Source organism: Aythya ferina, assembly GCF_964211825.1.
Source record: "Aythya ferina genome assembly, chromosome: 12".
Classification (NCBI taxonomy): Eukaryota; Metazoa; Chordata; class Aves; order Anseriformes; family Anatidae; genus Aythya; species Aythya ferina.
In genome coordinates this window covers 12,729,416-13,846,570 of record NC_140308.1, presented here as the reverse complement: position 1 = coordinate 13,846,570, position 1,117,155 = coordinate 12,729,416, and the positions used below count along the sequence as shown (strand labels likewise).

General features: G+C 49.1%; 45 protein-coding genes and 6 long non-coding RNA genes across 109 annotated transcripts in view; 28 read left to right on the top strand and 23 right to left on the bottom strand.

Annotated features, from left to right (window-relative positions):
• SLC7A6OS (solute carrier family 7 member 6 opposite strand) overlaps positions 1-5,418 on the top strand; it is a 5,589-nt gene extending 171 nt beyond the window's left edge. Inside the window, exons 1-5 of the mRNA XM_084533600.1 lie at positions 1-16; positions 605-967; positions 2,865-3,068; positions 3,909-4,041; positions 4,574-5,418. The exon at positions 1-16 is cut by the window's left edge and continues 171 nt beyond it. Coding sequence (XP_084389726.1) covers positions 1-16; positions 605-967; positions 2,865-3,068; positions 3,909-4,041; positions 4,574-4,695 — 838 coding nt within the window. The 3' untranslated portion in view covers positions 4,696-5,418. The remainder of the gene's footprint in view (positions 17-604; positions 968-2,864; positions 3,069-3,908; positions 4,042-4,573) is intronic.
• A 2,072-nt stretch (positions 5,419-7,490) lies between these two features.
• SLC7A6 (solute carrier family 7 member 6) lies at positions 7,491-38,086 on the bottom strand. Of its 4 annotated transcripts, none has more exons than XM_084533586.1 (10): positions 37,810-38,086; positions 31,224-31,796; positions 27,474-27,599; positions 25,539-25,683; positions 23,081-23,204; positions 12,294-12,397; positions 11,187-11,283; positions 10,302-10,451; positions 9,393-9,576; positions 7,491-8,362 (listed from the first exon to the last, which is right to left on the bottom strand). In XM_084533586.1, the coding sequence occupies exons 1-10, from the start codon at positions 38,069-38,071 to the stop codon at positions 8,268-8,270; spliced, it is 1,860 nt and encodes a 619-aa protein (XP_084389712.1). In that variant the 5' UTR covers positions 38,072-38,086; the 3' UTR covers positions 7,491-8,267. The 4 variants fall into 4 exon arrangements, with proteins under 4 accessions (XP_084389712.1, XP_084389714.1, XP_084389715.1 ...); XM_084533588.1 differs by lacking the exon at positions 37,810-38,086 and adding an exon at positions 37,418-37,635; XM_084533589.1 differs by lacking the exon at positions 37,810-38,086 and adding an exon at positions 37,486-37,606.
• LOC311443441 lies at positions 16,587-22,139 on the top strand. Its single transcript, XR_014697276.1, has 2 exons — positions 16,587-17,841; positions 20,297-22,139. It is a non-coding gene; the product is annotated as an uncharacterized lncRNA (long non-coding RNA).
• Positions 38,076-94,451, top strand: LOC311443439. The gene is made up of 6 exons (XR_014697274.1): positions 38,076-38,265; positions 40,375-40,423; positions 73,980-74,096; positions 88,604-88,760; positions 91,437-91,597; positions 94,329-94,451. It is a non-coding gene; the product is annotated as an uncharacterized lncRNA (long non-coding RNA).
• LOC311443431 (receptor-interacting serine/threonine-protein kinase 2-like) lies at positions 49,978-64,319 on the bottom strand. 3 transcript variants are annotated; one of them, XM_084533591.1, is made up of 13 exons: positions 64,181-64,301; positions 63,614-63,715; positions 62,732-62,893; positions 60,393-60,546; positions 60,043-60,198; positions 59,759-59,907; positions 57,961-58,010; positions 56,751-56,912; positions 55,865-55,950; positions 54,271-54,339; positions 53,431-53,596; positions 52,845-52,991; positions 49,978-51,480 (listed from the first exon to the last, which is right to left on the bottom strand). In XM_084533591.1, the coding sequence occupies exons 2-13, from the start codon at positions 63,619-63,621 to the stop codon at positions 51,161-51,163; spliced, it is 1,629 nt and encodes a 542-aa protein (XP_084389717.1). In that variant the 5' UTR covers positions 63,622-63,715; positions 64,181-64,301; the 3' UTR covers positions 49,978-51,160. The 3 variants fall into 3 exon arrangements, with proteins under 3 accessions (XP_084389717.1, XP_084389718.1, XP_084389716.1); XM_084533592.1 differs by having other exon boundaries at positions 62,732-62,897; positions 64,181-64,300; XM_084533590.1 differs by lacking the exon at positions 63,614-63,715 and having other exon boundaries at positions 62,732-62,897; positions 64,181-64,319.
• Positions 94,452-96,624: 2,173 nt separating the features above from the next.
• Positions 96,625-106,969, bottom strand: LOC311443438. Its single transcript, XR_014697273.1, has 3 exons — positions 106,736-106,969; positions 99,213-99,266; positions 96,625-97,904 (listed from the first exon to the last, which is right to left on the bottom strand). It is a non-coding gene; the product is annotated as an uncharacterized lncRNA (long non-coding RNA).
• OSGIN1 (oxidative stress induced growth inhibitor 1) lies at positions 101,356-123,832 on the top strand. 5 transcript variants are annotated; one of them, XM_084533595.1, is made up of 8 exons: positions 101,356-101,453; positions 101,800-101,916; positions 103,716-103,825; positions 117,425-117,528; positions 119,695-119,831; positions 120,184-120,375; positions 120,690-120,781; positions 121,467-123,832. In XM_084533595.1, exons 4-8 carry the CDS (start codon positions 117,444-117,446, stop codon positions 122,455-122,457), a joined length of 1,497 nt encoding a protein of 498 aa, XP_084389721.1. In that variant the 5' UTR covers positions 101,356-101,453; positions 101,800-101,916; positions 103,716-103,825; positions 117,425-117,443; the 3' UTR covers positions 122,458-123,832. The 5 variants fall into 5 exon arrangements, with proteins under 5 accessions (XP_084389721.1, XP_084389723.1, XP_084389720.1 ...); XM_084533597.1 differs by lacking the exons at positions 101,356-101,453; positions 101,800-101,916; positions 103,716-103,825 and adding an exon at positions 104,586-105,009 and having other exon boundaries at positions 121,467-122,070; positions 122,943-123,832; XM_084533596.1 differs by lacking the exons at positions 101,356-101,453; positions 101,800-101,916; positions 103,716-103,825 and adding an exon at positions 113,088-113,264 and having other exon boundaries at positions 121,467-122,070; positions 122,943-123,832.
• A 15,612-nt stretch (positions 123,833-139,444) lies between these two features.
• Positions 139,445-197,864, top strand: NECAB2 (N-terminal EF-hand calcium binding protein 2; the record flags this gene model as incomplete). Of its 2 annotated transcripts, XM_084533563.1 has the most annotated exons (13): positions 139,445-139,639; positions 146,990-147,014; positions 171,849-171,957; positions 183,344-183,369; positions 185,147-185,244; positions 194,436-194,572; positions 195,580-195,698; positions 195,820-195,899; positions 196,360-196,416; positions 196,528-196,640; positions 196,822-196,899; positions 197,039-197,130; positions 197,236-197,864. In XM_084533563.1, the coding sequence occupies 13 exons, from the start codon at positions 139,445-139,447 to the stop codon at positions 197,262-197,264; spliced, it is 1,158 nt and encodes a 385-aa protein (XP_084389689.1). In that variant the 3' UTR covers positions 197,265-197,864. The 2 variants fall into 2 exon arrangements, with proteins under 2 accessions (XP_084389689.1, XP_084389690.1); XM_084533564.1 differs by lacking the exon at positions 183,344-183,369 and having other exon boundaries at positions 139,455-139,639; positions 171,849-171,993.
• A 1,093-nt stretch (positions 197,865-198,957) lies between these two features.
• On the bottom strand, positions 198,958-201,604 carry SLC38A8 (solute carrier family 38 member 8; the record flags this gene model as incomplete). The annotated part of the gene is made up of 9 exons (XM_084533439.1): positions 198,958-199,013; positions 199,126-199,325; positions 199,411-199,558; positions 199,678-199,792; positions 199,919-199,976; positions 200,181-200,285; positions 200,432-200,576; positions 200,723-200,921; positions 201,428-201,604. 9 exons carry the CDS (start codon positions 201,602-201,604, stop codon positions 198,958-198,960), a joined length of 1,203 nt encoding a protein of 400 aa, XP_084389565.1.
• A 1,110-nt stretch (positions 201,605-202,714) lies between these two features.
• Positions 202,715-229,433, bottom strand: MBTPS1 (membrane bound transcription factor peptidase, site 1). 3 transcript variants are annotated; one of them, XM_084533528.1, is made up of 23 exons: positions 229,318-229,433; positions 227,103-227,591; positions 225,299-225,556; positions 224,713-224,916; positions 224,234-224,344; positions 222,891-223,000; positions 222,395-222,511; positions 222,244-222,311; positions 221,073-221,175; positions 220,128-220,279; positions 218,912-219,073; positions 218,162-218,306; positions 216,893-217,081; positions 216,177-216,349; positions 215,196-215,311; positions 212,526-212,682; positions 211,504-211,628; positions 210,420-210,497; positions 207,519-207,659; positions 205,766-205,897; positions 205,370-205,496; positions 204,574-204,704; positions 202,715-203,541 (listed from the first exon to the last, which is right to left on the bottom strand). In XM_084533528.1, exons 2-23 carry the CDS (start codon positions 227,287-227,289, stop codon positions 203,345-203,347), a joined length of 3,183 nt encoding a protein of 1,060 aa, XP_084389654.1. In that variant the 5' UTR covers positions 227,290-227,591; positions 229,318-229,433; the 3' UTR covers positions 202,715-203,344. The 3 variants fall into 3 exon arrangements, with proteins under 3 accessions (XP_084389654.1, XP_084389655.1, XP_084389656.1); XM_084533529.1 differs by having other exon boundaries at positions 229,218-229,340; XM_084533530.1 differs by lacking the exons at positions 202,715-203,541; positions 204,574-204,704; positions 205,370-205,496; positions 205,766-205,897 and adding an exon at positions 205,945-205,967.
• A 1,204-nt stretch (positions 229,434-230,637) lies between these two features.
• On the bottom strand, positions 230,638-241,959 carry HSDL1 (hydroxysteroid dehydrogenase like 1). 7 transcript variants are annotated; one of them, XM_084533553.1, is made up of 6 exons: positions 236,549-236,587; positions 236,167-236,281; positions 235,603-235,835; positions 234,495-234,940; positions 232,260-232,487; positions 230,638-231,555 (listed from the first exon to the last, which is right to left on the bottom strand). In XM_084533553.1, the coding sequence occupies exons 3-6, from the start codon at positions 235,820-235,822 to the stop codon at positions 231,454-231,456; spliced, it is 996 nt and encodes a 331-aa protein (XP_084389679.1). In that variant the 5' UTR covers positions 235,823-235,835; positions 236,167-236,281; positions 236,549-236,587; the 3' UTR covers positions 230,638-231,453. The 7 variants fall into 7 exon arrangements, with proteins under 7 accessions (XP_084389679.1, XP_084389680.1, XP_084389684.1 ...); XM_084533554.1 differs by having other exon boundaries at positions 236,555-236,580; XM_084533558.1 differs by lacking the exons at positions 236,167-236,281; positions 236,549-236,587 and adding an exon at positions 241,842-241,959.
• On the top strand, positions 237,306-250,927 carry DNAAF1 (dynein axonemal assembly factor 1; the record flags this gene model as incomplete). Its single annotated transcript, XM_084533533.1, has 13 exons — positions 237,306-237,441; positions 237,638-237,769; positions 238,261-238,396; positions 239,912-240,003; positions 240,915-241,136; positions 241,875-242,041; positions 242,309-242,430; positions 243,024-243,238; positions 244,173-244,433; positions 245,047-245,156; positions 247,853-247,921; positions 249,647-250,016; positions 250,311-250,927. The coding sequence occupies 13 exons, from the start codon at positions 237,306-237,308 to the stop codon at positions 250,406-250,408; spliced, it is 2,130 nt and encodes a 709-aa protein (XP_084389659.1). The 3' UTR covers positions 250,409-250,927.
• Positions 250,928-252,509: 1,582 nt separating this feature from the next.
• On the bottom strand, positions 252,510-276,743 carry HSF4 (heat shock transcription factor 4). Its single transcript, XM_084533536.1, has 13 exons — positions 276,067-276,743; positions 272,951-273,059; positions 272,040-272,167; positions 270,369-270,493; positions 267,628-267,703; positions 266,241-266,305; positions 263,830-263,929; positions 262,948-263,072; positions 260,458-260,676; positions 258,463-258,568; positions 257,388-257,453; positions 256,155-256,242; positions 252,510-255,220 (listed from the first exon to the last, which is right to left on the bottom strand). The coding sequence occupies exons 1-13, from the start codon at positions 276,187-276,189 to the stop codon at positions 255,024-255,026; spliced, it is 1,527 nt and encodes a 508-aa protein (XP_084389662.1). The 5' UTR covers positions 276,190-276,743; the 3' UTR covers positions 252,510-255,023.
• Positions 276,744-276,782: 39 nt separating this feature from the next.
• On the bottom strand, positions 276,783-285,833 carry FBXL8 (F-box and leucine rich repeat protein 8). Of its 8 annotated transcripts, XM_084533544.1 has the most exons (6): positions 285,695-285,833; positions 284,154-285,014; positions 282,548-282,694; positions 282,298-282,433; positions 279,293-279,523; positions 276,783-278,870 (listed from the first exon to the last, which is right to left on the bottom strand). In XM_084533544.1, exons 5-6 carry the CDS (start codon positions 279,454-279,456, stop codon positions 277,895-277,897), a joined length of 1,140 nt encoding a protein of 379 aa, XP_084389670.1. In that variant the 5' UTR covers positions 279,457-279,523; positions 282,298-282,433; positions 282,548-282,694; positions 284,154-285,014; positions 285,695-285,833; the 3' UTR covers positions 276,783-277,894. The 8 variants fall into 8 exon arrangements, with proteins under 8 accessions (XP_084389670.1, XP_084389671.1, XP_084389669.1 ...); XM_084533545.1 differs by lacking the exons at positions 284,154-285,014; positions 285,695-285,833 and adding an exon at positions 283,066-283,339; XM_084533543.1 differs by lacking the exons at positions 284,154-285,014; positions 285,695-285,833 and adding an exon at positions 283,041-283,108.
• Positions 283,340-298,865, top strand: TRADD (TNFRSF1A associated via death domain). Its single transcript, XM_084533559.1, has 5 exons — positions 283,340-283,445; positions 285,750-285,901; positions 289,566-289,843; positions 291,534-291,720; positions 293,050-298,865. Exons 2-5 carry the CDS (start codon positions 285,760-285,762, stop codon positions 293,352-293,354), a joined length of 912 nt encoding a protein of 303 aa, XP_084389685.1. The 5' UTR covers positions 283,340-283,445; positions 285,750-285,759; the 3' UTR covers positions 293,355-298,865.
• Positions 297,953-300,635, bottom strand: LOC311443425. Its single transcript, XR_014697249.1, has 3 exons — positions 300,606-300,635; positions 299,812-300,044; positions 297,953-299,641 (listed from the first exon to the last, which is right to left on the bottom strand). It is a non-coding gene; the product is annotated as an uncharacterized lncRNA (long non-coding RNA).
• A 135-nt stretch (positions 300,636-300,770) lies between these two features.
• Positions 300,771-311,490, top strand: B3GNT9 (UDP-GlcNAc:betaGal beta-1,3-N-acetylglucosaminyltransferase 9). Its single transcript, XM_084533539.1, has 3 exons — positions 300,771-301,049; positions 307,271-307,313; positions 308,081-311,490. The coding sequence occupies exon 3, from the start codon at positions 308,145-308,147 to the stop codon at positions 309,390-309,392; it is 1,248 nt and encodes a 415-aa protein (XP_084389665.1). The 5' UTR covers positions 300,771-301,049; positions 307,271-307,313; positions 308,081-308,144; the 3' UTR covers positions 309,393-311,490.
• Positions 311,491-317,300: 5,810 nt separating this feature from the next.
• On the bottom strand, positions 317,301-352,678 carry PHAF1 (phagophore assembly factor 1). 2 transcript variants are annotated; one of them, XM_084533537.1, is made up of 17 exons: positions 352,623-352,678; positions 352,202-352,309; positions 347,969-348,051; positions 344,286-344,369; positions 339,177-339,220; positions 338,815-338,894; positions 334,099-334,193; positions 331,513-331,610; positions 329,605-329,717; positions 327,150-327,283; positions 326,454-326,537; positions 325,629-325,711; positions 324,823-324,866; positions 322,712-322,755; positions 321,341-321,399; positions 319,785-319,857; positions 317,301-319,323 (listed from the first exon to the last, which is right to left on the bottom strand). In XM_084533537.1, the coding sequence occupies exons 2-17, from the start codon at positions 352,263-352,265 to the stop codon at positions 319,234-319,236; spliced, it is 1,272 nt and encodes a 423-aa protein (XP_084389663.1). In that variant the 5' UTR covers positions 352,266-352,309; positions 352,623-352,678; the 3' UTR covers positions 317,301-319,233. The 2 variants fall into 2 exon arrangements, with proteins under 2 accessions (XP_084389663.1, XP_084389664.1); XM_084533538.1 differs by lacking the exon at positions 352,623-352,678 and having other exon boundaries at positions 317,301-319,122; positions 319,238-319,323; positions 352,202-352,366.
• An 8,110-nt stretch (positions 352,679-360,788) lies between these two features.
• Positions 360,789-402,652, bottom strand: CBFB (core-binding factor subunit beta). Of its 2 annotated transcripts, none has more exons than XM_084533562.1 (6): positions 402,511-402,652; positions 402,251-402,337; positions 397,908-398,024; positions 380,734-380,850; positions 375,066-375,192; positions 360,789-363,061 (listed from the first exon to the last, which is right to left on the bottom strand). In XM_084533562.1, the coding sequence occupies exons 1-6, from the start codon at positions 402,586-402,588 to the stop codon at positions 363,039-363,041; spliced, it is 549 nt and encodes a 182-aa protein (XP_084389688.1). In that variant the 5' UTR covers positions 402,589-402,652; the 3' UTR covers positions 360,789-363,038. The 2 variants fall into 2 exon arrangements, with proteins under 2 accessions (XP_084389688.1, XP_084389687.1); XM_084533561.1 differs by having other exon boundaries at positions 375,097-375,192.
• A 28,935-nt stretch (positions 402,653-431,587) lies between these two features.
• Positions 431,588-432,809, bottom strand: LOC311443647. Its single transcript, XR_014697375.1, has 2 exons — positions 432,754-432,809; positions 431,588-431,885 (listed from the first exon to the last, which is right to left on the bottom strand). It is a non-coding gene; the product is annotated as an uncharacterized lncRNA (long non-coding RNA).
• A 24,217-nt stretch (positions 432,810-457,026) lies between these two features.
• On the top strand, positions 457,027-587,276 carry GNAO1 (G protein subunit alpha o1). Of its 2 annotated transcripts, none has more exons than XM_084533551.1 (8): positions 457,027-457,313; positions 457,403-457,445; positions 498,801-498,942; positions 539,495-539,655; positions 563,008-563,136; positions 563,651-563,780; positions 570,516-570,669; positions 574,516-580,871. In XM_084533551.1, exons 1-8 carry the CDS (start codon positions 457,196-457,198, stop codon positions 574,701-574,703), a joined length of 1,065 nt encoding a protein of 354 aa, XP_084389677.1. In that variant the 5' UTR covers positions 457,027-457,195; the 3' UTR covers positions 574,704-580,871. The 2 variants fall into 2 exon arrangements, with proteins under 2 accessions (XP_084389677.1, XP_084389676.1); XM_084533550.1 differs by lacking the exons at positions 570,516-570,669; positions 574,516-580,871 and adding exons at positions 583,196-583,349; positions 585,266-587,276 and having other exon boundaries at positions 457,044-457,313.
• Positions 580,773-584,984, bottom strand: LOC311443424. Of its 7 annotated transcripts, XR_014697244.1 has the most exons (5): positions 584,692-584,979; positions 583,697-583,834; positions 583,095-583,233; positions 582,628-582,727; positions 580,773-582,122 (listed from the first exon to the last, which is right to left on the bottom strand). It is a non-coding gene; the product is annotated as an uncharacterized lncRNA (long non-coding RNA). The 7 variants fall into 7 exon arrangements; XR_014697243.1 differs by lacking the exon at positions 583,697-583,834 and having other exon boundaries at positions 584,692-584,982; XR_014697247.1 differs by lacking the exon at positions 584,692-584,979 and having other exon boundaries at positions 583,697-584,485.
• A 2,083-nt stretch (positions 587,277-589,359) lies between the features above and the next one.
• Positions 589,360-619,303, bottom strand: AMFR (autocrine motility factor receptor). Its single transcript, XM_084533534.1, has 14 exons — positions 618,906-619,303; positions 617,461-617,553; positions 615,524-615,688; positions 613,685-613,837; positions 609,354-609,394; positions 608,713-608,845; positions 608,032-608,165; positions 606,411-606,521; positions 602,933-603,123; positions 601,242-601,345; positions 599,109-599,243; positions 597,937-598,020; positions 592,415-592,599; positions 589,360-590,942 (listed from the first exon to the last, which is right to left on the bottom strand). Exons 1-14 carry the CDS (start codon positions 619,122-619,124, stop codon positions 590,795-590,797), a joined length of 1,896 nt encoding a protein of 631 aa, XP_084389660.1. The 5' UTR covers positions 619,125-619,303; the 3' UTR covers positions 589,360-590,794.
• Positions 619,304-620,112: 809 nt separating this feature from the next.
• Positions 620,113-627,092, bottom strand: NUDT21 (nudix hydrolase 21). The gene is made up of 7 exons (XM_084533560.1): positions 626,883-627,092; positions 624,714-624,914; positions 623,437-623,500; positions 622,649-622,738; positions 621,871-621,946; positions 621,388-621,502; positions 620,113-620,399 (listed from the first exon to the last, which is right to left on the bottom strand). The coding sequence occupies exons 1-7, from the start codon at positions 626,996-626,998 to the stop codon at positions 620,378-620,380; spliced, it is 684 nt and encodes a 227-aa protein (XP_084389686.1). The 5' UTR covers positions 626,999-627,092; the 3' UTR covers positions 620,113-620,377.
• A 49-nt stretch (positions 627,093-627,141) lies between these two features.
• Positions 627,142-636,827, top strand: OGFOD1 (2-oxoglutarate and iron dependent oxygenase domain containing 1). The gene is made up of 13 exons (XM_084533535.1): positions 627,142-627,316; positions 627,407-627,552; positions 629,148-629,194; positions 629,272-629,372; positions 630,028-630,144; positions 630,645-630,736; positions 631,741-631,869; positions 632,228-632,341; positions 633,072-633,151; positions 633,268-633,563; positions 634,909-635,031; positions 635,888-635,946; positions 636,218-636,827. Exons 1-13 carry the CDS (start codon positions 627,157-627,159, stop codon positions 636,377-636,379), a joined length of 1,626 nt encoding a protein of 541 aa, XP_084389661.1. The 5' UTR covers positions 627,142-627,156; the 3' UTR covers positions 636,380-636,827.
• Positions 636,828-641,654: 4,827 nt separating this feature from the next.
• Positions 641,655-660,900, bottom strand: BBS2 (Bardet-Biedl syndrome 2). Its single transcript, XM_084533531.1, has 17 exons — positions 660,711-660,900; positions 660,395-660,622; positions 659,556-659,681; positions 659,217-659,279; positions 656,296-656,373; positions 652,885-652,989; positions 651,893-651,979; positions 650,476-650,611; positions 648,958-649,097; positions 648,054-648,198; positions 647,050-647,221; positions 645,922-646,051; positions 644,871-645,002; positions 644,207-644,344; positions 643,617-643,729; positions 642,788-642,936; positions 641,655-642,095 (listed from the first exon to the last, which is right to left on the bottom strand). Exons 1-17 carry the CDS (start codon positions 660,825-660,827, stop codon positions 641,989-641,991), a joined length of 2,166 nt encoding a protein of 721 aa, XP_084389657.1. The 5' UTR covers positions 660,828-660,900; the 3' UTR covers positions 641,655-641,988.
• A 5,221-nt stretch (positions 660,901-666,121) lies between these two features.
• Positions 666,122-668,042, top strand: LOC311443407 (metallothionein-1). Of its 3 annotated transcripts, none has more exons than XM_084533527.1 (4): positions 666,122-666,168; positions 666,772-666,875; positions 667,141-667,206; positions 667,784-668,042. In XM_084533527.1, the coding sequence occupies exons 2-4, from the start codon at positions 666,845-666,847 to the stop codon at positions 667,876-667,878; spliced, it is 192 nt and encodes a 63-aa protein (XP_084389653.1). In that variant the 5' UTR covers positions 666,122-666,168; positions 666,772-666,844; the 3' UTR covers positions 667,879-668,042. The 3 variants fall into 3 exon arrangements, with proteins under 3 accessions (XP_084389653.1, XP_084389652.1, XP_084389651.1); XM_084533526.1 differs by having other exon boundaries at positions 666,127-666,172; XM_084533525.1 differs by lacking the exon at positions 666,122-666,168 and having other exon boundaries at positions 666,747-666,875.
• A 2,415-nt stretch (positions 668,043-670,457) lies between these two features.
• LOC311443406 (metallothionein) lies at positions 670,458-671,632 on the top strand. The gene is made up of 3 exons (XM_084533524.1): positions 670,458-670,643; positions 670,777-670,842; positions 671,373-671,632. Exons 1-3 carry the CDS (start codon positions 670,613-670,615, stop codon positions 671,465-671,467), a joined length of 192 nt encoding a protein of 63 aa, XP_084389650.1. The 5' UTR covers positions 670,458-670,612; the 3' UTR covers positions 671,468-671,632.
• Positions 671,633-674,423: 2,791 nt separating this feature from the next.
• On the top strand, positions 674,424-753,107 carry NUP93 (nucleoporin 93). 6 transcript variants are annotated; one of them, XM_084533519.1, is made up of 23 exons: positions 674,472-674,510; positions 675,272-675,590; positions 679,350-679,563; positions 680,106-680,223; positions 722,202-722,264; positions 724,867-724,995; positions 731,760-731,834; positions 733,819-733,908; positions 735,282-735,421; positions 737,652-737,784; positions 738,737-738,894; positions 739,456-739,621; positions 740,396-740,489; positions 741,314-741,505; positions 741,741-741,867; positions 741,972-742,044; positions 742,365-742,409; positions 743,617-743,733; positions 744,388-744,506; positions 746,398-746,515; positions 746,889-746,972; positions 747,892-748,020; positions 752,876-753,107. In XM_084533519.1, the coding sequence occupies exons 3-23, from the start codon at positions 679,385-679,387 to the stop codon at positions 752,984-752,986; spliced, it is 2,460 nt and encodes an 819-aa protein (XP_084389645.1). In that variant the 5' UTR covers positions 674,472-674,510; positions 675,272-675,590; positions 679,350-679,384; the 3' UTR covers positions 752,987-753,107. The 6 variants fall into 6 exon arrangements, with proteins under 6 accessions (XP_084389643.1, XP_084389645.1, XP_084389646.1 ...); XM_084533517.1 differs by lacking the exon at positions 675,272-675,590 and having other exon boundaries at positions 674,424-674,477; XM_084533520.1 differs by lacking the exons at positions 674,472-674,510; positions 675,272-675,590 and adding an exon at positions 674,594-674,687.
• Positions 753,108-759,230: 6,123 nt separating this feature from the next.
• SLC12A3 (solute carrier family 12 member 3) lies at positions 759,231-766,358 on the top strand (the record flags this gene model as incomplete). Of its 2 annotated transcripts, none has more annotated exons than XM_084533456.1 (25): positions 759,231-759,506; positions 759,607-759,738; positions 759,939-760,014; positions 760,145-760,240; positions 760,555-760,694; positions 760,844-760,954; positions 761,026-761,137; positions 761,245-761,375; positions 761,515-761,599; positions 761,729-761,883; positions 762,068-762,175; positions 762,265-762,388; positions 762,480-762,581; positions 762,665-762,820; positions 762,900-762,999; positions 763,107-763,218; positions 763,695-763,835; positions 763,954-764,060; positions 764,184-764,266; positions 764,788-764,889; positions 764,982-765,093; positions 765,185-765,271; positions 765,619-765,754; positions 765,966-766,033; positions 766,217-766,358. In XM_084533456.1, the coding sequence occupies 25 exons, from the start codon at positions 759,231-759,233 to the stop codon at positions 766,356-766,358; spliced, it is 2,994 nt and encodes a 997-aa protein (XP_084389582.1). The 2 variants fall into 2 exon arrangements, with proteins under 2 accessions (XP_084389582.1, XP_084389581.1); XM_084533455.1 differs by having other exon boundaries at positions 764,710-764,889.
• A 1,358-nt stretch (positions 766,359-767,716) lies between these two features.
• Positions 767,717-770,267, bottom strand: TMEM170A (transmembrane protein 170A). Of its 2 annotated transcripts, none has more exons than XM_084533515.1 (3): positions 770,122-770,267; positions 769,763-769,978; positions 767,717-769,447 (listed from the first exon to the last, which is right to left on the bottom strand). In XM_084533515.1, exons 1-3 carry the CDS (start codon positions 770,234-770,236, stop codon positions 769,317-769,319), a joined length of 462 nt encoding a protein of 153 aa, XP_084389641.1. In that variant the 5' UTR covers positions 770,237-770,267; the 3' UTR covers positions 767,717-769,316. The 2 variants fall into 2 exon arrangements, with proteins under 2 accessions (XP_084389641.1, XP_084389642.1); XM_084533516.1 differs by having other exon boundaries at positions 769,808-769,978.
• Positions 770,268-770,434: 167 nt separating this feature from the next.
• Positions 770,435-820,090, top strand: CFDP1 (craniofacial development protein 1). Its single transcript, XM_084533514.1, has 7 exons — positions 770,435-770,562; positions 770,676-770,781; positions 771,334-771,544; positions 773,005-773,123; positions 786,166-786,270; positions 816,319-816,477; positions 819,397-820,090. The coding sequence occupies exons 1-7, from the start codon at positions 770,502-770,504 to the stop codon at positions 819,485-819,487; spliced, it is 852 nt and encodes a 283-aa protein (XP_084389640.1). The 5' UTR covers positions 770,435-770,501; the 3' UTR covers positions 819,488-820,090.
• Positions 786,278-815,438, top strand: LOC311443401 (uncharacterized protein). Of its 4 annotated transcripts, none has more exons than XM_084533513.1 (4): positions 786,278-787,835; positions 788,083-788,230; positions 788,382-789,490; positions 813,299-815,438. In XM_084533513.1, the coding sequence occupies exon 4, from the start codon at positions 813,705-813,707 to the stop codon at positions 814,635-814,637; it is 933 nt and encodes a 310-aa protein (XP_084389639.1). In that variant the 5' UTR covers positions 786,278-787,835; positions 788,083-788,230; positions 788,382-789,490; positions 813,299-813,704; the 3' UTR covers positions 814,638-815,438. The 4 variants fall into 4 exon arrangements, with proteins under 4 accessions (XP_084389639.1, XP_084389638.1, XP_084389637.1 ...); XM_084533512.1 differs by having other exon boundaries at positions 787,912-788,230; XM_084533511.1 differs by lacking the exon at positions 788,083-788,230.
• A 4,174-nt stretch (positions 820,091-824,264) lies between the features above and the next one.
• On the top strand, positions 824,265-830,958 carry BCAR1 (BCAR1 scaffold protein, Cas family member). Of its 2 annotated transcripts, none has more exons than XM_084533509.1 (7): positions 824,265-824,527; positions 825,536-826,243; positions 827,277-827,438; positions 827,605-827,709; positions 827,953-829,095; positions 829,355-829,444; positions 829,750-830,958. In XM_084533509.1, the coding sequence occupies exons 1-7, from the start codon at positions 824,516-824,518 to the stop codon at positions 830,263-830,265; spliced, it is 2,736 nt and encodes a 911-aa protein (XP_084389635.1). In that variant the 5' UTR covers positions 824,265-824,515; the 3' UTR covers positions 830,266-830,958. The 2 variants fall into 2 exon arrangements, with proteins under 2 accessions (XP_084389635.1, XP_084389634.1); XM_084533508.1 differs by having other exon boundaries at positions 824,384-824,527; positions 827,277-827,426.
• A 1,106-nt stretch (positions 830,959-832,064) lies between these two features.
• On the bottom strand, positions 832,065-833,852 carry LOC311443395 (chymotrypsinogen B-like). Its single transcript, XM_084533503.1, has 7 exons — positions 833,705-833,852; positions 833,495-833,598; positions 833,326-833,405; positions 833,158-833,236; positions 832,553-832,733; positions 832,336-832,469; positions 832,065-832,255 (listed from the first exon to the last, which is right to left on the bottom strand). The coding sequence occupies exons 1-7, from the start codon at positions 833,763-833,765 to the stop codon at positions 832,094-832,096; spliced, it is 801 nt and encodes a 266-aa protein (XP_084389629.1). The 5' UTR covers positions 833,766-833,852; the 3' UTR covers positions 832,065-832,093.
• Positions 833,853-834,773: 921 nt separating this feature from the next.
• On the top strand, positions 834,774-836,560 carry LOC311443397 (chymotrypsinogen B-like). The gene is made up of 7 exons (XM_084533505.1): positions 834,774-834,920; positions 835,027-835,130; positions 835,220-835,299; positions 835,389-835,467; positions 835,892-836,072; positions 836,156-836,289; positions 836,370-836,560. The coding sequence occupies exons 1-7, from the start codon at positions 834,860-834,862 to the stop codon at positions 836,529-836,531; spliced, it is 801 nt and encodes a 266-aa protein (XP_084389631.1). The 5' UTR covers positions 834,774-834,859; the 3' UTR covers positions 836,532-836,560.
• A 366-nt stretch (positions 836,561-836,926) lies between these two features.
• LDHD (lactate dehydrogenase D) lies at positions 836,927-840,022 on the top strand. Its single transcript, XM_084533502.1, has 11 exons — positions 836,927-837,031; positions 837,143-837,255; positions 837,345-837,486; positions 837,561-837,702; positions 838,070-838,229; positions 838,300-838,499; positions 838,639-838,767; positions 839,160-839,287; positions 839,363-839,453; positions 839,523-839,634; positions 839,710-840,022. Exons 1-11 carry the CDS (start codon positions 836,969-836,971, stop codon positions 839,873-839,875), a joined length of 1,446 nt encoding a protein of 481 aa, XP_084389628.1. The 5' UTR covers positions 836,927-836,968; the 3' UTR covers positions 839,876-840,022.
• ZNRF1 (zinc and ring finger 1) lies at positions 840,001-852,798 on the bottom strand. Its single transcript, XM_084533507.1, has 5 exons — positions 851,499-852,798; positions 842,148-842,243; positions 841,683-841,788; positions 841,519-841,609; positions 840,001-841,362 (listed from the first exon to the last, which is right to left on the bottom strand). Exons 1-4 carry the CDS (start codon positions 852,025-852,027, stop codon positions 841,552-841,554), a joined length of 789 nt encoding a protein of 262 aa, XP_084389633.1. The 5' UTR covers positions 852,028-852,798; the 3' UTR covers positions 840,001-841,362; positions 841,519-841,551.
• Positions 852,799-852,942: 144 nt separating this feature from the next.
• Positions 852,943-900,073, top strand: WDR59 (WD repeat domain 59). 4 transcript variants are annotated; one of them, XM_084533498.1, is made up of 28 exons: positions 852,943-853,190; positions 853,807-853,838; positions 856,527-856,576; positions 858,279-858,414; positions 861,635-861,720; positions 862,526-862,606; positions 864,566-864,603; positions 866,621-866,709; positions 867,191-867,307; positions 868,238-868,315; positions 869,271-869,427; positions 871,158-871,237; positions 873,379-873,511; positions 876,538-876,662; positions 877,385-877,549; positions 878,826-878,921; positions 880,391-880,547; positions 881,760-881,829; positions 881,983-882,136; positions 885,822-885,878; positions 890,464-890,597; positions 891,909-891,990; positions 894,270-894,382; positions 895,462-895,609; positions 895,702-895,774; positions 897,763-897,889; positions 898,303-898,445; positions 899,259-900,073. In XM_084533498.1, exons 1-28 carry the CDS (start codon positions 853,112-853,114, stop codon positions 899,492-899,494), a joined length of 3,036 nt encoding a protein of 1,011 aa, XP_084389624.1. In that variant the 5' UTR covers positions 852,943-853,111; the 3' UTR covers positions 899,495-900,073. The 4 variants fall into 4 exon arrangements, with proteins under 4 accessions (XP_084389624.1, XP_084389626.1, XP_084389625.1 ...); XM_084533500.1 differs by lacking the exon at positions 853,807-853,838; XM_084533499.1 differs by lacking the exon at positions 885,822-885,878.
• Positions 900,074-903,570: 3,497 nt separating this feature from the next.
• FA2H (fatty acid 2-hydroxylase) lies at positions 903,571-912,822 on the top strand. The gene is made up of 7 exons (XM_084533504.1): positions 903,571-903,915; positions 907,986-908,075; positions 908,846-908,988; positions 909,071-909,177; positions 910,468-910,640; positions 911,013-911,265; positions 911,859-912,822. The coding sequence occupies exons 1-7, from the start codon at positions 903,613-903,615 to the stop codon at positions 911,939-911,941; spliced, it is 1,152 nt and encodes a 383-aa protein (XP_084389630.1). The 5' UTR covers positions 903,571-903,612; the 3' UTR covers positions 911,942-912,822.
• A 766-nt stretch (positions 912,823-913,588) lies between these two features.
• Positions 913,589-918,912, top strand: MLKL (mixed lineage kinase domain like pseudokinase). Its single transcript, XM_084533246.1, has 11 exons — positions 913,589-913,615; positions 913,963-914,522; positions 914,688-914,801; positions 914,973-915,147; positions 915,241-915,338; positions 915,684-915,819; positions 916,228-916,312; positions 916,947-917,095; positions 917,285-917,334; positions 917,681-917,821; positions 918,295-918,912. Exons 2-11 carry the CDS (start codon positions 914,066-914,068, stop codon positions 918,345-918,347), a joined length of 1,458 nt encoding a protein of 485 aa, XP_084389372.1. The 5' UTR covers positions 913,589-913,615; positions 913,963-914,065; the 3' UTR covers positions 918,348-918,912.
• A 537-nt stretch (positions 918,913-919,449) lies between these two features.
• Positions 919,450-943,018, top strand: RFWD3 (ring finger and WD repeat domain 3). Of its 4 annotated transcripts, none has more exons than XM_084533396.1 (13): positions 919,450-919,494; positions 921,715-922,072; positions 923,443-923,675; positions 925,400-925,488; positions 925,586-925,783; positions 927,919-928,010; positions 930,208-930,322; positions 935,113-935,341; positions 936,377-936,527; positions 938,691-938,867; positions 939,768-939,982; positions 940,236-940,453; positions 941,364-943,018. In XM_084533396.1, exons 2-13 carry the CDS (start codon positions 921,717-921,719, stop codon positions 941,505-941,507), a joined length of 2,217 nt encoding a protein of 738 aa, XP_084389522.1. In that variant the 5' UTR covers positions 919,450-919,494; positions 921,715-921,716; the 3' UTR covers positions 941,508-943,018. The 4 variants fall into 4 exon arrangements, with proteins under 4 accessions (XP_084389522.1, XP_084389524.1, XP_084389523.1 ...); XM_084533398.1 differs by lacking the exon at positions 919,450-919,494 and adding an exon at positions 919,599-919,622; XM_084533397.1 differs by lacking the exon at positions 919,450-919,494 and adding an exon at positions 919,864-920,241.
• A 7,863-nt stretch (positions 943,019-950,881) lies between these two features.
• On the top strand, positions 950,882-1,017,212 carry GLG1 (golgi glycoprotein 1; the record flags this gene model as incomplete). The annotated part of the gene is made up of 26 exons (XM_084533497.1): positions 950,882-951,265; positions 973,982-974,014; positions 976,536-976,622; positions 979,934-980,149; positions 986,266-986,469; positions 986,971-987,042; positions 988,707-988,890; positions 990,736-990,950; positions 994,570-994,691; positions 995,338-995,439; positions 997,363-997,516; positions 999,152-999,289; positions 1,000,611-1,000,697; positions 1,001,738-1,001,800; positions 1,002,481-1,002,594; positions 1,002,986-1,003,074; positions 1,003,998-1,004,115; positions 1,005,148-1,005,240; positions 1,005,786-1,005,923; positions 1,006,973-1,007,096; positions 1,007,441-1,007,583; positions 1,007,816-1,007,917; positions 1,008,452-1,008,559; positions 1,009,158-1,009,278; positions 1,011,171-1,011,277; positions 1,011,781-1,017,212. The coding sequence occupies 26 exons, from the start codon at positions 950,882-950,884 to the stop codon at positions 1,011,946-1,011,948; spliced, it is 3,486 nt and encodes a 1,161-aa protein (XP_084389623.1). The 3' UTR covers positions 1,011,949-1,017,212.
• A 658-nt stretch (positions 1,017,213-1,017,870) lies between these two features.
• PDPR (pyruvate dehydrogenase phosphatase regulatory subunit) lies at positions 1,017,871-1,043,449 on the top strand. 4 transcript variants are annotated; one of them, XR_014697241.1, is made up of 18 exons: positions 1,017,871-1,018,221; positions 1,020,641-1,020,774; positions 1,021,696-1,021,777; positions 1,021,866-1,022,029; positions 1,022,997-1,023,118; positions 1,024,136-1,024,253; positions 1,025,562-1,025,711; positions 1,028,509-1,028,701; positions 1,030,197-1,030,321; positions 1,031,978-1,032,133; positions 1,032,233-1,032,366; positions 1,032,755-1,032,903; positions 1,034,219-1,034,331; positions 1,034,699-1,034,793; positions 1,035,410-1,035,499; positions 1,035,754-1,035,936; positions 1,036,822-1,037,795; positions 1,042,693-1,043,449. XR_014697241.1 is itself a non-coding variant. In XM_084533494.1 (17 exons), the coding sequence occupies exons 1-17, from the start codon at positions 1,017,992-1,017,994 to the stop codon at positions 1,037,224-1,037,226; spliced, it is 2,643 nt and encodes an 880-aa protein (XP_084389620.1). In that variant the 5' UTR covers positions 1,017,871-1,017,991; the 3' UTR covers positions 1,037,227-1,043,449. The 4 variants fall into 4 exon arrangements, 3 of the variants coding, with proteins under 3 accessions (XP_084389620.1, XP_084389621.1, XP_084389622.1); XM_084533494.1 differs by having other exon boundaries at positions 1,036,822-1,043,449; XM_084533495.1 differs by lacking the exon at positions 1,017,871-1,018,221 and adding an exon at positions 1,020,059-1,020,270 and having other exon boundaries at positions 1,036,822-1,043,449.
• A 627-nt stretch (positions 1,043,450-1,044,076) lies between these two features.
• On the bottom strand, positions 1,044,077-1,050,475 carry ST3GAL2 (ST3 beta-galactoside alpha-2,3-sialyltransferase 2). 2 transcript variants are annotated; one of them, XM_084533926.1, is made up of 8 exons: positions 1,050,407-1,050,475; positions 1,048,529-1,048,704; positions 1,047,963-1,048,412; positions 1,047,446-1,047,639; positions 1,047,162-1,047,341; positions 1,046,945-1,046,990; positions 1,046,734-1,046,853; positions 1,044,077-1,046,633 (listed from the first exon to the last, which is right to left on the bottom strand). In XM_084533926.1, the coding sequence occupies exons 3-8, from the start codon at positions 1,048,296-1,048,298 to the stop codon at positions 1,046,460-1,046,462; spliced, it is 1,050 nt and encodes a 349-aa protein (XP_084390052.1). In that variant the 5' UTR covers positions 1,048,299-1,048,412; positions 1,048,529-1,048,704; positions 1,050,407-1,050,475; the 3' UTR covers positions 1,044,077-1,046,459. The 2 variants fall into 2 exon arrangements, with proteins under 2 accessions (XP_084390052.1, XP_084390051.1); XM_084533925.1 differs by lacking the exon at positions 1,050,407-1,050,475 and having other exon boundaries at positions 1,048,529-1,049,690.
• Positions 1,050,476-1,051,017: 542 nt separating this feature from the next.
• On the top strand, positions 1,051,018-1,058,585 carry FCSK (fucose kinase). The gene is made up of 23 exons (XM_084533490.1): positions 1,051,018-1,051,106; positions 1,051,187-1,051,341; positions 1,052,111-1,052,161; positions 1,052,258-1,052,383; positions 1,052,534-1,052,606; positions 1,052,857-1,052,954; positions 1,053,119-1,053,199; positions 1,053,292-1,053,411; positions 1,053,497-1,053,638; positions 1,053,823-1,053,950; positions 1,054,049-1,054,150; positions 1,054,392-1,054,562; positions 1,054,636-1,054,703; positions 1,054,877-1,055,247; positions 1,055,377-1,055,587; positions 1,055,673-1,055,839; positions 1,055,917-1,056,144; positions 1,056,323-1,056,466; positions 1,056,539-1,056,658; positions 1,056,736-1,056,923; positions 1,057,033-1,057,132; positions 1,057,650-1,057,873; positions 1,058,012-1,058,585. The coding sequence occupies exons 1-23, from the start codon at positions 1,051,025-1,051,027 to the stop codon at positions 1,058,126-1,058,128; spliced, it is 3,267 nt and encodes a 1,088-aa protein (XP_084389616.1). The 5' UTR covers positions 1,051,018-1,051,024; the 3' UTR covers positions 1,058,129-1,058,585.
• Positions 1,058,586-1,058,725: 140 nt separating this feature from the next.
• On the bottom strand, positions 1,058,726-1,072,450 carry COG4 (component of oligomeric golgi complex 4). Its single transcript, XM_084533491.1, has 19 exons — positions 1,072,341-1,072,450; positions 1,070,960-1,071,042; positions 1,070,670-1,070,784; positions 1,069,785-1,069,959; positions 1,069,270-1,069,463; positions 1,069,019-1,069,124; positions 1,067,634-1,067,791; positions 1,067,088-1,067,143; positions 1,065,314-1,065,447; positions 1,064,660-1,064,778; positions 1,064,179-1,064,345; positions 1,063,416-1,063,581; positions 1,062,197-1,062,259; positions 1,061,644-1,061,760; positions 1,060,389-1,060,481; positions 1,060,095-1,060,178; positions 1,059,782-1,059,883; positions 1,059,583-1,059,711; positions 1,058,726-1,059,344 (listed from the first exon to the last, which is right to left on the bottom strand). The coding sequence occupies exons 1-19, from the start codon at positions 1,072,428-1,072,430 to the stop codon at positions 1,059,210-1,059,212; spliced, it is 2,286 nt and encodes a 761-aa protein (XP_084389617.1). The 5' UTR covers positions 1,072,431-1,072,450; the 3' UTR covers positions 1,058,726-1,059,209.
• Positions 1,072,451-1,072,617: 167 nt separating this feature from the next.
• On the top strand, positions 1,072,618-1,097,043 carry SF3B3 (splicing factor 3b subunit 3). Of its 2 annotated transcripts, none has more exons than XM_084533489.1 (26): positions 1,072,618-1,072,797; positions 1,072,967-1,073,069; positions 1,073,947-1,074,273; positions 1,075,071-1,075,243; positions 1,075,603-1,075,744; positions 1,076,097-1,076,209; positions 1,076,887-1,077,024; positions 1,077,456-1,077,559; positions 1,078,728-1,078,893; positions 1,079,401-1,079,496; positions 1,080,005-1,080,077; positions 1,085,121-1,085,272; positions 1,085,557-1,085,712; positions 1,085,989-1,086,144; positions 1,086,604-1,086,747; positions 1,087,481-1,087,603; positions 1,088,973-1,089,127; positions 1,089,807-1,089,981; positions 1,090,510-1,090,715; positions 1,091,561-1,091,717; positions 1,092,717-1,092,842; positions 1,093,780-1,093,992; positions 1,094,909-1,095,007; positions 1,095,340-1,095,483; positions 1,095,908-1,096,012; positions 1,096,274-1,097,043. In XM_084533489.1, the coding sequence occupies exons 2-26, from the start codon at positions 1,073,000-1,073,002 to the stop codon at positions 1,096,412-1,096,414; spliced, it is 3,654 nt and encodes a 1,217-aa protein (XP_084389615.1). In that variant the 5' UTR covers positions 1,072,618-1,072,797; positions 1,072,967-1,072,999; the 3' UTR covers positions 1,096,415-1,097,043. The 2 variants fall into 2 exon arrangements, with proteins under 2 accessions (XP_084389615.1, XP_084389614.1); XM_084533488.1 differs by having other exon boundaries at positions 1,072,961-1,073,069.
• Positions 1,097,044-1,097,266: 223 nt separating this feature from the next.
• Positions 1,097,267-1,102,507, top strand: IL34 (interleukin 34). Its single transcript, XM_084533492.1, has 7 exons — positions 1,097,267-1,098,069; positions 1,098,896-1,099,040; positions 1,099,154-1,099,257; positions 1,099,390-1,099,467; positions 1,100,506-1,100,682; positions 1,101,912-1,102,044; positions 1,102,121-1,102,507. Exons 2-7 carry the CDS (start codon positions 1,098,977-1,098,979, stop codon positions 1,102,198-1,102,200), a joined length of 636 nt encoding a protein of 211 aa, XP_084389618.1. The 5' UTR covers positions 1,097,267-1,098,069; positions 1,098,896-1,098,976; the 3' UTR covers positions 1,102,201-1,102,507.
• LOC311443360 (C-signal-like) lies at positions 1,102,193-1,106,202 on the bottom strand (the record flags this gene model as incomplete). Its single annotated transcript, XM_084533438.1, has 6 exons — positions 1,102,193-1,103,648; positions 1,104,513-1,104,709; positions 1,104,785-1,104,943; positions 1,105,020-1,105,207; positions 1,105,753-1,105,804; positions 1,106,065-1,106,202. The coding sequence occupies 6 exons, from the start codon at positions 1,106,200-1,106,202 to the stop codon at positions 1,103,495-1,103,497; spliced, it is 888 nt and encodes a 295-aa protein (XP_084389564.1). The 3' UTR covers positions 1,102,193-1,103,494.
• Positions 1,106,203-1,107,471: 1,269 nt separating this feature from the next.
• MTSS2 (MTSS I-BAR domain containing 2) lies at positions 1,107,472-1,116,647 on the bottom strand. The gene is made up of 14 exons (XM_084533241.1): positions 1,116,223-1,116,647; positions 1,113,894-1,113,955; positions 1,113,722-1,113,795; positions 1,112,956-1,113,040; positions 1,112,737-1,112,828; positions 1,112,573-1,112,647; positions 1,111,025-1,111,182; positions 1,110,819-1,110,926; positions 1,110,641-1,110,738; positions 1,110,242-1,110,455; positions 1,109,829-1,109,903; positions 1,109,528-1,109,704; positions 1,109,272-1,109,437; positions 1,107,472-1,108,701 (listed from the first exon to the last, which is right to left on the bottom strand). Exons 1-14 carry the CDS (start codon positions 1,116,289-1,116,291, stop codon positions 1,107,914-1,107,916), a joined length of 2,241 nt encoding a protein of 746 aa, XP_084389367.1. The 5' UTR covers positions 1,116,292-1,116,647; the 3' UTR covers positions 1,107,472-1,107,913.
• Between the last annotated feature and the right edge of the window lie 508 nt (positions 1,116,648-1,117,155).

Genomic DNA, 1,117,155 nt, shown 5'->3' with positions numbered 1-1,117,155 from the left:
CACCGTCTCCTCTAAGGTAGAGGCGCGGTTGATGCGAGGGGCTCTGGCGGGCTCCCTGAGCGGGGCTGCTGTGAGGAGCTGTGGGAGGGCTGGGGCTGGGGCTGGGGCTGGGGGCTGTCAGCTCGCTGTGCCGGGGCTCAGCTACGCAGCATGAGGTACCCCCGGCTTTTTGCTGGTTTTTTTTTTTTTTTCTTTTTTTCTTTTTTTTTTTTTTCCTTGGAGCTGTTTTTCACAGGCGAGGGTGTAAAGGGTGTTGTGGTTTAAAGTTAGGACCGTCACAGTCTTTTCGAGGCACGTGTTTTCATTTGGGGAGTTCTTCTATACCATAAAGTATATGTATCCTTAAATAATATAAGAACAGTCTTACAGTTTGCAAATATTTTTTGTACCTTCTTCCTGTATCTGGAGAACAGGCTGGCAGTTCCATTACTTGAAGCAGTAGGAGTGACTTGGATGTTGTTATGAACATTAGCACTGCAGCCCTCAAATAGGATGTGCCAGCAATAGCTGCTGCTTGCCTCTAGTGAGGGGCATGAGGGGTGTGCCTTACTGTGTTGACCGTGTCACTGCATCTATTCCTTCTCCTTCTTGTTCCTCTACCCAGAATGAGCCAGTTCAGAAGTACGTTCAAGAAGTGCTCACTCGAGACAAAGCAGCGCAAAGCCTGCGGCCCTCCTTAGGAAGCACTCAGCGGATCGCTCAGGAGCTCCGTTCTTCCAAGGAAGCGAAGAGGAAGGAAAATCGGTACCGTGTAATAGCCAGCCATCGGCCCAACGCACCCGCTGCAGATGGCAAGGCATCGACTGACGGTGACAGACCAGGCTCTGAAACTACAGAAGATGCTTCACAAAAGGAAACGAGTGCTGTTGATGAGAGTTCAGACTGTGGTGGGAAATTCCAGCTATTTGATATTGTACAAGAAGACGAGGTGATAGAAGACCCCAGTGCAACTGCAGCAAACCCACAGGTCAGCAGATAGACTTAAGTGTACTTGGAGTACTTGTGTGTTGCTGTTGACTGGTACACGTGGGCAAACTGACAGTTGTGGAAGTTTTTTTTAATAGTAAGTATTCCAGTGTTTAACAGGAGCTTTAACTAGGTATTTGTAAGTTGGAATAGTTAATACATTGTATGAGAAACAAGTTCTATGAGGACCCTAAAGTGCAGTAATGTTGTTGAAAAAGCCATATGGAGTTGGCCTCTACAGGAAAGGCTCGTACTATTGTTTTTCTGCACTCTGTTCAGATGCATTAATGCTCATATTCATCTGTTAGGTGGATTAATGTGTGTGTGTGGTTTTTTTTTTTTTATTAACTTCTGTACTTGCTAGAAAAGAAAAAAAAAAAAAAACAAAAAACAAAAACACAACAACCACCTAATTCAATGTCTTCTTATCCACCCAGATGCCTAGGAATGTCACTTATAGGCAAGATTTACCAAAGGAAAAAATAGCTTTGAATGTCCCCTTCTTGTAATTCCAATATGCTTTTTTTTCTTTAGTATATGTTGTTTCTAGCAGTATTCCAGGTGTTTGATAGGCTACTTAGCCCCTGTTTTCATCAGTTAAATATGTCTTTGGTTAGAGGAATATCTAGTTCAGTATCTACAATGACTTCAAGTATGCAGAAGCTGTGCCTTCTATGTAAGGTTTCCATGCGTACAGAATATTAAGAAGATTTTGTATTTAAAAGACTCTTCTCCATACAGAAAAGGAGATAAAAGGGCTGTGTATGCATTCTTTAGTAGTTGTTTCACTGTATGTAAGTGAAGGATGGTTGCTTGACGTATGCAGCCTGTCACAGCTCTGAGGAAAACACAAATGTTTTGTTTTAAAGCAGAAAATATTTTGGTAAGCCAGTGCAGAACCAGCTATCATCCTTTAGCATTTCTTGTAGATCATTTTAGAGCTTTGCCATCAAATGCTTTTTATAAAGCCAGAGTAAGTAGTTCAAATAGACACCTGAGATTTGTTAGTTGAACTGTTACCTATCACTCTGCTGTTCAGAAAACCACAGATAAAATTGAGTAGCATCAGAGCTTTGTTCTTACTCTGTTAGAGCTAGCAGTAAGTGTTGAAAGGAAGAAGAAAAGCTTTCTCTTTGATTCTGTAAGTATTTGGAAGTGAATGAAAGGCCGGTCTGTAGCTCCTCCTCAGAAATACTCAAGTAGTTTGGGGGATACCACTGGTGTGGCAAAAAATATTCTGAAAAAGTTCTAGCAGAGAAAAAATGGCAGCAAAAATCAGCCTGTAGACTTTTAAACGCAGGTTGCTAAAACAAAGATATTGCAAGTGATTTGTTAGGAAGGAGAAGGCATGAATAAATTTCTTCTGTTTTAATGAGGAGATAAAGGAAATAAAAGGCCTCTCTGAAGGGCCTGTCAGTCTTTTCCTCTTGATTTGTCACATCTTCATTATTTCTCCTATAGACTTGCATTGTGTCAGTGCTGCTGTATGCACACCTTTCCTGCAGTGTTGCAAGCATAATGCTTTACAAAGCACAGGTTATCTTAAGGCATGGCTTTTCAACCCATACATCTTCAGAAGCAGATTAACAGTTGTACAGGATTATTCATATTCCTTCAGCAGCTTCTGATAAACTTTTCCCCATTTTTCCTATTAACTGAAATGAGGCATAGCTACACAGTACTACAGTAATTGGAAATTTCTTTGGGGTCTTTCTGTTTTAAATTGCTAATGTTCCAAATATCAGTGTTCCAATGGGGAAATGTTTCAGTGTAAGATTTCAGAATGTCATCCTTAGCTAGCTGTTGGCTACTGTAACAAACACAAAAGAAAAAATATAATAAAAAAAAGATTTTGTGTTTGGCTTCAGGAGAAATCTGCTTTTTTTTTTTCCCAACAGAAAAGCGGTGATCCAGATGTGATTCTCTGCAATGCAGTAGAGATGATCCGTGAGCGTTTACATGTTTCTGAAGATGATAAAAAAGTGGAACACCGTGAGAAAGAAGATGAGTACGTTTATGACATCTACTGCATGGAAACATCAGTTCCTGTCTGGATCCATAATATCCTCTCTGTACAGCCTTATAAAGAAGAATATGAACTGGTAAGGGCGTGAAAAATAGACCCTTGTTAAGTAGAAAGGTTGTGAATAAATGTACTTAAGAGTCCTACGACAAAAAGTTGCTGTGCCAACAAAGATAGTTGGAGATGCTATGCTTATGCTCAGTGACTTCTGTAGTAGGGTTTCTGGAATTGCCACTTCTGTGCTCATTCATGTTACTGTTGACAAGCAAATTATAATATGACAATGAAAACTGAAGGGATGAAGTTCAGGTACTAAGAAGAATTCAGCAGGCTTCAAAGTGACAAATGCTGACATGGTAACATAAACTTAAGTAATTCACATCTCATTTGTAAGTAGGAGGCAGTAATTGGTATGTAGTTGGAGATACATTTGGGTGGGAAAAGGAGCAAGGGAGAAAGTTTTCAATTTTTGAGGACCTGGCTTTATAATCTTAATACAAACTATTTTCTTGTGATAAAGAAATGTCCTTCAGTGACAGGAGTTAATTAGTTAAATATAAGCTTTATTTTTTCAATTCATGGATACTGTAATCAGACTTGCATATCAGAAACCTGCAGCTGCTTTTTCTTGACCTATTAAAGAACTGTTGAAGTGAGTACGAATAATTTAATGTCTAAGTTTAGCATTTAAATGCTTGAAAAGAACACTGAAATGCATGACTTAACTGACTTTTCACCTAAAGCAAATCGCCATTGCAACACATTTTTCTACAGTGTGCTTTGTGCAACTGTTGAATAATTGCTTGCAATAGATAAGTATCTCCTGGCTCTTTATAATTGTTGTAGAGGTAGATGAAAAACAGCTCACTTCAAAGTAGCTGTATTAATAATGAATGTTGTGTTCTGTGTTGATATGCAGGTAGATGATGATAATGTTCCAGGGGAAATATATGAAGACGAAGATGATGAAAACGATGAAAATAACTGGCGTAATGATTATCCTGATGAAGATGAATTCTTAGCAGAGGAAGATGATGATGATGGAGAAAAAGGTATGCCTCTCTTAAATATTATTTGGATGCATGCTGAAGGAAGACGGTAGGGGGAGCTGAGGCGAACAGTTAAATTGTTCCATTGTGTTTTGCAGAGCTAACATGTAAGATAGTACCTGGCTTTAAAATATACAAATCTTACTTTTCTGGATGCACAGGATTTAAGATCAGAGGTTTTGGAAACTTTTTTTTTTTTTTTATATAAACAGAGATTTATCTTTCTTCAAACTACAATGGATCTTGGTGTTTTTGCAGTCAGAATTAAGAAGTCCATTTCAGGCTGCTGCAATTGCAAGGGGTTGCTTATTTTGAGAAGGAACAGATGACTTGGTTCCACATGCTTGTGAAACGGTCTTCGCTTTCTTAACTCCCCATTGCAGCACACAAGTAGAATTCAAATCTCACCTAATACAGAAGTTGTTCAAACTTTGTATTAATGTGTATCACTCAAGAAGTTCCAGTAGCCTGATAAACCTAATTATTGAACTGAAACCAAGAAATAACATGAATGTGTTGATGCACTTTTCCTTAGAGTCTGAAGACAGTTCCAGTGATGATGACCAATGTTACAGACGAAGAACATGGAGCAAATACCGTCAGGAAGTCCTACAGGAATTTGGATATGATGAGATCCAGGATGTGGATTCAGACTAATAGCGTTTTTTTGAAGATGAAATGTACAGAACTGTTGCAGTAGGACTGAAAATCCAGACAGCTGCTGATGGCTATTCATAAACATTTTGAAGGGAAAAAAACAACACCTGTGAAAGCACTTTCTGCTAGAAGTTGTGCTTATTGGGACAGTAGGAAACCAGTCTTTTTGTAGATGAGCTAAATTTTTGTGTGGCTGGCTTTAAGATAACATCTTGAAACAACTGGTGACTGGCATGATTCACCCTGCCTAGGTATGACTATTAGATTCTAAAAGCTTTTTTTTTTTTTTTTTTTAACATATCTGAGCTGTCACTAATGTTCAGTCAGCATCAGCTGGTAGATATTAAATAAGTGGGTATAAATTGGGACACTTGATAATACAAACTTTCTTTCCAAGCAGAAGATACTACGTGATTTAAAAGAGATTGTTCCACCAATGCTGCGATGCTGGGGTTGTGACAGGAAGGAAGCCTTCCTGTCATGCCTAATCATACGGATATGAACAGATCTGCCACGAGGGCACATAGGAGTGCCAGAAAAGGCACTCTCTCCTAATGCTTTCTGCTGTACTTGTTCCTACGTTTCAAGAAACTGTATTTACTTGAGCATGCAAAATGCCTTTGAGTGACTATTTTATTGCTGGATCTCTCCAAAACCCAGTAACTAGGGTGGGTAGAAAAATACATGTGCATTTGGATTGTACAATAAAGAATCTTTGACTAAGTTTTCTTCGCTCATTTAAAGATCAGGGAAGTTGGTTCAGCTGAAGCAATATTAGCATTTGAACAGGTTGATCCTTCTTTAACTTTGCACAGGTCTTATTTTGTGTAACCTGGTTTTTGACTGCTGATACTGACCGATGTTGTAATGTTACCTAGCAGAATCAACACCTCTCAAGCTTTTGGTTTTTACCTTTGTCAGAGAAACAGACTGCAGATTTTTTTTTAGTCTGGATAGCTGAATTTTTATGTTGACTTCTTAATGTACCTGCTCCAGTCCGTAATAAATCTGAGACTATTTCTCACCTTAATCATACATCTACTTTAATTAGATGATTGACAAAACCTCTATCTTACTCCATTTTCGTTACTTCTAGCAAGAAGTTCTAGGAATTGTTTGCCCTTTTTTTCAGCATTACATTGTTTTAGTGCCTTTGCAAAGGGAAAGCCTCCAACCATCTTCAGAGGCAAGTGATCACTGCCTGGCTTCTGAATTTTAATACACAGAACAAGCAAAAGCTAAGCCACAGCAACCACCAAAGCCTACCGAAACCGTACTGAGCTCCATGTTCTATTGTGTAACAATTATTGAAAATGCAGGTATTGTCATTCCTTGTTGATGTGTGCAAAATTAAAGCCTGCAAAAATTCTTACTATCTTACACTGCTTCCAGGCATAGTTAAACTTCCTTTGAGTCCACAAGAAAGCAGGGAACTGAATGCTAGTCTCTCTTTGGTTTAAGTTTCTGGAAAGGTACAGCTTGTTTCCTTTGTTAGATACTTTGCTTTTGCTATACTGCAGATACCAGCTGATAACCTGGTACCATCACCTTCGTAATTTTATATGCAGAGAGTATAAAAATGTAACTTGTCCATCTGGCTGATCTTTAAATATTTGAGGACTCTTACAATACTGAATCTCTCCTCCAGTATTGAGTCACTTCTGCAAGAAGGATCCCCCTGACCTGACAGTTACCCATTGAGGCACTAAAACTATTTCAGTACCCTCCTACTTAAGTCTGTAATAAATGCTAATAGCATGTTAAATTGACATCAGTCATGAGCTGTAGGTTGCAGTAGGGACTTTTAAGGTCAATTAATTCTAGGTGGTGATGTTGAGGTAGTGGAGACAAGCGTTTTTTTTTTCCATGTCAGGAAGGTTACTATGACTATTAACCTATGCCCCAACCCTAGCCTGTTAAAGCTATGCCGCTCCCTGAACAGATGTCTCAACTTAGTTACTGTGAATTAACTCTAGTTATATGCAAGGCTAAAAAGCTGCAGTAGAATAGCTGAATGCTTATATTAAATAGCAAGAAGTCCTTACATATTTACGTTCCAACTGTGCACAACTCCTCAGCTCACATTTAACAATTAAATTTCAACACTGCTTCATAAGCATAGCTCAAGACTCCGTTATGTGTCAGTTTTTAACATCTTCTGCAACTTTCAATTATCTGCAGTTTTTTGTTCAAAATAACCTTGGTCAAGAAGTCAGTAAAAGATTTCACATATTCTATTATTCAAGTGAACAATGCAAACATGCAGCACTTAAAGCATGCATGGATTCAACCATAATCTTGTGGTTATGAGATTTAGTTCACCTTAAATGCACACATTTACTAACTGCCCTACATTAAACTAAGCTCAGCTGAGATCAACATTCTGAATTAAGTTAAAAATCCAAGGAATGCTTTTGAAGCTGAAGTTGAGTGTTTTCTTGCTTTATGGGCCAAAGAGGCTGGCTTCATGTTACCTTTTGCTACACTAAAATTCAGTATCAGAGCGTCCTGCTGTTAGCATTACAGCTTTGGAATTCCAAATACTACTAATTAGCATCAGTCCATATGGCAGTATTATTTATTCTCCGTTTTATTGTTATCTTCTCTCCCTGCTACTTAGCTTTCAGGATAGAAGTGCTGCCGTGGATCATTACTTCTGCTGAAGAAGAAAAAAAGTGGTTTGTTCTGTGAGTTTATGGATGTCATTTTCTAATAAAAAGCAAATTCAGAAAGGAAAGTTTCTGCGTGATGAAGAAATACTGCTGTGTTCACTGAAACAGTTGAAAAACAAATGCTTACAAGCTTCAGACCGAACATTTTAATTTTTGAAACTTATGTAAACTGTCAGAGGATAACCAAGTACTAACAAGATAGCAGGAAAGAATTAGCGCATAATCATTAAATCCTAAATCAAATCTTCAGTGCCAAGGAATCCAGATGTTGTGAAAGGTGCTTTGTTGATTAAATCCTTGCCAGAGACACATACCACATTTCTATGAAGCATATAGAAATAATATGTTCCTCTTCAAGGGAGAAAGTCTTTAAATAATGTAGCATAACTTTATTAATTTTTCTGCTACTAATGACAAATTATGGGGGTTGTGACCAGTTGTCTTCTGGGATAAGAACTGAGCACAGCAAATCATTTCATGCAAACAACCATCAGAATTAAGTTGGAAACAGCCTTCAGTCTTTTGCCTCAAAGTGGTTTTCAGTTTAACTTAAAAATGCATTACTGGCTGGTTCTGCAGACATCTGATTTGATCCATTAGCTCTTACCATTGTACTACCAATTCTGAAGAAAATTCAGAACGAACAGTATTGACGCATAGCTTGTGTGCTTGAAATGAGCAGGTAATTATCTAATGAAAACGCCATGAAAATATGCCACAGTTGAGGAGGATGACACGAAGACAAGATCTATGCAGGAATCCAATTGCAAGTAAGTACACTTTCAGTATTTCTGAAAGACCACTGGAAATAGTTTTCATGTTTTCTCCGGTTCCATTCTCTTCCCTTTCTTGCTGTAATTGCTTTAGCCTCCCTCCTGTTCTTGAAATGGCTTTGAGATTTTAGTTAGATTTGATTTCTAGTTTCTTTTCTTCACTTGTGTCCATCTCTGTTAAAACACAGCAACAGAGCAGCTGCATGTTTCGCGTGACTGTACCTGTATAGGAAATCAAAGATAAATCAGAAAAATAACCACCTCCTTCAACTTACACAAAATATATCTGACTAACAAAAGTTAATTGTCAAGACTGCTGGCTCACTTCTATTACGGGAAACACTAACCAGAAAAATTAGCACAGAAAATATTTTCCACTCAGTATTTTTAAACAATGTTTAAAGCTGTTCTGGTAATTTTGCTGATCTCTTGCCTAGGGTGTTTTTCCTCCCAAACGCTCTGCCAAATAATTGAAGGAAAATCCTTTTTCTCCGTAACTAAGAGTGTAGAATTGGTAGAATAAAAAAAAAATTAAAACCACAAGAACTTGAAATAGCACACAGTAGTGATAATATTACTGTGTATTTATATATTCACTAACTGCTACAGCACCACATCCTGTTGCATTCTAAGATTATGCTATAAATCTTCGTTTCCACATCCCTTAGCAGGGTTTTCTCAGCAATGATGACAACAGTACACTGCTGGGGAGAAATGGGTAATTTAGCTGTGGACATTCAATGGAAGAAAAATTCAACCTGTGACTGACATAAGATCTAAATTCAAACAGCTGATTCAGTACAGTACGACAGCTCACTTGCATTGCCAAGAATGCCTGGCCCTTTTACAAAGATCAATCTTGGTTAAGAAAAAGACTTTTCAGCTGCTAGTTTAGAGAGAATTGTAGAAAAAATTAGGACAATATCTGTAGAAAGCAAGTAGTATTTTAAATATATAGTGAATAAAAACTGGGTGCATAGGCATGTATAAAATCAGTACGCCCTTCCACTGGGTCTTCCTGGGATACAGTTAATATTCTTCACAGCAGCCCATATAGTGCAAGTGCTTTGGATGCATGGCTAAAATAGTTTTGGTGACAACCAGTTAGTTTTCTCACTTCTGTTCTTCCTATCCTTTCCCCCATCTTGCTGGGGGTGGAGAGGTAGGGAACAAATGAGTGGCTCTGTGGGTGCTTAGCTACTGACTGCTGCTGCAGTGTTCAGTCCACCACAATCCTTTCAAACAGACTTACCTAAAATCTTGTTGATAAACTGAGGTCTCCTTGACGCAGGTAAATAGACTCCCAAGAAAAAGACTGGAATTCCAGATAAAGCGATGGCAATTCCAATCAATGAATTTATGGTGTCACTATAGAGTGGCACTACCACCAGAAATACTGAACATATACAGAATATTATTGGGAAAACCACACTCAGCTGGAGGAAAAAAAAAAAAGAACAAAATGTTACTGAGAGACTGATTTTCTACAGTTGCATATATTCTGGTGAGAATTACAGCCTCTTCTCTCTGAACCCCAATTTGTGAAATTATCTGCTCTTTTTCTTATGCATCTGACTATTTAGCTCTGTAAGAATAGTAGAATTGCTCTTCAATAGAACTACTACTGAAAATTACAAGACCATTGAAATATGGTAGGTCTGCCGTGTTGAAAGAAACTGTAGCAGAATGAAGTGTTTTTAGACAAATCCAATTAATCTCAGGAAACATGAATGACATTTTCATGAAGCTTATCCACTTAAAGTAAGAGAAAGTGATAAGAGGATAAGATATTGAACTGAAAACACCAGCAGAGCTAAATGTGGTCTACTGTAACAGAATTAACTTAAGCATTCCTAACTTCAGATTTCTAATCCAAAAAAAAAAAAAAAAAAAAAAAAGTTCACTACTATGTTAACCTATTGAGCTCCCTGGTTGACAGAGAGCTCACTAAACTCACATTAAAAAAAAGGAACATGCTATTATAATACTTACGTCTTCTCATCTAGTACACAAACTAGCTTTCATGGGACACCATGGAATGGAAGCCATGTTTTATGTCCTTATCAATTTGTAAGCTTCAGGAATAACATGTATGGTCCAGATTTCAGGTAGTTAATTGTAGGGAAGAGGGATTTTAAGTAATGCATTAAGTAAATTTTACCTTAAGAGGTCTGGGTCGGTCTGGTTCCTTCCACCGTAGATATAATTGGCCAGCAATAGACAGACCAACAAAAAACCAGTAACTGAAACTGAAGTAATTAATAAGCTTGAAGACATCTTCCACAGCCAGGTAAATAAGAGTCATAGCACACTGTCAGAAAAGAACATGACTGCGATGAACAACAAATTTACTGTTTATGTGGCTTTTTTCATTACAGTGACACCATCTTTCACTCCCTGGTGGTTTGGTGTAACTTTTTGCCGATCTCAAAATTCACTCTCTCAGAACTCACCCTGATAATAGTAAATCTGAAGTTCTTATGTTATCAACTAAACAACTACTTCCACTGTAGAGATTTACTGATACTTCCCATGGAGACAGTAGTACAAGCATAATGCTTCTTACAGTTTGGCAATAAGTAAGAAATAATTTCCTTTAGTTAAGTCTTTAGTAATTCTTCAATATCCATTAGGGGTTTGTGTCAGTATGCACGTTTATATAATAGCTGGATTTTAACTATTCATAGTGCCACCATACTCATTTTATTTAGCATACAGAAGCCATATACAGATTTTATGAATTGTTTTAATCTGCATTTAACTTAGAGGAAACAGAAGTCTGATAACAAATCTTACACAGCAGTAGCCCAATAGAATAATTCAATCATCTTAATTCAGCTTCAACTTTCTTTATTGTTAGGAGTGTAGCAGGTTGTTTTCATAGGTGAATGTTCATGAATTCAGCCAATTAAACTCTTTGGAGACTGTTCCTATGTTTTAAACAGAATTTCCTCTACTACCTCCTTCCAGCCTCTTTAAAGTTTTCCTTTAAATAATTCATATAGTCACATCTGGACAGCCTAAAAGAAAAGCAAAAATAACTTACATTGAAAAGCAGTGCTGGCACAGGTGTAAACCTCTCTATGTGGATCATAGACAACAGATCAGGAAGGTGACCTTCTCGAGATCCTACAAAAAATAGCCTGAAAAAAATTGCAAAGCAGACGTTGATGCCACATGTGAAAGAGAATGCATTTAAAAAAAAAAAAAAAAAACGCAAAACACTACCTGTCAGAATAACTGTTTATATCACTGAATTTTGATCCTTTGAAGATCCTTTAAACTAGAACATGGATTCAAGACTCTACAAAGATATACTTTACCACAACCATTTAGAAGACATATAAGCTTTTAGAAACATGCTGTTAACAACTATTCTTTAGAAAACAACCCTACGGGCAAATAGAAAACTTCTACAGCAACTAAAATACATTTCTATCAATATAAAAAAAAAAATATATCTAAAAGCTAGTACTGGAAACATTGCAGCTTTCAATGACAGTTTTCAACAACAACCAGAAGAAATTGCCATATGCTCAAAGAACAAGCACTTACAATTTTGTTATCAACTGTAACTTGTTCTGTATCACCTAGTTCACCAGATCACATTCATTTTTGTTCTCAGTAGAGACACTGTGCATACATTCAATGAACAGGAAGCACAGCTGAATAAACCTACTTATAATTTCCAGTAGTCAGGTCCCTAATCAATGCTCAGAGGAAAGGTTCTATACCATATTTTGATTTTTTTTTTTGACTGAAGCTTAATAGCAGCAGCTTTTAAAACTTTGTACTTGGAGAAAAAAAAGCTTATGATTCACAATTAAGTTCTAAGTAAATGCATTAAAACAAGAACTTGCTATAATTATTGTATCAACTAAAATGGACGGTAACTCAACCCAAATAATCAGAAGGCGTGAAGACTCACAAGACAGACAACATTCATTTTATCTTTAATTGTACTTTGCATGCAGCTAGGACAGTTTTGGGGAAGTAAGGCAGTGTTTAGGATGAGGTTTATTTAGATCTGTTATTTTAGTATGGCTATTTGTTATAGGTTCAGATACAGAAGTGCTTTTGCCTCTCTCCTAACAGATGACCGTAATACTAACACCTAAGTACACTTATGAACAATTTTTAAACAGGACGATACCTTGATGATGCTAGAATTGAAGCATTAAGTCCACCAAAACAAGAAAAGGCTACAGCAATGGGAATTGTCCAACTGAAGATGCCAAATACCTCGTCGGCAAATGTCTAATGAAAGGAAAGAGAAAAAAACACACATGAAAATAACTGCAACAAAGCTTATGCAAAACAATGACATCAAAACTTTTGTAGTAAGTTTGTATGGAAAAATTAAAACATAGTGGGGATATGCAGCACAAAGCAGTACACAGCATTTCTAATTATTTATTGATTCTAAACAAGAGCAGGCTTCTAAACCCAAGTGCCTAGACTCACATTTTCTGCTCACAAAATAATTCTCACAAAAGACAAATTGTTTTTAGAATTTTCTTACCAATCCTATTACATTTCATTACGTATAACATAGTATGTTACACTTGAATTCATAAATATTGACTACAGAGACTAAATGATAAAAATATCATTACATATCCAAAAAGAAAGTGCCGTAATGCAGATAATAACCACAGCCACTATCACACCCGCCATTTATGGACACTACACTAGCAATATATTCTATTTTCCTTCTTTTCTAACTTCCAAAGCGAATCCTTTTTGCCCTTTAGCTCCACCAGCAGAGCCTCTGGGCTCTAGCCTGACAACACGGCAACTGACAGAGGAAGCGTTTTTTTCAGGCAGTCATTTGTTAGTGTTCCTAGACAATACTGTACACCAGCTGTGGTGTGACCTCCCACGACAAGAGTTCTGAAAACAAGAAGTCAGGAGCCTCAATGTTTCACAGCAAGGGATAAGAGTAATTGAATACCATTAATTGTTTAAAAATGTAAATGGATAATAATTTGCAAGGTACTGGTAAATTCTGTTCAGCCTCCTGCGTAGCAAAAAAAGGATAGACTCTTAGAATACCAAGTAAAATGTTTGAAAAAAAATAATAAATAAATCAAGAAGTTTTAATACTTGAAGACTAACAGCTATTCAAAAACTCATCTCAGTCTGAGCAGTGTACCTTTTCCAAGCTTGAAGTTAAGCAGAAATCTGCTTGTGCTGCATTCAGAGGATGCTGGCAGAAGCCTTCCTGTCCCAATCCTACCTACTAACACTCGTTACTTCTACAGTTTCTTTTACTGATGTAAACTAACAGTCATGGTAGCACAAGTATCATGTCTGCATTAGCACAAAATTGTTATTTATAGAAGCAGGAAGTATTACTTGTGTGTAAGTGGTATCCAAAGAAACTACAAAAATTCTGTCACAAAGATTTTGTGGGTATTGGAATATACAGAATAAACATTTTACATCTTAACAAGTAGCAATCATCTGAATGGTTTATGGACCTTTCTCTAAATCACTTTCTGAGCTTTCTCTTGCTTCACCATTTTCAAGATAATCAGACACAAAAAGCATCTAACCTCTTTCAGCTTTCCGTAGGTCTGTCTTTTCTACTACAAAATCTTTAAATCACTTTTCAATACCCTGATATTTTGAACTACCTCCCCCTTGACTTCCCCTTTTAACTACCAGTCTTCATCATAACTTTTATGATCTACGAAGTTCAATCAAAGTGGATTAACATTGAGAGCTGGCCCTTGTTTGTCGAATATAAAGCTGGCCTTAACAGCAGTCAAATTTTGATTTAACTACTCCAGGAAGAAGATTACCAAAAGCAGTGCATTGTGCTCTAATTTCTGAACGTTTTGTAAGTTCAATAAAGCCTACACGAATTTTAATTGATTTTTTCAGGAAATGAGTGATTGATTTTTATGAGGCAAAACCCTGCATATAGTTTCAATCTTTAAATCATAAAACATGGAAAATTTTAGTGACATAATACAAAGCATGGCTGGTTTCCCATTCTGGGTTGACAAAGTACTTTGTTCAGCACATAATCCGGGTTAAGGCTCACTATCCAACTGTGCTTAGCTGTACAACATAATCTATGTTAAAAAGCAAAATTTATTGCATCCTTTTGTGTAAGTTAGTTGAGCCTAAGCAACAGCAGATGGGATTTTCTGATGCTAAGATACAGAGCAGAAGAGTGTCTAATTACTTCAATGGGAACCTTACTAAAAGGTTCAAAAGTAACACATCAACTCTGTTAGTCACCCTGATTCTTACTAAACTGCGTCTTTTAAGCTCTTTCTTTCTACGTGTTAGTAAAGGTTCCTGCAAAATGAAGCATCAACGCAGGGTGGGAGGGAGAAAAATGCGCACACACAAACACCCACATTAGTTATAAAAATTAATAGGAGAAAAGTATAAAAGAACTAAACCATGTAAAAATTCTGTTTTGTGTTTAAGCAGAATATCAATTTGGCAAAAAAGAGCATGCCATAAGAAATGTGTTTTATGTACCATGGATGATCCATTTTCAGTCCACTGAAACTGAAAAAGCAACGAATAATTTACATTATTGTATGTAAAAGAGTTTTGTTGCCCAAGAATATTTACCAGAACTCACGGTGCTTTAAGATCTTTATCACATCTAAATGCAGCTTTGAGGAAACTCATCACCCAAAGCAGAATACAATTTGTAATGACCCAGGGAAAGAATTATGACTTTTCCAGAACAAGTAAAAGTGAAGACAAGATGAAAGTTCTAGTAGACAACTGTTATAAATTTTAAAAGATGATTTAAGCCTGGAGTGTCTCATTTCCAAAGCCAAACAGCAAGTGAAATTAGACACCAAACTTAAAACTCTCAGAGGATTTCTTTACAAATGCAAAGCTATGATACAGAACTCACTGAACAAGAAGTTAGAGAATTAAGATGTTTAGTAAGGTTTCTTAAACAATAAGCATTGAGATAAGTAATATTAACAGCTCAAAGTTATAGAAGAGAAGGGAAATGTAAGGATTTAATCTTATGCTGCAAGATGCAAATTAGCTAGCATGTCATTTGGAGAATCTTCTTCCCCATAAGACAGGTTTGTGTTTATTTTCTGTAACCATTTTCCAATTCCTTTCAAAACATCTAATAATGGGCCCCTGTGGAATGCCAGATGTGAAACTAACTCAACGTCCATTTCCATCCCATCACATATATCTAAGATATGCTAATGTTGTTCCACTCATCCTGAAAAAACAGAAATCAGTCACGTGAGCAGTAAAATATAGAAAGAGTTAAGGCAAAGCCATGGTATCACTTCCACAAATTACATACAGACGAAGATGTTATAGATTCAATGTATTCTGGATGCAGGCTTGTGACTCTAAGATGTGTAACACTACTGATCCTGCTCAAATACAACAACAATTCATTTTCCCAGATCTGTACCACTCAGCCCTTTGAAAGGCAGAGTAACCTAGTAAGAGCCTTTACCAAACACTGTCATTTCTGGTGTGCTTTCTAATCCTGTAGTCAGGATTCCTGAGAGAGCAAAGGGTGCAGCATTAACTTCAAGAGCTTAACTTTACCCTAGGTAAGATACAGCATAAGAGCATTTTAATTTGGAATGATCTATTAAGTTCAGCTTGGCAGACCTGTCTGCAAAATGATCTTTCAGCAAAACAAAGTTAACAGTTGAAAGGTACCTGAAGTTCAGTTAAACTTTCTAGTGACATTACCTAGCTTCATATGACAAGTATTGACCCAAAGCCTTTGTGCAAGTGTTTTCTAGCTGGGTTTCACCCTCACTTCCAAAGTAAAAAATAATCAGCCAGGTTCTTGTATTACTATTAAGACAAAAAACACACTTTTATCCTTCAGAGTCCATATTAGTAAATCCTCCAAAGCTCTCATTTTGACAGATGTGAAGAAATGGCTTCTCCAAGGCTATGCTCTAATATTTCTTTTACAGAAAGTGTTACTGAAGTGTAAGTAAAAGTGGCCACGATAAGCATTCAAGTGTGCATGTGTCAGAGGGTTATCTAGCATAAGAAAGAAGGGCAGAGAAAAATACAAAAAGCAAGTCAAGTTATCAAGCATATACCTCGTGCACTGTACCAAGAGAAAATAAAAGGGGAAGGAGAAGAGTTAGTGGCTGCCTTCTGTTCAAACTGTAATTGTACAACCACGAATCCTCCACAAACAAGCTAGACTTGGGCTCTGACCTAAGCACCTGACCAATTCCACTTTAACTACCACTACTTCTGGGAGCAGTGAAGTGCATTTATAAAAACAAATCAGCTGGCAACAGGGGAAAGAATGGAGCATTTGCAGGGGTATGCGGAGGATGACAGAGGAGCCTACCTGGAGGCAGCTATAGCAGAAGCATTTAGTCCACCATAACAGGAGAAAGCCACCACTAGGGGGATGGATTTCTTCTCAGGTTTCTTCTGAGAAAGTCTAAAGAGCAAGAAGGATTAAGAGATTAAATTGTCATCTCTGCTACAGTCTGTCAAGTCCTGTAGTCCAGACTTGAACTACAACTGCTTCTAATAGCTAGGAAACAGTAAAAGAATTCAGTGGCTTATACAGCACTTGCAATTTTAAGTCCTTTTATGCCCTCCCATCCACTGGACACGTAAGATACACACATATACACGCACACTGTAGAAAGACATGCACCTGGAATCATTTCCCTCTGTTCTGATTTATTTCCAAACCATCAATGAGGAATAGTTACGGAAGACATCAGGAGCTTCCAGCCTTGCACTTCTCAGCTGAACTGCCCTTCTTTCTCCACAACTAAATGTTACATTACTCCCAGAAGAAGGATCAAAAACTGAATGACAGCTTTGTTTCAAGACACGAATGACTAATTTAACTACATTTTTGGTTTTGTCCTGGCTTAGTTTGATCTCATGATCACCAGCTGGTACTTTGTGAATATTTGTAAGAACACTTTTTGTTCTTTGAAATATCCAGGCAACAGTTTTGTATGAATATGTTGAACTAAATGCAGCAGGAATTATCCCACATGAAGAGCTGCCACAACAAAATACACAGGATACATCTCACACCGAGTAATTCAGGCATACCAGACAATCAGAAAGACCCACATTTATTTTAGGAACCACAAGATGAGAACTCTTTCATCACACTTGCTGCACATAAAAAGTGCACGTAGAGGCATGTGAAAAATGTCAGACTACACTGAGAGCATATGGAACTGCAAGCAATGCTGGCAAAGCAGAAAACCAGTATTGATCAGATGCATAAATGCAAAGAGAATGTACTGTAACATGAGCCATAAACTTAAACAAAGCTACGCCCAAAGATTAGGATGTATTTTGATTAGGAAGTCATCCACAGAGCCTCTTTAAATAGCTCATTTCAAGATCCTATCACACACGTGAGCTTTTCCAGTTTCAGTTCTACAACATTCTTACACTGAAAGACATATAAAGTGGTAAAGAGATTATGATATGAGACCAATCTCACTAGTATTTAGGAAGTGCAATTAATTTCTCTTAAGTATAAAAACATTCCTACATTACAAGAAGATCAGTCAGTCTGAACTACAGCCTGTTTTTTTTTCTTGTTTTTTTTTTTTTTTTTTTTTTTTTTTCTTCCCCTTTAAGCTTCTCAGGCCTTTAAGGAGCTACTTCCTAAAGAAAACAAAGACAGAAGGATTTATGGCAATCATGGAGCTGCACAAGCAAAAAAGCTAGTGAGTACATTAAGTTTCTTCTACTACCATAGCTCCCATTCATCAAGACACTGTATGACATGTTTATTTTGACCAAATAAGATTTAATGTCACATATATTAAAGACAGGAGAGAGGGTAAACATCAACTGAAAACAGAGCCAGAAAATTGTAAAGGTGAAATAGAAAGCAGTGTAAGAAAACTGTTCAGATCTTCTGTAATTCTTGTTTCATCTGCTGTTCTGTTGATTGATTTATTCAAACAGGCAAAGTTATCTCCTTGTATTATTGGCAATGCCTTTCCTTACAGGGAGAAAAGTGTACTAGTGCAGTGCAAGGTCAAGTGCAACACGAAATTCTCTCCATCTTCAGGTCACTCAATCCAATCATATGGTAGCAGAAACCATCACTATTCATTGCATTAATATATCACATGTATACTGGATGTATAAAGAGGTCTCTTCCGCATGGCCCATGTTAAGAATACCCCTGCCAGCTCCAACAGTAGAAATTTAGTTTGTGTCTTCATGGTGGTGCTGAAGATACTTGACCTAAACCTACCCTGGTGTTTATCCTGTTCTGCACCCTTTTTGTTTGTGTGTTTGTTTACTAGCTAGCTGTAGAATAAGGTTTCAACACTTTCCAAAAAAGTCCCTTGCTTTTCTCGTATTGAAAATATTATGCAGCACTCTTCCAAGTTCTGGCTCAACTTTCCAGCTCGACCTCCAAAGCCAGAGAACTCGTACCACACTTGGCAGCAAAAATGCTGCATTGGTAATGAATTACGGCTAGCTACAAGAAAAGAAGGCAAATGAATTGTACTGAACAGCCCTTGTCCAAAAGTACCTGCCTGTCTCTAATGAAGAGTTTGGCCATTTTAAGGTACAGAACGTATATTTCATCCAAAGAAACTCTACTAGGAGGTGTCAGTAGAGCAAGAGAAGGTAGACGTGATACCAGCAGGCAAAGACAAGTGGATTTCCCTGTTCAGGAAAGAAGCCAGTGACTGGCAGATGAAGAATGACAAGCAATATCCAAAGGTCTAAGAGTAACTTAAGAATTTTTGGCTGAATTCAGTTAGAAGTGTTTCAGAATTTGTTCAACTATACACCAAAGAAGCATAAAACAGCTAAGACACACGGACTCCCACATTCTTGTATCACTGGAGGGGAGAGCATGCCTAACCAGAGCTAGGCTCTTCTAGAATATGAGCACACCAGGGTAAATTGGATTCAGCAATGCTGGACTTGTAAGGTGAGATTCAAAGCTGCTGAAGTGGTCATCTTTATCCCAAATCTACAGACAAAGTTGTACAGCAACAAGAAAGATGACAGCCAGCTATGGAGAGCAACCAACTGCTTGCTTCCATCAGAAAGCATTTTTAGCTCTTCTGAGCAAAAGCAAGCTGCCAAGTATTAACCATTGAATGACTTCAACCAACTAGACAAAAAAAAAAAAAAAAAAAAAAAAAAAAAAAAAAAAAAAGACGTGACCACACACAGGAAGCAGGTAACAGGCTATGCACTAACAGCTAGTATGCTCTTTCCTGCTAGAAGACAAAGTAACCAAGAAAGATCAAGTGCTCGTGGAGCCAGCTGCCGACTTCACGAACAGGAGGGCACTCTCAGATGCAAAAAATAGTTGTTCAGGGACAGTGAAGCTGAAAAAAAAGTTGTGCTTTTTTTTTTTTTTTTGTAAAGTGTTGGTGCTACAAAGTAACTGCTTCACACCCATAAAACTTAACAGCAAGGGTTGCGATGGTTTGCACCCAGAAGAAAAACAGCAGTGAGAACTGTAAAACACTGAAGGAATCTGTGGGAAAGGAAGTGAGTTTTACATGATCAGTGAATGCCTGAAGAGCATTTGCAGAATTTCTAAGCTAGCTGTTGCTGCATTACTTCAATTAGTTCAACAACAACAACAACAAAAAAAAACATTTAAGAAACGGAGTTTCGTAGTCCTGACAGTAGGGTTATACGAGAAGTGAAGCTAATACTGAGCTGAAGGAAGGACATCAGCACTTAAGTTTCATATAAGCCCTTGTTGAGGGCTTTCACCTTTCAGCCACTAAGAAAAACAGTATGCATGGTGATGTGCAAAGATACAGTACTGCTAATATTTCTTTTCCTTACAACTTTTCTTCTCCTCACTTGGAAATGGCATGCTGCTCCCCCCCAGGCCCTCTTTCCAGCTCAAAGCTACTTGCCTGAAATGAACAGGAGAAAGCCACTCCTTCCCAAAATAGACACCGGCATAGCTGCTGCTTTAGTACACAAAGGGCTCTGAGATGCAGCAACACTACTGCTTTGTTTCTTTAAAAATTCATTATTGTAATTTTCATCTTCTAAGAAATCAATAAGGAAACTTCAGAAGTCCCTATCACAAATTGCATGTAAAATATGTGAGCAGACCAAAGTAGCTCATTTTCACCAGGTTACTTTTTGGGCTGGCTTAATTCTTGTCTCTTCTTCATTCAGATGCTGACCACAGTCTTGTGGTTGAAGTCTTACAAAGGATTCCACTGAGGATACAATTATCTTCCACCCCTCAGAGGAACTTCTTTATCATGAAGATTTTTCAATTTCTGCATTATAGGAGGGTTTTCACATTCAGACTATTACCTTTTTTTTTTTTTCCTTCTCTATTTACTAGAAATCTATAGATGCATTACATGAGTGTTTTCAATCGGACCACAAGTGCACTTGTGCAGCAATTCTCCTAGTTACTGCCACTTACACTTTATGGTTCATGCTGTTCAGCAATCTCAGAGCTAAGGGGAAGTTCCCTGTTAGAACAGGCTAAATTGGACGGTACACTCTAAGAGCATACCTACTGTATTTGTCTACCATGCGTGTATTATACGTAATGTCCATGTCAGATCATCAGCATCAACTGCTGTACTCTACTACAGTCCTTCCAGAGATCCACATTAATTGCTAACATATTAGTAGATCAAGCTTAAAGCTGGTTTCATAAAACTGGACAATTAAATTCTTATCAGCAACAAGAAGGATTTTTTTAATGAGTCATGTGTCAAGTAATAATCTTCAGCTGAACTTCCACCTTTTCATCCTAAAATGGTTATAAGCAGTAGCACTCAGCAAAATGTCTGACAGCTGATATGGCTTGGCAAGAACACCCTTACAGAGAATGTTAGTTAAACTTTTAAGTACAAGTTTTTGACAGTCCTGAAATCTAGTGAAAAAGCATAATGTTAGACTTCTAAAGTTGATTATTAAGTTCCATTAAAATTAAAACAAGACATAAATCCCCTAAAAACCCTGGGAATCTCAAGCATTTTCTCATTCACATCCTGTTTAGCCAATATTACTGCAAGCAGTTAGATTGGCTGAGGATTTATGTTGCAGTTAGGCCTTCCTTTACATCCCGTGAGAGAGAAAGAGCTGATCTGTCCAGTTCTGGGTGTTGCAGTTTCATGTAGAATTACAAAGAAATGTATACACACACAAATAAATACATACTTTCAATCCAGAACCATGTCAAATAACTAAGTGAAGTATAGATAAAATCATACAAGATTTGGCTTGGGTTTCACCTGTATAGTAAGGTTCAGGCATCCCTGATCCCTTCTTTATCCAGATACCCATGCCTGCTGCAGTGCAACACATGCTGCAGTACCACCACAAAGACTAGACAGAACCCTGAGTGAATTATTTCCCCCAAATCCCAAGGTGGACCAGTCTGCCTGATCCCCTTCACCAAATGGCCATGTACACCTGTGATGAGAACAGCCAGGAGCTGTGGAGTAGGCACAGTGTACTCCTGGGGGACGGGCTGGACTGGAGAATTTCACTGCTGTCATGGGAAAGTATTTTCCAAGCCTGCTAGAAAAAACAATAGTGTATTGCTTTCCAGAAGTCAAGATGGACAATAGACTCTGTACTGTCTTTTAGTTTTGTCTGGACAAGAATTAAAAATACCATTGTGAGTCATTTGAAGGTAATACACATGGGATACCATAGCCTACAACAGAAATACATATTCCTGCAGACCCCACTGCATATGCTGATTCAAAATTAAAATATTTTCCATCCTTGTCTTCTTGTGTTTCATTCTGAAGTGTTTTATCAAGCTTTCAACAACACAATGACGACTTTGCATTTCCATGTTCCAGCTAAAAAGAGGCCACGAATTAAAATGTATTTACGCTCAATACACTTTGAAATAAACCTCTGCATAATTACTTTTCAAATAACAAGTTACAGCTCACATTTACCATACACTATTTTGAAAGCTTACGTTAAATACAAATATTTATCTAGTTTGAAAGAAAGTCAAATAAGTGTTCTTGCTGATTCATCTGCCTAAATACTTGAAAAAAGACTTCATTGATTGGCTAAGCCAGTTTTTATCATAGCAAACCTTTCCTGGAACAGAATGCAGATTTCCTTCATTTTGATGTATTTAACTCTCTCTGTTCATTGCTTAGTTTCTTAAATTTTAGAAGCCAATTGGAAATCTAAATGAGAAGAAAGATACTTCTTTTCCTCCAATTTAAATAACCAAAGAGAGGAAGAGATTTTGTGTCTCAAATCTAAAGGATACAGTAATCAGAACCATCCAATTAAGCTACAGGGAAAAAAAGGCACAAAAACCAACAACAAAAAACTTCACTTTTGTTTATTGACTAACTTTAAGTATAAAGCATATTTTGACCAGCTTTTGTTTTACGAAGCTTATGTATTTTAACTGGATTTGAACTTTCAGTGCATATAAAAAATAATGCATTTAAAAATACTTCAAGTTGTTGGAGTTAATATATTGTTAGGAAGACTGATATAAGTCGCTGAATAGGGGACAGAAAGCTAAATTTTGTCATAGCTAAGATGCAACACATCTCTCTATAAATATGCATCACACCAATGACTACCTCAACAGAACACTGAACTTATCAAATACTGCAGCATGAAGGAACAGAGCCAACTATTATGCACTAGTAAGTCTAATTTATAATCAGCTCTAAGCACACAAGTCTAGTTAATGTATTATGCAAAGAATCTAACAAGTCATATCTGTGCTATTTTAATAAATCTGATAATACACAATTATTATATATAATTTCATTAGCTACTTTTCTATTTAAGATTTAATTATTCATGGTGAGTCTTTCTGTTCTTCCGTATTTGGTGAAGTACTGTAAGAAATTAAGGATTTTTTCCCTAATTTGTTCCTCTTTGAGGAATACATCTCTAAAATGGGAAAAGTGAGTTACACAGCAAAATGCTACATGCTCAACTTACCACTGCCACAGCATCACTAGAAAGAACAGCTCGAACATCCAGCACTGTATAGTAAGCAACATTGGTCATGATGTAGATAACAGTCACAATTGGCATAGACACTGCAATGGCCAGCGGCAAGTTCCTGTAAAACAAGTAAGAAAAGAAAACCCACAACCCAGGAAAAAACTCCATTAATAATAGAACTGCCTTATTTACTTGCTTCCTTTATCTTAGAGATGAAATGTATGAAGACAGAATAAAGATTTCAAAATAGGTATCTCTGGAAGGCTTGGGTTTCTTTCAAAACTGGAAATTCTAATACAGAATACCAGAACAAAATAGAAATCTATTGCAATAACTCTAAACCTAAGTTATCTGTAAAAGGGGATTCTAAATAAATGCTCTTCAAGGCCCTGTCTTCAGAGTTTCCAGATCAGTGACTACTGCCTTCAGATTCACATGCCTTACATTATTTCCTATACTGTTAATCACCATAGCACCACAGAACCCGAAGGCTCAGAGCTTCAAGCTTCTGCCTTTATTCACCCTGGAGAATGCTGCTGTTGTTCTACCAGGGAGACCTAAAACCAGAGCATAACCATGATCATCTCATCTGCACTCATCACAGCAGAAAATAAATGAATTGGGATGCTTATTATTGGTGCACAGGTACATGGTTTAGCAGTGGACTTGTAGTGTTCAGTGAATGGTTAGAGTTAATGATCTTGAAGGTCTTCTCCGACCTAAATTATTCTATAATTATCTGCAGAAGGCTGAGATCCGAAATTGCCTCAGTGTTGTCAATCTCTACATGTGGCATATTCTTCTATGTTTGCTAGTAATACAAAAATCTAGAGTGATGTGAAAACCAAACCTTAGCTGTAAATAGGTAAGATTTAATCCAGAACTGGGAGTTTATAAATCGCAGGCAAATCTCTGAGAACACCCAGATATTTCCTGAGAAATGAGAGTTCTTGAAAGAACACACTTTAAACTTTTGCTTAAATTTGTTTGAATTTCTCTTCCAAAAAGCCATCTGGTCTCTTCCTGCATGCTCACTCCTCCCTTGTATGAAAAACCACTTCCCTTTCTTTTGAACCTGGCTCTTGCTAGCTTCACGCGACAGCTTCAGTTTGTGTGGGATGGGTTGGGGTGATTTTTTCATACTTTCTCTGTGCCTCTCTTGTTTTGCTTGTTTTTGTTTGTTCTAAATACCTCTATCATGCCCCTCTTCCCCCAATTAAATCATTCCCCCCTCCAGCCTCTTTCCCAGGCTGAAGATCACTGCCTGTTCAGTTTTTCCTCATGGAAAAGCCATCAATTTTTTCTGTGGAAACAGTAAAGTCCTCCTCCCCCTATCACCACCACCATCACCCCCAACAAATAAACCTGTAAATTTGTAATAGGGAGTTCTGGACAATTTCAAATTTAACCTGTGGATTACAGCTTTGACAGGACAAGCATGAGGAGACTATGGATCAATGGGAGAAAGCGGTGTTTTTGAAAATATTTCCACCGAAGTCTGGAATATCTCATTATTCCCAAAAATACAAGAGTAACGTAGAAAGCTGGAATTTGAACTTCACTGTTACGAAGAATGAAGGTTGTGTAAGGAACTAATGCTTATAAATAGCAAATGGGAACGGGAAGCCCATTCTGCAGAGAAAACAAACAAGCAAACATTTTAAGGACTAAATGACTGATGCAAACAACATGTATGTATATCTTCTGATTACAAGTACAACAAACCTTTACACGGCAATCAGAGGGAACACCATCAACCTGAAATTCAGTCTGACTAAAAATTGCTATTTTTGAAGTGAAAAATACTTGAATTTTATCTTTTTAATAGACAACCGTACTGGTTAAATAAATGTATAGCACAGAAGAAAATGCAAAAGCCAAATCATAGGGGAGAATTAAAAAAACACTCTCTTCCATCCTTTATCTTTCTCTTGTAGCAATCTGAGCTGTTGCTTATAATAGGGAGCAAAAATAATCAAATGGGATTCTATTTTTAACATAAAGGTGTCTGCTTACAGGCTCACTACTGAAGAAGATAAGTGTAGTCAGTCACACTTTTACAGCATAAATTAATGGAAAAGATAACCTTCTTAAATATGAGACATCAGAGTTATTCCACTGATAAGCACTTCACGGACACTTATGGAAATGCTACACTGCAATATTAACACCTTTTGCAATGGGTAGTACGCAATAACTTGAACTGAAAGCTTATCAAGCACTGAACATGGCATCCTGCAATCAGCTAGACTCGTCTATTCGTACAACTTTTTTGAATCTCTTAATGAAGTTTAAAGCTATTAATTCTTGACTGGTGATTGTTCATGGCCTTGCCATCTGAGTATGGAGTACTTTTAATTATTTCTGTGTAGGTTCAGAACTCATGAGCAAAAGACAAAGACAAAATGAGCAACTGGGAACTATCCAGGTTCAGAAAGCTCACATCTTTTACCTTTCTGGGTTTTTGATCTCTTCAGTTACAAAATTGAGCGTATCCCAACCAGAGTAAGAGAACAATGCAGAATAGAGCGCGAGGGAAATGTCCCCAATATCAAAAGAGGATCCTTCAAAAGAGTTCTCGAAGTGCGATGAATATCCTGTATGTGGAGGAGACACAATGAAATACAGGAAAATAAAACAGAGCAAGTAATTCTTTCCAGTGTGACACACAAACACAAGAACCCAGAAGCCTTAAATCCTACAAAGCTGCTTATTAATCCCTTTTTCTGTTTCTGCTCTGTGCTTCAGCCATGACAATAAGCATAGTACTTAAACTACTAAAAGTTACGCTCTCTGGATGATACTGATCTACCTAAACACCTTTGCGCCAATAATGGCACAAAAATTTAGGAACATTAAGTTCAGACTGAGCTACAAACAGCTGGCAGCGACTATACTCATGCTAAGGATGGTTTTGAGTAACATTCATGAAATAATCCTTTCATTCCTGCTATATATCCTTCTAAATTTTCAATCATTTAGCTTATGCATAGAAAAAAGATTACAGAGGATTTTAGATAACTACGACTAAATACATATAAAAGCAGGTATCTAAGTTTTAGCTACCAAAAATAGATAATAAACAGAACATAAAGTATTGTTGAGATTAAATTTTGACAAGCTAGGAGGGAAAGTATTTTTTACACTGGTATTTGTGAGAACGTATGTTATCTTTTGACTACCAGCAAGTCAACCTGTTGACTTCCAGCAGGTCAAAACATACTCATCGTGGCAGTTTTATACATTCAGTTTATTTTACATAATAAGGTGACTTATTAAGCAATTCGAAAACGTGCCCTGCGCTATGCATCCTGAAATGTTTAGACTTCATCAAAGCTGAACAGGCAAGTATTTGAGGCCTCTAGCCTATCTTTTCATCTTTCTCTTCCCTGCTTTCTATCCTAACTGGACATTGCTATTCCCTTGGCACAGATGTAGGCAGAGTAACTGCTGACTCAGGAACAGAGAAGGGTGACACTGTCAAGGAAGTAGGCAGGGAAACAAGCTCAGTATCTAGAAAACAAGAGATGGGGCAGACATGCTGAGGGATGAACGCTGGCAAGGTGCTCACGTATGCATGTTCTTGTTCCATTCACAGTAATCACTTTGTTCGTGGACTTTCAACAATAACTGCTTAGAGCAAAGGACACAAATTGCCAGATAGACAGGAAAAAAAAAAAAAAGCGTGGCAGCTTTGAAAGCAGGATAATTTTTATTTTTAAGCTAGCACACCAATAAATCCTCCCCAAAGGAAAGGGTAAGAATAAAATTTAGAATTCTGAACTCTTCTCCTTGAACGTGAAGGCACAATGCCTAACACACAAAATCCTCAACGACAGCAACTTCCTAATTTTCAAAAGCTGTAACAGAGCTCAGGATTTGAGGGGGAAGAAAAAAAAAAAAAGGGGGGGGGAGGGGGAGCAGCTCCTGTTATGCAAATCTGCTTACACCTTCTTAAAAATCTATTTTTACTTTAGGTTCAATCACTTTCAGACCTGCACAAAATTCATTTTGCAAAAACAACGCTCAGTTGACCTTAGAGATTTCTTTCATAGGAATTTACAGCTTTCTCCTCACATGTCATATTTTGCTAGCACTGTGTTTTGCTGCTTTCATTTCCCTTATTATTCCATACTCTGGGCAATAAATTGCACAACATGGCTGAGCAATCACTTTTCTTTTACTTAGCTCAAAGTCAACTGAGATAGGATTGCTACCTGTGATATAAAATCAGGATAATACTTAACATTAATGATTTCATGGTGGCTGTATTATGCTTGTACTGAGACATCTGATAACACATATAAAGAGGTGTTTTACAGTCTCTAGACCACTGTTTCAGTTTAACTGATAAGTACAAACCTTTGCTTTAAGTTTAGATGCTTACCCTGGCATATTTTAACAAGTCCAGTTACGATGATGGCAATAAGAGCAGCAACTTTAGCGTAAGTAAATATATCCTGCACTCGTGTTCCCCATTTAACGTAGGCACAGTTTATAAATGTTAGAAGACCTAGAGGGAAAGTGTGTGTGTGGGGGGGGGGGGGGGGTGGAAAAGAAAAAAAAAAAAGAGAAAAATGAGAAGACAATTGGAACAATATTCAATTTAATTCATTTTTCAGAGATTTTCTACGATAATCCTAATGCGCACTTACCTGTTACACTAATAGTTTGGTTAACCTAAGCAGTGTCACGGTACACTGGTAGTGAAAACTGGTTCAAACAGAACAGCAGGAAATTGATACGCTAAAGGCTCATAATACATACCATGTCAAAAGAGGGAAGGAAAGACCTCCCCCACATCAGTGGTCCTCTGATTACAAGAACATTTTCTCATGTTACTCCTCAACAGATGCATTCTGCAGCTATACCAAAGCTAAAGAAACTATTATAATGAAACTATTAGGTTCAATTTACCAATACTGTTCTGCTAAATGAAAGATTACCTAGAAATCCCTTTAGGTAAACATTTTAAATAGTGCTTTAAAAGGTTTTTTCCTCTTCCTTGTTAGTCTGGGGATCAGCTCAACATCCACAGATGATTTAAAATACTGCACAGGGTCCCAAACAACTCATTATTCTTGTCCAGTTTGATTATACTGTATTAACACGAGGCTAGAACGGATCTGACCAGACAACGTGGCCTAAATCTAACGCAACATTATGGCAGGGGTTTGGAACTAGATGTTCCTTTAATTTCAACCCAAACCATGCTAGGATTCTATGATTTTTAAAAATTGGTGGTAAGTAACGTGTATTTAAAGTACATTCCTCCCTCTAGCCCCAAATAGATCAGTGTCAGACCTATTTCACAAGACTGAAATGGGAACTGAAGGGAGACTACCAGATTTCATAAGCATTTGCCTAACGGGCTGACTAAACTTACTCATATGATCAACTTCCCCTAGAAAGACTTTTCATGCTACTGTTCAAATACATTGTTCCTGTGACTCTCAACACTTTGCATTATCAAGTGGAGAGGCAGCCAGACAATCTTTGCCTGTACTCAAATACTGAATATTCACCAGGATTCAGTACCTTCAGCGTCATTTATTCTATAAAACACTTAGTGAAGGAATATTTCTCTTATCCAGATTATCATTACAGTATTGATTTCAACCCCAAAGCTTAACTATTTTCTCCAATTCTCAATGCTTCCACTAGCTAGTAAAAGTGTGGTTATCTTGCACTGTAGTTTTCATTTCTGTACAAGTTTCTTGTACTATGTATTATTAAAATGCATACACATAAAAATTCAACTTGAGTAAGAAGATATTAGCAAATCAAAATTAAATGAAGAGATGTGATAAATTATTTCCTCTCCCATAATCCAAGAAAAATGTGATACTATTAAGATATAAATGCACTTAACACAGTTACCAAAAAAAAAGAGTAATCATTTAAACCATAACAAAAGGAAGGTAATGATCTCGTTACTGCTACTAGTATACTAGAAAATCTGGCCAAGTCGAACGGCTGAACAAGATTCCACAGACCTTGGCAAGATGAGGGGAACAAAAACAGTTGTATCAAATTTCAAAAGTCAGGACTGCCAGCTCCCAAAGAACCCTGGGGAAAAAAACAACTCTGCATGGTCTCTGCTGTTCAGTGGTAATGACTGGTATTATCCATGGAGTAGTTGCTCACAGGGTGTATCTGAACATTAAAATAATTTTAAGCAACTTTCAATTGGGAGCAACTGTTATTAACTCTTACTTCACTGAGTTAGTGTTTGGTCTCCAGGTGAAATGCTATGCTGTCTCTGGTATCTTTAAAAATGATATCAACAAAAGAAGACAAACAAGAATCTGAACAAGCAATGTCCTCTCTCGTACTGAAATTATACTTTCATGTTTCCCTCAATTTTTTAGAATATCAAATTAAAATATAAATTTAATATTAATCCTCAAAAATTACATAATTTAGCTTCTTGAAGTTGCTGAGAACTCCCAAGTTTAGGTCTGCAGTGCCAGGTGCTACCCCTGTTTCCAAAATGAATGACAAAGCCGTGCTGTGTAACACCAAGATGGATCTCACATAAGATCTAGTATTATCACTACAGTTAAAAACAAACAAAAAAATAGAACACCACAACAATCCCGGGTTTGGTATATAAGCTATACCTAACCAGTGTTCAGGTTTCCACTCCCAGCAGCTTCATTAATAAAGTTTTAACCTTATCCATGGGTGAGGACTGACACAGCCCTGCCAGGGAGAAGTGTAGGTTTTAGCAGCAACAGCTACATGAAGTTGAAGAGCAGGGGTGATTCTCAGCACTGAAGCCTAAAGAGGGCAGAACAGGCATTTAAACCACAAAACAAACTGTTGAAGTCAGTCTTTCATCCCCATGGTGGTGACCTTGCCTCCACTTAGGAAAAAAAAAAAAAAAGTGCTAAATTTCCTCTATTAGCAACAAACCAGGACACCTTGGGACAGTATCTGGTTAAGGAATGTGAACATGATGTTACAGGTCCCTCATTTCTGCCCTGAAGCTGTCACAACAAAATGTGATCCACATTTGGGACGGGGGGAGGAGAGGAAAGGAGTAGAGCTGAGTAAGCTCACACATATTTTTGGAAGAAGTCTGTGATTGTTCTCCCCACTACTTGGACCCTTTTGCCCACATTAGTGCTTTCCCAACAATAACAAATTAATCCACAAAATTGAAAGGGGAGCTATAGTGTTTACAACTAATTATAGAGGTCAAATATTTGAAGCACACACAGACAACTGCACACGGAACATTACAACTACTTTACAGGCTCCCTGTTGCCTCAGAAAGGAGGCAAGTAGGAGCAGCACATCACCCTTCTGTAGCATGTTGATGGAAGTAAGAAAACTCAAGTGCCCTATTAGCTTTATAATAAGAACTCCTCAAGTTGACAGCGTGGGCAGGCTCCACAGCACATGGTGAGACTGCACAGTACCTGACAAAGGACTACCTTATAGACTTGCTGAAAGATATTTTTGACTGTGTACTGGGAAATAAAAATACGTATAGAAATACTCTCGATAGAAATACCTAAAATCAAGACACACACAGCACAATCATAGATTTTCATTCTTTCAATGCAGAACAGTCCTGATTTGAAGGACACGGACAGTTTGATGTTGTTCCTCTTTGTTGACAGCCCAAGGAGGTATCTGATCACAAACATTTCCTCCTCAAAACTCTTCACAACAGGTACAGCTTCATGGTGGTATTGTTAATCATAAGCATGAAGAATAATCTTGACCTAATGATCTCCTGAAACGCTACGAGAGTAATTACTTCATGTCTACATTGAGGAGTTATTGAAAAATAAGTTACAGCAGAATTCATAGCATAAGAGCCATTCTGCAACAACTCTTAGACTACACCAAGAGTACCTTGGGGTTTGATTTAATCTACCTCTCTGAAGGAAAACCAACTTTTTTCTTTGTTTTTCCCATGTTAAGTCAACTTGGAAGAGTTAAACACTGTTTTGCTTCTGAATGAGAAAATATCAGTTCACAGACTAATACTTTTAAATTATTCATCAACTGGAAGTTGTTGTTTTCCTAACTGTAACTCAAATTGTTTCAGTATGTAACAAAATAAAGCTCAACTGTAAAAAAAAATAAAAAAATAGCATAGTAAGTTTCAAGAAATACTTACATTCACAAGCAGCTGCTATGAGCCGACAAGCAATGTACGGAGGATCACAAGATGGGAAGAAAGGTTGAACTATGTAGTTAGCAAAGGTGATTGCAATAACCGCCTGGCTCGTTGGCTCAACAATTAGGAGTGAGGTCCACAAACGAATAAAAGCAATGAAGCTCCCAAAAGACTCCAAGATGTATGCATAGCTGGCTCCAGACTTTGTAATAGTGGTTCCAAGTTCAGCATAGCAGAGAGCTCCAAAGACTGAAAAGATCCCTCCAATTGCCCAAATTACTAGAGACAATCCATAAGATTTGCTGTAGATGAGAACTCCTTTGGGAGAGACAAAGATACCTGAACCAATCATGTTGCCTACTATAAGGCTTATCCCATTTATCAGAGATATTTCTTTCTTCAGTTGCATTGTATTTTGGTTTCCATCCTGCATTTCAGAGTTGTCATTGGGATCGGTCTTGTCTGATTTATTGATGGGGCTGTATTCAGCCAGTGAGCTATGAGACTTAGCACAATCTGTCCTTTCTCCCATTGTGGAAAGGCTATGAATTCTCCACGACTCCAAATCACAATCTAAAGCAAAACAGACAGATGAAATCATTATAAATTATTTTATCCTATAACTTTATCATCAAGGCTTCTTTTCACCTTTTACCCTATGTGAAACCCTCTTTTGTTATTTCATGTTTTTCCACAAAGGGAAATCCATGCATAGTTAAACAAACAAACAAAAAACCTATATACAGACAGTATTACACAAATTCTAGTATAACTCAAAGAACGGAATTTCTGCCTTTCAGAAAAACAGAGGGAGGAAAAAAGGTAGAAGAACAGAATTTGGGAACTGTAAGGTTGAAAAGGACAAAAGAACAGACAGAACCAAAATGAGGTAACAAAAAAGAAAAAGCATTTTAAGACCAAGCTGGAAGTTTGAAGCATGAACATAGGTTTACTGCAGTACTAACAAACTAATCAAATCATTATTCCTCCACAGGTAAGTTATGAGTGATCCGGTAACATGACTGCATGTTCTATTAACACACTGTGGACTCTTAACCAAGGGCAATACGAAGACGTACTTACTCCAAAATCCCCTTCATCTAACTGCTGGTTTATATTTCATAACACAGTTTGACTTCCCACCCATCTCCTCCAAGAAACTCTGTTCCCATTTCCCACTGTCTCATTTCTTGGCATTATCTAAGAGTGCAAGCTGTCCATGAAAAAACACAGTAGTTCCAGTCCAAATTTCTCCACTAGTGACTGTATTTAGGAGTACCTAAGAGAACAGAAGCAAAGCAAACATTCTCCTTTGCTTCAGAATTGACTTTTTGGAAAAGAACCACCTGCTTCTCAAGGGTCCAGGAAGTTCTCCCATGCCTCTCAAAAAGTTACTGCTAATAACATTTACTAGTACAAGAATACATTGATAATTAGCAGTAATTCTGGATGAGGCACATTATGTAGTGTATATTATATTATTATATAGTGTATATTATAAGAAATCTATTCACAGAGCAGTCTTATATGGAAACCAACCTACACTGCAAACTCATTAAACCTCCAGCGTATGCTTCAGCCATTTATGATAGAACAGTATGCAATTAATGTATCTCTGCATCTAGTAACACACAAACACACAAAGTTTTGTTCATGCAGTTAGAAGAACACTCTCCTGGATGGAAAACTTAATAATCATACTCCTCCTTTATTAATTAGCTGACATCCGTATACTGCAGTATAGGAAACCTGGCTTGACATTGCCTAACTTCAATAGTTTTTAATATCTTAAAAGGATAAAGGTTATTTTCAACCAATAGAAAAGTATCTTCTACAGAAATGGCACACAAATCATTTACCAAACCATATTACATCATTTACCTCCAACTCCTATGAATGTTTTAGCTTTTTTCATACTGAAATAGAGACTGTGTTCTTTTAAATAATATGAGATCCTCAATCCATTTAGCCGAATGCCTTCTGATTTATTTTCCCCTCAGTATTTCAGAAAAAACACACTCTAAAGATGTTTAGCAAGTATGTATTTTATCAAGTTTATACATGAGCCAACATCTTATCTCGTGTCATATCACGTGCCCTCAAATTTCACACTTCTAGTCGGACTAAAACTTTCCAACTTTCTAGAAACTGCTATTTCTGAGCTTAACTGGAGTGCTATAATGAGGCATCTCCACCTGAATTAAAGTAATTAGCAGAGAGGGATCCACACAGTTTTCACAGATGAGCGTGCCCCAAACTGCAAGGAAAAATGAAAGCAAGTTCAGCTCCCCAGTTGTTGCCGGTCCTCCTTGTTATTTACTCTTCTACTTGGTTACTCTCCGTACCTACCCACCTACCTTCCATCGCTTCCGCCAAACGCATTCGCAACCACAGGCTGATTGTTTTTCTGTTACTGGTGTAACAGTCAAGCCTTCAAAAAGCCATGTGGCCTGTAAACTGGTGAGATTATTTGGTTTGCTTTAAAAGAGAAGGTTCAGTTATAACTGTGTAACGCAAATTATTAGTATCATAACCAAATACAAATCTGATTCAATCATCAGAAAGTATAAATGTCTAAAACAGCAAGGCGAGTAATCAAAGCAGGTGTCTTGATGACTAACTTGACCAGAAGCAGATTTAACAAGCACTTGTCACCAGCAAAAATAGCATTTCACTTGAGGCTTTTCATTTCTGCTTTGACTCACACAGGACACTAGCTGCTAATGTATTCCCGAAGGCAAATCACTGAAGAAATCCTGGTGGGAAAAATAAAAGTACTATAGCTATTGTTACGGTATCTGACTGCTATTTTGAAAATATTCCAGTCATCACCAAGCTATCCAGCTGGAGAATAAAATCAAGTATTATGTTAAGAATTGACTCACTGATATAAGATCTCATTTTGGTGATAAGTGCACAGCTTTATGGTTTCTTACACCACATACCCTAATCATCACTCTCATATCTTCCCGGAATACCTTTCACAGTACAACTTGTTCAGGAGCACAGACACTACTCTGAATTCTCAGACATTCTGAGGATTTGATTCAAATGCGTCCATCTCAATTAGCAGCACATGACTGCAGTTCTATACAGTTTTGTTACTGATGACCTTGACAGTTGTTTGTCCTATTTTACCCTACCCATGAAGGAGCAACCACAATATCCTCCCAGTTTTACATACTTTTCCCCCCAGTACTCCCTTTCCCTCTCTCCCTCTCTGAATCTGCTTTTGTTATTCCCAGCTTTGGGTCTCTGCCAACAAAAACTCAGGTTTTCATGAAGGTGTGCACAACAGCTCACTCAGGATTTGGCATTTCATTCTCTTCTCTAACCTTGCTTGTTTTAGCCTTAAAGCCTTCAGGGCAGGAATTGCTTATTTGCCTGAGTCACATGTCTCATTGCACTACCTCTATGACAGAAACAGAACTACTGGCAGGGTTTTTGTTTGTTTGTTTTGTTTTCTTCTACAAATACTTCACTTAACTGGAACTAAAACCACCTAAAAGGAAGAGAGAGGGCAGAAGAAACTGGAGAAAACTGAAGTTACATCAAGATTTGAAACTTTAAAAACAACTACAGAAAAATTGAATCCATGATTCTGGCAAAAGGCCGATGGTTTTGTGCAAACAGAAGATAGGCTTGGAAGTGAAGAACCAGGGAGGAATAGCATAATATCTTTTAACATGCAACAATTCTGAAATATTCCAGCTCGAAACAGTTAGAACTCTAATGCTGCCAAAGCCCTGCCATAGGACTGCTAAGGCTAATGCGAGCTTATGACTTCACACAAGCTAACACGTGTGTTTCCTCATCACTCACCCTTGTGCAATACAAAGTCTTAACCTCTTGTTTTTGCTGATGGTTGCAGCTGTGAGGAATCTTTTTGCTGATATGCATAGGATTTCTACTGAAATGACACTGCTGTTGATATAGACAGCTTCAGTATAAGACCGGGACAGAGTGACCTGAAGCTAAGATCACTTCATTGTCTCACCAAAAATGCTGATAAGGTCTGCAACGCATTGCCCACATAGCAAAGGAACTAATGAAAGTTAATATGCGCTTATAATGAAATACTAACACTGCATTACAAGGTGGCCTTCCTTTAGAAGAGGGAAAGAGGAAGATTCCCTCTCCCTTCCTCAGCAAGGACAGCAGCTGGTCTGGCATTTGTTCAGCAGGGACTGAACCTGTGAGCAGATGTCAAATACCAAATACTCACATACAATACCTGCTCATTAGCAGAAATTTCCAGTATTCCTGCCTCTGTCTTCTGCAGTAGTCTTGTCTGCATGCAGCAACCCTTGTTATAACACAACCTTACATAAATACTTTGACTATTCACTTATCCCAGCTGTAAAACTCCTTTTTCTTAACGATTGGTCCTTTGAGTAAGAGTCAAGACTGCCCTACACAGGCAAACAGCATAAATGTCTTCAGGGAGTTAAGCACCAACAGAGCAAAGGTTGGAAGTCCCAGAAATGCCTATTCCTTGCAGCGTATGTATTTAGGCACCTCATAGTCTAACAATTTAGATGGGAAAGGTTTAGTCTGTCTAGTATGGCTCTTGTTTCTGATGAGAGAAAAATCACTTCCCTGTCACACATGGTTAGCAGACAGGAAGTCCTTGTACCAAAAGCAGTTCCCAATGCAAAGATTTAACCTGTTCAGCCAAGTCTTGCATGCTCCCCTATGCAAATCATCTTTATCACTGTAAAAAACAGCATAAACCTTTGATCAAATAAAACTGCCTGTAACATCCATTTGTAAGAAAGGTTGAGGTGTGTTTATCATATGAACAGATATGAAAGAGAAGTTTCTAGGTCAATTATCCACTTCACCTTCTATCAGTGATGGCAGTAAATCCTGACTGTACGCACGTGGGACACACCTGCACAGGAGAAATTCAGCAACACTGCACACATGTTCTGACAAATCCTGAAAAAGGCTTCAAACATTATATGAGTGAAAACTCACAACCTGCTCACAGGCAGGTATCCTTGTACATCTTGGATATGTACATCTTAGCAACTTTTCAAAATTTACTGAAGTACTACTAATCCTAGTCAAATCCACCTCAGTAATAGACTTTAAGCCAAGTTACTTTGAAGGTAGGGAACTGTACTAGCTACAAGTGGAAAATAACATGCTACTATGTCCCTCACACACTTCTAGTTTATATTTCCAAGGCAAAAATTAGAATTAAGCTTACAAGTAGGGACTTTCTGGTAAACTGTCTTCAGATAGAAGCGAGCACTCAAGGCAGCTACAACTGGAGAAAGATCTAGAGAAACACACAGAATCAGCCTCAGGTAAAGCCAGGCCATGACTGAGTCTGTTTGAATCATTTATCTGATTTTTATGGTGGTGCACAAAAGTGGAAACCTCTCAAAACAGGGAGAGTAAAGTCAGATGGCACACAACTACGCATCTACACATACATACTCTTTAGCTGTAACTTAGTCACCTAAGGCATTTCTTAATGCACGCCTTAAAGCACTTTTCTTCAAAAATAATAGTTTGAAAAATAATAACAATAATCACACAAACAATCAAACCCAGTACCTTACACATGCTTGCCCGGAGGCATTACACTATGACACCTAAGTTCCTGTGGCGGCTGGCTGCAGAGCAGCCATTATCACATGTGCCTGTCCCAAAAACACCCTATTCTGACCCAACCTGAGCTCCGAGCCCGGTGTTCGCCTGCAGCGAGACGAAATATAAAAATAAAACAAATAAAACCAACTCAGGGCTCGGCAAAGCCACCCCGGGGGCTGCCCACGGCTGGCGTGACGAGCCCGGCTCGGGGCCGCTTCGTCCCGGTCGCTCCTTCCTCCCCCAGCAGTTGTTTTTTTGATAAAATAAGACAAATTCTTTTTTTTTTTTTTTTCTTTTTTTTTTCCTTCTTCCCGCGGCCACGCGCCTCAGGGCAGAGGCGCCTCATGACAGAGGCGCCGGCCGGCTCCGGAACCGGAGGCCAGGCGGAGCTGAGGGCGCCCCTCACACACACGCACACCCCTCAGGTGCTGCCGTTAAAAATAATAATAATAAATAATAACAAGAAACACGGGGCAGCTTCCCACCACCGCACACCTGCAGCCGACCGCGGGTGCTGCCGGCGAGGCCCCCACCCTCACCGCGCTGCCTCCCAAGGCGGGAGGGAGCCGGCGCCTCCCCACCGTGCCTACCCCGGGGGTCTCCCGGCTCGTCCCCCGCCGGCTCCTGGCGGCTGTAGCGGTGCTGCTGCCCCCGTTACCTCCTCTCCTGATGGCCCCGCTGCGGCGTGCCCCGGGGATGCTCGCTCCTTGCCACACTCCGCTTGATGGCGGCCGCTCCGCCCCGCGGCCCCGCGCCCTCCGCCGCCGCCGCCTTCCTCCCCTCCCCGGCAGGAAACCGCGGCTGCTTCCCTCCCTCCTCGCCTCGCCTCCCCTCGCCTCGCCTCGCCCGGGGGAGCCGCCGGAGGGCCCGGCCTCCCCCTCCGACCCCTCCGGGGTTGCTTCAGCAGCGCCGCGCCCTGCGGCTGAGGAGCGTGGCGAGCCCTCCTCGCCCCCGCGCGAAATGGGCGACGGCTTCTCCTTGCCTCGGGGCTGGAAGCCATCCTTCCTTCCCCTCAGGCGCAAGATGGAGAAGAGGTTTAGGGCTGACGGTGTGAAAGCGGTGCTTTTTGCAAACCCCGGGGCTCGCTGGAGGAGCCGTGCGGCTGCCGCCTCTCCCCCCGGGCAGGTGGAGGTGGGCCCGGGCCCGCCCCGCAGCCCCTGAGGTGACACAGCACCGGGGCTCAGTCTCGTGAGATTGACCAAAAATGAGGCGCCTGAGGCAGCCGAAGGTTTTAAACCTGGCATTAGTTTGGGGGACAGCTGCTACGAGCCATTGTGGCTCTGGGTATAAGAAGGAAAACCTTAAAATGCTGCCATTTACGTGTTGGTGTCCTCAAGCGGAGCACAGCCGCACCTAAAATTTGTCTCCAGTGAAGTGCATCTAGGTGGATCTCGCAAAATTGTCATTAAATAATGCCCCGCAGCTTCTGAAAATGACAGTAAGTAAGCGATTTGCCATTTAGCAGACTTATCTAGGTTCGTGTAATGAAATCTTTGCCTTCCTCTATCAGGTTAATAGTTTTAGCATGTCTGAGTCAGTGAACTCCAGGCTACTGCCCCCTCCTGATGTTCCTCGCTGCCCCTTCAGCTGTTCCTTGCCAGGCAAGGAGAAGGTCAGTGCCTGAAAAGACAACAGGGCTCTGGAGACGTGATGGTCTTTGTCTCTGTCCCAACAATCTCATTATCCCTCCCCCAGCCAATGATTATTATCTGCAGTCTCAAACAGATGAGTCAGAGGTAGATTTTTTTCAGTCGAACATACCAGGATAAAAACTGTTCAGCCAAATAAAAATTACAAGGCTGTAGAAGGACTGGGAAAAGCAAACTATGTACTGCAATACCCATAAGCAGTAAATGCAATGGTGGAGTCCAGTTTGGTTACCATGAGGCTTACATTTCTAATTTCCATGCTACTTCCTCCCAAGGCTCCCTTGTTTGACAGAGGCGTTTTTTTTTTTTCTCTTTTTTGTCACATAGATAATTAGCATACAAAGGCACTGCTGCCCTCTTATATCTCCAGATATTCATTACATTGTGTTTCAACAGCAATGAACAAAGAAAATCTCTTCCTAGTTGGCTTTTTATGTGCGTATACTGGCAAAAAGCTTCCTGGTTGCTACAGTAGACTTGATTTCCAAACTATACAGTACTATGGCAAAGCAAACTCTCATTTGCAGGTTGCAATCTGAAGAAGTTTGATAATCTCAACTCTTTCATTACTCTTTGTTTGGCTTTTGTTGGTTTTTGGTCTTGTGCAAGTACATGTAGAGATAGCTACACTAAATGGATTACCTCCTAAACTACTGACAATGTTGTAAAGCAGCGAACAAAACCAGTCTGCCTTCTTCTGAAGTTTAACAGCCCTGATAAATGACTTCTTTGTTTTCAATCCTTTTATACAGAACTGATATAAAACAAGAAGTCCTAGAAGCCATCCCTGGAATATAACTGAAATTTGTACAATATGAAACTTAATAATTACAGTTAGAAAGATAATATGACCCTGAAAGCAATTCTTAGCTTTAAATAGTGTTTAGTCATTAATTACAAATATTGATAGTGCTCTATTTGTAGTACTAACAATATCTTTCAGGTAGACATACTTGACGTCAGTCTTGCACATTAATCAAAAATGAACTGTGAGAATGTAAAAGATGCAGCTGATTTCAATTGATGCTAGACTACATTTTAAAGCTCTCTTGTAAATTGAATCTGCTGGAGACAACATTCATTCCTTCAGAAAATGGACTCAAAGTGTCGGCTAATTAGAATGTTGCCTTTGCCTTTAGGAACAAGAAATAGAAAGGAGCTGAAAAGACATAGAAAACAAATTATTAGACATTTGCTGGCAATACAGAGGATGACATTTTATTCTATAATCGTGAAAAAAAAATATTGGAAAACATGCCCATTTAAGGATTTCAAATTAGAACTACACCCTTTGAATTGTGAAAACTTGTAATAACTGTAGAGGTTGGTATCAGAGACCTAACGACATTATTGTAAGTAAAGACCATTGCAAGTACTCCTGAAGTGTTTGCAAGTGACCAGAAGCAAACTTCACAATAATCATAGAATGGCTTGGGTTGGAAGGGACCTTAAAGATCATTGAATTCCAACCCCCCTGCCATGAGCAGAGACACGTTCCACCAGACCAGGTTGCTCAAAGCCCCATCCAACCTGGCTGTAAACACTTCCGGGGATGGAGCATCCACAGCTTCTCCAGGCAACCTGTTCCAATGCCTCACCACCCTGGCATTAAATAATTTCTTCTTCATATGTAATCTAAATCTACCTTCTTTTAGTTTAAAGGCATTACTCCATGTATTACCACTAAACTCCCTGATAAAGAGTCCCTCTCCAACTTCCTTTTAGGCCCTCCTTGGGTACTGAAATCTGCTATAATCAAATAAGTATAATCAAATATTTGATTTTCCATTATGGCAAAGTAGGTTCATAATTTTATAAATTAGTCCTTCAATGTTACTGTATAAGCCAAATGTAAATCTGGACTCTTTACTTTATACATTCTTCTCTTCTTGCTACAGATTACATCTATAGTGTGCCTGATTCTTGATCCTCCATAAACAGCCTTTGGTAAGTTATATCTGTATGGATCTGCACATTCTTTAAGTGCTAGCAGAGAAAACCTAAAACAAACAAAAAAAAAACAAACACAACCAAACCTACTTTGTTTTCACTGTGATTTTTATCTGATATCAATTTACTAAAGATCACATCTCTTAGCTAGTGAGGATTAAATCAAACAGTTTTTTTATGTCTGTGAGTTTTGCCGTGTCTGCTTTTTTTGTCTAACTAATATTGCCATTAAATGTGATGTAGGGAATGTAATTCAATCCCCTCCAAAAACTTGAAGAATGAACAGATTAAATATCCCTAAACAAACCAAAATTGAATTTGCATCAGACTAAAGAAAACCCAATCTACAGGATAATCATTAAATGGTTTTAGAACATGACAGAGACAAGTTAAAAACTGCTGTTAAATCTAATTGATCTGAAGTCTGATCGTCGGCTTTCTGCTTATTATTAAATTAATCCTGGAGCACAGGGTGAGTTTAAGCACATCCATACTGTATAAGTCCCCCAAAAATGTTTTCCTTGTGTACTTCATTCATGGAAGGACAAGTGTGAACAAGCATGTACTGAGCTTTAAGGTCAGTGTTGAAACTGTTGTCTAAGTAAGTAGTACTTACATGGAATTTATGCTGTTAACTTTCATGAAGATATTGTATCTAGCCACACATTTGAAGGCTTATGATGGTTCCTTTTAACTTTTGCCATACCAAATGAGACTTGAGACCACATCTGTGCTTCCTTTGAAATGTACATTCTGTGGATATCTGAGTTATCTGTAGGGATCATAAAATGATTTGTGACAGTAAATCTGTGGCTTCAGCCAGAGCCTAAGAAATGGCAATGTTTGTAAGTGCTAAAAGTAGGTATTCTTTTTAATCTCCATCAGCACAGAGTCAGCCAGATACTCTGTATTCTTTCCGGAGAGCAACAGAAACAGTTCCAAAAATGAATTTAATTGCCTCTGTTTCTTTTCTTTGGTTAAAGTTGAATGACTTTGTTCGCAAAATCAAATTAGCTGATCCTTTGCCACTTTCTTCTTCCATCACACAAACTTTTTCTATAGGTGTTTTAAGCAAAGTGACTATTGTTTACAAATCAGAGGGACCAAATCAGAAGTACCAAAATGCTTGGCAATTAAAAAAAAAAAAAAAGTCTAAATTTAGGCTTCTAAATTTATCTTTCCATGCTCCCAACAGCATAGCTCCTCCTACTCATTTCACTGTCTTTTAGCACTTGTCTGGCCCCTTTGGTGAGGCTCTTCTGCTCACTAAACTGGTAAAATCCAATACTTTTTTGGGTTATTTTTTTTCTGGCATAATCACAAGAGTACAAATGTGGAGTAGAGGAGCAGAGAGAAAAGGAAGTGACACAGATAATGGAAAATGTCCCTTCTAGCAACAGAAGCAGAGAGATGGCTCATGTGGCTTTGTCTTAACCAACTGTACTCTGATTTAAATACTTTAAAGATTTACATTAGGCCTTCTTTTACAGAAATCTTGTTTTCTCAATACTGCAATTTCTATAAACAGATTTTAACATAAGGGTCAACATCTCATCTTTTTTTTTTTTTTTTTTTTTAATAGTTTCTGTCTGCTTCCATTGCCTTACAGGTATCTTGTCTTTTTGACTGCCTCATCTGCTCTCATCAAAATTTTAGTGCTTACTTAAGTTCTTACATTACATTTTTATTTTATTATTTGGTCATACACGTCATTGTTGCACATAATTGCAAGCTCTTTTTCTTTAGTGCTTTCCATGCTGTGAGGCAGAAGTAGAGATGGATATCTTCTAAAGTATGGACATTTTTTCAAATGTTATCGATAAAACCTTACAAGGAGAAAAAAGAAACAAACAAAAAAATCCGAATCATCAGAAAAAGAAGGATTCCATTATTTACTGAACATTCTTTAGATCAATGCCCCAAGCTGTCTATTTTTTTTTCCTTGCTAATGCAATCTTTTCTATAATAAATGGAATGTTCAGTATTTCCTGTTTTCCCCAGTTAATTTGGGGGATTTATTTGGAAAAAGTGATCCTTCATAGTTATATATATTTTTGAAGAAGGAGATTGACTTTATTTGTTAGACAACTAAAGCATTCAAATCTGAGACCCTAGCCAGATTGTCTCATCTATGCTAAAATGCCTTTTTAAAGATCTGGCTATTTACTGGTGTAAGCGGGTGAATCACTGGCTTCATTTTCTTAGAAAATAACATCGGTGTTAGAATCACAGTTTCACTAGGATTTAAAAAGCTGTAAGGATTTTTAAAGGTAATGCTCTTTGTCCTTGTCTGTTTTAAAGGCTAGTAAAAATGATTATGTATAAAAACAAGCTACAGGGGATTTGTAGCCTTGCGAAGTTTCTTAAAAATAAATACTTATTTCTTGTTTTAGGACCCAAATTGCTGTGTGATTATGCTTGGCTTATGAAGCCCTAAGTGGTAGCATTTATAACCCAGTTGCACAGTGTTTAGATAAATTTTTTTTTTTGGATGTGAGTTGGAAGAAATCTGTGGTTTATATCAAATGCAACTTTTACCCTTCTAATATGTGCGCTCAGTCTTTCTTCAAACAGCAAAATTTCTCGGTGTTACAACCTCCCTTGTGTTATTGCCAATCCTTTTCTAACGTACTTTCTTCCCTTGTGGTACCTGCCTATCTCTCTGATAAAAAGGAGGACACAATGGAGGCTTGGAAGAGTCTAATAGTAGTAGTTAAATTGATAGCCTGTTTGCAGGCAGCTTGTTACTAGTGTCTGAAGCCAAAGTCATCATTTTGTTTGTCTTAACATGCTGAGTACAAACTTTGCAATTTAAATTCAACCAGATGTTCCTTAGCAGAGCTACTCTGAATTCAGTGTTCTACAGTACAACTCCATCAGTTCTGAGCCTACTGGCGCATCTTTGCTTTCAGTTTTACTCTTCTTATTATTACTGAATTATCTTGAAATGTTTGTATAATACAAATAATTTTGTATGCTTTATAAAATGTTCCCTCTCATTTTATTTAGAGAAGTTAAAGTAGCACACACCCAGCATACTTCTCAGCACTGGGAAAAATTCTTGAGTGAACTGATTGTAAGGAAGGCACTTATTCCCAAGACTTTTCAGAAGGATTGTGTAGTTAGATTTGCTCCAAATTTGGTCTGTATTTAAAAGTAAAGTTTCCTAAAAAGTAAATCCAAAGACTTTTCTGTATAAATTTCCATGCAATTTGTGCAAATTAACTATTATGCCTATGCATACGGACCTGGATTAAGTACATTTTATATGTAAACACAAGTGAACAGACTAAAGTGTGCTCCTTTAAATATCTGGAAACAGTGACAACTATGCAAGTTCTAATTCATAAGTTTACATAGTATAGGCTTTCCTTGTAAAATAAACAAAACCCTGTTGTTTAACAAATATGAGATCAGAGCCCCTTTGAAGTTTTATTGAGTACTTGTCCAAGACTGCATGCTCTATGAGATTTTCAGAATATGCCTCAATATTAAAAAGTAAGCCTTAAAAATTGAATGCAAACCATTTAAACATTAAGAGAGTCTTGAAGATTAAGGAAATTGCATTTTATTGAAACACAGGAGGATTTATTGCCAGTCCATTTGCCTTTGCAATAAGTAGGATAGTCCTATTAATGGGTTTAGTCTTTTGTCTGCCAGCACAGTTCCAATTTCTAATTTGTTCTTTGATAATATTAGAAGGTATTCAGCCCTAAAGTTAAAATTATGGTTGGCTTTGCTAACTTCTCAGAAATGATTTCTCAGCAGTCTATTTGTGTGTGTTTTGCACTTTGCTCCTTTGTTCCACGCTTGGCTCTTGACTACTTGATGCATAGTGTCCCACTGAGCAAATTGTAGTGGACTAATTAAGAACTACCAAGACTTTCCCAAGTTATGCAAGATCCCCACAGCTACGAAAAGCCTTTTCAGCCCCCCTGATCACCTACTGCATTCTGTTAAACTTTACTGCTGTTTTTTTTTTTTCTCCAGCATTTTTTAGTATGTTTTTTCTTAGCGTAAATCCCACAAGCTAAGAGCACGTTGAATACCAGTAACCTTGATTTAATGAGACATGATCACTGATAACGCAGCATTGGTGATGTGCTCTTTACTTTGACATGAATCTGTAAAAAGTGAAATGAGAGCAAGCACTTGGTCTTATATGTCAGAGCTCAGGCTGGATGATAACAGAGACTGAACCTCCTGGTCCTGGGTGTCACGTTACTGCTTGTGGCGTCAGGCAGATATTTTTACCTCAGTGTCACTGGTGTGGGAAAACTTGGAAGACCTCTGCTTGTGTTGAAAGTACAAGAGGTGGCCAGGTTAATTGTTCGGATGGGTCATTGGTGTCGTCTCATGCAACAAACTTTATGGTTAGAGTCCTGTAAGCATCCTCACTTCACACTTAGATTGATCATGTAGGTTGCTCAGTGTCACACTACATCAACAGCTCTCTGTTTGTCCTTATTGCAGTTTGTTGCTGACATGTTGTAGCACTGGAGAAATTGTTCTTCTGGGTTATCCTATACTGGAACAATGCACAGCATGAATGCCCCTAAAGTTTTGTCATTAGAAAAAAAAAAAAAAAAAAGTTTTGCATTTGGTGGTTGTACTGAAACAAGCAGAAGACAGCTGTATCGTATGCTCTTGCAGTCGAATCCAGGATATACTGCACAGTAAGATTACAGCTGTGAAATCCTGATAGTTATATTTTATTTTGTTCTTTAAACAGACTTCCTTTGTTCAACAGAAAATGCCTGTCTATTAAATAGCAAGTCTGTGAAAACCAAAGCCAAGTATACCTTAAAGCAACAAATCCCCAGTGACCTCTGCAGATATCAGTGTGCACAGTGACTGGTACAGCTGATTGGCACTGTCAGAAGCAGGAGAAGCCCAGCTACCCTGTGTGTATCTTCTCTTGATGAATCTATGGATTACCAGGCAAGAAAGGACAGCTTTTATTTCTTGTGGCCAGTCTGGGCAAAGAAAACAAGAGTTGCTATCAGATTTTAAAAGAGAAATGCCCTAGCCCAGCTAAAAGTGAATGAAATTGCTGCACTGACATACTAATAATGAAATAACCCAAACTGTCCTTACTAAACACATTAAGATTAAGTATACCAGCTGAGCACATCAAACTTTTAACCCTATTATTTATTTCATACAGAAAATGAAATTGAAAACTATCTAGTTTTGATTTTGAATGATGTGATAAATGAAAACAGAATCCATATCTCTCTTCTCTTGAATACTTAGAGGATGGGAATAAGTTCAGGGCTCTTTCTTTGTTATTGCTTAAAAAATGCAAGACAAAACCAGCTTTTCCTTATTTTGACTTCCTGATAGCTGAGTTGCAAAGAGGCATGTGAATTCCCAGGTAGGTTGTAGTGAAGTCAATGCTGATTGAGTTACAGCGTAGTTGTGAATATTCATGTTATATAACTCCCAGCAAAAAGACCTTCACTGCTCCTGAAATCACTTTAGTTAAGCACTTGTGATTTGCGTAAATAGGTCCCTAAATAACTAATGGGCACATGGAGGGAAAATGCTTAGCATGTCACTGTTGTTTATGTTAAGTCCATCTAGGGAAGAGCTGTTGTGTGGATAAAAAAAAAAAAAAAAAAAAAAAAAAAATCCCCGAATATTGCTGACTGTGCTGGGTGTGGGAGGGGAGGAGATTGTCTTCCCAATGTCCTTTAAATCTGCCTGAATACCAGGCTGAGAGCTGCTCCTGGATCATAAAGCCATAAGAACAGAGGAGTGGGTTGGTGCCAGCCCTGCTGTTGCATTACTGGATGTTCGCTACCTCTGCTCCAGACTGTTCTGGCTTCTCTGGTCTCCTCTTTGCTAGACCAAACAAACACAATTTTATCAACTTGTCCTTACATGTCAGGTTTCCTCACTGCTTATCAACCTTCCTCTCCTGTCTGGGCTCTCCTCAGCCCGTGCTTGGAGCTGAATACTGTTTTGCAGATTAAACGTTGCCAGCATGGAATGGAAAACACTGCCTAGTTCAGTGACTTACACAAGTAAATGTGGCAGGCTATTAAAAAACATCATTTTCCTTCTTGTTTCCTGTTGTTTTGTGACAGGACGCTATCACAACATGTGTAAGTGGCATACAGACAATTCTGTTGGGAACATATTTTGCAGCTAGTCCAAGGTCAGAAGTCTCATACGTTTGTTTTTTAGTTTCCAGATGTGTTCCTTAGTTACTTATCTCAGCATTTTTCCCCAGGTAACATTCTACTGATTTTTCTAGATGAAAAAAAAAAATAGTGCCCTTTTGGTCAACAAAGGAAAACAAATATAATTTTGGTAGTCATTCTGTTACCTAATATGAATACTTTTATTTGAAACCTAAAGAAAGAACGAACTGTACAGAACTTCCTGGAGCACAGCCAGATCACTTCTGAAAGGGTGAAATTCAGCTGTGTTTTCTGCTCATGTGGGCATTGCTTTTGCTACGTGGAAAGTTCAAGACCAACAGTTGGAAATCTGTGTTGAAATACTTCAGAAGGTTATCATATTTCAAAGGGTGAAGTTTTTGTTCTTCATTTAATTCAGCCTGCTTGAAAGAGCCCACAGTTCCTTCAACTGATGTGTCTCTTCTGTGGAACAGGAAAGGTCAACAGAAAAGCATGATCAAGATGTCAGTTTGGGAATATAGATCTCTCTAAATCTTACTTGACATGTATTCTTGTGTAGAGAAGGGAAGTAAAGGTAAGAAGTAATAAAATACTGATCACAAATTGTTTCCTATCAGCACAGGAGCTGGAAATAGTACATCTGAGGGTCTTGTTCACTATTTTTCTTGCACTGTGATTAAGCAAAATGCAATTCTGCAATTACCAGATTCCCTTTTTTAATACATACTGAATTTACAGTTAATGCATTCTTGCAGCTACGCTAACTTAAATTTAACACAACTCATTACATATGTTCTTTGCAGACCCTGGCATGTAGTTTAATTCATGGTGGACTTCAAAATCCAGGAGTTTTAACTTGGCTGACGAACCACCTGTCAAGCCAACCGTGTGCTCAGTAAAGGGTATACCAGGCAAGGCAAGCAAAGGATTACTTCTTTTGATGAGGAACAAAATCAAAACTCCACTAAGACCTCTTAAGCTCCAATATAATATTTTGCAGAGAAGGCGGGGGGGAGGAAAAAAAGAGAGGAAATATAGTATAATACAAGATTTCTTCATGCATAAAAAATGCAGCAGTCTTAGAGACAACATATACTACTAGGGGAAAGCACAGTTAATAGCTGCATAGTATCATAATCAAAAAAGTGGTAGTGAAGAAACCTAAATTCTCTATAGCAGCCTTGAAGATGGTTGAGTCTTTTCCTAAGAAAGCAGTCCCACAAGTATTTATATATGTACTTAAAATCACATGGATAGCTCAAGATACTAAAGTTGTGCAAACATGAAAATGTTTGCAAGACCACATGGAATTCAAACTCGAAATGATATCATAAAAATACTTGAGGTTAGTACTTTAGTTTTTGTACGTTTTATACTACCTAACTGGTGTAAAAATTATTTGGTGTACACTACTAGTCCATTAATGCATTATTAAAAATTTTTTAGACAAGTATTTTACGGGTACATACTTGCCTTTGTCGGTTGTTCTCTGGAACTCTGTTTTTAGCAGGTACTGGTGACAACTATCAAGTGGTATTTATAGCTTTGTTTTGCTCCCTACTGGAAGGACTAATCTCTTAGAAGCTTCATTCCAGTATCTCAGATTAATTTTCCACAAATTAACCTCAACAAATTCTAGTGCAGATGTTCTTTCATTGCAGGAAGTATCCCAGCTGAGATAAAGGTGCTGTATAGATAGGAAAAAGGGCAAGGGACAGTCATCTTTTTACTAGTCAGCAAAAGATAGGTGCAGCCAGCTTCAAGAAAAATAGATTCCAATTAATGATTCCAATTCCAATAAATTTAAGTCCAAAAAAAAATAAACATTTGCCTACTTCAGTTACTTTTCCTTTAATAAATCTGAATGGAATTTGAATGTGGTTCATCAGTTTTAAGATCTATTAGTTGTAGTTTTGTCTTTTTTGAGTAACTGCAAAAGGGAGTTTTACTAATCATTTTGTATGTTCACTCCCGAAATGCCTTTTTTGATCCCTTTGCTCTTTTCCAGTTACCTACGTTGTATTTCCTTATATACATGTATTTCTTTTCTAGGACACTAAACATTCATCAGCTTCAAGCTTTGTTTCTTCCCACAGATATTAAAGAACAGTTTGATTCTGCTCTCTTTTCTCTCGCTCAGTGTTATTAATTCTATACTGTTTTGTGATATAAAAAGAACTGTGGAAAAGAGGGGCAAGGACGGTAGAAATCTTTGCTAATAAACATAGTTTAGGTAGAAGGATGGTGATCAAAAAATAAGTGATCAACCCATCTATATTAATGTCTTTGTTATATCACCAAATAGTACAGGTCTTATAAGTATGTATCTGGTGAGACAAAATAAAAGTATTCTAATTTCAGGTTTCTATGTCAACAGCAGTTTGATTTCAGTGAAGTAAAAGCATCCCTCCAAAACACCATGCTTAGGAAAAAATATTCCCAACAGCTTCAACTGTCAACAAACCCAAAAGTTTAATCGTTTATATTGCACAGGGGAGATTTACGAGGCAGTGTATGCATTTGCCTATATTAAGACAAAACTGCATTAGCTTATGTATGTCAATAACAAGGCTTGGGCAGTGGCACAGTTGGTTTATGGCAATGCTTTTAGCCAAGGCTATCAATTCAAAAGGCTCAGTAAAGCCACATACTGATTTCAGCTGAGTAGGTGTCAAAAATCTGAATATGGATTAGACTTCATTATTGAATAACGTACTTAAAGAATTCTGTTCAGGCTCAGTTGAAGATGAAATAACAGATTTGCCTTTGGTTTGTAATTGGTTACAAACTGTCTTTTTGGATTATCTTGACAAAAATCTGTGTAAACACAATGGTAATGGATCAGTAATTCTGCAAGGTCACATCCTATTACAGATACTTAACTTGGAAAGCCAAATATGAGAGCAAAAATCTGTCTGTAAAAACAGATAACTTCTGCTCCAACTTGTTTCATGCCAATTCTGCAATTAAAAATTAAGACTGAGATTAAGTCTGACATCAAATGATATTCTCAAGTAGAAAGCTGTTTCAGAGTAAGAGAGCCAGAGAGCCAAAACTGTTTCTATGTCAAAAAAAATAATGACAAGAAAATTAAGTCTGCCAGCTGGCGCACATCAGAATTATAAAAACATCCAGCAGCAGAACTGAATGGAATGACTTTTTGAAAGCTCGTAACTAAGTTTCAATAATATTGTTACCTTCCCTCTTAAAACTCTATAAATAACTCACAAATGATTATCTGTTTTACTCTGATTATTTTATGCCTTCTAAAGGAGGCAAACACCATGGCAGCAGTAGTTTTCCCTCAAGAAAGAGACGTCCTTTCCTAGTAAAGGAAAATCTGGTCTGTCGAAGGTTCCCATTTAAAGCGTGGATTGAAAAAAACAAAAAAAAACAGCAAAGTTAGTGTTTAGTTCCTTTAATAGGCAAAATTATTTTCAACACACTCAACATTGATTTTAAGTGTAACAATATAGCATCTCAAGGCTGTCTTAAAGCTTAATGAATGTGCATAAAAAATGATAGCTAAATTTTATGGTTCCAGCAGTATTATAGTCTGTGATGTAACAAGTCTCTTATCTTAAGCATGCCTAGAAAACACATCATTACTAAATTTAATATTACAACCTGCCAAACTACTGAAGTTACTGAAGTAGATCAGTAGTTTGAAACTGTAGAGAGAACAAATGCAATGCAGGGAAACAGTTTTGCATCTGAAATACTTGTAGAGTGTATAACAAGTTTTCTCATGTTAATCTAGTGCCTTGCAGTTTGAAGGAATCCCATTGTGCCTTCAAAAACCAGCACCTTTTACGATCTCATTTTCATTATAATTTCATTATAATTTTCTACTTTCCTTTACAGTTCAACAGAACCACCATTTCAAAAGTGATCAGCTTGGTACCTCTTCTACTTGGTTTAATTTTACATTTGAGCTATAGTCATAGAGAGAGCAGTATGGATGTAAGGCATTAACATTTTTCTATTTACCAAATGCTTTAGGCCCACCTCTCTGAAGCGCTACTACCAGTGCCCTGTTTTCAGAGCATATGACCATTTGTGAGTGAAAATAATTTATATGCACAATGTAAGTTTTCTTAGAGTTACTTAAGGCGCTGTGTAGTAAATATTTCTTAATTCTTTTAAGACTTTCACAGTAACACCTGTCCTTCACAGAGCTTCACTTTTCTCTTCATCCAGTACTCTGTTCTTCAGTGTGCTTAGCTGGAAGGATTTAGTAATAGCTGTTCTTCTATAGTGTGATCTCAAAAAAACTCAATCCATTTTCCAGTCTTCCAAAATCAACGAAATAAGGTGTCATCTGACTTGAACAATATTTTCTCTGGCACACATTACACTCCTCCAGTCTGAGGTCCAAATTAGAATTTGTTATACCAGTCTTGTTAATTTCTGCAGACAGTTGGTTGACTTGACCTTTTAATCCAGCTAGCTTTTTCCATTAGAGGACTAAAATCATGGGCTGCAGGCAGAATTGACTTCAGTCAACAGGTTGTGAGGAATGAATGTGAATCATTACCATTCCAAATTACCAGTGCTCTGATCCATGTAACAGACCTCAAAAAAGTCACAGCAGCAGCCTATTTTTCTCAGCAGGACAGTCTGTGCAATGTCCTCGTCCCAGAGGACGGCATTTGGTCTCTGTAAGTACAGTCACTACAGCCTGTGCTGCCCTCTCTCCAAGGCAAAGGCAAACATCTAACAATGCCCGAGCACGGCCAGTCACTGTGGGGTAAGAGATGATTGTTTCATAATCCATTCGAGACAGCATTTGCTGTGAGCGAAGGACATCAAGGATGTGGTTGAGGCGTCCTTCTGTCATGCAGCTCAGTATGGTTCCTCTCTGGCAGGTTAATATTTGACAGCAGTTTCCTTTGCAGCAAGGACCTTGAGTAAAAAAAGGAAACAAAACAAGATCCACTAAGTGTTCATTTCTTCCAGAAGTTGTTAGCAAGTGGTAGTATCAACACTGATAAATGTAGCTCCTAGAAATATAAACTTAGTAGAGAAAGGAATAGAAAGAGTTAGTTTGTGTTCTTTGTTTATAACAACTACAGTGTATTTCCATCTTTTGTTTGAAACTCATGAAGAACATATTACAGAAGATAAGCATTTTTAAAGATTGTTTGGATTGTGTGAAGGGAGGAGATTTTCAGGTCTGGCCCTATTCTAGATCAAAACTTGCACAATGCAGTTTGGCTGAAAACTTTCCTGTAGAAAGTAGAAGAACAGCCAATAGGTAGTTCAGGACAGCAGTACTATTTGAAATGTATTGTGAAAGTGGGAAATCGAACATATATCTCAAAGCTGAACTAGTAACAAAACTAATACTTCTCACAAAAATGATCAAGAGCACTGTGCTCTGCCTCTTCACAGACAGCTTAGGCTTATGCCTATTAGAATACTCAGTACCAACATTAAGGTTTTTGATGTCCAGTAAATACCATACACCAAGAGAAAATTAATAGCTGCAGGCCGTTGTTACTTTGGAGAGCATGCCTCTGTCCTCTTTATTTCTGAGTCTGGACAGTAGAGTTATGCAATGAACTTTTCCTGTATGGACAAGTCTGCTGCTTTATCCTGAATTTATGCCATCTCTCAGTAATAAATGGAAGTGGAGAAGAATGGCCAGCCAGATGTAGGAGCTATCATAGGCCAATTTGAAAACAAAAAAACAAGGAACAGCTTTTCATCTTTAAGTAGAGCAGGCTTCACAAGTCAGAAGCTTTCCTACTAGGCAGTTTCCAGCTCAGTAGGAAAGTCCCAAACCACATAAGAAAGGAAATGAATGTTTCCTCCCCCTTCTCTGTAGTCACACCCCCCCTTTTTTTTTTTTGTCAATACCTACTTTTGTAGCACTATAAAACACCTTAAGCCCCCCCCCCAATTGTTTTTTTTTCCTGACTTTAACAAACAATGTATTTCATATCTCATGTGCTATATTTTCTGTGTTTTTTACTATTTATTTTTTTTCAAGCCTGTTCTCAGCCTGAATATGAACCTGGAAAACAATAAGTTAATGTTCACAGTAGCCAATGCCTGAACTTCTGAGGACAGGAGTAGCCATGTACCAATAGCTTCATTAGACATTTGTATTGTTTTTGGCAGTTATTACTCTAAAAATACCTGCAAGTGTGCAAGAGAATTCAGGAAAAAAATAATCTGTTTCTACCAATCTCTAAACAATCTGATCATCAATTAAAGCCTGATCTGGGAGAATGTTGTCCTCTCAACTGGAAATGGAGTCTTACCTGTCACTGCTTGTTCAGGGTGCGTAGTTTGTTGTTTGTGCTTAAGTGCCAGTGGTGGGTCCTTATGCTGACTGTTTTCTTTGCCTGCCATTGGACCAGATAATGGAGGAATACAAAAAGATTTTCTGCAGTCAGAGCCTGAGTGAGCTAGAAAAAAAAAAAGAATAAGATGCAACCCTTGGATTGCAACAGCAATTGAACAGTAACAGGAACCTAACTCCTTTTCTAATTAGCTGATAAGAAAATATGGTTATTCCTTCTAACACAGGGCAACAGATTCCAGAATGTATTTGTTCTGGAAAATTTGACAGGCAATATTTGATGTGCCAAGGAATGGCAGCTGTATATTATGGGTCAGGGTTCTGAAGTTTTTCAGAGAGGCTTTTTGATCTACACACTTAACCAAAAGATACCAGTGTCTCTGCTTTTCTGCAGTGAGCTCATGCTTCAGATGATACCAGTAGGTGGCAAAGCTCTGAGAATGGACAATTGTACTTGGAAAATGCATGTGCCTATGCAAACAACTAGTAATGTTTATCCTTTTCTTAGAATAGTTGGAGCTGAATATATACATCAAGGTAAAGACCTTTCTTTGTAGCATTCTGTGGGGTGAAGTTGGCTGGATCCATCTCAGGAATATTTTCTCTTCCTGTATGATTTGTATTGCTATCAAGTAGAATAGTTGACAAGCTTGGTAGTACAAGAGGGATTTTCTTGCTTGTTACTTTGTTGTTCTTTTGTGGACATATGACCTGAAAGAGATGAAAATAGGGAAGAATTATCCTCTTGGAAGCTCTTCCAAAACCTTTTCTAAACATTTTCCTCTTGAAATCTAAGGCTGTTTCACAGAGCAGAGTAAGGTAGGTATGAACCTGTAGACATGCTTAATTCGACTTCAGCTAGTTGCCTGTGATGCTGTGGCAGCACAGATCTGTAGGCTAGCTGTCCTGGATTTTACTTCTATCCTGTTCAGTTCTTTTGGTATTGGCAAGCCTGCAACAAGTGCCAAAATCACTTTGAAAATGGGAGTTAACAGAGTTTGTGGAGTGATCACAAAGCTGTTGTCATTGCTCTTTAAGAAAATTAGTTGCAGATGCTAGAATTCAGCCTCAGGCTTTTTTCCCAGATGACATTTTGAAAACACCACAAGAAAGGCTAGATTTTTGCCATTTCATTAGGACATTTTCAAGGAGTGGTTCAAAGTGACTGTTAAGTGGATAAGGTTGTTTTTGCAAGAGCAGAGTCTGCTACTTAGAAGGTAAAACAGGGTTTTGTTGGTTAACTGGATGTAGTTGCCCTAGCAAGGGATAGGGTTAGGACACTTAGCTGTAGAGTGTTTTTATTATGTGGTGTCAGCACTGTCAGGAGAAACAAGAAGCTCATGAAGTACTCTTGTAAAACTCTCAGATGCGTGCCATGTACTCACCTCCGAATTGTGTATGCCTGTCTGCAACGTGTAGATTTCTGAACCTTTGCATGCATTAATTGCTGTCTCCTAGAAAAAGTAGTACAAGAATGCCTATAAGAATACCCAATATTTGTTCAATTCACAGTTGTTAGGAGCAGGAATTTACACTGACATTATATATTATGTTCTTGGGTATGCTGATACATGGTGATAGTGAACTAGAGCAGCCTCACATTTTAAACACATGTAAGTTGAATTGTAGAATCTGACTTAAATCTACTCTGTAACTGTTTCTACTTTAAAATCCAGTTTGGGATCATGCAGGAAAAGGTGAGAATAGCCCTATAGTGAAATACTTACATTGGGCTAGCTATAACATGTCCTCCAAGTATCTAAACAGCAGGACCATCTTGTGTTTCATATGCCAAACTGTCTGCAATAAGGATGTGTTTACACTTGTAACTTTTTTCTATGTTGTATGTCTGCAACAGATTTGTTCCAGCTCTTCACAATTCACCAGTTAATGAATCGAGCAATTTTCAAGAATTTCCAGTAGCTTTTTCCCAGTCATTGTGGATATATTATTTGTCTAGTTACTTGAACAATAAATAATGCTCATTGCTAATTTAGCAAAGAGAAAAGCAGTCTTGCTCAATGGAGACTGAAGTATTATTTAGCAACATGTTGCCAAGTATTCCATAAATATAAATGGTAATAAAGTGACGTGAAGTATAGCTATGCCACCTATTAAAGCATTGATCAAGTCTGTTTTATAATCCCAGTATGTGATTGCAACATGTAGAAACAATTTAGCATGCAGTAACGTAGGTAGCTCACATAAACACAGCAACAAAATCAGTGATACAGAATGGGTTTTGTAAGTCCAGATGGAGTTGGAATACTTGGTCAAGGGTTGAAATGTGCCACTGTAGTTTCTCTACTGTGCCTAAGTTAACTAGATAGGCTATAGCAATTCTTGTGGCAGTCAGATTTGTGCCAGATTTCCTATGGCAACATAAGCAAATATGGAGTTAGCTGTGTCCCTCAGTTGTTTACCATTCCCCATCCATTCAGGAGGTATCAGAGAACCCTCTTAGACCTGAGGACATGCAGTGTTTTACATTTGAAACATGCCAACTTAGAAACAGTGAAGCAGACAGAAGAGTGCATTGCTGGAGCAGGTATTAACACTGTCCAGGTTTTGGAATAAATATCTTTAACCAGTACATACAAGAAAAATTGGCCTTGATCCTAGACTTAGTGTGTTCTGCTTGAAGCTGATATTTGTTCTCACTCATGTTTTCCGGTCTGATTACAGCTGGTGACTGGCAAGAAGCTATCATTTTTATAATCTCTGTAGCAATTGACAGTTTCTAGAGAAGACCAGCCAGAAAACCTTACAATACCTTTTTAAAAAAAAAACAAACCAAAACAAAAACAAAACAAACAAAAAAAAACCCCACACAATTCCTGAATGAACTTGAAGTGCCAAAAGGTAGTCTCTGGCATGTTCAGTAAAGACAAAGCTTTTTCCCGTTTTGGACCACAAAGACTGTAATTGAAGAATCAAGTAACATCCTTATACAGGAACAAAATGTAATTTTGCACTAACCTTTGCATCCATCAGACTGTAGATTGCATTAGATATTGCCTCCTTATTTATAGTAGTCAAAATTCCATTTAGAAGGTCTACACATTCTGCAGGAGGAATAAAGCATTTTAAAATAGCATGTTGCATATGAAAGTGTGTATGTATTTAGACAGTGTATTGCAACTAACCTCACTAAGCATGCTATTGAGTATTAACTTCATTATGTTGAGCAGCTAGATGAACTAAGTGAAATCAGTTCAAATACAGCTTGTACCTCATGCATGCTTTACTTTCCTTTTAGAACTGATTCTAAAGAACCATCAATTTTTCTTAACTGTTTATACAGATGTGCCCTTGCAGAAGGCTTACACACAAATATATAAATTTAACACAGTAAAACTATATGTAAGTGCTGAGGAAACAATTTGCATTATGTCTAGCTTTAAAAATTTGCTTAGTAGTCCTCAAGTATCATAGTCTTAATATTTCTTGTTCTGTTTTCATTAAAAAAGAGACAGGGTAAACATAACAGTTCCACTAACAAATACCAGTAGCACACCAAATACCAGTAGCACACCTCACAGGGAACTGGTTAAACACTGGAAATGAGAAATGCTTAAGACAGGTCAGTCTTTGTTAGACTAATGCATTTAGCCAATATCCTCTTTAGACCCACCTCCCCCCCATTTTTTAAGCATTATACTAAAATATAATCTCAGAGATCAGTAAGCCACCTCTGGTAGGAGGCTTCAGATAAAAAAAATCTACATTACTGCGAGGGTGATGTAAAGGCTGCTTTGCCCTCCACTTCAGATATTCTGTCATTGATTTGGAGTGCCAGAGCAATGTTCCCAGTAAGACCGTCTCAAGTATAGATCCTGTAAAGAAAGCCAACCCTGAATGTTACCTGCAGTATGTGGTCTGTAATCTGGTTCTTGATGCCAGCAAAGAGTGATAAAGTGCAACAGCGTGTTCCTCTGGGGCAAATTGCTTGGTATAAACTCCTCCGAAATCCCAGGCCGTAAGCCATTGCCGATTCCCATCAGAACTTCCAGCAGGGTTGTTTGACCTGCAATGGATGGGAAAGTGTCACCACAAAAAGACATTAAAGACATCAGAACTTTTAAAGTGATATTCATCATAAGCTATATCAGGTATATTAAAACAAAGGCTACTTTTAGAGGCAAAAATAAATATTTACTCTGCAGTTAATGGATGTTAGCCTTTAACAATAACCGTAACTAGTTATTGCAACAGGACATTTCAGGAGAGAGAACTGTCCTAACAGGAAATGACAAATGGATGTACCCATGCATTGTAAACTACATGCACAGACCCCTCAGATATACATCTAATTATTTAGGGTATATCCTAAGCACACAGTTTATATAAAGCTTTACACCTTATAAGAACATCAATCCTATTGTACAGAAAAAATACTTCAGGCAACCACAAGATGGCAGGCATAAGTGAAAGCTGTGTGAATGAATATTAACCTACTATTCCTATACAATATTTTTGAAAGGTCCTTCTCAGCCTACTAAACATAGGAGTCCTTTAATCAGCAAGCCATGCAGAACTGAGCCCATAGCAAAGGGGTCTCTTTGGCATCAACCTGCATAAAATAGGGATCATCCTTCTCCACTGACTATTATTGCATAGTGCTTTACAAACCATGTTCTTTAGAACTGCTTGCTATTATCTAAGAAGGTAAGATTCTCTCCTTTAAGAGAATTTAGCACAAACTGGCATTTCTTGATTGGGGATTTGAAATTCATGGCAACTCTAAAGTGAGCATACTGCACATCCTGCTAGCTACTTGTCACCAAAACATTGTCTGGTGTTGAAGTGACAGTGAAAAATAAGGGTATTGTTTCTCCCTAAAGGTAATCAGGAAACACAAATGAGTAACAGAGTGCTTCAACAAGCACAGAGAAATGCTACAAGTTGCGTAAGAAGCTACAGTTTTCACCTGCAGAAAAGGTCATCCTCCTGGAGACACAGAGGATCTGCTGAGGGATTCTGATCTTTAGCTCTAACAGTAATAGAAGGCAAAGGGACATCAAAAAAAAATGCTGTTTGTGATAAAATGATACACGAACAATAGAAATTAATACCTTCAAAAGGTTTCCGTCTGCTTAGGCTCTCCCAACACATTATTCCAAAACTGAAAAACATGAAGGAACATTCATTAACTTGGAATCCATATTTATGTTCTCATTACTCCCGAGAGCAAGTTTATTGATTTAAGACAGGAATTTTCTAAGACAAAGCCTATAAGAGTTCTTCCTAATTTGAAGAGATATTTCTCTGCATTAAGCTTTGATTTTCAAACAAGCAGTTCTTACAATAAATCAAGTTAGAACTATATATACACATGTTTTTTGAATAGGATCAGTTAGAATCACATTTCAGGTTATTACCTTCAATACATTTACTCTTGAAGATTTCAGAACCTTCTGTTGCCCTCTGTCACTTCTGTTCTGCTTTCAAGTAATTTAAATAGCAAGAAGGGGACATAATAGCAGGTACCGACAGGCTTGTCAGTTAAGCTACCAAAAACGTGATTCTCATCCCCTGCATGTCTGTTTTCTTCAGCAAGTTTTGCTGGAGATCCAGATACTTTTTTCCTTTTCTAATGAACTAGGAAGTATTCCAGTGATACCACAGCTCTGTATGTACAACCCACATCTAAGGTGGTCTAAAATACAGTTAAACCCTCAATCTGAAAAATTAGAGGCAGAAGCAAGAAGCCTGCAGAAAGAGAAAAAGCAGGCTAGATGAGTCAGAAGTAAAGCAGTCTACAGTGGAAGAAGCAATTCTAGAATAAACTTAATTGTATATTCATATATCTTGCTGTACTGCTAAATTACACGTGTAAGAGAATCCCCTATTCTGTTGTATTTCCACAAAGTCTGAAAGTGCTTTTACTTAAATACCCCTTAGGAAAATACGGTGTAACATGGATGTGCATGTAGCTTACATGCAACAAAGCCATAATTCATATGACACTTTTCTGTATTACACCACTATCTAGATGTGCACTTCTCATGCACTGAGTTATATCTGAGCATCTAAAATTAAATAAGAAAGACATGTTGGAAACTAATTATGGCACTTGAAGTAAGCCTCCTCTCTTCCGTCACAAAAGTCTTGTGTTTATGAAAAATCAGATCAGTTGCATCATTTATAGGTCTCAAACATGTGTTGTTTGACTCACCTTAGTGCCTGTCTCTGTGGCAATAAAGCAGGAGTTTTATTTGCTTAAAAGTTACCTGTAGCATTAGTCCACAGGCTCCATAAAAACAGATTATAAAGATGCATGTCCATACAGAAAATAGTTGCAGTTTGAGGTTGTCTCATTTTTCAAGACAGCTACAAAATATTTTACAGTTCCAAAACAGATGTGACAGTAGCTAGTCTTACTCATTTGCATAAACTACTAAAGTTAAGAAGAATGAATGTTTGAGTGGCTCAGTGAATTATCTGAGCAGGTTGCTTGGGACCTTAGTGGGACACTTGAGGTCTGGATTTTTATCTGGGCATGAACAGTTCTTCCTGAAATTAAGTCCAACAACAGTTCACACTTAGAAACCACATGAATTGTGGTCACTAGGTTCCTAAAGGCATTGGAAAATATTCTGGCAACTACATTAGTCTTAAAAATTTGGGTCCATTTGTAAGTACTTTACATAAGAACTTGTAGAACAGTTTTTAACCATAGGATATTATTCACCAAATGTGGGGAATTTCACATTTAATTCACTGCTGTAATCAGCCTCACATGGAATACTGTCTGATTACATTATATAAATCTGGCATTTTTATTGTAGTGTCTTTGCAAATAAGTATTTCAGCAACATTATAGGATCTAGTAAGGACCAGGTATGACCTGCCCTTAGAAATCCCATTTACCTGTAAATATCGCCTTCCTGTGAAGGAAGGCCACCTCTGAGTATTTCAGGAGGGATGTACACTAAATCCTGGCATTTTCTCTGATTGCAGTTCTGCAGGTCTGACCTCAGCTGCTGTTTCCTCCAGTTGGTTAGACCATAATCTGATATCTACAGAGACAGGAGAAAAGATTTTATAACAGTACTTCCATCTCAGAGCTAAATGTTTGTTATTAGAATAAATACATGCAACTATAGGGCAGTCACTGGACTTCACACAAACAGGCTATAAAAAGAAGTTCCCACCTTGGCTCTGTACTGCATATCCAAAAGGACATTGGAAGGTTTAAGGCTGCAGTGGCAAAAAGCAGGCTTGAGGCTGTGAAGATGATGCAACCCTTCAGCCACGTCTGACAAGATCCTTATGAGCAAGGGAAACGGAAGATCTGGGTACAGCTGATGCTAAAGAACACAAAGTACAGGTTTTGCTAGAGTGAAACTTCTACCATTCACATTTTCATTTTGACAGTAAACAAAAGTACAATGCAGAAGTTGAATAGCAGATGTGACTACTGTCCATAATTTACATGCTGGTTGCTCCCTTTTGGCTTAGCTTGTAATTAGATTTGTCACAAAAGATTAGTTCTCCTACGTACCTCATGGATGAGCGAGTGGAGGGATCCATTGCTCATCCACTCAGTCACTATCCCCACAAGTCCATGGTACTGGTAAATCCCAAGAGCAGGCAGGAGACGTTCAGACTTACAGCATCTGACAATTGCTATATCTTGAAGCAGCAGCTTCCTCTCCCTGTAAAAAGAGAGCTGAGATTAGAGGCTGGGTAGACTGAAGGGAATTTCAGCAAGACATAAGATCATGTAGATGATAGAAATGAGAAAGAACCATACAGTTGACACAATACTGGTTTTATTGGTAGAATTACATTGGCTTGTGCCATCTTCCAAACCACTGTAAGAAAATACAGCAATATCTTGTGTAGTGTATTTTTCTAGCTTAGTGTAAGAGAACCCTGAATAGATTAGCATGAACACAGGAGCACAGTTTGAAGCAGCATTTGGAATGCTAAGATGGGAAAAAGCTGATACGTGAGGTGCTAGACTATGAAAAATCAAGTTTTCCCTCATGAACTTGTATCCTTTTGCTTTTAGCGAGACCCACATATACAAGGAAATTAAGAGCTTCCATGTGTATCTGATGGCCTTGTCAAAGCATGACAAACTGAATTCATATTTGATAAAAGCAGTATTACTCCAATAGCTTTGTCATATTTAAGTTCAGCTGCAGTTGGATTGCATACCTGAATTCAAGTAGTCTGCATTTACAGGGTGTAATGAAGCCTTGCTTTGATCATGAGAAGAGTAAGATTTTTCCAAGAACTCCAGGCAATTAATTCCTTGTGCAAGGGAAACACCGCATTGTTGATTAAATTGGGCATTCTTAGGGAAAATAACTCCTGCCACACTTTCAGCTTTTGTTGTATATTTGTTTGTAATTATCTGTGTTACTTTTGAGCTGAAAATCCATTGGAATTCATTCAAAATTCAGTTGATTTCAACAGACCTGGAGCTCATTCTCATTATCCTAAGTCATCAGACTTCAGTTTCTGTTTCTCATATTTGTGGTACTGATTCACAAGCCTGTAAGCCAATCTCTGTTAGTAATTTACAGCCCCACCTGTTTTAGCACTTATTTCCACAAATCTAAGCATTTATCATCAGCACACAGTTGAAAGTTTTACAGGCAGAGTAGGCTGCAGCTTATTCTCCTTGTTTTCCTATACCCAGTGTGATGCAAACAAGGGATCAGAATGGTAGCAGAGAGAAAAGCAGGGCACAGGCTTCAGTCTTAGGGAAGAAGTTTAAGTGACAAGATGCCACCAAATCAGCATAGCATGTTAAATTCAAAGAGGAGCAAGATGTTGATTACTGTGAGTTGATTTAATTACAGCTTATGTTTTAAAGAAAATGTGAACAGGAGATGGAGAGTTGATTTTTCTTTAAACTAGCTACTAAACAAATAACATTAGATCAGATTACAAAATTGCTAGACTTCTACTGCCTAAAAACCAAGCAGCTCCCTAGAAACAAAACAAAACCTTACGTGTTTAAGTTTTCAGTTTAAATTGACAGTGATACTGTCAAAATGGCAGCAAATGCTGCCAGAATTCAGGAACAAATAAGTTTATTTTTTTAAATCTAAAATACTGTTTTTCCTCCTGTCTTTATAATGGAAGAAGTTAAACACTATGTATTCCACTAAGACATCTGAATTTTACTTTTAACAAAAGTTACCTCAATTGCAATGTTCTCAGTTAACAAATGAGTTGTAACTAATCCATTGCTGCATATCAGACTCTTTTCCTGATAAACAATCAGGTCAGTGATTTCCCCTAAAATGCTTCTGTCTTGCTTCATCCAGAATATCTTGGAATTATTCTCAGAAACTTTCTGTGCCTTTGTCACCCCACTGGAATTTTGTGGCAGATAGGCAGATGCCCATCAGCTGCTAGTGGTGTGGTTTTGTAATTGGGACATATATACACATCTCACTGCTCCGCAACCCTGACCCTTATCCTTCCCTCCTTGCACTGCTCTATTTCCTCACGTGCACTTGCTGGTTTAGAGGAAAATCAGCTGAGGTCTCTTTCTCCAGAAAGTGTAATGCCATACGTGGCATGCTCAATATTACTGGTCAGGGTCTGAAGACATTATTGTAATGGAGATAATGAATGATTTCAGGATTAATCTCTACTTTTCTAAAACTCATAAAAGGAAAAAAAAAAAAAAAAAAAAGAAGTAGAGCTTGTTTTTTAGTATTACTGCATCTGATTTGCCTCTTGGCAAGTTGGGAGTTCTAGGAATGGAGAGATGTTTAGGGTCAGATGATTGTGGGCATGCCATGATTCATTCTGGTACTATCAGTGCAGTTTTGTGTTGCCAGCCTGCATGGATAGCAGACCAAAGAAGACACGTACCTCTCTGCAGCATTCTGGCTGGTCAGCAGCCTCACGGAGATCTGTGTGTTCCATGAAACATGGAAGGCTTTCAGTGCAAAGCCTGAGCCTGTCCTGGTCAAGGTAAAGCTATCCAAATCCTCCTGGGCTACTACAGGCAATGGTTTGGCCATTTCTAGATGGCTGCCTTGGGAGAAAAAATAGCAGAAATAAGTTTTTAGGCCTACTTTTTGTCACTACCAATAAAGCACAGTGAAGTTGCACCACCCCTTCCCAAATAACCACTATCCTAATCCTAAAAGGTAATTCCTTTTACCACTCTGTATCAGACTTTCCTTAAAAAGACAGCGAAAATGTGCCAATTGCAGAGGACTGTCCAGACCATAACTTACCATCCCAGGCCACAAGGTGCTAATTAATTTTTTTTTTTTTTTTCATATTTCCATCTGATCACTTGGAAATGCAGGGCCATTATTTATAATATAAAATGTGGCTTTAAAGTGATACTGAATTATGTAGACAACAAATTAGTATCCATCAGTTGTGTGATGGATAGAAATGTAATTTCATAGAATATCCTGAGATGGAAGGGACCCACAAGTACCATGTACATAATAACGCAAACAAACATTTAAGTAATCAAAATGATTTATTCAGAACTCCAAAGATAGTACAAAGAGGCTAAAATAATGAATATGGGATCTAAACCATTCTTGAACTTATGTATTTCTATTTAAAATGGAATTAAGTACAGCTATAACAGTTCTTGAAACTCTCGCTAGTTTGCTATTTAGATTAAAAGGAAGAGATAGCAACCAGCTCCTTTTTGGATTTGCAAAACCTTGTTTAACTAGAGATTCTGTAAAAATAAATGAAAAGCAATTCAGTTGTTCTGTTACAAACCATGACATGCTGAGGAACACTGTCCCTATATTCAGGTTTCTACTTCTTTTTCCACACCTGGACTTAGAGTTGTTTGCTGGTAGTCTCCAAAAGAATTTGACCCTAAAATGAGAGATCTTATTTAGGCAGCACTTCACCAAGGCTGCTAAAGTTGTTGGAAGTACTAATCACAGAACATGACATGGTTTAATGAAATTACAGAGAAAGTTTCCCTAACTTGCAAGTGTGGTACTAAAGCCATTTTTCCAATAGATCTACTCTTTTTAATGCTTTTCCTCCTACACCCATTTCAAAGCTCACTGCCAAATCACAAAATCAGTGTTTCTTCAGCAATTTCTGCAATAAAGGACATTAAAAGCCTCAGCCAAGTTTGTCATCTTCCCTTAGCTGGGGTGGGCAGGAGGGAGATTGTTATAAAGCCATTCATTTCATGTTCCTAATGTTAAAGGCAATTTTTCAGAGTAATCTGTAGCAAAGATGTTTTCCTTGGGACACGAGAAACTTTTCTAAGTTAAGCTAATATTCAAATGTCCAAGTAAAAGAAATTGCAAGCTAAAGTTCACTTACCTCCGAAAATACAGGCATAAAAACTACAAACACTGTAGTGAAACTGCTGCAGATACCCGGTGCGAGTCTGTTTCATACAGCACTCAAAGACAGCTGGAGCTTTGCTGCCTATGAGTCAGCTGTATTGTTTATCTCTCCTTTTATTGGCTGCCTGCAAACATCTAAAATTTCCTGGTAGGTTATCTACGCTGTAACTCTTTAGTGACCGCAGCTGTATTTTCACAGGCTGATTTGTTAGCTGCCTATAATCGAGAGAGATTATGGAAAAATATTATGGATAACTGTTTTTTTCCCCACACACCATGAAGAATCCCAACAGGGAAAGAAAGCTCGTACAACACTGAAAAACACTGTATTGGATCCAAGCCAAATATAGATGTGTTTAGAGCTGTACACAGATCTTGTAGCCAGTGCTTATCTCTGCAGTACATCAACCCTACAGCCCAAGTACAAAATCCCCTTAAACTTTTTAAGTCAAGTAGAGCTTAAAACAGGCTTCAAATTGTCATTTGTTTGGTTAGAAGGGAGGTAAGCAAAAAAAAAAAAGGGGGTTATGTCAGTCTGCAAAGAAATCAGGATCCATTAGCTGACAGTAGTCTAGCTGAAAGGGATATGGGGGTTATGGTGGGTTATGGTTGATGATGAACCCACGGCATGCTCTCATTGCAGATGGGGAAATTGTGGACCAGGCTGTGTTAGAAGTACAGTTAAAGTGAGAGAACTCATTATGCCTCTACAATGGTGTAAAAAAAATTATGCCTCAGCAATGGTGTGGCAGCATCTAGAATCCTACAGTCAGTTTTAGGGCCTTTGGTTCAAAGAAAAATGTTGAGAAACTGGAGAGGATGCAGTAGATAACAACCAAGATTGTCTGGGCCCTAGGGCGCATAACTTAGAAGCAGAGATTGAGGGAGCTAGGCTTATTTAGTCAGGCAAAGAAGGAGGTTAAGGGATGGTCTTCTAGAGGTCTGCAACCACTTGGAAACCCACTATGAAAATAGAGCCAAGGGGCAGGTAGCAGCCAGTGGCATAGGGAGAAGTTTCAATTTCTGAGGTTGAGGTCAGATGCTAGAAAAAGCTTTTCCACCAGGTGGGTAACGCAGCAGTGGGCCACTCAGGCTGTGGGGTCTCCATCCTGTAAGATTTTCTAGATTTAGCTAGGCAAAGCCACAACTGACCTGATCCAGCACTGCCACTGGTCCTGCTTCAAGCAGGAGGCTAGGCTAGAAATCGCCAGAGGTATACAATATCTGTAGCTTTGTGACAACTTTGCAAGGCCTAATAGTGTTCCTGCTAGGCTTATACTTTCACTCTGAAGGGTGGGATTGCTGGATGCAGGGTGGAGACTCTAGGAAAAAGCAGTCATTTGGGTTGATCAGGTTTATTCAGCTTTCCACTCCTTGCAGAGTGTCTTTATTTATAGTCCAACTCCAAAAACAGCTTCAGTCAATGAAATTGTCCACAGACTTCTGTGGGTTTGGGGTCAAATTCTAACCCCAAGCAGGGAGGGAACAAGTGGTAGGACAGTTACCCAATCCTCCTGTGATGCTGGGAAAGCCCCATGTATCTAAAAATCATGTGGCTGGGACTCTGCAGCTTGAGAGGAAGCATGCAGCAAGCAGGAAGCGTGGAGTGCACCTTCATGCGCAGTGAGTTATTTCCTGAAAGCTATCTAAACAGCTTCAGCTTTCCCTGCTCAGCACACCACTCCAAAAGTGAAATTAGTACAAGGGAGGTGAGCCAGCAAGGTTAAACAAGTGGGCAGTAACAGTCCTGCAGAAAGCAGGAAATGGGGCAAGTTGCTGGAGCTCCAGGATCCACTTTGTCTTAGACTTCAATTTGTCAACAGTGCATTCATTGTTGTCTACAGTTCTACAAAATGCACGTTATTAATGTTTTCCCTTCTTTAAGGTACTAGCCTGTCAGGCAGACTCTACTACAGGAGAATCACTGCTGCTAAGAGTCCTTACAACTAATTAAAGAACCTTCTTAGAGGAATCTTTGTAGAGAATTTAAAGGACTTAATTTTTACAAGTTCTTTGACAGAAATAGTGTGAGTTACTTCTGTATTTTTAGAGGGTCACGTGCTGGGGAAGCTGAGTACTGGAACAATCCCACATTTGATTACCCCTCTTGACTATTGTTTTCAGCTTAAAAAAAAATAAGCTTCTAAAGCTTGCTTTTAATCCATGTTTGCAGAAACCAGAAACAGGCAGGCCAATTTTTAGTGTGGGTCTGAACTAACTAAATATTTATTACTGATTAACATGTTCAGTAATAGCAAGAAAATTGATTGGTGTTTTAACTACACATCGTTTATTCAGGGAAATATAAAACCTCTCACTTAATATGGAAACTAATAAATACTTAGCAAGGAAAAAAAATCCCTGGAGGGCCATCACACAAGGGCCACAAGGGCCATCTTATACAGTAAATAGAAAAATTTAACAAAAATAAAGATTGGTTTGACTGTCAGAAGTAGTTTCTAGTTTATTTTAATTTTTTATTTTCAGTTACGGAAAATAGCCAGAATAAAGCATTCCAGAAAGGATTAATGCATACAACAGACTTACTGAACCTTTCTAACCTATGCATTTCTCAATGCAAACTGTTTTTTTCATCATTTGCAAGCTAATACAGTACAGGGGAAATGCAAACACGTGGATGGTCTTAACATCCTGAAAGTAGAAATAATGGTGATGCCTAAAGGATATCATGGTTTAAGACAGGAGTGGTTTGTAGGCCTCCACCCCTATAATAAGAGTGAACCCAGTTCCATTCAAATGTAAAATTAAGTGGGAACTTGACAAGTAGCTGCATTAAAGGAGGACCACAGCATAAGACAAAGCATTAATAGAGCAAGGATGCACAATGAAAGAATGACACAGTATCAGAAGACTGAAGCATTCAGATGACCCAAATACCAAGACGTCTGACACATGTTCAGTAAATACTGCACTTTGATATTTGATGGGAGAGTTCCCATCATCATTTCTCAATCTGGTTATTCCAGTTGAGCATCCGTACAGGATAACTTGTGGAAAGATGGGTTCTAAGGTGCTATTTCTTTTTTGCTCCTAGTGTATTTCATGAGGTCTTGCGAGAAGTGAATATTAAACTGTTTGTTAGGCTTCAGATGTGTAGGATTCAAATGCTCTTTATTTCACCTTTATAAAAGGTAAGCTGAAGTGCATGAGTGCAGCCAATGATATAATCGTACTGCTTTAGAAGATAGGACTCCAAACAGGCACAAATTTTACCTGCCCTAATGCAAGGTACCTCTTCAAGGTGCAAAATTATGCTGTCCATTTCATGGATTTGCAGTTGAACTTACATGTATGCTTCCAGTTTCTTTTACTGTTTTTTTTTTTTTTTTTTTTTTTTTTTTTTTTTTTAAAGAAAGTTTCTTCAACCACCCATCCCATGCTATTTTGGAAAACAGTCATAAATTCACCCTGACAGTAATGATATGACTAAACAAAAGTATCACGGCTGCTGGCCTTAGGCAGTTTCCATAAAATAAAGATTGCCAAGCACCTCTGCTAATTAATGGCACCATAGAAATTTATTAATGCTTTACCCAACTATTTTAAATAGTGGAATCTTAAACAGGTGTCCCATAATTTGTCTTATTCACAATTACAGGAATTATGAAGTTTTCCTAGACTACAGAAAACTATCGTCTTATGGTACCATATAGGAATCTGTTAAATGCTTCGTAAAACAAAAGGCACGCTAGTCCACATCCCAAGAGTTTGTGATCTGTTTTGGAACGTGGTGTACTAAGCAGTGTTAAGACAGGGTGGAGAAATGCTAAACCTCCAGATCAATTACGTACCTGCAGATAAATAGTTCCAGTAAGGCTAATGGTGAAATGGCAGAGCCCTAGATCGGATGACCTTTCTGTGAATGTGTAGCACAGGTATGCAAGAAAACATAAGCAGACTTTCAAAGCCTTTACAAATGCCAAGCAAAACAAGCCCTTTAATTTGCTTGACCCTAAGTGCTTTGGTTTTCTACCTGAAAAGCCTGAAATATGAAAATGTGAGCACAAATAATCAATTTTAAAAAAAAGTCTACCAAATTAGTACCAACTCTTATTTATTTATTTATTTTTTAAATCAGCATAAGGCATAAGTAAATTTCAAGTCAGAATTAGATTCATTATGGTCCCAAATTAGGAGACAATTCTACATTTAATTGAAAGGTTAGAATATTGCACTATGTGCCCTTCACCTTTAGTAAATAGTCAAGGTTTTGGTGTCCGAGGGAGGATTAGCAGTCAGCAGCTTTAAAAAAATGTGCACAGCGCACAAACCATTTGAATGGAAACTGAGACTTGAGCTTGAGGGATGACAGAACAGGATGAAGCTTGAGGAGAGCTGGTTGTGCTCTCTGCATTCTTACTGACCTACTGTCCTCTCTTAGTCACTTCATGCCTTTCTTTCCCACTTTATTCTCCCAATTCTGCTTGTATGGCAATTAGCATATTATGTTTGGGTCTCAAGGCAATGATAGAATCTAGTTGGAAAACTATATTTTATCCTTGTCCTTTCACCTCTTTCTTTCCCCCTCATTTCTTCCTTCACTTTCTCCTCTTCAAACCTTCATTTCATTCATATTCCTATACCTTTTCTACCCATTTCTTTTTATATCAGTCTGTCCGTTAACCTACTTGTCCTGTCAGGATAAGTCAACTCCTCACACAATTTTTTCTATCATAAGATGCATCTCCACATGGAGTTCAGCAGAAGAAACAATTTGTCAGTAGGCCAGGTTTTTCTTATCTTCCCTATATCTTCTACCTTCTCCTTTGCCCAGTGAATGTATCACAACTAAAGTACTTTCTCTGGAGAGATGTTGGCTTTCATTTGTATTTTTCCACTGTGGGGCTTTGCTTCCCCTCCCTTTCAAGTTATCACCAATAGATACATTAAAGGCATCTGAAAAATGCAAATTGCTATTGACTTCCTTTTAAATGTTTATATAATCAAGTCTACTTGCAGGCTACTTGCATTCGCTATTTGCGGTGCCATGGAGAGAGAATTGTGAAAGTCCACTGACGTTTGCTGGAGCAATTCATTCATCTAGCAAAACACCCTGCTTATAGTGAAACTCTGCCCTACTGAAATGGACTTCTGTTGAGTTCACACTGTTTGAATTTGGTCATTAACATACTAAAATGGAATCTAGTCCCACGCTCCAGGAGATGAGTACTTCCTCCTCTCCTGTGGAAGTCAGCCAAAGTATGTAAAAAAAAGAATTTACCTTGGTTTCCCAACAGTCTTTCGAACCACAAGTGTCACTGCCCTGTGCAGATCAAAGCCGCCTTTGTCAATCTGTGAAATTTTTAACTGGGCTAGAATTCGTCAGTTGCATAAGTAGTGAGATGAGACAGTGCCTAAAGGAGGAGAGAAGCAGCTCTTTTTTGGCAAAAATCTACTTAAGGGACTTAAATCCTGTTAAAAAAAATACTACTTAAAACATCAGTCCTTTGCAGTTCTGACAGATCTTGCAATGATCATTTGGAAATTGCCAAAGCAAAACCCTCTGAAACCATCTTTGTTACAGACCCAGGAGTTTGGAAGAAAATTAAGAGCACAAGACTTTTTCTTTTTTTTTTTTTTTTTTTTTTTTTAATTTTCTTTTTTTAATAGCAGTTCCATAGCAGACAAGTAGTTTGAGGGGCTGAATTTGAGTGTTTGAGATGCAACATTGCATATGAACTCCTCCACTCTTGCTAAACATTATAATCTTTAGCTTTTATTTAGCACTTTCCACCTGTTAACTTTTATTTGCTTAGTCCATAGAAATCACTGTAATTTTTCCCATGAAAGTGGTAACAGGCACAGTGAGAGACATGTAGGCAGCTTCCAGACAGGCTGGAGAACCCAAGTGCTGTCTGTCCTTGGTAACGTGTCACCCGTTCAGCAGTCTTGCTAGCTCTCTTCAGAAGGCAGCATTGATCTACAAAGATGCTTGGGCCAAAAATAGTACTGAATAGTCAGATGGTTTAGAAAATCCATATTTGCATTAATCCATATATGCTTTACTGTGTTGTTATCATGGCAATGCAGCATAATCTTCTTTTGGGACTGGTATCCTGACTTTTCATCCTCTCAGTTATTTAACTATCCACTTCAATACGGCAGATAACTGAAAAGTAGACTGTTCTTGTAACATAACCTTTAATTACTTAGTCTTCTGATTTTTAAGCTGAAAATATGTGGCATGAATGAAAAGTGGGATTGTTATGGTAGGCTTTTTTGTATTATGTTCCTTTCAGGAAGTAGCAACAAAAGTGACCCATCTCAAATTCCCCCTTTGTGTTGTGAGACAAAAAAAACACTGAAGCTTATCAATTTCAACTGACTTACTCACCCACTTCCTCTTGGCTTCCATTGTACATGAAAACAGGTAGCAAAAAAACCCACATTTGTTTGGAAAAAAAAAAAAGAGAAGCATTTAGAAATTGTGAAAGAGAATCTGCAGACAGGCTCTGGGAAAAACTGGGATCTTTCCAGGTTACGTAGATGCTAGACGTAAGCTCAGATTCATAACAAAGAAGCAGTTGGCATTAAATGAATATTGCCACAGCAGTATACACAACTCCAGACAATATTTTAAAGCAAAATGCAACAGTATGCACTTAGTAGTCTGTACACCAAATTTAGCGAGTCACTGGATTAATGGGTAGTGGTTGTACAGCCAGTCAGAAGCAAAACAAACAGATAAAGTGAGCAAAGAGGATCCCATGAAGTTCAAAGGAAAACACCAGGTTCCACACACAGCAGGAATAACCTTGTACCAGCACATGCTGGGGCCAACCAGCTGGAAAGCAGCACTGCGGAAGAGACCTCGGGGTACCTGGTAGATAAGCAGCTGAATGTGAGCCAGCAATGTGCCCTTGTGGCAGAGCAGGACCAGAAGCATCCCAGGCTGCATCAGGAGGAGTATTGCCACCAGGTCAAGAGACATCTCCCACAGTACTGAGGAGACCACGTCTGGAGTTGTATCCCCACTTCTGGGCTTCCCAGAACCAGAAAGGCACGGACGTGTTGTGGTGAGTCTAGCAAAGGGTCAGGAAGGTGGTTAAGCAATTGGATTATCTGGCATAGGAGGAGAAGGTGAGAGAGTCGGGACTGTTTAGCTTCAAGATAGATCTCAGAGGGATCTTATTGATGTATAGCCCTGTGCCTACTGGTGGCACAGACCTCATTGTTACTCAGTGAAAGGACAAGAGGCAATGAGCAGAAAACAAAATACAGGCAACAATTTCTCGATTCCCAGTCTATTGAGGGAATAAAATATACCATTTAACTCTGTACCATAAAACATGAGACACTTTCAACAAAAGTAGCTAGTCATCCATGTGGATATGACCCTGCTAATGAATATAAATATTTTAAAACATTTCCCTTGAACTGGTCTCTTGACTAATTGCTTAACTGCATGAGCTGGTAGTCATATGTAGCAATATTCTTTGATGTTAGGGTACACAGAAAAGGCTGTTTTACATCAAGCTGATTAAACAAAGTCAAAACTGACAGGCTGTATAAGCACAGCTCTCAGGTTTTTGGAAAAAACCTTTCTGAACAATAATTGAGCTGTAGTTCTGAGAATGGAGGTGACACAGTAAATAGTTTCAACTGTTTAACACTGTTATTAGCTTTGAACTGTTGAAAAAAATTATGAGAAAACTTCACTAAGAAGAATGAGCTGCAGGATTCCCTCCCTCCCTTTTGCTAGGGCTGCCACAAAGCTGTCAAGTATGTTAAAACTTCACATGGAAAACATTTACTACAATCTGGTGCATCTTATGATATAAATGAGGGACTTCTAGCAAGTCTGGTTAGCTACCTACACATTCGGGTAAGAAAGTCAGTGGAGATGAAACTCATCTTGAAGCATCAAGAGGAGACAAGGCCTGTTTGAGATTTTCTCTATGGAAATTTTTATCATGTGTAGCTTTCAAATAGTGGGGAGAGTAGCATTGCCTAAGTTGTTTGCGTTTTTGCTCAGGCTGCCTATTTTCAGAGACCTGTCATTGCTTCCTGAGTGGGAAGTGAGACAAGCAAACAACATTATAATAAAAATAATAAGAAACAAATATGGAGATATTCATGGTTGAGCAGCTTTGTTTTTGCTTTGCCTTCTAGCCACAACTCTAAAGGCTTAACATCATCTAAAATGGGGATTTCCACAGTTGGCTCAGGATTGCATATGCACTTGTATCACTAGAAGCTGGCTTAATGTAAGAAGGCGGAGTCCTCAAAAAGACCCCACAAATACCATATCAGATACTAAATATTATATGTTATGGCCACATATTTAAAGAAATATTAATATTATACTGGTATCCTGAAGCGTGTCTAGTTTTGTGCTTTTGACTCTAGGGATGTGGTGTTGTCCAGAATAGAGATACATTCTTTTCCAGTGCCTGTTTTCTCCAGACTCTAGAGTAAGATGCAGAGAGCCAGCATGGAAATCTTCAGCTAAACTTTGATATTGTCAGATGTTAAATGTTTAAGTTATATACAATAGCTGTTTTCATAACTATAATAGGTAAATTAAGCCTGGCAGCCTGTTGTGGTTTACCTCCAGCAGGTAGCTCAGTACCATACAGCCACTTGTTCACTCTCCCCAGGTAGGAAGGAGAGAATCAGAAAGGTAAAAGTGTGAGAACTCGTGGGTTGAGATGAAGACAGTTCACCAGGTAAAGCAAAAGCTGTGTGTGCAATCAAATGAATTTGCTGCTTCCCATCAGTAGGCAGGTGTTCAGCCACTTCCAGGAAAGCAAGGCTCATCACACGCAACAGTTTCTTGGAAAAAAACAGCATCACTCCAAACATCCCCCCTTCCTCCTTCTTTACCCCAGCTTTTTTTTACTGAGCATGATATCACATGGCATGGAACATCTCTTTGGCCAGCTGTGTTCCCTCCCAGCACCTTGTGCACTCCCAGCTTCGTCACTGGCAGGGCAGCATGAGAAGCTGAGAAGTCCTGGCCTCTGTGTAAGCAAGCACTGCTCTGCAACAACTAAAACATCAGTGTGTTATCAGCCCTATTTTCATCAAATATCCAAAACACTGCATCATATGAGCCTCTATGAAGAAAAATAACTCTTATCCCAACCAAAACCATGATACAGTCCAATTTGTGTTGTTACATGTGGCTTCCAAAAATTAAAGTTATCTAATTTTGTATGTTTTTTCCCCTGTAGGTCCTTCCTTTCCCCTTCCCCTCTCCCCCCCAAATGTCATCAAGAAGATGAAGTCAGAAGTTTATGTGCTTTTTTGAAGAGCAATTGCTCAACTTTCCTGTCCTACATCTTATATGGAATCCAAAAAAAATATATATGTATATATACATATATGGAACTGTGTTCTTACTCAGATCAGGTATAGCACAACTCAAAACCTCACCATGCTCCTGTAGTTGTGGTGAAGGTTCCTGATGCTCAGTTCCTGATGCTTTCAGAAAGCACGGTAGAGTCTCTCTGTGGTGTCATGTTGTGATGCTTGTGTTACTAGCACGCAACAGATGGAAATAAAAGTAAGCAAAGCAATCAGACAGGCTGACAGCAGTGAAAGACAACATTAACTACAACCATTATGTCACAGTTTATTAATAACAATTCTAAGTCTAATTGAATTTAAGACTTTACAAGCAAAGGTTTATGAGCTTCCTAAAGCTTGGTGTACAAGAAACACAGTGCTGAGCCATCATTACACTCTTAGTCCATACCCTTTCTATTGTATTGTAATAACTTCAAAAGTCTGAACTATATTTTATTCAGGAAGAAGATTCCCAAAGAAAGTGACTTCTCAGAAGCTGTTTGGAAACAAGGAGCTCAGCAGAGGAGAGAGAGTGCATATACATGTATGAAGATGAAAGAGTGGTGCAATAGTAAGAGGTAAGTTCTTTTGAGACACTAAAGAACCTTGTTACTAGGTTCAAGGTTCATGTTGCAGCTGTAATATACTTGAGTTTAAAATGCTAGATGCAAGTCAAAATTCTTTAAGAAGTCATACTCTTAGTTTCATCACTGCTGGAGCTACTTATAATTCAAATAAGCTTTTAATCCAATATATCCCAGCTGTTCTTTGTCTCACCTAAATTCAGCTGTGCTTGACTCCACTTTTTTTGTTTACAGAGCAAAACCAAACTATAAGAGAAAGTCTACCATAATGATTTAACCTATATTCCCATTCTTCTTTGCCAAATAGATTATCTATTTAACTAAAACATGTACTACGTTCCTTCTTTTTGTCAGTGTTCACAATTACTAATATCAGAGCGCAGCAAGAACAGGTTACTCTGCAAGGGAAAGTGAGCAGGGATCCACAGGGGACAGGGTGCAGGCAGGAGCAGTGCACTTACCAGCAAAGGCTGCCATTCCTAAACAAGGGGAGCAGAGCAGGCTTGGGGGTTACCATGCAAGTTCTGAGCAAAGAGGCAGGTCTGAGGGCAAATCCAGATCAGCTCAGCACAGATAAGCCAACAATGTAGTACAGAGGAGCAAGAAGAAAACAAAACAAAACAAAACAAAAAACCACCAAAGCCATGAGCTTAAACGTGGTTCCTGGGCCAGTGGACCAACAGCACATGGGTGGGGGCTCCAGATAATGCTGATAAGGGCATGATAATGCTGATAAGGGGGGCTGTTGGTGTTCTCAGGGCCCTGAGAGACAATAAATTCATGTAGCCATAACTTTTCTTAATAGGTTGGTCCTTTAAAAGTAGTGGTTATATAAAGGGGTTTAACCTGGATTTGTTAGGTTGGAATGAGTTTTCTATTTGTAGTTGTTTGGTAGGATCTACTTCTGAATGTTTAATACTCTAAGCTTAAGAATAATAGGTTTAATAGTATTGCGTTGCTTTTACATTTCTGACTGGCAATTGGTCAGAGTAACCTACAGAGTTTAATATCATTGTCTCTTCTTAAAAGTCTCTAATTTTAATACTCAGCTTATCTTCTCCATTATCTTTTTGGTGGTAGTCCTCAAAAATTGTGTTATGATATACTGGTAAATAGTGTTTGTTCCCCCCCCCTCTTAGTACAGGGACTATTTTGCAGATTCTGCATGTTTCCTGTCTGTGATGTCTTTCTAGAGGAAACACTCATAAGTTATTTAGAGGAACTTCATCAGCATGTGAAAAGCCATGAGGTAAGAACCAGATGAAAACAGGCTTCTTTAAATGGTTTCTAATAGGTTTCATATGACTTATATTCTTTGTAAACTAGGAAGGAGTTAATGCGTTGCAGTCTGCTAGAGACTTCTGAAGATGAAGGCTTTGTTCTTGTGTAACAATAAGTCTGATCAGTGTGTAGAATCACAAAAAGGATGAATGGAATCAGGTTTGACATGAGAATGGTGTTCAGACAACACTGTGTCTTCCTACAAAACTGTCTACAGGCCTCTGTGCTGGTTGGCAGATGGAGGAGGATTATCCCGTTCAAGAAGCTTCCTATTCAGTGAGTTAAACAGTGACCCCTCACAAGTTTACTGACTACTGCTTGATTTGCGGTGGTAGAAGCTAAAACTCCATTCAAAGGGTGGGTGTAATGAAATGAGCAGAAATACATAAAACAAATGAAGATGTCGAAAAATAACTTATTTTTCTTATGAATTCGTATATTGATATTGTAACACATTACATACCATTTGGAAAACACAATCTTTCAAGGAAATACTAAACATATTTTGAAAAATCAGTGTGTATGCTGAATCACAGACAATGATGCTTGGTTTCCTGAGGTCACATGCTAGTTTGAGCATTCTAATCTAGGAACTGAAAAGCCTATCTTATTTTTAAATAAATGAAGTTCATGGTACTATATACAAAAGAATAAAAAGGTTCTAGAGAAAAGCTATTTTTGTTTTACTTCCCTGCATCCCATCATTACTCTAATTTTGTCCAGCTCACCACATTACCACTACTCTCTCTCATCTTTCCCATATTGTGAAAAATGTCCTTGAATTTTCTTCCTGCTGTCTCATCAGTGGGGTTTTCTGGTAAATTTTTGTAGCCTTACTTGCAAAACATCCACTTTCATTCTGAGAACGTGGGACCTATTTTTAGATTTAGCTAACAGGGAAAACTGTCCATTTCAGCATTAATTAAGAGTGTGTATGGTAGCAATTTTTTTTCCTTTATATAGGTTCTTCTTACAAGTTTAAACTCGAGAGGCTTGCTAGTATTTCATACATATGGCAGAAAATAAGGAATAATACAGATTAAAAAATAGGGTGGAAAACTGTTTCTGGCCCTAGCCTTGCTGGGCTGTATCGTGTAGCTGCTATTTTCTCTTGCTGCCTTTTCTGCAAGTTTGTTCTCTCTTCCCTTGTATTACCTCATTGATACCCTTGGTTCTAGGACCAGAAGAAGTTTTTTAAGGCCATAGGAGGCAGAAAGGTTAGAGGATGCCAGCAGGCATCTGGGAATGTGATGGACAAAACATCAGGATCCTTACAGAACTGCAAAACTGTGGGACCAGCTTAGAGGAAGGTTCAGTTCTTTAGTTTATGTGTTTACAGATGATTCTCTTCAGCTTTCTATCAGATACAGCTTTCATTGATGTATTTACGCAAATCTCACAAGAGAAGTGCACTGTTCAATGAAAGGCTGCGAATTATCCGAGTGTGCCTGCAGTAGAGATAATAATTGTCTTGAGGACTCAGTTGTGCCTTGAACTGAAAGGACTACAGTCAGGTTGGTTAAAATAAACCCGATGGGCTGGAGAGTTGGATGGGACTACTAGAGAGGGCAGTTTGAACCTGAATGGATGTGGTGGGAACTGTAGATGAAGGTGGTGTATTTGTGTTGTCCAGGGTATAAAATGGGGGGAAAAAAAAAAAAAAGTGGATAAATGGTAGGAGCAGGAGAACATGCCTCTCATTTTAGCAATGGTAATGACCCATTCTCAGATGGTGATACTAAAATTATTTGTGACTCAGAAATCAATACTAGAATTTCAGTACAAATCAATAATTTGACAAAACAATTTTGTCAAGTTATTTTGACAAAAACAGGTATCGGAATGCTTGCATAAACTGTGGATTAAAACACTTTCTAACCCTAAAGTAACCAATGAGACTCTTAAATATATTTCATTCAACTGTGAATTGTTTGCAACCAAAAGTTCTCAAAAAGCAGCTGAAGAGATCTCTTGTCTTTGCCAAGTACTTTTTTTAGAGTACTGGTGGTAATCCATTCTTTGGATCCAGAAAGATTTCGTGTTTTTTTTTTTTTGTTTTTTTTTTTTTGGTTTTGGTTTCAAAAAGTCAACTAACTAGACAAAACTTATTGAATTTATCAACTGAAGATGAAATAAGTTGAAAATGTAGCAACTTCCATATTGCTTCTAGAGGGGGGGATGATATAGATAGAACTCGAGGCTGGGAACGACAAGGTCGAGTCTCTTTGGGTTAGGATCGGCAGGGACAACAAGGCTAGTGTCCTGGTCGGGGTCTGCTATAGACCGCCGAACCAGGATGAGGAGACGGATGAGGAACTCTACAGGCAGCTGACAGAAGTTGCAAAATTGTCAGCTCTTGTACTCGTGGGGGACTTCAACTTCCCTGACATATCCTGGAAGCACAACACAGCCCTGAGAAAGCAGTCTAGGAGGTTTCTGGAGAGTGTGGAAGATAGCTTCCTGACGCAGCTGGTTAGTGAACCTACCAGGGGTGGTGCCCCGCTAGACCTTCTCTTCACAAACAGAGAAGGACTGGTGGAGGATGTGATTGTCGGGAGCTGTCTTGGGCAGAGTGACCACGCAATGGTGGAGTTCACTATTCTTGGCGAGGCCAGGAAGGGGACCAGTAAAACCGCTGTATTGGACTTTCGGAGGGCTGACTTTGAGCTGCTCAGGACACTGGTTGGTGGAGTCCCTTGGGAGGCGGTTCTGAAGGGCAGAGGGGTCCAGGAAGGCTGGGCGCTCTTCAAGAGGGAAATCTTAATGGCGCAGGAACGGTCTGTCCCCAAGTGCCCAAAGATGAGCTGGCGGGGAAGAAGACCGGCCTGGCTCAACAGAGAATTGTGGCTTGATCTTAGGAGAAAAAAGAGGGTTTATAAGCTTTGGAAAAGTGGGCAGGCCACTAGGGAGGACTTTAAGGATGTAGCGAGGCTGTGCAGGGACAAAATTAGGAAGGCTAAAGCTCATCTGGAGCTCAATCTGGCTACTGCCGTTAAAGATAACAAAAAACGTTTCTATAAATACATCAACACAAAAAGGAGGACTAAGGAGAATCTCCATCCTTTACTGGATGCGGGGGGAAACTTAGTTACAAGAGATGAGGAAAAGGCGGAGGTGCTCAATGCCTTCTTTGCCTCAGTCTTTAGCGGCAATACCGGTTGTTCTCTGGATACTCAGTACCCTGAGCTGGTGGAAGGGGATGGGGAGCAGGATGTGGCCCTCACTATCCATGAGGAAATGGTTGGTGACCTGCTACGGCACTTAGATGTGCACAAGTCGATGGGGCCGGATGGGATCCACCCAAGGGTACTGAGAGAACTGGCAGAGGAGCTGGCCAAGCCACTATCCATCATTTATCAGCAGTCCTGGCTATCGGGGGAGGTCCCAGTTGACTGGCGGCTAGCAAATGTGACGCCCATCTACAAGAAGGGCCGGAGGACTGACCCGGGAAACTACAGGCCTGTCAGTTTGACCTCAGTGCCAGGGAAGCTCATGGAGCAGATCCTCCTGAGAGTCATCACGCAGCACTTGCAGGGGAAGCAGGCGATCAGGCCCAGTCAGCATGGGTTTATTGAAGGCAGGTCCTGCCTGACGAACCTGATCTCCTTCTATGACAAAGTGACGCGCTGGGTGGATGAGGGAAAGGCTGTGGATGTGGTCTACCTTGACTTCAGCAAGGCTTTTGACACCGTCTCCCACAGCATTCTCCTCAAGAAACTGGCTGCCCTAGGCTTGGACTGGCGCACGCTTCGTTGAGTTAGAAACTGGCTGGATAGCCGGGCCCAAAGAGTCGTGGTGAATGGAGCCAAGTCCAGTTGGAGGCCAGTCACTAGTGGCATTCCCCAGGGCTCGGTGCTGGGGCCGGTCCTCTTTAATATCTTCATCGATGATCTGGACGAGGGCATTGAGTGCACCCTCAGTAAGTTTGCAGATGACACCAAGCTATGCGCATGTGTCGATCTGCTTGAGGGTAGGAAAGCTCTGCAGGAGGATCTGGATAGGCTGCACCGATGGGCTGAGGTCAACTGCATGAAGTTCAACAAGGCCAAGTGCCGGGTCCTGCACCTGGGGCGCAATAACCCCAAGCAGAGCTATAGGCTGGGAGAGGAATGGTTGGAGAGCTGCCAGGCAGAGAAGGACCTGGGAGTGATGGTGGATAGTTGGCTGAATATGAGCCAGCAGTGTGCTCAGGTGGCCAAGAAGGCCAATGGCATCCTGGCTTGTATTAGGAACAGTGTGACCAGCAGGGCTAGGGAGGTGATCGTCCCCCTGGACTCAGCTCTGGTGAGGCCGCACCTCGAGTACTGTGTTCAGTTTTGGGCCCCTCGCTACAAGAAGGACATCGAGGTGCTTGAGCGGGTGCAGAGAAGGGCGACGAAGCTGGTGAGGGGCCTGGAGAACAAGTCCTACGAGGAGCGGCTGAGGGAGCTGGGCTTGTTCAGCCTGGAGAAGAGGAGGCTCAGGGGCGACCTTATCTCTCTCTATAGGTACCTCAAGGGAGGCTGTAGCGAGGTGGGGGTTGGTCTGTTCTCCCACGTGCCTGGTGACAGGACGAGGGGGAATGGGCTTAAGTTGAGCCAGGGGAGTTTTAGGTTAGATGTTAGGAAGAACTTCTTCACTGAAAGGGTTGTGAGGCACTGGAACAGGCTGCCCAGGGAAGTGGTGGAGTCACCATCCCTGGAAGTCTTCAAAAGACGTTTAGATGTAGAGCTTAGGGATATGGTTTAGTGGGGACTGCTAGCGTTAGGTCAGAGGTTGGACTCGATGATCTTGAGGTCTCTTCCAACCTAGAAATTCTGTGAAATATCACACCAGTCACGATAGGCAAATGTTCCATGGATCTAGCAACTTTGAATCCCATTTGAAGGAAAACATTCAGGAATGCTAAGTGAATGTATGTACTTACTGGTACGGAGTATGCATTTGCTGGGTGTTGGTAAGGTAATCTATTTATCCCAGCTTTCTGGAATATTTTTACACATAGCTTTACACTTAGCTCTGAGGAATGTTATGAATATAGTGCCAAGATGGCAGAAGTACAAAGTGTTGTACAAGTATAAATTTGGATTATATTACTTGGCTCAAACATGAAATATTTTGCAGGCATTAAATGTTTTGTAAAACTTGCAGAATTCTGTGAAACCAAAACAGCATTGGTCTTTGTGCCAGGTTTCAAGGAGCAAATGAAGATGTAACTACAGATGAGTTTGCTTGACATAAGTTTTGAGTTAAATCATTGGAAAGTGTGGAAAAGGTTCAGCTGAGAAAAAATCAGAATATATTGTTAGCTGACATTTTGATAGAAAATATTTATTTAGGAGAAAATTAACTTCATTCTTGGAGATTGTAGTGTCAGGGGGCAGCTGCATAGCTAGAACAGTTTTGTGAAAACCTTTAGTTTGACATGGCATTTCAAATAAGAAGTTTTACAAAGGTAAACATATTTTACAAATGTTAAGCAGAGATAAAATAGATATTTATGGAAAAATCAAAGAACATAGCTGGAGAGAACTGCCATTTATTAGATGCTTCTCTAGTAGGGCCTCATTGGGCTTGTAGAAGACCTAAGACCCTTACCATAATCCGAGAGTAAATGTGAAATATAATAAATTTGTGACTGATGCAAAGAATGGTGGATTATTAAAGGGCAACACAGAAGAAATCTGGATTGTTCGCTTGCTGGGCTCATTCCAGCAAAGTGAATTTTTCGTAAAGGTAGGGCTGAATGAAACTAATGCACCATGGAGCAAAACATGAGCCAGCCCAGAAAATGAAACTTCCGGAGAGCAGTACCTCCAAAAATGAAATGCAGGAAAGGGAGATAGAAACAGGGCAGTGATGTTTGTACAGAGAGTACTAGTGAGATGGGAGTTTGCACACAGCTCTAGCAGGTCTCCTAAAGAACGCTGAAAAATTGGCAAGAGCTAAGTAATTCACGGGAAAGCTTGAGCACCGCAGAAAATACCTTGCAGCAGGAAAGTAGAGAGTGTTGTATGTTTCACTTATCAAAAAGGGACAGAGAAATTACTTCTTTGCAGGCCATTGGTTCTTCAGTGAGGAGGGAGGATGGGCAGATGTGCTTTTATGAAAAAAAGGGACACTGTAATGAACAGATGGCTGGAGACAGAAAGAGGCAATGTGGGACAGAGGCGCACCTTTTTAACACCAAGTGTGATCAGTCAGGGGAGAAAACAATCAGGCATGGGAGTTCAGTGTCTGCCATTTGATTTATTCAGACAATAACTAGATGCCTTTTAGAAGAGGTACTTAGGTGAAGTTTTCAAATGCAATATAGGAAACAGGAGAAGAAGCTCGAAGATATACAGAGGTCTCAATCTAAAACACTACAGATACATGTGTATACACAACACCAATGAAAATACAGCTAGATTATGCAAAAATGAGCTGTTGAGATAAGTTTTACTACATCTGGTTCTTTTTAAATTGTCATACCTAAGTAGCCTGTAGTCAGCCCATCTGATTAGACACTTCTACATACCTTTACTCCATGGCAGGGTGACTGTGCTTTTTTGCTTGTCACTCAGTATATCTTGTAGTTCGTTCGTTCGTTCGTTCGTTCTTTCTTTCTTTCTTTCTTTCTTTCTTTCTTTCTTTCTTTCTTTCTTTCTTTCTTTCTTTCTTTCTTTCTTTCTTTCAGCAAAGCCTGGTTTGGGGACAGAGCAGTTTGTGACATTCTTCTCAACAGAACTTCTGGAGTTTGTGTGTTAAGTATTTTGAGAACAGCTGCATCTGGTCAGCAAAACAGTATATTCTTAGCCTTAATTTTTACATTATTTTAAACATTTTGTATTTTTTTTTCCATAATGTCCTGATAGAGAAGAATATATAGGGATCATAGCATTTCTGGATGCTCAGTAGTAAAATTTTAGAGGTCCAAACCCTCAGAATTTATAAGTGCCACCCTCCCATGCTCTTCTGAGGAGATCCGTAGCTGCAGTGTCAATCCACAGCTGGCTTCAGTATTCCACTGACACTACCAGCAAAGCAGCTTGCCACATTCACGCACTGTCTCTGCACAGCTGAGACTGAAATTTGATTTCAGAGCATTTTATCTATTTTTATTTCTCCTTTAGAAAGGTTTTTACTCCTCTTATTACAAGCTGAACTGAAGTCACTGGCAGTGGTAAATGACTAATTACTTCACTACGCTGCAGAAAACTTTTGCTTATGGCTGGAGGGGCTGAGTGAAAGTTTGCAGCTTGCTCCAGCCTTGTCTCACCACGCTGCGGCAGTGTGGGATCGCACAGCAACACCCTGTGCCCCCTTTAACCTGTTTGGTTGCTGGGCTGTTACAGGAGCCAGACGCAAATTGCTCATCTGTGCAGCACAGGGACAGGACCCATGGAGGACTGAATGGAGAGAGAAGAGTTAGAGGTGTGAGGGAAGGGCAAGGACAGAGGTTTTTACATGTTGCTGCTGTTGACTTGGCAGAATTTTTGGTTGCTTAGTGCTTCAGTGAGATCAAACCAAGAAGCTTAGGAGTGTCCTGTGGGCTTGGTGCTCTCCTGTAATCAAAGAGGCAGTAGCTGAAAACAAGTGTCCTGTCTTTGTTCTAGTTTGCGTTGCTTTTTCCGTGTCACATAGATGGTGTGGAGAGAATAACATACAGGCGTGACAAGTACCACTTATAGCTGGTTGATATTCTGCTGATGCCGCAGAGGGAGGGATGATCCTGTGATTAAAGAGCAGGGCTTGAAATCCTGAGTTCCTCTAACCTTGATTCCTCTGCCAGTGATTTTGGGTGTGACTTTGGGCAAGTCACCCAGTGGCTTATGCCTCAGGTTCCTTCCTAGTCAAATTACAAGAATAATTTTATGAGGGTAGTTCAAGGGTCATTTAATGCTAATAATGGTTTTGATATCTAGCGAAAGCATTAAAACTAGGTTGTGATATGTTCGTGCCAGTAACTTGAAAAATGTTCTGTGGTTTGAATCTCTCCTATTAGTATAAAGAGGAATGCTCTTCCCTTGAGGCAAATATTCTTGCTCTTGAAAGAATTCTTGTTTTGACTTATCTGTAAGGATATTATCAGCAAATTTAATGTAGCAGAACAAATACAAAACAGCAGCAGCAGCTGTACAGCAGAGGTCACTGTTGCATTAGCTGGATAAATGTTGCTCAGTGGCTGACAGGTCTGACCAAAAGGATTTCATTCATAGGAATTATTGGGATTTCAAGCAAATAAACATTTTTCCTGACTTTTTTGTTCCTTGGAAACAGAGAAAAAGCACCAGGTGAGCTATATACACACAGCTTGTACTCCAAACAGCTGCAGAATCTTAGAAAAACTGTCTTGACAGTTTCATGGGAAACTCACAGAGATTCAGGGAGCTATTTTCACATCATGTCTTTCACTCAACACCTAGAGAGTTGACAAAAATTGATTTTACAGAGAAGTCAGCCCAGGTTTGTGTGTTTCATTGAAAACAGGGAACCCAAAAAGCTCAGGCTCCCAGTTCCATGCTGGAGATCCTCAGATGTGCCCTGGGGATGTGCCTATAACTGCCCTGCACAGCATGGGGCTGCTTCATCTGCTAAGGCGCTAAGGGAGTCATGCACATACCTGGTGCCTGATCCTGGAGCACTTCAGGTCATAATGTTGGGGACAGTCCAGCTGACAGGTCCGTTTTGGAGAAGCCTAGAAGTCTGTCAGGAAGGTGTATGCTTCAGAGGGTTAAAAATGATGCTGGTGAGAGCTGCTAAGAGGGAAAGAGACCCAGATCTGGAGTACTGGATGAGGAACGTAGGCAGATCTCAGGCAGACCTTTCTTGGATTTGATGGAAATTCATCTTATCACAGGTGCTTGAATCATTTTAGGTTTAACATCAGCATTTTCAGGTATAGCCAAACTACATGTTCTATATAGAAAGCTACACTTTGTGCAAAACAGCAAATATAATCTGGAAGAGCAACAGTATTCTAGGGTTTCAGGCGAGAGGGTTCTTTTCACATACAAATTTTTTGCTCTATCCTATTTAAAAATGCACAGCAGCAGCAGTAGTAAATGGGACATGTAAAGAATGTTCAGGACAAATTAGTGATACCCTTTTGAGCATTTTGAAAAATATTAATAAGGGAAAAACTATGCGCACAATGTCTTGCCTTTCAAATCAAATAATTCTGGCTATGAAATTTGCATATTGTAAATGAATAATGCAAAAAAGCCCTTCTTCTCTTTGTACACACTATATATTAAATAATACATTAATAGCAAAGAGCTCAGGTGCCATAAATTCACAGTTCAGTTACTCCCTACGTATTAGGCCTTTTAAGGGTACTTATCCATTTCACCCCATTGATCACCTTACAGATCGCTGCAATATCTCAGCACCTTTCTGAAGTGAGGTGGGATAGAGCAAGCCCCAAATGGGAAGTCAGATCTGGCGATGTTGACTCAATATCTGAAAGTTTTTCAGGATGCTTGTCAAGATAACAAATAATTTCACCCAGTGCAAATTATTGAACAATGAAGAAACGTGGCTTTTTGTCTGGACTTTTTTTTTAAACAGAAAAAAAATTAAACAGAAGGATTCATTAGTAACTTTAGATTCAACGCTGTAAATCAGTATTTTTATTCTGTCCTAAAAAAGTGAACCCTTTGTGCTTCAGTAATTTTGGAGTATTATCAAGGTTATTTATCAGTTTAATCATGGTTTTAGAAGGCTTTTGGAATTGTCGTGATCTTCCTCAATAGAAAAGTGCAATGAATGGCCTTTATCCATTAAAAGGAACAATAATGAAAACACAGAACCAGATCTCTCTGTTCCCAGGCATAATCCTGTAAGAACAGTGATCAAGGGATAAGCAAAGGAAAAGAATAGGGACCCAGTGATTATAATTTTTAAAATGTTAAAGACTGCACTTAGGTCAGTCAGGATGCATAGACCTAGGAGAGAGGGCGGGGTGGAAGGCAGGGCAAGACTCCAGTGACCTGAAAAAACCTGCCAAAAGCAGAGCACAGGTGCAAATAGAAGAGTTTTGTTACCCTCCTTTGTTCCTAGAGAACAATGCAAAAAGGATTTAAAACCAGAATTTGGGCTGCAAGACACAAGTGGTGGAGCCTCTCTAAAACAGATGGGGTGTTGTCTAGAGAAGCATTTCACCTCCCAAACAGCTAGCAGGGCCCAAATCCATTTTTATGCAGAGGTTATCTCCAATCACAACTGAGCCAGGTTACTATTGAAATACATTTCTGGGTTTGATTTAGATAGTGCTGAGCACTCTGGCTCCAACCCAGTACATGTGTCCTTAACCTCATTTGCCTTAGGAGGGCTGTAGAATTAATTGCCTGCCCCAAATTTGGGAGGTACATTGCGAGACCAATCTCTTCTGAGATTCAGCTACTCTGAATTCAACTACTCTTGGCACCCCATGCTCAGCCCACCAAGCAAGACAACCTTCACGTGACTGATTAGATTAATTGCTACTTCAGATTTTTAGGCCATATTTTGCAACAGGGACTTCTGGATTCTTACATCCTTAGCTCTTCATTTCAAAGCAAGTCACAACCTCACTCTTTTCTTTGTAGGTAACTGCTTTCAGCTCTGTTTGGTGTCGTGAGCCCTCAGGCTCTCTGAAAAGCCAGTGCAATCTATTTATCAAGATGAGATACAAGCAAAAGTGCAGAAAAATATAAAAGCAATGCTTTAGCAAACATCTGTCTATACTGGCTGTGGTTCTCCAATGGATACTGAGGGTAAACTCCAGTCATTCCAGACCCTGCTGAATTCAGTGCTAGCTGAACATTTTTAAAGATGGACTGAATATTGGTTCCATCAATAAGAACTTTTAAACACAGAGCTTGTACAACTCTTTTCCTGGAACTTTACCAGATTTTAGATTGTAGATTTTTGCATATTATGATCACACGTCAGTGTTGGCATGAGAAAAAAAATCCTGCAGTTAATAAATAAAACCAAACTGTCTGAGAAAATCTTAACATGAGCACTCTTCGTGCTCATGTTAAAAGCACAGAGGGGTTTTGGCACTCTTCCCTGGCATTAAAGTCCTTTATATTGTTCCATTATAGTCTGTTCTGTTCCTAATTATTTAAGAAACTAAGCACCTTGGATAAATTCCCACCTGATGCTATCAGGCAAGAGCTGTGGAATCCTTTATATAACTTATGTGAGTTATGAAAGACAGCACACCATTAATAACACAGGCTGGAGAGCAGCAGTAACAGAGCAAGATTTAGTCAGCAATGGAAAAACGCGCAAAAACCTGCCAGTGTTTTCAAGTGAATTGCACCTGAGAAGTGCCACAATCATGGTTTCTATTAGCCAGGAATGTCTGGATGAGATTAAGTGTTCAGCTGTCTGCAGTACTGACGATACATGCAATGGAGAGATGAGCTTTGGGAAAGCATCCAAGTGACTTATGTGCTTTCAGAAACTTTACCCAAAAACTTGCATGTAGAAATAATTTGAGTTACAAAAGATCAGTGATTTTTATTTATTTTTTTTCTAATAAATAAAGCATTGTTTTAATATTTTAGTCACTGCTTAAGTAAGGCAAAAAATGTGAGCTATTTTTTCAGTTGATAGTTGTTCCTGCCAAAGTTTGCAATGAACTCTTGGTCAAGAGTGGTACTTCATCCTCAAGATCCCTGACCATGCTGACACTGTTTGGAAACCTCCAGCTCCTTTGACTCCAGTGACTTTCTGGTTGTCCACCCTCCTGATCATTCTCCATGGTGCATCTTCAGAAGTTCTTCCAAGAACAAGTTCTCTCCAGTGGTGTGTACGTGGGAGGCCCAAATGCCTCTATTTTCTGCTGCATTTTTTGCTATGATTCCTGTACAAAATTATCTACCACCATTTCTTAGGGAATAAAAGTCTACTTTTTTTTTTATTTCTGTCTTCTATCCAGATGAGAGCCTGGCTGAAATTTACTTGTGGATAATTTAATATTGTGTTCAATTCAGTGTTAATTAGAAGTATAGTTGAGGTGGAAAGGGACCTCTGGAGAGCATCTAGTCCATTCCCCCTTTCTTCCTCCCTTAAAGCATGGTCAGCTAGAGAAGGTTGCTCTGAGCTGTGTCTGGTTAGGTTTTAAACCTATCCAAGGAGGGAGACTCCACAACTTCTCTGCACAACCTGTTCTGTTCCACTGCTCAACCACCTTCACAGTAAAACCAGGGCTCAATGTTCTCCCTACTTCTGCAAGGCATTTTATCCACATCCCTGTGGAGATCTTTCTGTTCTGCTTGTCACAGAACTGCCTTTACGTTTAGACATGTCTCTAGGTTCTCAGTTTCTAATTCTTGTTGCAGAATGAATACAATAGCTAAGCTGTTACTAAGATTCATCTTGTCATTGAGTTTTCCCAGCCTGAAAGATTTTCTTCCTTTACCCTCCCAAGATAACTCTTACCAATTCAGACATTTATGGAAGGGTATTTCTTTTAGGTCTTCCTAGCCTGCTGTGTTGACTCGTCTCACTTAGATCATTATGGTAATTCTACAGCACCACATCCTGCCTTGTCTGCACTGCGCAGAGCTCTGCAGCAGCCTTTTATGTTTTTAAGTTCATTATCATGCTTCAACGCCTTCCTTTCTGGAATGAGCAATCTTAATTCCTTCAACCATTGTGTGGGTCACAGTGTTCAGTTTCTCCTATTTTCTATGGACTGTACAATTTTCTCTATATTCATTACCTAGGAACAGTATGTGGGATGGTTCTTGGAACTGGGAATGAATCACTGTTTGATTCCTCTTCTGGTTTCTGGGTAGGCTCTGGGCAGGATCTGAAAACAACTTTTAGAAACCATAAGAAATTGTGGTAGAGAAGTCTTGGGGTGAAGTTTGATACATCATTACGTTATTTTTCAATCCGCAGTAAGCATACTGGGACTACTCAACTCACTGATGTTATTTAGCACAGAAATGACCTTTTTATTGCTGTTGGGAGCTCGTGGTGTTTTGCTTTGAAACCAGCCTATATTGCAGTCTTTGTGGTATCCTGTGCATATCGTATTGGATGGGAAAAAGTCTGCACTGGCATTGTGGTTAAGGTCACGTGTATTTAACATGCTACGTTCATGTTGTGAGCTGTAAGCACTAGTAGCAAAGTACGTCTATGGATAGCCTTATTTAAGCTACTTTGGACAGGGTTTTTTTAGTTTACCTGTTGTCTGCAAGTTCCTACATGCCTAAGTTATAAATTAGAAGGATTTATTTTATTTTTTTTTTTTACAGGACAACATCCCTTTATATCCTTTATGTTCTGGCTTGCAGAAAGCAATCAAATTCTGGTGATAAAGCCTACGTGCTGGAAGGTGATTTTTGGAGACTGCTTAAAAGGATGGCAGTTAAAGAACAATACATACAGTGAAAGATTGCATCTTTCATGTTTGTAAGTGACATTTTACACATACATATGGAACTAACAGTGTGTCCTGACCTATTACAGATAAGTAAATGCAGTGACATTAGAAAAGCACTTTAAAATTTACATTGTGCATTAGTGGAAAAGAGGGCTAAACTGAGTAACACAGAACCATAGTAAAATAACAGTTGCCTAATGGATCGAGAAACTCTGCTGTTCAGATTCAGGTGTTTTATTAAGCAACTGCTTTCTCTCATAGTCTAGCAGCAGGTATGTCTTGGATAGCTGGAATTGTGATTGCATAGAGCAGAGCCCGCTGAAGGACTCCACATCTGGCTTTAGTTCCACCAACAAGCAAATTGGTACCTGGAACCTGGGTAGGTTCTTTCTGTTCTCATTGTTCAAGTTACACAGAGAAATCTGTGGTTACATCTTTTCCTCAGCTCCCTTTCCTTTGGGAGACCTCCATTATTTTTCCCCTCAGCCCCTTTGTAACAACTTATGTTGCATATCATTTATTCACCAGCTTGCTATCACAGAGGAATAAGAGTGAGCTGTTCTGCAAGGGAAGGTAAGAAGGCAGGAGAAGTGTCCTCACCAACAAAGGTGACAGTCCTGCAGCATCTGAACGAGGTTCACAGAGCAGGTCTGGTGATCATCAGACAAGCCATAAGCAAGGTGGTAGGTCTGAGGTTGAGACAGAGCCAGTAAGGCACTAAAACAAGCACAGTTCAGACAAAGACCAGCAACAAGGCCTGGAGCTTAAATGCAGTTCCTGGGCCAGTGGGGTGATGTGGGGTGGAGGCTCCAGATGAAGTTGATGACGGCAATTAGGGTCTCTTGGTGTTCTCAATGTCCTGATGCATTCCAGCAGGTAGAAAAAATCACAAAAATTTTGCTTTTGTAAATGGAAGTCAGATGTTTAGCAATGTGAGGGGCTAGAAGAATGTAAGTCATGAAAGAGCTGTCAGTCGGAGCTGAGAGAGCAGAAGCAGATCTGGACCAGGATGCCAGAAAAATTTTGTACAAGGGGGATTTGTTATTTGGACTGTTCCAAGGATGAATGGTTTTGGAATGCCTTGGAACATGAAAACTGTTTTTTTGTTTTATTTTTCCCCTTTTTCCCCCAATCACTTGCCTCCAGGTATCTAACACTGGCTTGGATAGACAGACTTGAGTTACCTTTTTCATTATCTAAATTTCTGCAGGAAGCTTTTTTCTCCACATTTCCTTCATCCACATTGTTATTAGTAGGTCTTCAACTTGATTCTGAAGTACTTGTATTTGGACACTGATCTTTGAAAACAATAAGGACATTGACTGTTATTTAGCTCAGCACACTAATCTGGGAGTATTTTAGCTTCCAGTACAGTAAATATTTATTGGACAGTAAATGCAATTCCTAAATAAATGGATATTTGCTAAGAGGAGGATGGAGAAAGAAAGAGGAGCCAATCTGAGCAGAGATAGGAATTTCAGTTAGTTATTTAAATGTTTGCGTGATGTGGGAAAACAGCTTTTTCACCTAATGGCTTTTATGTTTCCAAATATCTTTGCATCTTCTTTAAAGGGACTGTCTCATGAAGAATGAAGGTTTAAAACTCTTCTATATCAAATATTTGTGATTTCACCAGTCACTGGCAGGTACAAATACATCTCCATATAATACAGTGTTCAAGTTAGTAGACTAGAAGTTTAAGAAGCTGGTTACTGATTTTCCCTAAACAAAAGGCAGAGATCATTTTAAAGCTACCCTTTGAAGAAAAGTCACTTAAGCTTATTTGAACCCAGAACAGACACAGCTATTCTCAGGCTAACTTGTTTTCCATTTTTATTAAAACATGTGCCTGGCAGCAGTACTGTCATATGAATCATGGTTGAAGAATCCAGTGGAAATAAGATATCTCTTGAAGCCTTTTCTGCCTGTAACACTTACACTGGAATATAAATGACAGAGTGAAACTTTTTTCCTTTTCTCTCTAATGAGATGAAGTGAGTGTTTAAGTGTTGATTAATGAACTTCTTCTATCTCCTGTAAATACAAATTAATAAAGTTTTTGGTCTCTCTAGGAATATGGACTTCTGTATGCTCTTCCATTTCCCTTTCAAAGGCAAGCAAGTGTCTTGGCCCTCCTGAGGGCATTCTGATGGAGGTGGAGGAGTATTCTCGTTGAGAGCAGAGAATTGCCAACCAGTGTTACACTGTGTGTCTTCACAAAGAGTTAAAATTGTCCCTTGGATTTACCCCCTATTTAAAGGTTCAGAAGAGCAAAAGAAAAGTCCCAGAAAGTACAGAAATGAATCTGGGACATTCTGAAATGATTGGGTCTCAGAGTCAATGCCTGTGGGAAGATTTTGCTCTGGGACTCCAAGCTGTGCACCCCATGGCACTGCTGCTACCACCACTAACTTGCACACCCTGCATATTGCTACTGAAAAAGGGAGATTATTCAAGGCACCAGTGGCATAACGGAGCCATAGGAATTCATCATGCCAGAAGTGGTGCACAGGGTCAGCCAAAGTGATAGGGAACAGTTCATTCTCACAAGAGGCTTGAGGCGTTTTCTCTCATTTTTTCTCTCTTGAGAATGATTGAGAGGTTAGTGTTTGGTAGCCTTGTCAGGTGCTCTCTGCAACTGCTTTGCCTAAAGGACACATCAATGAGAAACTTGTGGGAACTTCATTTTCTATGTTTTATTACAGGAAGCTACACAACTAAAGTCATTCTCCTCTTGCCCAGAGAAAGATCAAATGTTCTGCAACAAGAGGCCAGTTTCTGCTTATCTCTTATGAGTGTGGTGTGATGAAGTAGTCAATGCTAACCTGCTGCTTACAGTAAATGGGATCTAGCTTCTGTGATTCAGGTAACTCTTCTACCTGTTGTAGTGGGTTTACGTGGCAAGGTTTTGGTAGCATGGAGCCATAGGGGTGGTTTCTGTGAGAAAGATCTAGAAGCTGCCCCATGTTTGGTAAGGGCCCCATTGTTTTCCAGATCCGAGCCAATAAGCGATGTTGTTTTGCGCCTCTGTGAGAGCATATTTAAGACAGGGAAAAAATGCTGCGCCACACAGCAGCCGGGAGAGTCAAGGGAATGAGAGAACAGCCTTGCACCAAGGTCAGTGTAGAAGGAGGGGGAGAGGTGCTCCAGGCGCCGGAGCAGAAGTCCCCTGCGGCCTGTGGTGAGGACCATGGTGAAGCAGGATGTCCCCCTGCAGCCCATGGAGTACCACGGTGGAGCAGGGTTCCACGCTGCAGCCCGTGGAGGAGACCACGGTGGAGCAGGTGGCCCTGCACTGATGGAGGCTGCCGCCTGTGGAAGACCCCTGCCGGAGCAGATTCCGGGCCGGACCTGTAGCCCGTGGAGAGGAGCCCACGCAGGAGCAGGTGATCTGGCAGAAGCTGCTGCCCGTAGGGGAGCCAGGTTGGAGCAGTTTTCTCCTGAGGGATGGACCCCGTGGTACGGACCCATATCTGGAGCAGTTCTGGAAGAGCTGCTGCCTGTGGGAAGCCCACGCCGGATCAGTTCATCAAGGACTGCATCCCGTGGGTGGGACCCCACAGCACAGGGGACGAGAGTGACCGAGAAGGAGCGGCAGAGAAGAAGTGCTGTAGACTGACCATAACCCCCATTCCCCGTTCCCCTGCGCCGCTCGGGGGGAGGAGGTGGAAGAGGGTGGATGGGGGGGGAAGGTGCTTTTGGTTTTTTTTTCCTTTGTTTTCTCACTTCTCTCGCTTGTTAGTTGTAGGCAATAAATCTTACTATCTCCTTATGCCGAGTCTGTTTTGCCCGTTACAATAATTATTGCGTGATTTTCTCGTCCTTATCTCAATCCTTGAGCCCTTTTCACATATTTTCTCCCCATTCCTCTTTGAGGAGGGGGAGTGAGAGAGCGGCTGTGGTGGAGCTCGGCTGCCCACTCGAGCGGAACCACGACACCTATACCTTGAGTCCATATTTCAGACCTGCCAGTGTCCAATTTCTATTTTATTTTATTTTATTTTTTAAACCAAAAATAACAGATTACACTGGTCAGAGCACTGGCAGGAGAGCAGAAAGGACCGAACAGAGATCCTATTCCATGCAAAAGAAAAATGTCTCTGAGTGACATGGGATGAACATGAGATAAACTGATCTTGATGCATACTGTCATAGCCAAATTTTTCCATTAGATCCAGAGCTGTTCTGGAGGCAGATCAGTTTGGTTTGGCTGAATAAAATGTTAAATATCACAAGTTGTTCCTGAAGCCACCTCCAGCATGCTCTATTCCCTGGTGTAGTTATTCCTTTAATAATTCCTACTAATTTCTTCCATTTTCTCCTTTTAGCTGTGTTTAGTATATTGGGGTATGAGACTATCAAACTGAGTGAAAAGACTCTGCTGATTTCACTGTCCCCTCAATTAGGGCCTGAGAGCCTAAGTTAGATGCCAGTTATTTTGTATACATATATACATAATTATATAAGTATATAATAACTACTGAAAGCTTAGAGTGAACAGTAGTGCTTATGAGCAATTCAGGCTAATAACCACAGAGATGGAATTCACTTACTTATCCATACAGGAAGCAGCAAGAGGAGCAAAGGAGCCTTGTTTTCCTGAATGTGCTTATTTTTGATGTAGAGACATGAGTTTCAGTATTAGGGTAGTCGTACTGATGTGCTTTAGTTCTTTGTCTCCCTGGACATTCCTCTCTCAACCTTGGACCTTCCTCGTCACCATGAGCTTGCGCGGTGGTCTGGACTCTCAGCTGACCTTGGCTGTGCTCCCTGGCCTGCCCTGCTCCATCATTTGGTGGCGGTGAAATGAGTCAAGTCTGCTCATAGGAGCCTTCAGACAAAGCTTCAAGGCTGTTTTTTCCATATAACTATTGATTTCCTTGAGCTGTCTTGCTCTTTTACTATTCTTAATCAAATTGGAAGCAATGAAATATTAATCAGGAGATAAAAAAGCAGAGCGAGAACCTAATTTGTGCTATGATGACTGATGCAGTGATTGGAGCCACAAGGCAAAGTGGATTAGCAGGCAAAGCAGATTGGATTGAGGAAGAAGCCAGTTTTTATGGCATTATAAAAGTTTTTCTTTCTCAAAAGTGTTTTGATCCTATTTGACCAACACAGTGTGTTGGCACAGCTGAGGGGCAGGGAGTGGGTAGGATGAGCAAGCAGTGGAGGGAAGGTGGGCAGAAGGAACTGGGCTGTTTGTGCTGCTTATGGTTTATCCTCCAGCCCCGTTCTGAGTTTCCTAGGACCAGGCAGTGGAAAGCAGTCTATAGTAATGGTCGTTGTGTTGAGATTGTTCAAAGGGGGTCCAGACATGTGCAATGAGATTTAATATGCTGAACAAGCACAAAGGCGATGTTAAGCTTGCTTCCCCTCCACGCCAAGGCTTCTTCACTTTAACTGCAGTGCTGACTTAATTTTAAAATAAATTAATTTAATATTTCTTGATTTTGTTTCTGATAGGTTTACAGTACAAGATCAAATATGGGTTAAATAATTCTTGAAACTAACCTGCAATATATATATTAGTGATGTTTGTGAGAGCGTACTTGGATCTGAATCTTCTGCTGAGTGTTCATCTTTCTTTATTTCAGTTCTCTGGCTCGTGGTGGGCATCTAGCATGCATAACCATTTTCTGTGGAGCTGCCAAAGAGGGAACTCACAGGAGTTGAAATCAAGCCTTAGGTAACAGTGTTTGGTACAGTAACGTCTAATCCTCCTGCAGTAAATGTTGTGCAATTCTATAGGTTGAGACAAAACCTTTCTTTCTGTGGCAACATTTGAGGTAATAATCTTCAAAGTAATGCTAAGCAGCTGTTGTGAAAAGGGTTTTGATTTTGTTGGTGTTATCATTCTGATGTAAAATTTGGAAGTTTGAAATATTAGCAACTTCTGCCTGTTGGACTGAGAATGCCTTATGACAGGCTCTTAAGTTGGGTTTGGGGTCATTTTGAAAAAAACACTTAATGGTTCTCCAGGTACAGATTCTACTGATATACATGCCAGCAAGCCCTCTGAAATTAGGGCTTCATGATTAAGTCACCTGTTTGTAAAAATACTGCTGTTTAATTGTTTTTATGCATTTACAAACAATACAAAGACAAGCATTTCTAGCATTTGAAAAGTAAAATGCTAATAACAAATGCTGTAATGTAAAGTGTACTTTGAACTTTCTAATAAGTGCTTTAATATCAGTAATAAACTAGTTAGTTATGTTTGGAATAACTTGTGGTATATATATTTTGAAATCAATAGAGGATGTCTTATCACGCTGCATAAACAGTACTGGTATCAGTTACCTGACCAGTTTTGATATTGGAACCGGAATGTTGTAGGGTTTCTGTAAGCTCAGTCTTGTAGTAGGGAAAAGTGGGTGTGATATGTAAAATAGAAAAATATTAACTTTTTGCTGGAATTTTCTTACCTTCTTTGCAGTGTGTAGCTTTTTAATTGTAAATGTAACTGTTATTGTCTTCCTGAGACAGTATTATCTAGGGGTTTTCTCCTTTTCTCAAAGCGCATCATATTAAACGTGTGAATGTTTAAACTCAGATAATATTTCTGCTATGTAATGCCTGCTGGTATTTATTAGTTGTGTAATAATAGTGCTCTTTCCTCTCCACCTTCTGCAGGAGCAGCAGAGTTTAGTGCAGGCACTGGTAGAACACAGTGTGCTGTGCCACCAAGAGTTTGTTGGTATCCTATTCTGTTTTGTTGCCTCCTTGAAAAGAAAGTACTTAATCTCAAAACATACTTCTGCACTTCAAATATGGGAAGAAGCATACATGCTTCAGGATCTCAGGGGAGAACAAATCTACAAACTCTCTAAATGAAAACTGATCAAAATGCCAATATGGTAAGTGACAATGGCATATGTTTGAGTACTGTTAAAAATAAAAGCTTGTATAGTTCTGTGCTGAACAACTCTTGGCGTTTCATGAGGACAGTTTTATCCTAACTTATCTTGGTTTATGCTGTGAGACTATATTATATCTTGTTACAGGGCCAAAACCTGTATCTTTCTTGTTGACTTGGGGGTGAGGGGAGTGTTAGCACAGGATTCATTCCATCATTGTAATTTACAGCTACTTTATTTCAGAAGCAAAGTCTCCTATTTAGTACCTCACTTCCAGAAAGTAGTTCAAACATATATAGAACCACTTTTTCCTCTTTTTTCCACACCAACTATTGTTTCTTTAGTGTTTTGTCTGCAGTGGAAGGGTTTCTGATCAAGCCATACACTACTTTCACAATATTCATATTGTGAAATAATATATTATTTGCATAATGCAAATAATAGCAGACTAAGAGCCAGCATCTTGTTGAATGCTATTACCTTGCTGATTCCACAGTGGACAAGCTCTAATGATAAAACCTGAATTGGACCACAATCTGCAACTAGACTTAATGTTTTCGGTGTTGTTCATTTACTGATGTTGCTCAGTAGTTCAGGCTGACCTTCCACAAGATGGCACTTCAAGTATCCTGATGGAATCTGTTCAGTACTAACGTCCAGGAAAACATACTGCGTTGTTTATCTCCATTTGTAACATGCTGCCTTTGATTTATTTATTTTTTTCAGCATCTTAAGACTGGTATCAGAATGGAGACCTGTATCTCCAGGTACAGACCCTCTGAAGGCAGTCATATTAAACGTTCCCACTTCACCTTAATGCTTGTTCAGCTGTTTTCCTTGGACATCTCCATCTAAATCTGGCAGGTCAGTCCTGTTGTGAAGCTGTACCAGATCAAAGCTGTAGGAGGTATGGCTGCAGGCCATTTAGTACAGACATGTGGCCAGAAATTTTCTGAGCATGTCAGTTGGAGTTCACAAGGACCATGCTTGGTTTAGAGACATGACAATGAAATACCCACAGGAAGACAGGCAGTGTTTTTATGGAGAGGAACATATTTTATTGATTCAATACAAATGTAACTGTATACAACTTTAAAAGCCCTCAGGAAACCATGAAAATGTAATACCGGAATATGTTAAATTTCTATTCTGGTGTTAATATACCAAGTGCTGGGATTTTCAGATTACTCATCCGGAGTCATGAAAGGTATACTTACGTATTTGGAAAAGAAGGTCTCTAATTATGTGGTAAAAAAATCACATGTTAATCATTACAGGTCTCTAGAAATGATCTGTTTAAACTGTTTGTATTAGCTTTTGAAGATGTAAAAGGGATTGCAATCTAATTTTTCTCAATACTGTATAAACATACTTTGAAAAGTATTCCATGCCCATGCAATATAACTACAATCAGAGCAGAAGTTCAGAGAACTCAAGTGACCTATCAAATGTCACTCAAGTCTGGAGATAACCCAAGTATCTGAGTTGCTTTTTATCTATCAGGTCATGTTTTTGTTAAACAACAATGTAAACTTTGTTTCAAATAGATGTGCTCTTCTGTTATTCTGCTGTATCTTTCCCACTTTTCATAGAAAGACCAGGAAAAGAGACTTATTTGTGTTAAGACACAACTTCTAAATCTTTCTACCCATTGCTTTTAAAATCAGATGTCAAATTTAAATTAACACTTTTAATATATAGGCATGGGTGAAAAGTGCTCTGAGAGGCATGGCCTGACTGAAGTAAAGCTCTGTGCTACTGTAAGGTGACAATGGTGCTGCCATGAATTGACAAACGGTGCTTTTGGGACTGTTGGACAGTAAACAGAGAACATTCAGGGAGCTATAAACAAGGTTTATAACTGAGTTCATCCATGACAAGAATGAAAGCTTTTTAATTCCTCCTAGGATTCCCTGCTTACAACTGATCTTGCTGGGGATGAGTAGGTCAATGAGAGATCATGTCCCTGGGCAGATCAGGTGCCAATGCTTTCTGAACTAGTATAAATCATTATTTTAGAAAGCTTGGATGTCTTTGCAGAGTAACAGGTTTCTGGCTTCTCTGGGAGTCTTTAACAGAATCTCAGACTTGTTCAGATTGGGTGTTTCCTTCTACTTCAGCAAAATATTGGAGCACCTTCTACTCAGATCGGAGTCTTTGTTATTCTTTGAACAGGCAGTGCAACTAACTCAAACGTAATTTGGAAGTGAGGGGAGTGTGCTTGTTATCCTGTGGGTGCTACTGTCCTGAGTCCTGTACTTCTTGCAGCTGGGCTTCATATCGAGAGTCATCTTGAACAAGTTCTTGGGCAACCTGAATTGTAGGAAATAGCAGATTGTTACTTACCCATGACAAGGAGACTTTCATCTGCATATTCCTTGTCTGATCACTGTGTGTGAGATGCAGTTAAAATCTGCCTTATAATATAAACATGATTTTTCAGATGCTGCTTGGTATTTTGAAGTCTAATAAAACACCCTGAATGGGGCAGTTAGAATAAGGGCAAAGGTAAAGTGAACATGCTGGTAGACTAATAAGATGAGTCAGGGAGAAGGAAGTTGAGGCAAGTGATCAGTGTGGCCTTGTCACCATGGATAAGGGCAGCACAGTGGCTTTGTCAGCATGAACAGGAGTAATCTAAAACCTCAGAGCTGAAAGGTTTAAAATGTACCTGACAGTCTTCTGGCACTTCAGGAGTAGCCTGCCCATCTTTTGCAAGGGGCTAAAAATGTGCAGATGTTTGACTGGAGAAACTAGAGCCCATCTGTGTTGCTCTCAGCAGCAGTTAGGGAATTGAAAGAGCAGCTGAAAATGTTTTGAAAGGAATCTCTGAACTCCTCTTTTCATATATATGGAAGCAGCTTGAAGCAGACTTGTCTCAGGATTAACTCTTGATTATTTATGCAGGCTACTGCTGTGAGCCAGGTGAAGAAGTTATACTTGTGAGTATAATTTAAAGAAACTACTACCATAAATACAACTGCAAGCAAGTTAAGGTTTGTAGAGTCTGTTTACATTTATTAACTCAATGTTTTGCACAAACATTTAATACTCATAAACTAATTGCATCACATGGGATTAATTACTGTATGAGTAGTCATGCACCTTCTTTCAGGTCTCTTGTCTGAATAAATGTCTTTGGTGTAGTGATTGGCCCAGACACTAGTTAGGAACACATCCCCAGAAAATGGAGAGAGATGGACAGCCCACAGAGCCATAAGCTTATATACACATATTTAACAGGTTAGTGCTAATTGTGTTTTACTTAGATACATGAATTGGAAGACAAGTTTCTGGGCTTTCCTTTGATAGGAGAATGGCGGGAGATTGGTCTAATGCAAAGCTCTAGAAAAACCTTGCATGCTCACTTGTAATTTAGTATTAATTTGTCTTTTTCCACACTTACAACAAATGTTTTCTAGGAAAATACAAAAGCCTCCTAGAAAGGAAGCAAATCTGATCTTAGTTTGATTAATATTCTCTTTGCCAGGTTTGTTCCTGAGACTTTGAGATTACTGCCTTGGTGTATGAAAAGCCTTTTCCTATATTACAAACCTCAGAATATACCAATTACAGAGGAAGGCTGTTCCAAATGTCCTTGGAATTAATTGGAGCACTTACCTATGCTTCAGCAGGCCTTCCCATTTAATGTGGTATGATTTGGTTCAGACCTCCCTTAAAAACAAAACACAAGATGTTCAAAAAGTAAGTTTTCAGGAATGCTGGCAGGCATCTTTCCCACCAACAACCTCATTCTTGGTAATGTTTCAGATGAGAAGATTGAACTGGGTAATTAACATGTTAGAGCTGTATTTACAAGTTGAAAAAAATCTTTTATTCCTTAAAGACTGCCTTGCTGAACATTACACAGAGAAAAACAAGGAGGAAAACAATACTAGTTTTCATGAAAAATGTACTTGTGAAAGTAAGGAACTAACTGGCTGTGGTTGTATGCAATCCTGGCAGCTATCTTTTGGTATCACAGCTACCAAATTCCCTTTCATCCATCACTGATACTGAGCCAGAAAGAATTCCTTCATGTTACCTGATACAAGACTTTGTTATAATGAAGCTCTATAAACCTGAATTTCAGGCTTGTTTTAATGTATTACTCTTTATGCAGGTCTTGGGCCTCTTTCAAAACAGGAGTTTAAAAAAACAAAGCTGCTAGGTTTTGTTTTAGAGTTAGATGGATGTGAGGGTCCTGCTGACTTCCCAACAGGCAACTTCATTGAATGTAATGCACTGTGATCTACATTCCTGGCTGGTTTAGAGCAATTCTGTAGTGAGCAATGTCTAGCAGAATAGGATGTGTTGTGACACCTCCCTCCACCAGCTGAAGCTGGTTGCTGCTGAAGCTAGCAAGTTTCCTCTGAAGAGTTGCTGCATCTAATCAACTACAGTTGGAGTTACTTTCCTCTTTTTTCTCCCTCTGCCAGCTGTAACTGGTGAGCCTGCCTTCCTGTGCTAGGCACGTTCTTACAATGCACCAAACACTCAGCTGCAGGCTTCTTGAAGTATCTGCTCTGCTCCAATGAATATACCGGTATTATTCCCAAAGTGTGGTATTAGGCAATTGATTTCCAAAGACTTTGGCAGAATCTTTAAAGGATTGGAGTCGATATTAAGCCAAAGAGGTTTGGCATGGAGTTCTGCCTGACTCAGTTGTTGTCTTTCCCAATGGAGTCCTAAATGTAAGCTCTCTGCTTTGTGGCATGTTGCTTTTGACGGGCTCATACCTGCACAAGAGCACAAAGCCTGCTTTTGCAAGTTTTAGAAATGTATATTGCTCCTTTGCTGAAGAAATAAGTTAGTAAGTTTGAGTAAGGATTTTTGTAGGGGAAAAACCCTTGGAGGCAGCATAGTAGCAGCGTATGAGTCATCTGAAATATATAACGTGAATTGGATAGTAAAGTCACCATCCCCTTCCCAGCAAATTCAGTTAATTATTATTTCTAGATGATTAGGAGGAGTGGGGGAGAGTGGATAGATGTTTAACAAGATGACCTTCTAAAGTTCATGGAAGTCATTTCTCAGTACAGGCTAAAGATAAGATCAGAACCAGTGGGACAAACATGCCTCCGGAATAAATGCAGCATACAAATAGTTTTAACACAAAGTTCAACCAACTTGCTTTGATAGACTGCTTGTTTTAGTTATCCACATACATACTGGGAAATAAATACTTGTATATTGGAAAAATATGCAGAGTTTCTGGTGAAACTGCTGAAGAGAATTGCAACATTCAGAAGAGGTGTGAAACTGAAAAGTAAGGTATCTCTACAGGTGCAGGAATACCCAGGTGATAGGTTGTTCCCATATTGTCCTATTACATAGCAGTAAAGTTTTTTTGTTTGTTTGTTTGTTTTTGTTGATTTTTATTTTTATTTTTTTAGCAAGAATGACTGATACAAGATGTACTCTATCCTGGTGATCCTGAAGGGTTTAGCAGCTGTAGTAGAAGAGATGCCTGTTTACAACAGAATATGCCCCAGCAGTGCTTTGGTATATTGCAGGATGCTGCATGGCTGAGGAGGCATCTTGGGTCAAAACCAAACCAAAAGCAAACAAACAAACAAAAACAAAACCAACCAAACAGAAAAACACCACTCAGTGTACAAATGTGAATTTATTCCTGGGGGGTAATGTTCTATAGCTAAAAATAAGCTGGGATTTCAAATAAATATGAAATCAATTAACCTGCTGTATTAGAAAGCTTTTACACTTAATAAGCTGCTCAGTATTTATGATCAGGCACAGAAAGGCATGACACAAGTTGTTCTCGTATCCTAGCAGAGCACCAGTTCTGAATAATTTTTGTGCTGGTGACCCAGTAGCTGAAGCACAAGCCAGGACATCCAGGTTCACTCCTTGTCTCTGTTTAAGAGCTTTTAAGAACTTTAATAACTTCTCTTTAAGAACTTTTTGGGTTCTTAAATGATTAAAAGCATTAATTTCATATGTAGTCGCACACGTGATACTTACGACAGACTTGGCACCATCTTAAGATCAGAATTTTTCCTTATATGTGAAATTCTCCTATTGTCTTGTAAGAAGATTTCTGCTATTATTCATTCATTTGGTTGCCACTTGTTTATTTGATTGGACTTTTTTTCTTTTCTGCTACATATTTATGTATTTGTGATGAACTGTACAATCTTTGAGTGCTCTCTCAGGACAAGGCTTAATAATGACATTTATTTTAAAGATGTTTCAAGGCTAACAGCAGTACTGTGACAGCAGGACAAGTTTGCTACCTTTTGTCAAATGACAGAAAATGGAGAGAAAGATCAAGACCTTATACCGGATGCGTTTTACTTTCAAGGTATGAAAGCATTCCAAGGCTGAGTGGTACTCAGAATCCTGTAGCAAAATTTTGTGGCGAGAAAAACATGATTTTCTGAAATTGTTTCATTATAATGACTTTCATTAATAATACAGGTGGAAAACCTCATATAGTAGCAGGGAATTCGGCAAGCTTGCATGATTCTGTAGTTGCATGTAAGTCAAAACATTTTGCTAAAGCTACTGTTGTCTCACTATATTTTAAGGTCACAGAGTACTCTAATGTTTGACCTAAAGTATAAAGCTTTGATTCAGCAATGAACTTGAGGAAATTCTCAATACTAAGCATTGTAACAAATCTTTTCCTCAGCAGAAGTACTTGATCACATGCTTACCCTTAAACATGAGTTCTTTTGTAATCACATGTACACTTGAATTAAAATTAAAGTCCTTAAAGCAGAAAAGGAATGTAATTCAAGATAACTTTTCAAGATTGATAGTGGTAGTTCTTGTTACTTTGCAAAGCTTCTGCGAAGTGCACTTTTTTATTTTCTGTAGCTGTGCTCATAGTTGATATTTATATTCACAGGCTGGTTTGAACAGTTAAATATAAAAAATATAAAGTGTCAGATATATTTATGTACGCTAATGGTAGTGGTTTTGTTACAGGATCTGAGAAAATGAAATTTCGTTTTAGAAACAAAGCATATTTCTTTGCTTTTTAATTGTAAGTTTAAATGCTTAGCATTTTTTGTTAAAATCACTTAGAAGTAAAAAAAAAAAAAAAGTTATTTTAGTGTTAAAATATCATAATATTTGGATATATCTGAAATTGTTGCATATTTTCCACTGAATTTATAAATTCTCTCAATGGTATTTTCAGTAGGAAACACTTGCCAAGAATTTAATTTCTCAACTCTGAAATCTTAATCCTTTTCTACTACAAATAAAAAGCCTCTGGTGAAACTTTAAGTCTCAACTGTTGTTTAGAGATGCATTTTTGCAGAGCCAGTCAGCACTCTGGAGCGATTCTGGGCCAGAAGCTGAACTCCTAACCACCACAGGACATGCTGATTGCATGGGTGTGCAACTTGATTTTCACAGGCACTGACTTTGTAATGCAATTTTATGCTGGGCACCAAAAATCTAGGAGTTAAGGCTTCTATTATAGTGTTCCTTATCAGGGGTATCAAACACGAACAAGCTGACAACTGCCACAGGGCTTATTTTTGCTGCTGATACATTTATATATGTGTCTGGCTGGCCCCTTTTCCATGGTCACAAGCAGAAAAGCCTTTAATGTAGCTCAGTGGGCTTTATGGAGGTGAGAAGAAGGTAGGGAAATACTGTAAGGAGAGCAGAAGGAAAACATAATGGAAGACGTGATAAAAGGCAATAGGTGGAGACTGATGCAGAACCCCAGTGACTTAGCCATATGTTGTCATTGTTGGCTTGAAATGGAGAAGCAAAACTCGAAAGTCATTAGAAAATACTACTTTTCTAGGGAGCCTGCATACAAAATGGGGTTAACATTTAACATGAACTGCAGCATGTCAGCTGCTGTGTGGGCAGCAGATGTGGAAGATTTGGCACTCAGGCTCAACAGCTTTGGCTGCATTTTGCCAGCTGCAGTAAGGGTAGGGAGTATTTCAGAGGTCCTGTGTGTTACCTTGGTGCTGCTTAGTATCTATTGTGTCTATTCTGGATAAGCTCAGGGTTCAGTACATTCACTGGCTGTGTGTGTGTTTCATCTCTTTCAAATGTGCATAAAAAACAGCCACTGATGCAAACCTAGGAGCGACCTTGCATAAGCTCTTCTTACTGTCTGCTTTATTCCAGGTGAGAGAATGAGAGCAGATCAAGATCAGACCAGGGGATGGAGTGCAGTATTAGCTCTCTGGGCTTTTCTGCTGTGTTTACCTAAGGCCACCTCCCTCTTGAGGTTTAAGGTGAGAACATGCTTCCTCCCACACACTAGCCCTTCAATTTTGTTGAGGTTTCTTTGAGACCAAGAAGGATCCAGAAAGTCTCCAAGGCTTTCCACTCTGCTTTTTATCAGGCATATGGGTGCATGCATTGGTTTGAAGAACAAGCTGTACGCTTCTTTTATATTATCATATTACTTCATACTTTTGCACAATTCCTATGTGATGTCTCACACTATGGCACAAATCCAGGTAAGTAAGCTCAGTCAGAGCTATCTTGAACTTGAATCTGAGGTCATGGTAGATAGTCCTGTGGAAACATCAGCTCAGTGCTTGCAGGTAGCAAAGCAAATCAAGTGCTAGGAAAGGATGAAGACCAAACCAGAAGGCTGCTGCATAACCCTAGGGCTCATCTATGCCTAGAGTACCACTGTATGATGTGCTCTTTCTCTAGTGTCAGGATATGATAGATCTGGAAAAGGATCTAGGAAGCAAACCAGGTTGATATAAGGTATAGAACAGTTTCTGTGTTGGGAATAAGTCAGAAAATTGAGAGCAATATAATAAAGTCTATAGAGCTGAGTGGCATAGAAAGGGATCAGTTGTGTAATCTCCCTTCTGATACAAGGAGTATAGGCCATTTGAAATTACTAGGAGCCAGATGAAAATAACCTGAAGAAAGGGGCTAGCAAGTGAACAAAGCTCATCAGGTTTCAGCTGGTTGTCCAGCTGCAAATAGTTGAAGGCAAGGGAAGATAAAAGACAAGCATCACATGCTTGTCTCATTCTTTATCTTCAGTAGGTGTCAGATAATGCCTGATGCTGAGGATGGGATACTAGGCTGGTTGGGCTCTCACGTCTGTCTGGCCTGGTTACCAGTTGACAACTCACATGTGTATACAGGCACAGCTAGCTAAGATGGCAGTAATAGGACATAAGCTGCCTGTTACTTGATCTGTGGTTACTGCTGATAGCCTTGAAGGTTAACCTTCAGAGTGTCAGGAGTGCAAAAGAAAGCTTTAGATAAAACACTGGTCAGTGCTCCCAGGGAACTGATATCAAACTGATAGCCTATGCTACTGATCATCTTGGTGCCATGCCATTCTGCCCTCGTGCCACATCCCTCTGCCCTACTGAGCATGTTATCAGTCTGCATTGTTGAACTGTGCAAGTCAGGTGCTTCAATGCTGTGTGGCTTCAGCCTTGAGGTAAGGGGTCACCTAATTACAGGGTTCAGTTTTTTTGGTAGAGGTTTTACTCAATGATTCAAACTTAGTATTTTCACAATCAAGATAAATATTGACTGGGGAATCAGAAATACCTCCGTTTCATGCCTGCTTGGGGCAATTTCTCTGTAGACAAGCAGAAAAATTGGGCATGCTGCAGCCAGTCAGGCAGCTGACAAAAACATGAGTGGATCATAAATAAGTTATTTTCTCTATAGGATCATTGTTGACAAGGGTGTAGGACTAATCTAGAGTGTCTCATCTCTAGTAAGGAAAAGTAAAAAAAGAAAAGTAAAATAGCTTTGGAGGAGAAACAAGAATACCTTTATTGAGATCTCCTAGGAAAACAACTTCAATGAGATTTTTTAGGGGATTGTGGTTCATATTGTGCTAAGGGCTGGATACATACATAGATAATTCTTGCTACAGGAGCTTGTTGTTGTTTTTTTTTTTTCATTGACTTATACTCATCGTTGAGCTTTGACATATGTGGAAATGGATGACTATCAGATAAATGTGGAATTACACAGATCATTAAGTATTTCTAACACATGCACTGGAGAATTAGTTACTGAATAGCTTTATTCTTGTGCAGTAATCCTGCCTTTTTCCTGCAAATTCACTGTGCCAAATCTTTTCAGAGTTCATAGTGGATATTTCATGTTTCTAAAGCACAGAAATGACTCCAGAATACATGCAGGTATTTCAAAACAGCACATGCTATTTTACAGGAAATGGCAGCTCCTTTCACGTTGCAGCTTCCTTAAACTAGTCTAGAGACAGAGCTGTCAATTACAGTGAGAAGCCTTGACCTATGAAATATTTTTGTTACACTTTAATGCATTACTGTTATACTGTGACTAAGTGATAAGATTCTCTTTGGAAAAGATACTGGTTCACCCAGTTTTATGCAGAGCAGTTCCAATGGACTTTAAATTTCACTCCTGGCAGTCAGTGTTGTAGTAAGCGGTGCTATTGTAAGAGAGGGAAATTGGGGTCTAAAACTTAATTTGAGTGTATCACTTCAGCTGATCTTTCAGTTTGCCTCAGAGCCATGTTTAAAGGAAGGGGCTTGCATGCTAAAAGCTCTTTGAATTTCCCTCAGACTTTTAAAAAGTTACAGGGGAAGGAAAATGCTGCAAGTCAAGAACATCAGAATTAGTGAACTGGATCTGACTAGCTTCAACCTATGAGCCAGTATCAGCTGCTTTAGAGGATGAGGAAAATAAACCCTGAGGCTAGTTGTGGGATCACTCTAACACAGTCCTTTTCTAATCCTCGCCACCCCCCGTCCCCCCAGCTAAAGACTGGTGTGTTCTGCTGCAGAAATGCTTATTTTAATTTATGGAAACCTATGATGTTGGCTATATTAGCTCTGGATAACCTTAGCCATGCACATTTCTAAGCCCTTCAGGAAAGCTACTAAATTCTTTGTCTTGATTAAGTAATTCTTGATGTTGATAAAGAATCTTGATGTTAAGAATTTTATTAAGTCAGGCTAAAGAACTACAGAATGGCTTAAGCTGTGGCAAAGAAACAAATCCAAGAATCTTTGAAGGCTTTCTGCAGCCCTGTTTATGAACTGTGTAATGGAGTTAAATGCATTTTAATACACACCCCTTTTCCAGTTCTGAATTGCCCACTTGTATTTGATAATCATTGTTTTTGCCTTAAGAGAAAATGTACAGCAAAGATGTCCAGTACTCACAGGCTGCATCTGTGTCCCCTGTACTTTGAGGGTTCTTCTCTGTTGGTTATTCCAGTAAGGAAATCATGAATGTTAGCTTCTGTGGGATGTTTTGTGCTTTGGGGCATTTGCTTTCCAAGTTGCTCAGTCTGGCACATCATAATATAATGCAACAGTTATTTTATTAAGCTATTAGTTGCCAAGTGCCAGTATAGATAGAAAAAGCATAGCTGAATACTGACTATAGGACTGTAGAAATTAGAGGCTATGTCTTCCGATCATTCTCTTATCCTGAATTCTTGTAAATATTTATGATTATATTGACATTAAGATAAGAAGAGGAAAATTCCCTACCAAGTTCTTTAGCAGTTTAATCTTTGACTAGGTCATAGCTGCTGTTTGTTAGAAGTGAAAGTGCACAACTTTACTTTTTCCCCAAAACCACATCAATGTTGAGATCATCATGGAGGCCCGAGGGCAGTGAATGTGTGCTGAGGTTTCCTCTGCATCTTGTACCTGGAGGACAAGGAACACACAAAGGCCTGGTCCTGGGAAACATGCATGGCCATAGCCCCTTGAGCCAAAGGCCAAAGGATTGCACCTCTTTGCATCATACTAGTTTTTGAAAGGAAGCTTATGTGCTGGCAAGTACAAAATGCACTGGATTTGGCTATCATCCCCATACACTGATCTGAGGAGGGGATCCTGGCCCCTTTCACAAGGTGGCCAGGAAAAATGCATGTGCAGCCATCTCCTTCTCTGCGTGGACACTTTGTATGTGAACTCAGTACCTGTATTTTTGTGAGATACCCGCTGCTATTTCACAGTATAGTAGGCTACTTTGTATGTAATGGGAATGTATTTTCAGGGAGTTTATATGGACTAGCTAGATCTCTGCTAACACTCTCCATTATTGCTCCCTTAATTAGCTTGGAGAGAGAAGATGTACAAGATGTCCCAATAAGGCATTCTCAGTCAGCACTGGAGTGCCCATACAAGGTTTTACTGCAGATTAGCTGAAGATACAGCTGTGTGAATGCAGTGGAGCTCCATAGTCCTCCTGGGTGGTATGATTGGTTCTCACTTCCCCAAGTTTATTTCTTAACAGATGTTTTTAAGAGGCATTGGTGGAAGTGGCGAATGCCTCTGGTCAGTAAAAATTGGTGAAAATCTTTGCTTTGACCTCATGGTTTTAGGAAGACCACCCTCTGAGAACAGACAGGGAGAGAATGACTTCAAGGTAATGGGCTAAGGGTGGGAGAAAACAAAAGTCATTATTTTTTTTTATAATAGTTCCAGCAAAATATAAGGTTTTGTTCTCTATTTTCCTCAAACAATATTCAAGGGCACTAAAAAAAACACATTTCAATCATTTATCAGACTGGGAGGTCAATGTCCTTTTGAATAACAAGTGAATTGGGTGAACCTTTACTTCTCTCCTCTTGGATGCAGCTGCCTAATGCTGAAAAAAAAAGTATGAACACGGGACACATGTGGCCTTGGCAGGGACACAGGGAAGTAGGACACAAGCTCTGGGCCAAATTTTTCTTTAGAGGAAGCCATGTGAATGCACAAACACATGTAGGAAGTCATGAGCAGAACTTGGTCTCCCACTTGCAAAGTTTCCTAAGCTGCTTTTTTTTTTTTTTTTTTTTTTTTTTGTCAAGCCAAGCAATCCTTTGGCTTCCTCAAGGCTTCCTTACTCTAGTCATTTAGCAAAGCAGTGTACTTGAGGGATCCAGTTGCTGTCAGAAGTGGTGTGGCCACAGCCTGCCCCTTCTGATTTGGAGAGTGCCACAACATCTTCAGGGAACGTCTTGCTGACATGATTTTTTTAAGTTCCAAACTGGGGTCTGTGTTGTGGTGTTGGTGCCAAATGTGGGTTTTGTTTGATTGGAGCTTAAAAAAAATGGCAAGTAAAATATTTCAGTGTTGATTTTGAACCATTTATTTTCATTAAATATATAGGTTCTAATTTTGGTGGGTAAGTTAACATACGGTTATGTAAGTGGAAACTTGCCTGTGTAAAAAGGTGGATATCATTTTGGCAGCAGCAAAGCTGGATTTCAGATTCTGAACAGACATAACATAGATAGATGGTCAAATGTTTTAATGTTTATTTGAGACTTCGCCTTAGATTAAATGATCTGCACTAGAGGAACTAGTGGGAGGTACTGAAGCACTTAGAAAGTTCCCCTAGATGGAAAACATGCAGAATTTATTTATTTTTGTTGTAATTGAAAGAAATAACTAAGTGTCAAAGCACTAATGTGGCCCACAAGATCATACTGGGAGTGTTCCTCTGATTATTAATACCCAGCAGAACATGAAGTTTTAATGTCTGAAACAATGCAGTGTGCTGTGATAAACTGGCATGGCGTGATGGTGTACCTTAACATCTGGCTAGTGGAGAGGATGGGTGTGAGAGCAACTGAGACAAGTGTCACAAGTGAGCTGTCAGAATCACAGGTAAGAGCAATGAATTCTGACACTGGGGAGGCATTGTTCTTTAGGCTCCCCCTGGATGAGAAGACAGCAGAAACAGGGCTATCTGACAGGTTTCACAAGTAGGATATGGGTGGGTATAACTTCTCAGTGACATGAAGCGTTGAGTCATCTGACAGAAGGAAATTTCTTGCAATGGGGAATAGTTCAGGTGCAAAATGTTCATTCTGAACAGTGCTACAGTCTGTCCATGCTTTTTGGCATATTCTTCAGATTTTACCTTGGTAAAACACGATATTGACTTGTTTAATTTCTGGGAACTGTATCATGGCTGACCAAAAGGAAAACAAATAGACCTTGGCAACAAATGCACCCAGGATTGACAATACCGTGAACTATAGGGTATGACTTGAAGGTGAAGTGAGTGGCTACCAGTGAAGTCTGTCCCACTTTTCTGCAGCCCCAAACCTTCTCCGGTTGGGATTGATACATGAGGTGGTGTGTTTTGAATTCCCCTCTGCACATCAATAGGGAATGGTTTGCCTTGCTGCTGTTATAGTGTGTGCAAGGCTTGTTGATATGAAAGCAAATGTAGCCCTCTACTGCTGTGTCCTGTGTTTCTGCCAGTACAAGGGAAGGTGGAATTGATCCTTTACATTATCTGAAGGCAATTTGTAATGTCATGAGTTCTCTTTCCCAAAAAGTGACTTTAAGAAGATTTTCACAAAGTGTAGCATAAGCATTATATTGGTCTTGCCAGATCACTTCACGTTTTAATATGGATTAGTATGTTTCCTGGATTGTTTGCTAGAAGCTAAGCTTTACTATTTTATTTTTTGAAAGGGAAGAAGAGAAGTCCATGCAAAATAAGCTTTGATTTTCTACTTTTCTGATAAATCTACATGTACCTTGTGATACAGAGATACGAAATCCTCATATCTCAGCTGCCTAGAGTGCAATGCACCTCAGTGAAAGAGCCTACAGACTAGCAGCTAGGAAGAGTTTTTTCCCTGGAAGCCCTCTAAAGACCTCTAAGTCTGTGCACCAAATGTTTGTCAGGTTGTGCAAAGGAGTTAGTACCACTGGTGAGTACATACTCATAGACAGCTTATGTATAGAGATAATGCAAAGCCATGCTGGAGACCCATATGTAAACTTAAATCTTGGGCACTTATTAATCTGGATGAAACTGCTTGCAGTGAATCAAGAAGAAAAGACAACTGAATCACGTACCTTTGCCAGTCAGAGGCTGGCTGCCAGGTGAAGTACAGATTACACAATTACTTCCTCTTCTGGAAAGTTTGAGCAGACAGTGCATTAGGCTGAATTATTTGTTTCCGAACAAAGTACACAAGGAGAAACAGAAACACTGATACATAGGCTATGTAGTGTTTGTTAGGATAGTTATAAAAGATAGTCTCCAACTTGCTAGATTTAATGGTCCTATTGTGCAAGCAAAGAAAGGACGGTGAAATGTCATATTTGAACACATTCCTGTGAAGAACTCTACTGTGTGCAACAATGAGGTAGAACTGGTGGCTTTGGAAAGACATCCTGGCCTTTCTTGCACAGTGGTAATATTAAAGAGTTTCTAATTTTCCTAAACCTAGTGGGAAATTAGGAGAGGACCTCATCTTGTACACAGAGGTCAATTTTTATTTCTGCAGATGTGTACACTGTTTTTCCTGTTGATAAAGCCTGCTAAGCCATCATATGGTTTCCTATTGTGTCTATGCCATAAGGAAGTGTTGACTAGAACATCTTCTAAAATGTTTGACATGCAATATTGCATTATATTAAAGATAGCTTTTGAAAAACCTACTAACAGGACAGTTTTAAGTCACCTAACCAAGCAAATGTCTTAATTTCTCTGGAAGTTTAATTTTTCTTGACTGATACTGATCACGTTTGTTACCAGCCAACGAACATATATGTAGGTAATACATCTGAAAGCCTTTGCTCATGTCAAAAAATTAGTATGAGTTACATAAGTGCACTGTGAAAATATTACCTTGGATAAAGGCCCAGACAACTTGAAAGAAACCTTAAAAACAAATAAAAACCCCCTTCATTTTGACATGGATTCAGTGATTTGGATTTCTAGAGGGATCATTTGGTTAAAATTTAAATGAAACAATAGTTTTATTAAAAATGTGATTCTGGTGTAATTAAAATAGATTGCACTCTATCCTACTTTGATGTGGGTCTTGAGAGTGTAGAATTTTCTCAAGAGCTGTTTTCTTCTTTTGTATCATATTGTTGAAAGTACCTCTTAACTGAGTACCAGCAGTCCTCCTGGCTCCCTGGAGATCATAGCTTCAAAATAGATGGTCTCAGAGATAAAGATACACAGTACTTACTACTTGAAGTGAGCTACCTACTTCAGTACAAACTTGTTTAATTTGTACTTCAAATTTAGTGAGCTTGATTATTCCACTGAATTGACTAAGATGCCTCAGATGAAAATCCTAGTATGTTGTGGTTTTGTAGCCTTTGCTGTAGGCTCAGGAGGCTCTTAGTCATTTTACTGCTATTATAACTATTATAAACTGCAGGCTTATAAGAATATCTCACTGAGGAAAAAATACACACACACCTGAGCTCTATATTTTCAGGCCCAATATATCTACAAGGTATAGGAGAAACTTCTTAGGAGTAAGGCAATTTAATTCCCATGTTTACATGAAAAATAAAAGTTAAAGAACAGGAGATATTCTTTTGTTGAATAAACAACTCTTGCATGTCTGTCCTTATTTAGCACTTTATACTTAAGCTCCATATGTGTTGAGTGTGAAATTAATTTTGAATTCTATAAGGTGATACAGTTTTAATACTGTGTAGAGCTAAGCAGTGACTCCTGATTTTAAGAGCCGCTGATGGATAGGAATCCTTAGAATAAGATCTAGTCTCTAAACTTGTTTTCTTTGAACTAGAAGAACTTAAGCAATTCTATTTTGCTTTCAAGATGGTAATTTGCAGCTGGATTTGATCACAATTTACAGCAAGGCCTCTTGTGTGTCCAGTTCAAGTTCTTCTTGTCCTGGTCCTGTCAGCAGCTGCCTTTTTTTCTTCCCATGGAAGTTAGCACAGAAAAAAAAAAAAAAAAAAAAAAAAAAGATGAACAACCCTGTGGGAAGTTGATGATTGGCAGTATGTAGGATCAGGTTCCCCAGAGATGGTGATGAAGTTACCTTGGTTGTAATTTTATTTCCACTAAAAACCTTGGAGGGAGGATAACTGCTATTTAGAAACTGTCTGATATAGGAAATGCATTGCGACATTAAATACTAGAGAAAAATGGGAAAAGTAGAAGGAATTGAATAAGAAATTTACTGTGCCATTTAATCTCCTTGATTTTGGTTGGTGTGACTGAATACAGCAGTGCCTGGTGGCTCTGGGTGACTTAACACTGCTGAGCACAGCCATCCAGATGACAGGACCTCTACAGAGACACCCTGCTCTGCCAGTGCTCTCAGGGGTCTCATACATGTCCCCGGGTGTGTTAACTGTTTTGTGTTGATAAGGTGAAACTAAAACCCCAAACACTGTCCGAAGTGGGTAGAAAGTAATCACAGAAGTTCTTTCAATTTATTTCCAGTTCTAAAGCAAGTACTCAGTGGTATCCTATCGCTTCTGTTCCCCCAATGAGCTACCACTGTAGCAGCTTTCTTTTTTGCTATAAAGGAAAAACCCAGTTATGCCTTAGGAAGTGTCGCATTTTATGAAATGTCAGGTTTTAATTTGCCCTGAGGATTAAAAATGAGTGCATTTGTTCATTGTAGTGCTTCCACCATACATGGCTCCTATAAACCTGTGTTTCCTGTGGTCATGGAATCAGCTGAGCATCACTAAGGAAAGTTACTCTGCATCATTCATTCACAAGCCGGGAAGGGAACTATTCCTGCTGACTCATGCTTATAAGTATTTTCCTTGCTCCGCCTCCATTCATTTCGGCTCCACCTCTCATTTAGTACTGGTAGCCTACTATATTTAAGCAGCTGTCTTAGAGCAGAGGCAGTATTCAAGGCTTGGAGTCTGGTTGGCTTTCCTGGCTGTACAGGCATTTTCACAAAGATCTCACTTCTCATCAGACCTGCTGCTAAAGGTAAGAAGGCTATAAGTGAATACAGAGAGTTCTGTTTGTCCTGCATATTGTAACATGGCTTTCAGAATATCACAGGGGTGTTTGTAGAAAGAGGTACAATTTTTATGTACCATAAAGTTGAATTTTTCCACAGACATTGCTTTTTTGGGGTACTCTGGCTTTGCATATGAGAGCGATAGCACAAGTGGTGGGAAAAAAGCTCCTGAAACTTGTGGGAAAGTGAACAACTTAAAAGCTATTGGGAAAGTGTAAACTTCAAAAACTATTAGGATTTCTGTTTCTTAAAAGCACTAATGAATTAAATTTAAATAGTTGCTGATGAAGTGGATGAGTTGATGAAGAAAACAAGCTGAAGGAAACTGTTGCATTTCTACATTAGCATTGTTCTTGTTTAAACCCAAGTGTCACAGTAGCACTTTCAGTCTCTTCCATTATTTATGTGCTGACTGCACTGCTCTTTTGAACTCTCTCCATGTACTATAGAGGCCCTGCTTAGTGGTCCTTACTTGAGCAAAAGTCCCACTGATGTTCTAGGGAGAGCTGCTTGCAAATGACTGATGTAACTTGGCCTTTTACTTCTACTAAAGATGATTTAGTTTCATTGCCTTGTTAATTCATCTTTGCTTTTTTTCTGCTTGCTTAAAACCTGTTTCAATTGTGCAGCCTGGAGCCAGTAGGGGCCATACTGACCGGCTTTGTGAGTTATAGTCCCTCCAGGCTTAAGGCTGTGTCAGGAAGGTATGCGGAGTCTGGTCCAGGATGAGCTGGGTGCTTTTCCAAGCCAGAATGATTATGTAACATCACATCATTGCTGAAATGCTTTGGAAGCAGTGAGGAGAGGAATTGTGGAGCTTGCAGCATGCTCTCAAATGAAGAGGAGGAAAGATTCAGCCATTTAAAGTAGGAAACCTAAAGCAGGAGCCAAAGCAGTGATCAATGTCACTAAACTGACTAAACGTGAGTGCCCAGCAGCCTACCGTACATGAAAGAAGCATGAGGAGATGAGTCTTGGGTTCCATCCTAGGCTTTCTCTTGTTGCATTTAGTTAACCACCTCTCTCTGAATGTGAAATGAACTTCAGCCTTCTGTACACTTTCCAGTAGTCTCTGCAAGAGCAGGCTGTCATATGCTGCACTGAATTAACTGTGTGGTGATTGAGGTGTATGTAATCTCTTTATTCTGCAACTGAAAAAATAATCTGCTTTTACTTATAATGGCAGGGAAAGCGAACACTTGGCCTGTGACACTGAGCACAGTTTTGCCCCCTGAAGTCAAACAGCTAGTCTACAGGATGGGAACAGCTATAACAGGTTCAGCATCTGGTTCATTTTCTCCTAAGCAGTAGATTAATTAATTACAAATTATAGAAATGCCAGCTTTGGGATGTGGATGGGGCTTTTCATTTATAGAGACATGCTAGGATAAACAGAAGCATCTGACAGTTAATCTTGTGTTGATAGAATTGTCTGGTGTCAAAACTTGGGGAAACAAAGCATGTAGCATTGAAATGGTCACAATGGGGTTTTGTGAACCCAGATCTTGAGTAAAACCATGGCTAAAAGTGTCATGTATGTGCACAGAACTAAGAATTTTCTCAGAGTAACAATTGTGCTCCTCTAGCCATTACTGTTTGGTTTAATTGCAGCAAATGCTCCCTTTTCATGCATCAAAAGGTACAGAAGGAGGAGGAGGGTGGGAGTTATCGCTCAGCCTGAGGCTGCTGGCTTTGTACTCTATCAGGGTGGGGCAGGGTGGCATGGAGCAGTGGCCGGGAGCCAAGGCAACCTTCCTGCACTGCAAACAAGGCTGCCAGACTGACTTCTACCGCCTTGTGCCTTTTTTGTCCCCTTTGAGATCCCCCAGGAAAGCACTGGCATGCAACAGCATGACCCTGTGCCCAGGTTTTACGAAGAGGCTCACGGGCTCATTCTCTCTCGTATTGGCTTTGCTCTCCTGGACCTGTTGCCTTGTGCAGGATTGGGTTGGCTCCGCAGCCCTTGCTTCCAGCAAAAGTCCCACGGATGTTGCTGGGTTACCACTGCCTGCAGCGTGCATGTAAACTTTCTGTGCATGCTGCTGCAGCCTGCTACGGAGCAGAGACATGGAAGAGCCCTTCCAAAGATCTTCCTTCTCGCTTTCAGGTTCCCAGTAGTTTCATAGAGATAAAAGATGTTGGGAAAAATTAATAAAAACTTGTCTTATGTAGTGCAGCTGTGGAGAGGGAATTATTTGTTACCATGGAAAGGTAAGATAAGTACTGTGATTTATGCTGGTTTGAGTGGGTACCTTACTGGTCACACTGGTAAGTGATCTGTACCTTTGATGTCGCAGGACATCATGGGTGCTAGTGCTGAATTCTGGAGCTTTGTGGTGGGGAACTATTTGCAGGCAGATTTACACCGCAATCTGCTGATGGTAGTGCAGGGTTTGGCTCACATGGCAGAACTTAACCCAAAAGGCTGGGGAAATACTTGGCCAGTTAGGCTGGGCTCCTGCTGCTACTGGGGTTGGGGTAAGTATGCCTTAAGGGGTGGATGCCTGCCTCCACATGGATGCAACATATGGAAGAGTTCGTCTTCTGGGTATGTGCATCTGCCTTTGGGTTACAGCTAAGCTGGGAAATGAAGTTTTCAACTCTGTTTAAAGCTAGATGCCCAAAATGACTTGAATTAAAGACATGGCTATTATGTCTTTTATGTGGTTCACGCAAAACACATGAGAAAGACTTAGTGAAGTGGTAGAAGGCAACTAGTAGATGTTATTAAACTGTGATACACACTTTGGACAAAACTGCTAGTTTTAAATCCCACATGTAGGCCTTATTATGTGCCTCTCTACTTAAATGAACCCAATTTTAAGTAGTTCTCAGTCTAGCCCAGTGCCCCTTTGTCTTGGTGCACAAAGAAGGTGTCACATCCTTGCAGGCGAATGCACTCACAAGTCTCCTCCTGGAGCCTGGGATTCTTCAAATCCTAAATTTAACTGTGGTCCTGCCTGCTCATTGAATCACCGGGGTCTTACGGCATTAACGTAGCTGCTGGGGATATAAATGTCAGGCTTAAAGGGGAGCATTGCGCTCGTAGGATGGCATCTGCTTGTGTCAGAGGCGGTGATGTGCCAGACCTTATGGGAGTGTGCGGTGCGTTTGCCAAATATTTTGCTGTGCTTGGGAAGGGTGTGGAGAGCATGCCCTGCTGAGCAAAGTCGTACCATTCAGTGGATTCTGACTTAACTTTCCCAGCTGAGAATAATATTTCTAAAGGCTGTATTCTCAGTAGAATAACATAAAAGCTTCTGGTGGATTTTGAAAATCTCCATTTTACTGTGGTAGAAGTAACTTTTGACTGCCATGGACTGGTGACAGTGTAGTTTAATTCCTTGGAAAACTGAGGTAGTTATTTAACATGGTGGGATCCCTGCAGGAGTGGCAAAAACGACAACAAAAAAGAAAACCATCAAGAACAAAACTACAACAAACCTTTGATTCGCTACTCATTGAATATTTGCATGACAAAATCAGGTGTTTTGTAGGTTCTCTAATGACAACCTAGCCTCTAAGATAATGTTACATGTTTTGTTTAAAGAATTGTTGCTATTTACTTATTCAAACTTAGAACTCTGTGTTCTGGAAGACGAATAAAGAGGGCATCCTCAGGTTCAGGAACTGTATTAGCACTTCTCCAAAAGCCCTCTAGCCATTGAGCAGCACGTGTTTGAAAACGCAGCCAAGAGATTTCCAGCCTTTGGGCAGAAGTCTCGAGTGAGATTTGCTTACCCTCATAATAAATGCACAAGCTACTTTAAAAAATAAAAAGCACTCACAAATGGGTTTACGATATTTTTTTTGGCAAGCTGCAACATGTCAGTTACCGTAGTCAGAGGGTTACTGATGTTGCCAGCTGTTCTGAAGGGACCGAAACTCATGTGTGGTAGGGAAAGATAAGGGCCCTTTCCTTTTCCTGTGATATAATCAGGGAATCATCCTTCAGCTTCTAGGGAGGGAAAAGGGTGAAAAGAAGAGTAGGCCTGTCCTGAGGGTAGAAGTATAATGTGACGGTGTACAGTGCAATGAAATAATTTGTATCAGCCCTCTTCTGTGGGCTATAGACAGTAATATAATTTTGTCAAGCAAATGTTTCAGAACTTCTCTGTTTTAACAGGTTTGATTCCTGGGCCTAAATGCTTTCAAACAGGAAGATGTATTCAATATTGAACAGGCATCAAAAAAAGACTGGGTTCAAGCCGCTTCCTGTGGTGATCATAGGTAAGTTTTCTCCTGTCTACATTCTCTGATGCTGTTGTTACTTTGGACTTGCTGTCTTCAGCTTTTGTTCCGTGTGTTGGATGCTCAAACCAGAAATCCCTGGCTAATATTTCTGCCTCCTTTGCCTGACAGTCAAACTTTCTGTAGTACCAAAAATGAATGGTAGGAAGTAGGGAACCAACTATTCAATAACCTGAAACACACCCTTTTTTAAAAAAAATAAAAGGAAAAGGTAGCCTTTTGGACATGAGTTCAGTGGCTCTGGTTTTTCTGTTGGGTGTTTAGAGGGGTTAGCAACCATTCTGCTGAGGTAATCATTTCACAGAAAGTTGATTAATGTTCTGTAGTGCTTGATTTGTGGGATGAGTGTGATCTTTCTTGTTGTGCCTGATTTACTTAGGAAGTGCTCCAGATGCTGTTAATGTTTCTGTAAACCTTTTTTTAGATTTTTTTTAAATGCATGAGAAATCTCTTGGCATGTATAAGTCAGGTACATCGACTTTATGCAGAATTGAATAGAATGGTGTCTTTTCACCAGTTTAGAAAGCAGGTTATGTAGTAACTTTACTATGTCCTTTGTGAGAGGGGAGATACCTAGTGTGGCTAAACAGGGACCCAGTGTGGAGATGTCCCTAAAGCCTCTGAAGAACTGGTGTGAAGATGTGCAGGACGGGGAGGCTGTCGGACTGAAGCAGCACAGCTATTTCACTGCAGCTGGACATTGCATACAGGTTCCAGCTGCTTCCTCAGAGCCCTCTCTGGGAAGCCCATAGGCTCCTGCTGCTGCACTGGCAGGCTCACAAAAGCAGTTGCTTTCTGGAATAGCAGCTCTGCTTGTGACCATCCATGTCAAACTTAACTGTGGTTCAGAAAATAAATTCTCTGCATTGATTGCTCAGTGTTTTGCACTTGGGTGCTTAAGCTTGGTTCAGGAACCTCCCCGTACATTCCAAAGCAAAGGAGTAAGTTCAAAAGTGTCATGTTCTACCGCAGCTGCAGCTTAGTTTTTGTTTAATTTCCGTGGGTTTTGGAAAATTTTCCTGTGAGTGGAATATTCCGAATGCTGACCCACAGCTGCCGGTCCTCACTCAGTACTGGGTGAGGACCGGCACTGGGGACTTTGTCCCCAGCTGTGGCACATGCTGCCCTTCACATAGCTCAGCTCGTTGTTAGCTTTCCAGCCCGAGCCTCCTTCTATCTAAAATGTCCCAAGTGGCCTTTGCTCCAGTGATTCATGCACGCAGCACGGGCACTGTGTCAACACAACCTGCTGCAGGCTGCTCTGTCACTTCAGCTCTCCTCCCCGACATCGTCACTGCATTATGTAATGGTGGTTAGTCACATAGCGAGCAGCAGAGCTGAGCCAGAGAGGCTGACGGCTAGTTATGCAGACACTGTAAACTATTAAACATACTGGAGAACGGCCATGTGAAATCTTTCCACAGGCTACTCTTGCTGGGCTTTGGAGTCGCACAGATCAAGTCTTTCCACTGTCTGTCGGGTGGCTGGCAAGAGGAGTTCAGCTCTCCAGCAATCTGTTCAAAGTGCTGTATTCTGAGGGGCTGTCTTGGCATGGCAGAGAGACTTTTCTTCCTTAACACGCTGCCTGCAATACCACAGTAGAGCTGGTTCCAATCTGCAAGTGTCCTCAAGATCTGTCAGTCAAACCACTATTGCCAGCTATCCCTTATTACATGGCTTTTCACACTGTGCAGAGCAGAGCTGTTTTGGTCACTGTTTTCTGGACATCCTGTATATCCTGTGCACAGTGAACCACTCCACACAGATGGGAAATGTATATCCAGGACAGCTGAGGCCCCCAGTCAGTATGTGACCAGTTTGCAGACCCTTAAAGAAATCGATGAGCAGTAACTCAATTTGTCAGCAGGACACAGACCTCAGCCTTCAGGTGAGGTTAGCCTGTGGCTTGTGTAAGCAAATTCATAACCTTGCAATGCAAATGTATGTAATTAAGGAGTAAAAGGGGACACGAGGGTAAAATGATTTTCCCAACTGCATCCAATAGGTCAGTCACTGATATTCTGACAATAGAAAATATCCTGTATACATAGCAGTGACTTTGATTTGATCTGGATATTAGAAACACTTTTTAAAGGGCTGCTCTGTCTGCAGGACTAAAAAATCTCCTCTATTTTGTCTTTTTAGGGAATGGACCTTCAGGAATCTGTCTCTCATATTTGCTGTCAGGCTACACCCCTTACTTCAAAAGAGAGTCTCTTCATCCTCATCCTATTCTTCAGAAGAAACTAGAAGAGGCTCCACATGTCTCCATTTTGGACCAGGTTTGTGTAAAGAAAATACTTTTTTAGCAGAAGCTTTCAGTGTATCATTATAGTGAAGCACCCTAGGGGTAAATTACAAGTGATGAACTCATTTGAGTTTTCGAAGGCAGAAATTTCAAAGTATGCAGACAGAATAAGCCTTAAGCAAAGTACTTCTATTTATCCAAATCTCCCTTGTATGGAGTGCCTGCATTGCTAAGATCCTCGACGTAGCCCTCAGGCAGTAATGGGCTGCACGCAAGTAAACGAACTTCACAGAACACCAAAAGCACTAACTGGAAGTGCTGTGGTTACAGGCAGTCTGCTGCCTGCCAGGACACATGTTTTGAGCGTGTGATTTGTCTCTCTTCAGGATTTGGAGTATCTGTCTGAAGGTCTGGAGGGACGATCCCACAGCCCTGTGTCTCTTCTGTTTGATACTCTTCTGCGTCCAGACACAGACTTTGGTGGAACAGCAGAATCTGTCCTCACGTGGTGGCACGAGACCGACAGAGCCATTCCCCACCTGGTGCTTGGCAGAAACCCTCCTGGAGGTGCCTGGCATGTAAGTGAATCAAAGCCTAACTGCTTAGGTCTGCATGCTGTAGGATAGCCAGAGGTGTCGACTGGGGAGTCAAAAGGTGCTCCAATGTGCTGGTCACCCATGTTTGATTTTTATGTGTATGAAGAAGCGAGTTTAAAAGGGGTGTAAGAGGGAACAAGAGTTTTTTCTCTTTGGAGAACATGGATGGCTTCATCCATGCTAGTGGATCAGATGAAATCACTGGCTTCTCATGTTCTGAGACATTATTGAAACTTGAGTTACATTTCACTTTGTACATTAAATAACTGAAAGCTGTTTAAACTCTCTTGTTCCAGTCTATCGAGGGCTCTATGGTTACCCTGAGCAGAGGGGAATGGATGGGACTCCCAGATCTCCAGTTCAAAGACTGGTTGAGGCAAAAGAAAAGGTGAGATATCTATGGCCTGATTATTTTTCCCCCTCAAACATCCAGAGGTTATTTGGGAACCTGGAGTGGACTCCTTGAATGCAACTGCCCATCTGTCATGGGTGATTCTCCTGACAGAAAGGTCACTCTCCCCATCAAAAGTCCATTCTGCATTAAGTGCCTCCAGATAAAGTTGGAGTGCTGGTTGCCATGTGTTCTCAACACACACTGGCATGATGATCACAGTGTGACCATGAGGTCATCTGAAAACGTTTGCAAAAGGCATGGTTCTCTGACTTCTGTGACTACTACTTCTGTCCCTAATGACAAGCATAATCATCTGAGCTGCTTCACAGTCTCTCAGGTGCTTCTGCTCTTGATAAGTAACAGTTGAAACCTTAAAGGAGTTGAAAATGGAATAAAAGTGAAACACGTGAGAGGAAGACACAAATGAGTGACTGTGCTTTTAGGGATGGGGACTTTTTGGAATGGGATTCATGTTAGTAATTTGCCTCTATCCAACAGCTTGCAGATTTGACTGCTAGCTCCATGTACCAGAAAAAACTTTGCTGAAGTCAGGGAAACTAGATAAGTCTCCTCCGATACTGCCAGGATAGATGGCTCTAGGATACATTCAGTGGAAGAGGGGAGAAATTCCAGGCTCTTAGTTAACTGCTGCTTGACCTTTGCTTGCAATATATTACAGAGGCCTCAGAAACAACAGAGCCACAGCAGAAGACATTGCTCAATACTACCAACATTATGTGATGAAGAAAGGGCTGCAGAAAAACTTTAGAAGTGGGACTGTTGTAACCTCTGTGAGGAAAGTGAGTGCAGAGAGCATCTCCAACCACGTGCAGGAAGATCTGCAGAAGAGCGACTCCCTCTGGAACTTCACTGAGGAGGGTATGGAGGTCTTTCAGGTGGATGGATTTGTCAAAACTGTCCAAGGTGATAAGGAGCCCTTCTCTATCTATGCGGAAAATGTAGTCTTGGCTACTGGAACATATGATAGCCCCACTTGGCTGGGGGTCAAGGGAGAGAACCTTTCCTATGTCCATCACCAGCTCTCTGCCCTAGAGGAAGCAGTGAAGAACAACAGTATTGGTATCACGTCAGACCCAGTCTTGATTGTAGGTGCTGGTTTGACAGCTGCTGATGCGATTCTCTTTGCTCACCACTGCAATATTCCAGTAATTCATGTTTTCCGGAGGCGAGTCAGTGATCCAGGTCTTATTTTTAACCAGCTACCCAAAATGATGTATCCTGAATACCACAAAGTCCATCAGATGATGAAAGAACAGTCAGCTGCATATGCTGGGCCATATGAGTGTTACGTTAGCCTACCTGAACATCATGTACTGTCTTTTGGCAAGGACAAGAAATGCATTTTTCAAGACAAGAATGGCTACCAGAAAGCTTATAAAGTTTCCATGGCTCTTGTTCTAACTGGTTCAAACCCCAACCTCTCATTTCTGCCAAATAATGGCATTGATTTGGCAATGGACAGTGACCAACCAGTCAATCCCAAGAGGAATCCCATAGATGTTGACCCATTCACCTATGAATGCACTCAGGAGAAAGGGCTTTATGCCCTAGGACCTCTAGCTGGAGATAATTTTGTACGCTTTGTGCAGGGAGGGGCTCTGGCTGCTGCCAGCTCTCTCTTAAAGAAAGCAAACAAAAATCCCCCCTAACAAAAAAGCTCCCCTGTGATAACAGTGTCTGAATGGGTTACTGCTGTTTTCGTAGAGAATCTGATATGTACATCCTCAAATGTGAAGCCCACTCCTGGTATTCTCCAAGGTCCTGTGGAGAGTTACTAAGTTCTTGCTGAGTTATTTGGGAAGCTTAAGTCACCAAATGGATTTGGGAAGGTTAAGTCCCCAAATGGAGTGGGTTTCGTGGCAGTACCTTCAGTCTGTGGGGATTCAGCTCCTTTCCTGCACAACTGTGCAGGGAGGCAGCAGGGGCATTGAATCTTGTGCCTGGAGAAGCAGGGGGCAAGCTAGTGATTGCTCTTCTATGTCGACACCTTCCAGGTAGCTGAAAATTGAATTGGAAAACAATCAAAGTCAATTATTTCCAGCCAGCCTGCTGACAGCCCTGAGTCTGTCAGTCTTGCTGTGTTTGTGATGAAACAAAACAAGCCAATGTGGTTCTGGTTGCTCCTGTGGCTCAGCTGTATGTTCTTATTAGACCAGAATTCACTGAAAGAAGTGGTGTTCTTCAAATAAACTGGCACAGAAACATAGTCAGAACTGTATTATCTCACTGACAACACCAGCAAAATGTAATATCTAGTATCTTTTTATTCAAAAGATTCCTGTGATGTTTTTGTTTTGTTTTGTTTTGTTTTTTCCTTTGGCGAAGTGATGGTACTGAATTACAAAAATCCAGTTTGCCATCTTGCAGCTTTTTACTAACTCCTAAAATGCGATGGCCAAATTCCTGGCAGCTGCTGTAGGGACAGCAGGACTGAAGGAGAGCTACTGCTCTGCTGAGGTACCTGTGTGGGGCTTCTGCTGCACAGAGGATTTCAGAGAGAAGCAATAAGTTGTGTACTGTAATGTGAATTTCTAACGTAATGTCATCTTCTAATAATGTTGTGTATTAAGGGGAAATGGCACAGTCACTTTTTGATGGTTTATGGTAAAAAGTATGATTTTTATACTGATTTTCTAATAGATTTTTCTAGCAAAGCATCTTGCTACAGGCTTTCAGTCAGTGTTTTGAATGAGCAGGGATGGGTGGAAATGATGCCTTATGTTGCCAGCAGCATTCTCAACAGACCTACAAAGCCTTGTGTACCTCTCCTAGGAGTTACAGCTAATCTTATTCAATGTAAAGACACTCTGCTCCTTGTGTTGTACTGAAACTTGCTGATGTGACAGGATGCTGCACATATCTCTGGAGAGCTTTGTATGTGGCTGTTCTTAAAAGAATCCTCTTCAAATTGTGCAGGGAGATGTGCAAGGAGCTTGTCTGTAGTGTTGCTGTATTGCACCTGAATGTTGTTGCCACGGACTTGTATGAAATGTTTCTCAATAAAGTGATTTCAGACTTATTAAAGCTTGTTTGTTTTTAACTCTGACTTTAAAACTCCGACCAAGACAAAATCTAATGAACTATTCTTCATCAGCTTCCTGGCAGACACCAGAATGTGGTTTGTGCCTGTTGAACCTTGCCTCATTCCCCTCCCTCAGAGCTCAACATGGGATTTGTTTTCTGTGTATCTTTGCCCAACAGGTTGGAGTACCTTTGTAGACACTACCCTAAAGCATCCTCTCCCTCTTTGTGAGTCTAAACAATGCAACAAAAGCAAGCTATTTGCCAAGCAATTTGTTCTTGCCAAGGAGATTTCAGATCTTTCCTGTTACCTAGTATCTTCTCTTGGGAGAGATCCCAAATCATGGCCTAGTCAAGTAAGTTATGATTGTTTAGGTTGGAAGGGACATTTAAAGGGCTCACTTCCAACCCTACTAACACAGGCTAAGGTTTGGAGTTAGACGCATTTGCTCAGTGCCTCATCGAGGAAAGCTTTCCACGTCTCCCAGGATGGAGACTCCATCTCTTTGGGTCCCCCATTCAATATCTGACTACTTTTTTTTGAGATTTTATTTATTTAAATATGTTAGCACCATTTATTTTAATGGTGCTAATCTAATTGCCTCATCCTACTGCGGTTAAAGGAGAGGTGCCCTCACGGTCCTCCTGAGCCATGTGGAAAGCTGCCCATCTTCCTCACCTTGTAACTCATCCTTCATGATGCTCAGGCACTGAGCTTCCAGGATTGTGCTATTCCTTCCCAGCCGCTGACCTTTGCTAGGAAAAAAAAAAATCAATAAACAATCAATGTTCACCTTTCTAAAAATAACATTTGGGGTCAGGCCTCAAATTCCTGCATCAGAAGTGAACGAACCAGAGAACAGAAGCCAAAGGGCAGCTTAAAAATGTCAAGGGGCATCAGAGCACACTGGGAATAAGGGAGTTAAGGCTGGTTTTGAGTGAGTTGCTGCTCTTCCCATCACTGGAGTCAAAGTCAGTGCTCATGCTGATCGTTCCTGTACCCAGCATCGTGTTACTGTGATCTAATTTGCCCGCACAGGGGAACTCCTATCTAGGGCAGCAGCCAGTGCCTACGTCAGGGGGCTTGGGTTACCGTGTCTTAAATAGCTGGCTCTCTTGCCCTGTGTAGGACTGGAAAGGGAAGTGGTTTTTCATAACTGGTGCTTAGAAAATATCCTATGTTCTGCCCTGGAGGGCTGTCAGAGCAGCAGAACTCGGGAATGAAGTAGTGGTTCACTCATCAGCCATAAAAAGTTGTCAGGGCAGGAGTGCACAGTGCTAATCCGGGCTGCCATTCAGCTCCCTGTAGCCAGGGAGACAAATATGAATTATTGTTCCAAAACACCGGCTGTGAGAGTCAATAGATAGCTGCTTTGTTATGTGCGGCCTTCTTCCGTGCGTTATAACCTTGACCTGCAGCATGTGACAGGACCAGAAAAATAAAAGTGTCTTCCTGGGCCTCCCGCACATTGCGCTCCTCCTGCAGCAGTGGCACAGCTTTGCGAGGTGCTAAATGCTTTCAGTGCTGTTTCCATTGCTGCATGCACAGCCCAGCCTGGAGATTACCTCGGTGGGTTATCTGAAGTTGGAGACTGCTCTGCTTGTCCTTCAGCGTCCTCTCTGTGCTGCCCAGCAGAAGCCTTCTGCAGCCGCAGTGGCTGGAGCCGGTCAGGCTGGGAAGCCTCAAGCAGCTCCCTCATTGCTCAAGACAGAGCAGGTTTCTGGGGCTTTATTCACACCTCTGGTTGCCACCAAGAGGGGATCTCAAGAAAACCCAGGGCATCAGAAAGCCCTCAATGTCAGGCACACGTTTTCTGTCCTTTGGGGCTGCTCAGCCTCCTTTAGTTCCCTCCACAAACCTACTCCATCCCCAGCTTTTGTCCCTGCAGAGCAAGCTCTGGAGACCTACTGGAACAATGGAAACTTCTGTTGCCAGAACAGAAACAAGGATTTGAAGACTTTATCAACAAGATAAAAAAGAGAACTGTGGGGGTTTTGTTTATTCTTTGTTTGTTTGTTTTGTTTTTTAAAAATTATGCTGGTGAGCCCTTGTAGTCAAGGCTGGTGTGTTTTAAACAAACACACTTGCGGGTGTGGCAGAAATGACTGTACAAGTCTGAACCCAGGTACCTCATTGTGCAATTTGCTTTGTACTAACAAACTTACTGCGTTGACTTCTTGCTTTGGTGGAGGACTTAGGAGATGTTGGAGCATGTTCATTGTGAGCTTTTGCTTTTTAGAAGGGCCCAGTTCTTTAAAAAGAGCCACCTTATATGTACATGGATTGAAATTATTTCGGTGGAATAGTCTTAGGGAAAAAATTGGTTGTTCAGCCTTCACTTTTTGGCCACATTTCTGTCTTTCGTTGAGTACAGGACTAAATCCAGCCACGTCCTGGCCAGACCACGCTGTTTAAAAGGTCTTTAGAGCATTAGGACAGATGGCAAGCCCGACGACTGCGTAAGTCTCAGACTTACCGAGAGCCTTAGGGAGCTGTTGGACTATTGCAGATCGTGGTGGCTTGGAAGGAGCTGCGTTATTTCCCAGCTGGGCAGGCCACCAGCCAGAGCACTGCTGATCACTGCAGCTCAGCTGACAGCTGCTGGGGTTGTGCTAAGCTGCGTGCCATGGAGGGGACATAGGGACAGAGCATGGGGGGCTATGCTAGCACGAGGGGTTTCAAGCTGGAGCCAAGCCTGCCTCTGCCTTGCAGGGCTCTGAAGCAAGCCATGAAGGTAAAAGCAAGCTCCTGGCTAGAGAGTGGCCAAGTGAGGAATAAGAGAAGGGAAAGCAAATTTTGTTATTATTACTTTGCTGTTGTTGAGCAAGTCCTGCCTCCTGCCAGAGCCATGAAATCTGCACAGATCTGCTGTGCATGAAGGGTCACTTTGCTCTGGGAACAAGCCCTGAGGACCAAACCTGGGTCCTTGCAGAGTTCAGAGGCAGAGAAATTCTCCTCCAAGTGAGAAGCAAAACGCCTCAGGGCATTTTGCCACATGAACATGCCCTCCTGCTCCATACAGACACCCATCCAGCACCTTGCCCAAAGCCCCACTAGCATAGAGGAGAGGGGCTGCACAGACAGTGTCCCTGCCTTTCTGCAAAAGAAGCAGCATGGATTTCGTTTTCCAGCCCAATTTTTGCAGTCACAACTTGGAAGCGCTGCTGTCGGCTCTGTCTGATTTTACGGCCACGCTGGAGCAGAGGGAAAGGGGGGGAAATCCTGAGTCAGGCAGCACGCACGGGGAGTGTGACCCTGCTCAGTAACCAGCACCACCGCCAGCCGGGGAACCCTGCCTGTGAGGTGAAAGCACTGTTTATTTAAGATATTTCCCCTGCAGGTGAATTTCCACATCTCAGGCTCGCTGGAAAGGGGCTGGCGAAATAACCGCAGGAGCCACTTTTGGGAAGTGGGACGCATCCAGGCCGCTTGGTTGCAGCCCAGCGACCTGCGGCAGGTAAATACAGGCTGCGGTGTCAGAGCAGGGCCAGGTCAGGGGGATTTGCGGGGTGAAATATTGGTTAAAGGCGAGCTGGGGGTGGCGAGGTGCTGCAATAGGTCTGGAAAGGGGTTGCGAGGGTGTAAAGTTACTGCTGGCGGCAAGCTGTGGATTTTGGGGTATTAATATTGGGTAAGGCTCCAAGCTGGAGCTGCACTTTTATAGCCCACTGAACGCTTTGCCAGGGAGGCAAACACAGAGCAGAGGACGAGCAAAGGGCAGGACGAAATCACTCCTTTAATGGCAACGAAATAGAAAACTGGTGAACCAGGAGAGCCGCGCTTTTTTATGAGACCACAGGCACAGTTTCAGGCCTAAAACACACATTTCTTCTGGAGAGCTGGCCCAGCAGAGCAAACCTCATTTGCAACTTGGCATTAATACCCCAGTATCCAGTGTTACCGTAACTTGAAGTCAGCAGAGGTCTCAGAGGGACGGATAGCTTTCAAGGCTTGTGAACTGACCCATATATCTTTCAACTGAAAAAGCCAGGAACTTGTAAGTCAGGGAAAAAAAAAAAATAATAAAAAAATCCTGGCTGTTCTTCTGGGGTAATAAATGGACTTTACAGTTTAAACGTGCTGGGAGTACCAGACTCAGCCCGTCCCTTGCAGCCTCTGGGGCATCCACCTTCAGCATCCCCTTGCTTTTATTAGATCCTAATGTTTAAATTGAAACATTTATTACCATTTATTACCCCTGAAAAACACCAAATTCAGCCCATCCCTTGCAGGAACATCCTGTCTGGGGACCAAAGACAACACAAGGGCTATGCTCCCTCATCCAGCAAGGAGAAAATGGCAAGAAAAGGTGCATGAGGGGCATCATGACAGGCCAAAGAGGGGTGGAGGAGGTGGGGGGAGAAGTTTGTCTTCCCATTTGCTCTGAAATTTGGCTGGGCCAGGCAGTAACGCTCCACTCACACTGCCTGGCAGCTGGAGGTCTTTGGAAATAGAGGCAAAAAGCAAAAGGCGGCAGTTGCCCTCCTGCCTCGGGACTGGTGGCATGCAGGGGGAGGATTTGCCTTTTGGCCTTGCAGGTGCAGAGCGTCTTTCATGCTCCTTTGGGCTGAAAAAATCCTGATGCTGCATCTCAAAGGCAGCAAGAGAGGTTTTGCCTCGCTCCACCAGGCAGGGGCATTGCCCCCAGTGCAAGGTGCTCAGGGCTGCACGTGGGATGCTGCCGCCCTCACAGGGCTGCAAAAAGAAGGGACAGCGAGCCAAGCTGCACAAAGGTAACTTATCAGTGTTGTTTCTAAGCAAATATGAACTAGTGGCAAGTTTATACCATGTGAATCCCTTGTGCTGTGCAGCTGCGTTTTATTTTCTTTTTGGTAATTATTTATTTTAATCTGCTCATTGGGATGCCAGGGCTGGATTTGCTGCTCTATCAAACCACAGCCTGGGAAACAAGCTGGCTGCAGCAGATGCTGATGTGCTGTAGCTCGAGGCTAAGGGGATTTTGTGCTTTCTGCACAGCTTGGCAGGGCGATGCATGCCCCGGGCACCGCTCGTGTGCTCCTCTGTGCCTGATCTCCCCTTTGGGGCTGAACCTTGCACAGCCACCATGGAATGTGCCATTTCTGTACAGCCTCTAGCCAGAAGTCGCTTAAAAATAGCTCATGTCCACAAGCTTCCCCTGATTGTAAGCCCAAATGCTGCAATCAAAGTTTTCCTTGAGCCCTTTCCAGCACCTGTTTGCCAAACTCCTCTTCTCAGGGGCTGCTCTATCAGCTTTCCTGTAAAGGCTGCCCTCATCACAGCATCTCTGGCAGCTGCCCAGGGAATTAAGGTGACTAATGAGCAACGAGGCACAGGAGCTGGGAGAGGGAATTGTTTGGTATGAATGGATTACACGTGATTCACGCCATCCCAAGTGACCTGACTGCAAAAATGCCGCATCCCCCATACCGCACTTTTGCAAAGTTTGAGCAAAGGGAAATTTCTCACGAGTGTGAACAACTTGGCAGCAGATTTGCTGGCTGGAATACAACTGAGCTGGCTTAGGAAGCTGAATTAAGGCAACATGTTAAACCAGGCACCAGGCAATACAGTGACCTGATCAAATGCATTATAGTAAGAAGTATACAGCTCAGTGCTTTCCCACCTGGAAAATACAGCTTTAAAGTACTCCCTCTGTCATACACAGAGATGGAAGTAAGAAATTTCAGAAACTTTCCAGTAGAAATGGAGGAAATTTCCAATAAAAATAGAAAACCAGTGTTTGATCTGGGATTTATGCCAGAGTCTCAGTCTCAGTGTTCTGACACCGTGGGAAATGCTGTGACCTCTGGGATTTTGGAGCAGACTTTTGGTTCCCTTTTTTTGGCTAATGTTTCCCCTTCCAGATTTGTGTTCTGCTAAATCTGTTTTCTTGCCTGCATAATCCTGGTTTTGATGAAACCGTGTTTTTAAGAAGCAAAGAAAGTCCCCAGTGAGTGGTGCTGAGTCCACTCATGGCCGTGGTTCCCCAGGGGCACGCCAGGCAGCAGGCGGCCCCACAGGAACGGCAAAGCCTCCATCTGATCTTCTGCCTCTCTCCAACAACAGACCTGGTGAGCGAATTTGAGAAAGCATTTCCCCTTTTTCAATAAAATTTTCAGCAAACTTCCCCAAATTTGGCTGGCATTGCCCCCCAAGGGAAAACGGAAATCCCAAATTTATAATGCTTCAAATGGATGCTGTGAAGCAGGTGGCTGACTTCTGCTCCTGATTTCCCAGGGCACTGCATAGAGGTGGTAGGTTTTAGGTGCACCAGGGGTGAGCTGCTATGAGCCAGCCCTTTCATCACCCCTTGGTTTCTATCCTTTTAACACAAACCCTTATTCTTTTAAAGAAAGGAGCACTGAGAGCGATGTGGGTCTCCAGCACTCCCCATGCGTGATCCTCTTGGCTTGGCAAAAGGCAGCCCAAGGCCACTCTGAGGAGCTCTGGACGGATGGACATGCCATTATGTACGTCGTGTGGCTGTCATCTGGAGGCTAACATAAGTAAGTTCCTGTTCCTGAAAATATAAATACACATAAATAAACTGTTTTCAGGAAGATGCAGAAGCAGGTGTCTGAGAAAAAGATAAAGCTATATAAACAAACACTGCCTGCTGTAGTACTCCAAAGGTCTCATCTACTGAATAATCTGGATATGACGTCACTGGAGAGCTGGACGAGACCTGGCAAAAAGAAATGTTCTCACCTCGAAACAAAGGCGAGCAAATCCAAGGGCTTGGAACCAGCTCGTTCCCAGGCTGCCTGGCCCTTGTGACCTTCCTTGCTCTCTGTTACATCCATTTCCAACAAAACCTTTTTTTTCTTTCTTTCTTCCCTTGCCTTTAAACAATATAATGGATTCCCCTCCATCCGAATTTCAGGAAATGGCTCACTGGAGAGGAAGCGCCGCGGCTCTGCTGGAGCAGATTCCTGCCGTCAAGCCGAGCGTGCGCGAGAAAATGATTGGGCTTTGAAAGCAACCCCCCAGCTGGAACAACACGTTGCTGCTCCGGTCGAATGTCATCACGGATGAACTGTCTTTCCCCCTGAAATCATGTGAGTAGTCCCAATGGTCCTCGGATAGTGCACTGATAAAGGAAATGGAAAAGCACAGGAAAAAAAGTGCTCATTCTGCTAGGAGCTGAGTGTTTGAGCCCCAGACCCTCCCTCTTCCCAGGGCCAGGAAGGACCAATGGCTCCTGCCTGCTGAAGGACCTAATGTTAAGCACTTTCCATACAGAAATGTAATTTCCATTTTCCTTTGATCCCCTAACACTCAGATTTATTGGGATAATATTTCATAAATCGTTTACTTTGAGGATTATATTAGATGGAAAAAGCCCAGCAAGAATGGTGGTGGCTAGAGATGTGAGTTCAAGAAAACACATGGAAGAGGTGAATGGGAATGTCACTGCTGAGATGGGATATTTATTTTTTTAAGGTTGTCTTGGTCCCCATAAACCAGGGCTGGTCTAAGGCAGCAGATGATGGGGACATTTTATCAGGGATAAAAGTGATAGGACAAGGAGTACTGGCTTTAAACTAAAAGAGGGTAGATTTAGATTAGATATAAGGAAGAAATTCTTTACTCTGAGGGTGGTGAGGCACTGGCACAGGTTGCCCAGAGAAGCTGTGGATGCCTCATCCCTGGAGACGTTCAGGACCAGGCGGGATGGGGCTGTGGGCAGCCTGGTGTGGCAGGAGGTGTCCCTGCCCATGGCAGGGAGTTGGAATTAGATGATCCTTAAGGTCCCTTCCAACCCAAACCATTCTGTGATTCTATTATGGGATGGATCCTGCAAATCATACGACTAGGTTCTTTCATTTCATAATGGGTAACAGCAGGTTCTTGCTGACGGAAATTCAGCATCACTCAGGTTTGAGGTCAGAGCATAGCTATTCATGCACGGAGACGTGGTTTGCCGGTGATGGTTACCTCATGCTGACAGCCTTTAATTTAATAAATTCAAACCAGGCTGACTGAACACATAATGGTGGAGACTCAACAGGCTCACTTTCTCAATGCCATTTCTCAGCTCAGATCTTCTTGTTCCTCCCTAGCTCTCAAAGGGCTCTTGTCTTCAACTGTGGTTTGCAACAACTTTGAATCTGTATCAAGTCATTCCCCTTGCCGTCCCCAAATATCTTTCTCCTGAGGCATTTGATCACGCCCCGAAACCACTATCTGACCATGGTTTATTTATTTTTGTTTCTTTTCTGATTGCTCTTAAAATAATAAATGGGAATTACATTTTCAATCAACAGTCCACCCTAGGAAATCTGACTGCCGGACAAGTTTGGCTTTGAAATCCTTACAGAGGCAGCAGGTAGCAGCCACCCTGCCTGATAAGAAGGCTCTGACGTATTGTAGAGCAGCTCAGCAAACAGGAGGCTCAGAGTGGGGAGATGAAGGAAAGCCTTCAAAAGTGTAAAAGGCCAAAAGAGGATGAGCCTGGATCAAATGAGCTGTTTGAGCAAATGTCCTCGGGGGTTCATCATAGGTGGGCTGGGGGATTTTAGGGGTGCTGGTGTGTCCCACGTTGTCCTGCAGCAGCTGAACACACTCTGAAGGCTGTTTCCATTCTACAGGTCTTGTTCTCCTTTATATAGGGTGTTCAGCACATTCATGAGTGAGATTATTACATTGAGCTGGGAAAAGACCTCGCTTTTTGTTAAAAACGCATTTTCCTACTGCTGCCCAACCTCTCCTCTCCAGCCCCAGGGGAAGAGCTCGGGCTGGTCCCTGCTGAATTTTTAGCCTTTTTTCACACACCTTTTTTCTTTCCAGCTATTCTCTCCATTTCCCTTACTGTGAACTTTACTTCTGTGGTGCTTTTACTCAGGTGGGCAGCCAAGCTCCACCTCAGCTGCTCTCTCACTCCCCCTCCTCAAAGGGAAAGGGGGAGAAAAATACGATGCAAAAGGCTCAAGGGTTGAGATGAGGATGGGGAGATAGCTCAACAATTATTGTGACAGGCAAAACAGACTCGGAGTAGGGAGATAGAAAGATTTATTGCCTATTACTAACAACCTAGAGAAGTGAGAAACAAAGGAAAGAAATTCCTTCCCCTCATCCACCCTTTTCCACCTCCCCCCCCCCGAGCGGCGCGGGGGAATGGGGGTTATGGTCAGTCTATAGTGCTTCATCTCCACCGCTCCTTCTCGGTCACTCTCATCCCCTGTGCCGTGGGGTCCCTCCCCTGGGATGCCGTCCTTGCTGAACTGATCTGCGTGGGCTGCCCACAGGCAGCAGCTCTTCAAGAACTGCTCCCACACGGCTCCGTACCACAGGGTCCGTCCCCCAGGAGCAAACTGCTCCAGCCTGCGTCCCCCTCAGGCAGCAGCTCCCCCTAAAACCCCCTGCTCCTGCATGGGCTCCTCATGGGCTGCAGCTCCGGCCTGGGGCCTGCTCCGGCAGGGGTCCTCCACAGGCGGCAGCCTCCGTCGGTGCAGGGCCACCTGCTCCACCGTGGTCTTCTCCACGGGCTGCAGTGTGGAACCATGCTCCACTGTGGTACTCCATGGGCTGCAGGGGGACAGCCTGCTTCACATGGTCCTCACCACAGGCCACAGGGGACTTCTGCTCTGAGGTCTGGAGCACCTCTCCCCCTCCTTCTTCACCGACCTTGGCACCTGCAGAGCTGTTTCTCACTCCTCTCACTCTCCCAGCTGCTGTGTAGCTGTGTTTCTTTTTTTTTTTTTTTTTTTTTTTCCCTTTCTTAACTCTGTTCTCACAGAGGTGCAAACAACATCACTTATTGGCTTGGCTCTGGTCCTTACCTAACACGGGGCAGCTTCTAGATTCTTCTCACAGAAGCCACCTGTATAGCCCCCTGCTACCAAAACCTTGCCATGTAAACCCACTACAACTTCCATAATGGTTATTCAGCACGGGGCATAGGTGAAAAGCCTTGAGCTAATTCAGGCAGGGTGTTTATTGATCCCTTGCCCAGGGCAGTGGAGGAGTCCCCATCCCTGGACGTATTTAAGAGACGTGTGGATGTGGCACTGACGGACGTGGTTTAGTGCTGGGTCTTGGTAGGCCAGGTTGGCCCGATGATCTAGAAGGTCTTTTGCAACCTCTCTGATGCCGTAATTCTGTGTTTCTATTGCTGCCTATTTACACAGGCTGGGACCGTGCACCCCAGGCCTGCCAGCTTACCTCAGTGGCACAGCTGGAAACTGAAAAACTTCCTGAAGTGAGCTCATACTTTTATTTCAGCAAAGATTAAAAGAAAACTTGGCTTATTTATTGAAGGAACAGACCCAATCACAGCGTCCTGGCCACTGTATCTAATCTGCCTGTCAGTGGTGGAGGGCACTGCCCATGCTTTTAGAAAGGTTGCTGCTGGTCCTGGGCCAGACTCTGACTGAAACGTGTTGTATGGGGAGCTGGGTTCAGGACATTGCCGTGTGAGCCTCCACGACAGACTGAGCACACGTAGCCATTCTTTCAGAAGGAGGGTGGACATATGATGACTTTATGCTGTCATAACCCCAGAAGTCATCCAGAGAACCTCTTCTTGGCATGTGGCCCTAGAAAAGCACCAGGCTATTCTGTCAGCTAAGGTTTTTGTATTTTGTTTTAAAAATGGACAATTCAGTACTTTCTGCAGCCTGCTAGAGCACTGGTGTCTCCAGCAGGGGTTGTAGGAGACAGTTTTGCTATCAAGGTTGTTGTGATTGCCAGCACCTGGAGGTTGCCAGCACCAAAGAACATGAATAAGAGCCATAAACAAGGGCTGGAAAAGGGAATAAGGGAATGGTTTAGTAGGACAGCACTACCCCTATGGCTATCCCCCCCCCCCAAAAAAAAAGAAAAAAAAAAGGCTCAAAAGAAATGACCAACTTTCCGGTACAAAAGGCAGCCACCTCCCTTGAAAGCATCAAGTCTGTCCATTTTGTTTTTACAAGTTTGAGACAAATAGCTAGAAATGCTTCATAGGCATGAAGGACACGCGGTGAGATGGGGAGTGTTGCACCAAGAATCTGTGTGCTGGAGGTCAAATGGGTTTTAAGGTTATGATGAGCTTGTGGAGTCGCTTGCTATAAACCTAGGGACAAAGGTGAAATATTACATCTTCTGTGCATTGGGGAATTCCCTCTGAAATTCCCCAGAGATGAAGGGAATCCCTTTATCCATTTGGAGTTATAAAAATATTTATTTATTTATTTTTATGGTTTGTTTTGTTTTTCCATAATCTTCCAGAAGCTTTGCAGAGCTGATGGCTGCACACAGTGACCCAGCAGCAGGAACAGCCAGTGGGGCTTTGCCAAGATGCACCCAGTGTTTGCAGTGAGGTGATGTGGAGATGTTCACTGCCAGGGTTTTTGGGCATCATGTTATGTAATTACCTGGGCACAGGCTGTGCAGACACGTCTTCAAGGAGATTACCAGATGTCTTGCAAAAACCAAAGCACCAATCTAGACTTGCATGGGGTGGGAACGCTGTCAGGGCAGGTTTTTGCCAGGAAATAGTTTGGGGCTTCTGAAGGTGTGACTCAAACCCTAATTAAAAGCATAAAAACCTGTGTGCATGAGATGGGGTGGAGCTGGCAGTGAGGTTAGAGTTGGGATCCTGCGTTTTGGCCAACAGAGGGGGACAGCAGTGGGATGGGAGCAGGGGCAGGTAACAGCATAAAATTTTCCTGGAGTTATTTAGAAACTTGTAACAATTTTGTCAATACCTATGTTTTTAATAAGTTTCCAAAAAGAGAAGGAAAGACAACTTTAAAAATACTGTTTTATTTAATTAAAAACTCCTTAAATCAATGTTTGTTTTTTGAAACATAAACACACTTTTCCTTGTTTTTTCTTTTTTTTCAGTATTTTGACTTTTTTGATTTTTTTTTGACAAGTCGGACCTGCCCTCAAACAGAAGCAAAAGGAGCACTAGAAGCATAAGCAGTCTGCAAAGAGAAGTGAAGCGTTTGGCTGTGAGTTGCACAAAGTGCCTGGGGCCAGCCCAGACGAACTGGAAGGACTGGGTCACCCCAACCCGCACCTATACACGTTTTTATCTTGGTTTTAAGCCCGGCCATATTTTGTTGTTGTTGTTGTTGCTGATTTCTGCCCTCCTCGCCCCCCTCAAACCAAAAAATGGGCTCTTTGCCCAAATCCCACGCAGCCTAAGCGGGCTCCTGAAGCACCGAGAGCTGCAGAGCAGTTTCATTGCTGCCCAGCTTGGTGGGTTCCTGTCCATGTGTCCGTCCTGAGCAGCCCAGCACCGCAGGGATGGACACACAGCCTCTGCAGGAGCACAGCTCCCTCTCATGACTGCAGGGCACACCAGCACTGCAATGAATATTATACTAAATCTTCTGAGTGGGGTTGACTGATACACCTGTGTGTTAGCCAGCAAGACTCTGACTTTATATCGCTGCAAGATGGTTTTGAAATCTTCATTGTCCACCTGCCCCAGCTGCAGGTGTCTCAGATTAACCTCAGAAATACCTTATTTCTCAGGAATAGCCCCACTTGCATTGCCCAAGCAGCTTTAATATGTGAGTTTGGGTACAGACAGATTGTATGTAAGCACAATTAGATGCATTTCTTCTGCTCTGCGGCCACCTCCAACCTCAGAAATCACTTTCAGCTGCTGCTGGATTTGTGCTGGGCTTTGGGATGATCCCAAAACACCTCCAGAAAGAGGAAGGTGGGCACTGCAAGCAGGTGAGGACACGGATCTCCCATTGCCATCAGCCCCACTGCATCGCCCCATGTGCGATTTAGGCTGGGGAAAGATCCTAAAACTGCCCCCATGGAGACTTTGTGTTGCTGCATGGACAAAAAAATCCAAGAAAAGGTTCCTCACCCCAACCCAGTCTGTCTGTGCAGCATCAGCGCTCAGCACTAGATGTCCTTGCGGTGCCGTGCAAGGATGTGACAGAGGGGATCCTTATCGATGGATTGAGGGTCACTTAGTGGAGACGCTGCTAAAAATATCCAGAGCTGCCCTTTGGGGTGGGAAAGCCATAGCTGCCACACAGGCCTGTTGATGTCTTGTGGTGAAACACATTAAATTACAGGGATTATATTAAAATGGTGTAAATTAACGGGTTTATGTTGCACTAGGGACAGGCTAGAAAACACATGAGGTCAGTTATAAAAAGGTAGTAATTTATTTGGATGTAATAACTCCAATGGGTTTTTTAATTGGTGTTCGTGACCACACACAGGCTTATGTAAAGCTATCAATTTTATAGTCCACAATCCTTCTTTCTTTGCTTTTTCTACTGTTATATATGATCCCATATCAGGTGTAACAGGCATGAGAAGCAGGGGGTAACTGAAAGATCATCAAGAATGGATTCATTTTTTCCAAGGGTTTTTGATAGTTCTGGCATAAATTACATGTTGATGGGAAAATATTTTGCTCTGCTTTATGTGAATGTTATCATAAGTAATAAACTTGCAGGAATAATGCTGAAATATTTATTGCCTACAACGAAACAATTACAAGCTCTAGCAAGTCAGTGGCCTGCAACTTTAAGCAAGGGCAATTAGTTTTGCTGTTAAATGCTAATTTTCTCAATTACCAGAGTAACAAAGCTGTGTAATGCTCCCTTAATACTCAAAGCAGTGTGGAAAAAAAAAGACTAATTTATTTCACAGCCCCCAGTAGGAGAAATTTCCCTACTGCTCAGCTGCAGGCTTTTTGCCTTCCTGCTAGAAATCCTCTTTGTTTGCTTCCATCCCTTCACCTTGAAATAAAACAAAATAAAACAAAAAAGCAACTTATTTCAAAATATAACGTACAAATATATTTGAAATTTAAATGAATTTTTACTTTTTTTTTTTTTTTTAATTTTTTTTCTTATGATGGTAATTATTTGTACTGCTCTGGAGAAACACCCCAGAGCTCTGAGGGAGTCTGGGATATGAGAAGTAGGATCTCCTGGTGCTGCAGGAATTTTGTTCAGTCATTAGGTTAGTCCAGCTAATCTATGTATTTTATATAATTTAAGAAGCTTCAAAGAGGTCTGTGGGTTGCCTTTAGGAATAACACCAGCACAACCTGAGCTCCTGCACTGTGTTTGGGCTCCACCTGCAGCAACCTGGTGCCTTGGGTGGGCTGAGCAAATTCTCAAAAAAAACTTTTTTGGACTTATCCCACATCTTGGGATAAATCCAGCTGCTTCCCATCTCAGCTGCTGCACTGGTCCTGTTGCAGGAGGTGATATCTGAGTGAGAACAGTGCTTTGGAAGAGTTTATTGGGTTGTTTGGTTTCTTTGGTCATGAGCATAACCGTGTCATAAATGTTCACCTTTCCATTGCACTGTAGTCTTATCGATACTCTGCACTCACCATAAATCAGTTCAGGGGCTAAAGGAGCACCTCGGGCTCCAGCTTCATGCCTGGACCTTTGCAGGGTGGACAGTGCTGCTCTGCTGAGCTCCCCCCGCTGCCCCCAAGCAACAGGGTCACTCCTTCCCCCTCCCTCCATTGAGCAGCCAGATCAAGCCCACTCCAGCAGTCATTAGGATATTTTGCACCGAGCGAGGCCGTGGGACCTGCCTGCTGGAAGGTTTTAATTAACTAAAACTCCCGGTGGTGCAGAGAGGGGCAGGGGGAAAGACAGAATCCAAACCGGGGATGAAAGCTGCCTGTGCACAGGGGTCTGGCACAGCCTCTGCTCTGCCTTGGACCTTCTTTTAGAGGAGTCCCTGCATGTGCCAGGTGGCCTCTAGTCTGGAGCTTTGCCAGCACCCTCTGCCAGGATTTATTGGTGCTTTCTGCCCTCACTTCTCTCCACCTGTTCCTCTGCCCCCTGCCAGCTCCTCTAGCCCTTGAGTGCCCGGGCTTGGGGCTGACTTCCCCCTGCTCTGAGTGTCTGAAAAGTCTCCTGTCTAGATCTACTTAAGAAGAAAAATAAGAATTTAAATGAGGTAGAGCTGGGTTTGACGTTAATGAGAAATGATTTGGGTGAAAGCCCCGGAAACAGCCCCAGACTTCCAAGCTGAGTTATGAATCTTCATGGCAAAGAGCAGTCTGCTGCCAGGTCCCAGCTCAAACTGGGGGGAACTTGGGCGTGGAGGGGGAGATGAAGTGATCGAGTGGCATTTGGGCAAGGTGGTTTCTTGGCTGAAAGAAGGGATCTTGACCTGTGCAGATGAACACACGCATATTGCTATCACAGTGAATATCCTCCCAGCATGGAGTTGTGGGGTTAGCATCTTTGTCCAGCTGAGTGCCGTGGGTAGCTCTGTAGCCATAAATGCTGCAGTAGCCAAACTGATTCATCCTACAGGGGCTTTTGGTGGTATGGGGTCGGGGCCACATTTTATTTACCAGCAAGACTTCTCAGGTCTGCTGTCCTTACAAAGAGCTGCTAAAATTTAGGCGGGCTACAGCCATGCTGTAAGAACACTCCTTTTAGCCTAATAATAATATTATTATTATTAATAATAATAAAAACTGAAAGGATGCTTTGCGTTGGGGAAGGGGTGAGGGCTGTAGGGGGATGGGGTGACCTCCCCCACCCCCAAATTCCCCCCCTCTTCGGGCAGGGCAGGGAAAGGAGCGGGGAGCCCGCCCCCGCCCGCGGTGCGGAGGAGGAGGAAGAGGAGGAGGAGGAGGAGGAGGAGGGGGAGGGAGTCCCAGCTCCGGCATGAGGCCGGGCTGAGCGATGTGCGAGCAGGCAGCGCGGTCGTGCCGGGCCGGCGTGCACAGGCTGCTGCGCAAACCTCCGCCGGCGCTGCGCGGGCTGGACGGGCTCCTGCGCTGGGTGGTGGCCAGGATGAGCGACAAGGGCGTCGCCGACAAGGAGCTGCTCACCCCCGGAGCCTCTTCGCAGAGGAAGGGCACCTCCGTCATCCTCGATGTGAGTGCTCCTGCAGCCCCTCGGCTCGGGGGAGGGGGTATTTGCCCAGCCACCCGCATCCCACATCGCCGCCGCTGTCCCTTACCCCAAGTCCCGCTGCATCCCTCCCCGGCTCCGGAGTCCCCTTTGCATGGGTCCTGCAACCCCAAGCTCGGTTTGGGCATGGGAGTGCACATCCTCCTGCATCCCCCCACATCCTCCCCGACCGGATCCTGCACCCCAAAGACCGGTTTGGCACCAGGGTTTTTCCCTGGGTCCCACGTCCCCAGTTGGTTGGAGATTTGGGGTACATCCCGCATCCCCTTGCCCTGTACACCTCGGGATGATTAGGGGTAGGGAGAGCCTCGGTCCTGCATTTCCTGGACCAGCTGGGCAAGGGGTCCTGCACCCCACCTCCCGGGTCCTGCATCTCATTACCTGGGACCTGCACCCCCAATCTGGCTGGGCTTGGGGTCCTGCATCCATTTCCTTGGATCCTGCACTCCGTGAACAGTTTGGGATTGGGGATCAGGATTGTTCCCCGGGTTCTGCACCCCGTGGGCTGGCTGAGGATGGGGGTGAAGCCCGAATCCTGTAACCCCTTGCTGTGCATCCCTCACATTAACGGGGTCTGGGGGTGCATGCTGGGTCCTGCACCCTCCCTTTTCTTTGAGCATGGGGGTGCACCCCATGCCTTGCATCCTCAGTCCTACAGCCCCTGGGCCACCTGGGGATGCACCCTGGGTCCTTAATCCTGGTGTCAGCTCAGCATGATGGGGATGCAGGACTCAGATCCTACAAATGCCCCCAGCCTTGCAGCAGGGATCCCCCAGGCTCCCTGGGCATGGGGTGCACCTCAGATCCTGCACCCTAATGCCTAGCAGGGCTGCAGCATGGTCCCGGCTGCCTGCAAGGGACTTGGACCCGGGGCTCCTTTTCCCAGGTCTGGGGGGTACACAGCGGGGTGGCTGGTGCCTCTGCTGTGATATTTATGGACTTTCTGATTTGGGGGCTAATGAGGCTATTTGCACACAAATGAACTAGGAGACTGGGGGGGGAATCAGCCGGAGTGCAATGGAGTAATTACACAGCCTTTCCGAATGCAGCATCTAGTAATTAAACACAGGCACCCTCAGCTTTGCTGTCGCCTAGCTTTAAAAATAAAACGTAGTGAATGCAAAAATAAGCCACCGAGGCATGGGGTGTAGTAAAGGACAGCTCGTGCTCTCCCCCAGCCCCTCTTAGGCAGGTGTATCTCTGCCAGGTGAACCCTTGGCGCTTTCTCAGCAATTCACTGAGTTCTTTTCTGCATCCCCAGCATGGGCTAGCGAGGCTGAACCTCGTTACACATGTGACAGGCGTTTCAGATCCCTGAATGAACCAATTTGAGTGTTTCTTGAGCTGCCAAAAGCAGCTCGGAGAGCAGAGCCTGATGGATGGCCGTGCTGGTGAAGCGGGGCTGGGTGGCTGCAGGGAAATGCTGCTGCAAGGAGAAGCTGAAAGGAGATATGTAACTAATATCCTTGGGTCTTCTATGGGAGCTTTTTTTCCCCTCCTGTCCTGAGATTGCTGAAATCTTACACCACTCTGGGCTTCAGAGCATGAATGCAATGGGGAAGCAACGTTAGCTTTATACCTAGAGACTCCCGAGTTAGAACGGTATTTCCAGCAAAATGGTACTTTAGCTGTTCAACTTTACTTTCTTTAAATAGATTTTTTTGTTTGTTTGTTTTGCTTGCTTTACACTTTGAGGTTTGAGCTGGGAAAATGAGCCATGAACCATTGGCAGTATTAGTTCAATAAGCTCCTGAGCCTTTTTCCTGTTCACAGTGGGACTCAGAGCCCCTTTACACCTGCTGAAAGTAGAAATGGCTGCTGAGAGTGTTAGGTTTGAGGTTTCTTTCTTTTTCCTTCTCCTCCCTTAGATCCCGTTTCTCCCTTTTCTTCTGTTACAATAGAAACTGCAATTTAAGCAGTGGCTTTATTGTAACAGGCTCTTCAAACACACTGTGAGAGCCTGCTTTAATACATAGAGTGAACAACCTGGGGAATGTGCATTTAGGTTAATTTTCACACATTAGCAGGAAAGTAACAAAGATCATGCTTGAACCATCAGGGATGAGAGCAGATTTTTCCAATTAACCCATTCCTGCTCCTGTGCTACATGGATGTGCTCAGGAGGCAGCAGGTCCCTGCTCCAGGGCTGTGTCACTCCTCGAGGGCTGGAGTAAAGACCTGGGAGATTTTGTGGCTTAATCAGCATCCACATCAGCTGGGGGTGCTCTGCAGGTGGTTCATCAGGGCTGGGGAAGGTGGATTAAGCTTGGTTTTGGTTATGAAGTGGGTAAGATGGAGCTGGTACTAGTGGTACCTTTGTCACTTCTTCCTCATCTGTTCCGGCTTTCTTCTGACTTGAGCAACTCCAAAGAATTTGTTCTGATTCCTCTGGACCATGGGGAAGACTGATGCTCAGTGGAAGTTTCCTTCTCCCTTTGCACCAAAGAAACAGAACTGGGATGTTGTGGGGTGAAAGGAAGGGCTGAGGAAGAAGGAGAAGAGAGGGTCTGATGTCTTCTGCTGTCAGCTTGGAGGATGAATCCTAGCTTAGGGCTACTTCAGCATTTTTCTTTTGCTTGTGTCCTTTCAGGTGAATGTTTAAAAAATAAAAATAAAAAAGGTTTAATAGTTCAGCTTGAAGTCATAGATTTCCAAGTGCAAAAATAGATAAAACTGCAGATTAACAAAAGCCTAGTAACAAACTAATGGAGAAGATAATATAAGTCCTCAGCACTTCCTAAAGCAGGCGGCAAGTAAAACCAGGAGTGGCAAATGTTCTTCAAGGGTGGTGGTGGATAAAGATGAGGTTGTGTTTAGTGGGGAGCTCATATAGTGTCCTTGGGTCCGTCCCCATCCCAATCTCACTCACGGGTGATTGTCCCTGGGTGTTTGCATCCCACGTCGGGATCACACGTGGCTGCCCCATCCACAAGAACCAAATGCTCTGGATTTGCAGCGTGTGGATTGCTGGGGTCTGTCCCCAGCTTCTGAGACAAGACCACAGTGATGCTGTGGTCTGCACCAGCTTTCTGGGCTGCTTGAAGATGTTCTCCATGGACTCGGAGCTTCTGTCCTGCTTCACGAGGACGAAACCCCTTTTGAGAGGAAGCTGACATTGCCACGGTGCTACTCGTGCCACCGTAACCACACATGGGTTTTTCTAGTCCAGAACAAATCCGCAAATATCCTAAGACTGATAAAATGGAAAACATGGGTTGGAGGTTGGAAAAACCTATATCAGATCTTATTTGCTGTGTGTGAATAAGTATACACGTACATACAATATAGAGCTGAGGTTTTTGGCTCCCAAGGCGTGGGAAACGTCTAGACAGGTATTGCTCTGTCTGGGAGTACTTCGGTTCTTATTTACAGACTGCTCTTACTCATCTCTTCCTGCCTTTCCAGTGGAAACCAGCACTGGTAACAGTGTGACCCACAGCGGGTGTCAGGGCTGGGCAGCATCACTGAGCTGCCCCTTCTGATTTCTGCTGGAAAGAGCTCGTGTCCCCCCTGGCTTCACCAGCGGTGACTGAATGTCTTGTGGCCAGCACTTTTAGGTTTTAATTTAAAAGCCCCTGAGGAAAGCAACGCCATTGCTTTCAGGTCAGGTGAAGCTATTTCTTGGAGAGGTTCACTGAGAACTAATTCTGACCCTCATCTGTCCCCTTCTTTCTCCAGCAAGGTCATAAAGACTGCTTCAAACCCAGCTCTCCTCTTCCGCCCTCACTTACGTAGCCAGAGCTGATTTACACTTTGGCCCCATTCAAGGTGTTTGGATAGTACATACCAAGATAATACATACCAGGCTTGTGCCAGGTGTGTGTTTCCAGATGTAGACTCCCAAATTGGCATCGTTTTCTGACTGTTTTGTCAACAATGCCATTTCTAGTGCAGCCCTAGTGCAGAAGTAGCATCCAGTGCTGGATATCTGATAACATCAGCAGCAGCTCCTGCCCCTCTTTTGTAACTTTGATTTATGAAGCTAGGTGGTAAACACAAAGGAGGAGGTAAGAGGGAGAAGTGAAAATGGTGTTAGCTGCTCTTCTTGTGGATGTAAAAAAGCCTGGGAGCAACACAGAGGCTGTTGGAGAGGAATTTCCTTCCATGAGGATGTAAGACCTTGCCTCAGCTCCGAATGAGGCGTCAAGACCTGTAGGGAAGGGAACAGAAAGGAAGAACAGGGGTGTGGGAGCATGGTGAAAAAATTAATCAGGCTTTTACATCTCTCTGGGTGTCTGGATGCTCTCTCATCCGTAGGTTTACCTCTCCAAGGAGGCTTGGATCCTGTTCGTGCTCGATTCTGCACTGAGATTATCAGGGAAAACAGAATTCTAGCTCAGCTGCACTCTTTATTTTAAATCAACAGCATATTAACCTGCTGAAGGAATAATAAACTCTACAAACCCTGTAATAATTCCTGGGCTTGTTAGGGGAGTGCCTGTGTGTGAATTTAATAAAATTGCCAAGAAAACCTCCCTCAAGTAGCCTCCAGTGTAGCTTTTTCTAATCCAAGAGCTCAGAGAAGGCAGAGCTGAATGTTTAAATCTGAAACCATCAATTTTACTTCAAGTTTATTATTACCACCAGCAGCTTGAATTGCTTACTTCTGCCAGATATCTGCAGTAGCCAGTTGAGAGCAGAGTAGAAATAAAGACAGCCATAGGAACTCCTGAAAGATGCTGCTGCCTCAAAATCTTGTAGGGTTTTTATCCATCTAAACAGCTCGGAAATGGACGAAGCATGCTGCAGACAGAGCTCTGCGTGCATTGCAGGAGTAAATCCTATAACATGGGCTAATCTGGCCCATGTTATGGGATTCCTCACCATGCAATGTAGCTTGTGCTACAGAAGCCTTGCTTAATAGATCTAAAGCACGGCTGATGAGGGGATGCCTGGTGTAGTAGATTTGGGACTGGATCATTTCTTGTTGACCACCTGCAAGCAGTGCATTACCCCAGCGATGGGAGAAGTGGGGGCGATGGAGCAGAAAGAGCAATCTGGGCCAGGCTCGGCGGTGGTGCTGCTGCTGCTCCACTGAGTCTGAGCAACTTAATTGCTGGGCAAAAAACTGCACCAATGGGGTCACTGGGTGCTGCTGCTTGTTTTAGTTTTGCCCTTTAGTGTAAATATGGTGTCTTCACAGAAGCAGCATTTTTGGCAGCACCAGCAAGCTATCACAGAGCGTGTTATATCTTTATCAGCCTCCCGATGTTCATTCATACCTTGATGCTGCCTGCCTGTGTTGACAGATGGCTTTGTCTTAAATTGCTTTCTCTCCTCGTGTCCTATTTTAATTTTTGTGCGTGTAAAATTTTCGTAGTCCAATTAAGCTGGAAGAATAAATCTTGTTCATTTACAGTAAAAGCTGAACAGTTTGGTCCTGTAGATAAAGCTTGGTAGCTGATGTGGTCCTCCCTTAACAGGTTTGGCCATGAAATCTTGGTGCTTTTGCCTTAGATGTAGTTTAGCACATCAACTTACAGCCAGGCTGATTCCCTGTTAGTAGACAACTTTATATATATTATTTTTTTTTTTCCCCTCTTTCTCCAAGAGTTCATTGCAAGGTTGGTGGCTCCACAGGACACAGCACCATGGGTTGAGCTGTTCTCCCACTTTAAGCCATGTTTTACTTTTGTTCTTGCTTTCCTTTTCTCCCTCTGACTGTTGTGCTTAGCGGGGTGGTGATCTCCCACAGCACCTTAAAATAGACGTTGCTGCTTCTGTGTTAGAATTTATGTAATGCCTTTGTCTCCGAGCAGTGGGAGCAGTAACAAAAGGATGTGGCGATGAAATAGAAAACCCTGAAATAATCAGCATCCAGAAAGCAAAGTGCCTTGTCTGGAGGTGTTCACTGGGAGTGAGGAAATGGGGTGTCCAAGCCTGGAAAAGAGGAATGTTTCACAGTCCAGGCAGGGCATAGTGCTCATGGCCGAGTGATGTGTGCCAAAACCCTGGGAATGCCTGAGGTCCTGCTTGCCCAGCCCTAAAGAAGGATTCTTTATTCTTCCATCCCATAGACAAGCCATGACTGGTCTTTCTAATCTCAATGAGGTCCATAAGCGTGGGGACAGGTAGGATTTTCCCCCTGGACTTCTAGCTGTTCTCGGAAATGGGCAGCCCAAGAGCTGTGGTGACAAGCCCTAACCCTTGTAGGGCTCTTAGGGCTCTCCTGAAGGCTGGCACCCAGCTGCTTCCACCACGTGCCTCAAGCAGAGGGCATCTGCTCCTGCCCAAGTGTGCCAGAAAGTACAGCTTCGGCCTTGCCCTGTCCAGCCTAGGGCTTCTGGCAAAAGAATGATTAATGTTGCTTAATTAAACCATACTCGTTTAACTAGCACATTCTGCAATGCAATTTGTCTCTTGGGTTTCTTGTGCACAGCAGTTTCTTCTCTGGCTTTTTTTTTTTTTTTTTGGAGTGATTCTATGACCCAGAAAAGAAGAGATTGCATTTTACGGCTGCCTCTGATCTGTCCTGCTGGTGCTTTTATTCCCTCTGCAGGGAATTTTCTTTGTGCAGCCAAAAATCTCTGCTCTGGCTCAAATTAATAGGGTCAGGTCTGAAGAGATGATAATAAAGTTTTTCCTTTTCTGTCCAATTTATGAGCATCTTAATTTTTCAGTAATTTACGGCCAAGCTTGCACTAGCAGCCATTTTTAGCAGCAGCCTGTAAGATCTCAGCCCTTGCACAAGGCTTTTGCTGTTAATCGTGTTGTGTCAGGGGACTCGTCCTAAGATTAGACTAGTAAGAAATGCAGCAGTTGTTTTTGCTGCCTTCTTCCCTGGCAAATTCCACTGTACTACACCTTCTTGCAGTTTTTCCTTCTGAAAAGTCTATATGGTTCTTCTCTCTGGGCTGTTCCTCCACACAGTAGTTTTAAGCCAAAGTATAATCTCCTTCTCATGCAGGAAACTTGCTTAAAAAAATAAAATAAATAAAAGCCAGGTAAATAATTTGAGAAGTGCAGAACTCTGACACTTGGTTTAAGAGATATTATTGATGCTAGAGAAATTGGCTGTGCTGCTGGTGTCACTGTGTGTGTGTTGGACCTATGCTTTTGGCTTTCTTCTGCAAAGGGGATGGGAAATGAATGAACTGCTGGAGCACCCACTGATTATTTCCAAAGCTGACCGTGCCGATACTGTCCCTAGGTGGTGGTTGACCATTTTATGGGGCCAGGGGCTGGGTCTTGAAAGGGGTGGGCTCCACAAAGCATTTGAGATGGCTTGGGGGGAGGAGGGGGCTTAACTGCAACCACAAACCCTTCCAGCTGACCCACATAGTAAACACTCCTCTCTTTCTCTTTCAATTCTAGATTTTCAGAAGAGCTGACAAAAATGGTAAGTCTGAACATTCACATTTTGCTTTTTTTTTTTTTTTTTTTTCCATTTAACTTCTGTCATTATTATTTTTTTCCCCAGATGGTAACATCCAACTGTTTAAATGCCGTTTGGTTTCCTGGGTCTGACACTGATGCCGTTTAAGCTTTGGAAGAGATTTTGTCATTTCTTTGGCTGAGGTATTCTTAGAGCAGACGTGATACTAGTGTGCAAGTCTGCATGGCGATATCTGCCAAATTTGGGGCAGCTTTACAAGCCTGAAAAGAACATCTGAAAAACTAAATCACAGCTAAGTGATAAACGAGGATCCTTCTCTTTGTAATCTTGGAGTAGCTTTGTAAAATGGGCCTAACCTGTGAAAATTTGTAGTTTGGTTCCTGTTGGACTGGGCACACACATCAAGGGGCAGTATGCATTTATGTTTATTTTTGGTTTATGCCTGTTGAAACCTGAACAACTTAGCTGAAGCCTGGTCTTGCCCTAGGATGGGGAATAGCACAGAGATGTCTCCATTAAATGGTTTGGCATCGAGAAAGGAAAGAGTGGGTTTGCTGTGAGATAATATGGCTACAGGAAAAACAGGCAGTGGGGTCCCATTCAGCCCCGCTCCTAGCTAAATCCCGAGGGCCTGTCTCTATTCTTTCCCTTTTGCACAATGAGAAAATCAAATATACATTGAGACCGTGTGTGTTTGCAGGGGGATGTGTGGGAGGCTGTGCAAGGAGCACGGAGGGGAGCAGGGTTTTTCCCCTACCAGATTTAAACAGGAGACACTCGATTTCAGAAAGAGCTGGTAAGGACTATCGCTGCCACTGGCCTGTAAGCAGTCAATGCCCTGACACCACAATAAGATCCTGAAATGTATTACTCGACTAAGCTGAGCAATAACACAGTACAAGGAGATGCTGAGGGGGCTGACATGGGGGGAGCACCCTAAGTGATGCTTGCAGGGAAAAATGAACTTCTGCTCTTGCCACCCACGCTGCCATACTTCACGGCCTCCTGAGCACTTAACTGTTGCAGTGATTTATTACTGGAATAAAAAATAATAAAAATGTTACTCTGCTGAACACAGCTCAAAAGGATGCGTCTTAACATACCAGTCTTGATGCAGTTATTTCCAGTGGCTGCTTTTCAAGCTCAGCCAAACGATGCTGTGCTTTTATTTTAGACACAGTTCAATTTATAACAGCTGTGATAGGACTGGAGAACCAGAACTCAGAGTGCAATGTTTTGTCTTGGCTCTTTTACCAAGTCAAAGAAGGACGAGGTACCCGGATGCTTCTCCCTTTGTAAGGTTCGAGCAAGTGAACCACAGATAACAGGTGGGATTGCTTGGGCTGTGTGGGGAAGGCAGACAGCGAGCTGCTCAGATGCAGCCTAGTGCTTAAAAGCATTTTCTTGTCCTGCTCATCCGACCGGAGGGAGTTTGGGTTTGGGCAAAGAGGCAGAGATTAGCACCCCAGAGCTGACCCTGGGGAGTCCATCAGCTACCCTCAGCTCTGAAATGCCCCTCCATGGTGACTTGCATGGGCTGCCCTGCCCAGCAGATGTACCCAATGCCGCTTTTCAGCAGGTTTTCCCCATGTAAACCCATGTGTGGAGTGAGGGAGCCTGCATACGTGGCGAGACAGCTTTGGTAATAAGCGTTTCACACAACAGGAGGAAAAAAAACAACTGTTAATACTTCCCTTGATTTCCAGCTTATTGCTTGCCATCTGCAACATCTGCTGCAGAAATATGGGGCACACCGTGTAGTGGAGAAGAACTTCTGGCTCAGCAGGGAGATGCAGTTTTGGGGATGCTGAGCATCCAAGCATCTGTTCACCCCAACACGGGTGCTCCCCTGGGTGCTGTTTGCCTGAGCATCAGACAGGGATGCTTGCATGGCTCAGAAATGGAGCATTTCTTGTCTAGATCACAGAATATTACAACAAATGCGGGTCTCCAGTGACGTATCTGCCACCTGGTCACTGTTAGTGCTGTGAGTGTAATGGGGGTGGGATGATGTCCCAGCACCCAGTCGCTTTGCTGAGGTCTGCAGCCTTCTCTTGCTGCCATTGTAAGCCTCCCTGGGGCTGGCTGATGTCAGAGGCATCTCCCACCTTAGTATATTTTAAAAAAACATTGAGTTCAGAGGTGCATTAGGCATTGCAATATGGTCTGGGGAGGTAGCTCAGGCTCTGGGGAGCCCACCTCGTGCTTCATCAGCTCCAGCATCACAGCTGGATGCAGAGTCAGTGTATAGAAGACAAAGACATGCAAACAGCTAGTAGGAAAGAAGAAACTGGTGTTAAAATGAATAATTTAAACGTGTAATATTAGTGTGTGACATGTCCCCACCTTACAAGGGTGCTTCAAGGAGAGAGATGCTAAACGTGATACATTCCTGTGCTGTTCACAAAGCCAGGAGACTTCTGAGGAAGGAGTTTTCTGTATATTGGCTTCTATTCCCATTCCTTTTGGTGCAGTCAGCCTCCAGCTTCATTGCTGGCCAGAGCGTGGTTCTCCCCGTGGAGAGAGGCCAACGGGATGTACCTTTTCTTTTCCATGACCTGCTGTCACCATGTAGTCTCAATTCAGCTGGCAGCCCTATCCCTCTGCAGGCTCCTCGAGGTGAGGGGCCAGCACCTGCCACTCCTGGTGCCCTGCTTTGGCAGCTATTCATATTTGCCTACCTCTTGGCAATGGGGCTTGCTTCACTCTGTAATTAGCCCAGCATGTTCCTCTGCAGCCTTCGGGGGTCACGGCTCCCCGCAGACTCCCCTCCAGCACCCCATGGCTCACAGCAGCTGCTGCAGGAGGCATGCAGGGATATTTCTCTCCCTGTGCCTTCCCTGCAAACCCTGGCTCAGAGGTTTCCAGAGGCAGCTGTAATATCTCTGTGTTTTGTATCCCTAGGGATAGCCTTTTCATGACTTCCTCTGACATCCTGGCCTTTAATTTATTGATTTGTTGAAACTCAGCCTCTTCATTGCTTTACCATTTACAGCTCCGAGGATCAATGGGAGCGTCAGCTGACTGCTTTCATGTCCCACCAAGGGCTGCCCATGTGACATACACAGACTTCTGCTGAAAAAATGAAAGTCTTGCATTTTAGGTTTTTCTCTGAATCCCAGGAAGGGGTCCTGAGCTCTAGACAGGCTGCAAAAAACAAAAGCTCCCAGGTTCTCGAAATATCATACCCTGTTACCAGGCTTTGGCTGCCTCCACACCTGCGGAGGCTCTTGTCTAGCAAGGACTTTGCTCCCTTTAATTAACCATCTGTGACAAATCATTAGCAAGCACCATGTGACAGCAGCACCCCAGGGATGGAACTCCCAGGGTAGGCAGTGCTGGCAGCTCCATCCTAAAGCAGCAGCTTTTGCTTTCCTCAGTTGTGCTAAAGCTACTCTTGGAGATGAGACCTATAGAAATAGAAGGGAAGAGCTCAACTTTTGCCTTCTGCTTTAACTGCAGCAACTCATTTAACTCTTTCCATCCAGAGATTAGGTGCGTAAAGGGTTGGCTCAAGTTCAAAGTTGTTGTGGTGTCCTCAGGTGAGGGTCTTTACAGAGCTATGGCCCTGCTGGTGCATGCCTGCTGGTCCTGACAGCAGTGTGAGATGAGTTTTGGGTGCTCAGCTATGCTGCTGAGTTTGTTCCCATCTGCAGAACGTAAAAGATTTGCTCCATAACTGCCTCTCCAGTTGAAATTGCAATATAGAAGTTCCCATGCTACTCCTTTGTGTTATAGGCTTAAGGAGTTGTTTTATTTTATGTGCAGCCTCTGACAGTCAGGAGGTCTTGCATTTGGAAGTCTTTTCGGTGTCTTGACACTTTTCAGCCTGGTAAAAGCGGTGTGTGTGTGGTGTTAATGCAACGTGGCTAGTTCAGGCATGGTAATTATGGAGCCTGGCCATGTGAACCCAGAGCTTCTCCTCCTTCTTCTTCCTTCCAAAGCTCCTCGGCATAAATTATTAATTTGTGTGAAATAGGATGTTCTTGGTGCAAGATGCTAAAATATATTATTGTTCCTGCCATGTTTAGGTACTTGTACAAAGGTGATTTCACCCAGTGCCTACATGTACTGGGAGACCTCTAAGTAAGCAGCTCTTGCTCACTGAAGGACATCTTGGTCTCCTGCCCCAGAGGAGGACTGAGACTGTGATGAATATGAGTTGTCCCCGACCTTTTCCCCATTAACAATACCAAGCAACTGAATTTGCAGCTTATCTATGTGATAAACTGAGCAAACAGTCTGGGTAGCACACCTTGAAACAATGAACACATTGGAGATGTCCGGATAAACTGGCAAATGGCCTGACAAAAGGGAGAAGGGCTGGGACGTAACCTTCTGACTGAATAATTTAGCCATCTCCAGTCGTGCTTTGCAGGGGCATGGCTGTCAGTCACTTGAAATAATCCTTTTTCTTCCATGTAGGAGTGTTTTTCCTTTCCCTGCTAATAAATCCACCTACTGTCTTGTAATCCTTCTAGTCCCAGTAAACAATACTTAATCATTTAATTGGCATGTGGTGGGAAAAAGGAGGCAACTTGTTTTAGGCTCGTGAAGCTGAGCTGTCCATCATCTGAGGTATCTACTGTGTACTTTAATCCTCTCTTCCGAAAGCTGTTAATCAATTATAAGTTAAATAGCCCAGCACTCACTTTGAAAGATTAAGATGGTTTTATTTTGACAGACCAGCCTAATTGCTAACGATCAGTTATAAAAATGTTCCTCCACGGAAACAGTTTTGTTATCTGGAAATCTCCAGTCCCTGCAGCTACCCAGCTCCCGTGGCCGGGGTAACTAAACGTGATGTGCATCCCATACAAGGTTTTAAATGCTGGCTATGTAGCAGCCAGCTGAGAAGATGTTGAGAGGGCGAGAAGCTGCCATTAGCCATGGTAATCAGAACTGCTGATCAATGAGCTGACTGGACGTTTTGCTGCAAATAAGGCCAAGGCTATGTCACCCTTAGCAAATAAATCCTGTCCCCAGTAGCTCTACTGGAAAGCACCTTTTCCTCAGAACGTGCAATCTGTTATGTTCACAGCATATTCAGCGTGTAATTTGGCAAAGCTACGGTTGTGAATCATCAAGCCATTTTCCAAAGGGCATTGTTACCTGTATTGGATGCGTTGTCAGTGTAATTATCTGTAACCACGCTCTTGGAAAGTGGCTCAGATATTGACCCTGATAAGGGGCATGGCACTACAGTGTGGCTCAAGATGTTGTCATTCTAGGGACACAGCCACAACACTCCATTAATTCCTTGTAATGACAGGTAATTCTTTGTAATGACAGGTAAGATTGCTGCCTCCACCCAGCTGCTCTTGGCTGTAAATAGGATAAGGCCAGCAAGGAACGATGTGAAGCTGGAGTGTGCTCAGTTGTGTGTTTGAAGGTGTGTATAGGAACGAAACCATTCAATGTGTGCTCTCTTGGATAGCTTCTGCTCCTGTTGGTAATTAAATACCAAAAAAAAAAAAAGTCTGAATGTGAATTAAAATAATTTCATTTATCAGTTGAACACAGACATCTGGCGTTCAAGTGCTGGGGGAAGGGTTCAGAGTTGAGCTGATCTGGATGATCAGCTCGGGGCCTCAAGGGGACGTAGCAAACTAATAAAAGAAGAGCAGAAGCATGATTGCACCAGGAGTGGTGGCTGGAAAGGGCTTCTTGGTTAAGAGCCACTGAGGGCAATGGAGTTGTGCCCATTCCTGTCCCAGGAGGGCTCATCCTTTAAGCAGTTGCGCACAGATATCTGTTAGAGTCACTTAGGAGCTCATAAAAGCTGATTTATGCTGTTGGACAGACCTTTGCTTACAAAGAATATCCCAGTGTTACAAATTTGCACTTTAAATGATGGTGGCATGTATACAGCTGTATACAGCAGGGAATGTAAATTGCTTTGGACATCAGACTGACTGAGGAGCCCAGTTATCTGGCAGCAGGATCGTGCCCTTGTGGATACAGTGAGCTCCTCTTCTCACCTGCAGAGCAGCAGCATTGCTCTGCCTGATGGCTTTGTGATGGTGCCAGTAATGCCCCTTGTCACCGCTGTCCCCTTGGTCTACGGAGATACCAAGCTTTAAAGGCTGGAAAAAGGCAGAGAAAGACAAGCAGGTAAAAGAAAAGCATCAACTTCATCTCTCAGCCCCAGTTTGATATATTAAAGAACTGAGGCATATCATAAATGTCAGGTTAGAGAAGGGATTTCTTGGTCAGGAAAATGGGATGGAGGTCCCAGCACAACACTGCACTTTCCCTGACATGTGCCAAATGTCCTGTATTGCTAGCTTTATGTCCTGCCTGCTGTGGTGGTTGTACCTTAGTCCTTTCTTTATTTCAGAAATCCAAGGAACTGTCACCTTTCAGCTTGCTTGCCCTGCCTGGACCCACCCCTTTTTATGGCATCTAACTGCTGGGCAGTTAGATAACATTTCCTTCTGGCACTGTTCTGAGTTTAAAAATAGCATACATCTATTACTTATTACCTTGTTAATTTATTGAAACGCTTTTAGAAAATTACTCAATGAGAATTTAGCATGGTAATCATCCACAAAGTTGTTACAGGACTTGGAATGCTTATCTCTCCACCCTTCCCCATCAGCTTCAGGCTCTTTTGGAAAATGCATTTGCACAGGGCTTGAATGGTGGTAAGCAGCTGGAACTTCAGTAGCATGGCACCTGAGACATCGAGGAAGGAAAATGAAGACATCGTGGCTTTGGTTGCTTTTGTCAGATCTTAAAAAGATGCCAAGCTAGGGTTGCAATACCTCCATGTTACGTATCAGAACAAATAACCAGCAGCACCTACCTAATAAGCCTCCTGTTGCACACCCAGCTCTTCCTTCCACAGCCATAACTGTGTGCCTATTTTTGAAATTTGCTCTTACTGTGAGCTCCCAGGAGCCTCGTGGTCCGTGTTCCTAATGAGTTACTCATCAAAAGCCACTTATCTTCCAGACCAGGGTAATTACCTTCTGCTTGGCTACTGCTCCTCACACACAGGGAAAACCTTGAGCTATTCATATCTCTCTGGTGCGTCCAAAGTAATTCATTAGTTTGAAGTGAGAATATTTATAATTCTTGCATAACAAAAACAGTGTTAGCAGCCACCCACATCTAAGTGGAAAAATGCAATGATGAATCAGGTTTTAAAAGTATGGATAAATCTGTTAGGTTCTTCCATGACCAAGCAAACAGCCTAAATTTATTTATCTTCTTTAAAATAAAGAAACACTTTGCATTTAGATGGTCTAGATTTCATGTGACAGTCAAAAAGCACCTTGTAAAACTGTGTGATGGCCTTTATTTCCAAGAGGAAAGTTTGGATCTGTTTTCAGTTATTCAGATTCCTGTATATTATAAATTTTTCCTTGTTCTCTCTCTTGTATGCTCAGTTATCCTTCCAAGTCCTTGCTGAGTTCACAGCACAAGGCTTTGAAGAGATGGCATCTGTTTAAATTGGAACATGCTGTTCCCAAAATAATAAACAAACCTATCAACAGATGAATTTTGAGATGATGCAGAAATTGTGAAAGATGGTTGCTGTCCTTCCCTACAAGCTGTCATTAGATGTGTCTAGCTCTTCTGTCCACCCTTTATACCCTTGAAATTAGTGTACTGAATCAAGGTTTGACTTTTGTTATTGAATAGGCTGGTGTAGGTATCTGTGGGGCTTGTTTCTCTTCTCTCATCACCTCTGCTTAGCAAATGCATGTTAGAATCATGTTGGTTTTTGTTTGTTTGTTTGTTTGTTTTTAATACTTTTTTAGCTGGACCACCTTCATTTTGCAAAACAGGCCTTGAATTGGGTGCACAGGATTAGAACATTAACTGCTATATCCTCCTATGGTATTAGCTGCCAATTATGTAGCAGTCCAGCTTTAACCTGGGCCCATGTGTGGTTTATCTAGTGAGAGGTTTGTGCTGGACAAGGCTTGGATCCAGCCCAGAAACTCCCCCAAGAACTGAAGCCAACGGAGTGGCCAGCACAAGAAATTTAATTTCTGCAACAGACACATTTCTATCCTGTCTATTTCTGTACAGCAAAATTTTACAGTCCATCACTCTCTTAAATTCTTCCTCCTGTCCTGTTCCTAAAGCTGCTCCCTGCTGAGAGAGGCAGGCTACCAAAATGGAAGACACCATGAAAGCCTGTGAAGCAAAAGCTGCTCTATTTAGAAAGAGCACTTGGCCTTCCAGGCAACTGGCTTGCTGGCACTCCAGTTAATATCTGACAGCTCAGGTGCCTAATTGGTGTCATGCAGAGCGCCCTTTCTCATTGCTCAAGGTACAAATCAGCTGAGAGGATGTTTTCGGATGTTTTCTGTTAATTGCCAGGTGGACTTTTTTTTTTTTTTTTTAATGAATGAGCCACAGAAATGAGTCAGTGTCTTTCTGGTGCCCACTGCCCTGCACATCCATGAAACAAGGGGGCAGAGAATTTTGGCATCGTAGCAGGGTTGGTAGCAATCACCTGTGTCATCATCCTTTTGCTGTAAAGCCTGCAGCTAGAACATCAAACCAGATGCAAAGAAAAAAATCATCATCCCCCGATGCTCTGGGTGGACCTGCTCGGGTGGGGGAGGTTGGATGAGGTGATCTCCAGAAGTCCCTGCCATGCTCAGCCGTTGTGTGAGGCCTGCCAGCCCACAGTACAGGCTGCCCTGTGGCCTGAAAGCCATGTCCATGTCCCTCTGTGCTGGCCACCCAAGCACCTTCCTTCCTCATGACTTCCAAACATTCTTCTCCACCCTCTCTAAAATCCATCTGTTTTGCAAAACCTATGGTAAAATCAGTAATGGTTGTAACCTTCAAGGCTTCCTGACATTTCTATATTGACAGCAAATGGGTTAGAACCTCAGAGACAGTCAGATATCTCACCTCATGGCCTCACGCTTTCTTACTAGGCTAAGTCTCTCTCCACTGAAGGCTCAGGTGGTGATGCTGACCCCAAAAGCCATCTTCCTGCGAGTGCTGCCTGGGCAGAAGCACCAGCCCTTGGGCCATCGCTGCTCTCTGCTCCTCGCTGAGCCGCCCCTGACAGACCAGGCATGGGGGAGCAGGCTGGAGAAAAGCTTCTGCCTTGGAAACCTCTCTCTAATCTGCACGGTACCCAGGTTTTTGTCCTGCCCCATTGATCCAGCCTTCTTGCTGCTGGTATTTATCGCTGGTAGAGGTTCAGGGTGGTCTAAAACCTCCCTGCCCAGTTGCTCCCCATGCTGTGAAGCATCTGTGCTTGGGCTCCGACCACTTTGTGCAATCATATTGCTTAGGGGAGCGGGGCAAGGCAGCTGTATTCAGCCCGTAAGGTCTTTGTGTGTGTGTGTGTGATGTGTTTCTGTGCACGATGTACTTTTTATGTGGTACCGTATCTCTTGATTGGCTCCTCTTTGTCCTTTCCTGGCTCCTGCTGGTATTTCTTTGGTCTTTGGGGGTTGAACAGGAACTAAGTATGAAAGATCTTGCAGAGAGAGCCAAGGAGCCTTGAATGTTGCTGAGTTTCAGTCTCTGCTGCTCTGGTTGGTGTTTCAATTCCTTTAATATACAAACACCAGCATTTGGGTGTCCATGACAGATGCAGACAGAAGACATCAAGCAGGGGTTACTGTTTCAGCCTACCATTTTGGGGCAGAATATTACATCTGGAGGCCAGTGTTTTCCAACACTCCCAGCCTGCTTTGAAGCACACCAATTATGGTCTGACACACCGTGCAACCCAGAGAAGACAGCCTTTATTTTCCTCTTCTCTCCATGGGCTGGGAGTTGTGGGTTTTCTTCTGTAACCCTCATTAGAGACTTCAGGCTGAAAAGAAGTGAATGGGATACATTATGGTGACAGATTTAATGGTCTTGTTACAGGTTGTGAAAGGTGGGAATAAGAGATTGTGGTTTCTGAAACAGGCTTTGAAAAGCTGCTCAATTAGTCAGGAGGACTTTTAAAAGAATATATATATTTTTTTTTCTGGAGCCAAAGTTGAGAAATTTAATTGGGCACTGCATAGCAAATATAGATACATGACCTGATGACAGCCAGCAAAGGGCACTATGAAACATTTACAGAGCTACTACCTCCTTGCCATCTCTCTATCTAAAACCCACAAGTTATACTGTCAGTGTCTTAAAAGTGGTGGATTTTGTGCTGAATTTTGCAGAATGTGGGCATCCCTGGATGCTGTAGCTATCTTACTGGCCATTTCAGCTGAAACAATATTCCTGTGTTCAGATGGGTCAGTCTTTGTGCAAAACTGCCCTGACATCTCCCCTCACAGAGTTTATGACACAAGTCCTAGACCTGCTCCAGGAGGGAGGGTATTTATACAAAGGTCTTTTTGGCTTAGAAATAGCAGCACGAGGTAGGGCAAAGGCTCCAGCTACAGCAGAAAGTGGGGGCATTGATGGACATCAGTAGCTTAGCACCTCAGGCACTTTTTGATCTGTCTCATTAATATCTCATGTTGCTGTATCCAGGAAGCTTTTCAGGGTAGATCCAGCAAATCAATATTCCTACTGCTAAAATTTTAATGTTGTGGTGATTTTTTTTAATTATTACTTTTCGGCAGTAATGAAATTTTAAAATGCCTAGAAAGGACTTTTTCTGCTTGGATGGCTGATAGTGGTCTGGCAGATGAAGTGGGTGGTGCAGGCTTTGGGGACCTGGCTGGTGCGTGGCCCTGAGACACGTCTGTCCCAGCAGGTACTGCCCAGGTGCCGGAGTGGGGCTGGCCTGGGTGCAGGAACAAGCTCCCAGGATGAGTGTTCTCATTTTTAATGTCTGGAGTCAAACCCTGCAAAGCGGGGGGCTCTGGCTGCCATGTAGCTTATGTCTTCTTTGCCAAACAGTGTGTTTATCCATCATGCAGGAGAACCAAAGAGCTTTCTGTTTTCTGGTGCTTCAAAATCACTTTGGAAGCATGCCTTTAACAGGCTCAGCAATGTGGTTTGTGAGTGCTCCTGGTGTATTACGAGCAAGTGACAGGCTTTGGGGTGGCAATGGCAAGATGCACCCCAGTAGAGGTGACTGGCACATAGGAACCCCTTAAAATGCCTTCACCACCTCAATAGGCACCTTGTTGTCCCCCAGCCTGTGTTGTTCCTCTTGCCATTCCACCCAAATCCTACTTACAGCTTCCAACTCTTCTTTCTCTTGGTAGCTGGGCTTTCCTCCACCTGCCTCCCAGTTTCATCCCAGCTTGGGGGGCTCTGCCTTCTCTTTTCATTAGTTTCTGTTGCAGATCCACCATGTTTATCGAAGGTGTCGATCATAGCTGTTAGAATTAAATAAGGCAAAAATGGAATCCAGAACAAATACACTGCTGCAAATAATCCTTATAATTCCCAAGCAAATTTTGCCAGACAATTGTGAGAAAATATGTTCTGGCAGCCTACATTCAGGCAATTGGCCAGGAACAACTATAAATCACGGGGATCTGTTTTTTCCTATTATCTTTCTGACTCTTTTAAGATTACTAGGGTTACTAGATAATAAAGATCAGGGAGAGGGGAATAACTACCTCACTGCTTGCAGTGGAGAGAGAAATCTCTGAAGATAAAACAATGATATGTCTAGATCTGTAATTTCCAGCCAGGGAGACCTGGGGATCAGGAATTGCTGGATTTCTCCCTGGAAAGCTGTGATAGCAAAGAGTGAAAAGTGATTTTTGTGGAAATGCAGGAGCCCAAGTGCCTCTGGCTTTGTGCTTGGTGCCTGCATTTGCATGGTAGCATTTCACTCTGGAGAAAACCTTCAGTGCTTTCAGGGACTTTCACAGGTGGGCATTTGTTTTAGAGTGGAAATTTCTCTTCCGTGACCCTGCTGCAGCCTCAGGAAGTATTTTTGTGTGCGGGCTTGAGCTCAGCGGTGAGGGAAGATGCTCTGGCTGCAGCCCAGCTGCACAGGAGGGCTGGTGCAGGCTGCGCTCTGGGGTTGGACCCGAGCTCGGTTCCTGCTGCCAAGATTTTGCCTTAATTAGATGCTGATACACAGACACCCAGCCTGATACAGTGCAGACACAGATGCTTTCAGCCCTGCTGTTATTCATCGCCTCCATCTGTGAAAGGAGCCAGATTTTAGGGCGCTGCTCTCTGTAATGATTTGAGTGGGTGGCTTTTGGGCACTTCTGGTGCCGGGCCTGTAAACATGGGATTTCTTTTCCTTGAGCCAAAATAATTGGCTGCAGAAGGCCACAGCGCCTGCATGTTGTTTCGGCACGTGGTTGCTCAGTTAAGTGATGCTCGGTTGTCTCAGCACACAGACGCAGCTTTGCACCTAGCCTGCTAACAGACGTATGCTGAGACTTGTTTTCCTTTCCAGAGGGCTTTCTGTTCATCACGGAGATGTTACTTTTCCAGCTGACTGCTTTGCTGGCTTTCAAACATGCTACCCTCCATTAAACAAAGCTGATTTTCCTTCCTTACCTTTTTAGGCTGAATTTATAAGAGCAAACAGTCCTAAATTAACCAAAATCAGTGTAGTTACCCCAACAAGCTCCTTAATATAATACATATTTTGCTTTTTATATTAGGAACAAACACCTGTTTGCTGTGGTTTGTTGTTCTTAACAGAGACCAGGAGTCAGGTCCTTGTGCCTGGGCATTGTGGAACCCAGCTCCTGGCTTCGTGCAAGCTCAGCCACATGCCCGGTGGGTCTTTTTAGTGCTTTTGTAGCCGGAGTGATAGTGATATTAATTGATATGCTTGGTACGTGTTAAACAGGGGCGGGAGTGTGTACTATAATTGGAAGTACTTGCACAAGACAGTAAAAACAAGCTGAAATATTTATGATTTTCAGAGAAAGGAGCCAGACTTGTTTTCTCTCCCCTGCATCCTCTCATTTAGTTGTCGGAGAACTGCAGCATGCAGATCTTGCAGGAGGAATTTCCAAGTTGGAAACCAGAGGGGGAAATGTTTTTGTAGCGTTTAACTGGAAGAATAGTTAAGAGAAAGAAGTTATAAAAGGGCTGTACATAGCAGGGAATATTAAAATTGTGTATAATGAGGACCGTGACCAGATGATAAATTCTGAGACTCCTGGGGAAAAGAGGGGAAAGGAAAACTGAGCAGGGGAGATGTTCATGCAATATACCACCTGCAAATATAACTCAGGCAAGACACGGACACTTGAAGCTCTTCAGAACCAGTTGTTACTTCCTAAATGAGGAGCCTGACATTTTGCAGGTCAGCAGCCAGGGAGAAGGTTGCCCCTGTGAAACAAATACCTTCAGAGGCTGTGCTGACCAGGCTGGAGCATCCTTCATGCCAGGGCACCTTGCTGCCTAATCAGCTTGGGAAGACCATTTCTGCATGTATTTTTTTTCCTAAAAGGATAGATTTGCAATACATTGAATTTGGATACCTGACATTTTCTCTTTTCTTCTCCCTCTTAATGAACTGGTAAGGGGGAAGTGGGCAAAGAGAGACCCCATGGATGCTGGAGTACAGGTTTGGGTAGATAAAAAGGGTGCAACCAGTAGCACTGGGGGCCTGACCCTGCCTTGCTGACAGTGGTGTCTCCCATGGTGGCTTCCCCACATGTCCCTGTCCTGTCCCAGTCCTCTGCAGCTGTGTCCTCTCTTGGCTGGAGGCTGGGGATCTTCAGCTAGGGGCTGACTACAAAAATTAGCTGAGCAAAGAGATTTACCTTTGTTTAAAGACACCAAGCCATAAATTATGGGTAGCTGGAGCCGGTGTCTTCCTTTCCATGTGCTTTCTCTGAGAGCCTTGCACTGAGACAAGCAAATTTATTCATACAGCGAGTGACTGGATAACCAAGGCAACATAAAAGCAAGCAGCTTTCTTATACCGTAAATCACTACAGAGAAAGACTGGCCCCTTGTAGAACAGTATGAGCTTTTTTTTTTTTTTTTTTTTTTTTTTTACCTCCTGCCTTCTACAATTTTAATATTCAAGTTTAAGCCCTCAGCGTGTATTTTATTTTATTTTTTGCTCTGATATGTGGAGGTTGGAGGCTAAACCTTTGAATTACCAACCTGCTGAGCATTTTGATCCTTTTATACAAGAATGGGGATTAAGTGCTGCTCGCAGCTCTTCTCAGCTCAGGTTTGTGCAGGCTGACCTGGCATTGGAGCGGGGCTGTTCTGTGGCACAAGCAGTCCATGGGATGGCCACAGGTAGAAAACCAGTGGGCTGAGCATCTGCAAGTGCCTTTCTGCAGAAAAATGCCAGTGTGCTCTGTGAGAGAGGCAGATGACTTTTGGAATCAGCATCTCTTTAATTAGGGTGGAAATATGTTATGACCTGTGGTAGAATGTCATCTGAGCCCCCCATCAGAGGTTTTCTGTGGAGGAGTGGTACCAAACCCTGCAGTCACCAGACCTCAGCTCAGCTCATGTCTTCCCTGGGAGGTTTGCTGAGGTTTCCCTAAAATGGAAAAGATCCCAAAAGCACCGAAAAGCATCCTCAAAAGTGCTTGGTGGGGGCTTGCTGAGACAAAGCAGGCAGTGGAACATCAGTGGTCTACTTGGCCAGTGCTTGAGATCTTGCCATGGGTCTGTACAGCACCATGGCTCTCTATAACACCAACATTTTTGTAAAGATTGTTGTGTTTGCTATACCCTAGCTTATTCTTATGTTCTTTTCTTCAGACATAAATAAGACACAAATATTTCAAGCTCAGGTATGTGCAACTCGGTCACTGAGGTCAGTGGAGGGAGAGGGGCTGGCTCCCAAATCCTGCTAACATCACCCATAGCTCCACGCATTGAACCAATCTAGAAATGCAATCTTTGCTAACAGTTTGGAAATATGTCTAGGTTTAAAGGGTTTCCTGCAGGCAGAGGCGAGAGCTGTGCTCCTTGGAGGCTGTGATGAGGTCTGTCTTGCTTTTGAAAAGCTTTCCCATGATGGATTTGGTGGCGACATGTGAGCTGTTAGTGCTGCTTTACCCGGGACAGAAAACATCCATGCAAATTGCTCCTTTGATGAAGCGTAGCTGAGCCTTCTCCTGCACCAAGGAGCTGATTTCTTCAAGCAGGTCCGATCTCTGTTAATAAATCACCTCCTCCACAGGAGGAGTGTTTGATCTAACATCACAGGAGATGTCATCAGGGCTGAACCTAGCTTTTCTATTTCATTAGCTAAAGCTAGTAGCGTTGAGTATTTCGAAGAAATACAGCATTCCCAGAAACTTGGGTAACCTGTATAACACTGCCAGCTGAACAGCAGCTCAGCTGGTCCAGCCGTGGTGCTCCAGGGCATGGATCACCAAAGATCTGTGTGTCCTGATGTTGTGAAGCCCGTGAGTGAGTTTTGCAGCAGGTCTGTGCAGCACCGTGACCCTCCACAATGGCAATGTTTTTGAGAAAGCAGAGTTCTGTTTGCTCTAGCCTAGATTATTCTACTGTCCATATTTTTTATGTGAATAAGACACCCACACAAGCAATCGAAGCCCCTGTCTTCACTATTATTTGCTTTTAGGTGGAGCCATTCCTGGTCTCTGCTGAAAACCCCTGGGATCACGTTTTTGTGAGTTGCTGCTGGCTTATTCTTTGCTGTTTGTTTGCTTTTGTTTAACTACAAAGAGCCTAATGATTTTCTTAGCAGAGCTGGAGGAAAGAGAAGAAAGCTCAAACAAGTGTTTTTATCTTGTAAACTCCCCAGCATCACAGTGCTGGAGGCCCTCAGTGCCACCACGCTCCTGTGATAATTCAGTTCTGCTGAAAACAGAGGTGGTTCATGCTTCAGCCTTCTATCAAATAAGCCACCAGCCTTGACTTACATGTTCCACGCTCCCCCTTTTCTCCTAATTCAGTGCAATAGAGTACATCTCCTTCCCTGCCTGGGTGTGCTCCTGTGGGACCTGCTGGCCTTGGGTGACCGGTCACACCAGGACAGGCTGCGGGGCGCGTGGCCGCAGGGGACGGTGGAGACGCTGCTGGTTCTGAGGAGATGGCACGGAGGAAATGTGGATTCAGCAAAAGCGAAGTAGCACAGGGCATTAAAAATTCACAAAGGCTTCGCTGAAACTCGTTCTCCAGGAGAAGCATTTTAACAAGCAGCAGCAGATAACCGAGTGCTCAAAAAGCAGGGTGGGGAGGGACCTGTGCTAGTGCAGGAGTTGTGCTGGAGGTTTTTGGGAAAAAAAGCACATTTCTTTGTTCTTTTTGCGTTTTCTTTGGAGCTGGCAGGAAATTTATTGGGGTTTGCTGTGGAAAAAAAAATAAAAGTGGAGAGGCTGTTGTGAGTCTTCAGGGGAATATGATAGGATTAAAATGGAGCAAAACTGAAATGCTTTGGGCTTGCAATTTTCAGAGATTCCTTTCCAAAGCCTTGTTTAATTAAGGGAGGCAGCAAGGTGACCCTGTTTGCTGCTGGAAGGAAAGCTCGTGGGCACTTTTCCAATGGCTTGGTCCTTCGTATGCTTTTTTCCCTCTCATTTTAGATTTACCCAAATTAAAGAGCTGGATGCTGGGGACTCAGGAGGTGAGCTGGCATGTGCTGGGGGTGTTTCAAACCAAGAGCAGTGAGCTGGTCTGCTACTCCCCTGTGCCTTTTGTGCTGGCACTGAGGGCTTTCGGTTGCTTTTGCATTTAAACCTAAGTGTAGATCACGTTGGCAGACCTGCACCATGACCTATTTGTTACCCCAGCACCAGTTTGGGGTGGTTTGGGGTTTTCTAGCACAGTTTGATGCTGTGCTGACTCTTGCTCATTGGTGTGGCATGCCATTTTATGTGTAATTGTGGAAAACACACCAAAACATCTTTCCATGTCCTTAAAACTGAAAAGCCTGACAATAGTCCTGTTTTTACCTTTACCTACTTTGAAATGGACAGCTAGAAAAATAAAGGGAAAAGATACAAATGCTGCAGTTTTGTTAAAAACTTGTTACAAAAGTGTGTGATTAAAGATGTGCTTGTCTAATTTGCTGGAGCAGAAATACATATTTGTTTTCTTTCCATTTTTTTTTCTTTGCAATCTTTCCAGAGCAGATGCGCCTTCCCTGCAGGGATGCTCTACTTCTGTGGTGCTCAGCTGTTTTGCAAAGCAAACAGATGAAAGAGCATGGCAAAGATCTGCACTGCTTGGTTCAGAGACATTAAATACCTCTGGCAGGGCTGAGACACCCACCCTGCCCTGGACGAATCGCAGGAGACACTGAGCATAGGGCTGACATTTTCCTGTGAAAATAAACAGGAGGGGTGGAAGCTTTATTAAGCAGGAGCATAAAATTATGAGCGATTTCCCTGGAAACCCATGAGACCATGGGAGGGAGCTCTGCTGAGTCCTAGAGCAAAGAAAACTCCCCCAAAGATGCTTCTGGAGAAGATCCAACCATTGAAACAGGAGTTTCTGGGAGAGGGACGATCGAACAGGAGCAGTAGTTTGGGTTAGAGTCTGGAACAATTTTAATGGGAATTTTGGGACCATTGACTTTCAAGAGATGAAGTGTTCCTGTTGGAGGCTTGCAGCTGGACTTCATGCTTGAGGGGTTAAGAGGTGGAAGCAAGTTATTAATTATGCAAGTTGCAATTTGCTATTCAAGCAATTCCTTCTCGCCAGCACTGGCACAAGGAGCTGGATGTCCTATCTGCTGCAAACTGTAACGCAGGAGGGTAGCTTCTGCCTTCTGAGAATGCAAATGAGATATCTGCTTTTTGGCTTAGTTTAATTCACTGTCTTCATCTCTGCACCGCTTGTTAGCTGGGTAGAAAACTGGAGATGCTGCCAATGCAATCTGGATATTGTTTCATGGGGCCATGGGAAGTGATGAGTTTGTAGCTCTCTAATCCTCAGTAATTTGCTGTTAATTTGTCAACAGCCAACAGCTCCAGCATTTCATCTGCACATTCGAGAAGACAAAACACGTGAGGGCAGCCAGTTAATGAGGAGCAGGGTGAGGCACTGGGGGCCCATGTGGTGTCCATGCTTAGCTTTCGGAGAAATCTGGATTTAAAACGATATAGGGGTGCTGGGATCGGAGGTGTTGGCCTCTTCTTCAGGCTGGGTGACACATCTGGGGATGCCACAGGTCTGGGCTGGGTCTTGTTCCTTGTGCATCTGAGCAAACTGCAGGGAAATGGTGTTGGCAAATGGTGAATGTGGTGCCCTGTGGTCCCTCTCCAGTCTGTTGTGCTGCTCTTTCAGGAGAGCAAGGAGCAGACAGATGTTCAGCTGGACTCCACATGTAGAGCTGGAGGGCTCCTCATCCTTCTCTGTTCCCCAAACCATCACGTCCAACATGTGCCCACGTGGTGAAGGCAGAGAGGTTTTTGAGGACCTGAGCAGAGACAAGTTGGTAGCACACCACGTCTGCTGGAGGTCTCTGGCACCATCGCGGGTACCTTCCTCTGGCCATCCTACACCAGGGCCCTGCAACAGCCTGAAAGCACTTGCAGGTTTTGATATTTATGGTGGGGAATGGCCAAAAAGCCCCCCAGATAAATCCAATCCTCTGCCTTGAGCTCAGGACCAGTTTTAACTGTGTCCTTGTGATTCCCAGACCACCTCCTTCACAAATATAAAGCAATACTTAGCCTCACAGAGAATTCCTTACAACACCCAGGTTTGCTAAGGCATAAAAATGAACCATTAGTTGAATAGGTAAAAAAAACTAGTTACTTAACATTTTAATACACGTATCCAAATATTAGTTGTTCTCCCACTGTTTATTTTTAGTATATTTTGCATGGTTTGCAGAGCACTTTTTTCAGGTGCGGCAGGGGCAGCAGAGTGTGGGGCAACAGAAATTTGGGGCCAGGTAGGGGTGGAGAAAATGAGGCAGATGTTGGAATATGTGGAGAATCCAAGCCTTTGGGAGAGGGATGGGATGTTGAAAGCCCTGCACAGAAACCTGCTGCTTTGCCACGGTGGCTCGTGCTTGTGTATCTCACGGGGGAAACAGCTTGAACAGACAACTAATAAAATCAGAGGTGATGAAAAGTTGTGCTTGTCCAAAGTCACTCAGCCTTTTAATAGCACCCAATATAAAGGAGACAGGCTGAGGACAAATCAGATGAAAAATAACTCGGAGAAAGAGGCAGTGGTGTGTCTGGAGCTAAGCTGTATCTGCAGCAGCTGTCCTGGGGGCCAGCTCACCCACGGTTTTCCTGAGTTATTACAGAGCAGCAGCACATGGAGGGGCTAGCTCCATCTTTTTTCTCATGCCATCCAATGTGTGGGGCAAATGTTGACATTAATTAATTAATTTATTTTTTAATTGAAAGAACAACATTCATATAACTTAGGAGGAAACTGAAATAGGCTACCTTTTGTTTCTTTATAGGAAAATGGTAGAGTAAGGCAGCTTTGTAGACTACTGGCATCTTTGCATCCTCTTCTAAATGCTTGGGTAGCATTTGTCATGGGCTCAGGTAAGCAGCAATTGCGTCAAGCCTGACCAGGCTATTTGTACCCTGGCAAAGTCTGATCCCAGCACTGAGTTTATGAAAGAATGGGAATTTCTGGGGAAGACCTTCAGAAATAGCCTTGATGTGAGACCCAAAGCCAATGTACTGGGGGAGAGCAGAAAAAAAAAAAAAAAAGAAAAAAAGAGAAAAAAAAAAAAAAAAAAAAACACAAAAACACACATTTAAATGAGCTCGTTACAGCAGGACAAAGATTATCTGGAAAAACTGAAAGAAGGAAAACCTTCAGAAAAGGCAGTGGGAGAAAATGTGCTGAATCCCTCCTGAAAGTCTCCCTGCCTACCAGCCTACATTTGATATCTATGTATAGCTGCTAAAATAATTTCAGAATTACTTCTAATTCTAGGATGACAAAAGACTTGATTTGAAGACAAAAGCTGAGCAGCTTAGTGACAATTCTGGCATGCTAATGGACATTGCTGGATGCCAGGCTATTTCTAGCGAGGACAAGGTCCAGGTTTCTGACTACAGCAGCAATCCTTGTTTTTCCCCAAGCCAAGTCCCAAAGGGACGATGGCCAGACATGGGCTGTGGGGTGTGTGCAGCATTACTTGTCATCCTGAATAAGAATTGGGCTTTAAGTTGTGGCTCAATCTTTTCTGCTGATTGCTGCAATCGTTTTGAAGTGGCGGTCACTTTTCTCCATTTTTAATGGAAAATGAAAGGGTTAAGCCTTGCACAAAATTTGTATATGCACCTCTTCCAGTCTCAGCACAAAACTGCATCATTGGCTGGCAAATATATATATATTTGAATGTGGGTTTTGATTTTTTATTTTTTTTTTGTATGAACTCTGTTTTGATACAGAGAGAAATACCTTGAATTACTGAAGAAGAGCTGATCTTTGCTGTTGGGATAAATGACCTGGGAGGGTACGGGCTGACTATTTAGGGGTTGTCCTTTCACCTGCTATGTGCAGCTTACATCTCTGTATGGCCTGGTGTGAGTGTGGGATGGGAAGAAGCGATGTAGGAAGATAAAAATCCCAATTTTGAGGGATTTTGTATGGTATTAACCTGTTGGTCCATCAGCAGCCACACCTGGTGTTAGGGAATGCAATGAGTGCTTCAGACAGACTCGGCCGTGATGGAAATGCTGTTTGTCTGCAGGTCATCGGGGTGGATCGCTTGGCACTACACCAACCCTTGCTAAGACATCTGGGCTGGGTGTTACTTAACTTTCATGAAAAAAAGGTGATTTTGGAGTCATTCAGTGCAGTTGGGTGATGCTGGGGATGTGGCCTGTGGGCTTGCTGGGATGTCCCCACTGGGGACAGCTCAAATCAGGACCAACTGCCTGAACTTGGAGGACGTCTGGCTCTCGAGGCAGGTTTCCCAGTGCAAAAACTCTGTGGAAAGACATCATTTGGGGTCCCACATTTAGTGTCCTATCTACGTCTTTCGCAGATCTGGAGGTCGTTTTTCATAACAGCCCAGTCTGTAAGCTCAGGTCCGTACGCAGCTTCATCTACATGAGTAAAGCCGTTCCTGCTGACCTCACACAGACCAAGGGTCTGCGACTGAAGCCAGACCATGTTCTCCCTGGCCCCTGTATCTGAACACACCTCAGAGACAAATAAAAATCCAGTTGTTATTTTTATTCACTGGCCACAATAATCCGATTTGCTTACCCATAGCTCTGTCGGTGCTTGGACACTAGGCAGGGCTAGAAGTATTTCAGAGCTCAGACAGTAATGACAGTAAGTAACAAAATATACCCCTAATGTACCCAGGTAATATATGAGCAGCCCCAACCCGAGGTAATTCAAAATGGGCTTAGCAAACAGACTCAGGACAATGACTTTATTTTGTAGATGCTTTAAGCTGTTTGTATCTCAGAGTAAATTTCCAAATACTCAGCCTTCAGATTTATCAGATTTCCTATACTTTGGGTGATTTAGGGCCCTGTCTTGATGTTCCCTCTTGCATTAGCAAGTGGGAAGAGCCTGATTGCAGGAGTTAGGAGGCATCAAAGCCTCCTCCAGACTCATCGGATTGTTACGGTGGCAAATGGAACGATAATAAAATCCCAGTTGAGGCTGACCGATGTTCTCCATCACATCCTCCCCTCCTTGGTTCGCTTTAACGTTGACAGCTCTGTTTGGCAGGAAATTCTCTTTGGTTTTTGCCTGTGATTGAATTATTTTGAAAAGCTGGACTGAGATGAAGATGATGCTCTCAGGAAGGAATGATTGCGGGATAGCAGCAGCCTGATTATCTCTTTTTTCAGCCCATCGACGACTGTGCAGGCAGTTGCACTTGGTGACATTTGTCTTGGCTGCCAGCTTAGGTGTTCACTTAAAGTACTGGGTTTAACCCTTTGAAGCCATCGAGTTTAAAGGGGTGGTGAGTAGGCAAGCATAAGTTGCCTGCCTTTAACATGCTGCTCCAGAAGAAAAAGTTTCGGTGGCTTCTCTAATATCTTAAAACAGCTGGAAGCTTTATTTAATGAGATTTGGTACAGAATCTCAGTTTTTTTTCCTATTATCCTTCTTATCCAAAGCAGGAGCAGGGACACAAGACTGAAATGTCTCCAAGGGAGCTCCTTGGAGGGTGCATGGGCTGTGGGTGAGGCTGAGCTGGGATCGACAATGCCCCTTGATAAGGTGTGTGGCACTTCATTGGGAAAGTTTATATCTCTCCCACCCAGCAGCTGTCAGCAAAAAGTAGGTTTCTGGAAGTCTTATCCCTCCCTTGATGGGTGTGGGCACTTCAGGAAAATCTTGCTTTTCTGTGACTTTACTGATAAGGCTGTTCCTGGAGCGCAGCATCTCCATCTGCTCTTATCAGGACGCACATGGGCCGCAGAACTTGTGTGTCTGTAATGCTGTGGACAATCCTCTCCTCTTCACCACCCAAGATTTTTCTATCATTTTAATTTTAACTTCCACATCCCAGCCTGGTCTGCTTCCTCTTATCGCTCGAGTTCCCTGAAGCCTGCCCTGCCTGCAGGGCTCCAGCAGCGTGCCGCTTTCAGGCTGTTGTACAATTATAGATACGAAGCCCCAGGATTATCTCGTTACTCTGCCATGCTTTTACTTTGTGTGTTTGCAGGCAAGTAGTCAGGCTGGTATTAAATAGCGATCAGCTTTAAGCTGACTGCTGCTTTATGGTGTTATCTAGTGGGGAACGAAAGTCCTGAGGACTGTTTGCCAGTAAAAATTGCACCTCTCGCTATTCAAACTGCAGCCAGGAACAAACCAGTTCTGTGAAGTCTCAAATAAATAAAATTAATTGTCATCTCCTGCTTCAGCTAGATCCTTCACTCATCCTTTATTACTCTGTGCTCTTAAATGCTACAGGACTATTCCTACACCAGGTGCACCTGCAAGCCTTCTGCACATGAATTTGTGCCGAGTTTCTTATAAGGTGTCACCAGAATGTTGCCGTTTGGTACTAGTGGAGGTCTGTGCTGTTCTGTGTTTCCTCCTCATAGATCTGTTTTTGCAACCAGATGAAGCACAGAATCACAGAATAACAGAATAAGTAAAGAAGTTAAGCAAGAGTAAAGTGACAGAGGCAAGCTATAAGGTGCAAGCGAAGTAAAGGAAAATGCCTTTTTCCTTTATCCTCTAAACACCTTTTGCAGTTTCATTCAGAGGAGATCGAACTGGAAACCCAACTTAAAGTACTTTACTGGAAATATTCACTTGTTTTTCTAGTTTCTCTTTCCAAGTAAGTTGATTTAACTGACTTCCCTAGGAAATTAATTCCTCCATGTGGAAGGACAATCTTGCGGTGAGCAAGCAGTAACTTCAGGTTTGCAGAAAAAGTGCATCAGAGATACAGGAGTGTTCAGACCTAGTGCGACAGAAATGCTATCATTAAACAAAGTATTTTTCTCTTGGCACTCACAATTTTGAGTCTTTTCTTGACGATGAGCATCCCAGGGTTGGAATGAAGCTGATCACCCAGTGCTGTGGGGCACGACTTGGTTGCAGTCGTGAGCCCTGATCCTGTGGGATGTGTTAGGGGACGGTGCTTTGTTATTCCACAACCTTTCAGCAGAGAAGGGCTCCTGTTCTGGGGAAGTAACACAGGAAAACAATACGGACAGCTGGGCTCTCTCTATAGCCACTGTGCTGCTCTGAAAATTATACCCTTTTCACCCATTGTTGTCTGCGATTTTGTTCTCCTGCTGTGTTCCTTTTGTAATTGCCAATTAAATAGATATCTGAGACTCCATTCATCACTGCTCTAACTTCATCTCTGTCAGGCAGGGGAAACTGGGTTAGCATTTGGCAATGCAGATATGTTTTAGGAACAGCAGACTGATTTAGTTCAAGGAAGAAATATTGATGTTCATGTGGTACGTTGGCTAATTTTGTCCTCTAGCATCATTTCCTGAAAGAGAAGCAACCAGGGTTTATAATTGATTTGATTAAATAATAAATAATACGTTCTCCTGCTGCAAAGTTGGCAGCATTTCCAGTCTGCAAACTTCTCTTGTGTGGCTGCGGATGGCAAGACTCTCAGCAGCAACGGGCTGAGGCAGATATTTCCACCCAAGGCACTGCCATCCACCACAGCACAATGGCAGTGCCTTGAACAAGAAACTTCAGGTAAATTACAATTTCTTTCAAGTTTCTTTTGCCTCTTGCCTGTTGCTTTTTGGCTGAAATTCTTTGTAAGAGCTTCCTCCAGCTGTGGCTTTGAAGCCTTTACGTGCTTGTCCACAGCACACAATCAGAGGCTCCCAAGTCAACAATTAAATGGAATTAGTTTTGGATGGAATTGCTGTGAGCTCGTCTCTTTGTGCCAAGGAGAACGTGGTTAAACCTCTGCCTTGTGATCCCTCCACGTGCTGCTAGACTTGCCAAGAGGCACCCGGCAAGCTGTGTCCCGTATGGCCGGGCAGATGGGCTCTGTGCCTCCTCATATCCCTTTCGAAGCAGAGGCACAACATTGAGGTGACACACTCCTTGTGCATTTAAACGCTTGGCAGCTGAAGCAAAATGTGTCTCTTGTTGCCTCGTGTCTGCTTCCTTATATTTCTGTCCAGCACTGGGAGACGCATGGTGGTGGGGAAGATGGAGATGGCAAAAGGCACTGCGGGGTCTGTTGTTAGCTCCAGCCCTGAGACATTTTGTGTGTGTTCAACGTCCCTTAATGAGCATCCTGCATCACTTGAGCATACGGTAGACAAAATGCTCCTTAATTTCTTCAAAGTAATTAGTTTTTATGATGAAGCTTGCAGGCTTTTCCTCTTCAGGCTTCAGGCTTGCTTTGGTTTAATTAACCCAATTAGTTGTTAATGGCCAGTGTGTCTGCACCCAGGAGCAATGCTGCTTGGCCTGGCAAGCCACCAGATCCCACCGGTGTAGCCCGCATCACTTGCAGGGCTGGTCCTGCAGCAGCACTTGGGGTTTTGGTCCAAACCTTGGGAACCCAACTCCTAGTTTTCTGGTTGCTCTGCCCCTGCTTTGCCCTAACACCAGCCGTGTTGCTCTTTGCAGATGACGGGAAGCTGTCCCTGGAGGAGTTCCAGGCCTTTTTTTCGGATGGGACACTCAACGAGGAAGAACTTGAGAAGCTCTTCCACACCATTGACTCGGACAACACCAAGTAAGTTCCTTCCATTTGGCAGAGCCAGGAGCTGTGGTGCTGAGGTGCAGCACTGCTTGGGGAGCTGAGACCCCTAGGACATGGCCGTGCAGCTCCTTTTGCCAAACTTTGCAAAAAAAAACCAATCCACCTGTTTTGGGTTTACGTCTTGTTGCAGTGGCTGCTGTGAGTCTTTTTCTCTCTCTGTTTTTTATTCCTGCTGTTTTCTTTCGTGCAACCTGATCTTTACGATGTCTGAAGTGATGCTTAGTTTTACCCGTGAGGGCAGTTAAATAGCTCTTTAGCTTTTCCACTCTACCTAAAAGCTTCGCTGTGCTATAAATGGTAACTGTGAATCTGTGAACGTTGTCCTATCCAGCTATTTCACAGACAGCAACCTGGGGAGGATTTGTGCTTCCTGATGCTTGCTTTGCCTCCCTCCCCAAACGTCCCCTGGCAAGCACTCATTGCTCCAGAGCTTGCTAGAAAGGAGCCCCCTTCTCTCCAAGTGGAAATGCGGCTGCTGGAGGCAAACCTAAGCCCTGAAGCCCTTGCTGTGGGTGCTTTGCCTCTGCTCTGTCCCCAGCAGACCGATGTGGCTGTACTTCTGTCTGTAAAAAGCCCAGGCAAGGCAGCAATAGCAAGGGGCCGGAGCCAGAAGCAGCACCGTAACATCTGCATCCTGCTGGAACAGCAGCAGGGGAAAACGATGGGAGAGGAGGCATCAAGGCACACTTCAGTTTCCTGGTGTAACAAAGGTGAAGCTAAATGTGGCACCTGAATGCTCTCACCGGGGCACAGAGGATGCACCCCACCGGGTTTTTTTCCCCTTCCAAGGGGAAAGAGTTTTCAAAAGCCTGCCTGGTTGAGGCTGTTGGAAATCGAAATGAAAGGCAGCATTGAGTCATATTTCAGTGTGACTCCTGTTCCTCCAGAGAGAAAAAAATCCAGCCAAAAAAGCAGATGAAAAGAGAATCCAATTTAAAATGAGGAGCTGAGCAGCAAATGCTTAAAAAAATAATAATAGTCTGGTTAATTATAAAGCCTTCGGAGTCGCAAAATCCCACCTTTCCAATATGTGGAGTGGCCACCATTTATCCTGAGATCAGAAATGTCAGATACCAGCTTGGTACCTACTATTCATCCAATAATTAATCAAAGGATCTGAAGTGGCTTCGTTACCAAGATCTGCTGGGAACGCTCCATCCCTTCCCACGCTTCCCCTTCAGTGGGAAGCTGCTATGAGAGGGGCCGGGTGCCTTGGGGTTAAAATCAAAAATAAAAAAATAACAGGAGAGTTGTGGGAATGGAAAGGGAATTGCTGAAAGGCAGATGGGATATGCTGCCTTGTGCTTTGTGGGGATATTTATCGAGCTGCAGGTGGGGTATGGATGAGCTCTCCGTGGACCCTGGGAGCCAGGAGCTCACCTGCCCCTCTTCTGAAATACTTCAGAGCATTGTCCTGAAATACCAGATGGGTTTTCTTTAATATTTTTCCATTTTGCACTGAAATGTAGGGACAATATGAAATTTATCTTTCCCAAAGGCAATTTAAATTAAAATTATTAGCTATTTGACAGGACAATGTAATTTATTTTTAAAGCTGTTTTTTTAATTTTCCATTTTATCCGTGTTTATCTTGTATTGCCCATCGAATTTGCTTAGCGTGCAAAGTAAAGTTTGCTATTGAAATTACATTACAGCTAGAGTAGAAAATGAAGAAAGTTATGTTCCTGCTGATTATTAGTAATTGCTGTTACCGGCTAAATTGCAAAATGTTGATTCAATTTTCCGGAGTATTTTTAGGAGCAGGGGAACCGCCTCACATATGCATAGACAAAATTAATGTCTGTATTGGTCTCTTGACTTGCTTTAGCTGGGAAGGTAGTGGAAACGAGAGAAGTTGGGCGGCTGGGTGGAGGGATGAGGTTGGTCGATGATGCTGGAGCACCCATTCTGCTGTGAGGAGCTGGTGGCTTCGTGCCACGGGGTGAAGGAGTGTGGGCTCCTGTTTGGGGAACCACAGCCCCCTGGCAAAGGCATGGTTGGCAGCAAGGTGTGGTTAGGAGAAGTCTGAACTGGGATGGGAAACACACAAAAAAAAAAAAAGGGGGTGGAGGGGCTTTATTGAGGTTTCTTTCTTCTTGACTACCTAGATTGCTATTGCACTCTTGGTGCTCAGTGTTTGCAGAGGGTGAAAAGTCCCACACCTGCCCCAAAGCCAGGACGTCCCCTTTCTGTGCGGGGGAGCTGGTGGATGCTCGTCCTCTCCTGCTGTCCCCATCCTTGCTGGTTATTTCAGCTGGCAGCAAAATATGTCGCGTATTTCAATTGCTTTTGGCAACATTACATTCAAAAACCTGCTGCTGCTGAGAAGTGGTGATCAAGTGACATTTTCCTCTCCGTGGCTAACAAAAGCAAGATCCTGCTTGGTGCTTTTCCATCGCTGGTGTTGGCTGCTGTTCCAGGATTCAGCAGTGCTTTACAGGGAGCTGCCTGAAGATTAATGGGGCTGTAATGACACGGTACTGCTGATATCAATGCTACCTGAATTGCACAAATTATGTGTATAATATGTAAACTTGTGCACACATATTTAAATATATATACATGGGGTGTATATATATATGATTTCGTGGCAAAATAGGGCTTTAGAAAACATTGGATTAGTTCTCACCTGGGAAACCCTGTTAGATTTGCAGTTATTTAGGCCTTTTGGTGCTCCCTGAGCTGCAGGGTGGTTGTAGGGCCAAGCCTCCAGGACAACAGTGTGTCCATGCTGCATTGCACACCTCTCGTTGACCTGGCTCTGAGCAAGATGCCCTCAGCATCCCCTCGGAGCTGTCCGCCAGCCCTTGCGGAAGGAGGGGGAGCTCAGACATGGCTGTTGACCAAACTCATTTAGTCGTCCTGGCAGGGGATTTTAAAAATTCCTTTTGTATCTCATATATTTTTCATCGCTGCAGAGGGCAATCCTTTGGGGAGAGATCTGCTCGCTGGAGCAGGACGTCTCTGATGAGCTGTACACGTCCATTCACAAGGAGCCAGAACATGGCATTAGCATTCTGCTGCACTGTCATTTATTATCTCCTCGCTAGGCTTATAGCTATTCTTTTAATTGCTATATTCCCCACTTCCCCCAAATGAGCTCTTCTCTCCAGTGGCAGGCACTAGAGAAGATGGGAGCGTGCATGCAGTGTAATTAACAGAAGCGCTGTCTCTTCTCACAAGCCCTTAGCAGCTTCCCCAGACTGTCACTTTTCCTGGAGGGTTGGGACAGATGCAGAACCCAAACCGGTTGAATTTTCCAGCATGTACCAAATTCCAGGTGTGGAACAGATGGGAAAATGCAATTGCACAGAGAGCAGCAAGATTTGGGGGAATGGGGAGACACCTTCCTCCTGCAGCCCCCTCTGCCCCATAAACTGACCCCACACCTGCAGGACCTCCACAAAACCCACCATAGGGTACCAGATGGAACCTGGAGAGCTGAAGCCACCTGAGATATGGTCAGCCCCAGCTGACCCACAACTCATTTCAGGCTGAGTGAAGCAAAGCAAATGAGGAGGGACAAGCCTGTATCTCACTCATGGGTAATTGTGCAGGAGCTGATAACATCGTGTTAGTGCTAATGAGCAGGAGCTGGCTGCCTCATGCACCTGTGACTTTCTGGTTACAGCTGTGTGCATGCAGCAGGTCACCACAGCTGTGTCCTGCAAGACACAGAGGAGCAGGGGTGCCAGGCGCTGGATGGGCAGCTCCCTGAGCTCTGCAAACTCCTAGTTTTGGGATGCATATGAGAAATATGGTGTCTGGTGGGGACAGAGACGAAGGCAAAGGAGACCAAAACGTGTTCCTGAGTGTTAAGCACGGAACACCTTGCAAGGGAGTTTGGTGTGCACAAGGTAAAGCTGTGCTTGTGCTTCAGCTGATGGACAACCAGGGCAGAAACGGAGCTTGGCATCACCACAGGGGCAATCCTCATGTGAACGTGAAGTTCCGGACATATCCTTCCAGCGGACAACCCTGGCCCAGACCTGGACAACCCCAGTACCATTGATAATCCTGCAGCCTACATTGCTTCTGCTCCAGGAATTGTTTTCCTCTGGCAGAAAGGGTCTGTTGTCACCACTTTGTTACCCACGTCTGGATGCCACAGTGCCCTCCCATGCTCCCTGAGATGCTTTGCCTTCCCAAATCCTACATTAGGTCTGGTGTCCACTCAATAGAGTCCATTGTGGGCAGGGAGGGGTTAGCAGCAGTGCTCTGCTGGTGCTGGTTTTCTCCAGTCCTCTCAAATCTGAACAGAAAGTACTTCTTGGGCAAGGAACAATGATGATTATGATTGAGTGTTTTTTCCTGTTTTTTTTTTTTTTTTTTTTTTTTTTTTTTTTTTCTTCTTCCCTCCCTAATCTTGGTTGTTTGCATTGCAAACCTGATTCAGTGTGGTGGCGGCTTCATCTGGGAGCCGAAGCCCACATTACGGAGATGGATGTGCCCATTGGAAGCAATGTAATTTCTGAATTTTGAATGTTCTCAATTAGCTCTCTGGGAAACAAACTACGGATCATGTAATCAGCTGAGATTTTGATTAACCTATTCAAGAGACAGTTCTAGTCCCTTCTGAAAGGGATGGAATGATTGCATGAAAATTATATGTCTGGCTCTAATTTCTGGCTCTCAGGAGCATGGACACTTAGAGAGGGTTGTGGAAAAAGTTTTCTGAGCCCCAGGTCGTTCTTCTCTGTGTCTACATCTTGCTTAGGCTACATGATGCTGCACTTTTCCTTGAAGCAAATAAACACTTGGTGCCAAAGCTGGTGCTCAGCAGCTGTGCTGGTGGAGCTACAAAGCATCTCGGTCTGTCGCCGTGGCTCTCTGGTGTTATCTTTTCATTTATTGCTCCACGAGCACACATCTCAGATCAGATCCAAGCTCCACCAAAGAAAAAGTGTTCTTAGGAAAAAAAAATCTCACTGGGAAGGTCATCAGGAGGAAGGGGAAAGCTGGAAAAAATGCACAGAAGCTCATGTAAGCAAACATCTGAGGAGGTGTTCCCAGATGCTGTCCCCTGGTGCTTCCCTGCCAGCCTTTGTGCGGGATCCCCGAGGCAGGGGGGAGCTGGGCGCAGCAGGAGTGATGTGGCTGCAAAGGGTAAGGGCTGGGGAAGGTTTTTCTGAGCCAGCACCATGAGGATTGTCACAGCCCAGGGGTTCCCAGCTGGAGCTGGGTCTTGGCTTCTTATTTCTTATATTGTGCAGGGTTGCTTTGCATCAGGCTTTTTCTTTCCCAGGGAACAGAACACCACCGGGATCTTGCATTAAAAACACAAGTGACGGAGATACCTAATTCCAACCAGCTGCTTCTGTCTGAGTCACGGAGGCATTCAAAGAGATTGTAGCTTTTTGTTGTAAGCTTCAGCCTCACAAACGTATCCATGTGCTTTTTCTGAATGAGTAAATGTGCCCAGGGCACTGCAATCAAGCAGTGAAGGTGCCAGCTGCTGCTGGGTGGGCAGCACAAGCTTTCTGTCCTGAGGCTGAATTAGGGGAGAGGGGTTTCATATCACTGATAAGCAGCAGGAGAACACATGAGAAATAAAGGTATGGGTATAAAGCAAGCAGCAGAGAGGAGGGATTTTTGCTTTGCTCTGTTTTTTTGCTTTGCTCTGATTTTTGCTTTTTCCTCTGTTAGCTCCCCACCAGCAGCGTACCACCAACCCTGCACCCTGAAGCTTTGAGTCCTTCCCCTCCTTTTTGGTGAGGACCAAGACGTGCACGAAGCCTACCAGGAGAGGGGAGCTGATTTCATTTTACCTCATGCTCTCAGTTCCTTAGCATTTACTTCTGGCGATTAGCACATCACTCGGCTTTGCTCACAGCAATTAGTTTTTCTGGTCTCTGGTGCAGGCCAGGATTACAGAGCAGCCAAATCCATTCCAAGCTGCTGTAAAGCAGAACCTTCCTCCAGCGTGGGCAGTGAGCTGGGTGCGAGAGAGAAAGAGCTGAAAGATTCAGGACAGTTGTGTTTTATTATGAGCACAAGGCTGGAGGCAGCCCAGCCGAGGAGAAGGTAGGGTGTTGGTGATGGATTGCTCGGGTGGCTGGCACTGAGTTAGTTACTTGACGAGACTTATATTTTACTCACCCAAACAAAACAAATCAGGTGAGCCCAGGCTTACGTTTCAATCAGACACAGGCAAAGTGTTGTATGTTCCTTCATCCAAAAAAGCTGTTTCTGAATGATTAATACCACTGGCAGTTTATGAAAAAAAAAAAAAAGAAAAGAAAGAGAGAGACCCTCTTTCCCCAAAAATGAAAGAGTATTTTATAGCTTTTCTTTTAATGGCTTGGTTGGAAAATTGAGCTAAAATAAATAATGAGAAGATAAAAACATAAATAAGTAACCTGCTGTCATGGTGGGCACCAAAGGCCAGCGCTGGCTTTGTGGGTGCCCTCGGGTTCCCTGAAGCAGTGTGTGGTGGGGCAGTGATGGGGATGGTGAGACCTTCCCTTTCCTTCCTGGTGCTTTTTGGGAGGTGAAGGGCTTGGTTTACAAGCAGGCTGAGATGCAGGACACAGACTGAAGCTCTCTGTGGCACTGGGGTGCCAAAATGAAGGAATTCAACGTCTCTATGTGACATTTGGGAACTGTCACAAAATTCATGCTGTGATCCAGAAGCAGAGCTGGAGGGAATACCCTGCAAGCACATGGGTCCCTGCTTCATGTCTGCCCTGGCCAGGCTCCTGTGCCCAATGCTCTGCCAAAAAAATTGGAGACTAATCAATGACTTAATCAATTTGGAAGTGCCACCCCTCCTAGAAGGTACTTGTAGGCTGTGATTAAACCTGCTTCCTCTTAGCTTTGATCTACTGGTGGGCAGAGTGATATTTGCAAGATCAAGTCATCTACACAAAAAGAAAATAAAAGTAAAAAAAAAAAAAAAGTTGAGGGTTTAGATGCAATTTATTAGGGATTTGGCACACAGCGAGACTTGGAAAGGTTTAGTACTGTACTAAATGTCTGTTTTATTTAAGGTGATGACTGTGCTCAGGAACCAACTGTTGGATCAGGCTCAGTAAATCAGCGTGCGGTATTGATCTGTTTTTTTATGCTATCAATTGCACGGTAAGCAGGCGTTTTATTGTGTTGCCTTCCTCTTGCGCAGAGTTTTTATGAGCTCTTTGAGAGATTTTCTTTTGCAAGTGGGTGGTTAGAGGTTCTGGCCACCTGTGGCAAAGCAGAGACAGAAGTTGTTGGTTATTTTTAAGAGACCATGAAAAGACCTTGTGAAGAAACTACTAAAGCCCCGAGATGAGCAGCACACTGTGGTTCCGTACAGGATGGTCTCTGCTTGGGCTTCACAAACTTTAGGGGGGGTCAGATTCATGATTGACACTTTCCAGAACATCCCACCTTTTGGCTGAGTTCTTGATGTTCATTTATAGAAGCAACAGGGAGGGAAGAGCGGATCCTTACAGCCCTGCAGCACCCAGCCCCTGTCTCTGGAGCTGTGCATCCGAGCACGGCTGGCAGCCTGACGTGCCATATTGCACTTGCCGATGAATGAACAAACAAATGTCTGCTGCTCCGCAGGTGCCAGCTTGTTGCCCCTGTCTTTTTGCAAAAGTGACATTTATTTCTCTTTCAACCAAAGAGAACTCAAAGGCGTGCTTTCCGACAGCATCCAGAACATTTGTTTCATTTGCATCTGTGCTTCGGTCTCTTTTCTCGGTGCCCTTGATGACTGGAGCTGGGTGTTTTGTTCTGTCACATAATTCACAGCTGAACCAGCCTGGAAATGCACCAGCAGGTAGGAGTCCTTAAAAATGACGTGGCCATGGACAGGGAACAGGGTCTGTGGTCTGCATGGACCCCAGGAAGGCATCAGCAATCCTCATTCAAGACTTTTCCCTTTCCAGACCCAGGAAAACCCACACCACACCCAACCGTGATGGTTTTGAACTTCGGAGAGCCTCTTTAACAAGTTTAATAGCCTCGTCACTTCATTTTTATGAGGTTTATTACTGCTACAAGCAAAATGTAATTGCACGGCGGGTCGTTGTCTGCAGGAGATATCTTCCCATCACATCCGCAATTACTGCTGGTGGCAAGTGCTATGGCAACTGCCTCCGGGTGCTGTGCTGCGAGGTGGGACATCTGCACATCACTCTAGAGGCTTTCTGGGCCAGGTCCAGGCTTTTTGGACCTGTTGCTCTCCAAAGAGTGCTGCCTAACTGTGGATTCAGCATCACCAAGAATCCATTACTGGTTTGTAATCAACACTAACCATTCCCCTATTTTTCCCCCTCTTTTTTTCCCTCTCTCTTCTTTCCCGTCAAAGTTGAAATAGCCTTCATAACACAAATTTTAATGGTCTGAGGCATTAACACTGCCCCAAACACATCTCACCAACTTATGGATGCTGGTGAGCAGTTCTGCTTGTCCAACCTCCCCCCTGGACTGCCCGGTGGTCCTAAGACAGGTGACACTTTGCTTTGTGCCTGTCCCCATAAGCAACACCCATGGGCAGGAGGAGGAGAAGTGCTGGTGGGCTGATCTTCCTCATTGTGCCAGAAGGTCCCCTCCAGGAGCGTCTTTGTTGGTGCTGAAACAGGGTACGTGCAATGCTTTTAGATGGATTTCAGCAGCGAGAGCCCTCTTTGCTCGGCAGGGGAGGTTTTCAGCATGAGTTAGGTTGTTCAAGGTGAGTGGGCAGGTGAAGAGAGTGCTTTAACAGGTCTCAGGAAGGATTTAGCAGAGTTCTCCAGAAGTGTCAGACGATGGGCTTGGAAAGTTGCTGGGAATTAAAGTCATTTAGCTTCTGGCTGGCGTCCAGAATTTGGTATTTCTGTTGCTCTGCCTGGAATAATTTCAATTTCTTTGGGGTTTGTGTAAATATGTTTCTTTGCATTCAGAAACTCATGGCCAAAGGTGGCCATCTGTGACCTCTTACATCTGGATGTACCTTTTCCACTTCTGAGGTGCTGAGACAACTCAGTGCTGCTGGGACTAGGAGGTGTATCATCGGATGTAGCAATACTTTCCTGCTGCACATGTTGTTCTTTGGGCTCTCCTAAAAGCGAATCGGATTTGCAGGTGGCAAACACTAGAGGATAATTTGTTTCCACGCTCGTTTGAAGCCTTGCAGCACACCCAAAACTGGGAATTGAAGATGGAAATAAAAGCAGGCTGTGATTTCAGCAAATCTCCATTGTCAGTACCGGTGAAGCAGCTAAGCCATGTGGCTGCTGATGCAACCCTTTCATCTGCCCAAGCAAAAGGGTTTTTATCTTCAGCAGAAGATGCTCAGGTGTTGAGAGGAGCTTGAGCAGCCTATCCCTGTGGCTATTTGCATGAGAAATGCACTGGGAAGATGAGACTTTGATGTATTTGCAACTTATGATTTCCCATTCTGCTTCTGATTGTGCTGCCCGTTCAGGGAGCCTGGCACATCTTTCTGCTGGCTGAGCTGAAAGTGAGGAAGGGAGGAGTATCACAGTTTGGGGACTTTTCCTTTTCTTTGAAACAGCAGCAGGGAAAACTCTCTCCTTACTGCCAGTACATTCATCTGGTCAAATTATCACAGCATGTTTAAGTGGAGACGTGTGGGGAGCAATAAACACTCCCTTTTGTGGCCAAATTAGTTTACGGCTTGGATTTTTTTCAGGAGATGCTCAAGGCTGGCATCTGAGCTCTCAGGTTTGCTTCCTATTTCCATAGGAGAAATTAGGTCCCACAGACACGGAGCTTCTCCCAGGTACAGCTTTGTTTCGGAAAGAGACCTCAAAGGGTGGACATCCCCCTGAACTTGGGGGTGCAAGGCTGTTCCGCTCCTGGCTGCAGTTTCTCTGGTTGGAAAATGAAGGAAAAAGCCTGAAACCAGACTTAGGTTTTCCTGATTTTTCTGTTGCAAAGAAAGGAGGACTTTTGTTTTGGAAAGGAACCAGATAGAGGTGGCCTACAGTGTGGGGGAAAAGCTGTGTGACACAGAAGTTTTTAATGATTTCATTTGAAGCTCTACTTGAACGTTATTATATTTGGCTTATTTAGTTGGGTTATGGCTTCAATAAGTCTTTAATTAGTCATACCATTAATGTCAGAAGGCTTAAAATTCAAAGCAGATTCCCAGCCAAGTGTTCTGATAGCTGAGAAAGATTATTATTTTTTTCTTCTGTAAAGAATGAGAACAACTTGTTGTGTTTTTTATCTTTTTAGCTTATTGGGGTTTCACCAGGCTTCAAACCCAGATCCTGAGTATTTGCATCCTAAAACATCCTCATGGCATAGCCAGGGGACTTAATACTGAAGCACTAAACTGCAGGAGCACCTTGTAAATCTGCAGAGCTGTGCAGGGCTCATGTTGGTGATAAATCCCTGAAACATCAAGCAGGATGTGGCTGTGATGGTCCTGGTGTGTGCGCTGCTGGGGGATGGAAATGCCCTGGGAAATGCCATGGGCCATGCTCAAGCACCCATTAATTTCTCCTTCATTGAAACATTACCATATTTTTAAAGTCTGCAGTAATTTCTTTAATTAGGCATATTCTTAATACGAGATTGCTTAAAATTAAAAGCACCATCTTGGCCGACTTAACATTCAAGCACAATTAAGTTAAATAATATGATGGCAGGAGGCAAGGAAGTAAAAGGCCATTTTTGGAAGCAGGAGATAATTATTGCAATGCGAAACAGTGGGGGATGGAATAATAGATACTTTTTTTCACAGTAACGTGCTCCAGTTTGGGACATGTGGTTTGCTGGGGGAGAGCCTGAGCCCACAGAGGGTAGGAAGAGCCCAGACACATCAGTCCAGGAGGATTTTGGGAGGCTGCGGCTAACGAGAGCAGGATTTAGAGCATCTCTTTCCATAATCCACTTATGTTGACAGGTCAGAGCAGGGATGAGTTAGAGCTAGCTTCCCAGGATGTAAATGGATTGATAAAATATAATTCTATTATGAGATCGTTCCAGGCACCTCTGCAGCCTGAGTGGCATAAATAATTGTGTGGGAATCAGAGGCGCAAATAGATTGCAGCTAATCTTTATTTCCCAAGGAGGCTGTCTGTTGAGATGTCATTAAGTGAGCTAAATGCTCTGATATTAAGTAACTGTGCCCTGGATGGGAGCTGGGCACTGCCCTGCCGCTGCTCTGTAGTGGCAGGACCAGGAGAAATGATCATTTAGAAAAGTAAAATTGGCAATTTTTCTTTCCAAGCACATAGGACTGCGGGACCAGTCTGCTACCGGTGGCTTTAGTTTAGCAGACTGGGGCCAGGCTGCGTTGCTCCATTTCTATGCTCAACCCAAAAGAAATCCCGAGTGCATCCCTTGTCTGTCCTGTATCTTAAATTCTTCTCTCTCTTTTTTCCTGCTTCCTCCCCTGCCTCATCCTCCCCTCTTCCAGCAACGTGGACACCAAGGAGCTGTGTGGTGAGTACAGCCCTTCACGTGGGCACAGTGTTTTGGAAGGATGCTTGACAACTCATAAAAAGTAGCATTAACTCCTGTCTCATTGGGATAAACTGCTTCTTAGGCTGGACCACAAGTTTAAAAAATAAAAAGTAACTATGTTTTTGTGTGAGAGTTCCAAATAATGGAGAAACTGGGACTCAGCACAGCCTCTGCCACCTCCCTTATTCAGCAGGAAAGTTGGGAATGTTTCTCTTCGCTTTCTTGCAGCATAAATGGGGTCAGAGCTGAGCACAGCACCTGGATCAACTCAATAACGAGATAGGTTTCATTTCTGGCAATGTCACGGCTTCCAGCTCCACTCCCAACTTCAATAAACCAGTGTCCTTTCATAGCAGCAATAAGGTGTTTATCCTTAGGCAAACTTCTGCATTTCACAGCAGGCTGCCAAATGCATCGAGCATCTCTGGTGCACCTCCCACAGCTCACAAATTAACGACTAAAAAGAAAACCTGTAATAACATTTTGTCCCACACCTCCGTTGGAAGGGGGTCGTTTCCCAGAGGGATTGCTCAGGGGTCATTGCCTGCCGTTTCTGATTCACTAACTGTTAGTCTAAGAATTATTTTAAGTATAAAACCTCTTTTTGTCGACAATGGAAGCTGTGGGCTCTCTCTTGGAGTTGGTTGTGAGTTGTGTATCTCGTGTAACTCCTTACCCCAACAGAGCTCCTTGGTCACAGGGCAGCTTGCAGAACTGAACATGCCTAGAAAACACAAATGGAGTTACCAAACTGTACATGACACTCTCCGATTTAAATAAAATACACTGATACTGGGTGCAACAAGTTGACCAGCAACCTGAACTGGGCACTGGGAAGGGGAGAAACACCTTGGCTACTGGTGGGCTTTGCTGGAGAGAGGTGGGCTGAGGAACTGGGGTCCCCTCACTGCCCATGGATAGGTAGGAGCCATGAGCAGCAAGGTGGAAGATGGAAAGAGCTGACCTCAGACGTTCATGCCAATAAATAAAACTAAAGCTGTATAATTGCATATTGGGAGGTTGCAAAAGTCAACACCCTTCTCCTCCCACAGTGGTGGTGGTCTCAAGAGCCCTGATCTGCCCACAGAACCTCGTTTCTCCCAAAATGTATGGGCCCAGCTTTTTATTTCAGGACTTTTGGAAAGGGTTTTCCTCTGCCTCTAAAATCTATTTTTTTTTCCAAGTAAACTACTAATAAGAGGAACAACAAAAATAAACACACTGCAGTGAGAATGAGCTGTTTGGCTTGTAGAGAAACAGCAAACAGCTGCTGTCAGTCAAGTTGTGACATTCCTGTCTCTGCCAAAATCTCCTTCCCCTCGGATATGTTCTAGGGCTGTAAATAGCTATAGGCACTGCTAATTAAGCCAAGAGAACCTAATTAGTGGGATCGTTTTCTGCAGTTTATTTCTTGTTGCCTTCAGGAGAGATGTCACCTCAGCCTGAATCTTCAGTCTGGATGCCAAGGAGCAGCTCTGGTGGCTTCTAAGGAACAGCTTTTAGCTGTATTTGTGTCAATCACACCAAAAGTGGTTAACTCGGCAGCCACACTGCCAGCTCGCTGCACACCTTGCTGCACTGCTCATCATTTCCATCACAAATATTGGGTTTTGGCACCCTAGCTTGCCCACAAAACCATGCCAGGGCTGAAATCAGTCTTTGATTTCCCCTTCCACCAATAAGGACTGCCATGCCACACAGCCCTGAAGCGTTGTTACCTCAGCTATTCTCATTGTGTCCCTCTTGGTTTCCCCAGACTATTTTGCTGATCATATGGGAGACTACGAAGATGTCTTGGCCTCGCTGGAGACCCTGAACCTCTCCATCCTGAAGGCGATGGACTACACCAAGAGGGTGAGTCCTAACTCTGCCCCATGGGCTCAGAGCAGGCAGTGCAAATACTACACTAACAGAGCAAATAAAGCCAGATGTCTTCAGCCTGTTCAGCAGGCTCCCTGTGCTATTGCATTTCCATGGTAAGTAGATCATTGCAGCAACATGATGACAGTAGAAATTTTGCATTAACTGTGGGAAAAGTCTTGAGAGCCTTGGCTAGATTGTGAAAGCAAGGTGCAAAGTGCACATGCAGCAGATGGTGGCAGAGAGGCGTTGTGGCAGAGCTCTGGAGGGTCTCAGCGCCCTTCCTAAGCCTGGAAAATGGTCTTGGCTGTGTCAGGGATTATAAAGCTGCCATTAAGTAGAGCTTCTGGGTTAGGAGGCATCCTGAGTTCCAGAAATAAGGTTGTTCAGATATTCATATACAAATGAAAGTAATGTTCATGTATATTCATATATGAATAACTTAGATTAGGAACTAGAAGGCTGTATGTTTGAAAGAGCAGGGGTTAAAGAACAAGGGCTGCTTGTACATGCAAACACAAAACCAGAGACAAAATAACGTGTACACTCTGATCACCATAAAAAAGCCACCATATACCTTAATGATACTGTAAATAATGGACTACTAGAAAACAGCACACAACGAGAAGCATATTGAAGTTTGTTTATCTGAGCTGCCGTGCCAGATAAACATCCTCACTGAGAAGTGAACCATTAATTTGGTGTCTTACCCTGAGGAGAAATGTATTTATGGAGCCTCCATTCCTCTGAAACAACTTTCCTGTGCTTTCCCTATCATTTAATAAAATAACTGGGATGTATCAGTGATATTTTGCTGCCTCCGAATCATTAGTTCTTCCTCTCCTTCCACTCCCAAGCATATTTGCATCATTCATTAGTGCCACCACCAGAGACAAGCAGCCTTCCTCTTCACTGATGAGTGGTAATTCAGAGCACTGAGAATTGAGCCAAGTGATGAGGATTTGCTTTTTCCAAGCATCTTTCAGTGCTTCCAGATTCAATTCCAGGCTTCCTCCAAGCAATCCAGATTGAAATCTCCCTTCCATTTATCTCTGAAGCTCAAGAAAAAACTCAGATTGCTCCACTGTAAAGATGTGGTAATGATAAGAAGTTTTAGGAGTTAATAACCAGAGGGGAGAGAAATTTGCTGTTTCTCATTCGGAGTAAAGAATCTGATTTCCTTGCTTTATTGAAATCCATCTATTTGGGGGGCAGAATAGGAAAGGAAGATCCGTATTTCATTTGTTAATATATTTCTATAATAAACTGAAGACAAATTTTTTTGACCAAGCACTGATCTGTCCAAAATGTTTGTGAATTTTTATCAGACATCATGACAAAATTAAAAAAAAAAAAAAAAGAGAGAGAGAGAGAGAGAGAGAAAGAGTACAGCTTTAACAGTTCTTTACCTTTTTTTTTTTTCTAATTAAGTTACTAACTCTGCTCACGCATCTTTTATATTCATTATTAGCAAATTTTCTGGCAGTCGGATCTGATACAATATTTTAAATACATGTTAACATGCTAATAGAAGTCTCAGTAGTTCATGATGCTTTCCACCATCACTTTTGAATGAGCTTAATATATATGACTAATCCTTCCAAGCCTTTTCCAACAGGAGAATGTCTCATCCCCTCTTTATAAATTAGGATCTGAACATAAGTGCATCAACTTGCTTAAGAGATCTGTAGCAGAACCTTATTCATAATCCCGGTCCACTGCTTTCATAAGATTCATCCTTCTCCCTCCTTGACTCAGTAACTTGTGGCAGGATTCATCTGCCTTAATTTGTGATGTTTTGAGGTTATCTGCCTAAGCCTGAGCTGGTCATCCCCATCATGGTCTTGTAGATTGGGAGAGAGAAATGGGAAGGTCTCTGAGGCTGGCGTGAAGCCTCCTTGGATGTGTTTTCCTCCGGTGGCTCTGAAGGATGCTGCTCTCAGATGCAGACATCTCACTTCTCAATGTCTAAAGCCAGGGGAGAGGAGTGCTGCCCCCACACCTCGTCATCACCTTTAGTTAATCAAGCCATGAGCTCTGCTGTTCCTCACCGCCCAGCAGGCTTCTGGCAAGGAAGTAAATGAAGCGAGAACCCTTCAGAAAAAGGAGCTGGCAAATCAGGATTTCACTGAAAGGATCAGTCCCTGCTGTGGTTTTGTGAACAAAGTGGTACAAAGTTTATCAATGAATTATTTAGAAAACAGGTGCTTTGTTCGAAGAAAGAACTGAAGAAAAATAAAAATAAAAGGAAAATAAAAGGAAAATAAACTCTTTCAGGTGGTTGTGAAACTCATCTTCAGTATTCAGATCGGATAGACTTTCAGGCAGCACCAGTGCATCCTGACAACTTTAATTACATACATTACCTTAATTCTGGAGGCCTATTTATAGAAACATTCAAGACTGTAGGGACTTTTTAGCAGCCCCCACCTCCCTCTAAAGCCCTTTAGTTGCAAATTTCTCAGGGTAACTCTTTCACAAGCATGCAGCCTGACCCCTGCAAGCAGCAGACGCCTGCTGGAGCCATGCCCAAGAGGTGCTTGTGTGTGGGTGGTGACTGCACGCAGCTCAGCATGCAGGTTTGTTCCTGTAGATACGTGGTTTCTCAGCACTTAGAGCCTGAGGACCAGCAAATTCCAGCTGTAAATCCCCACCGTGCTGTCAGGCTGTCTCCAGGTTGGTGCTGTAGAGGGATGGAGCTGGTACAACATGCTCCTGCTCTCCCAAATGAAAATAAACATTTCTTCAGCTGAAGAAAATGACTGATCTTTTGGGAATGGTCCTTATTCCCTCCCTCTCTCTCCCTGTTTAAAAAAAAAAAAAAAAAAAAAAAAAAAAAAAAAGTACTTTGCAAATGATAAATGAAACCTGGCTGCCTTTTGTGTTGCCTTTCTGACAAGAGGTGCCTTGTGCTCTCTGGAGGGGCCGGATAACCGTGGCATTTAATTGCTGTTTGTATTTCTCACCTTAAAAGACAACTGATTATTTCTTGTTCATAAAAAGAAAAAGCAGCAATTATCTTGTGCTGGAGGAGCTCATAAAGTATCAGCAGTAATTAGATTCGGTAGTGGAAGGTCTCGTATGGCAAAACAAAATCTGTCATCGTAATTATTTTCCAATACAGCACTGCCCGTGCTGCCTTCAAATGACTGCCAATGACTGTGCGAAATACAGTTAAATTGGAAAGAAGGGAAATGAACTTTCTGTGTCTAAAAAAAGCCAGTGGTAGGATATGTTCTCATATAACCCCCAGTGAACGTTTCATTGTTCAGTCGGTAAATAGGAAAACCAGTGTGACCAGGGAGGAGGCGGTTTGGTGTGGGATGGGACATGGGACTGGAGCTGGGGTGATTTAATGCACCGGGGCTGGAAATATGGGCAGGCATTGATACATCACACATCTCTCTTGTCAGGGTGGCACATGTTTTGTGGACAGGCATTGTACCCAGAAGAGCTGCAAACACCTTTTCCCACAAGAATCCTTATTTAGATGGGAGAATTTGTGAATGACGAAGGGAAAACTGAAGCTGCTCTGAGCATGCTGGCTGCAGTACCAGCTGATGATGCTCCAGCAGCTATAGGGACCTCAGGTCCATATATATGTGTGGGTGAAGAGGTTCCCATACATTATTTATGAGTTAAATTATTTCACCCTTCTTGCCTCTGCCTTAGGACGTGTCAGCACAGCAGCCATCCTGTGCCAAACCCTGCTGCCTTTCTGCTGGATATTTCCACCTTTGAAGGTCACAGTGGTGTTTCCCCACTTCTTTTGGGCAGCTTTTCCTTGGACAGGTTTTAATGCTGTGTGTTGGATGCAGTTAATAAGTTCAGGAGCAGTGCTCAAAGATGTGCTCATTGACCTAGGTGGTCCAGAGGAATGATGCCTTCCAGGTTCACTCCTCTCTACCTCCACATGGTATTTGCTGCCCTGGTGTCCCTCCCACAGCAATTTCTCACCTCCACTTTATCTAGCAGATAACACTCATCAACAGCAGATTGCAATGTTGATAGACTGGCCAACAGGACTTAGATTAAATTATGTTAATTTATTCAAATGCAATGCATTCTCTGTCCAGCCCCAATTACTGCAATTGATCGGTGTGGTATTTATTGTAATTCTGTGAGAAATGAGACTTTCCACTCTTCGTTTTTCTTCATGTTCCTTTTTAAAGAAGTAGTAGCATTTGCCTGATTTCTACCAGTCTTTCGGCAGACAGAGGCTCTCCAGCAGCCTTCCACCTAGGACAGAGAAGCTTTTCTCACCTTCTGCACTAAGACCCATCTCCAAAGCCAGCAGGCTCATAGCCCCAATTAATGCCTCCTTCTGCCTCGCAAATTGAGTTCAATACCTAGAAAAGAAACAGTGCTCAGCAGCTGTGGTGGCTCACCCTTACTGCTTTCTGTAGCAGGTGGTAAAGGTGAGGGTAATGAGATAAACGGGTGAAAAGGAGGTGGAAAAGCCAAGTAGCTGCCTGCTGGGTAACACCACCGAGTGGGGCTGTCACATGCTCTGCTTTTTTCAGTGATGACACCCCTTAAAACAATCCTTTCCCTCCCACCCTCATTTCTGAAGAGGCTTCATCCTATGTGGTTTCTCAGGGGGTGAACAGGATGGTTTCCCCGTTGGTGTATGTTAGCCAAATCCTGGGTTTAGGTTCTGTGTAAAACACAGCCCGGCAACGACATCTGGTGAATGGTTTGGGCTGAAAAAAGCCCAAAGTCATCTGTCCATGTAAAACATTTTTAGTCAGGAATACTGAAAGATTTCAATATCAATTTTTATAGCAAGGCCGATAACCGATGTGGATTTCTGTAAAAGTCACACAACTCTATTTTTTCAGGAATAACCTAAGAAGTTTTGTCGCCAGCCCCGCGGGGCTGAGCGTGACATCCAGCCGGGCTGCCAGGAGCACAGCGGGGAGGCACAGCCTGAGAAGGTCTCTCTTGGAGCTTATTTTTAGACAGAGATGTTTATTCACTGCTCTTCTGCCAGTCTGTCGCTGCAAAATTCATGTTCCCCCCCCCCCCCTCTTGCTGTGAGAGGGAAGAGCAGCTTCCCCAGAGATCCTGCTCGCGGTGCCCTTCTCCAGCTCCTGCAGACCTCCTGTGGGGTTGGGTCTTCTCCTTCCCTCCCCTCCCAGCTCAAGGCTGTTGCTCCTGGCATTAAAAGGAAGGGATTGTGGAGCTGAGAGCAGCTTGGAAGGGAAAGGCAAGTCGGCAGGAATGGGTTGGCACAACTGGGCTGAGCCTTCAGCAGCTGGAGCGCGTCCACCTCTCATCCCTCCATCTGCAGAGCCGTGCGAGTACGTCCTGCTTGGAAAACAGAAGCTGCACCACTTTCCTTGGGAAAAGAAATAAATAAATGAATAAATAAAGCCTATATTAATTGACTTTCTTGTGGGTAGCAAATAATGCTAATTAGGGACTTGTGTGAAGACAAAAGCTAATTATAGTCAGGGTGTTCAGGAGTGGGAGGCCACATTTTGCTTTCCGAGTCTGTTCCTTCCCTACCAAGTGGACAGGGCATAAAAATGCCAGTTTTCCATTCCCCATGGACTGAGGGGGGCATGCTGCATGCAGGAGGATTTTCCAGAATGAGGAGAAGGAAGTCCTGCAATAATTTGCCTGGGAAGGGCACTGCAGGAGGACTTGGGGACCAGATAAAGCAAACATGGGTCAGAAAGGGCCGACCCTGAGCTGTCCTCACGGGGGTCCTGCCTCCATCTGGGAGTCCTCTTCCCTCCCGGACTGCTGTGGTGGCCCCAAAATGCAGCTGATGAGAGAAACTTGTGCAGTTTGAAAGCAGTCCCGAGCAACATTTGATGGGATTTATAGAGGAGGAATGTATAATGAAAGATTTTTAAAATCCATGTGGTGCCGTAGTTCTTCTTTTTATCCGAACAGGTGCCTCATTTGTGTTTTTTTTTTTTTTTTTTCCAAGACATTTCAGGAAGGCTGAGGGTCTTTCATATGGTAATGCTCTCATTTATCAAATATTTAAGTGTCTGTTCTCCTCAGGTTTCGGCTGCTGATTGCGTGCCAGGCAATCAGTTGTGGGCTGCCGCTTCTGGAGGGATTTAAGAGCGTGGAGCGGGGAAGGAGCAAGGGGAAGGTCTGGGTGCTATTCTAATTATAAGGAAATATCTCTCGGAAGAAAACAGGCAATTATGAGCAAGGGATTTGAATCAGCCCCTCCAAGGCAACATCGCAGCACATGCCTGAGCCATAAAGTGTTGAGGGGGTGGAAGTGGGCACTGTCGGGGCTGCGGGGGGCCTGTCCTCATTTATATCTCACGTCCTGTAGTCCTAACGAGCTGAATAGTGACCTTTAAAAATGCCAGCAGAGAAGCTCTGAGATGCTGATCAGCATCAAAAAATCTCCTTTTTCAGTCTTTCGGTACTCACAGGAGCGCAGTGATGAGAGCCCACTTTTAGGTGCTGGCACCAGTCACAGCCTCGGTTTCCACAGGCAAAGCGTGGGCAAGTGTTTTCTTTAACCTGAATTTCAAGCTCCTGAGGAAATGTGCTTTAATGGTGAGTCTCAGGAGACACTGAAACCTGTGGCACACCCATCATCACACAAAGCAGAGCTCCTGGAAGTCTTTTGCCTCTTAAATTCGCTCCTCTAATACAAACACGGATTTTTTTTTTTTGGTTAATTAGCATGATCAAACCAGGCTTGCTAGTGAAATGCTCTGTGGCAGGGTAGCAGCTGCAGTGTCAAAGTCTTTCTAGTGTTGAACTAATGAACTAGCTGGATGAAAAAGGGAAGCCTTTCGAGATACACCCCTCCAAGGTCTGCTGTCACAGAACGACTTCAATGAGCAGCAATTATTATATTATCCCCATAAATATTTTAACTTCTCAAGCACAACAATGAGGAAATATCTCTTTGGGGTGGAATTAATAAGACCAAACCTCATTAAATCTCCCTAGGACAGGCTGACAAATGTTTTAATAAGAGCATGGGAAGGATTCCTCTGGAGCTGGTCCTCTTAATGACTTGTTTTCGCAACGCCAAAGGAGACATTTGCTACAGCAGGGCCTGGGGGATTGCTGAAGAGCATCTGAGCACACACGTTTCTGATGCTGTTCCCGAGTGCAAATGTCATGGGCTGGCTGGCAAACAGCCACACTTAGTTAAGTGGGGAGGAAAAAAAATCATTTATTTTCATTGCAGAGCACTTGGGCTCAAGCCGTCCTAGGCTCCTGCTTGCATTTGTGGTGACCTTGAAAAAAAAAGAAGAGCACTGAGATGTTATCGGAGGGGATGGATTGATTTTTGGGGAGGAAACAAGGATGGTGGTGAAGGAATTTGTGCAGATCTGTGCACATGACCATGTGCGAGCTCTCATCAGGACCCTCCAGCTCTGCTTTCTGAACCCTTTACCCCTTGTATCAGGACTGGCTGGAAGGAGGCAATACTGCACCAGCTGAAGGAGGGCTGCTGTTCAGTTATTTAGGCTGCTTTTTTACAGGCAGTAACTGGAGCTTTATAATTATATATCAGGTTTTCAAAAACACAGTTCGAGAAAGTAATCTTGAAGTGGCTTTCAGTGCACGGGGTTTTTAATAGCTCTGCAATCAGATGTTTACATCAGCATCAAGCATCGCCTTTTTCAAGCTCTTCAGTTTTAACCTGATGGCTTGCCTGTATCCATGGGCTGCCTGAAAGTGGTCAAAATAAAAAATAATATAAAAATAAGTTGGGACCCTGAGCTGGAGCCTGCTAGCTCTCATGGCCAGCCCCACAAAAGCCCCTTTGTTTCTTGCTTGTGCCTGTGCCATGGGGAGCAGCAGCATCTCACAGAATTATAGGAGAGGAGTGAGAGGCTTTTCAGGATGAACACTGCCACAAGCAAAACCTATAAAAACTGCAGCAAGGCGATTTATGTCCCAATAAGAACGGAGCAATACTTTCGTACTTCTACACTGGACAATAAAGTTCACCCGATGTCCCAGGGCAGAGAAGAAAAGTGTATGCATGGCCTGCCTCTTCATAAATACATTTTATTTTCTGAAAGGGGCAGGCTCATCTGCCTGGGCTGATCAGAAATTGTGTGCAGACGTTGGTAGGAGGCAGGTGATGGAGTCCTGGAGAGCCTCAGTGAATGGGGCAAACAACAGCATGTCACCCCATTTATTTCATCGATTCCCTCCCAGCATCATCTAACACACTGGATAACACTGCAGCGGTGCTCATCGCTGCTCCGCTGATGCCCTGGCACCAGCAATCAGAGCAGGGGTGGGAGCCAGGGCTTAATCAAAACCTGTCTGTAATTACAGCCGAGCCTGTTCCAGCACCTGATTAATGTATTTACGCCTCGGTTTTGCGCAGGCTCTGGTGCACGGGGCCCTGGGGAGGCAAGCAGCGAGGGGGGGGAGTGCTGAAAAAATGGGTTCAGATCCCAAATGCAATTATACGCCTTTGCCAAGGAGATTTATTGGTGTAATACCCGCTCCTTATCAAGAGTGCAACCAGCGGGAGATCGTCCAGATATTCAGGAATATTTGGGAATGCAGCCCTGTTTCCCCCACCCGAATGCTCAGTGAATGTGCTCACACCACGTCCTTGCTGGTCCCACACCAGCGCAAGGTGGTGTTGGACTGGTGTCACCAGTTGGGCTGGGGTAAGCCCAGTTGGACTGGTGTGGGATTGGTTAGGGTGGAGTTGGACTGGTGTTGCTCTGGTTGGACTGGTGTCAGTCTGGTTGTGTTGGTGTAGCTCTGGTTGTGCTGGTGTTGGTCTGGTTGGACTGGTGTGGGTCTGGTTGTGCCGGTGCTGGTCTGGTTGTGCTGGTCACTCATGGGAGGTGGAAGGAGCAGGACATGCCATGGGCAAGGGAGCAGTAAGGCTGTCCTGGGAAAGACAACCCAGGTGTATTAAGCAGATCAGTTCTGCTGGTAAAGCATTATTTTTAATTATCGCCTCTCTCAAGAGAGGTTTGCACTACCCCAGGAGCTTCTACACAAAAATACAACAACAACACAACCTGCTCATTCAACCCAAAGGGGACAAACCTCTTTGAAAACTACTCTGAGGTGGCCCAAGGTGAGGTCAAACTCCGTTTGGAGTAGGGGTGGAGTAAAGCTAGCCTCGTTACCCCACCTGGGTTAATTTATCAGCAATTACCACAGGACCCAGGGCCTGGCACTGTCTCTCACCACGCTGTCCCCACCCGCAGGTCTATGAGAGCGGCAGCAACGTGGACCAGTTTGTCACCCGCTTCCTGCTGAAGGAGACGGCCAACCAGACCCAGTCGCTGCTCAGCTCGGTGGAGAGCGCCGTGGATGCCATCGATGAGCAGACCAACCCCACCAGGTCCTCAGAGCCTTCCTCCTCACTGTCTGCTTCAGGGCTGACCCCACTGCGAGGGGTGGAGGGGAAGGAGGATGCTGTTGTGTGGCTTATGTGGATGTCGTGCCCCCATCCCTGTCCCTGTCCCTGTCCCTGTCCCCGTCCCTGCATCCCAGCACTGGGGGGAGCCCTTGGAAGGTGGAGGAGATGGCTTCGAGATAGATGGCTTTGAGGTTTTTATTTTCTGAAGCGCAGCCAGGGCTACAGCACTGGGGGTCTCCACAGCAATGCCCAAACCGCAGCGGAGCCGTGGTGGTGTCACAGTGTCACCCATGTCCCCAGCGTGCAGGAACAAGGACAGGTTGCCACGGAAACCATTTCAGGACACTATCAGATGCTCACAAAGCGAATCTGCCTCTGACCATATCTAAAACCAGAAAGCCCTGAGTGCTGGGGTGACATCCCACCGGGTGCCCCCCACACACACACATAATTGGATCCTTCACCCTAATTTTGAAGGCTCCCACCAGCCTGCGAGTGCGTGGGGAGAACGGGGAGAGCAGGAGCTCGTCGGGAATGCCAAGGAGGAAACAAGCCCAGCTTCATGCAGAGCTCAGGAAAGGCTTCCCTCTCTGTTACGTGCTGGTGTGTGGGCACAGCTCATAATGAAAAAATATTGTGGCTGTTTTCTCATGGTGATAATAGCAAGAAAAAAAAAAAAAAAGAACCCTACAAAACTATGATTTCTTGCATTAGCATTAATACAAAGAGGTGGCCTGAAAAGCAGAAGAATAGAGGGCTGTAAAACAACATCAGAGCAGAGCATCCGAACCCAAGACTCCTTATTAAATTGGGATTAAAAGGCAGCGACCCCCTGCCCCTCCTCAATTCCCACCTGCCGACGGGGGCTGCTCGCTGCCCACCGGGGTCACTGCAGCACCTTCACTGTGCGGGGTGGCTCCCACCCACCGAGGGCAAGAAAAGGGTGGGGAGAAGCAGCCCTTAGCTCTGAGACGCTCTGCTCTCTGCAGGCACTACCCCGGCCAGGCTGGCCACGCGCTGGTGGAGCCCTGGTACGACAGCCCCGTGCCCAGCTACGCGCCCCCTGCCCGCGTGGTGCCCAGGGACCACGGGAAGGGCAGCCAGACCGGTAAGCAGGGGACCTGTCCCATCCTCTCCAACTGCCCGGAGACACCCTGGCACGTTCCCAGCTCCCTGCCAGGCTCCCACAGGTGCCCCTTGTTGTGTTTTTTTCTTCGATGTCCCCGCAGGTCCCTCTGACCCCAAGGAGGACGGGCTGGAGGGGCAGATCAGCAGGCTGGCCGCGCTCATCGGCAGGCTGGAGGACAAGGTGAGGGGTCCTGCACACCTACCCCAGTGCAGTGGTGGCAGTGAGGGATGCAGTGAGCCTTACTTAAGCAAGGAATAAACCTATAAAGAAGCCTCTTGCAGAGGCAGCCTTACTCTATCTAGGGACTGACACGTATCGAGGTGCTGGAGATGTTTCCAAAATCCTCATGGTTTGTCAAGTATTCACAGGGCAGGAGGGGAGTGGGGTGGTGAGGTACTGGGGAGCAAACATGGTGTGGGCAATTTGGGGCCAACGTGGGGCTACCAAGACCATGGAGCCTGGCACCAAAACCTCACCAAGATCTCCATCGTGCCGCATCTCCCTGGGTGCCGGCTTTCACTCCTGATGTCTCTGATGCCACCAGCACCAGGCTGGGGCTGCCTCGAGCTTCTGATTCCGAATTCTGGGGGACATAGCTCCCCAGCCTCCCTTTCCCTTCTCCCTTTTTTTTTTTTTCCAGACCCTCTGGTTCGACCTGCACCAGCGGCTGTCAGACAGCGAGAGCACGGCGTGCACGGTGAGCGTGTGGCTGTGCTGGCCTCACCATCATCCCCGGGGTGTCCCTGCATGGGGACAGGGGTGTCACCGCGTGTGTTGGGTCTCACATGCCCTCTGCTCCCCTCTCCAGTACCTCCTCCTGGTGCGGGACGAGATGACAGTGTCGCACAAGCACCTGGGCGAGTTCTGCAGCTCCCTGAAGCAGTATCTGAAGAGCGTGGCCGGGGAGAGGGACTGCTTCCAGTGGGTGCCCCATGGGGGATATTTGGGGACAGGGCTGCGGGAGGGGGGTCACCAGGAGGCTTGGGTGCCAGGAGCTGGGCTGCTGGGGCCACCCCACAGAGGACAAGGGCTGGGGGTGCTCTATGGGGTGCCCCCAGTGCAGCCCCCCCCAGGGGCTCACCCCTCTCCCCACCACCACCAGTGTCACCGCGGTCAAGCTGCCTGATGGGGTCACCTTCATCGTCTATGAGTTTTGGGAGACTGAGGAGGACTGGAAGAGGTAGGACGGGGTGGGGAGGTGATGCTTTTGGGGTTGGGTGGGAAATCTGGCTGAGGGGGTGTGGGATGGCTGGCGGGGAGGGGGCTGGGGTCAGGAGGGTGATTTGGGGCTGTCACCCCCCACCCTCCCCCGGACACAGGCACCTGCAGAGTGCCACCTGCAAGGGCTTCCAGCACGTCAAGGTGGACACCCTGAGCCAACCGGAGGCCATCTCCAGCGTGGCCGTGCCAGGTACGACACAGACACCCCTCAGGGTGCCCCCTTGGGACAGCCAGAACCGATCATGCTGGGGTGTTGATCGGGGGGGGGGTGACATCAAGTGACATTCCCCTGCAGCCGCCTGGTGCACCCTGAGCCGAGAGTGACAGCGCCGAGGGCCTGGCCGTGTTCCCCCTCCTCCTGACAGCCCCGGGAGGATGGGAGGTGTGAGTGTCACCTGCCTGCGCTGAAGGAACCCGCTGTGACCCCCCCAAAAACCCCTAAACCTCCCGCATCCCACCCCTGGCTACCCCATCCCTGGGGGCACTCCTCCAAGGGGGTGGGGGCATGATGAGGATGGGGTGGGTATGGGGGGGCTGACCTCCCCAAAAATAGGTGTTGGGATCCCTGTAGGGCCCTGATGGGGTCTACAGGAGAGGGAGTGGGGCTGTGGGGTGGCAGGGATGGTAATCTCGGGTTGCGGGGGTCCCCAGGGGTTTCTTCACCTATCGGGGTGGCAGCAGGTGCCCCGCAGGCTTGGGGGGTGGCTGTGTCATGCCCCCCCTTCCCCAACCCTGGGGTCTGTCCGTCCATGCGTGCCTGTCCGTCTGTCTGTCTGTGCACACCCTGCCTGACCCCATGGGCTGCCCGAGGGGGATTAGAGGGGTGTGTGTGGGGGGGGCCTCACCAGGTCCCTTCCTCACCCAAGTGTTTATTAACAGTAGAGCAATGGAGAACACGATACCAAATAAAATCGTGATGGGAGAAAGCAGTGGTGTGGCCGTGTTCGGGGTCGGGGTGGTGGGACCGAGTGGTTCTTTTTGGGGGGAGACACAGAACAGGGGTGGGGGGACGGCCCCTCAGTGCAGCAACCCCATCACGGCCAGGGCAGCGCTCTGCCCGCACACGAAGGTGCCCCCCAGCACCGAGAGGATGCCCCAGGCGACGAGAGCAGCCCTGCGGGGACATGAGTTTGGGGTGGACCCGGTGGGACACAGCCCTCTCCAGGGGAAGGTCTCTGTGGGGTCCCCGTGCTGCTCCTGGGTCTGGGGGACCCCTTTCAGCCCCTGTGGCAATGACACAAGGTGCCCAGTAAAAAGCCTGGCAGCCACCCCCCCATGGCACGTTGTGACATCGAGTCACAACTACCCTACTGCCATCATCCCCCCTGCCCCACCACTGGGGCACAGCCCCACGGCTCCTTCTGCCACCCCCGTCCCTCCTACCTATGGGTCCGTGACCCCAATTCCCCATCACCCCACCCCATTCTCACCTCCCTAGTGTCCCCTCAAGCCCCCCAGATGTGGCACTCACCCCCAAACCACGCCGCTGCTCCATCGTGGGGTCACCAGCACCTCCCCAAACCGTCCCAGACACCGGCAAGGCACAACAATCAATAGGGACACACCGCCCCAGTGATGGACACCAAGCAACCAACAGCACCCAGTCCCCCCACCTCCAGACCCCAAGGCTCTGGGGTCACAGCCCCATGGTCCCCTCCTTCCCTCCCTCTCAGCCACCCCACCTGGGAAGGGTCCTAGTACTCGAGCACCTCCCCAGAGCCTGGGCACAACCCTGGGACATGGGACCTGGGCACTTCCCTGGGATATGGGACCTGGGCACATCCCTGGGATATTGGACCTGGGCAAATCCCTGAGACAGGGGACCTGGACACATCCCTGGGATATGGTACCTGAGCACATCCCTGCTACCTGTTTGCATCCCTCCTCACTCCCCCATCCACATCCACCCCTCATCCCACAGCATCCTGTTCCTTGTGGCCCCCACCACGCCCCAAATCCCCCTCCCACCTCACAGGGCTCCCCACGCACCCCCTGGGGGCCCAGTGCCCTCACACACTCACTTTTTGCGTGGCCCGATGCTTTGGCTCCCCGTCATGCACACCAGGCACAGCCCTGCCACCAGCGCGGATGCTCAGCACCACCACGGGCACCAAACCCGCAGGAACGGGTCCAAAATTAACCCCACAACCCACCCCCTTCCTCCCTCCCCGCCTCCTTCTCCTGCCTGGGAAGATGAAGATGAAGAAGGCGCTGATGCCGCCGATGAGCTCGATGACCTTGCCGATGTCGGGGACGAACAAGGCGATGGCGAGCGTGGCGGCCATCCAGGAGATAGTCAGCGCCACCCGGCTCCGCCGCTCGGGGCCGTCAGCCAGCGGGGCCGCCCCGCGCTTGGGGTGTGCCCACAGGTCCCGCACCACCGACCTGCTGGCGGGGACGGCTCAGGGACTGGGGACACAGGATTTTAGGGAGGGTACAGGACAAGGACGCTGCCGTGGTGCCCCCTCACCTGCCCAGCAGCACCACGATGGGGTAGATGGTGACGATGGAGACGCCGAAGAGCAGGCGGGCGACGATGACGACGGGGTCGTTCCCCGGGTAGGACATGAGGACGTCGGCCGCCACAGCATCGCCGAAGGTGAGGTAGCCGTACAGCCCTGCAGGCGGGGAGGTGACAATGGGCTGTCCCCAGGGAGGGGACAGGGCATAGGGACAGGGAAGAGCCCCCCCGCCAAATCCCACAGGGCAAGGAGGGGACAGGAGGCTCCGGCATTACCCGTGAGGGAGTAGATGAGGAGGCAGATGAGCATGGACAGCACGGAGACGGCGACCCAGTGGGAGAAGCTCTGGTTGCGCATGCTGCTGTAGATGGCCACGCAGGCCTCGTGGCACTGCAAGGGGGACAACGCTGGCCACCTGCCCTCCTCCGACAGCCCAGAGCCCATGACCACAGCCCCAGGGCCTCGTGTCCGGCCCCATCCCCTCAGAGCCTCCAGGCGGGACCGCTGGGGACGTACCTGGAAGCCGAAGCAGATGGTGGGGATGACGCTGAACATGGAGGCCCAGGAGGAGGCCCTGCAACATTAGAAGGGGAAGGGGGAGAGGAAGAGCAAAGGTCATGAGGCCCCCGGTGACCCTGTGAAGCATGGATGCCACTGCAGGGACCTCGTGCCACATGATTTTGGGGCTGGAGGCTGCCACCCCTCACCCCGGGCTGTCCCCGCCTCACCCCCTGCACCCGCCCCTGTGCCACTGCAGGGGACATGGCGCTGGCCTTACCTGGGGGGCTGGGGAGGCCAGGGCGAGCTGAGGCTCCCTTCCTGCAGGTGGTACTTGAGGACGATGACCAGGGTGAGGTAGCAGGCGGCCAGCGTGCCCAGGATGCTGCCAGGACATGGGGTGGGGGCCGTGAGCGGGTGGGTAGGGGACAGGGGGGTCTCATAGACCCCAAGGGGACACTGGTGGCAGGGACAAGCCCGGTTCCCCCAGAGAGAGACCTTGGGGCTGACCCAGGGTGACCACGGGGGTACCTGGAGTACTTCTGGAAGCCGATCTCCCTGGGGACGGAGAGTGGGAAGATGACGAGGATGCAGAGAGCTGGGAGGGTGAAGCGCTGGTCCGCGTACCAGGGGGGGCCCCCGCTCAGCGTGCCAGCGGGATACAGGGAGTCACACACTGCGTGGTGGGTGGCAGGCAATCAGAGGTACCCCCCCAAAAAAAAAAAACAACAAAATAACACCCCACCAGGCCGGGAGCCTCACGTCCCTGGAGGGGGGAACACAGGAACACATCCCCTCACCCCCCACACTGGGGACACTCACATTTCTCCAGCTGGTCGCCCACCACCCTGAGGAGGGCCACGGCGATCATGAAGAGGTTGAGGAGGAAGCAGAGCTCGCAGAGCTTCCCCGCCGCCGGCCCACACACCGCCCGCACGACCCCCTGGTAGGTGGGCTGGGCGCTGAGCGCCGCCGCGTAGCCCAGCACCGCCAGCCCGCTCACCAGGAACACCAGCGAGCCCTGCAGGGACAGAAGCCGGCAAGGTGCACCCTGTCCCCTCTGCTGGGGACACCGGCTCAGCCCACCAGGTCCTCTTTGTGGTGGCCCCAGGGAAAAGGAAGGGAGAAACACTTCTCCGCGAGCCTTTGGGTTTAGATTTGGGTTGTGGGGGCATGCAGGAGAGTAGCAGCCAAAACTATTCTTTAGGTTGAGATTAAAAGCTTAAAGTCTAAAGGATGTTATAGGCAATTTTTGCAGCCGTTGTCCTGGCTGGTTTTAGCATCGCTCAGGACACAGGCTCTGCGTGTCTTGCATTGGGAAGGGTCCTGGAACCCCAGTGCCAAATGCTGCATGAAAGGTAAAGCCCCTGCACCTCCCGTCCCAATTCAACTACAGCCTCACCTCCCTTTTGGGAAACCGCTGCCAATACTGGAGCAGAGCCAAGGGAGGCTCTGGGGGGGGCTCTGCCACTTTTTCAACCTCCCCATCCCCATCCCTGCCCGTTTGGGCACCCTATTCCCCCTTACCAGCTCTACCAGGATGGCAGGCACGGCCCCCCCGGCCTTGCTGAACGCCCAGGGGAAGCTGAGCAGCCCGGCACCCAGCGCCGACTTGAGCATGATGAAGACAGCACCGGCGGAGGAGAGCCCAGCACTGCCCGCGCTCGGTGGTCCCAGCAGCGGCCGCCCCTCACCCCCCTCCATCTCCCAGTGGCCCGGCAGGAGACTGGGCTGGGGCTGTGGTCAGGGAGCGCGTCCCCCTCTGGTGGTCCCCACCCCCATGGGAGGCACCGTGGGAGCCCCCCGAGCCCACCCAAGGGCTGAATGGGCATCGCCCCAAAGCTGGGGACCTGGGGGCAAGGGGCCCATCCCCTATGGGGAGGGGGGAACACGCTGAGGCTCCACAAAAATGATCCCCTGGGACCAGCGCATGTCAGCATCCGTGGGCTCAATGCATGGGGCCCCCAGCCCCAGCTGACAGCCCCTAATGCATTTTTGATTTCCCAAATATGTGCCCTTCTGATCTCAGTAAGGCGGATAAAGAGACTTTAATCAGCTGCTCGGAGGAATTAGGGATGGCTAATTGTGCCTGCCACCTCCATTACATCTCTGCTGCCTGCGGGGCTTATAACCATTCAAAAGGGCCCTCCCAAGCCTTCATTAGCTGCACACCAAAGGCTCCGGGAATAATTGGCCTCTATGATTTAGAAATTGGCCACTGGGCTGTAAAATACCAGCCACTGGGAAAGGCTCTTAATTCGGAATGGCGCTTTGATACAAGTTGACTCTGGTTTCAAGGCAGCACTGGGGCTGTAATCTCTCATTAGCGCTGTGACGAGAGGAGTGAGACTCCTCATTAGCACCGGCCAGAGCAGAGGCACCAAAGCTTTCTAGGCTCCCTCCAAGAAGACAGCTACAAACCAAAGGCCCTGTTAGGGTGCTTCCCTGGGGGCTTTGGGTCTTCCTCACTGGCACTTTTCTGCCTTTCTCCCATTTACTGGGGTGTTCAGCCCCCAAGCTGCAAGTCCCTGTGGGCTGGCTGCTTTACCCACTGCTGAGCCCTATAGCTCATCCCCTCCCCCTTTTTTGATAGAAGGAGGGCTGTTGATATATTTTCTGCAGTTACCTTTGAAGACAGTCAAAGGTACAAATAGACAGCCCTTACTGTGGATTGTCAAAGTCCCCATTTTCCTGGTAAGTGAACATTTGTTTTAAGCATAAAGATATGGGGGGAGAAGTGGACACAAGAAAATTTTCTCTACTCACCAGCCTTTTCCCTCTGACTGGCAGTGGAAAGAAAAGCCACGTAGCATGTTGTCTCAGCTTCATATAGATAACATATTTATTGAAAATCTGCTTCACCAACAATGGTGAAATCATGACCAAAAATTACAAAACATCATGGTAGTTGGCTTTATAAAAATAAACTGCAGGACTATGTCTCACCGATTTGTACTAGTCCCTCCTGCCCCCTCCCTCCTTTACCAATGTAAGTTGCACTCTTCAGCGTTAGAGCATTCTAGAAAATTGCATCCCATCCAAAAAATGCACTTGCGTTCCCTTAGCAGAGGTTCTTAAAGTGACTCTTCCCCCCGCCCTCCCCAACAATAAATATAGAAAATAGCCTCTAAACAAATAAATTTTAGTTTGGTCAGCTTACAAAAAAAAAGGTCCATTTTCCCCCTCATGGGTTATGTAGTGACTAAGCAGCCTTCTGAACAGTATTCAAGTCTTTGGTGGGTTCGGCTGCTTAAAGCTGCAGTTTTATGTACAGATGATCAACTGAGGTCCTGTTATTTTCTCTCCAGAAACCAAAGACTATGAGATGATGTCAGATGCGTAGCGCCAGCACGATCACCGCATTCGCTGCTCCTTCACTGGGAGTGACCGACCATCCAGGAAAGCAACTGGTAGAAGGAGGTCATCTTTGGCAAGCGAGAGCTCTCACACAGAAGGCGTCTTTGGTGGATGAACCTGTTGCATAAGCTGCGGTCGCTTCACTCGCGGTTTCCGTCTCTTTGGCCTGCTCTTCGCTTTGTTGATCTGCACCACAAAGAACGCCAGAACCACCATGGCACCAAGGAAAGCAAAGACTGGAATGGTCTGTCCCACGTCCTGGTTGTACCGTCCGGGCATTATACCTAGAAAGGCAGAGCAGAGAGGTTTGGAAGTGACAAATGACCACAGGAGCTGCAACTTCTTAGCAGCGTTAATGCTATCTAGCAAAGTGATCCGATGGCAGTTCTTATTCCGAGACAAAACAGCCATAATCAGATTATATTTCAGACAGGAAGATTAACAACTGCAGACCAATTAGTGAAAATAAGACAGGATGCTAACTAACTTCACAGAAAAGCACCAGCCTTTCCACCTTGACCTACTTCGGAACATCAAAGCATAACCCAGATTTCCCCTGCAACAGCCACCTTCTGTTCTGCATTACAAGTGAAGAGATGCAAGCACTTGATCGTAACTTTACCACTAAATGTTTTCTATAAATGCCATCAAACCCTCACGCCATGAGAAAAGGGATTTTGTTTTGCTCCAGAGACTGCACGTGCACGCAGCGAGGATGAGCTGCACAGCCCTTCCTTTTTAAAGGCACCATTTGGTCGCGCAGCTCGGGCTGGGAAAAGAGCATGCGTGAGGCTTTTAGACAGCTTCCAGCTGGGCTCATGGTGCCGAGCTGACAAGAAGAGCACCATTACACTAAAGCTGTTTCAAGTGCTCTACATCATTTGTTTGCCTAACACCTTCCCCAAAGCACCATTCAGGAAAAACCCTTCTGGACTCTGCTTTTGCATCTGTGCACTCACAGAAGGAATTTTAATTAGGAGGTTTTGTATTACCAGGCCACAGTGCCCAAGGACAGAGCTGCTGCTGCCTACCACAGGTCTGAACAGCGCCAAAATAAGCCTGGACTGGCCAAAAAAGCACCCAGCAAAAATTTTATTCCCTGTATGCCATGACTCCTTTTGATTAAACTATTCATATGTAGATATATTTATCTTTGGCCCCATCAGTCTCTTACAACACAACCCTATTCGTATTTGTACGATTTTCACAACTGAAAGGAAACACGTGTCCTCCCTCGGTCTGCTCGGTGTTTGTTTGTTTTAAAGCCTGTATAAAAAGCAAGCAAAACAACATCGTTCCAGCTTTCCAACCCTTACCTCCAGGAATGTCCCATGCTCCGCTTTCGCCAGGGGACAAAGGTCTCACTTGGGGTCGGTTCTGTCGAAAACTGGGCAGGGCCACTTTATCAAGGTCAATTGATAGTAACTTCTGATGTTTCCAAAGGTTGCTAGAAGAAATTCAAAGACAGACGTCTGCCCACGTACTTCAGTAACACAAGGAACTTTGTAGAAACATCCGTAGAAACCTTGCTGAAACCTGCACCTTACTCACTAATTCAGACCCAAACCACAATCCTGTCCATTCTTTATGTTTTGCAGCTTGCAGGCCTCCAAAGTTCACTGCAGATGTCACAGGGACACTTTTAGACCAACAACTGTTTACCAGCAATTCTTTCTTGCACGCAGACTACCAAAAGCTACCATTAGGAGCTTAACAGACAAGCATGCTGACGCATTTGCTTTTGAGTGACTGACAAAAAATACACCACAAGGCAGAGTTGGGCTAGCTATCCAAGAAAGTGCTTCAGAAAAGTATTTCAAAAGCACGTGGTGATGATGTATTTACGCAAGTCCTTTAAGTTGGGATCACTCAATCATAACAGTGTGTTGACCTGTGAAGCTATTTTTAAAATCAGTCGGTTTCGTACAATACAGTGTAACCATCAGGTGAGTCAGAATCACTCACTGAGGAGGCATTCATCATCATTTCCTCTCTACAATCTGGTGTTTCTCTAGGAAAGGAATTCCAGCTGTCCATTGTAAAAGCAGACGGAACAAATGACTCTTCTGCCAAACTTAGAAGCAAGACTCTGTACAGAAATGAGAGACAAACCTGGGAGCAGTTTCATTCAAAGGCTGTGGTTTGGCCCAGGAGAGGTGAGGACACGCAGGAAGGGAACGGGGTTTAGGGTCTCCCAAGTGAGCCTCGAGCACTTTTGAGTATCGATGCAGATGGTTACCTGCGATTCACAGCAGAGACAGACTGGGTTACCAAGAGACTGGGAGGATAAGAGAGTTCCCAACATCTCCCTCTGCCTAACCAGAGCTGCTGTAAAACCAGGAGCTCGTTATGGTACTGACTCACCGCTAACTCTCCCAGTTAGAATTACAGAGCTCACCCCAAGCTGGCCCTAGTGGCACATAATTCAAGGGTCTGCCTTGGTCTGCCTCAAATTCCACCCTGACAGCCCGTCGGGTGCTGGCTCTGCTCGGTAAGTGAGGCTCTCACCTTCCATCCGCTCCGGGAGAGAGGCACCCACTCCTGACGGCGGTCGCTGGCGGTTTTCGGAATGGCTGAGACTTGGCGGCGTCACCCCGTAGGAGGTGTACTGCAGGAGGGAATCCAGGAGCCAGAAGCAATCTGTGGATTTCACAGCCCCAGGCCCCAGCACAAAACAGGCATTATGCTACACTTCAAATGGCTTATCTTTCTGTTAAACAGGATATGGAGGCATTCAGAAGCACAAGGAATTTCTCACTCTTGTTATTCTCCTTTTGAAGTCCTAAGCCTGATTTTAGAAAGATGCAACTTTTAACCCCTCCTCCTCCAACACTACACAAACACAACATTAATACGTTCAGTCTGAAAATTTCTTGTCTTGTGTACCAAATCAGGCTCTTTTGGGGGAGAAAGTCATAAAATCACGTCTTAAATATGGGAATTCCAGTCTGGACAGAGCCAGTCAAGCTCCTGCAAAAAATTACCATTTTTTTTTCAGTGGAAATACAGGGAGCTCTAGGCTTCTGATATTATTTATATGAGGGAAAGAGAAGCAACTATTTATTTATTTATTTTTAAGGTGACATAATAAATACTTTGCAAATAAAATTAAAAACAAGGTAGTTCCCCCCCCAGTGGAAAGTTCTGACTCATTTGCTTTCCCAAGCTTAAAAAAAAAAAAAAAAAAAAGGAAGGGGAGAGGTTCTGGCTACACCCCAGCTGAAGGAAAAGCAGTACCGACAAAAGCTCTTGGTCCCCAGCCTGTTGTGGACCACACCACAACATACTTCATCACGGTTTTCCTTTGCACTTCAACAACATACAAAACCTTGTGTTGATTCTCTCCTGAATTACTGCTGCCTTAAGCCGGAGCTACCTCTAATGCACATGCACTCCACCTGGTTAACTCCACAGTCCCCTGAAATTTCCATTTTCAGGAGTGGGACAGTGTCTTTCCAGCCATTTCCACCATACAGCGAAACTACTTTTCTCAGAATTTCTCAACCCAGGGAAAAGTTGGCTGGGAATGGGAATTAATCTTCATAATCCTGGTGTCCCTTAAACCTTCACCTTTGATTGTTAAAGAGGTCAATCAGATTTTAAGGATTTATATTCACAAATGCTAGGAATTTACCTCAGCTAAAGCTACTGATGTCTCTGCGGGAGACACAGCTGCTGATTCGCAACTCAAAAGCTAACTTTAAAGGATTTTTTTAGAGCCTTCCACTTTTTCCTTGCTTCATAGGTCACACTGAATTTACCAGCATTAGGAGGTCACAGAGCATTATTCTATTACTTAATTTAAAGCTGCACAAGAGACACCAATCTGTTAGTGTTACAGCAAGTCACTGGAAGCCATCCAAAGACAGACAAGGAGAAACCAGAAAAACTTTAAAGAAGATGTTTAAAAAAGACAGAAATGAGCTAAAGATGGAAAGCTCACTTTGGCAGTAAGTTCCTTTAAACTCAAATAAATTAGGCAAGGGATGGAAGCCCAACATTTTTAAATATCAGTGACAAAGACCTAAATAAATAAATAAATAAATATCTTAGGTCTCATATATATATAATTTATGGGGCACACTCTAGTTACAACTGCACCTGACAGCATTTTAAGCAGAGTTCCACGGAAATGAAGCTAAATCTCGCATAGGAATGTTTAGAGTTTCCCTAGAAAGCAGCTGTTTCTAGGGAGAGCTGTAAGAAACCCACAGGACACTTGCTAAGAGAATAATTCTTTCTGCGTGTCAAACGTACACACCTTTCTGTCGATGGCTGTCATCCAAGCAATTAGAGTCACCATACAGAACAATTCTGCCACCACCTTCAGAAGGAACTTGGTAAAGTCCCAAAATAGGGACATTTTCAATTACAGCAGTCTCCTGTTTTAAAACTTCAAGACCTAAAAGAAAGCACAAGAATTTCAGAGCCTGCAAAACATCAAGTTTTCTACAGATCAACACAGTCTACATTGCAAACTTACAAACGCAGCTATGCCAGTCTTTGTGTCACAGATAAATGCAAAATGTTTTTTTAAAAAAAAAAACAGACAGACATGGTGTTAAGATAAAAATCAAACTGCTCCAAGACCCTGATTGTGAAGTTTTCTGCTGACATCAATGTTTTCCTTCTTTCGCACAGAAGCAAATAAAAGGCATCAGATCCTGGATGAACTTCAACATTCCAAAATCAAAAATCCTAATATTTTCAGCACCAGGTTTTAAATCAAGCTGATCTACCTTAAAAATCACATTATCATAGAATCATAGAATCATAGAATATCCTGAGTTGGAAGGGACCCTTAAGGATCATCAAGTCCAACTCTTGACACCGCACAGGTCTACCCAAAAGTTCAGACCATGTGCCTAAGTGCACAGTCCAATCTCTTCTTAAATTCAGACAGGCTCGGTGCAGTGACCACTTCCCTGGGGAGCCTGTTCCAGTGTGCAACCACCCTCTCTGTGAAGAACCCCCTCCTGACGTCCAGCCTAAATTTCCCCTGCCTCAGCTTAACCCCGTTCCCGCGGGTCCTGTCACTAGTGTTAATGGAGAAAAGGTCTCCTGCCTCTTGACAACCCCTTACGAGGAAGTTGTAGACTGTAGACTTATGTTGTTTTAGTCCTGCAGAAGTCTACAGAACAAGGTAACTTAAAAATCAGCCATCACAACGCATACTGCTCTTTGCCAACATACTGCTGTCATGCCTACCTTCTCCTACAAGAAAGCCTACTACGGAACAAAAAAGAGAATAGGGAATTTCCATGAAACAGCATCTGTCTCTCTGCAAGCAGCAGCTGCAAGACAAGGACTTTGACTTAAATCAGTCAAAGCCCATCTTGAAGACTGCTGGGCTTGCATCTCTCTGCAACTCTGCAGTACCCACTTCCCTCATACTTCACCTGCTCAGCTTTCAATTTAGGAACAAATAGAAGTATTGTTTAGTGAGGATGCATATGCCAAAAGGAAAAAAAAAAAAAAAAAAAAAAAAAAAAGTAACATGAATTTTCCCACCTTTGCCTCTACAGCAACCTTTGGCAAACTGCACTCCCTCTTTACCCCAGCTGCTCTTTGAATTGGCAGGTAGAGCCAGGTTTTGTTACATCCATCCCTGCCACAGTTCAGAGATAAGCCTTTTCTGAAACACTTGCACCAGTATTACAAACAGCAATTTGGAAGTATCATTTAAAAGCCTGCATCCAAAAGCACTGCACATGACTGAATAAACTGGCAACTTCAAACACATTTGCAAAATATTTACAATTTTAATCAGTGAATGAAAAACATGGAAAAAGCAACCAAAGGAAGGTCTCGTGGCATGAATGGGTACGTGCAGCAAAACTCAGTGGACACGTGGCTGTAAATCTGCCCTTTGCATCTGACAAATCTATCCAATTGCTTTTATCTCCAGTAAACTTGAAGGCTGCCATAAACAGCAAGAAAGAAAACACCCCAATTCATGAAGATACTAAAATGAATTCTGTAGAAAACTGATTTTTAGGTTGAAAAGCTTCCCACCTCTAACACCCATTTCAAAAAACAAAGTAAGATGACCAACCTCAAAGTATTTGAGTCAAGTATTTAGTCTCCTTTACTTTAGATGCTGCCTTCAGAGAACAGAAGCAAAACATCGAGCTCTTTTGTTTCATGAATTGAAACGAAAAGGATTCAGAGAAAGCAGGTGCAGCAGGCTACTTGTCAAATGCTGTCTCCCTCCCTCTCTCACACAGAAATACGTAAGCCATCAGCACAGAGCATTTCAGGGGTACTACCTGGTCTCCCAAAGGCTGACATGGATGAGCTCCTTACTGCTCCAGAACATTTCTCTATTAAGTAATCACATGTGCCTATTGCACACTAAGTCACCCAAAACTCCAGTGCACTTCCTCATCTCCTCTGACAGCTTCTGGCTTGTAGCAGAAGCTATGCACGCACTTCTGCTCCCACACTCAAATCCTCTACATCCACAGACACAAACCTGACCCATGATATCATTAAGAGTCCTGGTCAGCTAGGACTGACCAGTATTCTACACAGCATTTCCTAAAGGCTCTTAAAAACAGGTCTTTGTTGCCTGCTGTTCTTACAGCTCTGAATCAGTACCTCATCAACTCAAAGGTATTACGATAAAACTTAAGGGAATGGATGTGCACAGGGAACAGATCACTCCTGTCTGAAAGCTCAGGCTTCCTGTGTGCCTAAAATGCTTCCCTTGTGAGAATCTACTAGGTAGTAGGCGAAACTTTGTCTAACAAAATCTTTACCTACACCCTTAGATCACAGCTACCATAACACTTAAACCAATTTTGGCAATGATTAGAGTAATTCTGCATACATATATATTATGGTATCACTTGCAAGGTGCAAGAAGCATGGACAAGGAACATAATCTCCTCCCCTAAAGCCACACACACATGCAGATGTGTTGACATACAGCAAACAACAAAAGACTTCACATATGCACTTGAATATTGCTGTACTATATAAAAACTGTGTATACAGTCACATCACATTGCAGCTTCCTCTAGATATCCAACTGCACATTTTACACAAAATGAAAAAATACCCAGCCTCTTAATGCATTTTTCACTCCAGTTTTTGCACCTTTGTAACTCTGCTTTGCACTAACAGGTTCTACTTAAAACGCAAAGAAGAAAAAGCATACCTTGATCCTTAAAGGTCTGTGCAATTACGATGCCATCTTCTGGAAACTTTGCAATACTGCATCCTGATGCGTAATTCACTGAAAGACATCACAAAACTGCATTTACAGACTAAAAGTGACGCTTCCTCCTTCCCACCTAATTCAGTGAGCTGGCAAAACAAGCACAGAAGAAAGTATTCCCAGGAACATTTAACATTTATCCGAATTTCTGTATTTTGACCAAAACATATAGATAAGGCATTTATTTCTAAGTGCACGTTTTCCAGGTTCACCTCTACGTACTGCTTTCAAGCTTTTCCATTTATGAGACTAACACTGCCTTTTTTAAGCTGAAAAGCTTCATCAAAGGCAGTAGCTTGCACTAAGAGTCATTATTTATACAGAGAACCTGTCTCCTTCAGTCAGTGCTGGGGAGCATACAGAGCCCCCTGTGCCTTCTCTTTTCACATACACATTCCAAACGAACCAGTAGGAAGGCAGAGATTTAGAAACAAAGCATGAAAACATCAAGTGACTCGGTCAGAAAAAAATATAATAAAGACTGGCTAGACCTAGAAAGTCTGAAAGCAATCAGGTCATGGACCTGTGCCCTAACCACAAAGTCTGAACTTGAAACTAGTAAAACACACTCATTTCAGGGAAATCGATTCAAAAGATCACGAGAACAGGGATTTACAAAGCTTCTTAGGATGCTTTGATGTACATCTAAATTGGAGTATCCCAAGGAAAGACTCCCAATCGATTTTCTTCCTTCAAAATCTAAGATTTCCACTTAACTGCAAAACTAAAACTATGACTAACCCAAGGCTTCATCTCGGCAAGCAGTATTTATAGTACAGACAAATACGGATGCCCCAAGAATATCCTTCTCCTGGAATTCAACCATAAACTCAGGACATTTGTTACCTTGTCTGAAAATTTATTGGATGCAGGAAACAATCACGTAAGCATACTTATCACTCTCTTCACTCAATTTCAGAGCAGTTCCCTCGACTCTCACTCAAGCTGATCCTCACAGAAACTATTTTCCAAACAAGCACCTGCTGTTCACAGCCTGTTTTAGGCAAGGGACTCCAGTACTCACTTTCATGGTTTGCCAGGGTGAAGTCGCCTTCGTAGAGCCCATCACTAAAGGCCATGTTCCAGACAGACAGCAGGTCATTGAGAGCCGGTATGTTCGCACCTCCAGTATCAGGCATCCACCACTGTCTATAAAAATAAGCGTAACACAGTTAATTAGTATAAAAAAGGAACTCCTAGAGTCTGTGTTATGAAAAATCAGGTCTCTCTCCACACACAGACTTTTTCAAGTCACTAAAATAATGAACTCAAAACTCTCAAAGCCTCATTTAACTCCGGGGCACGTGAGCAGCTGTCTCTCTGACATCTATCCTTCCGAGCAGAAGTAACGTAATATTAATGTTGTAAAGCTCTCACTACATTCCATTCCATAGAAAACTTTGTTTTGCTACAAAGAAATTCAGTCTTAGGTTTGTTGTTTGGCTATGATGAGGCAAAGTCACAGTCATGTCATTTGCTTCTAACTTTTTCTAATGAAGCAGTGTTACTTGCTCCCAAGTTGCAGAAAGATCTTTATATCTTAACATAAAACAGGCTGAAACCACAGTAATTAAAAAGGTCTTTACCATTACTATTGGTATTAATTTATTTTCCCTTTATAAAGCATACTGGAATAATTTCAACATTGGCTGCACATCCCAGTGATACAGCCTGCAAGTACTGTATCACTAAAGAATAAAAATTCTTTTTTATTCTGCTGTCCAAAGTGAAAACGTCTCAATTTTTCTTTGCCAGTCTCCAATTTTTTACTTCTTTCTATTGTAAACGTTTTCCTGGGCTTTAAAAACAAGATTACATTACCAAGGGTGGTTGCAGGATCACGGTAAAATAGGAAGCTATTCTCCTTAAGCTCTGCAGCTTAAGGTCAGTTTTGCTCTTAAGGTACTTCCTTCTTAGAGGCAGCTCAACAGGTGCCGCAGGTACTAAGGCACACTGTATCCCCTTTGGGGTTTTTAGGACAGTTATGTCCATAAAACACCAGTTCTATGACATTGTATTTCCTACAGAAACTAAAGAAATAGCTACCTTGTGTTTTCATCATAAAACTTGACCTTTCTCATCACAGATGTGTTGTACCAGTCACTGAACACTATAAGCGACAGGCCATTATCAACATCCCTCCTCAGCTTGGTGATCTCCTCCGGAAAATACTCTTCCTCGCTGTCCACCATCAGTAAAGTCCCTGCATGTAAAAGCAAAACCAGAGTTCACCAGCCTGTTTGTTGTCATGTTATCAGTATTAACACAACCCATGCAAAAATTAACACAAGTGGATATTTTGCACAACTGTCTCTGCATGACTCATGACTGAAAAGCACGAACAGGAAAAGAAATACTTTATTCCCTAAAAATATGGTTGTGCTTTTAGATTACTCCTAAATATTAACTCATCTTGCTTCTTCACTTTCTGATTGCTCGGTGGGGTGGTGGAATCTCCATCCTCAGAGACGACACAAACCTCACCAGGATGATACCCTGAGCAATCTGATTAAGTCCTGTGATCCTTGCAACCCAGCCAATTCTGTAACAGTCAGTGTTCAGAAAGTTTAGAAAGCCTTCTGATAAAGGTCCTGCAGAAACCAGGTTAAGGATCTGGATGACAGGACAGCGTGCATCCTCAGCAAGTTTGCGCACAATATAAATTAAAGAGAAGTGATAGATGGGCCACAGTGTTAAGCTGCTCCACGGAGGGACCTTGACAGGCTGGAGAAATGGGATGGCAGGAACCCTGCACAACTCAATGTAGGGAAATGCAAAGTCCTGCACCAGGGAAGTCCATACACCGGTACCTGTATGGGCTGACCCTCTGGGATGCTGCTGTGCAGAGAAGGACCTGGGAGACCTGCTGGGTAACAAATGGGAGCGTGTGCCACTCATGCACCTTTGTGGCAAAGGCCAACAGCATCGTAAGCTGAATTAGGAAGAACACCACCAGCAAGATGAGGGAGGTTCTTCCCTCTGCCCAGCAGTGGTCAGACAGTTCTGGGGTGCTGCTTCCAGTACAACAACCGTGGACATGTGGAGGAAGACAGAGCTGGGATTGTTTAGGCTTGAGAAGAGAAGGCTCCTGGAGAATCTTACTGACGCGTATAAATAAATGTCTGATGGGAGGGAGCAGAGACGATAAAGCCAGGCTATTCTTAGTGGTGGCCAGTGAAAGGCAAGTGGCAATGGGTGCAAACTAAAATACAGAAAACCCCATTTAGACGTAAGACAAAACTGGAATGGGTTGCCCAAAGAAGTCATGAGGTCTCCATCCTTGGAGATGCTCGAAACCTGGCTGGGCACCGTCCTCAGAAACCTGCTTTGAGTAAGAGATGGGACTAGGTATCTCTACTGAACCCTTGCAACCTCAGCCATCCTGCCACTGCGCGCTACCAACAACACATCCATGTTCAGAGGTGCCAGCAAATGCCAGGATCACATGAAGTCCTGCTACCTATTCCAATTCCAAAGCAACTTCATTCAACGTGGGTTGCAAGATTGGAAGAGGTGTCTCTGCTTCAAGTCTACTCCCCTGCAAGCACACCTGTCATGTAGCTATTTATAAACAGATTTAGACTGTTTCTGAGCCACATTATTTGCCCCCCACTGCTTCTACTGCAGAGCTTCACCAGAGTTATTAGAAGACTATTTCAGCCATTTCCTCATTTCATGTACCAAATTTATTCCACTTGCATATTTCTGTTCCATTCCCTTGTTAAGTGCTTTCTCCTTCACCTCTACCTACCTGCATTTTTCAGGCACAGAAAGCACTCATCTCCCACCTTAGTCTATTTTGGCAATCTAAAAGCCAGTCTCTTAGCTTTTCCATCTTCCTAAGGAGAAACATGAGCTGTAGCTGACAAATCTGTGCACGCAGAGCAGACCTGCCCTTGTAATAAATCTAGAGGTCTCAGAGCAAACTATTTTATTATGCTTTTAAGGGCTACCACTTCTGTCTCCAGTTGCATATCTGCTGAGCTCAAAAACAACAGTGCGATATTTACTGAAGAATCAAGAAAAACAGAAGATCACTACAGACCACATTTCCAGAACTACAGAACTGTCAGGAAAACGCACTCTCTTCTCTTTACAATCCACTGGAGAAACACCCCAGACCAAAGAAGAAGAGGACCTTGTTGGAGCCTGTCAGGGTTAACTAGAAGGGCATACTGAAGCAGAAAAGACCATGGACAGCTCAGTTTGCCTCCTGACTAGCGAATCTATCAAACCTCTAAATCCAACACAGAAGAAACGAACTACACTGGTCTGAGAGCATGCAGGGCTGTAGAGGATACTTTGCCCTGTTTTATCTATCCACAAAGACCAAAGTTTCAAAAACACCACTGCTGAGAAAACAGAATGGACACTTTCAATTCCAGTCTGCAGTTCACCCGTGCTTCATTCTGACTGTGCAAAAACCCTGCAAATTCAGTTCTACCTCTGTGGGACTGAATGCAGAGGGGCTTTTAACCTACTCAGAGGTGTGTTTTCCTTCTCATTTTTTCAAGATAGGGATACAGAACCGCACTAATTCTACTAGACTGCACAATTTAGTATTAGCATATAAATAACAGATACACCCACTGCTGTAATATTTTTCTATCTAGCATTCTATCTCAGTTCCCCACAACATTTTCGGTCTTCTAAAACACAGGCCATTTTAGGAAGAAGTTAACAGTGCTGAGAACAAGGCAATTAGCACGTGCTTACCATACTGACTTGCATCGAAACATGTAAATGGGGAACCAAGAACTTCAACAAAGTAACCCATGCTTCTTAGGTGCTGGTACATGTCCCTGAAGTTTGTGTGGATGTGGTCTCCATTCCTTAGGACAAGAAAAAAGATTGTTGAAAACATTTTAATTTGGCATAGAGGAATTGGATTTACATCCTGTAATTACAGATTAGTTCCTAGTTTAGCTTCTGAATGGTCCATTTGTTTCAAATGATAACCAGTGGTTTTCCAACTACCATCCCTTCTTTGCAAACTTTTTCCACAAACGAGACTGGTTCTGAGTGCTACGAAGCTGGGTAATACAATCAAAGCCAGAGACTGAGAACATCCCTTACAAAGCACAGTTCTTTATATTTACAGCACGTCACAGAGAAGCACTGCTGCATTAAAACCAGATCCTCTTCACAGGACTTCCTCCTCAATGAAGAACCAGTAAGAGCAGTTTTAACCACTAACTAGAAGAAGTGCACAGGACAACCTGTAAATAATTGCTGAACATCAGCAGAGAAGTTCCTAGACAACTGGTCAGCCACTCCTTGCTTCAATCTTTCCAATTTCTCTCTCTCTTTTTTTTTTTTTATTTTAAATAAGTGGGAAAAAAAAAGCAGCTAATAAAGTGTCTCCCTCAGTTCCATGGGAGAAATCTCAGAATCATCATAGATTCAGGGCAGAAAGGAACTATGCCTTGAAAACAAACCAAAAAAAAAAAAAGCCACAGGGTAAAAAAACAACAAACAAAGAGTGTCTTAAATGGGTATTTAAAAAGGTTTTCATTTCATATGAAACAAAAACCAGAGAGAACAACAACAAAAACCTGCAGAAAAAAGCATGCAGAACCTAAGAGATTTCCATGGCACACTGAAAAAGGCCAGGGGCCTCTGGCATTCAGTGAAGTTATTCTCTATCATTAATACATAATCAAGAAATACTGATTTAATAGAAACTGAGATAAATACCAATCCAATGGATCATTCTTCATCCTCAAATTATCCCTGGGGAAGTATCCTGGTGGATAACGGAGATTATGATATTGATCCCAAAGGACTCGCTTGCTACGAGGCGGAGTAGGAATAATCTTCACTTTTATTGGAAGCTTCACCGTTGACGTCTGCTCTGCACCGTTCTTAGACTGAAGGACAGAACAAACCACAGTGAAATTCATTTCCCCCACTTAAACATTCACCAGTTAACTGTGGAGTGTAAAAGACTGAAAAACAGAAGTATCAAGTCTATTTTTAGTAACCAGTACCAGCTTTGGAAACCAAGAGCTGACATTTGTCTTGTATCACCGTTGTGTTTTCTGCACTCAACAGCTTATATTTCTGCTCAGAATGTAAAGTACTTGAAATACCTTACTACTGTCATTTGATTTAAACATTCAAAACCTTAAAATTTTCTCGGAAAGTTCTCAGGAACTTAAGGATGGTTCTGTGAGAAAGACGCTTCAGTTGTCTCTTTTTCAAAACACGTTACTTAGAATTCATAATAAAAAAAAAAAACAACAAACATTAAGATCATTATTTGTACTCCTAAATTCGTTGACCCCAATTTAACTTATGCATCAAATTACAGGACCAGACTAATCCCATAAAAATAAGTTATCTGTATACTGTGAAGCAGTTTTAATAATTACCACCACTTCACACACACACAAACAAAACATAGAACTCACTTTATTTTCTGCAGGAGATGATACTGTGATCATAACGTGACCTTGAGCGATGCCTTCCCAAGATGCTGCTTTCTTCGCTACCGAGATAGAAATTGCTAAGTATCCAGACCAAGGCCACAACACAGGGGAATAGGAGAAAGCCACTTCAATATTATCCCCATTTTGTGGGAGGTAGGGCTGCCAGTCTGGCTGTGAAACGAAGACAGGACATTGGTAAGGCAGTACTTGAAGTTACTAATTTTTGTGCACACAGCCCCCCTCCTCTGCCCACAGGAATAACCCATCTTAGCTTTTCTGAAGATAATGCCAAATTATAAAAAGTCCAAAAAGATACATGTTGTGCCAACAAATTAACGTAACCATGACAGCCTTAATGATCCAAAGCGTACACCTCTCAGAGGCAGGACTCTAAGCAGCTCTATGGACAGCATGCTAAGCGCACCCAATTTAATGTTTTGGGGTCCTATGTGAAAATGTATTGGCAAAGACATGAACTTTCCTTTCTGTAACAAAACAGGTTATGGCTCTAAGAGATTCAAGCAGATCACACTAGGTGTGTCTGAACATTATAATTAGCTAACAATATTGGATAAGAGCTTCTATACCCTTTAGTGTAAAGCTCGAATACAAAACAGGCTTTGGGATTCACACTACCATGTTGAAATTAAGCTCATTTATATTGGCTAAATTTTTGAGATACGGGCCTTATGTAACTTGGGACAAGTTACCTATCTGTTCTATATTTAACCTTACTTAAAGTTTAATCAAAAAAAAAAAAAGTTTAATCCTCTCTTTTCAACAAAGATGTTCAGCATTACTGGTATAAAATAACAGATCTTGCAACAGGCCTCGATAACCCAACACATTCAGGTTGTTTTGACCACATAAGAGGCACAATTAATAACATCAGGATCCTTTACTGAGATTTCTTATACTCCAGACCAAAGAGATGAGGAAAGAATACCCAGAAGATCTTAAATGCTATCAGAACACAAAGAGATCTCTAAGTGGAATCAATCCAAACTGGTTTTACGAAGACAAAGTACTACACGCCCCTGAAACCAGCACACTGTTGGAAAATCTGCAGATAGTTCATGGTGACAAGTCTTACTAATCTGGGTGCGTCCTTTAAAACCAAACACTCTGTATCTCTTGCTCTCATCAGTAACAAAGTTTATTTGTTCTATGAAATATATAGGTAAAATAATCCTTTCTGGGAAACTTGTAGTAATGTTAATAGTCAGGACTTGGAACAACGTTGACTCTTACCTTGTCCACAATTCTCCCAGTGACTCCCATGCCATTAAGGATAGTAACATTAACAATGGTTGGCATCCCTCCGTAATATATGGGCTGAGAACAATAGGGCCACATGTAGGGACATTCTGTCAAGTCAATATAGCTTGGACTCAAACTAAAAGCAAAGAGACATGAGGCAAAATTAAAAAAAAAAAAAAACAAAACAACAGTAGGGGTACAGGCTGCTATACAAAACTGATGTATGAAAAAATTATAGCTAAAACATGCCAGTCATAGTTACTGTTTCAAGCACTCATCTTACTTCCCAAATATGTCCAAATCTTCCTTTCCCCTCTATTATTTATTTATTTATTTATTTTAAAGTTTCATGGTGTTTTTTTCGCCACAAAGCAAAAGAAACTTTTCAGCACAGTGAGAACATTCTCATTCTGGAAAACTAAAATTGGACTACTGTCCCATTTTGTTCTAGGTGGCATTATTCATAACATCTGAGAGCTTAAATTGAGCCTAGAAGAGAAAGTAAAATCATCTTTCAAAGACACTTCAAGCCCCTACACTGCTCTAACCTGAGTAGAATACAATGACTTTTTATCCCCTCTCCTGTCAAAATCCATGCTTCAGGATTACGTAAGATCTATGCAAGTTCTTTGTTGCATAAGCATGGGTTGCTTAACTGAATTTCTGGCATATCACCTGCTCTCTTAACAGAAATATAGCAGATTATAGTACATTGTTGATTAATTGAGGATTAAAATTAACCTGGCCTGTGGTTTATAGCTGTTGAGGATCTGATAAGCTCTCAGGAGATCCAACTTGCCATGTCCTTGTTCAAACATGTTGACTCCGGGAAGTCTCCGTGCCGATGCAATAAGTGCCTGCTTCATACTTGCTGGATTCACCATTTCACGCTTCTGAACTGTGCTGAAATAGGAAACAATAGATCACATTAGGTGGCCTTTATTATTCTAATTTCTTGCTTGTCTTGCCTACTGTTCCGCCTGAAGTTGTCATTTCATTTAAAGCAAATGCAAACAAAAATTAGGTTGTTGTGAACATCTACAGTTCCTACTTGTCCATTATTAATTGATTTCTCACTGGCATTGCTGAAGATGAAAATAGAAGTGACAATTTTCTGACAAATTTCTCTTGAAAACCAGTATTATTACATCAATTACATCCTTACAATGTGCTCTATAACCAGCTGTCATTATAACCAGGGTAGTATTTTTACATGCTAAATAGAATATTCTGAAAATCCAACCCTCTGTAACTGGCAACTTGCTGGGATGTTCCTCTGTGTAGCTCTTTCAGGGGTGGGAGGTGGGCAGAAATAGCTTTGTTATCCAAAGAAAAACGCATCATTTTACAGAGGAAATACAACGATTACTTCAAATTTTGGACATAAGAGTTCTGTATTTGAAAAACTCTTCTCTCATCTTTAGGTAGTCACAGTGACAAGTACAAAGTAGAGACTTGCAACTCCTATCTTCCTCTTAAATTCTTCCACGTGCAACAGATAACTTACGCAACCGGATAATAATCATAAAAGCCCACACAATAAAATTTACGAGTATTTAGATAGCTACCTGCTGTCGGTGCCTCTTCTGAGTAGCTGTTCTTCTACACAAGCAACAAAAGCAATTCAAAATGATCAAACACTTAATGAATTCACTCTGTAAAACTGCTGTCCCTAACTATATTTTCAAATACATAGTTATTCAAAACAGTCCCAGAAAGGTTAGAGCCAATCAGCAATCAGACAAAGTAATGCCTCAGGTAGGAGAAAACCAATTCTGTGCTTTGAGATCGTTTTTGTAAATGTAAACACCATTTAGTTTCATTTGGAGGGTTCCTTCAAGGTTGTTTGTGGTTTGTTTCTGTTTGTTTGGTGTTTTTTTGTTTTGTTTTGTTTGTTTGTTTTTTAAATGACCCTCCTGTATTGGAATCTTTTAAGGGACTCTTATTTAAGCCTTACCTTACTAACAAGGTAACAGCTCCTGCTACGACAGGAGACGCTACGCTTGTCCCAGAGAGAGAGCGGCATCCACCTTTCATACCAGAACCTCTCACACCAGAGCCGTAGGTAACAATATCAGGCTTCACTCTACCATAACCTCCAGGCAGCTCCTGTGAAAAGAGAACAGATGGATTGGTGCCCTAATACATTAGAAACACTGCTTGCTTCATTTGGGCATTTAAAATGACTAATACAGGTAATTCAGCAGTAAAATAATTTAGTAAATCAGCTACAGTTCCACATAAGGGAATGTCATCTAACACTTAAAGAAGAGCTTAAACTGTGTACGGCAAATCCTCAACCCAGGAAAGGGACATCAACATTACTGCCAGATCCTCCAGTATCTGAGCTGAGCATGAAACTACCAACTAAACAATAACCACGTTGCTACCTGGCTAATGAGAAGCAGTATAAACAGAAACTAGTACATAATAGTGTCCTTAATCAAGATCACAAAGCAACCTCATCTGAAATCATGTGTGTGGTACCAGTCACCCCAGTTCAACGGTCAACAGCAAACGGAAAGGATATGAAGTAAGAACAATGTTACACGTAGCACCAGGGAAGCCTAGGATTTAAGGAAAAGAGCTGGCTTCATTTCTGCAGTGATTTGTCCTCACAAGAAACTCCAAACTATGGTTCAGAAGGCACTGGGCATTTTAGAAATACATCAGAAATGTCAAGAGGGGCCAACATTAATGATGAGTACTCCCAGACAGAGTATTAAGCTTCTTGCTTCAGGTCTTACATCATTCTCTTACAAGTCCTAGCTTCCATGAAATCTTCTATCACTGTTCACTCCACACACACCAGCTGCATGAGATTACCCCTCTAAAAAAGGCTCCCTTTTGAAAGCACTTATTTTGGTTGCACATGTGGCTGGCCACAATTAAAGTATCTTACCCAAGTGGTCATTCCCCGAGATGAAAAGCGAGCTATATTGTCTTCAAAGTCAATGCCGCCTACTCCAATCACATCCATCTGGTCAGCCGGGTTATTCAGAGTCCTAGAACAAGATGGGAGTTAGCAAGACAATAAAAAGAAAAAAAAAACACATTACCATAGCCATAAGTTTATACAGATAGAGGGCACGTTGCCATCAGATTTTTGTCAGGCCTTCTTTCTATCTAAACTGCACAGAAACAAGCTTTGGTCCTGCCTAAGACAGTTATGCTCTATCACTAAAAGCAACTTCGCAAGCACTTAGTAACTCACATGTAACTTACACCAAACCATGTATCTTCAAGGCAAAAAAATAAATCTGTTCTTAGGCATCTATTTTACAAATACACTGCAAATAATTCTTGCTTGATCCTTCTGCGTTCTTCAAGTCTGAGATCTGTTCTCAAAGATGTCTGCTTCTACTACTGCGGCAGTATCAGTTGGAAGCCCTGCTGTTCTTTTACTAACTTTTCACTGTCTGAATGAAAAATATTCACCTAAGTAATTCTCAAACGTATTACTAAGGCAAATGATAGAGAGAGAGATGGGAGTCACTTTGTTCATTTGTTTCAGTCACTTTGGTCACTTTCTATAAACAGATTACAGCAAAAAGGAGGAGAGAAAACCCTCCAGTACAAGTACAACTACTTCCAAAACCATGTAAGAACTTATATGCCTTTTTTTCCTTTTGCCATGGGCAGGGCTGTCACCCACTAACTCAAGTTGCCAAGAGTCTAGTCCAACCTGGCTTTGAACATCTCCAGGGATGGGGCATCCACAACCCTTCTGGGCAGCCTGTTGCAGTGCCTCACCACTCTCTGAGATAAGAATTTCCTCCTAACATCTAATTTCTCTCCCCTCTTTTAGTTTAAAGCCATTCCCCCTTGTCCTACCACCACCTGCCCACGTAAAAAGTTGTTCTCCATCTTTTCTGTAAGCCTCCTTGAAGTACTGAAAGGCTGCAGTGAGGTCTCTCCAGAGCCTCCTCTTCTCCAAGAGAAACAACCTCATCTCTCACAGCCTTTCTTCATAGCACGGGTGCTCCAGCCCTCTGATCATTTTCATTGCCCTCCTCTGGACCAGCTCTAACAAATCCTCGTCCATCAGAACCCAAGAGATCACCAAAACTTACCCATACAGAGGGCCGTCATTGCCAATTGCAGAGACCATGATCACGTTGTTGGCAGTCAGCTCCCATACCTACACACAAACAGCATTTACAACAAGGCTCTGCCACCAAAAACCATTTTGAACAAACAAGAAGACTATTTCCTCATACTAACCTTGTCAACAAATGGATGATCCATGAAGTCTGGTCCACCAATACTTAGATTCAGTACATCTATCTTCTTTAAAATTGCATAATTAAAGGCATCCAGAAACCAAGATGTATATGAGACCTGTGTAAGACAGAAGAAAACAAAAGCTATCAATGGAAAAATCTAGTGATTCCATGACAACACAGACTTCAGAAAGATGATGTGAAACAACACAAATAGAAAGCACGAAACTAACGGCAGTTTCCTAGTATTTCTAGTGCTCAATATATGTTTTTATTTTCAACATTATAAAAAACTTTAACACGTTATTTCTGAAAAATATACCAGATTTGGAAATTAAGACATCTTGTAGTAAGCTTCTTTTAACTAGAAAGATGTATCCTTCTCACTTAAAGACAATATATCAACATTTTCAAGTACTTGCAGTATTCTCAAAGAAAAGGATTAAAACAGCATTCATCTTAAAAGGCAGAAATTAAAACACCTGTAAAGTTGCTACCTGGTTATTGGTGAACACTCTGAAGATGTGCAGTTCTGCATTTGGAGCAAATCCCTGGCATTCTCTCATGCTGGCTATCACACCTGCTACAAAAGTCCCATGGCCTAAACCTATCACAGACAGAAGTGAACAAAATAAGATGTTAGAAGACAAAACATTTCATTGTTAAGGATTTTCATTGTTAAACAACACCTATACTATAAATCACATCGATCCAACACACTTCACAACAAACTGCTAACACTGGGTTCAATTCTCATCTTCTTAAATTGCATTTTGCTATCGAATTCAGAGGGGCCACAATTTCCAGCTGATGAAACCTGGAGCAATGCACACTCCACAGTCTGTTCCTAGACCTAATTGCTATCAACGACACCAAGAGCCACACAAGGGAATCACAACAAATTATTTTGGGAAATGCAAGTCACCAGGCTAGCATATGCATATGTAAACTTCTAAAAAGAGGTTTATTCTGCCTCTGCAATAATTATATTTCGGTTAAGGGTGAAAAATATGACAAGAAAACATTTTTTTCCTCTCCTCACAAAATAATGTGTTTTTTCTTTAGGGGACTGCCTGCTCTATATTTACACACTCAAAATCTGCCTGTGCAGCAACCATCTGGCCATAGCACTAAGAGGAAGTGTGACCAAAAGCAGGTGCCACAATGCAAAGAAATACTGTGCTTAATAAAACCATGGAGGTGCACAGAACACTGAGCAAGATACATATACGCATTGAATTCTGATTGCATTAAATTGCCAGCTGACTCACTGACCCAGACCGTATGAAATGAGTAACTGTGAAAGCACACGGTCAGAGCAAGTTAGGGCCAACACATGAAAAAGGAACACAAATAGACTGCAGAAAATAAAATGTTCTTTGGAATGTCAACGGCTATGAGCCAGCATTGACAAATGCTATGAAAACTATATAGACTAGAAAAAAAATACAGAAAGCTTGCGAATCTTGAATTAGTTTCAGACTGCACAGTAAAGAAGGAACATACTCCCCCTCCTAAGTACGGAAATACATATGCACTGTGAAACAGCAGAACACAATGTTTTCTTCCCCTGACATTTTCCAAAAGCTATGATGAAACACCACATATGATTAAAGGAGGCACACGCAACACCCTCTTGGAATCTTAATGCTATTTGTTGAATTTGGCAAGAGTACAAAGCACTCAGGATACTGAAAAATTAAGCATAAAATCTCAAGACATATAGTTTCAACAGATGTTAACAGATGTGTTGCCACCACAGCAGCAAGAGCAGCTTTGCAACACGAAATAGCACTCATCACCTTCAGGAAGGGTCTTCCAGCTATGCACAGTAACTCACCGTCATCCAAGGTTCTCTCATTTGTCCAGTTTGTTCTCTCCTTTACATTTTTGAAATGGGGATGTTTCTCACTCAGCCCAGTGTCAAATACAGCTACTCTTACGCCAGCACCTAATAAAAGAAAAGGATTGTTTTTCATTCAGCTTCATAACAAATGTGTTCTGCCAAGTGAATGAATACTTCCATGTTTAATCTGCACGTTCACTAAGTTGTGGATTTAAAACAAAACTCTTACTCCATTGCAGAAACTGAGCCACAGATCAGAAACCACGACTACTTCCTCGTAAGAACAGTACACACACACACACACACACACACGAGCGCTCTGTAAGCATACAGGGCACCTCAAAACAAAGCATTGCTCAACCTCTCCGGAACTGGCATCCAACGAGATTAATGCTTATCAGCCAATTGACATTTCCTTGCGCTTCACTTGCTTCTCAAAGGAAGTTATTCTAAATCAACAAACAACGGCATACCCGTGTAACCCATTTGCCAGAGGACATCCGCCTGCAGAGTCTGAGCAACTTGGCGTGGGATAGCTCTCAACAAACGCCTGCTCGAATGGCGACCTGTGGCATGCCAGAAGCCAGAACCTAAAGAAAGACTTGCTCTTCTCAAGGGACGAGATGACTGCCATTTTTGAGTCCATCTGGTTTCATTGCAGTGCAACATAGGATCAGCTATGTAGGATTCAGACAAGAAAAAAAAAGTATGAGGAAAAACAAAAGATTTGCTGTTTATGCAAATATCCACATCACATTGTTACAGATTTATTTTTGTCTAGATACGTTAATGGTGTCAAAGTGAAAGCTTCCACTTTATCCACTAGGGATATACTGATCCATAATGTCTATTAACTGACTGCTGCAAAAGAAACTTTTCTACGTTGGAGATGGATTCACTGCCGTGCTTTAGGAAAGTTATGGCAAGACCCCAGTAATTCGTAGGCAAACAAACAGATTGCTCTAAGTTAAAGAAAAACTGTAAGACACTTCTCATTTATGCAACAGTCCTAAATTTTTCCAAAGCAGATCTCATGCAACCACACATAGCATTACTTACAGTCTGAATATTTGAGTGATCGGAAGACCTTCCGCTGAGGTGTTACTCGCTTGATGTTTGGATGATCTTCTAGTGTCAGTACTCCATCCTTCTGTTTCTCGTTGATCTGGATCACTTCAAAATCACTGGGATAGTCACTGGCTGGGTTGTTGCGGGGTACAATCCTCCAGTTCTCGATATCACTGCTTTTTAGTGCACTTGAAATAAACTTACTTCTAGCTTTAGCTGTGAAGTATCCATTAAAAGCCACAATATACTCTGGAACAAGAACACAGATCATTAGAACTGATGTTTAAAGTAGCTTACTTATGCATGCACTTCGTAAAGATCTCAACATTTCTTTATGCAGAATTAATAATCACAACTTGAGGCACTTTTTTTTTTTTTTTTTTTTTTTTTGCTTTTACAGGTCTGCAATTTATTTGTGTACTATGTAAAATTTTTGCATCATGAGATCTGTAAAATATTATAAAGACCTTTGAAAGGAAGGCAGAATTGTAAATAGCATGGAAAGGTGAAACAAGTGAGGTGAGTAGGGAGAAGGAACAAGTTTACTGTCACATCCAGCAGTACAAGATGACGTTTATATCGGCATATCTACTCATATATACGTCAGTTTGATATGCCAATTCAATATGCTTCTTCACATGCATGAATTAAAATCATTCAGCCTCCACACAGTATTGAGTTTTAGAGGAAATTACTGGCACCACCTATGACTCACACAAAAAACAAAGCTGTCCCCAAGAGCCCAGTCCTTGACCTGGATTAGGGACTCATGGGTGCACCGCAGCACCAGCACGCACGGCCACATTTACCTCTATAAGCCCCCGGCTAACTAATGCACAAGATGTCATTGCTGGTCTCTTGTGCATGTGTAGGTACATAGCTTTGCTGGGGCACATTATGGGCACCCAAGGGAATAACCAGACACAGGGTTGAGGGATGAATTAAGGACAACTCAGATACTGACTTTTGATACTGAATCAGGTGAGTCAGCACATTACGTGACCCCACAGTTTCAGATACAGCAGAGATGTTGTCCTAAATGGCAGCTGTGCACCCTGCAAGCACTGCAAACGATATGAGCTCATTGCTCATGCTTCCTCCACAACCTGTTGCCATTCATAGACCACACATTCATTAAATTCATCCTGCAGTTCTGCAGGCACAGAGCTGCCCATGCCAACAGACTGCATTCTGCATTCTACACCCTGTTACTGTTTGTTCTCCCTGCCTCTTCACTGGCTGGCTTTGTCCAGCCTCACAAACCTTCCCCAATTCAGCACCCACCTTTGCTCTGCTGCTCCCCTTTGCCATTTCAGGAGCAGTATCAGCCTTAGTTTGCCTTTCATCAGCTCCCTCTGCACTTATCTTTCTTATTTCTTCACAAACATACTATCACTTTCAAACTTTTTTTTTTGACAAACCCACACATTTCTCGTCTTTCTCATTCCTTTGTGGCCCTCTTACGGACATGAGAGCCTTAACCATACCACCAAGCAGGTCAGTGAACAACTACTAAGCACACCAAAGTGACTAGACCAGACCTGCCCATCAGAGCCTTCACACTCTGTTTTCACTTTTAACCTACTCTTTACTTCCCCCCTCTTCCTCTTCATGTTCAAGTTTTGTGCCAGGTTAAACCAAGAAACTTTGAAAAAAAATTCTCAATTTAAATGCAGATAAGTTAGCAGATCTACTCATATAGTCTCTGAATATTACAACTGCACAAACACCACAGTCCAGTAACATGCCCTTGAACTTCGCATGGATTTTTTTTTTAAATGCTTAGCTCTATTACCATGTTCCACGACTGTTGAAGTGAATTCCACTTTTAGAGTAAGGCGAGAACATCCAGGACATATGTGAGCCTCATGGGAGGAATTCCCTAGCCTGGTACTGAAGTGTTGTTTGCCACAGAGTAAAATAACAACCAGAACAAACCAGATGTTTGCAAACTTCATGGTCATAGAAGAAAATGGTCTCATTCCAAGAATTCCATATAATCAAATCACACTTTTCTTCTTTATAAACTAGTTCATTTTTGTTTCAGTAAACACTGCTTTCACTGTGCTGCTCAACTGGATATTCTTAAAGCTGTGTCCAAAGTATCGATTTCATGGTCTTTTGAGGTAAAGCCTAATAAACAGGCTCATTTCTTTCTACGCTTCTTCTCCATTTTGTCCTGAAAGATGTGGTCACTTGGGATATGGTAGCTGAGTCCTGTACTCCATTGCTGATGGCAAAGTTAACTCCCTAGAAGAACTGGCAAAGTTGTTTACAAGCCAACCTGCAAGGCAAGATAGAAAATAGTTAGCTTCAAGTTATAGCATGGAAATCACAGAAGATCATTTGTCAGCTAGCATTAGAAATAGCAAGGAAAAAGTTGCGCGTGTGTTTCAGTTAGCAATTTTTCAAGAATGCTCGAGTCTCTTCCTGGCTCACACCAGAGCATCTGTGAAATACACAGGTATTCACCTGGCAACAGAACAGACAGCAGTGACAACCAAACTCTACCACCCTTTGCGTAGGTGGAATAAGAAGAACGAAATGACACGTAAGGCTTATTAAAACGAAAAAAAAAAAAAGCAATATAAAGTACTAGCATGATAAAAAGCATCCACAGACACTCAAAAAAAGCGTGGCTTTTTTTTTTGCCTTTGCATCAGGAACGTTGTTGATGGAAGTACTGCTATGGTACATAATTTGACACAAGGAGAATCAGGTTTAAATACTATTTCAGGAGCTGGTGAGGACAAGAAATATTGTTATAGGAAGCAAATCTGCAGTCCCTATACTTGAAAAGAGATTACCAGCATGAAAGAAGCCTTTCAAGTTTTCTTGAGGTGCATTACTACAACCTGAGAACATCAGGGCAGAGCTTAGAAACGCAGTAATGTGAAGTTAAACATTTAAAGTGTTTTCCACATGGAAGGGAAGCTTCCTCCCTTTGTGCTCCAAAGCAGAATAAATAATCAAGAAAAAGAAAAAAAATAATTCCTAATGTTTAACCACCAACTGATAATTAAAAAGCCATTAAAATATGAAGGAAGAGAAACATTTCTGTTTGGTCTGCCAGACCACAAGGAAAAGCCACAGAGAACAACACAGCCCCACAGCAACTGGGACTGAAAAGCAGGAGCCTTATTAAGGACCTAAGGACCTCAATTCGTTCAGGAGAATGTGGGACCAATCCCAGAGCAAATCCTTGCACAAAATGCATCAAGTCTTCGTGTGACAGCTGCCGCTTCCCTCTTTCTTAAAACACTGAAGTGTTTCTTTGTCACAGCAGCAGCATTTCCCTCTCTTTCCACCTGAGGGATAACACCAAGCTGCGCTTACAAACTTTTCTCTTCATCCCGAAGCTGAAGGCGGTCATGGGACTCTACCAGCTGATCTCTGCACACCTTATCGCCTCACGGCCTAACAACCCAGGCGGCAATAAAAACAAAAACTAACCGCACAGGTGAATAAAATAAAATAAACACAACTATGGCATCTGAGGGAGAGCCGAGCGAAGGAGCAGCGTGCTGACAACCCGGAGCATGTGCCTCCCTCGTAACACACAGGGAGATGGGGACATGTCCGTGCCCCCAAAAGCAGCCCCCGGAGCCGCCCTCCCCCCAAAAATTTTGGGACCCCCAGCGGAGCCCGGAGGTGCCGGCCGGGCCCGGGGGCGCTCTGCCCGCGGTTCTCTCCGCTATTCACCGCCCGTTACCGCCTGCCCGAGGCCTCGCAGGGAGCCCCCGGCCGCTGCTGTGGGGCAGCGGCCGGCCTGAGGTGCGGAAGACCCCGGGAGAGCCCCAGGCAGCAGCCCCCGGAGCGCGGCTGCGGGCTCCGCAGCGAAGCGCTGCTGCAAACACCGAGGGGTGCAGACACCGGGAGCACAAGCAGCAGGTACCCCCAGCCCGTTTACCGCTCGCTCTGAGGGCGCGGCGCTCCCCACAAGCACGGAGGGGGCGCAGAGGATGCAGTAGCCCCTCAGGGCGCGGCCGCCGCCCACCCGCCGCCCTCACCGTGCCTCCGCCGCCGCCCCGGGCCCCGCCGCCGCCATTTTGTGCCCTGTTTACCCCCCAGCTCTCGCGAGAGCCCGGCGCATGCGCGGCGCGGGGCCGCTGAGGCGATCCCGCTCCGCCCTCAGGGCTGGAGTGATTTCGGTCGGTTTTGGTTAAAAATCGCCGGGGGGAAGGGGAAAGAAGGGTCCCACCGCCCGCCTGCTCCTGGAATACCAAGAGCACAGTTTAAGAGGGAAATGTGTTTGACTAGCTGAAGAATTTTTTGTTCTTCTGCCCCGTTTTTCAGTGGGTCAGAGCTTCAGATGGTTAAATTACAAATAGCTGCTGGGCGATTATTTAACAGTGCGCGCATTTAATACCCCTGTAGCTGACTAACTGCTCTTAGCTGTATAACATGATTGCTTTTGGGAAGAGCAATTCTAAATACACAGGCTGTGTTCTCCTGCATATTCAAAAATGAAAGGAGTTGCTGCTCTGCATTACTCTGGAGAACAGTTCTTTGAAAAGCAGATTATTCAGATATAACTGAATGGACTTTAACTCCTGTAAGGAAATGTGAAGAAACAATACTGTTAATAGGGAGTGACAAAGCCAAACACAAAGTACAGCAATAGAAGTGTTATCCAGTTTCATAGCAGTATTTAAGCCTTTGCTAAAAATAAATGCATTTTTCACCCAGCCTCTTTTAAATCCCCTTTCTGAACGCATGTAAGTCATTCTTACGCACACCTAATGCATAATTTTGAAACAAACAGCTGTCAGGGCCAGCTGAGTGTGGTCTGCTAACCAGAGATCACACAGACCAAACACACTAATGAGTTCCTGCCCTGATCCCTCCTTGCCAGCTCCTCTCCCTCCTTCCCCCCAGAAAGGAGTACTCTGGGTTGCAGGAGCACAACAGGAACAAATGTCAAGGGAGAGAGCTCCCCTTGACACAAAAAATTGCAGTTGTACAGTAAACCAACTATCATTTTTCTTCCTTTGCAAGCCAGCAGCTATACTAGGCATTTTCACCGTCATGAAAGGGGGGGGGCTGGTTTCACTGTATTAAGAATCAAGATTTTTAAGAGTTTTAGTCAAGATTTCATATGGCACAACTTCAAATTAGTTATTTAGAAACTGAATCACCTCAGCTGAGAATATATTACTGGATGGGAAAAAGTATTAGATTATTCTGTGTTAAATCACACCCTTCTTTTAGATAGGACAACTCTCAGATTTAGAGTCTGCAAGAAATACAAGCAGTGTAATACCAGATAACTTGTAACAAATATATATATACACACACTTTTTTTTTTAATATATAAATAAGAAGTCATACAGCATCAAAACAAGTGTTTTTTATTATCATAGGAAACCAACCACTGTTTTTAAATCAAAGCATTTATTTCCTCATTATTTTTCTTTAGCTAATATGGTTTTACATTCTTTATTCTCCAGCCACACTTCATCTTGCTGAAGGAACACTTGATGCATGACCCAGATCATTCATGCTTAAAATAAGAAAGAAAACCAAGCTTATTTTCCAATTCATTTACAGCTCTGTATGACCTTCTTAGTCATTTAAACAACTCACTATGACCTTTCCATACATTTCAATTTTGAGAAGTACCTCAAATAACATCATTCAAAACCAACAACATTTGCACTTAAAACACACAAATATCTGCCAATTAAAAAACCAAAAAAGTTCCACAAAACTGTGTATTAATGAGAGTTAATTCAGTTGACTGGGATCATCTTTTTAGACAGCATCATTTGTTTTGGGTCCATTTCTGCCACAGCTGGAGAATTCTCAAATTCTGTCACCATTACCAGTTGATGTTATGTAGCACTATGCAAAAGGCAGTGATTTACTGTCAGAATGACAGTTATACCCACTCCTATACAATTACCTTAAAGACAAAGTGATCTGAGCTTAACCACCACAAGACCAGCCCTTTGTCCTGGAGGAATGCAGAGGAGGAGCTATTTAACACCAAGGTGCAGGGAGGATCCAGACTTCTGATGTCTAGGTTACACACTACTTGTTTAACAAGGTATTGATATATTACAGTAAATACATGGTTCAAGTAAGATTTTTGCAGCACTCTGATCAGAATATAGTACTCATCTATGCTGGACATCTAGATATTCCTATTTCAGTTTGCACGTTAAAGCTTCCTTGCGTATTATTCTTAAGAAGTACTGTGCAAACCACGCCCAGATCCATTCTGGTATACGCTCACCCACTGCGAACTGTGAAGAGAAACAGGGAGACAAGAAGAAAAAAAAGAGGAAGGAGCTGGTTAAGATAAATTCTATTAAACATTTTCTCAAATTCTTAATGATGTATTTCTCGAAGCACAACAGTACCTGTTCAAACATGAGCAACTAAACCTTAAATTCCACCCCACGCTCCCCTCCCCCGCCAAAGTTTATTCAGCCCTTTTGGAAGGAGTGAATACAGCACAATAGTTAAGTTCTTCAAATAAATATCGAAGCGGTTGGTTTGTTCAATAGCAATGCTGTCTACTTCCTTTCATTTCCACATCTCGCCAGAATCCCTCCCCTTTCTGGTCTTTGCTTTGGAGTAATCCACATTTCTTCAGTTCCTTCTTCTCTACTTGATGCTATAGAGCTAATAGTTTTGACACATGACATGCAAGCAGCAAGTACAATAAGGTGGCCTGCTTTTGAATAAAATGTTGTCTCTTTCCCATTTCTGTTGCATATTTCAAATAGGAATTGGATTCACTGTCTCATTTTACAAACAAGCATGGCTGAGCATTTTTTTTTAAAGCAGAATTAGTGAGATAAGATGGCACAATGCCTTTAAATTTTATGGTATATGCTGTACTCTTTCAGAATACTGCCATGTTTTTTGTTTGGACTCTTGAGGAAGTAAACAGCTTGCTTTTTTTCTACTGACAAGCACTAAATAGTTGGATGAATTTTCTTACCTTTATTGAATGCTTCCAGTAACCAGGAGTCCTTTTGGATAACCCAAGGGTAGAAATAGCTTGACTTGCATATTCTTCAGCAGAAGGAAAAAAGAAAGATCTCTTTGATGTAACACTACTGCACGATACCATTTTTGTAGCGATGACAAACGGGGTTAAGCTCTGAACAAAAATTCCTTTTGAGGCATATTCATAATATAGCGCTCTACTGAAATAGTCCAAGTAGGTCTAGGAAGACAAAAGCAGAAGACATTCAATGTTGTTTGTTTTTACAATCAAGTTTCACTGCAAAGTTTTAGTAAAACCATAGAAAAGTTGTAGCATACTTGGAACATTAACTTTAAAAGATGAGACCATAAAATATACATTTCTAAAGCTTGACCAACATTTCTATTTGCTGCTCTTTGTTTGCTGGGACCTAAAACAATACAGTACCTTGCAGAAGAAAGTGACAGCTTAGCTTTCTGATGTGAATTTAGCAATCCATGAATTTCTGCCTAAAACCAATACAGAAAGTACAGAAGTTTTATGTAACTTTTATATTGTTCAGTCTGAGGGCACTGAAGAAGACACTCCTAAGCTAACTACTGTCAAAAGGACAAAAAAAAGTCCTATTCTTCAAAACATTTACAGGTGAACAACACACTCAATCGATCTACCACAAGTTAATTACTTGCTGGAACTCCCTTGTGCAAAATTAAGCATGCATTTGTTCATATGCATCTGCATCATCTCCTTTAGCTTATTATACTTTTACCAAATCGCAGGAGAAAGCACAAGCCTGAAAACCAAAGTTACAGGAATCAGAATGAAAAATGAGCATGACTTAGTCTTATCACGGGAGAATGCCTGATGCCATGCTGAAGCTGCAGCTGTGCTGCCTGGCCAGTTAAATCTGAGAGAACATTTTAGACTCTGCTTGTGAGTGATTTATTTATTTTTTTTTAATTCTCAATGACCTTCCAAAAGCATGGTTCCCAACCAACTGTTGGAAGAGCATCTTCTACTGATGCTCTTACACCTGCTTTAGGAAAACAAACAAAGCCAAACCCAAGCACACCAACTACTCTAACACTCCATGCTGTTAGTGCACAAGGAAGCTTAAGATGCCAGAACACCTTGTTCCCACTTTCGTGCCAAACCAGAGACCACGCTTTAAACTGGATTGCTCATCTAGGATCTGGATTAATTACGTTGCTTAAAGCAAGAAGTTTTAGTAGACCTTTGGTTTCATTCTGTTCTTTTTCATTCAGGCCATTTCACTGATACAGCTCAGAGTGCAGTTCTACATACACTTAGCATAACCAAGAGACAGATGCTCTGCAACAGGAATCTTGAACCAGTTTCCACACTGAAGACAACCTACAAGGAGCTATACTTTGGAGTAATATAGTTGGTTTTGCTCCAGGCAGAAGGAATGACTTGCAAGAGCTATCCTGGAACAAGGCTGTGTGGAGGTTAGGCTCCAGCAGAGGGCAGCAACCAACAGCCAGAAGCAATCAACACTTTGGGTTTAGACAACCGTGTCTGGAAGAGATCCTTCTACTTTCTCGGTTGCTTCTCATTGGGATTAAGCAGCAAATTATCCAGCACAAATCTGCATCCCTGCACACTTCAGGGGTAACTTCAGCATCATCTAGTTATCCCATCCAATTCAGCAATGTCAGGATCTCCTGAGGAAGAAAAATTATGGGGAAGTTCTTTCTGCTTCTAAGTGTGGTACAGGACAGAGGTGTAAAAAGCCCTCTGCTCCACCTAGCCCCTTGGTGTTTGCTGAAGCACCATGTTTTTTTTTTGTTTGTTTGTTTGTTTTTTTGCCACAGCTCTTGTTGCAGTGACCGCTTGTGCACAACTGTAATACCTCTTGCTACCAAATAACCAGCCTGCAAGTACCATGAGATGTCCCTGCACACTTTTCAGCTACAGAAAAGAAATTCCTCCGCCTTTCAATGGGTCATAGAATTGCCACTATTGGTTTGAACATCATTCCTCTGAGGAAGATGACACTTCTCCTAGGAGTACCCTTATGCTGCAGTTCACACATAATCCACGTAGCAGACCTTGTCTCAAAGCCCATTAATGGGGAGGAAAAAAAGTGTAGCATAATACGTGAAACATGAACAAATCCCTAGAAAACTTTCAAGTGTTTTGATATCTTTGCTGAACATGTTAAAAAACCACCTATAATGCTTTTACTTTTCAGTGCATACCATCAAATACCACAACCTAACTTACTTTAGAGGCTCCATAGATTGTTAACATTGGTGTGGGCTGACAGCAGGATGCAGACGAGACATTCACAATTGCACCTCTTTTCTTCTCTACCATGCCTGGCAGCACAATGTGCACCATCATGTTAGCAGAAGCAATATTTATGTTGATCATGTCCCACAGCATATCCTCAGACAGGTTAGTGAAATAGTCTGGGTAGGTGTAAAACAGTCCTACATTATTCACCAAGATCCCAATTTCTCTGTCTTTCAGGCCCTCCTTAATGGCTTGGTAAGCCTCACGCCCCTTACTGAAGTCAGCTACTATGAAATCTGTTTCCACTTTGTATGTTTCAGATATGCTTCGAGATACAGCCTGCAGCTTCTCCTTGCTTCGGCTGATTAAGATGATGTTGACACCACGTTTCGCCAGTTCTTCAGCATACGCCTTCCCGATACCATCGGTGCTACCTGTTATTAATAGAAAATAGAACAGCAGTGTGAAAATCAGAACAGGTGCAGTCTTCTATTTCGACAGTTGTTTTAATTGCAGCTTTATTCCCTTCTCTGAACATGACGTGGCACTGAATATGCTGATCTCAAAACCGTAACACTAAAGATAGTCAGTAGCAACCTTCTGCAATGGCACCTCACATAAGTTTCTTATTTCTGTGATAATAGCAGAGAGCTTGGAGTAGAACCTTTATGAGAGGATGTCTGAGGTGCATGACTTAAACCTTACTGAAGAACTTGAGCACATGTGAAAATCCCATAGCAAAAATAATACGTCGGCTGCACCTCTCTCTAAGGTTGCTTATGGAGTCTCATGCCCCCTTACACAGGCCTGGGGTAGAGCTTAAAATTTCTGGGAAAAGTTGTTCTGGGATTATTTTTCAGCAGTCAGTCAACACACTGAGGACCTGAATTTACTAAGACACCATACAAGTATTGCTGTCCGTGACTGACTACAGTATCACTGCTCAAGCAAATTAACTTGTATTCACCAACCCCAGTCAATACAGGCCCCAGCTTGTGCCACAAGGCTCACCCAGTGATGTACGCCAGCAAGTTTTTACAGGACTGATACAACACATTATACAAGCACAAGCAAATACGCTGCTTCAGTCTCTTACCAGTGACCACTGCCCATCTTCCATACTGCTTGACAAGATCAATCTCACCAACCAGCTTTGGAACAACGTGAAGCCTGAGGATGCTGTAGGTGTTGAAAGCAAGAGTCATGCACTTCCTGACTGTGTACCAAGCTCCAATTAAAGCCAGAGCCTCTACATAAGAGCTGCAAGAACGACTGATCTCTCTGTACAGGAGATAGAAACAATCCACTGCAGCCATGGTGATCAAAAGCCTAAGGAAAACAAGAAAAAGCAGGCAATTATAATCTTTTCAGCCACATAAACTGTTCAAACCTTTGAGATTTGGCAGCTTCAGTTACATGCTACATCAGGGAGTGGCAACTGGAAAATGTCTTTCAACATATTTCCACTAAAAGTGATGCAACGCTAGAAACAATAGAAGCAGTGCATCTTTAGGAATCTATCTGCGGTACGTTCCAGAAAAGCAAACAAAAACTTTGGTAATTAAAATAGCACCAAATTGTGTAGGTATGAGAATATAACAAAGTTTCCATGGAGGACATCAACAGCAGCTGTTTAGCCTATGCTCAAGGGCTTACTTACTCATCCGTTGGGCTGTAAAGACATGGGTCTACAATCCTGTGAACAACACAATCCAAGCCCAAGCAGAAAAGGGAAGCTCAACGTGCAAAAACTGCCTTTGGACGCCTAAAATCACCTATGAAAGTGGGGATAAGCAGCAGGGGAGGGCTCAGCACACGGCAACAAGCTCCCTCCAGCACAGCCAGCCAGGCTGAGGGCCCTTCCCTCCTCCTCCAGCCTCCCAAACGCCTCAGGAGCCTTTCGTGGCCTTTCACGCACCTCACGACGCTTTCAGCAGTTAAATACACTTTAAACCACGCACCCTCAGCCTACCACCGCTGTACCCACACACGCACCGCGCTCCCCCCCGCAGCACCCCGGACCCCCACGCTCCCCTCCCGACCCTAACGGGCTGCATCGGAGGGAAACCAACCCCCAGACCGCGGCCTGCTCGCCGGGGCCGCCTCCCTCAGGGGCCGCCTCCCTCAGGGGCCGCCTCCCTCAGGGGCCGCCTCTCGCCCGGCCTCTCCCTCAGGCGCCCCCGCCGCCATTACCGGGCTCAGGCCGCGGGGCCGTGTGGGCCTGCGCGGCGTCGCCATGGCGACAGAGGCAGTTGGGGCGGGGAGCGCGCGGCCGCCCGTTCCTCAGCGGACCCCAAGGGTCGCCGGTTCGAATCCCCGGCCCGGAACCCCAAGCCGGGCTTTGGGGTCAGGTAAAGGGAAGCGGGGGGGGGGGGTAATTTGGGGTCTTCTCGGACCTCAGGGACATTGGGGGTGAAGTGTAACAGCACCCGCAGTTCTCGCCAGGTGACAGCTCGCTGGCAGGCAGCGGAATGCAGTGTGGTGGAGGAGCAGCATCCCTGCACCCTTGCGCTGCCAGCCGTGAGAGGAAAAAAGCGACTTGCTCCACTTTTGGGGTCTTCACTGTGTTCTTCACTGCTCTGAGGGAGATCTGCAATGGGCAGGATGTGTTGCGTGTTCCCCCCCCCCACACCTTTCAGGTTCTCCACAGTGAGAGGTTGCCACAGGGCAGGCTGGATAATCTTGTCCTGTCTTTTTTCTGCAACAGGTTCTCCTGCTAAAGCCATTAGCTTGTCTGGCAGTTGGATTTTAAGTCAAACACCGACTTGAGTTGATTTTGTCTAAATCACATCTCATAAAATGCAAGCACAAAATGGAGACTTGGACGCAGGCCTCGGAGGGGAGGTCATTGCCCAAGGTGTGGTGGGAGAGCCCCCAAACAGCACGGGGCACGACTTGACCCACACAGAACATGAAGGAAATGCTGTCAGCACAGGTCAGCTCTTCCACTTGGCTTGCTAGGGTAAATTTAGGGATTTTTTTTTTTCCAGTTTCTTTAATTTTCTTTTTCTGGAGGTATACCTTTTGTATTGTAGTCATACATCTAGCCTGACCTCTAGAAGTTTTAATTACAGCTATATGTAAATGACCTGGTACAATCATTTTGTTTGCACTGTCTCTTTCACTGTCAGGACTACTAGCACAACTAGATGGTGAAGAGCAAGAATCTGAAAAGACTATTGGAAATGCAATTACTCAAACACAGTCTAAAGACAATTTGAATGAGTATAGCACTGGAGACACCCTTGAAAGAGTACAAAAAGGTAACTTTGTGGGAGCTAGACAAAAAAAAACAGTGTTTACCATGACTCAGATAAGCCCACTATCATGGTCTCTTTATATGCAAATTTAGCAGTCATCTTAAACTCAAATTATTGTAAATTAAATGTAATATTCTGTAGATGTCTAAGACCATAAGAGCACTGGTGCCAGTACTTTATTATCATTGTACATAGCAATAATCTTTCTTAAGAATAGTGGGTACTACCTCACTTCCAGATTTAAACAGATGCAATACTTTAACATTTTATTTTGCTACTAGTTGTTTTACTGCTTTTGTTCTATAGAAAATTAAGCCTCCCTCCATCAAAAAGGTCATCAAATGTTGTGGTTAGAAAACATCTTTTCTTGAAATTCACATTCAAGTGTTCTTTGGTATTTCTCTGAAGTAATTGGAAACATGACACTTTTTCCCCAACTTATATTCTTGAACTGCAACTTTTTTTTTTTTTTTTTTTTTTTACTTACAATAAAGATGTTAAAACTCAAGAGAAAGCCTTCAACTGTATGTCCAGAGCAGATCAACAGAATGAACAAAAATCAGATGGTGATCACAAGTCAGTAACCAGTTCATTCAGTCAAAGGACAGAAGAAAAGGGGGGCTGTGTAAGGTAATATATTGGTTAGTGATTTTTTTTTTTTAATTTTAAATCATGGCATCATTGAAGTCAATAGAGTTTCACTATTTTACATATTAATCTTACCTCAGGAGAATGATTTCTTTGAAGATGAACTTGAGACTAATTGATAAATCAGGAATTGTTGGTATTGCTAGTATCTGTACTGTTTTGTGTTTTTTTTTTTTTTATGGCTGCAGTAGCAAACTGCCTTTTAAATACATGATGTAATCTATTTAATGGATCCGAAAAAAATTGTGCAAACTCTTCTGGGGGTCTTTTGTCAGATTTGACCACTTCTCAATATGAATTCAGACAGTGCATTGTATTAATTCATCTCAATGTAAATATATTCATCTCAATGTAAATATAAATAGTTGTCAAGATAATTTTTAGCAGAGGGAATTCAGATACCTGAACATGCCTGTTCTGTTTAACATGCTTGTTCTGTAGGAGACAGTTACAGTTCTTTAAAGCCAAGGGAAAGACTCTCTCTGAATTATCAGGAAGTAGATCAGACTCTGCAGACATAGAAAACTTCATCATCACTGGCTAATCAGGTTACCATGCTTCAAAATTAAATTTTTATGAAGAATGATGTCAGAGAGCAACAATTGCACATAAGATAATTAGTGTTCTTATGGAATACATTTTATGATCCTATAATTGCCTGAGAATGCTGATCATTTGATTAAGTGCTACTGTAAATAGCACAATGAAAGTCAGTGTAATACATTGCAACTACATAGCATTCAATAATGTTCCTGGGCTCACAATGCAAGAAAATGGTACATATTTAGAGGTTTGGTTTAAAGTTTATACCAAGATTTATGGAGCAGTAACTGGCTGACAATCATATTTTATATTGCCCCAAGAACTCAATTGACTAGTTAGATGACTGTATTAGAGTTTTGGTTCCTCAGCAGTATCAAGAATTTCAGTGTGGTAAGCAACAATATTTAAAAGAAAATAAATTAAATTAAAAAAAAAAAAAGGTACACCTTCACTGCTTTTATTCTTTTTTATTTTTTTCTTGTCCATTTTGAAAATATTTTCTTGCCAAGAAAATCTTACGGTTGTAAGACTTAGTCCGATAAATATTTATGGCCACAAATGCAACGTTAATTTCATTAATATGAGATTGAGAAATGGAAAATAATCTGGGGTCATATAACAGCAAAGAGTGGAGAAAAGAAAATAGGAGAGGAAGGAACCAGAATCTAACAAAAATCATACTGCTTTTTTTCAGGAAGATTCCCTACCTACTTTCTTTTTTTATAGTAGAAATAGAAAGAACCTGGTAACATACTTCTGACAGGCAGAAATGGAAAGACACTAAAAAAAATCAACAGCTTTTTTGCTCTGAGTATAGTCCTGAAAGCTGTAGCTATTATTCTTGCATAAAAGAGCCATTAACTATGTTGCATTAGAATGTGTTTAAAAAACAGAGATTTCAGAATGTGCACTGAAATACATTTTGTTCATTTCTGCTTCCTATTTTTATTTTAGAATGACAAAAAAGATTCTGCGAGACATTTGTAAGCAGCAGAAATTGTACTTGACCCCATCCTTAAATGATATACTTTACTTGCATTATAAAGGTAAGGTGTGGACAAGAGTGTATAGATTTATCATTCTTAAATAGTTTTCTAGCATATTCTAATATCTAGTTTATGGCTAACTGAGGTAAGGTATAAAACATTCTTTTAAATTACAAACATAATTTAATTTGATAAAACAATGTAATTTAGAAACAAAATAATTCAATATGAAGGTGGATAAGTGAACTGATTATACATGTAGACTTAATTCATTTTGGGGACTCATTCAAAGGATCAATAGGAGTCAAGAAAGACCATTTTTTCAAAACAGAAGCCTCTGAAAAAATTATATATTAACGTGCTGGTCTAGGTTGCATTCAGAAGAAAATATATGCATTTTTTCTTTTTAAATATGCTTGCATAAAGAAGTTTTTAATTAGCTTTTGAGACATAAAAATGGTCAGGAAGAAAACAAACAGTAAACAAACTGCGTGTTCTAAAATACTACTGAAAGAAAGAGCAGTTGCTAGAATGAACATGGATCATCCAGTTCTGATCTTTAAGCAGGTTTTTTGCTTTATACGGCTAGATCATAGAATATTCCGAGTTGGAAGGAACCCATAAGGATCATCGAGTCCAAATCCTGATTATTCATGATAGCATAAAGAATGTTTTAAATAAATACAGCATGCTAGACCTACCTTCTACATTTGGCCTTGTGTTTACTATTTTCTCATTATTTATTGAGAATCTAGAGGGTTGCGCAAGGTACAGACCAAAACAGGTACCTTGTAGGTACATTTTCTTCCTTTATGGACCAATTGAATCAGCAGATATATTGCCATCAATTTGAATATAACAGCTCAGAGACTGTTTTAGCAGCTCTGGTTTAAATATATTAAATAAATGTATTTTTCCAAAGACTTAGTTTTAGCCAATACAATTTCATTTTGAAATATCTTTCTCTGCAGGATTTGACCGACTGGAGAACCTTGAAGAGTATACTGGATTGAGGTGTTTATGGCTGGAATGCAATGGCTTAAGAAAAATAGAGAATTTGGAGACTCTGACAGAGTTGCGCTGCCTCTATTTGCAACTCAATTTAATTAACAGAATTGAAAATCTCGAATCCTTAGAAAAGCTGGATTCCCTCAACATCAGTAACAACTATGTCAAGACCATTGAGAATCTCTGTAAGAACTGTTGGTGCAAGATATTTTAATTTATAAGGAGCTAATATTTAAATTATAAGCAGCTAAGCTTTGACAGTTACTATTAGCGGCAGTAGATTTAAGATTTTTTTTTTAAATCGTGTTAAAATGTTGCACACTATCCAATACCAAAGTCCACAAGGTTTCCATTGAAGTCAAACCTATGTGTTATGCAGTTTAAATAGATGAGAAGACATATAATAACTACTTAAATGCAGATACCCAGAACAATATAGTATTTCCTCACTTCATAATACCATCTCAGTACTGAGCTGTTTTGCAGAGAGGCTGACGATCCAGTTTTCACTATTTACTTTACAGTTAGGATGTGCTGGCAGTTGCAGACATGATTACCAAATCTTTTATGTCTGTTGAAAGGATTTATTCCATCTTCAGCAGAAAATTAAAGAAAAAAATCCTCTATATTATCATTTGTGTACATTAAGGGTAATTTGAAACAGAAGCTCTTGCTTTTGTGTAACTGACTAGTTCAAAAGGTGAATTGAAAACAACCAACCATCCTTAAAACAAACAACTATTTCTCGAGGTGAAGAAAGGATCTGTGGAGGCATAGCCAAAAAGCACATATAAGCAGAACAACAAATACAGAATTCAATATAAACAATAATGTTGAAAGTGCAGTATTCTACTTGCTCTAGAAAATCACCGTGAAGCAGTGACTCTTACCTTTCCTTTCATTGCACTGTTCTTGTCTGACAGCTTGTCTGAAAGTCCTGAACACTCTGCAGATTGCTCACAACAAGTTAGAAACAGTGGAAGACATACAGCACTTGCAAGAATGCCCAAGTATTTCTGTTCTCGACCTTTCCCACAACAACTTAAGTGATCCAAATATTATAACTGTTCTGGAGGCAATGCCTAATTTGGTAAGCTGAATCCAGCTGAGGGTTTGTATCATGTGTATGGGTGAATACTATTAAAAAGCTTTGTCAGGTAGTCCAGTGCATAATGGCTGCTGGTGTAAAATGTTATTAAACGTGATTAATTTTTAGTAGATTGCCTGTAACAACCAGGATGTTTTATTTACCACTGATTTTTGAAATGATAGGGAAACTGCATATCCAAGTTGTTGTGTGTATTTTTGTTATTTTTTTAAAACTGAACTTTGGAATTTGTTTCCCTTGTTTCTCTAGCGTGTGCTGAATTTAATGGGAAACCAAGTGATCAAGAAAATCACCAATTATAGAAAAACGCTTACTGTTCGACTGAAACAGCTAACATATCTGGATGACAGACCAGTTTTCCCAAAGGATAGGTAAGAAACAGAGACATCTTTACACAGCAGCAAGTCACAAATACTAATGATCTTACATCCAGTTTTTAGCAATACTGTCATGCAAGGAAAGGAAGATTGACTGGGAAAATTTATTGAGGGTGGGTAACTTTCATTACAATAGAATTACACTACAGAGGTCTACATACTTAAAAGAAACTAAGCCTTTTTTTTTTTTTTTTTTTTTTTTTCCCACAAGATAATTAATTATTGACCAGAATTGTTTTATGCAAAGTCCGTAGGCCACAGAAGCAAATCTTGATTTCAACAGAAACTGAACAGGTGTCAGGGAAAGCAGAGCCACGATCAGCAGTCCTGATGGATCTTTGGTGTTGTAATCACTGGCATTTGGATATCTTTGTTTCTTTTGTTGCAGTTCCACATGCAAGATAAGATAGATGTGCAGCTCTGTTGCATAAGGGATTGGTATTGCTATCTGATGGTTTGTTGTGTTTTTTTGTTTGTTTGTTTCTGTTGACGATACTTTATGCTGCTGTGAATTATTTCAAACTTCTCTTTTGTTAGAGAAATAACATTTATGACTATATTGCAGTGAGCTCTTTTGTTTTCATTAGAGCCTGTGCAGAAGCCTGGGCTGTTGGAGGGCTTGAAGCTGAGAAAGCAGAAAGGGAAAAATGGGAAACCAGAGAGAGAAAAAAAATCCAAGATAGCATTGATGCTTTAGCAGCAATCAGACAAAAAGCAGAGGAAAAGAAAAGACAGAAGAATATGGAAGAAAGAGACACAGGTGCAAAATGTGAAAACGAAGACACAACAGCCACCCTAGAAGGTTTGTGGTTAATATTTTGGAAAAGTTTGTGTCTGCTTTGATTTGAATGTTTACAATACATTAATAGTTCCCAAGCATTCAGAAACAATTTTTGAAATGTACTTACAAATTTTCTTTTCCCATACTAACTACTTTATTTATCTTACTGCATTTTAGATTAACCAGCAAGCTTTTAAGCAATCATCACCTTTCTAACTGCTGATAAAATAAACAAAACAATAGCAAACCACGTTCTGTCTCAGCTTTTCAAGCTGTTGTGCTCTACACCAGAACAATCAGGTGCTAATCAGGGCAGTAGTGGTTCCAGCACGTATTTACGCCCTGACTTACTGCTCTTTTTTATGCCAGAAATTCTTCTGTCACAGTATTCAAGATGTCGTAAAGTCCTGAGCAATAGTAATCCCCAGCCTAGCCTTTTCTAGAACAGTATGCATGTTTTAGGATAAACAAGACTGAAGCCAATAACAAAGAAGTGCTACAGTGCAGAAGAGTCTTTGTGTGGTGTGTTTTGGCTTTTCACAGGCTCTGAAGTCAAACAGTTGACTAGCAAGTAAAACTTTTCCAGCAATGCAGTAGATTGCATAAAGTAGAGGATAACTTTGGCAATTGATCCGTCAAAATACTCAAGCATCTATTTAAATATAGTCACTTGTGAGTCCCCTAAAGGTTAACTATAGATACCAAACAATTATTTACTACAGTGTGTTCTCTAGATGAGATTTTGCTGGGGAACTATAGATGCTGGGGAGTTGAGATGGGAAAACATTGCTGCACTGCTAGGAGGACTGACAAATCCTGAATAGCTGCTTAAACGAAGTAGGAGCTTTCGATGCATATTTTGGGATAAGCTACTAAGGCTTTGTACAGTTTGGATATCTAGAATAAGTGATGGCAGGTTAACTCAGTAGGTTAAATGAATTCATTTCTTCTGTAGGAGGATCTGCAAATTCAGATAACAACGATGGAAATTATAATACATCAGAGACATCAGATCTATCAGAAGAGCAAGAAACTCAAGAGAAGACTGAGAAATTTAGAAAGGAAAGTTTTGATGCTCATGATGAAGTGATAACACTTATACCAGACAGGGGAGATAACACAGACTTCCCACCTGAAAGTATTCCTGCAAGAATTCAAGAGGATTCATGCAAGACAAGTTCTTACAAACACTTAAACTTCAACAAGGAGCTAGCTGGTAACGTACCCAGCAAAGAATGAAACCAAAGTGTGGAAGTACAGACAATACGCCAAACTCTGTCTCAGTGTAGCTCCCCTCAGCTGTGATTCAAAACTGCTAATTCATAGCTGAAAATGTCCCGTTAAATTTCCATAGCAGTGAGTTGAAAAGCAAGTAATTCTGGATAAAATATTCTTTTAATACAAGAACAAAAAACAAATCTGAGTGTCCAGCTTGCAGCTTCTGACATGTAAAGGTGGAATTCCACTTCTCAAACATGCTAGGTTTAGTGACAGCACAGTATAGCTTACAGGCTTCCCGTGCTCCCACAAACTGTGTGTTCTGTCTGGCAGCAAAAGCTGGATGTAACACAAGAAGCAGTTCTGTGCCTTCACACATGGAAGAATGCTTTTCTTTTGTAGATGTATGGAATATAGTATTAAAAAGTGCAAATATTAATTTATAAATTTTAAGGGAGACAAAGGTTATGACGGATAGATAAAGCACTGGATTCAGCAGTGAATTCTGCAACAGTAGTCAGATCCCTAGCAATCTGGTTCTACAGTGTTGCAACATACAAAGCCTTTTATGCAGTTAGTTTTCTGCAACTAGCTATTTTTTTATTCTTCAGATTTACCAAGAGAGAATACAGTTGCTGAAAGGGCTGTGTTTCCTGAACTGGATGAATATGCTGAAATCAAACAGATCAAGCCAGAGACACCAGAAAAACTTCGTCTTGATGTATGTATTAGATTCAGATTTTGAAAAACTAAGATTTGGGTATTGTCTACTCCCAAATTAATTCCTGTAACATCCTGGCTGAATAAAGCATACGGCTAGACTTATAATAAAGGTCCATGATTAGGAAAAGTAGAAGGAAACAAAGGAAAAATAACAATAAAGTTATAGGGTATTAATTCTTTCCAGCATGTGGAAAGGATTTACCACTGCTACCAAATTCTGGTTTGTCCTTTGGCCATAGATCACCTGAAGCTGACCTTTTAGCTCTGTGATTTCTCTGTGGAGAGAGTTAATGGGGGCTTTTATTTGAAAAATAGAAATCACAATAAAAAGAATCCAGTGAATAAATGTGTCCCTTTAGGTAAAACTCAAGTGAAATATTCATTGGAAAAGGTAAATGATTGTGGAAAAAGCATAAGGAAGAAATAGCCAGCCACTTATTGTAAATGCTCGCTAGCAATATTAGATAATATAATTAGTTTTCAAGATAAAACTTTCAGGCATATTTTCAAGAAATGCTGAATTTTCATTTTCCACATATATATTAAGTGATTAACATTTTTAATATATTCATCTATTTTCTGAGATTTCTATCTGATGATTTAAACATTTAACCATGAGGGCATGCGTAATACCACTGAAAAATACAATATGAGTGCAAAGGAATACTATTTGATATGTTCTAATTGCAACCCTACTGCTAAACAAACAGGGTCAGAATATGACACAACTAGCAACAGCAAACTTTTGAGCTTATGATTTTCCAGAGCATTTAATATACTGTTTAATCCCTTATACAGAGACAGTTAACTAAATTCTTTCTGGAATGTTTTAGAAAGGTCAGTTATATCTATGCCCTTAATTTCCCAGGAAAAAAAAAATCCACCCTATTACTGAAGGTCCAACTCAGTGCTTTAGTAGAGGGCTTATTGCATTGCTGCATCTTCCTGTTCAGCTACTTTTAATAATCAGTTTAACGAGGACAGTGGGGAGAATTGGCAGCAACTCTAAGTACATACAATATTATTTTTCAAAGATCTTGCAGGGCTGAAACAAAAGCTTTAAATACATAGCAATACTGTAGGTCCCCACGAGGTGAAGATCTCAGAGATTCAGTGGAACTTTTCTTCTTCATGCTGTATGGCACCACTGTGTAACATGGTATAAAAAGAACTCTTCACCATACATGTATGTACATGGGATTTCTTTCAACACTTAAGACCTGCGAATATTCTAAGGATAAAGTTAAGGATAAAATTAAACAAATTGCATACTAATACACATTTCAGTGTTCTGTGCTACTCTGTTCTCCAACTGATGTTTAGTAATGGCAAGAGCTGCTGGCAACAGCCTCCAATACTTACGCTACTGCAGATTTTCCAGAGACAGCTAGCATTGACATGGTGGGGAATGGCTGAGAAGATGCTGTGAGTGAGAAGCTTGGAAGCAGCACTGTACACAGTGTTCGTATCCTCGCGCCTGTAGATGGTCTCAGTAGTAATATAAGGGAGAAGAGTGGAGGAGGATTTGTAATGCAGTGGTTATGACATCCCTCTGTCAAGCAGAAACAAGCCAAACGTGCAAGAACTGGTCTTTGTGCATAATCCTTGGCAGTGGTTGAGCTACATACCATGTACCTAAACCAGGATAACTTTCACCAATGAAATTAACAGCTATTTCATGTCCCTATTTACATCAAATTCTGCTCATTAATCTTGGTGTGCAAATCTTAATTTGTACACTTTTCATCACATTCTTCTAAAACTATTTGAATTCAGGACATGCTGCACTAGCCACAGCCACATCAGGAAACACATTTTATTTGTTGATTTTAATTCTGTAATAGTCTTCACACACCAAACGTACAGATTAGATGTTCCCGATGCTGCTATGCCAAGCAACTTGCTACACAAAACCAGTGAGCTCTAAAAACACCTTCCTAAAGGAGATGCTTTTACCAGTATTAGCCTGCATTAAAAATTTGGTGAAGAGGTTTTACATTCTACTTGTAATTTTGTATTTCCACACCCCATTTTTGCTTTCATGTCAGTAACTTACATTTGTCTTAGATAATATTTTTTTAATATAAACATGAAATTATTGGGCTTGTCTGAGGAAAAATAATTCTCTGCAAGTTTACCATTCCACTTCCTTGATTACAAGGCTTCCACAGTAAAACACTATTTTATTAGTTGTGTTTAGATTATCAGAATTTACTGATAAATGGTTTCAAATAGACGGCAGATTTTATTTTGGCTGTTACCCATAAAGATGGATTACAGTTGAGATTAAGTATACTGAATGAGTAAGAAACAGCTAAGAGACATAAACCACATCTCCTTTAAAAATCTTTGTAGTGTCATTTTGTTTACCCATTTTCCTTCCTTCCTTTTTGTTTTTGTTCTTGTTTTTGTTTTTAACCTCCTAGTCACACAGCAGAGTAGAAAAGACCATTCCAATGACATTAAGGTTATTGCCTTCCCATCTGCTACATGTATTTCTGGAGACAGATGAATTATACTTTTCCCACATATGCTTAACAGAGAAAGATGTCATCCTGGAGAAGATGACAGCCCAGTATTTCTAGTTGTTGCCTCTTATCTGGAAAAGCATCGTGTTGATTCCCAATGAGATAGGGATGACATATTTTATTGATTAGAGCTAACTTTTCCCACTGGTTTTATGACTCTCTTCAGGAACTGCCTGATTTAGAAGATATAGATGGAAATGAATTTCCCCCAGAAGAGGAAATCTTTGTTCAAAAGGTAAGATTCTTAATTAATTCCAGCGACAAAGCTTCCCTTATGAATGTTTTGCGAAATAAGGACAATCTGAGTTGTGAAATGCTGTCTTGGAAGATACAATCAGTTCTGCACTTATAAACTAAAATGGATGTTACATCAGATCTTGTATATCCACTTGTAAATCTTCTTTCAATTTGATTTTTTTTATATATATTTTTGCATTGTAAAAATAGGAAAACGAAAAACTAAGGTCAAATAATGCAACAGTTAAATAAAATTAACTTCTTAGTGGTATACAGCTTTTCAATGAAGATTACTGATAAAATATACTTTACTAGTACTAATATGCTGCAAAGGACTGAGTAGATAGCACAATAGCCTACTACTGAATAAAATCAGACTTTTCAACTGAAAATACAGAGACCAAAACTCCTCTGCTTCACTTAATACTACTGATATACAACGCATTCCAGCCCCACTGGTTCGTGCTCCCAACAGCATCGTGCTATGCTCAGACTAAGCTGCTAGACAAGACTATAAACAGAAACAAAAGAGGAAAAAGAAAAAGAAGAAAAAAATAGAGAGAGAGATTAAAAGGACAGCTTTGATTCTAGTGTTGCTGATTGCTCATTCTTGCCCTGCTGGAGACAGGCTGATACAGTACACATTTTTGCAACAGCTTGGAGGAACTTGTAAAGTTTTCCTACAGTCCATTTGTGTAAGGCATGGGTTTTATTTGCTCATCTTGTCACATCATCACAAAAATGTTGCAAAACGTCGGCCAACAAATCCTCCACTTAGAAGATAAGAGAAGGAATAGGACAAATATAACAAAGAGGATTAATAAAGGAACGTGTGTTAGCAACTCTCACGCTCCTAAGGGTGTTCGGTTCTTAAATGAAGTCAGGTTAGATGTTAGATTAGACACTGGGTAGAGTCTGTTAAGTAATATTTTAAAAACAGCACTAGTAAGACTCAGTATATTGTGAGAGATCCTGGAAGATGAGAACGTGTCAGTCACAGTGGTGAAATGTCAACCTCTCGGTCTTGATCATGTTGCATCACTGCCCAAACCTTCCACTTTATATGAAATACCATTGGTTCTTTAGCAGAAATGCAGCCTTGAATTCCTGTAGCCTCCTAGTTAAGGACATTTCTTGAGCAGTGGAAGAGTCGAGGTTAAATTCCTGCTGTGACAAAGGTAAAATAATACATCTGAGCCCATGAATCCTCTTGCCCTTGTCAGTGGCTTGCTCTTGAGGCATGAGGTTTCGGGAAACTGGGGCTTTGTTTTTATTTTGTCTGATATAAAAATAAATTTGTTTTCAGGTTGGATCGAAACTAACCAGTAAGTTGTAAATCAAAGAGCCAGACTACTCTGATCTAGTCTACACAATTATGATGGCTGTCATTTTTTTAAATGTGTTTGTACTCATTTTGATAAAATGATCAAAAAAAAAAAAAGTATTAGAGGCTACACATTGCTGAATTGCTGAAATATTCCCTTTTTTTCTTTTTTGAACTGTTAGTAGTTCATGGTCAGCTCATGGTTTATGTCTGCCATGCAGTTAACCTAAGATCAATCTGCAAAGGAGAAGAGCTGTGGGTGTGAAGCAGATCTTCCATACATTTGGGGAGAAAAGCACATCCAGGATGACAATTGTACAGATTTAGGAGATAGTTACCTATCTTTCATTTGTTATATCTAGAAGGATATATTTTCAATTACATTTTCTGCCTTTACAGCAACATCACCCAAATATTGAAATAATTTCTGAAATGACAAACGACAGTGATTCTGCCTTAGAGGAAAACACTAAAACCACATTTGAGCATTCAGTAGAAGTTCCAACAACAATTTTTTCAAATGTGTCTAAGACACATAGAGCACAAGAAAATGAGCGCCTAAGACCCTTTGTTGAACGTTTCTTTATGGAGCCCTCTAATTCAGAAAGATACTTGGAGACCAAAGACAAACAAGCTAACCCCCAGAAAGCCTTGATACAAGAGGTTATCTCTGAACCTACTGATAAGCTACTCTTGTCATCAGCCTGCAATCAACCAGATGACCCAAGCCTGTGGGAAGGGGACAGCAAGATTACAGTTGCTTGCCCTGGTAAGATTACAGCAATACATTTAATCACAGAGTAAAAGGCGGGTGGCTTACATACACTAACATTAAGGATTTGTTGAGATCTTGTCAAAAAGCTTTAAAATCCACTGTGTTAGTTAACAACCACCTCTTCCTTTTATTTATGTGGGAAGCCTAATAAATTAAGAATTAAAATGCTTCTCTCTTTTTTACACAGAATTCCTTGTTTTGTATCACTTAAATTGGGCTCTACATTTCTTTTTCCAGTATTAAAGACTATCAGTGAGTTTCACTTGCCTTTCACTTGCTTTTTAACAGGGAATGGCAGTGATGGAGAAGTACAGACCCTGGCTGAAGGCAAAGAGTGTCCTCGTGAACCACAAGATGACAAGGACAGTAAGAGGGGATTAGATTAATCACTTTGAATAAAACAAACCAAACCTGGAACATTGTGCCTGCCTGACTGTTTAGAGTTGTTCTCCAAATGCAAAGTTCAGCAGTGGGACCATCAGTTGAAACTGACGTAACACTTTGTGGTATAAAAAATCATTGCCTTCACCATGAGGACTTCAGTGTTTCAGTCAGAGGCAATGCAGCCTCCAATGTACGACCTTCCGGGCAGAACATATGGTGATGCCAACATGAAAGCAGCACATAACCCTCTGTAACCTGCAGGTAGCAAGTGCCTTGTGTTCCCACTGACAGAAGTGCTGGAAATCCCTCATTTCTTCAGGGCAGCTGGGAGCGTTTACTACCACAAAAAATGAGGGCACTAGTGTTTTAAGGTTAAATTCCCCTCTCCCACATCCTTTCGTTTTCCTTGCCTCTTTCTAGAAATGTTTGTATCTTATGGTTTCATTACCTACATAGTTTCAATTCATAATGTAATACGTTTCTGTCACTTTAACTAAATAAAGATTCTACTTGTAACCCGATATATTTTTAACTTTTATCAGCTCACAAATATTTGTCATACCACATAGACCTCAGTGACAGATCACGATTGCTTCTAATGACATTTTAAGAATCTGATATTCATAGACGTAATGGCTTATGCAAAAATAGATGTGTAAATTGCATCCATGAATGGAAAATGTTTTTACCTTTTAGGGCAATCTGTGGTGAAGCATCTACTTATGTCTGGCATTTTCCTTATTTTTCTGTGTGATACATGTCTCAGGATCTGGATTTCAAATATAAAAATAGCCAGCCAGTCAGTAATAGACAGTTTTGCTATTAATAAGCAGACCAAAGAAATACTCTTTCATTAGCTTCTCTTTTATGGCAGTTTTGTGCCAAAGTGAAATGGAAGATGACAGCAGTGACTCCTGAACTGGCTTCCTTCTCCTTGCTCGCCCACCTTTTTTTTCTTTCCTTCTGCCCCTTCTGAAGTAGAGAACAGGTTTGTCTTAAAATGTCTTCATAAAAATCTTCTCTTTATAAAGCTGTAAATTATTCCAACAAAATTTGTGATCTCAGTCCTCAAAAATTTCTGCTTCCCTTCTCTGACAGAAGGATGGATAAACTCTTCTTTGAGGCTATTGCCTTGTGTATTTTTGTGCTGTTTCTACAGTGCTTTCAAAATGTATTTGTACATTGTGCATGCACAGAGGATTTCACATCACAGCATGAACAGCAATGTCAGCATGTGCAGGATGCAATTGCACTAAGCATGATCACCTTCTGCATTGCCTGCACGTGCAGTAGCCTGGGGGGGGCTCCTGAATGCCTGTGCTGGTGCTGAGCCCCCTCAAACACGGGGCCTCAGCTCCAGGGCTCATGCCTTTGACACCTCTGTCAGCACAGGCTGAAATCGTGCTGAGCATCACACAGGGGACCTGTCGCAGCCAGCCTCATCACCAGGTCAGGATGGGAGAAGAGCACGGTGACCCATTTTCAGATACTGCTCCAACAGCGCCACATTGCTGAGCCCAAGAGAGCAGAGCAGTGAACTGCGGACTCACAGTGCGATGAGGAAACCCATCTTCTTGTTGAGCTGTCACATCAAGTTTGTGTCTTTTACTGCCTGCCTTGACATTCCCTGCTTTACTAAGATGAAATAAGCAGGAAGGAGCCTATTGTCAAAACACACTGAAACAAACAAATGAACAAAAAAGATAAACCATTTATAAACAAAAGATTTACCAAAAGTAATACGAAGAGTGAAGTTTGAGCTTTTACTATCACTGAAATCAAGAAAAAAAATATTCAAAATTGCTGGTCAGATTTCAGGAACTACAGATTTCTTTACTCTGAGCCTGACCTTATGTCAAATATACCCACACTGACCAGCATTTTTGACTAAAAACTTCATCTGCTTGCTCATTTGACAGGTCTCTCCAGCTCCTGTTTTTTAACATAGACGATCTCAGTCCATCAGTGGGCCCTACTTTATCTCACAAATGAATCTCTTCAGTTTCTGGAAGTTATTATCACTTAGCAGTGAGGACTTGGGAAGGAGGAGAGGAGTAAGGGGTAGGGAGAAAGTAGTGAGAGAAATGCCAGAACAGCACTAAATGAGAAAAAGGAAACATATTTAATTAGTGTTTTCTGTAAAACTTTACAAATGTACAGCATAGTGCAAAAACACAGTCTCAGCACATCACCTTCAAGTAAAATTAACAATGTAAAAAGCCAAGGAACACAAGCCTGCTTCGTCACAGGAGTGGTTCTTGAATGCTGCTCCTGGAGGTTACCCTCACTCCATCAATCTCTGATCTCATGTTTATAGCAGAGCAAAAAGCTTAAAGAAAAACCCAGGAACCATCCAGGAGTGGCTGCTCACAGCGAGTACAGCCTGCCACTTACCCCTATAAAAATGCTGCAGTCTAAGATGGTGCCAGGCCCCCTCGTTGACTGAGCTTTACCTTTGTCTACTCACAAGTAGCTCTCCTAAATGGTTCATTTTTCACCCATAACTAGACAATCCAGTAAGACACCCAAGCACATGTCCAACTTCAGGCATATGACAGACTTGATAAAAATGAGGAAACCTGCTCAAAAGCTTGAAGTTATACATCTGCTCAAAATACCTTATTGAATCAATACATTCAGCGTTAACATTAAGGCAATCTAGTGTCTGAAGGTTCAAAGAAGGATGTAAAACCTGAACAGGGATAACATACTCCATCAGGTGATAAGAGACACCAGAGAGTTTTCAATTTCCTTTGAGAAAAGGAGCAAACGGACTGCAACTCAACATGTTTCCATTGCTGGAAATGACAAAATACAGTGGCAAATGGGCTGATCTAGATGAGCTTCCTAAGCAAAATCTGTCAAAAATGAAACCTTGTCCATGCTACACTCAAGAACATCATCTAAATACTAGGCCAATGGGGCTGCCAGAATTTTCCCTTAGTCCTGAACACAAAAACAGTGGATGGAATTAATTCAGAAGCTCTCACAACATCACTTCTGCAAAGTCTGTCCCACTACAGTGGTGACAGAGCTCCCACCACGCAGTAGCTAGCTGGGAAGAAACGGGCTCAGAAGTGAGTGTTTCTGAACTTTTCACACACTGAGAAATGGATGGAGAAATGGGCTGTGACAGGGAAGTCCATTTAAAACATGCATCTCTTATTAAGGAGAATTTGAGCTTGCATTCATCCTACATTTTTGTGTGGATGCTGCTTGACCATTCTAGATGCTCAGAAATACAATTTAGTACCAAGAATCACCATGGCGATGGAAGTTAGCAGAACATTTCTTCAAATGACATTGGCATGGTTTATACTTCCCTGTCCAAGCCCTTAGAAGGCCTGAGTTAGGTGAATTTCCTGGTCTAACTGCATTTGGGTGGCTTTCTTAAGGAAAAGCAACTCAATTAGAGGATACTGAGATAAATAATATGTTCTCATTAGAACTACAGCATAAAAAAACAAAGCTCTGCTTTGTTGAGAAACTCAGTCGTCAGAAACCACATGGAAGAGGAAGATTCATTCAACCTTTGGAGGCTGGTCTCAAATGCACAAAGGCCAGAAGAAAAGGTAGTGGGACGTGGTGGACTAACCCTTCTGCCTCTGTCCTACACTGAGCAGGTACCTGCAGCTGAGAGTCCTCCTAAAAAGGGGCTCCAATCAATTAAACTGCTTCATCAGATTTCAAACGTTAATAAACCAACAGGCACATCTTCAGGGGAAATAGAACAGGTCAAGGCCAAGGAAAAATGTCATCGGACTGGACATGAAATACTCAGCCAGCATTAAAACCAGGACTATTTGAAAATGGAAAACTGCGTGTACAGAAGAGTCTATCCCTTATTTTGTTCTAAAGAATGGAGTGCCCTGCCATTATGTTAGAGAAAATAAACTGGGGGAAAAAACAACCCTCTCAACTCAGGATGGGATGTTTGTGGGGTCTGCAATGGTCTGTAGCTCCCCTAGGGCCAGAGACACATTCTTGGAGAGGTCACTCACAAAACTATCTTCTGCACACCCTGAGGGATCTTCATTTTCCTAGCTCATCCCACGAAGATAAGGGAGAGGCACAAGCACATCCCATCAAAAACTGAGAACAGATAGTAAGAGAATAATTTCAGAGCATTGGTCTGGCACATAGAATTAATTTCCTACTTATAAAAAAACGCATTCAGAAGGGTCATGCATCTCTTACCTGATCTGTGCTGCCCCAGTAAAATCCAACAGTTTGCCATTGCAGACACTAATAGGGATTACTTTATTTTAGGATGTCCTCGATGGACTTTCAATCTACTTGTCACCCAAATTTTCGTAGAAGGTTTGAAATTTGTAAAAGCATTTTCAAGAAAAACAGCTCCTACCGAGTTCTCGCCCCAAATAGGAGCAAGCACCAGGAGCAGCATTTTGTTTTAAAATCATTATCCTGGACAAACACTGAAGTCCAGGGGCAGAGCAGGTAATGCAACAACTACTGACCATTTCCATCTACTCAAAAAGAAAGGTCACAATAACTCTCTTGTGGGTTTCTGAGTCTTCTGAGTCACTTTTGTTTCTTTACATTCAAACCTGTGGGTGCTTGGATGGGTGGGAGGGAGATGATGTCTTGGAAGCTACATCACTGGTTGTTGTCAGTGGAAGAGCTCAGGTTTAAGGGGATATCCCCTTGGACGCCCACAGAAGACAGGTAGGAAGCCATATTTTCAGGTGGAACATAAAGGGATGAATTTTCAGGCAAACTGATGATGTCACTTCCAAAGACGGACTGACGATCAGTGAGAAACTGCTGGGCACTTTCCAGAACGACATCTTTCCCTAGGAATGCAAACAGATAACAAAAAGCTCAGTTTCTGGAAGGCATGCTACCAGCTCTTATGGAAGGAGAACTGAAAAGTGGCAAACCACAGCTGCAAGAGGAGGTGAGGGACCTCATTCAAGGCAAAAAGTGCTTGGAAACATTTGAGTCAAAGACAGACTCACTCTGAAGCACATGAAAATCAGTGGGAGTCCCTGTGGGTCACCTAGCTGGGTTCTGCCTGAATAGTGAGGTGCCTTACAAGAGGTGAAAGAGGTGTGACCAAATAGCTGGAGGCATGGAGAAGTGGCCAAGAGCAGCTTCTCTTCGCCTTCACTCGAGAACTGTCTGGTTTTCCTCACCTTTGCAGAAGGAGACACCTGCTGATTGCTCCATTATTCCAGCACCGTACCACTGCATGGAAAAGAAAGGCTTTGCAAAGAGGGGATGCAACCCTTGTGCGTTTCAGCCCCAACCTGCTGAATAATTCCCTCCAGTATTGCTGGGCTTTAAAGCCTTTGTTGCTCATGCAAGATGCTGAGCTTAAGGCGGAGACTGGAAGTTCCTGAACTATACTTTAAAACTCTGGGGTGGGATCAGGTGGCTATGCACAAGAATAACGCTCTCAAAAGCTTCTCTTCCAGGTCTAGTCCAGATTAATACATGTGAAAATAATAATATATCACTATTCCAAGACCAGGCAAACACTTCTAGGTTCATACTTAAGGTCACTGACACACTTCATCAGTCACTAAAGGGGAAAAAGATCAGCTGAACATTTCCCTTCAGGTCTGGTGAAACTGAGAAATAAGCATTCCTCTGGCTGCTGGCAGCTCTGAGATCACCTCCGCATCAGAAGCCAGAGGAAATACAGGACCCGTACAGCTACCGGCATGTTTAACACCCTAATTACATCCCTATTCCCGCCTCTGCAAGAGCTGCCAGTGCTCCTACCTGTGCAGGTGTTGTTGAAGGATGGGTTGAACACTTTTGATGACAGCTCAGTTGCATTCTTCTCCAGATCCACCGTGAGTCGCTGCATCTTGATGCAAAAATATAAACTACAATGTACAATTATACAAAGACAGGGGAGCTTGTTAGAACTAGGCCACTTCTGAAAATCAGCACTTCATCAATGCTGCATTACATCCACCAGCAATGCCAGCTGTCCTCCCAAACTCATCTGCACGTTGTAAAAACAGTCAGCAGCATGTGCTCAAGGGCAGATACATCTGACAGGGAGAGAGCTAACGGAGATGTAATCCTAGGGGCAGACAGCACCACGTGCTGTGAAATTCAGTGGACTCAGAGATTGAACTATTCAACGCTGCAGCAGCCTCTCAGCCTTTTTTTGTTTTCATTTTAAAAGAGACCTATCCATGCTTCCAAGACTTGCAAATATTATCTGACCCTTTAGAGAATCTCCTTCCTAACCCTCAGGAAATGCAACAGCCTATTAAATTCAAAATTATTAAATCAAAACCTAAAAAGGATAGTGTTATCGTGAGGAATGTTCATAGAAATTTGGCACTTCATTAGAATAGAGTGCACTTGGCTTGCACTTCTGTAAAAGTGGCAGAAACATCCAAGTCTTTATCTCACACAGTTAGCAGTGAGGGCTTTGAAAAATCACCCCCAGTCAAGCCAGGAAAAAAAAAAAAATCCTTTTTTATCTAATCATTATATGCTCCTTAGAAGTGCCTGTTTCAATGTCAATTCCAAACAAAACCCATCAAACTGAATTCCTCCTAGTTTCTTCTGTGTAGGTGTGTAGGAGCTTCTGTTCTAATGATGTGTGGTTTTGCTGCTCCTGAAACGTACGGGGATGGCTTTGCTTTGTAAAGGCACAGTCTGTAAAAGACTTCAGCAAAAGGCACTTTATGAATCTGTGATATTATTAGGAAGTAACATCCAGACTGAGAGGGCCTGGAGCAGCCAGCTTCAATCAAGGACTCCAGAACACACGTCTCTTAAACCAGATCTCTGGCTGAGTGGGAAAGACAGGTGAGAAGTACAAGGCAGCACCCTCAGCCTAAGCCCAGGGGATGCTTTACTCACACTGCTTTACCACACTCTGCCCTCTGGCTATAAAGAAATGAGCTTTCTTCAGTTAAGTTCAAGCTCTGCCTACAGGAAACGCTGCTTCAGATTTACATAACTATTATCTCAGAAATGCGTGTCTCTTACCGGGGACAGACTGGCTTCCATTTCAGCCAAATTCCACTCACTCATAGATAAATTGGGATTAAAGACCTGTTGGGAGAAAAATACAATTAGGGCACTGAAAGGCGCACCAATTTCGTGAGAAGCCTGAGCAATCCGAGAAAAGCAGCTCTTGAGCTGGGGTACAGTTTTATGATTCATTCTCGCTCTTGTGGCGTTCAGTTGCACAGAGAGAGAAAAGTGTGTCAGTGACAGGAAAACACCTCCTAATAAGAAATAAGAAACAGAAAGCAGCAGAGCCAGTGACAGAGCAGGCCATTAGAAAAGCTTTCTGTAAGCTCAAAATCAATCACAGGTGCTTTAGAACTGGCTTTAAGCAAGTTAGATTGATTTTTTTTAGGATTTTTCATCCCTGTTTATCCATGCAAGTTTGCCATGTGCCTGCATCTGAAGCGTCTTCTCAATGGATAGATTCTTTCACTACATACAGAGTTATTTGATTACTGGCAAAAACCTTTCATATGCTAAATGTATGTACAAGAGAGAGAGTAAAAGAGAATTAAATCTTTATGTATCTGCATACACACTTCAGAAAAAAAGTCACCATCCATTTCTAGACAAAATTGACCTGAGAACTGCAGACAGAAGAAGACCTTAGCAGAGAGAATTTGACACTGGCTGTGTTTCCCAGAACGTGAGGAAAAGGGGAAGGTAGTAAAGATGAGCACGATCTAGAAGTATCTAAGATGTAGAATATGTAAAAAATAAACTAACCCAGCCAAAGCAATTACCAATTGGATTGGATGTGGGTCTCATGATGTTACCTTTACCAAATGCACCATTTCGTGCTCCTAAAAGTTCAAATATATGAATTTCCACAAGAAATTTCCGAAGCATCATTTAAAGCCTGAAATCCTGCCATTTCCTATGAGCAGCTCAAAGAAGAGCTCTGTTTCTTTGGCAGCCTGGGACAGTTAGAGTGCCACCCAAGGCTGCACAAGACTAAGCCTCACGGTCCATCTGTTTTATAGCCCGAAGGTACCGCTGGCTCCCTCCCAACTCTTCTCGTTGCTGCCCAGGCAGAGGGGCTGGCACTCACGTCCAGGAGGCTGGCAGGCTCCAGGCCATACTGCTGGCTCCGCAGCAGCAGCTGCACCCCTTCCAAACTCCAGTCGGTGCCCTCCAAGGGGTCTGAAATATCTGTTCTGAGAAAAGACAAGGGAAAACATTGCCACGCATGAGTCTTGCATAGATCCATAGAGAAAGCAGGACTGAGAAGCCTTCCTACGTGAGGTTTATGTTTAAACCACAGTTAGAAAAACAAGAGCCCACTGTCAGCCTGGGTTTATGCCATTTCACTTGGATTAATCTCAGAAATATAACCCAAAAGAGCATGCAGGAGACTGGGCTGATGGTCAATGAGTGAGACTACTCCTCTCCTGGGTGATGTATGTGGTTTGGGGACGGGCAGTCTGCACAAATCTCCTTAAGATTAGGAAAACTAAAGCTTTCCTTAGAGGAAATCCTTCTAGAGAGGTGGTTGGGATCCAGAACCAGCTACATGCCCATTATCCTGGGTCCAAGATGGCTAAATTACTGGTAACTAAAGGCTTTTAAGGGAGTGACTTCTACCAGCAGGCATGTACCTGAGACATTCAGCTAAAGAAGCAACAGTGAGACCCTGCTGTGTTTAATCCCCCAAAACTATAAACATTTCTCTTCAAATCCAGACTCTTTAAAATAAAAAAGAAGTGATTTTTCTTCTAATAACATGTTTTTAAGTGGCCAATGGGGTTCAGAAAGAGGAATTTGGTTCTCTGTAGGTCCCAAAGGAAACCAGACACCTTTCTGATAAGTTTTGTTTTGTTTTGTTTTGTTTTTTCCTCCCAATCCTCCTTACACCATATGCAGATGCTATCAGGAACATATTCTGTAGTTAACTAATTTAATCCACCATGGTGCTAATCCCCCTTGCAAGAGGGCATCATTCTCTCTGCTCTTCATATGCAAGATACGTACATGCCCTGGCTTCAAAACCACAAAACTTCTGTCCCTTTGTAACAGACTTCTGCACTCTGTGAACACAAGCTCCCAGCTCTCCATCCCTGTGTGTGACCTCACTTGCTATTTCCTGATTTTATTATTTTTATGATTTTTTTTTTTTTCCTGCATAAAGGCATGCCTTGGAATGCCTAGCACTTTACTGAGCCTCTCCACTTCAAGGAGACAAGCCCAGCAAACCCAGCTAAGTTTCATGGGTTTTTACTCTCAGTCAGAGATGGGGAGGCTGCAGTTTCTCACAGTGTCAGCCTCCCAGTACCTCCCCAGAACCACACGGCCCATGGGATGGTGCCAAAGGGACTGGCTGCCCCCTGAAGGCAGATCTAGCACTGACTAAGGAAAGGCACCTTGGAAAAGTGACAGAAGGTGCAAAGGGAGAGCAGACTAAAAAGAAGAGCCCCTATCTGGTTGCCCAGCATAGAATAGGAAAAGAAAGGGCGCAAGGGAGCAAAGGATTTCCTTCTTAAGCCTACATCTGGGGCAAATTCTTTGCTGCCTTATCACCTATACACCCTGCGATAGTATAGGTGATGGTGAACTGTCCTTTAACATTGCTGTCTGTGTATCAGTATGCCAGACACGAATATTTCTGTGAGAGTTTCCATAACTGAAGACTCAGCAAGGCAAACGAGAGGCATCGTGAGCTGTTGGGGATGTCATGGGGCCCAGTGGCCTGCAAGTCAGCAGACATGGATGCTGGTCTGGGCTCCAGTTTTCACACAGACCTGGGGCAAATGCCCCTCACTGCAGAAAGCCTCCTCCTGTTCCTGTGGCTGATGTGCATGCTCTGACAGCTCTCACTCTGCTGGGGCCTTCAAGCAAGCCATCCACAGGCCCCCTATCCCTGTGAACTGTCCCCTGGGCTTCAAGAGCCCCCTAGGCAGGTGCCATGGGGACAGGAAGGAGCTCACAAGGTTGCACGAGGTGACAAAATCAACCTCCTTAGAATTTTGTTAATTTACCCAACTCCCTGGTAATGGGAAGAGGGGGCCACGAAACACCCAGGGCCACAGCTCTCCCTCGCTCCCCTCACCTGTCCAGCAGTGCTCTTCTGCCTCTTCTTTCTGGTGGCTGCGAGGTCCCTGGGGGCACTGCCCCACAGCTGCCTTTGCCTTCCAGCACAGACTGAACCATGGCGACTGGGAGCACAGGGGGCTCGGGGCAGGCCCTGCAGCCTGGCACGTCAGGCTCGGTGCTGGCTTTCACTCCAGGGCTCACTGGCTCTTCCTTGATCAGCATGAGGCACTTCTCCCTGCATCAGAGACAAGACTTAGCACCACACACGTCTGCTCCACAAAGGCCTCGCTCTACTGGGAAGGGCAACAGCACAAGGGCTTGTCTCCCCTTCTCAAACTGCCCCGTGAAGTCTTTCCATTCCTCAGACAGACAAATAAACTCTCCCAGCAACCCTGTTTTCCCTTTTGCAATCTCCAAGGCAGGTCAGTGTTGGTGGAAAATCTCCAAGGAGCAAGGGATCAGCAGCTATATTTTATCAAGGTTCCAGCATGTGCACGCACAGGGCTCTGTTGGAGTGAAGCAGGTTTTTGGGGCACAGCCAGAAGCAGTAGACAAACACAAGCTTGGAAGACTAAAACTACCAGATCAAGGCTGGGCATCCACCCACAGAAGTGCTAGAAGGGGCCCATCCTGGGTTCTGTTTTACAGCAGAGCTGTAAAGAGGCATATCAGAAAGATGCTCAGCTGGAATACTTTCACTCACTTCATCCGTCATGGTTATAATCAATTTACTCAATTAGACTGTCTTGAAAATATGGAAAATACACTTTCATGTGTTCATCATTCCTCAGGTAAGTGTTAGACTTGATACAGGTAAATGGTCACTGGGCTACAGAGTGACCAAAGAAAAGCAGAAGCCTCCACCCTAAAGACAGGAATGGGATCAGAAAGACCTCCACATGCTGGGGTTGGTACTGGACCAGAAAGCTCCCTAAAGATCCTAGTGACACAGGAGAGGATCTTGTGGCCTGGAAGCATTTGGGACAGAGGCTATCAAGATCTGACAGTCCCAGCCAGATCATTTACTTGTTTGGAAGCAGAGGTTTGCCTTTTTTCAGTGGGAGAAGCACTCTATGTTATTCCTAGAAGGACATGTTATATCAAAGGTTTGAACATTCCAATTTTGTGTGTAAAAATCTAACCTGTGCCACCTGCAGAATACTTTACAGCTCCCTGTGAAGCTGCACAACTGGAGCCAAAATGACAATGGCATGCAGATAAAGAGGCGCTGTGCACAGGAAGCCACGTTGAGAAAATATTTTACAGCACTTATGGACTAGCTTTGCCGTAAGACAACATGTGGACACGTCCCACATGTGGGAGGTATGTGACACTACAAAGCCCTCCTGGGAATTTTTTTTAGATCATCTTTTCATCTTATGAATCCTAAACTCCTACCAGAAGCTCGTGTTGATTTAGCAAGTACCACACTCCTGAACTCATTATGGCTCAGATTCTCTTCATGAGCCATGCAGACAGCACAGATCAGAGGCCACCAGGTGGCACTCAGTAATTAGCTGAAATAAGCAAATTGAAGATTATATTTAAAAAAATTCTGCTTTAGACATAGCTTTCGGCATGCTTTTTTTTTTTTTTTTTTTTTTTTTTTTTTTTTTTTTTTCTTTTTAACTGGAGCTTCTTATATGCTTCAAGCTAATTTTATGACTGTGGTTTCAATTATTAGGTAGATTTACAGACAATTTCTACGGTATAGCTGCCTTGCCTCTACGCCTGAGAAACTGTTTCCATGATTCATCTGTCTACTTACTTTCCACTGACATAGTTGTAGCTATTCTGCTACTAGCCCTAAGTACACTGAATGTGCGTGGCAGGAAGAGATAAGCACTAAAATACCTCTGCATTCAATTCTTAAGTTACTGGGACCTTTTCACAGAAAAGTTGTCAAACATCGGAAGTTGTGATGCAACCTTTCTGTTCTCATTAGCAGAAAGATGTACAGTTTGATTCTGTTTCTTCTTTGTCAAAGAAAAGAGAAAACTTCCTCCCTCTTTCTCTCAACAAACCCAACAAATTTGGTATCTCATTCTTTGAGAAAGTCCAGACAGTCACTGTCTTGAGAACAAAAATATAAAGAAACATGGAATACTTCCCAAGGAAGGGAGTGGAAGTTCTCAGCATGAAACCCATCAGCATGAAACCCATGACTTTGTTTTAAACGTCATGCTGTTATTAAGCCTACCTAGTTCTGAAAATCTGATTCACATTCCGAACTGGAGGTCATTAAAAGACATTTAGATGTAGAGCTTAGTGATGTGGTTTAGTAGAGGACTTGTTAATGTTAGGTCAAAGGTTGGACTAGGTGATCTTGGAGGTCTCTTCCAACCTAGATGATCCTGTGATTCTGTTTAAAGTATTCCATTCCATCACATCCACAGAATTTTACACCTTAGACACAAGCTTGTAGAATTAGAGCCAGGAAACACTCTTCTGAAGTTACTCTTGTCCACACCCAATTCTGCCCGTTTTCAAACCCAAAGATGTTTACCTATTGTTATCAGAAGGGGACTGCATATTTATGATGTTGGATGGTGATGTTTCCGTAACATCAGATATGATGGGTCCTCCAACGATTGCAGGGCTGTTTAAGCAAGAGGCAGGTTCTGTCGATGGCTAAGAGGAAAGCAAAAATAATACAGACTTATCCTTCTGTGGTGGTAGAGAGCACTAATAAGTCAGCTGGTTCTCTGCTTGTCCAAGAAGGAAGAGAGGCAGCTTACTGATTTGTAAGAGAAAACTTTTCACCCAGCCCCGTCCTCCAAAAGTCTTGCCCAAGAGCTCTGGATGGTAGTATGCACTCTGTCCTGGAACCCTGTCTGAAAGTAGTGCCATTCCCTTGCTTGCTACAGGGCTGCAGCTCACTGGAAAAAAAAGCAGCCCAAGTTATCACTGATTTCTGTGGCAACAGGCAAAGTACAGGGCCCCATCTCAGGGAGAGTTCACCCCTTTGCTTTTGAGTCCTCCCTGTAGAGGAACGCAGAAAGCTCTTACCCACTGTACAACCTTATAAGTTCCTCTGGTCTCTCCTCCAACTACACAGAGGTGCAGGGGTAAAACAAGCACTGTGACTGAAGTGTCAGCTACTGAGAGGTTCTGCCATGCCTGACATTTTGCCTAGACTGCTCCACTCTCATACTATGCCAGCCACAGAATATGGCAGCATGAGCATGTGCAAGCACCCTTCTCTCCCTGGAAATAAGGAGCTAAAGGAAAAATAAATGTCACTCCGCCTTGCAGACCTCTTCTCTCTTCTTCTTCACTGCCAGACTCTTGCAAACTCTTTACTCTGAAGACTTTATTACTGCCTCATACATTTTCCCATCCTTGGCCAAAGAAATTCCCTGAAGCCTGGAGGCTGGAGTAAACCTACCGACTGTATGAAATAGGGGTCGTGGAGGGGGTCCGTAGGCAAATGTCGGCTGAACTTGGACACTTGTGGAGCTGCCAACCCATTGTCAAGCATCAGAGGCCTGCAAAGAGAAACAAGAGGTTTGTTTTCCCAGCATGTACTGACTGACTGGTCAATGACTGCTCAGACAAGAAACATCTTTCAGGGTTGTTTCCCCCTGGGTACTGTGTTTTTCCTTAGGTGTTAGGTATGCTCTTGTTCAGTGTTATAGAGAAGGAAGGGAAGCAGCGGTCTTGGAGGAGGTCACCATTAAAATAGGTCTTTTTAAGCCATGCAGAGAAGATCTGGGTTTTCTAGACCTTACTTGAAAGAGGCAAGTCCAATAACATACATTGAGCACTACTTGTTTCCCAGATAAGGTGGCAATACCTGGACCCACAATCAAAAAAAAAAATTTAGTAAAAATCTGAAACCAGGAGAAGCCTCCAAATGGCACCGCCCTTCCTCATACTTGTTATTGTGATGGAGATGTTACCAGCACTGCAAGATGGTCCCAGAGAAACTGGGAACTGGTGAATTTTGCTTCACACCCACTGTTGTAACTGCTGTGCTGATCCTATAAAGCGGCCTAGCACATCCCTCTCCTCCTCTCACTGACCCACGGTCAGGAAAAGCATCCTCAGTGCACATTTAGAAAACAGCACTTTGGCTGAGGGCATCAGGGAAAGTCAGCAGTTTTTTTCTATAGTCACATCTAACGGGTGTGATGGAAAAACATCCTAGCTTCCTTCATCCTACAGACACCGGAACTAGGTACGTTGGGAGAAATTATGGGTTTGCTCAGACTGCAATTAGATCCCACAGCAAAGGGATTATACATTATACAGCAGGACTCAGTGCTGATTAACAGCCTTCTTCTATCCCATGACATTAACCAAAGATAAAGAATGAGAAAGAATATTTGAATCATCGTGACACTGACCTTGTTATGGCATAAGCTACTCTTCTGCACAAACCAAGGTATCATAGCCAGCCCTGTGACTATTACTTTGCAAGTGCCCAGCTCTCTGCTCCACGTGCAGCAAATGAACCTCCCTGTCCAATATTTGTTACCAAAATACTTTGGTGCCTAACCCGGCTAACAGCCTCCCAGGTCAGGCGTGCCTGCAGGACCCACTGACCAAGCCATCCTGTCCAAAGCTACCAGCTGGCACTCCTCTGGTCTGTGCCCAGCTGCTCTGGGCTGCATGATACAGCTTTCTGGTGGCATTTAAAAGAGAAGCAGGAAAGCAAGACTGTGAAAGATAAAGCACTAAAGGTACATATATAGACATAAGAACTAAGGTGCCTTGAGGACAGCCCTTCACGCTTCCAAGGAAGCAGAAACTCAATTAACAGGCACAACACTGTGCAAATTGCAGTGGGGTTGTATCAGCAGGATCCCTCTTTATAAGGAGGCCAATGTATTTGCTGTGCAAGTAGTTCTGTGCTCTTCTGATCCTTTCAGTCCAGTCTCTCACTAATGATTTACTTTTTTTCCTCACAGCAGTGGTCTATGATGTTTCTTGGGCTGCAAAGCTCTTACATGGCACTGACATGGAAATCAGAGATCAGATCTAGCATCTCATTTCTCTGCTGTCCCCATTCTACAGGAAGAAAATCTCTTCACTCATGCACCTCAGCGAGCCAGAGCAGTTGATGTTCTCCCCTTGAACCTCTTTCTTTGCTACCATTCTCTGAGCAGTGTATATTCCTTCCAGAAGGCTTGGTAGAGGGCACAGGCAGAGGTGAGTGTATCCAGCTTACTTGTACAGACAGACTACAAGCTCCTTCATCAAATCCTTTGTTTCCTTTACATTTCTGACATGAAGTTTCAGCAAAGAATGAGGACACTGATTAAAGAAAATCAACCCCCTAGAGCAGCAATTCTTGGGATGTCTCCTTTGAGGCACGGAGAAGTTTCTGACTTGCCTAAGGCCGCAAAGTAATAAAGGTGGAACTGGAGGCAGGTACCTGAAGGTCACCAAGCTTGTGTCAGATACATACCTCGTTCAGTGACTGTGGGTCAAACTAAAGGTGCCTGTGGTCTGGCTGGGCCCAGCCCTGCTCCTGCTGATGACAAGTGGCAAAACTGGTGCCTGTGGGACCAGCACTGGGGTCCTGCCCTTTCTTCTCCCACTAATGAGTGTTCCCATCTCCCATCCCGCACTGTATTCCCCAAAGAAAGGTCACGAGCTGACACGGTGCTTCTCTAAAGACCACTGAATGGGGCATGTCAGCAGGTCTGACTCGGCAGTTCAGCCCATTCATTCCCCATTACCATGGTGCCCTGGTCCGGTGACCGCCTGCCTGGCCGAGCTGAGCTTGTGCTTTTAGCGAGGGGGCAGCATTATGCACCCGTGAGCGTGTGCGCACCACACAAGGGTACTTACAGCTTCCTCTTTATCCCAGCGCCGCTAGGGTTTGATTGGAGCTGGCCAAACAGAAACTGAATCAGCTGTCAGGAGAGATCACAGTCCGGTGTTAATCAGCAGAGTGATTCAGCACTCCTCGCTCTCATCTCACGCATTCCTCCCTCCTGACACCACCCCAAAGCTGGGAGCAGCCACGAAATATGGGAGCCAAACTGCAGGAGGTACCGGAGCCTGAAACAGGACTCTCGAATGAGCACAGTCCCTTGTGTGAAGGTGGCTAGATGCACATGATCAACGCTTGCCCTCTCCACTCTTGTGCGTGCAGAACACCAACGAGCCCTATCCAACATGTCTGTGAAGTACCCAACCAAACATTCCTAGGCCTGGATTCAGACTTGGCCTTCGTAAAAGTTTTCAGAGCCCTTTATAAGAGGCTTTAGAAAATGTAATAAAGACTTTGCAAGTTAAAACAGAAACTTCTAGGGGAGACCCTGGATGGGGGTCTCAGCTCTTTTGCTTGAGTTTTTCAGCTCTGTGAAGGTCAGTGCTGATAAAACCAGACAACAAACATGATGCAGGATGGCTTTGGAGAGGAATCACTTAGCAACATATTCCTGGGTCAGCTTGAACTCTGCTTTGACCTCGTAACAAAGAGAGCATTAATATAATATACCACAGCTGCCTCTTACTCACTGCTAAATGTAACAAAGTAGAGTTGCATAAATGCCTCTGCAATGAGTGGTGTGGCTGGTCCAGCCTCAGAGCTGGAGGAAGCTTTGATAGCCTCATGCATTTCTATCCAGTCCTATGACTGTGATGCCACGTGAAGGTCAGGACATGGCTCTCAGAGGGACTGGGAAATGTGACGTGCTCAGTCACATCAGCACCATCTGGGAATCACTGGAGAGGCCTCTTCTGTACAGGTCATGCTAGAGATCAAGGGAGATGGCTCCCTTAAAATGCCACAGTTGCTGGAGGTTCCCCCTGGGGAAATGGCTTGCCAGTTCTGCAGCCTGCAGCCTCAGTGCTGGCAGCACAGGGAGGCTCCTCTGTTGTACAAAAGAAAAGGAAAGGTTAGGGAAGCCCAAAGGCATTGGTACCACCAGAACAAGGGTGGTCTCATATACGGTAAACAGTGAGAGCTGTGCTCTCTTTCTCAGGGCTTGGACAGAAAAGTGATTACTAACATCACAGCATGGACTGACAGGGAAATTAAAATCTTTTGCTCTAGGGTGTAATTTATGCTTTGTGACCCATGGAACAAGCAGGAGCATCATGCAATTAGAAAAAGGGAAAACACATATACTGCAGTATCAGAGCATGGAGAAGACTACAGGACAAGACAAATCAGAGGAGGACATACATTGTGCAGTACAAGTGAGTTTTGAATTTATACAACCACTACCTTGTTGATCACCTTCTGCTGCTGTGAGTGGTTCTGCCGGAGAGAAACAACTTCTCGCCAAAGAACTTCATTTTGCCTGAAAGGGAAACAGAAACTTTCTTTGAGCACAGAAACAGCCCAACAACCCATGGTGCTGCCATGATACACGGTAGGCCCAACTTGGCAAAGCTGGTCTCAAGTTGGTCTCACTTTGGGACCATTGCAGCACTTGGCACTTTCCAGATATCCCACCCAGGGTCACAGGATTGCTTTCCTTGTTCTTCCTCCATTTCAGAACTACAGAGCAAAGCTTGGAGGAGAAACGAATAAAGAGAAGTCAGCATAATAGGGGAGGGTAATGGGAGGACACATGTTGGGTGGAACGTTTAGGCGAAATTCAGAATTTCAACAGGGTCAAATTTGTGATTTTGGATGATTTGGATCATCACGACTGTTCTTCCTACTGGGGCAAAGAAAGCCCAGCCTCTCTGCTATTGTTCCCAAAGACCAAGAGATCCTACATATAGAGAGTGTGTATTTTGTGTATTCTGCCTGCTCGGACCTCATGCATGTGGAGGTACGAAGGCATGTCTGGGAGTCACCAGAGTAGCTAAAGGGATGCTTCCACATCCTAGAGCCTTGAACTAGGACGCATGTAGTGACTTTATCAATGGGAGTCACCAATTTCCTCCAGCACATTTTACGTCCAGTCTGCAATTGCACAGAGCATATACAGGCCCAGGTTTCTGTCTGCAAATGCAGCACCCAGGGGAGTTATGGGCTGCCTTGAACATTTAGTCCCAGGAGGTGGGATGAGGGAGATGCAGCATTTATTTGCTGTGCTGCCTCTAAACCTGGATTCCAGCCAAGTCTGTGCTGCAAAAGGTTTTGCCAGTGAATTTATCTCAAGAGTGTATGGATGTACTGACAGGTCAGCAAAACCTCCCATATACGTGCAATTTATAAAGCCTTTTGCTACATATCCGTTAGGCGGTAATACTCTTTCTTTTTATTGCCGCTGTACCTGGATTTCACAATGTGATTTCACACATATGCTAAGCGTGGAATGCATTTGTCCTGGTTTCAGGTAGGATACTTAATTTTCCTCCTAGTAGCTGGTAGGGTGCTATGTTTTGGCTTAGAATGAGAAGAGTGTTGATAACAAGCTGATATTTTAATTGTTGCAGAGCAGTGCTTACACTAAATGGAGGACAGGCTGGGGGTGCAGCAGGAGCTGGGTGGGGACAGGCCCAGGACAGCTGACCCAAACTGGCCAAAAAGGTATTCCATACCATCTGGGGTCATGCTGAACAGTATATAGGGGTATCTGGCTGGGATGGGGGGGCCAGCTGCTCGGGGATAGGCTGGGCATCGGTCAGTGGGTGGTGAGCAACTGCATTGTGCATCACTTGTTTCATACACATTATTAGTAGCAGTACTATTATCAATATTATTATTATTATCATTATTATTTTCCCATCTTAATAAACTGTCTTTATCTCAACCCAGAGGCTTCACTTTCCCATTTCAATCCCCCATCCCAAAGAGGAAGAGGGGAGGGTGAGCGAACGGCTGTGTGGTGCTTAGCTGCCAGCCGGGTTAAACCACAACAGCATTAAAAACTGAGGAAGGATTAAAATATTTAGCTATTGCACTTAAGGTGCTGGACTGCAATGAAGTTTTGCAGTGTCTGATGTTCTCTCAAGGTCTGGGATGTTGGGTTCATCTAACAACACACAAATCTCAGCTTTCATTATAAAAAAACACTTCTGAGTCTTGTTGTTTAATTTATTTAAAAAAAAAAATCTAAGTGTTTTATAAGAATTAAAATTCTGGATGCAGACAAAAACCTCTCCAGATGTATGATTTATAAATCGCTATCCATTTCATAAATTCCTAGTGACCGTGTCTGACTCAGAAAATCCCAGCCTCAGACAGCTGGAGGGTCAGGTGATTGCATTCTAGAAGTACTGCATATGCCTGGTCTTGCTCTTACACAACAATTTTGGCCTTGTCAGAAGATGCAGTCTTCAGAGAGAGAGGGGTCCAGTGATCTAAACTACAACCACTCTAGTATTCTTATATTCCTTAGGTCAGGCCTATATTTTGGATGTTGAGGGTGACAGATAGATTTCTGACTTTTAAACAGTTGAATAGAGCACCACTGCAAATCTGCCACTGCTCTCTCTCCTAGGGGTGAGAAAGAGTTACGTATCTCTTTTTACCATCATTTCTATCTGGAGGAAACACAGTTATCTAAGTCCCCAGAATATGCATATACTTCCTGTATGGCCTTCTCTGTGCTCACCTCATCTATAAAGGGAAAATATGGATGTCTACCTTCCACAGAAGACAGAGAGGCTGAGGATGAATTTGCATTTTGTACCTCATTGGGAACTCTGCACTGAAATCCTACATGTTGTTGTGTCAACAGATCTAGTCCCTATGACTAAAACGAAGGTCAGCTGTTTAGATACATCAGGCGCTAGCACAACAGTCTTAAGATATATGCCTGCGTCAGCATTTGCTCTGTTCATGCTTACTGCTAAGAAGATACATAAATAACAAAAACTCATGTTTTCAAAGTTAGGACGAAGATATTTAAGCAAAGAGGAGATTCTTAGTCAAAGATTGCTCTGACTCAGTATATGCTCCCTGGGAGGGAGGTGTGTAAGGCTCCTCCTTTCAAGCATTCCCCAAGACCAACATCTCTTAAGAAGCAAATGGCCGAAAAGAAGCAGCCTGAGTAGGATTCAACTCACTGCTTCATGTCCTGCACTTGACACTCCATGTTCTCCTGCTGACTTCTCAGTATCTGTACCTCATATAGCAACCTGCTGAGGTCCTCCTGGCGCATCTTGGTCTCCTCACTTTTCACTACTGACACCTGAGGAAGAAAAAGTCCAAAGTGAATTTTACCAACACGGGAAGGGCTGTGGACAGACACAGTCATTGCTGTGGCTTGAGTGCAGGACTTCTACCAGCCAGACTCTGATGTGCTGAAACACTGGGACAAGCAATACATTCACAAGTGTCTGGGTATTACTGCACGGGCCAATGGAATAAAACACAGAAAAGAGCAGGAAAAATGCTTTCATACGGAGAGTTGGAAGCAATTCTCCACTAGGGATGTATTTCAAGTCAACTTGGAAAAAATGGCATTATGAGGAACAGGGAAAAATTGAACTAGGTCATTTGATTAATTATTTCCTTTTAATCTATAGAGATCCTGAATTCAGTCTTGTGCTTTATAGGAATAAACCTGAGAAACTGTTTCAAACTGGTATATTATGCTTGGATTACCAGAATGCTTTTTCTGAAGTTCCCTTCTGAAGACAATGTGCTAATTCAGTAAGAGAACAGTTCCTTAGTGGAGGGTTAATAACCTGTTAAAAGGCAGCAAGCAGATGGCAGAAGTAGGTTACTGCTTCTAAAACAACAAGAGATGAGTGTTGGGAGACCCAGGAGATATGTTGTACTTATCTAGAAAAGAGGATAATGATTCAAATCCAGAGAGTGGTGCAAAGCAAGCCTGTCTGTGGAGCACTACACAAAGATCTTGTGACACTAAGCAACGCAGAGAAAAATCCAACAAACAAACCAAAACCAAAACCAACCAACCAAAAGAAAAACTGATGAAAATCAAGCCCAGGTTAGAAATTAGATCACAAGGTGATCTTGCAGTTATGCTGAGCAGTCTACAGCATGCCAGCCCGTGGTCCAAAAGCAAAAAAGTATTTTAGGTATCATCAAGAGAGCAAAGCAGTTGTGGTGACAGAAATCCATGTAATGACCATGTCTTAATTATAGGGTGCTGTTCTGGTCAATCTCCCCAAAAAAAACAGATGTAGGAGGGTTAGGTGCAGGGTGGAGAGCCACAGTGACAGGCACAAAAAGGCTCTTGCTTGGGAAGAAGCATGGCATTTTCTGCTCGAGACATCTAGGGAACAGGACACAAGTATTCGCTACTTCTCTCCTAGCAGAAAGCCGAGGGGAAACCAAATTAGGAGAGACAGCAGGTTTAAAAATGAACCAAGGGAGTTACATCTCCACACAGAGCATTAATTAAGTTTTGGGGCATACTGTTAGGAGATGTTTTGACATCCCAAATGTTTGGGTGTTTCAAAAACCACCACATTGCTCTTCTGGAACTTTCTGGAAGGGGTGTGGGGGGGCACTGCTGCTGCCTCAGCCTTCCCACCTCAGCCTTTAAAGCACCATTTGAGGGGCTCACTGGATGTTTTGATGTCCCAAATGATGGGGTGTTTCAAAAAACACCGCACAGCCTTTCTGGAACCTTCTGAAAGGGTGGGGTCGCTGCTGCTGCCTCAGCTTTCCCGCCTTGAGCCTTCCTGCCTCAGCCCCTAAGGCACCATTTGAGGGGCTCTCAGGGGGTCCCACCCTGCGTGTCCCTCCACCCGGCATCCCCTCACCTTCCTCTTGATGTGCTCCAGGAGGTGCTCGTGGCCCTGCAGGAAACAGAGGTGCTGGAACTCGGTGTCGTCCCGCTCGGGCTTGACGAGTCCCCCTTGCTCGATGTTCACCACCTTCCTGAAGCCATCTGCGTAGAGAGCATGTGGGTGAATGCCTCCCTGCCTCCTGCCCTGTCAAGGACGATGGAAATCTACTTTGGATACTTCTCTGAAGTCCTAAGAGGTTTTCTACACCACTAAACTGCCTTAGAACCGGCTTCATATTTACAACACTGCTATTGTGTGCTTAAATAGCAAAGAGAAAACTTTACCAAGGAACTTAGTGAATTAGTATCAATAGAAAACTGTACTTCTGAAAACTATCAGAAAAGAACCAGGTTTAATACAAGTATCATCTAGATGTGGCTGACAGCTACACCTAAACCTCCGTTAAGGATGAAAATGCCTCATTAGCGAGGTTTGCAGGGAGAAGTACTGCCTGGTCTTAGTTCAGCCACAGGGCCAGGAGAACAGATAAGCTCTGGGCATGCTACACTCAAGAAAAGCAGTTTCTGAAGGAGGTTTCACAATATCAGGCTGCTAGATGAAGTCCCATAAAGCATGAAATGGTAAAGAAATAATAATGTGTGATCAAATTGATTGAAGGGAAGCAGAAAACCCAGTAGCTGAAATTTCTTAGCCACAATTTATGACGGAATCTAACAGAAATTTCATACAGAAGGACAGTGCTCTCCTTGGATCTAAGTGAAAGGTCCCCTTTGGCAAAATCTATAACATATACGTGTATATGTGAACTCTCAGCATTTCTATCTACAATTCTCTTCCATGCTTCCTGTACTACCCCAGCTTTCTATCGCTCTCCCTGTGTCTTGTGGGACCCGTGTGGCCTAGGAAGTGTGGTTTGAACTTACACATGTTCAGCTGCCGGACGAAACTGGCCATGTTGTTGTGTTTGAAATACTTGGGCAGCACCTCTTTGGCAAACCGTCCCTGGTCGAACACATGGAAGCTGGTGCCATTCTGCAAAGGCGAGAAGGATGGGGGAAGTCAGAACACCCTGACCACAAGGGGAGACCAGGAGGAGGTGATTCCCTTGAGGCCTACAGCTGGACATGCTCTGAATTGCCACCTTGAAGGTGAGAAGACTGACAACAACTTGTAGTGAATGTACAGCCAGTCCTCTATGACCACATTTCTGATCCTTTTTGAATGAGCTTTGCCACTGCTTGGTTCAGGGCTGTGGATGAGAGAAAGAAACTACAGACATTTACATCCAAAATGCTCGTAGCTCATGATTGATGCTCCTTCTTGTGTGGGCCTCATAGAAAGACTGGTGTCCAAATAAAGTCATGGAAAGCAGTAATTACCATCACAATCCCTCAATCTGCTCACACAGGTCTGACCCATCTGCTTCAGAGCACAGCAGTCCTCGAGGGAGCACTGCCCTGAGACATGGCACAAGAAACACAGCAAGGCAAGAAAGCAAATCATCCCTGGACATACTGCACTCATGCAGAAGCTCTACAGACCATCTCCTGGTTATTTTTGAAACATACAGCCACAAGTGCAACCCCAAATTTGGCTGAGCATAGCATACAAGTTATAACAGTCATGCTTTACAGCTCAAGCTAGCAACATGCGTTTTAACTGGATAAAAGATCCCTTTTTAGGTTGCATCACCAGGAGTTGTGATTGCAAAACAACACAAAGCAGACTGGGATCACTGACAGGGGCAGGCACGCTGCAGTCCATGTGCTTTCCTTGCTGACCTGTGAGACACAGTGCACTGAAACTGTCCCAAAACGTTTTGCAAACAAAAATCCACATGGCCTTTTCAAGGGACAGAAGAATTGGCAATTAATTTTCATCTGCAATTGACACTTAGAAACAGCCTTTTCTGAATCCCTGACCTTAACAGCATCAATGTCTCCAGGATATGGGGACAGGGGGACTTCCTTAAATCCCATCTCTGCTCTGGATGGATGGGGGCAACCAGGGGAGTTTGGAGGAACTATGATATCAAACATGGAGTTTGGGGTGCACGTAACATTTTGTAAATTTGCAGAGAACCGTATCTTCTAGGGGCTTACATTGGCTTTGATGAGCCAATGAAGAGCTGCTCAGAGCTGCCTGGGGAGCCCATCTGTGCAGCCTGAGACCATCACTGCTTCAGGTAAGGATGGGCAAGATGCAGAGACCTCTGCCAGGGCAAAGGCAGCAACAGATATTTGAGCTGGATTTACCAACTCAGCTGCAGCTGAGTTTTAAGGAGTAGCTAGCTAAAGATGCCAGGGTGTGTGTAGTGTTGGCAGAGCCCAGCACAGCCACTGTCACCCTCCTGCTGTGTCCAGTGTCATTACCTGCAGCCAAGTGATGTGTCAGCTTGGGGTTGTTTCACATTGGACCGGTTTTTGATAGAGGAGGAGAGTGGAAAGGCCCTACAGGCAAAGAGACTTTGGAGATGCTGCATGTTCACTGACACACTGTGCACGTGCCAGCGTGTTCCCGTAAGGCAGCCGTGCCCTGGTGGTCTTACATCGTAAGAGCACAAGCTGGGAGACACTTCAACAGTCTTCTCTGCCCAAGACAAAACTGTCTCTACAGCCTGTCAGCCTTGGCAGATGCTTGTCTTACCTGGTTTTGGCAGATCCATGGGCCATAGACCCTCTGCCCTGCCCAGGAATTTCCTAGGAGTTTTTCCTAACTGAATCTGCCACTTCAAAAATTAATGTCATTACTTCTTGTCCCATCTGCCACGGACACGGAAGGCAGACTTTTTTTTTTTTAACCTTAAACCAGCCTTTACTGTACATATAAAGCATTACCATGTTTTCCCTCCATCTCTGCTCCTTCAGGCTGTAAGACCCACAGTTCACTCAGTTGCTCTTTACACATCCTATTTACCAAGAGCTCTGATTACATCCAGAAATCTCAGACACACACAACTCCTCAGCTCCAACACCACTGATGGGTCAAAGAGGAGGCTGCAACGTGGGAGCCTTAGATCTAAAAGCTTCACCCAAGCAGGTAGCTATAAGCCTGTGTAAGGCTACAGGAAAGCAGAGCATAGTGTGGGAGGTGAGAAATAACTCTCAACCTAACACCAACATGTGGAATAATGTGCGTGTAACAGAGAAGGGGCTATTTATACATGTTAGGTAATCTTTGCTAGTTTGAAAGTCCTTGTTCTAAACACACAGTACAAAAACTTAGGGGTTCTGGGAGGTATGGACATGCAATACCAGCTTTGGAAAGCAGACATTCCCTTGGATGAAAATGTAGCTTAAATTCCACCCCAAGTTTTATTTGAAAAACATATTTGACAAAAACACATGGCAAAAAGACTGCTTTAGACTTTTTTTTTTTTTTTTTTTTTTTTTTTTCTCCCTTTAAATCTCCTCTTGTTATAGATTCTTATTTTTGGAGAACAAGTTTATGCACACTTATTTTCTCTAAGTCCCTGCTGAAGACAAATCATGACATTATTTGCAGCAAGTCTTACTCAGGTCAAAAATACAATGTGGTTTCAAAATGCTGTACCAGGGGGACAGATAAATCATTTTTATTCTCTGATTTCACTCAGTATATTAAAACCCCTGTGACAAATAAGAAGCCAAAACAAAGCAATCCATCACTATGGAGCTATACAGACAAAACAAACCACAACCATCACACAGCCTAGATGAAAAGTTGAGTAAAGCCCTTGCAAAATGCTAAATAATTTAAGGGGCAAACCTGAGATCTGGTTAAGCCATAGGCTTCAGACTGCGGTCTGAAGGCTGGCTGTGGCAATTTGCTGCCTACTTCCAAGGCACTTGTGAGAGGCTGCTAAGAAACCCTGGTGAAGTAACACAAACATCAGCTAAATCCTTTAAGGGCTCCGCATCTTTTCTAGAAAACTTTGGGGACCACAGATTGAAGCAAGGTGGAAAACTTTTCACTCTTAAAGAGCCTGGATTTTTATAGGGTTCGGTTCTAGACACCTTTTAAGGCACTTCAAGTGGCAACCGGCACTCGCTGCACTTACCGTACTCCAGCAGATGAGGTGGTTCGTTTCGGGATCTTCCACCAGCGTCCAGAGCTTGGTGAGGAAGGCTGGCACATTGCTGGAGTACCCATCCATCACCAGAGAGCTGGGTGAATCCTGCATAGCTCCGCAGTGTCCCAGCTATACTAACCCCATCGCTGTCGGCGTGCCTGTCTCCCTGCACGCGTGTACGTCCGACAGAGAATGAACCACTGAATTTTATCCCGGGCTAGTGGAAAGTAGGCTCCCAGGGAGTCACATCAGCAGTGCTGCTCGCACTCTTAAAAACTCAGCACAATGCGATGGTATCACCAGCCCCAGAGAACAATACACAGAATGAAAATGCACTGCAGCCGATCTCACAGAGCTGTGAATAAATACGCAGCGTCATGCAGAGGGAACACGTGCCGCACACCTTGCGCTGGGAGGTTTGCAAGTCACCGGAGTGAATCCACCTGCTGAGAGCCTGTGGGATGCCCAGCACAGCAGCGTCGGATTTGTCATAGCACTTGACGTGTTATTTTGGAATATTCTTGCCCCAAAAGCCGGCCAGCACAGATGAACAAGGCCTGGCCAGACCTCAGGGCTGCACATCGTTGGCAAGGTTTTGAAAAGTCAAAACCGTAAGTTGGCTTGGCTACAGATTTCATGTTATTTGCCAGGAGAAACGATCTGGCTCTTCAGTGAGATGAGAGGCTGATGAAAACAGCTACACATACAATCTACAAGGCAACATACTTTATTATTATTGTTGTTGTTGTTATTATTATTATTATTAATATTTTTTAAAGCTAGGTCTAAATAGGTGCTTGCAATGTAGCTTTATGCCAGGATTATTTCCATAGAGAAACTGCTCTTCAAATAACAATTCACCAAAATCTTTGGCACAACAGGCAAACACACACACATACGAATTCAGGTTCAAGGTACCTTTGCCGTTAGTTGATGAGTGCAAGGTGGTACAAAAATCCGTAAATGCTCTTGCTTCTCCTAAGACACATTAACAATTTAATGAAAGCAAAAGTCTTTGCAAAAGGCATTCAAATTATAACCTGGAAATCTGTGTTCCTGAGAATCAGAAAGAAAGGATGGAAAAGGATATTTGCAGACTACTACTTGCCTTTTATTACTACCTTGCCAGTGTTTTTCCTTAAGTGCTTTTTTTCCTGCTTGCATCTTCTAACATAATTCACAACCTATTTAGATCCTTCCAAACTGGAGTTACCTGACATCTGGATACTGGGTGAGCTCACAATCACAAAAATGCCACAAGAGGAATTATCAAATTTAGGGTGGATTTTCCATCAGATGACTACAGTTTGTTGCTATTGCCCACAGAATCCACGTGGCTAAGTACCCCAGGGAACACAAAATGGCTGCACTGAAGCTGTTACTTTTTTAACTGTCCATCTAAGTAGTTGCTGGACACCTGACATAATATATTTGCCTGAGGTTCTCTTGAAACTTAAAATCAAAACTAAATTTCACTGGGGTCCTCTGTAAAACTCCATGACGGATGTTTGGCATTCCTGCTATTGCTAAATAAAGAAGCAGAGAGGAAAATAGACTTGTCCTCCATATTCCAATTTAAAAAAAAAAAAATTAAAATAGGCAACTCTATTTCTCTGTATAACCCTTTATCTATCACTTTTGAGTACAAATGTTCAGTCTGCTGAATGGGCGTGCATCATATTGAACAGTCAGTGATAGTGAAATAGCATGGTCTCAGCAAGCTCAGAGGGCATTTTACAGCATTTTCCTCATAGCCCTAAAGCTTCTCTCACTGTACTCCTGCAGCTCCCCACAATTTTCCCAGGAAGGCAGGAGGTCACTGAACTGTCACTGGTTTCCATGGGTGCCGCTCCTTGGTGATCTTGAGAGTGTATTGTTTCAGGCTGGGGCAGTGTGTGAGGAACGCTTCCACCACCTCCTGGCTCACCACACAGTAGCAGTGGATCTCCAGCAGCTTCTGGCAGTGCCTAGCCAGATCTATTAGCGAGGAATTTAACTCCTCTGAGGACGTGGTCTGTAGTGTCAGCTTCTTTAAAGTACTGCTGTAGCTCTGGGTGACAAACCTAATCTGATTTACCATGTAATTAAAGGTGTTCAGTTGCAGCGTGCTCACAGGTATGTTCAGCTTTAGGATCCGTGGTATTTTGCAGGCAGGGACTGTATGATCAAATTCCAGGTCTACACAGAGCTGAGGATGCTTTTGACTTACAGCGGCCCAGAGCTCTTCTGAGATGACAGGTATATATTTGTCCAGGCGCTCACAGAAAATGTCTAAATGCGTGAAAGCTGCTCTTTCTGGCTTGAGCAGTTCCAGAAATACATCATCAGACAAACTGGCGTAGTAAACCCCCAAGGCTGAGAGTTTGGGACACGCTCTGAGAACTTTCCTAATGGTGTCCGGCGCCACGTTGCATACCAGGGTGCGGTTGTTGATGAACAAACTGTGCAAGTTTGGGTTGGTGGTAGCTATGAGTTCAACAAGCTCGTCATCAAGGGTAAAGGGCATTTTTCGGAAATCAATATGCTGCAGATCTATCTGGTTTCTAGCATCACATATATTCCGTATGCTCTGTAGGATGTCCTGGCCAGAGTAGAAATAGGGGTTTTCCCCATGGCACACGATGCACAGCTGCTGCAGTTTGTGACTCTGTTTTGCCAACAGATCTAAGATGCGCCTCACATTCTGCCGGTTGACCTCTTTGGACTGGTCAAACACAATCTTCAGGTGTTTGATTTGGCTGAGGAACTGGACCAGGCTCTGCAGCATGCTTTCCTCATCCTCTGAATCACATCTGAAAAGGTAAAACAAACTGTTAGAGGAGGCGAGAGGAGCCAGTCTCCAAAAAGACCCATCAGAGAAGTAGGTGTCCTGATGAGGATGATTATTCAATAACTTTGTTTCTTGCCATTTTTAAACAGCAACTTAAAGGAACTTACCTGAGAATGTAATACTTCCCCCAATACCTCAACCATCAGCAGCATTTAAAAAAAGCAAACAAAATAACACAACAGCATAACACAATTTCCTCTATTATAAGAAGACGTGCTAGTTATGAACTGTACTATCACACACAAGTCAAAAATAATGTCAATAATGTCACAGTCTAGGGGTGGATGTTATAGTATATGGGGTGTAGATATTCAATGTGCACTGATATGTAATGAGCTTGTTATTCCTGCAGATGCTCAGACTTCAGAAAACCGCTCCTCTTACCTGATCTCTGTGAAATGCCAAACAGAGCTAGAAGAAACAGCTCTAGCCCACTGTTTGCACACCTGGAAGACTGTGTATCTGTCTTGAAGGGAAAGGTAATAGAAAATTTGGATGAGGATTTCCTCTGGGATGTAGTTCCACAGTTCTGGGACTGGAGCAAGCATTTTGCTGAGTCAGTCAAGTTTAAAAATTGGAGAAACTTCCAAAATGGCAATTAATTTTCAAAGCTCCCTGTTCAAAAAAAGAAAGACACGTTAGGATTTATCAAACCAATATGACTAGATCGCAGAGAAGGTCAATACTTTTTCAAACTTGAAACTTCATCAAATTTTGAAATTCAACATAAAAACAGGGAAAATTCACTGGCCAATTGTTTTACACATTTTTTTCAACAAAGCCTAGGAAGCTCGTGATACCTTTCAAGAATTAAAGATGTAAGATCAAACCTTTGGAAAAAAAAAAAAAGTTTAGTTTTCCTGCAGCAAGGTTTTGCTACTCTAAGTAATAAAAATGCAAGGGAATTTTCTAGCACTGTTGCCCTGGTATTCAAAAAGCTGAGACAGATTCTCAAACTGTAGGGGGAAAAAAACAAAAACCAAAAAACAAAAAACTCTTTGCAAGCAGAAGCTCTGCGCAGAAAACAGCCCTACACATCCATTTTTTACTGATTGCAAAACAAAAGGCTTATAGCAGAACCCGGTAGCTTAATTACAGTGACCCTTGCCGGAAATAAGACATGGCAGTTTGACAGAAATATTTTATTACTATTAATCCACTTCTTAAAAATTGCATTTACACAAGTCTGACTTAGAAATGCAAGAGCACATTTTGATTAACCCTTCATGTGAGCTACAAGGCAAAAGAATAAACACCTGGGACAAAGGCTGAGGTTGACGGCATCGTACAGAATTCTTTCATCCGTCTTCTACATTTCTGCTCAAATAAAACCACCAATATGAGAGTTTTTCATTCCTCTCATAAGGAAGCAAGGTATTTTTAAATGACAGAACTTTACAGCCTGCAAACATTCCCCTTCCTGGGCTAGCACTGAAGACTGGGCAAGGTCTCACGACCTCACTATGAATTTTGGGCATGCCCTCTTGCTTTTGAAGGCCCAGGTCCAGGAGTCACAGCGTTATCTCAGCACCACACTTTTCATTGAACTGAAAGCCTACACTTGTAGAGGTACTTTAGGTAGGGAACGAGTTGAAAAACATGAAGCAAGCACAGGGCAGCGATGCAAAAAACAATGCAGAGAGAAAAAGAACTAAATATTTTTCTAGAATTCACTGCTTTGAAGTGTGACTCATTATTTTGTGTGACAGCAGCAGCATAGCAGCTATTTTATCTTATCTACCATCGTATCAGCGACAACCCCCTTTCCACCCACCACTGAGAGCTACAGCGGCCAAATAATACAGTCCTGCTTCCTTCCTGGGAACTTGCTATCTTCTGTCATTTTCTCTGACAGTCGCCTGACAGCTTGGACCCTGCTTTTAGCTGCATTTAATCCCTCCAATAGACATTTGCCAGAATGCTGAACCACTCCTAAAATCTCACATGTGCAGCTCCTTTTATTTTCATGATGTATTTTTACCTAAAGCCTAAGCCCTTGGAGTCATGTGAAAAGACTGCGAACCTCTGAGAAAGTAGAAAAACATTTCTAGTCATGGCAATCCTTTGGAAAAGCTTCAAAACACGGCCTGAGAGAGCAGGAAGGCAGACAGGGAGCAAAAAATAATTAGCGTTAGCTTAAGCAATTGCGTGGCTTTCAGCGTGGCTCATGGCCTGCGGATACGGTGGGTTGGCCCGGGTCCACCTGGTGAGGACAGCGGGGTCTGGGCCGGCTCACATGAGCCACCGAGGTATCAGAGGTGTTGACCGCATGAAGGAGAGGCTCTGCCCACTGTTGCGTCGAGTTTCGTCAGCCCTCAGCGGGCAGGGCTCAGCCAAGGCAGCCCTGGCCCCAGCAGGAGCAGGAGAGCACGGGGAAGCCCCCAGCAGCCTCCTTGGCCCGAGCGGGAAGCAGCGTTACCTCTGAGCAGAGCCCGGCCTCCTCCATGCTCTGCAGCTCCCCAGCCTGCGCCCCAGAGGGAGGAGCGGAGGAGGAGATGCCAAAAATAACAGCCAAGAGGCGGCTTCCCTGCCCACGGGGTGGGAGCCAGGATGCTGCGACATGCTTTATGGGAATGCACGCATTAAAAGGCCTGCCTGGCTCCTACTTCAGCACCAGCCCTCCTCCCAGGGTTTAATACACAACGCTGGAGCTGCCAGGCTCGGTGGGAGCCCCCATCCTCCCCCAGCCCGGCCTTCCCCACCAAATCCAGACCCCAAAATCTTGTGCTGGCCAAGTCTCTGCCTCTCCCCTCAGCGACAGCTTCACTCCCCAGACAGGGAACCGTGGGGTAGGACTCAGAGTGCTTATCGAGCACTTTGATTTCACCACACGGGATGCTCGCTCAGCACCGCTCGGCAAGGGCTGGCGGAAGAGAAACTTGCTATCAGCGACCTTTTCCTCTTTCACTCCCTTGGCATGCTGCACAGAGGTTAACTTCAAAGGGAAGATGTTTAGGGGACAGAAACGGGTGACAGCCCCCCACTGCAAGCCACCTGGTTGTCCCCACCTGGCTCTGGCAGGCAACTCCTGGTCTTTTATAGGGGAAGCTTGGGATCAGCCCCTGCTGCCATTTAACCTCACAAACCCTTGGGTGCCTGGACTCACCACTGTCTCAAGCTGGCAGCAGGAAAGCACCTGGCTGAGGGCCCTGGGTGCTGCCTGCGCCTGGGGACCTGAGCATCCAGGAGAGCCCGCCTGCATTAACCCCTTCTAGGATTTATTTCATGCAGATTTTTCCTTTAGCTAAGAAATGAGCTCCTGGCATGGAAATGTTGTTGTAAAATGGCATGAAATAGGTATGTATTTTATACGTGTATACACATTTTATACGTGATAACGCTTCCCCCTCGCTCAGAGGAGGAACCAGACCTGGGCAGGATGCTCTTACCTGAGGCTGAGGATCCAAATCCAGCTCCTTGCTTTGCGTGCCACAGAACCAGGGGATTTGCACAAAAGCTGCTTTGCTCTTGGCGGAGTTACCACAGCTTTGCCTGGCTCAGAGACGGGCGATCTATCACAGATCCCTGCGGAAAGGAGCAAACCAGAGCGTCATCTGAATTCAGCGCCTCTATGGACCCCGCTGCCCGACTCATCCCGCAGGAGATGCGGGGACCAGGCTGATGTCCCTGCACCCTCACCAAGCTCAGCACCACGCTGCTCTGCCCCTACTAAGTGGGGTCCCGAAGGTCTCCTCTCACAAACGGTGCTGGGCTCCTGCTCATTTCTTTTGGCAGCTCTCCTTCTTCTCCCACCGTGCTGGGACCCACGGAGCCCGCTGGATCTGCCTGCAGCGGAAACCCCGCACAGTTAACCCTGAGCAAACAGCACTCCTTAGGGCGGCTGTACCGGCTGCGGGGTTGCTGCTTTCCCAGCGAAACGATCCCAGGACATCTCATTAAAATGAGCTGTAGGGAAGGGAGGGGGTGAGAGCTGAACTTCGCTAATTACTGACCCAGACAATCTTCCTTTTCCCGTTTACCACTCGCTCTCCTCAGAAGCATCAGGGGGCAAAGCTGATGAGTGCCAGCTGGGACCCGCCAGCCTCAAGCCACACTGGGGGCTCGAGCGACCGCTGTCACTGCCTATGGGACCAGGACCCCAGTCCCGGACACGGGCAGCTTCCCGAGCTACCTGAAGGGAGCCATTTGTGCCTTACACGTCCTCACGCACGCGAGCGGCCGCAGGGTGGGCACCCTCTTGCCACCAGAGCCCCTGGCCGCCCTGCGGCACCCAGCCCAGCGGCGTGAAGGCGAGGGAGGCCCAGAGCCTCTCTTCTTCCCCTTCGGCTGCTGCCGGCCTTGGCGCGGCACCAACGCGCGCTTGGGCCGCGGAGGGGCCGGAGGAAAAGGGAAAGCGCTGGGGGAACCTCGGCTGCCCTCAGGGCTTAGCCCAAGGGCTCTGGCTGCCCTCAGGGCTTAGCCCCAGGCCCCCGCCCGCCATCCCGGCAGTGCTGCAGCAGCGGGCGGTGCCGTGGCCCTGCAGGAGCGCAGAGGCGGAAGCAGCGGCGCCGAGGCCGGGCGGCAGTGGCTGCAGGAGGTAAAGAAGCCGCCCGGAGCTGCTGGAGGGGCCGGGGGAATGCCCTGCAGGCACGCAGAGGGGGCTAGGGTTGGGGCCGAGCATGGCAGGGACCCCTGTGTCCCAGCTCCTGAGAAATGCCTGGGCAGCGGGGGAAATCGCGGCGGTGTTTTTTTGCCTTGACACGAAGGCGGCCCCCTCGCAGCTCGCCGTTGAGTAGCCGGCCGTGTGCCAGAAGCGGGCAAAAAGGGAGCTAGGGATGGGCAGGCGTGGTGCTTGGGGCTTCGGGCTGGGCTTGGCAAAGCATCCTGCTATGGGGTGAGCGCTTGGCAAGCCACCCGCTGGCCCCCCGAGGCGTTGGGCATGACAGAGCCAGGGGCCCCTTCCCGATGCTGGGGGTAATTTGCAGGCCTCCTGGCACTGCCCGGGTGGTTGCAGAGGGGTGAGAGCCTGCCCTGGGCAGGGAAATGGGGTCCGTGCTGCAGTGGTGGGAGCAGGACCAAGCCGGGTCTTGTATTCGTGTGCCCCTCAGGGCGGGTAGGGGGCAGCCGGGTGGCTGCACTGGAAGAGATGATGAATTAAGGGGTTAAATTGTTTAAATATCCCCCATCTGCTGTTTTCTAAGGTGCTGCTGAGCTTTCTGTTACCTTCTTTCTGTGAGATGGAAGGAGATGGGAGCCCCAGTCCCACACTTCCCTCTGTTTGGAGGTTCAGACCAGACCATCTCACCTCTGTGAGACGCTTTTCTACAAGGGCTGTGTGTCCTGGGAGACTATGACCCAGAAACACTCGCTCCCCATCCCACAGGCATTTCTTGAACTCCTGGAGTTTCAGTATGAACTTCATGATTCACTGGTTATTTCCTGGAGTTTCTGAACCAGTAAAAGGCTCCATGCTGGGCTCAGTTCAAGTTATAGTAAGGAAACGGGGTGGGTCCCCATTTACATCCTGGTGCACTTGTCGTGCTGCAAGGGATGGCAATGGGTCACAAGCCACTCTGGTGGTCAGTCCCAGTGACCAAAGATGGGGCCACCTTCACACCCATAATCTGAAGGACATCAGGTGAGGGGGACACTGCCAGGTCACCACAACACAGCAGAAGGCAGGAAGGGATGAAGGCAGGAGGTAGGAGGGAAGGGATGCCCGTGGGGAAGCAGCTGATGGTGTGACAGAGGTGTAAGCAAGTAGTCAGAAAGAGTGGGCAGGACTTGGGAACAGGGCTGAGCCAGAAGTCCCCAAATTACTCGTCACTGTGACGTGCGGGAAGGGCTGGCTGTGTGGGAGCAGCTCCTGGGGGCTTGCAGCAACCAGCTCGTGGACGTGCTCAGGCAGCGTGGATGCACCTGGAAGGAGTGGTGCTGTGCCCATCTCCTGCGGTGCTGTGGCCATCCCCTGCATGCTCTCTGGCAGCCACAGCCTCGATCTGGCACTGCCCAGTGTCAGCATCGCTCAGCAGCTGGAGTTTGGGAGGTGTTTTGGTTTATCTTTGCCTTGGGAAGCAGAGCTGGGTGCAGTGTTGTGTTAGCTGGCCAGCAAGGGGCAGGCGCGATGAAGATGGAGGGCTGGATGCGCTGCTGTCCAGGAGTGTTGCTGCAAGAGGCAAATAATGGGAGAAGAATCATAAATGAGCTAGGATGTAAAATGAAAGGATATGGCTGAGTGTCCACGAGTCAGAGCTCACCAGTGCAGAGAGATCTGAGACACCTTTTTGATCTAAATTCTCAGGGAAATCAACTTGCAGTTTGCCTTCTGCAGTCTTTGGTCCCAGAGTACAGCTTAGTTGTAACCTGGCTCTGTGCTGGGGAGAAATAAGGCCGTGCACTGATCCCTCAGGTACACAGTTTTCCCTCCTGAGGGGCCACAAGCATGTGGCAGCAAGGGAGCTGTGGGCACTGTAATGTATCCCTCAGAGAGGACAGCCAGGGGACCTCTGAGTGCAGCAGGGATTCAGGTGATGGTGAACGTGCCAGAACCAGGACTGCTGGGTGCCCCTGGAGCACCCCAACCATCCTGCCTTAGCTGAGGACTGAAACTCTTTGCTTTGGAGTCTCTTTGGGCTAGAAATGAATGGGATCCAGTGGAAAATAAACTCAGAGCTTTGTGAGCTGCCAAGTCTTAATGACACCACGTCACACTGTGCTGTGCTTTACAGAACAGCAATGAACTCCTTAAAGGTTACACTTGTTTTGACAACATCGCTACCTCCTCTAGAAGTCAGGGTGGATCCCTGTAATCCCTTCATGCTTGTGCTTACTGCTTGCTGTACTCACCTGGTATCAGGCCATTGTCTCTGTAGTCTCTCAGCCCAGCTGTGTGATTCTGTAGGGTGCTGAAGATGGCAGGCAGCTCGGCTCCCTGGATCGGCAGCGCTTACCTCTTCCTGCAGTCAACGTGCAAGACTATCGCTCTACCATCTCTCTACGAAAGCTCCCAGAAGAAACCCAGCGTGTTCAAGGCACTGAAGCTGGCATTAGCAGGTACCCGTCCTCTCTGATACCTTGGCAAACTGACCGTCTCATCTCTTCACATAGCAATGCCATGCCTTTCTTTAATGTCACACATAGGGGTAAGGAAATCTGGTGCCAGATTGAGGGGAGCACCAAGGTTTGGGCTGGGATTTGAGTTTGGACACACAACAGGATGTAAAACCTTTGCTGTCATTCTTGCTAACGTATCTTCCTTGCAAATGAGATGGGCTACCAGCACGGCCATCTATTGCCCTCCAGCTGGTGAACCCACTGCTGCTGTAGCACTCGGGTGTGTTCAGCTGTGTGCCCATTTCCTGGAGTTATTAATCTGTCTAGATGGGCTGTAGTCAGGAGAAGGTTTCTTCTTTTGGCTATGGTCTAATTCTGCAGGTCTCACCTCAGTTTACCTCAGGATTCTGTGTCAGCCTTGGACTGTGCTTGTCTATTCCTTAGGGGGCTACAGAGGAGCCTCTCCAAGGATTTACAGCCCGTTTATGTTTCAGAGATTTCTGCTTCCATCCAGAGCAGTCTCACACAGCCTGTTTGCTGGTGAGCCAGAGAGCAAGCAGGAGATGAACTGACAAAAAGAAGAAAGAGATTCATTATCAGCAGTACTGCGGGGCTTAGCATCTATCCTGATGCTCAGAAACACCTGCCAGTGCTGTGCTCAGGTGCCCACGCCACCTGCAGGGGCAGCCAAGTCAGAAGGAAAGCCCAGTTATGTGGAGGGGCTGCCATCTCCCTTCACAGCAGGACTCGGGTTTGCAGGTGACCCCAAAATTGGGGGCACGAGATGATGTGCTCAAGGACACGGCTGCAATTCAGGGAGACCTGGACAGGCCGGGGGAATGGGGCACCAGGGACCTCATGAAATTCATAAGGACCCTGGTCCTGAGAAGGAATCTGGTCCCTGAGAAGGAAGAACCCCAGCAGCAGAACAGGCTGGGGATGGACTGGCTGGAGAGCAGCTCTGCTGAAAAGGGCCTGGAGGTCTCTGTAGATAGAAAGCTGAACATGAACCTGGCCAACAAAGAAGGCCAACAGTAACAAGGGAAGTGATTATCTCCCCTACTTAGCACTTGTTAGACCACATCTAGAACACTGCACCCAGTTTTGGGCCCTGCAGTACAAGAAGGACATTGGGAAAGTGGAGCAAGTTCCCCAGAAGGCCACCAAGATGCTTGGTGACTGCAGTTGTTTGCCAGGTGAGGAGATGCTGAGGGAGCTGGACTTGTTCAGCCTGGAGAAGAGAAGGATTCAGGGGGACCTAGCACCAGCCTTCCCATACCTACAGGGGGGGAGTGCCACACTCTCTGTGGTGGTGCATGGGAGATGAGAGACAACAGGCATAAACTGCAAGAAGGAAGGCAGACCCTGAATATACGGACAAACATTTTCCCCTCAAGGACAGTCAAGAAGTTCCCCCGAACAACCGTGCATTCTCCATCCTTGGGGGGTTTCAAAACCGGAATGGATAAAGCCCTGAGCAGCTTGGTCTGACCTCAGGGCTGATCCTGCTTCGCAAAGGAGGTTGGGCCAGAGACTTGCTGGGCTTCCTTCCAACTTGAACTGTCCTGTGAATTATCCTGCTTTGTGAAAGTTTGTTTAAACACATTTATGTGGGAGGGGAGAAGATAGCAACTAGTATGAAAAAATCTTTAATTTCTGCTAGAGAAACATGATTTCTTCCTTCAGAAGCCTACTTTTTATATGAGTGATAGCCAGTAGAAGCTCTTTTCTGATATAAGCAACCACAATTACATTAACTTCAACTGCACTTAACAGTATTTACATCAAAAAAAGCCTTGAGACGCAGATGGCGATGGAAATATGTTTCTGTATCTACCCTTGCACCAATTTGACTGCAGACTAATTTGAAGAGTTTATCATATTTACCTAGAACAGCTCTCACAGTGCTCTTTACCTGTCATACAGTAGAGCCTATATTGATTAGTTGGGTTTGTGCAGCTATCCTGTAATTTCTTCTGGCAGTCATCAGTATAGCAAAGTTGGCTAGTTTATCCAGTACAGCCCAGCTCGTCTTGCAGCTTGATCCCAAGATTTGAAACAGCAGGAAGCTCGACACAGTTGTCCAGTTAGGCTCGATTTATGCTTGCTTCGTTTCACTGGAATGTGAATCTGCTCGCACATTTAATGGAAAGCCCACAGAAATGTTAAATGCTGCCATGCCATTCAGACCTAAAAAGGACATGAAGTCTGAAGTTGTCAGAAGCTTCATGAAGAAATGAGTGCAAAATCTTCTCTCTTTTGAAATAGCTGTCTTGTACACCATTCATAAAGGTTTCCATGTCTGTACAGCTTTTTTTTTTTACAGCTTTTTTTATGTACAGCTCTTGCCCTGTTGCATAAGCGTTTGTTTGCTCAACACTTACAAAAACAAAACAAAACAACAACAAAAAAAAACATGAAGGAACCAATAAAAACAAAAGGACATTTCTGATCAGCAATTACAATCAGAATTAAAATCTCTCTCCTAGGTGCAGAGTCCCAGTCACACATGTAGTCCAAACTAAAACTTCTGATGCAACCAGCCCTGTGTAAACCCCGTAAAGCCACCATTAGCACAGACTTTTAAACGCCAGGTCACTTGTCCCAGCCAACGCAGAGCACACAGGTCTGCTTTCCTTTAAGTCTCCCCTGGGCACATCTAAATAATGCCTTAATGTGTGGTTTAGAAATACCTGATATATTGCCAGTCTGCGCTGATACAGCCGAACCGCCCTGTGCAATGACAGGCCGGGAGGTTAATTTGGGTCTGGAAGTGGTACAGCCACAGCCAGCCTCCCACGGGACTCTGCTAAAAAAAAAAAAAAAAAGAAAAAAAAAAAGAGAAAAACACATACTTTAAACTTTCATCATCAGCATATAAAATCCCTGGGGAGACAAGGTCAGGGTACATGGCTAATCCAAATTAAACTTTGCTGGGAGAAGGGAGGACAAAGCCCTGACCTCTCTCTCTCATCCATGTCTCTCATGCTCCCCCTGCACTAATGTTAGAGGGTGCAACCCTGCCTTGTCCTTGCTGAGATTTTACCATGAATTAATTCCCTGTGCAAAGAAGCTAAACTAGTCAAGGTCCACTCTCAAGCAACCAAAATTCTTGTGGCTGGGTCTGTCATGTGTAGCTGGGTCTGTTGTTTGCCATTTCTGAGATGCATCGAAGGCTCCAAGCCAGCCAGAAGCTACCTTGTGTTACGGGGTGGGGAAGAAACACTACGTCTCTTTCCAGAACTTCTATCACTGCACACAACTCCAGTCACAGGGACTGGAACCTGGCTCAGCACTGAGCTGAACTGTGCATTTTCATCTATAAGATGCACGCCTCTGTTGTGCTACCTGCTTAGTGTAGCCATTTCTGTCCTAGAAATGGAAACTTGAACTCAAAAGCTCTCCCAATAAACTGTTTTGGGATAATTACCTGGGCTGTAGTACCACCTGGACACCGTGCTTCAGGGGATTTGTGGTAGCAGGGCAGCAAAAACTTAATCCTTTCCTCTTGGTTTTGCATACAGGTTTTCCATCCCCGAGGACTTTATCACAGAGAGAAGACGATTCAAAAGCTACTCCCTTGCAGGCTTGGTGGTGGATGGGAGTGGGTCTGGGTTGTCTGTCTCATGCCTGGATAGTGACTCTGCTCGCTTCTCCCTGCCAGACTCCACCGGCAGCGTGAATGGTGTGGACATGCTCAAAGTGCACTGCAGCCACCCGCACCTGATCGTGCAGCTCAAGTTCTGCAAGCAGGAGAACTGCCGCCGCTTCCTGCAGAGCTACCGGGAAGGGGTGCTCCAGGAGTCCCTGCAGAACCACCTCCAGCTCGCCCTGGCCATGACCACGGTGCCTCTAGAGATGGAGCTGAAGGCTGGCAACGAGCACCTCGACAACATGCTGAAGGATGAGGATCGCTGCCTGGAGTGCATCTACAGAGAAAAGGTGAATGGGAGAGGGAGGGAAGCAAGGCAGCAATGAGGAGCACAGGAGGCAAGAAGGGGGTTGCAAATCCTGCTCTGCTGCAGCATGCTGGGCTGTTGAATTCTCCATCCTTCAGCTCTCAGCTGTACTATGGAGAAACAGCTCTGCCCTTCCCCAGAAATGATCTGTGCACTTACCTGGAAGGGCCACAGCATTACCTAAATTGGCCAACAGTGATTCTGTGAAACCACTGCAGTCTCTGTGTGGCTCAGTTACTGTGGCTGTTATCACCACTCAGATGAGGAATTGCGGAAGGCACAACGTGTCTCGACACACCCGTGAGGCTGGCAGGGAGGAGAGCAGTCCCGTGTGGAGCAATCGCTGCCCAGCACCTTCCTTCCCCGCCTCGCACACCTCCTCCTCTGAGCAGCAGTGGCACCTGCTCCTAGAAATGAGCACGACACACACTGCACGTTGCACCAAGGGCTTGTGACAGAGCGGGGACAGGCAGCATCTGCTGCCAGCAGGAAGGCTGCCGTTCTGAGGGCGATGGCTCTCTCTCAGGGACGACGTCTAACATCTTGCTCATCTCATGCTTTGGCACTGGCACGCTAATCCTGCTAGCAAGAACAGTGGGATCTTGTCATTTCAGCACAAAACCAAGGCGCTTGATGTGATTAAACTCCTTGCCTTTCTTGTCTCCTTTTTTATTTACCACCTGGAACTAGCAATACCTGACAGTTCTGGTTCCCTCTCAATGATCCCCAGAAATAGGTGGTCACCGACTCCTTGGGACGATTAGGCACAAGAGGGTGTTTGGGCAGGGTGCTCTTCTGCAAGCACGGAGATGAAATGCAAACCATTCAGCCCAGGACCAAACACGTATCACAAACCCTATCAAGTTCTACTTGCTGCTCCCTTCCTCTGCTGAATTAGCTGACTGGACAAAGAGATGGGCTTATTTTGTTCCCCACAACTGATTCAGTCTGCCCGCTGCCCAACAGCAGGGCAGTGAGAAGGATCAGTCACTGGCTGGGGGCAGAGCTGGGAACCAACCTCTTGTACGTGAGCTAAACACTGAACCAAGTCACAGCACTCACCCACTTTGACTCTTCCCATGTGCTTTGACTTATTTCTTTATCCCCTTTCTCCTGTCTTGACCTCTTTGGAGGTCAGATTATTTTGGAGGTCTTGGTTAGCAAGAAAAATTGGCTTGCAGAGGATGTAGAAAGTGCTAGGAACAAAACTTATGCAATGGAGGGGCAGACAGAGAGAAAGGGAGTAGCAGGAGCTGCCTGCTTTGGTGGCCATGAGCTGTTTGATCAGACCACCCTATTCTGTGGGTCTGACCCTCATGTGGAGTAAATCAGAGAACCCCACCACCTGTGGTGCACCCTATTTCTTGCAGACAGCTGCTGAAAATAAACCCAGGCTAGGAGCAGTTCAGTGCAACCTGTGAGCAGTGAGAAACCCAGGGGAGACTGCCTATTTCATATCCCATTACAGATTCAAATTCACACATTTATGGCCAGAACTCCTTTAGATTATCTCACTCGATTCCCGATTTACAACCCAAGCTGCAGCCACCTCACTGCTTCTCTCTGAACACCATCACCATAAGCCGTGCTGACAAGGTGCCTTCCAGCTAAACCCCAAGGGCTTTGCACGGCAGCGATCCCGGCCCCAACCACTGATGCTGTTTGTGTTACAGCCTGACCGCCTGCGGGATGAGGAGATCACCGAGCTCGAGGAGTATCTCCAGAGCCTGATCCTTCACCAGAACATCAACAACAACCTGCCTGCAAAAGACTGCGTGTCTCTCAACTCCCCGTCTCTACCGTCCCAAGGCAGCTCTCCTTCCCCGCAACTCACCTTCCTCTTTCAGGGACAGCAGTTTGGTGAGTGGCTGGGATGCAGCCAGAGAGCCCTCAAGGCAAAAGGGGAGGATGAAAGTTCATATTGGGGTCTACCTCAGGTAAATCAAGGATCTGCAGCACCCTGTAAGGAAGGAGGTCGATTAGTAATAAGATATTGCCACACACCTCAGCCCTTTTCTTCCTGGGGTGACTCAGAGCCAGATGCTTCAGAGTCTGTGTCCCTTTGCAGCCTCCTCACATTTTAAAGCTCCTTCATACTGAAACAAAAATCACAGAGTAGTTTTCTTTCACTCCACATCACTTGGTCGAGGTGAGTCAACAGCACAGGGTTGGATCAGGCTGGGAAGGCTGCTGTGGAAGTCACCAGCCCCACTTCCAGCTGGGACTGCTTAAGCCCAGGCTCTCTGAGGCACACCAACTGTCTGTCTGTCTCTGGTGTCTGTCCACTGTAGACAGCTTTGAGATAGTCTCACACTGCAATTTTAGCTTGAGATCACCTTTTTTTTTTTTGAGCGTGTTTAAACTGTGTATGCAGCTTCCAGTGTTAAACAGCTGAGCTCCTGCTCTGTGTTTCAGTATTTTAAGGATGCTTAGGTAGGGAAGGGGGCCTTGGTCAGAAAAGCCTGGCTGAGTTGCTTTTGAAAGGTTGAAACAAATAAAGAGGATGAACAAATAAAGAGGATGCCCGTTAGAGAAAAGCAAGCTCTGGCAAACTACGAGGCATTTTCATCCCAGGGGAGAAAACGAGAAAATAGACAGTGACAAGCTTGTGGGGTGGGGACAAGCCCATATGCCCTGATATTATGGAAAGACTTCAGAAGGAGAATGACCTGAGCCAGGCAGGGAGCCCAGGGGTGCCAGGGCAGGTGGCTGGGAGCAGGTAAATTGCCACCCAAGCCACCACCACTGCCCCTGGGGATCACAGAGTGGTGTGAACAGCACCTTGCTTCCCGCCTGCTCCCTGCACAAGTACTGCAGGGCGTCCCCAGGGGCCTTGAGGGGACACGTCCAGCTCGTACATGCAGAGCAGGGAGACTACGTGGGGACACTGACTCCGGTTTATTCTCCCTTTCCAGCAGAGGAGGATTGCTGTCTGAGTGCACAAGCCCCTGCCCACGGTGGGCTGGTCCCTTTAGCCTCCCTGCTCTCACTTCTGCTCCCAACTCAGTGCTCTCCTGGTGTTAAAACACCAGCAGACAAGCAGAGCAGCTCCACAGCTGTTTAATAACACACTGTGCATGCCAAACACACTCCCTGCTCCACCAAAAACTGAGTAAACTTTGGCCAGGCCCTGGCTACATCACACCAGCCACGAAACCTTGTATTTTATCTGCCTTCTGTTCCTTTCAGCCAACAGAACACTCACCCCAGACGACCACCAGAAATTTGCCAAGCTTGTGTCCAAGAAATGGAAGCAAGTGGGTCGCTCTTTGCAGAGGAACTGCCGGGCCCTGCGAGATCCTGTCATCGACAACCTGGCCCTCGAGTACGACCGAGAGGGACTTTACGAACAAGCCTATCAGCTGCTGCTCAGATTTATCCAGTCGGAGGGGAAGAAGGCCACAATAGCACGACTGATCGCAGCCCTGGAAGAAAATGGTCTCACCAGCTTGGCCGAAGAGCTCTTGGGCCTCCATTCCCATGGGGACTCCTAGAGCCCAAAGGGCAGTGGCATTGTTGAGGGCTTCCTTGCTTTAGCTAGTGTCTGAGACTGCTGCCAGTGTCTGGGAATGTAAAGCCCTGAAAATCACCATAGGTTTCTGTGTCGGTGGCAGTGCCATGGAGGAGAAGTTCTGTGCTCACAGAGGCCAGCACAAGGCTCTGACGTTCCTTATTTCACTCTGTTTCCAGAAGTCAGCTTTCCCTTCCTATGAACTGGCGAGAGAGGCTTTCAGCCTGACTTCCTTCCTTCACAGTGAAGCAGCCAGACAAGTTAAAGGGCCCAAGGGGAGGGAAAGGAGAAAAGCAAGGAAGGCATCTCAGAGAATTCCTATGGGAAGCAGACACCACCGGTGTTTGTCAGATGTGGCCCAGGGCCATCACCCAGAAAGCTGCAATATATAGATATATTTTTATACTGAAGACATTTATGCCCTCAGGCATGACACTGAGCAAAGACAAAGGAAAAGTAATTTTTTTTAAATCATTTTCCTTCTTTGCTCTTCAAACAAGGAACATCTGTGGCACGTGCATCTGTGCTGCCCTACCCCAGCACAGCTCCTTCCCACATCTTGCCACCAGAAGATTCCTCTTTACCTGGGACAGTTGTAATCTTCCACAGGGCACAACATCACTGCTGTAGAACACATTTCCAGCACTGAGCAAGCAATATGGATAAGCTTAAATTCAGAGAACCATTCCCAGCTCCTTCTGGACCATGGTGAACAATAATATATTGACTAGATCACATTCAGCTCTTCCCACCAATCTGAAGAAGCCTGCATCTGTGAAAAGGAAAACACAGAGTTGGAAGAAAAAATACACAGTCAGCAAATTCCCTACGGGCTGCAGATTGGAACTGCTCTTCTATGTGTGTTGCAGCATCAAATACCACCCTGAGCCCAGCCCACAGAGCTGAGCCAGCCCCTCTGAGCAGCTGGCTGCCAGTGCCTTTGCTCCCTTTTTAAAAACCTGCCCTCGGCCTGTTGAGTTCACCAGAGGGGATTGCTCACTCCTTGTGTGTCCCAAGGGTCAGGATTTGCACCGAGCCTTTCCCTGCTGCGTTGTCACTGTGTGACAATTGGGCATCAGCTCCCAGGCCTGTTTTTACCTGCCCTGCTTTTGAGGGGAAAATATCGCTTACCAGAGAAGGCACCCAAACCCAGGGCCGACTCGTGCGTTCAGTTCCAGTGGGATAAGCCTGCTGTCTCCTGGTGTGTTGATGCAGACTGCAACAGAGCAGAGTTTTACCTTTGCCTATACGAAAGCACAGAGCAAAAAGTTTCTAGTGCGACATGGATCCCATGAAGCACAGCAAACAGACTGACTACCTTTGACAAATTCCTTATGCTTTCCTGTTTGTTTTTTTTTTTTTTTTACATACATTTCTGTTAATTCTCTCCCTCTTTGACCTTCCCAGCCATGGGAACAACCAGTGGAAGTTATGCCAGGTGTAGAAAGTGGCTCTGTAGCACATACAAAGCCTGTGCATACACACAAGTATCAGGCCACTGGCAGTCAAGACAGCACCAGCTTTCAGACAGACAAGCCCCGATGGCCTTACAAACCACAACTCACCTCTTAATCCTTTGCTGGAGTCAAAGCTGTGACTTGGTAAAGAGAAAAGCAAACTTGGATTCAGGTGTGGGCTTAAATCTGAGCTCGTGGGGTTGGTGTTGCTCCCTTACCCTCTCCTAAAGGCATGCTGAGAGCATCAGCTCCCTGAAGACTCACATCAGCAGGATTTAGATGACCGATTTCTATCTAGTCTGGGTCTGCACGCTTCAAACAACCTGAGCATAACCTGAGGAACCTGGCATTTGTCTGCAGGTTTTGGATCCCCAAGGTTACAGACACTGTGTAGAAAGGAAATGGAAGGGGTCAGAGAAGGGGAGAATGTTTTCCAGGTGTCAAACTGTCTCCATCTTGCCCTTTGCTGCAAAGAAAGCAGGACTTCATGCATTTCTACAAAGACTGTAGCCCCGTGGCATTTTATTAAGTCATTCTAAGTTAGTGCTGCTGCAGCCTCATCTTCCCCATTCCCGCTGTGTCCTGTCCTCTCCCTTCCAGCAGTACCAGTGCTCCCCCCAAAAGGAAGCAAGTGCCTCTGCCAGGTTTCGTTAGGGACCAGCACAGCGATGCTGAACCTTCATTAATTTAGGCTGCTAGTGGACCCTACCTCAAAGCATGTAGCTTACCCTGGCTGGGAAACTCTGCTTGGCAGCAACCCAGCCAGCCAATGGTATGAACAAAAAAAGAACTCCTCCCCTCAAAACCAAACCAAGCCAAACAACAACAAAAGCAACAACTTTAACACAAAGACACATCAGAAACTTGAAAAATACTTTAAAGGGCAAGAGGGTTTGCTCTTGATTTTGCAAAAAATATTTTTAGAAAACAAGATCATATGCACAGCCTGCTGTCTCATTTGTAACAACTCCTTCTAAGCTTGCAGTCTACAGCTATTCATGTGCACATTTATATATGGTTATAAGGCAGCGACCCACTGGTGTGAGCTGCTGGCTTTTATATCATCTGTTAATGCTCAAAATGAGAGTTATTCTTCAGCATCTATTTCAAGTCCAAAAACTTTCTTTGCTGCTATTGCTGTATTACAGAGGACTAAGCATGAGTGCTCTTTTTTTCTTAATGCAAACCTTGTGCATTTTATTACCCTGCAAGCACTTGGCATATGTGTTTCCTCTTACTCACAGATTCCCTCTCAAAAGTGCCATTAAGTGCTGGAGCTCCTGGCAACCTTTCTGGAATATCATCATCTCTAACAGCATTCACAGGTACCTTCATTGCAGAGATGCAAAGGAAAAGGGTTTTCCAGTGATATTCCATAGTGGAATCGTGCTGAGCACGTGGCACGGTTTAGGATCGTTAGCAGGGGCCGTTTTATACCTTCTTTTCAGTGATCAGCCATCATCATCAGCAGCCATATGTTAGATGCTACGTAAACTCGATTCTGGTCTCCGGCAGAGTCCTTCCTGCTAAAAGAGATATTTTTTTATTAAGTATTATTCAGCACAAGCATAGATAAAGACAATTTTCACAAGTGCCTTCAGATGAAATAGATAAATTGGATCGCAAATACCTAGTGTTGTTTGCATTGATTTGACAGTTGGTTATGGCTTGACTCCTGAGCTTATGCCTGTTTAATCCAGCAGACGGACTGCTTTACACCACTGTGCCTGCACCTGATCTTACACCACGCAGGACAGGAAGAAGCACTCACAAACAAAAAAAGATTAGCAGAGATTTGTCGAAGAAATTAGAAGCACGTCTTCTTTACCTCTGATAGTAAAGCGATGTGCAGAACTGGAGGGAGTTGAATGCTGAGGATTACTGGCTACTACATCAGGAAACTCAGCGCTTAACGCTGGACCCAAGGGCTCTAATAAGCATCCCAGGTGGCTACCTGGCTGCCAGGCTGTTGAAAGAAGAGCACACTTGTGCAGACCACATTTCCCATCTCGATTATCTTCCTTCTTGTCCAGTGTGTGAGACAAGCTATGAGCAGTGCTGCAGCTGAATTTGGCCTCATCCCATAACAGCTCTTCTCTATGTATTGAGATATGCCTGAAAAAAATATTAGGTAGTGGGGAGGCTGGGGAGGAAGCAGAATCGAACATGCATCAAACCAGCACACAACATTAAAAGCAAGTAAAGATACTAATAGGTTCTATGTAAAAAAAATGAAATAGACAAAACATAAAACAAACAGCAGAAACCAGGCCAAAACACGCTCACAGGAAGGGATCCAAGAGGGCTTTTTTGTGGTAGAGATTGTTTTTGTAGCTTCAGCAGTGTTTCACATTTGAAGGAGGCTCCTTTCAGTCTGCCAGAAGGAATAAAAGATGCATCCAAAGGAGAATTTGAATGACTTGCTTTGGCATAGCTGAGCTAGCGTTCAACTGGACAGAAAGGAGAGTGAAAGTCAAAGTGCTCACAGCACAGACTTTGATAGGAGGTTTCTGATAAAGAAAACTCAGAGATCACATTGATCCAAAATTGTCACAAAAAAAGATCAGAGCGCCCTGGAGGGCAGAGTCAGTAAAACATCAGCCCTCTTTGATGCCTGTTAAAACTACACCATGGATTTTCATTTACCTGCTGCAGATGGCGATGCACAATCACAGCAGATTAATCAAGAGGGGTGGAGAAGGTGCTCGCTCCCAGCAGCTTCAGTTCTTATAAGCAACAACTGCTTGCAGTGGACAAGTTGACTCGAAAACGAGGAAAGGGTTTCAGCATTATTGATCGGAAGCACTTAAAAATCATGAGCCAGAACTTAAAGAAATCATAAAATTTACTTCCAGATTTTCGTAGCAAGTCAAATTAAGAATGAATGTCAAGTGACAGCTTGCGGCAATGCTTTCCAGGTTTCTGTTTTCAGTTTCAGCCCTACAGTCGAAGAGAGATACACGGATTATTTTTAATGCAGAATGGGATGCTGATGTCAGAGCACTGCAGGTTACCAAGCTTTATGAAAAAATGTGAGCCTCCAAGTAAAACAGAGTTTGCTGCAGTTTCACAGCTAGGAAGTCTCAGCACTGTCTCTGTTTCAAGATTTGGGGGAAACTGAGGCAGAAAACTTTACACCGCTGTCAAGATATAAAAAACATTAAGGCCAAAGAGTGCGTAGGCTGAGGGAAAATACTTGTTCAGAGAAGTCATTGGTGCTTGGTGTTGAAGATGCTCCAGGCAAAGATTTTTTTTCCCAGGGTGAGGAAATTGTGCTTTGTTTCCTAAGCTGTTAATTTTGCCATTCGCTTTGAAATCTTCTTCAGCACTGAGAAGACGTCCCGCTGCCTGGGTGACCGTGTTGTCTCACCTCTGCCATTTCCAAAGGGATCTTAATGCCACCCCTGCGTCGCACCACAGCAGCTCCCCACTGACTCAGAACCTAAAGTAGCTCCTGCAGCATCATGGAGCTCCAGATTCAATTACTTATCTCAAAATTTTGGTATAGCTGTGAACTTCTGCTATTGTACAGCCAAAGCTGAGGGAATTATAGAATGGATTTCTTCAGTCTGACCCACACTGGAGTGGATAAATGGAACTGGTGAGGCACGCTGCTTTCTGCTGGCTGAGGATCTGGCCGTTTGTCTTTTGCATAGAGATGGGCCCAATTGGTGAGGCAATTTAAGGCCTGGAGTCAAAAAATTATATATTTTTCTTCTCTGGATTTAACTGGGCTTGAACTTTGAAAGCCAGTGAAGGGATTTGGCCATACATCTCTAATTGAAATCAGTAGGAGATGTGTGGTTAAGTCCTTTAGTCATCAGTGGAAAAATCCTTTGCTGACCTTTCTAATTCCAAATTTCCGTGATATTCAGCACCAGATCTGGATCAGCCACATCCAGCTCTAGGCTGCGATGCCATGGATACTCAGGTCTAAGGCATTCGACCTCCACGGTATTGTCTTTTATAGAAGAAAGCACTTTGGTCTATTTTTTTTCCATTCTCTTTTATAAATAAACATATAGTTTTGATGAAAAGAGCCTTGGAAACTTTCTTTTCTAACACTTAATGGAGTCATAAGAAGAAGGGGGCTCGCTAAAGTTCTGACCACGTTGGGTATCATCAGCTGTGTGAGGAGCATCCAGCTGAAGCTGCTGGGAGCACAATAGGGTCCTGCCCAAAGTCACACGTTTCTAGGGACACCCCAAGGCTGGTGGCCCCCCTACAAATTCACGGCTCCAATTTCAAGTCAAAACCAAGCTAATCCACCTTGTTTTTTCAGTTTCCAGCTACTGCTCAGATGAAGCTTTTCAGCAAATACAGCCAGGAGGGGAGCTCTGTCCCAAACCTGATGTGTGGCAGAAGTCCCTGTGTTTCTTTCAGTGCCGTGATGTCCCTGGGGCTCCTCCAGGCCCACACCATCACTGTAATCCCACTGTAATCCCACTGTAATCCTCGCTCTTAGTGAGCTTTCTCACAAGTTGCCAGCCCTGTGGGTGGGGAGGTAATGAACTTGGACTTCATGTGTTCTCCAGTGGGTTTGTATAGGAAGCTGCTGGCTGACCCGACGGCTGAACTCGGGGAAATTCCTTCTGCTACAAACTCTAGCAGAGCACTAATTCACCCTAAAACACTTAAGTCTCGGGCAGTACTTTAATCATGAGATCAGCCCTTCTTTAACTACAACGCTGTGCCCCAACTGCGTGGCTTGGCACCTCCAGGAATACGACGATACAGTGGGTGGGAAGACATCTGGTGCGTGGTGCACTTAACGAGCACAACACCATGTGGAAAGGGCAGGAAGTCCCAAAACCTGCATGGGGGAATGCGGTGGAAACAGGGGCTGTGAGAGCCCGATGGTTTGAGGGAACAGTTCCCCTGGCTCCACGGCTCTGAGCAGAGGAGGACAGCCCTTACCTCCGTGACTGTCACACAGGGGAGGGATGGAAAATAGCCTGCTACAGAGGAGACTGAGAAATGTACCTTGAGCTGGCACGGGGAAAGTGCAAACGTGTGTAACGTTTATGGCCGAGGTTTCTCATCAGCTGCACTACTCAGCAAGGAGCAGCTACGTGTCAGACAGCTGCAGATCGGGAGGAAATAGCTTTCCCAGCCTGGAGCACCCACACGCAGGGGCTGAGGGTTGCTCTCCGGAAACTTGTTCACATCGTGGCTTTTCCCAGTGACATCGTGTTCAATAAAGCAAAACATGTGAGCTGGAATTAAAAAAAAAAATACAGACACTTATTAAAAAGCATTATTATATTGAGTTTGAAAAACCGTCAGGTAACTGTGAAAACAACCAAGTAGATCAAAACCCGTTTTTATGACAAGTTTGGTGTAAATGAAAAAATCTGCATACTAAAGGGGCCGCTATCTAGAAGGGGAAGAAGGGCTGGTGCTTCCATTGCAGAGAAACCAAGAGATAGGGAACGGTGCAAATGCAGTCAGGTTGGTAGCGACAGCTACATTTGGCTCCAAATAAAGTTTTGTATTGTAGTAATTCAAATTAATTGAAAAAAAAAAGAAAGTGGGGTTTTTGGTTCAGTCTTTTGGGAAGAACCCTCAAATCTCTCTTCAGCTCCTGTTGCTTTCCTACTAGAAGGAAGAAACAACCCCGAGGTGGATTTTCCTTCTGACCTGAACCAAACCTCAGTTTCTAATTCTGAGCCTTTACAAGGTAAATAATCACAACGGGATTAACAATTAACGAACGCCACATTGCTAAAGGAAAAAATACTGACAACAAAACTATTATTAGAATAAAAAAACCCTACCCATTCCTCGGGCTGTTTTAAGGAGCAAAGGAGAGCAATTACGGGGAGCCCCCAGCCCGGCACCACGTCCGATCCCTCTCCGTCCGTGCCGCGGGGCTGGAGGACATCCACGCTCCCCAGGCCACGTCACGTGTCGGTGCTGGAACCAGCCCCAGCTCCTTCCCCAGCGCTCTCTCTCCATCGCCCCGCGACGCTCGGCCGGTGCCCGTGGGGAGGGAGCCCCGTGGGCTGAGCCCCCGCCGGCCCCACACAGGCGTGGGGAGCTGTCGGGGCTTTTGGGGTGAAAACGGGAGCCCCAGCCCCACTCTGCTCGGCAAGGATTTCCTCGGTTTTGCTTGAAGGCTGAGGAATGTCTCCCGCTAACGGCATCCAGATGTGCCTGCTTGGCAGCCCGCTGCCGGGACACAACCGGGGGGACGCGGGATCGGCGCGATCGTGGGGGATGTAAGTATCTGCTAGGGGCTGCGGGGAGCTGGGCTGCGAGCGGGGGGATTCTCCCACCTCCTCCTTGCCACGCTGCCCTCTGCCTCCAGCTTTTCCTTTCACGTCGCGGGTCTGGAGATGTTTTTAAGTGCAGAAGCCCCCATTAAAATCACTAACATGCAGCAGAGCTGCTGCAGCCCCGAACATGCCCTCCCCCAGGCTGCACGGGTTGAGCTTTGCTTTAAGAACTTTCTGTGCGTGTTTTCAGTTGCTTTTACAGGAGAAAGTTTGGGATTTTTTTAGAGAATGGCTGTCTCCCAGCCCCGAGCAGCACGTTATGTCTGCAAATCATCTCCCTCCAGCAAGGGGACACGAAGCCGTCCCTGGGGTTACAGTCGTGTGCTCAGAGTGAAACATGGGAATGTTGCAGTAAAAAGGGACAGAAAAACAAAGTTCAGTTGCAGCGAGGCAGGAAATCACTGAGCAGGACTTGGAGCAGCTTTTGGCTAATTGTGATAAGCTCACGCCCTGGGAATCGGCTTTAAATTTGTGGAGAAGGTCAGCGTGAAGTCCCTCTGGCAGCTGTGCCCAGGTGTAACAGCAGGGCCACGCTAAGGCGCTGGCATCGCTGTTTGGTGGTGCCACATCAGGGGAAGGATCTGTCAGAGGCGAAGGGCGGGGAGAGGAGGGTGGTTGCTTTGATGTGGCTCTTCCTTACCCCACCGTGAGCCTGCAAGGCGTTATTCTCCTCCTGTGCTGCTTAAACGAGCAGAGGTGCCCTTCCCAAACCACGCCACATGGACCTGAGTGATTTAGGGCCGTGGGACTGCACCGTTCCCCACGGGGATGCTGCAGGTCCCTCACTGGGAACCCTCAGCTTCCAATGCCAGCCTTCAAGCACCGAGCAGGAGCTCCAACGTTTCTCCACTGTTTCGGTTTTAATACCTGACAAAAAGCTTCCCCCAGGCAGGTAGAAGCTAAGAGGAGGGAACCGAGCAGCTGTCTGCAAGGCCAACGCGTGACGGGTGTCGCAAGGCGAGGAGAGGCTGCGATAAAACGGGGCCGGCCAGCTGGGAGGCTGCTGAAACCACATGTTTCAGGACTGGGGCAAAGCAGGGAGATAAATAAGGGCTCCTGTCTTGCAACAGCAGGGAGCCCATCTGCTCATTTGCAGCTCTGCCAGGAAAGCTGCAAGAGGCCTTTGCAGTGCGGCCCGTGCCTCTGCCATCAACAGAGCTTTTGCCTCCAGGTGCTGCGATGGCAGCAGTGACGCTGCACGGGGCAGGAGCAGCCGTGGCACTGGCCAAAAACCTCTGAGCAGCTCCAGCATGTGGACGGACACCCAGAGACCCAGCACCAGGCTCCAGGGGCTGCAGAGCGATGGGCGGCCTTGTGCTGCCTTCGCCCGGCTCTGGCTCTTGCTCCTGAGCCCTGGGAAAGCTCTGCTAAGACATTCAGCTAATTAAATCCTCCAGCCTGGTTTTGGTTTGTTTATAGCCTTTAAAATTGAACGAGACAGGCTCTTTTTTCTGGTTAGGCAGCTTAGCGTTTGTTTTTCTTACTTCATTTTTCTGGGGCTTTGCACTAACCCACACGCCAAGGGGCAGCTCTTCCCTTCCAGCCCGCCCTGTCTTCTAGGCACAACCGAATCATTCAGCATCCCTCCTGTGAGGCAAGGGACGTGTCCAGCACCAAACCCACATAAAGCATCAACGTTGAGGGTTTTGTTGTTTCTTTTGCCTGTGGAAAACAAACAAGAACAAAGAAGAAGCCATGCAAGACAAAAGCTGGTTACGTGACACACAGACGCAGAAACTGAACTGTAGACTGCAAGCTAACACAGAACCGTATTTTTTTTTCACATTAAAGGCTACAAAACCAGCTCAAACTGTTAAACCCGAGTTGTTTCATGCGTGTTTTGATGCACTGGATGCTGACATTTCCCTGCAGGCACCCTAAAAAGCCCAGGCACCCATGGGATGAAAAATGCAGGCAAGCCCTGCACCGAGACAACTCAGCTGAGATTTTGAAACCTTTGCATTAACACTTCACTTCTGATTTCTTTACAAGAGGAGGACGGCAGCCTGGCACAGCTCAAAGGGAACAAAACAACTAACTGTCGTGCAAAAACACACGCTCGTTGCATTTGCCTGTTCAGCAATGTATTTAATTTAATCCGGTGCTGTGGATTTCTAATAGGAGCATAAGCTGGAGCAGCAGGAGGCTGAAGGAGCCTGGGATGCTCCTGGCACCCTGAGGGGCTGTTGGAGGCCAGAGTGGTTGCCAGCAGGAGGGGAAGGTCTGGAGGAAACCCAGCATCACCTGGGAGCAGCGCTGGTGAATGGCAGCTCTGTTTCTCTGCCCAGCACGGAGGCTGCAGAGGGGGAGCCTGGTCCCAGAGCTGGGCAGCAGCTGCGCCAAGGGGAGGGACAGCACAGAGAGCGAGGCTTAAAGAAGAAAGAAAATCTAATAACCTGCTGCTGAAGCCCCAGTAGCTGTCAGACAGCCTGGAAATTGCAGAAACCTCTTTGCAGCAAGGAGCAGATTTCTTCTGGGGGACCAGGAGGTCCCCAGTGCCCGCAGGACCTGATGCACAGGGCAGTTGGTGACGTGGTCATGAGGACACGTGGTTTCCCAGCACAAGAGCCAGTCAGTGTCACTTTGGCAGGGAAGGCAGGGTTGCAAAACAGCCGAGCACAGCCTCTTGCCACCAGTTTTGCTGTGAGGTCCTCCAGGACCTGCCCTAGGAGCTCACAGCAGGATGGGAGCAGCAGGGCTGAGCGAAGCAGTAGCACTTTGTGCAGGGAGGTGAGCAGCAGCACGTGGATTTAACATGGGGAAGATGCTGCACAGAAACAATTCCGCTTCTGCTGAGAGCAGAGCTGATGGAGGAGATGGAACAGGGATGCAGAGAGAGTTTTACAACTCTCCTCTTCTGCTGGAGGCCCAATCTAGCTTCTGCTGGCAGCTAGCAGGCACAGCCAGGATGGAAAAACCGCTGGAAACAAGCTGGGATGGGACATGCACACAGCCCTCCTGCCGCCTGCAGGGCCCCAGCGTTGGGTTTTGAGCCTTGTTCGCATGAAACAGGTTCAACAAACGCAAAGCAGAAGTAGCCAAAACCTGAAGTGCTGTCTCAAAGCACCCCCGACACCCCCAGTTTTCCAGGTTCCCCTGAGGACTGCAGAAACTCATAGAAGCCAGTGGTGGTGGATCCCCAACACTTTCTTTAGCTCATCGTACAGAGAAACGGGTAAAACACCTCCGTCAGCAACCGCAGCCCCTTTGGTGCACAACCCAAACCTACCAGCAGCCGCTCCAGCATCAGGAAGGAGAAGAGGACCTGGGTGGGAACACTTGGCAGGGCAGCAAGCTGCTCTGGGGCCAAACAGCCTCGCTTTGCTGTTTTGGACCCTCTTCCTTGACGTTTGCAGTTTGCTTTGATACCACAGCTGCTTTTCCCGAGGCTGAGCAGGTTGAGTCACCACGCTCCCAGGCACAAAGCAACGTGCCAGAATCACCAAGGCGTCTTGACCGAAATCCAGGAACGGGATCCAGAGGCTTTTCCCCACGTGTGAGCAGGAACGCCAAGTAACGGAGACATGACAGCTGCTGCAAGAGAAGGAAATTTCCAGGATGAGCCCAAAGCTTCCTGTCATTCAACTGAGAATGAAGGATTAGCAGGTTTTTATTCATTTTTTTTTTTTTTTAAATCATCATTTAACTGCTTTTATAGCAGCACCTCTTGGCCATCGTTCAGAATCCTTCTCTTAAATGAAAGCCAGGAGGCTGGCTGGACCAGACGAGGAGGGATGGCTTTGGACTCGAGGCTGCTCACCTCTGCTTTGTACTACCTGTGGAACAAGGTGCTCTGGGCCACCTAGGGCTCCTCCACCTCTTCCCACCATCACTCCAGCCTCCCCCGAGGCACCGTTTGATGCAGCAGCTTCATAACCTCAGCGATGCTTCACAAGCTGGACAGAGACCCCCAGAACATCCCTGCACAGGGGCACCCACGCTGGATGTAGACGGGTGGCAAGATGCTGTGCTGAGAAACGCTCTGCTGTGCTCTTTTCTCTGGCATCAAATATTTGCCGAAAGCCCCATAAATTTGTCTTTTTTTCTCCCCAGTGTCAAGGAGGATGAATAATATTTTTGGCTCAAGGACATGCCAGAGTCAACAATCGCTCTCGAGCGAGGGACAGGACAGCTTTTCCCACACTGACGTCCATGGGTAGAGCCGACACCTGTGTTAGAATTGAGGACATTTCCTCCAGAAGAAGGAAATACATAACCTTGACGGGAAAACCCATATAATTCAATCAAGGATTCACATCAAAGGCTGGCAACTCCTTTTGAAAATTCGATGTCTATATTCAGCGCTGAACTGCTTCATTTCAGCATGAAAATTGCTATTTCAGATTCTTTTCTTTCAATAAATGAAAACACAGAAGAAAATCTGGGCTATCAGCCCAGGCGTGTAACAATTTGGGGCTTTTCTTGGCTTTTTTGAGGGCCCTTATTGCCAGATCCTGAGATGCTGGCAGGATAAATCTGTAAGTCATGGAAATCATGAGTTTCATGACACACACGTTTTATTCCAAACCCTAGCTGATAAAATTAAACACGGGAAAGAGCCAGGACTTTTATCCAGCTCCTTAATTACCATCTGGAGCCTGGCAGCTGAAATAAGATCAAACTTTTGTATAGAAAAGGGAAGAAAAATTGTGATTAAAAAGGGGAAAGAGAGGAGATTTTACAAAGAGCTTGAGCAGAGACACCCAGACATCCCAGCACTGCCAGGATCCATCCTGCCAGGGGCTGCGCATCTCCCGCTCGCTATAGAGTGCCATGGTTGCCTATCCCATTACAGCAGAAGTAGGAAAAAATCCTCAATTTTAGCTTCCAGGAGTCTTTTTGAGAAAAGCTCCCTCTTTCAGGTGGCTGAATATCACCCAGCAAAACTTGTTGCTTCTGATGTGTGCCCACATAAGAGGGAGGGCACGGCTTTCTGTCTCCTTAGCAGGTCCAATTCAGTGGCATGCCCTGGGTGTAGTGAGACCTGCCTTTCATTTCCTGCAGCTTCTGGAAAATTATTGAAGGTAATTTGAAAAAAAGCCTGCTGGGAACTGTGTGGTGACAGATAAAGGATGATTTAGCACACGAGACGCACAGCAGGCTGCTGCACAGACCACAGTCAGGACTCACCAAGGGTAATGGATGTAAAATGCAAACAGCTTGTAGGCATTCGAAGGGACTCTTTCACCAGGCTGAAGATAATGATAATTTGAAAGCTGGACTGGTTAAAACATCTGCCTGGCCTAGGAGGGAAGCAGAAGGTACAGCAAAGTTGTGCTTGGAAGAGAGCTGGTACCATGTGGTAGCACGCTGCTCCGCATTTCAACAGCAACTTGGAGAGGGGGGTTAAATAGCAGTGGAAAAACCAAAATATTTTCAAATACGGAGATCCAAGAAATGTGCATCTAACAATTTTAAACGTGCTGGCCAAGAAATCAACTGCTTTAATAGCTTTAATTTTTCATAAATCTTGAAATGCTGCATCCATCCCTGGGGGTAAGGCTATGCCACACTTTAATGCTTCGGCATTCCAGGCTTGTCAATCTCATTTTGAGCTACAAAAAGCTTATCTTATGCCTGATACAGAAATCGTGGTTAATAAACAATTAGCAGGGGACACAACCTGTGACATTGAAGAAAGATTTACTGGAAAAGGGTGCCACTGAGCTAAGGAGGGTCCTGGTTTAGGTCAGAATACACGATTCTGACAAGTCCGTAGCTGGCCGGGAGCCGTGAGTCAGCCTGATGGCAACGGGGCTTGATTGGAGGCTGAGAATCCACCCGCGTGCTCTCCAGTTTAACAATGCTGAAAACAGTTAAGTACAGGAAAAATTGTGTAGAAAACCACAAGTCCTGGCTCCTCCACCCTCTTCTGTCCTGCCTCAGTGCTTCAGTCCCTTAAGCGAAGACAGACTACGGTGCAAGCAGACGGCTTTGGCTCAAGAAGTTTTTGGATAACATCTTCTCAGCTTGTTCAAAGACAATGACAGCAAACTGTAATACCTTCAGACATATCTTCTACTAATACAGAACAGGCAAGACAGATTTGTAAATCACATAGGAGTGTAAAAGATTGCTGGTGTGGCTACAGCCAGCTCCCTCCCTGAACTAGATTTACGTCCTGCTTTCTGCCTTCTTGTAACTCTCCTTTTTTTTTTTTGCAGCTGAAGAACTGATGGAATGAGACAGATCATCTCTGGGAAAAGTGTAAGTGGAGAATCATATCTTGTATTTCAAAAGGCAGCTTCACCTCTCATATGTGAATAAAACACTCCTAATGCTAGTCTCTGCCTTGCTTCTGTGTTTTGGGATTTATTTGTGCATCTCTTGCTTAGTGGTTAGGAGCAGGTTGGCAGAGGCAACGTGCCTGTACCCTTTCTAACCTTATTAATGGAAGAGAAGTAATTTATTACAATTTAATATTTTATAAAGATTACTGGCAGCAAAAGGGCCCTATGTGCATTCAAGATCGTGCCTAATGTATTCATTTTGAAGGCATAAATCACAGTTGGTTTGAGAGTTCACTTTGCATTCAGGGAAAACTCCAGTGATTGTCCAGCTACTGAAAACCTGCTTGTCAGCAGCCAGTTACCAAGTCAAAAGGAATTAAAACCCAACGATTTATGGAAGTACGGCACTGTCCATTGGTCCCTGCTTTGGGAAGAGCAAGGTCAAAAAGCCTCTGAAATGGCAAAATGCATTCCGGAGGGAGGGACATGGGAGGAAGGACGGATTAGTGGTGTATTTTGGGAGTGGGTGTATTTTGGGATTAGTTTTCAGGACGTTGGATGACTTCTTGGTGACTTACACCTAAGCAAGTCACAGAGCCAGATCACTGGGATCTGCGTTAGGTCTGGGACCTCTGCATCTCTTAGCGAGTTCCTTACCATGTCTTGGTGTTTCCATGAGTAAAATGTATTTGCTGGCTTGTTTTCTAAATCCTGCTTGGTGACATGCTGCACATTTATTTACAGATGGGCATTGGTGCCAGGCAGCTCAGACACAGCTTTTAGCAGTCCCAGGAAGACCACGGGGACAATGAGAGTTCGTCTCAAAGGGGACGCGATCTGTACCCTTCTCCTGGTGGTCGCACTTTGCTCTTTACTCTACACCCAGCTGGAGCATTTTGCCCCAAAAGGGCACAAGGAGCCGACGCAGAAGCAGCCCTCAGTAACGCAGCGAATACTCTCTGACCCCAGAGCACCTGGGAGACCCACACCAGCAGAGGCAACAGCACCCAGACCCCAGTTAATTCCCACTGTTAGACGAGCAGAAGCAGCTAACACCAGGGTCCAAACTATAACCCCAGCCCCAGCGGCCGATTCTGCCTTCAACTTCAAGCGCTATCTCCTCAACAAGGACAACAGGAACTTCAACCTCCTCATCAACCAGCCCAAGAAATGCAAGAGAACACCCGGAGGTCCCTTTCTGCTCATCGCTATCAAATCGGTAGTTGAAGACTTCGACAGACGAGAGATCGTCCGGAAAACTTGGGGCAGGGAGGGTTTGGTGAACGGGGAGCAGATTCAGCGAGTGTTCCTGCTGGGAACACCAAGGAATAGGACAGCGCTGGCCACATGGGAGACCCTGATGCACCAGGAGAGTCAGACGTACCGCGACATTTTACTTTGGGACTTCATGGACACTTTCTTCAACCTGACCCTGAAGGAGATCCACTTCCTGAACTGGGCTGCTGAATTCTGCCACAACGTGAAGTTTATTTTTAAAGGCGATGCTGACGTTTTTGTTAACATCGAGAACATCGTTGATTTCCTCGAGAGACACAACCCCGCCGAGGACCTCTTTGTTGGGGACATCATCTACAACGCCCGGCCCATCCGCGTTCGGAAGAGTAAATATTATATCCCAGAGACCATGTACGGGCTCAGCATCTACCCTGCCTATGCAGGAGGAGGAGGTTTTCTGCTCTCCAGCTGCACCATGAGGAAACTCTCCAGGGCTTGCAGAGAGGTGGAACTCTTCCCCATCGACGATGTCTTCTTGGGCATGTGCTTACAGAGAATCAACCTCAAACCCATTCTGCATGAAGGTTTCAAGACCTTTGGGATCGTCAGGCCTTCTGCTGCCCCGCACCTACAGACGTTTGAGCCCTGTTTTTACAAAGATCTCATGGTAGTTCACAGCCTGAAAGTTGCTGAGATCTGGCTGATGTGGAACCTGCTGCACAGCCCGAGGCTTTCCTGTACTCAGAAGAAGCAAGTGAAGAAGCCTTTCCAATGGAAGAGGAAAGCTCAAACAGCAACACAGGCATCGCCCCTCAGATAATGCAGGCAGACTGCAATAAAAGCACAAGGAAAAACAGCTGAGAAAGGGAACGTCAAATTTTTGCAACTAAATAAACAGACTTTAGAAGAAGAGGGCTTTAGCACAGCCTATTTACGAGCAGACGACAAAAACTATTGCAGAAATGTGCCAAAATTCCCCATTTGCACACACATACCACGTAGGTCCTTCTCCAGTAATGTGCCCAAATAATCCTAACAGTATCTTTAATTTATTATTATTTATTAGAGTAACACTAGTGCTTAGCAGGCCAATGTGTACAGACACATTGCAAAATGCAGTCTGGAGAGATGTTTCAGCATTGTTAGACGTGCAAAACGGAAGGAGAACGAAGAGACAATGCCAAGAAGCACAGGGATTGCTGTCAACTTGTTCCTTTGATTAGGACTGGAATTACTCAGACTCAATGAGAAACAAGCAAACTACACAGTTAACTAGAGCAAAGGAAATCAGGTGTCCTCAGTGGGTGCTCAAATGAAATCACCACTGCCTGGTTGGCTTTCTGTGAGCCTCAGAGGAGAAGAAAACAACAGCTTTGAATTGGAGTCCCATATATGTTGCAGAACTACAAGAAAACAAGCGTGGGAGCTAGGGCTGACACAGCTGGTTGAGCAGAAGCCATATGAGTAGGTAACTGGGAAGGGGTAAGAACATTGAAGGGCATTTAAAAAAGGAAAAGAAGAACTTTCAGTTGATCCCTTTTCACGTCTTGATTTTTCATTAATTGTAGCAACACACGAGTTCAAAGACATGCTCCACTGACACGCTGTCAGGACTCAGGGAGCAGTTTATGGCACTTTAGCGAGCTCAGACTCTACATTATGCTGACTGGCGCTCAGTGAAGACTCAGAGCTGTCCAACAGCATCCAACCTCTCTTACCACGTAATCCAGCTCTTCCAAAAGATATCTGGAGAGATCCTTTTGGCCTTTTGCTTGTGAGAGTGAAATCACAGAGCTGCTGCTTGCATCACTTTTGAGAGCTCCTTCAGACCACAGGAAAACTTGTCAATGGACTGGGCTGGTTCCTCCAGACCTCGGTGCTCTTCCTGGCACACAGTCAGCTGCAAAGAGCAGCCAAGACTTTCAACATTGCTGTGGGTGTCATGGGAAGGAAGAAAGCAGTCTTCAGACAGAAGGGCTTCAGAATAAAAGCCTTTCTAAACTTATTGCAAAAAAAAGCAGCAGCAGAGCAATTTTTCTGTTGGTAGATGACTTTCCATGTTTCAGTTAGTCTGTAACTTCATAAATATTTTAAACATCCGACAAGAACACTGGACTGCTTCGTTTTTCAAAGAACTGTCAATACTTCAGAGCACTTTGTTTTTCCAGCAGCAGATTACCATACCAGAACATCGTTTTCTTGGATATCAAAGAGGAAGCAAATCCCTCCAAATCTGGGTTAAAAAGCAATGGTATACTTGAGGCAAAGAGCCTGGATTCGCTTTTGATACTGAATTTGCTAATCCTTTTGCAATTTTCCCCCCCCCTCAACAAAACATCTATTCATCAGAGTATCCCAGATGCCATCCCCCTTCAGGAGGACACATCCACACAGCTTCAAAGGCAATCACAGTGTCATGAACCTCCAGGAAGCTGCTTTCCCTTAAACAGAGCCTGCAGCACAGCTGCACTTCAGACCTGGGTGTAGCCTTCCTCCCATCCAGCTGCAGGCTGGACTTTGCTCTTGAATTAACTATGCACAGAACGTGAAGGAAAATATGCTGGTAGTATCTATCAACAGACTATAGAAAAGAGCCTTAGATGTTATCATAATCTTCAGAGTTTAAGCCCTAACGTATTTCCATGGAAAGGCTGCCGTGTAGAAATCAAAGAACCAAAATCCGATTTTGGATATTTTCAGGACAAGAGCCTGAAATCCAAAATTCTCATGCAAGCTTCACAAGGAACTCTGTAAAGTGTAGGAATAAGCCTCAGTGGTGGGAGAAAGCTGTGCCCATCTGCTCAAGTGTGTGATATGTTATGTATTTATGAGTCTGTACAGAAACGTATTACCTGAGATTAGTTTACAGTTTGGGAAGTTATTTATACCATAATTAAAAGATAGCATGCAGGCATGCCTCCAGTTGTCAGAGTGAGTCTGTCGAATGCATCTGCATACACACAAGACTAACACGACATGTATTTTTCATGAAGACAGCAACTTGAAAATGCATTATTCATTGTTTTGGATAACTTGGTAAGTCTTTCCTTATGCTGGACTTAATTTAATGGTAACAATAGAAAAACAAACACAGCTTACCTAACGATTTCTTACAAAGCAGCTGGTGAGGTTCAGCAGTCTTTATTAAGATCTTCCTTTTACATTCGGAGATGCATTAAGGTTTGGCTCCTCCCTCTATAACATCTTCAGATCTGCAATCTACCCACAACACAGCATTAATGAGTACGTTTATCCCAGATTAAAGTAGCAGTTTAACATCCTCCTGTGCCAGCACACATCCTGGTGGCTGGCAGAAACAGAACTAGGGCAAACTGCTCACTTCTTTGCCTGAGTCTGTGGAATAGCTCATTTCTCTGTCCAATTAATATGAATCTAACATCTTTTAATGAAAGATACATCTGCTTTTATTTGTCAGTCTTTGCTGTGCGGCCCGTTTCATCTGGTTTTAAAAGTTTCCATTGCTTCTGCAGTTGAAGTGGAAGTTTGCAGACCCCAAATGACAGCATAACGTGCTGTGAAAACACTGGAGGGCACAGCTGTACCCACTGCAGTTTATTAATCTCTTACTGCTACAGCAGGCAAAAAGTCTTCGACTGAAGATTATTTCCTAAAAAATGTGTTGCTTTTCCCCCTAAAAAATCTGAGGTGCTTTTTAGAATGAGTAGAAAAAACCCTCTACTGACCTCCTTTTGAAGCAAACTGCTAGAGGTGGATCCAACTCAGCTCTGAACGCTCTGGTACAGCTTGTTACGGAAATAAAAAGCATGCAACTTATTTTATAGAGATACATCAGTTATGGTAATGATTACACAGATTGCAGGATGTGTAAAAAGAGCATTGCTGCCCAGCTTACACATCAAGTAGGAAAGGGAAAACTGACATACCTAGAGAAAGCATAATGCTAAAAATATACATAATAGGCTAACAGGCAAACTTGTATTTAAAAGCTTACATTTGGCTCCATTTTCGGCAACAGAGACTACTGAGAGAACACTGAAACACTTGAAACGCCACTCTGAAATGAAGCTGTTTGCTTCAGATGCTTAGACGTGGACTTCAGTACCTAATTTCAGGAGTGGCAATGGAACCAACTATGCATTTCCTATGGAGGGCCTTACTTCCCATATAAATTTGTTTTCCCTGCAAGGAAGAGAGCACAGAAGCACATTAACTTATGCATTAAGCATGTGAAAAGCAGATACCAACCACTCCACTTTACCTCTGTAAGCACAACAAAATTCACAGATTAAACATAATCTACTCAGATTTTGTAAGGCCTCACGATGCCTCCCAGAACACCCAAATCATCCATTACAGAAGGAAATTCTGGGCAGCTTTTATTAACTGTCTAGTGGGGCTTTGCTACAAAGCTTTGCTTGGTAATTTTGTTTATTACTGTATTTTTTACATGTTAGTTACTATAAACCATGATGAGAAAAAACAAAAACGTCCTGTGTGGGTACCACCAGTTGCAAGCAGACGCCCTCAAGACAGACATAAATATCCGAAGCTAATAGAGCATAGTAGGTTTTCTTGAATCCCAAGGATCCACACACAGGCAATTTGTTCCCTACTGTATGTAAGTAGCCAGATTTGGTCATTCTAACGAGCTGAGCTGGCCTGAACCTCACATTCAGCACCTCTGAATGCATCTCCGAACTTATAAACCGCTAGTGAATGCCAAGATCTCTCATTAGGTCAGGCCACCGCTGACTTAGACACCATAAAAAAGAAAGCCAAGACGGCTCTGAAGTAATGGAGTGTTAAAATACTGCGCTTCCTGTCTGCAGTTTAATTATTCATCTTTTGCAGTGGGTTCTCGGAAGCAAGCCCCAACTGCAGAAATCAAACAGCACAAAGTAATCGAACGCCTCGGAGAACCCTTGCTAATATGAGAGCCAAGAACATTCCCCAGAGTGCTGAGACCCCAGCAGACCCAGAGAGGAGAGTCTGAGCCCAGGCCTGGCCTGGTTTGAAGAACTGTTGAGCTCCTGATAGAGCTGGAGGTCTCAGCAGCCCTGAAAATCAGCCCGACACATTTCCCTAATGATGCTGCTAACTTCACTCATGTTTGTCAGAAGCAGCAACGTTTTAAAATTCAGCTTGCCATGATTTTTCCAGGCTTACAGTCAGTATGGAAACCAGACTGAGAAGTGAGAGGGAAAACTAAAACCCTGAGTGCATTTGAGTCCTTCCAAGAGCAGCAAACAGCCCTCCCACCAGCCCTGGCCAGTTCTCCCTGCAACTCACCCCTCTCCCTTCACTTTCCATCCTTTGACAATTTGACAAATCCTGGGAAAAACACACAACTACGCAGGTCCTCAGTGATTGCCTTGTCCTCTGGGGGCCAATGGAGCTTGATGGGAAGAAAGCTGTGGTATTTCAGGGGTTCAGGTTTCCAAGAGAGACCAACTGAGGTGCAAAGGCACAGTAGCGATGATTCAGGCTGTTTTGATTACTTTCTTGATTGGACTGCATGTTCATAATCATGCAGAGTGAGAAAGACTGGTATTTAAAATAAACACCTCTCTGAAAGATACTAATAATGGAACAGAAGTTAAGCACTACTGCAAATCTGTGATGTAGGTTTGAAACATTAAGACATTTAAAACCAGCTTCCAAAATCGCAATATGAATACTTTAAAATGACCAAACTAATAGCATTTAAAGGGGAATAAGATAGGGCATGCAAGAGAAAAGGTTATATTAAAGCATAAAAGGCTGATCCAGAATTAAAGTTGTCATAACGCTACCTTATAGCACAGTGCACAACCTCATCTGCAGACTCCAGCTCACTTTTCCCACTAGGTCAAGCAGAAAGCCTTTCCAGATCATGAAGAGGAGCAATTCTGCATGTTGGAAAAAGAAACATCCCCACAAACCAACCCAAATGCTTTGACATAAAGTTTATCAGATAAACATTTTTAGTAGTTTCATTAACTACAGCTAAAGAATATGGTATTTAAGTTCAACCCCACTTCATTAACTCCAGATCCTGTTTTAATGCTTACTAGAGATGTAACTCTTGTGTATCATTTTTCATTTCCCCATGTTTTCCTTCAGCCTTACCTTACCTCTGAAGTATCCTGGGCCATAACTTCCATGAGGAAACCCAGCCAGAGCTGAGTGGCATTTTACCAACTCCTCAACCACACAGCGATGTACTTGTTTGGCTACACGTGCTGTAGCAAGCTGGCTGACCAGACAAGTTGTAGAAGAGAGTGCCTTTGTGTTGGTGCAGTTGTGATATAGGGGTTAAATAGTAACAAAGGTGTCTATGGGACAAGAGATGACATGAAACAACTGTATCTGAGCTAGCTCAGAGCACTTTTTGCTTCACAACACCAAACTTTAGCCTCTAACAACCTTTAAGTCAGTGTGAACCAGGCACTAGCACCCCTGGTTTCCCTTGGGAAAAGCCAGCTGGAGCATCCAGCCTGCCCCTGTTAAGGCTGAATCCCCACCTTGCTGTGATGCTGAGCCCTGGGATAGACTTTGTTTTATGGTTTTGATGGAAAGTCTGGATCATGAACCATCATAAGCACATGAATCAGACCTCACCCACCACCTGCTAGCTATTTCAGCAAAAATATCTGTTTAGAATGAGAAGTGTAAGAGTTCCTGGCAACAGAAAATTGGTTTTTCTTGACAGGAACTGCATTTTTGGGAACAGAAGCTTCTAGTGTTACCCAGCAGCACTGATCGATACAGCACTGCTTGCAGCACTCGTGGGAGCCCAGGGACTGCATGCAGGCCTGTGAGTGCAGGAAGAAAGTCAGCTTCACCTCTAGGGGAAGGGCTCAGAGCTCTGTTTTATTACCCATAGGTAAATGAAATACTGTGGACAACATTGTGATATTCAAAGCTAAGCAGGCAAGCACATGCACACATTCTCATTACTGTACGAAGCAAGAAGGCACACATCACAAAGGGACTGGATGCACGTGCTTTATTAAAAATGCACTTGTACTGAACGCTGTGTCAAGGAAACAGTTGTTTCATGTGAAACCAAAATGATGGCCCCATGCACATGTGGCAAACATGCAGGATCTGTATAAAACAGCACCCAACTCTGTGCACACACTTAAATGGGATCAGACACTGCCCAGATATCTCAGTTCCTTTGAGAGGGGAAGGTGATGCTGCTAGCATCACACCAACTCCCCTAACACATCAGCACCAGCTTGGCTTAGTCCAAATAGGAGCAAACAAAAAGTGTGTCAGAGAAGTGAGCTCTATGAACAGCTGCAGCTACAGAGGCTGAGTGGGGAAAACCCAAAAGAGCTGGTCCACATTACCTACCCCATCCTTTCTGTAAAGGAAGCTGCAGACTGACCAAAAACAAAACAAAAAAAAAAAAACATACAGCAAAAGAATAAAGCAACCCCAAGAAGTGGGGAAAGTGCTTTCACTCCTCACTGATAAATTGAAAGCACTCTCATCTGAGTCTTTGAAGGCTCCTTCTTTCCTCCTGCCCAGCTCTGCAGAGCAGCAATGTGCTCTATACAGATTTTAAGCAAAGGACAGAAGTACCAGGGTGAGTTTCTAACAGACAAAATGTTCTCTTCTCTTACAGAAGAGATTGCTGACAAACTGAAAGGCTGCAATTGGGAACAAAGCAGTTCAGAACAAGTCACAGGGATGTAATGAGCTGTTTTTCTTAGCAACAGAGCAATAGGTTTTTCAAGCAAAGCCACCGATCTTCCACATCTCAGGACTGACCTTGAGAAGTACCTGAGTTGTTAAGAGTACATTTAATTATCTACAACAGACATTTTTTGACTCACCGAAATACTGTAAGTGAAGGCAGGAGCCACTGAAGCTGTTACACACCTTTGGCTAGCTGCTGCTATCCTGTCCTAAATCTCAAGGTCTGTGCTACAAGCAGCAGTCCTGACCTGCAGCTGAATATGCTTGAAAGCTGGATTTTGGTAGCACTTGTATAGCTGTTACTCAAATCGTCCTGTCAAGAATTCATCTCCTCTTGTAGCTAAATTGGAGTTATTGGTAGAAAAGGATTAATTAAAATTAAGTGAAATTAATGTATGATCATCATATTTCAGTAACAAGCATACATCTACACACCACCTCAAGTCGCAGTGAAGTTCTGAGAGCACACTGAGCCAAACCCACTGAGCAAGGTCACTTTGTATCCCCAAACCAAAGGGCACTATAGCACTGGTGGCTGAGGGTTTTACCATGCACAGGCAGGCAGGGCAGGAGAAATACCTACACCTGCACCGAGCTCTAAGCTGCTCGAGGGCAAGCACACTTTCAGTGCTTTGCTGCTTGAACACCTCAAGGCACAAGTCAGCACGAGAAATCACATTTGCTGCTCTTACTGCACGCACACATTTCTTTTGTCCTGTTGTGCAATATTCAAACTCCCTGAAACTCGATCAATTTTAATAAAATACCTAAGGGCTGACGTGGGTGTAAACAATTCTGTTCTTTAAAGACGATACAAAAGCCAGTGTTATTTACCATACCTTAACAGTTTCCTTCCCTGCTGCAGTGGAAAAAATTATACCTACGTGCCTACTCTGAAACAGGCTGTAAATTATGTTAGTTTTTGTACTGCTTCTCTGGAGAACATACAATACTGGCTGTGAAAGGAGGGACACTAGTACGGTACTTCAAATGTAATGCCAGAGACATTAAAATAAAAAGGACTGACTGATAAGAAAAAAGGCAAGAACATCCATAGTTTTATTACAAAAACACCCAGTAACTGTATTTAACACAAAACAGTAACTGAGAGTCTCGTTTTATTTTGCTTTCAGTGTACATGCTCATTATTATTCCATTTAATTTACAGAAGGGCTATGTAAAATGAAATTAAAATTAGAGAGGAAACAAAAGGAAGGTTGAGGCATAGAATTTTCTTAGCAAGCAATGATCACAGGAGACAGCACAGATTGAACAGGGGTTCAACAGGAGTGACACCTAGGGATAAAGGTAAACAGTAACTTTTTCCTTATCCATTAGATTCTCCGTAGGGCTTTTTTTGTTTGTTTTAGCAAAACAGTTTAGAGTATCACAGTATACAGGAAGACTAAATGGCAAAGAACGTCTCACACACGCACCACATTTATCCCTGCTACTGGTCCAGGATCCAAAACTTCAGTTAACATTCAACTTCCTAGCTCTCATTCATTGATAAACTATACAGGATTACACTGTACATGGAGTTAAAATTACAAAAATGTCATATTTACAAAATCTGTACACACATAGTAAAACTCACAAAATTGTCATCTATGTATCACAAGTTGCTACACCAAAATATTAAAAATGGGATAAAATTATACATTTCTCTTGTCCATTTTTAAAAAGGGTTCAATATTTCAAAGACAGACCACCTATTTCCCCCAAATAAGACTGATAAGAGAACTAGAAACCTAAAGTATCCTCCTGGGATAAAATGTTGCGAGCAGCATCTCCCAACTAGAAAGAAGCCTATATCCTGTCTGCTGGGGTGGGGTGTGCAGTTAGCATCTATGTACAGAAATGGTGAAACTACAACGAGAATGTCTTTGGCTAAACCTTTGGCATAAATTAAAATCACACATCAAAAGTTACAGAAAAGGTTTTCTTGGTGATGGCAGAGCTCGGGGATTTCTTTCTGAGATACTGTTATATACAGTTTGTCTTTCTCTAAGGAAAGAGGGTAGGAAAAAAGGATTCGGGGAACAGATGAAAATGAGGCAACGCTAGTTCTTCATCAAATTTTTCCATTGTAAGAAACATCGTATCAAACCTTTTCACTAAAGCATAATTCAATCATAGAAATAACCTCGTCCAGAATTTCTTTGTCTGAAACCGCGTATGAAAAAATTAGTAAACCAGCCATGGCAGAAAAAAATTGTTTCAGCACATCAAGTACATATTAGTGCAGGAAGGTGGATTAACTCGATCCACTGTATAAATAAGCTTTATGCACAGCGTACATTAAATAACCATCACACCCCACTCACACCCAGTACACAGATGCTCCTCAGTGAAGATAAACGTTTATCAAGTAATTAAAGTGTATGTAGTGCAAATGTTACAACCAAGTATTATGCACATGCTACTTGCTTGGTTTAAAGTTACACGAAGATGTGGTGCCTGAAATCATGGACATATATACATCCTTGTCACACTTGGTACAATGTCCTAAGCCACAGAAATACCGATGTGTTTTTATCTATATATATACACACACACGTTTTCTTAAAATGTGACCACCACATCAATACAGTAACACAAACAGACTAAAAATCAATACCTGCTTCCAGATGCTCCAAGGCTCAGAAAGTTTGTGCTTCTAACTCTTGCAGTCATTACGTGCCCCCCTTCCACGCTCCCCCCTCGCCAGCTGGGACGGGGGGGGACAGTCTTCAGGTCTGTGCTGCATAGGATGAGGGCAACTGAGAGGAATAAATGACGGCACAGGCACCTAAGCTGCTTTCCTCCATCAACAGTTCCATGCCCCATGATGAAGGGTTGAGAGAATTTCCCCTCCACACCGTTCCTGGGTGGAGGCTTATTGAAAAAACAAAAATCATAACGTGCTTTCCATATTATAAGTGGCAGCAAATCAAGGCACGCTGTACTAATTCTGTAGCATTTAGATTAGCTGACTTTGCAGGGGATGCTCACTGGGGAAGGTCCGATGTTCTCAACTGGCTGCTGGGCCGCGTCGGGCCATACAGAGTAACAGAAGCTATATGATTATTCTGCATCACCTGCAAAGAGATGGCAGGGAAAAAGGAAAGTTAGAAGAACTGTAGACCAAACAGGAACTTGAAGAGTGAAAACAGCAAATATGGAACTGATCTGCCTGCAAAAAGAAATCCCACCAACAAAGTAAATCAACCAACGTGTTCAGCAAACAGCTCGTGGCTGGTTCCTAAAAGCAGTCTCTAGATTTCCATGACATTTAAACATCAGCACCTGGAGCTGAGGTCACGCATCTCCTGCTATTGCAAGCTCTAGGTGACAGACCTGAAGTGCCAGCTTCAACATGCAAATGTACAGCCTCACAGAAGGAAAGTTGCCTGCTCTGCCAATCACCTCTAAAAGGATAGCCCCTCCCAAATGCTGGCTTTTGATGAAATAGGAAATAAGAGGCCGGTAAAAAGTAATAACAGCAAAGTCCTCATCTTCTTTGCTCAAACATACCATGCTTTTTTTTTTCCCCCCTTACCTCAAAGATCATTCGTTGCAGTCCAAAGCAAAAGGTTGACCCGAAGGGGTTAGTGTTGTTCGGAGATGATGACCTGAACAGAAGAGAGGGGGAAGAAATTGGACGCATGAGGACTGTGAATTTCTTGGGAATAACAAGCAGTTAATACAGGGTAAATTATGGCATCTTTATCATGTTAAATAGCTTTCATAAGAAGAAAGTAAATCTACGTTACACAACACCATTGCTAGTTTCCAAGTGATCCAGAGGAAACCTCTGGTTAACATCCCAGAAGGGTTCCTAACGCCAGGGAAGAAAGGAACCAAAGCTAACAACGACCTCTACAGGAGAGCTTTCTTTCACTGAACTTGGACAGGAAGAATCCTGAAAATAAACAGCGAAGACAGAAGTGCCATATCATTTATTACAAATAACTTTTGTCCAAGATCTTTTGCCGTTCTTCACTTTTTTTATCTCTCAGCCCCTTTCAAGTGTATTTACTATAAACTATTTAAAAATACTTCTTAACATGGATTCAATTTCATCATCTTACAGACTAATCTAAATTTTATTAAACAGTACTTTTCAAGATCACTTATCCTTTAAATAATTTGGATTTTTTTGATCTTATATGTGACGATTACAGACTCCTACTGACTGTAATGCATTTTAGATTATGGCACAAAAACATTAGGGAACAGTTAGCTTTTGGCCTTTCTTGTAACTGGTTTGTTTCTCTAAAGGTGTGTCAGAGACATTTAGAGATGTGCTCAGTAAAGCAAGCTCTGATTGATTTAGAACACAGGAAAAAATAATATAAAGGACCCTATGTAATCACTACTTCAGCTTTATTTTACATGGCTTCAGCTCAAGCTGATCTCATTGACATAAAACAGGAGAAGGGGGGACAAAGAGCACAATACTTCAAAGGAAAAAAAAAAAAAAAGAAAAAAATTGAACATATGAAAGCTTGATAAAAACTTAGTTATATATATATGAAAATGGTAAAGTATTTTCACAGTCCCCATAAGCTAACATTTCTCCTGACCTAAATCAGTTGCATATCATATCATATAGCATGGTAGCTCTGCAAACAGGTGGTGCCTGTTTTACCCAACAACCAGCTCAAGCCCTGTAGGAACAGAGCAAAATTAAGCTTACTGTTCTGTCTTCAGCCTTCAGGAACTATAGAACAACCACACACATACATAAAGGCAAAATTCCTTCAGTCGGCCGCCATATGTTCCAGACACTGCAATGCATGATGTCATGCTGCTGAAATGCATGTGCCTACAGCATAAGCAATCTGCACTATTTATTATATGTAAATAGAGATACTTCTTTTGGATCTGCTGCTTCACTCTTCTCTGGATTTTACAGTTCAACGAACTTTGGAAATGTTTTCATTCTGCACGTCAGCCTTTAACTCTGAGAACAGTTATTTAGTATCGTTAGTGGCCAAAAGGTATGAAACTTAAATAAAGAATCCCCAAAGTAATTAGTGTAATAAATACTTTTCCTCTACATAAACTCATCCGGTTATCAGCTCCTGTTGCCAAGCAAAAGAAAGACTTTACCTGTGAAGTACCACTGGCTTCTCTACAGGGTGCCCCAGAAGGTCCTGAATACTGTCCCACTGCAAGGATGTCAAAGACCTTGTGTTAAAATCAGTCACAGGAGATTATTATTTTTTAAAACTAGAAAGACAGTAACGTATATTTTTGCAACATGCTCCTTTGCCAAATAACAAACTGCATTTACTCAAGTATTTTGTGACTAGAGACATACTCAATAATGGAAACTATCAGGCCTAGGAAATGCTCTTAGGGTTTTTTTTTCCCTCATTTTTGTCTCAAACTAGCTTTAAATTAGAATTGCTATGAAAAATTCTACGGGTCTTATGGCAAAAACATACCTAGAAAACTTGGTAACATTTCTGAGACACCTTAGGGAAAAAGTATTCTCTAAGCAGCTGTGGGAAACCTCAGCTAAATATCCTTTCACATACCTTTGCCGAGGGAAAAATAGCATCCCTGCCACCTCTCCCAAAAACCTTTCCTTCATTTAACAGGCAGGTTTGGAAAAGAGGAGGAAAACTGCGCTATTTAATGATAGGGAATTTCAAGCAATTTTCATCACTGTAAATAGACTTTAAAAAAGCTGAAATTTCGCATACAAGATTTAAGTTAAAACACTGATGAATATTAGTAACTCAAATAAAAAAATGGCAGCTTCCAAGTTCCTGACTACTTTTCCCCCCTTCAGCTTGGAACCCAGAATTCAACAAGGAAATTTAACCCCATGAGCCAAGAGAGCAGCACTGACTCTGGCTGAAGGTTAACTGCAGAGGCACTTCTGAGACAAATTTCTTCAGAATTTTTAACTTACAGAAGCTCTTAGGCAGCAGCAAGTGCCCAATTGGGAATTTCACCTAGAGTCTGCTGCCCCCAGGAGGTGTCACATTGGCAGTGACATTTTGGTGAGCCCTGCTGCTACCTGAAAAGCATCTTATTATTGGCACCCTTCAGAAGAAAGGACCACCAGACCTCCTTGGTTAGTTACTGCATGTCTTCGAGAGCTACATTAGACAGGAAAGCCCTGTGAAAGTTTTAAGAATGTCTCTACCAGTTTGCATTCAGCCACCACTTCTGTTGCTTCCCTGTATCACTATACTGTTGCATTTCTTCCTGCAGCTATCTTAGAATGCAGGATGTGCAGTAATTAAGTTTACTCAAACTGTGCTGTTACAAATGCTCTCAATCCCTACAAGACAACTAAACATTTGAACAACTAAACATACTCACATTAAGCTTTAACTTTTGACTTCTCTATTTTAAAACAACATAACACCACTGCTACCATTTCCTCAAATGGCATTGCAAATCTAATAAAGACCATCTAGGAGGTTTAAGGAAAAAAGGAGAGCATTCAGTTCTGTCCAGACTTACCTTGCTGTACGTTGTACACGTTTCAGTCTGTGAATCAGCACTATCTATGAAAGAAAAACAGAACAGCCTTTGTAATTCATGCTCGAACAGTCTCCTAAATAATCCTTTATTTAGGGACGTTAGTTTAGATAGAGGGAGACATACAAGCAATACACCAGTTCATATATAAATTTACCAGCATTTACTAGCAACCAAGAGTTGTCATCAGCATTGATTAAATACTAGATAATGGGATTAAACTTGCCTATTTACAAGTTCCAAGTCCTAATGCTGCATATGTTTGCATTGTAGTGTTGCATATAAGAACGTCAGCATGAAAGAAACTACTTCCCTGCGCTAAGTGAACACACCTAGCACAAACACTCATCGAGATAACACAGCGTGCCATGCATCTAGTCCAAACACTGCTGCATTTGGAAAGGAGGCTGGCAAAACCGACACCTTGAAGATAAAGAAACACTCTCTTAAAGACAAAGAAAGCAGAGACCTTGGGAATTACAGTCCCCAGAATCATTCCTGGGGAAAGAAAAAAACTGCCTGTATCCATTAAACAGCAGCAACCACCTGCAGATAAGGACAGCACCATATTTATGCTTACAGTCTCAAAAAATAGTAGTTTGGTGCTTTCAGAACTGTTTTATACGTATATTTTGGGAGTTCTGAATACTGAAAGCATCTTCCTGAAGCAGTAGGAATGAAGCTAGACACTAAAGAAGCCAAACATAGCAAATGGTATTTAATTTGATTGAAAGCTTCTCTGTATTTTCCACCCGCTACATAAACGTGGTCTGCTTATGGTGAAAGTTCAGTGTCTGTGCAACTGAACTCTGTCAAGTTACTGTCTGCAGCTGAGACACAGAAGGGAGTAAATAAAACTGCATCATGCGCTACCACCAGATGGAAAAACACAGCTCTTCCTAAGTCTTGTAACATTCGTTTTTAATCAACCCTTCTGGTCTCTAGCTTATATTCAGGATGCATAATAAGTACAAGACAAAAGACAAAACAAGAAGAAAAAAGAAACAGATGCATTCAGGAGAGCTTCATGGTGATACTTGAGCTGAATAACAACAATCAGAAACAAACACCTTTGAGGTACTGCACAATAACCTCAGGGAAAACAATTTTAAAAGTGAGCAGAATTTTCATGCTCATCCTCCTGGCTGAACTGCAAGTCAGTCTTCATGTCAGCCTGCACACACAAATGTAGTTTTTCCAGGTTTTTATTCCTGTATGTGCTCACACTGCTGTGACATCCACAGAATTGCATTTTACACACTTAACTGCTTTTCGTGAAAAGCACTCAAAGGAAGAGAGCATCCTCTGTCAAACTCTTACAAGCATCCAGTGCTCCCTGAATAGTCAAAACACACATTTTCATAGCGTACCTGTTAATTCTTACATTAAAGGCTACCTTGATCACAATCGTCCTCAGTCAAAGTTCCCCATGCTTTCTTTAGATCACTTCCATGCACAGAGTTGTACACATCTAAGCGTCTTGCTGAATCAGCACCACTGTATCTTAACAGAACTTGGGAGGAGTATATAATGCTATTTTCTGAGCTTGGACATTTTCAAGTAGGCACTAAAAGACATACTTTGACCGCAGCATGTAGATATATTTTGAATGTTTGTTCTCATTCCCAGCTATATCTCTTTTTATTGAGTATCAGTTTATATTGAATACCATGAATACCATCAAACCTTCCAAGAGTCAGTAGCACATCATTGAAAAATTAACAGTCGAATGGACTGACCAGCTCAGACTAACACTGCCTTACAGAGCTTCTGAGTCCCTTGGTACAAGGTAACTGATTTGAGCAAAGCAAAGTGGCAGCACCACAGAAAATTAGTCATGTTGCCACTAAATACCCATATGATCCATGTAAGTGAACAAGGTACCATAAATAAAAATCAGAAAATCACCGAAATCTTCCTGAAGCATTTTTCACTTTAAAACAATAAAACACCCTAAAACCTAAAATTTCTCCTCTGTCTCACTACTGACATCCTCTGATAATCAAGAATGCATTACAAATGAAAACTGATTGTATCTCCACCTTTGTTTTGTGGCACACGTCCCGAGGCTGGACAGCAGCTGGCCTACTCACCTCGCTTAATGACTAGCGGAATCTTGAATTCACAGCGGTGGTAGCTAGAAAGAGCAAATCATAAAGCTGTCAGAAAGCAGAAAAGCCAACACAAACTACAAAGCACAAACTTGGAGCTCTTAATAACCAGCTAAATTAAAAGTCACATGTATAATAAAATGAAAAGGAGAGTTAAGAGTATCAGATTAAGAAGAAAAACTGCCGTTTTTATTTTCTACATCAAAAAAAGCCATCAGCCTGGGAACATCCTAGCACAATTTTCTAAGGATACAAAAGGTCTTTCAGCACAAATTGCTCTCGTTACACAGACTTGATGGACAAGTACTCAGCTTAGAAAAAGTACTGCAGATTTCTCTAACACTAATGCTCAACTGCCTGAAAATATGTTCTCTTTGTTCAGGCATCCAATCAGTTATTCCTTAACTCATATGCCTCTTATAATGAGTTTTAATTTGAAAAGAACCAAAAATATGCTGGTCAAATGCATAAGAGGGGAAAAAGAACTTGAAAACTCAGAGCACTGACTGGAACAACATCAAGAAAAAAAAAACACATTACCTACCAGTAATAATAGACACTATAGTTGGATCAAGAAGTACTTGAGAACATACTTGGCAACAAACACATTTAAATATAAGAAAGAAAATAGTAGTAAGAACATGGAAATAACAATGGCTGAAAACCCCGCTGGTTACCAAGTATACCAAAGACACCGGGGCAAAAATACAGGACCTCTCTAAAATGAGTATAAAGTTTCCTTTCCTGATGTTAAAACACTCTTGAACAGATCAGTTCTTTACACTCACATGTTGAAGTTGTAATGACCAGGATAATTCGTATGCAGGACAAATTTCTTCACCTTGTGAGTGTTTGCATCAAAGAGAATATCCTGTTGAAGAAAAAGGCAGACAAACATGAAGCAAGTTGGAGAGAAGAAGTTGGCTTTCCCCAAACTACCCTGAGATGAGTTACAATAGCATCTGCATACAGTGATAAGTATCAATCCTACTTGAACCAAACAGAATTGTGAAAAGTAGAATTTGGGAATGAGACTTTATAAACTCACATAAAAACACACTTCTTTCAGTACTCAATCACAACTGCAGTTTCATTTGCTCATGTTGGCAATTCTTCTAAGGAGGTCTTGTCTTTCTGCTCATTATTTACACCAATGTATACTGAAGCAAAAAAATAGCTGTGCTACTACAGTAAGGAGGAGCATAAAGGTTGAGCTACATCCCACAGCTCTGCAAGCTTTCACAGGTGGTATTCCAGCACACTTATTTCAGTTCTACTGGACAAGAGCACGTCTTTCAGAAACAGGAACTCAGCTACCTATGCATCGAGCGTGGCAGAAGGAGAAAACCAAAAGAACACCAAAGCACAAGCACAGAGAGCCCTCCACCAACTGCTAGATACAACAAGATGTTACTGATTGAATTCACAAGCACTAGAAAAAAGTTGGTGGTTGTTTTTTTTTTTGTTTTGTTTTGTTTTGTTTTTTTAAATTCAGAGATTGCCACAGCAGAACGAGTTTGAGTTTCCTCAAAGCTTTTGGCACTCTGAAACAGTTGCTGTGTAGCAGAATCAAAAATGTTGCATGCATTTGTTTAGGGAAGCTTCCCACTCACCACTCCAAGTGTGAAGTAATTGAAGAAGTAGTCATTGCACTTTGATGGGACCTGCTTATGGGGCGAGGGTGAATGGATTTTCATCTGCAAGAAACATTTTTCAGATGTATTTAAGAAGGCCCACAAATATAAACACCACTAACAATACCCCTACACCCAAACAATTGCCATAGCCTCATTTCAACAAAGCCCTTGATCAAAAATATGACACTGTGCTTCATGACAAGGCCACTGGCTGCTTGCAGAGGCACACCACATCAGATTTTTCTTTTTAGTTATCAGAAGTAAAAGGCTTACTTATATGTTATCATAAAAACATCAGGAAACAATCAAAATATATGCTAAAGTTATTTTAAATGAAATGGTTAAAAATAAACCACACACTGCTATGGCTTATTTGGATAGAAACATTTCCATTTTTATCAATTTTCAAATCAGTTAAAATATTGCAAATGACAGATTATGTATTTGATTTTTAGAATTTAAACAGATCTGCATTGATTTAGCTTAAAATGCTTTTTAATACCAAGTCGTGTAAACGTTCACTCTAGTCTATTACATGTCAAATGAATTGCTCAGAATCTGTGCTGCATGGCAATTTAACATCACTGGCCTTGCAAAACCCAGGCCCTGTGACTAAACAGACATTATTGAACGGAGACAAAGTCCTCTCTCTGTGTGAATGAATTTCCTTACCTTATCTTCGGACTTGTAGAAGACTTTGTGCGGAGACCCCAGAGTGCTCAGCACATCCTGGCACGAATCACCGAAGTACACGCACCGCTCAAATACCCGCATCTTGGCATCGGCTAAAACACCAGGGCCACAACCTGGGGAGCAGAAAGCGACTCAGAAGTCATCCTGCCTGCTCACAGAACGCATCAACAGATCAACAATAAAAGCTTAACATTTTTTTAACACAAACCAAACAGCTGCATTCTTTAAACAATGTTGTTAAAATAAGCGTAACCCTTTATTTTACAAGGGCTCAAACACAGCATTTCTTATCACAGTGACGTATTTGCTGACTGCTGCACAGATCCTCTTCTGTCCTGCTTTCACTTAGGACTGAGTTAATTTTCCTCCTAGCAGCTGGTAGGGTGCTATGTTTTGGCCTAGGATGAGATGAGTGTTTGATAACATGCTGATGCTTTAATTGTTGCATAGCAGTGCTTACACTAAGTGGAGGACTTTCCAGCTTCTCCCTCTGTCCTGACAGCGGGCAGGCTGGGGTGCAGCAGGCGCTGGGAGGGGACAGACCCAGGACAGCTGACCCAAACTGGCTAAAGGGGTATTCCATCCCATCTGGGGTCATGCTGAACAATATATAGGGGTGGCTGGCCGGGGTGGGGGGACTGGCTGCTCAGGGATAGGCTGGGCATCAGTCAGCAGGTGGCGAGCAGTTGCATTGTGCATCACTTGTTTCGTACACACTATTAATAGTAGTACTATTATCATCATTACTGTTATTATTTTCCTGTCTCAATAAACTGTCTCTATCTCAACCCACAGGCTTCACTTTTCTCTCCCCCATTTCTCTCCCCCTTCCCTGAGAGGGAGGGTGAGTGAACGGCTGTGTGGTCCTTAGCTGCCAGCCAGGTTAAACCATAACATCTTCTTAACCTCCAGTTGTCTTCACTTCCCTGCCATTCAAACACTGACTTTTCATAATCAGTCAGTCTCAATGTCATTATCTGGTTATTAGCAGTAAGTACCAAGAATTATTTCCATCTCCTCACAATACTGAGTTTTAGCAGCCAGAGTTGTGTTCCCAAAGCTGTAAAGTGGCATGTAATCTAAGCACCTTCCCTAGTAGCTAAGAAAGCCCATAAAATGAAATTCCTCATCCATATCGACCGCATAAGTGAACAGACATTCTTTACTGAAGGTCCCCATAGCTCATTAACCCAATATCAAGTGTGTTCCTACACAAATGATGTGTTAAGAATAGATCTTACTGAACTGCCATTCCATAGGTGAACAGCTGACATACGTTGCTAGATGTTAAGAAGTGGGAAGACCTTACAGTTTGCAACCCCATTTGCTTTCAGGAACATAACATCATATTAGAATGCACATACAAGTACGCAGCAATTAATGCAAAATACAGGATGTGCTCTCAATACACATTGAGCTTTTCTTGCTATACATTATTCATGTAGCTATTTCCCAAATACAATAAATCAGAAAAATGTGACTGAGTCATCCTTGAATTTCTAAGCAAGAGTTACTTCAAATGAAAGTATTTCCAGAGAAGCTTATGCTGGAACAGGTGTGTGGCATGTTCTACAAAGGGGTTCCTGCAAACTTTCCCAAGACAGGAAACACCACCTGCCAAAATGGTCTCATTTCCATTTTTACTCTGAGCATTGGTGTTGTATTTTAGTAGTTACATTGTTCAATGACAACATTTCCTTAAAGCTGCACGTGTATACACGTATGTGAACAAAACTTGACTCTCTACCTTAGAACCATTCCAATTTCTAAAAAAGCATTTACATAATTACAATGTTGTAGCTAACTCCTGCCCTAGCACATGAGGATAGATGTTCCCTTTTCTTTGAAAAACATTGCCAAGTCTCAAGTTACAGTCACTGAACAAGGCTCCCTTGCAAGCATTATGCCTCTCCCTAATTTTGAAGGCCCGCCAGCCCCTAGAAGCACATACAAGGACAAGCTACTCATCAGCCTGTCACTCTCACTACTGTCTCCTACAGCTAATGAAAACTGAATTGAATTCAAAGTGCAGTCTAAGGCTGCGGCATCAATACGCCTCTCGCTGGCATTTTTAAAAGCCTTCCAAAATTAATCACAAAAATATCCACATATACAGCTCAGTGGAATCTCAGAAGATAAAAGTATACACAAGGTTTCTTCACTTCTAATGGTTTTTCCAGCAATGTACTTTCATTTTTATTCTTCATGTACACTTGGAGACCACCATGGTGAACAGACACTAATGACCAGGGCCCAGGAAACATCTCAACAGGCAAACCCACCTCCATAGAGTTATGTTTTGTTTCCAAGAGTTCAGAATTAAGTATATAAGAACACTTTGAAACCACCCATGGAAACATCACAAATATCCTATGCTTAGCCCCTCTTTTCCTTAGGGGAGGAAGCAGCTCCATGTTCTGAGTGTCACCAGTACCTGCAGTGAGTAGGCGAAGCCGTAAACCTGAGGGTCCAGTCCCATCTCTCAGCACATCGACGTTCTCGGCGTACACATTACCAAGGAAACAGCTGAGGGGCATCAAGGGAGCCCTGAAACCAATTGCACAAAGATGCAGATAAGACTCCATCTTCAAATTTTCCATTAGCAAGCTGATGAGGGTTCACTGGAACAGAGCACGTTAATTTTGACAAAATAGCATTTAACTCAGACTGAAGATGACAAGTTACATTAAACACAAGGATCAGAAATCCTGGACCAAGAAGGACTACTACCAGACAGGATTCAAATACAGAACCTTTACGTTTGATGGGAAAAAAACAGCAAGTTTCAAAGACTCCAGAAATTACAGAAACTATATCTAGACTTTGGAGAGCCCCCACAAACATGCGTCATTTCAGACTTTTCTCACGAAAACAGAAGTTCCCTACTGTTTTGTTTGTTTTTTAAGGATACCTATTGCTTGAAGTAGGCACGTGACCCAAACATGGCAGAAACCGCTTCACCACAATGTTCTCACTGCACTTGGCAAGGTACTTCACAGCCCAGAAGGCGAACGCAGCTTGTGCAGATAACCCTAAATAATCGCGTTGCTTTACTGGGACAGTTCTCATTTTAATTCAACTACAATAACATATGAGAAAACTGTCACAACAATGAGCGAGTTTGACATGACTTTCTCCTCTACATGAATGAATGACCTGGCCAGAAGGCAGGCTTGGAGCTCGCAGACACCAGCGCCCCTGTGACAGTCAGTGCTTGCACAAAAGCCCAGCGTGGCATGGATGAGCACAGACAACATTTTTCTGAAGTGCACTTGTCTCATTAGTAGACTCTGTGTAAATAAGGTTCCCTCCCTCCTTAGCAGTCATCTGCTGATGTGCTAACCTTCTCTTGCCTTTAAATCACAACCATCTCTCCAAAATGTACCACCATAACACATCAGGTATCATAAACTCTTCCTTTTGGTTTATAAAAAGTGCTTCAGTAAAAAAAAACAGGAACAATGTTTTTAGAGAGAGCAAAACATCAAATACTGTACCATAAATTACTGCTTAGAAGAAGGCAGAATGCTTTCAAAATACTGTGTTCAAATGCAAACACTCCGTTAGCGTTAAGGCACGAAGGTTAATCTCAGAACAGTAAGCTCAGTCAGGCAGTGGCAAAGACATAGAATATATGGCAAAGACATAAAATATACAGCAGATTATACATATGCCTTCAGTCTGAAGACAAGATTTATTTTTATATAACAAGAGAGTTTTACCCGTGGCAGGACACTGCCTGGAGTTGGACCTGATGATCCTTATGGGTCCCTTCCAACTCGGGATATTCTATGATTCTATGACAAACCCAGTACCAATACACCACAAAGCAACTCACCACCTACCACACAGGTTTGATTTGTCTAGGGATAGGTCATAAGCATGCAAACAAAACACAGAGCAAGAATAATCTAGCCTCATCGCTTACTGGATTTACTGCATTTCCTCCTTCACCTCATGAATTGATTTTCAGTTCAGCTCAGTTAGCCTACAGTAGCTGAGCCAAGCTGGTATTACAGCACCAAAAATCAAACCAGCACTTGATTAAAAGGCTGGAGGACAATCCCTGTGGAAATTAGAAATACACTGGTATCTAAAGGCATTCTGCATGCTACAGAATTCATAAAAGACCCAAACTGAACTAAGGATGTAATTACATTTAGCATTTTAGGGATATGGTTTAGTGGGGACTGCTAGCGTTAGGTCAGAGGTTGGACTCGATGATCTTGAGGTCTATTCCAACCTAGAAATTCTGTGATTCTGTGATTTGCAAAACCCTAGCTCAATGAGGAAGAAAGAGCACACTGTAAATAACCCAAACAACGCGAGCAGCTGTACGTACTTGGTGTCCTGCAGGCTGTTCCCGTTGTAGATGTACATCCGTTTCACAGTCGCACCGTGCGGAATTTGCAGAGATGCCAGACCATGGGCAAAGTTAGGCTGCAGATACAGAAAATGATTCTTGTTGCATGACATGTTCAATAAAATTCAGCTCAAATATCACCTTGGAACTACGGTATACGCTTACCAACTCAGATAAGTCTCTAGCCAAAGACACGGGGCTTAAAAAAATAAAAAGATTCAGCCTTCTACAGTGTTAGTTGACATTACACTATTTCTGGATTCCTAAACTGGGGTAAAATGCTCGCTACATTTATCCACCAAGAGATGGCACTAGTTTGTCAATTAGCCATCTGTGTACCAAGAATTCAAAAGTTTGCTTGGTTTTATCATTGGCAACTAGCAATAGAAAAGTATTTGTACTGATTGGCTGTACTTAAATTCTGAGAAATAAGCTCTTACAGGTAGAGCTTCTTTTTTCTCTCCCACTACATTAATTTCATCCTTTTAACATTTTTACTGGTTTGCAAAATGATTTGACCTGATGAACACTCATTCTTTACGCAGATTTTCCACTCTCATCATCACCCCATTCTTACATACACCATTTTAATAGGGATTTAGAGTACTCTCATCAAATAGAAAGAGCCCCCAAGAAGTCAGATTCGTTCTGCCAGTGCAGAACAAACTGATTTTGTCCCAAGAGACAACAAAAATAACATGCATGAGATGCAAACCATTATCCTGGTCAATTTTAGCAGGACATAATGTAAGGATAATGTAAAAATCTATTCCTAGAGAAAAAAAATAACCCAGAGGAATGAGTTTCACTGCTGTAGGTATTTAGAAGGGAATCTCCAACACCTATCAGATCTAGAGATGTTCTGAATTCGATCCTCTGAATTTGCACTGAACACAACCACCTCAAAACAAACTAACAGCTTTCTGAAGTAGCTGACTGCTAGATACAGGGCTCATTTCTTAACAGAAACAGTGAGCAGGCTTTCCGTCATCTCCCCACCTGCAGATTGTTACTAATTATATCAAAACCCCAATGTTTTCTCCAGATTTTTTCTTTTACATAGGCAAAGACTTCACTGCTTTAACTCGTTTTGCATTCCTACATGATCCTCTCTAAACTTGAAAGATTTTTACATCTGCAAATTTCATCTCACTCTTTATTCAGCCTGCCCTAACTGTTGTCTCTGAAGAGCTCTACACATCGTCTTCTTCCCTGTGGACTGTTTTATACTATCCTGTTTTCAAAACTATTCTATCCAACTATTTCTATGTTTTTAATCTTGAGAATTTTGTTTTTCACTGTGTGAACATTTTTACTAACCACATTTAAATGACTGGATAAATAATTTTCCTCCAATATTTTGACAGGTAGAAAGAACTGAATCATCCCCAAGCACCACATCACATCCCCCTCAAAGTATATTTGTACCATGCTTTCTTTCTGTAACCGTCCTTCATCATTTTCTTAGTCAATTGAAGCACCTAACACATCAAGATGCAGAGATACAATGGCTAGAATTGATTCTTGTAACTTTTTTATACATCTTTTCAAATCTTTGATGTAACAGCTGACTGTCTTCACAGCTCAGCCATTTCACCCAGAGATGCCCCTGCAAATCCTGAGTGAAAGGCTTCTACTTGGTTGGGATGTTCCTTCTTTTTGGTTTATCACTAGGTTTCAGCTTACCTTCTAGCACTTCTGAACCCAACCGACCTTTACTATTGCTAAATGATAACTTTCCCTAGACATCTCCCTGCTCTCTGGTATGCTGAAACAACTTCTAAAGCACCATGCTGTGACATGAAACTACGTGCCACCATGTTGCTTGATTTCCCCCACTTGGTTTTGACTCTTTTAGTGTTCCTTTTTATTAGTAGTACGACACTGCAAGTATTCTTTTTAAACTGATGACCATAGATACTACAACTCAGAGTGTTTCCAGACTCATATAGAACAAGTTATATGCACTTTTTCATTAGCAAAGGTGGAAATCACAGAAGACCTGACCTTGTTTCCACTATAGACAGCGATTTGCAAAGATTTCAGAGAGCACAGTAGCACGTTCAATCATTCAGTAACTCATCCAAACATTTGGTGAACATGCAAACAGGCATTACAAATAAAGCTTATGGCTTTCTGAAAGCACTCGTACTGAAGGACACTTAAGATGAAGACAGATTTTATGAACTCTACCCTAGTTTTGTTGCATAATCACTTTGATGAGATTCAAAAATATCTGATAAAAGAACAGCCCTCAATTAGATTGCTTAATATTTATGTATTTGCATAGCGAGTGCTCGTATTTTTAGAAGGCTCCTTTCAACAACAGAATTGCTAGTCCCAGCACATGATGCAAGCAAAACCTCTAAGCATATGCCTCCTGCTAAAAGAAGGAAAACGTTTAACTTCAAAATGATCACAGCATGAATAAGAGTACAACTGAGGAGTTAAATTCCTTCCGAATTACTGGCTTCTTTTGCTCGCAGGCTAGACACGCTGTAGGTGATGTTTTGCAAGTCACACAGAGGCAAAGAGACTACCCATTAACCAAGAATGATTGCTGACCTCGTACTTCGGAGTTTCAGTCCAGGAGTCTAACTGAAAAGAAAACGATAGTCCTCTGAAATTGAGGTGAAAGAGCTGTTCAGCTGAATTATACACTAAAAAGGAAAAAGAAAGGACAAGCAGAGTTACGAAAATAAACAAAAAAATCCCCCAGTTCAGATTTAACAGTGCTTTCATCAGGTCAATGAATTTACCAGATCTCAACACGTGGGAGGAACACAGTTACACAGGACAATAGCTGGTTTGCTTTTAATCTGCTGCAGTAGAAACACGGCTATATGAACCTTAAATTCATTAAAATAAGAGTTGCCTATGTAAGCCCCTGGGCATTAGTGTGTCTCTAACAATTCAGTTATACAATGCAACATAATTAATCATACCTTAACGTCCCTAAAATAGTTTAAGCAGCTGAACAACTCTGCTGTGGTGCAAAACACTTGTACAACACTGACCAAGAGGTCTTTCAGACAGATGTGCCCAGAGCATGGAGAAATTCAGGATTTCACATCACTGGGAAGCGAGGTGCTGGGGAGAGCGAGCTCACAGGTCCTGTCCCACAGGGAGCTCCAGGTCCCGTGCCCCAGTTCAGCTAGCTGTCTTCCCCAGTAAGACAGCACTGGGAGGAAGTGCTTCTGACACACAGGTTCTAGGCCATTTACGATGATAATTAAAAATAGCATCATCAGAAACACCCGCCAATAGGCCAGCTTTTACAGAGAACAGTAATAAATTAGAACACACAGGCTCCCAGCTGTCATCACATCATGAGACGTCCCAATTTACTGCAATAAATTGCTCAACATCATCTATAAACAGCAAAGAAAGTCACCCCAGTGTTTACTTTAAGAAGACATACTGTCTTGTGAGACTGGAAAACTGAGAGATGATCCCAGGGGACTGGGAGCTTGGGAACAGATTTGGGGCTGATGCTACACAAACTTCAACCTGTCCCTGGTAGCCGCTGGGAGGGACACAGCACTCTTCTGACACACGAACTGGTTCATTTGCAAAACAATTTGAAAACAACAGAGGCAAAAAAAAAAAAAAAAAAAAAAAAAAAAGCAAACGAAACACTCCAAGAGAAGCTCCTTTCTTCCACTTTACCAAAGGAAATTGGTTCGCTATTCTTTTTTCCCCCCTTTTTTTTTCACATTTAAGAAAACACAGCAGCTCGTCATTTACAGAGAAAATTCATTCCACTGTGGCTTTTTTATTATTATTTTTAAACAAAGTGGCTTTTAAATGTTCAGCTTCAGAGACATGTCACAAGATATCTGGATGATGCCAGACTGCCCAGATAGAAACATAATGGTTAGGCAATAGGCATTAAGCTTTCAAAAGTCATCATTTGCCTTTTCTGCAAAATGTGCTGGTTAAGAGCATTTTCCCTGCCTGTCATTCCCATCAAAACGTGTGGGGAGAGGGAAATGTTTTGATCTGCAGGAAAATTACACAAATCTCTCATGTGATAAATTATGATGCATCTTTTCCAAAGCCCACAGCCAGCTGGAGAAGTGTTTTTCCCCTAGTCATGCCAAGTGTGATATCTGATTATACAAATCACATCGGTTCCCATCCCCTGCAATGTTTGTTGATGTTTAGGTTTAAAGGGCAAGGAACTTTTTAATCCCTAAGACGTTCTCTCATGTGTCCCTCAAGACCTTATGTCACAACCACCTATGTCTTTTTTTTGTTGTTGTTGGGTTTTTTGGACTTATTGCACAGGTCCCCCGCAGCCTAATTCTGCTAAAAATAGCTGACGGAAGCAAAAGGCCTGCTGCTTCGCTGCTGCACTCCAGGCAGTGAAGGGGAGGGAGTTTGCCTTCCAGGAAAGCAGCAGAGTGTGAGCAGCTGGAAAAAGTTTCCGTGGAGCTGGATGGGACAAACAGCTATCAGCAAGCCTAAGGATCAGAGACAGTCCCGATAAAAGCAGAGGTAGAACCCACAGCCAAGTCCCAGTGGTGTCAAGCACAAGGCTTTTCTGGCACCCCAGGAGAGCCCGGGCAACCTCTGAAGTTTTTGTGAGGTTTACAGAGCTGGAAATCGGGACCTCCTGCTCCTTGCGAGGCCGCAGCAGCAGGAGGGAAGGATGTTTTCTTTCTCCTCATGACTTCGGCTCAATCCCACAGCCCTTACCCATGCTGAACAGCGCTCGGGCGAGGAGCCACCTCCACGAGGACGCAGAACAGGATGTGATTTCAACAGAGCCACTGGCAAGAGCAACTGCTCCCCAGCAGGAGCTCAGGTCAGAAGACCACGGAAGGAAGATGGAAAAGTGGGATAAAGTCTTGGCTTTGATGGAGCTCTTGACCTCCAGTGTGCTCGTATTTCAATCAGCTCCATGGCAAAGACACCGCAACGTTTCATACTAACATGATCCAAAAGGTAATGAAGGCGGCTACAATTTTTCTGACGACTTTTTTTTTTTTTTTTTAAACCACTGATTTGGCAAAACCAAAACTGCTCACTAAAGGTTTCAACACAAAACTGTTGCTAACCTTTTGAAATGTGTTTTGAAACCATCACTGTGTCCTGTGGCAGGAAAGTTCTGCCGCAACCACTTGGGTTTTAAGTGAGAGACGACATTTTGTTATGAAATTCTAGTGGATGTTAATGCACAGAGATAAACAGTGAAATGCTTTCAAAGTTAAATTGTTTTTGTTTTTGTTTTTGTTTTTTTTTTGTTTTTTTTTTTTGTTTTTTTTTTTCGGGGAGGGGGATGAAGAACACATTTGAGGGGAGTAACAGTACAAAGAAGAGGAGAGAGATGGCTATGCCATAAAGACTGACGTTTTGTATTTGCGTCACATTAAGATGGGGCTAAGTTTCTCTTCCCACCTTTCTCCCCAAACCAACTCTAGTTTTTTTGGGGCATCAAAACAACCATCATCTTTTCCACATGCTGAAAACTATTGTTTGTTTTGTTTTGCTTCTCTTTTTATGTTTTAGAAAACAGAGGAAAAAAATTACCAGAAATTCATTGTACATGATACAGTTCAAACACTGTTCATTGCCAGAATGCTTACTCCAGCTAAGTAGGTTGTTAATAAAATACTGAATTTCCAGAGAGACATAGAATAAGCCTTTGCACTAGTGAAATGGTACTTGAGGCCAACAGCTCAAACACATATGGCCACATAGCTACACATATAGCTACATATGGCCAGATGAAGAGCACCATCTGATGAAGTACTTTTAATTGAATATGACAGGTGTACAAGATCTGACAAACTCTAATGTAGGACACATGATGCCAAACTACATGTTTAAGTGCTTATATACTATTTTAATGCAGTAATAAAATGTATTAGTCCTATCATAAACAATGCTTACAGCTGGGGAAAGCTGTGTGTTTGTTTTTTTAAATTCTTAATATCACAATTTTGCAAGCGCTTTCTCCTCTAAATATTTGCAAATGAATCATTGCCAGATTATGATTTTAATTTGTTCTCTGACAAAGAAAAGGAGCTGCTTTTACCCTGCCTCAACTCCACCTAAGTTCTCATACACGCTGTCTCCATAATAGCTGACTGTAGCTCTGAGTTTCTGCCCAAGAGGAAACACTAAGATCACAACTGAAGTGAAATTCAAAAAGGCTGACTCTGGTCCTTGGAGTATTATGCCCTGCTATCTTCCAAACTTCATTTATCTCAATTTGATATTCAACTACTACTGCAGGCTTTTATGCAGTGATATTACTTGAGCCACATGACTCTCCACAGTTATTAAACCCTGTTCTGTGATGTGCAAGAACTGCCTACAGAGTACAGGCACAGGCTGGCTATGCAGCTGCCATCACTCAGAAGGAATGCCAGCCTATTTGGGGTCACATCAGCTACTGCAGATGGACCCAGTTCAGCTAAAAATAGGAAAAAATGCTCTAAAAAGGGTATCTCAACTATATGGAGTTAATCTTTCTTGTCACGCCAGTTTGACTCCATTTCTTGAAGGATCCCAAGCAGTTTAACTGCAAATATCCTCTTCTTCAGAGTTTCACCGTTTATTTTCATCACCAAACAAAGCCCTGAAACAAACTCAATTTTCACATGTGAACAGGGAGCTTAAAGAAAGCACTTTTCCTGCTACAGAGGTGGCAAAAAGCCAAGTATCTCCGCAAGAGCCACTGTATGTTCAAGTCAGGTTAACCAAACTTGTCCTCATTCTGGTCACGCTGCACCTAGGCTGGCTGCAGAACTCCCCAGTGCTCCCAGTAACAGGAAAGATGTGCAGGGAGACACAAACCAGTTACACACAGGCTCAGACTTGATCCCAGCCTAGCAGGAATATCACCACGTTCTCAGAGCACAGAGCCTGAGCAAGCAGTCCTGGCCAGCTCTGCATGGAGATCAGCTCACGTGTCTGTATGTTCATGGTATTCTAAATCCCTAAGACCACTGGAGAGCAGACCACACATAATGTGCAAAAACAGCTCTGAATTTTCTGATACTGGCAGTTCAAGAGAAATCATTAGCGGTATCTGAGAGCAGCCTTGTGTGCCAATGACTCTCTGCCTCACCATTCCACTTAAATACATTGTATGTTGAATTGTGACTCATTTTATACGATAAGAATGTGACTGCTCTGGAACACAGCTTCAAGTCTTCTGGCAGCTGAAGTCTCCACACATTTCTCCAGGCAGACTTACAGGCAAGACTTTATAGGAGGAGGTCTGTTGATGCAGGTGTACTTCTCATTCTCAGAAATGTTTTGGCTTACCTCCTGGATGCGTTGCTCCAAATGACTGATCAATTTGTTCTATGGTTGGAGCAATTGCCTGAGAGTTAAAATGGACACCACTGAAAAAGAAAACAAAACAAAACTGTCTTAAGAGTATAAAATGGATGCTCTAAGCATTGACTAATGGTAACACCATGTTTAAATGGGAGGAAGACTCCAAAACTGAATGAAAAGAGTAAGCTGGTAATTTAACTTTCTCAAACACAGCACTTGGTTATCTACACTTTGACAGTTACTTTGTTTTCCTAACAAGAGTGATTGACAAAAATTTAGGATGAGAAAAGGAGGGAAACTAGTCACTGTAATTAAAAATAGATCACAGGAAGTTTTAAATCGCTTACCAGTATTTTAACTTCACCTTAGTCAAGTCATAAACTTCAATCACCTGAAACAGGAAACAGAAACGTTACCGTGTTTGCAAATTGTAACGGGGCAAATAGGCAAGATTGGCTAAAAACTCTGCTAGGATCAATCACATTGACAGACACAAGACTCCAAAACCTGATTTAGCAACTGCACATCTGACACAAGCCCTGAAGAACAACTACAGGCTCAGTGCAGTCTGTCTGGACCCTGGGCAGATCAGTGTTGATTCACAGACAGCCATTTTTTCACTAGCATAGCAGCATCTTGATTTCTGCACAGATTTCTCTTATGCAAGATCAAAGGTGAGTGAATTAGGGGGATCCTCAAATTCGGGGATTCTATAAGAAATTCCAAGCAGTAGGCCATTCTTTGGATTATTCTTAGCACCCCAAAGAATACCTGTACCAGGTAAGTGCTAGTGCTGAGCACACTGCTTCAACTTTCCCACTCCTTTTCTTTAGAGGACAATGAACCCAGCAAAGCCAAACGGTCACATTCCATTTCAGCACTAGGCAAAGAAATACCCAGCTATCTCCCCAAGCATCGCAAAAAAATCCAGAGAGCAGTCCACAAGCAACCAAAGACACAATACCTACTTCTGATCTTTACTAAATATTTTACACTCTATTGAATATGCCAGAGTGCTCCCCTGGAGACAGTACCAGGGATGTCAATAGTAGGTATGGATCTTAGGTGCTGAATACATTAGTGCTAACTTGCATCTGAGATTGATTTCACGGGATTTTTATGTGACTGTTACTGAGTCCTGAGGCTAGACTGGGCTTTAGGCAGATGATTTTCAGTGAGTAATCACCGTCAAGCACAAGCTCCTTCCACCCTACATCTGTGTTCCTGTGTCAGCAAGAACAGGAGAAGAGGTGGAGCACTTCATAATTGCTGTAAAGAAAAGGTAGAGAGATTTTCATTGCTTTGGAAGGATGCACTCTTCAGCTGGACATGAAGCAGAACTCCCCAGGGAGCTTGCTACCAAGCAGGGCTAAAAATATCACCAGCTAGGAAGGAAGTCTTGGTTCTGGGAGATGCCTGGCAAATACCCCCATCACCCCCAAGGGAAAAAAAAAATATATATATATATATACACTATTTGCAATGCCCAAACCACTGTATAAAAATAAACAACAAAAATCCACATTTAGTGGTATGCTGTTCACTCAACAATTGGAAGAGTTCTCTGAAGCATTTCTAGCTTGCTCGGCAAGCCCATAAGTTGCAGGATACAAGCAACAAGTAAAGCACGAGGCGAGTAATATCAACACTCTGGCAAAGCCAACTTAAAGAAGAGCAAGCTAATTTTTCTTCTTAATAAATACACTTTGAATTATGCTTCTTGGAAAAAAAAGGTTATCCAGTATTTCAAGTCAAATGCAGTTTGACATGTCCAGATGTCCTTTACTGAGCAGTTTGTTAAAAACAGACTGCTTTTTTTGAAAAACTAGGCATGATTTTACTCATTTTTTTGCCCCTGCCACTAGAAAAGGCTTCTGGAAATAGAGAAAACCACCCCACAGACAGACCGAGCTTCGCAGGAGCTATTGGAGGGCACCGGGCACTCCCCAGAAGTTCAGCTGAACCACGCTGCCACGGTGGAACACAAGTCAAACAGCAATGAGAGAACAGTCGATTAGGACCTAGTACATTGCTCAAAGTCCCCCCCTCCCTGAGATGAAAGCACTGACAGCAGCCAGCAGGCACCAATTTGCCATCAGCCTCTTCCCCCAATTCAGACAGAAGATCTTTTCGTGTCAACATTTCTTTTTGCTAACCGCAAAGGAAGAAACAAGCAAAACTCAGCAAAATGTAAATATAGTCAGAAGAGCTTGGAAAAGCCATGAAAGGCACACGGATTGAAGAAACACCACGACAGGCCACAGCACTAGAGTTAGTTTTTAAGCACCAGAAGCTGTTCTGGCAGGAGGATTAACGTGATTCTTTCCGTGTGCAGAGGAACAAACCTTGGGAAGACCAAGGACTGTTCAGTGACAGAGTTTCTACGGAACCATAAGGCAGTTGTCTTAGCCGAGTCCAGGCTGGTATTGTCACACTCACTGCTTGTGAATTATTTCTGATAAGACTCCTAGAGACATCCAGGTGTCTGCCAACCAGCAAAGGGACAACGTTGTATAACCAAGGTTTTTCTCCCCCTGAAGAGGAGCCTGAGCAGGAGATGCTGTTGACATTCACAGTAGAAGAATGCCTTCAGAACCTGGTCCAGGATTTACTCTTTCACGATAGCTCACAACTCCTGTAGTAACACCTCCTTTGGCTCCTGAAGGTGAGCAGAGACAACGCACAGACCTTCCTACACTCCCTGAAGGAAGAGAGGGAGCTTTTGAGGAACACTGGCTCCACTCCTTTACCACCAAATTCTTTGTGTCTGTCAAGGCTTTCTGTTTTAGAAGCTTATTTCAACCTCTCACAACCAAATCCAGCAGCAAGGCTGTATTTAAAACAAAACAACACAGAGCAAAGCAAGAAAAAAAGCCCCGTGATTTTTCCAATTTTGCTGCTGCTGAGCAACACTGAGAGCAGTCTGCCATCTCAGAAATAGGCAGCACTTATTCTACACCTACACCACTCTTAAACAAGCTCACTTCTGAGGTGATCCTGCAGCTTTTCTTCTACAAAGCTTCCAGGCCAGTTCCACAAGCAGCGTTCATAGCTCTGTAAGCATTCACACAGCTTTACTCTCCATAGATAAACACAGAACAGACAGATAGCACCAGACCACTAAGCAACTACACGATGGGGAGAAAGACAAGACAAAAACCTCTTGCATGTTTCCTAGAGCGCTGGGTGTTGAAGTGACACCAAAGCCAGCCCCTCAAAAATCTCTTGGCAATGAAGAGCCATGGCATACACTATCTTTATCTGAAAACATCACAGGATAGTGATATTTAAATAAACAGAAGGGAGCAAGCTAGGCACTTGAAGTCAATCGGTTTTGAGTTCAGACTCCTCATTATTTTGGAAATATTTCCTACATGTGTAGCTTACACTGACAAAGATCTATCTGACAAAGAATCTGTAAGATATCTTAAAAACTGCGAATTCAAATAAGCAAACTGGAAGTTCCAACCCTAACAAAAATGAAAATCATGCTATTACAAGAATGAATTTACAAACAAACTTCTGTAAGGCAAATACAAACTGAAGTCTGGCACACTGCTGCATCCCACCAGAGCTTTTTGCGATGGAGAAGCACCAGACTGACAGTTTGGAGACTGACAGGCTGGGAGAGGAATGGTTGGAAAGCTGCCAGGCAGAGAAGGACCTGGGAGTGATGGTGGATAGTCAGCTGAATATGAGCCAGCAGTGTGCTCAGGTGGCCAAGAAGGCCAACGGCATCCTGGCTTGTATTAGGAACAGCGTGACCAGCAGGGCTAGGGAGGTGATCGTCCCCCTGTACTCGGCTCTGGTGAGGCCGCACCTCGAGTACTGTGTTCAGTTTTGGGCCCCTCGCTACAAGAAGGACATGGAGGTGCTTGAGTGGGTGCAGAGAAGGGCGACGAAGCTGGTGAGGGGCCTGGAGAACAAGTCCTACGAGGAGCGGCTGAGGGAGCTGGGCTTGTTCAGCCTGGAGAAGAGGAGGCTCAGGGGCGACCTTATCGCTCTTTTTAGGTACCTCAAGGGAGGCTGTAGCGAGGTGGGGGTTGGCCTGTTCTCCCACGTGCCTGGTGACAGGACGAGGGGGAATGGGCTTAAGTTGAGCCAGGGGAGTTTTAGGTTAGATGTTAGGAAGAACTTCTTCACTGAAAGGGTTGTGAGGCACTGGAACAGGCTGCCCAGGGAAGTGGTGGAGTCACCATCCTTGGAAGTCTTCAAAAGACGTTTAGATGTAGAGCTTAGGGATATGGTTTAGTGGAGGGCTGTTAGCGTTAGGTTGGAGGTTGGACTCGATGACCTTGAGGTCTCTTCCAACCTAGAAAATTCTGTGATTCTGTGATGTCCTGCTGCTGGTTTTACTGGAGGTGTGCGGAAAGGGAACAGGACTCCACCTAACGCTGTTCCAAAGCTGGGCACTATGGATGTGAGCATCATATTCCTAAAGGGTAAGCGTTGATTTTTTTTCAGCTGTACATTTAGCAGCACATTTCTGCTTTCAAACGCCAAATAGCTTGGCAGTGAGAGCGCTGCACTCTCACACAATTACCCCCATCTGTCCCTGGGCACGGAGCAGGTTAAGCACACCACGTGGGAACCCTGCTCAACGCAGCTGGTCGTTTGCCAAAAATCTGAATTTTTGACCATCCTGCTAAGAAGTCACTTTTTAAATGCTGCAGTTAGGAAAGCTTTTTAAAATTTCCTACTGATTTCGGCTCTGAAGGCTCACAGCAACTCATTTTACATCATTTTCAAAACAGATTTTTGGAGAACATAAATGCCATGGGAGGTTAGCAACCAGCCTGCCCTTTACTTTGCATCTTAACTACACAGAGCATCCTAGAGGGGCACAGCAACACCTAAAAGCACCAATGTAGAATTGCTGGGCTGAGGACTCTGATCACAGAGATAAAAAATAATCCAGAACAAAGTGAACCCAGTACAGGAGGCTGCTCACAACAGGCCAGAATTTGGCCTGCTGAGGGAAGCGAGTCACTCACAGCCACACGATCGTTCTGTGCATGTAACAACTGAAAACTAAGAATAGGAAGAAGTTTACTCTGAAAAACAAAATGGCAGCACAAATAAAGGAACAACTTGGAAAAAAATAAACACACTATCTGGGTTGCATTAACTAATGATCTGATTTCAAATCTCAGGCTTAACTACAGTAATGGCCCTTGCCTTTCCTGGCTTTTGCTGCAACTTGAGACCTGATGGACAAGTGAGATCCCACTGGGCTGTTGTCTTCTTACACTCCCTAGTAGAATGTTGTCTTAATCCTATAAACCAAGGTTTAACCCACAAACCAAAAAATGCAGTTCATTATCACACAACAGCACTAAATATGGCGCATTAGAAGTGTAAAAGGCCCACATACTTATTTACACTATTTTAAGTGTCAATATATCCTAGGGTTTTTGTCCTGCACTGCTTTCTTTACAGGAAGGATGCTTTATTACCTTAAGTCTCTGATTGAAAGCATCAAACAGCAGTTTGATTCCATCCTGAGTCAGGTTAAGGATGAGGTCATGGCTAAGAGGTGACTGTAAAACAAAAAAAAAGTTGTTAGGCTTTACATTTCAAGGCTTCTTTGTTGAGATACACATCATTGCATTAATTGCCTCAGAAAACAACTGTTCAATGAATAAGCATAACACAAATACATTTGGCCAAACCTCTTAATCCCTTCAGTTGTCTTACAACAAGAAATAGGATCTGCATCTTGCAAGAGCTCCCAAAAGGGCAGCTGCCCATTATTTTAAGTTGGGGAAAAAATAAAAACTTGGAAGTTAACATTCCAAGTTTAGCATCACACAGAGACAACACGCAGGGACAGGCCGCTGCAGCCCGGGCACACAAAATCACAGCCCGTCTCACAAAGCCTCGCATCAGAACCATGAAAATACTCGACAGAACGACGGTGAGAGGGCTCTCCACTTCAAAAACCAGGAGTGTCACAGTCTTTTTCAGGCCTGAAAAGGAAGGCTTCAGACTCCGATGTTGTGAATTTCGGTTTCCTTAGTTACTGTGAATCATAATAACTCAAGGCTTAATTTGCAGTCTGCTGGAGTCAATAGGAGACATTCCACTGGCTTCACGGTGTCTGGATAGGCTCCGCGCCACCTCCGTCTGCTGCGAAGCTCTGGAAGCTGCTCGCTCCTGGGCTGGTCCAAGCCATGCACACGCAGTCAGCTAAATAGGGACCAACTATATGATCGTCTACCATCTAAAACACCTGCTTCAAGGAGCTCTGCCCTCCGCAACTGTCCCTGAGGAGCAGGAAAGAAGCTGAGTGACAGGCAGGTGACAGCACTCCTGCCCCAGAACTGCACCAAGCGATTATTTAGCAGAAAACCAAACTAGAACAGGACATTCTGGGCACATTCGGGGTTCTAGTGCGAGCAGCCACATGGCACAGCCCTTTTTATGAATTAAGCATAAGCTATCTTAAAGCTGCTACTCCCCTCCTTTGCTCTTCTGGGAGGAGGCCTGTGTTTTGACTGCCAGAATTCTAATTTTCATCCCAAATTTTCTCTTCGATCTCATGTCAGCACTGTCACCTAACCTGGATACTTTTCGTGAATTCTCATGTGCCTCTCCCATCCCTTCCCAAATTGTCTATTTAAGCAACCAGATGCTAGATGTCTTGTTCCTAGATCTAAAGGAGCCAGAGATCTTCCAATCGTATGCGGTGTGGATTTCCCATTCCGCTTGGCCACTCCAGCAGCTTTCCCTGATGCAGCTTCGGTTCCCTTGCACAGTGGCACCAATACTTCACTACTGCTGGCAAACCTGTTTATGATACAGCCTAGAATTGAAGCAGCACAGCTTCATATAGCCATGAGCCTGAGAAAGAAGGTCTAATGTTGATCTTGACCATTTTTTTTTTAAATCCCTCATAAAACTAATTTAGAAAGGCTACAGCTATAGCAACAAACAAAACAAGTGCAGGATTACATTTAAAATAAACCGACATGGCTTTTCTGATATTGGATGTGCTCTGTGGATCTCACTGGTTCCTAAGCATAATTTTTATAAGGTTATTCCAAAACTAATAAGAGCATTACAAGTACTTTAGAGTGGATGAGAGAAAAAAAAATACATCCGAGGAAGAGCTCGATAATTATTTTAGATGATAGCTTCTATTCTACATATCTTCTTTCTTAACAAAAGAGAAGTTTCAAGGGCACAAATGTAGTTCATGTGACTTTTGATGTGCAAAACAGATCCTCAGGTACAAAGGGAGATGTTAGGAAACAATGGGAAAGACCTTCCTAGAGGAAGAAGTTCAAACATGCAGTCACACTCCTAACGCACAAAAAGCTGCAGGAAAAACCCTCGTCACTACGCAACCCCTCCGACACAAACCCAGAGGAGGAGATGGAGGAAAAGACATGTAAGCACCCTACTTAACCCGAGCAAAAAGGAGTTAAAATCCTTTAGTCACAGGAAAGTGTTCATCGAGATGTTTTTGGCACCGTTTGGGCATCCCATTTGTGTCAAGTTAAAAGGAGAGCTGTGGGCAGATCTAATTGCATTTAATTGTCAATAAATTTTTGAAAGGAAATACTTGCTGCTGGAGTTCCAGGATCAGAAACTAGATGCCACAACTTGAAGAAACATTTGATCACTGCGCTCAAAGACATTATTTCAGAGAGGAAAGAGATGAAGGCTGCTCAGGTATAGCTTAGGCAGATAAAAGCTGTGCTAGGTGAAGCTTGTTTAAAGCTCTGAACCTCCTAAGCACTGCCCCAGCAGTTCTTGGTGCCCAGCTGCAGAAGAAGTACACGATGTCCTGCACAAGGGCAAGGGGATGGCCACTCAGCTGCACGCCTGGAGTGGCAGGTGGAAAAAAAAATGTACCAATATCAGGCACAGACTCCAAAAAATATACGGATATTGAAAAACTATTACAGTTTGGGGAGCAAACCTATAAAAAATCCCTGCAGATACAGTGAAAATTCAGTATATGTGGTCAAGCACAACACAGCTTTTGGACATAAAAGACCTACGAGACATGCAAGCACACCATGCTTTCTAGCACAGGGCTGCTAATCTGATTCTGCAGAACTGAGAGGAAAGGGAATTTCATCATTTAGCTAAATAAACCTCAAAATAATCGTGGAATGCACTGTAGGAAGAGAAGCTAAAAAACCTTCAGAGTATACAAAAAAAAAAAAAAAGGAATGCATTTGCTGCCAAATGGATGCCCCCATGCCTTATATACAACGAGCTAAGTTTTCAATGTGCAAAGTAAATATTCTGTCAGCATGAAAGCCAGAAATCTGCATAATCTGAAACAAAAAAGGATAACTCATCTAATTACATCAGATATGTATCCAGCAGCAAACCACCAGAGCTGAGCTTGCTCCTTAGTCATTCAGTGCTCGCTGCAAATGCACGATGCCTCCATCAGTACTCCTGATATAAAAGGAACTGTTGGCAGCCTTTCCCTTTTCTCTGATGCAGAGATCTACAGCACATGCATAAAGTCTCCTGATTAACACACATTTCACACAACGCACATCTGGAGAGCCACAGACCTCCGCAGCCCCCGTCTCCTCTCCCCTCACATCTTCTTCAAAGCAGAGGTGGGCATAAAAAACTTTTTTTTGTCTAGCAGAACGGTTTCACCTCCAACCCCCTTTTTGATGGAAGTCAAGCATATTAGGAACTAATGACTCTTCAATTATGGACAACAATTAAAACATCTAGCTGGTGTAAATGACCACATTCCCTTTCTGCAAACAGAACTGCAGATCCAGAGAAGCATGGAGGCATTTTCAGCAGCTTCATCACCCCCAAACCAAACAGGAGAGTTAAAAGTAATGAATGGTTGGGTACTTTAAAGTGCTGCCACACAAGATGACAATGGAAAAAAAGACTAGGATTATCCAGCAGAACATTTCCTTTTATGAAGTAAAACCAATACTGCTCCACCACCACATCTACAAGAGTGGCATCTGTTAAATCTTGGCAGTGTGTTGAGATTGAGCTTGATGTGAAGCTGTTATAAGATTGAACAGCTCAGCAATGCATTGAACATGCACATTGATGTGACACAGTATCAGTTTGCCCCATTACACCCTAATTCTGCGGCACAAGGAGGTTAAGAGATGTGGGCAGCCCACTCACTACTCACCTGCTCACTGTAGAGAACCTGGACATTCTTGATAATGCGACAGTGTTTCTGAAGAATTGCTACAGCCTGAGCCAAGGGCATTCCTGTAAGTAAAAACAGAGGATTTCTCCAGCTCAGACACAGGGTAACAGCATTTTTGGACAGAAAGGTTGCAGATGACCATTTCCTAACAAAGCGGGCAGCAGATTTGACAAAGAAAAGGAAGTTAAACACACTACACCTGGTTCAGCCGCGGTAACCAGTGTCACCATTCACACCAACACCATTTCCAGGGCTATTTTTACAGCGTCCCTCACTCCAGCAATAAATTTTGGAAGTGCAGCAGGACAGCTGAACCTGCAGCAGGCATGGCGGCTCTGCACAGTGCCACCTCCCCCTGCACCGCGCTTCAAACCTTGGCTGTCCTTCCAAACGAAACGCCATCGGGTCCCGGGATTCTCGTTATAAATGCCACGTTTGAGCATGAGCTCATCATTCTGAGGTTTTATTCCTTCCTAATTGCTGCAAGTCAATTGTGATTTAGTTATCTGACACTTTCTTCACACTGCTTGGCCATTTCTTCTCTACTTCTGGTTCTTAAGCTTGAAGAAAATTGCCTCAGATAGGAAAATTGACCACGGGACCTGCACTTTTATTTAGGTAACAGCTCGGGAATTTCGATTCAGAGATACCAGCTACATCCTTCAAGCAGCCTGTGCATGGTGTTACAGAGTACTTCCTAGCCACTTTCTACCAAAAGATGAAAACTCTTCAAATATAAATTACACACCCCTAGATCACCGCAGGTACTGCTTTAATGCAACACCAGCATAATACCAGAACAATTTTTTTTTCCTGTGTAGCACTAAGTTACATGCCTGTTGCTCGTACACTGCAGCTTTTCTGCAATTCCAAAATCTAATTTGGGCAAAACTGTTTTATAGATGAGAACTACCATGGTTGGGTTTGTAAATACCACATAGAAATGGTTTTGGTACAAGTTTTTTCCAAGAGCGTGGGCTAACATGAAAAGCAATTTTGTGATTGGAAGTTTTACACCAGAAAATGACAAATTGAAGAAGAACACTGATTATTTTAATACCGGCAACAAAATTTAAATGCACGGAGGGACACAACAAAGCAGCACTGTTTCCTATTATCCAGGAAATAGCAGTTGCCTTGTAGTCTAGGCAGCTGAACCTTGGAGTGTGTTTGGAGAAGAGAGTTATGTAGTAGATAATATTTTCAAAATGGCACAGAAATGTAAGGAACAGCAAGAAGCTAAGATCAAAGTTGCTGCTTCGAGAGTCACCCATCTCTTAAAACAGCAGAAGCTACAATCCCCCCAAAAAGCATAAAGGCTGTTTTCAAAAGTCCAGGTTTCTGGGAGACACGCAGGGAATGACCATTAAACCTCCTGAAAGAGATGCCCAAGGCTCAGCAAAGCCAGCGAGTGAGCTGAAGGAACCTGGACACTGACAGCAAGTGCCAGCAGTTGGTAAGGTGTCAGTAAAACACGCGGGGAGAAGCAGCAAACACAAACTGGAGTGGGGTTTGGAGCCCGGTGTAAACTGATGCAATCCTGGGGCCGTGAGTGTGCAAACAGATAGCTCATGTGACTCTTACTCACAGCTTTCTCACGCTGGAAGCAAACGGACAAGGGCTGATTTCAGGCACTTTTCGCTGACTGGGAAGCGAGCGGGTTTTGCCATGCAACCGTCGAGCAAAGCTACAAACAGGAATTGAAGTTCTCTGGGAGCAGTCCCAGAACCTGAACTGCACACGGAGGAGCCAGTACCCTCCCTTCGCAGAGAGCCAAGGAGGGAGCGAAGAAACTAGGCTGTTTTTCTCCACCCTTCTCACACACAGACACGCAAACACCCCTTTTCCTCCCCAGCCTGCAGCCATTGCAGTCAGAGAGGAAAACAAAGAATCCTTTTTCCCCCCCCCCGCTCACCAGCATGGAACTGGGAAGCTCGCAGGGCTTCCAGCGCATCGGATGGGCGACCAAAGCGAGCCCTGGCAAATAAAGTGCACAAAGCTCAGCACTAGGACTCTCCTGGCACAGACTTTCCCCTTCTCTTAAGGCCGGGGGGGACACATGATACAGATACCTCGCGGGTACGCTGCTGGCCAACAACACGGCTTGAAGGTGAGCAGCCCTCTGATGCTGGGGCTTGAAGGGGCAGGGAGTGGAGGAGCAAACACAAATGGTAAAAAGACACCAGAAAATGCACAAGTCAGCAAGTCAGAATCCCTAAACAAAGGGAAGTGAATCTTTGTAGGCAAAGAAAGTCTAAAAAGCAAGAGAAATAGAAGTGGGCCTGAGAAATTATAAGTGTCTAACAGTAATAACACAGCTACAGGCACTACAAAATCAGTAATTGTTCTCTCTTAAAAAGGCAGGAATGTGGCCCAAGAGGAGCAGTGACCCAGGTACCCAACTGAACACAAAACTCAGCCTCGCTCAGATTTTTTAGCACTCTGCTCACACAGTGAGTCAACGCTGGAGCCAGAAACAGCATCCAAAAACTCACGTAGAAAATTTTCCTGGCATTTCCCCTCTGTCATCTCCACTGTGGGTACAGGAGGGGAAGCCAGAGGCAGCGGCAGGTCAGGAGGGCTGCTGTGAGCACTGCAAAGAGCGGCTCTGAACCAGCCCTGAGTGGAAGGAGCAGCAAGAAGCCCCTTTACACGAACCCTTCCAGCCCTGGTACCGTTCCCACAGCCCAGCCAGAGGTATCAGAGACAGCTCTAGGACAGGAGCGCTCGAGCACGACAAAGTTAAGTGTCTCAATGCCTAGTCAGCCTCCTGCTCCGCACCAGCAGGTCGTGCTAATTATATATGAGACGCATCACGTGGTGGCTATGTTTACTCCAAGAATTACAGCCGGGTTTCCTCCCTCTCACATCTATGCGTGTGTACACACAGACGGAGACACAGCATGTAATTTTAGCCATGGGATTGTGTTAACGGGCTTCTTTGGGGGCGCTTGGGAAAATGAAAACAAATCTTATTTATAAAAAGAAAAAGGAGAACCGGGGAGGAGGAGTCAGCAGCATATCTTTACGAGCACTGCCAGGGGATATAATTTGAGATCACATTTATTTTCAGGTAACACAGGCACTAAGGGATCACAGAAGGTCATGCAGAGCAGCGAGAACACGGGAACACGTCAGCGGTATGAGGAGATCAACGAGGTTTCAGAAGGGTGGGACCGAGGTACTGCTATAATTAGCCCCCAAAGCCATTCTAACGCTCCCTAACCACCACGCTCTGAGCCCGCAGAGGCACAAACGGCCCTTTGTGTCCCACGGCTTCCCCATCAGCAGCTCCACACACCACAGCACCGCTCCCTTGGTGTAACCGAAGTTCATGGAAGCTGCGTGCTGCTCTTTTAAGCCTGTCCCCCTGCTGTCACAGGTGACAACAGCAGCAGTGTTGTAACTCAAGTTCTGGCCAACATGCAGAGCCCTGTTTACCTCAGCCAAACTTCAGCTACCACTAACAAACACCAGCAACAAAGGCGGAGAGCTCTGACAAAAAGAGCCCTGCGCTGGCACCTCCAACAAGCCCTTGAAAAACACAACAGCTGCGGTGTTTTCTGAGAACTTCAGGGACTGCCACGGCTCGCCTCAAGGCACGAGTCACCTGAGGACGCTCCAGCTCTGTGCCTAAGCGCCCCGGGCTAGCACCAGCCAAATTTGTATCGGCTGGGGGAAATTCTCCCTCCTCATTGCAGCACAGGGAGGATCGGCTGGTGGGCAAGAGCCTCCCAGATGAGAAATGAGAGCTGCCGGAAGGGCAAGCACTTATTATCTAACCCTGAGAAAGCCTCTCAAAAGTTTGCCTTCCCCGCTCCGATGTCGCAACCCAGCAACGACACAAAGGAACTGTGAAACCCGGGGCTCGTGTTTAGGGTCTGGAGAGAGGCACAGCACTCGGGCTGAGCATTCCCACAGTGCTGCTATCACCTGGCAGGCGACACCAGCCCACAGCCAGCACATCCCTGCCTTCTTTTTGGGGCCAGGGTTAGCCTGGTCTTAGCAGAGCAAGACAAAAGAAGGCGAAAGGCTGGAGGAAAGCCTGGCAGCTGGTAAACAAAGCAGGGGGCGGCGTGTGGAGCTGGAGAGGCGCCCCACAGCAGCTCAGGGGGTCAGCTCACCCAAAAGAGAAACGTGAGGTGCTGCTCTGAGCCGGGGACGGACTGAGGGGGGGTGTAAAGCCCCCTGAGGCGGCCGGGGGGCACTTACCGAGGGTGAACTCCCATTGCTCGTTGCCCAGGGAGCGCTCGGGCACCACCTCCAGGTCCAGCATTGGCGCGGAGGCCCCGGCTCACGGGCAGCGGCGGCGCCGGACCCCTGCGGGGAGGCGAGGAAGGGAAAAAGGGGGGTGAGAGAAAGGCGGAGACCCCCTTAGAGCCCCCTCAGGGCCCCCTGACCCCCTCAGGGCCCCCTCCGCCCCAGCGCTATCACCATAGCAACCGCCCCCACCCCTCCAAAAATCCACCCTCCCCCCTTCCTCGCCGCCCCCCCGAGGCTGTGGGGAGCCGCCCGGTCCCACAGCACCGGGGGTGGGCGGGGGGCGAAGGGGTAAAAAGGGGAGCGAGGGGGGGAAAAAGGCCGCCCCCCCCCCCCCCTCAAACCCCCCCCTCGCCGCGGGGCCGCCGCTCACCTCACTTGCGGCTGCTGAAAAAGCGCCGGGCGGCGGCCGTCAGGCGAGGCCGCGCCGGGGGAGGGAGGGGAGGGAGGGGAGGGAGGGGCGAGGGGAGCCCCGCCCCTTCGCTGAGGGGAGGGGGAGGGGGAGGTGGGGAAGGGGAGGCCGCGGGTTCGAGACCCGCCTCGGGATGAACTGGGAGGGAGGGGATGGGGGGGGACACAGAGAGCAGGAGACAGAGAGAGCAGGGGACAGAAAGGGCAGGGGACATGGAGAGTAAGGGACATGGAGGGCAAGGGACATGAAGGACCAGGGACATGGAGGATAGGGGATATGGAGGGTAGGGGATGCTGAGGGCAAAGGACATGGAGGGCAGGGGACATGGAGGGTAGGGGACGGGGTAGGGGATGTGGAGGGCACAGGACATTGGGGACAGAGGATGTGAAGAGAAGGGGGTGTGGAGGGTGGGGGACATGGGGTAGGGGAACGTGGAAGGCAAGGGAAATGGAGGGGAGGGGATGCAGGGCGGTGGGTGTGGAGGATGGGGGACGTGGAGGATGGGATGTGGAGGACAGGGGACCTGAAAGAGGGGGGACATTAAGGGTAGGGGATGTGGATAGCTGAGGATATTGAGGGTAAAGGACATGGAGGGGACATGGATGGAGGGAACATGGAGGGTAGGGGACAGCGCAGCCCCAGAGGGCACTGCGGACCACGGACCGTGGAGCAGGACAGGCTGCGTGGCCAAGCCCCGATCCACCTTCTCCTTCTGCTCAGAGGCTGGCACACCACGAACAGAGCTCCTCAAAGCAAGGGCACATCTTTAAATACATAAATAATAAAAATAAAACTTCCTTGAAAAACATACCTGTGATCCCATATGTCCGCCAGCCGGGACCGCCAGGGCCTGAGGCAGTCCTTAATCCCGGAGTTTTCCACCGGGGAAGAAAAGATGCTTTCATGCAGCGGGGAAGTGAGCGGCTGCAAGACCTCCGCCCAGGAAAAAAAACATCCACCCGAGTGCCAGCAGGGCCTGCACCCAGCAGGAAAACCTCGTTCGTGGTCCACAATGGGCAGGAATTAAAAGAATAAGTGTTTTCTCTGAGATTTTTTGAGATAGGTGTAAGCAGAGCTGCTTGCTCACCTTTTTGGCCAGAGGAGTGGTTTTCTATCCAACAAAAAACCATCTCACGTAATTAAATGGGACTGTGCTGATCAGTACTGGGGTGAGGATTTATTGAAGAATTTATTTTGGTATGGCCAAAAATGTATTGTTTCTCATATAGCACAAGCCCCCACTGATTTCTTGTTGCCCACGCAGCCAATGCAATAACCTCCAAGGGAAATATGTCAGAAATTTGTAATGAGAGACTGCTGTTATTTGCCAATTTCTCACTTTTTCCCAAATTAATGCTCCAACCCCAGAGCTGGGGCTACGGCTGTGCACTGCCGAGCTCTCCCCAGAAAGCACCAGGCCCAAAACACGAGCCCTAAATGACACCGTGCTGGTAAACCCAGGGAAAAACAAGAACAAAAAAATAAAAACCACCAACCCCAAATCTCGTTTTTCCGGTCGAAACACAAAAGGGTGGGGAACAAAGGCTTAGGTAGAAATTAGTAAGTAGCACAAGGCAGGTTAGCGAGACGAGCTCGTGCGTGACTCATTCAGGAAGAAAGGAGCAACGAGGCCACCAGCGCAGTGATGCTGTGAGAAGATGTGGGCATCTCCACCGGTCCTGCCCCAAGCCACAGCCAGATCCAATAATAAAATAAAAATAATAAAAATAAAAATAAAAATAAAAATAAAAATAAAAATAAAAATAAAAATAAAAATAAAAATAAAAATAAAAATAAAAATAGGCACCAACAACAGGAACTCACAGCCAGACCAAAAACCCTGGGCCACTTCACCCTCACCACCACCTCTCCCATCGCCACACTGGGTTTGTGACCCCAAGGAAGAGGAAAACAACACCAAGGGTACCAGGAGGGACCAAAAGCTCACCGGGGATCTTTCGCTTCATGCGAGCGATTGCTGGTCTTGAAGGCGAGCTGCCCTCTCCTGATGAGATGTGATAACGCAAATCATTTCTGCAAGGAGAGCTTCTCTGCAGCTGCCCAGCAAAATGCTTTGGAAACCAGTCCCCAAAGGCGGCAGTGGTATTTGGGCTGAGAGAAAGATTTCTGCTACAGAGCTCTATATTTTTTTTCATTTTATTATTTTTTTTTTTAAGGTGCATTTCCTGCTAAAAAACTGCTTTTACAGCTCAAAACGTTTCAAAGCAGCATCTGCTGACCCTCCCTGGGACCCCTGGCTGTGGTTTTCCCATCTTGGCACTGAGCACAGGAGGTTTTCCATCACCCAGGAACCCTCCTGAGCCTCCTGAGGTGGGCAGGGGCTGACGAGTTTGGCTGCATCAGGGACCTCGGTGGCCACCAGCATCACTCCACAAACCTGGGCTCTCCCCATCCTTGCCCACACGACTGTGCATTTCACAGCCCTCGGCCCCTCCAGATGTATTTGAAGCCATGATTCATGCAGGGTGAGATCTAAATTGGTTTCGGCTTCATTAGGACCAGATGTGTCCTGCTTCTCTTTTATCCCAGAGGTGGTTCAGCCTCAGGGGCAACGCATGGTGCAGCACATTGAGATGCTGCTGCGGGCTCTGACATTTTGAGGTGATAATTTGGTTCTTTCCGAGTTATTTGGCGTGATGCTGTGGCCAGCACAAGGAAGGCAATACTTCATTCTCCCTTCTTGGGCAAAGTAATGGTTTTGAATGTAGGTCCATGCCCACCCCAGAAGAACAAGAAGCTTCTTCCAGTCCAGGACGGAGCAAGGTGCTGCAAAACCTCAGCCCATCCAACACTGCTATCATCAGCTTTGCTGAGCTAACCCTAAAACTGGAGGTTTCTTCAGCACTTAGTTGTGCTGGAGGCCAAGTCCTGGGATGCTCACCCCAGCCAGGGCAGGAGCACAACAGGACCACACAGTCTCACCCTGCCCGGACAGACGCAGACGGCAAAATGCCGCAAAGGTCTGAAGAAGTGGGTGACGGATGCACCTTCATGGGGATGGGTGGTTTGAGGGAGTCACGCGCCCCATGGGCCCGCTGAGACCGCATCCCGGTGGCCACGAGCCAGCGGCACGCTGCAGAGCAGAACTGAAAGCAGAACCAAAAAGAGGATCTGTCCTCGGTGTGGGAGCACCCGCCCCGGCAAGAAGGGGACAAGGGGTCCCAGGGGCTACTCGGCAGCACGTCTAGCTCTGGACCAAGCAGGTGGCCAAGAGGGACAAAGGATGCTCAGAAAGGTGGTGAGAGCAAGCGACCTGGAGCTTCCACTCACGGCTGGCCCCTGCGCAGGGCTGAGCCTCCCCAAATGTCCTCCCCTCTTTTTTTTGCAGGGTGCAACAGGCTCCCCAGCAGCTTTGTGGCAGCTGTGCCCCATTGCAGGGGCCTCCAGAGCGGTGCAGGGTGCTGCAGAGCAGGCGGTGGGGTGGGAGGGGACCTCCAGGCCCTTTCTGGGTAAGTGACACCTCATTCTGGGAACCGAGATGCTCGGCGGCCGTCCCGCCGCAGAGGTGATGGTTAGTCTGGTGTTTCTGGATGGACCCGCTCGTTTCTGAAGAACCGTCTTCTGATGAGACAGAAGTTAGTCACCCCTGTGGCTTTGCTCACAGCCTGACAGCAATTCAGTGCTGCCCCTGCCAACTGCCCCGCCATGCCCCAAGCTTACAGCCACCAGGGCTTCACCGGGTCACCCCCACCCAGCCAACTCCATGCAGACACACAGGAGAGACCCTGGTCCTAAAACCAGACCCCAAACCTGCCTGAGCCAGGGCAGGTGGAACAACAGCAGCACCTCCTTACTGCTGTCCCCTCATCCCTCTGAAGGTCTCTACCAGTTCCCCCAGCTGAAAAAGACCAAGGCCCTTGTCTGGGGGCAGAGCCTCAACATCAGCACAGGGAGGGTTTTAGAACAGGCATCTGTAAATGCCGTAGAAGAAAGCACAAAGAATAAATAGAGTAGTTCAGTTGGAAGGGAGCTACAAAGTCCAGCTGCCGGGTCCAAATGCTGAGAAAGGAAACCTGCAGATGTCCATCAAGCTGATGACCTTTCCTGCTCAACTGCCATGGAACAGGCCTGCAGTGCCAAAATTGCATGAAATACTAACTTGAGTGTCGCACATTTGAGTTAAAATGACTATCAAGTGAAGAAACCCAGCAATAAGTCTTGACAACGTGTTCCTAAATGAGCAAAGCTGAATTATGTGAGCTTCAGGCACATTTTACACATGGAGCAGGAGGAGCTCAATGACGGGCCCATGGGTGTCCGTGGGATGGCAGAGATCTTGCTCCCCAAAGTATGGACAGCAGCACGGATTTACCGCAGGTTGAAAGCCTTCTGCAGCAGGACACACTCAAGAATTACGATGATAAAGCCACAAACAAACACAAAGATTCACCATGAGGACCAGGGAGGCTGCCTGCTCCCCCGGGCCCATGACCCGCACCACATGCTTCAACCCTCCAAACAAGCAGGGCTTTGTCAACCCTATGCACTTCCACAAGGAGAAGGAATTCACCCATGTGTATTTCCCTTTGTGGAAAGATTCTGGAAGCATTTATCCACAATTACAAACAAGATCTCAACATAGCACTGCAAAGAGACAGAGACGCACACTTCACAGGGCTCAACTCTGCAGCAGCAAGAAGACAAGGACAGGAACTCGAGATCCTAATCTGCAGCCAAAGGCAGAGGAAGCAGGCAGGTCCCATAGAGGGCTCAGACAGGCCACGGGTTGGTTTGGCACCAAAATCCTTGCTACAGGAGGGGTATCCCTCCTGCTTCCAAAATCCATAGGCTAGAATAAATTCACTGCTGTGCACCAGACCTGTTGCTGGCCTTGTGTAACCGTTCCTCTGCCTGCTCTCCTTTTTGCCACGGCTGGTCCCAGATGTCCACCCATCTGCCTGCTAATTTCCTCCACCTGCTAAATGGCAGCTTGGGAGATGTCTGCGAGAGAAAAGCAGGCACAGCACAGGCGTCCACAAACAGGGTGCGTTAAACTGCACTAATTCTGATCCCTCAGAACCATGTGCTCCCTTTTTTCCTCAAGCCAAGGCCACGAACATTTTGACCAACCCAAAGCAAAGGGAAACAGCACTGCCCGCTGGGCTGGGCCTGTGAAAGGTGCAGAGCTGAACAGCATTGGGAAGGAACAGCTGTGGGCCCGCCTGCCATTTTCTCTTCTCACCTGAGGCGCTTGGCCACCATCTCACCTCCCCTCCTGGAGAGGCCGGAGGGCAGCCCAGCCACCAGCCTCTGTGCTTCAATCCACCCTCGCAAGGCCTCTGCCCTGAGCCACCTTGCTTCCTCCCATGTTAACCTCAGCTTCTCAAGGCTGAGACCTCCCCGAGGAGCACAGCGTGAGGAGCCATCATCTGTGTCACTGCCACCGAGGGCCAAAGCCCCGAAACACCCCAGCAGTCACCGGAGCATCACCCCAGCTACGTGCTGCAGCAATATTTGTATATCAGTAGCTACGAAGGCCACAAGCAGTCCAATTTGCAGCCTGAAAGTTATTCTGTGCCACTTGCTTCCCCAGGCCTACACTTTGCTGGACTTTGGCACGGCGTGAACAGCAAAAACAGCAGAGTTATAGCTGGAACAGTCCAAGGAGGCGAGGAGGCAAGGCCCACAGGGACAGCCTCTTTCAGCAGACCAGCCCCTGACAGGTGGAAAAGAGAGAGGAGCTTCTAGGAAAAGCCTTTCTCCAGCTCTGCAACAATTTTCTTTTCTCAAGCTCAGTGGAACGGTAGCAGAGAAAAAGCTAAGAAATGTGGTCAGAACCCACAAGAGAGGGAGAAAAGTCATCACTTGTTTCACAAGAGTGAGGGGAAAAGGAGGAAAGTGGCTTAAGTGACCGGTTTCTGTGAAACACAGGAAATTGGTGCCTATGGAACAACAGAAACCCACTTTCCCCTAAGACAGCACCATCAAGTCTCACAGACTGGAAAGCACAGTCCCTAATCAGGAGAATTAGGGGCACCAGCAAAGATTTAGCAGAAGTCTCACCAGCTTTGACAAGCTGTGGACTAGACTGAGCAAGAAACATTCCCGTTTTCAGCTTCTTCCCTTCTCACAGGTGTCTGGGTTTTCCAGGGCCGCCTACTGGGAGATCACAGCAGCGACCGAGTTAACACACGGCTTCTCTGTGTTATTTTTTTTTCCCCACTCGTGAGCTTTAAGAAATGAGCCTGAGGCAATTCTGGAAACTCACTTATCTCAATCTGTAACTAAGATGTTTAATAAAGTTACTTAAACCGTGAGCCTAAGCAGCTGTGAGCTGTGCAGCAGCTGATGAATATGCATGCACCGGGATTTACATGTTGTTGCAGCGTGCAGACAGGATGCAAGGCAAATGAGTTATGAGAAATGTTGCCTATGCAAATGTACAACTCTGCTGTAACTTCTCGCTGTAATTCTTATCCTCGAAGCCACTTTTGTAATTCGCTCATTTGCATTGGAAATGCGCTAACAAACTAATGTACTTTAAATAAATCAGTCCTATTTTGGTGCAGACAGGACGGATTCCTAAATGCATCTGTAACAAAGTGGTGGCCTGAACTAGTGGTGGGCAAAGAAAGGTGACAGTCTTGTCAAGATCCTGTCAAGCCATGACATTTTGACTTCTCTGAAACCAAGTCTCCTTTACTTAACTTCCAGGCTTTACCTAACCAAGGCTTCTTATTAGACAAACCACCACAAACCTGCAGGAACAGAAAAGCTGCTCTTTCCACCAGCAGTCTCAGTTTTGTCATTGCCTGCTAGAAAATGGGGGGCTGAGAGCCCAGTCCAGGACAGCTGACAGTTGTTATGTCATTAAAGAGACCAGGAAGCCCTCATTCAGGTTTTGAAAACCTAATGTAAAATGGGCTGAACAGTTAATGTGATGGATTCTCTTAGGTGAGGAAGAAGCCACGTAACTGCAAGAGGTTTAAAAAAAAAGTCAAGTTACCAGACTTCACATGCTCTGGTTGCCTTACAGGTCACGGGCATCTTTTTCCATTCCAAGAAGCTCCAACGTTTCCAGGGGCTTCACTCCCAAACCAAGCACAGACATCCCCAAGGAAAAGATGGCAATGGCTTAAAAAACCCCTTTGGATGTAGGTGCCTCATGCCGGAGGCTGTTCAGATTCCCTCTGCTGCTCAGGGTGACTGCGAAGCAAGCTCATGGTGAGAGAAACAAGGGGACAAACCACCACTGCCCTTCACATGCCTCCACACAAGTAAAGGCTTTAGGAATAAAGTAGCCATCCACTCGTGATGTACCCTGGGCAGAAAAGTGGATCATTTTATGAACTTGCAAGTAAATGGCCAGGTTATCTAATGGCTTTACGAACAGCTCTTTAAAGATGTGTTGTGAACTAAGCTACTGCACGATGTTCCTATAAAAGCACCAATTGGAAACTTCAGGAAGCCAAAGTAACACTGCCTGGCAGCTGGTTTTGTTTTCAGTACTGCCACCCTTCCGAAGTACAGATTATCTTCTGAAGAACCACAGGCAACGGACATTAGGCACTACTCAGATCCACTTAGAATCAGCTTTTAGAAGCACAAATTAAGATCATACTTGGCCCTTTTGCATGGAAACACTTCCAAAGCAGTCTTCAGCTCTGGTTACTAAAAACCAACAACCCCCTGTACATGATTTCAGTCCATTAGCAGCATTATCTGTCAGCACAAGCTGCTTTAAGTCACACCATCTAAAATTTCAGCAGCCTTAGAAGAGGCTTTCAGGTGTAGCACGTAATATCCGTATCTTCCCCACAGCGCTTCACCACATTTCCTCATTTCCTCAATTTCAACATGCAAACTACCTTTTGGTTTGTCTCCACGTCCAAAGAGCACAACTACAAAGGTTTGATGGCTGTTATGAAAATGCAAAGATGAAAGATGCTCTTTGTGTGTGCACAACCCTAGGGGTTGAATTAACACTGGACAAGGTGCATTGGGGTTGGTTCAAGTGACCACTGGATGTCACTATTGCCTCAAGCACGGCCATCAAGACCTGGTCAGGGTGGGATGGAGGCATCGCCCAGCATCCTGCTCCTCTCCCACCAACACGTAATGCACCAGCTTGAAGTACCAGGATGTCAGAAATGACTTTACAGCGACTTGTTTTCACTACACAGAAGTTTATTATGAAAGTTAAACATACAACACAAAAAGTAGCAAAAGCAATCCTGTAGCTTAAGGCAACTCTTACAGGAGATGAATTCAAGAAAGATGATGCAACTTCAGTTTAAATAGGAATTATGAAAAATATCAAATTGCATCAATAACTTAAAATGCACTTTAAAAAGTCTGCACTAACCAGCAGAGGGTAAGGGCTTGTGATCTTAATGCCAGCATTAAGATATTGTAAGCAGCAGAATGCTAAATGATGATAGGGAAAAGTTCAGTATTTACACAAAGATAGCGACGTTAATATCTGATAGCATAATTTCCTGTGTACTTATGGTTTAAAACCACTGAACCGTTAGGAAAACCTTTTAAAATAAATCTTCAGACTATTCCATCAAAAATACACAGATGGCAGAGAAGATCCAAGGCTAGGGATGCGTGCGGATGCATGCGTGTGTCCCTTAAAATAACTCATTGCAGAAACTTTAGAAAAATTATTTCTTTGGGGGCAGGAGAGCAAGAAGAATACGTGGCCACGGAGTGAAAAAGGTTATCTTTTAGGTGAATCACATTTAAATTGAAGTATCAAAATATTTCTATTTGATGACATTCTCACAGTTTACAGTTACTGACATGTTTAAGTGAGTGTTAAATATTCATATCATTAACATACAAAGATTTGCCTTCACATGGAGATCTGCTCACATTTTTGCAAGACCTCTTTTTACATCGATTCTTTTGCCATTAATGAGGAATGTAGTTATCTTAATTATAGAATTTCAAAAAGATTTAAAGCGTTCTCATCATACAGAGTTTTGACCTTCAAAATCATTTTTTAAAAACACTGAGATTAAGTCACTTATTTTAAAAAGGTATCCACGTGACATTTTAATTAATCAGGCTGTACAGGAAGCACCACATTTTGACAACGCCAGATGACATCACATTTCCAATCAGTTTTCTTCAAATATTGGATGCAATGAAAAATTGGGAACAAATCCATTTGCCACCACCCCAAACAAAACAGAAACAATTCACACAAATCAACTCACCCCAAATCTTACCCTGTTAGAAAATGCAATATTTACTGCAATGTAGTTTTAATTTGCATAAGATTTGATAGAAGTGTCCTATGCACAGTATGAGATTTGCTGCGCACCACCTCATCTCTTCACCATTCAGCACAACTTTACAAAAAGCATAAGATATAAAATATACTTAAAGCAGCTATCTTAAACATGATTTAATACATATCACCTTGGCAGCTGATCACTTTTATTCCCAGTTTAACACGCTGTTGAATCTGATTGTAGAGTTGCAGTATCCCTTTTTTAAGAACTATTTAAAAAAATCCCTGAATAAAACAGAAGCCAGCCTGCGACTTCCTATGAGTTTCAGTAAGGTACTATATACAGGGGTATAATAACCGCCCAAACTCACTTAATAGAGAATAAAATCTAAGACAGATATTGGGGCAGAATGCATTAATGCATGAAAATATACATTTTAAGATTTTATCATTTAAAAAGTGGAACCAATGGATTGTTAGCAGTTAAAAGAATACTGCAACTGTAACATTTACAGACCCGGAGGTTGAAACCTGATTCCAACAGCACTGATCCACTGGGTTTAAGCTTGGAAATAATGCAAAAATAATGTCAGCAGTTTTTAGAAGGTCTTACAAATTTAGAAAAAAAGAAAACTGAAAGATAGATAAGAATGCATATCTAAAATAAAGCAGGAGCACAATAAAGACGATCAAAATTCCAAAAGCCCATATTAAAAAAATTAAGCTTGGAATGCATTGGCTTCCAGCAGTTTACAAAAAACAACAAAAAAAGTTTTTAATCTGTAATATCTTGACCTATTTTTAAGTGACAATTTTTATTACATTGAGAAAAAAAATGTTTTTATAGCTGCATAAGTTTCCATTTCACTAAAATAGTGCCAACAAAAATAAGTTTGCATAGAAAAACAAAATTTCAAATTGCCACTGGCTACATGCTTAAAATGGGAAATGCAGGTATCGTAACATAAACATAGTGCAAACCATGGCAGTTCATGGTGATTTTGACTGCCGCAGGTCAGGAAACAGACCATAGTATACCCAGTTATCACAGTTTCTGGTCTTTTATTAAATCCTTTGCCAAGTAGAAGCAATGTGTGCAGACCCATGGCACGCCTGCTGCTGTTGATTAACGTAGTTTGAGATCATCACCACTTCCTAGGTTCGATCCAGGACTAGGGTCTTGTTGCCTTCTTGCCTGCATTAAAAAACACACCTTTTAGCACCAAGAAGTGATTTCAAAGTAATCAATTCATTTCTTACTTATTAAGCACATGACAACAACCATAAACAATTTTAAATCAGAAACCGCAAGTTTCAAGCAGTAACCAATGCATTTGTTGTTAACAAGAGAATCATTCTTTCCCCCTCAATTCAACAGCCCCCCAGCAGGCAGGGCTCCCTGAGGAGCAGTCCCACACCGCTCCCCTCTGCAGAGGGGCTCCGAGCTTTGGCTCTGCTCTGAGCCCAGCCTCAGAAACCCTCCCGCAGCCAGGCTCGTCTCAGCACAGTAAGGCAATGGGGTTTCATGTCTCTTCATCTGAAACACATGTTCTTTGGTGTGAAATTCCCTTCTGTTAACCTTTCCTGTGAGCATTCTCAGGATTGAGATTTTTGGGGGAAGAGCTACAGTGCCAAGATGGCAGAGTACATTACATCATTCCCAAATAAACCTCCCCCCTGGATATTCACGCAATCAACATTTACTTTAGCTTTTCCTGGAACAAAGGCTTATAACAACACAGCAGTACAATTTAATCTATACATAAACATTTTAACAGCTCTTGATAAAGATTTCGAGTTTTACTGCAGCTTTTTTTTTTCCTTTGGTACACCTGTAAAGTTAGCAATAACAAAACTTGAGAAAACTTTGGTACTTATGATTGAGCCCCTACGTAAAAAAAAGTGATATCAGTTCTCTTTTAAGTAAATGGCTCTGTTAAACGGTTTGAATTGATGGCAATTTAAAGAGGAAATTAAAGATGGTCAGCAGTAATATCAGTTCTCGTAGAGGACTCATACTTTACCTGAAAAATAGACATACATGTTTCACAGATGCCTGCTTCTCCTCCCAGCACTACCAATCCCCAGACACACACTCTGCATCCCAAGTGTGCTGCATTTCCTCCAAGGCAGCAGGCATTTAACTGTCAGCCACTAAGGTCTACAGCCGAACACAAAAAAGAGGGCCCAAGCTGCCCCCACAGCCAGTGACCTCGTGCGTCACCTCTTCTGCAACCGAACAGTATGTTCCTCCTCTGGTTTGGGTTCATAACCTGAGTATTTTGATTTTTCTACTCTGTATGCACACAGGCTGCTTTCAAGTAGTGCACACAAATGCAGGTAAATACTTAAAACCCATTTATGTACTTCAATTTTAAAGCAGTACGTCTATTCTGGGAGCGTTCAATAGATGCGAGCTGTACTTTAAGACATGTTAGCGTGGACACTTTGGTTTAATTTACAGGGTGCACAGCTGGCACCTCGGCCTCAAAAGTACCACTGCAGCCCCAACAGTCCCAGGTTTTCAGCTGGGGGAGCCATCGCTGCAGAAGCATTATCTGGCATAGCTCTGAGTTTCGCCAGCTGCAGCAACCTGCTGCACTCAGGGCTTCAAAATAGCATTCTTAAAAAAAAGCTGAAAAATAACCACTAAAAACAATAAAAAAGAAACAACCTAACCCCCAAAAAAACAAACAAATGACCCTTCCCTCCTTCAGAAAGCTCTTTGTGCCTTGGTGGAAGGGGCAGGACAGGCTCAGTGCGGGCAGCAGTACCGGGATATGCATGGCTTAGGCAATTATCGGGTTCACACGGTGCCACCGAACAATACGGGCATTTCAGCTAAGCAGTGACTAACAGCGACACGCCGGCTGCTCTGCGATGCTCCCTGGGCTCTTCTGAGTCACATTTACTGACACAGAGGAAGCCCTGCCGCCGCAGGGCGGTTAGCCCAGTTCACAGCACGCTGCTGCTTCCCTCCCATGCTCAACTGCAAGCGAGCCGCGTCTGCCAGCTCCCAAACCCTCCGGCCTGGCCTGCCAGCACCATTTTCTGCTGCTTTCCATGCTCACTTCTTCCTCCCTTACCTACCGTTCCTCTCATCTGGCTAAGTTCACACTGCCAGCACAATTGGCTGGCTTCACCCACAAGGAGTCATGCTTCCTTCCACTATTTAAATACTGATTTCAAGTCACATTTGCCTTTCCCGTGCAATGATCCCATTCTGATGGGCACCATGTCCATTAATAAACCCCTCCACTTGTCAGCATGCTTCCAGAGAGGACGCTCCCTCCTGCACCCTCTTGGTGGTTACGTTGCCACTGCTGATTTGGAAACACGGTCACTATTTTCAATACCACAACCAGTACCTGGTACGTTTATGTGTCCAGTACATAAATAGGATCGCTGTTGGATTTTAGATATCCATGGGTTAGATCTTCTCTCTCTGTTCCACTGACGCAGGCTGTACCCTGAGTGAAGGAAGCAGCCTTTTGCCTACGCACAGAAGAACACCGAAAACAACCACCGCCATCCCTGTTGGGGCACAAACCCACAGACTTCTCAGTAATCGGAGGGATCACTGTAGCACAAGCAGGTGCACTCATGTACAGCGCTCAAGATTTTGAATGCTAATGAGCACACTCCTTCCAGCCACTCAAGCAACTTTCGCAAACTGCCTTCTTAGCAGAGATGCAGAATTGTAGGAAACCGCATTTAATTGCGATTTTCGTGTTATTTTCAAAACCCAAATCATTCACCTTATCCAGTGATACCAATAGGCAAAGTTAACAATGAATGCCACGCTTCAGTTTTATTTTTTTTTGACAGAAAACTGAACTGGGATGTAATGGTTTTTCTGAACACAAGATGGTTGTTCTGCAAGTCCAAACAGATGCTTCCGCACCAACTTAAGAGCTGTACTAAAAGTAACAAAAGGATAACAGTTCCACTTTGCATACACTTCTCCCACTGACCAGATCGTGCCAAGGTTTCTTCTCATATTAACTGCCTCCCGTTTCTTCTGAGAAATAAAGGCACACAGTCCTTACATGTTACTATAATCCTAGTTATATTAATTTATTTAGTTATCATCAATTTTGTAATCAAGCATATTTTACACTTACTAAAGAAGGACAGCAAGTTAATTGCTGCTGTCTCTCTGCCTTGAAAGCAACAGAGCTGCTTCTTCAGCAAAATAATCATAAACACAGCAATTTTATTGTCAAAATTCAGCAAAGACTCCAAGGTAAGGGCATATGGTTGCATTTATGCTGTGCCTAAAGGGGCCTTTCCTTTCAAACCGTATGAAAGAATTCAAATGATTCAAGCGATCGCTGCTACTTGAAGGGTTCAGTAGTGGCTTCTGCAAACAACTACCAGATTTGCCCTTTCAAGCGATATGCAAAAGGCATGACAAATTACCCTCAAATGTACTGAAAGCAGTCATTACAATGTCTTAGAGCAGCACATGTGGATAAAGGTGTAATTTTGCATTTCAGTAAGTGGGGATTTACATGTGCAGCTCCTATGTGTTGGAATGACAGCTCTGTCTCTCTCAGAAGCCCTCAACTACTTGCACTGTACCACTGTGCAGGAATGCACATGGAACGTGCTCCTTCTGCCAGACACTGCCCCACCAAGGCACACGGGCACAGTACAAATGACTACAGGAGTGCTTTACATGCTAAAAGCACCACGTATCCATGTAAAAGTTACAAATACTCATGAAGAGGAGGAGGATTCACCACATATGCAGACAGCAAGCACACTGTAGAGCATCAGGAATTAGGTGATGTTTTGGCCACGGACAAAGGGCAAAATACAGCTTTCATAAGAAATGCCCCCAGATTCTTAACACCCAGCTGCATGGCAGTACCTGGTTGGTCACCTCAGCCTGTCAAAGGAAGCTGACCATTCTTTTTACAGACATAAAAATGGCAACTTCCAGAAATCTCTCATTTTGGGTCCCATACACTCTAATCAACCCTCTGAATTGCAGCATTCGCTGTAATTTTTGAAATGCATATCTTATGAAGCCCTGCAGAAGCAGGAGAATTGCTCTCTATGAATAATGAGCTCAGCTCCTCAAAGACTGAGACTTGTTTCAATTAAAAAAGATGCATCTATCTTTGCCACGAGGAAATGGAGTACGCTGCCATGAGTCATGCGTAATGAGTCATGAGAAAACAGTAGTTATTCATCTTATCTCACCGTATTTCAATTTTCAGTCAAATACTGATTTTAAGTTTGAAGGAAGACTACTCTGAACGTTACTCAGCTGAAAGGGTCACAACTATTGGCAGGATAAACTTGTAAATACTGCACGGACCCCGCGGCAGTTGGGATTTTCCTGAAAATGAATGCATTTTAACCAGTTCTGCCAGCTTCCTTCCAAATATCCTGAAATTGAATGGTTAAGATAAAGGACATGTCGGGAGTTTCAATACCCAAAAATACTTCGTGCTCAGCTTTCAGCGCATGAAGCCATGCAAATCTTCTGCAATACGGAAGGAATTACGACTGGCCACGAGCCATTTAAAACCTCTAAAGTAGGAGACGGCATGACGACTGACTGCAAGAATTGCAGGAACTTGTTTGGCAAAAGAACACATTTCAAAGCCTCCTATAGTATGCTATTCTAGATTTATTTACACTGAATTCATCTGCTGATACCACAGGGGGAAAAACACCCTAATAAACAAGGTAGAAGTTACTAACAAGAGCAGTTTGAGTTGATGGTAAACAACGACAAGAAGCACCCACGATGATACTTTTGCACCTCAGCTCTCTTCAACCTTGCATCTCTGAGCTCTTCCCAAGCTTAAGTATGGGCTAAAAGTCATTTCAGGAGTATGATGTAGTAGGATCTGTATTTTATTAATTTTCATCTCATTAAATTAGATAGCTTGAAGCCATCAAAACATCAGCTTACAGTTGAGTCTTTTGGACAGGGATCATGCTGGAGCATCTACAATAGGACACTTGGGTAAAACAGATTTAAGAGTAATGACAACTCTGGAGGAAGGCACACACACCAGCAGTTTCTCCAGCAGCCAAGGCAGTCGGACACCATCCCCCTCCTGCTGTTGGTCATGCTTTCAATACTGCCAGCAGAACTGCTTAAGCTGCCTTTGAGTCTGTAACTACACCCTACTCGTGAAAATAATGGAACAATACAACTGAATACTCCTATTAGTCCTGTTTGCACCAGCTCTCGATTCCTCCATGCTTAATATTGTTCACTCCCCTCTGTCAGCCTGAAACCCTGCAGCAAGCCCTCTGCAAATCCTCAGATGTGACTTGTCAAGCATGTGTGTTGGGTGGGAGTCATTGATGAGAGCAATTCATACCCACAGGTTTCTCCCTCCCTTGGGCATCCTGACTCTCTGGAGGTTTTGGGGCACAGCTCTTCACCTCTCTTTACCAGCAGTATCAGCAAGATAATGGGACACTTGTGTAGGGGAAGGGAGGAAGGGAAGAAGAAACTGGCAGATAATTTGAATAAGGGCTGCCACAAAGAGTAGCCTAAATAAAGCCATTCCACGTACAACCCCACTGCAATTCTTTAATTGCATTCTGGCAGCTCCATCCTGCTGAAGCAGACGGTGCAGATGCATTATGTGCCTTGGCATCCATCATCTATAATTTACTAAATAAGTGAAAAATCAGGCTACGTTATGAAAAACTAAACAGTGAACATTTGGATTCTCTTAGAAGGTCTGTTAACCTCCTGAAAAGGATTTAAAAAAAAATTTGAGAACACATTGCAGATACTTTTCTAAAAAGCATACAACCGCAAGACCAAAAGGAAAAAAAAGAAAAGCAACAAACCAAAAGAAACAACCAACACCCAAACAAAGAACCAGAAGCAGAGAGAAAAATACTTAGAGAAATACTTAGAGACTCCACAGCCCAGATCCAGCATCAGCAGTTGCTTTGTTTGCTGGCCCTAGCCGGTTCCACCTAAACCTGGGATGAAGTAGTCATCTTGATCTTTTTTTTTTTTTAAACTATGTCAAGTACCGCTTAAATTACTCCAATAATGGAAAATTCTTTCAAATTTGGTAAGAGATGTGGACATTTGGAGTCCTTACAGAACAATTACTGTTACAAACTCTGTACCCAATGCGCTATTTTATTCTTGTATCAAGTTTCATTGCTTTTTCTGCTCACTGAAAGACAAAATACAGTTTTCCTGACAAAGATTAAAATCATTTAGCACCTACCTCAGTCGAGACTTCATTTCAAGCTTCTAGAGACCTACTTCCTAGAACCTAAAAGCACACGGCAGTTGTGTTACATGCTGAGCCTGCTCTCACCAGCAACCACTACAGGGCTGCAGAGCACGACCAGACCAAGTACACGCAGTTTAATAACGAATTCCAAATTCACTTGCCTGAAGTCCTTGCAACTGTTTTATCTTTGTTTAAAATCGATGACAATGCTACTGATTTTAGTACTCCATACTGGTAACTGGACTGAAAAAGCCACGTGAACAGAGTAAGCTCTTAAGAGCTGCAAGTACAGCCTAGTAAAATTTAAACTTTTGCTTGAAAACTAGAAACAAAAAAGCTTAAAATGCTTCCTTTTAGAAAGTACTGTTTGAAGGCTGGTATAAAGGTTATAAATTTATAATTAACATTGATTGCCTCCAGACAGTATTCCTCCGTTGCTCAGCCCCTTTCTAACCTTCATTGACTGAAGGAAGATGCTTATATTACACTATTCCCTGATTTGCAAAATTGATCTCTTCCGTACTATACCCAGCATTGATTCTGTACAGCACAAATTGTTTTTTTCCAATATATGCATTCCCTAGCACTTTTACAGAAATCTCAGCTGTTTAGAAGTTCTTGAGAAACGATCTAGTCATAATGTTACCAGCCTACTGGCACTGCATGCACATCACAAGACCCTTTCGGGCAACATATATTCACACGCACACGCTTTAATGCCTTTTTTCTCCTCAGTTGTGCTGCATGCATCTTGAATATCAACAACATTTTCTCTCTATACACACACACACACAAGTCTGTACTACCCACTGTTACCAAGTAACGGTTTGGGTTCCTTTCACGACCAAAAAGCTTTGATAAAGTTTAGACTAAATGACGTAATTTTATGTCATTTTAGAGAGTACACAATTAGTAGTAATTAAGTTCATTCCAGATTATTTTTTTGAGGAAAAACTCAAGTTGGAGTTTGACGAGGAACAAATAGGAAAAAAGAAAACTGACTGGAATACTGTTTTTTCTGCTGAAGCAAGTTGTACCCTAACAAGATACCTATAATTAGGGCAGTTGTTTACACTGGTAGTTTTATCTTGCTTCTTTTCCTTTAAGCAGGGAGAAGGACTTCGCTTCCTAGAAGCCTGGACAACAATGAGGCCTACTACTAGGTTTTGTTTCAATTGTGAACTGTTTGCTTTAAAAAATACGGTGCTTTGTCTTGAGAGGGATTTCTAGTGGAAGAAACAACAAAAAGTTTCAAAACATTTTTTTCCCCCAACAAAATGTGAAGGTTTTTTAAATGAGAATTTCATGCAGTTTCCTAAAATGGCTCTGCTTCGCCATTAATGTTATTTATACTTAGCACAAGACCACAAACAGACAAATTGCTAGACTACGCTGTTTCAGGGAAGAGCAGATCACTCTGCCTCTCTACTTGCATTGTTGTTAAAACAAAAAGCATGGCAGTAAGATGGGAAACGAACACAAAATAGAAAAATATTACATTTCAAAAATGCCTGCTGAACAAATTACATCCAAAAACCGACAACAGATCCAACCCACCCCCAAATAAACCAAGCTGTAGAACACATTTGGCTAAGCAAAAGAGAAAGAGTGGGGCACACTGCGCACTCAAATAACTTTTTGTTTCTGTTTTAAAGCTATCGTTTGCCCTACCTAAACAGTCATAAGAAGTATCTGAAAGTATAACAACAGACAGGATACCCTCTACTCCTTATTCATTGCTGAAAATCCATGGCTTGATACTTTTTCTTGATACTTTTTGCTCCAGCTGGCAGGAGGCACCTGAGGGCTGCTCCTCCTGGACTGACCACAGGCTGTTACTTTCAGGGTATCCCAGCTTCACCAAACGGGGGCTGTTTAAATATCTCAAAGTCATTCTGGACACATTTTGCTTCATGTTACTACAGTCAGAATGCTGAATAAAAAGCAAGAAGTTTTTACTGGAAGACTCAAGCATTTTTAGACAGCAACCTCATGGTAATTTCCAGCAAGCATTTCTTATCGTGAGGCTGCACTCTGGTCATTCATACTGAAACCACACCAAACAGAAGGGAACGCAGGTATTGACTCTCTTGTCCAAGAAAAAGGGATAAAGAGATGATGAAAATCATCATCTGCCTTGCTGCCATCCCTGCTGTCTCTTCAGTCTGTTTGCTCCCCTCTGCCAAAGTATGAGTATTTCAAGTTCGTATACCTGCTTAATGGCATCAGTTCTCGAATACAGGGCTAAAAGGATGGCCTTGGACCAAGTTCACCATGGTGTGGTGCTCGCTTATGGAGAGAGAACTTGGCCTTCAGCTGGTGTGAAGTCACTGAACAGCATGAGTTTGCCAAGTAGCTCGGTGCTCCCAAGCTTATGAAACTTCAGACAGTTATTCATTTCTTACAGTAGGCTTCACCTGGGGATAAGGTCTTCCTTCATGTGTATTATTAAATCCTTACTGTCTCAGCATGCTAACATTTTTGTAAAAAGTGAAAGTCATTAGAATATATTATTAATTTTGAAGGCAGTAATTAAAAACACTCTCTGACTTCAGAAGCATCTTTGAAACAAAGGAGTTCTGAATGCAGTGAGGCAGGATTTGTGGTATCCGATGTGACCAACCTACATAAGCTGACAAAAACCAAAACCATCTCAGATTCAGAACTGAAACATGTCGCAAGTATAACAGGACACATTGCAACTCATTTTAAACACATTTTGCTTAAAACCTTAAAGCAAAATTCCTAAAGCCATTCACACCCAAGAGTAATACATCCTACTTACATTAGGACAAATGCTATAACCGGACCAAAATATGATCACATTTGGAAAACAAATCAAGCATAACCTAGCAGCCACTACTAATTCTGAGAGGACACTTAAGGAATGATTAGTATTCTACTTTTCATTATTAAGTGTTACTGCACTTGCTATTTTTTCCCTTTCAAAGTACAACCATACAAATCTCCAGCTGCCCCACACAACTGTTTTAAACTGCTCAGGAACTTTCGCTGGGATTGCTCCTAGGCAAGAATATACCACTTTGCTTTAAAAGTCTACAGACAGACTTCAGATAGGAATTTTTTTCTACACAAAGCTGTATAAATAAAGAATTGAGTCTGATCATTTTCATATGCTGCCAGGCTTTGGACGGATGAATGTTTCCAAAGAGCTGGCGCCTCTGTTTTGGGTAGGAGTGGGTGGAATACTGCAGGATTCTCCTTCCCTCCCCCACTGCAGCAGAATCTGGTCTCTATTAAAGGCATTTCAGCTCTAATTCTACAGTCAAAAATCTGCTTTTATACAGACAGTGTCGCAATTCCTCAAGCAATCCCTAATGCTGATGCAATCCTGGTCCAAGTCTGGCAATTCCAAGTTTCACTGTCCATGCCATGCTTAGCAGGAAAAAAAAAATCTGAAATTTTATTAACGATGAGATGTGCAGATAACATCAAAAAGTCTATGCTGTGGGAAACTCCATCTGTATGTAGTGTAACAAAAATGCACTCATAATGCTTAGAACTACCTTTTCTAACTGCCCTCTAAAATCTTCAAGTACCATCTCTGTAGTGCAACCAAAGATACAGTCTGAACTACTGAAATTACACAAACAGTCCACAATACTGTTCGGACTAACATTTTGTAACTGTCAAACCATAATTCTGAGCTGACCAAGACTGTAAGCACTGGAAAATTCAGAGGCCATAAATACAACAAACACAGCAACACTAATTTTTTTTCATTCTGCTGAAAAGCTGCATTAGAATACAACTGCAAAGAAGTCACCCAGACAATTATTTGGAAACCTGATTACTCCTGAGGAATGCATTATTGCAAGTCTGTTATTCCCCAGCCCCCAGATCCCAATTTTTATGGGAGTTTTGACACCCAGAGTGAAAAAAATCATCTGTAAACATTCTAGGTATGTAGCCAGGAAGTCTTCCCCCAAACATACAAATAAGAAAATGTAAATATAAAAAAAAAAGTCAGACCTACAAGTAACTGAGGAAAGATTGCTTGGTTAAACATATTAAACATGCACAGTAAAATAAAAATAAAAACACACATAGCAAAATGTATTGCAATTAATTAAAAAAATCTCTATTTGGTATCAAATAAATTTGAAGTTAATTTGGCAATTCATTTTTATTCTGCTTAAGCACATTTAAAATCCTTTATTTTTCCTTTTCTTCCTTTTTGTAGGTGATCCATGCCAGGGTTTCAGAGATGGACAATGGCTGTTCTTGTTTTAATAGAAAATGGATATTGGAAGCTAATAAGGACATCATTGAGTAACAACTGGCTGCTATGTTATTAAAAGCAAGAGTATTTTCATAAGTTATTGAGTCCAGTTCCTGCAGATGGCCAGGGATGTTGATTTTTTTGTACCTCGGTGTCACGAGCTTTGATGTCTGTTGTGAAGCCACAGACGCTTGGTATTCCCTCAATCTCGCTGTCAAGTTGAAAGTTTCTGTGCATCTTAGATGCAAATAAGGGGTTTCTACACTTGGAGGAAAGAACAAGTCCCACAGAACTGCAAAAGTTATATTGATATTTTTTGATAATTTTAAAGCTTTTGATATTTTAAAGCTTCAGCATTCAGCAAGAAGAGTAACAGGAATAGGTAAGAAGGGCACGGTAGAGGAAAATGAATCAAGCAAAACTTGATATATAAATTAAGATCAAAGATTTAAAGCTGGTCTTAAAGTTCCTATTGTGTTATTAAAATTAAGGCAGGCTGCCTCAAATCTGCATGACAAGCTTCAAGATTAACTTCATTCTGAACTCAACTTACAAGCAGGTTCCAGCTACGATGTGACTAGAGACAAAGTGATCCAGATAGTCTTGCTCTTACAAGGATCTGGGGGTAGAGAAGCTTTAAAGGCAAGGATTTTAGTTTTGCAACAGCTGACATCTGACCTAGCCACATCTGCATTTGGAAAAGAACACTGGCCACCTCTTCAAAGTGATGGTTATTCTTCTCTGCATCTCTCTTCCCTCTCATTGTCACGCTCAATGCCTTCCACTGTCAGTTGGAAGGAAGGAAAGCCTGCCCAACCACCTCAATTATCAGTGAAGATGCCAGAATAAAAGCAGTTTAGCAGTATAACAACAAAGCTTTCAAAACCCTGAGGAGCAGCAGATTGGTCATGTTTGATTAAGGTCAGACCATACTGATAAAGCAGGGAGTAAGAAGGAAAGTTAGCAAAGGAAATAAATTCAAACTCCTTCTGCCTTATCCTTTCCTCTGCTTGACTGACAGGCTGCCTTAACTTGCCTTGGAAGCTCTCCTTATGTACTACTCGTCCTCTTCCAGCTCCTGCCTTACTGACATCTTAGAGCAGCTGGTTTCCATTCCTGTTTCTGGCTCCTCTTTTCTAGATCCCAGTAATTTCTGCTCTCATTGAGGGGAAAAAAAAAAAAAGAACATTTAAGAGCAAAGCACAAGGTAGTGGGAACTATACCACTGAAAGGAAGGAGAGGAGTAATACTCCCCACCAGTAAGAACAAAGCGAGAAGAAAACTAGAGTTTGACTAGTATCTGAGTAAGTTAATTGGTTATGTATTCTGCAACATGGAACAGCCAGCTAGCTACAAAGTTATCTGCCAGCAGCTCCCCAAGCCTTTTCTGCACCCATAGGAAACGCATGGGAGGCAAAAGATGCCTGTAGCTGCCATCAAAGCATCCTTTGACAGAGAGATGGCAGCTCTGCGAACAAGTGTAGCCTCGCACCTTAAGTACCCACCAAAAAAACCCATAGATCATCTACAGAAAGGAATAAAGTGTTAGAAATTGGAGATTTCTTGTCAACTTTGAACATTTGGAACTCCTTCTTAGGAGAGTTTAAAGCAACACATTTTGCGATTTTTACACGACAAAAATTGAACAACAAACAAAATCCACAACATTGTACACACAGACAAATCAATGCAAACAATCTAAAGTTTGGGAAAGTACTAACCAGTTACTGACAGCAGCTGTGAAACCCTCACCTCCATTTCCTCCCGATGAGACCTGTCTCTATCCTCGAATTCGCGAGTTCTTCTCCGAGCTTCTTCAAAGGCTTGCTGTGCCAATGCATCCTCCTGCTACCAAAACAGATGACAGAGAGTGACACAAAAAGCAACCCTAACTTTCACCACACTACATTTTGTTTGAATACCGGGAATCATTTGACAGCGGCCAAGACTAGTGTCCCCTGAGGAACCTGCTAGAACACAGATGAGTTCAGGAATTGCTCATATAGGTTAATGAATTACTACCTACCTTCATCACTATGGCAGAGGTAACCAAAGCTGCAACACAGCTACTACTTAAATGCATTTCCAAAGGAGAACCGATTTTCAACAGTAGTTTAAAATGCTGCTTAATCATCTGAAATCTAGAAATTCTCAGAAGTTATAGGAAAGAGGCAATACATTTTATCTTCCTTGTAAAAGTCATTTTGAAGACAGTATTCACAAGTATATTGAGACAGTTCACTGGCATCATGATAACGTAATGCCAATTTAATTATCTTCCTTTAAAAAAAGAAAAAAGGTATTACCCAAGCTACAGACCAATTTAATCTTTCGTTTTATCAAAAGCTGCTGAAGGTGCGCCAGTACAAACATACTTCCTAATCCTTACATAGCGTTTAAATTGCTCAGGTTTAGCTGCAAAATGCAAAGCAGAAGTTATTCTTTCACTAATTTGTATGTATGCACATAAAATGCAGAGGAATCCTACAGCAACCCTATTGTTTGTTTTTAGCAGTGGCTTATGCATGGGAATATGTTTAATTAATGCTCAAAGGATCAACAGAACAGTAAGTGATAAGCTGTATTGTCTTTCCTCCCTCATAACTTTCCACCTATAATTAGTGCTAACTCTGCTTATCACTCCCACATACACACAAATGTTATTTTCAAGTCTACAATTCTTTAAAAAAAACAGAAAAAACCCTAACCTTGACTGGGAGAGGACAAAAACATTGTGAGAACTCGAAGTTTTAATACACCAAGGGATTAAGTGCATAAATTTTTTAATTTCAGATAAAACATCTCTAGTCTGAGAGAATGTTAAATTGCTCTTTTTGCCAACGGCACAATCATGCACCCTGAAGCTACTTTGTGAAGTGATGTGAATGAGTGCCCCTCGTGGCCTAACACAGTTAAATACAAACAGCTGTCAGTCAATAACTGCACAGCCAGCTCCCCAGAAAGCTATGCTGAAAGGCAACATTTAAAGCTGCCCATAAGGTAGGTTTGACACTACTGTTTTTAAAAGTAGAATTCAGTCCTTTTTAGCTATATCTTAACGCTTATGCAACACGTAACAACCAATGTCAGACAGCAAGAAGTTTGCTCTTAATGACACACAAAGATAGAGATAAAATAGGTAGGTTTGTATCTCTGATGACTGCAGAAAAATTGCCTTGTTTCTAATTTATAAAGCTACATAAAATGTCATTAGTACTTCTTTTTTGGAGGGAAGAGGTAGATTTAAATAAAAAAGGATTTTTCTGTACAAGATTTCTACATTTTTACCATCATTTGAAGCGTAATAAGAAGCTAACACAGCCTCAGCCAGGATATTTAAAAAAATGTTTGTAACCAAAAAAATACTAAGTTAAAATTTCAGAGAGGAATCAGCGTGGTAGTGTGTTGACAACTGAAAAACTGGTTTACTAAAGTCTAAGAAAGAAGAAGTCACATTTTGATGCTTCATGGTTAAGTTAAAAAAAAAAAAAAAAATCTGCTCTGGTCTTGGTGATGTGTTATGAGAGAAGCTAAATGTCTCAGAATCTCATACAACACGACTTTAACAACCCTTTTTCAAATGTCACCCAAATCTAGTAACTACAGCCTCGCAAATTTTGTGGTATGAAGCCTATAAATATTACTTTTATTCAGTAAAAATGCTCCTGCTGTGAATCTACTAATAAAATGAATATGCAAGCATGAACCATATCAATGTGAGAACAGAGTAAAACAGCCCCCAAATCAGAAAAAAAAATAAACTCAAGAGACTTACCCATATCCCCACCTACCAATCACCAGAGTCCAGAAGGAAAAGCCTTTCTAAGGACAATAATTTCTAACTACAGAACTACAGAGCAAGAATGTGGTATTACAGAAGAGATACAAAAGTACCGAGGATGTAAACAGCCTTTTAGTGAGGCTCCAAACAAAGATCAAATTTAGAGAAGTTTCAGACCCAGGTGGGGAAGATACCCAAGCACCTATATGGAGCTTTATGTTCATTAGCCCAGTGAAGCCTTAAAAAGCAGCTGTGAATCAGGGCCTCCAGTAACAAAAGGTAAGGTTGCTTAGCAGGAATAGATGAATGGATTAAACAGAAAGAGCACTAGCTTAGAAGTTACAATTGAAGTACTTTATTATGCATGCAGCTTTCCTTCCTGAGGTATTTTTTGACCTGCTGAAGGATAGTATCATTCCAAAACTGTGGCAGCAAGGAAAAAAAGTAGCTGACCCAGTATTGGTTATTAAGTAGTGGTAAGAGACCAGAAAATGCAAGAGCATTAGATTTGTGTAAGGCAAGCTTACCCAAAACTGGCAGGGGTGGGGGGAGCAACGAACACTGGTAGGACCTCACATGACAAAACAACGGGCACCACTGATACTACGCCACATATCATGAAGCACTTGAACCAGTTCTGACACCAGTGTTATTTTGGGATCAACATCAACAGTTAGATCAATTGCCACTAGCAGTATTAAAACAGTTCTAGGAGAGGAAACAAATGGCAAATACAGGAAAAAGGGAAACTAAAGAATGTAAAAGATTGTTAGCACTGCAAACCTTGGGGAAACGTGTAGAAAAACAATTGAAGTTTTTATATCTTTTACATTTTCAGTATTTTTTTCCTCTGACTTGCACTTAACATAACCTTAACTAGTTATGCTAAGAACCATGAATTGAAAATTGATTACACACTTGTAGCTGAGTGCAAGTGTATCTCTGCAGATACCTTGTGCAATACCTCCAGCTCAGCACCCTGAACTTGAAATACAAGAAAGCACTGGCACCTGAGAGTGCGCATGCTTTTTTTTTTTTGTGAGGGAATATAAAAAAAATAAATAAATCATATGCTCAGTGCACAAATACCCTCTGAAGACAACAATAAGGAATTCTTAAGTGTACTTGAAACCAAGCATGCATATCAGGGAACTAAAATAATCCAAGAGCATGCAAAAACATGTCATGAAATCAGATGAGAAGCACTGAACCCGCAGGTCACTTGACCACCCTTTCTTGCTGGAAGGGTGCCCACGTTTTTCAGAAGCTATCTGGTTCTGGAGAAGGGTGACGCTACCTCCTCCTGAATACGTGTCCCTGTCGCTCTGCTCTCAGTTTTGACATGATAGGCACGGACCAAGAAACGTGGGATTTTTCTTGCACAATCCTCAGGGGTCTGCACCTGACCTTGGTGTATAAGCCATACAATCAAAAAGAGTTCTAACCCATAGAGCCTATAGCAGTTACTCTCTTTTTAAAGAAAACGCTGCTGCAGCAGAAATGTAGCTATCTCAAATGCTGACACCCAGCTCCAAAGAGAAGGCTGCTATAACGCTAATAGCAGCACTCAAGGGAAAGCTTGGTTCTGCAGCCTCTCCCCCAGATTAACCAAAGGTGGCATGCTGATCTGAGAACAGTGCTACCAGCTACTCTAGACATCCTGAAGAAAGCACACAGGGCTGTGACTATTTGAAAGACACGGTTTTGACACAAAGTACTTGTATTTAAGCCAGGACACAGTCACAATAACATGATCTCACTAATGCGTTAATTGGTTTCTGAAGTCTGGGAGAGGCAAGGCACCACAAAGCGTGCAACTACACATTTCCACATAAAATCTGATTTACATACTTCTAACTCTTGAACGGAAACTAATTAATTAATTAATATGGCCTCCAGTTCCGCACATCTGGAACAGAGGAGCGCTCCTTGCATTTAATTGGAACTACAGGGTCGCTATTTATTAAGTAGTGACCAAGTGTGGCTTCAGAATGACTAAAAGGGAAGCCCTGAGGACAGCTGAGAACAAGATGCACACAGCAGAAACAGAAAATACATCCTTATTTAAAGCAGCTCCAGTGCACAACTGCCAGAAGCAGCCCCCGGAGAGCTACAAACCCCAAAAAGAAACAGCAAAAGCACAGTTGGTCAGAAGCATTTAGACATCGCCCAGGTTCATGTGTTCATGTCAAAATCATTATTCTAAGGATAATTTGACTGGAGTCATGAGTGAGCATATCATACACACACATCTTTGCCTGGATTATTTCCTTCACAGAGAAAGGGCTACAGCTAACAGCTGCAATAAATGTGGTGCAGCTCGCCAGGAGAGGACCTATAAAGTGAAGTAAGAACCTGACATCCACATTGTGCTCACTGTAAAAGGTTTTGCTTTGGACTTTACTTTCTAGCCTGACCTGTTAGAGGTCAAAGTGCATGAGATGTGGTTCTGAAGGATCTCCTTCTGTTCAGTTCCATCCAGAACAAATCCAAATCATGCTCTCAAACTCTTGTGAACCAGTGTTTGCAAGTGAAAATACTAAGACTACTTCAGGTGTAGATGTTTCTGCAATTATTTACCTTGCAATTTTTATTATGTAAATGTATTCCCATTGATCAGAATGATGAGAAAGTAAAGGTAATTCGTACTTAGAAGCTCTTTAAGCCATGCTTTTGTGTAATCCTAACACTTCTAAACTCTCAAAATACAAGACGAACTACTGAGTTCGCCATAAACTATAGATTCTAAGTCACAAGCCTGATAACTGATGTTGTATCCAGCTTACTGTCAAGTGCAATGACATGTTGAAGTATATCGTGATCTTTGTGGAGGCCCACACAGAATGGAGCAGCAGCTTTTAATATCAGTTAAGTAACTTTGTTACCAAGGTTCACTTAAGACAGACATTATTTGCTTTTTAAGTCTACATAAATTAAGTATTCCTACAGCTGTGCAAGTGAAGTTTTTTTTATATGTTATACAGACTTAAGTTATTTCCTCTGTGTTTGCTTTCTTCTTGTGCATGTCCAAAGATCCAGCTGCTAAAAGTCACTTCAGTGGTAGGAAGCAGGTAGATAGGAAGCAGGTTTCTTAAAAGCTGCCATACCTTAAAGCAGCTTCCCACTGTTACAGAGAGCAGATGAAAAAGCTCTATTCATCCCTGCCCCTCTTGTTCTGAGTCCCTGTTCTCCTCTCCTCACAACAACACCATGTAATAAAACAAAAAAGCTACTTAGGAAAAAAAAAAAAAAAGTAATGAACTGGAAAAGACTTGCCAGTTAAATTGCTTCATGTTACAGTAATAGCTTTCCCAATACTTTAAGATTTACTACTCTGTAGCATAGTAATAGCACTAAGCCACTCCACAAAGCTGTAAGCTACAGCTGTAAGCTGTAAGATTCCTGCCCCTGATGTTTTACTGTAATTAAAACACTGATTTAGCTACAACCACATTTCTGAACTTCTGTACTGTGAATATTCTTTGGAATTGTACTCAAAGAGAAGGCAGAAAGCAAGCAAATTACCACGTGTGATTGCTACCTGACTGCATGTTGTCTTCCAGGAGAAGAAATGTCTGAGGCAGAGCAGCCCGGGCATGCTGTCTTACCTGTGCTCTCTCTTCGTCAAATTCCAGGCAGCCCATACCATCCAGTCTCTGTAAGTCTATCCAGCCTTTCCAGATTACACAGACACCATTGAGGATCATAGGTGCCTTCAAGTACACCTGAAATAAAAGCAAAGCACACGCTGTAAGTTTGAAGGCATTAAACACATGCCTGCAAAATGAAAATAGCGATGCGGGAAGCTTCTATATGTATTCTTAGAAGAACACCCAGGCCAGCTGGTAACATGAGACTCCACTTAACAGCTTCTCCTGCCTCCTTTCCAAGAACTCGTTTTAATCAAGCGAATGCTGAAACTTTTGCCTGCTGTACTCGATGGAATAAATTTGAGCTGTGTTCTCATTTTATAAACTGGCGTGCACAAGGATTTGGTTAGAACTCTATTACTGCTTCCAGTTAAAGTAACTGTTTTTCTTGTCAGCTTACCATTGCATCACGGGGAAAGTGGCATGCTGCCAGACTGGAAGATCCTTCACAGAGCATTTAAACGGTTAAACGAACATTTTCCTCTTCCCCAAAAGCACTACATTTTACCCCGTATGTGAGTTCTTTCAACAAAGAGCAAGCACCAGTTTCAGTCCTCCTCAATTCACAAAAATGAATGTAGCAAAATACATCACACATACACACCAGGCTGAAAATAAAGTCATCCCTTGTCTTCTTTAGCATTTGTGAAAGTCTTTTCAAAAGAAGCAACACCAGATGATCAAAACCCAACTCCTGCATCAATCTGTGTTTCGAACAGCAGCAAGGAATTACGCACAAGCTTAAGGCCCTACAGCTAGATAAGGGTGGATGATACCGTGATTTAAAACAGAAGCATTTCCCCCTTCTAAAGGCCAAGATTAATCTCCACAAAGAAACTGAACAAGAAGCAAACACAGCACTAAACAAGTCTGACACCCTACGTACGGTTAATGAGATCTGTCTTAAAAAAAACCTCACGCAGCAAAATTACCCAAGTCATGAAGAAAAAAAAAGTCATCCTCTAGTAGTTATTTCAGCCTACTTGGCAAGCCAAACCACTTGCAGAACAGAAGTTTGTCTATGCTGAATTGCCAGGGAGGCAAACCCTATGCGCAGGCCAGCACCCGTTCCAGATGTAAGGCTGCCGAGACACTCAAAATGCCAGTCTTCAGGAGCAGCCCGGCTCACCAGGGGAAATTTCACACAGTGTCTCCTCTAATCGCTCTGAATTCATCCTCTGGCAAACCCTCACCAGCAGACTGTAATTGATGTTTAGTGCTACGGTGCACTTCAAAGCACCCTGGCTGTGCCTGCCCGCTCAGCTCCACGCTCAGCAGCTAAGGGCACTCGAGCAGAAAAAGGGCAGGCCAGGAGGTGCAGCGGGACGGGAAGCCTGCCTTCCTCCTGCAGAGGCTGTCTGGGTAAAATGAAGCACTTCACAACATAAAAAGGAAGAAGAAAAGCAACAGACAAATAACATGAATCCAAATGGCAAACAAGTAACATTATTCACCAATAAAATGCAGCACATTTGCTCACTGAGCTTCATTTTTACAACTCGCCACACTTCAGTATGGAACGCTCTCGATGTTTTAATTAGTACGGCATGCAGCAGTAGCACAATAACAAAGAAACAAGGGTGACTTCAAGCACATCATCTTCATATCAGCTCCTACTGCAGGCTCTCCACAAAGAATATGCACTGGTTTTCTGTCCCTGTGCTCTCAGCCCAGCTGTCCCACCTATCCCTGCTGCAGGGAGCCGCCAGCCGAGGCCCTGGGAGCTGGGGAGGCAGAACCAGCATGAGTAAGACGTAGACTGCCAGGAAACCACCTCCTGCAGCCCTCCTTTCAAGATTAATCACTTCGTACATGCTAAATACAACATCACTCCCTTTCAGCACAGTCTTGGCTCATTCATCCTGCAAGAAATATAGTGATGGCACGCACGTCATCGAAGTGATGCGTTTCATTGGTTTAGAAGTGGAAGGCAAAGAGAGGGGGGCCATTAAAATCGAGAGCCATCCTCTTCTAAGAACGCAGAATAATTGAATGAGAAAAAAGCAGCATAAACCCAGCTACAGGTCTTGACAGACCTGACAACCTGTACTCTAACACTGCTTGTTTTTTTCTAAAAAAAATTGCTGATCTCAGTTTAGAGTTTACCTTTCACTTACTTTCCCCAAACTTTTGGCCCAAAGCAGAAACCTGGAATTCTTTGATTTCCCATCAACATTCCCAGAAATGATAACATTTAGCTCTGCAGGTTGCCCAGAAGGGATTTTTTTGTTTGTTTGCTCATTTATTTGAATAGGGCTATCAGGCTGTCACTGCCTGCCATGTTTCAACAGCGTTGTCCAATTACCCTGCAGCTGCTCATGCGGTCCATGCGAGCTTTGGGTAGCTCAGAGCAAGCAGAGGTAGCTCAGGTGCAGCTGCGAGGGCTCAGTGCCTCACAGCCAGTACCCTGAGCATCACCCGAAGCCCAAGCACTGCTGGAAGTTTTCAGAAGTCAAGGGGGCACATGGGGAAGGAGCTGACAGAAGGGATGTGATTCCTGATGCCTGCTATCTGCTCGAGGCACGCTGAGCAGCAGCTGATAAAGCAGCTCGCCAGCCACAGGCAAGAAGCCTGACCTCTCGAGATAAAGCATAAGGTACCCTGCCCTTGCTCCTCAATCAGAGCCCTGAAAGCTTTACACCACTGGTTTCAGCGGGGCTTCGCTTCTACTAGCATCAAACCCCAGATAATGAATGTTTTTCACTTCTGACAGGGTGAATTTCTTAGCAAGCTATTTGAGTTGGGAGTTACCATATAATCACTCAAATTTAGTGTAATTCACACTGAAAGCTGCATGTGCCTGCGCATGAACTCTCTCATTACTACACACAATAAAACAAACCGGCGCTTTTTTCCTTTATTGTAGAGAAAGGAATTTAGACTCCTTTCCCCCCTCTCTTCTTTCTGGGGAATGGAAACCACCTAAGACTGAAGCCAAAACCGTTTAACCACACATTTCCTTCTTTTCAGATAAAGCCATGCTGGTTCCCTCTCCATTTCCAAACCTAACAGAACTTTAATAAATTACTGCCCTTGTCTACGATCGCGTGATGTTAGCACACCTCAAAATCCAGCACAAAGTTATCTTTTAAGAACTTTCAGAGCTCGGTTCTGAAAATTGCCTGATGACAACCACAGCAAGATAGCAAAGGAAAAAAGCCACCTGATTTCTATAAAGACCCCAATTCCCCCCCTTAATATTACTGAACTATAAGACTTGGATTAAAACCAGATAAAAGGATGACTTTGCTAGAAAAACTCTTTCAAGGCTTTGTTGCTAACCCCAGATTAACTGCATTTATATAATCTTATAAACCATTCCCAACCCATCTGGTGCGTTCAATAAGAGCATTTAGGAGCCAGGCTTGTAAGATTTGGAGACCTAGGTAAACTGTCACATATTGAAATCCGTACTTCTTACTAGCTTAAAGCAGCTGAATTTTTGTTCTGGTGGCTGTTACGCAAAAATTTCATTTCACTTCAAGATACAATTTCCACTTACAACTCCCACTATAAACCACTGTAGCATTAGACTTTTTTTTTTTTTTTTTAAAAAAAAAAAAAAGAGAAAAGCAGACGTGTCTGATGCTGGAAACAGGTTGGCTCTCAGAGTTCAAACAAATGCTCTGTTTGCTGCCCTAAAAGCCAGGAGGAGTAAACACGCTTATCTCAGGGCAGATTACCTGGCTTGAGGATGAGCAACACCACAAACACACGTGAACTTGGGAAGATGCTGCACAAATCCATTAGGCTCAATGTAGCTGAGCTGTGCTTGTGCTTTCTCAACACACCAGCAGACCTCTGTGCCATGCTTTCAACATGCAGCATCTCACCTCACCTTCCCTTTGGTGCTCTTTGAAATGTTTTACGTTATTTTTCTTCACCTGAATTTGAATTAGTAACCTTCTCCAACTGCAACTGAGAGTTAACTTTGCTGTTCCAAGAAAAAAAAAAAAAAAAATAAAAATCAGGGGCTTGGCTCAAGTAACACCGCTCGTTCATACCGTAGAAGCCAGACTTGATTTGAATAAAGTGAAGCAGACAAACACCTTTTTTCTTGTCATTGAGAACAGTTGAGCACAAGACGTAAAACCTCAGTTTCACATCCTATTTTTGTCCTCTAGTAAATCCTTATCTCACAACACCAGGGTATTTAACTGATGCGATGCAGATACGCTATCTGAACGCTCCATCCACACATCCTGCAGTTAGAGAAAATGTTCCTTCTCCCTAAAGCACCCTGGCCATTTCCTCCCCCAGACAGCACTCGGTTCTCACCACCCACTGACTAATGAATCAGCACCGTACCACTGCTGGGACGGACTTGACCCCCCCAGGAAACACCAGTCCCCAGCCAAGTGGTGCCGTCCCCTCCCTTCTGTTTTCATTTTCCCAGCAGGCTGGAGCAAAAGGCATTCTTTCAGAAGCCACTGGGTCCTGACTCACCCTCTGCCTCGTCACACGGCTGCCCATTCATAACCGCTCACACGAGCCACGTACGTACGCCCCAGTCCTGCTCCTTCCCCTGAATCATACCCCGCTTCGAAATATTTCAACAGCAGCCTCCCCGGTGACTTCACGTATGAAACACTGACCACTAAGAAAGAAACAGCTGTAAACATTTACCCCGAGTACGAAAGATGTTAAATGGGTTAAGGCTAACCTCATCGTTTCAGCTTCTCACACCACCACCACCTCTGGACGCTGCTGAGTAAAAGGAGACTACCTAGTCAAAGAGGAAACCGTACATTCATCTTTTTCCTTTAACAGAAGTCTCAAAGGAGTACACAGACGTTTTCGTAAATAAAAGGCTGTGGTCTTGCCATACCAATTTGGCATGGCTGTTGAGTCAGCCTGCCCTCCCCAGACACCGTGACTCTCGTGTGAGCATCCTGATCAGAGGGCTTCAGAAAGGGAGCAGGGCAGGAGGGGAGCAGCAGCAGCTGAAAGACCAATAAAACACCATCTGAAGTTTTGCAACAGAACAGACACTAAAACCCTTAGCTATTTATTTAGGGAAAAAGAACAGTTCCAAATTCGGAGCTAAATTACTTGAACATCTGAAGTTGCAGTAGAAGCTGACACCTCCATGCAAGGCTTCAGACTTAAAACATGAGAGATCAACAAATAAAAGAAACTAACGAAAAATAACCAAGTCAATGTAGTTTACAGCAAGTGTCAGAGCATCGGTTCCTTCTGAAACAGAACCTCTGTGACAGAGCCCTGGGGCCAAAACAGTGAATGGAAATGGAGGAAAAAATCCCATTTAAAATCACCAGGAAAACAACACTTTCTGGTGCTTTTAATCTGAGAACTACAGACGCATCACTACAAACTGGAAGAGCTCATAAAAGCCAACAAATTTATATCAATCCTTATATCCATCTCACTTCAAAGTGTACAATTATCATGCCTTTAAAAACAAAAGAAAAATGTTTCAAGTTACTTGGAAAGCTGCATCTTGAAATGGTTTCCACCCTACAAAACCAAGGTTCTGTTCGAGTTCAGACTTCACACCCTTCTGTAAAAACGCAAAGGAAGTGATACTTCCTGACAAAACACGACTCTTTCCTAAAGAGCCGTACGTGGATGACCGAGCTGTGGCTTTCACGATGAATACAGCCCGTAGGTCCCTCAAGGGTGGCACCCAAATCACCGCAGGCCCTCAGCAGCTCATGCACAGATGCTGATGAGAGACTGCAGGGCAGGGCGGTGGGCGCAGGACACCCCACACACCACCATCATCTCTCCACCTGCAGCCTGCTCCGATGGCTCGGCTCTTCCTCATCCTCATCGTGTATGTGAAGATTTCTCTTGTAGCTTCTGGCTGGGTAAGGAACCTGGGAAGAGGCTGGTAAGACTGGGAATGATCAGCCTACGGTAGGGCATGAAATGTTCTCTGTAAAAAGCCCTTTTCAACTTCTTAGCTTTCCTCTGTGTTAGCTACACACACCATAAAAACAGACAAAATGCAAGAAGGCCATCCCAGACGTTAGTTTTCAGAATCTTTCCTTCCAGAAATTCTTAACATTCAAAATTAAATAGAGCAACCCTATTTCATCAGCTAGGACAAAGGTCAGTTCCTTAAGCAAAACAGAAATATCCATACCACTATGCTTGCTGAATCTCAATCTAGACTACTATGCTTGGAAAAAAAATAGATTTCTAAATGCAGCCTTTCACACTTTTTTTTTGTTTTAAGAACAAAAAGCAGTAGAAATACAGATACACCAACTGTCAGGAACAAATCATATTGAAGAAAAGAATTTGCTGAACTACAAACTATCCCATGGATTGCTAACAGTCTGTATGAGAATTTTAATAGCAACGAGAAAGAAGTAAAAATAGCTGAGCACAAGGCTAATTCATTTATTATTTGCATGGCTGCGTTGCACATAAGCAATTAAAATTGTTGCTAAGATATTAAACCCCTGTATTTCCCCTTTTAGGGCAACATTTATTTTAGTTTGACAGTTACCGAAATATTGTTCACGCTAAATTCAGGATTCAGAAGAATGCAACTTTTTTTGGTGGTGTTGGTTGTGGGATTGTTTTAGCACAAGTTTTAGACTCATAAATGTATTCCCCCCCTAAAGAAACTTATGAATTTACACATGCTAATGGCAAAGATGATTCAAGATGCAACCTGAAATATTAGCTTGAGGCATTTTGCAATCAAGAAAAAAAAAAAATCTCAAAAAACACTCAGTAAGTTCCACCAAAGAACACCCCGAGTACTTATTTTAGCTGTCTGGCTATAGCAGATGCATTTAGACAACAAGCGACAGCATTCCCTTAGCGTACTCCCTCAGGAAAGCAGGCACTCAGATTCAGAGCTGCAGAACCAGCTCAGAAAATGCCCGCTGTAATTTCCAGTTTCAGAGCAAAGCCTGATTGCCTGGCAGGATGCACCTGGGTCGGTTCTAAGGTGTGCATACAGAAATCACCTGGGCTTTATCATAAACAGAACTCAAGTTTTGGGAAATGCCTGTCTAGATACAATTACAAGCACAGCACCATCCATTTTTCCAAGCAAATTCAGGTAAAGAAATTTGGGTACGGATCCCTGCTAAAACCATCTTGGGAGCAGTGTCAGAGCTGTGCCAAAGCCTCTCTCAACACACTTTCTATAGCGCCAAAATGCTACAGTGATGATTTTTGGTTTGGTTTCTCTAAGTTGGAAAAATAAAAGTAGAAAATTGTTTTTTCAACTTTACTGGGGAGCTAGAATTTACAAGTCACTTCAAGTCATTTCTATAAAAATTATCTTTTCTTGTTTTGTTTTGTGTAATTAGCTAAACTATGGAACCATGACTCTGTTTCCAAAGCAGATCAACACTTCATTAAATGATGCAGGTTACTATTTCAGCTAACTAAATAACAAGTTGTAACTAAAAACAGGCATGAATCATTAATGATGTCAGAACAACAAATGTGATTAAAATCTGTGGAGACCTCAGCATTTTTTCCCTGGATTAAGATGACTGGTCAGTACTTATGCTTAAAAGTTAGCATAGAAAAATCTAACATGCTATTGTACAGAAACAATACTTGTTTAATAAACATCTGCAGACACGGTTCATCTTTCCAAAATATTGTAGTTGGACTGAGAAGGAAATACACACTACACTTGACCAAAACTACCCCCAAAAAACACCCTAATACAAAGCAAAGAACAGGTGGCTTTTTTTTTTTTTTTTTGCAGTGTTGCTACAAAAAAGCCCCAGTGCTTCCCAACATTTAATGTTTCATGCTCAGACTGTGTGCCTTCAAATAGTAAAAACCAACCACAGAGCTAGAACTCAGAATCAGCAAAAATGCAAGGAGCAGAACATCGGGATAATCTGAAAGGCAAATACGTGGTGGGGTTTTCCCCTGTGAAAATTTACAGGGTCTTTCATCGTTACATCTGGATTTTACATCTCCTCTCCCAAAAGGGCACATATTTAAAAAAAGTCCCATTTTTCTAAGAGCAACATTTAACAAGAATGCTGTTGCAGCAAAATACTGCAGAGAGACCACTGCTGTTCTGTTTCTCCAAGAATGCACACACGTAACTGAGAAACTCTCCTGCTCACAAAACCAGTTCACTAACAGGGACACACACTGTTCTCTGCCACGTTGACAGAACATATTTTCCAGACACAAATTTCAAAATTGGTAGGGAAATTAGTTCTTTTCAAGCTTTCAGAAAATATTATAACAAAAGCCAGTTATAGCTAGAAACTCCAAAGAAGGTTTAGAAAGAGAGGTTTATCTAAAACATAGTATTTATATCATGCCACTTGTGTGCAAATAAACAGTCTCTTAAACCTGTGTTTTTAAACTGAGAATTTGAAACATGTAATGAGAGTGTACTCAACCAGAAAAATACCTGATTTTGACAATATGGCCAAGCAACTAATAAAAACCACCTGGGAGCTGACCTGAGCAAGAGAGGAGAAAGAAAAATTGCCCTTTCTGCCTTCATTTTGTTCTCGAGCACTTTGACAGCCTCCCCCTTAAGCAGGATCTAAGTCTGGAAAAACTGTAAAAGGCCCACAAGCTGTACAAATAAACTGCATTAAACCAGAACTTACTGGGGAAAGAAAAGAAAAAAGCACAAAGACAGACCAGATGTCCCCTTTTAAAAATAATTAAACAATAGAAGAACTGGCACACCCATAAAAAAGAACTTGAACAGGAGTAAGAGGTACTCCTTCTGATCCTTTCCAGCTAAAGCTAACATACAAAGCGAGAAGAGCGAGGCTATCTGACAGACAAGACATAAGATCTTGTGTTGGGTGAGGTTGGCCTTTGGCCCTCATCCTTCAAAGCTATTCTGAAGGAGCTGCAGCATCCACAGCACTTGAAATCCTTGGCTTTTTTTTTTTCCTGAAACTAATCCAAGTATCAAAACACAGTAACAATGATGACACTTACTATCTGGCCTTTCTCCTACCCCCAAAATTGGCTTGAGAAATGTTCATCACTTCCAAAGGGAAAAAGACAAAAAAAAAAAAAAAAAAAAAAGGAGGAAAGATGGGCACAAACTGGTAGGTGAAGAAAAAAAGAATAAAGAAAAAGATGGTACAAATGTAAAAAAAAAAAAAAAAAGTTAGATTCATTTTTCTGTACTTTTACATTTGATTCGTTTTGCTGTACTTTCCTAACCACAAACATAACTGAATCAGGTTCTTTCACAGAAATTAGGCACATACAGTAAGAAGTGCAGTCAAGGACTAGTGCATGAATATTTATTCAACAAGTAGTACAGCATCAAGCCGTAAAACAATCCGAGCTAGTCATTTTTGTTTTCTTGCATAACATAACTACTTAGCGCTCATCACCCAATAAAATTTTATAGTGTCAAAGTTACTCTGTAGAAAATTATCAGCTTCTGCAGAGAATCATCGTTAGCAATGGCTTAGAATTTCCTTTAGTGAAGTAACATTTGCAGATATATTCTCAATAGCAAGTTCTCCAAACAGCAAAATCCTTTGGAAATCTGTAAAATTCAGTTAAAGATGGTGAATAATGTAACCATACCTTTAGTAAGTCAAAATGCACGACCAAGCAAGGACAGAACCAGCAGAACCAACATGGTCCGTGGGAGAGGGGAACTGATTCAAACCCTTATGCACTATTTATTTTTGCTCCCTATAGGCCACCTACTGATTCTTTTTCTTTAAGTTCAAAAAACAAAAATCAATCATAGCTGACATGAGTTATACTTCCTCAAAAGCCTGAGCCTCAAGTTCCAGATACCAGAACAGAGCTAAAAAAAAAATTCCTGCTGCTTCTTTGACTGCTTTGTCAAGAAAGTGCCATCCTGTGTGTTCCACGAATTTTGTTGCAAGCTCTTTTGAAGTGATTACAAACACCAGCTTTCTGGTCTGCTGTAACTAAACACCCGAGTTTTCCTTGATGGAAACCCACCAGGCTACCAGGTTTTACAGTCGCATCTCAGGGTACTGTGCTCTGCTTCCCCTTGTTGGAAGCATCCGGATACAAGATGATTGCCCGCTGCTCCCATACCCAAGGGGAAGTAGTTGCCCTCAACATCCAAAAAAAATAGTAGTAATAACAACCAGAGAAGCATGCAGGCTTTATGAAGAAATCCCCAAACACTCTTTAGCAGCATGAGAAAAATACACTACCGTAGTTGTTTTATTTTGTCTAGACGCTTTCCTGCTTGAGCTTTCCCATTCTTAAGCATTCTCTAGGCTTATATTAGTTTTCCAAAAAGAAAACAAAAAAAGCCCAATATTGCCTCTACCAAAGAATGTGGGCTTTCCTTTTTTTTTTTTTTCCTCCCCTTCCATTTTTTAAAGGAATACACTATCTGGAAGCAAGCTATAATTTCTTCTCATCACCTCTGAACGGTTTCATCAATATTCACGGCTTCTTGGTCGCTATCAAGAGGATTTCATGAGGACATCACAATTCTATGATGCCATAACATAAAGGCTCCCACTTACTCTCCCACAGCTGCTTTCTTCCCTAGATTTCAGACCTTGAATTGAGATCTGTGACAGACACCATTCTGTCCTCAGTCACTCTATTTCAATAGAAAATTGATGTTTCACGACCCTTACTTGAAAAGTTATGACAGATTTAAAACCTTTTCATGACACTTTCCATAGATTTTGTGCTCTGCATTTATACCAGAGGAACAGATAAAACAAGTTGCAGAAAATATATGGATAAAACATCTGCAGATCAACTATTCCCCAGAATATGACCTGCTCATTAATACTCGTATGTGCTTGGAACAGCAACCTTGCACGAGAAAAAGTCCTTATTTTATCTATATTATTGTCACAGTACATATTTCACCAGGCCAACTTGCTAAACATCAAATATGCAATTAAGCAAGCTAATTAGCTCATTTTGTTACTTGTGCTTAGGACAATAAAGCTTGAAGAAACACTTCAGTAACTCTGCAAAAAAATGAGTTTCTTGTAGCTAGCGTTTAATCACCTTATTGAGTATTTCTTTGAGACTGAGGTATTAAGTGATTTTTCACAAAGAAACAGACATCTTCAACAGTGATGCTCATCTTTTTCTCATTCATTTAAAAGAAGAGCAAAGCAGCATAATGTTAACAGCTTTGTTTAGTAAGTGGAGACTGATATGCAAACAAGAGGATTCAACAATCCAAATGTCTGGATTTCTTCCAAAGTCTAAGCTGCAGGGATCTTAAGTACTGCTTTCATCCACGCTACACTCATCTGTCCTTATGTATCATCACCGGTTCCCAAATGCAAAATTTAGCTCACTAACTTGCCCCGGTTTTGTTTCTCTTCTGGGAAACTCTAGGAGGATGGGTATGAGTAATTTTGATGTCTTGTCTATACAACTCTAATGGATGCATTTAGACCTCTGGAAAAAGCTTGAGGTTATATATAAAGTATGACTGAATAACTGCTTCTACAACATGTAATAAAAGCTAATCAAAAAAAGGTTTACTGATGGCAGATCTTAAGGACTTGGGACCTACAGTGAGAGCCAATAGGCAGGCACCACAAATGGCACAAACATGTTTTTAAGTGCGGTTCATAAGCATTGCTTCAAAATGGCACAAGCGTGTCATGTACCAGAAAGGATGAACAAGGCTGCGTGCGGTGACAGAAGTATTTGGAGGACAGGGGAGAGAACGGGTTAAGGGGAAAAGGCTGTGGATACTTGTCACATGAGAGATGCCCGCTGTGACTCATGCTCTAATGGAGGAGAGCACCCTAGGATAAATCAGTCTTCAGGAACAACTGTCCAAACCTCAGCCCGTGGCTGCCTGCCAGCACAGGACAATATGTACCTAACAAGCTAGGAGCTCTAAAGATTTCTCTTCCCCCCCCCCAACAACAAGCTCCTGTTAACAGTGTACGAACAGGACGCAAATAGAGGAATTTCCCATTTTTGAAGGAAAATAAAGAGCAAATATGGATGCTGTGACTACTCAGCTTCAACAAGAGTCTCAATTTGGTAGCTCTGCTGGAAGCAACAGCAGGTCATAAAGAATACCACCTCGAAGTATCTAGTTAAAACAAGCAAGTTTCACTCTCTGCTAAAGAAAAAGGCTATAGACACATAAACAAAGTGACATATCTGGGGAGGGAGAAAGAGAGGAACCTGAGCAGTCTCTGCTAAAATAAAAGAGATCTTAAACACACCATCATAAAACGTAAAAACACATGCATCTACTAGAAATATTTACGCAGACCATACACACAATCCTGTATCAAATTGATCAAGGGGACCGTGTAGGAAAGTGGATTCTTACCTACTAAGGCTTTAGAGGACCCCTGACACACAACTCCAATAAATAAGCAAAGAAATGAGCAAGCTGTTTTGTCAGGCTGAACATGAACTGGTTACAAGACCAACCCTGTGTACCTGCTGTCAGAACAAACACACACTGACTTTCTTCTTCAACACCTACAGAAGGAGCCTGAGAGCCACAAACGAGCATCAGTGATGGGGGCTTCGTCAGGGCTCCACTCAGATGTCCTCTGCTCAGTGTTCCTGTGCTAAATTGAAAATAAGCCAGAAGAGTAATCCTGTGTTATTCTGCTAAAACAAAGGGAGAGATCAGCAGCTGAACAGGCTCGCTATTTGGTCCTAAAATACTGCTACCCTAATCCACTGGGGCATTAGGAGCTAGCCTAAAGATCAGTTAGGGACTGTAGAAAGCCATGCAAGGATCCTCAACTCCTGAGCTTTCATCTGTGAAGCAGCAAGGCTGCTCTGCAGTCCTGCAGGACAGCTCCTGGGAAGCGGACCGTCCTCAGCAGATGGCCTCACATACTAAGAGACGAGCCACACAATGTGCACAGCACTGCTTAAATGCTGGCATTCGCTGTCTGTCACACCTTACATGCCACCATGTAGAAATGACAAAGTCTTGGTGACTTATCTCATGGCTGAGACGGTAGCACACCATCAAAGCTCCTTTCTTCCAGGGAACACATACAGCAACTCCACCAGCAGTGAGAACATTTTAGATGGAAAAATTCCCCAGGTCCCAGCTACTGGTGGGCTGAAAATAGAGCAATGTAAAGAAAATAGCTCTTTGGCACTACAGCGGTGTAAGAACTGAGAGCTGAAACCGTAAGTTAGATTCTCTTATTTGTTCAAAAGCGTACCAAAGAAACCTGCTACTCCAACTTGGTTTGGATGAAGTAATATTTCAGCTAAATTCTTCAAATAGAGGTGTGAACCAAAGAAACCTCTGATTCAACGCAGGTTAGCAGAGGTATTCAGGCATTACTCATAAATTAAGCTTTCGTTTTCCAAGCAAATCCTGCTGGGTACACCACGATCCTATGTTTGACTAGAAACTGCATTTGCTCAAGAAACAGAGCGGTCAATATGTCATCCCAATCACCCGCCAAAGTTTATTGCTGACGTCAGAAGAAAAAGTTGCTGTGGGGACAAGTGCTATTCATCAAGCCACATAACTAATTCTCGTGAGAGAAGGGGACAAGTGCAAAATGAGCGCTGTTGACTGCCATTTAAATTTAGTTTTTACTCAAATACACCACCTCTCTCACTCATTATATTTCTGTAACTGCTGTGGTGTCTCCAGGGTGACAGAAATCCCAGGTTTTATGATTCATCGAAGCAATTAAAATCAACTTCAAGCTACGTAAATTTCCTACTTAGGACAGAAAAACGGCACATGAGGAGAAACTCAGCACTACCAGGAAGAAAACTAAAGTCCAGTATTCTTATGGCTGGAACAGAGATAATGGCCTAGGGAGCAGAAAGCCCAACTACATCTCATGTGTGGTGTACCAGGTACCCCAAATCGATTTCAAGCCTGTCTGACGCGCTGTGCTCCGGAATCGTGGAGTTCGCCGTGTATGGCACTAAAATAAGCCTGTGTTGAAGATTCTGGTTTATGAGCAGCTGCTGCTGAGCAGCAGACAGGAAGTTCAGCTGCATTAGAAATGAGATGGAGAAGAGTATTAGAAAGGGGAGGGGAAGTAGAACAACTTCACACACTTCATCGGCGCAGTAACCGATATTTAAACAATAAAAGAACATCTGAGAACTAACATGCTTTGAGGCAAGAAAGACCAGAGCTATATATAAGACTTAGAAAAATGAAAGAAAAAACAGAGGTATTTTATCTTACTGTGAAAAGAATACAAAATGAATGATGAAAAAAATTGATCTCACAGTTCTTAACAGAACAAGGGGACAATGAGATTTCAGCCAACAGATGATGCTACTACACCACCTGCCTCTGGGTTTCTTAAAAACATTTATTTGTGTGTTCTTAAAGGAAAAAGAAAAGAAAGAAACGGATGCTACCTGACAATACGCGGGACCAGGAAGCCTCAGTACGATTCAGGTATCTGGACAGGGGACACACTCTCAATTTGGCACTCCCCACCCCACACAAGGCTGCAATGAAATAGCATCCTACAATTCCTACAGTCCAGGAATCTAAGAAGCAAGTTTTACTGCTCTGTATTCTTTTGCTATGACAAACCTAAAAAAAACAACAACTCTAAAATACCTAATTACTTTTGCTAATAAACAAAGAACACACGATAATAAAAGATTCAGCTCAATATTTCTATTCATTTTAAACTCAAGTGAACACTTTGCTGTTCTATTTTTGAATTAATGAAGACTGGGTATCCACTAGTGGCCTACCCAACCATCATGAACACCAGAAACATTAAAAGTCAAATAAAGCATAGGAAAAATCCCCACGTTAAGAAATACCAGGCTGAAAAACCTCAAGCCTACAAAGGAAATATTTACAGAGTCCTGACTTTTCACGTGGATTCACAAGGGTGTTTCTCTTTCTAAAATTCAGTCATTTAAGAAGGCAATCCCAGCAGATGCCACGCTGGTAACTTTGTCGATATGTACAAAGCTCCTTGGGCACAACAGTGACACGCTCAAACTCTGGATAAACTATTTTGGGCCATCACTTGCTTGGCCAAACAGTGAAGCAGAATTCCAGAATATAAATATTCTAGCGCTGGAAAGTTTATCTGCATTCTAGATCTCAAACTAATGCCTAAAATAATAATTAACTGACAGCTCCCCCCATAGCCTTTTTTTATTCATATAATTAAAAACATGCCTTGCTGGCTTAGCTCCAGTGATGAACAAACACACATTATGCACTGCCTCAAGAATCAAAGCTCATAAAACAATGTTGCACAGAGCTACAGAAATCACATGGCGTTAAGAGACTGCCGAAGCCTATGAAAGAAATTCTTAATAAAGCCAGGCTACAGAAATCTACAGAGAACAAAAAAATCTCAGACCATTCAACTGATAAAACACTTAACTGTTTCTGTTGATAACGTAAGCAGCTCTCTCCCGTTCTGCTTGCTCCTCTTCTGAAGTTATGGGAGTGGCTTACTTTCAGGCGAGTTTAATTTTGTGCAGAGCCTGCGTTCACACGTGATTTACAATAGTAAAGCCTGATTACAATGGCAAATTTGTGATTTGCTTGTCCTGGAGCATAACGCTAATCCCATTTATTAGTGTGTCCACCTCCAGCCTCTTTTTGGATGAAAGACTGAACAATCTAGTGAAGCACTCTAGAATTTACTGTAAACAGACATAAAACAGGGAGTGGCACACATGAAGAGACTCCTGCTCTATTCTAATACGCAGCTTATCTGCCTGGTTCTTACCTGATTAAGCCAACACAAGGAAATGGATGAAATAGTTCAGTACTTTAAGAATTCATTCAGGGAAAATAAAGTTAAAAAATATATAGGAGTAAATAAAATTATTTTTGAACTGGCAAGAAGAAAGACCTCAGTCTTCTTACACATTACAAGAAAAATTCCTCATTCAATTGTGAGCCAGAATCAATATTTTTCAGTAAGAGCCAGATTCAATTCAGCTTCCTTAGCAAAGCAGTCAGTGCCCAGCATAGCCAACTTCACTCCTTCTCCCCCAGTTCGTCAAACTTCTGGAAGCCTCACAGGACTGAACGGAAAACAATTTTTTCCAAAAAAACTCGTTAAGTTGAATTCCAAATACCATATCTGCCCTCAGGAATTTTTTTTTTTCTTCCAACCAGGTTTTCCCCACCATAGGAAATATTTATCTTCCTACCTAGCAGCAGTTAAAAGATGCAATATATCGTCAACCCTGAACACGCTTCAAATATTTCCTCCAGCCTGTTAGATCTGGTAATGTTAACTGCTACTCATTATGAGATTGGGCAAAAACTTTTAGGCAGAAGCCAGAACTTTATAGTCTATTAAAATCTTTAAAGTCAAAGAGCTGTAGAGAAATTAGCCTGAACCTGAAAGGCCGAGAGGCCTTAAGTGCTGGTCCAAACCTACTGAGGTCAGCAGAAAGTCTCCTATTGACTTCAGTGATCTTTGGATCAGTTCCAAGGCATCTAGAGCAGCATAGGTAAGAGACAGCATCTACATTTCTAAAAGGTATGTTTTTCCTGTAAAACAAAACCAGTTATAAGCGATTTCAGTAACTTCATTTTAACTGACCAGACTAAGCAAGGTTTCTGGCTTTAATTCTCACACAGCTTCACAGTAATATCACTGTCATTAAGGAACTCCTGCTTTCAGTGTCAGTCCATGGGACAGCCACCTCAGAAAGAAATCAAATGTCACGAATCAATTTTGAAAGCAATGCTTATTCTGTATTACCACTTATGGTGAAAGTGGTGGTGGTGGGGGGGGGGGGGGAAAGACTCATTCCACTCGACACCACGTTGACTGCTTGCTGTGTCAACTGGCAACCTAAGACCCAATGAAGTAATGAGGTCAGAAGGCAAATGTTCGTTAGCCCACCACAACTGGGCAGCCAACGTCTGATTTCTCTACCACTCTAGAAATACACCATTAACAATTTAAGCTGCTCCCAAAATTCTAACATAGCATGACCGAAGAAAGTTCTGTTCTTCAAAATAACGAAGAGCCACCAGGACCAGCCACGTGTTTCCCTCCAAAAATATTAACACGTTTCAAAACAATGTTAATATTTATACCAGTATTGTACTGGCTTGCAGTCACACTTGCAGACTACCTACATGCACCAAGATGGGAATTATTAGTAATTTCACATCATACACGCAGCCCATACTAATCAGACCACAAGCACAGCATAAACGTTTCTTTCAGTTGCAGCAATTTCCTTCTTACCTTGCCTCCTTCTCTTTCAAAGTCGACATACTCCCGGGTCGGTGTCTGTCGCTGCTCCCCCTGCCAGCTGGCCGGAAAAAACTGGAGAGACAGATTGGTTCCTGTGGCCACAAAAGCCTTTTAGAAAAATCAATACAAACAGGATCAGGGAGCAAGACATTACATAAATTATGCAGGCAGTCATTTATTTTTACATCAGTTTATGTCTTAAGCCAGGCAGCATAGAGAATACTTAAAGTCAAAAACATGCACTCATCATTTTTCTTAAGTATTAAGTTACAAACATCTGATTCCATTTTGACAACATTTGCCATTGGCTGCTTCGGATATAAAATACAACATGGAATCAATACTTCTTTCAAATCAGTTTTGCTGACATTAGAATCTGTCATTTCGGTTCTGTCTGGATACCCTACACCAACTTAGTATCTAAAACATTAAAAATTGCCTACGCTTTTTAAAGAGCTTGCATATCCCTAAAAAGAAGTCGTTCTGGAGGAAAATGAACTCCAGAGACCTGTTACCAGGGACAACTTTTTTTGCGAGGAAAGGAGCTGTTTCTTCTCAGAATACACTTGCACCTTGATGAACGGTTATCTGACCTGAAAAGCAGATATTCCTATTGCATTGTCTGCAAGCAAGCGTCAATTCAGCTCTGTTAAAGTTCCCAGGACAAAGTCCTGCTGTCACATTAAGAAAGTGGTGAGATCCAGGATGCTGCATCAGGGAGAACACCTTGGAATAGGAATTGAGGAATTTCTCCCAGCTGCAGCCCTTTGTAAAGTCATTAGAGGGACTAACTTAACCATACTGGAAAAAAGCATACACTGCTCTCAAGTAAATATTTCCTACGGCTTCCAATGAAAATAAGATTGTTTTCTTTAGGAACTCTGTATTTATTTGTACATCTTATCAGCACCAAGCAGCATGCCAACTTCTAGATGGGGAAAAAAATAGGTTTTTGCTTCCACAATCTGATTCACGGTGTCTCCCTTCTCTGATACACTACAGTGCATCCTTCAAGCATGTGAATACTGGAACACACCGCCAGAACACAACTCTGCTCAAAATCTCAGGGTCAAACATGTTTTGTTGCAATCAAATCACACTGTATTGATTACCATGATCACTTAGATTTAAATGGTCATTAATCCAGAATACATTTTTTTTTTCTTAAAAGCTATACAGATACTACCCAAATAGTTGGATTTTCCTGACAAGCAGATTCCTTTCAAGCAAGCCAGAATAGAGCAGCTCCATGGTATAAATATAACCGTGCTGCTGCCTATGACACAATAGCTCTACATGTTATTTAAGATAGTTCCGGTCATGTACTGCAACACTGTCACAGGATTAATACCTCCCATTTTGAAAGTAGAAGTGCTTTGTCTTGACTTTCCTCCCCCCCACCACGGGAGACCAATGCTCTACAATCAAGTTCCATCCCAGGCTATTTTTTTATTTTATATATATTATTTTTTTTAAATCACCTGCTAAACCCATTCTTGACATCATTAAAAATTAAGAATCTGTCCTACTCGTACTGAAGGGATACCATACCCGTGCGTTAACACTTCTTTGCAGTATGATACCCTGAGACATTTCCATCAAGGTAACAGAAGCTTCATCAGCAATACACTTGCCCAAAAAGCACCAAAACTGCCAGGGGCTGCAGATCATTAGCATCCAGCTTGCTTCTCCTACCCCCTTTGCTACTCTAAGTTACTACTCTACACACAAACTACCTTCCCATCTCCCAGCATCTTTAGCAAATACGTCTTTTGCACTCCTCAATTTATGCCAGGTGCCCGGGAGTGCAACCTCTGCAGCCCTCTGGACCGCTCCAGCACCCATAGGTCCTGGGGATACTGGGCCAGAACTTCCCTTGCTTTCTGGGAATCTGAGCGAGGCAGAGAAGCACCCGATTCTTCCCACCCCCTGCATGTGCTGGAGGAACGTGAAAAAGCATGGGAATAATATTAGCAAAAAAAAAAAGAGAAAAGAAAATGAAAGTAGACAAATTCCCACATCCTCATGGAGTCATGCAGGCAACATTTAGGCCACCAGCTCTTTAAAAGCTGCGTGGAAAACTTACTCTCTTGATTGCTGAAGCCTGCTTTCTCCCTTTGTAAAGATAAAACCACCCGATTAAAATACCGTGTGTGAAAATCATCGGTCAATACTGAAAAATTGAAGAACGGTCTCGCTAGTAACCACAGAGAACTACCCTGGACCCAGAATTTCCCTTAAGGTAAGGAATAAAATAGCAATTATCATCATCACATTATTATCAAAGTAGTAAACTTGAAATTAGCGAAATTGTAATTTGCTATACAGAGCCTTTTAAAGCTCTGTCTGAAATGCTAAAAAGCTTATCAGGTAGCACCAGGGTGATCTGACCTACATCTAGGCAACGTAAACACAAGCAAGTGCCTTCCAATCAAGCGCAGTTAGGAAGCCTCCGAAAACAAATTGCAAATGCAAAGTTATTTTCAAGTTATCAAAGCAATTTAACACCAGTGAAACAGCAATCTCAGTTACTTTTTCCATTAATACTGGTCATTATTTTCCTTGCTCAATCAAGAGCTATTTAATCGAAGTAACCAGCAACCTATCACCAGTTCCACGTTAAATCCTTAAGCTGTTCTCTGCCTTTTTTTTTTTTTTTTTGTCTATTTAAAAATATGTAAGGTCATTTGCAAAGGCTCCCTTTGGAGATAAAAGAATAAATCCTTGATGTCTGGAAAAACATTCAAGACTGAAAAAAAAAAAGTACAACTGCTAGCTCTTTTTAACATCAGTCATTACACACACTACGTTTCCAAATAAACCCGACTGCTTGTGCCCTGTTCACAGAACAAAACCAGATGTTTCAGATCAAGAAATGTAGAGGCTGTTTTATAATTAAGTAGATGAAAAAATATGTAGAACAGACATTGCTGGTGGCTTCCAAGGGATGAAGTTCTGGCAGGGAAAGACGGCAGGCTTAGAAGTACAAAGGTGAACCTACAGCTATTTCCCATTTATAGAAATAACTGCGTATGTGGCATTAGAAAGCTAGTTCTAAGCTAAACATCCTTTGTTTGTTTGTTTTCTAAGGGAAGGAATCAGGTATACGCTGCACTTTCACCTGTTCAGGAACTTCAAATGCTTACAGACAATTGTTTTCCTTACCTACCCATTGTTTCCCTGGTGACTTTTTAAAGGGAGCAAACAATGAAAAATGAATGCAAAAACATACTAAAATAAGGGAGACTGACAACAGGAGGCCTCTCATAAAATAGTATTACAGGTTCAAAACCCACAGATGGGTAAGATCTAGGTAAAACAAAGTTACTTAGTACAAGGTAAGGATACCCGTTTACCCAGAAATGCAAATAAACAGGATCGGCTGTGGTAATTAGTATTCAATTATATTTCGGTATGGTTGTGCATAAAGGATTTCACTGTGAGCTGACTAGTAATACCTAGGTGATCTCTGAGGTCTTCTCCAACCTAGCCGACACTACGACCCACGCTGAGGGAAATGACAGAATCGCCATAAAACCAAACTAGGTGAAAGTAGGGGTCGCTTCTGCGGGAAGGGAACTTTTACCTTCTTTTCTCACTATCTTTTAAACGAAAAAAGAGGTTACTTCTGCATTTGGGGAGCAGTTAAGAGTTAACAGCCTCGCAGAAACACTACACCACGCCGATCTTACAGAAGGAACATATAGCAGAAAGCAAACCAGGAAATAGCCAGTCACTTCTCGGCTGCTGCGAGCCGCACTTCGTCTCACGCTTTAATTCAGCAGAGCCCGGGCTAACCCTAATGAATGAGGGAAAACAAGGCTCAAGTTGCCACTTCCAAAGCCTGATTTTGAAGAGCGTTCGCTTGAGCTCACGGACACATCACGCAGCCCATTCGGGGACTTTTAGCTAGCGCCTTTAGACGATTTCAGCTCTGAAAATTACTGTTTCCTCAGAGAATAAGCATTAAAATCTGAAAGTGAAGGCTCCGCGGGCTCCTTGCCTGCGTCCCCTGAGGGGAATCCTCGCTCTGCTGCGAAGCCCGCGCCGCAGCGTTTGTTATATAGAGGAAAAAAGGGGGAAGAAAAGGGGGGGGAAAAACAACCCAAACACAACTTTCGGGCAAAGGGCCGGCCGAGGAGCAGCCAGAGCCCCGCCACACCCAGCAAGGAGCCTTTGGGCTTAATTGCTTCGGCGCCTTCCTCCTCTCCTCCTCCTCCTCGGAGCTCACCCAAACTTTTCGGGGAGGCAGCGCCGCGGTCCCAGCCCGGGGGGAGCCCCGGGGACCCCCACAGCGCCCCGAGGGGGCCCCAAACCCACCCAGCCCCACTTACGATCTCGGAGCGGCCGTCCCGGCAGGCGTTTTGGAAGCGGGCCTGCCTCTCCTCGTGGGGCCGGTCCCTGAAGCCGGTATATTTAATCTGCGGGGCACAGGGCGCTCAATCAGGGGGGGAAGATAAGGGGCAGCGCGGCGCACAGACTGCGCTACCCCCCCACACACACACCCCTCTAGGTCCCCATGAGGAAAGTTTCCCCTCGGTGAGGCCAGCCTCCCCCCGTCAGCCTTCCTCCCTCCCTCCCTCCTCTGCCTCACCTCGCACTCGCGGCTCAGCTTCCTGAAGAACTCCTCGTTCTCGAACTTGCTCCGCTGGTCGGGGACGACCCGCGGCATGGTGGTGGGGCCGCCGGCTGCCCTTCCTCCCCCCTCCTCCTCCTCCTCCTCCTCCCTTCGTCCCTCCTCCTCCTCCCTGTCCCAGCCCCGGCGCTACGCCTCGCCCTTTGTTAGCCCCCAGCCGGCGCCCCCCCCTCCCTTCTTCTCCTCCTCCTCCTCCTCCTCCTCCTCCTCCTCCTCCCCCCGCCGCGCGCGCACAGCCGCCGCCCGCCCCCGCCCCCTCCCCTCCGACTTCCTCCCCGCCCCGCCAACTCCGGCCGGGCACAGCCGCGCCATTCACAACTCCGCCGCTACCACTGCGCTTGCGCTGCTGCTGCTGCTGGTACTGCTGCTGCTAGTGCTGCTGGTACTGCTGCTACTGCTGCCACTAGTGCTGGTGCTGCTGCTGCTGCGCCTCGGGGGCTCGCGCGCCGCCCGCTGAGGCGGGAAAGGGGAAGCGCGAGGGGAGGAGGAGGGGGGATGGCGCCCCCCCCGCCTCATGGTGAGGGGAGCCGCCTCGCTCCCCTTTTTTTCGCTAACGCGGCTCGTTCAGATGGTTTCCGGCTTCCTGCTGCGAGGGGAGCAGCAGCAGAGCTGCTGAGGGAGGGCGGGATGGCACCCTCAGCGCCCTTCAGCCCCCTCAGCTCCACTCAGTCACTTCCAGTCCCCTCAACCACCCTCAGCCCCCTTCAGTCACCTCCAGTCCCCCTCAGCCCTTCTAAGTCCCTTCCCGCCCCCCTCAGTTCTCCCTCAACCCCATGGTGGGTGCTGTCCACTCAGGGACACCAGGAATCCTGGAATCATTAGGGTTGGAAAAGCCCTCCAAGATCACCTGGTCCAACGACCAACATCACCCACTGAACCATGTCCCCAAGCACCATGTCCAACCTTGAACACCCCTGGGGACAGTGATGCCGCCACCTCCTTGGCAACCCATCCCAACACCTGACCGCTCTTTCTGAGCAGAAACGTCTCCTCATTTCCAACCTGAACCTCCCCTGGCACAACTTGAGGCCATTCCCTCTGCTGCTATCACTGGGTACCTGCAAGAGGAGGCTGACCCCCAGCTCCCCACAGCTTCACTTCAGGCAGTTGCAGAGAGCAATGAGGTCTCCCCTGAACCTCTGCTCCAGACCAACCACCCCCAGTGCCCTCAGCCGCTCCTCACAGGACTTGTGCTCCAGATCCCTCACCAGCTTCGTAGCCCTTCTTTGTGCATGCTTCATGGCCTCAATGTCCTTCTGGTAGTGAGATGCCCAAAGCTGAACACAGTGCTTGAGGTGCGGCCTCACCAGAGCAGAGTACAGGGGGACGATCACCTCCCTGGTCCTGCTGGCTGCACTATTCCTGATACAAGCCAGGGAGCACCAAGTAGGGCTGTGCCCTGCACCTGCTGTCCCATTTGGGTCAGGAGAAGGGAGAGGTGGCCATGTCACAGCCCTGGGCTTGTGAGTGTGGACGGGGTACCCTTCAACCTCACCCCATGAGGGAGCTCCCCTCATGGCCACTGAGAGCCCAACAGCCAGCGCAAGGACCCATTGGCACCTCGCTTGGCCAAAAGGGTGGCCCCGAGGCCGTACCCCACCACTGCCAAAGGAAACAAACCCTTTCCTGCTTCCTTGCTGCTTTACAAAACACAAAACTGTGGGGGCTACATCAGACCCCTTGCCTGTGCAAGAGCAACAGGGAACGAGCGCTGCCTGAGCAGGGCATGGCCGTGGGTGAGGGGCCTGCTCAGGGAAGAGAGGAGGTGCCCACTGCTCGACAGCCCACAGCGGGGATGCTCAGTGCCTTTGAAATCCTGGCATTGACCTAGAGCAAAAAGCCCAGCATTTCACTTCACATACACGTCAAAAACACAGCACTGAGACTGCAACTTAACTCCTCTTCCTCCCAAACAGGCATTCTGCAGGACCTGATTCAATCAGGGAGCCTGGCTGGACGTGCATCACCTATCCCTAAACCTTTTTATTCCATCCATATCCTAATTATTTTTTTTTTTTTTCCTACAATCCTTCCTTGCTCTTTAGCAGTGTCGTAAGGGTAGGTGCACACGCCAAAAAACAATTGGATCGTACACTGCCTATTGCCAGCATAAAAATATTAGAGCGTATTAGATCTTTTGATAAAGAAATGAGGTTTTCTAATCTCTCAGCATTACAAGCTTAACTTTACACGTACTCATGCAAATTGAAAGAGGGCAATACTAAGGTTAGCCAGAAGGCATGATGTGAATCAAGTACTAGCAAATTAACAAAAAATGAGGGAAGCGTCTCTATTCCTTAACTATTTTGTATACAGACTTCATAAAAAAAATGATTTATTTTTTTTCTAAATGTAGAAAATATTCTTCAGGAAGTTTAATACATTTGTGATCAGTGGAACCAGCAGATTTAGGCAATAACTCCAGATGTGTTAAAGCTGTATCTTCCCATTTTCACTTTGTTACTGTAATGCAGATATGCATGTACATTCAGAAGTTAAAAGTGCTAAAAGAACTGTTTAAAAACATTTCTTCAATAATAACCTAATCTGAAAAGAAGCTGCACTGAGACCGAAAACATAGAAATGTTATGTATTATCTTGATTAATTTAGATTAATACCAACCCTTAAGCAAAATTCTCATGAATGTCAGGCATATTTAGAGGTCCCCCCAAAAGATTTTATTTTTTTTTTAAATCCATATCTATTCATCTTACAGCAAGATCAATACCAAGTGCATAGACCTGCAGGAGAGCTGCCAAGTTCATAAAGTAGAAATCTGCTTCCTTAACCTCTAGTAATCTTTCATTACTCGCTAGTACATTGCATAGCTCCTGCCCCCCCAGCACCAACTGAACGTGCCTTTTTCAAAACAACATTTAACAAAAAAAAGTTATGAAGGTCAAAAGCAAGACGAGTGTTTGTAAAACCCTAAAATAAGAAATAGGAGTCATAATCACTTAGCAAGCTGTTTTTTTTTGTTTTTGTTTTTTTAATTTTTTTTTGTCCTTTTTTTTTTTTTTTTCTTTCTTGGTCCATATTTTTCAAGACTTTGTTTGGAAACAACATAAATTTGCTTTTCTTCCCACAGCCTTTTGTTTGGCATTTGTCATCCTGGAGTTTTCATCTGTCCCCTGCAAAGTTTTTGTTTTAAATAAAGTGAGTCAATATTATTGGAAAGTCTGTACCAGATCAGTCGCTGCCTCTGTCTGTTGCCTCCCTTGGTCTGGTGCAAAAAGAGAATAGCAGGAAGGGGTGAGATAGAAAACAGTCACACAGCCTCATATTATTCTTCTGAATTTATCCAGTTTCTCTAGGCAAAGATGACTTGAAAAAATGAACTCTAAAGAATACCTCCTTGGTGAAGAGATCTGATTCCTTCACATAATAAGAGATATAACTGGGGAAAAAAAAAAAAAAAAAAAAAAAAAAAAGGCCTGTTTTCTCATCACGGGAAGCTTACAAAATTGCCCAGCTGTTCCCTTCACTACCCCATGCAGCCCCAAGCAATTACTAAGGCAACTCAGGTCTTAAAGATAGAAAAGTTCCTAATTTATTTATTTTTTAATTCCCAGACAGATATAGGAGAGGCACACAAATGAATGCCTTCACTGCACGACAGGCTACAGCAGAATTTCGATTGTTATTTACCCTGCTTGGCCACAGCTGCTGGCGCCTGGCCAGACATACAACATCCATGCAGATCAGAAGGAGCTTTGCAGGTGGTAGCTGGGGGACACGGGAGGGAAAGCTGAGGTTATCACGTTGGAGATGGGATACAAACTCGTGGGCATTCTGCAGCTCAACGCACCATTTTTTGCTTTTACTTTTTAGTGCTGTATCGTCTACACGCCAAAACAAGCTAGAATCTTCCTCCTTGTGCATTGCCTTATGTGTTATTGGTCTCAACAACATTGCTGCAAACCCTTTCAGTGCAGCTCAGGCTGCTGAAGTGTTAGTAGTCATACCTTGGTCTGTAGATCCTTGTGCTGTTGATTCACAAGCTGAGAACTTAGCCTGCTCGTTGGGCCTCGGCGTGAGTCACCTTCAGAAAATAGAAATGGTCAGACTCGTAGACATGCTACTTTCAGAGTGATTTCTCAGAAGATATCCCTCTTCGAAATAAAACCTAAAGTGTTTACAGTGCACGGACAATTAGGGAAGAATACCTCTTAAAGGTTTACAGAGCGGACGTTTCTGAGAAAGGGAATTTTCTTCAAGTGGCAGGTCTCATATGTACTGATCTTACTACAGCCTTTCTCTACCATGTCTTTAAACTTTCTGGTTTCCCCTACGTAGCAGTATTTGATGAACAACTGTGTGGTACCGATGTTGAATTACTCTCTAGACTTTGTGCATGCGAGACACTAATAAGCAAGACTCCTGTGTATCCATTGATCTATGGCAGCTGCAGCATAATCAAACACCAGTGTTATGTATATACAAGCTACTCTATGATTATATATCCATTAATAAACTGTTTGCAAGATATAATTATGCGCATTAAGTGTGAAATGCGATCTCCTTACGCAAGGTCTATGCTTATGAGTTACACAAAATTCAGGGGGAGACAGAGAAGGAGAAAAAGAGCAGATGAATCGATAGCTCTCTTCACTGCAGACTGATTTTTGTTTCCCTGCAACTACAACCAATGCTCCCAACTGGGATATCCTCACTGAAGGCTTCCCACCAGCAACCTGGGGCATTGCTGATCAGTTTATGGACTCGCAGACACAAACAGAAACTATCCTGAAGGTTTCTAATTCATCTACAGAGCAGCCTTTCATGCCTAGCCTGCATAAATCAGCATATGGATCTATCTTATCTCATGTCTCTGTGGTGTACACCAGTACAGTCTCCCAGACTAACCCTAATGAGGCATATGGGCAGTGCTGAGGGCCACGATCTAAAGTCAATTCATGTCTGTGGAAGCACGGTACATGGAGATGTATGTAGGTAAAAGCAACGATACACAGCTTTTCTGGACTTGGTTAAGTCCAAAGTTAATACCTAAACATCTTAAATAGCACAGAGAAAGAGATAAGAGCAATACCACAACAGCTAAACAAAACCTAATGTTGCATTCTGAGTGGGAAGCTGCCTACCAGTTCAAAAATGCTAAGCATGGCAGGTATGAGTGAGGAAGCAGCACCTGATATCTCTTTTCTCTAAACCAGGCTCCAGGAGAGATGCATCTGTCCAATCCAGATACCAAACCCAGAACCTTTTTCCTAAAAGATACCTGCAGGTGCTGCTTGAAGTAACTGAACGGGTCTTTCCCTCGCGGGAACATGACTCCTCATGAGCCCTTGTCGCTCCCAAGCATTTGGAGTACTTGGCCAGGGTGCAGGAGACCCTTCCCTCTCTGAAGCACCCTACTGACCATGACCCCAGTGCAGAAGCAGCTGGGCTGACACCTCTGCTTCCACTTGGGATGTGACCACAGTGCAACAAGGGACCTAAGACTTCATAGACAAGCCTGAATGGAAAGTCAGTTAAAAAAAAACACACCATCTTGGCCACTTTTCTTGGCCTAGCGATCTGGATGCTTTCAAGGGCCCGGTGTGCTTCACAAAGAAACACACTTTAATACATGTATCATATCTACCACGGGATGCACAGCCTGTGACATCCACCTGAACACACTTTTCTGACATTCTCATACCAACAACTAACCACAAAAAGGTGGGAGATGTGTGCGACGGCAGAAGTACACCAGGTACACGTGGCTGATGCAGCAAAGGCAGCCTCTGATTTTTTTGAGCTTGGCACCGTCTTAGGAAAACACAACGTCATAATGAATTGAAAATCTGTTTAAATTTTTCAATTAACCAGGGGAATACAAGCGTTTTTCTGGAAACCAACATGAAATGAAATTTGAGAACATCAGAACCAATTAATCCTCTGATGAGGCAATGGGGGCTGAACTACACAATCAGTTGGAGAACTAAAACAGATTATCCCAGAAGGCTACTTGACTTTTGTACTGGTTAATAGGAATAGTAACGATGAGTGAAGTAGACATACTTTTCTAGGATCCTGTGCAATCTATGTATGTTTTGACAGAGGAGCTATATAGCTTTCATGTTAAAAGCTTTTGTGTTAAAACCCTTTTTCCATTTCACCAATTGCATCACAATGTGGAAAGTAGTATGCGAAGTCTGCGTCTCCATAGTCTGGTGAACAGGACTGAGCGCCTTGTCCTGCTCTGCCTACAGCCTGCTAAGTGACTTTGGGCATCTCTCTTCACCTCCCATTCCTCCATTCCCCTCCTATCAAACAACTCGACATCCCCAGATGAAGATATCGAAATCTCTATGTAAATACCCAGACACTGTCATTATCTGTGATGTTGAGCAATGAGGAGAAAGTTTAACTGAGCTCAAGGCATGACTCACGCAAGCCGACATACATAAAAGGAAGTGTTTAAAAACTGTCTTCGTGAAATTACTTCTGAAGATGCTGCTACTGCCATGCACACCGTCCTTACAGCACTCAGTCGTGTGTTGTTCAGGCATGGCTTGTCGTGTGTATTATCTACTGTGCTTCTGTCTGTGACGGTGTCTCATCACATTGGATTTCTTAATCCAGTCAAAACTTCAGCAGCCTTGCGGGCATTTTAAAGAACATTTAAGCCCAAGACATAGATGTTGGACAAGATCTGTAATCTTGTCGCCGTTCTCGAAGTCCCTGCAGATATTTAGATCTCGAGGGCTTCCAGAAAGCAGCATGAGAATGGACGGTGCAGACAGTTTCAGTTCCTTGGGGCCAGCACGACCCAGCTGCAGCAGTCTGGCAGCATGGAGGGGATAAAAAGTTGCACACACAGGACATCTGAGGTTTTCTTCCACATGAAAGACCCAGTGACACTACGTGGTCACAAGCAGTGAGCTTAAAAACCAGTAAAAAAAACAGTAAAAAACCCATGTGTTTGCTCTAGAAGCCTCCACCAGCCAAATCTCTGTCTGATAAGCTAAAGCTAAATCCATCTCCCTGGGTTAATTACATTTGCTTGTCTTCTCTTTCTATCTTCAGTTTTGTTGTTGTTGTTTTTCTGCTCGCCTGCACAGAGATGTTAAAAACTGCTCGACGCCAAGCTTGTGGCTGATGGAAGAGCAGCTTGCGTGCAGGGCAGCACGAGCATCTGGTCCTGCAGCCATCCCTTCCTCCTCCTGTGTGAGCAGCACCGGGCTTGTGCAAACTCAAGGCATGGATGACAAACCCTTGTAGGGATAGCTATTTCAGGGCTGAAATGGAGATGGTGGGGGAGAAGGCTAAATAGGGACTGACTCAAAGTCCCATTCTTGCTTCTCATGTGAATGTTTATCACTGAGTGAGCTCAGAGCTATAATCTGCAATACATTTGATTTATAAACAGTGCAACTGTTAGAGGTGATTCAGTCTTGGTACAGATAACATCCAAGGGACTCTTTGGATTCCAGCGAGGGTATTCTTGTAAGCTTTGAGCTGAACATCTCTACTTTCACAGATCCAGTGGTGGAAAGCCATTGCATTCATGAAGCCTTTTTCTTTTTAAATCTTCTCTATAGTCAAAGCAGAAATGAACTCCCAAGTCTAGTCTAAGATCTAAGACCTTGCCCTGCTGAAATACAAATCCTGGCAAACTGCGTGGTAGGAGAGATTTGCCACAAATGCATTGAAACTGAAAATGTTTTGTTAGTGAGAAACAATGCACAAAAAACCTTCTCTTCCAAAGTTCCATGTGTGTTGTCTGACGCGACACCAGAGGAGTTATCGGCACAATTTACATTAATCATAATGAGAGTTTTGTTTAACCCCCATATTCTCTTTTCAGGAAGTTACCCTTAAACATAGCTGGGTTAAAGTTTTCTACTGTCATTCAGTCTTCTTGCTTTCTCTGCCTTTCAAAGCGTGCCCAACTTTAAATGTGCCTCATAAAAGGCAGCAAAACCACCAACCTTCAAACCACCAGGTTACTAGAAAAATCTTTTTTCTTAGAGAATGAATTTCATTTGCAAGGGGGAAGTGGTGTTTCAGAACTGAGCTGAGCTCTGCTGACTTATTGCACGCTAATTACTTCACAAAAACATACGTTTCCATACACCTGACATGCCAGGCAGCCACATCGTATTGTAACAAGTGGATCACAGGCTGTCTCCCTATGATTTTGGAGAAATCAGTGCTTCACAGAGACCGGGATTTGAAGCCACGCAGTGTGTTGTCTAAGCAGACTTCAGGGCAGGAAGAGCTGCCACCATTTACAGACGGATCCCAGGGCGGCGATTTCTCTTGCTGAGGCTGATACTGAAAATTAGCAATATTTAAATTTGCGTCTCAGACCAAGTCCGCAAGGAAATTTTCCTCTTTATCAGCACATTCCATCACGGGCAGGTTTGGAGCACTCCGGCACAGGGGGACGCAGACCGCTGCTTTCATTACGGAGTCTGCAAAGAAAGTTAAAAAAAGAATTTAAATACCTGGCTGCTGCTCTGGGGCTCTACCTAACCCTGCCTGCCTCCTGCCAGCTCAGAGAAAGCAAAGCAAAACCCATTTGTTGGGTGTGTGCTGCTGAGGGAGCTGCCTTTTCACCTTCTTTTAATACAGCGCTGTTATTGTTTTTGTTCGCATTGATCTTATCCTTTGAGAATTTGGAAGGGATTTCAAAGAGTCGAGGGTGTTGATAGTAACTTTGTTTTCAGGCTTCTCCTCCGCTGCCCCAGCTATTTGTTTTTACTGCCTAGAAATGAGGATGGCCCCGGTTCCCCCGGCTCGATCCAAGCGGGCGCGCCCTGAGCCCGAGCGAAGCCTCGCAAACTTCCCTTCGGCTTCGTAAGGGCCCAAGAATTTCCCCATGCAGATTTGATTGCATGTCCCAGGTTGAAGGCTGTATTTACAGCTACCCCTCTGCCTTCTTTACGGCCCAAGACAGATTCCTCGGCACTCTCTACCCTAGGATTTTCCTATTAGATGTGGATTTTCCCCTCCGATTCTTTAGCACTGTAATTTCTCCACCGCATATTTGTGCTCTGCTCCCCCTGCCCAGAAAGGAGACCAGCAAGATGTCTCTGAGCCAGCAGCGAAGGAAACGAGGCAGCAGAGCAGCGAGAGGTTGTTCTTCACCTCTCGGTCACCTCTGTGGTCTCCGTCAGCAGCTGCAGCATTTGGAGACGTCCAGCGAAGTTCAAGACTGACCCATGGCATGGGGAGAAGCAAAGGTCACTTCCACAGTTTCACTAGAAAGAAATTCCAGTGGCTGCTCAAACCCCGTAATCCAGACATGATTAATGTGTATCGAAGGCAGATCTGGTTTCATCGGAGATCCTGGATTGTGAGCAGTCTTAGCTGTTGGGGGAGAAAAAAAAATTGAAAGCCAAAGAAGGAAAAATAGAGCTCAAATACAAAGTTGGATCCCGTCGCAGGAGCGTTAACAAATGACAGTGTTATTCTACACAAAGACAAGCTGCTCTGGGGAGCGTGAAAACAAAGGCAGGCTGCCTTCCTTAGGATTTGCACCTCCATTCTCCCACACCACCTAGGTTTAAGCTTTTCACAGGAATTTCTCTGAAACCCTCTTTCCCTCCCACTCTCAAATTTTCTTGAATTTGACCTGCAGACTCAGCGATTTGCGATGTAGGAGGATGGAGAGGGGGGAAAAAAAGCACACAGGCATAGTGATCTCCCACACCTTGCTTCGCTATGAAGCCAGCGTCAAGCTGAGCTGTGGCAGGGTGAGGCTTTTAGGACAGAAAGTCCTTTCAGGACAAGGAGAACAGCTCCTGGCACCTCTCACGGGAAGCATCTTGGTACAAACCCGACAGTCTCTGACCCGTGTCTGCCACGGAGAGCTGTCGCTGTACCTGGCCAGCTGATCTCCAAGTCCCAGCCCTGCTCCCACTTTCCAGATCCCTCTTCCAGAGCTCTCAAGGCTTCCAAAAATAGCCCCACCACCAAGGTTCTCCCATTCAGCCATAACCTCGCTCTCAGAAACAGCTGAGATTTTTGGCTGCATTTTAAAACACAAAAAAAAGGCAAAGAGGAGGAAAAAAAAAAAAAAGAAGGGGGTGGAAAACAGCTTGAGGGAAATGCCTGGCGTGGAAAAGCTTTAGCCTAAATAGCTTTGGCAAGGCTGTAAGCAGTCAGACTGCTTCTTACAATGAAAACCACCCGACACTCCTGATCCATGCATGCCCACTCAGAAAAACGCAGACACCGCTTGTCCCTACAGAAACCACCACTCCATGGCAGATAAGGCCGAGCTGTAATGAACGGCTTCAAGTCACAGCAGCAGGATCAAGATTAGGGAGGAGGAGAACATTTAGCTGTAAAGGTACTCAAGGCCTGGGATGGATACCCTGGGAGAAATCGGCTTCCATCGCGGGAGGTGGTTAGAAGCAGATGGAGCGCAACCGTCCCTGCCGCGGCAAGGAGCCAAGAAGAGAACAAGGTGACATGGCCAAACTCTCGACACACAATCATTGAAGCACGCTAGCAGTGAACAATGCTTTTCCCTCTGTAGAAGGATTTTATAACTGTTGAAGTGATCCATTGCTCCCTGCTTTAACTGTGGTGATATTTCTACCCCCACCCAAAAGACGTGATGAAGTGGAGGCGCATGGGGGCTGCGCGCCTTGGCCCGTGCTTATCCAAAAAACCAGCTCGGGTAGGGCTGATGACACCAGTACTGAGAGTTCTGCATTCATCGCTTCTCAACCCGAACCATTCTTCTCCCTGGGAATTTCAGAAAAGTTCACACACACATTTTCACAGCCACTGATTGATGGGGTTCCTTTTTTTTTTTTGCCTGCTGCTTCTGCTCTAGGGTTTATCTGAGCCCAGTGCCCTCGGATCTCCTTACAGCTACCTCATCCTCTCTTTCTTCTTTTCTCCAGCCAGGGGATTTCCACTCTGTTGTCAGATCCAAGGTTACAGACATCCCTTTTATCTAGCAGTCTGCTCTAACTCCATCTTTTGGAGGAAAAAATCTGGTCACAGTTTTTCCTCCCCATTTTCATCATCAACTTTTCAACTTCTTCCCTCCACTTCCAACCTGGCGGGTCTTCACTGGATGTCTAACAGCATCATAAAACAGGAATTCCTGTTCGTTTGCAGTTCCTGTTCCTTCTCTCTCCAAGTCACATTTTAATTGCAGAAGCTCACAGAGGAATCCTTTGGGAAAGGGAGGAAGCCTCTTGAGAGTGTCAGAAGATTGAACAGCAAACGTCCTACTGCTGCCAGCCAAGGAAGTCTGGTGGGCAGCTTGCGGCCCTGGGAACGGCTTGGTTCCTCACCACTTCTCTTTTGCTCTTAACAGCAGCTTCCTTGATGTTATCTTGTGCCGACAAATCTATGAATATCAGTTTTGAGTTTCACAGATCTTTTGAGATCCAGAGGTGTTGTGTTTCTCCTACCCTGCTCTCTTTCAGGCCTGGTTTTCACATCCTTCCTATTTACGGTAATTTTCTCAGTAGCACCAAACTGTTCACCTGCTTTTCTTTCGTTTCCCTCTAGATGGGAAACAGCCACAATTCATCCGGGATCTGGTCTCACTGAGCTCTCTGCAGACTGATTTCCCACAGCGCTGGATCCTGGCCTCTATCACATCTTCTCTCACTCAGTTTGGCAAAGTGCTCCTTTTCCACCCTGGTATCTTAATGGCTCTTTCTGCTCGGGTAAGGAGTCTGCTACCATTTCTGAGTTGTGCCCTTTAGTATGTCTTTATCTGGTAGGAAACTGCAGCAACCTTCATTTCCCAGGATAAAAACCATGTGTGTCTCATGCGCTACGGCTTTAGGGTCAAGGAGGTGATGTGTGGCCGCTCGGGTCAGCCTTCTGCCTACAGCAAAAACCAGGCAGGGATTTAGGGGATCTGCACCTTTGGCTCCTCTCTCAGCCAGACTGAACCAGGACAACCCACAGCAGCAATTGGGAATTACCTCCCTGACAGATCTGCCCCCGGGCCGCGCAGTCCTTCATCACCTCCACAGTAAGCTTGCAGAATCCTATAAAGGGAAAAACAAGCTTACCTAACTCTTATTTGCAGCTCTCTTTCTCTGCTGAAAGCCACAGCCTGGGCACCACTCAGCTGTGAGGCAATGGCCAGGGAAATTGTTCCTAGAAGAAGAGAGCGAGTCAAGCTCTCCGGACTTACTGGTAAGAGCTGCCAATAAAGCACTTCAGAGCAGAGCCCTAAGGTCCTACTCTCTGTTTCGAGGTGTGTCATTACCCACTGCACTGTACATCTTGGCAGCAAAAGGCTGAATTTCAGCAGGTTTTCTCCCCTGTGCATGGCTGGAGATATTTTTTTCCCTGTAGAAGAAGCCGCAGATATCTGAAAGCGTCTCCCTGAACTGAATTTCCCCCAAAACCACGAAGCTGGGAAAAGCCCCCACTTTCTATTCACTGCAAAAATCCCTCAGCACCTAAAGTTCAATTAGCTACTGACCCCAAAATGCTCAGCAATGACTTTTGAGCTCAATGAAATTAAAGCTGGTTGAGTCAGCCTGCTCTTTAGGTAAGCAGAGCTTGGTGTCAAAGCCACACGCCACTGCTGTCCCCACCCAGAGAACAGAAAGTCCCAGCGGTGCCCTCCCGCGGGTCCGTCTCCCAGCATTTGTCACTAGCAGTGTGTTTATCAATCCTGACATCAATGCCAGCAAACATCTCCCAAAAACCTGGGAGCAGCATGCCGTGGCTGCGCTCGCTGCTTGCTCCTGCTGCCTGTGCACGGTTTCATGCAAAGAGCATGCAAAGTGCTTTGAAAGTCAGCTCTGCACATTGTCTTTCTTTTTTTTTTTTTTCTTTTCCTCTGAAGCCACCTGCAATCCACCTTTTTTTATGCTTATGTAGGCAAAACCGAGGGGTGGATCGCTGCAGTCCTGAGTGCAGAGGCAGGCTGCTCGACTCTTGGTGTGAAGACTGCAGCCTCCTCCGCTTTGTTGCCCAAACACCAGTATTTAACGACAAACAAGAGCTTTTCTCCAAGGAAAGCAAAGCTACCACCACCCAAAAGTGAGAAAACAGGCTCGCCGAGCCTTGGTTATTAAGCAGAAGGAGCTGCACTTAAAGCACAAGCAAAGCAGAGGTGTGCATGAATATGGACATGAAGTCGGGTCTCTCGATCTCAAATCCTCTGCGCTGCCTTTGAACTGAAGAGGAAGTGCTCGTGGCGATGCAGGATGCAAAGCTGATTACGCTTCTCTCTGTAAGAAAACACATGTAGCCGAGGAACACATGACCGTGCTGGAAGATGAAAAGGAGGCTCAAATTCAGCACTTTGTCTTCTTAGACAAAATGCTCGCTCTTTTTTTTTTTTTTTTTTTTTTTAAATTCATCTTACTTTCTGTTCAAGGACTTCAGAAAACAAAAAAGATGATTTAAAAAAACAACAAACCCACCCAACGTCCTGAGAACAGAGGCTGGAGAACACTGCGGGTCCGTGAAACCGCCCCGCAGCGAGCTCCTCTCCATGCAGTCCCAGCTCCGTCCTCTCCTTGTTTCACCCCGTCTTTCACAAAGTCTTGGACCCTCCCAGAGAGCATCTCCCCTACGCTGCTTTCTCGCATTTTTCCACTAATGAACTCAAACTATTTAAATTCCTTAATGGCCTTTTGGATTCTCTAATTCTCATTTCAGGTGCACAAAGCCTCTGCCAGGGCAGGCACCCCCTGCAGCACGCCCGTTTAGAGGTAGTGCCCAGCACCTGGGAGCAGGTACAGGTCCCCAGGGACAACGACAGGGACACGGAGGGAGCAGTCACCGGGTCAGACGCTGCTCCAGGTGCTGGGGACTCAGGAGCCCGAGGGCCACGTTTCCCTTCTCGCAGAAGGTGCACGCACTTTGCATGTAACTCAGAGGGACTTCAACAACAGCAGAACAAACTGCAGCCTGATCCTTCAGCCAAGGTTTCATTACCCTCGTGGGACTTTCTTGCAAGATGCCCTGTCCTAGCCCCGAGGGGAGGGCTTGTCATGCGTGGCTTTGTCACAACTTGCAGGACAGCAAGGACAGAGCAAGAGCAGCCGCTCTGTTTAAATCACCAATCTGTTTCCAATGACCAGTGCTCACCAGCACAGCCCCAGTTCAGGAAGACTTTTATTCCGTACATGAATGAGATGCAAGCTTGTGCTTCAAATTTGTTTTGAATCAAGGCTGAAAGACTTGATTTTTATTTTTTTTTTTCCCTCATTTAAACACTGAAACCTGAGACTGCAGCCCAGTACATGGAAACGTCCCTCCACACTGCTCCATCAGCTCATGAATCTCGTGGAAAGGACATCAGTTACAGGTTGCTGCGACTGCGGGGAAAGCTGAGCCTTCCATTCATCTTCCCACCGCATGTATTAATGGCTAAGATGTATGGCGCTCTCCTGCTATCAGATTTAGAGAAGTTTTGGAAGCCTGTGGTGTGTGATGGACTCTGACATGCTTTCCTTGGACTGAGCATCAGGTTGCATTTTGATTAGGAGAAATGTATGCCGGGGGAAGCCAGGCAATGATGAATTAACAATTTCCTATCGCTTCCTCAAACTGGCTATTTATTTTAGGTGGAACAAATTTACGTCAATTGAACGATTCCATGGAGGCATTGATTTACTGGGAATTTAAAAGTACAGCAAAGAAAGCATTCAAAGAGTTTTAATCAGAAAGGGTACAGTTCTGATTAACTCCAGGATTTTCAAGCAGCTACAAAAAAAAAAAAAAAAAAAAAAAAAGACCAACTATTTCCCAAGCTGTGGCAATTTCCCAAAAATATATCAGCACAGTTTAGATTGAGGCACATTCTTAAAACCCAGTACTCTCTGGCTTTCCACCATACACAACTAACACCAAACCAGCTCCCTCTGACACTGTCCATTGCCATTTGCCAGGGGCAAATTAATTAATTAAAACAGCCACGGAGAGGCCAACATCGGCCCTAAACCATGCTGAAACAGGGAAGCTTAAGGCAAAAACCGAGCTGTGCTGCCGACAGTGGCCCTGCAGCCATGCATGGATGGGAGGATTTAGGGCCGGAGATGTTTCAGGAGCTCTGCGGGTTGGGAGCAGCTCTCGCAGGCAGAGCTCATCCTGCCGGGTCGTCCCGCAGTAATTCAAGGTTGGGGTTAATGCTCTTTGCCTTTGTTCCCCGTACGCTGCCGGAGAACAGATAGGCAAGAACACAGATTTACATGGGGAAGGAGGTTGTGGATCTTTGAGATTTAAGCAAAGAATTGAATCATCTGCAGTAATTACAGCCTTAGCAGGCAGCAAAGGCTTCAGTTAAGTTCACACTCCTTTAATTAAAAAAGGCTGTATCTTCTTCCGTGTTAAATACCCTCATATAAATAATGAACTTTCAATACACATGGCCCAATAAATACCACCTCAGGATTACATATTTATTACCCTCAGTAAATAAAGCCATAATTTCTACTACTAACCAGTTATGAATAGCCATTTACAATAACAAAACAACCAGGTGCTGGTATCCCAATGAAAAGCAAAAAGAGCATTTCAAGCCCTGGTTTTGTTATAAATTATCACCACCAGCAGCCATCCTCCTCTGGTCACCAGGCTGCTGTCCCAGAGCCTCCCACCTCTCTGGAAAACTGGGCAAAATCCTGCCTTGGGTCCGAGCTGATGGGAGCAGCGATGGGCAGCTGGAGCACGACGGCTGTGTTGTCAGAGGAAGCTCCTCTCATTAGGGAGCTGGATGGGTCTGTGCAGCACTGGGGGATGGATGTGTGGACTTTCACTCGCAGGTCAGCAGTTCAGATCTGCTGGGGATGAGTAATGACAAGCTAATTGATCTCAGATGGCCGCTTGGTGGTCTCCGTGAAGTGACTGCGGTGGTCTCAGTTCGGTTCCCCAGGGGATTGAGTGTCCTCGTCATCGGGAACTGGCACAGGGCAGCTTCCCAGCAGGGGCAGGAGCCCAAAAACGCCCTCCTGGCGGAGGCGGCCCCATACCAGCAGGGCTGGGGCTCGCTGACAGCTCCACTCGAGGAGCTGGCTCTCGCCAAGAAACTTCACAGCGGGCCTGGACAGACAGACAGATGGACAGACAGCCTCTTCCCAGCCCGTCCCTCAGCTCCCGGCAGGGCAGGAGGAGGTTTGCTAACTCCCTGTGCGTGCTGGGGAATGTGATGCCTGGGCCTAATTGGAGCAGCGCTGCTGATGGTCGCTTCTAATCAGGAGCTACTGTTTGCGTTACGGCTCTCTAATAATATATCCACTGTCCTTGGAACGCACGAGGAAAAATATGACCCTTTGCAACTCATCTGCTGGCTAAAATTAGTGATTTCTCGTGGTAATGCATTCCTTAAATTATGTCCAGTGGGGCAGAAAGAGCCTCAAAAATACTTCTCTCAGGAGGGTCATTTATTCTGACAGCAATGCTAAAGCAATAGATCTTTCTGTCAAGGCTCTGGGCCTCAGAAGAATTTCTAGATACAGCATTGCTGTTTTATTTCTTTCGCTTAAACACCATTAATTGCCTCCACAGCCCTCTTTGCTGAAAACAATTGTCTGGGGTCAGCCCGGAGGGCTGCTGTTTCCATTCCCGCTCGGCGCACAAAGGACGGGCTCATTACGGAGCCTGGCTGCAGGAGACGCGGGCGGACGGATCCTGCTCTCCCGCGGCCTCATCCTGGAGGAGCTGTGCTCGAGGCCAGGCTGCTTGGAAAGCTGTGCTCCCTCCCCGTGTGCAGGGACGGGCAAATCTCCCCCCTCCGACGGGGAGAGGGGGAAGCTGAGGTCCTGGCTCGGTGGTGCCACGCCATGGGGTACACCAGGAGGGCAGCTCCTCGCGGGGAAAAATAGAAAATAGCAGAGGGAAAGCCCGCTGGGGGCTGTGGGATGGGGGAGAGGTGAAGTTCTGGCTTCGTTCTCCATCCCGAACGTGGCCCTGGGGAAAAGGGGGTAGGCATGGGGATGGGGACACCTGGCACAGGGGTGGGACAGCCCGAGCTGCCCTGCTCCTCACCCGGCCCCCTTTGCACCTGTGTGACAACAACCGGGGGGGACAAGGAGCCATCAGCGGTGGGAAAATACACGGGGGCGCACGGAGGGAAGCACGGGAGAACCAGAAGCGCCGAATTTGCATGCATAATGGCCACGTTTGCTTCTCGCTCCCCGACTCCCCCTCACCGTCCCCTCCCTGCCATAAATTAGGGAGCAGGCACGAGGCGCGCTGCGGGTTTGGTTGGGGCAGGGCGAGGCCGTGGTGGCATGCAAATGGGCTCCTGCTTCCTCCTCTGCCCTGAAGGAGCTCTGCTGGGAGCCGAGCACCCCGAGCCAGCTCCCCCCCCCCAATTCAGGAGCATCACAGGTACCTTCAACAGACCCAAAAGGCCCTCGCTTTGGGTGCAGGCATAGCCAGAGGCAGAAGCCCAGCCCGGCTGCAGACTTTTATAGCCCCCAGGTGATGGGGATGAGCCCTTCCCCATGCCAAAACAACTGCCCCTGGCACCAACCCCATGGCCATGCTCCCACCACCCTCTCCCCTGGCCCCAAAGGGCCCCCTTTGGCCCCAGCTGCCCCGTCTGGGAAATGGAGCAGCTCTCACCGGTGTTCATGTTCTGCGTGGTCATCCACCTCATAACCTGGCCATAAAAAAAGCCATTTTCCCTAGGAAACCGCGACTTTGCTCCCATAAAGCAAGCACGTTAATAGTGAAGGAGGATGAGCAGCATTTAGTGAGGGCACCATGGCCAAAAACACACCCCTGAAGGGTCCCAGGAGAAAGGTGCCGGGCAGGTGATGGCGGAGCAGCAGGGATGCGGGTGCCTACGAGCTGCAGGTGAGGACCGTGAGCTCCCTTTTTTGCATTAAGTAGAAGGGAAAAAAAAAAAAAAAAAAAAAAAAAAACCAACAAAATCCCTCCACGCAAAGCTGCCTGGGCCAAGCCTTGGCAGGAGCGAACAGCTCTGCCCTTTGCTCCAGCACCCTTGCCCAGACTCGGAGCGCGGCGGCGTGCCTTTGCAGGCTCAGCAGCCGGCTTTTAGCCTTGGATAAAGATCGATTGCTATTTTATATCAACCCCCCCTCCGGGCTGCAGCTCGCTCCTTTATTGCACGCCGTGCATTTGCCTTCCTTGCATGTCTGGGTGCATTTTGGTGCTGAGGAGTGAGCCGGAGGGTATGCTGAGCTGCATTCAGCCCCCGACGGCGCCTCCGAAACCCTTTTTGCACGTGGGGCGTGAATGCAGCCGCAGCAGCAGCAGCTTGCTGGGCAGCCGGCAGCAACGCCTGCTTGCTCAGTGCCAGTTGCAATTAAAACACCGACACCAGCAGCCGCCTCGTCCCCGGGAGGTGCTCTGCTCGTCCCGAGGCTGCTGCATGCTCAGAGAGGGGCAGCGCCGGGCGCTTCGGTGAGGGGTGCGCGTTGAGCAAGCTTTGCAGCCCTTCAGAGGGCGTCTGGAGAAAGCCAAAAATACGAGTGTGTGACTTGGAAGAAGACGCCGAGTTGCATCACAGGCCAGGCCAGCTATGTCTTGTGAAACTGCGCGGCGATTAAAACAACAGACGTGTTTTGGTTTGTCTTCTTTCTTTCTTTTTTTTTTTTTTTTTTTTTCCCCAAAAGCACTTCAGATCTCTCATTGAGGAAAGCTGGGCGATGACTCATCCCTCCTCTTTCAGACCCGGGAGGGGGGAAACAACAACAACAAAAACAACAACCGAGCAACAAAACCCATTTTCTAACCAAAATTTCAACCCGTTTGCTGTCTGGCTGCCTGCGGGCAGGCTGCAGGAGCAGCCCTGCGCTGCCTGTGTGCCTGCTGCCGCCAGCCCTCCTAGCACCCGGGGAGCTGCTGGATGTGCTTCTGCCCAGCTCCTGGATGTGCTTCTGCCCGGCGAGGAACCAAGCAGGTCCAGGAGGAGCTCTTGCTTCCCATCCATGCATGGTTTTGCCCCCCTCCGCTGGGCATCGCAGTGCTGTGGAGCCGGGGAGCTGCGCCCGCTGCCCCAGACCTGCCCCAGGAAGCGGAGGAGAGGTGGATTCAGGATTTGTTTGAAGCTCTCGGGGAAGGCGAGCGCAGGAGTAAACACGTCCCGTGGTTGTTTGCGACGTGCCCCGGGGCATCACGGAGGCTTGGATGGCGCAGAGCCGGGGCGGGGTGCGCGGGGGGGACCCCGAAATCAGCGTCTGCGGGTTGGTGCGCGGCAGGGCGAGCAGAGAAAAGCTGCCCGGCTTCCAGAGCCTCCGCGAGGCTTCTGAGCATCCCAGACCAGCAATCTAATAGAAAATTACAGGAATTACCTCCAGTAATGGGTTGATCTTGGCGCTGACTTTGCTTCTAGCCTTGAGCTCTGTATTAACGTGGGCCAAAGCCCACAGAGGCGTTCTTAATAGATTATTGCTTAATAAAGCAACCGAACTTATTTTCTCTGTAGGTCTTTGTCGTCATCGCCTCCAGACGGCGTTCCTGCAGGGAACAGGGCTGGGAGCAACCCCAAAGCCACCCGTGAGCTCACATCGACAGGGGCTTGGGGAGAAGGGCGATGCTCGAGGGCAGCCGGGGACTTTTTAGCCCGTTTTGCCCATTTTTCAGTCCCTTTTTTGCATTAATGCCTCGGTGCCAGCAGACCCCGAATGGCAGGTTTAGTAACTTTTCCACGGGGCCTTAAGAATTCAATTTTGCTTTGAAATCTGCTGCCTCCAGGCAAGATGTAGCAAGTTTTGATGCGTGCGGTGCCTCTTTGTCTGCGCAGTGGTCTCATGCATAACGAGGAGGAGAAAAACAAAACTCTATCTCTATAAAGGATGCCATTGTGTGAAATTATTAAGTAAACAGGGCAGCCGGAGCTGTGTTTACTCACACCCACACACTGCCATCGCCTGGGTTGTGCTATTATTTTTATCCCCCCCCCCGCCCCCCCAAGTTTTCCAGGGACATTGTTTGCCAGCCCCGGGTTGCTTTTCGGTGCCACGCGGGGAGGTTTTGGCACGAGCTCCCCAGCTCGCTGCTCTCTTTACCGATAAACAGCGGCGGGTGCCTTTTAATTAACATCCTCGTTCGAGGCAACATATTATTTTCATTAAAATCAATAAATGCTCTCTGCTTGGACTTTCCTATGCCTTGTATTGAGAGCAAAGCAAGCGCTGCTCCTGCCATCTGGCTCCCATAGCTCCTGGGCAGGATGCCGTACCTGTACGAGACGCAGCGTGGGTCGGGGGCTCGGGGATGGAGCCCCCCACATCCCCAGCCCACCCTGCAGCCCTGCGTGGTGATAACTGGGCTGGGAATGAAGGGCTGTGCTCTCCGAGAGGGTTTGATTTGCACTGAAGGCATTATGCATCATGGGCACCTGCAGCAGAGCATTGCTGCCGGCGCTCTGCCCTGCAGACACCTCCACGTCCCGCCATAGTGCCAGCATTTTGGGGAGAGCCCCAAAACTTGCCCTGAAAAAAAGCAGGTGTGGGTGAGAAAGGTGTTGGCAGGCTGGGTGCGGGGCTGCAGGTGGGTGCAGCAGACATGCATGGGGGGAGCTGCCCTTCGCCGAGCAGGAGCAGGGCTGAGCAAGGCTCGATCCCGCCACCACCCAGGCACTGCCGCTCTCTGCTCTGAGCACCGCATCCCCACCAAAACACCGTCAGCTCGCACCGACAAAATCCCAGCTCATCCTCCGAGCTCCCCGGCCCCCAGGACCGTTCTCCTTGCCCACAGCACAGCCCCGAGCCTGCAGCACATCCTTGTGCCCATGCCACCGCAGCATTCGCGCCCAGATGCAGGCAGCCGGAGAGAGGCGGCTCTGTTGCAGCGGGTTTGGCAGCGGCTTTGATCCCGATGAGTTTTCCAGGAGGCCTGGGTGAATGGGATGTTTGTCTCCCGGTTCTTCACAGTTTATCCAGCGAGGTTTATTCTCCGGGAGTGGCCAAGGCTCGCGCTGCCCGAGCCAGCTCTGAGGGATGCAGTTCCTGAAGACAAAATAAATCCACGGCTTGAACACCGTCCGAGCGCACCGCGGCACCGCTGGACTCCACCCAGGGCAGAATTTTCCTTCGGTTTGGGGCTTTATTACAAATCTACGACAAAGCTGGGATTTGTCAGACAATTAGCTTCAATTCCAGTACCAAAAACAAGACAAAATAAAACACCCCGAACCCCCAAGCCCTGAGCTGATCTCCAGGGCAGTCCTAGAGCCGTGCAGACATTGATTTAACGAACCCAGGCTCCGAAGCCCGGTGAATGGCATTTATTCTTCTCAGGGCGGGTGCTGCCGCTGCCAGTTTTTGGGGTGCACGTGTGGCTTTTGATGGAGAGGGCGAAAAATCAGCACCGAAAGTCCCCAGCCCATCAACGATGAGGCCTCGTGCCCCCGCAGAGCTGCACCCCCTGCTTGGTGGCTGGGGCATGGGGAAAGCCCTCGGCCCTTGAAGTATTTCCAGCAGCAGTGATGTTTGCCCCCATAGGGCTGATGTCTCCGAGAGGGGTCTCCCTGGGTGGCAGCCCAAACCTGAGTGCTCCTCTGGTTTAATACTCTGACCATATAATAAATAAATAAATAAGTACAGGCAGCCTGAGCCTGGCAGCTACAAAATCTGCCCCTCCATCATTTTCTTGGACCAGTGAGGGGCAGCTGAAGAGGTATTTGTCACTGCCCCTCTGTCCCCAACGTGAGGACCCGTCCCGGAGCACGCAGGAGCACTCTTAGGGACTCAGCTCCCGCTTCCTGCTGGCTGGGGCGACGATGCTTTATATAGCAGCGAAATAAACTTTATCTGATGTTCAAAACAAAATCTGGAGTTCATTAGAGGAGAAATCCGCAGATTGGGAACCAGGCACTTCTGAGGGACTGCACAAAGGCACTTCGTGTGGGTGTTAGCTGAGTTTTCTCCGCGGCCCAAATTATTAGAGGCTCCAGATGTGCTCGCAGGCTCCTCTGCCTGAATGCAAGCTGGGCTCCGCGCAGCACCTCGCCACCACGTTTACAGCCAGGGCTCCCGACACGCTTCCCACCAGGAGCAAAGGCCCTTGAATATTTTACGAGGCTCGGGGCAGGACTCCATCACCCCGTCCTTGGGCTGTCCCATCTGCTGGGGGCAGCCACGGGGTCCCCGCACGCCTGACGATGCTCACACAACGAGGGCTGAGCGCGTCCCCGCGCTGCCAGCAGGTTAAGTTATGAGCGACGCAGCGATGCCGGAAAAGAGCTTCTGGGGAGCACGGCCCCGCCAGATTCGTCCAAACACAACACATGTGACGGATTAAAAATAAAAACGCCATTAAATGCTTCCAGGATGTGAAATTTAACAAAAGGACCGTTGTGCGCACAGCGGAGGGGAAACGCCGGAGCGGTGAGCACGCGTAGCCAGGAGTTTTTGGAAGGACCACTTCGTTTTTGGAAGGACCACCTCGGATTCCTCCCACCTCACTGCTTTTGGCCGGCGCAGGCAGCTTTCGGCTGGTGTCAAAAACGGGAAATCAGCTTTCTATCGATTGCCGCTTCCCTGAACGTCTTCTCGCAAGCGCTCATTAAATTTTCATTCAATTATCCCAGGCCGCGTGGCGTTGGTTGCTTCTTCGCCCCCATCCTTTTCAGCGTGAGTGCGTGCTAATGGCCGCGTCCCATCCCGCTGATTTCATCCTCATAACAGAGGAGGAAAGGGAGGGAAGGGAAGGAAGGGAAGGGAAGGCCGCCGAGCGGGATGTCTGCTGCTGGAAGGACCCTTCTGGATGCGCCCCATGGTGGGAGCTCTCCCCGTGCCATTTGCGTCCCCATGTCGGAGCTGGCGGTACCAGGCAGAGGAAAACGGCGTCATTAAGCAGGACACTCACAGGCTGGAAGGGGAGGCACATTTGTATCCTGACAGGGGATTAGCTAGGCAGCTATAGTAATAGCAGGGGTAATAATAATAATAATAAATCATGATCGCTTGGCGTTTCTGTCTGGAGTGGGACCCAAGGGTGTGAGGCGGCTCCAGCGGAGCTGAGGGCAGACAGGAGGGTCGGCGGGAGGGGAGAGCTTGTAGGGTGGCTGGGGGCAGGTCCCAGCCTCAGTTTCCCCACCTGCAAGGCCAGCAGTGATGCTGGGGCCCTCAGCAGGCATCTCCATTCAGACCCACAGGAATATGTGTGGTAGGGCTTGTGACAGCAGCTCCCACACCTGCGATGCTTGCAAAGCTCGGGTTTTGTCTCCAGCCTTGCAGCTGGCTGCAATGCAGACCAGGGGCACCTGGTCGGAGCAATGAGAACTGGTGCCATGCATGCTGCAGGAAAACGGATAATGCAGGGTAATAAAGGTGCTCCTTTTGCTTTCCTTACACCAGAGCATCTCCACCTGCACAGAACCAGGCGCTATGCCCCTACCCTGGGATTTAGCAAGCGGCACACTGTGCCATTTTAAAGCTAAAAGAGCAAATTCCACGCAACCCCTCAAGCCAAGGCTGCTTTTTTGCCCTGTGATGCTGCAGCCCCCAGCAAAAACATGCCTTGGAGAGGAGGGAAGGGGCAGAGGGAGGAATTCAGCCCAGGCTCAACGCGAGCAAGCTTGTTAGCAGGGCTAAGAGCTCTTTTCCTGAGTGCTTGCGGTCAGCTCCATTACTGCTCCACGCCGCGCTCTGCACCTTCGCGAAGACGCACGCCTTAATGCGAAATTGTAGCTGTCTTCCGTAATGCAATTATATTGCAATAATCTTGAAATGGAATATAATTAGGAAGTGTTGGGGGGAGAGGAGGGGGGAAGAACGGGTGATTACAGCGGGTGGCTGCACTGCTCAGGATGTTGCGGTGGGGCTGGATGTGGCCCCAGCCAGAGCCTGTGCTCTGCCCCCAGCGCAGGCTGACGTTTTCACCTTCAACATGAGTAAATAGGAGGATTTTTTAAAATTATTTTTCCCCTTTTTCCTTTTGTCTTGAAAAATAATTAGCCTGAGTAGTGCTTAGGAAGAGCTCGCAAGCTCTCAATAGCTGTTTTTACCCCGTTTTGCTGGGCAGGCGCTGCGGCTGGGCTTGCTGCATCCCTCCCCGCCTGCCCGCAGCCACGCTGGGGGTTCACCCATTTCTGGGAACTCTTGGCCGTGGGAAAAAATAAATAAATTAGCAGTGCTCTGAGTGACTCACGGGGGAGATAATTGGACATGGCGCTTAGTTTCCGTCCTACTGATGGCTAACAAAGCCTCCGTCTGCCCTGCCCGGAGATGCTGAGGCTTCCTCTGTCCCCTCGGTGCTGGCTTCTCCCCTCCTGGGATGTGCTCCTCTTGCTGCAACAGCTCCAAAATCCCCTCCAGGGGCAGGAGCTGTGCTCTGCTCTGCTTGGAAGAGCTGAGATCCAGCTCATATGGGTCATTTTCTGCAGGAACAAGGCCAAAACCCCCCCAAAACTTTACAAGTATCCAAGAGCATCCATGCGCCACCCCCACTGGGGCTATCCAGCGGCTGCCCCCAGTGCCCAGCCACCGCTACAAACCCTCTGCTAAATCAGACCTAACCCAGGCCTGTAAATTCCTTTAGCATGAGCCGGGCTCGTTAATGCAGCTCAATTAATACATCTTGCCCTTCTGGCCAGCGGTGTTGGGTTTTCCCTCCCTTCCCCATCCATTTATTGTGTCCCAGCACGTATCCTGTGCAAATGAAGGGCACAGGACCCCACCACCTTGGTTTTGCAGGATGAGATCTTCCCCGTGCAGCTGCTGGGGCACACAGTGGCTCCAGCATCATCAAATCTCATTTTCTAGGGCGGGATGAAGTGAAAACAAGAAATCCCCATCCCATCCCCCCTGTGCCGACAGCCTGCGATGGAGAACACCTCGGTTAGGGAGCTGGGAGCTTTTAATAGAAAACCCCAAGTTTAAATTGGCACGGCAGCAGCCAGAGCAGCGCTTAAAGCCACGCTGCGCCAACCATTTATTTAACGGAGGAAAAAAAAAAAAAAAAAAAAAAAAAAAAGAGAAACAACAATGAAAATATTGTACATGCAGAACGGAGCGGGGCTGCTCTGGCAAGGCTTCCCACCTCCAGTTGCAGAGACCGTGGCGACGCCGCTACTGGGCTCGGAGGAAGCATCACATTTAATGCTCAAATTGAGTTTTGGGGCTGTTGGGGTGCAGGGAGCTGGTTTAGCATCAATTTATCTTATGAAAAAAAAAAAAAAAAAAAAAAAAAAAGGGGAACAACATGGGGAAAAGGGGGAATTGCAGAAGTGCTCTGCCAGCACAAGATCTCCTTGCTGATGGAAATGCGGCTGCCGCAGGCCTGCTGTACCCGCTCCCTGCTGCGTGGAAGGAGCCTTCAAAGGGATATTTTTTTTTGGGAAACGGGCTGTAATTACCTGGGTAGGGTCAGGATTATTTCCTACCCTCCCCTGCAGTCCTGCTCGGAGGTCTCCATCCCAAATATTTACCATCCAGCCACTTTTCTGGTAGTGAATTCCTCTGGAAATCTCCCCTGTAATTTGTGGCGGGCAAACCTTGTTTGAGTTTGAGGATTTCGCGCATTTTTGTCACACCGTTCTTTGGGGGGGGGAAGAGGAGAGGGGGACACGGAGACTTTGTGTGGTCCGGCCACCTCCAAGCATGGGGCCAGAGCCACCGCTGAAGGACTGTCCCTGCTGCTGTCCCCTCCTGCTGCCGTCAGACCCAAGGCTGCCGATTAGTTTTATTTTTTTGGTTGTTTCTTTTTGCATTTTGAACAGTTTGTGGGCGTATAATGGAAGGTGGATTCTTAAGGATTTTGTGCTCTTGCCAGCGTGAATTATTTATTCGTCTGGGCTTTTTTTTTTTTTTGGTAATTTCAGGGGGATTTTATTTTAGGCTAAGGTACAGTCAGGGGCTGGCCGTGCCTGCCGACAGCGTCGCTCCCCAAAGCGATGGCCAGCCACAGGCTGTAATCCCCTAGGACCCTCAGAGGGGACACCCCAGACTTTTGGGGGTTCCAAGGGGCACCGAGGGGTGCTCATCCTTGGGCTCGGGTCCCTGGAGCAGAGGCTGCCCATCCTTCACTGCTGCTCCCGATGCCGAAGCGCCATGAGTGGCCTTGGGCCGGGGCAGCTGCCGGCACACACCACAGCCCCTCCGAGACACCCCGGGGAGAGCAAAAGCTGCTTGCTTCAGGGATATTTCCACAAAATATGTGTTATAAATCCTCTGTGTGTTATAAATCCTGGGGGTATTATAAATTTTGGGGGTGTTACAAGTTCTGGGTGTATTATAAATACAACACCAGGGGTAAGACCTGGCGGGAGGCCGAGCAGCAGCCTGGGGACACCACACTCAGCGCAGCCACCTCGTGCCTCGCCCTGTGGCCGCCACCTCCTGCTGGCCCCTTTTTGAGGCCAGAAACCACCATTTTGGCTGCACAGGCACTTTTCTGCCGCCACCAAGCACGTCCGCGGCGCTCACAGCTTCCCCACTGAGCGCTGGCGCCGTCGGGAGGTTGGTGCGGACCTCAAGACAGCGCTGGCGGTGAGAGCCTCAAAAATGGCTGGAGGAGGCCTGGAGAAACCCCATCAGGCGAGGGCAGGCTGGTGGGGAGGCCATAAATACATGGGGCTGCCTGCTGCCCGTGGGGCACCTCCCTTGGGGACACCTGCCCGGGCCTTCACTCTGGCCTCTCCATGTCACGGCCTCGAAGGCTGATCTCACGGCCGGACCACGGTCACTGCCGCCCTGCTGTGTGCTGGCCATGGGGCAACGCAGAAAATAGAAATAAAGACTTGTTAATGAAAATAACAATAGTAAAGTGGGTATCCTAAAGAGTTAGGTAATGAAATAAGAATAGGGAAAAATAAAATAATAGGAGTGCTAAAAAAAACAGCAATAAAATGAGATAATAAACCCACTAAAAATAAAATAAAAATAATAAAATAAAAATAATAAAATAAAAATAATAAAATAAAAATAACAAATAAAATAGAAAATATATTAATAATAAAAATATAAATATAAATACAAAAATATTAAAATAAGATAAAATAAATATTAAAATTTAAAATAAATATTAAAATTTAAAATAAATATTAAAATAAAATATGAATATTTGAATAAAATAAAATGCTAAAAATTAAGGAAAAAATAGTGAAATAGGAATGTTAAAACAAAAATATAGTAAGATAGTAATAATAAACCAAAAATAATAGCAAAATAGTTAAAATAAATCAAAAATCCCCCAAATAAAAACAATAAGAATGAAAATAGTAAAAAATAGAATAAAAATACTAAAATGAGAATGCTGAAAAGAAAAAATGCTAAAAGAAAAATGCTTTAAAACACTAACAAGAAAAAATACTTTAAAATACTGACAAGAAAAATACTTTAAAATACTAAAAATAAAGAATAATAACAATAATAATAGTAAACCAAAAATACTAAAAATAATAAAAATTAAAATAATAACGATAAAAATGCTAAAATGAAAATGCTGAAAAGAAGAAAAGTACTTTAAAAGTACTAAAAAGAAAAAAAATAATAATAAAATAAACAAGAATAAACCAGAAATACTAAAAATAAAAATACCAAAAATGAAAATAATAGAAATAACAATAGTAAATGCGCGTGCCCACAATCAAACACTGCAGTCAAGCGAGGCCGCGGGGGCCGCCCGGTTCCCCCCCCAGCCCCGCGCCCTCCCCGGCCCCTTGGCGCCCCCTGGCGGCCGCTGCGCTGCCGAGGCTGCGGCTGCGGGAGCCGGGAGCGCTTTGGGCCAGAAAAGCCCAAAATGCAAAATATCCAAGTACTTCGGACATAAAATGCACAGACTATGTAAAATGCAAGACCTGTGCAACATACACATAGTGCACAAAATACACAGAATACATGAAATACGCAGCATTCACAGCATGCACAGAATTACCCAAATTTCACAAATTACACAAAATACCCCGTACAAACCCCTCAGGACACACACCAAGGGGGTGCCCCACCACCAAGGCGCCCTCGCCCAGCCGCCGGGCTTCCCTCCTGTGCCCTGGCTCAATTCAATGCCTTCCAGCCCCCCAGGCTGGTACAAAAAACGCCGTTTTCTGCTCGGTCCCACAGCATTTCAAAGCTATTTAATGTCTGGGCTACTCCCCGCTGAGTTTTAAGTATTTTTTCCAGCACTGGAAATTGTTTATTTTTTTTCTTTTTTTCCTTTTTTTCTTTCAAGGGTTTATTTTCCAGAGAAGGCAGGAGGCTTGGAGGCGGGTGGGCAGCAGCTCGGACTGGACCCCGTGCCGCACAGATCACCCCGAGCCCCATCCATCCTCACCCTCATGCATCCAAAACCTCACTGGGGTGCAATGTGCTGTCCCTAAACCCCTTGTGGTCTCACATTGGGGCACGGGAGCATCTGGGTGACCATGGCCAGCAGGGAAAATGATGCTGGTGGGGTACTAAAGGACCTGGGAAAGCCACTGGAGCCCCTGGTGCTGCAGGGAGGAGGGCACACGCGTGGGATAGCATCAGGGAGAAAGACCCAAAGGACCATCAGCAAGTGTGCGTCGATGTACCAGCCCCAACCGTGAAGCCCAGGGGAAGCCCCTGGAGGTGATTTGGGTTTTTTCCCGGTGCCAGCCCCCGGGAGGCGGCGGGGAAGTAGCAGGGATGCGACGCGAAGCTGGGAAATTACACGGTTAACGGAGCCTCTCTAATGAGAAAACGAGCCAGACGTCATATGGTGTTGATTTAGCGCTCGGCTCTGAAGAATAGGGAGAAGGGAGGAAAACGAAGCCAAGCAAACCTCAAACCCCCGCGAGTTTATAAAGGAGCTTTGTGCAAACACGCTGCCTTCGTCTGCAGGAGCGAGCAGCGCTCCTCCCGGTGCGCACTCCGGGCTGTAATTAATCTTGTTTCAGCTGCACAACATCCCCGGCTCTGGTAAGAGCCTCCTCCACCAGAGGGAAGGAGGCTGGCAGAGGAAGAGGAGGAGGAGGGCACGGCTCGGGGGCCCCATCAGCTTCTCCTCATGAGGGGGAAAAGTGGTCGCAGAGCTCTGAGGGGCGATGCCGGTGTTGGGCGCCGTGCCGTGAGCCACAGCCCCCAGTTGGTTCTGCCCCACGTAGCTCTAAGAGGCTCAGCCAGTGGACAGGATGCTCCATATTATATATCTAATAATCCCTATTACTCTGGTACTGTCCAAAAAATCTCCTTGGGAGATGTATTTGTGTATATATTTATTTTTTTACATTAGTTACGCAGCTGTGCTGTGCCTCTCATCCACCAACTCTTCCCTCGGATGTGTGCTGTCACCCAGCTCCTGCTCCTTCTCCTCCCACGCTCCGTCCCCACCGTGTGCAGCCCCATCCTGGTGGGATTTCATCTTTAATGGATGAATTTACATCCCAGCAGCTACGGGGGAACCAGCGAGCCACGGGTGCTGGCTGGCTCCAGGCAGCTCCTCCTGCGAGATGCTGAAGGTGGCAGTGTGCGCTGGCAAACCGGCCCCGCCGGCCCTAAACCTGAAAAAAAAAAAAAAAAAAAAAAAAAAAAAAAAAAAAACCTTCAGAATTTATGTATTTGTCTTGCTATGGGCCAGGGTAAGAAATAAACCCAAATTTAGGAATGCTGAAAAGACCATATGTAAAATTGTGGAATTGAAGTTGGAAATAGACCTTCAAAATCATCAAGTCCAGCCATCAACCTGACCTAACGAGTCCCATCACCAAACCTCATCTGGTGCCTGGAGCTCATGTCCACACCCACCGGGGTGTTTTTGGGTTTGCTCTGTGCCCCAAATATTTTATTCACCCAGATCCCAGACTCGTGTCATCCCAACTATTCCATCCCTCGCCCAAGCGCAGTGACACGGATGGGGAGGTTTCCCCAAAAGTGGGACCTGGGACAGGTCCATAAATCAGGGAGCTGCCAGAGCTGTTCATAGAGCTTTGAAACCCCAGAGATGAGAAATGAGCCTACAAAAACACCCCCCAACGTACGACCCCACAAAGAGGTGCTTGGGGAATGCTTCAAATGCTCCCAGTGATTGTGCAGCGCACAATGAGGGAGAAAGGAAGGAAGCTGGACTCAATAAACTGGAAGCAAATAACGGGTTTCCTGCAGAGGGAAGGGCTTCAGCGGGACGTGGTGGGACATGGCCCTATTGGGTGCGGGGCAGGATTTAGCTGGAAGATGCACCTGAGCTGCCCCAAGGAGCTTTCTTCCCAAAGGGGTAAAAGAAACACAAAGCAGATGATGATTTCCCCCAATTTAGGGGATTGGGATGGGATGGGATGGGATGGGAATGGGGATGGGGATAGGGATGGGAATAGGATGAGGATAGGGATGGTATGGGATTGGGAGTGGGATTGGGATGGGGATGCACAGTACCGGTGGTAGGAGAGGGGTGAGACCCAGGGAGGAAACCCAGCTCCGAGGGGACGCCGTCCCAGCCCCGCGCATTGTTCCCGGATCCGGCCGGGGCCGCAGGATATCCTGGAGGAGCTCCTGGCCCCACTGCCACAGGGAGGGGGAAAAGAGAAGGTTTGCTCACAGCCAGCAGCCAGCAGGAGGGCGAAGGTCTGTGGGGAAGCTTCCCAAGGCCTGATAAGCCCTGGGGACACCGTGGTCCCTCTCCATCTGCCCAACCGATAAACGGGGCACAGCAAGCACCCGACGAGCCCCCGCAAGGCCACCCAGCCCCAGAACCAGGGGAGTGCACCACAAATGTATTTTTTACCCCAAATATGCCCACTGAGGAGCAGCAATAAGAAGGGTCTCTGCAGGCGGTGGCCCAAGAAAAGCCATCAGGAAAGGATTTGGGCTTGCGGGAAGGGGGACTGGAAAATTCAGCCCACCCTGGTGCTAGGGATGGGCACCTGGCTTGGGTGACAGGTTTGATTTCAGAGCCTGAGTTGGTTCTCTAGGCACCGAGGGACATAGGGTATGAAAACATCAGTTCAAAAAAAGGAAAAAATCCTCTTAGGCAACCAGTGTGAAAGTTACCGACCTGGAAAAAAAGTATGTCGTGTTTTTTTTTCCCCTTTGCTAACAAGTTTGATGAATAAAACAGGAATTCATGACACATTTCACCTGACATGGCTCTTCCTACTTCTGTGCAAGAAAAAAAAATAATAAAAAAGAGATGTTGTGACTCAAAAATGCCACCTAGTCCCCTCTACATCTCCTGTACCTGCATTGGATGAAATGCCATCCATCGCCCAACTGTAGGGCTGATGACAAAATCAGCAATTGCCAGGCATCCCACAGCATCACCCCAAAAATAAACCCTGGCACAGCATAAGCCTGAGCTGGAGGAGCAGTGCAGGGCTCTGCGCTGCCAAACCATTGCAGCAGCTGGTTTTTTTATCCCTTTTCCCCATAAAAAAAGCTTAAAACAAACACACAAAAAAATGTAATAAATAAATAAATAAATAAATAAATAAATAAATAGAAATGCATTTAGCTTTTCCTCCCTGAATACTTTGGGTCCGTGGTGTGCTGGGATAAGGCGATGCCAGTGGGGATGCTATGGGGACAGCACCACCTCCATGTGGCATTAACTGCCGTGCCCCAGGGCCGTGCTGGGGATAACGCAGAGCTTTTAAGGGATGAAGCTCTGGGCAGGGGGCCCGATCCTGCTGCAGGAGCCTTTCCTCACCAGCATCTGTCGGGGCGGATTAAGGCGCGAGTGGGCTGCAGGCTGGCTGCCGGCGGCAGTTTCCATCAGCGGGTGCTGCTCTGCCTTGGAGCAGCCTGCAGAAATGAAGTGGTAATAGTAATAGTAAGAGGAGTAGTAGTTGTAGCAGTTGTAGCAGTTGTAGCAGTCGTAGTAGTCGTAGTCATAATAATAATAATGATAAGTAGATGTATGTACTGCATCCGCTGGGGATGCTCAACCTGGTGACATCCCCAATTCTCTCCCGGCTTGCTGGGGGTGAGCATTGTGCCCCCCAGCCCTCTCCCATCTGCCCGGCACAGGGGATGCCAAGAGCATCCCAGTGCTCTAAAAAAATGTTGGTAATGTCCTGTCTGCGGCTCCTGAGGCCTTGCAGATAAAAAAGGGCAAATTCCTGGGCTGGGTGCTGAGTTCTGCCCCAAACCCGCGACCCTGACCCCGCAGGCACAGCCTGACGGGGGTCTAGATAATAAATAATAAAAAATATTTTTTTTATAAAAAATAAAGACTGACGTCTTTATTTTTTTTTCTTAAGTTTGCAATATTTTTGCGATCCGAGTGCCTGAGCACAGCTGCAAAATGGTGAATTAACAGTGGAATATTGACTTCATTGGCCACGGGAGCAGGACTGCAGCCCTGTGCCTTAAACAGCGCCGTCTGCCACCGCACAGCCGGGCCCTTTGCGCTGCTCTCGCTCAGCCCTTTAAATCCCCTCGGCTGACTTGTTGATATTTTGGGTCATTTGGGGATATTTATCTCAAAATGATTGCTCGTCATCATCAGCCAGCCAGCTGCTGCCCTGAAATCCGGCACCACGAGGGCCTGCCAGGAGATGGTGCTGCTTTTTGCAGCACAGGCAGGGAACGTCCCATAGTCCACGTAGCAAAGAGATGCACAAATAAACCCATCCCCGAGCCCCAAAAGGGAAGGTTTAACACAAAAAGAGAAACCACCAGCTCAGTGCATCCTAGGAGCTGCTCTGGTCAGGTCTGAAGCCAGTCCCTAATTACCTCCAGCAACAAGGAGAACCCACGTCTGCACGTGTGTCTGCCTGGGGACGGTGTTTCACACAGCAGAGAAGAATTATTTTGTAACTCGCTGTCTTTTATACCCCAGCCTACTGCAATCGGGATATTAAACCTGACACAGCTCAGAGCTTTTCCCAAATATCACCCAGAAGCTGATTAGTTTTGCATCAGTAAAGAGCAACCCACTGAAATATTTAATCACCATGAGACCTTTTTTCATATAAATGCTAACATCTGATTTATTTATTTATTTATTTATTTCTCCCTGTAATCACTTGGGCTTTGCTTCCACGTACACACGTACAAATTGTCGGAGCAATTTCTCTTACCAAAGTGATCAGCAATTAGCACCTGGAACACCCCATGGCTTGGAGCCTGGGCGCACCGTAGGGATGCTCGGAGCCCCGCTGGGGACCAGCACCGTGGGGACCCCCCCTTGGGGGAAGCCTGGCTGAAAACACAAGGGGTGATGGCATGCAAAATCCGACAGGAGATCCCACTCCATGCCAGTCATCGGGAATGATGTGCTCATTGTAAAATTAAGCCAGAGGAGTAGCACAGAGAGCTTTGTTTCAGCACGCCTTACAACAGCCAGAACGCTTTTTTTTCTGGAGGCAGCGAAATCCTTACACGTTTCGGCTGAGTGATCAGGATAATGTCTCTGGCTTGGGAAAAAACACTGCCAACAACAGCAAAGGCGAAACGTGCATTTAAATTTATAATTTTAAGTTACAAGTTTGCATGCAAATGTGTATTTACAAATTTGAAAGAGCAAAGCCGTGCATTTTTGGAAGGCTTTTAAAGATAACACGCAAAAGAAATTTACGGCAAGGATATGAATTTGTATTAAATCCCATTACGTTGTTTAGAAAATCATACAAGCTTCAGAAAAGCCTCAGATTTGGGGTCTCAATCTGGGAGATGGAGCCTTGCTGGCAAATGCAGCGGTGCCCCAAAACTCCTTGCAGAAATCCCAGGGTTTAGGGTGGAAGCCACACTGGAAAATCCTCAATAATTAATTTCCCTGCATTTTTCCCTTTGAAACAATACTGGGACGGTTTTCGCAATATCTGACCTGCAGGGCCCCAGAACATTTGTACTCACCAGAGCTTTATTTATTTTCCCCGTGGAAAGCATTCGCCCCCGTGACCCAAACACGCAAAGCCCGGCGGCCCGAAGCCGCGATTTCCAGCAAAACGCCACCAAAAGCAGCAAACACGCAGAGTTTTGCCCTGGCACTGCAAGAGGAACATTTTGTTAGAGAAATTCAATGCTGGGCGCAGAGGTGGGGGGAAGCTCCCACACTCCTCGAGCCTTGCAAACCTTGATGTTTCCAGCCCGAAGAGAAGCTGCAATGCAAAGGACAGCCAAAATTTGTCATGCCCAGCTCCTGCCCCATGGCTTTGCATGGTGGAGAGAAAATAAAACGGGGCTAACACATCTCCACTTTGCACAAAAAATGGGGGAAAAAAAGCAAAACCACATGAAAATCAGGATGGTCCCTTCCAACATCATCTGTGCTTCGTGGAGAGCTGCTCTGTGGGGTGGCTCGCTCCCCACCACGCTCTCAGCAGCCTGCCAAACATTTCCCAAACTCGTCCTGGTGAGCAATTTGCTGAAACTAATCTTCCCGCTAACCCTGCAGAAAGGCGCGCTTAACCACTCTTAAATCACTTCAAACGCGCCGTTGAAATTCTTCCCCTCCTTGTCCAAGCACGTAATTGTTTTCGCTCGTGGTAATCTTCTCCTAGGTGTGCACGGCTGGCTCATCGAGCAAATCCTCCGCTGTGTGTTGGAAATCCCCCGCTTGCTGCATCGCCTGTTACCCGATGGGCGTCCCCCTGTGGGCACCCGGTGCCTACGGGGCTCTGGGGACACCCTGGGGGACACGCTCAGGGGCGCCGTTTGTCCCCAAATCCAGGAGATTGGGGCTTGTGCTGGGCACGATGCCCAAAGGACTCCCCCAGAAGGGAGAACGTGAGGGTGAGCGGTGTTGCTAGGGAACTGGAGCGAGTCAGCTCCGTTTTCCTCCGAAGGAGGCTGGGAGAAAGCCCTGGATTTTGGGTCAGAGGAGGGCAGGGACGGAGGATGGGGAGGGCAGGGGTGGAGAGGGCAGGGATGGGGATGGAGAGGGCAGGGATGGGAATGAGGAGGGCAATGGTGGAGATGGAAAGCAAAACGATGGAGTTGGAGAGGGGAACGATGGAGATGGAAGTGGTGGAGATGGAGAGGGCAGAGATGGAGGATGCAGCCTGTGGTCAAGACCACTCGCCCGACCCAGGAGGAATTTCGTTAAGCTTTAATGCAGCCTTGCACCAGCCGACATTATTTATGAGCCTACAGCGTTCCTGCATCATTAGCCTTGAAAAAGGGATAAAATATGAATGGCCTGAATGAGAAACACGCGGCTGATGGCAAGGAGCATCCCCCAACACCGCTGGCACGCAGCTGCCTGTGCCTCCTGCCCTGTGCTCTGCCGGGTGTCCCCACCACGGCCACCGTGTCCCCGTTGTCCCCCCCGTGGGCTGTCAGGGAGCTCCTGCCCTCACTGGGCTCATCCCTGAGTCCTGTCCGGTGACTGTCTGTGATTTTGTGGCCTGGAAATTATATTTACCCCTGCCATTTTCCAGCTCGGGAGCCAGCCGGCTTCTGCTACTAAACATAACTCTGAGTTTTCCTATTCTTTTTTTTCTAAAAATATTCCAAATATTTTCCAAAGCAGAGCCCCAGAGGATGCTATTTTCATCTCCCCAGTGGGCTGAGGAGCAAGCTCGCTTTCTGCCAACCCAAATAGCCACTGTTTCACATGGATTCGTCATTTCTTTTCAGGTTGCTTCCAGTCGGGATCCCCAAGCTGCACAAGGAGGCTCCGCTGGTGCTGCCTGGTGCTGGGGCTAACACCCCTAGCTGCTGCTGCAATGCTTCCCATCAGCAGCAGTTTGGGAATCCAAAAGGAGGGGCAAATCCTGCCCTAATGGCCAGGTCTGCATCCCTCCACGGCATAAACAATACCCGGGGTGTAAATAAATATTTGGGTATAGGTGCCAGAGTGCTCAGAGGACGGAGAATATTTGCTCAACACCCTCGGTGCTCATGTTCCTGCAGGATGCCAGGGCTTGAAGCATTTCTATAAGGCAGCTGCAGACCTGACACGCTGCCTCCTCCACCCTGGGTTTCCCCATCACCACCCAGCTCCGAGCCCCCAGCATCAGGGGGACGGATCCAGTCCCCTCACAGCGACACCAGCTCTTCGTCCCCGCTCCCACCACCCCGCGCATCCTCCCCGTGCCAGGCACCATCCCCGGGGATGCTGGCTGAGCCGTGCCAGGGGATTAGGATTACACACGCTGACAGGCAAAAGCAGGCCCGTGGAAGAAAGCACTTAGCGTTGTATTATTTTTTCTAAGTAGGTGAATATCCGTGTTGAGTGAAATATGAATATCCATCTTCAGGGTCAGGATGGGATTTGGTGCTTTAAATATCTCTCTGGGCCAGCTTGCTTGGTTGGGTTTAACCTGGTGTGACCCGGGCTGGAACGTGAGATCCACCTCTCAGGTGCAGGCAAGGCCATCCAAACCATGGCACATCCATCCCATGGCACATCCATCCCATGGCACGTCCATCCCATCCATCCCATCCATCCCATCCATCCTATGGCACATCCATCCCATGGCACATCCATTCAATGGCACGTCCATCCCATCCATCCTGTCCCATCCCCACTCCGGGTGCAGAGATGCGTTTTTATCCCTGCAGAAACCAGGATCCCATAAAAATAGCCGTGGGGAGAGATTCCTGGACACTGAAATCTGGGTCTGACTAACGCTGCTGGTGGGAAGTGGCAGGAAGCCATACGCTCGACAGCAGCGAAGGGAGACAGAAATAGCCGGCGTATCATCGCCGCTATAATTAGTGCCAGCCACGTTTGGCGTATTTGCACGGGAAAAAGAAGCCTACCTGCAGGGCAGGCGGCTCCAGAGGGGTGCAGAGTGAAATGGGAAGCCCCACAGGTCTCCGAAAAGCAAAGTGGATGAGGGGAAGGAGAAAGCAGGATGGAAAATGGATGTGCCACCCCTGCAGGGGGCTGTGAGCCTTGTGAGAGAGTGGTGTGGGCTCCTTCACCCGTGGCTTTGGTGCCTGGGAGATGAGTCCAGGTCCTCGGAGCTGACATCTGGGGGACAAAGATGTATGCAGTGAGGTAGACAAAGACCAGGGAACAGCAAGGATTTGGCTCGCTGTGGCCATGAGACCCTCCCAGCAGCAGCACATCACTGCTGAGAGATCCTTGGAACCTCTTTCTGTGCTTGTGCATTGGCATCTCAGCTTTTAAATTCTTCTATTTGCTTGCAGATCTGATGGTATTTCTTCTTTGATTTTTTTTTTCCCTTTTAAACTTGACTGTGAAACTGTAAAAACTAAGAGCAGAAAGGAAGAGAAGTAAGACAATATTATCTTATAAATCACCTGGCCCCAAGAGCTCCCCACAGGAGATGCTGCAACATCCTCCTGGTTCGGGGCTGTGACTCTGGTCCCAGCACCACAGCACCCAGAAAACCACCAATAACCACCAGTAACCCCACGGCAGCCCACGGGGACCCCAAGTTACGTCCAAGGAAAAGGGAGATCTTTTTGGAAACCCTCTGGGCACGCGGGGCTCCCAGGGGAGATGGGGAGCTGTGTGCCCGCTTGGTGTTGCCTCGATGTCAGAAAAATGCTCTTCCCGTAATTGCTGCCTTCCACTCGCTGGCATTTAATGATGAGAAGCTGAAGTAAAGTCACTTCAGGGTGAGCCAAGGTGACTTTGTGCTTTCAGTGTTTCCACTGCAGTCCAAAAAAAACCCAAACCCCAACACCTCCATAGGTGGAAGGAAATTCACCCCACATTCTGCATTTGTTGTTTGCTTCTATTATTTATTTGAGGAGAGGTAATTTTGTGGCCAAAGGTCAGCTCCAGGCCAACATTTGAAGCCTGTTTCATTCAGAGAATGGTGAAACAACCAGCTCCGGCATTTTGGGAAGGCGCATTGAGCTTTTCTGTCAGGGTTGGTGACAGGAGCTGCCCTCTGCCTCCTCCTGCCCTAACACAGAAATAATTTTATGCCAAATTGAGTAAAAAAAATGAAAAACAAAAAATCCGTTTTGATCCAGCCAGGGATGCCCGAGCCCTGCAGTAACGTACACTGGGAGACATCACCCCAAAGCACACGGGAAATAATCCTAACCCTTATTTTCAGTGTGGCCCCCCAATGCTCTAAAGCATCCACCTTGAGGACGCCCGTGCCGGAGTTCCAGGGGCCGTGTGTCCGCCCTATATCCAGTTGCCTAAAGTACCCGCTCACCGGAAAAGAAGGACATTTTAGAGGCAATTAATATCCAGGGAATATATTTCTCTGCTTCCTACGCTTGTACATCGGTAATTTGAGTCTCGCCGATCCCTTCTTTTCCTCCCTTGCAATGCCCTTTGCAGGCAGCTGTGAGCGCGGGGCCGTGGCATCACTGCCCCATGTCCCCAGCGAGCCCCTGTGCCCCAGACATGTCCTTGTGTGGGACGGGGTGGCCCCAAAACCAGGAGATGAGGTTTCTGGCTAATTAGTCCCATGGCTCGGGTTATGTTCGGACTCCAAAGCACACAAGGGATGAGGAAGACTCCTGCACACCATGTGCCACTCTCCCTCCTTGCAACGAAGGCGAAGAGAGAAGATCCCTCCCCACCCAGAAAGCACTTAAATTAAATTACTCCTCAACGACCCGTAATTTAACGCTGGCACAGGGCTTCTGCTGCCCACCACGACCTTGCAGAGCATCCTCGCTCTCTGCTGGGGCAGGGGGGCAGCGAGCTGCGGGTGCCCGTCCCAGTGCAATGTGATTTAATGGCAGGTTAAAACCTGAGCAGCCCGGCTTCTCCTCCTTGAGAGCCGGGGTCTGAGCATCTCGAGGCATGCCAGGGCTTCCTCCATGTCCCCAGTGTGTCCCCATGGGACCCCACTGGCCATTCCCTCGTGCTCCCCAAGAAATTGTGGCCATGTCCCCCTCCCGTGAACGCAGCAGCCCTAAAGGGTGTGCGTGCATGGTCCAGGGTGGCTCCACCACCACCAGCTGGGCAAGACCCAAGCCTGGAGCAGGTCCATGTGTCTCCCACATCCCACCACCACATCACTGCCAGAAGGATCTTTAAAGCCTCTCATAAACCCTGTGGGTGCCCCTGGTTAAGTGTTACCTCTAGGAAGGACATCTGAATTCAAGAAACAACACGAAATGAAGGGTCCTAAAATGTCCAAAAAGGAGCTCTTGTTCCCAGCTGCATGCAGCTGGGTGCCTATTTTCATCTGACACTGAAGTAGTGAGGCTTTGTTGGGCGATGCAGAAAGCGATGCTTTAGGTGAAGTATCCAAACATTCATTATAATAAAAGGAAAATTGTTTTAACTCGTTCTGCCAGCATTACGTCTCGACTTGGTGAACACATCCTAAGACAACCCCAGCCCCAATCCCCACGTGCCCCCAGCCACTGCCCCCGCTCAGGACCCTCAGCAAACCACAATGCTCTGTGGGGCCAGAGGGACGCATCCTGCCCGTGCACGGCCACTCTGTGAGCCCCAGGCCCCGAGGCAGAGGTGTGAGTGCTCACCCAGCCACACCAATGCTGGAACGGGACTCAGGAAAGTCTGCTTCTTACGCACGCTGCTAAGTGCTCGCTTCCTCCTGCAAGGGCAAAAATACTCCGGCTCCAAAGGCAGGCACAGATTTTTGTTTTTTTAATGCTGCCTTCCACCGACGAGCTCCCGAAATGCAGACCTTTCACTGCTCTCCCTGCTTCCTGGCTTAGCAGCGTGCAGTAAGGATGCCACGTCCTTGTCCCCGCAAGCATCCAACCTCATATTTATCTCCCCCAAACTGCTCTGCAATGCAAATTGCTCCGTTTTCCGAGCGCGCCGTGTGGCTGGAGCACATTTTCAATGCACAGGGCATGGGATTGGGAACAGCCTCTCGCTCAGAAGTGCTCCGTGCCATGCAGGAGTGGAAGTTTCACACGGAATGAGAAGCAGGGCTCCCTTCCTGCGCGCATGCCTGTGTTCTGTCAGCTCAGCCAAGGAGAAAAAAGAAGCTTGGCAAGCCCTCATCCCCTCTGCATGGCTGTGCTGTGACCGGCTGCAGGCTCAAGCACTCCGGGCTGTGTGTGTGCTGATATTTTGGGGCATTTTCTGCTTCTCCAGCACGAGCCCCCCGTATCCATCAGCTGGGGTGCTTCGTGCATGGATTGCGGACTCCCAGAACAGTGGGATGCTCAAATAACCAGTGCTGTGGAAAGCCAAAGTTTTGGGATCTTATCTCAATGTATCAATTGTGGCACGCTCTGGAGTGATTCCTCCATTTGAACAGCACGAGTCAAAACCCTTCATGTGTCTTGCATTTTTCTGTTGGCTATCGCTAATGAACTTGCTCCTGTGTTTCCCCACAGTTCAGAAATTGCCTCCTGGAGGGAATGGTAACTTCTTCCCTGCAGCTCACAGGGAGGAAAAGGAAGAGCTCCATCACATGAATGATTCATTACCCAGCCTCTTCCCAGGTGAAGCTCCTCATGGGCACAAACCTCCCCTGCGGACACCAGCAAGGTGCCAGAGCACCAGAGCCACCCTCCCACCTGGGTGCCAGCTGTGGGGATGCAGAGGGCAGGCGGGGGATTCCTGCTCATGGCTTTGCCAACACCAGGAGTAGAAAAAGGGCTCGGGGCAGCGAGGCAGCAGCCAGCAATCTTCCTTTGTGAGCAGTGAGATTGGAGGAGTGGTCGTCTGCCAAATGGCAGTTGGTGAGCAGAGCTCCTCGGTACTACGGTGATGGGCTCTGGAGGCAGAAGGGACGGCGTTGGGTTGTGCCACACCAAGGTCCTCACACCCAGCTGGGGACGTCAGCAAGCCAGGGGCAGAGCTCATCCAGGCAAAGGACAAAGGACACAACGCCATTTGGTGTAGTTTTGTTCCATCCTGAGCTGCAGGGAAAAATAAAAAGGCCCTGCAAAGCCTCCCGGCAGCACGGCAATGAGCACCGCAGTAATGACGGCCCAGAAAAGCCACACGAGCATCACAGACCCGAGGCAGCAGCCACATCAAAGAAATGCAGCGGCAACTTCTAACTAGAACTAAAAGGAGCAGTATATACAGGCAGGGTGTGCAGGGCAGGGAAACAACAGGAAGGATTATAATTTCAAATCGGCGTGCTCTGCATACGCAGCACAGTGAGTGCAAGGGAGCGGATTTGCCCTTCTTGCTGCTGTCTGCGAGGCCAGATCCAAAAGATGTCGAGCTGCAGATAAAAACCAGCGTGTCGGCACAGCGATAAGGTACGAGCATGAAAGGGATGTCTCCTATGGCTATGCCCATGAGTCAGATCCAAGCGTTATGCTCTAAAAATAATCCAGAAGATCAAGTTTGAGAAAAATTTGCTTTTTTTTTTTTTTTTTTTTTTTTTTTGCCTCCCTTTTTCCCTCCAAGCTTGGTGTCCAACCACAGCAGCCTGGGCAGTTTTTCCTTTGAAAGGCTTCCTGCTGTCCACCAATTTGTTACCAGACTTAATTAAGTTGCTGTTGTTGCCACCAGCTTTCTGCTCCTGCTCCAGACGTGGACAAAAGAGATCGATGGATGGGTGGTGGGATGGTGAGACGGACGGACAGACGGACAGATGGATGGGTGGATGGATGGCAGGCATCTTCATACACCACTTCGTGCCCCAAAGAGGAAGGCAGAGGGACAGAGATGGTTTGACCTGAGTTTTTGACCCAATACTCACAATATTCTGACACCAAAAAGGAGAGCTACGGAGCGCTGAGTGATCCACACAGCATGCAACAAAATATTTCTCTTCTGAAACGACACCTCAGGATCATTTTCTCTAAACGTTGGCATCACTGGCTGGAACATAATGCAAATATTAGTGTTTGGCTGGTCTGGGGAGGGAGGAGGATGAGTTTAGAGAAAAAAAAAAAACAACTTTATTTTCTATGCATTTAATTTATTGAGACAAAGAGCATCCTGTGTGCTCCTCCACAGCAGGCAGACCCTTTTCCACAAACATTTTCAGCCCCCCAGAAACCCAACCCAACACCCAACGCTGCTGCCTGGTGGGTACTGCTGGAGCTGGGAGAAACAACCACGACTCTGGAAATAATTTTTGTTCACGGGGCTGGTGAGAAATCCCAGGGCTCCGCTTTGCTCTCTCCCATCTCTGCTCTTCCTCGCTTTGGGTCCAGCCCCAGCACCAGGGGTGCAGGGAGGAGACGATCTTGGGGGCTCCAAAGAGCCAGCAAACGCCTTGTGCCCATGGAGAGGAAAAATATTGAGGAATCGGTGTTTCAAGGGCATTTGTAAAAAGGAAAAAAATGAAAATAAAAAATCATCTGAATGCTGCAAGGGTGGGTTTGTACATCCACACCCTGCCTGCGGACAGGGAGCTCACGCTGCTCTTCTGCCAAGCGAGACACAGGAATCAGCTCCGCTTCCACTGAGCCGCGAGCTGTTCTGGGGACAAACGCTAATTTTAGCGCATTCTTGTTTTTGTGGGATTCTGGATGAAGCCCTGCTGTGCCCAGCGCTGTGCAAAAGTCGAAGCAAGAAGGTGAGGTTGTGTCCTGCGAGGGAAATATGAGACGGGAGCCAGTGGGAGGGCGCACGGGACCCAACCTGCTAATTTAGGTCAAGAAATAGTCTCTGCTCCAGCTGGGATCCAAGCCACGGCCCTCTCGGTGGTGGAAAAGCATTAGATCAGCCCAAAATAACCCCTTGCCTCTGTGGTGGTGCCAAATGGGGCTGGAGCAGCGCGGCCAGCCCCAGGCTGAGCACAGCAAGGTACGTGGACACTGCTCAAGGGTTCACTGAGGTTGGAGAAGACCTGACTGATCTGACCACTGCTGGGGAGCTCCATTCATCGAGGATTTTGAAACTGGCAGCTGAAAGGTGCTCCCAGCACACAGAGCAGTTTTTAGGATGGATGTACAGTGAAAACTTGCACCTGGTTTTCCTAAAAGAGCTTTCTCCTGGGATGGAGAGGCCACTGGGGTGCTCTGAGCTGCTCTGTCTGTGGCAAAGCCTCAGTGCAAGGGGAGGGAAAAACAGAGGAAAAAGGGAAGGGAAAAGAAAAACCCAAGGCGAGATGGACAAAGTGTTATTTTTTTTCTCCTTTTTATTAAGAAGGATGATACTAAATGCTGACAGCTATTACAGGGGCCACACAGCAAGGTGAGCACCTCCTCCGTGCGCTCAGGGAGGAAAATCCTCCTGGTCCCTTGCCCCATGGCCAGCCTGTATCACCTCCCCACAGCCATGGGCTGGGGATGCAACACGGGGCACGCAGCGCAATTGGATTGTCTCCTAATGGCAGGAGCCAAACCTCAGCTGGCAGAATCCACGATGAGAACCCCGCTCAGGAAGATTCCTTCCTCCCAACCCCAGAGCTGCAGCCTCCATCCCGCAGCTCCCGGCGGGGAGGAAGGAAGCGGAGCTGAACAATGCCTGCAGGAAGCACGGCGAGGCCCTGATCCAGCCCCACGCAGCACCCACGTCCCACCGTCCCCGTGCAAAGCACCCTCAGACACCCACGGCTGGGCCCCTGCCTCGTTTGGCTCCAGAAGGCAGAACTTTTTTTTTTTCTGTTCTGTGAATTTTCCCTGAAACACGGCAGAGAGCAGCCCGGGGCTGGGATCAGCTCTCACAACTCACCAACCTGCCTTGGTCACCCTGCCAAAATCCATCTTGTGCCAAACGCCGGGTCTCCTTTCGGGGCAGAGAAGTGTCCTGAGCTCACGCCATCCCCCTGGAGAACTTCTTCACCACCTTCACACACGAAACCTGTCCCCGTGTAGATGGACACAGCTACAGGACACTGCTAGAGGAAGGCAGCTCTCAGGAGAGGTGGATGCGGGAGACCTGCAAGCAAAATACAGCTGCAGCTCAGAGGCTGCAGGAGGAAATGTAGGGCAATAAATTTATGGAGTGAAAGCAGCTTGAACATTGATCAAAAGTACAGAGAAAGCACCAGGGAGACAGGGAAATAACAGAAACGTTAATTCAGGGTCCTACCTGCCAGCGCAATAAATATTAATGGGGTAACTTGGAGAATGGGGAGGCTTCCTTGGAAAAGCAATAGCAAAAGCACCGAGATTGATTTCCCATCAAACAAAAGTTGACAAAGTAAGGCAATTAAGGGCAGAGAAACCAAACCCAACTTTAGGGGGGCGATGCACAGGGTAAGTTGCTTTCCAAAGGACCGATAATCGAAGCTGCTGGGTTTGCTTCAGGCCCTCTCTTGCTGGCTGGAGCTGAAGTGCCCAGCGCCTCGCCAGGCTGTGCCCAGCTCCTGCTGGCACCTGGCACGTTTCTAACCTCCAGCCCTGCATCAGCTCTGACCTCCCCTTTGCTCTTTCCCTTCTCATGGGTGAAATTTCCCCATTCCCACCTCTCCTTATGCCCAAAGCCGCCCTCTGCCCGCCTCTCTCCTGGTTCTCCCCATCGCCAGCAAACATCCAGCTCCCTCGCTCCTCCTACCCAAAGCCTTTGCTCTGTTACACTCTGGAGAGGCTCAGTAACACAAAACCCTTCCTGACCATGAAAAAACTCCTTCTTTTGACTCCCGGTGAGCCCGAGTGGTGACACGGGAAGGTTTCTGCTCAGTGTGACGGCTGCCGATACGTCCTGTGACCCCCTGGCACCAATGATGCTCTCAGTAACAGGTTTGTGCAGCGCTGCCGCTCGTCAGAGCAGCCTGCTAATTGCTCGAGCGATGGCTTGGATGTGCAAAAAACTCAAGCGAAATCCACATGGCTAATTAAATAATCAAGCTCCGCCTGACAGCGGAGGAACCCAAAGGGTTAAGCGGCGTTGTTTTGCAGCGAGCAGGCCATCTCTCCCCCCCTCCTCCAGCACGGCTTTTCCAGCAAGCTTATAAAATCCACTTAAAATATTAATACCGAGCCGGTCAGAACTGTACGGGCTAAAGGGCAATTGGAAAAGATTAATTCCCTATTACAGCCCCGGCCTTGATTTCATAACCCGAGCGAGCAGATTGCCCGCAGCTGCCCCGGGCTGTGGCGCAGCATCCCGCCAGCTCGCCGGGCTGGGGCCGGAGGCTTCGGGTCTCCCCCAAAGAGCAGCGGGGCTGGGGAAGGAGGGAGAGGAGAGGGGAAATCCAGCCCCAGCCGCAAGGCCTGGGATGCCGCCAGCGCTCTGCATTCCTTGCGACGTGGTTTGCTTGAAAGCAAAGCTCTGCTACCCATGCAAATAATTCCTGGGCAGCACCCGTGGATGCGTACAGGGGAGAGGAACGGGGGCAATGCGTGCGTCTAGTTTCCTGAAGGAGCTGAGAAGCAATTTAGCAACAATTCAAGCACCTGGGAGCTTCAGTTTTGTCCATCTCTAAATTGTTTATTATTTCTGGCTGTCTTTACTTATCCGGGCAGCAGCCCCCTAGCAAAGCAGATCCATCTGCCCTCCGCACCAGCAGCGTGTTGGAGACTCGCAGCACACGGAGGGGACCCGCAGCAAGCCCACCCCTGCACTTGGCAGAAGCAGAGCTCCCTGGGCTCCGCGCCCTGATGGCCAGATGGAAAAAAGCACCCAAAAAACCCCACTTCCAGCCTCGCACAGCCACTTGTCCTGGCCACGAAGCAGGAGCCAGCACGGGCTGCGGGCACAAAAGAGACCAGCAGTGGAGAGCTGCAGCTGCAAAGGCGACAATCGCCGTGTTAATAATTAGCACCCAGCGCAGCAAAGTGTTGTGGAGGGGAGGGGAGAGGAGGATTTCAGCTCCAGCCCTGGAAGCGGGGTGCCCGAGCAATGCACGCTGGCTGCCGCGGGGCTCTCCAGCCCTGAGAGATGCCCACACCTGCGCCAGGTTCGCTCGGCAGCGTAATCCCGAACAGATGGCAGCCCCGGCCCCGCCGCCGCAGAAAGGCACTTCTAAAAGTAAATAGCAACAAATGTTTTGGTGCGTAATGCGTTGAAATCCTGATCTCACACAGGGCTTTTTTCTTGTTTTCTTTTTTTTTTTTTTTTTCCTCCTCTCTTCCAGCAGCGGCAAATGGCTGGGGACAAGCGCCGCTGAAAAGAAGGAAGGAGGAAAAAAAACATCGCAATCAATTAAATGTTTTAGAAACAATTGTGCTTCAAAATCACCAAGAAGAATTCATGAAAATCAATCCTAATTCAAGAGAGTTGTACTGATTTGCTCGTCTCTCCCTCTCCCTGCCTAAGCAACCAAAGCAATAAAAATGATAGCTCCATCTCAGGCGAGGAAGCAATTGAAACTTCAGAAGCGTTCGACGTCGGCTGATGAAGCTTGATGCGGTCTCCATGGCCTGAAAGTTAAATATTCTGCAAGAGAAGCAATGTACCAGGCGGGTGGGAGTTTCAGATAACCCAGACCCCTCCAGCTTCCAACGGAGGCAGGGCTGTCCTGCTGCAGGGGAAAAGCAGGATCGCTGCTGTCAGCAGAGGAGCTGCACGGACAGAGCCGTCTCGGTTGCCGCTAGGAAATAGCTGCTGTGCTCTAACGCCGTGCCCACCCAGGGCCGTCACCGCCGGGCGAATTTCCTGGCAAGGATGTGTAATGCAGACCTCATAACCTCCCTGAAGGTTTTGCCATGCTCAGAGCTGGCCTGAAGTCATGTGAAGGCGATTGTGCCCGGCCTTGTGCAAACAGCCCGTGTCGAAGCGCAGCCAGATTGCTGCCCGGCAGCGCGGGAGGCGAGCAGAGCGCGGGCAGTGCCGAAGTTTTGTCTCAGGGCTGGAGAGCTCAGACCAAAGCGAAAGGTATTCGGAAGATAAAAGCTTCCCGGGTAGCGAGGTCACGCTCCGATAGCAGGGTTTCTGCTTACCAGCAGTCGCAGCACCCCGTGCCACCCTGGGGCCGCAGCTGAAGTAGGAACTCACAGGCGGGTTCCTTATCTGTGGGTTGCAGGCTCACCCCAGCCTTGCACAGAAAGGACACGGGTTGCAAACTCCAGCCCAAGCATTTCCCCCATCTGCTCTCTAAAGTGGAGCAGGAATCTGACCCAGAAACCAAACCTGGGAATAAGAGCGTGGAGCAAAATGAGGAAGGGCAGTAGGAGCAAAGGAAGCAGCTGGAGAAAGAACACGGCACGGGGAAAAGAGGAAACGTAGAACAAGATCTGAAGAAGGATCTAAGGCATCTGAGATTTGCTCGGGTTAAGGTTTCCTTTGGACAAGGCTTTTCCAGTTCTCCCTACATAGCGAGGAATTTTGTTAGACTTCATCTGCCCAGGACAACCACAAATATTCCTGGGAGGCTCTCCTGCCCACCTGCGTGTCTGATGGCACCAGGCAGAGATTTAGGGGGAGCCAGTAGGGACTTCAGTGTCCCACTATGGTGAAATCCAAGGGAAGACATGGGAAACCAGGCAGAGATGTCTGCTCGGAGCAGCCCAGCTCCACGAGCACGCCTTTGTGCCGCTGGGCAGTGCAGGACCCCCGGGGTCAGCATGAGGATGCGCATTGCTGACAAGAGGGGAGGCCTAAATTTCCCCTCCGTACCTTCATCCAAGCAACTTTTGACTTTGTACATGGAGGTGAAATCCTGCCACGTTTATCTTCAGCGCTAAAAACCTCTTGTTGCCATAACTTGTTCTTCACGTGAAGAAAAGCAGAGGAGAGAGGGTAGAAAGAAACATCATTTCGGTGTATATGCTCAGGGATGCAACATTTTCCTGAAGGTTGCCTAGTGAAAATTCAAGAAGCTGTTAATACCTTATGATCAAACAATGTTCTTCATCCCAAATGGAAACAGGGAAATGCAGGCCTGCTTATGTCTCAAATTATCCCCTGCTAAAGGTGGTGTATGGCAGATCTTTAACAGCTCTTTAACAGATCTTTAACAGCTCCAAGTAATTCTCCCCAGCAGTGCAAGGGGTGAAGAAAAGAGCAGGCTACTCCATGAAAAACTCAAGGAGAAAGAAAGCAAGGGGTAGCCAGCTTAATCCTCACATCAGTGCAGGTTGCCAGAGCTCCCACGTGGCATCAAAAGATCCTGGGCACAATTCTGTTGGAGGTCAGGACATTCACACGGTACCTTTGAAAAGCACTTTTTTGGCCATGGGATACCCATTTTCAGCCAAACTTGGGATTTTCTGGTCCAGGCAGCCGTCAACTATATGAGTAAGCTGGGCTACCACAGACCTGTGTGGTCGTTGTGCTGTGATGGTGCATTTTGCCACGTCTGAATCACTAATGCAGAACTCTGGGGCTGACCAGGCTCTAAGTTTCTGACACCGCCGAAATCAGGAGGAGTTTCACTGCTGCTGAAGAAAGAGAGACGGCCAACAGCAGACATCCAGAGAAACGCTCTCCTCTTGGCAGGCGTTAAGGGACTTGCTGGCTGTGAGTAAGGACGGCTCCACCACCCAACCTCTGATGTGCCCAGCTCGGTTTCCTTGACTGGGAGTCAACCCTGCTGACCAGAGGCAGCAGTAGGAGGGTGCACGGCAGCAGGAGGGTGCAAGGCACACGTTGGGCACCCTCTCTGTGCTCGTGGCTCCTGGCAGCCTGCCACCCGGGGACATCTTCAGGCAGCACCAGTAACTCTGTGTATGCAATAGTCTTTGACGGACGCTTTCTCCGTGACTTTTTTTCCTGCTGCTTTTTGAACCTGGATCAATTTCAGCATCCAGCCAATATTTTGGTGTTAGCTGAGTGCACTGATACTCCAGATAGGGTGTTTGCTCGAGGTACGGTTTCATCCTTGCTTGAGATGGCATTTCCCCCAGTGTGACCTTCTCAGAATAACACCGCCTGTTTCGCCTGTGCGGGATCTGCTCTCCCCCCTTGCCTTCCAGCCAAAGCAAGTCCTTGGTTCAGAGCGTTGTGAGGGATGCGCACGAAGGTTAACTCCAGCCAAGGACAGCCAGTCTCTGTAGGCTCTCTTCAAAATCAGAGGTGAGAGATGATTCCCATTACTCATCCTCCGCTGGAGGAGTGTCTCTTTTTGTACACTGATTATAGCCTCTGTCAGCTAAAGCTAGCCGTCGTGAATCACATCGGTACTTACAATCAGGAAGCATCGCATGACTCTGAAATAACACTTGGTAAAGCAGATGCTTATTTTAAATATTGTAACACATAATTCTAATGGGAGAACAATGTGATGATTCCGTACAAAAAATACCGAAAGGGTTCTGCAGAGAAAAATGGTAGGAGTTGCATTTAACTAACGGTATATTTGGACTTAGAGCTAGCTTCTGAGAGCTGTGAAGCAAGTATACACTCATATTTTTAGGGACTGAATTAGCATTCCTCCATAAGATCACTCATCAGGACTACTTGTGTGAATGAGAGCTGCAAGGTTTCTGGATAGCATTTATATAAAAACAGGAATGTTCCTGAAGTGCTGTAAGCGGAGCTGCTCGAATTGTCTGCCCAAATCCTGCACCTGATGGCAGTAGCTGGATGAACTGACACTCGCAGGCAATCAGCTGCAGGTTTGAGCTCGAATGCTTAATGCAGCAGGTTAAACCTGGCTTCTCCCGGAGCACTCAGAAGGTTCAACTCGGTTTCATCAGGACCCAGCACTGACTGATTTTTCCATAGGGAGGAATCACGGCTACATCTCTATCCAGCTTTCCTGGATCACGGCAGATTTTTTTCCACTCCTGTGAAGTCATTATCCTTAACACCGAGGAAATAGGAATGGCAAAGGGCTGACAGGGCCCTCGTCCGCTCTAAGCCCCAAGCCAAGGTCAGCCACCCTGTCTCTTTCTCGGCACTGTCTCTCCCTCGCCCGAAGGACAACACCGTGTAGCTTCCATTTCACAGCCTTTCAAGGTTACTTGTGCACCTGCTGAACCATTCACGCTATTATTATACGTTCTATCTGCAGAGAGCAGATGGAAATAAGTTTCTTCCCCGCTTTTAGTTCTGTACCATTTAGGAGCTTGCATCACCACCCAGGTATGTATAGCCACGGTGCCACCCGGGCATAAACTGGATCGGATGAAGGGACAGAAAATAGTGCATCTCTATGAAACCCTGTCCCAGGAATGGAAATACCCACAGGGGAATCTGTTCTGATTTCCCCTCCGATGATCAGCAGCGCAGCAGTTAATTATTCAGCTTCTGATTTTTTTTTTTTTCTTAGGCCTACAAGCTCTTCTCTTTATCTGCCATGTGTCCCTGAACCACTAGAAAACAGAAAACACTGACACTGAAAAGTCTCCTTAGAGCTGGGAGCTGAAAGTCACTGCAGGAAAGGGAGAGGAGTTCACACCTCCCTGGGGGTCATTGACAAGTTCGTCCTCACTTTGAGCACCAGAACTTGGGGCTCTCTGCAGACTTAAGTAAGAAGTAGTAGAAACTTTTAATTTTATGTAAAACCCTTGATTCTGCAGAAACTGATCTGGATCCTTGGGAAATCGTTGGTGTGAGCCACAGCACTGAGCAATGCTTCATTCAGCTGCTGTCTCGTGGGACAGGTAGACAGCCCTTTCTTGCGAGGGCTCCTCCACCCCACTTCATGCAGTTCTGCTTCCCCAGCAGATCTTTAACCTGGCATTTGTTCCTTTCCTCTGAACACATCCCAGGCTCTCTCGCTTCTCCTCATCTCTGTGGCATGAACAATTTTGTCTGAGCTTAGTTCTAAGTACTTCAGAGATGAGCCATTTTATCTCTGCGTGCTAATGTGCAAATGCACTGATCACTGCTGCTCCAGATGGCAAACATTTCCAGCCCCATGTGCCCCAGCCCCAAAACTTCACCTAATTCCAACACAGGAGCTGTCAGTGGCTCCCAGGTCCTGTAGTTACCATTGCCCACCTGGATAGCCTTGAAAAAGTAACAACAAAAGAAGGCTTTTCAGTGTTTTTCTAAATGTGGTCAGGCTGCCTAACTTCTTTGGGACTGGTAGTCACTAGTCAAATTCTGCAGTGCCTCCTCATTTGTTTTGCTAGAGTAGCACATACTTGTGGAGTATGGAGTGAGTAAGAATGAAGTAAGGATATTTGCAATTTGACCTAGTATCTGTGCATTTCATTAATCCTTCCTCCATCAACCACTTAACCTTTATGGGCATTCTTATTGCCTCTCATTGTATTGATTTCAGTCCATTTCTCCAATTTAGTGAGATCATGCAGTATTTTAAACCTGTCTTCCACTGCATAACTAGGTTTAGCTGGGGGGTAATTGACATCAATTTAAAGAATGAAAAATTAGGCTGAATATCCGGGGAAAACTTCCTAATGGTGAGATCTGCCAGAATGCATTGCTGCCTCTCCATGGGATCGGTGGCAGTTCCATTAGCATGTGCATTAAAACCGTCCTGAAGAACCGTAAGATTATAGGTTGTCCAGAACAATGCAGAAGTAGGAGGGGAAGGACAAGCCGCAAAGCCCTGCAGCTCGCCTCCTATGGTCACCTTACGCCGGGTTTGCTCCACTCCCTCTTCACACCGCCCACCAGCACACTGCAGAAGGAGCGGTATCAGCTGATTACAGGGACGGGAACCGATGCGATGCTCCCTCTGACGTTAGTGCAGCTTCACTTGCCGCGTGTGGCCACAGTTTGTAATGCTCCCTGAGGCCAGGTCCGCACTGTGACACCCAGGAGGGCTTCCTATGTCTTGGGTCCAGACATGTTCCGTGGCATCCACCTCATCATGCTGTGTTGCTGTGAGAAGAAGGAGAAGATGCTGAGCTGGAAGGAAGCCAGAGCACCTGCGTGCAGGAGGACACCTCTCTCCCACCGTCTGGACACAGCCAGGACCTTCAGAGACACCGGATCACCTGCAGGAGCACAGCACGCCGAGACCACCAAGTCCCCATTTATACAGCAACGTCACTCTAGTGCAGGAGGTTTTAAATGCATCCATCAGTTCTGCTACCATCCTTCACTTCTTAAAGAAATAAATATCTAATTTATTTATTTATTTATTTATTTATTTATTTATTTATTTCTAGCAGGACGGTTGAAAACTGATTGCAGAAGCCTTGCTCACGCTGAGGCCAGATCAGAGATGTAGAACAAAGACTTTATTTTAAGATATACTGATGACTCTGATGTTTGCAAAGATAATAGTCCAAGCAGACAGAAGCGTGTTCTTCACACACCTCAGGTGAGATAGGTTAATTGCAGGACTGGACAGAAAAATAGGGCTCTCATCCCCACCTTTTATGGAGAGGTTCTGTCACATTTAAGCAAAAACTAAGTAAGTAAAATAAAATGAGCCTGTTTTTATCTGAAGTTGTTACTGACAGCAACCACTTTTTTATTAGAAGAGGACTTCTGTCAGCTCCTGAAAAATGGAAACATCATTTTCAGCAACAAAACCCAACATATTTATCTCAAAAGCCAAGTAGGCTGGTACATATTTTGATTGTTTGGTGGGGGAGGCAGGCTTTTTTTCTTTTCATGTTCTCGAAATTCATCTGCCACAAAAAAGCAGATTTGTCAAAAAATGAAATTTCCCACTACAAAAATTTCAAAGGAAACATTTCCATCAGCTCTGCTCAATTAGCAGCTGCATAAAAATGGCTCGTTTTTGCAGCTGCTCCCCTGAATCTTTCTGAGAGCGGAGAGAAAAAGCAGAAGACTTGACCACTTCCAATTTTCCCTTAAGGAAGAACTCAGCAGATACCGGTGGAGAGACTGGGAGTGCATGTGGGACAAAGGCCGAGTGCAGACTTTGCACTGGTCAAGCAGAAGAGAAATAATTTTCTCCATGGCAGGAGGTGCAGGCTACAAATTTGCCCAATAACGAGTAGCCAGAGGCTGATACAAAAGACTAATTTTCTTACTAAAATCCTCGGAGAGCATCCCAATATGACTCCAAGGCTGGCAAGCTGCTGGAGAAGATGGGAAGTAAATGCAGCCATCTCATGAGGACACTGCCTCTGGACTTCTTGATTGTGCTTTTCCTATACTGCACTTCTCATAATGCCCTCCGGCTGGTACCATTGAAATGAAACCTATTGATTGAAATTCTGATCCTATTGATTTTACACAAGAGATTTGCGCGAATACGAAAGAGCAGGAACTGCTCTGTAACCACTCCCATCTCCGCATATTCTCCGCTGAACGCATGCGGTAGGCTTGCTTGTCCATGCAGGCATCGCCTCCGTCCCCTGAGCTTCCAGAAATAAATTACCCAAATTCAGATATTCAGTACCTATTAGCTCACAAATGTGTGGTAAATATTACCGGTCCCTGAATACACTAACATTATTTATGAGTTTCCTTTTGATTTCTTTTGTCTGCTCCTGCTTCACGTCTCTTCTTTACCTCGTTAACCACACACCGTGTTTTCCCCCTTCATTGCAGGGGTGTGGAGGCAAAATGGAAACCACATTTTACGGGAGGGGAGGCGGGATGGGAAGCAGCGCTGGAAGGAGGTGATGTTTGCCTGGAAGGAAAGTGCTAGGGAAGTTGTGCTCAAAACAGAGTGCTGTCAGAAATCACATTTCCACCCCTAGAGGAAGGGTGTGTGGATATGGGAGGTGAGGAACTCGGGAGAGCAGCTCCCAGAAGAGCCCAGAGGAGGAAAGGCCAACGTAGCGTGAGCCCAGGGTATCCTGCTCCCAACACAAGCGATGGCAGCCCCCTGAGCCCCACGGGGCTGCCCTGGCCCTGTCTGGAGCCAGTGTTTGCTTATGGGTCCCTCACACCATGCAGTGATGCCTCGTGCCTCCTTTTCCAGACCTGTAGGGAGGTGGAGCAGGGTTTAGAGGAAAAACCAGCTGCCCATTCACTCACACCTTCCTTTCCTTCTCATTTATTGAGGGCGTGGGGTGTCCTTTCCACACGTCAGCCAGTACACCTTGATTTTGATCATTTTTCCTTAATGCATTTTAGTTTGCTGCGCTCGACGCTTCCTCCTTTTCCCTCTAAATCTTTTTATAGTCGGGCTGCCACATATCAATCAATGGTATGGATTAAAGTTGCATATATCGTGACTTGTTTGGTCCAGCAGGAATGCATTTAAAACAAAGCCCTATCTGCTTTATTTTCCCCATTGACATTTTTTCTTTCCTTCTTTATTCCCAGCCAGGAAAACTGCAGGATTTTAACCTGCTGGAGTTCCTAGATTATAGCACGGAGTGGCGGTGACATGGAGGCAGGTTATGTGGCGGCAGGAAAGCCCTGATCACCCTGCAAGCCACACCAAATGAACCCAAAAGGCTGAGGGAAAACATAACCCTAAGGGCCAGTTCGGCAGGCTGAGGGAGAACACGGCCCAAAATGGTCCGGGCTGAGGGAAAACATAACCCTGAGGGCCCGTTAGGCAGGCTGAGGGAGAGCACAGCCCAAAATGGTGGCTGCACTTCGACGTCTCACACGCAGCGTGCCAAGGATTCGCGTGACAAGCGGTGACAGAAACAAGCCGGCGGCCACACGGCCAGCTCCCAGCCGCGGTTACAGGGGGAAGAAAGGAGCCGGGAACCGGGGGCAGCGGGCAGGAGGGCCGGGGAAAGGGGTAAGGAGCCGCGCTCGGGGGCGGGGGGCTCCATGGCCGCGGCGCCTCCCTGAGGAGCCCCCCGAGCTCCGCGCTCCCCTCAGGCGGGCGGCGCTGAGGCGGGGCCGCCGCGAGCATGCGCGGGCCGCGCGCGTCACGGGAGCGGGCGCGGCCGGCGGGAGCGCGGAGCCCCGGCGCGCCCCCTCCCCTCCCCTCCCCTCCCCTCCCTCCCTCCCCTCCCCGCCTCCCGTCACAGCCCCGCCGCCCGCTCGGAGCGGAGAGCGCCACAGCCGGGAGCGGCGAGGAGTCCTTCCTCCTCCTCCTCCTCCTCCTCCTCCTCCTCCTCCTTCTCCTCCTCCTCCTCCTCCTCCTCCGCCCCCGCCTCCGCCTCCCGGCCGGGAAGAGCTCGCCGTGCCCGCAGCCCCGCTGGATGCGCTGAGCCGCGGGGAGAGGGGCAGGAGGCAGCCGCCAGCCCCGCTGCGGTGCCCGGAGCCCGATCGCCGCCTCCCTTCCATCCCTCCCCGCCGCACGACCGCGGTGTGTGCGCGCCCCCGGCCTCCTCTCTGCAGCCCAGGCGGCGGCGGCGGCGGCGGGGGCTGCTTTTTTTTTTTTTTTTTTTTTATCCTTCCCCCCCCTACCTTTTTTTTTTTTTTTTTTTTTTTAATTTTTTTAATCTTTACGGGGCCGCCATGGGATGTACCCTGAGCGCCGAGGAGCGGGCCGCCCTGGAGCGGAGCAAGGCCATCGAGAAGAACCTCAAGGAGGACGGGATCAGCGCCGCCAAAGACGTGAAACTCCTCCTGCTCGGTGAGCCCCGCTCAATCCCCGAAACTCGGCCGCCTGCCTCCCCCCCCCCACTCCCATTTTCTCTCACCGCCTTTTCTCTGTCCCGACAGGGGCCGGGGAGTCGGGGAAGAGCACGATCGTGAAGCAGATGAAGTAAGTGCGGGGCCGGGCGGGGCGCGGCGGGGCGGGGGCTCGCTGAGGTGAGCGAGGGCCGCGGGCGCCATGTTTACCTGAGGGGACCGCCGCGGCGGGAAGGCGGCGCCCGGCCCCTGCCGCTGCTGTTCGGGGCCGCCGTGGTGCTGAAAGGGCCGCCGGGGCCCGAAAAGGGGAGGCGAAGTGCCGGAGCCGGGCTTGGGGGGCTCCGGGGGGATGCTGAAAGGGTTCTAAGGGGTCCTAAAGGGGCGCTGAGGGGATGGGAAGGGCCCTGAGGGGGCGCTGAGGGGCCGGGAGGGAGCCCCTGAGGGGGCTCTGAAGGGCTCTGAGGGGCCGGGAGGGGCGCTGAGAGGTTCTGAGGGGCCCTGAGGGGGTTTTCAGGGGCTCTGAGGGGCCCTGAGGGTTTTTTCAGGGGCTCTGAGGGGGTTTTCAGGGGCTCTGAGGGGTTCTGAGAGGCCCTGAGGGGGATCTGAGAAGGCTCTGAGGGGGCCTTGAGGGGCTCTAAAGGCCCCTGATGGGGCTGTGAGGGGGCTCTGAGGGGCCCAGAGGAGGCTCTGAGGGTCCGTGAGGAGGCTCTGAGGGGCCCTAAGGGGGCTCTGAGGGGCTTTGAGGGGGCCCTGAGGGTCCGTGAGGGGGCTCTGGGGGGCCCTGAGGGGGCTCCTTGCAGCAGGGGGGGTCGCAGCCGCCCCGCAGCCCTGTGAGGGGGGCCGCTGTGTGGTCAAATCCGCCCGTAATGCGGATTTAAAGCCAGGCGCCCTGCCACTCCGAGCCCCTTTTAAGGGAGATTTTTTTTTTTTTTTTTTTTTTGTTAGCGTTTTAATTAACGGAGGGGTTGAATTTGGCCGCCGATCGGCAATTAGATTGAAAGCGGGGTATTAAAAAAAAAAAAAAAAAAAAAAAAAAAAAAAGGAGGGGGAGCAAATAAACAAAAAAAAAAAAAAAAAAAGGCGACAATATGGAGAAGAACCAGCTCCTTCCTACGCCTCGGGCTGCCCCCCTCGCTGAGGCCCGGGCCCCGTTAGCCGGCCTCTCCCCGTGCTTAATTACAATTAAGCACCGGGCCATAAACGAGGGCTTGGAGCCCCGTTCCTTGAGGGAACGCCTCCCGTGGGGCAGCAGGTGCAGCGAGGAGCCAGGGGAGCCGCTCTTCTTCCCTTCCCTTTCCCCCTTTTTTTTTTTTTTTTTTTTTTAATCCCAACACGCCGAAAATCCCCCCCCAAATCCCCCGGCACACGGCGGGGCGAGGCGGAGCCATCGCGGGGGGCGCAGAGGGATGGATGGCCCCCGGGGAACCGGCTCCGGTACCCGAGGAAAGGGGGGGGGGGGGGACGGCCACACGGGGAGGGCTCCGCCGCTGCCATCCGCAGTCCCGGCACGGCTGCGGCTTTCAGGCGGTTCCCGTGGTGGACAGCGCCCAGCGGGGCCTCGAACCGCCGGCAGCGCTGCCCGGCTTCGGCTCCGCTCGGCTCCTCCCGTTGCCGGCTCGGCCGCCTTCGGAGGCGGGCGGGGAGAAGCCGAGCAGGCTCGGAAATAGCCGAAGGGGTTCGGAGCCGCTCGGCAACACCCCCCCCCCCCCCTTATTCCCCAAAACCACCTCCCCTAAGGGTGTGTGCTCGTCCTCGCCAAACCCTAGGGGTGACCCAAGGGGGTGACCCCCGTGTTTCTGCCCCATTCCTGCGGCCGCTGTGTCCAGCCCCAGGGGACCAAACCTCCAGCCCCACCCGAGGCAACCCTCTGGCGCTGCAGGGCTGGCGGAGAGGAGCCTCCCTTCGGCGCACGGTGGGCACGGCGGCCTCACCCACGGAGATTTGTGCGCCCTATTTCTGTCAAGCCCCCTTTGGAAAGGAGGTTTTCCACCCCGACACTTGGCTGTGGGGCCAGGAGGATGGGTTTGGTTTGCGCTCATTTGCGTGTGAGAGATGGATTGGGAGAGATGTTACTGCGGATGAATGGCAATAAATTATTTAATCTCTAGGAATCGCTTCTGCAGAAGCGTGCTGGAATGGCGGGCGGTGGGGTTTGGCTGGGGGGAGAGGCTGTAGCACCAGCATCACAGCACACCAGGGCAGATGTGTGGAGTCGGGAGCGGGCTGTGGCCGTGGTGGCTTACACAATGAGCGCCCAGGGATTCCTCTTTCCCAGTGAGCACAGCTCTTGTTTCTTAAAGCACGTTGGATCAAGCTAACAACCGGTTTGCTGGACTAGCCCGGAATACTAAGGCCTGAAAAACACCCTGTAGTACATCTCCCCAGCAAAACACTCTGGGAGTAACGCGCGGTAGCTGGCGGGTTTGTACCCGGCTGGAAAATGCGGCGGCGGCTGCCATGGTGGAAGCTCGCAGCGCGGGGAGCGGGGAGGCGGCTGCCAGCCTGCGAACTCCAGCGAACTGTGCAGAGGCTGGGGTGGGGACAGCGGTGTTGCTAGGAGCACGGCGGCAGGAGCTGGAGGGAGCCGCGCAGCCGCGGGCGCCAGGGGGGAGAGCGATGTGCAGGGAGCGACTGGGGGAAATTAACATTTCTGAAAATTAATTTAAATATAATGCAGGCATTAGCATTTCACCTGGTCAAGCTCCATTAGACAGGCTTGCTGAGAATCTAATGAATTCTTAATAAAGATTAAATTGCACGTTCATTAGATTTTGATGAAAGAGACTGCTATTTTATTTTTTTAATACTGTGTTATTGGTGTGCTTCTAGATCATAAATCTCCTCCTTGTGAATGGCTAAAGCAGTTTCACACTTGGATATCGCCTTGCAGAGAAGCGCAGGAATGTGTAGACAGATGAGAATATGCTTAGACAAAGGAACAGGGAGCAGACATTGTTATCGAAGGACTGAGAAGAGGCTACGCGCTGTCCAGTTAATCCATGAAATTTTAGGTAGTGGGAGAAGGGACAGGTAGAAACCGCTGTAATTTGGGAGTTTAGCCAGGGTGGGGAGTAGGATTTATCAAATGAATGCAGGATGTTTTCCTCAAGTGTTCGGGGCTGCCTTTCAGCTGGTGAGCGGGGAGTTCCCCAGTGCAGGAAGAGGAGTGGGTGCACGGTGGGCAGCTGGGACTGGAGGCTAGCATGTGCCTCAGGCAGCACGGGCTGGGAATGGCACTGTCCTGAGCAGCCGTGGTGCTGTAGGCACCCTCAGCCCTTGTGCTTTGGCTGCACCCATCTTGGCTGATGACGTTTGCTCGTTATTGCTTCACGACTTCGCCCGTGCTGTAAAATGTGGGGTTGGGGCCATGCTGCTGGGGGGAGCAGTCTTGAGAGGTGTGAGGCCAGTGCAGCCCCAGGGTGTCCTCGGTGCTCAGAATCAGTGATCGGCCTCGGCTTAAACTAAAAACCAGCTTTAACCAAGCGAATCTGGGGCTCCTTTGAATATCCAAGCCAGGGGGCGAGAGATATTGTACAGGAGAAATTTGTCTTCCAGCACCCAGCCTCAGCGGGTTCACACTGACGTAGAACTGCAATGACTGTCAACATCTCTTTGGCTCTTAGATCTTGAAATAAACACTGAGTGCATGCAGAATTTAGAATATGTGATATTTTCTGGAATGGTTGGATCATAGCACCAAGGCAAGACCTGTTGTTTGCCCGGGGGAATTTTTCAGGGTCTTACAACTCTGCTGAATGTTTGTTCATCAAACGGCCCCGGACTAGGCGGACACCCAGCACACCTCGCTCTGTCCCTGCCCAGCAGAATACCGAGGTGCATACAGCGGTCCTGTGGTGGGAACGGGTGTGTTACTGCAAGGGGAACACCCTCTGCTGCCATCAGCATGAAGCTGCTGGGGAATTCAGTGTTTAAATGCAAACGTAGAGGCTGAGTTAGCTGGCATGGCTTCAAACCCAGCATCCTGCCACCTTTCCGGGTGGGGAGCCGGGGCACTATTCCACCTTCCAAATGAGGGGGTGGATGGTGGTGGCTACGGCGTTTGGGAGGATGCAGGGCTTCACCTGCCCGCAGCAAAAATGTTGTTGTTTTGGGGTGTTTCTTCTGGCTTTTGCCTCTGCAGAAGCAGCAGTGCTGGCAGGACCTCACTCATCAGGCTTCTTGCAGTTCCGTTTTTTCGTAGATTGTTTTTAAGTTATGACAAGGATGGGAATGTGTGATCGGGAGGAGAATAGGTGGCCGTACAGCGCTTATCTTTCCCTACCTGCTGCCTTCTCCCCAACGGCGGTCAGTCCCAATAGCCGCCTGATCTATCGGTTTGACCTTTTTCAGAGAGCCCCTCAAAACAGCCCCGGGCTCTGCTTGCTCCCCGGGTAACTGAATTACTTCTAATCTGATGAACTTCTTTGGAGTGAGAAGCAGTCCCCACCCACTGCTTTTACAGCCCGTCTCAGCGACATGGTGGTAAATGCCACCAAAACGAAATGATGTCTTGTGAACACCCACTCGAGGCCTCACTCTTCACGGCGTGTCTGTCTCCAGCCCTAGCGATTTCCCACTCGCAGCCCCTTCCCCGGGAGCACCTCGCCCTGCGGGGGCTTCGCCTCCGTGTCGGCAGCGTCTGTCCCGCCCCTCGGGGCCAGCAGGATTTGAACTGGGCACCAGTAAGCAGGGGAAGGAGCTGCAGCCTTCCTGCTGGTCTGCTCACCTCCTGCCACCTGCTCTGCTGCATCCTGACCTGGGTGTTAAGGCTCTTGTTATTATCCTGGGAGAGATTTCAGAGAAGAGCAGTAACTGTATTAGCAGGCAAGACGGAATACATTTTGGGTTTGGGTTTTTCTTTTTCCTTGACAGTTCTTAATTTGTTTCTTGTTTTAGGAATTCATAACAGTAAAAATATCTTGCAGTGACAACAGTGAACTGCATAGCTTCTCCTCTTTCAACCTAGTTTTAAAACCTTAAAAGAAATTTGCCTGTCATATTCTGACATGACACATCTAGTCCTGTTGGAAATGTTTTAGCAATCTAATGAGATGAAAGCGGTTCTTCTAATGAGCTCTGAAGAAAGAGACAAATCTGCACAAATGTAGCCGGGGATGTTTTATTTTATGTTTGGCTAACCCAGAAGTTTTAAGAAACGTTAGGTTGAGTCATGACACTTGAAGAGAAGTTGTGGTTTTCCTCCTCAGCCTGTCCTTTTCTGCCTGTCTGGGATGCAGCTTCATCCCAGATGTGAGTTCCCCAGCATGCTTACCTGGGGCAGATCATGAAAAGAAGGGAGAGGAGGAGCCGAAAAGAGACAGTGATGGAGGTAGAGGCAGCTCCTTGGCTCTTCTACTTACTCTGGTCAAGAGAAAGCATGAAATGAAGCAAAGAGTCACTGCTGGCAAGAGCCAGGGAGTGAGCAATGTCTCAGAGCCATCACGAGTTACCTGCGGGAGCATTTCTTCTGCCACTTTGCAGAGTTACAGCCTGCCCCGTAAGCATCAAGCCCCCCTGGTTTCTCCTGGATTTATTTGCAAGATAAAAAGTCATGACTGACTGCTGAAGCTGGTGGTTTGCAGCTAGAAAGCCTGTCGCCAGTGCAGGGTGCAAGAGCTTGGTTTTGCAAACTTCAGAGCTTGTTCACCTCCTGCTCAAGCTGTGAGGGAGGTGAAAAGCTTTTCGTGTGAGCCAGCAGCAGTTCACAGCACAACGACGGAGAAAGGCTGTGCCATGAGGTCCGTGGTGAAACTCTGAGCACATCTGAGTGCAGAAGGCAGGGTCTGGTCCTGTATTCATAATGAGAGGCTGAAGGAAGAGAAGCTTAGGCAGGAGAGAATTCGCAAAACCTTCTCGTAGCTGGTCAGATTCAGGTGGTGTGGGTATTTAAGAGTGGTGTCTCTCTTCCTGGTGCAACTGCAAATTTCATGAGATTTGGGGCTTTCTGGAGAGCCTCAAATTGCCTCTGTGGGACCTGGGCTGGCATAACGAGGGGGTGAGCTCTGTTTCAGGGATTCTTGCTTTTGTGTTTGGTTTGGTTTTGAAAGAAAACTTCCAGTTCTCCTCACTTTAGAGACAAGATAAGAAATAAATGTATTTAGTCTAGCCCAGGGACTTGAGAATTGGGAGCACAATAAAATCAGCCCAAGTGAAGACAAGGAAACCAAATACATCTCAACTGCTAGATTTTTGTTTTCATTAGTGGTACAGAAACCAGTGGCTACACTTATTTCAAGTCAATTTGATTGCTCTTGTCCCCACATCCTCTCTTTGACCTCACTGGACTTTGGACCAAATTCTTCCTAGATGATGTCTGTCCAATGTGCAATTTTTAGGAGATCTGATGAATCTCAGCTGTTGCGTGGCACTTGGTGGGGTCCAGGAGATGGCCAAGCTTCATCCACAAAAACAGGAAACCAAAAATTCTGAAACTGACATTTTTTAAAGCGTCGGCACTTTAAAACCTAAGGTCATTTTTCTTGCCTCAAAAACTCTTTGATACCATTCTTAGAGGGAAATACTAATTATTTTTGCCTTGATTTTCCTAATGCTGAAGGAGCGCTGCGCATAATGCAAAAATCCCCCTTAACTGTTAATTGAATCACTCTCGTTTTATTTTCAAGGCCATTCATGCCAATGGCAGATGTATGGAGGCTGGAGGATTACAGTCCTGATTATAAGATGCTCTTAGGATTCTGCCTCAAATCAGGGAATGCAAAGGGCTGAAAAATGCTGCTGGATAACACAAAGCAAAGATACTGATGCTTTTCTAGTGCTGAGCAAAAAGGAGAAATTTAATCCAAAGCTCAATCATTGTCTGCTTATGGTGATAATATAATAAAACTCTTGATGGAGGCATTTCTTAGCTCACCAATAAAACTGCTTATCTCCCCCAACTTTCAAGTTAATTGAGAAAGAACCGAGGAGCGCTCTCTCAGGAAGGAGCCCGGGGAATTGTATAGTAAGCTGACATCACATCTGTTTTCAAATTGCTAATCGATAACAGTTTTGACATTGAAAGAGAAGAGCTTAAATTGCTTCGGTTTTCTTTATTCTCGGGCACGTCCTGCTCTGCTTGGTCACTGGAAATTATATCAGTGCATCAGCAGACCTTCCATCCAAGTATAACGTTCGTAAGGTTAAAGTAAGGGAGCTGAAGTACAACAGCTAGAAAGAGAGAAAAAGAATGTGGATAATGGAGGGACCTCCCCAGGGCTTGAGATTTTGGGCCATGGCTCTTAGTTATCCCCCTCACCCCTGTTCTGAGGGGTTTGTGTCCTCAGGAACCAAAGGTGATTTTATCCTGGATCCTGCCTGTAGCCTTTGAAGGGGAATTTGGCTTGGCTAACAATGCAGGAGCTGCTTTTGGAGAAAGCTTGGAGACGAGGCATGCCGGGAAGCTGAGGTGCTCGTCGCCATTCCCTGCGGCTGCCTGGGGATGTGCTGCTCAGGGCAACCCAGAGCGGGCTGGGCAGAAGCAGGATCCAATGCTGGTACTAAATGCGGGGCTTAATAACAAGGAAAGAGGCTTTCTCCTCTTCGGCACCTGGCAGCCCCTCTGTACACGTTTTGAAGTACACGTTTCGCATCAGGAGGCCGTGGGGTGTCTCTAGGAGCAGCTTTGGTGAACGGAGAGGGGCTCAGCAGGGTTTCGCTGGTCTGGAAGGAAACCCTACTCCCGAAATACCCAACTCAGAGAATTCATCACTTGGCTGTTAGCACTTTGGCAGGGAAGCTGGGCATGGGCGCCTCACCTCTGTGTGTGCCCCTGCTCCAAAACGTCACCCCCGGTGCTTAAATCAGCCTGAAGGGCAGAGCAGTGACTCAACGTGCTCCGAGGCTCTCCAGCAACTTTAAACCTGTATTAAATGCTCTTGTCTACAAGAGCATCATCGACAGCGACTTGTACACACCGTAACAGTCTGGTACAAGACTTGGAGGGTTTCTGCATTACCTGTGAATTGTTACTGAAGGGGGTGAGATAAGAACGGGCCGGTATTGAGGAAAATATCACTTAAATGATAAAAAAATGCGTAGCGTCTCCTAGCAGAGTGCTGTGGTTTATCCTCTCCCTGGAAGAGTCGATTGGAGTTAGGAGCTCCGATTCTGAAGCACCAGGCGCCGACAGCGCATAGGAGAGGCTGAGCACACAAAATGGATGTTAGGCACAATAATCTAGATAGCACATGAGAGGTTTTACTGCCAGCTCTCTGGAGCTGTGGTACGTGGCCGCAGCAACATGGAGCTGTTTCCCCACCGCCGGTGCTGCTCTGTGTGCTCATCACAGCCCTGTTCTGCGCTGCCTCGGCGGCCTGGGACTTGCTGGCATCGGGCTCCTGGCCCCCAGCACCTCGTCTTGGTGGCTGGCATGAAGCAGTGCCACCTCTGTGCTGCCGAGGGAGCTCAGTGAGGAGCTGCTGGCCAGCTCTGCCTCTTGCTGAAGCTACCGGTGAGATTTTCAGACTGCTGCAGGGGCACCACACGGCGGATCTACGTGTTCCAAGTGGAGACGGCAAGAGCTAAGCCTACGTGAGTCCACCCTCCTCCCTCCTGCACCTCTGCGGCAGCAGGGCACGTGCTCCTCCAGAGCCTGGGGTTCTGCTTAGCTGTGCCCACAGGAGGCACACACCGTCCTCAGGTTGGGTTTTGTGTGGGACAGCGTCCGTTTGGCCACTAAAGCCTTGATTAAGTAGATTTGGGGAAACTGTGCTTGCTTACTCAGAGCCTCTTTGCACCTGTAGGTACTGCAGGAGGGTGTTAGAGGAGGGGCGCTTACAGCATGCTGCAGCTAGAGAGCCCTTCCCTTTGACCAGAGAGGTCTAAACACCTGATTAGGGGCAAGGTGGGAAAGGCACATTGACATCTGGGGCAGTGGCTCCTTTCCAAGGTCGGGCAAGGTGGCCTGACCTCCTAGCTGCTAAATTCTAAGAGCTGCTCATCACCGGAGTGCCCGTGCCCGTGTCACAGGTGTGCCCTGTCCTCACACTTCACCGGTGACACCAGCACAGATCGTAGGATGCAGGAGAGCGACTGTGATGAGCATACGCCTCGCAACGGCGTCGTGCTGTTCATTAATCACCAGTCACCCTTCGGTGATTAATTATTGAGCCAAATTGGACAATTTTTTCCACATGAATGAGGAGATAGTTACTTAATAAAGCGGAAAGCTCCTGGTAGCGTGCCCTTGTTTTCCTCAGTTTAGCTGTAGGATAAATTTATCTCCTCCTGATTTACAGCTCAGCAGAAAGCCCAAAGTGCTGCATCAACTCCCAGGTGGCTGCTGCCCGGCCACATCCCACACGGGAAACCCGCTGCTGCTCCGTGGGCGCCTTTGGGATGGTTCAGTCAGGCTGCAGGTGTATGGGCGGGTGGGCCGTGCTTTGTTACCCCATCTCTGGGGTGCTGAGGTCACAAGGAGGCAGGGGGCAGGGGATCAGCGTTTTGCCAGACACAAGCTCAAGGCTCGGCAGCGCTTTCTGCTGGCATCAGGCATGTTCATCTCCTTTTTCTCCTTTCATATCTTTTCAAGAAATAGGTTTATTTCTCATTCCTACTTGCATAAATAACCATTTGTAATGTTTTTTTTTCCTACATGACAGGGCATGAAAATTGGTTATCACACTGGTACTTTTAGTTCTGACCGGAGAGATCAAACTGTAGGGTTTTTTTTCCATTTGTGGTGGTCAAATAAATAGGTGAGGCCTTCAGATATTCAGGATTAAATTTGCATTCTGATTTTTTAAGTGCTCCTACATAGGACTTTGAAATATTTTTGGGGATTTCCAGTAAAATGCAGAAAAAACATCTTACACATAACAAGGATATAAACCCAGCCAGACTGGTGTATTTAAATTCCATAACAAGTGGGGGATAAATATACCGAGATTTTTAAAATAACGAAGATTATTTTATTGGCCCCCTCATTCACTTGGGCACAGCGCCTGTGTGAAGCTCTCCAGCACATCCTGCTCCGTCTGTTCTCGAGGACAATCCTCCTCGTTCAGCAAAACCATCGCCTCCGTCCTCCCGAGGACATGCTCGGTGCTTCGCTCTCTGCTGTGGGCTTGCAGCAGCGCTGACCCCGCAGCTGGCTGGTTTCGAGACAGAACCAACTGCTCACCGCGCTGACGGCGAGGCCACAGGACTTGCAGTGCTGCCAAGTTGGAGATGCTACTAATCTGCACGCAGTGAAGTCCCAGCGCTGGCCGTAGCTCATGTTTCATTCACGCTCAGGTCCCAAACCTCAGCACAATGGGGTTTTCTAATCATGTGCCCATCAATAGCCATGGGCTTGCGGAGAAGTGGGTGATTGCACGCAAACAGCCTTCATCCAAATACTTACCCTGTGTTTCTCACACCTCTTGGAAAATGCAGATCGAGAAACAAAGGCTTCTTTTGTCACGGCCTTTTTCATGCAGCCTTTGTTTCCTTTTTGCCTCAGGTACCAGCTCTCAAATTTATTCCTTCTGCAGTTATTTGCAAGTGTTGTTTGCACCAAGAGAAGAAGCAATACTGTCTGTCTGTAGGAGATTTCCAAACCTCGGCAGGACAAGAACCTGAGCAACCCGTTCAATGTGAGACAGTACATCTGCTCTGGGCAGCAACCTCTAGCCTCGGTTATTCAAAAATTCTGTAACAAGAAAACCCAAATCAGTCTCCTGCTGAAGGTTTCTAACTTCTTCCTCAACTAACTATGTTCTGGAAATAAACTGGTAGTTTGGAAACCAGCTGAGGGGCAACCTTATGCAGTGTTACCAGAGCTTTCCCCTAGAATACACAAACAGCCAGGCTCAGCGAGGAATAGTTGGTTGCTGATTTTAATTCACACCACTTTGGCTTGTTTCTTTGCTTCTGGGTGCGGTTTTCTTGGACTGATTCCATGCAGCATTTCTCAGGCAGCCTTCTGAAATCCTAAGCTGGGGGTTGATTAACATCTCTTTTCCTTGGTGGCATGGGTTTAAGTCACCCCTGTCTGTCCCTGCTCTTTGTTACCCAGGGGACTGCTGTGGATACGGTGCTGCAGTGAACCAGGCTCTGGCACTGCTCTGGGTTAACGTAACTCAAAAAACAGAGCAGGCAGCAGAATGATCTGTCCATCAAATGCGCCCACGTAAGGCAGGAATGCATTGCAGGTTGAGATGTGAGATTGTACTGAAAGATTCAGTCACTCCTGGCTGCTTGGCTGTACCGGGGCTTAATTTTTTGAAGGTAAATCGGTCACTTTCAAAGACTTTGAGATGTAGTTTTTGAAAAGTCCTTCTGTATCCTTAGGTATTTAAATGATGCGGTGGGGTTTTTCCAAGGCAGCCTTGTTTTCTTCTATTAGTTCCTGTAAGAGCACTGCAAGTCTTCCACTGGCTTGAAAATGTGTTGTTTTAAATAAACTTCCCGTGACCCTCAGTGCAATGAAAAGGAAAGTGCAACTGTTTGTTGCTGCTTCGGCTTAGTTAGGCCATCTTTTATGCTTGCAGAGGTCAAATCCATTCCATCTGGTTATGCTTTTTCAATCACATTTACATTTTTAATGCAAAGCTCAGGTTTGCTTCACACTAGAATGATCTGCCTGGTTTTGTAACAAGCCGTAGTTGTCCTGGGGTTTGGAGACTTCTCTTTTATTTTGCCTCAGCCTTAGACAGAGCCTTTGTAAGTGATAAGGTAACATTACTCCAGTGGACTGCCCAAATGCCACAGAACCCCGCTTATACAGGTGCTGAGCAGCATTTTCAAATTCTGTTTTACCCAGAGCACATTCTGAAGCCTGCATTACCAGCCTGGCATTGCTGTGGTTGGTGCAGGGGAGGCTCACACAGCTCTGCTGTGCCACAGCCCTTCAAAGGGGAGAGCACTGCATACAGAACTGCCGGCCCCACCACCTCTCCCCTCCAGCCACGAGCTGTCCCAATGCTCCCTCACCTCCCAGGGGCTCAGCAGTTCACAGCTTCACTCAGACACCTTTCCTGCTCTTTCCAGAAGTAAGCCAGGCTAGGAAGTCCTTCTCATGAGAGATATTTGTCACATCCAGAGCCTCACAAAAGCATCGGGGGAGTCTGCCACATCTCTGTCAGGCCAGCTTTCCTCCAGGAGCCTGGTGTTTCCTCTTTTCCTTAAGAGAGGCTTTTGCACAATCAGCCTTTTTCCCAAGAAGAAGAGCCACGTGTTAAGAAATGTAGGAAATAGCAAAATCCACACCAGACGGTTTGGGGTTCTCTGAATCGCTTCTGAATGTGAATGAACCGCCTCTCCCACTGCATTTACACCAGTCGCTTTCAGTCTCCAGCCAAGTTCCTTCATTTTTCCGTGGGGAATTAGAAATGAAGGCCCTAAGTACTTGGTTCGTTGGCTTGTAACATCACTCATAACCGAGCAGGAGAGAAATGACCAGCCTGGCAGAGGTTTGGCACTGCCAGTCAAGGCAAGAACGTGATGCTGACAGTGAGGAACATACGGGAGGCAGAAGGAGGCAGAGCCTGATCTCCAAAACCAGGAGCCAAAAGAGGGATGGTGATCAAGTTCTGGCCCTGGCGAACAAAATGAGGTTGCTTCCTAAGCAGTCACCCACAGGACTGCCAACAGCTCGGTACACCGCTGCACGGGCTGGCCACGGACACCTTGTGAACCTTGTGTGAACCTTGCTCGAAGCAAGTGCCAAGAGTAAGTGGATCAGAGCTGTCAGAGCTGGTAAGAAGGGCAAAGGCTGGCAGGAGAAATGGTAACCCCCCATTCCCGGTGTTAAATGCCTGCGGTAGGATTTGATAGAAAGGGAGTGCCGACATGACAGATCCTAGAAAGCCCCGTGTGCATGCTAAGTCCTGGAGTCTAATTTCCTAAGTGAAAGGACCCCCACCTCTGCAAGCTAAAAGACAAAATGGTACCACGTGCTTTCCCTTTCTGAACGTACAGCCTTCCGTAAGCAGCCCAAAAGCACAGAGAAAAGGAAGAGAAAGAGTTTCAGTTCAGCTTCACTTACGAGCAAACCTTCTCCAATGTGATTTAGTCTCTCCTGGAAGACCCCTCGGTGTAAGTCGGTAAGCGAAGAGGCACTGGAGCACTTCCCCAGAGTCCATGCAGTGTGCACCCAACAGCAGTGTAAGAATACGTGCAAACGTACATAGAAACTAACCCAGATCTTAGCTCCAACAGCAGAGCCACCCTTAATTATTAATGGCTGGAGTGCTGGAGCCTTTCACTCGGTAGCAGAACATACCCTGACCGGCTCCCAGGTTATGGCAGACTGACAGAGCGTCACTGTCACAGCGAGTGCCAGCTTCGCAGTGATGAATGGAGCGCCCTGCACAGGAGCAAGAAAGGTGAATATTCAAATAAGTGTCTTTGTTTCCTCCGAATGCTATTCGGATAAAGGGCCGGGAATTCCAGGTTCAGGAACTGATTGATGGAAGTTGACCTTGTCGTGGACAAAATGGTAAACAGCTTCAGAATAATGAATTACAAGCAGAAATTGTACTCGTCTGTGATGAAGTAGGTCATGGAAAGGTCATTTTGTCCAGCTCTGTCCTAATGTAGAGCTCTCCTTGATCGCATATCGCTCAGTGTTTCGTGTGATTTACTTGTAAATGAAGCAGGCCCTGAGATTTCCACAGTTGTGCACCAGTCCTCTCTGCAGTGGTTAAGCATCTAATAGATTGCACATGAAAGAACTTTCTCCAATAGCTTGAAATTTTTCTCTGACGTTTCCTCTTGCTTCTTCTAATCACTTCCCAGCTCAGGAGAGCTTAAATGATGTCAGTTGTTGGAGCAGAAATACAGACCGGGCAGTCTCTGGGCTAGCCTTTAGCTTTCTAGCCTTTTGGGGCAAGGTTTGGCAGAGGAGCTAGCAGGGCTTTTTTTTCTCCTGTACCGAGGATTTCCAGTGAAAGAGGAGCTGGCCTCAGCTGGGAATTGTTCACACAGTGATCACAGTGATGGGAAACGAATCAAAAATAGACAGGCCGTGGCTAGGCTGCCTTTGGAGTGTTGGCCTGCCACGAGCTCAGGGCAGCTTTTGGAGGATGTGGAGGAGAAGTGCAGAGCCCCTGCGACTTTTCAGTGCACCTCCTTTCAGCCTGGAGACAGTGTGCGCAGACCTTGACCTTCCTCTCTTTGCCATTCTCACCCTTCCAGTAAAATCCGAAAATCCTTTGCAGGAAGGATTCGAAGGCATCACAAACCAACGCAGCACATTCCCAAACCGCAGAAGTCCCAGGGGAGGTCAGACTTCCAGACCACTAAGTGGAACGTAATCCCAAATAAGCTGTGTGAGTCCACGGTACGAAAATTACCCAGCACAGAGCTACTTCCAGCTGAAGAAAAACCAAAACCCTATGGCTTTTTGTCCTCTGTTGACAGACGCGTGGCTCTGCAGTCCTGTGAGTCTCGCCACGTGTTTCGCAGGGAGCAGTACAGCTAATAAAGTGACTGGTCTTTCTGAAAAGCAGGCTTCAAGCTTCACGGAACAAGCGCTGGTGTTATTTGGCCTCTTGGTGGTTTTCTAAAAGTAGAAGATGCCCAAGATCTCTCAGTATCTGCAGCTGGTGCTTGCCAGAAACGTTTGCATGATCTGTATGGATGAGTGGAGAACAGGGGGGCAGGGAGGGAAAGGCCTCCGAGGGGAACAGCTGAGGAGATACAAATGAAAATTCAATTAAACAGAAGACAAGGAAAATTCAAACCAGCATTGACGCCCTGCTCAAGGCTGCTGCTGAGTCTTGATTTCAGCCTTAAATGCAGCAAATGAAGAAGGCAACAGTGGGGAAAATAAATGACCACCCTGCAAGGAGCTAAATTGCATGGCCAGGAAGATAAAAACATTCAAATAAGACACCGTTTTTATTATGTGCCTAGGGCTGGTGACAAATTCAACGAGGACGATAGATCTTGTGTTTGTAACCATTCCAAAACCTGTCCAGTGGCAGACAGGCATTTCTCCTGAAGGCCTGGGTTTGTTTGCAACTGGAAGACGTGAAAGGGACAAGGAACACGTTTCCCTGTTGCTTTCCACCCTACATAGCCATCAAAATGAAGTGAAGTGGGTACATTAAATCAGAATGGTGGCGTTGTGCACTCACATCACCTTCTGCCCTCAGTTACATGGGTATGGGATCGAGGAAGTGATCTGTTCTGCTTGCTCTGGTTGCTTCTTCCTCGTGTTTTGTGGGAGAGGTGTGCGAATGCTCGGTTAATAACCTGCTGTAGCTTAGAAGCTGAGGGGTCTTCTCTCTGCTGAGATAAGCCATCGCTCCTCTAGAAAGTGGTTGTCATCAGTTTATTGCAGCTTTATTTTGCTCTTTGCCAGCTGCGTGAGGAGCACGTTCAACACCACCAGTCATTCCAGTGGCTTAATTTCTCCCATAAATATTTTGCTTCTTTGGAGATGTCAGCACAATCCCCTTTCAAACCCCGCTAATCGTAATTGAAAGCCATTTTAAGCTAGCATGTAGTAGCAGGGCTTGAGCTGTGCTGTATTTCTGCAAAACAAATACGAGGTGGCTATCAGACACCGGGAAGGCAAGCAGCAGCCGGGGTTACCCCACTTTGGGAAGCCCACGTTGCCAGAAGAAGCTCCCAGCGTGTACAGGCTGATCCAGCACCCCATGAAATCGGCGTGGGACTAACCTGGGCTCAGATTTAAGGAGCTCCTGGGCTGCTTGCAAACAGGTACCGTTTTTTTTTTGGAAGGAGAAGCTGGCCAATGCTATCTGTTCCTCGTTGTTAATTATCGCAGCCAATACCATCTATATGTGAAGTCAATCTCAGCGAATGGCGTTTGAAACATCGAGACCAAAGTCATTACATTATCGCATCCCGGCCAGCCTTTAAGTAAAAGAGATTTGGCTTGTTCTTTACGCTGCTTGGCCCCTGTCCCGAACGTACTGCCGTTATAATGGGGGATTATCTGCGCTGGAGGTTTTCTTCATTTCCATTAGGAGAAAAAAAAAAATCATGCTCGGCGCGGCGAGGGCTGCCCGCGATGGCAGGAGGAGATTGGCCGCGGGCTCGCGCCTTTGTTAGCCCGCCGGGCAGAGCCTGACACCCCCTGACACTGCCGGGGCTCGCCGAGGGGCCGGTGTTTGTGTCAGTGTGTGGAACACATTGTTTCCCGAAAGGGAGGAGAATCGGCCCTTTATTGACCGGGGGCGCTGGGCAGCCCGGTCACCGAGCCGCGGGAGCTGGGGCTTGTTGATACAGGCGGCTTTGCAGCAGGAGCCTTTGTGGGGCTTATCTTTGCCTTTAGCCTGTGTCTTCTGGTGGGGGCGAGGTGGGGCCGGGCTCTCCCAACCCCGCTGCTTTTTGTAACCTGAAAGCACAGGGATGGAAGCAGAGGGACCCCAAGCTTTGGGATCTGCACGAGCCCCCCTCGCTGAGCTATATAGCATAGCTCTTATATAAGGCTGCCATCTGCCCTGCCGCAGCCAGCCCTAGCTCAGCAGGGCTCTGCGGTTGATTTGCAGACCACCAGTGGTCCGTCCGGCTCCAGCAGGCAGTGCAGGCTGCTTTGAGGGATTGCTCTACACCAAAAAAAAAGGGCTGCTGCTCGGGGGCTGGCACCAGTGATCCCTTCGTCATCACATAACCCCGTGTCCCAGCCCCGTGCCATATTGCATGGGGGAGCCGGCTGGCGTAGTTCCTGGAGCCCAGACACTGCACACGCAGTGCCCCTGTAGGGACACAGGACAAACCATGGGAATGCTGTGGAGGAGAGACCTGTTGGCACTGAATTCACACAAAATTGAGAAAAATCAGGCTTTTGGTTTGGGCGTTTAGCGCTCCCCCAGCAGCAGTGCAGGTGTGTAGCCCAGGAGGAGTTCTCCTGTTGGTGTCAGGGCAGCGTGCACCAAGCCGTGTGTGACAAACCCATCACAGTCCTCCTGCCCTGGCTTCCAGGGAGCGCTCTGCAGGGGCTCCATCGTCCTAGGAGAGGCTTTGGGCTGCAGCTGGAGACATGGCTCTGCCTGACGCTCGTGGTAATACAAACCCGGAGGTGAGTCGAGAGGCACAAGCCCCAGACTCTGGACCAGTGGCTTTCAGGGCAGTTCCTCCAAATCCTAAAGGGAAGAAAACTGCTTTTCTCTGCAAGAAGAGATGGAAACCAGCCGACGGTACTTCCCCAGCAGCGGCACCCCCAAGCCCAGCTGCCCCTATCCGCTCGCTCAGCTCCGGGTACAGGCAGCCCCAGGATCAGCCCCCAGGAGCGGGTGCACCCTGTGGGCCTGTGCCACGTTTCAGGGCAGGGTTTATCACCTGTGTCTGTGCCCAAACTCATTCCAGCTCCCTGCCTTGTCCGTGTGGCTGCTAAGGTAAAGATCCAGAGGGCCAGTGGCTCACAGATATCCACATGCTCTGAGGTCCTCAGCTGGGGAGGTCTGCTCTAAGTGTGTTTTTGTGTGGCAGGGAGAATACAAAAGCATGCAGACGGCTTTTACTTCTCTTTCTTATTCTGCAGCTGTGGCGCAGCAAAGCAGAAGGGCAGAGCATTTTCTCATGAGGCCGTGAGGAGTAGCAGTAAAACGCAGGGTGCTGACCGGGATGCAAGTGGGACTTCAAACCCCAAATGAGAGGGTTTATGATCTGTAGATTTGTGTTAAGATAACCGATTCCATGCTTCAGGTCTTTGGGAACCTATTAGATGAATAAGCCATCTTGCAGATACCCCAAACAATTTCATCTGGTATCGAACTTGCCATCTCCAGTTGATTTCTTACAGCTTCTACACAAATCTGGCTGCGGGTACTGCAGAACGGGGAACAGAGCTCGGACCACAGCTGAGGAAGGCAAATAACCTGGGGCTGTGGTGCCAGCAGAGAAAAAAATGAAAGCATCGGAGGCCTGTCCAGGCTAGCTGAGAGGTGGAGGAGCAGAAAGGAAGCGTGTCCCAAGGGCTGGAAGCGTGCCAGCACTCGGTGCTGCCCACAGGGCCGCGCGCCGCAGAGCTGTTCCTTGCTCCAGGAAAGCCAGGTCGGGCCCCAGCATCTCAGCAAATTCCTTAGGTATCAAGGAAGATTTGATCCGAAGGTGCCGTCGGATTATTTCTTGGCATTGCTCTGCTCAAATTTGCTTTGTTGCCATAATAGTAAACATAAGTGCATGTGAAACGCGGGGCCGCGAGCCAGTGTAAAGGGATAAGATAATGACTGCTGCTGGAGCCTCTTCCTGTCTTTGTAGTCCGAGCAGTTATTGGAAGGCACTAATCCCTCTCTGCTGATTATTGACTTTTGAATGAATCCTCGTGCACTCCAACAGCAAAACTTGTGGGTTTTCAAGGCTCGGTAAAGCTCAATAGAACTGAGACCTTGTCATTTGTTTTCACTGTTACTATTATTTTTCTATTTCAAAGCAGAATTTTCTACTACGAATTCCCCACTGTTTGACCACAAAAGCGAGTGGGGGAAATTGTTATTTTTCATCCCGAGCCTTTTGTGCTTTTTATGTTTATAATCCACGTGAGGTGACTTGGCCGGTCATTAGCCGACTTGGTAAAGCGAGCTGCCTTTGTTGGGCGATGGCAGGGAAACAGCAAATGGCTGGTTCCACGGTAGCAATTTGCCCTCGAAATAAAGCGAGCGTTGATAAGCTGCAACCCTCAGCTATATTTGTCCTAGTAAATAAACATCACCGGGATCCGAGCACAAATACACGTTGTTTTGCCCCGTTTAGCCGTTCTGAGATCGTGTCAGGCTAACGAAGCCTCCCCACGCCAGATCCCCTCGTGGCATTGCTCGCTCGTTCTGCAGAAGGGAGGGCGCTGGAGGCATCGATGGGCACAGCAAATATCCCTGGAAAGGCATCCCATTAGGGCAGAGCTTTTATCGGGCTTGCTTTCCGGAGGGCTTCCATCAGTGAATATTCGCCCCCGTGCTGCCTTGGGATGGGAAATTGGCTCAGAGGTGACGGCAGTTCGGCAGCATGGGGCACGCAGGGGCCAGCACCGCCGCAGTGCCACGCTGCCTGTCCAGCTTGAGGACAGCGACTGATCCGTGCTGGCTTAAGCAGGCCAGACAAGGCCCCGAAGATCTCCTTCCAAGGGGAAGATTCAGTTTTCCTCCATAAAAAAAAAAGCCCATTACCCATTTAGCACTGGGCTGTTCGGCTCGCAAGTGAAACTCTCTGGTTGAACCTCCCAAAAGCAGGATTGCGCTCCTGCCCTGACAGCCAGCAGGACCCAAAATAAAAGCAGACAGCAGCAGGAGACGACGCGAAACAGAGCGGTGACATTTGTTCCACTCAAAGCAGCGGAGACGCCGCTACGCTGGGCTGGAGGAGCGGAGCACGCGGCAGGAGGTGACACGGTCGGTGCAGCACGTAGACATCCCGGGTCAGCCCCGAGCTGCAGGGGCAGCAAGTTCTGCAGTGAGGTGAATCCCTGCGGAAACAGGTGATGGAGGGACCCCGTCCTTCACAGAGAACCATCCTGTGGAAGTCAGGAAGGGAGCAGGAGCTGTTCCTGCGATTAAATCAGGGTTTTGCTGGAGCGCACGCAAGCTGTAAGTCGATCAAGATCCCATCGTGCCAGGAACTGTACATCCAGCACAGAAAGCTGGTCCCTGCTGCACAGAAGCATATGTTCTGGCTGATGCTCTCCTCTCCTTTCAAACCTCCGGATTAATCAAATCATGCCGTGAGCAGAGGGAGCAATGAATTCCAGCTCCAGGTAGCATTTTCTCAGGAGCAAGCCCTGATCTGGCTTTGCTGGTGTGTGAGGAGGGTTTCTCTCCTCTGCCTTCTGCTTCCATGGCACTGCCAGGAGCTCAGTGCCTTCAAAGCTGCAACAAAATTGGCCAAGAAACTGAAATACTTCTGAGAGAGGGGCAGCAGGACCCCACTTACTGACCGTGCTTATTAACCAGCTTCAGGAGAATAACGCTGATGAGCAGCCACTTCTTAATTGCCTGCTGTAGCACAGCTGGAGGAGTGGGGAACACGAGCCAAGGCTCCAGCCTCGCAGCCCCCTCCTTGGTGCTTCCCCCTCCGTTTGCTCTGAAAAACAACCAAAAAAGATGCGATCCCCGGTGCACACACCTCCTGGCGGAGGTAATAAAGTGCAGGTTTTTAGCAGGGTTGCAGGATGTTATTCTCCGATTCAGGCCAAATCCAGAAGTGATTCTGGAGACGGCGGAGACGCGTGTCAGAAGGAAATTGGTCAGAAAATGGATGGCGGGTGGGCGGGAAGAGCACGGCGCAGCGCGACTCGCAACACTTCGGCACTCAGTGGGAGAGCAAAATTGGTTTAAGTGAGAATCACTTACAGGGATTTGGGGCGGGGGCGGGTGGAGAAGTACAAACTCTGCAAACGGCCTTTTTCTTAGAGGGAAAGGAAAAAGTGGGAGCGGGGCTGGTTGTAGGAGGGGCGTAGCAGCCCTCCAGGCCCCTGCTTTCAGGGTTTGCCCGGGGAGGTGCAGAGCTGTGCCAGCCTCGCCGTGGGCTCCGTCCTCCCGCTCAGCTTCTTCCAGCTGCCATCACTGCGAGCCCCGACAGCCCCGGTTGGGTGCACGAGCATCCCTTCGGAGCTCCTCAAGGTAAACCAGAGCCACCGAGGAGCTCTGCCAGCCCCCTCAATGGCTGCTCTGCGTTTCCTGAGACAGGGCCTAGCGTTCAGTGCCTACTGCTTTGTAGTAAAGGGGAAAAAAACGCTGTAGTAACAAAAAACTGCGGAGCTTAGCTTTTGCGTGGATGTCTTATTAGGTCAGAGCTGAGCCACGCTTTGATTTGTATTCCCCGTGATTGTACACAGGCACTAATTGGCCAAAGAAGCAAGGGATCTTTGTTGCTTTTGTAGTTTAATGAGGAGAAATATTGTGTAATGTGATGATTACTTTCTAATCAAAAACCAGAGTAACAGAGCGGGAAAGAAAACCCGTGACTGACTGAAGACTGGATTTTTAATTAGTATGTCCTTACGTTACTCACTTGCTCTGATCTATAACCAGTTGTTAGCCCTACATATGCCCCAACGTTATATAAACATCACTTAAATTAGTGTTTAACACTACATTTTGTTTCCTGTTGTCTAAATATTTCCCTTAATACGCTAAGCATTTTGTCCTGGCTGTATTTGTACTCACATCTAAGCCTCCAGGACTGCTCAGGGACTAAAATGAGGCGTTGATGTTTGTAGGATTGGGGTCTTCCGTGTCCTGTGCTTGAATACCAGCAAACCACTGCTTAAGTGTGTGAAGGGAAATGCATTTGGAGGAGAGCCCTGTGCTGGGGCTGGCTCTGGAAAGTGAGGCAGGGAGGTTTGGTGGAGCCAGCCCCTGTCCTGCCACCGGTGCCATTCCTGCAGCACAGTGGGGCCATGCCAGTAGCCAAGGGCAGGGTGTTTCGTTTCACGTATTTGAAACAAATCAGAAGCGGTAAAACTCCAGGGATCTCTGCGGCATTTGGAAGAACAGGTTGGTGCCTCCCTGGGCTGGGAGGACTCTTTGTCACGGCCACTTATTTTCTCGGGAAATATCCAGCATGGCTCGTTGCTACCTTTGGGTCTTGGAGGAAATGAATCTGATTCACTGAGCTTGCTCACTGCGTAGTGCTGCGGAGCTGGGGCTGGCTTGGGAGTCCCTTAGCTGATTGCCTGCTGGGTTTTAAGTATCATAAAAAACACAACAGTCCCGCTTCAAAGCACAATCTAAGCATTTATTATTTGAAAAGAAGAAGCCATGTTGGTCATCTTTAAAGCAGTCGTAAGGTATTATGCATCTCAGTTTGACAGCCAAACTCTTGGAGCAGTCAGTGAATGTAACTGGACCTTTACTTTAGTAAATAATTGTGTATATTAATCAACTTGAGCTTGATGATTCAATTCTTTGAAAAAATAAGCTGTAGTGATGGGATTCTGTGGCTCTGCTGTCATGATTTCAGTGTCTACTCAGGTTTCCCATACCTGCCCTTGCAGCTCTTGTTATGCCTCCTGGATTTGCCTCAAAGCCCCTTAAGTCAAGGGAATTTGAGAAACCTCAGTTTGGGGGAGAATAATCTCCTCCTCTAGAGTAGCCCAGAAGTTGAAGGTGGATCCATAAAACTTAAAAATCCAATTACAACTAGAAAGAAGCTTGCGTGTTCATAATGCTTTAAAAAGAGAGACCAATAGTGCATTTCTTACATGCTTCAGAGTATAAATTTCATACCTGTCACCTTCTTGAGCACATGAATATCTGCAAAACATCTAATAATCAATATTCTTTTTTTTTGCCAACTTTTGTACGTAGCCTTGCCAGTGATGGTGGCTGCATGGTCATTTTGTGTCTTGTCCCTCCCTGGAAGCCTTTTACCTTTACCTGGCACCGGTCCTGGGGAAAAGGGCTTTTTGGTAACCCTGCTGAAGGAGGAGACCCCTCCTGCCTCTTTTCTGCCTTGGTCTGCAGGAGGCAAAATTTCCTTTTTGGTCCTAAAGCGGAGCCGAGCAGAGCTGCACGCCGCCGCTGGCACGCAGCCGTTGCATAAGCGTGCGCCATTTGTAGACAGGCATTGCTTCAAATTGCTCTTTCTGAGGATGATTTCTTCCCCGTAGCCTCTAAATCGCTGAAGTAGGAGGAGTGCCTGCCAAAAAAAAAAAAGTGTTTTAAAGAAGAAGGGAGGGGAAGGGGAAGGCACATCACCCCCTTTGCTGGTGCTGCATATGGAGCCTGCCTTGGGAGAGGCAGAGCCGGACACGGTGCTGCTTACGCTCGCAGAAAGGGGCGCCCTGGCCCCCCGCGCTCCCAGCAACAACACACCATTTTCCTCGTAAAATCACAGAAGTGTTAATTACCCAGCTCCAGTAATAGCACCAGCTAGTTACTGAGGCTTGCTGCTTTCCCGAAAGAGCGGGGTCTGGATCCCCGGTGGAACCATTCAGCCCCGGCTCTGACAATGCCGCTGTGCTGCGGGGCTTGCAGAGCGCCAACAAAGATTTCTTCTCAGCCCTGGAGCCGCCTCCCGCCATGGTACAGACCTGACAAAGGCGAGAAGGAAACAGAGTCAATTGCCACCACACATTGCTTGCTCTGTACTCGATTCCTTTCTCTTCATTCCTCAGAGAGCTTCACGCAGAGAGGGGAGCGGCGTTGCCTGCGTTTTGCAGCCCGGCGGGGGAAAGGGCCTGGTGCAGACTTTGGTGGCTGAGGGCGGTCGGAGCAAGGAGCAGGAGCGCTGCCCAGGCCCTCGTTTCCTGGAAAACCCACACGTTCACCCACCTGTAGTGAAAGCCACGGCATTTCCATGCGCTTAAACTCCGAGTTAGAGCAGAGGGGGAAATACAGAGGGTGATGCAAAATTTTACACCCCTATTTTTGTATCCTCCTCGCCTCTACGTTCTTCCTCCTCCGCTGCATCGCTTACGTTGGGGACCGGCTGCACGCATGCTAATGCAGCGTCCTTTGGGCTCCATGCATATTCATGCGGACCAGGCTCCAGTTTCACTTCACGTAGGCTTTTCTCCAAGCAATTTTTGCCGTTGTTGTTGTCGCAAAACATTTTAATTAATAGGGAATTTTAATTAATTGTAACCCCGCTGAAAATGCCGACACAACAGCACTAATAAAAGGAGACAGTTGCTCAGGTCAGAGCCGCGCATCTTCACTTAGCCGTGCTCTGCAGTCCCGCAGTGCGATTACAGGCACGGGGAAAGTCCCAAATTGTGTGCGGCACCTGGATGTCACAGAGGAAGGTGGGGTGTGGGCAGGTCAGGACACCTGCTTTGAAGCTCTCCAGGTGCTCCATGCAAGCGGTTTCTCCAAAGCACTCTGAATATGCCCCGTGTGTTCAGGAAGCCGATCATGGGGTCATTTCTGGATTAATTTCCCTTGCAGTGACCGAATGAGCAGCGCTGCGTATTTCTTTGGCTAAGCCCCCTCACAGAAACACTTGGTACATGGCTGAGAGATCCCCTCCTTGCTCAACATCTCGGGAAAAGGAAACATCTCCTCCTGGCCTCCGTCCTGGTCGTTTGGCCCCAGTGCTCAGGAAATTGGGGCTCCTTCGGTGGTGAGTTGAGGCTTGTCTGGCCGGTGGCAGAGGGCCTGGAGCAGCTCTCAGCATACACACTGATAACATTCTGAGCCTGACATTAATCTTCTGCTCTCTTAAAATGCATTTGTGCTTTGGTGTACAGTTTGGACAGCCCCCCAGCACAGTGTGAAGAACAGATTCTGGAAATATGTGAAAGCTTCATTTATTTAAACACCTCAATATTTAGAACCTGTTCATATCACTGGCATAATTCCTCACTAGCCCTGCAGTAAAAGGTTGCAGAAGGGTTTACACCTTGCAGACCTGCCACGAGCGGTGTTTACAGCCTGGTGGCTGGTGAGAGCTTAAGAGAAGCAAACAGGATTTCATCCTGGTGAGTTTGCAGCTGTACCCCTTATCTTTCTGGAGAGTCAGATTGTTTTTATGGGCCGGATGGATTTTTTTGTCATAAAACGCCCGGCGCAGCGTGCTGGGACCTGCTACAGAGCAAGCACACCTGCAGGGGAGGCCTCGCTGTGCCTCCCATTGCTCTCTCTGGATCAAAGCTGCCTTCTCCCTTCCCACTGCACCACTGGGACCCTGCCCCTGCCCCCAGACGATTTCTTCTCCCTCTTACCAACCAAAGTCCTCAGAGCACCACCGGCCTCAGCAGCGCTGCGTGGCAGGGCGAAGCCAAGGAGAGCCACGCGCTGTAGCCTGAGGCTGAAGCTTTACTCAAATTGATGAGCTCCTCGGAAGGATTGCTCTAAGTGACTCAGCTCTCAATCTGGTTAGCCCAACTTCATGGACTGCAGCAGACATTTACCCTGAGTAACTCCTCGTCCCCCAGGTTATGCCTGGAAAGCAGGAGTGCCCTGCGTGCCCGTACTGTCCCCACTCTGCTCTTGCACTTTTGTATTTGCCCATGGTGACTTCTCCTCTTTCTCTTCATCCATGTAATCACTCATTTTCTCTTCTTAGTACATGTTCTTAATCTTTTTGTTTGTTTGTTTGTTTTGGGGAGGGTTCTTTTTGTAAACAAGTGCTTTTGTTTTTTGTTTTTCTCTACACCTATTTTCTTCCTCTAAAAAGTACTTCTAAAAGTAAATGGAAATTGTCCCAGACGTTTGGGGCTTTCAGTATTTTTCCTCATTAACAGCTTCTTTCCCTTCTCTCCTCCTTCCCGTGTCCTTTAGTCCCCGCTTTTCCTCCCGTCCGCAGCTCTTACAGCTCCCCTGTCCCCTCCCGGCCGGCGCGTACATCCCGCTTGCTCTCCAAATGGTGACAAGAATGTTTTGGAGGACGAGTGACTGACAGACAAACACCAGCCTCAAATACTCCGAATGCTCAGTCACTAATAGCTTTATTCCTGTCTGCACCGTAAGCAAAGTAACCCCTGGAAGGGATAGGCCATATTTTTAGCCAACCTTAAACTCAGCTTCTAAAAAATGGGTTTGTGCTCAGCTGTCTGTCTCACTCCTTGGACCGGCTTTCCCAAAACAGATATTTAGGGGAGTGCTTTTCACTTTGTAGGGAAGCCTGAATAAACTCTTGGGGGCGACTTTCCTGCAGACACCTGGCAGTGCTGCACAGGACAGGGGAAGGCAGAAGGCACTCTCCTGGAGCTTTGCCTTATGTCTGTTCCCGTGCCTTGCACCGCACCAGGAACCAAACAGAGTGAAATTCAGACTGCACCAAAAATAACGGCGGGGTACAGACAGCCGGGACCTGTCCAACGGTCCCAGTCACCGCCCAATTCTGGTCTTGATTACTCCAATATATCTCGAAGGAGATAAAATTTAGAACAGCTTAGGGAAGATAAATAAGGATGTTTCAGCTCTGTGCTGGCCTCGGATGTGCGTGACCTTGCCTTCCTCCTCTCCTATTGGTCTCAGGACAAGCCAGATTAAGGGGTGATCTCTTTCAAACAGTCTTCAGTTTGTTAAGCTGGTAAACAACGGCAAGGCAGGAAACCATGGCAAGATGGATAAAGCTTAGAAATCCCGGCTGGGATTTCCCTCCCATGTGCCTGTAGGGAGCGGGTGTCCTTAGCAGGGCCAATGCCTTGCGTGGCGCTCCTCTCCCTCTTCTCTCTTCCAGCCTGGCAGCTCCGGTCCCAAACCACTCACCAAAACCACCACAACCTCCAGGCACAGCCTCCCTCCCCTGCCACCACCTTGTCACCCCCCCAAGGTGACAGCGGCCCAGTTGCACCGTGCCACCTTCCTGCAGCTCTCGGTGTCATCACAGCCTTCTCTCGGCGCAGGGTGGAGGCTCGCTGCTCTTCGAGGCAGGGAAGAGGATGGGGATTTTCGGGGCCAAGGGGCTGAGCTGCTGCTTGGTTGGGATTTTTTCTCCCTTTCTCCTGCACTGGCAGTGGTCCAGCACTGGTCCCTGTGCTGGGCAGGATTCTCATTCACTGGGGCAGCAGGATAAGAAGAGCTGGATAAGATGTGGCTCCAAAATACTGGGGAGGAGCTGCAAGGGCTGAGAAATTCAGCAACAGAATCAGTTCTGCTGTGACAGCCCACGAAAACCAGTGAGGGAAAGTTGGGAAACAGCTATCAAGGTGCATTCAGGGAGAAGAAGTTAGGCTGTCCCGGAGCTGCAGCTGTGCTGTGGGGGCATAACTCAAGGTAAGGCAGGTTCTTGTTGGGACAGGGACGCTCTGCACCAGCCAGGTGTCCCGCAGGAAACAACCCCAGTGTTTGGAGCCCCAGCTCCAGAGCCAAGTGAATACAGCAAAGGAAAGGCAAGGCACGGGAGCTGTGCAGTCCCTCCCTGGGAAATACCTTCTCTGTGCAGCAGCAGAGCAGCATCCTTCCCCCTGTGCTCAGAGATGCTTCGGTTGCACTTCCACCCCGGGGAGGATGGCAAACTGCCTCGATCGGTTGCACTCAAACTGCTGGGAAAGGTTTTTCTTTCCAAAGCGAGCGGCAGCTTTTCTGCTACCCCAGCTTTTTCTGTTCCTTTGGCAGTTCCAGCTGTATACGGAAAATCCAGACCAGCTGCAGACTCTAAGACATTGTTTCAGGACAGGACCTGTCAGGAGGAATGAGGCAGCTGACGGCGACTTGCTGGTGCTGTGACCGTCACATGCGCAGGAGGGGCTGTGTTTGCCTTTGTGCTCTGTCCTTTCTGCGTCTGCAAGAAGCAGGAGCCAGAGCAGCGCTGCCCTGTGCTCAGCATCGCGTGCACCAATAACAGCACGGTCACATAGCCCGAGTTTAGGGGCAGGGATGGTGATCTTCACGAGGGAAGAGGCCGAGCATGCTGGGGACAGTGCTGCTACCCACAGAAGCAGAAGAGTGACGGTCCTCAGCAAGTTCCTCCTGCAAGCTTGTGTTTGGTTGTCCTGGTTCCAGGTTTTGGTACGCTCCTGTCTCACGGGAACCCGTCCCGTTCACTGCACCCGCAGGGGGATGGGACCCACTGCCCAGGCCTTTAAAGAAAAGCAAGTCAGGAGATGGTGAGGCCAACTTCTCTGCTACAGCTTGGCTGACATCCCTGCTGCAGTCTTGCAGCCAAATTCTCTGCTGAAAGGACCAGATTTAGCAAATCCACCGAACCAGGTCTTTACGCGGGTGAGAGTCAGCAGGAGTCCTCGGAAGCCAAGTGCTGGAAGTTTACCCCAGTGGAGAATTTTGCCACAGTGGATTTTCACTTGCCACAGGAATTATTTAATTTCCCTGACCACTCTCTGGTCTTCGCCCCCACTCTGCATGTATTCCCCATCTGTTCTCTCCCCCTATTGTTTTCCTGAGTGTTTTCTAAGCCTGCTGCAAATCCAACAACACTCAAGTTCTCGTTGAACTCCTGAACCCACCCTGGTGGAGTGGGTGCTAAATCGGGCAGGACAAGTCAAGCCAGCTCAAATTCTGATGACAGCAATTGCGCTTTTGGAAAATAATCGCCAAACACGCTGCCTTTCCACAAAGCTCGGCTGAGGGAGAGAGCCCGCTCGCGTTCTGCGCCTCTGGTCTGCAGAGCGCCAGTGTTCAAGTAGGACATTTTAATAACATCCTTCATGGACAAGTGTTTTGCTTGGAACCCTTTTTTCCTCCCTCCACTCAGACAATTGTCAGCGAAGGGACTCGCCGGGAACAAAATGGAATTAAATCTATTCAGAAAATTAGAACGTTCTGCATTTCTTTCTCTCTGTGCTGGATTCATTACTAGCGGGGCTATAATCTGCGTTTTTTTGCCTGAAGCACACTCCCACTCTTACCTCTTAACAGCAGTGCTGCTATTCTCACAGATAAACAGGTCCTCCCTGAATGGATTGTAGCTCTCAGCCAAAGGCAGCCTGATGACAAGGGAAAAACAAACAAATGCATTCCCGGGGCCTGATCCGACTCCTGGGGAAGAGAAGGAAACCCTCGTGGGTTTCAGGAGGGTCGAAACCCGGGCTGTTACGGGCCCTCTGCCTCGCAGCAACGCATCCAGAGGAGCCCAGCCCTGGGTGATGGAGCGGAGCCTCCCACTCCTCCCAGGCTCTTCCTCTGTTCTTTTTAGGACCCGACTTCTCCTACAGCCTCTTTCTTGATGAAACCCAGAAGGACACACATTCATTGTTTCAACACGTAGATATTCCTAGCTGGTTTCTTCCCATCTGTCTAGTTCTCATGGGCCGTGGGGGCATGACGGAGTTTTACCTGTCTGAGTGCTGGCTGCCAAGGCTGTGCCAATATCGCCATTTCTGGCCCCCGTTACCTCGTGCCCTCAGCACATCTGGGTTTGTTTTGACTCAGCCACGTTTGCTTTCCACGTGCCGCGATCTCTTCTGCTGCAGCAGCTCTGCAGGGGGGTAGGAAACAATCCTGGGGCTGTGCACCACGAGCCCTGGCTGCCCCCGGTACCTGTGTGACCACCACTAGAACCGCTGCGTCTTCCCATCCTAACTGCCCCGACAGCTTGCTCCTGGTTACATCCCCTGCTCGCTTCTTGCACGCCTCTACAGCCCAGACCAGTGCTTTCGGTGACAGCAGGCTCACCATTGCTTTAAGCTAGAGGACTTTTATCAGCCACCATTCCCGTAATTTACCGGGGTTTGGAGTGGTAATGAGGATTTGGGTATGCAAAGAAACCCCAATGTACACAGGGAAATGAGCTCAGGGGAGCGCAACCCCGAGCCTTGGGCACTAGTGACTGTGAGCAGGAGAGACAAAAGCCACACGTAGCCCTGCTGGGCTGGCAAACGCCATTGATCTGATTTGGTTAAATGCCTGGGAACAGAAAGCTTTTCTTCCTTTTTGTTGCCGTGGCAGTGCACGGTGCTCGCCCGACTTGGGCGAGGAGCTCTGCTGGCTGCCCTGCCGCAGGAAGCCCAGGAACCACGGGCACGAGTCCATCACTGCACCGCACAAACCCAAAAACCCGAGGGCTCCTCTGGGCACGACTGTGCCCACAGAGCCACACAGGAAAGCCACGGGAGCGGGGAGGACTTCTCCAAGATCTTTTGGGATAAAAAGCATGAAACGCTTCCTTGCCAGGGACAGTTTCCAGCACCAAGCAGCGACTGCGGTGGCGAATGATCCCGCGAGGACGTGTGCCTGCTTGCTGTGCGCGTGCAAGGGGGGAGAAGTGTGGTGATCTGTGACCCGACGTCCTCGCCGTCACAGCATTCTTGGCGCTCCCTTAGCGCTCCCGTCTATAATTTCGGAAACCTCATTCTGCAGGGGGAAAAAATGCACCAGGCCTATTATTTCTGCTGGCAGCGCTGGCCCTAAAAATAGCCGCTTGAATGACATTAAGGAAGCTGCATTTGAGTTCGTCAGTAGATAAATCGTGAGTGGACAGCAGGAAATACTTCTAATGATGAGATGTGTTGCGCTGGCTCACTGTTCCTGGAGAAGAGGTGAAAGCCTCGCTGCCCGGGAGCTTTCAATGCAGGCTTTAGGAATAAAGAGAAAGGAACGGCCTAGCATCATGCCCTGGTACTGGGAGCATTTTGGGATGAGTTTCAACACACACCATCTCACCAAAGTCCCCGAGAGGCCAGGACACCGGGGGAATAGCAGCTGCCCCCCAGCCACACCTGGGCTCCCTGGAGAACACTTTCCCCTCCGCGCTCCATCCGTCTCCTTCCCTTCTTCCTCATTCCCTTGCCCCTTTCTCAGGCTCTTGCTCAGACACCAGCAGGGAACAGAGCAGCAGGGACAGAAGTGTGCAGCCCTCCAGCCTTCTCCCAGGGCCGTGGCCGTCCTGCATGTGCAGGGAGCAGCCGGGCTTCCAGCCTGCATGGCCGAGCAGCGTTTCGTGTGAGTTATTGCATTTAACCCGATCGATTGGTTGGTTAATGAGCCACTTGTTTGCCTCGGGTTACTCAGCAGTATTGCCTCTGCTTATAGATTAGGGGCTGCTTTTTGTCACACGTTTCCCCGTATCCCGTCGGCTGTAAATCTATCCTATAGATATCAGGAATTTACGATCAGTGCTGTTTAAAGGGGATGCCGGCAGCGCTATTAAATACTAAATCAGAGCTCCCTTCTCTGTTTCCAAAGCCCAGATATTCTTGGCATTTGTTGGCTTCCCCTCCCCACTGTGGCCCAGCAGCCCACCTCGCCAGACCCTGTGGCCGCACAGGCTGTCAGGGGCTGGAAGGGGCCCTGAGAGATCGTCTGAAGATCGCTGAAAGATCATCCCAGCTGCGGGCTGCTCATGGGGACGCAGGTGAAGGAGGGACGTGGGGCAGCAAGACACGCTCAGACACCACCTGCCAGGGCTCGGGTCGAGCTGTGAGGTAAACAAGGTGGTCTGCAATTGTTTGTGCTGCCCTCTCAAATGTGATAGAGGCTTCTGCAGTGTGCGTGGTCACAAGGAAGCAAGCAGAGACCTCCTCGTGCTCACCGCAGCCCCGTTTCCCCAGGCAGGGCAAAGAGCTCACGGAGAGCTCTCGGCCCTGGCTGAACCCGGCTCCTCATGCTGGGCGGCAGCCAGGGAGGAAGGGGAAGGATTGTGCTGTCGGAAACCTCAAATGCTTTGAGGTCTCCGAAGTTTCCTAGATGCTTTCTGGAAAAATAAAAGCTTCCCCCCTCCAAAAGTTGCATCATCCAAATGCCAGCAGCGCACCGACTACGTGGGTGGGAAGAGCGAGTCAGAGTAGTGTAAGCTAATTAAACACCAGCCTCTGCGAATCCAATCAAAGCTCTCCATACGGCAGGAATGTTTTACACCAGGGATGGTTAAATAATGCTCGGGGTGCGCCTGAACTCCGACTCTCAGATGCGGAGTGGATTTATTACCAGGCAGAGTTACGGAATCTCGCCAGACGCCTTGGAAGGAGCTGCGGGCACTTTGCGCTGCGTCCCGCTCGCCGGTACTGCCAGGGAAGATGCACGGGCATTTGCGACTGAAATCAGTAAGGGATTTTGCAGTTGGAGATAGGGACGAGGGGAATGACAAGGATCGATGAGAGTGGGAGGAGGAATGCACTGATTTTTGGAGATGTTTGTCACCATGGTCACTTCCCAGCACAATGGCAAATCCATTTACCCATGGATTTGTGTGTGGGGCCGCTCTCTGTTACAGCTGTGTCCGTCTCGGAAGCTGGTGGTGGCTTCCTGAGCCAGGACTGGTACGTACACCCTCTGAGAGCTGCTCGTACCGTGCCATTCGCTGCTTCTGCCTGGGTCTGGCGGCCACCACGCAGCGAAATGGGGTGGAGGAAGAGGTGCCAAGCGGGCTCTCTGGTGGCTGGCCCGAGGGGCTCGCTTCCCAGCAGTCTCCGGGTTATTTCTTGGTAGAGCAGAGCTCCTGGGACTCCCATTAACAGAACCGGGGCCTGGCAAGGAGAACTTAAGTGCAGGTCTGGCTCTGCACCAGGCTTTCAGATGCAGGAGTGTCTGGCCAGGGTACCCCAGGCACTCTGTTCTCGATCCCTCTCCTCTGCTGGCAGGAGCTGCCGTGCCAGGAGCCACACGGGGAGCTGGGCGAGGCTGATGTGGCCACCAAAGGACATCACTGAGCTGCTCTGAACCCACTGCAGGGCCACACGTGGCCTGAGGAGCGATGTTCTCACAGCCATCTGCACCGGGGCACACACCTCCTCCTGGCTGCACCTCCTGCTCCATGACGTGGCAGCCGCAGTGGCCTGGGGAGAGGAGAGGAGGCAGAGGAGAGGGAAAAAAGGTGGAGGAGAGGGAGAGGAGGCAGAAAAGAAAGGGAGGAGGTGAAGGAGAGGATGAGGAGGTGGAGGGGAAGGAGAGGAGCCTCTGCACGCAGCAAGTCCCAGGAGCAGAGCCCTTGGTGCCAGGACGTGCCGCAAGGCACTGCGGATGCCCCAGGTCTTCCAGTGCTTTCTCAAACCATAGCAGTTGGGATACCTTGGCTCAGAGGATGGGGAACCCTTGGGGAAAGGCTGTTCCCTGTCTCGGAGCTGTGGCAGGGGAGATGTGGAGCAGAGGCAGGGCCCCTCTTTGGGTGTGTGTGCAGAGTTGGACCAGTCCAGGGCTTGTCCCCCCCCCAGTGTTTTCTAAGCCTCAGCTGCAGGTGAGAACTAAAAGGTTGATGCTGTTTGACTGACTACTTGCAGCAGGTATCAGGGAAAGGCTGTGTGTTTGTCTTCCCTTCGGATAACCTGTGCTCCGAGTACAGGTGTGGAAAGTTCGTATTTAAATACCTCCAAACGCATGGCATCAATTCCAAGCGCAGCATAACCTCCTTCCTGCTGTGGGACCGTACTAACCGTGTGGGTGGCATCCTCAAATGCCAAATCTGCCGCGTTTCGGCTCAGACTCCTCAGCTTGGGAAGTGTCAGCGCACGGAGCACACCGAGCAGCGGCTCCGGAGGACGGGGCATCCCCCGTGTCCTTATCTCCACAGCACAAACTGCACCCACACTGCAAGAAAAAAACAATTACGCAGATGAGATGCTCCTGGGGGCTTGGGGCAAGCACAGCGCTCGGAGATGGAGCCCCTGAGCTGTAATCATGCCAGGAAGGAGGGCCAGGGTGCAAGGAACGGCAGAAGCACTCCTGCCGGAATCGATTCCTTCTCAGCCCAGCTTGTTAAAGCACCAAACGCACTGAAGAACACAGATCTGCTACCAGAGCTAATCAAACCCATCAGCCAGGGCTTCAGAAAAACAGACGCTGCAAGGTTTGATAGCCTGAAAAAGCAAAGCTGCTTTACAGCATGTTTTTATTTTAGCTTAGCGTTTTCATGGCAGCACATGATTCCTAAGGAGCGACAGCACGGCTACGGCACGCAAATGTTTCAGCTCTGCGAGATCAGCCCTAGGCAGGGGGAAGTAGCTTTGGCTCCCAAGGGATTTTGGTAGACTGGGGGGCTTCGGAAGGCAGGGTTTGCTTCGTGAGGAGCCACGTACATCCCACCAAACCCATCACTGATCTGCGGAGAGCATCGTGCACCGCTGAACTGCAGGCTCTGGGCAGCCGGGCAAAATATGCAAAAAAAAAAAAAAAAAAAAAAAGCAATATGCTTTATTTTTGGTGTGGGATTTGGCGGTGATTGTGAGGATGGGCTCCACGGGCAGATAAAGAGGCTGAATACTTCTCCCGTTTCCTCCGTTGTCCACGGGGTGTTTGGTTATGGAGACCAAAATCTGGAAAGGGTTTGAAAGGCAAAGTCACCTTCCAGCTATCAAAACACTTCAGATGAGGCAGATGGGAAACCAAAAATATTATTTAGGTTTGGGCAGTAAAACTGACATTGAACCCATTTGCCTCATTTTTCAGGCTCTGATGATAGTTAATGACAGCTTACAGAAGTTGTAAGTGATCTAAAAAAGCCATAAAAAGCTGCTTTGTGTCCTTGTTCGGGGGATGAATTTAACAAAACCATTACGGAGCTTTAAAACACTGTTTTGACTTTCTAGAACCAGCTGCGGGATGATCCAGCTGCGCTTGGATCCCCTGTGCATCTAAGAGAACATTTAAGAGGATTAATCCCAATAATTTTAATTCAACAAAATGACCTTATGTAACACGACCGAGGAATTAATGAGAATTCGCGCATGTGGGTCATCACCGGCCCCGTGGATTTTTTTTCCCGGGGGGATCTCATTGGTCCCAGGCAGAGCATGGACAAAGGAGACTGACAGCGTAGCCCGTCGTGTGGCATCAGAAACCAAGTCACTGCGAGCAGGAACCCTCCGTCCCTCGCTGCATTATTATTTGGGAGTGCACCAAGAAGACGAGCGCGGCCGTCAGCCTCCGCTGGTGCTATTCGAAACCCTCCTGGCCCCGAGGCGTTTTCCCCAGAAAAATGCAATCTCATCTAATGCAAGCGCTGCTGCAGGACTCTCTGCTGCCCAGCTGTCTTTTTTTTTAATCAAAAGAAAGCCTGAGCTAATGGGCTTTGACTGTGTTCCTTCGCTGGTCGCACTGAGCAGAGCAGGATGCATATTACAGCTAATTAGGTGCACGGAGGGTAGGCAGGATTTGATCTCGATATTCAAGGCCCCCGGAGAGGGCATGTTAGCAAAGTTACACAACTCCAAATTTCACTGCAACCAAACCGTGCCAGTGCCCTGACCTTACATAAAGCCCAAGCCTGCTCCCTGCCCGGGGCTGGTTGAGGACAGCCTCGCCTGTGCCCCTCCTTGCTCTTTTTCCTTCCCCTTCGGGCAGGTTTTTAGTTTGGCTTGTGGCAGCGCATGAAAGTGACTTCAGGCAGCAAGGAGGAGAGATTCGTGCTTCTCCTATGTTAGCAGATGGGGTGGATTTTCTCCTCTGACACCTCCCAGCAGCACCCACCCGTCTGCGTGCTGCCAGGAAGGGGCTGAGGTCGGGCTCTGCCCTGGAGCAGTGCCGTGGTGCTGGGGGCCTGTCCTCGGCGTGCACAAAGGAGCCACCTCCACCATCGTTTGCCTTTTGGAAAGGGGCTAAATATGTTAAGGGACAACACCAAATTACAGGAGGTCGAAAGAGATGCTCTGAATTTGGGGTCGGGTTCCTCCATCGCTGCTGGGGTCTTCCCCTTGGTGTCTACGGAGGAATGCTGTCAGTAGGGTGAACTGTGCAAGTACAGCCACGCTTTTTGCTGCCCCTGGGCACAAAGAGGCTTGGTGTGGGTGCTGCTTCTTCCCCAGGGTGCTTCCTTTTCCTGGCTCTGTGTTGTTAAATGCCAAAGGGCGGCCACGTTCCCGTCAGGTCTGGCAGGAGCACTCGTGCGCCAGCTGGCTGTGCCCTGCCTGCTCGGCGTTGCCTTCTGGTGAAGCAGCAGTAGTGGCATCTTCCATTTATCATCAGCAATTCGTTGCTTTCAGGATGTAGTAGGCTATTTACACTCTTATTTTGTGTACACACACTTAAAAACAGAGCATTTCGCTGCCCTGCTTCCTGCTAGGAAATGGCAATACTGAAACAGCCTCATGGAGCAAGCCAAGGAAGGGTCGTTGGTGCATCCCAAAAGCATGGTGCAAAAAACACCACCCAGTGAAGGGCACGTGGCAGGGAACTGAGAACACGGCCCAGGAAACCCCTCAAGGTATCCCAGAGCCAAAATGAAGCATTAATGCAGACCTCAGTTAGGAAATAATCCAACTAAGAGCTGCTTCAGAAAAGCCATAGGACCTCAGGGACGCAGCACCACGTTGGCAGTGCTCTTTGGTGTGCTTGTTTCTAGTTCTGGGCTGTAATAAACTGGAAATGAAGAGTACTCTGCAGGTTTAATACACCTGAAACCAAGCTGAAAGGAACGGCTTTCAGGTAGATCAGGGTCTGGCCCCCACCTGCCTGGAAGCCAGTCACTGGTAGCTCAACAGCACTTCAGCTACAGGCAAAAATAAGGCATACAAGAGTTTCTCATAACATCAAGTTTAGCTTTCTGGCCAGCAGTTACAGTACAGAAGCACATGGCTAGCTTGAACTGGACCTCGTGAAGGCATTAGAGCTACTTACACACATCGATATTGGACAAAAAATCCTGCCTTAGATGAGCACAAATGCTGCTGCCCGGTGCAGGTCCATGAAACTTTTGCAGTTCATCTGAGGAGGGATAAACTCAAACGTGTCCAGGGCCGTAGGTTTTGGCAGCATATTTTCAATCCCCTGATGGATTTGCTTATTTTTTAACAGGAACCAGCTGGTCGGTAACAATAACATTTTTGCATGCAAGAAATACTTCGGTGGTAGGAATTCAGTTTTGAGTGACCCGAAGGTATTTCCTCCACGAAGGAGATTTCCCCCAGCTGGGATTCTGTCACGGGGCTCCATCCGTATTTCTTGCACGGGCGTTAAAAATCCAGGTTGAAAATGTTAAACTCTTTAAAACGAGCTCCATCTGCGACTCCCAGGTCGCCCTGACTAAGGAAGTTGTTTTTCTTTGCAGAAAGCAGGCATCTTAATCTCTGCCTCGGCAAATTTCTTGCAGGAATAGGATGTACGATGTGTCATGCAAGCACGGCCCGAGTGGAAGAAGTCTGAGAGTTTTGAGGGATTTTCATCCTGTCCCGAAGGTCTGAACGGGGTTTTTGCAGCCTTTGAACCACAAGGTCATGGGCATCTGCGTTGATTTAGTTTAACATAATCCAGGAGTTTTTAATCGCATTTCAAGCTATTAAACGAGTGAGAACAAAATCACTGGAATTTAGCTTCAGAACTCTCCCATAAACAAACTTTTTAGCCTCGCATGGAGATAAAAATAATTCTAAAAAATAACTGATTATGTCTGGCAGAAAATTTTCTATCAAAATTTGATCAACCGTTTCCCTTCCCTGCGTACTAAAGTAAGGGCTTTTTGCATGCTTCTTTCTTCCCGTTTGCAAGCAGAGCCCACAGAGCTTTTGGAGTTTTCCCTTGCAGGATATCGGGGTGCATTTGCGAGCTCCCCTGGGCTGCTGAGGATGTAGGGGACAATCCTGAGCCCAGCTGAGCGGTGCTCAGCATCTTCCCTCCCCACACCCACAGCCCTGGGAGGTGAAATTCATCTCCGTCCAAAAGCTGTGCCTTCAGTCCCTTGATTTGTGAAGATGAAGGTGAGGAGCAAGGACTGCTTTTAGAGGAGCCGGGCCGTTCGCTTGCGAGGTGTTTGCTGGCGGCGCGCTCCTGGTGTAATCATCTCCCGGCGCCGTCGTGCCCAGTTTTATTCAAGCAAATCGCTGCGGTCCCAGAGATGTGCACTGATACGGAAAAACTTCATTCGGCTGGAAACATCCTGCTGATTGAAAGTAAATCATCTTAGGTAGAGCAGGAACAGTATGGGATTTATTGTCTCTGCTAGGTAATTGGAAGTCTCCAGTACGTCTTTCACGGCGCTGCCGACAGCTCGAAGCCACACAAGGTCCCCTGAATTTGGGAAACGTTTCAGAGGCTGTGGCTGGAGGTTTGGGAAAAGTAAGAAGGTGGAGATGCCTGCATGCAAAGCTACAAAAAGGATGGAGCATGCTGGAGAAGGGGGCACAGAGATGTTGGCAGCGGCCCCACTGCTGATCGCTGAGCACTTCTTGAGGGCACTGGGAGGACTGGAGAGGTACCATGAGACAGGAAAAATGCAGGCATGGTGCTCGTCTCCAAATGCAGAGGGAGAAAAGAGGAGTCAAAGAGATACAGACCAGTCAACTTCCAGAAGTTTTCAAAGGAGCTGAACTATCAAATAGTTTGTAAGCACCTAGGATATAAAAAGGGAGATGGGGGACATCCAGCGGGGCTTATTCAGAAACCGAGGGACATTAAATTAATCTCATTTCCTTCCTGGGCAGGAAGGAGGAGAGCAATAGTTGATGCCAGGTCTACATTTTGGGAAGGGCCCCACCTGACTTTCACAAAGTGACCTGGAGGGACAGCCTGGCTAAAGTTACCCCACATCTGATGTAAAAATGGGCGGGTAGCACCGCTTCCTCCTGGAGCACAGGGTGCCAGCGGTTTGGGGGGCAGAGCAGAGGACCCAGGGGTCTGGCAGGGAAGTTTTGGGGACAGACGGACAAGTATTCCCCCTGGCTAAGCCGAGATCAGCCCGAAGGTTGAGACCCAGCCCTACTGAGTTGGAGCCATGGTGTGTTTCGCTCAGAAAACCATTTCCCAATGGCCAGGGCACCGTGTGGCAGCGGGGACGTGTGACGGAGCGATCCGGAGCTTTGCTCTTTGTATATGCTCCATTTCTAAGCGAAAGGCTGAAGGCACCTAAGTGCTTTGCTGAATGGAAGCCAAAGCGAGCTGCTACGCGGAATGCAACCCCTGCTTCCAAGGATTTCATTTATTTGGTAATTAAGCAATAATCACCGAGGCACTGGGCGCTTCTTCGGGATTAATGCCTTGCTGGGAGATGGCAGAAGATCTGCCCTTCAGCAGAGCCCTTCTCCTCAGCACATACCTGTCTGTTAACACCACCCTAAAATGGGTATGAGAGTGTAAGATGCAAGCACATGGGCTTGGTGGCGGTGGGCAGGAAGCAGGCACGAAGGGGGCCGGTAGGCAGTCAGCTCGTGTCAGGCGTCTCGCACCATCCCATTCAGAGCACGGCGGTTCATTAATCACTCGGTGAATGAAATGGCTTTTTAATTGCTCGGAATCGCTTTAAAAAATTACAGCATTGTCTCCCCCCCCCTCTGCAGCCCCCGGGATCCTCTTAAATCCCTTTTCTTCCTCTGCCCTGGGAAGAACCGGCTCCAGCGTGGCAGAGCATGGATTTCAGGCAGAAACAAACACAAGCCCTTTGGAAAACAGGACTCAACTTTTTAGAGCTGAAAACCCTCTGTTCCCATGAATTTGCAAGTTGCTTAAGGAGCAGCCCACCCTGCCTGAATCTTTAAAGGCTTCCCAGCCTTGACACGCCGCTCTATTCCTTCCTACACGCTTTGCATTTCTAATGGCCACAGCTGCCTGTAGGGTCCGAAACCCACCACTGCTCGTGTCCTGGGGCTGTTCCCCTAGTAGAGCACCTCCCGGCTGCTTCTGGAGCTTTGGGGGTAACGTTGTGAGGGTCTATCCCCATAAAATGAAGCACAGCAGCTGTCCTGCAGGCAAGGAGACAGGCACATCCCAACAGGGTGAGTGGCAGCAGGAACATTCCCAAAGAACCACGGAGGAGGCTGCCAGAAGGGCTCAGCGAGCAGCTCACCAAGGCGAGCAAGAAGGGAAGCGTTTTGCTGAAAGCATATAGGACAATAAACCAGTTCACGGTGTCCTAGCAGCCTTTGGAACAGCACTAGTCAGTGGGGATTTGCTCGCTCAAATCTTAGGTAATGTGCTAACTGCGTGATTGATTAATCCGTAGGTACTTCCTACAGCAAAACTTCAATACTGGCATCTGCAGCGCTGCTTTCAGCCGCGGTGGCTGCCTTCCCAGAGAAATTTCACAGAAGAACAATCGGGTTGTTTTTTTTTTTTTTTTTCCTCCGTGTTCTTTTATGCCCCGTTTCAAAGCAGCGCTTTTATGTCCGCGCTCTGAAGGACGTCAGCGTGCTGCCCCGTCAGCAGGATGTTTGCTGAGGGACACGGGAGCTGCCCTCCATCGCTTAGCTCTGCCCCTGCGTGGCAGGGGGCTCACTGCCTTGGGGGGTTTGGAAATGCCGAGGGTTTGCACTTAGACATGGAAGTGTTGGGCAACAGCTTCATGGCTGGGGGATGGAGATGTTTTAAAGGAGGGCAGAGCTCACCTCTTCCTGCTGAGCCCTGGCCCTAGCTGATGCCTGTCGGTGATGGACACAACCCAAACCAGCCCAAGGTTTCCTTGCTCCCCTTTCCCCCAGTGCAGCAGAGCGTCAGGACCAGACACTGCGTCCTGCAGCCCTTACACTGCCCCTTGTGCCTGCTCCTCTTCTCACCCCTTCCATATTCCCTTCTGTTCCCTTCTCTTCATTGCCCTGAACACCATTCAGAGCCCCCTGCCCCCAGCTCCCACCCCAAACCGAGCAGCCAAGAGGGATGAGTTATTTCAGGAGATGCTGGTGCCAGCCCCCTGCCTCCCCAGGCCCCCTGCCCTGCCGTGCTTGTGGCTGCCGTGCTGCCTGCTGGGGGAACTGGTGCCGAAGGGGCTGAATTCAGCAGATTCCTGTGCTTCGTGCCAGCCGTAACTCCTCAGGTTTGACTGCAGCTCTTGGCCAAGCGCATTTCCCAGCGCTTCAGCAGCTCGTCCAGGCAACGCTCACTGAGCCGTGCGACGTGCTGCTCACACCCGGCTGCGGGCCCCGCTCCTTCCCCGTTACCCAGCCGTGAGCACTGGGTGCTGTCCATAAGTCTTCTTAAAAACCCAGACTAGCTCTGAGCGGGGTCTCTGCCCAGAGACTCAGATCAGCAGCTTCAAAATGCCCTGGACTGTTAATCTGAGCTGCCCCATCCTGCTCTGCCTCTGCTTGCAGCCGTATTTCTGCAGGACTCGAGGTGTGTTGGAGCGAGTCCTGCCAGGAGGCCAGAGTTCAGTGTCGTCCTGGGGAGGGCAGAGGGTTTTCACTTGCCTTAAAACACCTTGTTGGGAGGTTCACGTTGTGGGAAGTGGAGCTGTGCCTTGCTGTGTCTCCCTGCTCTGGGTGTAGCCATCCAGCAGTAACAGGAGGCTGGCTGCCGGCCCCGCTCTCCGCTGCCACCCCGGCGCTGTCTCCGTTGCAAGCTCACATACGATCCCTGCTAGACCTCCCTGTCCCGGGGGGAGATGCCAGTGTTGGTCAGGACCTTGGTTTGTGATGCAGCAAAGATTAAAAAAAAGTCCTGTTACGGACAGGCTGCTTGGTTTTATCAGTGGCAAATCTGTTACCGAATCTTATCTGGTGTCCGGTGAGATCTGAGGCTGAGCAAGGAAGGAGTGCGTTTGGGCTAAGCGGATCATCTGCTCTGCTAGCATTTAAGAGACGGGATCATAACTTATGTCTTCACTGGGAAGAATGGTTGCCAAACTCAATTAGCTCTGGGAACGCTGGCTGTGCTCTGCACACACCCTGCCGTAGCTCTCCAGTCCCTGAGAGATGGAGAAATCTCAGGGGCCAGGCTGCTGCCCAGGCAAGTGCAGGATTTTGTGTCCTGCTATGGGCCTCTGAGGAGGATCTGGGCTGGGAGGAGCACTGTGAGGCTGCCCCCCAGGTGCGGGGCCATGGCAGGGTCTCACTCCATCGGATATTTCCTTTTGCAGGGTCTGAGAGCCCAAAAACTCTCAGCACGGCTTGGGAAGGAGGTGTGTGAAGGGCTGTAAGCCCTTGGTGTGCTACACAGCTAAATCTCTTCCTTTATCCATGCCTGTGTCCGCGTGCACACGGGGGATTTCGACTCGGGCTCCTTTTGTAGGTGCCCCAGGAGTTACTGTGAAAAGGGCCAGCCACGACTTAAGGTTTTCCATCACCTGTTTGCGGTCATTTAGATCTGATCTGTGAGCGTAATTCCGTAGACATGGACAGCAAAAATAAGCTGGGATGTGGAAACCTCCTCCTTGGGACCAGCACAGATGTGGGCAGGGGGCTGACCAGGCTCCAAGTGGGACACCAGACCTCAGCAAAGAGCAGAAGGGGCGGGCTGGGATGCCCTCGTGGTGAACAACCAGGGAGGTGTGAAAAGAAATGCTGCCTAAATCACCTGGGTCAGGCTGGCAGGTGTGCTCTTCAAAGGAGCACGGCACTGTTTGAACTGCGTCCCCCGCTGAAATGCCATTCTCAACAGGTTTTTGTCCTCTGCTTTTTCTCCAGGATCATCCACGAGGATGGCTTCTCGGGAGAGGACGTGAAGCAGTACAAGCCGGTGGTCTACAGCAACACCATACAGTCACTGGCAGCTATCGTGCGCGCCATGGATACCTTGGGCATCGAGTATGGAGATAAGGAGCGACGGGTGAGTTAAAGTCACCGCTGCTTGCGCACAGCCTGCGGAGTGCCGGGGTGCTCCAGAGCACAACCAGGATGTGTTAGCGTGATCTGAATGTCTTGGGGGCAAAAGGAGGGAGGGGGACAGATTCGCGTTGCTGTTTGTTGCCTATTGCGTGCGGTTTGTGTAACAAATAGGTGCGTCGCTGCAATTGCACATGACATACCCACTAAGTTAGGAAGTGTGGCCCTGGGGAGCTCTGTGTCACAACAGCCACAATCTCTCGTGCCCTGGCACTGGCCAGGCCACGTGAAAAATAATTCTGTTCATCTCGGAACAGCCTAAAGAAAGAGGTACTGACAGACCTGGGGCAACAGTGAGGAGATGTGTCCTGTCCACTGCGCGTGTGCTGGGTGCTGAGCTGCAAGAAGCGATGTCTCGGGGAGAAGCCTTGCTGATCCCGTCCACCAGCCTGTTAATGGAGGAAGGCTTTTAGGATGAACTGCACTTTTGCAGGGGCTTGACTGGCTTTTATTCATGTCCCCCATCCAAGCGTGCCCAAGCAGCAGTTTCGCTTGCAAACAGGAAGGTGCGTTGATCCACTGGGGCTATTACAGACGGGGTCTTGGGTAGCAGCGTTGGTGTGTTTCTGCCAGAATAACAAGTGGATGTCTGGCAGTCTCCTCAGGCCACACACCTAAGCTAGCCTGTCCTTCTGCAGTTGCTCTTGTGTTGTTACTTTAACCAGCTCCCTATTTTTAAACAGTGGCTCCTTTGCCGGGTGACTCTGCCATCCTCTGTCTCTCCTTTTTGCCTTTGTGGATCAAAGCAAGCCCACATGAAGAAACACAGAGCCCTAGGGAAGTCAAGACCACTCGTTTTGCAGAAAGTAAAACTACTTGGTTTCACTGGAAATAAAATAATTTCAGATTAAAGACCTGGTAGAGGCGAAGTCCTGTATGCCGCTGAGTTTATCATGACTATTTTTAGGTAGCTATCAAATGACAGATGTATTACATACCCCAAACTCCTATCTAAGTGTTGATAATAAAAGCATTCGGTGGAAGGGATGCCAAAATCCTGCTGTGGTGTTCCTGCATAAAGAGGTACTTTATGTCTCCCAGTCGTAAAGGGGCATTTGGATTTCTTTGCGTCTAGGGATCTTTCCCTCAGGAACTCTAAATCCTGGAGACTTTTTCATCCCAAATGTAGTGATGATACAATAATGGAGTTCTTGTGAGCTTGCCGAGAACTAATGCTGATGGCTTTCAAACTGACTACATTAATCTGTTGATTACTCAGTGACTCAGCTCTCAGCAAGGCAACGTATCTTGTCTCAGCTGAAAACCTATGTCCAGGAAAACAGAAACAAATCATTCTCCATGTCTGATAAACAGTCTGTGGCAGACAGCTTGAAATTGTAAATTTTCTTTTCTTTTTGTAATGCCCGAAGCCCTAATTCTAAGGAAGGAAACTCAGCATTGCTTCAGTGTCAGGCCTGGCGAAGCAGGGGGCACGGAGCGGGAGGGCTGTTCTCAGGGCTGCCAGGAATGAGAGATGGACTTCTGGGCTGCATGAAATGTCACCTCCATTCATATTCCTACGGAAAAGATGCCAAATGCCCTAGGATCATAAATGAACTCAGGCTAGAGAGGACCTCAGGAGGCATCTGGCCCAAGCTCCTGAGCAGGCAAGGTGAGCTCTGAGGTCCAAGTTTGCTCAGGGCTTTATCCAGTCAGGTCTGAAATCCCCCGAGGATGGAGACTCTTTGGGCAGCCTGCACCACTGTTTTAGTGTCCCCATGATGTTTCGCCATGTACCTGGCATAAATCACTCGTGTTTCAACTTCAGCTTTATGGCAGTACAGATCTTCAGATCCTCACTATCAGGGAGGGGGTGACTCAGTGTCTTCTCCCTCCGTAGGCTTAGCACTCCTTTATCCAGCAGCAGATGGAAGAGAAAGAAACCAAGAAATGGCCTCTCAGGCTGGGGGCTTCCACTTGCTCCTTTCTCTTAGCCAACCTCCGCAGCAAGTTGCTGGTATTAGTAGGAAATGCCATTTATTTTAATCTTGCAAAGAAATGCAGGGCTTCTGCTCCCCTGCTTTTGTTATTAATACACAGCTGCTATAAAGAGAGGCCATTAAACAGGCGATTTGTTGAGTATTACGCTACACAGTTCATCCCTTTTCAAGCAGAGCTTTTGTATTTTAAAAGTCATTCCCCGGCCAAGGGTTTCCAATGCAAATCTTTTTGTGGGGGATTTTCCCTGCTCATCACTTAAGCCCCCAGGAGAAAGGGCTTCAGCAAAGGGGAGCTGGAGCTGGGTTGCTCCGACCCCTGTTCAGCAGCAGGGATGGAGGGGACATGGCCCCGGGACAGGTTTTCTCCAGGCTCTGCTTGGCTCTGACAGTTTTCCCCCCCCAGACTCCACGGAGATGCTTCTCCTCCGTTACTCCTTCAGAATGGCACGCTGGCAATGTTCAGAGCGAGGGAAAAAGCCACCTCAGCCTCCCCTACGTAATAAGTGTGAACTGGACAGTTTGTACTTTTGTTATTGAGGTAAAATAACCAAATCCTCTCTCGCTCGCCTCCTTTTTCTGCTGCCCTTAATTATGCCGCCAGTATTTAGTCTAATGGAAGTGAAAGGCTGGGGGAAGAGTCCAGGCTAAATCTCTTTGCTCCTGTCCGTCAAAAGGCGATCAAGATGGGAAATATGAGCTAAAAAGACAAAATTAATCACAAAAAGCAGACACTTCAGGTCTCGCTGACCTGCTCTGCCGATAAGGACCTGCCCCCAGGTTAGGGACAAACAGTCTGCGTGTAGGATTTCACTTCTATACGTGGTGCTTGCTCCGGGAACAGGCTTTCTGTCTGCCTGGCGAAAGGTTCATGGTCTGCAGGCAGCTCCCAGGTCCCCATTCCTTGCCCTGCACAGGCAGATGGAGCACATCCCGCCCTCACACATCACATTGCCACCGGCACACAGCCCAGAGGGTCCGTCTGAAACTCCCGAAGAGCGGTGTCAGTGCGATGCCACCAACCTTTTCACATGCCACAAGCAGTCGGGGGGGAAAAGAGCAGTCCCTGAGGGGATGGGGCCTGCCGGAGGCCTGGAGGTGTCCCGCAACTTCTGGGCCATCGGCGCCGTGTCCTCCCTCCCTGCCTAGCACAGAGGAAATGAACCCACAAAGGCTACAAAACCAGCTGTCGAGTGTGTTGGTATTAGCATAAACCAGACAGAAATAGGCTGAAATCGTTCCATAATTACTCAACAGAGAATCCCAGTATCAGGCGCCGGGATCAGATACAAACACCTGGGGTGGTGGCAGGTTCACAGGCCCAGGGTTTGGGAGGTGGCAGGAAATGGCCTTAAAATTGATTTTTTTTCCCAGTGGGAGTCTGGAAATGGCTCTGCTTCAGCTATGAAAGGGAAAACTACAAAGCGGCTGAAGTGTTAAAAATTTTCTACGGGGATTTTTTTTCCCTTTCAGGCTTTGTAGCAAAACGTGTCTGCGGCGGCCTGATGTTTTATACAACATCTAACTCCTGTGCTGAGGAGCTATAGAGGGACATAGAGGTGTGACATTTTAAAATACCACTTGGTGATGTGAAAAAATAAATAAGTGGTTTGTTTTTAATCTGTTTAATGCAATCAAACAACCCAGCAGAGCGGGCTGGCATGGGGGGCACTGTGTGTGGGAGCTGCCTCCAGCCTGCGCCCAGGCAGCTGATGGCAGCGATGGGAACGTAACCGAAGTGTTAATTGGGTCTGGTCGTCAGTGTTAGCCTGGATGTCCAGCAGCAGCTGCAGCCTGCTTGCTTGCTGCATGCCCTGCAGTTCCTGCAGTGCTGGGTGCGATGGGCTCACCGCTGGAACAGCACCAGGCAAATGCTTCAGCCCGTCCTTCACCAACACCCAAATATCTGTCGGGTTCCCCTGTTAAGGCGAAAGCCAGCTTCCTCGCTCACCCCCTCTTCGTCCCTCCACAATGTGCATTTCAGCTCCCAGCGTTCAGGTTTTGGAGCAGCGGGGCCAAATAAAAGGCAGGGCATTGCTCGAGAGGTGGGCAAAATGAAACGAAAAGGAAAGCACTTGTTATTTTCGCAGCCTGCCTTGTTGCCGGGGAGATGGTTGGCTCAGTCAAGGCAGGCTTCTTGTTGTTGGCCGAGGTGGCCCATGTGTTGGGAACCAGTGCTGCAAAATGAGGGTGGGGGAGAAAGAAAAGAGAGCACAAAGCCCAGCTCAAGCCCTGCTGGAGGCTCTGTAGCCAGAAGCTCTCTCTTCCATATCCCTCTGATGTATTTTCCTCTTTCGCCACCTTCCAGTCCCTTGAACCCCTGAAAATACAAAACCTTGCTGTAGTTAATGATCGCAGTAAAGTAAGAGCAGAGTACGAAGACAGTTTATGATAGTCCTCTGCACCAAAAGAGCCTGAAGCCGTCTACTTCCATGGCTTCCCTCTGCCTCTTAGGGGGTCAGACCCACTGCAGGAGCCCAGCCACACTGGCAGAGACATGTGGCTGGACCCAGGAGACTTTGCTTTGCTTTGCTTCACTTTGCTTCACTTTGTTTCACTTCACTTCACTTCACTTCACTTCACTTTGCTTTGCTGCAGCAGCACAGCTTGGCCCCGTGCTGCTGCCAGGCTGAGCCGTGGCCGTGCAGTCACTCCGTGATGCTCTCCGTACAGCGCCAAGGCTCGCCCCAGCAGCGGTGTCTGTTCCTCTGTAGTCATGCTCCTAATAGAGAGCATTTAGCGTGGAGACAAAATCAGCTTGTGCCATGGCTATAAACACATCACGGGGCGCGCTCGCAGACAGGATTTGGCCTAGAAGAGCCCTCCAATTAAATAAGCAGGTTGTAGAGGTGGAGGTTGCCAAGTCTTCTCGGAGAGTTTACTTAGGCTAAGTTTGTCAATCCGTCCTCCCTTCCAACCTGGGTAATTACAATAGCAAACTGGCAATTCATTCAGGGCTGAAATGTGACCTGAGGTCTGGCACCGCCTGCCTTGCAGCTATTTATAGGGCAATAAACAAGAGTCGGAACCCTGCTCTGCCACAGGCAGGGGAAGAAATCCTGAGTTTGTGCAGGAGGGTGATGGCACCAGCGCTGAGGAGAAGGGGAGGGATGGGGACTGGAGCAGAAACAGCCTCGAAGATGCAATGGCAGAGCAAACAGCCAGGTGCTCGGGGCAAGCAAGAAGCTGCTACACCCAGCAGCATCAACCAACCTCCCTGCCCTTACAACACAACCAATCACCACCGGAACCCTAAAACCCAAAATTTCCTTTCCCCTTTACTCCCCCAGAGTGGCCCAGCAGGCGTATTTTTAGTTAAAATTCCTAAAGAGGGAAAAAAGGCCGTGCGAAATGGAGCCGGCAGGAGGCAGGGGGGGAGTGGGCGGCCGTCGCGTAGCGCGTTGGGAACGTGCTGGGCGCCCGGTGCCGCGGTGTGGGGCCTGCTTCGGGATGGTTCCTGTCGTGTTGTCAAGGCAACCTGTGCATCCTCACGCAAACGTAAGCACCGGGTGTGTTTTTTGGAGTCTCCCTGAAGCCGTGGGCTGGCGCAGTGGTGGTGAATGGGCAGCAGGCGGGGGACGGGACGGGAGAGGTGTTCACCCCTCCTGCCAATCCCTCTGCACTTGGAAACCTGTTCCTAAGAAACACATTTCTAGGGGGAAAAAAAAGTGTTTTGATCCACTTCAGCATCCTGTCTGAGTGAGGCAGATGAGAAGAATTGCTGCAGTCACACCTCAAAATGCCATTCAGATCTGTTTCTTTGGTGAGTGCTTGGCACTGCACGCTGCTGACACTTTCTCCCAAGCTGCATTCCAATCTGAGCTTGGCTTTATGGCTCATGCTATCAAACCAGTGACCAGAACAGATGCCATCAATTAAAATTAGCCTTTAAATTCTCTTTTGAAGAAAAACAGAGGGAAAGAGATGTCTCAGGGGATCGCCAATAAGAAAGAGACCACAGTTGTCTAGCTCCAACGCCAACCTCTAGATTGCATCTGATCACATCTTTCACTACCTAGAGAGGGTTTTAAAGAAAAGGGTGCCCGAGTCTTCCCAGGGATACACGGCGAGACAGTGAGAGGACAAGGCAGTGGTCACAGATGCCAGGAAAGGGAATTCCAGCCGGACACAGGCTCGGACACATAGTACCTCCCCTCTTCTGTCCGTACCATCAGCAGAGGTCAGGACAACCTGCTCTAGAAGGGCCGCCCAGCCTTGGGGAATTAAAATGTGGAAGGCTAAAAGTGGCTTGAGGACATTTGTGGGGGAGAATAAAAACAAGAAATACCCAAAAGGTGGTTTTTAAATTACGAGTACTGCCTTCCTCGTCAGCCAGTCTGCAGGAGACAACGTTCAGGTGGAGTCACCTGGCGCTGTTTGGTCCCCGGCTGGTGGAAACACCAAGTCTTCAGGTGCAAGCCCATCCTCGGAGCTGTTTTGTTTCTGGTGCTTCAGCTTTCAGCTGCCATTTTAGGTGTGATTTCTGGGTAGTGAGGAGCACTAGTGCTCCGTGGGGTGTAACTGAGGAGCCCCGTGTCCCCCAGCGCTGTGCAGCATCCCCAAACCCTGGGGACACGCAGAGCCCGTGCTGCAGGGAGGCTGGTTGCTCCTGCTCCCTGCCTGCAGGCTCTCTTTTCACCAAGAGGGTGATGTATTCTTCCCCTTGAGCTTTGTGTGTTTGATAGGGTTTTTTTTGGATGATGCAGGGAGTATTTTTAGTTTGAAAAGGGAAAAAAAAAAAAAAAAAAAAAAAGCTGTTCCCTTGGAAGAAGGGCTGCCAGCCTTCCCTTGTGAGATTTGTTATTCAAATGCGGCCGCAGTCAGAGCTGCCACCAGGGTTATGTGGCAGGGAAGCACTTGTGGCACGGGAGAGGCTGAAGGAGCTGTGGGACTGACACAGGCACTGGGTGCTGCTTCCCATTTCCACGGGGTGCTGCCTGGAGATGGCTGCTCCGAGAGCCCCTGCAGGGGGTCACGACAGGACAGCACGAAACTGCCAGCGAGCGCCGTCAGATGCTGTTTGGCCTTCTCTACAGCCTCTCAGTCCATAAAGGGATTGAAAGACCAGCACAAAAAATCCAGGTAGCTATTTCGTGTAGTGCAGAGCTGAGGCACCGAGGTTTAACGTGCACCACGGTAGCAGCTTTGGAGATGCTCTGTGTGTCTCTGACCCGACGGGTGATGGAGCACTCGCTCAAAGCCTTCCAGATGCCGCCCCCGTGTTTGAGACTGAAGTTCAGGCTGCATCGGGCCGTGACCTCTGCATGCCCCACGCAGGCAGGCTGCTCCCTTCAGGTGTGTTTGCAAGTCACCTCTCCCAGCAGCAGCCTCAGAGAGCTACGAACTACTCAGCACATTTCCAATGCACGTCAGTTATTAGGTGGATTTATTTCCATCTCTTCTGGGAAGTGTTGGGAAGCGCTGCTGAGTCACGCTGCTTACTCACCGGTTTTAGAGCACCATTTAAAATATTTGTTTTCCAAATGCTTTCTATGATGTTCCTATTATTTGAATGTCTCCAGATGTAAAACGAAAACATTTATGCAGGGCATCCCTGGCCTTTAAGAGCTCTCTGGCGCGTAACTCACAAAAAGGCACACGGCAAACGTCTTGGGAAGGGACCTCTCCCTCGGCTCTGCCATTTGATGTTTATTCAGGGAGCGCAGCGAGGGGTGGCACAGGCTTTGCTCCGAAACAGCTTGGGGCTTCTCAGCAGCACGGGCAGGCTGGGCTTGGGACGGGAGGGAAAAGGAGGAGGGAGGAGAGCCTGGGCAGCCGCCCTGCCGTGCCTGCAGTAACCCCGGGCATCCTGCTGCTTCCATGCCAGTGCCACCGGGGCAGGGGAGGTCGGGCACCATGCCCTGTCCTGTCCCCTGCAGAGCCCAGCTGAGCCAGGAGCCAGCCGTGGCTGTCTCCGTGCAAGTCCCTGCAGAAGGCAGAGGGAACTGCACCGAGCCATTGAGGCAAAGAGACAGGAGCTCCAGCCGCCGCTCTGCCCTTGAGCACGCAGGAAATTAAAATGTGCATCCACACCCCTCCCCAGCCTGCTCCTGCTCGAGGGGAAACCTGTCCCTGCCAGGGCAAATGGGCAGGGGCTCCTACAGCCACCGCGGGGACGGCTGCTGGCCCCTGGGAGGAGGCGCTGGGACCTCGAACTGCACCACGCCCGTCTTGTGGGAGGTGGAAGGTGACGCGCGGGGCCTGCCGCACGTGAGGAGTTCATTGCCTGCACACAGGTTTTCCTGAGCTGTTAATCAGCGCTGTGTACATTGGCAATAAGTGGTTAAAGACACCATACGGGAGCTCACTTCACAGCTAATGTTACTGCTTTGACACGAGCCTCGTCTGCTGAGCGAAGCGTGAAGACTTCTGGCTGGCTGGAAGGGAAAAGGACCCGCACAGCTCCCAGATACGCCGTTCACCTGGGCAGGACCGACTCAGCACGAGGCAAGGCAGGATTTCCCCGCCTTTCATTCAAGGGAAGGGAAGAATCCATCTCCAGACGGAGACCAGAAACAACAAAGCCCCCAGAGCTGCAGTGAAACAGTGTCATTCTGCACCGTGGCGATGTTTAACCTTGTGGTCAAAGACACAGCTCGAAACTGTGCAAAAACAGACACAGCAGACAGGAATCAGCCCATGTCCACTTCGGTTTTTTGATAGCTGGTGGCTGGGGGCAGAGGACGCCCCATCCTTCTGCAGCCACGGCGCTTGGGGCAAGGCAGCACATCCCCCTGCATGTCCCAGCCCTCTCAGGAGCTGATGCTGGCAGTGCCTTACGGCCACAGAGTGTCAAAACCCCGGCTTTAAACCCATTTCCTTCATTTTCCAGGGCTGTAGGAGCCCCTGGTTTGCAGCACATTATGTCTGTTTCGATGGCTGTTGCTAGATCCTTTCCCTCCCATAACAAATAATTCCCCTAGGTCAGCCATTTACCATTAACTCTTCCTTTTCCCGGTGTAAGGCGAGATTAACTCCATTGATTGCAGAGCAATTACTCCTCATTTATGCCAGGATCACGGGAATGGAGAACCAAGTCATGCACAGAAGCTCCCCCAGGAGACCTCTTGTGCTCCAGTTAGCTCGGTGGTCGCCCTCCTGGAAGCCCAGCTGTTCCCACCCACCTCTTCGCAGTGTGAAACCATCCTGAGATGTGTGCTCCTTGGCAGGAAGGGGGGTTATTTGTCCAGTTTTTCTTGCTGGATATGCATTCCAGATGGTGGCCAGGTCTCTGGGCCATTGGGCCATGCGTTGAACACAATTACTTCTTGTTTGGCTCCCCGTGGGGCACGGCTCATCCCAGGTCCCCACCCGTGTGTGCCCGTGCAACAGGAGGCAGCGGTGGAGAAGCAGAGAGCATTTTCTGAGGCCAGGAGAATGTTTCGTTCGCCAATTTTATTGAGTTTTTATTTAAAATAATGAGAGCTTTTAGAACTGGTACATGATATTCCAGGCAACAATGGAAATTTTTTTTCTGAGAAGGAAGAGATCCCAGCGGTCTCAGTCCAGCAAGTTTGATTTCAGCCTGTGAAGTTAGGAGTTAGTTTCTTCCAAGGGAGAACCAGGTCTTGTCTCCGTTCCTTCCTCCTTCATTTCATAACATTTCTGCTTTTTTTTTTTTTTCCTTGTAGGCAGCACAGGTTTTGGCAACACAACCTGTCTGGAGGCGCAGCGTGACATTTTTGTGGATGCCAAAACCAGGGGATTTTTGGGTTAGGTTTTCCTCCCCGAATTTCAGTTTCAGTAATCGCTATTCATGCAGCAAACTCTCCTCGGGCACTGTTGGATTCATGTCTTCTGCGCTCCGGCCTCATCTGCAGCGTGGAGCCAGATAGCTGCTCCGTGGTGTTCCTCCTCTGCTGGGGGAACGGCCTCCCTCCAGCCCTGGTTCAAAGAGCACCTGAGCCAAAGATCTCGAAGCCATTTTTCTTCTGGCCTTTGTTCGCCTTAATTACTGCCATTGGTGCGATCGGCTTAGTGCAGCCTTTCTCTTGCCAAGACCCACTGCTGTATTTATGAGCATGCAGAGGTTTCCATGCGGCGATATTTGGGCTGCCCTTGCTCGAGTCCCTGGGATTTAGATTTACACACCCCTTCGTTTTACTGCAGCCTCGCTTATTTTCCTTGCTGGTGACCCCTCACAAGCCACCCGGGTTTTGTCGACGAGTTCAAGCTCTGCTTCTCTCCACTGCTGCCTCATTGCAGGGTCTTCCCTTGCTCACTTCTACCCCTGAGCTCCTTTACCTGGGAAGCTGCAGGGGGTTAGAGCTGCTGCCCGAGGGTGGTGTCCGTGTGCTGCTACTGCGGGCTGCTTTATTTAATGCGCTCCAGAGGCAAAAAAATGTACCAAGGCTCAAAAAAACCCTATTCAGCGTGATGGTGGAGCATGAGCCAAGCTCGGGCTGGTCTTGTGATGAGTGAGTAGGCAAAAATCCTCATTTCTTCAACTTCCACTCCAAAAGCAAAGTCTCTGGGAAGGCGATGGGATGATTTGCAGCAGCACGCGAGGCTCTGCGGAGCTGTCTTTGGCTCAGCAGCTCTTCAGGGCGCTGCGGACTAAGAGATGAGCATCTCGTGTGTCTCTGTTGGGTCCAGGCAAAAAGTGTGCGTGCACAAGAAAACCCCGACCCCAGAGCCCTGAATTGTGTGCCAGCAGCTCGATGCCAGCCCCCAGCATCAGCACTCGCAGCGATTTCAGCAGCAGGGCCAAAAACCAAGGCGGGCTCTTGGCCATGAGGTTTCAGAAACCAAGAGCAGCTGGGCCCAAACTACACCTCTGCCTGTTTCACGGCCGTGGGCTGCTGGCACAGCCGTTTCAGCACACTGAATCACCTCCAGTGCCACCTCTCAGGCAGGCAGCCTCTTCTGGCTCCCTTCTTCCCAGAGGAGCTGCCGGGTGTGCAAGGCTGGCCCCGGGCAGACATCCCTGGCAGTCCTTCCTTCAGCACCACTGCTCCGTGAGGCAAGGAGCGAGCTGATGGCTCTGTCTGGAAAAAGCACGATGGCGAGGACAGAGCTGGCAGCAGGAATCCCCTCCGTGCTGCAAGCTGCCTTTCCTCTGCTGCTCTGCAGGGCCCTGAAATCCTGGGCAGGCGAGACCCCACAGTTTTTGGTCATGCTGCCTGTCAGCACACATTTTCAGCTGCGTTTATCCGGGCCGGTCTAAGAGCAGTGAGGACTGAAGGAGTGGACAGGCTATCGCACAGCGCCCCTTGTCTCCTCTGCCGTCAACTTGGCGTTGGGCAAGTGTGAAGGAAATAAACAGCGAGGGCTGGTGGGGAGGGGAGGCGTATCGCTGTACACTATCATTATCTAACTCGCCTTGAAACCCTCCAGGATGTCCCTGGGAATTTGTTCCAGTGCCAGTGAGTCTTCAGTGAGCCTTTAGGAAGAGAAAGATGTGCTCCCCAGCAGCCCTTCCCGGCCCTGTAAGACAACCAGGCAGAACCAGCACCCCGCTATCAGCCCTCTCCTGTAAGGAGCTGTGGTGTGGTGCCTGGGGTCAGGCAGAATTAATCCTGCAAGTTGCCTGAGCCAGAAAAATCAGATTTCCCTTCGTAGTGGTTGTGCAATTCCTGGTTCAGCGCCTGTCCCAGTTGCCAGCAGTCACTGGTCAGGCTGCGGTGAACGCCATGAAGGAGGCTGAACGGTACCAGGGCCGTTCCCAACTGAGCTGGGCTCTTTGTGTGCTGGTCTAGCAGAGGGGGAACATTGTCAGGGTAAAGGCTGGGGTCTGCTCGGGTCGGGCGGGGAGCTGCTGGCTTTGCTTTGTTTCTTCCTCGCCATTTTTCCCTTGGCCCCTGTGGTGGCTTGAAGGCACAGCTGGGCTTGAAGCGGGCAGCAGGACAGCCAGCACCTTTGTGCACACACCCGGAGGTACAGCTGGAAAGCCAGGGCACCTGAGGCAGTGCCTCAGACTGAAATCCAAATGGCCATATTCTAGAAGTGGTCAGGAATGAAGTGTTTGATGTGTGGAAGGAGAAGAGGTTCGGTTTCACGTGCAGGACCGCCACCAAAGCTCCTCAGACAGCTCTTTCCAGCTCTTACGGGAAAGCAAGGGGCAGTAACTCCTAGCTGAATGCTAAAAAGGATATCAAGTAATGGCACGATAAAAGTAGCATCTCCGCAACTGCAAAAGGTTGTTCTAAAGGTCAGATCTGCATGTACTCTCCTCGCTCTGCGAATAGCTATTGCTTTCATCCACGAGTTGAGCTTTTGACTGGGACAGGCCAAAATAACCAGGGCTAAAGCTGTCCCGTCCAAAAGGCAGCGACTTATCGCTGGGCATGGCGTGCTTCCAAGAGCAGGCTCTGCCTCTGCAGATATGACATCCAGCGTGGCAGAGAGCAACCCAAGAGGGCAGATGGCTCACGTGGACCATCCTCACCACCAAGCCTTCATCATCCCCGGGCTTCAAAACGCTGCAGTGCCCCTCTGCGGAGAGACAGCGGCACCGTGGCGCTCCCTGCAGCACGGCCTGAGCACACAGGCTTCGTGGCCAACACCTCTTGTAAAGAGGTGTGAAGAGTTTTTCATTCAGAATCCACTGCCCAAGGCTTTTTATCTGGAGTTATGCTTCCTTTGCCATCCCCTAAGGTGAGCTGTCAGGAAGGAGACCCCAACAGCCCTGCCGGTGCTTTTTCTCTCTCTCGTACCTGGTTAAAGCAGAAGGGCCCTCATGGCACAGCCGGACAGACCAAAAGAGCCACCCTGCACAGAAGGGGCAAGCAGGACCCTGCTCTTTTTGCCACCTGGGTTCCTGGGTGTCACACAAATCTGTTGTTCGCATTCTTTTATTGATGGCCTTCCGTTCCCATGGCAGCCAGGCGCTCTAATGGGCGAGCAAGAAACAAAATTAAAAATAGAGCAGTTTATTAAATGTCAAAGCAAATTGATGTGTCTCGCAGAAGTGCCCTCGGGGGACTGAGATGGGAGCACGGAGGAACTCTCAGGGCGTCCATTCCAAAGCAGACCTCCTTGGGCAGGGAGACAGCGGGGCCAGAAGGGCTGGGGGCAGCGCCGCGGTGTCTGCACATGGCCAACGTGTCAGCCCAGGGAGGCTGCAGCCACACAGAGCCCAGGAGCCTCACCAGAGCTGTTCCCACACGGATGTGTACGTGGAGGAAGGCAGGCTGTGTCTGGAGGCTGCACCAAACCTCTGTCGTCTACACGGTGAGCTCCTGCTGCTGCCACCAGCTCCGTTTGCCCCATTTTGCTCAAATTCCTGCTCAGGCCCCATCCTGTGGTACAGCACCAGATCTCAAGAAGCAACTTACTCCTGGCCTATTTATAACCAAAAAAGTGTGTAATTCACAGTGCTTTCTAATTAGACACTGGAACTACAGTCTTCCTTCGCTCCACTCTAATTTGCTGCATCCCAGGCCTTTCAAGTTGTGCGTTACCTATGTCACGTAGGGAGAGCTCTTCGAGGGTTTGAAGCCAGCAATTATGTGCAGCCCTCATTTGTCCTTAGAGCTGCTGTGGGTTCACATGGAATCATCCCAACAGCTAGGATTAAAAGACACTGTTCAAGCTCTGTCCAACGTCAGGGGTCACTTGGTCCAAAGCATGGCAACTTGGAGCCAGATTGCCAGGCTAGAAAAGTTTTTTGCAATCCCAGTCCCTCCTGACCTTTGCGAAAGGCCTGAATTTTCAGGAGTCCATATTTGGTAGATCTCCATAGCAATCTGCATCTCAGTTTGTGGCTGGCATTCAGATCTCTAAAAATGGAAATGGGTCCTCACCACTTCGACTTGGAGATTATTCATTACAGAGGGCAAGATCCGGAGAGTAACTGGACGGTGGCGAAGCAAACAGCCACTGGAGGAGCACGGGGCGGGACGAGACATCCCCCAGCACCACAGCGACACGGGCACTCGCAGAGGAGGAGCGGGCCGATTCTGTGTGTTCCTGGGACTGACCACGTGCGTACAGCTGCTCGCCTCGTGTGTGCAGATCAGGTACCCAGGCTGACTCATTAAAAGCCAGCTTAATGGGTGTGGACTCTAAGAAGTTGTTAAACACGCAGGCAGTATTCACTGCAGAAGGGTCTCCCATGCGCGTTTAACTGCGGCGCTGTTATGCTTCTCGAACGTGTTTATTACAATCAAAACCAAAAACATTTCCCTGGTATTCGTAGGGGAAAAACAGAGTAGGACTGCAGAGTCCCTCTGATGCTTTCAGGGAGCTCTTCTCAGCTAACTGTGCAGCTTAAGAGCTCCAATTCGGGGAGGAAAGTTTCTGAAAGTCTCCATGTCTGCCGTTGCCTCCACCTCTCCCTTAACGACTGAATGAAGCCTTTCAGGTCCTGCAGATGTGCGTTAACACGGCAGGATTTGTCTTGCCAAGCCCCTCCATGAAGAGAGCAGCAGCCCCAAGTTAGGGCCTTCCTTCGCAGAGCTGTCTGGAGAGAAGCAAGCAGCGAGGAGCTGCCAGGGGATCGCCTTCCCTCCCTCTTCCAGCAGCCCTCCCCGCTGCGGCCGCTCGGCGCAAGCATCCCCGCGGAGGTCAGATCCTCAGCCCGTGGAAATCCAGCCGGCTCCGCTGAAGTCAACCTGGCCCCAAGGCTTGTTTTGCTACTTTAGCAGAGAACAAATAGAGCAACATTTCATAACGGCCTAATGAGGCACATTGAAGAATGCCCAGGAGACAGAGACAATATCAGTGTTCCTTGGCACAGGGAGGAAATCAAAGGCATTTGTTTGTTATCTGAAATGTCGATCTCTGTTCCTTTCAGTGGTGGGCAGACATTTTTATAGTGTGCGTTCCTGGAAATACTCAGATGTCACTGCTAGCGTGTTCCAAGAGCACTATTTATTTCCAGATACACCTATAAAAACGGAGACTGAAGCAAGGAAATATTCAAAGCCATTACGGGTTATTAGGTTTGAAGTGGCGCTTTGCACTCTGCATGGCCCCAAAAGGCCCAACACTTCCAGCCCCATTCCTTCCTACTGAATGGAAAGCAGCTCTTGGACTTGAGAAAGCCCGGTAGGAGAGGAGCCGCTGCCCACTAGGCTGTAAATCAGCTGGGGTGGTAGCCAGCAGCACCCCGGTATGGAAATGGGATTGCAAAGACTCCGACCACGTGGCTTACTGGGTGACACTGGTAGTAGGGGGGTGGTTGGACCTGGTGATCTTGAAGGTCTTTTCTAACCAGGATGATTCTAGGATTCCACATCTGGCCAGGCGTTAAGGGAACCCATCGGTGCTGTAAGAGTAAGCGTGGGCAGCAGCTGATCTCAGCCTCTGCTTGATGTGCGCATCCAGGTGGGCTGGTCAGAGGGAAGGACTGAGCCATTTCCCAGAACACCTGCAAAAGCCCTCTCTAAACCCCCAAACAGCAAAGGCTGCTGTATAGTTCAGTTGCCGGGTGACTGGAAGGGGTTATCCCATCCAAGGAAGCCCATCTCCTGCAAAAAGGGTTTCCCAAGCAAGCAATGCTGTTCTGCTAAAGCTGCCTTTGACAGAGATTTCTCCATTCCAGGCTGGGTATGGGAGGCAAGTACATTAATACACTGCCTGCCAAGCAATGCAATGCCATTCCTTTCACTCTGCTCACTCTGGAAGCCCAGTTAGGCATAAGGAAGCAATGAATTTTGCTTATTTGGTGACATTTTTTTCCTGAATGTCACTTTAAAAAAAAATAAAAAATAGAGCAGATGAAATAGTTCCCCACCTCTCATCCCCTACACCCAAAGCCAGAAGTGTTTTGACTAGGTCAGGTGTGCTCAGTGTGGTTTCTGCAGTTAACAACCTATCATCTGGCAGGGCTGTAATCAGCCAGCCAGCCATCAGGGCTGTATCAGCCAGCCTGTGAGTGAACACCACTCTGCTGTTTTTGAGGACACACAGCCTGTTCCACAAGATCATCTCATGCCCACTGTTTCAGAATGCCTCTGCAAGAGATTGAAAAAAAAAAAAAAAGAAAAAAAAAAAAAAAAGAGCGGTTAAAAAAAGCAATTCAGACATTAACAATGTCATGGCAACAGCAAATTAGTGCCTCAAAAGCAGATCTCAGATCACTAAAGGTTTAGGGAGTCACTGCACTGCAGGACTGAATGAAATATTCAGCACACAAAAGAAGTCCCCGCATGGTTTTGTATTTGTGATAATGACGCCAAGCAAACTGCTATTTAAATACATTTTTTGCCTAAGCATGGATTTTTCTTTCCTGCAAAAGATTTTAAAATAGCCTGCTTCCCAGGTAAACGCAGGCCTGTGCTGATTCTTGGAGAACTTTGACATTTGCAAGCGTGATCGTAAGCATCAGTTTTAGCTCATGGGGAAAGCAGTTGATGTAGCAAAAAATGATGGCAAAAATAAGTGTTTTGTGAAAGTTACCCCCAAGAGAGATTTTGTATATTGAGTAAGATGATCTAACGTGAGGCAACAGCCTGATAATGAAGAGTGAGGCAGACAAACTTAAGTTCTGTGTTTTCACCTAAGCCTTGCACGTGCATAAGCAGACAATAAACTTCCCTTGCTAATTCTTTTCCCTTCCTGCCCTGTAGGATCTCTTTTCTCAGTCAGCTTCTTCCCAGAGAGGTCAGCCACATCAGGCTGCCCACGTACCCAGTGGCCATCCCCCATCTGCCGTAAGCTTTGCTTGCCTGAGCTCTGCTTCCAGCTTCATGCCAGTGCTTTTTCTCTTGCTTATATTAGGTATCCATGCCTGATACCTGTAACATCTCATGGGGTGGGTTCAGAGGAAAAACACTGCATCGCAAAAAATATTCTCTAGTTTTAGTTTGGTCGTATGCCAGGCTGGCAGAGAGAGAACAACTGCAGCAGAGTGTTCCTGACGCTCAGGGGACCGAGAAGTCAGACAGTACTCGGCTCTGACTTGTCTTGTATCTGCATCCATCTCTCTGTCTCATGCTCCCCACCTCACAACCTTTTCCCTTCCCCTTTTGCCTGCGCTGTTCTAGTTTGGGAACTTGAAACGTGTTTGACATACCAGAAACGTGGGATTTTCTGTCCGCGTGAGTGGTCTACACGGGACAGTCCATGCTGGTGGTGGTCCACAGGGTCACTGCTAACATCTTCAAGCTCCTCTGCTTGATGTTGAATGCCCACGTCTCTGAGCATCCAAACAGGGAACTGGCAGGCCCAGGGTATCAAAAAGTTTTTGTTAGTTCACTAGGAAATTTGTCTGTACTCCAAGCCTTGCCAGCTCAGCACCTCCATTTCATTACATGAGTAGAAATGAGGCCTGTCGGGGAGAATCCTAAGATTCTCCCACTTTTGAAGATGTCGGGCATCTTTCAGCCAAGACCCAGCTTCCCGTTACTCCTCTGAACTCTTTCAAGTCATTTATTTTAATGCTGGAATCTTCTGTTTCTGAACTTGACCTTAATGTGAAATTTTGTGCAGTGCTTACACGCAGCCTGAGTCACGGGTCAGGGCGGTTTGGAGCTGTGAACTTTCCCAGTGTTTCAGAACACATCCTGCCTTCCCGTGACTCAGTGCCGAGTCTTCAAGCCTCACTTGGCTGATACACAGGCATCAGGAGGGCAACCTCGCAAACTTTAAAAGTTACGAGCTTTGGGAACTCCTGGTGCATGGATTTCAAATCCACCAGGCTGTGTAACGCTGCGCGGGCTGGGGAGCACTTGGGTTTGGAATCAGCCAGTACCAGCTCTGCCCCTGAACAAACCTGGAAGCTTTTGATGCTTCATGCAATTAGGCTGAATTTTGTGGCTTTCACCCCAAAACAACACCTTAAGGTAGGGCACAGTAGGGTTGGAAATCTCCTATTTCTTGCACACTCCCCATAGCACTTACGGGCACTCTCGGGCTCTGTAGCAGGGTTGTCTGATGAGGGTTTTTTTGGCTAGATCTGGCCGGTAGGTTGCTGAACAGCTTTAGAGCACAGCAGGGACACCTTGCAGGGTGGTACGACAGGTTCACATGTCCAGAAGGTGAGCAGGGAAATTGCACATCCACAAAGCAAGACAGGAATAGTGTAGATAAGAGCAAAACCCAGCTGCAAAGAGAAGTAAAGGTGTTCAGAAGTCAAATTTGATGGAGCCTCCAAGGCTCCAGCCTCCAGTTCGCAGTACCCTTTGTCGTTTTCCTCTTCTTTAAGAACCTTAGTAAAAAACCTAAGGCTTAGATTTCACACCTCCTGGATTCCCTCTCCTGCCTGCCTGAGTTACACTTAACTGCTCTCAGTTACGGGAACCCTAAAATCAGAAGGACCTCCTACATCGCTGCGACTCCCAAGCAGTTGAGCCAGAGCCAGGGAGAGCCTTTATTGTGAAGGTGGTGGAAATCCTTTCCCTCTCAAAGCGTCAAAGACTTAAAATTCGTTCTGTAGTCTCAAAGCTGTGGCCTGGGTCTGCTTTGAGAGGTGGTGCAAAGCCCGGCGCGGCTGATGGCTTCAGCTATGGGATGGAGCCCAGCCCGTGAGCCCTGCTGGGAACCGAGGGCACGGCTCAGGAAACTTTGATGTGCCTGTGGCTATCAACAAGTAGAAAATTACACAGTCACTCGTGTGGATAAACCATCCTCTGCTTCCCAGAAAAGTTTTCCCCTTGAGGGGAGGTCTGTCTGCTGTTCAATTTGCTGTCTTCTGACGTGTTGGAGGGAGCTGCTGGAGCTGTTTTTGAGGCAGAGCAGGTGTTTGTAGCCTCCAGGCAAACAGCTGGCTGGAGAAGAGTCGTCAGGTTGCAGGGAGAATCAGCTGGGGGCAGATAGCTTGTGTAACACTTGGGCAATGGGCATTTTTTCCTCTCCAGACCTAGGCAGATGACTATTTTGGAGGGTCTGTTGAGTGCAGATAGAGCCTCAGAGGGTCAAAAGAGAAAGATGAGAGTGAAAGGAAGGAGAGGAGACATCAGCTGTAACTCCCCATCTCTTGCCTGCATATCAACAGCCCCGTTGTAAAGAAAATACCTGCTGTCAGAAGCCCTGGTGAGTTCTGCTAACCTCCTGGTAGTGCTTGGCAGAAGCCCCTTAAAGAAGAGCACGGATTTTCTTACAGACGCCCTGATTGCTGCATTTTAACACCACTTATTGTCTTGGGCACATCAAGCCCTCGAGTTAAGGGAGGCACAGAGCTGCCTCCCAGAGCACCCCCCCAGCTCAGCGCTCCCACATCCCGCCCTCCCCAGTCCCCAGTGCAAAAGCCCTTGGGGTGCACCGGTGCCTCCGTTTACGTGGCTCTGCTCACCATCATTAGCAGAAGATCATTAGCAGGTGAGTAGTACTGGCTGTGTAATCACCTGAAGAAGAGCTCCCTGCTAAGGCTGGGCCCCAAATATCTGCCAGCATCTTTCAGCAGAGACCGGCTGCAGCTGTTCCTGCTCGGGAGCGCGACGATGCTCGGAGAGATAATTCCTAAATCCCACCCTCGCTGTCCAGCTTGCTTCTGCCCTTGTTCTCCTGCTTTTTCCATTGCAAAATCACACTGTTCCTTCCAATAAGCCTTACGGGTGCACCCAGTAGCACCCCCTGGGATGTGCACTGCCCAGTAAATTGGAGAGTTTCTCACTATCAGGCCCCACAGCAGTCAGAGGAATGGCAACAACCTGGGCTATCGCAGCCCATTCCCCTGACGTTTTCTTGGAAAAGAAAATCGCTGTGGGAACCGCGTGGGGGAAGAGCTGGCTCGGGGCGCAGCTACATCCCTGGTGCTGCCCGGGGTGTGATGTTTCACATCTCGCTGCGGGAAGTTAGGTGCCACCGGGAGCCCCCTTCCCCTCCACTGCTTCTTCGTCATTGCCTCCGAACCTCCCACGTGTCGGTCGCTTTCTCAGCTCTTTTGGAGCTTCCTCTGGGGCTGGGTTTCCGGCAGTGCTCCTGAGCAGAAGGGGCCGCCACCCTCGCTGTGCCCCCACGCAGCGCTCAGATCAACACGACCACCCCTTTCCTCACCGCACAGCCTGGCACCGACAGGGAGCTGGGGGCTCTCCGGCCCTGTGCCCTGGCTCTGTTCCTTCGAGGAGGACTGGGAGCCCACCAGAGTCCTTTCATTTCGCCTGTCCCACGCCTGAGATGCAGTAGAAGCATCTTGTTGTGTCCTTTCTCGCGTTGGCTGAGCCTCTTAGGAACTGCAGACATTTGTCTAGCTTGGACCCGTTGAGAAAGATCTGATGGTGGTGCTTTGACCTTTCTGAAGCTGCAGTATGGGAGGAGAGTAGGTTTATGGAGTTTTGCTCAAAAAGGAGTCACCCGTGCTGCCTTCAGGAGAACTGCTGTGCCAACACAATGGTTTCAGAGGACTTGGTCCACCCGCACTCCCAGCAGCGCAGAGCAGGAGCGACTCCAGTGATGCGAAACCTCACCAAATAGTGGGGAAGTTACAGGAACATCTGGACAACTTCTTTAAAAATTTAGAAGCATCAGACCTGCCTGGCCTTGAGTTTGTGTGTGCATGTGAGAAGTGAAAGACTGACTCCTGTCCTCTCCGCAATGGGTGGCTGCGTTCAGTCTGGTGCCCAGGCACTGCTCTGGTCCCCGAGGGAGGGAAGCAGGAGCTGGTTCCTTCCCAGTGACACGCTAGGAGGCATCACCACCACAACACTGAAGGATGAAGCCAGGGGTTGCTTCTTGTCCCCACAGCAACACCACGCAGGTGCTGCACTTGGACCTCCACCATCGGGGCGAGAGTACCCGAGGTCCTTGTGGCTGCTTCCGTGCGTGCTGGTGGGCAAAAGCCGCCTCGTGGATCAATTAGCACGTCACTTCTGCTCTTCTGAACAGAAGGAGCTATTAACAAACAGCTACCTACAGGAAACAAAGGCATTTATGGACCTGAAGATGAATGTGCCCACAAATATAACCAACCCTTCCACCTCGCCATGGCTCTTGTGCTCAGGGTGGGAATGACCACCAAGCCCAGCGGTGACAAGTGGCCCTTGCAGCTGGAGGTTTCAAGGATAAACTTTCCCTCCTGTTGCCGTCTGACATGAACATGCTCTGAATGATGGGCAGGAAACTGATATTTTGGAGGGTTTGATCATCAAAGCAAATCAGAGCCTTTTTTTTCTCCCCCTGCGCATTCAAACGAGTGAATTTAAGACCTACTCCCCTTCCCCGAGATGGAAGGAGCTGAATGCCAGCACGCACGCTCTGGACAATTTTCTTTCTTTCCCTGGAAGTAATTTTCTTTCTAAAAATGCAGCTTTCTCAAAATCCCCCAGTTTTCAGGGAAATTGAGTCTGCGGGAATTTCTGACAGTGACAAGCTGAGCAGAGCGCTCTGCGTGTCTTCCTTCCTGCTGCACGGCACGGAGCACTGCTAGCTGATAAGTGGAGGTGAGAGGAAAATTAAAGTGCAAGGAAGAAATTAAAGGCGAATATTTTGTCATTACTGTAATGAAAACATTTGATACTGCTCAAGTGACAGAATTTGATCCTGCCTAAATGAGACAGGGAGAGAACCACCTGCCAAAATCTGGTGACACATTTGTTTTGCGAAAACCGATGCAAATTCTACTTGTCACGGCACAGAGGAGAAACTCAAGCCTCCCGTTGGCTCTGATGGACACAGGATTGGCAAAGCTGAATAGACATCTAGTGTCAAAAAAAAAAAAAAAGGTGAAAGAAAGCTGAATTAGCATGAGCATCTCTCCCACAGGAAGGTGGGTACCTTCATCTGGCACCCGAGGATCTCAGAGGGCTGCACGCCTGCTTCCTACCAAGCAGCTGTCTCCCAGTCCTGTGGGTGGGCAGGGCACGCTCAGCCTTCACCTCGCCTAGCCTTTTTCATTATCATTATATATATTTTTTATTTTTATTGAATGGCTCGGGTTGGGAGGGACCTTAAAGACCACCCAGTTCCAACCCCCTGCCACAGCAGGGATGCCACCCTCCAGATCAGGTTGGCCAAGGCCCCATCCAGCCCGGCCTTGAGCATCTCCAGGGATGGGGCATCCACAACCTCTCTGGGCAACCTGCCCCAGTGCCTTTTGGCCTTGCCTTGGTGGAGGAGAGGTGCCACAAGGAAGCAGGAGGAGCAGATGAGCAGATTCTTGGTCTCTCCTTCTCCTCTGCTGCATGCCAGTGGAAACAGGAGCAATTTCACCAGGGCCACTGGAGTGGCAGACTCAGAGAGAGGAAGCAGGACCCTCGCCTCCAAATACTCTTCAGGGTTGGAGATGCTCAGCTTCGACTGGAGAGATGGAGAACAAGGCAGAAAACATCAGTGCAAAGACAAGAAACATGCTAAGGAGAAAAAGGAAAAATTAAGCAAGGACTAAAAGCAGGCATTTAATGTACTTCTGGAAAGGCTTCTGAGCTTGAAAGCATCTGAAGGACAGGAAAAACTGAGTGTCATAGTCCCAGGAGAGAGGGGCACAGCTCTTGAAGTATGTGAACTTCAGAGAGACACGGTCATGTGTTATGGCCGTGAGGCCTTGATTTTATTATATTTTTAATTAAAAGGATGCTTAGAATTTTTCCCACTAGCTGCTTCATGTTTTGATCTAGTCAGAAGGCAACTTCTGAAAAGGACTAGACCCGGAGAGCAACCCAACGGGGAAACGCTAACGAGTCCCTGCAACAGAGCTCTCTGCCAGAGACACGGGGAAAAGGCAGCACTTTGGGATTCGGGCACCTGATGGAGCACAGGATGCCTCTGCAGAAGGCGAGTTCCTCCCTCCTGCCTGCTTGGGTGCTTGGAAGATGCCCTGAGCGCGTTGTGCAGGAGGGAGAAGGCTGAGACGTCTCTGCGGCGTGAAGCGCAGCCCGGTCTGTTGGGCCCGCTGGGACCGGCGTGCCTGTGCTGGGCTGTCAGGAGCTTTCCACTTCAGCTCCGTGAACACGATTCCTGTGCAGAACTGTCTGAGCATCTTTACTCTCTGAAGATCTCTGTGATTTCAGCCGCTTCGTTTGACGATATAAATAATACGGTCTATTCTTAGCTCTACAGCAGTATACTCGCATCTTTATCTAAATTCTGCAGAATTTTCCATTTCAGATGTTTGGGCTTCCAGAGGCAGACTGCTGCTTATCCCATGCATGACATTATTCCTTTGATACATGATCTGAAAATTCAATTACCAGACCAATTACTGACTTTTTCTGAAATTTACAAGGAAAACATTAAAGTTTGATTAAGTCAGAATTCCCACTGGGCTGATCAGCAGTGAGACCAAAATTAAATTGTGTTTTTAAGAGCTTTGCCACCTTGCGACGCACGCGAATTATCGGAATCTGAAAGCCTGCTGCCAAAAGTCAAAACAGGGAGTGCTGAGCAGGGGGAGACATATTTCACTCCTCGTAAAAGTGAGTACGTGCCGCTCTAGTTCCAGGGCTTGGGAAGGCCAGGTGGAGTCAAAGGTGCCTGTACAAGAGCTGCAGAGCGCGCTGGGACCAAGCACCCCATTAATTACACGTGCAGCTGGATTGAGGTGGAAATAAGACGGGCCCTAACCCCTAAGTGTCCAAGGGGCTGAGCAGCATCAGAGGCAGACAGGCAACAAGAAGACAACGCCTTACCTGGAGCTTGGCCAAGAGCCACGCCATGTGGCATTGCCATCCCTGGGCTGCTCCAGGAGCAGGCAGAGCACCAAATGTTTCTTGCATCAGACAAACCGTGTAGAACTGAGTCGGGCTGTCCTCTGAGCTTGCAAACAAGGCAGCTTTTTGTCACTACACATCTGTAGAGATCACGTACCTCTATGTCATCTGCAGTGCTTTGCTTCCTTGGCTGAGATCCCTGCATTAAGCTGGCATGGATGAGGGCAGAGGCGAGCCGCAGGTGGCTAGGTCAGCCTTAGACGCATTGCTCCAGAGCCAGGACAATGATGTCCCTTGTGGGAGGCTCCGAAATGCAGGGGGGGTTACTGGAGGATGTACAGAGTGGGCAGGTTTAGCCCTTACGGCTCGCTGCTGGGTGAGCCCAACTCGTTAGGGGCAGATAAACATCTGCCTAATTATGCCCTCCCAGAGACGGGGCTGGCATCTTAAAATACAGCACTTGCGCAGGCAGCTCGTTTGCTTCTGCAATTTGCAGGTGTAAAAAAAGCAAATTCATTTTCAGCATTTGCTTGGGGAACGGATGAATCAGTAAAGGACAGAGATGCAGATACACACGGCTGCATCACCAATTAAGTGACTGAAAACAGCTCAGAAACTCGGGGCTCCAAGTTTTTTAGCCGCTTTACGAGCTGGGTGAGGGATGGCAGTGTCTGTGCGAGGCTCCTTTTGGAGCTGGTGAGGGCTCTGAAGCCCTCGCAGTTCCTAGAATTACAGCCTGTTACTTCACAGCATGGAAGACGAGGATTTGGGTGCTTTCACATACTGATGGCACAGAACTTCTTGGGGAAAAGTGGGGAATTTGCTAAACGAGGGCTGAAATGCTGGAATTTGCACTCAGCTCCCTGCCTCCTCCTCGCGTGGAGGGGTTAAGGAGCGAAAGGAGCGGTGCCGTGCTGGGACTGCGTTTCTTCGGAAGGCTCCGCTCCCCTCCCAGAGCCTCCGGATTCATCTTTCTTAAATAAACACACTTCAGAAATCTTTCGGAGTGTAAATAAGTCAGGGCAGCGGCAAGAAAGCAATTGCCAGTGAATAATTTGTGGAGCTGCTTGCAGCTGGCCCGTCCTCATGGGGCCACCCCTGCCGGTTGGCAGTGCCCTGTTGAGCCCTCGTTGATCTCGGCTCCTTCATTTAGAGAGGTCTCCATGAGCCCCCCTCGTCCCTTCCTCCGCCTCCCCCCGCTGTTTTGGAGCTGTGATAGCCGAGACGCTCGTTGACTGCGCGCACTTCAAACAATAACCTCCTGAAAGATTTAGCGACGCCGCTCCTCCGCTAACAGGTCCCACCTCGGATGAAATACGCCCGCGTTTATGTAGGGCAGAGGTTTCGGAACGCGATTAAATTTACATGGCGAGCTGGCAGAGCAGCCATCTTCAGCCGCGAATGCAGAAAGGCAAAACCAGCCCGCACGCAGCAGCAGGGAAATATTTACGAACACAGGAAAATCCTGCCAGCGCTCGTTGCCCTTTCGGGGGCTGAGGACAGTTAAGATGAAAATGGAAGAGCTTATTAGATCACGAGCCCAGCAGGCTGGCCTGGCAGGCTGGCGGGGGGAGCTTGTTGCTTCTGGGTTTTTTTGCAGCTGGTTGTTGGACAGGCCCTGGTGTTGGAGGGGTTTCTCTGCGGCTTTTTGTAAAAATAAAGAGAGAAAAAGGAGGAAAAAACGTGCTGAGGTGCAGCAAGGGCCTGGAAATGCCACAAACCTGGTGCAGATAAAGGCGTGCGTTGTCGGCCTGAGGGGTCAGGCAGAGAAGGGTGCTGGGACTTGGAGGGACCTGGAATCGCAGGAGGGAAGCTGGGTTAGGCTGGGTTGCACAGAAGTTTCTTATCCCCACCCCAGCCTCACACAGAGCCTGCAGGTGGATTTTGCAGCCAGAAGGCCGACGTGCCACCTCTGCTCATGGTGAGGTCCCATTGCCACAGGCCCAGTCCCTCAGCACTCGGTGTTGGCTTTACAGCCTTCCTGCGCCCCGAGGGGCACCGTGTGGGTGTGAGGGACACCAAACCCATCCACCGAGTGCCCGTGACCTTTGCAAGGCCCAGGGCGCTTCCTTGCAAGAGAGGAGAAGCGTTTACAGCGGCGCCCTGGCCGAAATCCAGAGCGTGCAGATTACTTTTTCGCCTCCTTAAATATTCTGCGCGGTGTCTGAGAGCACCAGGAGAGCCAAAAGCACTGGAGCGACTCCAGCTGAAAGGGAGAGCTTGGTGCTGTTGGTTTGGCAAAGCCGTCTTCTCGCTTCTTGTCCTAAACCTTTCGGCGTGGTATCGAGGCCCTGCCTGGATATCCTCAGCCCCTGCCCTTAATCCGTGTCCCAGCCGCTTGCACGGTGATGGCTCCGTGGCAAATAAGCGGTTTGTGTGAAGTTATTTGGGCTACGAAGGGCCTCGAAAACGTAAGATCTCTTTAATAAACTCACTGGGCTGTAGGTGGCAAAGAACCTCAGCAATTCCCAAATGGCCTCAAAACGCAGCGGCTGCAGAGAGGCAAATTAGTCATTTTATGCTCTAAATACTTCATGCCAGTGCTAAAAATGAAGAGATGGAAGAATGTCCCGGGGAAGCAGCCGAAAACAAACCCCATCCTCAGCTGGTGGAGATGAGTGCCCGGCAGCAGCGGAGGCGGCGCGGCGATGCTGGTTTCATCAGGTAGCAGCGGGCCTCTCGCCCGGCAGCGCTGGGAACGAGGGACGTGAAAGGCCCAGCGTGAGGCTTTTCTCTCCAATGTGGGAAATAAGGGGAGGGGGCGCAGGGAGAGATAGGAAGCTGGCACTGCAGCAAGGGATTTGTGAAAAGGACTCGCAAACACGAGCATGGTGTGCCTCCGGGATCAGCACAGCAGCGCTCGCAACGGGGGATAACCCAGGCAGGAATGGGGCCGGTGAGGCCGTGACTGTCCAAAGCTCCTCCCCGGTGTCCGTGCCGGGATGGGGTGAGGATGGAGCTGCTCGGAGCAGGCTGTGAGCCCCGAGCTGCCGGCCTGGGGTCAGCGAGCTGTGAGCTGGGGCTCTCGGCCCGGCGCTTTCATTTGTTTGATTAGCTGCTGCTCCTCTGGCAGCTGAAAGGACACTTGGCAGCACCAGGCTTTTTGCATCTTGTGGAGCTGAATAGGAGGGAGTGGGGTTTTGGCAGGGACAGAGGAACATAGCGCTGCTCCAGCAACGGCCTCGTTACCAAACGGGGTGGCTCACAAGAAGCGGTGAGGAGCTCTGGAGAGCTTTATTCTGGTCGGCCAACACCTACTGGAAACGCGTTTCCAGCTTGACCTGAAGATAGCAGCTGAAAGGGAGGTGGAAAAACTTGACAATTTGTATCTGCAGAAGGGATCTGAGCGCTGTGCATCGCTGTGCCACGGGTCTGGACACCAAGCTGTGCGTGTGTCTGTCAAGAGCGAGCAGGAGAGCTAAGCCAGAGGAAGGAGCTAAGCCAGAGGAAGGATGCCACGAGGGGGGCACAGAAAATTGGGCAGGTTTTCCGGAAGGGACTGGTGTGCTCCAGGCTGTCCAACAGGAGCTCAGCTCCTGGTTGTATTAGGACCAAGGGTAACAGCTGCATTGTCACCTGCTTGAGGGCTCTTGAAATAAAACAAGGTGAGAAATCAGCCAGCAAACCGTGAGCAGGAGCTGGTCACCCAGCTGGCCGTACCACCAGCTCTGACCACGCTTACTCATTCAGACATAACGGCAAGCCTGTCTGTCCGCAGATACCATGAAAGATCCGAGCTGGTTCATTTTAAGAGAAGTCTAGATGAGAATTTTTTAACAAGCCAGGAAAAATCCATCCTGAAAAGCCCATTTTCTCTATTATGCCTAAGCAATGGGATTTTCAGGAGCCTTCATTTTGCCCTGTTGATAGCAGTCTACTGTTGGGCTCAGCGTGGCTCAGGTTAGGTCAATAGCAAGTGCTTTAGAAAATCCCAACCCAGGTATTAATATTATGAGCTATTCTGAGAGCTGGTTGTACGGAGGGTGGTGCCAACAAAGAAGCACACGGCGCGTTTAAGTGTGGCTGGGAGCCTCGAGAGTGGCCCTGGAGTATTTGCAAGTGAAAACGGGATCTGGCCTGTAGGAATCGTTTCCTCTAGGAATGGAGTTCAGGCACGTCAGGATTGTGCACGTGCTGGTTTTGATGCAAACAGTGTCAGGATCCGACATCCAAGACACCAGCCCCTGGCATCGTTAGGTGTGTCCAGGGGAAGATCGCTGTCTCCTGAAGCACAGCAAGCCTTGTCCGGCAAGGAGAAGTCACCACAGCCCATAAACCCCGGCCGTATCATTCTGTTGTTTGCTACAGCTTTTCAGGGCTGCTCATAGGGATGCTTTTTGTGATTCTTAAAACTGAGTCTTGTCCCTACCGGTCCCAGGCCCCAAGAGCTCCCCGTTGTCCAGGTTTGCTCCCTGCTGGGGCGGTCTGGGAGGAATTCCCTGGCACTAAGCTGCAAGAAAACCATTCCAGGGAGAGGGAGCGAGAAGCAAACCCGCTCGGTCTCAAGACTTGCTCAGCTAGAGCTCCACATAGCATACCACCATGAATAATAAACAGCAGTCATCCAGCCGTGCCGAGCTGCTCTGCCCACAGCAGAGGGTGCAAAAAAAAAAAAAAAGGCACGGGGGGAGCATTTCCCATGCCGGGCTGAGGCAGCGGCTCTACCTTCCCCAACCTTTCGCTCGCGTGGTATTGATTGAGAGGAGGTACAAAGGAAAGACATCCGTTAAATAAAATGTCTCAGCGTCAGGCAGGACATCAATGGGCAAGTCGTTCATCATCCAGAAGAGCCTCTGAGGAAAAGGAGGGGGAGGAAAGGGGGTGAAGGAAAGCAGGGGCAGGAGGAGATCCCGTCCTGCTCCTGCTGCTGGGCTGGGGAGAGCCCACGCTGCCAGGGCCGCCTTGAGCTGTGCCGACCCGAGGCTGGCTCCAGCCTGGGGAAAAGCTCATGCTTCTTCCTCCTCCTCCTTCTTCTCCTCCTCCTCCTTCTCCTCCTCCGAGCCTGACCCAAGGATCCAGCAGCTGGCTTGGCATTCACCACCCCAAGCTTTTAGGCGTTCCCGTGAGACGGCAGGGAAGGGAAAGCAAGAACAGGGCATCTGCAGGCAAAGTCTGCTCTCCCAGTCTGATATAAATCCCATAAACAATCCCAGGGACATTTACCGCTGCAGCCACTCACTTAAGGGCGAGGAGCACATTCAATGGCACCGCAGCCTTTCCTCATCCAGGCAGGGTGCTGTGGGACAGGGACACGGGTGTCACAGGCTTCACCCACAGCCCACTTCCAGCCTTAGCACAACCAAACCGGGTTAATTCTGCAGCTCGGGTTGATGTGGATATTCAGGGTAACGTGCTGTACAGCTCTGGAAGCCTCCAAAATGAGGGGAAAAGGGTTTCCTTTGTAATGGGGAGGTTGTGAGGGATGTCCTGCGGCATGTCCCGTCCTGCTGCCCTGCGGCGCGGGGCCAGGAGGCAGCGGGGACCCGGCGCGGTTCCCAGCGGTGCCGCAGAGCTCCCGGGCCCCGGCAAGGCTCTGCCTCGGACAATGGATTATTTTTAACTAGCTCGGATCTTCAAACACTGTAGCTTAAAAAAGGGGAAAGAAAAGAATAGCTGATTTGTGCAAGCTCCCCTGCTCCCATGAAGGCGATGGAAGCGGCGCTGTGCATTTCAATGGGGGCAGGACCGGGCTTCTCAGGGGATAAATCGCACCCTGTCCATTCCCCTGCTCCGTGCAGCCACTCCTGGCTCTTTCCTGCCCCCCCTAAGGACACCCCTCTCTCCCTCCCTTCCCGATACGCTCCCCGGCAGATTTTTGTTGTTGTTGTCACCGAGCTATTCATTTTCCATAGGCTGCCTTCATTCCCGTGGCCTTTTGCAGCTAGGAGACAAGATGTCGCCTTGGAAACAAAGCCCCTGCGATGGCTGGAGTCTCTGGGATCGCTCTGTCTGCTCCCGACTACTTGTAGGTTATTTTGGCTAACCACACAACGGTGCTGCGGGCTCGTAGCCAGCGCAGAAAGTAGCCACGGGCTCCATGGCATCGCTCGCCCCGCTGGGGATGTGCCCTGCGTCTCCGGGGAGCGCCGCGCATGCAGGGGCGTTGCTGGAGGCTGGTGGTGGTGGCAGAGGCAGCTTTCCAAGCCCAGCTCCGAGTTTTCCTGCCCTGTGCCACGGGGCGAGCCGGGGAGCAGCACGAGGAGCCCCCCAGCTCGGAGCTGTGCAGCTCCTCCTGCCCCGAGCGCGGCTGTGGGAGAGGTGCGGGGCTGCTGCGGGGCTCCCACGGGGTGAAAGCTTCCTTGTAGGCTGCTGCAAAGGTGTATATAAAAGAAAAAAGAAACAAAAGCTGATTAAAAGAAGCTCCCTAATCCGCTGCTGGTAGCTGAAATATTTCCAAACCAGCAAAAGTATTGCAGCAAAAAATGAATATATGTAGAGATATATTTTTATTTCATTTTTAAATCAGTGTCTAGGCCTTGCTCCTCGTGCCAGCGCCATCCTCTGCTCCGTGGGACGCGAGGGGGCTCCCAGCTGCAGCAGCTGGATGCCTGGCACAGCCGGGCTGGTTCCCGCAAAGAGCGGGGGAAGCAGCGGAGGGGAAGGAGGAGAGCACAGAAGGAGGATGCTGCGGAGCTGAGCACTGCCTGGCCGCAGCTGCACAGGGGTGTGAGGGGCTGGAGATGCTCTGCAAGGGCAGCGCCGTGCCGTAGGGGGATTCCCCACCCGTAGCACAGAGGCATATGCAGGGATGAGCACTTTTGCTGTTTCATGCCTTTTTCCATCGTTGCTGAGACTCGGGATGCTCCCAGATTTTCCTATCCCTTCTTGTACATCCTCACCGGAGCGATTGGCACCCTTGCCAATACTACATGACGCTGTGGTCACGGAGATGTAGGACTAATCCAGCTACGGCAGGTTATGGGCCTTTTGGTTTTGACACTCTTTGATGCTATATTCGTGCCAGGAGAATGAATAATAAATAAACACAACAGCATCAAAGGTTTCTTCTGGGCCCCCAGCCTATTTCTGCCTATCCTCGTTAAGCCGTTCCAAAGATGTTTCTCTGCTGGCATCTTATTTTACAGACTAACCTGTCATCTGATGCTGCACCTGAAGTCCCATTTATCCACCCTCTCTGAAAATAAAAGTCCTTGCTAATAGCCCTGAGCACAGATTCCCCTGGAGTGGAAACGCTCGCCCCTGGCTCCCCAGAAGTGGGATGTCTCTTCCATTTCTCAGCCTGGCAGGAAACCAACCCCGAGCCCTGCACCCAGCCATGGGCACAGATGAGACAGAGGTGACCAGAGGTGGCCCCAGGCCACCAGGTTTCCCTCCTGCCCTCCTTCCCCTTCTCGTGCCCTGCCAGAGGTTTGGGGAACTTTCTTGCTGCTCCTGTAAGGAAAATATAGGACAATGTTTCTCTGCAGCAATGCGGAACCACGTATAAGCAAGTCTGTGAGTGTGGACTTGGCTCTGCTAAGCAGAAACTTGCTGAGGGTGAGTCTCTGTAAGCCCTGCTGATCAAAGGCACAGCTCCTCCGAGCCTCCTGCAGGCACTGGGGGCTCGATTTTACTGGAGATAGAGCAGCGCAGGAGAGATTTAGCTGCAAATTTGTCCTTCATCCCCTATAAAATGGGGCTCGTAGGCAGCCACAAACACCTCCAACAGCCGCTTCTGCACCCGCGTCCTCAGCAGGCCTACGGACCCCACCAGATTTCTCTTCTCCTCCCAGCAGGACCACATCCAAATGCTTCTCATTCCCCATTTCTCAGGCTTCTTGGTCTTCCCTGCAAAGAAAGTCTGTGAGCAGCTGGAAATGAAGAGGTAGGGAAGGTAGATGAAGGCTGTAGGAATGATAAGTCATGGGGGAAACCTTCTGACCAGCAAATGGCATCTCGTCTCATCTCAGCCCATCCCCTGCACCACGTTAACGTGAGCATGGAGACCTCCAGCATCTCCATGTGGCTCCATCGCTGCCTGTGTGCAGCTGGAGACTGAAAAGAAAAAAAAAAAAAGAAAAAGAAAAAGGAATGAACCCAGCGTAGTCAGAGGCAGTAGGTGTGTGCGTTACTGGGGCAGCTGCCTTCACTAGCTGCATCGGGAGCCGCTGCCAGGGAACATCTTGGAGCAACTGCAGGTTTGCACACAACGCAGAGCAGATTTTCCATCTTCTCTTTTTATAGCTGCTCCCCAGAAGATCGTCGTGCTTGGGAGGGAAAGCTGTGTAAAGCAGAGCACTGCCGTTTTTCTGGGGGCCGTCTTCCCCACGTACTTTTTAAACAAACAGAGGAAGCCGAGGCGAGTTTGCAGAAGTGACTCAGTTCCCCAAGTGCCCTCGCTGCCGTACGCGATGCCCTGGTAGTTAATGTTCAGCCGACTGCCAGGACAGCTATAAAACCCCAGTGCCATCCTGTCTCTCGCCATGCGTACGTGCATCCTGACCATAAATCCTCCTCGGAGCTTTTTCCTTCCTCTGGAACTGGAAAAAAATTGTCTACAACGTTAATCCTGCCACGCTGTGCTTCCACTGGACCCTAGGTCCGCACGCTCTTGCTCTTCTCCAGAAGCTGTGGAGGAAGGACTTGCTTCACTGGGATTTACTCTGGGGGCTTGCAGACATCCCCAAAGCTTTAAGAACGGCAGTTTCAAACGTTTCCCTGGGGTACGTGCAGCCTCGCTGAATTTCGGAAGCCGTTTCTGGCACAATTTCCTGGGGCGTGTAGATGTCAGGCTTTGCGAGCCCCGTTTTGCTCGTGTGAAGCTCAAGTCGAACACGAGCAAAACCCTTTCATCTGCACCCAGCGGTGATCATCTTGTGAGGCATTTGATGAAGGAATACCAGATGGAAAGACAGAAAATTGTGGGTCGAATCCAAATTAAAACTGTAAATAAGCGGCAAACAAAGGATGCCTGATAAGCAGGGTCCTGGTGTGCTTATTGCTAGACCTGGACAGAAATATTTGATGAATTTACTGAAAAACAGACTAAAGGGAAACAAAAACACTTGTTAAATGAGATCAAAATCTAGAGGTAGTCATGGCCAAGATGAGGTTCTTTGAACATTTGGAGAATTTTTCAAAAGGAAGAAAATAAATTTTCAGTCCTGAAAGGCTGGAGTGATTTGATGATTTTTTCCAACTTTTCATTTGGAAACAGATTTTTTGCTTGAAAATTGGCCTGCATTGCAGACGATAACCTCCCACCCCCTGAAAAACCAAAACCAAGACGAAGTATATTGGTAGGGCTCAAGGAAAGTGCTTTGACTGGGTGTGAAATGAAATTTTCAGAGGTTTGGGGGGCTTTATAGAAGGCGGCAGGGGGAAATGTTTGATCCAAGCTGATTTTTCACATCATCTAATTTTAAGTTCTGCTGTCAAGTGGAAAATCCATTATTACTTGGCATCTGTGATAGCTGCTCTCCCACCATCGGTCTAAGAAATAATTTTGGGACACCCTGTCAGGCAGACGGCGTGGGCAGTGGACACCCCACCGACCCCCTGCTGTGGCTGTTTCAGTGGAGAGCAGGAAGAAATCCCTAAGCAGATATCCCAAGAGCAAGTCCGGCTTATAGCAAAGAAAAAAGGCAACAAGGATGCCACAAGGAGCTGAAATTTGGTAGGAAAGCTGAAATTCTGGTGTGTGTGGATTTTTTTCTGTCCACCTTGTCCTCTAAGTATGTATCTTCAATACAGATCTCCAGGTGAAATAGGACCATAAAATGAAACAAGGCTCTTTCTGGTCGAGACACCAGCAGTTCCTTCAGGGAGCTGCAACCTACAGACTTGGTCCCTCGTCATACAACGTGCTGATAAATCTGCTGGATTAATTGTGGAGTGGATATGAGCACCCAGCGTTCAGCATTGAGCCTTGAACATTCTGCTAATTACTGGGTTCCCGCACCACACGGCTTCCCAGCAGGAGGACGCTGCCCTATAAATCATCATACAAGAGCAGCATTTAGCCAGGGATGTTAAAAAATCCTGCCTTGTACTGAGAATGCTCCCGGCGCCAGGGCTCTTTTCCCCTTCTGCCCCTTCCCCTTTGTGGCTAGGAGAGCTCTCAGGACAGATTCGCCCCCCCCCTGCCCTGCCACCCTGCAGCGGGCGGGATGCTGATGTGGAAAATCTTCAAGACATCCAAAGAGTGGAAAACACGCAGGCTAAAGCCATGGCTAATTCCTGAGCCCAGCAGAGGCTCCATGAGGCCCCGGCGTGTTCCCGGAGCCCCCAGCCCGTGTTCAGCCCCTCGCTTGGCAGGGACTGCAGGACAGTTCATTTATTTTGCACATCGCAGGAGCCGATGCGGTTTCCCCAGCTGCTCTCCCACCGGGGGATATCAGACATTCCCCTGCCGTTTACTGCACCATAAGCACTCCGCTGCTGCTTAATTTTATGGACTTCCACCCAGCAGAGACAATTTTGGAGAGAGGAGAAGGGCAGAGCAGCGAGAGCAACGCAGCGCGAGGATTTCGCTCCCTCGCCTTTCCCTGCTCCCAGTCCCCTCCTCGCCGCCGCGTCAGAGCCCTTCCCTGCCGAGCAGGAAGCCATGCGGGTAATGTCCCCCATCTGCGCCTCCCTCGCTCATCCTCTCCCTGGTGGGCAGCGCTGTGTGTGCCTGAAGGTACCGCCAGCCCTCTCCGTGAGCACAGGATCAGGTTTGGGCTCGCAGGTCCCTTACCCAGGCCCTCTGCTCAGTACCTGTAGGTCCGAGGAGCCACCAAAGTGTCTGTCCTCAGAGGGATGCTGACAAGGTGCCACTTTTTCACCTGTTAGCCTCCACCTGCTCCCTCGCAAAGGGATATGAGGATATAATATGAAGGAGGAGGTTTCCTGCGACAGAAAAAGGAAATTGGTTCTGAGGGGCATTTCCTTACCCTTCAGTGCAGCTGTGGTTCAGGACCTATTTTGAGACCATTTCACACGTGCTTCCCGGCATTCCCATCCTTGTGTGGAAACCCAGCTCCTCTCTCTGCTGTGTTCCCCTTCATCAGGTCCCAGGATTGCCAGGCACAGTCAGCGGGGCCAAGCAAACGGGGAAGGGGGAACGAGGCTTGTACCCACATAAGGGCTCGCTGGTTTTATATGGCTGCGGTATCACACAGAATGGCTAGGAACCGAAGTAGTACCGAAGACAAAGCTGCCTTAGAGCCGTGATAACCTCCGCTATCAGCCCTGCTCGGTGTCTCCCCAGGCAGAGCAGCGGGCAGAAAGCACGGCAGCAGCGGCGTTTCAGGAGGAAGGGAGCTTCTAGACCAAACAGCAGGCACACACACATTGCTTGGCCAAGGCAGTCCAAGGTGAAGGGCCCGTCCTGGCTCCAGCAGGATATAAAAACCAGGGCTTTGCTAATTGCAAGCCAGACAGCACGGCCTCGGGAGGAGAGCTGTGCACGTCAGGGCTGTCGGGCAGCTCCCTGCACAACACTGCCTGCCAGCAGCCCTGCGCCCAAGCCACCCAGCCTTCCCGTGAGCCCTGGGACACGGGCAGGGTGGAAGATGGGCAGGCGTGACGTTGTGGAAAGGCAGCCAGAGCTAACGGAATTTGGTGGGCTCGGCTTGGCTGCCTGCAGGTCGTTAGAGAGCACCACGGGCATTGCCTCGGTGTAAAAGCACCACAGGCCCCGCAGGCTGCAGGCACCGCCAGGGCCTGTCTGAGGAGACCAGACCTGGGCAGGGGGATGCGTTTTTGGGTCTCACCTCGAGGTGTGCCCTAAAGGGTTAGGCTTCAAGGCACTAAAGAGGTTTTTATCAGAGCTCAGCACCTTCCAGGGCCTGTCGGGTTGCGTGCCCAGCAAGCCCAGTGCCCGGCAGAGGTGGGAGGCCTGCATTAAGCGTGGAGGCGGGTGGGTGTCTGAAGGAGGGGAAGGCCAGCACTGCCGTGGTGCACAGCGATGGCCTCGTGCCAGATTTCCACAGATTCGGGGGTCAGCACTGAGACACAGATGTGTGAGAAAGGGGGAGAGTGAGGGGGAGAGTCATACATGTGGCTGTTTGTTCAGTGCCTGCAGAAACTCCTATGGACTTGGACCCGGGCCCTGACTGCCTCTGGAAGAGGCGTATTCCCAAGCTTTGCTTTGTTTCCAGAATTCATTCAGGCTGCAAGGAGTGTGAAAATAACCAGCTTTTGCTGTGCTGCAGCCACACTTCAGCTGTGAAACACGGTCCAGATTCCTGAGCTGCTGCCTAAGGAGGAGGTTTTTGGTTTATGAGCCACGTTCTGCCCCCGAGTTACAGGCCCTCATTTCTCTCCCTGGCATGGCAGAGATGCACATAGCTGTGCCTCGAGGCCAGGATCTGGTCCCCCAAAAAAGTCCCCCCTCCAGGGACATCCACTGCAGCTGCTGGATGCTTTCAGTAAATCAGTTCAATTTCACCCAGGTTCCTGGCTGGCCACAGCCACTCCTCTTTTTTTTTTTTTTGGGTTACACAAGACTGCCTTGCTGATGGCAAGCACCACATCTCTGATTTTTCTTGCACCACCAGGAAGATTTAATGCTGCTCTTTTTCTCTTTTTCTGCAATGCTGAGATGCAGCTTTGAGTACAACACGCCACCAGAGGAAATTGCCCTAGTGTTAACCTTTGAGATGGGCTGAGTGGCATGTATGATTAATCAAAGTAAATAACAGCAAAAAAAAATGATATTTACTGAGATTTAGTTCTCCAAAGGAAAGCGCCATACAGTATGGCACAGCGGGGTCAGCTCTCCTGTGAGCCTAAGTCAGTGCAGCTGTGTGAGGTTTAGCAGATTTGTACCACATAGCTCCACATAAGTCTCTACAAGTCTCTCCTAAAAGTCTCTCCCTTTCCCCTAAAGTCCCTCCATCCAGAAGACTGTTGCTTAACGGGGAAAAACGTCCCATAATTAATGTCCAGACAGCTCAAAGGGTCGCAGCCGGATGGTCAGAGAGATGGGGACCTTGGAGCCCCACTTCAGTGCAACGCTGCAGCAGGGGCACAAGCAGCACCGCTGACATTTGCAGGCACAGATCATAGCTGGGTGAGGAACAAATAATTAGGAGTGATTTATATCTGCATGATGAAAAATAATGGCTTGCACAGACAAACATGACTGCCGGTAATGTCTGCCTGCTATGGGGAGCCCCTCTTCCTTCCAGCAAGGTAACAAATAATTGGGGTGTGTGGCTGCTGCAAGCAAAGTCGTAAGTTTGCTTGCTGCACATCCCCTGTGTGCTCGGTGACAATGACATATGGGAGACAATTAAATAACCGTAGTTATGTCCAGGTTAGTGAGGAAGCAGCTCCCCGTGTGAACTGGCTTTATATCGCGTGTCTGATGCCCGGATAGATGCAGGGTGAAGAGAAAAGTCTCGGTGGCTTCCCAGGAAGTTACCAAGCTGCTTCTTCACCTCTGTCCGGGGACTTCACTGCCTTGTCAACTCTGCTTTGTCCCAGCCGTTCCTCCCCAGGAGCGTAGGTTTGCTTTTTACCAAGGGGCCATTTGGTCTTTTAGCTTGATCGTTAGAGACCGAGCATGTGATTTGCGGTCCCACGGTTTGGGAGCTCGGCTCTTTCTCACAGCCAACGCCCAGCCAGCCAGCTGCGATTTTCCTGCTGTAGGTGGACACATTGAGCACTCGGGAGTGACACAGAGCTGAACGAGTCCTGCTCTCGGTAATGAATAACCCGAAGACAATCAGCTTGAGGTCAGGGTCTGACCCGCAGTGACAAAACGCCAGCCACTTGATGTAGCGGCGGGATGCCGGGGGTCATGCTCCTCCCGGATCAGAACCAGCCTGAAGGAGACCGGCACCAACCCCAAAACCCGTCAGCTCCACATTAAATCACCCCAGCCCTCGCTGTGACACCCAGCTAAGGAGGCAGCGAGCTGAGCGAGCTTCTCCCAGCCTCCCAAGACTCAACCGAGCGGATGAGACCTCTTCAGAGGCATGAAAATCGTGCCCACCAGCCTGGAAATCACGGCACCCTTCTCAGCATCACCCCAGAGACGAGATGGCGAGTGCTACCCACCCCGAGAGCACGGAGGGGAGGCTCTGGGGACGTGCAGGGGCAGGGCTGGAGGAGGAAGCACCGCACCATTTTGTGCCTCCTTCCAGCGGTCCCAGGGGCAGGCGGCTGCTTATTTTTAGCTCCGGAGGTAGCTGAAATACCACCGTGATATTCATTAACTCAATCCCCGTCGGATGGGAGCTGCGAGGTGGGGCGGGAGGTGGGTGGGGGGGCGCTTGGTCTGGTTTGTTTTGCTTTATTTAATTGCTCGCTTCGGCACAGCCGCAAAGCGTGGCAGGAGGCTCAGCGCCTCTCACCTCGGGAGAAGAGGGAGCGCCAGGCCCGGGGGAGGCGCGAGGAGAAAAGTCAATCAGGCAGTATTTAAAAACCTACCTGCTGGGCCCGGAGGGGGCTGCAGATTTTAATGTCATTCCCAGCTTGAGATGCAGCCTGGAGAGCCAGAAGAGAAAGAGGGATCTGCTCTTCCTGGCTCCTTAATTGCTCGTTAAAGCATCTAACAAATGCATGGACTTGTGGATGGCCCCACGCTCCTTGACAGAGGGGTTTTATCCTTGGTAGGGGGGAGGAGTATTTTTAAAGCTGCTCCTTTCCCCTGCTTTTGCTGGGTGTACAAAATCGAGAGTGGAATGGTTCGCTGGGCAAAACAAAACCCAGCCTGGGACAGGGCTGCTCCCGTTCAGCAGGAGCAAGGAGCCCTCCTGCCCAGCTGCAGCTCCTGCAGGGAGCTTGGCCATCCCCAAAAGAGACTCCCGGGGACTGCAGGGATGCTGCAGCTTCTCTCTGCTGGCATCGACCAAAATAACGCCCTGCCCTGCAAGCTGAGCCCCACGGCCGGCCCGAGCAGACGTGATACCTGTGGCTGGGGATGCTTGTCCCTGCGAGGGGACACCAAGGCCAAGAGGCCATCAGAGATGAGCAGATCTGAGACTTAGGCCTGTAAATCTCCCCTACCTTATTGCAGGTAACATAAGAGAGGCTTCCTACCCCCCTAACCGAAAGCATCTCGCTGCAGAGCAGTTTGGGCAGCTTGCTAAGCACACAGCTGAAGTCAGCAGCGTGTCCGTGAGCTGGACGGCAGCCCCAAGCCCGCTGGCCTTTAGCAGCTCTCCTGTTATTTAGAACCTGGGGAAGGAGGAGAATTACAGCTGCAGCAGGGCAGGGAAGCCATACCGATGATTTATGAATATTCACTGAGCTCACGAAGCCCTCCGGGGCAGAAAACAAGCTTTTGAAATGAAGTGAACTCTTCAAGGTTCTTCGTTTGCCTTGGCTTTGAGGCGTGAGTCACCAATACTATTTCTCAAAAATGAGCAGAGGCTGTTCGGAGGGCTGGAAGGATTTCTGGGCACTACAAAATGAAGTTAAGCATTCTGTGAAAAAAAGACTTCATGTTCATAAAGTCTTCAAAGCGTAGAGACTCCCCCCCATTAAGTTTTATGGGATGATGTCTCCATACAGTACTGAGCCTCCAGCCCGTAAGGACCTGATGTTCTGGGGAACTGAAGCTCTTCGAGTGTTGAAATCTCCAGCAGCTTCTGTCTCCAGTGCTAGCAGCTCGGTGCCCTGTGATTTTTCATCAGTTTCATTAAACAGGGGCTGCAGAAGGGTTTTGATCCTGGCCGTGCACATACACGTTGTCTTTCCTAGCCATGCAACCAGGTTCTCGTGGTGCTCCCCCACATCTAATCATCGCAGTGACCGAAGGAATAGTCCCTAGGGCAGCTCGGTTTGTTTTCCATCTCCTCTTCGTACAGCAGAGACACGGGAGCACAGGACTGGGGACATCCCGCACTCATGTTTTGGTAGCCTGGACCCCAGGGGGCTGAGTCTCCAGCGGGCTGGGGAGGTGGCACCGTTCCGATGCCCTTGGGAACCCTACAGCTGCCCAAAGAGATCCAGCCCAGGGGGAAACGGGGATGGGGATGTACAGGGATGGCAACAGGGATATACGAATGGGACGTGAGTAAAGGTAATGAAACGAGGAGGTCGTCTGCACCAGCTTGCTGTAAGCACAAATGCAGGATAAGAGCTCCTCTTTGCCAATTAATTATAGTAATAATAATTGGTTTTGTGTCAGCTGGCAGAAATGTGAGACTTCGCCAATTTTTTCAATTAACAAAGCTATGAAAGAAAACCTCTGCGGATTAGCCGGCACCCCTGGGCTTCCAGGAGCCTGGGGGGAGGGTGCGGGAGGGCTCCTTACTGCAACGCGAGCAGAGGTGGCCACGAATTTGAGTGTCCTGCTTCACCAACAAGGGAAGCACCAGCCCCTGCGGGCCGTCACAGGAGGGCTGCGCTCAGCTGTTCCGAGCCTGTCTAGACGTTCCCATCCCAAATCTGAGACATCTTCCAGACCCAGGCTGTGTCAGAGCAATATCCTGCAGGAGAAGTTGCGGTTCCAGTGAATCAGATTTTTCTCACCGAAAAAAGATTCCATCCGAAAACCACCAGCTGGCCCTGCCCGCCCTGCCATACTCCTTAACCACAGGAGATTCCTCTCCATCTGAGTCACAAAGCGGCGCAGACAGCCAAGGTGTTATGTTAACAGGAGTTAGCCCCCGTCGCAGAGACAGGCTGGTAGGAAAGAACAGGAATTCACAAAAAAAGCAATAAACCAGCAGCTGAAAAGCACTGTTTTTGGAGCCTTTCTGCTGCCCTTTCTGCTGCAGATGGTCCCTGCTTCAGCAAGGTCACGAACCTGGTAAAACGGGGATCATTGCAGGGGATGCAGCACTCCGATAGGTGTAGGATGTATTTGTGCATACCTGGATTTCTTCCTGCTACCGAGAGGCTCTGCTCATATGTAGTGCCAGCTCAGTTGTCTGCGGATGAGCAATATGTGTTGGCACGAGGTGGGCTGCACAAGGACCCGATCCTGCTCCAGCAGGAAGGGCAAAAGGAGGACGAGAAGGGCAAAAGGAGGACAAGATTGCTGAGGAAATCTTGCTCCGTCCTCCTTTTGCCCTTCCTGCTGCAGCATACGGTGTGGATCCCAAAGCCCCATCCCAAATACACAGCCCCCTGCCCCTGAAGGCCTGGTGCACTGTTTCTGAAATCTCCTGCCTTCAGCATCCGTGTGACCTCTCGTTTCTTCCCTCTGCAGGCTGATGCCAAGATGGTCTGCGACGTCGTAAGTCGGATGGAGGACACAGAGCCCTTCTCTCCAGAGCTGCTGTCGGCTATGATGAGACTCTGGGCAGACTCCGGGATCCAGGAATGCTTCAACAGGTCCCGGGAATATCAACTTAACGACTCGGCCCAATAGTGAGTACCCCCATTGACATGTTTTTGTGTTAAGCAGCTGCATTTGGACTTGTTAAAATTTTAACCAACATGACCCCAAAGGTGTTAGCTGCCTCCCAGCACTGGATCTGATCATGGCTTTGCTTACAGAGGAGGATCTGTGATGTGTCACAGGCTGCTGCAAGGTAGGAAGGTGCAGGCAGGACTTCCCTGTCCCCCTCTGGCCAGTCTGGGGTCCAGGACCCTGAGGCCAGGTGCTCAAACTGCTTCCAAGCTGTTCAAGGTTGGTTTCTACAAACCAACTGAGACAGACCAACCCGTGGCCGTGGCCGATGGCTTCTTCATTTGTCTGACAGATAACAGGAGGGTGTGGTGCCCTGCTTTGTATAGCAGTACAGCTCTCGGGTTTGTGTTTCTGATAGTCCTACAGAAGGGTAGGGGAAGTATTTGCATTTACGGCGGCGGCGCATTATTCTCGTAATACCATCAATGGCATCCATAAAATAAGGGACCACGGCCAGAGGTTTTCTTCATGGTGATGGAGTCCATGGCTTTGGTTCACCCCATTATAAAAACAGAACATTTACCCATAAACAGCTGCTCTGGCTCTGAAGAAACAGAGTGTTCCCCCTGTTCCAGCTCAGACCCATTTCTAATGGTAATCCTTCCAACGTGCCTGCCTCTACCTAGGCAGGGAGACAAAGCATTTCATGCCATAATTTCAGTCCCAGCAGCTGTTGCAGTCAGGCAAAAAGTCCCCATGGCCCTGTACTGTGTCTTGGACAGTACTCAGTAAATCGTGGTGAAGTATGAGGAACGAGCAAGCACAGAGTGATCCTTTTCCCAGTTACTCCCCAGCAGTCTGCTTCGAGAGCCACAGCAGTAGAGGTTTCCCAGAGTGGTGACAGGGGAATGCTCTGTCCATGCTTCTGGCTTTCGCAGTGTCCCGTGTCAACAAGTCCAGCAGCTGACTCATGCTCTTCGGGAGCTGCTGCCTGCTTGGATTGTCTGGCACCTCTGCTTAGACTTTTCCTGGATGTCGATCAAAACACGGACCCAAACGCCGGGGTGGCTGATGATTTTGCTCCGTGCGGTGGCCCTGATTGTCACCAGCCTGCACCAGCTCCTCCCATCCAAGCTGGCAGGGCACTTCGGGAGCGCAGAATTATTTCTGCTCTTGCGGCGCTGCAGCAGAACGCGAGCGGCGATGACACATCGCTTGGCACCGCCTGAAACCCAAACGGGAGCTCTGCAGATGTGTGCCTGGTGTCACAGCATCCCACCCGACCGTTCCACACCACGAACGACTACAGCCGAGTGACGATCCCAACATTATGCTGACTTTTAATCACGACTGGGTGGACAGCTCTGCTTAATCTATATTGCATTGCCGGTAACAGCAAAATCTGCCTTTTCTTGCCAGTTTTTTTTTTTTTCGCACGAAATAAGGATCTGATGGCAAAAGCATACCATTAGAGAGATAAATTGTAGAAAATGCCAGTCCTAATTGCATTACAACCTTGTGGAAAATTCTTCAATTGTTTTAGAGCCAATTACCTTGAGGAAAGCATTTTGATTTTCCTTCCGTGCACTACAGCAGTTGAAAATAACAAGCGTAGCCCTCCCAATGTGACCAGATGCTGGGCAATTCATCAGCAAGAGCTCTGAAACCACAAGCAGCTTCTAGGCTCTGTGCTGTGGTATTCACAACAATATCAACACGTAGTTGCAGCCCAGTGCAATTATTTTCGGTGTCTAACAAAGTCTCTTGTGCTGCACTGGGATTCTCAAGCCAGTCAATGCAAAAAGAGAGGAGATAATAGGAGAAAGGATGGAAGGAGAGGAGAAATTCAGGCTTGCTGGAGCAAGCAGGAGCTTCACTGCTCCTTCTGCAATCAGTTGAATCAGGGAACCGTCTAGGTTGGAAAAGGCCTTCAAGATCACCAAGTCCAACCATCAGGCTGCCCTGCCGGGTCCCATCACTAAGCTATGCCTCTTATTTGGTTAAACATCGATGCTATCTTTTATAATAGGGCAGATAAATGATGGATTCAGCCGTGTGAATGAAGAATGGGAGCACACAGACCCGCATTCCCAGGGAGCTGGGGGCAGGGTGCATTGCTGTTCACCCGCTTGGATGCACCCAAGGCAGAGATCTGCCACATGAAGCTGGCAAAATGGCTTTTGGAGCATTTCCCACTTCTCACAACTGGGGACTCAAAAACCACCTTTCAAGGGGGTGGCGATGCCACAAATCTGTCACAAGAAGAGGACCCAGAGCTTTCCCTAGAAAAGCACTCCCGTTTCCTACCCACGGGCTGAGAAAACCCCGGCCTCTCCTGCCCCAGGCTGCAGGTTCTGCTGTGGCTGGACAACAATTCGTGTGCTGAAGGTACCAAAAGCCCTTTGCATCTCGTTCAGGAGGCTCTGGGGGCTCAGCCACCACGGGCAGCGGGGCCTCCAGGCGTCCTGCTGCACCTCCAGGCCCTGGTGCCTCGCACCAGATGGCGATGGAAGCGAGAGCTCACTTGGCACTTATTCACGCCCAGTGGACACCCAGTGGAAAGAGGCACATTTCTCATTTAATCTTGCAGTGCTTCGGGGTTGTTTTCTTCTGCATGAGAAAAAGAAAAAAAAAAAAAAAAGAGAGAGACAGATTTCTGTTTTTTGTTCTTCTCTCTTGGGAAAGGACTTCTCTGTATTGACACTGATACAGGCTTTGAAACACCAGCAACTACAAAACGGGTTTTCATTAGGGCTCAGAAAAATAAGTCCTGGAAAAAAAGCTGAATGTGGAGTTCTCCAGAGGTTGAAAACCAGTGATGGAGGTGAGCTGGGCTGCCAGTGTACTGGCACCTCTCTTATTTCGGGCTCCCCTTGGTGCTGGGACTGGCACTTTTGGCAGGAGGGAAGTTTGGGAAGTTTGCTGCTGGGGCCAGGGCTCACGGCTGCTCGGTGTGTGTCACATAGCCTGAAGGTGGCCAGGTGACCCACGGGCTGGTGGCCAGCAGCAGGGGAGCATCAGGAGCAGCTCAGGCACCTCCCCTCGTCCCCAGGTGCTGCACACCCCTGGCTATGCTGCGAGCTTTTCAGAAACATTTCCAAGGAACCGCTGCTTGGGCATTGCTCCGAGGTCAGCCCTGGCCTGGGGCATTAGCGTCTGCTTTATTTAATGAAGGGACATGGGCCAGACACTGTGACTGTCCCCTGCGTCCTGTAGCTTCCGCAGTGACGGCCTCCAATGAGACAGAGCAGCCAGACAAAGCCAGCCCTGCTCTGTCACCAGCCTTGCTCCCCTGGCCAGCGCAGCAGTGATCCTGCGGTGCTCTTCCAGGGCTTTACCTTGACTTTTTTTTTTAATGGCTCAGACAACAGGCCTTCTGCTCTGTGCCCTGGGAGACCAAGGCACAGGCTAATCAACAGCCTCTGAGAGCTAGCAGCATGGTTCTTATTAGTCTGTCGTTAATTTCTCTGAAAATAGATGTAATATTTCTTATTAGCCTAAACACAGAGTGATTAATAATGTCCCTCCTCTCAAAGATGGGCAGGAGCACATCGCTGTCTGCTCTCCCATGCATGCCTGCCTAACAGCATGGACTTTCCTGCAACTTTTACTTCTTTTAGGCTCTAAATTCAGCCTGTCTTTAGCATGGTTTTAATACCTGCTGCAAAGGAAAAGTAGAAAATAGCACTTCTGCAAAGCAAAAATGAGACAGAGGGAAAGGGGAGGTTCCATAAGAGGCCTCCTGCGTCTTGTACAGCAAAAAGTAAAACAATGCAGACAGGAAGAGAAGGGAAGAGAGCAAGAAGTAGCAGTGGGTTTCATCATTTTTCATTACTGCATTTTTTCATCATTCCCTAAGGCAAATTTACGGGTGGGTTGAGTTCTACATTCCTAATCTCTTGATTATGTTTTTATTCCTACTTCGTCTCCTCTTCCTTTCTTGTCTCCGTGCCTGGGAGCTAAATCTACCTCTGATCATCAAAAAGTCTGGGCATTGCCGATGCCTTTTCTTGTCCAGCCAATTTCTGTCTGTGGAAGCACATCTGTGACCCACATTTTGCTTTCAAAATCAGCAAAATGGAGGTTTCCAGCTGGTTTCCTTAATCTCCTGCTTTTGTTCGGATGTAAAAACCGCCTTGTGTTTCCCGTCCTCGAGTTCCTCGCTAGCCTGGTCAGTGGAGGACAGTGCAGAGGGCAGCTGGGATCTGAAGCACCCAGGGCCGGGGACCTGCCTTGAAAAGCCCCAAACTTGAGGGGAACGGAGCAGACGGAGCCACACGAGCAGCAGTTTGCCATGTGCCTATCCACACAGGCAAGATGTGTAGGCAGAGCCAGTTTGCACGTCCACACACACAAGAAAGCCAGAATCCATCTCAAGTTATTCTCCTCCTGCTTCCAAGTACATTGAAAGATCATTCGGTAATGCCAGGGCTGTGAAACTACCGTGAAACTGCAAAGCATTTTAGGCCTGCGTTCAACCCATCCGTCTTCACACGTCTGAGGTGTCAGGGCTGGGAAGCTCGCTGCTGCCTTTGGCTCTCGGTGCTGGGAGCAGAGGGAGGGAGAGCTGCCTCCGAGGAGGGACTCAGACCTCGCTGTGCCCAGAGAGGGGGAGAGATGCGATTGTGTCGGCTGCCCTGGCACAGCTAGCTGCAGCCCTGACATCTCTGGGCTGTGCCAAAAACCAAGCCCAATCCGGACACCGCTTCAGTCGCTCCATCTCCAGGAGCTGCTCTGGCAGGGCCTTGTGGAAATGTGGCACCAAACGCAGGATAAAATACCTCTGCCTTCCCCCTCACCCTGCCTCACGTGGGGCTGCTTTCTGATCTCTTTCCTTTGCAGAGGAATTGTCTTTGCGTGCTGGTATCGCCTTCCTTGCCAAAGCTCATTGCATCCCACATGCCAACGCGCACTTTACCTCGCAAAAAAAGAGCTAAGAAATTAGAGCCAGACGTTGTCGTGATGTAGGGACTGCTTCTAGGCTGAGCCCCAGCACGGTGCCATCGGAACAGGTTGCCCAGAGAGGCTGTAAAATCTCCGTCCTTGGCACTGCTCACAGCTCAGCCCCCTGAGTCTCAAACTGAAGTTAGCTTTGAAGTTGGTGCTGCGTTGAACGAGGGGACGGGCTGGCTGAAATCCCAAGGTCCATCGAAACCAGCACTTCTGGGTTTGCTTGCTGGCTTTTTTCCCCGTCATAATCCCGTGTTCAGAAGGGAGAAGGGGTGTTCAGGGTTGGGGCTGTTGCCACAGACCCCATGAGCTGAGAGCACCGCGGGCGGTGACCCTCTCTCCAGCTCCAAAGGCACCTCGTGTGCGGGTGTCCCTGAGTCACTGGGACACCTCTGGCCAAGATGGGGCTGGAGAGAGTGCAGCTTTCCTAGGGACTCTGGAGAAGAGGCTACGCACGGCCAGGCAGTGTATAGCCGATCCTATTTAGCCCACCAGCCCTAATTTAGTACTTGTGCAAGCGATACGCCCAGGCTTCATTACCCCAGGCGAGTGCTCTGTGCTTCAGGACCGTGCAGCTCTGCGAAATTGCTTTTGGCAGCAAGGTAAGCGTTCGGATCATGGGACTTGTGGGACGTGGGCATTACGCACAGCTATCAGGACACGGTCCGTTTTAATGAGCTGCAATTGTTGCTGGTGCTCTCAGACTGAAGAAAGAAAAATTATAGGTCAAGGTTTTGCATTAATATTCCCATCAGGTGCATAGATTTCATTTTCTTATCACAGCTTTTGCATTAGAATATGGTTTTCTGTCCGCCCTTCTTATTCGTGCCTGTCACTTGAGCTCATTTGTGTTTAATTGGGGGGAGTAGCGGCGTAAATGGAACAATCCAATTAATTGGGATGACTGCATTGCACTGTTTATTGAACAATCCACCTTTGTGTCTTAGAGCCCAAGCAGACAGGGAAAATACATCACGGGCAGAGATGTAGATACATTTGTCTGAATTTATGGTTTAATTTACCCCTGTAAGTAAATATGCCCACCAGCTTTGAATAATGAAGTTCCCCCTGCGATAAGCAGAACAAAAGAGCTCCTAAGGGCCGGAGCTGGCTGCCTGGAGTCGCCAACGTGGCGCAGATCCCCCCAAATGAGATGCAAATGGGATTTGCAGGGAGGAGCAGCTCCGCCACGTCTGGGGGTGCCAGGTCTGCGGTGGGGCTGGCTCTGGTAGCGACGCCTCCGTTATCCCAGCCAGGAGGTGAAATTGCAGCCTCGCAGACCTGAGGGCTCGCTGGAGGTCCCAGGCTCCAGGGTTTGACTCGGAAGTGAAGGGATCACGATTGTTACGAGGCTGCATCTGAGTGTGAGCTGGAGCAACAGCACAACGGGAAGGATGTGCTCTTGGAAAGCAGCTCGATGGTTTCCAGCATCCCAACCCCAGTCTTCGTTCATCTGGAGAGCCAATTTCACCAAAATCAGGTGCAGCCTCTCCCAGGGATGCCTCTTTTGGCCCAAAGCAGGGTGGAGGCCATGTGGTGGTGTTTCCAACGTAGCTGTGAAGCAACACTCACCTGCCCAGCCCACCAAACGCTGCCCGGAGGCTGTGAGGACTGAGTTTCCTCACCAGCAAACCCACCTACAAGTAGGAATGTTAATTCTGCAGCCAGCTCCTCCAAAAGCTCAGCACCTCCTTGGCTATGGAGGCCAAAACTGGTGGCACAGCACTGTCACTTCTCCCCTCCTAATCCACCTTTACCCCCAAAAATCTCTCTAAGACCCGTGGGAACAGACCCAGGGGACAGCCCAGACCGCACTGCGGGCAGGAGTTTGCTCCTCGGAGGCCAGGGCTCAGCAGCACCTTCCTCCTCCATCCCTTTCTGCACTGCCACGTGGCATCATAACAACGCTGCATTTGGCCTGGGGCTTTGTAAAACCTCTCCTGACTAAATAAATCGCTGTTTAATGACCCGCAGTACCAGTCGGGGCTGTCCCAGCGTCGGTGAAGCTCCCACCCAGAGGGGTAGGACAAGGGCAGCAGCTCGTGCTGGTTCTCCCGTTTGCACCAGGGGCTCTGTCAGATCAGGAGGTGGTCTGGCACTAGCAGAAAATATCCTGGTTATCATTTTGTCCCCTTCCCAAACCTGGGAACCACCCCTGTTGAATCGAAAATGATGCCAGCAGGCTCCTTCGTGTGCCACAGCTTGGCTAAGGGGAGTTGGCAGCCGGAGTTCATTTGTGCAGAAATCAGCTCGTGGCCTGGAAAGAAAAAAAATGAAGTTTTTTTTTAGTGAAGTTTGGATTCTGTTGGCCTGGACAGACACCAGGCAATGGCTTGTCCAGGGTACAAAGCTGCAGGAACCGGGTGGCAAACACTGAGCCCCTGCGTGGCCGCTTTGCCTGGAGAAGGGAACGCTGCCAGGGTTTGGCAACAAGCTCTTCCCTTCCCATGGCTGGTTCAGAGAGCAGGAACAGCCAGCACCACCAGTAACCTCGCTTCGATTTCCCCCCAAAGGCGACCTGTTGAACCGTAGCCTTGCACCCTGCCTAATCTGTTCCCATCGCTGCCTGACAGCTCCGACAGAAACGGCTCCTTCCTCGCAGAGGGCTGGGGGTGACAGATTCGGTGCAGAAAGATCCGACTTTTTTTTGGCCGACTCTTTGTGTATTTTTAGGCTGCGATGTCCTTACGAAACCAGCTGGAACTGGCAGGCTGCCACCATGGGCTGGGGTGGGTTGGGGGTTTTTTTGTGTGTGTGTGTGTGTGGTTTTTTTCCTTTTGTTTCGCTCCGGTCGTTTTCTCACTGATACCCATCTCCTACCCCCTTTCCCACCGGCTCCGTGAGCTTGCAGCCCCCAGCCACGCAGCAGGACGGCAGCTCCAGGGCCGGGGTGTCCCCTGCAAGCCCCCATCTCTTACCCCAAAACCCTGAGATCCTCGAGATCCAGGCAGCTCCAGCCTGGCCCCGGGGGAGCCCAAATTTCCCTCTCCTTTTTCGCACCTTGCAGTTGGCACCGCGTGCACTCAGCTGCGCTGTCACAGCCCCCGCAAAGCGAAGGGCATCGCTCGCACAGGGATGCTCTCGGGGGTCTCGGGGCCAGGTTGGGACCCGGCTGCTCCCCACGATGCTGCAGGTCTGTGGTGCATCAGCCAGCAGAGCTGGCAGGAGCCCGCTGCTCGCCGGGGCTCTTCTTCACATGCCCGGCGTCAGGTCTGGCACCGGCTGCTCCGGGAGGCGAGCGCGGAGGTCGTGCCTGCTTCCCGATGGATTTGCTGCTCATTTAAATCCTTAAATGGCAAAGAATGGCAGGAACGCGGGGATTTCTTTGGAGGCAGGCTCCGGGACAGCGCAAAGCATCTTCCACGTGGGGCTGCAGACACCGGTGGCGACGCAGTGACGGGGTGGCCCCCGGCTCCTGGCTCAGAAATCGTCCTGGCTTGGAAGGAAAGGGAGATGAACGGCTCAGGAGGAGCCACGCTGAGGCCAGGACGGGCAGGACAGGGCAGGGCACAGCAGCCCTGCTCACACGGGATGGGTTTATCTCCCTTTTCCCCTCCTTCCCACTCTGGCTGCCCCCAAGCAGCAAGAAGCGCAGCATTGCCACGCGCAGGTGTTTGAGGTTATGAGTAAAATCCGAAACCAATCATGAGCTTAGCTTAAAAAGCCCACGTTTTTCAATATATATTAAGACAACCATTGGAAAATTGCTTTTATCTGCTGCTTCCTAAGCCCCCTGGCTTAGGCTGTAAAGCCTTTTGTCTGTGAACAGGAGGGCTGGAAAGTCCTTTTTTATTTCCTTAAGCAAATAGTCCGTCTAATATCCAGCCTTGCGGGGCCAGGGCTTTAAGAGAGAACAAAAATGAAAAAAACAAAAGTAGCAAACGCCGTGACGGCAGCAGGGAAACCACAGGAGCAGGCAGGGACGGGGATGCAGCACCCGTGAAGGGCAGAGCAGGGTTGGGGGGCACAGGTTCAAGCTCCTCACGATACCCCTGAGCTCTGGGGCATGTTGACAATAAATACACATATTTATGAGATGCTGAAGCCCATGGTGGTGAGGGCGGCGAAGGATGAAGCAAAGCAAGGCAGCAGCCCTCAGCCTGGCACGGGTGGGCAGGGGAAGAGCTCGGGAGGTTTTGGTGTCCACCTCCACGGCCGGAGAGTCCCAGCGCTCAGCCCAGGCGGTCGTGTGGGAGTCAGGATTCACCTCGTGGAGCCCCGGGCAGCAATCGTTTCCCCCACTAATTGATCTAATGGCCCTAATCAGCCCTGCAGCAAACACCGCTTTATTTCTTGCTTACCCAGGCCAAGCACTGAGCCAGTTTCCAACCCGCACCCACTGACTTCCAGCTGCTTTTTCGGCGGTCCCCTCGTACCACGTTTCTTGGTGCTGCCACACTGATGGCCACGGCTGGGGACAGGGCTCGGTGACACGCACGTGGCCGATGCCTCAGGCTGTGCCAGGCTCTGCTTTCCCCCAGGATTTCATTCACAGCCCCGCAGAGCTCTGCACGCCCGGCTGCTCCGTCAGCCCCCGCGGCTCCACCGAGGCAGCAGGAGCGGGGTGATGAGCATCGCCCAGATCTGGGGCTGGGTTCGTGCCAGGTATGGCCTTTCTGCCTCCTCCTTCTCCTGGAGAGGTGACAAGAGCTCCCTATCTTCTTTTTTTTTCCCCCCAAAGCCTGAGGATGCACCCGCCGATGGCCGATGAGACAATCATTGATCTGGGCAGGCAGCCAGCCACGATGGGCCAGATGCACTTGAGGCTGACTTTTTGACCTTTTCCCATCACTACAGACCTCCAAACCCCCAGCTCCTATTTTCCTGAGCCCCTGACAGCCTACAGCCATGCGCAGGCTCCAGGAAGGGCCGATGGGTTTGGTGACAACGGCGCAGCTCAGTGCCCAAGGAGGCTGGAGTACGGGCAGAGCAAACGCCCATCCTTGTGCCAAACCCCCCTGCCTGCACCTTCCCCACCTCCGGCACGTACAATGCATTGAAGTGTTTGAGTGAAGGGAGCAGGCACCTCCTCAGAGGTCCCCCGGGGTCTCTTCTGGGGCTGAAGGTGTTGGGAAAGGAGGGGAGAAACGCTCCGGAGCCTGGCTTTTCAGCAGAGCCTTCTCCGAGCCGTTGGGAGTGGAGGGAAGAGATAGAGGGGAAAAGAAAGCAGGCACAAACCGCACCGTGGAGCCGCGCCAAGGAAGTGTCAGCTCTGATTTTGGCACGGAGTCCCAGCCTCCCTCTTGCTGGGATTTATGATGCACTCTGCCTCGCTGTAACCCCTTCCCTGCCGGCTGCGCCGTCACCCGGGGCTGAGCAGCAGGTTTGCGGGGAGCACCAGCGCTGGAAAGAAAGGCAGTGCCCCAAACCCACCAGCCCAGGTCACAAAACACCCCGTGAGCTGTCAGCGAGACTCTGACAGCACTTCTGAGGGCACACATCGGCATTTCCCAGCCCATCAGTGTTGCACGGGGTACCCAGAGTTTTACAATAGCCATCTCCAAAGCCTCACTCGGGAAAATCCAAGGCATGGCTTGCTCCTGAGCAGCAGCACTGTCAGTCTGAGCATTTCCAGCCAAACCATTCCGTGGGTTTGCAACCCACAACGTGAGAAATAGTGAGCTGGGGATGTGCTGGGCAGCGAGGCCAAATCTGCAAGGTACAGGAATAGGAGAAAGTCCACAGAAACACGGGACTGACACCAGTAAGCATCTGTTGAGATCTGGGCGTTGATAAAGGAGTCCAGGTAAAAACCTTCACTCGAATTAAAGTAATGGAACCGGCAACTTGGCATTAAACAAATCCCTTGAGGAACAGCTCATTGAGCAAAAAGACATTAACAAAGAAATGACACAAATAGAGAAGCTACAAAGAAACTCATCAAAATAAAAAGAAGATAAGTACTTTTGAAGGCTGCACATTTCTTCCCAGGAACCCAACTCCTGTGTCCCACCCAGGAGAGCCACCCTTAGGGGTGCCTGTGCACCCAGCATGGGTGGAGCTGGGTGCTACAGCTGAAGCTGAGCAGGGAACTGAGGCTCAGCCCTGCTGCCTTGGTTCAGACATCTGTGAGACCCAAAAGCATCTGCTTAAAATAGTTGCTAGTAAATAGAAGATATGCTAAATGCACAGAGGTCACCCACACGTCCTGTTTATCTTTCCAAAGGGTTCTCTGACTGCGGTGCCTGGCGATCAGCGCGCACCTGGGAGCTTTCTGGCCTCTTTCCCTGCTCTCCATCCCTGAGCAGAGCGTGGTCTCTGCCCCGAGAGCAGCAGCACCGGCCGTGGTGCTCAGCCAGATGTGGGCTGGGAGCACCTCAAGCTGCTGGGGCTGGGCGTGAGGCTGCGGGTGCCTTGGGAGCATCTCAGCAAGCAGCCCAAGGCTGTGGTCAGCCCTGCTCATGCCATTCATCGTCCTCTTTGTCTTCCCTTGCCCCCAGAACCACGGGAAGCCGTGGATTTTGCTTTGACCCTGCTGCCTCTACTTCTGCCTTAATTCCCACCAGCCCAACCCTCAGCCCCAAGGCCACGCAGCGAGACCATGAGGAAGACCCAACACGAACAAGGTGTCGGTGTGAGATGGCAAGGCTGAGCACGAGCAACGGGGCAGAAACGTGGGGAGGAGGTGACCCAGACCCATCCCACAGCACTCCCTGTGAGGACACGAGGGGCTCCTCCGGGGACTCGGGGGTTATTTTCCATTTTCAGTTTGCTTTGGGAGCCAAAAGGCTCTTTATTCTGAGAAGCTTCAAACATTGATTGGACACGGCCAATCCTCCCATCAGCTGGTGCAGTGCCACCAAATAAATAACTCTTGCATGCATCTGTAATTACCGCTTAGCTTGTGTTTAAATGCAGCATCATTGATCTGCAGAACTCATCAAAACCCATACAGGAATGCATGAAATTACACTGGTCGGAGCAGCGGAGTACACAACAGCATCCATTTTCAGCCTTCTTCGTTCACCAAAAAAGAAAAGAACAAAACAAGCATTTCTGTTACCGCTCTTCAAATCCCCGACTTAAAATTTATTCATCAATTTTAACATCGCTTTATGGGTTGCTCTTAATGTGGGGAATATAAATTTCTAACAGCTCGACGCTATCTGCCCCTACATGGGCAGGATCCCTGTGAGGAGCAGGATCACTGCTTAAGTGTTACAACACCCAGTGCTGCAAGTTCCTGTGGTTGAAGCTCCTGCCCGTGATTTAGGAAACCCAAAGCGGATTCCAAGCGCCGCCACAAGCTTCCTGTTGTGTCCTCGGGCGAGCCATCCATCCCCTTAATACTTGTATTCCTCCCCAAGCACGTGTGAGTAACAACATCCCCCTGCTCGGGCGGGAGGCCGGGCGGACACATCCATCATGCCCAGCGGGAATCGCAGGGCTCCAGCGGCAGCGAGGGCGATGCTGTGCTGCCCAGCTGCCTGCTCGAGCCGCTCTCCTCCCGTTCCGCAGCCAAGAGGAAGCTCGACACCAGCTTTTAGATTTTCTGGCAGCGATGTCGGCGTTGTCTGGCAGGATTGCTGATGGTTTCCAGACCTCACGCTGCTCCGGGCCAGCTCCGTGCTGCCGGTGAAGGTGAAGCACTCCGGGGGCAGCTCAAAGCCTTCGCACCGAGCTGACCGCTCGTGGTCAGATGCCTGGCGGGCTGCGGCACCGTGGCCTGCAGCCCCCTCAGGCTGTCCATACAGAGCATCCCAAGTGAATTTTGTCATGTGCACATCTTAACCTGAACGGAGGGGTCACCCTGCTCCTGCAGGGACCTCGAGCAAGCCGCTACCAGCTGGGCTGCAGGCACCTACCCCCAGGGTGGTTATATGGACGCAAGGGGTGCTCTGAGGTTGCTCGTGCCATAAAAGAAGGAGAGGAGAAGTGTGGGGTCAGTGGCTGGCCCAGGTGGCAGCCCTGCCTGGAGGGACCCAGCGAGCTGTTCCGACACCCGGCGAGGACGAGCCTCCTGCCTGCGCAGCTGAGTGCTGTCTGACAGAATGAGAAACTCCATGCATTTTCCCCTACATGTCTCTGCTTCTGGATCCGGCCTGGACTGAAACCAAGATGCTGCAATCCCACGAGCCGAGCCGTTCTCAGAGGAGCCTCAGGCTGACAGCCGCTGAGAAGTACCAGAGAGCCCATGTGCACAGCACGGATTGCACATGCCCACGAGCCCCACGTACGTCTGGGATAACGAAGACATCCTCAGTGCACAGCCGGGGGTAAACTGCCCGGGTTTTGCCCTTGCTGGCTGTGCCTCACACCTGTCCAGGGCAGAGCACCAGCTGCGTTTGGTACCCGCAGCTTCTGGCAGGGATGCTTCCATGGGGTTTGGGAGGAGCAGTCCCCATGGCTTGCTAACAGGCCAGGAAAACAGACAGGTGAGATCCAGTGGCCTGATTCCCACTCCATCACCAGATCCCGACTTCCTCAGGTGCACAGCAAGTGTTTCAGTGAGGTCCCTGACCACAGGTCTCTTCCAACCTAGACAATTCTGGGATTCTGTGATTCTGTGAAACCCGCCCTGCTCTGCACAGCCATGCCATCGCCCCGCTGTGGACATCCTCTGTCCACTCGATGCAGGAGCTCAGATCTCATTAACTAATGCTTCCCTTTGGCATATTAGACCTAAATCCCTCACCAGGGCCATCCCTGCAACAGACAGACACTACGCGAACACAACAGCTCAATTTTATTTCATTTTATTTTATTTTCTGCTTAGAAATGAAGACGTTAACACTGCATTCCCTACTGCCACAAGTGTCTGCATGGATGTCCCGGGCCTTCCTTCACACCCCGATGAATCTCTCTGGCCGGTGGCTGATCAAACAGGGAACGTCTGCAGGCCTGGTTTCGTGGGTGGCCACAGCTGTTTGCTTTCCAGGGTTGGAGTAATTAGCTTGTGAGATGGCCCCGGGGCAATGAAGTGAGCCGCAGTGCGATGTGATGAGGGTGGCGGTGAGGAAGCCTTTGTGACTTCGTGCATTTGCTCATCCAGGGACCTGGGTTTGTTTGGGTCCCCCTGTGTCTGGGCACAGAGGCTGTGGTCTTATGACTGGGGCTCCAGTTCAGCACAAGCCCTTCATTATCCCAAATTCCCTTTCCTTTTCTCTCCTTTCTTCCTTTTTATTTCTTTTCTTCCCTTTTTATTTTACAGTATAGGAAGCCATCAGCTCCAGCCTCAGTAGGTTTACAACAGCAGTCCCTGGAGCAAAAGAAAGCATCAAACCCTATTGCTTAAGGATTTAGGCATAAATCCTGCTCACGCCCCAGGTACCAAACCCCACCACACTTCATCCCCACTCCAGCTCATCTCTTTTCCTGCCGAGCTGGCCACTAGAAATAAGGGGAGGCTCGCATGAAGGAAAAGGGAGGCTGGAGCCTTTTGGGGCTTCTGCTGATGCCTGGCCAGCACCCGCTTCTGTGCTGGCGTGCGAGGCCACCGGGACAGCAAGGGCCCCCGGAGAAGTTGTGCAGCCGGAGCCGTGCGTCATCCCAGCGTGCCAGGATTTACGTAGCCCCGCTGGAAAGGTCCACCCGGCCCCCGGACAAATCCTTCGCTTATGAAAACAAACGCGAGGGTGTCCAGTGGTCAGCGGCTCTGCGCTAAACAACGATTTCAATCACAGAGGCTTTATCTAAACAGCGATAATGCCGAGATGAGTAAACTTCTCGAAGGAATTACACCACTGCTAGCAAACCGTGCCCGTGCAGCAGCTCCGGGAGGGCAGCTGCTAAACTATCTCCATCTTCCAGTAGCAGCATCGTGTTAAGGGACAGCAAAGCAGTTGGTTCCATGGAGATAAGGCAGTTGTGGCTCCCTCCTTTTCCCATCTCAGATTAGAAACTCCCTGTCCTGGTGTGATGAAAGGTTCCGAAGTGCTTCCATGCAGGAATGTCTCAGCAGAAGGGGCCTCTCCCCGCCGGAGCAGGGATGCTCTGCAGGGGATGTGTGGAGGTCTAGGGAGAAACAGGTGGAGAACGGGGAGGAGGCAGAGGACAGCTGTTCCCATACAGGCACTAACAATGTTAAAACCTGACATAGCAGTTTAAAAAGGCAAGAAAGTGGCAGTTTTTCACACACAGGGTAGCTGAGCTGTGAAATTCCTTCTTGCAGATGTGGCTGTTAGAGGTTTGCATTGCTTTTTAAAGTGCCTAGAGAAATTTCTGGAAGTAAAATCATTGATGGTTAATAAGTATGAAGGTATCACCCTTCTCTTTGAAACTGCATTACCCGTAAAGGATTGGGGTCTGGAAAAAGAGTCTGATTATGGCATGCTTGCCCTGTATTTGTACTCAGCTCTCAACATCTGCTCTTGGACACTGGTTAAGCTAGGTGGGTCTTTGATCTGATCCAGACATATGGCTTTTTTCTTTAGAAAGGGCTCCAGTACATAAAAAAAAAAAAAAAAAAAAAAAAAAAAAGTCTTTATCATCTCTCCTTACATACCTTTCAATTTTCAAATATCATTGCAGAAAGATGAGCCCACATCTGCTTTCCCAGGGCTGCTCCTAAAACATCTCTGACACAGCACTAGGTTGTTCACATTGGCTTTTCCTTCAACACCCACCGCCCCCCCAGCCAGAGCTCTCTGAGCATGAACTCAAGCCATACCCGTGTCTTTTTATTCCAGCAGCAACAAGACCTTGCTGTATTGCTGGCCAAAGCAGCACTGGTGAGCAAAGCCAGCCAGCAGCTCACCCTGGGGACCAGGAGCTCCGACTCCCTTTATGTCCTGAAAAGCCTTTGTTATACGGTTGCTATTTAGTGACACTGCTCATCCACATGCGATGCTAAAAATTGTTCTGGATCCAGTCATGCTTTGGAAAGCTGAAAGTCTAACTAGGACAGCTAAGCTCCAACCTGCTTTTGTTCACTCCTCCTGTCTATCATTAGTTTAATATCATCTTGCCAAGCTGAACTTGATGTACAAGCTCTGTACAGTCGCCTGCACAATTCCTTTCCCCTTTTTGTGGATGCATCCTCACACCTGCAGCCAGCAAGGTCTGAGCAAACAGCCTGTGATCCAGACCAGCAGCAGGGTTCCACTTCTGTGCAGGTTAAAAAATGCATTGCAACACAGCATCCCTCCTGTCAAGATCTGGCAGCATCCTTTCACAGCAGGGAACATCCTCCTCATTTCCCGAGGGAGGGTAATGAGATCCCAGCACCATCCAGCAGAGCTCATGCAGGAAAACGACCCCAGTGTGTGGTCCTGGTGACCATCACCGCTGCTGCTAGCAGCCAGCAAACAGCTCGGCTCCCATTCGTGGTGCATTGGCTCTCTGCTAACAGGCCTGAAAGCGTGTGGCTAGCCACATCCCCCGCCTGGCACCCACATGGTGTGCTGGAGAAAAGCAGCCCAACACCTCACAGCCGTCTCTTTGCTGTACATCCATGGGCCACAGCAGTGCTGGCCACGACATTTTCATTTTGTGGCTGCAGCTGCCTGGATATTCCCATGCAGCAGGCAGTCACCAGAAGGGCCATGGTGCTGGTTGGATTTCGGGGTGGGAGTCTGGGGAGTATCTTGTGTTGGTATCTCGTCTGGTTGGACATAGGATAATTTCTGGTTAGAAGCAGTGGCAGGACAGCAGAGCCTGCCATGTAGGGGAGGGGACTTTCTAGTTAAGGAAGAACGAGGGGCAGGTCCTGTTTATCTAATGTCCTTTTATGACAAGGTTAGCCACCTAGTTGACCCACAGAAGCCAGTTTTGGGTTTCAGCAAAGCTTTTGATACCGCGTGTCATGGTACCCTTCTGGACAAAATGTCCAGCATACAGCTAGCCAAGTGCACAATACGATGGGTGAACAACTGGTTGGTGGGGCAGGCTCAAAGGGTTCTAGTAAATAGGGTTTCATCAGTAACTAGTCACTAGTGGGGATCCCCAGAGCTCCATTTTAGGGCCACTTAGGCCCTAAATCAGTTTTAGAGATTAATTCTCTTTAATGTTTCTATAAATGACTTGGCTGTAGGACTAGAATGTGTTTTGAGTAACTTTGCAGATGATTCTAGATTGGGAGGAGTTGTTGACTCCCTTGAGGGTTAGAGAGGCCTTGAAGAGAGATGTTGGCAAGTTAGGCAGCTGGGCCATCACCAACAATACAACGTTTAACAAGGGCAAATGCCAGATTCGGCACCTGGGAAGGGGCAGCCCTGGCTGTATGTACAGATTATGGGGCGAGAGGCTGGAGAGCAGCCCCGTGGAAAGGGATCTGGGGGTTCTGGTTGCCAGCAAGTGGAACGTGAGCCAGCAGCAGGCCTGGCAGCCGCGAGGCCAAACATGTCCCCGGGTGCCTCAGGCCCGGCATGGCCAGCCAAGGGAAGGGACTGTCCCGCTCTGCTCTGCCTCCTGCGGCCTCGCTGCGAACACAGTGTGGTTTGGGGTGAAACAATAAAGGACATGAAACTATTCGAGTGTCCAAAGGAGGACTACAAAGACAGGGAAGTGTGTAGAGGGCAAGGTGTATAAGGAGTGGCTGAGGTGCCTTGGTGTGTTCCGCCCCGAGCAGAGCAGGCTGAGGGGAGGCCTCATGGCGGCCTGCAGCTCCCTCACGAGGGGAGCGGAGGGGCAGGCGCTGAGCTCTGCTCTCTGGGGACAGCGACAGGACCCGAGGGAACGGCATGGAGCTGGGATGGGGAGGGTCAGGATGGGTGCTAGGGAAAGGTTCTGCACCCAGAGGGTGATCAGGCACTGGGACAGGCTGCCCAGGGCAGCAATCACAGCACCGAGCTGCTGGAGTTCAGGAAGCTTTTGGACAGCGCTGTCAGGCATATGGTCTGATTTTGGGGCGGTCCTGTGTGGAGCCAGGAGTTGGACACGGTCCTTGTGGGTCCCTTCCAACTCAGGATATTCGGTGCTTCTGTGACAGCGCGCTCTGCGCACGTGTGCAAGCGCTGTGCTTCCTGCGCCTAGGTGCTATTGATTTCTGAAGGGACACAATACAACTGCCTGGCGACGTTTCAAGCATTTCATAACTGATGATTATTTAAGACGTGTTACATCACCGCTGTGTGTGCTGGAGGAGCGCTGGGCTCTGAGGGTGGACTGTGGGGTTTTCTTCCCCTTGCCCTAAAATAATTTAGCCGATACGGCTGGGCACAGGGTCTGCAGGAAAAACACTGTGGTGCCACAGCCTCAGGGTGTTTGCCCAGAGCCAGCTGGTCTGGGCAGCCGTGCTGTCGTATCACACCTTCTGGAAGCAGCACCCACACATTTTTTCTCTCCTGGTGGAAGATACTATGAGTTTACTATACTGACACTCTCCAAGCCCAGTGATTTTCCTCTGTCTCCTTGCTCTGCAGCTACTAAATATTAAATGGTTTAATGCTAAATATACATTGAGCTATTGGTTCATTGTCAAATGAAAGGAAGAAGTTAGGGTACAAGGTAATGTCAGAAGCAGACAGCAGACATTTGAAATGCCCTTTTCCATCCATGAGCTGTGAAGGAGCTCAGTGCAACCAGCCTGGGTGGAGACGTCTCCACAATAACATCTGGAGTGAGATGAATTGAATTCTGCTCATGACAACCTTGATTAAAAAGTCAGCATTTGCCAGCAGCTACCATGCCATCATGTTGGAGCTAACCCTCAAGCGCCTCTGTACAAGGAGCAGAAAATAACCCAGCAGTGACTCAGCTGCTTCTGCTGACAAATGGTGCTCTGATTTCCCAATCGAATGCAACCCAAGCCAGCGCAGCAACGCTGGAGTATCCCACACGTGGCCTTTCATTCAGGGAGGAGACATGGACAGAGGCCAGGACCAGGACCACAAAGGAATATCTGAGAAGATTCCACCACCTGCAGGCTTGTTTTCTTGCCTTCCTACCCCTCTGTCCCCAGATCTGCCCCAGACCAGCACACGAGCTGGGGCTGCCCTTTCACCACGGCTTGGTGAGCACTGAGGACATGGGCTTGGAGCTGCGTTAGCACCATGGGTGCACGTAGTGCCTGGGGCACAGCAATTTGGATGCTGCTGGCAAAAAGACTGCCAAGATGCTGCCTTCAAGGCAACCAAAGAGAACGAACTATTTTACTGCCATTAACCTCAACCCATGTGAATGTTCACATCTGTGTAAGCCATGCCACAGGTATCCAGCTTTGACCACAGCCGGGGACCTCAGCTACGCTTCTTCATTGCAAATAGCAGCCTGCAGAGCCTTTGGCACAGACGCAGACCCAGGAGGAGTTTCCATGGTGGCAGGGTGCCTGGGGAAGGGTCCCCGTCCACGCCGTGCACGTAGGCCATCACCACTCTGTTCCCAGAGGTAACTCCCACAACAGCCCTTCCTACACGCAGCGTCTCTGGCATCAGCAGTGCTGCTACCACATGCCGTTAGAAACTATATTTACTCCCGATTTTCAACATTACCCTGGGAGGAGACTCAGTATCAGCTAGTCCTTACAGAGCGTCTGCCTTTCGTAGCCTCACACCGATCTGCTCCTCTCCCTGTCTTTGGGAAATGCCACTCCTTGTGCATTTTGCTTTTGGCAGCGTAATGTAGTTGGGCTTCACGTCCCTGAGCCTGATAAACCGAGTGACTCAGAAACCTGCAATCTGCTTCAAAACAAAGCATTTAAGATAAAAGATATAAGCAGTAATGGAGCTGCTCAGCTCGGGAGCGTAAATGCTGGAGGGTTACTTATGTACTCAAAAACCTCCTAACCTTTCTGCAGCTTTTTTTTAACCCCTACAAGCCCTGGGCAACGAAGGCAGCAAGTAAGAGCTGATGTGTCATTTCAGATACGCTTCCACTCCAGTTTGCAAACCCCCCGAGCCTGGGAGCAGAAGATGCTCTGGTGCCAGCACAAAGCAACAACGGGGATGACGTAGAGCGGGGAGAGCTGAGCGCTCGCTCCCCAGCCTCCAAAGTGCTCTTATTTCTGCTAGTTAAACAGATGCCGGCTTCTGAGGGGATTATGTGTCATCGAGCCAGTTGGCTGCGACAACCGATTGTCTCCAGCAACAGTTTGGCCTTCAGATTTGCAGTTCAAAGGGTGTACCGGGAGTGCTGCCATCCAACGCCATGTGCAGCAATTTGTCCCCACCTGGACGTCCCTCTTCCCGAGCAGGTGGCTCCTCGAACACGCTGCACCCTCAGCTCGCACCACCAGGTCCTGCCAAGCCACGCGGGTGCTCCTTTGAAGCCTCAGAGATGCCTCCAGCAGGAACAGGAGATACCCCCAGGCAACAAGGAGCTAAAATCAGCTCGGCAGCTGAACAGCAGCCTGCCTGAGCCTCCCGTTCCTGCAGCTGGGTGTTAGCACAGCGGCTGTGCAGTGGCACGCTCCTCCGGCAGGGCTTTTGGCAGAGCTGGGAAACACAGGGCTCACACCAGTGGAGCCCAGCTCAGCTGTGGTCAAGTCTGGGGGAAAAAATCTGCTGCAGACGGGGGAGATTCCTGGTGGGAGCAGCCAGGAGAGTGAACAGTTTTGGAATGCAGCCTCGAAAATGGCACTGAAAATGTTATATAGCCTCCTGTAAACTGATGGCTGACCCTCACAGGACTACCAGGACAGGTGAAAAGCAGACCCAGGAAACTGAAATAATTTCAGGCATTAAAAACACATAAAGGATGGTGGAAAAGACTAGAAATGAGGAAAGAGACAGAGAGGAGAGGCGTTAATAGAAAAGGCAAAAGATGTGTGGGGAAGCTCGGATCGGAGCTGCGGTCTGTGAGTGACCCCAAGCCACCAGACTCATGGCACTCAGCTCCCCAAAGGCAGGGGAGGCTGCGTGCTGGGGATGTTGAGTTGTCCTCCATCAGCACCAGTTCAGCACTGGGAAGCAGCGCCCTGACAGCCCACAGCATCGCTGCTGCTCGCTGGACAGGTGCCAGAGACCCTCCCAGCCCCGCTTCCTATGGAGATACCCCAGGCTGGGACCGGGAGCTGGACACTGTCCGGGAGGAGAGGGTAGATGGGGTGGATCCTGCTCAGCTCTCCTCCCTCTACTGCAATCATCCTGCCCCCTCTAGAGGCTGCCTCTGCTCCCACCAGCCCCTGAGGGATGGAGGCACCGGGAGCTGCATCACTGCTGTGGACAGGGATGGGCGAGGGAAGCCACAGAGCCAAATTTTTTGCAGGTTCACATAAAATCTGGAGCTCATTTGCTGATGGGCACCAAGGGACATGCCACATGGCAGAGCTATGAGCTGCATGTACGTGATCACTGCTGGTGGGGACAGGGACAGCCACCTGATAATGTCCCAGCACAGGGACTGCTGCAATGCTGAGTCCTTTGGCCAGTTCACAGCGGAGTTCTTCATCTGCTGCACTCCCAGCATGAAAGGAGGGTCTCCAAGGCAAGAGTAATTAATAGGGAACAGGTTAAAATGAAAAGTCTTGCGCTTTCCCATCCACTTTCTACCCTCTCCACGAAGCATTTAAGGGCTTGTTCCTGAGCACTGGGGAAAGCTTGGGTCTCTCAATAACAGCCCCGCAGAGCTGTCTCCAGCTGTGGGGATGCAGAAATGTGGCTGTCTTAAATAACAGAAGTTGACAACAGGTTGTGAAGAGAGGAGTGATCGTGGCTTCAGCCGTCACAGCAAAGGGCCTTATTTCAAGCACAAGCCAATGAAGCCCCATTCGTCTACCCAGGGCCCATCATAAGGCTATTAAGGGAGCAGCTGTCCCAAAGCCACAGTATCTTTAAGTGCTTGAAAAAAGGGCAGAGTAAAAACAACCGTGCTTAGCTTATGTACTTTTCTTGGGGTGACACGATTCTTGCAATTCTTTAGCAAAAATAAAGGGTGATAAAAACGGTGGGTAGCCAAAGTATGGGATGTGAGTAGGATAAGGCTTGGTTTTCACCTTAGCCTAGAGTTTGTCTGGTTTTCCCAGCTAGCAGGGTGGGCATGAAAGCCTGTGAAAATGAGTGCAGAGAGTTCGTGGCTCCAGTGCACCAGACGATGTACTCAGTGCCCTCCTCCAGCACATAAACCCTTCTCCTGTCCCCTGGTGCAGCAGGGGAATTGTCTCGATCAGCAGGACGGGGTGTTGCAGAGCAGCTTTGTAGGCAGGGCGGGGGAACAGCACAGAGGACAGGGGACAGCAAGGGACACAGCAAAGCCCTGCCAGCTGCCCACTGGTCTTTACTCCCCGGTAAACTCATACTCACTGGCAAGAAGTGTGTCTTTTCCTGATGTCAGAGGAGCTGCACAGCTCTTTCTGCTGGGCAACACCCAGGCTGCCTGAAACACAGAGATCCAAATGGCAAAACCAGTGCTCATGCGCAGACCGGCTTTGTTACAGTTCCAGTACGTCGAGAGCATCTCACACGTGTGACATCGATGCTCCTGGAGCTAGAGGCAGGCGTTTGGGCTCTGCAATGCACGTCAGTGCCCTTTGAGAGGAACAGGAGTGTCCGTGTCCAGCTTGACAGTGGTGGGAAAGACTTTGCAGAGTGATGCAACCAGGTGTTCATAATTCATATTGAATTCTAGTCCAAAACAAATTCCTCTTTTCTTTATAAATTCTATTTCATTGGCCTAGGTTGTTTTAAAAATTATCTTGAATGTGGATGAAAAAATGGATTGTGGTCATAGTTACACAGCTCCTGGGTTCCTCTACAAACACACCCAAAGATAGGACTTCATACCCAAGGTTTCAGTATATAAAAGTTATGCCTGCATTCACAGATTTCAAGCCAGGACCAGAATAAGGGTAAATATTTTTAAACTATCCGAGTGTGTTAGAAAGCTAAATCTCCCTTCCACCCCCCCAAAAAAAACCCTGATGTAAACTCCCAGATTACCACCATCTGAGCTGGCCCCTGGATGTGGTCCAAGTGGTGTATCTCCTGCAGTCACAGCCCCGTGTTCGATTTCAGGCTGAGGCAGTGACTCACTCGGGCAGCTTCATCTCACTTAATTCGAGCTGACTGAAAGCACAGCATCTCGTCCCTGCAAGCTGCCCGGGCTCCTTTCCTTTCCCAGCGGAGAGCGGCATCTCCCAAAGGTGGCTCGACCTGCCTGTTCCAGCAGAGAGACCTCTCTGCTCCAGCCTCTTATCTGGAGAGCCTGTGACGTTGTGAATAAGTCCTTACAGAAAAGCCTGCGCTGGGGACAGCACCCAGCACAATGGCCCGACTGGGACTTTCGTCCCTCGGGGAATAAAAATAGCAAGTAATATTAAAACTATGTATTTTCACAGATTGCCATCAGGGCTCACAACACACAAACACTTAATTTCCTGCTTTCAGTTCACTATCAGATTTTATTCTTAGGGTAGTGGGGTTTGTAACGTTTCTTTCTCCCCAGCATAGGAGAAGGGTTTTCTTCTTTAGCCACGATACGTTCAGCCATGAAAAATGAGATTGAAAATGATTAATAGGAAGCTGAAGGATTCATCTGAGATTGACAAAGATTAATGTGAGTCTTATCTGCTTTTGTTTTCTTTTCTCCTTCTCTCTTTCTTTTAGCTACCTAGACAGCTTAGATCGAATCGGAGCTGCAGACTACCAGCCCACGGAGCAGGATATCCTTCGAACCAGGGTCAAAACAACTGGCATCGTAGAAACCCACTTCACATTCAAAAACCTCCACTTCAGGTTAGTCTGAAACTACACACAGCAGGAAATTTTCAGAGTGTTCCTTTGTCACAGTGTTCCCCTGTGGTTCCCCAGAGGGAAGGTATTAAATTGCCAGTTAACGCACTGATGGCTCCCACTGCAGAGGATGCAGCATTTCTGGGGTACAGCAACATGAAAAGTTTGTAAATCCTGTCTTGAAAATCACTGCCTTTAAGTTATGAGCTCATGGTACCTTCTTCTAACCCAGCCGCCACCTCTTTGTTTAGAAACGCAATATGAGTTGGCCCCAGGTCTGATAAAGCCTTGTAAATATACACATATTTTCTCCAAAATGAGTTAAATCACGTCTGGCTGACACTATTTATCGATGGTTGTGATGTCAGCCAGCAAAGAGACCGAGACAGTGGTTAACAACCTGGTGCTTTGTGTTCGGAGCCTCCCAGGGACATTATGGCCAGAAAACGCCCACGCTGTTAAAGTTTCCTCTTATCTAACAAAGAGCAAGCGCTGACGGTCCCCCCCTGTGCCACAGGCTCTTTGATGTCGGAGGCCAGAGGTCAGAACGCAAGAAGTGGATCCACTGCTTTGAGGATGTCACAGCGATCATTTTCTGCGTCGCGCTGAGCGGCTACGACCAGGTGCTCCATGAAGACGAAACCACGGTGAGTGCCAGCCGGGTCTTGGAGGCCCCGACGCTTCTTTACGGGACACTGCGTGGCCAGCAACTGCTCGGAGATGGCCTTGTGCTGGCTGTGGCGCTACAGCAATGTGCTTTTGTCGGTCGTTCCCCCTTTCACTGACATCCTGGGGAGACTTGTCCTCCTCCACACTCCTCAGAACCAAGTCCTGCACTCCCAGGTAATGGTTCCTTGTGCTGGTGTTGTATTTCTCTTTTCTAGCTGACCTGCGTGTTTTCAAAGCGTGTTAACAGGACTCAATATCCAGAAGCAGAGGGGATGCAGATAGGTGGGCTTTTGAAACTAATTTAAGGAACTGGTCACACCATGGTGATGAGAGGCGTGGGAAGGCCATGCCCTCCTGAGGCAGGCTCAGGCTAGGAGTTTAACCTATTTCTTCAGGCTACAGAAATTCATTTTTTTATGAGTGAAACTGGAACTGTTTGATTCCTTAGGTAATTTGCTCTAGGAGTGCTTTTATAACTTCCCACTGTGACATTAGGCTCAAAATACCATCTGGAAACAAAGTTAGCAAGGACCTGCGTGCTCCCTGGTATTAGAAGGAGTGCAATTAATACAAATGATTTAAATACACAGAAAGGATGCAGGAAGACTCATTATTGAATTCTAGCCATTCATTCAGCATGATGGAAACGAAAGCTTTAAGGACCAACAAGTGAGGCAAGCATACGGTTGCATTTGTCTAACAAAAAGGAGTCAAAGGCTGTACCCTGGCTAAGGAAATTATTTCGTCTGTGCCCAGTCTACAGCATCATGAAGGGCTTGCTCCAGCCAGCCCCGTCTGTCTGAAGGCCTTTATTCTTCTGCTTGTAAGGATGTTAGTCCTGCAGGAGGCTGTTGATGAGGAAGGAACTGAGGCAGTGGTTGCTATTCGTTACCAGGTGTCTCTTCCCAAAAAGATTGGTGGAGCTGTGGTTTGCAGCCTCTTCCAAGCTAGATATTTGAACTCTGGCAGACTGTTGGATAAAGTCACCTATTTGTTTAGGTCATACTGATGCTGGAATTCAGGACAGTGTTAACATCCCACCTGTGGCCCTCCAGGTAGCTCGAGACTGACTGAGATACCCTACATGAGATACCCGACATGAGATACCCGACATGAGATACCCTACATCCTCAGTTCTCACCTCCCTCTGCCTCCAGCCCCGATATGCTCCAGGATGCTCAGTCCTGTAGGATTCACTGGGGAGGAATCAAAACCTCCCGATGTGATGTGAAAAACCCAGCCGTTAACTCAATGCCGTACAGCTGGTCAGGGCAAGCACACCAAGGACATGAAGAACACATAGGGAGTGGACAGACGTGCAGGGCAGTGAGCAAATGTGTGGCGTGAGAAGAGAACAAGGTGCTCTGTAGGTATGACTAGGGGTTTGTCACCCAAACCGTGAAGCCAAGGGCCACTACCAGTTCCCTCCTGGCACAGAAAAGCCCTGAGCAGGGTGCCTCAGCCTCCTCTCTCAAGTGCCCTGCTGCAGAAGCCAGGATTTGTGCAGCGCTGACTTTGCTTTTGCATCAGGAAGGCTCTGCCGCAGCGCTGACATTCGCTCGCTGCTTCAAACCCTTTTCACAAAGCATTTCTGGGGATGCAGAGCAACAGGAGGGCAGAGGCAGCTGCTGTTCATTTACACATTCAGTGTAAATGGGGAGAGGATTCGGCACCAACTCTGCCACGCTGCAGGACGCCCCCGCCTAACCCAAATAAACAACCCTGAGCGAGGCCGATGCAAATCAGAGGAACGACGGTGTCGCATCTTGTCTGCCCTGCTGGACCCGCTGCGCAAAGGGCAGGTGGGAAACGCAGCACCCACAGACCTCGGTCCTCTCTCAGCTTCACCCCCTAGCACCCTCTCTCCCCCCCGATAAGGTGGTTGCCGTCCAAAAACCAGCAGTAAAAGCAGCATCTCTTCAGTCAGCTGATCTGCCGTCTGCCTGCATCCGTCACATCTGCTGCCTCTAATGACGTAAATCAGCTTTTATTGCTTCTCACTTAGAAAACACAAAAGAGGAGGCAGCTAAGAGCTGGATGCTGTTCCTCCATCTTCATTTCCCATAGAAATGTGCACTGTGGTGCAGGCACTTCCAGCTTCAGTAAGCCACTGGAGGTCGGGGGCTGTCCAGATGTGAAAAGACCTGTAGTGCTCTCGTTGCTGGCACGGAGCTGTGAGAAGGAAGGAGCCCTGCTACATGCTGGGTGCCCAAAAACCACTTGAAAAGCTGGCGCGTGGAGGGAACAGCGTTTCCTGGTGCATTCAGTGTCCAGGTGACAATAATCATGGGATTTCACAATGGCTTTTTTATGCTTCTGTAAGCCAGGCCACACTTTGGGCTGATGAAGCTGCAGTGCAAACATGTTCAAAGACTTCACCACGGAGCAAGGGCTCACCTTGCTCAGCTCTGGTTAATGTCAGAGCACTGGGATCAGCATAGTGGTAGGGTCAGCTTGTGACATGGAAATAAGCCCACGAACAACGGGTTTGCTCTAAATCCTTTCAAACAGGACTGAGCAAAGAGCTGGTTAAAGGGGGCCAAGTGAAATGCCCACTGACCTGCCCCTTCCCTTAAATGTAAAGCACATCTATAAGCTGGTAAGGGTTTTTTTTGAAGTTTTTTGCACTCTTTGTTCTGAAAGACTTGGCACCCATCCTCCTGCAGCAGCTAACATGAGCTGTTGTGTGCAGAGCCCTCTCTCAGCAAGACCAGATCGTCTTTTAAGGGATGTGTTTTCGCTCCAATTCCCTGCCACAAAGAGCAACACCATGGGAGTCACGGAAGGCAAGTACTTCTCTGCATCCAGATCAGAAGGAAATCTCTCTGCACCCGTGATTTAGATGCCCGTTTGCCCCCAGAGACCACATTCTGCACAGGAGCACCCAGCCCTGTTGAGTCCAGCCACGCACACTGCCCCAGACACCACTCACACCACTTCTCCAGCAGCACCACGTCCCACGGCCAGGCTGCTGGGCACTGTGCGTGCCCGGCTCACAAGCAGAGAGGAGCAAACCCGCAGGGAAATTCAGGCAGTGCCACTGCTGCCAGACACAGCCTGAGCTCAGCAGCCAAAATTGCACACCCTGCCCAACCCACTGCAATGGACAAGATGCTGCCTTCAAGGTATTACACCTCCCCTGCAGCTACTGATGCAAGGACTTGCGTGGCTGTCTGCTTGTCTGCTGAGGGTTTTTGTACACAGTGGCAACATCTCCCTGTAACTGACTGAGCAGCTCAGTAGATTTTGTTTTTGCCTAATGGTGCTATTTTGTCTCATTTGTGGCTTATCTTTATGTTTGATAAAACGAGGCTGGAGAAGGAAAAGACTCAGACTTGTAACTAGGAGGAGGGGAGAAGGACATCAGTCATAATAACCAGCAAAAGAGGAGCAGCTGATTAACAAAGGCAGATGCACGTTGTTCCTTTTAAATGTTTTAAAGCCAGCAGTGGCATGGGACCTGTCATGGGAACCTCTACTGTCCTCTTTGGTTCCTCCTCACAAATGCAACAGAGCTGTGGCAAGAGAAGGAGATGCTGCATATTGCTGCCTCTGAAACTGAGATATTTAGGTCATCCATATCTGGCTAAGATATGAAGGTATTGTTTGTGTTCCCATTGCTGAACGTGTAATGAGGAGAAGGCACGGTGCTGGTGACCCTTGGTGTGCATTAGTGGCGGCCTGTTAGTTCGTATTTCATTGCCTGACCTGGTTAGCGTGCTCTCCCTGCTGCCATTGGGCACTGAAAATTGAATTGCAGCACTCGGAGATTTCCTCAGCAGTGATGAAGCAAGTGGCAGCAGCTTGGGCATCTTAGGAAATCAACCAGGAGGGGGATGTGGAATTTCTGTGCTGAGGATAATGGTCAGTGGCCTCATGGTTTGCATGACAGTTGGCTCTTAGTCGTGGAGGAGAACAAAAAAGATCGCAGCAGCTGTGTTGCAGAAACAACCAGCTCTGCTCCTGAGCTCTGGGGAAAAAAATAAGAGGGGTTGTGAGTGTTTGTGGAGGGCAGGCAGGGAGCCATTCCTGGAGTGAGGTGGTACAGGACAGCTTGTGGAAACGGGGAGCTGCTCTGGTGGGTTCCCAGGAGCCCTCTGCGACACGAGAGCATTCCCCATGGGGCAGTAGGAAAAGGAAAAGGTGGGTTTTAGGACCAGAACCTCTCCTGAGTGAATAAGGAAGAGTGAGCAGAGCCGTGGTGGTGTTTGCCCATCTAAGCAACAGAGGTAGGGCAAAAATCTCCCTACGCAGAGCAGGCAGCCAGGTCAGCAGCCTCACGGAGCTTCAAAACCCACCTCGGGAATTTGAAAGGAAAGGGGATTTTTATCCTGACTGTCATTCCCTCCAGGGATGCACTGGTTTGTGTTGCATGTATGTTCCGTCAGGCTGAATGCTAAGAGTCACTGCGTCTTGGGGAAACACTGTCATGTCCTAACAGGTATCAATGCAAACTAATCAAGCCATAGAAGAGGAGCAGAAGGATTTTGTAGGGTCCTTACATAGCCTTGCTGCCCTAGGAGAGTAAGCTTCACCTAACCGTGAAGCTCCTGGGAACCATCCCAGGAGAAGGCTTTGGCTTCTCTCTCCTACCCAAACCCGATGCCCCGCTGGCACGGGGCCAGCGAGGTGCGGCACGGTAAGTACGGTGACACCGAGGCCGAAGGCTGCCACAAATGAGGTTATTCGCTTAAACCACGGCCAGCGTTCGTCTGTTTCTCTCTGCTTTTATTTTACATCAGTGAGGATGATAAAAATGTTCTTAAAAATGTTCTCTGAGGGACCCTGCTTGAAAACAGTTGATTGATTATATTTGCTTTCTGTTCCCCTGACCACCCTCCGATTTCTTCTCTCCTCCCGAAGGGCTGTGGGTAGCCAAGGACCTCCTGTACAAAATGTCTGTGGGTTCCTACGCGGTTACAATTTTGAGACCACGAGTAACAGAGGAGCGTTGCTCTGTGGCTCCCACAGCAGCCCGCACACAGTGAGTTAGCAGAAAAACAGCACACAAACGTGGGATGATCCAGATACGCGAACATCTTCCAACCGAGGCCCATAAATAAATGCATTTCTACAGCTGTACATGACCACGGCCTCCCCGTGCGCCGCTGCGGGGTGGAGAGGCGCTCGCTCGCTGCGAGCTCTGCAAAGCACCCGGCGGCAGCGTCCCCTTTCCCTCCGGGCTGCGTCGGCTGCTTCTTTCCACAGGGCCTCTTGCATCTAACTAAAACGTTCAGCAGCAGCTGACGCGTGTCGGTGAAAAGGAAGGCGTTAATCAATAACGCACCGGGCTCAATTAAACTGCCGGCGCGCGCAGCCCTGTTCTCTCTAGCGTGTCTCCTGCGTTGGCTGTAACATCTTGTGTGTGCACTAGCGGGTTTGGGGAGTGCTGTCCCAAGGAGCTGCCGCGGGGACGAGCCGAGGAGCCGGCCTGTAACCCGATTTGCCTTTGGTAACCCCGTCCTCACGGCGCCTGCTCTCTCTGCTGCCCCGCTCCCGGTGGAGAGACGGCCACGCGACCGGCGTGCGCACTCCGGCGGCGGCCTCTCGCGCCAAACAGCACCAAGCCTCAGCACCTTCACAACTTTTCCTCGGCCGCCCGACCTTATCTAGCCAAACAAAGGCCAAAAAATGAGCATTTGAGAGACCAACCAAATTTGGCAGGTATGGAGCTTCTCTTGAACCAAGAAAAAAAAAAAAAAGAAACTTGAGTTGAGAGTTGAAAGCAGCGGGGAACATGACTCTTGGTTGACTTTGCCGTGAGCTCTTTCCACCACCATGAAACCACGTGGCGGACTTTGCAGCTCTCTAACTGGTCTTTTTTCAGTCCTTTTTATCTCTCTCTTCTTTCCTGTGTCGGTTTTTGCATGACCCATAACCAAAAAGCTGACCTCTCGCTGTGTGTGCATTTGAACTCACGGCTCTCCTCCTGGCGAGCAGCTAACGTTCTTCCTAGAGGCATGTGCTAACATCAGTGCTAGCTGGCTGACATGTAGTCTGGTCCTTCTGAGATGCCCTTCCTTCCTTTTTTCTTTTTTATACTTTTTCCTCTTCCTTTTCCTCCTTTTTTTTCCTCTCTTTGCCAGACACTTCTTGTTGAGCCACTTTCAAAGAGAACTAAAAATACAAATTTTAAAAAAAAGAAAAGCACAACAACAGACAACAGCACTAAACAAAATAACAAAACCAGGCAAAGGTCACGGCAAGGTCATTTCCAAACTTATGTCACCTGAGTGTCTGCTTCCAACTCTAGATTAATTCAAGGATCTCCCAGTCCTTGGTTAATGTACCCAACCAATTGTGTGCCACACACTCAAGAAAGTTTAAAAAAAAAAAAAAGTTTTAGAAAATCTGCATGAGCTACACCGACACATGAATCTGATCAAAAAGGGCAAAAATAACTTCCCATCCATGCATGGTGCATGATGATTTATATGAGCTGGGATCCAGTAAATTATATGCTATGCAAAATCAAAACAGCTCTGTATAGTTAAATGCCCTTAAGTTACTAACTGTACGTCCAGTGTCCTAGGGATTGCATCTGTGTATGTATACGTTCAGCTGTATGTATACATAATTTATTATGTATATTGTAGCTGTTCTTTTTTTTTGTTTGTTTTCCTCCTTAATTTAGTTTTTTTAGAGTTCCTTACATGTTGAACATCCCCGAGTTGCTGCCTTCGGCCTGATGTGATCTCTCCTTTCTATTGCAGAACCGCATGCACGAATCACTGAAGCTGTTTGACAGCATCTGCAACAACAAGTGGTTCACAGATACATCTATCATCCTCTTTCTAAACAAGAAGGACATATTTGAGGAGAAAATTAAGAAATCTCCACTGACTATCTGCTTTCCTGAGTACACAGGTAATGAGAATGCTGGATGTACAGGACTGCATAGCAGAGAGCGAGTGGCTGCACAGAGCATTCCCCATCCAGGGTGTTACAGGCCTGTGTTGCAGGCAGTGAGGCTAAAGATTTCGGGATGCACAGCTAGGATTCCCATCAGCCTTATTGCACAAGTTGTATCTCAATAAATGCCCCCACCATCTCCTTGGGGCTGTTCAGTGGCCCACGTAAAGCACGAGGCTGGCTTAGATCCAGGAGCTGTGCCCTGGTTTCCAGCCCCAGCTCTGATCCCTCTTGCAGGTCTGGCAGAAAGGCCCAGTGAGCTCAGCCATCACAAACAGGGAGTTGGTCTCAGGGACAGGGTTTGTGAGGCTGCCCATGGACAGAGTCCAAGTTTTGCTGGTTCAGAACCCATCACTGCCCCCTGTGGGTCCTTGTTGACACAGGGTCCGGGTGTGACTCCCAACCACTACCAAAGGGCCACAAGCTCCCAGCCAGCAGGTCCCACAGCTTCCTTTCTTCAGCCCAAGCTGTAGAAGTTTTGTCCCATTAGTTTGGGAGACCCCCAGTTTCACTCTCAGTCTTGCTAACATCAAGCATCTGGACACAAAAACTCTTCCAGTTAAATGCAAGTTCAAACAAGGCGCTTGATTTCCTTGTGCCACACACACCTCGTAACCCATAGCACAGGCACGGAGGAGCCATGGCAAGCCATGCCCTGAGCCTTGCTGGGGAGAAAGAGGCTGTGATGATGCTCAGAAATCAGAGCTGGGGCTCTGCAACAGGGCAGCGTGCAAGAAGCCCTCGCTCCTGCTGGCTGCCTGGCATCTGACCCGCTAATGATGAGCATACATCACCCATGCGAAGTCTGCAGCTGCACCCCGCTGCATCGCGCCAGCTTCCACAAACCCTCATTACCATTCCGAGAGAGCATAAAAATAAACTTTTATCGTCATGAATTATTTAAGCTCACCGGAGACATCCAGATGAATCAAGCTGACAGACAGAGAACCAGATCTCTTTGTCAGAAAACGTAGCTGAGAGCCGGGAGTACCAAGAGTGTCACATTTCTGGGCAGGCCAGCAAATTATTAACCAGAGCTTCTTATCACCAAGCACTGGATTTTCCCTACGAATAGGCAGGAGCGATCCACCCTTGCTCCTTCGGGCTTAATGGGAGATGAGCGTGGAGCTGAATGACTCTGATTGAGTTCAGAAGAACATCTGTAGGCTTCCTCTCTGGGGAAGGTTTGGAATTTTGGCCAGCTAATTGTCCCCTTGGTCCAGACAGAACCAAAATATTCCTGGCACGTTTGTCTTAAAGATCTAATAATGGAAATTTCAGTCTTTACAGTTCACAATAGTGCCAGTCCCAAATTTCTCTTGGTTGCAGAGGAGGTTGTTGCTTGCCCTCTTTTGGATGGCTTGTAGAGCAGCTGCACACCACCTTCTTTATAGCTGCACTTTTTTATACTGGAAGGTTTTTTCTTATACCCTCTTCCTTTTTTCCCTTTTCCCAGTGAAGTGAACCTGCACCTTTCACTCTTTCTTCTTCACATTTTGCGGACCTGATTTTGTTAATCTTTGCTGCAGTCTCCCAGTAACCCTGCACTGAAATAATATTCTTACAAGCTTCGGCTGGTCGAGATACAAGAACAGCAGGGATTGTAGTCTCAGATTTAATTTTTCATCCCTAAATTATTCCAGCTCAAGAGATGAGTTCAGTGTGGGAGGCAGACCCTGGTACACGTGTGGCTACGTTCTCAGCAGAGGAAAACAAACATAAAGCTCTTCAGTACAAGGCTGTGAACCAAAGCAGTCCTCCTCAGTTCTCAGAGTACCCCAAACTTGCATTAAATTCCCTCAAGGTGCCTTTCTGTAAGATGGGACTCATCACAGTGACCAGCCCCAGAGCTCTTTTCTCTCTTGTACCACTGCAGAGGGCTGGGCTGGGGCACAGGGCGGTGGTGGAGAAGCATTCCTCTTCAGGAAAATGAGAGCTGAGCTGCAAGCTTATCCCGTCAGCCTTTTAAAACGCCCCACAAGATCCCCTCCCGTTCTTCACCAAGGCACTGAAAGTCCTGGTTCTGCTCCAACAGGGAGGTGAGCCAGCGGTGAGGAATGCCTCACCCAGAGGCGCCCAGCAGTCCTGTCACAAGACAGAGGTCAGCACGTGCTAACATTAAGCCCAGACTTTAGACCCAGGCAGATCCCTTCAGCTCTCTCCCTCGTGCTTTGCTGACCATGGCTCCTCGGCCACGAAGGAATCAGCCAGGGGAGGCTCGGAGGATGAGGCCCTCAGAAGTCTGCTTCGTACATATCAAAGAGAGCCCACCAAGAAACGCCTGCAGTTGGCCTGGTGACCTGGTGAAAAAGCAGCATTAAGGGCACAGTTGCCCTGGAGCTAAAAAGAAATATTTGATGAAAGCCCATAAATCAAACAGGCAGGCTTCTAACATCAAAAGTCGGTTACACAAAATGCTTTTAATAAAATGAAGTTTCTAATGTCCATTAGTTCTGCTGACAGAGAATTATTAGAAGACTGCATTCACAAATTCGCTCGCTGCGTGCTTGAGCACTGACTGTTTCCATCCCCTTAATTCACCCATGCTTTTAACTAATCCACAATACTAAGCAAAGCAGCAGCAGAATCCAGGGCACATTTTAAACCAAGCTGGCCTTAGCGATTCCCTGCTAGCTTAGAAGGGATCTAAATCCTCAGTTTTTTAAGAGCCCAACTTCCCTTTCATAAAATGCCTCCCGTTTGCATACTGTGTGTGGATCTAGTCCCAAATTCTTTACACCGATCCTCGTGCAACAGCCTGCTCCTGGTATTTTGCCCGTCTTACTTCCAGAATGTTCTCTCCAGCCCCTACCAACATTTCCCACCACTAAAGCCCCATCAAGGGTCACTCCAGCTTAGGTCCCTCCGAGGGCCAGGAGAAGTTAGGTTGACCAGGTCTAAGCACGTGCCCTGGGGAGCTGTGTGTGTGTTAGCCAGTGTCGAGTCTGCCCAAATGAAAAAGGATCTTCTCTGTTGTGTAGCCACTCATTTTGTAGCTTTTCAACACAAAACCTGATGGGTAAGAGCTGGGGTTTGGCACAGACACCTGCGTACATCAGAACAAGCCACTCTTCGTGGCATGATTTTAGCCACAGCTTTAGCAGAGGGTGCTGCAATCCTGGTTCATGAAAAAAAGGATATTTTGAGTTAGCATTTTTGGTTTTTGTGGGAAAAAAAAAAAAAAAGAAAGAAAAATGCCACATTTCTCTGTAACACAGGTTAGTTCTTTTCAAATCCTTTTCTCTTAGCAGTTCAGGGAAAGGAGGACACGGTTACCATTGCTGTCCCCAATTCGTGGATGTTTTAACTGCTCTTTTGCATTAAAAGCTGAAATTTTAATCAAAAAAAAAAGTCTAAAAAACGAAAAAAATGACAACCTTTTCACCAAGCCAAGTACTTACCACATTCCTGGCAGGTTTTTTTAACTCCTTTTTTTGTCACCATCGTGAGGAGTTTATTTTGGGTTTCTCGTCACAGGCTGCCCAAGAGCCTGTCCCCTCTCCCTCACCCATTTCCCCTCCGTGCGTGACGAACAGCAGCCCCGCACAAAACCAGGGCTGAGACGGCCAAGGTGGAGCCATCCTCTTCCTCGCAGCACTGGGCTGTTAGCAGTGCTCATCCCTCGGACCAGTTCCCTGCACGTGGTGGCAGCTGGACCCCCAAAACCCCTGCGAGCCCCCCTCATTCCTACACAGCGTGCTGCTCATGGTGTCAGCAGCTGCTGACCCTCCCCCTGCAGACGTAGGGCAATGGGACTGCTTTAACCTCCTCTTTTTTCCTTTCCTCTCGGCTCTCTCGCAGGCCCCAACTCTTTCACCGAGGCAGTGGCTTACATCCAGGCTCAGTACGAGAGCAAGAACAAGTCCCCCAACAAGGAGATCTACACGCACATCACCTGCGCCACCGACACCAACAACATCCAGTTCGTCTTCGACGCCGTCACGGATGTCATCATCGCCAACAACCTGCGGGGATGCGGACTCTACTAAAGCCCTCTCCTCCCCTCCTCTCCTCGCAGCCGCCAGGAGCGCCCGCAGCCCCGCGGACAGGTCCTCTCTCTTTCTTCTCCTCCTCCTCGGAAGGCGATGAGGAAGGAGTACGTAAACCCCTCCTTCTGCCCCAGGAAACTCTGCAGCAAGTTCTGCCTCCCCCCAGCCCCGTTTGATTTTGTTTTGGTTTATTTTGGGTGAATTCCCCGCGCTGCCTCTTTCTACTCTTCCGTTCCAGTTCACAGTGCTGTAGAGGGAGCTAATACATTTCCCACAAAGTGCATTTCAACTGCCAAAAACCAGAAATACTCCATTTACAAAAAAAGAAAAACTCAAAGCCTTAAAATATTTGTCAGCAACAGCATAGTTTGGAACCAAAACCTCTTTTTTTTTTTTTCCCCTTGAAATTAAGGGATATTTGTAATTCTCCTTATTTATCTTTTTTCACAATTACTATTTGTTTGAGAAGTACTAGACACGTGACCATTTTGAAGGTACCCTGTGGCTCCAGTTCCCACCCCAGAGCCAGAGGGGGTGCTGAACGCAGCCCCGGCAGCCTGGCTTTATACATTCTCCCTTTTTTCAGCCAGCTCTTTGAACAAGTGAAACAGCCATACTGAGTTGTGCTGGTGTCTAAGACGGACGCAGTAACAAAACCTACTAAGCATTGCCTAAAAGCATTCATTACCAGTAACAGTTTTACCTCCAGTTTTCCAAAATTAACGTTAAAATCTGCCTAGTGTTCTCAGTAACCCGGATCTTACTCCCGTCCCGCGGAGCTGCTGCACAGAGCGGGCTGGGCTGTAACGAGGATGGTGACCTTGGAGGGCTCTTCCAACCTAGATGATTCTGTGAGGATGCCCGTGGCCAGCAGGTGACGGGGATTTCCCTGTGTGCCATGCAGTTGAGGCAGGATGTGTCCCATTCGGGGCTGCGTGTGCACCACAGTCAGCACCAGGGATGCTCATGGCAAGGCACAGCCCTCGCCGTCCCCGCAAAGCCAGGGTTTGACCTTCACGTACCTAAAATATAGAGGGGTGATTTTGGAAACCTCACCAGGTTTGGGTGATGGTGGGGTGCGAGGGATCCCTTCGGCTCATGTAAATGCCCCTAGGCCTCCAACCGGAGCCTCCTGGCTGAGCAGAAGTGGGTGGCTTGTGTCACCTCCTCCCTGAGCATCCAGGAGAGGTGGCTCCAGGTTTGGTGCCCCCACCGGGTCACCTCTTTACCCATATCCAAAGCACGAGGGGTGGTTTATTAACAGGGAGGGAAGGCTCAGGGAGCTGATTTGTGCCAAGTGATGGAGCAGGAAGGACAAGTGCAAGGGAGAGAGGAAAGGAAGGAAGGAAAGGCAGGGGGGAAGATGTGGAAAGGATGAGAGCAGCACCCAGCATGACAGAAGGTGTGGGCACAGAGGGAAGGATGAGCAAGGCTGGGCTGGGGCACGTGTGGCCTGCCATCGCCACAAGCTCCAGGTGAAGTTGGAGGGGGAGCCTGAGAGGTCAGGTGTGACCTCTGGGAACACAGAGGGACCCTTAATAGTCCACCCCAAAGTGAGACAGCCACCTCCCAGCTCCTTCCCTGCCTCTCGTGGAAGTCCACGAGCGAGAGTCTTTCCAGGACAGCCACGAGTCCAGCTGCCCTCTCCTCAGAGCCACCACCAGGGCTTGCTTTCAGCTCTCGAGAGGTCAGGGACTCCTCCAGTGCCACATCTGAGCAGGAGAACGGCTGTTTTCTTGCTGTGCCCAGCCAGGAGAGGCGACGTGAGAACAGGCCAAAGCAGCACAGCCCAAAGGCGAGGGGCCAGGTGAGCGGGGCTGCGGGAGGCAGGGTGAGGAGCAGGTAGGAAGGGACGGAGGGGACAGGAGCTGGGGGTCTGGGGGGCTCGGTTTGGGGCAGAAGTTGCAGAAGGGAGATGAGGCAGGTTGAGGCAGCAGGGAGGAAGGGAAGATGGGAAGAGAAGCGTTCCCAGGAGGCTGGAGGGGTTTCACCATCCGAGGCTGTGCTCTGCCAGGGACAGTGCTGGCGGGGGTCTGACAGAACCCCAGGATGCAGGGCAGGAGGAAAGCAGGGTGGTGCTCACCCACCTCACCCCATCGCGTGGCTCACAGCTGTGTCAGCACCCCCTTAATTAGCATGTAATTATAGAACTGTTTCACATTGCACAGGGAGGGCTCGCTGCTCCTCTGCTGGATGCTCCCAGCCATAACACCAGGTCTCTGCTCCGGCACAAGCCACCTTTCTCTTCACCATCTCAGCCTTAAATTCCTCTGGCAGAGTCAGAGGAATCTCAGCCTTAAAGTCCTCTGGCAGCCCCCAGCCCCTCCACAGTGCCAGCACGCTGCTGCACAGCCATCAGCCAAAAGGAGCCCTGAACACGAGGCACCTGCACGTAGCTTTGTTTTAGCCCAAGAATTTCAGAGTCAGGGGGAAGGATCCTCAAAGAAAGGGTTTTCAACACGTGCCCAGTTCTCTCTGGTTCCCTAGGAGGTACCAGCTGCCTGCCCGAGCCTCAGAAAGATTTCTAGGCATGCTGAGCTCTCACCCCCAGACTAAAGCCAAGGGAATGACAGTAAAATGCCACCAGCCTGCTGCTTCTTGCAGGAAGAGGAGCTGAGTGCCTCAACAGGCACTGAATATGAAAGAGAAATATGCAGGACTCAGGTCTGCACAAACTTCCCCTCCGCCCGATGCAGAGCCCTCTTCTTGCATGGCAGCCTGAGGTTATCAAATTAACTCATCCCCATGCTTTGCTTTTCAAGGCAGTGCACAACAGCAGCGGGACGGTGCTCCTGGCGTGGAAGGAGGCAGGAAATTAGCTGGAGGGACCCAGGTTGACAGGGATGCTCCTGGAGCTTGCTCGGGTGATGTTCACCTGCACTGAGCATCAAGATAAGGGCTAGAAAGCTGCACATTAGTTACATTTGATACCTAAAGTGCACATTATTGCCAGACCCAGGGTGAAGCTGTGAACAGCAGTGCACTGGTGCCTACACGGGCAGCAGAGCAGCGCTTTAGGAAGCTCCATCAGAATAATTTGATCAGCAGCTCTAGGAGCTGGGAGGCTTTCTATTTCCACCCCTCGCTGTGCGTGACATTTCCTCCGATCCAGCACGTAACAGAAGCTGTCCCCACTGAAGGCAAAACCAAGCCAAAGCTCCAGGAGTTTCCAGCATAAAGCGTGCAGGAATATTTCGGTGAAGAAAATCTGAATTAGCCCCAAACTCTGCTAAATGCAGCTGTGCCACCCGTCCTGCCAGGTGCTCTCACACCCTGCGCTGGGCTGGATTCGGGCACCCCAAAAGGGGACCAGGAGGTGCAAAGCCACCCAGCCCCGGCAGCATCCCCAGGCAGTTGGTTATCATCCCCAGCTGGCACTCCGCAGGGACGCAGGGGAGAAAAAGAGGAGGAAATGTTGACACACTGAGCCTTTTCTTTCATTTTCTTTGGCATATTGTACATCTAAAGCTTCATTTCAGCTGCTGCTGCTGACATTCCCTCCCTCACAGAAGTGTCGTGAGGATTAACTGACAAAGGCTTGAAACGGTGTTTGAAAGATGAAATGCTTTCAGCGTTAAACACTACTATTTTTCCCACTTGATGGCCTTGTATAGGTTTTTTTTTTTGTCTCCAAGAACGCCTGCCAAAGCATTACTCACCGCTGGGTTCCTGCATCCCTCCCAGGCCCTTTCTGACAGATGTGCCTTTCGCAGGCAATATTTTGCCCGGTGCTTTTTCTCAGTCCTCAACCCCGGCAGTCCTTGCAGGAATTGCCTAGAGATGCTGCGTGTACCCTTCAGAGCTAATAGGGGAACGTGCAAACGGTGCCTGATTTTGGCCTGCCTGCTGGTGGCTCAGTGGATGCAGGTTTTAATGACCCGGTCCAGCAGCAGCATCCACGTGGCACCGCGTTCAGGGCAGCTCTGACAAGTCACGGTGAGCTTCGGGCAGCAGCAGACAGACAGAAACCCTCCTCGTGCTCCATCAGCAACGAGAGGGTCGGGTGTGTGGATACACAGGATGAAAAAATTCCCGTAGGACCCTTATTTAAAAAGCAATTTCAACAGAATAGAGAAACCTGTGGAAGGAAAAGCTTGCAATGAACCCCTAGATGAGGCACTGGGATGTGCCACCACCTCGCATAGGAGGCAGCAGTAGCGGGGCTTACAGCAATAAATACAGGCCAGGGGAGCACAGCTGCACACACAGCTCCCTGTCCCAAAGGCCAGCTTTTTCTTACCATGCTCTGGCTTTCAGGGGTGGCCCAGGGAAGTGCAAGTTCTCTGCAGGTCCATCTGGCCGCCCGTCTGCTAGCGTGGGCACATCTCTGCTGCCACTGCCTCCTGCGGTGCCCCAGCAGCCTCCAAAAAACACTTCCCAGTACTCCCACCTCTATCAGGAGTTTGTGAGAATTCACTGCTCACCCTCGCCCTGGCTCAGGGCTCTCCTTACTTTCCCAGCAAGGCACAGGGTCCAGGTGCAGCACGATGTGGGCAAATCCCAGGCTCCAGAGCTGGACCTCCACGGAGGGGAGGACATCCTCAGAGGACGTCCTCAGGACACACAATTTTGTTTTAAAGGACACTAGATTGTTTTAAAGGACACTAGAGGTTTTAACAAGAGCAGCCTATACCGTACCATGTGCTAAAATACATCCAGTGCCTTTAATTGATCGTGGCATGGAATGGGCTTTGCTTCCAGGCCAGGAGTGGTCCTCAAGAGGTGAGGGTTAGCCCCGTAAGAAGTCCTTTTGCCAGAACACCCCAGTTTGCCAGACCCTGCACCACGGCATGTGAGATATTTGTGGCAGAGCTCCTGGGAACGAGGCTGAGCATCAGCTCTGTTAGGTACAAGCAGCTCTGGTACATCCATGTCTTTGTCATGGGCCAGGTTTGGCTTCAGGCTTACGACCAAAAACTCCCCAACCACATCCAAGGAGCCTGAAATACCCATTAGTGGAAGTGTGCAGGTCAGCAGGGACGGTGCAGCACAGCACCACCCCAAACCAGCCAGGAAATGCTCCCGACCCCATTGGGCACAGCCCAGCACAGGCTGCCCAGAAGGGCAGACCATGGTCTTGCCTGCATTTCCCCTGAGGAAAGAGCAGCCAGAAACACTCCCCAAGAGCCCCGAGACTCGAGTGCAGATGGTAATTTCTGAGCGCCTGCGATGACACAGTGTAATGGATGCTGACAGACAGAGGTACGTGACCTATATAGGAGGCTGTGCTGAGAACGTGGCCATAGAGAGGGACTTCTCCCAGGACTGCTCGTGTCCGAGCCAGCAGCCTATGGGCTCTGGGGAGATCTTGATCCATGCTGCCCCTGGCAGGGCACATGTGCTGGCCCTTGAAAGCCAACACATCTGCTGGAGGAGGACCAGAGCCTCCCAGCTGGCACCCCACAGCTGGGAGAAGCCAACTCAGATCCCCTGCTGGGACCTTCTCCCTCTGCGATTTGCAATATTGCACCCCCAAAAAAAAAAAAAAAAAAAAAAAAGCCACAGCTGCATCACCCACCCTGACAGAGCCTTAATGTCAGTCTCACAACCAAACCCTGGCTGTCCCGTGGCGCTGGCAGGAGGCTCTGCCTCCAAACGCAAGGCTCCAGGTGGGGAGAGGAGAGTGCAGCAGGTACCAGCAGGAGGTCCCTCACCACCCTCTCTCCAGGGCTGTGCCAACCCCTCTCATTTTCTAGGATCCCCACATCCCCCCAAGCCCTCCCCAGCCCAGATCCAGGACCGCAGCTCACCCAGGACAGCCTCACCCTCTCCGCCTCACACGCACATCATGTTTAAAGACAAGGCACCACCCCATTAAAACCCCATTTAACACCCTCAGCCCTCTCCCGCCGCCTCCCTTTCCCCTCCCTCCAGCTCAACAAGGGAACAGTGACCGTCACCGTGCCTCGGGGCCGCCCTGCCCGCTGTCCCCTCTCCGCCACCGACCTCTTCCCGACGGATCGCCGGGGGCCCCCTCGTGCCGCCCCCCCGCCGAGCCGTTCCTCCTGCATGTTCGATGGCCCAGCCTGTATTAACTGTAATTTTGTACGAAGAGTGACTGTCCGTTGGTTTCATAGAGCGTTAGCAATTGTAATAATTTATTGGCTGTCGGTAATGTATTTATTAGTTACAAAATGTTAATAAAGTGCCAGCTCTTTTCTAGCGTGAGAGGGTTTTATTGTGTCTCCCTTGAGCGTGCGCTGCTTTTTCTCGGCCCTGCTGCTCCGTGCTGTCTGTCACCGTCCTGCGGCACTGCCAAAGCCATGGCAGAGCATCTGTCTGTCCATCCAGCCCATGGCAGTTGTCCGTCAGCCTCACTCACCTGGCAATAAGGAATTTGGGAAGGATCAGCCCAAAAGGTGAGTGATTGCCCTTGTATCCATGCCACTCGCTGCCAAGTGCGACAACACCGGGGCATGAGAGCAGCCACATGCACCCTGACCCCTTCTGCCTTAAAGATCTGACATTTGGCTGTGATCTTTTTGATCTTTTATCTGCTCCAAGCTTGTCTGTGGTGTTTATCTGATCCAAGCACCTGCATGAAAGCCATTGAAGTAAAGCGGGGTGATGTGGGCAGCATGGCTGGTGTCCTTTGCTTGTTGGCAGTGTCCCCGCTTCCCCGAGCTTTCCTCTCATGTCGTGGTTGCAAATTGTTACAAGCAGCAAGTTTTGCATTGCTTTTCCTCCATCAATCAGCACAGTGACAAAAGAGCTATTTCTGGTTCGTTTCAGTAAGTCGTGCTTTCTCCCCATTGCAGTGACACAATACTCGGAGCACCTCTCGGTCCCTTCAAAATAACTCGTGTCAGTTTGCTCTTTTGTGTCTGAACCAAAGGGCTTCCATCACTGGAGGCAAGGAACAGAGAGCACAAATACAAACTCGAAGACAGCAAGGGAAAATTTTCCATCAGCCCAAACATGGGAAGTTAGATGTTATTCCTGTTGACTTTACCAGTTTTCAGTGGTGTAACTTCAGCTGGACCTGGCCTCAGCAGCTCCCGAACCTCCCAGCCTGCAGCCCAGGCAGGATCTCAGGCCAGCTCTGAAGATGACGACCGGCTCAGGGAGAAGGGATTTGCCTTTGCTATTTGTATGAGGGATCCCGTAAGATCTCCCCCGGGATGCCATCCTGCTCAGATATCCAGGGCTTGGAAGTTACCAGGGTTATCTTTGTATTGGGGCTTGGATTCCCCCAGGCACAGCCTTTGTTTGTTTCAGCTGCTCCTCCAGCAGCACTCCTTTAACACGCATTTATGGAACAAAACGGGATGAACAAAGAGCTGAAACCAGTGAAAACCCACCCAGCTACTTGCCACCAAAACCTCAAGACCCAGCGTTTTTTGCAAAGGCCATTCGATCAAGGCAAGAAGAGCCACATCCATCTGCGGTGGTTTTCCTGCTTTCCCATTAAAAAAGTTCCTTAAAAAAAAAAAAAAAAAAGATAACGATCAAATGAGGTCCAGAAGCTTTGGAAAGCGACTACTTGGCATTCACAGCTACTCCTTGCCAAGGAAACAACAGCGTAATCTCAAAGCCTTTCAAGATGAAATCAGACATCTGCTAAATTTTGCATGCAAAAGCTGCAGTCAGAGTGTAGCTAAGAAAATGACTCACTAATAAAACATTCATGGAAAACTCCAAAATGTGTAATTGGGTCATCATTTCATTAGCAAACACGTGTGCTCTCATGAATCCAGGCAAGCCCGAGCCACCCCGGCTGTGCTGGGCGTCCGCGAGCACTGCGGTGCCTGCGGCCTCTCCTGGATTTTGCCGTGGAGCGGCTGGGCATGGCTTTGTGCTAATTTCCAGAGTAAGTTAATGATGGAGGTGGATCTGAGAGCTGTGCCCTGCCTTCCCTCCCCTCTCACTACCAGCAGTGTGCGGCTGCCCCCAAGCCTGCACCAAGCTGGCGGAGGAGCCTCACCTCACCCCACCTCGCCTCCTTCTCTCCTCTCCCTCTGTCCACTCTGCCTCCTCTCTGCCAACAGCTCCTGTAGCTTGGGGAAAACAGGCTCCAAGTGGAGCTTCGGAAAGGATAATTAAAAATAAAGAAGGTCTTAGCAGTTGCCTCCACATCCCTGCTAAGGCTCCTCCATGACGCAGCCCATACACACCCTGCTGGGCTCCTTGGTGCCCCCCAGCCTCCACCACGGTGTCTGTGGAGGTGGAAGGCCTCACACGGGGCAGAAGGGCCCAGCAGGGACAGGACATCTCTTTAAAGGGATGAGTGGATGATTTTCTTCCCCCCACTAACCTGAAACCCCAGCACCTGCCCCTGCTGGAGCAGCCGGCAGGGAGGCCCAGCACAGGCCGCGGCCTCCACACCCGGCCTCCCCTTCCCGTGCCCCCAGCTCAATCCAGCCCTGTCTCACTGAGGTTTTGCTTTCTAACCATTTCAGTGCAGTGGAAGAAGAAGTCCTCCTCTCCTCTAACTCTTTCTCTCTCTTTGCCTTTCTCTCCTCTCTCTCCTCCCCGCGTGCTCCCTGCTGCAGAACCGCATGCACGAATCTCTCATGCTCTTCGACTCCATCTGTAACAACAAATTCTTCATTGATACCTCCATCATTCTCTTCCTCAACAAGAAAGACCTATTTGCCGAGAAGATCAAGAAGTCTCCTCTGACCATCTGCTTCCCCGAATACACAGGTACGTGCCGGGGCCGCGCCGCACCACGGGGTGTGGGGGGATGGGGGCACCCATCGCCTTCACAGGGCAGCGATCGCACTGCCCACCTCCAATCCATGGGACGGACCCAGCACCCCAAGGGGCACCTCTTGGGGTTGAGCCATGGCTTGTGTTTGGGGAATTCTTGTGGCAAGAGCACAAGAGCAGCCATCAGGGCAGAGAGCTCCTGGTGCATCCCCAGAGGAACAGCAGCTCTCTGGAGCACGACCCCTGCGGTCTCACCAAGGGGAGTGAGAAAAGCAAGAAAAGCCAGCAAAGGGAAAGCACTGGGCATGGAAGGAGAGGAAAACCAAGGCCACGAGACCCACCAGAGGACGCTCAGCCTTCCCTAGGGTTTGCTGACTGGGCCTGGAGCGCAGCTGCAGGAGCAGAGACGAGAGGGCCTTGAAGATGGGGCTCCCGCCTGTGTCCCCTCACACCGGGCACACTGCTGGAAGGGAAGAGCCCTGTCACAACAGAAATGGGTGAAATCACTCGGGAATTATACCAGCTTGTGAGTGAAATCAACTCAGCTCAGAGGAAATGGAATCAAGACACCGCTGTAGAAAGAAATCCACTCTGATAGTGGTTTTTTTCCTGACCCTCACCCCACCTGATGTGAGCAGCTTCACCCAGCACCCAGGGGTTGGCCCCGGCCCCCAGCAGCACAAGGCACCAGCATCCCCTGGAGGCTTCACAGCACAGCCAGCAAGCAGCAGCTTTTCCCCTTCCCAGGCCACGTGCTGGGATGTCCAAAGCCACCCGGGAGCTTTTCGGCACCTCCCAGCTCCTGCTGCCCTAATGGGGGCAGCCTGGTGGCACCCAGTCACCTCCCCATGCCTTCAGCCCCCACCTGCACCAGGAAGGAGGGGAAGCATCGAGATGGAAAAGAAAAGTAAATCTCCAGATAATAGCTGCTCTTCCAAAGGCGATTTCAGGGGCATAATTCAGGCTTTGTGGCTCTCCGTGAGGGGCCGGGCGCAGCCACTCTCACTGCCGTAAGCAGCTTAATGCAATAATGCACATTTTTGGACTCAGCTGCCCCCCACCTCCAGCTCACAATGCTGGAGCAAAACTCCCCAAGGGGGCCAAGCCAACAGACAGTGACACATCCCCAAGGGGCTCCAGCCCCACCGGCTGCCCCTCACCCGTCCCAAACTCCTGGATCAAGCTCCTGTTCAGCCCCAACTTCCCCCTGAGGGCACCCATGGGTGATGCTGGAGAGGGCACCCAGTGCTCCCAGGCCCTGCCTGCCTGACCGGGGGGCATGTGGCCCCCCGGCCTTTCACCCCTGTGCACTGTGGGATGTGCTGCGGGGACTCACCTGGGGCCAAGATGAGCATCCCTCAGGGACCACCGAGCATCCCTCCAGCCCAGGCAGGGGCAGCTGGGGGCTGCCTGCCTTCACCGGGGGGAAATAGAGGAGCGGGGCGGGGAGGGCAAAGCAGCGACACCTGGGGAGGGAGGTGATGGAGGCAGAGCCCAGGTGCTCGTGATTTGGGGGAAAAAGAAAGGGAAAAGGGGAAAAAATGGGGAAATGCGGGAAGAAAAGGGGTAGATTGTGGGGGAAATAGGGGAAAATTTTGGGAAAGGGGAGGGATAAGGGGGAAAGGGTAACCCCTGCTCCCAGCTTGTGGTGGCAGCACCATGGGTGTTGTGTCTGCTTGTGCCAGGGGGGCTCGGTGTGGTGCCCCTCGGATGCTGGGGAGCAAGGCTGAGGCCCAGGGCCACACTGATGGGCTGCTGGAAAAAAATCTCACCTGGGTTAAAAAAAAAAAAAGGACTAAAAGGGGTTTTGCCTGCTCTTTTCGAGACAAAATACTTTTCCAGCAGCGTGGCAGGGGGGTGGCGGTGCCTGTCCCTGACGCCCCCCGCGCTGTCCCCCCCTGTGCCCGCAGGTCCCAACACCTACGAGGACGCGGCCGCCTACATCCAAGCACAATTCGAGAGCAAAAACCGCTCGCCCAACAAGGAGATTTACTGCCACATGACGTGCGCCACGGACACGAACAACATCCAGGTGGTCTTCGACGCCGTCACCGACATCATCATCGCCAACAACCTGCGGGGCTGCGGCTTGTACTGAGCCCCCGCGGCCGCGGCGGCGCGGGGAGAGGGGCGAAGCAGAAGAGAAGCGACGCGGCCACGCGCACGCACACACACACACACACTTACACACACCAAGCGAAACGAAAGAAACAACCAAACCGAACGAGAGGAAAAAAAAAAAGAAAAAATAATAAAATTAAAAAAAAAAATCGTAATCATAATCATGCAAGTTGGTAAATAAAAAGGCATAAGGAAAATTATATATATACGTATATATATATATAAAAAAAACAAATCCACGACCACCTTTTTAGTTTGTCTCGAAGAGCTGCGGGCAGAAGGGGGGTCCCTGGCCTCAGCTGGGGGCGCCCCGGGGGTTTTGGGGCACCTCCAGCTCTGGCCACCCCCCGGTGGGGCTGGGGCCGGATCCTGCCCGCGGCCCCGTGCCGGTGCTCTCGGGGGGGAGCATCTCCTCCCGGCACGTCTTTGAGCGGGTTTGGGTTATTTTCGGTAGTTTTGGTTCGTTTGTTTGTTTTTTTCTCTTTTTTGACTTCTTCTTCTTACGATGAACCGGTTTTATTTCCAGTGCCCCGCGGCCAGGGTCAGCCGCTGCGGCGGGAAGCTCAAGGATGTTATTTTTAATAAAAAAAAAAGAAAAAAAAAAAAAGAGGGAAATAGAATAAAAAGAAAAAGAAAAAGAAAAAAAAAAAAAAAAAAAAAAAAAGAACTCCCTCCTCGCCGTGCGTCCTAGCTAAAAAGGGAAACAAACAAACAAAAGATCTTTTCCCATTTCCCTTTTCCCGGCTGTTTTGGGCAGAAAGCGCGGCGGCGCATCCTCCGTGCGGGCAGGGACGAGCTGGCGTTCGCTCCCCTCTTTTGGGGCTTTTTGGTTTCGTTTCGTTTTTTAAATTTTCCACCTCACTTTAGGTAAATCCCTCCCCAGCCGGGAGCCAGGGGTGCGGCCGGCGGCGCTCTCCATTCCGGGGTTTTTTCCCCCATTTTTTCCATCCCCTCCTGGCTCCGGCGCCTCGTTCAGCCTCCGGCCCGTATCCAGAAGCACAGCCCTGCCCGGCCTCCACCTCCGCTCCCAAAAACCCCGTGTTTCACACCAGACCAGCTTCCGCGTCTTTATTTTCCCATTCGGGGTTGATTTGGGGGCTTCGGGGAGGGGTTATACATATATACATATTTTTTTCTTTTTTTTTTTCTTTTTGTTTTGTTTTTATTCATTTTATTCATTTTTAACTCTTTCCAGTGAATGCTTTTTTGTGCTGCTTTTTTCTCCCCCCCTTCCCTCTCTCCCCCCCACCCCATGTCCTCCCTTTTAGTGAATGGTGTTTTTTCTCATGTGGGGATGTTTGTGCTGCAAAAAAAAGAAAAAAAGAAAAAAAAGAAAAAAACTTTAAAAACAAACAAAAAAAAAAGACAAAAATACAAAAAAGAGAGAATGAAAATAATTTAAAAATTTTAAAAAACACACAAAACCACAAAAAGTAAAAAAAAAATAAAAAAAAAAATCGAATGTAGTGTTTACATTAAAGCCACAGTTTTCATGACCAATCCTTCACCATTTCTACTTTGATTAGTAACCAGACGTCTTCACGGTTTCACTTTTAAGAGTTATCTTTGCTGAAGAAGAGCAGTCACACCTGTTTAAAAGAAAATGAATAAATAAAGAGGAAACTAAAAATATTATATATATATATATATAAAGCGCCAGGTCTTTCTAAGCCTTTCTATTACCAATCAGTGAGGTTTCTGTGATATATTACACACTGCCAATCTCTTTCTCTGACTAATGGAAAATTCATGTGTAGCTCAATAAAGAGAATGTTTGTCTGTACCCCGGGCTCTCCCCTCCCGCGTCTCCGGCTGCTTCTTTCGCCGCGCTCCCGCTTCGCTTTGCCTTTCTAAGGGAAGGAAAAAAATGCAAAAAAAAGAATTAAAAATCACCTTTTTTTTTGCAATGCTGAAAGAACCAACCCACACCGATGCTGCTTGGTGCAGGGTGGTCAGGAAAAATTAGGCTTTTTGTGGGGTGGGGGTGTGGGACCTGCCTGATTGTTGCTCCCACCCCATGTGAACAGTAATTTTATCCAAAATCGCCTTCACCCCGCTGCCAGGGTGACCGGGAGGCCGAGGGAGCACAGCTTGACCCCTGCGAGGCTTTGGGCAGCTTTGGGCCGAGGGCAGACCCCAGGACTGAGCTCGAGGGCACTTTTTGGGGTTGTTTCGCTCGCTCCCCACAAACTGCCCCAGAGAAGCAGCAGAAGGCATCTGCTGGGACTAGGAGCACGCCTTGGGGGACAATCGCAGCAAAGCGATTTTCACCTGCTAAAGCTGCTGTTTGTGCACGGTGCACGTGAGGCCAAACTGCCTGGGGCTGGCATGGCGAGGAGGAGAACTGCGGCAACCCAAGCCCTGGCTGTTTGTGCGGGCTGCGAAAATCCCCTCAAGGTGTGGTGCAGGGCAGAGCCTGCGGACAGCCTGGCCGGTTTCAGCGCTTCGCTCATGCCTGGGACAGCAGCAAACACGGTTCCGAAGCAGAGAAGGGCTTCCCTGTGCCAGCAGGGACACCCGGCACACCCCAACATCTTCACACGCAGTGGGACGGCCTCACCACGCTGGCTGCGGCCGGGTGTGAGGGGGGCTCTGCGCAGCCTCAGGCCCTCACGCCTCATCCAGGCCCCAGCTGCATTCATCCCGGGGCAGGATGCGGGTTCTCAGCAGGTTCTCAGCTTTCAGCCAGAGCAGAAAGCCCAGCGAGGGGCAGGGAGCACTGAGAGCCACCGAGCTCATGGCCCAAGGGGTGCCAGAGGCCGGGCACCCTGCAGGGCCCCGGTAGCAGGCAGCAGGCACTGGGGGCTTGGCTGGAGCAGGGCTGGAGCTGCCCAGGAGGTGGAGGAACACTTTCGAACCCCACTGGGCCATGGGGAGGGGGTCACCGCTGCCTCGGGTGCACCCCGAGCTGCCCAGGACACAGAACTGGATGGAGCAGGGGAAGTTGGGCTAAGTCAGGCGCTCGGTCCCACACTGGTGAAGTTATTTCTTCACGGTTCCTGCTGGTTGTGGTGCTCTGGTGGGACAGATGCAGCTCGTATCGATTCAGGGAAAGCCAAGTGAGCTTCTCCCTTTCCAGGGAAGCGGAGCCAAGAGACCACCACTGACCCCTGCCCTAATGCACCCTCAGCACCAACATCACTCGGATGCCGTCCCACAGCTGGCCAGGGCCAGCACCAGAGGGAGCCACCAGGGAGCAGGATGAAGGGGAAAGCCACCCGCAGGCGGTCAGGAACACAAGAGGAGGAGATGAATCAATGAGGAATTGCCCAGGGGTCCCTGAAGCTCTCCCTCCGCTCCTGGTTTCAGCTCCAGGACACTCGCCTCCACCACACGAACCAGGCGCCCCCTTTGCTCACCCCCACTCTGAGCTCAGCCACTGGAGGCTCCACAGCAAGAGGGGTTTGTACAAGACCAGCTCACCTTCTGCTTTGGAGCAGCCGCGGGATGATGATGAAGGGATCAAAGCTGCCACCAGCTTCACACAACCCACAGCAGGGCCCTCAGCACAAAGGGAGAAGGGTGCTGGCCATGGGCAGCCACTTTGCTGGTATCTTCCCAGACCAGCACGGACATCAGAAGTCAGGGAACAGTTTTTGTGAGTGTGTGGTGATAAATGCTGGGGCGGTCAATCAGACAGTTCAAAACCCTGCTTCATTTTTACAGTCCTCCAGATACTATTTCTCTTCCAACTTCATGCTCACAGCATGGCTGGATTCCAGTCCCAGTAACTGGTCTACAACCGAGGGCTTGGAAAAACCTTCCCTAAACCCGCTGTGTTCCCCTTGGTCCCCCTTCCTGTCACGACGAAAGTGCGAGTGCTGCATTTACAAACCAAACACATGCCAGGAACATAAGACACACTACAGAAATTTCCAAACAATTTCCAACACTGACCAAGATTTTATTTTTTTTTTTAAACAATAAAAACAAACAGCTGTGCTCTGAGCAAAACCAATGATCTCAAAAAAATTCTTTGAAGTTTACTAACAGCATTGCAAGGTAAGGCTTCCCAAAAAGTTTTATTGAAATAAATTATTTTCACCTAAACATCAATGCAACTCCTTTCATTAAGTTCACCTTTAAATGTCCCTAAAAACCAACAGTAAAAAAAGTTACCAACAATTCTAGATAATACTGGGCTCCTTCTAAAGGGCAGTGATGCTAGAAGTCACTCATCAGGAATTTAAGAATTAAGTCGCTGCCATGTAAAATTCAACTATGCAAGCTAGCATTGCCGGTTCCAAGTGCATCTCGTGTCAAAAGTTCTTTAGAAAAATCACAGGTTAGCAGATTGGATTGCAGCCTGCCTAAGGCCCAGCTGCCCCAATTCTTCTAGTCTCGTGGTGAAGTCGTGGGGTTAAAAATGAAATAAAAAAGCAAGATATCAGAGCTATCTCCAGCCTCTTCCTTGAAGTCCATCCATGTTGCTCTGAAGTCCGAAACAGGCAGGCTTTTCGATTGTACTCCATCGGCTTAACGTAACACTGAATGCCAGGGGCTACAGCCTCCCCTCGCGCCCCTTCTTCAACACTCGCTTCCTCCCAGTCTCTCGCTTCTTTCTGGCCATAAAAGACAAGGGAAAATAGCACAGCCCCGGGGAGTGAGCAGAACTACAAGTCTGCCAGTGCAGAAGAGCCCAGCAATGGTAAACAAACTAGTTTATGCTGGAATCAATGCGAATTAGCACTTTGCTGCACAATTCATGATTTCATTTTTTTCTACATTATGTAGCTAGACAGCTTCCATCCAGCCTAAGCCCTGACTTCCCAGCGATACCACTCCAGCCCTTCCAGCTGGCCTGCAGAGCACCCTTCCTTCACTCTCGATACGAGCAGGAACCTAAGAGCAGGGACCTGCTCATCTAACGCAGGGTTTGCTGCAAATTTCTAAGCTTTCTTCCCCTCTTGGAATAACTCTCCCTGGTCTCAAGCTGAACTTGCCAGTGCCCTCTGTGACCTGCACCCAGAGCTGCTCATTTCAAACACACTTTCCCCAGCTTCTGCAGTGCAGTCAGCCTCACACCTCACGCTAGCTGCAGAAATCATGCCCGAGGTTTACAAATCGCCTTTGTTTGTGGAGGGGATCAATGTCACATAGAAAATATTACAAAAAAGGTTAATTTGTCAGCTGTCCAAACATTATTAGACCACATGCTTTATACAGCAGAGAGGCAGCCAGCTCACTCGGCAGCACAGCTAGCTGAACTCTGAAGTGACACTTTCCTGCTGGTATAGAAAGCGCAGGGTTTTTTTTTTATTTCATTTATTTATTCAACATTGCTCACGAGGAGGAGGAGGAAGGAGAAGCAGCGAGCGCTAAGAGTTTTGCTGCATCTGAAGTCTCCGTTCGGCAGCGGCAGCTAGCGTCCTGCGGCGCAGGGTGACGGGGTCGGCGGAGGCTCCCTCGGGCAGCGAGGGCTTCTCTGTGGTCAGCTCCTCGTCAGAGGTTTTGTTTAAGTAACGCCTACAAGAGGAAAAAGGAAGATGGGTGAGCAGAGCCCACCTCATTTGGCTCTGGAAAATACTCAGCTGGTACATCCAGGAAGCAAGGTGGGGGTTAAGGCATACTGAAAGCTGGAAAATACCGTGCAAGCACACGCAGGCTCTGTACTCAAAGACAGCCCATGGCACACTGCACAGAGTGCGAGAAACCCAGTGCAAGATCCTTGTGCATATGAGTGGGAGCTGGTTCTAGAGGTCTGGGCTCTACTCATAACCCACAGCAGCTCACTGAGACTTCAGGTGAGTTACTGAATCCTTGTGTCTCCATTATTCCACCAGCACATTTCAGGTGCAGGTGGTGTCTACCCCAAGAAGTCAGTCACTGACAAGAAGTGAGCCTTCGAAGGAAGGGCACTTCAGCTGCAAAGCCTCAGGTAATACAGAAATACAGGGAAGCAGCATCCAGAGCATCCAGAGTTACTAGCCCAACCCATTTTTGCAGGTAGTGACAAAATACAGTAGTTTGCACTTCCACAGCTCTCCAACACAAATAAGGAACTAGTGATCACAACATCAAAAATGCTTTTGTTTCTCTAAAAAACATTTTTCAAAGAAAAAAAATGTTTTGGGAGAAAGCCTATTTAGAGATAAACAGTTCAAAGCCATCATACCCCCAGTTATTCACATGACAGCATTTCAGTACGAGGGGGGGACAACTCAATGTACTTTTTGTAGACCCTTTCTATGGCCTCCCTGAGATAAAACGGCAGGGACAAAGCTTGTTACAAATGCTAAAAAAAATTTATCCACAGCTGCAAAGTGTTTTTCCTTCCTTTTTTTTTTTTTTTTTTTTTTTTAAATCAGCAACTAGATGTGAGCAGAACTCACCAACATGACTAACTCATGTGAAATCAGACTCTACATACAAGACCTATTACTAACTGAGCTGGAAGGGAGTCGGTCATGCCCCCTTCAACAGCGCTGACTGGTTAATCATGAGCTCCTCTGGCATGTTTTAGTTAGTGGCAGTCTGTCATCTTTGTGCTGCTTACTGCTTAGGGTTCTTGCTCTGCATTTGCAAAGAGCAGTGCCAGACAGTAAACTCAGTTGCAACACACACAGTGCTGGCTGACACCTAAGCTAGGAGGTAAACTACGGTGCACAAGAGGGCTCAGTACAAATAATGTTCTCTCACTTACTACAGGCTCACACTAAAGCTCACTGAAGCTGAAGAAATCATCCTATGATTTCAAAGAGCTTTGGATCACCACTTAGGAAGCTGTGTGCCTGTTGTGACACATGACGCTATTTCAAAACTGGGATTATCAGTGACAGTTGTCTTAAACAGCAACCTGAGCCTGCTGTAGCAATGTATTTGTTCCTCTTAATACGTTTTGCATCAACCCAATCTTGCAGTGGTCATAATCCATTCAAAAAACATTCTGGGGGAAGTGTAACTGAGAGGCCAGGCTGGAGTTTTAGGGAGGAACATACTTCCGAGCTTGCTGCAACAAGTCCTCCTTCCGCTGAACCAACATGCGCTGCCTTTCATCAGCTGACTTTGAAAAGCGACTCCCCCTGGCTTCAAAATCTTCTGCCTCACTGGGTTCTGCTTCCATTTCGCTGAATTCTACCATTTCTTCCAGTCTCGAGTTCAGTTCAAGTGGTACTCTCTCCGTCTAAAAGAAAAAGGGGAAGGAGGAGAGATGAAAAGTTTATAGAAAAGAAGTCGCAAGTCTGTGCAAAATTTGCTAACAGGGCTTCTTTGCATCAAAATAACGAGCTACAAAGAACTGTCATTTTCTGAGGCACTGGAAGAAGCTAGAGTCTCCCTTGGTTTCCTTTGAAAGCCCCAGCCAAAGTACAGAACAAAGCTAATTCAAAGCACGTTCAAAGCGCCTGTATTCTGTAATGCTCTATCTCGTACGCCATGTTTGAAAGTGATCTCAAAGACATAAACATTAATTACTCATAATTAATGCTGTCTGAAAACGGGGCATTTGATACAGCCAGATTCTGGGGCTGACTTGATAAGCAGCGTAACAGTAAAGAAGCTAAAAGGCAGAAATCCACACAGCAAGGGAGGAACAGCAAATGTGCTTGCGAAGAGGACGTGGGCGTGAGAAGGGATTTTACGAGGCCTCGGTAGCAGGGTCTGCAGCACCCGAATTACCGCGGGTCGGGACCGCTGGAGCGAGGCTGGCAACTGTCCCGAGCCCAGCGTATCAATAAAAGAAGCTGGCGGCCCTGCACATACAACTCTTCCCCCTGGATAGCTGGCGGGCATCACCGATGTGAAAATTGAGCTGCTGACGCTGGTACAGCAGTGCAGGTGAAGCGTCGGATCCTGACCACGTCCTGTCACACACAATCAGATCAGCTCTGCCGGGGAAAACAAGAGCGCGGCAGCTTCAAGAAACAAATCGCCTCGATGAAAGGCTTGAGAGTCGAGCTATCATTTGGCATCCCAGAGGATTTCTGAAACAAGGAGGATGCAGCAGAGAGCTGCTAGCCAAGCCAGCTCCTAGGTTTGGGTCTCTCAGCCACTGCAGGAGACATGACGGGGGCAGGTGGGTACAGAGGGACCACTGCTCACATCCCAGCAGCATGGGCACAGTGTACAGTGCATGGATTTTAACAGATGATGTGCACAGCAAGCTGAGTCACCCCAAAACCCTAGAGATGTCCCCAAAGTGCCAGCTCACTCACACAACGCCTTCAGAGGGCGCCCAGCAAGACAGAACTTAGGGGAGGGCTCCCTGTAGCAGACAGATTAATGCTGGGGTAATGAGATGGGGATACTGCTGGCCTGCCTCAACCGAGGGGAGGATGGCAGAGCTCCCCTAAAGGATCTGATCCTGTTTAGCCAGGGCAGGATGACCTCAGCAGATCCAAAAGAGCAGGCACAGAGCACCCCAAGTGCTGCTTCTCATCACCACATCCGTCAATGACGAGGAACAGGGGAGCTCAGCCAGGTAAGGCAGCAAGGAGGGTACTGGAGAACAAGTCCTACGAGGAGCGGCTGAGGGAGCTGGGCTTGTTCAGCCTGGAGAAGAGGAGGCTCAGGGGCGACCTTATCGCTCTTTTTAGGTACCTCAAGGGAGGCTGTAGCGAGGTGGGGGTTGGCCTGTTCTCCCACGTGCCTGGTGACAGGACGAGGGGGAATGGGTTTAAGTTGAGCCAGGGGAGTTTTAGGCTAGATGTTAGGAAGAACTTCTTCACTGAAAGGGTTGTGAGGCACTGGAACAGGCTGCCCAGGGAAGTGGTGGAGTCACCATCCCTGGAAGTCTTCAAAAGACGTTTAGATGTAGAGCTTAGGGATATGGTTTAGTGGAGGGCTGTTAGCGTTAGGTTGGAGGTTGGACTCGATGACCTTGAGGTTTCTTCCAACCTAGAAAATTCTGTGATTCTGTGATTCTGTGATTCTGTACTCGTTATGGCCAAAGCCCAGACAAGCTCATGTTTTTCCCCCATTAGAAGATGGCACTGCACTTCTTTCTTGTAAAGCTACAAAGACACAAAATCGATCCCCTGAGCATTGTTCTGTAAGAACACGAGAGAGCCCTGAGGAGTTTTGATGACAAAAGGATCAAAACTAATTGCAGGAGGAGTTATGACAAGGCTCAGTATCAGAGCAGGTGTCAGATGCAGAAACCTTCACGCTACAGAACCCACTCCTCCAAGACAAAATCAGTAAGTGCATGAAAACCATGGGATGCCTTGGAAGTGTTTCTGCACAGAGCCACCAAGCATTTAAGCAATGACAATAAACAGGATTCTCAAGGAGGGGCAGCAGCTGCACCAGGAAAGCTTCGGCCTCATAATGACAGCTTACTAGGTAGGTCTGAACAGCCCTACCCAAACTCAGGATTAACAGATAAACACAAACACACACAAAAATTAAAGGATAATCTTCAAATACATTTCAGCACATGAAAATACAAGGTTGCAGGAAGCAGCTGTAGCTGCTCATGGACCCATTCTTACAGGGAGTTAACAGCAGAGTCAGAAAAAAGGGAGGGCAAATACGATAGGGATAGAGAGGGAGCACATCAAGCATTATGCACGCTGCTGGAAGCATTAACATTTCAACATACAGCAGGAGAAAAGTATGTGCACAGCATCTTATTAAGTGCACAGGCCAACACTGGTAGAGGTAGGCAATGTTCAGAGCATTATCTCAGAAACCTTTAACAATTTATATTGTGCTGATGCTCAGAAATGTCTCCGAGCTATCCTTATGGCAGCACTGACACCCAAAAACCACAAGGTATGTATGATGGGGGGGGGGAAATGTCATTATCTCTATCTTAAGATCTTAGAATTCTAGATTGAATTAAGTTGTAACACGACACACAGAGGAAAACCTACCTTGGCCATGAAGAAGGGTGCTTTTATTTGAGCATGTGAGCTCCCCTAATGGGTTTGCCATGATGTTGGAGATGCACAAAGACTACCAGTGGGCATATTCATTTAAAAAAAGAGAAGATAAGATTGAAAGCTTGTAAAATCTACTGTAAAGCTGCAACACAAAGGAACTAGAGCTGCCAGGCTCTCTCTTGGGGGCTGTGTCATAAGGTGTGAAGTTACATTTTTCCACTATTTGGAAATGCAAGTCTCGCCCACGTGTGATGATGAGGGCTCCTAACGTCCCTCCCCTCTTGCATTCAAAAAGCTTCTTAAAAATCAAGTGCAATCTGCTGAAGTAGCTTGTTTGCTGCTAGATCTTTCCACACAGACAAGAGCTTGACTGACTACAGCAAAATATTCTCCTGGCAAAAAGTCTTTAATATGCCAAGTACTTGGTTAAAAACTGAAATCAAAACTGAAGAGAGAGAAAAATAGACTGGAGTTTCCTAGGGGATGGCCCTGAGCTCCCAAGTCTTCCCTCAGCAACAGAAGAAGTATCAGCAGAACGGAGCTGAGCAAGCTTGTCTCCCAGGCAGACCCCTGTGGCTACCTAACAAGGGTGGTCAGCTTGTTCTGAGCCAGCCTAAATGAACGCTAAAGGCACAGAGCAATCAGTCTGGCCTCACATCCTTAGAAAATCCCTTGTCTCCTGTCCTGCCAAGGAATGTGTTCGAACACTAAGGCCTCCCAGCACAGCCCTCCTGTGGCAAGGTCCGCAGAGGGGCATTTCTGTAAAGTCCACCTGCAGTACAACCAGAGGATGGTGTGGATGCAGCAGGAAGGAGAAAACATGGACCAAACAGGCAGGCAGGCAGTGAGCCAGGTCTAAAATACAGAAGTCAAAGCCTTTAGCAGCAAGCCTGCTTGTTTTAATTGCACACCCCCAACCTAAATACAAGCAACTGGAGCAGAGGGACTGGCTGAGCTGCCCTGTTCAGACACTGGTCTGTGACCCTCGTGCACGCAGGAGGCAGGAGAGGGAGAGCAGCAATGGGCACATCCCCTGCTGCACCCAGCAGCCAGTTCCTCAGCACATGGTCAGCTCAGGCCCCCTCTTCAGCCTTTGCCTGCAAGTCCCATTTGGGGCAGTAAAAAACATCCAATAAAGCTCACTGAAGTTAGCAGGTTTAGTTTACTCCAGCTACAACACTTCATGTGAACAAAGGCCTGAGCTGTAACTCACACCAGGCACACCTTTAAGGTCACCACATTTGAAGTCCCCTCCCAGATTTTTAAAGTTCAGTAGCAGGACAGAGACACAGGCAGAGCCAGGCAGGAAGAAAGGAAGGGACAGCAACACAAACACACAAGCAGGATCTGAAGCCAGCTCCCAGCTAACACAAACCAGTTCAATGCTGTTTGTAGAAACAGATTTTACTCACAATGAACAGAGAAAACACTACCAAAACATACTAGTTAACTCAAAAAAGTTACACCAGAGTTACACCAGGCCAAGATTTGCATTCCTACAGTTCTGTATCTCCTAGCGCAGGCTTTTATCAACCACCTGTACCCACCCCTCACCACCTCTTCTTCAGCCTCAGCAGCAGAACCGAAGCAAAGCTTCCTGCATCTCGCTCCCTGCTCACGAGGGAACTGCTGCTCTTCAATTCCAAGCGAGTGGCAGGTTGGCTACTTAGGCCAATAAAGGCTGCAGGGGTCAGAAAGTTGCCCACCTTATAAACCCACTCTCTTTCTAACCCAGCTGAGAGGGAGGTTCATAGAACAGAAACCCTCATGGTTTCATTACTCCAGGCAGGGAAAAACAGAAGTGCGATGTGACCTCACTCTACTTGCAAGCTATTTTTCTTCCTCCCATCTCATTTTATCTAGGCCATGCTGCTTTAAATCCTTCAAGAGGAAAAGCAAAAAGTCATTCCCGTGCTTTGCATGTAAAGGGGCTACTGTCTCTTGGCCCTGTTTGTATCCTGCTCCACTCACAGCAAAGCTCCCCAGGTCTGCAGTGCTTCCTCCAGATCACAAAGAATTTGTATATCCACAAGAGAAACACTACTCATTTTCAGGGAAGTCTCTGGAGACCTACAGGATAGGAATGGGAACATGAAGAGCACAGCATCTGCTGTCTTGCTCTTCCCACTCCATAGATGGGGTGGGCCTGACAGACACAAAGACGCGATCATCTGTTCTTTGCATCACTTGAGAGCACTTTCATTGAAGAAACGAAGAAAAGCTTAGTAAAAAGAAATATACAGAGAATCAAAGCATGGCTGAGGTTAGAAGGGATCTCTGGAGATCATCTGGTCCAACTCCCCTGCCAGGCAGGGTCCCCAAATTCATGTTGCACAGGATAGCATCCAGGAGGGTTTTGAACATCTCCAGAGAAGGAGACTCCAGAGCCTCTCTGGGCAATCTGGTCCAGTGCTCTGTCACCCTCATGGTAAAGATGTGTTTTCTTATATTCAGACAGAAAAATAAGAATTCTTTACAAGACCACCACACTGAAGTCATCAGAGATTACAGCACTTCAGTTGCCTGTGAAATGCAGAGGAGGGCGGCCACCAGCCTGATCTGATACTGAACCGAACTCACTTCTCTGTCCATACAATTTCTAACTGTGCTTTTTGGCCATTTTTATGCCAAGTTACCTGGGTGACAGTTTCAGTATCCTCCTGATCCGTACTGTGCCGTTCCACAGGGTTGTTTGTTGCAGGTCTAACGTTTTCTACACGCTGAAATGCAAGCATCATGGGTTTAATACAGCGTGTGAAATGACAAAACAAAAACAAGCCCTTCGAACACATTCAGACTCTGCCTTCTGCCACATCATGTGTTGTGTTCAATTTAGAAACAGATAAGTAAGCAATAAACAGAATGCACTGTGTTGAAAGAGAATTCTCTCTGCTTCCCCACACACAGACTGGAACTGCACTCCAGATAACAGCACTATCTGATGAGCACACAACCAGAATTCAATATTCTTATTAGCACAAATTTTGTCCCCAGACTGCTTTACTGAAATCTGCTATCGCTAATTAAGAACACGGCATCATTTTGCTGTATACTTTCTTTGCAGAAAACCTTCCTAAATAGTACAATTCAATTACGTGTCAGCAGAGAAATCAACTGGAAATGTTCTAAAGGCTCTGCACATGAGCAACAGGGAAGAGCTGCTGTAACTGAACAAATATTTGTCTCTAGTCTAGCTAGGACATTTTCAATATATTTTTGGTACATGACTGAATATACTGCATTTACAGAGCTTTAAACAAAGGAAAAACAAGTCCCAAGGGTTTTATTTATTTATTTATTTTTGTTTGTTTTTAACTAGAATTTGGCACTCTGTAGCACATTCGAGATGGTACAGACAAGCACTGGATGCACCCAACAGTCCAATCGTATTGATCAGGGGCATCCTGCATGCGTGGGTGACAGATTTCTAGCTTTCCTACATAAAGAAAGCGTCCTGTATTGCACATGGATAATGCTAAAGCACAACTGAGACAACAGCTATTATCCTAACATATCAGAAGGCCTTCCGAGTGCTACGGCAAGGACTGGATGTGTATACTTGAATCATACACAACAGTGAGGAATTCTGATTAAAGTCAGACATGGCTGTGTGAAAACACATCATATACCAGGCAGCCAAAACTGGTTTGGCTCTTCTGACTGCAACACCTTCATGCAGGTAAAATCTGAAGAATAACATTGCGTTAAACTAAGCTGGATTCAGTGCTTTGACTTATCCCATGCCCACCCCAACAAGCTCAGTTCTGTGATAAGACAGACATTTTAGGTACATGGTCTGGTGACTTACCTGCGTGGGGAAAGGTACCTGGATGCGCCCTTCTAAGATGTTGTCAGTGGTTATCTCTACGGAGCGAGTTAGCTGCAGATCCTGTAGAACTAAGTGATAAGGAACCTGAGGGAACATCTCCTGAATCTGATGAGCCTGAAGAAAGCAAGGTTTATACAGTTAGTATCAGGGATAATTAGAAGTTAGCTGGTTAAGTATCTTACCAGGAAAAAAAAAAAAAAGAGCAGTTCAAAGATGTTATTTAGGATATCATAACCCACATATGAAACAAAAATTTTAAAAAATTTAAAAAAAAAAAAAAAAAGTACAACCTATGCTGGCAGTGACTTACAGGGCAGTATTTTGACTCCACTGAAGCCAACAGCAAAACTGCAACTCCTATGGAGACATCACATGGTCCTGAAAATTTAGGTTCCTGTTCCTTTGCGCTTGTAGATGCACAAAGGCTTCACAAGCTTCCCAACCCTCATTTTATGACAGCCCTTTTAATAAAGATCTGTACAAAATTCAGGTGTGACTGAAAGTTAGCTCAATATTAAAAAATATAAATATCATTTTGCTCTGTCCCAGACAGGTTTCCAAAATGGTAAGGACAAGCAGAATAAGCTTTAATCGCCTATTCTCTCCAGCCATCCTGCCTACAAACCAGCTTTAATACAGTCTGAAAGCTCAAGCAAATTAAACCAGAGTTGTCAGGGCATTGTTATTGGATTTCAAGTTACTTAAATGGTATCTGAATGAAACAGATAAAAGAGGCCAGACAAAGCATATGCTTTTAGAGTCCAACAGACGGGCTTTATTAAATATTAAAATCTGTATTTTAACTAATGCTGAAAGTTAGAAGGGAAAAAACTGAGAACAACACAAATAAGAGTAGAAGGTGTATGGAAAGCAAAGCAAAAACTGTGCACCAGCTGACAGTGAGTTCAAACACACGCAACTACAGCAAACTTAACTCTCTATTGTACTTATCTGTGACCAAAACAACTGACCTAGCATTTCAGCCTCTGGTCTTTCCCTTGAAACACTCCTCTAAGGTTTTATTCAGTAACACAACAGAATTTCACTTAGCTTCTATTAAAAACATATAACACTAACAGAAAGGCCCAGGTTAGCAAACTACTAAAGCAGGGATTTTAATATAAGTTGTTGCTACTTTTAATAATGCACAGCGATAGAAAATCGTTACTTATCCTGCATAAAAGCCCATTAGTGTCACGCTGTCCTGTAAAAGAAAACTAAGCTGACCTTCAATGGAGAGTCCCTGCATATTTAACACACCAAATCATCTCCCAACACCTTCCAAGTCCTGACCCTGAGCACCCTAAAAATTTTGGCCTTATTCTATAGAGGCTTAAACAATCACAAAAGTTATGAAGAGATCTTACGTTGAGAAAACTTCATTGTCTTCAGGAGGCCCCTCACTGAACACATATTACCTTAGGGCACAAAACAGCTTGAAGAACTTAAAGGAAATGGCACTTCTCAAACTAAATGAACTTAAATATTTATATTGCATGATGTCATATCCTTCTCTTTTTGTTCTACATTGGAGTGTTTATTCATGAAGTCATCAAACCTGGGACTTCATCCTCAACACTCCTATTATCATCATGAATCAGCAAGTCGACTGTGCTACAGAGAGCCCCATCCCACACTGACAATACTTTCCAACAGATACAGCTATCTTGGAGCTTAGTGCTATTAAAAATAAATTAAAAAAAAAAAAAAAAACACACAGAGAAAGGGGTTGACCAGTTGCCACTTGGCCAACAACTAAATTTTTTGGTTGCAAACTCTGACCCTTCACTACTGGAAGCTGTTAGTGAAGCCAAGCAGTGAAAAAAAACCTGAAGTCACACGAAGCAATTTGATAAAAGGTCTACCCACCTGCACCTATACCCCACAAAAGTACATGCAACTTTTCTCCATCACTTTCTTACCTCCAGCCCTGTCCTTTTGCGTTTGCACGTCTGAATCAACCTACAGCCCTAGCTTCAATGAAATAAAGCTTTTCTCACTCCTAAGTACTGTTTTGATTTCCTTCCTCCTTCTGTTCTCTATCTATATGCAGCTCTTTCCCTCCTCGCACAAATAGGAGGGCTGAGGTCCAAAACATTGAAGTAGTCTTACCATAGCGTTGAGCTGGGAGTTGCTGGCTTGTGCAATACCAAGGATGTTTGTAGTGTGCATCACTTCTACTGAAAAACTGGGCAGCCAGCTGGCAATTCGAGAACCTGAGAACAAGAAATCACCAAGGAATGAAGCAGGAATGTAAGAGGTTCTAAGAAGGTGAAGTACTCCTGTGTGTATTCAATTCAAGTCATCATATTTCCACAAGGTACATATGAGGAGTTCTGCACTGCAATCCATCCGTAAGGTTTCTCAAAGATGGAGTTGGCTGGTGTGAGTCAGTACCTGCCGGCCTCCCAACAGACAGGACAATCTCTTGAAACACACTCACAGTGGCTTAACAATCTCAAAGTCAGAAGAGGATCAAGAAAACAAGAACACCTTATTTTCTTTAATGTTCCCATTAGAGAGAAAATTAAAATAATCCAGAACCCAATTCAGTTCTGGAACACACGAATAACTCCAGCAATTTTACTAAAAACAGGCCTGCTTCTAAACAACCTCAAAGTAGTCCCAAAATGGGTCAGATAATAAGTGGCTGGCATCACTTGAAAACATCACTACGTGGGGACAGAGGAACTTCAAGCGACTGCTGTAGTTATGTGCTCAGGCTCAGAGAAGGGCATGTGGCTGACTCCCTCCTCCTTCCCCGTTTCCATTTAAATAAATGCGTGGTTTGAGCTACGCAATTTCTCCTCCTGTCTTCACAGTAATTTTGTGGGTCTTCAAGCCACAGGAGAGCACTGGGGAGGACAGCTATCACAACACAGAATGGTATTCTAAATATAAATGTCTCTCAGAGACCTAAAACACCCCAAAAGTGGGAGCCATGCAAGAAGCTATCAGCAGGTCTCAATACTTAGAAGCGCCTGACCCTCTCTGCTTGTTATTCTCCCCCACAATCTCCAAAGGCTACAAAAACAAAGAACAGCTCACTGTGCAAGCTTGCAGCATCTCAGCTATACACATTAACAGGAGCTCCACAAGGACAGAGCCCAGAGATGAATATTTGCACTAGTGAAACCTACTGAGAAGTAACAAGACTGCCAGCAAAATCCTCAGAAACTGTGGCAGACAAGCACACACTGTAAAAAAATAAAAAAGATATTCCTTATAAATTGTCTCTTGCAGGGAAAGTTTGTCTGCACACACACAGCTCATCATGGCCTAAGACGCACAGGTTTTGTGAGTACTTGTAATAGGCTACTGAACTCCCTGGAACTAATACGTGAAGCTGTTCCAGTTACAGGACTTCTAAGAAGCAGCTTCTGCAGACTTCTGTACCTGACCAACCACTACAAGGTTATTGAGTGGCAAATGGAATTTTGAGAACTTCACGTTACCCAGGGATAGGGGAAAGGTTCAGTTCTAGACTGTCCCACACAGACTCCCTTCCCAGCTGTCAGTGATTAACCAGCCACCTGGTGGCAAAACAAGACACAGGAGTTTCCCATTCTGTTGGTCAGCAGGGCATGCAATGGATAAATGCCAGCAGTGACACTGTTAACCTGAACAAATCAAGAAAAAGGAAGCACTTATCGGCACGAAATCTTTCAAGAAATCCCTATAGCTCTGGACAATTTCAGAGACAAAAGAGCAGTAAGAAACATGAACAGAATTCACTCCTATGCAAGGCTGTTCCCTCTGTTTATTTGGGCAACAGCAGAGGATGTCAGATGTGCTCAACTCACCATCGAAGTGGAAGAAATGATTGTGCTGGTTCAAGCGTGGTCTGCCTTCTGCTACTGCCACAGGGCCCAGGTTCTCCTCCAGATTTTCCCTTTGGTGATCCTCCCTCACGTGATGGCTGTCAGTGATATTAAGAGACATTCTGCAGGTTGGGCAAGATGTATCTTGTTCCAGCCAGGACCGCAGGCATGAGCTGAGAGGAAAACAGTAATATTGTAGTGAGTTTACAGCAATGTTCCGAGACGTCAGTATCAGAAGTACATCGAGTAGCTGTAGTGTATTCTGTACAGAACACCAACAAGTCCACGTGAACTGCTTTGAGATGATTCATGAGATACACCTGATGAGCTCCTGACAACTGGCACAGGCTTCTTACTTCTTCCAGATGAAAACACTCTAGTGTTCACTTTTTATAAAGAAGCTTGCAGATTTATCCCGAACTTCAACGCTCTGCCAGCCTGCTGACCCTCTAGCTCAGAGCAAGTAGGTTTTGCCTGGAAGGTGAAACAAAGCGTGTCTTTTGTCTCACAATCCTGCTGAAAAATCCAGCTGAAAAAGGACAAAAAGCAACTGGACAAATATTTCTTCAGATGGTTTGGATTGGAAGGGACCTTAAAACTTATCCAACTCCAACCCCCTGCCACAGGCAGGGACACGTCCCACCAAAGTGAGTACAACTCAGGGCACTTTCTCAATAGATAAACATAAACCAGTGCTGTGCCATGCCAATGCTCACCTAATTCTGAGCATTCACTGTCTTGCAGAAAGTGAGAAACGTTTGAAATGCAGGTTTCAACACTCAGAGCTGTGCCTACTTTTTGATTCAGACTGCTATGACCCAACTGAGGTATTTTTTTGCACGTAAAACCAGATTTTCAGCATGGAAGACTGAATTTCACAGAACCGAACACAACACACATTTCAGGACTACAACACATACTTCACACTTGGAGGGTGTGTTGGTTTTGTTTTGTTTTTTTTTTCCAGCAGGAGATCTCAAAGCATTTTGGAAATGTAGAGACACAAAAAATGGTCAAATAAACCCAGCCACCCAGGTGCTGGAAGCCCCAGGGACCATTCCAGCCTGCACAAGCACCCAGTCAAAGGGTTGATCACCTCCAGGAGGATGGCTAAAACCAGGTCAGGCTGGCAAGGTTTCAGGGCAACAAGCGTTTTGAAATTGGCTGAGTGCTTCCTAAAAGATGAAGAGAGTTTCTACAGAGCCTAAAAGATTGAGACACCCACTCCCATTAAACTTCAGCTGTTTATCTCCGTATTAATGATCTCAGCAATGTGAATCATCCCTGCCATCTTCTACTCCAAATACACAGCTGTGACAGAATTCACATGACATTGAGAATGGACACAAAAGCTCCATGTTGGCGAAATCACCAGGCTTTTGTGAGGAGAGAAGCCATTTTTATCTGGTATATAGGGTTATTAATTATGCCTATTTTTATATGCAAGCCTAAGTCATTCACTGCAATATGTTCCCTCCCTAAATGCACCAAGGAGGTAAGGGAACTTATTCAGAAAAGAGGCAGATGGGTCATTTTAGACACAGAGAAAACAACTTTCTGAAGAGGAGACCCTGGGCTTCTCAAGTGCTCAGGAGGTGATTAAATATTCACACGATTCAGTAGCACTGCAAGAGGAGTCTCTGCTACTGAGGCAAATTATCTCATTAGAGACTTCTTGGAACACAGATAAATATTTATGGCAAGGTTTGTCACAAGTGACAACAAATTAGCACACAGATTATAACCTCTGCTCTGACAGCTACCAGAAAAGTAAAAAGCTATTTGTGGAAAGGAATCTGCTCACATGACACCGCAGGGAGAATTTAACTGACCGTGCACATTAACCCACCAGGCACTTCAGAAATTCCCGATTTAAGCCCCATATCTCTTTTTGTCACTAAGCACCTTCTCCTCAAGAAACTGGCTGCTCATGGCTTGGACTGGCATACGATGACACCAAGTTAGGTGTGTGTCAATCTGCTTTAGAGTAGGAAGGCTCTGCAGGAGGATCTGGATAGGCTGCACCGATGGGCTGAGGTCAACTGCATGAAGTTCAACAAGGCCAAGTGCCGGGTCCTGCACCTGGGACGCAATAACCCCAAGCAGAGCTACAGGCTGGGAGAGGAATGGTTGGAGAGCTGCCAGGCAGAGAAGGACCTGGGAGTGATGGTGGATAGTCGGCTGAATATGAGCCAGCAGTGTGCTCAGGTGGCCAAGAAGGCCAACGGCATCCTGGCTTGTATCAGGAACAGTGTGACCAGCAGGGCTAGGGAGGTGATCGTCCCCCTGTACTCAGCTCTGGTGAGGCCGCACCTCGAGTACTGTGTTCAGTTTTGGGCCCCTCGCTACAAGAAGGACATGGAGGTGCTTGAGCGGGTGCAGAGAAGGGCGACGAAGCTGGTGAGGGGCCTGGAGAACAAGTCCTACGAGGAGCGGCTGAGGGAGCTGGGCTTGTTCAGCCTGGAGAAGAGGAGGCTCAGGGGTGACCTTATTGCTCTCTACAGATACCTTAAAGGAGGCTGTAGCGAGGTGGGGGTTGGTCTGTTCTCCCACGTGCCTGATGGGCCTCCACCATCCCTGGAGGTCTTTAAAAGATGTTTACATGTAGAGCTCAGTGATCTGTTTTAGTGGAGGACTGGTTAGTGTTAGGTCAGAGGTTGGACTAGGTGATCTTGGAGGTCTCTTCCAACTTAGACGATTCTGTGATTCTGTGATCTAAGAAAAGGTGCATGTAAGGTGCACCCTGCCTTCACAAGCATCTACTGTGGTTCACTGCTGAGTGAGTGCAAGAAACAGGATGCAGATCATTCCTCTGGTCAAGAGCTTCCCCGTTCCAGTCACCAGCTGCCTGGGGACCTCTTGAGCTAGTTTGTTTAACCTCCTTCACAGCCCTGTGAACTCACAGCCCCATGGAATCACATAATCAGACCTGACCTTCACAAGCATCCTGGAGCATTCATCACCATGTCTGGATGTGCTATACGGAAAAATATTTGCTGGTTTTCTCTTTAAAGTAGGTATCTGAAAAGCACAGAGGAATCTAACTATTTTTTTCAATCACCTGAAAACCAACACACCCTTATGGAAAAAGAAAAGCCTGGGATAAACTAAAGGTGGGAGAAAAAGAGTCTGTTTTACCTAGCATTTACACAGCAAAGCAGGGTAAAGACTTGCAACTGAGATCACATTTTATCATTATCTGCCCATCAGCTGAGAAGACACAAATGTTAGTTTGAGGGAAAATAGAATGGGCCAAGTGAAACAACCAGAACATGAAAATGACAGAAGCGAATGTGACCCTTACTTTGTAATTAGAAACAGACCAAGCGAGCCCAGGCAGGAAGCAATCCCAGCTTTGCCAACAACTGGTTGGTTGTCAGCCTGCTGTAACTTTTAGACATTCCCACATAAACCTTCCTTTCTATGGTCAGTTCCACTCCCCCCAGCCCCAGCAACCTACTTGTGGAAGAGATGGCCGCAAGGGAGTTTACGTGCAGACTGCATGGAGTCCCAGCAAATGGCACAGTCGTCATTATTGACTGCAAGCTCCTCTGGTGTTGCAACTGCAAACCTGCGAAGAAAAAGGAAGAGAGAAATTATGATTACCCCATCTCAGCACAGCCTCCTGTGTAGAGAATCCTGCACTGAGAAAACCTTAATCTCAATGTTAACTTTCCCTTGGATGAGGTGTGCCAGAATATTTATCTTTTCCATAACCAGAACTCATGCTGCAAAGGAAGTTTCTCACACACATCCCTTCCATGCCTTCTTACAGACGTTTTTGGCACATCTCTGACTATGTCCTAAGTTCAAATAGCTTTGACTTATTATCTTCCAAGGAGTACGATCATTAGGTAGAGAACCTCAAGTTATAACCTGTATAGATTTCACTTACGTCATTTTTTTAAGTGAATTTTAATAGCTGTACCCATTAAGATGCCTTCTCGGGATCGTAAGCATTTATGGTCTGACTGATTTTGCCCTCAGATTTTACCAACCCCCACTTGTCTTTGAATTAAAATATCACATTTTTTAAATTACAGTGCCATGCAAGGAGGTACTACATAATACCCCAAAACAGACAGTATAGAGGTGAGTGTTATAACAACAGTATTATGTGTATATATACATATATATAGTACGTATTTCACAGTACTGCTAGTGTGGAATATATGTGAAAACCAACTACACAAATGCACGAAGCCAGCTTCCACTGACAACTTCAGCAAGAAGCTAGAATGTGGTTCTTCCAGGACAATCAGGATGACAAAACCATGTTAAATGACTCAGGTAAGATGTCTGAGATAAGACACTTGCAACTCAAACAGCTTTGTGAGTAACTTCGAGGAGTTTAGCAATTGCATCTTACTGAAAAGAAATAATGCACTGGGGATGAACTTTGTTCTGCAGCTCTTAGCCTGCTATTACAGACACTAGATAACCTTTCACAAAGAAAACCAAAAAAAAAAAAGAAAAAAAGAAAAACAAAGCACCTGGCACAACCCTAGGTTTTAGCAGGCCTCTCCATTTCTCTACATTGCCACACTGCCAGAGTACAGAGGGATGGCGTAAAGTAATCCTGAGGGGCTCTCAGCTCCACTCCAAGTACAGAACTAGTTTGGAGTCGGTTTAATAAACTCATACTTAAAGGCTGAACAGATCTTTTTTAATTAATATTTTGATTAAATTTCAGGCAGTAACTGAATGGCATGGCCTAAGGAAATTAAAAGCATTTATTTCTATCCCAGCCAAAGTCAATATGTGACAACTGAACCAGGCAGAGCTCTGCAGAGCTTGTGCCACCCCTACCGCTTAGGGCAGTAGACAAGGGAGAAGAAATACTGGACAGGGGAGTTCACTTGTGACCGATAATAGTTGTTACCTGACATACTGCTTTTATAAAAGTCACTCCTACGTATCCCTAGAGTGTGAAGATTTAAGAGTTGGATTTGGAAGACTGTATCTCTCCAGATCACAACCTGTCATCATGTTTCAAAGTAACACAAGAGAACCCCAACTTCTTGACTGGGATTCTCTATGCAAGATAAAAACCAGTACCCCAGAGCAAGTAAGAAGCTCACCTAGCCTCCATGTTTCCAACCACACGCAGGTAGTTCTTGTGCCGCCGAATTCTTCGTTGAACCTCATGAAACAGGTAGCGCAGCTGCATGAAAATCACCAGGCTCGCCATTGACAGCCAGATATTGCCAAACAGCTTTGGGAAAGAAAGGAGAAAAGAGAGAAAAGTGATCAGAAACAAACACTGTGGGAACCAGGAGGCAGCCACAAGAAACTGCATTAGCTCTTAAGCGAAAAATATTTCAAGAAACCAGTACTTGAGAGCAAACTAACCACACTTGTGCACAGGAACTGCTGCTCTTTACGTCCTCAAACATGAGCAGCACAGCATTTGTAATGAGGATAAACTGTATTCAAGTGTCATTCATTTTACCATCCACTGCTACCAGTGAAAATAATTCAGTCTGATTACTCAATAACAGAGCTAATTAAACACCTATTAAATAGGTAATTATGCCATAGTTCATACTCCATAACAAAATTATTTGTGAGGACTTCAAACTGCACAGGAGGAAGGAATGACAGAATCCCCTGCACTACATTCTCCTCTTAATTTAAAGACTTTTCTACAGTTGGTTCATAAAATAAGCAAAACAATAATTATATATATTTAAAATGCATATACCCAACACTCTATTTTAAGGCAAGTTTCTTTGCTTAACATTGTCTCCAATATTTCATACCAGCATGTGAATGTGATGCATCAAGTCCAGCGAAAGCAGGGTGAGCTCCATGATAAAATCTGTGTAGTACACGTAAGTGCCTTTGCCTTCCCATGTTCCTTCATGGTTGAGATCCCAGAGATGAATTACATATCTGCGAGAGCAGAGTAACATTATTTTATGTTTTTCATTAACTAGAGACCCACGTTTTTCAGCTTCTCAAGTGCTTCTCAGGCAAGATTTTGGAGCTTCATGACAGACCTGAAAGGCCAATGGTGACCAGAACACAGAGGTTCTGCCCTACACATCATGTCCTACACGTGCCTTACAGATACACATGCATGCTACTTCCTTCAAGGAAAAGTTACAGAGATCAGGATCTTAAAAGAAAACCAGTAAAATAACATTAAATAGCATAAATCAATCCCCAGGCAGCAGCGTTTTAATCCATACCTTAGCACAGTACTACGAGCACCCACTAAAGCTATCCATGCATTGCAGAAATTGTATTTAAAAAGCAGTAGGGGCAGAAGTTAACTGCCTTTGCCCATCTCCAAATATACATTTGCAATTCAGCAAGTTAACTACACACAGCTCTTAAATGCACACGCCGTGTACGCTCCCTTCTTGAACAACCATCACAGAAAACACGGGCTACTCACCGTAAAATCACGTGAGCAGTTCTGACTGTCACAAGCAGAGACTGCAAAAAAGGAAAAAAATGACATGTTAACAACATCCTGGCATGGGCAGTGGTACTGAGGCAGGGGCTGAGGGCTCAAACACAACGTATTTAGTGCAGCTGAACAAATTCCTGTGAAACAATGGTCATTACAGACGACTGCATGTGTGTAATGTACCTGTAATAAACATGAAGATTATACATAAATTGAAATTTCTTCCACCTAGAGAAGAAATCGATCCTTGCAGAGCTCAAATACGCAGTGCTCACAGAGCAGCGAAGAGCATCACAGCCTCTAAGCCCCTCTTTCCCCCCCCCCATTTATGTGACATTATCATTTCCAATTCTCATCACTTGGCATCGATATCACAATCCCACCCATCACCTCCTGGTGAGGGCAGCAGGCCCCTCCTCATCCCACCACTAAAGAAAATGCTGAACCAGACAGCAGCAGCAACTGAAGGAAGAACCAGAGAAGCACTTTCAAGTCATTTCCCCCCTTTTGCTAAGATGTGAACAAGGGCTAAATAACTTCTCTCCCCAGTGATACTTACTTCTCTAGGTTGAGCACAGAGAAAAAACCTGAGTGCATCACGAAGTGTAAGCAGACCAGAAGTCTGAAGACAAGTCACCACAAAGGTGTGTTTCTAGACCTCTGTAGAGGTTTCTAGGTCACCTCTCTCTCTGTCTCACCTGCCTGGCCCCAGCGTCCCCTCCCTTTGCTGTACCATCCCAGTGAGAGATCAGACAGGACGAGCCCCCTGCACACTGCCCATGCCACCCCATGGCTGGCAACTGCCAAGAGACACCAAGATGCAAAGGATTTGTGAGGAGCAACTGCAAACCACTTCTCTAAAGCTGCCTGATGGCATACCTTCAGCATAAGCATTAAATAGTCATGCAAAAACAGTCCAAAACGCTACCTTCCTGGTACAGCACTAGCACAGTTGTTCTGAATACTTTTTCCATTTGTAAAAAGTGTTCTTAAAATGCTTCTCTAAGTATATTTAACCCTCAGTAATGTCCAGCATATCTGCCAACTATTTACTAGGTGGCTTTAAGTAATTTTTTTTCTGTGCCTATCACACCAGTCAACTTTTGTCCTAACGAGGGCTTCAGGCTGAGACACACAAATCGTTCAAATAACACAGAAACAACCAAGAACGTAACAGCGAGTCACCTAGCACCCCGTTCTGTTCTCAAGACAAACATCTTTCATAAAAATATCAATCAACACATCAGCTGCTCCTGTGGGGCATGTCATGAGACCCCCTCCTGTCTCTGTTACCCCGTCTGTGGGTAACAGAAAGAGGCTGCACTTTGTTCTCAGGAGGTTTCTGGCTACAGAGAAGCTTTGAGCAGACCACAGAAAAAAGTAAATATGTCCAAATTCTAACCATGCAAGTGGTAAAACAGAACCTGAGCTGCTGGATGGATATGCCATTGAGCACAAACCAGCCTGCACGGCATCGTCTCCAATAAGGAAGACATCTGTCAGGTAGAAAGCTGAAGACTCCAACTCTGAAACTTTTCAGAGAGGTTAAAATGTAAGTCAGCATTTGGAATCTACAGAATTTCAGTACTCCTCTTTAAAATTTCAACGTTTTGTTGCCAAGACATGATTTGTACCGGTTAGTGCTGAGGCAGCGAGAGCATCAGCACCAGAACAACAAGGACTGGGTCACGGCGATGGTCTCCAGTTCCTCCAGTGTTTCCAGAAACGCCTTTCAGCACGCTGAGATACTTTGCAGAGTGCGTAACGTTGCATCACCAGTTACACAACTGGGCAGCCTGGGGTCTGAGAGCATGGCAGGATGCTGTCAGTGACGACACTCACACAGCTCTTGCTCTGCTCTGATCAAACTGCCTCGCTGCACACACTCCTGTCCCCGGGGGTCTCTGTGCCAGGAGGCAGCTGGCAGGTACTGGTCCTGTACGTGAACATGCTGCTGGGAGGCAGTAAGATGATGGGTGTGGGACAAGAAGTTATGCAGGAAAATACACTAATACCTGGAAGGCATGATGCCGAGATCTGAACATCGCTATCGTTAATTATACGGGCTTAACTGAGACATACGGAACTGGATTAGAGTACGTTTGCTGCAGGAATGGAGAAATCGTTTCTTAAAATAAGAAAGGTGCGAAGAGGGACAGGATGGTCATTATTACACTGTAATTCTCCAGTGGCAGACATCACAGCAAAACAATCCTCAGTGTTCACATACAGAAAAAGAAGAAACAACCAGACTGTCCTTATTCAACCTTCTCTGGGCACTTCCACATTTCACATCCGCCCTTTGCAGGAAGGAAAACACTGACCAACACCACAGAACAAGGGGACGCCTAGCTAAAGCCCAAGGAAAACATCCGTATTGCTCTACTGAAAACCCTCAGGCATCAAGCTAAAAATCAATGCTTGCAGAGTCAGGAGAGAGATGAATAACTTAATGCAACTTAATGTAATTAAACACACGCTAATGGAACACGTTTGGCAGGGTCCCTCTCGAACAGCGTCACCCGAGCCACCACCAAGAAAACATTTCAGCCTTCAAGCTTTGATGCAAAAAGTGCTGAGAGCTCGAGGACCACGAGGTGTCACTGCTAGTACCTGTACGGAAAGAAGCCTGAATGCTTTACTCCATTTACATGAGTGCTGGCTACCGAAACCAAGGAAACTCCCCATGGCCACCCATATTAAAAAGGTGCAGGAAAGGACAAGGTTGGACAATTTCACACGAGGAAAGATTAAACAGACTAGATTTCTTCTGCTGGAAGGAGAATCAGAAGGGAAACAGGTGAAAAGTCTATAAAATTGCAAACAGGACAAAGAGTAAAGAGGGAATGGTTCTGTGCTATATTTTATCATGAACTATGAGAAAACAGCCAGGGCCGTTATCAGGGAGGTGAGTCACAACAACGAGAAGGGCTCATTTGCGTACACAAAGCAGAGACTTGGAGCTGACTGCTTTTGGGTACTGCAGAGGCCAAAGTATCAGTGAGGTCAGTGAACGATCAGGCAGCTTTCTGGAGTTGACCTGTGGCTAGCAAACCCAGCAGCAAACCTCAGCTCCAAATGGCCTCAAAGACCAGGAGACCTTTTCCTACACATTCTCCACAAACCTCCTCTGCTGCACACCTACAGCTTGGTTGAGGACCACACACTTACGCTCTCCTTTATTAATAAGCAGGCAGAACAGAACCCACTGGAACAAATACCTGGGCCCCATCCTGCAGCCCAAAACACATCCACCAAGACATTGTTCAGAGCCAAGAAGCAACACTTCAGAACCATGACCCTCCCTGATAAACCTGCCCCAGGCGGGTACAAGGCAGATACTTCCTTCTGCCGAGCCAAGATAAAAGATGCACCACGAATGAAACCCCAGCTATTAGAAACAGACAGAAATCTTCAGTATCCTTCCATCACGTAACTGCAAACCTGGCCCCACAGCATATTCTTGTATTTAAGGGAAAGTAAATCGATGTGTTAAATAACTGAGCTGTGGTGTGACCAGCACAGTACCCTAAGATGTACCAGCTGATTGTTTTCTGTCCTCCTCACTAACTCTGAGTATGAATTCAAGATAGTGGAAAGGCAAAATAAATCACACATGCTATCTGAACTAAGGATGTGCCTGTGTGACTTAATTGCAGCTACACTGGTTGCCACCCCTGTAAGACTGTCACTTCCTCAGGCAGAGTGCAACAACCACCGTGTCACAAGCATGCCGATCTTTGCCCCACAAACACATTGATGCTTGCCCCACAAACGTATTGATGTTTAGAGGAGTGCACAAACACGAGCTGCTCAGCTCACCCAGGATGCAACTTTTCACACAAACAGAAGCAAACCCCATGAGCATGCCTTAGGGGAACGATGTTAGTCATGCTCCTGTCTGGGAGAAATGAAATAGAAAATACCACCTCAGAGAAACAGGCTGAAGTGCACATTACATGTTCGTGTACACCGTCTCTCTCTCTCTCTAATGGCCATTTCAACTAACCCTTCTTGCAATGTTCATGAAGCACAACCATTATTTTTTCATACCCTGCCACTTGATTTCAGCATCATCTTACAGATTTAGCTTCTCATCCTCTTCTTCAGACAAAGAGTATTTGTGGGGTTAAGCTCTAAGCAGGGAAAGCACGCAGATCTGGCAACTACTCTAAAACAAAGAGGGGGGGATTTTATGCATCTTCAGAGTTTCTTCCTTGTGTGAAGCTAAAAGAAAACCCACCAAGGAGTGTCATACACCCCAAAGAAGGAATGAAAAGCACGGCAGAAACAAAGACACCTGAAGGTAGCCTCACCTCTGCTGCCATGAAAGCCAAGGTGTGCATGCCATGGGTGTAGCCAATAACTGCACAGACGACGGCCAGGCCGCAGCAGGACAGGAGCATGGCGATGAGCAGGGTCAGCACTCTGATGTGGCTGCTCATGGGTGTCGTAGGAGAAAAGGAGAGCTGCAACACAAAAACATAAGTAACAGGTTTAAAGAAGCACTTCATCCACCCTGCCCTCCATACTCACCTCCTAGTTCAGGAAAATCTTTTGCTTTCCAGAATAAAACCATGAGGTTTTGCAACCTCAACCATGCAGAGTAGCAGTAAGTGATGGGGAATAAAGCTAAAACCATGCACCACCCCAAAGCATTGCTCATGTCCCTGTCATTTACATTCACGGGGTGTTTTTTTCAAGCCAGAAGGGATCATTATGATTATCTGATATAATGTTCAGGTCACCTGTGTGAGAAAAACACAGGCACTTTCTCACCCAGTAGTTTCTGTATCAAACCCACAGCATCTGCTTCAGATGAACATGTGCTTTAGAAAGACAACTAACCTTGATTTAAGGGCTTTGAGCAATGGGAATAATTACTCTGCGTGAGTTTTCTTTTACCTCACAGCTAACCTGAATTTGTCCAGCTTTATCTTCCAGAACTTAATGACATTGATAAAACTAGAGATCTCCCCCCAAAACTCACTTGCAGCTAGAGACTGCTGGACAGAGCCTACTGAAAATAGTTTTGTGTCTCATTCAATAGCATATATAACATATTAATTATCTACACTACTTTAACAGTAGGCTACTGTATAAATCAAAAATGACCCAAGAGGTGATGGATTTTAACGTTACATCCCCTTATTTTCAGGGTAGGAAAGGGAAGAATGGGACGAGGAAAGGAGTTGCCCAAAGCTTCATTCTGGTCTGACTGAAGTTGACTCCCTTTGTTTTTAAATTGGTTCTTTCTTCCTTGTTTTATATACATGCTTTGAAGGCGGAGGGATATAATAAGGATTCTTTCCCACACGAGCTTTGTTCTTTTACAGCTTTCTGAACTACACCAAGACTACTATATGTCTGCCTCGTTCATTTCTGCCTCGATTTTCCTAACCCCAACCAATCTAATTTCAAGCTTAGTGCTTAGCTACTTGTGAATTAACAGGCCTTACTGGATATTAATAAAAATAATAATAAATTGCAAAGCTACCAAAAGGAAATTCATGGATTCAATTTAGTTCAAAGGTTTATCCAGGACAGAGAAGCTGAGGAAAATGTATGTGCATTATAAATGTTTAAAGAGCAAGATTTATTGTTCAAATTCCAGTTCCCTCTTCCTTGCCTAGCTTTCTTGTGTCTCTCAACCAAAATTATTCCTGGTATTAACAGAAACTGGATATATCTTATGAAGAATGTTGTGCTGTGTATTATACAGACATTGGCAGTCAACACTGGGTAGATGTAAATGAGCTTGAAACATGAGTACGGAATTCACAGAAGGAGGTTTTATGGACCACTCCTGAAGGGCACTGTTCTACAGGATGTTCTGTTGTCAAGATTTCTTCACTGAGAAGAGCTATGAAAACATCGCACAGCATTATGTAACAGTAATTACAGGGCACATGCAAGGAGCAATTTATTAAAGAAAATAAACCTCTTCGGCTCTATTTATCTGCTGGGAAAACTGAAGGAGTAAGATTGACGTGGCATTCCTAAGCACCTATTTGAAGCTAATGGAAGGTGCACATGTTCAGCACCTCAGGTGGGGAAAAGGTCTCAATGATCTGTTTGCAACCTCTAATGAGCCAGTGCCTAAACCAGAAGTGGAATTTGCATAACCCAAAAGATAGCCCTTAATCAAAACTTACATATTCAAAGCGATCCTTGCAGAGCTGAACCATGAGATGAAGAAACACGAGCCCAGAGAACCAGAGGCACCACATGACCACTTCTTCCACTGTCTGAACATTCAGCACGCCAAAAATAAAGATGAACTTGTAGAAGATGAAATTCCAGAACTTATCCTTGAGATGCTGAAAAGGAAGATGTTTGGTTACTGCCGTGAAAGCACTGATAATCCACATGCATAAAACTCCCTGCCCAAAGTAAATAATATGTAGGGGAGTGAGGGAGGGAAAGAGAGAAAGAAGATGGAAACAGGAACATGACAATGTGTTAGCAAAAGCCAGATGCATACACATCTATAATAGTTATTTGTTACCATTACTGAATTAAAAAAAAAAAAATACTAAAAACATTAGAAGTCCCTAATATTTGATTTTCCACACCCAAGCAACACAGCTACTGGGCCTCAGACACAAAGTTCTCCCTGCTGTGCTGACCAGAAGAACAGCCACATTAAGCTAGACAAGATGTCCAAATATCCTAGCACCATGCTCCCAAAAGTACCTGTCAAAAGTAGAGATAAAGATAAAAAGTCAGCTCTTAAAAAGCACAATGCCTACAGTGGAGAATGAAATGGATGAGCAATATATAAAAAAAAAAAAAAACTATTCCCACGCACATGCAGCATGAAAGAAAAAGTATGATCTTCTCAAGCAGCAGACAGAAAGCCAGTTTGTTGAGGAGAGAACAATGTTATGGAATAGAATGCTTGGTTAAGGAACACAATGAAATCACCAGGACAAGAGTTAAGACACACCCAGAATTCCTTCCCAATGCTGCCACTTTTGGCTCACCAATGTTAATAACCTCTAAATGAGGACTGAAGCTTATCCCACTGTCCAAAAGCAAATGGATCCACAGTTATTGACTGCCACTTCTCGTTTTAAGAGGGTGGAGAACATCTTGGAAATTATCACTGGTTACAATGCCACATCCTCACAGTCAACACAGATGGAAAAAGAAGTCTGGCCCGATGCAATTTCAGAGTGCCCTGTTTGTAAAACACCTCACTTGGAGGCTGTAAGGGGAGGGAATCACAAGCACAATACGCTGTGAGGGATCCATGGCTATTCATGAAGATTTAGGTGCCTCGGCTCTGCGTGTCAAAAATAATCATGACCTGATTTTTCCTAGAGCACTGCAATTACACAATTATTTTTAAAATATATACTATTCCAACCACTGCTGCTGCTTTCATCTTTTGCAGGATCCTGCTTTAAAAATAAAATGGGGCTTTTTAAAAAACATTCTCACATAGCCTCAGAGCAGGACGAGCAGCATGAGCCTTCAGACCTGATCACCTCCTTTCTCCGGGCACATGCCTACCTACTGCCTCGTACACCTGGGGTGGATCAGGCATCCACTCAGTGCCTGGGGCTGGAGAGCACGTGCACTTCTCGAGCAATCAAGGCAAAAATCAAAGTACAAGAGGGAACTCCAGCTGCCAGTGCTGATAACTAACTATGAAATGTAATGGGGAAATGCTGCCAAATGCAATCAGACTACGGAAGAATATATGGATGTTATAAATACCATGAGACAAGGTGGACTTGTAAGAAATCTGACCAAGTGTATATTAAGGAAGCAGGATTTTCAAGCTGACCGTGGGCTTATAAAATATAATTAGGACAATGAAAAAGAAAGGTTCGCTCCAGACATGAACTGGAAGTTTGTAACTGCAGATATACTGGCTAACTACGAGGGGTTTCTTGGGTGGATTGTTTTCTGAATGGTGTCACTGGATACCATTTTCAGAAGTGAGAACTCCAAGTAGTAGGAATTAAATTTGTTTTAAAATTTATTGTGTAACTTAAGCAGTTCCCTATAGAAAACCACACCAGTCACACACCACGAAATTATTCAACACCAGAGACACCAGGGCAATGCATTGCTCTCTTACCTGCCTCTCACTGACACGAAGAGGACCAAACACCACATACTGGATTAGTTTAGCAACCAACATCAGAAAACAGCAGGCAGTGTTCACTAGTACCTGCAAGGGAATAAAGCAGTCAGTAACAAATACTTTTGCCCTACTCAAAAAGGGAGGGAGAGAGGGGGAAAGAACGAGTCTAACAGAGCCTTCCTTTGTTTATTAAATAGTTCTGGCTGCCTTTTTTTTTTTTTTTTTTGGTGAAATTTAAGCCTGGCCTCTTCTAAGATAGGGACAGTAGCTGATAAGTCACAACTCCTTTCTAGAAATACTAACACTTGATATACCAGTAAATCCAACAAACCCAACGCTTTGTGATAAACTGTTTTATGCAGATTAGCAAACTTTAGCACTAAGGAGCATGGGGTCAAAACCTACAGCTCACCAGGACGCTTATTTTGCTTCACGTGCAGGAGCTGCATGTTAAGCATACATCTTAAACAACTCCACCTTCAATCTGTTGTTACTTGAAACACACAGTAGCATGCAAGCTTTCTGTAACAACCCTGCTCACATCTTTCCTGGGAGCCTGGTTTAAAGCAAAGCAGTAAGGAGCCGAACACGCGGGCCTGGAAAACTGTCAGATCTGATGAAGAAATTTGTAATTATCTGTTGACCTACCCGAAACACTAAGAGGCGGGGGGAGGCGATGATGCAGCATCGCCCTGTCATGCCTAAGGCACACAATCAACTTTTCCAGGGCTCTTAATTTAAGGTCCTAACGCCAAGTTTCCGAACAGCCTCAGCAGGCTGAATGTGCTCAGCATTCTCAAAACCTAAGCCTCGGCCAAGCGAGGAAGCCGAACACCTGCATTACAGCAAACACCACCTCTCACTGACAAACATCAGGAAGTTCAGCGGCAAGATTTCAGCCGGGCATTTCTGACATCCCCCTGCCGAGCCTCGACTCCAGCCAGACCACAGGGAAATCAGCAAAGCAAGAAATTTACTCTTACGCTATCATCTCTGAAACTCGTTTGTGCTTCTAGAGGTATATAAGTATTTTTTTTAAAGAATGCGTGGATGTTTCCTCTTATCTATGTGCCTTTAAGTATTAATTCTTGAAAAAAATACAGAAAGCGTGGGCTCAAAGCGCTGATAGAGCCTCACAAAGCTCCCCAGCCGAGCCACCTGAGCACTTCCAGGGCTCTAAGTGCTCAGGGCCCCGCAGCACCCCCTCCACAGTGCCGATTTCCCCCGATTTTCCCCCAAACCTCTCACCGGGAAGAGCTCAGGCCCCGCTGCCCCCCTCGCCCTCAGCCCGGGCGCCCAAGCAGGGCTGCAGCCGAGCCCCCCCGCCCACCACCACAGGCCCCGGCCCCGCTGCAGGACCCGGGAGGGGGAGCCCGGGGGAGCCCCGGGGGCTGCGGGGCGCTGAGGGCCGAGCCCCCTGCGGCCGTCCCGGGCCTCACCCAGACGCAGAGGCTGTCGGCGAGCAGGAAGGAGGCGACGTCCAGGGCCCGCGGCCCGCCCCGCGCCTGCAGCTCGGCGGTGGAACCGGCGGCGGATTCGGGGGCCCGTCCGAGGGCTCGGTAGGCGCTGAGGGCGGCTGCCAGCAGCGCCAGGGCGCTGAGCGCGGTGTAGGTGCGGAGGCTGGGCCAGGGGAAGCGCTCCAGGAACAGCAGCGGCATCGCGGAGCCCCCCTGCGGGCCGCGGGCCCGCTTCCTGCGGCCTACAGCCCGCCCGCACGGCCCCCGGTACCGCCCCTCGCCGGGGCCGGGCCGCGCCGCCCCCGCCGGGGCCGGGGAAGGGGAAGGAGAAGGAGAAAGAGAAAGAGAAGGGGAAGGGAAGGCCCCGGGGAGCGGCCCCGGCTCCCGGCTCGGGGCGGGGGGTGCTGAGGAGCGGCCCCCGGGCGGCCGTTGGGGTCCCCCCGAGCCGGGGAGGGGCGGGTCCGCCGCCCGGCACAGGGCACGAGCGGGATTCGGAGCAAGGCTGCGGCAGAAGGGTGAAGGCAGCGGCTGAGTATGTGAATAAAAATGCGCGGAGATGTGTGGGCTGCTGCAACCTGCAGGAGGCTGAAGTGTTGGGGAGAGGGAGCTGGGGTGCTGGGATCCCTCGCACCATGACACAGCACCAGGAGGTCGGCATCATGCAGAACCGCCTGCATGAGGCATTGGCACACTCCAACATGAGCCAAGCTCAGTCCTGCTACAAATATATAAAATGAATCTGACTTCTGTATTTAATTGGCTCTCAGGCCTGTCCAGCAGAATTGACTTGTGTTAGGCTGTTGCTTTCTTCAGGGGACAGAGAGGGTGAAGATGCACGTTTTATTTTGTGAAAGCCCTGTACAAACAGCAATGCCTACAGATTATTTTGAATAAGTTTTTTAAAATGGCTTTAATTATTTATACTCTCGCTCAAAACAGAAACTCAGTTCTTCAAGTTAAAAAAAGGCTCAAAATTATCTTGCACCTAGTTGTACTTCTGAATCTCTCCCTCAGACTAAGTCTCTGCTCAGGGATGAAAATTAGGGCACAGTCAGATGTGCCCTGAATGGTCAGATCCTCCTCTTGTTCTCGAGGTTTTCTGTATTGCTCAAGTAACAAATTTTAAAATATGCTCTTAAAAGTAGAAGACAACCACAGAAAAAAAAAACACACTGGAAGACAAAGAGAATCAGACCCATTTTGTTTAATGTTGTACAAAAAAAAGGTGAGTATTACAATGAAAAGTGATTAAAACACTGATATCTATCACATTGCCATCCCACTACTCAAACAGTTGAGATTCGCTTCTCTATTCATACAAGAGAAAGTTCAGTGGACTTCAGGTAAAGAACAACATAAAAAAAATCCTTGTCACACACATTCTTTTTTCTACATTTTAAAGCTGTGCTCACAGAGACGGCTTCTTCTGTCAGACTCTTCGGGTATATGGGAGCTCAGTTGTAGATAAAGTTGAACCTAAAATTAAAAGGGTTATACCACGTGAGAGACTTTTGTTGTTTTCATTTAACTGACATTTTGGAATGAATAAGCAAATGTTTTCGTTTTGCTCTTGATAAGACTCCATCTGACAGAGGAAAAGTGATTTTTTTTTCCATAAGACGACTTTAGCATAGCAAGAAGCATTATTTTTAACAGCCAATGCTATGCTAGCATTGCACATCTGTCTCTTAAGGCTGCAAAAGAAATAATTATTTCATCTCTTTAGAGAGCTTCACAGATATGAAAATACCAGTGAGAGTTATGTAACCCATCGGTAACTCTCACAGCATTTCTGTCATCAGAGCCAGTTTTACACACTCGAAAGGTAGCAGACAGACTCAGCAGAAGAGCTAATTCTTGTCAACTACATTTCCCAGCAGACAGAATAGCACTGTGCACACACAAAGCGAAAGGAAGCCTCCATCTCAGCTTCCTGATGTCCTTTGTTGGGATGCAGCCATTGCTCTGGTGCCAAACTGGAGTTTGGCTGTGTAATAGCCCGTGCTTCCCTGGTACTTTAGGCAGAGCAGGGAGGGGGAAAGGCCCTGAGCAACAAGTACCAAAATTGGGACTAGACGGAGGAAAACACACAGCACATAACTCAGTGCTTCAAATAAGCATCTTGGCTTTTCCTCTCACACTGTCCCAAACACTTGTAAGAAGCTGGTACTTAGCAGGGGCGAAGCTGCGCATGCACTTTCAGGTTTTCCTCTGTTAAAACTTCCAAATGGGATTTTGGTGCTGGCAAGATGCAACCACTGCCTCTGAAGTGTCCACACCATCTAATACGTCCTCGTGCCCCTCAGCTCTTCACCTGACATTATGCATCCACCACAACTTGTGCGAGACAAACTCTAAGCTCTTTGGGATAGCTGCAACCTTTTCATAATTTGCTTCTGTAGTGCCTAGCCTTGCTTTGGTGTCAAAGTTCCCCAAAACTACCTCACATATGAACATAATATACCTGCTCAAAAGTTGAGGAAGGCTGGAAATAATAGGTCCATATCCTGGTGCGTTGTCATAGAGCTCAAACAACGGTGCAGCGACCAGTTTGTAATTTTTGGGGACTGCAAACAAAGCTACAAATAAAGGTGAGTTGATTAATATTAAACAAAAAAACCATCCACCAAGCATTCAGACAAGGTATCACCCCCCCAATCTCTAAGCAAGATTGCTACATACAGCACTGTAGTACTAGAGCAGGTTTATTCCCTTCACAGTTAAATACAGAGTTGTACACATGGTGTGGGAGCAAGAATGGGAATTTACTAGGACCTTGTGTTCAGAGGATCACCTAGCTTCAAAACTGATACCAGAATTTATTTTTTTTAATGCTTAACTATAAACAACTGCAAGCATATGAAAATTAACTTGCTACCACATTTCCTTGCATGAAGTGCGAGCATTTAGAGTTTTATAAATCCAATATTCTGTAGCAAACACTTACCCTTTTCTTGAAGCTGGACCAAGAAAAGCTTTTTGTGCTCTTTTGGTTTTGTAATATGAGCTGGGATATAGGGATACTGGAAGAAATATAAAAAGTTTGGTCATACAGAGCTTTGAAAATACTATGTGTTCTTAAATGCTCATGTATAAGTTATTAAGCGCTGTCCGAGTTTTCAGCACATCCTACGTTGTTTCTTCATGGCAACAAATAATGAAAACAGCTTTTGTGAGAAAGGATCAAGAAGGAATCCTGTTGCCTTCACAACTCTCCAGAGGATCTCAAGAGGTACCAACACTCATTACCAGTTAACACAACCCAACAGAACAGAAATGTGTAATAGCAAACTGAGCAAGTATTCGCAGGATCGAAGCATTCAGAACTGGAGCAGTCAGACCATTTTATTCACAGGGCATCTGCTCCATCTGTACCAGTGAACAAGTTTCCATTGTGGTTAAAATAGCTTAAATGAGTTTAAATGGAGTGCCTAGCTTAGCAAGGGACTGGAAACTATTACATCCATGCTTTCTCATCCATCAGGACAGGCGTGACGAGGCAGAGGCAGTTTCCACAAGAAAAACTTGAAAAACTTTGGAGTTTGTCCTCAGTCACAGAAAGCAGATGAAATAGATTAAAAAAAAAAAAAAAAAAAAAAAAAAAAACCAACTAACAGCTCACATAGCAGATAGTCTAAAAGCCCAACTGGCAGATTGAAAACTTTTGGAAAAAATGATCAATATTGAAGAAAATGAAAGCCAAGAGACGTGAGAGATGTGCTCACCTGCGGAGGTTCGAAGTTCGGTCTCCACCAGTTGCCAATGCAGTCATCGATCACCCAGTCTTGCTGAACACCATCCTGACGGCCCAGTATCTATCAAATACCCAGTCACAGTCAAAATTAAATGCCCCAAGCAAAAATTTCAGAAAACATACACTGGAAGCACAAAGACTTGTTGTAATAAGGGATGTAGATCAGGACTACTCTGGAACAGCTTTTTTATTTATTTATTTTTTAAAGAATATTTGTGTAAAGTGACATTTTATCATAGAAACCTCTCTTGACAGGACAAGGACACTTTAGAAAACATTCCAAATTCCATGCTACGTTCAGTTGTACTACCACAGAAAGAACAAAATGCCACATTATACTACCTGACAGTATTAACTGAGGTTCAGCAGAGCGCATTTAAGCTATTAATCAGTGTGTTGTGAAAACTGTCTCAAAAACTTGTCCTCAGTCGTGCTCAGCATCATAGTTTACAGCCCACCTACACACTCACTTGCCTGAAGCCAGCCCAAAAGCAAAGCTGAAAACGAGCACAGGGCTTGAGTGGTAGGAAGGGGGGCTGCCACTGGACCGCTCGGTTACCCTCTCACCACGCAGGTGAACGAGAACCGACTGCTTTACGTTGTTAGCTGCCCAAGAACATTTTACAACCAAACACAAAGGCATCAGAATAACAGAAGTGATAAGGAGACTACTTTAATTCTTTGGCTATTCTACTAACTCTAGAACAATTCAACATTCTATAACATTCCAGAATTGCAACATAACGAAAGAAAACAGACCTCTGTCATTAAGCGTTTGAGCCCCTCTACCTCATCTTCTCCTGGATTGAGTTCACCACCAGGTCTGTTAAAATAATCAATGATTAAAGCTAGGTTTACGCGTTACAGTATTGACAGACTTTCACAGGTAAGTTCGGACATGCTTCCAGGCGGGGAGTTACGAATTCACTCAAGGCTCTTGCACCTGAACTTCCACATCTAACCTTGTTAAAGCTTAAGACAAAAGGATAGCCTTCACCAAAACTGAAAGGGCTACCACATGTCCCTTTGAAAAATAAAACTGTACACAAGACTTTAACGTCAATGGGACAAAAGTATGACAATACGCTTGTTAATGAACAGGGCATTTAAAAGGTAAAACTTAAACAGCAATACAAAACCATCAGAAATCAAAGAAAAGGTTGTAAGTATCAACTGTAGTTGCTCTAATCTCAAAAGCAGCCCTTAGTGAAGCATACAGAAGCATAAAAGTCAAGTGGGGAACCCTCCTGCATTTAATGCAAGATTAATGAAAGAATAAAAGGACATTTACATCACAAGTTTTTCTGAAAAATGGTCAGAGTCCAGCCTACTTAGTCCACACACACATCCCACATCAAAATGTCTAAAAAGCACCTGGATACCAAGTTAGATTTTTCCCCCTCACTTGAGAGCAAACACCGCAAGCGTTAAGAACATCCACTGCGTGTGTTACTGGTTGTAACTCGTCTCAAGTCCAGTCCACCCAGTTTAAAACAAGAAAACAAGCTCCACCACCACAAACGTATGATCCAAACTAAAATTTCACTCCAGTAGCGAAAACTATTAAACTAACTGACATGTTTTTCCTCACACATTCAAATGCCTTTCTTATTGCCTCCAGCCTACCCAGCAGTTTTGTAAACGGATCCCATTCCGTGTTTATCAGGGTTTATGCCCCGAGCTTCATTTTACCATTTCTGCAGCCACACCATATGGGTATTTAAGCATAACTGCTTTCCTAACAGTGTGAGAACAAAAGGCTGTCTCTGATAAGAGTGTTAAACAGGACTGCTGATGCACTGTAACTAAGATTTCCAGCTGGTCCAAACCCAAAGTGACCCCACTCATGAGTCAAACACACGTATTTCAGAAGAAAACTTCATCATCCAAAAAACCAGATTATGTCCTGGCAACAAATGAATCCCCTTCAGAACTCCTAACAGAGCCGGCCACATTTTAGCTTCTAATAAGCACATTTAGAGGTCTGGGATGTTAAGGTTGGATTAGGAAGGTCGGTACAATAAGCAGAGACTTACAGCTTGAAGAAAGTCGTCCCCAGCTGCAGTAACAGCACGTGGGGCAGCCTATGCTCGTGTACGATCAGAACCCCTTCCACGGTCCGCCTCATGCCGATTTTGTCAAATTCTTCTCTCATGCGTTGAAAGCGAGCTGCCACTGAGCTGTCCTTCTCATAGAGGGGCTCCTTTGTACCAAAGGTATAGTTGGTAAGAGGATACCTATAAGGAAAAGAAATAGGTTACAGCATGACAAGAAGGGTGGATTTAAATCACAAGCACACAAACTGTCCCTGCTTGAGCAAAGGGTAACTCGGTTGCTCTCATAGGGAGGTGGCAAGCTGAGTTGCAGCACCCGCATGACTTCAAGATCTGCTCGAGGAGATACAAGCACAGGAAGCCAGGCTGACTGGACACGATGTTACGGGGCTGATTCAGAAGCAGGCAGGGAACTCCAGAAGTGCCAGCAGCCCGCTTGGACCTGCACACCGCAGAGCAACGGCAGCCGAGGCTCTGAGAGGAGCTGGGAAAGGGACGGGAGAGAACTGCTGGGAAGGATGGAAGCTGCACGGGACAGCTCCCGTTTCTGCAGGAGTGATGAAGAGCCTGAGAACTGAACTGTTAGAAGAGGGTTTGCTTTGATGGGGAAAATGAGATGCCTGGATCACGGAAGGGGAACACTGAGTGTCAAGGGCAGGGCTGGGGGCCTGGGGTAAGAAGAGCTTGAGCAGATCACGCAGGTGGCTTTGGTGCTGGACCTCTGCTTCCTCTAGGAACAACGCAGTGTATCCTGAAGGGATTTCTATAGGCAACAGGGACTGAATACGGAGAGAAGAATCAGAAGAAAGGAAAACTTAAGAAATTAAACAGTCCAAGAAGGCACAGAGGGCAACAGGAAAGCATTATTGTACAACTAAATGCAAGTAAAGAAATCACAACCCACTTCCAGCTGCTGGAGCCATTCTCAGGCACACAAGTGAGCCAAAATTCATTTCCTAGCTGCTGATACGTTCATGAGCAAGCTTCTCCCCTGCACTTAGAACCACCTACGTTTCCATTCATTTCCTTTCTTTCTGATTCCCAGAGAGCCATACTAACAACCCGCTGTGTTACCCTGTAATACCCTATACCATGTGTGTGTGGGTACATCAGTTCCTACCTCAAAACTGTTAGCTCGTGCTTTACAAAAAAAGTTGGGAATAGTTTCCTGCTGATTCTTCTCTTCAGAAACACCACAAAAATATCCCAACCTTTGAAACTAGCATTCAAACTTCTGCAATAAGACTCTAACTGTGAATAAACCCAGCTGTACCAAGCCATACACACTAATTTGTTTGATTAAGGGCTAACAGCGAATATGGACTATTGCAGTTCACATTTACTGCTTTGCAGCTTGACAGGCGTATTTCCCAAAGAATGCATCAGAGTTTACTCAGAGAAGGCAGCAGAAATAGATGCCTTCTCGTGCAATAAAAGTACAAATAATTGCGCTAATTGCCACAGATATGAACTTTGTCAGGGAGCAACCAAAGTGAAGTTGAATTAAAACACCTGGCTCACTTGGCAGCAGGGGGATCTAACCACACGCTGCTGCCCACGATGGGTGAGCTCAAAGGCAGCAGAGCCCCGCTGCTCTCCCAGGAGTCACCCTGAAAGCTGCAAGAGGGGCAGAGGGGCCACCCCTCGCCCCATGCCACCTCTCCCTGACCCCCTAGAAACATAGAACCATAGATTCATACAGGTTGGAAGAGACCTCTAAGATCACCTGGTCTGACCACTGCTGTCACCCACTAACCACGTCCCCAGGCACCAGGTCCAACCTCTCCCTGAACACCCCCAGGGTCGGTGACTCCACCACCTCCCTGGGCAACCCACCCCAGTGCCTGACCGCTCTTTCTGAGCAGCAATGTCTCCTGATTTCCAACCTGAACCTCCCCTGGGGCACCTTGAACCCATTCCCTCTGGTCCTATTGCTGGGTACCTGCGAGAAGAGGCCGACCCCAGCTCCCCACAGCTTCACTTCAGGCAGTTGCAGAGAGCAATGAGCACTGCCCTGAGCCTCTGCTCCTGCCTGAAAGCCTCCCTTGCTGCACCCGGAACCCCTCAGAGCCCCCCAGAGCCCCTCAGCAGCCCCCCAGGGCCCCTCACAGCCTCCCCCCGGCGCGGGCCGAGCGCTGTCGGGGCGCTCACAGGTTGATGGTCCTCTCAAGGGTGAGCGGCTTGGTCTGCTGGATGTACTTATTGCCGAACTGGTTGACCCCGCGGGGCCAGCCGGTCTGCGAGCGGTTGGGCGGCACCACCGACATGGCGGCGAGGGCAGCAGGCCGGCGGGAGCGCCGTCCGCCATCAACCACCCGGAAGCCGCCTCAACGCGCCGCGCTTCCGACCATAGAGACGAGGTCCTCCCGCGCGCGCGCGCGGGGGACGCTGGGAGTTGTAGTCCCCGCCTCAGCCCGCCAGCGCCATGGGGGCGAAGCGGCGCGGAGCGGCGGCGGCGGGGGGCGGCGGGGAGGAGAAGCGGGGGCGGCGGGCGGCCAGCGCCCAGCTCTGCGCTGCCCTCAGCGATGCGGCGCTGAGGGAGCGGGCGGCGGCGGCTTGGGCCCGCGGGGAGCCGCTGCGGGACGGTAGGAGCCCGGTTGTGCCCCCCCCCCCCCACCCCTTTAACCCCCGGTGTCCCCCCCCCGGTGCCCTCAGCGCCGTTTGTGCCCCCTCAGAGGCGGTGTCGGTGGAGCCGGCGCCGTTCCGGCACGGGGTGCTGCCCCGCTTCCTGCGCAGCCCGGCCTTCGCGGCGGAGCTGAGCGATGAGCTGCTGGGCCTCGGCTTCACACCGCGCCGCAACGACCTCGTCTCCGGGCGGCAGGTGCGGGGAGGGGGGGATGGGGGGTTGGGGGGTGGGGAACCGGGGGGGTTTGGGGTCAGGGGATAGGCAATGGGGGGTTCTGGGGGCAGGGAGTGGGGAATGGGAGGTGCTTGGGGTCAGGGGATGGGGGACGGGGGGCGTCTGGGGTGAAGGGATGGGGAACGGGGGGGTTCTGGGGGATGGGGATGGGGAATGGGGGTGTTTGGGGTCAGGGAGTGGGGATCGGGGAGGTCTGGGGTTAGGGAGTGTGGAATGGGGGTGTTTGGGGTCAAGGGATGGGGAGCGGGAGGTTCTGGGGGATGGGGATGGAGATCGAGGGGTTCTGGGGTCAGGGAGTGGGGAGCAGGGGGGTTTTGGGGTCAGGGGATGGGGAGATGGGGGGTCTGGGGATGGGGAACAGGGGGCATCTGGGATCAGGGAGAGGGGACCAGGGGGTGTCTGGGGTCAGGGAGTGGGGAATGGGAGGGTTCTGGGGTCAGGGGATAGGGAACAGGGGTGTCTGGGGTCAGGGAGTGGGGAACGGGGGGGGTTGGGGTCAGGGGATGGGAGACGGGGGGCGTCTGGGGTGAAGGGATGGGCAACGGGGGGGTTCTGGGGTCAGAGAGTGGGGATTGGGGGAGATCTGGGGTCAGGGGATGGGGGACAGGGGGTTCTGGGGTGAAGGGATGGGGAACAGGGGGTGTTTGTGGTCAGGGAGTGGGGATCGGGGGGGTTCTTGGGGATGGGGATGGGGAATGGGGGTTTCTGGTGTCAGGGAGTGGGGACTAGGGGGTGTCTGGTGTCAGGGGATGGGGGACGGGGGGTGTCTGGGGTCAGGGAACAAGGAGCGGGGGGGTTCTGGCGGATGGGGATGGGGACCGGGGGTGTTTGGGGTCAGGGAGTGGAGATCGGGGGGGGTTCTGGGGTCACAGAGTGGGCAACGGGGGGTGTCTGGGGTCAGGGAGTGGGGACCGCAGGGTGTCTGGGGTCAGGGGATGGGGAACAGGGGGGTTCTGGGGGATGGGGATGGGGACCAGGGGTGTTTAAGGTCAGGGAGTGGGGATCGGGGGGGGGTTGGGGTTGGGAAGTGGGGGTGTCTGGGGTCAGGGGATGGGGAATGGGGGGTTCTGGGGTCAGGGAGCGGGGATCGGGGAAGATCTGGGGTCAGGGGATGGGGAACAAGGGGCATCTGGGGTCAGGGAATGGGGACCGGGAGGTTCTGGGGTCAGGGAGTGGAGAACGGGGGTGTCTGGGGTCAGGGAATAAGGAATCAGGGCATCTGGGGTCAAGGGATGGGGGTATCTGGGGTTAGGGGGGTCCAGGAAGTGGGAGCCAGGGAGCGTTGGGGGAGAGTCTGGGGTAAGGGGGTCTGGGGTTCAGGGGTCGTGGGTTGGAGGGGTCTTGGGGGGGACTGGGGAGCAGGGGACACGGACCGGGGGGTCTGGGGATGGGAGCGAGGCCTGGGGCAGCTGGGGAGCAGGGACCAGGGACCAGGGTTTTGGGGGCCGAGGGGTGTCCAGGAGCAGGGTCGAGGAGATTCCAGCAGGACCCCGGGGGTGTCCGGGAGCAGGGCTGCCCTAACCACTTCCCTCCTGCCCATCCTTGGGGTGCCACAGTCCGAGGAGCTGGGGGCCCGGCCGGAGCCGCACGTCGCCGCGCTGAGGTAAAGGCCCGGGGATCCTCGGGTAGGAGCCGAGGCCGGCCCCGAGCCTGCCCTATACCTCGTGCTTCGCTCCGCAGGCGAGCGCTGAGCGGAGACGTCCGAGCGTGGCTGTCTGCCGTCACCCAGATCGAGCTGGAGCCCACCATCGACATCTCCTGCGCTAAATACGAGTGTACCGGTCAGTCTGCCAGCAGCCCCGTCCCTGATGCTGCTGTGGGGGTGCAGGGAGCTGTGTTTCTGCAGAAGACCCTCCAAACCCCCCTGCGAGCCCCTTCTAATGCCAGGAAGGTCCAAGAAACTGGCAAAAGTCACAATCAGGGAGAAGAAACACGTGTGAGGTCCAGGTTACAGAAAAGCTATCGCTGCAGTCACCTCACCTAGCCTTTTCGTCATGAAAAATCACCTCAGGCCGGGGATATTTGTACTGCTCTTAACTCAAAGGTTTTCTGCACAACCAACCGTTGGCCTCTTCTTAAGAGATCCACCCCCTTCTAGCAACAAACCTCCTCAAAGGGCAGTGGGGCATTAAAGAATCAGACCTTGAATCACTGATTAATGTAGGAATCTCTGTCCACTGTACCCAGCAATAGCTGCAGAGGGTGGGTGACAAGAATTGTAACCATGTGCGTCGTCAGAGTGGGCTAATCCATCACTTACAGCAAAATCCCACAGCGTTACTCTTGCTGTGCTGGTGATGCTGACAGGTGACACTACTGTTCTTGGGCAGGGCACGTTTATTCTTGTATCTTTGTGGGGACAACGCTGAGAAGGAGCCACTGAAATTAATTGTATGTATAAGAGGTTCTAGTGCAGCAAAATGTGTGTAATTGCAGATGTCTTACTGTGCCACGACGATGAGCTGGAGGGTCGGAGGATTGCTTTCATCCTGTACCTCGTGCCACCCTGGGAGAAGAGCGACGGGGGGACGCTGGACCTGTTTAGCACAGATGGTAAGGGCTTGGAGCTCAGCCTCAGGGGGCTGGAAAAGATGAAGCTTATGTGGCCCTTGCAGCAACTCTGCCCTCAAGCAGTACAAGGAAGATAAATAATTTATTCTTCATTCAGAAAAGCTGACATATGGATAAAATTTGCACCTTGGAGAGAAGGGCTGTAGTAGTCTTTGCAGACAAAGCCAGGGGGTGACAGCAGAGGAAAAAGAGAGGCCAATAAAGAGGGGAATCCTTTTTTTCCCTGCTTTTTTGAAGGAGCCAAGAGCGGAGGCAGGATAGAAGTGAAGCCAGTAACTGTGCTTAGAACTTTAATGTGACGAAGATAACTTCCCTTTCCAGCAATAAAAGTTCACTGATTGCTCATCAGGCTCTTGCTCTGAGCTCCATACCTTACACCCAGGTGTCTCACCGGTCACAACATCATGAAGGCGGAGAGAAACGTCAGTTCCTCGCATGCACCAGTTCTTATCTTAATCAGAGTATGCTTTCTTCCTCCTCAGAACACTTTCAGCCACAGAAAATCATCAAGTCATTAATGCCTTCGTGGAACACGCTGGTTTTCTTTGAAGTGTCTCCAGTCTCTTTCCACCAGGCAAGGAGCTGCCTTTTATTCATTTTGATTTTTCTCACTGTTGTGGTTATTCATTCCGTGTGTAATAACAGTCCTGGTGGGTTGGGGAGAAGGAAAAGGGAGAAATGTACACAGTCAGGACAGATAATTATGTGAAGTGCTGTGTTTTAAAGGCTAGTGACTTTGAGGAGGAAGGAACTGACAAAGCCAGCTTTAAACCATCCCTCTAGCTTCATTATCGTGGGGAAGAAATTCCAAAGTCTTCATGTGCTATTTGGAAATTTATGACAGTTGGAGGCTAGCAACCAGTCGGAAGGGGATGGCTCTCTCTTCACAGTGCCATTACAGTTCAGCACTCTCGAATCTGCAGCTATTCAGTTTAGCCCAATTTATGTCTGTGCACAATTCGATTAAATCAATGTTTAACAGTGGCTATCGCTGTGAAAAGCAAGGGTTTCCACAGACCAGTTTAAATGCCAGGATAAAAGACTAGCTCTTAGTCTGAAAGGTTTAATCCAGAGCCAAAGGCATCAGGCAAGTGCCCTTCATGATGGCTTGTTTTACAGCACTTTTTAAAAAGTAAAAGACAAAAGTGAGACCAGTATAGCCTGCTGTGGCCCACGAGCTCATCTGTATTCTGAGTATCCAGATGAACCTGTGGCAGCTGATTTTTGCAGCCTGTGCTGGCTGGTTCTTCAACAGGACAAGTGGTAGAAAACCGACTTTACTTTTAATAATAAAGTGACTCAACCTTTGCTCAAGCTATCAGAGAGGGGGAGTGGGTTCTGCTGGGTGCTTAGAGTGAAAGCTTAGGATCGGATTTTGGAAATCTACAATGGATTTGAGCATCAGAGTTTCCTTTCGTCCCCTCTGTGTGAACAGAGAATAACCCAGTTTGCTCTAGCCCTTGTCTGACTCCTGTCTGCATCTAGTAGGCTCTCTGGAGTCAAGTCTGCATCTTATGATGTGTCTATGTAGCCTGTTACGTGGTCTAAACAGTAACGTGCTGCTCAATGTTGTTACAGGTGTCAGAGATCCTGTCGGAGGAGAAGTGCCGCCTGTCAGTGAGCGGCTGGTTTCACGGCCCACCAATAGACAGACCTGCACCCTACATTGAAGCTCCCTTGCCCAGGAGCCCACACATCCCTTACGATGTGAGTAGCAAGCCTAGATTTGCTTACCTGCATTTCCATTTCTTTCATGGCAGCTGGAGTACCTGCTTGGGACACACCAGTGCTTGGGGATGCTTTAATCTTTAACTTATCCCATTCTTTTTGTTTCTGTCCATACATTTGTGGCTAGTTTCCCTCTTTTATATCTCTTTTTACTCTGTCCATTGTGCATGCCAACAACAGCACAGAGAATGCAGCTAATACTCCTTGTGCAATTAAAAAAAAGAAATAAATGGAGTCTTGGGGGTGGAATCTAGCTCTGTGACCAGTTGGGCAAAGAGGAACTGGGGAATCATTCTTACTTTTGCAAATACACTGTTCAAATCCATTTCCCTTCCAGCATGAAATCTTGTACGAGTGGATCAATGTAGTTTATTTGGACATGGACTCCCAAGCTCAAATCCAGGAGGAATTTGAGGAGCGATCAGAAATTCTCCTGAAGGATTTTCTTAAGGTGAGCCCCGTGGTTCCATCTGATGCGGCCTGCCAGAATGGGTCTTGGGGCTAGTAGTGACCACACATCACGCAGGCTGGGAAAGGCCTTGCTTGTACAGCAACTAAAACAACTAATTTCACACCCTGAAGGTGTGAAAGGACGAGGTGACCTCAACAAGTCCCTTCCAACCTCAACCATTCTGTGATTCTGTGGTTGGATCACCTGCTCGCTGCCTGTACACTGCTGTGTAGGGACACATCAAAACCCACAAACTTTGCTTTACCATTCTTTTTTCCTACTAGAAGCAAAGCAGAAGGATGGAAACACGTCATCCTTCCTGTGGTGACCGGAGTGTCCTTACCTGTCCCTCAAGCTCTCGCAGCTAAGGAGCACTCAGGGAACTCGACCTGTATGTAAAACAAATACCCGCAATGGTTTTGTCTTACTTAAAAGGCTTTGCTTCTCAAGGCTGACTTACCCCTGCCTTACTGAGCATCCATATCTCAGTGAAATTACATTTTCACCCAGAAGAAAATCAAGTAATGTCTTATCTATTAGTCACTGGCATTGAAAATTCACTATGCCTGCCCAGCCTGTGCCCTTCAGCTCAGCAGTCCTTAGGAGCCATAGACAAGTTAGAGAAAAAGTTCAAGTGCCTTATGTATGAGTACAGGATGGCTGCTTGTAATACACCAAGAGAGACCTGGAGGGTAAACGTTCAAGTTTCTGCATTATCTTTCTCATGTAGAAAGAGAAATTTCAACTACTGTGTGAAGCTTTGGAGAACAAAGACATCCAGTGGAATACCCGGGGGCCTCCCAACAAAAGGTAGGAAATAACAGCATCCTGCTTCTACTGACCATGCCAAGCGGGAGCTGCTGTGAGGCTGCGCTGACCGACGTGGCCATCGGTTCCCCACTGCTGATACCTGTTCTGCCTTTCAGATTCTACGAGGCAGCAGAGGAGGACAGCCTCCCTGACATCCTGAAGAACTTCCTGCAGTTCTTACGCTCAGAGGCTTTGTTTTTACTGCTTTCCAACTTCACTGGCCTGAAGCTGCACTTCTTGGCACCTTCCAATGAGGATGAAGATGCTGGGGAAGGAAGAGCAGCAGACAGTGCTGGGCACAGCAGTCCCAAACCCAGGCAGGATGGGACTGAGCAACACGCTGATGGCAGTGCCCATCAGCCTGACCAGCCTGACGACATCCCCGAAGCACAAGACAGCGAGACACAGAACGGTAAGTGGAGCAGCAGCAGCATGAAAGGACTAGAGCAGAATCCTGACTTCAAGGGTTTTGGTAGCAGAATTCCCAGAGATTCTCATGGAAGTAGAATTTCACCTGCAGCAAGTGCAGGGCACAAACATGGGATTTGGAGCATGTCAGATGGGGTATCCAAAAAAAAAAGCAACCATTGCAGAAGAATTTGGACTAAAATAATGCATTGGAGCAGCATTTTGAACAGACCTTGTCAGCCCCAAGTCTATAGGACAAGACTTCTGCAGGAGTTAAAGCATGGGTGAGGAGGGAAGGCTGTTGATTGCCCGATAATCCTTTGCCAATAGTTACATGGTTTCTACATCCACATGTTCCTGCTCCATATAAAATAGATTTTTATATGAGAGACCAAATCAAATAGAAGGAAGTGAAGAGATTAGAAGTAAAGGTAATTTTGGATTTAGAAAACTAATACCTAAAAATTAAGATTTAACCTTTCAGAAAATGTTTCCAGCCTAAACAGCCACTTAATTGCCAGCAATAAGATATCGTACGTAAACAATAATATTAATTTTGGAATCATGGACTGGTGCTGTTTATTTAAGGCAGTAGCTTTGAAGTTTAAGGGTAGAATTTTTTAAAATGTTCATCTTCTATGGACATTGGAAGAAAAAGGAATCAAAAACCGGGTCCTACTGAAAATCCCACCCAAACACTTCAGTGGTACAAAAGCTTTGTTGTTTTTTTTTCTGATTTCCACAGCTAGACATTTGCTTTTTCTATCTACAATGCTCCTGCTGTGTGATTTTAAACTTGTGTAGGAGGAAGGCATAGTTTGAGGCTGCATGGATTGAAAACTGAGCTGGGGCCATGAGAAAAGAAAGGCTTTCCCAAATTCTGATGTACCTGCCTGGGATTCACATGAAGAGTGAGTTCAGAGCACTATCTTCCCTGAAGCATCGACTGGTTTTGCAGTGTACTTGCAGAGCAGACAGGTTGTTGCTGGCTTTTGAAGTTCAGAGCTGTACTGTAAATCTGGGGTGGTGCGGGGGGACAACTACAAAACACAAGGAAGAACTGGTTAAACCAAACCACGTCGCCTCTTGGACCTGTCAGAGAGCAAATCGTGTCATCCCCCACCTCTGCCCCACATTGTACAAAGGGCATAACTAAGAGTCACCTCTGAAAAAGAAGTTAACATGAGATGTTTTACTTTTTCTTCCCTTTATGTTTGCTGGGGCCAGCAAAGAGGGCTTCACAGCGGTGTGAACAGTGCAGGGGCTTGCTCCCCACATACTTAGAGCTTAGCAGGAGCAAACTACTGGTCAACTTCATTGTTTTCCCTGGCATTTGTTCCCTCCCATAGGCTCAAGTACCCCTGTGTGCGCAGGGGAGCTGCGACACTGGACCAATGGGCACTACACTCTAGTCCATGATGCTCAAGCAACTGAGTTTGCTCTTGACCTACTCTTCTTCTGTGGCTGTGAAGGTAAGCAGACAAAAGAGAAAGGTAACTCATTCTCCTTGACAAGGTTTGCCTAAAGGGAAGGCTTTGAATTCTGAGCATTGCTACAGCAGCAGAAATTTCCATGCTTTTCTTACCTGAAAGGGCTTTGTAGATTTTATCCTAATCGTTTCTTTTGCATAAGCACTGGTTTCAGTGGTCCTTACGCAGAGATTTGGAAGTGTGGCCATGGGATCAGCTTTGACTCTGCTTCCCCATGACCTGTCCTTTTCCAGCCGGGAGGTGGCGCCTGGGGGGCTCGCTGGGGCAGAGGGAAAGGACGGGGACCTTGGGGGCTTTCCTCCCACTGGGGGAGGTCCAGGTAGCCAGAATGCCTGCTGAAAGTGTTCCTTTTGGCTTTTTTTTGCTCATCAAAACCATCAGTGTCTCCAATTCACAAAGCCTAGGGGTTTTTAAAGTTTCTTTAGGCATGTTGAGGCATTTTAGATTGATTGCTAGTTGGATAATGGTGAAAACAAAAATATAAACATAAGCATTTTTGACAAGATAAGCCCAGAATGCATGGCTGAAGCCACCTGGCACATGCTTGAATTGAAATCCTTTTGCATATCTGCTAAGGCAAAACTGTTCTGCACGTGAGGTGCAGAGAGCCAAACAACCTTAAATGGCCTGCCTATGCTAAAAGGCAAATTTAGCACGGTTGCTTCAAGTCATTTCTGAATGTAAAGGGGGAAAAAAATAGCCTGTCAGGAGGTAAATCAGGGATAATCCTGGATCTAGCCACTGTGCTGAGTGGGGTAAGAAAACTGCGTCTCCAAGAACGCTGCGTGGAGTCTGGACGGTGTTCAACTCTTTCAGAATCTTTCTGTTCTGTTTTCAGACTGGGATTCAGAATATGGTGGCTTTACTTCCTACATTGCTAAAGGTGAAGATGAAGAGGTAAGGAGCTCAGTTACTAGTTGCAAAGTAGATAAAAAATGTTTAGAGTTGAGAGGCATGATTACACTTTGTCCTAATGATAATATAATGTTGGGGGTGCTTGGTATCACACGGGAGCTTTATGTCTACTCTCGAGCTTCCTGCCTGAATTACAGCTCATGGGTGTAGCTCTGGGTTCAGCTTTGAGAGGCGAGCGTTCACTATAAACCTTAAGACTCTAGCAAAGCAAGTTTTTGAAAGTAATTTTTTCCCTTACTTTTGTGCCTTCTAGCTCTTGACAGTGAACCCAGAGGACAACTGCTTGGCCCTGGTATATAGAGACAAAGAAACTATGAAGTTTGTGAAATACATCAATCACCGCAGCTTGGCACGCCTGAAAAAGCATCCAAACAGAAAAGGATTTTGGGATTTTTCATTTGTCTATTATGAGTGATGGTTGAGTGACCCTTGTCACTGAAAATAGTGGCTTTGGGCAGGTTTCTGTCCAAGCTGGGGCCTGCCTAAGCCCAGACAAACTTTGATGTTAGCATCAACAAACTTAGTTTGACTTAGCTAACTTGATCTCATTGTATACGAACTGTACCCTTCAAAGAGGGTCCAGGTGACTTTTTTTAATTAACTGTACACACGGAAATCCAGTCTCCTGACTTGGTTATAACATGTGCTCTTCACTGCTTTTAATGGTACGTGGAAGGGAGCATCCCCATGCAACTGATAACTACTGTATCACAGCTTTCCAGCTGTTCTCTCATGGAAATAGCATGGTGGGATGAGTCTCTCATCTGTCAGGATGAAAATTACAACCGTGCATGGCCCTAGGCTGATGACTTTTATTAAAAAAATAATAATTAAAAAAAAAATGTGTCAGTTGAATGCTTCAACCTGTAGCTGAGCAAGTTCTGTTACAAAATACCCAAGACATTTTCTGGAGCTTAACTGTTCACCTTTTGTAGTGTCAGAAATAATGGAATTGCCCTGGGAAATAAGAGGTTTTTCCAGCTGTACAGCTTTAGGGAATTGCAAAGGAAGAAAGCGAGGCTCTGAAGCCGCTGGCATTGACAAGGCCTTGGCCCTGTAATAGGGAGCTGGACTTTATTATGCTAAATGCTGTGCAGGCAGACTCAGATGCAGCCCCTACTCCAACGAATTTACAAGTCAAGCAGTAGGTGAGAGGAGAGACCTGCTCCTATGTACTTCTCTACTTGTGAGCGTGTCCTGGGACAGCTTCGTGCTTCTGGTATGAAAGAGTTGTGGCTCCAGTCTCAGGAGAGGTTGGGCTGGGAGCAGGAAGGTGTCAACTCACCTCTTTTGGCTCATCGACCCCAGGGAGCAGGAGGATCACCTACAGCATAGCCTCTTGTCACTTTGACAGTTCTGTCTCAGGGGCTGCTAAGCTCCAGGGTGGCTTCTGTCATTGGAGAGAGGGTGCTCAGATCTTTCCAGGTAGCAGGTATGCAATTCTTGTGGTAGGCAGCTAACTGCTGTAAGAAACGTCGTGGTCTTGGTGCCATACCTTCCCTGCGTACGCGCTTTCACTAATTGTAGCCTGCCTGCCATGTTAATTGCAAACAGGGCTGTGCTGGACGTGTCACCCCTGGGGTACTGTCAGCCCACTAAGAGGTGCTGTTGCAGAATGCGTGCTGAGCACTGAGGGAGGCCAGCCAGCTGGGCAGCAGAACACCACGCTGTAGTCTTGGCCCTGGCATGCACATGCTTGCCTAAAGCTTTTCTGCACTGGAGAGACGCAGGTGTACTCTCAGATCAGCCAGGTGTACTTGCAGATCAGCCAAGCCAGACAATGTAGGCTACGGGCCTGCAGCAAGCTGGAAGTGTGCACATTTGTTTCCTCCTGAATCTTCTGGGTCAGGAGAGGGACTTTGGTTTAGCCTGCTACATCTCCAGCTCCAGGTGTATTCTCACTGCAGACACCTGGGGTGGTGTAAGACCACAGCTAGCAGCAGAGGATCAGCAAGCTCAAAGTAAGGCAAGTTGTGATGGCACAAATGCTCTGCAACCTCAATGCAGAAGCAGCAAGGGCTTCGGGTGTGACTTTATTCTGAAATGGATTAGGAGAGAGATGGACATGGCCTTGTTCACACTATGACTTGTTTTCCTAAACTGGCTTCTCTGTGCACTGCAGACACTTTCAGTTTTAGTGTCCCTCTGCTACTGGTTAAGCTGCTTACAAGGGCATGAAGCTAGGAACAAATACTGAAATGTGCATTGAACTCTGTGAATCACTAATTCCGGTTAATTTCTGAGGCACTGGTACATTTCTAGGCAACAGCTATTCAGGAGGAGAAAGAAGTCCTTACTCTGAGCTGCTACAGTAGAAAAAGACAAATAACAGGAGAATTCAAAGGGAAAAAAATCAAAAACATTTGTGCAGTTGCAAACAAAGGTTACAGATACCACAGCTGTTCACAGTGCAGTCAACTAGGCAAAGTTGGGAGTAAGTTAATTAACAAAAAGAAATTACATATTCTTCTGCATTGTCAGCCTAAGAGTGTGTTTGGTAGGTCTTGGAACAGCCTCCCAAAAGACTGGGAGGAAGCTGTACTTCTTGAAGCTTACTGCTTTTTAATAATAAACAATACACTAGAGGGCATACCAGCCTCTACTTGAGCGAGCCAGTTATCTCTCCGATTGTACAAGGAAACACCCTTCTGCCTCAGGTGACTGAGATGAAGTAACCTAAGAAGCCAAATTTGCACTTAGCATTGAAAGACCTAAAAAACAACACATCTCTCTTCTCCCACGCTTCCTGTTACGTACAGGTAGCCCGGTGAAATTCCAGGTGACAGTAGCTACTTGATGGGGAGAGGGAGGGACCCGAATTTAGACTGTGCCTGTGATGGCAGCCCTCTCTAGAGATGCTCTTACTGGTGTGTGTATGTGTAGCTGCCTACAGCATACCCTGAGCATTAAGGGATATATGAAATATGTACTGCCCACCAAGAGAGAAAGCAGAACAATACAGAAAAACAAATAAGGACAGAATAGCAAATGAACAACAGGGTACAGAGTGTGCAGCAGCTGAGAACAGAAGCTTCATACCAGGTTCAAGACAGCCTCCTGCAGAAGCTGACCAGCTCAGCTACACGAGGATGCACGTTTCCCACCAGATTACTGCACTGCCACAGCCAAGAACCCTGGCATTTTGATGCAGGGTACCAGCAGCTTTCAGTTATTGAAGTGCTGAGTTATTCAAATGCTCTGTGACAAATTTTTCAGGATCTGGTTGTTGCCTGTTTGCCAAGGAGCTGAAAACTGAAGTGATTCAATACAGTTTAGCTGTAGACCAGACTGAAGGAATGATTTTTGCATTCATAAACACACAGCAAGTTAAGTTCTGACATCAGGTATTCAGTGAATTAGGATTAATCGAGATGAACAGCAATCCACGGGACTTGGAGAAAGTGTGGCTAAAATCCGGTAACCTATTGTCAGCTGTCAGTTCCATTTTTTTGTTTGTTTGTTCTTAAACTCCAAAACAGAACTTGAACTAGGACACAGGAAATCCCTGTTGCACAGCTCCCTCTTCAGAGGGCACTGATCCAGCACAGGATTTCGGCAGCACATTTCTAAGGCAGCAAAGGGACCTTACGGGAAAGCCATGTGCCCGTGAGCACACTGCCTGCAGGCACAGCAGAGCCCCAGTGCAAGTTTCAATTTCAGGCAGGCACCAAAATGCCCCAGAGGGGCAGGAAAATGGCCTGAACCCAATTCCCAGTGCACGTACCAAGGCCTGCTGCTGTCCAAGCAGCCTTTCCCAATAATTTTTAGCAACTAACGTGCAGTGCTACTGGTGTGACTTCAGAGTTCACTTTGTACTTGCCCAGTGGCTTAACTTGTTGTGAACAATTCCCCTCCCGTTCCCGAGAAGAGGATTACTGCGCAATAGCCCTGGACTGAATCTTACCAGTACAGATTGTTTGCTACTCATTTCTTGGTGCAGGTTCAGCTGCGCACGCTGCTTATGTCAACTTGCTGCTGTGTGCCAGCCAAGGGCTGCTTTATTTCAACAAGCAACTGCAAGCTTTGTATCACTTCAGCTTACAGGATGTGGATTGTACCTTTGGCAAAGACAGAAGTTGTTTTTACGGGAAAATAAATGACAAATTTGTTGTCAGAAACCTAGCCGGGGGAAATCAGCCGTATCGGAGGTCTGGACTGTGACCGCAGGACTGACAGTGACACAGGCTGCCAAGAGCAGAACAGAGCCGGGACTGGAAGTGCCTGATGTGTAGCCCTGGAAGTCAGGCTGATGGGAAAGCTGCTTTCTGATCACAGACACTCTCTGATCATTGAACGGACTACAGAAATGCAGCTAAGCAAGCATTAGGATTTTGAATGTAAAGAGCAAAAGAAGAGCTGGAAACAGTGGGAACAAGTACAGCAGGTGGCAGAAAGCCCGAGACTTATGCCAGGAGACTGTTCCATAATCAAGTCTTACAGCTTGCTCGCTTAGAACAGCACGGGTGGCTCACCACCCTTTTCACCAAGAAGCTGGATTTGACTAACAACCAGGTTCTTAAAAGGATTCAAATGAGCTCTCGCTGCAGATTGGAAGTGACAGAGATCCACGCATTTGGCAGTGTAATTCTTCATCTTGAAGGGGTGAAGCACTGGCAAGGGGCTGTTTTGGAGATTAGAACACATTGCAAGAATTAATTTCCCCATTCAGCTGCCTGCCCCGTAGCGAACAGTGGGCTGCTGGTTTTAATTTGGTATTAGCAAATAGACAGAGCAGTTACAGGAGGCGAGTACTGCTGACAACCCTGAGAAGCTACCCAAGAACATCCTTTCACAGATGTGATGGACTGCCTACTCCCCGCCGTGCTGCAGATTGATCCATGCAGTGGTAGACATGATGAATGGTGCAGGAGCAGGAACACTGGCACCCAGCCGCCATCCTGTCCAGGATATTTTTAGCTTCTAGTAGGAATTTGTTTTGGCAAAGGTTCTGAAATATCTTTATATCTAAACTACAGTTCTACTGTAGTATTTTAATCCAATTTAAGAGATCCCACAACTAATAAACAGTTTTGAGCCAAGGGCCAAGAGATTTTTCAATACCTTCTTTTGATCCCATTATGTACTGCTACCTCTTCATAAGTATGCACCAAGCTTGGGTGTGTAGTTTGTTTTCCTCATTCCTGAAATACGCCCTTACCCACCTCAGTATCTGCAGTTTCATCCAGCAGTAGCAGGGAACAAGCAGCTGGAAGGACAACTTCCTGCAATCTGGGTGTGGGGAGAGCATCAAATATGAAACCGACCGCTTCCTACCTTCCTATCCTGGAACCGGACAGCTTTCAAGGATCATCTGGCTTAAAAGCCAGCAAGAAGATGTTTTCCTTTTGGTGCTTCTAGTGCAGTGGGCTGCAGTTTACCCAGGAAGCAGCACATCCCCACAATAAAACCAGGGGTTCTCTACCACAGAATAACTCTATACGGGAGCACAAGCCGGTAGCTGACAACAGAAGTTGGAGGCAAGTTCCAAAAACTCAATTCCAAAGCTAGCAGGCTCATGGTCTTGCATTTCAGTTTGACTTCACATTCACCTCCAGGTTCTTAAGCCACAATGCAAATACAGTAATAGACATATTCCCAACTTGGTGTATGCAGAAACCAGACAACTGCTTCATTTTCCAGCAAATAACTTAACCGTAAACATCTCCCCAACTAAATCACAACAAAAGCAGTCAAACCAGTCTGTGTTTTAATGGTAAAGACTGATGCCGTAACTACAAAATATATTAAAATACATAAATAAGGTCATGTAAGAAAAATTAGTGTTTCAAGGTTATACCTCTGCCTTACATAAATACCACATCTGCACTTAAACTCTGAAGCTTCCTGTCCTTTGGCCTGCATAAATACCAGTTCTTGCCTGATGACTTAACTCAAATCCTACCTTTGCATTTACTCCACTCTACAATGGAGCAGGGAACTTAAATGCTTGTCTCGTTTTTGGTCCAGTAACTGCCTACTGCACGGAAACATCACCACTACACAACTGCTGTTCCTCTAGTCGTTTTAAGATGATGCTGTCCCCACACGCATTATCCTGAACAGCACATTAAAGTTGTTGCTTCTTATTGCATCCCGACAAGCAGTGATCACTTGTGTTTTAGGTTTGCCAACTGTGAATAGAAAAGAAAAGAAAAAAAAAAAAAGAAAAAACAGTTCAGTTGTTGAGTAAAAAAAAAAAAAAAAGGTACAAATATTTATAAAGATCAAAATGTAGGGTGTTCTTTCACAAATATTTATACAAACAGCAAAGTCCCACCTTGCCTTTTTCTTAATATATAAATAAAATCATTTCTTTAAAGAATTTTCCATAGCTATATTACAGGGCAGCCTAAAGGACTTGTTGAAAGGGAAATGCTATAAATACAAAACAAAAAACAAAAACAACAACAAACTCTTTCTCCAAAGACCAACAGAACTAACAATAATATAAACAGCCTTGCTTAAGTTGATAGCTTTCTTCCTTTTTTTTTTTTTTTTTAAACTAGGTTATAAATGAAGAACTTAAACACTACTTTACAACTGTTTTAAAAATTGTGTTCAACAAAACTAGTGATTTCTATACCTGAAAACTGCTTTGAACTGTTCTTTCCAAAATACTGTGATCCCAGATTATATTGGACACTCACAGCTCATTGTCACAGGCAATCGGCTAGGACTGAGCAATGAAAGGTTACTTCTACTGATTTAGCTTCAGGGCAAGCAGCCTGCAGCCACTTAGGCAAACCAGGTGGCCTCTGAGATGCATCTTATCTGCCCCAGTGGGATCCAGGACTCCCCGTGCCCTCCCAATATGCATACTTACCACGTAACCTGCCTGCCCTCTGGATTGCTTGGTTCACGGCTTTCAGATTATTCAACAGCTCAGTGTGATTGTTGCAACGAATTTTGTATTGATTTATTAAATCTCTATTAAGATCATACAGCTCGATGTACCGTTTTTTCATGTTTTTCCTGGGGGAACAATCAGCACAGTTAGTTGAATCTCTAGGGACAAGAAAATAATTCCTGGTCTGTCAATACAAAGGTGTAACACTGCATGGTTGTGATGGCTGCCACCATTACCTCCATGGCTGCAGCTACAGGACAGCAGACTTGTCTAGACGTGTTGGTTAACCTCATTATTTAACTGAATAAGGAGTCTATTTTTGTAGTTACGTTCTCCAAACAGGAGATGCCACGTTCCCCAGTGAAAGTGACACTGCTCTGCAGAAGTTCCGACCTCTTTCCTGTCACCCTTCACAGTCAAGGCAGGAAATTAGCGAACACACAAGTCAGAGTGAAGGGACTGGCACTTAAAATTTATTTCCTGGTGTTCTCAGGGGTTCACACACCACAGACAGCTTTTAATTCCTTCTTCCCTTAATGTGTCTTTTCTAATATATCACTTTCTCAAGGCCAACTCTCCCTGCCTGCTCCACGCTAAGCCCCTAACCCTGCCCTTTTGCCTTCCCCAGGCTAGTTTTCTACCTAAAAATCAGCTCATGGTGGGAGCAGCCAAGGTACCAATTCTGCATGAAGAATTGTAACTGGAAAACCACCACACCACACAAACGCTTTTGTGCCTTTTTTCTGCCTGAAAAGCAAAGGCTGGCTGTTCTACACCCAACACATACAAAGTGGCAACTGCTCACATGTCTCCCAGGAGTCGCGCATCTTCCGCCTGAACCAGCATGCTGCGGATGAGGTTGGAGTGCTCGGCCATGTCAGCAGTGAGCCTCTGATTCACTGAGTGGTGCTCGTCCACCTGTCCAAGGAAAAAATTCGTGAGAAAAGGCCCCCTGCCATTCTGGGCATACAGGAACACCTCAACTCAGCACAAAAGGAAGTAACATCCCACCTTAACCTACCTGCATCCCTAGCACCATCCTCCTTACCCTAACCCCTGGCTGCCAGGGCAGTACCTTGTCCCACAGAAAGAAGTGCTCTGCTAAGATGCAGACCTTATGCCCTGACCCAAATCCACAACTGTCTTCCAGACAATATATTTACATTATTCTAAGTGCTCAGCTGCTGGGGACCAAGACCCTGTTCCATACAACAAAGAATAAAAAGAAGACTGAGGGAACCCCTTTGTCCTTTGCACAGAATACACAGCGCACCACTGCTGGCTGATTTACACCAAGAAGATAAAGCAGCTTAGAGATCCTCAGCTTCTCCTCTCACACCAATGTCCCCAGTGACTGCTTAGCTGCCATTTTAAAAATGCCCGATGCTTCCTCACCTTGACCAACACTGTCTTCAGCTCCTCAAAGTACGCAGGGAAATCTGCTTCCACCTGCAGATCTTCAATTGCCAGAAAGGAGGCCATTGACTGGATAATGTCACCAGCTAAATCAATATCATCCGTGCTAATTGAAATCTGTCAGAAAGGACAAGAAAGCACTTAAAGGCTCTTCCACGACCAAATATCTCTTGAAACTGCTCAGCAGGACTGCCTCTAGAACAGACATCGAGGCTCAAAGCAGTTCACTCTAAGAGGCAAGATTGTTCCAAGAATAAGCTCTAAGGCTTGCTGGAGATAAGGAGACACCGATTTCAAAGGGGCTTTTATTTAGGCTTGAGGAAAAAGGAATTTGTGCATACAAGGCCAGTACAGGAGTTATGGGCAGCCCCTGGGCCTCAAATTGTGGCTTCCCACTCTGTGTGGGAACAAATACCTTCCTACAGATCTGTAGGCTAAACAATTTGCTTTGTTGAGTGGCAATGGAATTTCACCCACTAAGAGTAACACAGACTCAAAAGTTGCCAAAATCATCCGTGGAACTTGAGTACTTCCTCTGTCTGTTCAGTCCTCCTGCAATTTTACAGCCTCCCCTTGGCACCACCTTTAAGTTTCACTGGTGTATAATTACTTGGCCATTCTCCTTGTCTGTGAAGTTACTCACCTCTCCGCCAGACTTGATTTTGATGAAGAGCTGACCTGCGTTACGAAGGGAAGTGAAGCAAACCTGAAAGGGAGCACTCTGAAACTCTGCATCCTCTGGCAGCAAGAAGCTCTGGTTCAGCCACATAACAATCTGGCAAAAAATAAAAATAAAACAAAGAACGAAGAGCATCAGCCATCACCTGTGCAGAAAATCTAGAGAGCCATGCAGTGCCCTTACATGTGCACAGGGCAGCAGGGCTGTTCAGGGTAGCTTGGGAGTTTCATTCACTAAGTTTCATCCCCTAAATGCATGTCATGAACTTGCTAGGGTGGGGACAGTTGGCTCACTGCTCCTAAACTGAATATATTTAAGGAAATCAAACCTAACAATATAAAACCACAGCTCAAGGTCAAAGCATAAGACCAGGCCTGGAGACTGGAGAAAGCTAGGAAGCAAGCTTGGTTCTATTACAAGAATTTAAAGGAAAGCGTGTTTCATCTTTTTTGTTTGTTTGTTTTTTGTGTTGGCTACTTAATGCAGGAAAGGTGACACACATATAGCAAAGCCTCACCGTTATGAGGGAAATGGCCAGCTCTGATCACCACCATCCCACAATTCAGATCTTTCAGAACCAAAACTACAGCACCACTGCTCAGCTGCTAGGTATCTGAGCCATTACCTGGGCCTTTATCCTGTTCTCTATTTATAACATTCATCACTCACTACAGGGATCCTGCCACTGGCACTCTATCAGTCATCACAGAGCAAACAAGATAATATCTGAAATACCTCATGATCTCAGGTCATTATTTCCTGCAGCTGCAGGAATCCCTGAAGCTGGGAATGTCTCAAGTGAGGCATTTTTAAAAATTAAAACAAAACAAAACAAAACAAAAAAAACACTACCAAGTCAAGCTGTAACATACAGACTCCAAAGGCTAGAAACGCAGTCCACTGCATAATAATCTTTGCTCTTGGAAATCTCAAGCTAACTGCAAACCCTTCACTTGCTATGAAAAGCATCATCAGTAAACAGGACTAGAAATTAGGATTTAGAGCAGAAACTCACCCTCTGTGGCCTCTCATTCATTGTGCAGTTAACAAAGCTCAGCGGCTCTGTGGCTGAGTCTGGGCTGCTCAGGGCATACATGGAGAAGCGGGGAAGCTGTCTCGTCAGCTCAAAGACATGGAACTGTGTGCTGGAAGCAATCAAAAGGGAAAATACAGAGACAATTACAAACATAACAGTGATTCACCTATTTGCAAGGGCTCCTGGTTCTTTTTTTACCTGGGTATAAACATCCACAGCTTCCAGCAATGCAACCAACGGGTTACTGCTGGAAAGCAGCTGGATGCAGTAGAAATTGGATATTCCAGGTTTATCGCATCTCTTTACGAGGTTGAATGATTCCTCCCTATTGCTTTCACTTTCCATAATCCTTCCAATGAAATATATTCTTTAGGCTTACACGTTTAAGGTTCCATTATGTGACTGGGTATTTTATGAACAGCCTTTCTGAACTATTAAAAGCAGTAAATTAGACAAACAGAGGAAACAAAAAAAAGGAATTCAGTTCCTTCTGTTCTTCTGCAGTGCTTGGCCAGCACTCAAAATACACCTCCCTGTTTAGCCAAAGGATGCTGCTTCCTGGGACGCCGCCAGTTTTGGCAGATGTGAGCAGGGAGAAAGTTTTGGGTTTTTTTGAAAGTATATACGAAGAGGAAACTGGAAAAACGTTGTCTTGAAATCAGGCATATGCTGCTTTCTACTTGCCCCAAAGTCAAATGGGTTCAGGGTTACTTTTTAGCTTGAAAGACAGCACAGTGACTCCAGGTTTACCCAAGTATTATGGTAAGAGCTGCCACCATTCAGGCCCCTGGAGCAGCAAACCCTTAGAGCAGGCAGTCTGGATACAGCCTCTGCCTCTCATGGCTCCCTCCAGAGATCCACAAGAAAGCAGGCTTGGACAAGAAGCCAAAGGCAAAGCCAGAGCACAGCAGGTCCCAGTAACCAACTGGACCAGAGCTCAGTGAAACAGTATTTTTAAGAAAGTATTCCAGCTCGCCTTCCACTAACAAGAGAAGTGAGGCATCAGGGAATTAACGGTGCAGTTCCCGTGGGACAAGCATGAAGCCACATCACTGGTGTTTCCTGTCACACACTGGAGACCAGCAGAGTTCACAACACAAACCTCACCTGTTCCTGTAACCCACGAAGGCTTTGATGTGCAAATCCACGGGGACATCTTTGGGTGGAGTAAGGGGAACCCGAACACAACCTGAGAGGTTCTGGAGACTGGGGTGTACCACGTGGCTCTCTCCTTCAAATATGCCTTCAGCAAAGATCAGCACAGCACGGATGATTGTGTCTTAGCAACGGGAAGAAAAAATAGTTTCTAAATTAACAGCTGTCCTCTTGAAAAAAAATCTTTTTTTTTTTTTTTTTTTCCCCCCAGAATTAAGCACAGGCAACTCTTTACAGCCCTCCTCTAAACTGTTAACATATTGCAAACGACCAGCACTACCACATCTGGATCTGATTGCATTCTCAACATACCTAGTGCTAGGTGAATAGGCTGCTTTGGGGCAGTTTCTGTCTTGCAGCTGAGGTCTAGCTGCATTCATGCAACACCCTCACGAGCACAGAGACTTAACTGAACACAACCTGAGCTCAAAGCTGCTGTGGTAGTCTCTGCATTCCTTACACAGTTTAACACGTACCAGGTAATCCACCCATAAACAACCAAGATTGTCCATTAATTTTTGGAACAGATTTTTTTATGTTGTTTTGCTCAGCTGTTTTTTGTTTGCTTTTTACAACAAAAATGTTGTGACAGAAGCGTATCCCTCTATACTGACCACTGCACTCATTCTTTCACAGAGGAATAGCACGGTGTTACTTTTTACTCTTTACAGTCAACACAAGGAATGCTGCAGGGATCACCAAAACTCATTTCATCTAAGTTAAATGTTAATTGCCTTGGAAAACAAAACACAAGAAGTAAATTCCAGCAAACTCCTCCCCCTTCCCCAGACCCATCAAAGGAGCACAGCTGATTCAAAACTGTGAAAGGAAAGCAACCACATAGGGGAAATTACAGACAATAAAGGGGAGACAGGCAAATCATCAGCTAAATATAACTAAATGTTTGCATGAATTTACATGGAAATAAATGCCAATGGTTGCAGGGTACCACTCACCATTTGTGGTGGAAATACACAGCTCCACGTGGGCAGACTGGCTGTCAGAGCCCAGATTAACTGACAGGGAGGTCTGGAGTTGGGTATTTGCTGGAATCACACCTCTCTGCCCATCAGCTTCCTTCAGTTGAGTGTTCTGTTCAGCCTGTTCCAAAACACATACCCTTCAGTATCAGAATTTCAAGATTTTCATTCAAGCAACCTAGAAAACGTGTGTAAGTCAGTTCTCTTTTCCTGCAGGAGAAGGCTGCAATGCCCAGACACCTCCCATATTTATAAACAGCAGCTGGATTAGGCACGAAGCTGTGGACCCTTGTGCCACGATTTGTTCAAGTGCTTTCTTGTTGATGGAGCTCAGCTCTGTACCCAAACCTCCATTCAGAAAAGCACTTTGCATATATTTAACTTTAAGCAAAAATTCCATGCTTTTGCTGCGGTGGTTATTTACTTTTCAAACATAAGCCTGCTCTTCCCTCAGACTATTTTTCAAAGCCCTGTAATTCTGCACCTTCCCCATCAAGCCACAAGCGCGCTGCCGGTGTACCTTGGCAGCGCTCTCACACAATCCTCTCCGACTCCCAAGTTGGCTTAGGCATGGAAAATTACAATTTTCAGTCGTAAGCTGATGCACAGGGCTGAACAAAACCCAGCTCCAAACCCAACTGCTCCAGTGAGCTGATGAGGCAAGGAGCACGTTACTTACTACAGAAAGAAAAGCAAGTTCTGAACTTGCACAAGGCGCGAGCCAGACGTGCAAGCAGGAATCCCAGGCAGACAATCTCACTGCTGATTGCAGGTTACAGCTCTGACTTGTCCAGGCTGCCCCACGACCTCCTCTCAGATTACAACAGATTTATAGCAATGGGAAGACAGGTTTTAGCCCTACACATTGTTTAAATAGTACCTTGGCATTTTCCTCATAATTTCTTAATTCCAGGAGCAGATTTTGTTTCTTTTGGCTAAGTTCTCGGATCAGGTCCTGCTCAGCACTTGTATCCATCAGGTTTCCCTTCATCTCCTCACCTCCTGGCAGATAGCCTCGGACTGCACAGAAACAAAACACACAGAAAAATCTGACACCTGTAAAGAATGCGCTGCCCAACGGTGTAACCCCAGTTAAAAGTTGTAGGAACACAGAAAAACACATTCAGGGTGCACAATGCCCTCCAATAAAAGGGCTCACTTTATTATTTGCAGGTCAATCATTTCTTTTAGATGAGAGCAAGCCAGAAAATACACTGATACACAGAAAAACAATGTTCTCAATCCTACAACTGACCTCGTGTGAAAGGAAGCCAGTCCCAAACAGAATTCTAATGACACTCAATGACAAGCATTGTGAGAATGCAGAGGCTTGCCCATACAGTGTTTATTTTTGTATTATGATTTAGTAATTATTAATATTATTTACTATTACTATTTAGTAGTGCCTTTTTTTTTATTAATTAGTTTCTGTTTATTCTTTATTTTTAGCCCTGCCTAAAGGCTCCAGCCTAAAGGGATCCCCACTGTGCCAAGGTTTCCGACACACACATCAGAAGAGCATGATCATGTTGGTGATATTAACCTACTAGGATACTGCATACAACATCCCCCTTCTGTAAGCCTGGGAAAAGGGTTTCAATGCTGAAGCCAAAGTCCAGCACTTCCCAGCAGCCTGTGATTAAGAGAGACAGAAAAACACTGCGCTATTTAACAAGGACAGGCTTTTGTTCCAGTGGGCTGTGCCAGACCTGTTTGTCTCAGGTCATTGAAGCCAAGCAGTTGGATAATCACACCAGTGCCTTTCCTGGAGCCATCATGCATGCCCGTAAATTCATGCTGAACTTATTTAAATGATCTCCAATCATATCTGTTTCCAGTCACAGTAACCAGGTCTCACTGCCTGAAAGTCTAGTGGGACAAATCCACCAGTTCTACAGTCTCAGAAGAGAAATTCCCAGGAAACAAAGGGCTGTTGACATCCAAAATTTCTAACACAATTAACAACTCATCTTTCAAACAAAACCAAAATACACGTACCTTAAGCTCTCTAACCCCCTTTATCCACTGTTAAGCAACTCAACAACTAGCACGTATTTCCCATATATTGATCTTTCATAATGTTGCCTGAAAAACTGTGGTCTTTACTGAGCATGTTCCTCTTTGCATTATTAGGAAGGGACATTTTCTATTAGGCAAACAAATTTTGATGGATTCTTGGACCATAATGAAATGCACACTGATTATCATGGAGAAAGCGATATTCAAAGTCCTGTTTGCAGATAGCCTAACACAAAATTCCCTTAACTTTGCACAAAGCAAAGGGAATTTGGCACACAAAAATGCCTGTGGAACCGAAACAGCGGTTAGGTAATCTGAGATGACGTGATGTGCCTGATACCACTGTGTGTTAAATTAGTATCCCGAACAATGCTCTTACCTTCACCATCAACTGAACAGCAGATTAACTGGGTGCTCCCATCCATCCTGTAATCCCCCTCCACCACACCTGCAATCGAGGAGGCAAAGTTGTCCTTAAAAATGACCTCCCCCGTTCGGTCACTGCGCGCATCAACCTGGAACAGCAAAGAGTTCCAAGACACAGCATGAACAAATAAGCTAGCTCCAAAATAAATGCCACACCATACTCCGGGTTGTTAACTGAAAGCCAGCTCCACTCACGGAACTGCAGATGGATGAACCTGCAGTTCTGCTGATCAGAACGCTCCAGATGAAAAATGTGTTATCAAATGACCTCTAGACAGACTCAGCCAGAAGGAACTGCTCTTCAGAGATACTTCCCCAAGTTACAAACAACAGGAAAAAAAAAAGTCATCTGCAAGCCTGCACAGGGAAGGTTGTGCACATGTGGATGCACCAAACTGTAAATAACCTTAATGCAGTATTTACAGTGTCTCGTCTTATTTGCTGTCCTTGACTGCTGAACTATCTTTACGCACATGTCACAACCTTTAGTTATCTTTTGATGGAGAGGGGAGCTCAGGTCTGTGGACAGTGTCTCTTGCAAAGCATGGGACCAACATTACTCTTTCGAGGAGCTAGGGACTGTTTCAGACCAACACGCAGGGTAGAGACTGCCAGTTGAAAAGAACAGAAAAAGGAGTACAGCAAGGAGAGGTTCTCTCTTTAATGATGTTATACACCTAATCCAACATAAATTACAACATATCTGGGCTCTAGACTGCCAGCTTGATATGAAGTTAATTAAATTCCTCCAGGCTAATGAGAGTAATGAGAGGTGCTAAGAAAGAAGCACAGATTTACCAAAAAAAAAAAATTTGCAAGCTGTGTCCAAGAGAGATTTGGCAGCTAGAACAGTCATTTCTGGCAAAGGGAAATACCAAGCAACAGGCTTAAGAGACTAGACCGAGCTGTATAGCATGCCTTTACATAGGATTAAATAATACTTTGATGGATTTACTCTAATCCTGCCACAGTCAAGGCCGACGCCGTTCTCCTCTTACATAACCACTCCTTTTTTCCCCTGTAGTTTGAGAACATTCAGGGTGCACGGCAGATTATTAGCATGCACCCAAGACACAGCCGAAGAGACTTGAGATCTGTAGGATGTGGCGTATGATCTCTGCTACTATAGAAACAACTTGCCACACCTTAGCAATTGACTCTGAAGCAAGCAGAGGAAGATTTTCTCTGACTGATCTTGCATTTGGCACAGGATTCGCCAGACAAACTAAGTTTACCATAATAATACTTCAGCGCTCATTTTTCAACAGTCTTTTAATATTTTGTCTGTTCTACTTCAGAAAAATTAACAGCCCTGTTAAAACACAGCTTCCAGATTTACACCTCCTCGTTTTTCCCCAGTATGAGCTCACCTTCCCATTGGACCAGCCAGTGATCAGCTCGCATACCCCATCGGAGTTGAGGTCAAATGCATGTATGCTCATCGCGTGGTTCTTAGACTGAGGACAGAAAACAAAGAACAAACTACAATGGGGTATGTTTTCTAACCTGCACATGCTTGATACATGCAAAACACTGAAGAATGAGTCCACAGAAAGGAACAGAAAAACTTCTCTTAAAAGGAAGTTACAGCATCACTATCTGCAAGATCACACACATCTTCGAAATCTTTCGCTCTCGCGTTATGAATCTAGTCCACTGCTCTCAAAGAACCTGATTTTTCCCTTGAATAATTTTCATCCAAGCAGATGATTAGAATTCAGAAAGTATAAAAAACAGATTTTCTAGAAAAAATATCAGTTTCAACATTTTCATAAAATGAGACCACTGAGGAAAGCCATTAACCTCTTCCTGCCACCTCCCAAGGAATCCTTCTTATTGCTATTGAATAGGCTGTTCTAATCTGTGCTATATTAAGAATATTAAAATGAAAGCTCTTCCCAACAGTGATTAGCTACAGCAACTCCTTGCTTTTGATGTAGAAAAATTAGCTTTGAACATATACAATGCAAGATGAATTCGGTCTTTGAAAAAGAGTTTATTGATTCAACAATGCAGCCAGAAGCATTTTCTAACAAATAGTTCACATTTTGCTGTTGCATCTCTGTTCCTTAAGTGACCCTGCAAAGCTGAAGCATCCCCAGATGTACGGTTTTACCAGGGCTGTTAAAGCCATCATCAGTAGTCCCAAAAGTGCTGAAGGAATTGACACGTTACTAATTTTGCATGCATCTATAAAAATGGGTAGATTTTGTAACAACAAAGTTACATTAATTGCTATGCTCAGAAGAAAATTTCAAATTCTTCTGAGGAGTTTTGGTGTTACCAGAACGACCAGAGACTAGCCACCAAACCCTCAGGAGAATTCAAACTTTCTGTGATTTCATTCCAGCATTGGACTAACCTTAATCCTCCAGTAGCGGGCTGTCTTGTCATAAACTCCGACCGTCCCGTTAGAAAGAGCATAGCCAAAGCGACTGCCGTACATGGGGCTAAGTGCTGTAACAGTCTTGTGGGGGAAAGGGAAAGGGCAGACAGAGAGAGAAAATACATGAATCAGGCAGGACACATCTACTTCTGCATCTTCAAGTACCAGAGAACAGACTATACGCCATCTCTATCACATGAACTGTACATTAATTGAAATTTAACTGTAAGTCTACTGTACAGAGCACTAAATATTGAAATAACTATTTTTAAAACTCAATTTAACATGACCAAAGGCCTTGTAGGATTTCCCCACACAAGCTGCATTGCCAATGTTAACATGCAATTCAGCAAAGATTGCAGAATTGCCCTCAAACTGTGTTTTTTGATCAAATATTTACTACCACAATCAGCAGCCCAACTGCTCACAGGATTCCTGTGGTCATCAGTGCTAATACATTGCCACCGAAAACCTGCTCCAGACACACAACACTCCTTAAATCTTCAGGATCTGAGGATGCCAAAGAGTTCAACATGACACGGGCTGGGAAAGCCCTAGAGATATTGGTAGAAAACCTTTGCCTAAGATTAGCAAGATAAAAATTAACAGCTCCCACGGTCGGAGTTTTTCAGGAAGACAATTACAACAGCGGGCTGGGTATTACCTGAACAAGCAACAGCTCCAGGAAAAGACCTGAGAGCCATAACCCAGACCATTTCTCCCTCCTTCTGAGAAGCATTAATTCACAGTTCTTCACTGAGCAAGGTCTCTCAGTGCTTGGACACGCATCCTTTCACCTTGCACAAATACTAGAGATCTTAATGTTGGGAGGAACAAGTACAAGAGTCTGTCTGGTCTCCCATACAAGGTAGCTCATGAGATTTCCTTAAAATTAACTCCTTCTTGAACTCCAGCACTTCTCTAAAAACCAGACCTTGCTGTGAAGACTCCCAGTGAAACTGAATCCACCCCTGCCTCTGCTGAAGTCACAGAGAAGGTAGCAATCATCCCCACCGTTTAGCATGTGCACCTCAGTGTCTGCTTTCAGGCTACAGCCACTCCACATTGCTATGCGTGGTGTCCTTAATCAGAGCTCTTGGCAACAATTCAGTCCTACAGGCGGGTGTCTGCAGACAGTCATGAAAGCAACATGTAAGCTGCATTAAACTCAGCTGACTGTGCTCCTGGATTTTTTTTGCTACAGAGCACGGTTTCCAAACCCTTCGCCGTTCCCTCTCGTGGACCTTCTCCAAAGCCTTTCCCAAGTAACAGCACCCTCCAAACTGCGAGCACCCAGTGAGGACAGAAGACCCCAGCAACAGACAAAAAGTCACAGAGGCAACAATACCCTGCATACCCAAAGTGTGCATTTATAAATTCAAGAATCACAACAGAACAGCTTTTGTGATCTCATTTTCATCAGAAGAAGCAAATAAACACAGAAAATGCAAACTATTCCAGTCTTCCAATATGTGTACAATGTGCAAAGCCACCGTCTCCTGCACTTGCCTTCCTGAAAGGAAAGGTTTAGGTGCAGCTGTGCCCTTTCAAATTAGAACAGTAAGACTGTAACAGGCCTCTTAAGGCTCTACAGGTGTGGATTTGAAACAACTCTACTGTAGATCTGGAAGCAAACGATACATGAGAGTGATGGACCATTCACTTCCTCTTAACTGGAAATCCCAACATGACTTTTCAATATTTTTATAAATGATCTGGATGTAGGAATAGAGGGTATTTTGAGCAAGTTTGCTGATGACACCAAACTTGGAGGAGTTGTGGACTCAAATGAGGGCGTAAAGGCCTTGCAGAGGGATCTGGACAGGTTGGAGAGCTGGGTGATCACCAACCGCATGAAGTTCAATAAGAGCAAGTGCCGGGTCCTGCACCTGGGACGGGGAAACCCTGGCTCCATGTACAGACTGGGCGATGAGACGCTGGAGAGCAGCCTAGAAGAGAGGGATCTGGGGGTCGTGGTAGACAGCAAGTTGAATATGAGCCAGCAGTGTGCCCTGGCAGCCAGGAGGGCCAATCGTATCCTGGGGTGCATCAAGCACGGCATCGCTAGTAGGTCAAGGGAGGTGATTGTCCCGCTCTACTCTGCGCTGGTGCGGCCTCACCTCGAGTACTGTGTGCAGTTCTGGGCACCACAGTATAAAAAGGACATGAAACTGTTGGAGAGTGTCCAGAGGAGGGCTACGAAGATGGTGAAAGGCCTGGAGGGGAAGACGTATGAGGAACGGCTGAGGTCACTGGGCCTGTTCAGCCTGGAGAAGAGGAGGCTGAGGGGAGACCTCATCGCAGTCTACAACTTCCTTGTAAGGGGGTGTCGAGAGGCAGGAGACCTTTTCTCCATTAACACTAGTGACAGGACCCGCGGGAACGGGGTTAAGCTGAGGCAGGGGAAATTTAGGCTGGACGTCAGGAGGGGGTTCTTCACAGAGAGGGTGGTTGCACACTGGAACAGGCTCCCCAGGGAAGTGGTCACTGCACCGAGCCTGTCTGAATTTAAGAAGAGATTGGACTGTGAACTTAGGCACATGGTCTGAACTTTTGGGTAGACCTGTGCGGTGTCGAGAGTTGGACTTGATGATCCTTAAGGGTCCCTTCCAACTCAGGATATTCTATGATTCTATGATTCTATGATTCTATGACTCTGGATTGGCTGTTGCACAGATACTGGGATGCATTCTGTTATGCCCAGTTCTAATTCTAGCTATATTAACAGCTCCTTTTCCTGGAACACTGCCCTCATTCATCCTTAAGAGCTCTTTCTAAGTCGTTTAATAGCTAACTAAGCCTTTTAGTCCTAACTCTGGCAGCAAGGAGTCCTCAAATCTTCAAGGACAAAGGTTGTACTCCAGGCACCACAAAAGTGCAGCCCTCTTTGTGCAGCCAGCGTACGACCAACTGCAATACAAACCTCCAGTTTTGCCTGGGTGGCCCCCTTGTACCCAGCCACACACCGTGTGGATACGCACGGGGACAAGTTGTCCCATCATGATTGTGTCAACACTTTTGAGGAAAATAGCAGCAGAAGACGTCCTGTTGCTCAGGAGGCACTAAGAGCTTCGGTCAGTGGGCTCCTTCCTGGAACCACAACCACCTTTGGACAGGGCCCTGCTTTTCAGTCAGACAATAATTACTTTCCTTAGTCTGGTTAAAGGTTTGTAAACAAATAAAAAAGCAAGAAACCCCGTGCAAGTGTTATTGAAGATGTTGTTAAACCCTAACTTTTGCAATGCTAGCTGGATAGATACCGTGCCAAACCGTTAAGTAACTATTTAACTACACAATACATTTGAACCAGAGTAACCAGAAAAGCTTTATAGTACACAACATTATCAACTTCATCTGTGTAATAAACGTTAGCTAGAAATAATTTACCTCTGTTTCTGACATTTCCGCCACAATCTCATCTTCTTTAAATACTCTGATATCAAAATCTTCAGAGCCAACAAGAAGCTGCAAAAATAATGAAATCTACCTTAACAAGGCTTAATCGAGGCAAGAAAATAAAAATCACAGACTGTTGTACAGAGAAAGCAAATAAATATTCCAAGTCCAGCAATGGAGAGGTTTCAACAGCAATAGGAAATGTCGCCAGGAGAACAAAGGGCACCCTCAGTCAAGAAAAGCTTTCAGAAGTTCCCCATTGATTGAGTACTAGTCACACTTTTTCGGCAAGTTGGACCCTACAAAAGCACCGTGAAACATCTGGGGTAGGAATGAGAAGAGATACTTTGGAGCATCAGGGCTATGCTATTTTCTTGCTGCTATCATTTGTAACCACAATTATAAACACCAAAATACTGCGTTGCCTGTGCTGGAGCAGGGGGCATACAAAGTTCTGACTTACTACAAACTTACTACAAACAGCTGGAAAACCTTTCACTGACCAGCCAGCCCTCGTGTAAATGCTCAAACCCAATGAACCCAAGTAACCATCACTGCCTCTCCTACAGATGGTGGCTGCCACTACCACAAAGCAAGGGCAAAATGGGCTTTAGCTTGATGTAAACGATTACACAGATAGGACATCAGCAGTGAATCAGGTCTTCTGCATTCTCACTCCTTATCATCTCTCTATTTATTAGCTTGTTTCCTATTTCCTAGGTTTGAGCAGGTAGAAGGTATTAACTGAAAAGGAGAAAGCAAGGAACAGTCCTGCACCCATCTAAACAATGACAGAAAATGATACATAAATCAAAGCTTAAAACTCAGTAGTGCCTTTCCCCACTGGAACCAATGAGCCTTCCATCTTTACTTGGCAGAATGGATACAAACACATACCAAAATTGGATTTAAATAAATAAATAAATAAGCAAGACTTTTCTTCTTCCAAGGTGAAGGTGCTTCAAATTAGGACAAACTAAATTACACAAGCCTAAGCTTACTGTAGCTATTGAAATAATTTATTGCAAATAAAATTGTAGAGATTTCTTGACAAGCCATGACTCCACCATCGAGCAGCAACTAGCTAAATGCACAGAAAGCCACATCAGTTACTGGTGACCCTGCATCACATACAGATGCCTAGAAGATGCTCTACTAATTTGATTTTATTGAAGTTGTCCACCTTGGTGACTTTCATCCCCCTGGACTCAAACGTGAAAAAGCAAGGAAAAACTCCCTCTCTGTCCCCCAAGTCTCTGACACTGTTTACTTTCTCCCATCTTGCCAATCTAACATCCTAAGACAGTGACTGGAACAAATCAGTTGTGCTAGCTATTAAATGACAGAAGTCTAGTCACACAGGTTTAAAATCGGTCCATTTTAAATGTAGACATACATGTATTTTCATGGGGGAAAAACAGAAATAAAGTTAGCACATCCACTTATCAGATAAAACAAATCAACAAAAAAAATCAATTTCAGTTGTAAACCAGGTGCAGTTTCACATAAACCACAGCTTACAAAAAATCTTGTAGACATTTAATAGTAAAAAGAACCCAAAAAATCTCAGAAAATGGATGCTGGGCTAACTGACCGTGTAAGTTGGTTGGTTAAGGCATCCAACCCTGCCTAGCTCAAAGCAGCAACAGATTATACCAACTGCTGAGACTGAACCTTTGTCAAGCAGAAAAACAGAACAAAAAAAGCACTTAGAAGCCCAAGTGCAAAACATTTACAGATAGCACTACCGATCAGTTTCCCTGTTTTCTCACAGAAGGCAAGAACCTTTATCCACTGCCTCTGCTTTCTATAACCATCACTGTGCTGACATTGATTGTAAAACCTGTAAGATTTTCTGTTTCCTAAAGATCCCAATCAAACAAAGGGTCTGCACCAGCACAGCAGCTATAAGAAACACCAAAGATGTAGAGGCCATGTACATGTCACTATAATCATGACATAGTTCAAGGAAACACCACAAATGAGGACTTTCTGGGAATTCAAGAGAAGAGCTTAAATTAATTCTGATTAAAATTGGAAGATGACAAAAGTACATACTTCTAGTGTGATGACTTAACAGGTTATTTATTCGCATCTGAAGCATACTAGGAAGCCATTCTTTTTTCTTTAAGAGTCATGTTTATAGCCAAGATCCTTCGATTCACACAGGATGGAGGAACATTTACAAAAACAGAAGATGCCACCCAAATTCACATCACCCATCCATCGCAGTCTGCGTGATTAGAACAGCAGCTGTTTCCTATCATGTCTCACATCCTATCAGCAAGATGCGTGCTACTCTTCTCATTTTAAATCCGAAAAGTAAGGAACATACTATTTCCTCACATCACTGTGGAGAAGAAACAGGGAGAATGGAGGCAAAGACAGAGTCTGTGATTTTGGCAATCATAAGTGAAGTGCTTCGCAGCACAGCTTTTTAAGGGCTCACTTTCACTGTAAGATGCTTGCGAGTTGTACCTCTGCCACTTAAAAAAATATTTATAAACATGTTCAAAAAATATGACTGAAACAGATGCCCTGCAATTGATGATCAGAGATGTTTCATTGTATTTCCCCTGTATTTCTGGCATAGTTCAAAAACCATGAGAGAAGTTTCCATCGCAGCTGGCCATCTATTCACCAAGGCAAGGCAGCAATACTGTGAAGCCCCCAAATATGCCTCGTTTCACACATTCCAAGTAGTGCCAGAGAGCAGGGCTGCTCCCCATATGCAGATTGAGCAATGGTGCCTGGTTCTGCCAGGCTGAAGCCTGAAAAAGGGACAGCTTCCCCACAGGGATCACTTTCACTGGTAGTATGTCAGTTGTATTTGATAATGCACTTTTTTTTTTTCCTACCACTATAAGACCATGAAAACAGCTGAATTCACGTGTAAGTGGTTACAAACAAACCTCCGTTTTGCCATCACCATCAAAGTCGCACAGTGCTAACGAACGAACGTTGTCTCCAGTAACCTAAAACGAGAAAGACCATTTTCAACACTGATAGCTGTCAGAAGCTACACTTTTTATTATCTCAGCTGCAATGAGTGCAGTCAAGTACTTGAGTAACATCTGAATGCACTAAATACATGGTCAAACACACAGAATTTAAGCTCTGAAATAAATTAAGAAAGATCTTAGCTGTTCAACAACCAAATTAACATATACTGTATTAAAAAAAATCCACAGCAATTAGTGCCACCAAATGAATCTTTTAATAACATCAAAAGCATTTATGTGTAGCCCTACCGTCCAAAAAAGGTCGTTTCCTTTGTAATCAAAGCCTTGCAGGGCACAGTTGCCACCAATAATAGCAAGTGGAGATGTGATATCTCCCAGCTTTCCAAGAACTATTGCATTGGCTCCATCGGAAACCTACAGAGAAACATTAAAGGAAAACAAAACAAAACAAATAATGTGACATCAGAGCACACCGATTAAAAAAGCTTCCCACATTACCACATTTGTCTCCTTTCTAGCAGTGCCAGAGTCTTGCAGCATAACCTGGGTGTGTGCTCCCCTTCCACTTTGTGGGTGCAGTTACAGCGGGGTTGTCATAAGGCAAGACAAAACTGACAACCACCATTTCTGAAAGGGGCTAACGAGAAACCAGACGTGAAGTCGGGCCCACTGGTGAATTAGGGGGGTTATAAAGCCAAGAATTAAGGTGTTTTGACTAGTTATGCACGTGTGTTGACCATTAACCTTTTACTACAAAGTGAGTTGTGCTGTCATGTAAATCCAGGACCTCTTCAAGTTTTTCCTTATATTTTGATTCCTTGCTAAAACCCACAATTCCTGTCACTATGTGTGACCTGGAGAGATGAGGGTGAAAAAATGAGCTTAGCTGAGCTCTAGACACTGAGTAAAACATATAAATTTTGCCTTGCTAGGTTGATGTGTTACGGTAACGTGCTCTCCCTCACACAAACGTGGGTATACACCCTACTAATGCTTTGTATACACAGGTGCACATCCTACATCCTCACACATACACAGCTAGACACCCTACTAACGCTTTGTCCCTGATGTGTACGCCTCCTAGTAACACTTTATTTTCGAGGGGCAGGCAGCACGCCTCGACTCGCCTCTCGGTAGAACAGCTCCGAGTTGTCGTGCACGTCGTAGGCCAGCAGGCTGGTGGCGGTGCCCACCAGCAGGCAGTCGGCGGCCGGCTGCGGGCGCAGCGGCCCGGCGCTGAGGCAGGAGATGGCCTGGTTGATGTTGAGGAGCGAGACGGCGGCGTCCTGGCCGCTCGGCACCATGCGGCTGGGGCCGGGCCGGTGGCCGGGGCTGTGCGGGCTGTGGATGAAGACCTGAGGGGAGCAGAAGGGGGGGAGGCAGTGAGGGAGCGCCCCGCGCCGCCCCCCTGCTGCTGCCTCTCCCCCCCCCCCCCGCCGTTACCTTGCCCGCTTGGGTGGCGGCCGCCAGGCACGGGTGGGTCCCGTCGAAGCGGCCCAGCGCCACGGTGCGGGGCACGAGCTTGTGGCTCAGCTTCAGGGTGAAGACGGGGACCAGCATGGCGGGGGGACGGGGACGGGGACCGGCACCGGGACCGGCACCGCCACAGCGCGGCTCGGGCCTGGGCTTGGCGCCGCCCGCGCACGGAGCCGCGTCACGGGGCGGAGCGGGAGGGGGGGCGGTGAGGGGCTGTGAGGGGCTGGGGGTAACTGGGGGCTGAGGGGGCAATTAGGGGGGCAGTTAGGGTGGTGAGGGGGCAATTAGAGAGCTGGGGGGGCAGTTGGAGTGGTGGGGGGCAGTAGAGGCAGTGAGAGAGATGAGGGGGCAGTTAGAGAGCTGGGGGGGCAGTTAGAGTGGGGAGGGGGCAGTTAGGTGGGGGGCAGCTAGAGATGGGGAAGTTGGGGGGCAGTTAGGGAGGTGGGGGGGAGGTAGGGTGTTTTGGGGGCAGTTGGGGAGGACAATAAGATATGGGGGGCAGTTAGGTGAGGGTAGTGAGGTGAGGAGATGGGGAACAATAAGGTACGGGAGGCAATTGGGGGGCAGTTAGGTGGTGGGGTGGTTAGAGGCGGGGGCATTTGGGGTAGTTGGAGAGGCACAGGGGCAGCTGGGGGGGCTGGAGGGGGCAATTAAGGGGCAGTTTGAGGGGCATGGGGGCAGTTGAGGTAGTACAGGGGCAGCTGGCAAAGCAGGGGGCCAATTGGGGGATTGGGAGGGCTATTGGGGGCAGTTGGGGGGCTGGGGGCAGTTGGCGGCACCAGTGAGCCCCATGCCTTCCCCTCAGCTGTGCTCTGAGGAGCAGCTCCCCGAGGTCAGGCTGGGTTTTTCAGGCAAGGTGAGGAGGAGAAGAGCCGTGAAAGCCCACCAGGAGTTAAATTTAGCCAGGAAAGGGCCACCTCAGAGCCCTTCTGCCTTCCTCTGCCTGCTGCAGGCTAGCGTCTCCGTCCGTACCGCATCTGTCTTCTGTCCGTCCTGCTGATATACAGCAGAGCCAGGAAAACAGTGCCATCCCCTTTTTAGCGTTCATATCCCTTAATTTAAAAAGCACAGTTACAGAGAGCAGGACAGTCCCTTCAAGGCACGCAGCTATTTTATTTAAAATAAAATCTCAGCGAGCTGTGCAGAGGCGAGGGCCTTCCCAGCCTGTTTTCATGGCCACCGTCCATCAGCTCCGGGGCTCTCGTGAGCACCAGGAGTCACCATCACGCCGACCTGAGGATCCAGCACTTGGTGTTGGCCTCTTTGTAGCTCCCAGGGGAATTCGGCTTTACCAAAACACAGCTGGCACCATTTGTTGTCTTCCTAGGCAAAGCTCGGCTGCGCGAGGAGGAGCTGGCTGTGGCAGTGGCAGGACGAGCATCGCTGCCCACCCAGGAGCTGTTTATTGGCAAAAACTTCAAATATAGCTCGAAATTCACCACGTCCTTATCTGACCGGAGCTTCCTGCCTGATGTTCCCTGGCAAGATGTAAAACCCTGCTCAGATATCGAGCGGTGGGTGGCTGGGTTAAATGTTGGCAAAAATCACCATCACCAACCCTCCGAGGGGGGATAGCAAGGGCTGGGGGAGAAGTGGGGATGGGAATGGGGATGGGGATTGGGATTGGGGTTGGGTTGGGGTTGAGAGAGCTACTGCCTTCCCAAAAGCATTGGCTACGTGAGCTTTTTCCGTGGGCACAGGACCAGGGCCACTGCTTGCACGGTTTCTGGCACTGGGCAGATGCAGGCTATGAAGACATCAAGGAGAGCATGGCATCCTTTTATTCGGTGTGCTTGCACGGAGGGGGTTGGTGTTGTGCAAGCTCAGACAAGTGTCTGCTTAACGTCCCGGGGGATTGCTCATCGCTCTTCCCTTGGCTTCTAATTCTGAAAATTAGCAAGTGGGGGAAAAAATGAAATTAAATATGCCCAAGGTAATGATACTTGGAAACTTCAGGTCACGTTTCAGCCAGGGGAGGCGGCAAGCAGTTGGAGCAGGTGAGTTTGAAGTCTGTGGGAACCTGAGAAACACAAAGGGAAGGGAAAGAGCAGGGGAAAAAAAAAAAAATCCGAGCTGCACACTGGGAAAGCATCAGGCTGGTGAGTTACGATGATGATGAGAGTTCAGATGATGCCTAATGAAGCAGGCAGTGCCAGCAACGCTGGGCGGTGGGACAGAAAGACACTGGGGTGTCCGTCCTGGGGGGTCAGTGTGAGCCCCAGCTCAGCTCTCGTGAGTGCTCCTATTTCCCAGCCAAAGCTTCATCCATCCTCGCCCCTTGCTCCCCTTGGGGGCTGCAGTTCTGCCCTCATTAGACCTTGAAGTAATTCCCATTAACATTTATGAGAGTTTCAGGATCAAAAAGGGAAGCAGCCCTTTCATCTCCCAGGCGTGCCCAAACAGACATCGCCCGGCCCCAAAACCTGCCAGGAACACCGGGAGCGCCCAGAGCATCCCCCCGGGGTGCCCACCAAGGGGGCTGCAGGGCCAGCTTCGCCCCAGCGGAGCCACCAGCACGTGGTACCGCTCCGCTAGCTCTTCATTAAGAGCAAATAATTAGCAAATCACCACCCTCCCCGCGTGTTTTGTTTTTTTTTTAATTTATTTTCTAAGGGGAAGGCGATGCTGATAGCTGGCGCACAGATAAAAATACGGCACGAAGCGAAAGCCGCTTGCCCAGAGCCACAGGACAAGCCTCCGAAGCCAGCAGCCTTGAGTCACAGCCCGGTGCGTTGCAACGCGGATCCCAAACAACCCACATCAAAGCCCGGTGCGGAGTTGTGAAAGCACCGCGTTATTGCACACCGTGCAATTCCCTTTTAATGAAAAGCTGCTAAAAGCCTTCCGACGGGCAGCGGCTCTCGCTGAAGGTGCATTTCTCCTGCGAGGGGCTTTGCGGAGCCCACTGAGGGCTGCATTCACCGGGGTGGATGGAAACATTGTGCCCTGCCTATAGCTGACCCGGAGGAGTGGGCGCGGATGGGGCAAGGTGGGAAAGCTCCTGTTTTCCCTATTTCTGGGAAAATAAAGCAGCTTCCATGCGTGATGTCAGCCCGCCGACCTCACGTCGCTCCCAAACGGCTTCCAAGGCTTCGCGCACGCACACTCAGCGCCGTGATTCATCCCCTGCCTCCTCTGCCAAGGGGCTGGCAAGCGCCGGCACAACAAAACAACGCCGGCACCTATTTCCCGTGCTCCAAACACTTGTTTATCATCAGCAAATAATGACCTGAGATACCTGCAAAATGAAAGTCGAGCCTGCTTTCCAAGCAGCAATCACCCCTGTGGTTTCCTCCTGGTTTTCAGCGGTTAGGATGTGTGGGCCGGGCTGGCCGGCTGCTCATGCCCCCTTGTTCTCCCTATTTTAGACAAAAAGCTGAGCAGCGAGGTGTGGTGAGGGACCATAGACCCCAGTGAGCGTCCCTGGGGTCTCCAAGGCATGCCCACACCAATTTCATCACCCAGCCCCTGATCCCTATCATATTGAACCGTGATGGTTGGCTGGAGCAGCCCAGCATCTCCTGGGGATGCTGAGCATGGCCAAAAAACATATTGCTGCTCGAGGGGACACCACCAGGGCACGAGGAGCCTGCGTGTCCTTGGCAGGATTTGCTGCGTGGTGTCTGTCACCTGCAGCAGACCCATCACCTGCCCATGGAGTCACCGCTGCCACCTGCTTTCAGCCACCCACGGCCGGGTGACGTGCGTGCCCGTCATGGGATGGTGGCACCTCGCAGCAGAGCACCTGAGTGACTCCGTCACCCGTTCCCCGGGATGGGAAGTCTCCCTCCCGCGAGAGGGAAGCTGCTCCCTTCCTTCATGCAAAGCAGGGGAGAAAAGGGCTCGTGGCCAAGCTGAGAGCAGACGGGGAAGAGAGCGAATGAGTCACGCAGCCTGGCTCCAACCTCCCTGTTCCTCGAGGAGATGCCACCAATGTGGCCAAGCCTCCTCGAGGAAAGGGGAAGCATGGGGAGCTGCCTGGCTGCCGGCACGCAGCCCTCACCTCGGCCTCCCCAGCCTTTAACACAGCCCCCATCGCCGGGCAGCCCCCCCACACCTCAGCTGTGGCAGCAGCCGTGGCACCGGTGCCTCCCGTGGCTCCGTGTCCTGTCCGCATCCCTCCGTCGGGGTGCACTGGGAGCAATTCCCTGCCTGGCCAAAGCTCAGCTCCTTGTCCCAGGAGCAGGGCACGCGTGGGACCTCCCTGTCACATCCCCGTGTGCCCGGGCGGGTGGTGACAACCCCAGCTGATGGCGTGATGTGGGTGAACGGCACCGGCGCCACTCATGTCCCCAGGCACGGCTGTATTTTCCTGCTCCCAAGCACTCGGGATCATCCCCGTGGGGCCCGGCCATGCCGCGGGGAGCGGCTAACACCCTTGGCACGGCACCTGACCGCTGGCACGGTGACATTCAGCAGCGTGACATTTGTGTGGCACCTCCCAGGAGCTATTTCCACCCGCAGCCCGTTGCCAGCAGCGCTGTCTCAAGAGCCGCTCGGGGCCAGATTTGGGAGCTGGACCCAAGCATCTTGCTGAGGTCTGCACGCAAGCAGCCCCGGCATGCATCTTCAGAGAGCCCCAGCCCTTTCCTGCACGGCTTGTCACCTCGCCGGCTTGTCATGTGTGTTGGGGATGTGGGGATGAACATCCACCGAGACTCAGCACGCTGCCGGGTGGCTGGGACGAGGAGCGAGCCCATCAGCTCTGCCTCCCTGAGGCTTTTCTGCGCACATTTCCCACCGGCGCCCAGCTCCGCCAGCAGAGACGCGGAGACGGGGCCGCTGGCACCTTTCCCCACTAGGTCACCGAACAAGCTCCCAACGTGCCCAGACAGCTGGGTGGTAAAAATACTCCCTGGCCCCATGTTTTGGCTGGATTAGCATCGCCTCCAACGCGGCAGCGAGGCACCGCGGGCAAAAGCCCAGCCCGGATAAAACCCTGAAGCAAAGGAGTTTCCCAGCACAGCCACTGTGGGCTGCGGGGACAAGTGCGTTCCCAGGTGCACGGCAGGCACCTGTCACCCCAAAATCTGCTCGTGGGCGATACCGGGAGCTGGTGGGGTGCTTCCCATCACCCCCGTGCCTGGCCCCTGCTTCCAGGGATGCGTCTTTAGGGAGCGCCCCAGAAAATGGGATGCTCAGAGGGGAGGCACCGGAGCCTGGAGCAGTCACAGTGATTTTTCAGGGGCTCAGTGGGATGCTAAAAGCAGGGTGAGACGTGTCACTAGTGAAAAACCCCAGGGGCAAGGAGGGGGCCACGTTCAGTATGGGGAAAGCCTCCGCACACAGGAGGATGCTCCACGACTGGCAGAGCCTGCTGGCCGTAGGGCAGTCCCTCCCCGCGTGCTGAAATTGCTTTCATTTCGTCAAATAAACGCATCATTTCGATCGCACCTTCCACCCCGGATCCCCGCAGCTCTTTCGAGTGGGTGAGCAAAGCCAGCGAGCCCAGCGCCCGGCGGCCGCCGGCACAGTTGGCCAAGCCGACGGGCAGCGACGTGGCTCCCCCGCCGCCCTCCTCGCGGCTAATTGAGCACGGAAATTAATTCAGGAGGGTGGGAGGGGGCACCGTGGCGGGGTGCCGGAGGGGACGTGGGCTCCGGCTGGGCCAGTCGGGCTCGTTGGTTTTGCTGCTGGCGGGGAGGGCGGCGGAGGCATGGGACAGGGTCTGGGGACCTCCACAGCGAGGAGGGGGCTGCGGTGGGCTCGTGTGATTTTTGGGGGGCTACATCCCGTGGTTTTATCAACGTGGGTGCTACGGGAGGAGGAACAGGGAGGCAATGGTGTGATGAGCTGCCCGTTCTCTGTGCCCACGTGTCTGTGCGTCCATCTGTCCATCCATCCATCCGTCCGTCCGTCCCCGAGGCAGCGGTGACCCAGCCCGCCGTCACCCACCACCGGGGAGGGGATCAGGGCCCCCGTGGTGGCCGCCCGGGCGGTGAATCAGCAGCGCCCGGGGCAGCAGCCGGGCAGAGCCGTGCGCAGGCAGCGAGGGGCGGAGGTTTTGCACTCGCTCTCTCCCTGCTAGGGATAAATAGCAGCAGCGGCGCGGCCGGCCCGAAGCCCAGTTTCCCATTGCCAACGCGTCCCGCAGCCGCAGCATGGACTCCCAGGACTGCCCTTGCGCCACTGGTAAGCCAACGCTCCCTCGCCAAGCGCTGGAGCATCCCTGCGGGGCTGCCCTGGACTCATCCTGCCCAGCCCGGCCACCCTAAAATCCTCCCTGAGCCAGCCGTGGGGCACTGTGCCGCGGTGCGGGATGCGGGGCGAGGGATGTGGGATGTTGCTAGAGCAGCAGGGATGCTCGGGACGGGATGCTGAGCCCGGGCTGCGGAGCTGGGGATACTCTGCCTCCTCACCCCCCCTGTTTTTTTTTCCCTCCTTTTCTCTCTTTCAGGTGGCACCTGCACCTGCGGGGACAACTGCAAATGTAAAAACTGCAAATGCACGTCGTGCAAAAAAGGTAAGGTGGCCCCCGAGCCCCCGGAGATCAGAAACCCTCGTGTGTTTTTTTTTTTTTCCACCACACATCTGTAGGCACACTAAACAGAGACAGACTCAGGAATCCCCTTCCCAGACATCAGTTTACTCCTCCTATTTATTTTTTTTTGCCCCCAAAGAGGGAGGTGGCTTCCCCATAAGCAATACAGGGCACCTCGTGTAACCCAAAAAAACAGCGTGTCCCTCGCTGGCGTCCGAGGCTCAGCGCCAGGCAATGTCCTTGGGGGGGAGGGACACTGGTACTGCAACATCCTCTGTTTGCTCCAGACCCACTCACCCTGGCCAGAAAGGTGCTGGGGGGGGGCTGCATGGGTAACAGGGCCCCCCTGGGGAGCCTGCACCCCCCCAGGGCCAGCCCTGGCTCAAAGCCACCCAGGAAAGGCACCCAAAGGCAGGGAAGGGGAGGGGGGGGACACTGCTAAAATTAGCCTGGGGTGGATGCTCATCCATCACAGCATGACGCGGGGGGGGCGGTGGGAACCCACCCACACACACCCTTCGGAGAACACCCCCCTAAATTTATTTTCCTCCCCTCCCAGGCTGCTGTTCCTGCTGCCCCGCGGGATGTGCCAAGTGCGCGCAGGGCTGCGTCTGCAAAGGGCCCCCCTCCGCCAAGTGCAGCTGCTGCAAGTAGGGGCCGGCGGGCAGCCCCCCCCCTGCTGCACTGACCCTGGGGGGAGCCGAAGAAAACTAACTTTATTCTCTGTGTTTTTTTTATATGTGCGTTCCGATACCTTCAGTGTTTGGCACGCGTGGCGTGCGCTGAGCTACCTAAATAAAGCGATGTGTATATAAACACCCGGCCGCCGCCTTTCTCTGGTCTCCGGTGTCGCATGGGGCGGTAGAAAAAAATTTTTTTTTGGGGGGGGGATCGTGGCAAAACGCCCACCTGGGGAGCTCGCCAGCCTGGCTCATGGGCTGGCACGCATCTCAGGGCTTGTTTTGCTCCTTTCTTCCAGCCTCCGACCTCCCCTAGCACTTGCTCTGGGTTTAACACTTTCCCTTCACAACATGGTAATTTTCTGGTTAGTTTTGTTTTTTTTGTTGTTGTTGTTTTCTTTTTTTTTCTTCCCGCCCTCTTGTTACCCAAGGGCAAATCCCAGGCTCCCTCCTACACCAGAAATCCTCCTTGGAGCTAATGAGCAGCTCGTTATTACAAGTGGTTCGTCAACAGGGCGGTAATGAAGGCTGCGCCGTGCCCATTTCCAGGGGTGATGTTTGCAGGGCAGGTGGGGCGGCAGGGCCAGGAGCTCACTTTCCCTCCTGGCAGCGGAGCGGGGCTGCATGGGACAACCACCAGGTCTGCTCGCTGGTGGGGCTTGGGGTGGCTCAGACACCACGGCTGTGATGGGGTGCGATGCCTGTGATGGGGTGGGAAGCCCAGGCTGGGGTGTGACACATGTAATGGGGTGTGCTGGGCATGGGGTGTGATGCCCAGGGTGGGGGGCAATGCATACAACAGGGTGTGATGCCCACAATGGGGTGTGATGCCCGCAATGGGGTGTGATGCCCACAATGGGGTGCGATGCCTGTAATGGGGTGCAATGCCCACAGTGGGGTGTGATGCCCACAATAGGATGCGATGCCCACAATGGGGTGTGATGCCCACAGTAGGGTGTGACACCCACCATGCCACAGGGCATCCTTTCACCACCCTATTTTTGCTGCAAAAGCTTCCCTGACCCAACCACTGCTGCCAGGGCTGAGGCAGGGGCCGAGGGACCCCCCCTCATGGTGCTGACCCCCGGGGGTCTCCCCTTTGCTGCAGAAGGGCTCTTCCCCACGGCATCCCCTGCGGTGCCACCGTCCCCCCCAGCTTCCGATGTGCACGAAGCACGCTCTCCTGCCACCGAATGTAGGTCAGTGCAGGAACCCCGCAGGCACGGGGCAGCTCCAACACGTGGCTTGGGGCTAAATCGTGCCAGCACCACCTGGACGGTCTGTCCCCATCCCACGTGCACTGGCTGTCCCCCACCTGCCATCCAAGGGGCTTCTTGCCCAGCGAGATGTAAATGCCATCTGGGTAAAAACATCATCGGTGAGCCCATAACAAGCAGGAGGAGCAATGGGGTCAGGCTGTGGATGTCTCTTCGCTTTGAGCAGCCTCTGGCTGATTTTTCCTACCCGGGTTTGGCCGTGCTGCAATTCACAGCAGCTTTTTGCACATCAGGAACCCTGAGGACAAGCCTGTCCCCCTCCCTGGGCTTCACAGTGGTTTAATGAAGTTATACGAAAACACAATTTCATCTGAACCCCCCTGATGGCTCACACCTGGCGGTGCGGGGTGCACAGCGGGGTGTGACAGGTCCCTGGGGCACCGCAGTTCTGCCTTTCGGATACGGGACCGTGACGAGAAGCAGCTGTCCTCTGCTCAATTTTTGGCTGCCCTAACACCACAGCTCGTACCCGAGCCTCTCAGCCCCTTCCCAGAAAGGCCCCGGGTGCGCGTCCCGGGCCGTGCTCCTCCAGTTTCGTGTCGTGCGCACCGGGCCCGCGGCACCGGGGCCTACGGGAAGCGGTTTTGCAAGCGGCGTTCGCCACCGCACGTGGGCCCAGACCTCGACCTTTTCCTCTCCGCCGCTCGGCTGGCGGCCAACGCACGCGGCCCCGTGTTTACGTTCCCTCAGCGCTGCCGGGTGCAAAGCCGGGAGGAGGAACAACAGCCCCCAAACCCTGCGGTGTCGCAGACCAGCCCCAGCTCCGTGTCCCTGAGGCTCTGCCAGGATGCACACCAGAAATTCACCCCTCAAATTTCCCCTTTTTTATGCAATAAAAGCTCAAAGCGGGGACAGCCTGTCCCTGGCTGCTGCCACCATTACGTGGCGAGGGGGCCGTGAGGGGGACACCCACGGCTTTCACCAGGCTGCGATGCCCCAATTTTGGGGGGCCCCATCCCCTTTCCCCCTCACCCCATATGCAGGAAGCCGGGTGGGGGTGGCTGCTGGGGGTGTCCCTATGCATGGGGGGGCCACCAAGGGGTGCAGGGGGGGGGTACAGAGGGCATGGCCATGACCCGGGTGAGCACGGCACGGGTGAGCACGGCACGGCCCCGCGTTGTGCACGGCCCCTCGGTGAGCACGGCCCGGTTCAGCACGGCCCCCCAGTGAACACGACACAACTTGGCACGGCTCAGCCCGCTCTGTGAGCACGGCACAGCCCCGTTCAGCACGGCCCCTCGGTGAGCACGGCACGGCTCGGCACGGCACGGCACGGCCCAGCACCGCCCTGCCGTGTGCAGCGCCCAGCGCCGCCCCAGCCTGATAAATAACGGGCGGGCGGCGGGACTCAGCACTGCTGCGAGCCGAGCCGTGCCGTGCCGTGACTACCCGAGCCAAGCCAAGACAAGACTTGCTTACCCGAGCCGAGCCATGGACCCCCAGGACTGCACATGTGCTGCTGGTAAGTGGGCTCGGATCGGCTCAGCCCAGCTCAGCTTGGTTCAGCCTGGCTTGGCTCGGTTCAGCCCGGCTCGTTTTGGCTCGGTTTGGCTCATTTTGGCTCATTTTGGGTCACGCTTTCTCTCCCTCCCCAGGTGACTCCTGCTCCTGCGCTGGGTCCTGCAAGTGCAAGAACTGCCGCTGCCGGAGCTGCCGCAAGAGTGAGTTGGGGTCTGGGGGTCCCTGCCCTGTGGTGCCCCTATTCCTCCCCTGTGGGACCCCCATGGGGACATCACCACCCATCCCTACCCAGTGGGACCCTCATGGGGACACCACCATGCATCCCTACCCAGTTGGAACCCCATGGGGACCCCCCTCCATCTCTCCCCTGTGAGACCCCCATGGGCACCCCCCCCATCCCTCCTGCCCATGGGGAACCCCCCTACAGACACCCCCTGGGGACTCCCCTGCCCTGTGGGACCCCTGCGTGCTCCCCATAGAGACCTCCATGGTGTTTTCTCTCTCCCTTTTCCCTGGGGTCCCCCCAACCCTTCAGGACCCCCATGGAGCCCCCCATTTTCCTCCCATTTGGGACCCCAGCCCTGCCTTCTGGGTCACCCCATTCTCCCCATTGCCTGGGGACCCCCCCATCGCATCCCAACCCCCTAAACCTCACTCCTTGCCTTCCCACTCCCCTAATTCTTGCCTTCCCTAAATCTCACCCCCCCTAACTCTCATGTTCCCCCCCCAGGCTGCTGCTCCTGCTGCCCCGCCGGCTGCAACAACTGCGCCAAGGGCTGCGTCTGCAAGGAGCCGGCCAGCAGCAAGTGCAGCTGCTGCCACTGAGCCGCCCGCCTCCGCCTGTAAATAGCCAGCACGCTTCGGGGATGGGAGGGTGACGAAGGGATGGGGAACACACACAAAAAAAAAAAAAAAAGGAAAAAAAAAAGCTTATTTTTACATGTTTTGTATCTTCCGTACCCATGGAGAAAATAAATGAGTTTGGCTGAAGCTGCTGGAGTGCTGAGTGCCGACACCGCTCGTGATGGGATGGGGGCTGCTCCAAGTCCCCTTGTCCCCCCCATGGACTGGGGGCACTGCGGCATCCCCAGGGAGAGGTTGGGGCTCTCTGTGCCCCCTGGGGCAGCCCCCAGCAAGCCGGGGGGGCTCTGGGTGCTGCCTGGCCAGGATGGAGATGCAGGATCCGTGGCATGGCCCAGGTTGGCTCCTGCACCTCAGGGGTGGAAAACGAGGTGGGAGGGTGCTGGGTGCAGGGTGGGGAGGGCCGTGGGAAGGTGCCCAGGCCCTGTTTTCCTTCCGAAAATGCCTGCCAAGCGAAAGTGTGGGCCGGGGAGCCCCTGCCCCTGCCGCGGGTGCTGCCTGCCCTCGCACGTCCCATGGGCGCGCCCCATGCAGCGGGGCTGGGAACCTGGCTCTGCTGCCTAAGCAGCCTCCCGGCACCTCCTGTTGCAACAGAGGAGACAGGTTGGGGGTGACCTGCCTTGCCCTAAATGCATAGTATTGCATTTATGTATTTATTTTTAAAATAAATCTCGTGGGAAGAGGCCTGGCTCGAAAGTGGGAGGGGCGGGGAATGGGGTTGGGACAGCGCTGCGTGCTGGGACCTCGTGTCCCCGTCCTCCACACAAAGGGACAGGGGACACCTGTGATGTGACCTGGGGTTCTGGGGGAGCATTTTTCAATTGAAAAAGTCAATTTTTGTGATTCGTACCAAATGAAGCAGGAGCTGCCCTTGCCCCATGCACCTGTATAGTGGGAGGGGATGGGAAGCGAGGCTGGCACCGGGGGGTGACCGGGCCCTGGGGGGCTGCACCCAGGGGACATCCACACAGGTGGGGGACATGGGGGGACACCAGTGCCAGTGAGCAGCACATCCCAAGCCTCCCCAGCCCAATCCATTGGTGGGGGTTTGCTGCCCTCTGCCTGTCCCAGCAGCCCTCCTTGGGGCACCCATCCCAGTGGGGCACCCAGCACCCATCCCACCTGCACCCATCCCACCTAAAAGTCAAGAAAACTCAAAAAATTCATACTTTATATTTTTTTTTCATTTTTTTCCCGTCTGTGTGCATGCGATTTCAGGTGCTGTGAGCGAGTACCGGCTATCCCCGTTATTAATTGAAGCTAATTAGTGTGAGAAACTAAGTTGTGTTTTTGCAGTCGAGAACTAATTTTCTGTATTTGAAGTCAGCTGTGTAGTTATTGCAGCGTGGCCGTATCTTGCCTCGGGTTGGGTTTGGGGAGACTCTTGGTGGAGTGTGAAGTGAGGTGCTCGGCAGCACACCCCACCTCTGTCCCAAAAAAAAACAAACCACCCTTGGAAGCCCTGGTCCATCCATTCTGAGCAGGAGGTTGGGTTCTGATGTGAAGATGGAGAGAATTGAACCTGCAACCTGCATGGGATGGACGGTTCCAAGTGCTCCTGCTCCTGAGATGGCACTGAGAACGGGTGGGCTCGTACCTGGGTACAAGCATCAGTTAACCCTGATACCCGAGAGACTGCATTAACAAAGACTTTTAAGGTTAAAACTGTTAAATCTATTGTAAACCTTTAACTTCTCCTTAGAAGAATTTTTAACGAATTAATGAGTAAAAGGGATTGGATTGCACAGAATTAGAGTGTTTCCAGGGAACATTCCCTGGAAGTGGGAGAAAGGGGGGAGGGGTATTTAATCCCCACCAGAAGAATCCTTATTAGTTTGTGATTTTGATCGTTTTTCTTTATTATTATTTATTCATTATTATAGGGGTGTATATATATATATATAAATGATGTATTTTAAGTTTATTTTAGTAATACCTATTCTCAATGGATTTGTGATAGGATGGAGGAAAAAATCAGCATTTCCAATTAATCCAGAACATCTGAGTTCTGTCTCCAAATAATTGTTGGATTTGCACCCAGATGCCTAGAAAGGCTGAAAAGGCCTTGTCCCTGATTGCTATTTCCAGCAGCAACTGTGTCTGGATTCGCTAGATTTCTACGAATGACAAATCATACACAGTCCTGGGAAGGAATAGATTTTGAAGTTGAGCTCCCTACATGTAATCCTGGCTACAATATCCCATGTTATCAAAGGTGCCTTTAAAACAACATTGATAGAAACTCAGGGGGCAATATTACTGACCCTGGGTGTGGAAATATTATCCATGAAGTAGGGAATAATCCACACTGTACTGAATATGTTAGACACACAGCCAAAGCCCCCTGAGACCACCCGCAGGATTAGGCAGACTCCAGGTAATCCTTTAGTAAAATTCTCGAGCATTTCAGTTTTGCAAGGTGGTTTTTACCTCGGTTAAGGGCGAGTGAATTAGAAAAAGCTACTGTAAATATCTCAAAATACAAAAGTATTGTAAATACATTGAAGACCTAGAAAATAAGTTAGATAAATTCGCAAAAATAGTACTCCAGAATTAAATAGCACGAGATTTATTAATAACCTCAGAAGGAGGAGCGTGCACATTAATTAATACTAGTTGCTGTACGTGTGTAGATCAAATGGGATGAATTTGACTAATCTCAAAAATATTTGGGGAAAACAAACACAAAAAAACAAGACCCTACACGGAGTAACGGCGGGGGGCAGCCTCGAACCCGCGGCCCAGAAGCCGCCCCCCCCCCCCGCCGCGCCGCCCGTGTGCGCCTCTTGTCGCGAGGAGACAGCGAAGGCGGGAGCCGGCGCGCAGGGAGGGGGGAAAGTTCACGGGCTCGACCAATGGGAGCGCGCGGCGCCGGGAAGCGCTTCGTTTCGGCCAATGGGAGAGCGGAGGAGGGGATAAGGGTGACCAATGGGAGTGCAGGGTGGGGGCGCGCGGCGGCTGGAGCGGCGGGCAGGTGAGGGCCCGCGCGGGCGTGTCATGGCGGCGGGTGGGCGGGCAGCGGGGGTATCCCCCTGTCCCCTCCGCTCCCCGCTCCTTATCCCCGGCCCCCTCCCGATCCCTCCCCGGGCCCTGAGCTCTCAGCAGCCGCCCCTCGGCCTGGGCTCCTTCCCCTCAGCCCCAAGCGAGGCTCCCCCGGGCCGCAAGCCCCTCGGTGGGACCTCCTGTGAGCCCCTGGGCAGGTCCCGGTCTCCCCCCCGGGCTTAGCCCAGCAGGGGTTTGGGGGACGGGGCGGGAGGGGTGGCTGGGAAACTGGGCAAGGGAAAGGGCCCTGGGAGGGCACTGGGGGTGTTTGGGCTGGAGCAGAGGCTCAGGGAGACCTCACTGCTCTCTGCAGCTGCCTGAAGTGAAGCTGTGGGGAGCTGGGGTCGGCCTCTTGCAGGTGTCCAGTGATAGCAGCAGAGGGAATGGCCTCAAGTTGTGCCAGGGGAGGTTCAGGTTGGCAATGAGGAGACATTGCTGCTCAGAAAGAGCGGTCAGGCATTGGGACGGGTTGCCCAAGGAGGTGGTGGAGTCACCATCCCTGGGGGTGTCAAGGAGAAGGTTGGATGTGGTGTTTGGGGACAGGGTTTGGTAAGTGATGGTGGTGGGGGATGGTTGGACCAGGTGATCTTGGAGGGCTTTTCCACCCCTAATGATTCTGTGGTGGGCAGGAGGTACCCAAATGAGAGCGCTGGCTCAGTCTTTTCACCCTGCCCCAGCTCACAGCCACTTTCACCAGCAGTAACGCTGACTTCTTGTGCAAAGCAGGCGAAGATGATAAAATTTTCTTCAGAAAGCATCTCAGCTGTAGATCCCTTCTTTCTGACCCTGAAGAACAATATCTGTCAGTCCCTTGTAGCTGCCTTAGTGTGACAGCGGGAGCTGTGGGCGTGCTGGGGTCGGGATGTAGCTGCCAGCCGTAGGGACACATCCACCACTGCCCTAAACCCCCTTCTGTCAACTGGGGCTGAACTCCAGTCCAGGTGCCAATGAGGGACTTCATCTGAGCAATCTGAACTGTCAAATGAAATGTGGTACCTAACGAGCGGTCTGCTGGCCACCCTGCAGAAGTTGGTGGCCTGCTGAGGTGGGAATCGGGTGCTGGCAGCAAGTACCGAGCCTCTGGGAAAGGGGCAGAGGGCTGGGGTGGCGAAGCTGACAGCTGAGTCAGGTTTTAGGGGACTTGAGGCCTTTGTGAGGAGCTTCGAGGCCAGCTGGCAGATAAGTCAGTGTTGATAAGTTCATGGAGGTATGCATTGGAATAAAACGTTTAAAGTGCCAGTTGCTGGTTCCACATTAAGTAGTGAGCAGGGCAGAGGAGGGCCGTGTCCCCTCGTTTGTCCTTTATCACTGTGTGAGAGAAATAACTGAATGTCAGTGCCTTTAAGACCGCGAAAGAAGCATTTTTATGCACTTTTTATTCAACATATGCACTGTAGGAGCTCTTTGAGACCGAGTGCTTAGCAGCAGTCATAGAGGGACTGGACGTGTATAGACCTCCCTACAGATGAGCTCACCAACAACCCCTACAGGACTGGGAACCCCATGGGCGGTGGGGAGGATTAATTGGTGGGTGGCAGAAAAAACAGTAAGTTTAAGAAGAACTGGTTACTGTGTGGCCTGTTTGGGATTTTCCTGCATCAGCCTGGTTAAATGCTGGCCACCGTGCTTTGCACTGTGGAGGGCGATTTGTTGGAAATGTGCAGCAGGCGTTTGGGTTGCACTTGGGCACTTCTGGACATGGAAACGAGGCAGGAGGAGCCCTCAGGAGTTGAACCAGACGGGTGTGGGGTCAGTAGGTCCACGCCACTTCTGCCTTGTCCTGCCCCAAAAAGCTCCATGACAGTGTCTGGCAGACAAGCACATCCTCACTCTCGCCTCAGATCTTGGCTGATCTTACCCCCATCATCCTGCCCTACCTTCTCCATCTTCCTTCCAAAAGAAACCGATCCCAACTCGAGCACTGGATTTCTCCTTCCTTTCCCCTTTGGGCGAATCTCTTTGCAACTCGTGGAGCTGTTCTGGTGTGGCAGCTACTCTGACTGCAGCGGGTGAGGCTTCCCCTCCCTCCTGTGAAGTCTTCCTTTTTTTGAAGCGCTAGATCAATCTGAATTTTTAGTCTGTTTCTCAAAGTTAGCTAATGAGATGACACAAAGGCTGTCAGTATGTGAAGTACAACAGACGCTTGCTCACACGTCGGAGTCTTTCAGCTCTGAGTCTTTCTGAAGCTGATGAGCTAAAATGTTTGACACGGCCGTGTGTGGAGTACCGTAGCTACATTTGGTTAGGCAGCATTGTAGGACGCAGAGATCTTTTTTTTTTTTTTTTCAGGTGATCGACATTTATAGTCGGAAGAGACCCAAGAAACCTGTCGTCATCTTTTCTGATTTCATTTTGGCTTACGTCCCGCCAACTCATACAATACATGGTGTTTATACGTGCTTTTAAATGTTGGAAAAACATAAAACTGGGGCTTTGTTGGACGTGGAGTACTAGCCTAATGCAGCAGCCTCTATTGATAAGCCATCAAAGTTGTTTTTTCAGAGGAGCCTTTTCAGTCCTGGCTTTTAGCCCGGGGTCGATCTGGTTTCACAGAAGCTGGTTTAGTTTCTGATGTATTTTTCTTTCCCTTAGGTGTCAGTTGTTGCACTTTCCCCAGCCAGACATGAAAATCTGCCGTGGCTCTGCTCGTTACTGTGGCAGCAGTTCCCATCTCGCCGGGCGGCGCTGAGAGGCAGACTGCAGTCTCCCAAATGCAGTAAATTCTGTCAGCGTGGAGACGAACTCGTTCGTGCTGCTACCCGCTCTAAATATTGGTCTTCTGTCCCCTGGACAAAGCTGCTGGTGGTGCTCTAGCTAAGTTTTGAGCTGTCACTGCTGGTGCTGGGCTATAATCGCAGGTAGTTTAGCTTGCTCCTGAATAATTTTATTCTGTATTTGTTGAATTCAGCCTGTTTTCCAGAGTCACTGCGGCTGTCCTACATCAGCAGCTTTATGGGGCAGACTGCATATGGCACTGACACGGCATCCGTGGCTAAAAAGTGCAGGTTGGGGAGCTGTTTTACAGCAAGCTGATCCCCCGTGCTTCTGGTTCCAGTGCTCTCAGAGAAGTTAGTGCCTTCTTACGCTCCCGGCTTTTTATCTCGCTCTTAATGAAAGGAGGAAGTGGACCGGATCGAATCCTATCGAGCTGAAGCCTGGGCTGCTCTCGCAGTCGCTGCTCCCGGGGGATCTGCTCGCCTTGCTCGTGGGCGTGTGGCTGTTCTGGTCAGCGCCTGCCAACAGGGGCTGCTTCTGGCAGGGCTGCACCTGAGTTACCGCAAGTGAGCGCCGGGAGGATGCTGTGTGCTGCATTGCAGGGCACGAAGCTGCTGGCTTCCACCACACCCCTCTCCACTCCCATCTCAGAGCCGTGCTGAGCTGCTCACACAAATCCAGTCCCTGTTGTCTCGCCTGATGAGCGAGGCAGTGCAGATAGGGTTGCTGCCTCCCCCCGAAATTAGTGAGGAGTGCTGGGGAAATTCTCTCTGCCTGGACACCTGGGTTTGTCTTGGCGCCCAGGCAGCAGCCATGTGCAAGGGGCAGGGATCAGTTTCTCTCTCTAATCGTGTGTGTCTGAACCATCACACAGTGCTCTTAAATCACTTCTTGTCCACATCTAAAGCACTGCTCTTGTCCCTGGAAGTTGTGCTTAGGAATGGTGGAACAGCAGGAAAGTAGAATTGTGCCGGTAGAATGCTTTGGAAAGGTTGGGGGTACCAACAAATGCTGGAGTTGTAGGTTGGTCCTGAGCTGTAAAAATTCCCTGTCTTCTTCTCGGTGGGTGCTCTTGAGCCAGTTGCTCTTGATTTTCATTTAGTAAATGAGGGAGCTCGAGTTGCTGAAGTCTTGTAGCACTGTGCAGCACGGCCTGCTGTCAGAGACCCTCTCCTGTGACCTGGGGACAGTGGGGTGCTCGTGGCGTGTCACTGACCTGGCTGCAAATCATGGATTTGGGGCCTGAAGTTGAGGGTTTGGTTTTCCTTTTCCATTAATATGGACACTGTTGCGACTCCCTGGTTTTTCCACGTTGATCCTGGACATAAACATTTCTGTCTGCTCTGTGAAAACAACCGGCTGCATTCTGAACCTGGCACGGCGTGATGCCCTAAGGACCTCAGCTCTCAGAGCCATTGCTCTCTGCTCTCCCTGCTGTTCTCTCACTGGGTCCATGCAGGCAGCCCTCACAAGCGCTGGGAGGGCTTTCTACACGTATTGAGGGAGGACTCCCATCTTCTGCATTGCAACAGCGTGCGTTTGTGTTTCCTTGGGGCTGATGATATGGATTAACACGTTTTAATAGATGGCGTGTTATGGCTGTCTCTGCACATACACATACTTGTCTTCTGCTGTTTATTTAACCTCATGTTGAAGCTATGCGTATTTTCAGCCTGTATATATACATATGTATGTGTGCATATGTGTATCTCCATTTATGATATAAAAATGTGTATACACAAGAGCTTTATAGCTGAATTAATACCAAATCTTTCACTTGGACTTCTCTGCTTTCTGTTTGTTCCCCTTTGTATCAAGGCAGTGTGTGAGCTGCCACATGCACTTCTGACAGGTCTGGAGATCTGCCTTAAAACGTGGTCCTGCAAGGCACCTTGCTCTGAGAGCACTTGAAAATTTCCTGAATGTTTATGTGCTTCTGCTACATCCTCTGCAGGGAGGATGAACAGAGTGGTGTCCTGCTCTAGAAGCTCAGCTCTTTGCTGGTCTCTCTGTGCACCCGTAGGTGTGGACACTGCTTATAGCAACACAAGAATTTGCTCAGATTTCCCCTTTTCTCTTTTCTCTGCAGGTTTCTGTGCGTCTTAGGTGAAACCTGCAACAGAGATGGACACCGAAGGCTTTGGAGAGCTCCTGCAGCAGGCAGAGCAGCTGGCAGCTGAGACAGAGGGCATCTCCGAGCTCCCGCACGTGGAGCGCAACCTGCAAGAGATCCAGCAGGCTGGGGAGCGCCTGCGCTCCCGCACCCTGACCCGCACTTCCCAGGAGACCGCGGATGTTAAGGCGTAAGTACTGAGCCCCTGTGCTGGAAACTGAAAGCAGGGGGTGCGAAATGTTTGTGGGCTTGGTTTTTAAGGTGTGGGGAGCTGCGCCAGGAGGATGTGCTCAGGAGAAACAGAATGGCTGCAAAGCTGCTTTCTCCTTCCGCATCTTCTTACAAAAAAATAAATTAGTAACTGAAGGATTCGTCTGAGAAGCAAATTGTTCCCAGCTTCAGGTGCTAAAGCCAAGAAATGCAGTACCTTGGTGCAGCCGCTGCTGAGGACATTTACCAACGCGCTGTAGAGTTTTTCTGTCTGGAAGAACTTGGCAGCTGTGCCGTACTGCAGTGGAACAGCAGAAAGCGTTCAGCAGGGCTGAGGGGGGTTAGATACATGTGTGTGGCTCTGCAAGGTTTGGGTTCATGCATTTCTCACATCAGCTGGAAGCACTGACAGTACCTGGCTAGCTGCTGACCCAAAGATGGACAGCGGGTTGGGTTTAGAGTTCTTCCTGGTAGCTGTCTGTGTGATACTGATTTCATACCTGCACAATTTCTTCCTTACAGGTCTGTTCTTCTTGGGTCCCGAGGGCTTGATATATCTCATATCTCTCAGCGACTCGAGAGTCTAAGTGCAGCCACTACGTTTGAGCCTCTTGAACCCGTGAAGGACACTGACATCCAGGTAGGGCCAATTCTGACACGTGTCACACTCCCCTTAACTGCTCTTGCTGGGCTCTGGTTCAAAGCTCCTCTCAGGCTGTTGTGGAAGTAGTTTTGCACTGACACTGTTGTGGAAATAGGCTTGTTTTGTGTTTAATCCACTGAAAAGAGGAAGTACAGAGGGTACATGTACTTTCTTCTTTCAGTGAAGGAAGAGTTAGCCATGAGAAGCAGCACTAAGTACCAGATTTGCAGAAACATCTTAAGTTCCAAACTTCCTCTGAAGTCAAGAGGAACTAGGCACTTGCTGTCTTTGTTGATTTGAGGGATGCTTCTCCTAATTTTGAGTCCTTTTTAAATATCTGATAGAAGAACACATGCAGAACTACTTGGGATTTTCAAGGTGTTGTATGTAATAGGGGGCAGTTAAGTTAATATGCAGCGGAGGTGAGTATGGCTTTTTCTTTTGCTGCGTCTCAGGTTACCTCATCCAAGTGGTAGACTGACTGCTGCTTTTCCTGTGTTTTTCCAGTGTGATTTAATCTTGTTAACTTTGTCTTGAATGTCGCCAGATACCTTACAAATTAACGTGACCCGTCTTTTTTTGCTTTATGATATTTGCCTGCCCTTACAGCATATTTGTGTACTGCTTTTCCTGATGAAGAAGAAATTGCAGTGTTCATCAATTCGATAACTGGCTCTTAACTGAGTAATGTCGTGTGTTGCTTTGAAAATTGTAGTAGTCAGAATTATTGGTTAATCATTTGAAAGCTTATACCCTCTCTCTTCACCTTCTGACAATTCCTGGCATATTTGGCTGCCATTTCTCATTCTCCCCACATGATTTTTCACTCTTTTTCACCAAAAAGTAGTGCAATTGGAGGCTTCATTGCATGATAATATCTCGAGAGCTGTACAACCATTGGCATCATTCCCTTTTTCTCCTTTTATTCCTTTGTTCCAATTTTAATGTTGTTGTGTTTAATTAGTGATGTTAAACTTTGTGCGTGTTTTCCTTGGCCCCGTTCTGTCACTTTTTTCAAGAACTCTTCCTTTTCTTCTTCTTTGGGTTTACTACTGCTGTTAATTCTTTGATTTCTGGTGTTTTTTCTTCATCCTTCAAGAGCAATGCTGTTGTAGATTCTCAAGCCCAGAAGCAATGGAGCTTTTGACTCTTTGAATTTTGAGATGTGGCTTGTGGGAAAACAGCCGTGCTCCTTGATAGGACTGCATAATGCTCATAGCTGGCTTTATTTTCCTGCTACCTGACTACAGTGTGAAGTCTCTCTTCTTCCTTAATTACACCAGATCTTAAGGCCCTATCGTTTGATCACCAGCACATTCTGGTGACCTTCTCAGTATATTTTCCCATCTTTATTTTGGTTTTGAACCAAGTCAATGGTGGAATGTTTTTCATTTTAGAGTGCATTTATTCCTTCAAAAATAAAAGCTTTGTTTTTAATTTATGGCAATTTATACAATGAACCAAGCTTGCTAGAAAGATGACTTAAATTTAAAGCAAGCATTTTTAAAACAAAAAATAAGCCTTAAATAAGATTTTAATTGCTAAAGCTTGAAGAAAGCAGGAGCAGATTTTTTTGGAGTATTTTATCTCCTGAAATGAAGAGATTTTCAGCCATGCCTAAACACACTGGGTACCCGAGTCCCATTCATTTCACCTTCAGGTGATTTCTGCAGGAATTGTGTCCTTACCTTGCATGGGAGTTCGTGCAAGTTTCTTTAAAACCACTCCCTTTCCATCTCTAGATGCTGAAATGCTGTTTCTGGCTATCATTTTAAATCCACCTTTTTGCTACTAAAATTAGTGATTTTTATTCAGTAAAAGAGATTTTTTGAAATGCAAATGTTCTGAAATACAAGTTGAGTACTCTTTTTCTATGTATCAGGCAGTTTAATTGAACATTTTCATATGGTTTATTCCTCATTGAATTTTAATTTGCAACCAAGGCTAACTTGATACAAACGTGTAAGGGCCGGTGTAAGTGGAATCTAGTAAATAAGAAATTTTCCATTCTTTGTTTTCAAACTTTAAGATTCTGAACAAATATGCCTTTTAAATAAGCTTTGTATTGTGAGTATAGATACAATTGTATCCTCGTGTTTAGGAAATGTTTCAAGTTCAGCATTAGAAGCAGTAGTTAATTGCAAATCAATGTGTTTAAATGGCCCAATCAGCCAATGGAATTCAACCCTTCCATTAGGAAACCAGCTAAAAAGTACAAATGAAAACCAGGATCAAAATCAATAATTTAAATCAAAGTTCGCTGCTTGCCATTTCGAATCGTGATTAACGCTGGTGATTTAATCACTGATCACTTGAATTTAAACCTAACTACTCACGTTCCCTAGTACACATGGGCTTCAAATCTGCAAGTTGTTGTGCAAAAAACGTTTGTAAATTAGCTAAAACTGATCTGCAGAGGGAAGCCTGGTGAGGTGCTCGGTTCTAGGTGATTTTACCCGGCTAGTGGTAATGTCTGAGTGCTCAGTGTTTTGTCCCTGCTTATTTTGTGGTTGACAGGTGCAAGGATTTTTCTTCTATTTTGCAGAACATTGTCCTCTGCTTTGTGTGATGGTCTTTGCAGTCACTTCTCAGGCTGTCTGGCTGATGTTGACAGTGGTTTGTGGTTCGAAAATACTTGCTTAGAACATGGACAAGCTTCTGTTCTTGTCTGTAGGTACTGGTACATGGTTGCCAACAACAGGATCTTGTCCTTTAAGTAGTTTTTAGTAAGGTTTTCTTATGTAAGAGCACCTTTGTATTATACTTCAGTTATCTTTTTGTTAGTTCTGCTAACCAGGTAGGTCTTAAAATTATTTGATATTTTGATAAAAATGTACTACAAAAGCTTCCTATGTTACTTGTACCTTCTGATTGTATTGGGATCCGTTTTCATTCTCCCTGGCTACTGTATTGGGATCTGTTTTCATTCTCCCTGGCTAATTAGTTTCCTAAGGTTTCTTCAGATTCATTGTGTTTGCTTTGGGTCAGATGTCCCAAATGAAAGGACAATAAATGTCCTTTTATCCTGGGTGGAACTCTCCCTCCATGGTTGCTGCCGTTGCATCCCGGAGTGCAGCGTGATAGAAGGAAGCAATCTTGCAGGGCTTTACTATTCCTCTGCTGTTACTTGGTATTTGCACAGACACACTGGTAGGCTGTAATTCTGCAGCTTGTGAGGAGCGATTCAGTTCTGCATCAAGCCTGCAGCCAGCACTACCACTAGTTTTTTTTAACCAACACAAACTTCTTCCCAAGTAATTAATGAGCTCGGTTCACAGCTTAGCAGTGTTATGGACTCAGCTCTCCTTTCTTTGTTGCATTTTACTTTCTTTTCTTGATGCTCAGCATTATATCCACAAGCTGGTATGGGTTGCAGCAAATTCTTTTTCTTGCCTGAAACCTGTTTGTGTCATCTGTAGGCTCTTCAGCACTTAAATTGCTGTTGTATGTGTAGCATCCCTCAGGCTTCAGCTGGTGCAATTAGTGTTATCACTTCATGAATACTTCACAGCATTTGATTAGCAGGCTGAAACTTTGTTTCTTAAGGTACCTGAAACTGCAAGTGCGTTCTTCCTTCCTGTAAAGCTGCAGTGGGACTGCGTGGGTACAGCCTACGTACACCACATTGCAGGAGTAGGTGGCATCTCTGGAGGTGAACGTGGGCATTTGTGCCAGAAACACAGACCTCTTGCTTAGGCACTGCTGACTGCTGCACTTAAGCAAAGGTTACTAATATGATTAAATGTTTACTGTATGAATTTTAGGGTTCTGCTGACTTTAATATTCTATCAAAGCTCTTAGGGCTTGAAAATACTCCTTAGACTTCCTGCCATATGCTCCCCCATCACTCCTTTGCCTCCATGGTAATTGCTGAAAAAGAAGAAATCAGTGATTTCCCTGACAGTTTGCTTGCTTGAGCTTCTTCAGTTTTCTTCCCTGAAGTATTTACTTACTGCCTCTGTTCCTTCTAGCGTTGTGGTCTATTCTAGCAGCCTGTATGTGGGCAGCAGAGAGAGATTTGCTAGAATCTAATCTCTCAAATGAGGGCGATCAGCACTGCAGAGGAAGAATTCCAGGAAATACCCTGCTTCTTCTAGGGAGAGTAAGTCACAGCAAGGCAAGTCATGCAGGGGAGCGTCTAGGGCATGAAGTTCCTGGATGCTGATATTGTGAGATGCTCAGAAAGCGTTAAGAGAATCTAGGAATTCACCTAACAGAAGCTTCAGATTGGGTTAACAAGCACAAGGAACCTTCTGTACAGAGCCTCTTTTAAACTGTATGCCATAGTGCTGACTAAAAAGAAGTGCAGCAAATTGCAGCTCAATTAATTATCTGAATTATTTATCAGTTGTAAAATGTAGATTGCTTGTACATAAAAGGGTTGCGAGTCCAGGAAATGTCTCCCACTAGAGCAGTAGGCCGGGAAGATTATGAAAAAGACTTTAGGCTTGCCTCTAAATTATAGGAATTTGTATTTTTCCTCTCTCCTTTCAAAGGCTGTTCCTAAACTGTATACAGCACAACAAACACTTCTCAGAGCAAATCCAGTTCGTGTTAATTCCTACCTCAGAGTTTATCAAGATCAAGATTATTTATTTTACTTGTCAGTAAGCCCTATTTTGGCAAAATCTTTTCAGAGTAGAAAAGGGTAGTCAAGCGATTCCTTGTGGTCTTGATGCCGTGTTTAACAGATAAATGCACTTTTTTCCTTTGTTGTGTCTTCACGGCTTTTAAAAACCTCATGCAAGTGTGGATGATGCAAGCCCATCTCTGCAAAGACGGGGTGTGTGCCTATAAATGTAATCCCTTTTCTGAACAGAATGCCAGTATTTCTCCACGATTCTCTAAAGGTGAGCTGTGATGTACTCTTGTAGCAGGAGTACAGAAGAGGAGGAATTACTACAAGTATACAAAAGGCTGAGCAGTTGTGGCACGTGAGCTAGGACCTGGCTCTTGCATTTGTGCTGCTTGTCAGGCATGGATGTCAGAGAGGTTCAGTGCTGCTCTGATTAAACATTTGGGGTACCTGGTAGGGATGAGTTGCAAGATCAGAGCCCAGTTTATACCCACAAAGGTATTTTGGCTGATTGCAGGAGGCATTGCACTGCCCTGTATGTTTTGTATGTACTGGTGGTTTGATACTAGCTTTAGCCCCCTGTGTACCTGTTTTAAAATGTTTAAGCCCCAAATCACGGTGGTATTTGTAAGAAATGGCATCGTTTTACCTTCTAAGGCTCAGTCCAGCTCTCTGCAGACCTTTGAAAATGGGTTCTCGAAATAGATGTGAGCTCTTCTTGCTTACCCTGTTTTATCTGCTTGGAAAGCCTGAGGGAAATGTTGTTGGCCTCCAGCGAGGCTCTCGTTTCCCTGCTTGTACAACAGTTCCAGCGTGGGCTTCTGAGCTAGGCAAAACCGAAATGAAAGCTTGCATACCAGGCTTTCTTCTTGATTCCTGGGTGTGGATGTTTATTGACCCAGTAGCTCTTCAGAGGTCCAGAAAGAGAAGTAAGAGCTTTTATCTAAATGAGGGCAGAAGGTTAGGCTCGAACCTCTCCAAGTGGCCGCCGAGGCAGACTGAAGTGAAGGATCTGGGATATTTTCAAGTTTTGCAGAGTGCTGTAAGCAGGCTGTGTACCAGCAGCAGCTCTGACTTTTTGCTTTAAGGTTGGAGTTCTTGAGGGAGAATCTGGTCCCAAGGTGCTGACCCCAGGGCTGTGTGGTGTGCCTCGCTGTATGTAGTGTGCAACTCTCAAATCAAAACTGCTGACTCTGACATCAGGCACTGAAAGGGTGCGTTATTCAGTGAGCCTTTACTGCTATTGCACATTATCATTTGTGATAGACTCTGTGGTATCTACTAGAATAACACCAAAGCCTGTGGTAATCTACTAGAGTGTAACTAAAATCAGGGTTTATAAATGGAAATGCTGACACAACCTTAAAGGGGCAACCTCGAGTGCTGTTCGCCATCCATTGTTTGCATTGGCTTAGCCTGAAAATGTATTTTTCCTTTTGCAGATTTTTGTCCTTTTCCTATTTGCCAAACATTGATTTCCCCCACCCCCCAAGTCCTTCAGTTCTAATGGAGCTTGAAATTAAGGTGGCTTTATTTTCCTGTCGCTTCCTCCTTCACCCTAATCGATGATGCCAGCACAGCTGTGGGGACCCTTTAACCATTGCAGAGCCAGGACAAGGAACACAAGGACAATCTTCTGCCTTGTCTTTTCATTTTATTTAGGGTTAGTTGTTAGCTGCTGTTGTTTTTTTTTTGTTTTTGTTTTTTTTTTGTTTTTTTTTGTTTTTTTCTCATTGCTGCAGTCCTAAGGAAAAAAAAATTCTCTGTAGATTTAACTGTGGATTCTTCAAAAGCTGTTGCTCCTCTCTATGGAGGTTCTTGGAAGTCCCTTTTTTTTTTTTTTTTTTTAATTCCCATTAGAAGTTAGAAGTGCACGCTAGGATCAAACCCCACTAACCTGGGTTAGCTTTTTGATTGATTTCATTAAGGATTTGACCCCTAATGTATACATTTGGTATGCAAATGAAAAATATAAATATTCTGGCAATTAAATATGGCCAGAGGCAGTTTTAAGACAATTGAAGAAAGCCTTTGTGAGGAATGAATGGGTGTTTGGCATGCAGCAAATGGAGCACAGTGCTAAGGCATCAGGCCCTGAGAAATATAAATCACCAAAAGAAGGGAGAAATGAAGGTAACGACTTCATGCAAACCTTGGAAGGGAAGCTGCAGCCTGCCCGTGGCTCTCTGCACAGTGCTGAGATGTGCGAGGGCTTTCACAGCACGCAGCCTCGATGAGGCCTCTCTGCCTCCTTCCCGACACCACTCAGCCTCCCAGGACCCCTGATCAGAGAATGCCCTGGGAGACACGGAGGTGTGCCTGGGGTGTAAGAGTGTAGGGTTCCCTTTTCCATAGCTGGCTGGTGAAATGATGCACAGCAGGCAAGCAAGTAAGACTATATAAAAGGACAAAAAAAAAGGCAAAAACGTTGGTAATGCCTTTTTTTCTTTTTTTTTTTGCTTGTCACTTTCTCCCTCACATGCCTCGTTTACATCTACTAGCAGTTTCCTCTAGTTCCCATCACTGGCTTAATAGCACGAATCAGCACTGCAGCTTTAAATTACCTTGGCCTTATTAATGTGAAAATAAAACAAGTGTTGGGGGGCAGGAGGGGAGAAGACCACAGCACATTTAACGTAGAATACTGTCTGGTACTCTGTGGCATTTCATCTGTTATCCAGATTACCCTCGCTCACAGTGATACTGAACTGCCTGCGTTTTTTTGGTTGTGTGCCAGTCGGAGTAATTATGTAGGGCCCTTCCAGTTCAACGTGATTCTGATTGTAAATTCCTAACGGTGGAGAGGAGACGTGGTCTGCCTCCCTTTTCCTTCCTCCCTGGGTAAGCAAAGACAGCCTGAAAGGGACACTTTAAAACTTGATGCTAATGCAAGGTCATGAGATGGAAAAATTGAGAATTCTTGTTCTAGTGGCTATGTTTATTGATCTATTTAAATTCTGCTATGTCCTGGCACATTTTATATTTCCTGTCTGCTTAATCCAGCTATGCCCTTTGCATCTCAAATAGGTACAGTGGTTGACTTTTAATAAACACCTTTGAGATTTGTCACAAACATCTTAAAACAGAGACCAGATTTTGAGTCATAACACTTGGCTTCATCCCCACCCTTCCCCTTTGGAGCCTGCTGCATAGCTCTGCTCTTTGAGGAAAACAGTTCCAATTCCTCATCAAATGTTAACTCCTGTGAAGGGCAAACAGACCTTCTGCTGCAGGAGGCAGCTTGGCGTGTGGCAGGCACTCAGGAGCACACCCTGCGTGGTGGAACGTGATCGCCCAAGTCAGAACTTCACCAAAACCCTACCTGGATCAGCGTTGTTGTTGCAGGGATTACTGCGGGATCAGTACTGGTTTTTAGGATCCAGGAGGACAGCACTTCTGGCAACCCAGCGCCTCTTAACATCCCACGTGAATTTAGTGCTCACTGAGGTCTTGTATCGACTGCTGACCTGGACAGTCTGTAAATGAACTGCTGGAGTCAGTGTTTTCGTGGTGCTGGAACAATTGCATAGCACGTTTTAGACTCCGATTATAGGAAGTGGTGCAAAGGCATGATACTGATACAGGAATTCATACAACATCACAATTTGCCACCTCCATGTGTCACATTAGAACAAATGAGCTAAAGAGGTGGCTTTATTTATTGGAGGCCCAAATGGAGCTTTTGCAAAGTACCACTCCGTTGTTTTACAAAATACTGATACTCCCATTAGTTCTGAAACCATTACAGAGAAAGTATAAACTTAATTGGAGAAGGCTTGGATATTTCCAGTACCTTAGCTATAGCTCTGATCTAACAGATTTGCAAGGCAGTGCAGGAATTTAATAGTGGAACTGATTATAAACAGACGTGAACCTGATTCATCCTTGTTGCTTTTATGAAAAATAAGTGAAAAATGAGTAAGTTAATTTAGATTTCTAAAGTATTAACGGCATTTTGGATAGCAACAACATAATGGCCAGAGTTTGGGGGGGCTTTATTCTTGAGGTAATCCAATTCTTGCACGCAGGGGCCCTGGTATGGCCACCTGGTGCTGCTGGGGAAAGTGGAAGCAGAGTCTTTGTGCTCAGAAGCCTCACTTGTAGCCACAAACAGATCTGGATACTGGGTCTTGTCAGGGGTGGCAGAAGCTTTCCTTCCTGGGGTTGCAGTGCGTTAATGGATTTCAGCTATAGTGCCAGAGGTTTGGGTTTGGAAAATGAAAATTTGCCTAGAAGTCATCTGTATTTCAGTTCTGAAAAGAAGATTTAAAGAAATTTTAATGTAAAGAAAAGAGTTCACCACTCAGCAGACTTCTGAATAGGGACAGAGTGGCACGGAGCTGACCAATACAAAGAGAGGTGCTTTGCTTACCTTTCCCCTGAACTGTGCTTTTTTTTTTTTTTCTGCTAATATCTTTGCTTTTTAAGCATTGGCTTAAGCACCTTTCTCGACTAATTGCTCACAGCACTGCGAGCTGAACCAAGCACATCACTACTTACCAAGAACAGTTTGTAGGGTGAGCAGGACGGATCACCTCACCCAGCTCCTGTGTCGCGAGTAGAAAACCATGGGCACTTTTTCCAATGAGCCAGTGCGTCAGATCTAGTTAAAAAAACAAACCACCCAAACAATAAAAGCTGCTGCAGCTCCTTGCCCTCCTTTCAAGCCCCCCTAATTTGCTCCAGCCTCTTGCAAGTGTTACTGCTGTGCTGAATTGTGCTGGGGTTTGTCGCAAAGCCATGGGGGTAATTCAGCCATCTGGGAAAGGCCACAGGTGTATTGTTGTGCCTGCCCTGTAGTAATTAGGCAGTTTGACTCCTCATCCAAAATCTTAATCCTAGGCATTATCAGGCTTTGGTTTAAGGCAGTCACTAACTAATAAGTGTGTTGCTGCTGTGTGGGTATCCAAGCACCGGTGTGCTTTGGCTTCCCCATACAGAACAGCGGCCTGGACGTTTGGCAGCTTGCAGATGAAATGTTCAGGTGGTGCGTTTGTGTGTTTCCTAACTTTTTGAAGTCAAAATGAATTTGTGTTCCTGTCAAGATACTTTCCCGAAGGACGGCTGCAGCCTTCTGAGGTGGGGCTGGGGCCACATGCATACATTCACTTCCCTCAGCTGGGTTTTGGGCACAACTTCTGTTCTCACTGCCTCCCTTCTGTTGTCTTCCCTGCCCTTAATTTCTCCGCTTCCCTCCATTCTCATTTCATTCTTAATCCATTTGGGTTTATTCCCTTTGCCTTCTACTTTGGGTATGCTCATTACCTCCTGCCCACTCTTTACTCAGTTCTGTTCTTTGACAAGATTTTGGTTGCGAGAGCGTTACCCACCCACCTGAGCCAAACCACTGAAGGCCTGTTTGAACACAAAGCAGTCGTGAAATGTCTGATGTGCTGGTTTTCTGTACGTGGGGAAATGACCAAAGGAAATTCAGGGAGAGGAGCTGGAAACGGTCTTCTTCATTCCATCGTTTGTGTCTTAGCAAGCATGCAAGACATGATCCATCCTAGCAAGGCAAGATCCATCCTAGCTTTAACCAGGATGAATCTTTGTACGTAGTGCTTTGAGCCACAGCAAAGTTTTTTAGCAGTCAGTTTTTTAAAAACTTAATTGGAACTAGGTGCTTAATTGCCACTTGGTAAAAATGGCTGGAGGAGCTCGGAGAGGCTTGGTTTTAAAATAACCTTATGGAGAATAAATTAACGTGTCACCAGCTTTTTTGACAGCAGTGCAAGTCTCTGGGGTGTCCTTTTAAAGCACCGATGCCTGGATTCTGCCAGATCTGCAGTGGGGTGGAGGTGGGGAAGGGGAGAGAAATTCTTCCAACTTGTGGTATTTTGGGGAGCGAGGGGAAGGCTTGCCAGTGGTGTGTGAATGCCATTTAAAGGCTTCTGAATGAGAAAAACTGAAATGTGGTAAACACGTCAGCGTTTAATTTTGGTTTCAGGAGCTGGATTAAAGCTTTATGAATGGTTCGGTTGGCTGTCCTAGGCTGGAATCGGAGATGTGGGAATAGTTGCAAGTAAATTTGTCGTGGGTGATTTATTAGGTTGGATTTGGGACATGTCTACTCTGCTGCCTTCGTGTGCAGCACGGGGCAATTCAGAGGAGGAACACTGACAAAGAAGCTCATGGGGATGTCTGCTTGTCTCCTAATAAATTAGGCTTCGCCCTCTTCTCTGGTGGTTAGATACTGGTTGGTAGAACCCTGAAGCACGGGGTGTAATAACTCTTCCCACAATTTTATCGTTAAACACAGCCCTAGATATTATCAATATCCATATACACACTGAGTCAGTTTTTTAATCCCATTATATTTTGGCCCTGCCGTCTTCCTGTGGTAGTAAGTTCCCCAATTCAATTACAGATTGTGTTAAAATTTATTTCCTCTTACTGGTTTTGAGCTTGGCATCATTTAAATTTCAGCAGACGTCCTTTGCTTGTTGCTCGGAGTCGTATGAGCTGGATTTCTGGATCTGCCCTTTCTGGATGAGTTAGATATTTATTGGAGCACATCTCCTCTTACTTGGTTCCTTTTTAATATTACCCATCCTCAGTGTGTTCAGTCACATCATGGGGATAATTTTGCTAATTCCTCAGGTCTGTTCTGCAGTCTCCTTTGAGACTGGCTGTCCGGTTGGCGCAGCGCTCTTGATAAAGCCCCAGCATTGTTTGGCTTCCCTGATAACAGAGTTCAGCGCAGCCAAACTGGGTGTGAAAGGCAGAAGTGGCAAGCTGTGAAGGATTTGATCTGAGCTCAGATAAGTGGGAGCGCACAGGTGGGGATATCGTGCAGCATCATGACAAATCCTTATCTCTGTGGTTGCAAGCCAGCAGGATTCTTCGGGCCAGATTCTAAGATATGAGAGAAGAGATTTGAGGAGAAGTGGGAGAGGGAACGGAGGAAAAAACATTTCAAGCAGATGAGTGGGAACCTACACGTTATCTCCAGATCCTCGCGGCGGTAATTGATTTTGCCTGCTATGGTTACCATATAGTAACTCCGATGAAACATTCATTATTTCTTTCCTCTCCTGCCCCAAGGCTTGTAACACAAAATGGCATGTTTAAATCCGTTTACCCTGTCTGCTGAGTAGATAGAAAAACGTAAAGGCTTTAACGAGTCTGAAATGAGCACTAATGCAGTAGGCAAAAGGCCCACCATTGTCTTGACTAAAAGGGAGCATCCCCAGCCTGAGGTCCCTGTGTGAGCTATGGGTGGAAGCTGAGTGCAAAGAGCACCTCACTGGAATTACACCTTTGGGCTCTGTATTTCGGATGTTTCTGGGCTCTGTACAGCGGAGCTAGCCCTGCTATATTTCTTCTCCTAGTCCCTGTCTAGCTTGATTTAATTTTTCCAAGGTTAAAGATGGCTTATCCTGAAAATCTGCAGGTCATTTCTAATGGTAAGAAGCTGGATTGCTCAACAGATACTGCGAATCGATATCACTTCTCTTATTTTTGTTTTGCTATTTGACTGAGGTTAATGCTTGGCTTCGTATTTGCTGCTGGGACGAAGTGCGCGGTAGTGCTCTGCGTAATTAGTTAATGTGCTGCGCTGAGTGTTTTGCTGTTTGTCTGGGGGGTTGTATCCTTAAAAATGCCTTGTTCTCTGTTTTCTAATGTGCTCGTGATTTTTTTCTTCTGAGGAAAGACTTTGCATCTTCACGATAGCCTTTGCTTTATTATAAGCTTATGGTTTTGTGAGTTATGGAAGCAAGCACTCAAAATGAATGCTGCCTCTGGCTCCCTGTTGCTGGAACTGAGCTAGGAAGGGGTTACCACCAATTAGCTTCCTTAAAACCTTTGGCTAAGAGTTGTTCTGTAGCTGGTGTAGTGGTGGCTGGTGTGCAGTTAGATTTTCCAGCAGCAGAACCATCATCTCCTTTCCTTCCCTCTGGGTGTTCCCTGGCTTTGTCCAAGCCCCTCACGTTATCTTTCAGGTGCTTTGGAGGAGTCTTTCCAGCATGTAAGGTGCTTTGTGCTGACATTTGAAAGCTCTGAGAAGGCCACTAGCATCTTCCAGGCTGTCTCAGGCCCTTTCTTTACAGTAGGTCCATCAAGCCAGTGGGGTAGCACTTGGTCTGAAAAGACTCCGGGGTTTTTTCCAGGGATAAATTCCTCCACGTGGGGGCTCAGGGTCTGGGGAGGAAACGTGAGAGCCTGTCCCCACGAGTGGCAGAAATGACATGCTTTTTGCAGGGTAGCACCAGGAAGAAGAAGTCTCGCTTTTTCGGTCAGCAGATCTCCTTCCAGCAGCACAACCAGCATCGGGGGACTGATCCTGCAGTCTGCCTTCAAGGGCAGGATTTAGCTGTTTGTCTCAATAGCTCCATCTTCTCTTGTTTGTGTCGTTTCCCACAACCCTTCTTCCTCAAACTCTTCCGCATGTGTTGCCTCTTGAAGTGCCTGTAACATTTTCCTTCTCAGATGAAATACCAATTGCCAGCCAACGTGTTACGTGGTAGCAGTGCATCCTGGCAACAAACGCTGCTTGGAACCACATATTCTGAGGGGAAGGTGGGAAGCAAAACTCAAAGACTCGTTTCATTGCAGAAACAGCTCAGGGGAAGGTGTTGCACATTGGGAGTGCCCAACTGGAGCCAGAGGAGGTTCGTCTTGCTGCCCTGCTGCTGCTGCTTCTAAACCCATTAATTTTATAAGACCTCTGAAGTGTCTCCTGCCTTGTAGCACCCTTGACTGTCGTCATCCATGGGAAGCAGAAGACTTTGCAAAAGGTTATCGCCATCTCAGGCCAAGGGAGATGGGGCAGACTTCTTATCTAAAGCCTCTTTTACGTGAGTACACAGTGCAGAGGGTGTTCTTTGCCTGGCCCGTGGCTCCATCTCAGTTTGCAGGAGCAGATGGTTCAGTGGGTTCTTGAAACAGAATTTCTCTGACGCTTTATTTGAACCTTACCTCAGAAACTTTGAAATTAGTCAGATGCTGAATCAGGAGAAGAATAGTCACAATTCAGAATGGGAGTGGGCTTTACTGGCACTCTTTTATATGCTGATTAACTGACTTGAAGCAAGCGGAACATGCAGAGCACTATATCTGGCAGAAGAGTTGTGATCTGGTTGTACATGCCACCGAGGAGTGTAGACAGCCATCAGGCTGTGCTTTTAGTGAGGCTCTTTCCCTAGTGTCAGAGGCAATCGCTTGCTTGATTTCATCTTTTTTTCTGACTGAAGTTCCAAAGTGATAAATTGAAAACCATCTCGGCCGGTATCCCGGACCGATCTGCCTTATATAAAATGCATGCAGTAGACAGTGAAATTGAATCCCTCTTGCATGTGACTAAAGAAAGGGCCTTTTTGTTTCTTTCACCATTTATTTTTCAGCAAGTGTTGCAGTTTGTTTTGTTAGCTGAAGATGTAGTTAATGCACTTCCTCCAGAAGCTGAGGAGTTCTGTTACATGTATGAATTCATGGAGCCTTTTGCTGGCCAAGCAAGGTAGGACCTCAGAGTTTAAAATCCCCTCCCAAGCTTATTTATCTATTCTACTTTTTTTTCCCCCAGTTTTAAAGCACCCCTTTGCCACACTTCTAACACCAGATACTTGGCCTTGCTGTGATGTATCAAATACTTATCTTAAAAACTGAGCTTACAGTTTCTAGAACAAGTCAGGTGTGATAGCATATCAGCATCAGCAGTGGCAAAATCTTCCTCTGAGACTTCCATGTGGTCACACCCAGTAACGTTGCTTCGTGCAAGGCTGATGGCATTAAAAAGTTACAGGTTGCATTTGTGAAAGCAGTGCTAATTCAAGAATTAGTAAATAATTATAAGTATTAATTTAGCTTTTGTTGATGGAGGCAGCTTTGCAGTCTAAACTTTGCTTCCTGAGACTGGGGGTCTTGCAGCTGATCCCTTTGGGCTATTCCTGTTTTCTAGGGCCACCACCAGTATAAATGATTAAAGTGCAGCACTACCCTTCAAAATGTTTGTACAGAAGCAGTGCTTTTTGATACACAGAGGTACATTCTGACAGAGTAATCGCATCTTGGAGGATCATCAGATCTTCCTTTCACATTAGTAACCAAGATTTGGTTACTTCTGATAGCCCAGCAAAATCAAAACTGTTAAGGAAGAGCTGGCTTCCACTCCATGCTTTCTTAATTCACTTTAACTGTTAATCTCTTGAAAGATTTACGTAGGTGCTACTAGCAGCATCAGCTGAATAACCTATTGTTAGCAGGAGGAGAAACAATACTGCAGATGTCAGATGCCACGGCACATCTCTGTGGTCAGTAGCTGTGTGAGGTTTATTATGAAAACCTGATGGTGCTAATAACAGAAGTCTTACTGGAACGTTTTAGAGTTTTTGACTATCAGTTAAATCTTAACCTGTTTTAGAGGATAAATTTTAGAGGATAATTTTACTGACAGGCCTAGGATATAGAAACATGGCGGGATGAAGGCTGAAGTAGGAGTAAGCTCTGTGAATCAGCACTGAACGTGCCTGGGGAGGTCTCAGGACTGGAACATCCATCAGAGCAGACAGCTGGACAGGTGGGGTATTGCCTGTGCACACCTACACAGCTTCATCCTCTTCCCACAGCAGGTCCTCTCCTATTGAATGTTATAGCTTGAGGGCAGGGGGTGGGCAGGGAAGCACAGGTTATGACTACTGATAGAAAATGCTGCCTTAAAAATCTCAAACCATAACTTATATCGATGACTGTCACAGCTTTTCCTATACCAAGCTGAAATAATTAAGAGATTCAATTTCATATGAAAAAACAAAATGCATTTGTCGCTGGGCTTTGACTTCTTGATTTATATTCACACCCAAGCCAATACTGTGTCCTTCCTTCTCTGGAAGTGTCAAACAAGAAATGTTGTCTGAAGTTATTTTATAGCACACATTGTGAGAACAGCTAAAGTAGAAGCCAAACGTTTAGTTTCTGAAGCCAGAGGTTATAAATTCGATATAAAAACGGAGAGTGATCCTGGAGGTCTTTTTCTCTTGCGAGAATTTAGAGCAAGGCCGTCACAAAGAGCCAAGGATGTGGGTTTTCAGTGCTTTAGATTTATCCATTTGTACTTTGCTGACACAAAGCAGCACAAAAACACACAGACTGCTGTCAGATGGGCTCTGGGCGAGCAGGAAACAGGAGCCTCTTTGGGTTGTTTTCAGATCTTCCCCAGGACAGAAGAAGGAAAGGAAGGAGAGTTCCCAACTTTGAAAGCAAGCAGTTGAAATGTGTTCCAAGAGTATTTTGGAGCAGGGATGCCAGTTTAAATATTTATGCGGTGTTTTATTGCACTGATTCAAATATTGAATAGCGCCTGACCCTTGAGTTCCTGGATCCCTGCCTGCCTGGCACCCCACGGTGGGTATATTTACTTAGAAAACAGCCTTCTGCAGCAGCTGGTTTTCAGCTCAGGAAATGGGGAGAGCTGGATCCAATTTTTTCCTGATTTTCATGCTTGACTTTGAGCTTGCCTTCCTATGCAGCAGTTTCTTCACCTGTGAAATAAAGGTTGCATTTACTGCTGGCTCTCGCAAGGTCTGTAGTGAGGGCTTTATGCGGATGTTTTCCTTATTGCTGTTTCCTCAGACCTCCTTGCTGTTCGCAGTCCTGCTCGGTGCTCAGCAGCATTTATCTGGCCTCCACCTTCCCTCCCTCAGGTACTAGCCCAGGGGAAGCAGAGGCTGTTCCTCTTTGTCGGTGCTTTCCGGCTGCCTCTGTACCAGGCTGGCTGTCAGCAGAGCTCCTGTCCCACCTGAAATGAGGAACCGAAGCTGTGCTACAGGCTGAAACCACCCTCTTACTGCAAAGCCATCTGCAGTGGCTATCAGCCAGTCTGAGCTGGTGATCTTCAGCTTCTCTGGGCTGAAGCTGTGGCCACACAAACCCTTCGATTACACTGCCAGATGATTAGAGTCACAGGCTGGGGCTGGAGGAGTCAATACAGCTACTGCCTGCTGCCCGATATAATCATTTTACACAGCAGCATTTTGTATGGCGACCCTTGCTTGGGATGGATTATTTGGGATGTGCTTGATCCTAGAGAGTGCTTGAGACAGAGCAGCAAAACCTCATGATCTGAGATCCATCCCAGCCCATTGCTGGACACGTACCCAGCTACAGAGCTGGGTTTGTGCACCCAAGGACAGCTCTGTGGTCCTCGAACACATGCACAGCCCTGTTCTTCAGCTGCTGGGCTTGCTGCCTTGGGTCCTTTTGCAGAGCTGAACCTCGAGGTGTGGGTGCCCAGACACAAAACCATCAGCGAGAAGCCTTTCCATATTCCTAGCCCTGCCGTGTGCTTGTTTAGAGCTGAAGCCCCAGGGACGGGAGATAGTTTTAGCAAATAAACGTAAAGGATCTGTGGCAGGATTTCTGAAACAATCGTTCTCTGTTTCCCTCTGTGTATTTGCAGACTCGGGGAAGAAAATGGAGAATTCAGCCGGCTGTTTACCCAAGCTATTACGCTGGCTTAACCGTTCCATGATGAAGTTCCATTTCAGCACTGAGCTCTCCAGGCTGCGGAGATAAAAATGAACAATTGGAATTGGTTTTGTCCTCCTGTTTTCACATCCAGGTTTCACAGCACTGGATCGGTGGCTGCCACCGTTTCTTCCTGAAAAACAGGCCGACCCTGGGCGCAGGCAGCTGCTCCAGCTGCCCATAAACCCGAGGTTTTTTCCACTGCTCAGAAATGTAGCAGTGGCTCAGCGTTACGACCGTGTCTCAGAATGGGAAGGCAGAGTTAACTAAATTTCAAGCATTTGTTCCATGGCAGAGCAATCCTGCCTGGTGCTCCTGCTTTCCAGAGGGCGTCCAGCCCCGTCCTCTGCAGAGCTTGCCTTGGGCTGATCCAGCTGATGGCTTACGCTGGGGGGACGTGCAAGGCTGACGTTGTGCAGGCAATTAAAATCTATGAATTAGATTAAAACCCAAATGTTAGCTTGCTCTGATGCAATTCTTTTTTCTTGTTTTCTTTTGGTTGAGATGCTCTTTGGAGATAAAGCTGGAATCAGGCTGCTGATCTGCACTTGCTTGGGGCTTGGCTTTGAGGTTTCTGTATTTTGCTGCTCTTACCTCTTGACCTGCTTGGTTAATTTTGTGTCTGAAGTTCTGCCCTTCTTATTCCTGACTTTCCTGTTTATAATACGCACATCTGTACCGTTTGGTAGCTGTGAAATAACCATGCTTCATTTCTTGCTTCCAGACTTTATTTTTTTATTTTTTATTATTATTTAGAGCTGAGCTTGACAAAGAGGGACGAGGCCAGGAGCGGTTACAAAGGGGGCATTGTATTTTTACTGTAATACCGGGGTATTGATTGTTGACTTATTGGTAGGCTTAATGCACAGCCATTTCCTTCGTGTCTGAACGTCCATTAAAACGCTGGCCTGGTGCCAGAGTGTTGAAATCCTGCATTTTATGATATAATCTGGCTCTCCAAAAGTACTAATGTGGTTTGGATTTAAAAAAAAAAAAAAAAAAAAAAAAAGGCAAGTCTCAAGTTTCCTTGTTTGCTTGTTTTGTTGGTTTTTTTTTGGCTCGTTAACCTTTACGTGCTAAAAGGAACATCTGAAGACGGGGACAGAGGGAAGGAGGCAGCAGTCCTGACGTTTTGAGGTTTGTGCCTTTGAAATTTCTCATTTTCTCTTTGAGACACCCAGTGCTTGCGGAGCCCCCGACAGAGACGTTTGGGGATGCAGAGTAGTGGTACTGACTCCGTAGTTTATTGAATTAAAACAAGTCATGTTTTTTTTTTGAGAGGAAGGTTTTGTTGGTGTTAAGCATCAGTAGCACTTCCCATAAAAATATTCTTGGCAGCTTATAACTCTTCTGAGATGTGAGACAGGGCTCTGTCTCCCTGCAGCACTATCAGCTCCCAGGGGTGTTTACCCCCAGGTAGGCAATGGTACCTGTCCCACCTGCTCCTTGGGCTCAAGGCTCAGTGCCACGTTACAGATGGGACAGTCCTAGCTTGTAGAAGAGGCTGCAGAGAGTTGAATATGGGTGTGGGAGGCCTGATGCCAGTGCTGCTGTGCAGGGACAGCCTTTGCACAAAGCAGCTTTCCTGACTGCAGTCACCGTTTGGTATCGGTAAGGCAGGAAGGGCTGGCAGACTTCTAACGAAGGCTTTTACCAAACCATTTGCCATCGCAGTCAGCCAGCAGTGCCCCGAGCCCTCCATTCCCAGTTGCTCTCTGGAACAGTGCTTTTTCAGGTTGCATACCAAGTTTTCTTTCTTCTCCTCTCCCTGGCTTTTCTGTCTCCCATTTACAGAAGCTGTCAAAAAGCAGAAAGGATGAAGCTTGCTTCACTTTCTGCGTGTCTTCGCTTTTGGGTGGGGATGGGAACGTGCTTTTGGTGGAAAAGGCTGTTGTTCAGCGACCTGGCACTGTAAGGCAGTAACGCTGCCTTTCACAGCCTGCCACGAAGAATAATTACACCAAGCCTTAATAACTATAATACACCTCAGAATAAGCACTGGAAGTGAAGGGAGGCTGACACAGCTTTCTGCTCTCCCAGATGTGCAGGATGGGATTCACAGAAGGTGTGGAGCCAGGAGTTTGCCCTCTGGCTGCTGTCCTGGGTGGCATTGCATCTTCCGTGCCCAGACCTGCAGCCAGGACTCGCTGCGGCCCCTTTCTTGTCATTCCAGCTTTCCATTAAATAACAAGCTGCCATGAAGCGGGGTTATTACCTGTTAGATTCTGCCTTTTTCAAGGAAATGTGTATGATACTTTTGCCCAGAGAGAGAAAGCTTTCCTCCCACTGGGAGCCAGGAGCGGTTTCTCCATCTCCAAAGCACGTGCCAGTGTGGCTGGTGCCATGACCCAGGTGAAACTTGTGCTGGTATCTCTGTTATATTTTTCCTGCCCTTGAAGATTTTGGGTTCTGTGTCCCCCTCGGTCCCCATCTGACCTTCCCCAACCCCCTGTTCCAGTAGCCCGTCAGCCTGGTGGTTCTGTGCAAGGCAGCCTCCTCATTTCCTAAGGCAACAAGGATGCTGGAAAAACCCTTTTGGAAAAAACAAACAAACAAACAAACCTGTAGGACTTCCTTTCCCTGCGCAGTTCTTACCCATTGAATTACCATGGTTGGTCTGCGGATTTCACGGGGACATTTCAGTGTGTTGTGTTTGGGGGACAGATCATGAAGCAGCGTGGAAATTATTTACTTTTTTTCCTACTAAATGAGAAAAAGAACCTAATGAGTTACGCTGGGTTTCCAGCTCACCTTTGTGTGGCGTAGAGCCCTGTTCCTGAGCACTTGTATTCCCTTCCCAGTGGCTCTTGTGTGGCATGGCCCCTCTTTACCTGCCTTAATCAGACTTGAGCCTTAAAAGATAGAAAAGAGGATGTTACCGTACAGCAATTTAATTTACACCGTGGCAACAACTATTTATAGATGTTAAATAATTGCCATGCCAATTTAAGTTGCCCTGTTCCACTTTTTTAGATACTGGCAATTGCAGGAGATGATAAACTCTTTCTCTACAGGAGGGTGAATTAATAGGTGTCCCAGGAGGCCTGGAAGGGGCAGGATTTGATTGCATTCCTCGAATGCTTAACACCTAAGGCTCTCAAATTAGATAGCAAAGAGAATCTGTTGCAAGAACATGTGGATGCGCAAGGAGAGCCCTTGCTGGTAATGGAGGACCCCAGGGGAAACGCGTTTGGGGGAGTATTAAGCTGAAGCTGGAAGATCTCCTTTGGAGCAAATATTAATAAAAGTTTCTTCAGAAATGAAATCAAGTTTTCTTTTTACTTGCAGCTTTACTCAGGAGGGGCAGGTGCTGAGCTCTGCTCTCTGGGGACAGTGCCAGGACTCGAGGGGACAGCATGGAGCTGGGACAGGGGAGCGTCAGGCTGGGGGTTAGGGAAAGGTTCTGCACCCAGAGGTGCTCGGGCACTGGGACAGGCTGCCCAGGGATGTGGGCATGGCACCGAGCTGCTGGAGTTCAAAAAACATTGCTGAGAAGACAACAGTCTCAGATGTATGGTGTGGTTTTGGGGTGGTCCTGTATGGAGCCAGGGATTGGACTCAGTGGTGCTTGGGGGTCCCTACGACCTTGGGCTATTCTGTGATTTTATAATAAATACACACATTTATTTTATAAGAAATGCACAGGAGTTAGTGTCACTTGCAAGAACACAGTTTGGTAACGCTCCATGGACAATACCCTCCATCATAATTGCCTAGCAGCAGATCTTCCTATTTAACAATAAGCAGCGGTGTGTTTTTATCATCACCATGCTATTGAAGCTGCTGCTCTGCAAGGAAATGTTTGCTAAACGAGCAGTGGTTCGACCCAAACTCCAAGTAGGTGAGTTGTGCCTAATAATAGTAGGAAGGAAATTGTTTTGTGGGTTGTCTCTGTATTGTACAGCGTGGTGCAATGGTGGACCTACCAGTTCCCTGGGAAGATGGATGGGAAATGCTCAAGCTTTGCTTGGTGAGCAGAGTTAGAGCAACTATGCTGCTGGATGTGACTCCTGCGTGCTCAACGTTGTGTATTTGCTGTTTTTTGTTAGCAAAATAGGTCCTGGAACCCTGTCTGAAAGGTTTCTTGCAACAAGGGTTCTGAGCCTGTGGTGGTGCAAGGTCTCTAATGAAAATCAGAGCTGATATCTGCTGGGTCTCTGTTTCTTGGATGAGTAAGTTGTACAAGGCTAACGAATTAGCTAAGTAATTGTGCATGAAAATGCATCGACAGCATCCACTCAAAACCTGCCATGTGATCTTTGTGCTTGCTTACAGACGATGATAGGTGGAAGGTGGGGATCCAGCTGCAGTAGGTTGCCTACACGTGTTCAGCACCAAGCAGGAGAACCCTGTAAGGGAGGCAGCCACGACCAACAGAAATATTTGATCTGTTTTGAGCATAGGGCAGAGCAGCTCTCACACTTGTGCTGTTCCTGCAGTGGGAAGCACTTGCTCTCTGGGTGCCTGCTGATTTTTGGCTGGTCTTGGGGGGCTAGGGCAGGGAGTTCTGTCACTTTCTGCCATAAACTTGCAATATGAGCACTGGAACAGCTGGAGCTGAAGGGAGATCAGGGACGTTTTTGTTAAAACCACTAATCAGTCCTTACTTGCTTTAGTCTTGACTGGTGCTCATCTAGTTCCAGTTTGAACTGGTGACCTCTGTTTGAAAGTCACTTTGTCCTTTTAATGGTTTCCTGAGTCAGCATCCATCCCTTCCTGAGGGTCCTTGATCTGCTTGAAAAGGCTGTTCTGGTTTGGTGAGACCAATCCCCATGTCGTGTGGCTGTGCACATTGCTCTCAGTGAAAGCTGTGCGTGTTCCCCTCCCTCATCTTGATGAGTCCTTGCTCCTTTTCTAACCGGATGGGTTGTAACTCCATTTTCAGGGGGTTTCTCTTACCTCCAGTTCTGGAGGGTTTGGACAGACGAGAAGCTGATGGTAAGGTCTAACAACAAGGGTCTCCTACCCAAGATGTTGTTTCCAAATCTCTGCACAAAGTCCTTGAGCTCAGCCTGTCCCCAGATGTTTGCTGCTGCCTCACCACAACCAGCCCACCTGGGGACGCGTGGTGGTGTCGATCCTTCATCTCGACTGAGCCCTGAGGTTTGGGCTCTCCCAGTTCTCTTCCATCTCTGTTCCTGTTCTCCAGCCAGCCCAATTCTTGCCACTGTCTTTGCAAGGAGTTACTGAGTGATAACTCAAAAGCAAGATCATATAGTGATTTTCCAGTGTAAAAAGGGGGAAAAAAGTCCAAATGGAAGATCATTGGGAACGGTGAAGGGTGTGTGAGTACAAAAGGAGTAGTATTAATAACTGCAGTCTTCTGGGTGTGGAAGTCCAGATCAGACCTCCTTAGTTTCGATGTGCTGTGCTTTAAGGGCAAGCTACGCTGTTCATCCCTTCATCTTCCCTTTTAGTTGAGCTCCAGAGATGGACACTTGTAGTTCCTCTGCGAGAAGCTGTATCCCCAATATCCTCTAATCCGAGGTGACAAGGTGAGGTGAGCCGAGCGAAGAAACAAACGTTTCCTCCAGGTGATAAAACCCTCTGACCAACTTCATCTGGTCAGCGAAGGACAGGTTTTCATTTCTCTTCCAACTCTGCAAACCCATCCTGTGTAGAAACATTACTTGGGAGGAGACTTGGTGCTAATGTATTGATAAATACAGCTTGTTAATCATTCTGGTGGTGATGACAATCTTGAACCATTAATCAAGCAGGCATGGCCAGCGTGTTGCTGCAGGACTGGAAGGCACGTGGATATTAACATGATGAGCCCAGCATAAAGGCCTGGACGGAGTAGACCTGACTCCTAACGAAGCCCACCGAGATGCCAATACCAATTTCAGTGGTGCTTCCACTAGGAAAAACCCGTGGCTGGTTTGACAAAGCTGATTGTAACCACCCTGCTCGTGGGTGTTTCACTTCTCTCGCAGGCCAGCAGTTCTCGTGCTGCTTTCTTCAGAGCTGGCAGCTGGAATTAAAGGAAAAGCACAAATTTAGCTTCCCTGCTAAGGAAAACGGAGAATGCTGTCTTTGCCCTGCCTCCCCAGTGTTCATATGGAGCTGCGTGGTGTCCTGTCCCAAGCAAGCAGCCGTGCACATCTTGGGTGTAAGGCAACCTGCTCAATCCTGTCGCTGCTCTGATTTTATGCCTCTCTCAGCCCCTTTTACTTTGATATTGGGAGCTGTTGAGGTTCCCTTGGCAGAGCTGAGCAGGTTGCTCTCTCCGTGTGTCGCGATGCTGCTGCTGGGCTCGGTTCTGCGTGTGTCGCCCTTTTTCCAGTGATGCACATCCACGGGTGGTCGCTGCCGTGCAGGGGGAGGCAGAGCTCTCTTAGACCACTCACAATTAATAAGAGCCCTGGGGAAACAAAGGTAAAAGCACGGACTTCTTTCTGTTCCCGTGTGGATGTCTGCGTGGTGCCTGTTGGGCTTGGTGTGATGGAGAGCTCAGCGACGTTGCGCGAGGAGCAGGAGCACGGATAATTGCATTCTGGCTAATCATCGCAGGAGGATCCTGCTTGCTGCGAGCTGGTGCTCTGCGGTTTCTGCTGGAGTTAATGATTCATTGCCGGGCTGTGTCAGAGGTGCTCCTAAATCAGGGCTCCATGGGTTGAGGACGTCGCGGGGGCGTTGGTATGAGTTGGAAGAGGGGAAAGATGGGCTTGGTGTTTGGGTCATTAACTTGTTTGGGCCTCCAGGTGGTGTTAGGGTCACCTCTCCGTGCTCACCTGTGTGACAACACGAGGGGTGTGGGAATTCAGCTTCTTGCGGAGCCGTGCTCGATTCAGCAGCTAGAAAGACCTGCAGGAACAAAGGTGTGAGTAGCAGTGACCTGGAGTAATAGGTTGTGGGGCCGAGAGGGTTTTGCCTGCTGTGACACCACGGCGATGGTTTTCTAAAATCTGTTTTACGGTGGGTTCAGCTGCTTTGCAGCACGCTGTGCCCGACCTCCCTGCGAGAGGAGGGACCTGCCTGTGGTCACGGCACTGCTGGCAGTCGTCTGTGAGAGGCATTGACATTCAGAGCTTGTATATATATATAAAAATATATATATATTTATATATATAAAAGGGTTAGCATTCCGAATTAAAAATTAACACGTTCCCTGCATAATTACAGAGCATGCACTAATGCTGTACAAAAGAGGGCTTTCCAGGCTCCAAAAGCCAGAGCCATCGCTCCTTCCCCCCCCCAGTCCCTGTAAATTACCCCTGGCATGTTTAAAACCCTCCTCAAATTCTGCTGCAAAATAGCTGTTTGGCTTCCAGTTGTGCTTTTTTTTTTTTTAAGGTGATTATTCTTTTTAACGCTAAAGAAGGAAAGTGGTTTGAATATTCATGGCACATTATAATTTTGAAAATAATCTCCTAGTAGATATTTAACAATGGCTTTGGGTAAATGGACACTTGTTGCGCTTTGTTTAAACGATTACATCTCAATTATCGCTTGATGGTGAGAGCATGGGTAATACCCCTGGTCCTTTGTTCAAAAGGCTCTAATTAAAACCGGTTCCTGCTCTCGCCTCTCGGATAAATATGGACGGGAGGTAGCTCAGTGACACTCTGTCAAATTGCCGAATTGAGTGCAAGTTCCCCATTCATCCCGACAAATGATACCGCTAATTGGGGTGCGGGGCGGGGATGGCAGAACAGCGCTGCCAGTGTCGCTGCTAATCCCCTCTGCCCGGGCTTCCCCCTCCTCTGCTTGGCTTGGGACTGTCGCTTTCCTGATTTTACCAGATTTGTGTTTCTTTTCCCCATTCCTAGGTCAAAAAGCGGCGTTTCTGCATCGGTGCTGTCAGGGCTGCTTCCCCACTCGGTGTGTTTCCTTCCTGCCTCCTGGCCAGGGCACGGTGAGCCCCAAAAAGCTGCAGTAAAACTGGAGCCTGCTTCAAGCTCTGTAAGAAGCCTGTGGCTCAAGCTCTGGCCAGGTTTCTGGGTTTTCCCCTGCTAGAAGAGGCCACCAAGTATTGCTGGAGGCCGATCACTTCTCAGTCCTCCTTTTTGCTTCAGCTTTGGGTAACTCACGTTCTCCTAGCCCACAAAAATCAGCCCTTTGCCACGGAGCCCAAATTTCCTGCCAGATAGGCCAGCAGCATTATGATAGGCTCATCCCAGCTGCCTTTCTGCACTGTTTGCGTGGCAATATCACTGTATTGATACAAAAGGAAGCGTAAACTTTATTTTCTCCCTGTCTTCTCTACCCCTAACCAGCCCAAACCCAACTCCTGAGCCGCTGGCTCCTCTCTCCGCATCCCTCCGGAGGAAGAGGATGAGTGCGCAGAGCTGGGAGCGCAGCGCACGCGGTGTGACAGCCTCCTTCCGAGGAGACCTAGCTTGTCATTAGTGCTGGATAATCGCTGCCAGCCTTGCAGAGAGGAAGGAGATAATGCTCTAAGGCACTCTCCAGACCCACTATGACAGTGCAGTATTTGCTGCTGCCACAGCGCTGGATTAAGCAGGGAGGAAAAGATTTTCGGGAAGGAGCTACCTGTCCCTGATTTAACTTGCTGCTGCCAGCAATGTCTGCTGTTTTTTTGCTGGCTAATGCTGCTTGCTGGTAGGAGGCATTGCAGCTGTAGGACTTCTTTTTTTTTTTTTTTTTAAAAAAAAAAAAAAAAGGAAAAAAAAAGCTCATACAGGAATAGATCCAGGGGTGATTTTTGTATTTGTCTCCTCTCCCCTGCCCAATGTTAGGCTCCAAAAGAAAGGGAAAAGAGACTACAGAGACTGTATCCTAGGATGCTTTAGGGTTTTTTCTTGGCTTTAGGGTAGGGATGATAGCATCTTTGATTTCATGGTTATTGTGAAGGAATCTCCTTCACCCCAGAGATGCAATGGAGAGGGAAGGATGTCCTGGTAGGCAGTGTACGGTTGGGCACCCGGAGGGGCAGCGAGGGAGTGATGTGGACACAGGAGGATATTCATGTGCTGTCAGGAACTGAAAAGTCTGCCTGACTCTCTTGCCTTTCAAATTGAAATCAACCGGTTTTAAGAACAGCAACAAATTGAAATCAACTGGTTTTAAGAACAGCAACAAAAAAAATCTAAACCCAACCTATCTTCTGTGACCAAACAGCTGATGTTATCTTTACCTGCTGCTACATGAAATCACCCAGTTAGGGGTGTGGGTTATCCAAACGACTCCACTGCAAGCATCACAAAAACCATTAAAACAATTCACAGGGCTTCTGCATGATCTGTGAATCATATTTCTTTGGGATATGGTGCTTTCTTCTCAGAAGTAAAACTCTGATGGCTTTCCTTAGCTGTGGCCCAGTAACCCCGAGTAGGTTTTTTTTCCCTGTTTCCTCCCAAAGTCACATCTGAGTGCAGGATTGATTGATGCGTGAGCCAGCTGAATGCTGCTAAATTGATTTCCTGCAACAGAGACAGCGGTTCCGACATCTTAGCGTGGCTACCCCTCAGTGCTGGTTATGCTAACAGCCATTTGGAGGGAATAGTTTCTGGTCCTACCCGTCAAGGCTGTTGCTTTAAGGAAACCCCTAGGTAAGGGAAGCCGAGCCACGCTGGGGAAGCTTCCCCTGCAGCTCTGGGAGCTGAAAATGAAATCTGTAAAAGGCGAGTATAAGCTGTGCTGATCTGTACTGCGTGCTTCTGCAGCTGGGAGTAGCTTCTGCAGTACAATACGTGGCTGGAAAACAACAGAGAACCTCTGTTTGTGAAATAGCATCTTCAGAGCTGCTGCTGGCGGCTCCAGATCCACTGTGCTCCCCGACTCCCTGTCCCAAAGAGCTGGCTGTCTCTCCAAGTAATACCCTTCACCTGTTTAAAGTGTGCCTGGAAAGCAGAAGCTCTGTGTGTGTCTCCTGTGCTCATGGCACCGTACAGCTGGCAGGTTGCGTGAGCTGGAGGTAAGGAGGTGGAAAAGCGACCCAAAACCAGGGGAGAGTGTTGAGGTGCGGAGGTGAGCACGACTGCAGGGACACCGTGAGGCAGGGATGCTCAGAAATGCCTGGGTTAGATTAATCCAGGCATTAATCCTCCCCCTCAATGGACTTTACTTGTGCTTTGGGGTGTAGCTGGTAGTGATCAGGGGTTTTCCTTTCAGAGCATCGATGTTTTTGGTCCTGTTTTTTCCACTCAGAGACTCCCGATGCAGGGATTCAGGAGTTCTGTGCGGCGTTTCTTGGGTTACCAGCACGGAGAGTTTGCTCCTTGCAGTGGTTTGAGAAATCGCTCCTGGGATCAAGTTTGCTGGTTTCCAAGCCAAAACGCCCTGTTCTCGAGCAGCCTCTGTGCCAGTGCAGCTCTGACTTGTGCCAGGTGCCCAGCGATGCCGCTGGAAGCGGATAAGCCTGAGTCACTGAGCACCTTCTGAAAACCTGACACCGGCAAGTGGAACTGCTCCCAAACCAGAAAGTGCACCATTAATTCAGAGCCTGTTTTTCCCCTCTGTAAAATGCTCTGCACCATTTTCCCTGGTACTTTGTGTCCAGCCAATACCCCTGCAGTGTGGTTTTAATTAAGGCAAAAATGGAAATAGTGGCTTGCTTGGGTTTCGGGGTGATTCTGCAGACAGGTCAATGGTAGCGGATGAGAGCATCTTGTGCCTCAGGAGATCCCAACGTGGACATCCCAAATTGGGATTTTTGTGGCCGAGTGCTTCCAAACAGAGGACGTGCCTTCAGCAGGAGGCAGACTCCTAGAGCTGGGAGATGCAGTGTGAGTGCAGCAGGGCTGTCACTCGGGGTTTTAGGAGAAAATTCAGAGTTAGGGAGTGCCACCAGCAGCTGGAGGCTGGAGGGAGCTGTGCTGGCACGGCGGGTTAACCCCACAGAAGCGACACTGTTTGGTAAAACCCTTCTTCAGGCTCGTGCGTTTTGCCTACTAGCAAATGCATTCCTTATTTCTTCAGTGCTTCTAATTTTTTTTTTTTTCCTTGAGCTGGGGGTGGTCCGTTTCTCGATGTTTCTCTGGCTTTCTGCACTGTAATGATGGCACCATCACCTGACTGCTGGAATATACTGGCCTGACTTTAATCATCGGGTGACTGGCTCTTAGCATGGCTTCATCTCTGCTGTTTTACATCCCCTCTCGTAATTGCACGGTCGCTCGCAGCATTGTTTTTCTATTGGCGACAAGGGAAGGCACACGTTGGGGTTTTGTGTAACCTTGCACTTCTCGTTTGGTGCTTAAAGTGTGCGGGAAGAAGTGGTACGTGGCGAATAAAACCCTCTTTATTGCTAAGCAGCGTGTTTTTACCCCTCGTGCCCCATCATTTGCAATGAGGACGCTTTTATATACCTACATTTATATATATTTAATGGGTAAGGATCGCACGGAGGAAGACGCAGCCAGGCTGAGCGTGTATTAATAACAGGGCTGCGCCTGTCGTGCTGACAGTTTCATGGAGGTACCCGTGCATACAATTAAGCGACCTCTTCAGAGCTACGGAGACGACCACCGTTTAATGTAAATACTATCTACAGCTTTTAACTGCTGAATAACCGGGGCCAGCAAAACAATGGGGAATCAGAGCCCCCCGTGACAACGTCGACACCGATTAATATGCGGCGAGATGATGAGCCGGTACAAGTAGTTTCAGCAGCTCTGCGGGGCTAAAATGGCAGAGGCATTGCTGATGCTGTATCACATCAAACTGGCGTTTATTCCAGCCTCATGGTATGTGCAAATTCATGCAGCTCGGCGAAGGGAATAGCTTCACAACTGGTGCTACAGTCTGTGGCCGCGGTGCTGCATCACAATGCAGCAAATGCATTTTCCACATTAACCAGACATGACAGCTGAGCCGATTATTAACCATGCAATATGTCGGAAGTCATCAAAAATTCACATCAGAGTAATTGCAGCGGCTCGGGGAAAGGGAAAAAAAAAAATCGTGCTCTCTCCTCTCGCCTGCACGCCGCCTCACCCCCTCCCGGTCCCTACATGGTACAGTCCGTTAACAATAAAATATCCTCTGTAACCTATAAACTGGTACTCCCATCAGTTTCTGGTTTCAGGCTGATGCTTTCCCTAGAATTTGAATAAAGCACACCGCTGGAAAGAAAAAAAAAAAAAGACATAGCTGCTTTGCGGGCAGTGGTGTTCAGCCGGGGAGAGCAGCTGCCTTCTTATTGTCTTGCAGGACTCTTCGCTGTCTCGGCCATTTCAGGACTTGCAGGTTTTTCTGTTTTTGTTTTTGTTTTCCTTTTTTTTCTTATTTTTTTAAAGATGGGAAAACTCGAGCATTAATGCAGAGAGGTACAGCCGTGTGAGCCCGAGTACCAGGCAGTTGAAGCGTGGCGCTTAGAGCCAGCGTTAGCAGGTTGGTAACTCCGCAGTACTGAGATCTACAGGTAGGAACGGCTCTTCCCAAACGTCTGAAGCGAAGGGGAAAAGCTTGCTTCGGCAGGAGCTCTCCTCCAGGTGTCTTTTACCGTGCTTTTTCTTTGTGCTGTTGCGAGGGGCAGGTGAGCGGTGAAACGAGCAGGTGGGGACTTTGGGGGAAAATTGTCCTTTGGTGGCAAAAAGGGCACCCCGAGCTCGGTGCCGATACCTTGCGGTGCTCTCCTGCTCGGGAGCAGCTGCTGGGTGGGGCAGCCCAGCCTCTGCTCGGGTCTCGCCTTGCAGAAATCCTCTTCAACGCTTCCGATTTTGCTGTCAATGCGAGGAGAAATGCACTAGCCTAACTTTCTGAATGTCTTTATCCCTGTTTTTTTTCTTCCCTAGGCTGTGAAACGTCTACGGAAGGGTTTTTAACAAAAGATAAGGACGCTGCCTTATGGTGTGATTTGCTTAGTTTTCATTGTGGTGCAGAGATGTCGGTCTACTCCTTCCTCTGGTCCTGCAGATGCACTTGTGATTTATTTAAAGACATGCTGAACTTTCTTTAATTTTATTTGGAAGTAAGGATTTTGGATGTGTGATGCAAATGGAAATAGGAGCAGTCTGTCGGGAAATATTTCCACTTACCAGAGTAACCGAGGTGCCTAGATTTGCATTTTTTTCTCAGTTTCTTGAATAAGAGGGTGAAGTAGATTTGCCTAGTCAACTCCAGTCTGCAGCCTGGACCCCACCTCTCTTTCAAGTGACGAGGATGTGATCAGAAAGGGGTTAAGCCAGTGGAACGGTAGGAAAGAGCAGCGATCGGGGGCTGAACGTGTATATAGGTGTGGTGGCCACGACCGGCAGGGTGGGTGGCAGCTGAATTCGTGCTCTCAGCCCCACGCACTCGGGCTCTGTGCGACCTGCAGGCTCTGCTCGGGGGCAGAAGCGTGGGGTGGGTCGCTTCTTTCTCTTGCTCTTTCAGAGGTTTTTTAATTTGTACAGGGAGGAGAAGTGGGTTCATGAGATGTGCTAGGTTGGGATGGCACAGAGCATCCCTGCCCGGGTGGGAAGGTGCCACCGTGCCACCTCCTGCGCCCTCCTTTTGTTCGCTGAGCTGTCGGCAAGGGGAAGCGGCGGCAGTGCTTGGCCAAAAAGTTGCCTTTTTAACCCAGCTTACCTGTGCTGGAGGTCTTCCTGCAGAAGCTGCTTAGCACAAAATCGCTTCCTCAGGTGCAGCACAATGAGATGTGTGGCTCACGGGGGTAAAAAGACGGAGGAAGCGTCTCCACCGACCTGCCTGGGAGCTGCCTCGCTGAGCCCTGTGCTTGGTGGTGGTGCAAATTATTTTCCTTTGTCTGAAGTGGGTGGGAGACGGAGTTCATCCCGGCTCCGTAAATGAACGTATGGAAAATGACTGAGCCACGGTAATTAATAATTAGCTGTAGGTCCCTTACAGCGGGCTTCTCCCTGCTATCTGCTGGCAGCATCTGGAGTTGGCATTTCATTTACATTGGAGTCCGAAAGCTTGCGTGCCTCGTTAATGCACGGCGCAGACGAAGGCACGCGCTGCTGGAGGGTTCCTTAGCCAGGGTGGAGTACAGCCGGGGGGGGGAGATGGAAACCTTTTGTCTCCCCTGCATCCTCAGCACACCGCTCCCGTGCCCCGCGTCGGAAAAGTTAAAACCTCGGGCTGGCAGCACAATAGGGAAAAAAGGCAGAAAAGGAAAAAAAAAAATAATAATAATGTTTATTGTAACGTGCCATTTGGTGCAGCAGAGACTTCCAGTAAATGCTTTCCTCCCTGGGCTCAAGAACGGCTGAGCGTTATAAATACAAATGGCGTGATTGGAGCAGGTATATTCCGGACTTGTGCTTTTTTTTATTTTAATGATCGGTGATTAATAATTCATGTGCAATTTAAATAATTAACTTGGTGAAATGTAGCAGTAATGTAGTGAGAAAACACCGTTTTTAAGGACCACATGCATGCTTAGGGATTTAAAGATACCACACACGAGCTGCTCCGGCTTCTTGCTTTCACTGTCAGTGGAATCTTTCTGTTTATTCGAAGGACGTGCTGCTATGCTGGAAGTGCCTACCGGCTGAACAAAATAGCTGTGATTTAGTTAAAAATACTGAGGCAGAAGGGGCTAACAGATTCGGGCTTGTTTTTCTTGCTCAGGTGGCTGATTTGGGGAAATCATGTGTTATTTACGAGGAGTGAACTTTACATTTCCTCACTTCCTCGTGATTCCGGTGTACTTAAACCCCCCAAAAAGGCGTTTTTTCTTAACAGTGCAGTACATGCCTCTCCCTTTTTCACTGCTAGCCGGCCCCCGTCAGCAAAATAAAGTAGATTTAACTTTTTGAAAGGCTTGCTTTGCCCGTGTGGGTTTCTCAGGGAGACGTCAGATAGCCGCACGATGGGGAAATCCCGTGGTGGAAGCGCCGTGCCGGGCAGAGCCACCTGTGCCGGGGCACATCCCCGGTGTCCCTGGTCCCCTTGGCTCTGGGACTTGTGGTGCCGGGGGGGCAGCTGCCCACATCGCTTGGTGCTTGGCGTGCAGGCGGATGGAGACTGAAAGCTTGGGGCTTGGCTTTCCTCCACCGCCGCGGCGAGCCAAGCAGCGCCCGCGAGGAGCGCTGGGGAGGCGGCGCGCAGGCTTTGCCCTGCCGCGGGATGGGAGCACGGCAGGAGAAATCCTACAGCCCCGCTCGGTCTGGGAGCAGGGAGAGGATCGGGCTCAGAGCGCTGCCAGGCTCACCACTCACATCCAGAGAAGGTAAAAAGAACAGTTTTTTCATTGCCTTTTTTTTTTTTTTTTACATACAGTTTTACATTAACTTGAAAGCATTTATTTATTTTTAAATATCTGAGATTGTGAAAGAAGAGATGTGCAAATAATGATGTGCTTCATTTCCAAAAAGAGCCTGACAACTCCCCTGTTTCTCAGAAGGGAGAGCTGGCATGCTCCAAACCAGACCAGCAAAAGGATAAGGTGCTCAGTGGGGATGGGGGAGGCTGAAGGATTGCGTTTAGATTTGGAGAAGTGGGTTAGAGGAGGCTGGGTGTTAATAATTAGCAGATTTGCTTAATAATTTCTCCTTCTTGCTGGTTGCTCCATAAGAAATGTGCCACTCGGGGCTGGGAAATGCTTCATCAGCTGGTAGGGAAGGCAGCTCGGTTTTCAGACACGAACATATCCCGAGAAATGAATTTTCTGCTGCCGGGCTGAGCGGGTTATTGTATCTGCCTCCGTGCTGATGCTAACATTGTGCAATTAGTCCGGTGACAGCCACCGCAAGCTCGTCGCTGTGCCTCCTTTATGCCTTTTTCTTTTCAAACTACTCCCTTATTAGCTGCTGTTTGCTATGGTACTCGCAGGGAAAGCCTATCCTCCTGCAGCAGGGCTGGACACTCCTCTTCCCTCGGCTTTCTGAATTTTCCGTGCGGTGCCGGTGGATTCCCAGGGGCCGGTTTCTCGGTGTGCTCCATCTCGGGAGACTCCCCAGCAGCTCTCGGTACAGTAAATCGAGGTGTGGTCTGCCAGGGCAGCCTTGTCTCTCCTCCCCGAGATGCAAGGAGGTGACACGGGCAGAAATTGAACATCCAGGATTTATTCGCCGCTCTTCTTTTTGAGCATCCTCCTCTTAGAGGGAGAGGAAGGTGCAGCGACTTCCCGAGAAAGCGTGGAGGAACCTCGATGCTAAAATGGCAGCGAAAGAAATAAGAAAATGGCGTCATCAGTGAAATTAGTTCTGATGGCTTGATTTGAAGGATGCTTCTGCCTGATGCGAGGCTGTTTTCAGTGAGAGGTATTGCATTACAGGCTTGGTTATGGCTATACGATGGAGCTTTAAAATCATTTAAATTGGTATTTATTTTCACAGTATTACAAAAAGCGTGATACCAGGAAGGCGGGTAGGGTAACTTCATCCAGTGGGTGATCAGAAATTAGCATGCTGTAAATATTTTTAATTGTAAGGTTGTATTATTGAGCTCAAGCCCTTTGGCAGTAACTCATGGTTTATTTCAAATAGAGCTCAGGAAACAGCTAAAACCCCAAGTTTTGTTCCGACCGTGACTTTCATTGCACGTCTGTGATTTGTGTAGGACTGGAGAAGAGCGTTGGTATTTTCATTTGTATTTTTTAATCAGGATGCTAATATGAGTGCCTTTATAGCACCGGGGAGGAACTGGAGCTGCTCACCATGGCATGGAGCGAGGCTCCACACCAAGGTCATCCCTCTGCATTTAAACACCTCGAGAAAAACAAATGGCCATGCATTGGGGAACTTGATGAACAAGCTCAGATTCCAGACTGACGAAAGCTACTCGGCCCCATGGCTTCTGGGGTGTGGTTTGCTTGCTCTGTGCAGATGTTGTTGCTGATGGTGAAATAGCAGGGACCACGTTGGGCTTCTGGTGGGCAGCTGGTCCTGCTGCCCTGCTCTGCTCTCACTGAACAAGTTGTATTGCAAGCGGGGCAACGTTTAATTGTCTTTGTGGCATTGGGTTCCTCCATATCCGTTAAAACTAATGGAAACGCTGTCTGAGGTGCCGTCAGGTGTGATGTGCGGGTGTTAGCCAGCTGAGCAAGCTGCTTCTGGTGCCTCCTGTGTAGCATTTCCTCCTGCTGTACTCCATGGGTGAGGGTCTGCCCACCTTCCTTCTCTAGCTCTGACGTTTTCTTTCCCATTGCTTCTCTTCCTCCTGTTCCTTGCGTGATCTCTCAGCACGTTAGGGTTATTTAAGACTTTCAACTTGGTTATATGTGTCATACCTATTGCACAGATTTCCTTGGCATTTCTAACGGTGGTGGGACCAGGGATCCTTGCTAAGCAGCTCCCAGTCGCATCGCAGGGAGATGGAAAATGAGTAATGCCTGGGGAGGGAGAGAGGAGCCGCCAGAGAAGGTAGCGCTGTTCCTTATGCTATTTTTGTGTTGCATTAACAATTGCTGCCAAAATGATCTGTGCGGTGGAGGTTGATAATTGTACTTGAAAGAGAATCTCGCTCTGAGCACCTTTGTTCTAAAATTTTAGGTTAAAAAAGGTGTTATATAAGCTTTATGCCATTAACGCGTTTGTGACTTTGAGAAGTCCCTGTTGAAACCACTTCTAACAGCGTTCCCCTGCGCTCTGTGCATCCCATCGTGACATGGCAAAGATTTCCACAGCCTGAGAATGGAAGACTGGTGTGTGTAACTGACATTGTTTCAGATTGTCTCTGATGAAGGAGAAAGACACAATACATAATATAAATATTTACTAAATTTGTAATAATTAGATACGCTGTACAAGTAATACATATGTTACAGTGGTTGATATATTCAGTTTTCTAGAACCAAGTGTTGCACTTCACACAATTTTATCATTCTGATTGAGATTTTTAAATCTTGCAAGCTTCTCTGATGTACCTTGTAAAGTCCTAAAATGCATAGGAACGTAGCAATTAGCTCTTTGAATAACAAGAAAATTAAGTCACTTCTAAATACAACAGTAAGTGCCTGGCACCATATTCCAGCGGGGAACATGAGCGGTAGCATTGCCTCAATACGTCCCGCACGATAAAGCTATCTGCCTCTGTATTTCCCAGAAAATATTATTTGCACAAATGCACGTCAGAGGACTGAGGCTGGCTGTGGGCTTTGCCGGTGCCACTTGATGCTGGGAAGGTTTGGTGTTACCAGGTGGTTTGGCACTAGCCCTGCTGTGCCTGCCAGGTGGCCTCCTGGCTGGAGCAGGACCTAAGGGGTGTTTGTATTTCTTCCCTCAAAGACTGGAAACCAAAGGAGCATGTTTCCAGTCTTCATTTGCCAGGTTCAAACGGCCCCAGCAAGAGTCAAAGAGCACACGCCATCTGCCCCAGCTTCTGCTGATGTGTGATTTCACGAGGAGTGGCTCTTGCGGCAGTTGGAGTTTCTCCTGTCACGGCTAGAAGGAATGATATTTATCCACCACCACAAAACCCAAGGTTCCTGGATGCGGTCTGAAGATTAGTGTGAAAACTGCTTGAGTTTCACAGATCGACCGGCCTAAAAACAGTAAAATAATACCAAAAAAATGGCATTCAACACTGTGCATCGCATCAAGGCCACGCTGGCGGTGGGTCAGGCCCTTACTGAGGGCTCGTATCCAGGCCAGGATCACTGCCGTGCGTCTTCCACCCTGCACAGAGGGTGTCGAGGAAGCCTTGCAGGTAAATGGCGATCCTCCTGCTCCTTCTTCTGCGAGGCGCTGTGCCTGCTGAGCACCCCGCTGCAATGGTGCAGGCACCGACACTCGCTGCCGCAGGAGGGAGGTCCGCACTGCCGCGGCTCTGCCGGGAAGGACGGCGGCATTGCGGCTTTGCAACATTTGATTTTGCTGGAGCAGAAAGTCAGCTGCTTTGGAAGTGCAACGATCTGTAAAATCACTGCTAGTCGTGCAGTGGAGCAGAGCTCGGGCTGGGGTTTGTATATTTTCGTGACTCACCGCTGTTGAAATGCTGTCTGCTCGCAGGGCAGGGAGGAGCTCTCCCACCTTTGCTTTTGCATGAATTGAATGGGAGTGCTGCCTACGAGCATGGAGCACAGTCACTGCGTGCTGGTGGACGTGTTTTGAGACAACCTCTGAAGGTAGGTAGCAGAGCAGCAAATCCTCTCCAACCGCAATATTTGGCTGAATTTAGTGTTAGTTATCAGTCTGCATATTTTCCCCTCTTAAGTTCCTTTGAAAGCCTCTGATGCAACAACTGGCTCTCGAGACTCAGCAAACTATAAATCTGTCTGGTTTTCCCTGCTTTTTCTCCTGTTTAGTCTACAGTGTATTAATTTTTTAGGAAACATTGGAGAATTTCTTACTCTAAATATGGTAGTAAGGAACTTCTGAACCACTCATTGCAGTTTGACAAGCTCAGCTGTCTTAGGCCAGGCAGACTTCTCGTGTTACTAGATCCAGGAATTGCAGGCTCGTGGGGAAGTCAGGCGTGACCTTTACCATTTGTCCTTTCCACATTAGATGGGGAAAAGGCACGTTTCCTCATACTGAGCAGTTGAGACCATGATGTTGTGCTTTTCAACAAGGGTTTTCTTTCCTCAGGCTCATCCTATCTCTGGAAGGTGTAGATTTTTGACAATCTGGATTGAAGGCATTAATATGGGGTGAGCCCACTCAGACCTTCCTTTTCAGTGTACATTTGTGTACACTGATTTGTTCCTTATCCTATTTTTCCTTCCAGAGAGAAACATGGCTGGCAGGGCTGTGCCAGAACGCACCACCTCTGTGAGTGTGCTCAGATGTGTAGGATTGTGTTAAGCAAATCTTTTCAAAATAACAATTAAAAAAAATTTGCTGGTAGGGATAACTATATCAGGTGCTTCGTCTGGAGCTACTGTTCCCACTGCTGAAGAGTGATTTTTGTTAATGGTGTAGTCGTCATCCCTGCTGGCCTTTTGAAGGATTCACTGGATCTACCGGAAATCCAGCACTTGAAAATATTTTAATCAAAGAGCAATTGACTTGAAATGGCCCAGATTGTTCGTTTCATTTTCTCCTTTCTTCCCCTGCCAGTGAAAAATAAGCATCGCTGTCAACATCCAAGGCCTCAGTATACTATTTGGCAACATTTGCCTACTCTTGACAGCTTGAATACCAAGATCAAGTATTAAAAGTATGGCCTGGCTGATGGAAGTAATTAAGAGACTTCTATCAGCCAGGAGAGAGTTTACTAACCTCATTTACTGCAGTAAATGGAAAAGACTTTCAATCTTCTGTCAAAAAGAGACCGTCAGTGCATGCGTGCCTTTTCGTACTGATAATGACTTAGTTACTCAAACTCTTTCTTGCTGGAATTCAGGCCAGAGCAAGGCTGGTTCCTGTCACATCAGCAGTGCCCGCCCGCCATGAGGGATGGCAGCAGAGAGCGGGGACATGGCACGGCCTGCCCGGGGCCTGCCCTGTGCTGCTGGGGCACCTCTGAGCACATCCTCCTGGATAAGATTCTTGAAAATTGTGTGTGCATGTGGTGGAGAACACCATCTTCTGGCAATGTCCTCTCTTGTCACAGTGGTGAGGGCCTGGCGGACCAAGTGAAATGGTCGTGCTTTGCCTCCATTCTCACCCAAACCTTCCTCACCCCTCAAGTTTCAAACGAAGCTTAAGGTGAGTAACCTCAGAGATGAAACTCTGAAAATGCATGTGTCATACGCACTTTGGCTGTGGCTCTTTTTGTTGTGAAAAGCACCTGTTAATACCCTTTTAGAGGCCCACCCCGTTGACCCATTTTCCCTATGGTTGCACTGGGGTGGCTGGGAGCCAAGGTGAGCCTCCACACAGATCTCTGCACGCCGTGCTCGTAGCCTCTCCATCGCAGGTTCCTGCATGCACCTGGCAGAGCTCAGCGGCAGGCAGGCATCTCTTCTGAAGGGCTACAAGCCAGAGCTGGAAGTGGGGTGGAGTAGATGGGATTAAGGGCTGTGGGGAGCAAGGGGCAGGGAGTGAGGCATCACGGATGGCTGGGGAGGTCGGGCCAAGTGTTGTAGGAGCAGAGGACTCGGATTTGGTACCAAGCAGGGCTGGATTGTAGCTGGCAGAGAGAAATTCAGGAGATAAAACGGGAATTCAAGGGGTAAGAGAACAAAAAGGAGCTGTAACATGCTGGGGAAGGATGCTGAGGGTCGGCAGAAATGCAAGATCAAGCAATGGGACTCGCTGGAAAATGGGAACCTGAAGGTGGGAGAGTGGGTGTATTTCCAGGCCCGTGTCCCCGTTTGGCAAATATCTTCCTGTCAGATACTGTACAAATCGCACTTGGGAAACAGCAGCGAGTGTTGCGGAGAACCTGTGATGGAAGAGAGACGTGCTGCTTCCCTTCCAAGCGAGGTGCGGGAGGAGAGCGTGGGTGTCCCACGGGAGCACAGGAAAATCAAATGCCGCAAGTCACACACTGAAGCAGGACAGCATGATGTGACTGTAGGGCTCTGTGAGCTTTTTTCCTAAACCTGCCTCGGGGAAATAAGACACGGTTTCATTTTCAAGCAAAATCCAGGCTGTTTTGGGATCCCTGCCATGGCAGAACTTGTGTGGGGAGCCCCAAGGTGAGGATTTCACCTCTGAGGTTTTAGCAATGCTCCCGTTAGCTATTCCTATCTCTGCCATCTGCCGCTGTGAAATAGCCCTTTGTCTCCTAACAATATCTGTTCTCCTTCTGCTTCTCTCTTCGGATACCAAATCCGAAGCAACGTGTCGCTGCTCCTTGTACAATCGGTGGCATCTCCCCCGAGAGGGCAGCTCCTGCGATATGGGTCATGTACTCCCCTGGACCCACCGTGCCCGCTGGCTGCTGTGCCTCCGTATCCTTGTTACAGTCTGCAGGCGGTGGTGGCAAAGTCAAACCTTCCCTTTGGGACTGCAGAAAGCTTTTAGGGCAGGCACAGCTTGGTGAGCACAACCCGGTGCTGTTCAAGGCTCAGCCCCATAGATAATGCAAATCCTTAACGCTGTTACACGGCCTGGGATTTTCGTGGGGCCAAAATTCTCCAGCATGAAGCCCATCGCTTCCATCCTCCTGCCCACCCTTGTTCCAGAGAGCTCTGCTTTAGCTTGTAGCAGGTGGACACTGGTGTTATATAGGTAAGTGAAAGCTAAACGGGCAGTGACCAAAGCACGCTGCACCACTAGGTGGCAATGCAATAAGCCGGGGAATAAATGCTGGGAGAGCAGCCCTACAATCTTTATTTTAAGGTATGAATTTTGGCTACCAGAGCCCAGAGTGACAACTGCAGGAACTGCTCTTTGGCCTAGGCAGAAGCAGTCTCGTTAATGGTAGCAGGAACCCCAGCGTCGGTTGCTGAAGCTCCCTCTCCTGAGCTGTAATAATTAGGCTGTAATTAACTGCGGTAGCAATTGTGCTACAGTCACATTTAGCACAAAGCATTGAACCAACATTTTTAAGATGGGCCTTCTGTTAGTGAGCCAATATAGATATATGAGACGTGTGAAGATTTTCATTTCCTAAAAGAGTTGGTTTTGAGGTGGAAAAAGACAATTACCATCCCCTGATTGGCGTTCAGTGTCATCTAATCCCTTAAATGGTCCTAGTGAACTCCAGGAGTGGGGAGGTTTCATTACGAGCGATACTCAGCCTGGATTTATGGTCTCCAAGGGAAGTTCTAGCACACTTATATCACACTGTGGTTTACCATCACTGCTGTGTATGTTTCTAGGCAGGTACCCAAGCTGTCTTCTCTTCCCTTTGGTCACCTTTCACGCAGCAAATAGCGTTTTACCCCGTGTATTGCAAAATAATTGTTTTATTTGGTGGAATTGTTGACCTCTTCCTTTCTGTCTCTATGAGGTCTATCTCAGGGCTTTCAGGAGCCCAGGACTTGCAGAGGGAGCAGGGAGGAGGGTACCCAGCACGTCTGCAAGCTGCAGTGCCCGGCACAGCGTGCTAGCACCTTCCATCGCATCCACGTAGCTGCAGGTCTGCGTCCCTGAGGCGGTGGGGGGCTTTTGCATGTAAAATTAGCAGCGTTGTTAAAGGATACGGCAAACGGTGCTGGGCTCTGCTGCATCAGATCCCTGCTGTCAGACGTGCAGGTATGTCTTTTGTTCGTAAGCTGGTGTGTGCTTTCGAGGTGTGCTCGTTAAGTGTAACTCCAGGGAATTCTTCTTCAACCCACTTTGGGAATGGGAGGAAAGGAGAGAAGGAGGAAAGGAAGACTTGCTGCCCTTTTGCAGACCTTCCAACCTTGCAGCCAAGGACAAACCTTAAGAAGGCACATCTCCATCCCTCCCCACCTCTCCCGCAAGAAGCCCAGACCGGGTCTTGGCCCCATTAGGTGCCTGCGGCAGCTGCAGGAGTGTTCGGTCCCCAGACACGTGCAAGGAGCTGCATTTAGCTTCCCTTCTCCAGATTGTAACTGCGCTTTCTCTGCGGGCATTGTCTAAATATAAAGTGGGACGTGGATGAAGAAATGAAGACTATGCTGTGTGCCAGTAGCCCCTTTTCCCATATATAATTCAGGGGCTTTCTCTGGGGGAGCTGCGTCGCTTGTCTGTCCCAGGGGGCTGCAGTTCTGTCTCTACCTGCCACACAGAAAGGGGTCACGTTCCTATTTCAGCTGAAGGGGGTCGGAGGATGTCCTATAACCACGTACTGCCTGTTCTATGAGTTTGAGAAGGGAAGGTTGCCATGCCCTTGGTTTCACCCGCGGGTGCTGGGTAACAGGAAGGCAGACAGCACACCTACGTTGTCTGCCAATTTGCCTCATTTCTGAGAAACCACAAACCTTCCTCGCCTCTCAGACCAAAGTAGCAATCTGATATCTGTTGTAATACAGCTGCAGGGCTATTTCTCAGACCTACCATAACTATATTTTCCCAAGGGTCCAAACCCTCATGGCAGTGGGTTACTGTCCTGCTGCAGGACCCGTGCTCCCCTGGAGAGCTGCAGCTTGAGCTAGGGTGTAAGGATCAATACCGATATTGGCAGATCGTTGGGGCAGGAAGCATTGATTTGCAGCAAGATGTAGCGAATGAAGAGCATGAAAGCCTCCTAAATCCTGATGAATTCAGTCCCGCACTGCTGCAGTTGTATATCCTTGTTGTAAAAGCGTGAAGCACAGCACGTTGAGTTCCCACTCCCTTGAGCTGTCAGTGGCCTCTTTAATTTTAGGTCTGTGCAACGAGCATGCAGACTCAAAGTATTAGCACTTGGAGCTGATAAAGTTATTGATGATTACTTCAGAGGGAAACAAAAGGGTTTTTTTGTTGATGTTTTGGAGAATGACTAAATTGAAGTCTGGGGGGTCAAATCAACTGGGTTTGTTTAATCGGTGTTATAACAATAAATATGTAAAATAAAGGCATTCATGTTGGGTTGTAATAAATGTTTCCCATTTGTTCCCTGTGTACGTTGCAGCAGCTTACTCCACAGGTATTCATTAAATGCAGGATATCATGTCTTTGCTAGTATTGGTCACAAAAGTAATGTTTAGGATAAGAAACTGCGGCTCATTTGAATTGGTTCACATACACCAGACCTGTTTTGAGATTTATTGATATGCTAAAAATACAACTCTAAATTTTTTAACGGCTCCAGCTGTGTGTAAGGAAGGACTACGCAGTAAACTTCTCCTCTGTGCTTTCCAACTGTTCAGTTACTTTCATCCTTTTTCAACTGATTATTTTTGAAGCTTTTTCACAGTTCCTATCGGGCCCACAAGAGCTCCACTCCTGCCTGAAGCTGCCAAGTCAAAACCTTTTTTTCTTTTTTTTTTTTAACATACTCAAGTCCAACAATCTTATCTGTGCTTATCGCTCCTACCAGCTTTCATCCTAGCTCCCTCAAATAGAGAGCAAGAGGAAGCAGTTGCTGGGACACAGAGATAAAAAAGAATAGAAGCAGGATATTTCACCAGGATTTAATGCATATTAAAACAGGGGATTAATGCGTTTTCATTTTCACACTGCTCTGTATGGGCATCTTGCTGTACCTCTGGTGAAGTGAAGTGACCTTTAAACTTCTCTGGAATGGACTGGGGAGAGCTGCCAGCACTTCGTGGAGTTGAAAGAGCTGAGTAGTACAATACGTATCTGATGGTAGCGCGAGGTGGCTTTTAGACTGAGGCTCTGTTTCTCCTTTTCTGCAGGGATTCCTGAAGAATGAAAAAGATAATGCCTTGCTGTCAGCCATTGAAGAGTCCAGGAAAAGGGTAAGTTGGAAGCAAATACCTTTTTTATAAACAAATCAAACCACACACACACAAAAAAAAAAAAAAAAGAACACAGGCACAAAAGGGGAGGGAGGTGGTGGATCTTGAGGAATCTTTTATAAATTAGACATTTAATAAACCTTGTGGAATTTAGGAGGGCTGTCTACAGAATATAGAATAGTCAGATGTCAAAATAGCTGCTTAGAATTTCCAGAAATAATTTTGTTGCATTTCAGCTGCAGTATTAGGTAGGGTCTGGAAGCTCACGGTGTTAAATCTGAGTTTGAACAAAGCAGCTGCTTATAAGGCACAGCATCCTCTAACCCTCTCTCTACGAGTGCCGTCTTTTCTAGAGGTGATAACGCTAGGATAATGTCATTTTTTTTTGCTCTGAGAAGTACCTTGTGCCTTGTACAGTGGTGATGCTCTGTGGATTGGTGGCGGCTGTTTCCCCAGGTTACAGGAGTTGAAGCGTGGTGCTCTCCACATGACTACGTTCAGACCCATGCAGCAGCAGTACTGCAAGGCGTAATTCTTGTCTGTAGGACAACCAGAACACGATGCTGCTTACACCATCCACAGCAAAACTCATGTATATTAAAAACAGTTGTTGAAGCGGTGCAAAAAAATTGCTTCAGTAAGAAAGTAAGAGTTGTCACTTAGGCTCAGAGAAAGGGTTAGGGTTTGAGCCCAGTTTTGTCCTCAGAGGGGACCAATGCTTAGGCAGTCTATAAGGGAAAAAGATTGAGCCTTCCCCCGTTCATCTTTGCACCTCAAATAAATAGCTGTTGTAGGATTTTCTGAGCTGATGTGAAATTCATCATATTGTGGTCCTGAGTCTATTAAGGCTTTTGGTATGTCATATTCGGGGGCAATGATTTCCACAGTTGAATTATGCAGTGTGGAAAAACGCTTCCTGTTTGTCTTGAAGCTGCTGCTTCGAAATGTCACTGCATGCTTCCAGTGCTTATGTTACGATCGTTTCCCTACATGTCTAGTTGGGGCACCAGGTTTAGAACTGAGCCTGTGTTTATTTCAAATGATAAGGAATGGTACTTAAGCATTATTAAATTATTTTAATTACATATAATTAAGCTGTAATTATTGAAGCATATTTAAACCCCCATTGAAGTGATTATAGTGAAAGTAAGAAGACCTACATTCCATCATGAAAGTATAAAATGATTTTATATTATAAGGCAAGAAACAAAAATCATATGCTCTAGTTGCACGTGTGCACCATAATTAAATGTTTGTCAAATGTCACTGCCTTTTACCCATTTGCTTATACTGGGGAATGTTTAATTGACAATACCCTAAAAGCAGCCCATAAGAGATTAAATCTTATTCAGGCAGCCAAAACACGTAGTTATGTACACTGCAGCTCAAAGTGATTTGAAAGAGAGAGCGAGAGAGAGGGTTGGGAAAGATAAAGTAGCAGTGTGTGGCTTCTTCTCCAGAATTAGTGGAAATAAGAGCCTTTTCTGTCCCAGTGTACTCAAGGCTGCTGGCTAGCATCACTCCAGCAATAAAAGGAACAGCAGAGAAGCGTCTTCGATATCCTAATGCTCGTTGCCAAAATAAGGAGTGTTGAGCAGAGCTCTTTCCCTCCATGCATTCCTCCATCAGATCCGGAGCTGTTGTAGCACATCAGCCATTTTAAAGGGTGTTTCTTTTCAGGATGTGATTCTATGTGATTTACTGTACTTGTTTTCCAGATGAGAAAGGCTTTCTGGTTCTCTGGCACCCATTGATCTTCCTTAATATTATTAATGTTCTTGCATCATATTCCCTATTTAAAAGGAAAAACATACTGATAAAGACCTGAAAATTAAATACGGGCTATAAACAGACATCTTTATTGACAATGCAGTGCATCAAACCTTTATCACCTCCTGGGAGGCGAAGAGCTGTTTGCCAGTAGAAAAACAGGGCTCAACAAACCACACACATCAATGGAGACCTGGATATTGTGTGCACGCAGCTGGGTGGCAAACTGCTAAATTAACGAAAGGTTTGGGCTGAGGGAGGTGGGCAGAGGGCAGGGAGCCCTTAACTTCCACGCTCGTTGTCTTAGCCCTGTAACAGGGTCAGAGCTCAGCACGTGCTGCTGCCCCCTCTGCTCTTTCTGCAGTGCTGTAAACCAGGACTGCTGCTGGTACACGTCAGGTCTGTGCTCCAGTGGGGTGAAGTGGGTATTTCTGATCCAGGCGTTTTACACAGAAGTTGCGGCTGTTGCTGCTGAGGGAAATGGAGAGCTCAGGAAAATCCTGAAGTCATGAGCAATTGTGGGTAGCATCTCAGCCTGCCCATTTCCAACCTGCTGGGCTTTCTGTGTGTCAGCACCACAGAAAAGACAAAGATCTGATGATTTGGTAGCTGGGTACGCAAGAGCTATGTTCGTTCATGCACACCTATTTTCTGAATCCCTTCATTCCTAACAGGGGGCCTGATAATATCCAGCAAATCATTAGCTCTTGAGGGCTGACCGGGTTGATTTAGCTAGTTGCTGTTTTAAGCTGGTCTGTTAATAGCAGAGCGGGTTAGCGGTTGCGTGCTGTTTGCTGTTTCTGTCTATTGCTTAGCTCTTCTTCCTCAACAGACTTTTGCTATGGCTGAGGAGTATCACCGAGAATCGATGCTGGTGGAGTGGGAACAGGTGAAACAAAGGATTCTTCACACCCTGCTGGCATCGGGGGAAGATGCTCTCGATTTCACCCAGGAAAATGAGGTAACTGCCTTCCTGAACACTGCGTGGTCACGCTCAGCTGGCACTGATGCTGCTGAAACCACCTCTGGATTATTTTATAGCTACAGCCGTTGAAAATAAGTGGTATTAAAGCTCTATTTAACTTAAACATGGCTGCAACTAGTAGAATGCGTTGCCTAGCAAAGTATCAAACCTTCGTTTTTATTGACTGATAGGCGCAGGCAGCGGAGCTCCTGTTGCTGAAGCTGTTTTTTTTGTGCAAGTTGGAAGCTCAGTCCCTCTAGTGCATAGGAGATCAATACACCCAGCAGACAGAAAACACGTCGGGGTGAACTTCTCCTTCAGGGAAGCTTTGCAGAACTAATGAGACCAGACAGCTTCTCAGGTATAGCTGTTCTCCCAAACAGGTCTTGCAATGTCTCTCCCCCTTATCACTGTTTACTAGGCAGGATTTATGGCTTTTCGTAGGAGGGTGTGGAAGTCTCCTGGGTTTCTTGGCAACACCAGATGAATATTCAAAATAAAAACCAAAGAGAGAGTATACTTTCCTTTTACCTTGCTCTCTCACTGTTGTGCCTCTGAGGCCTCTTGCATTCAGCAATTCAAGGTTAATCCAGTGGTGACCAGATCCTTTGGGCAAGACAGCCCCTGTTTGACATGAAAAGGTATTGACTAGTAACTCAGAACATTACGTGTATCATGTTACAATTTAAAACTTCATTTTTTCTTAAAATGCTGCAGTGCCATGAGCAGAGCACGGCACGGCTACGTGCAGGGTTGTGGGAGCTCCACCCCTGTGAGCCAGAGGCGTCAGACATCAGCTGGGATCCCTGGAGCATGAAGTTGCATCGCAGCCCCAGCATACTGCTCCATCAAAAACTAACCTTGAGAGGAGAGGCAGTAGGGAAAGAGCATTGCTGTGCTTTCAGGCCAGAAGACAGACCCAGTTTTTTTTATAGCAATCTTCCCCATGCAATTCCCCTTTTTATATATATTTTTTTTCATTGGGGTGACTTATAGAACTGCAAACTGCATTAAAAGGGGAAAAAAAAGCTCTTGGTGTTAATGGGGTATGACCTGTATAGGGATTTGGAAATAATTAAAGCTGTTAATGAAATGTCCCTTTCTGATTACTGTTCTTTTAAATATAGGTTAATCCCAGTTAGCATACATCCCTTTATAGAAGCTATTTTCCCTAGAACGTATTTTACTGATACTTCACTGTGACTTTTCAGAAGGCTGTCCAGTGTGCCACTATTAGAGATGTTAAATAATGCAGGCTGAATTCATTTAAAGCTAGGAACAGCTCTCCCATTACTTTAGGAGGCGAGTCTGCAGACTTGGCAGCTGTTCTAATAGCTTCTACCATCTTTGATTTGTGTGAGTTACTGGTGTGGGGTTTGCCTTCCAAAGCGTGGATACCGGCTGCTGGGAGAAGCAATATAATAACCTTCTCTGAAAAGCCCAAACCCCTTTTCTGCTGTTTCAGTATCAAAATGGACACTAACCTCAGCCTGTGGCACTTGAGATGCCAAGCATCAAATTGGTGGGAGGGGGGAAAAATCCTTTAATAGTTTCCATGAATGAGTTTAAAGACTCAGTGTACACCATCGCTCGGTAATACTCCACTCTCCCTTTCAAAGCACTCGTGGTATCGGTATGTCATTTCAAGAGCATTTAAAATCCTTGATATATTCCAGTCTTAGCCTCAAGAAGTCAAAGGTCTGAGAGGTTTGAAGTGCATCTACTGTGTTAAAAGCCTGTTATCTAACCTCCCCACAGCAGGTTGTTCTTCTAAAGCCTTGTTCCAGTCAAATAAGTTTTTTGTGTGTGTGACACAAACAGACACAGCCTGTGGAATATAGTAGAGGTTTAATTGATATCCTCTGGAGATGGAGAATCAACTGAAAAGGCACAGATCCAAACACAGCAGGGGGCCGGTCTGCCTGCGAGCCAATTCTCAAGCTTTGGGCAAGCTAATTTGGGCAGAGTGAAATACCAACACATTATTCATGAAAATAAGACCAATTAACAGGCAAAGCTCATGATTCAAAGAAGCTAGCGCAGGACTTGCCATTAGTGGTTTCTCCTCTGCCTCGTCCTCCAGCCTGGGCTTTTTCCCTGTGAGGAAAAAACAGAACTAAAAAAGGGTGCTGCTTGGGAGGAGGGAAGAAAGCCTGGCTTTTGTTTTCAGGATATCAAACACCTATGTTACATTCTCAAGGTGTTTGTTCCGAGTCTTGTTCTGCTAGGTTCTGAGGCATTTCTTTTGTCCTTTTATTCCTTTTTTTTTTCCTTCCACCCCCTCCCCAAGCTCTTCCCCTCCTGCTGTCGAGCAGCCTGCTCCCGCAGTGCCTGAGAGACGCCGTCACTCTTGCTTTCTCCTCTGCCCTCCGTGTAATGATTTCACATCCCCTAAATCCCAAGGAGCTCAGGATTCTCTCCTCTCCCCCGCTGCACCACGATGGGTTTTGATGGTGTCTCTCCAGCTCGGTCTCCTGCGTAGTTATGCGCTGCATCTAGTGGCCAAGCCATTTGGAGAGCTGACAAAATGTCTGCCCAGCCTTCTGCTGAGGAATGTGCATATGCATATGAGGGCGATGAATAATGCAGCTTTCTGGGCGTGCAGTTGGGTGCACAAGCGAGGCTGAATGCTTGGCTGAGTACAAATGAAGGACTCCTTTGAAAAGCAGCATCGTTCAGCTAAATGAATTTCAAGATAAAACTGCGCTGGTGGCGCGGTCTAATTGCAGTTTTTGCAAATGGATAATGTTCAAAATAAATAGCGCGGCTCTGAAGAATCTTTTGGAAAGACCTCAATTCAGGGCAGGGAGAAGCAAACGTGATTGACTGAAACAGCACGAGCTGCGTGAGCAACCACAGAGCAGATAGGCAGAGATGTGTGTGTTTGTACTTCTGCAGTCCTTGGTGCATTACCAACTTTTCCTTTTTAGCATGTGCTTGCTCCAGTTATGCTTCAGGAGCTGACCTAAAACATAATTCTTCTCATACGCACCTAGCTGCTGTTTTCAGCACATCCTTCATCATCTTTTCCTTGCTTGAAAAGTTGGGAAGTTCTGACTTGCTGCAAAAGGATATCCTCCCCCAGCCCCAGATTTCCTCCTGAGCAGTGGCAGATGCCTCTTCAGGCACCGACTGCTGGCTATAGAGGGTTTGCCTACACACCTATCCGTTTCTGCAGCTGAGGGTAAAGACTGGAAACGGCCTTCCCCATGCTGACTCACTGCTGTAGTTTCCCTTTTGAAAATTTCCTTTTAGCCCGACCATAAGATACTTTTTTTTTTTTTACTGTTTACATTTAATAATTCAAAGATGGAGCCAGAATGCGAGCATGAGATGGAAAAAAAAAAAAGGAAATGCTCTAGCTCCTGTGGTTCTTGCTGTAGGAAAGAAAAGCATAAGAAAAGCAAGACAAATTCTGGTATTCCTGATTTATTTAGTTTTTCTCACTGAGAGGCCAAGCTGGTTGAGGGCATTTAAAGAATTTACCTGCAATGTGTCAGGTCTCAGCTGTGGCAAATCGCTAATAAGTGATCCTCAAAGTGTAATGGATAGGGGAAAATTAAAACTGGAGAAAGGAGAGGAGCAAAAAACCCTAAACATTCATTCTTTGGTTTCAGACGTGCACTTTTGAATTCTGATCCTTACCTGTGGGTTTGAACCTGCCAGTCCTACGCTGCTTTCTGGAAAGGCAGCCACAGAGATGCTGCTCTTTGGTGCTGCGGTACAACAGCAGGAGAAAAAGGAACTGGATTCACAAAATAAAGCCCCAGTCCTTGTATTTCTGCTGTTTGAGCGCTGGTTGAAAAGTGACACCGAGTCACAATGTACCCTTCTTGCTTTAGAAGATGAAACCTCATCAGTAATTAATGACAGCGTCCATAATTTAGTGTTACTTTAAATAACTCTGCAATTTATCTAGCACAGCAGAGGGGAAGGCTGCAAAGCGCTATTTCTGCCATCACGTCTGTTTCCCAGGAAACCTGCTTTAACGGCTTCTTTGTTCTTTAGAACAAAGAATTTGTCGTTTTTAGGTGGGTTTAAAGGAATTTGTGTCAGATGCTTTGGCACTGAAAGAAAAATGCAAATACTTCTGAATATCAGTATCCATTAGGAGTAACTCTGAGCAATATTTTTGGGGTAAGTTCAGTTGCAAAAAGAAAGTGGGTTTTGGTGAGGTATTTTGTTTGTGCTGCCTAAGGTCTAAATGAATCTTGATTTTACTGTCAGGTTGAACATAATTTAAATTGCATTATTACTGAGCAATGAATGCAGTGATAAATTAATTTCAGCAATTCAAAGGATTTTTCAGGTTCGTATTTGATACCTTCATTTAGATCTCACTATACCAGGGACAAACAAAACTGAGTACTTTTTATTTTGCAGTCAACTGTTGTATGCAGTGCACAAAGCATAAATATCACAAATCTCTTACAATTTCTGAATAGGGGCCATGCCCTTATCTTCACATAAATGCCTAGCTAGCTCAGAACAGCTCTGTGGCTGTTGCACTCGTGACTTCATTTGTCTTTGTTTTAAATTGCAAAAATTTCCCTGCTCTGAGCTCGTGGACTAGGACAATTACAGCCTTTGTAAGAACATAAACTCCTGAGGGTAAGGGCAGTCTTACACAACAGAAGGTTCCCTGGTTACCTGTTACCAAATTAAAACAGTCAGTGCTTCCCAAATGCTTCACTGCATAGACTGTGTGGAATTTCACGGGTTTGTATTATTTTGTTTCAAAGTTGGGATACAGCCCAGGAAAATACGAGATTCTTTGGAAGACCCTATCAGCAGCTCCTCTTATTTGAAATGATATTTTTTTTACAATTTCATCAGGAGAGAAGCAACCTGTTCCTGGAAATCTGAGCAAATCATTGGGGCACCTTGGTCCTGCCGTGCCAGAGTACAGCTGGTGTCAGCAAAGCTGAAGTTTCAAGTTGAAAGGAAGAGTTTTCCATTACATTTGGGCTTTCTGCTGTGTTTTTTTTTTTTTTTTTCTTTTTTTTTTCTTTTTTTTGTACAGCAAGTTGGTCAAATTTAGCTGAACTCTTCCAGGAAAGACTGGAACATGTCCTTGAGCAATACTTGGCAGTGATTGTACCTGCACAGTATTACAGTTCTGGGTAACCACCGTGAGAAGAAGTGAAGCTGTTTGACAGTATTGGTGGGGAGCAGTGTAACAGCTCCCGACGAGGATGTGCAGCTAGCTAGAACCGACTTCGGGGAAAAGCTGAATTTTAAAGCTCTGCAGATGTGCCTGCTCTTTGAAAAAAGTTACTGGTTCCAGTTTAAAGGAATAGACGTGGACTGGAGTTACATGGCATGAGTCCTGTTCCTGGTGTATGCTTAGAGCTGCCTTCAGTATTTACCTTCTGTAGTTCACATCCTCTCTTGTGGTAAAAATAAACAGCCAGCTTAGCTCTTGTAGCTGTACCTGAGCTAGAGACCTGAAGCGAGCAGAGCAAGGTGTGCGTGGAGAGGTGACATCCGCTACCAGGCCGACTGCTGCTGGGACAGGCAAATGAGCTTTGGGGTTTGAAGTCGGAAATGTAAATGCTGCTGCTTTGGCTTCAGACCTCAAAACATGGTTGTTTTTCTAAGGGCTTGTCTATTCCTTCTCTCCTGCCCCAACTGTGTCCGTCGGCTTAGTAACTATTACGCTGCTGTACTAAGCTTGTCTTGCTTTTATCTTCAGCCCATCATGGCTATAGTGCTCCTCGAGAAGCAGCTGATATTAAAGGACTGCTTACCTCAAAGGGATCTGTCTTTAAAATAATTGCACTTTATTTTTCAAACCCAAGACTTGCAATGCTGAAATAAAGAGCTACATCTATACGAAGCTGGAAACGTTGGAGGGCTGCATATTTAGCTGTGAGGTTTTTTTCCTCCAGGGTGGTGAACATTTGTGTTTAGTGGTGGCTATACTGAAAACATACCTGCGGTTTGTGGGGAGCATTTGTAAGGATAGCTTTGTGGCACTAGAACATTACAGTAGTATTATATTTCAAGTTTCACCAAAAAAAATTACAAACCGTCCATGCCATGACTCTTTATCAGCTGACCTCTAACTCTACAGTGGAAATATTTCAACACTTGTGTAGACTCCATGGGTAGGAAGTTTTTTTCAGGTCAGTATATTGCCAGCTTCCTTCTTCCTCCTCCAGCTGAGCAGCACTGGGGCATTTTTCAGCAGATAATTGCATGCTCCAGCCCCATTTTGTGTCAGCATCATGGCATTGGGGCAAAAAGACGTGTCAGATTTGCTGGACTGCATCCATTGAGCTGGTCTGTCACAGCCTGCCTCCTCGCTGCCATGGAGGTTCGCACTGGCTGCTTCTCAGAGAGATACTGAGCATGCCAATAAGCAACCTTTCAGGAAACAAAGCAAAGAATTAAAATTACAAGATGCTAATGAGGCACACTGATGTCCTAATTCGGGAGAGCTAATGGTTGGTTTGCGCACTGAATAAGCAGGATTTCTGTCTCTTGAGAAAGTTGAATCTTCGTTGGGAAGATAAAAGGGGATTGCAGTGACAGCGTGCCTCTTCCTTGCAGAACGTGGTAAGTTGTGACAGGAGCAGAGGTGTTTTTGCTGTACCTTAGGAGCAGATACATTGGTTAAACGCGTTGCAGTAATTTTATGTCCTAAGTATAAAAGACTCAGATGAGTAAAATTGAATATACAGGCTACAGGGTTTGGCTGTATTGGGGAAGAAAAAATTAATACAAGTTTAATAACCTTTATGCTTCTTGTTAAACAGCCCAGCTATGCTGGTGAGTCGGGCCCTCCAGGTCGCAGCTCCCTGGACAGCGTGGAGATGGCATATGCTCGGCAGGTGAGTGTGCTGGAAAGGAGCATAAAACCCATAGCTGAGCGTCGTTCTCTACATAGAGGTGGGAAATAAAAATCTGTGAGCATAATGTGTAAAGAGATACGGAAGGTACAGCACGAAGACATCTGCCCGGGATTAAAATGCAATTGGAAAATACAGAAAGTTAGCCTGACATTTTTGGAAATGCGCTCGTCTGTCTACAACAGGATTTGTGTCAAAAGGAGATCCGGAGCAACATATGTGACTGTAGAAGTCGTTTATGTTCATACAGTAAATTAAAAGTTTTAACCTTTCAAAAAATGTTTTAGGAGTTCATGTCACCGTGTAATATTATGCAAAAGAAGAGTTACATGCCCATTATTCTCACGTGTGGAAGGAAGATCACTTTTCGGATGTCTGCATGTAGGGGAAAACATGCTGAAGTCTTAATCCTGATATTTGTCAAATTATATCCCATTTTAATAGGATCAATTATGAGGAGCTTTAGTGCAGCAGCTATGAATTAATGTCTGGTGGCATTAGGCTCCCTCTGAAAAATTTCAGAGGGAATTGATAAACCTTTACATAACCAATTTGTTACTTTTGTTATTTGAGATGATCTGTTTACCAGCACTGCTGGAAACAAAATGAAAGAGAAGGACTTGATTTTTCCAACTGGAATATGTAGAAGCGCGTAGACAAAGCGCTGCCTAATTTGCACACAATTACTGTTATTGTGTGCCTTGGCTCAGCCTTTGCTGAGCTCGATAGCAGCTTGTACATCTGTTTTTCTGTGTCTGCATTCAGTTATGGTAACTGAGGAAGTGAATCACAAAATAAGGTGCATGGTTGTGCTGATCAAGTGTATATTTGATTTAGCGGTTATTATTAGTGCATTAATTTGTTCCATCTCGAGCGTAATCCCGCATCTAAGGGTCTTTCAAGTGATGTGATTGCACCCATGCTTTCAGGCTATCAGCATTGCTCCCGGATGTTTTGTGGATGTAGAAAACTCAACTTTTCTAGCAGTGCTAGTGCTGGCTTCTGCCTGCAGCACGGTTCTTTCAGCCACTGCCTGCCCTCTGGAGAAGCTGCCCTGGCTGAAATGTTTTTGACTCCACCCTGCTTGAGTGCAGGAAAATCTGGGTTTCAAAGCTGCCCCTGTGCATTTCAGCAGGTAGTTGGGAGACCTGGGAGTCCATGCTGTTACAGCTCATCGTCAGCCATGAAATGTGTTTTAATTACACTGAAATTATTATTCTTCATGGATAACTTAAACTATTTCCCAGAAACACAATGAAGTCCGTGGTTTCACTGATGCTAAATTTTGTTTGCGATCCTGAGCTTCACATCTTGTTTGCATGCTGGTAATGTTGAAGAAGCAGTGTTTGCAAGAAGAAAGGACTCAAAGTATGACAGCAGTGCCTTTCTGGCATTGGGAATGATTACTTTCAAAGGGAGCTGCAAGGTCTTTGGGATGAGGATAGAATAAACAATCCCAGTAGGTAAATGGAGACCAAGATTTACATTAAAACAGTGCAGGGGGGGCAAGTTTTGGAGCATGTTTTGAAGGACTGAGTTTCTGTTCTCATCTCTTTGTGTCACAGTTCCCTGAATTCTTGCAGCAGAAAGCAGTGAAATTCTGTTATATCAGGCTGCAGTGTAGGGGAATATCACTGCCATTCAGTTGTCACGTCTCTTCTTGAATCTTTGTCCTCCAACAATTAGCTCCAATTAGTCTAACGTGGCGTGCAGTGCGGTGCTGTGCAGAACCCCTGAACAGCTGGTGGATTGCTTCTGGCCTTCAGGCAGGCTTTGGGGTGTTGTGGAGGTTTGTGCCTTTGTCCCTTTCTCCTCCGTGCAGACGACAACCAGCTAACGTGGGAGGGAGGCAGAAGGGACCTGCTGGGGACAGTGCTTGAAATCTGGGTCAGATTCTGCTGCCGTGGCTGGGGAGGGGGAAGGAGAGTGGTATGTGTTGTTAAAACTTGCTTTCAATGTGTTTCAGATTTATATTTATAACGAGAAGATAGTGAACGGACATCTGCAGCCTAACCTGGTGGACCTTTGTGCTGCTGTTGTAGAGTTGGATGATAAGGTACTGCCAATAAGTTAACACGAGGAAATGTATTTAAGCTGTTTTCAGCTGTGATTAACAGCCTGCTGACACTGGGGGAAAAACACTGATATTGCCAAAAAAAATAAATTGCATGGCTCCACAGAAAACAGAGCCAACACTGGAATCTTCTTTAGTCCAGCAGGGCCCACCTGTGATGAACGTGGTCACGGTGAAAATTTCTTAACAAAACGGGGAAGAGAAGAGCCTGGTTTCATTGTAGTGTCCTGTCATGAGTGATGAGCTGTCAGAGAAAAAAAATAAATGCTTTCCACTTTAAATGGGTTCTACAGAGTTCTGTTTCCAAAATGTGATCTCCTAATATTCTTTGGACATATTTAGCTGTAGGTGAAGGGTCTTCAACCAGTCTCCACTAGGACTGAAGTAGAGTCCCACAGCAAGGTGTAAAGCCAGCCAAAGCCTGCAAGGTTGACTTTAAATCGATGATCCATCTCCTTTTCTTTTTTTTCCCCCTTTTCTTTTAATTGTGTTGCCTTGATCCACCCCCCAAAAAAAAAACAAATGCACAAACCTGGCCACCTTTTAGAAATGCCTGGGGGAAAATACTGCAGAAGGGTCATGTCGTGGAAAGACTGCAAATGGAGAGAGCAAAAAGCTGTTCAGAAGCTGAGAGGCAAATGCTTGGGTCGGCTCTAAATTACAGATGTGCTTCTTTGCTTTGAACAGCTCTGTTCGCTTTGCTAGGGACAGCAAGGTGAGTTTCAATATTCTTGCTGCTTTGAAGCACCGCGATCAAACAGCTGCCCTTGCTGAAGCTAACAGTGCTGTTTCTTGTCAGGGTTTTGCTGTTTCAGCGGGGATGCTCCAGTCCTGTAGGTACTGATACGATCTCATCCTTGGGAATGAGCAGACCTGGATGGTTTTCAGCCTCTTTTTGTAACGGAGTCTTTGTCTAAGCCCTTTAGACATGTCACATCACAGCTGATTGCACAGCTTTCCAATGACAACCAGAGCAATCGCTTATGTGAAAAGCTGATGTGGTATTTTTGGAGTGGGATATATGAGCCGGAAATGGGGAAGGAAGCCGAGCACCTAATACCCAGCCTGGTCTGGGAAATTGTTGGTACTGGCTGACAACTGCAGGTAAAATATTTATAGCCATCTCCTTACACAAGCATTAGGCAAAGAAGCCTGTGAGATTTGTATTCTGCAGGACAGAAGGGGCTCACCTTCAGGATTGCATCCACTGTCTCCGTTGTAAATCTAAACTGGCTGAAATTACTCACCTGCAGTATGTCTTTGTACTTCTGCTTTAGCATCAAAACACCACATAGCCCAAAACAGGGTTGCTTGTTCACCTCTAATCACTGTTGTGTGGAACGTTTTGTTCACAGAACATCTCCGACCTGTGGGCCATGGTGAAACAAATGACCGACGTTCGCCTGGTTTCTGCTAGCGACGTCTTGAAAGTCCGCACCAACTTGGAGGTGCGCATGGACTTCGTGAGGCAGGCTCTGCACTACCTCGAACAAAGGTAAGGCGAATGCTCTGGATAACACAGTCTGATAGATCTCCCTAATAACCCAGAATGACTTGTTAACACACATAAGTATATTAACGAGTCAGTTACTTCGTGCTGCTTGCAAGAAGTGTCTGTTGCATGTCTTTTCTGTTCTAAGGGGCTTAGAGCAGCCACTTGAGTATAAAATTGTTTTAGTTAAAAACTGTTTTAACTAAAAAGGCCTTGAATCCAGTGGGAGCTTGTTGAGAAGACAAAAAGATCTTTTATTCTTTCTTCAATGTTGCCTTTAAAGATTTTGTATCTGTCACAGTGATATGTGAAGATTTTTCACTTGTGGGAAGAGATCTGTTCCCCCTCTACAACAAATCTCTCATTTTCCATACTCCCTTTCTGATTGCTGATTACCTGTCAGGAGCTAGTGCTGGGTAGAAATGAGGACAGCACTGGGGAACATATCTGGTGCAATGACTCAAGTTTTATTCGTGCCATTTCTGCCCTGAAAGTTTTTTGTAACATTTCAAGGGGCTGTAGTTGAGACATCTAGCAATGATTTTCGGACTCTGGAAAGAGGCTTGCTGTCTGCAGCAGCAACTATCGCGGGGACCTAAGTTCCTTGACCAGGAAAGTGCTTGCAGAGTTGCAGGCCACGGAGCAGACAGGCTGCAGAGAGAAAGCCAAGGCTGAATCCCCCTGTTGGCAGTATTAGCTGCTCCCTGCACGTGTGCCCACAAACCTGGATGTTGCAGTCTCTTCCCAAATAGCTGCCAATGTAACGCTAGCAGGATAGTTCAGCAGTGGAAAGCAAACAATGGATGCAGTGTAGTGCGTGGGCATTTGTTACAGGTACAGTTCCACCACGTGAGCTCTGAAAGTGCTGCGCTCTGACAGAGCACACTGGGAAGAGATGTTTTCTCCTCCTGGCGCAGCCTCTTTGCCCCTAACGGTTGGTTGCAGCTCCTCATCAGTGCTCATCACCCAGGGGTGCTGGCGGCATGCCTGTCTGCGCGCAGAGAAACTTGACACATCAGAAGAGTCCTCTGTTCCCAGTTCTTCAGTTGCAGCATTGCGTGATGAGCCAGTTAGACTTTAAACCCAATTTGCCAAATATCCAACTCGCTAAGTTGTCACAGTCCCATTAAATGCTAGCTGAAATTAGGCATGCGGTTCCATAGAGTTCCCACCCCGAGCCCTCCCGGGGCAGAAGCTGAGCTCTTCAGACTTGATCTCTTTTTAAGCCTGCATGCCTTGTATTGTAGCTTTTTATTTCTTCCTAGCAGGAATTGGCTAACTGGCAAAGCAAACCCTGATTCTGGGGTGTTTGCATACTTCTGTGGCCCCTCACGTGTAAGGGGAGGAGATAAAATGCAGCTAACAGCTGGCCTTGCATCAGTGCCTTTGGAGCAGGTGTGATCTTAAACCCTGAGGAACTTGGGCTTAACTCAGCCATAATATTAGTTACAAAGGTGTGTTCATGCTTGCTTACGTTAGGCATAGGGTTTTTTAGTCTAATAGTTCGGTGGTCTGTAGCTAGGAGCCCAAGTAGGAAGTCCTGTACATGCACTGGTGTGTTTTGTGCTGGGGGGGGGGGGGGGGCGGGGAAGAACTTCAACAAAATTATTGCTGCAATTTGTATAGATATTCCTTCAGCATGCAAATTTTTGAGACCCCTTCTTCTAAACAAATATTTAACAAATATTAAATATTTGTTAAATTGACCTACACTGATTAAAGGCTTTGATTCCTTCTAGAAAGCGTTCTCAAAGTTGCCTTTGCCAGTCTTTTATGTTCTCTTTCTCAGTGATTTCCCTCAGATAGGTCCATGACCCCAAGGTTTGCTTCCTCCACAGGGCAGGGAAGAGGAGAAACACAACTGCAGTGTTTTTAAGTGTTATTTTATGACAGTACTGACTGGAAAAGCAGTAGCATGGAAAGTTTTTTTGGCAGCTACGTGATTAAGTTTAACTTATTTCTGAGAGAACCTAATGAGAAGAACCTCATAATAGAGAGTTGAACCTGGAGCAGTATACCACAGTCTCCAAATGTGGTTTCTCTTGAGACTGCTGAATACAACCATCTTCCTAAATCAACAAAAGTTTTTGCCTCATTTTGCTGTAATGATAATGTTGGAAACATCACGGTGATTTGCTTTAAATTGCTGATTCGGGTGGATTTGAAAAGCAATGGATGTTTTTTCTAGCAAGTAAATTTCGGTCTGTTTGCATGTCTTTGTTTTGCTTTTCAGTTACAAAAATTACACCTTCGTGACTGTCTTTGGAAACCTGCACCAGGCTCAGCTGGGTGGAGTTCCAGGGACCTACCAGCTGGTCCGCAGTTACCTGAACATCAAACTGCCTGCGCCCGTCCCTGGTCTCCAGGTACGTCCACCACCTTCAGCACCTGGGCTAAAATAACAACACTTATGTTTGTTCCAGCACAACCAGGAAACTCGTGCAACCTCTGATGGTCTGCTACTGTTTAAACAGTTCTCAAGGCAGTGGGCTCTTACTCCTTTTCTAGATTTTTCTGTTAGGAAAATGGAAGATAGATAAAATCAGTTTGACTGCGTTCAGAGCTAGCCCCAGATGTACGGCGGTGCTCAGTAATTTGAGAATTTTAGATTCCAGGAACTGTGGTTTCTTACGATGGCCTTTTTAAATAGAAACGAGCAAGTATTAAACTCTGTTGTGATGTTTCAGAAAAGCAGAAACGTACTCTCCCCTGCTTGGCTTTTTTCTATTTTTTCCAATTATAAGAAGGTGACAAGGGTTGTTGATGACAAAATGCGTAAGACATTATTCTGAATTGTAGCCTCTTATTTAGGAATCTCAATGGAATCCTGTTTATCTTCACAGAGTAGAAAGTGCAGAGCTGCGCACCTACAAAATCAACAAGGCAAATAAGGTTAGGCTGAAAAATTACAAGTTGAATAATAGATATGTAACATTAGAAACCACATAATTGAGAGTAGCTGTCCTTTGCTTACCTGCTGGTATACAATTAGTCTGGTGTCTTTCTGTTTCACTACAAATGTTTTGAATACCTCAGTAGCCTAATCCAGATTGACTGTCTGGGTGGAGAGGATATCTGAATGCTAGTTAGAGGATTGCCAGATCCTCATCCAGAGCAGGGCAAGCAGAAGAGAATCCCATCCTTCACTGCTAGAATGTGCGCAGCTTTCACTGAACTTAAACCTCACGATCTCTGACTCCTGTACCACAAACAGAATTTTTACCCAAATTGATGTATGGGTATAAGGGCAGAAATATAAGCTAGGCAAATAATATTTCAAATGGGCTGCTTTTTTAAAAAATTATCTTTCATTTTCAGGACGGTGAGGTGGAAGGCCATCCTGTCTGGGCACTGATCTACTACTGCATGCGCTGTGGAGACCTGAATGCGGCCATGCATGTGGTGAAACGGGCACAGCACCAGCTGGGAGAGTTTAAAACCTGGTTTCAGGAATACATGCACAGTAAAGATAGAAGGTAACTGGAAACTTAGCAAAATCTTCAAGGGGTAGAAATTTCTGTGGAGAAGTGAAATAGTGTTTTGGTATTTCCATAAAAGACTCAAGTCTCTTCTGGTGGTGATAGCTTTCTGGTGGTTTTAATACCTTCCTAAGTTACATGTGAGAAGTGTGCATATTTTAATTTTTGGCTTTGAAGTCTAGAAATCTTCACAGTGAAAGAATTGTTTGAAAAAATGTAACGTGTGTTTCAAAACTAACGTTCTCTGAAATGTTGAAATCGCAGAGGGTTAGACAATATCTCACCTACAGCAATATTAATGCCCTCCAAAAGTGCTCTGATTTTTCTTGCAATGGGCATTTGAAGATGATCCTCATAATCTTAATTAGACAATTAAATTAGCAAGTGATAGTTTTACCTACAATTGTAAATAGTGCAAGAAACATCTTCCAGTATACTTCTGCTGTGAATATGCAGCTTTTATTATTGATTTCTGTCCAGATCTCCTCAGACAGGGGGAGATGGGTTTTATATCTTTTCCTAATTCCCTTGTATCTTTTCTTCATTTTTTTCCCTTAGATTATCTGCTGCCACAGAAAACAAGCTGCGTCTCCATTACAGACGAGCTCTGAGGAACAACACTGACCCGTACAAGAGGGCTGTTTATTGTATTATTGGCCGTTGTGACATTACAGATAACCAGAGTGAAGTTGCTGATAAAACGGAAGATTATCTTTGGCTAAAAGTAAGGGTGGATGTTGAGGTTGTTTGTTTTGTTTGCTTTTCTTTTTTAAGAACAAGTCTGTGCGATGCTACATGTCAGCTCTGCTAACCTCCCTTAATTCCAGGTCCATTTTTTGCACCAATATAATATATGTGACTTGGCCTGCAGATAGTGAAGGGCTGGGAACTCGAGTCCCTGGGCTAGTCTTACCCTCTGTACTATCCAGGTGCTAACCTGGGGGCACTTTTCTGGAAGTGTCGTGTTCTTTACTTCACACTGATCTTCACCAGCTCTTTTTACAAGTAGCGTTAGCTTGCTACAGTGAGGATCCATTGTGAATTTTCCTTTCTGGATGGATTATGGCTGAAATGTTGGTGTCAATCAATAGGAAGACAATGTCCTTGTCTCCAGTAGACAAAGTTCTTAGAGGTTTGGAGGCACGATGGATACTGGTCAGTACCCATTGAAGAGAGGGAATAAAATGATATATTTAAGATTGGATTTAAGATTGGGGGGAAAATAATCTTAATTTATCAGTGGGTATTCCGAGTCCCTGTATTCAAGTTTGGAATGGACGGAAGCAAAAGGACTCTTGGGTTGTATCTGCATGTATTTGTGCTGCTACTGTGTTAGAGAACTTTGCTTCCCAGCAATGGATGGACCTGCTGCTGTGACTAGTAATTTATAGTCAGTTGGCCAAAACCTGATAGGGCTTCAGATTGAACAAAGATCTTCTAAATGCATCCATTGAGCAAGGTGAAGTGGAACTATGTTTCTTTTTTTGGATGTTTTTAGCTGAATCAAGTGTGTTTTGATGACGATGGTGCAAGCTCTCCGCAAGACCGATTAACGTTATCACAGTTCCAGAAGCAGCTGCTAGAGGACTATGGTAAGAAACCCCAAAGAGATGTGCCACTAAGGTTCTGCTTTTCTCCTTAGGGCACTTTCCAATTGTTATTACACAAACCCTGGACTGCACATAAAGCCTCTAGCTCTCCATCACAGGCCTCTTTAGAGTGTTCATGAGCAGTAAGTTTCCCTAGAGGAATGGCAGATTTCAGTAAGACATGATGAAAGAATTCCGTGTGTTACAAAATTATCATTTGTAATCTGCAAGGGATCCAAATCACAGTTCTTTACACTTTGGAAAGTTTTAGGAACAATCACGGCCCTATTTTTGTGCATCACCATCTTTTGATCAATAAAACACGAGTCATTTTGACCATGAGAAACATAAAGAATTTGATTCTCTACACCTTTGTAGTTTGCAGCATGACTTACACCCAGATAAAATTGAATGGAAAAGAAACATAATAAGCTACTATTGGTGTCATTGAGTAGGAAAATCCAGGTTTATAACGTTATTTGGTCTGCTTGGCATACACATAAATGAAGACAAAGTTGTGGCCAATAGAGAATCTATTGCAGTCAGACTTGATGGCTGTCTGAAAAGAAAGAAAAAAAGGAACTTTTTTTGAGTAATTTTATTCTTTCATTTCCTGAATGTTTTTATGGCATGTCTTTGAGGATATATTTGCAGAGGAACAGTTACAGATAGCCCACTGATGTGTGATTAGGTATTCAGTTTTGTCTAGCGTGTTTATTTCTGTTGTCACTGAACAAACATACATTGTGACAAGAAGCTTCCCCTGTCAGCAATTTGATTGTCAAACCATTTTCACTAGCTCTGTGTGTGTGTATTTGTTTTCTCAGGTGAATCACATTTTGCAGTGAACCACCAGCCTTTCCTCTACTTCCAAGTATTGTTCCTGACAGCACAGTTCGAAGCTGCGATTGCTTTTCTATTTCGGACAGAGCGTTTGCGTTGTCATGCTGTTCATGTTGCTTTGGTCCTGTTTGAGTTAAAATTGCTCCTGAAATCTTCTGGGCAGAGCGCACAGCTATGTAAGTCCTGCACAATTACAATAATGGAATATTTTGAGCCCCTGTAGCACCCTGTAGACACCGCAGCTCTATGTAACTGACTAAACAAACAATATTTACCAGCACAATCTCCTAAAAGTTAATCATTTTAGTTGCATTAGAGCTCAGGATTATGTCTCTGACTAACTTGTGATGAAGATCAGAGCAACATTTGCTGGCATTACCTACTCCAATTGTGTTGTTTCTGACGTTGCAGTAAGCCATGAGGCTGGTGACCCTCCTGCTGTCAGGCGTCTCAATTTTGTGCGGCTTCTGATGCTTTACACCCGGAAATTTGAATCAACGGATCCAAGAGAAGCCCTGCAGTATTTTTACTTTCTCAGGTAGGAGCCCATATGTCTCTCTAAATTTCCTTCTAGTGATGCTACTTAGTTATTATCTGAGATGTCCTTGTAAAAATTCCTCCCTCCTCCCATTTCTTTTGTAGGAATGAGAAGGACAGCCAAGGAGAGAATATGTTCTTGCGTTGTGTTAGTGAACTAGTAATCGAAAGCAGAGAGGTATGTTGGTCCGTGTTGTACTTGCTCACTTAAACTGAAATTCATTTCTTCATTGAACACTTCCTTAGGCAAGACAGCCTTTGTTTTTCCTTTTGCCTCATGCAGACCTAGCTGGGGGGGAGATGATAGCAATGACAGTATGTTTAAAATACTTAATCAGGTCTTTTTGTGTTCCTTACATATAAATACTGATGTCAACCCCTGTTTTTCATTCACCCACAACTGCATCTTTGTACTTGGTAAATATGTTGTGAAATACATGCATTTCATCTCTCTGTTTTTGTTTTCTTTTTTGCTACTTTACGTCTCTGTGGATATAGTTTGACATGATTCTTGGAAAGCTGGAAAATGATGGTAGTAGAAAGGTGAGTTAATAATTGACATGTCTATTTTAATACTAAAAAGTACAAATCACATGTGATTTCCAAAGTAGTTATGAGATTATCCAGCCTTTCTTCATTTATCACTAGTCAAATTATTGCCGTGTTTGAATAAATGCTGTTTTTTTCAAGTATCGTATCCTTTTATAGAATAATCCATGACCTGCCATCACAGGTTAAATCACTGCTTGCATAGTTAGAAAATAAAAGAAGCCTTAAGGTTTTGACTGTAAAAAGGACAGTGCATGCAAATAATAGAACATTTTGGATAATCAATGAAGTTTTACTGTGCACTGTGGCGATTTGTTCTGCTCCATACATCAAGCAGACTCCAGAATCAGTTAAAACTTAAGGTTAGGGCTCATGCTGCAATCATTGCCGCTGTCAAAAAAAAAAAAAAAAAAAAAGTGATTTCTGGCAGGGTTTTCTTTTGGATGTTTTTCTTCTGTTGGTTTAAAAATCATGGGATTGCACATATTAGGTGAACTCGGTAATCTTCTTTACGAATTATTTTTCATTTCACTGTTCTTTCCAAGACAGATTATAACGTTGGCGATGAATCCTGTTTGCTTGATTTTAATCGATTCATTTTACATGTAATTGTATTCTTGTGTTTCTTTAGTATGAAACCAGCAATTTAGCAATCACAGTTTTAAGATAAATTCTTCTTGATAGTGTAATCTTACTTTTACATCCTTAAGTATGGTAAATTCCTTTCCAGATGATATTGCCTTTTTCCTCTCTTCTATTGTACTTTATTGTTTCATGTAAAGTTCTTTTGACACTTTCTTTTGTCAGTGTAAAATCTAACTTGCAATCTGTCAAGTCAATACACACAGACAGCAACCCTGGAGACCCTGGCATGTTATATACAGAAGGTTTCCATATTTTCTTCTTCCCTGTAACTGGTCATAAGCAAATTAAAATAGTATATTATTTGACCTGTTGTCTGGGTCATTTTGAATCACTTAGAAACTGCGAATGTCTCAATGCTGACTCTTTTGGAGAAAGTCTCACAAGAGCTCCTTCTATTTTTAACATGGTCCTTTTGCACATTCCCATGGAAATGTACAGGCCATTCTAGTCATAATCCAAGATGTAAAATATTCATTGTCTTGAAATACACTTGACAGAATATTAAGCACTCTGATTTCTTTTCTCTCCTCTCCTTTCATTTGTCTCATCTCTGTAGCCTGGAGTGATAGACAAGTTTAACAGTGACACAAAACCTATCATTAACAAAGTGGCTTCTGCAGCAGAAAATAAAGGATTGTTTGAAGAAGCTGCAAAACTATATGACCTTGCAAAGGTAACTATCTTCTATGTGCTGCCTTAAATAAGTACTTGCTTCAGCATTTTTTCTCAAACACATTCACTGTGATTAGGAGGTTAAACGTAATCTCATTGATTTACCTTATTCCAGTAGACTATTTGTGCAGTTTGGGCAGAGCCTTTTTCTGCTTAAAGAGGGTTTCTTTGAGAAAATGTGGATAAATTGTTCTCCAGCCCATTCTGATTTAGGACATCCCAGGTTCTTGATCAGTGTCATCTATTGAACTGGTTGCCCTGGGCATGATGTTACCTTGGCCAGTAATGTGACTTACCTGGGGTGTACTCTTCCAATTGAACTGATAGCGAACTGAACTCTAAAATAGCTGGGCTTTGTAATCAGTTCCTGTTTCCTTTTGAAATATATGTGAAAAAAATAAAAATAAAAGGGGTTACAGCAATAGCCAGTGTCTTGCAGGGGGGAATTAAATGTTGTATGGTTCTTTTTTTCAATACTATCTCACATGAGCTAACAGCATTACATTGCTTACAGCTAAAGTGATGTTGACTCTTTGTGGGAGGGAGACATCTCTGAGGATGCCCAGGGCACCACTGGAATAACCTTTCTGCTTTTTCAGTGACTTTAACATCCTGTCATGTTCCTTTTACTTGTGTGCAACCTTAACCTCAACAGAACCCCGACAAAGTTTTAGAACTGATGAACAAGCTCCTCAGCCCCATCGTTCCCCAGATCAGCACTCCCCAGTCGAACAAAGAGCGGTTGAAGAACATGGCCCATTCGATCGCGGAGAGGTAAGACAAGGGGTCAGGACCGGACTCAAGTCAGCCTTAGGCTCTTATCTGCAGCAAGGTATTCATGAAGACAAGAAAATGACAATTTACCCCGTCCTGCTTGCAATGGCTTGCAGTATTGAAACCAGGAAGGTAATCTTCAGAGGCAGGCCAGGTTAACGTGTCAAGAAGCTTTATCTGTAGGTGAATAAGGAAAAGGGATTTACAGAATTGCTACCTGGCAGATAGAGCCTATTAAGGAGCACTAAAAAGGAATTAGGTGTTTTAGGTGATTTTTAAAACAAAGCACGCAATTCCATAGTTGGAAACAGGAGAGTTCTACAAACCCAGTAATTCTGAGTTGTAACAGCAGAGCAGGGAGTTGGGCTGTTGGAAAACTTTGTTTTGCTGCTGCTTTAATTAACTGCTTGCGAGATAAAAAGGGGACATTTAAGTTGAGCGTGTATGTGATTATCATAAACAGACTTCATTTCCACAACCTGTTACTTAGAAAAGAGCAGTGCTTAAAAAAGAACAAGATGTGGAAGTGACCAAAAGGAATATCATCTGCAGTGTCAGTGTGTTAATGAGGCTACGTGCTTAAGAGACATCAGTGCTCAAGATTCATTAGCAGCTAGAAGTTAGGAATAAGCTGCTTCTCTGCTTCTGAAAGGTACTAATTGCAAAATAGCTTTGGGACTTTTTTAATCATCTTTTGATGCGTCTTGTCACAGTGATTGCCACGGACAATTCCCATATTTTACTAGGGCAAGATCTAGGTGCCTGTGAGAAATGTCTTGCTGCTTTTTCCTGAAGTGTTCTCGTGAATAAAAATAAACAAAGCAAGCTTGCAGGCACTTCGAAATTGCAAAGACAAATAGAAGAATGTATTGATTTCAGTCAGGGGCCTTTGCCTTTCTTCTTTTGAAAGTGACATTTGCCAGTCCACTCCTTCAGTCAGCCTTTCTTTCTTTTAGCTAGGCTGGCAACAGAGTGAAAATTGGTGCCGTATTGACTTAGCAAGAGCCTCATTCTCCAGCAGACACTAAGGAGAATTAAACCTGTGGTTTCAGTTTAAGCTTCAGCAGAGGCTGCAATGGGCTTTGTTTTGGTACTTGTTGGATCTGCGTGAGAGCACCAAATATTACTGCTCAGTAATGCCACTTGACAGCAGCAAACCTTATTGATTCCAAAGCCAGAACAGTCCTGATTAGCTCATCGGGGTAACTGGGGCCTTTCTGCATGTGCTGTGCTGCAGTCAGCACCTCTGGGCGCTCAGCTCTCTGCCCATTCTTGTGGCGTTTTGAAGGAGCAGGGAAAATACCCAACAGAAAAGGCTGAGGGGCATCTCGCTTCCTCCTGCAGCAGCCCCGAGGCTGGTGTGTGCCATGCATTTGACCACTCTTACTATTACTTTGAGGAAGGAGCTCCTTTCTGACCTGCTTGTGCTGTTAGAAGTGCAATCAGACAGCTCTCCAAGTCATCTTCTGGCAAGTGTAACTAGAGAGAGAGCATGCAGAAGCATCTAATCCATTTCTTAGCTTTTTGCCTGAAGCAGGCAGTTGTGCTGCTGAATTGTCTGCTGTAAACCAGCGTGTTAAACAGCTTTGTTCAGCACTTGCCTTGCAGCTCCTGAGTTTCTGTCACTGTTTTCTCTGTGAATATGGAAAGTGTAAACACTGAAAAGGAGACAAATGCTGGATCTGATGGAAAATTAAAAGCGACTAAAAGGATTTTTAAGAAAAGCCAAACCCTGTGAAAATTCTGCCTCTCGGTTAAGAAAAACTGAAGTTGTCCTTTGTTAGATGCCTTCCGTCCTTGTGCTTGATGTCTCTGCTTCAAAGAATTGCAAGTGCATGCTTATAAGTGGTTGCCATTTTGCACAATAAAATTGTAAAACATTTTCTTTCAGGTACAAAGCTCAGGGGATAAGTGCAAAGAAGTCCATTGACTCCACGTTCTACCTTCTGCTAGACTTAGTCATGTTTTTTGATGAATATCATGCCGGTCACATTGACAGGGCCTTTGATGTAAGTTTCAAGAGTTCTGTTTGAAGTGCAGCCTTACTAATGCCCTTGAAAACCCAGGATGTCTCATAACATCACTTAAAATAAAAAATTACATTTAATGAGTTAGAAGGTGCTGCAATGCTATAGGAATTTAAAAATGTGTTTCTTTCCTGTTGCTTGATAATCGGGAAGATCTTTCTGGAAATATTTTCTGGTCCTTGAACAAAATATTTCTCCTCGGCAAAGTCAGGGCATAAACCAGTAAATAACAGTGAACTGATTTCTCTTGAATGGAGTTGGGAGCATTTCATTAGCACTTCAAAAACATACTTTACTAGTTTAGAATATATAGAGCATTGATTGTCTACCCTGATTTGTGCTTTTCTTTTTGAAGATTATCGAACGCCTAAAGCTTGTACCTCTTAGCCAAGATTGCGTGGAGGAGAGAGTTGCAGCCTTCCGGAATTTCAGTGATGAAGTAAGTAGTGTCTCTTGTTTTTAGCTTCCAAAATACTTTTCCATGCTAAAAGGATGTTAAAACCGTTTAATCTCATCATTCTTATTCTTTAAAGGGAAATAGGACGGAATTATTTTGCATTCATGCAAGTAGACTCTTGGATTGCTGCTCTTTTCTCTGTAACGCTGCTCTTTGGAGCACTACAAACCATGCTCAGAATTTTTTTCTCCACTTTGCAGAAGGAGTCTGTAGATCTGAATAGTTTTGAACTTGCTTAGTTAGATTCACCTCTGCGGAACAACACCTGGATTCTAATACTAATAATTGCCTCTGCTCTCCAAACCTGATTTATTCTGCATCGCAGTAAATTGAAAGAAGCTACTCTACCAGTTAGTGTCACCTGGGAAATGAATGGAGGAGTGTCAGGCAAATGAACAGCAGCCCAAGACAGAACAACTGTACAAATAAAGATTTGCTCTCAGTTCTGTTGGTTTGCTTATGTGTAGCAATGAATCATGCACCAGTGATTGTGAGCAGGACTTGTTTTCTGGGATGCTGTGCAATCCTAGGCTGTAAATTGAATGTGCAATATGCTCTTGGAAAACTTGGGAAATTATCCTCTTAGTACGGCTGATGGCATCAGGTTTTTGTTTTGGTGTTCTTGTGCGTGTATTCAAGTGCTTTGTTTTATATCTGGACTGTCGCTGCCCAACACGAAGATGCAGCTGTTCTGTATGCCTGTCCCAAGTCTATGGATAACATTTTTTGCCAGGTCATGCAGTCCTGGTAGGGGTAACCATTAAATGTGTGACTGTTACATAAGGAATTATCAACCACAACTCTCATTGCTTGGTTTCCTGATGTCATTGAGCAGCGCTAATGATTCTGTCAACCTGCTCTTCATTACAATGAATCTTCTCTTTTTCTCTCCTTTGTGTAGATCAGGCACAATTTATCCGAGGTCCTGCTTGCAACCATGAATATTTTGTTCACCCAGTATAAGCGGATGAAAGGCACAAGCCCTGCCACTCCTGCCAGACCCCAGCGCGTAATGGAAGACAGAGATTCGGTAAGATTATAATCCTCACTGTCTGACAAGTTTTCCTAGTTTTTTCCCCTGACTTTCAAGGGATTGGGCTTCAACTGAGCATCTCTATCAGTCTTTGGTTTCAAGCAACTAGCCTTTTCAGTTACTTGTCCTGAGGCCAGTCTCTTGTAACTTCACCTTTGTGTAAAGAAAGGGTATTGCTCTAAATGGCACAGAGCTAACTAAGAATATGTAACAATATATATCCTAGCAAGAAGAAATAAGCATTCCCTTTGCTTCTTGGTGGGATCTTCAGTAGTTAACAGATGTGAACAGTGCAGTGTCTCTAGGATAGCTGATGTTGCCTTTAAACTGGAGCTGATTTTCAAGAACCAGATTTCCACCTCTGTCATTTGAGTTGGTGCCCTCTTCATGCAAAACTTACTTCTTGGGGAAAGGCACTTCACTCCTCTCCCTGGCCTGCTTCCATAATGGCACAGACAGACATTTGCAAAGACATTTCAAATTTCCATGAGCAACACACCAAGACCATCAGATATATTCACTTGGTGGATGGCTGTAGTGGTTTGCTGGTGTTGTTCTGCTGTCTTTGCAGCAGTGTGGGCAGCTTTCAGGTGCTGAGGTGCTTGCTCTGGCTGTCTGGTTTAAACGGCTGGCAAGGTTGGGTTGGACTTAACTGCTAGACTTGCTGCTGAAGCATTTCCTGCATCCACGGATGGAAGGCTGCGTCTTCAGCCACAAAATAGGGATCTCTTAATAACACCACTTAAAGGACGCAGGCTGGTGTGTGGGCACTCACCTGTAAATACTCCATAAAGCAAAAATGTGCTCAGCTTAGCTGCCGTGGATTTTGGTCTCATAGCTCTTACTAAATTAAAGCTGTCGTAGGCACTTAAAAATCAAGGCCAAAGCACTCATTCTGTCCTACGGATCAGGAAATATGTATCAGCTCCTATTTGAGATTGAAAAACAACTTGGGCCTCAGCCAGCTTTTTTCCAGGCTTCAGACATCTGCAAAAGTGCCTTTGATCTGTAAATTTCAATATTGGTGAAAGTCTTTGTAGCATTTTTAAATTGCATTAGAAGATGAAAGGTTGGAGTTAACGATGCAGCTTTTGTCTTTGGGGTACAGCCCGTGTGTGAGTTACAGGATCCGGCCTTGCAACTGCACTTGGACTCTAGACTGGCAAAATCAGAGAAGGATGCACGCTGCTTAGACTCTCCCCACCTTAAATTCTGTTGTGAGTCCAGGATAACACAGTCTGTTATCTTCTCTGTGGGTTCACAAGGGTGTGGCACTGAGCAAACAGCCTGAGCCCCTTGCTTTTCGAGTGAGCCTTTTCTTTCAGTTTTGTGACTGCAGCGTTGTGCCTTACATAGCAACATCATCGACCACCTCCGTTTGGGTGTAACCCTGTCAGGTGTCATCTCAGTGTGAGTAGCATGACAGCTGATTTATCAAGCTCAACACCCTCAAAAGTTTTCTTTTTCAGGCATGAAGTTTTGTTAGTCAAGCTGCTGGCCTTGTGGTGGGATCTCGTAGCAGTAGGGCATCGCTGGTGGTAGAGGGCACTGGGTCTGACTCGTGGATCTCTGGCTGCAGAGTGCAATAAAAGCAGTGCTTAAACCATCAGAGGGAACAAATGCCCGCTGCCTCTGTACGCAGGGATGTGATAAGAGAAATAGTTGAGTGATTATAATGGCAGAAGGGAGCACGAATCTTCTGGTGTAGGATTAGCTGGAAAAAAAATCTATAGGCTTGAAGCTCCCAGCTGCCTGCTTTGCATGCGTAGAAAAATATCAGGTTTGGACACATGGAAGGTAGGCTAAGGATAGCTTTAAGACATGCTCCCCTGTCGTCTTACCCTGCAGCATCTCCTCTGACAATGTGGGAGTGGGAAGCTAGATCGTGCCAGTTTCCCTGCCTGGGAAACAGCTGGGGGATGTAGAGGAGGGAAGAAACGAGGGCATTTTGAACGTGGGGAGGTGTTCCTTCAGCAAAACCCTCCCTGTTCAGCTGAGCAGAGATGGCAGATGCAAGCTTCTGCAGGCTGTGCTCGGCAAGTTCCTTTTGAACTTCCCTGGGGGAAAGGCAGCTTTTCCTTTCTCTGCAAGGAAGGAAATTTGGGGGAAGTCACTAACACCGTGTTAAAGCTTCCAGAAGCTTTAACAGTCTCAGTGCATTGCCCAGTAGACAGTGCAAGCAAGAAAAGCACCTTTCCTCGAGCAGGTCTTTGAAATCCCTAGGTTTTCTCTACATCCATCTGAGCAAAGAGATTCAAACCAAGCAGAGAGAGTCATCAGAGGAATTTGAAAACACGAGGCAGTAGCTGTTCCAAGTCTGAGGCTTGTTTCACGTAGCAGGGAGCAGAGTCCCCCCGAGCAGGAACATACAGCTCTTAAATTTGCCCTCTGATGCCCAGCACTGCTCTGCTGACTGCCCTGGTGGGACCCTGCTGTGACAGACAGGGAGCAGAGGGAGTTTTGCAGGAACCGTGTGGACCCAGCAGCAGGGGCAGGATGGAGAGGGAGAAGTACCTCTAGAGCCCTGTGACCCAGTAAAGCTCTCTGCTAAAACATCTCCTATTCCATTTCAAAGTCAAAATGTGCTGTATTCAAAAATTAGCAAGTTTGGAGTCAGAGCTGGGTTTTGAAGAATCTTTATTTCACAAAGAAATTACCTAAGCTCTGTTTTGTGACTTTTAGATATATATATATTTACACACATATATATTGACACATTCACACATTAATTGGCTTAGGGAAGGAGGGAGCAAAGTCCTGTCCCACTTGGCCTGATTCACTTTGTCAGATTTCAGGCAAAGATTGTGGCTCTGGAAGCTGTTGCTGCCAGCCGTGACCCAGATGCCACCAGCGTGTGACAGCAGTGCCTGAGCTCCCCGGCCTGGTCCGGGGTGACCAACCCCCTGCAGCAGCCCAGGGACATTATCTGGGTGGCAAAATTAGGTCATGAACGGAATGGAATTCAGGTTTGTTTGTGGTCTTATTTTAAATCACAAGTGACTTCCACGTTCATTAAGTAATTACAGCCACCAGAACATGTAGACCTCCGGGCCGCTCTTAACCTCTGCACACCCCTGTTCTTGCTTCCCAAAGGACTGCTGCTTGCAACCCCTCCTCTTGTTTTGACTTTTTGCTACCAAAAAGATAAAGGGAATGGTAATTCACGCTGCTCCTGAGCCTTTTTAGTCGCAGTGAGAGGTTTTTCCTCTTTTTTTTTTTTTTTTATTTTGTATTTAAATAAGAACCAGACAACTTGATGTGCATTATTCACCCACCACCTATTTTGATGTCCCCATGAACACAGCAGGTTACAAGTGATGCACACAACTCTGTGTAGCCATTTGGAAGCAGTAAAAGAGAGATTGACCATCACTGAAACTGATTTTTAAGGCACCTAGTTAAGCAGGCAGTACCTTGGTGTTAACTGGGTGGTAGCAGCTCTGAAAACCACACCAGAAGCTTGGAGCAATGGGGTCAGGCTCTGTCCTGCTTCTTGTTCAGGTGTCCCCTGCTGTGCTGCACTGCCTTCTGCCACTCCTGAGCTGCAGCACGTGAAGGGAGGAGTGCTATGTTGCCCTGATCTTTGCAGCTCCAGGTATTCGTCCTTGGCCAGACAGGAATACAGCCCGAGGTGGGAGTTCTGCCCTGTGTTTCTGCCAGGCCCTGGGGCTCTGCAGACAGTTGTAGCTCTCTTTCAGACAGCATAGTGGCAGTGACAGTGAAATGGCTGAGATCTCAGTGCCAAATACAACTTACTTCCCTACCCCATGCAGCGTCTTGAAACAATGCTATCAGCTGAGCACCCAGCTCTTCCTCTTACCAGCTTACAAAGCTCATCCACTGGGTAACCGCCTGGTTTATCAGCACACTGAAGAAGGGGTAGAATTGCCCAGATGGCGATCACAGCTGGTGTTTGTTACTGTCCCCAGCCACGTAATGGGCTTCAGTCACTCCCCGGTTTGTCAGTCCCTGCTGTCAGGGTCACCGTCCGTGTGCCCACAATGACCAACATCGCTTCAGCTTTCCCTGCAGTCAGCAGACTGAGGTAGGATTTGAACCGTAGGATCTTCCAGCAGAGTAATTCAGAGCTGCCTAATATTTAATAAGGAAAACACTGCAAGCAAACAAAACGGTCTACACAGTCTGCCATAAAAATTCAGAGTTTCTATACCTTCCTGGTGCCCGCCAGCTGTTGCATTGATTTTTCCCTGTAATCTATTAACGGGGGAAAGAAATGGGGGAAAAAAATCCTAACTTCCAGCTGTGACATAGCCTCCTGGGTGCACAAGAAGAGGTTTTGGTTACTTCAGCCAAACCTCCACAGGTACTCGGCATGTTTCCTTCCGTCATGTTACGGATTGAAGAGCTGTCAGGGTGTTGTAGGTGAGGCCAAAGACCTCATGGTGCGCGTCGCACTGCCAGTTTGGTTCTAGTGCTTGTGCTTTGAGGGTGGTAATGCAGCATTTCAGCAGGGTCCTTTTTATATTTTTATTTTGCCAAGTGGGAAAGACTCGTGTTGCCCAGGGACAGACTGTTCCGTGCAGAGATTGAAGATGATTGCAATACAGTGATGCTCCACGTTGTTGAAAACACTTTTTTCTTGGGTAATTTTAAATAAATGGGCATTTTAAAGCGAGTGGGCAACTCACCATGCTTATAATGGTTGGAAAAGGAAACAAATCATATTTCCATCCCGATGTGGAGTTATGTCACCCAGAGAGCAGTTCTGAGTATAAACATAATACGTGCTTGTTTGAAAAGGCAAGTGCTTAACTTGTGTCTAACCCAGATTTCGTGGTGTTGTAGGGTTTTTTGGATACTCCAGTAACCGTGCTTTGTTTTTCTATTCTAGCAACTTCGATCTCAAGCTCGTGCTCTGATAACGTTTGCTGGAATGATCCCTTACAGAACGTCTGGAGATACGAATGCAAGACTGGTGCAAATGGAGGTCCTTATGAACTAGCAGAGCAGCTTCTCGTAGGGTTGCAGCAACCTGTGCCTGTCGTTAGTGCGTTCAGGGGTGGGACCAGTGCCGTTTTGTATCCTGTATTTTTGTTGATGGCAATAAATTTCTTTGATTTCTATTTGTTTTTGACATTTTCATTTTCACTGATTTTGTTTTTTTTTTTTTTATACGTTTTTATTAATTTTGTTTTAAATTGGTTTATATTTAGAAAATCATTCTCGGTGAGTAAGCGGGCCGTGCAGAGAGAAGTCAGTCCTGTAGCAGGGAGGTAAACGAACAATTTTGTAGCAGAAGAGGAAGTTCAGAGTAAGATGTAGTTAATGCTCATCTGTACGTTAATGCTCAACGTACAGATGGGAAATTTTTGGAGTTCTTTTTTTTCGGATGCATGTTAAATGTTGCAAGTTTGATACACCACACGTGGCGTGCTGCCGTCCGTCCGTAACGTTGTCTTGTGGGGAGGAGTGTTTGTGCTGCAGGTGAGTTCCATGTGCTGCAGCCTCCTTTACCTTTAAATTGTTGAGTGCCTCAGGTTTACACGGTTTTGCAAATCCTGCAGCTCTGCTGAAGTTTTTGCAGGAAGAGCTGAGATTGGGGACAGGTATATCTGGATAGGAGACAGTTTGTACTTGACATGTGGGTTTTTAACAGTCGAGTTCAAAATGATCCCAAGTTGAGTTCCCCAGGGGAAGCAAGGAAGCTGCCCGAGGAGTCTGTGTGGGTGCTGTGGGCAGGGACAGGTACTGCTCTTGGTTCCGTGGGAAACCTGTGTCCCATTCAAGTGAGGGGCATTAAATAATGGCTCTTTGGCATAGTTTAAATGTTTTGAGCTACAATTAAATCGGTGTGAAAGCCCTGTTACATTACAAGATATTTTTTTTTCCTGCAGCTTGAATGTAGCTGCCTTGACTATAGCTTTGAAATGAAGTGGGAGGAATGGTAATTACAGCTCTTACTGCTCCCGACACACCTACCCCTGGGCTCTGCTGCTGTTTTACCCTCACTGCATTTGAATTGTTGGGATATGAGAACATGTACGCTCCTGGCTAGGCAACAGAATGTGGGAGCTGATTTCAGCCTTTGCATGTTGAATTATTGTGGGGGAGAATTAATGTCCATTTCTTGCAGTAAGTGTAACCTGCACTGAAGGATATTTGACTGACTTCCTCATTTCTCTACCAAAAAAGTTGCAGTGTCAATCTAGTCAACCTTTTCACCAGGAATGGCTTGCCAAACCACCCCAAAACATGTCTCATGGCATGAGCAAGCTGGCCGTTGGGGACCCCAGCAGCATAGCTAGGGATTGCTTGTGGCACTGAGAGGTCCTGTGGCATGCTCGAGGCTCTTTTGGCTGAAGGATGCTGACGTGGGGAGCCCTGTCAGTCAGACAGGTTCAGGAGCGTGTCCTTTCTCCTGCTGGAAGGGAAAACAAGAGGCCTGGACGTCACCCCGCGAGTGAGGGGGATTTGGTGAGTTACTGGGAGGTCCTGGTGGGCCCAGCAGTGTCAGCAGGTGAGTGTGGGGGGCTTTGCTGGTGATTTACTTTGCTGGCATTTGTGTGTGAAGGCATCTCAGTGTACCTCAGCTCCAAAATTCATCTGATCTGGAGAACAAGTCCCCAGAAGGTAGGTACCTTCAGGCATCTCCTGAAACTCACAGAGAAGCCTGCTTGGCCTTGGCTGCCCCACATGCAGCCCTGCAGGATAAAGCCAGCTCCTAGTTTTCCTTGCTGGCACTCAGCCCCTGACCCTGGGTTACTCCCAGCACAGGAGCACCTCGCTGCAGTGACCGGCAGGCCTGTGCCTGTCCTCGGGCAGCCTCTGACCCCAGCCAGAGGGACGGCGCTGCCAGAGCCTGTGGTGGAAGCAGGGAGGTTGCCCTGCCTCCAAATGCCCTCTCCTCCTCCTACCTTCACTCAGACACCGCTCTCACCATTGCTCTTTGTGGGACCTTGTTTTTCTCCTGCCATCCTGCTCAGCTGAGCTCTTGTCCTGGTCCCTGGTAAGCTGAGCAGAAGCTGAATTGTTTCATGCATTGTCCCAAAAGCTCGGAAGGGCCTTCTGCGACCTGCTGGCAGAAGCAAATCCCCTGCAGGGATCCCAAGCCCTGCAAGCAGCCCCATGGAGGTAAGGCCCAGCACCGTCTGAGACAAGATGTGAGAGGCTGCAGGTGTACCAGAAGGTGCCGTGGATAGTTGGGGTTCATTTACTTCCTTCTGACTCCCTGTGATTTCTTCCTAGGTGTGTGCAGGTGGCGGATATCACAGCCCAGCAGTCCTCCCATGGTCCTAGGAGCAGCGGGCTCCAGCCTGGATCCAGCAAGCCTGGCTCCCCTGCACGGCTTCACGGGCTCTGCTGCACTGAGGTAGATGCTGAACAAGGCACCCCCGTGGTTTCCAGATGTCACTGTTTGCTCTCCACCCCACGCCTTCCAGCGTCTGTGTTCATGCTCCTCTGGAAAGAACAACCTGGCCGTGCTCCCTCAGGTTTCTGACCCAGATGTTTGCTGCGGGAGTGGAGTTTGTAACCCGCTGTACCTTCATGCCTCGGCTTTATTTATTCAACTTCATCTGCTGCAGGGGTTTTTTGGGATGTCATTAAATTCATACGTTGTTTGGAGCAGCCTGCTTGAAGGTATTGTCACTGACCACTCCCTTTGTAACAGGGAGGAATTCGTGCATATGTAATGTAAGGCTATCAAAAGTGACCCCAATTTTCCGTGTGCAATTACTTGGAGCAGCATTTTCTCATTTCCCTTCCCAAACTAGTGTCATCCGTGTCCCACAGAGCCGGCTGCTGACTAGGAGGGCAAGAGAGTGCCTTGGTGTGAGCTTTACCACGGCCCTCTTAAAACCAATAATTCCAGATTCTCCATAGGAGCCTGCATAAAGGTTGTGGAGCTGCTGCTTGTCCATCACACAATTCCTGATTTCTAGCCATTGCGCCAGGTATCACAATGAGGACGTGGTTTTGCTTCCCTTGTGTAAATAATTGAGATATTGGGAATGCTCCTTGTGCGTATAGAGGGCTTGGGGCTCTTTGGACAAACCCACAAAGGCCAAAGTGAACATCTGAGCGAGTCAGCGGGTGTGATTTGCCTGGCAGAGTTCGTGGCAGAAACAGGTTCTCATCTGAGAGCTGAATTTATTCTTGCTATAAACTGACAAAATGTCTGAAGTCAGTGGAGCTCTGCTCCTTTGTACAAAAAAAAAAAAAAAAAAGCACAGATTCATGCTGCAGATTAAATTTAGGATAATTTCCCTGTGCCCTTTCCTGCTGCAGGATTAATCCTCTGCAATACAGACTCTGCAGGTGGAAGATGAAATGCAGCCTGGGGGATGGCTCACTGGTTAAGATCTAAAGCAGCCCACGCTGGTGTTGCTTGAGAGGGCTGAAAGGGTGAAAGCTGCGTGTCTCTGGGCGTGCTGCCCCTGCACAGATGCAGCAGTGACATGCAGGGCATCAGATCCATTGTCCAGGGTTCTCGTGGCTCATCTGTAGTGAAACTCCCATAAGTGCCATGATACCAGCCTAACAGAGCTTAAAGCTTTGAAGTTTTTAAAGCTTGAAGCCCTTTGTCAAGAGAGGTCTTGGCTGATGTGTTCTGGGATTACAGGGGAATTGCAGGGAAATTTGGAAATGCTCATTGTAAATGTCTGGCTTATGTTACCTGTCCAGTAGGAGGGGAGTTAAATCTCTGCCAAGAGCTTAATTGTGGGCTGCTGGTAAAAAGTAAATTGAGCTAATAAAGACAGCTAGCTGCCTTGTGCCAACAAGCAGAAAATCTGCTGAAATGTTCCTCGAAGGTCCCTGCCTACAAACTGCCATGGAGCTGGCAGATACCGGTGGGTCCTGTCCTCTTCTCAGCTCATTTTTTTGGTGTTTTCCCCCAGTAATGCTCTCTCTTCTCAGTATTTTCACAGTGGCACCTGCAGTGTTATCGCTGTGTGTGCTTGGCTCGTCTAGTCCCAGTCAGGTATTTGCTGTCTGGAGGAGGACGGGAAGCGATCCCTTTGGCCCACCAGGTGAGGTTGCCAGCAGCTGCCTGAATAACCACTTTTTTTCTCCTTCCAGGCTTCCTTCCCTGCTGCGTGGAGGAGATCAGCCCTGCTCTGCACGGTGCGGTCGGTGCTAAATCCCTGCTCGGTGCGGTTGGGGCTAAATCCCCGCTCCGCTCGCATGGCCCGCGTTGTCCAGGCGGTAGGTTCCCTCTTAACAGAGATAGAAACAGGACAATTAAAATTTAAATAAAGACCTGGAGGAATCCAGTGCCTTGCCAACCTTTAAAAGAAGCCACATATTGAGCATCAAACCGTTCCCTGCCTAACTAGATGAAGGTTCATTTGAGGTGTTTAATAGCCAGAGTGGACCAGCAGCTTGGCCCCAACGCTCTCCTCGTTCTGCTCGTGGTCCCCAGGAGCTGTCGCCGGCGCGGGACGGCCCCGGTATTGTTGCTGCAGCTGGTGTTGTGAATCAGGCCGACGACAAGCGCATCCTACTATCCGGCTATTTCACTACACCAGGGTTGCATCATACCACTTGCTTCGCTCTTCGCCTGTCATCCGGAGTCCTTGTGCCTCTCCTGGAGCATCTTTCTGCTGTGCTTCACCTCCTGTTTAAGAGGTTCCCTGCGATTTGCCCGGTTTGGGGCCAGTTAATGTTTTCAGGTGAAATAATGATGGTCTGAAATAAAGATGTTGCTTCTAGGCACGAGTCTGCTGCTGTTTCTGTTGCGGGTGGAGGCTGATGTCCTTGCAGGAGGTATTGCCTTAGCTGCTGAAAGCCTGAAGCTTTCTCCTCGTTGCATCTCATTGCTCTTCACATAAGCAGAGATTGGAAATGTACCGAGTCTGGGCAGTTCTCCCTGGTGTCTCCTGAGCCCTGCGAGGCAGGATGCTCTCCCTGCAGGGAGCTGCTCACCTCCTGGCACGATTTGGGCTGGGAGCAGGGGCAGAGTTTGGGCATTACGTGGGCAGGATGCAAACCGTACAACAGCAGACACCCGGCTGTTCCACGGGGAATGCGGCTGGGTCCTGGTGGCTTCCATCCCCATCCCCATGTGCGTGCAGGTGAGTGGGCTGCTGGGCTTCCTCCTCAGGAGATCTGGGTTCCCCCTGGAGATCCAGGTCCCCCAGGAAGGCTGGGTGTGCAGGGCTCGTGCCACCTCCACTGGGGACAGCAGTGGCACCAGGAGTGCTGTGTTGTATTTCGCACCATTGTGCAAAATACAGGCTCTGCCTGTCCTCAGCTCCCCGGGGAAGCAGCTCTACACCGGCCATGTGTGATTGAGGGCGGTGTCTGCCCACGCACAAGCAATGCAAGAGCAAGTCCTCAAAAAGCAGGTTAAAATTTGTGAGTGCGAAAGGCAGCCTGAGGCAGCGGGCCAGGCAACCCGAATTTTCCATTAACTCGCAAAGTAAGTGGGGTGAAATTCCAATGGGCTGCAGCGTTGCCCTCAAATTTTATTGCCTGCCTTGTTCGCTGTCCTCAGCGATCTTATCTGAAATGGCTTTTAGTGCACGTGTGACGCCCAGCTCCATATAAAAGGCGCCCATCCCTCTCCCAGCCTCTGGCTGCTGCAAGGTGAGCATCTGCGTGTGTTTTGTCAAGGGGGGAAGGGTTAAACGAGGGATGTCGTTTTGGGGGAGATTTGGATCATGGGCACTCAGCAGTTCCCCCATCCTGGGGTCCAGAGGGGTTTCTGGTGGGGTTATGGGGCTGTGAGCATCTTTGCCCCCCAGCCCTGGGACACCTCCCTCATCCTCTGGTTTCTTCCTCCCCCATTTCCCCTGGTTTCACACATCCAGCACAGCTCAGCACCGCCAGCAGCAGCTGAGATGATTTATGGGGTCTGCTGGGTCTGGGGCAGTACCCTAGGGCAGGGGCAATGTGCGTGGGACTTGCTGCTGTTTTCCATAATAAATCCAGGTGGGAACTGAATGTTCCTGGGTCAGGGCCGGAGGCAAGCTCAGCACCGTGCTTCTCTGCCGCTCTGTCCTTGGGACTTAATCTCCAATCTGTTATCACCGCCCCGATCAGGCACTGGAAGCCAGCGATGCTGATTATGGCATTTTTGATACCTCCCCCGGCTATTTTTTTCCCCCTGGCCAGCTCGGGGTGGTTCAAGCCGATCGCGTCCCCCGTGGCGCTGGGGGGGTGCCGGGTGGCTCGCCCTGGTTTGGCCGGGTATAAATCCCCCAAGCCCGACCCCGGCACCATGAGCAGGACCTCAGCAGCCAAAAATGTCCGAGCTGCCCTGCCCGGAGCCCCTGTCCCACTGCAGCGGCCGCTTCACCATCAGCACCCTGCTGGGCGTGGAGGAGGCCGGGCGGCCTCCCTGCGAGGCCACGGCGGGCTGCGAGGGCACGCAGCTCTCGGGCAGCACCCTCTGCACCAGGACCTTCGGCTACAACACGGTGGACGTGGTGCCCGCCTACGAGCACTACGCCAACAGCAAGGGCGTGGGTGAGGCCAAGAGGGGGAGGCCCTCGCTGGCCGACCTCCGCTCCATCCTCGAGGTAAGGCCGGTCCCGATGTCTCCCGGCTGTGCTCTGCCTGGGTGCTGGGTGATGCTCCTGGGTCAGCTCCATGGTGACCTCGGTCCCCTCGTCCCCGCAGCCCGACCAGGGCCACCTCTGCGTGCCAGTGCCCGAGCCCCAGCGCAGTGACGGCCTCCCCGACGCCGAGGAGGGGCCGGGCAGGGCCCCCACACCAGAGCCCGTCCGCTTTGGATGGGTGAAGGGCGTGATGGTGAGTGCGGGGTCCTCCTCTGCCCATCATGTTTTTTTTTCCTGATATATCTTTTTTTTTTTTGTGACTGTCCATGCTCCAGATTTTTCTCCTGCCCCCCCGTGGTGTTAATCTGAAGACCAGCAGAGCCAGGGTGGCCCTGGCTGTCCCCAGGTGCCACCTGTGCTCACAGACGATGTCCCCATCTCTGTCCCCTCCAGATCCGCTGCATGCTGAACATCTGGGGAGTGATCCTCTACCTGCGCCTGCCCTGGATCACGGCCCAGGCAGGAATCGGTGGGTGCCCTGGCGGGGTGGGGGGATGATGGCACCCGGCTCCCAGCAGCCCAAAACACTTGGGTGCAGGTGGGGACGGGCCTGCTGGTGGCACCCAGCCGGTGGGTGCCATCGGTCCTCTCCCACACAGCCCTGACGTGGCTCATCATCCTGATGTCGGTGACGGTGACCACCATCACCGGCCTGTCCATCTCCGCCATATCCACCAACGGCAAAGTGAAGTCAGGTACTGCGTCCCCAGCCCCACAACCCTGCCGAACACCCCAAACCTGCTGAGGGAGCAGGTTCCTCACAGCCTCTGCTGATGCAACCGCCCTAAAAACTTCTCCCAGCTCCTCCCAGGCCACCATGCTGAGTGTGGCAGCCCACAGCATCCTGCTGGTGGCCACCATCTCGCAGGGAAACACTGAGCAGAAAGGAATTTTGGGTGGCCTTTCCAGCAGCAAATGCCCCTTAATGGCTGGTTCCTGTTACCTCCGTGGTGTTTTTTGGGGAGGAGCAGGGGAAGGCAGCCCTGCCAGTGGGTTTTCTGCGCCGCAGGGGGCACCTACTTCCTCATCTCAAGAAGCCTCGGGCCGGAGCTGGGCGGCTCCATCGGGCTCATTTTTGCCTTCGCCAACGCGGTGGCTGTGGCCATGCACACGGTGGGCTTTGCAGAAACCGTCCGGGACCTGCTGCAGGTGAGAACACGGTTCCAAGCCTCCCATCACCCTGAGTTATGGATCAGTGTGTGGGTTAACGCCGGTAACCAACCCTCAGCTGCTAAAACTGACGGTGGTTTGCCACGGGGAGGTTTGCTTCCCGACTGGTGATGGTGCCCCCTCCCCAGGAGCACGACGCCCTCATGGTGGACCCCACCAACGACATCCGCATCATCGGCGTGGTGACCGTCACCCTGCTGCTGGGCATCTCGCTGGCCGGCATGGAGTGGGAGGCAAAGGTAGCGCTCGCCCCCTCGGCTGGCCCAGCCTCCAGCCCAGGGGAGCCGGCTGCCCCTTTCTGCTCCCCTAGGCCCAGGTCCTCTTCTTCTTGGTCATCCTGGTCTCCTTCGCCAACTACCTGGTGGGGACGGTGATCCCGGCCACCGCGGAGAAGCAAGCCAAGGGCTTCTTTGGCTACAGAGGTGGGTCCACTGTGGACCTGGGCTCCATGCAGTGCTGTGAGAAAGGTTTGGGAGCAGCCAGCTGTGCAGAGCTGGGTGGAGATGCTTCTGCTCTGCTTCCTCCCCAGCCGACATCTTTGTCCAGAACTTGGTGCCCAGCTGGCGTGGACCCGAGGGCTCCTTCTTCAGCTTGTTTTCCATTTTCTTTCCGTCGGCAACCGGCATCTTGGCTGGGGCCAACATTTCGGGTGATCTGAAGGTAGGTTTTCACCGTCCCCACGTGAGTTGGCAGATCTCAGGATGGGAAACTGGATGGGCAAGAAATTTGGGTGGGCCAAAACCATCACTGGGGGTCCCCGGAAGGCTGCTTTGCTTCTCTCTGCACCTCCCTCGGACAGGATCCTGCCGTGGCCATCCCCAAGGGCACCTTGATGGCCATCTTCTGGACCACGATATCCTACCTGCTGCTGTCTGCTACCATAGGTGAGTGTGGGCAGGTGGGATCCGCATGAAGTGGGGAGGAGAAGAGGGGTGGTGAGAGCCAGGAGCGGTGCCCCAGCATCTTTTGGGGTTGGTGGGCGAGCAAGACACGAGCTTCACTGTGCCCTGCAGGTGCCTGTGTGGTCCGGGACGCCTCGGGCAGCCTGAACGACAGCATGCCCCTGGGCTCGCCGGGCTGCGAGGGGCTGGCCTGTGGCTTCGGCTGGAACTTCACTGACTGCACCCAGCGGCACAGCTGCCCCTACGGGCTCAGCAACCACTACCAGGTGTGCCCGGGGCCCCCTCGGCTCCGATCAGCCAGAATCAGGCTCTGCTGCTGGCTGCTTTCACTGCTTTTTTTCTGATGTAGAATGGGGCAGCGCTGAGGGAAGGGGCTGGGGGCTGGAAATCCTTTAGGGTCGGGGTGCAGGATGATACACGAGGGATCCTGACCGCCGGGTTCTTGGGCAGAGCATGAGCATGGTGTCGGGATTCGGTCCCCTCATCACGGCGGGGATCTTTGGTGCCACCCTGTCCTCAGCGTTGGCCTGCCTCGTCTCAGCCCCCAAGGTCTTCCAGGTGAGGGCCGGTCCGTGTCCCCGTCCCCACGCTGTCAGCAGAGGTGTGGAGGGGACGGCCCGGTGCCTCTCACGCCTTTCTCCCCGCAGTGCCTCTGCAAGGACCAGCTCTACCCTCTCATAGGCTTCTTCGGGAAGGGCTACGGGAAGAACAACGAGCCCATCCGTGGCTACATGCTCACCTACGTTATCGCCGTCGGCTTCATCCTCATCGGTGGGTGCTTCCCACCCCAGGCCATGCCGGCTCGGTCCCACCCGGCGGCCCTGGCACACCGATGACCGCCCTGTCCTGCCCTCCTCAACAGCCGAGCTCAACGCCATCGCCCCCATCATCTCCAACTTTTTCCTCTGCTCCTACGCCCTCATCAACTTCAGCTGCTTCCACGCCTCCGTCACCAACTCCCCAGGTGGGCCCCGGCCTGGCCCCGGCTCCATCCCGGCTGTGGGGTGAGGGCAGCCGTCGGCAGCCACTGTCTGTGTTTGCGTGCAGGCTGGCGACCCTCCTTTCGGTACTACAGCAAGTGGGCCGCGCTCTTTGGTGCTGCCGTCTCGGTGGTCATCATGTTCCTGCTGACCTGGTGGGCGGCCCTCATCGCCCTCGGCATCGTTGTCTTCCTCCTGGGCTACGTCCTCTACAAGAAGCCGGGTGCGTGGTGGCTCAGAGGACAGCCCCGTGTCCCCCCCGGGGTGTTTGTCCCCATTGCTGATCCTTCCCCTCTGTGCAGACGTGAACTGGGGCTCCTCCATGCAAGCCAGCTCCTACAACATGGCCCTGAGCTACTCGGTGGGGCTCAGCGAGGTGGACGAGCACATCAAGAACTACAGGCAAAGGGGTTTGGGTTCGGTGCCATGAAGGAGGGGGAACGGGGGTAGCCAGGACACTCAGAGAGGCTCGGTGCCACCCCATGTCCTCTCCTTTCTCCCCTCCTCAGGCCCCAGTGCCTGGTCCTGACCGGGCCCCCCAACTTTCGCCCGGCGCTGGTGGATTTCGTGGGCACCTTCACCAAGAACCTCAGCCTGATGATCTGCGGCAACGTGCTGATCGTGAGTGGGGCCGGGCTGTGCCCTGGGTGCGAGCTCCCCAGCTTGTTAAGCAGTAATGACAAGGAGCTGGGGCGGCCCTGAGGGCTTCCCCTTGCCCAGCCTGGGGCAGGGTTGCTCCTGTAGGACAAAGACATTGGTCAGAGGACAGGGGATGAGAACCCTCTGCTCTTGCCAAAGGAGGAAATATTGGGGCCCAGAGGGTGCCTGGTCAGGCTGCTCTCCATCCAGGGTCACCAGCACCAGCATTTGCCACTGTGCAAACAGCAGAGTCAGGGCTGGAAACCAAAATTTGCCATTTTTCCCAGTGTGATAACAACTTCCCAAGCATGCAGTGCTTAAATCTGGGTCTTGCCAACAATTTGGGGAGAGAGGAGCCGGTGCTCCTCAGCAACCAAAGCACAGCAGGGGATAACAGGGGACCGCGGGGGCCACCAGTTGCACGTGGTGGCCGTGCCCCCTCCCCTGCTCCCCACCAGGGCCCCCGCAAGCAGCAGATGCCCGAGTCCAGGCTGTCGTCGGACGGCCACAGCAGGTGGCTCCTCAAGAGGAAGATCAAGGCTTTCTACAGCGACGTGCTGGCGGAGGACCTGCGAAGCGGTGTCCAGATGCTGATGCAGGTAGAGCCACCCTCAGCCCTCCCCGTCCCCACGCAGAGGGACACGCCACGCCGTGCGGGGCGGGCATTAATTCCTGGTGCAGGAATTAATTACTCCCATTGCTTCCTTTCCCCCCGAGGCTGCCGGGCTGGGGAAGATGAGGCCCAACATCCTGGCGCTGGGCTACAAGAGGGACTGGCAGGCGGCCGTGCCACAGAGCGTGGAGGATTACGTGGGCATCCTGCAGTGCGTGCCCTGGGGCTGCTGACCCCCTGCCACCCGCAGTGGGGTCACGCCAAGCTGTCCCCACCCCGGTGATGGTCCGATGGGGACAGCCAGCACCGCCAGCTGCCTTCTTTCTCCTTCCAGCGATGCCTTTGATTTCAAGTACGGCGTGTGCCTGCTGAGGATGAAGGAGGGGCTGAATGTCTCCCGTGTGGTGCAAGCTCATAGTGAGTGTCGAGGGATGGGTCCCATGGGACTTGTCACCACACAGAGGCCGCAGTGGGATGTCACCGCCGGGCTGGGGATGGGTGTGTGTGTCCCCGGGGCTGCTCGGTGACCGTCCCACACAGCCAGGGATGGGCCTGATTTAACGTCACCTCTGGAGTGGTGACAAGCTAAACGGGGCTTGGGGACGTGCCACTGATGGGGACCGCACCAGTTATGGCGTCTGGTACACCGAAGTGGGGCAGAACGCTGAATTTGGGTGCTCCTGGGGGTCACACCCCACTGCCCATGCTCCTCTCCTCCCTCCCCAATTAACCCCGCATTCAAGGCAGGACCTCGGGCACTGGTCAGTCCTCAACTGGGGATGTCCAGAGCGTCCTGTAGCCTGAGGGTTCATTCTGGGGAGCTGGACTTGCGCCCAGGGGGCAGGATTTGAGCTCACCAGGGACAAGAAGATGGTTTGCTCACCCCCATAATGGAGCAGTGCTGCGGGGAGGGTTGGCAGCGGTGCGTGTCTTCACAGCCGACCCCGTGGAGCTGGCGGCCGAGCAGCAGGCGAGCACCGTCTTCCAGAGCCAGCAGGGCAAGAAAACCATTGACATTTACTGGCTCTTTGACGACGGAGGTGAGCCCTGCCCCATGCTGTGGGAGCAGGCGATAGAAGAGGGTGGGAGCAGGTTAAAAATGCCCCGGGGTGAACGCGGCCGTGTCCCGCAGGGCTGACGCTGCTCATCCCCTACCTCCTCGGGCGCAAGAAGCGGTGGGGAAAATGCAAGATCCGGGTGTTTGTCGGCGGGCAGATCAACAGGATGGACGAGGAGAGGAAGGCGTACATGCCAGACCGGTATCGTGTGGGTGCTCCAGCTCGGCAGCTGGGGCATGTCCCCGATTTTTGGAAATTGTCCCTTTCTATGTGGCAGGATCGTGTCGCTGCTGAGCAAATTCCGCCTGGGCTTCCACGAGGTCCACGTCCTGCCTGACATCAACCAGAAGCCCCGGCCGGAGCAGTAAATGCATCCCCTGGCTACCCGAGACTCCTTGTGCTGTGCACAGACCCCCTGATTTTGGCACAAGGGGACCCCACGCTTTGCAGAGAGATGGGGCTGGGCACACGGGGCAGGGGGATGCTGCTGTGATAGGGCCGAGCCCTGGCTCACAGTCACAGTGTGCTGGGAAAATCTAAATTTCTGTGTATTAATATAAGGAATAATAAGAGATAATATAATAACAAGCATTAAGTAAATCCTGGCTGTGGAGCACTCAGGGAAAAAAGCTTTGCTGAAAACATGAAGAAACTAAAAAGTTCCCCAGATATATTTTTAAAAATTTGTCATTTGCCCTCCTCGTCTCGCAGCATCAAGAGGTTCGATGACCTGGTAGCGCCCTTCAGGCTGAACGATGGCTTCAAGGACGAGGCCGCGGTGGGCGAGATGAGGCACGGCTGTCCCTGGAAGATCTCCGACGAGGAGCTCCGCAAGCACAGAGCCAAGGTCTGCAAAGGGTTTCCTGCTTCTGAGTCCAAACCCTGTGGTTCTGGGAACCCCACTCCCCAAATTTTCAGAGTGCCAAGTTCTTGTGGCCAGTCCTCCCTGGGGTGCTTGGGGACAGCGTGGTGGCTCGCCGTGGGGCCATGGTGCCCCCGGAGTGGATATTTCCTAAATATTAGGTTATTTTCCTGAAGCCTCGCTGTTTGCTCCGCAGTCTCTCCGGCAAGTGAGGCTGAACGAGATCTTGCTGCAGCACTCGCAGGACGCGGCGCTCATCGCCATGTAGGTGCTGGGATCCCCCCGCTCCCCTTCCTCGCACTCCCTCAGGGCCTGGATACCCTAGTGGGATGGGGCAGCACCAAGAGGTTTGGTCCTGGAGGGAGAGGAGCTTTTTTTAGGGGAAAAAAGGCTGAAAATTGGTGCCGGAGGAGGCTGTGCCCTCGCTGAGGTGGCCCCGTCCCGCAGCACGCTGCCCGTGGGCAGGAAGGGGCACTGCCCCAGCTCTCTCTACATGGCCTGGCTCGAGAGCCTCTCGCGGGACCTGAGGCCCCCCGTCGTCCTGACCAGGGGAAACCAGGAGAACGTCCTCACCTTCTACTGCCAGTGAAGCCCCCAGCACCTCACCGTGTCATTGTCTCAGGCCAGTTGTGAGCTGGGCGACTGGGAAGGGGGTTGGGGGAGGAAGGAGCATGCATTGGTGGCAGCAGCGGGGTGATTTGGGGAATCCCTAATGCACACTGCTGCTGTGCTCTTAGAAAAGCTTTTTGGTGATTTTTATAGGCTGTGTGTAGCTATAAAATAATGCACACCCCGTCATGCAGGTGTTGTCCCCATCAAAGCCACCTTCCCTAGCCGAGAACCACCCCACGGGGCTGCAGAGAGCAAGGAACCTGCCAGCCCTGGGGCAGACAGCCCTGGACAGGAGAAACCAGCCCTACACCAGGCAAAAAGGAGTATGGCTTCCCAAAATCAACACCAACCTCCTCACCACTCCACCCTCCTGCCGAACAAACACACGACTCCGTTCACCTCGCTCGTTACAGCATTTACTGATCATCAGTGCCAGTAGAAAAATAAAACTCTCCGGGAGGAAGGTTTCTCTGCGTGGAGTTCCCTGCTGGGCTCTTGGCATTTCCATTTTATTTTCAAGCTCTTTAGAGCTTTTGGCAAGCTCGTGTTGTGGTGTATCGGGAATTTTCTTCTCCCAAGCAGTCGTGGGGTACTTACCCAGCCCAGCGCAACAGCATTTCTAAACCCCAGCCTTCCCACACCCTTCTGCCTGAGCGGAGCCACCTGCTGAAGACTCAAGAGATTCCTCTGCTTGAAGGAAGGCGAAAGGGACAATGAAATAACGTGATGAGAGGGAGGAACCTGCGTTCAGACTGCCCTGGTGCTTCAGCTCTTTGGGCCTGGTTTTATTACAGGCGGGCAGCTGGGGATGCCAAGGTTCCTGTTGTGCTCCATGATGACCAAAGGGACTCAAAGCTCGCCCCCATCACTAAAACTCACCAAGAGAAGGCAGCAGCCAACCCTTCCCCTCTTTACGTGAATTCTCTGCAAATTTCACAGCTGCAAACACACAAAGCAGACCCTGGGAGATTTCAGCAGGCAGGCAGCAGGGGGTTTTCTGTCTGTCCTGGTGATTTTTTTTCCATTTGTTCTCCAGGATGAGGGGAGTAGGCTCAGGGCACCAGCAGGATGGTACAGCCAGCCCTGCCCCATCCAGCCCCAGCACTTTTAATCCATCTGGGAAAGGACAGGATGGGTCAGTGAATTAAACCAGGTGCTCCAGGCACAAGCTGTGCGTGGTGATTTGAAATAAGCAGCAGGAAGGGGCAGGAGATCCAAGCAGCTTGCTCATTACTCCTGCTTCTCATTTGGGGCAGGGGCAGGAAGCGCAGAGGGGAGAGGCCCCACCAGAGCCCCAGGGCTCAGACCCTGCCCAGCCAAGGAGAAGGATTTGCATTCAGCTCCTAGAATTCACAGCTTTATTCCCTGGATTAACACAGGCTAAAATTGAGCGTATTCTCCTTCAAGCTCCTGAAAAACAACTTTCTCCATCCGCTGCCAGAGGACTGATCAAGAGAAGTCGTATCACAGCGAGAGAATTTCTTTTTCATGATGCACACGATCCCGTTCAGGGCTGTTTCATCACCTTTGTGGAACACCACTGGCCGTACAGGGGGGGATCAGGCACGGAGGGCGAGCTGCTCTGGAAACCCAATGAGTTCAGGAACAACCCAGGTGGGAAGCGTGGCCTGGAAGGCTGGACACGGATGGTGCCTCCCTTCTGCAACCCAGATGATGGCAGCAGCTACGAAACACGCGGGGACCACAGCAAAGCCCTGGGGCTGGCTACTCCACGCAGCAAAAGCCTCGGGATTCAGCCCCAGCCTCCCCACGGCCCCAAAACCCAGCCCCCAGAGAGCACACCTGAGAGCCCTGAGCGCACAGCACGCCTCCAGGCAAGGGGCAGATGAAGAATTAATGAAAAGTCACTTAAAGCTAAACCAGTGTGTGAGGAGGGAGTGCACCTCGGCCAGTAGGGGTTGAGGTGCATCTAAAATTATGCTTGCACACCAGTGAAGATGTCCAATTCCCACACACTGACGTGAGCACGTTCAGCAGGTGAAATCAGAATGAGTTCAAGAACACAGATCTCCAAAGCCCAAGAAACAACCGTGCATGCTCACACGTGCCCTGGGATTGCTGCTGCAGGCAGCAGGGTGCAGCTCCCAGGCAGGACATCCAGTGTCTGAAGAGCTTCACAGTAATAAAATTGATTAAAATCACAACTTTCACACCATTTCCCTTGCCCTGAGGCACGTTCACAGCTCTCGGCCACAAGGTTTCATTCTCAGCTATGATTTTTCCTTTTGCTGCTCCCCAACTTCACCATGAGCATGACCTGGCAAAGATAGGGCCAGAAGAAAAACAATAAAGGAAATTTCTCACTAAAAGAGCTTTGGGCTCACTGCAAACCAAGCAGCAAGAGGTCAAAGCATTAACTGAGAGCTGAAGACACCACAGCAGGTGTGGCTGCTGTTCAGTTATGCTCTGCTGCTGCCACAATTTGTCACCTGCAGAAGGTAGCTGAGCCTCCCCCAGGGAAATAAAGTTTCACTTGGCACTTAGCGTTACGAAAATGTAACGAAATTAATAAATCTCATCTTAATTTCTAAAGCAGACCGGGGACCCGTTTGGTGGCACATTTTGGCCGGGAAGCAGCCAGCGCTGGGCGTTGCTTGCAGCTGTTTGCTCAGGATCGGTGGCACAGCTTCAGCAGTGCCAGGGGGAGCTAACCCAGCCGTTACGGTGGCACACGAGCAACAGAAGTTACAGAAAGCACGTTCTCCCGTGCACGTTTGTGGCACACAGCCCTTCAGATCAGGCTCTGCCACCGGCCTGGAGGCAGAAAGCCTTCACACGGCCTCGAGCAGGGGAGGAAGCGCACACTGAGGCACCCCTCGAGTTGCGCTCCCTCGTTACTTGATTCACAGAGCCCAGGAGTGGGGCAGGCCTTTGGGGCCCCTTCCATTTTCAAGTGCTAACATCCGAAGAAAAGCTAGAGAGTGGCTAAAATCCGTAGGAACGAAACCACCACCACACAGAACGTCTGACCCACGCCTAAAATGAGGGCTTCGAAGGGAATCATGTTCTTCCCTGCGGCTCTGTAAACTCCTGCGATGGCAGCACCTGCGGAGAGGGGGAGAAAGCAGAAAGATTAATGCATGGTATGAAAAACACACGGCTGTGCCACGGGGAGGGGGCTACCTGGAGGAAGCGGGGGGCTCTGAAGGAGGAGCCCTGCAGCCCAGCGGGCTGGATATGTGATAAATCTTATCAACCAGGCAAGGAACGTGGATGGCAACAGAGATTCATGGAGAAAAGCGTTGGCAGAGCTCTGCCAAGCCCCCCGTGAGGTGCTGAGCTGTCTGGGGACAGCCTCTGGCTCCAAACCGTGATGAGCCAGCCCATGGATACAGCCCATTTTTTACACAGCCCCCAAACCTGGGTGTTTTTTGCCCAAAGCAGGTTGCGCGGCCGGTGCCGTACTGGTGAGGATGCCGGCGGTGATGGGTCCCACGATGCCCATCAGCAGCAGGCCCAGCGACATGAAGCGGCCGTACTTGTGGCGCCGCAGCGTGAAGAGGGCGAGCAGGGCGGCGGGGACGTGGAAGGAGAGCGAGGAGACGAGCGCCCAGAGGAACACACCGTACCACATCTCTGCGGGGGGACGGCGCGTCACGGGGGAGCCGGGCAGGCCCGGGGTAGGCCCGGGGTAGGCCCGAGGTAGGCCCAGCGGCCTCCAGCGGCCCCCCGGGAAGGCCGGGCCCGGCGCCCAGCCCCGTTCTCGGTTGTGTCCGTACCTGAGAAGGCCACCAGCGAGTTGGAGTAGGCGGCGGTGCCGTTGCCGGAGCGCGGCACCAGGCGCAGGCTGAGGATCTGCTGCAGCAGCCCGCCGCTCGCCTCGCCGCCCTCCATCGCTTCACCAGCCCCTCCCTCCTCCTCCCGTCTCGTCCAATAGGAGAGCGCAGCGCGCTGACAGGCACCTCCACCCGCCAACCAGCGCCCCGCTGCCATGGCAACGGCTGCGGGGCGACACCCGGAAGCGGAGGGGCTGCGGGCCGGGCTTCCCCACAGGGCGTGAGACGGGGTCCTCCCCGCTAGGGGGCGCTGCAGGGCGGCGGCGGCGGCGGGGGCGGCGCTCTGGCGGCGGCGGCGGCTCTCGGTGGTTACCGGCGGCTCCATGTCGGGCTGTGAGGAGGAGGCGTACAGCTCGGCCGAGGACGAGGACTACGTGCCCTCGGGTGAGCCTCCCGCCGGGCCGGGGCTGATTAGGGGAGCTTAATTAATCACCGGGGAGCTTAATTCATCACCGGGGGGTCTAATGACCGCCGTGCGTTGCCGGTTGTGCCCGCAGGCGCGGAGTACAGCGAGGATGAGGGCGGCGAGCTGCTGGAGGAGGAGGAGGAGGCGCGGCCCCGGGCAGCCCGCGCCAGGAGCAGCCCCCGCCGCCCCGCCGCCAGGTAGGGACGCGGCCGTGACGGGGAATTCACCGAAATTTGTCCTTGTTTTGGCGCTGTCCGGTGCTCCGCGAGGGTTTGTGGTTCGAGGGATGCCCGGTGAGGAGAAATGTCTCGTTGTGGTGCGCGGTGTGGCTCGGGGTTGGGGGGTGAAAGGGTGGGAAGCCTCGGGACCCTCACCCGTGGCTAATTAGGTCCGTTAATAATGCCCGTAATTAAGCAGTTTTTCATTTGGGGATCCTCAAACCACACACACAAGGCACGTTTAAGGCCTCCTCACCTGGAGGTTCCTCCACGATCCACCTGTACACCCACACTGTATGCCCCCCTATAAGCCCCATTCCGGGCTTCTCACCACGTTTTCCACCTAATTACTGTCGTTTCTGATCAGGGCAGGCCTGTAATTAACCAGCTCACCCCCTCCGAGGTTAGGGGAAGCCTCCCAGGGTGCTGTAGCCAGAATACAAGGCGTCTGTATTGTTTTGGCCACCTAAGTTTGGGGTCTGGGGTGGTGCTGCAGGGTCTCAGCGTGGTTTTTTGGGTGTCTGCTTCCAGGAAGAGGAAGAAAGGAGGCCTCGTGCTAGAGCCTGATGAGAAAGAGGAAGGAAAGGCTCAGGAAAGTGAAGAGGAGGAGGTGGATGACTTGAAGCAGGAAGAAAAAGACAGAGAAGAAGAAGAGAAAAAGAAAGAGGACGCGCTTTGGGCCAGCTTCCTTAGCGACGTGGGACAGAAGCCCAAAGCAGCAGTGGCCACGCAAGCTGACAAGGTACCGGGGCCTTCACTGAGGGGATGTGTGTGGGAAGGGCCTGAAGCTGGGAAGTGCTGGTTCTGGCTGGTGGAGGGGATGGATTTGCTCCTGCCCCGTCTGTTTTGTAAGCCTGGAGCCCCACTGGGGGGCAAAGCTGGTTGCTTTCCAGCCAGGGAGGTCCATGGTCTGATGGCACTGATTTTTTGGAGATGCTCATAAGCATCCTGGAGTGTCCCATGGAGCCCTGGTGGCTTCCCTTCCTGGTGGTGGGTCCCCTTGTGAAGTAGAAACAGCACAGTGAGGCCTGGTCCTAGTTACCTTGTGTGTACAACTCTCCCCCGTGGCTTCTTGTGCCTGTCCCGCTGCTCCAAAGCTAGGGAGACAGAGGAGAGGCACCGCTGCCCCTCTGTTGCTATGAGTGATTCCTTTTTTTTAAGGGATTGGCCAAAATAATCTTTTATAACTATAATCTTGACTCTTGAACAAGTGATGTGTGAGGAGAACAGTTGTTGTGTGATGCTTCTTTCTCTAACTGCTGGAAAGCTGGAGAACAGCGTAGCTGCATAAGCTTGCAACTTTCAGAAGAGCCCTTCTCTCTGAAGCCTCACGCTTCTCTCCAGCTCAGTTGATCCTGGTTGAGCAGCTGAGGTGGCTGTAGGTAGGCAAGAGAGAAGGAGAGAGGAAAAGTTCTCTTCTGAGCAGTTCTAGTTTTATGCGTGGATCACTAGAACACGTGTGGTCATTAGAAGTTCCCCTGCGGTCTGGAATAATTTATGGAGATGCAATTCCTCTGCTCTTCTCGTGAACTTCTTAATTTGGACTTGTTTTCTGAAGCTGTCCTCAGTGTGTGGTTGATTTTGAGCACGAATTCAAGTTTTTGCATTGATTATGTGCACGGTCTGAGGATTTTCACGTATAACATTAAAAGCTCTAATTGTTACTGTGTAAATAAAGAGGCAGTGTGGACAGATAGCTTAAGAAAGCTATTTTCCTCTCAATGTTATTGACAAACGGCCTGGTATCTTCAGGGCTCTTGGTGAAGATCAGCCTTGCTTTTGCTACCAATGGATCTTGTATGTTTTTGGGCAGAACCGAATGTATTTCTGTTTAATCCACCCTGGCAGCTTTGCCGTTTGGCTGTGCTTGATTTGGGAAAACTGAATTCTTCAGAGTTGTGCTTGCTTTCTGAAGTGCAGCAATATATTCTTGTCAGTTCCTATATTTAATTACAGTTTCACTTCTCATTTTGGGTCTGTTCTAAATCTTGACTTCCAGTGAGAGTCTGGGAAGGAGACGGGGAGTTTCCTTCTAGCAGCAGGGACTCTCCCTTTTTCTTGTCTGTGGGTGACGTGCTTTGACCAGCAAGACTAAACCATGGTGCTGCCTGAGGTCTGTCTTGGGTCTTTGGCCACTCGGAACAGTGACTTGGTTTGGCTGCACGAATGCATTGCTTTGCTTTCTCCTTCCTGTATTCACAGGCTGAAGAAGAGAAGAATGTGAAGAAGCTTCAGGAGAAACCAAAAGACTCCGAGAAGCCAAAAGATTCAGGAAAAGTGACAATCACCAAAGTGTTTGACTTTGCTGGTGAGGAAGTCAGGTGAGTTGGCAGCTCTGTGCAGAGCAGGTGTCGTTCTGCTGCCGGCAGGCTGGGGATGCATGGTGTATCCTCTCCTTGTCCCTTTATGCTTTTAATCCTGAGCACAGAAGGACCTCAAGGGAAATGAGGCCAGGATTCTTCTGCCTGAGGGCTGCATCTTTAGATGTAGACCTCAGCCTTCACATTGTAGCATCAGAATATTCCTTTAAATTTGTTTAGGCCTCCTGTGTGGACAGTGTATTAAATGGTGGCACTGCCACAGAGTTAAAACAAGGAGAGAATCGAATGTGGCCGCGCAGGCATGACAGCCATACATTTTATTCCTTCAGCCCTTTGTATTCCTTCAGTCTAGTCTGAACCCAGTGCTGAGGGCAGGATATCTGCTGGCATGTTCCCTGGCATTGTGCACAATCCAGTACAAAGATCTGCAGATAGTAAGAGTTGTTTTGCTGAACTAATAGCTAACCTCTTCTCTGAAACAGCTGCAGCGAAGGTGATGGGCTAAGTGAAATCATCAAATTCACCTTTGGCTTGCAGGAGGCTGCATGGGATGAGCTACAAAAAGGGACAGGCAACTGAGGTGTAAAGGTTCAAGACCAAAACCATGGGGCCCTTTGAAATCTGGCTTTGTCAGATGAGAATTTCGCCTGTGTTTTGTGTGACAGCAGAGGGCAGCAGTTCCCAGCAGTAATGCCTGAGCTGCCCGGATCTGGAGGAGGAAGCTGGGAGCTGGGGCTTCCATTGCTCTTGCTTTTCATGTCGGCACTGCTGCCTGAAAAATCTGAGGGGAGCCGTGAGTCATAGCGGTGCCTTTCCCATTTCCCTGCACGATCTGAACTGTAGGAATACCCTTTGTTCCCGATGAAATACAGAATTGTACCACTGCAGCAGATCTGCGAGAGTTATCATCCCCTTTTTGCACAGGGGAGATGAATTTTTTCCCATGGACACGTAGAAATCTGTAGCAGGATTACAGACAGACATTTTGTTTCCTGATGCACGGTCCTCTCAGCAGCCAGCTCGTTGTTTGTCCCTGCTTTTTCTGAGGTGTGGAAAAAGAGTTGCAAACGCGATGTCCTCCCAGGTAAGGATGGGTGAAGCTCCAGGTTTGCAGGCTCACACGAAAGCCTGTTGGGTTATGACATCTCATCAGGTGGCATGGGGCAGAACTGCATTCCTGGTGCTCTGGAGCCACGTGAAATCAGCCTGCAACCTTCTTTGAAGTCTGGACACGTCCAGCTGTGTGTTGTAGGGGAGTGCCGAGTCCTGACACGAGCAGAAGTGCATCCCCTAGAGGAGGGGGTCGATTTACAGGAAAACTTGCCATGTAGGACTTCAGAACATGAGAAAGGAATTTTTTTTGTGCACTAACGCTTTGAAGTAGGACTGTTTAAAGTAGGGAGCTTGTGAAAATGCCTGCCTTGAAGCTTCTTGTTTACCTGGCTCTGTGAAAAGAAGCCCCAGATAATAATTGTTTATACTTAAAATCAGATATCTGAGTCATTCTGGCATTCTAGGTTTCATGTGGTGGGTGCAGATTAGTTTTACCAGTGCTGCCCTTGCTTTTATTGGTAACTTTAGTTGGAGGCACTGGGGAAACTGTCCTCCCAAAAGTGGCTTGCCTTATGTGAACAGAACTTGGTCAGAGCTCCCAAGATGCTGACGTTGTGGTTTCAACATCGTTATCTTATCTATCATTTTTTAATAGCTGTAATAAAAAGCTTCCAAGTTAGATAAAAGCATATTTTTCAACAGCAGTTGCTTTTCTGGTATCCTTTACTCCGTATTGACTGTTTCCCTTGGGGATCTGCAAAGGAACGGATGCAGGCTTCTACTGAATTTGTTTCAAACAGGCAAAAGCTGGAGCTTGGGCAACAACGAGGCTGTAATCCTGCGAGCCACCGCTAATGTACTTCTTGTTTACAGCAGCTGTTGTATCAACAGGTCTCAGAGCCAGCAACAAAGCTGCCACGGGACCCGGAGGGCTGCTCTCTGCTGGTGCTGGAGTTGCAGCAGGCTGCTTTCTGCAGCTCTTTGATAACAGAAAAATCCTGCCGTGTTCCCCCTTGATTTTTGCGGTTGCCAGATCCCATTAAAAGCTGGAGCTTTGGTGGTGTTTGCTCTGCCTCGCGTTGCGCTAGGTGGGTAGGATGTCAGGAGCTAGCCCTGCTACAGCTGCTGGTGCTTTTAGCCTGGCAGGCGAGTGCCAGAGGGCTGCTTTTTCTTTCCTCTAGCAGGAGGTTGTCTTTGACCCTAATGGCTGCAAATGCTCTGAATACCAAATGCTGACTTCCTTGCCTGGGGAAGCAGCTGGCGAGTTGTTGGTTACAAAGGACAACACACGGTAGCTGTGCGCGCTTTTCGGGGCTGAAAGAACTGAAATGAGAGAGCGCTCTCTGTCGCTTTCCTTTCTGAATGGTTTGAGGCTACTTTGGAGCGTTGCTCTTCTGAAAGCTTGAGAAGAATTTAGATCAGTGTTTAAGCGCTGAGAGATTCAGGGCACAAATTTCCACAGTCTGCTCATTGAAGCCCTTAACAGAAGATCATTTAGCCCTGATCTCATGTTGCAGAACAATTTATTTTCCCCTGTAAGAAGACGAAAGATCTCTCTTGCATGATTGGAGTAGTAAAAGTCTCCTGAAAGAAATCTCTAGCTGCAGGGTTACACTAGAATAGTGAAAGAGCTTCCTTTCTAAGCTGTCAACACCCCTAAATATTATAGCTGCACTTCGTGGTGCCTGTTTTAATTAGTTTGTGCTTTTACCGGTTGCTAATGCTGAACTTTAGGTTCAGACTATTGTAAATCGCCAAATAAAGAACTAAATTCTGTGGCTTTTAATTTTTACAAAACACGTGATTTAGTAACGTCTTGCAAAACCAAAGCTCTTGAATCCTGGGACTAGAGATAGTCTTTGTAATGGATTTCTGTTGTCTCCAGTTGTGGCTTTTCTCTTTTTCGTCCCTTTCTGGTGTTGCACAGCTGAGGAGCAGCAGGTGACTGTCACCCCGAGGGCTGTGACTGTGGGCAGGGGGAACTGCAAAGGTAGGTTCACCATCCGAGTGGGAGTTCAAGACATTTCTCCCTGCCAGAGGAGATCTAAGTCCTCTTGAAACTTCTGGTTTGTGAACTTCTGATGTAGGATGCATTAGTAGGGAGCCACGTCCCCGGTGCCAGGGTTTATCTGTTGCAAAATGCAATAGCTGTGCGATGAGGCTGGCTTTCTGTGGCAGTCCCAACTATTTTGGCCGTTGAGTTTCTTTAAGCCTCTGCTGAGCTCAGTGTTCTGTTCTTTTGCCCTCCTTCCATGAAAGTCACCTCTGTGTCTGTCCAGGGCTGCAGCAGGAGGTGGCTCACGTGAATGGAGCTGGCCCAGCCCCTGGGTATTCGTCACAGCCAGGGCAACAAGTTGGAAAGGAAGGACAAAGTCAGGTCATCGAATGTTAGAAAGAATGGATTTTAAGTGGAAACATCCTCCGTGTACCTCCATTTGACTTGCAGAAGTGCAAAATGAGTAATGATGTGTGGCTTAGGTGCTAATTCAGGAATGGGAGGCCTGTGCTCGAGACCCTGCTTTGTTCAGGGGTAATTGCAAGCTCCAAATAAAGAACTCAAAACTGGAAGTTTCATAATTCTGTGCGTATGTGCTTATTTTTGGGATCCAGAAGAGCTCCCAGTAGGCTGGGTGCTCAGACCTCAGCTCTCTGGTCCCTTCCCCTCCAGTCCTTGCTGCCGGTGCTCTCTGCAAGCAGCCAACATCTCAGGTATGGCTGCTACTGGCCCCTGGAGAACTCCCAGGTCAGATCTTTGCATTAACCCTTGAGCCTTTTCTTGAGCATCGTCGCTGTGCTTGCGTGCTCTGAACCCATTTCTTTTAGCTGTCCCACGTCTGGCAGGTGTTCCTTGATGTGAGCAATTCCTGGCTTCTCACTGCCTCTGGGGCCAGAATTGTCACGCAAGCTGTGCCTGCTGGCAGGGTGCTGGGCCTGGATCCCTGTAGAAATGTTTCAGGAAAAAGGTTTCAAGATCTCTGTCTGCAGCACAAGCTTTCTGTTGCCGTCAAGATGCTGAGATAAGCAGGTGCAAAGATCCAACCAGAAGCTTTTTCCAAGCTGCATGTCCTTCTACTGAGCCCCCAGCGAGTGCTGAAGGCATTGTGCCTGTCCGAAACAGCAGGACATGGGGCCCTGGGCCAGAAGGTGTAGGGCCAGGGAGCTGGGGGTTGTTTTATGGACCCTGCATAACAGGTAAATGTTTGTCCAGTGACTCTTCAGGTACCTCCGTGTCTGAAGGCTGAGCCGATGGACGAGGTTTGGCTGAGTCTGAATGAAGCTCATCTTTCCAGGTTGATCTTGGTAATCTTTATCCGCTTCTTAAATGCCTGTTCCTTGATTAATTCAGGCTGCTTCTGAAAGTATTCCTCAGTTTGCCTGATTAAAGCTTACCATTGCTTTAAAAAGTCCGTGCAGGAAGGGCCCACGTTCGGTGGGGTACGGTGCTCTCACTGGGACAGCTTTCAGGCTAAATTGCGTCCTGAAAATCACCAAGCATATGGCGGGGTTTTTTTTCTTGCCCCAAGGGGCTGCTGATGACCCAGTTCCACGGATATTGTTTGCTTTTGGGGATTGCTTTCAAGTGGGTTTCAGCGAGGCATTTAGTCCAGAGGTACATACAAAGGAACAGAAGGCTCTGATGTGTGTTTGAAGTCCTTGAAAGCTTTACAGATAGAAAGGGAAGAAAATCCTTAGCTTTCTTACAGAACTGACTGTCTCAAAGCGCTTTTTAAGAATTGTTATTCCCCATTTAGGAATAGGAAAACTGAGGCATGCTGGAGCTGAAGATGCCCCCTGATTCCTTGGGTCTCCTGTGCCTCGTGACCTGGCACCCAGGGGATCCAAGCCTCCCTCACACACTGCGTGTACCAAATAGATCTGGGAAGGGCCAGGAAAAGGGCTTGTAGCCCAACAGTGGGACTAGTGCACATTGAAGCAGAATATAGGGATCTAAAGATGTACATAAATGTTGTTTAAATTTAAAAATGTACCAAATAGTTAAATGATTGTAGTAATTACTGGTTTTCTGTACTGGTTGAGGTTGATATTTCAACAGCCATAGTTGCCATGTGGGATGGAAGAGAACCTGATTTTCATCTGGTCCTGTTTGCAAATTATTTTCTAGGGTGTTCCTGCAAACAAACTCACTACTCAATTTGTGTTGCTGCTTCAGAGGTTTTCAGCTTGCTTTCAGGAGTCAGAAAAAAACAGATTATTCAGAGTAGATGGTTTGTATGATGGACCTTAAGGGCCTGAAATTGGGCCTTAAGTTGGAGTAACGAGTTTTGATGGTGAAATTCAGGACCTTTGGAGCAGTAGAAGTGAAGGTGAAGTGGTGTGGTGGTGGGCAGGTTTTTTTCTGGAATCTCTTGGAGGCTTTTTTGTGCTGGCAAAAGCCCTTTTCCTGATAACGCGTCTCTCCTTTGTCATTGGCCATCTGAGAACAGCCCAAAATCTCACAAAGCCTTGTGTAGCCTCTTATTTCCTTCTCTGTGGCTGCTGGTCCTCTCTGCTCCTCGTGTGATCAAGGAGACCAAATGTGGTGAAGCTGGGCAACAAAGCGTGTGGGAGCCAGGCAGTTTGGGGGACTGCCTCCTGCTTTGTTGCTTTGCTTTGAAAAGGGGTAAGGGTCGCTTGTCTGGGTGATAGCTGGAGTGGGGACACTGCTCAGGATGGTGGAGTTAATTTATTTCAAAGGGAGGGGGGGAAACGAGCAGGGAATTTGCTCCCCCAAGTCTCAGGATTTAGAGCTGGCACAGAATAATTGAAGAAATGTGTAATTGTCCATCTGTGTTCTTGCTCTGTGGTCTCAGCATGGCTCAGTCAGATGTGTTAGGCTAATTAGCTCTGAGAGAACATGTAACGCCGTTAACTCTCGCCTTTCCTTCTGATGCTTTTCAGGAAACTCTGGTGATGAATAGCACGGAGTTGGCAGCATGCTCGTGCTTCTTGCTGGGTGTGAACCTCGGTCATTTGCTCCGTGCTCGTGGGGTCTTGTGCAACGCTGAGTGAAGGACATTTGCTCTTAAAATCAGAAGGAAGATCAGCAGTTTGGGTGCACATCTGGGTAGTGGTGATGTAGGTGGAGGGCTGCTTGAGCTCAAGGTCAGTGTGTGTGCTTCCCAAGTGCTTTTTTTTTTTTTTTTTTTTTCCAGAAGCCTTTGATGTGATGTTTGTACCTGTGAGTGAGAAGGTGGCTGAGAACGTGTGGTGTTTGGAAAACCCTTTTTTTTACAAGTGGGTAGAAAGTGAAACACAGCTTCCACCAGACATGGTGGATGAGATAAAAAATGGAAGGCAGCAATCTGAGCTGATCAGGGCAGAGGAAGAGACCTCTCCTTGTATTTTGGTGTGCTTTTTGTAATGGCTGTCACTGCAGTAGCTAGGAAAAAGGGAAAACTCAGCATAATGAGTATCAGTAACTCCTTGAAAAGCCATTCCGAAGTCTCATTGTCTCGTTGAGGACCATTAGATCTGGTTTGGTCTGATGACAGGCGATGCTGTATGTCTGTAGGGTTTTATCCTCAGTCCTCTTTCGCTAAGGGCTTGCAGAGAAATGTGCTTTAACCACTTCCCGGTGACATAGCACTTCTGAGCAGTAGGCTGGGGATGTTGCCTTGGGACCTGAAGACAGAATCAAACCACCCAGAATTAAATGGCACGTCGGTGGGATGCTGTTCAGAGGTGGAAGCCTAAAACATGAGGGTAACTTCTCTACAAACAAGCCCCAAAGTGCTGATGTTGGCAGAGCAGAGGGCAGGCAGCAGCCTCCCTGTTCCTCTCCTTACATTGTTATTTTTAGAGGTCAGAGCATGCCTCGGCTATCCGTGGCTTATATTGGCTTTTTCCAGTTCCAAAATAAGCTATTGATTTTTTTTCTTGGAAGCCAGTAAGTGAAAATATGCTACCTGGCAAAAGAGGCTTAAGAACAAAAAGGTCCTGGGGGCACGTTTTGATAACCTTCCCTCTGCGTGCATCAATTCCCTGATGCTTCAGCACTTCCTTGGGGAATCCAAATGCTGTGTAATGTGACAGGGTCCTGAGCTGAGGTCCTTCAGTGTGAGCTGGAGCTTCCCTTTGTGCTGGTTCACTCCCTAGAGGTTTGCTGCAGAAATTAAACTTCATGGACGGGGACACAAAACGCAACCAGAAATTTAAGCCAGAGCACTTGCTCCTAAAGTAAATCATGTCACAGGCTGCTTAATGTGCTTTGAGAAGGGGCATGGCCTCGTGAACAGCTCTGGTCAGGGGTTTTCATTAAGGGATGTGCAGATGGGGCTCCTGCTTAGCTGGGAAACTGAAGCACCGAGGGGCTGTGACTTGCAAAGTGTCACATAGCAGTGCCAGGCTTGTCCAGGGTGTTTTTGGCATTCAGGAGCACGCTGACTCCTGTCTTTCTCCCTTATGTTACCGTGCTTTTGAAAACCCACCAGTGACTGAGCTGGTGTCCAGCTGGAAGTCAGCTCGTGCTGCTCTCGTGGCTTGGTGCTCGCAAGGAAACAACTGGTGAGCGCTGGTGTTGGGTCTGTGTTTTTGCTGGCAATCAGTGCGATGGAAAAGAGGGCTCAGCTGGGATCTCCAAAGGTGGAAAGAGCCTCAAAGCATCTCCAAAAAGACATCTTGACCTGCAGGCTAACTCTGCCAAGCCTGTGGGATCTGGGCACAGCACCAGGTTCTGGATGACCAGCTGCCTTCTCCCATTGCAGATTCCTCTGAGTGTTTTTTGCCTGTGGCCTGTGTAGTTTGTGTGGAAACAGTGAGTGCTGAGCTTAAGAAAGGATTCCTCCCTTTCCCAGTGCGTAACGGAGGGGACATTGTTCCTGTACCTGGCTTTCAGACAATTTCCTGACTTTTAAGGCTGGAAACAAAAGGTGCTCGGTGACCTTTTTGGGTCGCACAGCTGCTCTTTTGCTGTTGGGCAATAAGGGGCTCCTTCGTCCCTCTGTTTGTGCCTTTGTTGCAGGGCCTCAGCTCCCAGCTCTTCACTGCTGGCCGTGTTTCCCTCTCCTCCACGCTGCCGACTCGTTCCTGACAGCTCCAGGCTCAGAAAGGGGCTTTTGATGTCTGCTGAGATGCTGGCAGAGCCGCCTCTGCAGCCCATGGGCTTGGGGTTTCCCCTACTGGAAAGTGCAGCTTGCCAGATGGATTTTTTTTTTCTTACTCTGAGATTCTGAACCAGGAGGGTTTGTGTGTAAGCCTGAAGGGAAGGCAAAGCTGTTCCCTGCCTCGCTATCTCATTAACACGTTACAAACTGAGTCAGGCTTAGCCTGGCCTTTCCTTCACGGGGATGCTTCTGCCTCGTGGTGTGGTGGCTCCTGCTGCCATCTGTGTAACCTCTGTGTCCGTGCTCATAGCTGTAAGTGAATTTTGAGCCCTGATTCATTGAACCTACAACATTTCTTCCCCAGGCAAGAAAAGGGACCCATAACAGGGATGCTGAGTGCTTTGCAGGGTCTGAGGGGTTGCAGGGATCTGCCTTGCTGTCAGGGTGCTTGCTGCTCGTGGCTAACAGGGTCAGAGGCCTGTTGCACTCACACAGAGCAGCAGCATCCATCCGTTCACCCGGACTGCTCAGCTTCGAGGTGTGCTCCCTAATTTGCAGTAACCCTTTGGGGAGGTGCAAATAAAAATGAGGGGAGGCAGCGAGCAGAGACACAGAGTTTGTGGATGCTTAGAACCAAGGTGGGTAAAGCTCCAGGCAACGGGGAGGCAAAGACCTGTGCCCTGGCTGGGGGTGATCAACTCCTTCAGGCTTATGAGGACGTGGATTTCATAAGCACTTCAGTGCATTATTTCTGCTAAGGCACCGTTCAACTCTGCTGCTTCTCAGGTGGATGGTTTTTTGGTGCTGGGCTGACCGGGTGGGTAGCAGCACACACCTGCTGTGAGGAACAGCACCAGGCAGGCAGCATGGCCCTTGCCTGACTCTGGGAGAGCTCAGATCAGATTTGTTTCGTGTTAAAAACCAGCCAGCAGCTTCCACACAGATAGATAGCCCACAGAATTAGCAGTCGGTCCAGCCTGATCTTGCCTGTTTTCCTTCAGGGAACAGGCTCTGTTTCCCAAGGAGTAGCTTCTCCCACCTGGTCTGAAGAGCAAGGTTCAGAGAATGGTTTTCTTTGTATTTTAAGAGGGAAAACTGACCTTTTACCTTGAAATTAGACAATGTGAGTAAGCTCTGGGGACCTGTTCCTTTTCGCTCTGTTTGCTTTCCACCAGGTAATCCAGCATACATTAAATACACATCCAGTGTGCAGCTGGTGTGGCCTGGAGCTCTGGTTGTGCAGAGGCTTGACTCTCCCTGGAGGTGCTGAGCACACGTGGGCTGGAGCCACCTGCACCAGACAGGTGCATCTGGCTGGGGAGAGCATCAGGCCACGGCACTGCAAGCATGGGAGGCCCCCAAAACCACCTCCAAGTGGATTTAAAGGCAGTATTCCTCTTGGCTCAGAAGGGTTCAGGGGGTTATTTTATTTTATTTATTTTTATTTTATTTTATTTTTACAAACTCCTGTAGATGAGTATTGTTTGATCCTCAAGTGATCATTCCAGAAAGCTGGAGGGCCACTTAATGAGGCTACGCACAGATGGGGAATATTGAAAAAGGATAATTAGCCTCGTTTCCCCCCTCTCTGCCTGCGATTCCCCAGAGCTACCAGCGTGAGGATGATGTGGAAAGTTTTCTAATTGTGTCAGGTCTAAACTGGGGCAGGTTTCCCAAGTGAGGACCGAGTGTCCTGAGCACGAGGGGTAAAAAGTTGGCGTTTTCCAGAGCTTCCACTTGTGCTCGCCCATCCTCAGCACGGATTTCAGGGGAGGTGGCACCTTTGTGCTGCAGCAGTGAGGGATCCTGGCTGTCCTCTCCGCTCCCAGTCCCAAATACCAGCACGTGCTTTCTCAGCCTGCTGCACCCCAGGTGATTTGGTTAGAACAATGCCGTTGTATCGAGCCACCTGGGGATAGGTGCTTCATGTTCTGGAGCTTCATGTTCATTAAGCAATGTAATGCCACAGCAGAATAACGAAATCTTCATGGGGAAGTGATGAAACGAGTGGTTGTGCGTGTGAATTACAGGGTCTGCAAGTGGGCGAGGCACTAGCTCCTCGTTTTGTTGCTGACAATATCCTTATTTTCATGTTTATTCCTGGATTATAACGTGTGAATGGCATCCCAGTAAACAGCCGGGCAAACAGTTATTTGTGGAGTATTTAAAAGTGAAAGGTCTTGTAATTTTCCTTAGTAATGACTGTGATTTCTTCCAGCTGGATTAACGGCTCTCACGGCTACCCCTGAGGAGCAAGAAGTGTTTTGGTTTCTGCATGGGGAGTTATTGTCTCCCCTAATAATGCAGACCAGAGGATTTTTTTCCCTCCCTGGTCTGGTATGTGAGGAAGGATGAGATGTGCATAACCTGAGCTAATACCAAGCAAAGCCCTTGAATATTCCTGCTTTTGTCATTCCTGGTGGAGCGGCCGGGGCTGCTGGCACCAGCCCAGCCCCAGCCTGCCTGGGAGCTGCTTTTGTTCGGTTTTATGAGGCAATCAGGGGGTCTTGTGATGGCGTTGCCTCCAAAGGTCAGTTTTAATCGCGTTCCTGCTGCATTCCTCTGTCCCCAGCCGGGCGGTCCTGCTGGAACAGGTTGCACACAGCTTTGCAGCTCTGTCGCTGCGACGAACAGTCTCAAAAATACACTTTGAGCAGCCACCGACAGGCCAAAAAAAGTGAACCAAGTGTTTTGTCTCTGGGTTGGAGCAGGCTGAAGGTGTCGTGATGTTAAGACAAGACCAGGGGCCCTGTGCTCAGGTCCTGCTCTGCAGCAAGCTTTGCAGAGCTGCTCCCCATCACTCGCACCCAGATCCTGTGAACTATTTGCTTGCAGCTTTCTCCTGGGCTTGTGGAAGTCGAGCACACAGCACCCCAAGGAGCTGGGCTGTCACCTCCCAGCACAACACGTGCCATCGGGTGCTGCTTGTCACATCGTCTGCCTTTCCAGGTGCTGCATCCCTCATCCAACACTGCCCCAGTCCCAGCAGCTCGCAGGGTGTGCGACCTGGCCCAGGAGGTGCTGAGGCTGCACTGAGGACCTGGCAGCTCTTTGAAGGAGGCCAGCACAGGGATTTTTTTTTTCCCCCAGGATGCTTTTTTGCTGTGCTGTGCCTCCCCAGCTGTGTGCCTGCTGTTCCTCCCGGTGACTCAGGGACTCAGAGCGGTGGTGGGCGGCTGACCGGGGTGGTGCGGCACGCACAAACAGGCTGCGGGGCTGTACTCAGCTCAGGGTGGGCTCCGTGGGAATTGTGGCTGCGTGGAGATGCCGAGTTCATCCTGCTGGAGGAAAGCCATGCACACAGAGCAACCTTTGGGGGTGATCGCTGCATGATGTGGCTGCTGGGGGCTGCGAGTGGGCGGTGTGTTTGGGATGGCTGGAGTGGTGACGGCACATCAGGGCTTTTGTTTCTTCCGGAACTGCTTTTCCCACCAGCTCCTTCCCAATCGGATCAGCGAGTCCTTCTGAATATTCATAACGTGGGATTTGTCTCTGTTCACACGACTGCCACCGGGCTGGAAGGTGTGTGCCCGTGCAGAGGGGGAAATGGGGTTAATCTGTTCGATGCTGGCAGCACGGGGCTGAGCAGGACGTGTTCAGTGCAAGCATTAATTCTTGTGTCTGAACGTGCCTTCTCCATCGTGTCTGCTGTCTGGGGAGAAGCTGGAAGAACAGTTTCCCTATCAGCTTCTGCACTGATTCCCTGTCAGCAGGGGACGTGTGTGCGCTGGGTCTGTGCGAGTGGGATTTCAGGGTGCTGATGCCTCTGGGCTTAACAAATAACTCCGCTGTGCTTTCCTCCCTGCCAGCGTTTGGAGCAGTGATCCAGCTGGCTCTGCGTGTGCTGGGGTCCGGCAGGAATCCTGCAGCCAGCTCCTGCCAGGAGGGAGCTTTGGGGCTGCAGGCTCGCGTGCCATCGCCCCAGCTGCCAGCTTTGGTGCTGGACCCACTGCAGGAGCTGCTTCAGTGGGTAGCAGGCAGCAGCTCTTGGCCTGAATTTTAACAGGGCAGATCCTGCGACCAGTGAGGCTTTCAGAAAAGGGGCCTGATGCTGGGCTGACCAAGCCGTGAGTCAGGCTGCCTCCTTCAGGTCTTTATTCTCTGCAGGTCGAGGCCCAGGGCTTATGGATTTGTTATTGAAGGGAGCAAAATTGTTAGCTTGGCAAACCAGGGTAACCTCATTCAGAGCCACTGAAAGCGTGCTAAGCGTGTTGCTGGAGGCAGGGCAGTGCGAATGAGGGGGCTAAAGTAGCTGGGGTTTCCAACAATTAATTATTGAGTGGTTTGCTGGAGATTCTTTCTCGTGATCATAATTCATTCCCTATTGTAGATGCCGTATAGATCTACAATTTTTTTTTGAAGTTCAGTATTTTACACCCCGAGGGCCTCAAACAAAAATGAACTGGGAAATGAGAGCACGTTTCAGCATCCTGCCTCCTCAGAGCTTTCTCTCTCCTTTCCCACCCCTGCACCAGGCTCCTGCTCCGGCGTGGGTTGCAGATGTGGCCAACCCCGCGTGCCGTGGGTGGCAGAACAGCTGTCACAGAAGGGCTGCCTCACTGCCCAACAAATGAGGACATCAAGAGCCCAATTAAGAGGCTGGAGTTGCCCCCCGGTGACCCGAGCAGAGCATTCAGTGCTTTGGAGTGAGGCTGGCCTGTTTGGATGAATAAGCGCTCCTGTTCGTGCAGAAAAAATCCTTCCCCCAGCTCTAATTAGCTGCTCCTTTCCTTTTTTCTTCTGTGAGTACAGAGGGGCTGTAATTGCAATGAAATCTCAACAAGGTGGAAGTTGAGCTTGCAGCTGACGGAGGTGATCTTGGTGCAGGTGGGGTGCTCAGCAGCCCGGCTCTTGGACTTGTTTTCCGTGTTTCCTTGCTGGATCTTCGCTTTTGCTGTTGTCAGTTTGGCTCTTCCTTACTCTGGTTTGTCTGTTTCCTCCAACAGAGTGACTAAAGAAGTGGACGCAACCTCAAAAGAAGCGAAATCTTTTCTGAAGCAGCAGGAGAAGCGGCAGTCGTCGGCTCCAGCTTCCCTCCCAACAGTCTCTGGGTGAGTCTGTGGCTTCTCTGCCCAGTATGGACCTTTAGCAAGAGATGTGGCACTCCAGTCAGCACTGCAGGCTCTGCCCTGTGATATTTTAAGCTATTGGATGTTTGTTTCCTGCGGGATTTCAGTGGGAGCAGAACTGAGCCTGGAAGGGGTGATGATCTGTGGGGAGGGAGGCGCGCTGTGAGTCCCAGTGACTCACTTCATAGGTGCAGACTTGAATTTCTCAATCCTCATAAATCCTTCATCCCAGTAAGGAAATGTTGTTTTCAATGTCTTGAGCAGCGTGATGGAACTGGAGGTAGCCCAGGAACATGCCTGAGGTTGCCTGCAGTTCCTTTGAAAGGTGCTTCCGTGGACCATAAAAAGCCACAACGGGCTGGGCTGTGACTTACAAACTTTGGGGGAGTGAATGAGACGTGTTTCTGCCTCTCCGATGTTCTCCAGTGCCATTACAGCATGGATTTGATGCTGCTTGTTCGGGCTCTGGCACATAATTAAGAGATTATGATGCTGCTTGTCAGAGATACAAAGGGGTCAGGTCTGGGCCTCTGACGTGTCACTGTGCTTCGTGGTGAGCTTGGGAGATCGCGAGCTTCTCGGCAGCGGGGGAGCTGCCTCTCTCCCAACAATGATTTTTATTAAGTCAGCCATCTGCATTTAGAGCTGAAAGACATAAGCTGGGTACGGGCTGGTCACGGAGACACAAGGCCCTTCAAATACCTACATTGTCCTTCCCATCTGCTGCAGAGCCATTCCCCGGCGTGATTTCAGGCTGCCTTTCCCCGAGATAGGGCCTGATTCACTCCCTGCAGCTGGATTGTCACTCGTGCCTCCAGCTCGTAGCTACATCAGGGTGGCGAGAGCACAGCGTGCGGCGTGTGCGTGACTTAGCAGCTGCTGTTCCTGCGATGAATGAACAAACAGATGAGTGTAGCTTGGCTCCTGCTCTCTGTGCCACACGACGGTTTGTCCCTGCAGAGCTGGCTGGTTTTAACCGAAGTGGCGTGGGGGCGTTGTGCTGGAGAGCCTTGCTTTGGGCTGGATCAGTGTTCCTGCTTCGTTTTGGCCAGCCACAGAGGGGGTGCAGGTGGCAGCTCTGTGCCCTGCTGGCCCTCGGGTCTCTCCAAACCCCTCTCGGTCCCCCCGGCGATCTCCCCGCTGCTCTGAGTGCAGGCAGGCTTGGTGGCTCACTCAGAGAGCCCTTATTAGCCTTAATTAGGTTGTCATTCAGCTTGCCAGCACCTGATGTCACCGTGACTGTCGCTTGCCCAGAATATGAGGCTGCCTGGCTTGCTGAGGGCTGTGGATTTTGCCTTCCTTCAGAGCAGCCTGCCCTGCTGCTGAATATGCTGGAGGTGGTGTGGTGACGCTACGGCAGAGGTGTCACCTCGGTGCGAGGAGCTCACCAGTGCTCTAGAAGGTACAGCAGGTGATTCTGGGGCAGCCTGGCAGCGTGTGTCCTCTGTCTGGAAGCTTTCCACCTTCAAATAGTACCTGAGGGACGTCTCTGAGCCTGCCAGAAAACATGATGCTTCCAGCCGGGAAGCTAACTGGGGTATTTTCAGGTGAGAAAACTATTGCCAGGCTTGCGGTGCTTTTTAAAACCAACTGCAGGTCCCTTATGCTAAGAAAATGCCACAGGTTTGAGGTGCTGAGCTATTGTCCAAGCCCTGACTTTGCTCCCCTTGGAGCTGCAAGGCCTGGTGGGGGGAAGGACGGAGCCCAGCGTGTCCTGCTGGTTTTTTACTGGTGTCCTTTGGCTACGTGCAGTACAGACGTGGGAGGATGGATGTGTTTCTCCCTTGTGCATAGAGATGGAGTCCCCGTCAGGGTCAGCATCACCAGCAGGCACCGCAATGCACATAATCAGGGATCCTGCATGTGCCTGTGGACATCCACAGTTCAGTGAGCCGATGTCAGCCTCCAGGAGCTTTGTGTCAACTGTAATAAAACAAAAAAAGTAAATAAACCTCACCCTGCGTACAGGGGGTTGAACAGCTCCGAGCTGCTTCCCCATCTGCCTTTTCCTCCTGTACCTTGCAAGCAGCTCGCATTATTTCTGGGTGCACCCAGCCTGCCCCGTATTTATTGAATTTCCTTTCTCTAAACAGGCAGAAGCAATCCAGGAAAGCGGCGGTCACCGAGCTAAACATCCGGCGCCGCATCCCCGCGCTGCAAACCCTCGCAGCTCACTGGTGCGGGGCCGGGATGTTTGGGGCTGAAAGTGCATTTCCTCAATGTGCTGAACGGCCCCACCGGATGCGCTATAAAAAGCCGGCTCGTAAGGGACGTGGGGGTGGCTGGAGGGGACCAAGTGAAACACTTGGCTGTAATTAAAGCCAGGAATACGAAACATCCCACCCAGTTCTCGCAGCAGGCTTTGCTGGAGAGGTCAGAAGCCCTCGGTTCCCAGGGCCCTGGTGGTTTCCCAGCCTCCTGACGATTCCCATCGTGTCCTCTCGTGGCACCAAGCTCTCAGAGCACTGTGGCAGCTGGCCTGGTACTCACAAACCTTGCCAGTGTGTGTGTCTTAGGGCCTGTTTCCCATCCTTGTCACCACTCCTGAGCATTTTGGAGGCAGCGAGAGCAGCTCCTGGCCATCAGTGTGTGATCCAACAGCTCGACGGGCAGCCCTGGTGCTCTGAGAGCTGCTTCCTGCTGCTAGTAATCCTGCTTTGCAACACCCTGCTATAGCTCAAGTAAATGAGAGCCTCCACGTAGCTTAACTGCAAAATGGCTGTGTGCACGTACGTGTGTGTGCGTGACACTGGGAGGAGGGTGAGTGAGGCTGGGAGGCACCCACGGAGGTTTGGGTCCTCCTGCTCAGTCCTCGCTTCTTTTCGAAGCACGGGGACCTCACCTAGGGAATGGGGGTTCTGTGCAATCACGAAAATGCGCGAGATGAAAGGAAAAAAGTGCTACTGGGGGATCTTACTTGAGATCCCCCTCTAGGCAGCTGTTTCTACGCGGCCTGAACAGGAGCCAGGATGAAAAAGGGAGGTTTAGCACTGGCTTTGTTCTCGCGTTCGCTCATTACCGAAACCGCTTGTAATTAAACGTGGACTTGCTCGCTCAGCCCAGCTGTTGCTTCTCTGTCTGATCCTGCCTGGAATTACAGCGGTGGATGCGTGACCTCCTGGGCCTCTTCACGCCTTGCAGCCTGGTAGAAACGCAGGGTGAAATCTGACTGAAGTGAGCAGCGCTGCTCCCACGGCTTTCGGTAGGTTTGGTGCTTGGTCCGTGAGGGTTTGGACCTCAGTGCAAGAGCTGGCAGCAGGAGCAGTGCACGAGAGCTCTGCCCCAGAGACAAATGCTTGCCCTGAGCAAAGAGAGCAAGATAACCTCCAGCCGTGAGTGCTTTATTCCTCTAATCTCCAACAGGGCAGCTCACGTAGGCTGGCCGTTAAATGATGTGCAAAGCTTCAGGGCTTTGCTTTTGGAAGTCATTTACTGTGCGGCGTGCTACTGTTGGAGCAGGGGGATTTCGGCAGGAAGACATCTGTGCGTGGCTCCTCTCCCAGCTCATGTGCGGGAGGAGAAGTGGTGGCAGTCCTGGTGGGAGGAGACGGATGGGTCAGCTCCTTGCACTGTCCTTGGAGGACCTTGAGCCTGTTTGCAGCATCTGACTCCTTAATGTAATTTGGAAGCTACGCTTCCCCTCGAGCCTGGCTGCTTCTAGAGGTTGCTTTGCATCCGAAGCTTTTCTTGCAAAAGATTCTCTTTCTGCATGACCTGGCTGGAGCTAACTGGGTCCCTTTGCTGTGTCTAACACCGGTTCCTTGGGATCTGAAACGGGCACTGGTGAGGCAGGCACAGGCTCTTCGGGTTCTCCGAACCTCAGGTGATCTTGAGCCAGTGCAGCAGCACTCGTGCCTCCGGGGAGCAGCTTCATTTCACAGCAGCCCCTGAGGCCTTTTTCCTTCAGAAAGCAGGAATTTGCATTCCAATTCCAGCTCAGCACCAACTGGTTACTTAGCAAAAACTTGCACGTTTTACATGTAGGGGCTGAACTTGGATGCAAATAAAGCAAATAATCACGACCTTCTGGGTAGCTGGAGGTGTTGTATTTTTTTAAATAGTCACTGGAGCAGCTGAATGGCTCTGTTCTTGGTAGGGATTTCAGTCGTCAGCTTCCTCGTGCGCTTCCCTTGCTGTGCTCCAGAGAGTGCTGTTCTCTCAGACCGAGAAGTCCCAGCCCCTTGCACTGCAGCCAAACGTCTGGACGTGAGTAGTACACGGCATATTTCTCTGTGCACAACAGGATGAACCAGCCAGGGGCAATATTCGTGTGCCCTAGAGCTAGTTCCACTTATTTCCTATTCATATACTTTGGTTGTCAAAGATTAAATGTGGCAGTAGCTGCTCCAAGTGAACAATTTCTCTTTAGGTCTTAAATCCTTTTTTTTTTTTTTTTTTGGTTTGATTTAATTATTCCCTGTGTCTGTCCACTGGTTCATGCAAATCCACTCGGAATCAATGCAGTAATGAGGCTGTGTGCTTTTTTGGAGTACTTTGGCCTATTTGCAAGGTGGACTGGGATTAATTACCCCGTGGGGATCAGCGTGGCAAGGTGCTTGCGTGTGCAGGGAAAGGGAAGCTTGGAAATTTGGAAAACGATGGCTGGGTCGCTGTGGAAGAGAAGGGTCCTCTTCTTCCTCCTCCTCCTCCACAAACCCACGCCGATTGCCACACGCCTGTGCGTTAGGATTGCCAAACGCCCTCACCCTCTGGGATCTCGTGGAGCCAGTCCCGTACCCGATGTCCCAGACCGAAAGCGAAACGTGCGCCACACATCCTCCTCGCAAATAGTTTCCCAGGAGCAGTCTGTGCTCGTTCTCAGGCAGAGTGAGTCAACGCCGTCTGCCCCGGCCTCTGGTTTGCAGCAGAAATGAATGAGATCTCTAGCTCCAGCCCCTGCTGTCCTGCAGCCTTGATATGCCAGCACGTGTGCGGATGGTTTTGCTCGGGGTGATGGCATCGTGTTGGAAAAAAGTCCAGTGGTGCCCGTACGGCTCCGTGCCGTGCTTCAGCCCTCAGTCTTGATGTGGCTGAGCTGAATCCCTGGGCTGGACTAACTGGGATCAGCTGTTTCTTTTTTTTTTTTTCCAGCCTTGCTGGAGGTTCAGCAGAAAGGAATGTCAGCTATTTGAGGACTTAGACTCCCTAAAGCATCTGTCTTATAAAATACAAACAACCCCCCACCAGAGCGGGGCCTTTGATAGTTTCCCCAATGAAAGTCGTGGGGCCGTTTTCCCTTAGGGCAGCGCAGGTTTTTATGAGGCTTATTTTCATTTGCTTTCATCTCTTAGATCACGAGCGTTTTCTCCTTCTCCCTCTGTGAAAATGATTGAGGAAATTAACTGCTAATGGGGAACGAAGCCAGCTGTATTTGTATTCCAGGCCCCTCGCAAGGTTACGGAGGGAAGCCCCCACACCTTCCCCTGTTAGCCGCGGTCTGGCTGCAATGAGGTGAGAGGGGAAGCCTTTTTTTTAAGGTTAAAGCTTGGGACTGGAGGTGGATCCTGTTCCCAGCTGCCCCATGGCTTGGGGGGGAGCCTACCAAGCAGATTGTTTCCACTCCTGCCTTCTTTTGCTTTTATCGTGCCTCCTTGCGCATTAACCGAGCTGCACCACGTCCCTCCGGCGGCTCCCCCGTAGCAGATGCTTGTGTTGGTTACATCAGCTTGCTTTCCCACACTCCCTTTCCTTGCTTTTTCCCATGTCAACAAAAAAAAAAGTGCAGCTGAGCCGTTCTTCATTAAAAAGGAGCCAGCTAAGTTGGGCTGGAGGGGGGCAGTCGGTGGCAGGGAGCACCCTGCTTTCGGGCAATGCTGCTGGTGGCTTCATTCATGGAAAATCCCATACTGGTGGCTCCATTCATGGAAAAATCAGCAGAGCAATATTTTCCAGCGGGTTTGTTAGCTAAAACTTTGATCTGCTGCTGGGTTGTCAGCCTCGTGCAGGGCTAGGCTTAGAAAACAGGCAAGCCCAGGCTGGCTCGCTGGGGATCAAGACGTGAAGTCGAGCAATTAGGATTAAATGGGAAAGTTACCGACTCAAAGTGCTGGCTCTGGGCCTTAAAGGAGGTGTTGGTGTGAATGTGAGCTCTCGAAGGGAGCGATAACCCCTCCGGTTGGCAGCACTCCCTGCAACTGTTCCTCTGGTTGTTTCCAGAGCGGTCCCTGAGCGAGCGTGGCCGTGCCAGCCGGGGGGTTCCTCCTCCGGGTTCTGGTTTGGGGGCTGGCTTGCACTTCAGCTCTTGCAGTCCTGGTGTGGAGGTGAGGAAGCTCCCAGATTTTCACTCCCCTCACTCCTGTCTTGTAGCCCAGAGCCTCGAGGATCTGGTGCACGGGCTGAGCAGAAAGGGCACCTTGAACAAGCTGCAGGCTGTCTGGGGCTCTCCGGAGTGCTCTAATCCGCTCTGCCAAGCCGTGGAGTGCTTCACTTCCCTATCTGCGGAGTTTCAAAGCCTTCCCGGTGTGTTGGGCTGCTGCCCGGTCGGCTTTGCCCTAGAGCCCTTGGCACTGCGCTCTGCGGAGCGAGCACGGTCCTGGGGACACCAAGGGACCCCCTGCCTGGGCTGATAACGGGGCTGCGCTCTCTCCAGGTGCCCAAGGGTGCTGGTTCTCCCCAGGGCAGGGAGCTGAGGAACCTGATTTATTTAATGCCTGCTGGAGACCACTCATTTTTCTAGGAATCCCCAAGAAAGACGCATTTTGTGCCCTCTCTTTTTGGTCTTTTCGTAGCGTCTCCCACCCGTTATCAGCAAAGGTAGATAAAGGGCTCTTTGACCTGCTCCCAGCAGCAGCTTTGATGCCCTTTTGGGAGCTGCACTCCAGTGCTGTTGCTGTAAGCCCCCAGGCAGCCGGTGGACAATGCAGATGTCTGTTCATCGCCAGCCCGCCCGGGCTGAGAACAATGATGGTATTTCTTGAAGTAACAAGTCCTGGGCATGTGCAGTGTTGGGCTGTAGCACGATTTTATTTTTTTTTTTTTCTTTAAGCTGCAGGGAGGCTCGAGAGCAGCAGGCCGGGTTGGAACAACCCCGAATGCAATCGTAGGAGAAATTTCCACCTTCCTGATGGCTGCAAAACCCAGGGAGAAAGCAAATGGCTGGTGTTCAGGTGCTGCCTGTTGTGCCTTGTGGCTGAGTAAGCCCACGGCGTGCGTCACTGCTTGGAGGTGGGTGGGCTGCCTGCTCACCAGCAGGGAGGGGGTTAAAGCCAACCCGCAGCAGGAGCTGGCTGATTGCAGCTCGTGGCTGTCCTAAAGCCGGTGGGAATTCAGCCCAAGGCTTCGTCTCCCCCTGCCCCCCTTCCTGCTGCTGGAGGCAGGCAAACCCTCCTGGCTCCCCGGGAGCTGCCGCGGCCAGCACGGCGAAGCGTTGTGGAAAAGGAGAGGCGTAAGCGAATGCAAGCTGAGATTTATTAAACTTTCTTGGGAGAGCACCGAAAGAGTCTTTTTTCTTTTTCTGGCGTGGCCGTGCCGTTTCCTTCCAGGAGGGCTGCTACGCAGCGTGCCTGCCTCTTCAGCTGTGACCTGCAGATTGCTCCTCGCAGGAAGCCTGGCGAAGCAGCTGGTGTGCACGATAGCCCCGACTCCCCCGGGACGGGTACGCGGGGACGTCCTTGGCTTGGCCATGCCCTCCGGATGACGCACGGCAAGTTGCTTAGGCCAGAACCCACAGAGGTGTTTAGGCTCTTAGTCCTGTCCCTCACTTAAATCCAAGGAGGTTTCAGGTGCTTTTTTTGTGTATTTTGCCCCCGGATTTGTGACATTTAAAGTGCTGCCGTGCCAATACACGTGTGAATTCCCAGAGGTGGAGGCTCCTTTGTGCAGCACCTGGCACGCTGCTCCGCACCAGGCCACAACGGCTCCTGCAGCACCCACCCCGCTGCCAGGGCCTCCGTCCTGCCCTGTAACACACATTTTGCGTTAGAGAAGTGCTGAACAGTGCAGGGCCTCTTGTGCAGCGTTCGCTTTAAGCTCGGCACCGTCGTGGTGTTTTTCCTAATGTGTAAAATCCCTTCTCCCTCCCTGCTGTTTGCAATAACCCTTTGGAAAGCTGGACTGGCTCTCTGCTGGCTCTCCACTTCCTCCCCGCTCACACGCGCGCGCTGGAGAGCCTCGCCAGCACTGTTTGGCTGTTTGCGTTGTGGGGGATTTTTTTTTTTTTTCCTACTTTCCCAAGTCAAAGGAGAGCATGCAGCCTTTGTTTTGGAAACAAAACAACTTACAGAGAATTACATGGTCTCTGCAAAGGGATCAGTGCGAGACAGGTCGTGTGCTTTGGGCTGGCTATGAAGACTCTATGTGATAGCTGTCTCCTTCCTTGCTGTAGGGTTTTGTGACCGTTGTGTTTTAGCAGGAGCTCTTACAACCAACCAAACAGAAGTGCTGTGACTGCAGGGCAAGGTATGACCCCCTCAGTCAGCTTTGATTCCTTGCTGCTCTGCGTTGTGCCAGCTGTCCGTGCTGTGTGGTGCTCAGCTGCTGAAGTCACCTGAAATGAACGTCCAGTCTGATGCCCGTAAGCAAATACACCAGTGTCCTCTCTGGCCGTGGGATTTCTGGCCGTTCTCCTCCTTTAGGAGGCGGTGAGATCATGCTGGCAGGACCCAGAACGTAAATCCATGTGGGCTCTGCCCCAGGCTGGGAAAAACCTGGAGCACGGCGGCATCCCGGGGCTGCAAACCCCGGCAGAAGTTGGCACATCCCCGGCACGCGCTCGTCTTTGTGCCAGAGCTGCTGCTTTGTCTGCTGCGGGATGCGCCGGGGAGGGGCTGGATATCAGCCACTGCCGCTATAAGCCTCAAGTCTTTGCATCAAACTTACAAACAAAGCATCCTGGGGTGGTCCTGGAAACTCCCAAGTAATGCTCCATGCAGGATTCCCAAAGCAAAGCTTTCAGTCCTTCTTGCTCTGCTTTTCCTCCCCGTTTTGCACCTCCTGTGCTGCGGGCAAGCCCCAGGGGCTCAGCCCTGGCAGCGTGAGCCCTGTCGGCTTCCAGCAGTCGGATTCCCAGGCAGACACCAAGGTTTGAGGGTGCTGTAGGTTACAGCTACATGGAGTACACGGGAAAATCTGCATGTTGTGAAGGGTTTTTATTGTCTGTGCTGTAAGAAGAGGAGGAAGATCTGAGCCCCTCGTGCCGCTGGAAGCCCCAGGAGCTCAGGAGCTGGGGACTTGGTGGGCTCCATCCTAACCCCTGTGTCGGGATGGGGCCTGAATCAGCTCGTTTATTTCTTAGCCAGTACAAGTGCAGGGTCCCAAGTCATTCAAGAAGGTTATTTGGAGGCAGCTCCCTGCCTGGAACAAGAGGAGGGCTTTGAGCGCGGTCCAGTCCCATCCACGCTGGCAGACTAAACCATCACAGACTTCTTTAGCCTGAAGCAGCTTTGGACAGCATGCACGGGACCACGGCGCCTTTACGAGCCCACCCTGGCTCCTTCTGCTGATCTGTGTTGAGGAGCAATGAGAAAAACACAAATCCCTGGAAAACACAACCCCCCGGCACCCTTTCTTTGCCTGTGCTTTGCAGGAGGCACTCCAGCACCATTCTCTTCAGCAACCGAGCAGAAATAGCGGGTTTGGGGTGTTTGCTGGTGGTTACTGGGATAGGTGGAAATGTTTGGCACTGTCCTGGTTGTGTACCCCAGAGATTTCAACTAAAATCTCTGCCAGGGTGAAGGCCAGCAACGCTGCTGAGTTCATCTGGCCCCAGCTCCAGCACGGCACGCTTCTCCCAGTGCCAAACCTTGGTGTGCCCTCAGGACTTTACCCAGTCCTGGAGACCTTGAGAAGTGAAGGATCCTTCCCGTTCTTCGAGGATAATTAACTGCAGCAGCTAATTGTTGAGCAAACTGTTTGAACCGGTTAAAAATACACCAGAGCTGCCCAGAATCCGGCAAATTGGTTGCGCTCTGCTCCCGTGGCCTGGATTTCGATGTCGCTAGGACTTGGCTGTGTTTGCTGCTGCTTAATCAGAGTCTGCTGCTGCCCTCCCACTCTCCCTAGGTCTGCCTCCGGATCCGAGGATGCACAGTGGCTGATTTATGGCACTTCCCAGCTTAACCAAGGGCAAACTGCAGAGCCATATATCTGCGTGTGAGCGAGCTTTCTTCCTCGTACACGGAGATAAGCGCCGGGGTGGGTACCAGCAGGCTGGCCACTGCGTCAGCACAGCCCTTTCTGCGCGTGCACCTTGAGCCTGGGTTGTGCGTGTGTGTTTTTTTTTTAAAAACTTTATTTGCCGTCGGTGATAAACCCGGATCCACGGCCTGTGCTGAAAGGAAAAGGGCCTGTTGATTTTTAAATGCTGATACCAATACAGCAGGGCTGTGGCTGTGACGGTCTGGGAAGCCTTCAAGCATTGGCTCAGAGCTTTTGCTGAATGCCACGGGGATCTCGGTGTTGTGCACAATAAAAGAAAGCGCTAACGTGCTTCAGATGCAGGAAGAATGGACGGGGTCCTCCTGGGTGCACGGGCTGTGGAATTGTAGGGCTGGGAATGGGAACAGAAAGATAGAGGAAAGAATGAGCCTTAGGAAAAGGCCCCCTGGCAGAGAGTTTCTTATTTACTTTGATTTGTGATGTAACTGAGAGGAAAGCAGCTGCCCAGAAATCCAGGCGCCTATGGATTGATTGCTGTGGAGGAAAAGGTGAAGACCCTGTTCCTTGGAAATGCTCAGGCGTGGCGAGCTGGATGTGGTAGGTCGTGGTAATCGCAGTGCCTCTGCTCTGAGAGGGCTGCGTGGTTCTGCTGGGGGCTCCTCGTCAGCTCATCAAGGCCAGCAGTCGTCCAGAAGGCACAGTGAGGGCTGAGAAACTCCCTGTAAAACAGCTTCCAGCGCTAAGCTCATCTCTCCCAGCCTTGTAGGACTCGGAGCCCCAGGCAGCACTGATCTGCACTGGGAACGCTTGGGGTTTCTTGCCCTGGCTCCAGCACGGGACCCCTCGAGTGGCTTGTGCGTGCCATGGAGCCCACAGAGCGTACCTGCTGCTGCTTCTTGGAGGGCTTGAAAACAAAAGCATGGCTCTGTGCAGGCTGAGCCGTGCTGCTTCCAAACCCGTGCTGCTCTGTGCCTCGCTGTGCCAGCTCCAACCAGCTCTCCCAGAGCTGGATTTGCTGGGCAGTGCCTGCTTCCTCAGGGATTGCAGCCCCCTTCCTCTCCTGCTGGAGACAGAGAGATGCTGGGTGCTTTTTTTTAACTTCTGCAGGCTGTTCTGGTCTAGGGCATAGCTCCTGCTGGGAGGAATATTGGAAATAGGGGTGGTGTTGACGTGGGTGGCAGAGGCTGGGGCTTGTCTGGGCAGGAGGAAGCTGTGCAGGAGAGGACCCCGCTCTGGTCCTGTGCTGGAGAGGTCTCAGCACCTCGAGCACCGGGTGGAAGGACGTGGTCAGGGGTTGGTGTGCGTGTGCTGTGGGAAGGAAAAGCCCGGTGGGGGAAAAGGAAAAGAAAAGAAAGGAAAAAAGAAGGAAAGGAAAAGAAAAGAGCTTATAAAGCTCTATTGTAATCTCATGTAAGTAAGCAAACTATGCTGAGAGTACTGGGGGTGACAAGCCAGTCTGTTAATTCAGCTGAAGTTTCGCTTAATGTGGGGGGACTAAATGAAAGGAAGTGGCTTAGGGTTGAAGGAAAACAACACATTTTGTGTCCCAATAGGGCATCTCTGCCGTCACCTGCATGCTAGTGCTGGCGGTCTCTGCGCACCCAGACCCCGTGATAGCACTTCCCTCAGCTTTTTAATTAAACAGAGGCTTTGGTTTCATACGTTTCTTCCTAGATTTCCTCAAAGCTCTTATGTTCATCCCCTCGGAGCCAGTTCAGCTTCTCCTGGTAGATTACAGCCTGCTGGAAAACACAGAGCACATTGTGAAGCCCGAGGCAGAAGCTGACTCAGCAATCCTTCCCGTTCAGGCCGCTGCTGTTCATGGAACAGGAGGTTGGGTTTAAAATACCCCTGCCAAAAATACTGCTGCTCTAACAGAACTGGTGCCCGTTTTATTAGCTGTCACGGTGTCCTTTAACTTAGGTTACGTTTTTTCTTGTTCAAGAATCTCAGCCTTCTAGTGCCTTAACATAAACACTCTGGAAGAGAGGATTTTCCTCTTACGTGCTGGAATAATTCTGTTTTTTTTCTTTCCATGGAAGGGTTTGGGATTTCCTCTCCAGATCTCTGGAGAAAGGCCATGTCCTAGACGCAGTTTGTGTTGTAGCTTGTGGTGGTTTGTGTCCTTAAAGGGTTTAAACTCATGAAAGCTGAAGTCCTGGGAGCCTCCAGGGAGGTGGATGGGCATCGCTTACGGCATGAGGAGTGTTTGTAGAGAAAGTGGCTTTGGAGGAGGTGACCGTGGAGCAGCGCTGCACGCGACGGCGGAGGGAACGGTGGGTGCCTGTCCTTCCCAGAAATACACCCGAGTGCCATTTTTCCACTTGGTGGGGATTAAAAAGTTACACAGGCTCGGCCTAGTTTCATTAATGGATTTAAAACAGGCCTTGGCAGAAAGCAGCCAAGCACATCAGGAATGGAACAGAAAATATTCCTCCCGAGTCCAAGAGCCTGGAAACTGCCTCTCGCACCAACTAGAGCAAGCGACAAACGCTGTTCTTGCTGTAATCTGAAATCTTTCTTCTCCCTCCCCCACATCCATCGTGTGCACGAGTGCTCAGGCTGTTTATTAGCAAATTTAAAGCCCCAGGCACAGGACTATTGTGGAATCGCCCTAGGACTGCTGCGCTGGAGGAGGGACGTGTTGCATTAAAAGGTACTTACTGAAGCAGCTGAATTCGGTTCCTTGATTGCCTTGGCTGCAGCTCGAGGTGCTTATTCCTGTTTCCTCCTGTTAACCCTTATCCCTTCCCCAGTCTGCTCTGCGTTTCTGGCAGGTGATGATTATCTCTGAAGGAGCTGACAGCTCTGGTAAGCTCAAATGCTGCCGGAGCCCTGACACGCACAGGTTGGCTTTGGCTGTTTGGGAAGAAAAGGTTGCAGGGAACCTGGGCGACGTGAAGGGTGTCCTGGTGGGAGCACCGAGCACTGCCCAAACCCAGCGTGGGGATGCCTTCCTCCTATGTGAAGACTGCAGGGATGTCAGGCTGGTTGCTCAGGATGCATTTCTCAGTTACACCGTGTTCAAGGTTGGGATAACTCTGCCATGCAGCCTACTGCAGAACATCAAGACCAGGTGATGGAAAAAGAGGTATATTCCACCCTAATTAAGGTCTTGGAGGAAAATCTCATGTATGGTGTTTCAACAGCTAGTACTAGGATGAAATTAATTTCACAAAAGGCCCTATTTTAACTCCTTAATGTTTGATAGAGACAAAATTCTTTGTGGTTGAAGTCTGGAGGAGTCCTACCTCTTGCATCCAGGGGTCACTACTTCCATATGGAGCTAGAGCTGGGCTATTGTGGTTTGGTACGGATAGGTGTGAGCTATGAAAGTTGTTTTTCTAACGTGCTGTGACTCTGCTCGCTTCCCCGCCCTCAGACTGCATCTGTACGCTTCAAAATAGGAGGAGGAAGAGGGCAGAGAAAGAACAAAGGCTCGTCGTACAAATGGAAGGAAACCAGGGGAACTCGGGAGGAAGCGGACAGTGCGAAACACAAAACGGTCCAGCTGCGCTCAGCGCGTGGGGATGCCTTGGGCTGGGCGTTCAGAGAGGCAGAGCTCGAGCCCTGCATTGTGGAGCTCCACTTTCCTTTGGGTCAGTCACCTATTGAGCCACCTAACAATGTCCATTATGTGCGGGAGCTTGTTTATGCCCCGTGCTGGAGCTTGCTACCTCTATTCACAGTGTCCTCCTTGCGGAGGGGCCGGGCCCGGCTCCGTTTTGCTGTCGGATGCTTGGTGCCCGCTCAGAGCAAGCACCTCGGTCGTGCTCTTACATCTCCCTCGTGGTGGCAAGATGCCCAAGGAGAGCATCTGCTGATGAAAGCACTGTTTGTTCTTGGTTCGCTGATAGCAAACGTCTCCTTCCCCTCTGTCCTTCGAAGGAAAAAAAAAAAAGAATGTAGCAGCAAGAGGAGGGTCGCTGCCTTCCCGGAGCTGTAGTGCTTAAATCCATCCCCTGGGGCAGCCTGGAGAGGTGAGGCCAGAGGTGTGCTGGGGCTTGGTGGCAGTGAATTTGGGGGCACTGGGTGGACCTGCTGCAGAAGAGGTGGGGCTGTCAGCCCACGAGAGAGCTCGGCTTGGGTTTGCTCTGCAAAGAAAGCAGCTGGCCCAGGTTCAATGTATGAGGAAATCCCCTTGAGATGCTCCATACACTCCCTGTGGGGCTCAGGGCAGCAGCTGCAGGAGTGCCTGAGCTTGCTCCGTGCTGGAGATACCCACTGCGGCCGTGGGCAGCCTGAGGTTTTCTCCCTGCTGCTTGGAAACAGCTCCCAGCCCCAAAATACACCATGAGTTGTCGGATCACGTGGCTGCGCCGTCACCCTGATGAATTTAAGAGCCGAAGTGCAGCTTTTGGGTTAGCAGGCATCACAAAAGGTCGGGCTCGGCCTCAGCCCGCGGCTTTCCGCAGGAGGACGTCCCTCCTGCTGAGGGAGGTGCTCTTCCTTTCACCCAGCCCACAGCAAGGCAGCTGTGAGCGCTGATTGAAAGCTCTCGAGCTCGAAATAACGCACACGCTTGGCTGGGAGAGTAATTTGGTCGTCGGAGCAAGTCCGAGCAGGCAGTGGTGTTTCTCCTGGTGCTTAGAGGAAGAAAAGCGTTGTGGCGACTCGCTTCCTCGGGCGCACGCCCTTGTTTAACCAGCACTCGTTCAGCCAGAGTCGCTTAGCAGCTTTTAAGGCATTTCTTTAGGAAAATAAAAATGAGGTCTGTGTGTGCAGGGAAACATCTGTCATCCTTCTGAGCAGGGAGCGCAGCGAGCGCCGTCCCTGGAGCACGTGGGAGAGCCCCGGGTTCTCACTGCAGCCCTGCCAGTTCCTCACAGAGAACAGAGCTGGCATCAAAAGGTGAAAGTGGTTTAGCACTGCATTCAGAAAGTCAAAGTGTGCCTCTCTGAAGCCTCTTTGAAGCCGTGGACGTGTGTGCAGCGCATGACACGCAAGGAGGGGTTTAGTTCGTGGGTGCACTCCAGAAGTTGTGCTGCTTTTCCAGTCAAGCCCTTTTAATCGCCCTAAGTTTAGCGCCCAGAAAGCTGGGCTGCACCCACACTGTCCTTGCAGTAAGAAGTGAGGAGGAGAGCACTTAAATGGGGAAAAAAAAATAGAAGCTACGACGCAGCTGGATTATGTTGGACTTGTCACTGCTTTTAATATTCCTCGCCAGGCACAGCGATCAAACTTGGTCGTTTTTAAGCAAAATAAGCCTTAGTCCTCAGCAGCTTCTGTCTGGGTACATGAAAGGGAGGAGTGAGCCCACAGCTGCTGAAAGCAGATCTCAATTGCTTAGATTTCACTAGGTATTTAAAGATTAGGTCCAGGCATGGAGGATAAAACAGTTTTTTCTTCATCTTTTAATAAGAAACTTGCATTTGCAGATAGGAAAAAGACCAAAGGCTGCAGCCTCTAACACGCTCCTCGCTTCTCCGCTGCTTCCTCTGAGCGGGGTGGGGTGGGGAATGCGTGGAGATCCTACAGGGAATAAAACCACGTCCCTCCTGGGCTCCTGCTCACCACAGCCCTGCCCCAGTTCCCAAAATTGATGGGTAAGGATTTGTCGTGCCGGAGTTCTCATGACGTAGCCTCGCTCGCTATGTAGGAGACCGAGCGGCGTACGTGGGAATTAAATATATGGGGCTCTGCACGCTGCAGATGGGAACAACAAAGGGCAGGAAGATCTCTCTGCTTCGTGCCTGTAATGCGAGAGGCTTTGAAAGATCCCGTAGCCATTTGTTTTTGCTGTCTCCACTGAGTACCAAACCCTTTTGGGAAGGGACACCAAAAAGGAAAAGAGTTGGGAGACATTTTTCCAGCTGTCCGTGTTTAAAAATGTGGGAGGGGGAGAAAGGCGTGGGTCCCAGCCTCAAGCAGAGCCAGCAGCTTTCCTGTCCCCTCGGAGGGAGCAGAGATGTTCTCCTCGCAGCAGCTCTGCTCCCAGAAATGAGCAGCAAGAAGCTTGCATCTGCCTGGGCAGGGCGTGAGCAGTTCCCACCCAGGCTTCTCGGGAGCAGCCTGAGATGTTTAACGCCCTCCTGCCAGCCCAGCCGCTCGTCCTCACGCAGGTTGGAACAAGCCGGGGAGTTGCTTCAAGGGGATTTGGGGGTTGTGTGGTGTAAAAAGCCTCGCTGACAGCTTGGGATGCCTTTTCCTTGGGGGCTGGAGGGGGGATGTAGGCAGCTCTGGCTGCCCTGGGGGAGCTGGGCGAGCGGCCCTGATGCTGCAAACCAGGAACCACCTCCAGCTGTGGTCCCTCTGCTCCTCCAGAGTTTCAGAAGAAGCGCTCGGCGCTTCCCACATCTCGCCCAACCAAACGTGCGAGGTCAGGAAGCCAGCAGGGAAATTCTGCCTCATCCTCGTGAAGCAGAGGAGCCAGGTAAAATAAACACTCGCCTTCTGAAGTGGTTACCGGGGATTGCACCGATGCAGGCTTCCCCCCCTGCCCTGTTCTCCGAGGAGCTGAACGCAGCTGGGTCTGCTCGGGTCGGCGCCCCACCTGGGAGATGCTCCTGGAGGGGTTTGCTGCGAGGGAGAAGAAAACCAAAGGGGATTTTTGTTCGTAGCATAAGAATCCCGCTTCTAAGCTGTGCCTTCAGGCCTGTAGTTAAACGGCGAGGGCTGTCAGTTTGTCTTCCAGCAGAATTTACTCTGAGTCGCCGTGTTTAAGCGAGGCAGTGTTGTGAAAAGGGGCTGCCTCGGGTGGCAGTGTCACTCTGCAGCCTTTTGCCACTGAGAATTGATCTCACTCAGCTTTGCTGCTGATAAAGGGTGTTGGGACAGTCGTGCTGTTCAGATGTTCTTGCTTAGCTGCTGTTAGGTCTGTCCAGAGGCAGTGTGGGAATGATAACAGAGGAGAAAGTACGCTTTGGTTTCTTCTTGCACTTTGTCACCAGGCTTGCTATTGAGCCTCTCTGTATTCCCCTTGCTCTCAAGCAACTCCCCTTGCAGCAGAGTAAGTCAGGGTCCCCAGGGTGGGTTTCAGCACACAGAGCAGTTTGTGGTAACCCACAAGCTTGGAGGAACCCAAATTTGACTTGCAGACCCATTCATATTGCCTCCGCCGTGCCGCTGCATGACCCAGAGGAGCGTTTTCCTGGAATCCTGGGATTTCTGCGTTGTCACCGTGCCACTATTGACAGCGTCCACAGCACGCTCTTGCTCCTCAGGGCTGCACAGTGAGCTGCTTCTGTTCCAGGGGCACAACGTGGGCATTCAGAGCCCGGGGGCTGTGTTAAGCCTTGGTTCTGGTTGCTGAAACCCTGAGGAGAGGGGCTGGGTGCCGAGCACCGGCGGCACCAACCTTTCCATCCGACCCTCCGGGCTGGGTTGCAGCTGAGCATCTGGGTTGAGTCTCACTGCAGATCCCCGGGGTTGTCCTGGATTGAACGAGCTGCTGATCTAAAATATTTAGTGTTTTTCTCCCAACCCTCAAGTCCTGGGCCAGGTAAGGACCTCAGCCTTCGAGTAGAGAAAGCAAAGTTCCTGCTCTGGTGGCTTTTCAACTACCCTCAGCTGGAGGGGTGCGGAGGCCGACTCAGGACTTGGGAGCCCTGGAGCTGGCGGGCGCAGAGAAGTGCCCGCGTGCTCCTGGTTACACCGCTGGGCCTGTGCCTGTGACACTGGGGTTTGTGCTCTGCTTCGCTGCTGGCTGCAAGCACGTGGCTGATGGAGGTGGCCTGCCCCGGGCTGAAACGTGCCTGGTGCCAATACGTAACACGGTGCAGATCTGCCTCTCGTTAGCTGTTTCCTTCTCCCATGCGGTCCTACGGGGCTTGGATATCCAAATCCCCCAGGGGGGAGGCTGCTGGGGGGCTGTAATTTGCCCCGTTTTCATCTCATGTTGAGAGGCGATGCTTTGTAGGGAGGCGGTTGGGTTTTTTCTTTTGGCTCCTTTTTAGTCTAAAGAAATCTTGTTATTATCCAGGATCTCTGTCCTGGTTCTTACACGAGATTGGGGTGAAACTCTTACACGTGTCCCCGTCTTCCCAGGTAAGGATTTTGTCTGCAGTGAGTTTTATCTCCGAAGAGCACATCCCTGCTAATTGACCACTAAACGAGGTTGCTTGCTGAGGTGCACAGACTCACCATTTGGATCCTGTAGGGAACAGCGCCCTGAGCAGCTGCACGCAGGGCACTTAACCACAACCTGCCTCAAACACCAGGCTCCCACCCTCGGCTATTAAGGAGCCGATGTTTTGGGTTGAGAAACAAACCTTTGGGGTAGAGGCGCTGAGCATTTTGGGTTGAGAAACGAACCTTTGGGGATAGGGGGGCCGAGCGGCGGTGCTTTTTTTTCTGAACTGGTAACGTTGCAGACAACAAAGGCTGCTCTTTCAGCTCGAAGGCAGACTTGAAAGCGGCGCAGGCTGGAGCCACGTCTCGGTGCCGGAGGTTTCCAGGCCCTGCGCGTGTTTCCGCACGTCCCCCAGCAGCGCTCAGGCACCTACCTGGCCGCGCATCCTTTGTCCCACTTGCTGCGCCTACGAGTAATGGGTGTTTGTGTTTACCCAGCTTGGAAAAATCTGAGCCCCGAGGGATTCCGGCTTCCTTTTGTGTTATGAAACCGCTGGAGCCGAGAGCCAGCTGAAGAAGCGCTCCTTGCTCGCAGAGATTTCGTTTCCAGCGAGGGTTTTGGAGGCGCCCTGCTCGGTGCTGCTGAGGAAGGAAGGCTGCTCCTGCTGCCTGCAAGATAGCAGCAGCTCTGGGAAGGGCTGGACGGAAGGAGGGGCTAGCTGTGAGCAGGGGCAGGCTTCTTCCTTCCCTCTCCAAATCCTGCTCTGGTTTGTTCGCCCAGCACCCCCCTGGCCCTGGGAGGTCGGGGCACCCTGCCCGGGGCGTGGGGAGGGCTCGGATTGCTTGGCTGCTTCCCCCCCCCGTCCCAGTTGGTTGTTAGACATCATCCAAAAGCCTTAATACCACCCAGCAGGCTGGAAATGGGGAGGAGGACGAGGCTGCCGCTTGCTCTGCTGCTCTGGAGCCGCTGCAGTTGGTGTTTTATTGCTGCCATTAAACCTGGCCGAGGGCAGGGAGGGGGGAATGTGGCTAATGCGCAACACCTGCCCCCGACAAATGCCCCAGCCACCAGAGACCCGGCGGTAATTTTGTAAATCACGAGCAGGTTTTCAGCCTTCCCAGGAAGAAATGAGGGCTTTTGAATGCTAGCCACTGAGCGGCCTAAATTACTGATCCAGCAGATTAATCTATAAATGGGGGTAGGGTTAGAAAAAGCCGGTGGGGAGCGGCGCGTGGTGCGAGGTGACTGGTTCAGTGCTCGCTCTCTGCCTCTGGCTGCTCTGACCTGACAAACACCGCAGCCACTCGCACGTGTTCTGGTGAAATACATCTGAAATACATCATTGAATCGAGCTCTGGCTGAGCCTCTCTCCAGGAGAGAGGGCTGCTGCGTGCAGCAACACGCAGGCGAGTGGGAGACGGGGTAAGGAGGGGCGCCTACAGCCCCAGGGTTTCTGTCCGAGCCTGGTGTGCGCTCAGAGGGCTGGAGCTGCCACCTCGGGCAGAGGTGATGTTGCAGGATGTCTGCCTGCGGGCTTCGGTGGCCTTTTATTCGGGAGGGGAGAGGCGGGAGGTGGCTTCCTTTGCAGCAGCCAGGGTAAAAGAGGCTTTTAACGCAGCCCAAATCCTGCAGCTGCTGACTAAGTTAAAAAAAGAAGCGCTGGCACTCTGTCCTCCTGGGGCAGAGCCTTTTCCAGCTCTTTTCCATGACCCAGGGATGCGAGCCATCCCTTCTGGGCTTTTTTTTTTTTTTTTTTTTTTTTCCTTTGTGCCACTTTCTCAGAGGAGAGCAGTGTGAGAGCTTCTTCCCTTGGCAAGGCTCTCACCCCGCTCGGGCTTCTGCGCGTGCAGAGATGGGTCAGGCTGGGACTGGAAGGAAAAGGGTCCCAGAAGCGTAGCAGCAACGTCCTGGAGGGGGGTTGCTGAGGTTTTGTTTGGTGCTGCCTCCTCAAGCCTCTAATTACAGACCCTGGAGAGGAGAAATTCAAAAACAGAGATAAGGAGGTGCAGCTCTGTAGGATTTAGGCTTTCCTCTGGGCTTTTTGCTAGTGGTGTGGGTGCCCCAAAGGCTTTCACCAGGACCCCATCCAGGAGCATCACCAAGGAGCTGTGCCAGGGAAATGGTCTGAAGAAAGGGATGGATCAACCTTCACCAGCAGGTCTGATTTGTAATTAAAAACAAAACAAAAACAACCACCAGCTAGAGGGTGATGTTCAGGGGACTGCCCAGATTGAGTCAAAGGGGGTTCTGCTGGCCTGGGGCAGGTCACAAATGGCTGGAAATTGGGCTGAAAAAGGGACAGAAAAGCGATGAATTGACACGGCAATGTGCAGAGGGCAGCAGCCATGGTGATAATCCCCAAACCCACCGCCCTTCTTGCTCGAGAATGGGATGCAGCGCCTTGCGTGGAGGAATCGGTGCTACGGGGGACAGAGCCCTGTGTCACGGAGCGCCGAGCTGGCCACCTGCGAGGTTCAGAGGTGATGTTATTTCCTCAGCACACAGATGAAACACTTCACGGGCTGTCCCGTGCCCCTCGGAGCCCTGGGGGTCACTGAATTTCAGCCGGGACGCGCTCTGGGGGCAGCAGGCGCTGGGGTTGTGGCGGTTCCCCAAGCGCAGGCTGTGGAGCTGCAGCCTGCGTTTTCCAAAGAGGCATCCACAATGGAAAGCCTTAAATTGGGGAGCCACCACATCCTTTGGGAAGCCGTTCCCATGGTTAATGCGTTTACCACGGACCGGTTCCAGATCCCCCAAGGAGCTCGAGGCCTCCCCTGGCAGCGTGCCCGCCTCGCTCAGTGCCGCTGCGCCGCTCGCTGCCCCCGGAGACAAAAGCCGGGCTACGAAGGGGCCGAGTGACCTGCTGGAGGTCAGATGGGAGAGCTGGGGACCCAAACGAAGCTGCTGGCTCCGGCTGAGAGCATGGGAAGCGTCAGTCCCTGCGCTCAGCAGTGGCTGCCGTTGTCTCCTCGGCGGATGATGCACGCGGGGAGCGCGGCCATGCCCTCAGCAGCTGGTGGGTCACACACGATTTGGGAAAAGGCCCTGGCATCCTCCCAGGCAGAGGCTGTGGGACACTCAGCAGTGAATTCCAGAGACGCTGTGTCACCAAAAGCCTGGCCCTGCATGTTGGGGGCTGTGGTCCCCAAGTCCCACCAGCGCTCTGGTTCCCGAGCGGCTTTGGGTAGGTGGATGGTGGCTGCGAAAGCCGCAGCTCCGTTCAGGAGCATCCCGGCTGCCCTGGGGGGGACAAAAAGGGGAGTTTGTCACCCGTGGGCCTCCATCAGGAAGGTGACAACTGGGGTTGTGGCTGGGAGAGCTCAGCTGGCCGCAGGCTCTGCCTCTTGGGACTGGAAACCTAAATCTGTTTGCAGGGGAGAGGAAGGGCAGCGCCTCCAAGCAGCGGCCGCCAACACTGGAAGGCACTCAGAGGTAGCAGGCCTTCAAAACGCTTCAGTAAAACCCTGGGGGAAAAAAAGAAACACAAGATAATCTTATTTTGTCCTCTTCTGTACCTTTTGGGCTCTCTGCTTTGCCTTTGGGTTGTCACCGGGCCGTTTTTGCAGCCTTAGGGGGTTGTATTTGAAGAGGAAAGCGCGCCCTTCCACCAGCCAGCTTTTTATTGCTTGCTTTCTCCTGGGGTTGGGCTTGAGGCCTTGTGTGCAAACATCTCTAAAGGTTGTAGGGTGCTTCCCTCCACTCCTTGCCCCCCGAAATACCTCCTTTGATCTGGATCCTCTCACCCTGCGCTGGAGCAGGGGAGCAGGTAACCGACTGAAGCCCCGGCGGAGCCGCCCTTCCCCAAAGCAATTAAAGGTGCTCCAGCCCTAATTCTTGTTTTACGGCTGCTCCTAGCAGTGCCCAAACGCTTATTGTCCCCCGTAGCCCCACGTGCTGCCAGGACAGGCTTTCCAGGGGCCGATAATAGATGATATTGGTGCTCTTTCTTTCCTTGCACGACACAGCAAAGCAGCTGCTGCGCCGGGCGGCTCGTGTTGGTTACTCATTACAGCGCCGGGGCTGTGCCAGCCCTGCCGTTTGCTCACCTCCCCCTTGAATTTCCTGGGAACTTTCCCCTGCCCCGAGCTTGGCAAACATTTGCTGGTGGCAGGCGGTGTGTTTGTTCTGCCCGGGGACTTAAAGCTGGCGGATTAATCGCTGAGGGCGCAGGGGGACCCTCCCCGCTCCTCTCCTGGTTTTCTCTCCTCGTTTTCATCAAAGCCTGGAGGCCGAGGGGCTGAGCAGGGAACCCAGGGGCTCCTGCCTGGCAGGGGGGGCTGGGGGCCGTGTTCTCAGGCTGGTGGGGCTGTCAGAGCCGCCTCCCACCCTAAAGAGACCCGGGAATCGCCCCAGCTGCTCCGCCGTCCCCGCTCATTCACTGGAAATCCCGTTAGCGCTGGAACAATTCCATTAGCAGCACTGCTCGGGCACAGGTTTTTGGTTTTTTTTTGTTTTTTTTTTCCTCCGCCGATTAAAGCGGAGTCCCCACAGCAGGCTGGGGGCTCCTCGGAAGGGAGACATTCCCCGCGTAGCTCGGGGCTGCTCAGCGCCGAAATCCCAAACAAAAGCTCCGCTGTCAGACAAAGGAGAAGGCAGCGAGCCTCCCAAGGCAGGCAGGCAGAATTCCTCCTCGGCTTGCCAGCGATTTCTTCCGAACCGTGCTTTTTTTTTTAAGGCTTGGTCTCCGATTCAAAGCCGCGTCGTTTCGCAGAGCGAGATGTCGACCTTTTTAAGGTCCCACGGTGAGCTAATTTCAGTGCCGCCGGTTGCAGCGGCTCTGAGCGTTCTCAAACAAATGCCTTTTAAGATAAAAAATGGCCTGTGCTTGGTCCCAGCCCAGAGCTGTGGTCGGGGCTGTTTTAATTTGAAACGTCTCAGCTCAACCCGGTGAGGTCAGAGGGAGCTGCAAACATCTGAAAGGCAAGGCACGCGTCTGGGGGTGCCCAGACACGGGCACAGCACGGGGTTTGGGGTGATGCCTGTGTGTTTTTCTAGCATGAAGGATTTTAATGATAATTCTCAGTATTTTCTCCCCCCCTCAGCTATCACAAGCCCAGCTTCACCAGGTTTTTGCACATCATCATGAGCAGGAACCTCGAAGCACACGGAGAGCTCGCCCAGGGGCTGGTCAGCGTGCAGAAGGTGCAGTCGGGTGTGTGCTGCTGGGTCTGCGGGGTCTCTGCTGTCCCCAGACCTGACCCCATCGGTGTTCCCAAGTGGCCAGCGCATTAGGGGAGCCTGCTGGAGGAACAGCCTCTGTGTTGTGCTGGAGGGGAGCCAGCCCCGGCTCCACAATGCCACCCTGCGAGGCTCTGCTGGCACAGAGGGGCCTTGTGCCACCCCGGCCTCGTCCCCAATGCTGCCCTGCACCCCCGGCTCCCCCTTCTGTTGTTGACAGCCAGGCCCGAGGAAAATACGGGGCTTCCTCCAGCTCCTGGAGGCAGCAGCGCCTTCACAAAGGCTCCGGGCCCCAGCAGGAAGCCGCGGTCCCTTCCCTAACGAGGTTTTCCTGCCGATAAGGGGACCGGCAGGTCGGGGGCCCTGGCGGAGCCAGCGAGATCCCCAGGGGCTGCGTGGGGCTCGGATATGTCCCCCCGAGCCTCCCAGATGGGAACCCACCCCCTGCTCCCCTGCCTGCCCCTCCGGGGTGCTTGTGGGGTGCTGCCTGTTCAGGGAAAGGCTGGGTGGGCACGGCACCCCCTTGTCCCTGCCCTCGGTGTACGGTTCCGCAGGGCGAGGAAAAGGGGAAGAGCTGGGTGCTTTTAGGGTCTGGAGAGGACGAAGAGCCGTGTCACCTCCCCGGGGGACGTCCCTGCAAGCTGGCACCAGGCGTCCTGCAGCAGCCTGCTCCCTCCAGCCGGAGCTTTGGGAGCAAACGCCACGCGCTGCCCCTCGTGCCACGCGCCCAGCTTCCTCCTGCCAGCGTTCCCAGTCCTGCATTGGGGCGGGAGGCTGGGAGAAGGGCACGGAGCTGGTACGGGGGCTGCCAGCCTGGCTCCTGCAGGCCTTCCCTGTGGCACAGCTCGGGAATGGCTGGGGGACCCAACAGGAGGATGGCAGGACAGGCAATCCATGGTGCAGCGGGCAAAAATCATCCCCTGGTTCAAACCGAGGCATTCACTGGCCGCGGCGCTGCCCAGCTGTGGTTAGCTCGTATGAGAACCATTTCCTGCCGCTGAGGAAACTATGCAGCTGCACGGCAGCTCGGGGCAGGGGCAGACGGGAGCGTTTGCAAACCCTTTTGTGCTCCTCTCCCCGCCGAGGGGCCGGTTCTCACCTGCATCCCCACGTCAGCGCGGTTGGGGTGACCCCGTGTCTGCGCAGCGCTCGCCGGTTGTGGGTTGGGGAGGGCAGGCGGGTGCTCGGCCAGGTGGGGACAGCCGGGAGCCCTTATAATGCAGGTGGGTGACTGCTCGCTGTGAGATTTGGCCTTGCCCTTGGTGAGGGCAGAGTGCTGAGAAGGCCAGGGGCTCGGGAAAGCCAAGACTTGATGGTGAGCGTGGTGCTTTCAGGGCTGCCTGGCTCAAGCTGCCACCGTTGGGCACTCCATGACGGGAGGGAGGCAGCAGGGAAATGTTTGGTGTTACAGCTCGTGTTTGGGTTGGGTTCTTCTGCTGGGAACCAGAGGGCTGGGCACAAAATTGTCTCCGCTCCAGGAGGTGCAAAAACCCGTGAGGAGGGCAGAGAAGGTGATCCGCCTGCTCTGTGGTGCTGTCGTCTCCACCACGTAGCTGCAGGGTGTGCAGGATGCCCCGTGGGATCAGCATCACCCAAACAAACGGGCTGCTCACCTGCGGCATCCCCAGCTCCTCGTGGGCAGAACAGGTTAATTAGCCACGCTGCCTAACGGGGCTGGGGGCCTGTGCTTCATTTTTTTGGGGAAAAAACAATCATCTCGCTCACAAACGTGGTTCGTGCCCAGCACTGACTGTGCTCTTAGGTGTTGGCTCACGCCGTCTCCCAAAAATGCTCCTTGGCAAGAAGCAGGGTGTTGGCTGAGCAGCAGCCACAGCCTATTTTGTGCTCGCTGTTGGCTTCGTATGGATTGGGTCCCTCCTAAAATACGGAGAGCAGGCAGAAGCACTCCTGCTAGAGAGGTCGTTATCCACGAGGAGCATCTGAGGAGCAGCAGCACGGGGTCTGCAGTCTGTGTGCTCCCGAGGAGCCAGCAGAAACAGCAGCAGAGGGCTTCAGAGCCCAAAAAAGGGGAGAGCAGGAGCTGGGGATGCTGCTGGCTCCTTGGCCAGTCTGTGGGCACCCATGGGGTGAGGGGGGCTGCAGTGTCACCGTGCATCCTGCCACCTGACCCTGCTGGCCTCGCCTTCAGGCCATGGGTTTGGTCTGGTTTGGCCAACTGGAGCTTGGCCAGCTGCTGGCTGCTCTCCGGGGGTGTTGCACAAAGACAGAAGAAGGACCTGGGAGGTCCCTCCCAGGCGTCAGTCCTCAAGGTGCCGCGCGGGGACGTCCAAGACGCGCGGTGCCAAAGGCTGGTGCATGGAGCATGCTGCTGGGTCAGCAGTGGAGTCCCCATGGCCATGTGGACGTGGCACTGAGGAACGTGGCTTAGGACAGGATGAAAGTTGGCCTTGGGGATGCTGAAGATCTTCTCCACGATTCTACAAAACGTATGAGCCCACCGGAGGACCGGCACGGACCGGCACAAAGCTCTGCCTTCGGCTCGTGGCCATCCTCTGCATGCATCAGAGCAGGAAAGAACGGCCTGGCAGCATCCAGGCAGACACGGATCCGAGTGAATCAGCCCCGGGGTGACTCACGGGTGTCACAGGGCTGTGAAAAAGGCTCACGTCACAGGAGGCCGGGGAGGAGCCGCGTGCTTCGCCAGGCGCGCGGAGCATTCCTGCTGCTGCCGGCACCGTCCCGGTTTGGACGCCGCGTTTCCAGGAGGATGTGGGCCAAAAGGAGGGAGTGCGGGGAGAGCAGCGAGCACGGTCAGCGGGCTGGAAGCCGCGAGGAATGAGGAAAGCTTGAAAGAGCTGGGGTTGTTTAGTCTAGGAAAGGGCAGGCTGAGCAGGGGGGGGCGGAACGCGCTCAAAGACATAAAAGGCTGCTGCAAAAAACGAGGGAATGATCCGTTCTGGGTGGCTACGAGGAAGATAACAAGAAAGCTTACACAAGGGAGAGGCTGATGAAGTCCTGAAAGCTCCAGCGCCTGTGGGATTGGCTTCAGGAGCCTCTCCGAGCACCCGTCTTGGGGTAACCAGGAGAGGAACACATCTCCCTTTGGCGGCCAGGCCCGTTGTAGCCCTATTTTCCTGCTGCTTGGGCATTATTTCAGAAAACCCGTGATTAATTCTGTCACTTTGGAAGCAGGCACGTCTCCAGCCACCACTGACATTATGAGACAGCGATTCGCAGAGCTCGGGGTCGGGCTGCAGGCTCCCGCTGAGATGGGAAGAAGCCTCCTTTTTGAGGACGGGTGGTGGTCACCTGCAGTGGGACAGCAAGGGAGCCCTTTGTGTGCTGCTTGTCCCTTCATATGGCCCTGCTGGGCACGGTCCTTGTCCTGAAGACACACGACAGGCACAGGGAATCCCCCTGCCAAGGCAGAGCTCACTGGCTCGGGGGCTGATTGGGGCCGTGCTTTTTAATTGCGGAGAGTCAGAGCGTGGCTCTGTGTCCTAAATAGGCCGTTGTCCTGATTCTCATCCCTGGGATCCATTATGTCTTAGCAAATTACTTTCTCTCTTTTAAATGCCTTGGTGATTAAAGATGCCACGGCAGATACCCTTAATGAGTACAAAAAAAGGGTAATAACTCCTCTTGTTGGCACTGAATGCAATTAATCAGGCCCCTTTCCTTGCCTTTTAAACAGATGAGGCATTTAAGGCCAAGCAAGTTTTTAATTGGACTTTAATGTCTCTCATTTACTTCGTTTTGGCACAGGCCGAGGAATTCCCACCCCCAGGTCGGCTGCGGGTTTGCGCGGGGCGATGAAAGGCTCGGCACAGCCAGGAGCCAGCGGCAGCCCCGAGCACAGCGGGAGGAGCAGAGCCAGGTGGCACAGCCCAGCACGGGGCTGACACCCCGCACCAGCAGCGTTTGGGGACACGGATTTGCCCAGCTCGAGGACAAGGCTGCCCTTTTTCTGCAGGTTGCCTTGCCTGGAAGGGGCTGCTGGTGGCTGTGCGCTTTAGGGAGCTGATGCTGGAGGTCTGTATTCATACCCCGGGCTGTGCAGCCTCAGTTATAGGGTGAGCCGTGTCTTTTAAGGGATATTCCCGAGCTCTTCAGCCAAGAGGAGGCCTGGAGCAGCGTTGCCAATGGATGTGTGTGCAGACGTTGTTGGTTTATGCCAGGGATTCCCCCGGGAGCCAAGATCTGTGCAGAGCGACCTTCCTCCAGCCTGGAGGCGCTGCCTCGGCTTCCACGGCCGGGAGCCACCTTCCCTCGGGTTCCCCTCACTCGTGGTTATCCTCGTGGTGGTTTGGGGAAGGCAGCAGCCTGCAGCGTGTCCCAGGCCATACAGGGCAGCGTGCTGCAGCCCAGCCTGCCCGCTTGGCCTCGGTCCCAGCTCAGCTCTTCCCCGCTGACAGCCCGAGGAGCGGCAGAAAAGGCATCGGCCTCGGCGTGTGGGAGCTTGCCTCGGAGCCTGCTCGTCGCCCTGTGCCTCAAACACCCCGCAGAAACCCTGCCGTGGCTCCCAGGTGCTTTTGTAGGGTCTGCAGTGCAGCCACCAAGCGGCTGGAAGGCTCCCACCCACCCGGAGGCATCGAGGGACAGCAGCCTGCGGTTCCTCACCCTCGCAGTGATCTGTGAGTGGGATCAGAGGTCGCACTGCTCTGGCTCTGTCTCAGGACATCTTCAAGCTAAAACCCGAGGCTACCCAGCAGCTCCCGCATCACACCCTGGCTGCCGCGCACGCTGCGGTGCCTCCCGTGCTTCCTTTCAGGTCCTCGGCGAGGCTGAGGGCCCCTCCAACCTCAGCCATCCCATGCTCTGTGCTCAACACCGCACTAATTATCAGCCTGGATCACTGACCCTGATTGGAGCCAGCCCGGCAGAATTTTCTCCTCCATCCTTCGGATTCTCCTCAAACATCCCCCGTGTCTGCCCGCTCCTGGCCCCGGGCGGCACGGTGACCCCGCTCAGCACAAACACCGCCTCCCAGGCAGCAGGGAACGCCACGGGGCACGCTTCTTGCCCAATATTTTGTTTGGTTTCGCCTTCTCGTTTGCCCTATCTCCTCTCCTCCCCCTCCCTCGCAACCTGCGCGCTCATCTGATGGGAGGCTGGGCGGTTGTGCAAGACTCACCTGCAGCCCTGTTTGTCTCTCGTGCACGGTTCCAGGGGTGCCCTGCAGCATTTTTCTCCCCGTTGCGACCTCAGATAAGGACCCTCGGAGCCGTCGTGTCCTGCAAAGTCAGGGAGGGCTGAGGGGAGAGCGAGGATGAAGATTTTATTGCATGATCACGGTGCAGACATCTCGAAGAGGTGGATAAAGGACAGAAGATCGTCCTGCCTGCATGGCATGTTGCCCTAGGGCTGGAAGAAATAAGAGGGCCAGGCCCTAGGACACGTCCACTCCTCTGTCCCGCAGATACGGAGCTTGTCCAGATGCCCTTAATTTGGGGACTTGTACCCAAAATCCACCTACACTGGGAAGCTGCAACCCCAGGTGACCACAGCCGGGCGTTCTCACGCCACCAATCTCCTGGCCGAGCCTTACAAAGATGTCACTTTCTTTGATTTCATTCCATACAAACCCTGCAATTATTTTTCTTCGGAGCCTCGCGAATGACGGAAGCACAAACCCCGCTAAGGACCCGACAGCAGCTCTGGAGGCCATCCCGAGGCCGCCTGGCCTGGAGAGCTCCGACGGCGAGCAGGCTGCCGCTCACCTGGCCGCCCTCCTGGGGCCCCCTCCCCGCATTCCCCCGGCTCCCTGGAACGAGAATCATTTCCTCCCCGGCTTTTCGCAGAGGCAAGGGCCTCGCAGACGCGGAGTTATCTCTGGAATGTGTGCAAACAAGGAGTTCCACGGGATGCTGTTTGCCCCCCTCTCCCCGGCCGCTTGGGGAAGGGGTTAAGGCGAGTTTGTTTTGCTGGTTCCGAGCTTTGAGAATTGTCTTCCCCGGGCGGCGACCCGCTGACCCCGAGTCCCTCTGTGTGCCTTTCCCAGCTGAAAGCTGAGATTCGGGGGCCCTGGCACGCGGGGGTGGGATTTGGGGCTTCTAAGAAGAAGGAGGTGAAAGGCGAAGGTGGGTTTTGAGGTCCTTCCAACCCTTCTGTGGTTAAGCAGGGGGACAAATCCCTAGAAATGATAGAGGGGCTGGGGCAAAATGCATCACAGCGAGGGGCATAAAGAGCCCCCTCTGTCTAAAGAGAAGTTCAAGAAAATGCAGGTGCACCTTCACTGCGCTGTGGGGGCTGCCTGGGCACCGAGGGGCTTTGGGGTTTCGGATAAATGCAGTGCCCAGAAGCTGGAGCTGGGTGAGATGAAGCTCGCTCAGAAAGTACTGAGGAAATGGTTAATTCCTCGACGTGCTCTCAGCGCTGGTGACGCACTGAGGCTGGATCCCGGCCAGCAGCCGGCGCCTCGACCCGAGGACAAAGAGCTGGGCTCAGCACCGAGGTGCTCGGTGCGACGGCTTGGCCTGGTGCATGCGAGGGGTCAAACGGGATGGTTTAATGATCTCCCTTGGCCTGAAAGCTCTCTGTTCTCTTCAGGAGACACATGAAAAAGCCCTTTCACCAAAAAGCATGCGTGTCATGAACTCCGCCGCTCCCAGGCAGCGGGCAGGATCCGCAGGGAGCGTGACCTTGCTGCCTGGAGCTGGTGGCCATCTGCTCGGTGGCCGTGGCTCGCCTCACCGAGGCCACCTCTCCCCCGTGACGTTTCTCAGCTCCCCGTTAATTGTTGTGTCCCCGCATTTAGGTAACGTTCACCTCCTCCTCTCCCTCAGGGTGAAGAGGCCGAGCGGCATGAGCAGCCTCCTGGGGAAGATCGGCTCCAAAAAGCAGAAGATGAGCACGCTGGAGAAGTCTAAGCTGGACTGGGAGAACTTCAAGGAGGAGGAAGGCATCGTGGAGGAGCTGGCGATCCATAACCGAGGGAAGGACGGGTAAGAGGGGTTTAATCCCAGCCCAGCGTTTCCCTATGGATGCAGGAACCCCATGGCGTGCTGCAGAGTCTAGGAAACCCACGGGATTTCTTGGGAATCCATTCTAGGGATACCTACAGCTGCTTTAGGCGCTGCAGGAGGTCGGGTGAAGCCTGCAGCAGGTGTGGGCACACCTCTCGCTTTGCTCACAGCCTCGTGACTCGAAGCCCGGCTGACGCAGAGCCTGGCTGTGCTTTATCTCCTGCTAGCGGGACCCATGCGGCGTGAACCAGCCTAGTGCAGCGCTCCCGGGAGGAAACACAGCTGCCTTTGCCCTGCTTTTTTGTTGTTTTTTTTAAAAAAGCCTCAGGTTGGGAGGTATGGGGTTTTTTTTTTGTTCTCTTCTGCAAATGACGTGCTGCGGCTGCGGCTGCGCACCGTCCTCCTGCGTAAAGGCGTGCACAAAGCCGGGGCGCTGAGCAATGTTCACCCCGACGAAGCTAATGGAGGGGTCGTAAAAGTAAATGGCGCTGCTGTAAATAAACCAGAAAGCTAATAACGTGCTGCAGGGAAGGATAACACGATCACAAGCGGCGCGCACACCGCAGGCGCTTTGCTAAGCTCTGGGAAAATGTAAGCGCCGTAGCGGGCGGCTCATAAAATGGATTTGGATTATGAGCTCTTCTTCCAGTCTGTCTGCAGGAAAATCTCAGAGCTTCTGCATTCCACCGGACTTGATTTTGTGTTTCAGAGAGGTGCTTTATCACTCAGTTTGGTCCCGCACCCTCCCACAGTGCCCCTTCGCCCTTGGATCTGCCCTGCCCACGCTGCCAAGCGTGATCCTGGCTCTGGCCCTTGGCTGCTCAGGGCAGAGCCACCACAAAGAGCCCGACTGTCTCCGTCCTGCTGCAGGAACGCTCTGCTTCTCCCCCAGAGTGCCTTTCACAATCTGGAGCCAGCTCTCCGAGCAGGCCTGGGGGCCTGTGTGAACATTTGGTGCTGCTTCTCTTCCCCCAAAACGTGAGCAGGACAGCTCGCTGCGCTCCTGCTCGGAGGTGCCGGCGGGGCAGGTGGTGCGGGCAGGGCACCTGCTGCTCTCAGGCCCTCCTCCAGCAGCCTGCTGTCCCTCCCGGAGCTCCCTCTGCTCCTTTAAGGCAGGCTGGGACGCCTCTGCTCGCCCTTCAGCGGGGCAATCATTTACACATCTATCAAAACCGCAAGGAGTGGTTAGTCACCTTTCAACCCTGCCCTCTCTCTGCCTTCCCACCCCTCATATCACCCGGCCCGAATCTCTTCTTCCCCTGCAGCAGGATCCTTTTGTCAGATCCCTGGTTTTCCAAGGAAGGACCGAAGCCAGGAGGGGAGGCAGCTGGCCTGTGCTGCTGATCTATCTCTGTGATGTCTTCCCTAGCTGGAATTGCAAAGCAGCCTCCAAACTGGGCCACCTTTGTAGGGCAGCCCCGGCGGGGGAGCACCCCGCTCTGGGCGCAGGCAGGACCCAACGGGGGATGGATGGAGCCTGGCAGGGGACAGAAAACACCCCCAGGCTGCTGTCCCTGCTCCAGGTGCTCCTGCTCTGTGAGCTGTGTCGCTGCCCCGGGGCGGTGCGGGGCCATCCACGAGGCTGCCTCCTCGCTGGGGCTGGGACAAGCAAAGGGCCAGGGGGGCTTGGCCCTCGCTTGCCATGCTTGTGGTGGGTGCTGAGCTGAGGAGGGGGAGGAAAACCACCCCTCCATGCCCTGTGACATTATCATGTACAACGGGACCCCCCCGATTTCCTTCCCCTGGCCTCTCCTGTCCCCAGGCACGGGTCACCTCCGCGCTCGCGGGGACAACGGGAAGTGACACTCCCCTGCCTGCCTTTCCTGAGCCAGCGCGGGGCGGAGGTCTCAACGCACGGTCCCCTCGCCCTGCCAGGGGCAGGTGGCCAGGAAGAGCCCCCCCGAGGCCAGCACGCTGTCCCCATCACACCGAGCCAGGCACCACAGGCTGGCAGCACCGGGCTGACCCACTTCTGTCAGCACAGAGCAGGAGGAGATGCTGCCGGGGACCGAAGCGGGGACAATCAGCCTCTGCGGCGCATTTGGATTAATTAACCACGGGCTGTGGTGATGCTGAGCTCTCCTCTGGCTCTTGGCTCAGGCAGGGGCTTGGTGCCACCAGCGCCAGCGCTGCGGTGGCCGGCGGGGAGAAGCCAGAGGCAGCAGCTCGTGCCGTGCCCGGTGCCAGGCGTAATGACCTTGTCGTGACAGCCCGGCGCTCGCCGCTGTGGAACAAATGCAAAACAATTGTGATGATTCAATTACAGCCCCCGTTCTGAATTGCAATTTCGCTCCCTCTGTAGGTTAATTAGCAGCACAGCCCCGGGCTAGCCGTGGCAAGGGTTTGCAGCAAAGTGCATTCAAATTCGGCTGCGCAGCATTAATGAGCGGCAAGGTGCTTGGCGGGGGCGCAGGCGTGCTTGCTTCCCTCCCTGCAGCATTTAGGTGCCTGGCTGCGAGGGCGAGGCGAGTTTGGGGCTGCTGTCAGCTGCAGCAGGCTTGCTGGGTGATGCTCTTCGTGGCCCTAATGCTTCCCGAGCCGGTTACCTCCTTGCACGTGGCTGTGCTGCTATCAGTGGGTTTGGGGGACGCTTTACAGGATCACCTGGAGGCCAGGGGCAGCATCAGAGCTCTCTCCTGCTGAGGAGCTGCACCAAACCTTCAGGTTGGCTGTGAAGGTCATTTCTCCGTCACAAAAAGAGCCCAGGAGCATGGGGTACCCCTGGGCTTCACCCCAGGACCCTTCAGCCCATACTGCTGTGAGTCCCGAGGTGATGGTGGGGGCACCTCTCCAGCCACGGAGCCGTTTCAGCATCCTTTTCTGCCCGTCCCCTGGGGTCCCCTCGGTGCCAGGCTGCGGGCGCTGCTTACAGCATCTCTGCCTCTCTCTTCCCCGCAGGTACATCGAGAGGAAAGCGTTCCTGGAGCGCGTGGATCACAGGCAGTTCGAGATCGAGCGCGACATCAGGCTGAGCAGGATGAAGCCCTGAGGGGCCAGGGACGGCTGTGGGGTCCCGCTGGCTTCCGTGCCCCAGCTGGGGGGCTGCCGGCCCCCGCCTGACCACGGGGCACGGGAACCGTTCTCTACCCAAGCCTGTAGGTCCCGGCAGGTTTTTCCTTTTACTGTAATGTTTGGGGAGGGTCTTTGTCAGTGGGCAGGGGGCGCTTCGAGGGGTCAATCGCCCGGCAGGTGACAGAAGCGACCCCGTGGCACCGATCCTTTGCCACCCCTGGGACGCTGCTGGAGCCAGGGGCAGGAGGATAAAGCCAGGTTGCGGCTCGGCCGACGTTTGTCGTGAGAGAGGAGCTGCAGGAAAGGCTTCGTGGCTGCCGTGTGTGTGCGAGCCCTGGGATTCGGGGCTGCAGCCCTTCTCCCCGCTCTGCCAGCCCCGCAGCCTTCCCTGCCCCTCTGCGCTCTCGCCCAGACAAAGCCAAACTGTCTGTACTTGTCTGTGGGGTCTGATGGTGCTGGGGCTTTTTAAGCAAGCCGAGGAAGAAATCCTCCCTTGTTCGCTCCGTCGAGGAGATGGGAGCAGCTGCAGCAGGCAGGACGGGCCAGGATCTGTTCACGTGAATAAAGTATTCCATCCCGATGCTCTCGTGTGCTCGCAGCCTGGCTCGGTTTGCAGCAGGCAAAGAAAGTCAGGGTCATGGATATGGGTGTGCAACTGCGGCCCTGCTCACTGCCTGCCTCCGTAGCAGCCTCGTGGTCGCAGCTGTGGCTCTGGGCAGGAGGCTCGGGGCTCTGGGATCAAATCCACAACTGGGGCCAGCACAGCCCGGCCGTGGCAGTGCTGCAGGAGCAAGGAAACCCGCCGAAGGCAGCGATATCCACGGGGAAAGCTCCCTGGGAGGGCAGAACTTGGGCGTGGGGCGGGGAGCTGGAGGCCAGCAAGTGCCGTCACCTCGGCCATCCCTCCTGCGGCCAGCAGCTCCCCGGGCCGGGGCCGTGCTCATCCTCGCAGCCTTTCCCTGGGCAGGGGCAGCCCCGGCCTCCTCCCGTGCTGTCCCTGCGCCAGGCAGAGCACGGCACCAGCCCCGGCCTCGCCGCTGGCGCGCTTGGCCCTGTGCCGCGGCTCCGAGCCTGGGCTCGGCTCGGGGCTCACGTGGCGGCTGCTGAGTCAGCCCTCGCGCCGGGGACGCGGGGAGGGATGGACGGGAACAAAACACCACGTGCTCGGGGGAGCCGCAGCCCTTGGCGCCGTGTTACGTGCAGGGTGAGCTGTTACCGAGCTGCTTCCACTGAGCCTGAGATTTGAGAAAAACAAAACAAAGGGGCTGGGAAACGCTCGCATCTCCCCGACGTTCCCAAACTGGTCACGGTAACAGCAGGAGGGAGCTTTGCGAGAGGATGGTGAGACTGGGACACACTCAGGATGCCCCAAATCCCCGTGGGGATCCCCCTGATGGTGCTGCAGGACAATTAGTGTCCCAGGAGCGGCAGCCACCATGGCCGTGAGCATTTTGGGGCCTGGAGCAGCCTCCCTGCAGCACATCCAGCCGGGCAGGAGCTGGCCCTTGGCCAGCGAGCTTTATGGCTGCAGGGGATATTGCATGGGCATGGAGCAGGGGGACTTTGGAGCCCCTAAAGACCAGAGGCACCTAGCCCAGCCCGGTCCCATGGCAGGCAGGTGTGTAAACTCCCAGGTTGAGCAGAAATCCTCCCCATCCCACCGCCTGCCCCCAGACAGCTCCCTGCAGGCTCCCCGGCACTGATGGGGGCTGACACCAGTCCCCCCCATCGGCACGCTGGTGATTTGGGAACCCCAGGGCTCCCCGGTTCCTGCCAGCCCCATAACGCTCCCGTTTTCTCTGCTCACTTCCCTTCGGCTGAGCGAACGTGGACGTTTTTGAGATCTTGGAAGCAACCTGACCTGCTGGAAGCCAGCGGGCTGACGGCTCCCCACTGCGCCGGGCTGGGTCTCCGCGTGCCGCTGCCTCCATGGCCCGTCCCCGATCTATCCCCGAGCCATCCCCGAGCTGTCCCCGCGCTGTCCCTGCCCAGGTGCCGGCTGTCCCAGCCCCTCTGCTCCCCGGGGACAGTTTGGAGGGGGCAGCTCCAGCCCAGGGCTCATTTCTGGTTTCCTCTGCCAGCACTCCCGAGCGTCCTGCGTTTTTCCTCGCTTGGGTCATGTATTCCTCGCCTCTCTTTCCTGAAGACGAGGAGTGATTTACAGGGCTCCAGAAAACACAGCTCGGCTGCTTAGGAAGAGAAGAAAAAAAAAAAAAAAAAACAACAAAAAGCCAACACAAAACCATTCCGCTCGCTATTTCCATCGCCCGCCTTCCCACAAAGGGGCCGGCCCCGGTGCATGGCCCCGAGCGGAGCCCGGAGCCCCCCAGCCCACGCTCCTGCTGAATTTCCGCGCGGCCGCTGCATCCTCCGTGGGCCGGGCCCTGCGTTTGGGCACGGGGGGCAACCAGCGCTGCCCGGCCCCCGGCCCCGGCCGCCTGAACGGGCCCCTTGTGCTCTCGGCCCCGAACAAGGCAGCGATTGTGTGCGCCTGCCCCAGCGCCCTGTTACGGGGTCCATCCCGGCTCCGCATCGCCACCGCGGGCTGCAGAGGAATAGGAAAATGGCTTTTCTCCCCCCCCCCTGGGAAAAGCTGCCAGCTCTGCCATTTTGGTCCCCAACGCCATCCTGGGGTCTCAGCCCTGTTGGGAAGGAGCAGGGCTGGGTTTAACCTCATGAAAAGGGCTCTGCCTCTCGTCCCCGCGGCTGAAAACCTGCCCAACGCCACGGAAAGGCACGGGGATAAACCCTTGTTGTGATCCTGTTGGGTCCCGTGATACTACAAGCCAAGAGAAATGCCCTCATTATTTCCCCAATATTGAAGTCTAATAAATCCCCTACTGCCTTATAGGATTTATTTATCCGTTCATTGCTAGGAGACTCAGTCCCGTGTAATCCTATTGCTGCTCCAGGAGGCAGCTTTCCGAAGGACGGAGCCGCGTGCAGGCGACCAAATGCCTCTGGTCCCGCTGGGGACGGCTCCACGAGCCTCACGAGCGTCCCAGTGCCACCCTTCCCCAATGTCCTGGTCCCCTGGAGCCGTGCCCCGGCTTGGGTAAAGGCTGAGCTCTCCAAAACATCCCCCTGGCCTGGCCCTGCTCTTCTTGGCCCCATGCAGGTGACACCAAGATTTGGGGTCTTCCAACGCCTTCCCAAGCCAGGACCCAGAGGGAAAAGCAGGAAGACCCTGCGGGCACCGTGGCAGCTTGCTCCGCGTGGAGCCACTGTGCCTGCCCCTCCGGATGCGGGGGACTCCCAGAAATGACGACGGCCACAAGAAAATGTTGGAAATTTCACCGCTGAGCTTTTTCCATAGCAACTGTCACTGGGGCGACGCAGCATCCCCCCTCCCGAAATGCCCAGCCCTGTGTTCAGGTGCCTGCCGGGGTGGGCTGCACCAAAGCCACGTGCCCCCGGTCGCTCCGTTTGGGGCCGACGTCCCCCAGCTGCAGGACATGGATTTGGGGTGCTGAGCGGGGCGGGGGGAGGTTAAATACCCCCCCAGGCCAGGCACGGTGCTGGTGCAGCTCTGCCCCTTGCCAAAACCCACCGCCGGCAGCGCGGGATGAGCCGCAGCAGCTCCGCGCAACCCCAGGGCCCCCAGAACTCTGCATTTTTCAGCTTTCCTTTTAGCATTTCATTTTCTTTGAGGTGGGAGAAGCAGAAGGGAACCTGCCCGTGCCTGTGGCCCCCCGGGTGCTTCCCCGGTGGAGGCACGGGGCTTGCAGGAGCCTTTGCCAGCTCGGGGCGCTCCTCAGATGCGAGCAGTGATTTTGGCTCCGAAGCAACAAAAATGGCCGGGATCAAACATCAGCACGGGCCCGCTTTGATCAGAGCGTTGCCACAGGGAGGGGAAATTAAAAATTCCTGCTTGCTTTTAAGCGCCCGTGCTGCGCCGCGAGCATCCTGCTCCGGGCAGTGGCTGGGATGGGGCCACCGCGGGCCGGGCAGCGTGTCTCCGAGGGTGACACCGAGCATCCTGGCAGGGCAGGGCGCTCACCACCCCTCGGTGCCTTCCGCAGGCAGGCTCAGCTTCAGGGAGCCGCTGCCTGGGGATGCCGAGCGCTGCGAGCTGCCAGCCCTACTGGGAGGAAGCTGCCGACCTCCGGCTGTGGTCTGCGGGCTCGACCGCAGCCCCCGCCACTGCCTTCAGCGGGGTTATCGCACCGAGGCCTCCAGCTGGGACGGCCTCGGGACGGGACGCGGGTGGGAGAAGCCAACAGCGGCCAACACACGCTCCATGCGCCTCGAGCTGGCCCCTCACAGCCTGACCCCAAAACCCAAACTCAACGGGGAGCCCAAAACCCAAGGGGGGTGTCCAAAACCCAATGGGGAGCCCAAACAAAACAGGGGCGTCCAAAACCCATTGAGGGCACCCAAAACCCAAGGGGGGAGCCCAAAACCCTATGGGGGTGTCCAAAACCCAACGGGGAGCCCAAACGCAATGGGGGCGTCCAAAACCCAATGGGGGATCCCAAAACCCTATTGGGGCGTCCAAAACCCAACAGGGACATCCAAAAACGAACGGGGAGCCCAAAACCCTATGGGGGCATCCAAAACCCAAGGGGGGCGTCCAAAACCCAAGGGGGGCGTCCAAACCCCACCGGGGGAGCCCAAACCCCAAGCGGCGACCCCGTTCCCGGTCCCCCTTGGCTGCCGCTCCCCCGCTCGCTCCCTCCCGCCCGAGCGCCGCCTCCCGCCGGTGCGGGCGCAGCCCATGGGCGGAGCGGGGCCGGCGGGGCCGCTGCTGGCAGGGCGCTGGAATGATCCCTCCGGCGGGGCCGCCGCCGCCACCACCGCCGCAGCGCCGCCCGCCCGCCCTCCGCACACAGGCCCCGGCCCCGGCCCCGGCCCCGGCCCCGGCCTCGGCTTCGGCCCCGGCCCCGGCCCCGGCCCCGGTCCCGGCTCCGGGCGGCCGCCGCCGCCGCTGCTCCGCGCTCGGGCCGCGCCGCCGGCCCCGTCCCCGCCGCTTTGTGCCGCCGCAGCGCCGCGGGGAGCGGGGAAGATGAACTACCTGGTGAGAGCGGGGGCAGCACGGCCCTTCTCCCCCTGCCCCTGCTGGGTTTGGGGCGCTGGGGAGGTGGTGGGGGGGGAGTGGGGGCACGGCGCAGCCCCCCCGGCCCTGTCCCCGGTTGCGCGGTTTGGGTGGGGGGGGGGGATTTTGGGGCACCGGAGGGGGTTGCTCGGCCCCCGTGGGGAAGGGATGGCGGTGGTGGAGCTGGTGCTCGATCCCCCCGGGGACACGTCCCGGGGGTGCTCCAGGAGATGGGGCGGCCTCGCTCTTGGGCACAGCCTCGGACGGGGCGCGGGCAGGCGGCGGTGCCACGGGGCTGGCTGCGGTGGCTCTCCCCACCCCGTGCCCCGGTTCCCGTAGCCCTAAGCGGGCTCGACGCCGCGTGCCGGTGGCCAAGAAGCCCCCTGCTCTGTCCTCAGCCTCGCTTTTCCCCGAGGAGGCCGTGGCAAGGAGCCCCCGAGCCCTGCCACCAGCTCCGCAGGTGCGCCCGCGCCACGCTCGTGGCACCCCAACATCTGCCATGGGGCCGGCCAGCACCACGGCCACCGGGTCCCAACAAGGGACAAGCCCCGGGTGCACGTCCCGGGGGGTTGCGGTGCTCGCGTGCCCTCCACTCGCTCGGCAGCCGGTGGGGAATTCTCCGGCCCTGGCTGAGTCACGGCCCTGGCACTTCCTCCCCGGCGGGAAGGGGAGGGAAAGGCAGAGGAGGTCCCCGAAACCAGGACGCGAAAGGGTTCGGCCCCTTCCTAGCACCACCTCCGGGAAGGATGGGTTGAACTGGAGTGGGGAGGAAGCGGCGGCTGGAGGAGGGCGAGCGGACGAGGGGGGACGCGGGAGAGTCTCGGGGTTGGGTCCCCGCTGCGCGTTGGGTGCCAAGCACCCAAGGGTGGGGGTGCAGAAGAGGCGGTGGAGGAGCCAGGGAGGCTTTGAGATCCCGGGATGACTCCCGACCTGCCCTCCTCTGGTGGCGGCGGTGCCGGCTCACCCCCCCGGCGCGGGGCTGTCTTGCAGAACGTGCTGGCCAAGGCGCTGTACGACAATGTGGCCGAGTCCCCGGACGAGCTCTCCTTCCGCAAGGGCGACATCATGACGGTGCTGGAGCGCAACACGCAGGGGCTGGACGGCTGGTGGCTCTGCTCCCTCCACGGCCGGCAGGGCATCGTGCCGGGGAACCGCCTCAAGATCCTGGTGGGCATGTACGACAAGAAGCAGCAGCAGCAGCAGCAGCAGCAGCAGCAGCAAGCGGCCGGCACGGGGCAAGGACAGGCAGCGCCGCAGCCCCCGGTGCCGCAGCCCGCCCTGCCTTACCACCACCAAGGGGGCTATGTCCCGCTGTCGCCCGCCTCGCAGTACACCCCCATGCACCCTGCCTACGCGCCCCAAGGGGACAACGTCTACCTGATGCCGGTCCCCAGCAAGGGACAGCAGGGCCTCTACCCGGGCTCGGCGCCCACCGGACAGTTTCCCCCGGCCCCGGCTAAGCAGCCGCCCGCCTACCCGAAGCAGACGCCGCCCCACGCCTTCCCCAGCCCCGGGCAGGAGATCTACCAGGTGCCCCCGTCCCTGAGCCAAGCGGCGGACGCGTACCCCGTGGGCTCTGCCAGCCCCCCCCAGGATATATACCAGGTCCCTCCCTCGGTGGGCCAGGCTCAAGACATCTACCAGGTGCCCCCGTCTTTGGACAGCAGGAGCTGGGAAGGGCACAAGCCCTCGGGAAAGGTAGGATTGGGGGTCTGGATGCTGCCTTGGGTGGGGGCTGGGGGTTGTTTGGGGTCTGTTTGCGCTGTGCTCTGTGGTGGCTGGTGGGCACCGGGGCTGCTGGGCTCCACGGTCTCAGGTTTATCTGCTCGGTGCCATCTCTTGGACCTTGTGGAAGCGTGGGCATCGTTCCCTGTGCCGGTGACAGGAGTGGGTACACCGGGGGTGCTCACTGGGGCTGGGATGCCCTGCTTGGTGTGGGTTCCTGGCACGGCTCGCAGGTCCTGCTGGCCCCTTGGTGTGGGCATTATTTAGGGCACGTCCACGGAGATGGTGGGATGACCAAAGCGCTGCTTGGCGAAGCCCCTCCCGGTGCCGCATCCAGCGCGGGGAGGTACCCGCGGTACCTGCGGTGCTGCCGAGATGTGTCCTCCCTCCTGGGAACACCCGGTGCCAGCACCTCGCGGCCGTGCCAGGACGCTCCTTCTCCCGGGGAGGGCAGCGAGGCGCTTTCGGCCGTGCCGGAGCGTGGTTTCCAGGAAGGCAGCCCTGACTCAGCCGGCGTAGCGGGGCTGCCAAGCCCCGTGACTCACGGACAGGGCACTGGCTTCTCACCCCGTTGCGTGGGGCATCCTGAAAGTTCCCCTGGCCGCTTCGTGCCAGGAAGACCGTGGTGCCACCGCGACACGGTGGCGCAGCGGGCACCGAACCCTCCGGGCGTTGGCAGATCCCGGCCCGCGGCTCGGTGCCCAAATTAATCTCCGGGTCACCGTTGCCATTTGCACACCGCGGCCGTGCCGGCTGGGCTTTGTCTCTAGCCGAGGCTCGCTGCTATAAATAACTGGTGATCTCATCTCCGTCCCCCCGGCGTCACCGCAGAGCCTGGTGGTGACAGCGGCACGCCTGGCCGGGGAGCGCCCTCCCGTGGGCACCCAGTGCCGGATGGGCTCCGCCGAGCTCCTCACCCAGCACCCAAATGGGCTCGGGATTATGGAGGGTGGGGGATGCAGGAGCAAGGGGACGCTCCAAACTCGGCCCTTTCTCCCTCTCCTAGGTCCTGCTGCCCAGCTGCGTGGGGCAGGTGTACGTCTACGACTCGCCCAAGGGGGAGCAGGATGAATACGATTTTCCCCGCCACCTCCACTCCTCGGGCTCCCAGGAGATCTACGACGTGCCGCCCGTCCGCGGCGGGCTCCCCAGCCAGGTCAGCCAGGAGGTGGGTCTCCTCGTGGGGGTGGTGGGGCAGGAACTGGAGGAGACGCTCCGGTACAACGCGGGGAAATCACACCCGGGGATCCCCGGCTGGGTGGGCTTTGGGGCTGCCTCTGTCCTCCCCAGGGAGGAACTGGGTGTTCCTCACACACCGTTCTGTCCCACTGCAGGTCTACGACACCCCCCCGATGGCAGTCAAGGGTCCCAACGGGCAGGACCCGGGGCAAGAAATCTACGACGTGCCCCCCAGCGTGGAGAAAAACCTGCACCAAACCGTAAGTGCGGCGGGGAAAGCTTTGGCACCGAAGGGGACGCGCGAGGCCGGGGGTGCCGCGGGGCTGTGTCGTGCACCCATCCTTCCCCGTGCTGCTGGCACGCCCAGAGCCGGTGCCTACGTGCAGCAGGGCGCAGTGAGACCCTCGGGCGAGTGCCGGGCTCTGCCTCCCTCCCACGCGCGCGGCGCTGCCGGCACGCACACGCCCGAGCGCAGCCGACAGTGCCCATTGGTGCCCTTGCAGGTCTACGACGTGCCGCCCTCCGTCAGCAAGGACGTGCCCGATGGCCCCGTGCGGGAGGAGACCTACGACGTGCCCCCCGCCTTCGCCAAGCAGAAAGCTTTCGACCCGACCCGCCACCCCCTCGTCCTCACGCAGCAGGAGCCCTACCTGCCCGAGGACGTCTACGACGTGCCGCCAGCGGCTGGGAAATGCGCCCCTGAGCCCTCGCTCTCCCACGAGATCTACGACGTGCCCCCCAGCCTCAAGAAGCTGTCGTCCTTCCCCTCCCAGGAGGTGTACGATGTGCCCCGGGACCTGCACGCCCCCAGCAAGGGCTCGGTGGACACGGAGGGCGAGTACATCTACGACGTGCCGCCGCAGGTGGACCGCGAGGCCAAGGCGGCTGACGGCAAGCGGCTCTCGGCCTCCAGCACGGGCAGCACCCGCAGCAACATCTCCACCTCCTCGCTGGACGTGGTGCCTGTGAAGGAGCCGGCCAAAGGGGCCGGCAAGGAGTTCTCCCTGGACTTGGACGCTGCCATGGAGATGCTGGCCAAGCTCCAGCACGGCATCGGCGGCGCCGTCTCCTACCTCATGTCCTTCATCAGCGCCAACTGGCGCAGCGCTGAGCACATGGAGGCCAACGCTGCCAGCATCCGCGGGGCGGCGGAGGGCGTCCAGGCGGCCCTCCGGGACCTGCTGGAGTTCGCCCGGGGGGCGGTGGGCAACGCCGCCCAGGCCTCGGACCGCTCCCTCTACGCCAAGCTCAGCAAGCAGCTGCAGAAGATGGAGGAGGTGTACCAGGCCCTGGGGAGGCACAGCCAGGCGCTGGACGCGTGCCACTGGGCTCCGAACGCTTTGGTGGGTGGCAAGCCGGGCACGGACGACCTGGAGCTCTTCGTCATGTACTCGCGCGGCGTGCCCGACGATACCAAGCAGCTGGCCTCCTTCCTGCACGGCAATGCCTCCCTCCTCTTCAAACGGACAAAGCAGGCGCCAGAGGGCAACGGGCACGGGCCCGCGCACCCCTCCGACAAGGCCAGCAGCATCCAGTCGCGGCCCCTGCCCTCCCCGCCCAAGCTGCTGGCGCAGGAGTCGCCCGACGGCCCCTACGAGAACAACGAGAGCGGCTGGATGGAGGATTACGACTACGTCCACCTCCAGGTGGGCACGGGAAGGGGGCGCCTGGTGGTGCGAGGCGCTGTGGTGCCACCCACAGGGGGGTTTTGGCTCACAACGTGTTGGTGTGGGGTCTGGGGTAGCCCTTCTGTGGCTGTGGTGGCAATTCTGGCCGTGCAGTCACCCCGGTCTTATTTTCACCCTCCTGCTGTGGGAAGTGGGGGCATCCCAGTGCCGGGTGGGGGGCTCGTTCCTGGTGAGGCCGGCGGTTTGCCCCATTCTCATGCTCCTTCCTCCCCTTCAGGGCAAGGAGGAGTTTGAGAAGACCCAGAAGGAGCTGCTGGAGAAAGGCAACATCATCCGGCAGAGCAAGGACCAGCTGGAGCACCAGCAGGTAACGGGGATGGGACAGGCAGGCGGGCACTTCTGGGCACGGCTCACCGGGGACCCTGCTATGGGGAGGGCAGCGGGGTTTGGTCCTGCTCCCCTTGTCCCCACAGCCTCGAGTGGGGACAGTGAGCCTCTCCCATGGCTCTGTGTGACAGCATCTGGCCTGTCTGATGCCGGAGAGGAGCCTGGCGTGGCCATCCTCTTCCTGGGGCTGTCACCATCCATGTGGCAGCGTCCCCCTGGGGCACAGCCGTCACCGCGGGGCTCGGTGGCCGCCCTGCCCCGTCCTCACGCCCGTCCTCTCCGCAGCTGAAGCAGTTTGAGCGGCTGGAGCAGGAGGTGACGCGCCCCATCGACAACGACCTGTCCAACTGGAGCCCCCCCCAGCACTACGGCCCGGCGCGGGGCGGCGGCGCGCTGTGTGCCGCCGACCGCCAGCTCCTCCTCTTCTACCTGGAGCAGTGCGAGGCCAACCTCACCACGCTCACCAACGCCGTCGACGCCTTCTTCACCGCCGTCAGCACCAACCAGCCCCCCAAGATCTTCGTGGCCCACAGCAAGTTCATCATCCTCAGCGCCCACAAGCTCGTCTTCATCGGCGACACGCTGTCCCGCCAGGCCAAGGCCCAGGACGTCCGGCACAAGGTGACGCACTACAGCAACCTCCTCTGCGAGATGCTCAAGGAGATCGTGGTCACCACCAAGGCGGCCGCGCTCCACTACCCCTCTCCCGCGGCCTCTAAGGACATGGTGGAGCGCGTCAAGGACCTCGCCAACAGCACGCAGCAGTTCAGGATGGTGCTGGGCCAGCTGGCGGCCATGTGATGGCCCCGGGCTGCTGCTCCCTCACGCCGTCCCCTCAACACGAGCCCCCTGCCCGATGGAAATGGACCTGTACATAGACACTACCACGCACTGGGGGCCCAGGGATCCGCTCATCCAGGGCCGAGGGGCCGTGGCCATCATCCCCCTTCCTCCTCTTCCTCTTGAGATTGGTGTCAGAGCCATGCCCGTGGTGCCAGGAGGCGGCTTCGTGCCCGGTCCCTCGCTGCTGCCCTCAGCCCTTTGCTTGACTCGAGATGGGGCTGGCAGAGGGGGCTGTGCAGGGCGCTTTGGGGCGATGCTGTGGCCGTGGTCTCCATCGGGGCACGTCAGCCAGCACCTGTAGCGGTGTGGCAATCGCCCGTTGCGGTGGAGACGGCCCAGGCCGGGGAGCAGCGTGAGGGAGATGTCGGGCCGTGCCCTGCGCACCAGCACGTGGCTGGGGGTGTAAATAGGGTCCTGAATGGCTGGAGAAGGGGCGACGGGTGGGCTGGGGGCGGGAGGGGCTCGAGCCTTTGCATTTTCCTGTCTCGGGTTTTGCTGCCCTACCAGCTGTAACCGAAACGCAAACTGACATTGGTGCCTTCTGAACACTGGGGAAGCTTCCGACGGTTCCCAGAGCCACGGAGTCGCAGCCCCCACCCCAACTCAGCCCCCCCCCGGTCCCACAGCAGCATAAAGATTTACCTAGAAACACCCGCGGTGCCTGGGTGTCTGTGTCCTGGGGGTGCAAGACGAGGATGCAGTGGAAGTTGCCGTTGCCCACGTGTCCCAAAATGGGGACGGGGCTGAGCGGGGGCAGCGGGGCGGGGAGGTGGTGCAGGGGGAGGCAGTGCCCACCAGTGGGGCCAGCGTCCCGCAGGTCCTGCAGGTCCCGCTGGGTCCCCACAACGATGCCGGGCAGGCGGGAGATGGGCACGCAGACACCAGTGGAGTAGCCCTGGGTGGGGTGTGCTGCCAGAGGGATGGGGATGGGTATGGGGGAGTACACGGGGACACCGTGAGGAGGGGGACATGGTGCTGCCGCCCCTCACCTGGCAGCCAGGTACAGGGCCAGGGTGGTGAGCCAGGCGCTGTGGTGTGTGGCCCCTGGGCACCAGTTCCTGTCCCAACCCCATGTCCCTCACCCCAGATCCCCACCACAGCCCCCGGCCCTGTTCCTGTGCCCCCCATCCCCATCCCTACTCCCTATCCCTCCCCCAGGACCCTGCTGTGCACCCACCATGGGCACCCCTCCCTCACCATGGGGCCCTGCTGGGACCCAGCCCCATTTCCCCACCGTGGCCCCATCCCCATCCCTGACAGGACCCCAGTGCCGGTCCCGTCCCCACCTTGCTGCAGCAGCCGCGGCGCCCCACGGCCCCCGCCAGCCCCAGCGCCCGCCGCAGGGCCATGGTGGGGACAGGGCCCAGCTGCTCCCGGCCCCTTGGCCTGGCCCCAAGGCCCCGCTGCTCCCTCCCGCGCCACAGGCGTTAAGGTGGCTCCGCACACCGCCGCCTCTGGCAGACACCGGCCCCTCGGCTGTCCCACGGCCCCAACACCGGCCCTGCTCCTGGCCTCGGGCACCGGGGAGCCCGTTCCTGTGACCCCATGGCCCCGGGACTGTGTGGGGTTTGGGGGGCACCCACACATTGCCCTGCTCCTGAGCGCCGGCTCCTGTCCCCACGGAGGCCACTTGTGCCCGGCCTCCGCTGAGCGAGGCCGGGTGTCCCCGCGCCCAAACAGCCACCCCGGTGTCCCCGCTCGCAGCCCCATGTCCCCACCCTCTTCCCACTGAGGTTCCCGAGCAAGGAGGCAGCAGGTCGGGGAGCACAGAGCTTTATTTCGGGCCTCAGTTGGCCGCCAGCACAGAGTCGATCCAGGCGCGCAGCTCGGTGACGCGGGCGTACACGGTGGGCATGGAGGTGGAGCAGCTGCTGCTGCCCCACGAGACGATGCCCACCAGGGTCCAGGCGCCGTCCTTCTGGCACACCAGCGGGCCCCCGGAGTCGCCCTGCGGGCAGCGGGGTGAGGCTGGGGTCGGAGCAAGGGGAAGCGGGGCTGGGGCCGGAGTCGGGCCCCGTGGCCACGTACCATGCAGGAGGAGGCTCCGTCAGCGCCGGCGCACACCATCACGTCGTAGATGCGGAACCCCCAGTACTGCTTGCACTGCGCGTTGGTGAGCAGGGGCAGGGCCACTTGCTGCAGCACCGCCGGCGTCGTGTCGGCTGCGAGCGAGCACGGAGGCGTCAGCACCACCGTGTCCCATGGGAGGGGAACGGGGACGGGGACGGGGACGGGGACGTGGTACCGGAGGCGTCGGTGAGCCCCCAGCCCGTGGTGACGCAGGTCAGGCCCCCGGGGAAGTCATCGGTGGCCTGGGGCAGGCAGACGGGGGACACGCGGGCGTTCAGCTGCGCCGGGGTGGCCAGCTTGATCAGCGTGATGTCGTTGCGGATGGTCAGCGAGCTGTAGCTGGGGTTGCGGAAGACCTGCAGCAGGCGGCAGCGCTCCCAGTGCCTGCACCCCCGGCTGGGGCAGCGGGCGCTGACGGGGACGGACGGGGACCCCCGGGCACGGGTGCCAGCCCCCGGGACTCAGGGGTGTCGGGGCCGTCCCAGGGGCTGGCGGGGACCCATGCAGCAGGGGGGAGTGGTGGGACCTGGGTCAGACACCAGGGGACTGCCCTGGGGCTGCTGGGGGCCAGGGAGCAGGGACCGAGGCCCAGAGCCCACCCCAAGGACCCAACCCCAGAAAAGAGCAGGAGGAGGGACTCCATGGGGAACCCATCCCCAATACCAGGGGCACCACGCACACCGTGAGGACCTGACCCTGGGGACAAGGGCCCCATGGCCCCGCAGGGCTCCCAGCGGTGGCCACAGCACCCGCAGGCACCCGGCCCCACGCCAGCCGTACCTTGGCGATGGACAGCCTCTGCACGTCCCCGGACTCGGTCTCCTGGTCGTACTCGCCCAGCACCACGGCGTCAGTGGTCCTGGGCAAGGCAGACGCTGAGCCCCAGGGGCGCGGGCACCCCACGGACCCACAGCCGCCCCCGCCACCCCACGGCCACCCAGCACCTACTTGACACCACAGTGGGCAGCGGTGACCACCCACTGCTCGCTGATCAGGGACCCGCCGCAGAAGTGGAAGTTGCCGTAGCGCTGCCGGACAGAGAGCTGCTGTCAGCCCCGCACCACGCGGCCCCAGTCTCCGTCCCAATCCCGTTGCCGTTCCCGAGGCGGGCACTCACCTGCAGGGACACCTGCCAGGGCCAGGAGCCAGGCACCGCCGGCTCCCCGTTGACGATGCGGTTGTAGCCGCGGATGACGGGTGCGATGGCGGGCACGCCGCAGCCTGCGGGACGGGCGCAGCCGTGGGACAGGGCCCTCGGCCGCTCCGGCCCCGCTCCCCAGACCCAGCCCTAAGCCTCCCCGGCCCGCCCAGCCCCGGCCCCACGCACTTGCCGCGGCGCGGGCAGAGCCCGCCAGAGCCAGGCAGCTCAGCAGCCACAGCAGAGCCATCGCCGATCGCAGGGAACAGGCTGGGCACCGGGCACGGCGCCTCTTATACACCCGCGGTCCCCGTGCTGGCCTTGGGGTGGTGGCCTTCAGCGATAGCGCGGCACACTGCACCGCCCCTGGACAGGGTCTGGGAGCATCACACCTGGGGACAGGTAGCCTTGGCCAAAGGACGTTGGATGCTGTTGGTGGGAGATAAGTCCTGGCCCCATAGCGCTCTGTGGCCCTGTGTGAGGGGCAGGTGATTGCAGCGTGTCTGGGGTGGGCAGAGATCTCCTGGTGTCACCCAGTGCCACCCTGCTCCAGCAGGGCCAGCCAGTGCTGGTGCCCAGCACCAAGCCCAGGTGGGTTTGGAGACCTCCAATGATGGAGACCACAAGGACCCTCTGGGGGACCTGTGCCCATTCTCAGCCCCCCGCACTGCACAGAAACACTTCCCAATGTGTGGGGGGAACCTCCTGAGCGCCGCATGGTGCCTGCTGCCCCTCACCCCATCCCCAGACACTGCTGAGCAGCACCTGGCTCCATCCCATTGCAGCCACCTGCACGCAGCCATGAACGGGGTCCTCCCCATCTGCTGCACCCCTCCTGAGGGTCCCAGCTCCTGGCCTCCCCTCCCTAATTGCAGGGGTGCTCCAGGCTCTCCAGCACCTCGCACCCCTTCCCTGGGCTCCCCGGGGTGCCCACACCTGTCCTGTCCCAGCACTGGGTCCAGCACCCAGCCAGGGGTGCAGAGGGGCAGGGGAACCCCACCCACCAGCACCCCTCTGCCCGATGCACCCAGGAGGCCCTTCCTGGTCTGTGCCTCAAGGGACATCGCTAGCTCATGGTCAACAAGGAGTCCACCACGACTTTGAGCACCGCGAGCAGTTTCAGCAAAGCTGCCTTTCAGCTGGCTGTTCCCAGGACATTTGGGGGCTGTGGTGGCTCCAAGGCCACGTCCCATGTGGCACCCTGGGGTTGGGTGACCCTCACGGTGCCAGTGCGGGCACGGTGCCGCGCTATCGCTGAAGGCCACCACCCCAAGGCCAGCACGGGGACCGCGGGTGTATAAGAGGCGCCGTGCCCGGTGCCCAGCCTGTTCCCTGCGATCGGCGATGGCTCTGCTGTGGCTGCTGAGCTGCCTGGCTCTGGCGGGCTCTGCCCGCGCCGCGGCAAGTGCGTGGGGCCGGGGCTGGGCGGGCCGGGGAGGCTTAGGGCTGGGTCTGGGGAGCGGGGCCGGAGCGGCCGAGGGCCCTGTCCCACGGCTGCGCCCGTCCCGCAGGCTGCGGCGTGCCCGCCATCGCACCCGTCATCCGCGGCTACAACCGCATCGTCAACGGGGAGCCGGCGGTGCCTGGCTCCTGGCCCTGGCAGGTGTCCCTGCAGGTGAGTGCCCGCCTCGGGAACGGCAACGGGATTGGGACGGAGACTGGGGCCGCGTGGTGCGGGGCTGACAGCAGCTCTCTGTCCGGCAGCGCTACGGCAACTTCCACTTCTGCGGCGGGTCCCTGATCAGCGAGCAGTGGGTGGTCACCGCTGCCCACTGTGGTGTCAAGTAGGTGCTGGGTGGCCGTGGGGTGGCGGGGGCGGCTGTGGGTCCGTGGGGTGCCCGCGCCCCTGGGGCTCAGCGTCTGCCTTGCCCAGGACCACTGACGCCGTGGTGCTGGGCGAGTACGACCAGGAGACCGAGTCCGGGGACGTGCAGAGGCTGTCCATCGCCAAGGTACGGCTGGCGTGGGGCCGGGTGCCTGCGGGTGCTGTGGCCACCGCTGGGAGCCCTGCGGGGCCATGGGGCCCTTGTCCCCAGGGTCAGGTCCTCACGGTGTGCGTGGTGCCCCTGGTATTGGGGATGGGTTCCCCATGGAGTCCCTCCTCCTGCTCTTTTCTGGGGTTGGGTCCTTGGGGTGGGCTCTGGGCCTCGGTCCCTGCTCCCTGGCCCCCAGCAGCCCCAGGGCAGTCCCCTGGTGTCTGACCCAGGTCCCACCACTCCCCCCTGCTGCATGGGTCCCCGCCAGCCCCTGGGACGGCCCCGACACCCCTGAGTCCCGGGGGCTGGCACCCGTGCCCGGGGGTCCCCGTCCGTCCCCGTCAGCGCCCGCTGCCCCAGCCGGGGGTGCAGGCACTGGGAGCGCTGCCGCCTGCTGCAGGTCTTCCGCAACCCCAGCTACAGCTCGCTGACCATCCGCAACGACATCACGCTGATCAAGCTGGCCACCCCGGCGCAGCTGAACGCCCGCGTGTCCCCCGTCTGCCTGCCCCAGGCCACCGATGACTTCCCCGGGGGCCTGACCTGCGTCACCACGGGCTGGGGGCTCACCGACGCCTCCGGTACCACGTCCCCGTCCCCGTCCCCGTCCCCGTTCCCCTCCCATGGGACACGGTGGTGCTGACGCCTCCGTGCTCGCTCGCAGCCGACACGACGCCGGCGGTGCTGCAGCAAGTGGCCCTGCCCCTGCTCACCAACGCGCAGTGCAAGCAGTACTGGGGGTTCCGCATCTACGACGTGATGGTGTGCGCCGGCGCTGACGGAGCCTCCTCCTGCATGGTACGTGGCCACGGGGCCCGACTCCGGCCCCAGCCCCGCTTCCCCTTGCTCCGACCCCAGCCTCACCCCGCTGCCCGCAGGGCGACTCCGGGGGCCCGCTGGTGTGCCAGAAGGACGGCGCCTGGACCCTGGTGGGCATCGTCTCGTGGGGCAGCAGCAGCTGCTCCACCTCCATGCCCACCGTGTACGCCCGCGTCACCGAGCTGCGCGCCTGGATCGACTCTGTGCTGGCGGCCAACTGAGGCCCGAAATAAAGCTCTGTGCTCCCCGACCTGCTGCCTCCTTGCTCGGGAACCTCAGTGGGAAGAGGGTGGGGACATGGGGCTGCGAGCGGGGACACCGGGGTGGCTGTTTGGGCGCGGGGACACCCGGCCTCGCTCAGCGGAGGCCGGGCACAAGTGGCCTCCGTGGGGACAGGAGCCGGCGCTCAGGAGCAGGGCAATGTGTGGGTGCCCCCCAAACCCCACACAGTCCCGGGGCCATGGGGTCACAGGAACGGGCTCCCCGGTGCCCGAGGCCAGGAGCAGGGCCGGTGTTGGGGCCGTGGGACAGCCGAGGGGCCGGTGTCTGCCAGAGGCGGCGGTGTGCGGAGCCACCTTAACGCCTGTGGCGCGGGAGGGAGCAGCGGGGCCTTGGGGCCAGGCCAAGGGGCCGGGAGCAGCTGGGCCCTGTCCCCACCATGGCCCTGCGGCGGGCGCTGGGGCTGGCGGGGGCCGTGGGGCGCCGCGGCTGCTGCAGCAAGGTGGGGACGGGACCGGCGCTGGGGTCCCCCCAGAGGCAGAGAGAGGGGGACACAGGGGGTGGGCGCGGGGAACCTGCTCCCCCTGACTGTTCCCCACACTCCCCCACACAGCGCCCGCTGCCCCCCGGCTTGCTGGAAGCCCTTCGGGATGTGGTCGGCGGCCCCAACGTCTCCACGGCGGCAGCGGTGTGCGAGCAGCATGGGCACGATGAGTCCATGCACAGGTTGGGGGGGGCACCAGGACCCCCAGTGTGGGGCTGGGTCCGGGGGTCTGTTGTGCACGGCGGGGGCAGCGGGGCCACTCTGTCCCCAGGTGCGCGCCCCCGGACGCCGTGGTGTGGCCCCAGGACGTGGCGCAGGTGCAGGAGCTGGCGGCACTCTGCCACCGCCACCGCGTCCCCATGGTGCCCTTTGGCACCGGCACCGGGCTCGAGGGTGGTGTCAACGCCGTGCAGGTACGGAGACCCCCGTCCCCATCCCCCTGTGTGCCCTGCGGTGCCCGGTGTGAGCCGAGCCGTGCCCGTACCAGGGCGGCGTCTGCTTCGACCTGAGCCACATGGCCACCATCTCGGAGCTGAGCATCGAGGACTTCTCGGTGGCCGTGGAGCCCGGCGTCACCCGCAAGGCCCTCAACAGCCACCTGCGTGGCACCGGGCTCTGGTTCCCCGTCGGTACCGTGGGCGCAGCACCTGCTGCGGGGATCAGGGGGTGCTGGGAGCACTGGGAGCACTGGGAAGGGATGGGGGCGCCCATGGGACAAGATGTGGGGGTTGGACTGGGTGGCTTTGGGCTGCTCTGGTTACTGGGAGCACTGGGGGCGCTGGGGTGCCCATGAGACTGGGGTTGCTGGGAGCAGTGGGCATGGCAGGGGGGTGAGGGGTGCTGCAGATGGGTGCGGGCTGGGGGTGGCCAGATCCCAGGGGTGCCATGGGCTGGGGGTGCCATTGTCCCCGGGGTCCTGGTGCCACGGGCTGCTGTCACAGCGGGGTCCCCTCTCCCTGTCCCCGTCCCGTTTGCCCTCCTGCTGCCCGTTCCCAGACCCCGGGGCGGACGCCTCGCTGTGCGGCATGGCGGCCACGGGCGCCTCGGGCACCAACGCCGTGCGCTACGGCACCATGCGGCCCAACGTGCTCAACCTGCGCGTGGTGCTGCCCGACGGGAGCCTGCTGCACACCGCCGGCCCCGGGCGCCAGGCCAGGTACCCGGGGGGGACACAGGGGGCAACCAGGCTGGGGTCTCTTGGCACCCGCTCACCCGCCCCCGTGCAGGAAAAGCGCGGCCGGCTACGACCTGACCTCGCTCTTCGTGGGCTCCGAGGGCACCCTGGGCTTCCTGACGCAGGCGACGCTGCGCCTGCACCCGCTGCCTGAGGCCGTGGCTGCTGCTGTCTGCTCCTTCCCCAGCGTGCAGGCGGCCGTGGCCTGCACCGTGCAGGTGCTGCAGGCGGCAGTGCCCGTGGCACGCATCGGTGGGTGCTGCGGGGGGCACGGGGAGGGTGGGATTGGGTAGGGATGGCAACAAGGACAGGATGGAGAGAGGACAGGGACAGGGAAAGGATGGGGATAGGGACAACCCCGTGGGTCTCAGTGCCTCCTTCTCCCACCCAGAGCTCCTGGATGAGGTGATGGCGGGCGCCTGCAGCCGCTACAGCAGGCTGGAGCTGCCGGAGGCGGCCACGCTGTTCCTGGAGCTGCACGGCTCCCAGCAGGGCCTGGCCGAGCAGCAGCAGCAGGCGGGTAGGGCGGGGGGGGGACCTGGAGGGGGACCAGGACATGGGGACGGGGATGGGGACGGGGCTATGGTGGGGAAATGGGGCTGGGTCCCAATGGGGTCCCATGGTGAGGGAGGGGTGCCCATGGTGGGTGCACAGCAGGGTCCTGGGGGAGGGACAGGGAGCAGGGCAGGGGATGGGGGGCACAGGAACAGGGCTGGGGGTCCCTGGTGAGGATCTGGGGTGAGGGACATGGGAGGTGGTCAAGGGCTGGTGCCCTGGGACAGGGCTGGGTGCTGGGGCCACACCGGGCTCTGGGGCACCCCAAGCACCCAGACTGGGTCTCGGGGGGAATGGGTACACGTCGGGGGGCTGCTGTGGCTCCAGCCACCCCGGCACCATCTCCCACCACCTCAGAGGAGCTGGTGCGGCTGCACGGCGGCTCCATCCCGGCCTGGGCGCGGGCGCCGGAGGAGCGCGAGCAGCTCTGGTCCGCACGCCACAGCGCCTGGTTCGCCGCCCTGGCCCTGCGGCCTGGCTGCCAGGTGAGGGGCGGCAGTGCCGCGTCCCCCTCCCCACGGTGTCCCCACAGACCCCTGCTCACGTCTCCCCATCCCCAGGGCTACTCCACCGACGTCTGCGTGCCCATCTCCCGCCTGCCCGGCGTCGTGGTGGAGACCCAGCGGGACCTGCGGGACGCCGGCCTCACCGGTGAGCGCTGCCTCCCCCTGCACCACCTCCCCACCCCGCTGCCCCCGCTCAGCCCCGTTGTCCCCGCAGGGCCCATGGTGGGACACGTGGGCGACGGCAACTTCCACTGCATCCTCGTCTTCCACCCCGAGGACCCGGACGAGGCTCGGCGTGTCCACGACTTCGCCGAGCGCCTGGGCAGGTGGGGAGGGCACGGGCGCACGGGCGGCTTTGGGGACCCCCCCGGGACGTCCCCGCTGATGTCCCCGTCCCCCAGGCGGGCGCTGGCGGCGGGTGGCACCTGCACCGGGGAGCACGGCGTGGGGCTGGGCAAGCGGGAGCTGCTGCGGGAGGAGCTGGGCCCCCAGGGGCTGGACACCATGCGCCGCATCAAGGCGGCCCTGGACCCCCACCACCTGATGAACCCCGGCAAGGTGCTGTGAGCGCCCACCACCCCACCCCACCCCACCCCGAGGAAGCACGCCGCACCCCTGGCTTTTTGGGGACTTGTGGAGGGGGCTCCGGCACCCCCCCGCGAACCCCCGCTTCTCCAAGAAGGCCAGTGAAATAAAATAACAGTGAATATTTTATTGAACATTGTTTTAATACCATATCAAAACACCTTGACTAATGAAGGAAGCTCCCCCCAAGCTCTTGAACTCGTTTCCCCCTCCCCGATTTTTTTTTTTTGTGTGTGTTTTTTTTTTGTTTTTTTTTTGGATTTTTTTTTAATATATAAATACAGAAACGTTTCCCGCGGGGGCACGGCCACCGGCAGGGGAGGTCTCACCAACGAAAACATGCCCGCCGCGCCGGGAGGGGACGGGGACGGGGGGCACGGCCGTCACACGGGGGGGGTCCGTCACCCACCGGAGGGGAGCGCGCGGCGGCGGGGCCGAGGGCGTCCGGGCGAGACGCTCACGCTTTGGGGGGTCCAACAGGAGGCCTCCCAACTCCCCTCCCCAAAAGGATTCGGCTGGAAGGCGACGGGAAGAAAAGGGTTGGGGGGGTCAAATTTGGCAACGGCAGGAGGGGGGCGGCGGGGATGCTGCGGCTGTCCAGTCTCTGAGTGGTTATAGCTGAGTTAAAGAGTGACCAGTCTGTAAACATCACCGGGGCAGGGAAGCTCAAATCGAAGAACACGCCAGTCAACACGAAGCTTCATTTAATTATTTTTTTTTTTTTGTTGCTGTTTTGTCGGTTTTCTCTGTTTTTGTTTTTTTTTTTTCCTTTTTTTTTTTTTTTTTTTGTTTTTCTCATTGTAAACACTTGAAAGACACAACCCCCCCCCCTGCGCCGCGGCGGGGGGAGAGCGGTGGCCCCGCTCCCGGCGTGGGGCAGAGTCCCCGCCACGCGCTGCCGGGGCCGGGGTGGAGATCTCCAAAAGGGAGAGAGGAGAAAATTCCCCTTTTTAGTCAGTGCAAAAAAACCGAGCAGAGCCCCCGGGGCGCCAGGCGAGTCCGGGTGGGAGGTGGGGGGGTTGCCGGTGAGAGGTGCCGCGTGCTCCGTTTGGCCGGCTGTCCCCCGGCGGCGTCTCCGGTCGTTTCGGGGAGAAAAAGGCCAAACATCATGGCAGGGTTTGGGCCGAGGGCGTTCGGGAGCGTCCCCGTGGCCTCCCGTGGTGGCAGATCCCTCCTCGTGGCCAGCGGCTGCGGAGGGGAGAGCGGGTCGCTCCGCTTTTCTCACACTGTCTCTCCTCCTGGATGGTTCTTATTCTTTTTTTTTTTTAAATCTTTTAAATTAAAAAAAAGACAAATAAAAATAATAAAATAAAATTAAAAAAAATAATAATCGCTGTTGTCCCAAGTGGATTCAAGTTTCTGGGTTTTAATTCTTAAATCTTCTCGAGGAATTGAACGTCAGCCCAAAACTCCAGGCGGGGCGGGTGGTGGGACAGGGAGAGGAGGTACAGCAGGTATAGCAAGGTGCCCTGCGAACAGAGACGACGCCGCGTGAGCACGGTGGGTGCAGGAGCCACACGTCCCCCTCCCCAACCCTCCTGCCCGCCCCCCCCCCACAATTTTGGAACCATCCAAGAGGGTTTAAGAGGAAAACAGCCCCGTTCTCCACCCCGCCGCGGGCTCACCTTAGAGAGAAGTCAGCAAGCACGCCCGGCGGGTCAATCAGAAGGATGCTCTGGGCACGATCTGTTCACTTCAAACCATGAATCTATACAGCTGGGGAGAGGAGAGCGTGTCACCACCAGGCTGCCACCCCCCCCGCCACCCCCCTGCCGTCCCCTCGCCGTACCTTTTGTGATAAATGCAGAGGCAGGGCAGCCTGGCTATCGTGTCCCCCTGCAGCAGCTCCTCCAGGCAGATCACGCACTCGCCGGCGTCCTTGGTCAGCACGTCATCTGGGAGGAGAGGGCAGCGGTGAGACCGTGTCCCCTTGCTCAGGCCATGGGGGGTTCATCCCACACGGGTTTCCCACCGAGCTGGGTTTTGCCGTGGTGCTCCAAAAAAACACCACCGTGAGCCCTGTCCTTGCGGGGCAGGATATAAGCATGGGACGGGTCCCTCTGGCACGGCACGGCGTGGTGAGCAGCACGGGGACAGGGACACGTTACAAAAGGTCCCCAGGGGAAAGCAGCAAGGACAAGGCAGGGACGGTGAGCCACAGACGGCAGCTGGAGCGCAGCCCTCTTGGCAAGCCCGCAGCCCCAGCGTGCCCGAGTGTCCCTCTCGCCCGCCCGGAGCGTCCCCGCGCCCTTACCGTTGTAGGAGAGGCGAGGTTTGCTCAGACACATGATAAAGTGCATTTCCATCTCGTCAGAAGCCACGGATTTGGAGCAAATGGGGCACTTGAAACCTGGAGGGAGAGCAGAGAGAAGAGCCCTCAGCGAGGGGAGGAGGAGGAGGAGGAGCAGAGCCCACCCCGCGTCCCGGGGAGCCCCCCGGGGGTACCCCGCGCCCTCACCCGCCGCCTGCATGGTGGCACCTGCCCCACGCCGTGCCCGCTGGCCCTGCGCTCATCCTGTGTGGTGGCCACCAGCAGTGGCAGCGTGGGGACAGCCGCCCGAGCCGGGGTGCCCGGTGGCGCAGAGGGCGCAGGGCGCGAGCCAAGGTGGAGCACACGTGGCCACCAGCTGCTCCCCGGCTTTAAAGGGCGAGGAGCAGCCCCGGGCACGCAGCACCGAGGGGCTGGTCCGTGACTTGGGGACACGTCCCCCTGCCACCGCCCCGGGAGGAGGTTGTGGCCGTGCCACGTCCCAAAAGTCCCCAGTGACACCCCGGGCTCAGCCGGACCCCCCAGGTTCTGGGTTCAGCCCATCCTGCTGGCTCCACGGCACGGCGCATCCCCTCTCCCCGTCCATCTCTAATCCTGCTTCAGTGCTTTTGTCTCATTTCTCGCCACAGACAGCAATTAAGGGGCCATCTGGAAGCGCATTGAGGAGGTTTTGCCTCCTTCCAGCCCCTCGGAGGCATCTCCTAACCAGGGGACCCAGCCCAGCATCCCCCCAGCGCTCCACCTCGCAGCGTGCGAGCAAAAACAGCACCTCCAGCGAGCAAAACCCCAACCCAGACACAGGTCACAGGCTCGGGACGGTGCCCGGGGCTCCCTGCCCTCCTGCAGCCCGGCTCCGTGCCCCCACAGAGCTCCAACAGAGGCCGTGAAGAGGCAGAGGCCACCGCCGCGGGTCTGCACCAGAGCAATTCCCTGCCTGCAGAGAGGGAGCGGGTAATTTAAGGACCCGTCTTCTAAAAGCAGATCAGGTTTGACTGCAGTGCTGCTTAAGAGCTCGCTTCATAGATATGCAAAGCCTGTTCAGGGAAGAAAAGGAGCGTACACAAATTATCTGAGGATGAATCAGGGTTCTTGTTTGCCACCAAGTGGACGTGGCAGGGGGATTTGGGGGGTTCTTGGAAAGCCTCGGACAGAGCCGCTGACCCTCCTCCCCTCACGGGGGAAATTCCTCAGGATATCTCAGCAAGGACGAGTGCTGCGGGTGGCTGGGAGCAGAAGGGACACATGGGGACCCCGCTCACCCCTCCAGCCCCGCACTGTGCCTTGCCCCAGCCAAAGGGACAGAACCAGGAGGCACGGGGTCAATGTGCCGTCCTGTTGCCAACCTAAAATTGCTCCTGACCAATTTATACCTCGTGGCAGCAGGGCCCGCTTGCTTAAATAGCCTTTTTTTCCCCTCCCAAGTGTTTACCCTGCCGGTGTATTTATAGAGAGGGCTCGGATAGCCTCCCAGCCTGCCTCCCCCCGGGGACACGCTCCCCGTCCCCACCTGAACCGAGCCCGTAGCACCACGGGCACCCAGCCCAGCCCCAGGGACCCGCTTCCAGCAGCGACATCCCCAGGTTTTTGTGACCAGCAGCTCCTTGCTGACCCGCAGCGAGCTGCTGGGAAGGGCCCACGTCTCCGCAAGACCTCGTTTCCTCCAGCACTGCCAGTGCCAAAGCCCCGGTCCCCCTCCATTTTTCTGTGCCAAGGCGCTATTTTAAACGGCTGCCCCAGATCTGCTGGCAGCCGGCGGGGCCCTACGAGACATTCGAGCTGGGCAAAGGGAGCTAGGGAAGGACAGGGACCCCCGCCACCGCGTCCCCAAAGCAAGGACACGGGGAGGATGCCCAAATGTGGGGTGTGAACCCCGAGAAGGGGCCCTGATGCACGTGAGCGGCGCGATGCCGAGTGGGGCTGGGGCTCGGCCAAGTGCAGGCTTTCCAAGCTCGGCCTTTCACGAGGTGGAGGCAGGGGGAGGAATAATAATAATTTCTTTAAAAAAAATGATGAAAATGCAACTGCACAAATGGGCCTGTCTGGGCCGGAGCGAGGAGCCAGCGCGGAGAGGCTGCGCCCCAGCTGTCGGCACAAATTCCCCGCGTTGCGAGAGCAGCTGCCGGGGGGCAGGGGCGATGCTCCCGGGGGTCCCCACGGACCCATCAATCCCACCAGGAGCCAGGGGACAGCCGGCCCCAGACGTGGGCGAGGGGTGCCCCAAGGGGCCACTGCCCACACCCTGCCACAGTGGTTTCCAGGTCCCCGAAATGCCCGTTAATCGATCCTGCCTGCGCGAGCGACGCAGGAGATTACGTTTTGACAGCTGCTCATGGAAAATTCAGCTCCCTCCCTCCCTCCTCCTCCTCCTCCAGCCCTTTCCGTCCTCCTCCCACACACCTAAAAAAAAAAAAAAAAAAAAAAAAGAGAGGGGAAGGGCTCAGCTATTCCTCCTCTCCTGGCCTCCAGTGCCCACGGGGAGGTCCAGGACCCTTCGTGCCTCCCCGGGTGCTGCGGGATGGGCGCAGCCCCCGGCTCTCAGCACCCATCCTGGCCCGAGCTGCCCGCTGCTCTCCTGGAGCCCCCGGGGGCAGGTGGGGTTTGAGGACGAGGTTATCTTGCAGCCTTTGAGAAAGCCAAGGGCTTTCCAGGGTTGTGAAACACGCCGCGAGGTGACCTCATCTCTCCGACGGCTCGGTCTAGAAACCGTGAGCAAGCAGCGCTCGCGCTCTCCGGGGGCTGGTGCCCTCTGAGTATTTTTAGGCAGGTTACACGGTTAATTTTAGAGAGCCTGGCAGAGCAGAGCTGGGAACCTCTGAAGCCTCCAGCAGATCCTAAAAGAGCTGAAAACGCCCCGCGGTTAACCCTGACGGTGCCAAAAGCACCACCGGGCCATCGCAGGGCTTTGGGAGGGTAAAGGCAGTTTCCAACCCATCCGTAACCACAACCACGGCCGTACCCCACCAGGGATTGTTCCTGATGCTGCTGTAGGAAATCCCTGCCTCCCCGGCTGCCTCCAGCCTCGTGGGACATCACACTGAGCTCCGCCACCCCATGCAGCACCCCGAGTTCAGGGGTAAGCCCCAGGCTGCCGGCTGGAGGTTTGGAAACCTCGGCCACGTCTCCTGCTCTCATCCTGTGCTCCTGGCCGAGGGAGATGCCTCGCAGCAGGTGAAGACGTGGCCAAGCAGGAGAGAAGTGCAGGAAACACCGGGGTGTCCAGCCACGCAGCCGAAGCAGAGCCCTGGTGCCTCCTCCTGCCTCCTCGCACCCACATCCTCGTGCAAACAGCTGCTACAGCCCACGCATCCCCCCCGTGCCAGCCCCTTTTAGGGCTGCAGCCACCATTTCTGGATCAAAGTACAGGTATTTTATCCTTCCTGCACCCCCGGCTGTGCCGCAGGATCAGTCCCTCCAGCCCGGGATGCTCGCCCTGCCTCCAGCTAGCCCTGCTTTACCGCAGAAAACACCCCCAGCTGCAGGGAATGAGCTTCCTAAGGAATAGCGTGTAGCCCAAAGCTAATTTTAGCATCCCAGAGAACAGCAAAGCGAAGCAGAGGAGTCCTGCGTCCACGGGGCTGGCCTGGGCGCTCTGATTTTTTTCCGCTGGGATATTTCACATGGGAAGGAGGCAGCCTGGCCACCTGCCCTGCACGAGATGCTGTGAAATGCCCGAGCCTGGCTCAGCCCCGCTCCCAGAGCCCTGGTGCTGGTGTGTGGCACGGCATGGGGACCGTGCTCGGCGATGGGAATGGGGATGGGGACAAAGCTCCGCTCCCTGCAAGGTCCTCAGCCCCATCCTGCACACCCCCAAACCCATCCTGGCCCCACAGCCACTCCTTCTCCCTCCAGATAAGAATTTGGGGCAGCTGGATAAGGACAAGCCCTCGTCCTCCCCGGCTACAGCTGTCGTGACCTCTGAGGGATGGGCCAAAAGGGGGGCCTGGTGCCACTGCGGCGCTCCGATGAAACGCGGTGCTACAAGCAGTGGGGCTCCCGAGGAATTACTACAGCTACAGGAGAAGCTGCGGGTTTTCCCTCACCAGCGAGGCAGACTTCTCTAAATAAAACCCTAAAAACACAAGCATGAAACCCTGCAGGCTTGGAGGGGCACCAGCCGAGGCGCGATGGGCACGGCGGGCAGGTCGGCGCAGCCCGGAGGCGCCAGCAGAAGCCCCTACAAAGCCTCTGCTGCTGCTTTCCTCTTGCGTTGCAGGCAGCTGGCCTCTAAAAATACCCGCCGTTGTCACGCCGTCCTTCCTGCCAGGGCCAGGAAACAGCTCGGAGCTGCTTTCGGTTCAATTCTCTGTCCCTGCCACTGCGCGTCCCCCGGCGCAGCCCCATTTCCACGCCCGGTGGGCACCGGTCCCCCCAGAGCCACGGCTGGTGTCACCTCAACGAGCAGCGAGCCCAGGGGGCCTGGGGGCAAGCACAGCCCTCGGAAACTTCTGCTGGCATCGCTAAAGCTGGTGACAGGGTCGATGTTTCCAACAATCCCCTACAAAATACCCCAAGATGGGTGCGCAGAGCGCATGGCCTCGCTCCTGCACGGCTGGTGATGCCCACAGGGGTGCGAGCCGAGCAGAGAGGCAGAATTTCCCCAGCTAACGCTGCCCATACAGCACAACCCTGAGGCTGTCCCGATGGCAGCTGGCATCGCTGAGCTCTACAGGGCAGGAGGGGAAGGAAAGGAGAGCCAGATCCACGGCCCAGCCACACTGCAGCCTGTCCGGCACGGCACTGGAGAGAGAAACGCTCCTTACAGCAAGAACCCACAGGCCAGGGAAGGATTTTACCCAAAACTCAGGGGGATAAGCAGCCCTCGCCCCCTGCAGCAGGTGCTCCCCTCCCTGCAGGGCAGGAAGCCCGCCTGGCTGGGCTCTGCCCACGGAAACGCCGCGGGGCGGCACGAGAAGGGGCCCCAGGCGAGCGGCTTCCTGCAGCTGCGCCTCCCCGGCCTGCTCCAAGCTCCCCCGGAGCCGAGCACAGTTTTCAGCAGGCACATTGAAAACTGGGATAAAACTGGGATAAAACTGGGAAAACCGGCAGAAAGCCAGGTCACGGGGATTCAAACCCAGGTTTTCGGCACAGCTGGGGTTCGGGCGCACCAGCAGCAGGGGATGAGATGCGCCTCGCGGTCACCTGCCGGCCTGCTGTGGTGCCACGGCATCAGGGGAAAAAACACACATTTTTTTGCCCCCAAAGCGGGTTTTTCTCCCTCCCTGCGCTCCTTTCACAATTAATTGTCACCGTTTAATAGCATCTTCCCATGATTCCCCGAGCTCCCCTGGCCGGCTGCCAGCCCTGGTCCTGCTCCTCCACCAAAGATGTCCGCGACTCATCGATCCTCCGGCCAGCGCCGCCGAGGGAGAGGAGCCCTAAGAGCACGTTAATAACTACCAGAAAAACCTTCACACTTATTCCAGGCACTGGAACAAACATCTCAGCAAAACAAACCGGCGTGGGATAAGCCGACGATCCTGGCTAGGAAGTGGGTCAGCCCCGGGAGCGCCGGGCGCACGCAGATCCCTGCTCGCATTTACACGCGGGTTTAGAGCGGAGCGAGCCCAGCCGAGCTCGTTAGCAGGCCTGGTAATTAGTGCCCAGTGCCCAGGTGAGGCAGCCAAGGGATTCCTGCAGGGTGCAGGAGTGGTAAAGGCAGGGAAAGCCTCTGCTTGCTCTCACTGCGGGGCCGGGAGATAATGCACCACACCGACACACTGAACTTCATCTGCGGGCTGCTGGCGCACATTAAAGCCGTGTTTTGGTGGTATTTGGTGCTCCTGCCTTCCAGAGGAGCTGCTGCCCTGTCCCTGGGCCTCTCCTGCTCAATGTTGCTGCCTGGGGAGCTGTCAGGACTGCGCCGCTCCCCCAGCACCAAACCAACACCAAAAGTTGGGGCGAGTGCCTCCTGCAGAAGCTCCCCCTGGCGAAATGAGATTTCCCAGGGCAGGTTTCTGTAGGGCTGGGAGCGCCCTGCCCCTCGCCAGCCCCTGCAGAGGGAGGATGCTTCACGTGCCATGGCCACATCTCGAAGAGGTGGTGTAGGGAAAGCCACAGCCAAACGTGGAGTCCCTCCAGCAGCTCGCTAGAGCAAATCCATCCTCTTTTAGGGTAGGGAGAGCTCCGTGCTCTTGCAAGGCCGTGCTGCAGGCATGCCCCTTGCCAGCTGGCTGGGCATTCATCCATCTTCAGCTCGTCCCTCGGTGAGCGAGCCCTGACCCAGGGCTGGATGATGTTTCCAGCTCCTTTCCCTCTCCGACCTGCCCGGAGGATCAGCGGGGCCGGACATCCCCCTGCTCCACTCGGTGGCAGGCAGTTTGGCAGAGGAGGCCTCTCAGCTTTGCTGCTTCTATCCCAGACAGCTCGTTTTGCCAGGAGGCTGCGATATTCCTGACGGCAGCGCGCAGAAGGATGAGCTTCCCCGGGCTAAACTGGCTGACGGGGAGATGTGGATTTACAGAGCTTTAAACACTCGAGGGCTTTGGGCGACGAGGGGGATTTCCCGAGAAACTTTAAGCTACTTACAGCCTCTGCCAAGTCCTCAAGATCCCCTGATGGAGACAAACAACACGAGCAGCGCCAAGAGAACCGCGCAGACCTGGAGGTGCGCGGCGTTAAGCCACGAGTCTCCTTTTTCCGTGTTTTTCCTCCCGGCCTTGGCGCTGTGAGGTCTGGTGACGGGGCAGGGCGCTCACACGCGGCAAGCAAAACTCCAGAATTGCCCCAGCTGCTTTGTCACCTCCCAGCAGCGCCAGGCACGAGGCGGGTCTCCGAAACCCGGGGCAGGCACGGAAATCCCAGAGCGGTTTCAGGTGCAGCGGGCACGCCTGGGAAAAGCCCCGGCAGGAAACGGGATCCGCTTCATCGGGAGAGGGAACGCGTGCTGCTGAGAGCCAGCCCACAACGAGCCTTCCCCACGTGCCAAGACGGGTTCGTAGCCCTGCTCCTTCGCTCCTTGCAGCCTCCCCGTTAACCTCCTAGGCTAAGAGGAGGAACGCAGGAGTTTAGTAAGGCCTGACAAGTTTTCCGACCGGTTTTTAAGCATCCTGTCGCTGTTAATTCACGACGGGGAAGCAACACCGCCGGGAGAGGCTTTGGAGGGTCCGAGGGGCTCTCGCTGCCGCCTGGGCACGCTTCAGCGCTGCTCAAACGCTCTTGGAGGGCCCCGAAGGAGGCACTGGAAGAACCCAGTCCTTGTGGCACTTCCCATGGCCCATGCTGTGATCCTCCAGGCCGGACAGCACCGCGCTGATTCACATCAGCACCCGGAGAAAGCTCGCTCCGTTCTGCAGCCGGTCGGTTTTTATGAACAGGTTTTTGCCTCTCGGCGCTGTAGTTTGGGAATAGTTGTTTAAAAATCAGCCGTAGCCTGCCAGTGACCATCTCTGTGTTAGCTACAGGGTGGTCCTGTGGAGAATCCCCCCAGGGTACAGCGCCAGTCCTGCCCAAACCCCACTAGGGACCCCCTCTCCTCTCCGGCCCACTCGGGGGCAGGAGACAAGGAGTTGGTCCCGCTCCAGCTGGGAAGAGCAGCCCCCGGGGAACAAACCCAAGCTGGATGTAGGAAACGGGGCCCCACGAGGCTCGTTCTGCACTTTGTTCTCGTCCACTGGTTCGGTTTCCAGCCTTCCTGAGAGCGAGGCATTGTCCCGAGGCGCGTTATGAAATTCCCAGACCGCGTCATGCTCCAGAAGGGAGCGGAGGGGCCGGGTGGGAGAGGAATCCCAGCCTGTTCCAGGAAACGCACGGAGACATCCCCGAAATGCCTTCCCCCTAGCCAGGAGGGGAAGGGAGGACCTCCCACCTTGCTCCCCATACCCAGCCGAAAGTGGGTCAGTGACACAGCCCCGCTCACACGCCGGGCTCCCCGGGCACCGGGACACCCGCCAGGGTTTTTTTTTTGGGGGGACAGCCTTGCCCCCTCCCCTCGGCCCCACACGTTTCCTGTAGGAGCGCCCCGGCCCCGTTAAAGAGGCAGGCAGTTCCTCCTCGGCTTCCTCCCCGGCATCGCCACGGTGCCAGCTGGAACGGGAACACCCGCTCCGGCCTCTCCCCGGAGAAACAAAGGAGAAAAAAAATCCCACATCTCGCTCTCGAGCCCTTTTCCCTGGTACCTGAGGCAGGAGAACTGCCTGACACCCCACACACACCTCCGAAAGCAGCACGAGGAACTCAAAGCGACCCTCAAAAGCCAGAGCTCGGGCTACAGCACCCCGACACCATCCTCGGGCACCTTCCCCCCGCTCTCCCCGAGCCCCACGAGGATGGCACATCCCCAAAATAACACCTCCCGGGGGGAAAACCTCCTCCTCCCACCGCCCCTGCCTGCCTTGACCTTGACACAACCACTGCACGGGCACCCACCCCCAGCCCAAGCTGGAGAGGGGGCAAATTATTTAGGATAAGAGCAGACAAAGCAGGGGGCTGCCCACCCTCCTCCCAAATAATGGGGGTGGCCGGGCCCAACCCGGGGTGATGAGGAGGGAAGGGGCTGGGGAAAGGGGGGTGAAGCAAGGGGAAGGATCTGGAGGTGGTCATGAGCAAGGCAAGCCAGGACAATGAGTATGGAAGGGGTTGGAAAAAGGGGATGAAATGAGGGGAAGGCTCTGGGGGCAGCTGTGCCCAACACGACCTGGGATGGTGAGCAGGGAAAGGGATGGAAAAAAGGGGGATGAAGCAAGGGAAATGGCCTAGGGGTGGCTGTGCCCAATGCAACCCAGGATGATGAGCAGGGATGGGGCTGGAAAAAGGGAAGTGAAGCGAGGGGAAGGATCTGGGGGTGGCCATGCCCAATGCATCCCAGGGTGATGAGTGGGGAAGGGGATGGAAAAGGGGGATGGAGTGAGGAGAGGGTTCAGGGGTGGCCATGCCCAACACAACCTAGGATGATGAGTGGAGAAGGGGCTGGAAAAGGGGGGATGGAGTGAGGAGAGGGTCTGGGGGTGGCCATGCCCAACGCAACCCAGGGCAATGAGTGGGGAAGGGGATGGAAAAAGGGGGATGGAGTGAGGGGAAAGGTCTGGGGGTGGCCGTGCCCAACACAACCCAGGGCCATGAGCAGGGAAAGGGCTGGAAGAAGGGAGGTGAAGCGAGGAGAAGGACCTCGGGGTGGCCATGCCCAACACAACCCAGGACAACAAGCAGGGAAGAAGCCAAAAAAAGCAGAGACAAAGCACAGCAAACAGCTTGGGATCACCATACCCAACGCACCCCACCCAGCAGCGGGACGAGGAGCGGGGACGGCACCGGAGAAGGCAGCAAGAGGCGAAGCCAGGCCTTGGGCTCACCCAAACCCAAGGCAGGGAGCAGGGGCAGGGTGCTGGGGGTGCCACTCACCGCTGTGCGCTCCGAACCAGCGCGGGGCGATGTGCAGGGGCAGCGCGTCGGCCAGCGAGGCCCGGGCACCCAGGTAGAGCATCCCGTCCCTATGGCGACCGCCTCCCGTCTCCTGGTAACCGTTGCCATGGGCGTACGTGGAGTCGGTCCCCGGTCCCCCTCCACCACCACCTCCGCCACCACCACCTCCACCTCCACCTCCACCACCGATGCCCGGGGCTCTCTCGGCCTCCCCCGCCGCCGCCCGGCCGTACAGCCCGAAGGGGACGGCTCCGCCGCCCGCCGGCTCCATCACGCCCATCCCGGCCACCGAGCTGACCGAGCGGCTGCGCAGCCCCATGGCACCTCCGCCACCCCCCCCCCCTCCTCCTCCTCCTCCTCCTCCTCCTCCTCCTCCCACCCCCGGCCGGTAATGGCCGAACGGGGGCGGCCCCCCCCCGCCTCCCGGCGGCGGCACGGCGCTGTCATCCGCCGCCACCCCGGGGAAGGGACCCCGCGAGCGGGCCGCCGTGCTCTGCTTGCCCCCCATGGGCACACCGCCGGGACCGGCAACGGGAACGGGGGCCGGAGGGAAGCCCAGAGCCGGCCCCCGGTGCTGGCGGTGGCGGCGGGGAGGAGGAGGAGGAGGAGGCGGAAGGAAGGCGGCGGGGAAGGGAGGGGAGGGGATGGGGTGGGGGAGGCTTCAGGGGGGCTGAAGGGGGTTTAAAGGGGGTGGGGGGGGGTGGGGGGAAAAAAAAAAGCGGCTACGGCCGCCGGCCCGCCCCCGCCCCGGCCATCCCGGGAGCCCCGCGAGGAGGCACGGGGGGGGGGGCACCGGGAGGGAAAGGGAGGACCGGGAGGGGATGGGGAGGGGATGGGATGGGATGGATGGGGGAGGAAGGGGGGGGGGGGGGCTGCGGGGCCGGGCCGGGGCTCCCCGACCGCCTGGCTCCTGCCTGGGGGGGCCCGCGGGCGGCGATCAGCTGCGGCCCATAGGGGCGGCCGGGCCCCGCTCCGCGGCTCCGCGCTCCGCCGGGCCCGGCCCCGCCACCGCCGCCGCCGCCGCCGCCGCCACCGGCTGGGTGCTGGGTGCTGGGCGCCGCGGCGGAGACAATAGAGGCCGGCAGCACGCATGCTCCCGCCCCCGGCCCCCCCCGGCCCCGCCGCCCTTAACCCCTGCGCTGCTGCCCGGGGACGAGGCACCGGTACCGGGGCCGCCCCCGAGCCCACCGGGGCTCCGCGGTTCGCCCCACCGGGGATACCCCGAACCCCTCGCTCAGCCCTGCAGGGCTCCGGGCTCGGGATGCGCGGGCAGCGCCCGCCCCGCCCGCGGAGCCCCGAGGGGAGAGCGAGGCCCCGCGGGGGGCACCGGGGGCTGCGGGCGCCGGGGGGCGCGGCACCGGGAGCGGGGGGCTCGGTGCTGCACGGGGGGTGCGGGGAGAACTACAACTCCCAGCAGCCCCCTCGCCTCGCCCCGGGATAAAGCGGGTGGACTGCATTTCCCAGCAGCCCCCTCTCCGTCCGCACCGGGAGCCGTGTGCGGACGGCGGTGGTTTGGGGGGTGGTAAAACTACATTTCCCAGCAACCCCCGCGGCTGAGGCTCCGCCCCTCCCTCCCCGCTCGCCCCGCCCCCATGGCCGGCGGCGGGGCGGCGCAAGATGGCGGCGCGCTGGAGCAGCGAGAATGTGGTGGTGGAGTTCCGGGACGCACAGGTCTGGGGGGGGGGGCGCGGTTTTGGGGTTATTTGAGGGGTTTTTGGTGAAAAGGCCGCAGAGTGGCTCTCGAGGCTTCGCAGGCTGCAGCGTCCCCAGCTCTCGTGTCCCGCTGCGAGGGCACGGGCACGGAGCAGCCCCCGGTGGTCCTGTTTATTTTAATGAGGGTGTAGCCAGCACGGCTTTTCCCCCTTTTTCTTCTATTTTCTAAATATAAGTTGCAAGCTCCTGGCCTAGGCACTTGTAGAAATAGCAGACACCATAACAGAACCACTGCATGTTTCCATTTCCCTTCCAGGTTACAGGCATGGTGCCTCAATTCACGAGGCGCTTTATTTCCAATTTCAGTTGCATCCCAGAAACATCCATTTTGCCCAAATATTGGCAGGCCTAACAGAATTCATCGCCTCTTCCCACACAGCTTTATTCGTTTTTCCCCCGAGACCATTACAGCGCGGCTCGGTCAGCAGGAAAAGCGGGTTTGGGTTTTAAATAGCAAAAAAATCAGCTTTTATTTTTGAAGTTGCTGCTTGCAGGAGAACTCCCTTCAGATTTTGCTTACACACCTTTTAAGGAGCTATTCTGAGAAACAGGTTTTTGCTTTTTTTTTTTAAAGGCATTGCCGGTTGCTTCCCAGGGTTGAGCTGGGTGGGTGAACCATGAACTGCTTCAGCAGGAAACCCAGAAAAATAAAAAAATAGCTCTGGAAAATCTCTCATCTCCTAGTTCATCCTTGTATTTCAGAGCAATGTCAGCTCTGTGCTCACCAGGTGTGTTGAGTCCTGCACATCACATCCAGCCCGCCCTCTGTAATCTAACCCAGCTCTCCAGCCCTGTCCTTGGGGAGCTTTATGTCGGCCTCGTGCTCCTCCTGGAAGAAGGTCTTGGAGCCGTCTCGCCTCGTGGTGAGGATTTGCTCTCAGGAAACCGAGCTCCGAAGGCGCTCGCTCCTAGATCACGGCTTCAAATTGCGTCTGGCTCGGAGAGACGTGCCTGCTGACTTGATTGCTTGTTCATAATGACTTGCAGAGGGGGAAGGAACAGGTGCGTGAGCCCCTTCTGCAGCACTGCCTCGCAGCCTCATGGGGTATGCCTTAGCAGGGAGGTTCACCACTGGTATTTTGGTCATTTCAGCTGACTCTGGTGCTTTCCAGAGCTCTTCTGACCTGCCTGCTCCCTCCTGTGAAACCAGAGAGCTCCAGCATCTAGGGCTGCTAGGCGGCTGCTTTCAGACTAACCTTATTTATGTATTTGGGCTCGAGCCTTTTTTAGGAGTCTGTGTGAAAGATCTTTGCAGATAGGGAACCCGAGATTAAGAACTGGAAACACCTCAGCTGGTACGCTCCTGTACCAGGCTGGAGCTCGGCCTGGAGGCCGTGCTGTGTCCGACATCCCTACCCCAAAACCAAGATAACTCAAAGAGTGGGCAGCTGCTGCATTTATCACCCTACGTGTCTGCCAAACCAGCTGCCAACCACTTGTAGCAGGTATTTGCAGAAGATACTTTCTGGGCTCAGAGCTGGTTTTCAGACGTGCGGTGTGCCTACCGTGCTTAGTGGGATAATTGGTGCTCCTAAACAGCAGCTCCAGCCAATCTGATTGTTTTAGGATAAAGACTCTTTTCAGGTTGGTTTGTTCTGTTGCAGCTTCCCCCTTCTGGAAGGCTGTGCTGTGAAGACCGACGTGCACGGCGCGTTAAATGCATCTGACAGCTGCTGAGGGCTTTTTTCCCTGTCGCCTAGATAAGAGGCTGTAACATAGGAGGGAAAACCTTCCCATAAAATGAGTTAATTTGCGACCCAACACAGTAGCAGCCTGACACGTGAAGGTTTTTACTTTGATATAATTAGTCATTACATTTTCTGATGCTCAGTGCCTGGAAAAACAGTTTACCAGTGTTCATTATTAAAAACGATTCTTCAGGATTGATGCGATCCTGCTGCCAACGCCAGAAAAATAAACTTGTACATGAAGTTATCAATCACTTTAAATGGACTGCTGTTCTTCTACCTTGGGGAAAGATGGCCAAAGCTGTGTGAAATATGTTGGCTGGCGAGCTCTCCATCATGTGAGCAAGCTCTGGTTGTGGTATTGGCTTTGGTGATCCTCATTTGAGTTCATCTCAAGCAAAATGTGCATCATCTGGGAAAACTTCCTTCTCCTGCTTGATTTTTTTTTGGGGTATAGATTTAATAACGCAAGTTATTTTGCAAGGTGATGTGTAATCAAGGAAGCTGGGTTTATTTCTTTGCCATTTAGAGATTTAAAAAGTGGCTCTTTATTTCAAGTATTAGCTTTAGGATTAGGAAGACCTTGCCAGAAGACTGCACTTGAGGACGGTCAGTACTCAGAAGGGTTGAAAAAAAAAAAAAGATTCTGTCAAATCTGGTTGAAATGGAAGGGGACTGCCGTGCTGGCTGGCTGCTTTTAGTGCTGCTTCCAAGCAGCAGCTGTGGGACATCCTGAAGTCGTGTAGGATCCGTGCTGAGAGTACTTAGCGGCATCGCGAGCAGCGGCAGAGACACGCGGAGCCTTCAGACGGGCGGCTTTGAAGATGACAGCAGCGAGGCTGAAGAATGTGGGGCACATCCTGCTTCTGTGCTGCCGGTGCTAAAATCTGCCTTGAAGTCAGATCTATGTTTATGGGGCGAACTGCTCAGCTTTTCAAGTCAAATTTCCCTTTGTTCTCTGGGCAAGTAAACGAGATCGTCGTCCAATTCTGTTCTGAATGAAGAGAGTGGAAACAATTTTCAGTCTATTTTTTTTTCCTTATGACACTTAAGTTATCTCAGCCTCCTGCACGAGGAGTGAATTCTGATGCCTCTTAGCCATCCTGTTCGGAGACCAGCCACGTACAAATGGCTGCGCTTCTACCTCCCAGTGCCTATATAATTAAATCTGGCCCTGCAATGGAAGAGAGAGAGGCTGAGCAAGCTCCTGAGCAGGAGCAGGGGCTGATTAATAAGGATTATTAGAGATTGCTGATTGAACGGCAGCAGCTGTGATTGCCATAGCAGGGAGAACGGAGCAAGGTCTCGGTGCTCGTCGTGGTGTTTGCCACATCTTGGCTTCATTTTACTTTAAAAAAAAATAAAATAATGTTTTCTCTGTGCTAACCTGTATCCCCAAATCAACTGTCACACCGTCACCCCTCTGACCCCATAAGGATGTTACTTCTGCCAGCCCTGAGCTCTCAGCTTTGACCCTTACCGTGTCAGTTCGTGCCTTGCAGATGAGCTTGGGGGTTTCCCTGAGCCCCCCCCGGAGCTGTGCCTGTGGCTGCGAGGCTGCCCTGACAGCGATGATTTAGTCTTGTTCTCTGTTTCTCTTTAACAGGCAACTGCTATGTCAGTGGACTGCCTGGGACAGCACGCGGTCCTCTCAGGGTGAGTGTGACAGTCCCGTTAGAAATGTGTGCCAGGCCCTGTCCCGAGCCCCAGCAGCAGCCTCCAGCTGCCCTCAGCTCAAGGGCTGATGAAATATTTCGGAGAGGCGCAGCTGAGTTCTGGTCAGGGCTTCGTGAAGAGGATCTGGGGCTCGTTTCCCATGGGATGCGGAGTTTGAAGCCGGCACCAACAGCAAAATAAAGCACTGCTGTGACTGCCCAATGTGTTTTCTGTGAAAATATGGATTAAGTCATATGCTCGAGATGAAATTTGCCCCAGAGATCCCCGTGGTGTGCTGGGTCAGAGGAGCCAAGCTGTCTGACCTGTGCCTCGGTTGGCTCAGCAGGGATGATCCTCACCAAGAGTGGTTTCTCAGGGCTTGTTTTCTACCCTGTGCTCTCCCATCTCCCTTTACCATTGCCACGAGGTGTTAGCAGGGCTGATCTGATGGCGATGTGTCCCTGTGCGTGCCGGTCCTTGCCTTGTCTGTCTCTGTACCTCTGATAAACCAGCTATGGGACTTCCAAGGGGCCATAACGGGGACACCGAGGCACCGTACTGGGTGCTCAGCAGGAGCCTGCCCAGTTGCCACCATCCTGTGTTGGTTACCACACCGATTTGGATGCTCCTTTCCAATTCCTTTGGTTGGTCTGGGAGGAAAAGGGTGTCTGGGCACAGCTCAGAGGCCTTCCATGCAAAGCCCTGCGCAGAGGCAGCCAGCTCTTGGGTTTGGGTCTGACTCTGCCTGTTCTTATACCTGCACAGCTCCAGGTTTATTTGGGCCAGAAGCGAGCTGAGGGCAGCCTGCTACTCAGCACCAGCTCCAGCTGCCCTTCAGGCTTCTCCAGCAGCATTTGCCTCCTTTCTTATTAAAGCTGGGTAAGAGCCTCAGAGGCTCCAGCACCTTCAGAGCTGGTAGCCCCGAGGGCTTTGGTGTGGAAAGGCAGCCAAGGTGCTCCCTGTGCTCTTTCTCTTGGGAAAACTCACGGTGCTGTGAGCTTGCTGTGCAGCTGACATACGTGGTGCTGACGTGGTTAATTATGTATGGCTGCCTATATTTTGGGGCTGGTCTTCCATTAGGGTTCAGCTGCCTTACAATTATTTTTGGGTGGTTTATCTCGCTCCGAAGGTGAATCAGGCTGGAGGGAGCGATGCCTCACCTCGCTCTGCGCGGAGCAGGCCGGGTCCAGCAGGATGGATGAGCTCAGCTGCAGCATCATACAAAACGTCTCGCTGCTGCAAATAGGGTTAGCTCAGGTCAGTAATGCGGCCAGGCCAGTGCAGGGTTGTGTCCACCCATGTCGACGAGCTGCTGCAGCTGAGCTAGCTCTGCCCGGCTGTGCTTGTACCCTCTGCAGACCCAATCCCCCAAGCTGTGTGGTGTGAAAACCCCCAGCCACCTCTGTCAGGGCACCGTTTCCCAGTGCTTCCCTCTGTGCCCTAGTTATCTGCGGCTTTCTATGGTCTGAGCTGCCCACTGCGTTTGCAGATTCTAATTTCCATGTCTTGATTTTTATTTTTTATTAAATATGCTCCTTTTGGAATTAGGTGGTCAAACCTAGCGTTCTCAGGGAGGTCTTTTCAAAAAGCTCGTTAAAAGCTTCCCTTGGTGTTCTGGTCACCAGGCTGTAAGTTCCCTGGGAGCTTGTGCTTTGCAGATAAGGAGCGTGTGATGCAGCCTTGTTGTATCTCTGCCTTGCAGCCGCCGGTTCCTCTACATAGTCAACCTGGATGCCCCGAACGAGGGTCACCGCAAGATCTCCCGGCAGAGCAAGTGGGACATCGGGGCGGTGCAGTGGAACCCCCACGACAGCTGCTCCTACTACTTCGCAGCTTCGGTAAGCTCACTCCTTTAAAAGCTGCAGCTCATGCTCTTCCCCAGGCTTTCGTGGGTGAAACTGCACCGGGAGGGCTGTGTGGGGCCGGCACGGGCGTGCCTCTGCAAGCCCCGTAGCAAGGTGAAGCAAATTCTGATTTGCTGCCAGCGAGGTGAGGCGCTGGGCTTGGCGGCTCTCAGTTATTGTTGAGCCCAGTTTTGCTTCCTTGTCTTTTGTAAAGCACCTTGCCAGGTAAATCAGGCGTCCAGCTGGTCCTTTGCTGGCAGGGAAGGGGATGTTCTGTTTCTGCCCTCTGTTCTGTTACGAGATCTGCACACGTATTGAATTTCTTGCTCTGTGCTGTTTCGTTTTTGCCTGCCTGCCTTCCTGGTGGGCTGTGGTGCACCAGGCAGCCCGTAAATAGCACAGGTCAATGCTGGCTCACCGCTGTAACCACCTGGGCTGGCAGGTGGGCAGGCACCAGGTCAGCAAGGAGTTCTTATTTTGTGTGTGGAGAAGTAAATCAGCTGGTCTGAAGAAGCAGTAGTGCAAACAGTGTTTGAAAAGGGCAGGTCTCGTGGCCATCTGAGGCTTGAGCACAGCCTGTGGCTCTTTACTCAGCCTGTTGTGCCCTGTAGCTCGTTCGCCCAGCATGCTGAGCTCCTGCCAGCAGCAGCCTGTGCTGCAGCGCTGTGGTTGGTAGCTACTGGCACTAGTTGGGCACAAACCTTTCTTTTCTTCGCAGACATCTTTGCTGTTGCATCCTGAAATAGGTGGGGTGGGCAGGTTTCATCTATTGTTTTGAGAAAACACTGAGCTGAAGATGATTCCCGGGGATTTGTTGTTCCTTTTGCCTCCAGGGCTGGCTACTACTGACACTGAAGGTGGCCTGAAAAGGGGACCAGTGGTGCCAGTTACAGCCTTTCCCAGTTTGCTCTCTGACATTCCCTGACCCCCAGTCTTTCTCCTGCCAGCTCTGGTGCACAAATGATGTCTTAAATGTTCCTGCCTGCTCGTAGAAGCCTTCAGCAGCCATCCTTCCGTTCAGCTAGTCGTAGGTGGCATCAAACCTGGCTGCTCCTGGTTGTAAATGAAGATGCTAAGACATAGTTGCTGATGCACATCAGGCGAGGGATCCCCAAGATGGGATCAGGCAGGTTTCCCAGTTTGGGTCAGGAACACCTCCCTAGCAGCCGTCTCCCAGTTAGCTGGCGTCCCGGTGCTGATGCAGCGTGGCCCGGACCTGGGACTGGAATTCAGCCGGTCCTGTTTGGAAGTGGAAAGGGACTCGTGCTGTGTGCTCGGGTCTGCCTTCCCGGTCAGGTCTGGATGTGCTTGTGCAGGGCCGTGCCTAGGGGGGTGAAGTTAGATCAGGAAGGCTAAATTAGCTCGGATTCATCACTGTAAAGATGCAGCTGGCTCCGTTTGGACTCGGGCTGGCTTTTGATCCTCCATGAGTCCTCTGATGAAGTTGTCACATGGAGCCAGCTGATGTGCACCACAGAAATCTTGTAGACAGTCCCGAGGGTCCTTATCCCTCTGCATCCCCGTTCAGAGGCTTCCATCCTGCTCGCAAAAAGCTTTACCTGCTTTGCAGTGCAATTGACTGGAAACGGTGCAGACAGAGGGGGAGCCTGTCCTTGTGCTTGGATCAGGGCTTCTCCTTGTTTTGGCTTCCTTCCAGAAGAGCTGAAACACGTCCTCTTGTCCTCTTGCTGGGCTCAGCCGTGGCAGCCCTCTGGCTCGAGCGCGTTTCTGGGGAGTCCTAAGCTGTTGTTTAGAAATGCCATTGTTTTCCGTGCTAGATCCTCGTTACTCTTGTTGTGTGGTCACAGATGCTTGAAGAGGGTGATGAAATCGTTGGAAGTTTGTGCTCTTTCTTATCATCAGAAGCACTTTTTTTATAAAAAGTGCTTTTATAAGAAGTGCTTCTGGTGGGAGGAGGTCGTTCTGCCACACCTGGTGCCACAGGCAGTGCTTTCCACGTGAGATGCCCCACTAAAAGCCTGAGACACTTCTGGTGGTTCTTATCTTGTAGCATCGCCTCTGGAGTCCTGGACAAATCCTGTTGGGTAATTCCACTCTCCTCTCTTAAGTCTTTCTGTCAGTGAGGAAACATGCAAGGAGTTTTCCTTGCCCCAAGCTCTTGTGCAGCCCTGCTGTGAGCTGTTAGAGAAATGCCATATATTATTGCTGAGCTGGGAGGAGGCCTTCCATGTCAGGGAAGGCTGGAGTGTTTTATCCGTTTGCAAGTTCAAATTCTTATGAAGCAGCTTTGGGGTAGGAAAAAAAGGCCACAGACTATAAAATTTGTCTGGTCTCTATTATCTTTATCCTCGTCTGCATGTACGCTTGAAAATGAGGGGCTAATGAAGATCAAATTTTGAAGAGCTATTATTTTGATTTTTGCCAAACCAACATGAATTTCCAGCCAGGGCTCAAGACCCACAGCGCTTGGTGCTATTTATGCACCCCAAAAGGCAATTCAGCCCAGGCCTGCTCTAATCTTTCGGGGGCAAGAAGTAAATTTTGGTTGAGGCAGAACATGATCTTGAAGTACAACAGCTAGTTTCAACTAACTGTGTGTGTGGCTGGGTTTGGGGGAGGATTTATTCCTGGAATGAGTGAAGAAGCCCTAAATAACATTGTCATTGATTCATCTGGTTTGCTCCTGTGGTTTACGGTTAGTGATAAGCACTTCGAGCTCTTTTTTTTTTCTGGGCTGGCAACAATGGAAGTACCCTTGAGGAGGTGACCCTGAAGCCGTCAGACTGTGCTGGTCTCATTTTGCAGCGGCCCTGATTATCTCAGGAGGGAATTGAGGGGATGTTGAGGAGGACCAGTGGTGATCCATCACCTCCCTCGCTGAGAACTGGTTGTGAACACGAGCAGACTGGCAGGGTATTCCTGCGGAGAGAATTTGGCTGCCTGCAGTCACAGCTGCTTGTTAGGAAATACAAGTTCTGAGAACATCATTTCATGGAAACGTTTTGCAATGTGATTTTTCTCCCGTTCTTGTTTATCTCCAATTTTAAGTGGATGTGATTAAAGCGTAGGCTTTTGAGTCCTTGCAGCCTGTAGGTTCATCTTTGTTCTCCTCCTCTGGGCACGGCCTTTGCTATCCACAATGGGACTGATTGGCAACAGGTTATTCAAAGGGAAAGGAGCCTGGTCCTGGCACGTGGCTTCCTGCCCGGCCTTGTTTGCCTGCCATTGTCTTCTTTCTGCCTTTTAATTTCAGAGCAACCAGCGAGTTGACCTGTATAAGTGGAAGGAAGGTAACGGGGAAGTTTGCACATCCTTGCAAGGACACACACGCGTGATCAGGTGAGGAACAAGCCGTGCTGTGAACTGCTGGGTGGAAAACAAAGAGTTGTTTCATTGAAAAGAATGTTTCGGTCCTGACCCTGCTCAAGTTCTACTCTGAGCCTGTTTTTACTTGCTCTCTGCCCTTCTGCCTTGCCTTCCCATCTGGAGAAGATGTCAGATGTGAAGTGGCTCCCCCAGAATATCCACATAGCCCTTGATGGCTTTAGTGTCATTGCCTTAGGCTGCTGTCCTTGTAATAAACAGGACCATCAGCAGGGAAACAGATAGCAGCAGCATGTTTATTAAATTGAATCTCAGCCATGTTTCTGTGTGACAGAGCTGAATTAAAGCAGGTAATCCCACAGATGGAGTTCACGGTGGGTTAGTGGCGCATGGAAGATCTCTGCCTGCAGTTCCAGGGGTGTGCTTTGGTGCTGGGCAGGTGAAACGGTGCATTTTACTCCAGCTCCTGACTATGAAAAGTAATCACAGGAAATTGAAATTGTTTGGGCTGCCTGGAGGCTCTCTGTGTCCCAGAGGCACCTGGTGAGCCCAACAGGAAGGCATTCCAGAACGAAGGGTTGATGCCAAAAATGTGTAGTAACAGGGAGCTCGCAGTGTGCCTGTTCCTGGGGGGGAAAGAGCATGCGCATGTGGCAGCTAAAAAGCTCAGGGCTAGGGGGATGTTTCACTGGAATTTACCTAGAAGTATGTCATTGCTTCTTGGAATTTACTTAGAAAAATGATTAAGATCTTGTTGTTTACTTAATTGTTGATGCTAACTGCTTGTCTCTGCTTTCCCACTCTGACTTTGCATTTGCAGTGACTTGGACTGGGCGGTGTTTGAGCCAGACCTGCTGGTCACCAGTTCCGTTGACACGTACATCTACATCTGGGACATCAAGTAAGAAGCAGTCTGCCTCTGGACTGCAGGGAAATCACTGGGCTCGTTTCTGTAATTAGCAGCTTGCAGGGCAAAGCACGCACTGAAGGGTGCTGCGTTTCAGCTTTGCTTACAAAGGGCTCCGTCCCCTTCCCATGACCTCGAAGGTGGCTTCTGGTCCCCTCCTTCCAAGCCAGCTCAGAGTCAGTGAAGGGAAGCAGGTGTAGTTTAGTCACAGTCATACTCCTGAGTGGGGAGAAAATACCGACTGCCTTCTCTCCCTAGCTACTTCAGAGCTTTCCTTGGAAGCCCTTCCTGGAACCCAAGGGTGTTCCTCAAGATTTCTTTTCCCCTTTAGCTGAGTGAGTGAGCACCATTTCACGGTCCTGCAGTCATTTTCCTCTAAATTCAGTGACTGTAGCTGACTCTCCCTCAGTTCTGTGAAGACTGGCAGCCCTGTTCAGGAACCTTTTCCAATTCATGACTTCCCCGGATTCCTGGTGCTTTCTATCATGAGTAATTTCACAGTAGCAGATCCGTCCAAACCCGCCAGTATTAAAGCCCCACATTTTATACCTGGGAAGCAGGGAGCTGGCACTGGGGCTCGTGGGTCCTCGTGCTGGCTGCACAGCAACTCTTTATGACCCCTGGCAAGTCACTTTGTTCCTCTCTGCCTCCCTTGCTCAGTTATAATAGAAGGATAATTATATAACCCCACTGCACCAGGGTACCCTGAGGCTTGTTTAGCTCCTACGAAGCACTTAGATCCTTGGTTAAACGGTGCTTGAGAGCGGCAATATATTATTAATGTGTAATTAAAAGACAGAGAGACAATAACTGCTGGTTGTGTTTTCCTGTGATACTATCTTAGTGCCAAGCAAAAAAAAAAAAGTCTCTGAAGGTTGTGTCAGGAGCCCTGCTTTAACTCTGCTGTGCCCTTCCACCATTTTGTGCCTGTGTGTATCAAAAACGTCCCAAAATGCTTGCTTAGTCTCTGACACGTCTGCATCCTGCATGTACTGACTAGCAAGGTCTGAGTGTCCAAGGGCAGTGAGTCCTGAGGGCTGCTGGCCTCCAGCAAGAGAACATCCTGATGAAGCCTCTAACGAAGCTCTGGGGAAGTAATCGTGCAGTAAGAGGAGCTGGAAGTTCCCCACTTATTTTTTCCTACAAAACAACTTTCTGATTAGACAGAAATTCTTGGTAGGAGCGATGCAGTTCATTCCAGAAAATACTTGGCTTTTCAGCTAACCTGAAAAACTGAAGACACTACTCCTTGTCTCCACTGGCATTTTTTCCCCAAAAGGGCAGGTGACTTCCTGAGGAGCAATGTCAAGGATTGAATTACTGCCTTGATTCATGTCCTGGCTGCTGCGAGCTGTTGTGGTGCCACACTGGCCTGTACCACCACAGAAATTGGTCTGTAGAGTCTGTGTAGCTGGGTTTACATCCTGTTAACGTTGTTGCATCCTGGACATGAAGCCTTTGCTCTGAAGTCACTGCTCCATCTGCCTTGAATCAGGGTCTGCAAGGGCTCGACAAACACATCCGTGGCTTTTGTTGATTTTTTTTTTTCCACAGCTCTGTTTGTTCACTTCAGTTCTCCTGGGAAGGGTGGTTTTGTTGCTTCCTTAACAACTTCAGTGAGCCCAGTGTTTCCTCTGCCTGCCTGGTAGCAACATGCCACCCAGTGCACGTGTTTCTCTTCCCTCACATCCCCTCCAGCTCCATCCTAGGTCCTAAATTTCTTGCTGCATTTTGTGCTGATAATGGCTGCTGTCCTCCAGCTCATTACTTCTTGATTATTCCATTTAATGTGGCGTATTTGAGTTTTAGATTTACAATTTAAGTAAGCGGGAGGCACATTAACTCCCAAGAGGCAGCAATCAAATTAGTCCTGGTGCAGCGAGGAGCTCCCTGGGGAGGCTGGGCCTGCTGGGCTGTGCCCTGGGTGCTCACATTCACCACCTTGTGTTTCAGAGACACCAGGAAGCCCACGGTCTCGCTCTCTGCAGTCGGTAAGTATGCTGTGTGTGTGTGATGTTGTCATGTTTAATATATAAATTCAGCGTTGTGCACCCCTGCTGTTGTTCCTTTCTTCCTTCGTGCTCTGAGGCTGAACGTGGCGTAGTGCAGAAGTGGCACCGCGTGTTTTTGTCCCATGCAGCAGCCTGAGAGGCTTTGGTTCACAGCTCCTTTTGGAGGAGCAGAATGCAGGAGGGATGTGAGTAAGGATAAAGAGGAAGGGTTCCCTGGTGCTGCTGATTTTTAGGAGAGGGTGAATGGTAACAAAAGGAGCTTCTGTGTTCCTTCACCTGCCAGCCAGCAGGCACTTGTGCCTCCTGGATGTGAACAGCTTCCACCCTACTTAACCACCCTGCCACGCTGCTTGTCCCCTACGTGCTGCTTCTCTGCGATGTCTCCATGTCCTGTTGTGCTTGGCTGAATCAGCTGAGAACCCCAACTGCGCTCCAGGCAGAGGTGGTGACTGCCGACAGCCCAGCCCGCCCCCCTTGAGGGGCCGGGAGCTTTACCAGGCTGCGTTGTGCTTCCCTGGAGCACCTTCAGTGTGCTGGGAGCTGCAGCGATGACACGAAAACCCTTTCTGTGGGCTGCACCTGCTCTGGAAAGGCGCTTGTCATGGCTGTTGGCAGTGCTGCCTGTATCACCGCCTGCCAGCGCCTGTCAGTCCCGACCGGTTGGTGCTGGAGGAGGGTGAAGTGCAGATGACGAGGAAAACGTGTCCTTTTCCTGGGATACTGATCCCAGCACTGCAGCAGTCCTCGTAACACGCATCTCGTGTTCTGCTGCTCGGTTCAGCTCCGTAGGCTGCACATCTGCAGCCTCTCCTTGCCTCCCAGCTGGTAAGCCTCTCGACCACAGTGCAACAAAAACCTTGCAGAATTGGAGAGAAGCAGCAAAAAACATACAGAATTGGAGAGAAGCAGCAAAAAACGTACAGAATTGGAGAGAAGCAGCAAAAACCTTGCAGAATTGGAGACACAGCGTTCTGTTCTGGTGCCTGGGGTGAGGTTCCACAGGTCAGCCGAGCCAGCCCAATAGCCAGCTCCCCATACACCCTCCTTCCTCCAAGCCTGGTTCTCTTTAGTGCTAGTCCAGATGTTTGTGTACCCCTCAGTGAGTGGATCAGCTCAATCAACACAGCCTGTTTGCAGCTCTTTTCCCCCAGGCTAGCTGTTTGCCAGACTGGGAGGGTGAATCTGCTCCCCGTGCAGCGGGAGGTAGGTAACGAAGGTATAGCAGCAGGCTCTGAGATCTATTTAGTAGCTTTCTCGTGGACCTCACCTTTTGGATGGCGTAAAATGTTTTGAAAATGCTTGCAGAGTAAGGATGAACAGAGCACACATTTCTCTTCCAATTCTGAACCAAAGCCTAATTTTGTTTCATACCAGAAGCAAGCAGCCCACCTCTGGTTTAGGCCCTGGATTGAGTCCCTCGTGATACCTGGACCAACCAGTTTCTGTACAATGCCACTGATGTCTTTGACTTTTGGTGTATTTTGCCAGTTTCTGAGGTGGGCCACTTGGTGTGCTCACCTCCAGCTGGCCAGCCTCGTGGTCCACCTGCATCACGGTCTTCTCCCACACCTCTGTGTTGATAGATGCAGGACACTGTTGTCCTGTGTTGCATCAGACAGCACGGAGGGTGTTGAGGAAACAAAACGAATCCATCTATAGGCACTGGGAAGCAGCTTGAATGAAAACAGAAGGGATTTGGGAGGGGGTTGATGAACCTGCAATTCTTGTATGGAAGAAGTTTGTTCCATCTGGACGTGTATATTTTAATCCAGTGCATCCTGTGGCATGACAGCACACATGCTTTGAGGTCTTCAGAGCACAAACATTAAGCTGAGGAATCACGATTTACTCACTTTCAGCCAGCCTTCATGCTGGCTTCTGGGATATCTTTCCTCTGAAGGACTTCCTTGTGCTAAGAGCATCCCCAGGGAGAGGTGAGGAGCGTGCTGTGCCACTTGTTAATTGCCTGTTTTGACCTGCCCTGTTTGTGCTGCAGCTGGAGCTTCCCAGGTCAAATGGAACAAGAAGAATGCCAACTGTTTAGCCACAAGCCACGATGGGGATGTCCGAATATGGGACAAAAGGGTGAGTTGAGGCTCTCTTGAGCCACCCGTGCATATTCCCACCGCGCTGATGCAGGTGTCCCTCTAGTCACAGATAAATACCAAGAAAAAAAATACTGCTTTATCCCCAATCTCTTTTGTGGGCTGATTTAGAGAAAACTTAGAGGGAAACCAGAGACACTTGGGAGCCCAGGAGACTGAAAAGAGTGTGTAGATAACCTCCTTCCCCAGAAATTATGCCCATTTTACACTTTGCTGCTGATCTCAGAGTACTTCACCACTTTACTGAGCATAAAAGTGTGGTGCTGGGTTGCACTCGGTCACTGTGGAGTTTGCCACACCTTTCACAGCACTTTTCCTTCACCTACTTTTGCTGAGCTAGTGCCTTTCCCTGGGAGGAGGGTGTTCTGCCTCTTGCCCTTGTTAAAGTGTCTCTTTTTATGCCAAAGAACTAGACCAAATTTCAGAAGTCCCGTGCTGAGAATGAAAATGTCTCCTTCCAGAAACCCAGCACTGCAGTGGAATACTTAGCAGCTCATCTCTCGAAGATCCACGGCCTGGATTGGCATCCTGACAATGAGTACACGCTGGCCACGTCCAGCCAGGACAACTCCGTGCGGGTAAGTGCTGCTGCTGGGGCTCCTGCCTGGGAAGTGTCAGGGTGGTGCAGCACATCCCTGCTGCTGCTTTGGGAAGTGCATCCTCCTGGCAGGATCTGAGTCCTTATTTTTGGGTTTCTGGCAGCCTGTGTGCATTGAGCCAGGGGCACACTTGTGGAATAGACACAGAAGTCACTGCAGGATGGGTGCACGTATGCTTGCCATGGTTAACATGGCTGCGGTGATTTGGGCAGTACTGAAGCTGAAAAAACTGCCTCTGCCTGTCCCTCGCCAGAAGAGCCTTCCACCCAAAATGCGGTGTTGCCAGCCTCAAGCTGATCGCAGCAGCTTGGTGTGAGATGTGCTCCAGCCCCTGGGGTTCCCAAATTCATGGCAGGTTGGGTTATCAGCGAGCCTGCAAGCACTGCTACGCAGAGCCTTTCACTTGGGTGGTAGGGGGGGTAATAGTGTGCTTGGTACGTCAGCCAAATGGAATCCCTTCACGTTTAGCTAAGCTCTGAGGTGAATGCAATTGATGTGTATTCTAGCAAAGCCAAAGGTTAGGTTCTTCATTACGAAATGAGCAGTAACAGCAGGGTGGGCCTGCCTCCAGCCTGGGCTGGCACATTGGCTAGGAGCCTGTGGGGTGCCTTGTAACTCCGAAAGCCCAAGCAGGCTGCCTGTCTCCCTGCTCTAATTACTCCAGCTCTGATCACTGTGAGCATGACCCCAAGTCGCTCGCTGTCTAAGAGCTGCTGCCAGATGCTGATAGCTTGATATTCATCCTTTGGGGCCATCTCTGCTGTTAATGGATGGGGTTACTAATGATGCTGTGGGCACCCTGGCATGTTTCTCACTGTTCTATCTGTGAGCCACATGGAAAACTGCAGCTTAAAAGTATGGCCAGCTGACTCGTGCCTTTCCTTGTCTTTCTGTGTTTTTTTTTTGAAGTTCTGGGATTACCGTCAGCCTCGAAAATACCTCAATATCCTTCCCTGCCAGGTTCCCGTCTGGAAGGCAAGATACACGGTGAGTGAGAAACACCCACCAGCCCCACTTGTGCTGTGAGAGCGAATGCATGAAGACACATTAAATAAAGAGCTGCTGAAGGGCTTCTCAACGCTTCTTCTGGATGTTAGGTTGATTTTAAAATCCCTCGTGGTGCTTAAAGGGCCAAGAAAAGCAATATCTGCAGTGGGGGCACCTGGGAGAAGGAATTGCTGGCAGAGTGAGATCCCCAGTCTTTGGCATCATCCTCCTGGGGATAAAACCCAGGTGTGGGTGGGAGCAAGGAGGCTCAGAAAGCAACTGTTGCTCTTGCTGTCCTGTTTCTCCATTCAAGCCCAGCACTGGCACCTGCAGCACAGAGCAGTGCAGCAGCCTTCTGCCCTCTCTGAGGGCTTGCCCTGCTCCCAGGATCTGTAAGTGTGCCACACTGGGCTCTTACAGCACGTCAGATCCACGAGCTGTTGCCTTATAGACCAAGCAGCCAGTTGTATCTGGATGTGTCCTGAAGTCAGTGCTGTGCCTTGAGGCTTTGGTCCCCTTTCCCCATCCCCTAGTGGGGCTGTGGGAGTGGGTTACAGTGTGGCCCTGAGCAGCTGCCAGGGCTCGGTCCCTAGGAGGCAGTTATTGCAGTTCTTGGCAAGCTGCAGCAAGGATCCCATGTGAAAAGTCAGTGGTGAAACCCCTGCGGCCTCACAGCTGAGAAGTCAGGGAGAAGCAGAAAGAAATGGCAAATCTTAAGTGGGCTGCAGTGAATACCTCTGAGCTTATTATATCTTTTCCCTTGTAAGATGCTGGTTTTGCACAACAGCCTCTTGCCTTCCAACCTCTCCTGATTTAGGCCTGTTTCTGTTTAGTGCTGAGTTCCTTTAAAGCCAATTTGTTCTTGTTAATGGCAAAAAGAAAGAATTACAGGGCACGCTGACAGCATGGGGGCATAACTCCCCGAGGTTAACCAGGAGGGTGTTTCTCTCTCAAGCCTTTCAGCAACGGGCTGGTGACAGTGATGGTCCCCCAGCTCCGGCGAGAGAACAGTCTGCTGCTCTGGAATGTCTTTGACTTGAACACGCCTGTGCATACTTTCGTGGGGCACGATGACGTGGTGCTGGAGTTCCAGTGGAGGAAACAGAAAGAAGGTGAGTCCAGGGCCAGGTGTGTCTCCCCTGCACTGCTACCCGTTGGCTTTCCATGGGTGCAGAGGCTAGACTCCTGGCTGCGATGCTCATGCCATCACTTTTTGGCTCCTGCCTTTCCCTGAAGCAGCTCCTACTTGCCTTCCAGCCCTGCCTGCCATCTCCCCCAGGTCACAGCTGTTTTGTACTTATTTTATGGCAGCGGCCACAGAAGTATTTCCCCGTTGTTTCCATGCTAACGAAGCAAACCCACTGAATGCCGAGTGGGTCAGCGGTGACTCTTAATTGCTTCCTCTCCCCTTCGAGTCTGGTTTAAATGGATCTTTCAGAATAAGTTGTACCAACAATTAGGTGGGTGTACAGTGCAGGGACCCTCCCCCTGCTCAGAGCTGCAGGCACCCAGTTAACCCCTCACATCGCTGCCCAGATCACAGCCTCCAGCGTATCCCAGCCCCAGAACTGGCGCGCCCAGCACCTGCCTTATCTGTGGTGTGCTGGCAATGGCAGGGGAAGGAGAGCGTGGGATGGGAGGCTGCTGTCAGAGTTAAATCCTGACTAAATTTTCCAGTGTAGGCAGCTAAATATAGGAAATTCCGTGTTAGAGGTTGGATAATGACACAGAGCACAGCTTTGTTTCCAGAAACCTCAGCTGCCATCGACAGAACGAGCACGCCTGGCTTTGGTGCTGCTTTGCAGCGCTGTGTAAAAGCACACACGTGATGGGAGAGTCCAGATCAGCAAGGATGCTGGCTCAGAGTTGAGCCGGAGTTGGTTTCTTCTCTGCACTGTGAGTGAATGGGACTCCTGTGCTAGTTCTCCAGGATGTTCAGTGCTGTAATCTCCTGCCCTTGGAGCCTGTGCTCCAACAAGGTGCAGCCTAAGACAGCTTGTCTGAACAATTGAGCAGACCTGAACTATAATTGTGCTCTTAGCCGAGTTCCTAGGTACATATCCAAGGCTTGAAGTCATCCTTATCTCAAGCAACATTAATCAATCACGCAAGCATTCCTAGGCTGCATCAGTGCAGGCAACCAAGATAGCTCGGCTCTCCTTCCACAAAATCTTTTGTGCTGAATTTAGACAGCCCCCGTGCCTCAGTAGAGGGGCGTAGGAAGCAGCTGTGCAGTAGCAAATTCTTAAACACGGCAGCTGTTTGACAAGGGAAACCTAAACTGTATCACAAGGCCTAAACGTGGACATAAATAAGTCTGGATACCTTTATCTGCTGATAGATAGTATGTGGCTAGATGTATTTTGTTACAACTTGAACTTCTCTTGGCATTATCTGCGTCTTTCAGAAGGAAAGGGAGGAAGGATAGAACCAGCTGCTGTAGCTTAGAAATGCTGCAAAAACATCTGCATCGAGATATTTTAGTTCATCACCTGTTTCAACTTTGCAGTTCTCATAAAAATAAATCCATTTCTCTACTATGTTATTTCTTCTGGTTAAATAAGCGTTGTAGTTGATCCTGTTCATTCCTAGTTTGCAAACTGGTATCACGTTCGTTCTATCCTGTCTGTAAATTATGCCCCATTTCGAGGTGTGGTAACTGGTGCAGGAGGGATAAAGGCTGATGAGCCTGGGTCAGTTCAAGGCAGGACAGGACTCGTGAGCTCTGCCTTTGTTTAGTGCCTTATCCTCCCTGCTGGCTTGCCTGTGTCTGTTTACACTAACAGCAGTGCTGCGATGGGCCCTGCTTTCAGCTGGGTCTATAAGTTTCTGTCCTTTTTAGGTTCTAAAGACTACCAGCTGGTTACGTGGTCCCGCGACCAGACCCTGCGGATGTGGCGGATTGACTCGCAGCTGCAGCGGGTACGTAAGCACTTGCACTCTTAAACTGGAGGCAGTTTTCCTACAGGCTGTATTCACCTCCCCTTCCTTGCACTCCCAGTCACTCCTCTGGTGTCCTAGAGCTGCAGATGCAGAGCAGCCAGCTGCCACTTTACTTCCCCCCTTTAACTCCAGCCAAGGTGTGGCCAGAAACATCCCCAGGGAGACCTGTGCTGAGGCCTCTGTGTGTGCCAAGGCACTTTATCATCTAACAGTAACCATACAAGGCATTTGGGGAAGGTGGAGATCAGTTACTACCTGTGTTGCCTCCATGGCTGCCAGACGAGGCTCTTTTTTGGCATTTGAGGTACCAGGTAAATGTAGGGATTGTGCCCTCTGCTTCCTCTCGTGTTTCCACTGCCTCTTAGCCTGGTGCAGGCAGCGTGTGTCCTGTTGTTCTGCTGCCTGGCAGCAGTTGCAGAGTGCTGATGCAATCACTAGGACAGCTCTGCTGCGTCAGACCAGAGGTTCACATGGCCACGATGGCCCATGTTGCTCCCTCTGGCTCATCTTCAGCTGGGGATGGCTTGGAAGACAATAAGAACGAGGCAAGTATGGAGTGACATTTCTCACATGCTCTCCCAGGCTCCTGTAGTTTACAGCTTAAGAGGCTTACCAAGCCTGGCCATCTTTGTATCTAATGGAGCTCGATGGACTCCACTTCCCTTGATTTGTTCTTTCTTTTCTTGGACCTGTGTACATTTCTGTCATCCTAAACATCCCGTGATGAGGAGTTTCATGGCTTTTCTGCATGTTGTGTGGAAAAACAGCACCTTTGCTACCTGCTAGTTTTGTTTGAAACGTACTAGCTCTTGCATTAAAGAAACGAGCAGCCAATCTTACAGCATCTTGTCTGTGCTACTGATGATTCTGTAAACCTCCATCATATCCCTCCTCAGCTGCCTCCTTTGTGAAGTCAAAAGGTCTTGATTTCTGTCATCCCCCGTACAAGAATTTTGATCATCCTTTTGTCTTTCACATCCCTTTTTCAGTTCTACTATATCCTTTTTGGGATGGGAATCAGAACTTGTTCTTAGCAAAGAATTCTCAATAGTGTTTGTTTTTAAATTGCTGGGCATAATTCCATGAAAACATCAGCTTAGTCTGGCCTCTGTTTTGTTCCCTCAGCTTGAATTTACCATTTTTTGCCTGTATGCATTGCTTTATATTTATCTGAACTGAAATTCATCTTCCATTTTAATGCAGTTCCTCCTGTAAGGTCCTTCTGTGACTGTTGGCAGTCACTTATGTTACCCTGCATAACTTGGTGGCATCAGCAAACGTGGTCATGTCGCTATTCACCTCCTATTCTAGGTCTTTAATGAATATGTTGAGAAGCATGTGTCCCAGCACAGATCCTGCAGGAGTCCTGCAGGTCTGTAACAAACCTTTTCTGTGAAAAGTCACCCTTTACTCCTACCTGATATATTTGTGAATATTTTACTTCTGTCCTGTCTTTGAATTAATTGTTTGTCTCTTCCCTCGTTGGCCCCTGCTCCCCTCTTGTTCTTGGTCTTTATCAAACTACACACATGATGACATGTTGCTGGTGACCAATGCTGTAATTTGCTATATCATAACCTTATCCTTTCTTCTCTCTGTGTTTCTTCTCTTCATCTTCCCTTCTTTTCTTGTGCTGAACTTTAAAATACAAGTTTTCATGGTCTCTTTTTGGTACAGGACTTGGATCACTGGAGCCTGTGGTATTTACCTGGGCCTCCAAATCCTACTGGAGTGTAAATATCAAAAGCAGGAAGCATGCTACTGTCATATCTGATATAAAAAAATAAATTACTTTTGACACACACACATTAATTTAAGGACTTAAAGGCATTCACCTGTAGTTTAAAGTAAAATCTCTGTTACTTAGACTGGCCACGTCAGTTCAGTGGCTTTTGTAAGGGAGCAGGAGGTTTGGCCAGGCTGTCTGAGGTGACAAAGGGGAGGATGCTGGAAAGGGGAAAATAACACGTCTTGTGACAGTAACAATGCCAAGGTCTTAAAGCCATGACTGTTGAGTGGACAAACCTAGCTTGGAAATCCAGAAATGAGTGGTTTAGTGGTGTTTCTTTCCATGGTTTGGTTTCCATTGTGCAGCATGTGGCTCTGCTTGTTCTTTTCAGTTGTGTGCTAACGATATCCTGGATGGAGTTGATGACCTCGTTGATGGGATTTCTCTTCTGTCGGAGCCGGACAAGACCCTTCATCCCCAGGACTCTGAGCCCCAGCATAACTCTGGGCACGGGGATGAGGAAGGTGAGGCAAGTGATGGGTTGTGGAACTCTAAACGCGAGCTCAATTTGCATTGGGATGCATCATGGCATAAGAAAGTAACACCATAGGCAAAGCAAAAACTGGTCTTGTTTCAAAGATCAGTGGATTCCCAGTTTGTGAGGCAGAAAGCCACAAGGGGTTTCTCAGGCTTGTCCTTCCAAATTTTTCTCCTCTAACACAATGATGTCATTCTAGCTCTAAAACAGGTCTCTTCCTTGTCACTGCTAGCATTTAATTGCATTGTCCTTAGGTCTTAGCTGTGACTTCCTGACAAGAATAAGGTAATCAGAAAGTCAGGTCAGCTTCTTGAGAATGTGTTTTGTTTTAAGCTGAGAGATGAGCCCCACAGAAAAAGGAAGGTGCTCTGACACAAACTGCTTACCTGGTATCGAAACCCTTCTGCTGGAGTCGCTGTGTGAACTGGTCTGAGGACATGGACGTGTTGCAGATGTCTTCTCCCAACCACCGAAGTAGTGTGGAGAGAGCTGCTGTGTCTTTTTTGCACGTGTTGAGGAGAGGTAGCTTAGAGCTGGCAGAGCGGAGGGGTAGGGCTGGTATCTAACCTGTGGGCACCAGAAAGGTGGATGGGAACGGGCTTAACAGCAAGTATTGATTTGGTTTTATGGAAGAGAAGGCAAACAAAGGCAGGAATGTAAAGGAGGGTTTGTGTAGTTTAGGATCTGGCCGGGTTAAACATTCATGGGTGGTAGTGTTTGAAGAGGTTAGAATAGAACAGAAGGGGTTGCATCAGCTGAGACCCAAGGTGATGATGTGCACGAGAAAAAACCCTCTAAAGAGCTTTCTACATCTAATATTGAGGATAAGAATTGGATTCTCCCGTGGCTTTGTGTCAGCTTGGGTTTTAATTCCGTTCTCTTGTTCTGTATTGTGGCAGAGTGCTACATCGGATCCCCATGTGGCAAGTTTACAGAAAAGCAATTTGTTTCTCCTTTTTGCTTGCCAACAGATTTGAGAGAAGGTGAGGAAATGGTCTAATGACTGTCCTCTGAATAAAGGAGGTGGTCTGGGTCCCTTTGGGGAGGTAGCTCTTCCTAACTGGAAGTTTCCTGCCCAGTGAAGTTCCTCTGTAAACTCTCCTGTGTGGCAGCAGAACAAGTTTTGAAAAGTAGCCAGCACCTCTACCTACGTGAGAGTTTTATAATATGATAGCAAGTACCCTGGCTACCTGTGCTCACCGTGAGCAGTACTGCGTGGGGAAGCACAGCTTCTAGCAGGGAGCATTGAGAAGGGTTCTTGTTTTTGTCTGCCTGACATCTTTTTTCCAAAGGAGAGTGCCTTTCACTGTCCTTGACAACATCACATTCATATGTCCTACATGGTTTCTTTGTGAATCTGGTTTTGGTTCAGGCTGGTAAGGTTTCCTTTGCGGCCAAAGGGACTAAAAATGACTTTCTGTAGCAGGGCAGATTTTGCTGCAAATAGCATGACTTCAGGATCAATGCGCAAGCAAGTCCCTAGGTAGGAATTTCAGTTCTTTCTAGCCTAAAAGCTATTGTGGACTGTTGATTTCAGCAGCAGAGTCTCCGTGTTACATTAGTAAAGCACTTTGGGGGATCTTTGAAGAGAACAGGGCTCTGCAGATAAATCAGAAAGCCCCCCAGCTGTGTCGTCAGTATACAGCTGTCCTCACTGGTTGTTGCCTATAAAAGATCTTTAGGAATCTAGACAAATATGTGGGTTTCTGGGGATTAGAAGCTAATTGGAAGGGAATGGGGATAGAAGACAAAGAGAAGGCAGTGCCCATTTTAGGAACCTCATAGGTGGCTTTTCAGTAAGCTATGTGGCGTCTTGAGTTAGAAATAATTATCTTCCCTCAGAGCCACTGATCTTCCTTTAATCCCTTTTCCAGCTCCCTATTGTGAAGTATATCTAAGCACTAATAAAATCACAAATAGGAATGAGTAGCTAAGCGTCCTACCTACCCAAATTCAGCAAACAACCGGGCAGCAATAAAGCCAGATATATTTGTCCCAGCAGCAAAGTCAGTGACTTTCAGGCAAAACCTGGTAAAGGATAGCTTTCTGCATTTCTTGTCTTTTTTTTTTTCTCCCTAAGAGTAGTCTGTGCAACATCAAGGGTGAGAATGACAGCTGAGTAAGTGGGACTTGCCTTGTGGCCTTGGGAACCACCATCAAAAGATATATTTGGCCTTCTTAGGAAAGGTTGCCACACGAAACCCCCTCCAGCAGGAGCTGCCCCTGTCCTAATGAGGTATGTCGCAAGGGTCAAGGCAAGAGCCAGGCACAACAACAGGCAGAGACCAATTCTTCTGAAACACAGTCCACTTGGCTATTTTAACCCTAATTTCTCATGTCCTGCAGTGCTTGCCTGGCTCTTTAAATCAGTCCTGTGTTTGAGGGGTTATTGTCCTCCTGAAAAAAACACTGACAGTGGAACTGGACGGTTAGATCCAGCATTTAAACGAGTCTTGAAGAATTACTCACTAGAGTGCTTTGCAACATTAAAAGCACACTGCTGCATCAAATGAATTAAACCTCTCCTAGGGCCAGAAATACCCTCGCCTCTCTCCCAAAGCCTTATTCATCAGATTGCTTTGGACACATTCCCTGAAAGCCACGAGCGGTGGGGTGTGAATCCCAAAGACCAGAGCTCCTCCTGGAGACTGCTTTGGCAGCTGGACCAAGAGGCTCCACTTCAGCTGTCTGTGACCCTGGCAGTACTGTGTGGGGAGGAGAAGGTGTCTCAGAAGAGTAGAGACCAGACCATTTAGGGCTGTACAAAATGCAGGTGGCTTCTGTAACTTTCCTCGGAAACCAGCGTGCAGACAGGTTTGGTGTTTTTTAAGAGCAAGTCTCTGAAGCCTGCCTCTAAACAGCAGCCGAGACCCTCCAGCTCGCAGGTCTCTGCCAGGTAAAACTCATACTTCAAGGAGCAGAGAAAAGCCTGCTCTCTTGGCTGCCTCCCGGCATCGCGTGCCAAAGGTCTCCTGTAACTTGTCTCAGTCTGTTCTGCATCTCTCCTGTCAGCCTTAAAAGAAGACTTCCTGAATGACCTCCTGGTGGGGAAGAAGACAGACCAGCTGGGGCTGCCTCAAACGCTGCAGCAGGAGTTTTCGCTGATCAACGTGCAGATCCGAAATGTCAACGTGGAGGTAGGGAGTTTCCTTCTGCTGACTGGCTAGGAGGGAATGTGGGCAAGCTGGCTCATCAGAGCCTATTGAGGGGAACCCTTCTGCTGCAGTGACTGCTGCCTGTAAACAAGGTTTATTTTGAGCTGTCGAGATCTTTTTTGGCCGGGGGTAGCAGAAAAGAGGATAATCCCAAACACTGGGAGTGAGGGAGGCATTTCAGCTCAGCAAGTACCCTGGCACTGATCCCAAGAAGGCTGGACTGTGTTTTCCTCCCTGCCAAGGCTGCAAAGTGACTTCTTCCAGTACGTGGAGCTGATCTCATTTCAGCTGTTTCTGAACTTAGTCTGCTCAGCCCTCTCTCTGTCCCTCAGAGTACTGGGATGGGAGGCTTAAGGCACTGCCTGCCCTCTTTCCCCACCCCTGTGGTTTCACATCCTTCTGCATCTTTCTGAGACAGTGGGATGTGACCCTGGATGGTGCCTGTTACTGGGCCTGGAGCCCTCCACAGCCAGGTGAAGTGGAGCAGCCTGTGCTGGCTGCTGTCTGCAGGAGCTGCAGGGCTCGTGGTGACGGCTGCTCCCCTCTGCCTGGGGTTTTTGCTGTCACTGTGTTTGCTGCCCTTGAGAACAGCATGACTTCATCTTACGTGCAGAGGAATCAGCCCCTCAGCGTGGATTTAAGGCACTGTGAGTTTAGAGGTCCTTGGAGATGTAACTACAGAGCGATTGCTTTCCCTCGCGCAGATGGATGCGGTGAATCGGAGCTGCACGGTGTCAGTGCACTGCGGCAACCACCGAGTCAGGATGCTGGTGATGTTCCCTGTCCAATACCCCAATAACGCCGCGCCGTCCTTCCAGTTCATCAACCCAACCTCGATCACTGCCTCCATGAAGGCCAAGCTGCTGAAGGTGTGTGTGGAGCGTACACGGTCTGTACAAATACACATGTGCTCGACACCTGGTGTCTAGATTCCTGACACAGTAAGACATCAGACCTTGCCGAAGATATACCACAGACCACTGCTAGAATTAATGTATTTTGGAGCTCCTAGGGTGACGTATTTGTTGGCTTTGCAACCCAGTATTTGCCTTCCTTCACTAATGCACTTTGAATGTGTTTTTCCCTGCTATTCTACATTCATGTAGAATACCATTCCTATCATCCTTCTTCTCATGCAGTTCCCCCAATCCCTTAATAGACCAAATGACCATATAAGCATCCAGCTACAGAAAGTATGGTGTTTCTGAGCTGGCATGTTGCTTCATGCTCGCCTCCACAAACTGTTTTAAAAACTAGAGAACTTTCTACACCAACCCCACAAATTCCGGACCAGGTGTTTGATCATCTGGTATAGAAAGTCCTACTGCTGCTGAAAGCCCTTTCCAGCAACAAGAGCTGCTCTCTCTTGCCTTCTATAAACACAATAGGAGCAACAACCTTGATTTACCCTAGGACCACAAAGAAAGGGTGAGGTTGTAGGCTGTTTCCTAAATTAAAACAGATACATGGTAGAGATGTAGGGGTAGAGACATACAGTGCTGTTGTCTTTGGGCTTATAGTCACTGAATTTTGCTGTATTCCCCTCAGAGCTTGAGGGGAGAATACTTTGTGTCCTCCTTGGTGAGAGGAAATGTTTTTTTCTTTTTTACTGTGCTGACCATGTGGAATGGTCAGCATCTGAATGGAAAGGGATGATGAGAAACTGCTCTTCAAGGGGAGGAAGCAAAACCAGAGATTTGTAAGTGTTTGAGCACCTCAGTCTTTAATGCTTTTATCCCCCTGAGTCTGACAGTGCTGTGTGCTAAGGTTGCACTGGCTACCTGGATAGCAAATTCAGCCTCAGCCTTAGGTCCAAGCCTGCATATCAGGTAAATGGATTGATTTGGGTTCCTTCTTGAAAGAGATGGATCCAGTTTGCCACAAACTGGTATGGAATGTATGGGCTACAGTAATACAGAAGCCCAAATCCTGGATCAGAACCCAGGTGACCCTTCAGAGCTCTGATGAAAGCTCAAGGCAGGCAGCACATCAGTGCAACCCACTCCAGTGTGGCTCCAGTAGGTGTTCTGGGATGCCTCTGGCCCTTCAGTCTCTAGAGCCTGGTAACTTTGCTGCAGACAAAAAAAGGATGTGGGAAGGTGTGGAAGTAACCATGATTCAAGCTGCATCTTGTTTGTATTCCAGATATTGAAAGACACTTCTCTGCAGAAAGTGAAGCGGAACCAGAGCTGCCTGGAGCCCTGCCTGCGTCAGCTGGTCTCCTGGCTGGAGTCTGTTGTGGTATGGAGAATTACATGGGCTTTCTGCCCTAGTTTGTTGTCTTCTCCCACATCCCACGCTTCTGACTCTGCAGTGAGAGTCCGGCCTCATTAGATGTGTAAATAGACCCCTGTGACTGGCTGCTACATCTGTGTAAGCACTAGTGGTTAATGTTGAAGAAAACTGAGTGGGTGATTAGATGCATTATTTCTGAAAATCAGGCCCTGAAGGTTTGTTGCTTTGGGGAACTCTGCATGCTCACTAATATTCAGGTCAGCAGGAATTATGGGGAGTTGGAGCATCACAGCAGCTCCAGAAGCCAAGCAGTGCATGGTAGCTTCCCAGCTCTGAGTAGATCCTTGACTGCCAGGGCATGGTTGTCAACTGTGAAAGAAAATAAGTTTTCAGGGAGGCGATGGATTCATTCTTGTCTGAAAGGCAGTGGCAGATGTCTTTACCTCCTCAGTTCCAGTCAGAGATCCTGCCAGTCCTATTCTAAGGTCTTTAAAGCTGTGAAAGTCTGTTGTTTTTTCTTTCTTTTTTTTTTTTTTTTTTTCTGAAGCTTCGTGCTAAGGTTTTGTAGGGATGATACTGCGGGGAAACACAAGTCCCACTCTGCCCTTAGCTGAGAGATCTGTGATACCTACTCAGCATCCCAGTGTCAGGTGTTAGGTCTGTGTGTGGGTGCGGTGTGCCAGAGTGGGTGTTTTCAGCATTCAGGAAAAGATTAGAGAGGTTCCTCAGTTTTCTTTTTGAAGAGGCTTTGTTTATTCATCACAAATAAGGAGTGTTTTTTTTTTTTTTTTTTTAACATGGAAAGCTGAATTCTGTTTAGTTTCATCAGTACTGTTGTGAGTGGGAACTTCTCACCACTTGTATGGAAATTAGATGATTTGAGCCAGATGCTGCTGCCTTTACAGCTGTGGTCTAAAGAAATTCTTTAGCTTATCCAGATAAATGCGGATTTCTGCTAAAATTCCTCTGGACAGGCTTGAGGTCTCCCAGTTGCTCATACCTGGCTCACACCACCTGTTTTCCTCATTTAAGGTGCCCAGCCTGTTTTTGACACCCCCACAGTTGTGTGGGTTGTAGAAGTATTCCTCTTCAAGGAGACTTTGTCTCGCTTGCATCATGGAGGTGTTGGGTTTAGCTCAGCTCCCTGTTTTGTTCTTGGGAGCCATATCTGGAGTCTGAAGGTCAGATTTTCTATATAGCTTTCCCCTGAGACCAGTTTTTCACCCTAGCTGAGCTCTGAATTTCAGCACAGCTGTGGTGGGAGAGATCAGAGTGCAGAGCAGCACTTTGCTCACAGGTACACGTGCCTGCAAGTGCCTTTGCAGCCAGAGCAGTAGCCATGCTCTGTGCTTGATCTGCTTCAGTTCAAAGGGGAGGCACCTGCCCCGAGGCTGCTTGGCACTAGGATACCCAGTGGTTTAGTGGTTTCCTTCCTGTGGCATCAGGAGCGTGATCTTGGGTACCTCCTGTTTCAGAACCAAGAGGACAGCACGTCCAGCAATCCCTACGCTTTGTCGAACTCCGTGACGCCCCCGTTGCCCACGTTCGCCCGGGTCTCCAACGCCTACGGCTCCTACCAGGACTCCAACATCCCATTTCCACGGACCTCGGGAGCCCGGTTCTGTGGTGCAGGTCAGCCCCGTCGCTGATACATTACAGCAGCTCTCAGGGGAATGGTCCCTTTAGTGTCTAGGGGAACACTCAGGCCTCTGAACAAGATGAGGTTTTAGTTGCTGCCATGCAACAAGCGAGAAACCCTACTAAAGTAGCAATATTGTGGTAAATTTATAGGTAATGAGCCTAGTTAGCAACTGCTTGCATGGTGTTGCATGTAGAATTTTAGGATCTGGAAACCCAGGACTGAATGAAGAGGTGGCCCTTGGCATGAGGCCTGCCAGAGGTACTGACACACCTCTTTTACAGAAGACTGGGAGTAGCTTTTTTCCTTGCCCATTTCCCTCCTACCAGCATCAAACTGCTGGACATACTCTGGCTCTCAGGCCTTCACAAAATTCCTGCGATTTTGGACTCAATTTACCCCCTTGCTGAATAGGTATTGTTGTTATTAACTACTCTTTTATCATTCTGCACCCTTTCCCTTGTCCCAAATAGCTTTTCCAAGATCACTGGGAAACTTCCCCTAAATGAGTGATGGGGTACAGTTGTGTCCAGGCTTCCAGGAGAGTGTATATGTTGCAAAGACCCTTAAAAAAGACAGGTTAAGGTCTGAGAAGAGGTGTTAAGTTTCACTGTGGTGTTTCAGATGCAGGCATGACTCTCCTGTACCTAACAATTGGAGCATGTTTTGAAAGCTGCTTTTCCTATAGGCCTCACCAAATTCCCAGCAGAAGTAAAACAGTAATACTGCTTTGAATAGGCTCAGTGAAACCTGCTAAGTCCTGAAACTCTTGTAGTGGAGTGGGTGGCTGAGGACACTTGAGATGCCAACAAATGGGGTAAAGCCTGTGAGAGTGCGTGGAGTTGGCCTCAGATGGCTCAGGTTATCCTTTTGAAGAGAAGAGTCATAGCAGCTCTCAGGGTTCCTCTGTATAGCTGTGTATCGCTGCACTTGCCTCTGTAGTATCACTGACAAATTCTGGTGAAGAGTTAAAACACAGAAGTACGTGTGTTTGCTCCTTTTCTTCTACCATCTCGTCTCTAACACGTGGTGTTGGTGCTTATAAAGCAGTCAGCTCAACAAAATGTGCTCTTTAATGGGTTTGGAAGAAGTGGATTTGGGTTGAGAAACACTCAGAGAAATGGATGAGCCCCCTGCTCCTTGACACCACCCCAGGCAGTCTGCTCCTTGTCACGGGATCTTTATGCTGTGTCCTGTCTCTGCAGGGTACCTGGTGTATTTCACGAGGCCCATGACCATGCACCGTGCCGTGTCCCCAACAGAACCCACACCCAGGTGAGTACCTGGTGTTGTAGCTGAGGTCTGCCTGATCTTTGAACTGCCAGCCCTCAGAAAGAGTGAAACAGCTTGGGTTAGAGGTGTCATTCTGAGCCTCCAGAGCACCGTGGTGGATGTAAGCTCCTGCTGAAAGCTTTCCCTTGTTTCTAGGTCCCTGTCAGCTTTATCAGCGTACCACAGCGGCCTCATTACCCCAATGAAGATCCGCACAGAGACCCCAGGCAATCTGCGTTTGTACAGCGGGAGCCCTACACGCAGCGAGAAGGAGCAGGTCTCCATTAGCTCCTTCTACTACAAAGAGAGGGTAAGTACCGGGCCAGAAAGCCTCTCCTAGCACTTCAGCTGTTATGACTTGTGTTCTCTTTGTACGGCTGAGAGCATTGCTGGTAACAGAAGTTTCATATTCCTCTCAAGAAGGCATCCTTTTATAGGCAGCTCTCTAAAAATGTCACGTGGCTTTATCTCCTGTTAGTAACCTCTTTGCCGATCCAGCCTTTGACTTGCTTATTTTGATATCTCTCTAGACTGACCATCACAGCTTCCTTCAGTACATTACACTCTCTCCCTTTGCATTACGTAGAGTTAAGATCTCACACTTGAAGCTGTAGTCTCCAGATAAGTACATGTAGGCCACTCTTTTTCTCTGTTCTCCCTGATGTATGTAGCTGCAGAGGGCTCTGTGAAGCTTATCAGTAACCTCTCCTGAATTACGGGGTGTATTTGGCTCATTTCTGTTACAGGTGTCTCTTGCAGGGATATGTGCCTCTGGACTACTTTAAACAAAAATCATCCCTATATGTTCCTCCAAAGAACTTCCAATCTATGTACCTCTGTTTTAGGCGCAGGTCTTGTTACCATTGCTGTTTACAAGCAAGGCTTTGGGGGAGAGAGGATTGTTCCCTTCCAGGGCATGGGGAGGGTGCAAAACACCACTTGGTAATTGTAGGGTGGCCGCAGGGTATTTCCGAAGTAGTTGATGGCCTGATGTGCCTGGAGCAGCTGCTGTGGGAATAATCAGCCGTGCAGCTTGCTCAGAGACAAACTCCATGTGCTTCAGCATGGGGCTGCTTACAAAAATATGGTAAGCTTCCACTTAGAGCCTGAAAATTCAAGGCATATAAGCAGTTTGCCCACTGTCTGTGGTGAGGGCACACACCTCACATCTGCTGCAGCAAGGGAGAGCTTCCAGGTGTCCAGCAAAAGTGAAGAGCTACCCACACTCTGCTGCGGTGAAGCTCAGGAGCTCCTGTCACGGGAGCAGAAGGGAAATCACAGCCTTGAGCTCTCGTTCTTCCTTGGTGCTGAAATAGGTCTAGGTTTTCCAGTAGTCCTGAACACGACAGCCGACCCCTCTGGGATTGTGTCCTGCGTATGTAATGTGAGTTAGTTCTTACACACACCAGGCATGGGGAGAGGCTCTGCTCCTGGTAGAGTTTTGCTTCCATACAGATCCCAGAAGACTCTGGGAGTTCGCATTCTAGTGATTTTTATTGCCCCTCCCCAGACTTCTTCTGATGAGAGGAGAAAATGGTGCTGACTGGTACAGGAATTACAGCCTGTTCCAGGCTTTGCAGGAGAGTTTATTTAAAGAGCTACCTCTGTCCTCTGCAGCGTGCTTGTCTCTGACACGCAGCTCTCTAAGATGACAGACAAGGCTAAAAATAACGTGTGGAAGCAGCTTGGTGCAATTTCATGTGACCTGTCTCCCCAGTCCGCGTATTGATGGTGACAAGATTTTGGGAGGGGTGGATCTAGAGAGTAAAGCATGTGTGTTGCCACGTCTGCTGAAAGCCAGGGAAAATTCCTTCCCCGTCCCTGTGCCAGGCTGCGTCCTCACACGCTGGGTTGGAAGAAGGGCCCGGGCCCTAGCAGAGAGCTAGCTCAAATGTTCCTGCAGATGGAACAGATCAAAAAACCTCACATCTCCCTTCAGCAAAGGTTTTCTGACTCTTTGGGAGTTGATGTCCCAGCCTTTGTTAAATCAACGCTAAATATTCTTATGGCATTTCATTGTGAGGATTTTAAGGCATAAAAACCCCAGAGTCTGAGTCTTGGGAGCTCTGAAAGCTTGGATTTCATATTTGCATTAAATAAAAGTTGAAATTGTGCAGTAAACTACCAAGTTACGTAACTTCAGCCTCTAAACTGAGTTTGTCAGACATAACCAAGTATTTAAACTTAAATCCCATGCAGCAACCACCATTAACAAACAAATGGGATTTGTGCATTGCCAGACAGGGAATGTGTCATGTCCCCATAAAAGCAGGGGAGCTGCTGAGCCTAGCAGAGATCTCCTTAGTAAACCAAAATGAAACTAAATGTGACGTTCAGCCCTTCTGTGCTCGTTTAAATGTGTGTGTATGTATATATACACACATATATATCTTTCTCATATTATTCATGCATGCATGCTCCTCCTTTCTTCCTTCCTACAAAAAAGAAGTCAACAAAAACTAAAAAGTAGTAGTCTAAAAAGCTAGTAGTATAGAAAGCAGCAGAAAGGAGAATCTGCATTTATACTGTGGCAATGCCATCAGTGTTTCAAGCCTGGATTTCTCTTAAAGGCAGTGCATGGCCGTGGTTTTCTCGCTCCAGTGAAAGGGTTGTGCTGGTGGGGACCTGGGCACTGCTCAGCCTTGCCTAAGGGACAGCCATGCCCATGGCTGGTGCCTGTGGTGTCCTCACGCTTCTGTCACGGCAGAGCCTGGAAGCTGCTGCTGCTTCTCAGGGCTTCCCTCGGGCTTTGGCTGCTTGCAGCCCTCGCAAGCTCCACACGGGGGAGCAGAGCCACGAGTCCCAAGGGCTGGCAGCAGCTGCTGCCTACAGGAGAGCAGGGCTTAGTGGGGTGACTGAGCTTAGTTTTGCTTGCTCTCCACTAAACTGAAGTTCCTTCTGCTAATCCTTTTCGCCCTCTCTTGCGAGATGCAGTGGAGGAACACGTAGCACAAGGCTGCAGCTTTCTCTCTTTCCATGGGGCCAGGCAGTCCTCAAACAGAGCCTCATCCTCAGCTTCTCCCAGTGAGCTGCAAGGGAAGGCAGAGGCTCAGGCATGCCTGACGATGAGGACTGCCTGTCATCAGCTGAAAATAAATGCGAAATACACTGCACACAACACAAATAACCCCGTTCTTCCCCTTTTTATTGTGTTGACTCTTCCAGAACTGTAACAAATATCTTTGTCAGGTGAGCCCACAATGATGTGCTTTGAGAGATCCAGTTTATTGTTATAATCCTGCGCTGAGTGCTTAATGAAATATCTGCAGGTTCGTAATGAAAGCCTACTTTTGGAGCTGTTCTGCATGGTCAGTCAGTGAACTTGATTGCTCACTCAACCCAAATGAGTTCCTCAGGTACAGGTCTCTGGGTACAGGTCTCTGCATCCCTTCTAATATCCTGCCGCTTGTCTTTTATTGCTTTCGAAATGAAAGTGAACAGTTGCAGCAGGTTCCAGTGAACGAAGTCCTGGAGGATGCTGGATGTTAAAGGGATGGCTGAGCGAGCAGGAGGGTTTGTTTTAGCTTGCTGCAGATTTCCATGTCAGAGGGCTGGGTTAAAAATGGTGCAGCTGGGGTCACATTTGGCTGCCTTCCTCTTCAGCCAAAAAGGGGAAAACTGGCTAGAGCAGGAGCCTGGCACGTGGGGCAGCGTGGTGTTGTCCTCTCTGCTGTCACATCATGGTGTGAACAAGGACACACGCCTGTTGGGGTAGTACAACTCCATGTGGGAGACTGTTCAGGGTTGAGATCACTGAAATCTTCCCTCCAGCAGCCCACATTTTGCCAGGTCCATAGGTGCAATATAGTGCAATTGTGCGTGGATGAAAGCGGGGTCTCGGTTTGCAACTGTCCACTGTGTAACAGAACCATGGGGAATAGTATCTTTTACTCTGCTGGTTCAGGGCACTTTTCGTTTCCAGTTTATTTACCTTTGTCTTTAATTTTCTTGGTGTCTTTCTTCCCTTTTCCTGGGTATAATGTTTTCACATACAGATGTCTCCTCGCTCTGCCCGGCGACGTTGGTCCATACAAGCAATTAACGACTTCCCGGTACTGTGCGCTGTGCTAATACTGTCCTTGATATTACCCTGTCTTCTGCCCAAGGGCCCAAGAATAAAATGCCACCTGCCTGCCTTTGAGTAACCTGCACAGAGGTGGGGGACTTGCACTCCACATAGGGTTTCAGGGGGAGCAAATGCAAGTGTAAGCGGACAGGAGCAGACACAAGTTCAAAGGGTACAAGTACTGACTCATGACATGCCTATTTTACCTGGCTTAGCAGCCAGGAAAGGATGCCAAGGGGTAATTTGAGGTGTAAAAAAGGATCGACCCCTAAGAAGCAGAGTGTGCGCTGCAGAGGAGTTGAACGATTATTATGCAGCATCAACCAGCTGAGGAGGGTGACACTAGAACACCTCATTTCTGAAAAAGATGAAGCCCTTCTGGAGAGGGAGGAGTTGCTGGAAAATAATATCAAGGAGCAGCAAGCTGGTGGCATGGCACCGTTTGAGAACTGCGGAAGAAACAAACTGGTTGAGCTGCTGATAACGATCTGTCATCTCAATGAAACGAGCATGTGCGATGCACCAGAAAGTCTTATTTCCTGGAGCAGTGAGTGGGATTTCTCCTTAATTTGTGAGCCCTTAGAATCACACCACCTGGCTGGTACTCCTTCCTCCTGGCACCTGCCCTTCCAAGTCTGCTTTGACAAGTGTTTTCCTTCAGTCAGGTCCACAAGTCCCTCAAGCTTGAACATGAATGTCTTGATATCAGCGTTGCTCAAGCTGTGCTGCAAATTTGGGCAATTACTGTCACATCAGTCATCTGCCAAGCACAGGCAGAGCTTAGAAAACTCCAGTCTAAAGATGGTCTCTTTAGGTCTGATGCTGTGAACTTTTTTCACGGCTGTTCACCTTCATGCTCTCTCCTCACAAGACAGCAGGGAATAAAATAGAATCCTGTAACACCTAATTTAACTTGGTATAATAGGATCAAGCCTTCCTAATTACAAGAACTCTAAGACTATACTAGCAAGTAATAGGTGAAAGAAAACAGAAGTAATTTACTTGACTCCAGAGGCTTTTTGTGAAGAGCTAATGAAATGTGAGGAGTGGAGGCAAGGAGCAAAGTTCTGTCTTGGATTAAGAATTGATTGAAAGAGGAAGGAGAAAAAAAAAAAAGAAAAAAAAAAAAAACAGGAAAAGAACATGCTAGTTTTTGATGTGGTAAATGGTGGTGCACCCAGGGCCACAGTTTAATTTGCTTGCCCCACTGGCTTGGAAGGAAGAACACGTGGTGAAGAGATAAAGTTATAATTTTATGTAACGTATACTTAAAAAAAAATGATACATGGGGCAGTCAAAGCCTTGAAATACTGATTGTGTTTGTGGATAACCTTGGGAAGAGTCTAATCATGCTCTCCTAAGTTGGCACTGGTGCTCAAGGCGAAGACACAGGGAAGAAAAAGAAATATTCCTGCTTTGGGACACTTGATTCAAAAGTGCCTCAACTTTTTTGCCTGTCTGTGGAAGTAGCCTGGTACTGTGGGAGATGCTGTGAATAGTAAACGTTGATTATTTTGAAGATAAAATCCAGGCAGTGCTGCATGACCTGCACAGGGGAGTTAAGCTGTAGGCAGTTGTTCAGAATAAAGGAACGCACAGGAAGGCAGCGATTTTAAAATCATATTTAAAAGGAAAAGCCTTAGAAGCAGCTTGAACCTGACTTTGAGCTGGTTTAACTCTTTTATTTGGTACGTACCCTCACGCAGCTTCACTTCTGGCATCGAGCCTTTTCCTTTTGGTCTGCAACCTTGCCCTTCGCCTTACTGATGTGAGGTTATACCCCGAGATTTGGCATACACTGCTGTGAAACAGGCACTGGACGTTTCACGATGCTCCTTAGGGCACCTCCTGCCTCGGCAGGACCCAGAGGCGCACGCGCCCCGGCTCGGCATCCTTTCCAGCAGGCATGCAGCATTTCGTACCGACTTCTGCTGAGTACGCACTGACGGTGATGGTTGCTGCGAAGCAGTTGGTGGCTTATTCTTGGGCTGTCTGTTTTCTACGTGTAACCCATTTACTGCCATCGTTGTCACCTCGGATTGCAGCAAATTGCAGCCTTGGGTATGGTAGCGCAGGTGCAGGCTGGCTTCTTTAGTCGTCGTTCAGTGCTGTTCCCCGCTGTCACCTCCAACCCCATGATTGTCATCAACGCTCTGGTTTCTTTCCTTCTGGTGCTCTGAGGAGCTGATGAGTCTTAATTTGCTTTCACCACCGCTGTTTTCTTCCTTTTCTCCCTCTCCTTAAGCTCCCAGGAGCAGCTGGGTAGATGCAGTTCTCCCTAGCGTGGGCTCTAGGTTGCAGAAAGCCAGTGTGTGCCCTCCTGTCACTAGTTAGCTTGGTGCACGCATGCTGATTTCTGCTCCAGCCACTGTGCTCCCTGCTCCCCTCTGTGACCTGTGCTCCAGCCCCTAGGAAGAGGCACGTCTTCTGCCCTGCCCTGACGCCTGCCAGCCTCTGTGGCTCCTTTGGGTAGTGGGAGATCCTCCTGGGAGACGACTTGGAGCAGAAGGGAGAGAGGAAACCTTGTGGTGGACCTTGGCCAGGCAGACCCAAGCTAGAGCTCTCCTTGCCTTTGGTAACTCCTGCTGAAAGTGTTCCAGTGCAGCCTGGTGGAGAGCAATCCCTGTAACGCTCCAGTAGTCATGAGGTTCAAGCTAGAACTTGCCCTGCTGTCAGAGGTAACGAGCTGTACTTCATCACTGATGTTCCCGTGCTTCTGATGGTCATTTTCTTTCTGACACGTAGCTGCTGTAGCTGAGGCAAATTGTTAAAACCAGTGAGACGTTTTTCATGGTGGCTGTCCACGTGGCTTTAGGATTTCTATGGTCAATGGTCACAGCAGCGTAGTACCAGCAGGGCGTGTGGCCCTTGCCTAACCCTGCTCCTGTCGCTGCCCCAGTAAAGAATCAGGGCTTTCCTTTCTGCTAACAACCAGGCAGTGCTAGGAGGAAGAAAGCAGGAAGATTTTGTTGCGAGTCCAGGTTTTGGAGGGGCTCTGATGCATCTAGTGTCTTCATCTGTCTGGTGCTATGCTAACAGCAAGCGGTGGAAACCATTCGTGGGCTCTCTTCCATTCTCATCCTCATTTGCTGTCATTCTCCAAAAAAAAAAAAAAAACCCACAAGTGCCTGTGGAAAGTGGTATGTGTTGTCCGTGTTTCCAGTCTTTGAAATACCTGTTGGGAGGCTCTTTCAGTCGGCTCTGGTGGGAGCAGGCTGAATCTGTCCCCAGTAACAGGGCAGGGAACCTGCCTCGCTCGGAGGTGGCCAGGTGCTCTCCAAATCACCTGCAGAGCGCGGCTCTGCCCCTGCAGGCCTGGCTTCGGATGCCTGCTGAGATGCAGCACGAATGTTGGCTGCTGATGGGCCGTGCTGTGAGCAGCCTGGCAGCCCTTCCAGCGTGGCATGTCCTTGTGCTGGGGCTCCCAAGCTTTGCTCCCATGTTTTTGGCAGCATCAGCAAGTCTTTGCTGCACACCGGTGGCATTTGGCTGCCCCAAATCCTTCATCACGGAAGGGGCAGCAATATTTCTAGGTGTTACCCCAAGAGGTGTTGTCTGCCCAACGGTAAGAGAGCGTTTTAGACTTCTAGGGGATGCTTCTGTGTAGGAGCATCGGCACCTCGTGTCAGTGAGGGGACTTGCCACAGGAGAGCAGCATTGCGAAGCATCCGCTGCTTTCCTAGGAGCCCTGCAGAGCAGCCAGAGCTTCCCTCGTGGAGCTCCAGTGCCTGCAATGCTGCTGCACGTCCTCGTCCCTCCTCGCCGGCCTCCTGGAGCGAGGAGAGGCCACAATGAGAAGCCAAATACCCTGCGGGGCATCGTAAGGCCAAGGGAGCTTTATGCAGCTTGGCATGCGGATGGCCTCCGTGTCCATTACGGGGAGTATTTGGGCTCCTGGTTTTGTTCCCCTGTGTCGATTCCTCTCCTTTCTTCTCCCCTCAGCCTCATGTCCTGAGCCAGCCGTAAATAGCCGCAAACCTGGTAGCGAGGGGTTGTTAGGAAAGCGTGGGCCCTGCTTTATCACCTGCCGTTTGTGTGGAGCTGCTGATAAAGCAGGAGAGGTGGGAGCCCTGTCCTGGTGCTGAACAGGACACAGAAAGAGGAGAGCAAGAGTCTGGACCTGTGGGCTTGCCCTGAAGCTGAGGGCAAGCAGAAGCTGCTCCCACGTGTCTGTGTGCTGAGCGTTGGCTGAAGTCAGCGGTGGTCTGTGTGCAGAGGGTTCCCAGACCCCTAATGAGGGTGATAATTGAGCCGTCCTCCTGCCAAACCCTCCTGGGTTTGATTGGCATCCCGATGCTGATTCCTTCTCGTATTGGCTTTCACAGGGGAACTCACAAAATGCATTTTGAGTGAGTTTGACCTTGAGCTCGCTGCCTTGACCTGCTTTTCACTCCCTACAGATGGAGATGCTTGTTCTCCTGGGCATGTCATGGATGTTTTCCAGGGTAGCACAGAGCCTTCTGAGAGGCAGGTTTGGGTGCTGCTTGCATTGTTCCTCACCCTAGTGCATTGTTCCCCGGCCCGAGAAGCCTGCTGTCCTCCCCGGTAACACGCTGCCATTCGTTCTGCAGAAATCCAGGAGATGGAAAAGCAAACGAGAGGGGACAGATGCCAACAACCGACCCATCAAAGCCGCCGGAAAAGTCATTATACAAGATATTTCCTGCTTGCTGCCCGTGCACAAGTTGCTGGGAGAGCTCTACATGTGAGTATCAGCTTGGGACCCTTTCCCAAAGGAAAGCAGCTGTCGTTGGCATTGCTGTGCTTTAATCCTTCGAGTGTTTGAACGTTTCCGTACCTTCTTCCTTTAGCCTTGCCTTGCTGCTTTCTTGTGGTGCCCCTCTCCCCCCGTGAGAGGAGACTCGTCTCCTAGAAATCTGAAAAGCGTGGTGGAAGGAATTTGTGGTGGCGTATTGTATGCGGAGGCTGAACTGGTGCTCCAGCATCATCTCCGCAACTCTTAGAGGTTTGGTTCTTTGTAAGCCAGAAAGAGAAGTTATTAATACTAATTATCTCTCAAATCTTAAAGATTATATCTTAAATCTTGACGAACTCCGCAGTTCAGTGCACAGATTTAAAAAAAATCCCAATAAATGCATATTCTTATGCTCCCAAACTGCTCTTGGCTCGTAAGGATTTTTAATTTCAGAAGTATTTGGAATGCCTCATTCCCTCGGAGACCTGATTATACATGCATGCCAGTGTCTGTGCAGCAAGTTCTCCTACCTTAATGAAAAGGATGGAGAAGTTCTGGGTTTTGTTTATGTGTTTATAAACAAGGAGCGCCTTTTCCCAAAGTGTCTAATTCAGATAGCTATGAAATCTCTTTTCGTGAGTTTTTGCTTCCTTAGCATTGGTAATGCTGGCTGATCCTTCACCGTTTTCACTCTGTAAACATGCAGGGAAGAAGCAGGCTGCCCTTCTTAAAGGAGGCAACAGAGGAGGAAGAAAATCTTCCTTCTCCCTTTTTTGTATTAATATGTTTTTATAAATGTTCTTTAAAAAGTCCTCTTGGAACTTTCTTCTCTGGGTATCTCATTTGTAAAGAGCCTGAGCCTTTTCGATTTGCTGTAAGATCTTCAGCAGTAGAAATTCCAAGAGTCCAAGTCTGCAGCTGGGTCCCTGCAGTCGAGCAGAGCAGGCCAGCAGGCTGGCTGGGAACAGGACCACGCATCTGGTGGCTTCTAGGGACAGGAATGACTCTTGGCTTGGTGGTGTTCTGCCACAAGTTGGATCCCACATCCTCGTGGAAGTGGTGTCTTGAGACCAAGCTAGTTTGGAGCTTGATAAATTAGCAGTGTGCTAGGGAAGGTGAACGGTGGGGTTGCCAGGAGGATGGCAGTGATCCCTGGAGAACAGCAGAGGGCAGGATGGGATCCTCGTCGTGCTTGCAGTTTCAGATTGATCAGCAGGTTCCGGACTGCTCGCTGCTGCCAGAACCACATCACCCCCTCATCACCCCACCTCTGTGGGTACCACGCCGACCAGAGAGCTCATCTATCCGCTTGCTTTTCAGACTGAATGTGAACAATATCCAGGAGACCTGCCAGAAGAATGCTGCCTCCGCCTTGGCTGTTGGACGGAGGGATCTCGTGCAGGTATTGTGTTGATTCAGACCTCTTTCTCAAACTGCTTGTGCTGTCACCTTGATACCCAAACAGCCAGCTGGGCTCAGCACTTGTTCCAGGGAGTCTGAAATGTTCAACAAACCGAGGCTTTTGGACCAGCTGCAGAGGTGCTCTCTATCTCCTCGCTCTTGGCATCAAGAGGTCCCTTCCCAGGGCTGCCAGCAGGGTCTTGCACACGTTTCAGGGGGTTCCTGCAGGCAGAGCTGGGGATGCAGCCCGCTTTTGAGCCTGCAGAGGAAGTAACAGTGCACAAAGCTGCCTGGCTGCTGCTCGTATTTTCATCGGTGGTTTTGCCTTACGTAATCATTCCCGTTGTAATTAGCTCAGCACTCATCCGCACTGGCACTACGTGCTAACTGCAGCTAGCTTCTCCCCAAGAAGAACCTGAGCCCAGAGACCCCAGCTTCAATGAGTAATTGGAGAAAAATGCCCATTTTGGCCAGTCTCTTGCCGTGTGATCAGCCCACAGCAACAGGCAGAGCTTTTGCCAGGAGCTGGCTGTGGCTGGCACTGCCAGAGGAGCCTCTGCACCTCTCCTGAGCTTTTGGCTCCCCCTAGCTCTGGGCAGGGAATGGCCAGAGCTTTACCTGATCTAAGCAGAAACCAACTCAAGCTGTTGTCTTGCTGTCAGGTTTTTAGCTTCATGGTGGGCTCAGCTAGAGAGAAGGTAGGTCTGGTAACCCCTGTGCTTCATTTTGCTGTCTGGTTTGCCTGGAGGACCAGAGCTTTGGTGGAATAACTTCAGTAGGACTTTTCTGATACCTTTTTCTTGCTTTGTTATTCCCTGGCCCATTGTTGTGGTTTAACCCAGCTGGCAGCTAGACACCACACGGCTGTTCGCTCACCCTCCCCACTCCCTCTGTGGGATGGGGGAGAGAAAAGGGAAAGTGAAGCCTGGGAGTTGAGATAGAGACAGTTTATTTAGACAGGGAAATAACAGTAACAATAATAATAATAATAACAATCATGATGATAATAGTACTACTACTAATAACGTGTACAAACAAGTGATGCACAATGCAATTGCTCACCACCCACTGACCGATGCCCAGTCTACCCCCAAGCAGTCAAGCACCCCCACCCCAGCTAGCCACCCCTATATATTGCTCAGCATGACCCCAGATGGGATGGAATACCCCTTTAGCCAGTTGGGGTCAGCTGTCCTGGGTCTGTCCCCTCCCAGCTTCTGCTGCACCCCAGCCTGCCCGCTGGCAGGACAGAGCAAGAAGCTGAAACGTCCTTGGCTTGGTATAAGCACTGCTCTGCAGCAATTAAAACATCGGGGTGTTATCAACACTCTTCTCATCCTAAGCCAAAACATAGCACCCTACCAGCTACTAGGAGGAAAATTAACTCTGTCCTAACTGAAACCAGGACACCCGTGTAACTCCAGCCTGTCTTGCAGCTTGCCTTGCTCATGGCATTCATGGAGACGTGAGCAGTGCAGTTACATATGGGACTTGTTCTGTAGCAGTGTGGGAAGTGACATCTTTCCAGGTTCCTTTCTGTGCTGTCTTGTACTCAGTTTCTTGTCCTTGTTTCAGTTTCTTTGCTCAGTTTCTCTCCAGCTCACAGTGAGCAGCTGTAGGATTATGGTTGCTGGCTGCTCTTCTGGGTACGTGGAGCACTTGCATTGTCCCCCCAATCCTCCTGTGTCATCAGCTCTGGTTGTCTTCTCTGATTTGTTGTCTTTCCAGCATCACACTCACTTTCCTGTTTTTTATATGCCCAACCAGCAACTTTGATTTTCCCTGGCATACCATGTTTTACTTGCTCCATTTTAAAAAGGCACAGCACAAAAACCAGTCCTAGATTTGATGCAGTCGTATGCCATCAGTGGTACTGAGACTGAAAAGGGGGAACTGTTTCCAGAGTAAAGTAAAGGGAGGTGAATGAAGAAGAAACGTGGCATGTGAGAAAGTACTTTATCAAATTTAAACCCTTTTGTGGTTTGTGAACATAAAGTGAACTAACAGGTCTGTTTAAACTCTCCTGGTAAACTCTGAGGAAGAATAGTCTATGGTTTAACCCAGTCTTAAAGCAAGTGGGACAGGGAAGGCATCAGCTTTGTGTTATTCTTGATATAATTTGTCACACTGAGGCTGGAACTGCTCCCTCTTGGTTTTAAAACACAATAAATTAAAAAATGCCATTAATATTTATCTGTGAGTGAATCTGTGCACACCTATACCCTCGCAGTCTGGCAGTTTCTAATTGTAGCTTTGATGTTTTTCCTTCCTGTCTGCCAGGTTTGGTCACTGGCCATGGTAGCCACTGATCTCTGTCTTGGACCGAAGTCTGACCCAGATTTGGAGATACCTTGGGCACAACATCCATTTGGACGTCAATTACTGGAGTCCCTGTAGGTCTCTGAACGCTGGGGAGGGACTGGGAATGGTTGCTGAAGCAGAGGGAGCCCTTCATGACTATGTATGTTGTACGGCATCATTTCAGCCTTGGCGTGGTGCCACACCTTGTCTTTTTTTTCCTCTCTCAAGCCCGAGGTGCATCAGGACGGGAAGTGTGTTTATGCAAGTATGTTTATGACACGCAGGAGGCAGCATTTGGCCTCCCGTCAGGCATCCGGGTGTCCCTTGGCTGGCGTTGAGCAATAGCCCAGGTGCAGCTGGAGCTCTGCTTTGCAGCGTGCCTGCGGTGCCTGCCTTAGGAGGAGAGATTTGGGGTTTCTGCTCCCCACCTCCTAAATGATCGCGTTGGCTTGGTTCACCTTCAAATTCACTGCTGCCATTCCTGGGAAATCACCCCCCTGGTCTCAAAGCCAAGTGCTAGCCACAAAATTCTTCCTGCCAGTGAATCTGTTTAGGAGAGAGAATTACTAGTAATTAACTGTCTGCTGATCCGTCCCACTGGGAGACGCAGGATTTGTGTGCTGGGCTTTGCATACCACGGCTTGACCTAGCTCCCTCCTGCTGGGCAGCAGCGGCGGAGGGCAGCACGGGAGCTTTGCTCTCAGCCTTCAGAGCAATCCAGAAACTTCACGGCGATCCAGAAGACCCGCTTTTTGAGGGTTTTTGCCTCGGGGTCTGAACGCAGGATGCTTGTGGGCAGAGGGTCTCGTCAAAAAGGCGTTGTGGCTCGGGGGGAGTTTAATGGCTCCAGCTTGAACAGCCACGAGTCCTGCAGGCCTCGTTGTTGAAGCTGCACAGAGCTGGGGTAATCAGGCCCAGAGTGCTGCTGGATTGCCAGAGTTCCCAGCTTTCCCCCACCTGTTAGGCCGTGCACGTTTCAGGAGGAGGACTATGCTCCTGGAAGGTGTGGCAGAAGATATAGCCCAGGCCTGCAGAGCACACGTGCCTCCCGTGGGCACCGATGTGCCCAAATCGATTCAGGCAGCAGGCTTGAAGTTCGTTGCCTTGGAGTCTCAATGCTTTTGCTGCTGACCTCTGCCCAGTCTCATGCTCTGCCTCTCTCGTTTCCCAGGCTGGCTCATTACTCGCAGCTCCACGACGTGCAGACCCTGGCCATGCTGTGCAGCGTGTTTGAAGCCCAGTCCCGGCTCCAGGGCTGCCCGAATTCCTCCGGCCCCTTCCCTCAGCGTGCCTCCAACCTGGCCTCCCACAGCCGATACGTATGACAGCCGTCTCTTTCCCCTTTGTCTCAGATACCTTTGAACATCTCTCACGTAGATGACATGATTTCCTCTCCTTTCCCCCTCAACAGCCCAGCTTTACGTCCTCCGGCTCCTGTTCCAGCATGTCAGATCCTGGACTTGGCACTGGAGGCTGGAGCATAGGTACCAAAACCTGGGGAGTAGAGAGAGGAATCCGCCTCCCTTCTGGCCTAGGTCTTAGATGGCTCCTGTGTGGAGGAAGGAAGGGAGTTAGCACTGGCTGTGACTGCCGATGTGCTCTGCCCCAGCAGCTTTCTGCACCTAGGGTGTGTGCTGCAGCTCTTTGGCTGGAAGTGAGCACGGCTTGCAGTAACCGTGTTGGTGGTCCCACAGTCCTGCTCTTCCTGACTCTGGGCTTTGGAGAAACTGCCACAGCCCCTCTAGACATGCTGAGCTGGGGGAAAAAAAAAGCCTGGCTCTTTGCAACCTCCCTTCAGTAGTTTCTGGACATTGGTCGAGACCTTCCCTGAGCTCCCTCTTCTCCAGGATCAGCAGTCCCAGCTCTCTCCGCCTTTCCTCATAGGAAGGCTTCCTCATAGCCTTTCCTGCAGTCCCTTAATCACCTCTGTTACCCTTCTCTGGACTCTGCAATAAGTCCATGTCTCCTGGACCTGGACCCAGCACTCCAGTGCTGAGCAGAGGAGCAGATTCACCTCCCTTGACCTGCTGGCAACGCTCTGGCTAATGCAGCCCAGGACACCAACGCCCTTCTTTGTGGCAAGGACACATTGCTGGCTGGTGTTCAGCTTGGTGTCCACCAGGACCCCCAGGTCCTTGTCTCGGCTGCTTTCCAGCGTGTCCTGGTGCCTGAGGCTGTTCCTCCCCAGGTGCAGGGCTTTGCATTTCCCCGTTGAGCTTTGTGAGGTTCCTGTTGGCCCATTTGTCCGGCCTGTTGCTGTCTCTCCGGCTGGCAGCGCAGCCCTCTGGCATATCAGCCGCTCCTCCCAGTTTCGTGTCATTAGTAAACTCTCTGCCACATCATCCAGACCATTAATGAAGACGTTAAACAGGACCAGACCCAGTGTTGACCCCTGGGGCGCAGCGCTAGTTACTGGCCTCCAACTAGACTTTGTTCCCCTGATCACCACCCTGTGGGCTCAGCTGCTCAGCCAGTTCTTAAACCACCTCTCTGCTCAGCCAGCCCGTGCTCCAACAGCTCCTGTGAGGATCTGATGGGAGACAGGGTCAAAATCCTTACTGGAGTGAAGGTAGACAACACCTATCCACCTGCTCTCCCCTCGTCTGCCAAGCCAGTTATTTTATTGTAGAAGGCTATCAGGTTGGTCAAAAATGACTTCCCCATGAGGAATCCGTGCTGACTGCTCCCCATGCTTTTCTTGTCCTTCCTGTGCCTGGAAGTGGTTTCCAGGATTAGCTTCCTCGCTTTCCCCAGAACTGAGGTGAGGCCGATCAGCCTGTAGTTCCCTTTGTCCTCCTTCCTTTTTTTTTCGAGATAGGAGTGACGTTTGCTCTCCTCCAGCCTTCTGGCACCTCTCCAAGGTGCCACAGTCATCCATCGATCACCCAGAGCGGCCTTGCAGTGTCATCAGCCAGCTGATGCCACGGGATTTGGGGTGACAGTCATCCCTCTGCTTCCTTCTGTGCCTGGAGAGGCAGCAGCGGTGGGGAAGGCTGGCTTCTTGGTGGCCCTGGTGACATTTCCTGCTGATCCGTGAAGCTGTCAAAAACCAGCCATTCTCCAGGGTGAAGCTGGGAGATGGGTGGCCTTGGGGCAGCATCGGCCCCGTTAGCAGCAGCTCTGTACCCTTCCAGAGCCTTATCGAGGCATCTTTGACATGGGAAAGAGTGGAGGATGGGGGTTAACTTAACGGGGCGGTGATGTTGTCTTGGAGCAGCTATTAGCAGTCGTCTCCCTGCCTCCAGGGCAGGACCTTGCTACAGAGGCCCCTTTACGTAAGAGCAGCCGGGTGATGGGAATCTTCCCTCCTGGGAAAGAGGAGCCCAGGCCTGCTGGGGTTAACGTTCCCATGCGCTCTCCAAGGGGTTGCCCCAATACTTTTTGTCTGGAGAGGAAGGCCGGAGGGATTCCTCCCTGTTAGGTTGTTGGGTTTTTTTTGCGGGGTGTGCTCACAGCCCTCTGGTGTCTGCAGCCAACAAGGACGCGGAGCAGGCATCCACGCCCTGGTGCGAGTCCTCGCCGGATGACTTCCGATACGGCAACCTGCCCTACCCCGACCCCCGGGAGCGTGAGAAGGACCAGCACGAGAAGAACAAACGGTAGGTGGTGGCGTGCCTCGGGGCGCTCGGCTGTAGGGCTCCGTGCCCGAGCAGGCTGGAGCTGTGAAAGCAGGAGGGGAGCAGCAAGCCTGCTCCTAGACCTCTCCATTTAGGTTGTAACGTGGATAAAAGCATCATAGTGCGGATCCGTCTGTTGGGATTGCGTCTGTGCACCTATAAATGGCTGTGGTGGGTGCCCCAAGGGGTAGTCCCCCCATTCAGCATGCCCTTGAGGGCAGAACAAGCAGAGGGCAGCCCCGTGGGTGTTCAGCAATGTTTCAGCAACACGTGGCAAGCAGCCTGCTGCTCGCCCGGCGATGTGAGCGGGTTGTGTAGCCACTGCTGGGAAGAGGATTGCAGCCAGAGTCCCTGAGAGCACATCGTGCGGGTGACAGCACCGTTTGTCCCTCTAGGCTCCTGGACCCTGCCAACACTCAGCAGTTTGATGACTTCAAGAAGTGCTACGGAGAAATCCTGTATCGCTGGGGGCTGCGGGAGAAGCGGGCCGAGGTCCTGAAGTTTGTCTCCTGTCCTCCTGACCCCCACAAAGGAATTGGTGAGTGCCTGCCGTGCCTTGTGTTGTCCAGGCAGGGTCACGGCTCTGCCTTGGGGCTCGGGAAGGTGCAGGCAGCGTGATGGAAATACCCACTGCCCTGCACAGAGGTGAGCTCTGGCAGCACACAGCGTTAGCTCGGGGTGGCAGTGAGGTTCACAGGTGCTGGTGCAGTGACCGTAGGCTGTCACGTCTCCTGCAAGGCTGAAAATTCCTCCCAGGCCTCTGGGAGGAGAGGCACTGGGAGAAGAGACGTGGTGAGAGGTGCCACAGGAGCAGTGGCTGCTTCCTTGGCTCTGGTTGCAGCCTCTCCTCGTCATGTGGGATGGGCAGAAACTGCAGTGAAAACGGGTGAGTTCGGGCACTGCCACTGCTCCTTCTTGGCTGGCAGTCAGGACATCAATACTGCTGACCGAGCGTGCCCTGTGCTCCCCATGATAAGAAACAAAGGCTGTTCCTGTTCTCGGTTACACTTTGGAGAGCTGTGAGGCAGATGAGAGCAGCGGGAAGCCTTCCTCTCCACCATGCATCCCAAGCTGGAAGCCTGGCACGTTCCCACCCCACAGCCCTTGAGCTGCTGGGCCAGCGAGCCGACTGCCCTCCTCACTGCTGGCTGGTGTCTTGGCTCCTCTTCGGAGACCAAACTGAGATCCATGAGACACAAACTGTCCTCCCACCCCGAGGAGGATCCCTCCGGGGCTGATTTGAGGCAGATCTCTTGGGCAGTGGGCTCAGGGCACTCCGTCTACGCAGGGCTTCTTTGCCCCCGTTGCCACCAGCACTAACTCTTGCTCTGGATTTCCTTTCTCCCCGCAGAGTTCGGTGTGTACTGCAGCCACTGCCGCAGCGAGGTGCGGGGCACCCAGTGCGCCATCTGCAAGGGCTTCACCTTCCAGTGCGCCATCTGCCACGTGGCCGTGCGCGGCTCCTCCAACTTCTGCCTCACCTGCGGCCACGGCGGCCACACCAGCCATATGATGGAGTGGTTTCGCACGCAGGAGGTGTGCCCCACGGGCTGTGGCTGCCACTGCCTGCTCGAGAGCACCTTCTGAGCTGGGGGAGGAGAGCAGGGCACGCCACGAACTGGGTTTGATGTTTAATTCCCAAGCTCTGCCCCGCGGTGGCTGGGGATGCTGCAGGGACGGCGCAGGACCTCCCGGCGGTGCGCTGCAGGGACGTTTCCAAGTGCTTCCACTCTTCCTGCGCTTCCCGGGCTGCTTTCAGACCGCTGTGACCAAACTCCTGGCCTCCGTTGCTGGCGATGGATGCCAGGCCACAGAAACCAACTGCTCCTGCAGGAGGGCGCGTGGCAGGGGCGAGTCTCTGCTGGGCTGAGGAGGAATTAAAAGGTTCCTTTGGAAAGCACTCAACGGGCAGAGCTGAATTCGCTCCAGCTAGGTGGTGCCTTTCCAGGGGCCCCAGAGTGATCAAAAGAGTCTTCTTCACACACTTCATACAGAATTAATTTGATTACAGAAATAATTTGCAGGCAGCAGTGAGCTCGACGGGCCAACTGCACGCCGTGCTCGGAGAGTGACTGTGCTCAGAGCTCCCCAGGCGCCAGGGTCCTGATTCTGAATGTCTGTTTACATCATTTAGGTTACCCCATAAAGCAACAGCGTGACACTGTGCTTTTCAAGATGATTTCCTAAACGGCTTCCTCCTCGCTGGGCAGGAGCTGCAGCTGGTGTGAAAAGCCCAGCTCCGCGGCCAAAGTCCCCGGGGTTTAGCTGCTTTCCTCCGGCACTTTATTACCCCGCAGTGTCTCCGGGCTTGGCTCAGGCAGGGCGGTGCAGTGCACTTTAGCTCGCCTGTCCCTGCCTCGTTCCTGCCTCATCCTCGTGGCTGGGAGAGGCAGCTGCCTCCCCGGGGATCTGCACCCCACGTCCCAGCCCGGGTCTCCTCCTGTGCAGGGCAGCACCTGGGGGCATTTTGGAAAGCCTCGGCTTCCTTCTCGAGAAGACACAGGGAGGACACTTGCTCCTTGCGGCTTGTTTTAGCTGGGGGGGAAGTGATGAGTGATTTGGGATGAGTTGCTGCAGTGACGGGGTCAGGGAGGCAGCAATTTCCAGGGGAAAAGGGGTTTTAGAAGGGCATGGGAGGTAAAAGGTTTGTGATTTTCATCCCTGTGGAGCTTCAGTTTGCTAACATCCCGCTTTGATCCCTCTGTTTGGGGCTGCACCTGCACATTGTTGTGCACCTGCCTGAAGTTAAACACATAACATGCACAGCCCCTGCCCCTCCTCAGCAGCCTGCACGCTCAGCTTTGATTTTGGGCAAATGTGGGGCCAGGACGAGCCCCACGCCAGCACCCACAGGGGTGAGCTCCTGCCGGGGCCCGAGCAGGCTCTGTGTGAACCATTAAAGTTATTTTCCTACGAGCTGTCCGCACCGAGCTGTGCTCGCTCTCCACGAGGAGCCCACATGGAGCAGCTCCTCCCCGCGTGGTGCCACCGCGCTGTCCCCATCCTTATCCCCGTACCCACATCCCCTGGCTCCAGCAGCCTCCCCATTCCCCCGGGAGCGACGTGACCGCCCGTGGGGCTTGGCACAGCTCTTGCACAACACAGCACCGTGCTCCCGGAGCTGCCGGCATGCCAAACCCTCCATCCTGCACCTCAGCAGAGCCCCGGGCGGCGTCTGCGCCCCGCGGTCACCCCCGGGGTGCTCCCACCCCGCGCCTCCCTACGTGACAGCCGCCCCCCTCGGAAGCGTTTCCATGCTGGAAGGGGAAGGAGAGGTGTTATTTGGAGGTGACGGGCTGACGGGTGGCCCTATTGACGTGCCTCGTTGCAGTTCATTACGGGCTATCTGCGCAGCATCTGGGCACCGCTCGGGCGGAGGGCGGCCGATGCTGCCCGGGAAGGTGGCGAGGCGCTGGCTGGGTTTGTGCAACCCCACCGAGGGAGCTGGAATTTCTTCCCGGACGCTGCGGGCGCTCGTCTCACGCCCTGCAGCGTGTGCCGTGGTTGCCCTGGGAATGGCGTTGCTCAACGCGGCGGCGAGGAGGCAGGCAGGGCTGCTCCTCACCCACCCGCAGCCTGGCGAGGGCAGGAATCGGGGGGAGCGCCTGGCAGGTCGGAATAACGATGCCAAGAGCAAGGAGCTCCCCAAATCCTCCTCCGAATTTCACCCCCAGCTTGGCAGGGGGACGGGGACGGGGATGGGGATGGAGGAGGTGGCAAGGAAAAGCCCCCCCCGTATTGGCCCCTTCCTCTGCAGCCACGTTACCCCAGCGCCACCCGTGCCGTGCCGTGCCGCGGGGCTCGTCCTGCCCCAACCCCTTTGGCACATTCCTGCTGTCCCCAGTGTCCCTCTGTCCGTCCGTCCGTCCGCCAGCTGAACCAGTCCAGGCACCGTGAGCATCAGTCGGGGCCAAGGAAGTGCCCGTGGGGACGGTCACAGCCGGGGTCCCCGCGCACCCCAGGGTGCTGGGCACCTGGGGACACGGTGGGCCCTGCTGAGCCCCCCATCCCACACCCCGTTTGGGTGCAGCGGCCCGGAGGTGCCCCAAGGCTCCGGCTGAGTGCCCTGGCCTGTCCGGATCCGCCTCCGCCCCCACACTCTCCCAAAAATCCTAAAACGGGAGCCGCCCTGCCTCGACAAAGCGCCGAGCTCAGCACCGGCAGCCGGGGACCCCGCTGCCACCCCATGGGAACCCCGGCTCCGGCCCCACAACCGCACCAGGGACCCCCAGCTCTGTTGTGGGTGCCGTGGGGCTGTCACCCCCCACCCTGGGTGTGCTCGGGGACCCCGGCCCCATCAGCACCCCTGCCCCGAGGACGCGCCACCCAGGGACCCCTCTGCCCTCGTTGGGATGCAAAATGACCCCAAAACGAGGACTTTTTGCCCCGAGCTGCTGCCCCAAAGGTCTTGGGGCTGGGAGGGAGGCGTCGCGCCAGAGCCGCAGCGAGTTTTGCATCCGCCTCGATTAAAGGCTTCGCTCAACGCCCCGCGGGGCTGCTGCAGCACCCCAAAATCTGGGGGGAGGCCGGGGCAGGGCCAGGGGGGCCGCCCGGGTCGGCATTCCTGGGCAGGGTGCACCCCGCATTAAGCCGGGGCTGGGGCCTGGCGGCGGCGACGCCGAAATTTGCCGGCGTGTGGCCGGCCCTTGGGGTGGGGACGTCACCCCAAAGCGGCCCCCGCAACCCCAAACCCAACGCAGCGGCTGGGGTGCCCCCGTAGTGCTGCTCCCCCCCCCCCCCGGGCTAATTACAAAGGCAACTTTTATTAATTGGTGAACTGAACCTGCTGCCGGCTCGCTGCGTGTGACGTGGGGCCCTTTTTCCCCTGGGGTGCCCAAATTCCCCCATCACCCCATACCCCCATCACCCCATACCTCCATCACCCCGTACCCCCACTCCCCAGGAATGCCCCACTCCCCCCTCACCCCGTACCCCCTCCCCTCATCCCCTCATTCCCCTGTCACCCCATTCCTCCATCGCCCAGTACCCGCACACCCTCATCACCCCATATCCCCTTTCCTCCATCACCCCACATCCCTATACCCCCATCACTCCATCGCCTCACGTACTCATCACCCCATACACCCCATACACCTCATACCCCATACCCCATACACCCCATACACCCCATACCCCATATATCCCATACACCCTATACCCCATATACCCAATACACCGCATACCCTGTATACCTTATACCCCATATACCCCATACCCCACATACCCCATATACCCCATATGACACACACCCCATATATCCTGTATACCCTGCACACCCCATATACCCCATACACCCCATGTACCCCCTATACCCCATACACCCCATACCCCCCATACCATACACCCCTCCCCATGCACCCCCACCCCCCACCTGCCGGGTGGGCGGAGCTTCCCCAAAGCCCCGCCCCTCTCCCCAAACCCCACCCCTTTCCCCCATAACCCCACCCCCTCCCCCCAAACCCCTCCCCCTTTCCCCATAACCCCTCCCCCTCTCCCCCAAACCCCTCCCCTTTCCCCACAAGCCCCGCCCCCTCTCCCTCCCCACCCAATCAGCACCCTGGGGGGCGGATCCCCGGCGGCGCGGCCGGGTTAATGCTGGCGGCGGGGGCCGGCGGGCGGCACAGCGGGGCCGGGCCGGGGCCGGGCCGGGGCCGGGAGTGGGTTTTGGGGCCGAGCCGGGGCCGGGGCCGGGGCCGGTCGGGGCCATGGCGGCTCCGCCGCGCTCGTTCAGCGCCGCCGAGGTGCGGGCGCGCTGCGCGCAGGGCTCGTGCGTGGTGCGGTGCCGCCGGCGCCTCTACGACCTCAGCGCCTTCGTGCGCCTCCACCCCGGCGGCGAGCAGCTGCTGCGGCGCCGAGCCGGCACCGACGTGAGCGCGGCGCTGGACGGGCCCCCGCACCGGCACTCCGCCAACGCCCGCCGCTGGCTCGAGCAGTACTACCTGGGAGAGCTGCGCGACGACGACGACGAGGAGGAGGAGGAGGAGGAGGAGGAGGAAGGCTCCCGGCAGGTAGCAGCAGCAGCGGGGGGCGTGGGGCTGTGTGGCGCACGGGGGCGCACGGGGGCGCACCGGGGCGCGGGGAGCTGTGTGGGGTCTATGGGGTGTGTAGGGGTGGGGGGAGCTGTATGGGGTCTGTAGGGTGTCCTCCATCCAGGGAGTGTGGGGGTGGAGGTGTGTAGGGTCTATGGGGTGTCCTGTGTGCAGGGAGTGGGGGGATAGAGGTGTATGGGGTCTGTGGGGTGCACAGGGGTGCGAGGGGCTGTGTGGGGTCTATATGGTGCCTGTCATCCAGGGAGTGTGGGGTTGGAGCTGTGGGGGGTCTATAGGGTGCCCTTCATCCAGGGAGTGTGGGATTGGAGCTGTATGGGGTCTATAGGGTGTCCTGTGTCAAGGGAGTATGGGGGTGGAGGTGTGTGGGGTTCTATATCGTGCCCAGGGGTGGAGGGAGCTGTGTGGGGTCTATGGGGTGTCCTTTGTGCAGGGGGTGTGGGGACACAGCTGTATGGGGTCTACAGGGTGCCCAGAGGTGGGGGGAGCTGTGTGGGGTCTGCAGGGCACCCAGGTCCAGGGAGTGTGGCAGTAGAGCTGGTTAGGGTCTGTAGGGTGCCCTGCATCTAAGGAGCATAGGGGCAGAGTTGTATGAGGTCTGTGGGGCACCCAGGTGCACAGAGCGTGACAGTACAGCTGTATGGGGTCTATAGGGTGCCGTGTGTACGGGGAGCACAAGGACAGAGCTGTACGGGGTCTGTGGTGCACCCCACACCCATGGTATATCATGGCTGAGCTGTGTGGGATGCTCTGGGTCCCACCTCTTGGGGGCACGGCGTGCGGGGGGTTTGGGGTGTGTGCAGCACGTAGGGTCAGCAGGGTGCTCGGGTCCAGGCCGTGCAGGGCCTGGGGAGCTCGGGGCGTGCGAGGGGCAGGGTGCGCGCTGAGCACCCGGCACGCACGGTGCCAGAGGCGGACGTGGTGCAAAGGTCTAGGGCGTACGGGGCACACCCAGGCTCTGCGGTGCTCCTGACGCCAGCGGGGCTGGGATCCGCGGGCACAGTGGTGCGGGGGATCCAGGACAGGCTGACGTGACACCACCGGCATCCCGGCTGCTCGGGACCCTCCGGGCAGAGCAGGAAGCTCCCGGCGATGCTCGGAGGGGAGCCGAGCCCCCGGTGCCAGCACAGCGGGGTCGGTGACCGAGGGCGCATCCCCGCGCGCTGTTTGCTTGGTCCCCTCCTCCCCGAGGGCGCAGCGCTCGGCCCCGCGCGGTGGCGGCTGCACAGACGGGGCTTTGTTCCGCGCCCCGGTGCCGTGCTCGGCTCTTCCACCCTCGGATCCCGGCCGTGGCAACTCCTTTGTTGGGACACCGCCGCCTCCTCCCGCGCGCAACAAGCCCGACGGGTTGGGGTGCGCGCAGCTACCGGATGGACGAGTTCTGGCGCTGCCACCTGTGCCGTCGCCGCCTGAACCCAAGGGTTGGTTTTTCGGGCAGGTGTCTCCCTCCTAGGGTTTCGTGGGAGCCCACCAGTAGTGCCCCTCCAGTGGGACGTTCTGCAGGAACCTGAGGTTATTAAACGAGAGCCCGGTGTGACCGCAGAGCAGGGTGACCGGGTCCCCGTGGACGCTCCTGGCTCGCCCCGGACCGAATCACTGAGCCCCAGTTTGATTTAAAAAAAAAAAAAAACAACAACAAAAAAACCAACCATGAAGCGCCACACTTTGTTTTATCTATGCAAACAGAATAGAGAGGAGATCAAAGCACGGAGCGATAATTAGCCAAAGTAGCCAGTGGATTTTAACAGCCTTGCTAGAGGGAAACCGGCTCGTGTAATTACCCCTCCAATTTGAGCAACGAGAGGCTTTCATCACAGCCTCCTCGGGGCTGCATGACGCGGCCGTGAATCACCGCAAATCCCCTGTCCCTCGCCGCGGTGCCTGCACCGCTCCCACCGCGTGCGGGGCTGCGCTGCCCTCGCTCCCCTTCGCGGCGTGAGCTCACCCCTACGTGGGTGCTCGCCCGTTTGGAGGTGGTGTAATAAAACGTGGCGTGGTGGGACTTTTTTTTCTTTTTATTGGGACAAGTCACCTTCCGTCTCCTTTTCGTGGTCCTGCTCTTTGGCAGAGGTGTTGGTGGCACCGTGGCTCTCCGTGTGCCGGTGGGGTTGCCGTGCACGAAGCCCAGTTGGGGACACGTTCACGGCCTCACACCTCGGCCTCTGGTCGTGCCGGTCTCCGTCCCGGGAGAGGCACAGGGAGGTGGCAGCGTTTCGTAGGCGTAACTTTCCCTTGGTTACATCAGGCCTCTCCTCTCGCAAGGCTTTCCTGGCAGGACCTGTTTTCCTGGAGACGAGGCAGAGGCGGCAGCATCACCCGCGGGCAGAGCGAGCCTCCTCCTCGTCCTCCTCCAGCTGCCATCGGGGCCAGCTTCCCTGGTGGCACCCACGCCACGGGGCTGTCCCCTGGTTTGGTGACACCGGGGGCTCTGAGCCACGGGGTGAAGAGCGGCGAGCCCTCCTCGGGGTAGCACCCATGGGTGCTGGCACCGGGCGAGGCAGTGTCCGTGCAGGATGAGGGGGTGGAGGCGACTCGGGCGAGGCCGGGCGCTGCGTCATGCAGGGCGATGGCGAGCACGTCGCCGGGGCTGTCACCCCGCCGGGGTGTCACTTGTGTCCTCCCCGTCTTTTTTTGGAGCATCCTTGGAAAGCGGAGCCGCCCGTGGCCGGCCGGGGAGGGATGCAGGGGTGGAGGAATTTGAGGCATGTGGACGTTTCGGAGCGGGGAGGCGCGGCGCTGGGACACCAGCACCCTCTCTGCCGGTGTCGAGCTGATGATGCATGTGTCAAAATTGGGCTCCTTTACTGGAAGATGGATTTTCCACCAAAGCACATGCAAGGAGGAGCACCAGAGCACTCTGGAGAACCTCTAACTCAGCCACCTCCACCTGGATTTTGCCTCGTGTGGCTGAAAGAAGGAGCACACCGAGAGCAAAATGCCAGCGGACACCTTTCGAGATGGACAGAGGGAGGTGCATCGGAGCTGAAATTGCTGCCTGCTGTGGTCCTGCCTGGCTGGAAATGTCAGCTCTGCTGCCCAGCACGAGTCACCTGCTGGTTCCTCGCCCTCTGGGACGAGGCTCGCCGGGAGGTGGGATGGGCGCCCGTCCCTCCAGCAGCGTCTGGTATCAGCAAACACTCCGGAGGCCCCGCGTCAGCGTCACGTGCGCCCGGCCGAGTAAAGTCCCGTCCGCCCCGCCGCGGTGACGCCGCTCCTGCAGGGTCCCCGCTGCCGGTGTCACCTTCACCGCCTCCCCGCGGAGCTCGAGGGGACCGTCCCGTCCCTACGGGGAAAAATCCTGTTGCTGTCTGCACACGGAAAGCCCGGCAGGGCTGCCTGGACGTGCCATGGCCTGCTGGCTGGTTAATGGGTCACCCAAGGTGATTGAGTGGGGAAAAGGCACGTTTGGCACGTCCTGCCTGGGGAGCCAGCCCTGTGGGGGCACCAGCAGCCAGGGGCTCACGTGGGGACACCACAAATTCCCCACTGGTGCAGGTGGAGCTGCGGTTGGTCTCAGCACTTGGCTCCCCAGGGAGCTTCCTTCGCTTTCTCCATCCTCGCACCCAAAGGTCCCTCTGCGCCCAAGCATCCTGCTCGCCATGGTGCCCTCTCCAGCCAAAGCAGCCCGGTGCAGCTCAGCCTCAGCCCCATGGGCTTGGGGTTCCTCAGGGACCCCGACCAAAACCAGGCTTTCCCCAGGGAGCAGCGGGCTGTGGGCTGGGAGGAAGGGCGCTGCATGCACCAACCCTGCGATGCCAGGTGCTGCTCCTCCTGCGGCGAGCCCAGCTGGCTCAGGACAGGGCTCACCAGGCTATGGGAAGGGGAAAAATGGTTGGGAAGAGCCCAGGAATCTCTGCTTTGCCACCACGGTGAGCTGGGAAGCCCCACTCGTTTTCCGGGCTCGTTGTACTGTACCACCGTGGGGATGCAGCCGAAATGCAGGCTGAGCGCCGGGACACGTTGCTCGTGCTCATTTGCAGTCACCACCCCAAGCCCTGCTCTCATCCTGGGGTTTTTCCTCCTTTTTGCAGAGCTGCCCCAAAACAGAGAAGCCAACAGATGCAGCAGCCCCGCCAGCACGCCGGCTGGACCCCCGCTGTAAAACCGTGGATGTGGACAAGGTGAGGGGCTGCGGGGAGGCTCCCCGGGGGAGGTGGTGGCTTCCTTTGACAGCAGCTTTGCCCTTCGGCACGGGGCAGGCTGCCAAGCCACGCCTTGTGCTGTTTATTTTTATTTTTATTATAATTGTTGTGTTTGTTTGTCCTCCGGACTGAGCAGTGAGGGGTGCAGCGGCCGGGCAGGGTGAGCTCTGCTGCCTGCCCCGTCCCCAAGGTGCCTTTGGGTGCCCCTGCAGCCCGTGGCCGCCGTACCAAGCACGGCCCCGGGGAGCTCAGGGGACTGCTTTTATCTTGCAAAAGGATTTTTTGTTTTTCTTTGAGTGGCAAGGAGCCCTTCACCGACCTCTGTAAATATTTTGCCACCAATTGCCTTTTAAAGGGAATCTTCCCTTTGGCTGCATCCCAAACCAACCTTTTTTTGCCCTGAAACCTCCCTGAAGCAGGGTCTCTCTGTCTCCATCCCCGTGCGGACTGGGGTTGCCCCTCTGGGCGATCACATCCATCCCTTCCTAGACCCCGCAGGCCAGGAGGAGACCCCCAAACCCTCGCGTCCTCACCGCCAGGAGAAAACCCCTCTTGTTTGGACAGCCCGCGGGGGGCGAGCCGCAGTTATCGGGGCCGAAGGTGGCACGGGGACAAAGTGCGCGGTGCCTGTGGGTGATAGCAGCGGGGCCGGCTTCCTGTGCCAGCATGGGAATCCCCAAAAAAGGCATGGGTGCCATGGTTTTACCCAGCCGAGTGTTACCACACCGCTCCGTTATTTCCCCCCGCAGGACCTGGTGGACTGGAGGAAGCCCTTGCTGTGGCAGGTGGGCTACCTGGGGGAGAAGTACGACGAGTGGGTGCACCAGCCCGTGGACAGGCCCATCCGCCTCTTCCACTCGGATTTCCTCGAGTCCCTCTCCAAGACGGCGTGGTGAGTGCCCCGGGATGGGGTGGGATGGGGATGGGATGGGATGGGATGTGGTGGCACACTGACGTCTCCCCTCGCCCCGCAGGTACGTGGTGTTCCTGGTGTGGACCCCCGTGGTGCTCTATCTCAGCTGGGTCAGCTACACATCCCTCGCGCAGGGCAACACCAGGCTCTTCTCCTCCTTCACCACAGGTACGAGGCCCGCTGGGAGGACGGAGCCTCCACTCGTCCCTTCCCCATCCCCAGCTTCCAGCATGTGTCCGTGAGAGCAGCGCACGAGCCCCCAGCCCCGTTCCCACCAGCACGTCCCCGGCACGAAGCCGCCTGCGCTGGTTCACAGCCCGAGCTCGCCTCCCTCCATCACCCCACCTCCCCCTGAATACATTTTTTTCCCTCTCCTCCATCCCCAAAATAAAGCCCTGCAGCTCGCCGCTGGGGGTGCGTTCTCCCCCCCCTCCCCATTCCCGGGTGCTGACACCCACCGCAGCGCTGGCACCGGGGCCGGGCGGCTGCGGCGAACAAACCCGGCTCTCAGCACCGCCGGCCGCGCACAGTGCGGGGCTTGTTCGCCCCGAGCGCCTGCCCTTCAATCTGCCACTGTCTGCGCCCCCGGGAAGCAGGGGCGGGGGGCCGGGGGGGGCCGGGTGCTTTGTTGTTTGCCCGGCTCCCTCGCCGCAAGGTGCCACCCGGTGCCAGCTGCGCCCGCGCCAGCCCCCTCTCGCCGACCTGCCCCGCTCAGCCCAGGTTTTGATAGCTTTTTGATAGCTTTTTGACACCTTTTTTTTTTTTTTTCTGGTTGTTTTCCCCTCCTGCAAATCTCTTTCACGTCTGCCCGTGTGCTTGCAGGATTTGCTGCGTTAGCCCAAGGCACAAGCAAGTAATTAGGGCAGCCCGGAGCTGCACCGCTCGCAGCCATGTGGCTGGGGCACGAGTGCTGCCAGCTGGTGGGCTTGAATTTTGGGATGCGCCCCTCCCCGATTCCTCCTGGAGGAATCTGCCCCCGGCACCTTGCTGCTGAGAGGGTGTTTTGTCCAGCTGCCAAAACACTCAGCTTTGGGGGATCTCGCTAGCAAGAATGAACGGGGTGAATTATTTTTTTTTTTGCCAGCGGGGACACAGGGCTTGTGGGCACCGAGGGGAGGAGGAGGTGGAAAAATGCTGTGTGGGGGGGAAGCACCCGACAGATCCGCTCCCTGCAGAACAAAACCGCAGCAGCAGCAGCGCTGTTTGGCCATCCCTGTGTCTGTCGGGTCCCTCCTGCTCGTTGGGGTGGGTGCAGCAGCTTTGTAAGGACCAGGGGGTGCCTCCAGCCCCGAGTGGCACCCGGCTGTTTCCACAGAGAGTGGGAATTAGTAGGAGTCAAACAAACCCGTGGGCTGGGTGCTGGGGAGAGGCGAGCTTCCCCGGTGTGAGCATGGCGCTGGATAAAAGCACCTGAAGCCCCCCCCTGCCTGGCTGACCGCCGCATGTCTCCTTGTGTAGAGTACTCCATCCCCGTGCACAAATACTACTTCCCCTTCATCTTCCTCCTGGGGATGTTCCTGTGGTCCCTGCTTGAGTACCTCATCCACCGCTTTGTCTTCCACATGAAGCCACCCGCTAGCAACTACTATCTCATCACCCTGCACTTCTTGCTGCACGGGCAGCACCACAAGGTGAGCCGCGGGGCCGGGGGCGCGGGGGCTGCCTGGCGCTGCCTGCTCCCCGCCACCCGTGGTGTCTTCACCCCGAGCAATCGGGGCCCTTGCCTAATGCTGGTGAGGGCGGTGAGAGCCTTGGAAGCAGTGGGCTCCCTCTAGCTTCGCTGGAGGAAACGTCCCCGTTGCGCCAAGGACCCGTGAGCCGAAGTCGGGGGCTGCTCCGGGTGTCTCTGTGCGCCTTTCGGGGTGCTGCACCGCTGGCTTTTCCCAAATTGGTGTCCCGGATGCGTGGCTCGTGTTCAGATGAGACAGCCCTGCGGGGTGGGTGCGCCTTGGTTTCGTTTGGGGGTGTGAGGAGCTCACCATCCTGCTCTGCTCCTCTCCCAGTCTCCCTTTGACAGCTCCCGCCTGGTCTTCCCCCCGGTGCCGGCGTCGCTGGTCATCGGCTTCTTCTACGGCGTGCTGCAGCTCCTGCTGCCCGAGGTGCTGGGGCTCTCCGTCTTCGTTGGGGGGCTCTGCGGCTACGTGGTGTACGACATGATGCACTACTACCTCCACTACGGCTCGCCGAAGAAAGGCACCTACCTGTACGGGCTGAAGGCGTACCACGTCAAGCACCACTTCGAGCACCAAAAATCAGGTAGCGCCACGCGTGCTTCCCAGAAGTTTTGGGGAAAAAAACAGCCTCACGGCAGGGGCTGGGAGTTACCTGGGGGGTTGAGGGGAGCCCCCCGTGTGCCCACCTTGGTGCCGTGGGGGCGCAGAGGTGCTGGGCCGTGGCGCTCGTCTCCTCCTCGCGGGCGGCGTTGGCGGGTGCAGGGTGAGGCCGCGGGTTTCCCTCGCTCTGCCGCAGCCCGGCGCTTGCTCAACCTGCCCTTTGCCCGGTTTCCTAGGAGAAAGCGCCCCATCCTGATAAGTTATCGTCCCAGCCGCCTCCTTTTGTCCCTCTGCTCTTCCTCCTCGCCCTGGTTTGTCACCCCAGGGCTGGGTGGCGAGCCTCCCTCCCCAAAACGCCGGCGCTCCTCTCCGCGGGGACGCTGCTGGTGCCATCACCAGCCCAGCCCCCTGCTCCGCTGTGTCCCCGCTGCGTGGGGCAGGGTCCTGGAAATCTCGGGGTGTCACCAGCCCTGTCCTGGCTGCCTGTTTTGGTGGCGGTGGCAGCGGTTTGGTTAACTCACCCCCAGCAGCGACAGCAGCACCGCGGGCTGAGCGCTTTTTCCCCCTTCCCTTTAGGTTTCGGCATCAGCACCCGCTTCTGGGATCGCCCCTTCAGGACGCTCATCCCCGAGGAGGAGACCTTTGAGAAAGAGGACTGATGGCCCCAGCTCTGTCCCTCCTGGCTGGTGTCCCTCCCCAGCCCTCATTCCTGGGGGACGTGGCACTGACCCCTCTCCGAAGCATCCCCGTGGTGGCCCCAACCTTGTCCCCATCCCGCCCGCGGTGCCGGGGACAAGGCTGGAGCCCTGCCTGTCCCCTACCCAACACCTCCACCACCACCGGGGCCGTGTGGGGACCTTATTGTGCTGCTGAGGGTCTGCACCGTCCCTCCTCTTCCTCCCCGTCCCCCCCCCCGGGGGGGCTGCACCATCCCCTCCGCGCTGCCCCCGGGGCTGGGGGGCAAGGATGCGGGGAAGGGGCAGGAGGAGGCTGCGGGCACTGATGTGGGGGCAGCTCTGCGCCCAAAGGATGAAGTGCCCGGCGCCTCGAGCCCCCCAGCCCTCCTCCCTCTGCCCTGCACCTCGCCGGAGCCCCCCTGACCCCCAGCCCTTATGGGGTGCCCCCCCCCAGGTGCCCGACATGCTGCAGTTCTCCCAGCTCCTACCCGGGGGCTTCTCTGTCTTGGGGCACTTGGGGAGGGGTGGAAAAAAAACAAACAAAACAAATGCAAAAAAAATCACCACCAAACCAGCACAGCCTGCTGGTTTTTGCCTTTTTCTAACCAGCGTGCCATATCTCTCTGCCAGATTTATCAAGTCCACGTTTTTTGTAGCTGTCAGCTGTCTGAAACCTAAACTCCAATGAACGGAATCACTAAAAGATGCCTTTTTTTTTTTTTTCCCTGATCCTGTGATTTATTTTTTTTTTCTAATGTTTACTGCGGATATTTAAAGGTCTGGAATAAAGTTATATGTAAAACTGTAGACACTACACCTGTAAATAAGCTGTATATTTTGAAAAATAAAACCCTTTAAAAAGGGCCCGGCTATTTGTGCTTCCTAAAAGGTAACCCCAGGGGGCTGGGGTGGCCCCTGGGCACCTGTGGTTGTGCCATCGAGCAGGGCACTGGTTTGGGCTGCCCAGGGGGGATGCTTCGTGCCCGGGGGGGGGTGAGGACGGCGTGACAGCAGGCAGGGGGGAGGTGGAGAGGTGCCAGGCTGAAATCACCGATGTTGGGCAATGGGTGTCATGCGTGGCCTCGCGCTTCCGAAAATCGGCCTGCGCCGCTTCCTGCCCTTCCCGCAGAGGTCGAGCGTCGGTTCCTGTGCCTGCCGCTCGCTTCCTTTGATACCGGACAGAGCAGGGAGGGCTCGAGGCCGGGCTGGAAAAAGGGATGGGCACAGAGCCCTGCCTGGCATCCCTCACATGAGGCTGGGATGCTCTGGAGGACCCCGTGGGAAAAGCTCAGCGGGATGCGGAGCTGAGGCTGAGCACTTTGTGGTGCCCTCTGCATGGCAAAAAGAGCTGAGACAGCAGCCAGCATCACAACGGGTCCCAGACACTGCCCCAGGGCACTTTCCATGGGCGATCCCATCCCCCAGCACCCCAAACCCAGTGCGGGGGGAGCCGGGGGGCACCGTGTGCCTCGTCCCCCTCCTCCGTCAGCCGGAGCAGCTTTCCTGGAAGGGCGACGCTGCGCGGCGTTGCACAACGCCCCTTCCGCTGCCCGCGGCACCCAGGAGGGGGGAAAGCACCCTATAAATGCTCCTGTCCCCCAGTTCCTCCCCAGTCTGCAGAGGCGGCCAAGGAGGAAGCGAGCGGCGCGGAGCCAGGTAAATGCAGCTGCGCTCATTTTGCCAAGCGGGGGAGCCTCTTCCTTGGGGGAGAGAGGGGAAAATACGAAGAGGATGGGACGGGGAGAGCGTGCGAAGGCTTTGATGGGGTGGGTGGGAATGCAGAGAAGTATCAGCTGGAAACAGAACAGGTCTTTATGGCCGAAGATGCACAGGGCAGGACCGGCGCGGTGTGGTAGCCAGGGATGCTCCTTGGATGACCGCTGACCCTGCTCAGCATGAGAGCTGGCTGGGCATGGCGACTTCTGCCTTAATTTACAGAAAATCACGTGCTGTTCCCTCACAGTTAAGGCTGTTCCCTCCTTAATCAGGCTGTTCCCTCACAGTTAAGGCGGGGAAGAGCCGAATTAAACTGACCCACGAGCATTGCCAGGGGAGCACCTCCAGCAGACGCCGCTGTGCCACGTCCCCAAGCCCTCTGCTGCGAGCATGGACATCGTGGAGAGGGTCCTCTGCGTGGCCCAGGCCATCCACAGCCAGTTCGAGCACGTCAAGTGCTGCAAGCACCAGTGCCAGCGCCTGGTGGAGCGCATCCAGATCCTGCTGGAGCCCGTGCGGATCCTGCAGGCCCAGCCGTGGTGGCACATCTCCCACCACGAAGAGCAGATGCTGAAGAAGCTGCTGCAGGCGCTGGAGGAGGCGCAGAAGCTGGTGACCAAGTACAGCCAGGCCAGCTGGATCCAGAAGTTCCTGAGCGCCCGCAGCAGCGGCGAGGAGTTCGTCTGGGTGAACGAGAGCCTGGAGGACGTGGCCCAGGGGCTCTCGCTGCTGCTGCAGGCAGAGCAGAAGCAGGCTTTCCTGGCAGCATTTCAGTCAAAAACCTGCCGCAGGCAAGACGCCGAGGATCTGAGGGATGACAGGGCTTTCCTGGACCAGGTGCTTGCGAGTAAGTGTGCATTTGGCCTCATTTCCCTAAGGTCGGAGCTCGGCAGCCCTCCCCAGCCCAGCTGTGGCCCCGTGGCGTCAGCTGGGGAAAGCCCAAAGGCTCTTGAAAGCAGGAGAGAAACAAAGCTCGTTCCTCCCACCCATCTCCACGCCTGTCCTTTGCCAGGTACTGAAGAGCCCAGAGATGGGGCCAGGGAGATCTACATGGACAGGCAGTGCGTGGAGGACAAGGTGGACTGGATGCAGAGCGAGCTGAGCAAAATCGTGCGCGTGATGGACAGTAAGTGGGTGTTGCAAACCCAAGCACAGCTCAGGAGCTCTGCCCCTGCGCAATGCGTCCCTTCCCCTTTTAGCAAGACCAAAGGCTGGCGTAAAATGCTCTGCCAAAACAACCAGCAGCCCCCAGCCCTGCCTAACCTGCCCCTCGTTCCCTCCTGGTGTGCGGGAGCAGGCTTGAAGAAGGTCAACGTTGGTAAAAGAGAAGATATCACCGAGATCGAGAGGGACCAGCTCACCTTCTACAGGCACCTGCAGGACACCGAGCGCTACGACCTCTATGAGGGAGAATATCTCAAGTACCCCGTGGCCATCAAAACCTTCAAGAGGCCGCTGACCACCGACACGACGTGAGTTGTGCTGGGCTGGGAGGTGGCACCGAGCAGGGAGGGTGGCACCGAGCGCCTCGCCTGGGGACCTCACCCTGCTGCCCCTCTCTGCAGGAAGGTGAGAGACATCTTCGAGAAGGAGATTCAGACCCTGAAGAAGTTCGAGTCTCCGAACATCCTGCGCATGTACGGGATCTGCATTGAGGAGAAAGGTAAGGGGGAGGCGTTCCTGTCACCCTTTCGCTCCCTGGTGGGTTGAGGTGACACAAGGCGGGGATGCTCGAGGGGTTCGCAGACTCCAGACTCACAGAAAAGGGGCAGGTCCCAGCTGTAAAGCACTAATGCTTTACACCAGATCCCCAAAAATTCAAAGACACCCGGCCAGTTCTGCCAAGCAGAGCCAGCACTGGCATCCCACGGTCAATGCAGACCCCGGGACCCCCTTGGCACGGGCTGCCAAAGCCTGGGCCGTGGCTGTCCTCGCTGGTGGCTGTGCCACCGGCACCCTGGGCCAGCTGCTGCCCAACAGCACCCTCATCAGGCATCTTTTTGCTCAGACGGGAGCCCCTGCTTCTCCATCGTCATGGAGTACTGCAAGCACGGGACGCTGCGGGAGGTGCTGACCAAGCAGCGCCATCTCTCCTGGGAGATCCGCATTCGGATGGCCCTGGGAGCCGCCAGGGGTCTTTACAGGTGAGTTCCTGCCTCAATCGGTGATTTAGTCCACTAGGGGAAACACAAATTGTGCTTGGTACCTCTTGGCATCCCGTGAGACCCCATTTCTGCCACCTGGGATGCCTGGGACACCGGGATGGGAGGCTGGAGAAGAGGTCGGACGTGGTTTGGATGCAGCAGTGCCCATTTTCCCAGGGTCACTGGCCCCTACATCTGCCTCAAAGCTTTTAAAGCCTGAAAGGGAGAAACCCTGTTCCCTCTCCTCCCCAGCACCCACAGGGCAGCTTCAGGAAGACCCTACAGCATGGCTGGTTCTCCTTACGGGCCCTGCTCATCCAGAAGGCTCGTTATTTCGTGGTGGGAGGGAGCCCAGAGGTGGGGCTGGGTCCATGACCTTGTGTTGCCCTTGGTTCTGCCCGGCTGCAGGTTGCACCAGACGGAGGAGAAGTCCCGACTGCACGGCTGCATCTGCAGCAACAAGTTCCTGGTGGCTGGAGATTACTGCGTGAAGGTAAGGACCATGCCTGGAGAAGCTCTGTGGAGTTTGGGCTATTTCTACGGACCTCTCCCCCCACCAACACAGAAGAGAATCGTGATAGCCCAGAATAACAACTGGGGGAGTCATCTTCCTGTCACCTCAGACACTTACACCTCAGCTCACCATTTAGCTCTGTTTTATCAGCAGCAACATTAAGCTTTTCTGAGACTTAGGACAAGCTGAAGGTAGTGAGGTGAATCCCCTACCTCCACCTATGGTTTCACTCACAGAAAGAGCATTGTGCCGGGCAGCACATGTGGCTGCAGTCACCTCGCTCTGTTTTCTCCAGCTCAGGTCCGTCCCCAGCCATGCTATAGGTTTCTGTACTGCACAGAGAGCAATGTGAGCAGTTCCTCAGCTCTTCCGAAAATAAGGCTATTTAATGACAATTAAAATTAACTTGTATTTTTATCAGGTGTCTGTCTCGGGTACCTGCTCTAAATGTAGAGGAGGGTGGTGAGTTTGCATTTAGCTGCTAACTGTGGATGTTAGGAAAGGAAAACCCCACCACACAACCCAGAGGAGAACTGACCTCAAAACTTGAACTGAGAACCAGCAACCAGCCCTGCATTTCTAACACTTTTCCCTTTCTCATTCTCACAATCAGCTGTCGGGATTTGAGCTGTGTGAAACAGAGTCCTCCATCAAGAGGAAAGCCAAAAAGAGCTGGAACCAAGTGTCTATGTTGGCTTATGTTGCCCCCGAGAACCTGAAGGACATCTACTACCCCTACAAGAGGTCCTGTGAAATATACAGGTGTGTCTGCCCCACCAGTCCCCTCCTGGGGGAGCGGACTAGCTCTCAAGCTGTGGGTGAAGGCCAGGTTTAATCAGAGATACATGCAGCCCACCGGGCTTGGCATAGCCCAGCAGCTCCCTCTGTTAGAAAGGAGGATGAGGTGGTGGTGGAATCAATGCTGAGAGACTCTTGCTTGTCTCATTCCAGCTTCGGGATCGTGCTGTGGGAGATTGCAACCTCCAAAATCCCATTTGAAGGTGAGACAGAAGTGATCTGGTGCCCTGAGTAAAAGCTTGGCTGCTGGGGCCTTGGCTGTGTGGGTCTCAGTGCCTGGCTCTGCATGATGTCTCCACAGCTTCAGCACACGCTTAAACCACAAACATGCACGAAAGGTCGTCTCTATTTGCTGTTCGTGTGCACTGAAGCATTGAGACATTTCCGTGCTTCTGCGAAGCCCAGTGGTGTTTTGGCAAAGATGGGAGGGGTTCATTACAGGCTCAATTCAGGTGGCTCCTCTGCTGGCTCCTCCTTGGAGGAGGCTGCAGGATGGCTCTGGTGTGAAGACACCCTCCTGATGTCCCTGCTGGCACACGTGTTGCCTAGGCTGCTCCCTCCAGGAGATCAGAGATAAAATCTGCGACCACCAGTACCAGGACCCTGTCGGGGATGATTGTCCCGAAGAGCTGAGGAAAATCATCGATGAGTGCCGGGCCTTTGACCCATCCCTGCGCCCGTGTGCTGAGCGTGAGTGTCCTGGACATCTGCCCCAGGGCCCCATGCACCCCTCAGGCGGCTGCTTCAGTGGTTAATCTGCCCCTTGTTTTCCATTTGAAATGGAAAAAGGAGGATTTTGTCTTTGGGGATCACTCCTTTTCTCACTGACACCAAGCCCCCTAACACAAGAGTGTAGCTGGTGCGTTCACAGTCTGTGCGCTCAGCCTTTACCCACGCCATGACCATAACCACCTGGCTGCCCAGCTGGCACAGTGTGGGAGCAACTAATTAATTTAACGATCTTGGGGGGCTTTTCTTAGTGATTCTGGGATGCCACGAATCACCGAACGGGGGCATTGCTGTGCTCGGGGGAAGGTTGTGCCACGTTTACAGCTGGTGGGGCCGGGACAAGTGGTTGCTCTGAGGGTTGGGAAGTGCCGTGTGTGCTGAGGGAGCTGTGTGCTGAGGCAGCCATGAGTGCTGAGGCAGCCGTGTGTTGGCAGGGATCGTGGACTCGCTGGCGGCCCTGGAGAAGAGCAGGAGCCAGGGGAGATGACTGCGGGGGACCCATGGAGCCCAGCGCCCTGCCCCTTCCCCGTGTTTGCGAGTGTCCGTGGCTCAACACGCGTTTATTTGTTGTCCTGGTTTCAGTTAGAACAGAGTTAATTTTCCTCCTAGTAGCTGGTAGAATGCTATGTTTTGGCTTAGGATGAGAAGAGTGCTGATAACACCCCAATGTTTTAATTGTTGCAGAGCAGTGCTTATACCAATCCAAGGACATCTTGCTCTGTCCTGCCAATGGGCAGGCTGGGGGTGCAGTAAGAGCTGGGAGGGGACAGACCCAGGACAGGTGACCCAAACTAGCCAAAGGGGTATTCCATACCATCTGGGGTCATGTTGAGCAATATATAGGGGTGGCTAGCCGGGGGGAGGGGGCCAGAGTGCTCGGGGTTAGGCTGGGCATCGGTCAGTGGGTGGTGCATCACTTGTGATGCATTGTGCATCACTTGTTTGTACATATTATTATTACTAGTACTATTATCATCATTGTATTATTATTGTTATTATTGTTATTATTGTTATTATTATTTTCCTATCTTATTAAACTGTCTTTATCTCAACTCACGGGCTTCACTTTCCATTTCTCTCCCCCGTCCCAGAGAGGGAGGGGGGAGGGTGAGCGAAGGGCTGCGTGGTGTTTAGCTGCCTGCTGGGTTAAACCATGACATTCGTGTACTTGTGTGGTGTTTCATGCGACTGACAGGGCTGAGGGGGGCACCCAAGGGTGCCCCGGGGCCTGGTGGGCCCCTGGGCCTGGTGGGCCCCGTTGCCATGGCAACGCCCCCTCCCCCGCCTCCGTTTGAATCCGTTCCCCTCTCCCGCTCATTTCGCCCCAGCCGCCCCTCAGCCAATGAGAACGCGCTTCCGGACTCTTTGCCCCGCCCTCCCCGCCCCTCTGACCTATCACCGCCCTCCCACCCGCGGCTCTCCGCCGCCGGTTTGCCGGGCCCGCTGCCCAATCAGCGCAGCCGCCCCTTCTCCTCCCCCTCCCTCCCCCTAGCGACGGATTGACACAGCTCTTGACCAATAAAAAGCGTGACGCGCGCCGGCTCGCCCAATAGAAGCGGCGGCGGGGGCAGCGGCCGGCCAATAGGACGGCGGGGGGGCGGGGCGGCGGGGCGCTCGAGCGGGGCAGCCGTGAGGTGAGCGGGGACGGCGGGGCCGGGCCGGGCCCCCCTGGTTCGTCCCCGGTTCCCCCGGGCCGGCTCCGTCCCCGTCCCCCGGCTCGGTTCCCTCCGGTTCGGGGCCCCGGGAGCCGCCTCCGGGCCGTGTGAGGGGCGCGGGGCCGCAGCGCCGGGGGCGGCCGGGCCCTGAGGGGGGGGCGGGGAGGGGCAGGGCCAGGCCGGGCCGGGGGGGGGGGGGGCGAGGCCGCGCCTGAGGCGCTTCGGGCTCCAGCCCTGCCTGAATCGGCTCCTCTAAGGCCCTGCGTGCTGCGGTGCCTCGCGTGGTGGTCGCTTGCTAAGTTTTGTGTGTTTTTCTTGGCTAAACTTATTTTTTTGGCAAAATTTTGATATTTTCCCTTTTTTTGGCTCATCCTGCCAAAAAAAGCTTTGAAGCAGGTGCAGCGCGGTGACCCCACAGGCGGCTGTCCGTGAGGGGAAGCTGCGCTGCCGTGCTCGGCCCTGCAGGTGCCTCCTGCCGTGCTCGTAGGCAGGATTTGTAGGATCGTTAAGTTTCGTCCTCTGGGTGCTCCCCTTAATGAGTTTCTTAATTATCTGCGCCCAGGAAGCTTGGTTGTAGGGGTGTCCTGCGTACAGGCTGCTCTGCGTGCTGCCACACGAAGCTGGCTGTCACAAGGAAGCTCTGGCCTGTCACCCTGTCAGAAAGACTCCAAAAATAAGTGGTGGAAGCGCTGCTATGAACACCTTTCTTTCCGCAAAACACGCAGGGTTAGTTAACCCACAGTAGCGAATACATGCAATATTTTTAAGTCATCCCTTAGGAGAGGAATAATGATTCTGATGTGCTCCTGGGGGGCAATCTTCCCGTGAATGTGAGTTTAGTGCTAGGGAGCAGCGCTTCGTTGTTAACTGGTGGCTCTTGACCAGGTGAGAGGTAGGGTTTGTATCTCCTTTTTGGCATAACTTAGGCTGGAAGTGGTAATTAGGATAGGACTAGAAAATTAGAGTTTATTAAAAGGTCTACGGAAACATAATAGCATTAGCATATCCACCTCTAGTAACTTCATACGCATTCTCCAGTTATTCTTTGACCTAAAAGCAGTCTTCGCTCTGTCTGCACAGTGCCTATCCTAATAAGTTTTGGTGTGTGCTTTGGGCTGAATAATGCTGAAGGCCTGCTGTCCCCAAGGCTTTTCATATTTATGACTGCCTCGGTATTTTTGAGAAGGTGAATGACCTTTGGCAGGCTGCAGAATTTAATCCCCTCTCCCTCCACCTCTTTAGGTGACTTTTTTTCATTTGTTCAGTTAATGAAATAATCCTGAAGCCTTTTTTTTGTGTTGCAGCCTGCCTGCAGAGCAGGGGGGCTGTCCAGTTCCGTGGCCAAGAGCAGCATGATATCCAGCAACACAGACTGTTTTTCTTCTGTTTTTCCTTAAAACCTAGGGTAGTCCTTCTAGGAGGAAAAAAACTGAAATCTTTGTCCCACAGAGGCTTGCAGGGCATCCGTTTTTAACATACTTGAGGCTTTTACTGCAAATTTAATGTTTGTCCAGTCTCAGATGAATGTGGGTCCACAAATGCTGACACTGGGGGTAACTTGCTGCCCAAAATGTCTCTGTTGTGGGTTTTGCTCTGGTACCCTTTCTGGGTTTGCACGGTGCTGGTGAAGGTCAGGTAGCAGAAGGGCCTCTTAAATAATCTGTGGGTAAGAGTCATGGTGATCTGGTATCGTAATGGAGTTTTATTGAAATAAATGAGAGCCTCCAGAGAGATCAGCGCGATGGACAGACGCACCGCTCGCTCCTGGCTCTATTTGTCAGTGCTCGTGCAGCATTTTTCACCAGGGGGAGTCTCTAGGATATCTCCAAACCATCCTCTGAGATGCAGATGCATTCACTGGCAGTTCAATAACAGCAACAAACACCCCCTGACTTTCCCCACTCCCCCAAGGCTCACTCCACGTGGTTTTGCAGCCTGCCTTTGGTGCTAGCTGTTGCTGAGCCTGAGACTTTGGGTCAGGGACTTGGGGAAGGTGCTGCCTGCTGGGCCAGCTTGTGCATGCTTATCGACACGGGCAGTTGGGTTTTCTGCTGCATGTCTGAGGCAAAAGGACAAATTATTTGCAGCCCAAGTTGTAAAGGCTTGGTTAGTCACTGCTGCAGCTGGTTCTCACTGCTGTCAGGCTACAAGCAGGGCGCAGACTTACAGATGTGAGCTGTTTGCTTCAACTCTTGACAGGAATGGCTCAAGAAGAGATGGAAGTCGACCTCCAGCCAGTGGCTGATGACCCCGCAGAGAACCACGGGATGCTTCCCCCAGAGCCCTCAGGCCACACCGCGGTGCTGAGCAGCGAAGGAGGCAGCGTGACCATCATTTCTGACGACGAGGACGAGGCTGTTGGCGCATCGAGCGCTGGGACAGGGCAAGCAGCTGCCAGACCCGACCACCCAGTGAATCCCAGTGGACTGCAGAGGTTTCTGGGGGTGTTGGATCAGCTCCCGCTGGTGCCTGGGTCGCAGGCTGTGGCACGGCCACGAGTGAGAAGGGCTCGCAGGCAGCAGAGGATCGGGGGCTCCCAGAGGACGGTCAGTGCCAGGTAAAGCAGCAGTGATTTGTGCCGTGCTTCCTCGCTCCAGGGCTGTGGCTGAATTCTGAGCACCTCACAAACCTCTGAAGCACCGTGGGCAGAACTCTGATCTCACCTGGTGGCATCTTTGCTCCTCGTTAAATGAATCTCCCCCCCGTTTCTTCACTTACTGTTGACCTGTGAGCCCTTCCACGCTTTCTGACGTGCAGAGCCTCTGCTCCCCCTGTTCCGTGGCTCTGTCGGGCTCCTGGTAGTGCTTCCTGCAGCAGAACCGCCTCAGCACTTCCAGCCAGCGCTTAGCACGAGCTCCACTGAGCTCTGCTGCCTTTCACCTTTGTTTTGAGGTTGTCTCATTAGGTGCTCTGGTGGCCCTTGCTGCAGAAGCTTTCACAAACAAGCAAACTAACACGTTGTTTTGTTATCTTCAGGCAAAGAAAGTAAAAAAATCCTGTGTTTAACACTGTTAGTAATGAGTTTGAAAGGTGATGAGTGGGCACACTCCTTAGCCAGAAAGAAATCCCTATTTCTGGTCTGTTTGGTTTCTGTCTCATCTCTGTAGCTTTTGTAAATGCCGAGGGTGAAATTATAATTAACTGGAGCGCTGTCTTTAAATGCAGTCAGACCGACATCTCCTTTCCTCCCCGGTGATTAAACATTACTACACTGTTTGCCCGTGGATTGCTCATGAAGGTCACTGCAGTTCTCGGGGCTGGAAGGCAACCTGGCAAAACTCTGCTTTGAACCTGCAGGATAACTGAGGAGCTGGTGCAGGGCAAGGGGAAGAAGTTACTTTCCAGGGGTGAAGCCCCTAGGGAAAAGAAGGGGGAAGGCAGAAAGTAGTCGGTGGGGTGAGGCTCTGGTACGAGTCTCATTTGCCTCGTTATTACTAGGGGCAGTGGGAACCAGGTCTGGGTTATAATTGTAATTACAGCATAGGAGTTCCACGGGCTGGGCAGAATGGATGGGTGCTGCATTTTGGGATGGGTTTTGGGAGAAGTTTCTGTATGGAAAGGACTGTGCAGTGTTGGAACGGGCTGCCCAGGGAGGTGGTTGAGTCGCCATCCCTGGAGGGCTTTGAGGAGCGTGGAGGTGCAGAGCTTAGTGATGTGGCTTAGTGGTGGACTTCAGTACCGTGTAAAACGTTGGCCTGGATGGCCTGAGGGTTCAGAGTTCACCTGAGTGATTCTGTGCCACTGCTGATTGCTCACGGCTGTGTGGGGTTGCCCCTCTCCCACACAGGGGCTGTCTTGCTAACTGATCCCTTCCTATCTGCACTCAGAGCCTGGCAACTGTGCTGCAAACCAGCTGGGGGAAGCATTCAGAGCCTTCAGCCTACCTGAAATCACCCTGGCTTTCATTTCTCCCTTCTCTGGATGCAGGGCACCGTTGGACAGTTACTTCCAAATCAGCAGGAGCCAGGAGCAAGCTACCACAGCGGCTGCACGTCTGGAGCCCTCGCGTGTGGCGGGGAGCAGCCAGGAAGAGGGGTCTCCTGAAACAGAGCTGAGTGGCTCTGCCAGCAGCGCTTCTGAGGAGGAGGAGGAGGAAGAGGCGGAGGCTGCAGCACCGCCATCCCCAGCAGCCCGGGAGACACCTGCAGCAGCCAGCTCAGGTTTGTACTTAATTCCAGAAACTCATTTTGCTGCTTCAGAGCCCAGCAGGGAAATCCTCTCGAGCTTCCCAACAGACGGTGCTCGGAGATCGTTGTGCCCGCAGCTGGCGGGAGCAGGTTGCCACCACAAGGCTCGCTGGCAAGCGGCTCCAAAGAGCAGCAGCAGCAGCAACACGTGACTGCTGCCGTGATCTCAGACATAATCTTTCTGCTATTTGCAGGCTCTCGCTTATAAATAATCCTGGAAGCGTTCAAAATAACTTCACATTTGGAGGCTGTTGCTTGGAACATTTCCTCTCTTATTTATTGTTGAGGAATATTTTTGAGGACATCAAGTCACGCCTCTGGAGATAAGCAGGGCTTTCAGTTTTCAGAGGGGTCTGAGTCAGGATTTTTTTTATTATTATTTGTGCTTTTGTCTGCGTTTGGGTTAGAGTTCTCATTCCTGTAACTTCCTGTGGCACTGAGCTGAGAAGATAGAGGTGCTCAAGGCAGGGCTTTGTCTTTCTTTCCTCAGCTTGTTCTGGCTTGCAGTTCTTTATTTAAACTCACGTTTGCAGGCTGCCACGCATTCAGTGACATGGTTTGTGATGAACATATGTAGTTTATGTAAGGGTGGCGAGTAGTACTTTGGTATTCAAGGTTATTGATGCCCAGAGAATACGAGAAATATATTTTTAATTTCTCTATTTCTTAGAAATGCCGGGCTTTAAGGAACGTCCTTACACTTCTCTGCCCTTAGGCTAGACAATCAAAACCAAACCTCCCTGGATACCTTTTTGGGGGGCTTATATCTAAGAGGGCTCCTTTGAACAGATTTCCTTCCACTTGCTCTCAGCTAGTCTTACACGTGACAGGAGCTCAAGCTGTTAAGTGCTGTCTGGTATTGTGTGAACATATGCTCTCTGTTGGGTTTTCTGGAATCCCCTTGTCTTGCTTATATAAGCTGCTGGTTCCTGTTCCGCCCAGCACTGTACAGGCTGAAAATCTGATTAGCCTTAGGCAGGGCTAGGTGCTACTTCTCCAGTGGACTGAGAATGTCTGCCTTGGATGCTAACTGTCACTGTGAACTCTCTTGTTTCCCCAGGGAAGGGTGGGGAGAAAGTTCTTTCTGCTCCTTTTTTAGTGTGCTGGTGGTAGGAATCCAAGCCTGGTGCTGCTGCGTGCCCCAGCTCCAGCACAAGGGCTCAAGGGGACACCACAAAACGACGTGGCCTTGGGTAACCACTGGTTAGAAAGCTGCTCAGGTCAGGGCGAATGGGCAAGCAGCATATGGGAAATGCCTCTGGCACGTGAGATGTGCACACTTGGAGCCCTTGGAAAAAGAACTTGTGCATATGGGTGTCTGTGGGCATGGTGATGCAGGGCTGTAACCTTACAGCAGCCCAGCTATGGGCCTGTGTGCAGGCGTGTTTGCTTCCAGCAGGTCAGAGAAGTCTGCACAATGAAGACAATGGCTGTCTTTAAAGGATCTCTTCTGACACTGAATACGCTGGAATTCTGCATCCTTCTAGAAAAAAAAGGGGCAGAAAGCTCTTCAGTGCTGCAGTTGGTTAAGAGAATGGTGTGCAGGCAAACTGCATGGCCTTCCCTACCCAGGTTGTTGATCCAAAGCTTTGTGCCTCTCCTGTGCTGTTATCGATGCCCCGATGATTATGGATCCAGTCGAGGAGAAGCTCTCTCCCTCGATACGTGTCCATTTATTGAAGCAGTGCTTTTCTTAGTTTCCAGTCAGGCCCAAGCAGAGCTGCCTCAAGCTTCTGCAGGACGTGGAAGTTACGAAGATGAAGGGGCTGAAGTCCAGCAAAAGCAGGTAAGGTGACCAAAACGCTCCTGGAAATGGATCAAATATGGTAAATGCTGCGTTTACCTAAAGAAATGCTTATATATATTTTTTTCTTAAATCTTAGAGATCTCCACTAAAGGAGCCAGAGCCCTCGGTTCCTGTTGCCCCGCTGGAGGAGGAGGAGGGGGATACCTGTGCCATCTGTTTTGAGCAGTGGACCAACGCTGGGGACCACCGCCTGTCGGCGCTGCGCTGCGGGCACCTCTTCGGTTACACCTGCATTGAGAGGTGGCTCAGGGGGCAGGCCGGGAAGTGCCCCCAGGTAAAACCCCAGGGTGGTTTTGTGCACCGAGGGGGGCACCGTAACAGCTACAGCTGCTTGTTGCATAAAGAATCTCATGCTGCCCGCTGTCAGAAATAACCCAAATCACAATTATTTGGATGCAGGTAGCCCAGGCACAGCTAGCAGTGCTTCAAGGGGAGGATTCCGGCATGGATTTTCTCCCCTGAAGTAGAGCGTTTGTGACTTGCAGACTCAGAAGTTTGCTCGTTCAAGTGCTAAGCCTGTAATTGGTTTCAGAACGCTGTGCTGCACTCCTGGAGTGCAGGAATGGCAGACCGATTCCTAGAAGCCATTAATTTAGCATAAAGAATGCGTTATTGGACTAGAAGTCTGTTGGAGAAACATTTTCAATAGGTTAGTCATCTGCTCTGAACTGCATCTGCTTTTGCAGCCTAAGGGTCAGGTTGTGCAGGCAGCTTGGGCAGAGTGGACTGAGAAATACACCGCACCCTGTAACAACCAGTTGCAAGTGGTAGAACTGCTTTTAAGGTGCTTTCTTTTCCTTTTGGATAGTAAGATTCATGGATAATGTGGATCTTTTTGATTAGGTCTGTGCCTTCCTGTGATGTATTCCCATTCCTAATTCCTTTTTTCCAGAAAGGAATGTTGACAAAAAAAAAATAGGTCAACGAGTACCTTGTAAATGGGATTTGTTCTGCTGCTTTCTCACTCAGCGGCTGGAAGCCTGGGGTTTCATTGGCTTTGTCATTTGTAGAGTTCCCATACTTTTGCTTGACTTGGTGCAGGATTCCTCCTCCCAACAAGAAGCTTGCTGTTGATGGGTGCTGTGATTAAACCTAAAGACCCGCTGTTGCCATGGCAGAGGCCCAAACCTAATTTTTCTCATCTCTGTCAGTTCTGTGTAAGCTTTTTGTCCACTCTATGCCCAGACAAAATTCTCAGAGACCTTCGTGACATCTCTGCTCTTCGGAACCCTGTCTGCTTTCTTGCTGAGCCCTAACAACTTGCGAGGGATGCTCGCTACCTTTTCCAGTAATTACATCACTGGAGGAAAATTTCCTGCAAGCACTTCCTGCTCTGGAGACAACCTTGCAGCTCAATCATCTTCCCTTTGTTTTCAGTCGCCGTCCTTTGCGACGGGGCCCTCTCTAATTGAATAGCACAGGGCTGCTGTGTGTTGCTCTGTGTACTAAGTGGCTTGAGTGCAAGATCCTGTGAAATTGCAGCGTGCCAGGCCCTGCCAGCGACAGCCGTTGGCTGCCAGGAAAGCTGTCTTAGCCTCTTACTGCTCTGCAAAGCAGTTTTTTTGAGGTGTGTGGGGGAGCTGTCTGATCTGAAGCTGTTGCCCACGGTATCTTCATGCTGCTAAATAATAGAGAAGACTACAATTTAAGCGCATATAGTAATTTACCTCTTGGCAGAGTTTACTTGATCTCAGCGCTCGCTGCCTCTCTTCTGATCAGTGAAGTGTGTTTGCAAAGCAGGAAGCTCGCTGATGCTGTCATTTCTTGCAGTCCCAACCCAGGGAGGTGCGACCCCTGCATTGTAAGGATGTAAAGTATGACGTGGTCACGGGCAGATGCACAAAATTACTGAAGTGTCTGATTGCCTTGGTATCACTGAAATCAGGGGGGTGTTGGTGTTTGATACTGCTACAGGAGTGTTTTTATGGATTTGGACCTACAGCATTTGATCAGAGGAATAAAATGCATAATTAACGTTGTTGGGAGCAGACTCAGGTGCCCAAATCTAGCCTTCTGTCCAAGTAGCCAGTCTTCGTGCTTTCAAAGCGGAGGTGGGGCTGCTGTGTTGCTCTGGATCTTTTCCTCTGCTTCACTGTAATTTTTTTGCCCTCCATGGATCTTACCCGGCAGCGTTGTGTTTCTGGTGCTTTAGTAAAACAAATTTAGTAGGAAGCAAGGAGATGCCTTTTTAAAGGTGCAATAGGATCCAGGACCTAAACTGTTGTAGCCCCTATCGGAACTCCAGTTGACGAGTTATATTTCTGACTTGGGGCTTTGTTTTTATAAGTAGACACCCCCTCCCTTCAAAACTCGAAGGATTGTTCAGAATAATGCCTAGCAAGCTGTAGGGATGCAGGGTTTGGTAGTGATGTTCTTGAAGGTGAACAGATGTTGTCTTTTTTTTTTCAGTGCAATAAGAAGGCGAAACGCTCTGACATCGTGGTGCTGTACGCCCGTACTCTGAAAGCGCTGGACACCAGCGAGCAGGAACGCATGAAGAGGTACGGAGGCTCCACCTAAACACACAGCCTCGCTGGTTGCGTGTCAAGGAAAGCTGCAGCCTGGCTTTTACTTCATGCTTTAATTTCCTGTGTTATTGAAAGCAATTTGTGCATCCCCTTGGGGATGGTTGTCCTAACAAACCACTTCTTGCTGCGTTCTGCCCGCCTTACCTGTACGGAGAAATTTCCTTTGGAGCAGGAATCCCGAGTTTGTGCTTTGTGGCACTGAAGTTGCTAAAGCTGTCTTGTGCTGTTTCCTGAAATGTCACCACGGGAGAACACGCAGAGTTGTTGCCAAAAAGCTGTATATTGCTAATTCATCATTAGATGAGAAAAGCGTAATTAGAAATGCAAAGAGGGTGAATAACTGACCTTTTCTGTCATCTCTTCTGCATGCATTAAACAGAGTAATCTCTCGTATGAATCACTTTCCATCTTGCTTTGTCAAACTCTTCATGTAGCTTTACTTACAAAAGGTCAGCAAGCATTACTGGGACTCTACTCCCCCTTCCAACTTCAATGTAGATTTTTTTTTTTTTTTTGAAAAAGGGAACAGTGGGTAGGAAAATGGGCACTAATTTCTTTTCACTAAAATGCTGTCACAGATACTGTTCTGAAATCAAAAGGCTGCAGACTTCTGAGTTTTCCCGAATCTTGAAGTGAATAGAATTTAATTGGGTTCTCCATAACGTGTTCCGAAGCATATTGCTATTCTTCTAACATGGTCTTTCAACAGAAACTCCTCCCAAATCCTTCTGATGAATAATTACTAGGATAGTGAGGTAAATGTCATGAGGGGAAAGTAGCTGTTCTGTCCAGATTGCTGCTGTCTGACAGTGTTTGATCTGTTCCTCTAGAAGGGTCACACTTTTTTAGTGGATAGACACTGCAAAACAATCAATACATAAGGATTACACACATTATTTTTTTAATTTTTGTTCCAAAAGCACAGCAGCATTTGGGTGCTTAAATCTCATTATTTCTTGGGTGGAGGCAGCTGTCTGACTGCCGCTTGTGTCTCAGAATCCCTCAGCAGCAATTCCCCACGTGCGATAATGCATCACCCCCTGCCTCCTGGCTTTGTGGGAGGCAGACAGCGGTGGCTGCCCGTCAGTCCTGTTAAGCTGCTGGCAGCGGCTGCCTGGTGGCACGTAGCCACGAGCAGAGGACAAATGGGAACACTGATACATCGATACTGTTTGTGCAGAGCCTTGAGCTGGGTATAAGCTCACAGGTTTCGTTCCTTGCATTCAGAAACGCCAGCCTTCAGGCTCTGGGTGCTTGTGTAAAGAATGTTTCCATGGTTAAATACGGAGTTTCACCTGTTTCTTATGCAACAGAAAAATAACGTGGTAAGGCAATAGGGAAAGAACAGAACTCTGCGCTGGGTAAACATGCAAGGCTGTGTTTTAAGGTTACAAAGACAAACTAGATCTATCTGCACCCAAATTACTATTTGGGTGCAGATATTTTTATTATAGCAGACTATTGCAGCTTTTGAAGCACAGGATGCAGTGGCCACATTATGGACCAAATATGCAAATAATGTTAAGGAATCTTGCTGGTTTTTCCCCTCCTTAACCGCTCAGTCATATGTAAAGTACTTAGGAGAGCAAAATGGAAGCATGTTACCAAAACTGCTGCTGTTAAACTGTGTGTATGCACATCTAGGCTCAAGGTGAGGTAGTAAGTACAGCTCCTACGGGTTTCACAGAGAGTTTATTTGTGTCTGTCTAGTTCTGATACGGCAGTATTTTTCTGAAATGCAAGATCAGTTGCTCGTAGAAGAAAAAAGCCTAACGATCTCGCTCTGTTGTGACTGGCTGTGTTACTGACATGATGGATTACGTGGATGTTGATGGTATAGAATTTGCTAAGCTGTTTCGGGGGGTGGAGCAGGAAACAACTGATTTCTTTCTCTGCTTTCCTTCACTAAATTAGCACATTTGGAGAGGGTGAGGAGAAAGGCTGTTCTTTCGATGGAACAATAATTGTGTGAGTCATGCAGTGCAGTTGCATAACTGAGAACATCTTGAGGTGAACGGACTGGGTGAACGTGGTACCAGACTTCTGTTGCTTTCATATTTACCTGAGCAGGACCTGCTTGGAATAAAGCAGGAACAAAGTTTGGGTAGTGTGGAGGCATCCTAGACAATTCCTAGTCCTAAGGGTTGCGTTTCTTCTGTTTTCCATCCAGGTCCATAGAAAAGGAGCAAATGTTGCGCAGGCAGGCCGAGCTGGAGTCTGCACAGAGCCGTCTCCAGTTGCAGGTTCTGACAGACGAATGCAGCAAGCTCCGCAGGCAAGTTCAGGTGAGTCCAACACCACCGATACACAGCAGCCTCCCTTTCTCTTCAGCTTTCTTTTCCCTGCTCCCTCAGAGGAGAGAAAGCAGGCTTTCAATTTTAATAAGCAGCAAGATCTAGTAACCTCATCTGGTGAATCATTGGGAGTATCCTAAACATCCCAGGTGAGCATATTCACGTACACTACATAATGCTGACTTGCTTCTAAGACTGGAAGCTGCACGTAGAGCTTAACAGGAGGTGCTTTTGGCTGCTGATGTTGCAGGTTGCTCAGGTTTTGTGGTGGCTGGCAAGGTCTGGTAATACAGTGCCAAAATGCGTTCTCCTTATCTTTCCCTAACTGTACCAAAACGAGCTTTGAAAATCTCTAGGATATATTTTCACTGGATAGTCAAGTTTTTGAGAAATAATTTGTGAGAAAGTATGTTTGTGGCTGTTTACAAAAGCAAAACAAAACAACGAAATGTCTTGCAAAGATCAGTTGGTGTTTAGCTTAAGCACCTTCTGGTGCCATGAGCTTGTCATTAGGGTAGGCTGGGGCTGAACAGCTGCGAAGAAGCGCCTCTGTCCCCTTAGAATAGAAATTACTGAAAGTAAATGACTGGTTGCTAAACAGCCCCTTCCTTTCTGGCTCATGCAACACTGTGATGTTTTGTAATCTGTCCCGGCTGCTTTTACAGGATTGTAAAACTGTGGACTTTGCTGGTACTTCCCAGCTGTGAATTATCTTGTGTATTCCACCAGTTCTAAGTTTTCCAGTAGCCTCTTTCACAACCAATTTGCTACTTTTTTGTTGTTGTATGAAGTAGATGATAAATTTGTCTAATTTCTTAATGTTTCATTTCTTCTATGCTTCCTTCTACTTCCGGATTTTTTTTATAGCCTTGGCTATTTACATCTTACATGAAGAAACATCCCCTTTTCTGAAGTTTTCCCATGTGATGTAACATAAAGCTCTATAAATTACATCTTCGTGCAGGAATTCAGGCAGATATGATCACCAAGCGAATGAGAAAGCTGGCCCACTATAAAATTTGGCTAAAGAACAATGTGAATAAGATAGAACTGCAGGTCCATAGCATCTTCCTGCTGTTCTTTTGGTGTTAAATGATAGAGAATCCAGTCTAATTGACTTGAAGTTGCACGTTATAAAGATTAAGTACCCTGTGTTCTTAAGCTCTGGTTCAGTATTTATACTGCATTCATCACTGTCCTGTAGTGCTTGATGTGAATGCTGGAAGCAATTTCAAGGTACTTGTCTATACTGTGAATGAACTGGAAGTTTAAAAAACAAAGCAAAAACAATTTGCTGGGGAGCCATAAATCAGCAGGAAGTCTAGAATAAGTTGCTAAACCATGGGTTTATATTCTGAGGTTATGCCTAACCAGTTCCTTATTTTATGAGAGGTCATCTAGTAAAGCAGCTGCCTGCAGAGAGTCATTTAGACAGGACGGGATCCCTGGAGGCTTCTAGTCCAACCCTAGCTGAGGAACTTCAGCATCGCATTAGGTTGCTCAGGGCGTTGGCACGTCGGGTTTGTAGTGCCACAAGTAGGCTGCAAAACCTCTCCAGGCAAGGCTGTGCCTGGCTGTCCTCAGTGAGAGCTTTTTCCCTAGCATCTACTAAAGAACTTAGCTCATTGTGCCTTAAGTTTGCTGCCCTTGTCCTTTCAGCAAGCGGTGTTACTGATCGTACAAGGAGCTGTGTTTGGTATAGAAAGGTTTAAGTCACCATGGAAAGCAGTGCTGTGGGATTGCAAAAGAAACTTATGAAACACCTGCACATCCAGAGGCTGAATGTGGAAAAGTTCAGCTGCACAGGACTGGAAGAGCTATGCTCATTTGTTCCATACAAATCTTGGTGTCTTAAGTCTTACAGAAAGCACGGACCATCAGTTTCCCCCAAAAAGCTGTTGTGTGAGCCCTTTCCTATCATTAATGCACTTGAGCTGGGTCATTGTTAGTCATGTCACTTGCTATGACCATTTTTCAGATTTGTGTGCTTTTTCCCCTTCTCTGCTCCACTAGAGTCACAAAGATGAGCTGGCTTCAGCTTTGTTAATGAAGTATTTAAGATGAATTAGTCTAGAAAAGGGCTATCTTTGTCTTTAGCTATATCAAAATACGAGCAAAGCAACTTGCAGTTGCATGGCGAGAGGATAACTAACCAAAACTGGGGAAAAAGCACAGCACACGCAGCATGTTCACATGCAGAAACAACGCTGGTGAGAGCTCTGTGCTGCGTGGTGGGCAAAGACTTGAATATTTTGGGAACAGTGCTGCTGAAGCCTGGCTTTTGCCTGTTTTTTCCCTTGTGAGCACCAAGATCCTGGGAACCAGACGTGAACCGCTGCTGTACGCTTCCTGAATCTGCCACAGTTCTCAGTGTAAGCTCTTTAGGCTGTAGAGCAACCAAAAGGAATTGGATGTCAAGACAGCAATAAAAATGCCAACCTAATAACTTTGGAAAAATGTTAGGGTAATTGTTACATTTCATTAAAAAAAAATCTTTCACCTTTGTGATCTTTGTTCACCTGCAGTGGGTGTTGGGGGAAGATCTATGGGTGGTAAGAAAAGCTGGTGTTTCCTTCAGCTGCTGCTTGCAGTGAGGCCAATTAAAATGCTGTTTCCAGCCTCCCTTGGTTCAGGTTCAATGCCTGCAGTGCTGCGCTGCAGCTGGAGGTTGTGGGGTCACGCGTTTATCTCTGTTAAATGCAAGGCTGAGGCTGTAGTGCAGGATGGCAGGCGTGACTTCTCTCAGAGGTCTGCGGGAGCGCGGCCAGAGGGTGGCTGTCATCTGATAACTGCCTTTGTCTGTAGGCTTTGGGTCGGCTGCTGCCACTGTAACCCAATCCACCACAGAAAGCTGGCTGCAGCTGGTTGTTTTCTTTCTTGTTCTGTCCTCTCCTGTTTCTGCTCCTCATGCATGCTCCTCAGGAAGTACTTGGCTCTATATCCCCTTCTTTCCCTGACCCGTGTGACAGTTCACTCATCATAGCACTAAGCTGGGATCTAGGAAGCACTCAGGGTGTGTGTGCAGGGATGAACGTGTCCTCCAGGCCCTCAGGCAACAGCAGGAGCCGGGAGAAGTCTTCAGAGCGTTTCAGAGGAAGGCATCAGCTTCTGCTGCCAGAAGGGCGTCCTGCTGAGCGCAGTTAGCGGGGTTTGGTTTTTGGTGCAACGCTTCTAGTCACCTTGGCGATGTGTCTCCAGTAAGACTCCCTGGTTCTGCTGGCTCTGTCCGCTGTGTTTAGCTGCTGTACGCTGCACTGACAGTTTTTAACTGCCTGCCTTAATTAATATCTCATGTCAAAATGTAAATGTTGAGTGCAGGTGGCAAGGAGAGCTTTACAAACTCCCCAGAGCAACAAATAATTTTAATCTCTTCTCATGCTCAGTGGTAGTGGCACCCTCCTGCCTTTAAGAAATGGAGCTTATTAGTTTTTTGATTAGAAGTTGCTTTCTTGGAAGTTCCTTGTGTTTTCACTGCCTCCTCACTCTAAGCCTGAAGCTACAGGTTCTACTGTAAGTGTCCTGGCACCCTCTGTACCCCTGCTTCCTCCCCACATTTTGTCTTTGCTCTAATGGGATCATCTTGAGTCTTCAAGTCCTTTTTTTTATTCCCTTGGTGAATTTGGAAGGTGTTTGATGCAAAACAGATCAGACCTCTGGAAAATGCCAGAGTTGCTCTCCTCTTGAGCCATTTTCTAAAGTTGTAGGGCTCAATGACAACTGATAACGCAGAGCTTGATCTCTGGTCTTCCCTCTCTGAGATTTGTTGCCTTTGCTTCGGTGTGAGTTAAGTGGTGGTGGCTGCTTCAATATCGAAGCTAGCTCGCAATCTACTAACACGTCCGTAATATCACTCCCGTGGCCCTTAATCGTTTAAAAATTATGGAGTATTTGAAGCTTAATCTATGTTGCTCAGACAACAGAAAGCAAGTAGCAATTTTCTGTGTGTGTGTACGCTCCCTGTGATGCCCTGGGGCACTGCACTGCCTGGCGTTTGCCCTTGGAGCACGCCCACTTGGTCAGGACGCTTTCTGGGGACGTTGTCGTTGGCCGTGGCTCAAATTCACCAAAAAGTGCTGCTCCTCCCATTGCCGCTTCACCCTGAAGACCTCTGAGGAAGGAGGAACTCTAGGAAAACCTTGCTTGTTGCTGATGCTCAGGTGGAAGCTGTCCTTGGCAAGGGCTCTGGCGAGCATCCTTGAGCACGCTTCAGCTGAGGGAGAGGGGGGGAGGAAGCAGAAAACAAGGCTGGAGCCCTGGAGAGTTGTTGTTCCTGGAATTTGCCGGCCGGGGTTTACAAGAACAGGGTCATCCTCATTAAATAGAGGGTGTTGCAGGAAACAAGTCAGTCTGCGTTGAAACTGGGGCCTTTGGGGTGGGGGGAGGCATTCTGGAAATTCTGGAAAATGCTTCTAATTGACTGTCTCTTGCGGTTGAGCGGCATGCGATACTTGGCAGCTTGTTCTCTTCTAAACAGCATTGATCTGGTAATAATTGTTACTGGCTTTTATCTGTTGCCCGAGAGCCCTCTCTTCCATGGGGTCTGATACATCCAGTAACGGACTCGGAGAAGATTCTACCAGCGCCTGCAGAGCCTGCTGAGTGATTTTGTTGTTCTCGCAGACAGGGGACTTGGAAACCCAGCGCTTCAGGGACAGCGTGGAAGTGGAGCCGCCCGTATCCTCCCTCCTTGTCGGAGAACGAGGACCCTCGGAGCACCTGGGACGGGTGGCACAGGGTCTCCAGAGGAACACTAAAGCTTTCTGAGGTCTTTTTCCTTGCAGGAGCTGAAGGCTCTGGTGGCCCAGCACAGCGTGAGTGCTTCTCAGCAACCTGGCAGCTTCCGCACCGGCTTCCCAGGTGGCCTCCCCTGCAGCCAGAGCCAGCGCAAGTACCACCTGGAGAAGGCCTTCCTGGTGTCTCAGGCAGGGAACTGCAGAGTGATGGCATACTGCGACTCGCTGGGCTGTCTCGTGGTGTCGCAGCCTTCTCCACAGTCTACTTTTATTCCTGGTAAAGAAGCGAGCCAAGATTTGGGGGCTTGTAGGGGTTATTTGGAGGCTTACAAAAGTGAAACGTGTTTTCTGCTTGCTCCCTCCTCTGGCTTGACCTTTCCACGTGCCTTGTAGGCTGGGGACGGTCCTAAGATTCCCCCTGGTTCATCTCTGCTTTGGTAGCTTCTGCCTGGCAAGGTGACCTGTCTCCCCCCCTCACTTCTCCAGCAGGATCCTAGCAGAGGATCTAAGGCTTTTTTGCTCAAGTGCCACATCTGCAGGAAGGTGACAGGTGTGTGTGATGCTCCTGGCAAAGGGGAGCGAGACAGAATGAGAGGTCAGCACGCCAGGGCAGGCAGAGAAGCTTCCAGAGCTTGAGTGAGAAACATTGCTCCGCGCTCAGTAGGTGGCTTGACCCACATGCAGCTGGTCTGTCAACAAACTCCTCAAAAAAAAAAAAAAAAAAAGAGAGAGGAAAAAAAAAAAAAAAAGGCTTTTAATATGAGTGTTGGAGCCCTGTCTCCCAGTGGGGGGAATAGGAAGCCGAGGAGTCCTGGGCAGCCCTGTGCCTGTCATGTTAGGGCCAGGGGCAAGCGAGCTGACAGCTGGGCCTGCGCCAGCTTCCTGTTGGATGAAGGAGATGTGGCACTAGGAGTCTGAGAGACTATTTGCAAAGCACTTGCATGCTTTCTGGATGATGAAACTTACTTTATTTGGTTAATGGCTCACAGGTTAATATGCCTTATCTATAGGCATAACAGACTTGTTTTCTGCCTTCAGCTGGCCTTACTTTTCCAGCTTTTTGGAGCTGAGGAATTCCTCTCTGTACGGAGGCTTTGTGGCATGTAGGTGAAGTTCACCTGTAACCATTCTTTGCAGTGACACTCGTTCTCAAATTGCCCTGTAATTCTGCTGCGTGTGCTTCCAGCTAGGCTAGAATGTCTTTGAAGAAACCAGCCAAAAAACAGCAGACCCTTGTAGCAAGAATTCTAACGCCGAGTTTGCTTTTGCACGTCTGTTTGATGATAACCTGCTTTGTTTGTCTCCCTGGCAGGCTGTGGTGTTAAGATGATGAGCGTGGCCAACCTGAAGAGCAGTCAGTACATCCCCATCCACAGCAAACAGATTAGGGGGCTGGCTTTTGGCAGTCGTGCGGACGGCTTGCTGCTCTCCGCCGCTCTAGACAGCACGCTCAAACTGACCAGGTGAGCCCTGCCGGGGGGAGCAGCATTTCCCAGCTGACTTTTTCTTTGTGCAGAACTGCATTTGGTTCTGTGTCACCTTAAGTGTGCCTTGGAGCGCTTGCTGTTCTGCTTTCCAAAAGGTGCTGCTAAGATGAGGTCAGTGTATCCTTCCTGATGCAGGAACTGACAGAGGGGAAGACTTGTTTGCATTCAGGTCTTTTAGGTGGAGATCTTCTGGAGCTTCCTGTCTGATACCTTCCCTGGGTAGGTTTTGGTGGCAAACAAGTCATTCAGCAGCGATTGGCCCAGTTCTGTTGAGAACAAGTGTACAGATGTGAAATTTACTGCCTGCTGGGTTTTCTGTTCCTGCAGTGAGATGTGGGACATGGCAACTTGCATGGCATCAAGCAGAAATGATTGTTTGGGTTGGGCACTTCTTCCCTGCACTGATGTCAGCTTCTCTGGCCTTAAACTCCTTGTGGAGCTCGGTGTTAGCTGGGATATGAGGCATTATCATTGAGCATGTGCTAGAGGCTCTAGAGCTAGCAGAGACTTCAAGCAGCAGGTTGGAAGCTAATTATGCAGAGGCTGAGAGAGAAATTGCTTCAGTCCTGGTGGAGTTCTCAGCATATGAGTGTTTTCTTGCTGCTCTGTGCTGCCCTTCAGGTGTAAGCTGCTTCACAAGCTGGCTGCCTGATTGGTCTCACCGAGTTCGAGTAACATCTTTATGCACATCCCTCAGAATAGGGTTAGGCAGAGGGTGTCATACGACTGAATTCTTTCCCCTGTGTGAAATAATGAGGAGAACTTAATACTGCAACAAAAATGCAAAGAATGCTTGCTTTCCCGTTCCCTGTACCATGTTGAAATGCTTGTTAGACTAGTAAAAAGTAAACAGCCTGCCTGTCTCTGATGCTAAAGCCAGCACGTCAGGCTACCAGCCTCCTCGGTTGGAATTCTTTTCATGGTTTAATCTGCAGAGGCTTTCTGTCACAGAACCTGCTCAGACACTTGACTCCCACATCTGTCTCTCACTGCCTGATTGGCTGCATGAGAACCTGTGATCCTCTTGCCTTTGTGCTCGATCCCAGGACGTGTTGCAGTTAAGTGCTTGCTTCAGCAGCATCTTCAGTCATCTGCTGGTCCCTGCCTGAAAGAAGAGCCCCGCTTTGGTCATCTTTCTTCTGTGGTTACTGATTTTCTAGTCACCCTACCAAAAGGAGTCATCCACGATGTCACTGTCTCTTGTGCTTGCTTGTAGGTGTCTAAAAATAACACCAAAGCTCTGGTTTTGCAGGGTTTGGTTTCTTGTTAGTATGTTTCTGATTTTTAACTAGCTGCTGTTCTAAGACAAAACTCCCTGTCAGTTTTTACCAGCCAGGTTTGTCTTTGTGGTCTTATACTTACCTGGGAGAAATTACTTCTCTGAAGTTCTGCACATAATTGGCTTCCCCAAGGAAAAATCTGTGTGCTTTAAAGGCTACCCAGAGTTACTTCAGCGTGTGTTCTCTTCTCTCTCTCACTAGACTCCCTGTGCTGAGCCTGCATTGACAATGCCACCCTTGGCAAACACATTTTAGTCCGACATAACTTTGCTCTTCTGAGTTGTGCCTCTCCATGTATTCTCTTCAGCTTTCCCCAACTTGAGTTTCTAAAGAATTAACACTATAAATGTGGTTTTTTTACAGTCTTTACTCCACTTGCTCTCACTCCTGTTTAAACTGGTTTCTTTTGAGGCATGAGTATTGTCCCCCTCATGTAAAAAGAGGGAGATAATTAATGAGACATAATCTGAAGAGGTGAGCACTGTGATATCAGGAATATGCAGTGTTACGGGATTACACTAGCGTGGTTTCTCTAATTGCTTCCAGGAAAAGTAACTTAAATTTCTTCCAGTAAGGCAGATGAGACCCTGCTCTGAGGCTTCCTACTCCAGTCTCTGAAGATCAATCTAGAAAAGGAAGCCTTGGCCTGGAAGAATTGTAAATTACTTCACAAACAATATCAAAGCAATTATTCTGTCTAGATTTTCCAGATTCACATATGGAGTACAGGAAGAATTAATTCAGAATTCAGTCCAAGGGAATCTCAAGACTTAAAAGCTAGATTTGTTGCCTTAATTATGCTGCTTTCTTATGCGCAGATGCTCGTGCAAAGGGCCAACATCTTGGTTTTCTCCTGCAGCTTGGCAACAAACACTGTGGTGCAGACATACAATACTGGCCGTCCTGTCTGGAGCTGCTGCTGGTGTCTTGATGACACGAATTACATCTATGCTGGGTTGGTCAACGGCTCCATCATGATCTACGATTTGAGAGACACCAACTCCCACGTCCAGGAACTGGTCCCTCAGAAGTCCAGGTATGACATAAGGATTTGCAGCTCCTCAGCTTTACTAGTATGTGGGAAGCTGACCTCAGCTTCCTCCATAAATCAAACAGCAATTGTAATCATCTAAACTGCTTTATGTGAACCTGTTGCTCAAAAATTCAGACTTCTCACAGACATGAGAAACCTCCCATAGGGTTGCACGGTACGTGCATAACTTGGTATGGTTCCTTGGCCACTGCATCTTGTGAAAGCATGCAGCAGTCAGAAACGGGCCCAGCACTCCTACAACTAAGCAGTAGAACTGGCTCGGTTTTGGAGCTGGGTTTAGCATTTCTTGTAGAAAAAAAGAAATTGCAGAGAGGCGTAAGGCCCTGCTGCTTCCATCTCTTCTACTGGGAATCAAGCAGTGATTTAAAAGGGTGTACTGGAGGGGTTTCCTCTAAGCTGTGTGGGCTTGCTTAGTGGGAAGACCAAAGCAGGCTGGCTGGCCAAGACAATCACAAGCTGAGAGATGGGATGCAAGGCAGGCTGAGGTGGGTCTCTGGACTACGCCAGGTTGCTTTTAAACACCCTGGGGGAGCTGCTTTTGTCTCTCAGGACATGACCTGCCCTTCAGTGAGGGAAGGCCCTTCCACAAGTAAGTTCTGTCCTGCTGACTGCTGAAGCCTGCTGCCCCCTATCTGGGGTGTCAAAGCGGTGAATCTTGTTTCACAGCTGGTGTATGCTCTCTGATTCCCACTTAAAACATAAAAACTTCTTATTTTTTCTTTTTTATATCTTTTCTGAACTTCATTTATCTCTGTCAAACCCGCTGGGGCTCCATTTTGCAGCCTGTCTCGGCTCCTTTCTTTGTGGTGGCTCTGAGCAGCGAGGCAGGACGCCAGCACGCCCACAGCTGGCAGCACTGACTGCTGCCTATCATCCTTTCAGGTGCCCCATGGTGTCGCTGTCTTACCTGCCCCGGATGGCCTCGGCCTCGTTGCCTTACGGCGGGATACTAGCTGGGACCTTGGAAGGAGCCTGTTTTTGGGAACAGAAGGCTGGCAACTCCTACCGGCCTCATCACCTGCTGCTGGAACCAGGAGGATGCATTGATATTCAGACAGAGATCAACACGCGGCACTGCCTCGCAACCTACAGGCCCAGTACGTAACGGAGTGAATCTACAGTGGGCTTTTTTTGTTGATGCTCTGCCCAGATATTTGAGTTTCTCAGTTAACTTTGGGGTTGAGCACACTGTGAAAACGTAGAACTTGCTTTGTCCGTGGTAATGGGCGTCTGCACATAGATAAAAGGGTGAGGGCAAAAGGAGGCAGCTGTGAGGTGGTGTTGCTCATCTTCCTACGGTTAAGTTAGTCCACAAATAAATTTTTCAAAGCTCTCTCTTTACTTTTGCAGGTAAAAACAACCCCTGTGTGCGTTGTGTCATGATGGAACTGACCTGCAGCCCCCTGACAGAAGCCTCGGAAGACGTGGTGTGTTCCTCTAACCCGGTGCAGACTTTCACTGCTGGGCCCACCTGCAAGCTGCTGACCAAGAACGCCATTTTCCAGAGCCCGGAGGACGATGGCAGCATCTTCGTGTGTGCTGGCGATGAGGCATCTAATTCTGCCATGGTATTTCCTGTTTCTTTCAGCAGGGTGGAGGGTTTTATTGCAATTCTTAGGGAATTGAAACCTAAGCAGTCACAGCGTCGGTGTGTTTTGGTAGGAATTGTTTTGTCACTGCAGGCTGGTGTGTTGTGCTTGCCTGTAGCCACTTGCTGATGGCGTGGGATGTTGGCCAACATCAGCCTGCGGTCCACATCCACCAAAAGGAGCGTAGGCAGCGAGCCCCTGGTGTCTCACAGAGATGTAGGTGGGCACCTTGTCCCTGCCGAGCACTAGGCACGACTGGAGAAACTGAGATCTGGTGGGGCAGCAGCGCAGGAAATGCTGTGAGGGGTGGACACAGGCTCCTTAGGAAAGGGGGAGGGTGAGGAGAAGGCTTGGAAGGAAGTCGGTGGAAACGCAGCTGAGGTGCAGAGGACGGGCAGCAGGCTGCAGGAGAGCTGCTGAGTCAGGATCAGGTATGAACCTCCCTAATGCTTGGGGCACCACAGGAAGACACAGGCAATCCAGAAATGTTTCTGGAGAGCATCAGGAACCTCTCCCTAACTGAGGTGCCAGATAAGATGGTGCTTTCCTAAGCCTGCTCTTCAGCAAACAAGAAATAGTCAGGGATGTGGTAATCAGCAGCAGCCTTGGCCACAGTGGTGCTCAAGATCCTGAAGGAAGCGAGGAAGGCAAATAGCAGCACACAGGCTGTCTGGAAGAGCCAGCTTTGGCTTATTCAGGGACAGGGAGGAAGGAGAGGCAGTTCTTCAGGACACGGATGGCCAGGAGTGGCTCCCTTCAGGGACAACCTCCTCCAGACATGAGGGCTGTCCACATCATGGGGGGGGGGGGCAGCTCTCTTTGGGGAGAAAAGCTTCAGTTTGGGTGGGAGGGGAAACCCCTGCAGTCCTTGACCTTTTCTGTCCCACAGCTCTGGGATGCTGGCAGCGGCTCCTTGCTGCAGAAGCTGCAGGCTGACCTGCCCGTGCTGGACATCTGCCCCTTGGAGGTGAACCAAAGCCACCTGCTGGCCACGCTCACCGAGAAGATGGTGAATATCTACAAGTGGCAGTGAGCGGTGCCTGCCCCGGGGGCTTCCAGGCGTGCTGCTGCTGAACCCCACAGCAACAGGCTGGGCTCGGCTGCCCTGCACGTGCTGCTCCTGGGAGGCAGGAGCTGCCACAGCACTTTTCTGGCAGTCAGCAGGAACTGGGACACTCAGGTGCCTGCGGCGCTTCCCTTCTTCCTCCATCTTCCCTTTTAGGCCTGTCGTTATTTCTTCTCTGGTCAATTTTCTTCAGTCATCCTGAGCAAGCTGCCTCAGCACAGCAATAATTCTTGGCCCGTCTCCAGCGTGTGTTGCTGCACTCTTCTCCCGTGTGAAGGGAGCACGGGGATTCGCAAGGCTCTTCTGCGGATCGCCAAAACAAAAGGAACTTGAAGCCCCGCGACTCCCGCTGTACTTTGGTGTGGAGTCCTGCTGTGATCACCGGGTGATGAGGAGGCGGCGATATTGGCACCTCGCTGGCACTGCTGATGCTTGGTGTAAAAGCGAGTTCACTACTTCAGAGAACGTGCTCCCGTGTTCTTTTTTTGACGGTCGAGGGCAAAGGCAGTTGGCAGCTCCTCCCTGCTGAGGAGAGGCCCCGTGGCATGGCCGTGGAGAGAACGGGCTTGAAAAATCTGTGGAGCTGTCTTGTTTCTCTCCCCATAAGCATATATTTTGCACTGTAATTCCTTAATTCTACCTGTTTCTTTCCCCTTCTCTATTTCCCCTTCACCCACCGCCAACATCCAAGCAAACTTGGGCAGTTTGGTGGTGGGAAATGGGAACCCGACTCCTAGAGAACTGAAGGTAAGGAGCAGGAGGTAATTCTTGCGCTGCTGCAGTTCACGGTGTCCTCCCTTAAAGACACTGATGCACTGAAACAGGCCGGAATTTGGAAAAGATCGCTGACTTCCCCCCCCTCCTCCTTGGCTTTGGGAACCGTGGAAACTCAGGGATTTCATCAGCCTCCTTTCAGTGACCCTTTTCAGTCCTTAAATCCTCGCTGCCAGCCCCAGGCAGCGTCCGGTTGTCCCGGTGTGTGCGTGTGCTGCAGCCTCGCTGCTGTGAAGCCAAGCCAGCCCTGTAGCGCCTCTGTGGGGCCGTGTGTCGGGGTACGAGCCCTGGCCAGGTCTGGGGGATTCGTAGCACCTTTCCTGTACATATGCTGCGGGCATGAGAGTGCTCATTTCCAAGTCAGATGGTGCAACAAGACTTAGCTTTCATTTTGTGTAGGGAAAGCGAAGCTGCAAGGATGTTGGAGAAGCCGCAAGACAAGTTCCTGTGCTGGAAACACGTCCCCAGGCACAGCTCTGCCTCTGGCTGTGGTAAGCAGCATCTGTCGTGGGCAGGTTGAGTGTGTTCCCACTTAAACTGCCAGCACAGTTTTGTTTTCTGAAGTCTGGGATGCGTGCGGGATGAGCCTGTTTGTCTTACCTCTAACAAACGAGACTGAGCTCTCTGCTCAGCTTTGTATTTTTCTGTATAATAGTCTTTCTATGCTTTTATACACTGTAAAAATAAAGTGTTTTTCAACTATAGTTGGTGCTGCTGTACCTTAAAAGTGCATCTTAGCAGTATGTGCTCTATTTTGTGAGCGTGAGGGAGCGTCCCCAGCGCAGGGAAGGCTTCTCGTGCTTTGTGATGTTTCCACGTGGCACCGAGGTTCAGGCTGAAATAGGGGCGGCTGTTGGTGGAGGAAGAGTCCTGAACCACGCTGCTCCGATCAGCCCAGGGGAAGGAGAGGGCTGAGCAAAGCTGGGCTGCGTACCTGGGGCAGCCTTTTAACTTGAAACAAACTCGGTGTGAGACTTTTTGGCATCTTAACAATGGTCTTGAAAGAGGAACGTTATGAGAAGGTCTCTGGTAACACCGGCTGAAACCAGGAGCAGCAAGCGGTTCCCCACGAACATACTTCTTCTTGACTGTTTTGAGGCATTTATGCCCAGTCAATTGTAACCCTTAACTCTGACCCCAAAAAATGGAAATTTTTATATATATACACAGGGAAGAAAGGAACTAACGCTGCCCAGCTTCTGAATTTTGAGATAGCACTTGTTATCTATTTCTGATGTGGCCCTGCAGGAATAAAAGAACTTAATTTCTATTAAAATGGTAAATGAATGGGAGATACCTTCATCTCCTCTGTTTTCAAATCCGGAGTTTGAGACATTTTTTTTTTTTCAAAGATTTTAGACACAAAGAGCCTTGCATGTTGTCCTCGTCACAGATCCACAGCAGGCTCCAGGAAAGAGCCCCTAACTCGCGTGCAGAAAGCTGTCTGCACCGAGGACTGATGAAAGGTCAAACGTGTTAATTAAATAGGCGCTCATCGCTGTCTGGAGTCAAAGGGGCCGATGCGGGGATGGGGAGGATCTGTCGGCAGAGGCCGAGCTGCTCCTCCGGCCTCTTCTGCGGCTATTTCTGCTGCTGTCTCTGGGAAGGTTTGGCCGTGGCTCCCGCGGTGGCTGTGACGGAAGCGGGGCAGCGCTGCGCTCCCTGCAGCTGGGGCCTGGCTCCTGGCTGCGTGCACACGCGGCAGGACCTGGCAGCGCAGCGCCTGGCTCTGGCTGAGCCGGAGGGAGGAGAAGCAGCGATTTCGTGTGTCCCAAATGGAGTTGGGTTCAAGCCAGGCAATGCATCAGGCGAAACGAGGAGCTCAAGCTGAGTCTTGTTTCACCAGAGTAACCAGAGCATCCCACTGGCCTTTGGTTGTGTTTGCAGGGAGAGGGGGCAAGATCTTGTGCTAATGTAGGTTAGCAGATTTATTTATTTTTTTTAATTGCAGTAAATTCCTTAACAGACCTGGGCTTCTGCTCTGCTTTGTGACGGGGACAAGGAGCCCTCTCAGCCTGCTCTGCCTGCAAAATCGAGCACGTTGGCGTAAACAGCCTGCATTGACTTCAGACTGGCTCAAAAATTGTTATCGCTTATTTCCCTTTGAGCTGATCTGAAGATATTTAGAGACAATGCTGAAAAGGCAGAAACGCCTCTTGCTCCGTTTACTCGTCTTTGCTAAAAAAGAAAAATCAGCTGCACTCGGAGGGCAAGGAGACCTGGGGGTGCCCTGGCACTGCACTGCGCTCAGGTACCTGCAGGAAAATGGTGCTCAGGGCGTTGACTGATAACATCTTGGAGCAGTAGCAGTGCCTCTTGAGAGCACCAAGGGCATGCATCCTGTCTCTTGTAAAAGTAGTAAAAAATAAAAAATAAAAAAAATAGAGGAAGTGGTGAGCTACGCCCTGAAATATTTATCTAATCCTCAAAGTGACCTTGGGACGCAACTAGCAGGTAACAGGCCCTGTCTAGGCTGTGCTGCTCAAGATGAAGTGCCTCAAACGAACTTCAGTGATTAACCCCAAATTAATTATGCTTCACCAGGTGGGATAATGCTGGGCTTTCTGCTAGTGGCAGTGGTGGTGGGATGGAGCGAGCCCCCTGGATGGCATCGCACTGGGAGCAGCAGCGGGCGCTCAGGGAGGCAGAAGCAGGACAGGGAAGGAATTGTGGCACAGGGGAGGAAGGGCTGCAACGTGCTGGCTTCTTATTTTTCGGAGAGGTGAGCGCTGACTGCAGCACAGAGCTGTGTCAGTGCGGGGAGCGCCCGGCTCTGCAGAAATGACCTGGGGCTCCTGACGCTTTGTGAAGCACAGACGGGTTAACGGTGTGCAGAACGTGAATGTCACGTCAGGCCCGATAAAGAGCTGTGTGCAGGAGGCGTGAGGCTCCCCTGGACAGAGGCTGTGGCTGGACTGTTGTCTCCTGGTTCTCCACAACTCCCTTGGAAGCTGAACCTGGCCGTGCCCTGGTTCTTTCCTGATGCGGTCGAGTGAAGGTGCGGGAAGACCATGGCCTGCAACAGGAGATGGGACAAAGTGGGGCAAACCTGTGCATGTTGTGCACATAAATCTGAAGCCGTGGGGACCCCAAGCTCCAGAGGGAGGCACTCAGCGTGCAAAGGGAGAGCCCCAGCCCTGTTTGGTGGCCGAGCCCAGATTCGGCACCGTGCCCATGGTCTGCATCCAATTAAAGCTTGGACCCTGCGCAGACCGAGGATGAGCTTTTCTTCTCCCCGAGGGGCTGAGCTGGAGGGCGAGGCGCTGCTGGGAAGGAGCAGGAGGCACACTCGCCCCTGCCTCGCTCTGTGAAGCTGGGGGCCGCGTTTTGTTGCTGAAGGCAGCAAGATTTGGGTGCGCTGCCCCTACACCAGTAGGTGTCTGAGAGCTTTGGTGGTAAAAACCCTTAAATCGTGGCATCTGGGGGCTGGGCGGCTCTCGCAACGAGCCGCTGGGGTTGCAGCATGGGCAGAGATGTCGCTATGCACTAAGAAATCTCTCTTCCTTGGTGAACTTGCTGTGTGGGCACGGCGAGCGTGGGGCTCTTCTTTACGAACTGCTCCTTCAGGGACGGGGTGTGCAGGACCCTACAGCCCCAGGCTGGGGAGGAGGCTTCCCATGAGCGCAGGAATCTCTGCAGGACCGGGGCTGCTTCTTGTCAAAAAGCAACTCCGGAGGGCTCCTGAGGGCATGGGGAGAAGGAAGCGGTGCCCTGGCTCTGTGTCTCCACTCCTCCTCCTGGTCCTGCGATAGATGGAGGACCGGAGCCAGCCCTGGCGCTGGGCAAAGCCTTTCCAATAACTTCCACTCGGCCCCAGCGGCTGCCAAGCGCGGGGTGGATGTTGCTGCCTTTTGTTTTTAAGTGTTTCCAGCTGCGCAGCCCCCGGGTGCCAGCACGGAGCCGCTCTCCGAGCACCGCGTTCCCAGCATCGAGCGCGAGAAGCGCGGGGACGCTGCCAGCTCACCCACCTCCCTCCCCTGCGTCTCCACATCACCTGGATGTGGCCCTGGGGCAAAGCTCCTGGCGCAGGGCTGCGTCCTTCCCCGGGGGCAGGATGGAGATGGAGCCCTCCAGATTTGGCAGAGCTTTTTGAGCTTTTGTTGCTCCAAGTGGAGAGCGTTGTCCTCCCACCACGTTGTGCTGCTCCTTTGGGGCTGTTTCTATTGTTTCTGCCCTTCCAATTTTCCTCATCCCACCATATTTCTGTTGCGTGACCCAATTCCCAGGAAGCTGCCGTGTAGCATCCTGGCCGTGGTGAGCCCTGCTAGCTAGCCTGCTAAAGACCAGAAAGGCCTAAAAACAAATAGAGAAACTTGCTAAAACCAGCCTTTGCCTGCTAGAATCCCCCCAGAGCTATGATCTGAGGGCATCCTGTGGCCAGATGTTGCTTTAGAGCTCGGTCCCTTTGCAAGTAGTGGGCAAGTGAGGCAGCAAAACGGGGCTATGTGTGGGGCTGCTGAAGGGACCAGATGCAGGGGAGCTGCAGTAGCCTCATAGCGGGGCTCACACGGAGCCCTGGTGGTGCCTGAATTTGGCCACCGGCTGAGCCGTGTCCTTGTGGGGTGAGCACGTACCCTGGTGAGGGTCAGATCGGCTCCCTCCTACTGGTTTAGCACTGGGGAAAGCTCCCAGTCCCATCAGTTCACACGCTGATTTTGCACGTGTTGTGCAAGACGTCGATGACACGGGGTTTTTATTATGATTATCTTCATTAAGTGGGGTCAGGAAGGTCCCATATTGGATGCTGGCCACCAAAACGAGCCCTTTTGCCCCTTAGTGCTGCACTCTGCATGCTGGAGGCGAGCAGGGCTGGGTGGATGCGCTGCCTGCAGCAAGCTGGTGCCAACTCAACGTGTTCCTGAGGCAGTCCTGAAGCTTTCGTTGTGCTTTCCAGGAGGACTGGAAATGCTGCTGGAGGCAGGCTGGCCTCACCCATCCCTGAACTGCACTGCAGGTGCTGCAGGGTGGCCGTGCCAGGGCTTTGCCATCCACCCCTGCAGCAGCATTGCAGTGCTCGGGGTGAGATTTTGGGTTTGGAGCAGCAGCCACGGCAGGAGGCACTGCAAACACTGCCTGTGAGACAAAACACAACTCAAAACAGATATTTTTTACCCTGAAATTCCCCTGCTCCCAGGGGAAGCTGCATGCTTGCAGCACCGCTTTCAGCTGATCCAGCACTGAAGCCAGTGTGTGACCGGACAGATCGCAGTGGGCTGCCATGCAGTATGGCCGGGCACTTTAATCTTTTGGGGTGAAACCAGTTGTGAGAGGGGGCCAGCCAAAGCCCAGGAAAGCTGCAGCAGTGTCGGGGTTAGCCCCAGGGTTTTAGCATCTCAGCTGGCAGCACTGGGCTAAAACCCACCCTGTGGGGCTGTGGGGAGCAGCGATGCAGGCACTCAGGACCTCTCTGTTCCATCTCCTTTCCCTCTCGTTTCCAAGCCTGGGGTTGCTGGCTGCTCATGCCTCAGGCTGCCAGCCAGGAGGAGGGTTTAGGGCCAAAGCTCAGGCTGCAAGGAAACCTGGCGGTATTTCTGAAAGCAGAAATTTCTTGCTCATGGTGCAGGGAGCAAGCACGCTCCCTGAAAATGCCCCTTTTTGACTCAATTTATTCTTGCAACCACCATTTCCTTCCACCTTTCATCCGTGAGGGCACAGTTGCTGTCTCTGTGTGTGGTTTTTTCTTTATATCTTTTCACCTAATCTCTCTTACTTGACCCAATGCATGCAGTGGGGGTGGAAAAATTCAATTTGTCTGTCTGTCAAAACTGGTATTGAGCAAATCGCTCTGCCCCAACTCTATCACCTTTGTAAGAACTTGCAGAGCTTGGCTCATCTCACCCGTCGTAAAGCCCTGCTTTGGGGACGAGAGGACTCTTATGGGGGCACCTGTTTTTCTCTGTCCCCGGGGGGGGGGAAGATGGAGCCCTAACAGCACCCCACTAAGTGTGAAATGCCAAATCCCAGCCCTGAAGCTGAGGGTCCTGCACAGGAGCTGTGCTGGCTCCGGGGTCAGGGACACCCCAGTGCAGTGGCCTTTCTTGTGGGCAGCAGGGACAAAGCCTGGTCCCTCCGAAGGGGCCACAGGTGTGGCCATGCAAGATCCCATGAGAGCCATGAGCCCTTGTGCATGAGCATCCTGGAGCAATGAGCAGCTCTTTTATATTTTGTTTTTTTCTTCTTCATTCAATAGTTGGCCTCAAGTTTTCCATGCTACACACCAGTCAAACCCAGCTTTAGGCATCCAATTATTCATTTTCTCATGGGTTTTCCTATGTCTGCTATCTGCACAGCCAAGACCTTCACAGACTTTGAAGAATCTCCACAATACCCCTCTGAGAAGAGCGGCGTTGTTACCCTTGTTCCACAGACGGGAATGGAGGCACAACGAGATTCAAAGCAAAGACTGAGCATGAATCTTGGATGCCTGGTGTGGGACGTTCAGGGTCAGGCTGTTTTGCCAGGATTGTGAGCATGCCTGAAGCTCAGCTCCCCGCTCTCGCTGCCAGCGGTGCCAGTTCAGCGTTTTGGCAAGCGCCAGTGCACGTGGTTCGCGCTGTAAATGAGGACACACAAGTGGGAGCTGGTGGCAGCGATTTCAGCAGCCACGGAGGCCGGCACGCTGCTGTCCACCTTCCTCCATCCTGCTTAATCCCCACTTTGTCCCCTTCCCCATCACCCCCTCTCTGTTGTGCTGGGTTCAGTCCCTTCTCCCCTCTGCTTCAGGGCCTCCTGCAGCTCCTCTCCTCTCCCCGTCTCCTCTCCTTGCCCGTCGCTCAGCTTCCCACAAGCCAGCTTTGCTTTCTTCCTCTCTGCTTCTCCAAGTCACACTTGTGCCGTTTTTAGCCTTGCAGCTGTGACTCCACATTTGGAGGTTCAGCTGGCCTGCAAGTATTGCACGTGGCAAAACATCACGATTTCTTTAAATCTGTAAAAGTTCCTTTAAAACTGTAAAAATACCCAGAGACCTGGGGAGTTGTACGTTCAGCACACGGCCTGCTGGAAGGACAGACAGGCCCCAGGTCCCGGTGTTTTGGTTTAGTTTCTGCTTAGTGGCTTTGCCCTATATCCCCTTCTGCAGCATTGGTTTGCCACCAGAAAGCCACGGTGGAAAACCGCTGTGGATGTTTGAGAACAGCCAGAGCAATGAGGTGGCTCCTGGTGCTGTGTCCAGTGCCTGTCCCTAATTAATTGGTCATTAAGAAACATGTCCCATAGCTGGGGGACTCACAGCTGCTGATTTGAGGTGTCCTGCTCCAGCTGGGACAGAAGGGCTCTGGTGCCTACACAGACCCAGCGGCCCACTCCCTCTTGTCCTATCATTATCTACCCAAGTAAAGAGTCCCTTCTCCGTCCTTTTTATAAAACCCCTTTAAGTTCTGCAAGGTCACACTGAGGTGTCCCTAGAGCCTCCTCTTCTCCATGCTGAACATCCCCAGCTCTCTCAGCCTCCTGTTGGGCCTGTGATGGCACCTGGGGCCCACGATGGTGGCTGGGGACTTGAGGATGGCAGCTGAGGCCCATGATGGTGTTTGGGGCTGCGAGGATGGTTAGGGACCACGATGATGGTGGTGGGGTTCGTGTTGTTGTCTGGGCCCTGTGAGGGTGGCTGGGGCTGTGAAGGTGACCGGGGACCATGGTGATGGTTGTTGGGGACTGTTGGGGACTCTGGAACGTGTCCAGAGCAGGGCTATGAAGGTGGTGAGGGGTCTGGAGCACAAGTCCTGTGAGGAGTGGCTGAGGGCACTGGGGGTGTTTGGGGAAGAGCAGGCTCAGGGGAGACTTCATTGCTCTCTGCAACTGCCTGAAATGAAGCTGTGGGGAGCTGGGGTCGGCCTCTTCTCGCAGGTACCCAGTGATAGCAGCAGAGGGAATGGCCTCAAGTTGTGTCAGGGGAGGTTCAGGTTGGAAATGAGGAGACATTTCTGCTCAGAAAGAGCAGTCAGGTGTTGGGACGGGTTGCCCAGGGAGGTGGCGGCATCACTGTCCCTGGGGGTGTTCAAGGAAAGGTTGGATGTGGTGCTTGGGGACATGGTTAGTGGGTGACATTGGTGGTAGGGGATGGTTGGACCAGATGATCTTGGAGGGCTTTTCCAACCTTAATGAGTCTAGAATTCTACTTGGAGACATGGTTTGTCCCTGTGTGTTCTCAAGGAGATATTCAATGTGGTGCTTGGGGACACGGTTCAGTGGGTGACATTGGTGTTTGGACCAGATGATGTGGAGGGCTTTCCAACCCTGATGATTCAAGGATTGTACTTGGGGACGTGGCTTATCCCTGGGGGTGCTCAAGGCGAGGTTGGACGTGGTGCTTAAGGTACATGACAGTGGTGGCAGGGGGTGGCTGGACCAGCATGGCTGTGCCGCCCCATCTTTTTAGCACACCAGCAGTGCCACCCATCATGGCGGCCACACCGTGAGGGGGGGGCACCACAGCGCAGGCTGCGCGCCGAGTGGGCGTGGCCACCCCCCGCATACACAGAGAGGGGGCGTGGCGCGCGGCGGTGACGTCAGGCGCGGGGGGGGCGGGGCCGGGCCGTGCGGGGCGCGCCGGCGGTGGCGGAGCCAAGATGGCGCCGTGCGGACGTGTCCGGGGCCGCGGGCCGGGCCCCGCGCTCCTCCCGCTCCTGCTCCTCGCCACAGCGGCCGCGGCGGCCGGGCCGGCCCCGGGGGCTCCCCCGGTGCCCGGAGGGGCCCTGCAGGGACCTGGAGGAGGAGCAGCGATGGTGGGAGGAGGAGGAGGAGGTGGAGGTGGTGGTGGTGGAGGAGGAGGAGGAGGAGGAGGTGGCCCGCGGGGGCCCCGGAGCGGTGTTGGAGGTGGAGGGGGGGGCTCCGGCGGCGGCTGGAAGCTGTCTGAGGAGGCGGTGTGCCGCGAGGACGTGGTGCGGCTCTGCTCCAAGCACAGCTGGGCCAACAACCTGGCCGTGCTCGAGTGCCTGCAGGATGTCCGCGAGGTGAGGGGCCGGGCCGCGGGGGGAGGCGGCGAACAAAGAGGGGGGGGGCGGGGGGGGCGCTCAGGGGGTCCCTCAGGGCCCCCTCAATGCCCCCTCAGGGCCCCCGAGGCGCTGCAGCCCTCAGGAGTTCTCCAGGAGGGGGCCCTGCTGGCCCTCAGGGGGGCGCTGAGGGGTCCTGGGGGCTCCCCCGTGGTCTCTGTTTTTTTTTTTTTAGGGTCCTGGGGGGCTCCGGGGGTCGCCACCCAGCAGGCAGGGGCCGTCAGCGCTGCCCCCACGCCGAGGGGGTGTGAGGGGGCCGTGGGGGGGTTCCTCTGCTGTGGGGTGGCCTCAGGGGGGTTTTGGGGCCCATCCGCCACCCCGCTCGCTGGTGGGGTTTGGGGGGGTGTGGGGGGGTGGTTTTGGTGGGCAGGGGGCGGTGCTGGTGCTGAGTTTTTGGTTTCCTTTCTGTCAAGTCCGAGAACATCAGGCCGGGGCGGTTTTAAGGCTTTGAGCAAGCGGGGAGGTGTTTGGGGGAAAAACTGCTCGTTTCTCACCCGTTATTTTGGGGGCAGCAGACGGCAGCGACTCGATGGCTGCTGTCACCGAGGGGAGCTTTGGGGTGGGCAACCGGTGGTGATTTCCAGCTTAACCCCCCCCCCCAAAGACCTTGGTTTGGGTTTTTAATCCAACTTCGGGTTTAACGTTGGACATGCGAGGTGCCGACAACAGCTACCCTGATGCCTGAGCCCACCGGGGCCCCAAAGTGCTCGGGGTTTGCTGCAGGAACACCTCGCCCCATGCCGGGGGCTCCGGGGCCCTTTGTAGGGCGGCGCCGTCCCCGAGCCCCTCCGGGTGTCCGGGCTGCAGGAGGTGCCTCAGGAGCCAGCCGCCTGCCAAAAGACGAGCCCTTGTTATTCCTTTCTTTCCAATTGTGAGGCTCCTCCCTTCTTCTTTCTTTTTTTTTTTTTTTTCTTTTTTTTTTTTTTTTATTCCTCACGCTCCCAGTGCTTATTGGTTTTCAGCCATTTTAGCGCACAGGACCTCTCAGCGGTGCTGTTCAGCAGCTCTCAGCCGGGATGGTCGGGCTGTTTTATGGAGTTCAAGGGGCTCGGGGGGGTGCCTGGCTTCGTTTTGGCAGGTAGGAGCCCGGGTCAGTGCTGAGCCTGCTTGTGGTTTTCCTTTCCCTTTGGGGTCGACATCCCAGGCAGCGGTGGGACACCCGGGGTGAGGTTTCTCCCCAAAGGAGCCCCTGTTCAGCGAAATGAGTCGTAAATGTTGGGCTGCACGTGGGCCAGGCATCCCCTGGGGGGTTTTCTTTGTGCCGGAGGCAGCAGCTGAGGAACCGAGTGGTGTTTCAGCTGTTACCCCTATTGGAAAAACTTCTTGCAGCTGGCGTGGGCAGCACCTGAAGTGTAGCAGTCCCGTCTGGTAGGGGGGAGAGCGACGACAAGCTGAAGTTTTTGGAGCCTGGTTAAAAAAAAAATAAAAATAAAAGTTGGGCTGCAGCAAAAGGCAGCTGCCTTCTTCATGGCTCTTCAGATGGTTTTGTTTTTCTCGATGGAAAAGTTCCTCTGAAGTGGAGAAACTTCCAGTTTGGAACTGGGAGCAGTACTGGGAGCAGCACTTTTTTTTTTCCCCCCTTGATAATGTGATACGGAATAGTGACGGTACTCTAAAACCAGAGTAATCAGGAGCTGTGTGAAACCTTTCTTCAGATTTCGTAGCCTGCAGGTGAGCGGGATGACTTGTTCTGGTGGCCTGTGTGAGCGCCACGGCTGTGTGGTTCTGGTATCTGCCGCTTCGGGGCACGTCCTCCCCTTGTCCCTGCTGGCTGATCGTGAGATTTGTGGTTCTGGTTGGTGGGTTACAGGGGAATGCTGAGAGAAGCTGTGTAACAGGAACTTAGAAAAAAATAAATAAATAAGATAGAAACAAGGTAGAGCTGTCAAAAAACCCAAACCTTGCTTTTTAAAGGTCTGGCTGCGAGAGGTTGCTTGTAGCCTGTCGATTTGAAGCGTTCTTAACACAGGTAGTTGAGCACTGCGTAGTTTTAAAATTCTTTCAAAAAAACAAACATCAGACTGATCTCAAATAGTTCTACAAAGCCAAGGAGGTGCTGGAGGGGACCTGCTGCCCTCCAGGTGTGGTCCAGCTGCCTGAAACCCAAGGACAGGACCTCCCCTTGCTCTCCCTGCTTTCCTCTCCTGGCAGAGCAGTGCGAGGCTGCTCCTGACCCGCAGCATGGAGCGGGCTGAGCCTGCCAGCTTAAACGTCCTGGTAATCAGCAAAACGCACGTTTGGGTGAGTTTTCTGAGTGCTTTTCTTCTTCTACTTCAAGTGATTTGCGTGCTGGTTGCGTTGCTGCTTGGAGTTACTTCAACGTTGCCATCAGAGTTCTTGTTTTTATCTGAGCAGTTTCATGCTGAGACATGGAAGGAGCAGAAGCGGGGTGCTGCGTGCGTTTGTCTTTCAAAATTGTGTTTTAAAGAGTGTTTTTCCAAGCGATTCCCGTTGCCAGCCTGCTCCTAGGGAGACTTCAGAGCCTGCCTGTCTCTGAGTGTGAAGGCTGCAGCTTGGAGCTCTCCTTTACGAGCTGCCCATTAAGCTAATTTTCGTGGTGGTTCTAGTACAAAGAAACCCATGAAATATTCACATATTTGCCAGGTGAGTTTCTTTTCATGTTTAATGATGATTTGCATTTGAAGCATGACCGAGTTGTTGATTTTTGAGGTAGGAAACATTAGCAGGTATGGAAATACCTCAGCCAGGGAAGCACTGTACGGGTTTCTTAGCATCATTTTACTGTTAATGCATCTCAGGTCTGATTAATCGGCGAGCTAACTCAGTGTCATGATTGTTGAGCATTGCCCTTTTAAAAAAATACATATATAAAGCATTTGTGTGGGCTAGCAATGACAATGCACAACTACCAATGTAATTTTGATGCAGGATAAGGCAAAATAATTTTTGTTGAGCTCAAAGGGTCGCGGTGGAGGTGGGACAAGCCCTTGGGGTTTGGGCTGCTTCATCTGGAGGGGATCAGCTGCTTTGGTAGCGACCTTACGGCAGGGATGGGGTAACTGGGCCAAAATGCTCTGCTTTTTGGGGAAAAACACACCTCTTTTGGCATTGGGGACGGGTTAAGGACAAGGGAGGCCAATCCTGAAGCCTTGAGGGTGGTTGTTTCGCTGCTTGCTCTGCGGGGTTGCTCCGGCAGTGCCTACAGCAGGATCATCAGCTTCAGACATCAGCACACGCAGGGATTTGTTTTTAAGGCGATGATCAGAAACCTGGAGGATGTACCTTAAGCCTCGCCGAGGGCTTTGCTTACGCTGTCCCTTTTTTCTGAGGGCTGTTGAGCCGGTGCTGGTTCAGAGCCACCCGTGTGGGGCACGGGATCCAGGGACTGCGACATCCATAAGGGGAACAACTTCTTCCCAGCAGATGAAGTTGAGCTAATTTGAGAGGCTGAATTAATGACGGGACTGGAGCTGGAGGCTGGATGCTGTATGAGGGGAAGCCCCTGTCCCTGTCCTGGAGATCTCCAGGTAGCATTCTGCCTTGGGCTGGGCTTGACGAAGAATTCCTGGTGGTTTGTGGTGGGTGCAAGTTGATTTGGACCCTCGGTATGGTTTCTCCTCCTCCTGTAGCCTGTAGAGGGGAGATGGATCCTCCAAAGGGGAAGGAGCGGAGTGGTTTGGCTCGGGAGGAGGGGATCAGGAAGGGTAAGGTTTGGGAGAACAACGAGCAGCAGCAAAAGAAAATGATGGAGGTGAGACTGGAACACCGCAGGTGGCTCTGGAGCCACAGTTCTGTTCTGTCCCCAATCTTTCCACGTGCCCAGGTACTACAAGCCCAAATTCCTCCAGGCTTTTATGGTCACGTCCTTCAGTGAAACCCTAAACACACTTCAGCAGCCTTGTTTGTGATGGGGACGCCTTCGGCATCTGCCTTTGGCTTCCCGTGGGGTGCAGTGAGCCTTGCGAGCCCGGCGTGGGCTGGCTCTGATCCCTGAGCAGCCCAGTGGCTCCTCACCCCTTTTATACTGCCTCGTGTCCCCATGTGTGCCTCCAAGCATGAGCTGAGCGAGCCGTGCCATGGTTTGGTGACAGAGTGACCATCTCAGCCCTCTAGGTAGGTGTGTGGCAGATCCGAGGCTGGGTGGTGGCAGTAGGGCCGGGTACGGGTGGTTTTTCCCCCTGCTTACAGCCCCTTCTGCTTGGGGACATCACGTTTGGAACCAAAAGGTTTGAAGGAAGAGTTCCTAGGCAGGCTGTGTGCCGTGTTCCTGGTCCAGGGATGGTGTCCAGATGCTCGTTCTCGATGGAGCAGCTTCCCAGCACGTGAGCACCGCTTTCCTGGTAGGCTCCGCTTGTCTCGCTCTGTTGGGAGGTGCGTGCTTGCTTCTGAAAAAGCCTTGCAGGTATTCTTCCTGATTTTAAAAAAAAAAAAAAAAAAAAAAAAAGGGGGGAAGAATTGGACGGATAAAAGGTCCAGGTAATTACCTTTTCATTTGAAATCTTGCTTCACAATAACTTTCTGATCTTCTAATTTAGTTTTAAGCTCTGTGAAGTTGGTTGCTATGGTACTTAAAATAAAATCAATCAGGGCTGCTGGCTCTGTCATCGTGGGGTCCTCTCAGGTTTTGGGTGTTTGGTTCCCAGGTACCCGTGGCGCTGGGTCGGGTCAGGAGCACAGAGCTCTCTTCCCCAGGCACCAGCTTATGGGGTTTAAGGCTGCTGGTGGGCATCCAGTGCCTCTTTGTCAGGTGGCAGGGGGACAGATGCACGTTAATTGTGCTGACACCAGGACGGGGACGTTTATTCGCTGCAGTTCTTTTGGGCAGAGACACAAACAAAATATTAGGAACAACTGGAGCAACAAAAAGGTAGGATTTGATGTGCTGAGCCTTGCTCTACGTGCCCACAGTGCTTTCAGCTACTGCAGCTGCAAGAGTGGAGCGTGTTTGTGAAACACTTCTCATAGTTCTTTGGTCCTGGGCAGGTCGAGTCCCTCCTGGAGGTGGCAGCCGGCTCTGTTGGTGCAGCTGAGGTGAACAACCCCATGGCAGCCCTGCTGTGTGGAATTATTCAGCCAAATGTGCTGGGTTCTGCTTTAAAACAAAATGCCTAACCCACCCCAACACCTGTCTGTGATCTGGTGCTAGATCCGTTGGGTTTTAGCAGGAGACTTCACTGCTCCTCCTTGTGCTCAGTAGTTTGATAATTGAGGCTTTTCTAGACCGTCAGGTCACTGCCTGGTAAAATGCTCGCCACCAAGCGAGCGGCAAAGCAAGCTCAGCAGAGCGTGCCTTCTCTGAAGGGATGAAGTAATTGCCCTACAAAAAACTCGTGGCGGAATTAAAAAGAAAAAAGAAAAGCTGCCTGGCTCCTAAACCTGCTGCAGCAGTCCAGAGTCAACGTCCATCGGATGGGTCTCCAGCTGAGCTGAAGGAAGGTCTGGAAGAAGCTTGAAGTGAGTTATTGTTGTCAGCTTGGTGTCTGTCCCTGCGTGTGGCCTGTCCTTTAAGCCTGTGGGTCTAAAGAAGTGGATGGCAGCATAATCCTTGTACTGTAGGGTTGGACAGGCCAGTTGTGACTTGGAGCCCCCAGTAAGCATGGGCAGAGAGAGCTGTTGGCTGGGATTCGCGCTTTCCAAGCCTTCTCTGCTGCTCCTCACGTAACCCTTGGGGTTCCCCCTTGGTTTTTTGGCTGTCAGTTCAGAGTTGGTGCTACAAGCACTGTGCTCGTGGTGTTTGGGTGTTGGAGACACGTGCTGGGTGTGCTGCTGTGCACAGCTGCTGGACCTTGCCAAAGCCTTGGGAGCTGACTGCACAAGCACCAGGTACGCTGGCACAGCTTTTCTTGCTGCCAACCTTGTGAACGAAGGCTCAGTCTTCTGCCTGTCATAGTTAGCATTGTTAAAGGAGCACGGAGAAGTCTCTAATTCCCATTTAATGGCTGGTGATTGGAGCTGTGTTCCTAACGAGTCGTGTGGAGCACTGCGTGGGGAGGGCTCGTCAGCCGGCCTGGGACAGGGGACATTCACCGTGCTGTAGTGTGGTTGTGATGGGAGGTGTCTTGTAGGAACCTTCATAATCCATTTTTTCTGCTTTAAACATAGATTTTCTGCGAGTGCCTGCTTTTCAGGCAGGGATTCAGCAGGATTTCAGGTGAGCACTTATCAGAGGGAAACGCGGTTAGGGGCTGCTCAGCAGCCATGGCTAGAGAACGGCTGCTCGAGTCAGTGTCTGCAGCAGGAGTCAAAGGTCTTGTGGAAGTGGTAACGTGGCCTATTTCTCAGCTTCCAGGCAGCCGTCTTCACTCGTTTTGTTTCTACTTAGCCAGATCAAGTCGTTGTTTGGGCAGAAGAAGCCAAAATGCTGACTTATGGCTCAGGTCCTCCCTGCGTCTTGTGCAGTGAGCGATGGTGGTGTTGAGCCTGCCTCGAGAAATCCCAACACAGCATCAGACAGAAGTGTGGGGCTCTTCCTTTTTCCCCACATGACGAGCCATCACCAAAAATCCTCCCGTCCCAGCCCACAGCAGTGTGTGGTATCCTCGACCAGCGCCGCGTCTGTTCTGCCTCGGGGCCGTCCACACCAAACCCAGTGCTCGTGCTCTGAGGCTGTGTCATTCCTCTGAGCAGCTCCCAGCTGAGACCAGGTCCTCTTTTCGAAGATCTGGTGTGCTGTCTGAGATGGGCCAAGTCCTTCCTGTGGGTTACGGTCGGGGAGCAGGGATGGCTCCAGATAGCACGGCAGCGTTATCAAGGTTGCCATCCCGACGTGCTCCTGGGGAGCTGGGACCTTGTTGGGCTCTGCTTTGGGGCTGGGATGTGGGGAGGTCAGGGGTTTGCCTTAAGCAAAAACCCACCTCTGTGAATGTAACAGGACAGTAAAAAGGAAGACCTTAAAAACAAGGGAAGAGAGTAACCCACAGCCCTTAGGTACTCACGTGGTCGAGATCCTCTCTGTCACCTCACAACGTTAGCGTTTCAGGTTTAAGGCAGGGTGTTTCATATGCTTTGATTGCTCTGTTCTGAAATGGGGCCAGAAGAGCCTTTCCGAACTGAACTTTTGTTCTCAGGAAGCACTTAAAAATAAACTCGAGGAGCCAGCCCGATATTGCAGCGCGCTGCCTTGGGAGCCGCGCTGCTGGAAGCACTTCTGAGCAGCCCTTTTGGGGCTTGGCACGGCTTTCCTTCGGCTCTTTGCTCGCCTGGTGCAGGCTCTCTCCTAGCACTAAAAGCCATAAAACGAGGTGAGGCAGGAGGTCAGCTCTGGAAGGTGGTGGAGCGATGGCTCGGCTCCAGGAGCGCTGCCCACGGGTGGCGTTTGGGGAGCTGCTGGCTGCTTTGTTGTGCCCTGAGCAACGCCGCATCGACGTGGATCCCACCCGTAATGCTGCTTTGGGTGCTGTGCTCAGGCACAAACCCGGAGCTTTCACAGTGAGATTGCTTCTATGTATGCTGCTAACCCCAAATCACCTGGAGACATGAGCTTGGTGCCCTCCTGCTGCTCCTGCTTGGAGAGAGGGATGTGCCGAGGGTCGTCTCCTCCCCAATTCATGGCCATGCTCAGCATTGAAGATGGATGCTCTTCTTTTTCCTTTAACATGGAATTCGTTATATTTGTTGTTTTTCACGTGTCAAACCGAGGCCACGCTAACCAAATCTTAATCAAGTCTTTCCAAGGCACAAGAGCTGTTCCTCCAGCCTGGTCTCGTGCAGAAAGCTTTCTTTTTTTCCTAGAAGCATGTTGTAGTGCCCCACGGGGTGAGGTGGCCTTTGGTGCTGATAAAAGTCACGGACTTGGCCTGATGACACGAGCACGGTGGCTGGAAGGAGCGAGTGGCTTTGAGGAAAAGCAAATAGGAGGCTTCTGTCAGAACCTTTCAGTGCCTGGATTGCCTGGCACATGGCTGGGATTTTGGCCACGGGAATATTGATGTTGAAGTCTTAATGGTTTTGGCTGGGTGACAAAGCGATAGACTCCTCCTTGCCCTGGAAGAGGGGTAGGATCAGCTGAGTCTTCCAGAAGAGTCCTCCAGTTGAGTTTTCCCTCTTACTGAGGGAAACACGGCTAAAAGCTGTCGGAATTGCCCTTGCTCCCTGGAGAGATGCCCATGGAGTGGAGGCGAGGCTTGCCCTGCTGGTCACGCTCGTGCTTGAATAACCTGACATACCCCAAATTATTTCGTGTGATCAAGGGCTGTTTGTTTTTTTTTAAGGTGTTTAATTTTTACAAAACCCGTTAGTGAACCTAAGCTGAAATTTTCTGAGCTGAGCAGCGAGTTGCAAGTAACTTAAAGAGAGCCCCCAGTTGGCTTGGGGACTAAATCACTGTGGGATTGCCCCTCTCCCATGAGGGGAAACAGCTCTAGCTTGGATTTCTTTACCAGTATTATCTTTTTTTGGCTCTTTATGGAGGAGCTGGCCTCTGCGGGCACTCCCCAGGACATTTCAATGTAGCTGCTGCCAGAGGACCTCAGAGAGACTCTGGGGGTAAAACGCGGTGTGTCCAGCGGGGCCTTCAGGTTCCAGATGTAGCTCGTCCACCTGAAGACTTTCTGCACTCGATTCGCCTCATTTATTCCCAAATTGTTTGCTTGCAGCCCCGTTCTCTGTTTCTAATGCTTCCTTTTGAAGGAGGGGTTGTCTTGAGTGTGTCCGGCCGTTCAGGGCAAGGAGTGTGCACTGCATGGGATCAAAAGCCTGGCTTGGGTTCTTTTAACATGGTGATAGCAGAGATGGGGTGGGCTAACTACGTACATTTTTAGGTTTTTCCTTTCTCAGCCGGTCACCTTGTCTCGTGGCAGGCAGGGAACAGATCATAAGGTTCTGATTTCCCTTCCCCAGGGGTTTTTGTGCTTCTCCTAAAAAGCTTCTCCTAAAAGCCCCGTTTGTAAGGCCAGCCTTCCCTGGTGCCGAGGCACAATCTGCTTACGGCTTTCAGCACCTCATACAATTAACACCAATCGGGGCACGTTTGGGGTCTAGGCAACTGATTTGACTCATGGAAACTAATTAAATTTAGGAACAATTAGCTTCCAATGGCTGCTGGCCCTCCTGCTTCGGACGTTACCATCCTCGGACAGACCGAGCTGTGAGCTGAGGCCCCAGAACTGGCAGCCAAAGTTCAGGAGAGGAATTGGTTCGGCTCCACGTGGGATGGATGGGGCGAGGATGTGGTGAAGCCCTGGTGCAGGACGAGGTGTCCCTCCTGGGGGCTGCCTGGGGGGGGTGAGCACTCTGCACCTGTGGCACGCGGCCGCGTAAATGAATTCCGATGAGATGACTGGGGAGCCTAATGGAAAGCATGCTTTAATGAACCCCGGCTAATTACTCTATTAAGTTCTTGATCAATACACAGGAGAGGCCTCAAACTACTCACAAATTTATTTATTTTTTAAATCTGCTATATATATATATTTAAATTCTTCTGCATATAATCAAAACAACTGGGGATGCTTGGTCTGCAGAGCTCTGGTTCGCTGGGGCTTTAGGTGTTTGGAGGCCATCAGTACTCGAGGCTGAAGCCTTAAATGCTCCCAAAAACTTGAATTATGAAAGTTTTAGGGGATGAAGGAATGGGTTTGAAAGAGCTGATAATTGGAGGGAACGCAAGTTTTTGAATAACGTTATAAATACCTAGATTATTCCAATATTTAGATATATTGAAATCTGTTTTGTGCTGTAGGCTTGGAACCTGCTTCACGTTCCTGCTGCAGGCTGAGGAGGCAGGAGGTGTGTGTGGCTCCCTAACAGAGGGCAGAGCCTGGAAATACTTGCATGTGTGTATGTCGAGGTGACCCGTAGCAGAGCCGTGGCTGGTGGTATCTCACACTTGGTTTTCTGCACTTCCCTGTGCGTGAATTGGTGTCAGTGGACGCCAGGTCTCGGCGGGTGGTAGCAGATGATGAGGGCACGCTGAGGCTTTAGGCACTGCTCGAATCCTTCCCCCTTCCCGTGCTTTGGGTGGTGGCACGGGGAATGGGAAGAAGCGTGTGTCTTATTTCCAGAAGTGGAGGCACTAAGAGGAGCGCCCTGTAACCAGGCACCGGGTTGTGCTGGCTTAAAAACGGCCACGAGCACCCAGGTCCTGCTGAAGATCCCAAACCCTCGCTGGGTCCCGCTGGATTCAGCAGCTCATCACCAACAGAAGAGATCCCGAGCCCCTGAGCTTTCCCGAATTGAGCCTGGCAGGTGGTTAGGGGTGCAAACAGCCTTAAAGCTCCATTGTTAGACCCCAAACACCTGCATGAACTTGGAGGAAGTCCACGGAGACGTCACCTGAAGGCAGCACGGTGAGAGAGCAGAGCACGGCTGGGTCCTGGACTTCTGCAGGCGTTATTAGAGGCTTGAAATGTGCTGCAAAAACCCTCTGGGAAGAGGCAAAGCCCGTCTGTGGTTTCAGTGGATGCCTGGCGAGGGTCCCGCTGCGTGCTCTGCTGGCAGCCCAGCGAACGTGGGGAAAAGGCCGTGGTCCTTTGGCCTTCATAGGAGCAAAAGCAATGATTTTTTTTTTTGCAGTAATAGCGCAGGATTTTCATCATTTACTGCTTAATTTTGTGTAATTCCCTGGCTGATAACATAATTGAATTTTGAGCTTTCCCTCGGCCTCTTGGGTGCCTGAAAGCAAAGCAGGGTGTCCCGCGACGGGCTGGCTCCTGGCCTTAAACCCATCTCTGCAGGCGGTGCTGAGGACGTGGGGGCACAGCCCCGGGGACCTGTGGCTGAATGGGGATGGCCCCAAACCTTCAGCTCCTGGCCCCCAAACCTGGCTCAGCTGCAGCTCCTGGAGCTCATCGTGGCACCCAATGTGCCCCAAAGGGCTGGAGCCCCGTGGGGGGCTGTAGGGGGCGAGGGCACTCAATTCGTGGAGCTCGGTGTCTGGGATGTGTCCAGCCTGTTGCGTCTGGCTCTGCAATAACAGAAATTAAAAATACAATAAATGAGGCCCGGCCTGGTAATACCGTGGCTCTTTTTTTTTGATCACCGTGGTTATTTTCTAATAACTCCAAGCAATCAATCTCGGAGGCTCTGGATAAAAGAAATCTCAGAAGCTGCACTGCCTGAGAGGCTCATGAGTGAGGGCGAGCAGCACTGAGTGAGGTTTATGGGGCTTGGCCACGTCAGCCCCCTAAACCTGAGCTGAGGGGGGCTCTGATTTACACACAGCTCCCCGAGTATTGTGGGGTGTGAGGCAGCTCGAAGGTAAGGGGGTGTTGCAAGATGTGCTTCCAGGTGTCTGAAATACCCCAGGTGCCTTTTTTCTTTAATTCTGGTGCTGCCAGTGAGTGGGATGGGCCTGTTTAGGCTCCCTCTCTGTTATTTCCCCCACCTGGTGTGGCTCAGGTGGGCTTCTTTGCTCTGCAGGTCTCGGAGCTGCTGTGTCCCCACGTGGCTGCTCTGGGGCTCCTTGCTGACCAGGGATGTTGCTGGAGGCCCCGTGTGGGGTGAGGAATGCATCCCTGTCCTCCCCAGCCCCAATAGAAGGCTGTCTGCTGTAATTTCCTGCTGACCTGTTCCTAATTAGCATGCAAATTAACTCCTTGGTGCTGGAGATGGGAAATCCCTGGCATCTGTTGCAGCTCCAGCCCTCCTGCATTGCCCCTGCTGCAGTGGGGCAATTCCCCTGCTACCAAAAGGCTCCTTCCTGCATTTAACAAAAACCATTTTTCTGGTGGGATTGGGGTGCCTGTTGCCTCTTGCAGGGGGTCGTTTGGGGTGTTGTAGGCTCCTTGAAGCCGGCTGTCAGGAGGGCTGCGCTCCTCGGAGGCGTTGCAGCGATTTTGGGAAGAGACTGTGGTCTGCAGAGCAGTGTTAGGGGTGCCAGCGAGGTGAGGATATCACTGTTATCGGTGCTTGTCATCGCTTAAAATCGAGGTTTTCATTAAATGCTGTTACACACGTCTTTAGGAAGAGGCTTTGTTCATCAGGCAGGAGTTAATTTGGTGTGGGTATGGTCAGAGAGCAGGGCTGTGCCTTTGTCCTTGAGGCATCTCCTTATCCAACATCACTTATCTTTACCTCTTCATCATTCCTGTGCCCCCATCCCCTACCCCAAGGATGGCAGCAGTTGATCGAGTCACATTGTCATGTTCTGCTCAAGGTTCAATAAAACCCCTCTTGATTTTGGGGTCGCAGCTTGTTTCTGGTGCTGGCAACTCAGAGAGATCTTTGATGCGAGCTGGGCAAATCAGGAATGGAAAGGGTGAGGCGGGTAAATGCTCAGAAGCCTGTTTTTCCCCCACGCAGCTGAAGTTTGTTAGTTTTGTGGAGTTTGCTGTTAGTTTGGGCCGGTTCAGTCGCAGGCAGTGCCGCATCCTCACATCGTCGTTCTAGGAGTAGTTCCGTGAAAAACTGCATCTGGAGGAGCCTGAGGATAAGGGAAGACTTCTGAAAAGCCAGCGTGAGTGGCTCTTCAACGCGGGAGAACTGTTGCGGGCTGTGCTTTGCCTTTCGAGCAGGTGGAGGTCTCCCTTAGGAGAATGAAACCCGAATGAAGGCACCTTGCTGCTGGCTGCCTGCCGCTGCGCCGAGCCCCGGAGCTGCACGCCTCCCTGCAGGACAGCACAAAGCCTCGCTCTGCTAATCCCATCCCGCTGCAACTTTCGAGAGAAGACGGGGGAGAAGGATCAAGCCTTCAGCTCAGATAATTGATGGATTAACTCCCTTTTTCCTTATCTCCAAGGGCAGGGAGAGCCGGCTGCTGGCTGAGCCCCACCTGCCTTACCAAGACCTCTCCGGTTCCACCGAGGCTTCCCGTGGTGCCTCCCAGAAATGCCTTGCTGAGCGTTTTATGGGGTGTCCTAGTGCAAAAAGTCAGCAGGCTTAGTGCCCCACCGGGGTTCAGGTCCGTGTGATGGGCTGCTCAGTTTTTAAAGCGGCACAGAGGGAGATGGGCTCCCCCAGATAACCCTGTGCCATGCTGGGGACTTGCTGCCTCCGCTGCTGGAGGGGGATCTTGCAGCAGGGGGAACTTGCAGGGTTGGTGCCTGTCCCCCGAGGCTGGGCAGATGTCCTTGCACCTTCCTGCAGAGCAAACCACAGCCAGTGGGTTTTGCAGAAGTGGTTTTTATTTGGGTAGCTGCGGAGCTCCTGTCCTCCCGCTGCTAGGGGCTGCGCTCGGTGCCATCCTCGCTCAGCTCGTCCTTCAGCAGCGGGGATCAGCCCAGGGCGGCTCGCTGGGAAGCGTGAGAGAGGGATACGTGCTTTAATAAGGCACTTGCTTCCCCGTGGAACAGCTCGGGTTTGTGGAGGCTGTGGTCTTTGAGCAGTTGGTTGCTTGAGGACGCGGACCTGCCACCGGGAGAGCAGCGCTCGCGCTCCGAGAAGCGGCTTCGCGAGTTCAAATGGGCAGAAGCCTCATTTGTCTGCAATTATTACTTGCAAATGTGTGAACCTGTGGGAAACTGCCGCGCTGGCACTTGTGGTGACACGCCGGGGAGCTTAGTCAGAGCAAAATAACCCTCCTCGAAGCAGGTCGGGTTTGGCGCGGGGGCTCTTGCGGTTGCCGCATGCCTCCAGCAACGCCGTGCTGGCCTGCAGAGCGCTCGGGCTGCAAGCTGTGGGCTCTGCATACAGCTGCCGGCGTCGCTGGTAAGGAACGAATTACCATTTTTGCTGTTCCTCTTGGTTTTGAGACCCACGGTGCGTCTTAGCACAGGAAGACGCGTTGGTGAAGGCTTCAGAATAAGGCCTGAAACTTCCTGAGATTAATCTGTAATTGGCTACCTTTTTTTCATCCGGTTTGCATTCTGCTCTGCCACAGCAGAATTATATTTATATGTATTTATATATATATATACGTGTACCTGCCCATTTATTTATCTGGGAGCAGGGCAGTGGCAGCTCAGGTTTTCCCATGTCACCTTCACCGCCAGCGGCTGCCGTGAGCAGCTTCACATCTGAAAAGCAGCAACTGAGCGGCTCCCCCACCCCCAGGGGTTCCTGAGAAGCAGGGAGGGTGACTTTTATGGGTTTGGGGTTTATTCTGTGCTTGCAGAGTCAACATTGTTGTAAAACTGCAGCTTGGGCTTTGATAAGCTTCGCTTGAATCACTTTGCTTAAATGCACCCAAAAGGACCCCAAAAGCCTCACTCTGTGGGATCTTGGCATCTTGGCCTCTCAACGTCAAGGCTAGTTGGGTAATTTGGTAGATTATCAGTTATAAAAACATCCTCAGGTGCCTCGGGTTGCCCCAGGGAAGCTGGTAGATGCCCTGTTACAGCTCCAGATGTAAACCTGAATTTACCGAGTGCAATTCTGGGGGCTTCAGGAAGCCTGAAAATGCTGGTTTTTTGGAACGCTTGGTCCATGTGCGGTAAAGTGAAAAATGCCTGAATGTGGCAGTTCTTAACTAGCTCCGAGGCTTTTCTGTCACTGCCTCTTGTTCCTGAGGGCAGCTGGGATGGAGCTAACGTGGTGCCGTGCCCCCGGATCGCCGGAGCCAGGAGCTGCGCGGCTGCAAAATGCAGCTGGTGGTGGTGCACCAACAGAGGAGAGACCTGGCTCTCCCCGCACAGGGCAGCATCTCCTCCTTCCTGCAACATCTGAGCTCAGATGTAGTTGATAAAAGGGAAGCCATCGTACAGGGATTTTTTTTTTTATTGGGGGGAAACCCCGATGGTTGCATCTCGGTGCCAAATAATCGCTGGAGGAATCGCGCTCTTGGGTTTCTTCTCCATCTGCTTCTGTTTTTCAGATGCCTCAAACTCTGCTCGTGTCACGCTTGGGCTCGTACCCAAACGGTGCCAGCGGAGCCCTGGATGCTCATTTTTTAGCCTGTGTTTTCCTGAGGCTCAGTTTCCACCCAGAAGAGCAGCGTGTGCCTCGTGGCAGAGGCAGCTTCCCTGCTCTTGTGCCAGGCACAAAGGTTCCTGCCTCACCTAGGAACACGCAGCTTCTTCCTGCTGGTGTGTAGTGCCTCTCTTCTGGGTTTTGTCTTGCCTTGAATTGTCACAGGACAATCATATCTTCAGCCTCTTCTCTACTCCAAGTTATATGACAGGAGTAAAAATGCCTGCATAAATTACTTGATAATCTGGGGGGTATTTGTATGGAGGCTGGCACCCAGCAGCTAATTTCTCCCTGAGCAGGACTGCCTGGTCTGGTCAAGGACACCAAAAAAAAGAAATAAAAATAATACATTTTATATATTATATATATAAAAATTTATTTATTTTTTTTGGCAGCGGTGTTGACCTGTGCATAAATCATTTTGGTCTTACCTTGGTGTTGCAAAAGCTGCACACCACCAGCACCTTTTTTCCCCTTATCATTCAGATAGAAATGTGCTTGCAAGGGACTTAAATATTCACGTGGGGTAAAAAAAAAAAAAAATAAAAAAGGCACCTCTGTGAGGGCAGTGCCATTGGGTTTTCCCCTGCACGCCCCCAGGAGCTTGCTGCTGCCTTTGTAACTGTGTCGTGTGCGCAGTTGGGATCTTTGTTCTACTTTGGTATGAGGGGATTTCTTAAAGTCCTCTTCTGAGTGTTACTTGCTAAGGAAAACAGCTTTACTCTGCCTGCTGGGTGGGACCAAATGGTCTCGCTGCGTTCTGCAGCTGTCTGAGCTTTGCCATCAGCGAGCTGCAAGTCCCCATGAAAACTGGGGCCTGTCCGCTGTGGATTTCCACGGGGGCAGAGCTTTCTAGCTCCACGTTCATCCTGCAGTCACACCTGGCCTTCAGGTGGTAGGAGAACATCGCTGTGATGTGAACAACCATCAATGACAGCCATCTACCGACCATCAGCAGTGACCAGCGTGTGCCAAGTGACCTCTGCTACCTGCTATGGACTTCAGCTCTGAAGTTCCCTTGGATGAAACCAAAAAAAAATCAAGGATTTGGCGTGGAGGATCGTGCTAGGTTGGGACGGGGTCACTGCTTTCCCTCCCCGTCCCTCCTTCCCCCGTTATTTCACTCCATAGATGTTAGCAGAGGAGCTGGAGGTGTGCTCAGGCTTTTAATTGCAGCTTGTCTTTATTCATAGCTTTTTAAGTGGGAGTTATGGAAGCGGTAATTGGAAGGATTTGTGTGCAGGTGTCTGGCTCCCCGCTACCAGTAAGGCGTCTTTCTACTAACGCTGCTTTCCAGAAAGCTCCTGAGCTCACTTAACATCCAGCACCGAGTACGTATTATGTTTTTTTTCTTAAGCTTGCTCATCTGTGTGAAACTAGTCAGCTGTAATTTCTTCCCTTGGCCTAAGGGAAGCTGATCTGGCTGCTTACCGTGGTATCATTTTAAATCCTCCGAATTACCATCGCAGCCAGCGTTTTCAAGCAAAGCGCTTGGCTGAGCGGCTCTAGCTATCTATATCACGATTGAGCCCAGCAGTTTGAGCTGAAAAACGCTTTTGCGTTTGGGAAGGAGCCCTCAGAAACACACAGGGCACTGAAGGCAGCTTCCTCCGGCAGAAGAGGCAGCTCCGTGCCCCTGCCTGCCTTCTCCTGGGGACCAGTCAGCTCGAACCCCTGGCATAGCTGCAATAAGGCAGCCCCGAGCCCTTTATCGGAGGGATAAACCAGAGGAAGGAGCTTTGGATCTGCAGCAAGGCTTTTGTTTGCGTCTTCTGAAGGCGAGCGGAATTTTGATTTGCTGGTTTGCTGCTAGTCCCATGGAAACCTTGCTTTCGCGGTGCCTCGGAAGACTTATTCACGTTGAATTCTGTTGAACAAAATCCAAATGATTTTATCTGGGGTTAAAATAAACATTTGAGTTTGCTTTTTCCTCCAGTAACGCAAGGAAAACATTGTGATTCATCCGGGTTAAAGTTCTGCCGCCTCTGCACCCAGCGCCGCCGTGGGCTTGTGCCGTTGAAGAAATGTTGCCCAGGCAAAAAAAAAAAAAAAAAAAGAAAACAAAACAAAAAAAGGAAACAAATGCATGTAAATCAGGTTGGTTTACATCTAGACCCTTCAAACGACTCGTCGCTCGCATCCACCTCTCCCGTGCGTCCCGCTCTCGGGTTCCTAAATAGCGCCGGGCGCGATGAATCAGGCCCGGGCTGGTGACTCACTGCCCTGCTGCTGCAGATGTCTCCAGCAGCCCTTTCTGGAGAGCTCCTCCGATGCGAAACGCAGCTCCCCAGGGAGCAGCCACCAGGCAGCAGCCACCTTCATTCAGTCTGCTCGGTGTTGAAGGAGAACCCGAGCAGTAAAACTCCCCGGTGGCCATGGGGCTGGGGTCCAGCCCCTCCCCGCCGAGCCTCATGCCAGCAGAATTCATTTGGTAAATGCCCTCGGTGTTTATTTAATCCGGTGTTTTCTTGCTTTGCAGTAAGACGCCGCGCTCTGCCCCTTGGCAGGCCTGAAGCAGCCCTGCCTTTTTCACCTCGGAGGAGGCGCTGGCACCGCAGGCTTGCTGAAAACTTCCAGCGTCCCCTTGCGCACGAGGTCCAGGCGTGCGTTGCCAAAGCACAGCAAAGGCTAGCTAGTAAGGGGAAAAAATTAAAGCCTGGGCCATGCCACGTTGTACCAGCTCCAGGAATTAAAATCCCGATCTCAGCGTGGCACCGAGAGGCTCAGCACATCCGTCGGGTCCTCAGCCAGCGTGCGCCCGGCTCGCGTGGGTGCTGGCACCTCGGGCCCGTTGGGCTGGCCCGGAGCAGGGAGCACCCCTGGCAAGTTGTGCATCGGCTGGCCTCGGCTTGGCTTCCTGCTCCCCTCCTTTTTCTCTCTGTGGCTCTCAGGAGAGAGGAGAAGCAGACGCCAGGGAAATCAATTTACCACCACGATTTGCGTCGCTCCCAGGCAGGTTGATTTAAATAAGCCAGAAGCCCAGATTTGAATAATTTCAGTCTTGCTTGAACGCTGTAGTAATCTTTCTAGAGTTTTCTAGGCTGGTTATATTATTTTGTGGCTAATTTTAGCCTTCACTGCCAAGCTTGGTGTTTTTCTTGACTAAATTGATAAGCTCTGTAATTATTTAAATGCTCGCATCTTAATGTTTCTATCTTTTAAATAACGTTTAAAAATGGTAAGGCATTATCTCCTGAATTACTTCTCCATTCATCAAGCTGCTTTTGGATGGAAGTGGCGATTTAATTAAGAAGCAGACGATGAGTATTGTTAAAGCAGAACCGAAATAAATACGGGATCAGAGCAGTTGCTGCACGTGGGAAAACCTCTGTGACTTGTTCGAAGTCTTGCTGTCCTGGTCACGACCTTAAGATTTGCATAAATGACTTTTTTTTTTTAATTTCTTAGTTTATGAAAAAAAAGAGATTTTCAGTTCCTCCTCGGTGGCCTCAGGGTACGGCGGGATGGAGAACACGCTCTGCCCGTGTGGGTTCCTGGAGCAGCAGCTGAAGGCTCGTGGTGGCAGCGTGTTACAGGGCTCCTGTATCGCCGTCCTTAGCACCAGCAGCCCCCTGGGGATCCCCAAAAATCCTGCTCCTGCTGCCCCAGATCACCCCATGATGTCTAGGGTGGGCGCATCTTCCCCAGCCTTGTTCCTGGCTCCATCCCATGGACGCTTGCTTCGTCTCCCTGATGTCGAGGAGAGGTCTCGGCTCTCCTTGCTGCGTGCACTCCCAAATTTCTTGGGTTTCTCAGTGGGATGTGGTGCTGGTAGGCAGCTCTTCGTGACCGAAACCCCTCGCGGCTTGTCCCAGGCACTGCACAGCTCCGTGCTGCTTTCTGAGATCGCCCTCTGAAGCACCAGGCAGCGTAGGGAGCAGGATTTTTTTTGGCACATGTCTCCCCTGCAGCCCTCCTCTTTAGCGAGGGTCTCCAAGTGGGAGCAGGGCACCGTGTGCCTCTGGGGCTCCCCAAAAACATCCCCCAGGCTTCTGTGGGTGGAGCTGAGAGTCTCACTGAATGGATGCTGTGGGGAGTTGCCCCTCACGGCTGCCCCAGGCCTGTTTTTGCTTCCTGCCACCTTCCCAGAGGAGTTCATCGAGGCGTCTCTCTGCGGCTTTGGCCTCCGCAGTGGGACAGGACGCGCTGCTTTTCAGCAACCAGGCGGCTTTCTGCCGAGAAGTTTCTTTGGGAGAGCTCGGGAACGAGTAACGGAGGAAGTCAGCTTTTTTTTCTGGCAGGGGCTGATCTCTTGAAGCATTTTGAAGTCCAAACTTCTGGCCCTTTGAAGCGGTGCCAAGGCAAGAACTGGTGTGCAGCATGGCTCTTCTCAGCTCTGTGCAGTACGGCGTGACAAACCTGAAAATATTTGATGCCATAAATGCTTTGGGACATCCTACAAGCAGTTTTACACCGCTGTCACCGTGGCCTTGGGGAGCCTCAGGTCTCCCTTGGGTTTTCCTGGTGGGTGCGTGGCACCTGGAGCTTTTCTGCTCACTTTGTGGGTACAAAAATGAACTACTGAAAATAGCTCCACGGGGCGTCCCTTAATTCGTCCCTCCCCTTCCAGCTCAGCTAAAGCAGTGTGTGAAACCTGGGGTGAAATAACCCGGGTCTGTGGGAGCTGGGAGCTCGGTGCTGAGCTTCCTCCAAAAAACTCCTTTAAAATTGGGAATGATCAAGGTGAGAGGCTTTCGCTGCCACGGGTTTGGTTTTGGCGCCGCCATCTCTCGGCGTTGCAGGGCGTTTGGAGCGCGGCTTAACGAGTTGAACTCTCCTTGCTCACTAAACGTGTCATTAAGTTACGAAGCCTGCTCGTCTGTTTGGAGCTCCGGTTGTCTCCGGTTTAACTTCTGTATCGCACATGACTCTTGCAGGATTGCAGGATGTGTGAAAATGGCTTACTGTAGCCATCTGCTCGCTGGCACGCGCTCCAGGAAGTTTCAGCAGGTTGGAGGCATGGGTGGCTGTGCAATGGTTTGTTTTTTCTTTTTTTTTTTCCTTTTTTTAAACAAAAGCCGTGTTGATTCTTGCCCAGGCTGCTGTATCTGCTGACGTTCCCCCGGGCTGTTCTGCAGAATCGCTCCTTGCCCTCGCCTCGGGAGGGGAAGGTCTGCAGGAGGGCGGCTCTCCCGGATCTCTCCTCGCTCCCTGCCTTGCACGGGGCTCGTGCTCTTTTCAGCCCTGATACCTGAGCACTGAATTGCCTTATTGTGAGCTGCCCGTCCCAGCGGGGTGTGTTGGCACAAAGGGACTGCTGGTACCCGGGGGAAGGACGCAGCTCCCAAATCCTTTCCCTTGAGCAGCTCCACAGCCTCCGTGTTAGAAACCCCTGGGTCACCTCTCGGCAGGTAGTGGTGACAAATGTTTGTTTGTGTAAAGTCAAAACGGGGAAATCCAACATCGGCTGGACCCCGTGAGCTGATTTCTACTGCGTATCCATCCGTGCTGTGCTCTGTAACGGGTCACACGTGCTGCCCGGACTGCTGCCTGCCCTCTCCTTCGTGGGAAGGCGGCTGCCTTAGTTGGCATCCTTTCCTCATTGATCCATCCAATCTCCTTGCAACCTAATCCTGAGTTCAGGTGGAGAACACCTGGCTTGCTCGGTCCTTTCCAACCAGTGCTTGCTGCTCCGGCCCCAAAAGATCAGTGGAAGCAGCTGCTGTCATCCCCTGCTCTGCAGAGGGATTAAAACCTGGGGATGAAGGCACTCACGTGGCTGGCCTCAGGCTCTTCTGTTTGCACGAGCGAAGGAAAGGAAGGTCAGGGTGGTGATTAAAGCGATCCGTGCAGAGCTCTCCCAAGACTTTGTTTCTTCCTTGGTGGACATTTAGGATTCTTGACTTGCTTGTTACAGTCTGGTGGCATGAATTGTACCGGGGACTTGCCCAGGTTGCTCCATGGTATGGCTCCTTGAGCGAGCAGAGGCCAGGAGGATGGGGAAGGCGATGCTGGCAATCTTGTGGCAGGGCTTCACACCAGCCTTTGGAGTTCACGGGGCTGTTGATCACGTGCAAGGCAGTGCTTTTTCTGTCTTAAACTAAACTGCTAAAAAGCAAGAGCCTCAAGGAGCCCGCAGGGACATGTCCCTGCTGTGAACCAGCCTTTAATCCTTCCGTCAGGTGCAAGCGGAGTCCTTCTCTCTCCTCGCTCTGCATGATGGCCTCCTCCCCATTGGCTTCCTTTTTCAAAACGTGATGTGGTGCAGCTCCTGGTGCTGTCTGCTCCTTACCTTTCCCTTATCCCCGTGGTTCCTGCCTCCCAGGCGGAGGTCATTCCTCCACCGAGGCTGCACCCGCATGGCAGGAGGTGAGGACCGAGGGCTGCCGGCTCTGTCGGGCGCTGCTGCGAGCTGGAGCACTCAGCTCTGAGTGTAGGCAGGGCTCGCTTGGGGTCCCGTTGAGCTTCCACTGCTCTTCCCAGCAGCACTGAAAGAAACCAGGCTGTTTTTTTCAGAGCTGAGGTTTGCTGCAGAGCACAGGGAAGGCGGGTATTTGAACGTCTGGTACGTTAATGTCGTGCGTTTCAGGAAAAGCTTGCCTCAGCTTCCCAGGCTAGTGCAAACCAGTCTGTTATCTCCCTGGGCTTATCTTTCCAGGAAAAAAGTTTTAATCTTTGATAGATTTGAAGCAAAGTGAATGAGGTTGGAGGCTGCTGGAGGAGCTGAGGCAGCCAAGAGGTGCTTTGGGAAAGCTCTCTCTGGCCCTCCCAAGTCCTCCTGCTTGGCCGGGCAGCAGATACGTCCTGGCCACAATGGGCTAATTGCACTGCTGACATACAGAATTTCACGAAGAAGCTGGCCTGGGCTGAAACAGCGATGCCAACTGAGGGTATTCTGGCTGCTTTGGAAATTTGCTTTGTCACCGAGCGATTAGCACGGGTGCAGAAAGTTAAGGGGGAATCGCCTCCTAAGTCCTGATAGCGTTGGCTTTGGGGAGGTGCTTCTCTGAAACGGTGCAGTTTGGGTGTCATCCTATTTTTTCTGTTGTGAGGACCAGTCCTGCAGTCTGAGGGTACCAAACAGGTGCCTGTTAGTCTCTAAGACAAAGCTTGAAACCCTAATTTTCAAGTTTATGGTTACTCCGGGAGAGATGGTTTGGGTGGTGGCATCCTGACCAAACCGTGCCTAATTACAGCAAGCCTTCAGGTGATTTCTTTGTTTTAATTCTTAACTGCAGAGGTAATTTTTGCCACTTCCTGCTATACAAAGTAAGTGCTTTAGTTAATAATGGCTGTAATTAAGGGCTTGGAAGCCTTTCTGTGCTCCCTTTTTCCCATGACTTGTGTTTGCGCTCCCCGAAGCAGCGATGGTGCAAGCACCCCATGGTGAAAAAACACCTGCTTTGAGGGGCTCCCGGGCTGCCCCAGCTTCAGGGCTGGTTCTGCCTCATCCCTGGGGCCCTGAGCTCCCTGTGGTGGCTGGAAAAGGAAAAAAAAAAGCAGAAAGGCAACGAGTCGGGGCTGAAGGGATCAGCAGGAGGCAGGGCGCTGCCAGCAGCTCCCCCTGGAGCGCCACTGTTTGCTCCCAGAGAGTTACCTGGGCTGGCAAATCGAGGCAGGCAAGGCTGCCTTTGTCCTTCAGTTGTGTGCAGAAAGGTGGTTTTTTTGTCTTAACTCCATGGCCACGTTTTCCTACAGGTGCTTTGTCAGTTTGGGAAGCTGGGCTGAGCACAAGCGTGCCCATTGCGGCTCTGTGGTAGTCACATAAAGGCTGCTGCTTGTGCCATTTGTGTTCTGCAGAGGTGGGACAGGGTTGTCCCTGGTGTTCCTGTCTTTCTGGCCCGTAGATACCATGTGCAGCTTCTAATGTCTCCTAGCAGTTGTGTCAAATGGAAATCAGTTGGTGATACGGTAGTTCCTACGAGCTTATATTGTTCTGCGTGGTAAACGCAGCTGTGAACTGACGCGCCTTTTTTTTTTTTCTCCTTTCAGCCAGACAACGAAATCTCTTCAGACTGCAACCACGTAAGTACTCTTTTGTTTTATTCAGCCTTTCACTGCAGCATTCACAGCTCACGTTCCCTGTTTGGCACAGGGCTTGCAGAAGGCCTTGGTCAGGACACCCCTGAGTCGTTGGCCAACGGAGGAAGAGCACGTGGCGACTTCTGTAGCCCAGTATAGCCAGCATGGTCTTACTGGAGACTGCAGGAAGGAACATCGAGTGCTCCACACACTGTATTTCCGTGTCGGAGGAGGACAGCAGACGTCTTTCCCAATTTATTTCCCAATTTACGCTTGGGGGGTGGTTCCCGTGAGTTGCTGGGAGCAATACGCTGTGCTCCTTCTGGGAGAGATGTGAGCGGTGCTGAATTTAAACTCTCAGCTTCAGCTGTCGAAGCCTTCTGTATTGCTTTCACAGCTGCTAAATTCTTAGACTTGCTTGGGAAATGCCATCAGGGTGTGATATTTAGAGGCAGTTTGAACCACTTGGCTAGTTTTAGAGCAGATTCCCTTGCAGCACTGTGTTTAACACTGAGCAAACTGTTAGCCAGTTTTCAGACTATCAAGCTGACTCTTCAAATCCCAAGACTACAGGGAAAAAGGAAAAAAAAAAAAAAAAGGTCAGAGCTAAGATTGGCATTACATTTCCTTTGGCTTCTCTCCTTGGCCTTCTGTTACAGCACACGGTATCGGGATCCTTGATTTTTTTAGCCATGGACACGAACAGACAAACACGTTCATCAGCAGTGGTCTTTGCTTCAGGTGCTTCAGAAGCTGTATTTAGGTTTATTATTGGAAGATAAATGCCAGGAGCAAGAGCCAGCCGTGCTGTACAAGCTGGCATTTCCAGTTGTTTCTAATTTAACCCTTAGCCCTGTGCCGCCCGACTTTGTGGCAGCTGTAACTCTGTGTTGTGTGGGTGAAGGGCACATCAGGCTTCTGGTTTTAGGTCTTATTTTGGAGAGAGAGAAAAGTTCAGTGTTAAAATGTGTACCTGGCGCTTAACCCATATGCCAGCAGAAATCCACGGTGAAAAAATGGAAAACCAGGCCACAGAGACGCAGTCTTGCTTCAGTTTTCTTTGCCTCTCTGCAGCCTTCTGGTCATCTCCTGGGAAAACATTGCCGAGCTCCAAAATCTGGGTTGTCAAGCCACAAGCATAACCTCCCTTCCGCCTGTGGGATGTTTTCCTTGGGCAATTCTGAAGCGAGATGCCCTCCAGAGCCTGAGGTTGCAAGCGCAGAGTGCCTTTGGATGCTGTTGCCCCTTATTTTTGCCCTTCTGGTCCTGGCTGGGAGGCACGCACCGCTCTTTGCAAGGGCGGGCTGCCTGCTAGTTCACTTCTCTCTGTTAAACCTCTATGTTTACAACTTACACCCTCCAAAATAGGCTAGAATCGTGTTATTTTATATATATATTTTTTAACTTTTCACAACTTCAGAGCCGTGAGGGGAGGTGTGGAAGATGGTGCGTTTCTAGTTCTTTGTGTTTGCACCCTCGTGGCGGCGATGCGAAGCTGCCTGCCCCGTGTCTCTGCATGTTTCTGTCTTTTCTCTGTGTACAACGCTTTTCAAAATAGGAGTTTGACCAAACTATTTAGCATTTTAATTCTTGCCGTGAAGGCAGAGCGTTTAAAATTAATTTTTAAAAACTGTTTAATCTTTATGTTAATTGAAAATGTTTGAATGTAACGAGTTCCTAGAGAAAACCAGATGAGCTAACAGAGCTGCTCTTGGGCAACCTCTCTGCAATTAATTTGCTGAGGTTTTGCTGCCTTTTATTTTCACTTTGTGGTGCCTGAGGAGGAGACCTGGGGTGTGTGTGTGTGTCTGCAGAGTGGAACTTGCCCAAGATTGATTCCTGCGGGATGACCCAATGCATCCAGGCTTCTGCATGAGCTAATCTCTGGCTCCTAGCAGAAGAGTCATCCTCCCTGAGCCGTCTTGCAGAGCAACCTGCAATGTATGAAATGGCTCAGCAGGAGAGAACCTATAGGGCTGCACTGTGTCTGCCTCCAAAAAGCTGCCTGGGTGCAGCCCCTGGCAGAGGGAAGTGAATACAGGACTAAATGCACCGTCCCCTTCCTTTTTTGCTAGGCTTTTTAGCTTTTTCTACATGAAATCTGCTCGTATCGAGGACTTTGTTTCTGGTAAAGCATTTGTGTCAGGCAGATGAGCCACGGCACAGAAAGTGGTGGGCTAAAGATTGCTAAATATGCAGCAGGTGGCAAGCTACAGCTTTCATTGTGTGATCCCTTCTGGTTATGAAAATATCTTCATTAAATGTATTTCCTTGTAATGAGTCAGCTCATGACCTTATAGGGAGATTTCTAGCAGTCTGAATGTGTCCAAGATAAAACTCTTGAGGAAATGAAAGACAGAAGTTGTTGTCAAGGAGACTTTGCACTGATGGCTGTGCTGTGGAAGGATGAAGGTACCAGTGTGGGGTGTCGATGTTTGCTGCTTTTCTGAAGCGAAACAGCAATTCCTCATTATCCACGGGAAGCTCTTAAACCTTCATTTTGTCCTTTTTTTCCCCTCTCTAGCTCCTGTGGAACTACAAGCTGAACCTGACTACAGATCCGAAGTTCGAATCCGTGGCCAGAGAAGTCTGCAAGTCCACTATTGCAGAGGTAAGCCCAGAGAGGCACGGCTGCTCTTGTGGCACTAAGATTTTTCTTGCCTCCTTGTGACGGAAAATCAGTGTGCCAGCAGCGTTTTGGGTAAGCTCTTGTCTTATGTGCCAGATTCCTGGGTGTAATTCATGCAGCCTTCTTGCTGAAAAAGCCTGTGACCTTAGTGGTGCCGGGCAAAGGTACCAAAAAATGGAAGAAATGATGGGCTGATGCCCCTGTCAGCAAGTGCTCAACAGCCGTAGCAGGGTTGGTGTATTAAGGGTTCTGCTGAACTTTTAGAGCAAGGCTAGTTTTGATTCTGGCTGGCTAGCAAAAGGGATAGACAAATTGACGTCAAATCATGAATCAACATATTTTTTTCTTCTAAGCTCGAAGCTAAATACTCCAGGGACTCTCTGTTAGGAACTCCCTATTTTTAGAGTGCACGAGGAGCTGGTGCTCTGTCTCCAGCATCAGAACACCTCAGCCCAGCTTTGAAGACCTGATCACGTCTTTCCTTGTGCTCATTTTAGAGCTCCTGTGGCTGTGCTCTCAGCCTCACAGGGGAGCTGATGGGGCAAGAATCATGCTGCCTGGCATGATTTTTAAACTTGCCTTTTTAAAGGTTCAGTTCACTCTAGGTGCTGGCTCCTTTGTGGTTCCCCAGGTCCTCACGTGTTTGATGGAACTGTGTTGGGATCAACTACGCTGTTCCCTTTTCTTTACAAAATTTTCAGCTGATTTAAGAAGAACATGCATAGATCTGAGAAACTGAGGGTGTCAACAGCAGCACGGCCCCAAAAGTTCAGGAATTAGTGGGGTAGATAGGGATGTGCCACTGCTGTTTCCTCGTGGCTGACTATGGCCCATTTCTCCTTCTGTTAGCACCAGCTGAGTTGTGGTAAGAATAGCATGAGTGATAAAGCATTTAGAATAAGGAAGGGTCAAGGAAAACAGCCAACACGGAAGGCTGGAGTATTGAACAGTGGAAGGAGAACGGCTTGCATGGAAGCTTTATGTTGTGTTTGGAGTTTGGTAGCTCCCAAAATCAGGCACTGCCTGTTGGATCCTGCTTTTTGCAGCCACAGGAAAGATTTTTCCCTCCCTGTTTCATGTCATGAGACTACTGCAGAATTTTTACAACCGAGGCATTCTTGAAAATGCTCTTTTAACAGTCTGTGTAATTACCACTTCTGTACAGTGACAGCCTGGCACTGTAAATGGTGCCCTCTAAATCTGGGATACGTTATCTAAAAGCAGCGGGAGCAGCACAGAACTTCAGCTGTGTGTTAACCAGTGGAGTTCTGCTTAAATTGTGGTGAATGATGGCATGAATTGCAGGTATTTTACCTTCGAGTGCTTTTTATTGAAAGGAAAAAGAAAGGCTGGATAAGTATCAATCTTGTTTGATCTTCTGACACCTGATTCTGAGGCAGGTGCATAAACCATGCCGCTAATTTATGACAGAATTTCTACAGAAGTTGAACATACAGCGGGCAGTGTGCTGTTAACATGCTGCCTAGCAGTATTTGTCTTTAGCTGATGCTACTAAGTAGGTGTTCTCTTGTTGTGGGACTGAGCTTGGAGTCTTAGTATTGCTTCGTATCAAGAACAAAAGACTACCAGAAGAGCAATTCCTAGTAAAAAGTCATTTGGGTATTGATGACGATCCCAACTGGGTACATTCTGGAAATCCCACCTTAAATTTTATCAGCTAATCATAGATTTGATGCGAATGCCAACTTTTTCCTTAACTGTTGCAATGCTATGAGCTTGGGCCTTAGTTTAAATCCAGAATTACAACTGGTTGCCTTAGAAGTGGTGAGGCAATAACGCAACCGCTTGGCCTACCATGCAGCTCTGGGGCTGTTTCCAAAGCTGGGCTCTTGGCACACGACACCCTGAGATTAAATACGAAATGCTCTACCAGTCTACACCTGCCTTCAAATAATCTTTTTTTTAAAATGGTGCATGTTTTAGCTGTTACATGGAAAAAATGGCCTCATAAAGTGAGGTGGAGGCAGACCTGTTTCATTCATTGCATCTGACCCATCTGAGTCTGTCACAGGATGCCCTGGATTAATTCTTCTTTGAATTAGTGTCTTCCTAGAAATGTGTCTCTATTAAGATTTGCAGTGTGAAGATTCCAACGTGGTGTTGGAGAGCTGAGGAAACGGCTCGCTGCACCTCTTAGCGCTGCCCCTGCCAGGTATCAGAGCCTGCTGGTGTTTGGGTTGCTGTCAGAGCTCCTTTGGGACCGACGAGCCCTCCAGCATCTGCACAGGAGCAAATCCTTGCAATCAAGTCAACCCACGTACCTATTGCTTGACAAATGCTTGTGGCTGGACTTCAGCATCTCACTGTCAAGCGTGCTGTCCTCGTGGCTTCAATTTCCAGCATTCCCCTTAATGGGATGCCAGCACTGGGCACATATTTCAGTGTGGACATCCCAGGGCTGAGAGGTCTGTAATTTGGGTCTTCTCCTGATCCCAGCCCTCCTCGGGGAGCAGTCGCAGCTGACGAGCAGCCTCCTTCTCCCCTGTCTTTGCAAAGTCCCTGCCAAAACCTCCTGCATCTCTTACTTCTGGAGGTGATGTTCCTGCCTCGCTGCCTGCTTCCCCGAGCAGGGCAGGCTGTGATTTAATTTGGGGACCTGTCTGCTCACATATGCTGCCCTCCGATCCCCGCGCAGCTTTCAGCTTCTGTTAGCGCTGATTTTTTTTTATTTTTATTTTTTCAGACCGCTCTGTAAAATGGTTTACTGCCAACAGTCGGTTCCTGCAAGCCTGATAAAAACGAAATTGAGAATTTTCCTGTACAGTAATATTTTCAGCTTGCAGCGAGTTATAAACAGTTCGATAAATATTGTGTTGGCTTTTGAATCATTCTCACTTCTAGCCAAACTGCTATATTGTGTGAGGTCAGGTGGTTAATGGGGGTCCGAGCGTGATTTAGTGATGCTGTAATATGCTCCGTTTTCTAAATAAAGGTTCTCAAACTATAATTTCTCCTACAAATGCACATGATTTCAGGGGTTCAATGTGATTATTATGAAAGATGATTATTGAGCAAGAGGGCTTACAATCCTCAAGGTCACTGCGTTTTCTTTCTCCAGATACTGGCACAAATGAGGCATTTTTCACTTCTGAGGAATTTTCAAGTGTTCTGACTTGCTGAAAATCGACCCAAAGCCGAGAGAGTTTCTTTGCCAGCAGGTTTTGAAACTGTGGATGCACGTTTCTTTGAGGATACTTCTAAAAAACCAAACAAAAGGTTAAAATCAGTAGCTGCAGCCCCACTGTACTGATACTCTTCTTTTCTTTTAACAGATCAAGGAGTGTGCAGATGAACCCGTTGGTAAAGGCTTCCTGGTGTCGTGTTTGGTGGATCACAGAGGCAACATCACTGAGTACCAGTGCCATCAGTACATCACTAAAATGACAGCCATTATCTTCAGCGATTATCGGCTGATCTGTGGCTTCATGGACGACTGCAAGGCTGACATCAATCTCCTGAAATGTGGCAGCATTCGACCCGGAGAAAAGGTATCCAGAGAACATGGAGATTGTCGATGGGGTTGTAAAAGCGATTCGCTTAAGGAAAATGATGTGGATTCTGCACCCGTGTTATTGTCTTACTTGCAACTGAGAAAATCCGTGGCGTATTTAATCCATCTGCAAAGGATGTCCTGATTCTGCAGAGTTCCTTTTTAATAAATAGGCATTTATTGCTCTGAGGAGCTGCTGTTCCCAGAGACGACTTTCATTTGTCTTCCCTTCACCTGCTGTACCCCAGGTGAGGCGGTAGGCAGCTGGCTTTTGGATTGCTCTCTGTCAGGCCTGACTCGATATGATGAAACCAGGCACTAGATTTAAGCACGCCTATTGCTAGACTCATTGCACTGTCTTGTCGATGCTGTTGCAGGAAAGTTATCAAGGTAACGCACCCTGTGCTAACCTGTAAGATGTGCAGTGACAGAGGGGTTCAAGAGCTTCTATTTGTTCGCTTTTTCTTTTCCGTGTCCACCCCAAAAGAAGAGTTTGAAGGGTACTTACACCTAGCATCACAGATCAGTAGCACTGATCTAATACTGTGCTGGTTTTCCTAAATAAATCAGGGCCAAATGAGACTTGAGTGGAAGTTGATGCAGAGAACAGTTTGTGGTTATTAGATGTGAGTTTATTTTCATTGCCCTGCCTTTCCTTCCCTACTTCAGTAAGGCAAATGCAGGCAGCACTTATGTGGTGCTGCATGAACGAGGGCCTTTCTTGATTTATTTTTGATTTATTAAGTTTTATTTTTAGGAATAAAGTTAAAATTAGCCTTTCAACTTTTTACAGTGCTCTCTAAATTATAGTTCTTCCGTTTTTAGGAATTAGGCTGTTAAATAGGCTATTAATGAGGAGGTGAAAAAATGTAATAAATATGCTTTTGTTTAAAAAAAAAAAAACCAACACAACTGGATGCTAAGCTATCTTGTCATAGTGAGTCTTTCTTGTTTGAGATGTTTGTTGCTCTAAGCAGCTTTGCATCCATGGGGTGTTGAATTGAGGTCCTGCTGTATGTTCCAAAGACCCAGCTGAGCAGCACAAAGCACAGGAATACTTGTTTTCAGCACAGTCCTCGTTTTCAGGAATAAAAGCAGCCGTAGAAGTGGGAGGAACTTGCAGGCACCGTGGATTCAGACTGGAGAAGGCTTTCTCCATAAAGTAGCATCTACCTTTTCCTCTCGTGAGTCTCTTCAGCCCCCATGAGAAGGTGCTTCTGACAGTCCCTGGGGGTTGGAAGACTTTCTGGGAGTCCTGGCTGCCAGGTCTGCCTGCTACCTGTGGCGTCACTGAGTTAAAATGAGTTAAAACCAAAATAGTTATGCTAGCATGGAAGGGACCTAGGTGATGATGGGGACCTCAGCGTGGATTTCACGCAGGTGAGCCGTGTCTGCCCGTGCTGGCAGGTTTGTTAACACGGGGGTTACTTCTGCAGCCCGTGTCCCTTTTCTGGTCCGTGCCTGCCACTCGGGGCAGCAACAGCAGCAGGCACGGATGGCAAAGTGAGTCCATGACCGGCTCTTTGTGGGGGCTGGCGCAGTTTGAGCACGTTCCTTGCTTTTTTGGTGCCCAACCCAGGATATTTTGCCGCGGTTCAGGAAAGCGTGGCAGCCTGTCGGATGATTTCCTTTGTTGTGCTGTCATCATCGGCACTTAGAGCAGTTGGAGTGTTTTGTACTGCTATGGGAACAGCTATAAATGGCTGTGCAAGCGTTTCTTTTGTTGGTGTTCTGTGCTGTCCCATTTCTGCTGTGGAGAAATCGCATCTCATTTACTCCCATCAGATGCTGGTTGGGGTTTTGTTTCCGTGCTGCAGCTTCTGAGAGTTGCCTGGAGAGAAATAGTCGTTAGCCTTTTGTGTGGCTGAACATAGCTGCGAATTTAATAAATGGGATCTGGACACCTGAGGAGAAAGATGAGGGAAGAGATGCGTCTCGTTTTTATGGAGATAAGCGCTGCTAGACCGCTAACTGCACCCACATCAGGCTGCCCATGGGCTGCAGTATTACCTGTGACAGCTTCATCATCGTAGCTGGGGTAAACGGGCTGCTTTAACTGTAAAAGGCTCCTCGATAGGTATTCTTGCAGCTGTTCCGCTAGCTAACCATCTTCCTTTTCTATCCTTTATTTTAGCTTTTTATTTCCTAATTGAGTTCTGTTCCCGCTGCTTTTGTTGTTTGTGATGTAGTGCTTTCTGTGCTTTCTCCTCCACGTTTTCTTGTTGGCTTTCTGTTCTCTAAGAGCCGAGAAGTGCAGCCTGGAAGTCTCAGTCTGAATGTAGAATTCATTTTGCAGGACGTAGAAGAAAGGTTGTACAAGTGTCACTTGAAAGCATTAAGTTTCGTAGCGTGCCTGGATTGTGTTTTTTTTTTTTTTTCCCCCCCCAGTTCCTGGAGAAATGTTTAGGAGCAGATTGGGTCACCTTCCCAGTTGGCTGTTGTGCTTTATGTGGAATGTGGTCTCCTGGCATTTAAAGCCTGCTTTGTCTTTGTGTGATAGGAATCTAATTTGAAATTGAAATCAGGAATTGTAACTGAGCTCTTCTTCTCGAGCTGCCTGTCAGAACGAGCTCGCTGCTTTCCCACTCCCAGTAATTCAGGGGCTTGGAGCAAATTAATGGCAGCGTGGAGCTGCCCTGGTGCTAATTCAGGTTTCGCCAGGATGTCCAGGCTGGAGCTGATTATTGCCTGTAATTAAGGGGACAGAAGTGTACATCTGTTGTAGCAGTTTGCCAGGTAATAGTATTTTTCAGATTCCTGAAATAGACCCACAAAGAGACCAGTGTGGATGCTCTCGCGCTGTCCCTGCTTCCACAGGAGTACTGGACGATCACTGAAGTCCAGTAATTTCAGTCTTACTCACACGGAATGCTACTAAGACACTGCTATCAGCTGAAGTGCTGGGACACACCTCATCACAATCAATCCCTGCCATCCTGGCACCCAACCCAGCCCCACGGGGGAGCTTTGACAGATCTGCTGGGCTCAGAGGCTGCTGGTTTCCCAGGGCTGCCCCGGGCTGTTCGGAGCACGGTGCTGTGCAGATAAGGCAGGTTGTGTTTTCCCTCATGTGTGCCGCTTGTTGTACTCTTATCTGCTCGCTTTCCGAGGTCATCTCTGCGAGTGTGCAGCTGGAGCAGCTGAGCTCAACGGGTGCCAGGTCCCAGGCAGAATAAAGTCTGTGCGGGGGAGCTGCCGAAAATGAGGAAAAATAAACAGGGATTGCAAAGCCTAAACTATTTTTGTGGGGAGGGACTCGGGATAGAAAAAGAGTAGCAAGAAACGAGGTGTTTAAAATTCTGTCTTTCCCCCAAGACATACGCCCAGGGGTTGAATTTTGGTCAGCAGCATTAAAGTCTCTCAAAGCGTTGTGCTGAAGTGAGGTTTGCTCAGGCACATTTAGAACTTAGTTTCATTTTTCTGTGGCTTCGAGTGCCATAGGACAATATCGAGAAGTTGTTCGTACCCTTTGTGGTCTAAATATATCGTTTCCTAAAATGACGCGGAGTTTTGAGACTCCCCATCCTAGATAATTATCTTGTATGTTTAACGGATCTCTGCAACTTTCGGGTGAAATTCTTTAAGAACGATAGCGATGAGGCAACAGCTCCAAGAAATGTGCAAGTTTTTTTTTAGATTTGATCTCTTGCATTTCGCTATTGTGCTGGAGAAGTGAAGCCTAGACTCTGTCAGTCTCTGCAGCAATTCTGGGGAGTCCTGACTTGGGGAAAAAGCTCAGAGGTCTTCAGCTGTAAGGTGGAGGATTTTTGGAGACAGGGTGTTGGAGAGAGGAACAGCTTTCTGGGGGCACAGTCTTTAATTACAGGCTAATATTTGCTGTATTTAAGACTTGAAAAGGTGGGAGAAGTTAGAATGCACTTCAGTAAGGCAACAAGTGTACACCCGAGTGGGATTTCTGTATGCCTTTTTGATGCATGGCACAGATACGATGAGCTGGTGGCCTTTCACCTTGCCAGGAGCTCGTGTTCTGTGCTTAGTGATGCTCGGCTGGGCTGGGCATTTAAGCATTTACCTTAATTAAGCTTTGAAAACTCAGGTTGCTCCTTTCAGCCGGTAGTAATTGAGCTGACATTGCTCCAAATCACATCCTCCGAGCCCTGCCCGTGTTCCTCCCTCGGCCAGCAGCGCGGTGCCTTCGCGTGACGAAGTAGCCAGGACCTGCACGAGGTGACTTACCTTGGGGCTGCCTCTCGAAGGAGCACGGTGGCCGAAATTCAGCACAAGAGCTGACCTGTACGTGGGTCTGACTTCACTCTGGTGTGGTTGAAACCTGCTCTTGTACAGCGCAGCAGCACGGGGTAGGTGATATACCCTAGCACTGCAAGCTGATGTACCCAGATGTGAAAATGGTTTGCAAAGCGGTGCGGTGAATTTGTTACAACACGCTGTGTCCTTGGAACACAGCAGTAAACACCCAGTGTCCTGCATCCATAAATCAGTGTCTTCTCGCTGGTTAAAATGGGTTTAATTTCACGTTGGCCACGCTGGAAGAAACCTGGCAACTTCTGCCCCTCCAGAAGAGCGTTTGCTCTTGCCAGCTCCTGTCTGTAATCACTGCTTCGGGCTGACCACGAGGATTTGGGGAACGGAGTTTGTGTTTGGCGTGGTTACGGGTAAATGGCAAGTTCAAGTCATGCGGTGAACGTGCTCCTCTAACTGGCATCGCTCGGGTTGCTGTTGGGGTCAGCCCTAAAACGGCTGGTGGTATAGAATTAATTTCCTCAAAGGTGCTGATTCCTGGCCAGCGTGAGCAGTTTGCCAGCTCCCACTGCAGGGAAAAACCAAACAAATGGAGGGGGCTGGGGAGTGTGGTTTTGGGGTTTTCTGCTTTTTAGGAAGGGAACTGCTTTTAGCCCTCTGAACCTGACGGTGCAGCCGGGTGTTGCTTCATGACTTCAACGGGCTGATTCCGCCTGTGCTCCCAGCGGGGCAGAATTAAAACGGGAATCGAAGGAGGAGGAATGGCAGAACAAAGTTTTGGGAGGGTTGCTTGGCTTTGAGTAGTCAGGGTCACGTTTTAAGGATGCGGGTCCCTTGCTGGTGCTCACCGACGTGGCAGCGTGAGCTGGAAAGCTGGCCCTGAGCAGTCACTGCGGTGCCAGCTTCGGTGGCTCGGTTGTATGCAGACGTTCAGACCTCGTTGTACCCTCTGCCTGCCCGACATGAGCTTAGGGGCAATGTCCTCTCATGGCAGGGAGGCGTGAGTTAGGGAACTGGAGGTACAGCAGGTTGTCTTTGCAGGAAAAACATGCAGAAGCCTTGAGATCTATTCCAGAAGCGTTCTTGTTTTTTGAGGAACTGGACCCATGGGGATATCAGGGGGGTGTGGATCCCCTCCTAAACACACAAAAAACGTAGGAAGGGACAAGGAGCCTTCATCAGCCTCGTGCTGCCTCTTCCCTGCTCTGTTACAGAGCGTGGGCTCTGTTTATTTTGTGGACTTTGGTCGTGGACCCACGTTGTCTTTGGGCTCCCTCGGGCTTGCTGGACAGTGGACTTGGGGTACGGTGTTGGGCCAGAGCTGCTTTTTTGTCCAAGACTTCACCTACCACTGAACACTTTGAATTTTTTAATTCCTTTTTTTTTTTTTTTTTTTGGAGGCCTTAGCACCGAGAACCCTGCGTTTGGCCAAAGTTTCCTTGTGGCCCTTTTAGTGTTGCTCCTGATCAACCCCCGATGCGAGGGCTTGCCTTGGCATGGAGAAACACTGCTTTATCTCCCCCCAGGATGTTGTTAGCATGATGCTGGCACTTGCTGTTGCCATGGCAAGAGAGAGCCGCGTGGGCAGAGAGGTGATTTGGCTGCCTTGGTGAACTGCTCCGGGTGGTGGCAATCCCATTAAGTCCCACCGAACCAAACCCAGAGCCCAGCAAGGGGGAATGGCATGGTGACCATCAGGATGGAGATATATGAAGTGTGTGGACAGGGCAGGCACCGACAGCTGCCTCTCTGGATGTAAATGTCATTAATTCTGAGCTCTGCGTGTAGGTGGTTTGTTTCTTGCTTCATTTCTGCGGTGCTAATCCAGCGTCACGGGTCACTGGGCTGTGCAAATGCCTGGGTTACAGATTCTCTCTTGCTCTTGCCGTGCAGGATGCCCACTCGCAAGGGGAGGTGGTGGCGTGCCTGGAGAAAGGCCTGGTGAAGGAGGCGGAGGAGACCGATCCCCGGGTGCAGGTGTCCGATCAGTGCAAGAAGGCCATTCTTCGGGTGGCCGAGCTCTCCTCCGATGACTTCCACCTGGACCGGCACCTCTACTTCGCCTGCCGGGACGACAGAGAGAGATTTTGTGAAAACGTGAGTAGTTTCCTCCAGCCTTCGGTAAAAATAAATAAAAAAAAGGAATGCATTGGGAATGGGAGTGAAATGTTAGCGCGGAGCCTGAGCAAGATCGTGTAACGCTGAAAACAGGCACCTTGTAGCTGTCATTTTGCAATAAATCTGGTATTGAGTTCACTTGCCCAACAAACAAGCATTATTTTTAGTGGGTTAATGGGCTGAGCGGGCATCGGGGGGTGTGCAGGGGAGTGGAGCCTCTTGAATGGGGAGGAAGCAGCAGAGGTGAGTGGTGCTCAGTCAGAGTTAGCTTTTGTCTCCCGACGGGCTGCTTGCTAAAAGGGGGTTGAATGCGATCAGATTTTAGAAAAAAATAGCACTGAAGCCATCACTGTCACTTAAAATATTAACTTTAACATCTTTCAAGGTTATAAAAGAAATCCCTTGCGGCGTAGTTTAGCCTGCCCGTGAAGCATTAACTGCCCCATCTCTAACGGTAAATATTGCTGTTCTGCTTCACAGACGCAGGCTGGGGAAGGCCGAGTTTACAAGTGCCTCTTTAATCACAAGTTTGAGGAATCAATGAGTGAGAAGGTAGGTGTCTGTCTCAGGGAGACACGTCCTTAACGCAGAAACCATCGGGTCCTTCGTCAGCCCAGGCTCCTCCGTTGTTCCTCGCCCGTGCTGGGGAAAATCCATCACCTCCGTGGTCCGATAACAGCTGCTCGAGCAGAGCCTTTGCTTTGATACGCTTGTGTTCCCAGCTCCATGCTGATAGCTTGGATTAATTGCGTTCGAGTTCCAGCCTTTAAAGTTGAAGGATTTAAAGAAATCAAAGCTTTTGGGAGGGTAATTGGGGAAGGGAAGCTCGGAGCTGAAGTGGGAGCGCTGTGATTTAAGTGCTGAAAGTGGAAGCTGCCACGTGGTGGGTATGAGCCTTGGTAAACGCTCTCATAACGTGCACGTCAGAAACAAAATGACCAAATGTCTTGGCATGGGAAGCTGTCTATTTTATTTTGTTTTCAAGGCTTTCGGAGGCTGACTACAAAGTAGGGAAGTGCGTGGGAAAGAGGCACAGCTGAGTTAGGGAAGTTTTCCTTGTGCTAATCCTGAGGATGTGCTCTGCAACAACACCAACAAAGTTGTTCGGGAAAGTCAGTCCTGAACGCAGTTTGTGTGCAGCTGTGTCAGCGTAGGTGTTTGAGGGAGGCAGCAGTGCCTTCAGTGATTTCTGCAGCAGCAGCATTTTGGGGATTAAAAGGAATTACATCAACTGAAGGGATACCAAGATGGGAATCTGTAAGGCCTTCTTCGGAGCAGCTCTGCTGAAGAAGCCCAGTGCAGAGGCCGGGGGTGATCAGACTCTTTTCCTTAAACACATTAGCCATCTGCAAGCTTACTTCCAATTAACAAATCCAAAGCTGAGGGGAGTAATCCCCGAGGGCTTGAAAGGTTTCGTTCTGTACAGACAGGTTACCAAACCGGGCTGCTCTTTTTGCTTAGCCCCTCTTGGGTTGTGCAGAGGCTGTTTTTGCGGGGTCTCTTCCACCCTAAGCTGCCTGGCTTTGTAAGGCCTGGCTATAGGGCGTCGAGAGGTCAGGCAGAGCTGCAGCAGATGGCTTGGCAGGGAGGGAGCTGGGTGCTCTGAGGGCCCAGTTTGCCGAGCAGCAGGGGCACAAAATCTGCTCTCGCTCTTGTGGCTGCCAGGGTGGGACAGGCGAAGTCGTTGGTGTTGTGGGAGCTTAAAGGGTTGTTCTCGCAGCTCCTGGGCTCAGGTCTGGGCACAGCACATCCTTGTGAGTCCCACCGCTTGTGGGAAAATGAGAAGAAATTCCTGGCTGTTGTCTGATGGCACAAATCCCCAGAGCCTGCTGCTGTGTAAATGTGACTGGGAAAAGTTGCTGCTTGAGGGCATGGGGTGAGCGTGTACCAGAGCTGGGATAAATGTCAGCGCCTGATCTCAGTTACTGCCGTGAGTCATGCTCCCAGCCAGCGCCTTTCACAGACAGCGGGATGAATGTGCAGTTTGAAGCAGGGATCCCTGAAAAGAGAGCCTTTAAAACCCTCGGCCTGTCGACCTGTGTGGGTTGTTAACCGCCCAGCTTCTGTGAGCAGAGCCAGATTTAACTGCAGTCCAGCTTAACCGCGTGAATTTTAGAGCTTTAGTCTTTTAAAAACCCAGCCTGAAGCCTAGGCAGCAGCATCCAGCTCTCTGCTGTGCCACGTGGAGGCTAATCCAGTTACCCTGTCCCCTGCAGTGCCGTGACGCGCTGACCACACGCCAGAAGCTGATTGCCCAGGACTACAAAGTCAGTTACTCACTGGCCAAGTCCTGCAAGAGTGACCTGAAGAAGTACCGCTGCAACGTGGAGAACCTTCCCCGCTCCCGGGAGGCCAGGCTGTCCTACCTCCTGATGTGCCTGGAGTCGGCCGTGCACAGAGGTGAGTGGAGCTGACCCGAGAGATGCCACTTGTGGGGTGTTGATGTTAAAAGTTTTCTCTTGGACGTTGAACGAGCAGCTTCAGCACCTATTTGTGGTCACCTCCTCCAAGTAACCTCCCATCGTCTGTTCCAAAGGCAGGTTTCCTCATTGCGACGCTTTCCTTGGCAGTGTTTTTGAGGATGAGGATAGCTGAGTAAGCCTCTGACGCTGGCTTTTATTGCCTAGGCAAGAAGTTTAAAATGCAAAATGGCAAATCCCACTTGGACTGATGTGTAATTGCAAATCCTTCTATTCACTATGGACTCAAACAGCTCTTTTTTTTCCCCTCCTGTGCAGTAAGCATTAACTATGGTGCTAGTTTAAAACACAACGGGCATCTTGTTTATCACCACTCGGGGAAAGACAGGGCTCAGTCCCATGCCTCCACTTAATCCTGTGCCTCTTGTAAGTAATGTCTCTTCCTCTACAGTTATGTAGGTTGGGTAAATGCCTTAATTTCTATACCCCTTCCCTAGTTTATGCTGCATTGAAGGCTGGTAAGTGTAAGAACATCCTTTATACACTTAAGACATCTCCAGCTTATGCTAACTTAACACCAGTGACTGTCCCAAAGGCAATATAGGCCCCCCTGTACAGCGAGACCTCGTTGAAGGTTCTCCATGAAGTTGCCATAACGTGTAAAAATGGCATGTTTTAATCCTCTGCATCTGCACCGGAGAACTGTTTGTGTTTCCCCTGGCGTGCAGCTGGTGGTTTATGATTCAGCGGCATGGCTGCGTGCTGCAGTGCCTCTGGCACAGGAGGGGAAGGCGAAGGCTGCTGTACCTCTGCAAGCAGCCTGCATTCACGAGTTTGAATAGCTCGTCCTTTCTGATTGATGTGGAAATGATGTGTGCTGTTTGCAGAAGAGTTTTCTTCCTCACCCTGCAGTAGGGCAGGTGTTTTGCTGATTTACAGAAAACTTCTGTTCAGTTACTGACTTGAGCTTCCACAGCAGAACAGGCTTTGGTGTGGCTCAGGCATGAAGCACAGCCCTGGAGGAACACTTGTTGTTCCTCACACTCCCAAGTATTTGCCCAAAAATGCCTGGGAGCCCCTGCGGTGGGGTAGGGCCTCCGTTAGTGGGGAGCTGTGCCCGTGTGAACAGAGCATGGTGGGAGGCTAGGGAAGAGAAAAAAGCCATCACATTCCTCTTGATTCCCAAAACAACCTATCTAGATGGGATTGTAGAAGAGCTTACAGTGGATGTAAGCACTTTTAAAGGTGAATTTTGTACCACAGTTGGTTAGCTAGACGCTCAGTATGTTCTCCTGGTAATGTGTCCTATTTTTTTTTTTTTGGCTTCCTGAGCACATATGTGCTGTTGCTCTAGAAAACCTTTCCTCGGAGAAGGCATTTACTGTGCTGTCCAGACAGATTTCTCCCCCAGTTCCGTATCAAGCTGGTAAATTACCAGAGGTGACTTCCATTCCCAGAGTTAAAAGCACACACTGGAGTGTACAGGCGGCAGGTAACCCGTGCAGCAGAGCTGCAGATGCACCGAGCGTTTTCAGCTGCTCTTCAAAAGCAGCTCCTGGACTGTGGGATCCAACATAGTATTGTCCTCATCTTCCCAGAAGTGTTTTTTGTCCACAGAACTGTGATCTTGCAGGTTCAGTGAAATGAAAGGATCCACAGCAATGCTTGGTCTAGTCCCCAGGTGCCTGCCGTGGCACGCTGGTTGCCATCAGGATTTGCTCATCGTGTGGGTGCTGTCCCTGTCCTTCCAGCACCACGGTAGCCCAAAGAATCCAGGTCGAGAAGGGCGCCAGGACTAAATCTCGTCTCCTTCTCTTGGCTTTAGGTCGGCAAGTGAGCAGCGAGTGCCAGGGCGAAATGCTGGACTACCGGCGCATGCTGATGGAGGACTTCTCCCTGAGCCCCGAGATCATCCTCAGCTGCCGGGGGGAGATCGAGCACCACTGCTCCGGTCTGCACCGCAAAGGGCGCACGCTGCACTGCCTGATGAAGGTGGTGCGGGGGGAGAAGGGCAACGTCGGGCTCAACTGCCAGCAGGCGGTAAGGGGGCTTTCCTCACCTCGGGTCCGGGGAGCGGGGCTGCTAAAGCACTCACGGGCAGCAACCTGCCTCTCAACTACCTGTTACCGTGATAAGAAGTGTAACTTTGGGGTTTAGCAGCACATCAGCAGTGCTTCCTTCTCAAAAAATACCACCTGAGTTGCTCTGGGTTTTGTATTTGATCTCCAGCACTTCTCGTGTTGTGGAATTCTGTCCTGGATGTAAGCTGTAGGGAAACCTTATGTTTTAAAACATTCCCTCTCCTTCCCTTTTCCTCCTGTGCCTCTGTTGGTGGAAATGCTCCAAATCTTCTCGAAGAAACTCCCCACTCAGTATTTTTTATTTTTGCTATTTGATCTTGAATGATGGATGTGGAACATCAGGGACAGCGTGCTGCTGTGCATCGTTGTGGTTGCAGCCACTGAACAAATGGTCATTCTTCTCCAAAATTCCTTCTTAAAATGGGCTGATTGTTTTTTTGCCTGTTTTAAAATTTAGTTTAGGCCCAGTTGTGTCCCGTCTGTAGTCTTTTTAAATTGAAAGTGATTATTTAATACTTTTCCCAACTCATTAGTGCTGCTTAACGTGGTGTTAGTTTTCATACCTAATCCTGGTTTTAGTGACCCTTCAGCCCACATGTGTGAGATGAGCCTGGAAAAGTGACACCAATGCAGACAGCAGCTGAGGAGTCCTCCTCCTGCTGATGTAGGAGTCTGGGAGATGGATGCTCTTGACCTCCCACAATATATGGAGCTTCCATAGTCCATTTCCACTGGAAATGTAGTTTAAAGCCTGGGGCCAAAACGTTGCCATTTATGCTATCCTAAATGTTAGCTGCGTGTGTTGTCAAAGAAATGAGTATCTGCTATTTTTTTAAGGCAGAGGACATTTCTGTGATAAAATTTTAAATGTGAACCTAAACTTTCTGCCTCACTCCTTGAGTACCTGCAAATTACCAGGAGTTGGTTCTTGGGAATAACTTCTAGATGATGAAATGCGTGCTCAGGGTAAGTCTTCAGCTGAGGCAGGAAACCTCCCAAAAGTGATACGAGATTTCAGACTTTGGGGGGAAAGTATGCTTGTGGAAATCTAGACGGAGGTTGTTTTTGGTTCCTTTCCCATGAAGCCGCTGCTGCATTTTTGTGCAGTAAGTTTGTGCCACAGCTGGGCTTGGTAACAGCTCCCCGTGATGTGGAATGACCTCTGCTGTGGCCTCTGCAAGAGGCAATGTGAGCAAATTGAATGCTGATGTTACAGAATGCCATTTAATTTTTGTGGGCAAAAGAAAATAGATGATTGCAAGGATAAAAATAAAAATGTCCTGGTACCTGGGGCCTGGCACAGTGCTGTTGTAGAGCTACCTACAACTTCCGAGGTGCCAAATTGTTGGTGGATTTGCTTGTGAGTGGTGCTGGCTGGGTTGGTGTGGCTGTCTGCTGTCACTGCTTTTGTTCCGTTTGGATTTATTGTTCCGTTTTTGGATTTATTGTGTTTGGATTTATTGTGTTGGAACGAGCTCCCTGCTTTTACTTCCTATGGTAACTTTAGAGGGAGGGGAACGTTGTCGGAAAACTGCTTTGGGTCTGTCTCCAGACATTGGTTTTTGTACTTGGAGTGTCCCAGCCTTGTCCTGGTGCCTAATTCATGTCTTTAGGTATTGCTGGTAGTGCCCTGGTCCCTTGGCTAGCCCGGGGCAGTGGGGTTGTCCTGCAGTCCCCCGCTGCAGGTGCTGCATGGCCAGGCTCCTGCCCGCACTATTTGCCAGATGAAATTGGGGTGGGAAGCGTCCAACTTGGACCTGTTTTCTCTTCGACTGACCTGCATCGTTCTGCTTGTCTTGCATTACCAAAGGAGGGTGTTTGCCCGTCTGCCAAGAGCAACTACAAGCCCTCAGATGATTTATAAAAGGTTCCTTGCCCTCAGTGAGGAGATGCGTGCTGTTAGCGTGCTTCTGTGGGCCCTTGCGTTTTGTGATGGGGAAAGAAATCCTCTCAAAGGAGGTAGAACTGGAGCACATCCTGCCACATAAAGCAAGCTCCGTGTTGCTTTGGGGGAGCTAACACCTCGGATTTGCTTTGAAAATAAGTGGCTTTTCTGTTGCTCTGGCCTTTGCGGGTTTTTCTGTTTAGTCCCTTGAGCATGTAAGATGGTAATCCCGGCTAAAAGGGCAGATATCCCTGCTTTCAGTTCCTAATATGGCTAATAAATCGATAATTAACTGAATTTAGCTCCAAGTCAGTTGAAAGTTGAGGATTACGAAGCTTATCCAGCTGCTTTTAGCACCCAGGGTTAGCTGTGGAGGGGAGGAACTTCTGTAAAACCCTCACTCCTGTTAGCGGGGCCAATATTCCCCTCCCTGCAGCCAGGGCACTGGCTCCCAGCTTTGGATCTCCCACTGGGGTGGGAATCAGGACCTGGCATCCTGCAGTCATGCCCCAGGCAGCACGGCGAGGTCAGGATGCTTGGAATCGAGCTGGTACCTCTGAAACGCTGCCAGTTTACTCACCTTAAATTTAACCTTAAAACGTCAGGTCTGAGGTTTTATTCTTCCATCCTCCCTCGAGGGAGGAGCTCCGGTATCACACCTGACCCCGTTTTACGTATTCCTCTGACACGGAGCAGGACCAGTGTCCTACGTGCAGCATCCATTTGCTCTGAAAATACCCCAAGAATTTTTGACTCAACAGTCTGTGCCTGCTCAGCAGTGCTCTTCCGAGCTGCCCGCATCCTTGAGCCAGAACTGAGCTGCAGAAAACCTGGTGTTCCTCCCAGGCGTCGTGGGTCTGCCTTGGTCAGAAGCTTCCCGCTGGATAAATAGTGCCAGCTTTCCTTTTCTCCAGGCTGAAGGCTTGCTGGGTGGCGTTTAGGTGCAGGCTGTGGAAGCTGGAGGATAAAATTGCAGCTGTGCTTTGAATCTGGTTGGGTAGGTGTCAGAACAACAACCATTGGATGTCCATGTGCAGCTGCCTTCCAAGCAAGCTCTTTTTTTTTTTTTCCTCTCATTTTGTCAGCTGAAAACATTTGCCTGTAGAACAGTGACACTGGTTCACCCTGTGGCTCGTCGGTCTCTGGGAGGTGAAGTGGCTTCAGGGCTGGTGATGGCTGAGAAAGCTGCCTGCTCCCCCAGAACTAAGTAGATAAGGAGAAGGAAAACCAGCACCCTGCTTTTTCTGTGATATATGCTAATAAATAATAATTTATTTATATGCTTTTTTATAATTTATATGCTTTTTAATAATTTATATTATTTTTTATATATGCTAATAAATAATATGCTAATAAATTTTGTCCTATAGGTCCAATTGTGGTTCCCTTGGCTTCTAAAAGCTTGAGTGGGCATCCCTGCGGGGACGCTGCTGCATGGGGTGTGACATTTCATCCCGTATTTGTCTGGTGTCCTCTCCAGACAATTCAGAAATGTTTTCGGCTTTGTTTGTAGCTCAGCAGCTGTACTTTAAACACTGGTTTGTGTTTCAGCTTAGAGCAGTAGGTAATAGCCATGGAAATGTGACAAATTCACATGCCTGCTGTCAGCTTTATAGGATGCGGCTGCCGTCAAGGCACGAGAAAGGTTTGGGCGTTACACTGAGTTCCCCTGTCCACAATTTCTTTCTTCCAGCTCCAAACGCTGATCCAGGAGACCGACCCCGGGGCAGATTACCGCATCGACCGCGCGCTGAACGAGGCCTGCGAGTCGGTCATACAGACGGCCTGCAAGCACATCCGCTCCGGGGACCCCATGTAGGTGGCTCGCAGTTACACCGGGCTCCTGGTCACCTTGGGCACCCTCAGAGGCTGCGTGGCTGAGTGGTGTAGATACTAAATCCAGGCCAGGAATGAGTCCTTGCCATTCCCGCAGGGTTTGAGGTGTGAACCAAGCTCTGCCTCCCTCCCTGCCCTGTAAGCAGGCCCAGAGCTCCCATATCAGAGCGGGTTTGCGCTGCTGAGGGACGTAGATTTCTCAGGCTTACATTTGTAACGCTTGATGTGCTAATTTCCCTCACTACATAAGTCTTTAGCAATATCACAAAGAGAGGCAGCAAGCCTTGAAAGGCTGGTTAAGCAAACCCCTGCTGCAGAGCCAAACGGCTCCTTCATCTTGGGCCTGATGGGTATCGTCTCCTGAGCCAGGCTCTCTCTAAAATACCCCTTACAGTTCTGTTAAGTGTCAGCTTTGCTGAGATAACTAAAAAGGGGAAACGTGAGGGTGTAAATGTGGTATGTAGCTGTTTTTGACATCCTCTTTTTGAAGGAGAAAGATCATCTTCACTGGGTTTGAGTGTCTTATCTATGGCTTGTTGGGAAGACTGATTTAGCAATGCTGACTGCTACAAGGGAGCTCAGCATGATCGTGTCCCTTGCCTAACTCCTTTTCTTCTGGTTGCAGGATTCTGTCTTGCCTGATGGAGCACTTATATACAGAAAAGATGGTGGAGGACTGTGAGCATAGGCTCCTGGAGCTCCAGTATTTTATATCTCGTGACTGGAAGTGAGTACTGTAAAACAAACTGTGTCCTCGCTTGCTGCTTGTGTTTAGTGTTTGGATGCGTTAGGAATCCCTTCCAAACAGCATTGCTTGTTCTTGTTGAAATGAGAGTGAACTTCTAATTGTGCCAGCTCTGTAGGGCATCAGTACCTGCCTAGATCAATAAAAGCAAAAGCTGGTGAGGAAAAGTAAGGGTGATGCCCACTTAGGCTTTTTTATACACTTAAAAGAAATGGTGCAGCCCTAGGAGGTGCCTTGAGTTTGAGTTCTGAAATTCAACACATCTTTCATTAAAAGAAGTTTTTCTGGCCACAGTGAAGGTCACTTTACGTGTAGGAGGCAGCCAAATTATCTGCTGTGTGCTACAAAAGAGGAGTTAGGAAAACAAGCTACCAAATATCACAGAGCTGTGGTTGTAGGAGGACTCCTGCTCCTGCTTCTGCCTTGTTTGAAACTGTCTAGGTGTGATTACAGCCTGCAGAGTGGACACGATTCCCTTTGGAGCACAACTTTTCCAGCTTTTTCATCAAAACACAGCAGGGCTTTGAGATATCTGCAGAGCCCCCTGTGCCTGTGTGGGTTAAGATGACTGCAAGTGGGATATAAATTTGTTAAACATGAGCAACGAGGAAAAAAAATAAACGTTTGGCTTTTCTTCTGAAGAAGGTTGAGAGGTAAAGAAATGGAGTACATCAAATGGGGGGTTCTGCAAGAGATGGAACAATGATTCTCAGTGACCCTGAGGGGAGTGCAAGGCCAGGAGCTGTGGGCTGCAGTTGCTGCAGAGGGCATTCAAATCAGACATGAGGAAAATCTGAGTCCCAGCGGTACCTGTGGGCAGCGCTGCCGGTAGTTAAGAGCTGATATGCTCTGTGATCTTCTGCTTCTAAAACACAAGAAGCTTCACGGACCACAGAACCTACGGCTTCGTGGCTGCTTGTTTAGTCATCTCGATAATTGCCTCCATAGCTAGACAAGAATACTTAATTTTTTTCCTCCTCCTGTTTTTCCCCTTCATCACTGGTTTTCCTGCCTCTGCCATGTTTCCAGCTGAGGCTGGAAATATTATTTGAGCCACACTTTGATTGGAAGAAAGCAAAAAACGAGTATTTGCATTTTGCTGGGAATAAAGATAATCTTAATTCATATTGCAGGCAGGGCAGTGTTGGTTTGCCTTTCTTGTTTAACCACTGTTCCCTGAAACTGTTTTACTCGATGCCTAGTGTAGATGTTCAGAATAGAGATCTTCATGGTTTTCTTTCTACTTTTTTTGCTGTCAGTATAATTTTGTCCGCTGGTATACTTTGATACCTTCTAAAGCATTGTAGAAATCAGGTTTCCATTCCGGGAAGTTGGCAATCTCTGCCTTAGTTTTAATCTAAGTAGGCATTGTCTTAAGAAATCTGCTCTTGCAGTTTTCTTGTATGCAAAAGTAAGGGACGGCTGAGCCTGCAGTTAGCACAGATCCAGAGCAGACAATAATTAATCTAGCTCAGATTTGTATGAAACTGGCGTTTCAAAATGGCAGCAGTGCAAGGTAAATGTAAGATACTGTACGAGCAGAACGCGGCATGCACCTACTTTGCTGCTGCTGTGGCACGTCAAGGAGATGACTTCTTTTTTCACGTGTCAGCGTTTGGCTGACATGAGGTAGAAGAGAATGGGAAGTATTGAAGATTGGATCTGTAATTAAAGATCTTGATGTAATTTTGCAAGACTGCGGAGTTGATCCCAAACTGATGGGCAGGCATTTTGCCACCAGGTGGTTCAGCTGGCTGGGTGCTGCTGCTAGATGATGTGGTGGTGTAGGAAACTTGAGGTGGATTTTTCTGCCTCAAAAGCACTTCAGAATGAGAAAGGCTGAAGGTTGGAGCGTGTGAGGTGCCCCAGGAATGGAAGTGCTAGTGGTGGCTTCTCTGTCTGCAGGTTGGACACGGTCCTGTACCGCAAGTGTCAGGGAGACGCCTCCCGCCTGTGCCATACCCACGGCTGGAACGAGACGAGCGAGCTGATGCCCCCGGGGGCGGTGTTCTCCTGCCTGTACAGGCATGCCTACCGCACCGAGGAGCAGGGAAGGAGGGTAAGTGCTGGCCTGCAGCCTTCTGCTGCTTGATTTGTGCTATGTGCTGGTTGTAACCTGCATCTGGAAGTGGGACTTGCTGTGCTGCAACTGCAAGAACTCTCAGGAGCTGGTAAGAAGTTTTACCACGGGCATTTCTTGCACTAGTTCAGATGCCCAGCTCCTTCTTGAGCGTGCCCTGAAGGTCTGTGTTACTGTTCTGGTAAGGCAAAACGATCACACTGAGATGGGCCAATTGCCCCCAGGGGGAATTGTGTGCTGACAGCTCCTTGTGAATGTCTGCACAGACACAGCCAGTCCTCCCTCCTCTTTCCAAAGCGTAATGTGATTCCTTGCAGATAGCTAGCACAATGGGTTTTATGCTAAAAGGCCTTCCCAAGCCCAGCTTTCCTCAGCTGTTTCTAATTAAGTTTGGAATTGAGTGCAACTTCAGATTATAGTCTGTTAAACTCTTCCTATTGATATAAAGCACGCTTTCAGTTCTTCGGAGCGTACTGTCCGGGTAAATGTGCTTATGCTGCCTTTAAAGAAGACAGTAGGGATCTGACTTGCTGCCCTGCAGTCTGGAGATCCGCCATCGTCACGTTGGTTGGGTTCAGAGCTACTCTTTTCAAGTTTGCTGCCCTCTCGTGCCTTTATCAAGACGCTCCCTTGAAAGCAGCTGGGTTCTCTGTTCCGTTTCTTGTGGCACTGTACTGTACATGGCCCCCAGGAGCTGGGGTTACACAATGGGCTGGCTTAAAAATTAATTTCTACAGTTTGGTATAAAAGGTCTGTTGTGGCAGAGGTCAAGTATTGATTGAAAGCGTCTCACTTGTAGGAATATTTTTTAATGCACTTGCTTAGCGTGCTGAGTTGAGACTTTTTAATTCCATTTTATATTAGTGCTGACCAAAGAAATCAATAGCCACCCTGCAAATAATATCAGAGAGAAAAGGCTGTTAAATGTATTTTTCTTTTAGAAAGTAGGCCAAGGGAGCAGCTGTCATTTTGAAATTTAGTGTTTGAAAGCAAGCTCATTAGAGGTTGTATCTCTACTTTCTGCGGTGCTGTCGGTGAAATGCCAGCTAAGATCCAAAGCCCTGGAAGTTGTGTGTAACGTTTTAAGCTTTGACCGGTGCACTTGAGGTCTGGCAAGCACTGCAGCAGTATCCCTTGAATTTTCTACAGTTAGTCTGTTCCTCAGCTTTGACAGTGTTTGACAATTGCTGGCTCTGTTATGCCGCAGTGGGGATTGCTGAAAGGAATTTGTAGCTGGACTACGCTGCCTTGTGCTGGACTTCCCTTTTTGGTCTTGAGGACCAAAAGCCATTCTGGTTTTCTTCTCCCTAAGCAGCCTGTAGCTTTGAATGAAGAGGAGATGCAACAGATAATCTAGGGACCTTTGCTGCTTTGACATCTTAAACCTTCTCTTGCTTTTGAATTTCCTTTGATGGAAAGAAAGGCGTGACAAAACTCCAACCTCCCAGAGGCTGATGGCTCATGTGGGCCCCAGCAGGCTCGTGCTGAGCACTGGAGGACTCCTGGGACTGCGGATGGCCGGGCATTTTGTGGTCATTCCAATTAAATCACCCAGCAGTGTCCTGTACATGTTTGGAGACCCCGTGTGCTAAATGCTCTTTGCCCCCTCTGCAGCTATCGCGGGAGTGCCGAGCGGAGGTACAGCGCATCCTCCACCAGCGGGCCATGGACGTGAAGCTGGACCCAGCCCTGCAGGACAAGTGCATGATAGACCTGGGGAAGTGGTGCAGCGAAAAGACAGAGACAGGGCAGGTACTGTGCACGGCACGGCTGCGGCCTCGTCTTCAGAGCCAGGAGGGTGGGAAGGGCACGAGGAGGGCGGGATAAAGGAACATCTTGTAGCTAGTTGTCCCTTTATAGCCCAGATTATATTAAAAATGCATGCAGTTTGAAACATAAACTACACTAGGCTGAGACTGAGGGCGTCTGAAGAAGCTTTGCACCGACAGCACGGCTGCAGCGACGTGAGAGGAATGAGATGGGGAAAGGGGACAGCTAACGAGAAGGACTTCATTGAAGCAACCCCACCCTGACTCTTATTTGTAATACTCTATTACGAGCTTGACATTTCCCACATAAACTTTATCCCGTTCCCATTTGGCAAATACTGACATGCTTCCTGTGTTTATAGAGAGCTGAGCTAACATCTGCTGCTCTTTAACAAAGTTTCAACAAATACTTTCATGTTAAATTGCTGTGCCCTAGCATAGCTGTAGGGAAGGAGCCATTCGCCAGCAGATGCAGCAGAGCATACACCATTGACTTTTTGAAGTGTCTATTGCAGACTGGAAGTTTGGGTAATTAACTCCTCATTAAGGTTATGCAAAGGGCAAACTAAATGTGATATTCCAGAAGTGAAAGTGCTTCGTGCGGCTTCTGAGAACAGCGGCAACGTTTTAGACCGGTGCTCTCAGTCACTCTCTGCACATACCTGCTGCCCTGTAAAACAAAGCAAAACCTAAACAAAATCCACCAGCACCGAGTCTGGGGAATTCAAACTGGTGCGTTTGTGCAACATGCAAAAATTGTACAACTTAAGAAAAATTGTTGGCATGTTTTTCATTTGAATAGGAAAAACATGTTTTTTAAGCGAATATATTGTTATCAGATAGAAAAATGCAATGTTCCACGTATTCAGAACTGTTAATAATCAAAAAGAAAAATACCGATATTGGCTCAAAGCAACTGTTTTACTGCTTTCACATAATATGCTATTTTGGGAGGCTTCTCCTTGAGAAATGAAAGATCAGCGTATTGACAGCATTTCAGGTCTAACACTTGCTGCCAGAGTGCAGATTCTGGGGATATTGCCTGTAATCCTCCATTTATTGTGCAAGTAAAGCTGCAGGACTGCTGATTCTTTTCACCAAATGATACTGTAAAAGGCAAAGGTAGGAAAGAAGATGGTGCAGAGCGTTTAGGAGCCTGAACTCTGAGTGCCAGTCGCAGGGGCAGCATTAAATGAGATTTAAGACTTTATGAAAAGGAAGGCAGTTTTGTATGTGTTGCACTTTCAAGCCTGAATTTTGAACTTGGTTTCTCAGACCGCACGCTGAAATGTCTGTTTTAATAGGAGCTGGAATGCCTTCAGGACCATCTTGACGACTTGGTGTCTGATTGCAGAGACATAGTGGGAAACCTTACTGAGCTGGAGTCTGAGGTGAGCAGTTCCCAGCCTGCAATTCAGGAGAGAGTTGAGCACGTTTGGTTAAAAATATCATTTTGGCACTATTTAAAAAAGAAAAGGGTAGCTGCAGAAATGCACATTTCTGAGATTAAGCACAGGCCATCTCTTTTACCCTGTACGGTGTTAGTTTTCATGTGAGGTTCTTGAGGAAGAGAATGGAACAGCAGTTAAGGATTGTAAGCAGGAGAAATGCCATCACCAGCCTATAGTAGCTTGTGGCACTGAAGCTAGGATGTCTCGAGCAGGTAACCCAGTCGCCTTTAGTACAAGTCAAAATATCATAGAATGGCTTGGGTTGGAAGGGACCTTAAAGCTCAGCCAGTTCCAACCCCCTGCCATGCACAGAGACACCTTCCACTAGACCAGGTTGCTCAAAACTCTGTCCGGCCTGGCCTTAAACACTTCCATGGATGAGGAAAATGTTTCTGGGACTTCATTTTTTGTTCTACTTGCAAGTAATTTTGAGTACCATGTTGCAACTTCCCCCTGGGTCCCAAATATTTTGCAGGAAATAACTACCAGGTTTGTCGCTTAGGGTTTTTCAGTGAGGTCGGCAGCTTTGTTTGCTTTCGGAAGCTGCGTGTTTGACTGTCTTGCACCAAATTGTTCCCTGTACCTCTTCAGTCAACACTGTGCCCTAGGGGACACTTCCTTCCAGCCTTACAAAATGGTTTGCTCAGAACTACCATTAATTTTTAACTCCTACCCGAGTGTAGGGTGCCTTCTGGTGCTGCAGTATCTGATTTGGAGTAGACAGACTAAATTATCCAAGCAGTGAGTTTTTAATCTGTGGAGGCCAAGCTTGTCCCTTAGTCCGGAAGGCTTGTCATGCATTTGCCACATTACTGGCAGCAGTGAACTCCAGCATTTCCAGAACTGAAGGGTGGAGCTGGCTGAATTGCAGCCGAACAAAGGCCCTCTACACTGGCTCCAGTTAACTTGTGACAGTTTTTTTTCATAGTTTTTTCCTTGTCCATTTACTGTGAAAATGAAATGGTGCATTTTTTCTGCAGGACATTCAAATCGAAGCCTTGTTGATGAGAGCGTGCGAGCCCATTATCCAGACCTTCTGTCACGTGAGTGCTTAGCAGTCTGAATATCTTTGGGAAAGAGCACTGAGGGAAAGGTTAGAGGTTGTATTATTAGTTCTTGACGTACTTTCTGCTCTCCAGAGGTAAAATCAGAAGTAAGCAGTTACAGAAGTCTTTGATAGGGGCTGGGGGGGGGAACCAACACAGCAATTCTTAGCTCCATGTGGTACTTTTGCTGTTGTCAGAGCCCCAGCACAAAAGCTGGAGATGGAAGATTTCCAATTACAGGGCAATTTTAAAGTTACTCTTCACAGTAGATTGGAAATTAAGCTTTTCCTTCCCCTTGCCCCCGAGCACTGCATCCAGCCACTCCTCTGTGTGCAGCTGCTCACATTGCTGAAATAGCTTCTTACATTGCTCTAGGATTGAGTAGTTACAGAGCAGTAGAGGCACCTAAATGTAATATTTCATGGAGGCATTGAGTCTCTGCATTGTTTTCTCATGAGTGTAAAGCATGCATGCGTCTGAAACAATTCTTTTCTGAACTGTATCTGTAAATGCTTGTGTGCTACATGGTGAGTTGATGGTGAGTGTAAGCTCATGAGAGTGAGACTGTAAATTCCGCTGCTCTCAATTATTTTCTGGTCGCAGTGGGCTAAAGGAGTGTAAAAAATCATGACTTGGAGGGAGTAGCTCATTTTTTAAGCCTTTTTTGTGTCCTTCAGGAGGTTGCAGATAACCAGATTGATTCTGGGGACCTGATGGAGTGTCTAATACAGAACAAACACCAGAAGGAAATGAACGAAAAATGTGCCATCGGAGTTACTCATTTCCAGCTGGTGAGTAGTGCTTTTCTGTGCTATCAGTGGGAACTGGTTGTGTGTGTTGAGGGTGTTGACAGGAATTAGCTAATTATGAAACCCTTTCCTTTTCTGACATTGATTTCCAACTGTATTGAAGTTGCTTTTGTGAGTTCAAACAACTGTACTTGCATGCCTGGTCATAAAGGGTCACTTCTGGAGCTGGTTTATCCCCAGGCCCTCCTCCAGCCTGGCATATGGTAGGCAGGGTCCCAGCTTCTTCATCCCCCTTGCTTCCACGTGGATAAGTTGTGGCCAGAAGCATCTGCTGATTGTGTGATTCAACAAGTGTCCTTTCAGGCAGCATGTACTTTTTTTTTTTTTTTCCCTCCAGGTGACCAACTTTTCTAATTTCTGTTCTCTCCTGCAGGTTCAAATGAAAGACTTTAGGTTCTCATACAAGTTTAAAATGGCTTGCAAGGAGGATGTGCTGAAGCTTTGCCCCAACATCAAAAAAAAGTAGGTAGTGCTTAACTAAGCAGCATCCTGATTGTATAAATATGTAAGAAAGTTACAAGATATTTCATATGACAGAAAACATTGGACTTCCTCCGAAGGCTGATTTTTTTGACAGAAAACATTGGACTTCCTCCGAAGGCTGATTTTTTTGTGTTTTTCCTTAATAATTGTCCTGCAGATGCTTAAGGTAGAGGCATTGCCTGCCTCTTTCAAAGTACTTCTGCTTTACCCTTGCATATGAGCTTTCCTCTTTATTATTTTTCATGCTCTGAAAATAGCTAGCAATCACAATTTGTGGTCTTCGTGTCCCAGGATGCTCTATATCCTTGCTAGATCCATCATCCTCTGAGATACAGGCTACCAATGTTTCAGTTGCTGAGCTGGAAAAAGAAAACACTGCACTTACTTTAGCTGGCTTGTTCATTTCAGGAGGAAGTTTTTAATATCCTTCTCCAGCGATGTAAGGCTAAATCACACACAAGGTTGATCCTGTTCATGGGTGGCAAGGCTATTTGCATTTTATGATAGAGATGCCCTTCTCATAACGCAAAAGGATGGTTTGCAGTGCCATCCATGTAGGTATTCACCTTCATCGTGCATTTCTGAGGCTAAGTAAGGCTTTTCTCAAGTGCCCAGTGACTTGAGGGCAGGTCTTGTTGTACAGGGAGTGTGGTGGGGTTTGGAATATATTACTGCACCTGCTGATTTAAACCCCAATTAGATATCATCCAATTTAGGGGGTTAATCGTGATCAGTTACTCTGTACAGAGCTGTACGCAGGCTAGAAGTAGCCGTAGATCCCGAAGGACTTTTATGTTTAGATCCTTGGTGTAAATTTCTCTGGTGTGGTGCTCCAACACCAGTGCTGGTTGATCGAAGTGGAGAGTACAGGGGTTAAAAAAAACTTCTTGTCTTTTCTGCAGGGTGGATGTAGTGATCTGTCTGAGCACAACCGTGCGCAACGATACTTTGCAGGATGCCAAGGAGCACAGGGTGTCTCTGAAGTGCCGCAAGCAGCTGCGCGTTGAGGAGCTGGAGATGGTAAACATGCATGAAACTCTTGCCTGCCTGCTCTTCTAGCAAGGTCTTTTAGTCAGAGTTTCCTAGCTTGTCCACCCTGGAAAAAAAATAATGAAGCTCATTTGTAAGATGTATCTAATTTATTTTTATTCCGCTCCTCTCTTACAAATCCAGGCTCAATTGACCTTCACAGTGAATATACTGATTGTCTACTTCAGTACCTTATGTATAGTCTCATGAAGGCTAAAGCAAGCTGAGTGGTCATTGGAGTTTCAGCTAGAAATGATGATGTTGGGCATTCAATAGCAATGTGCTACATGTGTTGATGTCCTTAAAGTCCTCCAGGAGAGAATACGAGCTTCGTTTTGCAGACTGAGGCAACAAGAACAGATGAATCACCTTGACTCTAGCCCCTCGAAGTTGCTCAGTGGATAAATAGGAATAGTGCTTGTTCTAGTATGCGAGGCTGCCTCTTAGCTTCCTGCTGCAGTACTGACAGCAAGAAACCTGAGGGCTTTATCTGGTAGTTCGGATGTCAGAGCTTCACCTCTCGTAGGCCTGTAGCAGAAGAGGCAGTGCTCTTGCTTTCACGTGGAAGAATTTAAGTGGTGGGCATCACTAAAAGCAGGGAGCTTTGTTCACATTCTCTAGATCACCCAACAGATGGTTGGTTATTAAAATTTCCTTTAGCTTTCACCTGAGAAGTTTTAGCTGTCTCAGACATTTGTGTTGATGCCATTTTAGGAGGAGCAGGGAAAACAACTTCTTAGCTTTGGAATTTGGTTTAAATGGAGAAGACTTTCTCTAGCATTAAAACAAATGAAAAAACCCACCACCACCAAAAAAAAACCAACAACAAACACCACCACACAAAACTGATTCACTTATGGATTTGTGTAGCTGAGTTCCCACTGACACTATTTCTTACCTCTAAGAGCCTTAAATTCAACCTGCCTGTTGGGACAGTTGATTCCTTTTTATAAGTAGAGGACTCTGTTTAAGCTTTTAATTATTACTCCTAGTGAAAAGTTTGTGTTGTAATTTATCCTGCAGACCGAGGATATCAGGCTTGAACCAGAACTGTATGAGGCTTGTAAAAGTGACATCAAGAATTACTGCCAAAATGTGCCCTATGGCAATGCTCAGGTAATGGATCATATTAATAATTTACACTTTAATTTGTGCTTTCATTTCAGAAAACTTGTGAAGATCATTTTTTTTGTGTCTGAATGCAGATTTAGGTTTTCATTTTGATATCACTGAAGTCTTTTGTCAGTGTTTTGGAGCATTTAACTTTTTTTTACGAGTTTGCAAGCATTAATAGTGAGGGAATGCAGTGCTGTGAGCAAGGCATCCCTCACTTAATGCTGATTTTAAGCTATTAGCTGCCGGTTACTGCAAATGTTGCTGAAGATTGCTTGGGTGTAATCTTCAAGATGAGGTTTGGGGTTTTGGAACAGGTCCAGGTGGCCTTTGTTTCATTAAGTTTGTGGGAAAATACGAGCTTAAGACAAGTGGTGGGTATCAGCCCTGGTAATTGCTTTTTTGATAAATATTAGCATCGTAAACTTAGCTGCACAAGTCAGGTGAAGATGGTGAGCCAGCAGGGGAGCACGTAGCTGGGTTTGGAGCAGCATATGGCACGATCCTGCCCACGGTGCCTCCGTCATGCCTGTAACGCTGTGTTGTAGATCATCGAATGCCTGAAAGAAATCAAGAAGCAGCTGAGCACCCGGTGCCACCAGAAGGTGTTTAAACTGCAGGAGACAGAGATGATGGATCCGGAGTTGGACTACACGCTCATGAGAGTCTGCAAGCAGATGATCAAGGTGATGGATAGTGTGCTGATCTGGGGGGGAGGTCGGGATATGAGAGCCTTTCTAGTGTCTTAAACTATTTGTTTTAAACTTCCCTTAAAGACTTGTGACAAAATGGCTGTGTTTGTTTCAGAAGCACAATTGCTTTTATGCAAAGCAATCAGGTTCCTGACTCTGAATCAGGCAAAGGTTTCTTTGGGGTTCTTTTAGTTTTACGTCCTCTAAATATCAGATCAAAGCCTGTACACTGAGAAGTTGTGATTACAGAGAGGAATAACATCGTCAGTTCACTGCTGACCTGGCGTGTGCAGATTTTCATCAAGCATGCAATTCTCAACATCTTGAGAATTTGGTGCTCTTCAGAGCAGGTCTGTGCTTTTAAAGGAAGACCTGTAACCTCTCTGAAACAGCGAGGATTAGAAAATGCACCAGCCTTACCTTAGAGCTGCAGAATTGGTTTCTAACAGAAGAAACAAATAATGTGGTGTGAATTGTGGATAAGCTGGTTAGCTTCTGGCTATCTCATTCAGGACAGGAATGGGCAAGTTAATGTCAGTGACCTATTCTCAGCTTTCTGGTTATCTGTGGTCTTAACTTGCCCCGAATGCTACTAATGAAGTATTTTATTGTCACTTTGTCCAGCCAGCACTTACGCAGAGCACCAGAGTGCGTCTGGACTTAACGGATTACCTTTCCGGTTTCTAAAATAAAGGGGAATGAAAGCAGCTTGATATGGGATCTGATACAACGGGCATGTCTTGTAAAGATGTGCTGTAACTTAAGAATTGGAAAAAATCAAAGGCAAATTGCTCTTGATATTACCAACACAAGCTGCAGCCTAAAAGCTAGTCAGGACTGTGCGGCTCAGTGCTTGTGCTGTAAGCACAGATATTTGTATTCACGCCCATGGCCAATTTAGAGTGGCTCTGCTCTGGCTAGTTGGAGATGGGCTGGGGAGCAGGGAGCTGTGTGCGCCTCCAGCTCAGGTGTGTGGTTCTGCAATCTGTTAGCTCCTGCTGTTTCAAGTGTTTGTGGTGAAATTTGGACTTTTTTCTTTGTAGCGTTTCTGTCCAGAGGCAGACTCAAAAAATATGCTGCAGTGTTTAAAGCAAAACAAGAACAGTGAAGTGATGGATCCTAAATGCAAGCAAATGATAACCAAGCGCCAGATCACCCAGAACACAGGTATCCCCCTCTGAAAATGCCTAGCTGCCCTTTGAGCTGTTGAATTTTCTGCATGGCTGGAAGAGTATTGGCTTCATTTTTTTTCTTTCCCAGTTGTCAGTGCACACAGACTTTATTCTGCCAAGTTCTTGAGGGTCAGCACGTGTTGTTAGGTCTGCTTTACTCCTGAAGCATCACTTACCTCACAAGTTAAAATGAATTAGTGGGAACATACTGTTTTATCCCCAGAATTATATTTATGGGAAAAAGAATGTCATCCAGGAAACTTCTGTCAAATCTCTCTTGGACTGTTACGTTCTGTGATCTGAGACATCTAATGAAGTTCTGTGTTCTTTCCTGGTTAGATTACCGTTTAAACCCAGTGCTCAGGAAGGCCTGCAAAGCAGACATACCAAAATTTTGCCAGAACATCCTGAACAGGGCTAAGGATGATACAGAACTGGAGGGGCAAGTCATCTCCTGCCTGAAGCTGAAATATGCAGACCAGGTGAGTAGAGCTGATATATGAAAATCAGGCTGCAGGACTGTGCTATGCAATTCTCACCGAACAATGTATTAAAATTGGACTCGTGGTGTGTTCAGTATATACGATAGGCTGCACGTAAATGAGTTTTTATGGTCCTACACAGCGTTATAGAATACATAGGTTGAAATGCCAGGTGATTGATTTATGATAATAAAGGTGATCGAATGGGTTAATGACTTTCTCCGCTTAATAGCGTCTCTCTCCAGACTGTGAGGACCAAATTCGAGTGATAATCCAGGAATCAGCTCTTGATTATCGTCTGGATCCCCAGCTCCAGATGCACTGTTCGGATGAGGTAGGAAAAGTGGCTCAGCAGTTGCTTATTCAGGATGGAAACTCCATTGGTGTTTAACAAAGTCCCTTCTCATCAGTACTTGTCACTATGGAAAAATACTGCTTTGCTGTTGTATTAAAGAAAAAAAAAAAAAAAAGGATGGGTGGAAGGATGGTGGGCAGTTGTTCTCTGGTCTTGTCAGCCTTAACTGGAATACAGTCGGATTTTTGACCTTTCTCTTCTCATAGCTTTAGATAGGCCAGGTCTCAAATATTGCTTATTTCATACCATAACAGTATTTCTGTGCTGTTTTCCTCCCTGCCTCCTCCTCTTCCTCTCAGTACAGCAACATTGACTTCTTGCTGTTCGGTTTCAAAGGGTGTGTGAATCGAATGAGCCAGCTCATGTTTGGCTTAGGGGATTCTTGGGGGTAAAGTAGCTCCTGTTCTCTGGCTGTACGCTCTGATGAGCTAATGTATTGAGATATCAGTGTGCTACAAGAAACAGGATTGTCATGAACTACTTTCTCATCTTAAAATACCTTTTTCAAAATAGATTTCCAGTTTGTGTGCTGAAGAAGCAGCAGCTCAGGAGCAGACTGGGCAGGTGGAAGAATGTCTGAAAGTCAATCTGCTGAAAATAAAAACTGAAATGTGCAAGAAGGTAAAGGAAGTTAATTGAACGTGCTCTGAAAGGCATCCTGTCCCTGCAGAAGTTGGTGCTCAAGTATTTTTCCAGATCACAGCCCAGGCCACGTTACAGTCAGTGTGAAGCCAGAGTTCTGGAAATTTCAATTTGGCCAGTGAAAATTGTGCCGTACAGCACTCACTTGGCAATTCCAGGCTTGGATCCTTTCCTAGTTAGAGTTGCTAAAGTTTCTTGTTGCTAATCTGTTTGCTGTTGGTGTCTCCCTTGCACGCTTCCTGAATGCTGAGCGTGGCCTCAGCACTGCCTGGGCTTGAGGGCTGTACGAGCAGCACTGTGGCGAGGAAACCTTACTTCAATTCCAGCTGAAGTAGCCCTGGCAAAAATTGATTTTGCATTTTAGATTAATGTGTTAATTTTAGCAAATGTAATTATAAAAGCAGAAACATTTGATCCATCCTAGACCAGCATTTGTACCCTTATCCAGCGGCAGTGTCGCCTTTATGATCCTAGATTTAAAAAATGGAGCACCTGTCAGAAACATTGAGCAGTCTGAGCGATGCTGTTTTGTTCTCTCCTTTTTTTTGAGATGTATTTGTAATTTCTCCCTCCCCAGGAAGTGCTCAACATGCTGAAAGAAAGCAAAGCAGACATATTTGTGGACCCAGTGCTGCACACAGCCTGTGCCCTAGACATCAAGCACCACTGTGCTGCTATTCCACCGGGGAGAGGGCGCCGTAAGTACTCGTGCTTTACTCATGCAGCTCTGAGTCCTCGGGGCCTTGAGCTGCCTTTTCTTGCCAGCATTATCTTAAGTACCAGATATTTCTGCTGGTCTTTTGTGGGTAATGAGGTGGAACTGCTGCAGAGGTGGTAGATGCCACTGTTTGAGGGGTGTATCAAGAAACGTTTTGGTTCTCCCTCCTGCCCAAGGCGGGATCAGTTCCGTGATCCTAATGTAATATTCTTGCAGCCTTATCTGCCATTTTAAAAGAGAATATTTTATGTTCATGTGATTACTGAAAAAAGTGTGACACCAGATCCGTAACCCTCCTGTAAAACCCCTGCTTAGTTAAATCCTGCTGAAAACGAGCTCCTACTACGCATGGGCTGGACTAAGTGGACTCAATTTTTCGGTGATGCTTATCTCCGGCCTGTATCAGCCTCAGACAGGATACAGCTCTCAAGCTCATCAGAGCGTTACATTAGACTGTATCAAAAGCTTCACTGGAACTAAGCTGCTTCTCTTACAGAAGCAAATCAGTTTGGTCTCACAAGATTTATTCTCAGCCAATCCCCCTGATCCTTCTTTGTTCACGTCAATATTTGTCCATGGCTCCTTCCTTTGTTTGGCTGTGTTTGACAGATAAAATTGAACCGAAGTCCTTTGATCCTCTTACTTTTCTTCTCTGCTTGAATATATCACTTTTTTCTTTTCCAATATTACAGAGGATAGGTAATCTTTATTTTCTAAGTTCACGTAGCTGTTAAGGCTTTGCAATTTCATCAACTGTTTCAAGTCCTCTAGGACTAAGTTCAACAGGTTCCAGCCAGTTGAAATAAATATAATTTATTTGGTATTTCCTAACCCATTCTCTTCATGTTTGAAGTCAAAACTCTTGCGCTGTTGCCGCTATTATGTTAGCTGGCTAGCTGGTACATATGGCTTTTTAAGAAAAGCTGCTGGGTTAAAAAGTTCTGACCTTTTCCATCTTTCTGAGTTGGTCATTAAAAATAGCAACGAAATGTTTTCCTGACTGTTATCTTTCGTGGTGGTTACCGGATGCCCTTCTGAAATTCTGGATATCCTTTATTTATTTCCCGTTTTGTCGGAGTTCTTTTGATGTGTGTTCTAATGTCTTTGCACTGAAGAGATGCAGAAGCCTGTAGCCTAGAGAGGGATCTGCCGCCGAGTGTTTGAACTGCAGACAATTGTTTGAAAAAGTCTGGAGTTAGTTTAAATTTACAGCCTGTTTGCTATGAATTAAGTAACTCTTTGCTGCAAAGCAGAAAGCATCCCATTAGGCATTATTCAAATAAGGCATTTGAAGTATAAAACAACAAAAAAAATTGTGCCAGTGTCTCATCTGTGAGCTTACGAAAGAACTTGTGAAGTAGGCACCCAAAACGTTGTGATCCCATTTCCTTTGCAAGGACTACGAAAATGTAGGAAGTGAAACCTTTCTAAAATGTCCTTGGTGACCAAGAGAAACTCCTAACAAGCCAAAGGAGACAGACGCACTGTGGACTTTCCTGAGCTGAATTTGATCTTTTTGACTACTAAAGGACAGTGGCACAATTAAAAGAACATCTTGCTGAAGGTGCAAATCTACGAAACTTTCTAAAATGTCATGTAAATTGCATGAACTACAGTTTCTAGGTGTAATGTTAATCTTCTTAGAAGTTAATTTTTTCTCAGTGTAGTATTAATCATGAATCTTAGTTAAATTGCTAGCTTTAAGTGGTAATTTTTGGATACAACTTACCGGACTATCCAGTCTGATTAAAAAAGAAAAACCATTAGTCAGCCTTTCATAGAACTTAAAGTGCTCCTCTGCAGCAGCCCTTCTGCAGCATGTTGTTGAAGTCCCTGTTTCTGTTTTGTAACACCCTCTTCTGCCCATTACAGAGATGTCCTGCTTAATGGAAGCCCTGGAAGATAAGCGTGTGAGGTTGCAGCCTGAATGCAAGAAACGCCTCAACGATCGCATTGAAATGTGGAGCTATGCTGCAAAGGTGACTATGTGACAGAGCTCAGAAAACCCCCTCGCTTTTTGGCATTGGATCTTTCTGTTGCAAGCTGTTTTATTGAAAACCTGAACACTAGAGAAGCTCTTGCCTTTGAATGAAGTTTAGCATTTTGAGGTTTTAGTCCAGAAAAAAAATAGAAATCAGGCCTCGTTATATTTCTGTAACGTGTATTTGTGTTTGTCTTCACATCTGGGATGCATTTGTGCTGGTACAGAATCAAAGTCTCTTTTGTGCACGCGGGGCTTGGCCTCCTGTGGCGAAGGTCCGGGGCGGTGAAACGGGGTCAGCAGAGCTTCCTGCTTGTAAAGCTGTCTCCTGAGCAGTTGTTCCTTTCCATGACACACAACAGGCCTGCTGCTTGGGGATCAAGCCAAACCTGACTGCGGTGGGAGGCCGCAGCAGTAGCAGACACTAACCCTGATAAATTACGAGGCTGAGAGTCGTACAAAAAGTGCTGCCTGGTTCATTTATTCCCTTCTCGCCCCCAGGTTGCCCCAGCGGAAGGCTTTTCTGACCTTGCCATGCAAGTAATGACCTCTCCGTCCAAGAACTACATACTGTCTGTGATCACGGTTGGCATCTGTGTACTCTTCCTGATCGGCCTGATGTGTGGACGCATCACCAAGCGGGTGACAAGAGAGCTCAAGGACAGGTAGAGCCTGGATTGCCTGCTGAAGAAATGCCTGCCCAGTGCCCAGTTTTGTACAGCCCTCCTCTGTATAGTCTACCCACCCCCTCTCGTGAGAGGAGAATTAAAAAAAAAAAAAAAAAATTAGAACAGCAGCAGGTGTTGGCTCAGTTTTCCCATCCTGGATCTCATCCACAGCATCTTCATCCTATGAAAGTTTGTGTGCAACATTGGCAGCCCAGCCAGCAGCTTTTGTTATCCCTTTGTTAGCAGACTCTCGTTGACCTGCCTGTAGACAAGTCTCTGTTGTACTGTTGGAACTGCCTTCACTCTCCAGATCAGACTGATATGACCTGCAGCTCAAGCAGTTTTTAAGTAAATTTTTAAAGAAAGACATATATCTGCATACCAACCATGATTTAGGTAATGGTTCATACTGAAATATAGTCATCCTCTGTGGCTGGGTGAAATCGAGGCAGGAAATTTAAGGGTAAATTGCATCTTACACCACAGTTGGCCTTGTTTCGAACATCTTGCTCATCTTAAGTAAAGCATCTTCAGAGCATAGTCTTGGACAACCTAAGGACGCCAGTCGCTGGTGTCATCTAGTGAATATTCTGCTTTTGTTACTGTGGATTTTTTTTGGCTGAAAAGATGTCCTCCCTTTCTTCCTCTGCCGCTCGCAAGATAGAATAAAATACTGACCAGGATCAAATCCTCACGTGAGCTGTACAACTTGTATTTCGGTAGATCAAAGGCACGGTGTAGACACGAGGCACGTAGAGCCTGTCGGTAGCGTGCAGTGCTGCTGTCAGAGGGCATCGAGTGCCCGGATCAGTTAACTCGGCCAACCTTGGTATTAGTGATGATGAAGTAAAATGTTAACACTCCTTTTATTTTACCTTGCTGCTGCTAAGCTGTTCCCCTTCTGAATTAACTCTCTCCGGCGGTACCGACACCCTGGCAGGACAGTGCTTTGTCAGTGATGTGACTGATCACTCGACATACCCAGTGAAACAGCTCCTCGTGGGCTGGTGCAGGGGTTTGCAGCTGACCTGTCCGGGTCTTGATCGTTTGTATTGTAGCACTGAAGAGTGTTTTTAGGTTTTCCACAACTACAATTGATAAGGATAGTGGCTGGTGTTTCCTGGGATGTAGGATGTGGATGCTGGTCCAAAAGGCTACGCAGGAGAGGATGGGAAGGTGATGGGTACTGTGTGAACGGCAGAAATGTCTGGATCCATAAGGGAAATGGCACATTTGTTAGTTAACATCAGTGTGCACACTTCAGCTCTATAGTTATGCTTCCAGAACCTGATACTCATACCTGAGTGCCCAGGTATCTTGTGAATGTTGCACCTGTAATTGTGGCCCACTGCCGTCATCTTTGTTCCTTGAGCACGAGGAGGAGTGGAGGTCAGAAGCCACGTGCAGTGCCCAAAACCCAAGGAGATTGATTGAATATGTTGGTGAAACCCAGAGGTGACCGCACGAGTCAGCCTGTACAGCAGGATGGACGTTATTAGCCCCTTCGATGCGCTCCCCTGTGCGTGCTGCAAAAACAATCATGCGCCTGAACCTGTCCAACTTGGGCTGATGCTTGAACCACGACTTTATTTTCCCACTTAGTGCACTGCTAGGTAAGATCTGACGTTCCCAGTTCCCTGTAGTGGTCTCTAGAAGAACAGGGAGAGGGTATTGAGACCTTCTGGAATGTGGACCAGCTGATGCTCTTGATGCTGCATGTACAGAATGGCGCATACAAAATACTGTGATGGCTTTTGCTGCCTCTGAGAAGTGCTAGACAAGGTGTACAAAGAAGCTTTTTGCAACGCCCCTTCATCCCGCTCAGAGGATGGACAGCAAACTGTTAGTGATGCGCTCTTAGACTTGCTATGCTAGCAAATTTTTCACGAGCCCTTCTGTCTCCAAGTAGTGTGAGCATAAAGCAAGCAGTAGAGGAAGTCTGAGCAGAGAATGTGTACGTGATAGATTCCAGTGAAGTTCTTAGGTAGAACAGAAGTGAAACCTGAATTTTTTCTCACCCCTGTTCCCTGGTGCTAGTAGACCTTAGCTGGCCCTCTGTAAAGGTGAACTGGAACAGCAAAGGGACATTTGGTCACATCTCTCGAGGTAGCACTGGTGTGTAACACCACAAATGATGGTTTGGCAATTACAAAAGTGGTTTGTTTGGTGTGACAGTCCAAGTGCTGAAATGTCTGCTGTCGAGGTGTGTTTGCAGAGCTACCTGGAAGGGAAGTGGAATCTTTGTGCAGTCTTGCTCGCGTGGCACAAGCCCTGCTTCTTGAATGTCTGTCAGGCATAACTGAATTCCTATCAGAGGATTTTTAACCTCCTGAAGCTTCTAAATAACTTCTGAAAAGGCATTTTGTAACCTGGTTAGCTTGATGAAATACCTAATTAAGATGGTTTATTGTCTAAAAGTAGCATCTTCCACTAAATTCCAAATGGCATTGCAGTGAAAATTGTAGGTTTGTAGCTGTAGCTCTGAATGTAAATCATGTTTTGCTCTTAAGGTAACTTCTTTACTTTCTGGCTTTCTGGTTTTTGTTTGCTTTCTTTTTAATTTGGAGAAGGTTGAGGTACAAGAACCAAGCTTCCTCTATTCTTGCAGGCTTTGGAGACTGTGCTGACGTGTTTTGCTGTGACACTTGAGGATCGTTAGTCAAAACAGACAGCTCTGTTAGAGAGCTGTCCTAAATGGTTTAGAATAGATGCTTTTCCCTGAAATGTGTGCCTAGTCATAACCAGTGCTATGTGTGAGGGGTCTGCAGTCGGCGGTGTTTCTTGCAGAGTCTCTCCAGGGAATGTGGTTCAGTGTGAGCAGAGGTGCCAGGAGACCCTGTGGAGCAAAGGTGGGATATTGAGTGAATTTCTGCTCGATTCCCTCAGACGTCCTTCCTCGCTGTTGGGGTGAAGACCCACCTTTTATAGTGTAACACTGGTCAGATGATCTAGGCCATTATATCTGTAAGCATTATACCCCATGTTTCAAAATCAGGCCTCCTAACACTGCTAATGACCGAATTTGATTTTTTTTCTTTTTTTTCTTTGACTAGAAATTTACCAATCCCTATCTGGAAATGTTCTCCTCCTTTTCATGTGTATGCCTAAAAATCCAGAGGTCTCAAAAAGCACAGAAACCCACACAAGTACTCTTCCAAAAATAACCTGCTGGTGCTGTTGCCAGCACATCTTGCCTGCAGGTAACATTTTTCCCCTGCGGGAAAGGAAATCAATGGCTGTACGAACCTGTGCTGTTGCCTTGACTTGAAGGAAGCCTTTTTACTTATGTGATTCCATGGAAAGTGCTAGAAATAACTGTGATCAGCCACAAGTGGTGGTGTGGTAGGACTCAGCATGCCCTTTCCTCTCTCTGACCCTTACTGCTCGGTGCAGGATTCAATGCAGCCATGTGAGTCTCTTCTCCTTCTCCTGGTTGAGATGAGAGCTGCTGCTAGGGGCAGTTTTCCTCCTGAGGTGAGGGCTCAGCTGTGTTTCTGAGTGGTGGCATGGGTTTAGATGACGTGGGTAAGGAGGGCTGTGCACAACGTGCACCTCGTTACTGCGCTCCAGCTAGCCTGTTGGTGTGCATTCTCGTTGACCTTAAGAAATAATCTTATTTATTGTTATCTAGTGGGTCTAATCAAGTCCTTTTGCTTCGTTTCAATGTTGGATTCTCCTGCCTTGCTTCTGTCGTTCAGGCTGTTGTAGGAACTGATGTGGGTAGGAACAAAATTCCTGGCACTTGAAGTAACGTCAGCTGTGTCTGCCTCACTGAAGAGGGTTGAAAAAGCCCTGATGGAGCTCAAGTAATCCTGTAATAAAATGTAAGCATTTCACCCAGATTCTGGCATGTAAAGATCCATGCAAATACTGTCAAGATTGCTCTGAAAGAATCCACAGTAAGCTCATTGTATGAAAATAAGGGAGAGGAACGAAGGATGCAGCAATATGGGAACTTATCATGGGGGGTACCGTGGGGAAGCGATATGATAAGCCAGAGATCACTTGAATCTGATAACATTGTAGAGGAAGTGTGTTCAAGTTGGATGGTGACTTCTGTTAAAACACAACTTTATTATTTAGTTGCAAGAAGATTGTAGTACTTATTTTTTTTTGTTAACTTTGTCAGCTTTGTTTAAAAACGGTAGTTTTGAGGTGTGTGTGCGTGAGTGCATGAGCGTGGTGTGGAATCAGAACATTTCATTGAGCACTTCTGCCCCTATTAAAATACCGTTCTGCGGACTCAAAACAGCTTTAGAGGTGGTTTGTGTGAAAACACGCTACTGAGCATGGGCTTTTAAACCTTAAAAGCAGCTGCCAGCTTTGTGCAGTCCTTCCCCTCGGAGGCCAAAACCGCAGGCTCACCTCCACTCATGAGTTGCTGTGTGAGGGGATCCAGTTCTCTCTCACACAAGAAACAAGAATTAGATTGGTACAGCTGTTTTTATCCTATACTGTTAGGATTCTGCTTCGTATCCACCCAGCGGTTCCTGAATGCTACCTGCAGACTTGCCTGTGTGGGACAGGGAGGAATAATAATATAATCCATTGCCACATCCTGGGGAGAAGCTGCTCGCTGTTCTCTCTTTCCAGAACATCTGAATTTAATATTGTAGCTGATCAAGAGCAAAAGATATTCCTGGGTGGATCGTTACACCCAGAAATCCCACCACATCCCCCCCCCGTCCCCGGTATATTTACTAAATAGAAGTGCTTGTGTAGCTGTCGGCTTGGGAAATACTAAAAATAGAGGAAAAGGGAAAGGTGTGACTTTCGCCCGTAGATTATGCGTTGACACTTGTGCTGAATGGACGTGATCAGAAACTGTGACTAATGTTTGTGTTGGACTGGAAAAAAAAAAAAAAAAGAAAAAAAAGAGAAATTAGAGGTGTTGGTAGGGGAGGGTAAGAGGGGATCACGCAGGCGCACGTAGTGAGCTCTGGGTAGTGTGTAGGGATACTGCAAGCCTCCCCGAATAGTGTACAAAACAGACCCAACGAATTCATATTGTACAGCAAAAGCTGTTTGAACTTAGGTTTTGTTTCTTTTTTTTAAAAAAAATGTGACATTAACAAGACCTTTTTTTTTTTTGTAAATTGTTTTCCTTTCTGTGTATAAAATCCTGGCCGTTCCTTGTTTTTTTTTTTTTTTTTACATGTTCATGCTGTGTAATTTTGAGATGTTACTGAGATTCTGAACATAATGTGCATTTTTTCTGTACAGATGAAATGGGAGAATTTAATAAAAAGAGTCTGCAGGTTTTTACTTGTTGTGTTCGCATTTTTTTGAGTCGGCGCTGTTGGGGTGCGTTATATGGGAACTGAATGTGCTCATTGAGCTCATGGGTTCGGGTAAAACCTCTGTGCACCCTTGGGTGCCTGGGGAGCCCCAGGAGCACCCTATTAGTGGTGTAAAAAACCCAAACATCAGCCTTTGCCTTGTTTTCATGTCCTAATTTCCCTGTGAGAACACATTTTTTGAGGGGAAAAGGGGTGAACCCCTCAGGCTGTGAGGTAAAACTGGGAGAAAAAATCATCATTTTCCATTATTTTTGTAGAACAGCTCAGAAAGCAGCGAGCTGCCCCCTCACGCACCCTTGCGGGGGACCCTGAGGTAAAATTCCTGTCAGGAGGGGGAGGGCGGGAAGAGAGGGGCGGGAAGAGAGGGGGCGGGGCCACAGAGCAGGGGGCGGGGTTATACACTTGGGGGCGTGGTCGTGTGCTTGGTGGGCGGGGTTATGCAAATAGGGGACGAGAAACTAATATGGTTGGTGGGTGGGATTATGCAAATAGGGGACGGGGCCAAGTGCGAATAGCCCCGCCCCCTGTTCCCCGCGCCGGGCCGTGCCTCACGACCCCGGCCGCCTGTCGCGCCGCGTCCCGCCTGCCGTAAAGCGCGGCGGCCGCCTGCCGTCAAGCGCGGAAGGTCAGCGGCGCCTCCGCCGCCCGCTGCGGGGCCGTGAGGGGGCCGCGGGGCCCGGTGCCGCCCCCCCCGCTCCCCGCTCCCCTCCCGCCCCTTCCCCGGCCTCCCCCGCCGCCGCTGCCATGTTCCTGCGGCTGCTGTCCGACGTGCGGTGGCGCCCGGCCGCCTCCCGCTGGAGCGGGGCCGCCCGCTGCCCGCGGAGCACCTCAGCGGCCTCCGAGGCGCCGCCGCCGGCCCCGCTGCCGGGCCAGGCGCAGGTGGTGGTGTGCGGCGGAGGCGTGGTGGGCGCCTCGGTGGCCTACCACCTCGCCAAGCTGGGCTGGAGGGACGTGGTGCTGCTGGAGCAGGGCAGGTAGGGGCTGCGGGCTGCAGCGGGGCGGGCCTGGAGGCGTTTCTCCGGGTGTTTCTGTCATTTCTGTAGCGGTTTCTGTCATTTCCGTGTTTATTTCTGTCATTTCTGCCTCTTTGCTGAGTGCCGCAGCCGTGGTGGGTTCAGACAGACCGTCGCTGGCGGAGCTTGGTGCTGCTTCACGGCACAGGGCCATGGGCAGCCCTGCACTGCCCGGGGTGAAGTAGAGAAACGCAGGGGAAATTCATTGGTGTGTTGGCAATCAAAATATATCCGTGTAGGGAGAAGCAGAAGTGTTAGAAGAACAGCTTTCCTTTTCTTCTGGCCTGTCCTCAGCTTTGTTCCTGCCCTGCACAGCCTTCTGCCCCCTCCTTTCCTCACAGGGGAGCTGGGGGGTTCGCGGTGGCTTCTCCCTCTCCTGCTTTTTGCCCTGGTTCCTCCTGGTCCCCTGCAGCCTCTGCCCCGGGCTGCAGCCCTCCAGGGAAACCTGCTGCAGCTGCCCAGGGGCTGCAGTTCCTCTGGAGGCATCCGTCTGCTCTGTCGTGGGGCCTTCCTCAGGCTGCAACAAATGCCTGCTCCAGCACCTGGACCTCCTCCTTCTCCTCCTTCTCCCTGCCCTTGGGGTTTCCTCATCTCTTCCTTGTTTACTTCTTGCTCCTCCTCCATCTCTCTGGCGTTTGTTGCCCATGAGTTGCCTTCCTAGAGGTGCTGCTGAGGGCCCAGCAGTGCCCTGTGGGTGTCTCTCTGGAGGCTGGCTGGAAGTGGGGCCGTCCCATGCCAGACCCAGCTGAATTCTTCTCACAGGGGCCACCCCTGCTACCAAACCCTGATGTTTTGGGGTGTTTTGGTAATGCACAGTGCAAAGACAAAGCCTCCATGCAAGACAAGAGGTCACAAACTGAGGATGTGAAATCTGAGCGTTTTTGGTTTTGTTTCTCCCACTAAGCTTGTGCTCAGCCACTGTTACAGTGCCACCAAGTTCTCAGCTGACCCCTAGGCAGAGAAGCAGGGGATATTTTCTTCACCTAAACTTCTCTCTGCAGACTCCCAGCCATGAATGTTGAAGTTACTTGCGTGTAGGCGTGGGAAACGGTGGAGTCAACGAAGGTGCTCTTGTTTTTTTATACATTTGTGTGTATTTGAAGGGGGTTTCGATTTACCTCCTGCCCATCTGCACAGATCTGAGCCCCAGAGGTTGGGACAGCTGCCAGTAGGGGTGGCCCAAGAGGCAGCAGCTCCAGGCACATCTGTCAGTGCTTTACTCACAGGTAATGATGTGAAACACGGCGTGGCTTGGAGAGATGGCAGAACATGTCGGTCTTGTTGGGAGCTGACTGCCCAGCCCGTGCCTGTTCGGGTTTTTGGTTTGGAAGTGTTTTTTTTGGTGCCTTCATTAAGCATTTTGGGACCTTGGGCACCACGCAGTGGGGCTGGAAGCTCAGAGCTCCAGGAGCAGGGAGCTCCGGCTGCTTGGCATTGCCTGGCTGGGAAGCGTCAGGCTCTTGGCAGCTGCCAGCAGAGGGAATTCTCCCTCGGAGGTTTCCGAGCTCAATCCACACACGTGTGCCCACAGAAAAACACCGCTGCATTTCCAGGAGCAGTTTAGGATTGTGGTGAGCCCGCTTAAAGCCCCGCTGCAGCAGTTTTGGCTGCGGCTGTAGGGGTGTAGCAAGGGGAATGCCTTACGCAGCTGGTGCTCGTGTTGGGTTTCCTGAGGGCGTGCTGCGAGGCCAGAGGTCAGCGGGTGGAGCAGCGCGGGGTGGCTTGAGCAGCAGGGAAGGTGGCCACGAGTGGCGTGGAAGCAGTGGGAGAGAAATGCTTAAATTTAACTCTGCTGCAGAGCTTTTTATAGGGCTTGCTGTGGAAGCACTTCCCCAGGTAGCTAGGTGGACAGTGCCTGAAGGGCAGATTAAAAATGGGAAGAAATGTGCTTCTACATAGCTGCTGCACGCTAAAAGGGACTTGGTGCAAGCTGCAGAGATGCAGGGCTCAAAGGAATCCAAGTTAAGTTTGCTCTGAGGGAAACCCGGCTTTGGAGAAAGAAGCAATCAGGTAGGCAGCTTGGCTTGCTAATTTTTTTGTAAGTGCTTTCTTTGAAAGATGTGAGCGGTTAGGACAAGTTAGAGAGAAGTGGGTTTGGAACAGAAGGTTTTTCCAAAAGCGAGGTAAAGCAGAAGCATCCCTGCTGTTGTGTTACCCCTGCATCAGCCACCGTACGGCTTTAGGGGTTCTCCCAAGGGGCACAACTGATTTTCAAGTTGACTGTGGTGGTATTTACAGCTGGACAAAGGGAGCAGTCGTGGTCTGATGGGTGCGGGGGGTGTTTTGTGCCATCAGAAACCTCTGGGGCAGCCTCCTGGGGGGCTGTGCTGGCTTCCCTGCCCGTCAGCTGCCTGAGGCTTTCTTTCAACTTACCTTGCAGGCTGGCTGCCGGTACCACCCGCTTCTGTGCCGGCATTGTGAGCACCGCCAGGCACGTGTCCATCGAGCTGAAGATGGCAGACTACTCCAACAAGCTGTACCAGCAGCTGGAGCAAGAGACGGGCGTGCAGACAGGTACTGGGGGGTGAGCACCGGGTAACCTTTGGGAGGTCGGGTCGAAGTGCTGGCCCTGAAGTAAGTGTCTTGAGCGCTGGTGGTTCCTGCTCAAAACAAAATAACGGATTTGGACTGAATCAGATGCAAAAGAGCATCAGTGATCTGACTGGAGGGTTGGGAGGAAGGGTGTCAGGTGCTCAGACCTGCCTGCGAGCTGCCATCTGTAGCTTGGACAAATGTAGGGGATTTTTGTTCACAAGGGCACTAAAAAGAGACGAGAGCAAGTGACCCATTTTCTGCACTGTTTCGCTTCTCAGAAATGCAAAAAGCTTCACAGCAGCTCTAAAGCCCAGGCAAAGCAAGATATTTTACTCTAGTGTCTCCCTGGAAATACTGTGTTGAAATTCCCCCTCTCCCTCCGAAACACTCAGGCATGTGCCTGGGATGAAGAACTTGAGCACGGAAAGTTTGCTGTTGGCAAAGACTTGTGATATGCATCAAACTCAACACGGATTAATAAATGTGCATGTCATTAAGGTTACTATTAAACTATTACAGGTGGTAGAGTCACAAAATATTGTCCTTTAGGTGTTGAGGTTTTATTTTTCTGTGTATTCGATCTCATATTCACCTTTTTGCCGGTAACCTCTCTCTCTTTTAATAGATACCATGTGTAGGCTCTGTTTTATAAGCACAAGTAGATGCGGTGCAAAGGAGAGTTAGGGCCCAAGTCAGAACTGAAGTGCTCTTTGGAAAAGTTGACTAATGCAATTTTTGATTACTGGCTGATAAATGTTTAAAGTTACGTGGGGATCTGGGGTTTCCTGGCTCTTGAGTAGTGGAAGCACCGGGTCTGTGATTAATTAAAGCAACGGGTCTGAAATTAAAAGGAATTCAAGCTCCTGTCCAAATTTGACTTGACTTTGGTGATTGTCACAGGGTACATGAAGACAGGCTCTATATCGCTGGCTCAGACTCAGGACCGACTAATCTCTCTGAAACGCATTGCTTCATCGCTGAAGTACGTATAAGCAGGAAATAAAACCCATTTTAAGTTTGCATCAGCTCTCCTGCAATGCTAACGACATTTTCTTTGTGTTCTGTGGCAGTGTAATGGGGATCCCGTGTGAAATTATCACCCCGAAGCAAGTGGCGCAGCTTCACCCGCTTATCAACATCCACGACCTTGTGGGGGCCATGTATGTGCCAGAAGATGCACTCGTGTCCTCTGCCAACGTCAGTCTGGCTCTGGCGACTGCTGCCTCACGGAATGGTACGAGATTTTTGTCTCCTGGTGCTCTCCTGCCTGATAGTTACCTTCTTCCCAGTAAAGGAAGTGATGGCTTGCATCTATTTGGGGATCTTAGCTAAGCGCTGAAGGCCAAAAGTTGGTTGTTTCTACGTGGTTTGTATTCGTTGAAATCCCTTTTTTCTCAATAATCAGGCTGATTTATTTATTTTTTTTCACATACTGAATCTTTAGGGAACTGATGTAATGGATCAAGCACCAGTTTGTTGTACTTGCTAGTTACATATTTCTCTGAATAAGCACACACTGCTTCATCAGAAATACAGCCCTTCATAGGACCTGGCTCAAAATTACACATCAAAAGAGTTTTCATTATCTAAAGTGAAAAGATCTGACTGGCTCCTTGTGGAATACTTCATTAGGCATACATGCTTTGGAAGTGAAGTAGTAAATGCTGTTCGTGTAGCACTTTGGCAGACTGGAGCGGTCTAAAAGTTACTTTGATAACGGAGGTAGGGTACACGAAGGATGAAAGTTTATCAGGCTGGAAGAAGCTATTGAGGAAGATACCGCTTTTAGTTTCTTTTTGTCCAGCTTTATTTTGCTTACTGCTAATTTAGTTTTTCACAAAATAACTGATTTCCCATGAAAGAAGCAGTCTTGCAATCCACAACAACAGACTTGATCACATAAAGGCATTGTAATTGAGAGAAATGTGTGGTTTACACTTTTTTTTTCCATGTCGTTGATACTGGGGTCTACCTGCCATCCAGAAGTGGGGAAAAAATACTGTGATTCTTCATAAACTTATCACTTACATAATGAAGAATTTGTATGTATGCTGTTTTACAGGATTTCCCTTCAGAATGGTTGCACAAAACGTAGAAACTTTTGTCTTTATGAGAAAATTAGCTTTTAAGTTGAGCTTAAGGGCTTGATGTTAGTAGCTGTAGAACAAAGGCTTGTTTTGCACTGACTTTGTCCTCTTCAGGCGTCCAGATTCACGAACGGACGAGCGTCAGTCACGTCTTGATCCAGAAAGGTCGTGTGACTGGAGTTGAGACCGACCGAGGGAAGATTCAGTGCCAGTACTTTGTCAACTGTGCTGGCCAGGTAGGATTATTCAAACCTGTCTTTCTTTTTCCCTTTGGTTAGGATGCAGCTGTGCTATTAAAGGAAATCTTTAAGGGAATTCCAGAAAGAAAAACGAGAAAAAGAACAGTGCTTTCTTTCTGCCAGACTAGGCAAGCTTCTTGGCAGTCCACAACAGTTTGTCCCAAAGAATGTTGTTGTTCTAGATCAGACTGCCAGAAGAGGATAATAGTAGTCCCCCACCTGACCTCTTGCATGTTGTATGCTGAAGAAACTCTTGCAGTCCCCCTTTTTTAGTGTTGTCTCTCATCATCTCTGAAAAACCTCTGCTCTAAATTGCGGAGTTACAGCTGCTTGGGTATAGGATTCTAAAAACGTTTCCTTTATTAGAAAAATGAATGAACACGTGCTCTTTCTTCATTTTCATTTTATTTGACTTTATTATGGTTTGTGCTTTGGCTTGCTTTACTGGAGTAGCTCCAAGTCAGAGCAGCAGGGCCCTGAGGGAGGACAGCGGAGGTGGCTGTGTGCTCGGCACAAAGGCTGGGGGAGCCCTGCAGCTTGCTGCGCCGCTGGGCGTCGGGTCTCATGGTGGGACCTCCTGACACACACAAAAAAGTCACTTTCTGCTTTTTTTATCTTTCTATTGTTGCTTCTCCACCATGCAGATCCACCTGACAGCCGCTGTTGCTCAGCGTGGGGCCCTGGCAGCACCACAGGCACCTTAGCTGTGGCACGTGAATCTTATTTTTCTTTCGTGTTTTATGTTGATGCTTCTTAGGCTGGAGCCAGGGTCCTGCTTTTCTAGACGTTACATGTGGAACACAAAAACAGTCTTTGCCCCAGATAGCTCAAATTCTAAGAAAGCAGAAAACAAATGCCTTTGTTTAAGGTTTAGGGCACTGAACCACGTCTTATTTGGCCTTTTTGAAAGCAGACCCACAGAGATAATCGGTTTGCATGCTTTTCTCCCGCCTTTCTCATTGGAGTTAGTTTTCTTCTTTTACATCCTGGTTCTGTTTTGTTTTGTAATTTCAGTGGGCCTACGAGTTGGGCCACTCTGGGGATGAACCAGTCAGCATCCCGCTCCATGCCTGCGAGCACTTCTACCTCTTGACACATCCTTTGAAGGAACCTCTGGCAAGCAGCGTACCAAGTAAGGGTTCTTCAGCTTTTTTTCCACTTTCCTCGATGAATTATATCCTCCTTTCCAAGGTGACTTGTGTTATGACAAAACAGCCGACGAAGGACTATCACTTCTCAGCTCGATTGCAATTGTGAAGTGTGTTCTAGCTGAATTGCTTTGAATATCCTCTTTCAGTGGTATCTGTTTCCTTACTGTTGGGAAAGCTTTTGCTGCAGGAATTGATTTCCAGAGCTTGTCAGCAGAGCAGGTGAACGACCTTGGCTCTAGCTTGGCTAGCTGCTGTGCCTGAGCCTCGGATTGTTGCGGCTGTGGGCTGGAGAGGGTGCTAGCCTTGGCACTGTGTTTTCCTTGCAGGCTGCTGTCCCCAAATGGCCCATCTATTCCTTTCCTCCAACTGAAGCTAAGGCTTTACAATGGCATTTACATGTCTATGAGCTGTAGGGGCAACCCAAGCACTTGAGGTAATTGCTCCTCCCCCATGTTCTGGCTTTTGGATCTCTTCAATAAAAGCTCTTCTGTTTGAAAACTATGGTGGGGAAGTAGGGAGCTTTGCTTATTTATTCTGTCTTTAGTAAGAGTTTCTGCTTCTAGGGAGTCATATATATGTTCTCCAAGGAATGCAGCTCTCTCACTGGACTCTCTGCTTCACTTTTACTTTTCTAGAGCAATTTAAATGTATATATGTTCACAGCTCTTCTGTACATGGGGAAAAAATTACTCTGAAATGTGTCGGGTGCAGTCTAAGTGCTCCAAGTTGACACTGCCACCAGAAGAAGCGATCCTGACCTGACTGCTTGCCCTCACCCCATTGCTGCCTGCAGTCTTTGTGCTGGTGGCCTGCAGCAGGCTGGTTCAGTGACCCACCCCCGTTAATTTGAACTGTTTTAATACATGAAGGGAAAGATGGGGAGGGCAGGACGTCTCTTGGTCTGGTCCTGGGTGCACTCCCAGTGGATTTAAGCCAGCATAACAGTCTGCTGGTGCCACCAGGGATGCAAATCCTTGTGTCTTCCTGCTCCTGATGCTGCTGTCCTGCTGGTTTTGGTGCCCTTTAGATTCTCCTCAGTTTCTTGTGCTGCCCAGAAGTTAACCTGCGTGGCTGAGATGGGAATCGATGCTGATTTAGGCATCTAAACCAGCACACCAGGGGGCCACGTGAGGACCAGAAGCAGCATAAAGGTGTGGGCTGGGGGGACTGAAATGGTCCTTGCTGTGGGCTGCTAGTTTGTTAGCAGAGCCTGTCACTGGTGCCTGTGAGATGGCCGGAGGTCGCTGCCCTTCTCACCTCCCTTCCCACCTCTTTTCTTTCCTCTGCAGCTATCGTAGACCCCGATGGCAGGATCTACATCCGCAACTGGCAGGGCGGCATCCTCTCGGGAGGCTTTGAGAAAAACCCCAAGCCTCTTTTCACGGAGGGACGGAACCAGCTGGAGATTCAGAACCTCCAAGAAGATTGGGATCATTTTGGTATGTCGGGGGGGAGATGCCCGCAGCAATAAAGCACGTGGCTTCAGCAGAAGGCAGACAGGCTGTTAGAGACCAGCTAGCGTCTCTCTGCCTCTCTCTAACAGGCGTGAGAAGGGTGAATGTTCTCTCAAATTCATTAATTTCTTCATTTGTCAGTAATTTGCATGAAACCACTTAACCAAGGACTACGTCAACATCTTTGCAGTGTTTAAAAACACCCGCTAACCTTTAGCTTGTATTTATTTCCTCCAGCGCAGTGGCGTACTGCATGAACTTTCCAACGCTCTTCTCCCCCTGCGTTTGATTTCGGGCTGTCAGCACCACGTGCTGCTCCTCTTGTGACCGTAGATCAGCACTCCTGACCCGCCATGCAGCTGTGGCATTTCGTTTCTGTGGCTCCTTTCAGCACTGCCTGCCAAGTGCATTTCCAGTGGAGGAAATCATGAGCAGAACTCGCTGGTGCTGCTTCCCAGACTCCATCCATCCCACCATCAGCAATGTGGTGGCTTGGTCCTTTCCAGATGTTCTTTCTGTTCCTATATTATTTGTTTCTGGTTCAATATTCTGTATAAATCTTTTTATATGGAGGGATCTTTCTGTAGGAAAGAATATAGCATGGCCTCCAGCTCCCATTTTTTCCCTCTCATATGCCTCGTAAGTTCTGTGCGCCTTCGATTCCCCTTTTATCTGAGGGAACCGGTTCTGCCCTGTGTCAGAGCTCTTTGCTTCCCCCATGAACACATCTCTGCCTGTGTCTCCAGGCTCAGTGAGACTCCCTGCTGTCTTTCTGCAGTGGTAGCGTGTTCATCCGGCTGCTCCCCTGGCTGAACTGATTTAGTTTTTGTGTCTGAGAGATGATATATGGGTTTCATAAACAATTAAGGTGGGGTGGAGGCAGGATGGGCTGCAGCTCTGTGCTGGCTTACGGCAGAAGTTTTTTAGACCTGCAGATGACCGTGGACTTGATTGAAAAGCAGCTTCCCTAACGAGCTGCTCACGTGTTGCACCCACCTCCTCTTTGGTCTTCCAGATCCTGCTGGAATAGCAAAGCCCTGCTTGCTGGCACCTGCAAACTGCCCAGGTTTCGGAAGCAGCTGCACGCTAAGTTCCAGCGTTACCTTTTTATCACTTCAAACATGCAGAGTAGCTGAGCAGGCAGAGCTTACTCAGCCAATATTTGATCCTCTTCTAGGGCTGCAGTTCCCGAGCTCACGTGTTCCTGCTCTGATCTCTCTGATTGGAACACCTTTAGAGTTTAGAATAGCCTGTACTGTTGCAGAAATGTTGGGCTGGATGTAAGAACAAGTCTAGAACTGAGCCCTCTTTTTATCAGTAGGAAAAAAGAAGCCTGTAACAACAGGCCCTGGGGAGTTACAAGGCATCAGAAGGAGCAGTTCAGCAGGCTTCTGCTTGTGACTTCTTAGGTGACGTGGAATCTGAATATTTCAGAGCCTGTGTGTAAAACTGAGGAATGTAACTAGTGCTGAATTTTGGGGACTTTAATCTAGGGTACGGTGCAGAGGGAACTCCTGGACAAGAAGATCAAAGTAGACAGCTCACCCTTTTATTAAAGCTCTCAAATATCAGGCTGTGAATTGCCGAAGGACCTTTCCAGCGTGACTGGGCAATAAAGTGGCAAGGAAATTCAATGAGGATAAATGTGAAGTGACGCAAGTGTGTGAGGGTGTGTCTGCTGGGGAGTGCTGTTCATTTCACCGCACAGAAGAACGGGCTTTGAGCTGACCTTGGGGTTCTCTTAGTTCTGTGAAGGTGTCAGCTCAGTAGCTGGCAAAGCAAAAATAAAGGAGTTATTAGGAAAGGAGCAGAAAATAAAATCATCGTGCAGCTCCCTATCCTTGGCGTGCCAGATAAGAGGTGTTCTGCAGAGGGTGTCATCTTACTGGTGAAAGAGCGGCTAGAAGCTGATCGGGGCTTGGAGCAGCTCCCAAGAGAGGGATGACTGACTGGCAGGGATCAAAAAAAAAGAAAGAAGAGATGACCAGAGGGAGGTAAACAGAGGTCTAGGAAATGTTGAGTGAGATCCCACTCTAGATGGGGATCTCCTGTTCTCTGCTGCTTCCATTGTGCCAGCTGGGGGCCATCAAAAAGTTAATTGAGTTTAAGTTTCAAACTCAGTGATTCCTCTCACCACAAGTACTGGATGTGTGGATATCTCCTTGGCAGCCTTGCAAGGTGTTCTCAGGAGTTTTGGGGAAGACTGGTCGAGTACTTGGAAAAGAGATCCACTAAGGGTTGCTATTTAGTAAACACTGTTTACCAGTTAGTAAATATTATTTTTATTTGGTAAATACCAGCTAGCATTTATTAAATATTATTTTTGTGTTTAGCAAATACCAGTTAGTATTTGGTAAATACCACTTAGTATTTAGGGAAAACCTCCTGGGGTTTAGGAAAACTGCTGAAGGTAAGCAGAGGCTGGCAGGATGTGTGGGGCCAGTGTCATACAGATTTGTCTGTTCTTACTCCTCGCTAGGTATCCATTCCTTGCTGCTTTCCCTAACAAAGCTGAACACATTTCTGCTGGGGAAGGTGTCCCTGGCGTGAATCAGCTGCAGACTCAGACCTTCACCACTGGTCTGAATCAGTGGGGCTGCTTTTATGGTGTGCTGTGTGAAAAATGGTGATCCATTTTGAGTAGCTTGAGGTTTTCTGTTCTGCCAGCACACTGTTCAGCCAGTGAACGTGTTCCCTTCTGTTCAGACACCAGCACGCTCTCTGCTTTGATGCTGAAGTGCTTTGAGATTGAAAGCTTTTTTGTCTTTTGTCTCCATCCCAGAGCCGCTCCTGAGTTCCCTTCTGCGCAGGATGCCGGATTTGGAGGCCCTGCAGATCATGCAGCTCGTGAACTGCCCGGAGTCCTTCACGCCAGACATGCGGTGTATCATGGGCGAGTCGCCCACGGTGCGCGGCTACTTCGTCCTGGCTGGCATGAACTCGGCTGGTATCTCTTATGGTGGGGGAGCAGGCAAGTAAGTGGTTTATCACCGTTTGGTGTGTAAGTAAGGTTTTAACCAAGAAAAAAGACTGCTCAGATGAGTCTTCTGTGTGACATGTTCTGGTCAGTATTTGTCACCTCCCCTCTGCTACCAACAGAGGACGCTTTTGTCTCTAGCTTGAGTCCCAGGGAAGAGCAGTCCTGTGTGTGCTCCAGCTCTGTGCTGGATTCTTCTCCTACCCTGCACATCTCAGTCACCAGCAGCCTGCTGGGGATCGAGGGAGCTCCCTGAGGACTAACCGGTCCAAACTTTCTTCTACCTGGAAGAGAGAAAAGCTTAGCAAAGCACAGTCCCTCATCTTCTCTGCTCCACAATCCCTTTAATTTATTATTTGGCTGAAGTCCTTAGAGCATTCAAGCTGACACAACAATTAATTTCTCCAAAAGAGAGTGAATCTAAAGCAGATAAAGCACCATGTGTGTGATGCCAGGTGCTGCCAATACAGTTAAATACTGTCCTCTGCCAGCAAGCTAGGGATGTAGCCACTTCCCAGTACGCTCCAATTCCTGTGTTAATGCAAATACTTTGACAGGCATGTAAGTGTGATCCCAGCAGCAAAGTTGCTTGCAAAATGATCATCGCTTTCTCTGATTGCCATTTGGTTTTGGCAACCCAGCATCCCTTCTGCTGTACAGCCTTCTTAGCAAGCTGCTCATTTTTCATGGCAAGTGTTAGTATCTGCACTTGTTTCCATTAGTTTCTGTCTATCTAATAATTTAACTCAGCAGAGAAGGAAATGGTGATTTTTCTTTGTCATAAATAACACGGAAGTACAGAGAATCTTTGCAGTAAGGTTATTTGAGAATCAAAATCACTTCTGAGGGTAAAACATTATTTGACTGTTTGTTGCTACAGCCTCAAAATAAGCAGCTTAGCTTGCTAATGTAACTTTTAATGATCAGTCTCAAACCCCTTTGTTTTTCTGTTTACTGACTGTGAACAGATCCTTCTGCTCTGCTTTTGTCTGAGCTGCCTTTGTCCTTTAGCTCTGGAGCATGCCTTCCTCCTTCACTGCTAGAAGTGTAGCTAAACATAACTTGGCTGGTCCCTCGTGCTGAAATGAACGCTGTCACTGGTGGTTTGTGGCTGAGCCTACACCAGGTACTGAAAAACGACAAAGCAGTCAGCTTCCTAACTCCAACCTAAATGTGCTCAGCGCTCCTTTGTGTGGGGTAGGCTGAGTGTCAGCCAGGCTGCCTGTCCAGTCCCTGGCTTTGTTGACCATGTGTCCTGCTGCCCTGTGCGTTTTATCCTAATGGGAAATGAGTAATTTGGAAAGCTGCTGGCTGGGTTTTATAATGGGAAAGCCTTCCAGATTCAGCTAGTGTTCAGAATACCATGTTAGTTCTGTTTTATCCCTGCTGCGAGAAGTTCTCGTGTCCAAATTGCCTTGCTTATGACTTCAAAGCTAAACTCTTTAAGACACTGACTGACTTCTTGTTTTGTTTTTTTTTACTGCTTCCATCAGGTACCTGGCAGAGTGGATGGTAAATGGTTATCCGTCAGAAAACGTCTGGCCTCTGGACTTGAAACGCTTTGGTACTCTGCAGAGCAGTCGCACCTTCCTCCGTCACCGTGTGATGGAAGTAATGCGTAAGTGAGGTCTCTGCGTGCAGTGCTCACCAGGATGTCCAAGACTTGCTCTTTGCTGTGCTGTCTGTCCTGTGTCAACTGTCACAACCCTGAGAAACATCGTCCTTCCCCCTGGCCTCCCCTGGGACAAGGCAGTTCCTTCCCAGAAGAAGGCAAAGGCTGGCTGCTTTGTTAGCAGCATTCCTGCTAGCTTTTCTGAAAGAGATGCTGTTGGTAGGGTGCTCTTTCCTATTTATTTATGTTCCCATAAGGAGGAGGTTTGTGTGTATCTGTGTAGGACTCCAGCCTAATAAAACAATACCAAGATCTTAACAAGAAATACTACACTGTATCAAACACTGTTATTGTTTGCACATCAGTATAGTGTGAAAATGCCATCACTTCTGACGTAGCAGTATGTGATCTAGTTATCTTATGCCATTCAAGAAGTCTTGGTAGAACATATTCTGCTTTCTCTTGCCCGAGTTGGTGATAAATGCCTTGCAGAATAGATCTTAGATGCCATTGTTCCTGTGTAAAGCCGTGCATAATTTCCTCCTGTTGTTTGATTATCTGTCCTGAGATAATGTGGACAATTCTTTCTTTTAAGTTTCAATAGAAGCATAAGTTGCAAAAGAAGTTGCAAAAGAAGAGCAGTTACTTGAACACCAAGTTTAAACTAAAAACGTGTTCAGGTGAAAGCAGAGAAGCTGGGTAAAGCTTTGAGTCTAGGTATATCCAGGAAAAAAAAACCTTACACTTTGACCTTTCTTCCCAGAAAAATCAGTTTGTACTCTTGGCATTACTCTAGAATGGCTTTCCAATGTAGATCTTGATTCTAGAGGTTTAGATAGCTAAGGAATCAGTCTAATTTTTACAAGATAAATACTGTATTCATTTTTTCTGGTGTTACATTCCCACTATAATCCATTCTTCCCTCTACCTGTTCTTCCAGCAGTGCCAATACCAGGTAACAACAATAAAATCATTACTTAGGAGGCAAAGACAAACAGAATTGTTCAGTAAGAAATATTAGGCTATCTCAGCATCAGTTTTAAGTAATTTGTGCCCTATGTAGAAGCTTAACGTTTGTAAAGAAGCATCCTTGAGTTCTACTCCCTGCTGGCAACCAGGGAGAATGCTAAACATTCATTAGGGTAACTTGTTTTCTAAATTAGAATATTATGGAATGGCTGAAAAGGTATAGGAGACATTTGGAAGAGCTTCAGTAATTAGAAAAAGCTGAGCTGCCAGTGTTTAAGGAGGTGGTGGATGATCCTTGTGGCAGTGGGCTCCCTACCCCGCTACTGGTATTGTCTAAATGATCAGTGTCTGATGCAGTGTGCTGTCAGGGAAAAACCATGCATAATTAATGCTAGTCAGCATGGCTGCATGGAAAATAGAGAGTTTGGGTAAGTTATGTTGACAGTATTGTCATGAGACCATGAGTATCTACAAATATAAGTGTTCTGTGCAAATCTTGTTGCTCTGATTTAGTGTAGCTATAAATGGATCAAAAGAGATTTGCTGATTTCAAAAAATGGAGAAGTCAGAACTGTCTTGAGGGAATTTCATTGGTGGTTCGGGTGTAGTAAGAATGCGTATCTGTAATCTGGAGTAAAATCCTAGGTAACAATCACTACTTAACCTAATAACGTATCTCTGTGACCACTGCAGCCCTCATGTGTGATCTGAAGGTTCCCCGCTGGGACTTCCAGACCGGCAGACAGCTGCGCACCTCCCCGCTCTATGACCGTCTGGATGCCCAGGGGGCCAGGTGGATGGAGAAGCACGGGTTTGAAAGAGTCAAATACTTTGTCCCACCTGGGAAAGGTGAGATTGCATTTTATTCTGCCTAGTGCATCCAGATTGATGTATTAGATTGTAGTTCATTTGGTTTATCAGTTGCCCTTTGATTCTTCCTTGCGTTAGATCTGCTGGATTTGGATCAGAGCAAAACCTTTTACAAGCCGGACTGGTTTGATATCGTGGGTTCAGAAGTCAAGTGCTGTAAGGAAGCAGTTTGTGTCATTGATATGTCATCTTTCACCAAGTTTGAAATAAGTGTAAGTACCCAGGAGGTGGCAAGGCATCAGCTTGCAGAGATGGTCTTTATTTTCTGTTGGCTGCGTTCAAACTCCTCGAAGTCCTGTTGAGGGATAGATAGAGAAATTAGGCTGTACGGCCAGATTCAGGCTGCAACAAATATGTACCTGAGATTGCCTTTTGTCTGTTGAGGACCCACTTCATAGAAATACCAGTTTGGTCTGTAAATAGGACTTGACCTTCGGCACTGTGTGACCGTTGTCTCTTATTAAGCTTGAGACGTTTGTGTCCCTATCAATGTGAATTGAAAGAATTTGGGTCAGGATGTTGATGCAGTCTTAAACTGCCCCAGTTAATTTGTGTCGCTCAGACAGCTCATCTGCCTGCTCTCCCTTTCAATTCCCATAGTCCACGGGAGACCAGGCGCTGGAGAGTCTGCAATACCTCTTCTCAAACGACCTGGATGTGCCAGTTGGGCACGTTGTGCATACCGGCATGCTCAATGAGAAAGGAGGTTATGAGAATGACTGCAGCATTGCACGGCTGAGCAAACGCAGGTAGGTGTGCAGACTGCATCTTTATCAGCAGCCTCTGAGAACCTCTTAATGAAGAACATAAATTCCACCCCCATGCCTTGTAAGGAAAAAGGAAAAGTCTCCATTCTACACTCATCCCTAATTCTGTAGCTCAAACGAGAGGGAGCTCCCAAACTTATCTGTGGTCCCTACATCAGTAAGTACAGGTTTCTACAAAATGTTTGGCCTTCAGATGTTGAGTTTCTCAATTGAAAGACAAATTTGTTTTTGGCAAATTTGTTCCGATCATTACTTTATTGCTTAAGTATTCATTTAAAGAGCAAACTAAACATGTTTGCTCACTGGCTCCTGACCAGTCTTTTCATCGGAGTACCGTGCTGAAACATTTCTTTTTCAGTGTTTCAACTTGCCTTGTGGTGTCATTACTCGAGTTCTCAGCTCTGCGCTCACCCGGGGTTCTTTCTTTTGCTCTCTGGTGCAAACTGACATGATCACAGGATCTCATCCTTAGACTAAGCAACTTGGGTTCTGTTTGGCATTTAATTAGAAAAAACCCCTCATGTTTAAAAACTATTTCATGGGTATGTCCCGGCCAAGTGTTGGATTCATTTCCCTAGACCATTTTCTATGTATGCTGTCCTTGTATTGGTGTGAGAGCATTCTTCTCTGCTGCTCTTATAATTAGAAGCAGCTTTTCATTCTCTTTCTCTTCCATCTGCATTCATGTGTTGTTTAAAAGCATTGTCTGCCTCTGTGTGAAACTGGTAGCTTTCCTCCTTGTTAATCACTGCTGCAGATATTATCTCTGTCAATAATGTACTTCAACTTGCAGTCAGCATGAAAGAGACTAGCTTGTTTTCACATATCAAGTGGAGTTCTGTTTTCGGAAACTGGTAATAATAACCACCATTGTGTAGGGAAAGAGTTTGACTGAAACAAGAAACTGCTTTGAGAATGAAGCACTCTTCTGACCGTCGAGAGTAGCCAGAATCACTGGTCTCAAAGAGCTGTAAATACAGTCTGCAAAATGACTCTGACTTTGGGGCTACCTTGTGAACTTCCTGCAGAGCTGCCCGCATTCTGCTTCTGGTCCTTCTGCTGCCTTCTTGTCCCCAGGCTGCTGGTAATGCTCGCAGGCTGAGGTTTCCTGTCCTGACAGATGTGGTGGTGTTGATCCAGAGACATCAGTCGTGGTTTTTGTAAACCGGCTTATTTTGGTCTGGTGTTATCTTGGAAGCTGCTGAATGGCTCCAGTAGTTGGCGGACAAAGAATGAACTGAATCATCCTGTGCCTGTCAAGTTTCATTGTTTCTTGGTTTTGATTTTTCTCTTCCAGCTTCTTCATGATTTCCCCCACTGACCAGCAAGTCCACTGCTGGGCCTGGCTGAAGAACCGCTTGCCTAACGACAGCAACCTGACCATGGAAGATGTGACCTGGAAGTACACAGGTAGGAAATCACTGAAAGCAGACCTTGTTCTGCAGCCCGAAGTCACAAATGGTGTCTTGTGCTGCGTGCCAATCAATCATTTAAGCTCTCCAGAGTGGCAGCTGGGTCTCTTTTCCAAACAGTTGGATGAAAGCAGCAGTTCAGACTGCCTTCTAGCAAGCCATGAGCTGGGAGGCAGCTTTCCTTTCACATGGACTGTCAGGAGACAGCCTGATGACACAACCTCTTCTTTCAGTGAACTTTAAGACTTTCCACAGCTCCTAACTTCCCAAAGAGAAACAGAAATCATTTAGTTCATATATGCAAGTTAGACAGCAGGTAAGACCTCTCTGGTCTCATCCTAATGGTGTTACCTTCCTCTCCTTAGCTCTGAACCTGATAGGCCCTCGTGCTGTGGATGTCTTGTCAGAGTTGTCGTATGCCCCCATAACTCCAGAGCACTTTCCCTCTCTCTTTTGCAAGGTGAGTGGCTGTGCTTCCTCCTCGCTCTGCTAGGTTTTTTGAAGCATGCGTGGAAGAAGGGGAAGAACGATGTTTTGGGTGGCTAGAGGTGAAGTTATGTATAGACGCACTGCAGTAGCTGAGCTAGATTAGTCATGTACTCGTTAGGCTCACTTTGTTACCTATTTTCTTTGGATTCTACTTGCTGAATTTATAGGTAAATACAAATCTGTTTTCAGTATTCTGCTTGCTGTAGGCTTGGCATGTTTGACGCAATCAGTTAAGAAAGCATCGATCTGAGGGGCAGCTGGGATCAGTGTCTCTGGAGTCTGTCTCCTGTCGTGGTGAAAGGCTGGGAAGGTAGCTGCAGTTCAGCTCCCGTCTTGTATTTAGAACACGAGCCTTTGTCCTGACCTAGTTCGAAGGCTTATCACCGAGTGATTGAGAAGCCTGGATAATGGGGTACTGCAGTCTGGATTTTTACACTAAATTCCTCAGAAGCATGTGCCTGTGGTGAACCCCCTGAGGAAGGGGAAGAGGGCTGACGGGTGTGGATTGCATTATGTATTACTGTGTTCCTCCTGGATCTCTGTGCTGTGTTCCAGTTTGGATGTTTTCACCCCCTCTGATTCTGCAGGAGATGAGCGTGGGCTATGCTAACGGCATCCGTGTGATGAGTATCACTCACACAGGAGAACCTGGATTCATGCTTTATATTCCCATAGAGGTAAGAGTACGTGATAGCCTCAGCTCATTAAAACAGCTGCTTGCATGCATAATCAGGAACACTTTCCATGCTGACTCAGGGTCACGAAGTGTCTGTTTTATACCAGCGGAGTTTCCCTGCTCTGCCTGGTGCTCCAGCTGGCCAGACATCATGTGCCAGAGGCTGGGCACAGTAACATCAGCGGTGGTGTGTCAGATGCTGTCGCTCTTTCCCAGTGTCTGTCTGCAGCTCTGTGTCTCACCCTCCCTTTGCAGTACGCCCTCCACGTGTACAACGAGGTGATGAACATGGGCCAGAAGTACGGCATCCGCAACGCCGGTTACTACGCGCTCCGCAGCCTGCGCATCGAGAAGTTCTTTGCGTTCTGGGGCCAGGATCTGGACGCCTTTACCACTCCTATGGAGTGTGGACGCGAGTTCCAGGTCAAGCTGGATAAGGTACGGTGGGAGGCTGAAACCTCCTGCAGCAGGGGGTACGGGTGGGAGAGGTGAAAAGGCTGCCACGGATGTGTCACTCTTCTGATGGAGCTGTGAGTGCATAGCTATAACCCGTGTCCTTGTGCTTTGTAAAGAAATATTTGTGGTAGAAATACCAAAAATATTCTGCCCTCCTCCCTGGGCAGCACTCCCAGCGATTTATGTGGTGTCCTGCTTTAGGGCAGGGTGCTGGGTACCTTACAGGTGCGCAGTGCTCAGGTTTCTTTTTCCCAGCTGCTTTCCCGGCCTGCTGAAGCAAATGCCACCTGGTGCGCAGGCTGGCTTTTAATGAAGTTAAAAACATATGAGGACAGACAGGGACAGGAGCTCTGCGTGCTGTTCTGTTTCAGTATATTTGTACTGTATTTGTACGAGCTGTATCCTGCTCGGTTGCGGTGACAGGTGCCATCTCTGCCACTTGCTTGTTACCTTCTTTCTTATGTATTTGTACGAGCCAAAACAAATGCTTGTATGAGATAAGTCAGAGAGGAAAATGCGCTGATGAGGGACAAAAATTAGATATGTGGCTATGTTTTCTCTGGTTTATGAAATGTGGTAGACTTCTGGGACCAGACAAGTGGTGAAAACTACAGTGGTTTTCACTGTGGTAAAAACTAGAATGAATTTAAGGGTCCGCTTCACAAATATTTTGAATTCGTTAATACATTTAGCATCCGGAACAACGAACGTGACAAGAAACTTGTGTCTGAGCTGGGCTTTGTGTGCGCAGAAGCAGCCTGCCCTGCTGACTTCCAAGCTCCCCTTGACCTTGTGCTGGAAGTTTGTCTGTTAAAGCTCAGCAGGTGCCGTGCTCCTTTATCAGCTGATGCCTCCTTCCCTCCCCAGGGAATGCAGTTCGTCGGCCAGGAAGCGCTGCTGGAACAGAAGCAGAACGGCGTGTACAAGCGCTTTACCATGTTCATCCTCGAGGACCACGACACGGACATGGACCTCTGGCCCTGGTGGGGCGAGCCCATCTTCCGCAACGGCCGCTACGTGGGCAAGACCACCAGCAGCGCCTACAGCTACACGCTGGAGCGCCACGTCTGCCTGGGCTTCGTGCACCACTTCGACGAGAAGACGGGCGAGGAGCTGGTGGTGACGACCGACTTCATCAACCAGGGCGAGTACGAGATCGACATCGCCGGGCAGCGCTTCCAGGCCAAAGCCAAGCTCTACCCCTTCAGCTCCCTCTTCACACAGCGGCGCCGCAAGGACGAGGTGGAACTGAGCGGCTACCAGAGGGAGTAGAGCTGAGCACACCCCCGCTCCTCATCCCAGGCTGGAGTCTCCTGCCACCATCTCCCAGTCCTCTCTCCTCACCCCGCGGATTTCTTTCTCTTCCTTTCTCGTCTTGCCACTTTTAAACTTTTTTCCAGCGTGTTACATTTTGTATATTTTAAAACTTTTAACTCTCAAGCTTTCTCAACCCTGTCCGTCTCCCTCCTTCAGCCCTTCGCTTGCCAGGCTCCCCTGCGCCACGGTTGGTGAAGGGGAACTCCTTCACGGGAAGGAACTTCCAACACGGGAAGGGTCCAGGAGACCTCCTGCGGACTGCAGCCCTTCTCTGGCCCCTCGGCTGAAGGCTGGGACTTCCCCTTGCTCCCCACAAACCACTTTGTAGAGGGGTCGGTGCGTTGGTGCGCGCAGCAATAGTCTGATCAGCTACCTCACTGGCACAAGGCGAAGCGCCGCGTGAGCAGCAGCGAGCGGACAGGTTTGGGTTATCACCCAGCTTGTTCACCATTTATCCACCTTTTTTCCCTACCAGGGAGTCGAGTAGGCTTAACCATCAGATCCCTGGGGTGACAGTAGTGCTGGTAAGTTTTTTTGGTGTTGTTCCCGTTGGATTTTTTTTTTTTGCCTGGGGTCGCTGAAGCTAGACGGCCTTCTATAAATACAGCCGAAGAGCAGCATGTGTGTTTGACTTCAGTAAAGGAATGGGGTTGGGTTTTTTATTAGCAAAAATACCAATTTCTAACAAGGGCAGATGTTAGTGTTTAATGTTCATAGCACTGTTGAAATGCTGCTTCTGTTTCAGCTGCACAGTGTACAGTCTCTGTGAATATTCCTTCACTTTCCTTTGTGTGTGTGGCTCTGTCAGGCTTGTCTGGCAGGGTTTCACGTAAAACCTGTGTGTTTATGGAACTTGAGCAGCAGGAGGGGATGATATCTTGTGGTTTTGGCTGACTTCGGTTGCTCCAAAACTAGAGGAAAACCCTGCAGCGCTCATCTCACCTGTGGGGCTGGGACGACCCCGAGAAACACGGGGGATTCTGGTGGTGACAGCAGCTCAGCAGCTCCTGCAGGACTCCAGCAAGGTGTCTTCTGTTCTCTCCTCAAATCTGTTGCACTTCTCTTTGTAGTACCTCGCCTGAAGGGAGTGAAAGAGGGAGTTTGGGGCTGTGGAAGTTGGGTTCCGAATTGCTTCAGGTGGTTCAGGGGCTTCACCCCTTCTCGGGGTGTCAGCGTGCTCCGATTTAAGCACTGATGCTGAAGAAAACGGGGAGTGCTGAGTTGTACCGCACGGATTTACGCCCTTCCCTTCCCAATGTGAGCACAATCAGAACCGAAGCCGTTCTCTGTTTACTGGAAGGAGACCTGCTGGGTGTTTTCTCTGCCTCTGGCACCCACACGCTCATCATCGTCTTCCCGCTGCTGCTGATGCCAGCATCCTTGGGGAGTTTAATCACAGCCTTGCACGGAGGCCAGCCCTGGCAGCATGGGGATTGCTTTGTAATCCAGAACCTCGTGGGGCATTTTCTTTTCCACTTAACTGGTGAGCATCAGTAGTGTAAATACGAGCTCGAAACCTCTGCAAGTTGTTGCTTTGGGTTTGTTTTCTGCTGCTTTAGTTGCTTGAGGTCGTGTCTTTGCTCTGCCAGCTCGTGATGGAGATGTTCTCAGCGCACAAAAGGAACTGGATGGCCCTAAGGCAAGAAGTGCGGAGGGAAAAACCTTTACACCTTAAAAACAAGTTGTCAGAGCAAGCTCCCCCATTCAGGGAGACGCAGAAGCTGTGAAACAGTGGTGGAGGATCAGGGCAGGGCATAGGATGAAGGGAGGAGGAAGGATTCAAGCTAGTGGGCTAGGAGCTTGGACGTAGATGTTGCTTCTTTGCGCGTGCTCTCCTTTGTAAACGGTGAATTCCTTTGTAGCATCTGGCCTCTTTAGGGACTTCAAACTAAACTTGAAATGGACGTGCAAAAATTCCCCAGGCTTTCCAAATCCCTGGGTGCTGCTCTTCGAATTGAAGTTGTGCCTGGTGTATTAGGATAAAGGGATGAAATGAAAGGGTGACGAGACATCAACAAACTAACATCAGTCCTTTTGTGCATGGAGAGATGTCGTGATCCCACTGTGCCCGTTCTGGATGCACGTAGCAAGGAGGACCTCTACCCTACTGGCATGTTACCTGAAAATCATGCACTGGGGCTCTCGAGGAGGATGCCTGTGCCACGTGTTGTCGCTGGAGGGACATGAGAGGCTTCCCTGGGAGGACACCAAGTGACACCAAGTGCTAGCTGAGGCAGGCTGAAGTACTGAAAGCAGCTGCTGGAGAGTTCTCAGCTAAACCACTCGCTCTGGCGAGTTATAATTAGTTCAGAGCGAACCAAAAGGTCAGCAGTGTGTGTCCTTTCGGTGCTGAAGCATCACTTCAGTTGCAGCCAGGTTATATTCCTCCTTGTGATTTTTTTCCCCTGGTTTATAGGTTCCCCTTCATTCCTCAAGTAACTTGTGATACGGTTTTCTCTTCCCGCAGCAGTCCTGACAACAAAAATGGTGTTTTGTGAGCTCCTTCTGCCGTTACGACTGCTCAGGTTTATTTTGTGTCTAGATCTATCGGTAACCAGGAGCAGAGAACAAGAATAAACGTGCATCGTGCGGGAGGTACGGCAGTGCTCTGCAGCGGCAGGCTGCTGGTGGAGGCTGCTGGCAGCTGGCAGTCCTGCGGCTCGCAGCTGCCTGCTCCTGCTCTCCCGGTGACGAGTTCTGGTTCTTTCGTGTCTGAACCTGGAGGCTTCAGCTGCTGCTCGAGATTAGTCTGTGACTTCTGGCAGGGATTTCTGGCCGTACCCCGAGTCATCTGTCTTCTTCAGCTCAGGTGGCAGCCGAGGGGACAGCTGGATGGCAGCTTTTAGGATAAGGCCAGATGCTGGGGCTGAGCGAGGGGCTTCTAGCGTGCTGCTTTCTTCTAGGGCATGAAGCAGGGATGCAAGGCTCCTCCTGATGGCTGCAAGGAGGATGCTTGAAAACGAAGAACAAAACCAACTGAAGAGTCACCACCTCCAGTACAACTTGAGATTAGAAAACTGGACATCAGACCTCTGGAAGCTGCTGCGACACGAGCTTAATACCCACAGTGCCGGATGGTGCAGGCTGTAAAATCACACGCTGTGCTTTGCTGAGAAAGGGGATTTGTTCGTGTTCAGCGTGGTAGGACTGCGGGGCAGGGATGGGAAACACTGAGCCAGCACCCTCTTGTGAAGGGGATGGGGGCCTGTGCTGGGCAGCAGCAGCAGCACCAGGACGGGGCGCACACCGCGTGTGGTGGTCACAGCAGTGTCTGGTCTCCGAGTCTCGCTTCTCCTACATGAGCAGCCCTGCAGGTTTCATCCATCCAGGCACCTTTGCCAAGACTGAGGCTTGAAGGGAGGTTGGCTGGAGTTTGGTATGAGAAAGGAATTCATCTTTTTGGCTGAAATACGGAGGTGGAGCATAATCCGCATTAGGATAACCGTGTTACCCGTCAGTGACGACCATTAAATGTGCACGTGGCACTTGTAGGTGTGCTTTTTCTTCCCCAGAAAGCCATATTTGTGTGGGATTTCTGACAGAGTGCTGCATCCACCCTGCTGTGCAGTGTCCCTGGAGGCCAGGAAGGTGCCACTTGGCTGAGGAGTGCAGGGAGCAGGCGCCAGAGGCAGCGCTTTGTGGGCAGCCCGCTCCAGCTCCCCTCAATGACTTCTCCAGGCGTGCTACGTGGCCTTGCCTAAGCTCTCGTATTTTTTAGTCCCCGAGGGGGTGCTGAAACGCTGGAGTAAAAGTGGTGTTAGAGGAGAAGGACTCGATTGCTTGTCTTTGGTGGCCTGAGGTTAAAGTCAAATCTGCGCATTCGGAAACGTTTTCTGTTCCAGGAGCGTGTGCTGTGGTGATTTTTCACCTCTATCTTTGTCGGGCTTTATTCCTCCTCGTCTGCTCCGTGCTGATATCGGTGTCCAGATCTGATGGGCCGTGCTGGGGCAGTTGTTGCTCCTCTGTTAGTGGCGAGGAGCAGAGGCCGCGTGCCTGCATCTCCAGGTCTTGCTGTAAGCCTGGGTTCGTGTTCCCCCTTCCCCTGCTGTATTCAAGCTGCTGCAGGTCTCGTTGCTGTTCCCCTGACACCCCCAGCTCGGTGGGTGCTGGGACCTCTCGTGCACAGCCTTCCTCTCTTCGCCCTGCCCGGCGCCTCGTCGCCCGAGCCAGCTTTGCTCCAGATCTGTCTCTTTGCATCAATTTCAGCTCTGCAGCTTCGAGGCGCTGCCACCGCCCTGCCTCCCGCGGGCTTGTGGCTCTGCCTGGAGCTGCCTTCGCTCTGGGACTACAGCCCCGTCCCCTGCAAGCCTCTTCTTGGGGCCTGGAGAGCTCGTTGTGCAGGAATCTGGACTGAGAGCCAGATGAGGTGAAAAATAACACTATTTTTTAAATCCTATCCTCCGTTGAGAGCAGTGCAAGCTCCAGGCGGAGCTGGGGCAGCATTAGCTGAGAACCAAGCAGCAGGGCACGGTTCCCAACATCACTTTTTTCCCCCCGCCGCTTCTCCTTCAGGTGGAGGAAGCTGTGCCCTGATGGAGGTGGTGGGGAGCGTGTATGGGGTTGCCCAAAACTCTCGTTTCTCCCCGGCGTGTTCCTGCAGGCAGCGGCTAACCATGCTGGTGCAGCGCTCACCTGGGGCTGCCCGTAGCCTTCCAGCACGCTTTAACCAAAACGTTTACATTTTGAGAGGAAATGTCCAAAAAAATAAAAGCCGTTTTCCATGTTTGGAAAAGAAATTGCTTGCAAGGGCAGAGGCCTTTCTTGTTTCAAACAGAACACTGCTGCTGGTGGAGTCCAGCAAAAACTTCATCACCTTCGGGTTTGTCTTCCCAAACGTTTTTATTGTCATACTTGATCGCCTTGATTTTTTTTTTATTTTATTTTTTTTGCCCACATCGGGATGCTTTTTTTGTTTTAAGCTACCATTTCTGTGTTTGTTAGGGCTGGTTGCTTCTTTTTTTTTGTTGCTGTTGTTTTTAATGCGCAGGCAGGAAACGGGGCGTGGGGGAGAAGGGATTCACGTCACCAGACGACTCCAAGCTGTCTCTGAAAAGCAGTTGGGAATTTTCTTTGCACTTTACACTTTTCCTTAAACGTTGTGATTGTAGCGTGCTTAGAGCCCTCAGCGAGTGCATTTGAGGGAGGGAAAAAACAAATCTTTACATATTTGTAAATGCCTTAAGGCTTTTTGGCTAGGTGTTTGTGCACTGCCCGTGCGTGCCGCTCCGTTTCTTGCTGTGCTCGGGGCGCACAGGGCAGGCTGGGAGAGCCTTGGCAGAGCCTCGGCGCCTGTTCCTCTTTCTCCAGAAGTGGGTTTATTCAGGATGTTGCTCGTGCTGTAGCAGGTTCGAGGGTTTCTCAGTGCTGGGGACCTCGTTTGTGCTCAGATGGCCGAGACTCCTCATCTCCTGCTCGTCCCAGGGCTGCGCTGCTGGTGGCGGGATGGCTTCCGAGCTGGCGTCGCCTCGGTTTGGGCACCCTGCCCGGTCCGAGCGAGGCATCTCCGTGAGGAGGAGTGGTGATTTATAACAGAAGAGGCCCTGAGGGACGGTGCTGGTTCATATTTATTGCTTTGGCCCCGCTGGTGACAGCTGACCCTCCCACGCACGTGCTTGACGCCGGCTGCACCCGCCAGCAGCGTGGTTACCCGGCGGCCACCACCGACGGATGCTCCGCTTTGCACGGACAGCAACAAGCCCTGAATCCTCCAGCTGCTAGAACCCGAGGCAAGTTCACTTCGAGTCCCCGCTCTAACCAAGGAAACCCTTTCTAGTGCCTTATGCTTGTGAATGTCGTGCAATGGACGTGGCTGAGGCGGCCCAGGCGAGGTTTCCCCGACCGCTGCGCCCGTCGCAGGGCAACCAGCGGCTGGATCCCGGCAGCGTGGTGACACTTCCCACTCCCTTCAGCAGCCATGGGGTTTGTGAAACATCCCCCCGGGGTCCGCCTCGGAGGGGTTTGGGGGAGGCAGAGGGGTTCTGAGGGCTGTGCCCAGCTGCGGGGTGAGGGGTGGTGGTTCCCCAGCGCACACAGAGGGGTGAGCTCGCTGCTCGCCTCCGAGGCCGTGTTATTTCGTGTGCTGTATTTATATTGTGCTTCACTTCATTTAATTTTTTTGGTTGGCTTCAACGTTGCTGGGTTTGTATATTAATAAAGAGGCGTTTTAACTACTCCCGAATCGGGCGCTTTGTTACACGAGAGCCTTCTGTTACCCGTCAGCATCCAAACCCCTTGGTCCTCGGGTGGCTTCCCGGGGGAACGTGTGGTGGTCCCCACCTCCAGGGGCTGTGAGGGGAGCTGGGGGCTGGGGCTGGGGCTGGAGGAAACCCCTGGGGCGCGTGGTGCATGGCCCCAGAACGCTGTGTGGGGTTTCGGCCCCCTCTGGCCCCCGCCCTCTGCCAGCACCCAGCTGCAGCAGCCCTCCTGGGGATGCCAGAACACAAAGGGTGAGTTTTTATTTATTTTTTTTCCCCCTCGTGCTTCCCTTTCAGTGGAATTTCCTTTGTTTCAGCTTGTGCTCATTGCCTTTCCTGCCAGGATGTGGACAGGGCTGGATCCTGGAGCACCCCTAACCCCACAGTGTGGGCTGACCGAGAGCTGTGCCCCGCTGCAAGGATGGAGCCAGCCCCCTGCCATGGGGAAAATGCCCCAATTTTTTCCCCAAAGCCCTGGGGAAAATGCTCCAAAACCGTTCTTGAGACGAATGCCCAAGTTTTAACTCCCAGCAGGAGATGGAAAATCTCTCATCCATCCTCTCTCTGTAGGAGCACACTATAGGAGAGGACAGGAGGGAAACACGGAGGGCTTTGGATGCATGATTTTTATTGACTAAAAAAAAAAAAACAACAAAAACAACCAAAAAAAGTTGGTTTAAGACAATTGTGTGCAGAAGTACCTGCGTAGGCAGAAGCTACGGGCACCGCCCTGGCCGTGGCGCAGGGCACGGGGCCACCTCTCCCGCTTGGGCACCGTGTGATGGAGGCCCCCAAAACCTCTTTTTTTTGCCTCTGTGCCCCCAAAACGGGCACCCCCTGCCCGTAGCCTCTGCCTACGTCTCCTCTATGTACAGTACAGTGGTGCTCGGAGGCGCAGCGCCCGCGGGGCGTGCAGCATGCTCGTGCGTGGAGTGGTCGCGAGTCCTCGTGGCGGGACGCTTTAAATAATACCAACACCAATAATAATAATAATAATAATAATAACAATAATAAAAAGGGAGGTGTGTCGGGGGGGAAGGAAGTTAGCCGAAAAACTGTCGGATGCTGGCACGGTGCTGCCGGCGGGCTCGGGACCCAGCGCATCCTCTCGCCCCGTGATTGTCTGGCCCGGAGCAGGGAGCGGTGCTGGTCCAGCCCCGTCGCGCTGGATCCGTCCTCCCCAGCCTCTGCCCCGCACCCAGGAGGTGCCCCGAGGCCGCCCCGTGCCCCCCAGGAGGGGAAGGAAAAGAGGAGGAAGCCCCGGGGTCAGCCCTGGAGCATCCCAACCCCACAGGGTGGTGTTGGCAGCGGGCTCGGTCCGGCGCGGCCGACAGGAGATGGTCAAGGCACTCGTTGTTGCTCGTGGTTTTGTGATTTTTGTGGTTTTCTTCCCCTAAAAAAAAATAAATCAACGGACCAAACGCCAAGGCAATGCCCCAGGAGGGTGCAGGATGCGTCCTGGGGCTGCTTCTACCAAAACCTGCCCAGAAAAAAAACTGGGATTGGAGCCCCGTGGGCAGAAGAGAGGAGAAAGGGCCCAGCCCGGGTGCCCCAAGCCTTGCACTTCACGACTGCAGAGAGAAACCTCCAAAAAATCAAAAAAAAAGAGAAAACCCCGTGGAAAAAAATAAATCAATCCAAAGCAGAGAAACAGGTAAGGGGCTGCTACAGAAAAGCCAGATGTGAAAGGAAAAAACCCCAAGCCCCCAGCGCTCCCTGCTCTCCCTCGGGTGGAGGCGCGGGGCTGGTGTCGCCCAGCGGCTCCATGATTGCCTTGGGCTTGAGCTTTCCAGCACGTCCCAACCCCAGCTGCTTGATTGCCCAAAAGAAAAGTGGTTTTAATTACACCACCAGGAGGCTGCACCCCTGCCTGTGCCACCGGCAGCAGGGAGCGTGGGGCTAGCCCTGGGGATCTGCAAAAATCCCCATCCCAAAAATCCCACGTCTCGCCTGCCGGCGTGAGCAGAGCAAAGCCTTTGGGTTTCCAGCTTCTCACCAGAGCCAGCAAACGGGGGAACAACAAAAGAAAAAGCACGCTTCGTCCACCTGCTGAAGCCAGCCCCCGCCTGCCCTTTTTCTGTTCTGAAAGGGCAGGGAAAGCCCGCTCCGTCCCTCGCCACGCGCCTGCTGCTGCGCATTGGTGTCACCGTAACCAGGACACGGGTGCTGCAGAGGGACCAGGCTGCCGCTGTGCAGGTCTCTCAGCTGCCGGCTGCATGCGGCCACCCCAAATTCCTCCTAACCTTTAACCTCAGGCAAAGAGTGCCCAGGACGCCGGCCCCGACGCAGCGGGGTTGGCACGGTGGCGTCCCCGAGCCAGCATCGCCGCAGCAGGCTCCGGCAACGGGACTGCGAGAGTCCGACCTCCCCTTCCTGGGGGCCACGGGATTGCAGCCGCAAAGGGACGTCGCCAAGCGAAGGGGGAGAAAAAAAAATCAAATTATAGGACGAAAGCAGCGGTGGCTTCCGCACCCGGGGACAGGCAGAGCCGGAGGAGGTGGCCGTCGGACGCCGGCACGGTGGCACGACACAACTGCGCCCTCGGGGGCTGATTGTCACTTGACCCTTGGCTCGGGTGCTTCCCGAAGTCGCCAGGCTTCAGGTTTTTTTTTTGTTGTTGTTGTGTGTTTTCTTTTTGTTTGTTTTCATTTTAAAAAGAGCAGCATTTGGTTTGACTGTAAAGAGATGCAAGTCGGGCGCTCCCGCCGGCCGGGCACTGAGTGCGTCTGTAAATCCTCGCTCGGCTGAGACGGGTTCCTTAATAACAATAATATTAAGTAAAAACCCCCAGAACAACAAAAAGTCTCCTTTTTCGCTCAAAACCTGATTGGTCACAGGCACCGAGCGCTGCCCGGGGCAGCTCCATTGGGGCCACGCTGCCGGCCGGGGGCTGCCGGCGAGCACCCACGGGTGCCGGGGCCACCCGCTGCCGGCCGGGCGCCGAGCCCCGCTCCTTGGCGTGGGCGAGCTGGAGGACGCGCCGCCGTCCGGCCCTCAGTTCCCCCGGTAGACCTCGATCCTGCTGGTTTTGGCCAGCATGTCGATGATGTGCGCCTCGAAGTCGGCGTCGTGCACCCCGGTCTTCCTGAACTCGCCGGCGTAGCGGTTGTTCTCCCAGTAGTGGTGCCAGTTGCCCCGGCTGTCGGCGCCGAACCCGAAGACGTTCACCTGCGGGGCGAGAGTCAGCACCCAAAAATGGAATAAAATAATAATAATTACAAAAAATAAGCCAGCTCCTGGCGGGTGTCCCCGTGCCACCGCCACCCACCTCGTCGCAGACGTGCAGGGCGAAGAAGAGCACCAGCATGCCGGTGGAGGGGTAGCGCCCGTGGTGCTCCGTCCAGCGGTCGTGGATGTACTTGAAGAAGGCAGGGTTGTAGATCTGCACCTGGCAGCCAGGGGAGGAGGGATGCTGGCTGAGCAGCCCGGCACGCCGTGTCTGTCCCTCCCCGGGGGCAGAGGCGTGGGGCCGTCCTTACCTTTTCCTTGTCCACCCGCAGGAAAGGCTTCACGGGCGCGTAGGTGCTGGGGGGAAAAAAGAAAAGCAGAGGGGATGGAGGAGATGGGATGGAGGAACCCAGCGAGCCCCGGCAGCGATCATTCGCCACTCCCAGCGTGGGACAAAAAGGCCCCGAGGCGACGCCACCTCTGCAGGTGACACGAGTGACGGTGACGGCGGTGCCGCCGGGTACTTACAACCTGATCTGGCCGGTGGAGAGGGCGCTGGCGATCCAGAGCAGGTCCAGGGTCTTGAAGGGCACCAGCACGAAGCTGACGTTGGCGGGCAGGTTCTTGGCACTCTCGGGGTACATGAAGTGGTGCGTGGTCCGGCCGCCCACGTCCCCCTCGAAGCCCACCGTGGGCGCCTGGTTCATCCTGGGGACAGAGGCAGGCGCTGGGGTGCGGAGGGGCCGGGCGAGCCCCCAGCCCGGCCGTGGGGGTCCCAATTTCGGGCCGTGTTTTCTCATCCCAGCCCTCACCTCATGACGAAGTCGTGCCCGTCGATCTCGGGCCCGTAGCCGGAGCCGCGCAGGTTGCCCGAGTTGCCCACCACGGCGCAGCGCCGGCAGTGGCGCGGGTCGCGCCAGCGGTAGGGGTTCTCGCCCGGCACGATCTGGAAGAGCTTGCTCAGCACCTCCTGCGTGTTGTGGGACTTGAACTGGGGCTGCAGCATCTGCGGGGCGACAGGGAGGGAGGTGACACTGGCAGCCGCCTCCCCAATGCTCCGAGTACGGGGGCTCGGGGCAGAGATGCTGCAGGATCCCGAGTAGAGGGCAAAACAGGGCGGTGAGCAAGGGAGGGAAGCTGCAAGCGGGGAAAGGATTAAAAAAAAAAAAAAAAATTAAAAATAGAGGAAATGAGGCCCAAAATGCCAGGCCTGCCCCACGTGGCAATTAAACCAGGTTGGAGCCACTTGGTGGCCATACAGGCAGGGCTGAGGCGCTGCCCGGAGGAGTTTCCAAAGCGCTGGGGCCCCGCACCCGGTGGGACGCTCACCATCCACCACCGCTGGACGTCCGGCGGCAGCTCCATGTTCTCCTTGGTCCACACCGGGGAGACGCGGCCGTCGTAGCGGCTGTCAAACCAGGCGGCCGCGGCGTCGGCGGCGTCCTCGGGGCAGCGTCGGCAGGCGCAGCCCCTTGGGTACAGCCCCCCGTGGCCGAGCCGCCGCACGCCGGCGTAGCCGGGCACCAGCTTCACCCGGTGGATGCCGCCCAGCCCGCCGGGGTCCAGGTAGGCGATGCTGTGGTGGGAGTAGGTGAAGAGCACGGACATGACGAAGACGAGGAGGAAGGCGGTCGAGAGGAAGCAGAGGCGCAGCGAGCACTTCATGGCGGGCGGGTGGGCACGGCGGGCGCCGCTCGCCTGGCATAGGGCTGGGGCGCGGGGCGGGCGCGGGAGGGGGCCGGCGGGCGCGGGGTGGAGGCAGGCGGCCGGCGGGGCTCCCTGTGGGGTGCAGAGATGTGGGTCACTGTAGGGTGGGGGCACAAAGCCCGGCCCGCGAGGCCTCAGGGGGCCAGGAGGGCTTTGCGCTGCTATGGGGTGGGTTGGGGCACCCCTACCTGCCGGGGTGCAGCTTTCCATCCGCCTGGCACGGCGCGGCACGGCTCGGCACGCCGGGCTCAGCCGTAGCTCCGTGTCCCCGTGGCTCTGCGGGCTCGGGGACCCGTCCCCAGCTGGCTCCGGGCTGCAGCAGCGCTCATCGTCCCTGCGCTGGGGACACCTCGGGGACAGCAGCCTGGAGCGGAGAGCACAGGGACGGACGTTGGACCCGGGATGCTCCCCGCAAAGCCCTCGTGGGGATAAGGGCAAGAATCGCCCCGGCACCGCGGCCGATCGCTTTGCAGAGCCAGCTGTGCGCCGGCGGCACCCTGCCCGAATTATTAACCCGCTCTCAAATATTTGCCCAGGCTGAGAGAGGAATGCAGCCGGCGAGCATCCTCCCTCCGCGGGCATTTCCCCGCCCGCAGCTGGGGGTGAACGCACCCTGCAAGGGCGTTCCTGCAGAATTAACGCCCGAAGCAACCAGCCCTTGGTGAGCACGGCGGCATCGCGGCCACGGCGCACCCAGGGGTGCCACCCGCCCCAGGCACCTGGCGAACGTCGCCCAGCGCATAGTGACGGGGTGACAGCGGTGCCCGATGTTTGCCGCAGGAGGAGGAAGGGAGAAGCGGGGTTTGGGACCGACAGCGCGCCGAGCACCATGTGGCGAACCCCGGCCAGGGTTCAGGGAGCGGGATGGTGGTGGCACCGCCAGAGCTTCTCTCCGGGACCCCGCCGAGGGCAGGAGAGGAGGAAGGGGGGCACTGAGCACCTGCAGACATGGGTGCGGGGTCCCAGCAGGGGGTCCCAGCATGTCAGGGCCCATAGGACCACCGGGTTGGGTGCCACCACGATGTGTCCCACCAAGCCACCGGGGCAGGTCCCACCAAAGCTACTGGGCTGGGTCCCACCACATCGGGTCCCACCAGTTCAGATCCCACTAAGCTATGTATGACCAGGTCGGGTCCCACCAAGCCATGGGGTCGGGAACCACTGCATCAGGTCCCACCAGACTATTAGGTCAGATCCCATCAACTCAGGTCCCACCGAGCCACCAGGTCACGTATGACCGGGTCCTGTCCTAAGGCACCGCGTTGGGTCCCGCGGGCTCAGCTCCCACCAAGCCACAGCCCGCACCCCGTGGGCATGCAGCAGCCGCTCGCAGCGGGGGCTCAGCCCCCCCAGCACCCCCCAGCACCTCCTCGCCCCCACGTCCCCCTGTGCCCCCCATGTGCTGCACCCGCTGCGTTGCCCCGAAAACCCATGGGGAGCACGGGGCCGGCACCGCCAGGGTTTGGCCTCGGGGCCGGGGAGCAGAGGTGGTGTTGGCGGGGGGCTGGGACGAGGAAACGTGTCGGGACCTCGCTGCTCGGCCCCAATTTGGGCACCCCAAAATTGGGGGGGGGTGTCCAGGTCCGGACACCCCTGTCCCCATTGCGGGCCACCGCGTGAGCCCCGTCCCCCGTTAATTAACAGCACCGTGGGTGCCGGCAGGGGACGGGGGGTGCCCGGAGGGGGCAGTTTGGGAGCCTCGACCCCAAAAAACACCTTATGGGGGGGTGCATAGGGGGGTGGGCGCTGCCCCCCCCGGGTGACACGGCTGTCCCCAGGGGCACTCACACCACCCCCTGCTCACCCCCCCATACCCCTGCGTCCCCCCACAACCCCAGCACCCCCCGGGACCCCCCCAGGACCCCCCAAAGCACCCCCAGGACCCCCCCCAGCCCCTCGCCCACCCCGGGGGGGCTCCGGGCGCTCTCCCCCCCACCCCTCACGCCCCCCCCCCGTCCCCCCCCGTTTCCCCCCATCCCCTTTTTTCCCCTCCCCCCCCCCCAGCCCCACACATGGGGTCCCCCCCCCCCGATCTCCCCCCGGCCCCCCCCCGGCCCCAGCCCCACCTGGCTCCGCTCCGGGCCCCGCCGCCGCCGCCGCCCCCCCCCCCACCGTCGCCGCGCCCTCCGCGGGGCCGGGCCGAGCCGTGCGGGGGGTGGGCCCGGCAGGCTGGGAGCTGTAGTCCGGGGGGGTTGTGGGACTTGTAGGAACCGGGGCGGCGCCGGGACCCCCCCGGGACCCCACAGACCCCCCCCGGGACCCCACAGACCCCCCCCGGTGCCTCAGGGACCCCCCCGGTGCCTCACGGAGCCCCCCACCCACGGGCACAGGGCAGCCCTGGCCATGTTTCCCTCAGGCCCCGCCACCCCCTGCCGCCGTGCTGTGTGTTTTTAGGACGTTCTTGGGGGCAGAACGCTCTCCGTGAGTTATTTTTTTGGGGCAAAATACTCGAAAATCTTTATTTTTAATCCCTGACCGCCCCCCCCCCAACACAGTGACGCAGAGCGAGGTCGCTGCGCCTTTAAGCAGCCCCCTCCCCGCGCGGTGCGCGCTGGGAGCTGTAGTCCAGCGCCGGCCTCTCCCCAGCGCTGCGCGGCGGGAGGGCGGGGCCACGGCGGACTACAACTCCCAGCGGGCACCGCGGCGCCGCCTGAGGAAGGGGCTCCTGAGGCGAAGCTGAGGCGATGGCGGCGGCGGCGGAGGGCGGCTGGGCCGCGGTGGTGCTGACCTGCCGGCCAGGCGGCTCCGTGCCGGCCCTGCGGCGAGGCAAGCGGCGGGGCCGGGGCTCCCTCAGCGCCGGGGGGTGGCGGGGAGCCGGCCCTCAGCTCCCCCTGCTCGCCCGGCAGAGCTGGAGCTGAGGCGGCGCCGGGGGGCGCTGGGCCCGGAGCCCCCCCTGGTGGTGGTGCTGGAGGACCCCTGGGCCCGCCTGGGTAGCGGCGGGGCCACCCTCAACGCCCTGCTGGCGGCTGCCGAGAGGCTGAGTGCCAGGGCGGGGGGCACGGTGAGAGGGGGGGGGGGGGGCGTGGGGAGGGGTCTGGGGGGTGGGGGAGGGCCTGGGGGTGAGGGGTGCCCTGGGGGAGAGGGGTAAAGGGGGAGAGAAGGGGGTCCTGGGGGGAGGGGAGGGGTGTGGGGAAGGGCAGGGGGAGAGGGAGGGTCTGAGGGGGTCCTGGGGGGGAGCGGCACGGGAGAGGGGCCTGGGGGGAGGGGGAGGGCCTGGGGGTGAGGGGCCTGGGGGAGGAGGTGGGGGTCCTATGTGGGGAGGGGCAGGGGGAGGGGAAGGGACTGGGAGGGGGGATTTCTGGGGGAAAGGGGCGTAGTGGGGTGTGCTAGGGTGGGGGGGGTCCAAGGTGGGGAGGGGCAGGGGTAGGGCCTAGGGTGGTGATACCGGAGGGGGAGGGTCCCAGGATGGGGCTCTGGGGGGAGGGGGGGGGCAGGGAGAGGGGTACAGGAGCATGGGGTGGGGGGCCCAGGGAATGGGGGGGTCCCAGGTGGGGAGGGGCAGGGGGAGGAGGAGGTACAGGGAGGGGGAAGCTTTGGGGGAGGGAGGTCCCTGGGGAGAGAGGGATGCAGGGGGTGTCCTGGGAGAGGGGAGGGTCGCAGGTGGGGAGGGTAACGGGAGGGGTTCCGAAGGGAGGGGGAGGTCCTGAGGGGGGAGTGCTGGGGGTGGGTATTGGGGAAGGGGGTCCCGGACTGGGGGACGTCCTGAGGTGGGTGTGGGGGGGGGTCCTGGGGGTCCCCGCTGCCGACTGCTCCCTGCTCTGCCCCCCCAGGTGGTGACCTCCGATGTCCTGAGGGATGCCCGGATCCTCGTGCTGCACATGGTGAGGGGTGGGGAATGTAGAGGGGCCCCCCACCCATCCTGGGACCCTCTGACCCCTGGCTGACGGCCCCCTGCTCCATCTCCCCCCCCCCCCCAGGGCCGCGAATTCTCCTTCGATGACTGCGGCCGGGCCTTCACCTGCCTCCCTGCAGAGGACCCCGACGCCCCGGCCGAGGCGCCGGTGTGCAACCTGGACAGCCTGCTGCACACCCTGACGCACCGGGTGCGTGTGGGACGGGCTCACCCCGGCACCAACGTGGGCCTGGGGCACCTTTGGGTGCCGCCAGCGGGGTGACAAGGGTGCTGGGTGCCCCCCATGGGGGTTGAGCCCCCTTCTGAGCCCCCCCTGAGTGCACGGCTCTTCTCTTGGCAGCTCTGCGTGGGCTCCCCGCCCGGCCTGTGGGTGTGCAGCACCGATATGCTCCTCACCGTGCCCTCAGCGCCAGGTGGGTGGGTGCCAGCCCTGCCTCCAGCACCCGCTTGGGCTCGGGGTGGGCTCAGGGTGGCAGCAACGTGGCCGCTTCAGCCTCTGCTGGGCACCCGCTGCTCAGAGCGCACCCATGGGTGGCACCCAGAAGGGCTCGGGGGCGGTTGGTGTGGCCAAGGCCGGGTGCTGGTGCCACAGTGGCTGGTTTTTGGGTGGCTGTGTGGGGCCAGGTGCCACCAGCAGGCACTTCTTCATGTCCCTGTCCCCAGGCATCGACTGGGCTGGCTTCCAGGGCGTCCGAGTGATCGCCGTGCCCGGCAGCCAGGCCTACGCCAGGAACCACGGGGTGTACCTCGCTGACGAGCAGGTTGGTAGCAGTCCTAATGGTATCACTGCCCTGGAACCTCCTTGGTGGGGTGGGGGCTTCCTGTTCCCTTCCCCTGCCCTGTGGGGTCTCTATCCCTTTGTTCCTGCGGGACCTGTGTGGCGTGGGGCGCTCCAAAATCCTTTTTGGGGTTGTCTTTCTCCCAGGGGCTGGTGCACGACATCATCTACAGAGGCACGGAGGCGCAGATCCGGCAGTGTGCAGGGCCCGATGGCAGCGTCCCGCTGGTATGTCACCCGTGTCACCTCCCCTCGTGCCACCTGCCCGCCCCGCTGAGGGACAGGGCTGGCACGGCCTCGGCCCCGCTGTGTCCCCGCAGGTCTGTGGGGTGGTTTTCTTCTCCTCGGACGCCGCCGAGCAGCTCCTGGCCACCCACGTCATCCCTCCCCTGGACGCCTGCACCTACATGGGGCTGGATTCGGGGGCGCCGCCCATCCAGGTGACACCCCGCGGGGACAACGGGGCGCCCGTGGGTGCCGTGCTTGCAGCGGGGCTGTACCCGGGGATGTCCCTTGTGTCCCCAGCTCTCCCTCTTCTTCGACATCGTGCTGAGCATGGCGCGGGGGGTGACGGAGGAGGACTTTGTGAAGGGAGGCAGCGACGCCAGCGCCAGGAGCGCCCGCTCCGTGCTGTGGGCGTCTCTCCGCGCCTTCCCGCTCAGCGTGGGTGAGCGGCGCTGCGTGGGGACGTGGCCTGGACCCCTGGGTGGGGAGAAATTTGGGGTCAGGGCCTGGCACCAGCCCTTTCTCTGGGGAGGAGGGGAGCAGAGAGGGCTGCTGGGGATGCTGGGAGCACCTACTGGCCCCGTGTTTGCGGTTTGTATGCCGACAGCTCTCCTGGCTCCCCGCAGCCTGCATCCCCGATGCGTCCTACGACTACCTGACCGCGTCGGCGAGCGACCACATCCGCAGCCTGACGCTCCTGCCCGGCTCCGCCAGCCACCTCCGCTTCTGCAAGACAGCCCACTCCCAGGCCGACGTAGGTCCTTCCAGCCCCGTTTCTCCCTCGGGCACGTTTTTTGGGGCGTTGCTCCCCGCTGCGTGGCCAGCCCCTGGCGTCCCCGTGTCCCCCTGCAGCAGCCCTGGCTCCTGGAGGACGGCTCCTCGGTCACCAACAGCCTGCTGGAGGGAGCCGTGCGCCTGGCGGCCGGCAGCGCCATCCAGCACTGTCACCTGCAGGTAGGTGGCCGGGGGGACTCGGAGGGGACCCGCTGTGAGTTTTGGGGCGCCCTGCCCCTTCTGGCTGCCTTTTTTGGACCCTAGAGGCATGAATTTCTGCAGTCTGTATCCCCTCAGAGCTTGGTGACCGACCCCAGCCCTGGCTTTTGCTGCCCACTGCATGTTTTCTGGGGTGCCTGTCCCCTTCCAAGGTCGGGGGCTGCTCGGGGGGCTGCTCATGGTCCTGATGCTCCCTCCGCAGGGTCCCCTGGAGATCGGCCCCGGCTGCCTCCTCTCAGGCCTCACGGCGAGCTCCTCCCCAGCCCTGCAGGGCCGCCCCCTGCGCGACGTCGTCCTCCAGGGCCACCACGTCCGGCTGCGGGACCTGTCCTGCCGCGTCTTCACGCTCAGCGGCCGCCTCGACGACTGGCAGGTGAGGGAGGGCGAGGTGGGGCGGGATTCCCTGTGGGGCTGGGGTGTAACCGACCCCTCTGCGTCCCCCCCAGAGCCCTGCTGAAGCTTCCACCTACCTCAACATGCCCTGGGCTGAGTTTTTCCATCGGACGGGCATACGGTGAGTGCCACGTGCTCAGACAGAGCAAGGGACCCGGCTCCCCTGGGCTTCCAGTGCCACCCCGCACCTCTAAGGCCACACCAGGAGGCATCGTGGCCACCTCAACCCCTCCTCCCCACCTGGAAGCTGCCCTCGAGCCTCGGGGCGCTGCTGATGGGCTCTCCCTCATCCAGGGAAGGGGACCTTTGGGACGCCCAGACCCCGCCGAGCAGCCGCTGCCTGCTCAGCGCCCGGCTCTTCCCGGTGCTGCACGCCTCCGAGGCGCTGGGGCTGGAGGACGTGCTGTGGCTGCTGGCCCCAACGGCGGGGCCCGGCGGGCGGCTGGCACGCTGGCGGGCGGCCTGGCGAATGTCCTGGGAGGAGCTGCTGCCCTGCCTGGACAAGGAGGCCGAGCTGGGCGCCCGCCGGGCCCTTTTTTTCCTGCAGGGCCAGCGCAAGGTGCGCCGGGTGCTGCTGGGGCGCCAGGACGGCAGCCTCCTGCCCCTCATCCGCAGCGCCGTCCACGAGGGCTACCACGAGGCCGTGCTGGGCACGCTGGATGAGGGTAAGCGTGTGGCAGCCCCGCTGCAGGAGCCTCTGGGGTGTTCAAGCCGTGCAGATCCCTCTCTTCTGGGGTCAGCTTGTTGCAGAATCGGACTGGGTTGGGGTGACACAACCTCCTTTTGTTTTCCAGTTGCCTCCACGGCCGATGACGCGGGTGTCGCAGCCCGGGCGCTCGCCTGCATCGCCGACGTGCTGGGCTGCCTGGCACAGGGCGAGGGGGGCTTGCGCAGCGGCCCCGCGGCCAACACCCGCTGGGCTTCGGCCTTCAGGCGCCTGGAGAGCGGGGACGTCGCCGGCGGCGTGCGGGAGCTGGCAGCCGAGCGGCAGAAATGGATGAGCGGGTGAGGCGGGGGCTGGCGCGTGGCTGGCATCCCACCCCAGGGGTCAGCAGGCTCGGAGGGGGGCTCAGGGTCGCTTTTTCTGCAGGCCCGACCTGCTGGTGAGGGCGGCCCGGCACTACGAGGGGGCCGAGCAGATCCTCATCCGGCAGGCGGTGATGTCCTCCTGCCGCTTCGTCACCGTGCAGCCGGCGGAGCTGCCGCCCGTGGGGTGCTGGGTGCAGGCCGCGTGCCCGGCCCGCCTCGACCTCTCCGGTGAGCGTTTCCAGCCCGAATGGGGCAGAGGGGATGGGGGGAAAAAAGGAGCTGGGGCTGACGGCGTGCCTCGGCAGGGGGCTGGAGCGACACCCCCCCGATCACCTACGAGCACGGGGGGGCCGTGGTGGACGTGGCGGTGCTGGTGGACGGCTGCCGGCCCATCGGCGCCCGCGTGCGGCGCATCCCCGAGCCAGAGCTGCGCCTCCTCAGCCTCGGCGGCGTGCCACGAGGCGAGGTGGTGGCCGAGCTGGTGTGCCGGGAGCTGGAGGATTTGAGGGATTACTGCCAGCCGCACGCCCCAGGTGAGGTGGCACCCGGCTGCGTGCCCGACTCGGTGTCCTCCTGGTGGCCCCGAGCTGCTGGGAGCGACCCGCTCTGTTCCTACACCTCTTCTTGTCAGGGGTGATGTGGGTGATGGAGCTGGTGGCGCAGCAGGCGCCAGCTTTAATCTCTTCTTTTTTAAATTTTATTTATTTCCAGGGGCCTTGCTGAAAGCTGCCTTCATTTGCACCCAGATCGTGCAGTTCCCCTCGCAGGAACCCCTGCGGGCCCAGCTGATGCGCAGCTTCGGGGGCGGCTTTGAGGTGCACACCTGGTCCAAGCTGCCCCACGGCTCCGGCCTGGGTACGTCCTCAAGGATGGGGGGTGGCATTTGTGTCCCCCCACTCTCTGCCCTGACCCTGCCCCTCCCCGCAGGCACCAGCAGCATCCTGGCGGGCGCGGCGATGGCCTCGCTGTACCGGGCGGCCGGCAAGGCGGCGAGCACCGAGTCCCTCATCCACGCCGTGCTGCACCTGGAGCAGAGGCTGACCACAGGTAGAGGGACCGGGGGGAGCCCCCAGAATTTGGGGTGGGTGCTAGGAGGAGGCTGAGCCCCCCCCTGTGTCCTGCAGGCGGAGGTTGGCAGGACCAGGTGGGCGGGCTGGTGCCTGGCATCAAAATCGGGAGGTCGAAGGCTCGGCTGCCGCTGCGGGTGGAGGTGGAGGAGATCTCAGTGCCCGAGGGCTTCGCCCGCACCCTCAGCGACCACCTGCTGCTGGTGTACACGGGGAAAACTCGCCTGGCTCGCAACCTGCTCCAGGTAACTCTGCTTCCCCTCGGGTTTGGCAGCCTGAACCCTGCCCCGCCGCGAGGCTGCGGGTACGGCGCTGCCTCCCCCGAGCCTCCCCTGAGCCCGGCCTCTCCTGCAGGACGTGGTGAGGAACTGGTACGCCCGGCTGCCCTCCGTCGTGCAGAACGCCCACGCGCTGGTGAGCAACGCCGAGGAGTGTGCCCGGGCCTTGAGGCAAGGTGGGAGCCCCTTCCCTGCGCCGGCCTGGCCCCTTTAAGCAACACAAACGCCCCCAGGAGCGTCCCTGCTGGCTTGGGGGGCACACGCTAGGGTGGTGCGGGCTCTGGGAGCTGCAGCAACCTCACGTCCTCACCCCCGTGTCACAGGCAGTGCCCTGAAACTTCAGCTAAGACGTGGAGGAAGCAGGGCTAGAAGTGTCCCTGCGGGGCGTGTGGTGTCTGGTTGGTTTTCCTGAGTCATCTGCTGGGCCTGGGGGCAGGCCTGGCCTTGAGGTGGATTTATTTGGTGGTTGGCTGTTGGGCTGCAGCAGAAGGGAAGCGGGAGCGTGAAAATCAGTAAATTCTCCCCTGGGGAGGGTTAAAAATGAACTGTGCTGGGGTGCCCTGCTCTGGAGGCAGAGAGATGGCAGAACTCAGCTCACTGGGGGCAGGGCCAGGTTTCCGCCTACCCCAGAAGGAGAAAAACTGCCCAATTTGGGATTTTTTGGGCTGTATTTTCATGAGCTTCCTCCCACAGGTGACCTGGAGCTCCTGGGCACGTGCCTGGAGCGCTACTGGCAGCAGAAGAAGCGCATGGCCCCCGGCTGCGAGCCGCTGGCCGTGGGGCGCATGATGGGCGCCCTCCGGCCCTACGTCCACGGGCAGTGCTTGGCTGGCGCTGGCGGCGGCGGCTTCCTCTACGTCCTCACCAAAGCCCGGCGGCAGAAGGAGGCTCTGCACCAAATTCTGGCTAAAACTGAGGTAAAAAAAAAAGACTTCCCGGCCCCAAAGTGCTAGAGGGGGTTGCTGCAGAGCTCAGCAGCGCGGGTGGGTTGCTGATGGGGGTGAGCCCCTTGTGTTAGCTCTCCTCCAGCCCCTTTTGCTCTTTTTTTTTGGCAGGGGCTGGGTAATTTCAGCATCCACAGCATCGAAGTGGACACGGGGGGCATCTCGGTGGAGGTTTTGGGATGCGAGCTGGACGCCAGCGCTCCTCCAGGAGAGGACGGGGCTGTGTGAGGGCCTCGGCTCTGCCCTGCTCATCACGGACACGCGGGGCTGAGGAGCCAGGAACGTTCCCCTCGGGGCCGTCCCCTCCCCACGGGGCTGACAGAGCCAGCAGTGCCCCAGGGCACCCTGCGTGGGAGCAGCACGGACCCCAGGCTCCTCAGCAGGACTCCCGGGGGCTCCCTGGGTTCGACGTGGCCTTTTTGTGCTGCTGCTGGGCCTGAAAACCCCCCAGGCTCGCGGAGCTGCGCTGAGCCGAGCGGGCAGAAGCTGGGGGCACAGCTGGGGTTGGGGATTTGCCCCTGCTTTTAGCAGTCGCTGAAGGAAACCTCCAGCAGGAGGAAGGTGAGTGTTCCTGCCCGGCCCCCCAGCCCTGGGTGTGGAATCACGTCCCCCTCCCCAGCCCAGAGGTTATTGCTGCAGTTCCTGATCCCTGCAGGCTCTTTTGAATAAAAAAATCTCATTCCTAGATTGTGCTCGGTCTCCTCTGTCCCTCCCCAGCCTCTCCCTGAGCTAGCAAAGACCCAGGGCAGGGGAGATGGAACAGCAACCGGCTCAGCTCAGGGCTCCAGCCCCCTCCAGGCACACACACACAGATCTCAAGCTCGCTGCTCAGCCAGGCGAGGTTTATTTTCCCAGCCCTGCTTCCTACAGCGGATTTTCCTTGGAAAGTTCATGGTTTTCCAAGCGCCCTCCCCCCAGGAAGTCTTCCCTTTCCCCCAGGGAGAGCAGCCCCACACCCAGGGGAGCAGGGAGCAGGGCAGCACAGGAGGCAGGGGCGCAGCTCAGCGGTGCTCTGACAGCCCCCAGGTTTCTCCAGCCTCCTGTGGCCTCCTGGGGGACGGAGAGCCGTGTGCTAGCACCAGCCTGGCCCTAAAAACTTGCCCGTTTAGCGTTAGCTGCTCTCAACATGAGAGATTTCCTCTGCTGCCCTCTTAATGCTCCTGCAAAAGGACAGGGGCGCTCTGTCCCGTGCCCCGAAGAGCCTCTTGCTCTGAGGAAAGGGAGCAGAAGGGCAGCCACCACCCCAAAACCTCACAGAAATAAGAGGACGGGGGCTGGCTCCAGGGCTTTGTGCTGAGGCCGGGCGCAGCTACAGGCGCAGGCGCTTGATGTCCTCGTCACGGAAATCCTTGCGGAGCCCCAGCACCCGCCGCACCTCCGCAGGGGTCAGGCGCCAGGTGAGGGGGCCTGAGTTGGGGCCCCAATAATCCAGGATCTCCGTCACCTGCAGGGAAAAAGGGGAGAGAGCTGCAGGAACCAAACTCCAGCTGGGGCCGTACCGGGAGGGGCAGGATTTCCTGCCATCACCCCCCCGCAGGCAAACACCCATCAAATTTTGGGGTGAGTTTCCCAGTTTTTCTCCTCCCTACACATGTGACCACGCCTGGCTGAGCCCAGGACACCACACGGAGCCCAGCTGGGGCTGCTGCAACCCCAAAAAAACCACCGTCAGCGCAGCTCACCCGCTCCAGGTTGAGGATGGTGGCGATCTGGGAGAGGCGGGCGAACTTGTCGCGGATGGTCCAGGTGGTGACGGTGGTGAGATAGGCAATGAGGGACCGCAGCTCCTTGTCGAACTGCAGGCCGCCCAGCTGCGGGGAGAGCTCTGTTAGCACGGCCTGGACAGCGCCGAGATGTTCCCCAGTGCAGCGTTTTGCTTACCCTGTTGAAGCTGGATTTGAGGAGCACTTTCTCCAGCTCGGTGGCTATCAGGCTGGTCATGAGGCCGGTAAGGTTATCGTAAATCACGGGGGACAGGCCAGCCTAGGAGCAGAAAGAAAAAAGAACAGTTCTAGGAGAGCTCTCACACCAAGAACATCATTTCCACACTCCGCGAGCGGACAGCGCTGGCAGAAGCGATCCAGGTACGAGGGGGGGCTCAAGAACTCTGCAATCAAGTGCAGGGGAAGAGCTGGGAGACGCCTGGTGGAAGGCTGGCAGGCTGCTGGATCCCCCCCACACCCTTTTTCCTCACCTTAAACTCTGTCATCTGCTGCTCCAGGTGGACGATGAACTGCTGGACCCAGGGATCGTTGGCTTCGTACTCGCTGAACTCCTCCTGCCAGCGGGATACAAGAAGGGCTGTTTGTTTGGGGGACCTGCTGTGAACACGGGGCTTCTTCTTGAGCTCCTGTCAAGCCAGCTGCCCCTTTCCAGGCTGGGCTGGTGAGCAAAGTCTGGGTATTTCACCGTTTCTCCGTGCTGAGGAACAGCAGAAAGCCGACGGAGAGCACAGGAGGGAGCTGGAAGCGGAGGGGCTGAGCCTTACCTCCTCGATGCTGTGGGAGATGGAGAGGAAGAGGTTGATCCAGGGCTTCACCTGGGGCTTGATGGCCGTGTTGTTCAGGTCGCTGACGCCTTCCTGAGGGGGGCGAGAAGAGGACAGGAGGGAACTGAGCACAGGCAACGTCCAACAACACCCAACCTCTGCGGCCAGGCTGCCTCCATCCTCAGCACGAGCTGGGAAAACCGACCCGCAGACTTCCACAGGAAAATGAACCCAAAATCCTGGAGCTGGAGCCAGATCCCACGCTCTTCCAGCACTGCGTGGCTCCGAGGACACCACGGTGACAAGAAAAGGAAGGACATTGGCCCTGAGGCTGCATGGGGCTGAGCTGCAGCCTCCCACCCCCAGCACGGCGGGACAAGCTGAAAGGAGGCTACAAGCTGCGAGCAGAGGTAGTGCCCCGAATTAATCGCAGCCCCAGCACGCGCCCTCTCCCCCGAGCAGCAGGCTGTCAGCCAAGGCTGTTCACTCCGCTCCACTGCTCGAGAGCTCTCTGCAAGCCCTCTCCTCCCAGCCACCCCATTTAGCTCAGCACGACGTCGAGAAAGCTCACCCAGCACGAAGCTATTCGGGTACCAACGCTGCCTGGCATCTGATGAGAGTTTTTAACTCAAATTGGCATTTCTGAGCAGGCCCTGCTGGCAATTGCCCTTTTCCAAGGCAAATTGCGTGTGCGCGTGACTCAGGCAGCGCAGCAGCTCGCTGCTCAGCCTCCTGAGTGCTTTGCAGACAGTTTTAATGCTGCACTAAAGCCAGACGGGAGAGTTTTACTCCTTATCAGTAAGCTGTTTGATTCCAGTGCTGACCACAGGCCTTGTGAAGGTTCCCTGATAATCTTCCTGTGATCTTCTCTACCAGCAGCCCTTCTTCCCTCTGCCCCATGGGGCTCGGGACAGGCTGACAACACGCTGGGCCACAAGGAGAACGGAGGAGCCACCAGTATTTCTCCTCTTGAACATGCTGTACCAACCAACCACAGCTCTGTGCTGAGCGAAGACAAAGGGAACGACGTTCCTCCTGCCTCTGCAGCTGCTTCCAGCATTTCTCACCCGGCTGCCAGCTGGTGCAGCTGTGCACATGGGCTGGATCCGTTTGAGTGCCTCAAAATGGATCGCTTGGTTCCATCTGCACCCCTCAGCCGGCACGCCAGGAGCCAGACGCGGCCTCGATGCGGGCCACCAGGCGTGGGCTGCCTCCCCCCTCCCCGAATTGGCCGGCAGCAGCGCCCTGCACTCACCTGCAGCAGGTCCCGGAATTTGTTGGAGACCGCAGCCATGTCGGAGAGGCAGCTCTCGATCTTGGCCTGTGCCTGTTCGCCCCCGAAGCCTTGGCTGAGCAGCTTGGCGCAGTCGCTCTGCGGGAAGAGACCCCCGGGCAGGTTGCTCGTGAATCCCCTGGGCTCCCTCTGCCCCTCCACCGCCCAGCCCTGGCAGCAGGCTTGAAATTCAGGACAGCCACCAAGCCCATGGCAAAGGCAGGAGCTGCTGGGGACAGAGCAGCAAGAAAGGAAGCCCCGGGCTACCTGAGGCAGCACCAGAGAACCACAATAAAATGGTTTTATTGCACTGAGTCCCAGCTTGGTCCACACAGAGGAACTGGTATTTCCAGCCAGGCTGAGCTACACCACTGAGGTATCAGCCAGGGATTGCTCTGCCAGCTCAAAATTGCTTTCCTACGGCTGGAGGGCGAAGATAGCAGGAGTTTGAGCAAAGCAAAGTCCAGATAGTTTATTTTACCCCACCCCACGGGAGTCTGATTAGAGAGAAAACAGCAAACAATCGAGACCGCACCTCCAAAGTTTTCTTCAGGGTCATGATGTTTTCGCTGCAGACCTCCACGTTGTTTAAGGTCACCTGGGGAGGGAAAAGAAAGGCAAGGAGAAACCACTGGAATTTCCCATCTCTTGCTCCGTGCCCTGCTCACAGCTACAGGCTGAAATGGAAATATTGGAGGGGGCAGAGGTGCTGCGGTGTGATCAGATCGCTGCGTGAAGCGGAACCACGCTGAGCCTGCAGCTGGTGCAGGCTGAGGTGGTTCAGTCCCCTGCTCTGCAACATCGTGGACAGCAAAGCCCAAGCTGGTGGAAGAGGGGGGTGTACCCCCAAAATCTCTGCTCCTTTCTGTGACAGCGTCATGAAGAACAACAGTTCAGGAGCAGCTGGAGGTGATGATTGAGATGAAGCAGGGCAGGCATTCGTGTGCAGGCAGGAGGAAGCAGCACCCCTCCTGCCAGCTGAGTATCTGCTCCTCCCCGAACAGGCTGTTCTCTACCTGCTGGAGCCGAACTGTCAGAACAAGGCTGGGCTTTGTGCAGCCGGGGGAACGAGGCGAGCTGACAGGTGAAGGATGAATTCCAAAGGGAGAACTGACGCTTCCAAGTGCTTTGCATCACGAAACCCGTAACCGGGTTTAATGAAACGAAAGCAGTCCCTCCTGCTCCCTCCTCTCCTCGTACAGTGGGAGGCCCAGGGAATCTGTGCAGCAGGCTCACAGCAGCTCATGGCTGAGCCAGCTCCTCTGCAGCGCTCCCAGGGGCTCTGGCTGAAAGCAGGGAGCAGACCCAGGCAGAGATCCCCTCCCAGCGGGGTCTTGTCCCCAGTGCAAGGCCTGTGCAGCTCCCTCCTGAGGCAAGGACACGCTGTGCTGCACAGCACAGGAGCATCAGCCCTCCAAAAGCTCTCTGGGAATTTGTAACGCTCACTGCTGTGCTCTGGCCAGCTCGAGCACAAAGTAGTGGTGCTGCTGGTAGAAGGCAAGAGGAGGATCCTGCGTGCCAAGGGGAGCAGACAACCCTGCTCTAATGGAAAATTTCCCATCTGGTAAGCGAGGATGGAGGAGTGCTGAGCGTGGGACAGGAAATTCTCTCATCTAGGGGAAGGTGCAGCTGCCTGAAACAGGTTTTCAGGTTCTCTGACTGTGACAGCTGCACCGATCCCATTCCCGTGAGTTTCCCCATCGCCCTTCCCCTTACCCCAACTCTTCTTTTACCAGGACAGCTTCCAAACCCACCAGAAAGGACTGCTTGGCCTCGTCGGTGCTCTCGATGCCTTTGGTATCGAACTTGCCCTGCTGCAGGCTGCTGTGCATGATGTTCACGGCGCTGGTCACCCCTCTCTGGAAGTCCTGGAAGGTGGTGGCCGGGAAGCCCTGCTTCAGCTTGTTGTACAGAACCTCCCTGCGGGGCAAGCGGGACACACGGGGCTTAGAGCAAGCACTGCAAGAAGCAACAGAGCTGTGCTGGGCTGAGGCGCAGCCTGGAAAAGGGAAGGGGAATTTCAGAGGGACAAAGGATGGCAGGTATCTCCTGCCATCATCATCTGAAAGACACCAGGCTGAGGTTAAAAAATAATTTAAAAAATATATTTCCTCAAATCCTGCCAGCAATCTGTTGCTTCAGTCAGTTCTCCGCTCCCACACCGGGATGAGAAACAGCAGCAGGCCAATTTCTGCAGGCTCACCCCAAAGCCCACTGGGCAATCGTTCAAGTGTCAGCCAAGCAGGCCCACGGGCAACCCAGAGAATGCCTGGGAGTGACCACGGTGCCATCAGATTCCTTTTTCTCTTCCGTGGCTGCCTGTCCTACAGGTGAGCACTGCTGCTGGGAGGAAAGCACGCCCAGCACTGCTTCCTACCAGCGCCTTCCAGAGATGACAAAGCAGAGGGACAAAGGCAGAGAGCACAGAAGACCATCTGACAGCACATTTTGTGCAGGACACGAGGAGAAGGGAGGTTACAAAGGGAGGTTACAACGAACCTGGTGTCTTTTCCTCACCTGAAGTCGGACTCCAGCTCGGTGGTGGAGTGGTTGATCATGGCACAGAGGCAGTCTATGCTGGAGCTGGACAGAGCCCGCCCGATGCACTTCTTCACGATGTAAAACACGTCGTCCACCATGCTGGAGGTGAGCTGCCCCTTCTCGTAGCTGTCCATGGCCACAGCCTGCAGAGAGAGCAGCCTCAGCGCCCTGAGCTCAGCGAGGGAAGAGAGGAGCCCTCTCGGAGTGAGACCGAGCTGTGGAGTGCCACCTGCTATCGCTCATCCTGCTGTTCAGCAGCCCCAGGCCTGGAAGATCTGATCTCCAGAATGGGATCTCTCAGGAAAGACCTCTTGTTTTCCAAGGCCAGGGGCCCTGGCAGACCTTCCCAACAACCACCACAGCTCTGCTGCGTGCCCATTGCCCTCCCTGGGGACTCCTGGAGGTGTGCTCCGTGCCCGCAGCCCACAGGCTACTGCGAACACCCTCTGAGCCTTACCTTGTTGACTGTCTCCCTCATGAAGTACTGCTCCATGGTGATGTAGTAGCCGATGAGCTCCTGCATGGTGCAGCTCAGCAGGCAGTTGTTGAGCAGCTTGTCCAGCTGCTTCTGATGCTCTGCAAAACACCGAGGGAACTGTCAGCTGGACCAAGGGCTGCAGTCAGAGGGAAACTCTGCAGTCACTCCTAAGGCTGGTTCCCTGTTAGAGGGAATAACTCGATGATATTGGACTCAAACATCAACCAGGGAATGCCTCCTGCCCTGGTGATGCCAACTGCTGGTCACGATCTTCTCAGAGAGCTTCCCTTCAACTTGCCCTCCTCCGTGGTCATACAGTGCCTGGGTGCTGCCACCTGGTGCAGCAGCCAGATATTTTTTTCCTGGCAGAGCTGCAGCAGCCTGTGTGACTTAACCAACTTCCCTCACTAAGATGTACCAGAGTCTGAAAAGCCCCCGTGCAGAGGACGGTTACGGTAGGGCTTTGTCAGGAAGCTCGCTGCTGGAAACAGCTTTGGGGAGGCCAGGCTCCGTGGTCCTCTTCCACGGAGCACTCCCTGGGTGCCCCTGCAGCTGTGCCACGCTGCCCTGACCCCAACCTGCTACAGCTCCACGAGGAGCAGAGCCCACGGGCGTCGGTGCTGCCGGCGTTACCTTGCTTCACCTCCTCGGGGGCCATGGAGTCTCCCACCTCAAAGTCCGCCGTTATTCGTCTCTTGATGAACCTCAAGTAGAGCTCGCTGCGGGCGTTCATCAGGGTGACCTCTGTCAGAATGGGGTCGAGTTCCCTGCAAGGGGGCACAGCGAGAGTCAAGGCAGCAAGACATCGAAAGCAGGGACACCCACTTGCCCTGTGAAGTGTTCTCTGTTTTGCTCCGAGACCAATGCTGCCCGTTTCCACCTGTGCTGTCAGGCAGCAAAGCTCAGCAGAGTAACTGTTATGTGCAAGCAACACCAGTCCTGCTTGGAAGGATATTTGGGGAGCTTGTTTACGTGGAGAGCTGCTCCCAGCCTTGACAGCTCGCCACCGTGCACTGAATTAAACGGGTCAAGTTGTGCTGGGAAGCAGCCGAGTGCCACCGGGATGGATTGGCTCAGCAGCTCGCCTGTCAGGCACCCGGTGGCAAACCAGGCCAGCAGCAGCTGCTTTACAGCAGGTTCCTGCAGCAGCAGCAGCAATTCCCTGCTCTGTGCCCAGCCACGAGACTCGCATCTTTAAGGCAGACTTTAAAGCACCAAGCACACAGCTCGGACCTCAGATGTGGGGGAAGTCACCCAAAAAAAATCCTACAGGCATATTCCTGGAAGATCTTCCTGAGTAAGAGATGCCAGCCCACCTGGGGTTTATTTCCCATTTTATTTTCATGATCAACGGGCCAGCTGCCATCTCAGGGATTTGCCTTTTAAGGGACCTACCGTCTATGATAATCATCATAGAGTATGATGATAAAATCACTGCAGGAAGGTGAGCCTGACTGAACCTCAAAATCAGCCCTGTGTGGAGCGGGAGGTCAGACCAGAGCCCTCCAGCCGGATTTGTGTTATTTTCTGGAAATGAGGCAGGAGCAGTTTAAGCTCAGCAGCCCGGGAGCTGTGGAGCTGCAGAAGCACGTGACAAGGCAGAACACAGCGCTCAGATCCGAGGGGACCACGGAAGGAAAAGTGTCAGCTCAGCTTTTCCATCAGCCAGCACAAAGCATTTACACACTGCTCACAGCCTCCCAAACGGGATGAGGAGCTGTTACCTTTGTTCTGTGGATGGAAAAGCAAAAGCTCAGAAAGCCTTGGAGGCATCCCCAGTTACTCAGAGCAAAGAGTAAGCGGATCACCACGTTACCAGTGACTAACTGGTGGGGTAGGTCCACAGACACCTTGTTTGAGGAACACAGGCTGGCTTTCAAGGCGTGTTCAGAAGTCACACGATGCCAGATGGGCTGAGGGCACCTTCAGATGGCTTTACTAAGGGCTATGCAAATACTCAGGACAAATAGAAAAGAAGGGAGACTGAGGGTGCTCGAGTTCATTACCAAGACGCCGGTGTCACAGCGTCACCACAGCAGCAGTACAGATTGAAAGGACCCAAAAATTTATTCCTAATTATGCCACAAATTATCTGCCCGGAGAGCTGCTCCAGTTCACGGGCTCCAAGGACTGCACTCTGCCCATCAACAAGTGGTGGAAGAGCCAAATAAAGCCTCAGTGCTTTGAGTACGGTGATATTCCCTGCCCTCCAGCAACGTTCAAGGCTGAGACCCTAAATAAGGAATCAGCAAAATAAAGCACCACCACGGAAGGTGCCTTTATTGAAGGGCAGTGAAGGGTACCTAGCACACGGACGCTAAGCTTCAGTAGCCACAAAGCCTCGGGAAGATGGGAAGAGTTCTCTAAATGAGTGAAAATTTGCGAGCAGAAGGAGGTTTTGTTTTACCTTGGTTCAATCTTCTCCGCAGAACTCCTCATCATGCTGTTCTGAACTTGCTGGAACTGCAAGTGCAAAATGGGAGTCATCGCAGCGTTTGCTGCTGACCTGACGCTAACAGCCCCTTCTCGTGCGGTGGCCCAGGGAGGATGACACTCTGGGAACTGCATCTGGGAACTACCTCCAGGACAGAGCTGAGCCTGCCAGGGAGGGCTGTGGGATGGGAACACCAACGGAGGCACCGAGGGACGTGACTGTGAGATGTTACAGCAGTCCTGCCTCGAGCAGGAGCAAGGCAGGGGGCAGGGTGTGCTGAGAGCACCCCACAGACCCTCATGGACGTAAATCTGTGCCCAAGGTCTGCTTATCATGCTCACAGCAACTCCTCTGCAACAGAAATGACAGCTACAGGCTGGAGCACCTCAACCATCAGCACAAGGATGGAGTAAGGCAAGGTTTCTCCCCAAACACGAGGTCAAACTTCCCCCCTAGGGCAGGCAGGGCCCCGCAGAGGGGCTCAGGCGGCTGCGTGGGGCAGGATCACCCCCCTCTTACCTGCCTGTGGTAGTCCCTCTCCTTGACAAACTTCTCCACCACCTTCTCCACCTGCTGGTCACATTCTCCTTGCAGGTGCTTGATGAGGGTGTAGAGCCTCCCCGGCCCGTAGTAGGTCTCCACGATGGGCTGGTGGGTCTCCACAACGCGAGCGATCCCTGCGGGAGGAGAGATGGTGACCGAGTGGGCTCAGCTCTCCCAGGAGCCAGGGGCAGCCTCGTTAGGAGCTCTCCTTCAGCCTGGACCCAGAGCAGAGCTGTACAGGTCCTCAGCCAGGGCCTGGATGAACAGGTCACACTGTCCAGCCGCTCTCCAGTGGCTTTGTGTCATCACCACCCCTTCTCCCACAGCACTTTCCCTCTGCATGCGCTGCCTTCTGGCTTCCCTCCTCCTTCCTGCAAGGCTGTGGTGCTCATCTCCTGGGGTGGAAGCCACCTCTGAAGAGCTCCTGCCATGGGATGTGGGCAGCTGCATCCCACCCAGCAAGACGCAAGGTGGGGAAGGGTGAGGCTTTCACAGCAGGGTGCTGCCCGGGCTGAACCTGGCGGGGCACGCAGCTGCCAGCCACATCCAGCACTGACCAAATTATAAAACATCACTGCTAGGAAAATCAGCACAAGGAAAGTTCTGCTCCTCTCCGTCATGCACTAGTGAGGGCAGGACCTGCTCAGAGACAAAGATCCTCTCCAAGGAAGCCTCTCTCCAAGACGGCTTCCTTCTCACAAACCCTCTGCCTCAACACTTAGTGCCTCTCCCCCTCTTCTGGCTCTCCTGCCAGGAAAGCCCCGTTGGCTTTGAGGACCTTCAAGAGCAGCACGGTGCCAGGCTGGCAGTGACTTGGCAGTGCCACAGCCTGGAACTGCAGCAGGCACAACAGAGGAGGAGGGTTAATCACCACGGGATCTCAATTACTGCCTTGGCGACGCTCCCACACAGCATTTGTATTCCCCCCTCCTCCTTTCCCTCTCCATTTCCAAGCTGCCACGTCCCTCCTCGAAGAGCCAGGCCTGGGGCCATCAACAGCTGCTCAGCTTTTAGGGATCTGATTTGTTTGTCTGGGAGCTGCAGGCCTGAAAACCCTGCGGGGAATACCCACGCGTCTTGAGGATGCAGGGAACAAGAAGAGCGATTCCTGGAGGAAGCCAAAAAATTCCTCTGCAAACCCACTTTGTGCCTACACGCGCTGTGGGTAGGACAGATTGCTTGGTTTAATGCCCTCTCCTGGCTGGGAAAACATCTGTCTGTGTCCCCATCCCTCCAGCGTGACCTTCCCATGGCTCAGAGGGTGTTTTATGCTCCCCTGGAACTAAAACTGAAGTGTTTGAATTAATGGATCCCATCACGGACTGCTTCCAATCCAGCTGCACAAAGAGGGAGGAGATTACCTTCGAAGAGGAGCGTCAGGGTGTCTGCAAAGATGACAGCAGCCCGACGGTCGCTCATGTCTGTCCCCATCACCAGCTGCAGGTTCTCCTCTGCTTTTTTGGCCACCTGTGTGACAGCAGGGACAGGCAGAGAGCTCAGCTGAAGGCCAGCGATGGCTTCAAAGACAAACAAGCCACAGCCAAGGCTGGATTTTGCTCTCCCCAGGAGACGATCAGGTCTCTGCGTGTTTCGCAGCCCCAGAAGCCCTCACCTGCTTGCAGAGGTACTCGGAGAACTTGCTGAGCCCCTCCTCGTGTAAGCCCAGCAGGGGAAAGATCTTGAAGAAGCGCTCCACCTGGGGCAGGTCTCCCTGCTTCATCGCCGTGTCGAACTTCTCGGTGACAATCGCCTTCAGGCGCTGCTCCGACTCCTGCAGGAGCTTCAGGTTGGCATCGATTATGCCCCCTGCTCGAAGAAGGGCAGAGCTAACAGCACGTTGCTCTCACACAGGGGACGTGACCCAAACAAGTAGGATGGTTCTGCAGGGACCACCCAGCCCGTTCCTTGCTGCCCAGCTGCTTTGCCTGGTATCACACCGCAGCCATCACATTCCTCCCTCTCTTCTTTTGTCCTTCGTATTTTTTCACCCAGCTGCCATCAGAAATGCAACTAAAACCTGGTGCTAGGGATTCTCCTTCAATTAATCCTCTACGTGACCTTTGGATGTCCTGCTTTGCCCGCTGAGCTGAGGCACCCCCCACCAAACCCCCCTGGTGCAGCCCTCACCTTCCTTGCCCTGGCGACTGAGCTCGATGACGGATTTGTCCAGGGACAGGTAGCGGTGGATGTGAGCTGCTGCCTGCTCGTAATCTTCGCCCCGCAGGGCCGTCTGCACGCCGTCCATGCAGAACTTCAGGTCCAGGATGTCGTCGGCTCGCTGGATGGCCTGGTAGAGGCGGTTCTGAAAGAAAGGGAAAAGCAGTGGGGCCTCCTGCTGGGAAGGAGAAGTGGGAAGAGAGGATGGAGAGGGCAACACGAGGGGAAAAAGATGGAAGAAACGGATCGAAGCCATGCTTCTCTGCACAGTAAGCAGCTAATGAAGCGGGATCTCCAGAATAAATGAAGTTTAAGGTTGTAAAGAATGAAAGGTGGAAGCCCAATGAGTCTGAAATGGCAGCACGTGTCCGTCAGCGCTCAGGCTGAACTCACAGACCGTGCTCCAGCCGAAATGGCAGAGCCCAGAGGCAGAGCCACGCTCTGTTGTGATTATGATGATTTGATTTTGACATGTTTTGATCTGAGCAGCTGGAACCTAACCCCTCTGAGCCCATCCCCGTGCAAAGAAGAGGACAGCCAGGGTATCAAGGGACAACGACCATCCCCAGCAAGGCAACAGCTAACAGAGGGCTGACACAGACCAACCTCAGCTTCCTTGCCATGAAACCCCAAGGACAGGCTGGACAGCCAGCTGCCAGGTGGAAAATCCTCCAAGTTATTTACTCCCCACACGGAAATCCTACAGTTTATTTGCTCTCATTCCCTCCAACACCCAGAAGCCACCGCCCAGCAGCACCGAGGCCGTTCCCAGCACCCCCATTTTCCCATTTCCCCGTTTATTTTCCAGGCACGCAGCCTGAGGAGGCCGAGCCCCAAACCCTGTGGTGCACCCACCTTGGCCAGGTCGAGCTGCCGGACCTTGCTGCTGACGTTCTCGGCCAGGCTGCAGGTGAAGGCGATCATCCCCGCCAGCTGCTGGGCGTCCCCCTCGATGAGCTGCAGGTTGGGGCTGCGCAGAAAACACACCAAACTGTTAAAAACCTGGCTTCCTCCCCCAAACCCAGCCCCGATCTTTTATTTCGGGAGCCAAGCACGCAGTCAGACAGCCCTGGAAGGGGCTGTGGGGGTGGATGAACGCCCCTGTCCCCTCCTGGTGAGGAAGAGGAAGGCGGCGTGGCACTGACCCCATGCGCTGTAGGGCTACCATCTTGTTCTCCACCACGCTCTGCTGCTCCACCAGCGCCTCCAGCTCCTGCTGCACGGCTTGCTGCGGGGCGAGGGGCAGGGGCTCAGCACCAGAGGCGAGGTTTTAGCGCCTCCTCGAGCTCAGGTGTCCGTGAACCCACTCCTAAGCTCTCGTTTTAACCCCACAATATGATTTTTTTTTTTAATTATTTTTTTTTTTGTCACCAGCACCCCCAGCCATGGTGGCTGCACCTGCACTGAGCGACCCTCCCCGCCCATTCCTCTTTCCCTCCCTCTCCCCTTCATTTTTTCCCTTCCTCCTTCCTTCCCCCTCTCCCTCCCTTCCTCTCTCCCTTTTTTCCCTCCCTCTCCCTCCCTCCCTTCTTCTCTTCCTACTTCCTTGATCCCTCCCTCTCTCCTCCTTTTATTTCCTTTGCCTCCTTCCCTCCCTCCTCTTCCTCTCCCCCTTATTTCCTCCTTTCTTCTTTCTCTCCTTCCTTCCCTTTTCCTCTTTCCTCTCACCTTCTCTGCCTTTCCCGTTTTACCTCCTTCTCTGCCTCCTTCCTTACCTTCCCCTCTCCCTTTTTCCCTCCCCTCTCCTTCCCTCCCTCCCTTCTTTCTTTCCTCCTTCATTTCCTTCCTTCTCCTCCTTTCTCCTTTGTTTCCCCTTCCTTCCCTATCCCTCCTTCCTCTCCCCTTCCTTCCCTCTTTCCCTTCTCCCCTTCCTCTCCTTACCTCCTTCCTTCTCTTCTCCTTTCCTTCCCCCTCCTTTCCTTCTCCTTCCCTCTCTTTTCCTCCCTCCTTGTCTCCCTCTCTCCTTCCTTTCATCCCTTCCTCCCCATCCCTCTCTCCTTCCTCTCCCCTTTTATCCTCCTCTCCTCTCCCCCTCCTTTCTTCCCTTCCTCTCTCCTTTTTTTCCCTCCCCTCTCCTTCCCTGCCTTGTTTCCTTCTTCCCTCCTTCTCTTCCTCTCCCTTCCCCCTTGTTTCCTCCTTTCTTCCTTCCCTCCCTCCTTCCCTCTCCCCTTCCTCTCCTTTCCTCCTCATTCCCTCTCCTTCCTTTCATCCCTCTCTCCTTCCTCCCCTTATTTCCTCCTCCCCTCCTTCTTTTCCCTCTCTCCTTCCCTCCCTCTCCTTTCTTCCTCCCTTTTTTCCTTCATTTCCTTCCTCTCCTTCCCTCTCCTCTCTCCCTTCCTCCCTTATTTCCTCCTTTCTTCCTTCTCCCCCTCCTTCCCTATCCCTCCTCCCTCTCCCCTTCCCTCTCCCCTTCCTCTCCTTTCCTTCTCCCTCCTTTCCTCCTCATTCCCTCCCTCTCCCCTTTCCTCCCTCCTTGTCTCCCTCTCCCCTTCCTCCCCTTCCCCTCCCTCTCCCTCCTTTCCCCACCTCCTCCCTGCAGAGCTCCCCGTACGCCTCCTGCAGCTCCCCGAGCCCCGTCATCGCCCTCAGCCGCTCCATGCCCCCCCCCGCCGCCATCTTGGCCCCGGCCCCTCCTCCCCTCCCGCCCCCGTCCGCGGGGCTGCCCGCGCTGCCTGCCCGCCCTCCGCCGCCCCTCTCCGCCCACCGGCCCCGCGCCCGCCTCCCTCCCGGTTCCCCGGAGCCGTGAACACCCCCAGGGAATTTTTTCGAAGCCTCCGTGAGCGGCGAGAGAGCGGCTTGGTGTGGGTTTCCTGTCAGGCAGCGCGGCGGGCAGCCCTCCCCTCACAACCCGCGGGGGCCTCGCGCGGAAAAAGCCCCGGGCGGGAGGCGCGGGGCTCATGGCGGAGCGGGCCGGCGGGGAGCCCGCCTAGGCCGCCATCCGCCCATCCGCCGCCATCCGCCGCCGCCCGCCGCCATCCGCACGGTACGGCCGCTCCGGCCGCATCCCGGGGCAGGGGGGAAGCGGGGAGGGGCGACATTTTGGGGATGGGGGGCGGCGGAGGGGAGATGGCGCCGAGGGAAGCTTGGGGGGGGGGGTAGGCCGCGGGTTAGGCCGCGGGGGGTTTAACGGGTGCCCGTCTGTGAAGCTCTAGGCCCGGCCCGGCCGCGGGGTGAGCGCCGCCACCATGTTCCTGTACAACCTGACGCTGCAGCGCGCCACGGGCATCAGCTATGCCATCCACGGCAACTTCTCAGGTAGCTGCGGGAAAAAAAAAAAAGGGGGAAAAAGGGAAAAAAAAGGGGCTGCGGGGCGCGGGGTGGTGGAGCTCGCGGTGTCTGTATGGCTCGGGGCGGTGGGGGTCGCCTCCTCTGGGGTGTGTGGAGGGATGGAGGGAAGTTTGGTGGGGTAACGGGGAGTTTGTTCGCTTCCATCGTCACCCAGGTGTTCCAGCATCATTGTTCGTAATGAACAAGTCCTTGTGCACTTAATTAGTGATTACAGCAGGAAATAAATGCCCAGGGGTTGTTGTTGTTGTCTTGAGTGCGTGGCTGGGACCTGTGGAAGGATGGAGGGAAGTTTGGTGGTGGGTGTTTCATTCGCTTCCAGCTCCTTACCTGCTGTTGAAGTTTTCTTTCTGTAAATGGGAAAATGACCCAAAAATGTACCTTCCCTGCCCCCCGGCACCACAGGCTGGGCACTGAGTTCCTAAGCAAAGGGTGATAGTAATGAAAAGGCATTAAGGTGGTAAGCAGGAGCCAAGTTGGCATGATAGTAATTGCTGTGTAAATCAGTAAAATAAATACATCAAAATGAGTAAAAGCTTTTATAAAGATTAATCAAAGATTAATCCCAGGAGTTGGACTCGATGTTCCTTATGGGACCCATCCAACTCGGGGTATTCCACGAGTTTGTGATCGTCGCCCAGATGCTCCAACATCGTTGTTAGTGGTGAACGCGTCACTTCACATTCTTTTATTAGTAATTACGGCGGTGAATAAACACTAATGAGTTGCAGTTATTGTCATTTCATTCTCATTCAATTCTCATTACCGAGAAGCTTTTACCACAAGGCGCCCGGGAGGGCTCTCAGGCCGTGCTGCCGCTCACCCCGTTGCGTTCCGGGCTCCGCAGGAACCAAGCAGCAAGAAATCGTCGTGTCCCGGGGCAAGATCCTGGAGCTGCTGCGCCCGGACCCCAACACGGGGAAGGTGCACACGCTGCTGACCGTGGAGGTGTTCGGGGTCATCCGCTCGCTCATGGCCTTCCGCCTGACGGGCGGCACCAAGGACTACATCGTGGTGGGCAGCGACTCGGGCCGCATCGTCATCCTGGAGTACCAGCCCTCCAAAAACGTCTTCGAGAAGATCCACCAGGAGACTTTCGGCAAGAGCGGCTGCCGCAGGATCGTGCCGGGGCAGTACCTGGCCGTGGACCCCAAGGGCCGCGCGGTTATGATCAGTGAGTCGCCCAGGGTTGGGTTCTTCTGCTTCGTGTGCCTGGCCTGGGGGTGGCGGCTTCAAAGCGAGCTCCTGCCAAGTGTAAACGGGGTGTTTGTGTTCAGGAAGTTTGTTAGGCACGTCAGGGAGAGTGCAGGCACGTGGGTTGCTTCCTTGCTGCTTAATTGTCCCACAACTTAATTGGTCCACAACAGTTTGGGAAGGCAGCTTGCCTCACGGTGAGCAGACAGAGCCCTGGCACATGCTGTCAAGGAGAAATGTTGGGGTTTCCAGGAGGTCCTACAGCCTGAAATGATGCTGAGAGTTCATGTCTCTTCTCCGAGATGAGTTGTGAGGACAACCAGATGTGTTTCTGATCAGGCTTTGCAGGCAGGAGGAGCCTGGGGTGGGCTTTTTTGTTATTTTTTTTTTATAAGACTTACCATCAGCTGTCTCAGTTCCTCGGTCAGCTGGCCAGTGTCACTAACGGTTGTGCTTCTGCAGCCAAAAGGATGGCGAGCTCGTGGTGTGGGAGCAGAAATCTTGTGTGTGAGCTCCCTCTGCCTGTGTGGTGCTGATGGGAGCGAGCATGGGGCTGGGCAGGCCCCAAGAGCAGCATTAGGCACCAGGGAGCTGCGGGTTCTGCTGCTGCTTGAGTCTGAGGCACTGAAAATTAAACATTTGGTGTTAATTAGAGGCACGGGGTGCCCGCAGCAGCGGAAATAACGCTGATACTTCCTCACAAAGTTTGTCTGTGTAGGGGAAAGCGGGCACGAGGGGCCTTGTGGCCCCCACTGCCCTGCCACCCTCCCGTTTCAGGCGCTATCGAGAAGCAGAAGCTGGTGTACATCCTCAACAGGGACGCTGCCGCCCGCCTCACCATCTCCTCCCCGCTGGAGGCGCACAAGGCCAATACCTTGGTCTACCACGTGGTGGGAGTCGACGTGGGGTTTGAGAACCCGATGTTTGCCTGCCTGGAGATGGATTACGAGGTGAGAAGCACCCGGCTGCCCTTCGCTGTCCCTTGTGCTTTATTTCTCTTTGCCCTTTCCCTTCTGCCCGTGAAGGCAGGGAGCGCTGCCTGCCTTTGATGTCCCAGGGAACTTCTGTCTCGAGCTCATCTGCTTCTGGTCGTGCCTCCAGTCAGAACTGGGATTCTGTTCTGTCTCAGTGCTTCTCCTCAGGGTCTTGCTGTTAAGCTGCAAACATGCACGTTCGCTTCCTCTGAGCCTTTTTTGTGCATTATCTTCAAAACTCCAGTGCTTCAGAATGCTCCCACCAAGAGTGTTCTGCCATCAGTGGCTTGAAACAATTTAAAATCTGAAATTTTAACATCTGTGGTTTGTTTCAGGAAGCAGACAACGATCCGACGGGAGAGGCAGCAGCCAACACGCAGCAGACGTTGACGTTCTACGAGCTGGACCTGGGTTTGAACCACGTTGTGAGGAAATACAGCGAGCCCCTGGAAGAGCACGGCAACTTCCTTATAACAGGTACCTGCTTTAGGTCCTGGGGGTTGTTTGGTCTGAGCCACCGGTGTAAATTGAGTGGGAGGCAGGTTCCCAAGTGGAAACTGATGGGCTGCTGGTATTTGGGGCATGGCATGGCTTTCTGGACAGTGAGATGTGAAGGATAAAACAGGCAATTTGTCTGAAATCGCATCTTTTTCTCCTTCCAAGCCCTTGGTTTAGGGTCTCTTTCTCCTCAGTCAAAACAGACTCATGGTTAGGGTGATGCAGAGCAACAGGACCTGTGCTGTCCTAAAGAAAACTAAAATAATTACAAGCAATAAGTCAGACCCGCGGCAAGGACTCTTCAGGGTAACGTTTTTTTGTTGCGTTTCAGTTCCTGGTGGTTCTGACGGCCCCAGCGGGGTGCTGATCTGTTCAGAGAACTACATCACGTACAAGAACTTCGGTGACCAGCCTGACATCAGATGCCCCATTCCCAGGAGACGGGTGAGAGCTCCGGGATTCCTCCCTTCCCCTTTTTGCGAGACGATCCTTGTGGGTGCTGAACGTGTGCTGGGTGTCTGCCTGCGTCGGGAGGATTTTGAGCGAGGAGGGAGGGTGCCGGTCTGGCAGATTGTTGTCTCCCTTGCACGTGGGCACGTGGGGGTGTGCGCAGCCTGAAGGGATGAGTTGGATTCATGTCTCTTCTCTGAGACTCGTGCTGCAGACACCACAAAGGCTCTGATCAGGCAGCGCTGGCAGCGGGAGAGGATGCCTGCAGACGGTGAGGCACGCTTGCTGTCGTGGGTGTGGGTGAATTCGGCAGCAGCTCTGTCGTATCTTCGGCTGCTCCCTCCTCCTCCTCCTCCTCCTCTGCTGCTGCAGGTCCTGGCAGAGCTCTGAGCACCTGCCAAAGCTCGGTGCTGCTTGCGGGATGCAGCCCTGGGCTCTGACATGTGAGGGCCCTCCAGGAGGAGGGCAAAAGGGGCAGGAGAGGGAACGCTGAGGCAGATTGCCTAAGGGATGTATTTCCTGCAGGGGAAGGGATGTGCCAGGTGTGCTGGGGTTGAAAGCCTGTCCCCGTGTGGTCCGTTGTTGGGCACCGACGAGGTGGGAGCGCTGCAGGCAGTGGCTGTGCTTGCTCTGAGTCTTCCCCCAGTGACCCCTGCCTGCTCTCTTGGCAGAACGACTTGGACGACCCGGAGAGGGGTATGATTTTCGTCTGCTCCGCCACACACAAGACCAAGTCCATGTTCTTCTTCCTGGCCCAGACGGAGCAGGGAGACATCTTCAAAATCACTCTGGAGACCGACGAAGACATGGTGAGCACCGTGGCAGAACAACACAAAGAACTCGTTGCGAAAGAGTCCTCGGTTCTTTGTTCTGCCTGACTCTCTAAACAGACATAGTTTGTTTAAACCCAAACTTCATAGTTTGGGTTTAGCTCTGGTGGCGTGTGGTCTGCGAATGCTTCACCAAGGGGTGCTGCGACCATGCCAGATGCAGACGTTTGCTCAGGACAGTTGTGCACTTGGGGAGGACGGCTGCTGTGCAGTGGTGTGCAAACAGAGCCAGTTCCCTCTTCCTATTAGGCAGTTAACTTCCACATCTGCCTTTCATTTTTCTCTAAAATGACTCAGTGTTTCAAAAGCCAGGAAGCCTCAGGATGAAGCAGGAGGCCTGGCTTTCTTATCGAGGGATATGTGCGGCTTTAGTGCTCTGCAAGCACAGTCACGTCTTCGTCTGCTTTCAGGTGACAGAGATTCGACTCAAGTACTTCGACACCGTTCCTGTGGCTGCTGCCATGTGCGTGCTGAAGACCGGCTTTCTCTTTGTGGCTTCTGAATTTGGAAACCAGTGAGTAAACAATTTCACATCAGCATTTTTCCCCTGAAACAGCCTGTTTCTGTTCAGGACTGCAAGCCGACCCTTGCCCTTGCTGAACATAAAAAGACAATCTCTGTTTTAATGAGTGGATTAATGCTTTGTTCACATGGCTTGAGCAGAACAATTGGGTTAGGCTATGACTGAACGGGGAATTTTCTTGTTGTTCAATCCAGATTAAATACTGGAGGGCAGAGGACAGAAGATAACATGTTGCTGCAACAGGTTTTGGAAGAACTGAGCACTTAGGGTTCATGTAGGATCAGTCGTATCCTGATGAAGGAATTATCTTTTGGTTAATTTGGTTGATTTTCACTGAACTTGCACGTGTAGTACAGTCTCTCAAAACCCTATGGCGTACTCGGGAGTAGGTAGGGGTTTTTTATCAGTAACTGTGTGGCCCGCTTCTTAATATAATCATTCTCGAGGGCTTCCTCTTGTATTTGGGGGGTCAAGAATAGTCCAGAGATTGGAAGAAGGCTTTGGAGGTGGCTTTACAGCGGTGTGCTCACAGAAATGGAGGTTTGTGCTCTTCTGACTGCATCTGCGGAGTCAGCCACGCGGGGGAGCTCCCTCTGGTTCACCAGAGCGGCTGATTTTGGTTTTATAAAGCAAGCTTTTGAGGAAGCCATGTTCGTTTGCACATATTAAAAACAGCAATTGAATTGCTGGCCTTCTGGATTCGTTTTTTCCTCTGAAGTTTAACGTGATGGTTGTGTTATTTAGACCCATAAAATGGAATAGAGAGTGAGGTTAGAAGTAACGAGGTGAGAGTACTCCAATAAAACAGGGAGCTGCAGAACTGCAGTCTTAGTTGTTGGCCCTGCTTGTGGCCTCAGCCGCCAGTGCTCTGGCTCTACCACGAGCATCTCCGAGACTCAAGGTAAAACACCAAAATTCTGCTATGCTTTTCCAGGGACAGCTGCAGATAAGGAGAGCTCGATTTAATTTACTCATTCAGCAGCCATCAGATCCCCTTGTAACGTGTTCTTGTCACCAAGGAAATGATCCCTAAGGCAAAGTTTTAATGGCTGTGTAGGACAGGGAAGGATTTCCTTCACCCCTCTGCCCAGTATTTGGCTGTGCCTGACTCGGAGCAGCCCGTGCTTTGTGCTCAGCGTGCTCTTGCTCTCTGTCTCAGCTACCTGTACCAGATAGCTCACCTGGGCGATGACGACGAGGAGCCCGAGTTCTCTTCTGCCATGCCCCTTGAGGAAGGAGATACGTTCTTCTTCCAGCCACGGCCCCTCAAGAACCTGGTGCTGGTGGATGAGTTGGACAGTTTGTCTCCTATTCTGTGTTGTCAGGTGCGTTGCCATCAGCGAGCTCCCTCCCACTCAAATCTTTCTCACTTGGAGGAATTGCAGAGGCATGATGTTTTTCCCTCTGCTTTTCTGCAGAGTATTTGCGTGTAAGGAGAGTCACCAGAGCTACGTTAATCCTAGCTTCCCAGAAGTTCTGTGCCACACTAAATGCAGATAGAAAAGCAGGCCTGCTAAATCCTCAGCCAGTTGCCTACGACTGGTACCTGGTGTGGCAGCTTTTGATTCCCGTGGTGATAAATTCACATCAGGATGTACGGTGTCAGCCAGCAGTCCCGTGTTGGTCCTCTGTTGACAATTAGACCAGCTCTCATCCCCTCTGCAGAGGGTTTGGATAAAATTCGCCATCGTTTCAGGGCAGCAGATAGCACACCCTGTGGCATCTTCACTCTTTGTAGTGGCTGAAGAAAGCATTAAAGCAGTAGCACGGCGCACAGAGCTCGGTTTTATTTCCTCTTCCTGCGGATGATTTGACACCGTTCCTCCCCGCAGATCGCGGATCTGGCCAACGAGGACACCCCCCAGCTGTACGTGGCCTGTGGCCGGGGGCCCCGCTCCTCTCTGAGGGTTCTGAGGCACGGGCTTGAGGTGAGACTGCAGCTCCTCAGAAACACAGCGGGAGGCAGGGGGAGATGATCTCAGGGTCCTGTGAGGAGGGGATTCACCTTCTGTAGCCTGGAGGCAGAATAAAACTGGAGGCTTGTGCCTCGGAAGTAGAAGGGCTGTGCTGTTTGCCCTCACAGCCTCAAAGGCTTTTTGTTCTGACTGCACACCACCTGCATTTTGTCTCCCCGAACATGTGAGTGTCTGGAGCTGGAGCTTTGGCAGCGTCCCTGCCAGCTGCTGCTGCTCTCGGCGCTGGGGGCGGCTGACCCCGTGTAAAAGCTGGTGAGCTGGAGCCCTCGCGTTGCAACAGCGCTGCTCAGCGCTCTGCCCCCTTGCACATCTGGCACGGGGGGAGCATCAGAGCTGGGAATTGGATAGTTTTCCTTCCCGGTTGTGGGAAAGCTTAAAAAGGCTGATTGTTACAGTAAGTAATCCCCCGGTAAGCCCAAACATCTGTTATCAAAAGAACCTGGTCCTCGTTTCCTCCTAGGTGTCCGAAATGGCCGTCTCGGAGCTGCCCGGTAACCCCAACGCTGTGTGGACCGTGAGGAGGCACGTTGAAGGTAGGTGGCGTCCTCATAAATCACCTCGGGGAGGTGATGACATGATTTGGGGTCCTTTTGCTGTTTTTTGGGGGGAGTCTTTTATCCGAGGAGGTAGGAAGGGTGCAGCACGGTGGCTGTGTGCTGTCCCTGAAACTCGATTCGAATCGAAACACCTGTCTGTACGTGGCAGCCCCCCTAGGACTGTCCCACTTCCCTCTGACAAAGAAACACCTGCCCCCAGCGCCCGCTGTGCTGCGTCTCCAGAATTTTTCTTGCCCTTTCCACGAGTTCTTGCTCTGCCATCAGCCGGCAGCGGCGCTGCTGTGTGCTGGAGCGCGCTCGCTGTTCTCCAGAGGTGTTGACAACTGCAGGAATCAGCTCTTTGCGAGGCAGCAGGATGCGAATTACGGAACAAAGCAGACAAATCGGCGGCAGTATCTGTATTTTATTACTTCCCTCCGTGCCTGTCTGTGAAGAAAACAGCCTGTTTGGGCTGGGACGCGCTGCCTATTCAAAACCCCAGCGGGATGGAGGGTGCTGCGCGTTCCAGGAAGCCCGATCGTTGAAATTGTCAAATTGTATGAGCTTGTGGGTTTGCTCGTATTTTTTTAACCTGCTCCAAAATGATGGATTTGCCTTGCGAAAGTATAGGAGGAAATGTCAGCCCTCATCCTGCCTCTCTTGGGGGTGAGAACGGAGCTCCTCAAATACCAAGCATGCCCGGAATGAAACCAGTCGGGTTGCTGGTGCGTCTCCGTGGCTGTTGGGAGGCAGTGCATGTCTCGCAGAGACTCGCTGTGGTTTTATGCTCTGGGTGTAGAAATGGCAGCAGCAGAGACCCCCTCCTCCTGTGCTGGTATCTCGGTTTTAAGCAGTTTCGGGGTAGCGTGTCTTCCAGGGAGCCTGTGGGGGTGGCAGGCGTTGCTGTGGGATTTTCCTTGCCACCTGAGACCTGCCTTCAGTGTATTTGTGTTCTGAGACTGGTGCACTGCCCCAGCAGCATGGAAGGAGCCCTGTGCGGGAAGTGCCTGCGCATTTCCCAGAAATGAAAGGGCTCAGAAGGAAAATATTTCCACAGTTCATATCGAGACCATGTGATTTACTTTAAAAGAGGCGTTCCGGTTTGCTTGTGCTCCTGCCCTCCAGAGTAGGAGCTGGTAACGTCGTTTGCCTTGGAGGGATCGGGACTTCTGACATGACCTTACAGCTTTAAAACCTTTCCTGGTGGGGTTCCAGAGGAACACTTTGACTTCCAGGGGATGGAGGATCATCGCTAACCTACATAAAGCAGCCCGGTCTTGCTGCTGCCTCTTTTTCCTCTTACCAGATTTTCTGAGTTCCAGCACAAAGATGTTCTCCATGACTCCAGAAATGCTGGAAGCTGCTGGGAGCCCTGCCGCTTTTTAAATAGTTCGCTTCTCTGTAAAAGCAGTCACCGTGCCACGGCTCTTTGAATTCGCACAATTTCTGTGGGTTTTAATCAGAGTGCAGAGCCCTTTCAGACATCTGCCTGATCTCAAAACTGCTCAGTTTGCAGTCGGGCTGCCTCGGTGCCGCGGCGAGCGCGTGCTGCAGGGCCTCAGAGACCCGTGCGGGCTGGCAGCTTTCGGAGCACTACTAACCCTGGCTGGTACGTGGTGATGCACACTACCAATACCAAGCCTCTTTTTTTCTTCCACAGGTGGCTGGTGGTGGAGGTGCTGATCACCACAGGTGTGTACCTACTGCTAGGGGCTCCTGAGCGGTCCCACAGGTTAACCACGCACGACCCCGAAGTCCCGGGGCTCCCTTTCCGCTGAGCTTTTCAGTGCATGAGCTCTGGAGGCTGTCGTGTAGCTGGAGATGGGTGCCTTTGGGTTTTGGTAGCTGAGGAGGAGAAGGCATCTCCTGTTCCTTCTCAGGATCGTTGGGGGACAGAATAATTGAGTGTGTCTCTGCCTAAAATCAGGTGTGCATTCGAGAGGTGATCTGAGCTCCCAAGCTGCCTTGTTTTGTTTCCCCCCTCAGAGAAAATAACCAAAAATTCCTGAGGCACCTGTAGGTGTTGCTGGCATGGTCCTGGCAGGAGCAGAGGGCTTTGCACCAAACCCTGGGGTATTTGCTGCCTGGTATCGAGGGCTGGGAGCTCGAGGCTGCTCGCTGGGCCGTGGAGGCAGCTGGCAGCTCCCGCACACGCAGCTCTGCGCAGTGAGTCAGTGCTGCAGGAGTAAACAGGAGCCCAGGGAGATGTGCTGGCATCCCCCCGGGTCTGCCAAGTGAGAGTAGCCCTGAAGCTCCTCGCTGCTCGTCTCTGCCCGCTGAGCTGCTGGGTTTGTGCAAACCCAAACGCCGCAGGACGTGGAAAACCCGTGTCGGGCGTGGGCTGGCTCATGGTGGTGGAACATCAGGGGCTGAACCCAACCGAGTTCCCGGCAAGTCCCAGAAAGGGCAGAGGCACGGTGTTCCTGGACAGAAGCGTGATGTTTTCCTAGCTGCTCGCGGCGTGCACGGGGCTGCGGGACACGTGTGCTGAGGGCACAGGAGAACGAGTCCAGCTGTGGCTCCTCGGGCACTGGAATGTCATTTGCTGGCTGAAAGGGGCGAACTGGAGCAATTAGGGCAGCGCTAATCACCCCTGCAGCCTCGTGATGCACACAGAGTAACGCCTGTCTGCCTGGGTCCGGGCAGCCCGGTGCTGTGCTTGGGGTTGTATCTTGTCAAACAGAAAGCTCTGTTCTTCAGCTGAGAATACTTCTCAGTGTGCCCTGGGGATTTAACCTTCTGAATTTCAGCGAGGCAGTTCTCTGAAGCAAAATGGTATTGTTTGAGGTTGGGTGAATGCGTCCTACTGGCTGACTTCACCCTGCTCAACCCAAACTTTCATTCCCAAAGCCTCAGCAGAGAGGCAGGAAGCGAGGCTTGCGGGCTTGGAGCAGAAGTGCACTTGTCACCGTTACTGACGCAGGAGGAACGGCGCGCGCTGGTTGCCACTAAAGCAGTGGCAAAGAAAGAGCTAGAAGCCTTGAGAGGCAGGAACGAGTTTTGTTTGGAGTAGGACGAAGGGAATCTGTTTGGCTTTCTTCATCCTGCTGCAGCCCACGTGGGTGAGCCTCCAGCTGGAACACGGAGGTTTGTCATGAGAGTGACGGCCCCGGGGGAAGGAGCAGCTCTCAAGAAGTTTGGAAAGCAGCGACGCTCTTTGCAATGGAATTTTTAGAACATCCTGTCTACAGGATATTTATGAATTAAAGGGCAGTGAACTGCTAGAATCCCTAGTTAAAGCAGTCGAGGAATTCTTGCAGGCTTCTGGTGTTCACCAACGCGTGCAAATTTTAGGAGAAGCCGCGGTTTAGAGCAGAAAGCAAACGGTGTGCGGCAGCGCACGGCTCACCGGACCCCTACCACCCCCTGGGAGTGGCAGAGGAATCCTGTTGGGATCTGTTTCTCTGTGCAGGCTCCGTTCTTGTTTTCCTGACTTCCCCGTGTGGATTTGCTTCCCTCGGGGCCTGGGGGCGCGCTGCAGGTCCTGGCCGTGACCGCTGAGAGGGCAGTGCTGGAGCCGTGCCACGGGGCAGTGCTGGGGCTGCCTCAGCTGCGCAGAGCTCCTCGGTCTCCATCAGCGCCTGCGCGCCAGATGTTCAGAGAAAAAATGATGTTTTCTTCACTTGCATATTTTCAGCTGCGTGTCAGAACTGGGTTGCAGACGTGACACAGCAGATTTGGCAACACCTTCCTCTAAGCAGGGTGGGTAGGGAAAAGCTGTGTTCCTGGAACCTTTGCTTCAGTTACCAGCTTAAAGGCAGCCGAACCAGGCTGCGTGTTACCTGCTGGCATCTGTACTCGTCCTGGTGGGAGTGCTCTGTTCTCTTTCTGTGCCTCAAGACGTGTGGGTTGCTTTTCTGTGTCTCCCACGGGTGAAACTGCTTTCACCAGGTTTTCCAACTGGTGAAACTGCTCGGGGGCACAGCTGGGACAGCTCTCATACCCCTCACCTGCTAAGTCGTGTGCTGCGGTGCCTGAGCTTGGGGTGGAATCGGGTGCAGTGGGTTAAAAGGATTTCTCCTCTTGAAGAAACAGCACGTGCATGACAACAGCACCAGAAGCTCCTCTGAGGCAATCTCACTCCTCCGCTGAGGCTCCTGGCTCCGTTTCCCAGCCGGCTTCGTTGCTGCTGCTGCATTCATTCCTCTGTTTTAACGAGGCTCTCCCCTCCCCTCTTCACTGCCTGTCTGGCTGCAGAACGCAGACGTGCAGCAGCAGGCTGGGGCTTTCCATCTGCACGCTGCCCCTGCCCCGTTTCCCACGAAGTTTCCCTGTTTCCGTGTGAGCCGTTCAGGCTGTTTTTGTTAGCACAGCTTCTCCCTGTCCGAGCTGCTGGACTCTCCCAGGCTCTTCCCTCTGGGAGAAGCCAGAGCAGGAGGTGATGGCTGCCGTGCTGTCACCAGCAGCAGCAGGAGTGAAGGTCACCTCTTGCTCTGTGTTAAAGGTGGAAATTTCTCATCCAAGGCGGCAGCGGGAGCGTTAAGGCAGCTGAGCTGCTGGGTGCGGGTGGAGCAGGCAGCCCCGAGCTCACCTGCTGTCCCGTACCCTAAATATTTGCAGCCTGTTACCGTGGGGACACTGGGTGGAGGTGGGGTTTGCAAACTCCCGTTCACAGCATCCACGGGGTGGTTTCTGCACACAGCTTCCCTGGCTCAGGTGGTTGTACCTGGGCCTCCCTGGGCGTTAAATCTGGGTCCAGCTCCTCAAGAGAGGTGGGGCAGGGGTCTTAAAAACTGCAGGCCCTGTGCCGTCCTCGGAAAGCAGTAGGGTTGCTTGCCAGAATGCGTGCAAAGGAGTCAATTCATCACAAACTGACTCCGTATAGAGATCATTGCTCGGTCTGGTGTTCCTCAGAGCCCAGCGGCTTTTGCGCTGCGTGCCCTGGGATGAACTCACACAGCACCGCCAGCAGATGTAATAATCACTGCAACTCTGCTGAGGAGTAACTGCTAGACATCCGTCAGGCTGCTAATTCGGATGGGAAGCCTTGCATTTATTTAACCAAGTCTTTTTTTCCCCCCTCCTGTCTCCCTTGCTCAGATGAATTTGACGCCTATATCATCGTGTCCTTCGTAAACGCCACGCTGGTGCTGTCCATCGGAGAGACCGTAGAAGAAGTGACTGACTCGGGGTTCCTGGGTACGACGCCCACCTTGTCCTGCTCCCTGCTGGGGGACGATGCTTTGGTGCAGGTAAAGGACAGCTCCTGGCACCTCTGCGGCTTCTCTCTTTTACCCTGCTAGTTAAACTGGGCAAGCTGAAAACGCTCCTAAACTCCCTCAGCGCACACTCAGTGGTTTCTTGCTGTAGTTCAGAGATAAAATGCTTCCAGCTGCGAGTGGTATGGTCCTAATCCGGCCTCTGGCACCTAGGGCAGTGCTGCCAAGGTGGTGCTTGCTTTGGCTTGCTTGTGGCGGAATTGTGGGTGAGGTGAAAATTGGGAATCCAGGAACTAACGGGACCTTTTGTCCTTCAGGTGTACCCGGATGGCATCCGGCACATCCGAGCAGATAAAAGGGTGAACGAATGGAAGACGCCCGGGAAGAAAACCATCGTCAAGTGCGCTGTGAACCAGAGGCAGGTGGTGATAGCGCTGACCGGAGGAGAGCTGGTTTACTTCGAGATGGACCCGGTACGTGTGGCGTTAACCTGCTGGGGGAGGCTGGGGGGGCACGGCAGAGCACGGGGCGCCTGCCCCAAAGCAGACCTGCTGCTCTGGCCCTTTGAGGTGTCGCTGAAATAAGACTGTACAGAAATAGTTTAAAAAATAATAATAATTCAAAGCACGATCTCCAAAATAAATTTAAAAACAATTGAAGGAAGGGTTTAGAGGGACATTTTTGTGCTGGTCTGCCCTGTTGCCCAGGTAATTAATAAACTTTGTGCCTCCTGTGCTCCTCTGTCTCAGTCAGGACAGCTGAACGAGTACACGGAGCGGAAGGAGATGTCGGCCGACGTGGTGTGCATGAGCCTGGCCAACGTTCCGCCCGGCGAGCAGCGCTCCCGCTTCCTCGCCGTCGGGCTGGTGGACAACACCGTCAGGATTATTTCCCTCGACCCTTCGGTGAGTAGCGGCTCTGGCTTCGCCTCTTCTTGGCTTGGAGCATTCAGATGGGAGCTCAGGAGCCGTGCCGTGTCCTGGGGATGTCAGGAAGGAATAATTTTAACTGGCCTGGCTTCTCTGCCAAGCTGAGAGGAAGCGTGGCCCTGGATCCCAGCCTGAAACAGATTCCTTTCTTTTATCAGGTCTTGCTCAGGCCTGGCCATTTACTAGATAAGATAAAAGAGCTTTTTTTTCCCCCTCTCTTCTCACTGTTTGTATCTGTGGTAAAAGCAAACCCATTCTGCAAGTGGGTTTAGCAGCAAAGCAGCAGCATCATTCCTCTGCCTGTGACAGATGAATGTTCAGAGCTCGTCTTCTACAGACCGCAGGGTTGTTGCCACTCCTTGCTTGCCACAATCCGTCAGCCCCGTGCCTGTTGTGACTTCTTTTCCTTTTCTTTTTCCCCTCTGCCTCCCGCAGGACTGCTTGCAGCCGCTGAGCATGCAGGCCCTCCCCGCGCAGCCCGAGTCGCTGTGCATCGTGGAGATGGGCGGCACGGAGAAGCAGGACGAGCTGGGCGAGCGGGGCTCCATCGGCTTCCTCTACCTCAACATCGGCCTGCAGGTGAGCGGGGAGCTCGCGGGGCACAAGTGCAAGTTTCCCCCTGCATTCCCAGACCCGAGGCTAGGCAGGAGACAGCACATTCCCCCAGACTTTGCGTGGGACAAGTTGTACTCTTCCCCTTCCACAAGGAGGGCAAGCTCTGCAAATTTCTGGGTGAAACGTTGGTCATTTCTCCAGAAACTGCCCGTGGGGCAGGATATCAAAGGAAGTGACTGCCCACGACCACAGGCTCTGCTCTAATAACTCTGTTGCTGCACAGTTTTTGCTGCATCCAGTACTGGCTCTGTGATCCTGGACCAAAAAATGTTGTTTTGACAATTCAACATGTGGTAAAAATAACCAGAGCAGCCTCGAGTGATGTCAGAAAGCAAACTTAAGCAGCGTGGGCTTTGGGGGGTGAATGCTCTGTACTGAGAGGGATTAGGAAACTGAGTCAGTCCTCAAGGTTTTCATGGCTATGCGATGAACCTGAATTCCTAGTCAATGTTTCTTTGCTTTTGCTTTTTTTTTTTTAATATTAATTCCTTTCTGCCTCTTGGGAGTGTACAGCAGCTCTGGTTTGTGACACTAAGCCAATTCAGGTAGCGAGTGGTTACAGGAGGGGTTGTATCAGAAGCTAGGAAAACAAACGCCTAGTTCTTCAGAAATTCTCTGCTGTCTTGAGCAATGCGAGGCTGTAGCTGGTTGTTCCGTGTGTGTAATCGTGGCCTGACTCTGATTTCCTGCTGCCAAGAACGGTGTGCTGCTGCGAACTGTGCTGGACCCCGTGACGGGAGATCTCTCCGATACCAGGACCAGGTACCTGGGCTCGCGGCCAGTCAAGCTCTTCCGCGTCCGGATGCAGGGCCAGGAGGCGGTGAGTGGGGCGAGGGGAACGGCCCCAGTCCCTCGTACAGCTGCCCCGTTGTCCTCCCTGGTGGGCAGGGGCCCTCTGGGTGAGGGTGGGAAGCAGAAGCACTTGGTTACGGAGCTGCCTGCCTCGCAGGCACCCTTGTTCCTGTCACTACTCCCCACACTCCTCGGGAATTAACACGCAGTGCTGCCCTGCCTTGCCTGAACGGGAGTCATCCAGCCCCCAGGCCGTGTTTGCAGCTTGCCTGGAAAGCCCTACACAGATTTCTTGGCACGGAGACGCTGAAAAAGCTTGTCCTGCCTGCCTCGGTGGACAGCCCCAGGGAGCCTCATGCTCCTGGGCCGCTGGATGCAGGTCGTGCTCGTCTCCTGCACCACTCGAGCAGCACAGCCAGGGGCTAGGATGTAAACATGCGTGGCTCGAGGAAAATATTTGTAGGATTTGGCTTGCAGGGAAGAACTTGTTTCATCGGAAGTGCTGTTTTAGCCCTTCTGATGTGACACCGGGGGAGAGATCTGCCACCCCCTGCCTGACTCATTTTTGGACGACACCTTCAGGGTTGAGAAATGCACAGGGGGCTGCAGCTGGGGATCCGAGCTCTGCTGTCATGTGGTGGTGCGTGGGGTGGGTCTGACTTGCTCCTGCCGGCCTCCCAGCTGTAACTGGGAGAGCAACCGAGCACTTTCGGCATCCACACCAGTCTCGGTTTCTCATCTGATAGCCTGGGGAGGAAAAACCACGCTCGGGGACAGCTGGTGTGTGGCTTAGAGCAGCCTCAGGGCAACTCCAGCTCTTGTTGGTCAGGCAGAAAAGAAAGTTGGGCTGCTGTTGGTTAGCCAGATGTGGGAAGTGGAGGAGTTACAAGTCTGTCTGCTTCCTTTGTTTCCCTTAGCTTAATTGATTGGAAATGGGCTACTGATTTTTTTTAATTTATTTTTTTTTGAAGTAACTGTCACTTAGATTGCAAAGCAGAGCTACAGCACTTGAAGGGTGATGGAGCTACAGATGTAGTTCTTTTGTAAGACCTGTTCCCATTAGAACATTCTGTTTTTAAAGACATGAAAGTATTAGTTGATCGTGGGTTTTACAGACAAAATTCTATTTATTGTACCTCAGTTTGAGCGTCCATTGCCTTGACAGCTCCTCTTGGTGTCATACACGATTCCCAGACTGAGCTGTCTCTTGAAAGCAAGCGGTGTTTCTGAAGGTTTGCTCTGAGCTGGGCTGAGCCCACGCACAGGAATTTACTCAGCTTTTCCAGCAGTGAGGGTCTGTTGCCACGCTGTTCGTTCACCTACACCCCTCCTGTTGCACAGAAGGAGCTCGCCTCCGTCCCCAGGTGTGCCCAACTCGCTGCTTTCTGCCTCTTCAGGTGCTGGCCATGTCGAGCCGCTCCTGGCTCAGCTACTCCTACCAGTCCCGTTTCCACCTGACTCCCCTGTCCTACGAGACCCTGGAGTTTGCCTCCGGTTTTGCCTCTGAGCAGTGCCCTGAGGGCATTGTGGCCATCTCCACAAACACGCTGAGGTAAGAACTGAGGGGACGCCACGAGGGCCTTCAGAAGGAAAGGGGTAAAGTGACTCACCTGAAGTCTTTTTTTCAAGGTTACTTGATTATGGGTCATGATTTGGTGGAAACACTTGTCTGTGTTTCCGAAAGCAAACGGAGCAGAAGGGTGCTTATGTCAAAAAGAAACAGGGTGCGGGGCGCTTCTCCGGTTGGTGCCGTGTAGCTTTTTGAAATAACAAAATGTGATTCGGGTTAGGACCGTCAGGTTAGTGACGCGAGCTGGCTGCTTTGCTGAAATCAGGGCTCGTCATCTGAGCAGCCGGAGGCATGACAGGCCTGGGTTTGTTGTGTTTTTAAATTGGGGATTGCATTGATCTGAAAGTAACAAGGGAGCACAAATTCGGGAGCTCTGCCTCATGCACTTGAACAGGCACTTTCTTCATATCTGTCCTCGCTGAGCTATTGCAGCATTCACTGCTTTTAAAGGAGCCATTCTTTCTGGAGAGACTTGTGGTTTTCAGTCACGAAATGCCAGAAGAACTGGCATTTCAGCTGGCGAGGGGCAGAAGAAAGGCTGGCTGGCCAGGCTTTGGCGTTTTTCATACCGTTGTAACTAGAGGAGCGTTGGATGCCCCTCCTCCCACGGGACAGTCGCCACTGGACTGTGTTGACCTCCTCTCACGTCTTTGTCCCCCAGGATTTTGGCGCTGGAGAAGCTGGGGGCAGTCTTCAACCAGGTGGCCTTCCCCTTGCAGTACACACCCCGCAAATTCGTCATTCACCCCGAGAGCAACAACCTGATCATCATCGAGACGGACCACAACGCGTACACCGAGGCCACCAAGGCGCAGAGGAAGCAGCAGATGGCCGAGGTAGGAGGGCTGGGGGACAGGTGGCACACACGTCCCTTCCCTGGGGACCACTTCTGCTGAAACCCTCGCCTCTCGGCGGTCCCAGCTGCTGCTGCCCGATCCTTTCTGTGCTGTGCACGGGCACAGGGGCTGAAGGGAGTGGAAATCGGCCTCAAAATGTGAATGTCAGCAGGATGCAATGCTCCTCAGTGCTCCTCTCCTTGCGTGCTGTTATGACAAGCCCTAAAAACCCCTTCCCAGGACAGTCCTGCTTGCGTAACGCCGTTGCCTGGGTTCTCGGCGAGGATGTTTGGGTTTCGGTGGGTTTTCATCTTCAGTTTGCTCAATGTTGTTTCCAGAGCTCTGGAGAAACGGCTCCCCAGACAGCCACCCCTCGGGCCGGGAAGAGCTGACAGTGTGCTCTGAGACCTGCTGGGGGAACGAGCTCAGGACACGTGGGAGCTGCACAATTCAAAGGCTTTTAGGTCTTGCCAGGTCTGCGAGGAAATGCTCTGAGCTGTTTCTTCCCCTTCTTTTAACCTGCCCTAGGAAATGGTGGAGGCTGCGGGCGAAGACGAGCGGGAGCTGGCCGCGGAGATGGCCGCAGCCTTCCTGAACGAGAACCTGCCCGAGTCCATCTTCGGCGCTCCCAAGGCAGGGAACGGGCAGTGGGCCTCCGTTATCAGGGTGATGAACCCCATCCAGGGAAACACCTTGGATCTGGTCCAGCTGGAGCAGAACGAAGCCGCCTTCAGGTAAGAAGCAGCGCCGGGCGCAGCAAAAATCCCTGCTGCTGCTGAGTCTTACGTGGGCCATTCATTTTTTTCATCATTTTCCTCAACTGTTGGTACTGCGAGGTGAAGCCCAGGCGCAGCACGTTACCAGGAGGCCGGGTGAAATCCCAGAAGGGATTGCCACGTGCTCAGAGCTTTTGTCTTGCCTTTCCTTCCCATCCCACCCTGCTCTGTCTGCACATGACCCCGGGAGCTGGTGCGGCTCTCCAAATTCATTCGCTGGGCCCCGGTGCTTAAAGAACAACACGGGGATGGGAGCGAGAGATAAGAGAGGAGGGAACACGAGAACGTCCTGCGCTGGCTCGCTTCCCCTTCTCGTGCAGATAAGCGAGAGGAGACGGGAAGGGAAATGTTGGAGGGATGCGGGGAAGGCAGCACAGAGCCTCAGCAGGTGGAGCGGGGTTGGGTCGTGCTAGCCCAGAAGCTCTGTCCTGTTTGTCCAGAACTCCCAGCCTGGCTGAGCTAGGCACCAGGCAGGAAATAACAGTGGAAGGGGAGGAAGCTTCCACGCGCGGTCCAAATTGGCACAGTCTTTGGAAAAGAGCTTGGAGTGGGGCTTTGCATGTGGCTAAAGGCTGCGAGAACATAAAAGCGCTGCTTTGGGCTTGTGAGACAGCTGCGGCGCATCTTTTTTTATGGGGGAGTGAAGGAATCTGCTCCAGGCACGACTGCAGGGAGGAAAACTGACCTCTGGAAGTGAAAGCTCGAGGCGGGAGGGCTGGGCTGACCCGGGCAGGCACGAGCTGTGCTGCGGGTGGGTTTGTGTCGCAGTGGTGCTGACCCCCGGTGTCTCGTTACCCCCCCAGCGTGGCCGTGTGCCGCTTCTCCAACACGGGCGAGGACTGGTACGTGCTGGTGGGGGTGGCCAAGGACCTGATCCTGAACCCGCGCTCGGTTGCCGGGGGCTTCGTCTACACCTACAAGCTGGTGAACGGCGGCGAGAAGCTGGAGTTCCTGCACAAGGTGAGGAGGAGAACGGCTGCTGGGCGCCCTGAGCGCTGCCTCAGATCACCACGTGGGTGTTGGGCTGGAAACGGCCTCTGAGAAAACAAGCTGCCTCCCCCAAAAATCACACAGGGCGTCTTCTGCAGAGCTGAGGACGCAACGCAGACCTCCTGGGAGTCCCAGTCCGTTCCTTTAGCTGCCTTATCTAATTGGCAGATGGGAAAGGAGTGGTTTTTTTCCTTGCCCCCGCCGAGCAGGGGAGAGAAGCGGCTCTGTTTGTGCCTCAGCACGAGCTCAGGGAGCTGTTCCTGGCGCTTGTTTACGAAATGAGCTCACACTCGGCTGCTTGAGCCCTGGCGCCGAGGCGCTCGGCCCGGCGCTGGCCACGCGAAGCTGTCGCCGGGCCTCCTGGCTGCGTGTAGGACGCACTGGTTGCCCAGGGGACAGCTTGGCTGGCAGGGCTCGTGGGATTTAGCAAGGCTTTCTGTATTGAAACCCAGTTGTGTTCTTCCAAGGGCTCCCAGCACGTCGGGGTTTGAACACGTGGGAGGGGAAATTGGGGCTTCCTTCGCGTCTCCGGTCCTGGTGCCACGGGTGGCTCTGTTCTGGAGCACGGCCCTCTGGTGCCACCAGGCACCCCCTTTGGAGCTGCTGGTGTGAAACAACTTCTCGTAGCCAAGGCAGCCGAGCTAGGAACGCTGACTGGAAGCTCCCTCTGGGTGGTTTTAGGCAAAGCATCAAATCTTTCTGGTGAGGATAAAAGCAACACGAGGAGCAGAGGCAGCAGGACCTTTGTCTTCTGTGCCGCCTGCCCTCGGCTGGGCTCCATCCGTGCCCAGAGCTGCCTTGTGGCTGTGCTGGCGCTGGGAGGGTGCCCTGGTTCCCTGTCTGTTTGAAAGGATGATGGCCTGCTGAAAGCCTTGGTGCAGGCTGGCGAGCCTCTGAGCCTCCTGAGGCTCTGCACAAGCTCAGCTCTGCTGGTGGGGATCTCACGGCCTTCCTCTTCTTCCTCTCTAGACCCCCGTGGAGGAGGTTCCCGCAGCCATCGCCCCCTTCCAAGGACGAGTCCTGATCGGGGTTGGGAAGCTGCTGCGCGTGTACGACCTGGGCAAGAAGAAGCTGCTTCGGAAGTGTGAGAACAAGGTACTGGCTCTCGTTCTTCACCATGGCTGGTTGCATTGTGGTTGAAGCGAGGCTTTAGCTGCTGCTGCTGCAGCCCCTGGTGTGCCCTGGGACTTGAGAGCTGTGCCCAGGCCTCTGTGCCCACCCAGGGCAGCCTCAGCAGCTCTGCCCATGCTGCCTCGATGCTGTTCACTGACGTGTGCAGGAGCTGCAAATGTGAAAGGTCCCGTCCAGATGCAACGTGAGAGCTGCTGGGAGCAGTTCCTTACGTGGCTGGGCACAGAAGCTGGGTGTGGACGAGCACCTCCGCAGATGGCTGGAGCACTGAAAAGGGGATTTTTCTCTTAAAAGTATTTCTTGGACTTTGAAAGGCCCGTGATCAATGGGCCTTCTTGTTCCGCATCTCTGGGACTTGAAGAAAAATTTCAGAGCGTGGTTTTCTCACTGTTAATTGCCTGCTCCAAATCCTCCTCCTCCTCATGCTGGTTGCAGAACCCGTGCCAGGTGCTGGCTGCTGCACAGCCGAACGCAGCAAGCTGGGAACTTGGAGGGGAATGGCTTTTTGTTACGTTTGTTCTTCCTTTGTTGTTTTTTTCTTTTTTTTCTTCTCTGCTGAGCATGACTTGCATGAGAAATCGAAGCTGGCCTTGAGGGCTGCAGCAGTGAGGGGAAGCCCTGCTGCTGACGTCTGGTTTGCTGATGGCGCTGGTTCTCTGCTGCTGCTCTTGCATCCGTTCACAGCCCAATAAATGACAAATGATCCCTTGCGAGGGCCCTGTGTTGGCTCTGTGTTCAGCTTGGGGCTGCAGCGTACCCCAAATACGACAGGAGATGCTGAGAACCGGGCGGCCAGCCCTGGATCACAGAGGGAAGCGCTCTCAGATGGAGCTGATGGCACCTGGCTCGGTTTTACTTCCCTAGTGGAGGCACTCAGCCGTTGTCCTTTCTCCCCCCGCAGCACATCGCCAACTACATCTGCGGGATCCAGACCATCGGGCACAGAGTGATCGTGTCGGACGTCCAGGAGAGCTTCATCTGGGTGCGCTACAAAAGGAACGAGAACCAGCTCATCATCTTCGCCGACGACACCTACCCGCGGTGGGTCACCACCGCCACCCTCCTGGATTACGACACCGTGGCCGGAGCCGACAAATTCGGCAACATCTGCGTGGTGAGTTGTGCCTCGGAGAGGTTGGGGCTTTCTGAACGCGGATGCCTTTTTCCTTAAAACACCCGTGATTTGTCTTAAAGGAATGAGAATCTGTGCTCAGCTGGAGGCAACGCCCTGTGCCATTCCCTTGTTTTTTATGGGGTGCCGGCTGTCGTCACAGCGGCCGGCTGCAGTTTATCAGTTTAAGCGAAAGCAAACAAGCTAAAGAATCATCAGGTCAAAACCCACTGTGTTTCTGAAGCATCCGATGACTTTATCTTTACCCCAGAAATTGCTGTAAGCCTTGAATCAACACCTGGTCTCGTGGGCCCTTTCTCAGCCACTCGTGTCAGGGTGCTGGCTCTCACTTTCCCTGCCCAGACCTCAGCACCAGCGCTGGTTTCCTCTCTCACTTCCTCTGAGAGCCGGTGTTGTCAGTGCTTCCAGTTCCCTGCTTGGCTGGCCTGCAGCCGGGGAGGAGGAGAGAGCAGGCAGCCTGTGCCAGAGCTTTCATCTCTGCCTGAAGCGTGCTCGGGCGCTTCGCAGTGCAGAGCGCGGCGAGTGTCGGGCGTTACGCCCGCAGGATTTGGCCACCACACACAAATTAATGCTCTTGGTGTCCCTGCCCTGAGCTGGGCTCGTTAGGGGGCACCCGCCTCCAAAGCAACCCTGCCTCCCGGCGTGGCCTGCACGTGCCAGGCAGAGCCTGCTCGAGGTCTTTCTTGCCCACATTTTTGGGCCATCAGTGTTAAAAACACGGTTGCTGTTTAACCCTGGAGCTCCTGCTGGAGGGGACAAATTGATGATTTTACAATAAAGCTTTTATGATAAAGATTTTATAATAAAGCTTTTCATGTGGAGACACCCGAGTGGCCCGTTCAGAGCCCCGAAGGCTTTCCCTGCACCTTGCTGACCCTTCCCTGCTCTTTTGACACAGGTGAGGCTGCCTCCCAACACCAACGACGAGGTAGACGAGGACCCCACAGGCAACAAAGCTCTGTGGGACCGGGGGCTCCTTAACGGGGCGTCGCAGAAGGTAAGGCCTGGTGGGAGGAGGATGTGCTGCTTGCTGTGGAGCCAGTCCTGCTCCTCCACACCCTCTGTGCTGCTCTGGTGGGATTTCAGCATCCTTGGGAGCCAAATTCAGCGTCTGCCCATCGGGTGGAAGCTGCACACTTGTTTTCTTTTCCTCCTCGCCCTCGTTACATCCCTTTGCCTAGCTGGAAGGTAGATGAGCAGCACACTGAGCTGTGCCAGCTGGTTGTAAAGCAGTCTCAGAGCTAGCGGGTGGTGGGATCTGTTCTTTTTCCTCTCCTTTTGATGCTTTCATACGAGCTGAACGCCCGTGCTGCTGTGCTCAACTTCCAGGCCGAAGTGATCATGAACTACCACGTGGGAGAGACGGTGCTCTCGCTGCAGAAGACCACGCTGATCCCCGGGGGCTCTGAATCCCTCGTCTACACCACCCTGTCGGGGGGGATAGGGATCTTGGTCCCCTTCACATCCCACGAGGTAAGCAGCCCCTGTCATCACGCTGCAGTTTGCACTGCATCCCCGAGCTACCTCCAGGGCTCTGCGGGGCTGCAGGACAGCTCGGATGCGAGGGGGAGGAGAAGGAGCTCGATAACCCCTCCTGCTACGATGGGCTCGTCAAGAGTTCAAAGCTTTTCTCATCCTACTGCTGCTGGAAATCCCTCCTGTGTCTGAGGGGGCCGTGTAGCCTGCCAGCCCTGGTGCTTCATGTCCCAGAGGCAGCATTCTCTGCCACGTATTTTTGGGCCTCCTGGAGCAGCGTGAGGGGGTGACCACCACCAAAACCGGGCTACTGACCACCAGAGCTGGGCCACCATCAGCTCTGGCCGAGCCTGGTGGCAGCAGCGGTGCCTGGCTCATGCATGCCGTAAACGTGCAGTGATCTGTGCTCTTCTCTCCTCAGGACCACGACTTCTTCCAGCACGTGGAGATGCACTTGAGGTCAGAGCACCCCCCTCTCTGCGGGCGGGACCACCTCAGTTTCCGCTCCTACTACTTCCCAGTGAAGGTGGGTCCGGGTGTGGGGCCGGTTCTCACATTTCGGGGGCTGCTTGGGGACCTCGTGCCAGCAGATCCCGTCCTCTCCTTGTTGAGGGGGAGGTTTGTGAGCCAGAGCTGGCGTGGTGGCAACCAAAACTTAGTGTTTGAGGAGCTGTGGGACCAGGGAGCTCCAGGAATGAGCCCTTTTGCTGCCATTTTCCCCGCTCAGGCAGGGCTCGGTGCCCTCGCACCCTCTTGCTTCACTTCCCTCCTTCTTGCCCCCCCGCAGAACGTGATCGACGGGGACCTGTGCGAGCAGTTCAACTCGATGGAGCCCAACAAGCAGAAGAACGTGGCCGAGGAGCTGGACCGGACGCCCCCCGAGGTGTCCAAGAAGCTGGAGGACATCCGCACGCGCTACGCCTTCTGAGCGGGAGCGGGGCTGGCCGTGCCCCGGGGGTGCTTCCCCGAGCACGTGGGGAGGGAGGAATGTGTGTGGGGTCGTTTTCCTTTTGGTTTTCTTTTCAAAACAGCGCTTCCTTCCCCTCGGTTCATGTTCCAACCTCACACGATCCCACTGAGCAGCAGCCACCAGCTCTCCCCGTGCACCCCCCTGCTCCTGTGAGGGCTCCTGGTGTTCCGGCTGTGCTCTGGGGGAAGCGCTGCAGGAAGGACGCCCCCCACCCCCTCAGGGGGTCGTGCCCTGGCCCCTCCAGCTGCACCCTTGTAGGACGGGAGCTTTTTGTGCAAATTCCCCGATTTTTTGGAAAAGGGAGCAGCTGTGGCATGGCTTAGGGGTTGCGGGGGTGCGGGCGGCTGCCCAGGGGGTGCGCGGCCGCTCTGCTCCCTCCCGAAGGGCGAGGAGGGTTGAACCTCGCCGTTTTTGCCTGTTTTCTCTGTAAATAGGGTTTTGTACAATGTCGGCTGTCCCGGGGGCGGGGAGGAGCAGCAGGCAGGGCCCGGCTCCGGGCCTCGCTGCGTTTCATAACCCCTTTGGCAGGAGCCGCGGCTCCGCGCCGTGCCCCAGCAGCGCACGCAATAAAAGCCTGGTTTTTAACCGCTCCGACTCCGCCGCCTCTCCTTGGGGGTTTGGGGGGGCTCTGCGAGACCCCGGGGTGCCCCATGAGGGGGGATAGGGGTTTGGTGGGGGCTCCCCCACCCCACAGCGCATTCTCCTTCCTGCCCCCGCTCTCCTGGGGTGCCTTCCTCCCGTGCCAGCCTCATCCTCACCTCGTCACCCTGCCCTTTGCCCCCTTCCCTTTGCACCCTCCCCTGCCTCCTCCCCGCGCCTCCATCTTATGGGGGGGGCGGGGGCTGCACCCTTGGGCTCCAGCACCCCATAAGGGCCCCCCCCTTCCCCAGCACCCCAATTTTGGGGCAGGGAGGGCTCCGTGCTTCACCCCGGGGGGGGCTGCGGGCTCCAGCCTCGGTTTGGGACCCCCCCTCCCGAGCCCCCACTTGGGGGTCCCTTTCCCCGGGGGTCTCCCAGCACCGTGCCGAGGGGGGAACCGCCCCCGGGGTGCCTCCACGGGGGTCCCAAGGACCCGGTGCCCCCCCCGGGCTGCTCGGGGAAGCGGGGCCGGGCCGGGGGGGGGGGGCAGCTCCCGGCAGCCGCCGCCGCCCTGACTCGGTGCCAGGGGAATCCCGGCGGCTCCGGCAGCGCCGCCCCGCTCCCAGCGCCGAGGGGGGGGCTCCGGGAGAACCGGGGGGGATCTGTGCCGGTCCCCCCCATCGCCCCGATCCCTCCCGTTACCGGATTTAGGGGATCGGGGGGGGGGTCCGGCGCGGGTCCTCCCGGTTTTTGGGCACCCCCAGGGGCTCCGGGGAGGCGGGGAAGGGAGTGCCGGGCTCCGGGGGCTCCGTGCGCCCCCCGCGCACGGTGCCCGGTGCCCGGTGCCGGTCCCGGTGCCGGCCCCGCCCGCTGCCGGCCCCGCCGCCGCCCCCCCGACCGCCTCCCGGGGAGCCCGGCACGGCCCCGCCGCCACCGGGAGGGACCGGGACGGGGACCGGGACCGGCACCGGGACAGGGACAGGGACAGGGACAGGGACCGGCACCGGGACCGGCACCGGCACCGGCAGCGCCAGGTGGGCACCGGGGCGCACCGGGGGGCATCAGGGGGGCACCGGGGGGGTAGGAGGGGGGCTCGCGTGGGGTGTGTGGGGTGGGAGAGGGGGATTTGGGGATATAGGGGGTGTGGGGGGGGCACTGCGTGGGGTCAGGGCTCGGGGACAGGGCGTGGGAACAGGGCGTGGGGACATCCTGTGGAGTCAGGGCGTGGGGACAGCGCGTGGGGTTAGGGCACGGGGACAAAGTGTGGGGACAGGGCAAGGGGACAGCGCGTGGGGACACCACGTGGGGATATGGGGCACAGGGACATCGTGTCGGGGTATGGTGTGGGGACACCGTGTGGGGTCAGGGCATGGGGACACTTTGAGGGGGTATGGCATGGGGATGGGGCATGGGGACACCACACAGGGGTGTGGGGACAGGACATGGGGACACCATGTGGGGACAGGACGGGGGGACATCGTGTGGGTGCATGGCATGGGGACACTTTGTGGGGACAGGGCACAGTGGCAGGGCTTGGGGACACCATGCGGGGATATGGCATGGGGACACCGTGTGGGGACAGGGTGTGGGGACAGCGCGCGGGGGCACGGAAAGGGGACGCACTCTGGGGACAGGGCACGGGGCCATCATGTCAGGACACGGCGTGGGAATAGGGCACGGGGACACCACGAGGGAGCATGGCCTGGGCTCCACGTGGGGACCTGGCATGGGACACTGAGCGGGGACACGGCGCAGTCCCCATATGGGGACACGTGGGCACGGGGCCACCGCGTGGGGACGCAGCAGGGGGGACATTGCACGGGGACACAGCGAGCCTGACCCCCTCCACCCCCATGGCAGGTGGCAGCCGTCGGGGGGCCACCACCGAGCGCCGTCCCCTGTCCCCCATCCCCTGTCCCCTGTCCCCCGCGCCCCCCGGCCATGCAGGCTGCGCCGCCACCCGCCCCCGCCGTCACCATGCACCAGGGCTACGCGGCCGTGCTGTGTGAGTACGGGCGTCACCGGGGTGTCCCCATGGGGTGTCCCCACGGGGTGTCCCCACGGGGTGACCCCTCGGGGTGTCACCGTGCTGGGGGGAGGCTGACGCGGTGCCCGCAGGTGTCCTGGCCGTGCTGAGGCTGGAGGCCGCCGCGCTGGGCGAGTGCGAGCTGGCGCGGCTACTGCAGGACCAGCTGGGCTACGAGAAGCGCCTGCAGTACACGGTACCCGGCCTCCCGGCCTCCCCGCACGCCTCGGGGGGGGCAGCCTCCGTTTTGGGGGTGCCCGGAGGCCCGGCCTCCTCCCCGCCAGCCCCTTGTGCTCTTTTCCCCGCGCCCTCCATCCCACCCCGGTAGAAGCACTACTTCCCCGTCGGGTACACGCTGCGGGTGCAGTACGAGGAGGTGCTGAGGCCGGCCAACATCACCCGGCTGGTGAGGATGGGGCCGGGACGGGATGGGGACGAGGGCAGGGTGGGGGCGGCGGTGGTGGTGGGATGGGGGTTGGGGGTTGGTGGGTTGGGGGTTGGAGGTTTTGGGGTTTGGTTCTTTTGGGGTTGGTGGGTTGGGGTTTGGTGTTTTGGGGTTTTGGGGTTGGTGGTTGGGGTTTGGTGGGTTGGGGTTTGGTGTTTTGGGGTTTGGTGGGTTGGGGTTTGGTGTTTTGGGGTTTGGTGCGTTGGTGTTTTGGGGTTGGAGGTTTGGGGTTTGGTTCTTTTGGGGTTGGTGGGTTGGGGCTCAATGGTTAGGGTTTGGTGGGTTGGGGTTCAGTGGTTGGGGATTTGGTGCTTTTTGTGGTTTTGATGGTTTGGGGGTTGGGGTTTGGTGGTTGGGCTTTGGGGTTTGGTGGTTTGGGGTTGGTGGTTGGGGTATTGGGGTTGATGGTTGGGGTTTGAGGGTTGGGGTTTTGGGGTTTGGTGTTTTGGGGTTTGGTGGTTGAGGTTTTGGGGTCAGTGGTTGGGATTTGGTGGGTTGGGGTTTAGTGGGTTGGGTTTTGGGGTTGGTGGTTGGTGTTTGGTGTTTTGGGTTTGGTGGTTTGGTGTTTTGGGGTTTGGTGGTTGGGGTTTTAGGGTTTGGTGGGTTGGTTCTTTTGGGGTTGGTGGGTTGGGGTTCAGTGGTTGGGGGTTTGGTGGTTTTTGTGGTTTTGATGGTTTGGTGGTTGGGGTATTGGGGTTGATGGTTGGGGTTTAGGGGTTTGGTGTTTTGGGGTTTGGTGTTTTGGGGTTTGGTGATTGGGGTTTTGGGGTTGGTGTTTTGGGGTTTGGTGGTTGGGATTTTGGGGTTGATGGCTAGGGTTTTGGGGTTGGTGGTTGGGGTTTGGTGGTTTGCAGTTTGATGGTTTGGTGTTTTGGGGTTTGGTGGTTTGGGGTTTTGATGTTATGGGGGTTGATGTTTTGGTGTTGGTGCTTGGTGTTTTGGTGCTTTGGTGGCGGGGAGGCCACTGCCTCACCCCCCTGACCTCCCCCCACCCCGCAGCGCGCCGGGGCGGCCTCGGAGGCCTCTCTGCGCTACCTCTGGTTCCACGTCAGCGCGCAGGCCGTGCAGCGGCTCCGCGAGGTGCTCCCGGAGCAGCACCCGTCGTGGCCCTACGCCCGCGACCTGGGCCGGCTGCTGGACGCGCTGGGCCGGGAGCACTACGGGCAGTACCGGCAGGTGGGGAGGGGAAGGGTCAGCGCCACCCCGGGGAGGGGAGGGAGGGCCAGGGGAGGGCCAAACATCTGGCATTGGTGGTTCAGTGGTAGAATTCTCGCCTGCCACGCGGGAGGCCCGGGTTCGATTCCCGGCCAATGCAAAAATTCCCCTTTTTTTGTTGTTTTTTGGGGTCAGTGAGGTGTTAACTCTGAAGCCTACTGAGGGTCTCCCTGCCCTCCTGCCCCATGGTGGTGGGATGGGGAGCTGCTGCTGGTGGGGGGATGTGGGGTGGGAGGTGAGCACTGGCTCTGCCCCACTGCTGCCCCCCTGCCCCATTGCTGCCCCCCTGCCCCGGGACCAAAGGGGTGGGTGCTATGGGGTGCCCCACATCTGGCATTGGTGGTTCAGTGGTAGAATTCTCGTCTGCCACGCGGGAGGCCCGGGTTCGATTCCCGGCCAATGCAGAGATTTCCCCAAATTTTTTGCCCCCCAATTCCCTAGTGGGGCCACCCAGGTGCTGTTCCCTGTGGGATTTCCCCCCCCCCAGCACCACCACCACCTCCCCCTGCACCCCACAGCTGTGGGTTTGCGCCCCCTCAGGGTGGCACCACCACGGTCCCCAGCCAGGTGGCATCTGGGGGGGGTGTCCCTGTCCCCATTTTGGGGTGCCCCACACCCAGCACCGGTGGCTGTGTGGGATGGGTCTCAGCTTTTTATAGGGCCGGGCTGTGCTGTGTGGGGCAGGCCTTTGGCAGGCCGTGCTGCCCCAGCCGTGTCCCAGTGCTGTGGGGTGCCCAACTTAGGGGGGGAATGGGGATGGGCAGAGCTCACACGTGGGGCAGGGCCGTGGGCGAGCACCGTGGGGTGCCCCACATCTGGCATTGGTGGTTCAGTGGTAGAATTCTCGCCTGCCACGCGGGAGGCCCGGGTTCGATTCCCGGCCAATGCAGAAATCCCAAAATTTTTGTCTCCTATATTGCTGGGCGGGGAGACCCCAGGAGCCCATCGCTGCTCCCCCGCACCCCACAACTGCAGATGTGCAGCCCTTTGGGGCGCCCCATGGGGAAAGCTCCAGCTTTGTTATCCCATATGGCCGCGGCGTTAACTCTGAAGCCTACTGACGGCCTCCCTGCCCTTCCCCGCCGCAGGAGGCCCGAGTCCAACTCCAGACAGACACAGCCCCCTCCCTACACCCTTCCCCGCCTCCCCCAGACCCCTTTTCACCCCAAAATCGTTCTGTGTCCCCCCAGAGTGACGTGGCGGCGGCGGTGGCCGAGCTGGTGCAGCGGCTGCACAGCGGCGAGCGGCGCCCCAAGGCCGTGCGCCCCAAGGCGCTGCTGGACAACTGCCTGCGGGTGCTGCGGATGCTCTTCCAGGTTCCCTGTGAGTGGGGAAAGAGGGGGCCGGGGGGGGGTCCTGGGTGCTGCCCCCATCACTGACCCCCGGACCCTCCGCCCAGGTCGGTGGGGAGCCACGGAGAGCGGCGGCGAGGCGGGGAGCAGGCGAGGAGGAGGAGGAGGAGGAGGAGGAGGAGGGTGAAGGGCGTGCTGGGGGGGCTCTTCGGGCATTTCGTGTTCTTTTTTATTTTTCTAGTCTGATTTTTTTTTATTCTTTTATACTTTTTATTTTTTATTCCTTCTTTATTTTTTTTTTATTATTTTCTTCTTTTTATTTTCTTCTTTTTTATTTTCTTTTTTCTTTTTTTTCTTTTTTTTTTCTTTTCTTTATTTTCTTTTGTTTTCTTTTTTCTTTATTTTTATTTTTCAATTTCCTTAGTTTGCATTTTATTTTTATTTTAAAATTTCTTTTAGCTCTTTAAAAAATTCCCCCGTTTTTTCACATTTTCCTCCCGTCCCGGTCTCCGTTAACCGCTTGGCGGCGCCCAGCACCGAGCCCGGGCCCCGATTTGGATGGGGGGGGGGCCGAGGCCGAAGGGCGGAGCCGCCGCTCCTCTGCCTCTGGGGGTGGATTTAGGGGGGGGACCGGAGCTGCCCTATGGACATCGCGCCCCAGGGACCTCCCACCCCATAGACATCCACCCCTTGGACGTCCCTCCCCTTGGACATCCTGCCCCTATGGACGTCCCCCTCCATTGGCATGCTGCCCCATGGACTTTCTGCCCCATAGACATCCCTCCCCACCATATGGACACCCCCCCACACCCCATGGACAGCCCACCCCATGGGCATCCTGCCCCATGGCCATCCCGTCCCATCAACCTCCCGCCCCCATGGATGTCCCTCCCCATAAACATCCCACCCCATGGACCTCCCGCCCCATAGACATCCCTCCCCATAGACATCCTACACTATAGATGCCCCTCCCCATAGACATCCCACCCTATGGACCTCCTGTCCTATAGCCATCCCTCCCTATGGACCTCCTGCCCCATAGACATCCCACCCTATGGCACTCCCTCCCCATGGACCTCCCACCCCATAGCCATCCTGCTCCACAGATGTCCCCTCCATAAACTTCCTTGCCCCATTGCCATCCCTCCCCATTGACGTCCTCCCCCACCGAAACATCCCACCCCATACCCAACCCTCCCTTATGGACCTCCCACCCCATAGATGTCCCTCCCCATAGACACCCTACCCTATGGCCCTACCTACCACCCAATGGACATCCCTTCTTCTGGATGTCCTGCCCCATAAACCTCCCACCCCATAGACCTCCCACCCCATAGACCTCCCACCCCATAAACCTCCCTCCCCAGCTCCCAGCCCTTCCAGCTATGGGGCCAGGTGGCACAGGACCTCCTTACGGCACGGTCCCAGTGTGGCCGTGGCCATTTATTGCTCTCCAGCCCCGGGGCCGGGGGGTTGCCCCCTCACCACGGCAGCCTCTGCCCCCGCCAGTCCCAGAAGGTGCCGTTGCTGGAGGCCGAGAGGCCGGCGAGGACGCGCAGGACGCCCTGGGTGCTCTCCTCCATCGTCACCGGGCCCTGCGGGGACAAGGACAGCGGCGCTGAGCCCCCCCGTGCTCACCCAGAAGGGGGCCTGAAGCTCGGCGTCTCTTTTTTTTTTTTTTTTGGAAAAAAATCCATTTTTGGATGCGCAATAAAACGTTTCCATGAGGCCATGGGGCCAGGGAGAGGCCCCCGGCCTCTCCAGCCTTTTTTTGGGGCAGGATGACCCCAGCTCGGGGTGGTGATGCCCCCACGGCTGCTTGAGGGGCTGGTGGAGCACGGGGCTGGGGTGCCCTCTGCTGACACACGGCCCCGCTGGAGATGGGAAAGTAATGCAGGAAATGGGAAAATAATACAGGAAATGAGGAAATAATGTGAGAAATGGGGAAATAACGAGCGGTTCAAAGGAGAACCCGGGACTGTCCCCTTGCTGCGGTGGCGCGGAGCATGTGGGACACGGGTGGGGAGGGAGGGCTGTGGGGCGAGATATCCACAGGGGCTGTGTCTGTGGGGTGTGATATCCGTGGGGCACTGTGGCTGTGGGGTATGAGAGCTATGGGGTGTTAAGTCTATGGGACACGATATCCATGGGACACGATATCCATGGGGTGCGATATCCATGGGGTGTGATACTCATGGGGTGTGATACTCACGGGGCATGACAGCCATGGGGCTCTATGTCCATGGGGTGTGATGCACATGGGGCACTATACCCACGGGGTGCTCTATCCACAGGGTGCTGTATTCACGGGGTGCTATGCCCATGGGGTGTTGTTTCCATGTGGCATGATGTCTCTGGGGCACTATATCCATGGGGTGCTATAGCCAAGGCACACTATGTCTATATGGCACTACATCCATGGGGCATGCCATCCTTGGAGTGCTACATCCATGGGATATGCGACCTATGGGGCGCTATGCCCATGGGATGCTACGATACCCATGGGGTGCTACGTCTATGGGGCCTGGTACCCATGCTGTCTCTCTGCCCCATGATGTCTCTCTGTCCCTGCCCCCATCCCTCACCGCCTCACGCCCCGGCGCTGCCTCCACGTATCCGGGGTCGATGGCCACGCAGAGGATCCCGCTGTCGCCGTACTGCAGAGCCTGGCACTTGGTCAGCATGTTGAGCGCCGCCTGTGGGGACAGCGGTGGGTGAGGACCCTATGGGGGGGTGTTGGGGTCACCCCGCACCCCTCCCTGGTGCCATACCTTGCTGCAGCGGTAGGAGACGTCCTGAGCGTCCCCCCAGGCCGCCGCCACCCCGATGGAGCCCATGGCGCTGGAGACGTTGACCACGGCCGCCCGGCTGCAGCTCAGCCCCTGCCCGCGCCCGGCCTCCGCCGCCTCCTGCAGCAGGGGCAGGAAGGCCTGGGGAGGGCACGGAGTCACCCCCAGGCCTCCACCCTATAATTTTGGGGTCGGGCGGCTTCCGTCCAAGCCCTACCTGCGTGACCTGCAGGGGCCCGACGGTGTTGGTGGCGTAGAGCAGGGCCATGTTCTCGGCCGTCTCGGTCTGCAGCGTGCTGCGGCGCCGCGCGCCCGCGTTGTTGATCAGGAGGCCGAGGCCGGCCCCGCGCAGCTCCTCCCGCACCCGGCCCGCCGCCGCCCCGATGCTGCCCGCGTCCGTCACGTCTGAGGGGGGACAGCGCGGGGACACCCACGGGGACACCACAAGGACCTCATGGGGACACCCACGGGGGTACCAACGGGGAACCCACGGGGAAGCCATAGCAATTCCACAAGGACACCCATGGGGACGTCATGGGGATGTCATGGGGACAACTCCATGGGACACCCATGGGGACACCCACAGGGGGTCAACACCACAAGGACACCTTTAGGGAAACCCATAGGGACAACTCCACGTGGACACCCACTGGGATACCCCCAGGGATATCCATGGGGACACCACCACAAGGACACCCCCGGGGAACCCATAGGGACAATTCCATAAGGACACTCATGGGGACACCCAGGGGACACCCATGGGGACAACACCACAAGGACACCCATAGGGAAACCCATAGGGACAATTGCACAAGGACACCCCCAGGGATACCCGCAGGGACATGCTGGTGGCCCTGGGGGTTGCCCCAAATCAACTCCCAGGCACTGAGCAGCCCCGGTTGGGGGGGACAGGATTTTGGGGGACAGGGCTTTGGGGTGCTGGCACCTACCGAGGGGCAGGACCACGAGGTTGGGGGTGCCCAGAGCCAGCTCGTTGAGGGCCTGAGGGAGGAACGGGGCTGAGGGGGCGGCACCAGGAGCCCCACGGAGCAAGGTGTGGGGCAAGCGGTGCCTGCAGCTGCGCCCTGCAACCACCACCACCATCCCCACCACCTCCTCCACCACCACCATCCTCAAGACCACCACCACCTCCACCATCCCCACCACCATCCCCACCACCATCCCCACCACCATCCCCACTATCCCCAGCACCTCCTCCATCCCTCCCACCCCCCGTCACGGTGACCCCCCCATGTCCCCACCTTCCCGTCGGGGTCGGTGCAGGCGGCGAAGAGGCGCCGCGGTGGGCTCGGCAGCTCCAGGAAACGTTTGACCAGCCCCAGCCCCACGCCACCGTCACAGCCGGTCACCAGCACGTGCTGGGCTCCGGGCCCCTCCATTGCCTCCCTCCTGCCCCACAGCTGCCCCACGGCTGCCCCACAGCACCGCTGTCACCACCACGCGTCCGCCCCCAGACCCTTGGGAAACGGCCCCGTAATTGTCGGGGTGGTGCCGGGGACGCCCTGGGAGGGGTGGGGAGGGAGCAGCAGCGTCACCCCACGTGGGGAGGGCCCCCACAGCACCCCAAAATTTTTTTGGGGGGGAGACAGGGCCCCCCCCGGTTCCAACGGAGGCGCAGACGGGGCTAATTACAGTACAACCTTTATTAATACTGGAATCTTCACAGTGCATTCGTTACTCGTAGCAGTGACTATTCAAATCAAGGGCTCGGGGTGGGGGGGTGGGGGATAGGGGACGTTACCACCAAAAAAAAAAAAAAAAAAAAATAAAATTAAAAATTAAAAAAAAAAAAAAAGAGGGGAGAAAAGAAAGAAACGTGGCCGAGGGGGTGGGGGGAAGCGGAGGCGGGAGCACGGGGGGAAATAAATTAAAAAAAAACAAAGTAAAGGAGCGGGTTAACAACAGCACCAGAAAAGTTACTTCAGTCGAAAGACAATTTTTTTTTTTCTCTTTTCCAAGGAATTTTTGCTCTCTGTACAAAATGAGAAGGACTCCCCCCCCCCCCGCCCCCAACCCCGGACGTTTGTCACTTGTCATCAGCGCGTGGGGGTCACGACGGGGGGGGCCGGGGCCGGGCGGTGGCTACGAGGTTACTCCTAGGCGGGGGCGAGCTATGTACAGGGGGGGCTGGGGCCGGGCTGCGCTGCCCCGGGGCTGGCGTCGCCCCCCGAGGGATGGGGAGGGGGACGGGGATGGGGACGGATGGGTCCTGCGCTGGGGAGGGACTGGGGGGGGAAAGGGTGAAAGGGAGAGGAGGAGGAAGGGCAGGGGGAGGGAGGGAGAATTTGGGAGAGGAAGAGGAGGGAGCAGAATGGGCTGAGGAAGGGGGAGATGGGGAGATGGAGGGGGAGACTGGAAGGCAAATGGGGAGATGGAGAAGGAGGTGGGGAGGGAGATGGAAGAAGAGATGGGGAGGGAGATGGGGAGATGGGAAGGGAGATGGAGGGGGAGATGGGGAGATGGAGAAGGAGATGGAGGGGGACATGGGGAGATAGGGAGGAGGGGAGATGGAGAGAAATGGAGAGAGATGGAGAGATGGAGGGGGAGATGGGGAAGAAGATGGGGAGATGAAGGGGGAGATGGGGAGGAAGATGGGGAGATGGAGGGGGAGAGATGGAGGGGGAGAGGGGAAGATGGGAAGGGAGATGGATGGAGAGATGGGGAAAAAGATGGGGAGATGGAGAGATGGCAAGAAATGGGAGATGGAGAGGAAGATGGAGGGAGAGATGGGGAGAGAGATGGAGGGGGACATGGGGAGGGAGAAAGGGAGATGGAGGGCAACGTGGGGAGATGGGGAGGGAGATGGGCGGGGAGATGGAGCAGGAACAGGAGAGCGCAAGACACGGGCGCGAGACGGGAGCGCACTATGGAATTAACGAAAGGAACCCAAAAACGTGAGGAAGGGAAGAAAAACGAGGCGGGGAAGGGACCAACGCAGGCGGTGACCAGCGTGGTGAGGACAGGGCTGGGGGAAGGGGAGGGGGCGCCGTGCCCTGCTGTGGCCGGGGGTCCCCGCGCCCCCCCTTGGGGCTCCCATCCCCGTGTGCCCCGCCGTGTGCCGCCGCTGCCGCCGCGTCCCCGCGGGCACCATCACGATATCCGCGGGGCCGACCTGTCGTTGGTGACGGTCCTGCGCAGGCGCACGCCGCGCCGGATGGCCACCAGCATGTCTTCGGCCGGGGGGTCCATGGTGGGCGCGGGGGGCGGCGCGGGGGTCTCCTCCAGCGCGGTGGGGAAGGGGAACTGCCCCTCGCCCAGGGCGCGGGCGCCGGCCACCAGCTCGCCGATCTTCTCCACCAGGCTGTGCCGGTTGGCGGCCAGCTGCCGGTCCTCCTCATCCTCCTCCTCATCCTCCTCCTCCTCGGCGGCGCCGGTGCCACGCGGCGCCGCGCCGGGGTAGACGGGGATCTCGGCCGCGCCGCCGCCGCCGCCCCACGCCGTGTTGGGGAGGCTCAAGCGCTTGGGCGAGGCTTTGGCAAAATCCACGGGGCCGGGCGAGGCGTCCTCGGCGTAGAACACGCACTCCTCGCTGCCCACCCGCGTGGGGCCGGCGTAGGCGGGCGAGTCGGGCACCGTGGGGGTCTTGACGGGGACGATGGGCGGGCGGATGGGGATGGGGCCGGCGTTGGAGAGCGTGCGGCGCACCGAGGGCTTGGTGGAGGGCGTGCGGCGGATGGTGGCCACCCCTGGTGTGGTGCCGGCCGGCAGGCTGGTGCCGCTGGGCAGCCCGGCGGTGGAGGCGGGGCGCTTGGTCTGGATCATGCGCCGGTAGTTCTGGGCGATGTTGCTGTTGCGCGGGATGGTGGAGGACTTGTCGAAGTCGCTCTGGGGCTCGCACTCCACGTCGCCGTTCACCGAGTAGCAGTCGTAGTCGGAGCCTGCGGGGACCGAGCCGGGGTCACGGGCAGCCCCCGGGCACCTCCGTGTGCCGAGCCACCAACGCGATGCTTTGTGGCCGCACAACGCCACGGCCATCGTGGCACAACGGCCACCACCGGTGCTATCAGCTGTAACTTTGGTGGCCAACTTGGCCCCAAAAAACACCCAAAGGGCCAGGGTCCCCTTGCTTCGCGCTCCCACCATGTGCCGCGGCACCGTGCGCACCGATGGGTGCGACCACCACCTCCATGCGCCCTTCCCACCCCCAGCCCCAAATCCACGAGCTGCAACGAGGTGCCCCCCTCCTCCCCACCCCGTGTTGGTGCAGGGCCAAAGGAATCGGGGCCAGGCTCGTGCCCTCTTGCGAAACAAGAGCGAAGCCTCGCAACGGGAGCGACGCAACTGGGTGGGACCTCGGTGCCCACGCAGGGTGGGGAAGGCAGCGCCTCCTGCTCCACCCTGCCGCCAGCCCAGCGCCTCTCACGCAACACCAGGGGTGCAAACCCAGCCTCAGTGCCCCCTCCCCAAAGCCCGGGGATGCTACAAGGTGCCCTCCACCCCACGGGTACCTTGGGAGGGGATGGTGTCCTCGGAGCAGGACGGGGTGGTGGTCTGCGTGCTGTAGCCGCTGGAGTACTGCAGCGAGTCCCGGCTGCTCTTCTGGTGCTCCAGGCTCAGCCCCCGTGTCAACACCATGGCCAGGTCGCTGGCGGCGGGGGACACCTCCTCGCCGTGCTGCGGGGGCGAGGCAGCTCCGTCAGCCCCCCCAAGGAGCCCCCAAAACCACCCCAAGAGCCCAGCACCGCCGCGCTCACCCCCCGGTACCTTGGCGGCGATGGTGGCTGGCGACATTCGGGGTCTGGGGGCGTCCTCGGCGCCCATGCCCGGGTAGGTGCCGGTGGCTGAGCCCACCTCGGCCTCCCGCAGGTGCTCCACGCGGTCCTTGCGCCGCTGCAGGGTGCTGACGGCGGGCTGGTCGTAGGGGCTGGCCTTGGACCAATCCTGCAAGCACCGAGGCACGGGGTGGGCACGGGGCTCGGGCACCGCAGGATGGAGGGGAAGAGGAGGAGGAGGAGGAGGGCGGTGAAGGCTTCACCCTGGTGGCTGTGGGGGAGGGAGGACTCACCGAGGTGGGGGAGCTGCACTCGCTGACCGACTGGCACGTCTCCGAGGCCTCTGAGGACGCCGAGCTGGAGGACTTCTGCCGTGCCCCGGGTCCAGGAGCAGCAGCGAGCGCAGGGGGGCAGAGAGCACACCCGGTGAGCCAGTGCCGTGCCCACCGCACCCGCTCCCACCCCGTGAGGTCCAGAGGGCCCTGGGGCATCCTCGGTACCCAGGATGGGGAAAACATTTATCTGGGGACTGTACCAAGGGGCTCCCCAAAAGCTTGGGGTGATTAGGACATGGGGAGGGGGCACAGCATCCCCCACGTTCGCCTCCCAAGTGTGCACCAGGGGACTGCGCCCATTTGACAGATGGGAAAACCGAGGCTGGGGAGCTCCATTTCCCCCTCTCCCCCTCCTCCGCCTCTCCCCGTACCTGGCTGGTGATGTCCGAGGGCATCGGGGAGGGCGGCTTGGAGTAGGCGGCCTCCTGCTGCGAGATGAAGCCGGAGTCGTGCGAGGAGACGCTGGAGAGCCGCGTGCCCGCGCTGGCCGGCTGGGCCAGGCTGCGGTAGCGGTAGGTGGAGGAGGGCGAGCACGTCTGAGCCCCCCCGGACCACGGGAGGCCACCCTTGGCACTGCTGACACTGCTGGGGGGGGCGCGCCGGGGGGCGAGGGGAGCGGGGAGGGCAGAGGAAGGAGAGGAGAGCTTGAGAACAAGGCTTGGCACGCGAATCCCTTGGGGGTGGGGGTCCCGGGACCAGTCCCTCTGCGTTACTGGGCACCAGTTGGGGACCCCGTGGGCTACCATAAGTCCCCAGGGTGAAGGACGCACCTGCACATGCTGGATTTGCGGGAGCTGGAGCTGCTGGGCGAGGACGGGGGGGTCTGGTAGGACCAGCTGTAGTCGGAGCCCTTCAGGTCCTTGATCACCTGCGGCAAGGAGCGTGTTGGAGCCCCCCCAGGGCAGCGTTTTTCCCCCCATCCCACCCCGTGTCCCCCCCCCCGCTGACCTGCTCGCTGGCGGGGGGCAGCTTGTGGGGCTCGGCGGTGAGCACGGCCAGGTCGTCGATGATGCCCTGCAGGTGGGTGATCTCCCCCAGCATGGTGAGCTCCCCGTTCTGTGCCGGGCCAGGGGAGGGGGCCATCAGCACCTGATGGTGGTGGCGGACCCCCAAAATAACCCCCCCCACCACCACCCAGCTCCCCAAAGGCTCACCACCACGGGCTGCAGGAAGGCGATGAAGGTGCAGAAGCGGCCCCGCTCCTCGATGAGCGCCCGGCGCACCGCCTGCTTCTCCGTCTCCTCCAGCAGCAGGTACATGTCGTTGACGTCCTGCAGCGCCGTGTCCAGCTGGGGCTGCAGGTCCCCCTTCCCTGCCGGGGGGACACCGGGGGGGGGACATCAAGCATGGCTGCGTCACGGGATGGGGGCCCTGACCCGTCCCCTGGGGAGGGTGAGCCACCGAGGGGGGTGCGGATGGATGGGGACGTGGCCACCCAAATGGGGACACTGCTGGATGGATGGGGACATGGCCATCTGGATGGGGACATCGCCACCCAAATGGGGACGTGGCCATCCAAATGGGGACATGGCCACCCAAATGGGGACACTGCTGGACGGATGGGGACATGGCCATCTGGATGGGGACATGGCCACCCAAATGGGGACATGGCCATCCAAATGGGGACGTGGCCATCCAAATGGGGACATCACCACCCAGATAGGGACGTGGCCATCCAAATGGGGACGTGGCCATCCAAATGGGGACATGGCCATCCAAATGGGGACATCACTGGCTGGATGGGGACATCACCATCCAAAGGGGGAAATCGCTGTCCAAAGGGGGACATTGCTGGCCAGGTGGGGACATGGCCATCTGGATGGGGACATGGCCACCCAAATGGGGACAAGGCCACCCCAATGGGGACATCACTGGCTGGATGGGGACATCACCACCCAAAGGGGGACATGGCCATCCAAATGGGGACATTGCTGGCTGGATGAGGACAAGGCCACCCCAATGGGGACATGGCCGTCCGGATGGGGACATGGCTGCCCAAATGGGGACACTGTCATCCAAAGGGGGACATCGCCATCTGGGTAGGGACATGGCCATCCACGCGGGAATGTGGCTACCCAAATGTGGACATGGCTGGCTGGATGGGGACATGGCCATCCATATGGGGACATCGCCACCCAAATGGGGACATGGCCATCCAAATGGGGACATCGCCACCCAAATGCGGACATGGTCATCCATAGGGGGACATCGTCATCTGGAGGGGGACATGGCCATCCGAAGGGGGTCATCGCTGTCCAGACGGGGACATCACCACCCAGATGGGGACACTGCCACCCAAATGGGGACATCGCCATCCCCACGGATGGTGGTGATGGGGGGGGGGCAGTGAGCAGGGCAGAGCGCGGATGGACAGACGGACAGACAGACAAAGCCCCAGCAAAAGGGAAGAGCCGGGGGGTGTGGGGGGGAAGCAGGGATGGGGGGGGGGACACGGGGGTGACATCTTTAGGGGGGGGTGTCCTTGGCTTTCGCCCAAGGGGGGGGAGGACACAGATAAGGAAGAGCAGAGGTGGGTCGGGGGGGGGGGGGGGCAGCGGTTCACTTACCCAGCAGCTCTGTGGGGAGGACGCGGAGGGGAGGAGGAGAGGGAAGGAGACAGAGAGAGAGAGAGAGAGAGAGAGCTGTGAAACGCCGGCCGGCCCCCCCCGAGCCCCCCCACCCCGCTGTCCCCCCCCCGCTACCTTTGCGAGCCTTCTTCTGCAGCTTGAGCGTGTCCGAGGACTTCTTCTTGATCTCGTGGCGGGCCCGCTTGTACTCTGCGGGCACAGGGGTGGGGTGGGACCGAGCATCCCCCCCCCACACCCCAAAAAGCAGCCCCCCCACCCTTAAAAACAACCCCACACACCTTTGGCGTGGTCCTTGTCCAGCTGGTTGGCAGCTTTCTTCCAGTCCTCGATCCTGTCCTGCAGGGGGGTGATCAGGCTCTCCATCAGGGCGCTGCAGCGGGGGCGCGAAAGGAGAAAAGGAGAGGTGGGAACGGGGCCGAGACCACCCCTCTGTGGGGCCTGGGGGGGGGAAAAAAAAATCCCCGGGGGGGTTCCCGGCTCGCCACCGGGGCACCTACTTGGTGAACTGCCGGAGCTTGGCCTCGATGCTGCGGTGCCGCATGCACATGCGGGTGAGCGCGGAGCCGATGTCCCGCGTGGCCCCTGGGGATGGGGGGGGGCAGAGAGGGGCTCACTCAGAGCCGGGGGCGACCAGCGGGGTCTGGGGGCTCCCCCCCCGCTCATCGATAGCCCCCGAGGGGCTCCGTGAGCGGCACATTTTGGGGGCTTTGCCAAGGGGCCGCCCCCGTTTGGCAGGCAGAGCGACGTTCACTCTGAAGCCTAATGATGGCCACGGGGGGGCAGCGCTGGCCAAAATCCCTGCCCGGGGGCTGGGCAGCGGGGTGCTGCCTCCACACACCCCAAAAAACCCCGGGTGAAGCCTCTGAAACCAGCTCTGGTCCCGCAGTGGGGTCTGCAGGGACACCCCACAGCCCCCTCCTCCCCATCCGCCCCCCACACCGCGTCCCCCGGCCACCTCCACCCGGGCGCCTGCAGCACCCCCCGAGCCCCTCGGCGCCCTAATCCCGCTGCTGGGGGCTGGGAGACAAATCTGATTGTGGCTCAAGCCTTCCTCCTCCTCCTCCTCCTCCTCCTCCTCCTCCTCCTCCTCCTCCTCCTCCTCCTCGCCAGCAGCTCCAGATGGCCGGGGTGCCGCCGGCACCATCTGCTTGGCAGCCCAGCGGCGCCTGCGCGGGGGCAGCCCCAGCCCGGGGGGGGGGACACACACGGCGCCGTGACCCCCCCGTGCCAGCAAACCCTCCCCGTGTCCCCCCCAGGTCCTACCTCGCGTGTTGGTGGCCATGTCGGCCACTTTCTGGAAGGCATCCAGGAAGGCGACCGCGGCCAGCACCGTGGTCCTGGGGGGGGACAGGGACACCGGTGTCACCCCATGGGTGGGGTGGGGACAGATCTGGCACCGTGCCCCCCACCGTAACCCCCCCTGCTGAGCGCTCACCTGAGCTGGGAGTGCAGCTTGGTGGCCTTGGAGTTGAAGTCCTCCCAGATGGGGTAGGAGCTCTGCAAGGGGGGAGGCGGCCGTCAGACCCCGCACCTCGGGCACAGCCCCCCCACAGCCTCCCCCTGGGGGGCGCGGGCAGCTCGGGGACGGGCTGGTGGCCAGTACAGGCTGAGCGCTCGCCCCATCCTCCACCACCCTTTTTCCCTGCCCTCCACACCCCGAAATTTCCCCCTTCCAGCCTCGGCCTTCGGAGACCTCATCGCAGGGCCGGGAGGTGAGGCTCAAAGGGACAGGGACAGGGCACAGGGGCCATCCCGGTGCCATCCCAGTAAAACCAGTCCCAGCGCGAGGCCGTCCCAGTGTCGGGGGGTGTCTTGAGGTCAGTCCCAGCGAGGCCGATCCCGGTGCGAGGCCATCGTGGAGCCACCATCGCGGTGAGGCCGGTCCCGGTGCCGTTAATCCCGGTGCCACCTCGGTGAGGCAAGTCCTGGTGCCAACCCGGTGTCACCGTCCCAGTGCCGTGTGTCCCAGCAAAGTCATCCCGGCGAGGCCATCCCGGCGAGGCTGTCACGGCAAGGCCATCCCGGCGAGGCCATCCGATGGCAGTTCCAGGCTTGTGAAGTCCCTGGAGGTGGCCGTCGGTGCCCTGGTGGCACTTCTGCCCCGTTTGGGGACAGGGCTTGTGCGGAGCGGGGACAGCACCAGGTTTGGAGCCCTCGGGAGCCTCCCTTTCCTCGCGGTCCATCCGGCACGGTCGCAGGGTGCCCCTTGGTGCATGACATCCATCGGGCCACAGCCACGTCCCCGGGCCACCTCCGTGCCCCGGCCACCCGGGACGGAGCCGTGGGGCTGGTGTCACCGTCCCCATCCCTCTGGGGCACCGGGCGGGAGGAGGACGTGGATGAGGCCAGCAGGGACAAGGACAACGGGGACAAGGACATGCCAAGGTCACCTGGGGACGCCGTGCACAACGGGGGAGCCCCCATGGACAAACCCACCGGCACCGAGACCACCACAGGGCTGCGCTGCCCTCCTGCCTCGAGCCACCAAAGGGGGGGACAAAAAGCCACCGGCGAGCCCCCAAAGCCACCCAAACCAGGTCCCTCTGCCCCGGTGTCACCGCCGCAGGTCCCCGCCGTGCCGGGCACATCACCGCGCTCCACGCTGGCACCGATTCTGTCCCCTGGTCCCGCCGGTGCCCCGGGACACCCACGTGGTGACACCGGCACCGGTGGGGACGCTGCGCCCGGGGGGCCTCCGGTGCGCAGCAGGAGCGCAGCCGAAGCTGCAGCAGGGTTTTTTTTCGGTTTTCTGCCCTTTTTTTGGTTATTTTTTTTTTAGCCTCCAGTCAATATCATGGAAACAGAGCCAGCCTGGCCCGCCGGTGCCCAGCAGCAGGGTGAGGGGCTCCTGCCCCCTCCCCAGCGCTGTCCCCATGGGGTTGAGTCCCCACTGCCACCGGCACCGGGATGGTGGCTCGGGGCCACCGAGGGAACGGGGAAACTGAGGCAGGGGCTGCCCAGGAAGGGGGTGAAAGACATCGGGGTGGTGAAGAGGGGGGAGCCCCAAACCCAGCCCCAAGCTTTTGGGGCACGGGAATTTCGGAGGCCGTGGCCAGCTCGGCCTCCCCATCCTTCCCTGGCACCGCAGCCCCTGGGGGCTTTGGGGTCACCCCGCCACCCGTCCCCGTGTGCCATGGGGATTTTCTCACTGGGGGGCTTCCCCCCCAAAAAATCCCCCGTTCCCAGCCCCGTGGGGACACGGTTGGCCCCCGAAGGGGTTAACCTCCTCCTCGGCGAGGCTTTTATTTTTTTATCCCCCCTCCCCTGCCTTGGCAATGACAGCATTGTCTGGCCGGGGCTGCAGCAGGGAGCGGGAGGAAGAGGAGGAGGAGGAGGAAGGAGGCAGCTCTCTGCCCCCCGGAGCGCCCAGGGGCAGCAGCCCCAGTGCTGGGGCTGGGCAGCGAGAAATTCCGTCCCCCCCCTCAAAAAAAAAAAAAAAATTAAAAAAATTCCCATTTTGTTTAAATCGAGCCAAAAAAAAATCTAATAATAAAAATAGAGAAATAAAGCTTTTTTTTTTTTTTTTTTTTTTTTTTTTGGGGGGGGGGCACCCAGCCTTGCTCCCGGGGGAGGGGGAAACCCGGGCACACAAAGGTCCCCCCCCCCCAAAATCGGTGCCAAGCAGGGGGGGGACCCGGAGGGGGTCCGGGGTGGGGGATCAGAGGGAGGGGGGGGGGCTCCGGTGGCAACCCCGGGGTGGAGCGGGGACCCCCCCGGTGGGGATAAGGGGCTCGGGGGGGGGATGGGGTGGGGGGGGGCCCTACCTTCATGTCGTTAATGATGGCTTGGAAGAGCCCCCCGAGGGCTCCGCACTCCTTCTCCGCCGTCTCCATCGCGGCGGGCGCTGCGGCTGCCCGGGGCGGGGGGCGCCGCCGGGGGGGGGCGCGGGGGGGGCCAGGCTCGGGATTGGGATCGGGATGCGGCCAAAAAGGTTTTTTTTTTTTTTTTGGGGGGGGGCTTAAAAAAGGGGGGGGGCTGCGACGGCGGCGGGGCCGGGCCGGGGCTGGCGGCGGGGGGGCGCGCAGGGCATCGCCCCCCCCCCCCGGGCTGTGCGGGGGCCCGGCAGCCCCCCTTGGAGGCGGTGGAGGAACGGGGACAGGGAATGGGATCGGGAATGGGACCGGCACCGGGAATGGGACCGGGAATGGGGCCGGGGAGCGGAGCGCGGAGCCCCCGGGGCGGCGGCGGGGAGCGGGGCGGAGCGGGGCGGGCTCCGGAGCGGCACATGCGCCGCCCGCCCCCCCCCCCCTCGGGGGAGGGTTATGGGGGGGTTTATGGGGTTTTTGGGGTTGGAGGGGGTTGGGGGGAGGAGAGGGGATCCTCGGGGAGGCGTGGGGTTAAAGGGGTGGGAGGCGAGGTCAGCGCTGGGGGGTGGGGGGGGGATATTGGGGACCCCCCCCCCCACCGGGGGTGGCCTCTCCAAGGGGTGGGGGAGGCTCTGGGGGTGTGGGGGGTGTGGGGGGAAAGGGGTTTGGGGGGGTGTTGGGGATTGGGGGGTGAGCGGTGGTTTTGGGAAAAGGGGGAGCCAAGGGATGCTCGGGGCTGGGGGGGCTCCCCAAGGGTCTGCCCCACCCGGGGGTCCCACGCCTGGGTGCGCCGCAGGGATCCCCGGGGGGCTCCGTGGCTGCTTTTAGGGTCCTGAGGTTGGGATGTGTGGGAAACCCGCAGGGAGACCCTGCCCCGGGGGTCTGGGGGGG

Coding starts and splice junctions, on each gene's coding strand:
- LOC311443401 (XM_084533511.1), top strand. CDS start 813,705: ATGCCAGGGATTCCCCCGGGAGCCAAGATCTGTGCAGAGCGACCTTCC.
- OSGIN1 (XM_084533595.1), top strand. CDS start 117,444: ATGCTTTCAAACAGGAAGATGTATTCAATATTGAACAGGCATCAAAAA. Junction 117,529..119,694: donor GCTTCCTGTGGTGATCATAG/GTAAGTTTTCTC, acceptor TTGTCTTTTTAG/GGAATGGACCTTCAGGAATC. Junction 119,832..120,183: donor ATGTCTCCATTTTGGACCAG/GTTTGTGTAAAG, acceptor GTCTCTCTTCAG/GATTTGGAGTATCTGTCTGA.
- COG4 (XM_084533491.1), bottom strand. CDS start 1,072,430: ATGGCGGCGGGGGGGGGCATGGAGCGGCTGAGGGCGATGACGGGGCTC. Junction 1,070,785..1,070,959: donor GTAGCCCTACAGCGCATGGG/GTCAGTGCCACG, acceptor TTTTCTGCGCAG/CCCCAACCTGCAGCTCATCG. Junction 1,069,464..1,069,784: donor CAGTCGCCAGGGCAAGGAAG/GTGAGGGCTGCA, acceptor TTCTTCGAGCAG/GGGGCATAATCGATGCCAAC.
- CBFB (XM_084533561.1), bottom strand. CDS start 402,588: ATGCCGCGGGTCGTCCCCGACCAGCGGAGCAAGTTCGAGAACGAGGAG. Junction 398,025..402,250: donor GGGACGGCCGCTCCGAGATC/GTAAGTGGGGCT, acceptor TTTTTCTAAAAG/GCTTTTGTGGCCACAGGAAC. Junction 363,062..375,096: donor CTCATCGGGAGGAAATGGAG/GTGAGGGTTTCA, acceptor TTTTTAATGCAG/GCAAGAAGGCAACAAGACCC.
- LOC311443395 (XM_084533503.1), bottom strand. CDS start 833,765: ATGGCTCTGCTGTGGCTGCTGAGCTGCCTGGCTCTGGCGGGCTCTGCC. Junction 833,406..833,494: donor CCTGGCAGGTGTCCCTGCAG/GTGAGTGCCCGC, acceptor TCTGTCCGGCAG/CGCTACGGCAACTTCCACTT. Junction 832,470..832,552: donor GGGGCTCACCGACGCCTCCG/GTACCACGTCCC, acceptor GCTCGCTCGCAG/CCGACACGACGCCGGCGGTG.
- SLC7A6 (XM_084533586.1), bottom strand. CDS start 38,071: ATGCCAGGTTTAAAACCTTCGGCTGCCTCAGGCGCCTCATTTTTGGTC. Junction 12,398..23,080: donor CTAGTGATGCTGTGGCAGTG/GTAAGTTGAGCA, acceptor TCCTTTCATTAG/ACATTTGCCGACGAGGTATT. Junction 10,452..11,186: donor TGCCAGCACTGCTTTTCAAT/GTAAGTTATTTT, acceptor CTTTTCTGACAG/TGTGCTATGACTCTTATTTA.
- MBTPS1 (XM_084533528.1), bottom strand. CDS start 227,289: ATGAGACCATTTTCTTCTATGACCATGAAGTTTGCAAACATCTGGTTT. Junction 222,312..222,394: donor ATCATCCATTTGTTGACAAG/GTTAGTATGAGG, acceptor GTTTGTGTGTAG/GTATGGGAGCTGACTGCCAA. Junction 220,280..221,072: donor CTCGGGGAATGACCACTTGG/GTAAGATACTTT, acceptor CTCTTTTCACAG/GAGCTGCCTGGAGGTTATGG.
- BCAR1 (XM_084533509.1), top strand. Junction 826,244..827,276: donor GGCACAAGCCCTCGGGAAAG/GTAGGATTGGGG, acceptor TCCCTCTCCTAG/GTCCTGCTGCCCAGCTGCGT. Junction 829,096..829,354: donor ACGACTACGTCCACCTCCAG/GTGGGCACGGGA, acceptor CCTCCCCTTCAG/GGCAAGGAGGAGTTTGAGAA.
- PDPR (XM_084533494.1), top strand. CDS start 1,017,992: ATGTTCCTGCGGCTGCTGTCCGACGTGCGGTGGCGCCCGGCCGCCTCC. Junction 1,018,222..1,020,640: donor GTGCTGCTGGAGCAGGGCAG/GTAGGGGCTGCG, acceptor CTTACCTTGCAG/GCTGGCTGCCGGTACCACCC. Junction 1,032,367..1,032,754: donor TCACCAAGTTTGAAATAAGT/GTAAGTACCCAG, acceptor CAATTCCCATAG/TCCACGGGAGACCAGGCGCT.
- B3GNT9 (XM_084533539.1), top strand. CDS start 308,145: ATGAGAGTTCGTCTCAAAGGGGACGCGATCTGTACCCTTCTCCTGGTG.
- SF3B3 (XM_084533489.1), top strand. CDS start 1,073,000: ATGTTCCTGTACAACCTGACGCTGCAGCGCGCCACGGGCATCAGCTAT. Junction 1,085,273..1,085,556: donor GGGACGATGCTTTGGTGCAG/GTAAAGGACAGC, acceptor TTTGTCCTTCAG/GTGTACCCGGATGGCATCCG. Junction 1,092,843..1,093,779: donor TTCGGAAGTGTGAGAACAAG/GTACTGGCTCTC, acceptor CTCCCCCCGCAG/CACATCGCCAACTACATCTG.
- HSF4 (XM_084533536.1), bottom strand. CDS start 276,189: ATGCAGGATTCACCCAGCTCTCTGGTGATGGATGGGTACTCCAGCAAT. Junction 257,454..258,462: donor AGCCTGCCAGCCTCCTGGAC/GTGAGTGCCAGC, acceptor TTCTCCCAACAG/GTCTTTAATCCCAATTTATC. Junction 255,221..256,154: donor CTTCAACAACACCTGCACAG/GTAGGAGCACTG, acceptor TTGCATTCCTAG/GGAAAGATGTCGTTCTGGAA.
- GNAO1 (XM_084533550.1), top strand. CDS start 457,196: ATGGGATGTACCCTGAGCGCCGAGGAGCGGGCCGCCCTGGAGCGGAGC. Junction 457,314..457,402: donor CGTGAAACTCCTCCTGCTCG/GTGAGCCCCGCT, acceptor CTGTCCCGACAG/GGGCCGGGGAGTCGGGGAAG. Junction 457,446..498,800: donor ACGATCGTGAAGCAGATGAA/GTAAGTGCGGGG, acceptor CTTTTTCTCCAG/GATCATCCACGAGGATGGCT.
- NUP93 (XM_084533517.1), top strand. CDS start 679,385: ATGGACACCGAAGGCTTTGGAGAGCTCCTGCAGCAGGCAGAGCAGCTG. Junction 724,996..731,759: donor ATTTCACCCAGGAAAATGAG/GTAACTGCCTTC, acceptor CTTGTTAAACAG/CCCAGCTATGCTGGTGAGTC. Junction 746,973..747,891: donor TCCGGAATTTCAGTGATGAA/GTAAGTAGTGTC, acceptor TCCTTTGTGTAG/ATCAGGCACAATTTATCCGA.
- TMEM170A (XM_084533515.1), bottom strand. CDS start 770,236: ATGGAGGGCGGCGAGGCGAGCGGCGGGCTGCTGCAGCAGATCCTCAGC. Junction 769,979..770,121: donor CTCGCTGGTGGCCTTCTCAG/GTACGGACACAA, acceptor GTCCCCCCGCAG/AGATGTGGTACGGTGTGTTC. Junction 769,448..769,762: donor TTTGGGCAAAAAACACCCAG/GTTTGGGGGCTG, acceptor CCCTCTCCGCAG/GTGCTGCCATCGCAGGAGTT.
- HSDL1 (XM_084533558.1), bottom strand. CDS start 235,822: ATGGCTGCAGTGGATTGTTTCTATCTCCTGTACAGAGAGATCAGTCGT. Junction 234,941..235,602: donor AAGATGGGCAGTGGTCACTG/GTAAGAGACTGA, acceptor TATTAATAACAG/GTAGCACCGATGGTATCGGG. Junction 232,488..234,494: donor CAATCTATGGAGCCTCTAAA/GTAAGTTAGGTT, acceptor TTGTCTTCCTAG/ACCTACTTGGACTATTTCAG.
- BBS2 (XM_084533531.1), bottom strand. CDS start 660,827: ATGCTGGTCCCCGTCTTCACCCTGAAGCTGAGCCACAAGCTCGTGCCC. Junction 659,682..660,394: donor CGGAGCTGTTCTACCGAGAG/GCGAGTCGAGGC, acceptor GTTTCTCTGTAG/GTTTCCGATGGAGCCAATGC. Junction 646,052..647,049: donor TTCGTGGGTTACAGGAACAG/GTGAGGTTTGTG, acceptor GATTGCTTCCAG/CACACAGTTCCATGTCTTTG.
- CFDP1 (XM_084533514.1), top strand. CDS start 770,502: ATGTCGGGCTGTGAGGAGGAGGCGTACAGCTCGGCCGAGGACGAGGAC. Junction 770,782..771,333: donor CCCCGCCGCCCCGCCGCCAG/GTAGGGACGCGG, acceptor GTCTGCTTCCAG/GAAGAGGAAGAAAGGAGGCC. Junction 786,271..816,318: donor TCCCTCCCAACAGTCTCTGG/GTGAGTCTGTGG, acceptor CCTCTCCCTCAG/GGTGAAGAGGCCGAGCGGCA.
- FCSK (XM_084533490.1), top strand. CDS start 1,051,025: ATGGCGGCGGCGGCGGAGGGCGGCTGGGCCGCGGTGGTGCTGACCTGC. Junction 1,055,840..1,055,916: donor GGCCCGCCTCGACCTCTCCG/GTGAGCGTTTCC, acceptor GTGCCTCGGCAG/GGGGCTGGAGCGACACCCCC. Junction 1,057,133..1,057,649: donor TGCCCGGGCCTTGAGGCAAG/GTGGGAGCCCCT, acceptor TTCCTCCCACAG/GTGACCTGGAGCTCCTGGGC.
- OGFOD1 (XM_084533535.1), top strand. CDS start 627,157: ATGGGGGCGAAGCGGCGCGGAGCGGCGGCGGCGGGGGGCGGCGGGGAG. Junction 630,145..630,644: donor GGACCTGTTTAGCACAGATG/GTAAGGGCTTGG, acceptor CTTCCTCCTCAG/AACACTTTCAGCCACAGAAA. Junction 632,342..633,071: donor TCCTGAAGGATTTTCTTAAG/GTGAGCCCCGTG, acceptor TTTCTCATGTAG/AAAGAGAAATTTCAACTACT.
- TRADD (XM_084533559.1), top strand. CDS start 285,760: ATGGCAGGCAGCTCGGCTCCCTGGATCGGCAGCGCTTACCTCTTCCTG. Junction 289,844..291,533: donor AGTGCATCTACAGAGAAAAG/GTGAATGGGAGA, acceptor TTTGTGTTACAG/CCTGACCGCCTGCGGGATGA. Junction 291,721..293,049: donor CTTTCAGGGACAGCAGTTTG/GTGAGTGGCTGG, acceptor TGTTCCTTTCAG/CCAACAGAACACTCACCCCA.
- LOC311443397 (XM_084533505.1), top strand. CDS start 834,860: ATGGCTCTGCTGTGGCTGCTGAGCTGCCTGGCTCTGGCGGGCTCTGCC. Junction 834,921..835,026: donor CTCTGCCCGCGCCGCGGCAA/GTGCGTGGGGCC, acceptor CCCGTCCCGCAG/GCTGCGGCGTGCCCGCCATC. Junction 836,290..836,369: donor ACGGAGCCTCCTCCTGCATG/GTACGTGGCCAC, acceptor CGCTGCCCGCAG/GGCGACTCCGGGGGCCCGCT.
- MTSS2 (XM_084533241.1), bottom strand. CDS start 1,116,291: ATGGAGACGGCGGAGAAGGAGTGCGGAGCCCTCGGGGGGCTCTTCCAA. Junction 1,112,648..1,112,736: donor GGACAAGGACCACGCCAAAG/GTGTGTGGGGTT, acceptor CTGTGCCCGCAG/AGTACAAGCGGGCCCGCCAC. Junction 1,111,183..1,112,572: donor GCAGAAGAAGGCTCGCAAAG/GTAGCGGGGGGG, acceptor TCCCCCCGGCAG/GGAAGGGGGACCTGCAGCCC.
- MLKL (XM_084533246.1), top strand. CDS start 914,066: ATGGACATCGTGGAGAGGGTCCTCTGCGTGGCCCAGGCCATCCACAGC. Junction 915,148..915,240: donor CCGCTGACCACCGACACGAC/GTGAGTTGTGCT, acceptor CCCTCTCTGCAG/GAAGGTGAGAGACATCTTCG. Junction 917,096..917,284: donor AGGTCCTGTGAAATATACAG/GTGTGTCTGCCC, acceptor GTCTCATTCCAG/CTTCGGGATCGTGCTGTGGG.
- FA2H (XM_084533504.1), top strand. CDS start 903,613: ATGGCGGCTCCGCCGCGCTCGTTCAGCGCCGCCGAGGTGCGGGCGCGC. Junction 908,076..908,845: donor AAACCGTGGATGTGGACAAG/GTGAGGGGCTGC, acceptor TTCCCCCCGCAG/GACCTGGTGGACTGGAGGAA. Junction 908,989..909,070: donor TCCCTCTCCAAGACGGCGTG/GTGAGTGCCCCG, acceptor CTCGCCCCGCAG/GTACGTGGTGTTCCTGGTGT.
- LDHD (XM_084533502.1), top strand. CDS start 836,969: ATGGCCCTGCGGCGGGCGCTGGGGCTGGCGGGGGCCGTGGGGCGCCGC. Junction 838,768..839,159: donor CGAGCAGCAGCAGCAGGCGG/GTAGGGCGGGGG, acceptor CCACCACCTCAG/AGGAGCTGGTGCGGCTGCAC. Junction 839,454..839,522: donor GCGGGACGCCGGCCTCACCG/GTGAGCGCTGCC, acceptor TTGTCCCCGCAG/GGCCCATGGTGGGACACGTG.
- LOC311443407 (XM_084533527.1), top strand. CDS start 666,845: ATGGACTCCCAGGACTGCCCTTGCGCCACTG. Junction 666,876..667,140: donor GGACTGCCCTTGCGCCACTG/GTAAGCCAACGC, acceptor TCTCTCTTTCAG/GTGGCACCTGCACCTGCGGG. Junction 667,207..667,783: donor ATGCACGTCGTGCAAAAAAG/GTAAGGTGGCCC, acceptor CTCCCCTCCCAG/GCTGCTGTTCCTGCTGCCCC.
- RFWD3 (XM_084533396.1), top strand. CDS start 921,717: ATGGCTCAAGAAGAGATGGAAGTCGACCTCCAGCCAGTGGCTGATGAC. Junction 922,073..923,442: donor CAGAGGACGGTCAGTGCCAG/GTAAAGCAGCAG, acceptor CTCTGGATGCAG/GGCACCGTTGGACAGTTACT. Junction 930,323..935,112: donor AGCTCCGCAGGCAAGTTCAG/GTGAGTCCAACA, acceptor TTTTCCTTGCAG/GAGCTGAAGGCTCTGGTGGC.
- FBXL8 (XM_084533544.1), bottom strand. CDS start 279,456: ATGCTTGCTCCAGTCCCAGAACTGTGGAACTACATCCCAGAGGAAATC. Junction 278,871..279,292: donor TGGCATTTCACAGAGATCAG/GTAAGAGGAGCG, acceptor TTACCTTTTCAG/ATGTGATTCAGAGGATGAGG.
- LOC311443406 (XM_084533524.1), top strand. CDS start 670,613: ATGGACCCCCAGGACTGCACATGTGCTGCTG. Junction 670,644..670,776: donor GGACTGCACATGTGCTGCTG/GTAAGTGGGCTC, acceptor CTCCCTCCCCAG/GTGACTCCTGCTCCTGCGCT. Junction 670,843..671,372: donor CTGCCGGAGCTGCCGCAAGA/GTGAGTTGGGGT, acceptor TTCCCCCCCCAG/GCTGCTGCTCCTGCTGCCCC.
- IL34 (XM_084533492.1), top strand. CDS start 1,098,977: ATGCAGGCTGCGCCGCCACCCGCCCCCGCCGTCACCATGCACCAGGGC. Junction 1,099,258..1,099,389: donor AGAAGCGCCTGCAGTACACG/GTACCCGGCCTC, acceptor CCACCCCGGTAG/AAGCACTACTTCCCCGTCGG. Junction 1,099,468..1,100,505: donor CGGCCAACATCACCCGGCTG/GTGAGGATGGGG, acceptor CCCACCCCGCAG/CGCGCCGGGGCGGCCTCGGA.
- WDR59 (XM_084533498.1), top strand. CDS start 853,112: ATGGCCGGCGGCGGGGCGGCGCAAGATGGCGGCGCGCTGGAGCAGCGA. Junction 891,991..894,269: donor GACGGAGGGATCTCGTGCAG/GTATTGTGTTGA, acceptor CCTGTCTGCCAG/GTTTGGTCACTGGCCATGGT. Junction 894,383..895,461: donor CGTCAATTACTGGAGTCCCT/GTAGGTCTCTGA, acceptor CTCGTTTCCCAG/GCTGGCTCATTACTCGCAGC.
- AMFR (XM_084533534.1), bottom strand. CDS start 619,124: ATGCCGCTGCTGTTCCTGGAGCGCTTCCCCTGGCCCAGCCTCCGCACC. Junction 617,554..618,905: donor CCGACAGCCTCTGCGTCTGG/GTGAGGCCCGGG, acceptor ATTCCCTTGCAG/GTACTAGTGAACACTGCCTG. Junction 613,838..615,523: donor GCAAGGATCGCTTTGAATAT/GTAAGTTTTGAT, acceptor TTTGTGTTGCAG/CTCTCCTTTTCTCCTACGAC.
- LOC311443431 (XM_084533590.1), bottom strand. CDS start 64,256: ATGAAACAGACTCGCACCGGGTATCTGCAGCAGTTTCACTACAGTGTT. Junction 62,898..64,180: donor TTATGCCTGTATTTTCGGAG/GTAAGTGAACTT, acceptor TTTTCTCCCAAG/GCAGCCATCTAGAAATGGCC. Junction 58,011..59,758: donor CAGGAAGGCGATATTTACAG/GTAAATGGGATT, acceptor CATGTTTTTCAG/TTTTGGAATAATGTGTTGGG.
- NUDT21 (XM_084533560.1), bottom strand. CDS start 626,998: ATGTCGGTGGTGCCGCCCAACCGCTCGCAGACCGGCTGGCCCCGCGGG. Junction 623,501..624,713: donor GGGACGACTTTCTTCAAGCT/GTAAGTCTCTGC, acceptor TTATTTTAACAG/ACCTGGTGGTGAACTCAATC. Junction 621,503..621,870: donor GGTCCAGCTTCAAGAAAAGG/GTAAGTGTTTGC, acceptor CTTTATTTGTAG/CTTTGTTTGCAGTCCCCAAA.
- ZNRF1 (XM_084533507.1), bottom strand. CDS start 852,027: ATGGGGGGCAAGCAGAGCACGGCGGCCCGCTCGCGGGGTCCCTTCCCC. Junction 842,244..851,498: donor CTGGTTCGGAGCGCACAGCG/GTGAGTGGCACC, acceptor CTCTCCCTCCAG/GTTTCAAGTGCCCCATTTGC. Junction 841,610..841,682: donor CTCTGCATTTATCACAAAAG/GTACGGCGAGGG, acceptor TCCTCTCCCCAG/CTGTATAGATTCATGGTTTG.
- ST3GAL2 (XM_084533926.1), bottom strand. CDS start 1,048,298: ATGAAGTGCTCGCTGCGCCTCTGCTTCCTCTCGACCGCCTTCCTCCTC. Junction 1,047,640..1,047,962: donor ACGTCCAGCGGTGGTGGATG/GTGAGCGTCCCA, acceptor GTCGCCCCGCAG/ATGCTGCAGCCCCAGTTCAA. Junction 1,047,342..1,047,445: donor GGGCACGACTTCGTCATGAG/GTGAGGGCTGGG, acceptor CTCTGTCCCCAG/GATGAACCAGGCGCCCACGG.
- PHAF1 (XM_084533538.1), bottom strand. CDS start 352,265: ATGCTGGACCTGGAGGTGGTGCCCGAGCGCTCCCTGGGCAACGAGCAA. Junction 348,052..352,201: donor GCAATGGGAGTTCACCCTCG/GTAAGTGCCCCC, acceptor TTTTACTTACAG/GAATGCCCTTGGCTCAGGCT. Junction 319,858..321,340: donor AAGCCAGTGGTACTTCACAG/GTAAAGTCTTTC, acceptor TCTTCTGTTCAG/GTCATCATCTCCGAACAACA.